Source organism: Rhea pennata, chromosome 4 (assembly GCF_028389875.1).
Source record: "Rhea pennata isolate bPtePen1 chromosome 4, bPtePen1.pri, whole genome shotgun sequence".
Lineage (NCBI taxonomy): Eukaryota > Metazoa > Chordata > Aves > Rheiformes > Rheidae > Rhea > Rhea pennata.
The window spans coordinates 39,391,753-40,545,185 of record NC_084666.1 but is presented as its reverse complement, the minus strand read 5'-3'; the positions used below and the strand labels follow the sequence as shown (position 1 = coordinate 40,545,185).

The following is a 1,153,433-nucleotide window of genomic DNA, read 5'->3' as shown; positions in this document are numbered from 1 at the left end:
CGTCTTTACTTCCTGAGGGGAAAAGGGGATAGAAGGAGTTCCTTTACTTGAGATAAATGGGAGCTAATCTGCTGGCAATACATTTAAAGTTGCAGTGAGATTTGCACTGGAAATGGGATCTGAACCATCTGAACACCATTTCAAGGAGAAGAGAATTAAATTTGAGTACAACTTGATTTCCAACATTTATTTTGTGTTGAAAAGGAAGATGTATTTTAAAGAAATGTCTCTTAACAATTCCTCCAGTTCTCATCTGGCAAAATAATTGAATCCTCTAAAGAACCATGATTCTTTCTTACTAGCTCTGGACCTCATGCACATTTATTTCCTCTGAGATATCAAGTATCCGTGTCTGTTCAAGTTAACTGATTCAATAAAAGTGTAATTGGGTTAATTACTAAAAATCCAATGCAAGGCCCTTATGAGGAATTTTGATCTATGGTATTGTCAGGCTGCCACTCAAAGTCACCAGCTCTGTTCAGTATTTGAACTGAGGCTTTTGATGCAACATGATGTAGCCAATGCAAAGGCCTCTGACACCTATAAATTTAAATTGTATTAATCAGGGTTTGTTTGCTATGAACTCAAGTATAGTAAAATAACCAACATGAATATGTAAGTATTTTTGTAACTCTGTGATAACAAAGTCAGATAGCAATTTATAAGCGCTTAGCGTAAGTATTTACACAGTGACCCCTAATTTCATTACTGGTTTGTGTGTACGTATTTGTTTATATACCTATTATATATATTCAGTTTCAACAATGAAGAGCATAATAGGCAGCAAAAGAAAAAGCAGGACATGAAAGGGAGAGGGAGGCACTGGCTCCGTCTGTGTAATGAATGTAAGATGGCAGAAAACCAAGTGTGCTTCTGTGTCAGAAAGTATTGCACTTTTCAATTTAATCACAGGTGTTATGGCTTTTCACTGGAGGAAATAAATCCTCAGTGTCCTGAAGTGAAGTTCTCACTTTCTCCTGGGGAGACCTCAGGGCTTCTGCATAGCATATAATGGCTTGAGGAAGAAACTGAAACCAGAGCTCCCGCTGCTTGAGTAAGCATTTTAATCACTTAACAAGATAATTAAGATTTCCTGAAAGGAAGAAGTAAGGTTAAAATCTCTGTATTTTTCATTTAGTGCTCTAAAACAACTGAAATACTATGTAAATGTGGAGTATGTCTTTTCCTTCTTAAATTATGCTACTGCTGACTTCAGAATTCCTTTATGTGCATTTCATAGGTTTTCCAGGGCTTTTCTAGTTGCATATAAGCTGGATATTATACTCCTTGATCTCTTCTCGTGTGTTTTCTTGAAATTAGACCAGGTTGTTTTTATGAGTGATTAGCTACTGTGATGCTGACTTTTTCTCAAGTGATTTCCAGCCACGTTATTGTTGTGCTCAGAGTATTTTTTGAGCATTTTAGTTACTTAAGGCTTATTTTCTCTTTATATATAACTTAGATTAGGGTTAGGAATAGATTTAAAAATAATTATCCTAGAATAACTGTGTTTACGAACTACAGAATTGCCACAATGTTTTATCTTAAGCCATTTTAAAAATGGATCATGTTAAAGCAGATGTGGCACCTTTATCTGGGAACAAGAGTATTTACAGATGAATTATTCAGAGACTGCTGTTATGAAAAAAAATTCTTGAATAATATTCCTAAGAAACTCACATGTAGAATATCTTTTCTGCTGACGTTCTTCATAATTCACTCATCACTCACAACACTTAGTGTAAGAGCAATCTGGAAGCAGAGGTGAAAAGAACCACAAATTCACTTGATTGTGCCATGTGGGTTGTTTTTTCCTGTGTGTAGTTTAGATGTTCCTTTATACCCATTAAAAAGTTATTAAAATGCATGAGACACATCCATTATAAACCAGAAGAAACCCACAGCCATTAATATTACATTTCAGATGAGAGTTACAGCCTTTCCCCTCCTCTCACCACAAATACCCAGCATTAAACAAGCACATTTAAATTTAGAAAGCATAGGAGAATATTTTTATAACTTTAACTGTGCTAACTGGATAATTGATTAAACCATTAAAATGAGAATCAATAATAAGACCTTCTGCCTGGAAATCCAGCAATTCCAAGAGGTGCTGGCGTAGCTCAGCGACGTTGTGGTGCAGCTGGCGTTTCGGGACCTTCCGTACCGTGAAGGCAGAGTGCATGCCCAGCGCTATGGCTGTGGGAAGAATGAGACTAACCCATAACTACCTCAAGGTGCTGACAACAAGGGGGGAGAAGAATTGCTTAGAATTCGGCACACAGTGGTACAACCAGCATTACGAGGATGAAATTAAGGAAAAGAAGAAATGTAGGTGGACTGTAATAAGAAAAATTCCTGTATATAAATGTCACGATTTTGGGAAACAAAATAATTTCCTGGGAGAAGCGGGGGAAACACTCTTAATTTGTATCATTTCATGTTGGCCTATGCACTGGTAGGTCTACGTGCAGGAATATAGAGTTGGTAGAAAGAAGTAATAGATTATTTGTACAGTGCACTATGTTTGTCTATTTTACCTGCGAGGTTTGTTTAGTTCAGTTATGTATAGAGAGAGTTTCTAAAATGTATAGAATGTAAAGATGTGAACAAATCCAAGACGATTTCCTCAAGTAGTATTTGTTCCTTACTGCAGCTCTAAAGATATTACTATTTTCTTAGTAGTCAGGTGTAGCTGTGTTTTAGCTTTTGAGCCCCCTGGGGGACTTTATGCTACAGGATCCTCTCAAAATCAGGTCTTTCTTTTCCAAGCTATGTGCAATGTTAGTACATCAGTATAATCCTTGCAGTGCAGCTCAGCAGGCTTCTGCCAAATAGCAGCTTTCAAAATAACTCTACATTGGTCTCCTCTGGAAGCAATTGATAAGTGAGTTAATTTTAAACAAAATATTTTTCCAAAATATTTGCTCCTTAAATAAACTTTTCATAGCTTGTAAGCATTTTCACTCTTCTGTTAATTATAGGATATATATTTTGGGAGGAAATTCAGTCTCTCTCCAGTACTAGGAAGTAAATATGTGCTGATCTCAGCCAGCAGAGCCAAGTGTCTATAAAATCTGCCAGGTGCATAAGCTGTTTTGTTGTTAAAGATTAATCATCACTAGTTTGCATTTATTTCACTTCTCTCTTAAAGTTGTAATGCTGGAAGATTAAGAAGGCAGAAATAAATTTGTATTAAAAATTTTTCCTCCTTTGTGAGAACTTTTGAAATTGTACTGCAAAACTTAATCCTTCCTTATGGAAATAGCTCAAGTTTCTCAGTACCTCAGTATTGTAGTGCATTATTTTAGATGGACTTCTCCAGGCTATGAATGAATGTGACATTAATCAGCTTGAGTTTCTTTGTGAGGTCAGGAAATGCTTGCAACTTTATCCACTGAAACAGCAAAAAAGTTTACCATGAACCATAGTATTAATAACTAAAAATCCCCTCTACCTTTGAAAGTGCTATGGTTTCTTCCAAATATGATATAGAGGGCAAGAGGACACTGCAAACATGTGCAGAATCACTTGATATTAGATGTACAATGAATTGGGCAGGTATGGGGTGCATCACCTCAATTCTGCTTACAAATAAGGTCCAAATCACTTCTTTTTTTTTTTGGCCAATTTTTTAGTTACGTTTCAGTGTATGTCAGCCAGGAGGAAGAGATGAAATAGCTAATGTACAACTATTTGCGACATTTTTTCATGCTATTGTTATGTGAGTAATGTCATATTGCAATAGCCAATTTGTTAAATAGTACGGTTTGATTTTTGAATTGAATGATTTAGTACTGAAGAAAAAAGTCTAATTACATATAAACTGTGGTATATTTTCTATTTTAAAATTTAAGATATGTACTGAATATACTGTAGCAGCAGATTTATGGTATTTAGTTATTTTCATTTGCAACATTGAGTTACTGCAGAAGGGAAGGAACTAAAGATGATCATCTTTCATGAAAATTTTTGAACTGCTTTTTCAAAGTCGTGGTTTAAATTGCAAACTCTGTTGTTATGATTGTAATGTCTATATTAATTAAGCTAAAGATTAGACATGTTTTTGATAAAGATTAAAGTCTTCAGTTGCAATTTTAAAATGCTCGATTTGAGCTTGTAATAGCTTAGATGGAAAGGGAACACAGAGTTTGGGACATATAGCTAGGGAATAGTTATCACAAAAATCGCTTGCTCTGGAAATCTAGCTCAGGCTTGCACACATCAATTCTGTCTCTTTTATAAGCCGTGATTTGGCGCAGAGCACAAAAGAGACAAAATGGGCTTCCTAAGGTGTTTCAATTCACATATACTGGTGCCACTTGTGAGTATAAATCTGCTTAGTATTAATATGTGTCTGAGTTGTTGAATTATACAAGCAGAAAGCTTGCTCTTTACTCTGATTTAAAACTCTCCTACTAGTTCTGTCCAGAATAATATATAAACTTCAAATGTTATCTCAGTTTTCCATGGGAATTAGTAAAGATTAGTGGCAAGTGGTCATCTTCTCCAAATTTATATGCGTTTAAGCAGAGCTGCTCTGTACTGATAGTTGCAAAGAAATTTTTCAACTCTGCCCCTTAGTACTTTTATGTAGATATTGCCAAAATCTGTCTTCTGAGAATTTGTGTTTACCTGCAGAGAGCTTTGCAAATGTCAATAACTCTTTTTCATAGTTTTAGTCTTGTTTATATCCTCCAGGTTTTCCTGCCAAGTTGTAAATTATTTGTGAAAATCGGCATTAGTACAATAAATCCTTGTGTTTTTCTCTCTAGATAGTGTTTTGAACTTACTTGCTATGAAAGTCTGAAGTATTTCTAATTAAATTGTAAACACAGTATTTCATACACGGCTACATTTACTTTGGACTTTTGAATTCAATTCTTACCTGTATATCCTGACCCCTCCCCCCTCCCCCCCCCCAAAAAAAAAAGAAAAAAAAAGAAATTTTAAAGAAGTTTGTGAATATTAAAGAGCTTTTCATATTGGTTCAACTGTAGCCAAAGGTTAAATTTCTATGGCTTTAAATGTGAACGCGGTGAATTTGGCACTGAATAGTTTTGAAAATCTGTGCTATGTACCTAATCTCCATGGATTTTTCCATAGGAGTTGATACCTTATGTTTTGCAGACATTTTAAAAATAATTTGAAGAATAAATCTAAGGCTATATTGAAGTGCCATTGATTCACAAGGGTGTTGCAGCAAGCTTTAGAAGTGACCAAATCAGTCATTTTGAGCGTATGGCATGCATTTAAGATTGAGAGAAATGTAGACACCTACAGTTTTAGAGTTTGGGGTTACTTGATAGAATAAGTCATTAAAATATAGTAAAATTTAGGATTAACTGGAGACTGGTAACCTGTAACATTTTCCCTCTTTGTCTGTTTTTTTATCGTGGTTTTACTGATTCCGGAGTTTGAACATACAAAGCCAAATACTTTTGCATCCATATAAAATCTGAATTCAAACTTTCCTACAGCATTCTTGTTTGATGACAAATATTAATTTCCCAGTATCATTAATTGTATTCACTCTTTTGACAAATCCATATAAGAAATATTAATGTTAATCCAAAAAGTCTGCTTTAGAATTATTGTCATGGAATCCGGACATGTAGGTTGACCTACATGTAGGTTGAAGCAATCCTATAAATTGGTATATCAAAGAATGTGAAGAGTACATTAGAAATATGATGATTCAAATAAAAAAAAGTTAATCAGTGAAAATGTTATTTTATGCAAATTAATAGTTTTTAAAAATTAGAGAAGTACACAGGTACTTTTTAAATCAAAAATGTCAAAAACTTTTAATATAGTAAAAAAAGTTTTTACATCAGGATATTTCAAAACTATGAAATACTTGTCTAGCTCTTGTGTATTGATGAAAGGGAATAATGAAATAAAAAGGAATGCCATTGAAATAAGAACACTCCAGCAATAGCCAGAATGGCCTCCAGGCTGCAGCTAAGCTAAACTAAGCTCAAGCAGCTCTAAGTTAGTCATTAGAAAGGACCTGTTACTGGGCTTCAACAAGAAGGAGGAAATAAAAAAAAATATATGTTTTTACAATCCTTTTCAGATACTCATCTTCACATTAGGAATATAAAAGAGCTTTGTGCAAGAGTATAAGGCTGATCCTGAGTACATGGGCTAAATAGTTTCCCTAGAATAATGTTTCTGTGGCAACTGAAATTACCTTTACAAAGTGTCAGAAGATGAGGAGGAATAGAAAGTGACAGTCAGATATTTTAAAGAAAGGAGGGTGATTATATATATATATATATATATATATATATATATATTTAATTATGCAAAATGTTTGATCAAAAAAAAAATCCATCTTTTTTCAGCGCAAATTGTCCTTTATCAACTGATAAAGGCAATCCATCAGTTTGGTTAATTCTTATAATACAGAGGAGATGAAGTCGTAATGGAATATATAACTTAAATATTTTGTTCCTTTGTATACTTCATGAGTACAGTATGGACTCACTGACTTGGTACACACTGTGATACTGTGAAACTAATTTCTAGTGAATCCTTAGTTTCCAGGCTTTCTTTAGGCCTATTTCTGTTTTCTTTGCTTTGAGACACTAGTAGTCAGGTCTTCGAAGTGAATTTTTCATCCCAAGGGTGCAGGTTTACTCCAGAGGTATGGAGTAAAGCTGCTTCGACTAGCTTTATGGTGCTGAAATGCTCAGTAATTGCATTGATAAAAAAAGAAGAAGCTTGAGCAAATACCTTTTATTACTGCCGTGTCGGGATGTTTTTTCCTAATGTTATTTGCTCTGTTCGGTTTTAGTAGTTACAGTTGTGACTTGGTTACCAGTCTTGTCTAGACCTTCAGCTGAACAGTGTGATACAATTTGATGAAGTACCCACTTCATACGTAAAGTCCACCTATGATCAGTTTATTCTAAATCTTGTGGAGTTATGAGAACAGAAGTTGAAGCTTAGCCCCTCATCATTCCTTAGGAGTCACGGTCAGAAAAATATTTTACTCTGGAGGCTGTATAAAATATCATACCATCTTTAAAAGAATGCTTTCTAACCCAAAGGGAAAGAAATTAGGGAAGAGACTTGCTATGGAAGTGTTTGGCACATGTCTGCTTTAAGATCAATCAGGCCTGTACTATGATACAAAAAAAATAAAAAGCACCCCCCCCCAAATTCAAACTTATACCACAATATTTATAAATTGTTGAAGTTTGTTCTTTATAAATAAACTATCCAGTGCAAGTAATCCTTTTTTAGTCTTGCAGCTGTTTTGAAACTAGTTTTTATATCCATAATGTTATTTGTTTTTCACAAATATCATCTAAAAAAATGAATGCAAACAAATATCTAAAAAATATGCTATCATTCTGCTGGACCATTTCCTATTTGTTTACTTAGGTTATCAGCATGACAGTGTGCTTAAAGTTCAGTTTCCTGCTTGTTGACTGAGACTATGTAATAAGCAACGATAAAAGAAAGCTCAGCGTCTAATTGCCAGTCTTGCACTATTCTCTTAGTTCTAGCTGCTGAAATTGGATGTATTCATAGAAATATCCACTTTCCTTAAAGAATGTGAGTTATTTTCAGGTGGAAAATACAACCTGAGTGCAATGATGGAAAACCAAAATGATACCCAGATTGGTTATCTCCTTGCTAATCATATATATTATATTTTGTTTAAAGAGATGGAGAAGAAAAGAGAGTTCTGAGTTAGTCTTGAATGCATAGTTGGCAGCGTTCAATAATGCAGTGATAAATGAACTATTGTTTGTAGTCTTCCCTGTTTCTATAGGGAAAGAAATAGGGAAACAAATTTTTGCAGTGGAACGTGTTTCCACTGGAAATTATTGATTTGCAGAAAATGAATTTTGGGGTTAGGATTGTGCTTGCTCAGATGAAATGGCAGTTTACACTAGAGGATATGAGACAATTTTAAGCTGTTCCTGTGATATATGAGATAGCTGCTTTATTATTTCAACCTCATTCAGTAACAAAGTATATATCAAGGAGGAGATAAGTAATGAGTATCTCAGTTAAAAGCTTCATGCTTCATCTGTTTCAGTGTGAATTGACTAGATTCGTGAATTAAGCATGGACTGAATCTACCATAAAGCAGATCTAGAAAAATACAGTTTTCTTGCCATGTAGTGACCTAAACTCCATTAAATAATCTTGCCAAATGAACAGCAAATTTTGTGTCTCCCTCTGCACCTTCAAACAGTACGTAGTGCTCAAAGTATGAATTTCTGCAGTATTGGTTTGAAATGTATGTAAAGTGTGAAATGTATGAAAGTTTGAAAATCTGCAATATTGATCTTAACTGAAGTATTTCACTGCAGTTAGGACAAGGAATCCTGCAAAGGGACACTAAACTGGAAATGAAAACAAAGGAGGAGGCCGTGGCAGAGAATGGCCTGGAGCTTTGCTTGACACTTTTTTCCAAGTTGCAGCTCTCAGCTTTGTGTATCTCCTCCTTTAACCTTTGAATCTGCAGTTCACATTTAGCCATTGTGCAAGTGGAAAATATAATAGAGATGTTATTGATCTGCTGCGAACCACTTACTGGGCATATGGGGTCTCTTATAGACCTACTGATCCAATTATGCTTCCCGTGTACCTTGAAACTTCATAAAACAGTCTTTCCTCCATTGAGAACCTTCATAGTGATTACTGTGGCCTCGTCTAAAAAGCTGAGGTGTACTGTTGATCCAGTGCTCACTGGGCATTGAGTTTGAGGGTGCAATCACACGTATAGCCTCAAAAGCAGATGTCTGGGACCAGTGTGTAGTTCAAAAGAGTAATTTGGTACTTTTATTGCATTTAAAAGAAGCATGGATCTCTGGAAAATTCTCATCACCTTTCACTGAAAAGTCAGGAGATAAATTCATTGTATACTGTTTCTTATACATGTTTATGTTAGGAAATTATTCACAGAACCATCTTGGTATGATCCGGCTTTTATTTCTATTAAACAGATTTTCCAGCATAGATATCTATTACTGAATTAGTGTGTATTTAAATATAACATATTAAGAGGATGCCTATGTAGTCTTCCTCTGCAGAATTACATCTTCAGAATCTGATTATCCCCTGAGTCATCCAGCGCTGTAAGAGGATGAATTTTTGCTAATGAGAGTCAAGCATTTAACTTCTTTTATTAATAAAAGGAGATCAAGAGTTATATATTACAACTGCTGAAGGACAGAGCTGGGATTTCTTGTAAATAATTCAGCATAGCCAATCATCATCAACCCCTGTAACTGAAAGATGCTGAATTCCCGTAGATAAATTTCTGAGATGTATTTTACCTCTGTGATGTGTTCTCACAGTGTCATCAAGACCACTGAATGAGAAAAGGAAAAATTAAAGTAGCCAAGCCAGGTCTTAACACTCGTCCCTATCCTCTCCCCTACCCCTAACTTTCAGTCTCTTTGCTGAAACCACTACTTCTAAATATCTGGAACAAAATGCAAGAACAATGAAAATATGTGAGGAGGGGATAGAATATGTATTTCTGAGTTATAGCTCTAATAAACTGTGGATAACTAACTTGCATCATTTCTGAAAAAGTAAAGTTCAAAAGTAAGGTTCAAATTTAAAATTACCAACTGAGAAAATTTATTTAGGCCATTTGAAAAGATTACTGTCCTGGGTTCTGATTTTAGTTTTGCACTTAATTAGATATGCTCATGAAGCGTGATGTCTGTGAGTTATCTGAAATACATTCTAGGTGTCAGAAATAAAAAATTACATTTTAGTCTGTCTTTAGATTCTGACATTAGATAGTACTGTCTGTCCTTATGTCAATATTTGTGTGTGTGTGTGTAGGTGTAGATAGGAAGGAAGGAGAGGAGAAAGTTTGGCCAGAATTTTCTTGTTGCCTTGCTACGGCTTGCTTTCTCTGCTTTTATGGGAGGCTTGTTAATGTGTGTGTTCCCGACAGTGTTTTCGGCATCGCTGCAGGCAGCTGCCTGCTGGTACCTATTGCTGTAGCAGGTCTGCTCTGTCGTGCTTGCTGCGCGTCTCCGCGGCTGCTCGCCTCCGGCGCGGCGGCATACCTACCCTCAGGTAGAGCAATCGTGAGCAAGTGTTCTGGCACATCAGCAGCGCTGGGCATCTAAGCTCAGCTGTCGGTGACGGCTCACTTACCGAAACGGTTAACTTGAAACGTACACTTGAAACATCAAAGAAATACTTGGTTTAAATAAATTTCTAGCCGTTTATTCACTCTCTCATCCCCAAATAATGTTTTTGCTTGTTTTTAAACCCTTCATCTTATCTTGTCTTAAATATTGAAATGCATCCAAATACATTTTGTATTTATCAAGTGGATATAAATAAGCTTGTTTACTTGATGCAAAAATGTAAGTATTTAAAATTAGCAAAGTATGAATGCATGAGACAATTTTATATTTATTTACAATCCATTTCAATTATAGTAATGTAAGACTTCTATCATTACTATACTGACAGATAATTGATCTAGGAACCATTTGTTTACTCAGTAGTTGTGGTTTATTCTTTAAAAGTGTTCTTACATTTCACTTTTACCTTCCAAGTTGAAAGCATCAATAATTTTCCTCACAATTCACTGACTCATACAAATTACTGTGTGGGGAACTGTATATTTTTCGTGGCTTTGGTACATAAATGTGTAAACCGCAACCAACTAATGAGCAGGAGCTTTTCAAGTGCTCTCTGCAGCGGATTGGTCTTGCTGTCGCTGAATGCTCGGAAAATGAGGAATTTTCACACTCCCAGCTGCTCTATGCAGAGTTTTATGTGGGTGTTCATGTCATACCATTCGTTACCTACCCCGCAGGAATGTGTGAGGCTGTACTCTGGAAGCAGTGATAAAAGTGATATTGCGTGTTTGTAATACTTTGTGGAAGCCCACGTGTTTTGATGAGAAAGTGTGTGTGAACGAAGGCATAGCCTGGGGGGCAGCTCGAGAGTCGCTGCTAAGCTGGGAGTGAAGGTTCTTACCCGGCACGTGGAAGAGTCAAGTCCTGACCGGGGTCAGAGGCAGAAATCTGCCGCTCTCCTTGAGGAGACCCTCTTGTCTCGGCGGATGCTGAGAGCGTTCGCAGATGAGCTAACTTAGCTCTTGTTTCAGATGACTGTGCAAAATAGGCTGACTCTGTAACCTTCTAATTCACCTGTAATCCGTGTTGCCGTTAACGTTAGCCGCACAAAGGCAGGTGGCTCCGGCAGAGGCAGCAGAACTGGTGGGCGCCTGCGCACTTCGCTACCTCAGCCCGGCGAGAGCAGCCTGAGCGCAGCGCTGTGCTGCTCCCGCTGGACAACGTCCAGAGCAGCCACGGCGCAGCCACGCCGCTCCCGGGGCAGGACGCGCACGTGCTGCTTGCGGCCTTGAATCCGCGCAAGCAGGCACTTGAACCTGGCGCTCTGGCTGTGCCCTTGCAGCCTCTGCGGGACTGCGAACTACCGCGCGAGAGGCCGACGGGAGCGGGAGGCGTCCCGAGCGAGATGCAGCGTGTGCGCCGTAACGGCTTGATTCTTCTTCCTGTTACTTACATGTTCGTAAAATGCTGCAGATTTTTTTTTTTTTTTTTTAAGCCAGTCAGACTGCATGACTGACCTGGAAAAATTCAGAATGGAAGACTGGTAAAGCTGTTAGGGAGATAATTCAGTCAAATAAAGGAAACCATATTTTACGATAGTATTCTCCAAAGTTATTCTGAGAGAATGAAGCAGCCAAACTTCCCCTAGGTTCAGTGGTGTTTGGGACTAGGATTTGGATTCTCATGGACTCCACATAGATAAAAATTTGCTGTCACATGCATTGCTAAAGCAGCTGCTTTGTCAGTTCTGCCTGCAAAGTTGCTGGAGCAGTAAAGCAAAGCACTTTGGGGATGTACAGAATTTGAATAAAGATTAAAAAAATATTTAGGGAAGGAAGGAAGGCTGAAGCAGAAAGTAAAAAAAAAAAAAAAATGGTTATTTTGCATGTATGAACTTTATCAGATTCACTAAAATGTGACCAAAAATGGATAATAACTCAACTGAATTTATTTTAAAGACTGTAAACTTACAGTAAAAAGAATCATGTGAGTGTGCAAAGAAACTAAATGCTTGCCATGTTAGATTAGATTGTCTATATTGATTAAAGCTCAATTTTGTAAAGCACCTGCCGTTCTTACCAAAGGTATGCATACCCACATACAAGGGTTCCTGCTCTTGGAAAATTAAGGCATCTGTTTTCTTTACTGTTTAATTAGTGTTATTAACTGAGCTTTGCTGCTTTTCTTTGTTGTTTTATTGCCATTAAGCCAAGGTTTCAAGTCCTTATATTTATTTTTTGAAAGTCTCTTTAGACATATATGTTGGCTAGCTAGGCTTTTACTGATTTAATTGAAATTGTAATTCAGCCAGAATTCCCGTTGATTTCACAAGGAAGCATGACTCAACCACTAAAATCAAAATAGAGGAATCAAAAAAAAAACCACAAGCAAGCCCAACAAGATTTATGTTCACAGCAATGATAAGTTGTGTATCAAATTAAATTATGATTTGATTTACATCAGGCATTATATTTACAGTCTAGTTCTAGTAAATAAATGCCTTTCCTTCAGGAAGCAGAGTGAATTTTTAAGCAGTTGGCATGGAGTTAAACCTGCTGCTGTTCAAATCAGGTAGAGGTTTACTGTTAACTTTGGTAGCAAGTTGGACAAGGTGAAAATTTGGAAATTTTTCTATTTTGGGCTGAAAATCACTTAGTATGTGAATTCTGGCAGATGTAGATGGAATAGTTTAAGATATTAAACTTCATTCCCCTGTTCTGTAGTTCTTGCCTGATTGATGAACCCCGTGTTTTCAGTAACTCTGAGTGGTATATCTTTTTCAGACAGACTTGTTAAAGACAAACAATCAAAAAAACCCTGATGGCAGTTGAGATAGATTTAAGGGTTTTGTTTATTCTATCTGGCATTGTCTTTTCGTAGAGATCCAGCTAGTAACATAGAGGTTAGAATTTATCTTTCAAGCAGTTCAATGAAAATCTGAATGTTTCTCAAGTCTCCTCTTTGTTAGTTTTATTTAAGTATGAACTTTCTGCCTTGTGGCTCCCTGCTTTCTTAAATCAATACTTTTCTGAATATTGGCTTCTGTCAGTCACTCCGATGATCCTGTGTCTGGAAGTGCTGATAGAGAGCATTAGGAAGCTGACATAGAAATGGCCAAAGTAGGAAGGAGGGCTGGGCTGGATTTTTAAAAAGAGCTACTCTGGGAGAAAATCATTATGGGAAAGCTAAGACTCTCTCAAAAGCAAGTTTTCTTTTTTGGCTAGCCCTTTGCTGTAGTTGTCCCTGAGCCTTATAAATAGTAATCAGTATAAAAATGTGGTAAATAAACCGTATGACTATCAAAATCAGACTAATTTAGGTGAAGAATTTTAAAAGAGCGAGTGCTATTGCTTTATGTACGGAAATTGATAACATAGACCTGTCAAATTACTGTGAAGAGTTTGTGTATATTTTACTTATTTCCTGTGCAGCATTGCTGCCTTTTTAGTACCTACAAAGCTAATTGAAAACATTGCCGTGGTCTTTTCATATGGCAGAATTGCCCAGCTGATAACAATATTCATTATATTTTCAGGGACTGATGGTTCATTCTGCATTAAGGGAAAAAAGGAAACAATGGCAAAATAAAACTCAAGAATTTTTTTGGTATAAACCCCATGAAAAGTTCAAGAAATAAAGCTTCTTATTCATTTCTGTATATAAGCAATTATTGTGGGAGCAGGTTTAAGTTATGCTTTCTACTTTTCAGGATAGATTTCAAGGGGAAAATGAGTAAATCCACTAGAATTACCTTCTTTTTGTTTGAAGAAAGTAAAAATTTGTGACATTCTTTCCTAATTTTGCTTTTTCCTGATTTCGAGTCTTCCCCTCAGACATGTAGATAGGTTTTTTGTCAAGGAAAGCACAGATGTTTGTTGCAAAGCTAGATGTTTAATACTGACTTGATTTTGACTTATTTTGGAAAGGCACTTTAACACATTTAATTGTCTAAGTATTCTCAATGACCTTAAGTTGTTGGATATTTTTGTGCCATGATTAAGCTTATGTGATGTCAGTGTTTTTGTCAGGGGGCTTCACTATGAACTATGAAATCGGGTGGCAATGAGAAGACACACAGCTAATAAAAGGAGAGAATGTGGATTTTACAAGGCATAGACAATCTCTTCCTCTGGCTTTATCTAGTTGGAGGTGGGAAAGGAAAGGGAGATACTGGGGAAAAAAAAGCCTTGACCTCCTTAGGAGACAGGAAAAAAAATTGAGAGTGAATTTGTAAGACCGGATTAGTAGTACAAATAGGTCAGGATAGCTTACTTTAATTAAATTGGGGAGTGGTGAGAATCCTGACCTCAGTGCATTCAGTCTTCTATGTGAGAGTAGCTAGCTGAAGCACAGGACACCAGTTTAGTCTCAGCTAGTTGGACTTTTTCTGCTAGCTCATTTTCACAGTGTAATCTTTATCTCATTTTACAGTTCATAGTCTGGAAAATTCTTACAGCTCATAGTTGGGGAACTCACTAGATTGAGCAGCCTTTTGGCAGAACATTTGCTAACTTGAAAAGAGACTAAGAGAAATCTTAGGATTAAGCAAGAAAATAAAGTTATTAAAAATCTTCCACTTGAATTCACAGCAAATGGAAATATAATTTCACAGCACTTACTGTTATGCAAACATTATATTTAACAAATATTGATGAGATTTTAGATCTTAGAAGGTTTTTATACTATGACTAATGACCAAGTAGTAAATCAAATGCATAGTAAATCCTGTGCTTAAATACTTTTTATTGATCCAGTTGATCAATAGAAAATGATTTGTGTAAAATATATGTATACCTGTGAATTACCTATGGTATTTTCACTTCTAATTAAAAAATCCAAGTAGGAGGACAAGTAATTTCCATGAATTAGGAGATTCTTATTTGCTGCATTATTTACTGAAGCTATAGTCTGTGAAAGACTAAGCAGTAACTAGTGCTCTTTTCTCGTTTATCACTATAATGTCATTTTCTCTTTGATGTAGCATTTAGGGTCACCAGAAATCTTTTTCGAAGGTGCAAATGAGAATCAGTCGTTTAACGTGATTTGTAGGGTAATCTTAAAATAACTGATGTCTGAAATTATTTACAAATACTAGCAAAAATGTATTAATGACTGGAGAGAAATTACATATTAAAAATATTGTCATATTATTGTCCATATCTTTCGATTCTGTGGAATGAAAAGGAAGAAAGCACTTGGAGTAAATCTTGCAATGAGATATTTGTAGCAGCGCTGAAATATACTTTCTCCAACAGGAAAGAGTTGCATGCTTGAAGCAAGGACAGATTTTTTAGAAGGCTTTAAAATCCTGTCTTGCCCCACCTCTCATCAAAGACTAGCCCTATTTCTAATGGTGTAATGCTTTGAAAGTTGCCACTGGTTCTAGTACAGCAATCTACACCTTTTTTGGTTTTCTCCCTCTCTTCTTGTGAACGTGGAGACCATTAATAGCTGGCTCTACAAATGGGAATCTGTAACAGACAGACAAGCGAGTGCGTCGATTCAGTTATTTTCTTCTCTAAGCTTCTCCATATCGCTGTCCTCAGAGCTAAGTCAAAAATAAAGTTTGGGCAGAGATGCTTATCCATGGTGGGAGAATGCTCCTTCTTCCCTCTGGTTTGTGGAGTTTTCTGTTTTACTTTGTGCTTCTCCCACTCCTCTTGGACCGTGCAACAAAGAAGCGTATGTGGCATCTCCTAGTATTCAAGGAACAGAACAATAAAAAAGTTTGTTTCACGTTACTAGGTCTCTTTTTCTCCACTAATATGTTCTTTTTATTTTACAATGAAACATTATCTGCCTGAAGCTTGGAGTCAGGGGAGATGAGATGTCAAAAGCCTTTGACTGTTTTACATTTACTGCCATCACATGTGCAAATGTGCCAGGAATTAAGGTGTTCCATTTCTGGAGTCCCAAATGGTTCCTTGAAGACTTACCACATGCTGTTTTCACAGTCAAAACGCTCCTCAGGCTTGTGAATAAAGATGACTTGCATATCAAATTGCAGATGAGGCTAATGGCAGATGAGAGGGACCCGTCTGTGGATGGTGTTTGAAGCTCCCTCAGTTTCACCTTGAAAATTTTGCCTTGGTGAGAAATTGCAGCATTAGGCAGTGGGCTGGAATAAATAATATGGGTTTAATAAATAAAGCACATTAAATCTTCTTACCTTGCAAGATCCTGACTTCCGTCTTGCCAGTTTAACAAGCTGATTGAATGGAAGCTAATTAAAACAGATATTATTACTAATTAGTAGGTGAGCAATGTGTCATATTGAAAACGTCTAGAAAATTAACAGCAACCACACAAAGATGAAAAAACTATATCCATTCCCCTTCCTAACATTCAGTTTCAACAGTCCCGTTATCTGTCTGTAATTCTCAGGTGGCAGAAATCAGTCTACTGGAAGAGGTGCACCTACTTGATGAGGGCTCAGGGCATGTCTAAGATACAGGAAATATTGAGCATCTCTCCCAAAAGGTGAAGGATGGCATCAGATTTAGGGTGCTTCTTCCATGGAAAGAGGTAAGACCCCTTTTCTGCTGTTTCTCTGCATAAAGTGGGGGGAAGAGGAAAGTTTCAGCTTCTGGGAAAAATGATGTTGTCCAGCTTCCACACAGCGGTCTGTCCAACAGCAGCATCGAAAGGCAGTCCTCTGCATTTCCAGAGCTCTGTCATCTGCGAGGCATCTGCCTTTCTCTGCCTATGCCTTGAAATAGGCCTGCTGTTGCATACAGTGATATTGAAAGGTAACTGAGAGCAGTTTTCAGAAGACATATTCACATAATGTTTATCTGCTTTCTTCCTCTAGTATTTGCTTGTAGCACTGAATATCTAAAGATTAAATGATAGCTGATCAGGATACCTAAAATCTTAATATATTTGAGTGAGATTTTTTTTCCCCAGTCTTAACTGTGTTAAAAAGCAGGTTATGTTTTTCCACAGTTTGAAATTTCTAGCTCATACTGTGTTTTTCTCTTGCATTTTTGATCATTCAGGTTAAAGGCAGGTATTATTCTGTCCCCTAGATGAACTGAGAGCTTTGCTGTCTTTCAGTCTTTCAGTTTTATTTCAGTTCTTTCAGTCTGGGAAAAAAAAAAAAAAAAAAAAAAAAAACTCTGAACATTTGTATCAGTTCATATCTACTCAGGAAAACACTTAAGTACACACTGGAGATTGCTCTCCAAAATGGCTCTGTCATCTATAGGAAAATGAATTCATAAAGAAAAAGGTTTAAAAACACCTTTGTGATAGGGACATAACTAGGGGAGAAATTTGGTGGGTTTTTATGTTAAAATCTTAAAGTTTCTAAGATTGCGTCAAAACAAAAAAGTGGTTAATTTTTTTTTTAACTTCATCCTTTTTTTCTTCTTTGTAGTGACAGAATACTATGATTATTCTGATATCCTTGCAAAACATGTCTTTTTTGCAATTTCAGAACTATTTTTGTTGTTTTGTAAGTGCCTGGCAATTTATTGCAAACAGAAGTCAGTGATGCTACTGACTCATACATATTTAGAGGTAAAGTGAATATGAATTCTTTTTTCCTTTTTTAAAGTGGAGAGTGGTACAGAAGTAATTGATCTTTGATATATACTATTCTTGTGTTTGGCCCTATTTCTGGTCAAATTTCATTAATTAACTTATAGGTTAGGCTTGCTTTGCATTTTACATCTTTCCAAATAAAAACCTCCTTAATATGTCAAAATGTGAGCTAGAAACTTCATTTAATTTTTAACAGGGACTCAAAATTTGTAGAAGATACTAATTCTGAAAGATTATCTACTTCCTTTTGTAGATATACTAATGCCAACTGATTTATATAATTGTATATTGTGGTTCATAATTAAAGCTGCCAAAAATGATGGAGTTTCTTAAAATGTATTAATTATGAATTGGTTCTGTTCTTCAGAGAACTTGATCTTTTCTCTGTGGCTCTTGCTGGCTCTATGGTCTCCTATTGAGGCAAATTTTACTTATGGGAAAGTCAATTTCCCCAGCACTTTTTGTGCATATTTGGACTCTTTTCAGAATATCTGAAACATTTTAAGAAAATGCACTGAAAGCATTTCTCAGTGCTTTAATTTTGTATTTGTTTCTGTGTGTATGAGATGCTGAAGTGTGAGTATTCTCACTAATACTGAGAAGAGGCCAATGTGAGTTTTAAGCCCAGATGTTCTTTTCTCTCACTGAATTAACCTAGCTATTTCAACATAAGAAAACTGAAAGCGCCAGCATTGCCAAATACAGCTATGGAATGTTGGTAGCTTGTAAATACCAGATATTTATGTTTGGCCAATTTTTCATCCATTGTTCACAGTGAATATTATTTAGGCATGCAAGCAGTGCTGTTGCGTAGACGCAACGTTTCCTTTTAGCTGTACACATCTGTGTAATACTGTCAAGCGAGAAAGAATGTGTGGTTCCTGAGACAGTATGTTATGAGTGGGATAGAGAGATTGTGGAGAAATTTGTATGAAACTACCTTATTTCATTTTGTATTCAGCAAATTCATTTCAAAACATTATCTGTTGGAAAAGTAGTGTGCTCAGTGTGGGTTTACACAAGTAATATAGCTTAAATAAAGATGTAAGCACCAGAATAGCACATTGTTTGGTGTGACGTGATGATTATAGTAGGAATAAATGGGGTGACAAAAAGTTTCAAACTGGTATGAATGGAAGAAGACCATAACAAACTTCCACCATCCTAATACAGACCACGACTTGTACTTATTTAACACAATTTTGCTTTATTGTTGAAGAACGAGAATCTCGTCTCAGATGGAAAATGAGCTGGTTTAGTTATCAGGTTGAAGTTTGGTGTCAACAAACCAATCTCGATGGGCAGCTTGTGTCCTGGAGCCCAGGGAAGAGACTAGCTGAGCAGCTCCTCTCCAAGCTACTCAGTGCAGGAGCAGTGGTGAGCACTCACTGAGACAGCTGGGTAAAACTGGGCCACCTAAGCAGCACAGATTGGGTTTCCTCATCCATCATCTGAAAAACAAGGAAGGACTAGACACCAGCTCTGATGGAAGACTTTGTCAGAATCCTTGGAGAATTTTTAAACTTAGTGCAAAATGTGATGTTCTTGTCTGATGTGTTGTGGTGAGAGTGTGAAATTCGGTACAGGGCAATTAGCCATCTAAGGATTTGCTCTACTACCCCTGTACACAATCTAATGGCCTGCTTGAAAAGTCAGTGATGATTGGAGGCCCATGGTGGCTGGAGTACACATATCACCTGTGGTGTAAGTTCCCAAATGGACAGACTGAAAAAAGAAGGCTACTGGAGAGAGTCCAGCGTAGGGCTATGAAGATGGTCAGAGGGCTGGAGCACCTGCCCTATGAGGAACGGCTGCGAGAGCTGGGCCTCTTCAGCCTGGGGAAGAGAAGACTGAGGGGGGATCTTACCAATGTGTACAAGTACCTGAAGGGAGGGTGTCAAGGGGATGGGGACAAACTCTTTTCAGTTGTCCCGAGTGACAGGACAAGAGGCAATGGGCAGAAACTGAAGCACAGGCAGTTCCGCCTGACCATGAGGTGGAATTTCTTCCCTGTGAGATTGGCAGAGCCCTGGACCAGGTTGCCCGGAGAGAGGTGGTGGCTGTGGAGTCTCCTTCTCTGGAGATGTTCAAGGCCCGCCTGGATGCAACCCTGTCTACCATGCTCTAGGTGACCCTGCTGAGCGTGGAGGTTGGACTAGATGATCTCCAGAGGTCCCTTCCAACCTTACCGATTCTATGATTCTATGAAACTTGAGGATGTTAGTATTGGTCCAGCATTACTGAAAATTTAAGTAGTTTAAGTATATGCCTTCGGTGTACAATGGATTAGAAGGTGAATACCACTTTTTTGCAGCCATTTGGGGAGTGATTTGGAATAAAGCTTTAGAGATTCTCAGCAGTATCTTGGACATAATCTGGAATAGGGATGGAAGATGTCCTGGATGATGATGCCTATTTCTGTGACATGGCAATGCACTTTTCCGTACCAGTCTGAGTGATGAAAAAACAATAGCCGTTGAACTGACCAGAGTCCAAAGAGTGGAGGCTGCCCTCTTGGGCACTGGAATAAGATTTTAAAGGTTGTGTATGAGTGGCACAGCATTGACAGCTGACAGAGCGCAGAAACCAGGAAGATGACTGTCACTTAGTCTTGTCTCCCACAAATATACTAAGGGATAGACATCCTCTTAGCTGGAACACTTACAGTGCCTTCCCAGACCAGGGGGCTGGGTGAGACTTCTGTTGTACATGTACATCTCTACGCATACGTGTAGAGAAAATGGATAGATTTGGAATCTCCGCCTTTGAGTGAGGGCTACAGCTCACTTGCTGGCAGACCAGCAGCTGGTAAAAAGCTCATGCAAAAAAATTTGGTACAGACACTGTAATGATGAAAGGAGAGGAGGCCCTGTAGTAGGATGCATTTGAAAAGTCTTGTAGTAAGAATGGGACACCTGAGTTAACCAAGGAGTGGATTTAATAGTGAAGTCTTGTGGGTGGCACGTTAGAAGGACTGTCTTGTGACACTTCTAGTGTCTTGGGCCTGAGGGTAATGGCAGCTTACTGGATGGATGTCAGTGGCTCAGATCACTTGTCCTGATAAATTTAACCCTAAATTTAGGCATGTCAAAGGCAATATAGACATTAACACTTAAGCTGATTACAAAACTTCCACTCAGTACTGTGTAGGCCACCCTCTGAGTTCAACTGAATATGTGTTATTTTTTTCTAATATGAAAAACCTATTTTTTCTTAATTCATTCATATGTCAAACTTACGTTTGTGTGATTTTTTTGAGCCAAAACTTTCTATGCATGGATACTATATGGAATGTATACTAACACAATGACTCCAAGAGACTGCATATTTCATAATAAGCACTTCAGTGTGGATATAAGGGCTTCTGGCAGTACTTTGTATATGAAAATGGCTTCCGGGTGTAATAGGCTTATGGTACTGCAACAGTAATTTGCTTTTTTATTTTAATACTAATTCTAAACATTTTTTTAAGAGAATAAAATTGCATTTGTAAGCTTCCTCTGGTTCGCTTTGTTCTGGCAACTTTTATTACTGTTGTTGTTCTTACTGTGAGCAAAGAGAGCAGAGTATACAGACTGGAAGGCTATAGAGCAGTTACTTATGGCTAGCACACTATGGATAGCTAGGACTAGTGAGTGCTAGTGGGCTAAGGATTAATATTACTGGGTTGTGCTAGCCACTTTGATGAGACATCCAGCAAGTCCTTGCTGGCCATGTCAACCAGGTGAGGGAAGGTTAGCCTTCACTGCTCCTTCGGCTGGGCTGATCCTTGATGGTGCTGAGTAGCCGTCTTTTGACACCCCCCCCTTTTTTTAGTGTTTTATACCTTTACTGTCAATATTTTTACTCCTGATTCCTCATGCTGCTAACTATCCCCATCTCCACAATTGCGTTTTTGTGTGTGTTTTTATTTTTCTTATCTCATATGGCTTTTGGTTTGCTTACTTTCTCTCATCTCAGTACTTTCCAAAGCAGACTGACCAAAGGTTGCACATCTGTATTGCACCATACGGGGGCCTGGATCATAGTCAGCAGAGACTGTGAGGTTTCTGAGGTTTGCAAGTAAATAGTGTTCCCAGACACTTTCCTTTTTATGTTGTTTTGGTATTGTAAGTTTTTGAGAAAACATTAATATTTGTATTCATTGTTTTAGCAACATTTTGATCTATCCCATGATGTTCAAATAGTACATAGAAACAGCAAAGACCAAACCCTAGTGATTTAGCAGTATGCAAGTCTTCACAGAATTTAGAAAAATAAAATAAAATAGAAAGTAATGATAAAAACCTTAATAACCTTAGGGTTTATACTGTGTTTTACTATTGAAATATATATACAAACATTAAATACTTAATCTCTGAATAAAGTATGTTCAAAATAAAGTGTAAAATATATTTCAGTGTTCAGAAGCCAAAGAGCATTGTGCTACTGAATGAGAATTACATTGAGAAAATGATTTGAGAGAGAACTCTACAATAAATCAAATACTGTTACTTTCATTATTTGTTGTTCCCTGGTGTATAGATGGTCCTGTCACGGACTGGAATTCCACTTTCCTAGACACTGAACAAGCAAAAATAAATGATCTCTTGCCAAAGAATTTACAATCTATGCATAAAATGAGGGGAGCTAGGCAAGGAAACGTTCAGTGAGATGTGTTAGACACATAGCCATAGATAGTGTCCTGCTACATGAACTGCCTAACCATAACCAAGCTTTTCTTAGACATTAAGCAAAGAAAGTTTTAGAGAAGGAGCATAAATGAATTTAATGAGAGATTCTTGCAGTTGCCTGTATTAAAAAGCTTTACAAAACTCAAGCAAAGATCCCATGAGAAGCCTGTATTCTGTTTAACAATAAAATCCCTGTATCTGAGACTATTGCCTTTACCGCAGTGCTGTTGTTCTTCTTTCTCTGCTGGAAGAAATGTGAAGTTAATTATCATCAAAGTAAATTCTTTTTGGTTGATATTTAGTTTCATTTTTATCATTTAAAGCTATGATTCTGCAAGCGTTTAAATAGGTGTATACCTTGGCTCATGTGAGCAGTTGTCATCTAGCATGGTGAAATGAGTTGCAAACACTTCGGTAGCTTTCCACTTCAAAGAAAATATGTGAGAGGTTTTGCAGACTTTGAAACTACCATTATTAGGTCTTCAGGAGCATTTTTAAATGGTCTTCCAGGATTTCTTGTTTGACTGCCACTCTGTCCTTATCTTTATTTTTAAGGCTGAAACTTTGGAAGAAACAAAATCCCCCCTTAAATTATTACAATTTAAATGTCTCAGAATTTCACTGGCTGCTAAGTTGTTTTGTGACAGGCTTTTTGTTCCTTTCATATTAAAGTAAGAAAGACAGCTGGTGGAATATGCTCTGTCCATTACAACAAGCACTTACATAACTGTGTGGTACAGGGTGCTTATCTAAAGTTTAGATAAAGACAGCATATTTAAGGTTTGGCTGTTTGATTTTGGTAAAGCAGAAGGGTATTACAGCAAGAATTTTTCTTTTTGCTATTGAGAGCCTGTATAATTTCGCCTTTTTTGGAGCTTTCAGCTTGCTTTATATTCTTAGGTGTAGGTTGCAATCTGTCTGTGTATGTTGCAGCACGTAGGCACTTTGCTCAAGAAAGAGGTATGATATATGAAGAGCTATGTGGTTAATAATCTCTAGCCTGCAAAGCAAACAGAAATAGTTTCATGATGCAGGACAACATACTCTGTTTTCCACCTAGAAGCCTGAATTAGAGATCCAGGATTATGGAGATGAGTGCATAGTTGATGAGAAAGGAAAAAACAAAGCATTAGCCAAAGAGATTACATGTCAGAGATGGTTTAAGAATCACTGATTCCACCTTGGGATAAAGAAATAGCCTGGCTTATCTCTCAAGATTTCTTTTGTCTCTACTTTTTATCATTCTAGTGCCCTAGGAGCAGAGATTTAGGATGGCAGGATTAGTACTTGGCTATATGTAATGTTGTTTCTAAATAATGGATAACACCAAAATAACACCTTGTGTGCAGCTAATAGCTTCCTTTATGTAGTAGCTCTTTATCAGAGTTTTTAATACAGGATGGTCAAGGGGAAAGAGTAGAAAGACTGAACAAGGATGTAGGCAGGAGCAAGACAGTAAAACGGGTTGGAAGGGAGACGAGTGTGCAGGTGCCTGAGCAGTGAAGGAGATGCAAGGGGTCTAAAGGCAATAAAGAAACACAAAAACATCTGGTGATATTGATATTATAGACATTTAGAATGTTTATAAATAAGGAAACATACCATATTTTTCAAGCTAAACTACTTTGTAGTTCTGTGTGCTTTAGCAGGGGTTGTCAGGGCCCTGAGGGCACCACCAGACCAAGCTGTCCCTGAGTCCCCCCCTCTCTCAGCTCAGCCCAGAGCAGCCAGTCACTGTCCCCGGCTCTGCAGCCGTGCCGGCTGCAGCCCTGCCGACCCCAGCCTGCAGCAGCCGCCGGCGGTGCCCGATGCCTGGGGCTGGGCTGCTCCCGCGTGGGGCGTGGGACGGGCCCTGGCGCCACCGGGAGCCTCCGCTGGTACCAGCCCCGGAACCACCGGCCTCTGAAGGAAATCAAAGTCTAAATTACCGTAAGCATTTATGATTTTCTGGCTAACCGGAAGTTTCCTTCGTGTTTTGAGTTTATTTTAAGAAATCCAGAAAAAGAGACAGCATCTCTATATTACCAGGATAATGACAGTGTTTTTATATCTTTACAAACTTGATGTTTCCCAGCCCTTCATTCAAATGAAAATAATCTAGCTAGTACCAGATTAATCACTCTAATAGTTCTGTGAACAGTGAATTGGCTAGCACAGCTCCTTCCTTTTCCTTTTGTTAGTAAATGTGATGTGAAACTACTTCTACAATTCATTACCTGAAACCAGCCTGCTCTGAACGTAATTGAGAACTTACACATCATTACCTTGAACTCTTTCAGTAGCTGTAGCCCCAAATAAAAGTCATAATGACAGTCTCATGTAATAACGTTTTGTGAAAATTATGCACATTCTGCATAATCATGTGTAATAATAGAAAACCAGAGCTGGAAGGGACTGCAAGAGGTCATTTAGTCTGTCTCCTTGCTCTAGTACCTGACTTCTGTTTTCAGTCATGTCTCACATGTTTTCCATTCTGTAAATGAGGTACCTATATATGTGTTATTTTTCAGTGCATATGTCAGCCTCTTAATTGTAGATATTTAAATGGTGTGACTAAGTTTCATCCACTGTTTTAAAAAAAGGTGGAAGAAGATGGAATAGAGATAACTTGACTCCTAACTGAAGTTAGAAGAACTACTTCGTGTTTGTAGAAAAAAAGAGTTGATTCAGTGTTAATTTGGTAATATGAATTTCAATACAATTCTGATGCTACCTGGATATTTTACTTCTTTGCTTTTCCCCATTTTTTGACATCTGTTTTCTTAATCTCTCTTTTTTCAAGCTCCATTTTTCTTGGGCCATTCTTTAAATAAAAATCTATGTTTTCATTCAAGTCTGTGTACCATAATTTCTTTCATTGGCTTCTAAAGATGTCCAGGATGACTTGAAAAGTTCAATTTACTCTATCAAGCTTGAACCAGGCATCAGATTGGAAGGCCAGGCATCAGACTGAAGAGAAAAAATAAGCTGCTAGTGTTCGGATTTAGAAATCTGTGTCTTTGGGACATGGAAAAGGCTTTTGGAGATGCTAAAGCAGAGATACTAATCAGAAACTATGGTTCTTCTGCCTTCAAACAATCAAGATAAGGTACAACAGTGTATGACTCTTCAATGTTGCACAAATTTACCTCAAAATAATCCTCATTTTGGTCCATCTTCCTCAATTTGTCCGAGATTTCCACTCCATTCACTGTTTTTCCTTTTGCTCCCTTTCCAGGACTTTTCTTGAATTTCATCCTAATGTACTTTCTTTAACTGAGTATCTGCAGAACAGATTAAAAGTGTGAAGAGGACAGAAATTATAAAAAAAATTGAAGATGCAGAAATTTTATTTTGTAAATGTTTTTTCGCATAATGAAAAAGTTCCAACATTTTAAAATGTGTTGCTAGGAAAAACTAGACTTTTTAAATAGGTTCATTCAAATATATCTGGCAAAATCAAAATGTGTGTTAATTTAGACTTCATATTACACTGTTATGTAAGTTGCATAAGTGGGAGACAAGGAAGCATTTAAAAATGAAAAGATAGACTATTTTATTCTGCTTGCATTGTCAAAGCTTTATTTTCAGTTTCCTTCTAAAATTAAATTACATCATAATCCTGTTTTTATTAAATATTCTACTTTCAGCCTAAACAGCCTATTTTTTAGATTGTCTCCACCAGTTTTACTTCCAGAAGTTAGTGTTGAATATGCACAAAGAGAACCAATTCATTGGGAGAGGAGAAATAATGCTGTTAACAAGAATTTGTGCTGAATAGCCATCACTGAATGTACAATATTAATTTAAGTGTGTAGTCTTTGATATTCATAAGAAATGTGTTGCAGTATAACTCCTGCAGGAATAATCTGCACTATAACTCCTAAGGATGAATTTGAAATAAAGACAACGACTTGGAGAAGCAGTTAACCACAGTATGAATTTTACCTATCAGTTTTGTGCATAGCAGAGATTTCACATTTTGTCTAAGGAAAACAAAGGTACATCAAAATAATAATACATTTTGTGTAAGATTTTGAAGAAAATGGATGTTACAGGCCTGGCACTGGCAGATGTGTCAGGGCTGTATAGTGAAGGCTCCTTAGATTTTTGAGCCATTTTAGTTGAATTCTTTGCCAATATGGAAAAAATAGTAGATGAGAAATTTGACATTACATTACATATAATTTGGCATAAAATGGTCTGTGGTAGTTTGGGTGCTTTTTAACGTTGTCTGCTGTCATTTTTAGTGCTTGTGGTGTATTGAGAGATTTGCATGTGAGTTAAGGTGAAATTGGTATGGACTGGATGTATTTTTAATTCAGTACTCTAAAATAAAGCACAGCTAAGATAAACATTTACCTTTCATGTAAAATAAAAGGTAGAACTCTTCAGTTGAGTTGTTACTAGCACTGAATATCTCATAGTTGTTATGTGCTTAGTAGTGAATGTGCTTGGACTGAAGTCCATAAAAATGTTTGAATTAAAATAATTTTAAGCAAGAATGTTTCTGCCTGCATTCTGTATCATTGTATTGTTATTTTTGTAGCAAAGTTTCATTTTTTGTCATTCTGTGACTAGTCTGTGCTTGAAGAGCTCCCATAATACCTTGTGATACCAGTGATAATACCTCTGTTGTCTTCTAATGATAACATTTCACGGAGGATTATGGCATATTGCCCAATGTTCTGGTCTTTGGTACCAGTGGGATGCATTATGAGAACGTTAGGGCATGGAGGGTCTGCCCCATAGACCATGTTCGTGTGATGAGCACCATTGTACAGATCCTCTAAAATACTGTGTCAGTGTGGGAGTGCTTATAAAAATGCTAAATCAAGACGAAATGAAAACTCTCTATTACTCTGCATTTGATGTTTCAATCCCTCTCCTTACTTTCAGAAGAGCAGTAAAAATTCAAATATAGATTATTCATAATAGATATTGTGAGTTCCACCAGTTCTAGTGTTTGTGTACTATTCCTCTGTGTTATCACTATCCCGGTAGGAACATCACTGATGACTGCAGTCTTTGTATCTCAGGAAAACACAGATAATAATGATGATAAATACTAGCAATGCTGCAGTTGTATGGCATATGTCTAAGAGGGAGAGAAGAGAGAGAGATTTCTTGATACGCATATTGCAAAACACTCTCTATAACAGTTCTCTGATACGTGAAAGTATACCGACTTAGAAAAGAGAGGCAATGGCTCAGAATAAAACTCCTTTTCACATAAATTTGATTTCTGCTTTAGATAAATGAAAACTTAAAATATACTCAAAACAGCATTAAAAAGATTGATTTGTACTCTATTTTTTAATATTTTAAATTATCAAAAATAGTTATTATTGAAAAGGAGATCCTTAGCATGCTTAGCTCCTTGTGGTATTTTGAATCATTTAAAGTAGCTCAGAAGATCAGAGCCAGGAACCCTGGCAGGTATCTAGAGGTGCTTTGGACTTTGGGTCATAGGACTTTTGATCTAAATATTCTCAGATTGTTTTAAAATCAGGACATTTTATGGTCATGGAAATTGCTGGAGAAGTATTTTTTATTTTCACTAATAGTTTCTAAAAGGGAATGTAGGTATTTTTATGTGTTACTGCTTTTAAAAAAAAGACCTTTTTGAGTGTGGTGCACTGACGCAGAATGGAACTGCTCTGTTGTTATGTCCAGTGATGCTAATAATTGTTTTCATATTTATTGCAGTAGTTTGTAGATTGGAAAAGAAATCATAAAGCAATCCAAAACAAATGCGTCATAATTGGTGTAAAATTCAGTATAAAGTGCTTTGAAAATCATAGTGATTTGCTAGCAGAACTGGTCTTCTCCTTATAAAACTTGGTAGCTTAGAAGAGGATTTCAATGTTAGTAGTAGCTACAAATAATGAATTTTTTACTTTTAATGGATAATATTAAAAGAGAAATCATTAAAAAGTCAATACCAACAGAACAGTACAAAGCAATAGTCCTAATATTGAGGTTAAACTTACGTGAGCTAGTTGGCACAAAGTTTCAGAGCATTCTCTGCAAAACAGTGATTTCTCCCTCTGGACATTATTGCTGATACTACCCCTTCCAGATTATGAATAGTGCCCAGACAATATGAAACTTTGGAAAATCAAAGGTCTTCATACTTCCCTTTGGTTTTCAAACTTACTGGCTAAATTTGGATGATCCTTTCAGACTTTTTTCTGCAAAAACATTATATGTATTTTATTTGAAGGGTTTTAGTGGTGTATCAAGCATGCAGCTGCAAAAAACACTATGCCTCCTGGGAAACACAGAACGTAAAACCATGTTAAAATGCTCAGCTCACTAATACTGAAAGCGAAGAGGACCAGAATGAATGAACACATCTACCTCTGAATCAGCAGTTTCTCAAAGTCATTCCTGTGATTGAAGGGATTTTGTTCTGATCCTCTGTGGACTGTATAGTGGCCAAATACTTGGCCCATAATCACCAGATTTCAGAGAGACAGGTAGTGAGGAGGGGAAGAACTAGAATTAACAAATAATTAATATGGTAAGACTGGAGTCATCTAATAAATAGGATATGAAAAATAAGTGCAATAGCTGTAACAAAGGTTCTTTTTTCTTTCAGTAGGATCCTTAGTACTTACGCCTGCCTCAAGGCATTTTAAAATGCAATTGAGTATATTTTCCTCATAGATGTTTTAGGAAGGGGGAAATTGGTATCTGGGAGAATGTAATTGGGGATTAAAATCTTAATGAATCTCTCATTTTGTATTGTTAATGCATTTATTGAAAGATAGTTATTGATTTCATTATGCTAACAAAAAATTACATTAAAAATGCAGTCTAACTCAGTTTTGAACTTTGGAAATGGAAATAGGTTTTCACCTTCAGAAAAGAAGCAAATCCGATTTCAAAGACAGGAAATCAGTTGGATTACGTTTAGTAATTTATTATGGATGCTTTTGAAATGCTATTGGCATTGAAATTGCAGAGTGCTATTATTCTCCAGTGCAATTATAATGGGCTTGATTATATAATCTTACACACCCTAGTAATAACATTTGCAGAGGTAGATATTGTCTAACTGAAATCCAGGCAGACTTAAATTTTCTGATAGCACTGTTAAAGCCCTATAGTAAATTGTAAAGGAAGTAGATTCATTGTGCTGCTGTATAAGCACAGTTTGATATGTCCAGGGAATATGGACAATATTCAAGCTGTATAACTTAAATAAAAAGGAATGGTAAAACTTCAAATTACTTATAAACAGCAGACATTTCAGTTATAAATGCATTTTTGGGGGTTATTTTTTCCTCACCAGAGTTTGGGAGATAACATCCTGGATTACGATTTCTGTTCATACAATATGGCTAAACTACTGCCATTCGATTTGCATATATTATGAGTATTTAGACTCATAAACAATGCTAAAGAAGCAAAATTTCATCCCAAACTGGAGGCCAGGCTTTCACTGCTTTATGCAAGTGTGCTGATGTCCAAGCTGGCTGCTGCTCTTTGACTGCCACTAAGCAAAACACACGGCGCCTTGTCTTCTAGGAGCTGAGGAGCCGTCGCTTCATGTGGCTGTGGAGCGGTATGTTGTGCAGAGGTGTTGTAGGAACTTACCCCCTGGCACCTTTTTAAAACATGACTGAAACTGGCTGACAGATCATAGGAAAAAAAAAAAAAAAAAAAGGCAAAAAAAAAAGCAAAAATCAAACCCACAAACAATTTTCTTAATTAGAACTAGAAATGGAAACTAGAATTAGAAAGAGGTTAGGAAAATTAATGAATTCAGACAATTTTAAAAACAGAGCATCTTCATGATATATTCAGATGAAAAAATGCTTTAGAAAAATATAACCTTTTCTAGTGTTCTTTTTTATTCCCCCTTGATTCCTTTTAACTGTTTTTATTACTGAGTGATTTCATTGTTTTTTATTTGAAGAAGCTGAGGAAGTTGTGAAAAGATACAGATTGACAAAAAAAAATCAGTGCAAAGAGGAAAAGAAATTGAAAGTTAAACAAGTATCACTGCACTTTACTCCTATTTTATTCAGTAGCAAATGAGAAAATGTGAAAATGAATATGTCAAATATTTTGAAATATAGGAATTTTAAAATGTCCTATTTTAACCCCAAATTGAAAAATGTGAACCATTGTGTGGAAAAGGAAAAAAGCTTTGAGGAAATACACTAATGAGTATGAAATAGTTTTTTAACAGAAAAATATTAGAAGCAGAAACAGACTTTTATTTAAGAGAACAATTTCACTTGAAGCACTGGTTGCTCACAGGACATTTAGGAACAAAAAGTCTTCTTATTTGAGCTGCACTATAAAACTGGAATACAAGGCAGTTCTGCATGCTGAGCAGAAATTACATTCAAAATCTTTAGAAGGGCTCTGATAGAAGAAAAATTTTAGTCATATTTTTCTGCTGCCATTGGCTATTTTATTTTCTCTATATTGGGCACTGAAAAAGTGTTAATTAAATTGTATTCAGGAAGTACTCTTTTTGAAAATTTACTTAATACCTTTTCAGTTTTGGTGGTAACTTTCTTTCAGTGAGATTCCCATTATTTTGTCTTGACCTACATCATCTTAAAAAATGTGATTATATTTACTGTGTTCACAGTGAACCAACTTTGCTTTCTCTTGCTTTTCCCTTTACTAGACAATGATTTGCTTCACCAGCCCTATCAATGTGTCTTAAAGCTTTTTGCTAGTACACTTTTTTATAGCATAGAATCATAATTTAAGTTGGAAGGAAGCTCTGGAGGTCATCTAGTCCAGCTCAGGCGTCGAAGCAGGTCCCATGAGATCATGTTGTTCGGGGCCCTGTTGTCAAGTTTTGAATATCTCCAAAGATGGAGAGTCCATAACTCTCTGGGAAACCTAACATCTATTTGGAACCTCCCATGTTTCAGTTTTTGTTGGTTGCCTGTTGTCCTCTGGAAGCGCCTTCAAGAAGAACCTGGCTCCGTCTTCCCTGTATCCTCCCATTACATATAGCTGCAGCCAGCAATCTCTTCTCCGGGTTTTCTTCTCAAGGCTGGATAGTTCCAGTTCTCAGCCTCTCCTTTTATGTCAAGTGCTCCAGCCCCTGAATCGTTTTGGTGGCCGTGCACCGGGACCGTTACGGTATGTCAGTGCATTTCGCACTGCAGAGCAGAGGAGGAGAAATGCCTGCCGTGACCTGCTAGATACACTCTTGCTCGTACAGCCCAGTGAGTACCTTGCCACTGACAGTATTTCTTGCTTTCAGAATACTGATGCCCTGGTACTTTTTGCGAACTCGTGCTATTATTAAAGGCAAGTAAAGATTTGAGTTAAAGCTTTAGTCAGATTTTGTCTTTGGCCTGTTCTAATTTGCCTCCTTTGTGATTTCTTGATAGAGACCAGCAGTTGCTATTGCCAGTACCACACAGACACCTACAGTTATTGGCTGTGACCAAAGAAACAAGTGCCTAAGCAGTCCATAACCTCAGTTTTGTCTCCTAGAACTATTTAAAAAACCATCTTCCATGGCTCATTATGCTGTACAAACCTGAGGCACATGATACTGTTACATTTCCCAGAACAGCTCATTTTTTTTAAAAAAAAATCAAACTTATAGTAATCCACAAAGTCCATTTGAGACTCTAATCTTTCTTTCTGGACCACAAATACTTCCAAAATCATCTTAACTGTAGCTCTGGCTGTGTGAGATAAGGAGCAGGGCTGAGACAATCCTGTTTCATTTCTTTCACCCTCCACATCTCCACCTGCGAGCGAGGGCTCTGCCTGGCAAGGTGAGACTTAATATGTCGTGCTTATACTGCATGTTTCCTTGAACACTTTGATGGAAATGGCAAAGAAGGAAAGGACTTAGGGGCAATACACAGACATTTACCACTAAATATAATACTCTCTGTAAGGTGAAAATGTGTGTTTTAATAAAATAAATTCAGCCATTTAATTCCAAAAGTTGAAAATCATGAAGTAAAAATCTTTTATATTCACATTCTTTTAGCATTTTGATGTCCTCATTCTATGTATTCATCTTTTAATATAATTTGGTGGAACTATTAATACTGCATTATTTAAAAGAAAGCAGAAGTGAAACTTTCTATTTTGAAAATGTTGGAGACAGAAGACCTACAGAATATCCTAACTGCAAGTTGCAATGCAAAATTTAACCTTGGTGGACTTCAGCCCTGCTGTGCAAGAACTACTTCCCCCAGATTAAGTTATCACATTCTTGAGCTTTATCATGTCCAGCACTGAGGACAGCTCAGGTGATGCAGTGATTTGCTTCAGTCAGGCTGCTAATAAACTAAGTATATTGTTCATTTGCCCGATATTTTCAAAAATGAGTCCTATCCACAAAGGGCTTTTTAGTAGTCCTTCGGCTGGATTAAAGGAAAGGGAGATTATTCACATATTTAAACACAGAAGCATATCGGGGTTGTAGTCTATATACTCTAATATTATTTTTGTGACTGTTCTCATAGATGAACAGCAGGAAATGCAATAGTCAGCACTGCAGTGGTTCAGGCAAAATATTTTGTCTGCAGCCTGGATATACCTTAGCAGCATATATTCTTTGCTACTTTTATTTTGTTTGGTAATAAATGAAAGCACGAGTTTCATGGAATTTTAAGAAGTTGATATAGCAGCCTGGTTGTGCTATGACTGTGAGGTGTGTATTTGCGACTAAGCCTTTGCCTTCCTCTGCCTCTCCACTCCACTGTTTGTTTCCTTATAAGCATTCAGAAACTATATTTAATTATATGTTTTTCTGGTAAAGTTTACTGAATGATGGTTTTAATTTTTCTTTCACATACTTTCTCTGTTGCTTTGTTTTGGTCAGAATTATTATTAGAATTATGGAGTAGTTGTCTTTTAAATATGTAACCTTTGATTGAAGAGAAATAAACTATTTCTGAAATAATATCAGAATCAAACCATCCAGTTGACTTTCAAGAATATTCAATTCCAAAACTACTAGGTGCCTCACAAAAATACTTTGACTGGCTGGGTAGTGAGACACACTAGAGTAAAAGGCGAGTTTAATGTACTTTTCTTGGTCTCTATATTTCTTCTCTTCTGGAAAAAAAAAAAGTTGATGATTTCTCCTTAATGTAGGGCAGAATAAAGGCCGTAATGGTACACTGTAGGCTTTTAAGTAATAATGAGAAATGATGACAGCCCCAAAGGATAAGGTGTTATATCAGCATCTAATTAACAAGTACAATACCTAAAGTTTTGATGCAAATTTATTCGGTAAGCCTCATGACTATGCCTTTAGTACAAACCGCTAAGGAAATATTTCTGACTTTCCCCTGAGAAAAGCTTCTCTCTTGACGATGATACTTTTGTGGTGCAGAGGTGTATCAATGAGAAGGGCAGCTCCATTCAAACAGCCCATTGACCAATTCTGCAGTGGTATTTTTTACAATACAATGAACTGAACCAGTTATAAATCTAGAGTTGTGATACTGCCTTATTCATCCAGTGCAATTCTTTACAAAAGACAAAAAAAAAAAAAAAATCTAAAAAACTTTGTGCACGCAAGCCAGCAAAATGTTTATTTGTTGACTTAACTTCAGTTGTGTAAGAGCTCTTGCTAAAGCCAACACCCTTCTCTGACAGTGGTGGATCTTCTAATGAATGGTTTAAGTCTAAACACTTGTTTCTAACTCCTGGTGAGCTCCTGAGAGCTCTTTAAAATTACATTTTAGGCAGACAAATAATATTATCATTCCTGTTCAGAGTTTTAAAATTTCTGGTTTTTATTTTAAATATCAGACAGCTGTTATATCAGAATTGATATTCTAGCTGAAGATAGTTTACTAATAACTGCATAAGGAAGGGGTAGGCTGAGGAAAGGAAGATGGAGTAGTTGAGATAGCAGGTATTTTTCAATTCTGTATTCCTTGGAACTCCTTTAATGGCAAGTGCAAACTTTTATCTTGCTTTGGTTTTGCTTTGTACAGAAGAGTAAACGGAATATATTATTTGAGAGGTGAAGCTAGAAATTATGATTTCTGGTTTTAAATTGAGGTCACTTAGACTAATGAAATATTCTTCAGTAAGAAAACTTAGACCCCAGCTGGAATCTAATTTGAAGAGACTCGATCAGACTATTTGTGTAATTAGAAAATAGAAAGCGGCAAGTTCCTGGTGAAAATACTGCTTCTGGCCCCAGAGAAAATAATTTCATTCATCTTTCATCCCAATAAATGAATTTATCATTAAGATGTGATACGTACCAAATCTGAATTTGTTTATGAACCTGATAAACTGAATAACTCAAATTTTTCTTGGATAGTAATCATTGTGTGTGTCTTTTTTTAGTGTGTGATAGACTTGCAAATAAAGAATTTGTAAACATTTTAGTAAGCATGTGTTAGCCTTCCTTTACTTTGATGTGAATTCAGCATAAAGTAAAAGCCAAAAGCATTCTGAGATTTTGAATGAGTTTTTGCAGTTGCCCTGTAAAATAATCAGTCTTTAACACTTTATCAAACAACATTAGGGTTTTTTGGTGTTCTTTTTTTCATTCGTATTGAAGGATACAGTTTTACAATAATTTTATATAGAAAAGGATCTGATTTGGTATTATTTTGCTTATTTTTAGGGCACGTTATTTGAGTCAGTAATAGATCAGTGTTGTCAGTGATTCTTGTCATATCTCAGTCTTTGCAGAGGAAATAAATTATCCAACTTGTAGACTCAATTTGTTCATTTTGGGTCCTGAATATATTAGCAAGCAAGAATGAAAGGAGTTTAAAAGACATTTAGTGGTAAGAAGCATTATTTTCTTTTTTTCATTATAATTTCTTATTTACAAAACTAATTTATTATCCAGGGTTTCTGTTTGTTTGGACAGTAGTTTGGTTAGAGTAATAAATACTATGTTTGGCATGCTCTGTGTTCTGTATCAGCAATCTGATTCAATAATTTGTAAAAAATTTGCTATGGGGCCTAATTCAGGGACAGCAATGTCAAAAGCACTTTCTTAGCTACAATTTAAGGCTGTAAACTGAATTCCTATGGTGTAATCTGTCACATGCTAATTGGCTAAAAATATGAGCCTTCTCTTTCTCAATGGTAATTCTCATTAATAATGATGTAGAAGTGTAAAACATGCAGCTAAAGTCCCACAATTTTTTCGGTATTTAGACCACTTTTTTCTTTCCTTTCTTTCTTTCTTTTTTTCTTTTTTTTTTTTTTAAAAAGGATTCAGCATTTCTGTTTATATTTTTACATGTTAAAGGGAAGAAGAAAATTCCTCCAAATTTCTTGAGCTCTCCAGATGAGGTCAAACTTACCTGGAGAGAGAGGAAAAAAAAAAAAAAAAAAAAAAAAAAAGGACAAACAGAATTGCTTCAAGGTGGGAGGGAGGAAACACTTTAAAATTATTTGCAAGGACACAGAATGCTTCCAGGCTGCAGATCAAGGAAATACAGTAACATGCTGGGCAGACAGTTTCCCTTTCATCTGAATAACAGTGAAGGTATCAGCTGCCAGCTTTTTCTTAATACGGTGAGTGAGTTTTTGCAGTCTTTGGAAAGGTGAGTAGCCAGGTTGACAGGCTGCCCAGTGTATAAAAGAGAAGTGTCAGTAAACAAACTTCAGTGGTCACAGGAAGGGATGACAGATGAGTGAAGGGAGGTTATCGTGGTCTCAAGGTGCTGTACAGGATAACAAGGACCTATGTCTTGTTTTTGAAAAGGAAGCAGGCGTACACACTATTGAATATTAAATGTCATAGCTATGAATATTGATGTGTTATTTAAGGTCATTTTTCAGGAGAAGGCTTGGAGGAAAAGCCTTCATCAGTCCGCTTATCATCTTTCTAAAGATGAGGAGGGGAGAAAGAAAAGGGATGTAAACTCATTTGAACAGGTATTTCTTCTGGTTGTCGAACCTGGTCATATTTCCCTCTGAGGCTTTACTCTTTACTAGTATGCTGTGTAGCCCTGAAGGATGTATGCATTGTGGCACAAAGAAGCAATTTCCCAGGTCAAATATGAGAGGACAAAACCCCCAGTAATACAAATCAAATGGGACAATCTGATTGTTTTACTTGTAAATGTATTATATTGCCTTTAATGAAAGTTGTGTAAGAAATGTTAATTGTGCCTGAAACATCTAATATCCCAGATATCACGATGGTAGATGCAGTAGAAAAAAATGCATAGAGGAATGTTTTCAGTATATTTCTCTTTCATATATACATTTTTTTTAGCGCCCCATGTAAACAGATCAGATTAAAGTCCTGCTTTTCATCAGGCAGCATGTTTTTCTGTTTTGGAATGTTTCCCTCATAAGTATTCTTACTCCAAATTACATTTCAAAGTAAAAGTCATTTTCTTATCACTGCTACTGGCATGGTTATTTTAGTACCAAATGGAGTATTTCCATTCCATGCATATACATATATGATGTCATGCAGAAGATTTTCATTTTAGTCTTGAGTTTTGTAAAGGAGATAAATGGTAATGTGATGCTTTGCAATAGTAATTGAATACAGCATATTTCAGTCATCTTTCTTGCTTGTATTATTCCTGGCATGTGTACAAAGGCTCTATAACATTAATTTATGCATACTAGCTATGTATGTATGGACCTGAGAGTATTTCTTACTACACTTATGCACACACATTCACACACATGCATGCATGCATGTACATGCCTTTAAAAAAAAAAAAGAAAAAAAAAGAAAAAAAAAGAAAGATCCTCTCACTTTCCATGAAAAACTTCACTAGCTGGATTTAGATTGCTGGATTGTAGCATCATTAGAGTAATTGGATTTTTTTTTTTTTTTTTTTACTCTTCCTGATAAAATAACACTTCCATTAACAATCCTGTACTTAAATGCAGAGCTCATTAATGGGATCAGGCTAAAACTGCTGTTAATAATGACTTTAATGGAGATCTCTGATTTACACAGTGCCTTAACAAGGAAGTGAAAATATCTAGCAAAGAAAACCAGAGGATCACTAAGTAATCCATCTGTTTTAGGGAGGCAGCATATTCTGAAGTGAATTCAGCAGTTCATGTAAAAAAATGTGTTACCGCACAGGAAGAGAGCGCCCCGCAGAGCTCTTGGATACGCAAGCTGTATGAGTTTAGCCTGCAGCTCTAACTCACTCTTTACTGGAGCAACTGGACTGAGTTGCTGTTTAGTGAAGTGATCGGAGCTGTGTTCAAGCACAGCTAAGAAAAGGGTTGTCGTTTCCCCTCAGCATCCTTGACATGCCCTTCACTAATTCCTGCCAGTTTTAAGGTGACAAGTGCATTTGGTAATCATAGTCTGGGGCTATTTTGGTTTCATCTTACGACAAGCAAGCATCAGGGAACAATTTATTGGATAAGAATACATCTGGCTCTATATAACAAAGTGAATGGTAGTTTTATGTAGCTCATGCCCTTTATGCTACTTGTATGTTATTTCCATCTATAGCCCATATATATATTTCCCCACTGTGATTAGAGGGCGTTGAGAACAGAGTTTCGTGTCTCTACCTTACACACACCTAAAGCGTCACAGTATCATTCTTTCAATGTAATTATGGCAGTGAGAATGATAAGAATTGTTTGCAGGATGGAATATAGTCAGAATTACAGAATCACAGAATGGTTGAGGTTGGAAGGGATCTCTGGATATCATCTTGTCAACCCCCCTGCTCAAGCAGGGTCACCTAGAGCATGTTGCCCAGGATCGTGCCCAGGTGAGTTTTGAGTATCTCCAGAGAAGGAGACTCCACAACCTCTCTGGGCAACCGGTTCCAGTGCTCTGTCGCCCTCACAGGAGAGAGGTTTTTCCTCATATTCAAGCGGAACTTCCTGTGGTTCAGTTTATGCTCATTGCCTCTTGTCCTGTTGCTGGGCACCACTGAAGAGTTTGGCCTCATCCTCTTGACACCGTCTCTTAAGGTACTTACACACATTGGTAAGATCCCCCCTCAGTCTTCTCTTCCCCAGGCTGAAGAGGCCCAGCTCTCGCAGCCGTTCCTCACAGGGCAGATGCTCCAGCCCTCTGACCATCTTCGTAGCTCTATGTTGGACTCTGCAGTAGCTCCATGTCTCTCTTGTCCTGGGGAGCCCAGAACTGGACACAGTACTCGAGATGAGGCCTCCCCAGGGCTGAGGAGAGGGGCAGGATCACCTCCCTCGACTGCTGGCAGCAGTCTTCCTAATGCAGCCCAGAGACATGATTTCAAAAAAACAAGAGGAGTAAATTACCAATTAACTACATATTTTCATGAAATATTAATGCATTAATCCTCCCGCTTAGTCTTTAATGTTAGTAAATGAGTTAATGTTGCAGAATGAGTGAGTTAAAGCTGATATAATCTATGCAGCAAAATGCTATTAAAGAGCATAAGTACAAATTAGAGCAAAGGATAATTCGTATCTTCTTATGGCCTCCTCTTGGCACGTACCCTGACCAATCAATGTGTAATCTACCATATAGACTGGTTGCATTCATGGATGGAAGATGAAAATGTTAATCTGCAAGCTTAGGTAACATTGATGTCTGAGTTTAGGCAACTTTGGATTAGTCATTTGCTGTGACAAATAACATCAAGGGAATAACAAATGTGAGTTAGATGGATTAGCTTTCTAACATGATTTAGAATTGTTCACACCTGTAAGTGATCTTCTGTATCCATTGATATATGTGAAACAAATTATTTAAAAACTTAATTTTATTTTTTTGAAACTGTACATGGGAAATTATCACCAACCAGAAGAAGATACTTTATAACTGGTGGTCTTTTTCATTTTAGAAGAAAGATGTGCAGGCTGTTTAGATCTTTCTAGCATAAATCACTGCTTCCTTATGCCTTTCCTTAAGACTTTTGAATTCTGGCTTTTGGACTGTACCATGCTGTCTTAAAAGTATGCACCATGTGTTAACTACCAGGCTCTTGAACAATTCATTCTTACTAGGCTTTGTTTTTACACTTGGCTTGAATGCATATATCTGTTTGAATTTTTATTCATTTTGTTTAATTGCATTTAGGGTGGCTAGTGAAATTGAGCAATAATTAATGGACATTATTCGTTATGAGAGGGATCAGAATTACATAGGTAAAAACAAAAGGAAGAAAAAGAAAAAGTGGAAGACATCTCATTTCTCAGTCAGTGGTCTATTAAACTTTGCAGTGCAAGCACAAATGTTCCCAGAGTAATAGCTCTACTCATGTCATTGTACAATATGTCTTCTACACACATTGGCTTTAGATTGCTTTGGTATTTGCCCAACAAGTCTTCCAATTTTGCTTCAGTGATATCTGAATTATTTAAAGCTTCATTTTTTTCTTTTTTTTTCTTTCTGAGAGCAAGATTTTAGAAATGGCTTGGCAGTGTGACCCTGGCCACTAACATATAAATAATGTATTGCTGTTTTATACTTCGAGAAGTATGATTGGATCCATAAACATATTTGGACAAATGTGTTTGATATTTAATCCTCATCCACACAAAAACTAATCATACTAGAAACAGCCTATGAAAGATAAATTAATAAATCTTTGCAAGAACTGTGGACACCTATAATATTTGTTTTGAAAAAGCAGTGAATAAAGGATATATATTAGTGAGCAAAATATTGATTGATAAACCTGTCATTTCTTAGTGCTGAAAAAGTATGGCTCTCAGAGACTTATTGATGCAGAGATGATGGTCATTTTTGTTTTACTAACAAATTGTAGTATGACAGATACAAAGGTATTAGGCGATAAATCATGAAGTACAAAGATTCAGGTAGGAGCTTTGAGAAAATGCCCTATTTATAGAATAATATTTACATTTAATTTATATTTTAAATCAGAGAAGTGCATTTGGAGCTTCCAAAAGGTGTTAAAAGTTTGCAGGGGACAGGATATCAGGGTCTTAAACCCAAGTATAATTCAGTGACCTAATTATAAGGGAAGAGCAGGGCACAGCTTTTTGTGCCACTTCTACTTACAGAAAATGGATTTTATGTTCTAGTTCCTTAAATTATTTATTCAAAATGCTGAAATAACTAAAATTGATTTATCTATTCATTGACTGAGAGGTGGTGTGCCCTAGAATGTGTAAAGTCTGTTTGGGCTTTGGTTTGTAGCTCTGCACTGATCTAGTTTGTGACCTTGTCCTTCCTTGGTTTCCTTCCTCTCCCTTCCACCTTCTTTCTGCCTTGTTTAGGGATTATAAACTTGCTAGTACACAGAGTGCCTCTATTCTCATTGACAGGCTCTGTCTACACTGTCCTTTGAAGGCAGCTAAGTCCACCATCCAGGTAAAACTATCCTCTTCTGTACACTAAAGTGCTGCAAAAATTGTTTCGGGTTTGGTTGGAACATGTGTTCTTACATGTTCTCTGGGTCAGCTCATTGCCAGATCTTCTCGGGGAGGTCCATTATATGGGGGGTAGTGTGTGGGGAATCAAGTTGTGAGGGCTCACACAAAAGATCAGGGAAAAACTGACACTACAAAACTAAGCTAACACGAACTGTGGTTGTGGCCACTTCTGTGATCACCGTTACAGAACGTTACAGACCGAACTGTAGTGCTCAGCGCAGTAGGATTTTGTGGTACTAATGTATTACAAACAGTGAATAACAGCAGTGAAGCAGTATTTTCTTACTTTTAAAATAGACATAATTCTACTGATTCTACTGATGAAAGCCAAAGGAGTAAATTGCCTGGAAGTATGAGTTAGGAGCAGGAATGCATGGGTTTCATGCATGCTGATAGTGAAGCTTGGTAGCTCTTTATTGCAGATTTTTTTTGAGAAACTGTATGTGTTTTTTTATTGTTCTTTAAAATGAAAAATACCAGGATTGTGGAAAAAGACGGTTTGGGAAAATTATGAATGGATCCAGGTTTTTGTGGAAACCAAGATTTTGCTCCTAAGGTTCAATACAGCTATAAAAGTCCTTCCCATAGAATCACAGAAGATTATATTTGTCTCCAGAAATCTAACTAGTGAAATACGCCAGCATTAAAAAAGAAAAATTTTTTAATTGGTTTGTTCTTGGAGTGATTCCCAGCATATCAGAGGCTGAATGTAATACTTCACTGTTATATAACAAGATGTGAATTAAATTCAGTCTTTGGAGAGCTCGGAGTGTGTTAGGAAAGTGGACATAGAAGAATAGCATCTGACAGTAATAGTTTTAGGTAGTCTGTCTTTCAAGGATGCTGGAAAGCAGGGAATGTTCAGATGTTCTGGGAATCGCACATTAAGTTACAGTAAATAGTACAGCTTAAAAGTGGGACCTTACTTCCTTCGCAGACTCTGTGAAGCACGTGATGCACAGCGCTGATGAGTTTTTCTGCATTTGCCTACTAATCGCTCCAGTGATTATCATCAAGTTTGCTGTGTATCCACTGTGCAGGCTAAAGAAATGTGAGCAGTCCCAATTGTCTAGCCACATTTACGTGACAGATGAAGAAGTACATTTGCGGGTTTTTTTTTTTGACATACCTGTGTACCTGCTGCCCTTGGATGATGAATGAAAAACGAGATTTCATAATGAAGGTTTACAGTTCACTTTTAAACACTCTCTTGCAACTAGAAGCATATCAAATTGGTGCTCTTGGGGTGGTTAACTGTAATTCTTGCTGAGATATCTTGGTCTATTGTGTCTGTTTTTTTAAAAAATAGAGATAAACTATGAAGTTCACTGTATGTTCTCATCTAACATATTCTATCCTTATTACCTGTTAATCCATTTAAGATCAGTGTTCTTTGCATCTGATAGTGCACAATTTTAAGCTGCCTTGCTTAAAGAGTGCATTTTGCAAACCTCTTTGTGGGGACAGGTGACCTAACTTCACAAAGGATGAAGCAGAACCCCGTGTTCATTTTGCATAAGGCAAACATATATAGTACTCTTTCTTATAGTACTCATTTGAATTATGGTACTCATCAAAATAATATATTTTATGGTACTCAAATTATGGTACTAATCTGGATCAGTGACTGTTTAAGTCAGAGAGTAGTAGGACTTCCTCTGAGGCCCAGGACATTCATGCTCAGTTCTTCCTAAGGTTTCTGATACCACATCTGGTAGCTTGCGCAAATCGTTCGTAATGTTTTGTAATGTATGTTTGTAGACAAAAGAGAAGGGTGAGGAGAGCACACTACACTACTTGGTCTGTGCTGTGAGATGCACCTTCCTCATTGTATGCTTCAAAATTGCTAGAGACTAGTCTGTCGCAGATACTACAAAGGTATAGGTCATGACAGCACTTGAGGTCAGTGTCATAGGACAGGGAATTTTATTGTGTGGATTTGAAACAAAGTCTATGAAATAGCAATGGAAGGGGACACAATGCGAATCATCATATCCCAAGATCAAGCCTTGGGAATGCACTGAGAACCCCATTAAGTGTGCTCAACATTATGCAGGCAACATTTATATCCAGTGTATCATTGGAGCAGGAAGGCATCATGCCTATTGCAGACAATAATTTCACAGTGGCCAGCACTGAGGTGTCTAGTGCCACTCGAGATGTTTTGGGATATTAAATACTAACAGATATAGCTGGCATATGTAACACAGGACTTGTGGGAGAGCTGTTGACTTCAGGAGTGGCAATGGGAGATTGACCAAGATACTTTGGGCATCTTAAATTACACTACATAACCACATATGGCAGCAGACTCAAAGTTGAACTGTCTCCTTATATGCCGGGGTTTCTGAGGTTTATGAAGAGCCAGGTAAGGCCTACAGTACCGTAGATAACGTCGCATAAGTATCTAAAAGCATTGCAGTCCTGTAAAGCATGTAGCATGTGCTCGTAGGAGTGCTTTGATTAATTCATTAGATTAGTATTCTCTACACAGAAGAGGAGATGAGCACGCACACTTAATTAGTCATGTAGCTTTTCTTTGTCTATACTGATTGGGAAATAAAGAGAGCAGGTATAAAGAGTCAGAATCTGTAATCTTGGCCTCTAACCTGTTTCTGTTACATTCCCAAGAGTCTTCTATTGAATTTTATATTTATTTTACATCCAGATTTCTTTAATAGAAAATTAATAATAGCAATATTGGTCTCAATCTCTGTACTTTTGTTTCTCAAGCCAATTGATATCTTAGGCAATTTAGGCATATTTGTTTTAGGCATTAGACACTTTTCAGTGTCCTAGATGAATTTACCAAAATAGTAAACCGAATGTATTTTCACTTCCCAGTTTGTGACAATGTTCTGGATTTGAAAACAGCTGTAGCTTTCCAGACAGAATTAGTTAGCCTTTGATTCTTAAACTCCTCTTTTTTAATGTCCAATTTTTATTTTCCCCAATTCTTATTATAATCCCGTTGACAGACGTTTATTAGCAGTACTGTGGCATATCTCTAAAGCACTGAAGATTTCCAGTTGATAATAAAGCATGAACATTTGAAAACGAATGCCCTAATTTACTTGCAAGACAAAGCTAATTTCATAGTGATATTGGTTTTTAATCAGAGAAGGATATGCTGAGAGATGTCTGTTTTGTGGTTTGAATTAAGCACAAAAGTAAAATGGTGATCAGTCACTAACTAGTCTCTAATATTAATTTCAGTTTTTAGCGAACTTTCAAATTGATTTAGCATCTTTAAAAGGAATTTGCTACATATTAATTCAATACACACAGAAAGAACAGGGTTTTTTTTGTTGCTCACTGTCCCTTGTAAAGGCTAGAAAAGGCTAATTTTCATTTCAACCATTTATTAATAATATCCTCCAAAAATTTTGATTTAGTTTCAGATTTGTTTGCATGCTTCTTAAATAAGAACTGACAAAATCAAATAAATGTGTTTAATTTTTTGAGGGGGAAAAATAGAAGAGATGATCACAATTTCATATCTGAGTTTTTTAGGCAAAATTCTTAGATTGCATTTCTTACCTGGGACTATTTATAGAAAAAACAGATGGATATTGACAACTGTATAAATAATACATTACTTTCTCATACAGATACAGCTGTATGAGATAAAAACATTTTATATGGTTCACAGACTTGGAATTTAATTCAGTTTCCAAAGAGTTGTCCATCCCCAGAACTGCAAGTATTTTTTTTGCCTTTGTATTCCAACATTGTAAGCACAACTAGGTAGGTTACGTAGAATATATGTAAGAGTACATATAGTTACGAGTAAGGTTGGTGATATACTCCGTTTTATTTATTCTGATGAAAAAGTTCGTTAACTCTTCTGAGATGTGTGTTTAACTAGTACTTCATACCTGTGTATCAAGGTTTTCACAAGAGAATAAATAGATTTTCAGAAGATACTTGTTAAGATTGAGTATAGCATTGACAAAGTATTACAAGTACTAGGAAAAGATTTTTATTAGCACACTAGCAAATACTATATGTCTCTTCTCCCAAATTGCAGTGAAGGTTGAAATTAGAAAAAAATCGAACATATGCAATAAGATGTGGAACTAAGAAACAGAAACCAAATAAAAATTTACAAACGTAAAATATGTCTTAAAGTAAAGCTGTAAAATGATTGTTATGAGATCTTAAAGAAATTGTATTTAAGTAGGTAATTTTGAAATGTTGCTTTAGTGGTACTATTTTTATTGTCTTTCAAAAGTGGCAATAACTAAATATCCTTCAAAAAGTTTCAGAGAGATCTTTTGTTTTCCCAGTTCTGCCATAATCTATTCTAATGTGGCTGAAAGCAGTGGGGCAGCATTAGCAAAAAGTGCCATTTCTTCCCTTAATTCCTCGCACCGCCCTCTCAAGCCTACTTTACGGTAGATATTAAAGTTTTTAAATACAGCTGATCAATATAGTGTCAGGTTGGTTTTGTTTTTTAATATATGTGGGTATTATTATGCAGTTTTATTTCCTCCGTTGGCCTGGGAACAAGGTGGTTCCTCCGGACTGCAGTGTCGGTTGTCTGGTGCGGCGCAGCTGCAGATGAGGAGCAGGGGAGCACTGCAGCTGCAGCAGGTTCCCGCAGCCTCTCGCCGGCGGGCGGCTGCTGTCGTCCAGCTCAGCGGCGGGCACCGGTGCGGGCGGAAACGGCTCCCGGGGCAGCAGAGTGTGTGGGGGTCAGTCTGTGATTGGCCTCGAACAGCAATTCGTGTTTTCCTACAGAAAAAAAAGCAATAGCCTTAGATTGAAGTATCCCGTGGGCTGGACTGGGTTATAGGTTTCTACCAAAGGTAGCAACGGGAGTAACAGGAGGAGGCCTTCGGATTGCAGTGGCACCTCAGTCACAGCCAGTGCTCTCAGGCTGTATGTATAAAATATATAAAATGAATATTCCTGTATAACATGGTAGTCCATAAATTTGGTAAAACAGATTAAGAAGTGTTCTGAGACATCAGCCATTATTAAATGTCCTTGGAAGGTTAAAAATTGGTTTTTTATTCTTTTCTTTTTTCTACATGTATTTTACTTTCAATAAATATGTTGCACCTGTATATAAAAGTCTGAATTCTGCTGTATCTAACTTGCAGTATATCAGATTAACTCATGATTTCATTTCATTTAGTATCTCTAAAGATTATTTTTGGAGAAGTGTGTTGAAGAAATTAATGGGCTGATTGAGAAACGTCACTGAAGTTATTAATGTCACTGCTTTTTCAGTACCAATTCTTGTCCAAGTGGTTTTCAGTATCTCATCTGACATATTAGGATGCAGAGTGCTGTCTCTAACCACATGTTTTAGGTGTCTACATTAGCAATAGATGTGTGAATGGTAAATTATTCTAATCATTTATTATTCCTGATGACTAGTAAATTATTTTAATGACATTGACTGTTCTATTCATGCATTACTTGAAGGTAGTTGGAAGTGAATAGCTGTCAAAAAGACTTTGCAGCTGCAAAAAATTACATTTCTACTTTTATTTTATTCCCCTTACCCCAGAATATAATATACTGTTTCTATCTTTCCACTTGATTCAGCCACCTGTCACTCACACATCGACAGACAAATACAATACGCTCACATCGTATCCCAGCTGCCTGTGATAGACTATGGTTTTGTAGTGCAGTGCTTACAGGATAATCTCTGAACATCCATTTCCCACTGGAAACTCTTCTTTCCTTGGCTGCGTATTTCCAACTGAATGATTTATGATGTTCTGGTCAGGTTCCCTGCATATCTTCATCTGAGTTTTACATGCTCTCTGTAACACGGAGCTGTCTAAAGTGAAAATCTTTAATATTTTCAATCATTTTGTTTCAGAAGTGAATAAAAAAGTTTGACTTCTTTTGTAGGACTTCTGCCATCTCAGATAAATAATTTATTTGGAAATGGGTATATTATATCATTTGTATGATTGCATACTGAAAACAAAATTGTTGCTTTTCATACAAAGTGTTCCATGAAAAATATCGTTAAGTAATACTTTCTAGAAGGCACAGAAGAAAGGATTTTGTTATTTTCATTTAGACATTACCATTTGGCATGTGATATTACTTCATGGTTTATTTTAATAATAAAGTGTCCATATGCTTGGTATTTTTACAAGTATGAAGAGCAAGTTCTAAAAGGGATATGCAAAAATAGGAAAAAGAATTACGATCTTAGGACAGCAAAAGTTGGCCACTTTCATCCATTTCTGTAACCCAGAGTGAATTTAATCTTACCAATTTTAGGCTTATTCTGACCTCTCCCTTCTGCTGTAAGTGGTTAGATAGAAAATAAAGCAATCATAGAAGTTCTTAGTCATGTGTCCAACCTATCTGATAAGGAAACACAAAAGCAGACACTGGTAGGGAGGGAGGGAAGGAATGCTGACAATTTTTTAATAGAAATTCAGGTAGTTGAGAGATTGACGATTTTATTATTTATTTGAGATACAGTAGATATGGTATTGAAGACTAAATCTGAAATCTGAGTGAGCATGAAATAAAACAGTGATTGAACTGTGAACCTTTTTAATAATGTCACCCAGAGTCTTCAGCTGAGCACGGATGAGTTCTGGGCTCCGGTGACAAGTAGCTTTAGGTACCTGGCTCTCCACATCTGCGCAAGCAAATTCTGAGGAACTGCTGCTTTTTTCTCCCCATCAAGGGCATCCAGATGGAAAGTGGCTCCTACCAACTTTTGACTTTGCCCCTTGTGGTGTAATTTCTGGTGGTTGGCTCCGTTCTGGAGAGAGATTCTGAGTTTTAAGACAATAGATGATTTTCAGTAAAATCTGGGATTTGCCTCTATCAGCACAACAGACATCTCCCTGTGACTATTACTCTCTACTCTTCATGTTTTAAGCTGTGTTGAAACAATCCCTTTCACATTGAATGATGTTTTTCAAAAATTTCTTTTACTGTAAAGCACAGCTTTGTATTATGCAGTATCATACTGCAATAGTACATCTGGGTTTCAGAATAAATAATTCTAAAGTGAATGTTACTCACTTTACTAGTAATATTTCATTTGTTTTATCTGAAGCCTTTTGCTAATATTGGATGAGCCTTACATTTTTGTCTCGTGTGTGTGCTTGACCCTGCTTGAGCAGGGGGATTTGACTAGATGATCTCCAGAGGTCCCTTCCAACCTTATCGATTCTATGATTCTGTGATCGTCTTTCATCACTCATTATTGTAGTATACGACAGAGCAGCTTTTCAACTCCTTTACAACCAATGCTATGCTTTATTTAAGTTTTCAAAATACTGGAATCTTTTACTTGCGTTAGACTGTGCTACTCTAGGTAGGCATGAAATAGCATGTATTTCATTGACACAAAATGGCATGTTTTCTATTTGTCAAAAAAAATGTTAGTTTCCAGTTTGATTTTCTTTGTGGTAACAGTGGGATTCACCAAAATGATATATGATCCTTACTTGTTTTGACACTGAATTGTGCTTTAAAAATTCTGTAGGTACTAATTTGTTTCATACTTTCAATGTTTTCTCCAGTTCTTAATTTATAATAGCATGTCTTTCATCCGTTTCCTTTTTAAGGGATTGTCCTTAACACCCTTGCCTCACCTTCAGGCTATGAACTTTAGTGAAGTCAGTAAATGCTGTCTTTAGAATCAGTTGCTTTTAAGTCATGTGGTTTTATTGTCAGTAAACACATAAGTGAATTACAAAGGATGACATCCAATTAACACAGACTTTTGCCGGTTTAATGAGCAATGATAAATTTAAATCCTTTCTCTGGCACTTTTTAAGTAAATGAAATTATAAGCAGAATGAACTAGAGAGATTGTTGTTCTATTGATCCATAAAAAAAAAGTTATTTGTAATTTATTTATACTCAAATAGGAGACCTCTTTTTTGAAAAGAAACCTTACGTTATTTGAATAATACCTGGATTAATAATATAGAGAGATGAGCTATGCTGTTTCATTACTGGTATTCCATTTTTAGACAGTCAATTAGTAGCCTCTGTACCACTAAAATGTGTGGCTTTTTTGATTTCCGTTGGCATTACCTTATTGATAGCTCTGAGAAAAAATGTGGCTGGTTGCCTAGGTAACATTATAGACTTTTAAAAACATATAATTACAGTTTTAATTAGCAAGTAGGGTCTTTGCATAACAAATTCATTTCTGCTCTTATTAGAGGGAAGTAAGAAAGCTCGGTCATGAAATTGTCACACAATTTTGTGTGAAATAAAGTTCGTGGGAGATTATTAATACTTATACTAAAGACTGAGACTATTTTTGCATGTTTTTTTCTAAGCAGTGAGTTAGACTGCATATGCCATTCCTGAGCTGATATCACCTCTATTGACATCACTGGAGTTGTTCTATCCATACTGGTACCAGCAGAGGCAGACACAGGCCCATTAAATTAAGAAGAAAATTACCAAAGTTACCTTGTTCTTCTCATCCAGACTCTGAAATTGTGAGCCTCTTAGGCCAAGTGCTCTTTTTGTTTTGTGTTTTTGACTTGTGCCGTTTAACAACGAAGCGTAGTTAGTTAGGGTTTGTAGGTGTTACAGGAGCAGCAGAAGAGTCATAGAAATATTGGCGGAAAAGGACTTCCAGAGATCATCTTGTCCAAACCCCCACTGAAGGAGGACCAAGACTAGATGAGATTAGCTGTTGTCTTGTCTAGCTGAGTCTTGAAACCATCCCTGCCCAGGGCAGAGACTGTGCATCTCCAGACAATGTGTTCCAGTGCTGTATTGCCATCGTAATGAAGTTTCTTCTTCTATTTCCCAGTATGAATCTCCCAGACCACAACTTGTGGCCATTGTCCCTTGTAACAGTGATGTGCCAATATTTTGCAGTAAAAACACAGTTAAGAATTTGCTGTTTGGCAAATATGTGGATGATCTCACTTAGCTTCGTATTCGTGTTCTGTTACACAGAACTGGCCAAGGCTTATCGGCAGCGGGGTTAGGGGGAAGCCTAGCCCAGCCGCGGTGAGCTGGGCTGGCTGCTGCCGGAGCCTGATGGCAGGGGAGGAGGTGGAGGTTATAGAGGCAGCCGCAGACACTGCTGATAGAGGTTAAGACTTTTGCGAAGGAATAATAATTTCCTAGGGCCTGAATGTAATAGGAACTATTTTGTGTAGATGGACTCCTTTTGGCTTGCATGATCAGGTCAGATACTGTGCTCTTTCTTTATCAGTACAGTGCCTATCAATGCCGAGAGGTGTAAATTCAGTCAGACCTATGGAGAGACACTGCATATGACACAATGTAAAACAAGGCAAGCTTGGCAAACAAGACATGGCATCACAGACACAGAATTTTCTCATTAAACTTGTTAAAAAGTAAACAGGAACAAATTTTACTCGGATTATTCCTTGGTAAGGACATTTAAATAGTGTTAGCTGCATTGTGCCAGTGTAATGTGCAAGTAAAACCTAGTAGAAAGAATATGAATATAAGCAAATGGAGAAGTGAAGAATGAGCTTTAGGCAAGTTACAGGAATCCCCCTTGTCTTGTGGCTGGAAGCATGGCTGTTGAGCCAGTGGACATGAATCTATTCATTTAATATGTTACATATACTACTTTCTTTCTCTGTTTTATTTAAACATGTATCCCATGTACCGGGAGTGACATAGGGTCTTTCTTATTTTTGCTGCCTGTCCACCTGTGACTTTACAATAACACTTCACTCCAGCTGTTCTTACAACCTATGCATCCCAGCAACCAGAAAAGCAATACATAGATTATTTGTGTAGATCTAGCTGGACGTTGTTTTTGCAACATTAAAAGTAACGTCTTCTGACTGGCTATAGACTGCTTATATTCATCTTTGAATTGAAGCCTCTGTGTGCTATTATGCATTTTCAGAGAGGGATTGTTTACAATTTGTATGCAAATTGAAACCAAACTAACTGTGTCAATTGTCATTTGTACCTTTGACAGTCCACATACAGATGTTCATTTTGAGCTGGATTTTTTTAACCTAATGCCGATTTACTTGAAATAGGGTTCTCTTAATTCGGAATAACGACAGTTGTGGGATAGAGCGGATTTGATTATTTTGGTTCTGCTTTTGCAGATGAACCGACTGGGTTTTGATAAGATGCTTTCTGGTCATTCTGAACTTTTCTGATCAGCAGCAGCAGAACTACTTTATGTTGTTTTGTAAGTCATCTTTGCAGTTTGATAGCATCTATGCTCCCTCTGTTTTCCTTGGGATACATTTATAAACATATCCTAGAATATGTTTATAAAGAAAATCATTTACGTTATCTTGTCATGTTTTATGGTCCATGAAGTGTAGGAGCAAATAGGCTAATCTCACTTGTGTAAATATGAGAAAATTAAACTTACGGGATAAAAGCCATCTCTATATAATTCCAGTGAAGCCTATTGAACTAATTATTATTCTCCTTAATTGGTTTTATTAGCTCTAATTATATTCACTATTTGCATTGATATAAGTAGTATCAGATTTAAGGCCGTAAGAGTTTTTAAGAATACATTGGGAACACTGTGTTAAGGAGTGTTTTGCTCACTGAGCATCTTCTATCACGCAAATAATAAACTAATTCAGAGAATCTAAAACAGATTGCAAACTTTCAGTTATGCTTATAACCTATTCTCTTTCGAAATATAGAGAAGGAATAATTTAAGTGGTGTTTGTTTCTTCCTCTGTCTGTAGTTCTTGATTCTTAGATTAAAATATAAAATGGAACTGCATTTTACAATTTTGAAATAATTAAGAGCTGGAAACCCCAAAATCCCACCTACCCACCTACAGGACAATTTATCAAATTGTATGCGTTGGCAAATAAGCAATTTATAAAACAGTTCAAATGTATCTTAAGGAGGTATTTGAAGGTAATTGGTCATAGAAGTTGAGATGCTAAGGCATAGAGATGTTGTCATCATAAAATTAGATGTAATTAGAGTTGTGAAAAGGCTGAAGAAAAGTTTTAAAAGTAGGATTCTTAGAGAAGCATGCGTTTTCAGAAAATTAAATAAAAATAGACTGATTTTTTCCAAAGGTGCTCACATTTCCTGCTGGTTTTAGGCCAGATGGAAATATGATGTAACTTGAAATAGACCATTATTTTACTTTAGAAATACAACCTTGCACAATTCAATCAAAATTATGACAGTACTGCTATAGACAACTACATGCTATGAAATTAGAATATAATATATGATTTTTCTTACATCAGAATAAGTGCTCCAGTGCTTCCCTTCCCTTCCCTTTATCCCCTTTCTGCTGTATAGCTCCCTTAATCTTAAAAGCTCCAAACATCCCAGGATTGTCTCTCATCCCTTCCACTCTATGTCCCCTTGAAGTGTGTATGTTGCTTGGCTCATCTCTGACAGGGCCTTCTGCACACTGGCATGTCTTACCCCACGTACCTGAATGGCACAGATTCTTTGCTTGGCTGTCTTCAGAAATAGTGCTCCAATTCACATCCTTTGCCCTGGTTTGAAATAAAAGTTAACATATAGCACACTTACATCAATTATATTTCCATTTTGGTTATATTCATTTTATTACAAAACAATAATACCTGCGTTTTCCTCGGGTATCTCAAGGGAATGATGTGAAGCTCAGCAGATTAAAGCTTGACAAGCACGTTAAGGTCATTGTTTGAAAGATGGAGGTACGGAGAATGTAACGAAGTTTCAGATTATTAATAGTGGCCATGCCCATGCTTGAATCCTAATAACTTTAACCAGATACACTTGAAAAATAACTGTGGTCTTCTGCTTGGCCTTGGAGAATAAGAATCAAAAAGAATGGTGGTGCAAAAGCCCTCAGGAGAAACCCCTCATGATGGATGAGTTTTCCACTTCTGGGAGAAGCTTGTAACAATTTAATGTAATACTGCAGGACTGTGTGTTGAATATAAGCTCTTAAATAATGGCCTTTTATTTCAAGGAAAATGCTTAGAAAGTAGTCCACCCTGTATTACTATGTAGTCTTTAAATTCTCACCAGTTATTTTCCTCTCTAGTCTGTACTGATGGTGTTTCTACCAAGATGCATCAGTCATGTGCAAAACACAGAAAAAGGCCCTTTCCTTCTAGCAAAGTTATGAAACTTCTTTAGATGGTTACTCATAGATGGAATTGTTCTTGACATTAGTAGACTCTCGTATTTTCTTTTAGGTAGCCATGAATTTACATGCTTAACCTTTATAAATTTTAAACTCTTTTTTGAAACTGTTTACTGTCATTTGTGGGACTACCTACAAACCATTTATCATGCCTCAGCAACCCTTATACTTTAAGTACCAGGATTTGAGATCTACTGATTTCCACATTATTTTAGTGGGAATTAGATACTTAAATATTCATTTCACACACTAGCTATTCTCTTATTTATTTTTTAGTTATCTCATATGTATATTGCTGAAGTAAATGCAGAAGAAAATAGATGAGAATTGATTCATTTTTTTCACAATCATATTTAAGCAAATTGTTTTAATATCTTTCTCTTTTTTTCCCCTGAGCTAACTTTAGTTTCTGTGAAATGTCTCAACAAATAACTGATAGTCTTTGCTATTAAGCATTGTGAAGATGCAATTGAATAACGAAGTGCTATTTAGTTGCCTCATATTTTTGGTTCACTGACACTTTGCTTAACTAAAAAAAAGTGCTTAAGTTTACATTTTTTTATACAAAGAATAATACTTTTTTAATATTTGTAATCTTTGAACCTGAGAGACTTTTCATCTAGCCCAAAACAACAAAATAGTCATAACATTTCTTTTTCAAAGCAGTTGGAGATTTTCTTTTGTCCTCTTTCTCTTTCAAATATTTTGCTCAAAATGTTGTCTTTTGTTAGATTTTTCCAGGGAAGTTTGGCATTCTGCTACTGTCTTCTTTTGGTAATACGTAGCTGACAGTTTACACAAATCCCTTCATTTTTATAGCTATATGCTTTTGCCAGAATTGTTTTTCCTAAGAGATGGTTTAACTTAATTTCCTTAGGAAGAACCATGATGTTGCATATCCCCTTAGGGAGAAGACCATCACTGTATTGTTATTGCTCTTTATTATTAAGCCTAATCCTAAATTTCTAACTTGAAGTCATATTGGCGTCGTCAGTTGCTGAGCTGAAACTTCCTGGCAATTGCTGTCACTAAGAGCTGAAACCTGACCGTGGATCATTTGGCGATTTAAGACTTTGAACTGACAACAGAAAAGGATTGAGCGTCAGTGGAAAGACTGGCCCTCGAGCGAGTATGCTTGTGGTCGCTTGGCACAACGAGGAGTGGGCAGCTGGATGAGGTGCAGACGAAGGAGTCCGTTTATTATATTCACAGTCTGTCCTAAATAAAGTGAGGTGTAGCAATACTGTCTGAATAGGGTGATTTTGGGGCTTGTTGTGGTCAGTTATTTACTTGAACAGAATACATGAAAGGCATTAGGGAGCTGCTGTGACAGATTTATTTTCTCAGCACTTGAAGGAATCAGGCTGTCCTGGTTTAGCAATGAATTTGAGCAGAAGCTTATGTCTTCACATGCCTATGAAGGATGATGGGAGTGAGAGCAGGACCTGGGTGGGGATCATGATCAGACAGTCACCCACTTTCTTTTTGCTTCCCATTGCACAGTTATCACCTTGTTTTTCATCTACCTTGCTCAGAGTTGGGTGTATGTCATCCAGTAATAGTGTGTTTTAAATGTTACGATATGCTTCTATGGGGAAGTGGGACCTGCTAATCCATAACTCAGGAATCCACCCACAGATAGCTGAGACTTTACTGGGTGTCAGAATTTCCCTGTACTTTTATTTCTTAAGCTTTAGTAAATAGACTGAGAAAAGAAAGTCTTTTCAGGTATGTTTTAAACTATGTGTAATTTAAAAATTCAGCTGTAACTTCAGCTAAGTAAAACTCCATTTCTTAAAATAGCCTTGTATTTTAAAATTTTCAATGCCACTGTTTTCCTGTCGGCATTATGACAGTTGTGACAAGACCAGTTAGTGTTCAGCTAATGTTGCAGAAAGTTCTTGGTTGTGTAGTTCCTTGTGTAAAGCAGAAAAAGATGATGGATCCACTGAGGAAGTTATTTATAAATAATGAAATACAGCTAATGTATTTCAGTATCCAAGATAGTGATTTATTCAGGGCATTATGAGCAAAAGAAATTTCAATGCAATCTCTAAAATTCATTTTTTTTTCTAGAAAGGGATTGCTAGAAATAAAACCAAATATATTTTAGCAGTTCAAAACCATATAAGAGCCAAATAATGCAACAACCCCTGTTTTCATAATAATCTTTAAATCCACAAATATAAGCTGGTTGGATTTGTGAACTGAATTCGGTAGATTTCACCATTTGGTGAACCATCTTAGACTCAGCTTCAGGAGCAATGAGAAAAGGATCCTCACTCCCCAAGAAATGTTATTGTGTCAGGCTGTGATGAGTCCTTCTTACAGAAGTCTTCCATAAGAGCAAACCACGTTCAGTCGGAAGAAAACCTTATTGCTGATGCTTCTTTGCTGCTTGTGTCTGCTATTTTACTAAGGAACTACCCTAGAAACACAACTAATGGCCAACAAAGTCTACTTACTGTTAGAGGTGCATAAATGCTGGAAAAACAATCCCCATTTGAGCAGTAGTGGTGGATATAAAGTAACCAAAAATATCCCCTATGAACAGTTAGGAAATAAGGCTTGACTCTAATAATTGTAAAGCAATCTAAACTTGCAAGCATCATCCTTTTTTCTTGCTACAGTTCTTTTTCTCGTATCTTTGGATATCCCGGTCTCTCGTCCTTGGCCGTCTGTAAACGGAAGAGGCTGGGCAGTTCTCATGCCTTTACCCTAGCACAGTATTCTTGATAGAAAACAGAAAGTGGTCATGGCAGAACTTAAAGTAAAATACCTGACTGCCACGACTTTTCAGTGCTCTCAAGCTTTGTCAGTAATAGTACTTGAGACTGTTCCTTTCATCTGACAAGCCTGAGGAGGTTCCTAGATTTTCTGTTTTATGGGTGCCTATTAGATAGATAATAAACTTTGGCTTGCAACTAGCCACTTCCCTTACAGACTTGCAATACTCTACCAACTCCAGTCAGACAAGTTTGAAACGTTTATTGGCTGGAGATTAAAGACTAACAGCAACCCAAGACTCCACATTAAGGGAAGGATTTGTAATAGAAGTTGGTAGTTAAGTACTGACTATGTAGCCTACATGTAAGCGACTTACAACTTCTCGTGTCTTGTCTTTTCTCTGTCTCTTCTGCTGTCAGACTGTGACAGTGGTGGTGACACTGGATCTAGTTCTGACCAGAGCTATCTGTATAATTAATTCTAGAACTGCTCAGCCAACCTGCATTTATTAAAAGATGACAAAATACTCAGCATGCTCCAGGCTAAGTTATAGCACTGGTGTAGATCTGAATCAAGGTTTCTCATTCATAGGCAGGCTCCTCGTATTGCCAGGCTTTTGCTTGTTCAGGCCACTTACAGTCATTCTGACATTCTTCATAAATGGCATAAGCTACCCAAATGTCTCATCTTCTTAAGGTCTTCCTTTCAGAAGAGCATTCATATTAAAAAAAAAAAAAAAAAAAAAAAAAAGGCCAAAAAGCGAATGATTGGAAAATATGCCAAATCCTTCCGCCTCGTTTCTATTTAGTCATTTAGTCCTTGTGAGCTGAAGCATGTCGTCTTATGGATCCCTTCCCCATGCTTGTAATATTATGCTAGCATTATTGGAGGTAGTAAATCTGTAGGGTTTGAATTTGTGTACACAGCTGTTAGCTCTCAAAAATCATGTGCACTCAAAAGGAAGCTGAGTGTAAGTCATTATTGTGCAAATGGGAGAATATATGTATTGATTTATCAAGGGGTCATTTGAAAGATTTTAAAAAGAGGTAATGACTGAATATAAATGCAACAGCTGTTAAATTTATTTTGTACCATATATTGTAATCTTGGTTTTTTAAAAAAATCCTCCCTATCTCTCACCTCCCCAAAACCTTGAGCAGCTCAAGGCATTTTTGCAAAAAATACTCCGGGAAGTTTTTTCTTTAATGTGTAATTTTCCAAGTTTATACTTCAGAAGTATTATGACTGATATATAATAAGGACACATTCTTAGAGACACATTCTTACTTGCTTTTCTGTTACCTAAAAATTAAGTTAGAGGGTACAAATTTATATGAATATTTACATGAGAATTAAATAAAAAAAGACATATGTTCTAGGAGTGGCTAGTGAATAGCAAATATCCCTGGTACTTCTATTAAATATGACTACTTAAACTCCTGACAAAGTTAAAAAATTGAGCTTTGTTTTCATGTGCTGTAAATTATAGGAAATTGTTTGAATTTAACCTTTCTTGTTGACTTTCATCTTATTTTGAGTACTAGGAAATTTAACTAAGCTGTATGCCTGCAGATCATAATATTTTAGATCCTCATCATCTTGCCAAGTAAAAGAGTTTTGAATGACCTTCTGATGAACGTATGAGAAAATTGCCTACTGTAGATAACATAGTAAGTGTGATCAAGGACAGAAAGGACATATAATTATTTATAGTGAACTTTTTACTGGCTAGTGGCAATCTATTACTGGCAGTTTGAGGCCGAAGGAATATCAGCCAGTTTTAGAGAAAACTGCATCTTTCACATATAAGGAAAGCCATGCATCTTTTGATTAGTGCTACATCAGGCTGTTCAACAGATTCAAAATCTTGCAACCAAGTTTCCTTAGCTAAGGAGAGTGAACTGGCCTTTTTGACAGTTTAGCTCGGCATGCAGTTCAATTAATTAATGTGGGGGTTCAGGTTTCCTGGAATCTTTTAATGGAAGAGAGAATCTAGTCTATGCCCCTTTCATCTACTTTTATATTCTTTCATCTCAGCCCGATCACTTTGGACTAAAAAGCTGATCTTTTATTTAAGTGTTAATGCGCTGTTGCATTTCATGGACGGCTTTCTCATTGCTTCTACTAACATTAATTAAATAACTTGTAGCATAAAGAATAGAATACAGGTGACATGACCTACATGAGACCAAACAGAGCTTTCTGATCAATATGACTGCGTCAATTCCAATTCTGTTTCACAGAGGCTTCATACCTCAGGTTTTAAGCTTTTCTGCAGGCTGGCCTTTTAAGCAAGCAGTTAAGTGACAGAAATTCTCATTTCAGCTCTCCCTTGATGTTTAGGCTGGCGTTTGTTTCTCCCAGTAAATCTGGGACTCAGTGGGAAACAGAATATTTTGGAAGGAAGTCTTAGAAATCCATTCAACAACAGCTGAAGTCCCTTTAACAAACCGTGTGTGGGTAAGTCTTGAGAAGCCTGTGAACAACAGATTGTGCAATATGTGATTACTACACACAAACAGATGAGAGTTTATATGCAGCATAATTCAGAATATAGAAAAGCAGTTATTAAGAAGCATTACAATAGAAGGTTACATATTAAAATAATCAATATTTATATGTTAGATAAAATTCAAATGAGATAAGTGAGGCAGTCTATCTCAGCAAGGTCCAGAGTATTATTATACCTATTCATCTCAGTTCATATGTTAGACTAAGTTATGATTCCTTGAAAAATACCCATTTTATAGGAATAGGTTGGGCTGATAGAATTTTCAGTAATTGATAGGAAGAGTTTTCATCATGTTTTGTCTACTGTTTCTACTCCTTGGGGACAGTCAGAAAAAAATTCTCTCTCTTTCTAAGTCTTTTTCTCTGAAATACATTATCTGAGCATGGTCATCCATAACATGGTATCCTAACACTGTCAGGTCTACTTTCATTTTCACTGCACATCATTTTCACTGATGGAAACAGGAAAATTTTGTGTATTTCAATCTAAAGACAAAGTTTACTGGGAGAACGTCTGGGAGAACTTCAGAGTATCTGTCTTCCGTACTTTGTCAGAAGAGTTCCTCAAAGTGGAAAGTCTTTACAAAAGATTGTCATAGGAAAGGACTTAAGCAAGCATAAGCTCTTGCCCTTGTTAATGGTATTTCTGTGATAGCTGGATTTTTATAGAACAGCAAGCTTCTAGCTGCTTTTAGGTTATAGCAACCTACAGCTAGAGCTGTGTGTCTACTAGTCTTTCCGTCTTACACTTGTCATAGTGTTACATACGGAAAGAGGTTTTCAAAAATTTTTATAATGTGGGTCCCATCTTAGAAAGATATCTTAGGCACCATCTAAGATCACTCCCTTGGCAACTATATGAGTGCTAAGAAATATGTAAAATAACATACAACGATTTAATACGAGCTAGATATAAGGAGAAGAGGCGGTAGAGTGGTCAGTTCACAGCAAACATTAAGTACCGTGTGGACAGCAGAACTGCGTTGTACTCATTTGCCTCTGTTTTGTTCTTGTTACAATACATTCACCGCCATAGCACATTCATTCTACTAGTAACGTGTAAAGCAGAGTAACATGAGTGTGTATTTCTTCTTTCAGTCTGCGGTGTAAATTGTTGCAGTCACTTCCTTAAGGTCCACTTAGAGTTGATGAAGTGTATTAGATCGTACTTGTGTCTGGGGTGATCAGTCAGGGAGATTCAGTAGTGTTTTTCAGATCATCAGCTGTGGAAACGATGCCATCCTATTTTCATTCTTTTGACAAATACTAGAATTAACTTAACACTGCTGTTGTCATGGATGCCTGAGTAACTATGTATTTCCTCTTATTTCTTCCCCGTGAATATTCTGTCCTACATGCAGCACTAGCAGAGACATTTGGAATCCATGTCTGTGTTTCCTGTTGAACTTCCAACGGTACAAAATTAACACCAGCAGTCATAGTATGTCGCTTTTCAGATAAAACTTTTATTTTTGACAGTATTTAAACTTCTGTTATTTATATTGGGGTAAACTTTATAGCTGTTTAAGAGCTCACACCCCAAGTTTTCCTTCCTTTACAGTACTTCAAATGAAATGAATTTCTGCAAGCTGCAGTTATGAAAATAAGCAGCAGCAGGGTGAACTTGTAAGGGGTTTAGATTGATTCCTTATTTCAAATGTCTAGCAAAGTACGACATACTATGAAGATCTCATCTAAAAAGTATGACTCCTGACTTGCCCAAATCAAAACTTCTAGTACTACTTGTAGTAACGTAAATTAATTGATGAAAAATTATTTGCAACGTATTGATTCCTCATTTTTGTTGGTTCTTTTGTGATGTTCCTTCTTCCTGTTTTTTTGTATCACTTGGCAGATTTAAACTTCTTCCCACAGTCTCTGACAGTCTCCTTTTTCATTCCTTAGCTCTGATGTAAGAGCTGTCAAGTGCCACACATCTTGCACATGTTTGCAAACCCTGTTACACCCTCCCACGGCTCTTGTAGCCAGCTGGGCTGCTGTAGCACCTTGCTCAGTTGATAGTCAGACAACTTTTCTCTTTTCCCAGTTTCCCCTGCTGAAGGACTCGCTCTCAGAGTGAGACTAGACAAAGGAATTTATAATTTTAAATAAACTTTCTTTTCAAATGCTCTGAAAATTCAGAAGTACACTCTGAGAAGCATGCTATCAGAGCAACCAGGAGCTACATGAAGGAAATACTGACTTGAGTGAATCAAAATTAAGAGCACAATCTCATTGTGTCTTACTCAGAGAGAGATAGCATGCAATCATGACAACTGACTTAACTCTTCCTGCTCCTAAAAGGAAAGAAACAGTAATAATCCCCCCCCTCATCCCCCCAAAAGCTTACTTGCTTGGGTACACAGTGATATACTCAAAAACCTAATTTATTTTTTGTGCGTACAAAGCCTAGAGGGAAATCCCTAAAAACCTAGTAGAAAGTTATCAGTTTAAGAAATCTAGATTCCCTATCTACATCTCTCCTAGTCCTTACTGCAAATTGCAGATGTATCTTGAAAATTCGTTAGAGGATTTTCTTGTGAGCGAGTGAGAAACAGTCTGAGGCACTTCTAGGACAATGCTTGATTGTGTGGACTTGATGACCCACTCCCTGTGTTTTTAGTTCCCAAATGACTGTATAATTTGATAGAGTTTATATCCTGGAATGCTGTAATAAGTAGGTTGTTTCTAATGAATTTCAAAGCAAAAGTATAAAATCCCTTGGATTTCATCTATGTAATTCTATAAGATCTTCCTGTAAGGGAACCTAAAAGTGGACCAGATTCATCTCTCATATCTATAACCTTGTTCACATCCATTCACGTTGTTATTTAAGTATCTGTGTCTCTGTATGTGTGTGAGAGTGAGTGAGAGGGAATATGTACTGGGAATAAAGTACAAACTGCTTTCCGAATAAATATATGTAGATAACTGATTATAGTATTTTAATATGCCATGCTGCATGTTGTATTTTATGTTTAGATGCACAGTGGAGTCTTCTGTTGATGGTATTAAGACACGCATCAGCCTTTTAGGGACACTTTCTCCTTTAGGTTTACTATTACAGTCTCTCACCTGGAATTCACACCTGGACACAATATTTAGTAAATATTCTCACCTGGACACAATATTTAGTAAAATCAGGCTCTTACTATGTTGGGAGCAAAATTCTAAATGTAATGCTGATGCCATTAAGTTATCTTTACAAGAAGCTTAGGACTACACAGATTAAAATAGAAAAGGTGAAGAAGTTAGTTTTGTTTAATCTGTGATTCTGTGATAGAGAAAGAAAGGCTGAAGACTGAAGAAAAAAGAACTAAAGCTAGAGGATGATAAGATGGTTATGGGATAGATGACTTCTAACACGTAAAAGAGGTTAATGAACCATTCTCACAGAGAAATGATATAGAAGAGCCTCATTTAATTTCTAGCAAAAAGTGACATTTATTAGCAATTACAGAAAAATGCAAACATAAGAGTGATGGAGAATTAGCATGAACTAATTAATATGGCTTACAGGTGTGAATGGCAATATCAGGTGACTGTCCATGCTTGATGGTCTGGAATTGCTATGGTTCTCTGCTTAATGCAAAGTCACATTGCTGGCCTGGGGTAGAAGGTTTGCCTGCATTTCTAGCCAGTGTGTTTCTTATGACTGCGAGGTATTAGGTACTTTAAACTGCTGCAGCAGTGTTGATTTGTAATTGAGGCTACTTATGAGTAAGAGAGGTGAGGAAAATACGATAGCTTCTGAATTGGAAAATAGACAAAACACAAACTTTCGCTGCTAATTGAAGTCTGAAATAGAACTAGGAAATGGATAAGGGGTAGAAGACTGAAAAAATTGTATCTTTATGCTGATTGATGTAAATAAAAAGAAAAAAAATTGAAGAAACTCACCTCAGTTTTAAGAGTGCTGCGGGTATTTTAGTCAGTAAAATAGGTAGAAATATTTACACTTTTCTTCTAAATCTTGTGTTTCAGAACCTCAAATGCCTAAGAAATAAATTTGTCTTACTTGGACATTAATAGAGTGATGCAGGTATTAATCAAAACAAAAAGTCTAAGGCAAGGCAATGTTCAATGTATATTAGACTTTATTCAGTTTTCTATCCTTACAGATTCTTCAAAGTGAGAAAAAATATGAAAGAAAAGAATAAGAAAGAAAATATGCAATATGAAAACTGACCATCTAATAGACATATCAAATATATGTTATTCATTGAAAGAAGTGAAAGGTTGAATTCAAGTTCTGCATCAGGAGTGGATTATGTCTGCTGAGAATGGTGTTTCGCCCTGCACGTCTGTCTGTTTCTTGGTGTCCGGATGAGCTTCACTAATCCTTTGATTCATAAAGACAGAAGTTTCCTCTAGGGTTAAAGTGACATATGATTGACTAGTATATTCTGCGTTATGCCCAACAGGGCATACAGCACAATACAGCACAAGATAGCCCAGTAAACTATAATTGCTGTTTCAGAAGAGAAGAAGCTCTCCTCTTCCTTTAAGAGCAGTAGTATAATCAGAGAGAAAAATCATATTAGAGTTCTGACATTTAATATCATTGAGCTCCCAGAACTTTCAAAATCATGTTTGTAATGTTCTCAAGACAGTTCTTGCATTTTTTCCTAGAGGTATCTCTGTATAAGAAGTTAATTTAATAAAAATCAAAGAAGGCATCTATACAGTCTGTTTTGTCAAAACTCAAGCTCTGTGGCTGCTCTTTCTGGGATGCCATATATTCAAACATTATACTTTGTTTTCATTTTCCATTGCATTCATGATTACACATCATTCTCTTCAGGCCACTCTATGTATTTTTCACACCAGCTACCTTTAGTCTCTCTCTTGTCTGGAGGTAATTTCATTTTTTATTTATTTCCTTAAGAAGACTGAATTAAATCAAATATATTGTTCATTATGTTGGAATGTGAAGTTTTATCTCCAGGACCTTGAAGCATATAAATGAATTTCCTACTGAAAATATCACGTAGGTCATTTTTCAGCATCCTCACTTCCAGCAAAAGTTTGTGTATATAAGTATATAACTCCAGTTACGAGAAAAGGAGCAATTCTTTTGTAAATCAGAAGATACTGTCACATAGAATACTTAATGATTTAACTGTAAAAGGCATTTTACTATAATGTATACTGAAGATATCATTTTAATTCCGTAAGTGTGATTCTTCAAATACGCTTTACTTGTTTTCAGCTAATTTTTTAGCAAAAGGTGGGGCTTTCTTTCAGGTTTTTGTAAAATATCCTTAAAATTCTTCCCTGGTGCCGAAACAGTTAAAGCTACCACATTATCAGGGATAGTAACTGTGTGCTTTAAAGCCAGGTGCATCAGAGAAGGGCCCAAGCAGCGAGCCCCAGCCTGAGCCCTGCTGGCTGGGAACGAGCAGAGTGAGCCCCAGGAAAGGCGAGAGCGGGCAAGGATGGATTTTGTGAATCTGCCCAAAGCACTCCCAGGGGTCTCTTGTTCAGGCAGCTCAAACAAGGGGAAACTCGTCGCTTAGTATAACTGTTTAGGGAAGCTTCCCTATTTCTGGTAGTCGTGATGACAAATAGAGTCCGGAATGATACAAAGACCTGAGGACACTCATGTCTTATTTTTAGAAATCGTAGGTGACCTTTCAAATAAAGGAAAATAAATATCCCAAAATCATGGGACATCTATCATGAGATGGGATCCCAAAATCGTAGTCCCATTTTGGGACTATGGTGTATGAATCAAAGATAGAATTGTAAATATTGCTTATTCACTGCAACATTCAAAATGACTGAGCCATAAGCTGAAAAAAAGAATGTATTACTATGAATCATTTGCTTAATACTTTCCAAATGAAGTCATTTTTTTTCTGTTCTTTTGTGAGGAATCATATGGGTTCATGGTTGTGCATGGAATAAAACAGGTGGATACTGGTGCTAACAATACTGTGCTTAGGGTATCATGTAAAACTCACCTTTTTGCTCTTTTTTCTCAAGAACATTTTTTCCCGTTTTTTCGTGATAACTGGTTGATAACCATGCAGAATTACTGTTAGTACTGTACTGAGAGGAACATATGAGTGACTAGGTTCAAAATGTTGGATTGTTTTCTGTGTGACTTCAGAACTGTCGTCAAACTTCACAGTATTGGCCTCCCTTTGTAGATAGTCTTTGGGGGTGGGGGGGAGGCTTCCTCTGCAGTTGCATCTTCTGCTTCTGCTGGCCCGGTATAAGTGGCTGTCCTCCCTAATGCTTTTGCTTTTCAAGTATATTCGTCTATTTGCTACTGCTTAGTATTTAAATAACACATATATATTTTGAGCATGTTACCACAGAAATGAGAAATGCCAATCTCATATGTGAAGGGAGCAACAGCAATCATTTTCAAAGAAAGTACTGGAATATTATAAGCATAAAAATGTTGTAAAAAGTGCTGTCATGGGGGATTTCAGACCCGAATGAACATTAGAGGTGTGTCGTGCCCAAGAATCTGTCTCTGGAAGCACATAATAACCAGACTGAGTTAAAACTAGGACTTTTTAGTAGCTGTAGTTGCTTACGGTTGTAAGTGTGAAGTGGGAAAATATGGCCAATTTGATTTGATAACCTGTTTTGTCTTTTTATTGTGCCACCTCTGTGCTTACTTAAGTAAATAGGGGCTGCAGAATCATTCTGCTGGGGACCATGTGAGTGACGAGACTGGCTTTCACTTTTGAAGAAGTAAAGAGCAGATAGAACATTCAGTAATGTTCCAGCTTCAAAACACCATCTAGTCATCTTTTGGGTAAGAGCAGAAGTCTAATTTCTCATATTGATATGTCCTGCCTCCTGGTAGCACAAAAAGGGAACAATCTTGAGCATCTTCTCCCTAGGATTTCAGCAAAGGAAATCTGGAGCCTGGTGCTACTTCTTGCTTAAAGTTGATACCATGTAAAATTCCTATATAGTCCTGTTAACAACGTAGCCACTCTTTGAGATCTTTGGCACATTATATGATAATTGGGAAAAAAGCAAGAAAATGTTAGTAATTATATTCACAAGTAAACCTTTAAAAAATCACAGGACAGCTTCACAAAGGCATTTTCAAATGCATGCCTGGAAATTAGTGGAATTGCACTGGCAGTTGATTTTTGCTTGGCATTTCCATGCTGAAAGAAATCATGAATGTGCTCACTTCCTTATACTCTCTGTGAAATCGAGCCCTGTAACATTTTTGTTAGTCAGTTAAAATTTGAAACATTTTAAGAGTATTTGAGCCCAGTAGAGTACTCTGCAAGTGTGCAAGCTGCAGACTATTACTGTGCTTTAAACTGTAGTTTCATTGAAGCTTTATAAAGGTAGGAAACTGTCAGGAGAAATAGATTAGGTTCACTCCATCAAATACAATCCTTTAAATTCTCAGGATTAGCAATCTTCACCTACAAACTGCTGAAGGACAGCAGAGATTTTCAGTTTTCATTCCCATGTGTGACAGCATCAATGGATGTGTCATTCTCAGCAATAGTTTCATCCTGGAACATTCTGACAAAGTTGGGAAGCATTAAACTAGTTCCACATTAGCATTAAGAAAAAAAAAAATAGCAATAACTTGCTCTTTTTCCTCCATACTTTGAGTATGGGTGAAAATAGCTACAGTAAATTTCAAAGTCTCTTGTGCATTTTGAGTCTAAAAGACAACAGCGGGGCTCTGAGAACATGCTAGAGATTGCACTATACAGGCTTGAGCACTGTAGATCAAATTCTGCTTTCAAATGTGTGTGTATAGTTGCTGCTGAAGTTAGAAATTTTTGGGTGAGGGAGTTTTGCTGCAGAAGCTTGCTGAGGTTAAATGAGGTGAATCCACCCTGATCCTGGTTACCTTCTTTGGAATTATGTGAGTGTTCAAGTAAAATTGATTGCGATTGATGGTTATATGTTATCATTGTTGCAGTACGGCTATTCATTTACAAACAATTATCTAAAAATCTTAAAATAAGTTTATAATGTTTGAACTTACATGCTTCTTTTCCATCTTCTACTTCCCCCCCCACACACTTTTACCACTATGGTTTATGTAAGAAAAAGAGCTCAGGGATCAGTCAACTCAAACTTCTTTGCCCAATTGATTGCTTCAATAATTTGACCTACTGTAATAAGGTGTGCAAAACTAGACTGGATCGTTGTTTGTAACACATACATTTTTAGTGTATAATCTGATATAAAATGAAAATTTCAGTGAAAGAAGCATCCCTCACTGAAGGATGCAAGTAATTTTCAAAGGGAGAGACAAGAATTTTGTAACTTACTGAAAAGAAGAGCAAAGTGAGAGAAATGATTCCTAGTGCAACAGAGAAACATTTACATATGTATGGAAGGAATAAAATAAAAAAAAACCCAAATGCACCATTCATTGCAAGTAGGAGGGTGGCCATCATCTTTTCTGTGCAGCAAGTGAAGAGAAAGAGTTTGAGATGAAAGATAGCATCTAAACTTTCTACTGATGCCCTGAGCCCAGATGAGGAAGGATTTTTCTGGCTTACAGACACTTTTGTAGAGCCTGGTATGTGAACATGGAAGGGAGGATGCATACTGTGTTTGTTGCTCTTGGGTTCATCAGGGCACAAATAAATTACTTATTAGATTGTGATCAGTGCTTCTTCAAAGGACGATCTAACATCCTTGGCCCCTTGCAACTGCTGAGCGCCTCAGAAGCAAGCCTAGGCAAAGATGATTTAAAGCTTCAGTTTCATCTGTAAGAGAAAGGAATTTAAATTATGTTTGTTGGACAGCTCTTCTGTATGCTTAATTTTTTAATGATGAATTGCAGCAGTGGTGACAAATGGAATGATTTTTGCTCTTTATAGTGAGTTAAAATGTTCTTAGTTGCATAAATAGTGTCAGTTTTCAGAAAGAAGTTAAGTTACTGTGTTTACCAGTGAGGGTCTCAGAGATTTAGGATTATCATTTTACTTTCAGATTTATTCAGTATGATATAGGTACCATTCTGATCCTGGACAAAAAGACCTCACCAGAGTCATTACTGAATTTCAGCACAATTCTTTTCGTTGCCAGGCCTCTGTTAGCTGCATTAATCGTATCGGCTGCACATCATTAACAGTAGCTTGGGGCATATATGGCTTTATTGCTAGGTGCTCTGCTTAATTATCTTCACCAGCTGTACTCCTTGTTTTTTTGCTCCTATATCTGTTACTTTCTGCTTTCGGATAATCTGTTCTTCTGCATTTGCTCTTATCAGTCCAATTCTCACAGTAGATAACTAGAGTTTCGGATGGTCAGTCAGCCTAGGTGCTTTACAGGTGGCTTTCTTGATTGTCAGTGAAGCTGTTCTGGATTTCGGAGTAGGAGGACTGATTTGGCTGTGCCTGTGTGCATCAGTTTGCATGTCAGGTCCAGTGTGCTGGAAACCTGTTGTGTTTTCTGAGTATCTTCAGGATGTCTGGGTAAGCACAGCAGTCCTTTGTCCGCTGCAACTGAGCAGTGTTTCAGCTTTTCGGGGGAAAAATATGCCGTGATATGCAGGCTCCGTGTTACGTCTCTGTCACAGTAGGGAGACTTGTGGAAAAGCCGTATGCTTCTTTTAGAAAAACTTGTTGGCTGGAAAAAAACTCTTTTTTTTTTCTTTGAATCTGATGGCCTTAGTTAAAAAAAAAAAAAAAAAAAAGTAGCTTTTTGCTGTAGTGCTCAAAAGTACCTAACTCATACCAGACCCAGTTGTTTTCAAGGAAAAACTTTTTGTAATAGAATTTATTACTCAGGGATGTTTTTGAAACCTTGCCTTCATCTGTGGGACTAACACAATTGAAAGCTTTTGATTGTTGCCATTCCCTTTAATATGCAGGCCAAACAGACTGTGTATATTTTATTAAGCCATATATTTTAGGACCTGTGCTCTGGAGGAATAATTCTGCTTTACAGAATTATAAACATTTAATGGAATGGTTTTACATATCATTGCTCTATCCCCCAAATAGAATAGATTTTCATATTATTAAGAATTCATTAATGTTAGAGTAAATGTAGCATATAAAATCCCCCTTCTTTCCCCACAAGAGGAAAGAGAAAAAAAGCTTATTACCTGAAAACCTGAAATCCTGCTGAGGGGTCTAGGAGGAGAGTAATGGAACAAAAACAGAGGTACCTGTTATTCATGTTCTATATAAATACACTTAGACTGACAGGCAGTAAATGAAATGCTGACGTTTATTGTGGCAAGATTCAAACAGTTCTATTTTATTCTTTATTAATCAATGTAACATCAATGATTAGAATATAAAGCAGAATTCTTTGCCTATATATTTCAGTGGCAATAGTCCTAATGGTGTAATTAGGAGTACTGTTAGACATTTTTTGCACCATTTTGAATATCTGAGGCCAAGTTCTACTTCTGCTTAGGTCAATGGCTAGATTTTCATTAGCTGTTTCTTGTGATAAACTGGTCAAGCTCAGAATGAAGCAAGTGCATGCTAGAGTGCTTTGTTAGAGTAATGGCTCTAAAAGGTGAGATTAGCTGTAATACCATTTAACATTAGTACATATAAGCTGGTCAGTTGACTCCTTGCTCCAAATCTTCCACCACAGAAGTACATTGCATACAGTATTATCAATAAAACAATCGCAGGACTTAGATATCCAGTACTATGCTAGTAAAGTGCTTGATAGTGAGAACTGAAGACTATGGTGGTACACCATAATAAAAAAATCTCTATAAATTAGAGAAAAGTCTACAAAGACATATATAAATACCAGTGTATATATAAAAAGCTGTATTTGAAAAAAAGTAATGCCCTTCGCCCCCAGAATAACTGGAATATTTTAATACTTTTTGAATATCACAGAAGAATTAAATGGAATATGCCAGAAGGCAAATAATAGGGAAAAAAAAAAGTTACTGTCAAAGGAATTACTCGAAAAAAATTCTTTGGACTATTATTTTGATTGATTAGCACAACACACCAATTAATTATTTTGTGAAGATATCTTTAGGAGCAAAAGAGATATTTTATTTGCTTGTAAGTTTTGTGGATAGAACTCTAGGCTCAGGCAGACTTATCTGTAATTTATTCACATTTGGGTTTGAATTTTACATTGTTTTCTAGAGAGAAAGTGTATTTTTTCTATTAGAATTTAAGACTCATTCAACTTTAGTATTTTCTTACAGAGGCTTTTCTTTCTACCAAAAGGGACTTAATCACAGTTTACCCGGTTCCTTTGAATGCTACTCATCTAGCCTTTTAAAAGGCATGTTTCTCCTCTAAGTCCTATTTTGGGGTAGTCTTAAACATTCTTGTCCTGACTACTGATACTATTCAGTCTTGATCTTATGTTGAAAGATGCTCAGCTTCAATCAGAATATATTTAATGTCATGTGAACTTAAGTATTTTGATTAATTCTCAAGTATCCTATAAAATAGCAGAAGTTTTGAGATATTTATAAAAGAAGACAAAGCAGCACGGGCTTATTACAGCACAAGCCCCCAAACCTAAAGGTAAGAAGTTTAAGTCTTTTCCAGTTGGAAGTCCAGTCCATTGGGGGCTGAACTTGGCCCAGAAGAGCCACCTGAAGTTAGTTTGTAACTTGGGGTGTGTGTGTGTGTGTGTGTGTGTGTGTGTGTGTGTGTGTGTGTGTGCACTGCATGGATCAGAATGTGTTAAATCAGAGCTAATAGTCTGACTGCGTGCCTCACATTAAAATGAAAATACTAGAATGTATTTTGGAAGGGTTTGAAGGGCTAATATTTAGTTTGATGTGTAAAACTCAAGTTTAAAAAGGTAATTAAGGGTAGAAGTCTATATTATTCATATAAAAATGAATAAAGGCAATGTTTCTAATTCATTTGTGTTAGCATTACTCGTGTAATAGCCATTTAAACATTTAACAAATAGTGGCCTGATTTCCAGAACTGTTGCTTTCGGAGTGGCAGGTGATCAGCACTTTCCTTACAGACTCTATGTGTGGGCATAGTCTGGTCTGAAAATACATGTTGGCTGTGGTGTGCTGGAGCCTGTGTGTGTTTGTGTGTATACAGCATCAGATCCTCAGGTGCAATAAGTTAACCTGTCTGTAAACTTCCCTACTGTGATTTACTTTTATTGAGAATCTGATATGTAAATCTGGATTTTGATTCCTTTATTTTTGTTCTGATATGCAACATCTGGTTGAAAGCTGGAATGTAAATAACATACCAGGTTCTTCAAAAATTATTATTGAGATGTAAATTATTTCAAAATTATTAAATCGTAAAATGTACTTTTTCTGTTTAATCAGCTTCTTTCCCCTCTGTCCGTCTTTGGAATAGTGTTTTAATCCTTTACACCTTTCCATCCATTAAGCCTTTTACATCGGTTTTGGGGGTCTATTTCCTGTAGTGCATAATATCCAAGCGTAAGATTTTGGCTCATAAAATCAAATTCTGTTAAGCTAAGAGTCCTTTAAGTCAATAGACAAGTTTGGATGCTGATAACCAAAAGGATGACAGGCAAGTTAGTATCAGTAAATTGGGAGAAGAGGCAAGTGAATTAGCATTGTTTTGCTAAATGATACATTTCAATGTGGCAGATTATTGATTTTTTAAAGAATGGCAATCACATTTAGATTTCTCAGTGGAGATTACAAAATTATCTTTGCAAATTGGGATTGCACATTTACATACGGCCTGTATTAGATATATGAAAACTTTGCTGTATTATTATTATGCCATCATTAAATGTTCTTTCACTGAAATGGCTTTTTTTTTTTTCCAAAAGTAAATAAGAGTTTATTTTGTGAAAAAGAAGAAATAATATAATTTTGCGATTAAAAGTTAAAATGCTACTATTTTTAATCAGTAGTAAGAAATATGTTTGAATGAATAAATGACATACACTTTGTGCAAGCTGCAACGTAGATGCCATTTTCTTAGGTGCAGTTGACCCACATATTCCTGAATAAACAGAATTGTGAAATTCTGGGGAGTTTTACTTTTAAAACAGGATCTGCTGTTCCACACTAAGTGCAAGTGCCCTACATCTGTCTCTGCCAGCAAAATTCAGGCTCAGCAGTTTGATATGACACTAATTTACTTGCTGAGAGATTTATAAAGCTTCATAAATAGCAGAACAATATGATTCGATAGTACTTCTGTTGATTCAATTAGAACTGAAGTTTAAAGATACTAAGAAAAATCAAATAGCTCAGGCTGGAATTAAGCTTTCTTAATGGAATGGAAAAATTTAGCAGTGATGAAGTGGAAACAAAGAATTTCTACTCTGATCAAGCCGAGAAAACATTTCTTAAGCTGTGATGGATGTACTGCACAAAAAGATGGAATTCTGAAACACACATCATCCTTGTTCTCGTCTAGATTTCATCTTAACTATAGTGAAATAATTTTAAATGATTTATGTTCACTTCCACTGACTTTACATCAAAATTGTACGCAACTCCTTTCATTCAGAATGGGCTATGCGTTGGAGCCCTCTCTCCTCCCCTTCATAAATATGCCTGGAGTACTGTAGTGGGCTTTTTGGTAGCAACATATTCTGCTTTTATTCCCTTTAATGCACGGTGTCAACACTTCTCTGCTCATGTCTGTTTTCAAGCTGAACAAGGCAGGAGTTTCAAGCTAACTGTCCAGCGTACAAATCTGTTTGTAACATTGCCAGTTCAGCCGTGCGTTGCAGATGTGAGTAAGACATGCCTCTTGCTACTTGTCTGTGTTGGATGGTTTCATGTGAGACGCGAGGACCCTTCACCGGAACCAGTGGGACACGGATTTGTAAAGTCAGGAAGTGGCTCAGCGCCAGCAAGCCTTCCTACAAAAATCACCGGCACGGGAAGGATTTTTTCTGAGAAAGGTTTTAACTAGCATTATAAGAAACGCTTTGTGGCTCAGCTTATTTGAAGCCTTCTTTGCATAGACTGACAATGTTTTTATGGATTTTCCTAGCAAAATTAAATTTTAAATGCTATTTCAGGTTGAATGAAACATTTTATTTGCCCCAATTTTAAAAGATTTTTTGAGTGTTGAAACATTTCATTTTGGAAATGTCTAATGAATTACTTAGACATTTTGAGAACACTTTACTTGTCATTAAAGGCAAAACCATACTCCTAAAACGAATGAAAACCTAATGAAAAAAATGGATGGATTAGATTCTCAGTGTGGCCCCAAAGGTGGCTACCTTTTGTCCAATAGCCCTGCTGCTGAGAGAAATTTAGGTCACATCCAGTATTTAGTAAATTCAGTTTGCTCAGTTTGCAACTGTGATGTAAATTCATCTCTCTTACCTTTCTAGATTGTCACCTTGCAAGTGAGTTATGGCATCCACTGCCATTAGGTTCTCTAATTTCTTCCAGTGATGCTGCTTCACTCTGTAAAAATACTGAAACGCTCTGCATGCCTCTCAGTGGGCAGGGAAGTAATTTAGAGAGAGAGTTGAATGCTTGTATTTCAGCCCTAGCAGGAATGAATGTTCAAATATCTGTATATGTGGTCTAGTCACTTCAAGACGTGAAAGCTTTTTTGCTCAACCCAAGAACTTAGACTGCTTTTTCCCATCCCTAACCAATAAAAATTATCTGTTTGACTAGTGATGCTGGATTGCAATACAAGTGATATTTCCAGGAACTATGAAAGGGAATGAAAAATGATATTGTGAATCCCTAATGTTTGTGTCCTCCTAATGATTGATTTCTATTTTTTTTTCTGGAGGAGAGAGAGAATGGCAAGGAAAAAAAGGATGGGCTGTTTAACTGCTTTTCACTTCTATTCCTGTAGTCTTTATAATTTGAACCATTATGGAATTTCTTAGATGTGAATGATCCAGCAAGATGACAGAAAAGGCTTTTTTAGATCTTTCTATTGAAAAATTCGATAAAGGCAGAAATTCATTGACATGCCTTTTGTTTTGAAATGTAGCTACTGGACAAATACACTGAGTAACTGTCTGAAAAATACCACCTTTATGAATATGGACTGAAGAACAGAGTTTAAACTTAAAATTATTTGGCATAGTATTTAAAGATAGGACTTTAAGGATGAATAAAACTGTCTTATTATTTTAGGTTATTTATTTTAAACTTAACAAAGTTTACATCATTAATATATTGACACTCATACCCATAAATACCTGTCCACAATGAGATAAATAAAGGAATGAAATTTATAAAGGGGTTGTTACTCAGTAAGTTTATTTTACTCAAGACCATGAAAGTGGAATAAACACAGTTCATGTGTGGATAATGCTTCCCTATTTTATTTGATTGATTTTCTAGTTAATTGCAGAATGTAAAGGAGAATTAATAAATATTAGGGAAAAATGTTTAAAATGGGTATTTTCATTAATAACTGATTACTAACGGACACAGACTTAATATATGTCCTAAATATTATTTGCGTCAGATAAAAAGATACAAAGATTAAAACAACCTGAAGCTTTAAAAGAGTGAGGTAACTGCAGTGAGGCAGATCTGTTGGTGAACAAGGAGAAGGGCAGCTCAGAGTTACAGGAGGAGTTCTTGGCAGGCCACCCTTGATGGCATTTGTAGGCAAGCAGAGAGAGTAGACTGAATCTGAAGGCCTTACATGGTATGAAGTGCTTTAAGTTGTGTTGAACCTAGTATACACTGACAAATACCAGCTATTCCTGGGGTAAGGATTATTCCTAGCAGTGCTTCCCCATGTTGTGAAGGTGCCAAAGAGCCTTGGACTGAGGAGGGGGAGAAACTCCTCTTTGAGTTTCGGATTTGGGATCTCATGTGTCACTGTTTCATCTGAGGGCTTCAGAGGAAGCTGTAAGCAGTTAAATCATGATGGAGCAATGCAGAGCATTTTGCTGAGGCTGTTGAGGCTGCAGCAGCTACTGCTTCCTGGCAGGGGACTACTTAGTAACAGGCCTGTGATCATTTGTACTGGAAAAGCCCTCTGGAAGCCTCCAACACATGGAGTCCTTCAAGTCTGGACAATGAACTATGATTGCTGTCCAACGAGGATTTAGAAAGAAGTGTCTGATTACCCCAACAGCTGCTCACAGTGGTAGGAGAATGACTTTTTTTTCCCCATTACCAGAGTACTATGAGAGATGGTTCATAATATCATTCCTGTTGATTGTGCTGATTTTCGAAGTTGCTATTTCATCATCCTTTCCTTTTTCTTTCTAAAGTATAGTCAATATTTAAATCTCAATTGACTTATGATTTGAAAATGTGGAAATATTTCCCATGAAGGGGAAAACAGATGGTGCAATTTAGCTCTCCAATTTTCTGACTGGATCCCCGGTGGGGTGGCAGTATCCATGGTTAGAAGCATCTAAATACTGATAGCTTTTATGTGGGCTCTGGAGAAAGCCAATGTACCGACATTAATGCAGCTGGAGTTGTGTGCAAGAAAAAGGGGTTGTTTTGAGGAGGGTGGGCAGGAGAAAGACCCATCTCCCCAACTAAGTTCTTACTAAAAGTCTATGCATATTTTGGTCGATGAAGTTCTTACTACGTTGAACTGATGACTGATGTTACCTCAGAAAACTGAGCTCTGAAATCTCCTGTCAGAGCTGCTGGGCAAATCCCCTGCACAGTTCTACCTGTGATTCTGTCGGGGAGTGAATGAATGAATGAGGTTTGAATGAGCTTGTCTCAAAAGCTCACAGCTTCCCATTTTACTAGCCCGTGAAGATACCACTGATCCTCATTCTGCAGGAGACTGGTGTGTTCCTGGTTGCGTGGGTGGAAAGAGTTGCATTGCAGTGGGGTCACAGAAGCCCTCAAACCAAGCCACAGTGATGCGTATCAGAGGCAGGCGATACTCCTTAGTAAGAATATGAAAAACTTTGTCTTTTCATTCCAAATGATCTAACATAATGCCGTCCAACTTCTTGCAGCAAAAATCCTATTTATCTAGTCTAGTTGTCTGCAAGAGATGTGTTTAAACATAACTTCCACAGCAGCCAAGCTCACCACTTGGTAGGAGAACTCTTTTCATTAAAATTGTTGACCAAATGCCCTTTTCCTCTTTTGAGAGCCCTTACCTTTCCATGGGGAATATATCCACAGCAGGAAAATACAAAAAAAGCAGTCTTAAGAAATAGATACTGTCAATTCCTTACCATAAATTCAAACAAGATGCATTAAAAATCAAAAATAAAATACTGAGGATTTTGCCAGGAATGTTCTCATGTTCTCTTTAATCATAAGACATATGGTCATTTGTTTTGAAATCAGGAAAGGAAAATATAGACATGTCATTCAGAAATGTGAAGCAATTTTCTTAGACACAATCTGCCCTTCAGAGGAAAGGGAGAGAAGAGAAATGAAGGATGCCTGGTGGGATTTACCAGTGACTTTTTCTTTATGTTACTCTACGGTGTAAATCCACGTGCTTGCAAATACAGTACACTGAGAGGTAACGACACCCAGTGGGAATAATAGTGAAACAATGGTTACAGATTTCCAGAAGAAAGATTTCTGTTTTTGGCAAGGTTGAGACCACGTTATTGGATGATGAAAATACCCATAATTTGAATTTTATCTTTAGGAATGCTGAAGATAAAAAAAACTTCCAATTATATCTTTTATACAAATAATACAGAATTTAGAAGTATGAATAATGATGTATAAAACTTTGCATTAATTAATTCAAAAGAGTCATTTAACCATTCCAAGTGTTGGGAGTGTATAGAAAGTGATAGGATAGCTGTTAGTCTTTTAAACAAAAACATTTTTATGTCAGGCAATAGAGACTAATTTTGCTGTTTTGCTCCATCTATATCCTCTAATGTTCTACAGAAAAATAGAAGCAAATTATTATTCACTCAGTCATGTAAATATCAAATTGGATTTTTGCAGAAAATGGTTGAATTATATGTTGCTCATGTGGATGCATCATTGCTTGTCACAAAATGGAGTAGAAAAAAAAACAAATCCTGAAAAGCTGAAAGCTCCCATCACCCTGATACACCCGAGATAAACTAACCGAGAGCATCTTTCAGTGAATATTAACACAAAAAATATTCAGAAAATGTTTATTTTCAGCTACCCAGCTTTCCACCGAATTTCCTTGGAACCATTAGGTTTAAAACATTTAACCACATGTCAGAAAACTTTTGTGACAGTGACAGGCCTTTGGAAAATCCCACATCTTTCTGGTGTCCTGTGATACCAGATCTAAACCTATGGACTGTCTATGAAAGAAAATCTTGATAGTCTTTGAGTCTTTGCTGTGCCGGACCTTTATGTCCGAACGCTGTGGCATTATGCCTCGGGGCTGCAGTTTTTAGCTGCTCCCTGTGCTTGGATGAGGAACGCCCTGATAGCCATCACCTCGAAATTTCATCAGCGGTGGTTTGAGTTAAGGAAAGATGCAACTAATTATATTTTGTTACATTTCCCCACATAGACAGCATAGCTATGAATGTCTGTAAAAACACCCGGGAAGTAAAAGAAATCAAGTTTAAACTAGTTATGCAAGATCACATTATAGAAGTCACTACCCTCAAATGTTGATCCCGGCTTTCCTGCCTCCTACGCTGTATCTCAAGTTGCTTTTCTCAGAGAGAGCGCTTACTGGCAAAGTACATTAGCTTTTCCGTCCAGTCCACTCGGACCCATTTTTCTTCTGCTCCTCTCCTCCTTCTCCAATCTTTTTTTTACTTCTAATTCGTTCAGACAACAGGGCGGTGTCAAAACTAACTGAATCAAGGACCTTTTGGAAGATACAGATATTTTGCTGGCAGATCTCTTTGAATGGCCTATTGATGATTTCCTGGTTTAATAAAGGTATTATATATATTTTTGCCCAGAACTCCATCATGTAAGCGAAGCAGAGTGTACCGGTGCTCCGTTCACACAACTTCGTATCGTAGATGAGCTTGTTCACTGACAGACATTACTGCTAAAAATACTGCAGTGAATTTAGGGTATTTGGCACTCCTTCCGATTCTTGTCTGATGTGTGATCTATTAGTAGTCAATTGCTTTGGAGTGCTAATAGGTTTGGACTGACATTCAAAACCTTTCTTTGAGGAGTATCTTAAAGCTGCCAGCACACATTAACCAACAGTATTTAAATATCAAAGTTTTGCTACATAGAAACAGCATAGCCATATATCTGTGTATACAGGAAGACTTGTGCACAATATACTTGCCTATTGAGCCCAATTGCTTAGTTTCCATTATTAGTGTATTCACAGTGAAAAATTATGCCTAAAAATATTTTCTATATTTACAAATTGTAGAATTTAACTAATTAATTAAACTGAATATCAACGCCAAGTGACTTGCCTCTAATTCACTGCAAAATTTGCAGTGTGTTCAGTGGGTTCCAGGGCTTTTCACTTGTGGCATATTAGCTTATAAATGCACCTGTGAATTTCTATATAGATGCTGGAATCCAGACTGTAAACAATATGTTAGTGTCTCTCTATTGTACATGTGTGTGCATTTCATTTACCTATCCCTTTCCTCTTTATTTTTGCATTGCAAACAAGCTACAGGTGTTCACCCCATGAGCAGATGTTGTAAAGAGACACTTAAAAATCATTTATGAATTCATAAGATGGTTAAATATTTTAATATAGCTGCCTCAATGTATCTAAAAGCTATAATACTTTTGACTGTAGTAAGGTGTTAGCACAGTTTCTGAAGAATTAGTTGTCCAGTTTTCCCATTAACTTTGATGGAAAACGTATATACAATTCACTGAACTGGAAATCACTGCATACATTATAGCATATGACAGAAGGTATAGTTCACACAAGAAAAAACCCAGATCTTGTAAGACTACTATCAGAAATTCTTCTCCTGTACACAGTCTATTATTGAAAAGGTGATTTTCTGTGAATTTTTGATGTCTTCCTAAAATTCGGATTTGCACTCCCCTCCCTAAATACTTTCCTATCATTCTTCTTTCTGCATTTCTGTATGCTTTACTGTGACTCATATACAGGATTTGGTGACTTCTGTCATTTGAGCAGTCTGTGGAGCATTCAAATGGCAAAGTTTCTAGGTTTCTTTTCTGCTAGACTGCAGAAGGAATTGTAGACACCAAAGCTGCCTTTGCAACAGCACTTAGACAGCTAAATTCAAACCCCTGGAACTGTGGTATGAGAAACCCTGCTGGCCATTGCCTGGTCTTGAAGGGATTTAAACTGCAAATGGACCTTAATTTTAACTGAGAGGACGAACCACTTGACAGCAATGGATGTCTTCATGTCAAAGGCATATTGGGGAACAGCTGGGCTTAAGAGAATTTTGTCCACTGAAGTCTCCTGATGGCTCAATAAGGAAAAATATCTGAGTGTCCTTATGAGACCTGTACAGAATAGTGTTTCTCATAAAATGGTAGTGATCAACACTTTGGAATCACCTCATATCCCTTCCCTCTCCTATTACAAAATTCACCAAAGAGAAAGAAGATTTTTCTGTTTCACATCTTCTAATGGGCAGGCTGTTGTGTAAAATACATAGATGATCTTTGAAACAGGGACAAAAATTGAGGTTTCACTGCCAGCTGCTTAGTGACCTAGTGAGTAGCTTCTTTTTATGCTTTCTCAACAAGTAATTTTTGCATCTTTTATTTGTATATTTAGTTACTTTGAAAAATATTGTGCCTGGGTATAAAATGTTCAGCAAAGAGGCAGAGGCCTAAATGTTGCATGTTACTGTACTTTTAGATGATAGTCCTTTTTTTTGCGTTGGCCTATTTTTGAAAATGTGAAAAAAACACTCCTTAAAGTCCTTCAAAAAATCTGTCACTTGTACAGTTTAGATGGTAATATGCTTTGTGACAGGAATTATCCTGTATTATTCTCCATATGGTTTAAACAAAAAAAAGTTACATTTTTATATTAAACCAGTTGGCAGTGAGACTGCTTTGATATTATCTAAATATCAAAATTTCTTTATCTCAGTGATAGCATAAGTAAAGGCTAAAATCTTGCTCTGAATAAAAGAAAAAAATCATATTAACATATTAGGAAAACATTGACTTGTAAGCGAAGCTTCAGTCAACATTTCTGAGAGCAATACATTATTACGGCTGATGAAAAAACAGAAAATTTTTCTGATTTTTGTGGATTTTTGGACGTCAGGAATGAGTGTATTAAGTGTAAGAAAGGGAAATAAAGTCAACTGAGATGAAAATTTCAGCTTAGTACTGTAATCTTTCCCACTAATTTTTGTTAAATTCTATTGTTACCTTAAAGTACTAAACCCCCCCCCAAACCTTGAATGTGTGCAAAAAGAAGAAAAAGTAGTTAAATAAGGCATCCCAGAACTAGGACATGCTGTAATTATGGCAGCTTTGTTGGTGTTAAGTGCAATATACTTTTATAGCTAAGTATATCATCACATGCATTTTTTTCCCAGAAACTTGGCTTTCTTCATGGTACCAGCTGAACAGGACTCTCAAAATGAAAAAGAAAACAACTGGTCAGTACTTCAGCTTGGCCTCATCTTGAAATGTGTGGTTTGAGGCTTGACTCATAAGTCATCCAAATCCTGCTTTAAATACAAAATATTAATTTCCTCATAACCTTTTCTCGGTTACTCAGCAGTACAGCACCTCAGTGCTTCACAGGCAAGAATTTAATGAATTTATATTGCTAACCTCCTCTGGGTGAGGTACGTGATTTTTTACATCTTGCAAAGGGGAAAGGAAACCAGAGCTCTCACTCATTTCAACTGCAATTGTGACCTGCCTGCTTTAGCAGCTCAGACCTACAGATGTCAAGCAAGGTTCCCAAAAAATAAGTAAGGTTCCCAAAAAATAAAACACATGAATTCTGGCTGCCTGTAGAGTTTATGTTTTGAAACTACTGAATTGCTGGACAGGAGAAACCAGGTGAGAATCCAGGCAGGCAGCGCTGCCTCCGCTGCCGTACAGCTGTGCTGCAGCTGTGTAGACCTTAATTAAAGCTTGTGCACAACTGACGTTAAGTGCTAACTGAGGCTACAAAGGTAACTGTGATTCTGCCTTCTGGCAACTGTTAAATGTACGACTTTGAAACCTTTACGTCTTGTTGCTACATGCATATTGTTCCCTAAGTTGCTAATGATGCAAACTAAGTTTTGCAAAAATCCTGTCTAACCTGCAGCCCAAATGGTTCAAAGGCACAACTGTAAGCTTTACGCGGATTGCAGAGACTTCTTGGCTCATGAACCAACAGAGCTGTAAAAGGGTGGTCATCTTTGTAGAAAATAATCATGCTGAAGATGAGATAGTTTGTCTTTGGGAGTCACTGCTTTTTGCTGACAGAAGATAGCTCTTTCTGTTAAATTCTGTTCCAGTAGTTCTGTTCCACGACCACTTGTTCTAGTAGTAGTGTAGCATTTTTAGTCAAGTAATTTTGTCTACTAAAAATAGAATTCAGGCCTGAATAAAACTGCCCACAGACTTGGGTTAAATTCAGAAAACAGTTTGGTCCACCAAATAGGGAAAGAAAGACATTTTTGGAAAGTTAGTTTTGTTTTTTGGTAGAATAGACATTTTTTCACTTAAAAAGAATATTAATATTAAAAACCTATTTTTTTCTTAATGTAGAGGTTTTAGAAAAGCTGATCTAAAATACTTGTGTTTAGTCAAACAAAATCCTAACTTTATCAAAAGGATATTGTTTCTGTTCTTCTCAGTTCACCAACTCCCCTGCCATCCCCACATGACTTTCTTCGTTCTCTCTGTCGCCTCTGCTTACTTGTCTTTTTTTCCAGGCTGTCCTCTACAGTCTAGTTCTACACTTGCTGCTGTCCCAGCCTGACCATCTGCTCTTCCCTTTGCTCTTTCCTGCTCTGCCTGTTTTTCCTCCCACGCATGTTACCGTTGTGCAGAAGAGGCAGGTTGTGCCCCGCGTCGGCGTGCAGCTGCATTCCAGAAGTGACTCTGAGGACTGCGGGGGAAGGCGTCTGCCCTCCCTTGCACAAGCGATCGATGGGTCGCTGCCTCCGTGACCTCCCTCTGGAGGGTGAGGCTCAAGGAAAGCACAGCCCAATGTTTTGAGTTCTTGACAGGGTACAGTTAATACAGTGAATATGCAATGACAGTGCATGTAGTCTGAGAATACAAATCTTTGCAGAATTTAGCTGCACAATTCTGACATGCGTTACTTTAACATGTGCAAACTTAATTTTATTTATAGTTTTTCTTTATAATGCATCCATATATTTAGGAAGTCCAAAAAAGGCACATCTTGGGATCCATCTGCAGCTGGACCTCTTTTAAGTTTCATGTCCTGCAGCAGGGACTGGGCCACTGAGGCCTCTCTGTGAAACGGTTTATGAATGTAACAAGACATGAAAACATTTCCTTCTGACTTTGTTTTTAGAAGTGGCTCAGCCTTTTTTCCCTGCAAGTTGTCTGAGAAGTTTAATCTAGGATGTATGGCATACAGAATTTTGACCCAGATAGTTGAAGTTTTGCCAAAATTATTTGCAGCCAAGAGAAAAATTTTTAAAACAAGGAGATCATCTAAACTTACACACAGCAATACCTAGGAAAGAGTTGATTTCCTGGTTATTTTAAAAGGCAAGCACACTGTACACTGCACCAAGCACAAGCAAGTGTACCAAGCACAAGCAAGTGTACCAAGCAAGTGTACCAAGCACACTGGGTGTGTCTTTCACCCAACTTAAAGACCATATCAGAAAAGGACCATGCCAGTGCCTCCACTGAAAGAAAAACTCCTATGCAAGTTCACCCCTCATCAGATGAAAAATAAGCCATACAAAAACTCCGGTTACAGAAGGAGCTTCAGCTGGAGTCCTAGATGCAAGAGAGTCCAGCCAGGAGTCACACGATTACAGAGACGCTGCATTTCGCTACGTGTTATAGCAGCTGCTAGGGCCTGTGTTCGTTGCTGCGGTAGTCGCCTGTCTCAGGGATCCTGCAACCTAGCTGTGGGCTACAACTGACAACGTAGCTTACATTTCGATGCTTCCCGGGGCTGTGTTGGCTTTGGATAGTCACTAGTTTTATGTGGCTGATGAATTAAGCCTACTGTATTCACTGAAGTCAGTGAGGTTTTACTGGTGTGGCTGAAAGCAGCATTTGACCAATAAAATGTGTGTTTCCTTCTGTGCAGTATCACTTGAGTCTGCTGGTGACAGAGCTGCCTGTTTTATCTCGGTGCTTTTATCCGTTCGCCTCCCCAGTAAGACCGTACTTCGAAATGCCTCCATGCTTTCAGGCATATTTTAATAATTCATCACAAAGAAGCTAGAGTAAGCAAGATAAATAACGCAGTATGATCTATGGCTGCACCTCAAAGGCAGGAAGTGTAAATTGTATTTAACCACATAAACATCAAGCTCTCCTCTCACTTTACAAGCAGGGAGTGGTACACTTGGCAAAAACAGGTTTTATTTATAAGCACCTGATTTTGATGTTGAAAAAGAAGTGATGGATGGGAAAGTTCACAAAACAGATGGTGATTATTTAAGAAGAACATTGTTCACAAATTTCAAAGTGTGTTCATGCCCATAGAAATTTGAAAAATATATATTAGTATAAAAACAGCCAGCTGCTTCATTGCTAAATGTCTTCTGTATTTTCCTTTTATTGTATTTTTTTTTGGATTTCTGTGAAGAAAAGTCTCAAAACTGTCACTGAAACTCTTTGATAACTTTGCATGTTTTGCAGGCCCTGAGAGCAATGCTATTTGGACTATTTTAAAGAACTAGCTGTTAAAAATATATCTGACCATGCTATACTCAAGAGAGACTTCTTTTTCTTTGTCCTTCTCTCCCCTCCTTTTGCATGGAAGTCGTCGTCCTTTACCTCCCTTCCCCAGCCTCACAAATCCTTAGCAACTCCCTAGCTTTTCCTCTGAACTTCCCTTGGCAATGCAGAGAGACTCTCCATTTCTTTGCATTTCTCTAAATAGTTGAGAAACCTTTCACAGTATTCCCTGTATGCTCCCTGGCTTTTTTGATCTACAGGAGAGCAAAGCAGAGCTGAACATCCTTAGGTGGAAACTGATAATGTTCATAACAGCATTAGCTTCTGCTCTGGGCCTCCTGTTCCAGCTTATGGATAAGCGATCAGGCAGCCGTAGGGAGATAAGGTTCACCATGTGGAAGCTGGAAAGCCAGGAAGGAGCAGAAGAGAGGAATAAACTGAGGACGTGATGAGAATGCTCCAGGAGGTGGCCAGAGATGGGTGGGAACAGATGGGGCCACCCCCATGGGTCTCTAAGCTTACAGGGTGGCACTCTTCTCTGTTTTTGAAGTTTTGCAGATTTTTATTCTCTCCAAATAATCATTAGTCAAATGCGATACCTCAAAAATAACCCCTTTAATTTAGATGTTCAGTTACAGCACCTTTACATTCAGTTGGACTGCTGGTTCTCCACATTAAGCTTTTCCTATGGCTGTTTGTTTTGATGATAACACCTCTCTTTGCATCTTATGTTTATTATTCATAATCATTTTAGTCTCATGAAGTGCTGTCCCTCTTGTTTGTATTAAAGATCACGAAGGCTGAAGATACAGGGAAGATCAGATGGTTGTTTTTATGTATTTTAAAATAAGAATGATAGCTTATATAGATAAAGCTCCTTTCATTCACCAAGACTCTTGATTTCTTCACTAATTTACCAGCTGTAAGTTTTGCAGAAAAATCTGATACATGTGAACTCTCAGATACTGAGTGTTAGGAGTGGCTTCGTGTAATTGAAATAATCATAGGTTTCTTAATTAAACAGAATATAGTTACCAACACTGAATTTGGACAGCACCCAGAGGATTTAATGCAGTGTGAAAGTTTCCAACAACACTTTCATATGCTTTAGTGATCTTACTAGAGAGAGCCAAGTACTCTTATTAATCAATTGTCATATAAAGTATGTCATTAATAGTGTAGCTACCAAATACAGTCAGCACGAAAGGAAGTACTTAAAAATATATTGTATTTGACAGCCATTAATGTGAGTGTGTCCCTTGCCTGTCTCTGCCATCTTTTCTGTGGTCTTTTTTAGGACAAAAATTTAGTTATTTCTGCGTTAGAATTTTCCTCCTTCTGCCTCTCCTTCCCTATCCACAAAAAAAAAAAAAAAAAAAAAAAAAAGCACAAACTTGCAAAAGCACTTACTACAAAGGAACAGAAGGGCATCACATTTGTGGCAAATTGTGTTTGGTGTGGGAAGAAATCTTTACCTTATATTTTATGCAGCAGCAAAATTATTTCCCTGATCTGTTTCAGATACTTAAGGGCTGCCTATAATGTATGCTACTGGAATTAGTCAGCAGGTGTTTGCTTCAGGTAGTCATAAAGTCTTTTAAAAGACTTTAAAATGTCATTATCAGTTAAAAAGTCTTGGTGGGAAGTTAGTTGCTGTGAAGATTTTATGCAAATTTTCAATACTGTGCCTTCTTCAAAGAATTATATCAAATCTTCATTCTTCTATGATGGGGGAAAGTCAACTGGATGCCTCCAACAGGACTGCCGTGAACCACGTGTGTATAGGAATTATGCTGTTGCTCCCTTTAGCACTTTGAGGCTGTCTTTGATTTTTGTCAGACTTATCATTCTTGCAAACGTTACATACCTGTCAAGAGTTCTACCTGAAGCAAAACCATCCTGTGGGGTTTTTCTTCTCCTCCTGTCAGGCCTTTCCTAAATTTCTTATTGTGATTTCCAGTGACCCTGCTCTGATGATGTTAATTCTTTTTTATTTTTTTTTCCTTTGCTTCTAAGCAATGATCTTAGCTTTTCAGTTATTTAAACAGTCACTGGGAGAATTTATATACTACTGTATGTGTAAATATCTGCATAAAACCAGACTTAGGGACAGATTTCTCAATGGAAGAGGGCTAAAATTTGTGAACAGATTTAATTTAAAAATAGCTGAATTAAAAATATTAAAAATATTAAAAGTAATCAGAAGCTAACATGTATCGAGTGCACAAAAATAGTACATCATTAATGTTTTTTCTAGAGCATGGTGTACCTAACAGTTGCTATACAATTTTTAAAGCAATATTTACAACCTTGCTATTTATTAACTGTGTAAGGAATATACATATTTGAATATGTATATACATAGGAATATATATACAGATAACCAGTATTTACAATATTTTACTTAATTTAGGTGCATATTGCACATATAGTGGTGACCCTTTTCTTTGCATTTTTAGGAAGTCATTGTGTCTCAGAGGTCAACCTACCAAGAACAATTTTTGTCTTGTTGTCCGCGACATTCTCAGTTATCTTCCAGTCTAGTTTATTCTCCTGCTGATTTAGCTATGAGAAGATCATGGTAGAATAACTGAACATGACTGACACATGTCTTAGCTACAATAACATCTGCAGAAAGGAACTAGATGTAGCCCCTGATGCCATAAAGTGGTATATTGGATATACTTGTGTATACCTGTGATCCTCCAAGTTTATGATAAAGCTTCTAAGGTTTCTTGTGTTTTAGTAGCATATTGCTTTTTACAGCACTCCTTGTTTTCACCTTGAAGGGATATAAGAATGAAGATGCTTTAGACTATTTTGTAAAAGAGGTAAAAGATACATTTCAGAACTTCTGGAACTTTGGAAAGAGGTTTTCTTAGAGCTCAAAAAAGGGTATGCTGTGTACAAAATACTGTCCAGTGATATTAGTGCTGTTGCATACACATAAAGATATTTAAGCCTGTTTCTTCTTGTCTTCATCTCTCTGCCATGTAGTGACTGAAGGTCTGCATGTAGTTTTTGACATATGTATGTCTTAACATATTTATGTAATGTATTTAGAAGACAAGTAAGAAAAAGAATAATGGAAAAAACTGATGTCCGCCCTTGGATGTGTCCAGCGCGGTTCAGTGCCATTTGTCACAGCGTCGTAGTGGAATGCATCCCAGATGTTCCACATGTGAACTGCTGCAGTTTGTTTCTGCAAGAAATAATGGTAAAAATTTTTCACTCATGGGTTTAGCATTCTAGAGCAACAGCCTGCAAGGTTACAACCAAAGGACAATCAGTTTTGTTCAGACTCTCTACAGTGCTACAAATTAAACTGACTGACAATAATGCATAAATACAACTGTCAGCCTTATGTGTTGAGCTGATTCTAGATAGTATCAATTTTATTTGACAATTTTACTGTGTGACACACTTTATTCAGGTTTTGCTGTTTCAGATATGATATTGCAGTTTATCATTTTAAAGGAAAAAGTTTCATTTGATTTTTCATTTAAAAGGTCTAGTATTTCATTTTTAAAAAGCAAAACCACTTTTATATGTGAATTTTTGGAATTAATATATTACTTTGTAATCTCTCTTTTTGATTACCTGGTTTTTATTTTGCCTTTAAGATTCAGCAGTGACATGGCGATTTCAAAACAGTCTGTTCAATGTTAATAGATCGATTAAAATATGTGCTACATATCTTACAGTATTATCTCTGCCCTGAACTCTTTTCTATTTGATTTATTTATAACTTGGGGGCAGAGAGGATGTAAATATTAGCAAAAAGTCCTCATGGTACTTTTGTGAATAAATAATATTTTTTGTTGCTTTATTTCCTAAGATCGTTATTGATTAGCCTTCACATTCATTCCTGTTTATTGACAGTTAGGATAGAACTTGATCCAAAAAGCTGATTAGATACTTATGAAGCAGTGAATCACCTTTTGAAGGTGCTTACATCCTTCATGTGCTGTAGAAGCGCCAAGGTGATTAGCTTGAACTGGACATCCAGCTTCAGTCATTCAAATGAAATGATTCCCAGGCACAGTGTATGGCTTGCAGGCTCATGACTTTTCAGAGCTTTTAAGAGTTGGTTCATTCTTTGCAGTGTTCGAGAATTTGGCTACTGAGATGAGATTTATTTAGAAGTCTGAGTTCCCCTGTGTGAAAGTGCTCAGTCCATTGGAGGTGGTTAGGAGTAAGGCGTGTGGATGAAGCCACACAGCCCACACAGTTTGTCTCCTGGCCAGGTTGTCTTGCAGTCTATCTCATGAAGACATTATACATGGTGGGTAGCAAGGCACACATAACTTCAGAAGTGAAATGTAAATTATTTTGTATGTCAGGGATTTTTTTTTTTCTGATTTAGCCTCTTCTTAGCTTTTGTTTTAGATGGTGATATTGTGAAGGCAAATTTTATCAGTTTCAGATATTGTACTGGCACGAATTTTTAAGGAGTTTGACTTATTTACTATATTTTACACATCATCTTTTTCTCCAAGGCTCTTAGATCAGCGAGAAACTTGATGTTCTTTTGGCAGAAATTACAATAACATACTTGCTTTGAAAAAAGATTAGGGATTGAACACTACAGCCAGTCATTAACTCATATGACAGTTCTGATGAGCAAAAATATTTGTGACTTTTTTTTTCCTGGTCAATTCATTTCACATTATAACTTACTTTCATTTTATGTTGATAGCACCAAACATGAAAGGCTATTACTACCACGGGGAAAATGTTCCGCAATTTAGTACCTTCCAAGAGATTGATTTGGATGTCTCTATGCATTTAAATTTTGTTAAAGGGAATGGTAACGTTGTTTCTCACACTGAAATTAGTTTTGGAACAATTTTCAAGCACTTTTTAAAATGTCTTATTATCATCTTTCTAATTGCACATCTCCATTACTTGGATGAAATGTCAAGTAAGGTTTTATTATGTGCATTTGTTCATGCATATGCTGCTGTAAATCTTTGTTGATTAGTTTACTTGTTCATTTGATGGTCAGACCATTGAATAAAGAAAAAAGAGATAGATTCTGGTCTATTTCATCATTTTCTTTTTTTAACTATATCATACCACTTTGAAACAGATGACTGTTTTTATAGTTTTTAGAAGGTTAATGTGACCATTAATCTCTCTTGAATTTATACTACACAGAGTATCAACTTTATTGTGTATCCATCACAGAACCAAAGGCTTATGAATTTGATCAAAAACAAACAAATTCCTCTCCCTCCTGTCCCCTCAAAAGCCTTTCGTGTTCAGAAACTTCAGTGTAAATTCTGTTTTATTATTATTCCTTTAACATGCTCAGATACTTAGCTTGCAGGCACAATACAAGTATCTGGATGACAGAGTAAATAGATATGCATATTTTCTTCTTTATCAGCCATAGTGTAGTTTAAGGGATTGTAAGTGCCACTGAGGGCACTGAACAAAGTAAAAGTAGTTTCTAAGCTATCAAATTGAGTGTTGATATTTCTTCAGAGACAGTAACAGGACTTATAGTTTCCTTCATTAATGAGGGTATCTTGAAGAAAGGGATGATAAAGAAAAGACTTTGCTATGTGGAGCTCTGGCAGCTGTTAGGTCTCAGACACCAGCAGTCCTCAGAGAAGGCTCTTTATATTGTCCAGTTTAATATATGGGCAGAAAAGGCTGAGAGTCATTTGAGCCAAAGTTGTCTTTTGCCAACACAGTAAAGCCAATGCAGAAGTTGCTGTGTCAGGTCTGGAGCTGCCCTGTCGCAATACAGTGGATGTTACCAGTAGAACTGCTATTTACTGTATGAATGTATTTGGTGTAACTTAGATATCTTCATGGAAAATTCCTCAATGAATGCTTTAAGATGTCATAAGAGACAAGGTTACCAGAAGCAAAACAACCCACCATGGATTAGCTAAGGAACTATGATGAGTTTAGAAGGGAATCTGCTCTCCAAAGAGGTGGGCAATTGGTGCGGGTGTCTGCAAGGTGTATGTACATTCCCTGTGATGCTGTGCTGTGCCTTGTGGTTGCAACAGCTTTGGTGCAGAGTGCAGTTTAATCATGGTTGCATATGGTAACCCCAAGTTTATGATCTCTGATGGAAGAACTTTTCCAGCTTCTGTGCTTCCCTCATTGCCTACAGCTGTAATGCTTTGGACCCCAGCTGGCTCACTGTCAAACCAGTGCATTTTTTTTAGTTTAACTTCCCAGCACTTCTCATCGTGCACTGTTTGCAGTAATATTGGGCCTAAATCATCTACTCTGTAGACATGTCTTGCAACACTGACAGAAAAATCCTTATCTAGTCTTGCTTAGGTGACCATGGGGGATGGCAAGAAGGATGTGTAAGTAGTTTGTGTTTCAATTCTTTTTCTTCCTGTGAATGTTCTGCTTTTATTGAAGCATAAATAATATTTTGTTTTACTTTGTAACTGGCCACAAGATCTTGGAAAGAAAAACCACAAATGCTTGACTCCGGTCAAGCACGTTTCCTTCTAGTTCAGGCTTGTTAAAGGAGTGGGAGAACTACAAAACTTGCAGGAAAACTTAGCCCAGGAAGGGGACAGTAGCGCAGTTATGTCCATAACTGATGGATAGTACCAGCCAAAATAAATATTGTTCAGGTGTTGTTAGAAATCTTACCCAGGAAAGCAACTGGAGAACCAGAGACAAGGTTAAATTCAGTGTCTGCCATCGATTTCATGAGGCACATCAGTACTTGCTCAGGATTATTGGACTCATCTATCTGTTTAAAAAATACAGGATGGAAAGTGTCTTGTGTTTTACTGTAGTTGTAGCTTCTGAAAAAGTTCAGACATTTAAGGTTATCCTATTGCCAAGAGCTACTATTGAGAAAAAAATTCAAAATTTTAAGCCCCTTTCCAAATTAAGCTTGCTATATTTTCTTCCATTTTACATTAAAAATAGGAGGGATTATTCCTGTGCTTTTCTGCATTTTATTTCCCTTTCAAGTGTAGAAAGCATAATATGTCTGCTTATTCACAAACACAAAACAGAGGGTGTGCTGTCAACATTATCCCCTTCATTTATTCCCAAGGATGTCACACAGATTAGAGAACTAAGTAAAGATACGCTGTTAAGAGTAAATTTTTTACAGCCTGTAAGGAAGTATTCATTTTTCTTTAACTGCTTTCTTCTTAATAATGGACTCAGTTATAACTCTTCATCTCAGCTACCTTTTCATTGTCTTCTGCATGTCATACAAAATCCAGAGGTTATTTAGAAAGGCTAAAGTCACAGTCACTTGCGAGTTCCCCTGAAGGGTGAAAGGGAAGAGAAGATAGTTCCCTTTTGCATCCAATACATTTAATTCTCTGAAGGCATCGCTTTCTGATCTGTGGTCTGTTACAACCAGACTGTTCTTTCTTTTTTATATATGCAGAGTCCTTAAACCCAGAACCTATCTTTAATTTCTTTGTGCAGTGCAACAGGTTCAGACAACTGAATTTGCAGTTCAACTCTGCAAATCTTCAGCCCATGCCCTGAGCTGCAAGAAAATTAGAAGTCTTGAAAAAAAGCCTTCAGGCAGGTCACTTAATCTTTCATCAACTTTTCATTTTTATACAAAAGAAGAGGAAAAGGATGATTCATGGCAAGATGAGATCCCTATAATAGAGAACACTAAGATCTTTCATCCCTGTTATTATTCTTACTGGACTTTAAAAAAAACACTAATGGCATTTTCCCTTCGGATGGAATGTAATCGAAGATATGGTGATGCTTGTTTTGAGTTTTCATGAACGGTCAAGGGTCTCCCTAGGAGAAGGAAAAATTTTGGATGAATCGGTAAATAAATTTTTGAGCCTTCTGGGTAAGCAAAATAAGCAGCAAAAAGACAATTTCTACAGATTGGCTATGAAATATTACACTGAAAAAACTGAACAAAAAAAATCTCATTCTTATATGGAAGTCATTTTGATATCTTCCGTTTTTCTTAAATTCCTATCTAAATAAACATTTTGATGAAGAATGAAGAATGAGACTAGAAGACACTTTGCCCGATGGTATAGCAATCAAGTTGTATCTATAATAAAATGACAGCTAGCTGAATGCAGTGAACATCAGTTAGCCATGTGGCAAAAATATTTGATAGATCTGTTGCACTGCACTGCAGAAAAAATGCTCAAGGACTAACTCAATAAACTGTTACAGAAAGAAAGTAAATATTTCAGATCAACTTCTAGGCCAAAAAAACTGATGCTTTTCTTTCTCACCTGAAAATGTTAGAGGGAATATCTTGCACCCTTTGTAGACCAGCCATCTAATTCTGATATTGCTTTTTATTTTTTTTTAACTATACTGTGGACAGTCTGACCACATCCAAAATTTGAAAACTGTTTTACAATTCACTAATGGAGAAAGCTTATTTTTTAATTAAGAAAAAGTAGCTCTCTGCATAGGAAAAGTATCTCCAGCACAGCTCTAATCACTGCAATGATTGGACTGCTTCTGGAGATGTTATTTGGATGAAAGCTCCTGTCAGACACTGTAAAATGACTGACAAGGCCAAATTGGCATGCATTAAGAGAAACAGCAGGAGAAAAGCTTAATCATGCCTGTACCAATAGATTTCATCTATTTTGGTGATCACCCTGCCATCCTGTGTGTGTCAGTAAGGTTTCACTTCATCTCTTTTTGTAGGAAAAGCTAGGGGACAAAAAGGGAATTGGTCTTGATTGCGTTTCTAAGAGAGGCCAAAGAGAAAAGTAAAGCTGTGTTGGCACTGACTGATAGGCTAACTGTTCCCGCTAACACACAAAGCAAATGGGAAAATAGTAAAATGGAGGAGTGAATCCTTTCACACGCAGAAAGCTTGGACGTACACACCTTGGCACCATCAGTTGCTACCTCTGATCCAGTTCAATGAAAAAAGCCAGCAGAAGGTCTGGAATAGAGTTAGATGGGCAAAGACCATCTGAGTAACCATCAGGTTGCTGTAATATAAATATAACTGATATTAAATATTAGTTGTGAACACTCCCCCTTCCCTCTCCCTCCCCCCCCCCAAGTTAATCCAACCCTTTTCCATAATTTCAAGTCCTTCCATGGAGCATCCACCTTGGAGAGTTTAGTTTTCTGGGTAGCCTTAGTCTTTTGCAGAGGCTGCTGAACCTCACTATTAGGAGCTGTGGAGTAACACGCCTGGCAAGCCTTTAGCTTTTTGGAGCAACATTGGAAATACTGGTAGAGTTATGAGTCTGCCCTGCAGGCAAAAATCTTGCCCGTCTCCCTCTGTAGTATCCACTTTGTAATATCCTAATGTGCAGTGAAGCTGCGAGGGCAGTGAGAAGCTAAAGGCTGCTAGCTGTATTGTGATACAGCTCTGGAAGCCGTGTTTTGTCCCACTGATGCAAGGGGACACCCTTTGATTGCAGGCAGGGGTGCTCTAGGACTGTTATCTCCTCTAATACTATTTTCCTGTCTGGATAGACAGGATCTCTTTGTTTTTTTCAGTTCAGGTTTGCCCATCCTGTTGCTTCCTAATTGGTCTAGGTGGGAACTTGTGGCAGAAGGGGAGAAGCTGAGCATGCCTATCAAGGAGGATTAGTCAGAGGAGTTTGCAGCAAGCAGAAGAGGAGTGATCACAAATAGGAGCTGGGAGCTAGCCAGGCTCGGAGACTGCTGAGAGGAGAGTACAGGTGGCACATTGCCTCCTCAGTGACAAACTTCCTAGAGACCAGAAGAGGGTTCTGCACTGAGTAGCCTGATGCCAAGCCACGGCCTCACCTGCAAGCAGACTATGGGCAAAAAGGAGATTTGTTTATAATTTTTTTTAATTATTATTATTATGCCTATTGTGTCCCTTATAAAAATCCTTTGCTTTCTACCAAGAAAATGTCTGAACAGTTCTGCTGCAAAGCTCTGGAATCCTCTTGTAAGCAGAGGCATAAAAGCCTGGGAACACAGACCAGACATTGCACATCCATAGGTTCATCAGCCCCGCGCTTTTGTCTTTGACTTACACATCTCTGTCTGCATAGGTAAAAGTCTAGCAAGAACAGCGTTCCTGATACCCTGTTGTGCAGACGTTTTCATAATGATATTTAGTTGGCATGGCACTAAGAAATCCTCTAGCTACAGATACATTTTCCTCAGTGAAAAATATGAGAGTGAACAGTCTGGTTGACAGATAAAAATCTTGTGTGCCTCCCTCTGCAGCTTTCACTTTGTGATATCCTAATGCTCAGCAACTTAGCCATGATAGCAGATAATTGCAGAAAGAACATTTGTTTTGAGATGCAAGTCAGGATGTTACTGCTCAGTACTGTAGCCATACAGACCGTAAGTGGATTTGTCTCTCTTCCTTTAAACCAGAGAGGACATGTTCCTTTCTCCCTTCAGCCCATTCTTTCATTTCCTACTGGTTTTGTTTTTTATTCATTCATTTGTACCCCCGACAGCTCTGACCTGAATGTGGTTCCCAGCCTCTTATTTATCCAAATCTCAGTACCTTTTTACAGTCAAAGGCACTTACATATTCAAGTGCATGATCATTCTACTTTAATGCTGTGTTCCCATTGCTTGAATTCTAAACCTATTTCCCACATCTTATTTCAGCATCTCTTTCCAATCTGTTAACAAATTCCCTCTTACTAGCCACTGTGGGACTTTGTCACAATTTGGGTTCCTCAGCTTGTTGACTTCACATTATTTAGACCTTTAGTTATATTTATTCTCTTTTGATATTTTGACCTCATAACCTTCCTTATGGTGACACCCCTTATGGCGTGGCAATATCTCTTTCTGTAAAACTGCAGAATTCTTCTGCTTGATGCTTGCTATTACAACCATCCTCTTCATGATTCATTTTTCTTTCTGTCCTACCCTTACTAATGCTCCTCATTTTCCCTTCTTGGACCAGCTGTACTATGTCTGTCACGATATTTATTTGCTTAATAGTATTAAACGCCTCAGGGAATTTCTTAAGTCTGTTCAGTGCCTTGAAAATGTCTGTTATGTTTATGGATTGCAGTGCTATCCTTCTATAGATTGCAGAGCTATTATTAATAACAGCATATTTGCCAACTATCATGAGAAAAGCTATAAAGAATTATAAAGGCTTATTTTATCTAAGATATAACAAAAAGAATAAACTGCACATATTATTTTTGTATGACATGGAAAATATGTGATGCTCTTTAATACTGGGAGTCCAGCCTTTGTTAAGACTGAACCAGCTATCACAGATGACAGTCCCTAGAACTTCTACTTCCTAAATGTAGCATGCATGACTGTTGGTTACTACTGACACCCTGATCCTGATTAACTGAACCAAGCTTGCACAAACACCAGGCTTTAAAATTCGTGCTTGGTAGTACTGGGCTATTAAAGCGCAGTCAAATTTTCCTTTATGATGAGGATTTTCAGAAGCACCGGCGGAGGTTGAGATCACACGTCCCACCAAGATTCCACTCCAAAGAGATGAGTTCGAGACAGATTCTGCCGCCTTCACTGACATGTGCCAAAATCACAGTCCTCACAGAGTCAGTGTGAGCATTAACAATGACTTAAATGAAGTTCAGGTTTCACTCCTGGACCCCTTCCTTTCATTAACCATAATGGGCGCTGAAGGAGAGCTGTTGAGCAATGGCAGTGAGAAATCAATTACTTATTATAATAATCCATTCTGTGTGACAGAGGCAGATCCTACCCTTTAGTTTTATGTTTTCAAAATCTCTTAGGTTTATTTTTAATTTATAAAACCTTAGAAAAACTAACTTCTGTGGATCCACAGAAATGCAAATCAGACCTCAGATAAGAGTCACTTTAAAATGGTAGCCAAATCTACCTAAAGCATATCATGTTCAATGAATTAGCTAATAATATAACTTAGTAGGTGGTAAATGAGCTAATAAAATATGTAATATAGTTCTATGTTGGAGTCCAAAACAAGTGGTAAAATAACATTTACCATTATGTTTGTAGTAATTTGTATAAGCTGCCTGGCAGGAGGTGAGTGTGCTGCACTATTATGGAAATTACAACAGGAGCAATCTCATTATTTGTATCTGGGACGAAAGGAAATCTGTGGATTTATCCCACAAAATGTGTTTCATGGAGAATTGAGTAAGCCCAGAGGTCAGTGTTAGGCATTAAATTTTAAAGGCCAAGAAGTAAAGGCATCATTACCCAGGTCAACAGGGACTTGAGTAATTGATCAAGTTGGCTACGAATTAAAATAAAATAAAAATGCAGCATTGTATGTTGTGGAAAAGCCATAGAATGATTTACATAATGTTGCTTTGAGCAATTTGTGCTGATTCCACAGAAATATAAAACAAATGAGAATTGAAAACAATCCTAACTCAGAAACCTAACACAGAGAGCTATATCCCTGGCCTGCAAATTCTGCAGGAATTACGCTGAAATATATATAGAAAATTGTGTAGCAAAATGGTCGTGCTGGGCTTCATTCTGCACCACTGACTTTAATGGGATTTTCCTGAGTAGCAAATGCAGGATTCAGCTTTGGTTAGTAGCAGCACCACTTGACTCCAATCACACAGCTAGTCAGACAGACCAGGGAATAGAAAGCCTGTGTTGAATTGTATCACTTATCTAAATGGAAAAAAATGTTCACAGAACTTTTTTTATTTTTTTTTTTCCAGTACAGTGACTGGAAATGTGCTCAGTTACTTTGAGCAAAGTTTTGATTAAGTTATTATTTAATTGAATCTGCCTTGGCTGTCAGTACTTGGGGACACCTCCTCAGGAAGACAAGTAGACCAATGTTTAAATCCTGTCCCATTCAAAACAGTAAGTATATAAGCATGCACTAATATTGAGCTTAGTAACTCCATTTGTGTAAGTGCTGTTTTCTGAACCCTGTCCTACAGCCAGCCACGTGATTTTTTGGATGAAGGCACATAATCTAGAATGACATCTTGAACATGAGTTAGCAATACTCTCTTGGGGTGGTGGAATGCTACCTCATAGTGTGCTGTGTTGGCAAGACTGTAGCCAGAAGGTCAAAAGACATGATTATTCCCCTTTGCTTGGTTTTCTTCAAGCTGCATCTGCAAAATTGTGTTCAGTTTTGAGTCAAGTAGTCCTTAGTTCTAAGGAGATGTTAGTAAACTAGAGAGAGAAACTCTTTCTAAGAGTTTCTAAGAGTAAGACAGGGCTGGAGGAGGCTTTCCAGAGAGGTAGTGGAATCTCCCTCTCGGAGGATATTCTGAATTTAACAGGACAGAGCTCTTTTGGAGAAGTAAAAATAGATTTTTAATAAAATGACTAGTATTTATTGTGAAGTTAGGCCATTGCAATCTTATCTGAGCCTTCTTAATATTTAAAAGATAAAAAAATTATGTTGTTGCTATGTGGAGATTATACTCAGATATGCTTTTGTAGATTTTTTTTTTTTGTTGTTCTGGTTGATAATTTAATTGAAATATTTTACATTTAGTGATTACTAGTCAACTTCTATAGTTGCAAGATAAGGCTGAAGCATCAGAGAAGGTATAATTCAAGGTCATACATGCACCAGAATTGTGCATCTGAAATGCACATTTTCAAAATTTGCATGCTACTTTAATTTTCAGTTTATGTCCTGTTGAAGAATAAATATTGAGTATTGGAATTTTGGTTTGATTGCGAATGATAAATATACAAAAATCCAAAAACTACCTGATAAATAATGTCTTCTCAGAAACTGGACTTTTTTGGCAGATATTGGAATTATTTTTAGCTGAAGAACAAGGACTGAGACTGATTTTAAAATGTCCTTAGCACAGAATAATGTAAGAATATACACTGAGAGACAAACAGAAATGTTATGGTATCCTGATCCTAATTAGAATCGTAAACTATATTACAAAAATAACTTTCATTTACTCCTTTCTTAAGTAAAAACCTCTGGTTCAAAGAAAAGTATTTTTAATGAAAGAACATTGTAAATCCAATGATTAACTTTAATTTTATGTATATTTCTCCTCAGTATAATAAATCTTGGTTCATCTTTATAGTTGAGATGACAAGAACCTTTCAAGATGTATTGTAAATGTTGTGTATCTTTATATAACCTTTGTGTAATAATTTCTTAATACTTTTGTACATGAATAATTGCATGATTTATGAAAAATATAATAAGGCCATTTGATAATACAACCAGTTATTAGTGTTAGAATATTGATAACAACTGGAGAGAGTAATTACCTGGCAACACTTAAATAAATTTCTTCCAAGCACAGAAAACCCAGAGCTGTCTTTCCAGGGGCTGTCAACACTGTTTGGGAAGTTGAGAGGGTCAGTATAAAAAGGCTACAGTTTCCTGAAATAAAAAGCACCTATTAACCCCTCCCAAAAATGAGAAAGATTACACATAAAATGGAAAGAATACAAACACACACACACACATAGACACAAAAAAAAAAAAAAAAAAAAAAAAAAGCCCCCAAACAGCTATTATTTGAAAGGTACCTGGAGAATTTTAGCAAAAAAGTCGTATATCACTCCAAAGGGTTAAATTCTAGCTCTTTTAGATAAAACTGACTTGGATTACTGAAAGTTTGGTAAAAACCAACTTGTTTAGTGACCAGCTGTGCTCAAAGGAGAGGCATAAACTAAGATATGGTGAAAAGGAAGGAATAGTTCTGCTTAATTCAGACTCAGGACTCTGGCTGTTCAGTGATTTGCCTTTTTGAAAGCAGTTTCTAATGTGCCTTTTTTAATTAACTGACTTAATTATTGTCTTTGGTTTCTTAAGAATTAATTACGGATTACAGCCACTAGCCCATTTATAAGAAATTCAGAATACCCAGGCTACATAAGGCAAAGTTAACTAACATATAAAAATGTTTTGTTTGCCAATTTATTCATCACTTTTGCTATCATAGATTAGTGCTAATGTGGGAAAGAATATAGGTTCCATCCCAGAGCAGGCACTCTGATGTCTTCGTAAGTCCCTTGAAAAACTCTGTGTTGTCTGTTGTGCTTATGCTCTCTCTTTTTAAATTGTAATAGTGATAATATTGATCATTACAATTGTTTTAATCATGAGATCCTAAGGCTTGGCAAAGCTAATAGAAATAGTGATAGTTACCATTTGGTGATCGCTTCTATGGAGAGTTAACCCTATCTATTCTGAAACTGTGAGTAGTTGTTTTTAAGAGAAAATGTTTTGGCATTTAGTAACAGAAACTTGTGACTTTTATAGCAATCACAATTACTATAATCAATTATAGGGAAGATCACGGAAGAGAAAAAATATGTTGTTAGGGATTTATGCAGTAAAACACATGTAGAACACTCCCTTAGTTGAATAGATGGAACAGCTCTTAAGTGAAGAATAAGTCTATGGCATCATTAGCAAGATGGAAGGTAATTTCTGACAATGAGGAAATAAAAATTGTATTTTGTTATTTCAGTCTTTTATAATTGCAAAGGAAAAAGCACTTTGGGTTATTGTGTAGGAAGTCTTTCTGCACTAGCAGAGTGTGAATGGCAGAAAAGTCAAAGAGGCAAGAAGACCTAAAAGGTCTTCTGAGTTTCTAATTAAATGAAATTAAAGTTGAAAGCAGATTTTTTTTCAACTACAATACAGATTTAGACTTGCGATGAATGAACTAAAATGTAACCTTTAATGACAAGGAAAGATCATGGCATTAAAAAACTGCCTTCTACTAACTGACATGGCCAGATCAACATTTGATTAGTTCACAAATGGTAATTGAATTAAACCTTGGAAGTGCAATGTATAGAGTATTGATTTTTCCTGTTGACTAATCAAGAAGCAACAATTTAGATGCTGAGAGAGGAAAAAAAAGGTTGACAGAAAATATAATTGCTATTAAAACACGCATTGTAAGGCAATGACAAAATCGATAGAAGACTGATACCATGCAAGTCTAGATTGTTCTAATTACTCAAAATTACACACCCTAATTTATGTATTGGCTTTATACCACACGTACCCTCATTGATTTCAGTATAAAATTTGGTCCAGCATCTACAGAATATTTTATTCCTGTTTGATTTTCTTCCTTACCATGGGTCTGCTTCTACAGAAATCAAAAGAAGAACTCCCTTTAAATATCAATAATGCATGATCAAGCAATAATATTACTTAAGGAGATGCTTGCATGAAGAGAAGGAGAAAATTTTGATGTTAATCTTGCCACAGTCCATCATTTCTCCATTGATGATAATGGTAGTTAAAGGGAGGCCTTTGCTTTGCTGCACTGGTTGTCTATTTTTAATCCAATTTTAAAACATGGCAGTTACAAGCAGAGGTTTATGAGGAGGAAGAAGACTTGAATGAAGAATCCAGCAAAGCACATGTGTGCAGTCTGAACTTCAAGTTGAGTCAATCAATGGTTTATTCAAGTGTTAAAGCTAAGTATGCGTTTAAGTGCTTTGCTTGGTCACTGCTACAGCATCCAGAACAGGCGACTACATAAATATTTTCTGCAAATGCCCCTTTAAAGCTTTAGCTTTTTCTCCCAGCGTCTGTGGATTTGAAAAGGCACGTGGCTTAGGAGGAACAGCCTGCTATCCGTGCCTTTCTCATCTCATAGCTACTCGAACCGAAGCATCCTTTTTAAATTGTGTTAGTGTCCCCCAAGCTCTCTGGTTACTGCGTGCTGAGAGTCCGACAGTGGCTGCAAGGTGGTTTGCGGTCCCCAGCTGTCTTGCCAAGTATTTCGAATATGAGGATTTTGTACTGCTCCCTAAGTTGCTGTTTGGGCTACCCGCGGCGACTGCCGAGCTTCGTAACCGAGTGACATTTAGAGATGAATACTTTTAATGGTTCCACATAGTGTACTTCACTACCATATCTGAACAATAAAGACACTACTTTATTATGCTTTAATGTATAATCGTTACCAAAAAGGGCTGCATTTAAAGAAAAGCACTTTAAAAATCCAAATTTCCAGATATAATTTGCTGAGGCCTCGGTGACTGAATGAAAGTATGCCTGCCTGTCTGTTGTGCCAGATGTCCCATCAGAGATATGATAGCTGTTTTCAATCTCAGTGATTAATATACTGTGACATTTATATATGGATTGGAATTGAAGCTGATTTTACGTTAGAGGATATTATCTGACAATTTAGGATATACATATTATATATACACAACTTTTACAGTGGCTGTGTGCAATTTAAATGGAGCTCTATCACTCTACCAACTTTTATGATAAAATAGAAATATTTAAAAGACATCTCAGTTTCTAACAGAGTAATTTTTGTTCTAGGCAGTACCCTGCTCCCTACTCCCTCTCACCATCCTTCTGAATGGCATCTACCTTACTTACACACCTCCTGCTTTATCCTTAAATGACACCATTAGGTGCTGAAAGCCTTAAGCTCTTATTTGTGGACTTAGAACTTGGATATAAGAAATTAGTTTTTCTATCATGGCCATTCAAAAATGGGAACTGTGGAATCTGGCTACTTTAAGAAAATGAATTACCTTGAGAGTTTAAATGTAATGTTAGTCAAAAAATAATATTAATCAACACAGAAGTTCAGTGAGTTCAAAACTATTATTTGGTTGAAAAAGCTATTGCCCAAACAGATTATTTTGTATACCTAACCTGGTGGCAGAAAGCAACGTGGCCAAATGAAGACCATGTCTTCTCAGAGTTTCAAAGAGGATAAGTGAGATAATTGATGAAAGTGAAATATAGGTTTCAAAACTGAGAGCTACAGGAACCTCAGTGAATGCATCCCTTTCTTTTTGATGAGAATCCTGTGGCAGAGAAGAAGACAAGATACATGTTGGACCTGGGAATTTAGACGTGAATCGCTTTAGGAATGAAAAATTCACAGAGCAGGGGTTACTTTAACTGAAGGAATTCCTCTTGAGACTGGTGTTGGATAAAGTTATGTCTGAGATTTATGGTTACCATTATCTTTTAAGTGGATCAGCAGTTTTTCTGCTTAAAAGTCCTCACTGTCTTTCCTGTAAGTGCTCTGATTTTCAGGCTAGGGAAAAAAAGGTTTGTTTTTGCGAACTTCTTAAGGAGGAAGGAACTGCTTTACAGGACATCAATTTCTGTCTTTCCGTGCTAATATTTATGGATATATATGCTAATATTCTGACAGGTCTGTAATATAAGAGCTTATTGACTGAAATAAAAAAGAAATAACATTCATTTTTTAGTTTTTCATAACAAAATCTAGGTATTTATTACTCATCACTCGTTCATTCTTTTAAGAAGGTTTAAGATATTCAAGAATTGAAATGAAAATATATCAAAGACCAATTATGTGTCACAAGTAGCTAGTCTGCAGCTCTCAAACAGTTCTGTTATGAAAATGGTTTGTTGAGAATGTTTGGTGAGTATAGATATTGAAACAAAGAATAGCTTTCAATCAAATCCTAATTCTAAACTCATTTTTTATTGTAGAGTATACATATATAATTTTTTTATAATATAGTATGCAGTATGAGTATTTGTGCAGTATGCCCAAATATATACACACACACATACACATATGTAAAAAAACCCACTATTATATACTAGTGACACTGATGCCCAGTTATGTTTACGACCAGTTTGAGATGATATGTAAAAAACACATAGTAACACTGCACAGCAACAATAATATCAGGACAGACTTCTTTGCCTAGAGTCACCTCTAGAAATCTGTAGTGACTTGATTGAAACCGTACCCCTGCTGATTATTCCCAATCTGTACTGAACTACTTCACGGTGAAATCTGGATACTGTTTGTATGGAAAATGTTTCCATTGTCCTTACACAGCTGAGGGAATCTGAGCTTAGTTGAATGGAAGTGGCCAAGTGCTCATCACTCTTGAAATCGAGTCTCTTGCTCTTTGATCTAAATATGGATTTGGGAACCTAATTGTCGTCACTCACCTTTAAAGATTGTGCTACCCAAAGGGTGATTTGAGATCCTGTGATGACTACTGTATTTAGTAGTGTGACTTCATTAGCTAAAATAACTTTATACTTTGATTTATGTTACACACTTTTAGCTTCATCCCAGCATCTCTTTTATATTTCTCCATTTAATCACCTAATGGGCTACAGCATTTGAGAATTTGTCTATAATAGTTCCCTAATCTCTTTTTAGGTCAAAGCCCTGCTGATCATTTTCCATTTAGCAGCTCTGTACCGTCTTTTTCCTGATCCAGGCTCACTGTCTACATTTATCTGCATTTGTCATCCACCAGCCAGGTGCATTCATTATTTACATCATTATATATTGCATTGCTTTTCATTTGCTGCTCATCCCAAGCACAGCTGATGGTGTAGTAGGAAATAGTCCACAAACTTCCCAGATCACTAGCTTGCCAAGGTCAGGTCAGTACAATCTGTGAGATTATTTATGACAATTTGGAGAAGTATAGGCCAGTCACAAAATGTTCATTAATTATTATATGTTCATGAATTATCAACCGTAAATCATTGCTCATCAAAAATCTATAGAAGTGCATTATGCTTTCCCATATATGCTTTTCTTTTTCTTTTTCTTTTTCTTCTTTTTCTTTTTCTTTTTTTTTTTGTGCTTAAAACAATTGTCATCCCATCACAGAGAAGAAATCAGCACGAGGTAATTGAGGCAAGTAGGCAGACTGATCAATTATCAATAACTCTACTTCAAGTGACTCCTTGAATAGTCTTGCTTATCTGATGAGGAATAGTATTGTCTCAGTAACACAACTTCTATACACATACAAATTTATAGAGGCAGTGCATCATGGATATATGGACAGAAACATGCAAACACTGTCTGAATGGCTCCAAGTACATGTGTGGACATGAGCTGTTTTACTAGATACCTGCTTACACATCACCTCACCAGTCATTCTATACTCAATTTCCAACTATAGAATTAAACTGAATCATATTTTACTGCTCGACAAAGTTAGAACTCTTATAAATCAGACATGCTCTCAGATATCTGCTAGAAGCACAATCTGCACTGTATAAAGCTTTGTGTGTTTTGAGTTTCTATCCTTGTGTGTATTTATCACTGCAGTCTACTCAATGTGATCAAAACAACGATCAGTGTTTTAAAATGTATTTTCCTAATTAAAAAAAATTGTTCGAGAAATGTGAATCAAATAAACTACCTACTATTCTTCTGTTATGAGAGTGCTCATCCTTATCAAATGGATGAGCTGAGCTTTTCAAAGGTGGTACAGAATCTGTATAAAATAGAGTCAAATGTTACAGGAATATATTACACTGCTTAAGCTGTTTTTTTATTTCTGGTTTCTTCTCCTTTCCTCACAAGAGAGAAAAGTCTTGCCCTCCTTTGACAGCAGTGTCTGACCCTCAGTTCACTGCACTTCAACTGAGTGGTTTTGGAAAAAGATAAAATTCAGAATGGTGTTTCCAATAGTATAATTATTCCATCCTTAGTGAAGTCTCGCCTTGTAAGACTTATGCAACATTACCTGGAAATTCACAAGCAGGTATGGTCAAAAAGTGAACACCGGAGATGGCAAAACCCATTCTCACTTACCAGAGATGGACAGATAGAGTCAGCAGTAGAAGAGCATATGAAAGTTACTTAGAACTTGAGACTTTTTTATTTATTTGTTGAAGTCAGATGTTTTCTAAATCAATCTTACTAAAATCACCCATAAGTTTTGAACACACTGAATTATTCAGGAGAGAAACAACTGTGTAAATGTATGAATTGGGAAAAGACTGCCAGTTCTGAGCTACTGTGGGAACATTTTTTTCCTGTTGAATGACAAAGGGAATAAACATAGTAGTTCCCGAAGTCATGTAAAGCCATAGAAAGACTTCTGGCAGATAGGTCAGACCTGCATAGCCTGATGATCCAAGAGTAAATGAGCCATGATTGTTAGAGAAAAGTCCAAACTACCCAAGTGGAAACAACTTTCAGTAAGTTGTGCTAAGTTCTATCCTTTTGTAAGCCCTCCATTACAAGCTGAATACTAGATTCTCTTTATATACTCATATATTGAAAATACATTGTTTCATAAAGAAAGTCCTCCATCAGACGTAGATTACTGTGAGCCATTTCCTTTTTATCTTTTACTCTGTTTGCACAAAATCCTTTCTGATTTTGTAATATGCATTTTTGCTTAGATAACATAGTTGCACAAATAATTTCTTAGGGAAAAAGCTGAAGTATAATTTTAAGAATTTCTTTAAGCAAGCATTTTAATATATACAGTACATTTAATCTAGAAGACAATTGGATCCAAGTGTCTTTGATAAAGTGATACTTATTTGTTCAACTGCTTTAAGCAGAATGCATAATATTCCTTTTCTCTTGTTGATTAGTAAATGCTCTGGCTCAGCTGGCTTTATTTTATAAATGCTTGACAGAATACTTGGGAAAACAGAAAATGAATTATTTTTTGAGAACTTCAGTGTTAATTTAAATTTGTTCTAATTTCATTGAATATAGTGACGATATTTCCTAAAAACACATTAGGTAGTTTTCTTTACAAAATATGAAAACCGTGTGCCAACTGTGAATTATACACAGTGGCATCTGTAATATTTATGTGAAAAATGCAAAAGCAAATGTGAAATTTATGAAAAAAACATTTATTGTTCCTCAAAACTGCATGAAATCATAAAACTGCTGCTGGAACATTCTCAGCAGGCTTCAGATGTACTTTTCAATTATATAACCGTCATTCACCATCTGTCAGCCCCCATCTCTGATCATTTGTCTGTATGATGACTCACTGCAGGGTGCTATCAGTATCACCATTACTTTATTTAATGAGCACCTTGTCTGTTTGCACCCCTCCTGACAGCTTGTGTCCGTATCGTTCATTCATTGTCAGCCTACCAGCGGCGGAGCAGGAAACGCCGCGCCGGCGGCCGTCTCCTTACAGGCTGCTGCCGCTGTGGCCGCCCCTTCTGCCCCGTCACTGCCAAGTGCCGGGAACCGCAACGGTGCTTCAGCCAATGCTGCCGCGTTGCTTCCAACGCAGGAGGAATGGCAAGTTGCCTGGGGGAACCTGCATTCCTTTTTAACTCAAGAAAAGACAATTATTTGCTATAAGGGGAGGGAAAAAAAGGAGTGTGACTCACATAGATCCTCTCCGTGGAAAACACCAAGAAAGCTCTGATGCAAAGAAAAACTGCATTGAATTCCTCTTCCAGTGGGCCTTTGCACCGCGCCGTCTGGGAGAGGAGTCCTCTTCTCCCACGTGGGAGCTTGGGAGCTTGGACACACTGTGGAGCAGAAGTCATATCTTAGAGTATTAGAAGCAGTATGTAGTGCTTGAACAGAAAGACTAAAATGTTGTGACTACCACTGGCAGGTTGTAGGCCAGCTGGCCTCTCTGTAGAGAGGTTACAGAGAAAACCCTGGGGAAGGAGGAGCAAGGGTTGAAGAGGGTTTTTGAAAAGCAACTTCTGCTAAAATTCCTCATAATTTCACATTTTATGTACTCATATATAATTAAAATTCTCACAATGAATCAGCATAAATCAGTGCAGAGTTATTTTTCAGCCCTCCAGTATATATCTTTCTTTCTTATCTAGTAGTTCTGTGCCATCTCATTTCCGTAATCATCCAAAGCTTTTAGGTAAGAAAAGTGAGACAAGGTTTCCTTTGAATGAATAGAAACTCTTTAAAGTCAGGTCTACTCGCTTTCTGTACTGTAAGTAATCAGTCTGGATGTACCTAAACACGGGTTCTTTATTCTGTATGATGGGAACCTGCTGGCAAACAAAAATTGCCACATGAAATTGTTAATTGAGGAACTCGGTCTCCTCCTACCTCCTAAATAGCCTCCATCCCTTCGTTTTCAGGATGTATTTCCAAATTAACTGATTTTCACTGGGGCAGGGAGAAGAAGGGCAGACTCATGGTTCTTTAAGTAAAATAAAGAACACTCATGCAAAATGAGCTTTTTAATGTGGCTGGCTAACAGTGGCTTAAAATTTGTTTTATAATACAGTGGTGTAAAATAATGCCCCTAGATTTGTTATCCATTGACTCTATAGTCTAAAAATGTATCAGAAGTTTGCGTCAGCCATATGAATGTTAATTTCACTAGTAGAGTGAAGCAAAGTTTAAAATGAAATGGGACATGTCAGTCTAAAGGGGGAATTACAGAGAGGTTATTAAAAGTTGCAGTAGTATAGGTGTGTAGGTGGGAAGATCTCCCTGCTGGTAGAGAGATTAATCTGAAGAAGAGTAAGGATAATAGTGTGATGGTATGATCCCCTTCTGCTGCTTGCACTCAAGTTATCATAAATAATGACCCTCTGGCTTTGGGTTTATCCGACAAAGTCCACATTTTCCAGACCTTTTGCTGTCACTAATAGTTTTTTTCCCCCTCCCTGGAAGCAAGAGTCACCTTGGCATGCAAATGTTTTTTGCCTCAGCTCAATGCATAGGATCCTCCTGTAAATAATGAAAAAGCAAGCAAACAAAAGCCTTTTCTTCCAAGTTATTTTAAGCTAGACACTCAAAAATTTAAGTGTCTGAAATATTGGAAACAATTAGTATTCCAGGAGGAGACATTATAAACACAATACTTCACCTCATATAAATAAAGCAGGTAGTAAATATAGATGAGAAGATATAGCTACAGCTAAGCAGAAGAGATGTAAGAGATTAATGTATACTAATAAAATTCCCCTGAAGTATGGGACCATAGCCAAGGAAGGGAGAGTTGTCCCAATAATATTACATAGAAAAATATGAATCACAATTACTGGCAAAGATTCTAAATTCATAGTGAAATAGGATACACAAGTCAGTGGATACTCCCATTCATTTTAAATTGATTTTATCTCCAGGATTTGATTTGTATTAATATCTGACATCTGTAAGTGGTCAAAATGGAAATTGCCTCATGAAACTATAAATATGAACTTTCATACAAGAGCACACTCAATGAGAATATCTTCAGAGAAGACATGGGAAAAAATCCCAAGCATTCTCATTGTAGGTTTCAGATAAGATTTGGGTTTCAGAAAATTTCTCCCTTCTGTAATAAAAGTAGCAATTAAAAGGAAAAAAACAGTCATCCTAGCAGCTCAGACGTAACCTAGGCAACTTGAGAAAGGTATGAGAAAGTATGCAAAGAAGGCACCTCTTGTGTCTGTGCATGCTTATGAAATAAAAATATACTTATTTCCTTCAAATAAACAGAACAATCAGCTTTGAAGCATCTGTAACGTTATTTTACAAAACTGGCAAATAAAGCAGCATTGTTAATGCTCCCATAATTTAAACATATATAAATGTAATTGCCTTGAATGAGCTGAGATTTCCTTGGAGTACTCAAGGCAAATACATTCCTTTTTCTTATATGCAAATGAAACTAGCTTCTTGCTCAGTAATAAATAAAATAGATCCTGGATAATCAATCTCTTTCTAATTTCCTGGGTTGTTATATTTCTTTTCAATCCCTAATACAATAAACCAAATCAAAACCTCCAACACATACAACACCTTTATCTAATATTCCCCAGATATTGGTTCTTTCATTGTTGTTTTGAGGAGCAATAATTTAAAAATTCTAAAGACTATGCAATTGTTTCCTGATCTTGCAAAAAGGATGCTTGCCAACCTTTAGCAGTGCTTGTAATTAATGACATAAGCATATAATTGGATGAACATTAAAAGTTAATGTTTGGGGTGGTTGCACAGATAGCTGCCAGCCAGTTACCCATTTTGCAGGCTGTTGCTGGTATGAACCACTAGCCTCGAACATCAGAAAGATGTTCTTCCAAACTGGAAATACTTATAATCTTTCTGTGAGCAATCTGGCCAGTCCTTGAGAATTTAGTGTTCTGCAAGGCATGAGCAAGGCTCCCAGTTTATGAATAAAATTAGAATCAAATTCTGACATTTGAATTGGCCACTCTTGTAAAATCCCCTATATTAGAGCTTAGGTTTAGTTTGTTTGTTTGTTTTGTTATCTTTTATAAGGTAGATATGGGATCTGATGCTTCACACTGTTGTTGCCCTTTCAGCACACACAAAACCTGTTATATCAAAATCAAATTGAAGCGTGGGAACCATGAGAGAGAACAGAAGGCTGTAAAACTGCTTGTAACTTACAGAAGGACATACCTGAGATCCCCTACTGCATTTTTGTTCAGGCAAAAAGACTATTAAAGGATAAGATTTAGTTAGTTCTTTAGGCCCTAAGCTTCAGCATGGTCAATGTTCAGTCCATAAATTTTAATCAGATGCAAGTCCCATATTGTTGTGAAGTAAGTCGTAATGTTTAGTAAGAGTTCCATCTCAGAGTAGTTCTTTTTTCCGGAGGCTGATTTAGACAGGTATTTAAGCTTTCTTGATCAGTAGATCTAGTGAAATAAGTAACCTCTTTTTTAGTAACAGAGAGGTCTAGACATGTCACTCATTTTTCATGTATTACAACTCCTAATTTATCAACAGAAGATGACATATTGGTTGGACAAGGATAGAGTTAGCACAGAGTAAGGGTTATGTGTAAAAGAGCCAGTGCAAAGTCAGCCAGCAGCACACTTGGCATCTGATGAGATTTCTTGGCATTTATTAAATATCAAATCGTGACATTTAGAGAGGCAAAAGCGCTTAACCTAGTTATAATAAGCTCTCTAGATACTATTGCCTATGCTGGCAAAACTAAAATAGTGGTGAACACTTGTATGTGTACACACACGTAAGCACACATACACCAGAAACTATCAAAAACATTAAGCCGTACATACATAAAAGCCCATGTATTATTTAGATATTATTAGTCATTTATTTTATCTTATCTTCAAAAGATCTTAGCATATGTACAACACTCAAGAACTTTGCCTATTCATGATGTGCATATTTTGGACTGATTTTTTTGCATAAGGTTAATCATATACAGTCTTTTAAAAACTGCTGGTGGGCAATCTGAGAAGAATCTCAAGCAGTTCCACATCTGAAAAAAAAATCCACTTTTTTGTGTCACTTTATGCCCAAGCTTGCTTTTTTTCAGAATGTACATTGTCAGCCTTTTCTAAAACTCATTTTTTGGTCTCAGTCTGTAGATGTGTCAGTAATGTTCACATCACAATACCAGCAATAGGTTCTCTGGACTTTGACCCCATATATACTAAGAGTTCACTGAGATAAGGAGGGAGCTTTTGTTTATAACTGTCAAGACTGGAAGGATTTGCTTGTAATGAATCTTGAGCAAGACCAATTTGCTTGGTTTTTTTTTTCCTTTCTTTTTTTTTAGTTTGATACAAGTTGGGTTGCAAAATTGTTTGTAGCTTAGGAGTGTGATATATCAGCCAACAAACATTACTATTCCCAAAAAAACATGGTACATTGCAAAGAAAATGGATCACAAATAATGTATTTTGGATATATGTAACGCATTATTCTTACCCTCAACTATTTTTCAAGTGTAGTATTGCTTGTGGATATTTGTAATTCACAATGATATATGTTCTTTGCTGGTATTTTTCTACTGCTTGGAATTATAAAGAAGTTGCAATACAAAACCAAATGAATTGGAAAAAAGGATGTAAAACAAAGAAATTGGTAGAGGGCATATTTTGATTTTTATTTGCAGGTGGAGCAAGATTTTCTTGAGCTCTTTTAGGAGGTGGCCTAGCAGTAACAGCGAAGCCTAGAGCTCTTTTGCATTTAGGTTAGAACAGGCAAAACAGAACCAGCTTTGCCTTCATTGTAACTTTTCCCAATATCCTGCAACCAAATAAGACACAGGGATTTTAACTAAAACAACAGTACAATACAGACTTAAAGACAAAGTCCGATTTTTATATTTGTCAAACTGTTAGCAGGAGCTGGTAAACAGCTAGACCATGGCTGATAAATTAATAATGGGCTGAGAAACGGTGGTCCATAGTCCATCAGAGGACCATCAAAGCAGATGAGCAGAATTTCATGAAATTCTGGGACATAGTCTCTGAAGTGTTACTGATACCTGAGAATCTTGTGCAAGCGGATGTATAAATCAGATTGTAGTAGGTCCAGGCTGGAGAAGAGTGCTAACAGAGTATAAAAACTAAGAAAATGCACATTACAATATATAAGAGGCTGATTAAAAGATTTGGATTCAGGTGACTGGAAAGGTAACTCTAGCAAGCTACCTTTTAATCAACTGTAGACTGAAGCTACAAGTGTTCCTGGCTGTACTGCAAGGCTAGTCCCTGGAGGAAAGGAGAAGCACAGTCAGGAGTAAACAAGTGGGGCTGGTATGGATTATCAGCTGCCCTGAACTGCTGGGAGTTGGTTTGTGCTCCTCAGATGGTTCCCAGCAAGAAGTGGTGGGTCAGTGTGCTGAGGTTTTAGGACTCTCTGGTATGCCCATAAGCAGCTTAGAGGATAAATCAGCAAGAAAGAGGGGCTAACTCTGTAAATAACAGTTAACAGAAGTCAACTGCAAATGACATTGAGAGCAATATGTAATTATACAGGTTTTTTGGCTCTGCTGTGACATTACCTATTTGCTACTTTCACTTCAAATTTAAAAGTTGATCTTCAAAAGCAAGTGAGATAGTATAGACATAAAATAAAGTCTGAATTTTAATTGCAGTAATTTATCATTGCCCGCTGGGCATTGCAAAAATGCTAACAAATCTAGCAGAAAGATTTGTTAGCAGATGCCCAGAAATAAATTTATTCTCCACATCATATATAAAATTAAACGTGAAGTCTCCTCATGAGACCCAGACTATTATTTAAATACCCAAATTATTATCACCTTCGTGTTTCCATTTAGTGAAGTTGCTGTTTCTGCTTTCACTCTGTAAAAGAGTAAATTTGTCCAAAATTGTCTTGACAGCCCCAAGGCCCATAAAGTGCACAGCGTCCAGCGCTTCTTAGCTACGCTGCGCTGGGTGCATGCGTTTGGCCTCCAGCGTTCCCTTAGCTCGCTCTGCAGAGCAGGAGTGAGCCCCACGAGGTCCATGTTGTGTCCTCCTGCCTCATTTCACCATGCTGTTTTCCGAGAGGCTCGCTCATCCTGCCACTTCTGAGCTGCTGGAGGTAGCCACTAAGTGCTCTTTGAGTCAAGTGGTGATGAAAACACTGCTGATAGCGAAGCTACTAAAGCGGGAAGCTTTCAGGGATGTTTACCTCAGAGTTGGGTGTCCAGGCATCCGGCGCACTGCGTACATTGAGCAAAGCATCTCCAACTGAGAGTCCAAACCCCTGAAAGCTGAAGAGAAGCAGCCAGTATGACAATACAATTATTTATGTATCATCGGAAACACTCTAGGGCTTAAGTGTGTGACTCGAGGCTTTAGCGAAGATGTCTGCCTGTTTAGGATTTACAGACCCAACGGCGTTTTTGGAAGTAACCCCTGAGCAGGTCTTTGGAAATGTGCTACTAGCAGAGCCACCTTTTTGCATCTGGCTCTCTGAAGTGCCTAGGGTAAGATGTGCCGTGGGTGCAGCTTGGATTGGCACCTTCCTTAGGGGAGTAAGCCGTGTTGCGGGCTCCCGGCAGTGTGCGCTGAGCACCTGCAGCGGGCTGCTCAGACACAGCCCTTTACGCCGGCAGCAAGGCGAGAAGGGCTCTTCATCCAGTTTCCTTGCAGCAGGCAACAGTGAGGGATTTCCTAGGAAGGCAAAAAGGAGAGACCAGCGTGAGCAAAGTGGAGGCTAACTACAAGTTTTAGAGGTATGTAAAGCCGGCGTGGTCCGATTTAGAGGGGATTTTGATCTTTTGTCGCCACATGGATAGCAGCTTCATAACTGCAAGCGACAGGGAAATATTTCTCTTTCTCATAGACTGAACTGGCAGATAATGAATGCTTGTATGACACAGTGGATTCAATGGATATGTTTAATTCCATTACTAAAACGTGTTTCACAACTTCTAACAAGAAATATCCATTAACTGCTCTTCCTACCCTTAGGTCATTTCTTTCTGATGGCATTAATTAGACTTTTTAAAATGGACTGATCTTGTTATGTGACATTTTCTGACAAAGTCCTATGTGAATAGACTTTTATCACATCCTTAAATGTAATTCCAGTCCTTTGAAACTTTATCAATAAAATAAACCAGTAGAGAGATTAGGGAAATGAAAGCAAAATTATAAAAAAATGATGTAAGCAATTCATACATGAAATCAACAGATTTCCTACAAGCAAAGTGGTAGGTAGCGCAGTGTCTTTCAGAGGAACTTAAGGTTAGTTATGGAAAGGCTTTGCAAACTCTGTCAGGCTGCTAAGCCTGACGTAATAATTGCAGCACGTGGTCTAGGATTTCATGGGTAACTTAGATGTCCCCCCTTTATTTACTTTGGTGCTCCTTTTTTCTTTTTTTTATGAATGTTCTTGTCAAGTATTATCTATAGTAGAAAATCTCCCAAAGTTGTAGGGTGTGGGTTTGAGTAGTGAAGTAACTTAGAACCTGTATGCAGATAAACACAGTGGAGTTGATGGGCTATCTGCCTGTCAGTGTCCTCTGTTTTGTAAATTATTCCCTCTCTTTGTCTATGCATGCAAGTTTTCCAAATGATGGAGAACTTGGTTGAAGAGTTAAACAAAATACAAATAAAAGCTCACAGAGTATTTCAATGATGTGTCTTATTTCCGGCGCTTTTAACAGAACAGGTTATTCCTGTTAGCCTAGCTTAGCATAACTGCTGTCAAAATTAGGCCCATGTTGTTCGTAGTTGTGTTACTTGTGTTGATTAAAGCACTTGTATCTGCCTATCTATTCTTGGTTCATATCTACATTATCTAACACCTTCAGGCCTAACCTGCCCCCAGGAATGCAGGGTGGATCTATCTGCCAGAGGTTACTGTTCCAAAGGTCCTTTAGAGGAGAGGATCATATAAAATTAATTGCATACAAATCCATTAAATCCTGGTGAAAGTAGTTTGAAGTTAAACAAGTTAGATTTTCCTGAAGCTTTACACCTCTCACAGGATCCCATCTCTGGAGTTGGGTGTAGTAGCAATATCCAAATTGTAGCTGGTCACCAAAATGGCATTTACCAACACAGTAAGAGATGGATAGGTAAATCTGTTCATAGCCTAAGAATTTTATTTTGTTTGGAATACTCTTAAGGCTTAATTGTAGGATTAAGAGTACTGATGTAACAAGGAATGTCAACCTTTGCCTGTCAAACACGGGAGGAAATGATACGGAAACATTTTATTAGCTGACTATTGAAAATTTCCCCAGACTTCAGAGATATGGACTAACATTAAGACTTTTCACTTTAAAGGGATGACTCTATATTTTAACATCTAATCATCCTAATGAATCTTAAAGATGCTGCACCTAGATATTCTGATTTATTTCATAATGAATTTTTATGGATGTTATAGCAGTAAGCTGGAAGCATTCCTGATTGAGTGAGTCTGGTATAGTTAAAAACATATTGGAAACAGTGAGTAAGCAGTACGTAAAATCACAAACCTTAACATAACAAAAATTAGGTGGCATTCTGTAGTATGTTTTATGTCTGATTTTTATGGTAGCTCAACTCTTCTGTTACACTGTGTCCTGAAGAAAAAGAGCATTGCTCCTACCTAGTGACACAGCTGTCTGTCTAGCTTCACTGCAGTACTGAAATCAAATGATTTTTGCCTGAGATTCAGAGGCTTTATTTTTCCAGACAAAGAAGTGAGCCATTCAAATGCACAGGAGTTGATCCAAAACTACAACATGTAACGGGATATTTCACTTACTTACTTTTCTTACTTTTTTTTTTTTCCCCTCAAGAACTCTTATGGAAACTCTTATGGATTTAGATACCATTTATCATTACTGCATTCTTAGTGGCAAAAGACCAGTTTGCTAAGATAAAACAAAGTTAAATGAATCTTGTTTTTTTATTTTCTCTGTGTCTATTCATTTGCATGTTCTGTATTAAACACTGATATGGAGTCTGCTTGTACTCTTATTAGTTTGGTTAGAAATTGGGTCCAGTAGTAGTAGATGTGAACACAGGTTTTATTTGAGGAAAATATTAATTTATATTCTAAGAGATGTTAAAACTTTTCATCATGTAGAAAGAAAAAGCAAAAAAAGTTCTTCTGGCTCAGGAGAAGCTGCTGCTTGTCTCAGGAGCTCCGTCCTTCTCAGGGAAGTTTATTTGCTTTGTGCTTGGCTTTTCAATACTTACAAAATTTAAAGGTAAGTGTGACTTTTTGAAGTAGATGCACAAGGAGTTAAATGGCCTTGAAAATTAATCATGATAGATTTTTGAAATTTTGCAAAGTAATTTTGCTATTAGTCTGGCATGTGAAAGACTAGTGCAGATAATATTTTAGACCACTCCACCTGCTCAGAATCTGCCTATGGGCAAACTTTGACATTGAGTGAGCTGACTGATGACCAAAGAAACTGTCCGGCACTATCACTATCCTTCTTCTTTCTTAGTTTGTATTGTTGTTACTTGCATGGAGTTAGGCAGCAGCACACCTGTGAATCACAATGTGTGTGAATTGCATGCATTTATGAATGCTAGTTATTCAGCTACCAAGCAGGTTTCTTCTGTTTTGTAATTTAAAAGCAAAAATAGTTTGTGAGTCAACCCACATTTCCAGTATCTGACTTGTTCATCATTATGCATTGACTGATGCACTGAACTGGGTAAGAGTTAATACACAAATTGCTTTTGCTTTTAAATTACAAAACAGAAGTAGAGACTGAAATTGCAACTAGTATTTCATCAAATGCTTATCTACTTGTTCCTAATTTGTGATGTTTTGATGCAGGAATTATATTTCTTTACTACTTACACATGTATGAACAGAGTCTCAGAGAAAAGAAGAGCTTGAGCCAGACTCAAATGTTAGGAAGGAAGGCAGTAATGGAATAGAAAGACTTCTCCTTAGAGAGTAAAAAGGCCACTACCATTTTCATCCCCCAGGCTTTTCTTGAAATTCTCTAAACTAACCTTTTTATTTTTTTTCTGCCCTTTGTCTCCTCATGTTTTACTATATATTGCACTTTTTTCATTCTAACTAGTAGGTGGCATCAAAGTTTGTATCGGTGTTTCTTCAGAAGCCCATACAAGAAGTTACAAAATCTTTAAAAGGATGAAAATTCTAAGTGCAGGAAGGGTAAGGTGCAGAAATTAGCAAGACTAATGTAAAAGCAGAGTAAGAAAATAAATGCAAGGATATGTAAAGAGAGTGAAAAGGCATATAAACGTTCATGAAAATTTTATGTAAAGATTTGAATCCCCTTGTGGAAGTCTGACACTGTTAAATGAGGGACATTTCTCTAATCCTGATTTAGCCAAATTGGAATAATGAATTGGTATTGAACCATAGAAAACACGAGGTATGCTGGGTTTCTTGTCAAGCCAGCATGCAGCTTCCATCTACTTTTTTTTTTCTTTGAAGAAGATGTGTTTTAAGTCTGACTTTTATGAGTTTCTTTCTCATCCTGATATAATAATAAGAAAAAAAGAGTAAACAACTGGTAAGGTCGTAAGAATCTAGCAATGTTACACACCGACAGGTAGTGTAAAGGTCTGGGGATATTTATGAAAGCTGGAGCATGTCGGGGTATTGGTAGCAGCCAAATGAAACAAAGAAGGCATAACAACCAGCATGCCTCTGCTGAGTATAATGTTAAGTCTTGTCTGCTTCCTAATATCTTGACTTTCATCCTTATTTTCTTCATGTAGTGGATTTAACTTAGATGGTTTAGAAAAAAAATTGGCACAAAAAGAAATCCAAAGCTTATTGTATTATTAGAACATCAGATCAACTCAGCAGTTGCAAGATAAATTTACTGTTAAATTACTATGGACTTTTAGGCATGCAACATGATGCACAGACCACAGATGTTACAACAGTGACATCTGCAACTTAACAATGTTAAACAATGAAAGAAAAAAGGCCTCTCTCCCCACCCTAAAATTGAATTTTCTGGCAAATTAACTCATCATTAAATTTTGTTTAATGCTCTGTAGAGTTGGCCTATTGGGGTAAAGAGGATTGATTTTATTATATCATACTTTTATAATAGCAAACAGTAACATAACTGCAATGTGTGTGTGTATGTATGTACATATGGACTCCAGCATGGATCGATGCTTCAAAGGCAGGCTTGTGCCCTAGGGTAGGCTCTGCTTGTTCTGTAATCATAAGGAAACCAGAAACATATCAAAATGATTCTGTCATTGAGGCTACCAGGAGTCGGGGGTAGCTAAAAGAAGCCTCCCACTGCGCAGAAGCCGTGTGACACTGAAAACGTTTGAGTTTATATTCAGCTTCTGTGCAGACAGGTAAAGCAATGACACGCTGCCATTATTATTGTCTTATTTCAGATTAGGCTGATAAAAAGCACTCAAAAAAAAGCCTGGACCAAATTAAGACTATGGTATCTATCCGTCAATAATATTGCTGCACAAAGGATGGTGAGGCAAATTCACACATGAAGAGATTTAATAATGGGATCCATAGGAGATGGCATATATTGGAACAGTGAAGGCTACTTTTGGAGAAGAGTAAAAAGGAGAAAGAGGGAGAGAAGGGAAAAGGAAAAGTTCCCCCAGCAGCTGGCTGGGCAGAGCAGCAGTGGCGGCCCAGCTGAGCATCCTCCTCTGGGAGCTCTCTCCAGTACAGCAGCTGGTAATGATGAAGATGACGAGAGTGACGAAGGTGGTGATAACTTTTTGCCAGGCTTTCTCCCTAGGACTCTGTACTTTTTATCAGGAATTGCTCAAACAGCCTGCAGGTTGTTCTTGTTTGCAGCGCTGTTAGCACAGGTGGGAGTGTGCTGGTCAGGTGCAAATATAGCATGCTGCTCGCTTCTTAGGATCCTGTGCACAGGTATCATTTAGTAATATTTATCAGTGGTTGTTTTCTGCTTTGTTTTGCATTGTATTTGGTTTTCTCTAATGTAAAGTAATATCTGCAAAACAAGAGGCGATGGAAAGCAAGGAAAAGAAGACAAGTGATGTCGCACCTGTGGCAGCCGCTTCCTGGGGGCAGCTGCGTAACAACGACAGCAGGGTTCTGTGGGTACAAGACCATGGGGACACGAGGGGAAAACACTGCTACGGAGGCTCTGGGCAAAGGCTGCTGCAGCGTTTAGGAGAGAGGCTCCAGAGCCGCAAACAGTGCACCCCCGATGTTATTAAGGCTGTAATGCTAAGACGCTGTGCGGCAGCGTGTCGTCTACATGGCCTGTGAGTTTTGGATTTGATGCGTTTTAGAGGTGATTTTTTTTTCCTTTTGCTTTGACCTGTAGCAGTGATAACCCAGTGCATGACAAGGCATAGATAGCTTGTAAGGGAGAATAAGTCCATTTGCAAAGGGAAAACATGTGATGAATGCTATTCTGGAGTAAACAGAATACACAGAAACAATTCATGAAGAAAAAAGAAAAAAGTTTTGATGAATTAAAATTCCTTTTTTTGATTTTAATACCCTTATTTTGTATATTTAATTTGCTTTTCATTTTTGAACTTATTTTATAATGGCTTTATTAATCATATTTAATTATGAAAAAACACTTGCGTTTTGAAACAAGCAAGCTTCTTAAAGGAGAAGTTATTCATCAAGTTGACAATGCCAAAAAGTGATCAATGTGAATTTTTTAACAGGAAACACTTAACTATTTTCTAAGCAGAAAAGACTTTTTAGAAGGGAGTGAGCAGCCTCTGTAAACTACAGCACCAGTCTACAGAATTTCCGTGCAATCTTTGGAAATCGGGTCTATTACAGCCTGTGCTGTTCTTATGCATTTATGAAACAATAACCAATTAATCAGTTTACCTGGATAGCTCTTATCCATGTACCCTACTGTATATGTATTTGTGAGTATATTTCTATAGAAAATGTGTGTGTATATATATAAAATACATTTAGTGCTATTTGGTGGTTACTGTTGTCTACATGCATAGAGCAAAGCTCTAAACCTAGAAATTGTAATTTTGTCTTATAACTAAGTATTTTTTAGATATGTTTGTGTTTGTTTTACTTCCCTCCAGCAAATCCTCTTACCTATAATCACTGCAGCATATGGGAATGAAAGACATCAAGATAACTAGTAATTAAAGCAGGTTAGTCATAAATGAAACACAAATAAAGGCATCTACTTTGAGAAGCTTCCAGGCTAAAAGACAGACAAAATCACTTAGAAAGATGCAGGAGATGTCAGTGACTTTTTGTGTGCGTAGACAAAAGTCAGTGGCAAGTTACAGAGCAAACAATTACTCTCCAGGAGAGTAGCTTCTGGGAGTGATTTTTCATGAAGGAAGGCGATGAGTCTGTTTAATGGGGATCAGGAGCTTATGCCACCCTAAGAGCAGAGCAGAGTAGAGTAATAGGATGAAGATGGAATGTGAAAAGGAAATGGTAGATTGACAAAGCCAAAGGGACGTCGCAGAATGTGGTAGAAGACAGCAGGACAAGAAATAGAAATGAACCTTTGGTATTTTTGCAGACTGAGATGGGAAGTTTAAACTTGATTTAGTAGGTGCTGGTTGACTGTCATTCCTTTTTCCTTCACAACAATTTTTATAGAAATCAGAGTATGAAGAATTTGAAAGCAACCGACAGTAAGTGACAAGAAATTCCAAGGAAGATGCTAGTGTTTTGGGAAAGGAATAGGAAAAAACGAATAGCTAGGATTCTTTCTTTTTCTTTCTTTTTTTTTTCTTTCTTCCTGCCTTCCCCCCCCCCCCCCACATACTCCATACATAGCAGGAAAGTCATCCCTTTTCAGTCAATATTAAAACAGAGTGACTTTTTTTTCTTTATGATGGGGAGAAAATAGTATTTGCATGAAGAAGGAAGAACTTATCTTTGAATTTATTTTTTTGTGATGTTTTTAAGTAGGTGCCTGCCCATTAACTTAAAGTAAGTTTGATTATTCTTTTCTGGAGAAATATGAGAGTCTGTACATAGAACAAGCAAGGCTGAAACTACCTCAGTGGGATGTTGCTATTATCAGTGGGATTTGTGTTCGCAGCTCTACACCCACGTTTTTAAGTTATGCCCTCCTTCCTTAATACTGACTCCCTGCATACTGGCTGTCTTTAGCTAAAAATAATAGTCATAATATTTTCTTATGACCGTCCAAGACAGTAATCATCAGGTTGTGTTTGTATTATAATATTTTGCTGAGGGTAAATATAAGAGATCTAATACTTGGCATTGGTGCCCATCAAACATCTTCTGAATGCAATATATAATGTTTTTTTATACAGTTTATTTTATGTACTGTATTAGTCATTAGGACAAAAGTTCAGCTGACTCAAATTAACAACCATGCATTTTGTTTTTATTTCCTGCTACAGATCTTCCTTATCAGGACATCAGTGAACTGAAAGGACAGAAGATAAAAGCTCTATGAAAATGGTAAAGTAACATTTCTTTCCTTTTTTTTTTTTTTTTTTTTTTTTCCCCAAGGGGGGAAAAACCCTGCCTCACAATACTTTGTTTCATTTTATTTGCAGTATGTTATTTCATTCTCTTTTACATACTTTCGAAGTCTGTTCTTAGACTTATTAATATGGAAAATTGTTAACTTTCATCAGTGTTTCTGATGGAACAAATGAGCAAATGTTCGTTTGTGCTGGCAGTAAGAAACAGTTCAGTACCCTTTTGGTAAATGAGTTCTGGACCAATTTTTTTTAGATAAAAATTAGGAAGTCAGACCTCCTAGATTTAATAGGTTATCTGATATCTCTTGCAGTTTTGACACTTTGAAGAGTCAATTTAACAAATAGTACAGCGTTTCTTTCTTTCTATTTTGTTTCACTGGATTCTTATGTTGATGTTACATAGCAATGTAATTCAACAAGGGAAAAAAGTTTTAGGGTGTTTGGATTGAAAAAGGCTTCAGAAAGGACTTCATGCATAAATGAAAAGCACAGACAACAGGGATATACGTCTTCTTCCCTGAGGTTTCTGCACCTTACTCACTGTTACAGGTACTCTTCACTTAGGATTCAGAACCTGCAGCTGTTTCTTTTAAAGCTCTTTTATCTTGGTGCTTCCCAAAGGTGGTCTCTGTCTTTCAAAACAACTTGATAATTAGAACATTTGCTCAGAATGTGGGGGAGATTAATTGAATTATCTCCTTTTTTTTTGTCATATCTTCTCTCTTCCAGGAGAATACTCTGATTAAAAGGCTCACTTGTACTTTCGGGGAAACAAATACTCTTGACTTTTTTTGTGGAAACTCCTAATTTGGGGAAAAAAATTCAAGATCCATTGGCCAGTGAGCTAAACCTAAGGGAATACTTTTTCTCTTGCAACACTAGCCTGGAAAAGGAATGCAAAATCCTACTTCCAGTGCAAGACAATGAAGTTTACATTAACTCTGTTAAATAATAGAGTTAAATGATTAAAAAAGCTAAATGTTGTTAGTAAACTGTCATATGGTATCAAGGATCTGATGTGCAGTATGCTCGCCTATTGAAGCTTGTCATGACCAAGCAGGGAAGGGCTGCGCTTTTTTTTTTTTAACTGTATAGATAGTAATTTATTTGGACCACTGGAAAAGCTATACTTCATTACAAGGTTTTCATTCTCTTTTACACAGATCTGTTTTTTTTTTTTTTTTTTTTTTTTCTCCCTTAAGAAATTGTGTCAGAATACATAAGGACAGTGGTACAATGCTGGCAATATTTCTCTCTCCTCATAACCTTAGTCTCTTTCTGAAGTCCTGTAATCTGTCAGTCCCTTCTCTTTTATCCAAACTAGTATTATGTACCCTGTTAGCTTGCTTTCCATTCTTGTAATCAAAGCAGCACTTCTTTTTAGCATCTATCTACTTTGGTTTGCATTAAAGCTCGGAGATTCATTCTCCTTTATTTCCCACAGCTTGTCCTCAGGTCACCTCATCTGGTCCCATTTACCGATGGCATCGTTAAATACCACCCCTGAGCTGACACCTTCTAGACGTGCCTATCACACTTGACCCTTCTCCATCAGTCTGAGCTTTGTCACTGCTGAGCTGTTGCCAGCTAAAATTCAAACTGGCAAACTCGCGTTTATGCTCCAGAGCCTTACACAGCTCTAGTGAGAGGTGATTTGAGTGGCAGCTTACCTCGCCTGCATCAGCCCTGCTAACGCAAAACGCGTAGCCAGTGCTGCCCTGTGGAACAGCAGCCTTTCTCTCTGCTGTGGAAGGACCAGCAGATGACACCGCGGAAGGTCCGCAGCGCTCTGCGTGGTGCCGTTTGGGGTCGAGGCAGAGAGACCCGTTGTGCGTGTGGCTGTGCAACATGATACAATTGCAGAGTCCCTTTGCGGGAACCTTAGCCTTGTGCTAATACACAATTTAGCTCTGTGCAGGCAGAGCTTCTCTGCAGTCCGTTGAATCTCGTTGTGTACGGTCCACCCCTTCCTTGGAAGGGAGTGATGGCAAGGCCTGCTAAACCAGCGGTTTTAGCACCACTGATTAAAACTATACTACAAATAGTGGTGAGGAAGGCTGCTGTGCGCTACATTTTAATTACAGACATTAAGTCACTGTAATGTATACATCAAGGTATACTGTGCCCTTCAATTGATCAAACTGTGGCATATGGAACTGCTGGAATACTTATGCATTGAGCATCCAAGTATAAAGATCCTTCAAAATTGACTACAACTGTTATGCATAATTAAAATGTTCATGTCAGCAAATATCATTGATTGTACTTGATAGTGTATTATGCTAGCGTTCTATTGAACTGGCAGAGATACTTGCAAAAAAAATGGCTGGGTTTTTTAATAGAAAAGGATTGGAAATCTTTTTTCAATTCTCACTAAGTCTCCTAATCTAAAATGTGATTTTTTTTTTTTTTTTTTTTAGGAGAACAAAACTTATACCTAGTTTTTTTTTAAGGGTGAGTATTGCCACCTGGGGTGGATCTGAAGTATGTATAATATGTATAAATAGTTGTTTAAAACCCCTTCATATTTCTAAATTTGATCAGTCAAAGCAAAAGTGAGTCAGCTCACTATCTTGAGTAGCAAACAACATTCCTTGCAAAAATACTTAAATTGGATAGTCACCAGCCATCCCTGCCTGCATGATAAATCAAACCATAATTTTTTTCCATAGCCTTGGAAGACAAAATTCTCAGGGAACAGTTTTGCTTTGGAAAAATTGGAAACACTGTAGTAAGAATGACTCAATTAAAACTACTCTTGATTCACGCCTTGCTGTGATCATAACCAGGTTTTAGGGTATATTAGAAGAGTTTTCTTCATCCTACTGTTGAAGAAAAAACTATCTAGTTTCCTCTCCTTTATCTTGCACAGTATAGTTCATTCACTGCTTTTCTTCCCAGAGTGATTTTGTGAATTGTAAATATTGGGTATGGTTTTCTGCCTTGCTGCTCCCACTGAAATCAACAATGGTCTAGTACTCATACTCAATAGCTAAGACTCTATTAATCCATTTTGTTTTTCTAAGTTGGTAAAGATATTAACATTCTTTATATGCAATAGGCAGATTTACCTGCCAGGGCAGTGCAGAGCCTAAGTTTAATTCCACATCTTTTTTCCTTGAAATGAGTTTCTTATCTGTAGATAATAACCCTTGAGATAACTGAATATTATTCAAACTGGTGCTTTCTTAAACTTAGCATCAGTTTCTCTTCTTAATTTGATTTCAGTGTTGACTTTTGAGTCATTTTTTTTTAAAAAAATTAAGTGTTCTAAGTAATGTTCCCCTAAAACTGAAGGAATGCAGCAAGAGCCATTGCCTTTTCATATTTCCCTGCTGCTTTTCAGCGCAGACTGAAGTGAAAAGGTTGCTCTTCCAGCTTTGCTGAAAAGACAAGGGAGAAAAAGAGCAGGGAAGAGCTCCAGTGGTTGCCCTGAAATCACCTGGTTGTTCCCTACCCTGCTCCTCTTGTTTGTGGTTTTTATTACAGAAATAACCCCCTGCTAATCCCAGTACTTAGCCTTCTGGCTCTGTTGTTTAACTCTGGGAAACCTCTTGCCCGCAAAGCACAGCATTGCCCTGCTGGGATGTCCCGTGGTGGGACAGGCGGTTAGCTGTTGATTCGGTGCGTCTTGAATTGCAAGCTGGGGATGACGGGTGCTGGTTTCAGTGCTGTTTAGCTCAATACACAATGCTGGTTAGCTCACTCATGACTAAAACATGTAAGACTTGCTTGGAAAAGAGCAAAGACCCCCCCCCACCCCACTTTTTTTTCCCTCCTTAATTAGCTCTTCTTGACTACTGGGAAGAGTCCTTTTTCTGACTCTTGATCTTTTCTATTTACTTTAGGCTCTGTGTGATTTTTCTACATAGCACAGGTTTGGTTAATTCTCTCTCAAAGTAATAGAGTTTGAAAGTACTCAGCTGGGGTTATCAAACCCCAGCATGCTTGCTAAAAGATATACAGTAGTTCTTTGGATGATATTTTACACTATCTCTGATTTACTCCACAGTCTAGGCACAGCTCAGCTTTTAAAGATATGTAGGCTAAACTTGTAAGTCACTGAAAACATAGACAGATGTTTAGTATAGTTTTCAAAAGCAGCTATGATTCAGGTGAAGTTTCTGTTATCTTAATGTCATTTATGCCTGAGATTCATAGTTGCCTATATGTTTCTAAAGAGGAAATCAAATAGTTGGTGCAAGGGCATGAAACCCCACTCGATGCATTCACAATTCATGTGAATAGACAGTGCTCTGAAACGTTCTCTGCGAGAAACAACATTATCTGTAAGGATACTGCAGTATTTTAAACTCTCTCTAACAGCATGGTACAGGCCTCTAGAGGAACATTACATATTGGTTTCGTGTAGATCAGCAGAGAAAGAAAAAGAAATGGATGTTCTAAAACCAAATGTTTAATGAGCTACTGCATTTACATAAATTACTTTTTGAAGTATTTCTACAGAGAAGCTGAAGGAAGCCATGTAAAATAATAAAATAATAGTACTGGTACTAGTTGGTATGCTTTTGAACTCAGCATTTTAACTTTGAGGGGATTTTAATCTCGGTATAATACCTTGGAGTACCTTTTCAGACATGATTTAAAGTTGAGCATAATTTTGGAATTTAGTTTTCTCCTCTTTGTTACTAGTTAACAACAAAGAGTTTAGGTTAGCAGCTGACAAAGACCTATCCAGGTGCAGTGCACATCTGTAGGCAAAGGTTTTTATCAATCTTTGGAAAATGTATTAACATACCTCTTGTAGTCCTATCTAGATATCAAAATTTGAGGTACACACATTACAAAGAAAAGCCTTAATAAATCTTTTTTTTGTAAAAACTTTTGTCTGTGAGCAGTAAACCTGGTGGCATTACTCATGAAGTAAAACTTTCCAGTTTCAGAAAATGACACTGATGTTTTTGTATTCGTGTTGTAATAAATGTAGACCATTAGTAGGAAAGTCATGCTGCATTTGGTTTCTATCCCTGTTGTAGCTGATATGCAAGGAAAGTATGTCAATAACTAGGTCTGTCAGACATTGTGATAACATCAGCTGCCAGTGCCGGGGTGATGTTGAGGAAAACATGTGAAAGATCCTGGTATGTCAATGGTATGAAACTGCCATGGCTGCGAGATGAGTTTAGGTTAGGAAAAATAATCAGCGATGTGGTTTATTCATGAAAGGGTCTTCTGCAAGTGAACGTATTTTAATGGAGGAAGCCACAGCCAGGAGGAGAGTGCCCATCATTCTGTGCCTCAAATCTATGGGAAGACAAGGAAAACCTCCATGGAATTTTCTGTACCATCCTTGATTTAGTCCACAGAAATTCAGACGCATTCCAGAATAACATATTTCTATAGAAATGTATGAGAAATAGTATAAATTTGATACTATATGTCTAGGTATTTCCTATCCCTCTGGATAAACTTGCTGTGCTACAGTAAGAACATGGTTAATAAATGTTTTGTTTTACCCTCCTCCCCCAACTGCAAATGCATGCAGGATCACTGGTACCATTACTGGTCTTTTTTCTGCATCAGTGTATTTCTGACAATGTGCACTATGAGCATAAAAGGATGATCTGACCTCTTTATTGTAGTGGGATGCAGCAATTAATTTTTTTATTGAAATTTCAATTAGCTTTTCTGTTCCTATAATGTTTTACCTAAATCCTCTTTTTAAGTTCCTACTGAGGTTACCAGAAAAGATCATCTAAGCATGACTGTGTTAAAAGGTAGAGGTAAAGAAAACAAATTATTTCTATTGTGTACAAAATTGAGGTCACTTTAGGTTAACTGAATCAGATTCCTTGAAGAGATGAAGACTTTCCACATCATGAAGAATCATTCAGAGAATTCTAATTGAAAAAAGAACAGCATCAGCCTCTTATAAAAAGAAAAAGATACGAAGATTAGTACAACTGAGTAAGAAAACCTGAAATAGATTTTACAGACTGTTGCCTTTATGACCCTTATAAAAGAAGAATTGTCAAATGAAAAACAATGGCGAAAACCCTGCGGATTACAACTTCATATTAAACTGCCTGGCAACTTAACTTCAGTTTACACCAACTAAAGAGCATCTTAGAAAAAGGAAATTAGGTCTCATAATTATAAATCTTATGCACTGAAATATTTAATTGCTAATGGAAATTTTATAAAGGGAAACCTAGTCTTATACTTGATACCAAATTTCTAAAAAATGTTGTTCACAGAGGCAACTATAAGTTTCACTTGGCAGTGATTTCTGCAGCTAAGATTGAAGTGGTTTTTCCTTCTGGCACAAAACTGTTACTTTGGTTACATGTGAGTTTCTGAAAAATGTAATATAACATTTCAGTTGATGGCTACTAATGAACATTTTAAAAACTGTTTATCCAGTCTTTAGCTTGCATGGCACAGAAGATTTATTTTAATGAGTAGTGAAGCTACTTTGAGGAAAAGTATAAATGGTAAATATAGGGAATCTGAAGTTCATTAGCCCACGTATTTTAAGTGCTAAACTAGTCAGCTTTATTCAGTACAAAGGCTGACTGTGTTCAAAAATGTAACTATACTGGAGGGTCTTTGAAGCCTATGTAGTTATGGAACATTGTGTGTTAAGTTTTGCACCACTGTAACTTTCAGGAGCTGTGTGCCAGTGAAATCAAAAGAAAAACGTGTCCTCTCTGTCTGCCTGGTAGGATCTGTCTTTGCTAATAACCCACTTACTTTAGCCTTTTGAGTCATGTTGTGCCTATTTGTTGGTCTTTGCTTAGTCTGTCATATTGTAACTGTTTGATCATGCTGTACTCCTTGAAATGAGCCCAAATACTCCAGTGTCGCTGTTATTACGGAGCCTTTGGCATATAGTGTTCTAGTACAACGGACACTAGTCAGCACGTTACGATTTTCCACTAAGTTGTTGACAGTTTGTCAGCACAGACTGATGCTGAAATTGACTGTGTCACATGTGGCAACTGTAAGTAGTACTTGCCATACCAGCAATTAGCAGAGTTCCTCTTCTGTTCAGTAGCTTATAAGTACCAAAAGAAACTGTTCCCTCCTGTTTTAATCTTGCTGTCAGCCTCATCCGTTTCCCGAAATGGCTTCGAACCTGTAACTTGGAAACTCCTCCAACTTTGTGCTGATAGCTCAGCGCTGACCTCTGTTTTCCATGAAAATTTATCTCATTTGTCAGGCTTAGTCTCTTTGAACAGACATGCATTTAGGTAAGAAGTTCATAAATTCCCTACTACTCGCTTCTATAAAGTGAGTCATCCTTGCTGTTCTAGGTAAGAAGCCAATAAACCCATTTTTTTCCCAATGGTAATGCCCATATAACTCATATGGCATTTAACTCTGTCCAAGAGAGGAAGAATAAGTGGATGGCTGTGCATGCGTCTATGCAGCAGGAAAGTGTTTATCGCTATTTTAGTGGTATTGGGCCCCTTTCATAATGTGCAAGGGGAGAAAAGGAGGAGTTGGGGCCTGTTCTGTACTCAAAGGAGGCTTTTAAAAGACATGGCAGGAAGAAAGCTTAGGGATTCAGTGTATCCTCTGGTTTGCAGTAGCACCAGAGACCGGCCAAATTTCAGTTGATACAAATGAAAGCAGTTCCTTTGAACCTGCTGGTGTTATGCCAGCCCTACGTGTGGCAATTTTCCTTCTTGCATTTTCTATCCAGGATAGTAATGCTGCGAGGTGGAGAGAATTCCTAAATTCATTTTGAAACGCAAATCTGTACCCCCAGAAAAGATGCGTTTTCCTGAGTCCTTACGTCTATAGGGAGATTATATGGAGAGGAAAGATGAGGAGGAAAAAATATCAACTACCTCCGCCTGTAATCATAGCTGGTTGCCATAGTAGCATGGGCTCATTCTTGTATTAACTGGGGTCAGACTGCTGTATAGTCCATAGCTGCCTCTTTTCCTGTCTCACAGAGCTGCTCTTTTAAACTTTACAGATGCACAGTTGGTAACTTTAGTACATTTTTAGTCTTTACTTTTTTTTAATCTTCTGAAAGAAAACAGCTCAAAGCACTTCTGTTCATGTATGAATGCATCACAGTAATACTGTTGAGGAAAATAAATGGTAATGCTTTTGAAATGACATTTCATGCATGCATTTTTTCACCTATCTTTATGTACTTGAAAGTAGTTAAAATCTATGATTATCCAATAACAAAAGACTGCTTCAAAGATGAAGACTATTTTCTCTGTTCCTGTTGTTCCTCTGTAAGCATGTCTGAAAACTTTGCTCCTCAAAGCTTGCTTTAAAGATAAAGAAACATAAAGAACACTTCATTCTGGGACTGGCGGAATGCTTTGCAGAAGGAGGGCCTAGATTCTTAACTGCTTACCCTAAAATTATGCTTGTGTTAGTATATCTAAGCTTCTTAAAAAAAAAGACTTTGAACCATTTAATTTCCTAACTTTTGATTTTTCTGATTCAGTGATTGTTGTTGTTCTTAGCATTTTGGGAATGCAAATACTGAGTTTATAATTTTATGGTGGCAACTTTGTTTCCCCTTTTAAGAATAAAGGTGAATACAGGTTTTTCTTAGAGTGAAAATGAATTGCTGTCAGTGTTTTAACATAACAAAACAACCCATCGCTCATCTGAGAATTTGATAATATGCAAATGAGTACACCATTGAAGGTGATGTGAGATCTGCAGATAAGGATAAGTTATAAAAGCACTAGCAAACACAAATATTTATTTCTTGAAATATTTTTTCTGGATATCTTCAAAATAGCTGAATGTAATGAAATCCAGTAAGTTAAAAAATGATAATAAGGCATTAATTAAGCATGCTCTGTACATCTCCCTTGTGACTGGATTCTCCTTCAGACAACGGGAAATCAGCTAGAACAGATATGCTGGAAGAAAAGTTTGCTTCTAAGTAAATTTGAGATTCACTGTGGAAGCTGTAGGTCCTGCATATATACATATATACACACACATACATATATACATATATATATGTCAGGTAAACTGATAAGAAAATATGCCTCAGTATGTGGGAGGTGGATTGGATTTACAAAATCTTCTCCTACTTATTTTTTTTTTTTGCCTGAAACACATGACACTTTAAGGTCGTTAGAATGTAAACTGAAGGTCATTTCTGTTCATAGGATAACTGTATCTCAGGATCAATAAACTCTGTAACTGAATGCAGCAGATTTTTCAGTTTAATCATTTTAGGTAGAAAGATTAAAGCTAGCTTCCTAGCTTCATCTCCTCTCATTTATTAGTTTGATGAATGAAGAGCAACTGGGCTAGTGAGTGGCCTGAAACAAAACTCGCTAATATGAACAGGGCTCTTCACATTGACTTTAGTGACTTGAATTGATCTAGGATTACTTTCAAATCAGAGTGCTGAGTTTCAGCAAAGAAAGTGATCCAGTGTGGATTAAAATTTATGGAGAAGATTCTGACACTTTGAATGTGATTAAGAGAGCATGATTATATAAGAGCACAGACAGCTCAATCAACATCCACAAAAAAATAAAAAGAGCACCTAATCCAAGCCAGGGAAACCTGTGAGCAATTTAGGGGAAGGTGAAAGAGTTGCTGTGGGTTAAGTCACAGCGAATAAATTCTCAAATGTAAGCAGGACGTAGGTATCTTGGAGAAAATACTCTGCTAGTTTGAAGAAATTGATTATAGGAGAAATGGACAATGTTGCAGAGGAAAAACAAAGCATTAACCTAACAGTAAACATAATTTCTATTAATTCTAAAGAAGAGGTATACAAAGCCTATGGGATACCAAAAATATGAAAGCAGGATGGAAAGAAAAGCTACAGGCAAAGGGTGAGCTGCCTCAACTCAGGGCTTACAGTGGTTAAACTAGTAGAATTTTAGTTAGGAATTTATTTTTTAATTTATAAACATAATATTCTCTGAGGATTTTTTGCTTATATGTTACTCCTCAGTGTTGCCTTGTCAGAGTGAACATTTGAACTTCATTATTTTGCTTCTCAAAGGCTTCTCTTCCCCGATTATGTTTTTTTTTTTCCTTAGGATTTGTGTTTTTTCTGAGCACCAGTAAACCAACTATTCTTGATTTGAGCATTCTGGCTTTTTTTTAAAAAAGCCACAAAGGACACTTGGTGTCCTTTGGCTGTCCTTGCAGCTGCTTTCTCAAACAAAGGTCTATGGTTGCTACGTTAGCTGGTCTGTTGGATTGTGTGTAAATATCTTATCGTTTGCACCTGTGTGCAGGTCAGGTATGAGAAACTCCAGTCCTTTGCAAATGACTGGAATTATTCAAAGTATGTTCTTTTTCACTCTTGAAGTTTGTTCATTTTGTTGTTCTCTCACATAGCACGTCAGACAAGTGATGCCGTGGAACATTTCACGGTAGTTTTAACTAACAGATTGCCCTCTGAGGATTCTTAAAAATACTATGAAAAGAAGATAGTGTTTTCAGAGGTTAATTTGTGCATCTCTTTTTTTTTAATAGATGCTGAGATACATGATTGCTTTTGAGAATTTCTGAATACATTTCCATTAGAAGTACTTTTCTTTTTTTACAAAAAGTTCGTTCTTTCCAGTTCGCTGCTTTTTTTTCCATCCTAAAGGTGTCTCATAGTCAATAGAAATTGTTCTTGTGTGTTTTTTGTGAATTTTAAGACTCATTATTCTAATTTCTGCTCATCATTTCTTTTGAATGCTCCTGAATACTATAAGATCATATAACGGGGTGTCTACAGAAGTGTCTCAGAAGCTGGAGTTCTGTGCAAAATGTTCTCCAGGGTTTGCGGTCTGTATATGCATATACAGAGAAAAAGGAGGAAGAGAGAGAGATGAAGTTTCTGGTATCTGTTGACAAAGGCAATTCCCTCTCACCTGCATAAAACTCCCTCCATAGGAGTGAGGTGAATGTCTGCAGGACAAGACTGAGGAGAGGTTGGTGACACTTTATATTAAAGACACTATTGGGTTGCAAAAGTAACTGAAGTCTTCAAATGCTTATGGATTAGAGTCTGAGACTGAATATCAGCTACTGGCAGGCATCTGTTACTGCCCACAACGTAATTAAAAACAGAACTTTCATAGGTCATGTTGTGTTTTTGAGATAGTTACCAACAGGAGGAAGAGACATCACGAAGAAAGACTACCAGCCATGTTACTATCCCTATCAGATCCTTATGTACTTTGATTATTATGCATTTGACATTACCAAAGGTTAAAGTAAATATTACAGTAACATTCAAATTTTTCTTTTAGCAGTAGAAAATTATTCCTGTCCTTTATTATCAACTATGTTTAGAATATTTCAGAGCAATGCACTTTTTATTGCTGCTGGGGAGCCTGCTCTTCCATTAATCTCCATTCCCCAAGAAACCAGAAAACTTAATGGTCATTAGAATGTCTCTGCTTTTAAGAAGAGGCATGCTGTCTTTTCTAATTGATGTATTTATATTGTAAGAAAAGATGTGAGATTTTAAAGCAACCTAAATAGCCATATATCCCCAAAGCATGGAAGAAAATACTAACCAGTCTATCTTTCCGCTTTATATCAAGCAGGATGTTACCAAAATTTTAAATACTAGCAGCTGTACATCAGGCTGGAAAAAAAAAATCCACTTAACTCCAGTTTGCAGCTACCTTTCCCAAAACTGTATGCAAAAAATTGTTGTTTTTATGTACTGCTCTAGAATCGTTGTTTCTGTGTCTGTGTATTAATTTCTAAACAGACCACTATAAACCTCCTCCTCTTAAAACATCCTGAGATTTGACTTAAACAGATGGCAAATGACATTATCTGTTTAGTTTGTTTTTTATCTATTGGTGAATAATGAATAAACAGTGTGGTTGACACATTCTGAACTATCACCCTGGTTTTATAGGTACTGATGATAAGACTATTCAAATCCTAGTGATATGAATAGGTCATCTTTCATAACATACATGTTTCCTTCCTCTGAAGGCACACAGATCTTACTGCTATTCCTCTATAGGCCATTTTATTCCCCCCGCCTTTTTCCCAGCAAATTTTAGATAGACTGATTTTCTTACCGTCTTTTCCCTGTCTATTGCTTTTTCTGAGAGGCAACATTTTGGGGGGGATGTACAGATTTGAAGCATCTGCAATTCATTAATAACATGGTACGCATTTATGTTCTGCTGGGATTTAATGCGTGCGTTCATGCAGCATTAGTGTCTTAGTTTGTCGTACTGCAGCAAGTCCTCCTTCTAATGCCGTCTTTTTTTAGGAACAGCCCATGGTTGTTGGCTGTTTACTCTGTAGGACTGTGACATGGCCAATAGAGAAATGTGGCATTAAAAACACACCCTCGCTGAGCTACGCTGGAGACTCAGAACGCTGTTATTTAGGATATAATCAATGCTGCTTTTATTCTTCTCATGTTCAAATACTGTTATGTAAAGTGGATTCAAAAAGCTCAAAATAGATAATACAGCCAATTTCTTAACTGTTTATCTGAAATGCTTGCAGAGGAACACCCAAAGTAGCTTAACAATTCATAGAAGTAAAGTGCATTAGTTGCCTATCCTGCCTTAATGAATTTCACTTCAAGATATCTGTTTTTTCTGGTGTTACTGGAGAAAGAAGAAAAGGATTGGTGAAACTGGACACAAATCCAGTTTTTGCTGAAGATTTCAAAACACTTAAAAGTTAGCATAAGCCTGTTTCTGGATCCTTGGTAAAATTAAACAAGCAAATTTTTATCCACAAGACTGGTGTTACGAAGCAGTTCTCCAAATCTTAATGTACTGATCCATTGATCTCTAGGTTGTTAGTACTGGTGTAGCATCCTCCCTGATGACCAATAGTCCTGATTACTTCTGATAGCTTCACATGAATTTCAGCTGTCAGGGGCTAGTTCACTCTTAGCAGTGTTACAGTAAAGTTACAGTAAAGTAAGAAAATTTGCACCGTGTTTTTAAGTTGCCCACTGCTGAAGTGCTTTTTTTCTTATTCAAGCAGTTTTGCACTTTTCAGCTAATGCTGTTTGATGCTAATTAGATTCATGTGCCAATATGAGTATGGAGTATTAGTTTCATGCTGTCTTCTGCCTCTTTATTGGGGTAAAAGCTAGGGAGGTGAAAGGACAGATTTGCTGTGTCTGGAAGAAATCTAATAGCGGTTCATTAACCTTTGCATGGGCTTTCTAAGGCCATATCTTGTGTACTCGCCATTCAGTTGGGTGTTACATTAAGTGTTCAGTTAGGCAAGTTTTTACATTCTGAAGTCTAAAGTTTGTGTGATTTAAAGGGAGTTTTGAATTATTTAGGAATCATTTAAAACACTTAGCAGTAATAAATTTTGTATTTTACCGAAAGAAAAAAAAGCAGGTCAGGAAAGGAGAATGCCTGAAAAGCAGTGGGACTGCCTTTGTGCTTTGGAGAAGAAACTTTGGACTATGCTCTCAGAATGCTTAAGAATGATAGGAAATGGAAATAAGAAGCATCTACTCTTTTGTTTTCTGTATGTTAGTGCATTTGTTGCACTGTGCAAAAACTGCTCTTTTTTCGAGCTCTGCTTTTACACTGGTTTAAATCAGTTTAATAAATGCTTGCAGGTTTGTTTACATACTTACTGATTAATAACTGCCTGGGTTTTCGAAAGCTTTTATGGGGCCTGTCAGTTAGTTTGCTTTGCTGCTCTGTTGCTCTGTATTTCTGAGGAGGTGGAGGAAGTAGGTACTGGCACTCACTCTGAGCCTAGGGATCGCTGCCGACTCTTTTGGGATCGGCACTGACGGTTTCCAGTTAAGGATGGGAATGTGTGGGTTGGACGTGGATCTGGGAAGATGAGGAACTTCATGAATATTCAGTGGGGAAGCTTCTGGAGTAATTTGGGTAAGTGATGATTGAAGCTGGCACAAGTTGCCCAGAGAGGTTGTGGAGTCTCCTTCTCTGGAGATGTTCAAGGGCCGCCTGGCTGCAACCCTGTCTACCATGCTCTAGGTGACCCTGCTTGAGCAGGGGGGTTGGACTAGATGATCTCCAGAGGTCCCTTCCAGCCTTACTGATTCTGTGATTCTATGATAATACAAGTGCTAATGCTTCCATAAAATTTAGCTCCCATTTTGAATGTATTTGTTTTGTTTTTGATGACTATATGTTGTTCTCCTTAAGTAAATGTTATTATATGGCCTTTCTTTTTTCCCATTCTATGAGTTTCGCCCCTTATGCGGATCAGCCTCTTGTGTCTCGAGCGTGGGTCGCTTTATTTTCTTGCTGTTGTTCATAACGCATGTTGCGTTTTGCATGTTTTGGTTGAATGGTGGAGATTCAGTTTTAAGTAATGTCTTTCAGGTGTTTTTTTTGTAGTTGCCATAATCTCACATTAAGCTCTCTTGATTAGAACAAGTAACTCAGTTTATATTGAGCATAGAAATATTTTTGAGTGTTTGTTTTTTAAGGAAGTTCTGTCTCTCTTCTGCATCTGTATCTAGTGGGGAAAAATAATATGCAACAGCATAGAATAAGCATGATTGAGTGAGTTAATCTTTTAAAACCAGAAGATGATGCATTTGACATCAATATTTAGTACAAATAATGGACATTTTTGAGAACTATAGTCTCCAGATGTTTACCATATTTAACGAGAGGCGGCAGCTTCTGAGTGATACTACTTAGCAGAATAAACTGTGAAGTATTTGCTCTTAATTTGAGAAATGGGAAGAACATCTTTTATTCTGAGTGATAGAAAGCCAAATAACCATAATACCAGAGAATATTTTGAGGTTTTCCATGAGCCATGGCTATTTTAACTTGTTTGGCATATATGTATATTTTTTTAAATGTGCACGTATCTCTAATTAGAAGATGATAAAAACACTGCTGTACTTGGGGAGTCTGTTCCATAGCAGATGGTAGTTTCTGGATTTTGCTGAAATATTTTGATGAAAATATGATAGTAAACATTTAACAAACTTTTTTGCAATGGAAATTTTAACTGTGGTTGGGCTTTGAATACTACATAATATTGAGAGTACAGAGGCTTTCTTATTTATGTAGAGGGTTGCTTTTTGCTGATCAGAGTGCTCTGATTTTCTATAGTTGGATAATATTCTTAATTCAAAACATTGCATATGTACTCACTAGCTATGCTTTTTATTTAATCATGTTGAAAAGTGTTTAGTTTCCTTATTCATGTGGAATTAACTTTTTTGGAGAGTGCATTGCAGGCTGAGAAACTATAGATTTAAACAATTTTGTGTTATGTTTCTTCCCTGTGTCTCTGTCATTCCTTATGGTTTGTTTAGGCTGGAAACAAAGATTTTTTTTAAGGGAACTATTTTGTTCTGTTTCATAACTCTTCTGTTGTGAAGCAGAAGTGCTGGGAAAATAAATCTATAAATAAACCTGTGAATCTTGTTTCCAGAATATGACTGAACTCTGAATAGCCAGGAACATGGACATGCCATGATGCTTTTTTTGTAGTATATGAGAACCCCAAATATCTATAAGATGTAAAATAACTCAATTTAATTGTGTTCATTTATCCACAACCTGAAGTGACCTAATATTGTTTGCAATGTGCGCAATTCTGTAATTTTGTAGTAGTAAAGCTGTCTGTAAGTAATAGTTGTGATCCTTATTTCTGTATGTTTGAAAAGCAAAGGCACTTGAAGCAGCGAGAGAGCAGAGAAGAAAGTGGATTTTTATTTGTTGCTCTTTCAAACAAAATAGCTTTAATTTGAGCAGTAGTACTGCCAAAGAAACTTTAGCCTTTTTCCTAGAAATAGCTGAAAAGTCTCTAGCCCCTGCAAGTTTTCTAGAGTGGTTTGAGCTGAGCCAGAGGCTTGTTCCAAGGAACTTTTGTAAGAACAGAAACAGACTCTCCCTGCTCCTGAACACTCACAGGTTAAACTTACAGCCCAACAGCTGTATTACATCCCAGCAGTCCACTCACAAGGTTTGTTTCTGGCCAACAGTGTTTTTAGCAAATAGAGCCAGTGAATGATGGATGAGGGGGAAAAAAATGGGTAAGAGGCAGGTTTGTGTGAAAGCACATCCTGGGATGTTCTGCAAAGGCCCTTGCGTCAGAGCTGCACGACAGGTATCAAGAAGTCAGCAGATGTAGTCAGACATAAAGGCATCGAGTGCATGTGGTTGCTGCATAAACATAAAACTCATTAGCTTTCGGCATCACTTGCCAGATTTGCCATTGTGCATGTGAAGATATGGAATGACTCACTGAATCGCTTGCCCACCAGGAAATCAGAAATGAGTTGGAAAGGACATGGGTTCAGTTTTCATAGCTGGGTTTCTAAGCGTGCAAAAGAAAACAATTTACAGAAGTACATGCTGAACTTGGACTATAACTTTTTTTCATACTCATGGAAGGAACTAAGTTAGCCTGCTGTAGAATATTCTGCCCTGAGTAGGGGGAAAAGTGGAGGTAGAAGGAAGGAGAACAGAAAAAGCTTGTATTATGTAGATCTTATTTTGACATTTCTCTCCTGAAGTCCTCCTTGTTTTTTTCATGTTAATACTTTTCAGTGCTTCCATCTCAGTCCTATGCTCTAAGGTAGATCATGCAGCTTAATTGATTGCTTCTTCAGGTCGCATAACAAAGTCTGAATGATAAAGCAGTGGAATGAGAACTCTGAGTAACTTGCCAACAAGTCAAATGTGACAAAGGTGTTATATCTAGTGACCAGACTACCTAGCATTCTCTGCTGAAAGGTAAAAGGGAGGAAAGAATCAGTCTTGGCTAGGAGCCAGGAATAAGGTACACTTCTTTGGACTAATATAACTCCTATCTGAGATAATGGTAGGAAAAGATTAAATTTAGGTCAGTTATATTCTTGCCAAGTAATTTTTCAGTCTCTAAAAGAAGAATTCTTATTTAGCCAAGAAACTGCAGTGTGTGTCATTTGCATACTGAATTCCTTTTATTGGTATTTTTGGCAAGTACAAACCACTACATAACGTTAGTGTAATTTGTTTATAACGTTCATGACTCACTCTGGGATCATTCACAAGGAAAGTGCTCTATAAACATTAAAGATGACCTATGACTGGAGCAATTTATCTTATGTTGCCTGCAAACTTTCCTGCAGTGTAGAATATGGCACTTGGATTCCACTTAGCTCTTGCTTATCCACCTCTCACTGCTTGAATATAATCATAAACACTAAGGTCATATTTTCATGACCATGTCTTATTAAGCTGCTTTCCCCCACCCCACCCCCCAAGATGTGGGATGGTTGTCTTCCTTTTAAAAAGGTGAAAGAAAAGTAAAAACCCTTCTAGATGGTACAAGGGTTATTAGCAGTCATGGAAGCAGGCTGGATATAGCTTTCCTTTACTGGAGAAGACGCTCAGAGATATCCAGTGCTTTAATCTTTTTGTTGGCTGTTTTTGTTTCATGAGATTGTAATTGTGTACTATTGTCATGAATCATTTTCAAATACACTGGATTTAGGGGTCAGGAAAGGTTCACTTCCAAATCTTCTTTGTCTTTTTTTCTTTCATTTTTTTCTGTATTGTCTATTGGTTTTCTATAGAAACATGGAGGAAAAAAATAGCATGATTTTGAAAAATACTGAAAAAACTAATACTCACTTTCAGAAAGAATTTTATATTCTTCCGTTAGCTAATCCTGCTAAGATCTCATCTATTCTGCTTATTTGCAGGCTCCTGTAGGAACAACTTCACTTGAATCTTCTGGTATACTATGAATGTGATTCTGTTTTGTGGTTATTACTCTACCAAGATAATTCATTGATTAAAACAAACTAGAATGTCAAATAAGCTTAAATCCATATTTTTGCCATGTTTACCGAACTGTACTGCCTGCTACTAGCAAAATGCCTTTATTAGCCTTGTCTTGTGATAGTAATGGTGTATGAAGAATGTAACTTGATATCTAGATTTCGTTCATAAATAGAGTACTTGGTTAGAACCGTACTATGCTGCTTTTCTTGAACAAAAGTTCAGATTATGACTCAAACTTCAGTGATTCTATAATGCCCATTTAAGTTCTGAAGTTTGCCTCCTTTTACTGACTGAGACAAACTGTTGCACTAGGGAGGTTGTGAGGCATGATTCTTTCAGCCTTGTCTTTTCTAAATATACATCATTACAATTTTATTGGTGTAACAGGTTTTTATCAATTCCTTCTCTCCATTTCTTCTAGGTCCTGAAACCCTCTTAAATGTAGCTGTTGAAACTGTTCTCTGCTACTTTGGGGAGTCTAAAAAACGGTCATGAAACTGTCTTTAATAGCAAATTCCCCCTGATTCTAATGGTCCTTTCAGAATCATGGGCTTAGAAAACAAATTTTTCAAGCAATTGCTTTTGTTTTCATTTTTTCCCCCAAATTTGATAGTATTATTTTGTTCTCCTTGGCCTTATATGATTTGCCTTGTAACTATTGTACGTGAAACTTACTGTTTAGTCCAAGGCCTAATTTATGTGGCAGTGATAGATATGTTGTCCTTTTGCTTGCAGCTCAGTTGGCAATTCCCTTGATTAATCTTGAAGAAATGGTCAATAGCTGTGGCAGTGTACAGGTCCTTCTCAGAAGGATGTTGAAGCCCTGTTTGGGAAGGGTGCTTGCAGGATGGTAATTAAAGGGGAGCTGATATGTCTCGCTGCCTGAGAAATGGGTAGGAGTTACAGAGGCCAGGCGGTGGGTAGCGCTGTACGTAAGGTATATATTGTGAGGTGCAGAGGGAAAGAAACTTCTAACATTTCAGTGACAACAAAAGATATGTTTTAGAATGAAGAGATGGCATAGAGTCCTTAATTGCAAGTAGAACAGCATTCAGTAAAGAAATGTTTCCTAGTGACTACAGTTAAGGTAGAGGTAGACTGAAATTGAGGATGTTTTCTTTTTTGGTGCATCAAATAAATGGGAAGGAAAGCTTTTGGTAGGAGTTGCCCATTAAACTCAGAGAAGGGAAATGAGCTTAAATCAAAAGGGGAAGATTTGGACCTTTATTCCAAGCTGTTGCTTATTTTAAAGCCTGCTGGCACAGGAGAAGCTCCATTCTGAAATAATTGTCAGGATACCTGCATTCCCGTATTATTAAAATAGTGCCTTAAGCATCAACAGTTTCTAAAGAGACTATCCTCTCTTGATTTGCCTCAGTGACATCACATTAATTTTTCAGTGGAAATATTGTGGCTCCAGGTAAAGAATAGGTTTCTAAGGAAAAGAGCTTGTTCCTTGCAAATATCCGAAGTAACAGAAACAAGGAAAAGAACTACAAAAATACTTCTCATAGCGAATTTTGTCCTAAATGAAATATCTGAGTACAGAGCCTCAGTAAGATTTCTTTTGACAAAAGAATTCATATCTTTGATCAGTGTGTAGGTATGTGTTTACACCCAGTGTGCTACAGAAATGCTTGTGTTTGCACTTGCAATGCTTAGTTATTTACTGTATGCTTCAACATTTTTGAAGAACCCTTCAAATGCTCTGCTTCCACAGACCTGATAGACCTTACCTTGAACTTCAATAAAATGACACTCTTGCGGAGGCACACCAGAGCCTGAAAACTTGTTCTGTTTAATTAGACTTTTTAATTAGTCAGTAAGTTACTGACACAGCTCAAAGTGTAAGTTTTGGTCTTCATTATTAACTTCTGTTATACGTCTTCCTCTTTCCCCTACTTCCTTACTGCTCTCATCCTTCAGGCGAAATGAGAACAGTTGAAATGGTGCATATCATTTTATGAAATTGGACCTGTAAGTAACCAATATTAATTTGTTGCAAGGGATAGAAGTGTAACTAATGCTAAACCAAATGTGCTTCTGAAAGTCAGCTACCCACTTAAGTTATCAGAATTATTTTTAGGAGATCAACGTGAGTTGAGCTGCATGTTTCGGTAAACATCGTGTGCACAGAAATGCTGAAAGCAAAGTCACATAACAAAAGGACCAGAGAAGATTAAAATAGAATGGCTGCCAACGTTTTTTAGGAAGTGGAAATGTCAAATGATAAATACTACATCATTCTGAAGGGGAGTCTGAACTGGAAAGTAGTTTGAGATTGTTATTGTTTTTACTTTTTATTGTCTAAATCTGTCTAGTTAAGGGAAAAATAACTTCAAGGTAAGCTGAAGTTTTTTTTTAAAAAAAAAAGAAATCCCAAAGGCTAGGAGAAAACAACTTTTTCATTTATAACAGCAGAAACAACATAGAATTATTCTCAGGAAGAGAAAGTGGGGAGGCTTGGGCAGTTTAGATTTTTTCCAAAGGGAAGCTCCCCAGCTGCAGCTAAAGAGAGCGTGGTATACATTTCTGAGCTCTGTATTTTAAGCAAGATCCAACTGGCTTCCTCAGGCAGGATGACACCTTTAGATATTTGACTATGCATTTAGAGGCTCAGGATACATTATTGTAAATCACAGCAGATGGAAAAGCCCAGGACCACTGCGTCTGTTGTTCAGAGATCAATAACTTTTTCTCAAGAAACCTCTGGTTTTGAAGGAAACTGCTGTCTCTGGAAAAATCTGAGCGATCCATCCACCTGAGAGTAGCTATATGGGTATCATCTCTTTAAAATTTTTGTTTTCTCCAGAACTTTAAACCAGCTTATAGAAAAGCGCAGGTCCTTTGCTGTGGTTTCCACCTTAAAGCATAGGCTCCTAATAACTGCTCTCACAATGAGGTCATCAAATTTGCCACATCAGCAGGAGGGTAGATGTGTCATAAGATATTATTAGCATGTATCTCTCCACTGCTGTGCTGTAGGTAAACTGTTGTGACACTGTATAATGAATATTTACTCAAGCTGTCAGTATTCAGTTAATGTTCCCATTCACACTCCATATATATGAGAGCTGTGTGGTCATTTATTATGCCATATTTTAATTCACTTTTTTCAGTAAATCAAAAAAACTATTGAATGAAACTACTACATATTGTGTAGGTATCACTTTAATCATAGTTGCATCAGTGTAAAGCAAACTATTCTAGGAAAGAATAGTTTTAAATCCTTGTGTTAAGATCCTGGTGTGCTGGGGCAGAAAGATAACCCACAGCAAACCCAGCTCACAGCAGTGGTGTCTGCTTTTCAGTGCTGTATTTGCCTGTCACTCAGCGCTTTGTTGCGCTCAGCAGTGTTGTGCTCAGGACCTGCTGGAACATATCCTCAGCTGAGGCAAACGGGCATGACTATAGCTGTAGGCAAGGAATTGGCCATATTTTCTATCCTTTATTTGAGAACAAGTGAAAATCACTGCTTGGAGGTGAAGTTTCACTAGCTCTATGTTTGCAGGCTAATTTTGAAGCTGATCCTCCTCCCACCTCTTGCTAGTATAGCAGAACAAAAATCAAGGGTGTTGGATAGGATAAAGCACTCTGCTGTCACTGATGCTGTCAGCTGAAACTCGCCAAAAAACCCTTAGATATTTGTGGAATCTGAGGAGAGACAGGGACTTCTAGAAATGATCGGCATCTGGGTTCCAGAAATAAATCTTGTTAATGCTGCCTTAAGCATGGGTAAAACCAGCCACTGCAGTGTGCCCATTGTGTCTCGCTCACTTGGAAGGTGCTCTGTTACCACCAAGAAGAGCGTCGAGACACCTTTAAAAAGACATTGCACACCCACCTAAACGAAGTTCGAATGGGGGAGAGGAGACATCCCATCTAGGTTGACTAAATGGAATGAAAACCCAAGACAGATTGCCTCTTCTGTCCTCTGTACTGGGGAGGGAAGATACCATCTTGTCTGTATGGGAGGAGCTCCATCCGCTTCAGCGGCGGTCTGTCTGTGTGGTGGGTCTGTCGCAAAGCTTCCAGCCATGATAACTGGTGAAGGGAATGCACAGGGGCTTGCTTGGACTCTCCTTCCTCCTCCTACGGTGTGCTGCATCTCAGTCCTCACCTGTTCAGCAATTTCTATTGCTGAACACAGGGATAAGACTTTGGCTTTTGAATAATAAAGACTACAGGATTACAGAGTTCAACCAGCCTTAAATGTGATGATAAAACCACGTCTGTGTGACTAGCTTGCTTTTTCACAGGCTGCTGTGTATATACAGTGTTTTTTTGGATTTCTTTTTTTTTACCTTAAAATTAAGACTGTACAGTGGGATGGAATGCTGCTTTTTTTTGGGCGTCTTCCTGGTTCCACTCTGAGTTTGTTGGGAGGAGGAGATGATGGAGATGAGGCCCTCATCTGAGGGCAGCGGAGTGCCCTCAGGTGGGAGGAAGTCCCAGAGTGTGGCTTTGGGGAGGCAGATGGGGACAGAGCAGGCAGGGAGCCCACGGCAGCAGTGCAGGCACAGGAGCAGGCTTCTGGGCTGTGCTAAAGCCAAGCTGCAACAGGGCAGAAGCAAAGAAACTTTTCTAAGGGTTCAAGAGAATTTAGAGGAGTTCAACCATAAAAGCCACTAAAAGTTTCCGTACTGAAAAATAAAACAGGATAAAAAGTTCTGTGAAAGAGTCCAAGTGATTACAGAGGAAATTATCTGCCTCATCAATGAGTTCTGTCTTTCTCTGTTTAGAGCTATCTTGTTACAGCTCAGTATTTCTATGACTTAATATGAGTCATCTTCAGAGACTGAGATTCCCCAGGTTTCCCCTTAATAAGCTTGTCTTAAGAAAAATGTTGTACAGTAGCCAGACTCGTCAAGAGAAGTATGACCGGGAATTACCGCAAATAGGCAGCTATGCGATCAGGAAGTTGACGAAAGTTATTACTATTTATTAGGTAAATTCTGTGATGAATTTTATATACCCAGGCCTTACAGTTACCACTTAATATTTAACCTACTTGAGCTTTAAAGACAGTGTTGAATTTCAAACAAGAAAAGTCTCCTGATCTGGTCAGAATTAAAATCTAAACTGTAATATGCATAAAGTCAGTGAAGTTCCTTAGTTTCAAGCTTGCTTTCTTTCAGTATTAAAGCTTAGCTGCAAGCGTCTCTTCTGTGTGCCATATGTTTTCCTATGTAGAAGTAGGATGAACTAGAATAACTTATGTTTTTAAAACCCTTTATTTTGTAGCTTATAGAAAGCCTAATAATATAGATAATTCAATTCAAATGTCAACTAAACAGTAACTTTGTTTTGTCTTTGCATTGTATATTTCCAACACTTTTAAATTGGTTCACTCTGATGTTTGAAAACAAGAATTCTCTTTCTTTTCTGATGACATCTGAATTATTGAAAGATTGCATCTTGACTGCAAAACTCACAGAATGTCTGAAAGAGTCTAAATCTATTGCAGACAGTATAAATAATTCATGCTCAATTCTTCTGTCAGCTGTGGGAATGCTACTGCTTATTTACAGCAAAAAAAAAACTCATTAATGATTCTCTACTATTAGGTAAAGTTGGTCATACATGCCTGTAGAAGCTACATAAATGCATTTATCTTCTATTTGCTATGTTTGTGGATACTTTGTTCTTCATTTGTGAACTTAGATTAACAAATTTGCAGGGCATTTTTTTTGAACCATTCTCCAGAAAAGAGATGAAAATATTAGTGTTTTCTTGTGTGGAGGTCCCCTCTGGCTTTTTGAACTGTAGATGGAACAGGGAGGAAAAGATCAAACTTCTCCAGGCTTTTAGTTTTTTGCACCTGGTTGGAGACAATAAGAAAATTCACAATAACAGTCAAGATCTGGACACTACTTTTAATTCCAGTACGGAATGAAAATAAACCTTTTGAATGTTTTCATGAATCAGAATTGCTCAAATATAGTCCAGCTGAAAAGCTTAGATTTTTTTTTTTTCTAGATTTTTTTTTTTTCTACTCAGAAGTCTCCTCTTTAAAACTGGCCGGCAAGTCCAACCTGTAATAAATAGTGTCCTGTAATAACTGTTCATATTGGTTACCTTGTATGAAGTGTGTTGATATTGGGAAAAACAACTATAGTTGACTGATTTCCCTTTAATAAATAGATTCAGATGAGTTCCAACTGTTGAGGTTGATCTCATTGAAGAGAATATGGGAAACTAAGAAATAAATGTTAAACTGAAGTATTGTGCTTACCCATGCTTTATTTTCTGTACTGCTAGGAGAGGTAAATGTGAGATAGTGTTATATGTAGGCTTCTAACTTTTGGGTACTTACGCTTAAGATCTCAGATCAGGCCTCTCTAAGTGTAAGTGTAAAGATGCTTGTGTTAACTGTTGCAGTGTATGAGAAATTCACAAATTTACTTTCCCCCTTGGATATGACACTTTTCCATGCTAATTTGGAGTACTCATACTAGAAGGGAAACTGCTGCTGCTCAAACCATGTTACATTGACCCCAATAAGCCTTTTCACTTACATAAAATAGTAATTCCCTAGGTAGAGGTCTGTCCTCTGCACTGGACAAAAAGCTCTCTCCCTCATAAAACTGTAAATTCAGATGAATCCCAGCAATTAGGAGAATAAACCACTGTGTGTGTAGCACTATCTATCTTGGCTCAGAATAGTTGAAGTACCCGGTAACAGCGTTTCGGAGAAAATGAATCAATTTGATACTGGGAGGTTAGAGAATGACCTGCTCAAGTGCTTGCTCTGTGCCCCCTGCAGGTAATGTTCCCTTTCTGTAGCATTTCTATTATGATTAGTGTCTATATCTTAACTCACAGCTGTAGATGTTGGCACTATCGATAAAAATCTCTAATCCTTTTTTGAGTGCTACTGCTTTGGGGGAGCTTATCTCGGTTTATATCCAGTAGCAGTGTCTCACAGGTTAGCTGGCATCTGTGGAGAAGTAATGCAGGCATTTTACATCTGTTTTTCAGTGGCATTGAGTGGATGCTTCCCGTGCTTACCTGAGAATTGGTGATGTTTGTTTTCAGTTTCCAATTTACTTAGGTTCAAGCTGCGTTTTACTTAGAATTCTTATCTTCATATTTCATTATTTTTTAAATCTCCATTTTATTTCTAATAGCATAATAACTTGTACTTTAAAGGCCTCAAATTTTTCTACCGACATTAAAGGTTAATGCAATAAATACAAAACATTTAAATTAAGTGATTAAATAATTAATCAGAAAAGAGGATGTAAATGTAGCTAATTCAAAGTATCTAGAATAAAAACAGATCAGTATCACATTCTTTCAGATGACTTCTCCCTACCTAATGCTTTAGGGCATTTTTCTGTACTGAGGCAATAAATTACATTCACAACAAAGTAATCCTTTTAGTTTATGTGTGTTATTCTTCTATCAAATAGAATCATAGAGTATGATATTTACATAAAATGTCTTTTTATGTCTGGACAATGCTTTTGTACAATTAAGCAGCGATATGAAAACTATTTGGGGAGTTAAAAATGTGCATTTAGGAATAATACTTGAACACTGATATTGTTTACATTTTGTTTGCTTTTTCCAGAAAAGCATACAGTTCCTATCTTATATAAAATATTCATATTATTTTTATACATACGTATATATTATATAGTGTGTGTGTGTATATATATATAGTGTATATATATATGACTAAAATTAATTTTACTAATATTAATTCAAAGTTGTGCTATCCATTGCAGTGGGGTTCTTCCTGATTTATCATGGTCCAACTGCAATGTGTATTCTATCGCCTATAAATCGGTAAAAAAATATTGGAGAACTCTAATGGAAGTATATCTGTAACGCATGCTGTTAATGCTAGTTTTATTCTTCAAGATTTGATTATTCAGTAGCTATTCATCTGTTTTCTCAAATAGAACATTGTGCAAAGGACATAAGATACCATCAGCTACCCTGGAAGCACTAAAAGCTAACTCGGGAAAAAAGTCGTAAAAATCATTATGCATAGAGTTTTGGCCTCTTTTTTTTTTTTTTTTTTTTTTTTTTTTTTTTTTTTTTTTTCCTTTCCTTGGACTGGTAAGCCACATGTTCAGCGCAGTGCAGTAGATATTTGCATCTGTGCAAATTTGGTAGGTGCAAAAACTAAGTGCTAAAAAGGGAATCCTGGGTTTGCCTGTGAAGACTACATTCAAGTGGAAATCTCACTGGCTTCTCAAAATAACTTTGAAATTTATGCTGTCCCGGTGACACTGAGGAAGTAGCAGAGTTCTGATACACCTCAATGACTGAATGCTTTGAATGCTTTTTCTTTAGAAATGATATTCTTCTGAAACTGATTGCAAAGTGAAGCTGTAATAAGTCCATTCAGATTCAAATACGTCAGGATTTCTACTGAACTTGATTTACCAGTGCTTTGTTTCTGCTTTAGTAACTTATACCTGTGCAAAATGTGAGACAGGGTGGTAGCTGGGGGGGGGGGGGGGGGAGAAGAAATCCTCTGCTCTGTTTCGATGAAAATCCCTGATTACACAAGGTGCAAGACAGTAGAGACGTTCTCAGCTGTTGCCATTTTGTTAAACCTGTCTCTGCTTTCTTCAAGGGTTTATCTTGTTTGTATCCCCCCCGCCCCCAGTGCCAGCTACTCCTGAATTCAAAGCGGTGAATTCTTTGTTTTTCTTCTTCTGAATATTATATTTTCAGAGGTACTGCTTACCTTGTTCTGAAACAAGTTCTCTTCTGGTGTTAATATTTCATGAATTGCAGATAGATCAGGCTCAGATGAATTAGATCATCTGAGCTGAACTGAACTGGCTGAAGATATATCAAAACAGTCGGTTGTCTTCATATGCTTTCCTTTGTTTTAGTTCAGAAGTGTTTTTAGTTAAGCGTTCAATTAAGAGAGAGCAATAACTATTTTCTCAGACCATCTGGATTAAAGATAATACATATCTTTCTAGTAATTTTTTATTCTCTTCAAAATTAAAATTATCTTTATGTGTAGACTCGAAGTCTTTACCAATTAAAACTGCTAATATCTTGTGTATGTTGTATTGTAGGACTTGATTTTTTTTTCCTTTTTTTTTTTTTTTTCCTTCTTTACAAAACTAGTCTCTGTGCATTTCCCCCTTTCTAATTTGGGAGTGGGAAAAAATTGATATTCCACAGCCTCAATTGTATCTTGCTGTAGTTTTTCTGTCAATGATGCTGTTCCTTCCCTGACTGCTTCCTTCTCTTCCGGAAGAGGTGTTCTACCCGTCACGGCATCTGTTGTGCCAATGCTTTTCTCATGTTATACTTCGAAGGAAAGCAGTCCTCTATCTCCTCATCCGTTTTCCTGGCGGTAGTTCAAATCTGTTCTCTACCTTGAAAGCCCTTGGAGGGAAATTTCATAGATGCTTCCGTTAATTCTATTCAGCGTTCTTCCCTGGCTCTTTGCTGATAGATCTTTAAAGGTAAAAAAGCAAATATCCTGTGCAGGCTGGAGGGAATGTGCATGCATACATGCAGTCCAGCGTGAAAATGCTGTAGCCCTTCAGTAAAACGGGGAGAAGGTCAAGTGGGCATGGTCGCACCCTGCTGAATGGAGGGTAGCGATGGTGAAACCAACACATCCTGCAAACCAGAAGCACCTGACGAGCGCGAGTGGGGTTCTGAATGAGACTACTATAGTCGGAGGAAAAAATGGCTACTCCTGAATCTAAGCACTGTACCCTATTTTGTGGAAGAGCAACTATCAGAAAAATTAAGTTGTACAGTAACCCATAAAAATAAGAATATCTAAGCTGTTAAAATTATCTTATAGTATTTTAGAATGTTTCTCTTAATAGATATTTAGAGTACTGTTTAAATGCTCGTAAGATTATACGAAATATATATATTCAAGTGAGGTTTTTCTAGTGACGTTAATTGTCCATTAATAGGATTCCTAAAAACACTTGTATAATACTATTCACTTACGTCTCTTACATTCTTACATTTCATTTTTTTCATTTAAAAAGCTTAAAATAGTTTACTGCTACATCATTCCTGAGAGAGCAGATGCAAGGAGCTAAGAAGCATAAGTAGTATGGATAAATATGTATGTGTAGCTTTATCATGGTGATAACTTTTAATACAAAATAATTTAAACAGGAAAAAAATGTGCACAGAGAGCATTATGAGTGAGTTTGCTTTTCAATTTGCTTTTGCACTTATTCATATCAAGCCCTTCTCAAGTCTACTTCATCCTTTCTGACCAAAACTGTAGTATGGCCCACACAGAGAAGTTCAGAAATCCATGTATATCAAGGCCAAACATACTGCAGAGGAAGATCCTACAGCACACCTTGGTCTGTCTCTTAAAGTGTCACATTGTCTAACTGTTCAAATAAAAAATCAGCAAGAGCAGCTTTACTAGCTGATAAATCTCAGACATTAAAAAGGAAGCATACAAGAGGTGGAAGCAGGGACAGGTGACCTGGGAGGAATATCTAGACCATGTCTGAGTGTTCAGGGATGGCACTAGGAAAGTTGGATGCCACCTGGAGTTAAACCTGATGAGAGACATGAAAGGCAAGAAGATAAACTTCTACAGGTGTATCCACAGCAAAAGGAAGACTAGGGAAAAGGTGGGCCCTCTGAATGGGGCGGGAGACCTAGTGATGACAGGCATGAAAAAGGCTAAGGTATTCAATGCCTTCTTTGGTGTTTACTGGTAACACCAGCCTTCAGGAATCCTGGGTCCCTGAGACCAGTAGGAAAGTCTGGAGCAATAAAGTCTGGTGGAAGAAGAGAAGCAGGTTAGTAAGCCAGCTGGCCATACAAAAGTCTGTGGGACCTGATGGGATGCAGCTGTGTGAGCTGAGGGGGGTGGATGATGCTACTGCAAGGCCACTTTCAATAATCTTTGAAAGGTTATGGCAATTAGGAGACATTCATGATGACTGCAAGAAAGCAAGTGTCACCCCTATCTTCAAGAAGGGTAAGAATGATGATCTGGGCACCTACAGGCTGGTCAGCCTCATCTCAATCCTTGGGAAGATGATGGAGCAAATAATCCTGGAAACTGTTTCCAAACATATCAAGAACAAGAAGGTGATTGGGAACAGTTGGCATGGATTTACAAAGAAGAGATCATACCTGGTCATTCTAATATCCTTCTGCCATGAAATGACTAGCTCAGTGATTAAGGAGAGATTATCTCGACTTTAGCACAGCATTCAGCACTGTTTTCTGCAACATCCTTATTGACAAACTGATGAAGAATGGACTAGATGCATGGACAGTGAGGTGGATTAAGAGCTGGCTATCATGCCATGCTCAAAATGTTGTGATGAGCAGCACCAAGTCTAGCTGGAGGCTAGTCACTAGTGGTGTACCTAGGGTTTGATAGCAGGGCAAGCAGAGTTTATCATCCTCGTTAATAACCTGAATGATGGGACAGAGTGCACTCAAATTCTGCAGATAATAGATGGTTGAACTGCTAGCCAGAGCAACCTCAACAGATTGGAGAAATGGTCAGAGAGGAACCTCGTGAAGTTTAATGAAGAGAAATGCCAAGTCCTGCACCAAGGAAGGAATAACCTCATGCTGGAGGCTAATCATCTGGAAAGTGGCTTTGCAGAGAAGGACCTGGGGATCTGATTGGACATCTTGCTGAACATAAGCCAGCACTGTGCCCTTGCAGCAAAGAAGGCCAATGACATCCTGGGCCACGTTAGCAAGGGCGTTGCCAGCAGGTCGAGAAAGGTGATCCTTCTTCTCTATTCAGCCCTGGTGAGACCACACCTAGAGTGCTGCATCCTCAGTACAAGAAAGACATGGCTATGCTGGAGCAAGTTCAGGAAAGGGCTGTGAAGATGGTTAAGGGATTGCAGCATCTATCATGAGGAGAGGCTCAGAAAGCTGGAACTCTTCAGCCTGGAGAAGAGAAGGCTCAGGGTTAGGTGCTCAAGTTATATAAACATGTGGTGGGGGCATGTGGGACCCAGAGGAGGTGACATAAAGAAGACAAAGCCAGGCTCTTTTCACTGGTGCCCAGTGAAGGGACAAGAGGCAATGGGTGCAAACTGAAGTACAGGAAGTTTGAATCAAACTGTTAGGGTGGTCAAACACTGGAACAGGTTGTCCAAAAAGGTTATGGAGCCTCTGTCCTTGGAGATATTCAAAGCCTGACTGGACACAGCCCTGAGCAGCTTGCTTTGGCTGCCCCTGCTTTGAGCTATTTGAGCCTCAGCTATTCTGTGATTCTGTAAACAGGTCTGGGGGAAGAGGGGAAGGCTCTTCTCCCTGGTGTCCTATCTTGCTGTCCAAGATAAGCCATGCAGATCAAATGTCTAGGCATATCAAAATACTACTTTTCTCACAGCTGGGAACTAATCATAAATCAATGAGATCTTTGCTATGCCTCTAGTCCTGCTTATTTACCAGACTGGCTTGAGGTAGAGCAGAGTGAATGGTGAAGTACAGAGCATCCTTTCCAGAACAAGCAAATGTACCCTCAGAAGCAGAAGAAGGGTGGAAGAATTATGATCGAAATGACTTTCGAGGCTATGGTGACTCCTGGCATTAGCCTCTCATGGGTAGTAATAGAGGTAGCTAATGTACTATCTCTATCCTAACTGTGCCTAGATTCACACTGTAGCCTATAGTGTGCCTGCTGGTGTCCTCACTTGAGTTTTCTACTGTCAGCAAGAAAGCTCCCCCTGAATTTACTGATGCAGAAATAGGTCTGCAGCCCTTCAGGGACTAAAAGAAACTAGACTGTCTGAGCAAGTCTATTTGAGAAGTTGATATGTGTTCCTGCTCAGATAAGAGATGTGCCAGTTGAAGAAGTGTAGAAGATACTTGACAGTTTATTTTGTACTGTTATTTGGAAGGCTTCTGCAAAGATTACAAATCTAAATCAATTTGTTGAGATCACCATCCGAAGAGGTGCTGGGTGGGGGGAGGGAGGGAGAAACATCCATATGTTCAGGTTGCTACACAGTGTTTCATATATGAAAACTTTAAAAATTGAATATCACTTACATAAGAGTTATTTTGAAAGTTTGTTTGGATTTTTGTATTAATTCTCATGCAATATAGTAGGCTTTTTTTTTTCCCTTGAAGTTTGAGAAAGTCTACTATATGGTGAAGAAAACATACAGACTAACTGAAAGAGCACTTGCAGATCCTACTTGTCACTTCACTGCTGCTACTACAGAACTGCTTTTTGTGTGTGGGGGGGAAGGGGAATGAGAGAGGGAACTGGTGGCGAGAGAGGTGGGAAGGGAAGGGAAAAGTGGTCATTTTGTGCAGGGAAGAACAAGAAAATAGCAGAATTGCTGAGTTTGTTGGCTTTGAGATATCTGGATTCCTGGCAGACTCAGGCTTTTCTGTGACTTTATGTAACTCTTTGGTGCAAGTTCTGTATGCATCATACTTACTTATCTGAACCTACTCAGTCAGATGTTTCTTTATGCTGTCTCATTATATTTGAAGGGAATAATTCTTCATTTCATCTTCCTCTCTCTCTCTCTCTTCCCCATAGAAATCTAGAAACGGATGGTAGTTATGAGAGGAGAGGATATTCTGGATTTAGGTATCATATTGCTAATCCTAAATAATATTAGGATTTGAGATATAAGTGGTTACCTGTATGAATTGCTCTTTAGTAAAATAACTTGCAGTAATTTGACTGTATCAGAACTGGAGTTTCTGTTGAGAGAATTGGAAACTGCTGGAAAATATTTATATTTAGTTTTGTTATAGGTAGGATCTCATCTTGCAACATTTAGCTTCATATTAAGATGTGTTATTTATATAGGTTGATTTACAGCATAGAGGATACATCCTTTTGCGGTCTCTAACTACTGTTTATTCTAAGGCCTTGTACCAACAGGATGTAGAAGGAGCGGTATTCTTTGTTATCATTTGTTTCTTCTCAACTATTTTTGAAAGGGTCAACTAGTCTGAGTTCTGTCTTGCTTTTAGTGTTGGCTCTTATAATCAGAAATTATCTTGAAAACCTGTCTAATATGTAAGAATACAGATTAAGGTAGGTCTGTTCTCTTATTAGTTTTTGTTAATCTTAAATGCTAGTATTAAGAGTACATAATACCTCCTCATAAATACCCTTTTACAGTTATTTATAGTCTTGCCAAGTTTTCATTCTTTCCAGACTAGTCCTGTGTGTCACATAACCAGACTATTTGAAAACTGTCCTGTGTTTGCAAATATTATTCAAAAATTTCAGCAAAAAAAGGTTCATCCACATCTGAGAGGGGAGCTAGGAAAGACTTTTTTTTTTTTTTTTTTTCCCTTGGAAGGCTCATTCAGGATGAGGTGGATGCTTTCTCAGCTAAATCTATTCTGCCACAGATTTCCTATGAGATCTAGGGCAAGTTCTTTAAACCAGTGCCCAGAGGACAGAAGACTGTTCCTTCCATCTTGGACTGGGCCAAAATGGAGGTTGGGATGGAGACCTTGAGAAACCTCTCTCTTATTTCTAAGTTTAATGGTGTGATGTAAACAAACCTACTTTTGCTTCCCTTTTCTCCTTCTCTGTGTCTGGGAATATGACAGTTCTCAACTCCACAGCAAAGGATTGGGAAGATGAGGACCAAAGTCCTTGTAACTCTTCAGCCATCTGTGTAAATCAGTACCTGCTTAAACCATGTTTCCTAAAGAAGACTGCTAATTACACAGCTATCTTTATCTGGGTACCCAACCCTGCATGCACTAACAGATGTGCTGAGTGCAGCTGAGGTCAGTTGGAACTGTGCTTTGAGTGTATGAAGTGCTATATGTTTGCCTTTATTCCTATTAACAAAGTCCTTGGTGTGTCTAGTGTAGAACCTTGAATCTCCTTGTTTCTTGTCACAGATTTAAAATCCAGATAATATAGCTTCTCTCCTTATAAGAATTGTTGTTCTGATACTGATGAGCACTAAACACTACACAGTTAATAAGAAAACAAATAACTAGCAGCTGAAAATACCTAGTTGGTGCTCAGAAAATGATGTATGGGGTCAGCAGCAGAAACTTGGTTTTTATTTAATGAGCAGAACTAACACTGGTCAAAGCTGAGTTCTCAAGAAGAAAAAAAAACTGATGATCACACTGGATCAATCTAGTAACATGGTATGTTCATGTTTTGAGATAATATTAGTATCTCTTCATGGCCAAGAGTCTCATGTTTTTGAGTACTGAAACTTATGTCTGTAATTTACCTTCTACTGTATATTATTTTGATGCTTTCCACTTCTGTTGCCATGATGATAAAAGATTTACAGTAAGAAAAGCCGATATCAGGTTGTTCTTCTCAACTGTCACGGCTTATAGAGGGTGCACCAGAGGAGTAAGGAAATGCTTGTTATTCACACCAATTTCAAGGAAGGGTACAGTAAGGGTACACTGGGGAACAGGCAATCCCTCTAATCTTAGAGCTCTTACATACTCCTGCAATCCATTTCCAATTGCCATCTTCACAAAGTTGAATTTGTTTGACTCTGTTAAAATTGAGAGACTGAAAGTCATAGAAAGGAACAAAGCAGATACTGGTACTAATCAGTATTCAGAGGAGGGAAATGGGCTCTGAGGAGGAGAAGGAAAATCAACCTGAAGCCATATTGTTGATGAGAGGCCACCTTGACTCTCTGACAAGTACAAAGGAATCTTTGTCATGTGAAATCTCTTCAGAGTAAATCTTCTGAAGTAGTGAATTTGAGAAGAACCTGGGGATTCCAGTCCAGAGATCACATTGAAAATGAATTATTCATTCCCCTGCTTGCTAAAATCTTACTATCAATCATAGGCATATGATTTTCAGTACTACTTGATTGGTTTGATGAACAGCAAGAGAGCAGCCCCTCTAATTCATGTTTTGAACTGTCTTTTTGATTGAACTCAATCCTTGAGAGGAAGAGATGAGAAGGAAACAAAAACATACTACAAGATTTTTAAATTTATCTGAAGATGTGTAGAGCATTTTGTAAAAGCACTTCTGTGCTCCTGTCCAGCTGACATGCCAAGTAATGCCTTTTTTTTGCTGAAGTGAAGAAAACAAACGTTGAAATACACAAACTTGTACCCTGTTAGATTATGTCATACTATATATAAAAGAGTGTTAGGGTCAAGTTTATACTTGGTTGGGTCTGAAATTGGTCTTGATGTCCTAAATATCTAATTCCCTTGAGAATTACAGGTACTGTTTTTGAAACTTGCAACACTGTAGGAGTGAACTTAGAGATAACTCTCTCTCAGTGGAAGAGTCTGTAGTTTGTACAAATAACTCCACTGCTGTACATTTAGTTCAGAATCTACCAAAATTCTTTCTTCATCCATGTGATTTTTGACTATCAACTTTAGTTCACTTAACTTCAAGCCTGTGATGGAAATTAATAGATGTGTCGTTATGTACAGATATCTATATATATCAACACATGCTTTAAGATTGAGTTCTACAGTTTTTAAAATTCATGTTAGTACCTCAGATTATGTATTACTATGATATTGTATGAAAATATGAAAAACAATTACATGTGGTGTGACTGTATGGTCTGATCACTCTGAGTGTGTAAAGCAGAGAAGCCGTTGTCGTCTTGTTAATTAAAATGCCACATTCAGTACAACAAAGTGGTTTAGTAGAATAAAAGGTCAATTCTTGCTTTAAATGCTATGGATTAATACTTACACTAGAAGTTGCTGAATAATGAAAGACTGACTTGAAAACCACTTTTGTATCAAAAAAATTAGTCAAAATTACTATCAATAGCAAATCCAGACCTACTTTCCACAGAACTCCATTAAGCTCACTGTAATTTTTGCTTTCTCTCCCAGGAGGTCTTCATATTCCTTCTTGTGGGCCTGATCTAAAGTCTGTAGAAACCAATAGTACAGTTTTGGTGAATTCTTTGGATTTACTTTTCAGTTCAACATGGCACTCTGCTGTACGTGAAGACATAGCTTATGCTCAGCTCTTCCTAATTATTGTCCTTGGCCATCTATACTCTGTCTAGTCTGGCAAATGTAACTTAAAATTTTGCATATTAAGACTCCCCATTTGCACATGCAGTTTTGCTTGCTGGCAGAAATTCTGCCTTCGTCTTCCTTGGGTTTCTTTTTGCCTTGCATGCCTAATATACGCACCTGTATTTGAGTTATATTCTTAGATCTAAGTAGATCTAGCAGTTAGTTCTGTGTTGCTGTGGCCAATTTCTTTTGGAGGCAAGGACAGAGAGGAAAAAGGTAAAACTCAGTTTAAGTGTCTGCAGTTAAACCGTAGATAGCTGCCAAACAAGAGTGCCCTTTTTTAGTCATTTCCAGAGGATTTATGCAGCTTGTGGGCTGAAGGGTTGATTCATTTTTCAAGAGTACTTAACTCATGAGCCTTGGAAATGAGAAATTGTAATAGATTTGATAATTTTTAGCATAACAAAGTACACTTACATTTAAAGATTTCAATACTAAGATCATGACTTTGCATTAAGATTTAATGGGTTTACAAGACCGTCATCTTGTTCTTCTTATTAATGATTTGTTCCTTCTCAATATTAGCAATATGAAGTCGTGCACTTCTCACACAGTGAGTGCTAATTTTAGAGTTGGTCCATGCTAGTGCTTCCATACAATGCAAGGAGAGTGAATATGCAGAGCACCCAAGTCTCATTCAAAGGACAGTTGAGAAATGGCTAATGTGTTCATCTTCACTCAAGATCTAGCTCTGCGTCTTCTATTTTAGCGTGGGGATTGGCCTACAAGAAATCGGAAAGCTTTGCAAACTCAGATTTGCATGTTTGTTTTCATATTGCTTAGGTATGATTGTGTTGCACCTTAGTAGCTGTACTTCTCTGATAATTTGTTCCTTCCTTAATACTTCATCATGTTGATTTGTTTCAAGTTATTTCTGTTTGGTTTAGGTTTTTAGGCCTCCCATAGGCTTTCAGCAGTGTTGTCTAAGCATCAGTGTTCTAAAGTGAAAAATACTTCACCCCTCAATAAAATTGAGTGGTTTGTTCTTAATCAATAGAAGAGGAATAGGTAACCTTGAGGATTTATATAAGTCAGCTCAACTGAAATGCAAACAGAAAGGAATTGCGAAGCCATTCTCAGCAAGTCTGGGAAAGGAAAGGAAAGGAAACAAACTTACATTTTAGAGCACAGAGTACAAGTTAGAGAAATCTAAGACTTAATCAATACTCTTATCTTTTGTTCCAGCAGGTATCTAAAGTTTTATTTATTTATCTCTGTAGTGAGGTAGTGAAATTGCTATGGAAGTTTTCCATTTCAGTGCATGACTTTTATTCCTATTTGGCATCTGCAGTTTCAGAATGAATGTATTACAATACGTTCATAAGCATACATTTGCTTTTTTCAGTCAACAGCCACTTCGAATAACTCATCCTATTGCACTATTTTAATTGTGAAACGGAACTTGCCCTTTTCAATGTGAGATGAATAGATTGATAATGCATTTGAAATAAAATTGAAGGACATATAGCTGAATTAGTGCCTAGAATAATCAAGCTCTTGTTTGACTAATGCCACATAACCGTCACTGTTTTTCTTGAAACTAGCCAACTACTTCTTTTGGAAGAGCATGTATATACAGTCTTATTAGTCAGGCAACCTTCATTACTGTATTTTGAAGATACATTGTTAGATCTAAAGTAATTTTTAGAAGGAAAGATAATCTAAGGTACAAGAAGACATGGAGGATGTAAGACACAGGTGTGGAAAGGCAGTGTAATGCCTTCATCCTTTCTGATTTTTGAAGTATTTAGCAGAATCTTTTGCTGACTCTCGTTTTCGGCAGTGCTCATTCATGAGTTACATTAGCTATAGGAGCCACAGTCACAATATCAGGGCAAGTCTTATACAATATGGATAATATATTACAGAAGGCTCTGCATATGAATAATGCAAAAGGTTGAGTGGTTCAGTGAGGGAAAAAAAAAGGCAATCCAAATGGATTCTTCCACTGACAGGTTTTAGGGGTCATTTCTAAAGATTTCACCCTAACAAATTGGTTGCATTTAAAAGCCTAATAAAACTTAGAGCTGTGTTACTAGACTGCATCTGCTCTTGGTACAATGGTTTATTTTAAAGCATTTAAACTGTGCCTGTCAAGTAAATTACATACCCAAGAAAAACAACTGACAAGTGCATTGGATGGAATATAGGCTGAACTGCTTTGAATTTTAAGCACTCTGTATGTGGTACATGAGAAACTTCATAATGAAAAACATCTATTTCCTTTTTGTGAAATATTTCTTTTCCTTGTAGCTGTGGTTCCAACCTGTCCTCTCACTCTGAAATCATTTGGGAGTAGATGCTGACTCCCCCTTTATTTTCTTTGGATATCATTACATTCTTGCATGGGCTGTTAGTTTTCATATTGATTTCTTTTTTATTTTGATCCTGGACATAAAAGTGGGATCTCATAGGTAAATTAATGGAAAGTATTTATTGTATTAAGAAATCATACTTAAATACCCTATGTTCAGATAGCCAAGCAAAAGAGTAGTTTTGAAATGCTATTCTTTTTCAGATTATCCAAAAGAAAACCTGATCTGCTTTAGTAAAGTTCATACTGTGAATCATAAAATATGGTATTTTGCCTTTTCAGGATTTGCCAGCAAGCTCAGCTGCTGCTCCATAGTACTGTATGATCAAATAATATAGAATTACTTAAATTTAATTACTGAAATATCACGGATAACTGTTTGGTGTACAATACTTATTTCAGTATCAGACTTGCTGTGGTGTGAGAAACTGGCCTGCCTGATGTGCTGCTCCTTGAACTGTGTTTGGTTGGAGAGGAGCAAGAATGCAACAGATGGCAAAGAGATCATTTCACCTTTTAGATCTCTGTTCTACCCAGGACTCTTAGGTGTCATTTTACACAATGTTTTGAACACCTCATTTTGTCATGGTTGTTTTGATCTCTCTGTATGGTTGATACTATAACAAAGCCAGTAATCACAATGACAAATATATAACAGTATTTCAGACCTGCCATCTCTGGGGTCTGAAAGCAAACTGCTACTCGAAAAGCATGAGCCTGAGTGATATAGCCAACTTCCAGAGCTCAAAAGCTGTAAGAGAATAAGTGTTCTGTTAGCTTATAGAAAGCTACATAGGTATTGGTAGTAGTACAACTCAAATATGCGTGATGAAAACACATGCAATTACTGAGGCAGCAGTAAGAGCAACAACTTGAGCTTAAACCAATATGTGTGTTTAAACAAATCCTATGGGTTGTATGAAGTATCTGAGCCTATTTCTACTTGTTTCCTACCCCTTTACAGAAAAGAACATGCTAAAGAACATGCTTCCCATGTTCCTCTTCAATGATAAACAGTAATATACTAACAGTACTTGAAATGACCTTTTAACATTGTGTTCCTAAAGCCTGCTGTTTTGTAGTGACCAAAGGGCAGCTAAAGGGTTGAACTCGCTTACAAAATCTAATCTTGTGTGGCAAGATTGAATATCACAGAAAAAGTTTTCTATGATGTTGTAAACTGCAATGGCCAGATTCCAATTTGTCCCAATAAGTTTTAAGGAAGATAGCTGAAGATACTAAGGGTCAACAAGACTTGCCTGGCCAACTGTTTTGCTTTTTTGTATATGAAAATATTGTTAACTGTACAGAAAGGGGTTTTTTTTAGGTACTACTTCACCTCTAGTGAAAAAGAGAAGTACTCGGAGACTTTGGGATTGAGGGGGAGAATGTTTTTCAGCTGATACAAAAGACATTAGGTGTGGGAAAGTAAGGAGCTCCCTGCTTCAGTTGCTGTCAGGTATGCAGGACACTGACTTATGCTAGGCCGGTACTAAAATCATCAGATTTCAGTAAGGCAAACTGAGGTATTCCCCCACCCTCTTCCTTATCAGAAATAGCCAGGAGAGAAGAACTTGAAGAAAACATCTGACTTCTTGAGTGCAAACACAACACTGGAAATAACTTGGATCTTAGGGAAGCAGGAAAATCAAAACTACTCTAGTATCTTCAGTTTCAAAAACCTTGGGATTCTCAAGAAAGTCTTCATCCTCTGAACAGCTCTGAGATGGATGCTCTTCACCTTCAGCTCGGTCATCAGTTAGGAGGTGGCTAGAGGACTGACCAAGTCTGAGGCCTAAGCCTTCTCCTCCCTATTCTCACCCTACCATATGTGCATGTTTATTTTATGTTTGTGAGAGCTTTTGTGCTAAGAAGTAAGGATTGATTTGGGCTAGATACCTTAAAATCTCCACAGAATCAAGATCTTAGGTTCTCATTGCTAAATGCAGTTGCTTCAGTTGCTGTTTGAAAGCAGTATATCTGCTTGTCTTTTGCTTCACCTGTCTTCTATAATCTCTCATTTTGGGGTTATTTCCAAAACTTTTGCAATACATTTTTTTCCCTTTCCAGTCTTAGCTAAGTTTAAGAACTATGTGTCAGAGATCAGATGGGTAAAATTATATATAATTGTCTCCTATCACATTCTTGCAGCATTTAATGAAACAAGGAATTATTTCTTCAAATTGGAAAACCTTGGTATTACTTTCAGGAGCCAGTATCTTGATTCAGAGGAACATTAATTAAGATAAATAGACTGTCCTTCCTCATCACTTTAATTGAATGAAAAGGTGGTGACTGATTTTTCTCCTTTCCCTTGCTGCTTCATATAATGAAAAATGTGATATAGTTAATGAAAGGCAAAATGAATGTGAAAGTACTTACACCTGTGTTTGTGATAGCATTAAGAGCTTAATGAAGGTGGAAGCCTCATTATTGATAAAATTCAACTGATTTGTATTTAATAAAATGCTTTTGTTCTGTAGCATAATTGCAGTTTTAATCACTTTTTGGAGACATCAGGCTTATTGAGTGCTATCTATACTTACTGCTCTCAAGAAATGGCTAATTAAGGAGACAGGATGACCTTTTTATTCAAGGCCAGATTCTACTCATTTAGCAGGAATTCTTCCCTGACTAGATTTGCCTGTATTAATCTAAGATCCAAGAGCATTTGATTCATTCTCCTACCAACATAAGTAGGAATTGCACCTCCTTGGATTGTTATCTGACACAACATTATCTGTATTATAAAGAATAACCAAACCTGGTTTCTTCTAACTGTAGTTAAAGACCTTCACATCTCTAAGGCTGTTTGTAAGTAGAACTGGATCTGTTCAGTACTGCATGAGCTGTTAGTACTAATTTGACCAGATAAATAATATTTAAGGGACACTTACTTCCTTAGCATTTTTGTGAAACTTCTTAAATATCCCTTTAAGGGAGCACTGCCTCATTTTGTGAATTGTATAAAAGCTGGTTCCTGACCTCTTGTTGTAATCTTGTTCTAAAGGCTGTAAAGCTCTTCAAGTCCAGATATTTTTGAGATAGACAATAAAAGCTGTAGCAAGTATGTGGGGATGCATAAGAAGGAATTTGTGCTTCCATAGTGCATCTTGCTTACACAGTGTATGGCAGGTAATTTAAAATGCAATGGTTTTGGAAGATCTTTACTCTTTGGATGAAAAGAATCAGTAGACAGAAACACTAAAATGCTAGTGAATGCGTTTAATTTCTGCTATAGCTGTCTTCACTGTCCTTTGCTATCCTCAGGCACTTGCAAAGCAGAAAATCAGATGGAAAAACTTCTTTTATAGTTTGTCTTCAGGAAGAGTTGTTATGAATTGTTCATAACTGCTCATTAGCCTGAGTTCTTGAACTCCATTAAAATACTTCCTTAACATTTCATGAAAAACCAAAAGAAATAAGAGAGGAAAAGGGGGGGGGGGAAGCTTGAATTTGAAGATACTAATATCTGCTGAGCCCAAGGTTTCAGTTCCACAAGGAGGAAGAGATATGTGATTATAAATATAGACAAAAACAAGCCTTTTTAAAAAAACAAGCCTTATTTAATAAGAAAATAATTCTGTAGAAATTATATTTGGCCTCAGGTATGAAGTGGTTAAAGTTGATAGGATATTAAACTCAAATGTTATTTTTAAAACTGATATTTTTTCCCCAAGTATAGTACTTCTGAGTCTTTTTTAATCTATATAAAAGTAAGTGGGTTGAGAAACCAAAGCGAATGTGTGAAGGTTACCTATTTTGAGCAGGGTGCTTGAGTAAGACTGTGTGTACTTTTATGTTTGAAAGGAAATACTTAGATTTGCTAGGATGCTGAAGCCTGAAATAGCCTGATCTATCTTTGGAGTAAGGAGTCTGGGCTTTCCTCATGCCTGTACCTGCTTTAACTAAGCAACTGTTTGAAAACACATTTTGACCTTTAAAGCCTGCAGTCACACAGTTTTAAGCTCAGATCTTATAAGTGATTCATTTAAAGTATGTATTGCTAATCTGACCCCATATTTGAAAGCCAGTTTGCCCAGATATGTCTGTTCCTTACTGCCAAAGATCGATCGCCATTTGCTATGAGTTTACAGATAGATATTACCAGTCTGATGGATACGCTATTTTATAATTATTATATATTTATAGAATATCAGAATTATAGTCTAAACATTGTGTATTTTAATACAATTGTAACAAAAGTATGGCAAAAGGTGGAAGCAGAAGGTGGAAAAAAACAAAATATTCAGATAGTAGAAGTACTTAGAGGTACCAAGAAAGTTTGTATTTGGTTCAGTAAAATCTACTAAAAATTAATCTTTTCAATATGGCCTGTCTATAAATTGTCTTGACAAACTTTTAGTGGATTTAATGTCATGGTTGCAAAGAGTACAGAATAAGGATGTTTCTTAAATGACAATAGTGCGTCACAGCATTTTTCCTCATCTTTTTATAGTAATTGAGATACAACTGATGCATTCATTTGCATGCTAAATAACATATCTTTCCTTGTAACTAATAATTTCGCTTCTAAAAATTATATTAAACAGTGCACTAAAATTGCTGTCTTTAAGTCTTCCTATAGGTAGAGTATGTTTGACCTTATATGAAGGTGCTCAAATCATCTCAGTGTTATAGCAAGAAGAGTGTACACAAAAATGTTGCTTTTTCTGGCATTTTATTCCCTGTCTGAATGTCCTGGGAATATGCATATTTCCCGTCTGAGACTGAGAATATAGATGAGGAAGCTAGAGAAATAAATGTTAATGCACCAGAACACTGCATAAAAGACTAGTGGAAGGTAGGAAAGTGTGACATGGTTATAAAAATGGATTTAGTAAACATGATTTTGAGCAAGTACCATGATTACTGAGAAGTTTGTTGCTAAGAAATTAATTCACTTTTGCCAGTGGGAATGAAGGAGGCTGATAGAGTTGGTATTTAGTACTTTAAAATTCTCATACAAAACTTAAGGTAGGGAAGAGGTCAGAATAAAACAAAGTCTATATGCATATATTCTTTTACTTACTGTCTTTTTTGTGTTTTTCATTGCCATCATGACTGTTGGTAGTGAGGCTTATGTGCCCGTTTAACAGCTCCAGGATTAAAAGACGAGATTTTTTTTCTTACCGTTACATGGATCAAAGCCATACCCACTGTCCTAACAATCTTGTTCTTACTTCTCTCCGTTTAGAAACGTGATTCAAATCCAGTCTACTCTGAAATTGTTGATTGCTGTTATGGACCATGATTGAGTTCAGTTGCCTACATAGATAATTAAGTGGCTGATGTTTAGCTACTGGGGTTTGAGAAGCTTAGGACTGCTGAGTAAAGGGTTTTTTTTGACTGCACAGCATTGTTTGTTTGGCTAATAACAGAGAAACTTTCAATTGGTACTTTGCAGTGGCATCTTGAGGGTAGTTTGGCTAGCAGTAAATACTATTTTTTACTTTGTCGAATTATTCTCTGTGCTAAGTACTAAAAGCTTTGTGCATGTGCCTACAAACTAAATGTAATTTTAATCCTCTAATATTAAAAAAAATAGTCCTGTGGTTAAGTAGATAAATGGTGAATTATTATAAACGTGATGACTTGCTGAAGAGTTCAGGCGCCAGCAGCAGAAGCCAGGGGTGGTTCTGCCTGCGCTTGGCAGTGGAACTGTGACATGAAGTAACAAAAGGCTTTACTTCAATTTTTCTGGGCTTCTGAGCAAAACCTAAAAATGAGGTTTCACTCAAAAGCCTGAGCTGTTTATTAGTGATCTTTAGATCTTGAACTTAGCCTTTTGCAACTTTGTTCTCGGCTGCCAATCAAGTCCTGGGAGAGCAGTTATATCAGCATGGCCAAAACTATTGTTCAAATAGTATTAAAAAAAAATTCACCTCACATTCTTAATTTATCATGTTATGGATATTCTGAGTCCATAAATTAGAATTAGTTCTCGTTAATTCTTAGAAACTCTTTGCAATGGTGTTATTTCAAGCCTTTATAGTCTGATTTGTCCAATGTGAGAGTACCTAGCTACAAAAAATTATGAATATTAATACGAAAAAAAGTGTTGTGGGATAGAGTGTAAACCTGAAATAAGTTACAAAAAGGCTACTCAATTGTGATACGGTTTTTGCAGACTTACTGCTTGAAAATGGAAAGCTCCAAATTAGTTTAATGTTCTAAGATGCTTAGTTGCAAAAGATACAGCATTATTCCATAGCCTAAAGAACAGTTTTTGTCCTCCTTTTCCTTTTGTGTATCTTCAGTGAATATAGTAAGGCAAAAGAGAATAGTATGGGCAATCTCTAGTCCAGTGTTTCTACTCATAAAATCCAGCATGCTGCCTCAATTTCATTAGATAATAACAGGTGGTGAGGTTGATCTAGTTGCCTCAGGTATTTTCCTTCTAAGAACAGGTTTATTTGATTTATTTTTTAAAATTAAATTATGCTAGGTAAGTGTATGTTTCTCAGTTCAATCTATTTGCTATTGTATTGCTGTTCTAGTAGGTTTTCAGCTTTTCTGTCTAAATCATTTTCTGCAGATGTAATAAACTGTTAAACACTGTCTGAAGAGTAAAAATCCACCCAGGACTTGTGTTCCTGTTCTATCACTAGCTGTTTTATTGGAAACCTCTCTCGCTCCCTGCAGATGAGGGAAGAGCTTATGAACTTTTTAATACAACTAAGATGAAAAGATAGAAGAAAAAAGCATAACACATGGGAAGAGAGAAATGGAAGAAAGTGGAGATATGACTGAAAATAAGTGAGCAAAGCAGGCAGAACAGGAGATGGAGTTCTCTCTCTCTCTCTCTCTCTCTCTCTCTCTCTCTCTCTCTCTCTCTCAATCCTCTGCGTGTTTGTTTATGGTGCCTGTACTACTACAGCGGGGTTTTAGAATATTTAAAGTCTTGTCCAGAAGACTTCTGGGCAGTCTGGATCTTTTAGGGGCTGATAACGTTCAGAACTATAGCACGCTCTGGGAAGCTGAAGACCTAGGGATGGAAATAATTTGTTTTTCCACCCGTACCTGATAATGCTCTCTCAAGGATTTGTGGTAGCTCCTGTTGCCTTTCCAAGAAATGATGAGTTTGATTACAGCAATCAAAGGGTGGCTGTCCATGCCAGAACAAACGACTGGCCTTGTGCCATGTGTTGCGTCTACCAGCAATGTCAGTAAGAGTGAGCAAAGAGTAAGCATGTGATAATACTCAGCCTCCAGAATTTTCTGCTTGGGGGACTTCTGGAGATGTTTTTTATTTATTTATTTGATAACCCTTAGTGGAGTTCTCATCCAAGTTGTGCAGTGTCCCCTTGTACCTATGCAGACATGTAATAGCCCCAGTGTCCTCTGCCAGGAAGTCCTACTAGTTTACTATCTGTTGTGTGAAGAACTGCTTGCTTTTGTTTGTTTGAAACTTGTAATCTCCTGCTTTCACTTGGTGGCCTCCCAGTTCTTGTCCTAGGGTAAAAAAAAACCCAACAAATTATTCCTATCCAGTTGCTGCTCCATGACAGTCAAGTGTTTATAGACATCTAAGAAATATTTCCTTAGCTGTCTCTAGTCTAAGGACAACTTCAGCTGTCTATCCCTATGGTCATTGTTGCAGTTCATCTCTGCACCTTTTCTAATGCTACTCTGCACTTTGGTTAGGAAGCCTGGAGTGGGGTAAACTCAAGATAGACTGTAGCAGTAGTGTTTTCTGGAATGCCATGGACCTGATTTCAAGCAGTATTGTTCCTCCCTCTGCAGAAACATCTGTGGAACTATGAGATCTGTATGTTCTGGCTTAAGTGTATCCAAGAGAAATCAATTTTCAAAAATCGATAGAGAATAAAGGAAGGAGCAGCCCTTGGGAATTATTTAAGGAATGCTTGCTTAAGGAATAAGGCCATACAAGCAATACAGCAGAATGTTTTTTCTGAGATTTACAGGTTCTACCATCTACGTTTCTCTTCATCTTACGGGAATTACTGACCTGAAAGATAGTGGGAGCTAAAACTTTCTGCTGTATCAGCCAAAGGTTTGAGGAACACCTCTTGCTTCTACTACAGCTGTTCTCTAGCTAGAGATTGATCTTGCAACACTGAATCAGATACTGCTTTGACTTGCATAGGAGAAAGTTAAAATCTCTGTTTGTGGCTCTCTTTATGTGACCTTATTTGGCCTATCTGCTTTCTGTCTATCTTTTTTTTGCCATCTATTTAATGATTTTGGCTTTTCCTGCTATTATAAATTTACACTTGTCAGCCAATGTCCAGAAAGGCAATTTAAAATAATTCCACGGTCTGATCTGAGTGAAAGTTTCCCAAGAGCCAAGGCAGTTAAATGTCATGAGCTTAATGTGTGCTATGCATTTAATTTACTTTTTAACTGATAAACATGAATTTTATTCTTCTGCTTTTGTTACGATTTACACTGCAAGTTTTCAAAAACAGCTGATTTCCTAAGACTGACTGACTTTGAAGGCATTTCTAATATATGTAAACTGTCAAGTATAGGCTTCCTCTCGTCAGAGGAATCCTTAAGCCAGAATACTGCTAAAATGACACTTTAATACATATTTTAATGCTTTCTCTGAATTTTCATTTTTTATTGCATAACTAAAATATCTTTCTGCTGTTTCTCTATACTGTAAGTAGTCTATTATTGTAATTCTCCATAACATTATATAATTAATAAAACTCAATTAGCTGCTTTTAATATTTAAAAATATCTTGAGGCCAAAACAGATTGAAAACATTATGTGGGTGGCTTAAGCTGTCAGTCAAGCTAGAAGTCCTTATTGATAGACTATTTGCAAGGAATGCTGGGCTAGCTCTGGTTTTTGGCTTTATGCTTAAGATTTCTTTCTGTTTATGAGCAAGTGCTGGTGGAGGTGTTCACTTCTCAGAGATCGCATTTCTGTTGTGCCACAGTATATGAAAAAAGAATGAAATCCCAAATGGGCCTAGAAGGACAAGAAGGAGCTTTTAGATAAATTGGTGTAGAAAAACATAATAATAAGGATCTTTGCGTGTGCCAGATGAGGAAATATGTGACTTTCACAAACGTTATTTTAAGAGTGTTTTGTCTGAATTCTTCCCTCCTAACCTTAAAGGCCTCTGCACATGAGCTGCATGTTGTTTTCTAAATGTCCCTGCTTATTTATTTATTTATTTAAACAGCCTATTTGATGGTAGAAGCAATGTCTTTTTTTTCTGGAAAGGAAAAATAAAATCTTTTTCTGACTCTGGAAAAACAATTAAAATTATTTTTGCCTGGGTATGGGTTTTTTTCTTTCTTTTGTTGGCTCTTCCCCTTCTCTTGAGAACTAGTGTTGTATTGATGGCTGTGGAAGTAGAAGAACTTAGCTTTATGGTAGTTCTATTTCCATATTACTAACACTGGTAGTGTCCACTGTGTGGTAGTTTTAGGAAATCTATGCAATGTGGCTGCTTCTTTTCCATTAGAATATTCTATCTCAAAAGTTCAAATGAAGCCACAGGGTTTGATTTGGCCAGTAATTTTCTCCTTCATAAATGGGAAGATAGTCTGGGTCATTACTGTTTTCTTTCACTTCAGATAAAATGTGTGTATCTAATATCTTTTTACAATAACTATATTTCAAATATTGTAGCAACATGGCATCTGCGTGTGTGTGTGATTCTTTATACAATTTCTCTCTGAACGAGGACAAATAACGGCTCAGTAAAATTGCATTGCAGACTTTGAAGGGAAGTTAAAAGAGAGCTTAATCGCTACCCAAAATTGCTCAAATGAAAAAAGGGAGTATTCCTAAATCTACTCATGACAGTAAAACTGCTAAGCCACAGCGGAGCTGATCTATGGAGCCTTTAAAAACTAACGATGTCCCTTTCTGTGCGACCGAGTCTGTCTCATAGTATTCTGGGACTTTTGATTTCAGTCCTGGCTGAAAAGAGGAAAGATGAAGGAAGGAACTATGTCACTGTAAAAATAAAATGTACAATGTTTCGGGTCAGGTTCAAGATAATTTTTACTTCATTCATCACAACTCTTTTCCTTGCTGTTTAATTCATCCTGTATTCTTTTTCTCTCTTCTTAGTTTAAAACAAGCACTATCGATGCAGTGTCTGAGAACTCTAGCTATGCTTACTTTAAAATTCTGCAATAAAACTAAAAAATGTACGCACATTTTCTTGTAAAATGTATAAATTTTTCTTAAAAAGCACTGAAGGTGATGTGCCCTTGAATTGTATTTTTTCCCGGGTATCTGACAGATAAATATGCTGTTCTCCAAAAGGGCAGGATGATTTTCATTTGCTTTTCTTTAAAGAAGTGAATGTGCAGGTGGTTGCCCTGAGGAGTCTAATCTTTGTGGTTAACTAGTATAGTGGAAAAGAAAGGCAGGCAGCTGTGACCCCACAGCTAACAGGAAATAGTTCTTTAGTATGAAATACAAATTCCTAGGAGATAACATACATGCTTTTTCCACTTGATCTTGAAAGTTAAAGTGAAGTGAAGTGACAGGTAGGATCTGAACTGTATATAATTAAGGATAAATGAAAATTCAGTTACAAGACTGAAGTGAAGAAATAAGAACAAGTGAATGGTAGGGTTTGGGTCCTTCCAGATTCTCAGCGAAAGTAGAAACTTCATCCTTGGAAATAAAAGCTGGCCATACTGCTGGCAGAGCATAGTAACTCCTTGCTATGACCCGAGCTTTAGCTTGAAGTAAATTGGAGTGGGAAGAAAGAAGGAGCGTTATGAAGAAGTAACTCTTGGAGCCCGCTGAAGTGAATGGATTTGAGTGATGAGAAGTGATTTAACACTATGTGCAATGCAGGTTAGTCACTCCCAGGGAGGAGTTGTCTTGGGACACTTGCAGAACCCTGTTGTGTTCTGTCTGGCTTCTGACTAAAGACACCACTAAGCACCTGGCTCTGTGCTGGATGATGTGAGGTTGGTCCAGGCGGTAGATGTGCGGACACCTGTGCACGGGCAACCTGGCAGAGGTTGTGCACGGGCAACCTGGCAGAGGTTATGCGTGTTTCATACGCTAACAACTCTGAAACACTTCTGACTTGGTGCTTCTTTGTTAGACTGCAAAAATGTTTTTAGCTTGTTTCTTCTCACAGGGTTTACTCGTTAGTCCATCCAGCTTGCTGCCTCGGCTACGTTAAGTCTGCAGTCAGTACATGTTCTGCAGCTGACTGATTCATAAAAGATTATTAAACTGAACATATATGACAGAAGCCACTAAGAAGTGTGCCACTAGCTAGTGATTTGTAGGCTTGTTGTAAACTATCCTTGGATTGAATAAACAAGTTTAAAAGAGAAGGAAGTAATGCAAGCAGATAAGAGCTACTTGAGATGGGGAGGAGGAAGAGCTTATTGCTAACTAGTGGTTATAAAAGTCAGATCAGGGTTTTTTTTGGTTGGTCTTTGCTGTGACTCACATAGCCCTGAGAATCTGCCCTGTTCCCTCAGTGTGTTGGTGACGTGATGTTGCAGTCATCTGGTTCTCGCTGCTACTGCAATGATGATGAACATAAAACCTAATTACAACTTTCTGCGTTGTCATTTTGCCATTAGTTATCTGGAAAATATTTTTCATGTAATATTTACAACTCTTTTTCCAATTCCTCTGTAATCTTTTTCAGAAAAAGAGAAGTAAATCTGAAAAATATTTGCTCTGGTTTCAAATTAAATACAAAAAAAGGATATAATTACATTGTTCAATACCATTTGAACCTAAACTGAAAAAGTTAAAAGAACCACACCATTTCAGTGTTGTGAGTATTATGGAAAAAGAGTTTCCATCTCATTTTAGCTGGAAAAAAGTCACTTTTATGTGTTATTTATGTAAAGATATGCAACTAACTATGTGGGAAGTTAAGGTGAACTATTAGTGTAAGGAAATGGTAGATAAAATGCTAACTTTTGGGAAAGCTGTCTTTCTCCTAAACCACTCCATTCCAGCCTCAATAGATAAAAAAGTTTTGTTTTTGAAAAGTGAATTAAAGTGGTTTTCCAAGTATGACAGTGCTATGCAAAGAAAACACCTTTATTCTGGTGAAAGCAATGCAGGGCTATTTTATGTTAAGTTCTGTCATATTTTTATGCCTATGCAGTAAAAAATGGATTGGGCCTATTGGGTAGTTAGTTGCTGCCCTTTCTAAAAGGAGAAATGAATAATAGAAAGAATTCAGTTTGAGTGCTGTTGTATAACCATACCATGAATCGTTGACAAAACATTATTGTCTAAATCGCTGTACTTGCTATGTCATTTGACTGGCAAAGTTATTTATTTCATGAAAAGAAGCAGTGTGAAAGTGCCTAGATGTTACTGTTACTAGATAGCATGCATGTTGTGTTTTTATCTGTAGTTGAGGTAAAAGCTGAGAATGGCAAAATGTATTTTTCAAGTATTTTATTTAGACTGTTTTCAGCACAAGCACTTTCTACTGTGATGCCCGTTACTTGTCCTATATGGTGCATTTAACCCTTTCCCATATGGTCTATTTAGGCCTGCAGTAACTATTTTTTAGAGGAATACTTGAGCACAACAGAATAATCAAAGGAAATCTAAGAGGCTTAGACAAGGTCACAGAGAAGGTTCCCGGAGGGTCAGCCAAACTGAAGATAAATTGAAAGGTGGCATTGCAATGGCATGGAATGAATCTGTTCCTGCATGACTCAAATACTTAGGTAGGGGACAGCTGTTGTTTCCTTAATACCCTTGTATGTAGTATTGCTGAGATTAGATTAATACCAGCTTCTTTCCATGCACTTGTTTTTCTTGACTGATGTAAGCTTTGTACTGTGGATTCCTTTGGCCAGGGAGAGCGGGCAGATGTTGTTTTGTTTTGTTTGGGGATTTTTGCCTTCCTTGAGAGGTGAGACATGACGAGTAGACTTTTCCCATTCTTGGCATCATTGGAGCTAAAAAAAAAAAAAAATCTGTGTTTACACTTTAATGCTTTTGTGTTTTCTTTCTTTTTAACGCTATTAAAATTTTTTTAAAATTCTACATTCTTTAAAAAGAATGCTATTGAGATCAGATAAATAAAGGCCATAATAGTAGCAAAATAGTGTGTTCCATATGTCTTTATAGCCAGGACCAATAAAACACAGCTTTATGGAGATGTTACTTGATTCTTTAACCTACGAAAGGTATTTGTTTGCAAAAATTACATTTGGATATAAAAAGGTCTACATTCAAACAAAGCCAGTGGTTATCATCAAATTCTGATAATGTCATGAAAATTCTGTGTTATCCAACTCATGACTTACAATAATTTGAATAAATGAAAGCAGAATTTAAGTTTTGTTATAGATGAATTTTGTTCTACAAAATTAAGATTCTTTCATTCTCAGGGTGTTTCAGTTCTTTCTGTGAAGCAACTTCATAAAATCCAGTGGGATGAGAGCTAAGAAAAAGTGCATTAGCTTTGAAACTAAAGAGCAATTCAACAAAAGTATTCTACAATGTGGTAGATAAATAGATAACATAATTATTGAGTATTTAAATGTACAGGCCTAACTCTGCTCTCTCGGGGTGTATTGTAAGAAGTTAATGCTGTTAGCAGTGAATAATGTTGCTGAGTGGAATTGGTAACATAATTGCTGAAGTCCAAAACTGCTTGGACTTGTACAAAAAAGTATGTACATATGCAAATGTATATGAAAATCTAAGACTCTTCTCAGAGGAGTTAACAGGTACAAGTTTCTCAGCTGCTAATCTTTAGACTTGGCTTGTTTGTCCGTGGAGAGCTTGCTCCTTCTGTACGATGAAGGTTTCTGCTCATGTTTCTGACTTCTAGCTATTCATTGCAGGAAGGCAGAAGTACGTACATGCTCAATGCTGTTGCTTATGGTTTAGGAATTGTTGTGAGAAGATGAGTTTGCATAGGAAGATGCATGTAAAACTCAGCACTAAGGCAAAGGTAGTACTAAACAGAACTTAAGATGCTTGCCTAAATCTAGAAAGAGGAGATTGGTACTTACTTAGAGCAATAACTGATTGAGATAAGGGACGGGAGGAGGAAAGGAGAGGATGGATGCCTTTTTGAGTCTATGTGCTATTATCAGGAGATTTTCCCATTCTGGTTGTTCCATTCATCAGTGTCAAGCTGATGACTAGTGGTGCTTATTGCTAATAGCTATTGATCAGTGGAACTGACAACTGATTTATAACTGAACATGATTACATGGTTTCAAGCAAGTGAAAATACCTTACCTCTCCTTTCGCCTTGTCTTCCTCCAAATCCAGAACTTGCCACTCCTGGTTTAGCTCAAGATAGCAATTTTAAACTAAACAAAATTATGTAGACTAAACTGAGGTATGCCTAGCAAATTCCCAGTTGTGTAATTCCTAGTAACAGGACAATATAATTTTCACTGTAAAATCATTGAACAAAAATGAGAAATCGTTCTAGTGATTCCTTCCAAACCTTGTTTCTCACAATGTTACTCACACATTTGAGGCCTGTTTCTTTTTTTAAAACAAACAAACAAACAAACAAAACAGAAGGAAACAAACAAAACCAGTTCATAAAGACATGATGCAGAATTATAGTTTGGGTAGGCAATCCTTTCCTTCCTGTCAGATGGGCAAGCTGCGTGCCTGCAGTGGCATATCTGTTTTCCCATATATTTGCACGTATAGCACTGTGCAGTGGCAGCATTGAGTAGAGTGTGGCATCAAGGGTTTTTTCTTTGGGATATGAACTAGATTGGACTTAGGCAACAAGAAAGCGAGTTGATGCCAGTTGGCTTTCAGATGTTGTTGATAACTTTGTGTTATTCTCAACACTTACTTCAGTCTATTCAGGCTAAGCAGCCACTTTGTGGTGTCCACGTGGACATTTCAATTTCTCTTGTGAAAAGGCTCTGAATTAGTTAGCAGCCTATCTGTGTACAAGTCAGTTAAATTGTTCCTTCCAAAGTACATTCCCTTGTACATGTTTAAAGAAAGTGTTTCACCTGTCACTCTGCTGACAAGTTATACAAAACCTTACCTCTTAAAGAGTTTTGAGTAGCTAGTTTTAAGAATGCCACAGCCCCTTTTCCCTCAGAAATAGGAAAGTATGTCTGTACTAATTTAACATGTTTCATGCCTGTTCCCAGAGTTTTGCTGATGCTCCAACAGGATTCCACCTTCTCACACCTTTCAATCTTTCTATTATTGAAGTATTTGTTGTGAATTTGCAACAAGTCCCAAAGACTCTGTGTATGTCTTGCCTTTCAGCTTTTTTTTGGTAATGATCTTGCTGTGCATGTGATCCATTTCTTCTCTGCAGTCTGCCTTCAGTGATAACAGCAATTCTGCCCAGCTACCTTTGGAAGACTTCACAGGTAATGAAGGTTCTCATTTGAACTGCAAGGCCAAGCTGTATTTCTAAAATCTAACACTTCTCTCAAATTTGCAAATGATTGTTTTGGACTTAGCTGTTGAACTCCTTTCTTTTTTATTAATTGATTTATCTGGTAAGTCTGTTGGCTGCCTATTGGGTGGGAGTTTGGATTAAGACACCTAAAATTAGCTCTCTACTTATAGGCAGCTAGTATACTTTGTGAGCTAAGCGCCTAAGCTGCCATTATAGTTGCAAGAAGTCTAGGTTAACTTGCATAAATATAATTGTCTAGCTATATGAGATGACCTGGCTTCTAGCTGCTACTACTTTAGGATGACAAGAGTTTTCTCTACACCGCATGTTGTACCTTCCAGCTACATGCAAATGTCTCAGATACATGTGGCATTTCAACTACTCCTAGACTAGTATATCTGGGCAACTGAATGTCTTGTCAGTGCATGCACTGGAGCTGAGAGAGCAAAACAATTCACCTTAAAGCAAACATCTTGTGATTGGTCAAATGAATCTGCCTGTTGGCTTCAGTGACTCTATTAACCAGACCTCCCTCAACTGTAAGGGGAGTTCAGACATCAAAGTGATGAGGAATGAACTACATCTAGACACCTACATTTTTTGGTCATCTTAGAGAAGAGAACTTAAAGCCCAACTCAGTTGCCTAAAGAAAGGCATTAAACATCATTTGAATACTCTGGGGATATCTGAAAGGCACACGTGAGGCTGGGAGGTGTGGCACAGCACCCACTGGAGAACTATACCCTGCTGAACCAGCAGATGAAGGACAGAAGCATTCAGACCACCATGTTGTCTTCTCCACATCAATCTTCAGGTCACTCTCTCTACAAAATGTCCTTTTTCATCATCTTAAGTATCAGCATGGTGTTGGCTAGCTATTTTGTCTGGAACTGATCTGTAGAAATTCATCAGTCTTCCCTGGATGTGAGGGCTTGGGAGAACCTCTGTGAACTCCTGTGTAGGTTCTTGCAGCTTAAGTGTTTTTGTTTAGGTCCTCAGCTTTCACCAGAAGGATCTAGGAAGTTGTATAAGTCAACTAGAAGAATACACTACTGTTATGGCTGGCTCTCAGAAAACAAGGTTGTCTGATATAGCAGACATGGTAAACATTTACGGTTAAGTATCCTTGGCAGGAAGTGGTCACAATTTCAGGATCTGAAAATTGGTCATGCTTTTTCATCTTCACAGTTCTTTATTGGAAAAAAAACAAGATTTTTCCTACTATTTAAAATTGTTACATTTCTGAAGCCTAGTTTTGCTTATGAATAAATGGGTAAGTGCTAAAAAGTCTATGCAAGTCAAATGGAATTACTCTTGAGAAAATATGAAAATTTCTTTCCAGTTTGGTAGAGGAATTAAAGTAATTCAACAAGATTATGGATTTAGATAAAGATTTTTTTCTAGGACCCACTCTTAGGTCAGAGAGACATAAAAGTAAGCTTTTATTAAACTAAAAGAGGTTACTGAAATTAACTCTCAAAAGACCTGTTTCATTGTAAGGGTGGCTTATAGATATAATACATGTGCATGGGGTAAACCAGAGAACTTTACTCTTTGAACAACATCTTTCTGGATACTGGTCAGATACGGTGTGAAATATCCTGGATCTTCCCCTTCTATTTCCTCTCTTCCTCCAACTTTCTCTTTCTTTCTCCTTCATACACCCTATTTCATCCATCTTTCATTAATTTTTTTAATTATGAATATGGAAAAAGCCATTTCAGCACAATGGGCTGCTTTTCCTGTTCTTTGTTCTACTTTTCTTTCCCTTTTGTAATTAAAAAATAAATATTTTAGTTAGAGTTTTGCAAGGCCTTGAAAGTTCTATTCCCTTGTCAGTCGCTTAACAGGCAGTGGATACGTGCTCTGGTTGATGTCTTGCCATCAAACATTGTTGCTTTCTTTTTAATGTCCCAGGGTACGTGACGGGTAACAAGTCACACGCCACCATCAAAATAGAATGGAGCAGGCAGTCTCTAGAGTGAGAGGGAAAGGGAAAGAGAGATTTGAACATAGAATTGACTGTGCTATGAATTACTGAGGAACAAATAATGATCAAATACTTACCTCTCCCTGTAGTCCGATTTGTTTTCTGTAGAAAGCTTAATTTAAGAAAATGAAATGAACTGGACCTAAACTGGGATATGGTTGTCACATCCCCACTGAGAATAAGTAATATAATTAAGTAATGAGGACAAAGTCCTGGGAAATTCTCCTATGAGCTCTTTAAGAGGGATTGTTCATGCTTCTCTGTACCATAAACATTTTCAGGCAATAAACTAAACTACAACAAAATGATGACTGCAAAATGCATCATTCTGTACTTTTGACTTCTCTTTCCAGCTTTGCCTTACACCTGCTATCAGACCTAAGTCATAAAACTTCTCTGATGGATCTCTTGCTCGTGGATAACACGGAGACAATGAAAATCCCCGTCTCACAGGCTTTGTCTTGTTTATTCCGATAGCGGAGATCCTTGTGCAACCTTTATACAGGTGTATGAACACCAGTGTGGTTTCTTCTCTAAGAGAAGATGGAGCTGAAAGTTGAAGTTGCGCTACTAACTGATGATCAAAGTAACTTTTTTTTTTTCCATTCTGTGATCAGCTTTGTTCTGCTTACAGCAACATGGATTCAGTGTGTAATACAGGCAGCTAGAATACAGCGTAGTACCTTCCAGATGAGCTTCCAATAGCAATACTTCTGGCAGATGGAGAACTGGAGCTCTGTCAACCCAGATAGAAACAGAATCGGGTGAAATGGAAAAGAACATATGTGACTTGACAGGACTAAAAATGCTAAAGGTTACTCAGTCACTGTGGCATCAGCTTTTGTTTTCATCATCAGTTTCTTTGTTAAGAAGAAATGTTTGGAATGTCTTTTTATTTTTTGGTAAGTACTGGTTTCCATAAAGGCTTTAGGTTCTGAGAGCAGAACACACTCACCTTATGTGAAAAGGGTCACAGAAATAATCATGCCTTTTAAGCTTTCAAAATAATACCAAGAGTGACTTCTGAGTACATTTCATTCTGTATCGGAGAATTACTGACCTAAAGACTCAGTAGTAAGAGAATAATAAGACTGAACAGTCAAGTCTGTGCTCTGGGCATATTTTTCCTGTTGCCTTCAGTAAGTCTAGGATCTCAATCAGAGTAAACATCCTTGCAGCTCTGACAGCTCCCAGATCCCAGGCGAGTCACAGACTAGAGATATTTTTTGACCTTGAAATAATCTTATCCTGTGCTAATAACAAAATTCAAACATCCACAGAAAAGTTCTCCAAGGATTTTCACCTTTTTTTGTTTGTTTTATTTTTCTTTTCAAAGACTTTCTGGAGAAACCTTCAATACCAACTTTGACATTTTCCTCCATGCTTTAAGAATACTATTTTTCACAGAAATGTTTGGCACAAGGGAGGCTTAAGTCTCCAGCTGTCACTCTGAATCGTTCAGACTGAGGTGCATCTAAGCAACCACTATGTTCTAGACTTTGTCACCTGGAGTCCCTATACACTAGCTAAATTACTTGCTATTGCTGCTAAATGTGAACAGAATTAATTTGAGGCTTGTCTGTGGTGAACTGTATTCCTCATTGTTGACAGGGTCCACAGAGGAGTTGTTACCCTGTCTGCTCTTGCTTGCAGGGACTGGTGGAGTTGATGTTCCTGGACTCCTTTGATCTCCAGGGATCCTACCAGTTCGCTAAACAACCAGTGTATTCTTCTGAAGCCTGTAGTCCTCTGACTGCTGCTTGCCTCCCTTACTTTCCGCAGGATCTTAAAATCTACCATTTACTGGTCACTGTTCCCAAGGCTGCTATAGACTACAAAATCCTCAACCAGTTTCTCCTTTTCCTTGAAGAGCAGATCTAGCAGAGTGCCTCTCCTACTTGGCCTATCCAGCTATGACCTGTGTCAAATGTCATCTCCAAAACAGCCCAGAAAACTCTTGGATTGCTCGTACCTGTGCTGTTGCCTCTTTGTCTTCTCTTCCTGTTTTTCATTAGAAGATGTATCCATCTAACACACTGCTATCATACATCTCTGTAACTCCAAAGGTATCGTAGCTCTGTGACTGTTCAGACTTGCTGTCCCTCTCCTTTGTTTCCCAGTCTAAATGCCCGTGTGTACAGGCGCTTCAGATGACTCCCTTTTTCTGGTATATAATTTATGAGCCAAACTGTTAACTAATGCTTTTTGATTTGGCAAAGTTTAGGTTAGGTGTACATTTTTAATGGTTAAATAATCTTATAGATGCTCAATTTTCCATGCATGTGCCTTTTCTTAGGTCCATCAATACAAAAATTAGGAGTAACAGCATCAACTTTGCTTATAAATCTTTTACTACCGCTTTTACTTGCATGACATACCCACATTAAAAGATTCTCTATAGTAAGCCTTGTGTCTCTGAAATATAATGTGAGGGAGAAGTTAGTAAAGATATTTCCAAATACCCATGGAAGACATATAATTTGCATAGATTCAGAATATTCAAATAGCCATCTTGTGTCACTTGAATGTTTTGGTGAGCACTCCCAATTGGTTTTTTTTTCCAGTTCTGAATGTTGCCAAATGCTTGTGGAGCAGTAAAGCTTCACAGACTTAATACCATTAGAAATACCTCAGCAAGTTTAGTAGATAAGTTTCTGGATGCATCAAAATAGCCTATAGGCTTTAAAGGCAAAATATACCTGCAGACTGTAACTGCTTCCAAGAGAGCAAAAATTTCGCACTGTATCCTGAGGCAATAAATGAAAGGGCAGTCACTGAGTCAGATCCAAAGTTGAATCCTCAGTGTTTAAAAAGTGTCTGTACTTCTCTGTGATAGGCATGCTTGTAGAAAGGTGTGGACTGAAGGATAGTTCAATTGCTAAGTTACATGCATTGCCTCTTGCAAGTAAGTATCTGCTCATTCATATTATTATGCATCTATTTGATTTACCAAACTCTGTTTTACTTCCTGCAATAACACTTGACATGTGAGCTTTGGTTAGTATGCGCATCTAATATAAGAGACTGCTTTCTGTGTATGTTAAACTGCACTCTGAATACGATCTGCCAGTGTGCAAGGGGTAAGCAATATATTTAATGCCTTGCTACCCAGCTTCCCTTTGCTTTAAAATGAATGATTTTCAGCTCAGAGTGGCTCTCTATGCTCCTTTACAATTAAATAACTAAAGAGCTAAATAAAGAAAAAAATACTATGATCTCTGGGAGGTACAGAAAATATACCAGTTGGCTTGCTGGTCTGCCAGCTGATGACCTCCTTGGCAGCATAAAGGGAGAGGAGAACAAGATGTGATCATTTCCTTAAAACTTGCTTTCAGTTATTCTCTAAGAAATCTTGCCCAAAAGGATGGTTAGCTGAGAAATGAGGAGGCTGGGGAGGAACCCAGGTAACAGACATAAGTTATATGACAAAAATCCCTTTTATAGGAATTCTTCTTGAAGCTAGTGAAAAACCACTATGTGGAAACTGATCTTCTCGCATTGAGTTATGAGGAAGAAGACATTTATAGTTTTTGATTACTGGAGAATACATGAAACAGTGGATAAATCTGTCCTAATCACGGCTGAAGACCCTTGTGCTCTGCCTTGAGCTTACTCAACATATCAGACTTAGAATTCAGACCCAAAGTTATCAAAGTAATATGCTCTTTCAGGATTAGTGTTTTCACAGGCAAGGGGAAGCTGAGAATGCTAAATATGTGAAAGTAATTGCAATTACTGATAACTTTGGGTTTTTTTCATTTGCTTTTAATATATCTCCTTCGGAAATTGTGTCAATTTGCATGTGATGGATATCATCGTTTGTTAATTGCTTCTTTTCATTTTCAAAAATAGAATGTCTGAATCAGATATATTTAATCAAAGGGCAGGTGAGGCTGGTCAGGGCTGTTAAGGCATAGCAGTGCCCTCAGGGTCCTGACCCACAGGAGCTGTTGGGAAGAGAGAGACACTTGTTATGAAGACCTATTTTTTTTTCTATACTGTCTTTCTTAATTATATTTTCAGTTTTTTTTTCTATATAAGATGTGAGATACTGTGATTTTGTCAAACAACAGAAGTTGAGATATTTTCTAGTTTAAGAACCGTATTGGTCTATGTAGGGTGCTTCCTATAATGAAAATGTCTTGGCAGATAAACCTCATGTCTGGCTAGTTTGGGGTGTTGTCCTCAGTTGACTCCACTAGTCAGCTTTTCTGTACCACAGGGGGTGAAATGGGATCCAGGCAGCCTCCATCATCCAAAACCCACCTATTCCAGACTGCTCTGCGTGTTCAGCTGGAATCTGGAAATGACCTATGTGATCTGACCTTCCTATGCTGGGTTCAAGGATGATTTTCTCTTATTTTTTCTTTTTATTTTCTTTCTCCCCCCCCCCCCCCCCCCTTTTTACTATCTGGATAAAGGGAAAGGAATTTAGCCAATTATTTGTTGTGCAACAAACTGTTTTAAAGTTCCTAGAATCGAACCTTGTTACTGTCAAATCAAAGAGTTCATATGCATTCGTAGTGAATTAAAGTGTACAAGTATGTGCAAATTGGAATTTTATATCAATCAAAACCTGATGATGATAGTGTGCAAGATCATTAAGAACTCATCAGGTAAGATGAGGAGAGGAGGATTATGCTGTTTGAAATATATAGCTAATGCACTAATGGTACCTTCTAATATATTAGTGATTTTCATGTGCTTCTTGGTTAAACAATGAACATAAACTTCAATCTTTATGTACTGGTCAAAACCAATTCTTAGTATATGAAACATGCACAAATGCTTATAATGTGAATGCATATCATTAGATGGAAGAGTGTCAGTATAACAAAAATAATTCTGACACTAAGCTACCTGTTAGTGAAAGTTATTTGTTCTCTTTCTAAATGTATATGTATTGAGTCGGCAGGTACAAATATCTTCAAAACAAACAAACAAACAAACAAAAAAAAAAAACTACCGTTTGTCAGCGAAGTGGTACCAATAGCTAGCTCATTGACTCATTCGGCTCATTGACTATAATGACATCCAAACCTTGGGAAGCATTGTGCACTATCTTGAAGACTGTAATCCTAAATGTGCCTCTTGAAAGCTTTTTCCCCCCCTCTCTCTTTGCTCTGTGACACTGTCTTTATAAAATGGCTTTTGTTGTAGTGTACATTATGGACACTACATAAAAACAGAATGCTAAAATCATAAACAGAATGCTCATCTTCTAATAAAATTATTATTAGAAGATAAAAGACAATGGCTCAGAAGTCTGTTCAATCAACTTCACTAAGTAAGGCAAAGAGTAGTGGGAATTGAAATGTGAGTACATAGATATTTTCAGCTCAGTATTTGAGAACAGGAAAAATTCTGATTTGACTCAATATTAACCTGAATAAGCATATCAGATAACCGCTGTCAAATATATTGTAGAGAGAGATAAGAACATTTGAACAGAATAAGGTGCTGTAAATATAATGTTAATTTCTCATAGGTAAAATAGTTAAGGATTCAAGAGTCCTGAGCTACAGATAGTCATTTTCAAAGAATTGCATGTAATTTTGTATTTGCGTACTGAGAAAATAATTGGACCTCATTTCTTACGCTAAGGAGAAAAAGTGTATCTCTTCCTCTGTGTTTTTTAAGGGACACAAAACCAGAAAACAACCAAACTTGTATACCACAGAGATCCATTTCCATTTTTCTCTTGCTGATTTCTTAAGGCTGTGCACAGATATTTGTTTATAGGCAAAGTTTTACATTTATAGTGTGAATTCATTTCACTATAAAAACAAAACACAGTATTTTGGAAAACTGTGTACTTTATAACTCTTTCAGAGGCTCCAAAATAGAGATTTTGGGTTTAATGCTTAAAGAATTATTTAAATACTCCAGTTGAAAGCATGTTCCTTAGGGAAATACTCTGAGAAATATGTAAGGATGGATGCTCAAACCCGAACTGAAATAAAAATGTGAGTTTAAAAGACATTATCCACAGAAGGACCTTGAAAATATTTTAGTTTGAGTGATGATGAGTAACAGCCATAAATATAAGGATCAGTAATATGCCTGAAATAACTTTATTTTGACTCTGGGATTTAAGAATTTAGTTTGTTTTGTTTTCTATTTGTCAACCACTACCACCCTGACTCCAGGACCAAACATCTAAAATCATATTTCTAAGATTGTGGGGGTGGGGGTGGTGTTTAATTGCAGTAAATCCCCGTTTTTCCCATTGGGGAATTTTTCCTGATTTATTTTGTTGAACCAAGTCTGGCAATCCTGAAGTCAGTACCTGAGGTATTAACAGAGAATACTTGTGGACAGCGGAGGGCCAGTTGCTCTTCTGGCCAGCTGTGCTACGGTGCCAAAAAGCAGAGACAGGAACGATGCATCTGCCCGAGGAATAAAGAATGGAATTCTTTTCCTTGCTTTACTGCATGAGGACCTCAACAGCACAGTTTTATGACTTGAGAAGGGTACAGATCTCCTGGTAAAACGTCTTGTTGGTTGCACATTGATAAAATACCTCTAGAGGCAGACCTTTGCATCTGAATCATGCATGAAATATAACACCCTCAAATTACCTGTGTATTTTTTCTTGTATTTTAGTTGAATTCTTTCTTTACAACTTTTTTTCTCCTTAATTTCCCTTCCAAGTTAGTATCTCAGTAGTTTCATTCTGTTGATGGGCACAGTCAGGAGAACGTGTATGAATTAGGATCCTTTTCAGAAAAAGCTATTTTAAATACCAGTTGATTGATTTAGTGCTTGATTGTTACAATACTGTTTAAAATGTCATTCGAAACAAGATCCTAAGTCATGTCTTAACCTGTTTTTTATGCAGAACTTGCAGCTAAATAGGTGACCCAGTGTATCTCTTGGAATATAGAATATTTGTGCCCAGAAGTTACTGAAAAGTGGCTATTTTGAGAAGTGGATGCATAAGGAAACTGAAATGGTGTTAATCGGGTCAACTCTATGAATTCAGCTTATTCAGCTAGTCTGTTTAGGCTGCTTCTAGATGCAAAAACACGGGAGGGTTCTCAGCAGGTCGTTCACCGAAGAACCACAGCTTACATTTTCTGAACCACTTCAGTGCCCGCCTCTGTTCATACAGAGGCAGCTGGCTGAAATGGTAGCAAAAGTGCCTTTCTGTGGAGTGGGGAGAGGTCTTGTGTGAGTCACCTATGCAGCAGAAGAGCTTGGATTTTAAAACCAGCCAGAGTAAAAAATGACAATAACGGAGAGGAAAGTAATTATGGACAGTATAATAAGCTTGATTTTTTTTTTTTTTTTAGTTTTTGTTTTCAGCTGGAAGCCACAGATAAATTTATGATAGTAAGTTGGTACGTTTGGAAACGGATTTATAACAGAAGATTAAAACTCTCTTTATTCTTTTTCAAAGAAACTTTGACTTCTTGTAACTGAAATCAGAATTAATTGTTTTGATTTGTGCCACTTTTGGCCAAAATAAAAATGCTTCATTTAGAGAGACATATTTGTGAGGTCTTATTTTAATTGGGGAAATGTGGGGAAAACATGGGGAAAACTTACTAGAACTGTCAGTCTGTGTAAGAGTTGGTGGAGACTAGGTTTTGTTTTTCCTGAGGCCTGTATCTCCCTTAAAAGAAAGCAATTACTTTTCTCTGAGCAACTTCCTTGGTCCTTTTAATACCTACAGGAGGAATGGCCTGCTGGATAACAGGGGTGGGATCTGTCAGCTTCTTCACAAAGCAATAAGTTGTTATGGAGAAAGTGATGTTCACAGGATGAAATATTTGAATATTTACACATTCTCAAATCCTAAAAGTTAAAATGAAATATCTTAACTGGGATTTTCCCTCTTTTTTTTTTTAAGCAAAATTTGTTCTCATATACATCACTCCAAATCAGAATTAAGGAAAGGTATTTTTAAAATGTCAGAAATTAGTGGTTCACAAAATCCTATTTTTTCTCAGCTCTAATCCAAAACCAAGGCCTAAGGTTGCCTATGGTGTGTGCTTTTGGCCTGAAGGTCACTGCAATTTCTTAGCTCGTGTTATTTAAAGGGCAATAGGAATATATGTAGGCAGGAAAAATAATAATCCTTCCAATTTCATGTATCTTCGTCTCTTGAAACATTTTCCTTATTTTCTGTGCAGCTGTATTTTACAGTGCAGCTTTGTTTCTTGATTAGTTTTTAATATTCACAGCTTTTCTTTATAATCTTTCAAATACTTTTCTTGATGTTTTAAATATTATCAAAACTTGAGGTATGGCCAAGAAGACCAAACAAATCTTTTTGATATCTAATTTCAAAGAGGCTCCAGCTGTTGTGCTCTATTACTCTCTTGTTTTTCCTTTCCTTTCCTCCTTTGACCATATTTGATTTTTAAACCCCTCGTTTTATTGCTGTATGTGATGCATTCCATATCCTTTGGGCACACTTTTATCTCATTATGCACATTTCAGTTTCTCTCTGCTGTTTCTTCTCTGCTATTTTATTACACTCGATTGCACTCAACCTGTTGAATTTTTTTCCTAAACCCTATTATCCTGAAACCCAATATCTTCGTTTCCTCCCTTTGGCTTTACTTTAGATGTAATTTTATACTGAACTAGATTAAAATTACAGATTTGGTTACTTTACTCATTCTATAAACTTCATTTCAAATACTTTCCATAGCTAAAAATCTAGTACATAAGAAAAGCACAGAAAACAAGAACATAAAAATGATAACATGACAGATGCATTAAATCATTCAAGCAGATCCAGAAGTGAGGGAGGGTGAAATTAAGAAGTCCTTGGAACAGCTAAAAGTATGCTTAAGAGTCTGGAAAATAAAGTACAGGATGAGAGCAGTAATGTAAAAATAACACAAAGGATACTGAACACTGCACAGATAAATAATATTAACAGGTAGGTGATGACTTGAAAAGACAAAACGGAGAGCTATGTTGAGAGAATTATGAACAAGAACAGAGAAATCCCAGAGAGAGCTGGGATTGAATGATCACAAATATAAAAGAAAAACGTCATTTTGGCCCTGTTTACTGTCACTAGTACTCTCTACTTCCCTTTCCCTTACTCCCCAAAATCCGCACGTCTTTATAGACTTATCTATCTGAAAGATGGCCAAATGGAAATTAAAATTTCCAGAGAGTAAAAGTATTTGAAATTGAAATGAACTTTTCTTTCTCTGCATTAGTCAGAGGTGGAGAAAATGCTCTTTTCATATTCCACATAAACATGATATTGTTCAAGTGTGACATATCTCTGGATCATTTCTCCTCAGTATAATCATATAATCTTTCATGTTACAATGGACTTCATGTACTACATTGGCTTGCTTTTACACTCCGTTGCATTATTAATAATTACACTTACATTGACAATCCTGTTTCCTTGTACATGTTTTCCTTGTGTTGTAAGGAAACACTCCTTGACTGGAGCAAAATTAAGATTTAATAGTGTATAGGCTGATCATCACCAAGCTCAATGCAAATGGAGGCATTTGGATTGCTAGAATATCCAGAGGAAGAAATCACTGCTATTTTCTTGAAACATCAGGAAAATTATGAAAGGAATTGCAACTTATTTAAAGAAAAATAGGTTAAAAAAAAAGCCTGATCTTCCACTTGAGTGTTCTATCAAGATTTTTCCCTGTTAGTACAAGAAATCAGTAACAATAAAAATTATATTGCTTTGCAAAAATACTAACTAGATTTTAATTCTATTTAGGTTCTTCATTTTACAGTTATTTGCCATGAGTATACTACTGTGTGCTGTTATGTTTTTGGCTTTCATCTTGCCGCTTTGATTCCTACTTTTTCTTTCTTTTAGACTCCGAAGACGACCACTATTAGATGTCTCTAATATACTGTTATCTCTTCATACCAAATTAAGAAATATGCTGACCTGCCTTTTTTATTTGATGACTATACCCCTCAGCTTTTTTTTTTTTTTTTTTTTTTTTTGAGAATTACTAACACAGATGCAAATAAGTGTGAGCAAATGATGATCAAGCTTTTTGTTCTCTTGTAATTATCCAAGGAGTGGAGTGACGGATTTTCTAATGGTGTTTACTTTTCTGTTAGGAGTCTACCAGTATCTTTTATCTGGAGTCTTGGTTTCTCCTCACCCCCTGGGGCTAAAACGCAGTCTGTTTATAGGGATCTTTGGGAGGGAATATTAAATAGGTTTATAGACAACTACTCGGTTGCATCAGGGTTTGGTAAAGAAAACTGTATTTACTCAGATTTCCTGTATCTTAAAAAGGTGAGCCTACCTTCCTTTTTTACCACTGTGTTATCAACTTTTGCTGTAACCTGCAGCTACATCCTTATTTATGTAGAAACAATTTGCTTGAACAATTAGACTTTATTTTGTAAGAATTTTCATATTGGTTGGATTTGAGCATCTTCCCAAACCAATCAGTGTCACTTTTTTGTGCTCTATCAATAGAAAAATGAAAACTTAAAATGATGTAAAGAGTCAGTTAACGCTTCTATATACAAAAGACTTACTACTACATGATGAAGTACTTCCAAAAAAGTCTTAGCTAGCTGTATGTGATTCCTATCTGTGCTTAGAAGAATTTCTGCAAAGTGTGGAATCAGAAGAGTGTGTAGCTAGAGATTGTTGGAGGTGGGAGTTACCTTTTATTACAGTTGGTCATTATTTGGAGTGATATGGATTAGGCTCAGAGAGGAGTTGTAGAGGTCATTCTGACCTTCTATATGAAGCCAGAGAACATTAAATGAAGTAGGAAGTGCTTTATTCCCATTTGTAAAAGAAAAATAAAGTTTTTGGTTTTTTTGTTTTTTTTTTTTAAGCACTCAAGATATGTTTATGTTGGACAATAAGTAAGCCGTGAATAAGAATAAGGTAGCTTTGGTGACTCTGGGCATTTCCAGCACTGCAGTGCTCTTCCCTCTACGTATATGGAACAAGTCAAATTATTCCCAGTTTAATTTTATTGAGTGATTTTAGAGACAGTGATTGCTCAGACATCGTACACTAGCAAACTATGATTTGGATAGGATGTCCTGCCGAGAAAGTCCATTTAAGTTGGTAAGAAATTTTGATGATCAATTGTCATGAACTTAAAAGCAAGAAATCAAGTGCAATGCCCTTAATGAAGCTGAGTTTAGTCAATGTATAATGGATGTATTGTAAGAAATGTAGAAAAAGAACTTTGGAATTGTCCCATCTAAATGCAACCTAACACAGGCTGATGTTTAGACTTAACTTGGACTGTTAAATGATAACATCTGAAAAGATACTGTATGTATGTGGTTATGTGAATCTTACTTGTTGTTTTACTCCTACTGCTGAATGTCTTTTTCCAGCTACTGATTTTAAAAGACTGATGAATTTAAGAACATTTAGGAACTTAAGCATGAAATTAGTATCAGGCAAGAAATAGAAGCATAGAACTGGAATTGGTATGCTGTTAGGATAAAGAATTAAACCCGAGTGGTATACTCGTATATTATAGTAAATGTAACATTGACTTGTTCTTTTTTTTTCCCCATATCCTCTTTTCAGGAATCAAAATGCTCTTAAATGAGTAACATGATAAAAGTGTTGATACTCTAAAGGAACTTACTAATTATTCATGGATCATTCCTCTTGTCAAGTTTTAGTTAAGTAGAAGCAATGATCTAAGAAAACACACTGTGAAATGGGCTTTTTTTTTAATTTCTGCTATAATTTGCTCAATTAGAAAGTGCCTGTAGGCCTGCTAGTCAGTAAAGAAAGCAAGGGTATTTGAAATATTGTTTTAGGACAGTATTAATACTTAATTCCATGATGGATTTGGCATGTGTAGCAATATAAAAAAAGTTATCTCAGATTGTATTTTCCATACATGTACAAATTTAATTTAAAAAGGGACTAAGGGATTTTCTTAGTACAGAAAATATTCATGGTCATCAGCAGTAAAACACAAACTAATTTAGTATTCCCTTGATTTTTGTACTTGCTTATTGCTACATTTTCTACAAGTAAGTATTTGAAGAACTTTTTTGTGTTTATACTGTTATTCCATATTTGTCAGCTTTTGATCTGGCAACTGTGAAGCTCAGTAATTTGTTGTTCTGGGTATCAAATACTGTCTAAAGTACAGCCCTATGTGAATTGCATATTATATTAAATGATATATAATTCCTTTAACAATTATACAATGCCTTTTTTTTACCCCATTGCTGTCCCTTGGGCCATTTTGAATGTTTTCAGATAATCTTATTATCTTTCAGATAATATTAGCTCCATAAAATATTAAGAAATAAAAACATCAAGTCATGAAATCAGATGATAATCTCAGTTTAGGAGATGCTTACATGTACACCAGTATGGATAATCACATGTGAAATACCTGTGAAACTTTATATCTGATCTTCAGATAAGCCTTACGGTAGGGAATCCAGTCCAATTCATTTAATTTACCTCATAACTTCAAAGACTGAACATCTCCCACCAATTGAAAGATGTAGCCTTCTGATCTTTGCCTTGCACGTGTATCAGAAAATTCTTTTTTTTCAAAAATTTATTCTTTTCTCACACAACCTCAAAACCGGTGAGGTGCGAGCAGTTGCTAATCTGAAGGTTCTGTGTTTGATGATGTGTTATCATGTGTGATGTGTTAGATGGCGAACTATGCTGAGACACCATGATCAGAAATGGGCTTGCTTCGAGTGCTGTGTTTCATGTCTGACTCTCCTGTGAAACATAAACCTGTAGAGCAGACTTCCAACCAAATACTGACTAGATTTGAAGCTGTGGTCCAAAAATACAGGAAACGAGAGCTGACGACTGTTTTTCCTTTCGTGCAAGGAACTAAGGTCTACCTGGTCAGAGCCTCAGCAGATGATGGGATGGGGAGAAGCTGTTCTCTGAGCAGTTATTAGGTGGTACAGAGAAAAACGTAGCTGCAGATGCTTCCATGTTTACTAGAGATTCTTAAAGTCATTTTGCTGAAAAGAATAGTTTCTAGCATAATTCTGCTGTCCAGTACATGATGTTCATGGAGCTGCGTATAAAAAGGTGTTTGAAGTTAGTAATTTCTTATGCAGCTTAGGCAGCTTGAGTAAACATCAGAGGATCTTGTTCCTCCCAAATCTCAGCATGAAAGGTTAAGGAAACGAAGTATTGGAAGAAGGAGGAATGGGGAATGTGATTTCATCTTAAAGCAAGTAGGTGTAGTTAGTACTTGCCATGTAAAATCATAGAATGGTAAGGTTGGAAGGGACCTCTGGAGATCATCTAGTCCAACCCTCAGCATAGCCCATATGGGGATTGAACCTGCAACCTTGACATTAGCAGCATCACGCTCTAACCAACTGAGCTAAAAAGGAAAGAACAGGATGTTTTCTCCTAGACTAGCTCAGAACTGCCTGAGCACAGAGCAGTTTTTAGTTGATTCCTCAGCATCAATTTGTTGCCAGAGCAAATCTATTGTTCTAACCCAGATCTGTGGCCTCAAGAAGCATGGTTCTGGTGAACAATAATGGAGTAAGAATTGTGTCACAAGCAAATTAATGTATTAAAAATCTGTCTACAGATGGTGGCAATCTAAACTGTATTCAGTGTCCTGTATTAAATTAATACAGTAGTTTGTCACACTTCAAAAAATTAAGTCGTCGTATACAATGCTACCTTATTTAGTGCTAGTTGGATGGATTTTGATAATAGGAGCCAAATGGAGAATAATTTCCACATGATTCATATCAGAATTGAAATTGAGGGTGGAATGGTGGGTGGAATGACTCCCAGATCTGTGGAATGAAATAGAAAATCCAGAGGACTTCAAGCAGCAAAGGTTGTTAATTATTTTTTTTAATTGTTACAGATGAATATATATATAATCTAAGCTAGTTTTCTGTATGTTTTGCACAGCACTGTGTTCACAATAGGAAGCATTGAGGGAAACTTTTTGAGATTCAGAAGTTCTGATGACCATCAATCGCTTATTTTTTGTTGTTCAGAGTTTTTACGCTTTTCAACCTCTGTTGGTACTGTCAGTTCTGACAAATTAGAGAAGAAACTGTTTAGACATTGAATTCTTCTGACTAAAGAATTTTTTTCAGTGTGGTCTGTGTGCTTACAGGCACATCTATGACCATGCTTTTTGGAGGGAAGGAAAAGCTTTTAACATTCTTACCCAGTTTTGCAAAACCAAGGGGTTCATAAAGGTTAAAATATTCAGCTTCTGATTGGAGGAGATCTAAGTGGATCACTAATTCAAGGTAAATAATGCTTATGAGAAGACCAACGAGCAACAGAAGTCTTAGTATCAGTTTAACAAAGATATACATAATTTCTACTATTGGTTATTTGGTTCCTAAAATGTAATCAAGTACAGTCACCTTGATTTTTCTTTTGGTACATATCCGGTTAAAAGCAATAAAGAAGTTATTTTCTCTAAGGAAATTGTAGGTTATTGAATCAGATTGACCTTAATAAAAGACCCACAGAATAGTTCACTTACTGGTAATGAAAATGAAAGCTCTGCTTAGGAATTCTGGCAGCTGGCAGCTCGCTGTGTGCTGTAACACACTTGTGATATATAAGTGACCCAGGTGTATGTAGAAAGTTGATGGGGTTAAGAGAAAAAAGAAAGAAAATGAAACTTCAGAAGTATATTGAAGTGTATTTACTTCTTTGTCAGGCAGGGAATAGGAAAGTACAGCTCCATCTGTAAGAAACAGATAAGCTACAAAACATATCTAGGAGTACTTATAATCTTTAGTCTTCTAATGAGATGCAATCAGAGGAGCAAAGTTGGAAGTCAAAGTGAAACTGAAATTCTGTTTCAGTCTCTAATTTACTTCTGGCTGCCCTCTTTTCTCAAGTCCTATGAGATGATGGGGCAAAATGGGAAATGCTGTGTGCACAATATAGTTTGGCAATTTGCTAGATTTCCTTTGCATGTTTATTATATTTAAAGACTGAGAAAGGGAAGGTAGGGCTCATTACCCTCTGGAATCTGGTCTCGTTATTAGTAGGTCAATGATTGCAACCCTTTCTAGATGGTATAAAACTGTAATTTAAGTTAGAAGGAACCTCCAGGGCTCGTCCCTTCACCATCTTGGTGGTCGCTCTGGTATGTCAGTATCTTTTCTGTCCTGGGAAGCCCCAAACTGGACACAGTATTCCAGATGCAATCCTGCAAGTGATGAATAGAAAGGAAGGATCATTTTTCCTGGGCCCATGTTGGCTACACTAACACAGAGTAGGATGTGGTTGCCCTTCTTTCCTGTCAAGCCTGCCCTTGACCTTCACGTCATCCAACAGTTCTTCCTTGTTTGTGAGTAGTAGGTCCAACAGAACATCTCTTCTAGTCAGTTCATTGATTACCCACATCAATAAATTGTCTTCATATGTTCTAAAACACTGCTAAGTGTTGACCCCCCAGATGAGTCTGCTTCTGCTTATGTTTTTCCCTTTTACTGGCAGGATTAAAGAGACACCACCAGGCACCTCTGTGCCCTTGACCAGAGCTCTGCATTTACTCTTGATAGAACTCCAGATTACTGCTGGCAGTATCACTGATGCCCATATGGAACAGCAGCAAGGGGTCCAAGGGCCACACAGGCACTGACAGTCTCGGTGCAGCATCACAGATCCTGGCCCCTGGCAAGCAATAAATCTCCAGAGACATCAGATTGGGTCGGCAGAGTGGTGCCTCTGTTCCCTGCCTCTCCAGAGATATCAGATTGGGTCGGCAGAGTGGTGCCTCTGTTCCCTGCCAGAAGAATCCTCTGTAATCATCAGTTGCCTTTTCCCCTTTGTGCAAATACAACATCTGGGCTCAGCTGGCCTTTATGAATCCTGACAGGTCTTGCTTGTCCTGACCAGTGCAATCTCCTGTGCACTATATACCTGAATTTATAGATCTCCTTGCGGAGCAGGAACCTTCATCCTGCTGCTGGACATCCCAAGCTTCTAACATTCCCTACCGCAACAACCTCCCTCCACTACCTGCTTGACCATGGCCTCCAGCTGTCAGTCCTTCCTTGTCTGGCATGGCTCAGGCTCTCGTCTCTGCAGAACCTGTCACTGTCCTCCCTGAAGGCATTCACCCCACTCACCTCTCTATGTAGCCCTGTCCCATCCTGCAGGAACTGCTCCACTGCCCCAACCTGGGGCTGGGTCCAGGCCGCTCTGCAGCTGCACACGGGCCCTGCACCACACTGGGAGGACCTCATGAAAGTGAGTGTTGTAATGGGAGAGGTAGCTTGTGGCAGGGGACCAAAGGCTCTTTTACTGGTGTCCTTCTCAGCCTCAGGCCTCCCTCCAGGTATCTCAGCAGGGTCCCTCATCCTTTTGGGTTAGCTCCCTGAGCTAGTATGCTAATCGACAGAGCTAGATGAAGAATAAATAGCACATGCAGCAGCAGCTACAGCAATGATTTAAAAGGAAGGCAGCTGACAATGTATTTTATGCAAGCCTGTCAGAGTGCCTAATAGATACTCTCTGGTTTAGGATTTTATAGAGATTTTCTTTGCATTGTGGTTTTGAATATAGGAAGATGTAACATTAACATTTTAGTTTGAATTAGAAATGCGCTTTGAAACAATCCTAATTCTTCCCTTTTACCAGTCTTTAGCCTGTGCTGCAGAGCAGTCTCACAGTGCACAAGCTAGACTTCGGGATGAAACTAGATGGAAGATACCCTGCAGGAGTTTGCCTAGTATGTGGCAACTGGAAACAGTAATTCAGTCCACAGGCATGGGCTGAAGGTAATCTGAGGTAAACATTCCTGGAAAGCTTAGAATGTGGAGGTTGTATTCTCTGCACCAGCCCTTTTGCTCTACAGAGTTGCTCCCAGTAGGTCTCACCTAATGTAAGCCTAGCCTGAGAACCTTATGCCTTTAGGAAAAGGGCAGTAAGAATGTTATTAAATAGTCATTGTGATATCGGCCTGTAAACTATAGTGGAATTTGCGCTTTCTTCCTTCAGCAGTGGTTGATAGTAGATGTTTGAAGAAAACAATGTGAAGTCCGTCCTGCCCCTGATTGAAGACGGAGATTCCATTGAGCTGAGGATTAATACTCTATAGGCTTTTTTTCTGCTCGTAGTTTAATTGTAGCTTTACCTGTCTTATATAGATAACACAGTCCTTTGATATCCTACTAAGCCCTTGGCTTTAGTGGTAAAAATCATATGTTGAAGTTTCATGGAATAATTATGCAGTTTATAACAAAGTATCTCTTTTAATCAGTTTCATAATTTGATTTTTGTTTTCCTTAGATGTTCCATTGCTCTTCTCTTATGGTAATAGGTGCTATTGACTGACACCTTTTCTACTATTTATTATTTCTTATACCTCTATGTGGTCACCTCTTATTCATCTTGTCTTAGAACTAAATAATTGTCATCTTTTACGTTTCTCTTCATATGAAAATTTGTCCATGCTCTAATCAGACTCATTGACCTTTTTGAAACTCTTTTATTTCCGTTTCCAACATTTAGAGGTTGGGTGATCAAGCTGAACAGAATTTTCAGAGAGTTTCGATTTCATTAATTTGTATAATGGCCTTTTAATGTGTTTAGTATTATTCTCATCTTTTACACAACCTGACATCTTTGCTTTCTGACTGTTCACTGAAGTGACTTTTCATGAGATACGTAGAGTAACACTTGCATCTAAGTTGCTTCTGTTCGTTTTTGAAGTTGAATATATATATAGATCTATTATTTCTTAAAATCCTTCTTAGTTGAGACTGACTTAAGTAACTATGTTGTGTGCAGATTTTGTTACCTCATTTTGTCCTCCTTTTCTTAGGTCACTTTAAATACACTCTATGTAAAATACATGTTAAATTGTTAAGGATGTATATAGACATATGCTTTTTGCAGAAAATCAAATGTCAGCCTCATGGTATTTCTGTGATTGAATTTGAGTATCATGATTGTTTAGAAATGGAAGCAAATAGAGAAGTGACAGGCAGAAGATAATTTGGTCAACAAAGCATGAAATTCTTTGTATCTAAGTCAGTTTCTGAAAGGCTTTGTTAACATTTTGCTTTTTTGCTGAGTGTCCTACTTTGTTATTCTCCTGGTATTTCCATTCTCTTGAGTATGAAAGATGATATTTTTTAATCGAAACAAAGGTATACAAACCACTATACACACTGTAAAAACCAGGCAGCTGAAGAACACATCAAAAGCAAGGAAATAACCCAAGGAACTAATATAGGTGAAAAATGCATGACAAATATATACTTTGCTCTCTGTTAGTCTGCTCCTTCATCATACACTTAATAATGCCTGTAGGGCCTGGCTGTTTCGCATCTTGTGTTCTCTTGTTTTTATGCTTTTTTTTTTTTTTTTTTAATCCCTATGCTTCACCCTAATCAGTTTTCTCTCATGCAGATTGATTTTTTTGCTAGCATTTTATGGTTGCATAATGCTAACATCTTTTCAGATGCTGCTGTGGTTCTTCTATGGCAGATACTGTTTCAAATACAGATACAGAGATTCTTCCTGCCTGAAAGACTCCTTCGCTCTAAAGTTGTGAGAGACAATACGCGAAGGAAAGTGTCTTGTTATTCACCTGGCTCACTTGCTAGTAGCCTTCAGAGCTCACTATGTGCATGATATGAATGAGTTCAGGAGGCATTTGCACAAGCTAGCCAGGTTTCTGGTATTTCAAAAAATTGTAGTTTCACCCTTTCCTAAATATGCATATTTAGGATATGAGGAGATAATAGATCTCCTTCTATTTTATAATGTCAAACCTTAGACAAGTTTTTTTTTTTTTTTTTTTTTTTTTTTTTTTTTTTTTTTAGTGTGTGTGCAAAATACTATGTCTGCTTCTCTCTTGAAATCAGTTCTTCAAACGTGCAAGTTTTCTTCTAGAAGGATTGCTTCAGGCTACAAACATCCAGATTTGGCATAATTCTTCTATGATGCTTAAGTTTAATTAAAAAAAAAATCTAAATGGAGAGTGCAGCATGAAATTTAACCATCCTAAGTTCAAAAGAGTAGCAGCAATATCAACACCAAAGATGAAAAATTTCTAAAATATATTCTGTTCTCTATGATTTTAATACTCTTCATTGATATTCTGAGAAACATATTGGAAAGCACTGATATTTTCTTTAGAAAAATAAGTATGAAAAATACAGAGCTTTATAAGAAGAACAATAGTGCTGAAAAGTATAATTTTGCGTATGACAAAATAATAGGGACCTGGCATTCTAAAGATTCCACCACAGCATAAATGCTAATCAGCAGAGTCTGCTGTTCAAGGGGGGGGGGGAAGATATATACCTTCAAAAATACATTTTTAGAATTCACATTTTTGATGAGAGAAAAGTGGATCTTTCAAGCTGAAATCAGTGTCATGTAAAATGTCAGGTAAAATTCTGATTCCATTATATACAAAACCAGAACAATTAGAAATTCACTAGAGAAATGTGAAAATTCTGAGTTTAGCCTGATTCTTTTAAGATAACCAGCTTTAAAAACAATAATAGTTAAACCTGGTGTTTTTACTACAGTCTTCATTGCAAGTAAAGTAAAGGAAGGTGAGTCTACCCATATGGATAGCTCATAGGCACCATATTGATGCCAAATTAAACCTTCCAGCTGACTACTGGGGAGGTGGGGGGGAAAAAGTGGGGAGGGCACACCCAGAGGAGAAATGACTTTGTTTCCCCCAGCAGTCAGCATTCCTCCTTCATGCCTTTCTTCCTTCCTCAGATGGGAATTGTCTCACAGCCTCATAAGAAGTCACATCATTAGTGCACTATTGCATTTGCTGACCTACTGCATCGTTTCCACCTTGTACTCGTATCTGTGTACATGAGCCCGAATTGTGTGAAGATTTTTAGCCTGTGGAAAAGGGTTACACAGTTCAGTTCTCTGTTAGCCTTGATGGGTCCAAAAGTGCAAAAACAGTGACCTTATGAAATAGTGCTAGGTATCTACAGAGTCGGGGAGGTGGGCTGCCTCCTTACGTACAGACCTTTTACATAAACAGTAGCATTCTACCCCTTAGGTGGAATGCGTGAGAAAACTTTTGAAAGAAATCTGAGAAATCCTCCTCCCATGCATGTCTGATGAACCAACAGGAAAGATGGTCAGATTTTTGTAGTCTTTCTCACTTGCTCTGACTCAAATCATTCTCAGGTCCTGCATGGAAACCTGAACAACGGCAGGAGAAAGGATTGAGCATGTTACTGACTGCGGATAGTAGAATTAAGTTAAGTGTGGTTAAGGAACCTTTTGGGAGTGCAGAGCTGTGAAAATCAGGATAGAGGAAGAGGGAATTAAACCGCACGCTGGATGTTTGAACCCCTGAGCTATAGTACAAGAATGAAAAGGATTGGCAGCATTCCCCTAGCAGACTCTGAAAGAAATGAACATTTTTGAGAAATGGATTAACTTAGATAAGACAGATCAGTCTTTAGTTGTAGTGATTTTTAACCATAAACTGTTCCCTTGAGGGCATAAATGGTTACTCTTCTTTCATATGCTGAGAGCTGTTGGAAAATTTTGCTCCTGATTTTATGTAAATAAGTAGTAATACAAATTTCTGGTGAGCTGTCTGATTTCTTTTGTATGTTCTTCATTTGTGTAACCAACTGATGGCAGTCATGCAAAACTGATATATACTAACTTTGTGGTTGGTAATGTGGGCTGAATGAATTAATTTCCTTTAGAACATTATCACTGTAAAGTACTCTGTCTTTTTTGCTATTTTGAACCCTTTCAAAATGAAGACAGTGAGGAACATGTGAAGAATTTTGTGCTGATTTAACTAAGATACAGCAAGTAGTAAAAATCTGAGAAGTGATGTTGCATATAAGCCTGAGGAGAAAAAAAAGGTTTTATATTGTTCAGTATCTGAGCTGTGAGTGTTTATATAAATTATATTGCTGTGAGTCAAATATTTGCTTTAAATATAGATCTTTTAAAGCCAGTAAAATCACTGCATAACTTAATCTGTCTTCATGCTGACGTTTTGTATCTCCTTTTTTGCTGACTGATTCTCTGTGATTGAGAACTTCTCTAGAGACATGTCTGGTCTAAATCAGGGGTCATAAAGAGAGGACTGATACACCACTGCCCTCCATGTTCCAGTCCAGAAGATAATCTTCCTTACTGCAACAAATATCTGTCTAATTTCCAGGTAGATTTTTCCAGTTTTAATATCCAGCCATTGGTTCCTGTTATTTAGTAAACTTTTTTTCTGGTAAAGAATTCTTGATTCTTCACTAATTTTATTCCCTGTGAAGATTTATAAGTAACGTAACCAAAGTCATCTGTCAGTCGTCTTCCTGAGAGTTAAACAAGCTCACTTACATGCGACAGAAAACAGTTTGTAGCTATCTTTTGCATACTCAGCGTTTTCCATATCCTCTTACACAGATGTTGACTGTGATCTTATACTGCCTGCTAGTATTCATCCCACCACCGTAGTATGCAACTACAGTATCATCTCCATACTCCAGCTCACTAGTTAGCCAGTTTCTCAGATTGCTTCATTTAGTGCTCGTTTTGAACCCTCATCTAGTAGCATTTCACTCATGCTCTGTTTTGAAAAAAGTGTTAGGTTGCATTTGTCAAGGTGGACTTCAGAGAGCAATTGCTATTCCTTTGTGAATTCCCTAGTCTATAGGCTCCATAACTCTTAACACGAGTTTAGCATTTTCATCCTTGTATATGTTATCATTTCTGTGCATCAGCAATTTTCTTCTTGGGGAGACCTAGCAGTGCATCAGAAAACATATTTCTGATAGTGTGCTGGAGTCTAGATGAAATGCGTCAGCATAGTGCCTACAACCTACAAATAGAAGGGAAGAAGGCAATGTAGAGTCTAGAGATTGCTCCACGCCTGAGCTGCTGTAGCCTCCTTTTCCCACAGCACGCATAGGAATGGAAAGACAGACAACACTAAACCCAAACTAGTAAAATATTTCTAGGCTCCACTTCTCTTGAAATCTGTCTATGCAGTCCGTCTGTGATAAACTCTCATCTCACTGGACATTCAACTTCTAAATTCTTTGAACAGAAACACATTGTACAATACAGAGTCATCAGAGTGTCAGCTAAGCAGATGTATATCAGCTGTGAAACTGAAAAATAAAAATTCTAAAAGTTTAATTTGGCAGGAGTTTGGTTATAAAGAATTCAACTGTGTAGTGCTGCTCTATTGTAATTTGCCCAGTACACTTTGGAGAGGTATCTTTTTGTCAGATCTTGAGGGGACAGCTCAGGTACATTTGAATATGATGTCAAAATGGTTAAATTTTCTTAAAATAACATTGACAAAAGTATAATCAAATATTCATAGCATAACTGTGGATCCTGCCTGTTTGATATCAAACCTTACAGTAAGAGTATGGAAATTTGAAAGTAAAATATGCTATGTTACAGCTGTTTTTGCATATGGCACCTGGCTGCAGGCGTATTACTACAGATATTCTGCTAAAACTGGGTCTTTGGCATTCATTAGTGCTTAGGGAAATAACACTGATGTCTGTAGAGGCAATTGCTGGGAAAACAATGCATTTCAGGGGTTGCTCCCTTAAATTCTGAAACTGTTTTTAGCTAGCAATAATATTGCAAAATTGGATCTGAGGACAACCTATTGCAAGTTGAGCTCAGGCTAAGGTATTTTTGGAATCCAGATAGAGCTACCAGTGTGCTCTGATTTTGTATAGCAACACCTACTTTAATTATATAAATACATCTTATGCTAAGGTAGGATTAAGGAATGGCACATGCATGGGGTCAGCCCTGGCAGCCCATCTGTTGAGTTGACTTAGGTATTTTCATTTCTACTGTTTCTTTTTTGTTGCTGTCACATGGCTGTTGGTTTCAGAGAGCTTGAGCTGATTCATGCCGTGAATAACTGGACAACACCATTTTGGAACAAAGCCAGTTACGTTGCGGTTAACAGTGCATGCTGTTAGGGCTGACCAGCACTTCTGTCTCCAGGACAAGCAGAAGTTTTAAGCAGGGGAGATGTATAGGATTTTGTGGGCCAGTCTTTAGCATGCCAGTGCTTAGCGCTCTGCTCAGGCAGGCTTTCTGGCCAGGAGAGCTCAGTGCTCTTACTTAGCTGCTTTTATTACAGTTGCTCTATCCAGGGATGAAATGTCAGTGGCATAGTATTATGGTAAAGAGGCAGAGTTCTGTAATTATGGGATATAATAGGGACTGGCAGGACAATGCAGTATTGTTATAGAAGTCAAAACCAATTGTACAAATAAAGCTATATTAAATCTAGCAGTTGTCTTGAGTCTGTCAGAGTGATTGCCTCCTAAAGTTCAATTTGCTTTTTAAAAGTATATAAACTCTTAGGATTGGAAAAGGATTTTTTAAGAATGATTTCTGGACAGCATTTTCCGTAGCCATATTTGCACTGAAATTTATTTATGCTTTTGTTTTTGTTTAAAAAGGCAAAACATATTCAATAAGTACAATCCTTAAGTCTATTCTTGAACTTTATTCAGGTAAACACAAGTGATTTTCAAAAAGCAAGATAAAGAACTGAGTTTGTATTGCCTCAGTGCTATAGACTTTGGCTGATAATTTTGAAGAGTAATAAAGAATCTAAAATCAGAAACACCAATTCTAGCCAATTGCTCATTTCAATAGTAATCTTTGGTGTAAGAAATCACAGTTCTGGGTTGGTTGGTTGTGATTAGAAATTAAAAAAAAATCAATAGGAAGAAAATATATTTTTAACTAATGAACTATTTCTTATATTTTCTTTCCCTTTGAGACTCTCATGCTCTAAAACATAGTTGGCGCGTATGTTTCTTGATCTCTGAATTTTACTTATTACATTAGCTTTTTTTCTAGAGGATTTCAGTTACATGTGGATGTTCAAAGCCACTGTTGAGAGAAATAAATACTTTGAGTAATTGATTTGGAGGAGAAAATGTTCAGGTAATAAGCAGGTCAGAAACATACAATTTAGTAGGTAAACAGCCTGAAATCTGTGACTTGCCCCCTCTCCCTGGGAGATCATAAGGATTAGCAAACTGGAAATTTAATGTCATTTTTTTGCTTCAAGGGATGTTGGAGCTTCTGGGGTCTTTGGAGTAATAAGTGGGCATAGTGATCCTTATATTTATTCCTCAGACATGAGCTTTTAATATCCCATTTTCTGAGAACTGAAACACTTTATTAGATGCTTCTTATCCAAAATCCTAGTCCTAGGATTTCTGAAAGTTATAGTGTTTGAAACACTGATAAAGGCTGATGAGGTTAGTGTAAGATGAAGGCCTAAGAGAGATCCAGGTTGGTAGAAGATCAGAGATTGCAGACCACTTGCCATGGATTACAATTTACAAAGGAGACTTCTCTTTCATTTCACCTCCGTGAAGCATTAAGAGTAAAGCAATGCTCCAAAGGGCTTTTTTTCACATGAACTTCAGGGTAAGTGAGCAACTTGAGTCTCTTGATAATGCCCTCTAAAATGTACCACCTGGCAAGCACATTGAGAGTTCTTTTTCATCTACGTTATTGAATTTCATATGTAGTGAGTGCAAAGAACTAAACTGATGGTCGTATCTCCAGCATTTGTGTATAGCTCTGGTTCCTTCTGTGCAACAGTGTAGAGGAGATCTGGTGGCTCCTATCAGTGTAATGAAAAATGACTTTGATTCTGTTGTTCATGTATGTTATCGTGAATCAACCTATGGTAGCTTTCTGGCAATCTTTTTTCCTGTTTCTGTCTTTCAAAGTGTATCTCAGAGGAAAATTAGTCCTTTTTTTTTTTTTTTTTGTTTTTTTTTTTTTTTGTTTTTTTTTTGTTTTCATGAGAATCCTAAGATGTCTATTAAGTGTTCTTGTTTTAATAGGAAAGATAACTAAGCAGAGGTTTCCCGTATTGTTAGGATGTTGCCAGACTGTTTTTGCAGGGGAGCAGCCTCAGCCTGTAATGGTGGTAGCCCTTAAGTGGGATCTCTATTTGCATTTGCATTAGACTACTGAATGCTCGATGATATGTGTAGTGTATTTGTTTGCAAATTGTTGTCATGTAAACTAGCTTGAGATAAAAAATGCACTTACCACTAAGCTACGAGGGCCAGATTTGGCATCTTCACTAAATCATCTTGCATATTTATTATAATGATGAATAATTGATAAAAGTAGCAGTACATGGTTTGTGGAATCTGGCCTTTAACAAACTCTAGAAACAAATGTGTTTCCTAAATGTTTTATAGAAAAATCTGAATGCTATCATGATTCTCAAAATACCACTTAGTAAAAATAAATACTTGGTTCAGTAAATATTGAGGAAATTGTTACAAATTTTCTGCTTTCCAATTTCCCATCTATGTTTTTCACATCAAATTGGAAAATGCATTCAAATTCTTAACTCCACTGGGGCACATAAAGTTGCTTTATAGTTCTAAATGCTGGCTTCCAGTGTCTGGGCCCTTTACTGTACATAAGCACCTGTATTTAAAAATTAAGCCCAGTGATGGTGAATGAGAATGAAACACGATTGCAGCATAACTAGATGTGTTGATTGCTTGTGCTCTGGGAGTTGATGTTAGTGGGTGATGCATGCAGAATACACTGAAATCCCTCCCACTCTAGTGCTTGAGGTGCTTAAGTTTAATTCTTCTTCTATATAGCTTTGAAAGAAACTCAGGATGGAAAATGTCCTAAGTAGTCTTTTTGTTCTCTTTGGAAAACTGCATTAAGAAAAATACAGACAAAATTGTTTACATCAGAAATCATCGGGAAAACATGAAGTAAACTTCAGAAACAGACACTTGTAGTCAGAAATCATTCAACAGAACTCTACTTGAATAAACTGGCACCAGTTTGTGCACTTTGATTGAAGAAAAAAAAAAAAAAAAAGCTATTTTACAGCTTCTGAGGATCTCTTCACTCCTCTGAATGGTCTGGCTATGGTAAATAACTGATGACTCTATCAGCTATACAGCTTTAGATCGATGATCCTTTGCTGGCTAGCAGTGACACTTCCTTACCATATCTTAAGGATAACTAATGTGCAATGGTGAGGATGCCTGCAATAGCACGTTTTGGAACTTAGTTACAGCTGCCTGTGTGCTCTGGTATTGCAAAGCAATATTTACTCAAAGTATCTTCCTTTATATGCTGTTTTGTAACACAATATACAATCTTCCCTTGCACGTCCTACAGCAATCCTCTGGCAATATTTAGCCTAAGATCCATTAATCTCCTGGCAAAATTAAGGCAACAGAAATTCAACAAGAAAGGAAATGGATGGTTTCAGTAATGGTAGGTTACTGCAGCCTCACTTCTTCCTTGATAAACTTGAGATTGAATGAATCTCTCTTGGTTACCATTTGCTTCCTTGTTTGCTGACAGTTCTGCATGAATGGGGAAGTGCTGAATGCTATTTCCTCTCTGTTATGAATTCTCAGGGGCATGTGATTGGTACTTGCCCTGTCCCCGAACGAATGCCTTCTCTGTCCTTGTGGGCATAAGGATTTATATGTGATAATCTTCAACAGTTTGGAGGATGTAGCAGTTACTTGCAATTCAAAATGATTCATTTACATTTTTTTTTGTGATTTAGTTTGTAATTTGTCTATGAGCTGTTTTTTATGTGTATCTATTAGTTAAAATCTGACAGATGCATCCTATTGTGTATCTTTTTTCTGATTGGTGGAAAACAATATTTTAGAGATACAAATGGCATTGCAAATACAGGCTTATATAAATTTGAAATTCTCTTTTTAATGTCACCATTTGATAAAGGTGGTGAATTTGCTTTGCACAGCTTCTGCCACAGCTCTATCAGTCTGGTAACCCTGGACAGAGAGAATGTGTAACTTGTGCCCCTGTATCCTCATCTGTGCCTGGTCACAACTCAAAGCGGAGGAAAAAGTTGGAGAATCCCGTTGAGAATATTCTTGGAAGGATATTTTACCTTCTGCAATTCTCTCTACAGATTTCCCTGGATGAATGATCTTTGTAGGGACAGATTTCCCTCTTCATTTTTTTTTAACAGCGTATCTATCTTAACATTTTGAAAAAGCTGACAGGAGATATTCTATAAAAAAAACAGTAAAAAGTCTTATAACTTCAGACAGGAATATTTTCATTTGAGAAATTAGAGGTTTTTACTTAGGTAGATGTCTAGTATGTTAAGCTGGAAACAGCCCAGCTGTAGACTGACTGCTCAAAATAATTGTAGTCTAGTAGAATATTTTTAAATTAAGTTTTACAGAAGAATTTTGAACTGGGTGGAAACTTTTGAACTTTATCTCCCCTTTTATCATTTCCAAGACAACAATCAGATTTTTCCACAATGCAATTACCATAGTTGGAGGAGTTGGTGCTGGTGTTATGCTCTGTCCATCTAGCACCCACCCCCATCCTAAAACTGCAAACTCTCCCATGTAAATTATCAGTGAGTATACTGGTGGATTTGAAGTCTAGAAAGATAAAACATACTTCTGTAAAGACATGGATGCATCTCTTCTGTGGGACTTGACGTTCCATCACATTATTGTACTGAACGCCCCCACTACTTGCTTTTCCCTTGGGCACTGCATTCGCAAACAGAAGATCATTTCTCCCAGTAGTGAAAATCAGGCTGACAGTTTTATGCTAGTTACTTCTCCTGAAGACATCAAGTTTGTGCCGGTGTATTCCACAGATGTAAGTGGGACCATTCCTGATTTGCAGCACGGTCACTTAAGTCAGGGTGGATGGTCTTATTTATGAAGAACCAGATTAAAACAGTAGGTCTGTGTGTACTGCTGATGCTATCCAGGGAAACTCTCTTAATTTTTCCATATTTCATTTTCAGTTTGGAAAAATTATTCTTCAGCTTGCTTGTCTACTGAGAGTCAAGCTGGAGATGACCGTCACAATCTGGCCTTAAATTTTTTGCCAGCCATCTTCCTCTGACTTGGGTTTGAGTTTGGATTTTTTGATTTTTTTACTCTCATCTGATCATTTTTCCTTTATGGGGATGTTTAAATTGTTTTTCCCTGTTGCAAAGGCATATGATGAGTGATCTTATATGAAAGCAAAACATTTTCCAACTAAACACTACTTCAGATAACATACGTAAAATCTTACGACTATCAATACTATAGTGAGCAAAGATTAAGAAAGGTGACGGTTCTTAAGTGTGTCACAGCGGTTGCCCAAATTACAAGCCGTTGTCTGGCACAGAATATTCCTTTGTGAATGATCTGAATGACTGTGTTATTCTGTCTTTGAAGGAAGCAGCCATCTTCTGTATTATTTCTTCTTAAGGGAGGGAAAATCAATGAAGATTGTGTAATTAATTTATGAACTATGTCTGCAGCACAGGACATTTTTCTTGTGTTAAATTTTACCTTAATGTTGCCTGAGTGTTTAAGATATAGATCATTTGCTGACTGATTGCACTGAGTTTTCCAGAGCGATGGACTCTATATCATCCGACACAATATTCCTTGTCTTTTTGCAGAGGATGTGCGTGTTCAGGATAAAGACACCAAAACAATATTTATGAGAATTGTGAAAAACGGAGGCCAGGAGTTTTGGCAAAGGGAGATGGTTTATTTACAAGGACTCCTTTGAGGCAGGCGCAGTTTAAGTAGGTCGCCTGCAGTCAGTGTGCCATTCCCGTAGCCAGGCAGTAGCACTTCGCAGGACGTTTATCCCAGGTGGGATAAACCAGCCTTGGTAACACTGAGAATATTTGGTCTCAAATTCTTTTCACGTTGCTGGGGGAGAACGGTGTGGTCTGCTGCACAAAAATAAAGTAGAATTCCGAGACTTTCTGTACAGGGGAAAAAAACAATATCATGTACAGATTTCACTGTTGATAATGTCTTTTATTTTTGCTTGTTCCTTTTGGTACACGGTAGAAATTGCACCCAGAAACTTCTACTTGAAAATGAGCGAGTCCCCTGCCCCGGCTATCTCCCGCAGCACTTGCAGTCGGTGTTACAGCAGTGGCCCTTTCCTCTGTCAGTCACAGTGTGCTTTTAACAAAGAAAATATTTGTGTTATTTTGATATTTGTTCAGGAGGGCATTTTATCCACCTTTGGAAAACATGTAAATTATTAAAGGTACCTCTGAAACACTGCAATTGAATGGGACTTCTAATCCTTGTTTGAAAATATAAATTATTCATTGTAGGATTTAATTTAAAAGTTAGCTGTGTGGTTCCTATGGTTGTTTACATTGCATTCCAGTGAAATTGAAAGCACAAATGAATTCCACCAGGTTTTGTCAGAGACCTTCTGCTTCAGTATATCTGAAGGTTGCCTTTCTTTTTCTTTAAATATATAACCTCTCTGTTTTTGCTTCCTGTATCAAAGCAAAAAATAGATAAAAAGAGAAAGTTGCTAAATGCCTTCAGCAATAGCACTCTACTGGATGCTGTCATCTAGTCAGACTGGCTATAGTTGGCTCTTGGAAGAGACCTATCCAAAGGGAAATTGATGTCCAGAGTGCTAGTGCATGGTCCAGTATATTATGTGTTTCACCCTGAGCAGAAAATGAACTAATATTCTTAGAAACTAAGCTTTTTTTGAAGGAATAATAACAACATTTGTGGCCAACTGAAGCTTGTTTGGATAATTTTATCCTGTAAATATCCCCTCTCCCCATCCCCATTCCATTCCAAAGTCTTTGTTAGAAACATCATTATTATAGCTTAATGTTAAATTTACTGAAACAAGAGGGCAGTGTAGCTAATTTTTCATGCTGAAATGTTAAATGCTCTTGCGTTTAACTGATCAAACCATAGATCAGTGCCTAATGCTCCTCTCCAACATGCAAAGATGAAAAAGAGCTATGTCACACATGTAAAACAACTTCCTAGTGACTGATATATCAAAGGAAAGAGGCCGGGGATTGTCTGGTTAAGGTCTTTATTTCTTTGTCTGTGTCTCCAAGGAAAAAGTGTTGGAGAAGAATGAGCAGAAACGTCAAGGACAGAGTCAAGATAAACAATGTGAAGGGAAGGCCTCCAAAGCTATGTTTATATACCTTTATGCTAACCTCCTAGCAAGTGATTACAAAGGACAAATACATGAAGGAGGACATGTATGAAATCTGGAGAATGTTTCTCCATTTTTATTAACCATTTCATTAATTGTTTTTGATGTGGATTAGTATGCAGGGCTATATTATATCACTTAAACACAATTTACAAAAAAATTTTATCCCCCCTCATTGCTATGAAAAATGTATTACTCTATTTAATTTATTCAGAAGCATCACAAAGCCATGTGCTATTTTGCACAATCAGAATATTTTCATATTGCTTGTTTGTGCTATTTTAAATCTCAGCAGAAGACTGAAATGTGGAAATAGTGGACAGCCATGACTGCTGGGTGTGTTCAATAAAGTATAAATACTTTAAATCATAAGATGGTAATAAAAGGTAAAACTTGTAATGGCAGACATGCAAAATCGCATCAGAAGATGCGTATACTCACACCAGTCAAAGGTAAATGTACCTTGCAGACCTTTCATGTGGCCAGTCAGAATTCTGTCTAAGCATGTAAGTAGATGATAAAAGGAGACTTTAATAACATGGAAATTTTTTTTTCTCTAGAATTTTAGTCTGTTAAGCTGTGCATCATTGTAGATATATACCATTTAGCTATATAGCCTCTTCACTGAGGAGGAGAAAGAAACTTATTGCTTGTCACGAATGTAGCTGGAGACTCCTTTCTGTGGTTTATATTGAAGAACATACTGAAGAACACATATTGAGCTATGTAGTGTCTTGCTACATCTCTAAAGAGCTGTTTCTTTCCAAGCACAGTTGTAGGTAGTTTCAGAACTTCATGACACACTAAAAAAGCTCTGAATCATTAGTTCTTCAGTTTTTTTCTTCAGGTCTGTGTGAGTTGTCCTAATAGGTTATAGCACAGTATCTAAGTAGTGCTTAGACATCTTTTTCTGCAAGGGGACTCATATTCCTTCATCATTTTTCAGGTTAAGGTACATAAAGATATGTTATACAGGAATCACCGTAATTCAACTAAAACGTTCATTATCTTGTTTTGGGCCAATTTCAGAAAAGTTTTTAAAAGGCTTGGACCCTTGCAATATCTGACTTTACTCCAGGTGTACTCAGCCAGGTGTAACTCTTAGCTACTCAGGCATATTGAGACTCAACATTGTTCTGAGGATGTTCTGAACAATGTATAGCCTCACTGTGATGGCAAGCAATGAGGGGAAGAACAGATAAACTTTAAGTCACATGGTAGGACCGTGAGACAGATGCATTCCAGAATTTGGATTATGTGATGGGAAAGTCGTAACTCAAATAAGCTATGTATACCTAACTGGAGGGCTGTCTCAATGCAGTTCACTTCTGAGATTTTTGCAGTCCTACACCTCAGAAACAACTGATCTGGAAAACAAACAAGAACTGTCTGTGTATGTTAAGTATGCAGGATTATGAAGCAGAGAGAGGTTCTATATAGGTAGGGCTTCAGGTGAGAATAACACATGGAATAATTGAATGAATGTAATGTAGAGTAACCAAGATGGGATAGTTTTGTGTGTAAATCTAGAGAAAATTGACCAAAGTGGCAGTTATTCCATATTTAACTTGATTCAACTGAGACCAGAAATACGGCACACTGCTGGTTGAGTGAGTTTTTGCTGCTGTTGTGTGCTGCCTAAAACTCACTCATGTTGTGTTTCTGTTACAGTTTCAGCACATATTGCTTCTGTAGCACGATACTATGGTACATTTTTTCTGTAAACGCTTGGCTTCAAATTGCTTATTCCTTTTAACGGTCTATAGTCAAACACCTTTGCGTTTGTCCAAAAAGTATAATGTTCCAACTGGGTGTCGTGCTGCCAGTAAACAGATTTACATGCTGCACTCATATGCAGTGCCCCTGCTCTGGGTAAGAGCTGCACAGTGCTACTGTATAGCAATACTGACTTTTGCAAGAGTGTCAGTTTTGTAGGTGTGTAGGAAGTGCGTCTGGTCTAGAGCAACCCACATGCAGCCCGTTATATAGCTCTGTAGCATTTAAAAAATATATCAAGAAATTTACCTTCCCCCTTTTTTAAGAAGCACTTCAGAAGAAAGTTTTTTCAAAATACTAGGCAAAACAATCAAAATCAGTCAAAATAGTAATTGAGGCATTAGTAGAGGGAACACTGTGAAGCTGTTATATATGTTGGGGAATCTAAGAACTAACTGAGCTTGTGGTGTTCCTATTTTAATGCTTTAGCATTTTTTGTCTCCTTTTATTAATAACCATGACATTCAATTTTATTTCTTTAAAAGATACTTTCACTGTGCGTAGCCTTTCCTTCTACAGTCTTACTAATGTTGTTTAACTTTTTACAGCATTCAAGAACTGACAGAGAATGTCATTTGCTCCCTCATAGTATTTTTGTCAGTTCTGATGAAATGTGGTTATGGAGCTTTGCATAGGGGAAAAAAAGGAAAAAAAAAAAAGATTTTAGTGTCATCAAAAAATAAGTACTGAAAGGAGATGATGGAAAACTGTGAAACACAGCATGTTCCTCTGCTCAGTCTCTGAGAATATTAATGCACAGCATTAATCAACAGAGCTTTAATGTCAAAATAGAAAGTGAACACTTGTGGGTTTTTTTTTTGTTTGTTTGTTTTCTTTTTATTAAACTTGACTCCTTTAGAAGTAGGTGCTTAGTTCCATCAGATATCATGGAAGACTCTCTATATGTGAGGAAATGAGTCATTTTCTCCATTTTGTTAGTATCTTTTTGGACTGCTTTTACTAGACTACCACTATCCTATCATTTCTGAGGACTTGTTGTCTTCTGATTACAGAATGGTGTTTACTATAGTGTTTCTAACCTCAAATGCATAATCTTTTTATATTTTGTTGGGGTTGGGGCTGTTTTTTGTTTGCAGGATCTTAATGATGACCCAGCTTCTTTCCAGCATGTGGAACAAACCTTTGCTGAAAACAAAGCCGGTGGTTTTCTACCATCTCTCTACACCCTAGTGATTCCTTCAGTATGTTCTCCTAGTTGCTCCTTACTGCTGATTCGTCCAGGCTTCAAGGATCTAGCTGGAGTCCCTCAAATACCTCTCCAAGGCACTGAGAGGAGCCTGGCAGTTTGTATGACTCCTCTCAAAATTATTAACATAGACTAGAGAATAAGGAATGCTTTCCTTTTCTGCAGTTCTAACCAAGCAACCTTTCCACTCAGTCACAGAATAATCTGCGCGTCTTCCTTGCAGAGCCATAACTATGGCCTGGAAACACATAGCATTTCAATTTTAAAATAAAACACTCTCTAAAGTGTAGTGTTAATACTTACGGATTCAAGAAGAATTCTGTACTGAGCACTTGCTGTGGAGAGCTATGTGATGCTTTAAATTCTGAAAAAGAGGAAATTTATGTGGATTTTCTGGATTTCAGAGTAGACTTTCTGGAATAGTTCGTATTTCCTAGAACTTCATACAGCGTGTCTGAAGGAGCTGGCTTATGGCTGAGCTTTCAGGAAGCAAACTTCAGGTTTTAGCAAATGAGAACATAAGATCAACTCTTCCAAGTCAAGCCAATCATTCTCTAGCCAGTCCTTTGGCTAATAGCAGATGCCTACGGAAATGTATAAGATCAGAACATGTAAATGCCCTAGAGTACTCTCTCAACATCAAGTTATTTGTAGCTCAACTATTTTCTGAACCAAAGGTAGTGTCTTTGTTTTCAAGAGATGGTCTTTCATCTGTCTGTCCAATTGCTTTTTGAACTCAGGTAAATTTTTAGCAGATGTAATATCCTGGGGTAGAGGCTGTCAGTACAGTGAATGTTAGGTACTAAGCTCAAGCACATGTGGAGTCATGTGAAGTTCCATGAAACTGCTGCTGACTTGCGTTGCAGCACACCCATCTGTCAGTAAAACTCATCATTTATGTATGTGTTTTTTGTGATTTACTTTAAATGCAACAACTGTGGTGCTACTAATGATTCTACACTTCCCTGGATAAATATCTTTGAACTTCCTTGCTTAACTGGCAGGAACATTTTGAGCACAACTACACAAACATTTTTGGCAATACCTTTTAAGGAAAAACTTATATTTTGTCAAAGCTGAAATAGTAACATTTTATTTTTGACAAAGTTCCCATCAAGAGGTCTTTTGAGGCCCAGACTGGACTCCTTAAAGAAAGTGAGAGAGAGGCTCATTGGGAAACAATTTTTTGTTATAAATATGGATGAATACTGTGGAATATATATGTGTGTGTATGAGTGTGTGTGTGTATCTATATATATGTATATACATATGGAATATGGTTCCATTCTGCTGTGAAAAAAGCCAATTTTGAATATCTTGTAGCTGCTGCAAGAGTAATTGTTATGTAACCACATGGTTCGATACGTTTGTCTATGTGGTTTTACTTACTTCACTGCATGCTGCTTACAAGGCATATTTTGAAATGCTTGCTTCAAAATTAGCTATAACTACAGTTAGCAATGCAGAGTCTTTTCTCTGCCAGAATGATGTTTGTCTCCATGCTTTGCAGAGAGACAAATGAGAAAGGCCCTATACAATTCTGATAGCAAAATATCCAAAGACTTGTAGTGCATGAAGAAGGTTTATCTTTCTTTGATTAATATACACCTGATATGCGCTACTGATTTCCTTGATCTTTTTAAATATATCTGATCGAATTTCTCTTAATTTTCCAGGGTTCTTTCAACGATGATATATTTATGGCAACAGAGCAGGTTAAACTGACATCCTTTCTCTGAGTCTTTCTATCTGTGGGCAAGAAGCCATACAATAAAGAAATGGTAGATGTTGCCTTTGTGAAATAGGAACCCTGGAGTATAAAAGGGAAGCAAAGAATTAATCAGATCCTGAAAGCTGGAGCAAAGGACAATTTCAGGTTACCCTGGGTAGCTAGAGTGATTATGATTAACTTCCTACTCCAGAGAAATACCATATGTTTGTTAAGAACAGCCAAAACCCATAATAAGGAGAATGCCTTGACTCACAGTGCAAACAAAAAGATGCAACTATGGGTCAAAAACAAAGCCAGGAGTATATTTCTGATCCCTCCAAAATATAAACAAAAATGAAAAATAGACTTCTAGAATGCTTCTAAAAGTGGCTAATATTTTTATAGTGAATAGACGTCACATCATTGTAATTACATTTTGATTTCATAGTTTCCATTTAATCCCTGGTGCTTTTACCATAAACATTCTCAAGCCTCAATATCTGGGAACTAGATCAAGTGTTACTTATACATATTATGTCTGATTCTGAGCCACTCTTAAATAAATCATGGTTCTAAATGGAAGAAAATTTCAAAAATGCCCATGTTTCATTTTGCACAGCAACATAAGCATTTGGGAACATAAGTGTAATTGATAAAGTCAATAAAACTTCTGGTCCGTAGAGAATTTGTACTATTCTGCCGTGGGCATAATGCAGAGAGCTAGTTCTAGTATGCTGTTATACCCAGCACAACACAACAGGGAAATATCAGCCTGGATCCTGCAAGTATTACAGTCACATTAGTGCATTTCTGAACCTAAGTTTATAATCCCTTCCGCTAAGAATAGCATTGATGCTTCTTCATAATTGCATTTCCAGTGCACCATCATATAACAGTAACTTGGGACTCTGAATGCGCTGTTTGGGGAGCGTGGGCATGTTCATGGCTTTTGGATGGTATAACTGCCACCTGGTCATCAAACTCCTTTTTGGGTTTTAAGGCATTCCCAGATGATACTCCCTCTCAACGCTGTGTGCCTTAGTACCTTTCAGTTGGTTTAACGGCAGAGCTCACGTTGCAGAACTCTGCCTGCTTTAGATCTTGTGTTAAACTGGAGAAAGCGGCAGAGATATGACCATTTCAAAAATCAAACGTTGATACGATCACTTCAAAATCCCGTGGACACAATGTGTCAGATTGTGTCCAGTGGACACAGTAAATTCAGGCTTCTGGATTTTATACTTCTTGATGTTGGAAGGAAATCTGAGCTGCTGTGAGAGAGGCTTCACAGCAAGAGAGATGTCTGAAAAAATAATGAAGTCTGAAGGATTTGTATAACTTATACTTTACACACCTTATTATACTTTGTTAGTGTATAAAATGTACGGTATAAATTTGCTTACGTATTAGCAGAGAAATCACATATACGAAAGCTAACTGAGCTCTAAATTAATTTTATTTTCTTTCATGTTAGCGGTAGACTTGTCTTGAATTCCATGTTGACTTGCATTAGCATCATTTTACAATCTTCCTCTGTGAAGAATTTCTATTTCGGGTGTATGTGGGAAAACTTGAATAATGCTGTTACAATTATTTTATTTTATTTTTTCAGATTTCAGATCTGTAGGGTTTTTTCTGACTAATCTTTTCTCTTCAAATTCAGCAAGGATCTGAGGCTAATGCTGCAACATAATTGCATCTGTCATCATTGCTGGGGACAAAAGGTTCTGCAATCAGAACTTGCTTGACAATTCTGTTGATGATATGGTAGGGAGAAAAGACTCTGCATTGCTAACTGTAGTTATAGCTAACTTTCTGCCAGTAAGGGAAGCAGATACACTTCCAGATCTCACAGAATACAGACACAGCATATCAAGATGCCATTCTGTGAACATTTGATAATCACTGTAACCCAGCTGAAACATATTTGATAAAATACTTTACCAGGAAATTATAATTTTTGATAAGGTGGAAATGTATCGTGAACATATGATTTCAATACTTCTCTACAAGAATGTTTGCAAAATCCATTGTGGACACCATAGTCATGAAATAAAAAGAGTATGGTAAGCTCAAATGTAAAGTTTTTTGATACAGAGTTTTGAGCTTTGATACAGTTTTATTTCTCAAAGCAGTCTTAAAATTCCAGGTTTTGTCCTGAAGTGAAATAAAAGCGAATTTTGAAATTGCATGCATGCAGAATCTTTTTTCTCTTTAATACTTTAAAAGCATAGAATTTGACCCTAATTGTAGATTTTTTAAAAAAAAAAAAAAAAAAAAAAGTCCAGCAGACTGGTTCTGTAACATATTTTTCATTGTTATGATAAAATGATTTTTTTTTTAGCAATTAAGTACATTAAAAAAAAGTTTTAGTTCTTCTTACCCTAACCTGTGTAAATGAAATAATGAAGATGCTGTATTCTTTAAGGCTTCTCCTTTTGAGAATTATTTTTTAAAATTTATTAGATACCTTGAAATAGACAACAAATTTGCTGATCACAATGTAGGAATTTGTATGTAATGTTATGAATATCAGATTATGAATTTATGGTGCATGACAGTGCATTTGCAGATGTGAATGTGTAGGCTCATATGCAGATTTTAAAGCTAATTTTGATTTTTCCCTAGTAATGTAAATTGTTACATGTTTTATCCTTCTGTAGTGTATGAAACCCCTACGGTAAAGAAACTACTAGCAGTCACACTTAGTGCGTATTCCTTATCATATTAAATACCAAGCAATGTATAGACATCAAAGTATGCTATGACATACGATATTGTGGCTTGCTGTAAAAGAATGTGATTTTGTGTGGTTGATTCATGTATCAGGAAAAAAAATCAGAAATATCAATTTAAATGTATAAGTAGTCAGCATAAATTAAACAAACTTGATTCCTGCTATGTGCCCTGCACTATATATACCAGAAAGGAAAATATATTTTATTATTTCTAAGGTTTAGGAAGCATAGAAAAGAGGCAGATATAAGATGCCCTGGAAAATCTTATATTAAACACTGGTAAGTTTGGTTGAGCCAAAAAAAAATTGATTTAGAGTTTACTAAAATCATGAAAAAGCAGATTGTGCCACTTTACACACTGAATGAATTTGATTCCAAGTAAGAATTGTTCTGTATCTTGAGTAAGAATGAATAGAATTTGGGCTTAATGAGGTGAATATTGATTTCCTGGGGGGGGGGGGGGGGGGGGGAGAGAGTTCATGTAATGGATTTGTATAGAGGTAACCAGATAGCAATAACAATAAAGATATAAAAGGTTGCACATATGGGGATTGTGATGAGATTAACTACTGTTAGAAGATTCATGGTGGAATATACAGTCTCCTAATTAGATTAGTTTCCTACATCATTATCTAGAGAGTTTGAGTAGTGTTGTTTGCATGAGCTCACTTTTGTGGTGGACTCTCTGTATGTACAGGAGATCGAAGTTGCATGTTTGTAGGGACTGCACATTTTTATTGCGTATTTTATTCCTATGCAGTTGGCACTCATGGATGTAATTGGCTAGTTCATCTTTTTATGCCATGTATTAAATTCTGTGAAATGATAAGAGATATTCTTCAAATCCTTTCATATAGGTAAAAATACATGTTAGTACTCTATTGATACATTAGCTTCTGTTACATTAATAATATGGATAACTTAAAAGCTATATTGTAGAAATTTTTGACAAAGCAGTTTTTACTGAAAATATTGAAATTTTGAAATTGAAAATTATTGAAACGGAATTTTCCTTTAAGATGTTGACAGTTTCCTTTTTTTTTTTTTTGAAAAAGACTCTTTTAACTTTTCAGTATAAAATGACACTTTTTTATTTACATTACAGTAATTTGAGATATAAAAATCTATTAAAGCCACAAGAATTTCTACTACAGAGAGTAGCAATTTATTAACATTTTTAGTTTGATTCTTTTTTCTTTCTTTCCCTGATTGCAGCAGGAAAAACCCTTAACTATTAGTCTTCCTTTTTTTCTATTCAATGGGAAATCAGTTTCTTAATGATTGAACTGTCTTGCTGAAGCCCTGCACAATGTTTAACTCTTACTGCCTTTTTGATCCTCAGACATTCTAAATCTAGTTAGTGAAGCAACTGAATAAAGATTAGGTTTGGAAAAGCTTATTATTCATTTCCTAAGAAACCTTGTCTGTTGGATTATAAAAGTTATATTATATATATATACTTGCCAATACAGTATCTGATCATCTTTTACATTATTTTGTAGCTTGCATGTAATAGTATATTCAAAAGTGGCTATACATGAATGAGCTTCTACAGTAAAGGTAATGTCTTACAATCTCTTTTACTTGTAGCTTTTTTTCAGAATTCGTATTTCTGAAAAAAACTCCTGATTTTACTATGAACGGTGCTGTGTATTTTCCTATATTTAAAAAACAAGATGTCCTTTCATACTATTGCTGTGCAAAATAATTAAGCATATTCCATCTAAGCCACTGGCAGTATAATCTGCTACACTGCAGTTCTTCATCATGAAACAGTGCTGGGAGGTATGAAGGACTGCTACTGCCTCCCATACCATGGGGGTTGTTTGTCCCGTGGTGCCCTGTGGAGTATTTAGAGCATAATATCATCTGTAGGGTGAGGTCTGCGAGGTAGGGATTCGTTAAAGAAGTTTGGTTTAAGGCAATCCAAGATGATGAAAGGATAACGTGAAAGATTTCTGCTTCCTATACTGATTTTTACTGAAAATCAATTTGTGACATTTCTGCCATCAAGTTTATTTATTTAAGATATCTCGGTGTATTTGTTTAATTGGTAAACATAGCATCCTGATAATTAAATGAGTCTTCTTAGGAGAATGTGGATTTGATCCAGGCTCTTTAAAATGTAAGCTACATCAACGGGAGGAAATTAAATAGTGCAAATGTTCTGGGCACTGCAGCTTGATCCCCGTGTTGAAAAATTGGTGGAACAATTTTGCTTCATTTTGATGGACTGTCTTTTTCAGACAATTCAGAGGAGCCGTGTGGGTGCTGGCATGGTTAGGGACCTCTTCCAAAAAGCAGTTCGGTTGCTGTCACCTCCTCTTAGAAGAGTCACCTCCTCTTAGAGTATAAGTGAGTTTAATAGAGTGGAGTATAAGAGTAGCTTTGCAATCTGTATCACATGTACAGCAGAGAAAGGAGAGGAAAGGGAGAAAAAGGGAGGAAGGCAATATGTACAAAGCTTCTTGTATTTACAAGATATGTATCACATTGCAGGAATTTATTTCCTTTAATTAATATTTTATTAGGTTAGGTGGGTGTTGGTTAATGTTGGAGACCTTCAAATTCATTTTATTTTTATCAGAAAAATATGTCTTTCTGTCAGTCTTATCTGATTGGAAATCAGCTGTATTAAGTGTTCATCCCTTGAGGACAAGTCCTGATGATTGCCCTTGGTTGAATTTTAACCTAAATCCATCGTGGCACAGATGGAGGGAAATAATATCATAAAATGGCAGATGTGCCACTTTAGCAGCAGAAAAGGGAAGATGGGAGCTTTACAGCAAACTTGTTCTCTTGATAAATGTACTAAAAGCTTATTTCTAACCTTGTGTGAGTGGGTGTGGAAGAGGAATGCAAAGCCTGAAGAAAATCAGAGGTGTAGAATGACCATTTTGCAGGATATGAGTTCTCTAGGACCAGCAGAATTTATGATAGATTTGAGAGGGAACTAATGGTTCTCCCAGCTTCTATTGAAGCTATAAATCCTTCTACATTAAGGTGAGCTGGAAAAATTCTGAAGGGAAGCTGGTATAAATAATGTATTGTTGACATTGGTCTGTACGGTATTCTATTTAAACCAGGCTTTTTCTTCTGTTCGTTCTCTGTACCTACTCCTACCACAACAAACTCCACCTCTCACAAGCCTTCTCTGCTTGGTCTATAACACAACTTTTCCTGCTCCTTTCAAGTCCCTTAAATACTGTCGTAATGTTCTCAATTGCTTCTCCTGTCCTTTAAGTACTTTCAAGGTAAATGGCAGTGAGTGCTGTGGCTAGTTTCAAAATACATATATACTAATTATGTATTTTATGACTGGCTAAGCAAAAGGTCAGTGGCATAGCTAATGCTGAGCTTATATCATACTCTGTCCTTCTAGGGAACACAAATTTAAGCCTCCTCTACTCTATGATCAAATATGTAAGTCATTTGTGTTCTTTTTAAAGTCTTCTCCCTATCTAAACTGATTGAAATTGGCCCAAAATTACAAATTGTGAGTAGGCTAGGGAATGGATGGGTAGACAGAAACAGCACCATGAACAGTCTGAGGATTTAGTTAGTTTGAGTTTGAAAGCTGGATGCTATTTATTTCATTAAGAAATCAGTCTATATTCACTTGTCATTTTTATGTTTCAGGCATAGCACACAAAGTAGTCAGTTTGGTTGATGTGGGTCTATCCACTAGTGTGGATATATATTCTTATATATTTAAGAATATATTTTAAAATTGTGACTCCTTTCTTCTTTCTTCTCCTCTCTTTTCTCCTTCCTATAAAACCACCTTTAACTTTCAAGCTGATTAGATTATCAAATTTGCATCAACTATCTACATTCCAATCTAAAATACGTACTTGCCTAAAAGACCAAATAAAGCAAGCTAATAACATGTATGTAATGGATCAATATCTACAACAAAAGACATTTTTTACTATGTGCCTGTTTGATTTCATAGTCTAGTTATGCCACTGATTATAGTATGTTTTTTCTGCTCTATGCAATTTTATTTTAGAAGAACTAGGTATACTGTTAAGTGCTTTGATATACTGATTAAACTGTTTATAATAAATGACTGAAAAAGACTCCTATTATATACATATTGTAATGAGATAATAATGCAAGTATTTCTTAGGCCATGCTTATGAATCCAAGTCATGCAAGAGAACTTATGGATAATTAGAAAACTATAATCAGATTGAAATATAATTTTCCCAATTTTGAAGCTAAATTAATCTTAATTTTAAAAAATTGCAAATGCTTTCTCTTTAAATTAAAATTTCCTTAACCTTTATAAGCCACTTTAGAACAGGCAGGTTTCCCTACTTCTAAAATACAATATTATAAATAGTAATTCAGGTTTTGAACAAGTTTGACCAGAACTTGGTCAAAAGTTTACTACCCCACAAAACCAAAACTTTCTGAAAATAATCTGATAAATATTTTTTTTCAGATACATTTTAATATGCAAGATTTAAGTAGTACACTGTTCATTTGGAAGAAAACATTAAAGTTTCCCAAAATCTGTACAAAAGCTTAAAAATTCTATCATGCCCCCTCATAACATTAAACAATCTCTCTCAAAAAATTTGACTATAATTGCATTTTTATAATCTGCTGATATTTTATTGCTTCTTTGCTAATGTGTTACATTTCACAAAAATGTCTACCTATTGCTTCGATGAGATAATTCCAGGCTCTCTTACTGTGATAATTACTTACAGAATAGATTTCTGCTTTATTTTCAAGATTAGATATTTTTTTAAAACTTGATTCCAGTTTTTGCAGAATTGCATATCAAGTCGTCCACCTAAGTTCCCAGCTTTCTTTAATCAGAGGTATTGCTGCTTTTTTTAATGTCTTGATCATTAATATGAATTCTGGGAAGCAGCCAGGCAGGTGGAAGATCCTAAAGAACTCCACCACCGTACCCAGATCTTGGTGTCCATTAAAGCTGCCCTAGCGCCACTGTGTAGCTGGAGGTCAGTTGGAGCTGCTGGATGCTTCCTGGTCTCCGTGCCCAGACATATCCCCTATAACTGCCTTAATCTGCAATTGCCGCATACCCCCGGGACGTTGTCGTATTGCAGTCATTTCTGAAACGCTTTCTAAGTGACGTGTTGAGAAGCAGCGTAGATCCACTTGGGCTAGCAGTGATGTCAGCTAGTGCAAGTCTGGTAAAACTGTGCAACAGGCTTGCTAAAAGTTACCGTATTCCAGGTACTGCAATGATTCTGTACAAAAAGCTTAGCATTCAATTATAAATTAAATGAGCCCTCAACCCTGACATGTTACAGATAAAAGATTAAAAATAAGAATGAACACCGGACTAAAGGCAGTCGGGACGTGTTTTGGAGTTCAAGTATGTGCTAAACTGTAGCACAAATAGCTTCCAAAAGCTCAAAACTCAGCAGTTAAAAAAAAAAAAAAAAAAAAAAAAAAAGAGTAAAAAGGCAGTTAATTTCCTTTAATCTGTTTACTTGTTTGATTTTGTAAGAGCAGAGTCATGATTTTAGCCCTTGGGACCAGCTGCGTACCATGACTATTTCCTTTTTACAGGAAAATAAGTGCCTATGAAGCCTCACCAGGGCTTCTGTATAACACTTCTGTATTGCTTGACCTGAAGCTAGGTCAATGATCTGAGCACAGTTATTTTAAATTTCAATCACTGGATGCTGTGTTGTCTTTCCTACACAATAAACAATTGATTTCAGCACTTAACAGAGGACATCTAATTAGAGCCTTTCTGTGGTAAGCATTGTGAGCGACTCCAACCTTACTTCTGATGCAAGAACAGTGTGAGGAAGGATTAATGGATTTGTTGAAGCCTAGTGAATAAGAGGCAGAGCTAGAACAAGGTTATAATTTACTGCTCCCCATGGCTCACTTCTGCTTCTGGAAAAATGCAGGAAGTTAGAGGTGGAGTTAGAGAGGTAAAGGAAATTCAAGAAAGAAAAGAGAACGAAAGCTCCAGTTTTATTCAGAAGGAACATGATGTGCCAGCCTGATTGCTTTCTCTTTTAATAGGATTATAAAGTTAGTGGATATTGCACATGTTGATGATGAACTTTAAATTTCAAAATTTCAATATTGAAAAGCTAAGTTTTTTTACTTCCACCTTCTGATCGCTGTGGGATTTTTGTGTTCTTTAGTGTTTATATGTTTGCGTATGCACAGATGGGTAAACATACGTACATGGACAGACATGCATTAAAGGTATTAGGCCACTTTTCTGTTTAGGCCACTGTTCTCTGTTCATCGCAGAGATTGCATAAAGCCTCTAGGAATTGCTAGAGCTCCAGGATCTTTCCACTACTTTCCTAATCCAGCAATTCTGTTTCACCTCCAGCCATAAATGTTCTACCAGTCACAGAAAGTGGAGTTGCATCACTGAGAGTGGGTCGCGTATTTATTACTGCTTACCAGTCTCTACTTTGTAAACCAGAGTTTAGGTATGCTTACTTTAGAATTGCTTTATGGTAGCAGAACACCACAGAGTACTTGGAGACAGGCGAGAAATTCATTTATCCAGATTACTATCGCAAGTGTTACTACTAAGGATAATGGACTAGCCCGTAATTCAAAGGGTGCAAATTTAGCTGCAGGGTAAAGTAAATCTAAAGGAGGTAAGGGCTTGATGAGTATGTCTGATAAACTTTTATTTTGAGATATAGTGATTTGTATTGCTATTGACTATTATTGCGTAATGATCTCTCTGTTTCACATGAAAATTGCTTAGCTTTTAGCTCTTTAGGTTCTTCATCAGCCCCTGCTTGGGCAATAGACCACATGTATGGGTTTGGTAATACGGCTGAGATATATCTCATTATAGACTAACATCTAGTGTGTAACACCTCCAACATTGAAGCAAGCTAAAATGTGGCTATATTTCAAAAATTAAGGAGACTGCAGAATAATTATAAAGCACATAATTTGTAAACTCTTTTAATTACCATTTCCCATAGCAACAGTGGCATTTATCTACTATAGAAATTAAACTCACATCACATAACTGAACACTAAGTATGCCTTTCCCATGACAAATCCAGGTTCTGCCAACTTCCTAAAGTTCTAGGAAGTTAAGTTATATCTACAGCCTCATTTCCTCAATCTAGTGTGATGAGATAAAATTGAACTACTTGGTTGGCTTCAAATATTTTTTTTTCTTAAGTTTAGAGAAGATAGTTAATTTTAATTTACTATTACTACATTTAGTTAAATTCTGAATGAAAATTTTCATTTGACACAGTAGTCTTTAAGAATTCATAATAGAATGCTGGGAATGTGTGCTTTAATACATGAATCAAATAAGCATGCCAAAAAAGGCAATTTATTTAAATACATAATGAAGGGCAAGAAAATGTCTATGTCTTGCTGCAGTTAATTCAGAAGAATTTTTCAGGACTTTGCCCTGACACAATTTTATTTTTTTTTTCTGACTTGACTTTCATGTTAAAAAATTCACATAATTCTGTGAATTTGGGGTTTGCCTCATAAATAAGTTACAAAATATGACCTCTTTTCACCACTTTCATTTGACTAATTTTCTTCTAGTCAGCAAAAAATTTCTATCGGTACCAAGGATTCTTATGTATATTAAAGTACCTCCCCCACCCATTATGTATGACCACAGGAAAAAAGCCATGATCACAAGCAAGTACAACATAGACATTTATCCTGATTTATGTAGTCCTCTGAGTCTTCCTTTTTTGTTCTTGAGATGAAAGGCCTAGGAAATATTAATCCCTGTGTTAATTTTCTAGTCCTATAAAATGATCATTCATATAAAATGATCACTCACATCTCTCTTCCAGTCCTAAATTAATGTTGGTGCTCTCTCTTCTTTCTGAAGCTATCAAGCAGCTGCTGCTACCATGGGAGGTTGCAGTTTCTGTGTCCGCAGGGCCAAAATGGAAGCAAAAAAATTTAAAAAGGGAAGGACTGTGACTGATTTAGAAGTGAGCCTTTGCTTTCAGCTTAATATTCTGCTGGCTTTATACGTACAGCAGTACATGGGAAGCAGTAATGACTTTTACTTCTGTTTGTCTCCATTAGCTCCTTTCTGGAATGAGGGGCCACAATCGAGGGAATTATAGCAACTTTTAAATGCAATTCCAGACACGTGCAGCACTCAGAGACACTTTGGGAAAGCAAAGAGGATATCTTAGGGCTGACATATGTGGTTAGGCTTTGCAATGGGAACAGTGTAGCCCCAGGTCAGGAATATGCTGCAAGTCATGGAGAAAACGGGGAGCGTAACCGGCAAGTTGGGAGAAGGCCACAGGCCAACATTTAAGACAAGTTTGTGCTTCTTGTTCCAACATATGTTGCTCCACAGCTTGATTATGATCTATCTTTGAACTCTGTATTTCTTTCAGCTTCAGCTCTGCTTTCGTGTTTGCATTTTCAATAATGTTTGTGGTACCAAAGCAGTGCTTTTATAGGCTTTGCTTAGGCCCAGAGCTTTGCTTTTCTGGTCAGATTCAAAACGCCTTGTCCAGGGTAATTCTGCATCTACCAGCAGGCTGTCAGCCTGCATTTTTTGTTCTGCACTGTAATTGTAATCTGGGCTCCTATTAGCCTTTTTGGTTAAAGGCTTGGTTAAAGGCATTTCCCCAAATGCAAGCGTATTACTTTCTTTTTACCTATTTATTTATGTAATTTTTTTTTTTTTTTTTTTTGTGATACCACTTTCATTTTTGTACCAGCACCTTCATGGCTGGTTTCCAATTTTGAATTAACTGTCAACTGTTAAAACCCATTTAGGGCACCTAAACATTCTGGCAGAAATACGGCTACTTTTTGGGTGTCGTCCTTCAATGACATCCGCTGCTTACGGACGTGCAGTGTTGGCCTGATTGTCTCATTTTCTTTCTCATTTGGAGATGTAACATTTGTGGAAGTTTGCTTGTTGCTGTCTCCCTCTCAGCTAATTTTATTATTAACTCTGGGAATCAGTCAGGCTTTTTGGTGGGCTCTTTTGCGGTACATTAGTAGTTATTGCTGTCCTTTGAACAAATGCTTCTCTGACATGCTCCTTTTTTCTCAAGTTTTGCAAGATAAGCTACTTAAAGGAGCAGTTCTCCAGAGTCATTATTATATACATGCTGCAGCTATCACTGAGCTGACTTCAACCTCCATTCACGTAATCAGGAAGGGCTTTTCTCCGTGGACTGAGTTTGCTAGCTCACTGGACATGATGTATGTGTAGCTGTGCCACAGTATAAACTGGTTCTTAGAATGAAGGCAAAAATACCATTTAATAGTTAGAAAAGAAAATAATAATTTTCTCTTGCCAATTTAATATGTGGCTGATATTCTACAAGTGTTCATGTATAAAGCAAGCTGTTGTTTTTCCTTGTTTTGAAAAAGAGTCTCTCAACCGATTTATCTAAAAACTCTTTTCTCAATACAGGACTCACAGATCCTAAAGTTGGAGACGAGTCATTTATAGATTCAAAGTGTTTTACCAAAATGGTTTTAGGACAGACCACGTTCTGATCTTCTTGTTGAGGAATTCAGTTCACTTAAATTGATAATGCGTATATGGGAAAGGCTTTTTGGTTTTGAGGGAAATGTAGTGATGAGGACGAAAGTGACTTTGCACTCTATTGTGGTTTGTCTTTGAATGATTTGAGCAACAGATAAGAGACTGTAGCTACGTTTGCTTTTGGTAATAGTTGTTTTATTTTGTTTTGTTTCTTTCCCCTTTTAACAAAACTAAGTTGCAGCTATAGAATCATTTTTGATGGATGTTCCCTCTGTGAACCATACAGCTATGCTAAGAACCTTAGTTTTAAGTAGCATTATATTTGACAGACAGTACCTTGATTAAGATGAACTTTAATTAAGATAAATGATAGCTGCTTAGTCAGCTGTTTGGTATGGTGAGAGTTGCCTCTTTAGACTAGTGCTAGAAGTAATGAAAATTTTTCATTTTCAGAGTGAAAGCACAAATTAGATTTGTGCAGGATTGTTGCCTACCTGTCCTGTAGAGTGTACACCGGTTAGAAAGCAACGGTGAGCAGTTCTCTTATACCGATTTTTCTCTATAATGGAGTTGTGCTATCTTCCCAGTGTCATGTAAGGATGCAAGTCAGCAGAACCTATTCCAGGAATAATATTTAATCAAGATTAGCCTTAATTGCTAGTGATGCAAATATCTTCATTTCTTAATTCATAAAACAGTTTGGGGGTGGAGCTGTTTGATTCCTTTGGGGAGATGGTTAATCAAAAAATCAAAACAGATTGTTCTCTAGAGAAGTCCACTGAATGTATACATTATTTAGATTTGACGGTTCGTCTTTATGACCAGTACTGAGTGCTTCAGCTTGAGTAACAGTCCATAAAAATACCATTTTGTCTGTACATTCAGAGATAGGTTTGAATCTTCTGAAACTCGAACACTGGAAAACAGCCAATTCCTTAGCATAAGGTTTAAACTGAATAGCCCATTTTCGCTCTGGGAGTAATTTAAAATACCACTCTGTTATTGGTTTTTTTAAAACCAAAGCATTCTCAAAGTTCTACTTAAAGAAATCAAGCAAAAGATGATGTATATAACCCAAATGTGCTATAGCAGAGTTATACATGTATTAAATTAATCTTTATCCCAAGTGGTAACTCTTAGAGTTGCCAGGATCATGGAGGAAGTCCTGCCATTTTCCTAGTGCCTAGGTTATTCACTTGAGTTCCCTCTTTCCACTTAATCCATCAGACTTTTTCAAGAATGCATATGTTAAGAATGTAACTTCAAATGAGTAATGGAAAATAAGATTTAATACCATAATAGACGAAATAATATGAAGATGCCACTTTCCTAACTTTTCTGCACTTTCATGGGAATGGTGTTTGGGTCACCTATGCATTTTGTCTGATGCTAAGAATTTGTGCTTACTTACATAGCTATGAATGTTTGTATTGAAATACCGCAACATTGCTGAATGACCACATACCGACTGGCTTACAATGCCATCCTTACAAAGGAGGCATTCCTCCTCTTGTAGGCACTTATCTTACATTCTAAAACATATACTTAGACACAGCACTTAGGCAGTTGTCTTAATGAAAATTGTATAGAGGCTCCTGAGGATCCCACGCTTCAGCTTCAAGATTACTGTTAATAAATCAGAGATATTAGTAAATGTCCCGTAAAACACAGCATGATCCAAACTAATCTCGGGTCTGGTTTATTATCTGTTCAAAGGTAGGTTATGACAACTCTGGTTTCCTGACTAAGGAAGCATACATACACAAGTTCAAAGTAGACTATCAAGTTGAAAATAAAACACCACCTCAGAAAGCTGTATTTCCTGCTACTGTAAGTACATGATTCCCTTTTTCACTGTGCTAGCTTAATTTGGATCATTCAGTGACACACGAGGTTTTCACAAGTCTAAAAGCTTGTTATTGTACTCGTAGTATTAAATTTTAATGGTAGTTATGCCTCAGATGAGTACTCATATAAAGAATTTATTAGGAGTGAAGAAATAACACAGTTCTACTCTAGCTTTGGATTTGATTTAAGAATGACATATTTTCCTTAACTTCTCTGTGTGTACTGAAAAGATGACAGACTCCTAGGTTTTATGATTTATCTTATGTATAACCTTGACTAGTAGGATTTTCAAAGGATATTTTTGTACCACAAATTTGAGTTAACAGAGCAATTACTAACGATATAATTCAACTCATGTAAAATACTCTCAATAGTTTTTGAAACATTTTGCGGAAAAAAGTTAAACAATTTATAATATAATAAAAATATTCACTGTTGATTTTGGAAGTATTATACACTTATGGTTTAAATAAAAGCTGAACAAAGGCTAGAATTTTATTAAACTGCATATTTTATGAAATTGCATAACTGTATAATTCATGATTGGTTTTCATTATTTACCACTTACTTCTAGTTATTGTTTTACTAAAAGTAATTTTGGTAGCCAGAGAGACAGGTAAGGGAAAGAAACTATAGAATTTGAAAAATAAGAAGCATTAGTGTTTTGAAGTACTAGTAGAAAAGTGGAAACCATTTATGAAAGTTGAACATAGAAAAAATTGTGAATTTGACCTCTTTTCCTTAGAAAATGTAAACAATATTTTCCCAGACTACTTTATTCATTTGGGATATTTGTTAAATATTTACAATCCGTGATTCAGTAGCAAAATGAGATGGTGCTGCAAAAGACTCACAAAATTAAATAACTTCCCATTATGTGTAAATATTTGTTGGACTTAGTTCGTGATAAATGGTAAGAAGCACAATTTTAGAAATTTGTAGGACTGAACATTTTTTTTCTAGCTTAAGTGAAAGACAGGAAGACTAGTTAATGATTTATGTAGTGTAAGCCAGGTAGGGTAGTAGCACAGTGTCCAGTCCTTTTTTGTATGATTTCTAGGCCTCCTGTTTATATCTGCTTCATAAACAACAGAATACATTCTATTCCAAAGGCAGAATATTTTGCGAAGGTGTAGGGCTGTGTGAGCTGGAGAATCAGAGGGATCTTACAGGTGAGAGATACCCTGTACTTTCAAAAATATGTGAAAACCTCTTTCTGCTTCTTGACCTCTAGTATATCTGCCACCTTCTTCCTTGCAAGGGCTTTCTAATCTTTAGTGCAGAGGAGCATTTGATATTTGATTGTAGCCTCAAGCACAAGTGTCACTATTTCAGTGAGGTAAAGTTTAATCTCTTCCTGGTAAGGAATCTATTTCTGGAAGAGAGGTGAATTAGAAAGAAGGTTCAGAACAGCTGCATTTTCTAGTTCTGTAGAGGCCTCAGAAAAAATGGTTTGTTTCCCACCCAGTTTCTCTCACCTCTCATGCATGCATGATATGTTTTAGCATTTCTTCGATGTTTTCTCTTTCTCCATCTAGGAGTGTCCTGAGGTACTTGGAGGATTTTCATTTATATGGGATGCACCTGGTAGACTTAATGTCACTGGCCGTGCAACTGCTTATCAGGAAAAGCTAGATTATGGCCATGTATAGTAAAGCCATGTTCAATAAAATGTATTATTTTAAAAAGCATCAGATGAGTTATCTGCATATATACTTAAGCTATGTATGCAAAACTTGAACCCTGGAAGTCTGATGTATGCTAATAGTGCAGTAAACCTGAGTTTACTGCGTATGCAGAGCAACCATCCAGCACATGCAAAACATTGAGTTTCCTTTCAGTACTGCATACTCTATGCAGACTGTAGGCACATAATTTTCAGACAGAGGTTTGGTTGGAGCTAATCTTCATAGCTCCTGCTCAGTGTATATGATATGTATTTTTCTATATACAATAATCAGCCAAACATAGGTTACAGTCTACTTAGTATCTTGGACAAATGCCTAACAATCTTGTATGGGTATTTCTCTCTTTTATCCCAAATTATAGAACTGTATTTATATCATGCTACAGGTATATATCCAAAGTAGAAAAAAATTACAGTCTTGATTCCCATGCACTTCTGTAGGGTCTACTGAAACCAGTCATGATTTCTACTGCTATAAATACAGAGATGACCTGGTTCTGTGAAACACTCTTTAAATACAAATGAAGATTGTATTTTGACACATAAAACTCATGGCATGTATTCCACCCAATACTCTTCCTGAACGATTACTGAATGAAGATTGAGATTTCTATACATATGTGTCCTTGGAGACACGTTTTAGGAAGAGTAGTGTCAAGACACTCTTTCATAAGGAGTATAGGTAATGTGCCAGTGCACATAACAGGTTCACCAAGACTACTTCTGGCTTTGTATCACACCAAAGCTATTTCAGAGATGAATGGGAAGAAGGTCAAGGCTATAGCTTTTTCTTCTTGTTCTCTTTTAGATGAACTGTTTTGGTGGGGGACTGGGGCAAGATTTGAGCACTTGGGGCTTTCCTAGTTTTCTAGGGCTAGGTTTGGTTGCCACATAGAGGCGTACCTAGCACCCTTTGGAATGCCCTAGTTTTCTGAAACATCCAGATGGGGCTGGAATATATGATGCTCCAGTTATGGGTGACCCATGACTGTCTTGAGAGGGCAGTGAGAAAACAGGCAGGATACCCTTGGACATCTCAGATGACACCAGGTTCATGTGTGGGCATTTGAACTGAGCCTTGGGCTATTGACACCTCACACAGGAACACACTGATTCCTGAACTTCTGCTGGAGCTTCCCATTCTGTTAGTCACAGAACAATATATAGAATCATACCTGGATACATAATATATATTTTACACACAGTCAGTCTGCACAACACTGATATAATTTTTTATAATCTAGTATCTAATCTATTAGTTGAGGCATATGAGTAAAACAAAGTATTTACTGAAAATGGCTTTGTACTTAAATATTTCATCTTGGGAACATAATAATGAAAAATCGTTTTATAAACTTCAAGTATTCTCATGAGATAATGAAAATTTATTGTTCTTACTAAGCAGAACAAAGGATTGTACACACATTACTGAAAACAACCTGACTTACTGGCTCAATTTTAGAAAAAGAAAAGAAATACAATAATATAAAATGTTTTAGGTTTGAAGGAACAGCTGCACAGCCCTAGTTCTCTAAGACCAGAGCTTATTTCTGGTCATATTTATTCACTGTTTTCATAGCCCAGTTGATTAATGCTTTCCTCTGCTACTCCTTGGTAATGGAAGGACATGCTGTGCAGAGGATTGACTGGAAATTTTTACTTTAGTAAAAAAAAAGATGTCTTTTTCTTCACAAGGTACAGCCTGTGCATACAGAAGCAGTGTTACAAAAAGTGTCATATTAAAGATGCTGATAAGGAGAAACATGGCTGGGGTTTTGCAGTTTACAAGGCCAAGCAAGATAATTCTAGTGATCCTTGCTTGCCTGTGTAAAAAGCACTAAATTAAAAGGCCAAGACACTGCACAGATGGAAGCAAGAAGTATCAGGATTTTCCTGAAAGAAAGTACTTCATGTAAAGTGAAAGATTTTAAAAATATGTTTTTTACTACTTTGAGGTAGTTGACTAGAAAAACAAAAAACCTGAAAATCTAATATTTTTCTTGAGTTCCACCAGCCTGCGTGATGTGAAGGAAAATGGAAAGACGGTGGGGAAAGGGAGAAGAAGAGGGAAACACTAGCAAAAATTTGGAAAATGTCATCAAATGCAAAGGATTGAGGAAAATTTTCAAGTACTTCTAGACCTGCTTTTTTTTTTCTTTTTTTTTTTTTTTAATTTTTTCTTTTTTTTTAATGGCAATCTGTTTTTATCATTCACTCCTCTGGCAAACATCTAGACATTTTTCTTTCCTGCTTGCTGCTGTTTCGTGGATATGAGGTTTAACAAACCAGTTGTTCTAAGCTATCAGTGATGACTTCCTAATACATCCATTCACACAAGAATTTATATGCTGCACATGCACAAGCATTTTCCCAGACCTCTGGGTACAAGTACTTTGGTTTACAGATCATCCTCTCAGAGACACACCATATCTGAAGTGTGTAACATGCAGAGTTTGCAGAAGGCTTAAAATTGAGTACCCTTCAGTTTAGGTAGCATGAGAAAAATGCAGCTGTAGACAAAGCCATATTTGTCTACAGAGGTAGCCTTCTTTGAGGCTTGGGTCAATTGCTTTAAGAATTTCAAATGTCTGCTACCATTCCTCCTGCGGAAAAGGGAGTTCAGTAGCAGTCTGGTTATTCTGGTTCACAGTCAAGAGAAGTCTCCAGTAGTCTGTGCCCTTGTCATTTTAATCTCTCACGTTTAATATTGGCATTGTCCAGTTTTTCTGGCTGGCTGACTGGTGCTGTGAGTTTGTCACTGTTGTGACAGACAGTCATGTCTAAAATACATGTTTTGTACTATTTCTAGCCTTGTTCTAAGCTTCTGCTCGGAGTAATTTTTACTGTCTACTCCAAATTATCTGATTGTCTCGGCGAGTCTGATAGAACAGCAGCTGACATCTGTGGGTGCTTTGCAATTGCCTCTCCGAACCAATCAGCTAAAATCAACTCATAAAAGCATCCGTCACTGTCACAGCACAGATTTAGTAGAGGAGTTGTGGGTCATGGGTTTGTTTAAGTGAGTGAAAAAAGCATGGGAAGAAATAAGTCAAGAAAGCATACTGAGCTCTGTGTGTGGGTGTGATTGAAATGTGATGTGTTATTTAAACCTGATAAAACTGTGAAGTCATTGCATTAACAAATATAAAAATGGAAATTATTTGTCATTCCAAGTAATCTACAATGTTGTGTGTTTTTGCTTGAATGAGGGGAGTGGGGGTGGAAAGGAGGAGGTGATAAATGAGTTGCTTTCAGGATGGGAACAATGTTTTGGGACTATTAGTCAGACCCCATAGCCAGAAGAAAATGAGTAGAAAGAAACACCAACTAGCGCACTAAAAATATCATGGAAGGTGCTAGCATAGCTAAGGCCAGAATAGTGTTACATGTTTTTTCCTAACCTTCTAGATGGACATCTTTACCTAATGGTTTCAAAGCAGGCTGTTGCTTTCTACGTTTATCAAGTGACATTTATACCTTTGATCTTGGATAGTCTTTATTATACCAGATAGTTCTGACTAAAGATGGAGGAACTGAAGGGGGTGAATAAATACATTCATAAGCAAGAGAACCCAGTGTCTATTTTTTCGGATTAACAAGAAGACAGCAACTCAAGTATATGTGCTTCAGGGTCTGTCTCTTTGGATTTCATACAAAGTTTTCATACAGGTTTAAATAAAATCAGTCTTTAGTCTCTTCCCCAGTCACATATTGAATTGTCACAATCATGGCATTTGCACTGGATAAAAAGGTATCTCGTGTCTCCTTTGTAAATATACAATATGTAGAATTGGGAACAAATATAGGTGTATAAAGAATAAACAGTATTTCTTGTTATTGTTACAAGTCAAATTTGTATTTGTCAAATAATTCTCTGTAAATCTTCACATAAGACAACAGGGAAATTATACAATGATTTATATATTACTCAGTATTTGAAATATAACCTGTTGTTTATTCATAGTGTTAGAATTCTGGGCGCCTCAGCGCCTTTTTTTTTTTTTTTTTTTTCTTTCCTAATTGCTTCTACAAACACACAAGTGCAAATTGTCAGTGTCACCATAATTTCATCATCTCCATGATGAAAGGCCCTGGGAAGAGTCTAGTGAAGTTGTAATTATAACCTGTACATGTAGCTAATCTATAAAGGATGCAATTTATGTTACTACTTTCTTGCTTACAGTTATCTCTTGAGCTGAAGACTTGCTTTCAAATTAATATATATAGTGCCTCATACTAAAGTTATTTGACCTCTATAAGATGTCCTGTGAGCAAACTCAGTTGAAGTATTAGGGGGTTTGGCTATAAATTTTGGTGAACACAGTGGAACATTTTCCTGGTTGCTGTGGGTGATAAAACAGTATAAATATAATATTCTTTAGTTACAGCATAAATGATGCAATACTGTGATAACTCGGTAAATATTGATTTTTAATTAACTCTTGTAAATTAATGTGTGATAATGCGTGTAGGCAGTACCTGAAAATATAATGCAATGCAAGTTATGGTGTGACGTTACCATTTCATTCTGTCAAAGGGATATTTAGGTTTGGGAGAAGATGGCCATTGACAGCTCGTGCGTGCAGTTTTCAAGGCAGAAAGGACATTAGTAAATAATGAAATTTGTAGTGCAGAATGTTTTAATCCTCCCAATTCAATGGTAACTATCTGCTTTCTTGCAGCAGTGTCTATAACTGCATTTACTTTTTCACTAGATTTAGACTGGCAGGAAACATTTATGTGAATTGCTGAGTCTGACATCTAATTAACAGAGTCTTTACAGGTTTAATGAGCAGTGATAAATTTCTATCCTTTCTTTGGCACATTTTAATTAGTTGTAATTATGAGTGGAGTGACCTGAAAAGATTGTTGTCCTGTGGATTCATCATAAATTTGTGGAATTTTTATATGTAGAGACAGAGTGAGTTTTTATGGAATTGAAAAACCAAAGGTTATTTAAACCATTTGCATCAGTCATATAATATCCTTCTGTAAAGCTCAGGTATCCAAAACACTGGAAACAAATATTTGACTGCATTGCAGCTGATGCTTTGTAAATTATGTTTATTATGGCTTTTTTTTGTCTGAAGAGTAAGTAAACATTGCAATCTACTTCAACCATTGCTCATGATTGAAATATTGATTGCTGGCATTCATTTTTACTGACATTCTAACTTTCAGGAAAAGAGAGAAAGAGTGTATGTGTTTAAAATACTTTATTTTGTAAAGATTTTTAGCACTGAATAGTTACTTAAGTGAAAGGTAAACAAATGAAAATACAGCCTTAATTAAGATGGTAACATTAAGATTGCAAAATGTTTTCCTTAAAAGTCATCTTGCAAAAGTCAAGAGATGAATATGGCTTTCTAGCGGTTATAACTATTTTTCCTTCACAGGAGTTCTGTGTAATCTTTTTTTTTAAAAACAAAAAAAGATGAAGAAGTGTCTATGAGATTGATGCAGACTTACATTACCTAACACAGCAGATGAAGGTAACTGAAAGATTCAGCCATTAAAATAAATGTGTATTTCATAAAAACTATAAAAATGAGACATGACAACATTTTATAAAGCTCTCAGTTATAAACTGTGCTTTTATTAAAAATATGAGATTTTATAAAATGGGACTCTATGTAGCATTTTTTTCTGTATATGGCTGATATTCCAATTTCTCTCTGTCTAGTAAGGTTTGTTAAGGTAGGGTACGATGAGACAGGATTGAAAGTAATTTAGGTCCAAAGCTACTACACTCTCTGGGAGCTGATGGGAATCGGAGGCATATACTGTCCTTCTGGAGTGACTCTTCTCTGTGCTATGATGCATAATGTCCTTGTCACAAAGAGGTGGGTCTCCAGGCAGAGCTAGTTTTTTGCCATCCTTCATCCTAACTCTCCAGGTCAGACAGCTACAACATCACCATGCAAAATGTCTAAATTTATGAAAGCGAGGAGAGACCGTGTGGTTATTTGTCAAAATTGTGAAAAGGGGAGTAAAAGAAATATCAGTGGTTACTGCATTGAAAGAATAATTAATGGTCATTATTAAGAGTTACTAAAATTTTCATATTCTGAAGTCAGAGCAAAGTCTTAGTGTGTCTGTATCCATGATTTGGGGTCAAGTTCCATTTCCTACGATCACCAGACAAAGCACTGAACAAATTCATAGCTTTTGCATTAGCAGGACATTAGTGATTCATTTAGTGTCTTCTGTTGTTTTCATTTCGGACAGCACACCTTTGGGTTGCTTCTGTTAAAGACCATATTTTGTGAAAAGACTCACGAATGAGGTCTTCTGTTGAACTCGTTGAACTCTTCTGAGTCCCGTGCATGGCAGCCTGTGAATGGTAGGGGTGGAGAAGGAAGACTGGAATCTATCCTAGCTCTTTCTTCCTAACCTGTATTACTTTGACTCTTACATCTTAGTGTCTTATTTTAACAAACTTTCTCTTGATTTATTTGTTCTGTGGTGTTAACTACCTTTGTTGTCTGCCTTCATTGTCACTGCCTTTTTTTCTGTTCCTTTTATGAAAGATAAGTAAATTGCTCTCATTTACGTTGCATAGTGATTGATGACAATGCCTTATTTAATCACTTTCTGATGGTTGTTTCAATCACTCTATTGAGCTATGCAAGGGAAGTGTAGCGTTTTTTAATACCAACAGTAATTGCAAGTGTGAATAACTTTTATATTTGATGAAAATGTTACATTAGGTCACATGTAACTGTAAGTTTGTTTCTTGGAGAATATTTACTATTGTTTTATTAGGCTAGTTTTAAACATGAGAATAAAATAGTTTCTTCGGTTTTCCTTGGAAGCCTAGACTTTAACTGATCAGGAGTACGTTTTCCCTCTAACAATCATCCTAAATTTTCTTTTTTGGGTGTGGTTTGTGCATTCTTAGAAAATAAACTGAAACAAACATTTTCATCCAAAATGCGCAGGTAAAATTTCAGAGTATCTTACTCTGAAAACAATTTGTTAATATCAGAGTACTTCTTTGCCATGGACTCTTAGAAATCATAAGAAGTGTGACCCCATATTTTACTAGTTTGTTTCTCTGCAATCTGATTAGATTTTTTTTTTTTTTTACACTTATTTCTGAGACTGAGCATTAGGTTCTCTTTGGTAACACCCTTGAATATAAGGGACTCAGAGTGCAGTGGTGTGGGGCTCTTGGGCTGGCTTTACTTTGTTCCTGCTAAGTTCATCAGGAGGAAAAAGATGAAATAATATTTAATGAGAATCAAAAAGAAAATGATCCAGCGTATGAACCTGAGACAGATCCTGGAGTAATTATCTTCCTTTAAGTACTGCTGCTTATATCTTTTCCATTACTATTGCTACTATACAGTCATCAAGGATAAAAATAGTTGGGTCCTAAATCTTTTCCACTTTATACATGATGAGAGATAATGAAAACTCCATGGACTCCATTTGGGAACATAATTTGACCTTTCTTGTAAAGTCTGTCAAAACTGCTCTGTAAATGGGGTAGGAACAGTGACAGAAGATACACATCATTGTCCCTACTAAATCTGCAGAGACTACTTAGGAAAGATAATGATGACAAACATTAACAGTGACAGGCATCGTGTCACTTTTGGGAAGTTTCTAGCACATTTCCAGTGCAATGTGTTGTGTGTGGCCATGCCTTGTTGGTCTAGATATGCCATATATTTGCCATGGAAGTAAATACCTTCTCATGGATGTTGTCATGCAAAGGGAAGATGTGACTGAAATCCTTTTACCAATCGATGGATTTTTTTTTCATGGAATTTCATGAATGGATTTTTCTGGTTTTGGTTACTTTTTTTTAAAAAAAAAAAAAAAAATCTGTGTTGATAAAAGGATGAGTGATTGAAATAAAGATTGCCACTTAAAACTGGTCAGACCCAACCAGGCCATTGAAGCTAGTGAAAGGATGGCAATATATTTCATATTAGAAAACGAGCACTGTATATGTACCATCTCTACTGCATATTTATTGCTTATTAAAAAGCTGCATAAATTCTTATTCTTAAAGATATTTATTCAGCTCTGCAAAGTTTGACTTAATCTAAATTTCTTTGGCAACAGATGAGACTAAAAGTTAGATGTAGTAAAGGATTTAGGTGCTTTAGTTATTCCTAAGGTCTGTTTTAGACATTTGAATCCAAAACTGTTATTCAAAAATCCCAAGCTCGTAGCTGCCTGAGCTCAGGAGAATTTTACAGCGTTCAGCTGCAATGCTGTTTAAAGATCTCTCTCTGGTTGTATTACAAATAGTTCCAGCATTTGCTTCGGCTCTAACAGAATCCAGTACCCGGATGAATCTCCTGAATTCTCTGCAGGCCAAACTATTATACCTCATAAATGGAGACAAGGTCTTGCTCCTCACAAAATATAGGTCTGGCTGTTTCTTTTCAGGGGATGCTCTGTGATTAAATGTTTTGTGAAATAATCTTTTGTGTAGACATTTGCCCGTAAAATAGGAGAACCAATGACCTTTTGGAAGGGAAACAGACCTGAGTGCATTGGCTGATAATTTAAGTGTGTCATGCCGCACTCTCACGTTTTTGGTGTGTGTTTTCTCTCATTATTATTAAATTGCTCAAATAAGAGTTATTTTGGACTGTGCTTAATATCACTACCTAGCCCATGAAGAATATAAGTCTTTCTGGCTGTGTTTTTTTATCTGTCATAACCATGGAAAAGAAGTGGAAGTTTGCCAGGTATAATGCTGACTTATGTACAACTTGTTTTTGTTCCTTTTATTAATGCTTAGAATTAAAAGGAAAGTTCTTAGTGAAAAAATAGAAATTATGGTTAACAGGACTTTTCAGAGAAGCATTCCAAAAGAAATTTTAGTTGTTAAGTTTTTCACAAAGCATATTCCAACTGTAACAAGCAAAATATTAGTTGTTCAATATGTTAAATGAGCACTGTCCCATGTTGCAGAAGAACGACTGGCTCAATGGAATGCTAATCCACTGCTGACCTTTATTGATTAAAAAAAAGATATTAGTGGTCTATGTAGAACTCCAAAAAGAATCTATTGATTGTTTTCCTACATGAAGGATTATTTCTATTCTGATAAATCAATTCTTGCCCTTGTGGTTCTCACTGACTCCAGCCGAAAGCATGCTTGTGTAACTAAGTTTGAGAGTATGTAATTAGTATATAACTTTATTCTTTTCTGTTACAGTAAATGAGAAGAAATAAAGTTTTAAGTACCACTTGATTGAATATTTTATGTACTGTAGTAGATGACCACAGTCTATATAACAACAAATTTGAAGATCTTTCTCCTCTCTTCTTTCTGCCTCCAAAGGATCAAAAACTGAGAGAACTAGTTTTTGGTCTAGAAAATGCACTTAAAGTTTCTGACTGTTTTAATCAGTATTTTTGTGTTTTCTATTGTATCATCTATGCAACAAAGCCACTGAGAATAATTAAAAAAGCTACCAAGAGCCAAAGAACAAACACTAAATTTATATGTATTTTGACGCCTTTTTGTGAAACAAGGCTGAAACAAGGCTAGAGTAGAGTACAGACTTGATACTAAAGAAGAAAATTGAACTAGACTGAGGGAAGATGGCTTGAGCAACCTTTTTTGCTGTGGTTAAAAGTGGGCTTACATGCTATGCAGTACTGTTTGAATAATATTCAAGTATTACTATAAGGATATAAATAAAGCACCCTCTCAATGACCTGTCAGGAATGTGGTGGTGGTGTGACTTCCATGCTCCTATCAAACATCTGTAGCCTTCTCCCACAAAAGTCACTAAATGTGAAAACAAAAGTGAATCTTTGGGATGTAAGGTTTTATTCTTGGTTCTGAATGTTGCTTAATGCTCTGCATAGAGGCTCAGATAAAAAATACACTGCAATATATAAGGTAAAATGAAAAATACAAACAGCTGGATTCCAGAATTACTATCAACAAAGTCATTGAATTACTCATCCGCATAAAAAAAATCTTAATATAGCTTGTAGAAAAGTAAGTGTTGAGCTAGATTCAAAACAACCAGGGTGATATAACAATTAGTATAATATTTTTTCCCCCAAATAAGTGCTCTTTCTTGCATGTAAGTATGTCTTTAATATGTTTAATTTAGATTTAATTTAGACTTAAATCAGTACATTGGAGCATGGTCTGAAATCCACTCTGAAATACATTTCAATGGAAGTAATTTTTCTAAGATTTTTAAAGACTTTTTAAAAAATATTGTGTTAAGGACACCAGAATATGATCATGTAAGAGAATTGATCTATGGGCTCTCTTTTTTTCTTCGTTTTTTTTTTTTTTAATCTCCCACTTTGACTGTTGGATCTGGTTCTCTTCCCACCAAAATTTGGCAGCTAATGAAAGTAGAATGAGTTAGTGTGGTTTGTAACAGAATGCAATACCATTCAGTAGGCTTTGTCATCAAGGAGTTGGAGAAAAGATCTTTTGGGAGATCCATGTGCTTTTCAAAATGCCAGAAAGTAAAGAGATGATCGGATATTCTGCTAAGATAGTAAATGAAGAGGGGATGCATATGCATTATTTGTCAGTGCCTTAGAAAAGGTTTGCTCACGCTTGAACACTACTGAAAGATGAGCAGCAAACCCAAAGCACAAGGCTCGAACTCATTTGTGTACAGGAGCTGAATGTGGGTAATGCTCATTTCTTTAGCAGTTTGAGCAGCCTTCTGCTTTTTGCTGTGCCAAGCACAACTAAAAATGAGTGCAATGAAAGGAAGAGTAATGATGTAGATATCTTAATGCTTAAAGACCATCTGATGAATGAAAATAGACATTGGTTTTAGAATGCTGGTTAATTTGGCTGATTGGATTATGCATTTTATAAGTGTATGAAAGAGCTGCCTATTTGAAGTGAGGACTGATGGGTAGGGGAGGAGCTGGGAGAAATTTCTAGTAGGAGTTTTTCCAGATTTTCATGCTATAGCTCTCTCAGGCAGCTGTGATTTGTAAGGATACTGCAGCAAGAGAACTGTATTCAACAGAGGTAGGAGGAAATGGTAGAAGACTGGGGAAGGTGCCGTAAGACCTGAGGAAACCTGTGTGTGTGATTGAGGGACAGAGCAGTGGCAGGGCCGGGAGCTGGAAAGGGGCAGTGGGTTAAGACGAGACCTCAGGATCTGATGAGCAGTAGTTCATTTACACTTTAGGATCTTATGGAGAAAATTATATTGGTTAACATCACTAAGGTTTGTACTTCCAATTGTATGCATAAGGAGGACTACCTGAATTCTGCCTATTCTTTGGCTCTGTAATCCCTATGGTCGAGTAAGAGTGGGGTTTTTTTGGTTTTGTTTTCTTTAATTCATTGTAATTGCTACTATTGAATTTTAATAAGGTGTGATTTGGACTCGTGAAAAAATCCACTTTTCTATCAAAGTATATTAGATATCTGAGGACATAGCCTTTACAGTAAAATTGAAGAAATTCTTTTAAAACCTACCATATCTACGATAATACAGTCATAAAATCTTTGAAGTATCAAACTAGTGCCATACACTATGCAGGAAGTAATAAAACATGGCTACAGAGTGACATAGCGTAGTAAGTAAAGTCTGAGCCCTTTAAACAGGTGATTTAAAAGGACACTTTAGTGAACTTTGGAAATGATGAGAACTAAGCATCTTTCAGTGATTATTTTTTGAGACATAACTTCTTCAGGCTTCTCAGGATTGTACTTGCCAAAGAAAAATAAAATCAAATGATTAATGACAGCATATACCTTTCTGGTCCAAATTTTTAAAAAAATCTGATTAGAAACACTCATGAATACATAGAGGAAAGAAATCTTCATTTATGTTTGAGTGCAAAATAAAAAAGTTGTGTTTAAAAAAAATCCCTGAGTGCTGAGAAAAGATATGCTATGGAGTGATGTTCGATGAATAAATGCCATCCACTGAAATCTTGCCAATTTTTTTTTTTGCAAAAATCAGCATTTCTCAAATAATAATGAGATGTGGGTGGAAAATAAGACTAGTTAAAGATGTTATCAGAGAAAATGGCAATTAGAGATACGTATACTACATGGTACTTGATTGAAGTGGAAGTCTCTTCACTTAGCTGGGCAGAGGAGCTCTATAAGCACACCAAACCTGAGGTCTTAAGTTTTGCAAGATTTCCCACCATTTTTATTATCATGTAATTAGAGGCTTTTCTCTTTGCAGAAATTAGATATACCATATAGAGTATGACCTAGTAATGAACGAGCTGCCGGACCACACAGCCACACAGATGATCTTCCCACACATGTTTTTCTGAATTTGACTTGAATTCCTGTTTTAGTTACTTACACTGTATGTTAACAGTTACACTGTTAACTACTTTACACTGTTTACTGCTTCACCTGGATTTTGGTTACAGGCTCAAACAAGGTGTACAAGAAGTTACTTTCCCGGATGTTGTGTAGATAAATGCTTATTTGAGAACTGGAAGAGCCAAAAGGGCTGGGTCCTACTCAGTTTTAACTCACTGAAAATGAATCTTCTTCAACTTTTATTATCTAGTCTGTCTTATTGTCAATGCAGAATATATCCCTTGTGTATACTTAATTTTTGTGTCTATTCCTTTCATTTATCCCAAGTAATTTGATGACTTCTGCAGGATAGTTTTTCAATGTAACAAATTTTACTAGCTAAAAGCTTCTGCGATACCACAGGTCATCCCTTTTATTTCATCCCACGTGTCATTCTCCTCCCCAAGTATGAAGTGGAGATAAATTTGCTCTTATGTTTTATACTGTATTCTTTTTCCTTACAGAAAGCCCTTCTTGATCTCCTGCAATGGTTATTTTATATTCTCAACATGCTCCTATTTATTTTCTGGCAAGAAGGAATTGAAAAGGAAAAGCGTATTCCTAGTGCAGTTTCACCAGCGTCATATGGTGCAGGCATTATGCGCTTGTTTGATAACCCTGTAGATCTGTTCTAATCATCTTTCTTTGTTTCTATACCTACTCTGGCAATCTGCGTCTGATTTTCCCTTCATTGTCAGCATAGCATGTGTGCTGTTCTAGTTTCTGCTCCTCTATAAAAATTGTATTCAAGATTCTTTCATATCTTTATTAGTCTCCACATTTCCTCAGCTTAATATTGATTTGTTATGTTTTATCCATATTTCTAATGCATCCAGTAATGCCTTTGTAGATTTCTGTATTCTGACTTGCTAATATTACCCGTGGATTTTATTTGTATATATGTTAGTCATTAATAGGAAATTTAATTGCAATTGCACTGAATTCTGTTATCTTGCAATAACATTGAGAAGTCTGGCAGATTTTATTCTGAGGATTAATGTGAAAAATATCCAGCTGGCTGTCTGAAGTTTGCTTTGGAAACTCATGGGATCATCTACACATTTGAGTGTATTTTCCTCTCATTTTTCTTGTCCAGCTTTTTTATCTATAGAAGATTTACCTTGAATTGGTAGTGGAGAAAATCACTGGTTGCACTTTCATTCCTGGAAATCTGACAGTAGAAAAGTAAGTTCCTGCTTGATCCTGGCCAAGTTCCACAGTAACAGTAATGCAGGCTCTCTGACAGTAGTTTGGAGGTCGCTTCTGAAACGTATTGATAGTCAATATCTTGTTGACTTGTGTCAGCGTCAGAGATGTCAGCAACATACATTTACTGATTAGCACCTTTGTGCCACTCTCACTGCATAAAACAAGAATTTGTGGAATTAGAAATTGAACCATTCTGTTAAGATTACAGCTGCTGCTCAGTTGCTGTTGAATTGTTTATTCCAAAGGCAATTGCATTGCTTGCTTGCTTTTTCTTTTTTTGGTTTTAAAAACCAAAGGGAAAAAAGAAACAGAATAAGAACATGAAGAGACTAAGGTGTATACAGTGCAGAGCAGTTTAATGTGCTTACATGAACCTAGAAAATACTTTCCTTTAATGTCATTTACTACACAGTTTTATAGAGCTATTTGTGAAGGCTTTCAAGACATTTGATTTCAGGTGCTGTCTATCTCAAATCTTTTAGTGCAATTAAAGTGTCTAGTAGGATCATGGAACAATTCACATTGGAAGGGACTTCTGGAGGTCTCTAGTCCAACCTTCTGCTGAAAGGTCAGATCAGGTTGCTCATGGCTTATCCAGTCAGATCTTCAAGGGTAGAGGCTGCATGACCTCTTTGGTCAACATGTTCCACTGCTTGACTTTACCATGACTGTCTTCATGGTAAAGTTTTTCCTTTTATCCAGTCTAAACTTATATCCATTGATGGTACTTGGGTGGATCAAAACTGTATGGATATTCTACACGTAGTCTAACAAGCACTGTGCATTTTTTAGAATCCTTTTTCTATTTTCAACCCTATTGTTAAAGAAGCTGTAAGTGCTTTGGCGACTTAGACTAGCTTTAGGACACTGCATTTCTTTATTAACCCTTAATAACATTCAGTTCTTTCCTGGGGAGAAGAATCTTGCTTCTAATTGCTCCCAGAAGGCAGCAGTGTGAGTCATTGGAGGAGAAGGGCAAAGAGCATCTTTTCGATTAAATTTGCTGTGTTTAACAACAACATATTGTCCATGGAACTCTCCTCCTTTGGAACAGCCCTTTTCCTTGAGGATGTCACCCTGAATCATCTAAAATAATCGCTGCACACATTATTGATTATGGTGCAGTCATACTTGAGGGAACTCAGACATTAATTTATGGGGAAAAACATCATGCTCACAGAGTCTCAGAGAATAACAGAAATCTTTATCTGGCAGATGGCTGAATGTATTAGCAGAATGGCTAGTGTTATTACTGAGGAAAAAGAGCTGCATTTTTTCAGGGTGATTGAACCTCAGCAGCCATGGAAAGTGATTCTAGGTTTTGGGATGTCCCCTAGGACATTTTCATTCTCCTCTCTTTGCACACCCCCTGCCCCCAGCAGCTGCATTCCCCTTTTCCCTAAGCAAGCACCTTCCTTCCCAAATGCAGATGCTCATTTTCCCTCCCTAAGCAGCAGCCTGCCAGTCCCACACAGGTAGCAGTCTCCTATTAATGTTCCCCATATGCACGTTACCTTCTTCATCAAAAATCTACTGGTGTAGCCAGGTTAGTCCTTTTGCCCTTTTCCCCACAAAACACTGGCATTAGCATGCCTATCTCTCCACACTGGGATGCAGTAAGAATAGCAAGAGCTGCTGGAACAGCAGGGTTCAATGGGGAAAGGAAAGGTGGTTGCATGGAAACATCCTGTGGGATTCCTGGTGGAATGCTGAGTTCTATCAAAGGTGATCATCTTAAAATGCGCAACTGTTCTGTGATGAACGGCCAGGAACTTTAAGATGTGGGTGAACTTCATTCAACCCAAAGGAAGTGTCTCTGTGCAACTTACACCAAACAGATGTTGGGCCTGGCAGGGATCTACCTAAAATATAAATCACAGCAGCTTCAGGGCTGTTTGGAACTGTGCTAGCTGCTAACCTTGTCCAGTGAACATAACATATGGGCTGGCTGAGTTGACTCTGCAAAATGAAAATAATATTTTTTCTATCTGAAAAATATCCTGTCCTTTACAGCCTTTTCAGCACTGAATAAATAGATATGGACAAGGAAGGAAAAGAGAGAGAGAGAGAGGAGGATGGGCTTCGTATGAAGGGAGATAGAGGCTAGTAACATGTCTATAGCCACAGGCGATGAAAATTTCTGTTTTCCATATTTTCTGTCCTAGTGTATTTGCTTATTCAGAAGTGATCTTATTTCACTCCAAAAAAAAACCCGGTTCATTTATTGAATAGCAAAATTATAAAACAGGTTCTTCTAGGAATTTTGCATTTCTGTTTCATTTTCAGGTTTATGTATTTAACCTGGTGGATATAGCTCTAAAATATGTAATAAAAATGCACCAGATCTTATGACAGCTTGCAACACTCAGTGCCTTTAATGCTCTAGGATTTTTAGGCTTGTCTCGTTTTTCTTAGTGTAACTGGTTAAGTGAGAGTATCTCAGAATAGATCTGGAAACCCTGATTCTTATCTATGTCTTATGCTAAGCAACTAAGTCCATAGCTTTCGATCAGAAGTCTCCTAAGAGCTGGTGCTGAAAGATTATTCAATATTGTTAAAACAGCATGTCTCTACTTCTCTCACCCCCTTTTGCTTTCTCATGTAATTTGAACATTCTGGATTTGGTCTGGTCTGGAGTATGATAATGCTGTGAATTTCTTAAGATTCAGACTCACATTTGTTTCATCTGAGGGAAGAAATGCAATCTTTGAGTGTTTCCATTAGATCCATGCCTGAGCGTTGGAGTGATCGTTCTCTGCCTTAAGTTGCATCACTGTTCTGGCGTATGACGGGGCCTGATTCAAGGGCCCTGCTCTGCCTGCCTCAAGACTGAATGGTTCATCCAAGGCCAGAGTTTTGGACCTTGAGTTTCCTATAGTTCCACCTTTTCTCTACCTCTCCTTCAGAAGTGACCAGGGGTGCCCAGAGTTCGGTGGCAGATGAGCAGTGCACAATTAGAAAGTTAGTTCCTAATATCCAGTGCAGACACTTTTAAACCATCGTAAGGATATATGAAACTGCAGATTGATCTGACCTTGTTCAGTTCAAATAGGGTCGGTCTACTGGAATAAAATCAAGTGGTATTTGTGTACCACTGAATTAACATACTCAGCCTGTCAGCCAGTGGCATCTGTATAAACTTACTCCACTTCCTCCAATTTACAAGTTTATCTACATTAATAGTTCAGCTCAGATCAGGAGTGTGCTTTTGAAGTGAATCTTCTCATCATCCCTATTTGCCTGTTAACTATATTGCCTAATGATCTTACAGCACACAGGCTGGATTCCTTTTAAATGAAAATAAAACAGAGATCATGCTGCAGGAGCATGCCTAATGCGATCCATACACTGATGGGTATTCAGTCTGAGAGAGGAGACTAGAGCTATGCCACAGTAAAACAAACACACTAAAATGTCTGTAATGTAGGTGTCAGGTCCTTGGCCTCAGGTGTTCTGTTCTACAAATTCATTCCACACTTCCTTCTAGTGTCCATACTGCCTTCACATGACCATGCTATTTCCTAACATAGACACAGGCTGCTTTTTTCCAAAGTTGGCTTATTTGGAAATAACTTTTGCCTGTTACATCAAAACAACAAACGAATGCTTTTTTATACTTCATACTGTTAACACAAAGGTAAACATCAATAACATGGAAAAACCATCTAGTCATTTTAATTAAAATTGTTATTAGTCATTATTCTTGAGCTGACAAAATATTGTTTGCTTTTTGACAGTGATTCTATTCAGTTACTGTTTTAATTGCAGAACGTTTTCTTTCTTCCTGATGATTAACTCCAAACTTTTTGGCCAACTTTTTGATCGATAAGCTGGGATATTTAGAGCCTCCCAGAAGCAGCATAAGTGAAATGTGTAGGAGAGTGGGAGGAGGACTGGTACAAATAACAAAATTATTCATAATTGTTTCTGGTTTTCCCAGGTGACTTGAGTGAAAATAAATATTGAGTCATTTGTTTTGATTATTGATTTGTCAGGGGAGCTTATTCTTATTGCTGTGAGGAGGGAAAAATTAGATGCACCATATAGAGCTAGTACAAATAATAAACTTTGTTTTTACCAGGTAGAATTAACATGGCTTTTAGAACTGAATTTTGTCAGTATTTTTTCCATTCAAGTTTTCTGTCATTTTACTGATAACTGACTTCTTAAATAGTCACAAAGCTCAATAGGTTTAAAAACTCTTATGTAACGTAGTGGAGGGTCAAGCAGCTTTCTCTTTCCTAAATCAATTTTAGACTGATGTTCTACAAAATGTGCAACAGCAAATAATTGTAATTTCTTACAGCAGTCATGTTGCCACGTCAGTGGATTCTCGTTTAGTCCTACTGCTTTTCTCTTGCCTAGTTGCCCTAAGGTGCTTCTGCTATCATGTGCTGCTGTTGTGAATTTCAGGAGTAGCATATATTTTTCCAGGAGAACCTTAAGCAAGAATAATTAGGACAGCTCTAGGTGTGTCTACATTAGTGCTTTACCTTAGATCAGGAATCTCTTCAGAACTGTGCTTTGGTTCACCTCAGGGTACTGGCAGAGAGCGTGAACTCCATCCAATTCACTCTCATCTGAAAGGAAAATTGTTGCTGTGCTGCAGGAGGGCAACTACGGAGCCCTAACTACTAAGGGGCATTTAGCTGCAGCTAGTCAGGTACAACCTTCCCTTTCAGATATATATACATACATATATATTATCTCTGCATCCAGTGATTCACTCCACAAATTCACTTCTCTTGTGCCACACTACTTACTAAAGCAGACATAGTCTGTGTTTATGCTTCTAGGATTGTTGTATTTTCTACTGCTTCAGCCACAAGGGAGACCTAGTATACAATTTTCCCTAGCCCATATGATCAGGAAAGGCTCTACGATGGGACACACATTTCTCAAAGAAAGAAAAAAATCATTTAGATTCAGTGATCTGAGCTGGAATAAGCTTCAGAAATATCAAGGATCACATAAGAGAGAGAGAAAAATGGAGTGGATACGTAAGACTTGATGCCACTATTTTCATACCAATATCTGATGAGAATGCTGTCTGAAATGATTTCTATACTTGGTAGTAAAGGCACATCTCACTGATTTCAGCAGAGATTATGTGACAGGGGCAGAGTTCAGGCTTCATCCAAAAGTCATTTCTGCTGTGAGTACGGGAGACTGTTGAAGGTTTCGCACCAAGAAAACAAGCATGTTTTAGAATTTTTTTCAACCTGCCAGTTTTACAAATTGGAATTTTCAACTAGTGCATATTTGTCAAGTGTTCCAAGGTGTGAGAAATTCACTAGGGAAGAACAGAAGTATAATTTATTGACTGTAGTATTTTTCAAATTGTTTAAATCTCATCCCCTTCCCATTATCTTTCCTCTGAAATTAGTACCCTACAACTTCACTATTTGAGGACTAAAAATCAAGGTTTTAATGAACACCTCCCTGTAAAACAGTAAGCTTGTTTTACTATTCAGAGGAGTGAAAGGCAGGAGAGGGTTTTGGTGCTCCCGGAAATGTGCCTGGCATGTGCTTTGATGCAAACTGCTGTGTCTGTGATTATGGCTAAGAAAGAGACTCCAGTTTAAGCCCTGTAGGAGAACTGTCGATACATTTGCTGTCTGATGGCAACGCACAGTTTAACAGGGCTTGCTAAGCTGGTGATCTCTGCGTGATATCCATCTGCCCTTACAGAGATCCACCTTTTTTGTGGTTCTTTCTACCCCCCTACCGTGGGACTCCCGACAAATCATACCGTAAGTAACAGTTTACCGTTTTCAGTTCCTGTCCTCAGGGGTCTTCCAAGGCTTTGTATCATGCCACTTGCATTCCTCAGTAACCAAGACATGATCCCTTGTTATCTCCCAGTTTATTCCTCCATTTCGAATTCTCCTCAGGATGTTTTTGTTTCATGTATGGAAGCGTCTTTAAGATTCCTTAATCTCTTTGGTCTACTGCCCAAATTCTCCATTTTTTCTGGGCTCCTGTCAGGCTTGTTCACCAGTTTTGGGCAGACTGTAACAACTCTTTTCCTTTCCTGTGGATTCATTCCATTCACGCAAGTCTGTAGCTTTCCTGACAACTTTTGTTCTTTTGGCCTCTATTCTCAGACCTGCTGCTAACCTTCAGCCCGCGAGCACATTCCTGTTCTGCTGAGCGAATGGTGGTCCTGCTGCCTCAGCTTGTTTCTCTGCCTTCTCCTTAGCTCTCTGCCAAGCTTCTTGGTTGCCTTGGGCTCTCCTTCTGGCCCTTTCTATGCGATATATTTTCTTTTCTCTCTTGAGAATTGCCAGTACCTGTGGGATAACTTCTGTAAGACTGGACTACCAATCTGGTGTGACCCAACTGCAACCTCTGGCAGACCCTCTGCTCAGGTCTGTGATACTTACACACCACTGTAGATACTGTCAATCCTTCCTTGTTTCTTTATTCTCATCCTTTTTTATTTTGATTCTATGGAGTTACTACATGAACGTTAGGCAGAGGAAGGTGGGGGATCCAAACAGGATGTGGCAAGAAATATTTATCCATTCCATATCCTAAGCTAGATTTCATATTAGTTTATTCTAGAAGAAAGTACTTCTTGAAAAATACTCCTCAAAAAAAATCCCTTTAAACACTTTGTGCTGATTTTGTGGACTTGTTCAAAGAGATATGTGTTCTTCATTTTTGGCTTATTTAGTATTTCATTTACCTTAACTTGCTTTCAGAGTTGTTATTGTTACGGTCAAAAAATATGCTTGGTTTAGAATGTGGAAAATGGCTACTATTAAAGGAGGAAAAAAACACTGTTCTTCTGCTGGAAACTCTGCAGATAGTGACAGAAAACAATTGACATTACTGTTTTTTCCCCACCTCTTTTTATTTTTAATTCTGGGCACATGGTAAGATGTCATAACCTTATAAAATACACATTTATACAAGCTTTCAAAGATAACACAAACAGCATGCTCATCTTCTGTGAAGCAAATTTTGAAGGGAACTGGATGACCACCCTGTTTACTGCATGCTCTGCCAACTGTGTTGCAAATTGATGGGCTGGAGTAAAATGGTTTTCAGATTTTCACAGAAGTGTGAACTGTTGCCATAAATATAGGTTTATAGATCGAGCAGTTGGCAGTGCTGAGAACATTGAGAATGATGGCAGCTCTCCACAGAAGAAAACGGTATTGTTGTGTGACCTTCTGGGCATCTTCTGTGTGGATTAGCACAGATGCTGTCTCTGGATTGATGATAACCAGGCACAAGCTCAGTAAGCAAAAAATGTGTGTTTATTACTAGAGGGTAAAGGGGCATCTTTGCATCTTCACTGCAGGTTGCTCGCTCTCTCCAAGATACTGTCATTTCCTTTCCTCCATCTCCAGTTTTTGAATCCACTTTGGGAAACACGGAGACTTCGCTAGTACAGTAGCCATTACAGCAGAAAAAGAAGGTGATGTGTAAGCAGGCCCAGGAGCCGTGATGTTGATAATGAAGTGAGGTTTGAATTTGGGTGTAATTCTTCAGCTTATTAAGAACATTCAGTTCCATGGATTACTAACAGGATCCGAGGATTCTCAGCATTTTTTGCAAGGAATTTTGCAAGAATTCAACACCTTGCAGAATTTAGTCTCTAGCTGAATTCAGATTAAATATACAGAATAGGTAATGATGATGAACAAGTATTAAAGAAATCTGTGACACTTCAAGTTATCATAAAAGAGGTGTTGTTATGGCTAGTCACATTTAAAGATTTGCCTTCTGATTATTTTTTAAATCCCAATGATCACATTTTTGGACTTTTCAACAAGTAATTCCTGTTGATTTTAAGGTAGTCGGGAAATTCTCAGCCCTGATGTTATATTATAAATTACACTCTACCCCAAACAGTGCAATTAAAACAGCAGAAGCTAAATCTGGAAATTATTAAACGTTAGTCTTGCTGTAGGAGCTGAGAGTTTAGAGTAAATTGTGACAGAATCATTGTATATATTGAAAGAGCATCTTTTGTCCCAGTGTTCTGTGTGGAATAACAGCTTGCTGCTCACCCCCCACCCTACGCTTAGTTTTCAATGCATGGAAACTTTACAAAAGTGCAATATTGATTTGTTTTCAGTGCTGATTAATGTCAGATAACACTTCTCTTACTTAAGCCAATATTCAATTTTTTAAAACTATGATAATGGAAAGTTAAGTAATTATGTTCTAATTCTTGCAGCTAAAATTACTGGTGCTAAACAAAGCATAGCATTTTACTGCATAATATGCTGCAAAAATAAAGGTGGATGCTATTAGCATATTTTATTTTTGTTTTAGAAGATCACTTTTTCTGTGGTAGGCAGTTATAGCATTATGGGATTCACTGCAAATGCATGCAGATTCATTTTTATAGCTGTTTTCTTTCACACTGAATGTAGGTATGGAGCACTGAAGACTTTGTAACCATCAGATGCCCCTGGAATTTGTGAAATAAGAGTTCTATGATTCTGTTTCATAGAGAACTGCAATGGCTTGTCTTAAATTTCAGAAGAGCATGGAGGGACCATTGTAGGTACCATAGGGTACCATTTAGGGACCATAAAACAGAGAGATGATTTCCCAGCGGTTGTTTGAGTTAGTCAGCTCTGTTCACGTCAGGGATGACTGAAGTGACTTAATACATGGTATCTGAAGGACAAATTCTGATGTGGTTGCATTCCGTTATTCCAGTCGTAAGTTGTTAGAATTACAGAAGTACTGCCAAAGGTTGTGAATGACTAATTGATACACTTAATGATATTAGATGGAGGCAATCATTAAAACTTTGCTATTTGGAACAAACTGCCACCTAACATTTGATGTTTGGAGGTATACATGAAGAAGAAGCTAAGAAATAGTTTCTGTCTGAAAGCCTGTGTGAAGTTACAGTTTATTGTTAGCATTACTGTGAAAGTGCTAATGAAACACACTGTGTTAGTCTAATAGTCTTAACAAACAAAAATTCTTTCAGTATAATTTAGTACTATTTGTCACCTCAGTATTCTGCATTTTTCTCAAGCACTTTGGGCATGTTTATGTAGCAATTTAAGCTCCAAATGGAACCTTACATTTAAATCTTTATCTTCCTTTTTTACATTAGTGAAATCTCTCCTTTAGCTAGGACCTTCGCCAGGTCCTAGCCACTACACAGAATGGGGTCTACATTGACTCTGTATGCAGTGTACTTGAACTGGGCGGGCTGCAGCATGTTAAATATGCTCGTTTGCAGATCTTTTCAGGCTGCTTTTGCTGTGAATTTTCTTACTTTCCTCTTGAGCGTGCATGTTTACAAGTTCTTAGCTTCACTAGCAGTGACTTGCCAGTTAAAAAACTGTCAGATATACACTCCAGAACTGATAACATGCAAAGTAACATAATTAAGTTAAATAATTCAGTCTGAGCTGACATATTCAGTGATAAGATAACTAACTGTTCATAGGTTGAGTCAAAATGAGAACGTTGTCCTACTCAATAGTATGAGCAAATGCTAGCAGTAGAACAGATAGGTGTTGGAAAGGTCCCTGTGATTCTTGTTGCCTTGATGGTGGAGGAACATAAGCATGTTTGTTAGCTTGGCTGGGTTCTTTGTTTTTCAACAGGAACACATTGTGTTTGTTTTAAGACGTGTGAAGAAAAAAATGTGCCCTGTTGTCTTTTGCACCTTCCCTTTTCAAATGTTAGAAAGCAGTAGTAAAGGCTGTTGTAACCTACAGCTTCAGCTCTGCCTGGAACACACCTTTCGGACTGTTGAGCTGTACTGTACATTTGGCATGCTGTTTCATTCTTGCCAGTGGACAATTAAATATTACAAAAATGATCTAAAAGTAAGCTGAAGAAAATGTTAAATAAATATTTTTAAAAGATTCTAGAAGAATGAATTATACAGAAAAGATTTTGGTTTGCAGCAGTATTTGAACCTGAAGAAATTTAGTGTTACCTAGTTTCATGTTAAGCAACTTGAACAGAATCCATATTCTGACTTTTCTATTTGGATGTTGATACTTCAGGGTTATTTCTCAGGTCTTTTGTGGAAGAACATAAGCGTGTTTATTAACTTGGCTGGGTTCTTTGTTTTTCAACAGGAAAAATGTGTGGAATGACCCAGGATTGTCTACTAGCTTATCCAGTCAAAGAATTATGCTCTTTTCATTGCTATTGTAGCATACTTGATTCAGATTTGCATTTCTCCTCTTAAGAGGAGTTAAGTGGTGTTTACACATGAAAGCTTCTAGCATGTCTAATTTATTCATCACTTTGTATTGAGCTCTTTGTGGATATGTGTGTTTATATGTGAAAGGAAATATGGGAGGAAATTGTTGTTTTTGCTTGGGTTTTTTTTTTGGACTGGAAACTCCATGTGTGTACTTACATGTGCATGGGTTGGAGAGAGGAGGAAGTAGTCTAATTGCTTGACCTTTTATTTATTCTGAGCAGTGGACTAGTGACATCTGTGACATACGTGACATACAATAATATCTTTATAAACATTGATACTCAGAATATGATTTTATTAACTGATTTTTCTTCTATGACTATTCAGAGCTACTCAGGACAGCAAATACTTAATTTACTACCATATGTTTTTCTATTAACCCAGCTTGCTACATTTTGTTCAGTAGTAAGAAGAGCAGATTCCTCATTTTACAGATGTTCTCTGAAATACGATCATCTAAATGTTTTCATTAATTGTTGTGATTGTATCTTATGCTAGAATGCTACAGATTCTCCTCAAAAGAGTAGCCAAAGTTAGTAGGATTATATGTATGTTATTAAGCTCCAATAACTTTGAAATGACTTTTAATAGAAAAAAATGTAAAATGTAATGAGGCAAAGATGTATCTCCTTGCCTTTTTTGGTTCTATATGCATGATTGCATCTGAATGTTTCCAAATACATTTTATTAAAACATATAGTGAATCCAAATGATGGTCTTTGCAATAGCACATTTATTACTACTGTAATAGTAATTGATACAATTTATGTGAAATTTATGCTAAATGAAAATTCTGAATTTTTGTAGTTATTTAGACCTTCTAATATCAATTATTTTATGGTCATGAAGTGCAGGATTCCTTAGAAGCAAGGAGCAGCATGATAGTAGCGATGATGTTATCACCCTCCTATTTCCAATACACCAACAGAGTAAATACAGAATATTCACCTATCAGTGACTACAATCAAGAACTCAAATCACTGTTTATGAATTAACTTCCCCACAGGTATTAAACTTTTTTCTGGTCATCTGTGGAAGTGCTGACTGTCCTAGGAGGCTAACAATCAAAATGTACTTCAGTATGCTATGCTTCAGTAACGAACTACAAACCAATTACAGTGATGATTGAAGGATGTGCACACAGTCCAAAGACTATGATATTCTCTTCCACCACCATTACCCAAGATAGAAGAGAGTAGAGGAAAGTCAGATTTTATGAGTACATTGAGTTTGGGAAAAAGGTCTGCGGAAGGAGAGAAACATTCTGGATGTGGCTGAATGCAGGCTGTTGCCAGGAAGCTTTTTGTTGCTTTGACCATGGTGTTCCAAGAACAAGAATTACTGAGAAGAAAGACAGTCTGTCCCTCAAGGAGAATGAACAACATTTTGGCACACGGGCTTGGTCACTCACTAGTGATAACATCTTTAAATAGGATCAAAAAAATCTGATGACAAATGTTCACAGATAGTGAACAATAAGGACTAAGAGAAGGACCTAAAAATGGTTCGGTTTAGGGCTAGTTTTAAGAATGTCATAAGAAGGATGAGTAGAATGGTAGTATGTCAATCTGCAGAATACTTTAACTGTTTCTATACTAATTTGAGCAGTATGGGAAATAAACGGGAAGAGCTGAAATCTTAATAAATAATCACAATAGTTACTCAATTGGCATATGAGAGACTCAGTGGGATAATTCACAGGATTGGAACATTAGTGCATATAATTTGCTCCAGAAACATCTGCAAGGGGCAAAATGAGTGACTGCATTGCTTTGCACAGTAAGTAGGTCTGAAAGAGAGAATTGAATTTTCTGGATAAGAATAAAATGAGGAAATCAGCTATGCATCACCAGTGAAGATTAGGGTTTTGGAGAGAGACAAGACTTTTTCTGGAATAGAAAAAAAGCTAAATTTTCAAGTGTACAGACAATGGTTGTAAAAATTTATTAAAAAAAAGACACTGTAAAGCTCATGATATCCTTTATACAGTAAATGGAAGAAGAAGCAAACTAGAAAGAGCATTAGATATGTAATTCTAAACATCAGGAAGGAGTGGCTGAAAATGTGAAAGTAGGAAAAAGCCTTGTTGAGACTGATGATGAGAAGAGAAATTTTTCAATCCTTAGAAAAGAACTACAATATAAAGAAAAGAGAGCTAAAGAAAGGAGGCTTAAACAAATTCAGAGAATTGGTAGGAAAATGTGATGGGAAGTAAGTCCAAGTATAAAAGGAGTTCGTGGCAGCTTCATCTCCTTAAACGGGCTGAGTTAAAGACATGCATGCAATTATCTTAGGGCTCAGAAAGTCTAGAAACTATAAGTAGGGATGAATTTGGTTAAGTAATAAAATCTTCAGTGATCTTAAACAGAAGGGAATGTTCAGAATGTTGAAAATATGTCAATCTATCAAAGGCATAAAAATAGCATAAAAAACTAAGCACAAGATCAGAAATGCCAAGGTAGAAAACAAGATACTTGTGGCAAAAGTTTATGAAGGGCAAAAGGAATTTTAATGGAATAGTCACCACAAAACTTTTTAAGTCAGCTACAGCTGTAATTTTTTCAATAGATTTTCCTGCGTATTGATTAGTAAATCAACTTTTTCCCTAGTCTTTCTTTTAGTACTAAGAGGAGGAATTTCACTTACAGAATATTTTCAAAATTACTCTTTGGCTGTCAAAGGACTGGCTCAGACAACCTCAGAATCTTGAGTTATTTCTGCGAATATACAAAATGAGAAGATTTCAGAAAAATGAAAAAGGACTATCCTTAAAAAGATAAACAAAGATGACATGACAGTCAGTTTATCTCCCTAGAAAAGTACTGGAACAATAAGCAACTATCAAACTATCCTTTTACCTGAGCGATAAGACGATAACCCCAGTCTAACATGGATTAATTGTCACACACAAATCATGTGACACCAACCTACATTTCTTGTGCAACAAGGTAGAAGACCTTGTAATTTGGAAAGACACAGTAAAAGTTTTATATCTTGACTTCAGTAAGTCTTCACTGCTGTCTTATAACGTTCCTACACATGAGCAAACTGAAACATAGAGTAAGTTAATCTACTGTTGTATATCGGAGAGGAAAAACGTGCTCACTGTGCTCACTAGGGTTGTTTAGCCCCAAAAGAAAATCCTGAGTTCAGAGCTAAGATGTGAACAAGAAAAGTAATTAAGAAAATTAATTAATTAATTTAAGGAAAGATTTAAGTAAACAAGTTAAATTTTAGCTTTAGCATCAAGAAAATAACATTTTCTGATTTCGTGGACAATGAAGCATTGCATAAATTGTGAAGGAAAGCTGGAAGTTTGTAACCCACGTAGCTGCAATAAATAAGTTAGATATCACTGATTCTGCTTTGGGCAGGGAAGTTGAGTTAATAATCTTCCAAGATCCTCTACAGCCCTATTTTGTGTTTGTTTTCCATCATATTTACCTCCTTATATCAACCATGGTTGTTCACTAACTTTCACTGTATTAAACTTAGTAGAACTTCTTGTACATGCTTTTTCCAGTTCACTTATAAAGGAGAGAATGATTCTGTTAGCCTTATGCAAGTTGTACTGAAAATTTTTAGATACTACTTTGTATTATTTACTTATAAGGGAGAGAAAACAGAAAAAAAATCTATGTTTAAATTATTTGCAGTACTAATCCAATAGGCCCCACATCTATGACTAAAAAGTTAAGACTTACTAGGTAATAACAATAATAATAAAGTAGTATCATCACAGTGGTAGGTGCAACACTTTGAGAACAAAATGTATAAAGAACATTTATTCCCTCCTTAAGAAAAGATTAAGCATTCACAGATATACTTTTATCCTCTTTCCTGAGTAACAAGTGTTTTATTCAGCCAAATTTTTCTGTTTTCTTGTTCTAACACCCTTTTCCTTGGGGAAGGGATGTGAATTTGAGAAGTGTATATTATCATAAGGCTTCCCAAAACGAGGCTGTTCTTCACACAGAGGGCCTGTAAAGCTTCTTTCCTTAATTTGCTGAGAATGCCAAAGGCTCACATGGGCTCAAGGGAAGACTGGATATGTTTGTAGAAGAGGAATCCATGGATGATTGTTACATACAGTAAAGGATGCATCTGGCTCAGGAAGTCCCTGTACTAGTTGCAGCCTAGGAGGCTACTGAGAGAAGGTGTATCAGAGTAGCAGCAAAGACAAGGAGTGATACAGAAAGAAAGAGAAATCTGCCTATAAAGGGTTTTTAGATGAGAGTCTGCTATGTGAGGTATTTCTCCCCCCCCCCCCCCCCCCCAGCCCCCAGTATATGAAACTTGACAGGACACTTTTTGAAAGATGTCATAAATACGTGTGCTTCTTGCCAACAGTACATGGGATTATGCATTAGTGTTTTAATCCTATCACAGATGGTTCTTTTGTTCCCACTCAGTATTTTGAGTTCTTTATGGATAGATTAAAAAAAAAAAAGTTCAACGAGCATATTCAAACTTGTATGGAATTGTATTGTGTAAAGTTTAGATGTAGCTGTTTGTTTCTTATTGAGTGTGCAGAGATTACTGTTTGTATGTAGCTGATTGTTGGCAATTGTACTGGGAAAATTCAGAAAAAATAGTTGGGAAGCAAATATCAACTTAATAGCATTGACTCATCTCCGTTAACTTGTATTTAATGAGCTCTTACCCTTGAGATCTTTCCTTATTTACGGTTTTATTATTCTTAGATCATCCTTTGCTATTTAGTCTTCTGGGTAGCTTCTGAATGTACAATTTTTTAAAAAAACTTTACTTCAAATCTATGTGACAAATGGATGAGTAGAGTTTTATTTTCATCAGAATATTACTACCAGTTTTTCTGTCATATTATAACTTGCTGCTGCTCCAGCATCAGTTCAACTCATCATCCTCAGCTCCAGTTGCCCTGGAAGCATTGTCTTGAATATTGATAATCAGTGATTCAGAAGGAAAGGAATAAAAGGCACCATTTTTACTGTAGGATTGTATAAAAATCCTAGCTCTAATGCTGCCTTTAAGATCTCAAATCTGTTGGCTTTTTGTGGTCCAACACGCAGTATGATGCTCCCATTCATATGCATATATGCATTCATATATGTATGGAGTTCTTAATGTCAAAATAAACAGGAATGATAAGGCATATCCTTTAAGACTTTTGTCAGCCTGTTATTTCAGCTCTGGTCAATACTAGATTTCATAGAAAAGTTTCTGTTTTCCTTCTTTTCATGAGTCTCCTTTGCTGAGGAATTTGGTTTTGGACCAATTACCAAGATAGATACAGAAAAGCCTCTGTCTCTCTAGGTTTATTTCCTCTGTGATCTGGAGTGACATCAAGGAGGTGTTTTGAGGTGCTGTTGGGGAAGAACGTCACTATTTGTCAGGAAAGAAGGAAGGGGGAACTGGCCATTGGCCTGGTCCTTGTAGAAGCTTTTGTTTGAAGAAAGCAGGCAGATGAAAATGGTGCAGGGAATAGGGCATCAGAGCAAAGGGATACAGAAAAGCTTACAGTTAGTTTACAGATAAGGTACTAGGGATAACATCTAGAGATGTGCAGTAACTATTTATTTGATTTGTAGGCAGTTCATGCGTTGTGACTGATTTCTTGGTTGTGTCTGTGTTGCAGGTCTGGTGACGGTGACCAGGGTCAGACACAGCCCAGTGATTGCTGGGCAGGGTCTGGAGCATGGAGGAATGTGGTCAGGTGCAGGCATAGCTACAGGTAGCAGTAGCAAGGATCAAGAGTGAGGCCTGAGCTTAGAGGCAGCTCTAGAGTGAAGCAGGGAGAGGTCCCCTCCAAGTCTTCTCGAGGCCGGACAGCTCTTTACCAAACAGTCCTGCCTTCACGATGATGTGAATTACAACAGCTGCCACATCAAAGCTGGCCTTGAGCATGGGCAGCTATGCTCCTTGGGGGCAGGAGTGCTCTCTGGGCCCTGTTGGTACGCAAAAATAGTTTGGGAATGCAAGACATCAGTGAAAAGAAGAATTTTTTAAAGAAATTGTAATAGGCATAATGAATTGGTTAGAAAATCTTAATTGCAGGAAACAAAGGATTGCTGCTCTGGACCTTAATGCTTCAAAATAGCCTGACTTCTTGTGAAGTAGCATTAATTCATGCAAATTAACATATTGCAATCTATCTGTATAATTCTTCTGTTTGGAACTAACTGGTAGAAACAAGAGTATGATTCAAGGTTTAAGCACCCTTTTAAATGTATTTAAACAATACTCAGTTACTTTACTAGAAACAGGAACATTTCCCCTCAAAGGTGGAAATTTTAAATTATACCTTTGTTTGCTACTATACTATCATGCTCAAATAGTTATTATTTTGCAAAGTTTGTAGGTCTCACTAGAGATGGTTTGTTTTGATCTTCCGGGCCACATCTCACTGCAGTCCTTTTTTTTTTTTTTTTTCTTTTCTTTTCTTTTTTTTCAGTTATTTTATGAAGAGTGCCATAACATTCAAATTAAGTTTTCCATTTGAAATACTTTCCACAAAAGAGAATGGATTAATGCATTGTGAGGCCATTTATTCATTTCCAGAACCTTCAGCAATTTGTATTTCTCCTGTTGCATGGTTTATTGTAGGTATTTCCCCTGCAGTGGATGTTAGCAGAGTATTTATCTCCTGATGTATCATCTCTTTATCTTCTCATTTCCTGTTCCTTATTGTGTTCCCTTATATGTTCAACCTGCCTGTTTTGCAACATTTTTTTGCTGTTTCTTCATTATCTTCTCACTTTTCTCCTTGTCCTTAAGGACATTTTGGGTGGGAATGGGGAGATAGCCTTCTGAGATGATCTCTCCCTCTTTGTTGAGTCACTCTACGAGACTGATTTCTTATATGATACAAATAATTAGTGACATAATTACAAGTGATTTGTTATGTTTACTTACAGAAAAAAAACATTAAGTAACACATTTGGAATGCTGCTGCTCATGTCATATAGGAAATCGGCTTATATTCAAGCACTGTGGGCACTTTGTGAGTGGGCTATATATTTATTGCATCCCTTTCCTCATTATTCTGTGTGTTGCTTATCATTTACTGCAAATAATTTTGGCCAGATAATATAACTTAATAACATTCTAAAATAAATCTATGCTTTATAATAATTTATTCATTGATTATTATAATTGGCTTAAGAATACTCTTGTATATACGGCTTCTGAGAATGAGAGGTCCTCCATCTACTGAGTAGTTTCACATTATGGTGGGGAAAGCATAGTTACAAATAGAACCTTTGGGTGATCTTTTGACATTATGACTGATGAGTAGCAGCCAACATGACAGAAAATTGCACATAAATATTTCCTAAACCTTTAAAATAAATTAGGAGTGATTACAAGGAATAAGAGCCACCTCAGTGTTACTGGAAGGGTGGGCTGTACAACCCACTCTTAGTATTAATTTCCTGTAATAAGGCTGCATTTTGAGTTGCTTGTAACTTTGCCAAAGGCTAAACATACGGGCTGATGTTTTCCATGTCATGTGCATGCCCTAAGGTTGAATTATTTTAAAAACATTTAACCCTACATGGTTGACCTGTGTATGGGAACAAGACCAGGTTGCAGATGTCTTGTTTTGTAATGGTAAGGAAACAAATGCTGAAGCATTTTATATTTTTTATACAATATATATTTTTATTACTACATTACTTCGTATTATATACAGTAAAATTCTAGCATCCATATTCCATAGCGAGAATTTCAAACTTGACAGAGAAGTGATTTCTGTGAGCAAGCATCTTTTGACTTCTGAGGAATCTATTCAAATGTGTCTAAGCTAAAAAGTTTTGGAAAAGCCTATGTTTTTTAGATGAGCAGCTAAAACAAGGTACTCTGTTACTGGTGGGGAATGACTGCTCGTGGTTTTCTTCCAGCTCCCACTGCAGGCAAGACAATGCCACAGCGAAGCCAGACGTGGGCCTGGCTGGAAGGAGGACAGAAATCTTTTTCTCCTCAGCTAATAACTAAGGCAGCAGAAAATCATAGACCTCAAATGACTTGCAGTTAGAGAAAAAGGAGTAGACTGTGGCTTTGGAAGCCTGGGGGAGACTAAAATGGAATCAGAAGGAAATAAAAACTTGGAGGAGGAAAAAGGGAATGGAGAATGGGAAAATGCATAAAAAGCAGAACTAGCTAGACAAAGGATTGGAAACTAGTGATGGAGGGAAAGGCAATCTTTATCTCTGAATTGGATACTTGGTTCTGCAAGCTCCTTAATGTTTACTTTAATTTGTGTATGTGCATGTGTCATTTTCAATGTTTCTGCTTCAGTCTCTCCCAGATGGCCAGGTAGGTGTATAAGTGGATCTGAGTTTGTTTGTTTGTTTGTTTTTTTGTCTGCCTAAAAAAGATGATATTTTACTTCTCCAAGAGGAGCACAGTGTAGCTAAGATAAGATCACAGTAACACAGTTACTTATTAATTCCAGGAGATATGGGAGAAGTTGCTCCTGAGATCTGCTGCCATGAGATCCACATTTAAGCCCGGAAAATATAAACAGTGTTTTGAGAATATGAGTATTTGGATGTTTACATTTGAGTGTTAGTCAGGTGACTACTTTTAAAGTGTTTAAATAATGATGACTTGATAGTCTCAGGATGAGTTAGAGCCTTGTGCTGTTATGGGATTTAAAGGTTTATTGAATATTTAGAGCTTTATTATACTCTCACCACATACTCATTTTATGCTAGCAGATGTTGAGAATTAGGTCCATGTACAACAACAGTGGGAAATGTCTTGTGTTGGAAATGCAAAGCTGACAGAATCATTTCTGCTTGCAGAGTGCAATGTTAGGTTCAGCTCGTGCATCTCACATGTAAACCTGTGGGTGGTGGTTAGTGAGTGGATAGTTAACGGTGAGATTAGAGCTGAAATGCATTTAATAGTCCAGCTGAGCTGGGCACTTTGGGAAGGAAGTGAAAATTCATGAGTCCCCTGCTGTTTAGCTGACTGGCTTAGGGTGCATCATGCTGACAGATCTGGTGTATCTGAGCTGTTTGCACAGTAGTCAGCATGTTTTTATTCTGCAGACACAAGTCCATTTTGTCAGGCAGCAAAATCTCTTATTGTGAGGTTTTCTTCTTCTTCTTCTCTCTCTCTCTCTCACTCACTCTAGTCTGCCCCTAGTGCAAATTAAGCCTTTATATATTTTGTTTGATATATCTTTCCTTAGAGAAGAAGATTGCCTACTAAAAAGTTCAGATGAAGCAAGCAACTTCACCTTTTGCTTTTACTGCATTTATGCTTGCATATAATCAGGCCCGAGCTCGTAAGGCAGAAGAATAATAAATATATGTTCTTGCTCTAAACAGAATATTCTGCCTTCCATTCAGTCTCCAATACAACCCACATGGGATCTAATATTTGTCCCAAATGTTTAATATGGACATCTATTTCCTTAATCAGCTAGAGGTATTTCCTGTGTTAAGCCAGAAAAGCAAGTAGCTGGAACGTGGAAACTAGCAGTGCAGAATACTGTGTGTGTTTTTAATTGAAAAGGAGCTGAACAGAATTTTTCAGTTAGATGACTATTGCTCAACAACATCTAAAATCATTTGAGGGCAATTTTAATATTCACTACCTTGGGATTTTGCCTGCATCCTTAGTATGTGTGAAAGAAGGTAAAGAGGACTACAAAATCTGCAGTTGGGAGACATGAGTAATCATTGCAAATACTATTTGATGTGGTACTTTGGCTTACACAAGTGCTGCCACTAATCTACCAGGAAAGCACATAGAACTGCAAATGGAAAATATTGCCCACTTCATAGAGAGCTTTTGACAGACCATTCCCTTCTGAGGCTAAGGCAGGATCATAAGTTCACAGAATACCTTCTTTTGATGTCAGCTACCACTCAAAACAGCATTTTTCATGTCTTTTTGTATAATCAAGATGAAGCTCCTTGAAAACTGCCTCACTGGACACTAGAATAGGTTAGCCTTTTTTACCCAGAGTGAACATTCCCAAAAGTTACGTTGTTTTATTCCACTTGAAAACAAATGCTTATTAGACCAAAAAATAGCCAGTGAATCTTTCAGCAGTCATTTTTTAGAAATTCACAAATGAATTACATATATGAATATGATTGACAAGGTGACAAAATGCTGCTGAAGTTCAAAAAGCAAAGTAACTGGTTAAAAAGGACATCTACAGTTGTGTTCTACTCATTGTTTCCTTAGGTTTCAATCAAGAAATTATCTAGCCCTATTTTTGATGGCTACATAAAATTATCTAAGCACATATAAATAAAAGTATATATAAAAGGACAATGCAAGAAGCATTACTTCTGGTCACCCCAGTGCTGCATGAGCAGCTTCCGGATGTCTGTTCATATTTATTGTACTCATTTAGTGTTCAAATTCCCAAGCTGACATGGAAGAGAGAATCCTACACTAGACTAGATGTCACAGAGATTAGTCTAGTGAGATGCCACACACAGTAAGTCTATATTGCTCAGTTAGCTACTTCACTAGAGGAGTCACCTTAGAACAATATCTGGAGAACTTCCTAAAAGTCTGTTTATAGACCCAATTTTAGAGATCTGACAGTTCCTAGAAAAATAAAATTCTGTTTCAAGAGTGGCTGTTCCTCAGTTTTATTCATAGTATTGCCATCCCCATAGCTTTGAAATGAAAATACTTTTTTCCCCACCCAAAATCAATCTGTGTTAGTGCTATCACCTAATTTAATATACACAAACACAGATTAAGCCTTTTCACACTTTGACCTTTGGGTTAGTGCCACAACTGCATGTGACTGGCATACTCTCAAGGCCTTGTGTGCATTCATTTACATGTTCCTTAGGAGCTCCGTTTAAGCTCCTGGGCACCTAGGTCTTGTCTGAGCTATGGCAAAGCTGTCTAGGCTTCCTGTCTTGTTTTCGTGGATAGACCATGGACCTATGCCATAGGTAATTTTGTCTCTAGTCCTGTTTTTGACCCTGTCTCCTGCAGTTCCTGACTGAGCTCCCTGGATAGATACCGCATCTGATTTATCACCGCACCTTGTCTGGGCCTGTGGAAGGACCCTGTTGCTCTCACCAACCCACCTCTGTTCAGACACAGTAAGGTTGCAACTTGGTTCCTGGCTGGTTCTCCCTCTTGGAATCACTGTTTTGCTGCTTCTTGACGCATAGGTCAAAACATTAAGTCCAGCTACTACATATGGAGGCATAGTCGGATATCAGGAAGATGGAACAAGGAAAGGTCATGAAGGATACTAAATGCTATCCCAGTATTTATCCAAAATTGATGCTTGGCAGACAGGCTGAGTATCTTGTGCTAGTGAGGATATCAAAACTCTACTTTCCATCTTTATTGTTGTTTATATTTAAAAATATATATAATGTGAAATGATAAAAACCCATTTTTATTGGTTGTCACAGTATGTACACAGTATGCAGGCATCCTATAAATAGTAAGCACAATTTTGTTTTTTAAAAAAGGGGATGGAGAATGTCAACATCTTCAAAAAGTTAAACGTCTTTGTTAGGCCTTTGTGACACTTTTCATTTCATCCTCAGCAAAACAAAATCACATTAATATGAAGGGCAAACCACCCCAGACAGTTGCTGCTAATCTGCTATACTATATTGCTATACCACTACCACTGTATATGCTGTAGTGAAACTTACATGCATAGGTGGTATTCCCAAAAGGCCTCTGAAGCAAACTGACATGGCATATCTGTATTCAAAATTAATTATAAGAAAGCGTCCACAAAAAATGTTGATGCCATATAGAAAAATTCATGTATACATTCTAGTCCTTTCTTTTCCCCTAAAGAAAAACATATGTCATGTAAAGATTTGGTGCTCCAGTTTGTCAGAAAGAGAAAGGATAGTGCTATATACAACAAAAAGAATGCATTTCCTGCTACTTAAAAGTCTAAAAGTTGTTTTTCAGGGGGAAAAAAAACAAACAAAAAAACAGATCAAACTAATAGACCTCTAACCAAAACCTAACCTGGCAAAAATTGTGCTTAATTGTGCTCATCTTTCATTTCTGTTTCTGGTTAGTTCAACAATACTGATTTGTGTAAGGTATTCTTTTTATAAATGTTTTCTTAAACAAATAGAAATCAAGTGTTTGATAGTCTGGAAGAGCCATCCACTCACAAACTTAAAATTGGTTATATTATTTTGCATTAGAATTTTTGCCTGGTTGAATAATCGCTGTCCATAAATACAAATAGTAAGGCAAAGTGGTGTGGCCTGACTCAGACTGGAATTCATTAGGGGAAATTTCACAATGCTCATTAATCTGGAGACGTGTAAGTGAAATTCAGCACAATAAAACCTTGTCAATGGGACTCTGTTAATCCAAGGCAAAGGAAAAGAAGCCAAATGATCAAAAACGGGCTGAAGCAAAAGGAATGAGTGAATATATGACAGAAATGAATGATTATTACTAACATGTGAGAGCAAATACCCTAACTTGGGCAAAATAGGAAATGAAAGAATGATAAAGCAAGAAAGATATTTTATATCACATCAATGAAACTCATTTAATGTAATTTAAAACTTAAAAAATAAATTCCTCTGTAATAGAGGAGGAAACTCGTGAAATACAAGGGCAATCTTTATTTTTTTTCCTCCTCCGTAGTAGTTTTTATCTCTGCAACTCTGCTAGGCTGCTCACCTGCCTTATACAGGGTAGTGCTGTTGTGTAAAGAGCTCTTGGCCTTTTGCTAGACAAGGGGAACCAAAATACTATTTCTTTTCAGGGAGAGATGAGTTCAAATTAAACTTCAGCAGAGACATCTCTAGAAAGAAAAAGATGGGATGAAGTTTTATGCTTCCTTGGGGAGACCTACAATGTGCAAAGTGATTCTTCAAGAATCTGTTAATCTTTCAAACAATTTCAGTTTTCCAAATGTTTTGTTCAAATTATTTTAGATTCAGAGACACATTTTGAAACGCAGTTCTCTTTCAAAATGCAGGTAGGTGCAGTTCTTTAACTCCTTAACATTTGTTATTCTGCCATACGCTTAGGAAGTTTATTAAGCTTTATCGCTACCAAGTTAACTATGGAATAGCATTAATTTTTTGGTCAAGGGCAGAAGAGACATCAGTTATTACTTTAGGGCAAAGCCCTTTAATTACTACATCAGAAATTCATTTTACCCTTTCTTCTTACTGGAAATTAGCCACAACATTTTCTCCCAAACTGATCTTTTGAGGTTTGAATAGCAGCATTAGATATTTCCTCACATCCTCAGCAAATATTTTAAGTCTTTCTTACCTATTCTTGATTTTTTATTACTAAGAATATAAAATAGTTAAAATGTGAAAGGGCTATTACATATTTTTATTTCAGATGGCTTCATTCAACAAGGTTACATTAGAGTTTCTTCTTATGGAATGAAACCATACAATAAAATACTGTCTGTCTACCATGAGCATATGAGTTGAGACTTCTTGTGGTACGTTATTGGTTACTATTAAGGCTCTTAGAGTTTCTAGCAAAATAAACGAAGTCTTCTCAAGAGTAATGCCTCTTGGAAAATGGGAGATAGAAATAAATAACTAATAAAAATTAAATAATTCTATTCCCTTGGTCTGCTACTGCTAGACTCAGTTATTTATTAGGATTAGAATTAGAATTGATGCAGCTCAGTTCTACTACTTTACATGTGCTTAAATCAATAAAACTTTTTATGTCTGGGAGATTACAAAAGCTTGAGTTGCAAACTATGTGCAAGTCTTTTATAGTAAGAACCAGTGTAGTGTGAAGACAAGCGACAGAGAGGGGGTCCAAAAAAATGTTATATGAATACTTCAGATAAAATAATAGTCTTCCAGTATTTAGAATTACTTTAAGAAGATTAATCAGTATGGCAGGCCACTGTGAAAAGAACTGAATCCAGACAGATAGAGTGATCCTAAATGATTTAGAAATGCTTACATGGCATTTAAATATGTGATAAGCTAAAACCTAGCTTTAAAATACTTGGCTTACATATGTTTATGTGCATGAGACTCTTTGTAGGCTGCAAAACCTTGCCAGGGCATTGATAATAAATACTGAGCTCTAGGCTGCTATGGCAACAATGGTAGCAGTACATGAGCTGGCTAATTTTAGATTTGCTTGTGTATGTCTACAAAGATTGCAGTTATAATATTGCCTATCGTAAAATCATCATAGATTGCTTCAAGGATGTAAAATATGAAGCAAATCCTGAATGCCTAAAAGTGATATTTAGAAGTATGTGATGAGTAACTGTATGTTCCTTCAACTTCACCTTTTTTTTTCTTTTTGCTGTATATTCCAAGATGTATTACAGTAATCAAACGTGAGGCATAAAAAAGGATGATCTCCATGACAAGGAATACATACCTGAGATAAAACGGATTTGTTTGAGATTTCTTTCAGTGTTTGATAGGTTGAAAAACCAATAGTCTCATTGACAAGAATGTTAATGTCCATAATTCCCCTCAGGCAATCAATGGAAATTTTAAAATTAGTGTAACATTCATAGACAATACTGAGCATCTAATTTTTACACCAATGGAGAATAACATAGTGCAGTGAAGGAGGTTATCTTGAATTACAAGAAATACATGCCACGGTGCGTTCTTAGGGCTAGGCAGAATGACAAAATACCTTTTGCAAAGGTAGCTGAAAGCCTTCAGCAGCCAGATTTCACTTCCTCTGTCTTGCTGATGGCAGATTGGAATTATAATTTAGTTGTAAACTAATGTTAAGAAAACTGTTACACTGAGAGTGAAAGAAATTATCGAGATGCTTGAGAAAATGAATGACTTGAGCTGAACAGTATCAGCTGCTGCTGAAGACATATTCTGACACAGGTAAGAAAAATGTTTTATTGAATTTTATATTAAGGGAGTGATTTAACAAAATACGCTTGCCAATCTGAGTGATCCTAATGGCTTCAATGAGCTATTTGTGCTTCCCATTTTGGAAGGTGCTTGAGAACCTTGCAGATTCGAGGGTGAAGATAAGTATGCTTATTTTATTTGCCTAATTCTGTTCCCACTATTGAATCGTGATTTATCTTAATTTAAATAGCGGTTAGCCTTTATCTTACTGCTAAAAATAATTACAAATCACTTGCCAACAGATTAGCTAAATATTCTCACCTTACATGCCTTATTAATGTTCCATCCTGGATCAACTAAGTAACAGTGTCATTGTATAAGCTAGCTTGTTCACAGAGTTGTCTTTTAAGGAGGACTTACTGTAAATTTGTCTAATGCAATGCAAGAAATTGACTTTTATAAAGGCAAGAATAACACAACTTGATTTATAAAAGGCTTAAATTAAAGCATTGCGTAAGTACATGCATGTATTTGCACAGGAGTTCCAGAGTCTGCAGAAGACGATCCAGTTCAGTGGTGATGGATCCTGAAGGGCTCAAGTGACAATTGAAAAACACCACATTGCTAGGGCAGAGAATGCAATAGTAGCCACACTTACGGCACAAATACAGAAAGAATTAGTTGAATACTGGAGGTGTGATGGAGTTACTCTTCCGTGTAGTAAAAGCAGTGGTATTGCCATATTATAATCTAGGGGATTTTTTTTTCTTTTTTGGTCTTCTGTGTAAGAGAGCTCTTTTAGTACGTTGGAATGCATTTTATTGCCTGTGAGATGCTGACTTGACAACATGTCAACTTGACGCTTTCAGAACTATAACTCTAAGGCAATTCTGGGGAATTGGATCCAATAACACAATCTCTTTCAGGATTGTTGTTTGTTCCTGGTTCACCTGCAGTGGGGAGGTATCAGGAGAAATAGGAAAGTGGTTCTGTAGGTAAGAAATAAGGAATTTGGTGCTCAGATAAGAGCAGCAAGTATCATTTCTTTCTCAGCTTTTTAAAATGTGTCTGTTCTCTGCCGATAGTGAACCACACACATTTCAATTTTAGTAGCTATTTTGTTTAGTGACTTTGTCTATCTGTCTAGAATGTATTTTTTGCATTCCTATTTTCATTAGCATGCTCTTGGCATTATCATTAAACAATAATGCAATACAACAGTTTTCATAGATCTCTGAACTTTATTTTGTATTTTTAGTTTATAAAAAGTGGTTAAATATTCCCAAAAGAGTGCCTTAAAGAATATACACACATTTGCGCATTTGTAGTAAAATCAGTACATCATGATAACTTTTCTAAGGCCTTTAAAATTCTGGTCTTCCAAATAGTCACAGGAATGACATTATTTTACAGGGACATAGCTCCTTAAGCGAGCTATGACAAGTACAAAAAGAATATGTTTTAATTTTTTAAAACAGCAGGAAGCAAGAAAAGCAGGCAGAATCCTAAAATTTTCAAAGCAATATCATTTCCATTAATGATGGAAATATTGTGCAAGGCGTGAGGCCAAACTAAACCTAATTTCACTGACAGTAAGTGTGTTGGTAATAGAAAGATGACTAGAGTTCATATTTCCTTTGTGATGTGATGATTTTTTATGCATTATGTATTTTTGTGATGAAAAGTGTTTCAGTAAATACCGTTACCGTCTATTGATTTCAATGCAAGTTAATAATGCTCATCTTTTTATTTCAAATATTTTGAATTCAAGATCTTAGAAAAGTGATATTCATAAAAGTCCATAGAATTTAACAAAAATCCACATCATTCTGCAGAGTGCTGTCACAAAAGCTTTTACTTGCAAAAAATTAAAAATTCATTAAAAAAAAAAAAGAGCTATACAATGATTTTTTTAATTCACTTTCCAGCATTTTCTTTACTTATTTGCATTTATGTCTGACTGGATGGAGATATGTGCATATATGCATAAAAATAATTGTTATCCTGCAAACCTTCTTCGTTCTTGTACAGATCACCAGTGTTCCACAGTCTGCAGTGGAGAAATATGGCAGATAGCCTGTAACGTGCATACTTTCCATATGTTGTTGTCATATTTGTACACTCCTAGTTTACTCTCTGTGTTGCTTTTTTGGCTGCAGCAGCAGTGTACTGTAAAGCACTGCTAGGACTAGTTCTGCCTAGAAACTGATACCTATGCTATAGGCTCATTGCTGCAAGGCCGTTGGAGACAGATGCTAGGAGGTTAGAGTAGGCTAAGTAAATAATTTGTTTAGTGGCCAATGTTTCCTCTCACACTGAGTTGTAATACATAGCTTTTCTCATAATCTTCTTCAAAATTTTTTGTGCTTGAAAATCTAAGTTTTTTGATTGAGAATATAGTTTTGAAATGTCTTCACTTTTGAATAAAAGCGATAACAGAGCATGGAAAGAAAGTGATATTAATACCTCGTGTTTCCCTTATACCCTATGCCAGCTACCTTATACTTAAGAATTACAAGGGTTGTAAGATATCGAGGTTCAAATATTCTCTCATGGGTTGTTAACAGTGAGATCAAATATTAGCCCTGCAACTTCTAAAATGCTGCCCAGCTCTTCTGAAAAAAACTCTCTCAAGCTGTCTTTTCATTGCATTTATATACTCAGTGTGTGTGAGAGGCAGCCCTGCCTCTGGCCTAGCAGGCTAGCAGTGGTGGCACCTTGTCTTCTCATGGGTTTGAGGATGGGCCAGTGTGTTTTCAGTGATTATTTTTGTAACTAGAATAGATCTCAGATTATAATTAAATTTATATTGTAATGATATTTTCCCTGGTTGTGCCATTTGCTATTTCTGCATCTCAGTTGTTCAGAGAGAGGGCTGTATTTGAAAACAGACGCAGAGGGCAGGGTGGATGAGCCGAGGAGGGTTCTGATTGCTGCAACAGTTAAGTGCCCTACAGACCATTACATTAGAAGGGGAAATGTATACTTGCCTCCAAATTAGCTTAAAACCTACTGACATGTTTGTGGAGCTTTCATTTTGGAATTAAAAAAAAAATCCTAACTGATCTTGTGTCAGCAAGATAACACAGTAGGCATATTGGAACAATTCCTGAACTCGGTGGTTCAGAAAGCAAACTGCACAAACAGGTTGCATGAGGAAGCCCTTAGCACACCAAAATCTCTTAATCATTTAAGGAAAATAGCAGGTTGTGCTTTCCACTAACACACATACTCAGAGCAGCTATAGAAACTATTCGTGAAAGAGACACTTACCTTTTTGGAGGGATAAGGTCCAAATATGAGCTGATGAACTTTTATTGCATATACAGTAGTAAGGTCTATGTGTGCTATCCTAGAAGTTGATGAGAATTTTGCAAATAGGAAAGCATAAACAGCTATTGAATTTGTAAGAACATAGGCAAAAAATAAAAAGATAAAATTAGACTAGTAGGCTACACAAGAAACCCCAGAGTTGTAAACCTGACTTCTGTTCAGACTTTTTTTCTGTAGAAGCTTGTCCAAGGTCACTTCTCTGTATGTCACCTTTCTCATTTGCAAAATAAGAATAATACCTGTCTGCCTTGGATTATTTATGCTGAAGTTTAATTAAAGTTCATAAAGCACTTTCGGAACTTAATGTTGTAAAAATGCTAAAGGAAGATTTGTAATTTTGATAAAGCAAGAAAAGACTTGTGATGTGCAGGAAGAGGAAACATCATGTACTAGACAGTTAACGTAGTTAGAAGAATTGACAAACTTTTGGTCAGTCTTTGTGATGGACTGTTTTCCTGAATCTTGTACATTTTTTTCTGAACAATGAAAGTTTGAAGAATTTTTTGTTCTCTATTTTGTCTAAAAACACAGTCAGCTGTACAACAAAAAATGCACACTATGAAAATTTTCACAACACATTGTACGTGTCTAATTATGGCTTTAAATCATGTGTCAGGTTGAACAATATGAACAAATTACAGTATAGGGAAGTGACCATCAATTACAGTAAGGAAGGAGAACCCATTTTCATTAAGTGCTCTGATGTAAAAGGGCGACTCCTTCGCAGTCAGCGTGGCTGCCTTCTAGTCAGTCAATGGGAAGAGAAAATAGACTTCTTACATTTTTTTTTCCTTGTGCCATTTCTGTCATAGGTGCCAGTCACATTCTGCATTTAAATTTTTGCTCCTAAATGGGAAGCGTATCTAGTGCCTGGAATAATTCATGTTGTTGGTGGATTTTTTCCTTGCACTTGCAGTAAATTTTATTGTACTCTGTGAGTAAGAGTCTCTTCACCTCCTCTGATGCCTTGTGACATGACCTGGTAGGATTGCATAGATGCTTGAAAAGAGTTCTTTTGAAGCCACCTATAAAACAGTGTCAAGGGACTTCAGCGAAAATGAGAATAAGATTCATTGACTATATCTAGGAATATTCAAACAATATCACTGCCTGCCAAATTCTTGTGGTCACCTAGATATTAAATAATGCAGACATAAAAATAAGTGAGAGGGATAATGACTCTATTCATAAATGCAGTACCTTCGTAAAAAAAGTCAGCTGTGATGGTTCTCACTGCACATATGCTAAATTTTAGTTTATTTCAAAACAGAATGTCTGATGACAATATTGAAAGAATTTTTAAACATCAATAAAATTTCTTGGAGACAAATAGTTTGATTAGTTTGATGCTATTGCATAGTATTATGTATATACAATTCTGCAAAAAAAATTTTTTTAAATTAAAGATTGAAGAATCGAGTCAGATTTTATATGTGATCTGTAGTGTTTCAATTTATAATGAAATTAATTTTTAAAATTATATTAGTTCTTCCTTTTGAACAAAATCAATGCTTTATAAAAGCATTTCTACTTAATGCCTTGCTGCATTTTGTTATTTCTCCATGTAACTGTAATTTTACATAAATGTAATATAACGTACTGAAATAAAATTACACAAGTAAAAAAATCTAGTTGAAGGTCAGGAATATTTTTCAGCAGTAAAAATGTTCTCTTTTGGTTCTGCTCAAGACCAAGTGATAGCACTACTCTGTCACTTGGGAAGTAAGATAGTTGAAAGAATGCGAGTTCATCATATCTGAAATCCTAAATGTACTATCATTAAATTTTAAATTCCACTTTCCTATCAATGGATTTTTAAATTACATTTAATACCAATAATCTTTTAATTGAAATAAAGGTTTTGTTCATTTGTTTTGCTGCTTATTCTTTTCTTCTTATAGTATTATCATAATTGCAATCAAACTTAATAGAAATAAATATGTGCAAATAAAGTACTTCAGTCACTGATAAATAAAGAAAAAACATTTTATTAAGGATTTAATGAAGAGTCAATAGTTACCATCAGCAACACTTTTAATTTCCATATTAATCTTATTTCTTTTACTTCCAGTGTGGAATATCCATACCTGTGGGTATTTATTTTTATTTAACGTGAGTGCAGCAGTAAAATAAACATTAATTTCTAAAATCTTCTTTCCTCCTTTGCAAATGATTTTCTTATTTCTTTGCTTTTCATTTCTGTTGGCCTTAAATCTCTTTGCAACCTTTTTGCTTTAGTGCTTTAAAGAAGTTCTAAATTTTTGAATACATTACTGCTTGTTTGGGTGAGCTTTTAAAATAACCTAACAACGTAACTGATAATCTGTATTTCACACCCATCTAAATATACACCCATCAATTATTTCTAAGTATACTGCCAGTTTAGAAATAGCTGAAGGGAAAATTTACACTTTGAGGTTGAGTGAGTTTTGGACAGAGTCTTTCCACTTTCCTAGCATTCATACTTTGTACTTGCATCGCTTGAACATGAGAACTGTTAATAGACAGATTTTATGTTATGGAAGAGGGAGATTGACAAATCATGATTCAGATCGAAGAGGAAACACATTCCAGAAGTGTTTTCTCAAGAAATGGCCTGCCTTTCTGTATTTTGAGAAAAACAGATTACTGTGAAATGTAGACTTGCTGATTTCAGATAGATTGAAGTTCAGCAAGGGCAAGTGCAGGGTCCTGCACCCAGGGAGGAATAACCCCATGCACCAGTACAAGCTGGGGGCTGAGCTGCTGGAGAGCAGCTCTGCAGAGAAGGACCTGGGAGTGCTGGTGGATGACAAATTGACCATGAGCCAGCAATGGGCCCTTGTGGCCAAGAAGGCCAATGGTCTCCTGGGGTGCATAAGAAGAGTGTTGTCAGCAGGTTGAGGGAGGTGATCCTGCCCCTTTACTTAGCCCTGGGGAGGCCTCATCTCGAGTATTGTGCCCAGTTCTGGGCTCCCCAGGACAAGAGAGACATGGAGCTACTGCAGAGAGTCCAGCGTAGGGCTACAAAGATGGTCAGAGGGCTGGAGCACCTGCCCTATGAGGAACGGCTGCAAGAGCTGGGCCTCTTCAGCCTGGGGAAGAGCAGACTGAGGGGGGATCTTACCAATGTGTACAAGTACCTGAAGGGAGGGTGTCAAGGGGATGGGGACAAACTCTTTTTCGGTGGTGCACAGCTTGTCTGCTACTGACAGAGGATATATTCTCTCTGTATAACTCAAGCAAATTCAAAGCATATTTTTAAAAAGAGTTAACACAGTTTCACTCAGGAAAATCAGGCCTTTACCTGACACTATTACAGCCTCAAAAGATGAAGTTCCAACCTATCAAGGTCTTTCATAGAAGCTCAGAGCACAAAAGTATTCCAAAGGTGCTATTACATATTATTAGTACTTAGAGCGGCATATAAATTAGTTTAAAAGTACTAATTCCAGCGATCACCCTGATATTTGGTGTGTCTGGCAGCTGTTTAGGAAAGAAGAATCCATATTCCCTCATTTAATTCTGAGCTGTAGTGTGCAAATCAACTGTGGTATTTCAGACACCTGGACAGAGGGAAGGGTGTAAAATCACATTATTATAGTATATTGAAGGGCAGAGGAAAACATTCTGAAGAAGACAGACAAACAGCTTTTTATTTTACTTTGCTATTAGTGAACTATGATTTTATGACTTAAAACATGAAGAAAATCATTGGTAGTTCTTTTGGTCACCCTGAGTGCATATTATACTGAAAACTCACTGATTTGACTTTTTTGTTATTTTCATTCTTGCTGTTGATCTGCATTTGAAAAATGTTAGTATTATCATCCAGTATCATTTTTATTTACTATAATTACTGCTATTATCATTACCATATTTTATAAAAAACTGAATTAGCTGCACAGTATGTTTTACAAATATGATCCTCATCTTTCTTTTATTAGTAGAAACCAGGAAAAACTAAACTGAAGAGAATATAGTTACTTTGATGAATGGTACCTGGCAGGAAATTCAGCATGTGAAAGTTTGCCCATTTTTTTATTGAATATCACACATCTGCATTTGTGTTAGAAAAGGAATTATTCCCTCCCCTTTTCTGTGAATTTCTTGCCTCTAATGCTGAATATGCAATCTAGAGCAAAAGCAAGGAATTAAAAATCACTTGATCCAAACAAAACCTTACAATCAAATAATACATTCAAACTTGAAACACTAAAAATATGAGGAGGACTGTGGAAATCAAATTAGTTAACAATATGTGATTAAAAAGAGCTAATGCTTTTCTAACCACGGCAAGAAAGATGTTTAGAAGTAATGTTTTTGCTTTCTGCCTCATCTTTTGTTTCTTTGAGGCTTTGGTAGAGTGATTTTAAGGGTACTGAATTCAAACATTTTAAGGGTACTGAATTCAAACAAAGTGAGTCGTTTCAGGATTTAACGTTACTAGTGAACTCCGATACACAGAGTGAATACTTCTTTATATCATCTGTATAGTGTCTGGGGTTATTTATTTATATATCTAAATCCTTCTTCTGCCTTGTTTATGGGCAAGAATAGGCTTAGAAACTGCGATAGCTGAAAAGCTGCTCCCGGAGCAGCACTGCTAACGAGTCCTGGTTTCCTGCGGTTCAGCGTCCTTTTTCCTGTCCTCGCCCGTGCAGTACCTCTGGCTCCTCCTCAGCCTGCCCAGCACCATTCTGTTTCTCCCATTTCTCCTAGCTCCTGCTGGTCTAGAAGCAGCCTGTGCTGTAAGGCCAAGTTAGTGCTGAGGGCCATCTGCTGGGTTTAACAGAGCAGGCAAGTCTTGAAGTAGGTCGTTGAATGTAATGGGAATTAAATTCACTACGAAAATTAGCATCACTTCGAAAACTCAAACAATGCTTTGGTAGAAGAGAATCTGAAGAAAAACTGTTAGTTGTAAGATACAGTGAGGGTCCAGCTCAGAAATGGAGCTTTGGATTTAGCCCCATCTAGAAATGAGTTTAGGTCTGTGCAACAAAGTCAGGGGACACACAGCTCGAGAAGTTTGGTTCTACAAACTAAGTTAACATATTTCATGAATGGCTATATTAGAAACTGAATGTGTATTTATTGTAGTTACTATTCAAATCTCAGCAATGTTAGATCACTGTTTGATCTTGCTAGAGTTGATAGCTGTTATTTTTTCAAGTTTCATTAAAAAGCAGATCCTCAGCTCATACAAAACACTTCAGCTGTTATGCTCCTTTCTTTACCTCTTGCAAAATAGGAAAGGCCAACCAGAGTTGTTCTGATGTATGTCTGGATTTTTTTTTTCCTTACAAAACAGATGTCCCTTATTTTTGGCTTGTTTTTTTATGAATTAGTTAAAACTGTCTGATGGTATAGCCTGGTAAACTACTATGGAGAATTACAAATCAAATGTTATAAGTACTGCAGTTGTCTTCCACATGCTTCCTAGGCAATGCCTTCAGGCTTGTACCTGACACTGTTTTGTTCTTACTGTGATTATTTAAGATTTTTTGCCCTCCTTCATTTCACTTGCTGTGATACAGTGGTTCTTCAACCCTTAGTGATTAAATATGCCTATCAGGGTGCTAACTTTTGTTTAGACCAGATGTTTTCTTAAATAATTAAGTTAATCATTTTCATTGTTGATTTTAGTACTGATGGTTTGAATTCTCAGGCGTCTGGGACAATCTTATGACAATAAAGAATATGGAAAAAGAATACTGGCCAGATGGGCCAAATTCTGTAAATTTGTGTATTTAAGTTTAGAGTCTGGAGTAAGGAAACGGTATTGTAAGTAGACTGTTAAAGTCTCACTTTATCATCTTTATCTTCTGAGAATAAGTCAACTATTACATACCCTAGGGAAGCTTAGCTTAGCTGGCAGGACTTCACTATCACGTTGCACTTCAGGATCCTGGCAGCAGGTTAATGGAACCAGGCTGGAAGAGGTTTCTTTAAATTGAGGTAGGCTGTTGCCCTCTGAAGAGCTGATACACAAACATGCTTATTGTAAGGAGGTTTATTTATCAGGTGAGCACTTATTTTTGGCATCGATTCTCCTGTGCAAGATTGATTCTGTCTTTCTTAGCCCTTCAGGCTGTGTTTTTTTTTAGGAAAATGAAGAAAATTACTTAGGCTAAACCATCAGTAATATTTCTAATAAAAAGCTTGGGAGGTACTTTGAAATAATGAGAAATGAATTCCAGGGTTTAGAGTAAAAGGTGCTCACAGGAGCTGGTGAAACTGAGTAGCTAACCTAGCAGATTTTTATGCGACTTGAGCATGAGCCTTTTATATTTATTTGCTTTGCCAATTTAAAGACAGAGAGAGGCAGTTTGGTTAATAGGCTGATTAACTGCCTAGTGTACTTCACTGTCAAGAAAATAGTATGACTAGATAAAAAAAAAAAAAAAAAAAAAAAATCCTAGCCACATATTTGAATAGTCAAGAAAAACGTTTCCCACCCTTTAAGATGGAGTTGCACATTTAAACTGGTTTTGGATTGTGTCCATTACTACTACATGTGCACTTCTTGGTGTTCTACTGCTGCAATTTAGCATTCAAACATTGAATTTATCTACCATCTAGAGTGGGTAGCTTAGAAGATCACATGTTCAGGAGGATGCTAAGCTTCTCCATATTCAGCAGTAATTCTGGAAAGTCACTCACTGCCACTCACGTAATAGCCCTACCTTTTGTTTTCTCTTAGATATCTCTTAGTTATCTTAGATATCTCTTAGTTATCTCTTAGTTTTAGTAAACTGAGTCTTTTATTTCACCAATTCTTTTAAAAGTGTTCCTACAGTTGAAGAGGGATTGCTTACGTATTTCATAGGGAGCACATTCTGGAAGAAACCAGGAGGCTGAAGGTTAAAAATGAGCAGGCAAAGAAAAAACCTGCAAAAGAATTATATTGAAAATGATTTTAAATATCATCTAAGTTTAGATTATCTGCATGGCTGGAGTAGGTAGAATTTAGTATTATACAATAAAAATTTGAAGGCAACTTTCTGTTGCAATTTTACCCCTACTATTTTTATTTAGATTACTACCATGAAATAATTATTTCATGAAATAATACTGAAGTGTTAGGCATTTTTCACTAATGATTTAAATGAGATGTTCGTATTGACTAGGTGTGCATTTTAGACTTTTTTAGTCTGCTCTTCCATGTCAGGAACTATGTCATTATTGAATTACATGACCACACTGCCTCTTGCTAAGCTGAATACTTTCTGGAGTTCCTGGAGGATCCTAATGAATTTAGTGAGTTCTAGATTAAGCTTTGTTGACGGCAAAGCATGGCTTTGTGTGCTTTTCCTGCAATTATGAATCTTTGCAAAAACATCCCTATTACTATAATAAGGCTAAAATGAGCTAGATTAAGTTAATTTCAGTTATTAAGTGCAATTAATAACTTTAATTACTTCAGTTACTAACACAAAATCAAAGAACACGCATAATTTTATGTACACACATAAAAGTGTATTTGCAGGATTGCAAGCATTCAAGTTACCTTTAGAACCCAAAGTCAACTGCTCTTCAGGAGGTATTTGTTAACTCTGTAATCATAAACCATTGCCATTACAAATTAATTTGGATTAGTTTATGCAACCCGTTCAATAAAACCTAATGAACAGCTGACAGCCAAAGAACTCACCTGCAGTGGAAAACCCTGACTTGGGAAGTAAATACAGCCCGCAAAGGTGCTGTTCCTGGATGATCCAGGAACTAATCTGAAACAGGGTGTCAGCAACTTTCCTTCTACTTCTTCTACAGTTCAGATAGGTGCTATTAATTTAAAGCAATACAAGATACTTGAAAACCCTTTTTTGGTAACAAAAGTTTTGTCAAGACTCAGATAATCCCCTGGGAAGTACCTTTTTTTTTTTTTTTTTTTAATAACATGAGAAAGCTGGTAGTCTTCATGCTATAAACAGGAAATGCCCTACTCTGTAAAGTTAAGACTTTTTTGAGTCTTGTCTTAACAGCAAAAAATGTTTATCAAACTATGTACTCATGTACATTAATTATTTTAATTACTGCTGTACAGAAGCTGATGATGGGAATTCAATAGGAGCTGCAATTGTAGGCAATTTTTTTATAAATAATTTGCATTTTTAAACATTGTGATATGAAATAAGTATTTATACACGGTATAGATGCCTCATGTAAGTTTGTTCTCAAGAAACTCAATTGAAGATTCTCCATTGCTTGAAATGAGGAGTATTAGAATATGTGGGCTAGGTGGTCACAGTGTTTTGCCCCTTTGATCAGAAGGCCAAAGTAACCTCTCCTTAAAAAAGGGGGGGGGAGGGGTGTTTAGGCTCAGATTCATCTAAATGCTAACTAAATAACACGCAAAGAAAAACTGAATTTAGACTATTAAGAGAGCCAGGTAAAAATCTCCTGGTTCCACTGATATTTATGGGAGTCTAGGTCTTTGATTCATGGAGTCAGGGTTTCATTAAATGTAAGAGTTTTGTTTTGAGGAGGACGTAAATTTAATATTCTCATGAACTTTAGATAAAAAATGCTGCTGTACAGTTACATATTTTCAGATATAGAATAAAAACAATCAGTTAATTAAAAATGGCTCTTAATGACCTGTTGATATAATTTCTTGTTGTTTAGGTTTAAATTTGAAGAAGCCCAAAACCTAATAGCCTGTTTTGTGTGAAAATACGGTGTGTTTGTCTTGATTTTGGAACAAAATGTTGAGAGAATGAGAACAGTAAAATTCCTTTCTGCTCTCCCATTTCTGTACACCATAGGTCACAACCTATGACAAGGAAGAAAGTCACAGATAAAAAGTAAAAGTGAGTACCAAGCGAGTATCCCTTTATTTATTTAGGATATGAATTACTGTGTAACTGAAGAAAGTGCTGCATATCATACTGTCTCATGATTTTAATAAGGATGTCTGGACTCCTCATTTTTTATAGTGTTTTCAGGCCATCCAATTTCCCTTTTAGTGGTGATACATAAAACTCATGACAAGAACTTCAACAGAAATGTAGAATGTAACCAGCTTTGTGTCTTTGTCATGTAAGCATTTTCTAAGAACACAGAGGACATTGGAAAGATTGAGGAGAAGCATCATTAGTGATTTTAGACACGAATGTATCTAGTTGACTTGGGAAATGGAAACCTGACATTCCTGTCTGATTTCTTGATTTATGAATATCCAAGATATTAAAAAAAATTGAACTTACTATTGATGTGAAGATGGCTAACCTTTGCTGTGACTTTTTATGAATCTATACAATTGTATAACATAATTATTAACCATTTCCACTTGAATTCAGTTCTGACTTTAGTTTTATGATTGTTCCTCCCTGTTTGGTGGCTTAGGCTTTTTCTGTTTTTTTGGTGAGTTTGAATATGCAATATTGAAGATGTGGAAATGTGTAACATTTTTTAATTGTTTGTTTTCTGTAACTAAGTAGTCTTCCTTTTGTATCTGCATCCTGTGCAGAAATTACTCTGAGTATTTATTCTAAATAATTATTTGTACCTCAGTTATTGAACAAAACAAACAAGGCTGCCAACAACATGTTTTACAGGATGTGGACATTGATTTATTTAAAATGCTTTCTAGCATAGATTGCAAGGCACTGTACTATAATTTAAGTGTGCTTCTGAGTGGTTACTCAGGAAGCTGTTAATAAAAAAAGAAAGAAAAAAAGTAATTTTACTGATACCTGCGGGAAAATCTAGAATAGTGGTCATTCATATTAAATTTTTATCAACTTTATGAGGTTTTTGTCATCTTGACACATTTATGGAGCTGTTAAATTTTAGCTGCCTGGGGGATATAATGTACTTGATGTGACCCCACATATTAAGTCGGGACCATACAAGTAACTCTGATGACATATCATTCAAAAATAAAACAGAGCCAAGTCTTTCTTTCTAGAGGAAGGACATAGCTGAAAGAGAACTAGGTAGAAAAACAGGTATTGTGATCTATATCAAAAAGAGACTTGAAAAGGCAAAGAACGAAAATTATACAGACATTTAATCTGATACCTCACAAAACTTCTCCTATGGTCAATCATGGGTGATAAAATAGGATATATGACTCATTCCACAGTAGCCTAAAATACTTTCTGTGATTCTGACATACAACCTGAGTGGGCAGATACACAGGGTTGATTTTTACATTTCGGTGTTACATACTTTATAGAAACTGTGTTTCTGGATATAGATATGCAAGTGAACATAAAGAAGCTGTACTGAGGCATTATATTATCACTCTCTTGCCATCACTTTGCTTCAGAATACGCATGATCATTAAGTTGGATCAGATCCAGTTTAGCAATAGTTAATTTGGGTGGACTGAATGCAAAACTTTTTTGAAGTCTGATTTATTTACTTTGACATAATATCCCATTATTTCAAAGCAAGAGAGTGTGAGTGTACATTGTTGTTCACAGAGATCAAACTTAGAATTATAGGGTAGAATGATTAGGATTCTGTATCACCGATCAGAAAGGTTTTGAGCACACCAGCAATCAGTTCATCATCAAGAAAGTAGATATCTTTCTCTTTACATCTCTGAGCTTTGTACTTTATTCTTAACAATCACTTGCAGAAAACAGCTCTGTACCATTTTCAAAAAATGACTTTGTCTGTGCTTACACCTTCATATTCTATAGAACATATGGGATTTTTGGCAAAGATTTTAGATCAGAAAGAAACACTTCATCTCTAAACATTCATTTGTTTAAAAAGTTGTTTAACAGAGAATTTTTATTTAGATTCAGAGTAACACGCACAGTAATACAAACAATCTTCTTGTCACTTCTGATTTTTTTTTCTGATGTATTACAACAACCTAGAATGGCTGTAGGTATGAAATTTTAGGGTTAATTTATTGGCTTTATTTTTACCAGACTTTTTATTTGCTCTGTGGTAGGTCATATTCCCTCTTCTGTCAGCAAAACGCATTCTGTGTTTCACAGCCAAACTCCTCCTGTTGTTACTGGACATTGTCTGCATGGTCACGCATGTATCGCACAAAGTCTCGGTAGGAAACGTTGACTATATAGCTTTTTTATTTCATTTAGGGAAATGTAATGGTGACAATTCCCACTTCTAAACATGGTACTTGTTTAGTATTTGTTGAATTGGGTCATGACCATGCAATGATCCATATCTCATGATTTTCAATGTCTGAAGTCCTTTTTACATTTTGTTTTCTGTAAAGCTGCCAACACCCTGATGGTTCTTTGACTATTAGTGCTCTGAACCTACTTATCTGCCTAGCCACGCTGGTAAAGAAGTTTTCTGATGTGTATGTTCTGGTGAGCATTCCCTACAAATTGCTTCTGCCCAAGTGAGAAGTACTGTGATTATAGCCTCTTCTTAAGTATTTTAGTATGTTGGTTCTCCAACTGGAGCAATTCAAAGACCTGTGAAAACATTTATGAGAGTTAATCAGTTTCCTTCCCTATGCTGGGGCAGAGAATCTAGCACTCTCAATTCTTATGCCTCTTTTTCACGATCATTACTGTTCCTAATGAATAGAAATACTCACAAATTACGGAGGCCACTTGAAGGCTTGTTCCAAACAGGAGTGCTGGATCGTGTAGGAAATAGACTCTCCAGAACTTAAAGGAAGAAAAGAATGAGCTAAATACATTTAAGCAATAGAAAACAAGTGTAATAGACGTTTCGGAGCTAAATATGTCTTTGCTATTTCAGTTAGTTGTATTTTAAAAATTCTCCATATAGTCCCAACATCCTCTAACATAATGTCTTTTCTGTGTCCGGAGAATGCTGAAGATAACCAGCTACAACTAATGGTAAAGTAGCCACGAGATTTTCTTATTAGAGTAATTTTTTTGTGCTAAACAGGCAAGAGACAGACAAGTTCCACAAATCTATTTTAGTCCATGAGTCTTCTTGGTAGGTTGTAAATTACAGCATCTAAAATTTTTCATCTCACTGACAAATAAAGCTGAAAACAAAGGTATTGATATTACCATGTCAAAGATATGTATGCTGTATGCACTCTTGTGCATATATTACATATATAGCAAGTTTCTGTCACTTATGTGGCTATATTAAAAACTTAGAAAATCACCAGAAAAAGCAGTCAATATCATTTTTATACTAAAAAAAGTCTTCAAAACCTATGTTATGTATGACTCTAACGTCAACAATTTAATTTGGCTACTTTTATTTTTACTCTGTTAGTCTGCAAGTAGTAACAGACCACTGTTACTTTGTACTTATGACTTACCCTAATAAAAATGTAAATAAATTTACCGTGTTTTATATTCCATTTCTGACAAGGTGTATAGATGTTGGTATCAAATATTTTAGAAAATGAGGCTAAGGATTTGCATTTTTACCTACTTACTCATGGTTCTTTGGAAAAGAAGTTCTCCGTGCTTCCAGCTAGTGGGGGGAACAATTCTATCAGCATTCAGTTCAGATGCCAATGTTGCCGTTGGAGCTGGGGCTTGGTATTCGTGTGTGTGAGATGATTATGTTACCATGCCAAAAAAATTCTTATGAGATACTGAAAAATGACTGTTCTGAGCAAAAATAAACTGGAACAAGTTTATCTATAATCTGATCTTTTGACAATTATATTAGTAAGAGCTGCTGGTTCCAAGATTCATACAGGGTTCAATCTATGCTGAAATTTATCCATTAGTTATTTCAATATTTTCCAGTCCATGATCCTGCTATTTATCAACAGCCAGTCAGACAAGATGAGCGTTCTTACTCAAGTAGATAAAGTATTTCATTACAATTTCTATTATCATAGAAATAGAGAAAAATTACTCTGATCCAAAAACTATGTCAAAATATTTAAATCTAATTTGCATGAGTTGAAATATTTATCTCATTCATCTGATTTGGGTCTATTTTTAAAGCAGATGCTTTGAAATCATCTTGTGTTTTTTAAACAAGCTATTCCATCAGAGTATTCTTTATTTGCAGGATGTTTTATTTCAGCTACTAACCTGTTATCTTAGCTCTTTTCCATAGCTACCTAATGGTACTACAGGTATGTCACAATCAAACTTCTTTTGTTGCAAAGCTCTACAGACACAATAGAAAAGATTTTGGAAGTTGGATTTCTAACAACTGTGTTTTGGAAAATGACCAATGTGGTTTGATTTTTAGAAATCATCCACTATGTGTATTATCATGTTCTTAGCACCTCTCATATTTTATTTCAGAAATTAGCAGGAGAACAACTTAATAAAACTATTTTTGAATAATTGTTATTAAATAATGGACTTTTAAAAAAATCTACTGGCATTAACTCTTTACAGAATTTCAGTCTAATTTCATACTTGCTTAGTAATTCACAGATTAATTTCAATTTTTTTCCAAAATGTTGGCTGCATTTCAGTTAATCTGAATTATAATAAAGCTTACTTTCTAAAAATTGTGGTGGAGGTAGCTAAACTGGGGGAACAAAGGAAAAAGAAAAAGCCTTTCTAGAATTGTATGTGAACGCATCTTGGAACCTGTTGTAAAGAAATGAATAACAGGCCTTCCCCTCTTTCTTCGGTATACTATATATTTATACTGATTATAATATAAAACTTTGGGCTCAAGCCAGTCCCTGGTGAAACTGAAATGTTGTAACTCAATGAAGGGGGAAGAAAATTTACACAACATTTGGCGTGATCACACCACCACTTAATTATAAGGTGCTAGGAAGGTCTGGCAACTCACTGATCGATTTTATTGGCTCAAGCAATATTATAGTGAAGAAATGATAGTGAACATCCCCCTATACATTCAAACAATAATTCTGTCATCTCAGAATACTGGATCCAAGTATAATGTTATGAAGACTTGAGACTGTTGTTGAATATTGAGATTACTCAAGTTCTTCCTTTAATGTTGATAAAGCTACCTGCACGGTTCTTCTGCGTATTGAATGAAAACACATTCCTAGTGTAGTATCAGAGACTCAAAATAGAAAGGAATGAACTATCAGGAACTACCAACCACCTTTACTGAAGGTCTGGGCTGAAATAATTAATTTCAGTATTTGCAGTGCGAGAACTATCTTGGACAACATGATGGAGGTAGATGTGTGTTGTGATTTTTTGGGGGTCTGGTTTTATGATTTTAAATTCTTCCAGTGAAATTCAGAGGAGATTAATTTTGTGATGAACAAAGCCAGTGCTCCTCTAGTAAATCCTTGAAAACAGTTTTTCTGCATTTTTATGGGATGAAAGGATGAGAATGTTTCTCTTCTAGAATGCAAATTTTTAGCCAGTTCAAAATTTCAGCTTCACAGAGACATACTGATTAGAAACTTTCCCTTCTCATTCAGAAGTCGTCATACAAAAATTTGGATGCTTCTGCTAACCATGAAAGGAGCTCAGAAGCCTGTTTTACAGGTGACTCAAATTTTTGAAATAAACCCTAGCAGTTTCCTTTACAAATATGTAAGCAGAATATTTAATAACCTTATTTTCACTATTTTTAAGTTACAGTATAATTCTTGCTTTTTTTTTTTTTTTAATAATAATTAACAGTCAAGCAGCAATTCCAGGCCCACAACCAAGTAATAAGTATCCTCCTTGACTTACTCTGGTTGGGACCCAGGAGGAAGAGAACTTGTTACAAAGGGAAAACAGGTCTTGATTTATTTGAAGAGGGGAAATGGCCTCTTCAGGTAACAGAACAAAAGCTACAAATGCTTCAGCTTTTACAACAGTGTCTTGATATCAGTGACAAATACCATGATAAATTGAGTTATTGTAGTGGACTTTCCGACTGCTAAGCAAAGAAGAGTATTGATCATTTTAGGTGGAATAATGCAAGTTAACGTAGGAAAGAAACAACAAAGAGAGACTTTCATCACTAGGATATTGCAGAATGAGCAATAAAGATTAATGGAAAGAAAAAGACCATATGATGGTTTGCTGTATGAATGTCACTCTGAGAATACAGATCAGTCTAAGAAAACTCAGAAGAAATCTCTCTCTGACTTACTCTTTGCATTGTTTAAACTATTCCTGATCATAAAACAAGAGGGTTTTTTGTTTTTCTTTTGTTTTTTTTAACGGTGATGTGAAGTGGTAATTTGTGTGGATTTGAGCCTGCTAATATCCTGCAATAACTAACTTTTGGTAGAGGGTATGAGTCAGCAGCTGACAAAATTGTGTGAAATTCCAGAGGATGAGTCTTATTTTTGGTTAATTTCAGGGTGTGTGCTTGAGAACTGTGCAAAAAAGTCACTAGAGCACATAATTTTGTTTTCAAAATTCATCTCAACAACGTAGCAAAAACTTGTTTTTATCTGCAAAACAGTTAGACACTCCTGTCCGCAAAGCTGCTTAAAACATGCATAAGGAGCAGTGCCGAAGTAGAGACAGTATCTGACACTCTGAGCAGGAAAAGAGCTTTACTGACCTGAGGAAGTGTTGAAGTGAATGCAATCATTTTCCTTCCCTTACTCGTTGTTTTAAGAAAAAAGCACGTATTAGAATAGCATTGACCTCATGGTAAATGAAGGATAAGTACAGTCACAAAATTCAATTTCAAAATTGCTACAGTCCATTACAGGTCATTCATTCTGGTGAATAAACCACAAAGCTAAAGTTCCATAACTGGTATTTTTTCCACTGCTGCAGAATTCATGCTAAGGATTGTAATTTTAATAGGTGCTTGCTGTACCCAGTAACGAGTCACAAGCCCTCGAGCATTTGCTGCCAGTTTTGGATGCTCAGCACCATGCTGAGTGTCTTTGCAGTTTCATTCGCTGTCTAATTCTGGACCCGTCATCATCTTGCTCTTAAATTAGGCTGATATGATTCTGGAGCACCTGCTCAAATCGATGAGAGTATGTCAGGTTTTGGTCTTAATCTGTCTCCGAAGCAAGTAGAAGAACTTCCATGCAACTTGGTCATCCAAGATTAGGCTCAGAGTCTTGGTGGAGCATAAAGTTCAGTCCCAGAGGTGTTTCTTTGTCATCTAGTCAGAATGCTTCATACTTTTGATTGGAGAAATGTTGGTAAACAGGTTAATCTGTAATGTGTTTGTGAATCTGTAGATGGATAAATTTTCATTTTGAAAACAAAAGAAAAAAGGTCCCCTGTAGGAACTTGTGTTTTTCCCAGGCAGTGATAGTATTCTGCAAGAAACGGCATTAATTTCAGACTGTTTTATCACATTTGAAATGCTTCAGGTGTATAAAACAGAATAAAATGAACTATCAAATAGTTTCCATGTTGCGTTTGGAATCCCCAAAAGATCAGTTTTGGCATACCACTCAAAGATTCTCATGGGTGTAATAAAAAAGGCATGTTTAAATGATAAATACAGCAACATGTATTTCCTAAAAAGCAAAATTATCCAGACTTAGGGGATGTGGAATGAGGGGCCTGGAGACATGAAAGTTTTTGTCCTACTCATTAATTTGTTTTTCCATTTTTAAGTCATGCAAAAAATATTTCTTTTGAAGGAGCACTGGCAAAAAGAAAGCTCATCATGTTTTAACATACCTTTTCCTCACAGAAAAAACGTAACTGCAATCCGAAGCAATTAAGGTTAATAGTATATGTAAAAGGGAATTCCCTTTTCCAGAATACTTTCTAGTTAATATTTTGTTTCAATGACTTTCGAATAACAAGTCTGTCAGATACAGAGCTTTTAAGAATTGATTTTCTGCACTTCTGAAGTTAAGCTGAAGTTTCGTAATTGTTAAAGAGCCATTTGTCACATTTTAATAAACAGTTGACCGATGACATATGCTGTCCCTGACACTGAAGAATCACTGTTTCTTTTCCCTGAAAGAAGGAAAGATCTATCTGTTCCACAGCAGAAGGAAGATAAATTATAGACTGACAGTCGGCTTTGGGTGAATGCGAACCTGGGGCTTGATTCTTTCACGCCAGCTGAATTATTACTCTGCTTCCAATTAGTAAGGCAAAATCTGAATTTTACTTCTCCCATGCAGTCCTTTAGGCATGATGCTGCCTACAGACTCTGCACAGACTCTGGTGTTTACCCCGTCCTGCACTGGCTTGGCACTGTACCTGAGGAGACAGCGCAGGCCGGTGGCCGTGGCCCTGGTGAATTCTGAATGCAGGAGCTTGATAGAGCAGCCCTGCAGAGGGGCAGATTGCTGTCAAAAACCTGGGTTTGGGAGATCTGTGAAGCGGCAGTGTTTAGAAGTTTCAGAGTAGTCTGCAGAGACATCCAGTGACATATGGGGAAATATGTTAGATCCCCTCGGATCATTTCCTAGCCTCATTGACTGCTGACAGTCAGGCGTTTTATAGAAGCCATGGCTCATTATATGAAATTTCACTGTGGTTATGACCAGTGAGTCTTGCACTCTGTGAAACAGAGCATTCAGTCCTTCCACCGAGCACACTCTGCTTCTTCCCATCCTTCACCTGAATTGCCTAGAATGGCTGGTTAAACAGTGGAACAATTATTTAAGTCCCAGCAGCAACAATAGAGAATATATTGAAAAGAAAACAAGTGAGCAAACAAATGAGTATCCTGATTGTATCTATCTCAAAATATTTCTAGTTACAGATCTAGACCAGAGTATGCGGAGATAGGAGACATGAGAATGAGTTACTCTGTCTCTGCAAGTGAGGTTGTATGGCAAGGTCTGGGGTTTTCTGTACTCTGAAAAATACACAGAACACTTCAACTCCTTTTGTTGTGGAGAAGATGTGATGCATGCTTGAGGGAAAAGATAGATTATTAAGAACTGAAGAGGCTGCCCATATGAGGTCAGCCCAAGAGAGCCAAACATCCCATCTCTGGCAGACATGAGAAGGGGATACCTGCACAAAGGCAAGAGACTCCGCTGAATTCCCAGCCACACACATTCCAACCTGCAACAGTCCGTGCCTCAGGAAGTCCTTTAAAGGTCTTGCGTCATTCAATTGTTTTTTGAACTCACCTAAAATCTTAGTATCCACTGCATCTGACAGCAAGTGGTTCAGCAGCTTGTGTAAGCTTGTGAAGGTTCAGTTAAACTGTAGAGAAAAAATCTTTTTGCTTTTTATCTAAATTCTTACTTAATTTGTTCCTCTATACTTCCTGGAAAAGACTTAATTATCAGTCCTCTTCATTTTTTTGTGATATAATTTATAGTCACTGATCTTACTTTCCCTTCAACTGTCTGTTTTCCAAACCGAGGAATACCAGTGTTCTTAAGTCATGCCTATTGCTTTTCTATGCATTTTTCCCAGTTCTTTTGTATACTTTCTGGATGGAGCCTGACTGCATACACCTGGGCATCATACATTTCTATAACAGCATAACAATGTTTTCTGTTTTGTTCTTTTCCTGATTTTTCTTTATATTTGATTAGCTTTTTTCATTGCTTCTGAGTTTTGAGCTGATGTAGTGAAAATCCCAAGATACCATTCCTGAGAAAGCATAGTCAAGTATAGAGTCTATTGTTTTGTATGTGAAATTCATTCTTTCTTTATGTGCATCGCTTTATCTTTCTACATGTAATTTCAACTGCTATTTTATTGCACAATCACTCAGCCTTTTAAATTCTTTCTTAAATTGGCTCCTATCCTTACCATCCTGAATAACTTCATATCATGAAGAAACTTCCTTACTTCAATTTTCTAGACAATTTGTGAGTATCTTGAACTGTGTACTAGTACAGATCCTGAAGAACTCACTGGTGATTTTTTTCTGATTTTGACTAGCTAGTCATTCTTGAAGAACCTTCCCTCTTGATAGAGAGCCTGGGAAGGAACCTTCTTGAATACCTCCCAGATAGACAGTTGAGTCTTCCTTCTCCTTATGCTACTTCATAATCAGGAGATCTGGAAGTACTGTTTTCCTAACAAAATCCAACCAAAGCTTGATCTGGTATGTTGAAACCAATAAAGGAGAAAAGTTTCCCCCCCCCCCCCCAAAAAAAATATATATATATATTTGTGGTAAAATTAATCTAGATTTAGTTACTCTTAAAATAACATAATTTATTTCTCAGCTATTCAGTTGTTTGCAAAACATATGGCACTAGAGCCTGTATATTAGAGCCTGTATATATATGGTTACTTGCACTCTTCCTTTTACAGTTTTGCTTAGGATTCCAGCCAGGAAGTAGCAACTGGAAGGCATTTGTCCCTGATCATTATATATCATAAGACATGCCAGAATGCTGACCAAAATGATATGTGCTCTACTTAATGTATTACTTCTGTGCTTAAAAGCAAAAGGAATGATTGATAAAATTAAGTGACCTTGCCAGTTTTTGAAGTTGAATTCCTTCTCACTTACTCATTCATTCTGTTCTTTGCGGAGTCTTTGTGGAGTCTTTATTATTTGCAGCTCAGAAGGTGGGCCCAAATTCTGCCCTTTGCAATTGGAGTCAACAAGTATTGGACTGAATCCAGCATGTGAAAGACAAGAATAATGTTATATTTCTTAAAGAATATCTGTAATACATGGTACTCTACAGATGGCTGGAGAAATGTAATCTAAACACCAGTAACAAAATAAGATACTTGTTCTCAGTCAGATTTGAAGAGGGACAACTTTTTTGCAAGGCTGATTTAACATATTTTGAAAGCCATTTTCTTTATTCCCTTGGTAGTTACTTTGATTATTATGTATGTGTGTGTTTTAATAAGAGCTGCATTTTGAAATCAGCTCCTCCTTAGATCTAATCTGGGAATAAAGCATTAATGCCAAGTTTATGATATCTTACTGTGTTGCTATGGAAGTGATATTAGCAATATTAGAAATTCAGCAAAGTGGGCTGAGCAGTAGTAGAATGTGATAGAAACTAAAAGTGTGGATGTGATAGAGGAAGCTTTAATTTCAGCACAAATATCTGGTTCTCTGGAAAAGCATTGGAGAAATGAGGACAGTGTATCAAAGGAAAGTAAGTATATCTAGATACTATGGTTTATCTTGATGAGGAGTATAGAAAGTAAAAATAGAAAGTTCTTAATTGTCAATATATTTTGAGAAAAATAGATTTAAAGGTTAAAATCTCTGCTCATTAACCTTATTACAAAAAAAAAAAAAAAGGAAAGGAAGATTTTACTGTTTGCTGTAGTGATCATATTTCTCTTTTTCTTTTCATATTTTCTTAAGTTTTCCTTTTTTTTTTTTTTTTTTTTGATTTTGAGTCTACAATGGGAAGCAGACCTTTGACAAGGTATGAACCTAGTTCTACTCCTTTTTGGCTGTGATTATTTCCAGCAACAGTTAGGGATGACTCGTTTTGTCTGAGAACTTTATATAGTAAGTCTCTGGATAGTGATTATTGAATAGCTCTATAGTATGTATTTATGTAGAATTTAAGGTATAAACTGATCAGTTGAAAATTGTTACAGTATGCTTAGATGCCTGAAAAGATGAAAGACTGAAGAATGGATCAATAAACTCATTACTAGATGGAAAACACTATGAAAACATATTGGCAATGTACGATTAAACTAAAGAACAAAACTCACATACAATCACTAGTTCCAGCTTTTGACAGGAAACATGAGCCTTTAGGCATAAATGACTGTGAAAGGCAAAATGCAGCTGCTGTCTTCATTTGAATAGCCTAAGGAAGACAGGAGAGCAATCAAAACATGCTCTAGCAATAAGCAATCGTTTCAGTGCTTTAGCTGACTTAAAAAGCAATAACAAGTTAGACCCTGAAGAGTACTAGACAGGATCCTGCAATGTGGCATTGCCAGCCTCTTTGGAGGAGATACAGTGAATAAAAGAATATTCATGAGAAGAGGAAAGTTCCACAGGGAATTCAGCAGCTGCAGAACTCGCGGTCTCTGCAGAAACTATCATATATATTCCAGTTTCCACAGCTGCCCTTCAGCCTCTTTCCAGCTGCTGAAACACCCATCTTTGCCTGCCTCTTTCTAATCCTAATGGATGCTTCATAATAGCGACTAAGAACTGTTTGAATGTTCTCGACTAAGAACTGTTTGAATGTTCTGCAGCAATCTGATGCAGCCTCAAGTGTACAACATTTTACATTTACTGCAGCTTTTCTTCTGGTTTTGGCCAAAGGCTTAAAAAGCAAGAACATACTGGTTCCCCTAAAAATATACTGGAGCTGTATAGCTGTGCACAGTAAATATTACAAATAAATTTCTATTCTGAGTACAGTTTGAGTCATTTCAGGAGGAGAGAGATTCCTGAGTAGGTGTAAACTGGAGGTGGCATATCATCACAGCCTAATGCAGTGCCATTTTTTTGAAGAGCTCTGGAGGTAATAACAGTGCAGGTCTAGAAACAATATGATCATATTAACCCCACGCTTTCCCGGATAAAAGTCCTTTTTTTCAATTCTAGTTTCAGCATAGACTTGATCAGCAAGAGGTTGAAGGTCTGCACCATGCTACCTGAGTATATTTTGCTGACATGCCTACAGTTGTTCTTAATCTTACTGATTTTGACTAAAACATTTTGAGGAAAGATGAGAAGAGATAAGACAGTGTAAGATATATATATATAAAAAAACTATCTATGTCACCAGAGGAGCATTATTTTGGTTGACTTATCTCCAACTTTTCCTGCTTTACATAGCTCCATTTCTCATCATTGACTATTCTCTCTTTATTGCATTCCGTAACTGCCAGAATCAAATGAAACCCAAAAATTCTGTAGGGAAAAACAAGTTAAGCACCCCCAGCTGTTCCCAGCAGCATGAGCTGCTGCTCCATTAATTCCAATATGTATGTGCACAGGCCTCAAGCACTGCCTTGCCCAGCAACTGCTAGGAATGCAGAATTACTGCTCATCATAAATCATTATAAGCCAGTCAGAGCTCTGGATACCCTGATGTTTGGACATAGACTTTGTTTGTGAAGGTGGCATTTCCAAATGTTGAAAAACTATGGGATAACTTTGCTTTGTTATTGTCTTTCTTAAACTTACTTTTGACTGCTGTCATTTAAAAATAATTCTTAAAAGATCCTAAAACAGACACAAAAATTTTGGTTGATAGTGTACAGAAAAAGAAATAAAGTTGCTCGTAGACGTGTAGTATCATTGTATAGCTTTGCTTATAACACGAAAAATATAAGTTAAGAGCTCTGTTAACCTGTAAAAGTTTAAAACATGCCTGTGTCACCATTCAGAAGCATGACTGGTTTTGTTGTTGTGCACAAATGAGTTTTCTACTAAGGCAAAGCAAGAAATATCTCCATGTAGAAAAAACGCCAGACTACCACCAAAGATACTAAAAGTATTTGTGTTGTCCAACAAGAATAAGTAAAAAAGTACTTTCAAGTCCTCTTGAAGAGTATGGTCATCAGCTGTATAGTACCATTTTTCCCCCCCTTAATAGATCATTTGTTAAAGGTAAATGAAGTGCTCTGCTTAACAATTCTTGAGATAATATGGCCAATAGTTATTGCAGTAAAATGTCACACACAGAGGTCATAAGGAGTTTTTCTGAACTTTAATGAATACCTTAAGAGCATCTAGGGTCTTGTATAAATATGGAACATGCACTAATTTAAGTTATTCTTAATTGACTTAAGGTGAACGAAATCTGGTTTATGAAATAAGCCTAATTTTTCGTTAAATACGTGTCCTTGCAATCTTTTGCACTATTTATCTGTGTCAATTTAAAATGACACCATGAACTAATCAATTATTTGAATGCAAGTTGAAACAGGAAGGTGTGAAAAAGTTGTTCTATTTCTTTTCTTTTTTTTTTTTTTAAAAAAAAAAGACAAAAACATACTTCTATTCACTTATCTTGCTCCACTCCTTGCCATCTGTCACGATCTTAAATTAGAACAGCTTCAGTTTCTTTAGCTGCAGTGAGGAAAATTCAGCAAGTGTTTGGAAGTGATCTTGAAATTAATATTAGTATTTAGTGCCATACTTTCACCGCACAGTTAACTGGGCTCTTTACTTGAGTTATAACTCACCCTAATCCTATCATCCCTGCAGAGGAGCTGGGTTTTAGTTTGCTCATTTACTTGAACAGGAGTATAGGAGAGTGTCCAAGCGCTGCCTTCAGGGTGAATATCATTAAGCAATGGATAATCATCTGATACTAATGCAGGAGCTCCAGGTGGGCTGTCCATTGCCTGGATTAACTCTGTGGTGAAAACCCAGTGTGTATCATGTAAGTAGATGTCATTTCTGCCTGACAAAGCATGGGAGTGTATTCATCCGCTTGGTCTGGTAATAAAGTGGGGCTGGGAGATGGTGAAAACAAAGCTCTCTTAGAACTAAATAAGCCTGCCTTTGGGGGGTTATCACTAAGGAGCTGTCACAAGCATGAAAAAAAATCACAGATTTTCTTACAAATGTAAAACCTTGCAAAACTTCCATGTAAAATTTAATTCCAAGTTTTACTCAGTGTGTGAACAGTAGTCAAGGAATCTGCATTGTTAGTACCTACCTGGAGATACAAGCCTTAGTAAATGTACATAAATATACAGATAGCATATATGGCTTGGGAGAAAACAGATAATAAAACCTGAGAACTGTGATTGCTAGTATCTCCTGATAAAAACACATTTTGAGTAAAACTTCAGAACTATTTGAGTGACTTGAAGTCAGTGATAGAAATGCCTTCAGAATTTGAATGTATGTAATAGAAATACATAAACACTTTTCAGGTGAAGGTATCTAAGCATTCCTGCTTAGATAATGTCTTCTTTTATGAATGCTATATCTTAGAATGTAAATACAGTGTCTGAAAAAGCAAACCAACCAAACAGAAACTACAGAATAACAGGAGTAAGATCAGGAAGTAATAAATATGCAGTTTATTTGACAGCTCTTTGCATTGTAGAGAGAGTCAGGACAAGATATCTACTGATAAACTGAAAGCTTTGGGGATAATTGGTGTGGATAAGAAAGAATGATTGAAAGAAAATAAGGCAGTTATCTGTATCACTTCCATTAAGTGTATGCACAGTGGTAAACATCTGGAAAAGATGCTGAAGAGAAGATAACCTATGGATGCTTAGAGAGAATCTATCAGAATACATGTATTAGAATAATCAGAATAATTTTCACTATATATCCACCTGGATGTTCCTACAGGAAAAACTATGTGTAGATTTACTGTGCGTATTTTAAGTAAAAGGAAAATGAAAACCTCACTCCCTCCTCCCATTTTCCATCCTGACTTGATCTTTATTTCTTTACTGGTTGTAGACTAGCTAATATAAGGGCAAATGAGAGAAATTTACAGAATGCATAGAAATGTGCGAGTCAGTGCATTTCTTAGTTGGATTAAAAAAAAAACTTACGAAAGACATAATTTAGTGAGCTCAGAAATGCTTAAAACATTTGTTTCATTAACACCGTTCCTTTGAATCTCAGATAGAAAAAATTAATTTGAGTGAAAGGAATCTGCCTCACATGCTCTTATTCTATTAGTTTATACAGTGAAAAAAAACACAGAATAATTCTAGGTGTGAGGCAGATGAAATATAGCGAAATGAATCTCTGTGCAATGGATGCTGTTGTCAGAGCAACCACGCTGTGGAATTGCTCTGATTGGAATCAGAGCAGTTTAATTTAACCCCTGTGTTGCTAATTTTCTCTCTTAATTCCTGTACAGTTGCTGGTTTATTTCTCAAGCTGAGCAGCAAAAATATTTTATAAAGCTAGTTATCAACCAACAATCCGTGTAAAAGACGCAGTATTTAGTTCAAAACATTGTAGCTAGAATTTAATGCCCAGCATTGTGAATCTGGAGACTGAAGCAAAATTTGGTTCATCTCAATTTAAAGTGAGTTTTATTGTTGCTTAAGATTCATCTTGAATTTAATTGCATTTCTACAGCTGACTTTCTTGATTTGACTTTGGTTAACTTACCAAATTATTTATCTGTACACTAGCTGTGATTTTTCTGCTTAAAGTGGATGCTCAGAGACTTAATCTGTGGGTGATATATTGTTATATGGGGAACATAGCAGTCTTGTAGCAGCAAAGCCTATGAACAGGCAAAGCAGATGACATCTTGATGAGTATTGCAAGGGCCAAATTCTTGAGTTAAGTTATGGGCATGCACTAAATTCCAAGTCATGCCTTGCCAAAATCATTCCGAGACTCTTAAAAGAATTTCTTCTTGAAGAGTAATAGTAAAAATACAAGGAATCATCCGGTGCATCTGTGTTGGAAAGCTTTCTTCTTCTTGATAAGGTTTCCTGTCAGTGATGTAAGGGAGCAGGAGAGGATGATAAACTCCTCCTGAGGACTATTCAATGCTGATACTGCCCCATAATAAGATACTAATTTAGTATTGTTCTTATCTTCAGTTTAGCTTGGATACTTTTCATTATCCTGTTTTGATCTTTTTTGTAAGTGAAATAACCTTACATTTTAATCACTGTGTCTATATAGTTGCAACTGTAATTTATATAATTGTTTAACTATTTTGTAGTTGTTCATAGAGATTGATTATTTAATGCCTGTGCAATGTGCGGAACATTTTTCTTGATATAACTGAGAAGGTCAGATTTATTCTAGCATATCCTAGGTGAACAGATACCAAGTGTGATTTAGCACATCAGCGTATTTGCATCAAAATGTAGCTGTTTCACGTGCTGTTTTAAAACTTCAGACTTTTTTAAAATCTGCTATTGAATTTGCTTCTGTGTGTTGGATTTGTTTCTCATTATGTTCCTACTCTGACAGATTAAAATCTCCACTATATTCATGGATTTTAAAAGTTAAGGTGCAGTGCTGAATCTTGAGATTGTCACAGGAGAAAGCAAAAAAAAAAATACTACCTTGTACTTTTTAATGAAATTTCCTCCTGAAATATACCATAGATTTCTACAGTACTTTGAAAATATTTCAACATAAACACATCAACCCATAATACAATGCCACATGAACTTTCCGTATGTATGTTTTATAATACATTCACCCTATAAGAAATAAACCTTTCATAATAGTTGCACTGAAAGATAGCTGGATTTTAGCCTCAGTACAGGCTAAATAAATATCATCTCAAAATACTGATCTACATTGACTTTTGTCCCACTAACTCGAGAGCACAGCTTTCTCTTCCATTGACCTTCCTCTGAAATTCGTTTTTTTTACTCTCTTCAAGCAGTGCTGATAAAGTCTGTGGAGTACTTAGTTCCCCAGGGTACTTGCGTTTGAGATGTACATCAAATAGCAAGCAAGATATTGTGGGCTGTACGTTGCCTTATACACCTAGCAGATTGCTGTTATTGCATGTCTAGCATACATCCTCCAATTATAACGCTCTCTGGCACCCTATAGTTGACCACATCTTTTTTTCAGGCAGAAACTACCTCCTTTCTTCAGCACTCACTATTTTTATGACATGCAGCTTCATGTTAGCCTTGACTGACATTACTCAGACAATGATTGCTTGTCATCATCCTGCTGGGGAGGATGATGCTGTGCTGAAAGACTGTGTTCAGGTACGTGATACATCCGTGCAAAAATGGTATCTTGGCATCTTCCTTCTCCCTCTCTCTTTGTTTCCCACACCTCAACAGGTTTTATGAGCTCCCCTGTCATAGCTGTTGTGGTCTTCAGGATACCAAAAGCCAACGTGGGAACAAGTATATGGTTTTTAGCATTTTGTAAAGTATTCTGCATTTTTAAGAATTTAAATAATGCATGTTCTCCAGTTCCTAGATGATTTTTCTTTGCCTGGACAGGGTGTTAAAAAAAAATCAGAATCTTGGTGGCTGCCCAAAGCTATTCCATGAGTTTCTGCTTTTTTGAAGTCTCTGAGATGACTGACTGCATTCAGGGTTGAATCCCTGAATCTTCCCAGTCTTAGTGGACCTGCTTTAGAATCCCACTGACTTCAGTCCCTTCAGCCTTTTGCAGATAAGACTGACTTCAAGTCCTGAAAATCATCTTTCGGGGAGCTTTGGCTAATATGCAAAGACCAAGATGTAAAAGTGTACAAGTAACATAGTGAAGACTTTCCCTCTTCAGCTTAAGGAAAGCTATTCAAAGACTTTGTATATCATCTTCACTATTGAATGACCACTTGGATTCTTTTCAGCATATTTGTATTTTTCCATTATTGGTTATTTTTGGTTATTTCTTTCCATTTTCCAACTACATGATCCCTTGTTTAAGCTTGCAGTCTAAGATTCTTCCTCAGAGGAAGAATTGAGATCTCTCTGTATGACCATTTGGTCTCACAGGGTTCCAGATAAACTTCAACTTGACTGTTTGCTTGCTGTATCAAACAGCGTATTAGCAATCAAAAACTATGTGAACCATTCAAAATCTAAAAATACTAATATGTTTTTGTGAATTAATCAAGAAAGGAGGTTCCTACCATTAAATCAGGAACATCTCTGGGTCATGGCTGAAGTTGTTTGTGAGTCAGAAATAAGCTGGCTGTCAACTGGCGTAATTCAACATAAATTTATAGATTTTAGTAGAGAAGCAGCAATTTATAGCAGCAAGTCATTTTTTTCCCCCAACTTCTTCTCCAGGCTTCAAGGCTGTATTGTATGAATAGTTCAAAACCTAATGCTAAACCCTCTAATGCTACATATTTTTTGCTTGTTCACAAAATCACAGAGCAGTTGAGGTTGAAATGGACCTCTGGAGATCATCTAGTCTAACTTGTCTGCTCAAAGCAGGATCAGCTAGATCAATTTACTTTGGACCTTGTCCAGTCAGGTTTTGAGGCTCCACCTCTAAGAGTGGGGACTGCACAACCTCTCTGGGCAACCTGTTCGAGTTTTTTAACTCCCTTACAGTGTTTTTTCATATGGTTAAACAGAATTCCCTCTGTTTCAGTTTGTACCCATTGCCTCCTGGCTTTTCAGTGGGCACCACTGAGAAGGGTCAGTACAGCCTTCTTTACTCCTCTTCCTCAATCAGGTACACATTGATCAGATACCACTGAGCCTTCTCTTCTGCACTCTGGACTGAAGAGTCTCACTTCTCTCAGCCTCTCCTTGTATGAGAGATGCTCAGAGCTTTTAATCATATCCATGGCCCTTTGCTGGACTCACTCCAGTATGGCCGTGTCTCTCTTATACTGGGAGGCACATAACTGGACACAGCACGCCAACCTTGGCAAGCTGGTGATGCTCTCTCTGAGTGTGATACAATAGTAAGATACAGCCTGATACAGTTGTTAAGCTAAAATAGTCACAGCTGTAAGAACACTTGAATGCAAAATTCATGAGTTAAGAGAAAGTTTTTCCAGCTAATAAGATAGGGCTTCTGATACGCAATATATGAACATCAGAGAAGGAAAAGCCTGTGAAAATATAGGATACCTGTTATCTTAGTGTAAGATACAAGAATTGCAGCTGAACATGAAGCACTTATTATTCTAAAGTTTTGATGCAGAGGGTTATGTTGTTCCTATTACTAATAGTACCTGAAAGTTGCACCTATTTATTACATTGTAATTAGATTAATAATGCCCAACTCAGGACTGGATATTTGTTTCATGAAGAAGCTTTGTGTCATAAATGCCTGTTAGTTGGCCTTAAAAGCTGGCAGGTTCAGTTAAATTAACAAACTGTTCAATAAGCATTGACACTGATGAAGCCCGAGTACTGTTTCTCTAGAAAACCCAGCCCAACACTGCTTCCTCCCAGGAGCGGACATGTATGCTTTAGGCAGTTTGTGTGCACACTTGCTGCTCTCTGATCACTGCTCTGCCCAGCAGAGGATAATAGTGGCAGAGTGGCTGTCTTTTCCCACAGTGAAGAACTTTTTTTTTTTTTTATCTACCTTATGGCTTTCATAAAAATGCCATACAAGAGTAGTAGCCACTTCGTATTGTTAAGGTTCCTCTTGCTTTGTTATGTTAAACATGGCCAAAAAATTTACTAGGTAGAAATAGGCAAAAGGACAGATACTGTCATTACATTTGAAAACCTTATTAATTTGCCATTTCTCCTTTTCCCAGTGATTTGTGTTATTGCTGCCTATGCCACATGCACAAAAGGCTACAGTTCCATCTAGAAAAATATTTAACTTTCTGCCAGCTAACTCAAATTCTCACCTAAGCCTCGTGGTTATAACGCTCACCAGGGATATTAGGGAGACTTGAAATCATTATCTTTGATGCCTGATTCATAGCAGTTACACAAAGAGAGGTTTCCAACATGTCTGGGAAAGAGAACTCAGTCTGCTCATTGTATGAAATTCTTAAATACTTCAAGAAAATGACTACTTCTGGTATTTCCTCAGTGCTGGTCCATATAATCTATTTACTTGTAGTCTCACTTTTTTCCATATTTTTTTCTGAGTATTTTATGCAAAAGATATGTGCTTCGTAATGTCCTTCACAGGAAATTTCCTTTACAAAAATGTCTGTTTTGAAGTAGATGACAGTACAACAATATAGGTAAAACAAAGTCTTGCATTAAACGTATTCTCAGGAAAGAACTGTGCAGCTCAAGAGGCATGTTATGAAGAAAAAAATGTTATGCCATAGTATTCGTTTAGTATAACTACACAGAAATAAAAGCCTGTCACCTTATCTGTGTTTCAGTTCTTCACTTTCAGAAGTGAATAATCGCTCTAAGCACTTCTTGGAGAGCAAATGCAGAATGCATGATCTTGAAGAGTATTATTTTTGTTACTTATGCAGACTATATGGAAAATCAATGTTTTTCCGTAGGTATCTTTTTATGGTATCACTTGGTGGATAGGTCTGTTTTTCAATAACAGTCATATTTTTTATGAATGCCTTTGCTTTTCAAAGCATAACTTTTAGAAATGGTGTTTGATGTATGTCTGAAAATATATTATTTACTCTTTACTGTTTTACTGTGTGAAAACATGCTTCTCTCTTTCCCTCTGCCGGTAGCATCCGTTCGTAAACTTAAGATATGACCTCTAACTTGAGTGCCCTTCAGTTCCAGTTATATTAAAGCTATTTATTTCTGACTAAATAGGACTCTCTTCATTGTTATTGAAGAGAGGTGGTTAATTGATGGTGGATTTTTTTCTGTTTGGTTAGTTGTGGTTACCATGAACTATGAATTTAGTGCATTAATTTATGTGAAGTTTTAATGGAGTTTTGAAAATGGTTGATATTTTCTTGTTATAGTAATCTTTAAGTGAGTTGCTAAATGCTATACTGTTACTACTGGTTCACTTAGAAAGGTTTAATAGTTGAATGTTGTAGAATTTGGCTGTTTCTATCAGTATTTTCCATTCTCTATATATATCTTTCAAGCTTGTGACTTTTTCAAATCAAGCAGAAGTGGTTTATGTCATGAACAGATAGATGTCTTTTTATCAATCTGGAGGAAAATACGAAGCTAGTTAGGCTAATTTGTGGGGGTTTGACCTTGGCTTTAAATGGGAAATTCATATTCGTTATACTTAGGAAAGGTAATAAATTGATCTCAGGATTTAGACTCTTCATATATCTTACATCATGACTTTAACAGCTAGGCTATGATTCTCATCAAAAAATGTCACTTTGGATTTTAAATCTATTTTTATCACCCAGAAGATCTCATCTGTCAATATTTGATTAGAGGTCCTTGCTGCTTGAGACAGCCTTTCTCAGGCTGATAGATAATCTGAAGCTCTGAGACCATCGATTGAAGCCTCATTTCAGGGAGTTAAAAAAAAAAAAAAAAGAGGAAGAAGAAGCTAGGAGATAATTTTTGATTACATTTCAACCTGTGACTTCTGCCTTGAGCCCAATAGGAGGACTGAATCTTCCTGTCTTATCACTGCAAAGACAGAGTACTCCTGTATTGATTTAGACAGAAAAGTTCAAGTAAGTTCCAACTTGATTATTTTTTCATAACATCTCATCTAAGTTTAAGGCAAACTATCTTGTTTTTCTCCTTTCAACCTTAGTTTTTCTTTTGATTTTCCATGCACTGGAATATAAGTCATAGTTCTAAAATGTGTTTTTGGTGTGCTTACTCCTAGTGCTACACACACTTTAAGATGCTTTCTATTCAGGTATTGCTTTTGAGGTGATCGCGTCATTATAATACAGCAACTGTCCTAAAAAAAAAAAAAAGGCTAAGAATTCTATCAAAAACAAAAAAAAATTGACCCTGAAATGTCCTTTAGGCCTACCTGCTATAGTGGCAAAATACAAACTTACCTAGACTATCTTTAGCAGATGCTTGTTTATTCTTAAATATTTCTTTTGTGGAGGAGATTGAAGGTTATCTTTTTGTACCTGTAGGAAAAAAAAGGTGGGTGAATATGTTCAAACATTCAGTTTAATTCACAAATCTATATGTGATGTAATTATATGTGATGGTAAGTAGCACAAGCACATACTCCCCACATAGCAATTCTGAGTCCACTACCTACTGAAAATCTGCCATTTATTTAGATTTATACTATAAACTCAGATGTGGATTCCTAACTACCATGTAATCTTCTATCTGAATACCTTGCTTACATGTATTACTTACTCTTCCTAGAAGAATAACTTCAGGGTTCTTCCTTCTTCTGAGATATCTGGATTCTGGATAAGGTAAACTCAGAGCCCTGCAAAGAGAAATGTGTTTGTTGACTATACAAAACCACTGTGCATCTTTTGTATTTTTATATTCATATATTGTGTTGAAATTTGACAGTATTTTTCTGGGTTTAAAGTTAGATTTTATATCAGACAGATAAGTGTTGATGAAAAGCTGAATGGAGGATGATACCTCACCCTACCTGGGGACATAATGCTAGACACAGAAAAAGATTCAGGCTTTTTGTCTGGTGCCAGAACGAAAACACAGTGATATTAGCCAAAATAATCAGGCATGCGAGTGAGCACCTGAGATTGCAGGACGTCTGAAGATAGAGTGTAAAACTTGTTCAGCTCAGCTGTATTTTGAAACAAAAATTTCAACCTCTGTAAGTTTGCCAGCTAATGTTGACAAAGAATATAGCTCTGCAGGCATTCTCATTAACAGCTAGGCGTTTGAAAATAATACGGGAATGGCTGAAAGCCAACATAGGACTCAAATAGGATGTATTTTTTGTGTTCCTGAATTTAGCTGTAAGGTTAGAACAATGATAAGGGCTCATAGTAATAGGTGTCCAAACAAATGTACATTAGAGATGCTACTAATTAGTAGATAATTCATATCTAATTAAGCTCTCCTTTGGGCTTCTGAACTAATGACCTGATTAATTTTGACTTGCGGGTTTGTCAACTCTGTATTTTAATGTTATATATCAGCTTTTGAAGCAAGTTCACAGTGTAAAGAGTTGTGGTTTGCACACATCACAGAAATGCTATGATCGGTCTTAATGAAATGCGTCTTAATCTTTCCTGTGAAATGCAAAATTGTATTTACTTCATGTAATTTGAGGTTTTCTTGATGATTTATATTTAATTTCATCTTCTCTCTCAAAAGTCTTGAAAAATTAGAAATTAATGACTTTAGGAACAAGAATGGGCAAAAATTGGTGATATTGACAAAACTTCATGTTGAAAGTGAAGATTCTTTAATTTGAAATTCAGAGCAGTGAACAGGAGGGATGATTCTAGCAATATCTACTCCTATTCTTGCAGTTACAAAAATGGCCAGAAAAAAAGTAGCAGGTAACTTTATTGCTATCTCAGTAATACTGAGAGTAATACTGAGGCATGAAATAATGTTTAATAACAGTCTGCTTTTCCACCTCTTTGAAGAAAGGGATCTTTGGGTATCAGGACAGCAATTATGAGCAACATGAGAAATAAAGCTAAGATAACCTGTCTTCCTTTTGAAAACAACCAGAGCTGTTTGTAGTGACAGGTATGTACAAACTTTGAACACAAATCTCTGAGCTGAGATTTAGAAGATAAGCAGTATTACTGCAGAGGGACACAATACATTTAATTACTGCAGGAATCAAAATGTCATTTTAAGCAACATATTGAATCTGTTGAATGTTTAGCTTGAATTATATTATGACCCAACTATTGAATCCAAAGTGGCCTGGAGCACCAGACACTCTTCCTTGTATGCTAAGTTTTAGCACTCCATAAAATGTATGTGAAGCAATGTTATCCCTCTCAGTGGTAATGCAAACTCCTTGTAAAGTTGATAGAAGGATGTACAACTGGCAAGGGCCGCCTGATCCAGTGTATTTCCTTGCAATCCCAGATAATTGCAGAGAAGATACTTAAGTCCATAACTCTGCACACAAGATTAACATCACAGGCCAAACAAATGCTCAGTATGTTATAGAAAATTCTAATGTATAGCAGTAGTGATAAGGGGTATAAGGGAGAGAAAGTACTGGGTATAGTAGTAATATATTAGTTAGTTGAAACTACTCCTAAGAGCATTCATAATGGTGCGTCTTCAGTTGGTGACACACAATCTACAGTTAAAGAATATTTTTAAGGTTTCAAAACTCAGCAGCCAGAAGTCCGAAAATGCAGAAATTAGAGTTACTCTGCAATGTTAGTCTTGCACAACGCACTATGATTATAACTATTAGTTACGTGATTGCTTTTTTCTCCTCACCTGCAGGCCCTCTGCATCTTTATTGAGCAGTACAGTATTCCTTGTGTAGGTGGCAATGCTGTTCAAGAACTGGTCTTGATCATATTTACTGCATTTTGTTCAAACTCTCTTCTGACTCCAGAATTTTTAATGTCTTTTTGTGTTTTTTTTTTTCCCTATGGGAAACCTTCCTTCTTTATTTGTTTCACAAGTACTTATTTTCAGATTGCCTTGGGAGGTGAGGCAGTGACATTATCAGGAGAGAGAGCTGACATACGTTTTGGACATTAAGGTCCGAATACAATTGGTTGACAATCTGCGCTACCCAGGACTTGCTTTCCAAACTATCTAGCATAATATATAGCCTAATAGTATAGCAGTTTAAAGTAAAGCTACTGTTGATTTCTGAGTTGTAATATTCAGTATTGTCTGCATATCAGGGTCATAGGTAAGAAATCAGGCGATCACTAATGGTATGTTCTTATTTAATGGTCATCCATGAAAAGTCTATTTTAAACATCTTGCTTATGAGCACACAGAAACTCAATAGGTAAAGAGGGAGTATGATTCTGTTCTTTGGGCTATCATTCAGCTGCTTTAGTTATGAGTCTATTTTTTCATTGTTGCTATAATCCCCAGGTTTATTTTAGGGAAGTTGTGGTTGGGCGAGGAAGGAAGATGGAAGAATGGAGACTGAGAAAAGGAGACAGGCACCTGTTATCAGTGCTAATGAGCAGACTTGGATCTTACATGGTCTTCAGATGCTGCCAAGAAAATCCTTGCTGGCCTCAGTCTGGAGCATGGTCAGTGCAAAGTAAATTTATTATTTACTGTTAAGCTGTCTTTTCTAAGCATATGATGACTGTATTTTTAAATGCAGATAATTTGGGCAGACTTCCACAGGCAGGACTGCAGCACATGCTTTCTGTAAGAGCATTCCTTGATATATTTTAGTTGCCTGCTTGAAAGCACAGAATTTCTGTAGCTTTTCAGTTAATAGCTGGTAAGAATTTCTTTTAACATTAGAGAACACACTTTCTTTAAGCTGTTTTCGCTAAAATCAAGACAAATAAATCAAGGTCATCTAACACCGAAAATTTCAGTTTGAGTGTTTCTATTTTGTCAAAATTATAGATAGTGAAAACATTGCCTTAAAATAAATAAATATTAGGAAGCATCAAAGGTGCCACTCACACTTTCATTTATAGTATTTAATGACAGTTAGGCTTTTGTATCTATCCTCCTTCAGCAAATACATTGTACTTTGAAACCTTTGAATTGAACTGAAATCCTGTCACTGGTTGTAAATAGACTTTGAACAAAGCCCTTGATGAACCCACAAAATACGTTTTACAAAATGTCTTATCAAAACAGGTATCTTTCATTCTCTATAGGACAGAGTCAGAAAGAGCCTTGCTGAAATGATATTTTATAACTGTTTCTTTATATTTCAAACCTCTGTATCTGTCATTTCAGTTCTTCGATGCAGTTTCTGTAACGCTCTTAGGGCATTTGGCTTGTCAAGCTTCCCTTAAACCTGTTTCATCAGATGAGTTGTTGGGGGCCCCATTTGGCAAACGCCGAACATTAATGTATTTATTTGGGACTTTGATTTGTTCAATTAAGCTCTCTACTGTTCATTTGAGTGAAGACATGTGTGTATATATATGGTATTTTGATGATATTAAGCCAATTTTTAAGAATTTGTATTTTGAGGATTTAAAACTCGCTTTTGGGAGACTCTTTCATAACCTAATGCTATTTTTTCATATCTTGATAAATAAATCTCATATAACTTAATAGAGAAGAGTAAAATTTCATTTTCATTTAATCTCCTAAATTTAATAAGTATTTATATTCTTTTATAAAATGTTCAAAATAATCCAAGGAAAGTTTATTATTCATTGTTAAATACTACTATGTATCATTATTTGTTTAACACATCTTCTCTTTTGCACGGTAAATAGCTATGGAGACTAGTTCAAGCTCCTGTAGCTTAGAGTCTTTGTATTGCTCATAATACTGTCTTCCTTTGGTATTTGCAGGGAAATGCCAGGCAAACTCACTGTCTTCCTTTCTTACTTGCCTAAAGCTACCTAGTAGAAATTTGCCTGTTATCCCATTATCTGTGTGTGAGGACAGACTGTTTTGGAAAACTGGGAAACTGGACTTTTTGAGAAAGATCTTGCTATACTTATTTAAAGTAATGCTCTAAAGTGCTGTAAGGGTCCTCAGGACTTTCCTTGGAGAACTGAAAACTAGAAAATATGAAATGATGTTGAACAGTGAAGAACAGAAACATGAATACCGAAGCAAAGCGAATACCTGTAGCACTTCGCTTCTGCTTACTCATGTTCATTTAAAATCAGAGTTAGTTCTCTCCTCATTTTTTAAAACTGGTAGAATCACAAATGCTGTGTAACATACTGATGGTAACTGTGGTCTCTCATGGAAGCATGTTCATTCTCCTTTTTTGTTTGCATGGTTGAAGATCGGACAGAAAGCGAGTCCATAGTCAAGAAGGTAAAGCAGGCTAGCTGGGTTTGGTCGTTCCCGTTCGTGGGTGTAGGTGGAGTGTAGCTGCAGGGGTTCACCATCAGTTTTGGTGCTGTGAACCAGCGAATCCTGTTTCAGACATCTGATGAAGAGGTAATCTTAACATATTCGTTCACAAGGGGAAACCTGGGCTAAGATACAGTACTGCATACAGTACACTGTAGAAGTATATATATATTCTCACTTCAGTCATACTTGAATGTTCAAAGTTGTGTTTGTTTCTGGCTGAATCTTGTACAGAGCTTAATGTCATGAGTAGTCACGTATCTCTTGAGAGAACTGGAGTGCTTCTGTGGAAATGTAAATGAAAGCTGTATGGAAAATGTGTTGTTAATATTTCTGCCTTGCTTGAAGGAAAAGCGTGTTTAGTGACACGTTAATCCAACCAAATTCCACTAACTGGTTGTTGGGAACTCTCTCTACTTTTTTGTCTTTCTTAGTGATTAGTTACAAAAAGAAATACATGAATTTCATAATTTAGCAACAAAAATCTGGGAAAGTATACAATGAAAACTATTCAGAAAAAAGCAGTCATTTAGTCAGAAATACTCCTAAACCTCCAAAGTGTGTCAATGATTTTACAAGTGAATGGACTTATAGTTTCATGTACAAAAGAAATTTGGTCTGTGTAGGTATGTTAATGAATGTTTTTTTTTTTTTTTTTTTTTTTTTTTTTTTGTATCTGCTGAAGCTCCTTCTACATTTGACCACTTCTCTTTACAGGATATAGCTGCCAGCTATAAAAAAATAATGGTTTTTTGTCTGTTTGTTTTAATCACTATCCAGAACAATCTCCTTTTGAATTTAGATATTTGACCTTTAGGAAGGGATGGCATTTTCCAGTCATTCTGTATTAGGTTTAAGATGGGGTAACAGATACCAAGCAAAATCAATGCATCACAGAGAGATACGAGACAAGACTGTGGAAGTATTTATATATAGCTCAGAGGTTTGTAGATACATATTCCATAAGTTTGGAGAAATACACTTATTTCTTTATTCAGTAACTTTTTTGTGCCAGTGAAATGGAGATCGTTCCATAAAAATCTTATTGCAGACTTCAGTCTTTAGTTGCTCTTATAGAAAATGTTAAGTTTGTTTCATAAACTGCTTTAAAAGCAGTGTGAGGAGTACCTTTTTCAATACATGCTGGTGCAAATGCAAGAAATCAAAGGTAGTGTTTTTGCTGAGCTTGTGAGTAACGCAGGTACTGTTCTGATTTTGTGTATGAAAGATGACAAAAGGTGTAGAGTAGGAATATATCAGTGACTAGTATTTTTTATGCATGTGCTTCAGCGTTTTCTTCTCTGGATAATCCTCTCAGCATCATTCTCGACTTCTCTCTTTCTTTTCTTTTTTACAGCTAATAACTCAGTAAAGCCTCTTTCCATTTGATCCTCAAAGTCCATCCTTACTTTCACTCTATTTATGTCCTTATGGAAATTTTGTCCCTTCTCCCTTTCTAGCTAAAATCTGAATACGTGAAGTGCTGCCTTCTCCTACCTTTTATCTCGTCCTGTTCAATTGTTTTCTTTACCTTCATATCTCATGCTGCAGCAAATTCAAGCCCTTTGCCACATTTTCAAATAAAGGATCTTGCCTCACATACCTAAAGTAATATCTGCTGCTTGTCCTTTTTCTCCTTTCTTTCCATTACTGGCGTGTTTTTCATAGCTGCTCTTCCTGTTCCCTGTGACCTGAGTAGTGACTCTATTTTATCTTCTTACTACAAAGTCATCCTAAAAATACTTACTTCAAGAAAATGCCTTACTTCTTTTATTTCCCAAACTTCCAGTTCTAACATTTCTGCACCAAAAAGGCTGTGAAAGCATGTGGAAGATGATGTTATATTTTATTAGGAGTAGTACTGATGAGATAGCGTGCCAAACTGAAGAGTAAGTGGTGTGACACAAGACTGACTAAACTGGTGACACAGGTTCTGAATCTCTGACCCTGTTTTAGTCATTTTCCCTGACCTGCTACATCAATTTTATGGCTTCAGCCATTTCAGATGTAATGATTTACAAAACATAAACACATCAGCTGCCAAAAAAATGTCAAAAAATTAATAATATCCCTTTTTAGTAGGGAGATTTTCTTTGTTTTACTTCTATTTCACTTTCAGTCGTGAGTTACTCTATAGTATACTAAAATGAATATAGTGTTGGCCCTTAGATTTTCATCAGTAGTGAAGACTGAGGGCAAAAAGCCTTGATCTGAAGCAAACCCTAAATGATGCTTTCTACCAAAATAGGCATTAAAGGAAAAAGGAGAGATCTAATAAATCAACTCTCTCCTATCTTCGTCTTTGAACCTACTAATCTTAGATATGGTCTCTCTTTGGTAGCTCAGGAAGAGTGGGTTAGATGAATGGACAGCGAGGTGGATTGAGAACTGGCTGAAAGGCAGAGCTCAGAGGGTCATCATCGGTGGTGTGGAGTCCAGTTAGAGGCCTGTGGCTAGTGGCATCCCCCAGGGCTCAGTGCTGGGTCCCATCCTGTTCAGCTTCTTCATCAATGACCTGGATGAGGGGACAGAACGCCTCCTCGGCAAGTTTGCTGATGATACCAAGCTGGGAGGAGTGGCTGAGACACCCGAGGGCTGTGCTGCCATTCAGAGAGACCTGGACAGGCTGGAGAGCTGTGTCGAGAGGAACCTCATGAGGTTCAACAAGGGCAAGTGCAGGGTCCTGCACCTAGGGAAAAATAACCCTTGGCATCAGGACAAGCTGGGGGCTGACCTGCTGGAGAGCAGCTCTGCAGAGAAGGACCTGGAAGTGCTGGTGGATGACAGGTTGACCATGAGCCAGCCATGTGCCCTTGTGGCCAAGAAAGCCAATGGTCTCCTGGGCTGCATTAGGGAGAGTGTTGCCAGCAGGTCAAGGGAGGTGATCCTGCCCCTCTCCTCAGCCCTGGGGAGGCCTCATCTGGAGGACTGTGTCCAGTTCTGGGCTCCCCAATACAAGAGAGACATGGAGCTACTGGAGAAAGTCCAGCATAGGACTACAAAGATGGTCAGAGGGCTGGAGCACCTGCCCTATGAGGAACGGCTGCAAGATCTGGGCCTGTTCAGTCTGGGGAAAAGAAGACTGAGGGGGGGGAATCTTACCAATGTGTACAATACCTGAAGGGAGGGTGTCAAGGAAATGGGGACAAACTCTTTTCAGTTGTCCCAAGTGACAGGACAAGAGGCAATGGGCAGAAATTGAAGCACAGGCAGTTCTGCTTGAACGTGAGGGGGAATTTCTTCACTGTGAGAGTGACAGAGCACTGGGGCAGGTTGCCCAGAGAGGTTGTGGAGTCTCCTTCTCTGGAGATCTTCAAGGCCCGCTTGGATGCAACCCTGTCTACCATGCTCTAGGTGACCCTGCTGAGTGGGGAGGTTGGACTAGATGATCTCCAGAGGTCCCTTCCAACCTTACCAATTCTGTGATTCTGTGATTCCACAGCTTCAATATTCATGCCTGGGTAAACTGAATTAATTATGCTGAGATATTAATCATTCCATTTTCATAGTATAGATTTTGGTATTTTTCTGTAGCAGTCTGTTTAAAAGAGAAAATGAAAATTCAAGAACTTTCTGCTGTAAATTATTTTTTTTTTACAGTATTTAACTTTACTAGGCAATCATTGTGCATATGGAATCATCCCTGATGGATAAAATGTACTCGCAGCAGCTGTACAATGATGTAATTAAACATGCTTCCTAATTTTGGTGGATAAATTACTGAAAACCTTTATGTGGTAGAACAGTTGCATTAGCCCTCAGTTCTTTTTCTGGTATACTGATATACACTAGAGAGCCTCATTTCTCTGTAATAGTCTATACATACTATAAGGTAAAACTGTGCTAAGAGAAATTACAATCAGAATGAAATAGATGATACAGGTGTTTTTAGTTTTATCAATGGAGGATATGGTAATCTTGGAGAGTGGTGCTGAACAGTTTATGAAATGGAAACTCTTTTTTTCAATTTGATAAAAAGGAAGTTAATCCATTAAGTGTCAAATTTGCAAAAGTGTATCAGAATTTGAGGTCTTCTTTTCTCACAAGTTCTAAATACTGCTGTTAGATTTAATGTTGAAAATTCAGTTATCCAAATCAGTTGTTGTATAAACACCTCTCAGATCACTCAGACTCAGCTGGGTTACATCTTCCTTCATGCTTCATGATGATGTGTCCTAATTGAGGTTCAGTCAGCCAGAGACTGTGGTACAGGATCAGACATCTTACTTTCCAAAACCTTAGAGAGAAATAGGGAGCATGGAGCACTTAGGTCACATTTGCCAAGAGATACCCAACAGCTCCAGGGAATGCGCTTTTTAATATCTCATGGCTAGTGTATCCAGGGCAGAGCCCTAGCTTATGAACTTCTAGTTTTGTATATATGCTTTATTTATATTTCGCTTCTTTTCCCCTTTGGATGTCAAATTCTTCTTCTGAGCCAGACCGCTTTCTGGTTGCTCTCCATTAGGGATAGCTCAGTGCTGGCAGGCGGGAGGAGGAGAGCGCAAGATGCTCGTGCTGGCTTTGTGCCGTCAGAGTTATCTGGTAGCTCTGCTAGTTATACAGTGCACAGCTGTGGGTAATTTCTATTCTGTATTACTGTATGTAGCTATTGGTAGTTATAACTGCTGTGCTGCGCTGCAGATCAAACACAGAGACAGTATGGCATTGCATAATTAACACAGACTATATCCGTTAGTAATTTAAGATTTATTGTCAGGAGGAAAGTAAACCGCAGTAGCAGCCTTTTGGAAAAGGGGTGATTTGACTGCTATTCATAAAAGCTTATGGTACCTGAGTGAGGAAAAGATTTCTCTTCCACTTCCATAGGTATTATAAATACTCAGTATTGCCATTTCAGTTGCTTGCCCATTTAATTTAGCAGAAGGCTTGTGTATTTTTTGCTGTTCTGATTTCCTTTTCTTCTTGGAGGATAGCTCTAAACATAAGGCTGCCTGAAACTTCCTGTCCTGAAACTTCTCCAGTTTTCCAGATACAAAAAGCATTAGCCACAGGGACAGGTAAGTCCTGTGACAGCTGGCACCCTTGAGATTTTAGGCAGAAGAAAATGTTACCTTTTTTTCTTTTGTATGGGACAAATTCTGCATGTCATACTCCTGCCTGTGTTCCATAAATAGTCAAGTTTCAAGCTCCAGAAATATTTACTTCATCTAACACTAGAAAGCCCTTCTGAAAGACACTTCTCTCCATGGAGACTGTTTTTCAAAGTTTTGCATCCAAAGTGTGTGCAGTGTGTTTCTGTAGTCTTCAAAGAACTGAAAGCTTGAACAGAGCACTTGAACCAACGGGGAGATTTTTATTGTTATTTTGAGTTTTTATGATACTGAAAAATCCTTCTTATGAGGTGGTTAGCAGTGGCAGAAATGCATCTTGTTGGAGTCTTAGTTTGGACCTCCACATTTATGGTCAAGACAAATAGCAACGGCTACAATACAAGGAAATACAAGGAAAACGAATTGGCTCAAACATGTCTTCCTGAAACAAAAATGAAATTCGATTTGTTCAGAACTCATTCATGATGTTTAATCATAATAAATATGCCTGTTCTGCGTTAATGGTGATAGCTACGTCCTAATGTCAGTATGTTCCCGCTAACGCAGAGATGCTGGGAATTTCCCAGCACGGGGGCGGAGGGGACTTGCACCCGGAGGTGTTACAGCAGGCTTGCCGCTGCGCGAGCAGCCAGATCTGCGCAGTCTGCGCAGTGGTTGTGCTCTGCCATCCCGATCCCTTGCACTGGATAACCTGAAGTGCATTTCTGATGCTTCATTCAGTATATGAAGAAGTATAGTACGGTGCTAGGTATTCAGAAAGTCACTATACTAAAACTAAGGACAGAAAGCTGTGTGTAAAGGAGATCATCTGCATACCGTCATGGTATATGTGTATGTAAATTGAGACTAACACTGAGCAAATGTGCAACTGAACTGTGAATAAATAGGCTTGAGAAATTCACAATTTGGAGACAGAGTGCATCAGAACCACAGAGATGCCTGCAGGTGGATATGCCTGTATACTCCACTGCTATCTTCCAAAACACTGTTAATATAAATTTCATAAATTAAGGAATTTTAATCAGTTGATGATGTAACCTTGAGTCAAACAGTAACTGTGTTTTGAACCAAAATGTGACCCATATGTACAGAAGCGTACATGCAGAATAACATTCAAATTTAAGTTTGACCTCAACGAATTTAGTTTCCATTCAAATAGCATTTTCTGACTTAACCATAGCAGAGTAAGAAGCACCTAGAGATCGAAATAAGAAAATCAAGTACTTTTACATTGTTGGACAGTTACAATGCATATTATTTTTCAAGTACAATAGTGGAATTGAAATATAGAAGTGGTAATTCAAATTACCATAGAAGTGGTAATTAGGAATTGGTGCTGCACATGAGAAAATTTGGCCATTAGTTACGGAAGGGTACTAATAAAGATTACTTCATTCTCCAATGTATCTTCAAACATACATTTTTACAGCCCTCTGTATCTGTAGACACTCTCTTTGCCTCAAAGGAGATTGATCATTTGTGGTGTTTGGCAGTGGATCTAAATGGACAAATAAAAACTCTTTATTAAATCTTTGGCCTACATAAAGAGTTTGAGTAATATTCCAATTACTTTGTTTATCTTGTAAAGACAACCCAAACTGGCAAGGATGAAAAAGTGCCTGAATGTGTTTGAACCAGAAACATTGTCAAACAATTGAAGTATTTTGATTTAGTAAGAACACCTCTTTAACTACTGTTGCTTCCCTGATTATGCTCTTAAAAATTATGAAGATCCTTTTAAAAAATACAAATTTTTTAACTTTTGCATGTCCTTTTTTCAAAAGCTGATTATGATTTTTTCATGTAAAAATGTGAGCCCAAGAAAAAAAAATTTGAAAGGTTATGAGTGATGTCAAGGACTGAATGGGAAAATTACTCTAGCTGTCACTATTGTGCGAGGTATAGTCATAAAGAAAAATGTATGAAAGGTATTTTGATCATTGGCTCTTGGATTTATAAATGGCACATATTAACATTTGTGAGAGCTTGATTTATATAGGATTACCATATAAAGTTTTATGTTATGTAGGACACTAAGAATTATACCTTTGTTAGCTTGTCAATTTAACATTCACCTTATAATTTAGTCTTTATTTAAATAATATATGTTTATATGTAGTACATATAAAAATATATAAAAAAATATAAAAATGTGTATATAAATATATAAAAATATAAATTTATATATAAATATATAAATACATGAATATAGATTATAGATTATATATATATTTTATACTATACAGTTGTCTTTTAAATACTATTATCTAATATATAAATTGTACTATGTTACATTATGCTATATTTTACTGTACTATGCTACTAATAAAAATACTATTATATAATATATAAATTATATAAATATAATATTTATATAATATCTATATATTAAATACTATATAATTTTATATTTAAATACTATATAAATATACGTAGTGTGGAATGACCACAGTAAAAGTTTTTATTTTCGTTAAAAATGCAGCTCAGCAGCTTTGTGATAAATGGTGACATTATGTATGTGCCAATCCCTTCTGGAAAATTGGAGTGATTCTAGGCTTAGCCAAGAATTTGACATGCCACCCTAAATGTTTAATCAGGGATACTGTGACATTCAATACTCCTTGTATAAATGTGTCAGTCTAATTTTTATTAAACTTCTTCAAAGTGAAACAGAATCTGCTCCTGAAAAAAAAAATCACATCACTGAACCAAGCCAGTACTATTAATGTATTTCTCAATGGATATGATATAAATAATCTAAAATTAACTATGATCCGCACTTCACTGAGCCTAAAGTTCCCTGCTAAAAGTTTTGAATTGGAAGAGAACTCAGAGGAGTGCTGTGCAAAATTAATGATCGTGAAGCAAGGCTCACAGAGCATTAGTAGTCAACTTCTGCCGCGGGTGAGACCAGGGAATAGATGCCATTCAGTCATCTGAACAGAATTTCTATGATAAAATCTGTCCTTCAAAAAAAACATAAGAACCTAAGGGGACTTTCCAGTGACTTTACCATCAGTTGATTCTATTCTGGCCATGGGAAATACTTGTCAGATTTTAGATAAGGGCCAGAGAAGCCATGAAATCATAGTTGTTAATCTGCTGGGGCTGATGCTACAGTTTAAAGGCACTATACAATTTGGCAAAGTTAGTAGTTCCAATCCTAAAAAGCTTTGTTTATGGGTATTATCTCTTCATTTTTACCTGTAGTCTCACTTGCTTTAGTGAAACTAGCTACACAATTTAGGATTATGTGTATGAGTTACAGTTCACAGCATTGAAAGTAACATTTGTACAAATATTTCTAGTTCATAACGATGCTCTCACTGATGATTCTTCAAACTGTCTTTTCTATACAGAACACTTTATCTGCTCTTTATGCATCCTCCAGTGTTAAAAGAAGGAAGTATTTAAGTTCCCCACTGTCATCAACAAGAGGTAAATGTTTTACTAATGCCGGCTCACTCAAGATTTAATCTTCAGAGCTGTGCAAAAGTCAGGCCTCCACCACCCCCCAGTTTCAATATTGCTATTTATTTATACTGGCATAGCATATTGGAGCATGTCTGGGTGCTGCATAAATGTAGACCAGAAACATGCTCCAGAGAACTGACAACATGAGAGAAGATGTTTGCTCAGAGGAGAGCAATGGATGGAGACAGCGCTTGGTCAACATGATGGGCAGTGGTTTCACATTACAGTCCAGCTCTTCTCAAACTTTACAGAAAATATGAAGCTAGATAGCAAGATAGTTTGATGCATGCTTAAAGTGTTACAGGAAGAAAGGAAGATAGGCTGGTTTTTACAGCCAAAGCTTCCATCCAATGGAAGGTGAAATTAATTTTTCTTACAGCTGTTTTGCTCCTGATGTTTTAAATAAGATGTGGTACCCTATTCATTTTTCGCTCCTTTATATGCTAATGATCATTTTTTTCCATCAGATTCATTTATAAGTTACTATACTGAGCCCTCTGTGAGTTTACATAATGGCATAGGTATTTGATGTTTTGTGATAGCATGTAAAAGTAAGGATTTATCTTAAAAGGAAAAGCAAGGCTTTTAAAGATACTTGAAAGTAAAGGTCTGATATTTCCATTTTTATTTATAAACAATGCTAAAGTTTGTTCAAAGCCCAGTATTTAAAACTGGCATGCTTGGAGACTCTTCAGGGGAAGATAGAGAATATTGCTAACAGCTGGATCTAAATTATAAAAAGCTTGGAGAAAGTAATCAAGAGGAAGAGATTAAAAAGAAATCTTCAGATAGAACAATCAAATTATTGACAAAATTGTAAAATAAGGCTGTAATTCCTCCACCATCTCTAGATTGTAAAACTTTCTAAACAACAAAGTGACTTAAATCCACCCAAAATTAATTGCTGTATTTGCCGGCATTCTTTCCTAATTGGGATAAGCAGGTGTAGTCACAACCCACAGTTAGTGAATGATTTGAGGTATCTAGTGCAGCAAATTATGTTGTTCTGTATTCTCTTTGGTGTAATGTTCTGCCCAGGGTATATGTACGCCAGCTACCTCAGCCTGGACATGGCATCCATCTGTGCTGTTGCAGGCGAATAGAGTAAGACCCCAGGCTTATCTTCAGAAGTACCTGCTATTCTTCAAAAGAGACATCATGTGCCCTGGAGCCTTTATAAGGCTCATATATATCCAAGGATCTTCTGAGAAGTTGGTGCTTGCTCTTACTCCAAAGACCCTACAGTTTAAGGTTAAAAAAAAAAAAAAATCTATTTCATTAATTGTATTCCTGGTTCGGCAAGAATTGTGTGATAGGTATATATATGCTCAGAAGTTGTTTTGTGTATATGATCAATATAAATACTAGAATTTTATAATACAATTATAAAATAAAATATAGTGGAATGGCTGGAAAATAAGAAACACAAAATGTTTCTGTTGTTACAGAGAACAAATTACTGTACAGGAAGATTTTGGCTTTCCGAGAGACAGAAGACTTAATTACTCATAGCTTATCCTGAATAGGGTCTCAGATGTTACTAACTTTCTTGTCATTGAGCACTGGGACCTTTAGTCTTCTACAGCCAGTCATCATTCTTGCATCATTGGGAAGTAGACGGTGCATCCAGCAATCTACTGAAATGTTGCGTTAACCAAAGGGGGAGCAATTCAAAATGGGGAAAAAATAATCTAATTTCTCTTAAAGTTATATCCTTACAGTTCCTTCAGTCATGGGACTGAAACCCTAAAATTAGGCTGTAGTGTGTTCATTTTCTCTACACTGGAGCAAAGATTTTAGGAAATTTTACTCTGTCGGTTCTAGAAAAAAGTTTCGTATGTCTCTCCCTTTTGTGACTGCCTTTTTGCCACAGTGTTACCATATCAATTACGCAGGTGTGTGTATATATATGTGTAGTTAAACAATGGCCTTTCATTCAACCTAATTCACGATACAAATCAGTACTGTTCAGTGAAAGCCCTAACTTGATGAACGATGAGAGAGCCTGTAGTGTAGAGGGCATTATGCTGTTAAGGGTTTTTGAGACCTTTTGGAAGAAAATATTGTTCATGGAGAGATATGTATATTTTTCTGCTTCAGCATTTCTAATTTTCTGTTTTTCTGTGTCTGTATGTAAATGTTGTGGTTCTGGAGCTTGCAAGTGTTTCCACTAAAAACTGAGGAGGCAGTCACGCGGGCAGTGCAGCTCTTGATACGGTCTCTTGTGGGAGCAGTGGAGAAGCTTGGCTTTGTAAATGGGCAAAACAGTATTGGTTTAGTATCCGAAGGTATCCTGTTTACTCCACTTGAAATATTTAGGCTGCGCTAACAGTAATGTTACATTAAGGCATTGCTTGGTCTTTGATGACTAGTCAGGAAGAAGGGGGGAAAAATGCAGGTTAAGATGAAACCATCTGTTCACTAGCTGAAAGCAGCTAACTCCCAAAGAAAAGAATTCTATATAGAAAAATCTTTCCGCTAGAAAAGTGAGGAAAAACTGGTGTACAAAGGAGTTTCTAGAAGAACACCAGTGAGAGACCAGATAGAAATATGCCGAGAAATGTGTTTGATTTTTAAAACTCCCAGTGATTTGATTAGTATGTTTAACAACTCGGAGAAAGTAGCGCTGCTATTTGGGTATTATGCAACAGAAGGAACAACAGGAGCATAAAAATATAGAAATGTCTGGGAAAAATCATCCTTTCTTGTAGAACACAAGAGGACATTTGTGTTCTGGGATGGGGTAGCAAACGATTGGAGAGCCCTGCTAATCCTACTAAAGGCTGCATGGTGATGTACCAAGCCACAGCATTCCCCAGTTACTGCAGCAGCCTGCTATTCCTTTCCCAGCCATAACAGCAAGGAATTAATTTTTGCGGTGGCAAGTCCTCCATAACTTTGCTTTACTGAAAAGGAAAAATGGATAGCAAAAGTCAAAAAGCTGGAGTCTTCTGAGATGCCTAGGGTGCTCCTTAGGACAGAATGTTCCCTAGCGTCAAAGTAAAATAATATTACTTGATTCATGCATCACAAAGTGCTTTATTGAGCAATTTTATTGATCCTTCTTTGGTTAATAACTTGTTTTTGAAATGTTTTATTCTACAGCATACCCATCATAGTAACTTTCATAACTTTAATGGTGTCTTAATATCGTGAGATCTCATTATAACTGTCAGCTCTTCGTTTTTTGCTGATTAGTGAAGTATGAATGCCACCTGTACTGGTAGAATGACTGGGTCTGTGGACTAGCAAAAAGAAAATTAATATAGATATTATTATTATTATTATTATTTCTGTTTAGTAGCATTCAGAGGCTCCAATCAGGACTGGAGCCTCATTATAGTAGATGCTGTATAAATACTAAATAAAAGCCATGGCCTTATGTGGTAAATACAGTGTGCTGTTGTTTCAGTTTAATACTGAAACAAGCTGAGTTTTGCTTAAGTTTCAGGAAGAGAAATCAAATTAAAATTATGTCGTTAATATTTATCTAGTACAATTCAGTCATCCAGGTTACCAAAAAGTGCATCCGCAAATCTGTGATTATGCTAGAAACAATTTAAACATACTTCCTTGATTTTTGGACTGGCAGCCTGGATATCGTATTGCATATTGATCTGGGAGTTGAGAAATAGAAGAGGAATTGTTTTCTTCCACAAAACAACAATGAATATAGTAGCACTATTTTATTTACAGCACAGATGCTGATTTAATCAACTTATTGGTAACAACTTGGACAAAATTGAACTAAGCTGAAATGATACAACATTTCATCACACGCAGGGAAAAAAGAATGCATACAGATATGTTGCAATTTATTGAAATTTAGTGCACTTTGAAATATATTGTACATTGCAGGAAAGATGATTTATCTTTTTATCTTACGTTATTATCATATTTGTCAATAGAATTTTAGTTTGTCATATATCTAAAAAATATAGGCTCACTTCCGGAAAGCATTCCTCACTGTACGTGTATTTGTCTGTCACTTTTATTTTAAAGTCTTAACCATCACCACACCTTGCCTTTTTCTTGGAGCACTAGAAATAAGAGTCTCTTTTTCACTGTGTAAAAGAGCAAACTCAGGAGGAAACAGGGCAAATCGCAAATGGGCGCAGAGCCTCTTGGTCACAACGTGCTGCCCGGCAGCAAGCCCCCTTTGTCCATATTCTCTGTCTGAGGCTGCTGGCAGGTTTTGAAAAAGAGAAAAGAAGGGAAAAAAGCCCCAATCAGCTGCTGCATAGTTTCGCATAGGAAATAATACTGCACAGCTAGTCTTCCGTCATGCTGCCACCCTAACGCCACAGCCCCTAACCGGGCAGGTGTGGATGGTGGGCCCTCCACAGAGGCAAAAGTGGCGGTTTTAAAAATTTTCTAATAACCAAGCACATGAAGTTCAGTGCATAACGGGTTGTCTTGATTGGATTAAGTAATCTCTTCAGGTGTAAAATACTACTGTCCGGTATTGGAGGCTCATAGGAGTAGTTCGAAGTGGCGGTGGAGGCTTGCAGGTAGGACACGAACAGCCCGGCAGGTTAACGTGTGTTGGGCGCACAGTCCGCTGACCTCCGTGGCCAGCGGCACCGGCAGCCCTTCGGTTCATAGAATGGTACGGCTGGAAGGGACCTCTGGAGATCATCTAGTCCAACCCTCAGCATAGCCCATATGGGGATTGAACCCGTGAGCTTGGCATCAGCAGCACCACGCTCTAACCAGCTGAGCTGAACCTGCCCCCTATAAGGTCACAGGTGCCCATCTCCCTGGCTGCGGATCCATCATCATTTTTCGTTGTAATTTTTATATAACGAAACAAGCTTTTCAATTGGGAAATGAACCAATTGGAATATTTAAAACATTTTAGCTCATTAAAAAAAAAAAGTTCAAATCAATAATCATGCAAATAGGAATAAACATGCATCTATTCAGAATTCTTTGGGAATGGGAAGCTTCAGAATTTTGCCTGAATTTCGCTTCTTATGAACAAATGCGGTGCTGTTTATGCAATATCATTCAGATGTAATGATGGCAACCTTAAAGAGCAAATAACTCACTTGGATAATAAATACAAAAGACAAGCAGCTCCATTCTTTTTCATTTACTGGCTACAAGGAGAGAAATTTCAGGTTTGTTGGGCTGGGGTTGGAAAGATCTTTGAGGATCTAGTTAAAAAGTCAAGTAGCTGGTTAATTTTTGGTGGGGTAAAGAAACCTTGCATCTGAAAGAAAAAATACTTTTCAAGATTAATGTTATACTTATTGTGTTCTTTAATGAATAAAATGTTTAAAAATGAAGAAAAGTTAAGAAAAAAGATTGTACTTTGTTTTTTTCATTTTGTGCTCAATTGCATGTTTTCATATATTTTTTACAAAGGCTGTAACCTTTGAAATTGTATCAGTGCAAACATACAGTATTGTATCATACAGGAACAGTAATTAGCAATGATCCCTTGGAAAAATATGCCACTTTACTTATATGAAGTGATAGCCCAGAGGAACCCAAGAACCGTGTAAAATAGCCGTAACATTACAGAAGATCAACTCAGCCTCTGCAGAAGCTGCTTCCGGAGCTTAATTAGAAATGGTTGGTTTTGACAGAAATCTTGTGGTTTGAGTTAACAAATTAATAAAATATTCATACTAAGATTAAAGATACACTTTCCTTTATCCTTTGGAACAGGATTTAAATGGGAATGGAATACATAGAGGAATGTTTTTAAATTATTATTCAGTGTTATGTTAATAAAATGTTACAGACAAAACAAACTCTCCACTGTAGCAATCTTTTCATATTAGTATAATGTCATTTATGGTTTTATGTTATATTTACCACAAGAATACCTAACATCTTTGTACACTGTAATGTTTCCCAACCCCACTTCATCAGAGTACATACTCAGTTTTAGCAAAAAGTCTGTGATTACTGTAGCCACATATGGCCAGTATGGACTACAAAAAATACCTTCTCTTTTCAGTTGTTTTTTGACATTATGACCTTTTTCTTAAGAAGGTCTTTCAACAAAAAATTCTAGTTACAGTCGTTGTATAACCTATGAAAAATAAAAATCGTTCTATGACAGATTATTTATTCATATCCAAACAAATTAGAGATTTAATTTAGTAACATCAAAAACTGTAGTTCAGCATAGCAGGCAAAGTGCAATAAAAATATGTTTACCCATAAATATGTCAATCAATCTTACTGGGTTTTTTTGTTACGTTTCACTCTTTTTGCTTGTATCCTTTTGCTGAAGGAAACACATGCAAGAGTGTTGGTGTGTGCACCTCTCAGCCTTCGTATTTGTGACACAGAGTCAAAACCTGTGTTTAGTGTTTGGATGGAAAGAGTCTGTTTTGTCGAGCGTTGTGGTAACTCTTGCAATAGCTCATTGTAACGAGGTTGGGGGGTTTGCAGAGATGAGTTTTATGCTAGGCACGCAGATCAGTCAGTTCAAGCTGTGAATCAAGTAAACCCATGTTGCACCTTTTAGTTCAGTGTGGTTGCTGAGCTGACACTGGGTAACTCCAGGAAGATAAAAGCATCCAATTCTCAGCCACCATAATTCTGTAAATATTTTCTCCCCTTACTTACGGTTGATCCCGTTACTCCTCATCCTCTGTCATGATTCCTAATCACAGGAATTATCTGGTAGTTGGCACTTCCAACAATGAGTTTTCCAGATTTCTAATCTTGACCCTACACAGGCAAAGAGTTTTTAGCTCTTCCTTCCTAATATTGTATGACTCTGAGATTTTTTTTTTTCCTCCCTCCTTTTCTGAGGGCAAAAGAATAGGGAAAAGAAAGGGGAATCAGCTGGAACACTAAGTATTCTTGTGTTAATTCATATATCTAAATGCCATCCAAGTCTCTCTAGTTTTGTTGTTAACTATTCACCTAGTCCTTCTAGGATGCCTAAACGATCAGAGGTAATAAGTCAAGAAAATGAGACGAAATGTGTAGTATTGATGTCTGGACGCCCAGGTACACATTTTCTGCCTTTCTTAGCTGATTCAAGCTCCAACTGATGGTTGTATTATAAAAAGTTATGTCATATTAACTATGTCATATTTCAACAGGCAAACACAAGACACTGTAATAGCTTCGGCTGCTCACTGGCGTAGTGATGATATCCTCCGTCTTATTATGGCTGTTTGAATGCTCGGAAGAAAGATTACTTTAAAGCTTCCTAAAACTGTGTCTTTTATGGCAGACAGGTAAAGGAAAGTGCAAATCAAAGGGCTGCTGTCGTTTCTGGCTGAAGGCCAAGCAACTTGGAACAACTCCACAGAGAATTTGATTGCTCGGTCTATCATGTAGAGTGGAATAAGACTAATGGTCGAGACTTTAAAAAAAAAAAAAAAAAAAAAAAAAGATCAAAAATTTGCACTATGACAGGCTCCAAGTGTTAGAGATGCATCTAGTATATTAAGAGTTACGATACCAGGTTTGGGTACTTCTGGCAAAGTCTTTGTCTGATGTTGCTGTAATTTCAGGAGCACCTGACAGCTGTTATAGAGATCAGTGAGTTATTGTAAGCAAATTGCTTATCCTGTAGCTTTGCACCAGAAGAATATTTAGTGAAGTTAGTGTCAATGTTAGACAGTAATACCCTTTAACAAATTAGAGGAATTAAAAATTAAGTAAAAAAATACATGCGTCTCTCTCTCCTTGTCCGTGTAATATATTAATCTGAGAACTCTTATGTCTGGTAAAGGTAAATTTTCCATCTAATCTACAAGAAATTTTAACAGTTGGCAACAGAAGCACTAATAACTCTTCTGCAAACTTGATAGCCAGAGTGATCATTTTCAGGTAAACCTTAGACACATGTAACTTTTACCAGTATTTGTTTCCTGTTGTCTGTAAATGGCTGGCAAGTTACACCATACAAAGTCAAAAATTTCTTCCACACTTATTAAAGTAGATCTGTCTGTACTATCTTCAGAAATAAAAGAATGCTTTTGCTCTATGTGGAGAAAATTACTGCCCGTCTTCAATGCAGCTGTGGGTGTCCGGGCCAAGGAAGGGCAGACCAGAAATTTTCGGAGGTATGTGCCGAATGCTAAAGAGGAGGACGAGGCGGGAAGGGGCTGAGTTACTGAGATCACACTGTGCAAGCAGAGGGCTGGTCTGCACTAGAGAGCACTCACCACAAGGCTGCTGCTGTCTTTCCTCCTTCTTCCATAGCAGATCCATGCCTAACGTGCGTGCTGCCTTTTTGGCACGTCAGCAAGCAGAGGAATGACCTGTCTGATAAACTTCAAGGATTTTCCTGCTCTCTGCCCCTGACAAGAATTGTATAATTCTCTGTCCATTGGATTATTGCAGCCTCCACAGATTGCCCAGGCAAGGGAAGAGAAGTTTCTTTTACTTGTGATTTTGAATGTATCTGTCCACTGCTCTGTCCAAGTTTTGCATCACATCAGGACAAATCCAACCTCTAAATTACAATAAAATTTCGTATCAGTTTTTTACGGATTTTTTTATTATTAATGTATTACAAAAGGAATTAAATAGTGCTTGATTATGTTAATGTCAGATGTACACTGTTAGACTGCCTCATTTTCAGAATATCTTGAATACTGATAAAAATAATGCTCTAGCAAAAGTTTACTAAAATTCAAGTCCTGTGTGATTTCTTCTGCATTTGAAACCTAAATGTTACGAGCAATTGCCTTTCAGTATTTATTCTGTGTTTATTTATAATCTGCTGAGAACAACAACACAAAAAAAATCTCAGTGTGAGTTGCCTTGTCTTAAATAATGGACAAAGGAGCCAACTTGTAAAACTGTATATTAGCATGTCAGTCAAGTATTTTTGTACTCCCCCAAAATAGCAAATCTAGTTTGAACAAGACTATGATTCATGGTTCCGAATCACAAAAACTCTCTTACTAAGCCAGGAAAGAAGACATCTGGGAAAAGCAGATCTTAGCCTATTCAGAATTTGGAGATTTTAGCATTTATAAATTCAAATTACCTGCTTTCAGCATTAAAATGGTGTTTCAGAATGACATAAGGAACTGATCAGTGGTGTACAACAGGCTGCCTTAATCACAGGTTTCACTTCAGCGTGCAAGAGAGGTTTTGTAAATGTAAGGTTAAGAATAAACGGTGGTTATCCTCCATTCATTTATTTGCTGCAAGCAAGACAGGTAAATAATTTCAGGTAAATATAAATGGTCGTTCTCAGTTGCTGTTCCGTATAATTTTATAGCTAATACTAATAATTATATTTCTGAGAAACCTAAGGAACCACTCTAACGGCTATTGATTTCAGAATTCAGATAAAGCTCTAAGGGTCTTATTTTTTTAACATACAGGATAAGTAAAGGCAACAGAAGGATATTCAGGCACTGAAAGCCGATGTGATTGAAACCGAAGCTGTAGAAGCCAGAGCAGAAATACTCATCACAAGTGTCTAGTGTTCGTGAAGTCACCACATTCTGGTATGAAATCAGGTCTCATTCAGTTAGCTTTGTAGATAATTTGCTTACTGAATCCAACTGCTTACACAACAGTACTAGGAAACTTCAAACGTGACCTTCAGCATCACTCCTCTGCAGGAGGAGAAAAACTGCCACACAGAAATTGCTGGTTCTGCACTCACTGAAATCTCCTGGTGGCTTCACTAAAGGCAGGATTTTTCTCATGAACAGGCATTTCCAATAGTGACAAATGATGTAATGGATTTTTTATGTGAGCAAATGGACACTTAGTGTACATAATTGTATTTCCTCGGTATCATTTATCTAAGTTCAAGATGTGTAATACAGTTAGTGTTTTATAAATTGTTATTTTGAAGTTGTGCCAGAAATTAGAACAGAAATTGAAATGACCATAGTATTATTTTTTAATATAGATTGCACATATAAATATAAGAACAAAATCAAGATATAATTCAATCTTATTATAAATAGCAGTTTAGCACTGAAATGTGCTGATGCAAAGAAAAATCAGTAAATGATTAATTAACAGAAAAATAAAGTGAACACAAGCAATAAACTAATTAAATGCAAACTTATTAAGAGAAAAAGATTGTTTACTCTGTCCAGAGATAGATTTAAGTTCTACTGATAATTAGAAAATTCTACTAATACAGAACATTAAGATTCCTGTAAAATATTTAATCAAGTGATAGGATTTGAAATACAGGAAACTGCATGTACTTTTCATTCATTCTATGCGCTTCAGCAGTTTTTAGACAGACTGCCTTCTAGAAAGCTGTATCTTCTGAATGGCAGTGACCTTGCAGTATTTCTGCTCTACTCTAGTTCTCCTCTATTTGCTATTGAAACTCTTCCAGGTTTATCTGGAGAATTGAAACCTCTTGCAATAAATAGAAATTAACTTGATAGAAGATCAAAATTCACCAGTTTAACAAATAATTTGTTTATGCCCTGATTTTTCACCTTTGAAGACTTCTGCTGTGTAGGTTATGGGAAATACTATCTTTAACTGAGCAAGAAGAAATCTAGAGTTAAACTATGGTTGCATGTTAAGTAGCGCACATCTAGTAAGAGCACTTGTTACTTGGTCTGACAGAGAAAATACCATAAGGTCAATGAAATTGGGTTTGTTCTAGCTCAGTATTGTAATTTGCTGCAACCTGGGAATGCTCCAATCGCTTCAACTGTGTATGCAATGCATTTGGGTTACTTCTGTCTTTTTTTTCTCTTTGATGCATCCAGTACATCAGGACACCTGTGAGAACTGGCCAGTCATTATGTACATGCCCACTGACATTTAGAAAGGTTTCCAGACTAGTTTAGGTCACATCTTTTGTTACCCTTTATATTTTCAAATTTCAATAATGTCTGTTGGATACAAGAGATAGAACTTGGCCATTAGAGTTATCAAAAGGCCTAGAATCTTTTTAAGCTTGTTTTAATTAAAATTATGTCAATCTTTGATATATATATTTAGGTAAATTGGTGGCTAAAATAGAGACAACTCCAAATGGAAATGTTGATTCTAAATGCTCTTAAGCTTTTCAGAAGGTTGAAGTACTGATTCAAATTTTGTGTTTCTAATTAAACTGAGATTCAAATTAAAAGGTAATTATTTCTGTAGTAATTGCTGTGAATCCCGGACTTCTAAGCGTGATTCACTCCTGAATTCTCCTTGATGTAAAGATGCGCCGTCTGTCACATTGGAATTCATATTCGTGACAGTAGTGGTTCAAGAGCAATAGCAAGGCTTTAGCAGTCGAACTTAGCCCTGCAGGCTCTTCTCGCCCACGTTGCCCGCACGCTGCTCTGACTCTCAGCCCAGCCTCCGCCGCGCAGGACCGCCAGGCGCTGCGACGCTCAGGTACCGCAGAGCACTGAACGGGGTGGACCAGGGACTGGCCATCGCTCTGGTCCCTCGTTCGAGCAGCGCTAAGGCAAGTGGTATTCCAAAAAGTGCGTGGTGCTGTTTTTCCCGATGGTACAAAGCAGTCACTAAGCACGGGAATAACGGTTATTATTGTTATATTCTTGTTATATTCTACACATAAGACCTCTTTTCTTTTTGCTTGTTAGGCTTTTCTTGCTTGTTGCATGGTATTTCCAATGGTACCTAACTTCAGGCCTAAGCTTACACCCACTGTAAAGAGGGATGATTTTGCTGATTTCAGAGACACTCAAGTTTTTTAACACTCTCAAATAGCACTTAAACTTGCAGAAGATGTTCTGGGCCCTTTATGCTATTACTGTAGATTTTTGTTACTGTTTACTACCACATAGGGTGCTAATGAATGCCTCTGCAATAGGTGAATACTTTTATTCCTAAAATGGTGATTACTGTAAGCTACTCAGAAATCTTAATGAATAGAAATATGTATAAGGAAGCGGGTTTTGAAGGTGAGTTGTGGGTGTGTGAAAACACAAAGAAAAGCCGCTTAATTAGGACAAAAAAAACAGGACTCGAAGCACTTGCAGACGTTCCTCAAATCACTTCAGTACGGCCAAGGCATATTTTAGGCGAGGTTGCGACCACCCTTTGCATCAGAACACGAGCTGTGCGGATAAGCAGCCTCCATCCAGGCAGCCGATGGTATGGGTTAGAGCACGCCCCAAGATCGGTGCTGAGGCCGAGTGGCTTCGCACCCGCAGCTGGCCTGGGGGGTGTTTCTGTGCACGATATACCTCCCGGCACGGGTTAAATTAATTGGTTTGGCTGAGAGCGTTTTCCTGGTTGATATAGCGCAGCTCAGCTCTTCATTCGTATTCGTTTCTTCTCTGGGTTCATTTCTCTTGGAGAATTTATTTCTTGTCGGAGCTCAGCCCTAAAATATCCTTTCCCTCTCCAGCTTTCAGTAAGCCTCCTATCTATTTCCCTTATCCTTTAAATAAAAACTTCCTTCAATATTTCAGGAGTCTACAGCCTTTCCACCATCCTGTTAAGCTTCAGGTGCTGGGGAGGATTCTTTTTTTAGCGAAAATGTAAGCCTTTCCTCTCTGTAAGAGTTTTTTGAAGTTTTCCTTAGAGTCTCTCGGAAAAATCTTTCAAACGGCTTCTGGCTTTTTACTCTTCTTTTTTAGCTCTGTACACAGTACATACAAAAGTTTTCCTCTCAAACTATCTCTTTTTTTTCCCCTCAGTGGCAAGAAAACCTTCAGACAAATAAGGCTTCTTTCCCTTGACTTGCTATTTATTTGTCTCAAACACCCTTTTATTTGAAATATTCAGGTAGTGCAGAGTGATTTTTGTGTGTGTGTGTTTGCTTCCAGGTAAAACTGAATTACCTCATGCCTTGCATTAACATTGTGCTATAAAGGGTGATGTTGCCCGTACGCTCAGCTCTGACTGCTAAGCTGCCTGAAGAAATGGTGTGCCTAATGTGCAGCCTCTTCTGAGAGTGCAGATCCTTCTGAGATCCTCCTTCACATACAACACACCCTCTTCCAGCTCCAGCTCAGAGAGTCTCTTAGGCAGCTCCATATAGCATGCATGTCAGCAATCCCGCAGCATTACATTCACGCTATGGGTCATATAACGGTAAAAGTAATCTTTTAATTACTAATTTGAACCCAGAGAATAACACAGAAAAGAATTATACAAAGTGGTTAAACTATGAAATAAAGACAGGAGTATTGGAACTGCCAACTACTCAAATACACAAGATTCACCATTTACTGAAAAGGGGACGCAACAACTTTCATGGTAACATTATCAGTGCTGACTGCTGGGTACATACGCATTGATTAACCCTTGTTTCAGATATCAGCAAGATGCATGAAGAGCGGTGCATACACTCAGATTATCTTCTGCTAAAGAGCAGATTCTTGCAGATGGCTACAGCTGAAAATGCTTGATTTTAAATATTTAGTGTGTGAAAGACGACTTGTTCCATGAAGTTCAAGTCCTTTTATTTGTTAATCTTCAAGGATGTTCTTTAGCAGTCTGGCACATAGACAATAAAGCAGATTTAACTGGCATTACTTGAAAACCAAGTTGTTGCTTATTTATCAGCTGCCAAAGATTAAGTTGAGGTATGTTCAGCTTCAGGAAGTTAGAGGCATCAGTTTTGATGGGCTAGACCTTATTTTTTTTTTCCCTTCTGTTTAGGATCAAAAAAGCAATGGCTACAGTGCACAGTCTCAGGAATTGTTCCTGGGAGTGCGGTAACTCTTTTCTCTGGTCAGCACGGTGAGGTGTGTGCTCTTGTGGCCGTGCCACAGGAGAATCCAACATCATGCAGCTCCTGGGGAAAAAAGAACTCCAGATCTTGACCAGTTCAGTGACTTCCCAGGGACTTGAAAGTTGTTTTCAGTCATTTACGTACAGTTTTACTCCTGGATGACCTACCTCTGTGCTCTGAGAACTAATAACTTGAGTAGAGTTTAACCTTCCTTCTCTGGTTCTTCCTAACCTGCATCTACTTCTGTCTTTGTTCCTGTGTCTTTACTACAATATACTGTGTCACATACCATGTCATATTTTTCACAGTGTTTTTAAGGCATCCGGATTCATAGTACCTAAATAGACACAACTTCACCTCACTGCTACACTGTCTCCGCACTTTACTCTGAGCCCCATCATTGGAAAAGCCTCATATGTATTTTGTGTTCTGAAAAGGGTGAAGGAAAAGTAATGGTTTTGGTACTGAGGAAGGAGGGTGAGGTTTCCAGAAAGAGAGGGAGCACTGGAAAATCCAGAGTTTTCATACAACTGTTCAGCATGTTTTACATTCCAAATAAATAGCTGGTAGTCAAGTTATTTGATTGTCGGTACGGTAATATTTCTAAAATAATAAACCAGTAAAGGATATTCCTCAGACATCAGATTTTACTTTCTAAGAAAGGAAAATAAATTATTCACTGCAGATATGTCATGTAATACAGTAAAAATAAATAAATAATAAAAAAAAATCACAGCATCAGAGGAAGAAGGAAACAAACCTAAAAAGAACATTTAAACTTTCCTTTTGTATACACAAAGAAAGAACCCATATTACTTTAATCCAGAGTTATACTGGTTTCAGTTTACTCCAGTGATGGATAAGGATGTGATTATTTGTGACAAATATGAATTTCTTGTAGGTATTTAATATAAAAACGCAGAGAAGTGACAAGAAACCTGATAGACATTCAGGCCATCGGGGAAGTTTAATCTGGCTTTGAACTACGTTTATTCAATACCGTACTCGTTCCTGAATGAGATTTTGTTACTTGGCGCACAGACAATGGTATCACCACGGTAGGCATGACAAATGCTCCAATTTGAGCAGGAATCAGATTTGGACGTTAAGGATCCTTTCCCTTACCCTGCTCATTATGAAAAATATATGAGACAGAGGCACGTCTGTATTTTAATAAAGAAATGAAAGGAAAGAAGCAAAATCATCCAGTTAAAGTTCCACTGGGAAAAGATCCAGGCACACACACAGCCCTATGCTCCCACACACCTTCCCCTTTTCACCAGTGCAGAGTTCTTAATCAGTTTGGGGCCCCCTCTGGTACAAACTCTTCCTGGGGGACCTGACCATATTATGTTTTATCAGGTGCTCCTGAAAAGTGTTTACAGTACAGTCTCTGTGGGCTGGATCAAGCAGGTATAGTCCAAAAGCCCTGAGCTCAGTGTAAGAAAGTGAAAAATGAAGATATTTACTGGCAGCAAAAAATCTGTCATGGGGAAACACAGGTGAAAAATGATAAGTTGTTAATCTGGTCTCAAGTGCATCTAGCCTGGTCTTCTTCCACCAAAAGAATTGTGGCCCAGTGTAAAGCTTTCCACAGAAATGAGAAGAGGAGGTCATGTAAAAAGAAGGAAATTACCTTGCAAGATTTGATTAAGATACTTATGAGGGTTAATTTATGATATTAACTGACAGTTTAAGATTTTTGAATTTGGTAAGGCATTCCTAAGCCTTATGATTAGTGACTGATGCCTTAAAATGTCCTTGGTCTGGACAAACCTACTGTTTGTTGGACAATGTGTGTAAGATTCGGGAGTACCTACCTTGCTGAGCCTCTCCAGTAGTAGTCTTGTTGTTGTTTACATCAGTGTATTTTGGAAAACTATCCATTGGCCTTAGTCAAGCTCCAATTTTCATCCTCTGTTGCTTGCTTACTATAATTTTAAATTATTTGGGGCTTTTTCTGTGCATATAATAGGTTGTCTTGAAACAATGACTGCCCGTAACCAGGAGGTTCTACTGGTCTTGGAGAATTTGAACAGTGAACCACAGAGTGACTGATGGTTTGGAGTGTCAGGCTATGTTTGTTATCACATGGGTTATCGGATCAAATTTTTGTTAACTAATTGCCATTAAAAATTTTGCAAAATTTCTTTAAGAGTAGTTTTATAAGCCTACACGTGTGGGGTAAAACTCAGCCCAGTTATCCAAACCCCTGTTTAAGTTTTGGGTAGATTCATATGTGATAAGCAAAATGATGCCTTTAGATACACTCTGTGTAAATTATATTTCCATTTGTAACAATAATTTAGCTTTTTGGTGAGAGATGCTACCTGAATGCAAGATGATTCTAGTAGTTAGAAAATTTTAACTGTAGAATATATTTAGTAATAAAGGTAAACTTATTTATTAACAAAAATAAGACTTTTATAATTTGAAGTGATCAGTGTATTTCATGTAATCTGGCAGTAAATGACTGTGCACCCACAGGGCTACTTAAGTTCAAAATCAATTTGGTAATCTTCCAACTGGAAATTACAATAAATTAAGGTCATTTCTCCAAGGAATGACGTAAACACTTAAGTAATGGAGCTCCTCTCTTTATGTTGAATCACATAAGTAAAATTAGAACCCGCTTAATTACATCTATTGTTGAATATTTTGATTGGGCTTTTAAATACCTGCAGTGGTGCTCACAATCACATTTCTCCTTGCTAAGCTGGAAGCATTAAACCCCCCAAGCAATCAGTGCAAGCCTATCTGTTCTGCACAAAAGGCAGTAGGAGAAAGCAGGCTAATGAACTAGGAAAGCTTTATGAGAAAAATAAGAGCCCTACAGATTGTTATTTTTTTTCCTTTTCGTACTAACACATATGTTGCTTTCTCTTATATTCTTGTACCACCCCATTCAAAAACCAATTATCAGTAGTTCATATCGGCGTGTAGTTTCAGCATTACAATTTTTGATTTTTTCGAAGGTGTTAGGGCAAGTGGGCGTTTTCCCTTCTTGTTCCTTCACATCCCTGTGCAACTTTGCAGGATATACCATATCCTTCAAAGGCGAGACTGCTCAGTGTGCAGTACTGTGTGGGCCTGCAAAGCTAGATTGTCTTTAACCTTCTCTGGACTCCTAACATGTTCATATGTAAGCACTGCCATTTTATACTGTGACTACAAGGAAAAATTCCTCTTGTTACTTAAAATTTGTTTCTTGGCACTTTTTATTGATTTCTTTTTTAATTAAACAGCACGGTTATATAATGATATAAACACAGATTTTTGGAAGTAGATGTTCAAGCATCTAGAGCCTTATGCCCTTTTCATGTTGCAGCCCTGGCAGGACTCGCAGCAGCTTCCTGAGGATAGTCCTGCACTGAAGAAGGTGATTCAGCTTGGGGACTTCTAAGAGCATGAGACATGTAACTTCTGGAGGGATGCTTTGCTGATCAGTTTACCCCCATCTGCCTACTCCGGCTCCACTGCGCTATCTATCTGTGTCCTTTCTTGTTTAAGGCAGTAAGACCAAAAACTGCTTTCTCAAGGGGCCTGAAGAGGCAGAGAGGAAAGACAGGGATGCAATGAGCAGATGGGGCTATGCAGATGCAAAGGGAGTTAATTCCAGCTCTTTGGTCTTGTAAGTAACAGACACCACATTTTCAAACACCAGTGAATTTCAAGTTTAGTGTGTTTAAACTTTTGGGCCTATTCAGATAAACTGATATGCAATAAGTTGACTCAAGAAATGCAAAGAACTTCCTTCAGGTGAATTAGCTGAAGAAGCCTGTGCGAAGCATACTTGATGTTGACAGGTGAGCTATGGCATCTGTGCTTTATTGAATTTTGTTCAGTTCAATAATGTACGAAAATGGTAGGAGGAAATGCATTAAACTTATACATATGGATGTGACAGTCATGCGTGAACATTCTGGACATAAAAACTACTTGATCATCTTACTCAGACAATAGTGGTTTATGTTGTTTTCAGAAGTACTTTAAATAAGCAGACAGTATGAATAAAGTAATAGAATCTAATTTTAATGACTTTTAATTTAAGTTCATGAATAGGCATCCGGGTGTCTTCTGCTTCTGAACTGAGTATCAGCGATTTCTAGTGCCTAGGTAATCAACTCAAAAACTGTTATTCATAACATATGAATAAGCCAAGAACTCCTACATGGCTGTTTTGTTATATGTAACGTCTAATTTGATGTAGAAAAAAAATGGAGGTTTCTGAACAGTAATTATGCTTTTGCAATACATTATAATTGGATGAATAACTGTTCTCCTTTTTTATTTGGTGGAACCAGAACAGTGGTGGGTGAGAGATATTAAAAATAGATTAAATCAAATTTTATTGCTCATTTTCACATGGTATTTTGTATTTCGTTGTATATTTATAATTAGACTTTCTGAGTATGTAAATGATACTAACATTATGTTACAAAAAATTCATTTTTAAGTGACCTTCTCACTTTAGTAAGTTTTAACACTGAATTAATATGATTGTTCATAAACTTTTTTTGTTCTTTACAATAATGAAAGAAAAAGTGGGAAAAGATGCACCTTGACTTCGCTCAGCAGGTAAAACTAAAAAAAAAAAAAATATGTTTCTACTGTATATCGTTGCAATGCATAAGACAGGAGGTTTTCAGAAAATGGAGGAAAAAAGGTTAAGTTCATCCATTATGCAAAGGAGATAAAGCACTCTAAATTTACTTCATCCTTGCTTAAAGGCTTGGCAAAGCCAGTCTTTATTTTATCTCAATGGCGAGATATTTTCTCCATTGAAATAAAAAATGATTTTCCATTGGCTTCAGCAGAAACTAAAATTTTGCCCTTGCAATGCATAGTTATGTAGAAGTTTCATTTATTTTCTTAATAGGGAGCTCATACAATGTATTACAGAGGTTTTTCCAGACTTATACTCAGATAAATTTCACCCAGTCAGTATTAGACATGGTGATGTCGTTCTTTGTTGTAGGAATTAAATTCTGCTGTTACAAGGTTTCAGTGAGAATATTAAAATAACAAGAATTTAAACTTGCCATGACTGTGTGTCCATTTTAAGTAAGGTTGGATTCACTTCTCTTTTCAGCTCGAGCCCAGCTTTCCTTACTAGGCCATCAACCTGCCCAGACAATGTTGTTCTTTGTCAAGATCTTCTAAGCTGTTGTTGGTAGATCTTTCTGTGTAATAGTATAGAGACTGCAACCCAGTTTTTTTTAAGGTCCCATGCAAATAAACTACTAACTGAGGTTATTAACAATTATATATATGTATTAACGATTTTCTTGCTTTTTCCTACTGTTTTCTCTAGAGTATTTCCACCTTCTCATGGATCCCTGTCTTCTCTCTCATCACCGGCTTTTTATGTCAGAGGTGCTGGTTGGCATGAAGCTCAGCTATATCCTTGGGCCTGGCACTTGAGTAGAAATGCAAACAAACCTCAAAATACATATGTAAAATAAAGTTTGATTTAAGGTGCGTATAAGTTGATAACACTTTTTAACTGAAAACTGTATACTCTTAGAGCAATTTTTTTAAAATTAAAGAACAAGTTATGGTATACATGCAGCCAAACCAAGCAACAGTCTCCTCTGTTAGGCTACTTTGATTTGCCTGAAGCCAGCCAGGATTAGATTGTAGAGTTCTTAATAGTGACTATTTATTACTCACTATTCTAGTCACTAGTCACTGAGACTAGTCCCTTTGCTACCTAGAGATTAAGATATTCATGAATGTAAGCAGATGCTTTATAACATGGCCGGTATTTAAGACCTGATTCATCTCAATTTGATCTCAGTGAGGACTGGAAATGCCTCTGTACTGATTATATGAATTTTGCACAAATGCTGAAGAATAAACAAATTGCTAAAAAGAGTATTTGCTTATCACATACTGGTTGGCTGAGACCCTGAAGTACCTGTCAAAGTTGCTGTTTGAGCTTCAAAATTGCAGATCTCTCAGATCATTTAAAAATTCTGCCAATAAACTAGAGGAAAGCTTAGAATGTTTATTCTACTTTTTCCATCCTTTCAGTACATTATTAAATTGCTCCTGCCGGATGCAGCTTATGCACTAGGCTCCAGTGAATAGTTCCCCTTTAGAAGGACAGATTTTTCAATTTGAAGAATGTATGGGGAGAGGCAGAGGAGGGAAACCCTAGAGGAACATCTCAAAAAGGTTTTTATACCCCCCGCTTACATTGCGTATCAGAGAGTGTAAAATGGATGCCTCACTTTTAAGTATCTGTTAGTATTTCTACTACAGCAGTGCCTGCAGAGCTCATCATGATGGGCCTCCCTGGCAGATGATTCACCTTGTAGTACAACACAATCCTACCTCCAAGAACTTAGGATCTTAAGTCCCAGACTTGTAACACATCCCAGTGACCAAGAGGAGCGCAGAAAAAAATAAAGAAAAAGCCTTAACATCCAAACTTAGGGAAGTTTGATTGTAGGATTGTGGCCTGATTTTAAATGTAGATGCAACAAGCAGCTTTAGCAGCAGTAGTGAATAAAAAATTCAAACTTCTGTTGTTGGTTTATAACAAGATCCATTCAGCAGTCTCGCATGCCAGCAATCACACTGGAGTTAGAGTACTTTAAGCAATTCCATTATAAACCCTGCTATTGAGAAATTTATAAGTCTGCTATAAAACTTAACTGAAGGCTGATCAGTGCCAAAGAACATTTCTTTTCCACTTAAAAATAACATGTCGCTGCTGTTTATAAATGATAGGGTTGTGAAAGTGGAGAGAGAGAGATTTTCAATGGCATAAATTGAGACTGGACAGCCATTCTCTGTGTCTTGGAATATCTGTCATTAACATCTGAACAGGAAAGGTGAAGAAGACTTTTACACAATCTATGTATAGTAAAGCATGAATTTTGGAGAGGTAGAAGGAAGGAAGAATAAAAATTTGCCTGTTATAGATTGTTTTCCCTCAACAGGCTATTTTTGCAACTCAATCTTTTAAAATTGTAATTAACTTTTAGCTTGCATTCTTTTGATGAAAGCAACTTTAAGGGGACAAGTTGCTAGTGTTTGAAAATTATCTTCTGTAACTTCTCCTTCATAGAATTTTTTACCTGCCTATATTGTCATTTTAACAGCTTCCGACTGTGATAAATTGTAATGACCATCTGCCCATGATCACCTGTCAGCTATAAAATATCGCAATATACATTTTGAAATTGGACGAATTAATCTTTGCATTATAGACTTTTCCAATGTCTTATTTCTTACATACCTCTGTAATATTTCTCCTTCTAAATTCAGCTTCCTTCTAATTAATGAAATTGAATAAGAAAGGTAAGACAAAGGAAATTAAATTCCAAGTTGCCAAAGGACGAAATGTCTGAATAATATACACAAAAAGTATGACAAATCAGGGCTCTGCCTGCACTACCACTTCAAGGATTTACAAATGTTACAGGACATAAAATCCCTAAGGAACACCCTTTTGTGTCAGATTTTCTTCTTTTGAGGTGCACTGTTTGTTTTCTAACACGAATAAATCAATCTAAACAGAGTATTAGAGGTGGGTTGATATATCGGTTCTTTGGGAAGAAAAAAAAGAAAGAGACCTGCACAATGGTCAGGCTCAATCACAGTCCTTCCCAATGTACACAGGAGAGAGAGGAGTTGTTAATGTGATGTACTGCAAAAAGTAGTTGGTACCTGCCACTTTATCCCACAGAACAGAACCTTTCCTCCTTCAGGAGGAGACACCAGAGTGGTATTGCAAAAAGCCCCTGTGCTTACCTCAATGGTGAGAAAGACATGGTGTTTCTGAAAAGTAGCATCACTCCTAGAGTTATTCCTGGGAAATGTAGTGTAGACTAGACTAGAATTTATACAGCCTGTCCCAAAGTGAGATCATCTCTTTTGTGGAGAGGAGAAAAATATATGAAGGTTTTTATTATGTATTTAATATTTGCTCTGAGTAGGAAGAGTCCTATTTATGTCAGTGTGCATTTACATAGCACTGGGTAAGTGAAATAGAAAGAATGAGCTAGAATAACATGTATTCTTTCCCTGATAGTCCTAGAATCCGCATGAAAGGCAAAACATAGCCGCAGTACAGGTAAAGGCGCGTGTACAGGTATAACCTCCTTTTCATCTGTTCTGCTAGCAGTCAAACAAGCAAGCAAGACTAACGTAGCTCTTGGGATCTTTATGCTGATGTAGCCTTCAGTTTAATAGACATTATAAATATTGCACAGGGAGCAAAGAGGTTAATAGTGTTACTTTGAATTTATCCCAAAGTATCTGAGATCAGAATCTGACCTACTGCTGTTCTTATCAGTGGGAACTGTAGCCATGTTACTGAGCAAAACTGAGCTATAACTGACACCAGGGCTCTGGAGGATACTACCAGTCTTAGACATGCAAGAATGGTGGAGGTGGAGTAGTCTTCTGTGCCACAAAAAGGTGTATATTTTTTAAGAACACTCATCTTCATCTATTAGATGTGACTGCCTTACTCTTCCTTCTGTGTGAAAATATGCTGAAGAGGTAAAATATCCTATTAGGATCAGAGGTAATGAGGTGGAAATAACTGAAGTTTTAGCTACTTTTTTAAAAAAAAAGAAAAAAGTTTTTTTAACTGCTAGATGAATAAATTCATTTTCATTTAATTTCATATTGCTGTCTTTTTTCATCACCTACCTTCATCACCTAAAACAATTTCATAAACGTGCTTAAGAAAAAAACCAGGAAGGTGTTTTTATTAAAAATTAGTTTTTTTCAGTGATCGCTGACTGTGCTTTCTGTCTTCCTTCAGCATCTGTGGCACTTCATCCCATAGTTTGTCCTCAGTTTCGCATTATATTGGAAAATGTTTTGCAGCCTGCAGTGTGTAACAGTATATGGAAGAGCTATTCTATGGGTTCTTCTCAATGAGACATCCAGGATGGCTGCTGGTAACTACAAGGAACATAAGGAATAGAGGAGAAATTACATTACTGGGTTTTATTATAGGGGTGTCTCCTCGTTTTATATATATACATATATAAATGTATGTACATATGTATGCATTTATTTATATATATAGTCTGTATACATATGTGTATAATATTGTGCATAAAGTTGTTTTGTTGTGACATGGAAAACCTACTTTTCATGTTAATGTAAGATGAGTAGATATTTTTTCCCCAAATATGACATGGCACTGAAATATGAGGTGTATGGTTTTGCAGGAGAATAACAGTTTTAACTATATTACATGTTTAAAATCCCAACTGAACATAATATAACTTTACTAGCTCATTTCTCCTGAGGCATCAACACCATTTATCACTACTACTGCCAGCTGGCATGTCTGAACTATCATGATCAGCATTTTATGTGGAAATGAAAGCATTCAATATGGTCTCTCTTCTCTAATGCTCTGAGGTCAGATACAATATTGCTAGAGGCAGAGAAGATGCTTTTTTGTCACACTCTTGAGAGATATCCATTTGACATATTTTATAGTTTCTAGGTTAAGACCAGCCAAGCTTTTCCTTATTTGCACTGACCTGACAGGAGGTCATTTGCTGTAATAACAATCTAAGATTCATATAGATGAGGTTTTTTATACTGTAACGTTCTAAAGGCCACAGACAGCCAAATATTTTGGGGCTAAAAACCAATTCCTAGTACCTTTTTTTTTTCTGCCTAACACTAGAGTTTAGGAAGGCTCTGGAATCATTCACCCAAGTGGTTTCTCCCTCTAAAAATCCAGAACGTGTTTTGCCGAGCTTAGGTCTTTGTGAATAGGTGTTAGTTGCTCTTATTTTTTTTCAGAGGGGTTCATGGAATGTGGTCTGATGACTTAGTTAAGAGTATCTTGTAGTTTAGGTTTAAAACTTGAATTCTAGCATGTATGGCCATTCCATTCTACACCACAAATTCATGAGTCACTGTCTATTCCCAAGCCTCAGTAATCCATCATGTGAGTAGTACTACTGATATCTTTTATCATCAGCTTCTTCACAGCCATTTGCAATTGCTCTAAGGTAGAGGAGGAATTCTAGAATAACATATTGAATCTGTAACTCCCCGTAGATCACTGCATGCTCTTTAATTGCTTTAGAATTCATGCTAGTATATGCTTATATAATTTCAAACTCTATTTTTCAGAACGATATTAAAAGAAACATATTGTTTTTATTGACATTTTACAGGTCTTGAAAAATATAAGCTAATTTAGTATAGCCAGAATGCTGTGAGTACATGGGAGGTTTTGGACATGTCTGAAAATTTATTCTGAGCATTGCCTCTTATTGGCCAGCAGTGACTGAATAACATTGCTCTTTTTGTATGACTGGGTAATGTTATTTTAAGGCAACGTATCTTCCAAAAATTAAGCCATTCACTAAGGTAGAAAACATGCACTTGACTGAAAACACTCTCGGTTAGTCATGACAGAACAAGTTCTCTCTACAGAGTAGTGCTCTTTTGCCATAAACGATACTCATCGTTACTTGCAGTGGTTACAAACATGCACACACACAAAAAAGATTTTCCATGTTTATTGATTTTCAGTAATTCTACGTTAAATCTGCTGAGTGGCAGATAAAGAGTTAAATTCTTGTATAGTAACTAGTGTTTTACGCTGCCATTGACCTCATCAATAATTGCAAAAAACCTGCAGGGTGTGATAATATACTATGTGAATAAGACTAGAATCTTCCTGCACATGATCTGTTCTAAAACCATAAGCTAATAATAGCTTCAAAAGGCTAAAAATTATCTGATGGTGAAAGTAACTTAAAAAAAATACGTATACCCTATCAGTGAAATTTATTCATTTTTTATTTCTCTTGTAAATTCCATGTGCTAGATAGATGGATTTTGTCCTTTTGAACAACAGCTATTTAATTTTTGTGGCAAGATGTTTGTTCAGATGTTTCCCAAATGAAAACCATCAGCAGTTCTCTGCAATTTATAGCATAATTACAACTAAACAGTGTCTACCATTTATACTTTTACAATGAGAATTTAAAAATAAACTTGCTAAAAATAAAATGAAAAGCCATGCTTAAAACACTGGAGATAGAAACTGAATCTTCGATTCTGTCTACCATGTTTAGAAGAGAGGGAATTTTTTACTAGTCCCTACTTAAGATGTAGCAATGTGACACTACCCAGGAGTTCTCATAGTGCTGGTGCTTTTTATAGCCATGTTTCAGGTTAGATCTTCAATTTGGAAACCAGTGAAGATTCCAGCAGATATTTTATTATGATAAGAGCCTGCATATAATCCAAAGTAGGAAGAATTCCTAAGTAACTTTCCTAAATTCAAAACATGGTTTCTAATTCTGAAATACATTTAAAGCCTTGGGGAGAGGACTGCATAGAAAACTGGCATTTTCCTTTGGTGTCAAATACAGCTAAGGGAAAGGTTCAAAAGATAAAAGAAAACCAATGTAAGCAATCCAGTGCAATTAAGAAAAGTAATACCTCAGTTTTCAGATGTCTGAGCTTGATATCTTTCTGATGGTGCCTGGCTGAATTGACTGGTGTCTCTAATGTGTAGCAAGTCGCTCTGCACAGCAGTGACAATATATTATTTTTTCAAATTGTTAGTTTGCCCCCAGTCTCCTGCAATTCTAATCCTGAAAATGCAGACCGTTTCTCTTCCCCTTTCTTTGTTTTTCCAGTATTGTGAATATTCTCTACATTTTTTAAGCTTTAAACTGCCAAAATCTGTTCTTTGGACCTGTAGTCATTTACCTTCTTTCATTTGACAGTTCAAAAATTTGAAATTCACTAAAATAATCAGAATTGAATAGCCCAGAGTTGGAATGTAAAAATAATATGTTATTCTTAGGGAAGAAAATATGAATAACTTATGTGGTCACCCTCATCTCTCAGATTTTTCTTTTCCTCTCTTTTGTACAGTGTCAAGTAGTCTTGATCATAAGAAGATATACTGAGGAAGAGGTGCTGAAAGTGATTAGCACCAGAGCCAAAATCAACTGCTGCTTTTCTGGAATTATAGGTCAGGTAAACAGTAAACTTAATATTCACACGTAAGCCAGGTTATGTGAATTTATCCATAGTATAATGATAGTAGAAAGCCTCTAAATATCTTCATCATTTCTCACTCAGAAACTCTTGTAATTACAAATAATAAACATCTATAAAGTGAGAGTCTATTTACACATCATTTATGAAAGACTTCCAAAAACTGAAATAGAGTGAATATATTGTTTGTGATTTTTCACTAAGCTGATTCTGATGATTACATAATTATTGTTGATCCTTTTGCGGTCTTTCTAATTATAGCCCTTGGTATCAATGTTGCAGGTTAATAACACTTCCAAGTCATTAATTCTGCTTTTAAAGTGATGACTCTTTCTGTATTTTAAGATTAATTTTAAATAAATATTATTTTTAAAGGGTAATGAAAGGTACTCAGAGAAAATAGGTCAGGTATTCATTTTAAATTAAGTCAGTATAATTAGCATTCTTTGATATCTGAGGACTGAATTTGGGTAACCGTTGACTGGTTCATGAAGACAAAGTACTAAAATTGTTCATTTGGCTCCAGTAACTGTTGAAAATGAGACTGTTCTGCTAATACTGTCTTAATAGCATCTTGGGATTCTGTGTAGAACCATACACATCCTTGTAGTTCTGTTGTTATATTATGTAATGTTTGATGAAGGCTAATTTCTATTTTGGAGGAGCATCTTGTGCTTATATTATAAATTAAATAGCTGAAAAATCATCAGATTCTCAAATGCTACAGATCTGGAGCATTTTTTCTCAAATAATTACGTTTTCCTCTCAAATGATGTTTTTCTCACAAATCCTCCCTCATTCACAGAGTAAGATAAGCACATAATTGGCCTCATGAAATAAAAATCAGACTTTCTTTATATTCCTCATTCATGTTTGTGTGTGATTTTCAGAGATAATACGAATATCTTGCCAAGCAATTCTTTGTTAATTGATATCAACTAATGAGGTAAAAAACAGTTAAGGGGAACATCCTACAATAACTACTTTTTCTACTCTGTAATTCCACTAAGTAGCAAATCATGTTCAGGTTCATGATATTTTAAAGTAATACTATAATAAATAATCTCTGGGAAAACATTTATTTTTATAATGATCTTCATACTGGTTATTTGTGTCTTTAGATCAAAATGTGAAGTCTCTTGCTTTTATGTTATGCCTGAATTGCTCTAGAAAAGTCATTTTCATTACTGTTCTAGTAGATTTGACTATAATTGAAAAGCAGAAAACCTACATTCCGTTCTCTCACTTGTGTTTTTAATATGGCGTTCCAGTCTATTTATTGAATCAAATTATGGGATATCTCCTATATAGGGATTTTCAAACATTGTCTTTAGACTACTTCTAAGAATGCTGTGAAGAAATAATTTAGGCAAGCCAACCCCTTTGTCAGAAGGTCCGTATGTATCATTCAGGAGTCCACAACTTCAAAGGCTGTACCAGAGGTCTTCTGTTTGAAAAATCACAACTCTTCTATGAAGTATTTATTATGTAAAAATGAAGTGTCCACTTCCAACTAGAATTAAGGCTAGCTGTTTTGTGAGAGTCTTAAGACCAGTTTTCTGAGTAAGATATACCTCTTAGTAGATACATTCATGTCTACTTCAGACAGAATGAAGAAATGGAATAAAATGTCATTTAGATTAAAAAAAAAAAAAAAAGGTTTCTCAGTTAAATATTAATCACCGTCCCAAACAATAACATAAGTAGCACTTTATAACGTAGCAGTGTAAGAGTGGAACGTCATAGTAAGGGAAAAGTTAGATTATCAATTCCACTATGAAAATCACTGCTGACCAGAACCTGGGCAAGGTTCAAACAGATCATAATACTTCCGTTGAAATAACTGTCTTCAAGAACAGTTCCCAGATCATCTACCCTATCTAGAATAAAAATGATCAGCAAAAAAAAAAAAAAAAAAAAAAAAAAAGAAAAGAAAAGAAATACTCCACTATTGAAACCTTTGCAGCAAGCAGTCTGATTCCCTACCAAGCTGTCTCTTAGCAGCTGACAGACTGCTTGTTCTGCAGAGCTCATGTCAAACTGCAGAGCCATTGAAAAAGAGAAAGCTGCAGATATCAGGAAATTCTTCAAGGCAAAGACAACATTAAGTTTAAGCAAGGATATAGGAGACTTTAAATGCTTTGCTGGAAGAAATTCAGGAGCAGCCATTGCGAGTACTCAAAACTGAACCAACTACCTACTTTCATCATTTACTGTTAATATTGCTAGTCGGTATGTCTTTTATAGGATCGTGTCTTTATTATTTCTTTTACATACATACTTCAGTTAAAGGCAACCCTTTAGGTCAGCCTGTAACGAATGCAAGTTTAGAGCCTGAGCTGAACCTCAAGCCCCAGCACCAGATTTTTATGCCAGTCTGCCAGCAAAGCTTGATCCCTTTCCTGGGCGTAGCAAAGCACACACACATACATGTATATACATACATGTGTATATGTATGTATATATGTATGTATTCCCCATCCTGGAATATCTTCTTAGTGAGAGCACTCTCAAGATGAGGGAAGATACAAGCTTAAATCCTAAAGCCTCATGGGTTTTGGCCTGTGGGTGATTTTCTGAATTTCTAAGCTAACGCTGAAATCTGACTGGAGCAACTTCAGGATTTTGAGCAGAAGAGGAACCCATCTCTGCCCAAGTTAGCCACTGGCTACCTATAAGCAGGAGGAGGAAAACTATCCCATCCACCAGCTATGAACTCCTTGGTGCAGGTGCACACCTCCGTGGTGTCCCAGCTCCTCTTTCTGGTGGCACATGAGCAAACCCTAATTGCGTTCTGCTTGCTGTGAGAAAGCAGTCTAAAATTGTGACTCCACTATCTATAGGGGCACCCGTGAGACTAGGAGTTTGGAACAAGCCACTGTACGTACTGCATGTACAGTCTAGATAGTCTTGATGGTGCCTAAGTTTGATCCTTTCCTCTGTATTTAAATGCCAGGTAGTTTAGGTACCATATCACTAAAGTTGCAGTTCTCTGCCTATGTTTTAAGGAGGGCTACTCACTTAGGCTAGGATCAGAAGTTCTGTTAGGAAAGCTTCAGTTTGGCAGGTAAAGGTTAGAGATGCCTTTGAAAAATCTCATATGTAACCTAGAGGTTCGTGTTGTGCTCAATAGCGCCTGGGTACAATGAATAACTGTGAGGGGAAGAAGAAGGCAAAAGTCGTGATGCACGGATGTCCGTTATGAAATACAAATTCAGCTATATTAGTTGTCTAATATGGACATCTAGTTTATTGTTGTAAAGTGGATAATCCCAGAATTGGGGATAAGCTAAACAGACCATTAGTGTTGTTATAATTTCTATTAATACAAATTACTTCTGATATAGAAGATACAGAATAATAATACTAAATACAAAGATTATTATGACAGCTACCTTGTACAAACTAAAAAAACCCCTCCCTCTGTTAATACTAAAAAGTTGATCTCTTTTTTTAAAGATTTGTTTCTTAATTCATTACCTAGCCACTAAAACTTCCAGATAGTTTTTCTGATTCTCTGAAAACATACATTTCAGTATTCATTGAAGGAATTAAAATTAGCGCAGATTTGGAGAATTCAGCATGACTGATTGCAGGATAGCAGACAGTCCTGGGGGAATGATTCTTCTCAGTTTTGCAAAATACTGTTGCAAGCCTATGGGAAATAACTAATCACCCAGTTTTTATTTCCTAACTTCAAATATCCTTTCATCTTCTTCCCAGGAGATAAATGTGCTTTATATGCTGTCTAAAGGGACGAAGAAATAGCTTGATTTATTTATATTTGTTTTCTGAAATTTCAGACTTGGAATCCTTTGAGCAATTAAAACAAAAATGGAAACACCAAAATTCAGAGCTCCTGAATTATTACCATCTCAAACCAAAACAAGGATCTGTGTGATACGCAGTTACTGACAGAGGTCCTGAAAGGCTATAAATAGCCAGATCAGGTGCAGTCCCCCATTACACTGGAAAGAAATCCCCACAGTTCATCACAAAAATTAGGTTTTACATTAATTATGACGAGATTAATTTACTACTATATATCAAACTATTTCTCGTCATGAGAATAGTTAGCATTTATACATTGATTTGTAATTTTTTTCAGATGGTTTCAGTGTGCTATAGATGCAGAATTTTTATTGCTATGAATGATGGTTTGATGCCTTAATCTCCCTGGTGACTTTGAAAGTTTTACTTGGTCTGTCTTTATCACTCTTCCAATATACCTGTTGTGTACTCTTTATATAGATACAAAAGTTACAAATAAGTTATATCATGGGGAAAACTATAAAAACTACCATGGAAAAAGATATATATCTGAGCAAAAAGCAGCAAGTGTCGGGGTCTTAGAATGTTTATATGCATAAACTGGGTCTATGTACCACTTTCCTAACAGGCGAGATATTAGACATTTTGATTTATGACTATTTCTGTAATTCCCCTGCAGTTTTATCATGACAAAATTGTATCCTTAGGTATCTTAGGTAGAACTAAGCATGTGAGCGGCTCGGCTTTTTTCTGGGTTTTATCGTGTTTCAGATGACTGTACGTATGGAGGAGAGATGGTATGGGAGAGGAATTGCCTCTGAATGCGGCGAAAGCAGGACTGGGCCTGTTGTATCGCTTTGAAAAGCATTTGTCTCAGTTACTGGCGATGTCTTGAAAAGAAAATACAGTTTAAAACTCCAGTTTTTAAAATGGTCCTCCAGCATCCAATGCACAGTACTATCGAAGTTTCAGGAGCCAGTCGTTGCATACTTACACCCCAGGCTCCTGCTCACTGACTATGAAGCTAATAGCGTATAAAAAGAGCAAGATGGCTAATTCACTTTTAAAACAAGTTCTGAAATGAGTGTGCAGCTGAAGCATGATGTACATCGGACAATTCCTTTGCCATTGGCTCTTTTTTTTCTATCAGACTATGCTACATCTGCTTCATAGTGCTTGGGTCCTCTGGAAAAACGGATAGAAACACAAAAAGGACAAGTAGAGATGAAAGGTTTGGTTCTTTTCAATTAATACACTGGGACCAGTATGTGTTCTGTTCTCATACCAAGATACTTTAACTTAACATACCATGAAACTACTCTGGAGTTCGTTTATTGGGAAACCTTTGAACTAATAATATAGGATGAATATTTGGGGGGCTTGAACCTAGATTGTACTTCAGTGATCTTCCCTGTAAAATGGGGATATTACTATTTTCTTTCTTCTATTCCTTGTGTAGAAATAAAAATACACATTGTATATAGATATAAACAGAGATTATATGTTTGAAGCTTCTGAGCTTAGACACCTGAACTGGAACTGACTCAGACCTTATTTTAAGAAATGTGAAATCCTTTGTTTTCAGAGAGGAATCAGGGTCTGTGGCACACAACATATGGCAAAAGAAAACTCCAAAAAGAACCTAAGTCTTTGTGTGAATATAGAAAATATGAGCCAACCATTGTGAAGTTCAGAATTTATTTATCATTATGAAGACATTGCTTTAGTGAAAAGTGAGTAAGAAAATGGCCCAATTAATTGTTGTCTTTCTTCCTGTCAAATATAAACACAATTTTAAAGACTATTGTGAAAGGCATTGAAAAACTGATTGAAAGACAGTTCTAATATTTTTAGCCTAATTTTTCCCCTCTACTGAACAATGGTGATATCAGTTTTCCCTAGCTTTTTTCCACCTGCTTTTTGTTCTTGCGAAGTGTTCCACTTCAGATATAATTTCTCATATTTTCTTTAGTTAATATATGCCTCCTGAGGTTGGACATGGATTCAGCTATTCCCACTGAATTCATAAATTCTACAATTAAGGCTGTATCTCATTTTTAAAACTCTTCTATTCTTTGGAAGAATTCTGAGCCTCTTCTAATCAGTAAATGTTCAAAAAAAATGGTACAGCACTTATTATAGAGAAAAGAATGTCAGCTAGATACAACTTGAACCAATTTTCTTTGACCTGGGATCTTTTACAAAATGCCATTCCTTGATTGCTTCCATTTATTTCTGCTCTCATGTGACCTCTTCTCTGTCCTTCTTAGTCTTTCCTTTCTGCTGCTGCTTCTCCCCTCATTTCACCCTTCTGCTGCTGCTTTTTTGTTGGATTTCTATTGCAATATTTGGGGCTCTTAATCGTTTGGATTAATAAACAATACACTGTCTCTTGCTGTATGAATACTTATCGTGCACGTAAAGTAATTAGTATTTGTCAGATGGATCAGAACACAACCACAGTGCCGGCTTTTTTGGCGTAGTATACATAAAACAGTTGTTCTTTATGTAGTGAAATTAACTGAGTATTACTCAGTTGACGAAACTTGGAGGCTTTACTTCCAAATCCATACATTGTCTATATTATCAATAATGAAGATACTGAAAACTTAAAATAAAGCTAAGAAGCAATATCATGTAGTTAAACAGGCAAATCTAAAAACTGTGTAGAGGAAAACATTAAGTAGTAACTTGCTGTTTATTTGAACAAAGTTCCTCAGATAACAGTTGGTCTGTGAGCAATCTGTGAATAATTGGTGGATTTAGTTTTCACTGGAAATGATAAGCTAACAGTCCCAAAGGTGAGCCCTTGGGTTTTTATTCTGGAGAAATTATGAGCATGGGCTGGAAAATGAGACATACATTTTGCGTAGTTAAATGAAATTAAGACTCATCGAATTCAAAATGGAAGGAGAGTTCAGTCCTTAATCTCACTGCTGAGTTTAGCAGTTAATACATTTGTGTAAGGAAATTACAGTACAAACTCTTTTTTTTTTTAATTGAGATGCAAATTTACACCACATTGGTCTAGTAACAAAACCGACGTTATTCTAGTTGTCCTTGTACAGGTGTAAAACAATGACTTTAGGGTCACTTACGGTGTAGGAAACTGAATCTGTGATAAGCTTAGCTTCAAAGACACAATGTCTGAAAGGGGCTCTGTCTAAATCCATGTATAGTTTTACAGAGGCATTGGAACTATTTCACTAACTAAAGGAGATAAACAGTGATTCCTGCACATGACCCAGAAGCAGAAGTATGGAGAATCTAAGGAAAACAGCTTCAGAGAAGGAAGACGGTAGAAGCAAACTCCACCAGAACCAACATTCAGGAAACACAGAAGCAAAAAACCCTGTCAACTGCAGCATATCTTCAGAAAATGTGCACCAGAGAAGAGTATGATACTTAAAAAAACAACTATTTTTTTTGATACACTGGATGTACTTAACACTTGTCCTGAAGTCAAGCTGAGGAGACCAACTATAAAACTATGCTACAAACATTTGAGAAGTATGGCATTTCACATGAAACATGGTAGAGATTTATTTTACAAGTAAAGCCTCATTCTGACAGAGTCAGACTTGTGCTGAGACTTCCCCAGTTCTGCCCTGGTTTTTGATTCGTTAGTAAAGTTCAGGATGGAGCGATAAACTGATAATGTAGTTTAGTAGGCAGGCACTTAAGTGGTTTGCAGATAAGCACGAAGTTAATCAATTAATTCTACTATCACAGCCAACAGTGACAAAAAGATTCAGGATAACAAAGTAATGATTAGACAAAGCTGTAGAATCAAACTGAGATGAAGTGAACTTTGTTAAATGATAGAGTAACAGCAGGGAAATGTGGATAGAGTAACAGCAGGGAAATGTGTTTTGATGCTTACAGAGATTTTTAGGGGAAACTGGGAACTTGAATGCCTGTTACAGATGCTGATGTCAGAGGAACTGAGAAATTATAGAATTGTAGAGTCAAAGGTGTATTGGAGGAGAAAAAAATTCCTCAAACTGCTTCTACTTTATCATAATGACACAGTGCATATCTGTGATGCAAAACTTGGGCAAAATTTTCTGTAGGGGTGTGACACAAAGTTGACACTTTCAGATTGATAACCCAAGTCACTTCTATAATAGGGGAAAACAGCATAGTGGATCTCAAATCACTCACAGGGGAGACTGGCAAGAAAAGAACAGCAAACTGGGATGAATTATCAAAAGTGAAAAACATGCATAGTATGATGTTAGGGAGGAGATTTTAATATGCAACTTCAGTTCCCCCTCTCTATTTCAGAAAAGGTCAGTGATTCTAACCAGAAGTATAAGACGTTGTATAAAACAGCTGGGGCCCTCATAACACTGCCAAAAGTGACCATGCATCTCTTGACAACAGTAAGTATGAGTGACAGTGCAATGCATTTCAGAGCATAAGCGGTGTTAATAGAATCAAGCAGTGAGTAGATTACAGGTATTTGGAATTGTGTGTTACATAGCAGAGTTCTGCAAATTGTTGTTGTCTTCCTTGCCTGGAAAAGAAAGAAGTGCATTGAAAACTTACAGACCAGTCCCACCAAAGCCCCCAAAACCTTAATTCTGTGTAGGTCGCACTTTCAGGGTTAGTTAGATCCTTTTATCTTGCTTGGTTTAGGGAATGCAGCTTTGAGACTGCAGAAACTCATGGATAAAGGCAGGTGTAGATCAAACTGATCATTGAGTAAAAGTGCTTTTCTTAAAAATACATTGGGTACAAATTGATTTTGTACACAGAGAGGGACTTCCCGAGAGATGAGATATGGTATATCCTCAGTAAGACATAATAAAAGGAACAATAACATAAGCTAGAGCTCTGTGATACCAGCAGTAACAGCCATCTCTGCAGGTGTAATTATTTTCATTTCTTTAAGGACAACACCTTTCCTACATTTTTGTCTACTGTAAGAGGCAAAGAAGAAGGGCTTCAAATAGCACTTTGTTCTGCATGGATCCCTGTGAGGTCTTCTGCTCTATAGCTCAGGAAGGGACCATGCTCAGTTAGGTTTGTAGAAACCTGGGCAAGCTCCTCACTAATTTAGTACGACTTATATTCATTACATTCACAAGGAGATGATGAATGGCTGAGCAAATTCATGCTGTTTACTAGAGATTTAGCTGTTGACAGGGTGCATTACACACAGCTGCGGTGTCTCATCAACCCTAGTCCTCGCTCTCTGTGCTGCATAAACCAACCACAGAGGTATTCTTCACTCAATCCCCCAGTCTTCCTCCTCCTTTCGGCCTGCTACAGAGAAGCGTGATGTGTTAATTACATAATTAACACATCTCCTTTGTAATTAGCCTGACTTTATCCCAGCTAGCCACACTAGGAAGAAGGATGTTAGGTGGATCAATTTACAGCAATCTAAAACTGTTTACAAGCATACAGACAGTTTAAAACAAATAGTATGTTAAAAAGGTCTCAACAGGGAAGCAAGTTTTATTACCAGCTACTGAGGTAATAAAAATGACATTTTCATTAGAGTAGTATCTATGCTGTACTTTATAATGCCTAGCTTGGGAGAAGATGAAGAGAGTTTGCTGGGGGAAAAAAAAGTTGGAAAGCATGCCCCACCGGGCAGAAAAGGAGAGGGGGAAAGATTAGTCAGAAGCAATCACCTGCTGGAAGGGCTACAGCATCAGAGAGAAGGTCTCCTGACAGCACCCTTTGGATGAAGGATTAGTTATTTTATCTTGCTGGGAGCATGCTGCTTTGCACAGGTTGCTCTCCTGAGGAAAATCCTGCTAAGGGTGGTTAGGAGCAAGGAGTTTTCAAGGATAGAGTACTGCTCTGCTCAATTTGGTTTAGGTGGATATTGGTATAGAGGAATTTTATTTATAACTTGTTTGGCTGTGAATGTGAGCAAACATTTTTAAATATCTAAGGCTAATTCAGAAAAACAAAATTAAGGGCCACAGTCCACAGTACTGGCAGTTTTTTTGCTTTTAAGTGACTGATCTCCAGAACGAGATACGAAGCCTGATAGAAATCGCTCAATATTGCAGTATGTTTTAAAATTCTTCCCTCTCCAGAGCATAGGTGACCTGCTAGAGGCTGTAAATATTAATTTTGTATACTCGGGAATTCTCATGTGAAAAGATTTGTTGACAGCTCTCCTTCAATCGTAAAAAAAAAAGAAAAAAAAACAGAAGGCAGGTGTTGCACTCTTATAATATTAATGGTAGCTGATTATTAAAATTGTGGGTTCTAGTCTGTAGCGTTTTGTATATTTTACATATGGTTCATGAAAATATGTAATTAGCCTTGGAAACTGATGCTTCCTTTTGTAGGTAAGTTATGCATCGTTTTTATTTTTCTTTCATAATTGTATGTGTTTTTTAATGAGCCACAGTCTCCTACATGTGAAGAAGACATAATAATCTGTCTAACAACTGAGTTATTACATAAAAAGAGTTTCTTCCATACAATGCTTAAAGGAATTAAGTGGCTACTGGTGTGATTTACATGTAGCTTCATTCTTAGAGCATTCTGTGAAAATTTCCAAGCAGTAAGACCCACGGAAAAGTAGAAAAAGGAATAACAGTTTCTTCTATGGTATTAGGTTAGGGAAAGAGTGAATATGGTCTGCCTGCTCCGCTCTGTTGTTACTGAGGTGTTTGTGGAAATAAACTGAAGCAAAACTTCCAGCACTTGCAAAACTATTAAGCCAAAGAAATGGAAGCACCAATGATGCTTTGAAGTGTTTTGAGATGTTCTAAGGAGGCTGAGCAGGGTTTTCCAGAACCATAAATTAAGACTTCAGTGTCCATCTCCTGTCTAATGCAAGATTCCAGCATCTAAAGCATCTTTAGAATTCGGCTGCTAAAGCCTAGCTAGGAGCGGTGTAAACCCGAAAGAATAGTGGTGCCGGTGCAGAAAAGAACAGCAGAACCACACTGTTTCCATTTGCTCTTACGCAGTCTCACAGTCTTAGTCCTTTCCTTGAGGAGAGATGAGAGTTGGGTTTAAAAGCTTCCAAAAGCCTTTGCAGCTTCTCTCTGCAATTTGGCCAATGTTAAAATTTACTGTAGTAATTAACCCACCCTCCAATAAGATGATTTTTTTTTTCAAATCTTTTTAAAACCAATATTCTTCGAGTTATAAACGAAGACTCAGGCCTGCCCTGTGGAGTGCAGCGCGGCTGTTTGGCGGTGCGCGGCATGAAGAGCGCAGGCCCGGTGCCGCCGTCGCAGTCGCGGGGGAGAACGTCCTCAGGGCGAGGGGACGCTGTCGGCTCCTCCGGCTCTTTGATTCAGTGCTGTGCAGGCCCTACCTAGCATTTAATATAGCTGTAGGGAATGGGCTTGTCCCCGCTCCTTGTGCGGCCTTTGTAAACGCACCCGTATGACAGGCAGCTGCAGCCTTTGGAGATGCCGGAGGTGCTCGGCAGCTTTTGATGTTAACTCCTCTGCCTCTTGGGAGGGATCCGTTCCTGCGAGCTCTGGCTGAGAGCTGGCCACCTCCAAGCGGGAAGAAACTGGCTTTGCAGCGTAGCTCTGGGGAGGCTGCTTGCCTTGCAGCTCTTCTTGCGCGTCCTTCACTCCGCTTCAGAGCAGCAGCATCAGGAATTTCCATTCGTACCAGCACCAACGTACGTCCGCGGAAGCCGGTGGGGGCTCCGCACCTGTGCTACATCCCGCTGCCTTTAAAGCCAGCGTCCGCGGGCAGCCGCGCAGCAGCCAGGACTGAGGACCTGGGGCAGCCTTACCTTGATTCTCCAGCAAGCACCTTGCCCTTCCAGAAGGGCTGGGAGAGACGGCAAGCGTGGGCAGCTGTGTGTATTTGCACGAGAAAATCTGACGAGTAAATGGTGAGATAGACTACACGTTGTGTCCTGAGCCACAGCCAACTCGGTCACCCCTGATCATTCCTGACATCAGCCTCTGGGATTCCCTCTTCCCTGGTGAACTGAGCGCTATAAGAAGAATTTACAAAACAAAAAAAATCGCCAACTGCTATTCAAATGATAAGTGGTGCATGCTAATTACATTTTCTGTGGTGATTAATTAAAAATAACCATGCAAATGTCTAATTTAAGAGTCACTCAATTCACTAAGTCTTCAGACACTGCCTAGCTGCCCTGGGCGTTTAGTGGTTAGGCAATTTATTCAAGCTTTCAAAATATTCTCAAAATGTCTAAGATAATGAAAGTTCTTGAAAAAGTTCCAGCTAGCTTGGAATATATAAACTGAGGCTTCAGAACAGGAAAATAGCACTGCATATATTTGCATTTTTGAGCTGAAGTACTCTGTGTATACATAAAAATAGAACAGGAAGTGAATAATAGTCTAGATAATCTGAATATTTAGCTATTTAGCAGGCTGCAGAGCATAGCAGACTAGCTCATAGATTATTTCCTTGGCTGAAAAAAATGAAATATATTTTTTTCTTAGATCAAGCTATTTTTTTCTTATTTTTTGAAATAGGAAGCTTTTGTTACATGTAGACATGGGGTTTACCTTATCCACCAATAAATATAATTGTATCTGTAGAACCATGCCAAAACTGTAGCCTGATTCAAATCCAGTGAATTTTAATCAGTGGAAGATGCAACTAACAGACTAGATTTCTATGGTCTAATGGATGAGAAATAAAAATACCTTATGTGAAGACCTTCCTTAAAAGGTATTAAATAAAAACTTAAAGAATTAGAATTTTTCCTTTTTACTAATAGAAAAGTTTGTAAATATTTTATTTACTATATTATCTTATTACGTTTGCTTTTTTTTGGTGTAATTTTTTACCAAATTTGGTGAATATTTAACCAACAAAATAATAAATACAACAAAATAATAAATAGGAATATTGATTTTTTCATATTTCTATTTATGTGGCAAACAGTTCTCTAATGTGACTACTGCCACAATTTTACCTGGTAGAAATATGCATGTTCCCTCTATATCATACAGGAGAATATATGCTCTTCCACGGCAGTACCATCTCATAACTTACTTTTTTTTTTTATGATGATGATGATATTGTAAGGGCATTAACCATGCCGTTCTGAGCCACCTGAGATTTGTTTGATCTCTGAAATTGTTCCAGTATACACTACATATACAGAAAGTTTTTCAACAGGACTGTTAGAGAAAATTTAGATCGATAAATGCAGAATGCAATTATTTTTCATGCATCAGTGATGTTTTTACTGCTCTCCAAAGATCCTACACAATTTTCCAGAAATTAATTTGGTTATAACATATTTGGTATATGTTTTCTGGGACTATTCTAGTTTATACAAGTTATTTATAGAGTGCAGAGCTGCTATATCTGCAGATGTTCCTACCTGCAAACACTTTACGAGCATAGAAGTAAAATTAATTGTAGTATTAATTATGAATTATTTGTCCAAATGTTAGAAATAAAAGTATTCTATTTATTGAACAAGATGTTAGAAGTATTTTATTTGTTAACAGTATTTATTTAGTGAAACAGAGCAGTATTTAGTGAAACAGTTTTTGCGATTATATGATACTTTGCTCTGTTCTCTAGAATGTTTAACACAGAATAATTATTTTACTGTTTAATGTTTAAATGCAATTTAATATTTAAACAGTTAAGTTAGCAGCTGCATAGAAACATGAATAGTAGAGATGGAAAAGACATACAGTGGTAGATGTTCATGCAAAAATGTCCATACAAAATTTGTAATTCTTTTTTTTTTAATGTTTGTTCAATTCTTAAAGACTCAAATAAGTGTTTCAAGTGATGGGGTTTAGATACTTCCCACTGGCAATACCAGTTTCAGATGTATCAACACTGAAATCTTCTGTCTACTAGAAAACGCATCTTTATATGCCCAGAAATTATGTTTAGAATCCATTATTCTGATACTGTCCCCAAATTACAGGAGCTTTTTCTGTTTACTGATGACCCGCCAGTGGGGCTGTCTAATGCAGTTTGAGGTACATTTAATAGACTTGTACGAGGTGATAAATGCACTTTGAAAAATGTACTCATCGCAGAGAAATACCTAATAAGCTCTGTCATCTCACAGAATTTGCTCAGAAAGATGTGTGCCGGTAGAGCGTTTCTCCGTTTTCCAGGACTTAATGAAGGTTTGCTTTTGTAGCTCGGGGTTTCCCTGCCAGGGCACAACAGCTAGCCACGCTTCACGCTGGATTTGGAGGCTGATGAATGATTGTGCAACCTCTGAGAAGTGCTCCCCTCTCCCCTCTTCCGTTTAATCAACCTGTTAACTAAGCCTTGCTTAGCTGAAGGATAATTAACTCCAAATGGAGACATTTTCCTTATTGAGCTAAGGTGCTGGGTTTTTGTAAGGAGTGCATTTAATACAAAAGTGCTTAATTTTTTGATAATATGACAGGATACATACCTATAACTGCCTCCAAATTTGCAAATACAGCTTAGCACCACTTTTGGGGCTCTTAATTATCAAAAACTCTGTTTTTTGAAGTAGTTATGTACCCCATAAAAATAGTCATATAAAAATATCCTGGATTACTCAGAGCCTGATAATTAAAAGTGCTTTCTTAATTCTCCAGGGAATTTTAATTAGTAATGAAATTAGAAAATTAAAATTTAAAAAGACTCACTAGGAAAAAAAAAATAAGAGAGAAGAGTATGATAGATACTTTACTTTAGCAAAATATTCCATTACTTGTAATCTTTTGATTAACTTCTGCAAATGCCCCCTAAATTTGTTTCATCATAGTACTAGTCAGATTCACATATGATCTGAGGTCCACATCAGTGACCACCAGTTGAATATCTCCAGTATGTGAAACAGAAGTATACCATTTTAGGTATTTCTAGTACTCCTTTCCTTTTCCTTGTGTTAGACCCTCGCAGCATTTTCTGTTGCTGCAGTTTTGTAAGTATGTTTTATTTCTGCCTGGTATTTTGCAAATCGGCTCTCAGCATGGAAATTATTTCCTAGGAAGCTTGAAAAATCAGTCCAACCATTGCTGAGAACCAACGGAGTAAGGAATAAAGTTGCTATTTTTGTCAGAGAACTAGTTGGGCACGAAGCTGGCAACTCGCTTCTCTTGGAGAACCCGCGAGCTCCAACGTCCCCAGCTGAGCGTGGCCCGTGATGGGTACGGCTGCACCACCGGCCACTGCACGGGCGATTCGGGCAGCTGGTCCACGAAGCAACAGTTGCTAAAGCAGCTGGAGATGTTGCGTCCCTCTGTCCCAGACATCAGCGTTTCTCTGCTCTCTGAATGCAACGGTTGCATTTAGCTTGTAGAACAGCATGATTAGCAACCAAGTTGCTAGTTCTGAAGACCTCTAAATAACTCTTATTAATCAAATCACTGATCACCTTTCTTGAATGTGATTGATATTATGTTTTGGTAAGTTTTAAAATTTGAACGCTATGGAAAAGTGGCTGAAACGGTCTCACTGACCTTGCTCTCTCTTTTCTTCAGAGTCTGTGTTACATATCTAATAACATATAAAGGATACAAAAATCATCCTTGCTTATATTTCAGAACAGTAATAATGATTCTATCTACATTTTTCAGTTCTTTTGTTCCATGCTTTATCCTTGGAGATATTTCTAAAGAATTTTAACAGAAAGTCTTTATATAAAAAGTCTACAGGGAAAAATACCTAAACATCTTCTGAGTTCATTTACCCTTTTAAAGATCCAGTTGCCATAACAACTTGAATTGTCACTGTAGTAATATTCTTTTATTGCAAAATAGTGTTTTTCATGCAGCTGTTGTTTTCATAAGGATTTTGACCTTCAAAATTAAAGTTCTTTAAAAACATTTTCTAGAATGTATTTCACAGTTTCACAGGGAAAAACAGGCAAAGGATAATTAAAACAATAAAATGTATTTTGTTTTTTAATAAACAAAAATAAAAATCTTTCCCTCAGTAATAATTGAAACTTTACATACTTATATTAGTCAGCTCTTTAATATCCCCTCCAGAGTATTTTTTTTTTTTTAATGCTAACTGATTGCCTAAGGAAGAACAGAAAAGGTAAAGTTTCTTTTTTTAAGTATATTTGCGCTTTTTACGTATTTCAGTTATCATATATACAGAAGATATTAGTTACTTGAAGACTGATCATTTCTGTTTATGTATATATAAGAACTCAAAGATCCAAAAAAGAGATAAACCTGGATTTTAGGAAGCCCCTCCAGTTTCACACAAAAATAATAAGAGAAAATAAAAAGGTTTGGCCTTTCTTATACAACCTGGTATATGTTATGATAGCAATGCCTACACTTTTTCTGAAATACGAGTCTTTTCTTCTGGCCCTGCCCACTGCATTGTAAGAAAGAGTATTATGTTATGACAGGAATATGTACCATTTTTCTGAAAAATGAGTCTTTTCTTCATCCTCCACGCACTGTATTGTAAGGATATTATCTTCTTCTACAATCTTCTCTTGTTGATTTCTACCTTTGGAAAAAAAGTTTCCCTTTTTTTCTGCTTTGTGAAATTTTGTCTTACTTTTGCTGTATAATGCAAAGCTGGCTCACAGCTCTTACTCTGGGTCTCTGAGAATAGAAAATAGTTGATCTCTAGTAAAGTATTCTAAAGAGAGACTTAGCAAAGGAATCAAAGCAGTTAAAGTTAGGTTCTCCAGAGAGAAAGCTGTTTCAAAAGAAAAAAAAAGGGGGGAGGAGGAAAAAAAGAAAAAAGAAAAGCAGAATTGAAGTTTTCAGAAAGATGCTGTTCCAAAACAAGGTATTTTTAAAAACCCTACATGTAATGTTGGTCTCTAACAGAATTGTAATGTTTGCTGAAAGAAAAATTGGATTGGCAATTAATAATGTAAGTAAGTTAGATGGTTTTATTTCATCGGGAGGATTGGGCTTCTGATACCTAGTGTTCAAAGTGGCTCTCTGCCTGAGAGCCACCTGCTTTTGGAGCCCTGTCCTGGGAGCCGAGAGGTGCGTGGCAGAGAACTGAACCTTCTCCCCACTTTGTGAATGGTGCTTTAGCAGATAGGCTCTGTGCAAGAAGATTTAGCAATAGCGTTGTTACTATTCTGAACACAAGTGATGGATACCAATACTTTTTGTTTTGAGTTTAATAAAAATACACAAAGCAAACTTTGAGAACATCAGGTTGAGCCCTTCTAGGAACTTACTGGGAGAATAAGTGTTTTGTGGATCTTAAGCAGGCTTAAGTATTACTTAAATGCTAAACTATCAAGTCAGATTTTTTAGGAATATAACTGTTTTTCCAATATGACAAGGTATGGTCAGAAACTTCAAGATCAAAACCTCCTGCAGAAGCTTAATTAAACTGTGTTGTAAGGTGGAATTTGGGTGGACTTTCATGCTTGCCATTTTGGACTTGAATTGTTGGAAGATCTCATCAGAGTCCTAATATCAGAGAGATGGTTCAGCTCAGTTGGTTAGAGTGTGGTGCTGCTAATGCCAAGGTTGCGGGTTTAATCCCCATATGGGCTATGCTGAGGGTTGGACTAGATGATCTCCAGAGGTCCCTTCCAGCCTTATGATTCTATGATCTTCCTTTTGTTGAATCTAGTTTTGAATTTTGGTACCATGGGTAGATTCTTCAGGTACCTATTGCACTCAGTCTAATTCTTACCGAATAAACTTTATATCCCCGATGCTGCTAGTTGAAGGAATCATCAACTAGCAAGTGTTTCTCAAGCTACAGTGCCCATGCAATGTTTTTGAAACTCCACAGCATACTGTATTTGTTATGTGTATTAAAAGATGAACTCCATCTCCAGGGCAATTGATATATCATTTTCCACAAGTTCATATACCAGTAATCCAGAGCATACAGTTTTCACCCTTTTCTTTATATAGAGAAAAGAGACTTAGGTAACAAAATATCTGAGTGTGTTCATTGTTGCATTTTCAATATCTGCTTCATCTCAAGAACTTTGTCCAGTGGTTTCAGTAAGCTAGTATATTTTCTCAAGTATTCCTAATTATTACATTTGTAATCTATCTTCTAAAGTCCTAAGGATTCTTAGTATTAGTGATACCATTTTGGTAGTTATAATAACTGGTAATAAAGAATTTCTCTGAGACACCTCGTGCAGACTGTAGAGCATCTCTGTCCTAATAAACAAGTGTTTAACAAGTGCATTATCTCAGTATTGAAGGATTCTGGTAACAAACAATTTATTGGATTACAGCTTATACTTAAGAGTAGCCAAAGCTGGACATTGGAAGTTGAGTGTTTGCATTTTCTAGAAAGGCGTATGTTTTACAAAGCATTTTCAAAAGATATTTCATTCAGTTCACACATTTGGCATTTGTGGATTTGTTTGCTTTGTACAACATGTTACAAATATTCATACTTTAAGCAATTGCACTGAAGTAGCACTGAAAAAACATCAAAATGACTTTTTAGTGCAATTTTTAACTATTTTCATTTTCATCTTATTTCTAAGATTGCATTTGCTGTGTAGTGTGATATTACATAGATCTTCAGGAGAAAGGCTGATAGATTTCAAACAGGTATGAGACTGTTTTTACTCCCAATATTTAATTTATATCTACGAGAGTATACTGTGTAGACACTGATAGTAGTGTCAATAACAAATTATTATATATATATATTTCTAACAACTCACAGTGCATGCATACTTCAATGTCTATTTAGTGTTGGTATGCCATAGATAAACTGCAGGAGCAGTACTGCAGCTGCAAATTTATGGTCACAAACAGAGGCTTTGAACTGCTTGTGGTGGAGAGGCCTTTGTTTAATAACGTGGAAACTTAGCTTCTACGCATTGAGAGTAAAAGTTCAACAGTAGTTATTTTACTAGCCTGTTACATAAGAAAGATCTATGCCTTCGGCTTAATGCTTGTGTTAGAAGCTATATTCAACAAGGATCTAAATCCTGTGTATCAGTGAAATATTTTTGTGCCTTGAAAGTGCCAAGGTCGTATAGAGTGATGGTCACTCTTTTCTGGAAATATTTTATTTTTATTAGAACTAATGAGTAAGTTTTTACAAAATGAGATTAATTTGGATTTAACCCTGATCGTTTATCCTTGTATGTAAATTATGTGAAAAATAAAATAAAAATGTATCAGCTCTGTGAGATCAAAGTCTGATACAAAGAGTAGGTCTATACAGAACTGTGCTTTGCTCCCAGTCGTATCTCGTGCTCAAGCTGTTGGAATACAGGCTTGTGCTTATGTGCTGTAAGAGAAAATTTGGGTGCAGGAGCCAAAAAGCAGTCCCGTTTGCAGAAGCTGGGCAGAATGTGCCCAGTCCAAGGCTGCCACCATCATTCTTCTCTTTTTGAAGCAACCTCAAATGAACAATGTCATGCGGAAAATTTGGGTCCCTTGAAGGGTTCCAGTGTTGCATTTACAAAGCAGCCGGTACTCACGTTAGAGCAATGGGGCTGCGCTGGATCCAACTACGTGTCACTCAGCTACGGATACAGGTGCCTAGCGCATGGGTTAGGGGGGACGCTCTACTGTAACCCACTCCTTAACATATACAATTCCTGAATTTTAATGTTAAAGGAGTTCAGGGAACATGGGCACTGAGGGTTCAGTAGATGAAGAGAACATGCATGAAAGGAGATAGAGTGACTTGATTTTCTTGTGTTCTCTTCTGTTTCCTTTCTTAGCAAGATTCCTGCAGCTCTTTTTTGCAGTGGAGATACCATAGCAGTTCAGGCTGCACATCTATGCTGTCCTTTGCCTCTGTGATACTAAAAGATGCTAATTAATGAGCTTTCTTTCCAGCCCTCCCCCACCTTTTCCATTTATGAGCTTTCTATGAGCCTGACAGAATAACTGTATAGTGCTTGAAAAACAGGTATTTTAAGAATAAGCTTGCATTTTCACAGCCATTTTTTGGGGAATGTTTTTTTTTTTTTTTTTTTTTTTTTTTTTTTTTTTGCTTACATTGTGCACTTTCTAAATCCAGTCAAGGAATTTTCTGGGTCCTGTTTTGCTCCCTTATCATGCATATTCACAAGGCTTTAAGGAAAAACCTACTTATCAGTGAGGCTGAATGATTAACTGTTGACTGTGTTCTTCTAACTGTGAAGGGAAAGACATGGAACCCTGTGGGGCTTTATAGTTAATTATGGAATTTCTCAAAATTATGAATATCCCCAAACAAAATCAAGTGGTTACACCTGAATGAGTTCTAAATTACCAAGTTTCAAAAATGATATTCTGCATTTCAGTGATATTTATTAGAACTAGATAGAGACACTGGGCACTAAATTTAGACCCATAAAGCTTTACCAAGACTTCTGAATTTAAAATCATGGGCCATTACTCTTTGAACCTCAGTATCAGGATAAGTAGCTTGAAGGCAGTAGATGATTTCAAACTGTGTACAAAGACCTACCACGGATCTAGGTGATCTGTAAGAGAGGACAAAACACTCCTTCACATTATGAGACAGTTACAAAACTACATCCAATTAAGTCGAATTAATATTAAATAAAATTTAATATCTTCACTGCAAAATTAACTTCTTCAGGTGTTAGTGTTTTCTGTTGGAGGATGCTGATATCTCTGGTTTTAACAGCACAGAAAATAATGTTTTATGTGCTGACGCTGTATTACTGCAATTCTGTTTAGTTAAGCAGAGTGTACGCCATTTTTCATTAAAACGTAACAGTTCCTAGGGCTGCCTTTTTGAGGATTTGCTTGAATGTTAGCCCAGGTAAGGCTAAGTGGAAGATCAGAACGCAGTGTGTCTGCTCTCCCTGTGGGTGTTTTGCTGCCAGGTGACAGAACTGTAGCTTTACTGCCTGTTTTTTCACTAGTTAGCAACAAGCCACATGGAGCTATAATAAAAGTACACACAGCTTTTGTCACCCAGGAGGTCAGGTGATAGAATATGTACTAATGCCTTCCCCAGTAAGAGAAGCTCCATGCAGTTTAGGTACACTAACAAGTTTTACAAATTTTGCGAACATAGATTTTTTTTTTTTATAGTTCCAAAGTTACTGGAAATAGTTACAGAAGTCTGCACACACCTTCTGCTTTAGTTTTTTGGAAAGCTAGTTTCTCGTATTAAACTATTTTTTATCGCTTAAGTACTTGCACGTTAAAATGTTCCCATCACCAAGGGCAAATGGGAGGTAGTAGGTAGATCACAGTTAACATTAATGATATTTTACAAATAAAAACACATCTCAATCCTTTTGTTATAGGACTGAGGAGGTACAAAATTTCTGAACATTTACAATGTACAATGCGAGTCCTTTGACTCTCTTTACAGTGTTTTCAGTGTTTTACAACATTTTTGGTTGTGATAATGGTTTCCTCCACTGTCTTCCTAATACATCTGCTTTCATTAAAGAAAGGAGGAAGTATGGGTATCACTCAAAAGTACAGAATTTGGAGTTGGGCTAACTGCATGACTGTCTGTGGAGATACTCTCTTTAGGCACCTTTTCTTCATAGAGTGTATTTAGCCAGACTGAAATATAATTTCTAATGTAATGGATATTATATGACAAGATAGCTTATTAATTCCTACTTCAATAGGCCTAATATCTGAAAAAAATGAAATAATCAAAGTCATAGCTTTCAATGCACTGCTTCTATCCTTTACTTTATTGTGAAGATGTACTGTATGACCTGCCAAATGTTTATGTCTAGTACATACAGAAAAAAATCTATAGCTAAAAATCAGGGCAGCTGTTCAGCTGTCAAAATATCAACCCTCAATGGTAGATTAAATTAAGCTGTAATCTTGCTTTGTTATATTTCTCCACAAATCCAAATAACTTCAGTAAGTCAGTGAGGTTAATCTTTACTTATAACCAATATTAATTAGTGCACAATGTGGTCAAGTTGATCCTCTTACAGAATGAAACAGTATCTAGAAATGTACATTATGTGGTATTTTGTTAACTTACTAATTACTATATATAGTAAAAGAGACCTATCTAGGCTTAGACACCTTCAAACTTTATTGCTAACGGTGTAAAATAAACCTTTCAAGAATCTTTTTGCTGACTTTAATAGATTCCTTTTCCCACATAATAGTGTCTATTTTAGGTGGTTAAATAAAGATTATCTGGGGCCATAATTAAGGAGGAAAACTGCTGAACCTGAATGGGTATTTAAAAGATCTTTAGTCATCCAAAGCGACCCTTGAAGGGGCTAATCTCAAACAACCTAAAGTTGCCGTTTGTTTCTCAAGATAGAGGATATTCAGAAAAGGTGGGTTGTCTTAAAATGCTTGTTAAGAACCAGAGATAAATTACTTGATAGTTTTTAAGGGATGCCTTAGAAGTGTGATCATTGTGGGGAGAAAATAGGATGTGAGCTAGCCCTGTGGTGTCAGTACGTTGGGTGGATTTCATAGTAATGCAATAGTCTTGAATAAATTTGTAAGAAATCAGAATAATCCTGAATCACAAAGAGAAGATTAATAGTAAGAAACTGATACAAACAGAACTCCCCGTTTCTCAGGACTCTCTGATCCCTGATTCCTAAGAGAATAAAGCATAATCAGTAGGCAATGACAGCTCGGTTTCGTGGTCTTCTCTGGCAGCAGTTGAGTCTTGCTCGCAAATGAGGAAGTTTGAAACCCAGATCATTCCTCCACGGCAGCGGCTGTGCATTGGTGCTACTGGTGGTGCTGGTTAGCGCTCAGGTTGTAGCAGAGCCGGCAGTCAGCGCCTTCCGAAGCACAAGCATGCTGCTCCTAAAAGATGAATGGTTCTGCAAGGCAGTAACGTACCTAATTAAGAAACCTATACTCCTACATCTAACCTGATTCAGTAGCCCAACGCTTAAAATCTAAACATCGGCTTTCTGGTTAAGCTCTGTCACGATATGAACCTAAAGCCAGTCATAGAGCCTATGAGAAAGAGCAGTGAAAGCACAACTGAAATTAGCTTCATCTAGTTAGAGTCGAAGGGACCTTCTCATCGAGTGAGGCAGAGGGAGAACCATGGAGAACAATTTATAATTGCAGGATCTGAAAGAATTAGGAAAAGTATCAGAGAAGAAAGCCTATGGCTAAGTGGCAGCATTAACGATGAGCACTTAAAAGGTAATGGAGCCTGCAGTGGTTTGCACAGCAATAAGCTAGGGCTAAACCATTATATTCAAAATACTATGTAACTATAACTATCAGATAGCCATAAATTCTAAGATTATTGTGCAGGAGTATTTATTAAGCCTACAAATGACATATGGTCCTAATGTTTGTACCAAAAATATCCAGCTAATCCTAAAATCCAAACTTTTTTTCCCTCTTCTCTATTATGCTAACTACCTAGCCAAAAGGGCTATCAGACTCTCGTTTATAAGCTTTAAACTTTATCTTGCTCCCTCACCCTGATATTTTTCATCCTGGTGATGTCAGTAATGTGTTTATGTTTCTTTGGTGTCTCATTGCCTTACTTCAGCTACCATTATTATCAGTTTAATTAAGTTTCTGAAAACTTACAAATATTTTCAGCTGAACAATATGGAGTCTTCACCTTGCCACAGTATCAGGGTATAGGAATTGGTTTTTATCATTGCTGTGTGTTTATGAGTGCCCCCAGTTGATGCTACAAAAACAAAAACATTTAAATGATTACTCGTGTAAAGTCTACTATCTCTGATTAGACTAAGACTGAGAGAAAATACTGTCTGGCTTAGTGAAAGTGAGAAGGCAGAGTTCTTCTGGAGACCTCTCCTGCGTAAGGAAACGTGCCACGATAAAGGAGTACGTTTTCAGTGGTGTCTTCTACCCCTTGAAATGGCAGATTAGAGTGGACATAGGCAAGTTTCATGAACTGAATTCTTGTTGATATCCAGCATCTCCAAAGCAAACACTCTGGAGGTGGAAATGAGGAAAGCTGACAAGTAGTAATAATATTTGGGAAATATTCATAAGGAAGATGTTAAGTTTGGTATTAAAGTCTACAGAAGCTGAAATCTCTGTAGACCCCTTATAATACATGTAATGAATAAGAGTTCCAGAAGAAGGGCTGCGTGGTAGTTATTCCCTGGGGAGTGTATAGTCTATCTGTGACTCACTGCCTGATTATAGCTTGTCTGGAAACAAGAGGCTATTTTTATTGAACATTGACTGTCATCCATGACTTACAGGGCTTCTGTTTCTTTCTTTAAAAAAAAAAAAAAAAAAAAAAAAAAAATCCATGTTTCCCACTAGTACTTTGCACGTGAGTAACTTGCAGATGTCAGGTGTTGGGTACTTCTGAAATTCCTAGCGTAGCTTCTTGACCTAGCAGCTACAGTGCTTTGATTGCATCGTATTATACAGCACAAGGCTCTAGTGCATTGCCACTTGTTACGTGGCATTACTTTGTGTTATCAGCAAGATCTAATATTCAAACAGCAAGCTTCTCCCTATTTTTCAGTGTAAAACAGTACCCCAAAGTAAATTCTGTTGCTTTCTTCTTAAAGCTCTGGGTTTGAAAAGTAATTTCTGTTTTGTGGAACAGATTTGCAGCTGAAATGAACGGACCTAAGGAGGAATGGCATGTGGATACTTTTGTATTTCCCGCTATCTGACTAGGACAGTGGTATTATTACTAGTTTTTGCTGACAGAAAAGTGATAGGTTATATTGGTATAGAAGTTTAAAAGAACTAGAATGATGCTGCAGTCTCTAAAAATCTGCTTTACAGCAGGATTAAAATTAGATAGTTTGTAATATGCTATTTAGCGATTGCTATACCTTTCAATATTTACTTACCACGTAACATAGAAGTTCTTTTACCATACCCAAAGGGGAAATATTGGAATGTGACTTGCTAGAATTGACCTTTACCTGCCCGTTGTGACTTTTACATGGCAGTATTATGATAAACTGACTCTACCTTCAGATTTATTACTCAACCCTGACCTTTGGTTATATTAGAATACTGCTTTCAACCAGACTAAATAATAATGTCTCTGTGAATGTTAGGAACTGGCAGATCTGAGATGTCAATTGCCAGCTCAATTTTCCTTTCACCTGGGAGTACAGCATGTCACAGTGTTTTATTGATCTAAGAGCCATTAGAGTCCAGTGTTATAACTCTTCAGTTTTCCACACAGTGCACTATAAAAAAGAAATGAAGGCAAGCACGACTTCGATCAAGACTGGTCAAAATTTCAGAAGAATTAATTAACTTGAAATTATTATTTTTTTTCCTAATTTGACATATGCAATCAAAATTTCCTGGAAAAAAAGATATTAAAAAGATATTTCCGAAAGTGGTATTGTTTAGTATTTTTAGTATAGTTTGGAAACAAACTATTTTTGAGATTAGAGTATATAATTTTGATTTGATTGAAATGTTTCAAAGAATTGCATTGTTGCAGCTACATTACATTCTTGTTAACTACAGTAGAGTAAAATATTTTGATTGCATGATAGAATGTGATATTTAAAATGAAGGACTTCACCTTACTGGAAAGAATCATCTTGAGATTTTTTTTTCTAACTATCAGTGACATTGATCCATTTTGGTGATATGTTTTGATTTAATCAAATCAGTGTGCTCTGATAGAAACTGTTTAAGCAGCTGGAAAATTTTCCATCAGCTGTAAATTACAGGATAATATTGAAAGAAAGTATCTCCTTGTCACTTCTGCTCATCAGACTTCAGAAGAATGACTGTATTTCTTTGTAAGAATGTCTTTGAAGGGGTGCAGCGGCTTCATGTGCTTTTGCTTCTTAGATAGTGGCTGAAGTTAGTGGGATTTTTATTTAGAAAAGACTAAGATTACAATCCTGCAAAAACTCACAGACTTAAATTAATAATTCATTTATTTAGCATCTCCATAAAGATTAAGAGTTTGACTTTACTGTTATTACACAATTGGTGCCAGGATTCATCTGGATATTTAAGCATATATCTGCTAGCTTTTAGTCTGTAGCCTATCTTTGAGCATGTTCATAAATATATTAGTTGCAATGAGTCTTAAAGTAACTAAATGTGTCATATGCTTCAGTCTATGGTGCTGCTGTGTGGATGAGGAGCAGAGCAGCTTATTTTTCCTTTTTATGAGACTCTAAATCTTCTGTTAATGTTTTAGTATTTAATGTGAAGATTAAGCTATGTTGTTTCTTTCCAAATTACATTTGATGTATTTTAATGCTGACTGAAAGTATGGTTAATAAGTAGGTAGATATCCTTTATATGGAGATGTTTTAATGAGGTATTTTCTGGAAAACACATTGTTGAATTCTTCTATTCTTCCAGTGACATTTAATTAGGAGTGGGAAAAGAAAGGAGAATTACTCAATGGATTAGCTCTGTATAGTTTTGTGGTTTAGTATTTCATTCACTGTAAATATATATTGGTGTTTATTTTTTTTAACATGTTTAGGCAGCTTTGCATAATTATTTTAAGTGCGCATTTTTCCTTCCTTCCTTGCGGTGAATAGGAACATGCTTCGGAGCCTATCAGAGCAATTTAATAATAGAGGTCATAAGTGACACAAAAATCATTGCTATTGTCTTAAAAATAGCAACGACTCTAAAATTCCCATTTGTGAAAAGTAGCTTTGTGATTATTATACTTGAGTGCCGGAAGTAGTGCTTTGCACTTGTAAACATCATCTTTAAACTCATTAGTAATCATTCCAGCATCGCTAGGATGTCTCGTTAGTCATCTGTCTTTAAAATCAGGCCTGTTTACAACAGGTACAGGATTTCATTAGTTTTTTAGAGGCAAGAATGTTACCTATAAAATGTTCATGTTAAAGCAGAGGGGCTTTTTGGAAAAAAATTCAATATGCGATGCCGTGAAAGCAGCCATCAGTCAGCAAAATGGTCGTAGAAAAAGAGTCCGTCAGGTATTGCTTTCTTCCTTCTACTGACTGATCTGAGGAAGCCAGTGTAGCAGAAACATGTTGTTACTCTGCGCACTCCAAACTTAATCTCACTTAAAATAAAAAAAAAAAAAAAGTGGGGGAATCAATTGTCATTTTGAGTTTTTTAGAAGACGCTGCATCTTATTTTACAAAACAAATACTTGTTCATATTATGATAGGAGGAAATAAAACTGCACCTTCTGTCTAGAAATTACTGCTTAGCTTATTGCTACTTTATGAGCATTTCTTCCCCCCTGACTGAGAGCATCATTTAATTGCTCAATAAACTTCTATGGATTTAAGACAAAAAATCTACAATAAAATTAAATGAGATTTAAAAAATGTAGGCTAAACAATGTGTCAGTTCACTATGCCAGTTTGGGCTTTTTGGAAGCTGAGAATTACAGGGCCAGATTCATTAAAGCTGTATTGATGTCGAATGAAGTTGAGGCAGCATTTTGTCCTAAGTTTAGGTGGTATTCGAGCTCGGCAAAACACTGAAACAAAAATGTTGTGGAACTGATCGCTGCTGAGGATAAGAGTTCTTCAGCCACAAGTAACCCCATCTTCCCGAATGGAAGAAGAGGGACAGCGGTGGTAACACCTTCTCGCCTGGGGAGCGGGGGCGACCGTGAAACTGGCTCCGCAAGCTTCCTTGACAAGGCAGCAACAAGGTGTCCACACAAACAGAGTGCTCTGAGCCTGCTCAGCCGCTCCAAAATTAATGAAGAGAGACAGCAAAGCCTAGATCTTAAAGCTGCTGAGAAGGAGGTGTTGGAGATGCACCGTGGGGAACGTATTTTTGCCTGTAGCGTTCTCGCAGATTCCCAGGAGCCGTGAATAAAGCCTGGCCTGACAGCTGGAGGTGATGGCACTCCACAGACCTCCCAGCAGCCATGTCCTCCCCCTTGGGATGTGTTTTTTATTTCTGTCCTAGAAGAAACGCTCCAGTTTCTTTAACCTTCAGACTGGGACATGTTTTCATACCAGCTTCAGCATCCTATCAAAACAAAGTGTAGGTTTTTTCAGAGACTGATGCCAGAGGGGTAAGCCTGGGGCTGGCGTCTAGCTGGGATCTTCGCTCTTGTCCTGGTCACATGGAAGATCGGCACTTTTGGGCCTGAGCAGGACCCAGGTGGGGCAGGAGGAGCTGTTCTCCTGGGCTGCTGGTCAGTGAGCAGCAGGCAGCAGTGGTGCAGGGAAGAGACTATTAGAAACAGTGGTATTACCAGTCAGTTTGGCATCAGCCTGACAGCTTCCAGCTCTAGCACGTAGCATTTCGATACAAAATAAAATCAGAATGATATTTTACCATTTTTTTTTAGGAATTATTTTTTTTAAGAGTTAAGACTTGTTTTCGAAGCAAAACATAAGGGCTTTCTAATAAAGTGTGATACTAAACTTAAATTGTGATTCCTCTCTAGGATCCTGGCTGGGGATATGCCATGTTTACATTTTCTTTCTGCTTTTAATAAATTTCATTCTATTCATTCTGCAAGTTGAAGAAAGAAGTCCATATAAATTGGGTAACCAAGGTAAGCTGTCATCTTCAAACATGTTTAAATCAAGGTTTGGATCAAGTGTGGAACTCCAGAGGGAAGAGGTAGGACTTTCTCTTGCAGGTTGAACTAGAGTGCCAGTCACTGAGTCCTAGGCGTACTTTGTTAGCTAAGTTTAAATCTTCATATGAGTATGCAAAATAGAATTGCTGAATTTATTGCAATTCTAACGACTGATTATTAAATTTAGATTCCATTTTGTAGAGATTTTTTATAATTGTATTTAATATGCTTGTGCATTTCCTCCGTGGTGAGTGGTCACATCATAACAGAACAGAACACATTTAACTGCTGCTGAGCAAAAGGTAGGACAGATTTTGACTCACTGATCAAATTAGGGTGAATCACCTACCAACAGGGAGCACTCTTCTGGCCTTTGGCTACTCCTTTTGACGCCTGTTGCTTTCTGAGATGTGTCTATTTCCAGATGCCCTCTGAATATTTATATTAATGTAAATGCATAGATGAAGCACATGGAATAAAGGTCTTTTTATAGAAATGGAAAAAGAAAGAAAGACTCAACTGAGAAAAGCACTGGACAATGACATATATTGCTGTTTCTCTCCAGAAGAGAAATATTAAATAATAATTTACCTATGGCAATCCTATAGTATGCAATTGGGGTAAATAAGTTGATGTTATAATCAATCTTCATGGTTGTAATTCCACTAACACACCTTAGGTACTTGAGGTAAAGGGAAGAATATTTATTTTAATTTACACTTTTTAAAAAGAGTGGCTTTAAAACCATCCATGAGCATAGGGCAGGCTCAAGGCTTAGAACTAAATAAAGTAAGTAATGGAAATTAATGGCCTAATGTTGCAGCTGCCAGCGCATAGGAAGTCTGTTGACTGGAATGGAAGTTATCAGATTACAACTGAAAAATAAAGATTTTCATTTTTGGTTGGTTTCTGATGCAGTTTTTCCTTGTAAATATTTTGTTATGTGTAAAGAAGTTGATGATATTCACTCGTCTAGCTACTTGAGGGATCTCTAGAAAAAAAATACCATCTTCCTTATTTTGTTCTAGAATGTGGTACCTCTCGTTAAAAAAGGAAGTCCTTATATATATTATTGAGTGTACACTCGATAACATTATGTGAAAGTCAAATATATATATACACAAAAATGTTGTTCTCTTTTAGAACCAAGGTAGGGTATTAATGTTTGAACATGACCAGATTCTCAGCAATACTGAATCCAGGCTACACTGTAATAAACTTTAGAGAGACCCTATAAAAGAGATGTTGCTGTCAGCAGTTTGCATGTTCTGACATTTTGAATATGCATTTCTCACCCTACTTTTCGACCAGCAAGATGTTTATGTCATTAACTGTTTACTGATTTTCTGGGACTCCTGTCCTTTACACCTGTCCTCCCCTACCCTTTACATCTGTCATTCAGGTTCTCTCCAACCAGCTTTCCAATGTTAGTCTGACTAGACCACGGTAAAGCAATTCCTAAGCCAAACACACTGAAAGCTTTCTTCTCTCCTCTTTCTCCTCAAGGCTCTCGGGGGTAATTGATCGGCTTCCTGCAGGCAGCATGAGGTGTTACAAAGTGTAATTGCCATCTTTTCGTAACATTACTAAAATTGAATTAGTGTGAAAAGTTTTAATTTGCAATTTGCTGAAATTTGGAGGCATGATCAGGCAATGTAGATCTACTAGAGGGATCTACTGTGGGAAGGTGATGAGGTGTCTTTAAAAGGCAAAGATCTTGTGGCAGACTAAGGCTAAAGGCCTGTCAGACAGTGATGGAGAGCTGGTGAGTTTTTTGTTTTGAAGAAATGGAAGAGACCTTCACATGTATGTGTATGAAATCTCTTCCCTCTCTATCCAACACAATCTGTAGTTGGACCAAGAGATTTTTGATAGTTCTTGATCATTGGTTATACAAGAAGACACAGTTCATGACTGCCACTAAGGCTGCAGCCAGTGCTTGTTCTCTCTTCATTTTCTGTATTATTTTTACCATGTTTGTGAGGCAAGTGAATCAAGTATTTGCTTGATTATTAGTGCAATAGTATGTGTGTTTGTAGAGTAGGTACCTGAATAGAGTTGTATGCCTTTCTGCATAGAACTTGTTTTAATGAATGCTTTATGATTCTGAGAATGCATTTGGCTTATATTTCTTTAATGAATATTTCTCTTTCAATTATTTTCTGAAGAGTATTTGGGTAACACAGTATTCTAACAAAGACACTTCCACACACCTCTGTATTTCCAAGCCTTTTAATTGCTTAACACATCTGGAAAGCTTCAGCTTAAATGGCCAAGTTGTGAGTGACCTAAGACATCATGAGAGTTAATTTCTTCCGTTTTGATAATATTATGCAATCTGCAATGCACTCGTTTATTTTGAATGAATGTTACAAATTTTGAAAATAATCGGCTCTGATTCTGATTGGCTCTCACACTTAGTTATTTTCTGGAGCAGCCTCACTGCTCAATCTGAAGCTTTTTTGCGTGTTTTCTTTGTAGGTAACTTATAATTTGAGATCCTTTTATATTGCATTGCATTTTAAGAAACCAGGGCTACCAAACTGGCAGGGACTCTACTGTTCTTCGAGAGATACAGGACTTAGACAGAAGCAGAAGTAACTTTTCCCTTTCCTCTGACAGGACAACTAGATAAGAGAATGAAGCTGGCAAAGTACTGAAGAGCAGGTACTCCTATAATTCTTTGTTCTTGGTTGTTTTGCTTTCTATAACTGGAATATATTTTTCAATCGTTCAGGATGCATTCAAGTTGCAAGTGGCTCAGGATACACATAGCAAATTATCATACTGCTGGTTTATATTGGAAGCTTTATGAGCTGTTACGTATCTTGATTTGCTAAAGGAAAATAAAACCGCTTAAAAATTGGGCCGAAAGGTATAAAAAGCAATGCTGCTTCATTTCTCTTGTTTGCGAAGCACTGAACTGTAGGGTACCCTAATGATAGCTTGCATTAATTTTAACAAACTTGAAAATCTTGCTGACTAGGCTAACATTTAGGTACTTTTTCATTCTCAATTTCTCATCAGGCTTTAGCTTTCTGCTGGAAGCACCACATTTGTTCTGTTAGTGTAAATAACTAATTACAAACAGTGCTAAAATGAAATAATGCCACTGATAAAGCTAAGAGGCTTTTGAAAGTTTAATCACAGTAAAAAAATAATAATAATAATTCAAATTAAAGTATATGGATTGTGAACATACTGGCTTTATTATCACAAAACCCATTTTTGTGCTGCTTGCCAAATAGCTCCAATTTTGTTAGACACTCCTGTGCTTCCTAAAATTGGCATTTTCTGGTTCTTACCTTCTACTTACACATGATCAGTGAAATTTGTCTTCAGAGTCTACCCAAGGGATTTGGAAAAAAAAGTAATGCCCCTTCTCACAGATTGGTCTTTACCTAAAGGTTAACCCGAGTAGCAGTTGAAACCCTAGTGATCCTGAGTTGTATTTTGGAGGCGATCTCTAGCCTTTTGTAAGCAGAGCTCTATTTTGTGAAGACACAAGGGACATGTTGTAGAGGTGATGCAGTATAATGCCTGACAGGTCATGTTGGAGAGCTGAAGAATAAAGTACTAAAAAGGGAGTAATAAGGATTAAGAGAATAGCATAGGGCACAGCAAGTCCCTCCTCCTCAGTTAATCTGAGGAAATAGAGAACCATTGGTAGCCTGTTTGAATCCATACCCATGGCCAGCATCAACTGATGTTTCTTCAAGACTTGCTTATTTCTCAAGCAGAATATGTGCTTCGTACATGTTCTTAACGCTTCCTTTGGCCATTGTTCTGCGTTTCTGTTATCTTGGATGAAATCCATCCTGAGAGCGCATGATGGGCACAGGATCACGCGAAAGCCAATGAAGTCATCAAACTAAAACCTAAATGGGACATGGGCTATGTGCTGGACCTCTTCCAAGAATGAATTTTACCTTTTTCTGACTCTTTCCTTTCTTTGTGAGAGGTGTTCTATTACCGTTAAATAGTCCTTGAGCTTTGTAGAAATGGATATGTATTTTAGTCCTTTATTAGAGAATGTGACAAGAATACTGACACAGATGTAATGTCTTTCCTTTTATATTCTTATATCCTAGTGAGATTGCTTAGTGAAAAAGAGAAAAAAGAAACTACAAATAGACCAGCACTTCGTAACACCTATTTGTAAATAATATCCTCAAAATCATTTCCCCTTTTTTTGCTGTTCTATTTCAATATCAGCATGTTCCCTACAGGGACATTACAAAAAAAGAGAAAAAAAAAAGTTATTACCATTTTTTCATTTCCATCCTATGCAAAAGAGTAATCAATATTACAGCACTGTAGATTTTTGATCACCCTGACATTTTATTACACATATGGAGTGCATATTGCATTCACAGGTATTTGCTACTAACATTTTCTTCATATGATTTGATTAAAATATAGATAATATCCTGTCTCAAATCTGCAGAAGTTAATGTATTCAGCAATAATGATTTTATAAACCTCATTATATAGCTTTTTTAAAAAACATATTTAGCATTGAGCAACCAATACTTGTATTTTATAATTAAATTAATTTGCTTTTTTAACTAACACAGCAGGATTTCTGCTTTTACACAGCAAATTTTCAGACATATGGCAATTCAGTTTTCTGCATATTTCATGAAGGTCATTTTTTTCAAAGGGAACACAGAGTTCAGGAACAAAATTCCTAATACGCATACACGCATATTCTTTATTGAATAGTTTGTTTTGACAGAAGTAGAAATCAAGTGTATTGGATATGAGGGAAAGTGGTAGACTAAAGAAAAAAAATACTTTAGTTGTTGTCATTGTGTGAAAGGAAAAGGACAACCACAGGCACTTTTCCAGGGACATTAAAATGGTCAAGAGTTAGAACTGTGTAAGCAAATATGTACTGCAAGATGGGAATTATTAGAGGCATATGGCAAAGCTGTTGAATATCTTATTGCAAGAGTTGTAAACTGATTTCAGTTTAGGTCAGTTGCTGAAATTCCCGAGAACTCAAAACAAAGCATTAGTCTCAGCAATCCTTCTTCAGCAATATTCTGTGGATAGGCCAAATGTATGGTCTTGCAGTTTTTAAAGTATCTTTTAGAGGTGCGAATTCGAAGGAAGTGCTTTATATCAGGATAAATAAGTGAAAACAGAACAGAGTTATTTTGTAACTTCCTTTTTATGGTACAGCTTCAAAGCGTGATTAGCTGTGCAGTGCACTGTGTTATAAATATGCTTCAGCTGAAGAGGTGTTCAGTTGGCTGGTAGCACTTTAAATTAATCCGTGTGAACCTCATAGTCGGCCAAAACTCATTTTTGTGACTGTAAAGTGCCACCTTCATCTTCCTCTAGCACAACATACACACATGCTTTTCTCCACAATATCTTTATAATAGCTCTGAAGTGATCTCCAGGGAGTTCAGCTGTCTTGAGATAATTACTGTCCTGTGCTATATGAAACCCTTGGCTGCTCTTCATGCTTTAGGATATCCTGAGAGCGTAATCACCATATTACAATGTCATTTCTGTTGTCATTTAATGTCTTCTTACATTGATTGACAAAGCACTCAAAATTAAATTGATTTACTTTGTTCTGGTAGTTTTCTAGCACAGTTTGAAGTGAAAAGTCACTGGGTCTTACTACTCAGAATGGTAGTTACCTTTCTTTTTGATATTTGGCCTTAGCTATCTACGCTTAAAAAGCTATGAAGTACGTAACATCCTGCAAACTCATTTTTCTCAAACTTTTCTTATAATCAGCCATAAGATCTCACTGAACGTATCCTACCTAAAGACACACAAAGCATTTCTGCTGTTACAGTCTTCAGATCTTAACATACAGAGTGTCTGGCACTTGTGCGGGTGATATACGGATCTTGTTAAGGTTAGATCTCCACTACCAGGGTGGAGCTGGCTTGTGCAAAGCTGATCACCATCCCCAGATGTAGGAGTGAGTAAACTAGGAGGAACTGTGCGGGCTGACATTGCTGACCAGTGAAGGGAGTGCATAACTGCTGAGGAAGGCTCTTAGGTCTTTCCTGGGAGATTCACCTCTCAGGCTTACCAAGGAACGCGATGAACATCTTGGTCATACAAAAATGTGAGTGGGCAGCTTCTAGGGCTTAAGATGTTGGCTGGCCATGTGGCACCCTCACTGAGCTTCATGGTCATACACCAGCATTACATGGTAACTTTTCTCCTTAGTCCTTGCCGAACCTCTGTGGCACTTAGCTGCTAGAACAGCCCCGTCTGCTAAGGGGCGCAGCCTACATAATTTTTGAAGATGATATGATTTATGTCCAGAAGAAGACCATTTCATGGACAATTGCATTTTGAAAGGAAAAGGGGAAACAAACCAGCAACAGCTTGGAAAACCTAGAAAAAAAACTTAAGTATTTGCAAATTCAAATGGTACACGTGTCTAATTGTCAAACACAGGGTGACTGCATTTTAAAGATAGGAGTCTGATTTTATGAATTTTGTGATTGCACACTGTTTTGAAATGTATGCACCTGCTTTCACAAAAAGAAAAGCCTTGATTTTACAGTGCCTATGTAAAGCAGCAAGGAAGCATATGGAAAGAAGGCTACAAACTGTTCAAATAACTGCATGATTTATTATGAGAGGTAAAAACAAGTATATAAGATTTTCTTGATCAAATGAATCTTGCGAGATTCCCTTGCTCCAGAAGAAAGGACAGGGTGAAGGAACAATATATTGACAATTCCTGATGCAATTTATGATTTGCTTTTTAGATATTTATGAAACTATTATCTTTATTTCCTTTTTTTCTTCTCATATAAATTGATTTGTGGGAAAATTATTAAAAGAAATTACATACACAAAAACTTTGGCCATAACTGCTGCGTACTCAAATTGATAAATGTGAACCATACTCAGTGTGATATTTAAGAGAAATGAAAATATGATGGTGCTAAAGTTAAATCTCTCATTTTTTCTCTTCGTTGCCTCTGCTATTAAATGAAAGGAAATCTGAATATTATGCATCGTGACAATGGACTCTTACATAGTGAAATAGCATTTAGCATTATTAAAATGTGAGTTATTCTTGCAATTGAAATTTTTTTCAACACTAAAGCAGTGATTGATCTACATAATATTTGGCTTATAAGTCATAGAAAATACAGTAATTGTAAATTTCTTAACAAAAGACAATTTAATTGCTTTAACATAGAAATTACAGCCATAGAATATTTATTAGGTTAATAAATGTATTTGTGGCATATATAATTGAGATTAAAGTGGAAACCAAACTGAATCAAAATATATTTTTATACATATTATGTTTCTAATAATATGTTTGTTTGCTTAGACAGATAGATAACCACAAACTTAATCAATGTTGCCTTGAAGCAAAGTGGAAACATATTGCCAGAAAACTCAATATAGGAAGGAAGCTTTAAAAATGGAGAAAAGTCGGTTTGGTGCTAGTTAAGAACAGGGAACTAATGGCTGGAGCCTATGCTCTGCATCACTTTTGGTACTGTAGTAGTGAGGTTTCTCTGTTTTTCTTGTAGAAAGTAAGAATGAGAGCTTTTCCTACCTCTAAGGTATGTTGATCAGCTCATATAGGTTTGACCTTCCCATGTTGTAAGATCATAAAGGTAGGTCTCAGATGCTACGGTAACAGTTATTTATGGACCTGAGAGAGACTGAATCGCTGAGAATTTAAATAAAACAAACACTTCTTTTAGAAGTGTTCTCTAATCCTTAGCTAAAAGCATAGTTTCCTGTTCCAGTTATAGGTCTCATAATACCAGCTGCAGCCATTTCAGATCTATATGGACCAATATATGGCCCATACAGATCTACATGCCCAATATGGACACATATGGACAGTGCCTTTACACATAAAGATAGTGCCTGTACACAAAAACAAAAGATGTGAATATTATCAGGAGCTTACACAGCCTGTAAAATTATCTCTGCTGAATAAAATTTACCCATCTGCAGAAGGACAGTTTGACTGCTACCCATAACGCAGGCACATTTCCCAGAATATGAGAGAGGAATGAGTTTTGTCCAGTATCCTATCAGCCCCAGCTTGATAAAATAATTTTATATTTTTGATTTAGGTCCAGAAGCCATGTTGAGAAACACTAATTTATGCCTGTCAAATATTTTTCTCGCTGTCAACATTATGTCAGAAAAAACATTACAGTGAAATCAGACAAAAAAGCAAGTCAGTCAACTGTTTTTCATTACGTCCTTGCCATAAGTGAAGCCGTTCTGCGTGTGCGTTGCAGAACATTGCGCACAGTTATCACTGCAGCTTTGCCCAGGCTCCCGTCCGAACCACGGGGCTCCAGCTCTGGACAAAACCTCGCAGACTCTCCGATGGCTTTGAGACTGTCAAACGCCTCCCAAGCACCAGCTCCTGGGAGGCCCGGAATAACACATTTTCTAGCTTTTGTTCTTTTAGACTTGGCGGAGTTCAGGGCAGAGTAAAAGTGGATGAAATTGGGCTGCTTATTCCTTTTTGGGGTGTTTATCTTTTCACATAAAAGAAACATATTAGGGAGAAGTGAAAAATGCATTTGTTTGTAAAGCCTGAGGAAATCAAAAGAACGAAGAAAAGCCTGGAAGAACAATTCACGTAAAATAAAGAACTAAAGTACAGCACGCAGGCAAAATAATGCCATGGTGACACGCAATAGATGCTTTTATAGCTCAAATAAGGGTGACTTCCAAAGTCACTTTAGAAAGAGGAAATTATATAGGTTCTTCCTGTTGCGGTCAACAACCCGCTTGCTGTACTTTGCCAACATATTTTCTCTATTTGTTATGTTTTTACAAAAAGAATGTTTAGAAAAGATTTTTTTCTTTTTAATTATTTTTGTTACCATATTTGTTTGTGACCATTGAGAGAGATTCTTTTTGCATAAAGACTGGGTACTCACTATGTAGGCCAAAACACATATTTTAGAAATTTATATACTTATCTAAAAATGCTTCCTTCGTAAGTGTTACTGTCATAACGCAAACTTTCGGTATCATTTTATCAGTCATAAAATAAAGGGGTCTCATACATTTGGGAGGTCACATTTCTTGGACTCCTGTCTTTGGAAGGTAAGTGAAGTACCATGCGCCAAATATTTCTCTAATCCGAAGTTAGACGTTGTTTCAGGGTGGAACCTTGGAAGAAAAATTCTGCAGGGAAAAGCACATTATTTTCATTTCAGTCTGGTCGCTGTTTGAAACTATGCAGAGATTAGGCTGTTGCTTTGTCCACTTTCTGTCCCCAAGCAAAGGACGAGTGTGGTCTGTGCATGTGCACGCCTGTTTGTTGTAGGTGTGCGGCAACAACGGCACTGACGGCCGGCTGTGTTTTCCCCTGGGCTGCCAAACAACGTATCTAAGCAGCGTTTTGTCTTTGCATTGACTTTTGGCATAAGGAGAAATAGGGATAAAGGGAAGGAAAGGCTTTGTTTCTCTGGGTTGCTAGGTCACCATGATTTTTTTTTTCCCAAAAGCTCCAAAGGAATTACCCTGCATGAAGTGAAGCAACTCCTGGCAACAGGAGTTTTGCCGTCTTTTGGTGGGATCGAGACTGCACGCCAAACTGCCGCATGTAATTCTGTTACATGGTGTCAGAAATAGAAGAACAACTGTTTCCTTAAAAATTATTTGCCTGCATCTTTGCTTTCCAAAGGTTTGTGAAATAAGTGAAATATGAACGCCTGAGCGTCCAGCTGTTACTTTTGGCAGCCCTCCAGTATCAGAGGTTATAGCATCCCAGGGTTACAAATTAATGCCATCATACTGGGGAAGTGTTTCTTCATTCCAAGCTTCTGTTAAGTGGAGCACAGCATAAAGTTATATGTGTTTGTTCTCTTCTGGATGACAGGATTGACCTTCAACCAAATATTTAAGAAAATATGCAGAGCCTGATGTGCTCCAAGCTGCATGATTCAATGGGAAGGAGGCATGCCACCGTAGGAGGTCATCAAGAAGTAAGATAAAACAGCTCTCTGAAAGGCAAAACAGCAGGACATCACTTAAAATTTTATCCAAGAAAGAAAATGGTTTTCTTAAAGGGCAGCACTCTCCATTGCAGAGGTAATATATTTGTATTGCAACACTTTTAGAATATATATGGTTTTTCAGTGCAATATCTTGGCATTCAGATAAAATGCCATACACAAAAGGAATTTTTGTCATCTATTCATGTTTCTAGAAATTGTCTGAATCCTGTGCCTGCCACAATAAAAGATCTGTGCAGTTTAAAAGAAAAAAATTATCCAGTGTCCTCACCTAGTAAAAAATACTTCTGGAAAAATTTCTGTGGAATGGACACAAATCAAGTATTAGAAAAAGTTATATACTTTTATACCACAAAGTCTTATAGTTTCGGTAGGTGGAAACATGTTAAAACTTACGTAGCTGTTATAAACATTTTTTGTATTATTAATTGTCGACATGGTATAGAGCAGATTATAGAAAATATTTCTCGGCAGTCTAACTTTTTTCTTCATAATGTATTTCTTAAGGGAGAATTTGTGATCTTACATATAAAGGTCAAAAGCAGTATTTTTAAAGAAAGATACAAGACCAGTAGTCTTCTAGGTATTATGTTGGCACAGTAATGGATGTGATAAGCTCCAGCTGATCTCCCCAGACTCCTGATGTCCCATTTGAGCAGTTAAATAATGTATCTCATAGCAAGCAGCATCTAATACTCAATTGTTTTCATTTTGTGCCTTTTAATACAGTTGTACATAACTGCAGGCACCTGCAGTTTCTCCATGCTGCATCAGACTCTCTTTTCTGCTCTAAGACTACATAATACTGCAAAAGTTGCTTCAGAGAAATACCGAAGTGACAGACGAGAGGAGACGGCATCGGCGGGAGCAGCGCGCCGTGCCTCGGGGTCGTTGCCTGGCCAGGCTTCCCCCGACTTCGCACTGATGCGACGGCCTCTTCCAGTCCACGTGGCTAGGAGAGCAGCTGCTGCAAGAGGCAACGGTACCTATTTAATCAGTTGATTACAGTGACATAGCAACTATTTAGAATTTTAGGATTTATTCTAGAAAAATAAGGGGAGACATTTCTTTTCTGTGTTGTTTATGGCTCTGTTTAGTTCTATATTGGATAAATCTCTGTTAAAATGTTTAAAAGACTAGAGAGATTGGAGCATGATCTATTAAATTATAAAATGATCTATTATATTATATTATATTAATTTTTGGTAATGCTAGGCATAAATCTCTATATATGTATGAATACCCAAGCATGCTTATACAGATATGGACATGAACCCATACATAGGTGAGAACAAATTATCGTAGCTTTTTAAAGGTAGGTAATGGCATTAATCTGAAATAGATTCATAAAACCTCTCATTTAAAAGTATATTTTGATACTCATGCACACACATACTGTAATATAATAATGCATTATGTTTTAAATAGCGTTTGAATGTACTATGATAATAATGCTCAAACATGTAACATTAAAGACTCTCTGGAGGCAAAGGCATGTCAGAACAAATATAGGATGAGAACAACAGTTGCATAAAACTAGACTTCTAAGTAAGTAAGTAGCAGTCAGGCCTGGCACCTGCAAATGTCAGCACAAATAATGATTATCATGTGCAAGTTCGTATCTGAATGGTTCTGTAGCGTAACCATGCCGTGAACCCCGTACTTTGGCTGAATGTGACAGAAGCTATCTTTCCTGAAATCTTTCCCATTATGTTTGCACCACTGCAGTTTTTAGTGTTTAATATTACAAAATAAATGCAAACACCTAAATTCAAATGGTACACACAGTTGTTGGCTTGTTTTAGGGGGGAAAAAAAAAAGCTTCTCACCTTTTAAAATCATAGCTATGGCTATGTTTATTAAAAATGCTAACTGAATTATTTTCAGGTATTGGACAAGCACCTCACAGCTTCAAAATTTATTTAAAATTATATGATACGAGCAGTTAATTGTCCTGGTTTAGCTGGACTTGATTTGATTACCTTAATGTCCTCATCTGTCAGAGCTCTACAGCATTAGAAAGGTAACAACAGTGGTCACGTTAGAGTGACCTACTGATCAGAACAACAACCCATCTAGTACCGTGTCCCATCCCTGACAGCAGCCAGCTGGAGAGGCACCGAGGAAATAAAGCGAGAACAGAGAGATGGCCCTTTAATATTTCCTCCAAGTTTTAAAAATCAATAGTTTACAGATTACTACATTATATTCTCCCCCATTGTATACACTAACGTTTGATGGGTCTTCTTTCATTGATTGGTTTATTATTTATTATTTTTAACCTGTTACGGCTACTGCTAAACCCTATGGCAAAGTTATATAATTTTATAATTGTTATTCCCTTTCATTTGTTTTAAACCAGCTACTTTTAAGTGTGTGCCACCTAGTTAAGGGGTTTTCAGATGAAAAATTGAATAGATTTTATGAGCCATCCCTTTTTCAAGCTGAGTAATATCCTCTTATATCTTTATATAAAGATATAAGAAGATATTCTTCTTTGACTAGCTTCAGCACCCCTTTCTGTATTTCTTCTAGTGCTCTTTGAAAGCATTGTTGCTATTCTTTATTACAAGATTTACTGATTTTCTTTGTACGTGTTCCAGGACCACCTAGATTTCTCTAGGAAGTTGCAATTCCACAAGCAATTTTCCTTTCCACTGGCAATAAAGCTGATTTAAAAGATAACTAATATACTTAGTGTGCTGGCAATTTCATAATGCATTATTGAGAAAATATCTCCTGATCTGTGTGATATATTAATAGTCATTCCATTGATCTGTTATTGAAAATGGTCTATTAGCCTGTCTAGCTGAAAATATTCCTCAGCCTTACCTGCTACAGAGAAAGGCTACAGTATGAGCTCTCCTTAAGCTTCTCTACTATGAACTTCAAAGCATGGAGTTGCTCAGGTTCTCTGCCACAGCTTTTTCTTCCTAATATATCCCTTTTGTGCCTAGAGTATCTGTTGACCCTGAAATTGTTGATCTTCGGCACAGGCTTGTAAGACCATTCAGCTATCTGGCCCACACCGTGCTTCTAACAAATTTGTAAAACTAATAGTAGTTGTGGTGTCTTTACTAAGATATTCTTCAAAATATTTTCTTTTATCTTGTGTGATTACTGGTTTCACATTTATATTGTCAGAGCTAATGCTTCTCCTGTTCTGATTTACTTGCAACTACCATGTCTTTAATGTATTTTTTCGTTTAAGACCCTCCTTTTTCATTTAATTGTGTTACACCATATAAATAATAAGGTTGTTTTTTCAGAGAGGGGGCATTTTAGACCTACTATTGGTGTAGTGTTATTTTTACTCTGATTGGTTACTGTGGTGCATTTAGTTGATTTACATACTGTATTTTACCCTTTCAGCTGCTCCTTCTCATTTCTTTTTTTTCAAGCTTCACATTTCTGTGTATCTTTGGTAACTGAAGGTAAGCAATAGTATTATGGGTAATTAATGTTGCTCTTTTCTTTTATAAGGATATAGGTCACTTTTACAAAGCCGCTCTTTGACTGAGGTATTGTGAACCAAATCCTGCCCTTCTTCAGAACTAAATCAATATCTTTTTTTCTCTTTTTGTGTGTTCTGCTTCAAGCAGCAATTGTATATGATATCAGAAATCTATACTCTGTGTTATATACCATCTGGCATTTATCCACTGTTCTTGTAATGGGTTTATTGACCACTCTTGGCGCAAAATATCCATGAATCAGTTTAATCGAACCTTTCTTCTGACTTGAAAATAAATCAAACAAACTTCTAATCTTACTTACTCACATACAGTGGATTGTATTTACTATTAAAACAGATCCCAGAATTATTTCAGAAATTTAATTTCAAAAAGGTCCTGGGAAATGTAGTTCACATACATAGCAAGAAATGGAAGGAAAGCAATGTATGAACAGGTAAGGAAGCGAGGTCTTCCATGGGCTGAAGGAGCTGATACGAGGAGATGTTTTGAAGATCAAAGCAAATTTCGTCAGAGGATGGATAGGGATAACCCATAGAGAAACAGTGAAATTTTAGAAGAGTAAAATAAAGTAGCCTACAGAGAAGAATAGAGAGTAACTCTACTGTTAATGATTACTAAATTACACAGAACTGAAATGGCCCCACCTCTAAAAAGGAAAAAAAAACCAACAATAAAACCAAACAAACAAACAGAAAAAAAAAAGCCTTTCAAACTCCAGGAGAGTAAATTGCTTCTATATGGAGAAAGAAAAACTGGAAAATGTATGTAGACTTCTGTTGTTTTGGTCAGGTAGATTTTGTATTCAATGAGACAATTAAGATTTCAAGAGAAACTGAAGAAATAACTATTTTCCCATATTAATAAGATATGTCTTTATTGTGCTAAGTCTTTAAACTCACTACGTACTAGGTTTGTATTTTGCACTATTATTCCATCTCTGAAATAGCAAACACACTCATGGCACTTCATACAAATGCCATTGTAAAGGAAATGCTGAACTGAAGTTCTAGCTACAAATTGCCAACCTGCATAGTCTGTAAATGACTTTTAATAATCCATAAAAGGAAAGAGGCTTCATTATTTTAGAGACAGGTGTGTTGTTGCTTTATGTCTCATTGAGTTCACCTCTGCAGAAGACATCTGAGCTCTACAGTTCAGTTTCACTGGGGCAAATCTCCTAATACCTCAAGTGGAGTAAGGTGTGCAGAATCTAATCCTTGCAGCTTTATCTCCAAGGATGTATAAAAACAAGATGTTTCTGTAGCTGTTCAGATGATGTATCCTTCCCTTCTGGCCTGCTATCCTGGAATGAATAGCTGAAATTTGGGAAATAGCACAGCAAAACTAGAAAAGAAATGGAAATTGCATCATGTCCTTCTATTTTACTATGCAGCATAAATATGTGCTTTAGATGAAAAAATTAACATTGGCTCTATGAAAACTCTCCAAAAGTGCAGTGATTACTTTGAAGGGTTTTTTTTAGGTTAATGTGCTTCTACCTTAGAAGGCTACTGAGGCTCACTAAAGATAATATTGTTACACTGTATGTATGCTATAATCCTGTCTAGAGGATACAACCAGATTGGGTCCATTTAGTGAAATGGTGTCTTATAAAACTGGGATCAGCTCTTACAGTCTCTGTATGTACTAGTCAGCCTTAGTCACTGATGACTACTCAAGTGTTTATGGTGAATTACAAAGAATCACTGCAAGAGAGAAAAAAATTTTTTCTTTGGAAAAACTGATTATCTGTTAATGTAGAAATACCAGTATAGATGCTTTATAATCCATGTCAAAGAAAGATTTCTGTGTTGCTGATATTTCAGTATATTACAAGAAACAGTCAGAAGAATAAAACTGCATGGCTGAGATTCAAATATGCTCATGAAGCATGATGTTTGAATGCTGGTCGATCTTCGTAACCCCTGTAGCTCCCACTTCTGTTACACTCGAACCCTTAGGTGCTCTTGTCCTATGATGGCATCTCATTAGCAAGCAGGAGACCCCCAGCAGCAGCAAAAGCTTAGGGCATTGCTGCCCAACTGCCCACGGAGGGCAGCATCCCTCGAATTCTGCCTAAGAGACACAATTGCTAATTTGATTTGTGGAAGAGCAAAACCCTGGCAAATTGAAAGCAGCAAACACTCCCAAGTGATTTGCTGCAAAGCAGAATAAATTAATTTCTGTTTTTTAATAAATGATATTCCATTAATTTCCCGTACCAGCAGAAACGGCACTTTCTATTTTAAGAGTGAAGTTATTTTCTTTGAAAACACTTGTTATTGGAATCATTAATAGCAAAGTTGGTTCATAGGCAAAATTTGATTATGTCAGTTCTTGATTCAAAAGATGCCATTTAAAGAGCTGTAGATTTCAGGAGATGATCAAGTCATTATTTCCTTACTCAAAAATTGCTTCAGAGTTCACAAGACAAATGAATTTGGAAAACATCAATAAGATGGTAGTTTTCCATGCTTATTTTAACATCTTAGGCACACAATTATGAAGAGTCGAGGAGAAATACTTATCACATGTCATGGTTTGCTTTTCTAGTGAAATAACTTCTTAATCATATAGGTTTAAGACCAAGAAAGACGGACAAACTCAAAGTATACATATGCCATTTTGTTTCCATTAAACATTTTACAAGAAGTCATTGTAGCAAGACCTGACTGCAGTAGAAGAATTTAAACAGGTGAAAAACTGGGACAGATGGGTCTATTCTTGGTTTTGACATAGCGAAGGATTAGTGAATCCAATATGTCTTGACCTACTTTGTAGGATCAGAGTAAGGGGAAGATTCTCAATAATTCTTGAAATAGCAACATTCCCTGTAAACATGAACATATAGAAGAAATGAGTATTTCTAGCTATAATGCTAAGAAGAAGGAAAGATTTCTCTTAGCATCAGCATGTTGTGCTCTTATTCACTCACCATGAATTCATTCTCCAGTTTTTTACTGTTTTTCTCCATGATTTCTGTTACTCTACTGTGAGCAAAATAAAACAGATGCATCAATTTTCACATAGAAATCTCTGCTTTTGGTACTCAGTCATTCATTGTTTCTTTTTCCCCTCTTTTACAAAACATTGTTGTAAAACTCAGCTAAAGCTTATGTTGTAGATATGATTCTCTTCCTGATTTTAGAAATAGTTTGTGTTTTAATCTTTAGTCACCTTAGCAGTGCCACTGAAGGCTGTTAAATAAGCATCTTTAATCACATCTGATGAGCTCATTTGGTATTGAGTCCTGCAAAAGGAATCAGATGAAGTTACTGAGACTATTAATGTAAGTTAAACATGTAAATATTTTCTGGACTAAGAGGGAATTTTACTTAACTATTGTTCACAGTGGAGATAAAAGTTAAACATGATTATTACATGACTTCTAATCAGAGAATCACACAGAATCACAGAACGGTTGAGGTTGGAAGGGACCTCTGGAGATCATCTAGTGCACCATCTGCTTAGTGAGGTGGATCCCATCTCTCCCCATCAGTTGTCAGTGTTCAAACAGGGTCGTAGAAACCAAAACCCTGTTGCCAACACCAGCGGTGCAGCCAGTTGTTAACATGGAAAATCCATCTACTCGTCCTCCCATCCTTCCCCCTCGCTAGCAGGATTGGGGAGAAAACGGTCACTAACAGTTCTAACAACCATGGAAACAAAACACAAATTCCCTCTGCAGAGGCTGTTTAATATTTGTTTTTTCTTTTGAAGTATAAAAGGTTCCTAAACAATCTAGAGAGATATGTGCTGTTAGTAATACTCTGAAATTTATAACTTGCTGATACTTGCATGAAAAATCTTGAGAAATATAAATGAGATTCTTGTCACAGAGGACGTTTAACTGCTATGAACACTAAAGTTATTTCCATGTTCTTAATAATTAAAATATGCATCTACTAGCTAGAAACAAATGGTTTTCTGTGGAAGGAGGTCATTGGTAGAGTCCCACAGGAATCTCTGTTTGAGCCTGTGCTGTTTAACTTATTCTTAAATAACCTAGAAATGGTGTTGAATAAGTGAGAGGATAAAGTTTGCTGATAAGCGAAAATTACTGAGGGTGGTAAAGAAAAGGAACAAATGTGAATAATTATAGTGGACACAAAAAAACCACTGAGTGATGGGTGGTAAGGCAGTTGATGATATTAGTGATAGATAATGTAAATTAACAGAAGGAAAATATTTGAACTTTCTATATACAATGATGAGGTCTGACCTGACTGTTATTATTCAGGTATGAGATTATGAGATTGTAGTTGATAAAGCTAGCTAGATACAATAAATGAGTTCTAAGAAAGTAATATTTTGATATACGATGTTCTGAAAAAGCAAACTGAATGTTAAGAAGAGTGAAGGACTGACCAAAAAAAGAAATTCTGCCACTTCCCCAAATTACGATATACCCTTCTTTTGAAAGCAGTACACAGTGTTCTGGTCCGTCTTGACAAAAAGGAACAGAGTAGATCTGTATAGCAGAGGATGACAAGGAGGCAACAGGAATTGGGGCTTAACTGGGTCTTTGATCTACCACGTTATGGCTGCTCTGATGCACTAGCGGGCTGCTGTCAGCAAGGTGAATGCCTGGGGGAGAAGGTCTCCAGTTGGACCGAAACGTCTGATCCATTTACAGATCTGTGAGGGACAGAGAAGCCGCTGCGTAAGGGAAGAACGGCTCTGTAATTCCAGTCCCTCAGTTCGGACATCAGAATGCAAATGAACCCTAATGCTTATTGTCATTTTCTGTCTCAGTTCTACTATAACTCTTCAAGGACTATTCAGCTTGTTGAAATTTTTCTGTTGTCCCCAAGATATGCTGACTGTTAAGTCAGTGACGTGGCTTTACCTCTCGTCTGTCTTCTCCAGTTATATTTTCTGTGCTTGTAAGTGCTACCCTGGATGACAGTGGAAGTAGTCTGACACTTGTTCAGCAGCAGTTAACAACAGACTTAAAAAGCTTTTATAAAAATATTTATATCTACTTGCAAAAACATTCAGATGTTCCATATAAAATTGAATTCTCTTTTTTCTTTCTTCTGAAACTTGTATTCACATAGTTAAGCAGCATAATGTTTCATTCGTGATGTAGAAATAATTCTGAGGTCTGGAAAGGTCAAACAGCTCATGGTCTGTACTACTTTTACAGATTAATTGGCACAAAAAATAATCATAAAGCTTGAAAATTCACAACAGGAAAATCCTCAGACCGTGAAGAACCTGCCTGTGGGAAGGAGCTAGGCAGGGGACAAAGGAGAAATAAATTTCCTGTCCTCAGCCTTTTGTGCCTTTCCTAAGCAAGAAAAGAGGGATAAAAAGTATTTCTCAGAATTTAAAAGCTATATGTGATCTAGACTATCAGAGCAATAAAAGCCACAGTGAAAATCCTTAGGGCAAGAGTAGACAATCAAAGGAACTAAATTACTAAGGCCCAGTAAGGTGGCTGCTGTAACTGATAGTGAAGGGCCCTTTACCTCCTTCCATGATGAAAAGCACTAGTTTAATCTAACATGTTTCGGTTTTTAACATTCTCTATTTTGATCATCTTCTCAGTCTGGAGCTGATGGGAGGATTATATATTTACTTGCAAACAAGGAAGCATCAGTTTAAGCTAGTGTCTTGTACTCTGCCGATGTGGGAGAGGAGGAGCGTGGCCGTGGATCAGTTAAAGCCTTTGAGTACTAGAACCTGCACAACTCTAGGCGTTACTCTTCCAGGGCTGAATAGCTGTGGGGTTGGGAGCAGCCACGTGCTTGCCGCATTCTCAGACATGTCTAATCCTAGTCACTGTGGTCACGAGAGCGCAAGGGCAGAGCAGTAACAGCTGGTGGAACCCAGTCCTTGACACGGGCTTCTTGACAACCATCAGCGAGCCTTATTGACTGGCCACAGAGGGAGTTGCTCTGGGAATAACAGAAAACTGATTTTGCTGTGAAGTTTGGCTTCAAGATCTAATTCTTCCTTCACCTTCAGCCTAAAGGAATAGGGATGGAAAGCCTGTGCTTTCAAAGCCTGTGTACTGAAGTAGATCAATCTTAATGAATACAGTATGCCTTTTTATAACCATGTGTCATGCTTTTACCCTTTTTATAAACAACTGTAAATCCTAGGGTTCATGAGAAAAGCTAATGTGCAAGGCTCCGTGCCAGTCTGAGGGCATAGTTATTAAGATATAATATTAATGAAAATGACCTCTGTCAGTAAGATGGACTAAGCTTGCTACTGCAGCCAATCTGGTCTTTACCAGTTTTATATTTTGGATGCTCCCTTAGGCACATCAGTGCACTGGCACATTAAGTTACAGAATTAAAGTAATGTGAACTCCAGCACTAAAAGTATCCCTATAAATAAAGACAGTAAAAAGTTCAAACTTCTTCAAAATTCCTTGAACAAGTGACTTTGGAATACTAAGTATTTTCTTTTCTAAATGCTAGCATGATTGGAGTATTTAAAAGTTGTTTAATTTTCCCGTTCTGGGCTAACTTGATCTCTTACCTTACTAACCTTTCTTTCTTTTATTTTTCTTTGTTTTCCAACACTCAAAAAGGAACAATCCAGATTATGGATAAATTTTATTATAATTAGTTATAATTACATCTTGCTTATAGGAATAATCCTGTTAATCACAAATATTAGGTATTTGTATAATCATATGTTATAGCTGTTCCTGTCTTCACCAAATGTTCCTCAAATCAATATTCTTAACAGCAAAGTATATAGAAATTTAGGACAAGTCTGCAGTTTATAAATTCCAACTATTTGTCTTTCTGATCCTTGGGATTATTTTTTGAAATATATACAAACAAATAACTGGCTTTAAGAATTAGTGGCAGGGAATGTTTGTTCTTGCCAGTTGTTCATTAAGAGCAAAACCAACTGTGATTAAGGTAGTTTACGAGAAATTTTCATTTCATAAGTTCAGTGGACTGAGTATAGGGCAAATGGGAATGTCCCTTAGAAAATATGCCTAAGCCTGTTAAATGTTCACATATGTAAAACGAAAAGAGAATGCATTAAGGGTATCTAGTTTAACTCTTTAGAAACAGCACCCTCACAAATATATCCCATAAATTACCCACCTTTATAGCCCACGGAGAAAGGACAAAGAATCAAAACACTTGGAGGAAAATACCATAACAGCCAAGTATTGCATGGATTTCTTTGCTTGAATGTGGAAGCAGTAGTAACTTTATTATTTTCTAAGGTTGATAAAATGGTAGTATACCTTAAGTGATAGATGCTTCCTAATTTAGAGAAAATAAATACTTTTTGCAAGCAGTTGCTGAGTCTGATCAGTCATTTTTCCACATTCTCCTCCAAAGTTTGGGGACGTATTTTTAACAAAGGCCTTTTATATCAGCAAAATTTTGTATGAAATGCAATTTGTTGAGACTAAGTTTTGGGCAGATTTTTGGGTTGACTTGCTGGTTGCATCTTCTTGAAAAGCTACAAGTAGCTGCAGTGTGAGATGCATTTACAACTTTCAGCAAGCTTAAATCTAAATGATCAGCAGCATGCCTGAGGCTGTGGTGAAAACTAGGGCAGATTCACTGCCTTAGAAGCCAATAAAGGAAAGTTTGCTACAAGCTGAAGCTACTGGCAAGAGAGAATATGCATTGAGCACCTGCTGTATTTCAAGCTCTGTTGAGCTGCTTCTGGGCAGCTCACCTGATAGCCCTGAAGGCGAGTTTAAATTTGAGTGAAGTCCAAAGAAAAATCAAACAAATGCCTTCAACTTCTAAGCATTACAAGGAAAGGAATTTCATATGTTGCATAAGGTAGTAACTAACCTACATTTGTGTATGTGGTACATAATTTTATAGACTAGTCTTTTGTTCAGCTTCTGAAAGGAATGCCAGTAAGCCTGAGATCACAGCTTTTTCTTTTTCTTTTCTTTTCTTTTTCTTTTTTTCTTTTTTTTTTCAGTTCTTTAAGTAGGAAGCAGCACTTTGGATACACTTTCATGTTACATTTTCTGTGAGTATCCTTTACTTTCCCAGCTCCCAGAAGTCCCAATCAGTTCTGGATACCATTGCTAATAACATATTCATTTATGATAAGTCAAGGATGAGGATGTGTTGTTATTATTTGTATTACTGTTGTAATTTCCACTTTAATTCACTGTCCCTTTATTCATCGTATATGAATTCTTAGTACAGACTAGCTTCCACACTGAGAAAGAGCATCAAAGCATGTGCCTTAAAGTTCAAAATATATTGGTGTGCTCTAATATAGGTGACCCATTAGATGAGGGCATCATCATGACTTTCTTAAACTGAGACTGGTTGTCACAGCTTCACACCAGATTATCAGCAATGGTGTTCACTGCTGCTTCAGGCTTTTTACCAAGAATTGTCCCTTAATTTAATTTGGGCACTATCAGCTCATGAAACTGCACTTTTACAGACAGAAATTTCATGTTTTAAATGCTAACTGGTGTTTTGATATTTTTTGGTTTCCTGCCTTTTTCTATATTCAACAGCATGCTGAAAACTTCATAAAAATGAATAAACACATTTTTTTTCACTGTGCCTGAACAAAATAGAGTGACTGCCTAGGCACTTAGTGCAAGAAGATCTGTAAGGAAAAGGAAACTTCATTTTTCAATAATTTATTTTTCATAGAGATAACTTTTTCTGAAATGTGATTAGAGCTGAAGAAGAAAAAAAAAAGTTGCAAGGAACTAAAAATTTCTGCAAAGAAGCTTCCCAGATGCTGTAGAGGAAAGAATATAAAAGCCTTCTACAAATTTGGAGTTTCTCTCCTCATCCTTATGCAACTTCAAGTTTAAGAAGATGAAGAGGCCCCATGAATCTTGACATATTAAAAGAAGTTAAATTATTTTTTTCTTAGCACAGAAAAAGCCATAGGTGCTTGGCAGAGGCATAAAGGCCTGAAGAAAAAGGAATATTCTGACACTGAAACCATTCAGTTGATATATTCTCCAAGGGAAATTGCAAATAGATTAACGATGTGAAGTAGACCCAGAGATTTAACTCCTCATATAAGCAAAACAGGAGAAGAGGCTATTGCAACAGTATTCAAAGTTTCACTGAATGCAGGTATTATTGAATCAATTTGCCTGACAAGTAGTTACAGCTTGTTGTGTTTCACCAAAAAAACCTGTACTGAATCCCAAAATATTCTTGGATAAAACATATCTTCAAGAGAAGCATCTGGTGAGTCCACCCACCCTATTAATAGTATATTGCAACAGCTACTCATATTCATTGTTGAAAATGTATGCATTTTCTCATTTGAGTTTGTGATTTTCGATTTTTAGTGCCTGTTTCTTAATCCTTTCTTTTCTAGATGACATCTGTGGTGTTTTCTCTCTGTGAAAGTACTTAGCCATTACTTGAATGACCACTACTGCTGGTTATGGTATGGGGAAAAAAAGCAGCTTGGTCTCTCACCGTAAGGAGTTATTTTGCCTTACCCACTAGGAAATGGGCCAGCTTACTACCAACATATTTGATTTGGTAATGTTTAAATTTTCTAACTTTCTCTAGGCCCATTCAACCAAGTCTTCTCCCCAATATCTTTAACTTCCTCTATCCAATTTCTATATCCTGCAAGTTTTAAGTTTATGGCGGTTTATTACCGATTTCCTTCTTGCTCTTTCGTTATTATTATTAAGTACTACTCTTTGCCTTGTCCTGGATCAGGATGCTCTTTCAGCTGCAGTTCTCATCCTGATAATGGAATTCTTCTCTGATGAGTCTCACTCTTTAACCACCATATTATTTTTAAAGAATTTCCAAATTCTTTTTGCATGTTTCTCTTTATGTTCTAGTATCTTTTGCTTATATTTGTCTTTGGTTTGGGGAAATTTGCTAACATGCTTCTTAGTGGCTGGGACTCTTTGGGTTCACCCCCACCCTTAGAGAAGTAGATGGGTAACTAACTGCATCATTGCTATTGGTTTCCAGGTTCTGAGAAAATGTTCGATTCTATTACTGATTAATCATTATTCAAAATAATGAAGTCTAAAATAAATTGAACCCCAAATTAAATGCAGTACCTTCTGAGCTAGGCACTTACCTGCTTCATTTAGAATTGCTACTATTTTACTGTTTCATATCCTATATATACACTAATCAGATTGTTGTTTCCAAAATACAGTTTTTATTTACATTTACTAGAAAGACACTTAAAAATTACCCTGTCCTGTTAATATTTTTTTAAAATATGTCTTTCCAAAGACTTTCATGAGCTTCCTTAATTTCCGCAGTTTCTTAGATTTTTTTATTTATTATAGTGATCCATATACATTAAGGTTCTGCGTTATCAGTACTTGATTTAGTTACAAATTTATGTAGTATAGACTGACTCCCTACCATTTTTTAACCTTTTCTATCTTTGTAAGCAGCTTATCAGTGACTTTTAGTGTTACAATAATCTGACTTGTTCTGCGAGGTTTCAGGCAATGCCTATGCTCTTCTCATGAGTCATAACAATTCTTTTCCTTAACAAAATAACTGTCATGGATTATATAAGCAGTACAAGGGAACTGTTCCACATTCCTTGTCAACTCAGTTGAACTTGTTTTCAATATGCCGAGTAGGAGTTTGTGTGACAGTCGTCATCCCTGCTGCTAATGTAACAACCTTCTTGATGGCCAGCTAGTCTCTGAGATCATTAGCTCATTATCATCATCCCTGGAAATGCAGCCTGTTCTTGTCTAGCCTCCTCTGTTATGGGAATGTTGTGCACTGTTTTGCAAAAACAAATTTTTGCTTGGCACCAGCTATTCAAATAGCAGTACGTCTTCAGCACTCTCGCAATAACGAAGCGTGCTGCAAGAGTAATGCCCGAACATTGGTCCAATATCCTGGTATCTCCCACTATTGCAGTAGGTCTCTGTGACCTTTATCCCTGGTGGCAAGGTATGTAATTAAAGGCAGCTTATAGTATTATAATTGTATTCAATTCACAATTGCATCTTTATTTTTCTCCAAGAAGTTGGCACAATATCGTGTACTTAGGACTAAGAGCCTTCACCCTCATCTTAGTGTAGTATACTTCCAGCTCTTTCTCTCCGGTCTATGAATAGCTGTGTAAGCAGATACATCTCTTAACTGAAGAGGTTACAAATTAGAAGGTGTATTTTAGTTCAAACAGTACTTCTCAGGATTGACTCTTATTTCAGAGCTTACTTAACCTCTAACACTAAGACAAGTGGAAATGCACTACCAGCTCTCAATGTACATTTCAATAGCTAGTTTTCCTTCATGCTTAAATGAATGGAGGTGGATTTAGTATTAGAGGCCAACAGCTATGTATGAAAATTTACTCTGTTAGTATTATATATCCACCTCTGAATAGGGAGGAGCCCTTCAAAAGAGAGTACAGCATGTGCATGCCAGTTGCAGATACAATCTAAAATTTGTTAAACCCCTAATTGCTAATGTAGTGAATAACTCATACATACAAATGAACATTTAGCACATTTCTGTAGCTCATTTGCCTTTATAAGTATCTTTTCAGGGCACAGCCCAGAAAATTATACTTCCAGAAATCTGCAAAAGTGACATCCTGCTGCTGCTTTTAAATGAGGAAGAAATTTGTTCCTACTTTGTCAGTTATTAGTGAAGACACTTTGGAACTTGAGAGGATGCTGTTAATTCTTTACATCAGCCATGCAAAACTCAAGCGACATCCAAAGAATCTTCTCCAGCTGTAATTAGGAATTAAAACCTGGACTCCTCACCTCAAAGAGTGCCTTTTGCTTCCTTTAGGAAAAAAATAAAAATAATATCAACAAAAAAGAGAAAAGAAATCCCGCTTAAATTAGATATAAGCCATTTCTTTTGATAGTATGATTTTTAGAAGATTTTCAAAGCGAAGGTTCACAAACCCATAAAACCGTACAACCAGAAGCTGAACACGCAACAGAACAAGCTCTCTCCCTCAAAGGCATATCTGTTAATTGGTTTAGGCAACTGTCATCCTAAACTGCTATTGAGAGGGTTGGAGTAGGCTGTCTGTAACACTCTTGCAGTGGTTCGCACGGAGCAGTAGCTTGGCATCTGAACTCTGTTTCCTTGAATTCATAAGCAAAGTAGTAAAACGGTAGGGTTTACTGTTGGATAGTTCCACCATGACAAGAAGAGCTGCATTAGGCAATTAGAACTGCTCATTCTCCTTCTGAGAAGAACCTAGCCTGACAGGACATGAAGAGTGGCGTTGAGCTTCACCTACAACCTCAGGTTTTTTTACTTTTTTTTTTTTTTTTCTTAATGGAAGAGCAATACATAGCTACTACACAGTCCCCTCGAATTATTCTTATTCTGCATCATTATTTTTAGTCATGTTATTTTCATATATGTCTGAGCATTTACATCTATAATCCTTATATGAAAAATAATTTTAAAGAGGAGAAAGCTTTAGATTATGGAAGTGAATGTAAGGCTTCACTAAAAACTGATGTATGTGGTGCTTGTATATTAAAAAATATCTGTGAATAGGGAATAGTAGTCCTTGCTTTATGAAACTCATTTTTAGTGATCCTTTAAAAAAGGATTGATTTACACACTTAATCAAAATCATTATATATCACTTCAGTATAAAAAAAAAACTGTATGCCATACTTTTTCCCTAAGACATCAGTTAAGATGTTTTATATTGAATCATATCTTTCATTGTGATATAAAAGTATTTTTCTAAAATCAAAGAAGCTGGCTGTCCCCAGCATACTTGACTGCAATCTTTCTGGGCTGACTTTGTTTGTATGATTTCCTTTCTGAAAATAGAATTTTTCTCTTGGTGTGGTATACCTGTGATATAATCTACATTCAGCAACAATGAGACTTAATGACTGGCATTCTGTGTAAACAGCTAGCTGTTTCAGTTAATGAAACAGATTTTTTGAAATGCTTTTTCAATTGCAGATAGGTCTAAGAAATCACTGTTATGTAGGGTATGCCAGAACAAACTGTTCCTGTAGAAAGCTGGATCCTCTCACGGTTACATAAAAGTTTCTGATCATCTCACAGCAGCGAATGTAAAGCTCATGCTTTTGGCTCCACCGTGGAGATACCAAGTGTAACTGCAAGTACACAGTTGCCACTTATCATGTAGTGTGAATCCTACTGAGAACTCAAACCTCTTCATATTATTATTTACAATATAACTATGGACACTCCTAAGCCATTTTCAAAACACAGTGTTTTGTCAAGAGACAGACAGGTAAGGTAAGAAGATTGCGAGGCTATCAAAAGAGATAATTATAATATGAAAGTTAATGTACTTTGAAGAATTTTATTAGAGATACAGGCAGGATGAAAAATTTTCATTTAAATTCTCAGTTAAGGAGCTATTTTTGTTGATAAATTCTTACTCCTTAACTCTCTGAAGTTCTTTAAAACTTCTTCATTTTTCCTGTTTGTGAACTTCGGATGGTCATAAAATGTGCTTTCTTATTGGAACTATCTTGATACGTATCTCAAAACTGCAGAGTTTTGGTCTGCTTTGGTCAAGCTTTCGGATGTCATTCCCATCTTGAAAACTATTAGGTAGCTTATATTTGATATTTAATCCCCTGCTGTTTCCACATTAACCTCTACTTTTAGATTCTCTTGCTCTTTTCCACAAAGGGGATAACTTCTTTCCTTCCTCACACATCTGTAAGAAAAAAATCTTTAAAAAGATAGCTCAGTGCAGTTTGAAATATAACAAAATAATCACACATACTGGCATTTCGACACAGTGCTCATCATCCAGCATTCCATCAAATAAGTACATAGCACAGTTCAAATTCTTAGATTTATTGTGTTTTAGATATAAGCAATTGAAATGACAGTTTATCTTGTTTTAAGGCATGCTTTCTGTGTTGGGAAAATTCATCCATCCTTCTATTTGATATGTGTGGAATAATCAGAGAGAACATCTAACCAAGCCTGCCAAGCATCACCACTTTTTGGTATAGATTCTTATATTCCAAAATATTGGCAATTTATTTCTGAGTCATTTTATAAAATTTCAGTTTTCATAATTTAGAAAATTCTGTGATTTTAGCTCCTGTATTAATAAAGGAAATAGATGTGTACAGACTCTAATTTCAACCCATTTCAGGCAGCCTCTTTATATAGTAGGATCTCTGATGCATAATTTTCCTGAAACTTACTGGCACATAGGATTCTGCTAAACTTGTTTTGGAGGCTGTGCAAAATCCCTGGCGTTCCAGCACCTGAGATCTTGTGAGCTCAAGAACTTTTGGGGGTGGATTCCCCCCAGAGTAGAATTTTCATGTATTTGAATTTATGAATGAGGAGCCATGACATTTTTCAACCTACCGTCAATGTTCTTATGCAAAGGACATTTGGTCCTTATGACCAAAATTGCTCAGGCATATAAGTAATATTGGAAATTATCTTCTGGGCTTATACAGCTGGCTCCCTACAAACACAAGCAAACAAAGAAACTCTGTAGACCACTCATGTCTTCCTTTTTTGGACCTTTGCTCTGAGTCAGCTAAAGAAGAAACAGCAGTCTTGTGTGACTTGATGCAGAAGCAGTTGTATTGTTTTCCTTAAAAGGAACCTGAGCCAAATCCAGCTTGATTTCAATAATGTTTCAATCAAGCAGAAACACTATTTCTGTTTCTGTATTTTGCCTGCTTCATCTTCTGTTCTTCTCCTGTAGGAGCTGACTTGTCAAACAGACTAAGCCATCAGCAGTTTGAATCGTGAGTATTTTCGAAAGGATCCAGTTTTGAATTAGTAATTCTTGACAGCATAAGGCAACTGGAAAACTAAGACATTGCTTCTGACCCTTGAGTAGGAGGGGGGTGCACAATTTAGAGAGTTTTAGACTTCTTCCTAGCACTCATTAAGTAAGGAGGGAGGAGCAGCATTAAAGGGATTAATCATCAAAAGCATTAATCAAATCAATCAAGCCACTCCAGCTTGAAAGGACCCCTGGATTTCTCAAGTCAAGGCCTCTGCTACTGCAGATAACAATAATGCATTTTCCTAATCATAAACTTATCAAGAGACTTTTAAAACTAATTAAGTAGCTTTCTCTCGATACTTCAGGTGATTTTAGTCTGCTGTTTCAATTTTCACTCCCTGTTTTCAGGATCGATCTTTTTTTCTAGGCATTTTTTACATGATCTTGTCCTGAACTGTACTAAACTCAGTTTCACTTCTATTATTCTAGCCCTCAAGGTCACCTGGCTCTTTCTATATAACATTCTAAACTTCTTATTTATTGCTGATGACTCTCAAAATGTCATTAGCCTGCACTTACTTTTAGCAGGAACACTAAAGTAATATTCAATAACATCTTTCCCAAGACCAGTTCTTGATCAGTTCAGCCTCTCAAGAAATCAGTCTTTATACAGTAAAGATATACGTAAATGGTTTTTTAGAATGTATCTCTAGATAACCTGGAATAGTGTATATCCGCTAAAACACAAAGTATACTTCTCAGTCACAAGGACTGAGTACAGTCAGAAGTTCAAGAATGTAGCTGAAGAAAAATGAGGAAAAAGAAAATTCCAAATAACTCATACTAATAATGAAAACTGATTATAAATACAAGTCTACATCCAAATCTCATCTCTTTTCTTTTGTAATAATATTTATTATGGGATACAGGTTGACTTTTTTTTCTTTGCACAGGACCACAAGAGACAAGAGGAAATTTTGCAGACTGAAATTTGAATTAGTTTGTACTAGGCATAACACTTTGAGTGACATGAGGATGGCCAAAGACTAATGTAGGTCTGTGTGATTAATCACTGAGACTCAGTAAGCTTCAGTGAGGCCCTTTCTTTTCTTGAGAATTTATTTCCATTCTCTTTTCCACTGACAAAATAAACTCTTTACAAAATAGGTTGCTGAAGTCTTTCTGGAAAGCAGGTAGTATAGATGAGCCTCTATAACTATACCTATCCCATATGTTTGCTAAACCTTCCATGAAAAGCACTCACAGCAACGAAACCACTTTTTCTACAAGCTGCTTGTGGGCATGTCCTACAAAACATACTTCCTTGCTATGATTTATAAGACAGTTTTCCAGAAAGTGTTCAAGCAAATATGCTCAAGGAGCTTTGCAAGTGCAGATGCATAAACATGATCGATAATTTTGTGCTAGAAGCTGTTGGAACCCCAGCTAAACACGGGCTAATGTGAAATACAAAAGAATCTTTCTTGTAAAAGAATCAGTTGGTAGCAAAATAGATTTGTGTTCATAGAGAAGACGGGACCTTAGTTACAGTGACCTAAGTCAGCAATTACATTATAAACTGATGTAAGCAGGCTGGTTGACTCATGCTCCGTGGCAGTTCCATCTTCACCCAAAACCAGATATAAGCAGAGCTCAGAAAACTACTTAAACATTATGGGTTTTTTTCCCTTTTTCATCAATAAAATTTGCACCTTTTTGTGAGATATAACAGTATGTGTCATTGTTATTCATGGAAACTGTCAGGCTTTTTAGCTCCTTTAAGAAACATGAAGGGTGAATGACAGATGGGTACTGTTATCTTGGCAAGGAAGTTCTCTACTAGCAGAAAGTCATGGTATGAGACCTGAAAGAAAGAAGAGATGATATTTTAACTTGTTATTATACCTAAAAGGTATATAAGAAAATGCATTTCATTGCAGAGTAGCCTGAGATGCCATGTTATTTTAACTCCTTCATATCTTGTATCTGCAGTCTTGCCCTGAGAGGCCAGCCTTGAAAAGCTTAAAATACATAAATTAGGCTTAATATCACCAATTCCAACTACTCTGGTGACTTACCAAAGGCTTGAAATCATTTGAGTGTTACAACTCGATAACGTGAGTTTTAAGATTTTAAAAGAATCTTCTAAATCCCTGCCCAGACTGTAGTGATTCCTCATCTCAAGAAGAGCTTTTTATGATATGCTGTCACATGCTTGTTATATGCTGTTTGGTCAGGGACCTGTACCAGCTGTTTGCATTATTTAGTTAGTGCCAAAGTAGATATACATTACTGATGGTGCTGAGGGTAATAGGGTTAACCCTTCTCCTACGGATTTCTGAAGAGTAGATGAAACGTGATGTTGCAGTGAGACATTCCCTAGTCTTCCGAAAGATCATAATCTTCCTGCAGTTGTCATTGAGAGCAGAATTAGGTTCTGAGTTTTTTAGAAACCATTTCTAGCTCTAAAATTATCTGTGTAAATTCATGATATTGGTGCAAGTTCATTTAAAACGCAGGAAGGACACAAGTGAAAAAATTGTTCAACTAAGTATGTGAGCTTGGGCACACAGGTGAGCAGGGGAAGGAAGTGGATGGAGGCTGCCGTTTCTGATGGCCTAAAGGGCAGAATGAAAATTCATTTTGGGTTCAACAGAAGCCCTCATTTAAATTGAAATGAAGCTTCATTTCAATCTAAGCATCAACTTGTTTGAATGTTGTTTAAAAAGTTAGGGGCTTATTTCATATTTTAAAATGTTTCTTTCTTTTCTCTTTCGTGTTCAATTTTTTTTTAACTTTTCAGCATTCCATTTTCCTCCATATCAGTGCAATGTCTGATTTGTTTGGTTGACTAGAATCTATAATTATAGCACAAGTCCCTGCTTTACTAAATATAAATTTGCAGGTGCATGTATCTGGAAACAGTTCTAGAGAATTTGGGATTTACTACTTGACAGACCAGTTCATTTTTCAATCACTTCCTAAGGAGCTCTTAACGTTAGCTATTCATAAATTTACTACTAGTTCAGTGCTGAACGTTTTTGGAAAACACATTTAGCTCTACTCTTAGGATTTTTTTATCCTTGACAGTGGAATGTTCCTTCTGATATCGCACTAATTGATTAAAGTTATCTCCTTGAAGTGTGGATGGTCCTCTATATCCTAGCCTCCTTTAGGAAATCCTAGGACTGTTTCCTTTAAGGAAAATCTTTGAGCCAGACACGTGTGTTCAAGAGCTCTGACTTGGCAGTGAGAGGAGAGGCCAGAGAACCCACTGATTCGCATCCCAGAAGCGCAGGAGGTTATTGCCTTTCCCCATGCACCTTTCAGTGTCGCCTAAGGACAGTCAGCTCTCAAGTTACGTTACAGCAGCTCCAGCGCTTGATGCTGTTTCTAAGCAGCATTTGGAGACAAAACAAGGTATACAATATGTAGTAATCTGAGTATTTCAAATAGTTGGATACTATTTGTGGATACTTTAATACCAGAAATTGTCAGTTCTTATGAAGATTTGGGAAAGCAATGAGCATGTGCTCATGAAAACGCCGATACGTTTGTTGAAATTGTCCCTGCGCCCAGCTTCTTCGTAATTACTATCTTATCTGTTATTCGGGGTGTGAGGAGAAAAACATCTTAAGCTGCTTTATATTTAGTACCATTCAGACTGATGTAACAATTTTTACAATCTAATAGCCATTAATCCCTTAGTTTCTCCCCTTAGTCCATATATATAAGTAATTGAAATCAGTGATTTTAATTAAAAAACTTCAATAAGCTTTTTTTTTAATCAAGCTTTGTGGTTAGTTCCTTCATGATGGTCAGTGATGTGTGTATTTTTTATGCTTGATCTCTTAATGTCTTCTGACTTCTGCTGCTGTTGAAGCTTCTGTGAGCCTGAATGAAGTCTAAGACTGCTTGTGGTGTCTGAACTGTAATATCAAAAAAACCTTCCAGTTCTCTTAATAGCTGTTTTGAAATGTGGAAAACAACTCCCATGAAAGATACTACACATCTGGTTAGTAAAATCAATCTGACAGTAACTACTGATTATGAAGACATGAGCAAGCATTTCTATGAGTAGCGCTCTAGCCCTCTGTTTTATCTTCAGTTGGCTTATCTCTGGTCTTTCACATTTGTATGTAATATCAAGTGTGTTATCGTAAAAATGTGGAAGAAAATCTCACAAAGACCGCTTAGAGAAATACTTTCTATGATATCTTGATCCTGATTTATTTCAGCATTTATTTCGTAACTGGAATATAGAGGAATCAGTATTGCAAATTAGAGTCACACAGTTCATCGAAAATTACTGAATTCAGTGAGTATAATGTTAAATCAAACAACATTTTTTCCTTAATGATGAAGCAATACATAATCATTAAAATCCAGGTTATGTAATTGCTGGCTTGCAGCTATAACATATAAACTCATCACCTCACCATCTATGGCATCTGTGATGCTTCTCTACTGTTCATGATGCAATTCAGTGTATTGCCGCCTTCTAGTAGTTTAGTATAAATGCATTTCTTGCTTGCTTTGTGGTTAGAAAGTTGCACTGATGAAACCAAAGCCATCAGCATTATAATTTTCATTTTTCTTTGACAGTTAAGTTCATTTTTCTTCATCTTCTAATATGAGAAAGTATTATATAGCATTTGTTGTCCTAGGTATACTTCATAGAAATGAATAATCAAACCAGTCATGAGTTAGGGAAATACTGCGTGTTATTAGCATTGTACTGTTAGTAGTGAACCAACATTTTAGTTTCGTCCCTTGTTCAAGCTTATTTTTTGATCTCTGACACAACTAGGAGGGGAAGAAGTGCAGGCCACTAAAGAACATTTCATAAACTCAGCACCCACAAAACAGAACTAGGGTATATCAATATTCTTACCTTGCTTTAAGACTTACAGTGAGCTGGGCAGGGAGGACAGCAGGAGCAAATGGTGTAGCTGACTGACCATGGAAAGAAATTTCAGAGGAGCGCAGTGATTCCAGAATGGTACCTGCTCTTTGGAAACACACACACTGCTCACAGCAAAGTAAAGCAGAAAATCTTTGGCCCAGGTTGTCTTAGCTGATATAATTTATATAAATTTTATAACTTATATTATAACAGGTTACTTATGCAGTATTTATAATATAATAAAGTTTATTTTTATACCTTTTCAGTAGGTTAGAGGGCTGCCAGGAATTCTGTAAAGCTTCATTCCACCATTCAGATAGATTTTTCTGGTGAAAAGGAGAACCCCAATCGTGATATTTCTATTTGTGCCAGTCATGGCTAGTGTACATTACTATTATCATTGGCTTATAAGACTCCTGAAAACTGGGCATGAAGGTGCCCATTAAGTGCATGACAGAACCAAAGAACTGGCACTGACCTTACAAAACTGCAGCAATTTAGAAACTTACTTTAATACAAAACTCATTCATTTGCCCAATTTTATAACAAGTCAAACTCTATAATGTTTTTATGGCTTTAAAGTGTTGGGGAATGGGAAAAGCATATTTGGGTGGCCCTTTTTCCCCAGCCTTAATTGCCTTAGCTTCTGAAGTCCTTTCTATACCAAGAGACAGCATAGTGCTTTCTGCGTACATGACCTGGAGCCCATCATCCCCAGAGGAAATGGGCCGTGTCCTCAGCTAAAGTGCCATGCGGACCTACGTCTCCTCTGATCACCATGTGATGCACCTGCAGCTCTAAAACACAGTTACAAGGGTTTATACTTTTCTGTTCAAAGTGAAATAATGTGAGGGCTCTCTGCGAGCCATCAGAGCAACACCTTTATACCAGCAAATACTTTCAAGAGTATTGAAAGGTGATAGAGAAGCTAAGACTTGGTGCAGTCTCATCCATTCTGCTTTTTAATGTGGGTTGCTGATTCTCAGGAGATGAGAATCAGCATGATTCTCAGTGCCAGACCTAGGCTTTTCCTTGTAGAGAAACGTTCGGAGCAGCTCAAAACAGTCCTGAAAGCAGATAAACAACTAAGCAATGTGGAGCCCCCTCTTACCCATTCCCATCTCCTAGGTTTATTGGCAATGTCTCAAGGAAGAAATCAGAACTAAAGGTGACATCTACTACCTTTTGAAATATTCTGTGCATTTAAAAAATTTGATGAGACTTTCACTCTTGTTGGGGAAGCTTTGTAGACTGTATTGCTTTATTTCCAATAATATAATGCTATTTTAGATCCAACGTGGATCAGGTGTGTGATGAGAGTGTAAAGGCCCTGTATATTATCAGACAATGGAAACTCTCTTAGATGTGAAAAGAGTAATGTTGATCTGAGGCCTTACTAGATTTTTGGAAAGTGTATAGCAAGCTCTCTGAAATCAGTCAGAGAGAAGACCTAAAAGAGGGTTTAATCTTCAAAAAGGCTGAATGCTTTTCCTAGCTAACACAGAGCCGAGTTTGTTCTGTTCTTGTAAAGTTAATATATTGCTTTTGTTTGTTGAAAGAAGATGATCTAAAAGAAGCGAAATTTTTTTCATCCAACTTCCTGTAATGCCATGTTCCTGCACCATATTTAGGTCCAAATTACTGTGGATTTTTGTCAACAGAAGAATGAGAAACTGTTTTTCCTGACATCAGTACTTTACGATTACTGAACTGAGCTATTTAGACATATTTGACATTGTACAGATATTCTCTCTCAAAATAAACTCTCCTGATTACCCCTACATTTTAGTGATTTCTTTTGTGCAGTAGTGAATCTGCAGCTTGTGAGGTGACTGGCAAGAAGTCTGATCTATCAGCATTTCTGTTTGCTGTCTTGAGTTTATAGTGGCACAGCGACAAGGAAACAGCAATCATCCATCATCCAGCCAGTCAAACAGAATAAAGATTTGAAAGTGGAAATAATTCATGGCTTTAGCATTACTCATTTAAGTTCTGTAGGACTTCTGCTAGAGCAATAGTTTTTCTTTGGGATTTACACCAAACTTTAGAATTCTGGAATAGGAGTGACATTGTTTTATAAACGCCAAAGGTTTGAATTCCCTCCCACCCCCAAAAAGCTTTGATATCATTCAGTTGTTTTCACTGCTATTAAATGTCTTATTTAAGGTGGTGGGCCTGTATTTGTATTATGACTGGAAAATCTCTTCAGGCGGAAAAAGAAAAGCTATTCCAATTTATAACAACTAAGATTTTAATGAGTATTTGCAGTGTATTTCCCAAGAAAATTTTATTGGCTCCATGCAATACTGCCAAACCCAATAAATAAAAAAAATAGAAGTCGGTATTCAAAAATTTTGCTATAAGAAACTTCTCTTGAGTTTTTTTTTCTCTGAGGGTTGTATTTCTGTATTTTCTATGTGAGTAGGAGGGCTCTCAGCTTTCCTTTTCAGCTGAAATTTTCTTTTAACTCTGAGAGCAAGAGTTGGAGTCTAAGAAAAACCCAATGGGTAAAAGAGTCACAAAAATATTTCCACAGTTAGCAACAGTAAAAATATGTGGTGATGATTTTGAAACTTGGTGACAAAATTGGAGACGGAGGAGACCAAAATGACTTAGAAGGTCAAAAAGCTGCTATGTGTATTGTTATTTATAGCCAGAGTCTATATATAAATGAGCATTTCAGTTTTTGAGGTAAATATATTGAAACTTTTCTCTGCAGGATACACTGAAAATACATTCTCTGTGGGAGCTTGGAGGATCTTGAATTTTGAACTTTTTAAAAAGAGTTCTGTACTATCATGTTGAAATCCCATTTTTAGCAGTGTGATAGCAATTTCATACGCTGGGATGTTTAGTAATGTAATGGGATATTTCACATATTTCCCTTTTTATTTCTAGTATGCCACCAGCATCACACCCTTCTCTTGAGGTGTTGATCCCTTTTAAGGCACGTGAGATAGAGAGAGGTTGTGATGAGCTGTGAGGGACACGGGGGGTCCAAGGATGAAAAAAACCTCATGATAAAAATAAATAGTTTATTATTTATAATCACTTCATATCCTAACTTACCTGGTGGTAACTACTGTAATCAAGGAAAACTCTCATTCTGTCACCTTTATTCACTCTTTTTTTATATCAGTATTACAGACTGTTAATTAGCATTTCACTAAATTCATTCTTTGTTTAGAGCACGTCAATCTCTGCTGCTTTGTAACAGCGAACATGAACTCAAGCACTTTATCTTTCATGTGACCGCAAAACGTGGCTCCTGCAATAGCTTGTGGACTGGAGCATGGCTTTTTATATAATTCTATATGTAAAGCTTTGATCTTTAAAAGTTTACCATGCAGTCTGAGTTCACCTTCTAGGTTTCAAATGCATGATTGAACACCTTCTCGTACTGGTCTTGCTGGATAGCTCTCATCCCTGTGAGGATGTTTTACACTCAGGTCTGATTTTTTTTTTTTTTTTTTTTTTTTTGTCCTAAGTTGTCTCAGAAGCCTTTGTGGAATTTGTGACTTAGATGGAGGGGAGATGAAAATATGTCCCCAATATATTTAATTATGATGCCAAGGTATGCATAGTTTGGCAGTCCACCTCTTTCATTCTTTTTTATATGTGGCTTAAGATTTCAGGTAGCAAATACTTCAAGAGTTGAAGTTGTTCCCACTGAAGAAACTGGATATTCTGCAGCTTTCCTACCAGTTCCTCTAGGGCAAGCAAATATTATAGCCCCTTGCCTTGATATTTGGTTCAAGCATTTAACTCACAGAACAGTGAGGCTTTTTCTTTTTTATTTTTCCTTTAAGCAAGCTTAGCTTCTTAAAATTCAGAAATTCTTATTAGGACTGGGTGGCTTAAGATTGTATGAAAACATACTTACTGAAAAAAGTGACTTTACTCTTTACAAATCAGTCCTGATTTTGCCATTTGTGGACTATGGCCCTTTCTACAAACTCCTGCTTGGGATTCAGTCAACCATACTGAATTTCATCTCCTGAGAGTGAATGCAAATTTCTACCCCCAGGGAGGGACTTAACCAGCACACTGTGGAACTGCAGAATGCAACATTTCCTAAATCTTTCCTGCCAGCAGTGCTGCTCTTCCCATGCAATTACTGTATGAGCTCATAACAGTCATTTCTATACTTAGGCTGATTCAAGCTCTTGCACATCTACCACTGAGTTGAAGAACTTCCAGGCTGAATCCCTTCAGACGAAAAGACAAGCGAATCAAGATCTTTACATACAGGGTAAGTTTCCTTACCTTGGATGACTAGCTAAAAATAAGTAAGTGGAATTTCTGGCAAAAAGATCAATGCTTCCTGGGTTACTGAATACTTCTAGTCCTTTGGTGGATTCACCTCATGAATACAAAACCTGTAATTTTTAATTGAATTTAGCTGAACTGAGTACCTTCTTGGTTAGCTGCTACAATCAAAAAGTATCACTGCTTGCGCAGGTCTTTTGTTAATGTTCCACCGCATCCCTATAGCCTGGTAAGGCTGAAAAGAAAATAATGAAATATCTCCTTTGTCACTAAGACAACAGAGCAAAGCCTTGTACATGATATTCTTCTAAGCAAGATTAGGTTATGTAGGTCTTAAAACTATTGGGGGTGAGTGCAAAATTGCCTGGAAACCTACACAGAGAATAAAGTCTCAATGGCTCACTGTCAAATGTGGGAGGATACATTTTGCAGAGCTCTCAAGGATCTGTCCCGGATCTGAATCTGCCAAAGTTCTTGCTAACAATCTGGATTACAGAATAGAAGTATGCTTGTTCAATCTGAATATGGTAGTGGAATAGGTTTAAATTCAAAGTGACAAAATGGAGAAATATTCTGGAAAAAATATGATATTCAATAGAGACAAAGTGCAGCAGAGAGGAATAATCAGCTATAGGAATACAGACAGGAATGATGAATGAGGTGGTACTTCATTCAAAGAAAGCAAAAACCAACCCAGAGCTTCAAGCATATCACAAACTAGTCTTTATTTAATAACATTATGCTGTCACAACCGAAGGACACATTACAGATGGAAGCATGAGGAAGCGGATACGCTATGAAATATAGACAATTGTCCTTTTCTTACCAATATTTACTAAGGTTCCAGGTGGCGTACTATGTCCAGCTTTGGACACTGCACTTTGAGAAAGACGTGAATCGGCTGGAGACAGTCCTGATGAAAGCAGCAAGGACCATCAGCTGTTGAGCTGTCCAGGAGTTGTTATGGGATTACGGACATACTTGCTTTTCCATGGCTATGGTGGATAACGTAATTGCCTGAAATCACAGCAAAGAAGCTTTAGGTTAAACATTTCAAAAAAGTTTCTAGCTGCAAGTCAGAAGAGATTGCTTGAGGCGGCTGTAGAGCTCCTGTCACTGGAGGACTTCCGAATAGGTCAGACAAACACTTGTCAAGCATGACGTGGGTACTGCTGACACAGGTACCGCTGATGGTGCCGGGGGCAAGGCCACCGAGGAGCTGGCCTCCGGGGCCCCTCGCAGTCCTACCTTTCCTGGAGGAGCATTGTGTTGTTGCCTCCACCCCACCTGCAGTGCTAAGAATTCTCCTGTTCCTCCCACAAGCTTTCCTTTATCTCCATCTACTTTCCTAAAAATAGCCCTAAACTGCCTATTTTACGAGCTTATGCATGTGTAGGAAATGCTTGCTGCAGGAGACAGTTCTATGTATGGATGAGACCAAGATCACCCATGAGAAGGAAAACCCCACTTTCTCACCATTTGTAGAGACGCATGTTGATTACAGAAAGAGGGTTCTCTTGCAGGATTTAGACCTAGACATTCAGGAACATTTTAGCCATTAATAGAAATAAGGACTGTAACTGAGTTGTTTTTTCAGATGCATAAAAGAAAGGGGAAAAAAAAGAAGTTAGGTGTCTCTTTATTTTGCAATATGCATTCTAGACACATTCACGTCAGCAGCGTGATGCGCATTTTCCCTCTGCTCGATGCGACGAAGTTGAAAGGGCACTGGGTCCTCGTAAACTTAACCCGAGTATCCTCTGTTTACGCTCGGAGGAGTTGGAGAAGATCCGGATCCGGGAGCGCAGCTCCGAGCGGACCCCAACGCGCCTGACCCAACACGCGGGACAGGGCGGAAAAGCGGCGGGGAAAAGCGACATCGCAAGTGCCCTCTCCTTCCCGGGGCGCCTCTCCCCGCGCAGAGGGCGGGCTGCGGGCCCCGCCGGCCCCGCGGATGAGGCAGCGCCGGCCGCGGCCGCGGGCGCCGCTCGCTCCCCGCGCCCCGCGGCGGGCGGCGCGGCCGCGCACGGCGCTTCCCTCCCGTTTTTCGCTGTTCTTTCGCAAACTGCGCGTGATGAGCTCATTATGCCGCGCCCCCGCCCCCCGCCCGGGCAGCATGGTGACATGAGGCCGGCGCGGGCGGGCTCCGCGCAGCGCTAGCGCTCCGCGGCGAGGGGCGGGGGGTCCGCGCCGCCGCTGGAGCCGCGGGGCGGGGGCTCTGTGGGGCCGGTCGTGATTACAGAGCGCTTTTTGCCTTTGTAGGGTTTTAGTTATTTTGCTTTCTTTTTTGCCTTTTTTTTTTTTTTTTGCTTTTTTGTCTTTCCTGTTTCTTTTTGCATTTTTGGCTTTTGGCTTTTTTTTTTTTCCTCTTTTCTTTCTTTTTTTAAATTTTTTTTATTTTTGCGCTCCCCACCTCTCTCCCCCCCCCACCGCGGCTGGTGGCCCGGCCGCCCCGCGCGCAGGTGGGCCGATGCGCGGTGCCGCCGCCGCGCAGCGCCGGGCCGGGCCGGGGGGAGCGGCCGGCAGCTGCGGCCCCGCCCGGGCGCGGGGCGGGCGGCCGTGAGGCGGGCGAAGTTTGTGCGCGGCGCCCGGCGCCGCTGGCGGGGCGCAGCGGGAGGCGAGGAGCCGGCCCCGGCCCGGCCGCGGCCGCGTTGCGCCGGGGGAGCTGCGCCCGCCGCCGCCGCCGCCAGGGCAGCCCGGCTTTGGCCATGAAGAGGAAGCAGAAGAGGTTTCTGCAAATGACGCTGCTGTTCACCGCGGCGCTGATTTTCCTGCCCGACATCGGCCTCTGGTCCCTGTACAAGGATAAGCACCTGGAGAAGTCGGCGGAGCCCGGCGAGCAGCAGGTAGGCGCGGGGGCTGGCGCGGTGCGCGGCCGCGGTGCGCCGGGGGCGGCCGCAGCCCCTCGCCGCGGCGTTTGGGCGGCGGCCGCAGCGGCTGACCCCGGCAGCGGGGAGGTGCCGGGCGCTGCGTGCTCCGCGGGCCGCGCAGGGGTGCTGCTGGTCTCGGGAGCCCCGCGATTCGCCCCCCAGGAGAAGCGGAGTTATTGCTGCAACTTTTGCGCGTCTGCCGTACCGTCTGCGGTACTTCCAGAAATGATGCGTGACTGTAGATGCGCTGAGATTGTTCGTAATCCATCTAGTTAACCAGCTACCTTCATTTTTTTTTTTTTTGCCCTCACTGCCTGTCTGCTGAAAAGTCAAAAGAAGCGACTGACAGCCCCTTTTTATGGTGAACGTTACTGATGTGACCTGATGCAGCTATGCTGTGTGTAACTGCTTGGCAGATTGATGTCACAACGAACTTTTAAATATTTCCAGTTTACCATCTCCTCAATCACCGTTATTAATAATAGCACTTGACATAAGCTGTCTTTTCTTAAGTTATTCTTCAACTCACTGGGTTTACATATGGCTCATAAATCACAATAAGAACTTCATTAAATGAAGTTTAGCTTTAGGAAGTTGTTATAATGCAGTACTTTAAAACCCTACCTATAATTTTCAGAAGCTTTTATTTTTGTTCAGCTCCTGCCCTTTAATTGTCAGTACAATTTAAATATAGTGTAAATATTTTATAAGTCATTAGTAAGAAGTTATGGAGTATTTCTTTAAGCTTGTTTGCCAATTGCACAGCTTTGATATCAGAGTTTGAGACAGCACCGTGTGTCATCTTAGTGTATTAATAGACTTAACTTAAAGGGTCATCACCTATGTATGTAATGCGCCTACCATATACTGACAGAAGTCGAGTCACCCACTTCTGTCTCACCCACCCAAATGCTGACATATTTGATTCTTTATTAATATAGTTTTTCCATTACAAAAGTTAATTCTTAAAGTTATTGTAAGCTTAGTTTATGAAATATGCTTAGTGGAAGATACCTTGTTAGTCTAGGAGGAAGTTCAGGGCAGCATCTTAACTAGAAGCTTATTCTATCTTTCCAAAGGTTTTAAAATGCAGTAGGAGTCAGCTGTTAGAATTTAGTTGGAAGTAATTTCAGCTGAAAGAACACTAAATGCGATCATAAATGTCTGTCATTAGTTTACAAGATGCATATGTTAGTCTTTGAGCTTCTAATTTACTTTATGATTTAGAAAAGCTCAGGTGTTCAGCAAAAGTAATGATTTCCATGGCTGTGTTTGCTGCATGAGAACAGTTTCTAGCTGTTTAAAAGACATATGGCTTGAGATAAGATAAAACTTCTTGTGTTCAAGATTGCACCCGAAGTAGAGCATGACTGGTTAGCAATCAAAGGCAGATAAAGTGAAACAAATGTTCTAGAGAAAACGATGAAAGAAAAGACTCTCAACCTCTGAGATCAGCAGCTGAACATACGTGAAGAGCTAGTGAGACTTGCTAGTGAGATAGCAGCAAATTATAAATTCCAGAGTTTTCTGAAAGGGGCTTTTTGCTGGCATCTTTCTTTTCTTTTCTTTTTTTCTTTCTTTTTTTTTTTCATTTTCCCTCCTGAATGCATTGAAAAGTAATGGGACTGTTTAATGAGGAAACAATAAACCAGGCATGGAACTTCGAACCTGACAGCGAATTCTAATGTAATTCCAATATTGCTGTCAGACTTGAAGTCCTGGTGGAAATGTCACATTCAGTGAGGATAACCAGTTGAAGTAGGAGTGAGTAGTGTAATTATGATACCTGTATCTTTTGATGTGTACATACAAGGAACAAAAGTTGAAATGCAAGTTTTTAGTCTCATAGTTCCACTGTTTTAAATTAAAAGAAAAAAAAATTGTGAGAAGATGGTCTGTGTACTCCCTTGACATTACACTAGAAATGAGGTAATACTAGAAAAGTTTATATTAGAAATAATAAAATAACTGTCCCCCTTAAGTTAGCAGGAGAAAAATAACTGCATGTAGTTTTGAAGTTCTTGCTTTGTCTTTGAGATGTTAAATTACCCAATAATTAGTGTGACTTAAGGCAAATCTAAAGGTCAAAGCTGCTTAGGAATACATGACCAAGGTCTGTTGGAATTTCGGTTGTGTTAGGGTGCGTAGGTATGTGTGTAGGGCTGGACCGTGACAGTGACGTACAGCCAAGGTTGTCGTGATATGCCGTGAGCATGGAAGGACGGGGATGAACTGAGCGCGATAGCCGTAGGCTGAATCCATTTTACTCTCACGAGTAAAACGCGCCCAGGGGCGGTCCGGCGTTGGCAGTAACGCTTACTAATGTGCCGTCTCCTTTTGATAGCGTTAAGGCTAGCGTTGTTAATCGTCAGCTGCTTTTTGAGGAGGTGGCCTGGTGAAATTCTGGTATTTTTGACTAGCAGAAAATTAGGCTTCCAAATGCATTGCTAAGGCAGACCTCCTCAAACTCGCCTGCTGACGGCGTGTTTGTCGGACGCTCTGGCCGCCCGAGCGGTAAGCAGGGACGTGATTCAAAAGCAGCCACGTGGCCAGAGCGGTCTGTTTGTATCAGTGTGTAGCACAGTGTCCTCTGGGTATCGAGTGGCTCTGGGAGACTGCAAGAAGGCAGTTGTGTTCTTTGACGTTACCTAGAAATTCTAATGTAACAAAATAAGGTGTCATTTTTTTATTTGAAATAGTGGTGTGATAGGTTACATCAGGGTGTTTTTTGTCATTGTGCAAGTTCTACCTATCTGTTCCTGACACAGAAGCACTTCCTTTTTTTCTTTAGGTTAAAAGATAGGAAAATGGTCTTGGCAACACTGATTTCAGACAGCATTAATGATTTTGGTCATAGTAGATTAAATCTCTATGCATTGTTAACCTCTGTTTTATACAAACGTACTTTTCTTAGTTACTATATTTTTCCAAGGTGGTTACTTACCTTATAATAGCTTGATGTTTATATTTTGCCGATTATTATTTATTTTTGGTTTATCACAGCATTTAAACTGGACTTTCAAAGGTAAAGTTACAGGATTGAGATTCTGAGTAGCAACAAACTCTTTAAAATACAGTTTGACAGTAAAGCAGTAGGTGTGAAATACCGTGAGTGTGTGTGTGGGGGGGGGGAAAAGCCAGTTTCTGTTTTAATTCTCTCTAAATCAGTCTTCCTTGATATAGTATTGAAATAAGATAAATTGAATAGGATATTGTTTAGAGGTTTTTTTTGTCATTGACAACATACATCATTACTGAAATATTCATGTTTTGGACAAGCATCATGTCTGATCTTTTCTTTTGACACTATCCCAAGGCAGGAAGTCTGGCTATTAAGTTACACTGATACAGCTCTTAATTTCTATTCTGTTTGCTGTAGGAACAAGCAACAATGCGCTGTGACCAGTAGGATGTAGTCCTAGCCCGAAGCTGGTTACACTGACACTATCAAATGCTGTCTAAAGATAGCGCTACTTTATTTGGCCATAGTAAGGCTTGTCTGTTGTCCTTGTCTATTTATATGGTTTTAATATATGAAAACTGATTCCATGTAACAGAATCAAATTTCCTGCTGCAGCTTTCCTATTCAGTGTGAATAGGGGAAAAAATGGGTAGAAAATATTGTGAGATGTTTCTTTCTGCTTTTGTGGGGTGCTGATGTCATCGGCAGTCTAGTGACATAACCCCTGATACCTTTCTATTTCATTGGGTACTTTTTTCGTTCAGTTGTCCTCTTGCTGCTTTTTGGTGTCAAATCTCCTCACTTACTTAATATTAGATTGGAACAGCAATGTCTCTGATCTTTTTATCTTAGCTCTTTGTCTTTTCTGTAGTATTTACTCATAGATACATTATTGAAATCATCCTCTGAATCCCTTATTTCTGTCTGGTTAGCCTGCTCAGACCAGATCTTCCTTTGGGGTATGAGAGATACAGATATAAATGAACTCCTCAGTATTCAGAAGTAGTAGAACTTACTTTTTGCAGATCCTGGGCATGTTTTTGTAATTGACAAACTGGCAGAAAATATATCTTCCAAGTCTGGTGGTTGCAGAACTGCAAACTTTGGCTTTTGAATCCTGGAAGCAGTTTCAGACTGAAGCCTTTCTTTCATAGAGTCATAGTTTTCAGGTCCATGGAAGGGGTAAAATTTCAAACTTACAGCAAAGTTCATCATTTCCTATTGTTTATCGCACAGGTTTTGATAACAAGAATGTTTGTAGAGTGGTTTTCTCTATTTATTGATGGAAATTAGGAGTGTAGCTTGGATTTGTAATTTCTATTTCTGAGGCTGCACGTTTAAAAGCTCCATTTTAAGAATGAGCTTTTTCGGGTCTCCTAGCACTTGCTTTTTTAGTCAGCTAGCTGTGTTCCCCTTGCTGTAGCAGCTGATTTCAACAACTGTGAAGAGCTGGGCCGAGTGCGGTTTGGTTAGGACACAAATAGATGCCCGAGCACTACTTACTATTGGCTACTTACGTATTTACTAGGACTTTCTCAGTTACTTAGGTATTTATTTTCACAGCAAACATGGGAGACAGAAAAGTTCTGTCTCCCTTTAACAGAGGAGTAAGTAAATAAAGTAGAGCGATGAATAGCCCTGAGTTTACAAAAGTAGCTGGCTGGTTTTTGCTGACTTTTGATTTTTCCTGTTTTGGGAGAGTGCGTAGCTGGCTGTAAAAAAGCAGCGACTCTGTGAAACCTTTCTTGCTTCCCCTAGAGTAGTAGCTAGGACTACAGTTCAGTCCTGTTTTATTTGACAGCGCTCTTGATTGCTCTGCTGGGTGCGTGCAGCTCGGGGGGCCCCTGCGCGGTGCGTTGGCAGCCGGCGTTTGCCGCGTTAAGTAGTTAACGCTCGTGTAGTTAAAGCTTGTGTAATTCACTTCTCTGAATTGTTCATGTGTAATTTTATTCCTCTGTATATATTGAAGCCTACTGAGGAAAATATCATTTGAAGCCTGAAACCTTTGTCACTTTTAAGATACAATATTATTTTGGGCAATTAACAGTATGTTTCCGTTGTGTTCAGTATACCAGAGGGAGCCCTCCTGTGGTTAATTTAATACCTATCAATTTTCAGGAATTTTACTAAACAGAGTGTATCTTGCAGGATAAAATGGACTATTTTCTATATTTATCCATTTAACTCTGGGTTTGTGATGCATTTCTGCAAATATTATTTATTATGTAGGGTGTTTTTTTTTTTTAAGCACAGTCATTTCAGATTAATCCTAATCAAAACACAAGATTCAGAACGTCACCAGGCAAATACCTTGAGCTGTAGAAAAAGCACTGACATCAGTGGGACTGTGTGGCCTTACCTAAACAGGGAGATGCAGGAATAGTCTCCAGTTAGACCCAAGGTGTGTTTCGTTCCTTCGCTGGGGCATGATTTATTTCCCTTATTTCCTGGAGCACCTCTTCTCCCTGTGATGGGAATGAAGCTGTTGCGTTTGGGTCGGTGGGACCGTGGTGTGCCCTCGGTACGTTCCTGCTGGGAGCTGGGCCGCGATGTGCCACCATGAGTGCCGTTCAGTGGAGATGCAGCCTGTGTATTAAGGCAGGTGTCTCGCATAAAGAAAAAAGAATGGTTCATGTCTCTCTCTTGCTCTCTCTCTCTTTTTTTTAATTAATTTTTTTTTGAAGGGCTAAACAGGTAACTTATGGCCTTCATCTAGCAAAACACTGATGTGTGCATTTATAGCAATTGACTTCAGCAAAACTGAGTGTATACTAACTGTTTTGATGGATCATGGCCAGGAACAGACATGTTTGGTTGCTTTAAATAAGGCAGACTTCCCCAAAAATAAATTTCTTTAGAGGTTGACAAGTTAAACACAGTGCAGCTCAGGAATTCCCAGAACCCTCAGCTGAAAATCCTACATCTATCATAAGTGTTCCTCACGATCAAGAGCTCAGGTTAGGCTGAGTGAAAGAAACAGCAGTTCTAGCTTTCTAACGTTTCTTCAAAATGTGGAAAGGCCTCCTATTACGAGATGTCAACCTGCTGTACCAAATGCTTTCTGAGAACGTCAGCGTGAACTTGTTTGTAAAGTCAAAGCCTGTTGTGATTCATTGCTTTCAAACAAACTTAGTTTGCTCCTAGAGTTGCCACGTTTGGAGGCGTTTTAGTGGGTGATGGGCTGGGCTGCGGAGCGTTCCTCCAGACGCGCCTTTCGTGGAGAAATCCCTTCCCTCTGCTCTACGGGAAACCCTATGGAGGAGATCTCTCTGAAGAGCTTTGCTCACGAGGTGAAGCTTGTGTCATGGGAGGAGAGGAGGAAAGTCTCCTACAGGAATTTAATGGGATTTCTCTTTCAAATTCATCTACATATATTTCACCTCAAATTTTATGTGGCTTTCTGTGTAGAGAAGAAGGCATATACCTGAAAATCTATGCAAACAGTTGATGATTCAAGTCACCTATTTAATCACTAAACCAACAGCTGTGTTTTAAGGGAGCCGAGATGTGTGTGCAGCCAACTTGGAAATGTAGAGGCCACCACGTCCCGCTGTTTCCTGGAGGTGTTTGTGCCTTCCTGGGTCACAGCTGCAGGGCCCTGTTTGAGGTACAGCGCTATCTTAGGCTGGCATTTAATGGCTTCTTGGGAGGCCCTGCTGAGGGAACTTCTGTTTCCTCTTTTTCCTGGTCGGAGCCTATTTACAGAAGATCTCTGCCCTCACTTTGGGGGAGCAGTGGTCAGGTGCAGTGTGAGGGCTTTCGTCCAGCCCCCCGTGGGTATAACGGATAACCACAGCATCCCTAGTGTCCCCCCCCGCCCTCACCTCCAGCTGTTGGTCACCATTCAGTGCCTGAAATTTTCAGCCAAATTTCTGATGACAGGGCAGAGCAGCATTTGACAGATGCTTCGCTGGATCATCTGAAACCACCTCCACAACAGTTAGGCTTATCTGCCAGGCTGCTCCCTGCCGTAGCTGAGGAATATTCGCAAATCTTTTCCAGAGACCTCTCAGGCTGTGTGAACAGCAACCTCCGTGAGAGCTCTAGCAGCAAACTGTTCGGAGAGCGGCGGTGTCTGGAGCTGTAGCAAACGCGTAGTGCCCTGAAACTTCTGTCAGATTTGTGCCATCTAAGATTTGTCATGGACACTGCATTTTCCTGCAGTTGCTAATTGCTTTTATTTTGTTTTTTTTAAATGCCAGATTTACAGTGCAAATTCTTTGTAGTAGACCAAAAAATCTGGCTCATATAGCTTAAGCATTTCATTGATCACTGGCAAGCCCTGATTCTGTGCTAACATACAATGACAATTTAACAGTTTGCTTCTGTGCTATACAACGGTTTAGGACAGAAAGCGATACTGCTAACAGATTTAGCGAGGCAGAGTAATTATTTGAACTAGAATTTGTTCAGGACAGCAGTGTTAATATAGGATGCTTTAGAAATTGGATTGCTCATTGAAGTGTGTAACTGTAGATTTATCAGCCTAACTTAAGGTGCTCATTTGCTTAAAGAAGCATAATTTTTCACACTTGTAGTTAAAATAGAAGTAGAATAACAAATGAGTTTATTTAGGAAATTGTAGCCTGTTTACTTTTCATTCCTCTCAAAAAATACAGTTCTATAAATTAAGTCATGGGAGCATGTAAACAAATGTTTAGAGCAAGCAAGAACACTTTATAGTCAAACTGTGACTAATTCTATGTATTGAGGAAAATAGGAGAAGAGTAAATGCTCCCTGTGTCTCTGTTCAGAGCCTAATGGGTATATGTGGGAAATAGGAGCATTGCACATGTGTCCTTACCGTAGTAAGAGATGATTATTCCATATGTTTTTTCTCAGTGTGATAAAACCTCCCAGGTTTGCATTAGATAACATAATTCTGGCACAGGCAGTTTGTCTTTCTGTTCTGTTGTCTCATGCCTGCACCAAAAGTTGTGTGTGTGATGTAGCATTTGGTTAATGCAGCTGTAGGTTTATGTGGTTATACCAGAGAAGGCAAGGTCAAAGAGATGCGTATGTATTTGAAAGGTTTGTGATGTGCCTTACTACAGGGATTAGTTCCAACAGATGGTGGCAACAGAAATGTCTCTCTGCACAGAGGAACTGTACCGTTGGCCAAATTTTGCAAGTCCCTGGCAAGGCCCACAAAGATGCAGCAGTAATAGCCAGAGCCAAACAAAACCCAACCAACCAAACACACACACACAAAAAAAAAAAAAAAAAAAAAAAAAAAACACTTGAGAAGAAACTGTAAGTTACACCTGATTTTGTGCTGAAACAGTGTTCTTCAGTGCTTCACCTGCTCTGAATTACCCATTCGACACAGAATATAATCCGTGGTTTAACGCAATAGTTTACTTGTGGAATTTTTCTACATGAGAGATGCAAAATACGTACTATAGCCCTTTAATAGGGAAGGACCTCTTATTTTGAACATAGTGACACACCTCTGTCTTTTGCTGTCTCCTTTTTTTTTTGTTTGTCGGGAAAAAACACATTTCGGATTTTTGAATCTTTTTATTATCTCATTTGATTGCTGGGTAAATTATTATATTGGATTCCTTGAATCTTGGAATAGATTTAGATTGCTTTTCTACAGAGTGGTAGTTTCACATTAGCATGGAGTATGCATGAAAAAGGCACATTAATGCCTTCCTGCAAGAAATATATTGCTATTTTTCAGGCTCTGATAAATTACTACATTTTAAGTTGCATTTGATATGGATACAAAATGAATGACAGGCTTGAACGGATGTTGTTTTTCCAGAATGACTCAATATAAACTAAAGTGACAGTCAAATTGCCGATCAAATTTTGCAATTATAACACCAATATAAAAATGTAAAATCCAGAACTTTTATGGCATTAAGAAGAGAATGCTACACTAAAATTACAAAATGGTTTGAGACGCAGAGTAAATGGACATAAAAGGTACTTCTCATGGCTGTAAAAATGATCAGAAACCTCAAAAATGGCATGCAAAAGCCTCATAGCAAAATATTGTGGCAACATTTCTTTAACCTGTGTTTCACATCAGATTAAATCTTTTTCAACATACGGATATCCTTGATGTAATTCCCCCTGTGATGAAGTGGTGAGAATTTCTCCAAGTGTATGGACACGCTCAGACTAATGATGGTCAGATTTTATGTTGAACTATATTGCTTCTTGATCCATATAGCAGTATAAGAGAAGAGTGGTTTTATCTCTCTCTGTTCCCTTTAGTAACTCATTTAAGAGATACGAGCTGAATAAAATTACACCCAAAACACATATATTAGCCTGTGCTTTGCTAGCATGAAAGTGTAACTGTGATCATTTCCACCGCTGCCTATACTAAAGGAATCTAAAAACAAAAATAAAATTGAGCTGGAATGTTACAAACTGCAAACTAACGTGCTTGTGTGTGCAGCGATGGCGCAGGGAAGAACAGGGGACTTCTGGAGCTACTTCTGGCAAAGCAGCAAAGCTGCACAAAGTTGGGAGGTAAGTCCGAGTGAAAGCGTGCTCCACTCCTGTGTATGAGGCTTCCCCATCCTGAATGCACCGAACACTTCATGAGGAGAGGAAGCAGTGGAAATCAAGAACTTTAAAAAATGTCAAGCTATTGTCTAAGCCATCAATACGCAAAGCATGAAGAGAGAGAAACTGGTTTGCAAGGAGTTGTTATTAAAGTGAGACTAAGTCTTTATAAAGCTGAGGTTATATCCCAGCAAATCAGTGCTAAGAAATTCAAGCTGCCCCAGTGAGTATCCTGACCCTACACAGACTAACAGTGCAGTCACTAAAGAGTATTTTTATTGAAACAAGCTCATTATGCAGAAATGAGATAGTCATTTTTCTTCGAATGCTCAAAACATGCAACAGATGTCCCTTTCAAAAGCAATAAGGAAAGGTTGTATTTGGTATTGGGAGAAGAGAAATGGAGATGGCATCATGCTAAGCAGCAGCCTGCTTCTGCATCTGTAATGGACGCGTATGACAACACAGGAAATCAAGCTCATGACATGTACTTGCTGCTTGTGTGTGTTGTAACCCCATCAGATACAGCAGGCCTTGAAAACCTGTGTTTTTTTTTTTTTTTCTTGTGCTTTAATAATACTTGTTTGCTTTATGACAGTAAAATCTTACTGAAATTAACTTGAAACCTAACTATAACTGAGTTCAGTTTTTTTCTGAAGGTATTTTAAAGGAATTACTAGTAGAATAGGTTCTATAGAAAGAATTGTCAGTGTGGGTTTTGGTGACTTGTTTATATATGTACACACACACACACACAAGGCATGTGTCATTGCTTACAGGCAGAAGGAGGTGAGGATGCTATCTTTGTTTCCTACAGGGAGAGGGAGTTTATCTTTTTCCTAATGCAACATGTCCTAACAATCCTATGAGTAATGGAACAATTTTGTGAAAGATACTGTGCAAAGACATAGGAAATTATATATTTATTATTTTAGTACAGTATACAATGTCTTTGTCATTTTCCTTTTTTTTTTTTTTTTTTTTTTAATAAACATAGATTTTTGGCCCCTCCCTGCTTATGCATAAATTGTATATGGGCTGGCTTTATATACGATTTTGAACAGTGACTACTTTAGAGGATCTACTGAACTTTCTTTTTTCCACTCTGCTTCCAAGTCTTGTAATGTGCAGGCAATAAAAAAAAATGTTGGCTAATTTCATTTATGCTCTCGATTCTTCCCAATCTTTCCTGTTAGTTTTTTTTTGCCTCCATAGACAACGGAATCTCATGTGCTTTACAGTAGGAGACCATACACAAGCTCGATCATGAAACACTTGCTCCTAACTGCTGCCTTTGTAAAATGCTTTGCTGACCTGCTTTTCTCTTGATAATCTTAAAAAAAGACTGACCTTCTCTTTCAGTTAGGAACCTTTTTCATATTACAGGTTTTACCTCCAATTTACTGATCGGGACATTAGGGAGACCAGCTACTCTCTTAATGATACCATAGAAAGGAAAGCTGCCAGAGTTTGAGGATGGAAGTGACAGGAGGAAAACATGAAAGAAAGGAAAGAATACAGTCATATGAATAATAAGAGAAATATTTATGGTGCTTTTAAGACATGTTGCTATCATGTTTCCAGTGGCTTCTCTCTCATGTTCTTTAATTTGCATCTCTGATGTATATTGGTATTGTATGATGACTTTTTTTAAAATGCATGCTAACTGCAATCTTACTTCTCTCTTGTAATTTATTACAGTATATTAGTAAAGTTGCTTTGGAATAACCTGGATTAATGATGCATTTGAACGGTTTTAAAATGACCCCAGGCTAGGTCAATTATTGAAGTAGTGCCAGTGAGGAATATTTTATTTTGATTGCAGTAAGCTCTTAGTTTTATGTTAACTGCATCGTACAAACATGACCTCTGGGTTTTTAATGTTGTAGAGAACTGAAAATGTGTGAATAAAGCATATTTCATATGTTTATATGGCAAACGAAAGCCTCTGCCCAAGAGGAGACTCTACAAATTTGTTTTCCTCTCTTGTATGTGTGGTCATCCTTTTGTACCAATGCTCTGGGAAGATAGGCTTGTCTTTCTGATGTGAAGTGAAAACTTACTGAGGTGCAGCCTTTAAGGTATGCTAGATATCATTTCACTTTCCCCTTCTGTATCCCCCCAGCTCGATAGACTCGTGCTACTATAGCCATACTCGGAAATAACGATCTCTCTCTTCCTTTGCAGAATGGCGATGGAAGGACTGAGTAGTTCAAGATGTTTTGGTGTAAAAACTATAGCTTGGTGATGCTCTTTGAGCTCCTGCCAAAACCAAGTTGAGATTCTGTGTGGGACTTCTTTATTTTGCTTCTTGACCTTTCTTGGTGTTTTTAATGTGAGTAGCTAGGGATAGGCTTTGTATAGGATGCCAAAGGGGAAGGAATAGCAGTGAATGCTGGAATGTATTTTTTTTCACATCCTGATTGTCTCTCTGTGTTTCAACTTAGTTGGATTTTCAATACTGTAGGTTTTTCTACCAGGTTCTGACATTATTTGGCAGCTTATGCCAAAAAAGAAAAAAAATGACTCAATAAGAAAATTTAGCCATGTAATTCCATCTCAATAAAACTGGCATTGCCTGTCCTTCAGCGACTTGGGACTTTACAGGTTCAACCGTGCTTTAAGAGCTTGAATAACTCATTAAGTCCCACCAGTAACTACAGGTTATAGTTGTGGGTTTTTTTATTAAATTCCTTTTCTGGAAGAGGTGCTGAAGACTTACTCCTGTCATGGCCACAAAAAATGCGGCTATGTTGAAGTAGCAGAGATTTGTTTAAAAGAGAAGAATATACACCTCTCTGTAGCAGTATTTAGAGATGTCTCAACTATAAAAAAGGGATAAAACAGGTGGTTAAAATTAAGACTCTTCCTTTTGTAAGAGAACAGTAATTTGACAGTGATCAAGACGCACATGAGATCAGCAGAGATCTTGGGCATCCAGATGCTTAGCAGGGGAAAAAAATAATAGCAAACCCAGAAAGATTCATCCTAATTGCTTCAGAAGAATGATCGGAAGGAAAGTAGTTACGTTTTATGTTTTGGGGTGGTTATTAGTCTGAGGTACATCCAAGATGCTTGGAAACTAAAACTATGCCATAGAAATGGGGGGATAAATAAAGACTATGTGGGATCAATAGCCAGTGTTTGGAAGAAAGGAAAATAAAATTGGAAATTTTGAATAGAGTACAGACAAAATTTTATTGCTATAGCTAACCATCTCTCCACATAATCTGTCTTTCTTCATTTAGCACTCTGAAGTAAAATGTAAGTAAATATAAAGTAATGTTTATGGGGTAGTAAATAATTCTAGCTTTGTATACAGTATGATAGCTTTTGAGATAGTAATTGCTACTCATGAAGGAGCTCTTGATGTTTATATTATTTTTATGAAAATATCAGCTTTATCTTCAAAGAGGATAACATGGTTATGACCACTGTGTAAATTCATTTTGTGCTCTCAAATACTGTATGCAATTCTGGTGTAATCATAATCATCAAAGTTGGCGTGGAAAAGATACCTATCAAGGGTAACTAAATTATATAAAAGCTTCATTGTTAAGAACGATTGGTGAGAAGAGATGACTGAGAAGAAATAGGATAGAGGTATCTTAAAACAGAGTAGCATGAGAAAGATATGCAGGGATCACTTTATTCACCCTCAGTAGATTTAATGGCATCAAATTAAATGCTGTGCCAAGTTCAGAACAAATGTCAGGTACAGGTCTTCATACAGTAAGTTATTAAGCTGTGGAGCATTTCTGTACCAGAGATTGTAGATGTTAAAAGCTTATATGGCTTCAGGAAATGATTGAATATATTCATGGATGTGATACCCATTAGGGGAAAGATGCCACCTCTGGTTTGCAAGAACCTTGAACTGCAACATGCTGGAAGCTGGAAGGGTACTACAGGGAAGTGATGTGGTTTGTTCACAGTGTTTTTATATACATACATATATATGTATATATATATATATGTATATATATACATACACACACACACACATATATATATATACACATACACACACACACACACATATATATATATACATACACACACACACACACATATATATATATACATACACACACACACACACACACACACATATATATATATATATATATATATATATATATATATATATCTTTCCTTAGGATTTTCTGTTGATCACTGTCAAGAACAGATAGTCAGCTAGATGGACCTTTCTGCATGATTCTGTAAAAGCCATTCTTAAGCTAACAAACAAGTATGTAAGTTAAAGTAGTCCATAGCTGCTGATAGAAAATCAAGTTGTGGAACGTGAGGAGGTTTTGAATGAATTACAGAATGCTTGAGAGTATTCTGGTAAGCCAGAAAGAATAATAAATGTCGGACAGATCCAGTGTTGCAGCTCCACAGTGAATTTGAGGTGTGGCATACCAGAAAAAAAAGTGCGTTAGAGTGAGTGTAACTGTAGCAGTGTTCCTCCTCCTATTATAAAGGCGTATCTTGGTGTGTGAATTAATACTTGAGGGAGACTTTCAAGGACATATTTTAAAGCTTCACAACTTTAATTGGTCATATAAGGGCCCCGATCCCCTTCGTCTCCTTCCTCTGTTGGGTGCTAACAATAGCTTCCCAGAATGTTCTGCATACTTGGATTGCTTTTAATTTTCCTGCCACTTTTTGTGTTTCCTGAATGGTGTTAAACTTTGCTGTCCCAGAATAAAGCAGAGACATGGTGAGTAAGGTAAATTTCCCGAAGGATCATCTTAAATCAGAGATCATATTGTTGTGCTGTATCAGAAAAGTACATTTGAAACAGAGGGGAGGGGGTTGGGCTGCAGGGAAGTACTTGTCTGCATCAACAGATGACATATAAGGGTGAGATTATTGTCTGAAAATATTTAAATTATTCTGTAAGATATCTGTGGAATTGTACATTCATTCTTCTATAACTTAGACTCTTGAGTATAGATATGAATGTGGTGTTTTGCTATTTTCACATTGTTCACATTTTCCTGGTATTGAACTCTATTTGATATCAAGGTTGTATTTTGAATTTCAGTTTGAACAGAATCTACCACCGGAATGTGTAGCTTACTTGACTAAGAATAAAGAAAAAAATCTTTTCTTTTTTTTCCTTAGGTGGCAGTTACTTACAGGAAACCTTATTCATTAGATTTCTCTAGGCTCTGCTACTCTGGGATTTGCCAGGGGCTTACCAGAATACCACTTAAGAGTTTGCTGACAGTAACTGGTGAAGATAAAAGCTGCTTTTATTTTTAATTATTTTTTGTGAATAGCATAATATGAGGTTGCTAACGCAGAGCAGTACAGCTAAGATGGAAAAGATGTTTCCAAAGAACTCTACTGGAATTCAGTTTTGAATGCTCATTTGCTAATAACCTGTTTCAACAGTGTAGCTTTACATATGATGTAAAAATTACTGCGTTTCTATTTCCTAAATACATCTCTGCTCATAGTGCTGGCTTCTATATGTGAGTTGCAATGTGATATTGTCAACTGTACTGTTGACCCAGTGTCAGGGCTTGAATTTTACAATTGCACAAGTGCTTTTAGAGTGTTTTTGAGCAAGAAAAGACAACAGGATTTTCAAAAATAGTCTTCAATTCCTTTTTTTTTTTTTTTAATGGGAGTAAAGCTCCTGTTGCCTTCAGTGGAAACCGAGTTTTGTAATCAGTGCTGTCAGTCACCATCTGGACCGACTTCCTTTTTCATATTTGAATCTTACCATAGAGTTTTTTCCTTCCTGAGATCCCATCTGCCAGGCAGTTTCTTTTGACTTGTTTCCAGCGTTAACCTTTCTACCTCCTTTCACATCTTCTTTTGTGCTCTGAGCAACCTCTCAAATCTTCGTTCTCCCTGCTGTTTTCAAAATACGTTTTGATAACTGATGTACACCATGAAGTACCCCAGCAGTAATAGCTATTACCAAACCCCAGGCACCATCACAGCCATCTGAAGAAAATCTCTCAAGAGGCCAAGGCTCGGAAAGGGTCAACCCCAAACACTTTCCTTATCCTGGCAAGTGATATTTCAAAGCTGTGGCTGAGGGAGAAGTTTGAACCATTGTTGGTATTTTTATCTCTTCCCGTGGATAAAAAATATCAGTTAGCATGGTAGTTAACCTAAGAGCTTACTAATGTGTTGACTCTTTTAGGCTTAAAAGTAAGATCAAGTAGCATTAACTTAACAGAGCCTAACTGTTTTTAAAAGTGTCTTACCTAGTAAAGATATATTTATGAAGGCTTAAGAAAATGCAGTTTTCAGCTGATAGTTGCTAATAGTTCTACATATGTTTTCACCCAATATACTTAATGTTAAATGCCAGCAATTTATTTAGCACTTCTTAAGCAAATACAATGGAAAGTGTGAACGCAGAACCTTGGAATTTCACAGAGGAAAAAAAATAATTTTTTAGAAATAATAAATATGTAGCCTTGAAATAGGATGAAAAAAATAGAAGTGCATTTAATTGTAAATCTAAGTCTTAAAGAATGTAATTTTTTGATTCAGTAAAGATCAATAGTTTACACATGGTTGTAAACTTCATGAGTTGTATTTCTGAATTTAATTCAGATATGATATTTAGTGTAACTCACACGTGGAGAAAATTTGTATGCATCAAAATTAGAGACTTTTTTCCTAAGTGGTTTCCGGATGTGATTTTCCAAAGGAAATTTGAATGAACTATTGTTGGTTTATGAATTTGATTTGAACTCTAAACAAGGAGGTTTTGCTACTTCAAAGAGAAAAACAGTAATTTTTATAGCTTTTCTTTTCTTTTTTTTTTAGTATTAAAAAGGGTGGAGGGGAACCCTCCCTCATAATGTGGGCCACAGGTAGAAACAACCCAGTTACTGCATTTTGTATTGTATTCGCTGTCGAAGTAAAATATTACCTCATTTGAAAAGTCCTGCTTCTTTCAAAGGTTAGAAGATGTGGCAACTAGCAATTGTGCAACAGGACATAGAAATGGAGATTGCATAGGATCAAAAGTTCCCAGTATATCTTAGCATGCTATATTTCCTCATAGTTATTTTGCATAAAAAGTTAACGGTAGAGAACTGTGTTGGAAGAGTGCAACTTCACCGCTGAATGACTAGAGGTGGACACACAGTAACCGTAAATCCTTTATTTTGTTTAAACATATTGAAATGAAAATAAGACATATTCTTCCTGGGAAGCAAAGTCAGCATAGGATATAGGCATTTTCCTGGATATCTGATTTGTTTCATGGTACTTGGTTTGGTGAATGGCCGGGCAGTGGCTTGTTCCTTGGTGCCGGAGGCTGTGCTCGCACCGTGGTTCTGTCCGTGGTGTTGGGTGTGTTGCTTCATCTCTGTGATTAGCTTCCCGGATTTGTAGGATGTGGCTAGGAAAGCTTCCTCCATAAAGTAATTTTCAACTGCAGATGAGAAGAGTGATACGTAAGAGCCAGATTTCTGTTAGGTATTTTGTGACTAATGTTACTGCTGTGCTTTATCTTTGATGACCTCTTGCAGATTCTCTGCTTTCTGGTAGATGCTCCAGGGAACTGGCTCCTTATGTGCCCTTTTTTCTACAATAAGGTGGCTGTGATTATCTTTAACTGTATGTTGTCATTCTTACACTGTTCCTTCTAGAGAAGCAAATGAAGAAATTTGTCTGCCAGCGAAATCCAGGAGAGATTTTTCACTGAGATCAGTGACATAGCAAAATATTTTTTAAATCTTCCAGGTTCCCCAAGCAGTCAATCTTGGTTATTTCCATTACGCAAAACTCTCCATTTCAACCCCCTTTTCCCTGTCCTTCTAAAGCAGCCAAATACATATGAAATGAAGGTATTGTATTTGAGCTTTACTATCAAGCTTACTGTTTAGCCTTTCTGCAGATTAATAGTGGGTGGAAGCAAGGATGAGGAATCTGGCAGTAGTGTAGCTCTGTGGTGCTTTTACCAGATTCGTATTTTTCAAAGCAAGGGTTCTTGTCCTAATTTGGCTGCTTTTCTGTTTGTCTTGCAATTTTTCTGATTCAGTTCCTCGGTTCCTGGACTCCTAACATGGTGGGGGAAGGGAGGAGTCTGAGAAATGACAAATATGCCATAGAATGATGTCATTCCTCAAACTAGTGGCCAGTGAGCTTGTGTTATCGTAACCCATAGGGAAAGATCTGTCCAAATACCTGATTTGTTTTTCTTTCAAGACAGTGAATTGTAAACAATAAAGATGTACTTAAAACCATAATAGAGCTGTGTGTGTAAGCATGGAAGGCTGGAAACTCTAGTTTTCCAGTTTTTCACATGCACCAGAAGAATTTGTGGTCATTACAGACTTGGATGGATGTATCTGCTCTGGGTCATCTATGGAAGAGCATGTTGTCAGTATTTTGTTTAGTATCTACTTATTCTGGGGCACAGTTCCATCACTTTATCACTTTTTTATTTAGACTGGGACCTGGTCTGTTACAAGCTGTGAGGCATTCCTGTTTCAACAAAAGCAACTGATTTCAAACACTTTTTTTAGGATGTTGTAATAAATTATACATGCAGTCAGCAGGGAGTTGTCATAAAAAGATAAGACTGTTACTAAATAATGGGGAATAAGATCTAGAGTACATGAAGCTTGCAATTAAAAAAGGTTCTGTACTGGATCCGCTGTACCTCTGTTGCCAAAGTCTGATAGTACCTCATCTGACTGAACTTCTTCAGGTAGCTTCATTATGTGCCTGTGTCATAAAATTTTTCTGAAGCAACAGCTTCCCAAGCAAGTTTTATAAGTCATTTAAAAAATCTGGGCATTATTAGGAGTAAGGCAAAAATTTACTACTTCCTAGTAATACCACTTAATTTTTTTAACATGGTTTACCTTCTATTCTTAAAATGGTAACTATTTATGATTTTCACTTCAGCCATAAGAAATAATCTGTATTAACAGCATATGAAGCTGGTTAAATCAGTTGTAATATCAATTTCATCATCTTGTCTCCAACACTGGCTAATAAGAGGTCCTCTGTAGGTGTAAACAAATAAAAGCAATTTTTTTAACAGTTCCTTTGATTGAACGGTTATGGAATAACATGTCCATGGAGAAAATTATTTCTTCCTAATCTTTGTCAGTTAGTGGTTGGTTTATGTCCTGTAATCTGAAGACTTATATGCCGTATATTTTACAGCTAAGTTCATACGGTACTTCATTTTAGCTGACTTCAAACTTTGTTCATTACTGACTCCCAGCTTGGGAATATTATTATTCCTTATTGTTCTGTGCTTCAACAAATCAGTCAAGAGGCCATCGTTCTAACAGAAAGCTGTGACCGATTGCTTTAAAAATAAATGATACTTGCACTGACACAAGAGAGAAAAAAGGTTCATTAAAACTCATGTTGGAGAACTCTCATCACTCTTTTCCCATTGCATTTGACATTGCCTGAGAGACTGTTACATATTATGTTTATTTTTAGAGACTATTGTTCTCTTTAAACCTTCTTGGCAACTAGAAGAAAGCAGTAATGCTTTCAGACAGAACTTAAATTTACAGAAGCAAGGCATTGCATCTTTCTGCTATAATTAGGGGTTATCTCATGAAAGATCTCTTAAAAAGTAAGTTTGACTTTGGCCGAAAAGACAACACATAATGAGAATCATCGGTTGCTTTAGGGCATGCGGGTTGAAAACCTGTGCATCTTTTATTAAGCATGCAGTGACATTTATGAGCCAGACTTACTGCACTGTTCAATCTGATTTTAATAATTTCTTTTGTAGAGCTGACGAAGCAAGCTAGTTTCATTTAGTTTGCCCCCCCCCCCCAAGATTCACCTGCTCTGCTGCTCAATGTGCTGATCATGTTCAGAGCGCTCAGGGAACTAATGTCTTGCCTAATTGTAAGCTTGAAAAGGCGAAGTATCCTTTCAGAGCTAAATGCTTGGAATAAATTAATGAGTATGTTTCAATTGTTTCAATTCTTTTTTAATGAAAGTATTAGAAACCAATAAGAAAATGACAATTTTTATTTTTAACATGGATCAAAGTTAAAGTATAACTAGTTTCAATTAGAACTTACTTAAACACACAGGAAGGAGTAGATGGTTTACCCAGACAAATTAGAAGATGAAACAGATGATGTGTTTTTATGTTTTCCTATATTTTGGAAATTAGTATTATTTATTTGGAAGATTTGAATGACTGTTTGATTTGGTATTCACACTTCTGCAACCATGTGTTGTCAGTATTTGTGCTTGGTAGCATTTGGTCATGTGTTGTGGAAGATCTCAAGTACAGCTGGTAGAGAAATTAAAGTCAGTCTATATAGATATGCATTAGTAGAAATAGAAAAAGAGTGAGATGCGAAAAGTTATATAAGCCCTCTTTCTGCAGTGGCATAGTTTGGAGATAAATAAGCGCAACAAAACCCTAAATTCTAGTCTAAAACTAAGCATCAGCAGCTAAGGATTTGATCTGTGTTGGCAATTCAGCATCATCTCATGATTCCCCATCTTGGTCAGGTGTTGAGGAAGTATAGAGAGGGAATGTAATCAGAAAATTAATATCTACCTCAGCACTTCTGGGATTTCTGGGGTCCCTAAGCAAGTGTGTGTAATGCAGAATATCCCAAATATTATTCTAGATCTTACTAAGTGTCTGGAGTAACCAGGCTGATAATCTTGGGTTCCAGGGGTGGTGATTTCAAACCACCTTTGCAAAGAGCTCGTTTGAACCCTGGAGAATGACTTCTGGCCAGAAGACCCAGACTACATCATCCTACTTACTTATAAAGCATGCCATGCTTCTCTTCTTTTGCATTAATACAGAGAGTATCATGACTTGATTTCACTTGAATTGAATGTTTGTAGGGAGCAAGAGATTCGTGACTAAATAAAAATTCAGAAAGTAAAGCTGTCATTATATATTCTACACTGCTGAAGCAGCTAACACATTATAACAGCTGCCAAATTACCTGTAATCAGCATCCACACAATAGAAAGCACTCTGCATACTGATGAGGTGGTGATTAACGCCTATTAACAACATGGAATTTATCAATGGAAAAATAAAGATGATTTAGTGCAATATTCAAAGAATTGCTGGCTGTGAGGGTTCCTGACTTTGGACATAGTAATTTTAGATGGTTGTCAGAAATTTGCTAACAGTTTAAAAATATGCTTTGAAAAAATGTTTCATAACTACTAAGGAAAGGAAACAGGTTGTAAAATGAAGACTTAATAGAAAAAATAGTGGGTTTGTTCTTCTGGCTTTTTATGTTTTTGTAATTCTGGCTATATTAAACCATCATTTTTTTTAGAGCATGTCAGGTTGCTTATTTCCTCGGAATGGGCTTAATTTCTCTCTGTCTCTCTTTCCTTATTTTATTCTGTGTATAAGCTTTATAAAGCTTTTGTAGTAACCTGTGAAGAAGCGTACAGTAACTACTATAATACCACCCTTGTTAATTCTCCTAAAAGAATATATATGACAAAATGGACTTCTCTACAGAAAAGTTTCTAAAAGAAGGCAACATGTTGTTAGGGATACTGAATAGGTGAATAAAGAATCCTAATTATTTTTCAAGATTTGAAATCCCGGTTTTGGAATTCCAGAAACTCCAGGACTTGGGCTTCATAGCATGAAAGTCAGCATAGAGAACTGTTTATCTGTTCTGGCCAGCTTGAAGTCCTAGAGTAGTGTCTTGGCTCTGGTAAAACCATAGAAATATACCTTTAGAAGTAATGAACTTCCTGTTGTGCTTTTAACTTGATTGCGTAAGGCTAAATCTGAAGAGTGGCCTGGGACTCAGAAATGCTCAGCATTTCTATATGTGATATTTAAGGTAACGGAAAAATAATCCAGAGGCCTGTTTGATACTGAGAATTCAGTGTCTTGATCATATGCTTACTAGGGACCTGCTTAACATGAGAACAGAGAGAGTGGATTTGTATGGCCATAGTCAGGGATAAAAGTGCTGATGGAAAGCGTGATTCTTTCACTGCATCCTTCTTAATAAGCCATGCTGGTGGCCGATGTAGATAGCTTTTGTTGATAATGACCTTGGGGATGTATTTTATTTTAACATGTGTCCTGTAAAGGAGATGCAGTGGTAAGAGTAATTTCTATGAGACATTAACATAGTGATTAGAAGATGCATAGACTCAGGTTCAGTGCTATTCTTTGCCTGAAGGGAGTTAAATGGCAGTTTTCATCTCCCTGGAGAAAGAAACTACAAATTTTTAGGCTATTCTAAAACAGGAATCCTCTTCCTGCTTCCTCCTGAAGCTACACCTGCAAAGAATTCAGTATTGATTGGTTACTATCTAGGGAAATAATAGTATTTAAGTGTTTCTCCCCCAGGTGGCCTAACTTTCAGATAGGCTCAGTATCCACAACTCCTAATTGACTGAAGCAAACAGGGATGCCCAGCAATTTCCTTACTGTGCCTTGAGTAAAAGGCATAATGCAACTGGATTAGCTGCCAAGCAGGGAAGTGGTAGGTGTGTTTCTGGACTGGGTAAGCCTACAGGTGAGGTCAGTCTTTGAGACACTGCTTACTATTAATCAAAAGTTCTGGAAAAATAATATAAAATCTTTAGCTTTGTTTGGCAACAAAACAGTCACCTTCCCTATGGGGGTTTGTGAAGGAGTATGTATAATAATATACATAATATTATATATGATAAACCCTTTATTGTATTCCAGTGAAAAATTTCTTTGTGCCAAAGTTCCTGGTTTGTTTTCTTCCTACAGTGTATTTTGTCAGATTTTTCTTTTTCTTTTTCGATTAATCCATTAATGAAATGCTCTTGTAAAATCTCATTATGGTTTGGAAGGACACAGCTGTAGCTAGGAAGAATAACTTGAACCAGAAGATACAAAACCAAAATTCATATGTAAAGAACTCGCTTGGTAGTTCTTTTCTCATTAAAGAGTGTGTTGATTTTTAAATAGCTGTGGGGTTTCTAGCTGGTCTAAGGACTGGACAGTTGAGATGGAAAATCCGCAATTCTGTGCTTTTTTGTTGGTGATGTGACAACTGGCAGAACTCACATGCTGCTGTGATAAGTCTTACTAGGGGTAATTAACTTGGGGTTTGGATTTTCTTTTAGTATCTATGTTGCTTATGTTGAAGCTCAGGAACAGGAAAATGGTTTGTTAGATTATAAATCAAGGTGATTATGAGGGATGGGGAAGAGCTGGGTTCTGGTGTCAAGTTATTTGTTAGACATTTGTACTAATATAGGACTTTTTTTTTAAATAGATATTTCAAAGGTGTAACGAAAAAAGATTCCCTGAAGCTGGTAGGCACTCATGTTAAATGAAAACAAGCTGCACTATGTGTATGTCTGGAGTCATTCTGTGAGAATGAAAGCTGATATTACTGGGACTAGAAGGGCTCTTTAAAACTTGGAGGTCTGTATGTGCTGTGTATTAAACCGCTTAAAAGGAAAAGTGTGTGATGCTATAGGACACTTATTGAGTGTCTAGCACTGTAACTCTGCTATTTTCAGTGCAGTCAGGGAATGATGCTGGGCTCTCTAGGTTGAGATGTTGTCTGAAGTCTGCACAACTTACTGCCTCGGTTTTGCGTGGGTTTGCTCCCCTTGGAGCTGGTGCGAGGTCCTGTTGCCTGCTCTTGATGTATGCTGAGGAGCTGAGTAACTTGAGCCCTGCCAAGACCTGTGGAACTGGTGGTGACTGGGAGTGGAGCGTGGGCGGTCCTGTGATGCCACCTGTGACGTGCCTGCTCCCAGCTCTCCTGCGTGAGCTGAAGAGAACTGAGGCAAACCCGGGTCTGGGACGGAGGGGAGAATGCTGCAAAAAAAGCCTGAAACTTCAGCTGTGGTTTTGCACAGCAGTTTGAAGAATCATCAGTCAAGTGTTACATCAGTGAAGTACCAAGAATCACCCGTAGCCATAAGAACACTGGTCTTAGACATCTCTGGTTGTGTTGGGGAAAGAAATGAGTCATTTTATCTATTTACTGTTATTGGACTTGCCACGATGCTTTTTGTTTTCTGAGGTCTTAAAAGTAGGAAGAGGAGCATTAAGCTTTAATTTATGAATTTTTTTGTAGAGAGAAAAAACCCAAACTCTAAATTGTTAAATAATTAATTAATTGCGCATATTTTGATTCAAGAAATATGACTGTTCTGGAAACATAAGATCCTTTTCCCTATGACGCTTGGAAGCAGTGATTGGGAGAACTTGCCATCAGTGTCGTGTCACTTTCGTGCCTAGATGCAAAAACAAGCGGGGAGATGCTCTTTGGTGGACATGGTGACCATCCGTGGTATTACAAGGCTTCACTGTAGCGAAGACTGGTCACTCCTTTCAGAAGCAAATTATTTCTAGGAAGTGCTTTTTGCTTCAATCGATATGCTTAAAATCATTTACTTATGTGAATATTTTAGGAAATGGACTAGTGTGATCCTTACCATCTACATAATTATTTTAGCAGTTACAGTACTGAAAGTACAATACAGAAAGAACAACCTTACAGTGTCATAATTTCTACAAATATATACATGGACATGTAATAAAATTTGAGGTCTAGCTATGAAAAACTAACATCTCATCAAGTATACTATTTTCTGGTTAACATCTGAATAACATGCAATAAAACAATGCGTTTATTTGGAAAATAATGTAAAATAATGTAAATGTAAAGTAAGACTCTTTCAGCAAATGGAGGTAAGCGTTTGGAGAAATTTTGTATTTTTAATGCTTCCAAGCCCTGTTTTCAAGGTGATCTTATAGTATTGAAAGTTTTCTACCTGTTTCTCAAGCACTTAATGCAGTGCTGTGTTTTGGGGTGTGTAGGTTTGTTTTGTCTTTCTTTGTTTTTACCTGCCTTTTAAACATCAGGGATCAATTTTCCTGTGTATGCAGTTTGGATTTTATCTTTAGTCTGTTTTTCAAATGTTGTATTGTCATCTGTGTATTTTAAAGTGGGAATAAAATGCTATCAAGACAGAACAGCAGTATTTTGTGTCTGCTTTGCACTGGTTTCAAAAGGTATAAATGTGATCAAAAAGTGAAAATCATGCTCATATTCTTCATGCTTAGACCAGATCGTTTCCCTTTTTAATGGAAATCAATGTGAATTAAAATATTTCTGTTCTTTTGTTACTGTTAGAGGCATCATCAGATATCAGTATTGAGATATATATATGTGTGTGTGTGAGAGAGAGAGAGAGACATAGCTATTGTTTATAGCTATAGTGGTAAACCTTTCCAAGATAGGTCTTTATTTTGTTATCATAGAATGGTTGAGGTCAGAAGGGACCTCTTGAGATGATCTTGTCCACCCTCCCTGTTCAAGCAGGGTCACCTAGAGCATGTTGCATGAGATTGCGTCCAGGTGGCTTTTTGAATATTTCCAAGGAAGGAGACTCCACAACCTCTCTAGGCAACCTGTTCCAGTGCTCTGTCACTTTCACAGGGAAGAAGTTTTTTGTTATATTTAGATGGAACTTTCTGTGTTTTGTCTTGTGCCCATTGCCTCTTGTCCTGTTGCTTGGAATCACTGAAAAGAGTCTGGCTCTATCCTCTTGACACCCTCCCTTAAGGTTTTCATAGAAATTGTTAAGACCTTTGAGCTTTGCCAGGAGCTCCTTGCTCATCCATGCAGGTCTCCTACCCCCTTTACTGGGCCTGTTACTCATAAGGATGCACTGATCTTGAGCTTGGGGAAGTGATGCTTGAATACTAATCAGCTCTCTTGGACCCCTCTTCTAGGGCCCTAGGGATTCCTCTGCTCCCTGGAAGTCCAGGGTTGCAATGCTACTTATTGCCTTGCTTCCTCCACACAGGATCCTGAACTCAACCATCTCATGCTCACTGTAGCCAAGGCTTCCCCCAACCAAACAACTTTTGAAAGAGTGAAAGTTTATACGTTTAGAGCAAACAAAATCCCATGTCATCTAAGCATAGTTTTTTCTCATGTTGCTTTTGTAAGAAAATAAGCATGACACTGAAGTGTACACAATCTTAAATTGCACTGCCATATTCTGTAACTAAGAATGACAGAGTGATTACACTGTATGCTAACAAAACTAGAGCGAATAAAGATATATGCTGCTTTCATAGAAATCATATGAATGTATAGACTGAACGTCCCGGGGTTTTGTCCAAGATGGTGATTTGTACAATTTTAGTTTGGGTTCAGATTGCAGCAGTGTTACTTTTACTAATACTGTTTTTTTTCTTGTAATATGAGAGGACTGTTACCATAATTTCTTTTTGTCAGTCCAGACTATCTAGATAAACTAATCCTGAAATGTTACTTGTGACATTACCTTTTAGAAGATAGCAGCTGGTATTTTCTTCTCTCCTACAGGCTATGACAGTCTCTTGCCAGATTGGGGTATTTTGTTTCTTGCTTTAAGTCAGATTTGGCTAGTTTATGGATTTTCAGCTTTGGTGTCTGTCACCCTTTTGTAGCAGTAATCTGTCTACATCCATCTGTGCAGAAGTAAGAGGTTATTCAGGTATTGAAGTGGAAAGGAAACAAAATAGCAATTTGGATTAAATAGAATCCACACATGAATGTTAAATGAAAAAACCCTATCTGATAAAGAAGCCTTTCTGGTGGAAAAGAGCAGCAGGGAAATAAAGTTATTGAAAGAGTGCAGGAGGGGAGGAGAGAAGACTGGTAGGAGCATGCATGATTCAAAGGTATATTTTAACTTCTACCATGCAATGTTGGTTGCTTGTACTGCCGGGGAAAAAAAAAAAAAAAAAAAAAAAAGGAAGGAAGGTGCTATCTCTGTTTCTACAGTCAGATAAACTCTTTGCTGAAGGGTGGGGGAATCTGTAGACCTCCTTCTGGTGTTATACACATAGAAATGTACCAAATTAAATATTCCATTACGTGCTGGAGGGCAGCTTCTGAGTTATATTGAAGTCTGTGTCTTGTAGAGACAGCAAACCGAATCCACATATTTCAGCAAACCTAGATGAATTCACTCTAGTCATTGCTGATGGAGTAGAAATAGTATGAAGAATACAGAAACCTCATTAGTTTAGGCTTTTTCATATCACCAGGCAATGCAAGATAATAAATTAATCAAAATAATCCAGAGGAAAGTCCAAGACCTACATTTACTTCTTTTGGAATGCATTTTCTCAAATAGTTCTGCATTTTTCAAGCAGCTTATTACTCTGGATTGTTATACAAAAGTAAATCAATGTCTGTTGAGATGGATGCGACATTAAATAAAAAAGGGTACATGAATTCAACTTATTTTTAATTATGTGTTTGGACTTAAAGATGCAATTTACGCGACTGGAGCGGGTAACCACTGTTGTGCTTATCTTTACTGATACTTTGTACTTATATATTTTCTCCTGATGTTTTTTATGAACTGTGTTACAGTGCCTTGAAAGAAAGATATACCATTGTTTAGCATACAAGACTCAAATGCTTTTTGTGTCTTTTAAAAGAAATTTCTGTAAGCTATGTTTTTATATTTTTAGTGTTGTTGTTGCTGTATAATACTGAAGAATTTAGTGTCCTTTATCTAGGCAATGGTAGGTTGAGACTAAAAGTACTTTGTTGTGCATATCTTATGTTGATTTAAAAGATTAATTTTGACTTATTTTTGAGAGTACTTCAGTGTATTCCATATCTTCTTCTCGTGCAATTATAGTAAGAGTTCAAAAATACATATTTTTTCTTATACAGGGCTATATTACAGTGTGAGAAAGAGCGGTCAGCATCATAGCTTAGTCTTCCAGTCCTTTGACTTTGCTCTAAGAAATGTATGCATCAGTTCCCATTGAAAATGGGAATTCAGTGAGCTCTGTACAAGCATTTAACTGTATGCATAGCTTTCCTTATGAGTAATCTCAGAAGCCTTTTTATGCTGTGATTTGCATTGTGGGGGGGTGGAATATATGATTTTTAAGAAGTAACAAAGACACGCAGACTCCTAAGTCTCACTGAATGTCAATTCCAGCAGAACTCTTCAGAGGTATTTTGTTTCACACTTCCTCAGAGTTCAAAAAGAAAAAAAAGGCAATTAAAAAAACTATTTCTCTCTCCCTCCCCTTGGTCTTGCCCAAATTTCTCAACTGCAGGTCTGTTTGTTCAACTCAGTTCACTATCATTAAAGCTCCATGAAACATGGAAAAGCTTGCAGTAGAGTAATCTGAAATCAACCTAAGCAAAATACAGTTTGCTTATCCTTTATTGTACATTTTGTGGTTTTTTTACTGATAATTTTTATGAAATTGCATAATTCTTGTTAAAAAAATAGTTTTCAATTAATGTCTAGTTTGGAAAATAACAGGAGTTAAAATACTGCTGAGAACATGATATGCCATTGATATAAGTCTTTCATTGCTTTAGTGTTTTTTTTATTGCTTGCTCATGTTTTAGTATGTTCAGCTTCCATCAAAGTAAATAAATGTAATTTCCTATTGAAATGCAAGTGTATTGGGGAGGGGAAAGCTTTTTTTGTTTGTTTGTTTTAACAATACAGAGATCCATCTCTGTGGATTATACAAAATTCGCTTCTGTTCTCCCAAACTCAGCAGAACACCAGCGGCAATCAGAGTATTTTACAAGATCTTCCTAAAGGTGACTGCTAAGTACTGCAAACAAAAAACAATCTTCTCTGTTCTTTTCATATCTGAGTTTTAATGAAGTGTCTCACCAGCCGTGAATGCTAGATGTAGTAGACTGGACTTGTAGGGTTAAGATTGGAATAAGTTGATGTGATTGGTATCTGACGACTCTTGTAATCACTGAGATTCTTGAGAATTGGGCTTTTTTTTTTTTTTCTCTTTCTTTTTTAAACTTTACACTCCAAAAGTGAAACAATTTGAGATGTATACGGTTTTATAAAGGAGTGTTAACATAATTTTGGCTTAGCTCACAAGTGAAAACAGTAATGTTTGCAAGCTGCGGAAAGCTAGGGGTGGTCTACACAACGGAGCTCTTGCTGCTGCAGCCACGCTGCTCCGGCACGGCGACAGCCCTCGGGTGGGAATGCAGCATATGCCGACGGAAACTTTCCTTTGGCAGGTTCTAGTTCTCCTCAGTAACTTCAGACGAATCGGCCGAGGCTCCCTTTTGTCGGTCTATGCTGGGTGTCTGGTAGCACAGCAGTTTGAAGGGCGTGGAAAAGGGGCGGTATATTTACGTGCCATTTTTTTCTGTGCCGTCCTGGTTGAAGTAGTTGTGCTGACAATGTAGGGCTGACTTGGGCTTGCACTAGAACTACTATGGGCTGTACTGAAGACGGACAGAGTATTTTGCCAGCAGAAAGTCTGCTGAAGAACTGTGATGGGAGCCCACGGTCTGTGCCCTTCACACGGGCTGCTTGTGAGTGATGTGGGAGAGAGGTATGAAGCCAGCAGCGTGCCACCAAACGTGCAAAACGGGTGGAAAGCAGCATCTGTGGCTGATAACCATGAAGCTGTTTGTTCTGTGTGCGATGGTATGCCAGGAAAAGGACACTTCTGAGGTTACACACACGGGTACTGACTCAGGTCATTTGTATCAACCACGAAATACCCCAAACTGCTTGTATAATCCATGAGGTTATGGATTGCCTTTCTGCAGCCATTTGGCAATACATAAAACCCTTACAAATAAGGCAAACTCTTTCTAAAATGCAAGAGCTTGACTTGGTCTGTAAGTGCACTTCTGTTGAAAGGCAGTAATTATTTGTATAGAAGTATTTCATTAAATATACACTGTATTGAGTGGGTTAAATTTGCAGTCATTAACACTTTTTGCAGGTCTCTCCTATTTTAAGTATGACAGCAAGGAATGGATTTTTTATAGCTATCGTGCTGTCACTGTGCATTTACGTTCTAAACAGAGCCTTTCTCTCTGAAATTACTCACATTGCAGACTAAGTCTTTAGCTCTGCTCTGTTGCTTGAAATCATCATGGCATTTCAAAGTAATTTTTAAATTGTCCTAACTGGACCCTTGAGACTTTCTTTGCATCACTGTTTCCTCACTGATGTGGCTCTTCTCTGCTGCAGAGAGGAAACTCGATCGGTGACAGCAGAATAACGCATTTGAGTGTGGAGATGCAAATGCAGTTAGGGTAGCAAAACGAGTCAGTTCCTCGGTCACGTAGGTGGTGGTAGCACCATCAGCTTCCACAGACTTGTGCTAATATACCTCAAGTGCGAATTTGACTCAAAGCCTGACTAATGAACTCATTTAACTCCTGTGACTCAGAAATATGACTTTTTTTCTTAGTGTAGTGTGAAGGGTGAGGGGTATTAAACAGAGTTTAATTAACCTGTCTAAATTTGGTTATCTGACTAATAAGTGTTCCTGTTCATTTAGAGAACAGGCAAAATCATTGTGTTTTCTAATTAAGAACTAAACTTAAAGCTGTGTGCATATATGAATTATGTAATGTTTGGACTGGAAGGGGAGATCTGGAAAGAAAAGGCAAGCCAACTGAACATTTATTAGAAAGTAACTTGGCCAGGAATGAAATGTATGCATTGCTGGTCATTACTCCAAGGTAATAACAAATAGGTTAGAGACTACGGTTTTATTTAAGATATTCTGCAGTGATTCTGTGAGAGGATTTGCACACTCGGTGTTTTACTTCTTTTTCAATTTTACTTTTCTTGCTATTTTATCGTCTCTCTTTTCTTTTTTTTCTTTTTTCTTTTTCCTTTTTTTTCCCCCTTTCCCTCTAGTTCTTGTTGTGAGAACTGAAGCTGCGAGAAGGCTGGGTTTAAGGTTATTTCTTTACACAGAGCTCTGATTCATCTACCCCCTGCCTCCAGCTTAAATAAAACATTTACAGTGTAATTGTGATTTCTCCCCTCCTGCCCTCCAATCCTCTGTGCCTGTCAGCTCGGGGCCTCCTTGTCTCCTTACTGAGCCTACGCTCGCTTCTGCGCCCTTGCCATGCGCGCCTGCCGGTTTCAGGGCTTCCGTGGCGTTTTTCTGAATTGCTGAGAAATTCTCGCTGTCTGCTTCCCCTGGGGCTACTTTGTTTTTCCCTGTGATCCCATCCAAGCTACTGCTGTTTCTCCTGCCCCCGGACCATCGTCTCCTTCCCCGTGAGCAGAAATGACAACGCAGATGCTCTCTCTCTGTCGTTCCTGGTTGTTCTTGGGTAATTTCTTTGCTTCTGGTTCCCTCTGTGCACTTTGGCCTCCTTAGCGCTGCTTTTTTTTTTCTTGCTATGTATTCTCTTTTCTCCAGGAGACTTTGTGGAACAGATTTACGGTTGTTTGAACTGGGGTAAGGAGGGACCTCTGTATTTAGGGCATCACGAAGCTGACGCGTTGGCAAATCTGGGTGATACTATTGCACTGCAAGCTGACCGTGAGCATCCTGGTCAGAAAAATACGCGTTCTCTGGTGACTTCTGTCGTTACTTCTTGTGCTAGCTTTTTTGTTGTATAAGACTAATCTTAATTTGTGCCTATTATTAGAGGCATTTTCATTTTGGATCCTTGTTTGCCATCCAAGAGTGGGCTGACTCTTCTGTTGTCTTTATGTCTCTCCGTTGGTGAGATTTATCTTATTTAAGTGATACTTGCTGTATTGAAGGCTCTGTGGAGAATTTTTTTTTTTTTTTTTTTTTTTCAGTTTTCTAGTAATCGAAACTGTAGTGATTGAAATAAGCTGTAAAAAATACATAGTGATAATCACTCACTCTTCCTCTTCTCCACATTTTTAATGATTTTTAGAGATTTTCAGACATATATCCTGTTTTCTTCCCAGTCATCACTTTCTCAGACTGCAGAACCCCAGTGTACCGGGCAATCTTACCTTGTAAGAAAGCAGATATGTACTTGTGATCATTCTTCCTGTCTTTCTACATTCCCATGCTACTAAAGCTTTTGATATTGGAAGGACCAAAATTTCATGCAGCCTTCAGAATGTAGATATATCTTGATTTATACAGCAGCACTGTGATGTCCTCTGGTTTAAGTATTTATTACCTTTCTAATGATTCTTGGCATCCTGACTGCTTTTTGGGATATCTGCTGAGCACTGTCCCTAGTATATGCTAATATATGTGTGTGTGTATATAAAAATTTTCTCTAGCATGTTATTTAGGCCAGTAAGTGAAGAGAACATGTCAGTGCACTGACAATTTTAGGTAGGCAAAATGCAAACCATAGAATTTGGGTAAAATACTGCAGTTAACAGACCGCTGCAACTGAATTTAAGTGCACGTATATCAGGGAATTAGAGATCCCTGTAATGGGAATTTTTAGAAGTCTGAATCAGGCCAACTCTAAACTTTAAAACTAAACTTTTCTAGACTAGAAAATCATTAACACCACCCTTCCTGCTACCAGTTAGTTTTTCTGCATTATTAAACAGTGTCGCTGGTCGCCCTTAACGCTTGGGTCCTGTGTTATTTGTGAGTTTACAGTACCGCAGAGCTGGTGCCGTAGCAGAGGGCAAATATGGTAAAACCTGCCATTTGGATGAGTCAATACAGCTTGAGGTTTTCCCACCTTCCCATTCGACTTGTAGACTTTTTCACAGCAGATCTGGAGGAGTTTTCCCACTCCCTAACCAGGTGCTTGTCAGCGGAAAATGTGAAGGGGAGCTGGATGGCTCGGAGAGATGCTCGGGAGTTTGCATGTAGATAATCTTTGTATTCCCGTGAGTTGACCCTGCTCTTGGCAAACTCCCCTCACTTCAGTGGCAGGAGGGTCCTGGCAGAGCTTGCCTGTCCTCAGGAGACCTTCAGCTCCTTCAAGGTTATGATATTTAAATGAAATTTAAATTATAAAATAATTTAAATGAAGAAGGAGAAAGAGAAAAAAAAGTGGAACTATCGCAATGTCAGTGATATCAGAATAATTTTGGCCGTGGTTCAGAAACGCAAAGCAAAGAACGCACACCTGGCAGATCTTCAGCTGCTGTAACTTGCTGCAGTTTCGTAAGTTCAAGCCAATTGAGCTATAATAATTTATGCTGGCTGAGAGACCCCTTATTTTTAAAAGTAGGTCAACACAATTAGGTTCTGTAAATATGACATTTCAGCAGCAAGCAATAAGAACAGCATAAGTAGATTTTCTGTACTAATCACAGATCAAAACAAGTGAAATGTTTTTCAATGGGAACTCTGGATATGATGAACACTTTAGAGAGAGAAAAGAGAGTCATATGTTTAGATACTTTGCTTTAGGCATCAAACTCAACTACTTTGACCATGTTTCTTAATTAAATCTACCATTTGTGTTTTGAATCTGTTTTTCCTTAGGAAGCAGGAATAGATGTCTCCAAGTAAAGATGGAAAGCTTTGTTAGAAATTCTTACTGGAACTAGAATTACTGTACTCACAGATTTTACACATACCCCTGGGAAATGAGGCTTTTAAAGATGGAAAAAAAAATGTAGAGGGGGAAAAGAAAGAAAGTGGCAGCAGCTTGTCAACAATATTTAACAGAATACTTAACAAAGTTTTTGTAGTTTTTTGGTAGAAAAAAATGATACTTTTTTAGATTCAAAAAATCAAGAGAATGCAAAAAAGTGAGTTTAAAGGATCACCTAATAGAATATGGCATCTAGTAATACTGCCTGACTTGCAAAGAAGAGATTAAAGTTGCTGTGGCTTCAAGTGAAGTGTTTCAAGTTGTTTGGTGATGCAAAATACTTAGGCTCAGATCAAAGCAACTCTAAGAAGAAATAGCCACTATCTACAACATCCACCTGAAATTTTCCCTGAGAAAAAATTCAGTTATCTGGAGGTAGATTTTCCATTAAAAGAAAAATAACTATTTTTTTGAGAATTCCTGATCAGATTCAAATACCGTACTTTCAAAATTAAATCTTACCTTTCTTTCTGCCATAACAAAAGGCTATGATGGTTATGCAGCCATTTTCAAATTCCTTTTTACTGCTAAAATAGTATTAAGAGATCCAAATGAGATGCAGAACTCGTGTGGCATATTCAGATTATACTTTGAAATCTGTTGCTGGATTCACAGGATTAGTATGTGCGTGTGTGTATAAGTTATTTGGCTTTTACAACCGTTCTTCTAATGTTCCACATTTTTCCCTTTAATTGCAGCACAAGCTCTGTAGGTATGTAGTGTTGGTGCACTACAGTCATAAATGTTCACAAAATTGACCATATGGAAATGCATACAAAAATTATGTGCCAAAATATGTTACATATAATGCTCATAAGCCACAAAAGCTGAGTCATGCTAATAAAAATTGCATTGTGAATTTGGGACAGTTCATCAGGGTGAAGAATTGAATTTTCTGGAGAAGTGAAGGGATTAGGAATTGAAATTAAATGGTATTGTACAAAACCATGTAAGGTGTTGTATCTAGAGCTCAGTAAGAATTTTTTCTTTAAAATGGGAGCTCATCAGCTGGAAATGACAGATGAGTAAAAACAGCTAGTCGCACCAGATTGTTAAATAATTGCAATCTATTAATCTTGATTCAGTAAGAAAAAGACAAGTATGACTGCAGTTTTATGAGGAAAGAGAAAAGCAAGTGCTAACACAACTATACTAGTTCCCCATGTTCCTGAAGGGTGAGATTAAATGAATGTGCGGAGAGGGCTCTTGTGCGACTCACTGCAGGAGCGGAGGTCTGACACGCAGAAGAAGACTGAAAGAACAACTTTTGTTATGCAAATCAGAGGAAAAACAAACAGACAAAACCCCAACCCCAGCTATAAGCATCCAGCACAAATACAAGCAAGGGAAAAAAGCTCCCCAAAATTATGAACTGCTCAGGAATACGTTAACTTGGAAATGTGAAGGAGATTCTTAAACATAAAAATTGTCCTGAAGCAGCCTCTCAGGGGAGTAGAGAAGGGGCAAAGAACTTTTGAAAATGGTATTTGACTACCTTCATGAAGTAGCTTAAAGTTTTTGTTGTTGTGGGGAACTGGAATTGGTAATTTGGAGGTTCCCTTGCAGTCGCTGCCCGATGGAATTCTGGATACTGCTGAAGGCTACTCGCTATCTGCTCCAAAAAATAGGTACGTCATAGAAATGGCCATTAGCTGATCTCATTTGTAATTCAATATACAAAGTTTTATCTAAACAACATAATTCTAGAAGTACCAGCAAGAGTTGCGTTTTTAAAACCAAAGCTATTTAAATTGGTATTTTGGAGCTTGACACAAGAATTATGTTTTTAAAAGTAAGACTGTTTAGATCAGTGTTTTGGAGCTTGGTATTGCAATGTCCCAGATGCTTCTAACTCCAGTTTCATGAAAGTTCAAGGTGTCAGCCTCTCACACTGTTGTACTTTCTTCCTTTTTGATTTGTTTGATTTAATTATGCTAGGCTTATTTGAAACTAGCAAGCTACTCTGTGATAATACAGGTCTCTTATGCACAGGGGATTGTAAACTTTCCATAAATATTCACAAAGGGAATTTTAATAAGCAGATTTACTGTGCGTGCCAGGCACAATAATTTACAACCTAACACCAAGTAACTGTGTATCAGGGCATGGTTAGAGAATTAGGTGCTCAGCACTTAGATAGTTAAGAGGATTTAAAAATCTAAGCACCTACATGCCTATTTAGGCACCTCATTCCTTTAGGAAATCTGACTTCTGATTTTCATATCTGTTCAATAATTTTTAAAAAATCAGAAGAAAAAAGAGAGTAGCTCGTTAACAGTAAAAATCACAGAAATTAATTTATAAGAAATGATCTAATTTGTCTTTACAATAAAAGATTCAGCACAAGGTCTGTGTATATATTCTGAAGCTTATGATGCCATTCTGACAGAAGTATTTCATTAAAATATTTCCATCTGTATTAGATGAAAGGATACATATATAAGTTTCAGGTCTTATATATAGTGCCAGAAAGTCTCTGAAACAGAACGTGTCAAGAGAGGGACCAATTACAACTGCTTTGTGACCACTTCAGTAGAAGCCACTAAAAGTCATTATTGCGTACTCTACCAGTATATCACCATTTGGATGAGATTCAGACTCTTCAGGTGCATTAAATAAATTCCAAGGTACTTTGTGCAGTAGTCACATATACAGCTCAGTTGCTAAAATTAGGGCTGCTTTTCATCTTGCAACCGAAGCAGTGGCCTGTAGTACCTGTGACAGCAGAAGCTCACCAAGCAGTTTAATGACAGCTTTTTCTGACCCCAAACATAAATACACTATATTAACTGCATAAGCACTTTTGTACAGTGGCCCAGTAAAAATAGTATTGCCATATCTCATGTTAACTGAGATGAAGTGGCCTAAGCGTGCACAGCCCAGTCCTGGCCTGCTGGGCTTGTTTTGGGCTAACGACGAGAACTGGCTGTGTAAACGCTGTACGGTTTAAGCATGGGATAACAGCAAAGGCCTTGGAAACGTAGGTGCAGGATGCAAGCACAGGTCCCGGACCTGTAATAACTCTCAGATGGGTGATGCTGGGGACGCTGGTCATTGAGAAAGTGCTGTCTTGGGGATCTGCGGAAAGCAGGACTGGAACCAGCTGCTCCTATAGCCACCATTTAGTAGCTACAGGAGCGGCTGGTTCCAGTCCAGCTTCGGAAGAGTGGACCTGTAGGAGAAAGACTTGTGATCCCAGAGGTGAGGACATTCAAAATCACTAAAAATCATCCAACATTTTTTTTTAGCATAGTTTGTTCTATCTTCAATCATTTTCCCATCCTAGATTACAGAAGAACGTGAGGTTTATTTTTCAGTATGGCTGAGAACCACTTCATATTACTTTGGGGATTCTGACTAATAATTCGCAAATGAGAAGCTGGAGTGATCTGAAAGATTCAAGAAAAGAGGGTACTTGATGAGTTCCTGAATATAAAAGACTGATTATGTCTTTTGTTTTTGTGGGGGATAGAACTCACCATAACACCACCACCACCGCCATCAATGTGGACAAAGTGACAATTCAAAAATATTGTGTCATACCTTGCGGCAGTGGTTGTTGAGCTTCTTTCTCTGGAGTGAAATAATCTGATATAGTATTGAAAGTGCTGCTAAGAATTGTTAATGTATAATTTATCCTTGCAATTAAAAAGCATTTTTAACCAAGTGTCACAACACAGTGACAAGTAAATTAGACTGTGATTTACATTACAGTGCTTTGCAACTTGATTTAGTGTCACTCTGGAGGAACTGACAAACAGTCCCAGTGGAGTAAGACCGTGCTTTCAGTGAAGAATGAATTCATTTCCCATGTGTTAGCAGGATTGAAAGATACTTGCTGCATGCTACTGAAATAATGATTCATATTTTTTGTTTGTTTTCTAAAATGTGAAGCAATAGAATAGCAAAGCTTTCTAGACATAGAAAGAATGCACAGGTCAGACACAGTGACTGATAACTCAGTGTTTTTACAAAATAAAACTTAGTCTAATACCTGAGACGTTCTGTTGTTGTGTTAGGAAAGGGAAATGAACTCAGTTGTTTTGTATTTTCCATAGTCATTGCTTATAATGGAGAGTTTGAGAATATCAGAGTACAGGAAAACAAGGCATTGTCCATTTAAATGTTGCTAAATGGACCTCACCAAAGAAGAGGTAGGTGAAACACCACTACCATTGCATTTAGAAGGAAATACAGTTCCTTAAATGTCATGAGTGATATCTAATACTCACTACATTAGTATTTGGGCTATCATTCACCATTGTTTTTAGAATGTTTCCTTTTTTTCCTGTGTTATGTTCTTTTTTTTTAATAAGGGCCACAACGTTGTGTAAAATAAATGTACAAGTATAATGCTGGGGAAACTTTCCTTAGGAGAATAGGATGAAAATTTTCTCCTACAATGATCCAAATGAGTCATTCATTCTCCTCATTAGTTGTAGTTAGTTGTTTCTAGAGGAACTATACTAACAACTATGTGGTAAGATTTACCAATTTGTTCTATTTTTAAACTTACAGTGCAAGAAAATTTTGAGTTGAAAAGAGCTGGTTTTGTAGGGAGGAAGAATTGTTTGTATGTAGGTAGCATGTTGTGTGTATGTTGAGAGCCTTGGAGTATGTTTAACAGTTGTGTTCCCAAGGGAGTATGTCTTGGTGTAGAAAATAATAGCGTAATTATGACTACATATAAAGAGTTTTTAGGTGAGCTGTTACAGCTCCTGTATGTTTTAGTGGTTTTCCAGATAGTAGAACAGTTGTAGACTTCATAAAGTGTATATGGTGTAAGTGAATTGGCAGTTTATTTTTCAGTGTAACCAAAATGTTGTATAACAAATTTTGTAATGGTTTGTAAGGCCACAGTTCCCAATAGGCACCAGTGGCTGAGCTAGCCTTTCTGAAAACCCCGTGGGTGGAAACTCCCTTAAGGTGGGAGCAAACAAGGTTCAGGCCTTTGTTTTAATTTGGCTTATGTCTGCTACATGAATTAGCTTCTGCCATATTCAGGTGAGTTTTTTGAAAATGAGGCAGATAGATAGGTATTTTCATCACTTGCTTGCTTTTCTTCAGATGGTTTTGGTTCCATGTCATGAAAAGTTGGAGAATATTTGGAATCTCAGAAGGTTATGTAAGATAGGAAATTTTTTTTCACCCCTGCTCCCTTTAGTCGTTCTTCAAGAAAGACAATGAAAAACTGACAACAAATGAATCTTAATATAAACAATAGTAAACAAGTTAAAAGTGACACTGATTCCTTATTCTAAGTGTATTAACTTACTTTCACAGTAAAATATCACAGTGGCTATTTATAAACAAATACACAACATTATCTATAAAGCATAAATAAGAGCTTTTCAGGACATACTCTTACCTGCTTACTGTAAGGTCACAACCTCTCAAAAGCCTCCAAGAAAAGATGTGCATTTCACAGGTCAGTAAAGCTGGTTTTCCCACCATTTCCCAGATCAGAGGTTGAGCGATCATTGTTTTGTCAGTTTGGGGAAGAAAAGTAGTCCTTTTTGTCATAAAGTGCTTTGGCATCTCCATGGCTTTGTCTCAAAGGCCAGCTATTCGTCTACAAATTATAAACAGCCAAGTCTGGTGCACAATGGCATCTGCAAGAACCTGTGCCTCATGAGGGGGTCCCTCCTCTTGTTTTCATTCATCCACTGTACCATATTACTTTAATAAAGTGCCCTCAAAGAGTATAACACAGATTGACTAAAATTGGAAGGCATTTCTTCCAGGTAATATTAAGTAAGTCTTAAATTTTAATTCATGACTGACACTTAATATACAAGATCTTGGTAGGCAAATGTCTCATACACCAGAAAAAGTATGGCAACAAGGATGCAAGGTGATCCAAAATAACAGTCATGCAGGCTTTTGGAGCTCTTTGCTGCAAAACTTTATGTACTAGCATGGTACTGATATAATTACTGGCTTTATTTGCATGATGATACAGTACAGGGCTTTATAGTTGCTCTCTCTTCATTTTGTTTTTCATGTCTATGCAGAACAGTCTGTTCTTTTATATCCATAGAGTTTATTTTTCTGAAAGAGTTATGCTGAGTCTCCTCTGTTGGTATGTTTCTGCTGGCTAAAATGTATGAAGCCCTGATGCTGAAAGAGTAGTTGCAAAGTGAGTGAGAGTTGAGGAGAGCGAGAATTTCCCTTACAGCTTCTTCTTTTCTGAGTCCTGATCTTTACTCAGTCAGAGCAGGGAATTTACTGCAGTACAGTTCAGAAATTCAGAAATGTAGAAAACTAGAAGTGTGTGTGTGTGTGTGTTAAAAAAGGAGTAAGAGGGTTGGGGTAAAGAATTTGAGAATTAGAGGAATTCTTCCCTCCCTTTGGCTCCCCCCCCCCCCCCCGACAATACAGAGTTTTAACGAGCTGCTTGGCTGTATTTGTCTTCGTATTTAATTTGAGTGTAATGGGAGATGGGGAAGGAAGGAAACCATAGTGGCCTGTAGGAGGTCAGATCAACTGCGCTCTCACAGATACCAGGAGGCAAAGAGCATTGCTATCTTTATGGAAGGCCTGGGAGTGTCAGTGAATAGTGCGGTGATAGCAGTTTTGTAGGCATGCTAGAAGGAAAGGAGAATTGGGAGGCAGCCCTTTTCGTCTCGAGATGGATCCACTGAGGAAATGCTTTCAGTTGTTCTAATGTCATTAACCTTCAGCCCTGAGGGAATATTTGTATGTAATGAAGTGGAAACAATTACATTATCATCTTAGTAAATGTATTCCTTCAAATGAAAGAGAAGTTATAACAGGATACAAAATCAGTTATAATGTAATTATTAATTATGTAAATTTGCTCCATTTTTGTAGGTTGCATGTGTGGAATGAATCCTCCTTAATAATGTTGGATTCTTTATTATTCGAGTGCCTTGTATCCCCTCAGTCCAAAACATTCAGCTCCTTTTGTAAAGCTCAGGCGTAGTGGCAAGGTTTTGTGGTTTCTCAGGCTGTTGGCTTGGATATCCGCCCAACAATGAGAAGAACATTAATCTTCTGCACGTTTGGTGACTCCTGGAATCTAGATCATATAAGGGACGTAACCCAAATGTATATCCTTAGCTCAGGATACCTGATGGTATCTTTATGATGTTAATACTAGAACAGGTGAAAAAGCAGGCTATGGATAGCAGCCAGCAGAGAAAAAAGGAAAATCTTGTAGTGCATCTTAGGTGTTTAACAGAGGGGTTGTTGGCCAACCATGCTGTGAGGAGGGACTGGTTTATTTCTCTTTTCTGTATATGACAAATATTGGTGGACCTTGCATGTAATATGGTACTTGGGGAAAAAAAAAAAAAAAAAAAAAAAAGGAGAATCAAGTTTCATCTAACTAGCTGGTGGCAGAAACTGATGTCTTCATCCCTTTCTTCCTGCCTTTTCTCTAGACATCTGAGAAGACTGTGTGGTATTTAGTAAGAATTAACTGCTTGGAGCTGGACTTCGTACTTTCCATTAGCTGTCTGTGTTAACTGACTGTCTGTGGCTTACACTTTTAGATACAAAATGACCTGTTTACCTACTGTGATTTATTTTGTGAGCTTACACCCATTTTCTAGTGCATTAAGGTTGCCACTAGTAGGGTAAATTAGGAACAGAGAAGAGATGGTGGGAAAGAATGAAAAATAAAAGCAATGCAGCAGGAGACTTCAGGAGAAAGGTGATGTGGTAAATTGCAGGAACTAATGCTTCCTAAGAAAAGAAATACATTTCTTTCCAGTGTAAAACTCAAGGTGTCTGGAGCTGATAAAGGATGTAAAAGAACTAAAATCACAATTGCATTGAGTATTCTGGTACAAAGGAGGCTACAGGACTTTCATCACAGGACATGAATAAAAGGAGGAGGAAGCAAACGAAGGTAAAACTCAGGATTGCTTGACTTGTTTTTATTTAGCATATATTTTAAACTATTTATTTATGAATTTATGCATTGTTATAAGTGGCACCTCATACTGTTATATATGGTATATTATATATAAAAAACAGAAATCAAGAGAGAAGTTTTTATGTTGTGCCAACAATTTGGTAAGGCAGTAGGTGAAAAAGAAGCATTTCAGAATAAATATACATAATCTTTTATAAAATACATTAAAGCAGATAAAATTCTCGAAGCTGGTTTAACTCTGTTTTTAGTTGCATGTATCACATGTTGATAACTTTTACTTAACCTCAGCTCAAGCAAACTAGTGTGCACATTCCTTTCTAAATAACCTTGTTAGGTTACTTGCTTGTTAATTATAGGAACATGTACAAATGAGCAGTTTGCATAATGTTTGTGCATTATAGGAACTTACAGAAGTCACAGTGTGAATATCTTGTTGCTTTACAAGATGTTGTTAAAGCTGTTTCACGTGTGGTTAATGATAGGGAAGTTGAAGGTATTTAGGGTGGTCAGTACAACACACAGACAAAAGGATGAAAGGGTTCACATTATTAATAATTATATTTTAGTAGATCTTAGAAGCAGAGCAATAGTGGAAGGAATAAAAACTTAATAAATGCAGGTATAAACTCTTTAACTAAGAAATGGGTATTAAGTGGGGGGAAACAGTGCAAGTGCTTCTGCACTTTCAGATGTGTTAACTTACCTGTGTGTTCTGCGTCCTCATCTTCCAAACTTACCCAACCAAGCATCTCTTCGCTGACTCCTCCGTGTACCTTATGGCATGCAATAGAAATTGTCGGTGACATGGTACAAATACATTGACAAGTTGTACCACATTATTTCAAGCACATGCAGTTGTAAAAACACAAAATTGGGCTGTAGAAGGCCTCCAGTTGGGGCCTGGGCCGAGTACCACGCAGTGAAGGTCCTTCTGCATGTTGTGTGCCCGTAAGCTGCTCTGGCCTGAGAAGCGACTTAGTTTGAGTGCCAAAGATTGTTACTGGTTGTAAAACCTGTGATGGAGTAAATAAACCTCACAATTCTATGATGTATGCTACTTGATTTTATACTGAGGCAGAGGGGAGGAGAATTTCTCCCACAGCCAACAGCTGTTCTTCAGCGTGGAGGTGGAAGGCGGTAGCCCAGCAGAGACGGAGTAAACTGTCTCCTGCCTCTCAGGTGATACCAGTGCCTGACTGGATGAGCATTTTTCATCTGCTTCCTTCCAGCTGCAGAAAACCTTGCAGCTAGCGTACGTGAAAGCACTTTGATGTTTTGCAGAGGAGAAGCACTCATGCATCCGGACACTGGTTCCTGCTGGGAGGCGCCGCGCTGCCTGGTTGGGCTGTTGGTGGCCAGCGCTTCTCCAGGGCTCACCTCCGTGCTTCACGGAGGAGGTTATGTGCCCAAAGTGGGGTTATCTGCCCAAGGCTAGAGGAGCGTCTTTCTCATCCACAAAATAGGCATCAGGCTGTGTGTGACTAGGGGCTTAAAAAATGATTGAAAATGCAACCTATGCTTTGATATTTTACCACAAGGAGGTAACTCCTAAGTTTATGTGGACTGAGGAAAAAAAGTCACTTTCGTAGCAAGATACAAATGTATACGAATACATTTGTACCAGTACCAATCTCCCCATAGGGAGATGTCATACTGGGGACGTAACTACAGGTAATATGTACAGAAGTGCTGCTTGTATATGTGAAGGAGCAGTATTGTTTGTTTTCAAGATCTAAGCGTGTAATTGCATTTGCTACACAATTAAAATCCTGCTTTTTACCTGGCATTATTTCTAATTATAGATAATTTGTTGTTCTGTTAGATTTTAGTATTGTATCTGAATTCTCAGAATGGTATTTTGAGCATTTGCCAGTTTTAAGTTAAGAGAAGTGACTGCAGTCTTTCCTGTGTAGCTTGTTCTCCTGTTCTCTGTTTGTCTTTTCAGGGGAAAATCATGGTAACTTTTGTATTCCTGTACTGCCTAGTACTGTTCAGTGCTGAGCATAGCTTCCCAACCAAGAGTCAGAAATGTTTAGGGCTGGAGAGGAGGAGCAAGTCAAGGATGGACCTAGTTGCTATGGAACTGAGATCCAGAAGACAGAAACATTAAATATATAGGAGGTCCATGAGAGAGACTAATATTTGATGTCTTAGAGTTTAGAAGCTGTTTCATTTATAAATGCATTTTGTGTTAGCTGAGAAAGAGAAATAAGTGGTATAGAAAACATACCGTAAAACTATCTGATCTTGAATTCTTAGTTTTTTAATTTACTGTGGTTGCAATTTTATTGGAGTTGCAAGTCCCAGGCATTTTTTTAAAAAAAAGCTTTACAATTTAATGTGATTGATTCTCAGTTAAAAAAAAAAAAAAAGTATGAAAAGACACACAACATTGCAGGTAAACACCTAAAAAAAACCATACCAGCTCTTAAGTGATATAAAGTGCAGTAATTTTGTTGACTTCAGAATTAATTCTAATGTGTTGAGAAATTATCTCTTGACTTTGAAGATTCAATAATATACCATAGTAGCTTAATTCAGGACAGATCACTGTTAGATTCACCAGACCTGGAAGAGAATGCAAAAGCTGTTGGAACAAAAAAAAAACCCGAACCCCAAAATGTTCAAATAAAAGTTTGAAATAATTTGACTGGCACTCTGTTTATGAACAAAATGTTTATTGGCACAGTTTACACAATACTAAGAACATTCCCTTTTAAAACTTACAAGGTTTTGGAGAAACTGCTTAAGGAAACAATAAGTTGTTCATAGTGAATCTTCTCATGAAAGAACCACTAAATTCTTCAATTTTTGGTCTTTTGGTAACTGCTTGGTCAATGATTTATCTGCTGTTGCAATACACATTTTTGATATGGCCATACCTGTTTTTGTAAGGGGTAGGTCTTATCTATAGCTGAAACAAAATATTACCATGAACACCATTATGAAACTTCCCTTCTCTTTTGTGTTCTCGGACGTCCATGTAAGTGATACGTGATGCTGATCGCTGCTTTTGAAGACGTAAACGCTGGAGAGTCAACAGGTGTAAAGCACACGTAGAAAGCGCTGGAATTTTTTGTTTGAATGATGAACTTAATTTATTCAAAACATGCTTAAAGGAATTATATTTTGCTTTTTCAAGAGAGATAGATAAATAGATATGTTCAGAAGTGTGCTGGCTGCAGTTAAGGAAACTGAGAATCGTAACAGCTCGGTTTTCCCCTACTGCAAAGATTTTGCCAACAAAACACCTGCCAGTGATTATTGCAGAAACAGCTGTCATAGATCATCTTATTAAAACCCTTTGCTTTTTCACTCTTTCTTTCTTTCCTTTTTTCTAACTCCAAAATAAGGAGAGAGGGAGAAAAAAGTGCTGTCAGTAAAACCAAGTGGGGACAATATGAGACCTTGACCCAGTATATTCTCTAATGGTACGTGCACTTTTACGTGATTTCACTGACCTCAATTAATATATGAATTTTTTCCAAATAGGGTTTATGGGACAGTGTCAAAGGACTTGGAGATTTCCTTTCCCAAGTTGTTGTTTTCTGGAAGAGCTAAGAGACTAAAATTCATAAACTTTTACTGGTGTAAAATAGTTGGCATCCATACATAAGCTAAAGTATACGTGTCTGTAGTCATTGGATGCCATAGGCTATGTTGTTCTGTGTTTCAAAATATTGTGAAAAAGGACAGCTGAGGAAGTTCCAAGAACTTCAGGAGTAGTCTTGAAGTTGATCTTACAACTGGTTGTATTTGAAAAATATTAATTTCCTTGAAAACAAAACATGGCTGAGATTGAAGGTGGATAGATACATGAGAGGGTAATAACTGTAATATCCTAAGATATGAGGGAATAATTCTGAGTAGGTTTTTCCTTTTTTTTTTTTTTTTTTTTTTTGCAATCATAACATGGAGGTTAGAAGTGAGTATAAAATTATTCTTTTATATATATATTTATTTTTTATTTTTTTTTTTTATTAACTAGAGAAACACAAAAAGAGATTAACTGTGGAGACCAGAGGCAGGGATCAGAAGCTGTTATTTTTTTTCTGCTACTGTTTGACGAGGCAGCATGAATCGTGAGCAAGCTGTTGCCTGAATGTAGCATTGAAACTACCTGGGATCTGTATGAATCCTTTTTCACTGAAAGCAGAGCCAAAGAGAAGATGTTTTCTCACATTCATCAGCAATGCCTTGTGGCAGCAGATGCTATGTGTAGCAAGACTCAATGAAGTCGTAAAAAGGGCAGGAAAATACGCAGAGCGCTCAGGCTGGAGAGAGGGCAACTTAGAGAGAATAGGAAAAGAAAAACCTGAATGAATTCAGAGGGGGAGAAGAAGGCATTTAGACACTCGGATAGAAGCTGGGATTCAGGTACAGTGTAAGCACCTAATATCACGTGTCTGCACGAACGCCTCTTCGTGCAGCGTTGACTTTTTCTGCAGTCAGGGGCTAAGCAACGTCGTCACTGTAACAGTCACTCGACAGGTTCCCTTTGCCTAAAGAGGATTAGGTCTGGCTGGTCAACGAAGTGGGGGCGGGAGGGAAAGGCAGGTGAATATACTGGTAATTGTAATCTGGATTATGTAGAAACTCCAAAGAACAAGTAAACATTCCTTACAGAAACTTAGTTTTAAGTACTGTAGATTTACCTCTAATGGTAAAATCTTGTAAGCCACAGGTATGTGTAAGAATTACAGATACTCTAGCAGTTCTGCATGTGAAAATATAAACTCTACTCAGTTTCAATAAGAGATGCTTTTTTATATTGCACAGATTGCAAAGCAATCGGAGTATAGCCTAAATAACTATAGTGTAGGAGTAGAATTCTGAAACTATAATCCACAGATTTGATCTGCTCGTCATCAAATATGTCCTGAAATTTCCAAATAATTGGATTTGAGGGTCAGTGAGATTTTTGGCTTTGAGTCTAATGACAAATTCTTATTTCTGGTGGCTGATGTTTTGTGGGTTTTTAGAGAGAACTGCCAGACAGACAATTCCACAGTGTTTTCAGTAAAATAAGAGATATAACCTTCATGTTTGGAGCAGGAAAAAAAAAAAAAAAAACACCTTCTGCAAACTGTTATCTGTATCCCAGAGGAGTATATGGGCTTTATGTGCTGGTGCAATGCTGTTAGTATGGTGATCTCCAACAATATTGAAGTACATTCCACATTTTAAACTTACCTAAATTTGTTTATTAAATACTGCATTTTATATTTGAAAAAAATGTTTTCTGTGCATTAAGGACTAAGTGTGATATGCTACATATCTTCTAGTCATCAGCAAATTTTCTTTAACCAGATTATAGCAGAAGCCTCTGCTCTTTCCTGAATAATTCAAAGGGAGGCTTAAAAAAAAAAAAAAAAGCTGTAGCTGAGGCAGTAGTTACATACATTGAGGAACACCTGAAGAAGAACTAAATTTTGTTAAATGTAGTGTTTTAAATGTAGTGTTCATATTTGTGATCATAATTATGAATGCTAGATCTTTATCTTGATATTAATAGCTGTAGGCACTTAGACTAGTAACAGTACCTTTTTCTTCCATAATAGGCTTCTTATAGATGGATCTGGTGCATGCTGCTTCACTTGAACAAAATCACAATAACATCCATTAATATAGAACTGGTCCCGATGCATGTCATTTGAAAGCTATAGCTCTTTGAGAGCCGTATCTAATAAAGCATTAAAAACCTACTTAAACGTAGGGTTGTGACTAGGTGATTTCAATTTTAGTCTATGTATTAGGGTTTTGAGAAAATGAGGCCTGAGAAATTTTAAGTTAAGGAACCGTTTATAATGGTTAGCAAAGGATGCACTGCTTGTTCTTTTCTGTGAATTTTGGTAGCCGCCTTCCCCCTCGGTCAGGGTTTTCTGTGTCTGAAAGCGACTCCTTCCAGAGGGCTGGTCCAGAAAGCGCTCCACCCTGGCAGCAGCTTAGAAGGGCCTGAAACTGCATTGACTTTGCGTTGCAATAAAGACAAAGCTTGTGCTTATTTATTTGTTTTTTTTGTTTGTAAAGTGCCACAGTTTTCTGATATTTTATTTTTAGCCTGGCAAAGAGGATGTTAATCTGCAGCACAACACTATTCCAGCTTGAACGAGTTCAAGGCCATGTCCTACTTGATTAAGATAAGAATCATTTACCCCATTACCCATCTAAAATCGTCTGCACTATAACGTAGAGATATTTGAGCTGATACTGGACAAGTAACTAAATGTAACTGTCATCAACAATGATGATTTGATCACAGATTAGTAATGAAATTTAACTACAACTGCTTGCTGCTTCAGGGTTTGAAACTACGTCTGTCCTATTTCTTTATGTTGTCATTTGGAAGCACCAATTCACTTAGATCCAGCTCTGGTATTTTGGGACCGTAGGCTGTAAGCATTACCTGAGAAGCAGAGGACAGGCCAAAGTCTTCGCCAGATGTATGAGAACATGCATCTATTTTTAAGAAAATAAAGTATCATTTCAGCACAGTTCACAATCGCATGAGATACCGTGACTGTAACCTGTCATTTTGTAGTAGAATCCATATACTGGGTACATCTTTCAGGTTGCTTCTAGTTAGAGAGATCCGTGAAAGGAAATACCGTTGTTGTAACTGTGTCACTGAGCGTTACGGATGTTGTCCATAAATGAAGTTCCTGTCTTGACTTCCTATTTTTATGGATTTATCCTGCCCATGCTGAAATGTATTACTTGATTAAAGTGATCATTATAATATACTCTGTTCGTTCAAATCAATGGAGGTACACAGAAGAGTAAAGTTAATGGTATGTGGGAGGGTTGAACATCAAAACACTTAATGGAAGGTTTTTTCCTCCAAAATATTTATGGAAACTTGAAATCTGCTGAATGAAGTTGCCAAAGTCTGACAATGAATGAACCCAGAAAGAAAAGAAATAATCACTGGCACATTTTCAGGACAAAGAGGAACATAATGTAAAAACGTTGTAAATAGTGAGGTACTATCTATATTCAGATTTTAACTATATCAGCATAAACGGATAGCAAAATTTCCCTTGTATAGGTGTAGTTAAAAAGAGATAAAAAAAATCATTACGTTAAGTCTAGATGAAGGCTTGTGGTATTAAAGTACCACAGTAAAGTCTGGTCTAGTCAGACAAAATGGTTAGTGGCATAAAGCATCTTGTCTAGAAGAAAACAAATCTCCTCCAGAGATGTTACTTGCGTAAGTTTAATTAAAAAGGAAAACCCCATTCACAGCACAGTTAGCTAATAAAATTTTAAAGCTATGGAGCCAGCTTCTCTTATACTTTTTAGTAGCAGTCCCATTTCTCTCCGATAGCATCGTGTGCCGGTCTGCCAGTAGATCCCCAGACAGATGCTCACAACTGTTCTCTCTGTTGGTAGCAACCATCTGAAGAGGTATTTCAACTTTTCAAAGATTTTTTTAATGATCATGACCGTGCTTTGTACATGAAAAGGGTAGAAAGCACACCTCTAAGAGAATACTACCACAACTTCAAGATTTCAAGCCTAGATTTTTGAAACCATCGCTCCACTGTCATACTACTGCGTAATTCTTGGGTTGGGTTGGGTTGGTGGGGCGGGGGGGGTTGGAGGAATTGAGGTGAGGAGGAAGCATATGTTAATTATTAGGGAATGCTTATTGCTGCAGTTACGTTCTTGTACGCTCTATTTCCTCATATTTCAATCTTGAGAAAATCACCCCTCTCTTGACATAGGATAGAGTAGCTCCTGTCATTTCTTAGATGTGCATAAAAATGGAATTTAATGGACTCTAACATTTTTGTTGTAAGCTGGTGAATAGCATATTATCAGCCGTCTTCAAATATCTGAAGTATGAAGAACGTCAGCTTTGAAGCAACAGGGATAGAATTGTATCTTAAGTATGGTACTTTACAGAGATTTCTAATGAAGACTTTTAAAATTGTTAATAGTGCTTCTTTTATATTGTAAACTGTTGAGTGGAAAAGCACATCTTGGGGAAATTCTTAAATTGCAGGATCCTTGAAATGAATTTCACAGGAGCTTTAAATATTGCTTGGAATATGTTTTTCCAGAATACTGATAATACTAATTTTTTTCTCCGCCTAAACTTGTGTGGCTTAGTAGCATTATTTTAGAAGAATACTGCAAGTAGGAAGACTCTGAATTGGAGAATTTGAACAAATGTGCCGATTTTTTTGAGAAAATAATGTTATTATAATGTCTCTAATTGTTTTTCCATTTGATAACCAGAAAAATAACTGATAAAAGTTTCATAATGTTTGCAATATTTTTCAAGGAGAAGATTGGTGTTGTTGGTATCTTGTATACAAGTTAAAGCACTCCCTGGAAAGTAGTTATTTAAGAAAAATCCTGGCCAAATGAGGATTAAGATATATTAAGGATACTTCCTATGCTGTCTTTCATTTCCACTTATATGATGTCATGGTCAAACTTAATTGGTGGTGGTTTAATTTAAAATCTGAAATTTGGTTATATAAATGGCAAAATCTTTTCGAGACAGATCAAGCTGTGAAGGGTGTTCTGTCTCTCTTGTGCAGTTCTGTGAATTTTTCGATCATAATAAATATTGGATGAGGAGAAATTTATTTATATGTAATGTAGATAGTGTAAATGATTTATGTGTATAAAATGTGTGATTATGTGTATGTATATCTACATTAAATAGTATATATTATATCTACATTAAATAGTATAATGTATACTATTCCCATACATTCATATATACAGATTTAAATTCTTTGTTTTGTGATCTCTGTCACCCCCCTGTGTGACCCACAGAGAGGATGGTTGATAGTTTATTTTCTTAAAAAGATAATTAAATATAACAGGTATAGAACATAATAAAATCTGGTGATCACAGCAATATAGTTTTTAAAATAGAATCTATAATTACTGTAATTTATAATATGTTTTGGAAATAATCTAAATGCTAATCTGACAAGTAAATTATTCCTTACTCTAATAGTGAAATACAGCTGTTACCTGACCTATTTCACAGTGCAGGAAAAGAACGAATAAAAAGTGACGGGAACACAAGATTCTCAGGCCCAGTTTTGCACGTTTACACTATAGTTCCTGTGAAATCGAAGAGAATAACATTGCTGTCTGCCAGCCTAATAGCAACACAGATACAGTTTCAGTGGATACTACAGAAAGAAAGGGGTCCAAAGGTCTGAAGCGCTGGATTACCTGGCAGTCGCGTAGCAGAGGGTCGCAGACCTCCTGCTTAAAAGCTGTCTGTGACTGATGCCAGTGCGGGAGGAAGTGGGATCGCTCGCATTATCTGAGCTGAACTCAGCCATGTATGATAGGAGTTTTCTGTTAACGAGAGACTGCAGTGTTGGATACTGTCGCTCCTCGAGCAAGGATGCCACTCTAAGGGGTTGTAATGAGTGAATGAACTCGGGGTGTCTATGTAAAGAATTCATGTTTTTTACTGTTTTGAAGTATATTTATGTAGCTTCTTGTTTTCAGAAGGAATGTAATGCCTCTAAGCATTGACTGTGTAATTAAATGCCTTCTAATAATTTGTGTTGTGTGAGACTGGTGTGAGATTATATTTTTTAAGACTGCGTATAAATTCAGGGAGTCCTGATAAAGAGTCTTCGTAGTGTCTCACTGATTTCCATAGGACGGTTGCCAGTCACTCTGCTGGATTAAAAATAGATCCTGCAAATATTTATACTTGGTGCTCAGTGTAAGATTGTTCAGGAACGTTAGATACAGAGAAAATACTATGACATGAAAACTGAGGAACGAGCAGGGATGGAGCATGTGCAGTCACTGAATTATGTAAAAGCAGAGTGGGAATTTTCTCCAGGGAACTGTGAGACTGTTTTAATCCAAACTGTGTGCCATTAGCTTTTACGTCTTTATTGATACGCAGTAGGATTCTGAGGTTTCCGTATGGTGCAGCACTTGAATCTTATGTTTTTGGTTTGTTGTGTGAGCAGAAGCACCGAGGTATTAATTCTGGATGTTCTCGGTTTGCAAATCGAGTCTAGCAAGTCTAGTGAGGTCATCTGGAATATTTTGGGCTCAGTAAGAGCACACAGCTGATCTGTACTAATGCTTCTGTAAGTTGGGTTTTTGGCTCTTTTTCATCTGGACAAATCTGTGGAGAAAGAGCACTACCTGTGGCAGCTTGACTTCAAACTTTTGAATAGCTGCCTATGGTTTTGTGTTGTGAGCAAAACAGTCTTCTGTTGCAGAAATGAGCTAAGTATTTTGAGATTATCAAAGGAAAGTTGAGATGACTTCTAATGTTTCCCTTCAAAACAAGACATTGCACTTTTTCAGTCTGTACTGCTGCATCAAAATATGTTTGAATTGGTGGCATTATGATGCTAAAGATTAGTTGGGAATCAATGCTTCTGAGTATTTCTGGTAAGTAAAATTATACTTTCCCCACCAGAGGAATTTTTTTTTGTCGCTGTCTCTAAATTTGCACATAATTTTATTTCCAGGTAGATTACAAAAGCATTATAAAACATTGTTTTGCAAGATTTGTGCATCGTTTTTTTTTCTTTATGCCAAGCATTAAGGCATAAAGAATTAATTGGCAAAGATGTTTGAATTCTCTAGAACCAGTAATACATTTGAAAAGAAATGATCGTTAGAGTGATAGAGCTTAGTGCCATCAGCATAACAATGAAAGTGGAGGAAGTAACTAACCATTGTCTTGCCTGAGGGCTTGCATGTAGAAAGGAAGAAAAAAAAAAGAAGAGAAAAAAATTTACATAATTTAATTCTTTGGGAAATCCAGATCACTCAGAAAAGAAGAAGAAAGAGATGGGCAATAATTGGGGTTTTATCCTTTTTTTTTTTTTTTTTTTTCCCCTTCTGTTAGTAAGTTCAACGGGGCTGATTGTGGAACTGATAAATCTGGATAGGAGTATCTTTAATTAATAAATAGTTAATTTTTTATAAACTTAGGCTCTTTAGTTAATTTTATTTAAATTGGGCGTATGACATACTCTCATTAGTCATCCGGTAATTCTAATAAGCATCAATCTACTATACAAAACCTCCCCATATTTCCTTAAAAAAAAGATGTCCCAGTCAGTTGACAGTCACTGGAAGCTTTTTTGGATTTTACAGGCTTTTAAATTTAAATAGCGTAGCGGATGGGTATGGAGCAGTGGCGTAGCTTGTGCTTGATAGCACCTGTGATTGCGCTGTGTGTCCTCAGGTGCCGTTCCCAGGCGCTGAACAGCTGTAGCGCTGTGTTCCTGAAGAGGTTGGACGCTGAGGCCGTTTTGACTTCGGAAGTAGTTTTTCCTCTTAGTTTGAACGCTCGCCTTCCTAATCCTCAGGCAGAAGGTATGAGGGAACCTAGGGTCAGAGCGCCGGGATCAGCTCCTGGCTCTCGTGATGCCTTGCCCAGCGACAGCCGCTGCCGGGCTTTCTTGCACATCTGTATGGATATGCATCTGCGAGTTCTCCGTGTTTGTGTCAGTGTTGATTAAATCCGTGTAATGTGTAAGACTGTGAGGTAATAAATCTGTTTCCCTTTGGCCTTGCTCCTTACCCCGTGTTTGAAGAATTACTTCCATCAGGGCCGTCCTAGTATCCTCACCAGTTAGGTCAGTGGGAGAATTGCCATCATGGTCATGTTTTCATTGATATTTGAGAAACGCTGGAAAGCTACTCTGATCAAAAATAAATGTATGAATAAATCTCCCAAAGAATATATCCTTTCTTAAATACGGAATTTATTTCCCTAAAAGTACTTTTTGATTTAGAGTTAGAAGTCTTTCTTCCTGGATTAGTAATTGCTTTAGACAGGAGGTTGAAAAAGATTTGCCATTGAAATAAGACACAAGGGAAACTCATGGAAGAAAAAGGACTAGTCATACTTCTACAGACTTGTATTTTTTCATAGGTCATTTGAAGGGAATGACTTAGGTTCATAGAAATTTTTTAGCTCTGAAATGTTCTGGGAGTTAATCTGCCCCCTCCCCCCCCTTTTAACTTTTCTTTATCATTTGGAATAATTAGACTTGTATTGTGCAACTTAAAAAAAAAAAAAAAAAAAAAAACAGTCTATGAAACATCGTGATACAATCCCTACCCTGAAAAGCATATTGTATAAATTAGATTCAAATTAGAGATTTAAAAAGAATAATATATTTTCCTTCAGAACTGTATATATTAGCGTGGAAGGGTTGTTTTTGTTTTTAGATATTGTATGGCCATGTTTTTCTTTCTCAAGCTTTTTTCTTTTATTGACTGCCTGTAAGCCCCCAAAACCTAAGGTCTCGGGAACGTAAGTAGAATTTAGGCTATGTGAATCTGAACCTTTGTTTTCAAGATAAGGTGATATTCATAGCATGTATAAATTGATGCCTGTGTACTTTAACTGGTGTTCCATATGAAAGTGAATTTCACCCTTAAAAATACATTAGTGTCGAAGGTTCTGATAAGAGGGATTTTCATCCTAATGTTTTGGATTTTCTTAAAATAGCTCAGTGCTCAACTTCAACTAAGTACAGAGAATTCTGCTTTCATCTAGTCTCATGTGACTTTTTTTGGTGAATAAACAGACAGCACTGAAAGAATAAAGAAACTGTGCCCAAAACAGATGGAACACATTTAATAGGGAAACTTGGGATATCTAGTCGATCTACACATCACTTTGATAAATTCCTTTATTTAAGTTTTTGCATACAAGTTTTTCTGTGATAGTCTGTATAAGAAGTGTATTCGTGTCGTGCTTGTGAATTCCCTCCTGAAAATAATGGTGAAGAAGGGTTATTATTCTGTCTTTTCTTCTTCTTTTTAGCTTCTAGGGATCTTTTGAAAGGAGTTGTGCAGTCTTTTACTTCTGTGCCAGGAGAAGACTATTCAGGGGGAAAAAAACACCTTAAAAACTGTTCTGTAGAAAAGAATTCTATAATCTCTCATTGGACAATTTAAAAAAGACTTTTCAGCCTTGATGGATAAAGTAATGTAGAATAAAGTCTGATACCATACTAGTTGCAAAAGTTTTTTGCAATTAAATATTAAATTTTATGGGGTCTTTCTTTTTTCCCCTAGGAGAATTTTTATGATAAAAACCCCAAAGCATAGAATGGGCACGCTTTTGTCCATCTTTTTTACATAATCATTTACATTACTAATGCTTTTTGATTGCTTTATGTACTGGCCTATTTACTATGAGAATGGCTTAGGCATTTAACTATTTGGTCTAGGGGTATTTTTATTTTTTTGTGTTTTGGGTTTTTTGCTATCTTGGTAACTTTTACAAAATGGTTTGGAAAAGTCCAGACTGTTTCTAGCTTCACTTTGATCTCACTTCACACAGCATGAAGAAGACAGTTTAGTTGCAAAAGTAGCATCTTTCTTCCCTGTCTTTGCCTGGAAACCCAGGAAACCGCTGCTTGAGTTCCAAATTTTGCACCAGTTAAGTTTAGAGACCGAATCGACTGGAAAGAAGAAATGATTGGGCCAATTCAGGAGAAGGTAGACACACTGTTTCTCCTTTTTTTTCCACTCCCCAAACCTTTGTAGAACAACAGTGCAAGTGGCATCACTTTTTTTCCGTAGAGTCTCTATGTTCCTTCCCTAATTTTCTGTAGTTTATCTATCTGAGTCCTTTTCCACAGACTCAGTTACTGGAAATGAGAAAATTGAATAATCTTTGAGGTTTAGGCTGAAATTATGATGAGCATCACCTCGTAGATGAAAAAGGGATGGAATAGCCCCCCCTCCCCCCCCCCCCCGATCCTCCTCTTGTGTCCTTACGTAAGAGCCAAGCAGAAATTAGTCCTATCCTAATATTTAATTTGCCTTTACATTAGGGTGGACAGGGACAGATTATTTCTTGGCTGAATACAGGTGCAAGGAAAAAAAAAATTTCATCTATGTTTGCAATAAGTGCTACCTTGATCTGCATTCAGACCACTGAAATTAAAGAAATCCCTCTTGTTGTTAGGTGTTGAGTATATGCCAAAGTATGCCAAAGTCTGTCCCTCAGATTCTTTTGAACATAAGGCTTTCTGGTTGATTATTTTTTAAAAGTCTAGAGCTCCAAAGGCAGTAGTAATGAAATTAGAAAACCATTGTACACCTCCCTCCGTCTCATAAGCTTAAGAATATTTCTTAAGAATTTTACTAAGATAGGAAAATTAAAAAATGTTACTGACTTTCACATGGGCAGGAGTGTGTAGTTCCAGGTGTGAGTTATGGATATTACAGAGGGGCTACATAAAGGTTTGGAGAGGGCTAGCAGGGAAACATGCCGCACTGTCCAAGGGTGTATGGGAGTCTTTTCCTGAAAATCCCAGTAACGATGTGTGTCCCTAAAATAGAAATAAAAGGGCGTTCTCTGGGTTACCTGTGCTATAAGATCAGAGAAATTATAGAATGGCTAATAACCAAAGAGAAGCTTAATGAATTGACCTCAAGGAACCAAAGACAGATAATACGGATAAACTTGGATTGTTCTAAAACATACCCTCAAAACTCTCTATTACTCAGAAAATGCGTAATGTTTCTTTTTGGACCTAACTTCTTAAAACTTAGAATCTCGTTCTCTTTACACTCCAAAACTAAGATGGAAAATTTAAAATTTGTGAATATAGTTGGATGATTAATTATAAATGAAAACTGAATCATGATAGCTGCACTTCATTAATTTCCAATTGCCTTTTCTCCTATTATAATGTATTTTCTTTCCCTCATGCTATGCCTAACAATAATGGAACATTCATATAGCCTCAGTTAATAGAATAAAAACAAGATCAGTCATATGCTTTTATTTAGTTTGGAAACAAACGTTCAGCAGCAAATCTGCTGCAGAAAGACGCTCTCTATGAATCAGCAGCTGCTATTATCACTAAATAGTTAGTTGTGCTCAAGATGGAGTTTTCTAATCTTAAAAAGAGTTACATAAGTGAGTTTCTGAACAGAATAAATAGTTTTAATCTAGACACTTACTGTTACTCATTTGGATCTTCCAGTTGCTTTTCTCTTCTGCTGGAGCTGTCATAATGCCAAGCACTTTGAAATACATACATAGAGTCAAATCAGAAAAAGGTTTTGTTACTCAGTGGTTTGCATATTAGATCTGATCTTTCTAACATCCCTGACTAATCCTGAAGTTAAAAACAAAAAGCAAATTTTAAATTCATGCTTTTTTTCTTTTTTTTTAATGAGTTTGTTTCACAAGAAAATGCACGCACGGTGCTCTCAGTTTGTGACAGCATTCAGAAAGGAGCTCTGGATAAGAATCACATAATTGGAATTTTTTACAAGAGGGTTTGCATTTCTCCCTGGGTGGCAACCCCACAATAACTAGCCGCAGGTTCAGAGAACACGGGGAAGGTTCATTATCAATGGGGAGCAGCTGAACAAGGCAGCCCAAAGCCAGCAGGCTGGCTAACACCTTTCAAAGGCAAAATCTGTCCTGGATGGGAAACAGCTGGTAGATGAGATGTCTTGTTTGTATGAAGAACTCCTGTTGTACAGCTTTTCAAAGGAAGGAAAGGCTTTGGAGGCAGAACGGCCTTGGAGAATTTTTTGGCACTATCAACTGATGCTCATGAAAGGCTGTGGAAAGCGAAATGAGTGTTAAAAAGAAGTAAGATTTAAGAAATATTTAAAATAATATTAAAAGGTAATATATGCAATATGATTTAACATTTCATGAGAAAATTCTCAACTATAATAGAACATAGATATTTTAAAATAATGTTATTCATCATGTGAAGTAATACTTAAGTATTAGTGGAGTGTGTGGCTCCAAAGCTCTATAGTCCTGATCCCTTCGCCCTCCTCCCCCCATTATAATCACAATAGTATATACAGGGAAAGACAGGAGTATAGGATATATAATGCACAATAAAGTTGATGATTGCACATTTGAGGATTAACAGCTCCTCAGGGAGACCAGAAAAGCTCATTATAAAATGTCATATAGAGATTTTTAGAGTAAGAGCCTGTGATCCACACTGGTGATGAGGAAGTGAAATAACTCTTCTCCTATCTTGAAAGTACTCCCATGGCAGGTGCCGACAATATAGATGATTAATATGTCATTCCAAAGGGAAAATAGAGTGCTAAATAAATGTATGGTACAACTGAATCTTTTTTTTATGATTGTATTTTGAATAAGAGTCTCTGATATTTTCAGTATTACTTTCTATTTTAGCTTGCCCACTGTTGGTTAGCCAAGTTGTGATGCTGATTTTATTTCTTGAAAAAAATGTGTTCATGAACAGTTCAGGAAGGAATAATATCATCTACTCCATAACTGATCTCTGGAACATCTAGGCTGCTACATTTTGATTGTGTGGTCACTGAGAACTAAAGATGTCCTTTTGAAACTGGGATTTAATATGTAGGTACATTATTTTCCCCTAAATCCTTATACCTCTAACTGCAATGTTTTCTCTGCTTGCTTCACTGATATTTTTGCAGAGTCAAGCCCATAACTTTGGTAAACTCTAATATAACCTAAGGCATAGCTGGCTTTTTTTTCTTTCTTTTTCTTTTTTAATATGGAGGTACTGCAGAAAAAATCAGCTGGTAGATTTTTCTTCTCTTTCTTCCTTGCTTTTTTTTTCCTTTTCTTTTTTTCTTCTTTCTTTTCCCTACCATATCATTCTTTGACTGTTACTTGTAGAATCACGGGTTGAATTAGGTAATTGACTGGTAATGGTGTTTCTTTCCTAAGAAAGTAAGAACAAATTATTTTTTTGTCCCTTTTACTCCCCCCCCCCATTCAAAGTTTCAGTAATACTCATTCAGTTAAGTCAACATTTCATATAGTCTTGACATTCCTAAGCTAAAGGAAAAGTTCTTTCAACAAATCTCTTTTCACAAAAGCATTAAAATATAAAATATATACAGCACTATCTGACATTTCTTGACTTTTGAGTATGTGACTTTACAAGTTTTATCATCTTTGTACATTTTTTGTTTATGCTCACGTGTGATTGCTAATGTGATGCATGTAAACACTGCAAACATATTGCGAAAAAATACAGTAATATGGATATAGGGGTTCAAATATTCTGAGAAAAGGAGGGAAGAATTAGCTATCTCTGTTTAGCTTAATGCTCCCAGACTTTCTCTCACTATTCTATATAACCAAAAATTTAAGCAAACGATTGTTAGAAAAAGCTGAAATAGATGGTGCTCTTCCTGTACCTGTTTTTCTGCTCTACCTCAAAACTTTTACCTAACCAGGTCAGAAACGTCAGTCTCTTTCAAGTGATTTCACAGTGGTTTCTCCATGTAATAAACTTTCCTTGGAGTCGGTGGGAGTTTGAACGCAGAACAGCGGTAGGATCAACGTCTCTGCGTAGAAGGATTTTGCATCTTTGGCACCGAGTAGCCCAGGGAGCTGGAGATTCCTTTTCTGTCTCGGGAAGCTCCGCTAAATAGACTGTTAAATATAAGTGAACGTGCCAAACTTAGCAATAATAAAACAGATGGAAGCAGAACTGTTATCAGTGCAGACCCTATCAAATAGAGACTTTGCAAAAAACTTTAATGTAAGAACCTTTGATTCTTTTCAACTGCATATGCAAGTATATATCCTCTCAATACTCAATATGTTTCCCTTCCTGCAGCTGGCTGCGTAGATTTTTTTTTGTGTTTTTGTTGGGTTTTTTGATCTACAGTCATTCATCAAGCAAAATATCAAAATCCTAAGAAGGAAGGCTTGTGTGGAGGAAAAAGACCCGAATCCCCAAACTCTGTATATTATAAGCATGTATATTGATCTGGCTTGTGTATCTTCACAGAAGGAAATTTTCTTTAGATTTTTGTAGAAATAGCCTTCAAGCAATATTATTTACTTAGAGCAGTTAATCAATAAATGTGTTAAATCTATGAATATACTTTGAAGCATCCTCCTGCACATAAAAAAAATCCCATTGGTATTAAAAGCTGTTACGTTCTTAAACTATAGCACACCTGGAGCTTCTTACATAAAAAGTTCTTAATAAAATCAGAGATATTCATAGATACTAAAAATATTCTCACTAATGAGGTGAGACTTGAATTTTATTCATGGAATATGTTATAGATGATTGAAGTTGCATTTATAATTGTATAAAGTTGTTGGAAGCAAGTTATTTCTTTGGCTGAGTTTTGTGCATGTTTAAGTCGCACTCTTTAAAATATGAAGTAATGTTTTGTATTTTATGACTGGTTAGTGCTCTTTTTTCTTTTTCTTTCCACTTCTGTTTGTTTCTGTGCTGTTAATTTCTGATTACAAATCAAATGTAACACACAGAGCAGTGCAGCCAGTATGAAGGGGAAAACCGATATTAAGGAAGAGCTGCAGTAACTCTGTAGTCAGCCATGCCATCAAATAATTTCTGGTAATGGTCTTTGAAAATATTGCTGAAGACTAATGATGACAGAGGCGGGGGGGGGGGGGGAGAAAAAAAAAGTATTTATTTTTCCATTTAAGAATGCAAAATTAACTGTTTTTAATGTAACAAAGCCAGAACTGCTCTCACTTAATGCTCCCTGAATTAAGACATCCTGTTTCTGGTTAGCTGCGATTGATCAGTTTGGCTTCCCGGTTTGCAAAGGCTGTGGAGTGGGCAGTTTTCTAGTGGAGGTTTTGAGTGCTCAGTCGTGCGCACGCACTTGTCTGTGCACACGTGCACGCTTCAGTGGACTAATTCCACTCTTTTGCTTTGGGAATCGTTTGCCTAGGTTACTGAGTACATTGCTGCTCCGTTCTCAGATTATTTCCAGGAGTGCCACGGAGATGTACATGAGATGCTTACCCGCCAGCTCGGTGAAATTGGCCTGCCATTCGCTTAGAGCTAGTCTGACTTTAAGCATTGGACCTGTGTATTAAGTTGTCTTATTTTTGTTGACTATCTGTAACTGGTAGTATTTGCATGTGATGTGTTGGAAAATTCTTTGATTCACAGTTCATTGGTATAAAATGGCCGTAAGGGGACTAGAATCTAGTGTAGAAATTTATAAAATAACATTTCCTCAAAAATATATTTTAAAATCTTTACATATAAAAGCTGTATTTCATACAATTACGTACTCGACAACTACATGTCTGTCTTTACTCAAGAGTTTCCTTAAACTGTTGTTATGGAACTAATTTATTGAAACAGCCCTCAAATTTATTGTTATTTCTGGGGAAATGAGTGCCTTGTTGATAAGGTATCTTAGATTGTTGTGAGCTGTCTGAATCGTTGTCAGTGTCATTTTTAAGCCAGCTTTCATTCTGATTTAAAAAAACAGCTCATCACTGTACAAAATCTGGAATGATCTAGGTTGCGTGGCAAGGTGGCTTATTCAAATAGGTATTTTAATGTAACCCATCAAAACCTTACGCCTTTGACAGAGAGCATCATATTAGAGGATCCAGATTCTTCTTCTTTTCTCTTTTCCCTAGGATCTTGCAGTGTTCTCTTTCCGAATCACAGGCGACGGTATCTTTTTGTCAGTAGCGTTAGTTCTCTGTTGCAAAACAGGTTTCACAATCTGCAGCAGAGTCGTTTTGGAAATCCGGAGTCCCTCCGCGGTAGCGGTGTCTCCGAGTCTCGCCTGGTGAAGGTCTAAGCCGGCAGGCACAGCAGGGTAACGAATGAGAATCTGACGAGATGCCAAACTGTGTTAACAAATCCCAGTTTGGGGTTAAAAGAAGAAGGGTAAGTGTATGTATCCAGGTATCACTTAGGTTTAATTCGGACAGCGATTTAGGAACAAAGAACTCCCAAAATACAGTGCCATCTGCATGTTTCCACAAACTTTAAAGTGAAGAATCTGGTAAACCTTTTATAAATCGCATCGTGCACAGATTTCAAGTGGTATTTAAGCTGCACTTGCACATTTGCCAATTAAAAGACACCACTGCGCAACTTTTTAAATGAAAAGTAGCAAGCTGGTCACTAATTCTTCTGTTCCCCTTAGTGAGCTCCAAAAATGCAACATTTCTTTTTTTCTTGTGTGTTCTGGCAATTTTCCACAAGAACAATTTTCTAGTGGCACATAAATACAAGTAGTTATGTGTATTGTACCTTCTCTTTAGTCAATCTGTAAAGAATGTGTGCTCTGAAGCATTGTAACACTGGGTAAAAGTATTGAGGAACTGATTACAATATTATTAGAATGTCCATTTTGGGTATTTTTGCATTGACTGCATGAACATTAGTGAGTATTGCACACCTTGTCTTTTGAAATGCCTGGATGTGAAATATGAATACTTTTTAAAAACTTCATTGACTTCAACCTGACAATTTTATTCTCAGGCATTAGTAAATTGTCTCAAGAGTGCTGCCTTTTTAATGTGAAATGCCTAGAAACTCGGTTATAATATATAACAGAGCAAAGGCTGTGCTGCAGCTGTTATCTTTAGAACATCTACAAAAAATGAACTCTTAAGTTCCTAAAACTGAAGAGGACTCCTTGTATCTGGCTACCGAATAACCAAAAACGCTTTTCCATTAATCCTGCCCTGAAGGACGCGTAGTCCCTCCGTGGTCCCCTCTGACCATGGCAAGGTCTCGTATATACACTCAACAGCATTGTATAAAATATAAAATTGCTTTTGTACTGAATCAAAATTTATGATCTAACCCTTCGTGATGTTCGTAGGAGTTTTGATCAAAATGTTGCCAGTACACATGCGGAAACTAGTGAGCTGAAACAATTAAAAACCAGCATCTCTGAGACATGAAACTGCATAGCCAAACTTGAGCTTTGTCTTTTGGATCTGTTTTTAGGTAGCTTTTTTCTTTTAGTTTTGTGCATGCTTTTGAGGAGAGAAGGGAGGACTAGAGGGAAGGTTTTATTTTTCTTTTTTTAAAAAAATATTAAAAAAAAAAAAAAAGCTTGAGAGAAAAATTTCTCTACAGGGAAGAAATAAGAGTATTTCCTTTCTCTCTTCTTGTTTGTGAAGGCATTACAATGAACGTAAGGTTAAAAATAAAACATAATTTCCTGTGAAAGTGACAGTGAATGGGACAGATCTTTTGTTTATTTCTTTTGAACCACCAGGAGAGACAAACAAAAAATATAAATGTTTCTTTGAGTTAGCCCATGGTACTTGTCTTGTAAAATAAAAAGACTCTTTGGAAAAGTTTTATTTGTTCTGACATTACAGAACCCTTCAATTTGAAACCATAATAACTAGCATGCATAGTAATTTGTATATGCCAGTGGCCTCAGTATTGAAGGAAAATTTATTACTGAGGTCAGAAAATGTATGGTGTATTTGGCAAATGTTAAACTCTTTCTACTGAGTTCAGAAATACGCACTCATGTTTTCCTTTAACAAAATAGTTTTAAAGGACATTTGTTCATTTCAAAGATGTTAAAACCTGTGCACTCAGAATATTTTTAAAACATGTCCAGAGCCGCTGTGCGGGAGCAACGCTCCTTCTGCAAGTGCCCGAGTCCTTTCAGATCTTTGCTGTCCAAGTGAGATCTTCTACTGCAGTGGTGCTTAACATGATCTCGGGTTCAGTGGAGTATGAAACACACGATTTTGTATGGAAATAAAGCTTATGCTCGAGGAATAATTCTGTGCTTAAATAAAACTAAGGGATTACTTGCATCCTTTACAAAATTGGTTGCTATGATAAGAGGAAGGTAATTCAAGGAAAAAAAAATATTGGTAGTACCAGGGCCTGCAGCACAGTTAGGAGTTAGGGTCCTTAGTGCCTCTAGAAGTCTTCGAGTTTTATACATGATTAATCCCTTTGAGTTCTCTGTTTGCTGTAGCTGTGGGAGGACAAAAGTTTCATGAAATTACGATTTGCTCAGATTTATTTTTATTTCTTCTTGTAGCCTGTAATTCCCACTTGGATACTTGAAAGTTGTATTTGTTTCCTACAGAAATGTGTTTTGTTCAAAGATAAGCACACGCTTGTTTAATATCGCAGATATATCGTAGACAGAAGTCATCTTTTTAAAAATATTATTTTACCATTATATATATGATATGACAAGTCATTTGATATAAAAATGTCATAAATTTAAGAATGTATTTAATGAAAAGAACACAGATAAATTTTTGATTACTATCCTTTCAAAAATAAATATGGTTGTGATTTCTGCAGGATCAAGTCTTGAAGGCTTATGCATATTATCTTAGAGTATATTCTTTCTTACTGACATTCATAGATCTTATAACTGCATGCCATATATCATATCCTAAATCGTATAACTGCTGTACTGTGAGTTGCTATTGCAAAATGAAGAATATTCTGCCACTTTGAGGGTATTTTAACTCTCTACTTTTTCATCTGATAGAATAGGTATCATTAAGAACAGACCGATTTCCTAGATGTATTTGAGAGTCTTCACAGACGATTAATCATTTTTCTTCTTGTTTTATAAAGGCAACAGTCCTAAAGCTTTTGTCATTACTGTGTTCTTGTTGGCAGAGGGACAGTTCAGCATATGTCTCTACAACAGTGTCAAGTCCTGCTATAGTGACCACAGTCTGCAGATTTATTTTACTGATGGAAGTATGCAAGGCTGTACATCAAAATTTTCTTCTTCAGTGTTAGCTTATTTAATGCTATCGTTGTTGTGGTTAAAATTAACCACTATTTCAAATTATTGTCAGCAGCAGTAGTAACTTACTAGCTTGATTTAATCCTCCTTCAAAGCAGTGTTTGGATGGGAGATGGAAATTTTAAAATTTTTCAGTAAGTTCTTCATCCTTGCCTATGTCTCTGTTTTGTAGTTTTAACAAGCTCTGAACTGCTGCAGAGGAAGAATTTCAGTTACTGTCCTAACTGAAGTGTGCAATACAATGTGATATTGCTGTTGTGTGCTTGGCACCTTATTTACAAAATGTAGTGATAAAATACAAGTTTTTTTTCTGTCCTGAAAGTGAGGAATTACTAACATGAAGGGATAAATTCACTTATGAGAATTTTGCTATTTCCTTTTTTAAAGAATTAATTTTTCTATTTCCAAATTAAGATTGTGGTTTCTCAGCATTTACTTCTGCTCATTTCACTACTTTATGCAACTCTGTTATCCTTTTCCGAAAGCACTAAGTAAAAAGATTTTTTATGAGAACTCTGTTTTTACTATGAGATAAGCTATTCTTAAATAGTTAATAAAATTATTGTTCTTCACTGAAAAAATTCAGTGGAAAACCCTTGGATGCAGGATACAGCCAAATCTCTTGATTGGAAATGTTGCATCGAGAGCTATAAATTGTATAGCCCTGTACAGCCTGGGAGCTTTCCTTTATTCTTTAGAACGTGTAGAGAAACAGAAGCTTCTACGAAATACAAGATTTCTTCTTTCTTATCCATTTACATTTATGTGACTACCTTGCTTTTAATAGGAGGTGTCTAATAACGTAAAGGTAAAACAACAAATGTCTACTATTTTATGTCCTCTGTCTTGCAGTAATCAATGATTAAGGTTTGATAATGCATTTGGACCACTGTGTTTATAATGGCCCTATCTCCTTATATCTCTTTTGAAAGCCATCTTAATACATCTATCTTCCACAGCAGCTACGTTGCCTGGTTGGAATATAAACTGCTTTTGATTTATGGCATATCTTGGAAGAACGTCTTTTTGGGAATCCTCCCCCCCCACCCCGGATAAACTTTCTAAGAACAGGCACAGTCCTGTCCTTTACCTCAAGGACCAAAGTTAAATTTTAGTCACCTTCTTTACTAAGAAGTCCCTTGACTGTAATGTTTGTTGATTAATGTGTATTTGGTCCTTCTGCTGAGACTTCCAGAAACACTTTGAATCTACAAAGCGTAATGGATTTTGCAGTTGATGTGCTGTGTAAGAAAGAGTTTGTTTTGTTTACTTCAAAGCTGACATGCAGTAATTCGTCTGCTGGCCCATCCTGCTTGCATTATGAGAAATGGTAAATAATCTGTCCTTATACCATTCATGATTTTTATAGCCCACTAAGCTGGAGAATCCTGAAGCTGCTCTTGGAAGCTCTTCGTGCCTTTGATCATCCTTGTTGCCTGTCTTTGTACAATATATTTAGTTTATATGTAGTTTAGTTATATATATGTTTTTAGATAGTATGAACATCATATATATATAATACTCAGATGCTCAGCTACCATGGAGCTACGTGGTGAGTGGTCTAATAATGTTTGCTATTCCTTTCTAACAATTCTAAAAATTCAGTTTTCCTTTCAGCTGCTGCTGAGCAGGGATTCCAGATTTTTTCTGGAGGGATGATAACAATTTAGGACCTATCACAATGAGTGACTTTGTTATCAAAACTTAACTTTATTTCTCATTTTATCAAGCTGCACATCTTTTATATTTAGTTTTACTTTTTGCTATCCTGAGTAATTTTATATCATCATTAAATTTTGATACTTCATTATTCATTTCCTATTCCATATAGTTTCTTGAACATCCGAGGCTCAATGTGGATACTGTAAAACTTTTAAATGCTGCTCATTGTGAAAATGGCCATATGGTCTTCTCTTTGATTTCCTATCTTTTAATACATAATCTTCCACCAGAGTGCTTTCCATTTTATTCTATGATCCTCCTGAAACAAGAAAGTATTTTGTATTTATCTACTTTATTAGTAAACAGTGATACAATCACTTTCTAAAATCTTGTAAACTCTCTCCACTCAAAGTGCTCGGCATAGTTCCCTTCTGTCTCTGTGCAGTATTCTTACTTTGATGGATAAATAGAAGCTGTACATTGATGTCACTAGGACCATAACTCCTTGCTTACAATTTCTGTATCTCATTATTATTCACTAGTGGCAAACATATGCATATACTGTAAACCAGGTATATTTCTTGTTCGGTTTAAGCTTTGGTTTATCTGGTGTCCTACTGCTAAGGACAGCTTCATAGAAAAGATAAGCCATTTAAAAATCAACCATTTAGTGACTAAATTTGGAAATATATCTTTCAGATTATTATTTTAAATAACATGAATATGTAAATCGGAAAATAATTTTCCTGTATGATGCGTGTGTGAGAATATTTTACATACAGATGGTCTGATACCTTAATCACTTTAGAGCCACGTTCAGCCAAAAATGCAGGCTGTGCCATACGCTGGGAAGCAGATTAAGGCCGGCTTGTCTAAGTATTCAGGTGGTTACTGCAAGAGAGAGGATAAAGCGTTGTAACCTGCATGCAAAACAAAGTTGAGAAGCATTCTGTGTTTGCCAGAGTTTCTGAGAACCTTCTCATTTTATCTTTTAATTTGTAACATTATTAGTAATTGCATGTATAGCCATTGTACATAGAATTGTTACAGGTTAGTTTGTGGAAATGTCGTAGAGACACCAAATTTTCAGCTCTCTATAAGCGAAGTCATGTAGTGTATTTAAATCACAAGCTCTTTTAGCAATATTGTCACACCAGAAGTTCAGGCGCTGCGGCAGAAAACGAGGTCACGGATGATCACTCTGTGATCTGGCAAGTTTTGAGAACAGCTAAAATGATCTTGGGGGAAGCAAGGAAAATTCTATATTTCTGGGAGATCAATAGTGTGACTAACTCACTGAGGTTACCAGACTTCCCCAAAATTACAGAACTGAGTTAAATGAGTTTTCCAAAGTGTTACACTAAGCCCATGGCAAAATGGAAAACAAAGCAGGAAAAACACCCTGTTTTACCTTTTATTTATTTTTTAAATATTAAAAAAAAATCTTCTAAAAGTATTATTTTGAAATGATTTTATTCATGCTTAAAGATCTGGATGAGGTAGAAATTTTGATGATTGTGGCCCATTTTCTATATGGTCAGCTTGGATAATCGAAAAAGTAGGCTTGTATATCTGGGTAACATATGAGAACTGAAGTTTTACACTAAGGATATCTTGGCATTACGGGTTGTCTTGGCATTTGAAATATGTAAAGTAGGTTTTCTTTTTCCCTTTTTTTTTCTCTTCCCCCCCCCCCATTCAAAAGAAGTTACAGTAGTGGTCGTTGTACTTGTTATTTGAAGAGGCTTTGAAGAAGGACTGAAGTGAAATCAGTAGTGTTGTTACTAATAATTAGCAGTAAATAAAATAAGATGAAAGAATAAAATACACGGAGGAAGCAGGACAAGCGGATTAGCATGGGATACAGTGTGTTTGTAGTTCATGCCAGCACACACTGTACGAGATGGAAATCCTGATTCCTGAATTGAACCGTGAGAGTGAAGGAGACCAAAAAGATTTAAATGCATGCAACCATCACCTTTGCCAAGTGAGCTAGGTCCTCCATATGTAGCGGAGGCCAGAGAACCAACAGTCATCTAAAATAATCCTCTGTCATGCTGAAAATGTGCAATGGTGGTTAGAATAATAACCCAGAAGAAAAGGAGCGAGGTGAACACTGAGGAAACAGATGTTACATCAGTAATCTGTTGGGAGTTAGAGACTCTGCGGCTGGGCGCAGTAATCCTTTGGTGCTAGTTCAGCAAACCTCTAAATCATCAAGTTACCATGTAACTACTCGTTGATTTACGGCTATTTCAAGTGTTGTTAAAATTTAGGCATATGATACCTTTTGATGCAAGATGTGTTTCCGTTTAATAATTAGCTGCTAGTTTATCACATCTGCAGAGAGGACGCTGTGCTCGATGTCGGGACGGGCACCAGTTCCATGACGTGACATAGCAATGTGTGTTATGCTTGATCACAGCTGTAAATAAGAAAAAAACATGCAGAGTGTGCAGCGAGTGTGTGCAGTGTGTGCTTGTATATGTATCATTTTATTTATGTGTTTTATTTTGAAGTTTGCAGTTTTTTTTTTTTTTCCAGTTGAATCCTTGAGCTTTTGGTACTTGATAACTACCAGTAACCTCAGGGACAGCTACATTGCCTCAAATATTGCCTTTCTACAAAAGTGCCTCGTTCATTTCAAAACCATCCCCCAAAGAGCAATATAAGAAGCAAAATGTTGTCATTCATCATGTAACTTCTAATTTTTAAGCATCTTTTCTGTGGTTTTGTCTGGTTTTGCTGGAAACTTTTAAGACGCTGTAAAAGGCCTCTTACTATGTTCAGCTTGATTAGTACTTGATATTTTGCTTTCTACAACCACCCACCAAAACAAAAGACCCTTGAAATTTGCAGTATTAAACGTGTTAGGGTAGTGATTTTTGTTCTCTAATTTGTTTTCTTTCCCCCTTAAAACAAACAAACATTTTCAGTCTTTTTTTTTTTTTTAAGTGTTAGTAAAAGCTGATTAGCTATATGAAAAATAGATCTCAATAATATTAAAGATACAAGTACTGTACGTAATCATATAAAAAAGCACTCCTCTGGAAAGATATCAAAGCCAAACAGCTTTTAGCAAAACTAAAATCTTATTCCTGTGCTGTCCACTGAGGTGCTGGAATCAAAACTGAATAGTTTTCTCAATAGTGATTACCAAAAGATTTCCAGTTTATTTATTTTTATCTTATTTTTGAAGAATTTCTTATAGCAACTTCTTAAAGGAATTGTGGAAGTATTTGGTATTATTATTTTTTATAAATTAAAGCTTTATGTATTTTTTTCTAGGATTTTTATGTTACCTTTTGAATAAGCTGAATCAATAACTTCTTGTGTTCACATAAAATGTGTATATCTCTGTTTTAGCATGGCCTATAGCACTAAACCAATTATATTTCGAAAAGATAAAAATATAGTATAAAGAAGAACATTTTATACAAAACTAGGAAGTGAGATTCTTAGATTCAGTTGTGTACTTAAATTTGTGAAATTCTTTCATCTAAAAAAAGTTAAATTTATCTATATTTTTAGTACTTCTTGGAAACTATTTTTTTTTTTTTTGATACTAAATGTACAAAGAGCTCTAATTCTAAAATTGCCCTAGTAAGGACAATATTATTTTTTCATGATATATATTTAGAGTTTTTTGTTTTCATCCTCATCTCAGATTGTTCTCAAGAAAGTATAAAATTAGCCTGACTTCATAATCTTTCAGGACTTAGACTTTGGAGATTTAAAGCATCAGACAATAGCACGTTGGTAAAGAGCGCCGCAGAATGTGAGAGGAACAGCAAAAGCAAGAGGAACCGAGGGTCTGGGGGAGACTTGATCCTCTAACACAGGGCTGATACCGTTGCTGCCACTGCTGCATAGCAAGCGACAAAGCGGCGTTATTCAGCAGTTCCGTCTCACAAAAGTTGATAATAATTATTTTGTGAACTATATGTACCCAATATGTAACCAAATCTCCGCTTTGCGTTAATACTGTTTATTATTTTTATTTAATTTAAAGCTATTTTGAAAATCTGACCACATTTAAATTATATTTTAGGTTGTGCAGTCTGCTGTCTCGGTGTTTTGGCCAAAGCACATTTAAATTCAGGAGAAGGGTGACAGATGTAAGTTAAGACAGACATAAGTTAGCAAGAAATCCAGGGAATTAAATAAATTTAGAACAGCTTAAATTTTTGCTTTGAAATTATTCCATTACTTGATCAGGACCAGACTTTGGCCTCAAGGTGAATTGTTTGCAGACCCCTAAAACAACCCAAATCTGCTTTCATCTGCTTCAGCCGAACTGTTATTTAGCAGTAATAATAACTAAAAATGTCCTTCTTCATGTGACAGAATAATCCAAAATAAGTGGTGTTCATTTTTTTTTTATGAATTCTGATCAGTTACTCAAGCCAAGTGCTTTTCTTGTGTTTTTGTTTTGTTTTGTTTCATGATGCGCATTAGCTGCTCAGAGCCCCGGACAGAAGCCCAGTATCTGAAGCAGGTGAACTGATCTGTGCTACGTGGAACAAGGCTCTGCTTTCTTGGCAGAAACAGTCCTCCAAGGCTTCTTTTCCCAGATAGACCTATGATTAACAGTGACGCATACTTGTATGTCGCACAGTTTTCAAACACTGGCAAGACTCAAGTGGTAATGTCCAGTTCGGATGTGCGGTGCCTGCAGCGCTGCCTGAACGTTCAGGACTGCCCTGGTGAGAGCCACCCATGTGTGGCACCTGTGCCATTTACAGCCGCAGTGGTTGGTTCGGACAGAGCCACTTCTTAGCACTTGGCAGCAATTACTGGCACCTTAATTCGTATCTAAGGGTAGGTGGGGGAGACATTGTGTATGCTTTGTTATTTAGTTACAGGTTTACAGGAAAAGAGCTTTTAATTCTCCCTGTGTTATGGTCAACACCTTGATAAGATGACAGAAATGATGTGGGTCTGAACTTAGCAAAGGCATTACTTTTCCTCTCTCAAAATCTTTTATTTTTTTTTTTGATGAATCTTTCTGTTTCAGGTGCTTAATGCTATATTAAGATAAAAACATTATTCCCAGGTCTTAACAGCTTAGCCTGCCCGTGGCTGTTCACTCAGTGCTAATTCTGCTGTTCCTGGCACCAGGGTGTCACCTCAAACTTGAAACAAACACCTCATGTATGTTCACACCAGTAATCTGTTTATTTTCTGCTGCATAGTATTTTAGTTTAAACTAAACTAGTTTATTTTCTGCATAGTTTTCCTTTGAAAAACTTCTTTGGACTAACGTTACTTTTTAAGGTACCTTCTTGGCAGTGGTGCGCTTGCTTTGCCGTCTTTCACGTTTACTTTTTCAACCTTGCAAAAACTTGCAGAGTGGTGTAATGTAACCATTTTCGCAACTTCTTCTGAGTTGAGGTGCTGCCTAGGCTGGTAGTGCTTGCCGCAGTTTGAGTAGGTTGCCAGGCGTGAGCTGTTTTTTGGGGGGAGGACTGTTGCGGACTGATGTATAACATGGATTGCAGTTTTGTGTCCTCCTTCAGGCACAGTTTTAGCTTTTGCCTGCTTTGTAAAACACTGTGCCAGCACAATTTTTCGACTGTCTCATGTTTTTTGTCTATAACCTCTTTTCTTGAAGGGCACTAGGTTGCTTATAAAAGTTGAAGTCAGCACACCTTGCTCGCCCCTTCTAGCACCTTTCCCAAGAACTGTTTTGAGAGACAATTTCAGTAGTTTTCTGAATGTTTTGTTCCAGAAGAATCTGATCACGTTTCAGCTAATAAATTGTTTATCTAGACTGGAAGATTGTATTTATGTTGCAGTATTTCTCAAATTCCTCACATCTTGACGTAACTGCTTAAATTAACTGATACCTATTACTAGTCCTTGGATTTTCCCCTAGAGAGGGAGGGAAAAAAAAAAGTCCTGAATAACCAGCTATCTTTCAGCTATCTTTCCATGAGAAGAAGTAATAAGTTGAAGCACTTTTTTTTTTTTTTTTGGGGGGGGGGGGGGTCCTATAAATTTCTGAGGTGCTTTCCTTCTTGTTAAGATTTTTCTGTTCTTCCTCTCACTGAATATTATTTGACTTGTTTCCTATTTTCAGAAATCACACAAGAGTCATGGAGCTTACTTAACAGTGCCTGTAATCTGCAAAATGCCACAAACACATAATGTAATTTCTGTACAAGACAGGAACAGGTTTCAACAACTAGTTTAAATGGCCCAAGTCTTTTAATGGTCACTTCTTGATAGGTATTTTGAGTATGAATGATCACAGGCTCAAAAGAAAAAAATGTTTCTCTGCTTTGGAGAGTGGGTGATGCTAAGACACATGCCCGTTTTTGCATGGTAATAGCAGAATTTATTATTACATGTTAATTTGTCATTTTTCAATTTTAAATGTGAAATGTGAATTTTCATCTATTCTTTTTACAGAAATGTGAACACTCATTACTTGAGCTCATGCACTCATGCATGGGAACATGCATACCTGTAATGATTTCCTTGCATCTGGCACACACTCAAGCTAGCAGATTGTATAAAGATGGCACAGACATCGTTCCCATTAACTGTCCAAGCTGCTGAGCATACAAATGTTGTTACACTATGATTATAAAAAGTAGCCAATGTTCTTTCCTCCAAATTATATTTTTTGTGTTGAGATTTGATGAAGCTTTTTCAGTGGTGAGGAACAGCCAGGAGTTGCAAGAGTTAAAAGTTCCCATTCTGAGTTTCACAGTACCCTAATGATTTGTTACTTCTCCTTTTTGCATCATTTCTTATAGGACATAAATTCATTTAATTGTTCTCTTGTATTTCAGCTTCACCAGCGCTTTCCCTGACTTTCTACCTAAGAAAAAAAGGCCTGTACTGGTGAATCCTTTCAGGATTACGTCTTAGTATGCCCCAAAACTTGTTTGGTCTTAGGTTGCCCAGAAGAGATTTTACCTTGTACTTGAAAACTCTGTATTCTGCACCTGGGCTAGCTTAATTTTACTACAAATCTTTTCATTTAAATGGCAATCACAAGCACACAGAGTGAACATTTAAGTAGATACGCGCTCCTCTGAATTTACATTGAAACTCGTATATGGCTGTGATGATGAAAGAAATTTGTGGGTTTTTACATCAAAAGGGACCATGCTAGAAGTATAGAATATTTCTAAAATGATGATCATTAATACAAAAATCCATAATTTCTGTTATAAAAGAATTACACAGTTACAAGACATGGATCAAATTCTAGAATTTCATAAATCCTGATAAAACAGTAGTTTCTTTTAAGAATAGATAGTCTGAAAGATTACATCATGAATAACTACCAAGTAGTGTCAGGAAACTTTAGTTGCTAGACAGTTTTCCAGAAACTCTCCTGAACAAAGAGCTGCTGAAGCTGTGCTATCTTCTCCTCTCAATGATGCCTGGCTCGCCAGCACAGCTAAAAGAGTACATTTATCTCCCTACACCTCATTTGAGTCTCATATTAATGCTGACATCTGTTCAAACCTTAATTACCACATTACCACAAATAGTCCCTTGTCAAATCTAACCTAATTTAAAAATAGCTCAAAAACAGAAGTGCAAAATGCGTGTCTATGTAATACAATGTTGTTTTATTAATGAAGTAAATGGATAAATCATTTGCATAATACAAATAACATCAAGGGTATTTTTACTCAGCTTTTGGATATCTTTGACATTAAAATCTGGATTGTTGATAAAAATAGATGAAAACTGACTTGAAGAAATCGTGGTTGAAAGGATGATCCATTATCTTACTAAGGAAACACTCTTGATGTGATATGCTGTAGTTTCCTGTTCATATGTCCCTTGGTGGTACTTCTTACAGAAGAATTGTAAGCTGTGTTACTTAAAAAAAAAAAAAAAAAAAAAAAAAAAAAAATTGAGCATAATATCAAGTGTTTGAAATGAGCTATTTGAGTAACAAAATCAGCATGTTAGAATATTTCCTATCTTCAAAACCTCCCCCCAAAACAAAAACCAAAAGTAAGTCAATAGACTTTGTTCTTTGATGCATGGTCATTTCAGAGGCCTTGAAAGACCTTGGAAGGTCATTGGCAAATACATGCACCACCAAACATGCTCACCAACTACTATCAACTATTACCACCTTGTCTAATTTTCTTAATGAATTTGTCCAGGCCTTTGCACAATCTACTGGCCTTTAACAGTTAGGTGAAGTGGCAAAATCTTGGTGGTCAAATTCACAGCAAAAGTCAAACTTGGACCCTTAAGGTTATATAGATGGTTTGTAGGACTTTCAGATGTAACTAAGCCTTACTGGTTTCCCTCAACCAGCTCTAAGAGAGTCATAAAAAGCCTCCAAGATGTGTTACCCAGGCTAACAGAGTGTGCTTTCTGATATACTGCTGATCTACCTGTAACTAGACAAAAATCAAAAATGGGAAATAACATCATTTAAATATATATGTACATCTATATAAAAACACAAATATATGCATGCGCGTGTATATGTGCACATGCACATATTCATATAATCATACTGCCTGGTCACTTAGGGCTTTGAGCAAGGATTGCAATGACTATTAAATACCATCTTGCTCCAGTTGCTGGCAAAATAAAATAATAAATCTGAAATCCTGAAACCTCCCTTATAATGTGAGTCATTGTTTTGGGGAAGGGGTTTGAGACCACCAGTGATTTCAGACCTTGATCATGCTTAGGAATTTCCTTCAATATACCTTCTTTTTGTGAAGGATCTAATTGTTCTCTCAAATCTAAGAGTTGAGAAAATCTCATTATGGCACACAGCTTTCTAAAATGTCACCTGGTCATTCTTATATCAAGTTGAATGAGACTGCTGCAGAGCAGAAAATAAGTTTTTTTGTTTTTATTTATGAAATCATGGAGATATTTTATGGTATTTAAGGAAACCAGAAGGTGATGTCTGAAAAGCAGTATCATCAAGCAGTTCTGGTCAGTGCACTGAGAGAGGACTTAATAAGGGACACAAGCTGAAACAGTCCTAAAATTGTCTGACCCAGCCAGAAGCTGATTTATTGTTCATAAGCCTCCAGATTTAGAGAATAAAATATTTGCTGCTTCGCTGTCCAGAAGATCTCTAGAATATGGAAGACTAGTGGTCATATATAAAACTGGCATTGTTATTACTTTTATTTATCATCTTGTCATTTTGTGCTTTTGCAGTTTATCTAGATAGTAGATTTCTGTGATGATCCAGGGGAGATTCAGAACCTTAGACTAATGCCCAGATCTAAATGTTTGGGAGATGGGAGATTTCACTCTCACATGTCCTTGTTCTTTGATTTTCTTTTATCTCTAAATGTAGTTACCATTTATATACTTTGTGCTATTTTGGTGAATTATTTGATTTTTGGGTAGTCAGGAGCAATGGAGTGCAAAGTAGGGTACCTTAATATCAGTGACAGAATCCAGGAGAACTGCTCACTTAACACTGTGTTACCTTAAGACCTCAGCCCACCACACTGTTTAAACACAGGTTTAATCTTAAGGACATAAGCACTTTTATTGTAAGGAAAGATTAAGTCATCAGAGAGTCAAATGTAAATACATTGAACTTCTCTATCTTGCTATTGAATAGATTTCTAAAGACCCGCTTGATGATACAATTACCTTGGTGATTCTTTTTGTGAAAATAGTGTATGCAAGTAACATGCAGCTAAGGGACTGCGAACAGGTAAATAAAGATAATATTTATTGTGTAGTCCTAAAAACTTTACGTGCTGTACCGATCACACTCTGTGATTGTGTAAACTTCATGAATCTACTTTTTAAAAACTCTGTTGCAGACAGGAATTCTCAAAAAATGCGGGCTTTAACCATTATGCCTTAATTTAAATGAGAAGGGTGTTGTAATAAATAGTGTTATATTGCCTTCCATGTTTATGCATATACTTGTACTTATTTTGCGAGATGAGAATACTCATATGTTCACATAAAGGTTTAAGAGAGAAATATCTTCAGGCAAACCTGTGAAGAAAAGGAAAATCTAAGCTTAGGCGTTATATTTACAGTTCTCTAATACATTTCAGCTTCATTAGCTACCTGCATTTTAGAAGACTCAGATGATGATATTGTCTTCGAAGTTTTTAGAAACTGACATCGTGCCTTTTCAGGTCTGATGAACGTTGGTACTTGGATATTCTGTTGCATATGTAGAGTGAGTTTATCTGTTGGTTTGTCATACATCAATGGACATCAATGATCTCTAAAGAGCTTAAGGAGTGGAAATCTGCTGAGCATGAAGTGGTATGTCTCAAATAACTTTCCCATACAAAAAGACCAACATACAATTGTTTGCCTTTATTTTTGTTAATTTTGACATAACAAAAAAACTTATGGGCAGATCCCATACTTGCTAGATTCCTCTCTCCAAGAACAATAAAAGCCTTACTCCTGCCCCCTACCTCCAAAAAAATAAAAAATAAAACAAAAACAAACAAACAGAAAAAACCCCTGAGTTCTTATTACCCCTGGGGAGCTTGAGCCAAGCTCAGTTGAAAGGCAGAGTTCTTTGGATCAAAATTACTCTGTTCTGTTTGTGTCAGAATGATACCAGAGAGTGGAGCAATTTCTGGTTTTGCCCCTAGTGATGAGTCCTACCTTATTGTTTGTTTATTCTAGGGCAGGTTCACACTGTAGTACAGCATCAGCTGAGTTAGCCGAGCTCCTTTCCAGTACAGGCTGACATACCAACAGGTTATGAGTTACATCTGTGAAGCTCCAGTGGAAGCCTCTGATGCTGATAGTCGGTTTTGGATTGCTGAACCTGTATCACGTATAATGGCGTGTTGGAAAAAAATACACTGACCTCTAGCCCACCGCTGGGGGATATAATCTGTTTTCACATTTAAACTCGGTGGATTTTTGATAGCCAGTGGAAACTGAGTGTTCAGTGATGCATGGTTTAAGAGTTCAAGATTTGAGATGCGTATCTAGGTAATTGCATCCTTTTGCCTGTTAGGAGTGAGTGAATAAAGCAAGAATCAGGGAATGCTCTTCAAAATTGCTTTCTAATTATTGAGCTGACTACCTCAAAATATACAGGCAGCTCTCAATCCCTTCTAATTTCTGCCACCTTGCATCTGCTTTCTTAGTACCCTCAAGAACATTTAAGAACAAGGCTTTTTATCAGCCACAGTTTGCTGCCTCTATCAGGACTGCTCAGATCAATAGCATGCACTCTACCTCCAGAGGAGATCAGTGCAGTTGGTGCTTAAAAACTTAGTGTGTCATCAGTACTTCTGTTTAGAAATGGTAATGCAAGCCTGCAGCACTGAGGACCTGGCTGAAGGCTTACACACTTGAAAACAGCGGCGGGTCTGTGGCTGTAATTGCAGCGCGCTGTTGCTGATTGTAACGCCGGTGGGAAGTGTGTGCTTCTATTCCGTCTTTGCGTGTGTTGGTCTCTCAGAAGTTTGGAGGGGGCTTTAACACCAGTCAGGTTCACTACAGGCATAGATGACATTTAGTGACTTTAAGAAGGAGAAACAAAAAACGGAGCGTTAGCTTTTCTTCCCTAGCAGTGAAATATTTCAGTCTCCCGGTCTTCTGTGCTCAGTGTTACGAACACCGTATAAAGAGCTATATCACTATACAGTGAAATATATCTCTCAACAATTAATTGATCAGTGATTCAATCTCCAGTGATTCAAATGCTAAAATTGAGGACGCGTAAAGGCAGGTCTTGGGCATATCTCTTTTTAAAGGTAGACGACCCAAATGTTTCTCCAAATGCATAGGTCTATCATGGCGATTCCTTGCACAAGGAGCAGGCTTATAGGGACTGTCCTTTCCTGAGGTGCAGATGCTTTCTCAGGAGCTTGTCTTGGATTCATCTAATTTCCTCCTAGCTCTTAAAAATTAGAGTGCCTCTGTGATAAATGGCAAAGTTTGCTGTTCTGCTAACAAAGCAGCACAGTAGTTGTATGGTCTGCACACATTATAGCGAGATGAATTCATTATATCTGCAAGTATAACGTGTCTAATTGGTCATGACTATCCTGTGCAGCCGTGGAGCCGCCACCGTTGCGTTCCCAGCAGGGCTCAGCATTGCGCGCTGCGGAAAGGATCACTCGCGGCAGCTCTTCTCTCTTAGTGGACTGTTACTCTGATCTGTTGTCGCCTGCCCCTCTTGGTCATTCCTCCGCACAGGGTGCCTTTTGCAGGCAACATTTGTCACTTTTTTTCCCAGCTTGGGGCATACAGAGCACCAGTGGAGCCCAGTATTCAGTCTCTCCATTGCCTTCTAACTTGTGTCCTTTGCTCCCCAACTGCTGTGGCTCAGATTTTCTGAGCGTCCACCTACTCTCTGCGCACATGCATAATTGTAATTTATATACGTGCACAAACAAATACGTGTATAGAGAGAGAACTAGACACGTTTCTTTCCCTGTGGAAAGCTGTGTCCCATGAATTGTTGCTCTGTCACTGTGTTTTTTTGACCATCTCTGATGTTGCCACTCTTAGGCACTTCTTTCTAACCTATAAGCATCTTTGCTGCCTGCCCATAAGTGAGGCCCGAGCTCGTCCGTGAATTCGGGTGATGTTTGTCTGATGGAACAGCTGTTCCTTACTGCTGTTCCTCGGTTCCTTGCCTGCCCTTAGAAGCAGGACTCTCTTGTGTCTCTGAAAGATGCATGTCTTTGGCGTTACAATGAACAAGTCACCTCATCTCGGGAACCAGCATGAGGTTCGTATTCCAAGAAGAAATTTTGTTCCCTGTTAGCCATCAGACTCCTATTTGCTGCTTATCAAAGACAAAATTAAGTGCTGATCTTACATGCAGTTGTGAATAGTTTAAGCATATGTATTTCTTGAAATAGAAGAAGAGCTTCTTCTTCTTTTTTTTTTTTTTTAATATTCTTAGTATTATTGCAGTAATGTCATTTGACCTGTTTGGCAAGTTAAATCAATTTTTATTGTCCTTTGGATCTGAAGAAGATAAAATTATCAAAGGAGGAGGATACCTGGTTTTCAGCTTTGATTGAACGCATTTTATTTTTCCACCTCTAAGAAAAAAAAATTTTGTATTATGTAACCAAGATGTAAAGTGATCTAGCTCTGCATTCTGTTTCAGTATGTCGAACAACAATTTTGAATTATTGTTGTTAATACTAATCACTAAGTGCTTAAGCGTTACTATTTTTAAATAAGTGTAAAAGTACTAAACAAAACTTGGAACAAGTAGTTTAGGTGAAAATAGGCACATAGAGGCATTTTCATATGCATTTTTTCCCTCTCATCCGTGCAAATATTGTTTTTGATTACTACAGTATGGATATTTCATTCCACGTGACACACAGTGGAGTTACTGGTAAGGGAAGCACTTGCTAACTCATCATGACTACTGCTTATGTGTTTATAGTGTTCAGAGTGCACACAGCACCTGCCAACCAATGCTCTTTTCATTTCGTTAGTAAAATTGGGAAACATTATTTGCATCAAAATGAATAATAGCTTGATAAAAAAGCATCATTACACAAGTAGAACAGACTTCCTAATTCCCTGCAATCATTTTTGGTTTTCATGCTTTTCTGAATGCTAGGAAGTCCTATAGGTTTTGTATTTTTTCATATATAAGAATCCAAGTGGTAGAGTTCTTATTCTGTGTCGCTATTCAGTTTGCCCATTATGAAGCAGTCCTGCGTCCTGTGCAGCTGCTACCGGTTATCTGTGTGCTAAAAGCTTGTACTGCTCCGTGGTGACTATATTGATCCATGATGCCTGACACTGCACCTGCTGAAGGTGGCAAGGAAATTTCTGTAGTCTTCAGCATTGCATAAGCAAGTTAAAATTGTGCGTCTTCCTCCGTCTTTGTCCAAAGTGTTCTATCTCTTGGGAAGTCAAAAAATGCAGTTTAAAGTGGATGAAGAGAGATTTTCTTTCCAGCCTGCAGGTAATATTTTCTCCTTTCAAGGTAAATGCAATGCTTTGCTGTGTCCCTAAGCACACGGCCGCTTTTACCTCCACTTCACTTGAAAACCTGTCCATCATAGCAAAAATGCCCTTCACTCCTGAGACTCTGCTGAGCATACTCCCCAGAGCACAAATACAATAAACAAACCGCAAGCAAGCATCGGAAGCCTTTCATTCTGAGCCTTGACTTCCCCTAATCTGTTTTCCTGGTGCACAGGACGCTGCTTCTTCACAGCAGATTATCCTTCACTGGCAGTTCTCAATTCAGGATGAAAATTCATGCTTGAGTCCAGGATACAGAAACTCCTAACTTGTGTTGAAATTTAGATTTATGGAAAATTTAATTGTCCATGACACTGACAAATACAGTTTCTGTCTCAGTGTATGGTCATAGCTGTGTGGGCGCACTCTATCATCTTATAGTTCCGAGTGCTGAAATAATACTCAAGATAAGTTTTCTTATGAAATAAAGGGCTGTAGTATTTTAGTTTTCAAGCAAATTCACTTATCTATTTGCCTGTTTCTGATTTTTACCATATCTCAAAAATAAAAAGAAAAAACTTTTTTTGTACACTTGAATGTAGTGAATGCTTCCTTTGGAGTGTTCAAATTGTATTCTTTTCACATTTTATTCAAATAACCAATGCATTCCACAGAAATAATATATTAAGGGTTGGACAAAAAAAACCTATGATAATACTAACTAGTTCTTCATCTGTTTTGTGGCCTTCAGGATTTGTGTATATTTGTATGTATGTATACATGCACATGTAAACACACATTTATATTTCTTTAGAGCCTTAAATCAAAGGTACCCTAAAAAGAAGCTTTAATGTCTCTTAAAAGAACGTCCTCCTTTATGGAGGAGTAGTATGTTTTTGAGCTCTCAGGGAGTCTGATTACCTGCCAACTGAATTTGTGCCTGAGCACAATCCCTAGTTTGCTTTCCGACAAAGGGTTTTGGCAGCTGTAGTTGGGTTTTTCTTTTTAATTCTTTAAGATTTATGAATGGATACAACAGTCATACTGTAAGTGTGTACAGAAGGAAATGGCAGAAGGAAGAAAACCAGGGTTCTTTTCTTAGTTTGATAAATAACTGCTTCATTGGTGTTGGAAGGAGTAGTAGTCAATAAAAAATCCATTAATCTTTTTGAATGTAAGTGAGCCTCTTAAGTGGTTGAAAATTGTGACTAACCAAAAAATATGACAAAGTTCCTCTCCTTAACTAAGGCATTTTGTATATGACTTTTCTTATTACAGCTTTTTACATAAGGCATTCTTAATCTGAAACCAAATCTTCATTACAATTCATATTGCAAATAGCTATCTAACAGAAGGCCGTCAGCTGGCTGCCAGTTACGGCTGTATGATTTCAGCTCTGGAACAATTCTAATAAACCTCACTTTTAAGCAAGCTGGTAATTTGCTGAAGAAAACTAATCTGTAGTTGTTTGTTCTCCTTGTTTTGATATAATAGTTTTACTATGCCATTCTTGGCCAACTTTTCTATGAGGGTGAGTTGTCCCAGTCTTCAAGCATGTTCTGACCCAAATGAGGCGAGTCCTGCAAGTTGCCATGTGTCTGTTCACCCCTGAGACGTTGAGACTCTGTTTTGGACAGATCTGGAGTCTTTGTCTTAAAGCACGTGTCTACTTTGTGCAACTCAGTGTTTTCATAGATGTTTGTATGTATGTCGTTACTTTGATGCTTTTAAATAAGTATTTAAGATGCTAGAATAACATGGAGTTTGAGTCTTGAAAACTATGGCCTTTCTGTAAAAATTTTATCATCAGTGAGAGCAGGAAGTGGGAGCTTTCTTCAGATGAACAAGTCTTTGAGAAGTTTTTGAATTGCAATACATTGACAGGAATCCAAACTTATATATGAGATTAAGGGAATTTTAAATCTGCAGTCGTTAAGGCCATCTTCAGTATTAACAAATATGTCTGTCTCAGTTCTGATCATCTCCGATTATGGATCTCTAATATATCAATTGAGATAAATGGATTTATATCTGAGACGCGTGGAAGATGGCTGTGAAATTGCAAATTTTTGACTGTACTAAAAAAAAGGGGGGGGGAGGGGTGTATGCTTCAGTGTGTTCTCCTTTTTATGACAGCCATTGATTTTGACATTATTATTGCTCTGCCGAAAAAAGAAAGTTTTTGTTATGCTTTGCTTTCATTATTTGAGATTTTTTTAAAGAATAATAAATGCAAATTGTGGTTCTGATGTTGAAAAGTGCCACAGTTGACAGTGTTTAATTCTGTTCTCCTGTTTTTTCTCTGCATAAGCAGTAATTGAATTATTTTGTTGACATTTTCTTTATATCACATTTATTCAAAATCAATAATGAAGCCATATTAAATATTTTTAAAACTGTTTGCTCTGTTGTTTCCTTAATTTTGTCTGTTTTAACATCTTTCCCAGAAAAACAAACAATGTAAAGATGCTGTATGTCTGTTGTAACTTTGCAGTAATGTTGATTAAGGAGTTTATTCATGACATGGCTAGGAAGGCTTTTACATAGATTATAGAATTACTTATACAATAGAAATCAGTTAACACTGAAATTTTGCAGCTTGGAAAAACAACTCGTTATGAACCTTTACTTAAACTGTGCTCACAACTGTTCTCTAATGCCCATCTGGAACTGTATTGGCAATGTATGAGTTATTTGTTTTTAAGCTCTAAAACCTGATTACAATCTGTAGCTAATGCATAGTATACTGCCAAGAGAAGATTTTTCTTTTTGTAACAGTGCCTTTATAATATATGTTTTATTTACACTTTTTCTTAAGGTAATTTTCTTTTCCCCCGTATATTTTAATGCTACTCAGTAAATCCATTTTCACTTGCAGCATTTTGATTCCATTATCTGGCAAGAGAATGTGGTCACTGGTGTTTCAAAAACATATATCACAATTAAATACTTTGTCTTAGGGCAGTGTGCTTCCAGGAAATTGATTTTTGAGTTAAACACTGAACATGGTAAATCTGGGAAGCCTTTATGTGCTGCTAACACTATTTATTATCTGTCAGATGGAGCATACGCTTCCGTGTTTTGGAATGAAGTCATCTTGCTTCCTGACTTCCAGAAACCTGGGCACAGTGATACAAAAGAGGGCTAGTGGTAACATTTGGATAAATCTTTCAAACTGATGGTGATGCTGGTATACGACTGAGAAATTCCAGATGAAAACTGCTTTCTAGCCCTTCTTGAGCAGTAAGAACGGCCAAAAGAAGCCACACTGAACCCTCATTTCCATTATATTTAGGAACCAGCGCAGAACGTTACTGTGCGTTTCAGCAGAAGTTCTCCGTTTTTAAGTTTACAGGGGCAACAAATACCTACTTAATCCCTCTCCTCCCACCCCCCTAAAAGAAAAGAAAAGAAAAGAAAAGAGTCAGTGCTTCATGTCATCTTGGAACTGGCCTTTTTATGAGCTCGTTTTACTCTGTTACACCTAACGTGTCACACCAAAGTAGTAAGTAAGGATAGAGAGAAGATAAAGTACGTTCAGTTGAATTAAGTGCTCAGTGTTATTTGGTGACACCTTTAACATCAGGAACAGGGTTGAAATCCTCCAGTCTGAAACTGTTCTGAGTGTGGTGGGCAGGACAGCTTAGCAAGCACAGTCCAGGCCCCCGCGGAGCACAAGACCGCTGTGCTCTGAGCGTTTTACTATAAGCAAGGCTGTGGGAAGGAAGGGTGGCTGGTCCTTGGGCTTCTCAGCAGAGCTTTAACGCTCTGTATATTAATTGTCCTACGTTATTTCAATTTAAATGCTGCTACAGAGAGGAATACAAGCACCGGAACTAACCTAGATTAAACCCAATTGCAGTTTAAAAGAGTTTAAATCTTACCACTTTTCTGGTTTAAAATTATTGATTGCTCTTGGTCTGTTCGTATGTCTTGTTGCTAATTACAGCCTAGCTATTAAGATTAATGCTTAGCTTGGGCGAGCAGTGTTTGCCAGGTTTACCTTTTGTTTTGTCTGCCTGATGGATGTGCTGAAAGCAGGAGGTTTACAGGATTCCCCCTTGGAAACGGGGAGAATTGATCAACTGTAATGATAAGAACAACGGCATCACTTTGGCTTTACCATGGGGTAAGAGCATATCAAAATGATACCGTCAAACGAAAGTGAAAATCAATTAGTCAGTGGCTGTTGTTTTCCTGTAGGGGTTTTGTTAATCTTTTATCACCTGATTAACTTTCTGTTTTAATACCACTAGAGAAAATGGAAAAATATGTACTGTTTTTTTTTTTTTAACTTGGCTTAACTAAGAAAGATGCTATTTTCTCTTAGCATTAACTTTTTTAGTTTATTTAATTAACAGACTGTCAATTCTATCCCTAAAGCTGCATCATTAAACCCATTGCCTCTAAATCTTATCTACAGTAGGTACTGCACGTAGATAGTGCTCACTGGCAATGGTAGATTTTTTTTTTTAGGGTTTGGGTGCCCACGTTGCCCTTTGGGAGCGTGAGGAGGGCGCGTGTTGGGTTCCCTGTCTGATGGAGGTGAGCAGCCCCCGCGGAGACGGGCACGCTGACGCCGCTGCGTAGAGATGGCCGTACTGGAAGACCAGAGGTTGGGGCTGGTGCCTCTGCTGGGCGGGGGTGCGAAGAGGACCGCTGTCCGGAGGAGCGTAATCGTGATGGTGTGCTCCATGTCAGCCTGGAAGGGGCTCATGTTACTCACAGAGTAGCATGGGGTTTTGACCAGTGAATTTTCCCAAAATCTTACGCCTGTCCTTTCTGATCTAAAATCCCATCTAATTTATTTCCATGATTTATTAAAAAAATTTGGTATTCTTATGTTAGATCCCAAGTGTTTGCTCCTCTAAAAGTTGACACTGCCTGCAAATTTAGCAAATCGCAGAGGAAAGTATTAAGTAATGTTGCATTTTACTTGATAGGGGACTGATGAGTTTTCAGCTGTTTCCTGCTGTTCGTATGTGAAAAGTTTATTAATAGTTTCTACACCATTTTTTTTCTTGAACGTGGTACCCAGCATGTCTCAAGAACTTGTTGGACAACTGTTTTCAGGTGTGTCCCTTATCAAATTTGTATCTGTGTAACTGAAGTTTACAATAAAATTATGAATTTTACACATGTATTTACATATTGCTAAGTAAATAGCCTTAATAGGAAGAACAAACATGTAGCATATCTATAGAACAAGCAATCATGATTATTTTTTTGACTGTTCATCGCACCAAATTGATATTGCATTATAAGGTTACGTATATTTCTAAAAACAAGTTTTATGAAAATGCAGTAATGAAAATTCTAAATGCTTTAAAAACATTTCATATGGAGCGCAAATACAGAAAACAATTTTTAAAAAAGCCTCATACTATAAAGCATTCCTGCAGTGCTTTTATCTAATCTGAACACTGATATTTTTCTTTGCAATACTTCCTGTTGAAAGTTTATCTTTGTATTGTACTGAGGGTGCTGAAGTAACCGAGTTGTTTGTTTATACCCAGAAAAATCCTAAGTTCACTCTTTGTATAAAGTGTTAAATGGACAGCTATACGGCTGTTGATTATCCAAGCCCGTAAGCCCATGTTTCAGGAGTTAATTTGCCTTGTCTATAAATATTATAAAATGTATATGCATCTATGATAAAATTATAAATGCAAAGACAAAAAAATTTGTAATATACTACTAAGATATAGACTTCAGAACAGAACCGTGCATTTGAGAATTTATTCCAGCTACTCTCCTTTCAACAAATGTTATTAATAAAAACCTGATCTGCATTGTTCCTTTCTCTCTCCCAAGGATAAATGTGCCCGACATCGTAATGAATTCATTATACAGAGATGCCAGAATTGGCTTTGGCTTTTCACATTTGCTGGCAGGTAATGGACTAGAACAATTGACAATATATGCGGGTTTCTTAGTGTGAAGGCAGTTCTTTAATTTGAACGGATGACCCGAGTACAGGGTCTATTAGCACAACCCTGAATGCTCTGCAAGGGGTATTTAGCAAGGGGGGGTTTCCTAATATAGTTCTTCTTCCTTCTTTTGACAGAAATAGACGGCATTTGATTTTGTAATTACTTTGACCCAAGAATACTTTTATCAAGGACAGCGTTTTATTAACGAACGCCTAAATATTCTTGATGGCAGACCCTAGAAATAAGAGTCTTTCAACTGTTGTACACTGAATGAAAACAGGAAAGAGAAGCTGGACACTATAAGATCCCGGAGCCCAACACTGGCACTGTCTTTTGGATTTAATTCCATAGGCAAATTAGACTAACTCGTTTGTATCCTTCTCAAGCATTGCTTCCTTCCGCCTTTACCTCCAATAATCTTCAGAATTTTTTTATTTCTTTTTGATTGTTATGAAAGTATCAAGATTTTTACCTCATAGTTCTATGTTTTCATTTTTGCCTGTTAGGATTGAATACAGTTTTATAAACCGCAGTTAAAATGTCTGGAACTATATTTTGCACTTGACGGGATGAAACAGTGTGTGTCTAAATTGCACACTGCAGTGTTGATATACACGGCTATTACAATTATTTGTTGAGTGCTGACAACATGATATAAAACTGGAAGACCTGGCCTGTATTGTAAAATAGCTTGTAAGGGTTAATTATTGCCTGAAGACATCCTGATAAAGGCTGGCTTTTTCCAGCCTCGTTTTCCTTGTGGAAAGGCTAGAGAAGATCCAAAAAAAGCCTGACATCTTAGCTACTCATCCAAACTTTTCCTTATACTGGTAGATGTTCTATACAGTCACTTATATGAAGTCTTACAGAGCCCCTCTCAAGGGAAATAATGCTCATCCTCTTCATAAGCTGACATAATTGAAGATGGATGAAATATCTGTGTTAAACTGGAAATCAAAAACATCCATGAAGTCACAATTTTAAACCCAGTGACCAGCCAGCCGAACTGAATCTCCTTTAATTATTCAACTTCTTCTACTAAAATTCTATTTATTTCTTAAAGAAATTTCTAATTTTTTTTATTAAAAGAAACCTAAAATTACTTGTGCTCCAGGGAACACCTGGTTTATGCACTGCACCTCATTCAGGCAGTGTGGCTCAGCAGGCTGTGAATACAACAAAGTCCAAAGTCAAGGTGAGTGCGAATTATCGCTCTGCTCAAACACTGCAGACAAACTGAGAAAATACAATAAATTATAAAGATATGTTTTTTCTATTCTTAACTCTGCCTTCTGGCTCTGAACAAATTGAGACTTAAGTAACTTCAGACTTAAGATGAAGTAACACTTCATCGGAGTGTTAGTAATCAGTAGGTAAGAGAACTGAAGGGTTTTTTTTTTTTTTTCTTTTTTCTTTTTTACATTTCAAAATGAAAAAAACCACCAAAGAAATCACTGAGAAAGTAGATGTGGTCAAGTTCAAGTCTATAGAAAACACGATTCCTAGTCTTATAAAGCTGTGTCACCATAGTATTTTTTCAAATCTAAATTTATCTCAATTTTTTTTTTTCCTCTTTGAAATTGTGGCATAACAGATGCATTTTTTCTGCTAGCATAGTGTTTCCTGCGTTATGGAGAAGTGGAAAGATTCATCCTTGGCATATTAATTACAAGTGAAATAATAAAAAGGATCCTGTCATTTTTATTAGGCTCTTGAATATATAATTTATTACTAATATATTCCAGTGAATTACTAATGTGTTAGAATATATTAATACAACATTATAATGAATAAACTGATAGCTTAGATGTACTCTATATATCTTTTACAAATATTGCATTACTAGTGTTCAAAAATACTGCATGGGATGCTCTGTGATCTCTAATGATGATATGACAGTAAAATGGTGTTCTTTTCCCTGAGATCTACTGAGTCTGCTGCTTCATTTTCAACCCTAAACCTTAGACTAGTCATTTGTTTTTCCTTTAATTTACTTATATAAATGTAAAAAAAAGATTAGTGTTGATAAGTTATTTTGATACTCGTGTAGAAAGGCATCACAGAAGTCCAGCTATTGCTAGCAATGTCCTCAGGAATATATAATCCACGGGGGGAGCAGGGAAGAGGTCTTGAATATTTTGTCTTTAAAAAAATGAAAAATAAAGGCATGCTAAGAGCTGTAATAATTGCTTATCTTAACCCAGAGTAAAATTTTCAAATCCAGAGTTTATGTTCACAGAAGACGAAGCAATTACACTGCTTTTGCACTGCTGGTGGTAATAGGAATTATGCTGTCAATAAACTAGGGACAGAACGCAGTAGTTGAGCGTGAAACCAAGCTGTCATTTCTCCAGGTCTTTATACTGTGCATAATCGCAGAAGGTCTGTTGTCAGGAGATTACACAACTCTGTAAATGAAGCTGGAGAACACGCTAAAAAAATTGCCATCTCTGTACCAACTGTTGAAGCAAGTTTAAAGTAGCTTGTCTTGAATAATTTTCAAAAATGAAATGAACATTCTTTCTGACATTCATAAGGAAGGATATTAAACCAGTTGGAGCAAGATTTTCTACAAGTATGTTTGGTTTACTTGGTTTTCAGCAGACAAATTTGTAAACTACAACCAGCGGAAAAGGTTGATTTACCTTAACAGATTCTTAAAAACTGAACTGCGTTATGAAGCATGCAAAGTAATGCTAAGCAGTGTAGCAAAATTATGAAAATTTGGGTTTTTTTTTTTAATAATCCAATACTAGAGTAGCCGTATTGAAGTCCACTGCATGGAACTGACTCACGAGGGCAATTAACGAACTCAGCAACTAAGTGCGCTGCCATCAATCATCCTAAAGAGTTAAAGAAAAATCAATTAACAATTTAATTAGAAGTCATTTGATGACCTCAGTTATTCTGTTTAAGTAAGATGATCGTTTCAGTTTCCAGTTTAGATTTTAGACCAATTATTTAATTAAAATGCCAATGAAACATTGACCTAGTGAAACCCTCATTCAAGGTATTTCAAATACAGATTATCAGATTAGCTTGATGATGACATATCCCATGAGAAAAGAATGGCAGTGTTTCTTTAATTTTATGAAAGATGTTTTTACTGCTACTGTTATGCTTCAATATAGAGGTGTTTTTTGGCAGAAGGCACTCAAGCTATTTTTATCTACCCTTCCTCAACTTTTTTGCTGTTACCTGACAGATATTTTTTCTTTTACTCACCTGCAATCTTTGTTGCCTGTTTTGTTTCACTTTCCTCTGAAGAGAAAGCACACAGTGAGCCAGTTACCAGATTTTGTTAATTCTTTTCCAAATGTCGTTGCTACTCCAGTTTGTCACTTCCATCTTTCCTTGTATATGAGAGCTGTCTTAGTCCTTGACTGAGTTCTGTCTCTTGTATGTGGGAACTGCTGTTTCTACAGAAGAATATTTTGGCTTTGCAAGATACCATTAACACTCAATTCAGTCATCCTGGTTTTACTTTTTTAAAAAAATATAAAATTGATTAATAGTAGTTAGAAAATTGTACTCTTCAAGTAATATACATTAATCAGCTGCTGTGGTTTTGTTTAATCGATTTTTAATTTTAAATAAGATACATTTTTTTTTAAACTGCAGATGTTAATAAAGCTTCCTCTTGCATTTTTATCTCACCATATTTCTTCCAGCAAAAGTAAAATCTGATTGGACGTAAAAGAAAACAGTGAAACTTAATATTGCTTAGGTATTTTAATGTCTTCTGAGTAAAGGAAGCAGAGGAGATAGATACAGAATACAGAACAGGAGATCTTGAACAGTATATATCAGCAGTTCTATCTTGCTACAGGTGTCATTATTATAGTTGAGCACCTAAGATGAAAATAGTAATGCCACTACTTTTTAAGCAAATGATCTACCTTACTAAAAATATATTTTGCCATTGATGAAGTACAGGTTTCTGCTCACAGCAGGTGGTTGGCATTATCGTCAGTGGTCATCCCGGTCTTAATGATCTCGACCCTAAAAATTTGCTATGTGCCAGTATGACAAGCCTAAATACGTCGAAAAGAACAGGCTAATAGCAGCTAGTTAACGTGGGTATTTGCCGTAAGGAAGTCGCAAAGTTGAGCAGTCGGTATGCGTCTTCCGTGAGTGACTTCTAAGAACTCCTCCTTCGCTGGAGCTTGCGAGTGTCCATAGGAACGTGCTGATCAGCGTTTATGTGGGGCAAAAGAAGCGTTCAGCAAACTGGAGACCATCTTTGTCTTTTCTGCCAGGGAAACTAGCTCGAAGTTTCTGCTCTGACCAGCAAGAGGACAGTGAACTAGTTTGACCCAGCACAACAGTTCTGAAATCAGTTGGCAACGTCACTGAATCAGTCGTAGAAGTAGGCCAGGTTTGGTGCTTCGTCTTTCCCTGCCTGCGTAGAAGCGTGCGCTCTGCTTACGCAGCTCCTGGAGGCAAAGGCTGCCCTTCCCGTCGCTCCACGCGTAGCGTGTTTTGTTAAGCAGGAAGAACACAGTTTTCACAGTGCTGGTTTTACAGCTCCCCTTGCAGACCAGCGCTGGGATCCTGTCGGCTGTTCGCTGCAAAACCAGCCCAAGCTATTCTACACAGCGCCAAAAGCACCGAGTGCTGCCTGTGAGGGCTGGGGCTAGGAAACGCGTCGTTTACGCCATTAGGGTTTCTTTATTTGAAAGTTATTCCTTAAACTGACTTTTTAGTTTAGACTGTTATTACCGTGAAAGATACGTTTGGGAGATCTTAGTAACTGAAGTGTTGAAGGTCACGTTAAACATTTACCTGGAACAAATTGAAATGTTATTGAATGAGTTTTTTGGGGCTAGGGCCCCCATCTTTCAGTGCATAAAAGCAAGCGTAACACTATTCAGAGCTCTCTTCTCCTATGTTACGTTGTCCTATACAGTACAGTAGACATCAGAATATACAACCATAGAGCTAATGATTTTTTTTTTTTGCAAAAATCAACAGAAGTGTGAAATTTATTTAAAGAGCTGAATTATAAACAGTTGAAGTATGTACCTACACAGTGCACTCAGTAGTTTTACTTCTAAGTATATAATGCAATTACGCCATGGTAGATTTGGTACTTTAATTCACTTGATATTAAAATCTGATCTCCTAACTTAATCTTGCCCAGAGTATATGTACTTCATGATATACTAAAATACACTTCAAATGTGATTAAATTAATTGTCGTGTGATTTGAAACATTTTACATGCTCTTGTCTATCAGTATGTCTCCTGGATATACTCACTCTTTAACACTTTTAAACATCTTGTTTCCCTTTAATTATTTAAGCAATCATAGTCAACTGTTACATGGCCATCTTTATTTCATGTGAAGACCTTTCTATTGCGCCCTGTCATTATGTGCCACTTCACAATTTATTTTATAATGCTCGGCTATAAGACAAGAACTGTGTCTTGCAGTTTTCTGCCTTCATCCAGAATGATATACTGCATGATTTAATAGACCAGGTCATGAACCAGACTTTGTTCTACTAACTGGAGTTTTTACTGCTTTTTTTTCTTTTTTTCTTTTTTTTTTTCCTGCCTCTTAAATGTAAGGATTTTGTGTTTCCACATCTTGAATGAAATCTTAACTTAAAATCTAATCTTACTGTAAGAGTACAGAATCAGTGTTTCTTTCACTGTTTTTAAGATTAATCCTATTCTAGTTTTGGGTGATAGGAATACAAATGTTGTTTCTGTTTAAACCCTATATATCTAAATTTCTCAAAAAAAATCTGACTGTATTAAACATCACTAAAAATATATTCTTACAGTGTCACATGTGATTTTATAATAGGATTGCATGGATTTTTTTTTTTTTGCTCCTAAATATCTTTGTGTCAGGTCTTCTCTTTTTTTTTTTATGCACTATTTCAGATGGGCTTTACTATTTGTTTTTGTTAGCTTGATATTAATCTTGCACACTGGATTTCCAGAAAATTGGAAATCAGGCTACGTTCTCCTGGTGAAGATGTCAATAGCACTAAAGACTCTGCAATTTACTTAGCATACGTTTTTGACTAGATTCTCTCTCATCTAGATGAGTAAGAGTATTGCAATCAAAATAAAACAATAATTTATTTTTGTCATTGGAGGTAATAAATGGGATTATGATATACCTATAACATGCACATCCAGTGTCCAAATGTTGCTGATGTAATAATATTTCTTCCAAACAGATTTTTTTTTTTTACGTTACCATAAATTAAAGAAACAAATATTTATTTGGGCAAACTAGCTTAATGCAGGACCTCTCTAAGTACCAGCTAGTGCTGTATTTACATGACTGTGACATGCAGTTGTGTCTCATTCCGTTTCCTACCCTACCTGCTCTGAGGCAGTTTGTATAAACAACTGTCTGCTCTAAATGTCATGAAAATGGAATTTTTCTTCTGAACAAGCTTGGCAGTCTCACACACAGTTGTAAATCCTCTGTTTGCCTGAATTTCCTTAAATTTCCGTGGTTTTTTGCTGTTCATCGCTTCGTTGTTATTTCTGCCTCTGAGTGTTCTTCCCTGACCGTTCCCAGAGGCTCAGAAAGCAATGCTTTGTCCTTTAGATCAAGTCCAAATAAACATTTGGCTTTAAAAAGCTTAGATTTTCATGAGTCACTGTTTTGTGCTTCTTTTTGTGTCTTAACTCTGTACATGCACAGGTTCTTAAGTGAAAGTTGAAGGTTTTCGTAAAATCAGATGGTTCTAGGAGACAAGGATTTCTGAAGAACATTTTCTGAAGAACAACAGAGTTGTGTTGTTATTAGGAATTGTTAACACTCTAGTAATTTTCTATTAATTTCCTAACTGATTAAAATTTTCCATCATTTCTAATGGAGTTTGCAGAAAGCTCCTATTATTCTGAACAATTTTTGTTCCATTTTAAGTTCAATTTTTTAGCTATGTATGCATATTCATATTTTTCTGCATGATCTTATTATCTGACACAAGGCTTTGATGTGTTTGTTTCATGTTTTTTCAGTGTATTTTATGTTCTTTTTTTTACCAGTGCTATATTTTTGATTTTGCAAAGTATTTTAGCATATGCCTTCTTGTGAAAGATATAACATTGTATGAAATATTATTGTCCATTTTAATATTGTGAAAACCTCCTGATAAATGTAGTGAAGTATTTTAATGTATAATAATGACTATTAAAATACTATAGGAACATAAAGCAGCAGGAACATGCATTTATAGTGGAAAGTTTGGTGATAATTATCTTTCACACTGGGTGATGAATGAATCAGTGTGTAAGTGGTGGCAATTTCTCAGTGATAAATCTCCCAGGTATTATAATGGCTAAGAGCAAAAATTCTGCATCAGAAGCTGTGACTCTCTTCTGTTAAAGCTATTTGTAAAGCCAGCCTAGAAAATAAGGCATTCTTTATAATGACTCCTGAAGTTTCGCAGCAAAATTTTTATCAGTATTTCATTCCCTTAGCAGACCATGCTAAAGCTGGTTTAATACAGCCTCTGCCTGATACGGATATCATTAGTGTAGTGAGACGATGATAACATGGCAGAGGTTTTTCTTGAAATTCCTGACGTGTGGTTTATTCTTCCAGCATATAATGAGAGGAGTGACAAAAAGTTACCTTCTGACTGCACTTTCCTTTGAAGTGCACGTGACTTTTCTTAATCTGAAGCTTCATGATATACTTTTTTTGTCTTATGCTTAATGGCAGTTACTAAACATGTTACTTTGCATAAAAATCTGGTCATGTTTAATAAATATTTAATATGAAGTGGAACTTTTTGGGAAGAAATAATGACCTTGAAAACTTCTAGAACCAGTACAGCGTTGTTACACCAAGGCTGTTGCTTCAGTCATTAATCATAATAGACTGTGCCTACAGCTATTGTTGGCTTTGCAAAGTGAATTATTAAAGATATAAGAACATGAGAAGTATTTATTGCAGATCATTTTATCAAGCCAAAAGGGCAGGAGTTATTTTATACAGACTATAGGAAAAGGGTTGGTTTTCCTATCTGCATTTACAGTACAACTGAAACTTACTGCTCGTAGAACATGTCAGCTTAAAATCAATGTATTGCTTAAGGAATAAGGATTTTATAAACAAACTGCTAAATATTAGTGTCTTTATTCACAAAGATACCTTTCTTCGGAGTCTTTTATTCCAATGCATGCAAGCTAAGGCCATCTGAAATCTCTCTGCATATTCAGGCAGCTCTCTAGTCTTGTATTTCTAGACATCTTTGGAAACATGCAGGATGCCTTCACAGTCTCCTAAGGGCTATATACTAGGTAAAGAAACAAATATCTAAATGCCCATTTAATCTTAATTAAATCCTCATTGATAAAATGTTGTATTGATTTATAGCTCACAGGTGTGCCAGAAGTGACATTTCAGCCTCTAGTGACAATACTATTACTCATTTTTCATTTTGTTTTAAAAAATAATTTTTAGTATTGCTTTCAAAAAAAAAAAAAAAAAAAGAAAAAGAAAAAAACCCCAACCCCGCAAAATTATCATTTTGTTTCTGTTGGGTTTAATTAGTGGAATCAAGGCCAAAAAAAAAAAAAAAAAAGTAATCAACAGTCGTATCATTTAAGTGACAGATAAGTATAGATGGCTGAGAACTCCTGAGACAAGTCCACGTGTCCCCTTAAAGAGAAAGGGAATGAACAGCGTGCATAGATTGCTCAGCAGGGGGGTATGATTTGCCCATATAACACAGGTGCGTGAAAGTCAGGTGCTGTACTAGGATGATGTACCCAGGCTAGGGGTTTCCAGAAAAGACAGGGAAGTGTTGGCATTGCTACATTGATCAGACCTTTTTTTATGCTACTGGCCATCCAGGCTCAGGACGTGATGAGCTCAAATCCTAGCAGAGAGGGTTTACTGAAGAACACTCGTAAGCAGAAACTACAACTGTGTAGCATGTTTAGTAAAGTAAAGGGTGAATGGACTATGATCTCTAAACACATCAGAAGGAGCAGTGGGAGAAGAGGTATTTAAATGAATGGACACTGTTGATCTGAGATCAGTATTAACTGTTAATGAATAAATTTATGATGGAAATTAGGTAGTTTCTAACCATTACAGCAGTGAACAGCTTATGTGCAGGAGCGGTGAGAGGCAAAAATTAACCTGTTTGAAGCAAAACTTTGATCTGGTTATGAAGGTGATGATATGATGTTGGAGCATACTCCTAGGATAACGATCGTGCGCTTGTGTTACACTGCTCATCACAGAGTTGCACGGTAACGTGGGGGCATGCAGAAAGGAGCACTGCTGTACAGGTTTCCTACGAACTGATGGCTTGTCTCATCCGGGATTGAAGATGCATATTTGCCTATTCAGTGTCACGTGCTTCAGAGTTAGGTTCACTATAAGGACATAGTTGGGCAAAGAGAAAGCGTAATTGCTGCGGAAGGCTCCCAAATGGAGTGGTGCTGTCGATACGAGCTGGCTCCCGCCGATGAGCCTAGAGAAATGCTGAAAGCTGTGAAAGCTACCCCAAAGGTGTTGTAAATGATTATTTGCTTATTCGAGATTGGAAAGTGAAGCGGTAAGTGAGTGCACGCGTTAGCTATGACAGTCCTTTGTGCACTCATTGAGGCTTGGGTGGCCTGTGGTTGACTCCAGTATTATATTACATTCCCCGAAAAATCATTTTCTTTTTTTTTTTTTCTTTTTAAATTAGATTTAAGTATCTAATCCTTACTCAATGTTGGTTAGATACCATCAGCTCCCTAATTAGATGGTATTTTTATTAGTTAATGCTTATCATCAGGTTATTGATGCACATGTTCCCAAAAGCGTATTTGTAATGCACTTTTTTAAAAAGTGTCAAAGCAGAAAAGTTTTAAACTCACCCTCTGTGCTAAACACAATCAATTGCATGTGTGCTCACAGGTGGTGTGCATACCAGGATGTGAATGTGACCAGGGTGGACTCTTATAACCTTACAAATTAAATTTAAAGATTTTTTGTTTTGTAATTAGCAACTTTATTCAGTTATCTGAATTCAGGCAGTGCTCACGTCTGCACCCAGACTTCAGGTGGGAATGTGTTCTCTTATGTTTGTGTCTGTGAAAAAGTGTGTTACAGTATTAAGCAGTACAAGAGCTGATGATGCACCATTGCACGCTGCTTTCTTTGAACCAGAGCAGAACTCCGATTTCCAGAATTTGTTGTGTGCGTTGCTTTATACAAGTTCAGTTCCCTTTACTTATATATTATTGTCAAATATTTGGCTATCTTAGGAAGTTTCCGTTTGCTCAATCAGTATGAAACTTTGGAATACTGTTACTGAGGTATTTCAAGGAATTGAAGGGTTTTTTTGTGCAAGTTGAAATCTTATTTTCCTCCTTTTTTTATTTTTCCATAATTTATATGTAAGGTGCTATAAACAGATATTTAGATTGGACATAATGATTTGTAGACTTTTTCTTATCTGAAAACTCAATTCAGGATTGGCCAGATAAGTTGCTAAAACCTCTTATGGATAAACATGACTTAAATTATTCCATTATTTCTTCCTGTGAGACAGCAAAATCAGGAACAAAAATTTATATAACATAGAAAGGGGGGTAAAATTACGTAGTGCATCCACTGAAAGGTGACAGTAATGATTCTAAATATGTGTAGTATTTAAAAATGGATTTTAGGATTTAGTTTTACTGTTGTTACAAGCTTCCCGTGAATCCTGTTTTTTAATGAGGACAGTACACGATGTTGGATGAAAAACAAAAATTCTGGTTTTCTGAGGGGAAAAGACAAAGGAATGCTAGTGAACCTTATTTTCTCATAAAATATTTGCTTAAGAGCTCCTGTTGCTATAGAATTTAAACACACACTGAGCCTACAACAGTGCGTAGTCTATTCCAGAGCTGCTTTTGAGTCTTTTTCTCGCTATCTGCATGTGCATCTTGCTGCAGTTTAAGGCCATTACTACTTGACTTTTTTCATCAAAAATATGTTTCCACTTCCCGTATTTTAAGATTGCTATCAAATCACAGCTCAGATTTAATTTGTATATGAGAGTAGTAGTTTAGAGGAGAGATGAGGAAAAATTAGTGCTGAAGTTATGCAAAACGATGGAGAGTAGTACAAAGATTTGTGACGGTGATTAGAGACTTGGTGTTTTGAAGGCTGCTGTCAGAACCTCTGTGGCAGAGCCTTAGATCTCTTTGAAGGATCAGTGTTTTGCAGGGAGCTTTGAGGCCCACGCCAGACTTTAAAGCAGGTAAACTGGGATGTGCAAGCTGTTTTGTCTGGAACGCCGGATTTGATGCACTGCTTTCCTTGACGTCACTGCGCAAGGTTTGTTGACAAGTTCTTCCATGAAGGAATTTTTGATGTCTGCTTCTAACAGATCTTGGTGATCCTGTCAGGACTGTGAGGGAAGAATTATCTTTCTGCAGTATCGCCTTCCTGAAAGCCAAGTATCTCTTATATGTTCAGTGAAAGTTTAATAAGAAGCTACCAACTTAGGTTATAATAGACACTGGCATATTATTATTATTTACTACATATAATAGCAATCCCAATCAAATACTTAACTGTATTTTTCTCTTTGTTGAGGGTAGGTATCAAACACTAAAGTGAAAGATGTTTAAAAACCCATTTAAGGATCCCACCAGGGTCAGGGTGGAGCAGGGAGGCCACAGCTGTGCCCCTGGCTGGAGGTCTGCCACACGTAACGCAGAAGAAACCTTGTGAAGCAGATGAAGACAACCTGTTTGTACACAGATAGAAGACCCGTAGCTTTGTATCTCCTTTCATTTCAATCCTATTTTAATTGTGACTCTTTCCTTGATTAATAGTTTCCCTCAATAAATGATTTTCATCTATACGGAGTATTAATTCCACAGCATACTAAACCCTTAAATTGTTTGTAGATGGTTACAAATCTCAACAGATCAAATGGGGTTTTAAACACCTTTCAATTTAACAATCTATTATTACTCCATGAAAAGTATGAGTTATAAAACAGACATCTAGATTGTTATTAAACTGCCTGTTAGTAAATATTATAAAATCAGATAGTTGTATTAAATTGTTACTATTACTATGCTTAACTCATGTAATAAATTGAGTGGCAGATTTAGTTACATAACCCAGGCAAACTCAATTCTTACAGTGTGCTTAAAATTAGAGAAAAAGGTATTTCCGAAAGTCTTTGCCACTGGAAGAACAGCAAGTATATTGCGTTATGATTAAAATATCTTGAGAATTTTGCCCACCATGAATGTGTGAACAAAAACATAGGCAAACCTGATCCTAAAATTTAATAATTAAGAAACAGTCCCCTCTTATCCTTGTATTCTCTAATGGACTTTAATCATAAAAATTGTAGTGTTTTTAGAGTTATCTTAATGACTTTATGTAGACATCAGTAAATATGAAAAAGACCAGCATTAGAACATTCTCTATGCAGAGAATTTCATTATGCTATAAGTAAAAATATGCAATTGTGTTAGATAAATATATATATCAATATTAACAGATATTTAAATTCTTGACTGTTTCATACAGATCTTTCAGCCAAAGAAAGAAGAATGTCAGCCAATAGTAATGCTTTTGAAGCAAAGTAACACACAAAATATAGTATCACACTCTCAGAAGATGACAGTGTGAATTTTCCCATACATCATTTTAATGGCAACATTTTCTACAAAATGACATGGGGCACTCCTTTCATATTTCATGAGTTCTATTTGCCCGGCTTCAAAATGCCAAATGTGCCACTGAACAGCACTTTAATATTCATGGGTTTCTGAGATGGCTTTGACAGTTGTCAACCAGAAAAATAGCTTAATCAGAAGGAATCTGACTTCAGATTTCTTCTTCATACTCAGCCACATACACAAACGTGCAACATATATCTCTGCATTTGTCTTCTACAGAAATATAATTCATGAGTGAGCGTATTCTTTGCCATTACACTTGACTATGTTGATTTTTAATGCATTTTCATTTATTCAAATTACTGAAGTGCTACTTTGAGCTTTTTAGTAGAAAGCAGACTAGAGTACAGGAAAAAAAATTCTGATCAGCACTACAGCTAATGTTTTCATATCGTAAATGTGATTAAAATGTATGAATATTAAAGCTGTCACAGAGAAAAAGATAAAACTAAACTACAGGCAGCAATTTTCCAGACAGCTGAGCTATTTGTGTAAGAAACAGATTTTGAGGAGATTCAAGAGGAAGTCAGATTGTTCCGAAACAACAAAGATTCGGGTGGAGATCACGTTCGTACTGAATTATTAACGACAGGAGGGGATAAGCTAACACAAAGACTTCAGCAGCTAATTGGATCAGTCTGTAAGGAAATGCAAGGCAGTGTCAGAATGTGCTTTTTTGCCCGTTTGAGAGGAGGGGGACAGGATGGAATATAAGAGCTATCTTCACGTATGGAGCCCTGTGCGGTCTCTTTGATGAACGCACAGATTTCGTACTTCTCGCATACTTTAAAGAACTAGTAAGAGACTCTCAGTATGAAAACCAGAAAGGCATGTCTGATATCAGCTACTTCCAGTTCATCTAGTACTTGTTAAAAATGAGGTGAGGATCAGAACGTGAGTGTGTGCTTTAAAGAAAGTCTGCTGTGTGGACTGCACCACACCAAAGGTCCTTCTTATAAACCAGACAGGAAAACACATGAAGCTAAGCATCTTTAAAGTGAACGTTCGATGAGAAAATGCTATTAAGACAGATGTAGTTTGTACATGAAAGTATAAAAGAGGCAAGCAGGAAATTTTACCCTGTAGTTTCTGGCCCATAACATTTTTGCAAGGATCCTGAGTTTTGTAGGTAGGCTGGACACAGTGCAGGGCCTCACACACAGCCCTACGGAAACCATATGTGGAACAGTGCAGTCTCTCATTATTTAATTATCTTTTGGTGAAGGGAGAACTCTGTATTTGAATCCTATATGGATTTTTATTGCAATTCAAGCTCCGATTCTATCAAAACATAAAACAAATTGAAAAAGCATTTTTTACAATTAGATCTTGATCTAATTTTAATTAACATGTCAGAAGAAAACATGAGCAGGATTTAGAATTACATTACTAGAGTTTCATGAGTTCACTGTGCTTCCAGCCTAAAGCAATAACTAACTAACTACTTTAAACTGTTGCAATCCCTGGAATTAATTCTCTGTACCTGAATGTAACTGAAAAGGAGCTTTCTACAGCTTTAGTTTTGAACGAGGAAAACAGCCACAAGACCAAGTGCAGATTTTGTGATCCAAATCTCTTATTTAAACAACAATGACAGCAACAAAAAAAGAATAAAATTTTAAGTTGATTAGAATCCAGGTTATGATTCTGTTTCACCAGTGGCTCTGACAGTGTGTTGTGTCTGTGGAGAGGCTTTTCTTCTTTGCATTTTAGTCAGTGTTTGATTGGGTCCTCATATCGGTTGTGGTGGAATTCGTAGGGAATTCTGTGAAATCATGTTGTCTGTAAACTGCACGTGTACCGTGCACTGCAGGCAAATTGCAAAATGAGAGGCATTCTTATCAGTTCTTGACTAAAATTATTTTGCCCACTGAATGCATAAAGCAAGTTCCATTGCCAGGTATCAGTTAGTGTATCGCTGGAACAGTCTAGCGATAGCAGAGCAGTCTCACTTTAGATTCTGAAATCTGAAGGTAATATTATTACATACAGAGTTCTTCATCACTTCGTGTCCTTCGCTGTTGTGTGTAAGTACTGCTGTGTGATGTTAGTGGAGATACGTTGTTAAAGATAAGGACATGCTTTGCTGCGCTGAGTGATCACGTAAGCGGCAGAGCAGTTCTGTAGTGCTAACTTCATGCAAGACCCATTTCAGAAAACGTGTAAGCATTTTTTTCAATCTGTGTCTAGTCAGGGAAAACTTAAACACTTGCTTGAAACACATACCTGCTTTCCTTGGTGTTTCAATGGATAAGAACGGCTTCTGACTCAAGGTCGCCTGAATTAAGTCTTGAACTCTGTGAGCACAAGGTCTAGACCTGGTATGAAGAATGATCAGTTCTGACCTTTCTCTTGCAAAATCTACAGAAGGATATAATCTTTGATTATATCAGCTGAGAAATCTCTGGCAGTGGCCATTCATCTGCCCTTACTGTAATTCTGGCTTGTCTGAGTTACGTCACAGTAATTTATTTGAATTTTAATTTCTTAAAGATTCTAATACTTTTTAAATACTTTTTATAGATGTCTGCTTTTTAAAAACATGTTTATTCCTCTTAAAAATTACTTTTTTGAAGGAAGAAATTTGATTTGTTTCAGGCATGTGTTTTGCCAAGAGAGGTTACCACTACTGAATATATTCATGATGGTCAAAATCAGAGATAATTAAGCCTTGAGAGAGGAGGACAGCAGAGAATTAATTGTTTTTATTAAGAAATTAACTTGAAGATTCATAAATAATAATCAAAGTAGCCACAAAATATTACTGGCTTGTTGTTTGTAATCATCAATAATTATTGTTATTTCAGGAATTAGGTAGTAATCCTCTGAACACTTAAATGCATGTGTGTATAAATTCAAATGAACTTCCATTAACTACAAGAAGAGTTCTCATAAAATTATATATGCGTAAGCTTTGCAGAAGTGGCATTTCAACTTATTAATATTCTAGATGGAAACTGCAGGATTAACTTCCACCTGGCATTAACTGAAATAAAGCCATAGCTTTCACTGGAGCTGAAGTGATTTATACTGGCTGATTTTTGCCTTAAAAGATTTTAGATTTGGTGATTATTGAAATTTGCATTTAGTCAATCAGTATTAGCTGTATTGAAGATCATGTGTGGGTAGTCAAGCAGATGCGAAAGATCCTGAAGTAACTGTACTTGTCATGGGATCCTGTGTAGACAGGTATTTTCCTGTCTTCCACAGATCACACAGCATTGTATTACACAAGTAAAATACTATATTCTAGAGCTATACTTCCAAAAAGAAAAGAAAAGAAAAAAAAACCAAAACAGGAATACCCTGAAGTTTGGAGTCCTGTTACTGTTGTGTGATGTGAAATGATCAAGACATTTTTTTTCAGTGCTGTGGCACTTCTAAGTAGGGAATACTAATCAGACTCTTTCATCATGTGGATGAGGAATAGGTCACCAGAGGATATAATGTTCTCTGGTGACATGCCATTATACAACAGGGACACCTCTGAGAAATTTTTTGACATAGCAGAATTCTTAACATGATTTGCCCAGAGCTGAAGTCAGATTTATTGTACTCCTGCAGAGCTGGTAAATCTGCCATCAACCTGTCAGTTACATCAGTAAAACTACCTTTCCCCAGATGTCAGTCAGTAAATCCTTTATTGTGTTTACTGATTGAGCTACAGATTATTTCACCTCTGGCCTTCAGTTTCTGTTAAAAGAGCTTGAAGAGTTTGTCTCTTTCTCAAAAGGACGTTAAATATAGATTATTGATAAAGTAGGACAAAAAATCTGCATATTGTTCACAGGAATTGTCCTTGATATAACTCATCTCATTGACTTCCTATATGAATACAGCTTAGTCAAACCTGAGTGTTTGTCATCAATTTACAAATGATTTTGTTGGAAACGTTGACACTGAAAGTGTAATGCAACATGTTCCATTTAGAGCCTGTAGCCCTTACTGACTGTGCCAGAAACAGCACGAAAGTGAGAGGAGGAAAGGTTGCACTTGCTGCCGTGATGTGACATATACGCTAAAAAGAAATGAAAGTTAGATTGAAGTATACGGGCCTTTTGCTCATTTTCCATTAACTATAAACTAATTTCATTGTATCCAGAATCAATTATGGCAATCATGAATGGAGAAAAATAATCTACAACAGTTAGTTGTAAAACAGAAAATATAGAAAAACTGCTTTCAGAGTATTTTCTCACAACAGTAAAATTTTCTGAGTAATGTACGTTTCACTATGTTATTTCCAATCAAGCTTCTACAGCTCTTCATACAGTACCTTATTACAGACATGCTAAAGATTGCTATTCTTGCATGTTTAACAGATCCTAAATTTTATCTTATTTTCCAGTGAAGGAACTCTTGAAAGGAAGCAATTTAATCTTTTTCAATGACAGGCAGTTAAATTAATTGGAAGATATTCTTGGGTCATTCTGGTGTTATTTTATACAAGCAAGGATATGTTATTAAACTAATTTTAGGAGGAATAATATAGTAAAACACTTCAAATAACGTAAAAAAATCAGGAAGATGTACTGTGTGACAGGTCCTTTTAATCTATTAGATCTTCTATATTAAGAAGAAGAAGGCATTTATTATGTACTGAGCTTGAATATTAGTAAGCAACGATAGGTAATTAGTCATGCTAGTTAATAAAGTGCTAAATTTAAAAAGTGAGATAAGTCATCAGATGGAGTTCAGTCTTTGTCAGTGATGTTTTTTAACCTTTTGTATCATGATGAGATTGTTAAAACTGGGTGGATATGAGAACATGAACTGGGGAGAGAGGATTGCGTTTTGCAGATTCTCGTTCTGTGTTCCTTGGCAGCAGTAGGAAAAGTTCTCAGAAAGTACCTAAATGTTGGGAGCTCGGAAGTCGATGAGAATGAGAAGACAGATTTGGCAAATGGTGAGGGTGTAAATCTATGCCAACCTCTTTTAGTTTAGAATTTTTTAAATTCAATTTTGACAAACTCGGCAGGGTAGTCTGAAAATAATGATATTCTTGATGTTTGAGAAGGTTGTGCTGAACAGAGAGCAGAGAATTTTGATTTGTTCTTAAATAATAGTGTTCATCCATTAAACAATAGTGTTTATGTGATACACTTCAGTTACGCGATGATTTCCTCGCTTCTGAAATACAAGCTTATCCCTTTCAGAAAGATACAGCTGTGTGTTGTGAGCCAGGAAGGTAAGTGACACCATAAAGTTGTTATCGTTTATCAGGAGAAGGTCCTCAAACCTGAGGGACTCCACAGAGCCACGTTTCACGGCACTTACTGCGCTAACCTCCAGTTGCTCTCCAGCTCAGCTTTCCTGGGTGCCCATTGCCCGTCTCCCGTGTCCCCCCTCCACCAGGCCCTCCTGACCCCTCTTTGCCTTGGGCCTTTCAGAAGTTTGCTGATTCCGCCCATCTCTGGCACCACCATCCAAACTGGTGTACCAGTTCTTCCCTCTTTTCCCCTCTGCCACCTGCGACCGCAGAGCACGTACTCTCCTTGTGCCAAGGACACTTGATGTTGCCTACACGCCACTCAGTTTTGAGGTGCCTGGGACCAAATTAAACTCACAGCCATCAGCAAGTACAGAATAAATAATGCTTAGAAAAAAAATCTAGTATCCTGTTATCTCTTTTTCCGTGTCAGACTGGCACGACCTATCTCATGAATTCCTTCAGTATGCAAAGATTTCTCACGTGTTCTTCATTTCATTTCTGTCTTTCAAGTTGTACCCTAACATTGTAGATAGCTTTGTAATAATGATATGAGATAATCCTCCACTTAAAAATAACTTTAGGTATCTCAGCACTTCCAATGAATTCAGCTAGTCTGTTCATGAATATTAAGTGGCTGCACTTGTTAGCAGAGGAGACTTTAACCAGTAAGTAATAAACAAAGAGATATGCAAAGACAAAATCAGGAGTAGAAGTGTAATTTAGAAATTTATCATAAATGCCAGATACTGTCTTTATGCTGAGGATTTAAAAGAAAGGTCAATCCTTTAAGATTCTCTTTGGCTCATCAGAAATGCTATTAAATGTCAGGACTTTACTAAGGTGCATACTAAATTTGACTCCAAGATTTTGGTTTGTCAGTCTTTGTCTGATCCTGTTGTTTTTTTCCAAAGTTACAGAAGACAGGGCATTATTTTAAGGCTTCCAATAGTATATTCTGGGAATTTTGGAGGGAGGATGAGTCAAAGGGGTAAGTTGATGCAGTAGCTGTTGTCTTACCCATCTGCTCAATGTATGTCTGTGTGTCTCTGCTGTCTATTTGAATTTGAAAATTATTTATTATGGTAGAACAAGCTAGTAATGTTTTGCCATATACTTTATGCAAAAGTGAGTAGTAAATTTAACTAAACTGCTTACCTCACTTTATGTGCATTAACACAAATTTATTGATTGCCAGTTGTTTAATTCTATGTAGATGATTACAATTTGTATATTTTATGCAAAAGTACCTGCACCTTTAGAGGAAAGCAAAAAGAGCAGGGGTAGGCATCTTTGATCTGCTAATGCCACATAAGCCAAATATTTATAGGAGAGACTGTATTTAATATCTGCTCCCATTCATATGAACCCCTTGTGTGGATTATACCTCCCGGTTATTTGTCTAGTCTCTGTTTCTGTAAGCTCAATTGTTAAATGTGACTTTGCATCAACATTGGCACAGACAAATGTTGAAAACCTTGAATTAATTAAGGAAGGAGGAGTACATGGCGGGGTCAGGGACGTACAGAGGGCAATATGTTGAAGAGTATAATTGGAGCTGAGAGTGGATGGAAACAGTCCTTTAAAAGAAAAGATTTAGCAGCAATTGAGACTGCGATATGGGATTAATATGAAGGAGAGAAGCTTAGCAGGGGAATGTAGCAAAGTCTGTGGTTGCGTGAGCACTCTAAGTTTCCTGCACAGGCAAAGTGTGACAGAGGGAAAAATGTGTATAACAATACAAATAATTTATCCAGTGAGCTATGTATTTCTCAAACCTGAAAGTACTCTCAGCAAAAAAAGTGTTTGATGATAAAATCCCTTACAGGTTAAAAAAAGCCCCTTGCAGTATAATTGTTTAAAAAATTTTAAAATCCCACAAAATATGTAATATTTCTTTCTTTTTCTTTCTACTTTTATTGTCACTATTTTTGTTGTATTTTTATGATGCTGAGATTTGTATGTGTAAAATGCAGGCTTCTTATCGTGGAAAAAATGAGCTGTGTGGAACATCACAGGAGGCCGCTGGTTGTCTCCTGTACCTGCGCAGAGCGTATGTAGCTCTGGGTTGTGTCTCCCTATAACATCTGCGCAGCGCAGCGTGGGACGCCCACGCAGGAATGGGGCGAGTCGTTCTTTGAAGGTGCCTGTAGACCCCCTTGGCTTTAGGGGAGGCCAAAGCGACTTAAACAGAAATAGTCTGTTTTCAGAGGTCACGTCAGATGAACCCCACCGTGAGTTTCCTGTTTAGTTGGTTTATATTCTAACCAGTTTGAATAAAATGTTTATAGATTGTTTTTTTTTTTCTTCCTTAGTAACTGAAGTAGAAAGTCATCTTAAAGCAACACACAGGACAAATCAGATTTCCATTATACTTAAAAAGTTTTTGATTGTAAAATCCTTACTAGAGCCAGTGCTTCTCCGCAGCGTTACACGGAGCTGAGCCCCGGGAAAGGCTACCTGCCTCCTTTCTTTTCCCTCTGCTCACTGTCACTGCTTAATTGACTGACCCATCAACTGCTCTTCTCCCATTGCTGTGTCCCCTGCAGCTCTCTATTGATTTTTCTGGTAAAAAAAGTTCACTGAGACAGCTGCACTTGAATCTAGTTTTTTCTGTTGCACTCAGCTGTCTGTTAGTTTAAACACACTAGTCTGTGGTCTTTTCTTGCAATGGATGTATAGTGTAGAAGTATATTAAACAATTATGGTAGCCTAGAGCACTCATTAAACCTGAAATACAATAAACATTTATTATGTCAGCAATAGGAGACTGCACACCACTGGCTAAATAACAAATGTGTCAAGAAGATGCATTAGTGGGATATTATTTAACTTTTTTCTTATCCTTTTACCCAGAAAAAAAGCCCAGACAAACATAGATTAGGAAAGTAGATGAAACGAAGACCCACTGCTGATTGAATTACGTGGAAAGCTCAATTCAGATAATAAACTGTTAGAAAGCTTTGTTTCTTCATTTATAGATTTTTTAATCAACTTTTTTTAATCAAAAATGAAACTATTTTTGTATAGAGAGTGAGGTAGTAAAAATTAAAGGAAGTTTATACTCTGTGACTTCAGAAGCAGATTTTCATTAATTTCTAAATTCCTTGCTATAGGAAGTTCTACACAGTGTTTCTTTTTGTCAGAATGAATAATATATTTTCAGAATTTAATAATAAAAACAGCTGGACAGTTCTGTTTTAGTGTTATTAATGATTTTTTTCTGCTGCCCTCAGCTCTGGGGGTGGAGGTGGCAAAGCGCAGGTGTCCAATGCTGCAAGCGTTTTCTACTTGCAGGTGCCTAGCACCAGTGTGCCTCTAAATCAAGAGGGCGTTCAGATCTGGCCGTGTCTAGCTTGCACACGTGGAAGACTTTTTCCCAGGTGCCCGGTCTTTGGGACCTGGAGAATAGGTACGACATTGCTGTGTTGCAGGCTCTGGGAAAGGTTTTAAACTCCGTGATGTGGAGAGCTGCAGCGGCTCCTCAAGGACACCGCGGCCTCTGCAGAAAGTTCTCCCTTGAGGTTTTTGAAGCTTATTAACTGAGCCTCTGACAATATATTATGTTGCTAAGTGTTTAGAGCCTCTGCATGTGTGGCTAACGTGGGATATTCACTGGCACAGGTTGCCCAGAGAGGTGGTGGAGTCTCCTTCTCTGGAGATCTTCAAGGCCTGCCTGGATGCAACCCTGTCTAACATGCTCTAGGTGACCCTGCTGTGTGGGGAGGTTGGATTAGATGATCTCCAGAGATCCCTTCCAACCTTACTGATTCTATGATTCTATGAAATTCAGGGGAATTAACTACCGGTTCACTGGCAGACTGAAATTTGGCTTTTCAGACCCTGTTGATGCCCGAGTTAGCAGTCCTGGGAGTAATGGTCAGCTCGTTCTCCCTGACCGTACTGTGGGTGGGTTCGTGCTTGGCTCTTCCTCGCCCTCAGTGCTCCCCAGGTTGGGTAGCAAAGAGACCTGACCAGCTGTGCCACGCTACAACAGGTCACCTGCAGCCCAGGATGCTGCTGCTGCTGCTGCAATTAATGTTTTTTTTTCTTAGAGTTCAGTATCCATGAGTTTCAGCCCCATCTGTTTTTCTCGAGAGTATATCACTGAATATGTCAAAGATAAGGATGAAAATCCAAAAGTATTAGGATCACAGAAAGTAATCTTCTTTCGTCCTCTCTGCTGCTGGAGGAGATGGTTCTAATCCTTCCCTCTAGCTGCTACACAGTCAGCTGCTATCAGCTGGAAACTCAGATAAAATTTATATTTTTATATAGTAACATCATATACATAGCAGTCAACTCTTGGACTGTTGCAAAGACTCTCCTGAACCTCCTGTTTCTCTGCCAGGGTTACACATGCTTGTCTTCTAAGCAACCTCTTGGAAAACAATTAATACAGAGTATCGTTAAACTACCTCTGTGAACTCCACAGGCAGTCAGACCAGCAACTCTAATGGATCTCATACTTTCGATTTTGTTTGCAGAATTTTGATTCTGCAAATGTAGTAATTTGCAAAGTTGGTGTTTTGGTTTTCTTTTGTACCAGATAATTTTTAGGCAATTTCTTAAGAAATGAACTTTTTGGGCTAAGCGTTCATGAGATTATTCTTCACCTACTGAATTTTTTAATGCTAAACCCACTAGTTTATTTAGCATCTGAATTGTTGTGCAATGTGGAGAATGTAGCAAGATTGGCTAGACCTTCTTTGAATTTTAAATTTCTGATTTAACAAAAAAAAAGTGTTCTCTGTCTCAAGAGCATACTGCTCACAGCTAGCAAGCAGTTCACTGTGATAAGTGATTGTAAGTGTGAAGTGAATGTTACGAGAGTGATGGTAATAATGGAAAAGTTTTGGAGCAGGTTGGCTTTAAATTTGTTCTGAGCACGAGAAGTATAATTGTAAATATTATAATCTATTTTGCTGCAGTTCTGCCCTTAAAAATGGAGAATAATTAGAGCTGAGGAGCGTTCCTTTATATTTATTGCTTACTACAAGTGATAAGACTTAGGGAAATAGTAAATCTAAATGTGTTAATTCTTCGTACTCTAACCCCAATGTTTTTCTGAACTGAAAACAAGGCAGGATGCTCTCCCCACCTTTAAAGCCTCAAGTGGTGAAAGTTTCTGAGTTCTTCGTGATCTCATGGTACTCAGACTGTGTGTTATCTCTTGAATATCACCTTATTTTTGGGTCCGAGTGCGTGGTTCTGTGTTCGCTTCAAGGTAAGGAATTGTGAAAGCGCTGAAATGCCGTCAGGGCCCCCGGAGCCCTGCTCGCTTAGCACGTTTCCTACAAGGAAAGCGGGAGAAAAGTTCATTCAGAGTTCATTCTTCATTGAGCTTCAAAACTGTAAGCATCTCACAGCCCTGTCCTAGTCTGAAATAGAAAACTCCCCCTATAAACCAATTCTCAATGAGTAAATTATTAATCCTGAGTTTTCTTTTGAAGACATGGGTGATTTAGTCCCGGATCCCCCAAAGCAGTAGCGTTAATTGCTCGTGACACCAGTGGCAACTTCTTTTGAAAATGTTCCAGACTGGATGTTAAATACTTTGACGTTAAATTACAATAATTACTTTAAAAGCTAGGAGGTTTAAATCCATACAAAATCACTTTAAATTGCGCAGTCAAGTTACTTAATGCATGAGTTTGAATTCGTTTGTATGGTACTAATATAATGTAATTGGTACAAAGGAGTTAGTAAAGATGACATGTCTTTTTACAGAAGAGAAAAGGTAAGCAGACTGGTTTAACCATCAAGCCGGGCCATGTCTCTTGAGGAAGAAGTGTTTTTTGTCACCTATCAGAACAAATCCACCCAGTGGAAGAAAACCATCTCTGAATTCAGAGACTAATATGCTTAATTTACTACACTGCATGATGGTTTATAAATTTATGTACTTATAACATTTGTCGGGACTGTTGTAAATAATTCCCTTTTATGGCCGTAATTCCCCCCCAACTTCCCCTCCCCCCCCCCTTTTTTTTAAGTTAGAGCACAGCTTGGATTTATGCTCTGCTCTTTCACTATTTCCTGTGCATCTCTGGCAGCTGAGCTATTTGTTTGACCATAAGATTTAGAAGTCTGAGGACTGAAGAGGACAGTTCATCTCTCCACCCCAGATTAAAGCCTTTGCCACATTTTGATCTATCACTTTATACCTCACTAAGTCAGTGTCGAGTGGAGGCACTGACATCCGACACTGCGGAGACCAGAGCATACCCGCGTGGTATAAATACAGAGCATAAGGAACAGGGCCCTCTCTCCACATTCATTGCTAGGAGTTAATGCCAATATATTAACTGTGTCCTTGGTCTTCCTCTCCATGCCTTCATTCCCATTCCTAGAACTTGCAGCTTTTGAGCAAATTGTGATGATAAGAAGGTGGAAAATCCCCAGTTAAAAATCTACAGAATTCGTCAGACATAAAGCCCTCTTCAAAATAATCTTTTAAAAGAAGGAGAAAGAAAGGAAATTCAAAATCAAATGTATATTCTTTATTTTAATAAAGTAATTATTTCAATTGCTTTTCCTTCTTACTTTCTATGCTTCCGCAAATCAGAAACTATTGTTTCTTGCTTAAATGTCTCTAATTTAAAATCTCACATTCTGTAATGATTAGATGGAGCTATTCAAAGTGTCATTGGCTTATCAACTACTTTAAAAAAAGGGTAAAAAGATAAATTTTATCAGTCTGAGGAAGGCCTAATTTCTTCCATACACAGGAAAAAGTATTCTTCCCATTCTGTTCCATTCCGTTTCTGTGCACCTTTCCATCTTTGGAGGTAAGGAGCCAGCATTTGTAATTTGTCATTTTTGTTTTTTCCTTTACCTTAGAACAGGCATTGGGGCCAGCAAGTCAATGTACAGTCTATGCTAGAGCTCTGATTTTAGCTACCTGCTGTGCCACTGTTCCAATATAAATCTGCTTTTGTCATTATTTTTCCAATGCGATAACACTTGTTGTTCTGGCAGCTCTTGTAATGCTGTCAAAATGCTTTACTATTTTGTGTGCTTGCAGGAAGGAACTCAGGTAAAGTGGAAGAGAGGGAAAGACATTTTCTTATACTCCCTTTTTTCCAGCAAAGTATGTTTTCAGCTTAATGGTGAGAGGAACAGGCAAAGCTTATGATCCGCAAAGCCTACAAAACAATTTTAAATGTAGAAGTACTTTGTATCTAATGTTTTTGTCTTTAGAAAGTTACGTTTCTTGATCAGTGATGAAAAAGAGAGGGGCAGATAATTACTTTTTGGTTTGTAGGGTCAGCAGCAGTGCTTTTGATAAGACTGATATGTTGTCATTTCTGATTTGTGAACTCAGTTATCTGATGGATTTGTGCAGTTGTCAGGCTGCAGAACGAATTCTGTGTGAATGACTCTCATACACCGAAGAAATGCATGACTTCAGCTGTATTCAGCATTTCTCACCTGCTGCTTAAACTCAATCACTGCCATAAGCTAAAATGTTATCAAAAAAGTTTTCCTTTATAAACCTACACTACACAATATCATTCTTTATCATAGATTGAAATAGCTATAAAATGGGAAACAGAGTAAGATAAACTCAGTTTGGAAAAGTGTATTTTCCACCTATAACTGACTCATATCAGATTTAAGGAGATACTCCTTTTTACTTGATTCTGTGTAGAATCAGAGTAGCTGAGCTCATCATGATAAATCCCTTGCTACCCTTACTTTGAAGATTCCCTGAAAACTGGAGGCAAAATCTAGTGTTGCCAATGGCAAGTTAGACTCCAATAAGAAAATAAAACAAGAGATAGATTAACTAATTATAATATTGAAAACATAGAGTACATTTATACAGAACGGAAATATCAATAAATACAAACCTTATGTGAACATTAACTCCTTATACTTAAGATACTATTTTTGTTAGAAAACTAAAACGTTAATTCCTCTAATAGTAACAGAGTTCCTTGGAGATTTAACTAACATGTCCGTAATCATTCAGTGGGTTAAAAATTAAGTATCAATAAATAAGTATTAAAAAAGATGATATTTAATAAAGGTCAACATATGCATGAAGGTGGTAAAGATCTATTTACTTAAATGCAGGCTGGAGGATAACTGGGCAAGAGTTCTGCACAGAGATGTTTTAGGGGATTGTAATGAATCGGAAGCTGGACTTGAGTAGTGTATCACACTTGTGAAGAAAGGAAGACACTGTACTTGAAGAAAATCCTCCCAGGCACCCTCTCTAAACACCACTTTTAATGCTTCAGCTGGAGTACTCTGTCCTGTGCATTGCATTTCAAGAAAGAAGTGAAGAAAGCAGAAGCCATCAGCTGGAATTTTTTAGCCTAAATACAGGAAGGTGGAGATAGTGGCATAGTTGTGATCTTTGTACATATCATAGTTTTAAATGTTTCCAGTGAGGAAATATTTCAGAGAGGAAATCGTTCTGCAAACGGAACAATCTGTCTTACTCATACACAGTAGATAAAGCAAGAAAGAATAGGTTAATATTGTAATATGAGCCTCAGGTTAAACATCAACTACAATTTTTAATAATAACAAGGATAATGAAGCATTGGAATTGATGCAGGTTCTGTCCCCACGGAGAATGGGAATGACAAGAGGTGGTGGTGTTCTGCCACAAATAAATCTCATAAAACTTAAATTCTCAGTTTTTTCAATGAGAATCTCAATAGAATTATAAAAGTATAGAACTGAGTTGTGAGATACCAGAAACCATTTTGTTCCCCTGTCTTTCCTAGGACTTTAGCCTAAATGCACAAGGAAACAACAGAGCATCATCGAGAACATTTTCTTCTAGTTCCTATCATAAATTTATGGAATTTTTCTTCCCTATTCCCAGTGTTTCTTTTTTACTATTCTGTAATGTTCTCATTATCCATATATAAATAATTCTCCTATATCAAGCTATTAGTAGCTAAATTCCACGTCAGCTTGAATTAGATTTTGATTCAGAATTGTGTGTCAGAGTATCAGGAAAAGGGAAGGAGCTCATATAGTTATTTCAACTTGCAAAGCTTCTTCAGCTTTTCAAAGAGTAAAGCCTAGAAATAGGCTTATCAGCATTAGGGTTAGATTTTTTTTGTTTGTAGTGTTGTTTTTGCATATAAAGATTTGCTATCTAAACATAGCAAAGCAGCTCTGGAAGAGGACTAGCAATGGCAGCAAAACCTAGATTACTCAAAGACAAAATAAAGGGACGTTTTTCAAAATACCTTCTACAAAGTCTACTTGACATTACAAAGACTGTTTTAAAAAATAATACTTCTCAGCCTCTGATACTTAGGGATCATAAAATATTTATTTTTAGTATGCATGATTTTTGCTCAGTAATTCTGTAGTGCTCTTGTCCTATGTCAAATTGGTTTGCCCAAGGAAGATTGAATTTTAGTTTGTATAGCTCTTAGTTTAATAGTTATCTCAGTACATGAGAATTAAAAGACAGTTATTACTAAGAACCTTACTTTTATAATTAAGTAGTTATATTTTTACATGTACTTTTGAGATGTCTTCAGAAGTAATTACAATCTCTCTATTTGTTGTATTGCTTGATAGTCTCTTATTAAAATGGACTGAAGTTCTAGAGGCTAGATATGACGTAAACTTAATATTTTATAGATACCATATTTCACCACACCATTTTACCTCTCTAAAAATCTAATAGTATCATATGAAATACGGATTATGAAAGTATTTTTTGTAAAACCCAGTTATGTTACTTCCACCAGTGTAGTAGTTATTAAAAACTGTAAATTCACTAAGAGAACTACTCAAAAAGCAGCAAGAGAATATTCTGTAATAACTTTTCTAAGAGTGGGATATGCAATGTCTTTGTAATTCCAGCATTATCAATATAATCATTTCATGCTCTTTTTCCTCTCCAAAAAAACTTGTCTTGATTGGCAAACTGATTTGTTTGAGTGAATTTAAGATGCAATTTTGTGACCTTTGGAAAATGTAACCAGAAGAAAAGCACTAAATACTGCTTACCTAGAACATTGCTTTGAAGGCCATGACAGCTTTTCAATATTAGGATATTTTTAGAGGTTTGGTGGTGTTAGTTGTTTAAACTCTGGGGAGTCATTATTTGTTGTTGCTGTTTCATTGTGTGTCTTGGCCAATACAAAAAAACATTTTTGCATTTTATTGGGGTTATTTTAGTTTAGTTCTTTTTATCATTCTTGTACATGCTAATGTTCTTGGCAGTTCATAATTTGATCATCAGTTTCTTGTTTTCATGAAATCAAGCATTATGTCAGAGGATGTATGAAACACCCCATGTGACCTCAATTCACTGAAAAGCATTGACATGAGTATTTGCATTTATTCATATATAGAACTTGTTAGTTTATTTTAAGAGCAGTTCTGCAATTACTGTTACAAAACTCTTCTTCATGTGCTGCCTGTTGTTTTGTCCTATTATTGTACTCAGTAGAACCAGGAGTGATTTTCTCTACATTTCTGACAACTTAATGTGTCTTTGGAGAGCTCTTTTTCTTAATTTTAGCATCCTTTATAGTTCTTGTATTTGTGGACGATGAGATTGGAAGGAGAGTCTGGTTCAGTGACTCCATGCCAAAGCCCTTCAGAGTTATTTCTGATTTTCTGCAGAATACCCATCAGACTCCCTCCTTGCCTCTGGCTAGTTCTTTTGTGAACACTTTCCAAGGTGGTGATACTCTTGCCCTTTTTAGCAAAAGACTCTATAAATTAACCTCACTAAAATGCTTGCTTTCATTTACGCTTGTTTTTCTTTTCATACCTTTAAGGACTTTTTTCATATTTCTACAGTAACCACTTTACATACACCTTTCCATTGTTTTCATTAACTCTGCATATGTGTTCAGAAAGAGTTATTACAGTCTTTCAACGGTATTCTTTTTCTCTAGTGTATACTAGTGTACTCATTTCTTCTAGCTTCTTCTTATATGGCATGCCTTCTAATTTTTATCACTTCTATTGCTCTTGCAATATAGAAGAGCTCTGTATTGTTCTATAGTCTTGCTCTGACTATTCTGACTCTACATATAAACAGCATAATTTTTACAGCATCTGTGCTTAGCTGTATCAGTACCTCAGAAAGAAATAACTGCCCCACTGGCGCTGCCTGTACAACCTCTACTGTACAATCTCTAGGATATAGTGTTTATTTTGTAATTCTGTTCATGTTCAGTATGCTGTATTCTAGTTCTCATTTCTTTTCCTGCAGTATCATTCCCTATTCAGTATTGTACATGGTTTATATTTGTCCCTTAGAGCCTTTCCTCTGTAAATGTATCTTGGTAAAATCTCACTAAAATGATTTTTACAAATTTATCCGGTAATATTAAATCTTTGGTCAACATGTTAGCCACTTCTATCTTTGCCTCTAAATGTTTATTTGTAATATGTTTTCTACTTCTAATTTTTGAAAATACTGTCATTTCACCTTGTCCTTGCTTACCCCTCCTCTTTCCTATTTGACTGGTTCAAAAATAATCTTGCTGTATCACCTGGTTAAGGCTGGGCATCTTTCCGGCATTCTTTAGCATTGTTTTTAAAATTCAGGGATTGGCTTCTCTCCTTATGTGACACTTCTTGCATTGTGGGCTACAGCAAATTACTGTAAATGTGACAATTGTTGGTAATTTCCCTGACTGTTTCTGATAATACGAGCAGCTTTTGAAGTCTTAGGAAGACACATGGTATGGGGTATGGATTTGCGTATGTTACAGAGCTCTGTTACCAGCAAAATGACTCTTACTGCCCTCAGATCTAGATAGCATCTAGATGGGTGTCCTGCCTCTTCACTGGAGAGCAAATACTGGTTTTCCTCTGCTAGCTGATGATGAGCTGATGATCTCCCTGTTTTTTCGGAGAGTATTTAGTCAGGATGCTGCAGTGCATTAAGACGACACTGACTGAACTTAGTGCTTGCTGTTAAGCCCATGCTATAGCATGCTCCTTAGTAAAGCATTACCTGCTGAAGTCAACTCGCGTACTGAAGTGAAATGTGTTCTGAAGTGTTTTTCTTGGACGAGGCTGTAAAGACCGATGCCACATGGTTGGCACTGCTACAATATATTCCATATTCCCAGTAATGGAACGCTTCGGTAAGTTCAGTGGTTGAGCGTATTCACCTCTCTCACACCCTCAGCTTTTTGTAACAGGTATTCCTAGAGCATTTCTTGCACTGTGGACAGTCTAGCAAAGATTCACAGGTAGCAAAAATCTTTTTTTCAGCCTTGCAGGTGGCAGTTAAGCTTCATCAGTTTTATCCAAGATGTTTACCCCGCTTTTTCTATGGTAATGCCTTTCAATACTTTGCTTTTAAAAGGATTGCTTGTGATAGAGCGGAGCGGAAATAATGCAGATATCGATGTAGTGAGGTATCGAGTCAAACTCGGGTGTGTCAGTGGCCCAAAGGGGCAGAGTTGTTCCGAGCAGCAGTAGTTTTGTAGGCTGAATGTTTAAACCGGAGCCCCTGCTTCCGCTCTCCTTTGATACTTGCCCCTGAGTCAGTTTTACCTTCTTTCTATGTTCTTCCCTTCAGCTGCACACTGTAAATTTGGACAGGATAAAGTTGCATAGGGGTGTTGCCACCTGTTTCATTTAGCAACTCTTCAGTTGTGTGCAAGAGAGCCCTGGAGTGTGTGGAAGAGGATCACTGGGACTCTCTTACTAGTAATCATGAATTATTTCAGTTGTAAATACTGTAGAAACAGAAATACATACATAAAAATAGACTATTAAAAAAATCATGAGGTTATTTAACATCTGCACCTATAATATCCTCACTGAATATGACTCATGGGGGGAAGTACTAGACAAGTACACATGTTCAGCTCATGATCTTTCTTTCAGACGGAGCTGATGTTTAGGATTCAGTTATTCCTGTTATTTTCTAAAGGATAATATAAGAAGGAGTATTTAGTCTTCAGAAAGTAATGAATTATATTAGTACTTAATTTAATGTGACTTGTATTACAGCAGGGCAGTAAATCACATGCATCCTTGGATTGGCTTTGAAACATTTTTATGGCCAAGATCAGGATGTAAATTGAAAAACTGACATTCCATTTTACAAATAATGATACCGCTGCAGCAGAGATGGAGATGGCCAAGGATAAAGAGGCTGTCTCATTTTCAGAGGTAATTGCACCTGTGGTCCCCTCATGATTTTTGACGTTACAGGAGTAAGGCCTTAGAAAGTGGCTTCAGTTTATTGCCAATAGTTCTGTTCTGTCCAGGGCAATGAAAACATAATCCTGTGTTCACTACTCCTTATGAAGCAAATTTTATGATAAAATAGTTTTTTAACATATAAATTATGGATTTGTAGTGTAGTAAAAGACCAGTGGGCAATGCATAAGAAATATTTTAGGTCTAAATATACAGCTAATTCTGGTTAATCATTTTTGTTCCTGTACTGCCAAGTGGTTTCTCTCTCTCAATTCCACTCTCTTTTAGCCCGCTGCATTGAGGCTAGGTAAATACAAATGATGTTAGGGTTGTTGTTATATGCCATACACCATTTTGAACTAGAGCAATCAAAGTTTGTGTTTTAAGAAACCTGTAACTTGTATTTTTGCAGTATTGGAGAGCAGCCTTACTGTCTTTAATTCTGTAGCTGTAATATCCTCGCTAGCCATGAATTGGTGAAATAAGTGTCAAATAAGAACATTTATTCAATTCTTAATCTTTTTTTCAGTCCTAAGAAAATTTGAATCACTGAATGTGTTACCAAACATGATGCATGAGAATTTTATGGAGCTACGAGCCATTTAAAAAGTATCGATATTGCCAATGTCTTGTAAGAGATATTAATGTTAATCATTATTATGTTTAACAAGGTGTCTGTGTAAAGGTAATATGTGTAAAATTTTATTTGCCTTGGAGAACAGTTTAAATGCAGATGAACAAAACAATAAGCTTGCACTTGCAATATGTAACTGAAGTTGCACTATATTCAAACTTCAGAGGAGATATTAATACCACCCAACTGTTAGTATCTAATTTAGCAGGCTAAATTACCTGACTAATCTCCCTAGGATCTCTTTGAAGCAAATGAGAGAACATGGTTTCTCCAGAGAGTAATTCAGAGCAGAAGCCTAATTTAAGGCTCTGAATTGTCCTCTGGAGAACCTTATTACTCTGCTTTGCATAAGCCTCCTGAACCTGATTTAGATCTGTTAATAATTATTAATTATTTATCAGCATGTTAAGCTAGGTATCTGAAAAGGAAATCTGAATGTCTATGAAATGTGACCTAGTTATGGTAATTTGAAAGGTTTTGTAATTTTAGGCCACATTAGCCATTTTGGTCCCTTATTTCTATAGTTCCAAACTTTTTGTTGAGATACAGCAGAAAAAGGCTCTTCCAATATTAAAATACCGCTTGCCAAAATTAAAGATATTAAAACAGACATCACATCAGGAAATGAGAGCTGAACTTCACATAGCTACTGGGCTAAACACCTTGGGGGCAAAATCAGAAATAGATTAAAAGAACCTGTTTGAAAGACCTTGCCAATCCACAAATACCTAGGTTGTGCTAAGATCAGGTATAAAGTGTTAAAGCTGTTCTATCCTGAAATGTCTTTCAAAGACAGTCTCTGCAGGAGATCCAGAGGTAACAACACAGCTATAAATATTACTTTCCCGAACTATGAATGGAGTATTTTTCCTGAGACCCCATCAATAGCAACTGCCAAGTTGCAGCAGCAGAGAAGCCTGCTCAGGGGGGTCACAGCTCCTGCCTTGTAGCCAGCGGAGGGTGTAGTGTTGCTTTGGAGATTCTGGTGCTTTCTTTTGAGATGGCGTGACAGTTAAGTTAATTGAAAATTAAATATTTGCCTGAAAGTGTTTAAACTGATGTCATAATTAAAGGTCATTTTCTGCTTGGTAAGTGTTTGTGTGTTGAACATACATGCATATGTGAATGAGAATATATGGCCTACGTGTGGATGATAAAACATAAAAAGATAGAATTCCATTAAAGTAAGGAAGAACCGTGGGTTTTTTTTTTTTTTTAATTTTAGATGTTTTAGGAATGATATTAGTATCATCAGATAGGACTTCTTTATAAGCATCTTCCAGAGATTTGGGAAAATCATAGGTGAAAACCCTTCACAGAAGAAAGCTGATGAAGCAAACTTCTGAAGTGAGCTCAGTTTTCAGGCTATGAAAAGCTTTTGAGCAGTACTGAGCTTCCGACTTGGAGCAGATGCTTGGAGACTGAGCAAGTTTACAGCCTTGTAGGACCCCTAAAGTAGAATCAGATTGAGCTAGCTCAACCTTCTTCTTGGACTGTTTCCTAAATTGGAGTAATTGTGTTAGAACTGCAAAGAGATTTATTATCGCTTTAGTTCTTCTGTCTAAGGAAACCTAGCCTAATGGTATCCACATAACTTTTTTGTTTTGTTTGTCTTGTCAGTTGTCATAGCCTTACAAAAAAATAAAAATACCACATAGGCTTTCCTGACTGCTATGCCTCCGCTGCAGTCAGGTTACATACTTGGCGGAGTGGTAGGCACGCCTGTTCTGCCTTTAATCCAGCTGGCGTGGGCAACATCTTCAGTGAGTCATGGTGACACCAATCTGTACGTGGATTTTACTGTCTTTACTAGACCTTGCGTATTAATTTATGGGTGCTCACTGCTCATATTAATGTGGCATTACAGTCATGTGAAGTAATTAAATAAAACTTTCACTGTTAAAATATTGGTATGCCAGTTTGATGGAGAGATTTCTAACGAATGTCTAATGTGTTAATAACATGACCTGAGAAGCGAGAAACTCTCTGAATAACCTTTGTTTAGGTCTGCATAACACAACAGAGCAGGGATACTCAAGCTAGCTCAACCTGGTAGAGCAGTATTTTTAGATGGCACAGATAATTGCATGCCTCTGCATGTTAGCAGCTAACATACCACTCCACCTGGATTTATATTGCTCTGCTTCTCGGTAATTAAACAAAGAAAAATTAAACAAAGAGAAAGATTAAGTAAAATTTCCTTATATATGGGCTAATACAATCTCTTAATGTCCTGTTAACTAAATGAGCTTAAAGTTTAAGTGTTCGGTGCAATGAAACAAGAAACTATTTAATAATGATATGTATGTAGTGCTATCCTTCATGGTTTTATGATGAGATGCAGATGGATCATTTTGACACGATTGTTTTGACACATCTTGTCACATCTTGTCTGTATTTTCTGTAATACAGAAGATTTTATTTTCTTAATTAATCACATATAATCTTGCTAGTCTCTAACAGTTTATAATTAAAATTCCTAGGCTGCCATCCCAATAAAGATTCTATAATTTACCGGGCTAGCATGACCAATGCCAGTAAAATGTTCTAGTATATTATCTGGCAGTAAATAAAAACTGTCAAAAAATCAATAAAAAGAACAGTGCTCAACAAAAGACATATGCCTTGTAAATAATATGTCATGACAACTAGCAGCCATAGTAACATATTTGAATGAAAAGACTGAAAAAAAGGAACCAGCCAGAAGGGGCTAATGGGTTATTTTTGCTAGAGATCTGCCATAATCTTTTTCTGTCACAATATTATTGCAGTTGTGGTAAAGCAAAAGGATTTATCCTGTGATTTTTCCAGCATACTGTAGAATTTCTGGGTAGCGAAGATCGACATACATTAATTTCTGCAAAAAGCAAGTGTGTCAGCCTACCACTGGTCCATTTACACCAGTATTTACTCCTCTGTCTTAAATGATTCAGGTCTGGGATTTTTGAAAATATGTGATGCACATATGCAAAAGGAACATTTCATTACTTATAAGCCATTCATCCAAATGATAAAACAAAAATTTTCGAAGAATTATATCCTAGTAATTTGGAAATGACAAATAGGTTAATGTTTTTGAGTGAAATCTGTATGCATCACTTAAATTGGCAAGCTGAGTAATTTTCAAATCTCTTGATGCTAATGTAGTGTTTTGGTTTGTTTTTGTTTTTTTTTATCTAGTCCAAATGAGAATGCTGAAAATATTTGTGGTGGAAAGGGTTATTTGTTTTAAGGAAGCATATGATGATGAAGAAAAATGACTGTGATAGCTATAATGATTAGCATGTAAGAACTATTTTCCTTCCTTCCCTCCCCCAAACCCTGTCTCCTGAAAAGAAGGTATAAAGGTGTCTTGAAAAAGTAAGCTTTTGGGGAGATTTTTGCATCAAGAGTGCACCGAGGACTTTTTGAGGAGGCTGGATTCGATGTCATGCAAAACTTTGAATGTGAAGGCCAGAATATTTCTATACAGAAGATGGTGGAGACATGCTGAAGGGAAATGAGGTATAATGAAGTAGTAAATTATAGCAAAATAGTAATAAAGTAGCATAATAAAGGAATTGGTATCTTGAATTGACTCAAAATCATAAGTTCAGTTAAAAAGACCGAGGAGGAGGAAACAAAACAGGAGAGAGAGACGGCGTATCGCCTTAGCAGCAGCAAAGATTGAGTGGATTATGGCAGTAGAGGTTTTTGGGCTTTACTTTGCATTTTTATTTTTCTGTCAGCTTTGCATTTAGCTGTTAAATAAAAAATCAAGTCTTTCATATTTTCTGTAAGGCAGAGAAGGAAAAGAAGAAAGCTATAACTATACATGGTAGTTTTTTGAGTCCTTTATGGGCTGGTTGATAAGTTCAGTACTTGTCCGATTTATCTGCATTTACTCAGTGGGTGGCAGAACAGCTATTGCAATCGTCTTCAAGTATTAACATTTTCACAAATTTTGGGTGATGTTTAATTTAAACGTGAGGCTTTGCTAATTTTAGTACGTTCTTAGCTTTCCTGTGTTTCAGTTGTGCTTTTTACCGTGCGAAGAATTCGGGGCGCCTCGCGCCTCTTCCCGTTACCGAATTGGGAGGACGCTGCTGTCGCGTCCGTGTTACAAAAGCTGGGATGTGAAACGGTGGCCGGGGCGTAACATCGCTGCCCTCCTGATGTGCAGAAGTCGTGCCGTTTGCTAATTATGTAGCTTATGTTCTGTGAGCAGATATTGAATAAGAGCAGAAGCGAGGAAGTAGCGTTGACTACCTGCGGCGTATTTTCTGGAGAGCAGGGTGCCATTGAGTCAAGCAACGGAAGAGCTCTCTTCGTGGAAGAAATAAAAAAAAAAAAAAAATAAAAATTTCTCCTTTTGGAACAAGAAACACTCTTTGTCGAATCAGAGGAGAAGCAAAACGAACCAGTAGTTTCATAGGTCATTCTGATACTTTCCAAAGATGTCTGCTTCAAAAGCATAGTTTTAAAAAAAATTAAATAGGTTTTTCTTAAAGTACCCTTCCCTTGTTTCTATTTCTCAGGAGACTTTGTTGTTGTTTTTCTAGGGTTTTTTAGTAACTACACACTGTGTGGTGGAAGATATGATGGTACCAAATGTGATTTCAGTCTTTGTATATATAAATTTATATACGTATATAAAGACTTAAAATGAAATAAGAAAATATTTATTTTGGAAGTATCTTGAAGATAAATATGTATTGAGAGAATGTTTTTGATTATGTAAATACTATAAACAAGATCTACTCAGCACTCAAGGAATCTGGTCCTCTGTGTCGGTTTGGAACAACGACAAGTAGACAGCAGTTTGGAAGGCTTTTTGTATATTTTAGTTCCACGATGATGAAGAAAAATTCTGTTAAATGGCAAAATACTTTCCTGTATAATGTCATGACGTTTTATTTCATAGTGTCAGTAGATCTGTGCATGGATCTCACACTTCTCAGGATTTTCAGCTGTTATGGGCAGAGCACAGAAATTTGTCCTCAACAAAACTCTGCTGGTCATAGATCAGATGGAGATGTTCATTACTCTGTTTATTTATTTATTTATTTATTTAAAATCCCTTTTGGAATGAGAGGAGATTATCATCTTCATCTTGACTTGTGCCAGCCCTGGCTGTGTCTAATGTCACCTCTCTTATGTGCTTATTGGCATCTTCCACTGATGTGAAGGCAGGCAGCCTTGCCCGCTTCTGCATGCCAGTATTTGAAATTTAGATTCAAATATGCCCTCAGCAAGTAATGCTGTAAAAGGTCAGTATGAGGAAGAATAGTCTGTCTGTTATTTGGGCAGCGTATATGGTGGCCAAAGAAACCAGCTGTGGAAAAACAAAAGAAAATATAAGCAGATACTAAAAATTACCAAATATTATTTTAAAACCCAAAGACATAGACTGGAACCCTAAAAAGAGATTTGCAATGTATCATTTTTAATTCTGATTAGCAGTCTGTTATTATGATATAATCTGCGGTTCACTTTGGGAAACAGCAAACGGCATCTGGTAGCCCTTTGGACTCCCTCCAAAGTGCTTTGAAATAGATGTGACTGTAGTGAAGTCGTATGAAGGATAGGCAGCTGTTGAGCGTATCAGAATGATGGGAAATTCTCATTTTACAGGTTGTTCTGTCCTCCTTTACATTCCAGTGGGGTTTATTGTTATGAATACAGAGCGTAAAATAAAACTCAAAGCGAGCTTTTTATTCGGAGCGCTGGATGATTGCTTTGCGGTGTGACTGTTTTCCCGGATGGCAGATACCTGTTCGCGGCGTACCAGAAGCGCCGAGCCCGGCCGAGCTGCTCGGGCGGCCTCGAGCCCCGCGCGGGCGCGAGCGAAGCGCCTGCAGGCCGCCCTTGCCCTGGGCCCGCTGCGGAGGAGCGGCCTGGCCGGGAAGGACGTGCGCTTCTGCGGCCTGAGAGCCGACTCTGTCCACAGCGTAGGCTGGTGCGAGCGAGTTTGCTCTTGGAAAGGAGCGGAGACTCCTCGGCTCTGCCGCCGCCGCAGCGTGCGCCGGTTTTGGCGTGACATTGGCCGTTTTTCAGTTTTGGCTTTGGTGGGACGCCATTCTCCTAAACGCGTAGCGGGGCCCGGTAAGAGTGGGTCTGTAGAGCGAAATAGTTGGTGCTGGGGACTTGACGTTTGTTTTGGAGTTTGCTCTGGGCTATGTCTTGTCCCGTCCCACGGACGGGACGGTCCCGGGCTGAGAGGCGTAGGTGTGCTCCTGCAGCGCAGCCTCCCGTTTCGTTTCGTCTGAAAGGCACCAGTTTGTGCAGTGCGAGACTTCTCCATGGCGCGAACCAGTGGGTGGGGGCAGCCAGGCTGTTTTAAAGAAGTTTGCTCTTGATCTGAACTACAACACTAATACAGGCACATCATGCATGGCTTCCCATCTACCTGAAGATGTGGAAAAGCTCCCTTCTGTCAGCCTGGGCAGAGGAAGGTTCCCGTCTTTCCGCAGAAGACTGTGTAAATGTAGCCCAGAAATCCTAGCAGAGGAGAACTACTATATAGATACCACATTATCTTTCCTTTCCTCCTTTGTAGTTATTTGAAATATACCACATTACTGTTTCACTTTTTGATGCATCTTCTTAAAGAATTCAAATCAAACTGTATTCAGTAATAAATGAAGCAGATCTGGTGAATTATTTGCATCAGCGTAGCCAGGGATCATCTGGAAGTATGCACATGCTGAACGGCTAGCCAAACCAGCAAGGTCGTGGGCCACGTGTTGGGCAGGCCTTACTTTTCTCCTTGGGATTTAAAGCAAAGTCAACGCAAACTTTTTCAAGCCTTAACCTTCAGTAATTCTGATGATAAGGTGCCTATCACGTCCTTGGGAAAACAGTGTTATAATTTGATTTACCTCACTGTTACAAAATGCCTGTCTATGCCTAGTCCAATTTTCTTTAAATTGCATCACATTTTAAATTATTTCTTACAATAAACTTCATACAAATTAGCTGCTTAAGGTGGTGGTAAAGACATATATATAGAGATTTATTTTCTGCCTCATATGTGATTATTTTTTCCTTTATAATTATTTACTTTTATAATATTAATAATGAATAAGTGACAAATGTATATATGAAAACTAATCATATAGGATATGTAGGTAAATTGAGAGATGACAGAATTCCTCCCTACACACTTCACAAATAGATTCTTATATTTTCTAATAAAGAAAATCTCGTCTCATACATACATGAGTTTTTCTTTTTAATAGCTGATTAATTATATGCATTCTATTATATGCTAAGCTATTATATGTATAGCTTGGAAAATCTTATGTACGTTACCATGATGAAGAAATGTTACTTAGAGTCGTGGCTATTTAATTATCTAAAAAGTTACAAAATTTAAATAGTGAAAGATTTCAAGAAAAATTTTTATTCTTAATGCTGCAGTCAGTCATCTCACAAATTTGTAAAGCAATTTCTCATCAGTAACATTGCTTGATTAGTTTTCTGTAACAAGCTGGAGTTTGAAAGCATGGAGGATTTTGTGAAGTTAGGCTTTCTTTGTAATACAAGTAATAGTAACGTTATTTAAATTGCATAATACAGGTTTTTTCTTCCTTATCACGCTCTTAAGATATTGTTAAACTAGAGAAGATTTTCGATGTTTATTATACAGTTTCCCTGCTCAGAAATAAATTCTTTATTCTTTCTGTCTTCTGTTCCAGGAAAAGGCATGTATTAAATGTAAAATCAAACTGTTAAGAATAGCAGTATGTTAGCCTTTGTGATCTGGAGCGTACTTAACATGATAGTTGCTTCATTATTTCTAAAAGTAAAGAAAGACATAATAATTGCGAACGTTTACCTATGTTTCTTCATAATATAGTCTAAAGCACAACAGAACAGAAGACAGACCTCTGCCTGGAGCCTGGGTGCATGACAATGTGCATGTAGCACTCCCTACACAGAGGAAAAGAGAGCAAGCTGCTGAGTATTTTAAACATCTAAATATATTAAGAAAACTCCTACTAAACCATTAGTGAGGTGAAAAGGTTGAAGTAGAAGGAGTGTTGTTTGTTATCTGTGGTTAGGGAGAGCACGACACAGAAGTGACTGAATCACAGCTTGTAGATACCCACCGTGCTGTTGTAGGAGCTAGCAGGTTTTAGTTACATTATCACTCTCAAAACCCACCCACCCATATCAGGCAGAAAAGCAGATTACTTCACTTTAATGCAGTGGGAGCCTATTTGTTCCTAGGAATCTCTGAAGTATATAATGGAGGTCATTAGCAAAGCAATTCTATTACAACTCTGCGTGCAAAGCGTTAGTAGTAAGCACCAGACGCTCCTGGATCGGTACCTTCGCAGCTTGCCCACGGACTACAGCAGAAATTGCCCTGAACGGTGCCTGAACAGCTCCGGTGCTATTTTGTTGCGTTCTTTTTCTTTTCTTTGAAGCTTTTTAATTTTTTCACAGATAAATCATACCTGCTTACGGTGTGCGACTACCTAGTACCAAATCAAAATGAAAGCTACTAAATGTTGTGTGACAAAATAAACAATTAGTTACGGTTTGTAAAATTTTATGCATGTTTATTGTACATCAGCAGTATAAGATATGATGGCCGTGGCTACTTACTTTCCTTCTTTCAAGTACTGCAATTTTCTGAATGATGTAACAGGACAGGAACACTTATGTCTCTTTGCAATCTTTCCCAGATTTTTAAATGGAATGGGTTTTTTTCAATGTTAGTAATTGCAAATCCTCCTTCTTTGAAAGTTAGTAGCAAAGTTTTAATTTAGGTTAGCTGGAGGAATTCAGATAATTTAAATAGATTACTTGATGACATTATTATTAAACTCTGCAAGTTCATTATTACAAGTATTGTTTGTCTATAAATCTCGAAGTGTTTGAAAGACAAGTTTACAAGAGGGATGTTGGTGAATAAATGTCCCTGCCGGCAACTAAATCAAGCATTTAAATGTCAGTGTATTCATACCTCACCTGTCAAGTACTGAGGAGAAATCTCGCTTGGTTACTTTCAAGCTCCTTACCTGTATGAGCTGACAGCTTTCCGCTTCTCAGCGTTCATTACTTAATTTCTCTTACTTAAAATGGGACCAGTGAGCTGAGCTGCAAAGAACCTGTGTGAATCGTTGGCCACGTTTATGTGTTTGCCATGTGGATGTCGTAGCCCCTATTGCGAGGCAGTATGCAGTGGATGTCCCTCGACAAGCTGATGAGAACTGTCTGAAGAGATGCTGTAAAATGCTTTCACTTGAGGTATTTTGCTGAAATATTAAAGAGACTGAGGTCAAAACTTCTTCCCTGTTCTACAGGATTTAAATTCAGGTTTCTGTGCTATCCACTTGGCTAGTCCTTTCTGAGACCTTCGTGATGGAGCTGATCTGTTTAGAATTAAGTACTTAAATGTCTTTTAAGCCAGAGAGAAAAACTCTATAACCTAGTGATTAAGGCAGTCCTTCGGGATGGGGAATCTGGCTTTCAGATTCCATGACAATGAACATTTAAGTATTTCAAATTAAGCATTCATTAGAGTAGGGACTTGAACTCGGTTCTCCTGCCTCCCGAGTGAATACCCTAATCGTGGCACTATGGTAATTCTTGCACATTTGCTGTGATCCAGGGAGTATCTGAGCGTTTCCGTGTAATATTGGAGAGGTTCATTATAAGGATATGAGGGGTGAACGCAGAATACATTATCGCTAACTGGCTGTGACAATCTCCCAAAAGTGGACAGCTGGTATTTAGAGGTCCTTTAGCTGAAGGGGTTTTGAACCTGTGATTTCCGTATCTCGTAGGCACTTTGCAACCAGTGCGCGAGCAGGTGGAATAGCAGCCCCATCGAGCATCTTTTGAAAGAATCGATGGAGCGTGGTTTTCAGAAGAAAAGGGCTGAGGCTCCTTTCGCAGGAAGTTTTAGGGTTACAGATTTGGGGATAAATGACTGAGCTTCCTGAGCTGGTGCGAGGGAGAGGCCCTTGCCTTCTTGTCAGCATTTCTTAGGCTTCCTTAGCCACCTGGTTCGGGCACCCTTTTGCATTAGTGACCTCTGATTGCAGGGCGTCTACGTGTTATGCTGAAGAATACGCAAAGGGGTTGTTGAGCCCCGGTCTGATTTCCTGCCGCTACTAGTAAATTGCATTAACAAATTCCTACCTTGAACAAACTAGGTGATATTTTCAGAGGGCTCTAGGATTTATTGTTGAGAGGCCAGGTGTTACTATCATTCATGTATATATTGTGTGTGTTTGTGTACATAAATTTATAGCTTTACTAAAAATTATAGGTACATTCTGCAATAGTTTGATATAAAGAAAGTAATTCATTATCTTATATAAACTTCAAGTTTTAAGATACTAGATAACAAAAGAACTCTCTATATAATCTTTCCTATCATTAGAACTGGCAAATTAGTTAAGTGAAGAAATGAATAACTGCAGATGAACTGTATGGCATAAGTGTGTGCTGCTTTGTAAAATAATTGCAGTTCTAGTGCCAAATAATTTTAAATCTCTAATTGATTTTTAATATTTTTGACAGGAGTCTCCTTTTGTGAGTTTTAACAATTAATATTTCAATAGAGCAGTCTAGGGATTTCTGTGATTTAGCTCAGTTTATGCTCTAATATATCAGCAATACATTGTGTAATTCTGCACTCAATTACTGTAAGTAGAACTCATGAAATATCTATTAAGTTTGTTCAGTATTTCTCAATATAATTTTCAATTTTAAGTGCTTTATGGCATTATTAAACATAAAACATGAGGCTTGTCATTTCTAATGTCAGATATCTACAGCGGGTTGAACATTTGGATGGAAATTCTCAGGCAAAGTGATTTCATATTTCAGAAATCGGAAGTAGGGAAAATAGTGTTTTGCTGAGTTGTAAGTATTATTTTACTCAAAGTAGTTTCAGTGTGTTCCTGCTTTGAAGCAAGGGGGATGAAATCATGTAGGAAAAAGAATTTTGTCAAGCCTGTGCTTACTGTCTCTTTCCTAGGTCCAAATTTGGACTAGTTTTAAGATATTTAATAATAGCACTTTTTGCATCGCCAGTGGAAATGTCTTAGGAGTTAACTCTTCCAAGATTTTTGTTGTCACTCTAGTGTGGTTAATCCTGACAGTCCCTGGAGCAATAGTGCAGTCTCCTATGAACTTGGAAGTGGGAGAGGTGTAAAGCTGGGATTGTGTCTGCTGGGGGAAGCTCAGAGCTGCCAGCACACGAGTGTTTTAAGCGACGTGGGCAAAGAAAGGAAGCAAAATGAGCATAAAAGCTGGTAAGTCTAAGATATGGATATGGGGGGAAGAAGCTAGGACTGGATTTACAAGGCAAGGACACCAGGACAGAAGAGAAGTTAGGAGTGGGAATGCAAAACTAGAAGTGTGAATCCGTACAATAGGATCTGGTGACAGTAGCGCTGGGGGAGGTATTTGGGAAGCAGCAGAAGTGGGGTAAAGGCAGGCAAGAACAGAGGCAGTTGACTTCAGGGGGGCTGTTGATTTCTGCCGTATTGCAGAGGGTGAGATCGAGGAGATACTTTGAATGAATTTCCTTTTCTCCGTGCTACAAGATCCAATTCAAACAAGTCATTAAGCACTGAATATCATTTACATTCTGGACAGTACCAAAAAACGTGTTTAAGTTCCACAATAAAGTTGCCTCCTAAGCAGGGCCACAGTGGACATGGAAAGAAAAAGATAGAAGAGAAATTATTTTAACTTGATGAAATTTATCATTAGTTTCACTGGTCCTGCCCTTGTCTCTGGAGCTACTAGAAACCATTAATATTAGATATATATTCAAATGCATGGATGGTGCCTTATCTGGCTGATGACTTACTTGATTGCAGATTAGACTGTAAATTTATTTGTACGACAGAGATAGGGCTACAAGGTGTAGCTCTTTCTGCAGGAATTTAAATTTAGTACAGAGAAGATGTCTATATTCTCCTTTGACTTAGGAGAAGAGAGATACTCTGGAAATTGATTATTTTTAATGTTAATGTTGTGTGAATCCTGAAATAGTTTAAAATGGGGAATAGTATCTGTGTTTACGGTTTCTCACCATGTGAGACAACTGTCTCCCTTGCCTGATTTCAGGGATAAGTAAGTACACAGTTCTAGCAAATTTCTCTGTCCATCAGGTAATAATTATTCATTGTGTTTAAATGTATCAGGTGCTTTGACTACCGTTCAACTAATCCACAGATTGCAAACCCGATAAATGTGGATGCCTTAGGATTTCCTTGCAATATATGATCCAGAGGGTGCCTTGTTATTGGTCGTTGTTGCAGTGTAAACTGTCCTGCAGTGTGAAACAGGTTGAAGTCTGTTGATGACTGCAGATGACTTAATTTTCTTCTTCATTTGGGACTGCTCATTCCCGTGTGTTTTACCTGGTGGAATATAAGCAGGAGCTTTGTAAATCCATACTGCCACCATCTGGGATCAAACTGCAGATTTTTTTGCTATTGAGGGGGTTATGGGATTTGGGGCACTTACCCTTCTCTATCCCACTTGCCCCGTCCCCAACTTTTAGGGATGAAATTGTTAATTTTGTTCATTTGCTATCTAAATATATACTTACTAAGGTGTGTACATTTCAAGTGTTTATTTTTCTGAAGTCATAGAGCCCTTTTTTATATAAAGAAAAATGTACTTATTTTTTTCCTTAAAACTTCTCCTTAAAAATTGCCAATAAGGAGGCATTAATCACATACACTGTAATGGCCAATATTATTAATTTGCTTCGTACGCTACTTACTGCCTACACATGGCAATCACTAAGGTTATCTTTTTCTTCAAATGTTTAGTGTATGGGCTTGTTTCTTAGTTGAGAAATGTTGAAATTGAAAATGTTTTCTTTTTAATAGAAGACAAAGGGAATGTGCTCACCTACATAACGAATTATCCTATCTAGAAGGGAAATACAATACTTGTATTCATACATATATTCACAATGTGTTCGTAGGCATTACATACTACACAAAACAAGTGTATTCCATAAAAATATTTCAAAATGGAGTTAATTTTAAGTATGCCTGCAATCTTTTTGCATTTTACTCAAGATTTTTTTTTCAATGTTTTGTTGAATTTTAACTTGGTGGCAGTTTGAACTAAGGTCTAAGGTTTTGACTGTAATTAGGTAATCAGAGATCCAAATTGTATCCTATTTTCAGCTGGGAAGTTGATTTTTGTCTTCTTATCTTTCCTTTATAAACATAGGATCAGGCTGAGTGTTCTACTTTGTTGGATACCTTTGTTGTCTTCTTACACCTCATACGTTCATCTGCAGGTAGGAACTGCTTCCCCGCATTGCTCCTGCCAGTTCGTTGTCAGGCTTGCAAAGTCATCGGTTTTGCACGGGCTGAAAGTTAGGCAAAATCTGGGGCCTTCTTCATTGCTGAATTGTTTGCAAGATCTGTTGTAAAAATAAATTATGCTAGATTGCTAATACTTCTATTACTCCTTCAGTCATTAGGCACTGCAATAATGCTTTAGTTTGCAGTTGGCACTTTGAGACAAGTTCTTTCTTTCTGAGACTTTTTCGGCATCTCAAAACTCTAAAAGGTCATTTTTATAAATGAGCTATTAAAAATGAGCTGAAATCTTTTTTTAAGCAGTTGAAGGAGTTCTCTGATATCCAATATAATTAGCAGGATTATTTTTTTAAATAAATTGTAGGGTTTTTCATACATTTCATAAAATGAAAGGAATTTGTACTTACAAAACGAATACAGATTGCAATGTATTTCAGTGGGCATGAACTTGGAAACTGGAAGGCAATTTAAGGAAAATTATACTGAGGAAATGAAAAAAAGAATAGCACTATTCCAAAATAACCAGATGTTAAGCCTGTGGTACTTATAGGCTAGATATTGTGCTGGATAATAACCTTGGTAATCAAGAAGATACTTGCAAATACATACATTAAAAGAAACACATTTGGATTTTTTAGTAATCTAGCTTAACTAGTATTCAACGCTTTTATTTTCTTTTGCAGGATTTCAGAGCATAGGCAAATCTAATTCAGTGTAAGAAATTAATCTCTCTGCTTTGATTAATCTTGGTTTTCTCAGTGGCTTAAAAAAAGAAGCAAATATAACTGAACTCAGCTCTTGACATAGTTTAGAAAAAGATTCAGTTTGCTTTAAAATCTGTTTATTTGAGGAAATTGTATAGCTGAAGAGAATGATGATGGGATATATACTCTATCACCTTGAAATAGCCAGTTTAAATCGGGTCAACATGGCTAGCAATCAAAGCTTTTTGGGTTTTCCAGTGGATCACTGAATACCTAAGTGAAATGAGATTGGTCTCAGTCCAGTTCACAGACTTTAGTAGGTTTTTAACCTCAGGAAACGCAGCAGCTTCCACAGACAGATGAAGAACTTAATGATCGACTTTTGTGGTCAGTCTGTTAGAGAGAAGAGCCACAGCTGTGTTGAGGTGTATTTTGACACTGCCCAATGCTACCTGTTTATAGAGTGGGTCGTTTAGTCTTCAGGGCTGTCAAGGCAGATAATGGCTCTGATGTTGGCTGGTTTGTTAAAAGTACAGAAGTTATTTTTAATGAAAGCTCATTTTTTAATGTATGCTACGCGGCTGCCAAAGGAACACGTGTGAGGCACACCTGTGACAACCTTTTCTCCCTAAAGCAGCCACTAACTTCTGCAGCGCCTCTCCTGGTTCCTCTTACACCTCCCATCGATACAGAAGGCGCAAAGTTCACTTCTGCCTGCCAAGGCCTGGGGTACCAATTTGTACTGCTCTCCTGCCGCCAACCGCTTCACACAGCCGAATGAGAACATTTTGAAAACAGTTATAGCAATAGAAGAGTCTTACTGACAAGTTATGTATACATAATTTTTATTTTAGATAGGAACATAACCATTTGAAGAAAGTTTTTTTTTTTTTTTTTTTTAACTAAATATTCATGAAGATTTGAATTCATTCATTCCAGGTGAGAGACTAAAAACCTAAGAGTTTGTTAGCTTGAAAATGAGGTTTAAAACCAAATACAAAAATATTGAATAATTCCCCCACCAATTCCCCAATCTTTATGAATTCTAACTAATTCAGTGGTCTGGTACATATATCTATTCTGAAAAGTATGTTATTTATTTATTTATTTATTTGTCTGGACTAGTTAATCCTTCATCCTCCTTGATCATTTATGCCTTTCTCCATTCTTCTGTTCTTTCATTGGGAGGGGTACGGATCTATCTACTATGAAAATCTACTATTTTTATCGTGCAAACCTGTTTGAGATAATTAAGGAGGATAGTGCTCCCTGTGGCTCTTAATATGTAAGAAAAATAAGCTGTCTCTCCCTGCATACTTTACTGTACTATGTGCTGTAAAAAGAAGCTTTTTCTTTTTCTTTTGAAGACAAGTAGACCATTTGAAAACCGAGCAACTAGACCCCAAGAAGAGCCCTCGTCTGTGGTCCTCAGCTGCTTCTCGTGCCTTGGCATGCTCTTCTGTACCTTGGACAGGAAATTTGATTGTCCTATTGGGGAACATCTAATTGCCTTTACATTTAGCTTTCATGAAGAGTAGCTAGAATTCCCACAAGAATGACGGTGGTCTGTGGTTGCCCATAAATCTGAACCCCATGTCTGCAGTAACACGCATCTTTTATTGCAGCATTAGGGAGGAGGTGAGAGTAGTTTTCAAGTAAGTAAATCCCATGTCTGACCTCCCATTGAAGACAGCCCTAAGTACAGCAGGGCTAAAAGAGTGTGCAGAAAGCTGAGGTTTGGAGCATCGTATTTTGGAATAGCTACTTTTATAAATGTGGGGAGTGGAGGGAGAAGATAGCAGAAGGAATAACATCTTGACCTTGAAGCAAACGTCTGCTATGTTATTTGGAGCAGCAAAGGTGGTCAAATCCACCATGATTCAGCAGTCATTCATTTACAATCACTGCAAATACTCAAAATAGCAGTGCAAAAGATTTTTGCTAATATGATACCATTCCAATACAGATATCAGTACCTGGCAGTACATGTAAGTAATTGACATCCAATTCGTTATGAATGCTGATATCACAAAGTGATAATAGTGGAAATAAATGCAACAATGTATAATTCGTAAATTCACTTCTTTTCTAGTGAATATTATTATTCATGGCTAAAATGATAAGAAAGCCAAGTGAAAAGATATATAAAATAAAATATTTGAAGCTTTTTTCGAATTCCTACCATGGATAATTTGAAAGTGCTTAAAGCCCTTTCAGGAAAATCTTCACTTTGAATTTTAAAATCAATATTTATTCTGTTTGCAACAACATTATTATTTCCTCAAAAGATAATGGCTATAAAGTTTATAAATACTATCCACTGTGGGAATAAATTTGGGTACGTTGCATAGATGTATTGGTAGGATCATGACTTTGATGTATTTGCTTATTTGTGTGTTTTACACTAGGAATTGCTGTTAGGGATAAGTAATTCCAAATACGTATAAGTATATATAAAGTGGCCATGCTGGATCACTGTAACTTTGAGTAGACTCAGACAAGAAATTATTTGAACTGTTACGAGTGATATGAAGCACTGGTTTTGTAATACCTTAAAGAGAATTTTTATAAAGAAAATTAACAAGGTTTCCTAAACTGGACGTTCACAACCTGCATCTGTTGAAACACGTTAAAACATGAAAACAACTTCTATTTGTTATTTTTAAGCTAATTTCTTAGACACTGGAAGCTGAAAGCAAATAATTTTAAATTCACTGCAATGAGACCACTTCTTAATCGGTACAAACCTTTCACTCCAAACGTTCAAGTTCATTCCATAATGTGAACTACTCAGTTTCTCCAGGAAAAAAACAAAATAGCTACCTCTTTCCAAGACGCACCACAGCTGGGAAGAAAATATTTCAAACAGCTCTTCCATTCCAAGCTATTTAGATACAAAGTGAGTGGCTGCAAAGGGGTTTTGCGTTTTGAGCTGTACTAGTGTTCGCAGTAGAGAATGCTGTGATAAAATTGCTTTGCGTGACACTGTTTCTTCAACCTGTTTCTTTGCTCAGATACAGAAGCAATCAGCACATCACAGAGAAGCTTTTGTAGCTAGCAGTGAGGACAAGGAAATTACTAAATGGTGCCTTTGCAAAATTCTATAAAAACTGCATTATTTTGATTTTGTGTCATTTCAGCCAAATATTTTCAATTACCTGAGTGGCTCTTAGGCTCTTATTCCCTGCAGGGTATTCTTTTCAATCTTGAGTTATGGGAAGGGACAAGCACGTAACAAAAATAACAAAAAGGATGTTCTATATCTAGAGTATATAATTGTACAATAATTTGTATCTAGAATATATACTTACAGAAATGACTACCAAGCCTGCTATATAATGCCATTTTAATACTTAGATTTTCCTGATACCAGGGTGTTGGAGTCAATAGCTTTTGCAAATCTGTGATGTTTTGCTGATGTGCTTTCACAATTCTGTGGCTAAATGGTACATAAATATCAATGTTACCTTAATGCAAGTGAGCCACTGGGTGCCAGCAGCATGGCCACATACACACTGAAGTCATACCAGATTCCTACCAAAATCAGGTCAGCAACGTAATTTGGCTAGGTTTCAATAATTAATTCATTTATCAAATACAACATAAGAAAGGTTTGCATTGCAACCAGATGCAAGAGAATTGAGACATAATAATAGCTCTTAACTGAATTTTTTAACTAAATGCCTTTAAAATGTCACATCATCATCCTGTTTTATATGGGGAGGTAAAAGTGTTCTTAAAAATGGACAAAAAAGTGTTACCTTAAAATATCTATTGTTTTTTTCCAAAAATACATTTGAAAACACTTCAGTACGTCATTTGAAGAGCAGCACTGTTGTGATAGGAAGGTGCTTATTGATAGAAGGAAGTTATTCATAGAAACTTATCACCTACAAAGAACAGCAGACACACTCAGAAAATTTGTAGCATCGAGCATTGACAGAGAGATGACACTGATCATAGCAAAGTCTTTTACTTTCTTTGAGCACTGTGTAGACACAATATTATAATGATTTACTGAGTCAATAATGAACTAATACAGGCGGTATATTCTGCTGCTGAGAATGGCTGAAATTCCATCCGTTAGTCAGTCATCTCACCTCTGCCTTTTTGTATTTCCTCCAAAAAGTGATAGTAAGGATTATAAAAACTGCAGAATTACAAAGATAAAACTATAGCCAAAAACCAATCCTTTCTCCCTCCTCTCCCAGTTAGCTCCTTTTTATGGATATGTGAAAAGAAAAGGAAAAGGAAAGAAAATACATGATGGGTGTCAGTTTGTTCTATAGCCCTCAAGACTGAGAAACTGCTTTTGACCTTTTCCTTTTTCACTGAAAATAATAATGCAGGTATATAATACAAACATAATGATAGATGTTTGTTTATCACAGTCTATATTTGTAGCACCTGAGCTTCTGTGTCAGCTTAAGCTCAGCAGAGGATTAATTCTGGTGCTGTTTTTCTTATTGTTCCCATCCCTTCCAGTGACACAAGCCAAGGTTTGTTGCAGTCTTTGGCAATGCAAAAAAAAGAGAAATGATTGGTAGTTTCTTTTTAACATGTAAAAGTTTCTCTGTTGAAATCTAGGGCATGAATCATCAGTGGTACTTTAATTCCTGGAAGACAGTTTCCTGTTGAGGGCCTACACATTATAAGATTTCTTAATACAGTTTTAAAATAAAGGAAGGTGTCTGGGTAGGGTATTGGTGGAAGGCGAACAAGCAGAAGACAAGCTCTTATATTTTCTCAATATAAATGGCTAATTTAAACATAAATTGCACTACATCACAGCAACATTCTGATACTAAAACAGCAATAATCAGAGACTGATTCTGCACTGAAGTCATTTTAGTTTTGGCATTAAAAATGAAGACATGAACTAGGGACGGTTGCTCAAATATGAAACATGGATGTGTAGAAAAGAGAGCATGGGGAAGTATGAACTCTATGGTAAAACAGCGGTGGAGTATTTTGTTATAAATAGTTTTAAATATATATTTTGAAAATTATACCACGCAAGTCATTTTGTGTGTATTCTGTTCTTTATCTGAAGGGTATCTCATGTGGCAGCAGATTTATCTCAGGCAATGGTTCATCTATTACTAATAAACAGCTACAGTCTGAGTGAATCTAAAGAAGTACATTTTTCCCCCATTGGTATCTTCAAAGAAAAGATGTAGGCTGCATACTCATATTTTTAAGACTGTTCAGATTCTGGACTCTGAAAGCCTAGTATTCTTTGGGAGTAAAAGTAAGCAAGTTTACACTATTTTATGATCATCTAAAAGCTTCTGCTTGCTAGTAGGATCAGATAGCTCTGTGGGTTGGCAGTCATCTGATTTTTTTTCCTCATTTGAGATGTTTCATGCACAACTGCATTCAGCTGACTTGCCCAAATCCCATGATGACCTTTTAAAAATAAATTTTGCAATATTCAAAAAAGTCAGGAACCATGGTACAATATTTCTGTTTTTTACAAGATAATGCAAAGAACATTTGACAAGAATGAAGAGACAGTAACATTTATGGATGAAGAGTAATGCATTTATTCACATTAAATAACCAATAATACAGTAGTAATATACTTAGATTTCACGTTTTGCCATTTGAGATTTCAGGATTTAAATTTTTGTCATTATTTTGTCTTTGTCCCTTTTTTCCTAGTGCAGTACAACATAAAGTTTGATTGCATATTAAAATCTATTTGCTCAATGGCAGGAATAACATTTTATGAGATTAGAGGTAGTTGAAATAAACGTTGCCCAGCTTTACTAGTGCAGTAATCCTATTTTACGTAGTAGTCTGATGGTAAGAAGTTTATCGCCGTATTTAAAAAAGCATAACCTGTTTATGCGTGATTTTACAAATCACATTTGAATCTTGCAGAGACATCAAAATGGTATGTTTATCATCTTTTTATCACTAAAAATGTATTTCTTAAAGCCTAAGAGAACAAATCTGTTCCTATAATTTAAGTCCAGTGAACTGTTGCTTTCTGAGCCCTGTAAATGTCCTCGTAATCTTAATGCATGTACAAAGCCGCCTCTGGATATCTATAAAATAGAAGTCATGAATCCACCCGAACTTTATTTTTTTAAACTTAAACTGTCAGTAATTTCTTATTCAGCATTTCTCTACTTTTTTGGAAATGCAATGAACACTACTTACATAGTTCTCTGGTGAAAATCATAATAGAGCATCTAAATTAAGAACTCTGTGATCTTGCCTTATATTACTTTTCAATTTACTTTCTTTTTTTTCTTTATTGATGCTTTTGAAGTCATAAGTTTTTTTACTGTCACTTATTCTTACCAAGATTTTACCTTTCACAGTGTTCTCAGCCACCATCTGATCTGTTCTCATCTGATGTCACCAAGACCAGTTTGCTCTGAGTTTTGCACACTGATAGAAACGTCTCAGTGGGTGAGACGTTCACAGCGTAGCCTGAATGATGCATCTTCTATCAGTGTGCCTTCCCATTCCATGCACGGATTTATTACTCCTTTAGGAATTTGTTACCCAAACTTCAAAGGATCACTCCAGTGATATGAAATTGTGAGACGCATTGCAATATTTTGTGATAATGTTTCTCAGATCACTGGTAAAATTCCAGAGGAAGTTTACTAAGAGCCTGGGGTGTATTCACAGAGAAGTATCCTTCAGGCCTTGCCTTTGAGAAAAGGAAACCTCATTTAGCGTGTGGCTTCTCCCTGTAGACCTAGAGCCAATCTTGTCAAGATTACCACAGAATCCTCTTACCTTCCACTGTTGTTACTATCATGTTTTTTAAGCTCATAAAATAAAGTTAAATGAGAGAGAGTGTAGGAGAGAAGAAAATGAAATGTTTTTATGAGGCTTTTTTGGTTGGAGGAACTGTTTCACTGACTAATTCCTGCTGCTAATCTTCCTGTGAAAAATGCTCTATATTAATACTATAGCAGTAAACTTGCACATTGCACATTTGATCTGGCTGACCCGGGGTATGAAGAATTGAGAAAAAGCTTCTTGTGTAGGGAGCTTAGTTCACAGTGTTTCATTCCTTGCCTGTCCTTTAGCTATGTCAAAGGGGTAAACAAAATGTGACTAAGAAAAGCAAGTTGTTATATGCTGTTAAGCTGTTTGTGTATGTGGAATTTCTGAGAAGGTTTACACTTTTTTTTAGGGATTTACTAGTGGAAAAGGTTGTCACTCTTGACAGTTGCAGCTGACGCTTGGATTACTACCTCTGTAATACAAATGAAATTAAGGGATTCTCTCTCCTCTGTCCACATTTCAAGCCTTTGCTGTGTTCTTTAGATAATCCATTCATCCTGGTTTAGACATTGTTTTGTTTATTGTGGTATTTGTGTGTTTTATCTTTGTATCGTAAGTAACAATTGTACAAACTTCATTAGCAGTTATCAGCTTCTTCCAGCATTTTTAGAGACCAAACAATACAAGCAGACAGAATAAATACTTGATTTGATGGAGGAGATTCTATTACAGTGTATATTATGCATCAAAGCCATTGCCATTTGCAAGTTATCCTGAGAATTTTCAGAATATAGTTGAGGAACAAAAAGACAAGCAAGGTCATTCTTTCCTTATGTAGAAAATGCAGCAGATATTTTTAAACTGTATACTGCTGACTCCTCAGTCATGTACTGTCCAAACAAGATAAATGCATTGTTTTGTACTGTGCAAAAGGAGAATATGAGAGGGTGGAAGCTCCTCTTAAATTCTTCTTCTGATCCTCAGTGTCAACATATATGCCTCACACACTGGTCTGTGCTTTCTCTTTTCCCAATCTTGGCCCTTAAAGGTCTCAGATAGACCTTAATTATCTCTACCAAAAAGTTCTAAAATGACTGAAAGAAAATGTTTGATAACAAAATTAGAGCGCGAAAGTGTTGTCTTGAATGTTACTTGAGTTTTTTGAGCTTAGTTTGTATCTTTTGAAGAGAAAAAAACCCACAAATACTAGAGTTTTTGTAATTTTTCTGCAGTGATTTTTGTGGTGTAAAGTTTAAGGTTCAACTAGAATACCATACTTTTCCTTCCTATGTGGTATCTATAGTACTATACTGACATAGTCTTGCACTGCTCATCAGTTGCACTTGTTTCTATCTTGTTTTTCAGTTGCCTTCTATAGACCTGTGGTAACAGGTATCAGCTGTGAGCCTATAAACCTTCTCCTTCAGGTAGATTCAGACCTATGTAAAACCAGACAGTTAAAAAACACTGCTTCAGCCATTCTCTTTAATTATAAAACAGTCATTAAATTATGTATTCCCAAAGCTAGTTATTTTACATGAACTACTGTACATCCTACATACTACTGCATGAACATCCAGGCTAGTGATTTGATTTTCCAAAACCTTCATGCCATTCCAATTTGTTCCAATACAAAATTACTCTCAAACCTATAATAAATGTGTTAACTATGATGTGTAAAAGGGGTTGGTGTGGGAGGTGGGGTGAGGGATCATACACACCTACGAAAATATATAAGCCTTGTCTGCAGAGTTCAAATAAATCATTGCATTCAGCAATTTCCAACAGAGTGTGTAGGAGTGAAATAAGAATTATTTAAACTAACAAGACACACTATCCAGAAAGCTCAGATCTCTCTCTCTCTCTTTTTTTTTTTTTTTTTTTTTTTGAGTTATGATGTAGCTAATGCTTGTGCTGCTAAAGACAGAATTTGTTCAGTGTGTGTGGATCTGAAAGGAGGTATGGTATTCTCCATTTTCCTCAAGAGGTTGTTGCATGGCTGTTCAGTTTGTTGGAGAGATGAGGTTTTTCTTTCAGGTACTAATGTGTGGCAGACATGAAATTGTTGAGCTTTGGAGGGAGCTTGAAAGCCAACTGCCTTCAGAAAGAACAGAGCTGAAAAGGTCCTTGAGAAAAAAAAAAGATGTGTTTTGGCCTCTTTGGCTAACTAGTAGGACATCATTGCTTTATATACATACACACACACACACACACAGGCATGTATATAAATTTAACTAATTCCCCTGCAGCAGCAGTAGCTAAGAGTGCATAATTAAGATAAAAGTGGTTACCATACTTTTAGATATATAACCCACACTTCAGTAAGCCTACACATTCAGTCTTCTCATCAGTTGTGTTAGAAGTGTGGGCAAGGCATGGAAAGCAAAGGATATTTTGTTGTAGTAGGAATAGAGTGAGGATGAAAGTGACTACTGAGAGAAGGTAGAATGTGTTCTCGGGGATCAGGCTGTGGGAGACAGAAGAAGCTCTGAGGCAAACTTCTTATTAATCTTATGTATATGCAACCAAACTGCTGTTGATTCACAGGTTTTCTACATATAACCCCCATGCTGTACATGCAAAATTAGTGTAATGTGAAAAGCACATTTGAATGATAAAATTACCTTTAACATAAGTTTTAGTCTAGTTATATATAGCTTTTTTCATGAATACATTAATTTAATTATCTAACTTAAAATGAATACTGGAATAAAGTAGTAAAGCATTTGTATAAAAAATATTATGACTGCTTCTGCTCTTAAACAGTTACCAGACTGATGCAAATTCAGTTCAGTTACTCAGTGCCTTGTATCTTTTATGTGTTTTCATCATAACTATTTCTGGTCTTTCAAGCTGACCCCTTTGTGGAGTCACACATTTGACAGACTTCTTGGGCAGTGGGATTTCACAGCCGAATTGCTTTGTCACTGGAGTCAGTGCTACCGTTCTCTTGATATCTGTATTTTTATCCTGTATCTTCATGGCTCTGAACAACTTACATTCTTGAAAGTCGCCATGTTAATAAAGGAAAGCACATAGATTAGCAATGAAATATTTTGCTAACACGCACTTTGTGATGTTGGGAACTGTATTTTTATATTGAAAGAGAAATGCTGAATAGAAGCTGCAGTTCTGCTCCTTAGAGGTGCTTGGGACTGTCACTATCTGCAGCTGGTGTCTTTCAAGCACCTTGAAAACCCATGTGTGTGTTCGACATCACAGACTTTGAAATTCCAGGAAGCTGATCTCTCTACCCCTCAGTCAAATGGCCAGGACTCTTCTGGTTTTCTTGGTCTTGTTGTTTTGCTTTGGGTGGTGGAATGGCTCCATTCTGTAAAGAAACACAGCATTTAGAAAACAAAATGGGATCTGTCTCTGTTGTTGCTGTGCTGATGGAATTTCTTTGCCATCAGTTCCTGAGTAAATGGACCTTCAGAGTTAATGGCCATGCTGGTAGAAAACATATTATTCCAGTACAGAAGAGTTGTTAAATGCTGAAAGCCCTCGATTCTTCTGTCGCAGTTTCCCAGACATAGTATGTCCACTGCCTGTCAAGCTTCTGGTACAAGGTGGATACTGTAATTCACGGAGAGGGTGATGAACATAAATAGCATTCATGGATAAAAACCAAATTCATAACCTGAGACAGGTTATCTTGAAAACTCCCATAAAAATAATATTTCTTTGTTTTGATACAGGAAATTTAAGATTCTGAAACTTAAATTACTGCTCTGCCAAAGTATTCCTGACGTATTCCTTGTTTTTAGTTTTTTAATTTAGGATGACCGTAGAGCCTAGGAGTCCCAGTCTTGAAGCATTTTGTTCTGTCTTAGGGAGAATAATAAAAGGAACCTTGAAAACAGCAATATTAATCTGCCTGAATGAATGAAACCAATAGGGCTGTATTAGTTTCAAGAACTCATTGTTATGCAGGAACTGCACTTAAGAAAAGATCAGTTGAATCTCATTGTGCTGATAGACTGAGAACATGGAGAGCTAATAATATATGGTAATATATAATATGTAGAGAGGACTAGTAATTTTTCCCATAAAGGAATGCCAAAACAAGAACTGTGCACCACATAAATATTATCTTTGGACCTCCATCAGACCTTTGCTGGTCTTCTGCTAGCTTTCTGTACCAGGCAAATTTCATGTTTTGTGAAACAAGTCAAGATGATTTCAGATGATTGTTCTGTGTTGTTACTCTTTAAAATAATAATTAACTATTTAACTGAAAAGGCTAAAAACTTATGAAAAGGATGAGCACAATGATAACTGGCCGACACCATATTCATCATGCTTACTTTGTTTATTTCATTACACTGAAAACTGTAAAAATGTAGTTCCAAAACAGACAGAAAACCTATCATTAAATAATTAAGTTAATTCTTCTTTTATATCATGTGGTGTGAACAATTACCCTCTTGTTTATGGTTTGCTGAATAGCATCTTAATAATTTTTGATTTGTGCATGTTTGGAAGGTAACTACCTGAAACATTTGGTATTAATTTCTATACAAAATTTTTACAGCTGCAAGTGAAAAAAGAATAATGTTTTGTTCGGACTGCATATTCAGTTTAGGCTCCAAGAGCAGCTTGCTTCCTTTTGCATCACATTTACTATAAGCGCTTCAACCTTTGTAACATTAATGGTATCCTGCTGTCTTCACATTTTTTGCAATGAAGTGTCTATAGCTATTCTCAATTGTTGATCAAGTCATTAATAACTGATTTTAAGTGATTTTGTTATTGGTACATAAAAAGTAATAAAATTTAATGTACTTCCTTACCTATAAGACCTTGCAAGTAGTATTCTTAATAAAACCTGGTAATTATAATTATAATGGAAATAAGTGAGCACAGCTCTAATTATAATTCAAAAGGTATAATTTGTTGTAAAAAGCTGTCATTTTAACACATAAAATTTCTAGAGTTGAGCCTCACTTTGAAAGATCTAAATAATTGCAGCAGTAGTCCATATCATAGATTTCTGACTGAGAAAATGATTGAAACCTGTGCCTCACAGAAGATCCAGTCAAATATATCCATTTCAGTAGTTTCATGGTAGCACATTCTTACATTTTAGTCAACAGATAATCCCATAACATTATTGATACTCATTTTCTTTCACAGTTTTATATGCTGAAGTTTCTTGTATGCTAATGCTAATAAGAATTAAATGTAAGACGTTCAGCCAGAGTCTTATCCATCACCTTGGACACGGATGGAAAGACTGGAGAACATACTCATTGAAAGATTCTAAAATTAAATTTTAACACTAACGCAAGGTAATTCTTACTGGATTCAGAGGTTGGCTTGCCTTGAAGCCTGGGAGTTGGCAATTCTCTTTTTTTTATTCCAGCAAGTGTAATTTCTGAGACTAACTTGACTTTTTAAAATAAAATTTTTAGATAGAAATGCAAAAACCATTCCTGTTACAATAGAAAAGACATTGAGACTAAACAACTGAAATTTTTAAATCAAAAGGCTGTTCAGATTCAGAATGTAGAGGTTCCACAGGACTTCTGGAAGATACAATTTATTTTGATTACATTACAGCTGCGTTAGATCCAAACCTGTGAATCATTTAGGAATGTGACAGCTGAGGATAGAAGTATTTTCACAGAAGGGCAGAGTGATGCTATCAGAGAAGGAAATAAAGCATCTGCAGAATTCTGTTGAGGAATATGGTTTATTTTCTTGATAATTTTAACTTTGTGGAAAAAGCTTGCCTCATCTATCTCTACAGTCACTAAAGCAACTGAACTCATTATTGAACGGTTGACTTACCTGCAGTATAGCCCTATTCAGCCCTGTATCCTTCAGGAGCTGTTTTAAAGGATTTCTGGAGGTGCTGTCTATGATATGCTTCAGTCTCAACATCACTTGAGTGACCCAAAGACCTAAACTTAAAAAATCTCTAGAAGGATTTATCTCTTCCTGTGAAATTCTGCACAGCTGTCTGTTATACAAAACTCATTAGTGCCCTGTGCATCTGTGACTCACTGATTCTTTGTATTTCATCTTCCAAAAGTTCTTATTAGGACTGATAGTGCATGTTTTTAATACTAATGTAAGTGCAGATAATAACATAAATATTATGGTGTATGAAACTGGTAAGCTTTTAGTTTAAAATACACTAGAGGGTGTTTCAGGTCAAACTCTGATAACAGACATACGATTATCCTCTATCATGTTGCTTGGATATCTGTTTAGGTAAAAGCCCATGGAAATTCAGTGAACCTCAGAAAGGATCACAACATCCCAGTCTCTTATCTCAAGATCATACAAATTAAATTAAGAAGCTGTACATTTTGAATAATTCTGTTTCTACTCTAGAATCCTGTTGACTTTTTAGTATTTTAATTTTACTTCATACATTCTAATACCAGCAGGATGATTACATGGTATCAGAGTTAGAGCTGAACAAATTAATTTTTGAATGGTCAAAATCGTCATTCATTTTGATACCTCTGATCTCAAATGGTTTTGTTTCATGATCATATTTCAGGTGATCTGAAACTTGTTTTGTGTTGTTTTGGGCAATGAATAGAAAAAAAAAGATAATTATTCAGACACGTCTAATCACCATGTCTGCATTCACAGTCATCTGCAGTTTCACACCATGATTCTGAATATTCCTAGTGGTGATTACAGGAGCAAAGAAAACAGTTTCTAGGTCAATGACAGAAAAATCGCAATTGGAAATTGCATTTCTATATGTTCTCTTTTCTTTGGTGCTTTCAGCATGGGGCATATGAAGCATGTTCTTCTCTCCTGTTCTTTTCCCCTCCTTTCTTGTTGGGGCATCTACTACCCTTGGACTCTGCTGTGGACCATGATCAGCTCACTCTTCTCAGTGCACTACAGGCGTGATTAACGCTTGTGAGCTGCTGGGGAATTACTAAAGGTGTCCCCTCCCTGTCCACCCGCTGTTAGTTGGTAGATCCTGGCCTGGCTCAGAGCTAGATAGATCATCAGTTCTGAGCTTGTCCAACTAATTGCATTCTGCTGCCTGGGTTTCTTTCACCTTTGGTACAACATACTGGAAGTGTCTGTGAGTAATCTTATTTTTACCATGCTCATAATTGTCATTCTGTGTGTCTTGTTTACACTGTATCAAATTAAACTTAAAAATCTATGATAAAATGATGAAGGAATATATTATTTAGTCTGTATGTTTAGACAAAGGAATATACAGAAATGAAATATGGACATGTAATGCAAACAATGACTTAACTGGTAGTGGAGATAATACGGATTATATTCAAATGAGTATTTTCATGCTTGCTTGCCATCACAATACTACGTGTTCTTATCATCAACATTCATACTTCATTATTTTATAAAGGTCACTACATCAGGTCAAAATGCATGAGAAGACTTTTAATAATCAACAAAAGATAGCGCTTCCTAGGAAGCGTTGTATCTGACTGCAGTCGGAACTTCTCAACTACAGTTTTATAAATACAATGGTGCATCAACTATTCTAGCAGAACTACAATGTGTATTTTATAGTTGCAGCCATGAACATTGGTCATGCATAGGTTTTTATAAGTTTACAATGTAAAATACACCCTTGTAACAAAATCTACCAAGATTCGACAAGTTATTTATGACAACAAATAAACAGAAGCTAGATATAATTCGACATATATTTATAATATGTATTACATATACCAATTACATATATATGTATGATAAATGTATAAAACAATAGGAAATAAATTGTTACATCAGGGTCATGTAGGCTTGTTATATAATTAATATAATTTAACAAAATATCAGAAATGGTAAGAAGAGATAAAGTGGTCATGTCAAATCCTATTTTGGACCATAACCATCATGCTTCAGTGCACATCCTCTGAAATTTCTTTTTCACTGTGTATTGCCACATCCTGTGCAAGGGAGAGCAAATGTTTCTGGTGCTCTGTTATCTCCGCAGGGAAGTGGTGCTACTTAGACACTCACTAATGTTCAAGAGACAATTTGGTGGAAGAGTGTATGGAAAGGATTAGGTCCTCACAGCCCAAAGTGGTGTAACAGCAACTAAGCTATTTCCACTGCTCCTGTTTGAAAGCTCCAAATCATCCCTATTCCTTGCTCACTTACCTAACACATCTAAAAGGTAAATATAAACAAACTCTTCCAACTCTGCTTTAGCTGAAGAAGAAAGAGCACATCTTAGAATATGACTTGAGATAGTGTTGCACAATTCTAACTAGAAGAGAATTTGACTTTTGTAACTGGAATTTAACCTGTTTTGAGAAGGAAAAAAAAGTGATAAAAATCAAACCATCTTTGACAAAAACTTTAAAAGTTATGTGGAGGAAGAAATAAGGGTATCTTGAGAAACTTGTCTATGAATACACAGTTTCAGTCCCTCCATGCTACTGCTTGGGCTGCGACCATTCCAGGGTTAGGGCTGTTAGCCTGAAGTGCTATACATCCTCAGTCCAAGGAGACAAACTTCAGTTATTTCTGTTCTGGCTTTCTGGCCACTTGTGTTATCTCGAGACTCTGGTCCAATATCCTTCCCTGAAACTCTACAGTCAGCCTGTTCAAACTTGGTCCTCAGTGTCTTGGGTCTCCCATATGCCTACTGACTGCTGGCTCAGGCATGCATTCCCCCAGCAGTTGATGATACTTAGACATCAAGTGTAACCCATTTGTGGGTAATCTAGATAGTATAGGCATAGCAGAGGAATGTTATATAGTCAAAGTCATTTGTAAAAGCACTCAAAATAAGATTTTAAAAATACCCTATAATTCAAGCAGCAGCATTTTGATTGGGCAGAGGAATCGTCTTTCCCTTTATTCTCCAACATATGATGTATGGTGTCAGTAAAAACCATCCTCTTCCCTTAAGAATAATCTCTCTATTTCTACAAGTTCGGCTGGGAAGTTCAACTCTCCTTCCCTAGTCCTGCTCATCCCATCTGTGCAAAGAAAAGCTATTGCTTCAAGGAACAGATGGAATCAGTGGCTCTACTTTATTTCACTGTGGGCTCCCCATCTTGGAATAAGGATGCTTCTATATCAGGGTACTTTTCTGCAGTGTAATATAGCAAGCACTGTTGTGTGAGTTTAGTATGTGTTCAGCATGTACTAAAAAAAAAAAAGAATTCAGAGTATTCAACTCCATTCTGCCGAACCAGAATTTCTATTTCAGGATTGATTTGAATTTTAATAGTACCTGCATAACACTATAATAGGTGCTGTTAGTTTTGTTTAGTTTTGCCTTTTAATTATATATCTACTGTGGAAAATATAATAACTCTTCTTCTAAAATGAAATCCAGTCATGTAATTTGGCTTTAGAAATGTTCGTAGTTTCTCAGAAAGCACAATGTTCACAATGCACAAATTAGTTTCAGCGGAAATTTATGATCAAAAGAATTCTCTTCAGCTTGTTAAGCTAAAATTGATTTGACAAAATGTAAAAACAAATGTATCGGGATATTATATGGAAGATATCAGAAATATAATGTTCATCCCTTGGGTAATGTCAAAAATTTCTGTACATTTGCTGTGAGGCTTGATTGAGGTTTGCTATACATAGAGCAGCCACAAAGGAAGTATGAAAATAACTTTCAAGAGTGTATGAACCATTGCTAGCTATGTTCCACTATTACAGCATTCTTGAGAGGGCTGCAGGTTTCTTATTACAATTATGAAGTTGTTTTAAGATAAACTTCTAATCTTCTGGCTTTAGGTTAAGTATTTTATTAAATTTAAGGCAGTAACCAATTTGAACTACATAAAAATGTGTTTTTCTCTCTCTCTCTCAAATGCATTTATCTTACCAGTAGTTGAGGGTATAAAATTTCTATCTTTCTTTTTTCTTTTGGTGGGTGTATTTTTCTTCTGAGGGGGAAAAATGACAGTAATATATTGGATATGTTAGTGAAACTGAAGTCTGTGATAATGAATTTTCAAATAGCAAGTTTTCAAAAGTAAATTCAAAATATATAAATAGAATGCAATATATATACATTAGGCCATTACATTCATTATTCCAAAGTATAAGGTGTTTAATTTTCCTCTGATGGAAATGGGCTAATTAAAGGACAAAACAAAAAATAGAACACAGATGTTGTTTAAGTATTTCTGTCATATATGGATAAGACACATAGGATAACCTTGTGTAGGAATGATATGCCTTTACATATAACTCTACTTGAAAATATTCTGTCTGTCAGATGGCAGCATAGACAGATTTCTGTACTATCCTCATGGAAGCAGAGCTTAGGGCCTTACAAAACCTGTACCAGCTGATGTGCTTTTGCTTACATCATCCAGCTAACTTCCAAGCTGGAAAGGTTAGAATTTTGGGATGAGACATACTTTTGAATAATTATGACTTTGTTTTTTTGCCCCTTGAAGAACACATACTGTTCTCTTGAATCACTGTCTTTCAATACCTGAAAGTTTTGATATCTTATTTAATGGTACTTATTTTTCATAATAACCATAGCTGGACAAACATACAAGAGATTTCTACAGTATGCTAGCGTTTCTTGAGAATAGCGTGGTGTTACCCAAGACCTGTATGTAGGTGAAAAACACAAAGAGCTGATGAAAATTGTAGGTGGAAGCTTTGTAGGAAAGCAGACACAAGAGAAGAATAATTGTAAAGATAATACTGCTTTCACTCCATCCAATTAAATTTAATGATTTTTTTTCAGTGTAAAGAAGAAAGAGATACTTTCTATGCTGCTTTATAATGTTATATGAACACACTTTTCTTCTTTGATGACAGTGCTTGAATTAAGCTCCAGGACTTCCTCCATGGTAATTGTCTCTAGGAATCACATTTAAGGATGGTGTACTCTGGGACTGTAAACTGGGCTATATTTACATTTTCCTACATTTCCACTTGGCAGGAATGAGTGTTCTGCAGGTCTGGGCCTCTCCTGGGTCTTTCCCGTACAAAGATCCTGTGCCGTACAGGCATTATTTCATTCCATTTCCTGAGTAAAGGGCTACCCACTGTAAAAACTCACTCTAGCTTTTCTCTGAAAAATCAGATCCAATTTAAAATGTTCATGATTGAAAAAGACATAACCTAAGTGGTATCGTTTCAAGCATCCAAACTGTTAGAGAAATTGATTAGGAGAATACTGACTGAGAAATGGCAAAATCTTTTCTTAACTATCTATTACAGATAGATTTAGTGCTTTTGCTCTATCCTGAAGATATGTTTACCTGTACAGACATTTTCTTCTATTTTCATGAGTTCCTTCATGACATTCCTGCTAAAATACCAAAGTTTTATTCATGTTTGATCATTAGGCCATACAAAATCTTTTACCAAAGTTACAGTTGGGTAATATACATTACATAATTCCTACAGAGAGATAATGGTTTCTTATAAAAGTTTTTCAGCTCAAATATATATAATAATTTACACTAAGCTGTTTAATTATGAAAAAGGCCTCTATCTGACTGAAGTGGAAGTTGTTGCTGCAGAATCATTGCAGAGTCCATTTAAGCCTCCTACATTCTTGATTGTTTTTTCTTGAGCTATAGTTTAATTTCCTTCTGGTTGTACTAATGCAGATGTTTGTGCTATGGATAAATCATTGACACTATCCAGTCTGAAAAAACAGAGCTTTCAGAAATGTTTGCTTCTTTAGCATGAATTACTTTAGTGATGTGATTTATACCACAACTCCAGAAAAGATTGCATAAGCGCTGCCAGTGGGGTTGCGAATAAGGACAAGAACTCAACAGTGAAGGGCATGTATGTTTTAAGGTAATTCAGCTGAGGAAGAAAATATTCACGGAACTATGCAATGTGTCACAGGTAAAGGACCTACTCCTTCCTGCCTTGTAGCTCATAATTACTGTGACCCAGCAGACTAAGAACAACTTCTACCAAATGGATGCTTTCTGGTAATAACTCCTGTTCATTCCTTTTAGGTGTGCTATTTTATGGTGTTTGATTCCATTCCAACCATGGTGTACCCTAGAGTGAGGGATATGTTCTTGCAAGGTATTGCAAGGCACTAGTGCAGGCTCAGTATTCAGTTAAACTGTCTGCATGGACACAAAGTTGTTCTTGAAAGCAGATAAACTTAATTTACAGGGGAAATAGTATTTAGATATGTCCAAGGATTAATAATTGAGCTTATATAGCTTATTGTAAAATATCTATAATACTATGATTGCCTTTTCTCCAGTTTCTGATTGTTTATTATGCACTTAAGGCCATATTGTGTCCATATAGTGTTGTACAGATTCAGTTGCAGTAATTAAAATCCTCACAATGAGTCATGGATGTAAAATATGTATTAATGATCTGGCAGAGTCTCCCTAGTGAACAATGCTGTTATTCCTGCCAACTTTCGGGTTCCATATATGTCTAAGCCAGCTAATTATGGACCGTATATGGATTGTGTTTCTAGCCGTGGGCTGCTGAAGCCCCTTTTTGGCACAGTATTTTGGGATGCTACAGTGCATAGGATCCTAAACAAATGTCCCCATCATCAGTTCTGTACGCATGAGCAGAACACAATGCCCATGAGCCATTATTCTGTTGTATAATCCCTTACGGACACACCAAGTGAATTGAGGAACACCGGGTTTGCACTGGATTTTCTTGCTATGGCAACTTTCATCCTGCAAGTATATAAAAGTTTTAGATTTAGAAAAAGTAACAAAACACAGCAAGCTCTCCTGTCTGTGCCTATCCTCCCTCCTTAGTCCAGCTGTTCTTTGAGGAGGACCCCTTCTTGCCCTACAGGCTCCCTGTCTAGTAATGGTTGTTAACTGAGAGGAAGAGAAAATACAGGAGATCTTCTAATAAGTAAAGTATCTCTCTGTTCTTATGTCACCCGCTACTCAGCTTCACTTCAGCTGTGCTCTTTAGCAGAAGCCTTACATTAAGAAGACAGTTGTGAGTAATGACATTTGTATACAAGAAAGTGACAGGCATTTCAGTTGTCACCAGCTTGCCCTTGCCATCTATTCACTGCCAAAATACATACTTAAAACATAGGTTACACTTTTCCAAAGGCAGTTACAATGTCAAATGAAGGTCTTAACATTGATACAGTTGTGTGCAGGCATGCATCAATCTATTTACTAAACCATGAGGATTAAGTAGAAAACAACTAGCTGGCATTTTCAATAAATTAAGGACTATGAAGATTTTCTTCTTTCTTTGTGTATTTTTGAATATATTAGTAGCTGTAGTAATTTTGTATTTGTGATTAAATTACTGTCATTCACCGCTTCACTGTAGTGCTGATATTTTATATGGTAAGTACTAGGAAGATGTAGGAAACACCTTTAGTATTTTAATAATTCTGCCCATTTCAGCTAGTAAATATCCAAGTTATAACAGTTATCAGTACATGGTAAATTTTGTAACTACAGGTTTATTTCTATGTCTGTAAAGCTTATTTTATAGATTGTGATTTTTTTACGATCTTAAATATTAGCTGTATTTCTCATATGTATTTACCATACCTGAACTGAGATGTGGCAAATGATGATGAAAACCTTGTGAATTAATTGAAGTAATAAAAATGTGTATGTGTGCTGGTGAGTGTACCATACCCTTCCAGTAGTGTCCATAGCCTTCTCAGCATGTATTTTGACAATTTGATATTACTGATCTTAAAAATGAGCGTTAGGAGTGTTAACTCATGTGTTTATAATTTTTTGTCTTGGATCTAGTTAATTGTATTTTGCAGTTATCAAAGAATTTGCTAGTATTTTTCACGTTTGCAAAATGTTAAAACAGAGAAATTGGATTATATTAATTATTATTACTTAAATAAATTGCAACCAGCTTAAGGGTGCATATCTGTTCATCTGTTTCTTGACAATATTTTATATCTTTGTCAGGACAGACAACTTTGCTCTAAGATCAGACCAAGATCACTAAGATCAACCTGTTTTGGCACATGGACTACATTTAACATGCAAATGTAATTCCTAGGAGCCTGATTTGTGTGCCCCAGATATTCACATAAATTGTAAACATGAAATACCCAGTATTTGTAACTGTTGTTTATGACTTTTATGTTGTTTATGACAACATTTACTACTTACTACATTAAAAGCATTACATGGTTTCAAGTTGGTCATGAAAAGGTTGCTGTCAAGAGCACAGGAAAACATATAGGTGATATGTAGAATATATATTTCATATAAATGTCTGTCTGAATATGCGCATATGCAAAAAAACCTGCTGTACAAGCCACTGCCTCTCAGAAAACCAAGGGATAAAGAGTCCAGTCACTGACAGCCAAAACTTGCCACTTGCCCTTTACCTGCCCTTGGGCAAGACCAAGTTGCTTTTGTTCTGGCAGCCCACTCTAAAATGCCCGAGGTCAGCAGTCGCCTACAGACAACCTTTGGCTTTTTCCATTATGAAATAGTCTTACAACAATGAAGATAGTATTTGACTATGAAAAGCCAGTGCTTTGTCAAAGTAGCTTTTCTTGTTTGTAATAGCCCAAATTTTTAACTTTTCTAGGAATGGAGGCCAGCTCTTGTGGAGTGGCATGACTCCTAGCCTCCAAAGCAGGATGTCTTGATGAAAAACACTTGATAAGGAATGGTCCTTAGAATATGATCATTGCTGAGAGGTACCCAGGACACTTAACAAAGGCTAAAAGCATGATGGATCACAGTTGTAAAGAGCTGTTCTCTATTGCCCAGAATTAGTCCCACGCACTTTTAAATTTATTAATATAGATAAAGCTTGTTACCCTTAATGGGGTACATTCCACCTTGTCATAATATTACATTATTTTTTAATGCAATTACATCAGTTGTCTTTGCTTTCATGTAGTGCCTTGTTTAGTACTATCTCTATATCTAGACTTTTTTTGATCTATAACACTTATTTCAATACTGATTTGACTTACCAGGAGTGCAAATGATTATTTTTCATGATTTTTCCTTCCCTTGTTAGTTTTATTTTAACTTATATTCACTTTTTTATTACTGAGATATATTGTGGAAAGTATATTTTGCAATGTATGATCATCCTTTTTTAGTAAATAGCACTGCAGGGCTGTAGCATCGTATTTTCTACAAAGACAAGATTATGTTTCTAGCATTTGTTTTCAGGTACGTTAATTTAATTGAGCGCATTATGGCCTTAGCAGTAGGATGTTTCTTTTGTAAATGATTCGTGTTGAGTCCAGAAGTCAACTCATTGTGCAGCTTCACCAGAGGCAGTCTGAAGAAGGCTCCAGGCCACTCACAGTAAGCTCAGGTTCACCAGGAGGAGTCTGGAGATCAGAGAAAATTGACCTCCATCTGTTGTTCCCCAGATTTAATTCACCTCAGGCTTACCATATTTCTTAGATAACATTTAACAAGTAACTTGAGCAGATGGATGTGTATGAATATTTTTTTTAGGTATTCCAAATCATCCTTTGGATGACTCTCAGGCCTCAAGAACGGTCCCTGGAGAAAACAGTGATTTTAACTCATGTTCTTCCTTAGTTTGCCATTCACAAGGCACATGTCTGAATTCTAGAGGAATGATTGCGTGAAAGTTGTTGACTTGTTAGCTGACTTTATATTGTTCTTACATCACATAATGATTGTTGTATTATTATTATATGAAGTCTTAGCTTTCAAACCTTTTGAACTAGGAGACCCTTAGCATATTTTCAGCAGAGGACTTGCCAGGGAGTAGCAAGGGCCAAGTGGGGGGGATCAGGCTGTCTGACCCTGGCGAGGGGCCAGCCCGCCACCTGGCTGGGCCAGCAGTCTGCAGGTTGGAGCTCAGCCTAGTGAGCCCAGGCATGGCAGGGGAAGCCCCACGGTGAGTATTTGCCATCAAGGTACACTTCAATAAGAGATGCAGTATTTGTGAAAAATGCTTTACATTAGCATTTACGTTTAGCATTCATAGCAATATTGTTATGGCTATTTAAATTGTCTTCTGAGAATCACAACTTTTTCAGATAATTTATTGATTGAAGGGAAAATACTATACTGTACTAATTCCAGTAAAACTTTCTTAAAAGTTTTTTCTGAAGTGAGGTTTCCTTTTCAACATGTGTGTTAGCCACAGAAACCTGGTGATTAATCAAGCACACAGCCTTTTCTATGCTGATGATCCCATCCTTTAAAGAGATGTAGAAAATGCTAATGGGCAAAAAGTAAGTTACAACCAGTTGCCACAGAAATTGAATGAGACTTGAGTTGAATCAATTCCTTAAGTTGAAATACTTACTGAATGGATTGGTTAAGTTTCCCTTGTTACAGCTATTGATATTAGATATAGATTAATTATAAAATGGTGATACTCTTCATCTCAGAAGAGTCTGTTAACAGTACCTGAAGAGTTGTTTTCCCTCTGGTATGAGATGGACTCTTGCATTATAGATTACAACTTCTTTTGAAGTTATTTTCTCAAGCTATTCCTACTCATAGTGACAGTTGCATATAGGAATTAAACTATGTCACAGAAAAATTAAAATAAACTTCATTCTTCTAATGTTAATATCTGGTGCTGAAAACAGACTATCTGACATAATTGAATACCTGTCTCTAGATGAATGATAGATACTGAATACAGATTTAAATTGGTACTGACTCAGTACCAAATGAAGACATGAGAGGCCTGCTTAATGTACAAAGGAATTTATGAAGAAAATTCTTATCTTACAATGTTTGCAAGCGGATTATTAATTAAAAAAAAAAAAAAAAAAAAAAAAGGAGCATTAAGGGCCAAGCAAGGGCATCAGTCTCCTCTGAGGAGCCTGATGACGGGACTGGCCTCGGGCCTGTCTGGGCAGTCACTAGTTACTTTTGCTTTCAGGGTATTGTGCAATATCTTGTTTGAAGATAAATGGAAAATTCGAGTTTTTTTCTCCTTATCTTCAGAGAGAGGCAGCCTTTCCTATTTATCTACAAAGCTGAATACTTACTCAGGTGTCAACATCTCAATTAGTGTTGTGTCTTTCTGGCTGGACTTCACAATGGAGAAGGAGAAGGCTACTGCTTCAAGGCTACTGCTTTGACAATGCCACCCTGTTGCAATGGCCCACTAGTTACCTTACCTAATCTAAGACATCAAGCATTCCCTCTTTGAGTTTAATTCTAAAGCGGTTCACTGATTACCCTTGCTCTTTCATTTGGGCTGGAAAGGTTGACTCCAATCAGCCAGTGTAAGTCAGTCTAAACCCCAGTCTTGCTTTCTGTGTAGGTCCTTTGAGGAGCATAAGGTAAATTGGTAAACTAATGATGCAAGTATTCTTTAATTAGAAAAGTTCCTTTGCTGTGATGACTGTATCTTGAACATAGTACTAGCTAGGCTGGTGTGTTGAGAATATCCTTTTTCTTGCTGAATGATACTGTCTCATTGTTTGTATCTGTTTAGACTTAGATTGTAAACACATTTGGGCAAAGACTAGGTTTTGCTGCTGAGCGTAGTGGGCTCATGAGTTTTAACTAGGGCTCTTAGACACTCTCTTAATGAAAAAGCTATGATGAATATATAATTACAACTTTTCCAGATACTGTTGCTGAAAATTTGTCCATGGGAAAAGCTTAATAAAATTTGCTTGTACTTTGAAAGTTTCCCTGCAAAAAGAAAATCTTCCTATTCAATGGACTGGCACTTTTGTGTGAATGCACAAGTGTGGCTCTTCAGCTTAGTAACAAAAACACTCCTTTTTTTTCTTGCTTCTATTAATACTCACATTGAGCATAGCTAAAAGCATAACTTTGTTTTATTCCTTCTCTTTCACCCTGACTGGATTTGCTTTTTAAGCTGCAATCAGAGGATTAACAGGCCTCACCTGTGTAAACTCAGAGAACTACATGAATATGCACAGGTGCTTCTGAGGGGCTCTGATTGCACTGCTCAGAAAAGACTGGGAATAAACAGTTAGCAAAGGTCTGTTTCATTCACAGTCTGTAGAGGCCTGATCTGCTTTACATAAGTGAAGGGCTTCTTCAAATGGCCTTATGCAAGATCTAAAGGTACAAATATTAACTTCTTTCCTTCAACCCTGCATTGGACTTTGGTGACTGTTGATATGTGCTGGCTGATAACATTGCTATGGTGATAAATGCTGTAATCGAATAAAAGAAGCTTATTGTAGATCTGTCTCTAAATATTTTCTGAAATGCTGTAGCAATTTTTATAAGGGTGTCAATACATTGTTGTATAGTACATGTGCTATACTATTGACCAGAGTGATAATATAAAAATTTCCTGTTAAATTGGTTATATGCAATAAGAATATGTTATGGCAGCAACTCTGATTCTAAAGAATTTAATCTTTAAAAAAAAATACTCTGGAAACACAATTCTACCTTCTGTGTAAGGTTAGGGAGGTCTTTGACTTTCAGTTTTGTTTTTTACCTGTGTGATGGAATGGATTTTGTTGGACTTTGCCTCTGTATTTCTGGTATTTTCAGTCAATTTCTGGATTGTGCCTTCAAATACTGATTCACTCCCATGTTGATTTTTATTTTGCCACTATGAATTTTTGTCTTGGGGGAAAGAAGGAAGAAATCTCTATTTCTATAGCTGGAAGAAGGGCTTGTGTATATGAATAAAGTGGTGGAGCAAGAAATGTAAATCACAGAGGGGTGAAAAGTTAGCTGTCGCTTGCTTAACATGTTATTTTTTCCTTTTCCTATTCATACTTAGATTTTTTTTTTCTTTATGTTTGGGGCGTGCTGAGATGCAAATAGTACATATTACCTTATTAACTCATTTACATACTCACATAGTCACTGTTTTGTCTTTTAATTATGTTTGTAGCTGTAGTCCTGGGAGTCTCTAGACTGGAGTCCTGGGAGGGAAAAGGGACATCAGGATACAGCTATTACTATGTTTTAGTTTATGTTTACAAATTCTTCCTTTTAAGGTTTGTCATCTTTCTTTACAAATTCTTCTTAAATCACCCAATGCAAGAGATGTCTAGGGACTCTCAGTCCAAATATTAGTACATTAAGAATAAATATATGAATAGGACTATGTACTTTGATGCAATCAGTTTCCATTTCTTTGTATTCTACAACAAAATTTTGCTTGTGGAAGTCTGCATGTGAAGCCTTTTTAAAAATGTATTAGTGCAATTACTTGTAGCCTTTTTAAAATAAGATTTACTCTCTCTCTCGGTTTCATCTAGTGTATGTTTTGGTTTTACAGTAGTTCTGTGGTTGTGGCCTTTATTAGCTTCTCTAGTTAACTTTTTTTTTCCTGGGTGTATGAATTAAGTCATAGCCCTCTGATGTTTCACTTTAATGTCTTGGTACCTGAGACTTCATTAATGTTTAATATTCATAGAATGAAAAGTGAAATTTAATGAGTCCATGTATTCTAATATACACTGAACTGACAATTTAATGTTTCCCTTTTGACTCCTCCCCAGACCCGAGACATTTTAAAGTTCAGTTTTGTTGAATATTTGAAATATCTAGCTAGGAGAAAAAAGGGACTAATAATATTAATCCCTTGTAATTGTAATGGTCATCAGTAAGACAGTGTTTAAAGAACAGCTACTTCATAGTGCTAGCTGAGATGATATCGTTTTTCTCTGTGTCTACGTGGTAGTAATTGTCCTGGTTCTGAAGAGAACTGGCTGTTAAGCAGGTCTTGGAGTTTGCCTTAGAGCCACTGAAGCATAGCTGTCGGGGAACACAAGGATATTAAGTTCAGCCAAGGTAGCGAGAAGGGAATAGGAGTGTTTCAAGTTTATGCATAGAGACTTTGCAAAGGCAGAGCAGAGAGTCTCCTGAGCTCTCAGCGAGAAGGGCTGGTGAGTGCCAGCCTGAAGGAGGAGGAGAGCCTGCTGGGAAGAAAGGCTGTGCAAGGGCCAGGGCTAACTGGCCCTGCAGCCGTGGCCCAGCAGGAGACTGGCAGCAGTCTCTACTGTCTGAAGTTTGTTACAAAACCTGCCCTTGGAGGAGAAGGTTATGGAAGCACTTTGCAGGACCATTGCTCTGTCTGCCTTGTTTTTTGCAGAACTTAACATAGCTCATGAGCACTGTCAAAATCTTTGCATGACTTCATCAGTGCAGCATCACAAGAGTAACTCAAGTACAAGATGCTTAGATATGGTAACTAAGCCTAGCATTGCCAGACTTGAGTGCTGACATCAGTAGGAGCTCTGGGTGCCTGTGAAAATTAGACTATATGAATAAGTAAACATGAATTTAAACATTTAGCTTTGGATATGGGATGGGGGGAAAGCTTTGCTCAGATCTATTGATGTGGTTTTTAGTAAAGGTGGATATAGCTTCTTCTGTCTAAAAATCCATAATTATTGTTTTTAATGTCACTCCTGTCTTTCAAATAAGGATTTTATATTTAAAAATGGTTCACATAGCAAATAGCTCCAGACCTATCAACTTAGTGTTTATATATTGGGGGGACCTGGGGAGAAATGAAGGTCAAATCTTTAAAGCTACGTTTGAGATGTAGTAGCTTACCCTGTTCAATGATGTGTAACCTTCAATTCCCACAGAAAGAGTGGGAGACAAGGAATGAGAAATTAAAACTCAGTATATCAATCAAAGCTGTTATTTCACCCTATTTTAATATGCTACTCACATTCTGACTGTTGATAAAATTAAATCTAATTAATCACCAGGCTCTGTTTAGTGAAATATACTGTGATTGGTTCAGTAATTGAAAACTATTGGCATAAAATGGAAAGGTCAACTTAAATGGCATTAGACAGAGAAGATAATGTGTTTGTCCAATTTCAAAGTTTTTGGTTCAGAGGAGAAAAAAAATGAGGTCATTATTTGAATTTGAAATAGTTCATTAAAACCTCTCATAAGTCTTCCCTCCTTCCACACTTGTTCCCAGTCTCCCATCCTGGGAAGAGTTTCTGTGCATACGTGAATTATTTAAATATGCTTTCACCACTAGAAGAAAAATCAGTTTGTTCAAGCAAAACAGGAGAAGTACAAGATCTGTTAGTTCATAAATTCATCATTCCTAATAGTTTGTCTGATAACTTTAACCGTATCAATCACATTGAACTTTACTATCTTTTCAGGTTTGTGACATAATTTTATCTTGGTTGTCTTAGTTACAGATAACTATTTCAGTCATTTGTCCATTTTAATCATAGTGAAGCATTGCTGCTGCATTAAAGTAGTGTGAGATTGGGTTGAAAGTATAATATATGTGAATGTGTAACATACGTATGCTGGGTTATTTTATTGCCAGTTGGAGGGGGGAATGATTTAATCTTTCTTATTTTGAGGACATGATTGCCTCCAGATACATGTTTCAGTTCCTCGTCCATTTACTATTGAGATTATATATATATATATATATATATATATATATATATATGTATATATATATATTTTTTTAATAAGTACTACTCATTCTTAGTTTTCTCCAATCACTGACGAAGTAATGCTGTTCTAGTTAAAGGCTCATATATTGCAAGAGTTGTCAACAAAGCCAGAGGATAAGTTGAAGGAATAAGAACGTTCAGTCTAGAGAAGAGGGAGAGGGGGAAGGAGAGGGAGAATAATTCTCATGTCTGTGAAATGTAGCTACTGGAAAGTTCTTCCTATCTATGGTAGAAAGAACAAAGAATCTGGAGGCTTGAGTTATAGTAAGTAAAGCAGGTTAGATGTGAGCAGAAGTTTTTTAATTGCAAAAATAATGCAGTGTTAAAGTAGATGGCCTTGAAAGACACTGTAACCTCTGCTAGTAGAGGTTTGCAAGGGCATTTTAAATAGACACCTTAAGGAACAGATTTAGGCATATCCAGACCTGCATTGGGATATGCAAAATTATGTCTGAAGGACATTCCAGATCTATTTTTATGATTCTGTGGCTGATGGTCAAATTTTAAAACATGACTTAAAACTTGCTGTAATAGTAAATTTATTTTTGGTGCTTCAGCAAAAGTAAGCATGACAATTCAGCACAAAAGCCAGTCTCCTTTTCCTCTAGCTTTTTGGAGAACCCAGTTTTGACAGAGTAGGGAAGAAATGCGTAGTGACAAAGGATTTATTTTGATGTTTGTTTGTTTCTTTTAATAATGACTTTGCCTGAAGCTTTATAAAATCATATAGCAAGTGGCTAGTTTATTCAAAATTTGAATGTAAATTTTTCTCTCTTGCTAATCTTAGTGTAGAACTAGATGCAAGTTACTCTTTTTTAATCTGTTCACAGTTGTGATGAATGTGAAATGTAGAATTCTTGATTTTTTTTCTTAAGAAATGTAATAGGTGAGCCATCTTCAGATCTTGCTTTTCATCACAAATGCAACAAACTGTGTAGAGAGGTTTCACCTAAAAACTACTGAAAACCATATTCTCTTTGGAAAGTAGTATCACATCAAAAAAATTGTATCTGTTACTACTCTATTACATATGGGATAACTCACTTAAGTGTCTGCAAGACACAAAGTAAAAAAAACTATAGATAGATGAATAGATAATAATAATAAGAATTGAGTTAGTAGCCTATCAGGGAGTTGCTAAAACAGACTTTTACTTTCTATTCTCCCATGAAAAATACAGCATTGACAAATTCTAAGCATATAAAATTACCTGAATCTAGTGGCTGTACAAAGTTCCTTTGCTTCATGTCTCTTCCTTGAACTCATCAGTTTGGGTTCACAATAATTGTCCTCAACTAGACTGTGTGAGGATTCAGCTCTTCAAGAAAAGATGAAGATGTGTCATCATTTACTGCTATGGATCTGCCTGAAACGATCAGAAGTTCGTTAAATCACTTGGTGAAATCTTGTTTGACATACAGGCACGTGCTTTTCTTTCTTTTTTTTTTTTTTTTTTTTCCTTTTCCTTCCCCTCCTTCTCCATTGTTCACTAACCTGGTCTTGAAACTTATATCATTCAGTAAAAGAGCAAAATCTACTGATATATTTAGGTATTCATTATTTTTGAGTGTTACTTTCAGTTAGTAGAAAGCAGGAAATTAATAACCTTTTTCCCATGTGAAGGGAGTATGCTAAGCAATGCTGATCTGCCAAATCTCTCAATTTACAATTTTAGAGAGTTGCCATACAGAGACTTGCTGTTATGGGCAATATCTTGACTTACAAGCGCTTAGAGGAAATGAAAGGGAATGAGGGTGAAGCTGAAAATGGAGTGAGGCAGAGTTAAGTCAGATTCAGAAAGCACAGTGAGAAGGAAAAAAAAAAAAGTGAATGAAAATCGTTCTGTTAACTCCAGGAAGAAGGGGCATAGTGCAGGCTGGATGACTTTACCTGGGGAAATAGTTGAAACATGCTGTATCTCCTAGCTCAGGAACTGATTTTATCTTTTTAAAAAGTTAGTAACTCCTAGACCTCCCCTACGTTAACATGTACAACCACCTACAATTGCTTTAGTTCCAAACTTCATGCTAGGATCAATAGCAAGACTGGTATTGGCCTCATTAAACCAGGATCAAGTTCACACAAAACACAGAAATTGTTATGTTTCCAAAAGTCTTGGAAGAAGTCTCCTCACTGACATCATCTTCTGTCTTAAGAAGGTTGAACAAGAATGTAGACCCTTGTTATTTTCAATCAGCTTTCTTTTTGCAGCAGTCTGTGGCATTTGAATGAAAATCTATTATAAAATGAAAACTATTGCGTGATGCAAAGTAAGTAAGAATTGTTTGAGAGATGTAGTAATGACACATGAACTAGAGCATCAGCAGCCTGCTGTTAAGAGTTGTCACATTTGAGTAGATTAGTTTGATTCAAGTTTTACTTTAAATGAAGTAATATTAATTTTTTCCAAAGTGAGATTGTTATCTTGTTTTTTAAACAATGCTGTTGGATTTTTTTTTCTTTAATACAGTGTAACTTAAACTGCAAAATCTGAAATCAGAAAACAAAAAATACATTTCATTGATATTTTTAATGCATTCCTGACCAGATGGATGTTCTTGCAGGAAGACATTCCTAATAGAATAGCGTGTTCTTTTTCATGAAAGTTTATTTTATAAAATAAACACTTATTTGATAAAATGCATATAAAATATATATAAAAAAAGATAGCGCTATTTGACACTCAGCATGACATTAAAATATTTTCCTCCTCCCTGAAAATAACTGATTCTATATGGGCATTGCAGAAAACTTGAGGGTTCTGCAAATCATCATCGATGGAATATGAACTCAGCAAAAGGTCAACTGAAGGTCAGCAAAAAACGTCAAACTGTTTTTCAAAGAAATCAATATTTTATTTTTCTTGCTTTTAGTAGTTTGTTCAGGCAATATGTGTAAAGTAAAAAGTTACTGTATTTCACCTGTATGCAGAGGCCATTTTACAGTATAGTAAGTTATCTATAAAGACTCATGAAAACACTCATTTAAAAAATTGTTATTTTCTACTATAACAATTAAAAACTGTATGCACAGAAGGCTATTAGCTTTTATAAATACTCTGAAAGGCCAAATTTAATTTTTACCCTATACTGCAGTCAAAGAATGGAATATGCAACCTCTACTGCTGCAAGAAACTCAATTTGTGTAGCCTTGTTTAAAGGCAAAACATGCAAGGTAGCAAGTTTGGCTACAATACGTTTCTGTGTCTGACCTTTCTATTGGACTACAACAGCATTTCAGCTCTGCAGAGAACGAGCTGGGAGTGGTGGTGGACAAGTTGACCGTGAGCCAGCAATATGCCCTTGTGGCCAGAAAGGCCAATGGTCTCCTGGGGTGCATTAGGAAGAGTGTTGCCAGCAGGTCAGGGGAGCTGATCCTGCCCCTCTACTCAGCCCTGGGGAGGCCTCATCTGGAGGACTGTGTCCAGTTCTGGGCCTCCCAGTACAAGAGAGACATGGAGCTACTGGAGAGAGTCCACTGTAGGGCCACGAAGATGGTCAGTGGCCTGGAGCATCTGCCCTATGAGGAACAGCTGTGAGAGCTGGGCCTCTTCAGCCTGGGGAAGAGAAGACTGAGGGGGGATCTTACCAATGTGTACAAGTACCTGAAGGGAGGGTGTCAAGGGGATGGGGACAAACTCTCTTCAGTTGTCCCGTGTGACAGGACAAGAGGCAATGGGCAGAAACTGAAGCACAGGCAGTTCTGCCTGACCTTGAGGGGGAATTTCTTCCCTGAGAGAGTGACAGAGCCCTGGACCAGGTTGCCCAGAGAGGTGGTGGAGTCTGCTTCTCTGGAGATCTTCAAGGCCTGCCTGGATGCAATGCTGTCTACCATGCTCTAGGTGACCCTGCTTGAGCAGGGGGGTTGGACTAGATGATCTCCAGAGGTCCCTTCCAACCTTACCGATTCTGTGATTTGCCCCCAAAATTGGCTTTTTTTTTTTAAAAAAAAAATAACATTAATATGTAGTAAGCATATCCCTCTTCCCCTTCCCTCTCCTCCATATTGCTAGGTCTGAGATATCAGACTTGCTGCAATACTGTTAACCGGCTGTGCTACAGGCATTTGAAGAATGTTACACCTGTGAAGAAACAGTTTCTAGAAATGCTTTCAGTACTCTGTGAATAGTAAAGCATGAGAAAGTGCGTGCTTCTCTTTAATAAGGAGCTTAAAAGCAAGTTATTTAAGATGGAAATTACCTTTGACCAGATATTTATAAGTGAACAATAATTTTCTGGTTAAAATAACTGACACTTGAATCCTACACAAGCACTTTTTCCTCTTGAGTCGTTGTAGTGGCCAATACAAAGCAGTATGTTTCTTTCCCTTGTAAAATGGAAATTCCATTATAAAATGCCTGTTCTAAACAAAGGAAGAATTTTTTTTTTGAAATGTCTAAATAAGCAATACCTTATCTCTATTATTTCTTCTGGCTTTACTGCAAACTTCAAGAAATCAAAAAATTGATCAGTCCAAAGAAGTAAATAGATTTTTAAGTGAAACTTTAAAAAACTAGCAAAACTACTAACAACCTGGGTTTTTTGGCATGGATTTTGTGTAGAAGTTGTACTCTTTGCCTTTTAAGGAGAAGGGAAAGGCTGTGCCATGTGTGTAATAACTAGGCTTTGTGTTGCTTATTAGCAATCTAAATTAAAAAAAAATAGCTTGTTTCTTTCAAAAGGACTTTATTTCTAAATTTTAAATAGAGACTTTATTTCAAAAGCTAACCAACAGCCATGCTGCGAAAATTCCTGCTGAGTGTCTTAAAACCCTTTTCATGTTTCCTGATGTAAAAGTAATTTCTGAAAGAGGCATTTAATAAAAGTATTAATAAAGTATTTAATAAAACTATTAATTTAACATTAGGCACTTGATTTTAAACATTCAAAAAATGAGCAATTAAGTATGGATGTAGATTCTTCTGTAAGCTTATTCTTTTATGTTGGCATAGTTTGAAGGAAAATCATTGAAGCAGCAGCTTGAAAACTACCAACATGTGATCTAGTTCTTTTGGATTTGTCATAGAAGCTTAAGCTATTTGAGTTTGATTTATTTCACCAAGTTGGAAACTGAGACAAGTGGAACTAAAACAGTAAGAAAAGCTAGGTTAGGTGTTGCTTTTTGTACTGAGCAAACTCAGATAGATGCATCTTCATTATCCTTTGAGTGTAGCATCAGGTTGGCTGAAACCGTGTCATTAAGGAATCCAAAGTTTGCTACCTGTCATTCAGGTCGGCTGAAACTGTGTCATTAAGGAATCCAAAGTTTGCTACCAGGCTGCTTAAGTCACCTTTGTGGTGTGCGTGGTGATTTGGGTTAGAACAGACAGGGAGGAGTAGGAGTTTGAATTTAGTGTTTTTATCCCATACCTGTGGAACTGATCATCCAAATCTCATGTCCTATGGGACTGGAGCGTCTGTCATTTGAGGAGAGGCTGAGAGATCTGGGATTGTTTAGCCAGGAAAAGAGAAGGCTGTCATCAATATGTATAAATAGCTGAGGGCAAGGAGTAAAGACTGTGGAGCCAGACTCTTCAGTGATGCCCCATGATGTGGTGAGAGACAATGGACACAAACTGAAATGCAGGAAATTGTTTGACTAAAAGGTTTTTTCTTATATTTAGCACTGGAATAAGTTGCCCAGAAAGGTTGTAGAGGCTCCATCCTTGGAGATGCTCAAAACCTGACTGGACACAGCCCTGGGAAACCTGCTCTAGATGACCCTGCTTTGAGCAGAGGAGTTGGATTGGATGATTTTCAGGGATCCTTTCCAGCCTCAATGATTCTGTGATCCAATGAGACTATGGACCCAGTGCATTTGAGTATGCATTGATTAGACTTAGGTGTTGAAAACTGATGTCCAAATAACTGTTGTGTATTGGCCCATCATGATGTTTTCTTCCTCATTCACTCCATTCTTCCTTGATATTTTAATGTTGTAAGAATGTTTCCTTTATCCTTCCAGCAAAAGTGGCAAGGAGTTCAAGTTAGTAAGTCCAGTGGATTTCATTAGCTTGCGTTCTACTTTGTTCCACCTTTCAACTCTTCTGTTTTAATTCTCACCATTTGAGGACCAATGACTCGGTTTTATCTTAATCTTATGGTGTTCTGCTTGTTTTGAGTACTGCTCTGATGTGCTCGGGATGACTACCTGATGCTGGTTGGCCTTACTTGTTTGAGATTTAGAACGCTTTTGCCTGCGTTACCTGATAATTCTCAGAAGTTAGGAAATACCGACTTCAACTTGCTGGTTGCCTTTCTGTTAACCTAATAAGAAATGCCAGCATTGTTCATATGACAAAATAATTGAAATTGCCATAATTCTTTCACTGAGGTGATAATGGGTATTGTAGAAATATTAGATGCTAACAAGAATGAGAAATATTGTTGAGTTTCACCACTCTGATATATGTTGAGATTATGCTCAATTTTCTTGATATCACTTGATGTATTCAACATGGAGGGAAAGTTGGAATCCGTGAACCCTTTTTCTGATAACTTGTAAAATATGTATTTGTTTAAAATTCTACATCCTGAATGTCACTGCTTACTGCAAGCTCTTAATATGTGAATGATGTATGCGAGAGGGTATCTGAAAGAAGCTGCTAGTTGACTTATATCAATGCATGTTATTAGACACTTCTATAGTTTGACATGATAACCTTCTAGCAGACAAATGCATCTTTACTGTGTTCTCATTCACTCATTGCTCAAGCATTCATCCACCGGGTCATCAGGAAATTGTGATGTTGTGATGTTTTTAAAGCTAAGCTAGTATCTACATGATGTCCTTATGTATTTTAATGCTCTTTCAGAGTAAGTGAAGAAGGGGATTGAAGTGTTCTTCCTGTACTGTTCCTTCATCTGTGAAATGTAGAATATTTTTTTCCTTTTAATAGAAGTACATAGACAAAATAGTGTTTTTTCTTCTTCTCTGCCATTTCTTTTCCTGGGTCAAATTCTAGAACAAGGGAACTAAAATGTTGAAAAAAAAAAAAGACAAAATTTCACATTTTGCCTTAATTAGCATTCTGTGGTAGTTTATTTTCCTGAAGCAAAATGAGAAGGGGATTGAATACCTTTATTGCAGCATCAGAAACTGCAGTTTATAAGAGAGAGAACCAGTAGACTCTAGTAACTTATATTTTCTCCTTCTATAAACTAGACCTCAAGACTGCTTTCAAACTGAGCTTTCAGTGATTTGGGAGGACTTAGATACGAAAAATATGTGTATCTGGCATCATAATGCAGTATCACATTGTCAGTGGCTAGTGTTCCAAGTGGTAAGGAAAAAACCTGGAGTGAGTTTAAGGAAACTTCCTAGCCTGCAATTTCAAGAAGAGATAGAGGCCATTAAAAGGCAAGAATGCTTTGGGTTGTCCTATCACTGTGAGGCTGGCAGGTATTACACAGGAGACATACACTGTTCTGGAATTGCAGCTGGAGGCTAAGCATAACACCCAGTGGCATCTCAAATTGTACTCAAAGTCTGTCTGAACAACTGAATGGAGCCCTGCATTTCTGAAATGTAGCCATCTGCACCTCCTCTAATTGTCTAAGCTCCTGTTGCACTTGATGAAGGTTTAGCCAATGAAGTTTGCAGTGCAGTTCTGAGCAAATATAGACTTGTGGAATGAGATGAATTATGCTGCAAATTTCACTGATTATGTTGATTACATTTCCACTGAGTGTAAATAGACTCTAAGCAGTCTGTAGGAATTCAGAAAAAGGAGAAAAAAAAATCTCTTAATGCACGATTAGGTTATGGAGTTGACTGCAGAAGGATGTTAGAAGTTCCAAGAATTCTGAAAGGTTCAAAGACATACAAACACACCTACAGACATGGCTTACAAAGCTAGGGGAAGGTTCTGGTTAAGTTCATACTTCAAAATTAATTTGTAACAGTTAATTGTTCTACCTCCTTCCTAACTATTTCAGTATTTAAGCATATGATTTTGACTAATCGGTAGTATTCTGGACTAGAGGACCTCTTGTTCTGATTCATTCCTATTTGCAGCAATTAAACAGGCAGGCTAAGGCCCTGCTAAAGCTGCAGACATCTGCCTATAATAGAACTTTGGTAACCCAGAAGATCAATCTATATAGTGAAGACTGAAAATACTTTCAGGGTCAGAAATAGTAAAAATTTTTTGGCATTCTTCAAGCACCAGGATCCCAACTTTTTGTTGTCTTCTTCTTTTATGGCCCTTTTCCTTATTCCAGAGACATGAGGGGAAAGAGAGAAGCAGAACATGGATGAAGGGAGAGTTAGTTTTTAAGTCCTTTGGACCTTCAAATTCTAATAGAGGTACCCTGTGATGTTTCCAAATTCAACTTTAGGAAGCTTTTTTATTTTGTGCCTTCAGCTAGTAGCTGAAGGTGGGAGAGGATGTGGCTTAGTTTCCTGATAGGATGTTTCAGACAAAATGAAAATCTCTGCCGTGATCCAGATTTTGGTGATTAGTTGTTCTCAGCAGATAGTGAAAGAAGTTTTCAGTTAATTTATTAAAGGTGTGGCCCCAGACAGCAAAAGAGATTCAGAAGAGAGGGTGCAGAGTAGCGGTTAAAGAGTCAAGAAAGAAGATAGGGCTATTTTTATCCTTATCTGGTCCCCTCAAACATCTTCCCTAAGTTTCTGTTTGCTTAATGGCCTACCTGCCTGTGAGATGTTGGAGATGAATAATCAAAATAGCTTATTTTTTAAAAGAGAAAGAGATGTCAATTGGGGCTGTTTTCAGTAGGTTTCATTTGATACTGTATTTCAACATAATCACTACCACCTCAATAATTTTGATCACAACACTTGTTTAAATACTAAAGTTACAAAGCAATTCCTGTAGCGACTCTTTTTTCTATACCATCGTAAATCAGAAATGGAAAAGTTCAGGTTCCATCAGGGCTGTTGACTTAATTGTATTGACTGCATACGGCATAAATTCCTGTGCCGCTTTCCGGTCCTGTTACTATCAAGTGCGTAAGTTCCTATACGACTGGGCTAAGAAAATATCCTCATTATGGAGAATGTACACTCTGGCCAAGCAAACATGGTATTTGCAGCTAATCTTGTGGGTCTTTTCTGCCCTTTGGTGCCTTTAACAGTGTAACCATAGTGCAGCAATAATGATTTTAATACCTGTCTCTAACAGTTAGTAGCAAAATTTATGGGGAGTTTGGCATTTTCTAAACAATGTTATTAAAAGCTTTGATTTGGGATTGATGGCATGTCCATGATATTCCAGAACCAAAAGCAAAGTCAGTCTGACTTAATCTTTTAAAATGAAATAAAGGACCTTGACTCATTCAGATGTCAGAGTAAAAATCAAGTGCTGCCCCTTTTTCTTTTCTTTATGTGCTGTTTAATTATTTCTAATTATTTCTACTAATGTAAATGTCAGTGCAATGAACACTTATTTGCTATGGCATAAGAAATAAATGGCATGGGAAATTTGAGAATATGAAGAAATTCATCACGTCCTCAACTCTCTGTTAAACTGGCTTTAAGTCAGTCAGCTGTATGGGTTTAGGCAACGATTCAGATTCACATTTTTAAAAAAACTTTATAAGGGGTATTTTGAAGAAAGTAAAAAAAAAATAAGAAATAAAACAAATTGAAAGGCAGTAATTACATGCCTGTATTCTGGGTTTTGGGGTAGGATTTTGAAGCCTCTCCTGTAGCCCCCCTCGGAGCCGCTGCCTTCGTGCCCTGGGGCACTCAGTGCTGTTGCGGCTGGCTGGGACCGGTCGGGACCGGCTGGGACCGGTTCTGGGCGGTTTGCAGCCTGCTTTCGCCCCCGCCCCGCCACAGGAGAGGAGAGCGGGGCAGGCAGCATCCAGGGCTTATGCGTAAAGGCCTAGGGACCGAGGTGGCGTGATACTTGGATTTTATACCTGTTCTGCAGACCAGGCTTCCTCAAGAGGAAAAAGCGTTTTGGTGTTTTTGTCCCTTACTCCCTCAGCTGTTCCCTCCACCCTGCGACACGTTGCTTATGTTTGGCACTGGAACGGCTCTTAGCTTCAGGTTTGGGTGCTGTAGTGATAAGATTTCACTTCATTGGTCTCATGTTAAAATTTAGTGCTGATAGGAAAAAAAAAATAGAAATCTTTTTGAAGTTAGTTATTTTTATGGCCATTCCACCTTCATGAGAATATCTGTGTTCGTAGGAACAGAACATTTGGAAATAGCCACTCTGTGAAATCAGAGCTGATTTGTAATAAATGTATGGCAATATATCCAGCCATCATGATTATTAAGTTTATTCTGATCAGTGAATGAATCAAATTGCTCTATAGATTTGGACTCTGGAGTTTTGGGGTTTTTTTTTTTTTCTTTCCTATTCTGTGCTTTTAAGTCTTGTTTGATCTAAGTAGTTGGTGGCAGACAGAGTCCTGAGAGTTATTTGTGTTGGGAGCTGGGGATGGGGGAAATGAGCTATCTCCCCCCTCCACCCCCCGAACACACTTTACAAGCAGTGTATAAAGTCTTTATTTCAAGAACAAAAAGAAATAAAGCAGTGGCTGCTTCTGTGCTGCTCTGGAAATATGCCTGAAAGTGTCTAATTCCAGTGCTTGTACACCGTAACATTCCTTTCCCATGTGCATTTTCTGCAGGGTAAGAGCAAGTGCCTATGTTCTAGATTTATTATTTCCTGAAACTAATTAAACAGTTGGAAATAGTGTTTTGTACGCAGTAGTTGACTGTGTATTGATGTTCAGTAAAATAATTATAAATTTGACAGTAAATTCTCAGGCTCAAAATGAATCTATAATTACCTCTTTTTAAAAATAAATTATATTTTTTAATAATTTTTTCCACTTACATATCATCTTCCTTTGCCTGAATCTGCTCTGTCTGCATCCACAGAGTGAAATTAAAAATAAATGAGTTATTCAGTGAAGGCCCTTGTTTCTGATTTTGAGCTCTCAAATGTCACAGCAGAGAAGCTTTCTACCCCTTCTCCTCCTACCCCCCCCCCCCCCAAGGAATCTTGTAGTCTGAGAGTGAGGATTTTTGATAATTATGCTACTTTGTGGGCTCATCATATTCTCTGTAATTGAACCAGATGTTGAATCTTCTCCAGAGGAGTAGGATCTTCTGACTCTATGTCGTACTTTATCAGTCTTGCATCCCACAAGGTTTGAGGTTAATGTAAAAATCAAATAGTACAGCAGATGCTGTGTGTAATGTTGCTGTAGGTGGGTAATCCCTCTTGGAATGAAATGCTTAAAAATGTGCAACTCGCAGCTGCACACTAGGTGTAACAAATGGTTGGATATTTAATTATTGTAGAATTTTTTTGACAGCCAGTCAAAATCCAGTTATTCATATGCAGTGATGCTTGCTATAATAACAGCGTTGCATTTATTTAAAAAGCAGTTCTAAAGTTCAACAGGTTGAGGGTTATAGACAGAGACTGCTCTATTAGACTGCTCTATTTGTGAGTAACTTTTAGAAATGTTTTGGAGGGGAAGTACCCTGACATGTTTCAGTTAATCAGCTCTGCTGGTTTCTCATTCCTGCATAATGACGTTTGACTAAAGAATACCTGTAATCAAAATGTTGCTTAGATAAGAAATGTTTTACTAGCTAATAAATGATTAGTCACTAATTTGAAGAAGGCAATAGTGATAAACAAAATGACTAAGTATGTGTTAAAATTATTTAAAAATTGAAATTCTGTAATTTTGATTTACAGAATCAAAATACGGGATGCTCATGAATGGAAAATAGCAAAATTCAAGCCCATCTTGCTTTTTCTGCACTACAATGAACTTGTAGACTGATTTATTTTTATTTATTTTTTTTTCAGGTGGAGGAACTTTCAGCTGATTTTTCAGTTGATTTTTATCTAGTATATTCTCAAAAGAGAAGAGTCTTTTAAATATATAGGAACACAATCAATGTCAATCAACTGCCCTTAAGTGCAGTTGCATTTGCATTACCCTGTAAATGTAACTGCAAATACATTGTCCCTAAAATGAATTCCTTTTGTTGCCTTTCTTTAGCATTTACACTTACACCACGTGATTAATCTTACTTCACTTTAGCCACTCAGCTTATGGTTAAATGTGTTCAGCAAAATATCAGATCCAAGATCATTTAGCAGATTTGGTATTGTGAAGTGACTTCATATTCAAGTGTTCTGAAGTTTTCTGAGGTGGACCATGGAGGTTGGGATTTGGTTCCTGTGATGTCCTGTGTGTGCTTGTAGGAACAGTATTTACATACTGTGATGGAGCCATTACACCAGAGGGCTATAGTCTGTGTGTAACAAAGACAGAGTTAGTTCTAGTTTGATGCAAGATAGTGTAGATGATCAAATTATCCAGAAAGACAGAACTGGAAAAGGAAAGGAGAGAGTACCCAAGAGGAAGACAAGGCTAGAATGATGATACTATTAAATGTTAGTTTTTTTTTCCCCCCAAAAAAATCTTTGTTTGCTTGCTTGCCAGCTAGAGATGCTTTAGAAATGGGGGTTTTTTCCAATCGTTGTTGTCTGGAACAAGCAGACATGTGAACATACTGGTACAGAGGTATAAGAAAGAGTCTTTTTAGCAATTTTAAAACATGCTCCAGTAATTGTATTTTAAAGGTCTTTTAAATGTAATTTGTTTACCCATAGGCGCAAGTCAAGTGAAGGGAAAAGTTTTCTCAAGTGCTTCTGTATCTTGTTAGGCAATATAGCAGTATCAAAAAAGAAAAAAAAATCCTTTAGTTGCTGACAAGGGAGATATTTAGTAGAGGAACTAAGGGTGGCTCTGGCTTCTTTAGAGCCACAGAATTCTCACTGCAAAACTCCTGCTCTTTCCACAGAGTTTGGCTGTGAAGTGCCACACCCCCTCCCAAGCCTTATTTCATGCTCACTGCAGGAGTAAAACTCTGCTGTGCAGCTAGAGTAAATGTCATTAAGTCTAATCCTTCTGAGGGCCAGAGTGTTCAGACCCCTAGAGTTCTTTCGGGGAGAATTATGCTGTGTGAATGCCACTCTTAGGAAGCAATCGCAATGTCATTATATTTAATTCCTGCCCCCCCGTGAAAAGGTGTTAGATTTGAAGAATCACCATGGTACTGATTTCTCTTGACAGCATATTATATTTTGATGGAAAAGAGTTGAGGGATTTTTTTTTTATTTTTTTAAACAAAATAACAACACCACAACAATCTTTTAGCAGGGACTTACAATGCCATGAACACTATATTTGGGGATTTGTTTGTTTCCTTTTTTCCTCTTAGGGCAATGTAACTCTTCCAAAATATGAACTGCCATAAGACTTCCACATATTCTTTGTGGTGTAATATTTGGATTTATATTTATCTCTGCTGGATTAGTTTTAATTTTAGTGTTTTTTTTAAAAAAAAAAACTTCAGTAAATGTATTTACTAAACTACTTACAAAAAGGCTCCTGGTACATTAGACTTGTAATTAATATTTGTAAGAGTATTGGCATTAAAATGCAAATGGGTGACTGGAAACCAGCTGTGAACTATACTACTCAGCTATCTTTCACTATACTGCAACTTACCATTTAAATCAGTATTTTTAAGGAAAGAATTATACCATGCTGTTCATCTTGCTTTTGATAGTTTCAATAGTCTTGAATTCTTGGGGTTAATGATTCACATCAGCTGCACCCATATTGACAAGGGTAGAAGTTTAGTTGAAGCCAGTCTTTCTGTGCCTGACTTTTGAAGAGAGCCAGTTGGCTTGTTTCAGAGTGAATGATTTAGGCTACAACAGAAATAAACATTATTCCTGAGCCCAAATTCCTATGTTGTGGATAGTGCTCCTGACTCTTAAGAAACAAGCTGTTTAACATATTTAGAATATTAACATTGTTGGAACACAAAAATTATTAAAATTAATGTTAGAGTTCATTTCAAGACTATGGAAAGTTGGTAACATGAAATAGATTTTTGTCACATCTTCAATTCCAGTTGTTAACCTATGACATAAATAAAAAATGAACATTTTACTTGAAATATCTCTGCAAAAATTGTGAAAAAAAAATTTTAGAGCCCCTTCAGCTAGTTGCTCGTGTTCCTCAAGAAACATCACAGGAAATGGAGCAAGTGACTTCTATGAAAGAGAAATACTCACTGACTTTCATAACTATTCTTAAAGAAAGTAAGAACAGATGTATGGAAAGTATGAGCTGTAAATAAGTACGTCGCTTTCCTTCTAAGCTTATTAAGTTTATGTGATACCTGTATCCTTAGAAATTTTAGGGAGCTATATAAATTAGTGAAATATGATAAAGAGGAATTAATGCAGACTGGATTGCATTTCAGTGATACGTAACATAAGTTACCCTTGATATTAAAATTAAAATGTTGGTCAGGCTAGCAGAATGAGTTGGATGTTTTTCAGTAACATAGAGGTTAATTGGGCAGCAGTGAGCACACAGCATCTTGGCCTGAACATCTGAGGTCCACAGAAATATCGATGAGATTTTTATGCATGAATTTTTGTCAGCCAGGATTCGTGTCTTCCTTTGCTCTAAGGCAGCCAGCCATGCTAGGCATCCCTGACTTACTGCCTGCAGCTCTGAAAGCCTCAGGATCCCAGCTCTGAAAATGGCTTAGCTACCAGATCCCTATCCCTTAGCCTGGCAAACGCTTGTTTCTCTTAAATGCACAAACCTCATCTGAAAATGTTGGGACAGCCTCACTGGGACCACTGAGTATCATTCAGTTCTGTTCTGCCAGTAATGTGAAATAAGATGATGATGTACAAGTCCAATATTTGTATAGTTCATGTATTTCAAGTGTGATGTTCAGATATTCACTCTTACAATATGCATAATTTTCATAGCACTTTCAGTACTTTGTAAAAGACTGATTAAATGCTGCTTCCCCAGAACAGCTTTTGAAGGATGTTTTCACATAGCCTTTAAACACACTTAATAACGTTTGTAATATGCATCATACATAATGCCTTCTTTTACACAACTTACTGTCTTAAAGCTACGATTAACAGAACTAGAGTGTTCACGTTATTCCTATGTGGCAATGAATCACTACTTCACTTTCTTCATGGTACCGCACAGTCCGTCCAAATATGATTAAAATACTAGTAATCAGCACAAAAATGGGAAGATGAAAAAGTTTTAAAGCTCTGGAAAGATAAATTTGCTGTAGTAGCCAAATGAAAGATGTAGCTCTGATGTTAACACCATTTAGCAAAACTGCTTTCCTCTCGCAACAGAGATTTTGCAGAAGAACCTGAGAGAATTGCTTTAAGTGGCTTTATTTTGTGACCTACTCTGGTGTTTAGGGTTGTTTGGGTGTTCTGTGGTCTAGCATGTAGTCAGGGAGCATAAAAGGTGTTAAATCATTGTGTGAAAGATGGAATTCTGGATAAGCACACAGGGATATGTGAAAATAGTCAAGTTTTCCTGGGAGCAGGAAAAATGGATCTTACTGAACTTCAGATCCAGTCTGTCAGAAGAGCACTTCATAGTTCAGAACATGTGATTAAAACATAGTAGCTTAAATAAAAAAAGAACTTCTTGTCAGGTTAGCTCATCACAAATTGTCTTATGTTGCTCTTGGTTTTTGCAAGCACAAGCATTTGAGATGGTACTGAGAGTAAAGGAGCCTTTATACCACACTTCTGCACAAGTCTGGAATTTGCCAGCTAAACCGCAAAGTAAACTAGACATCGTTCCAAATTATTGTAGTTTCCTATGTTTCCAGAGGTCTTCTGTTGGGGATTTCAATATTTTAGCTGCTCTTACCTTTCCTCAGGAAATTGGAGTCTGAAATAAGGAAGTCAATTTACCAGCTATATGTTTGTTCTCTCTCAGGCTCCCTCCTCTTTCCTCAAAGACAAGTTATAGGATTTGAAAGTGCTTTGAGGAACTCATACAATGTATTAGCTCTGTCCCTCTGATGCAAAGATGCTGATCTCATGTGAGTACCAGAAATTCAGCATTGGCTGTTACAAAAGAAACAAAATCAAAGGAGAACCTTGAAAGATCTCGAATAAGTGGAACTCTAATTTTGGACAAATAATTGTTTAGGAAAAAAATCAAGTTACTTCATGAGTTGAAGATAAGGGATTTTTGACAGCTGGTTGTGTTTTAGTGGTCCATTTAACTTACATAAACTCCTTGCCAAGCAGTCATAGCAAGGCATTTCTGTAAAGAGCAATGTTAAGCATGAGGTGTTTGACGTACGCGTTTAATTAAATAATAGGAATGTATGGTTTTCTTGAAATATTTAGAACAATAACTTCATTTACCACAAACAAGTTTCAATATTTGCATTGGAGTTTTGCTCACTTGTGTCATATTTATAAATGTTCTTCTGTAATAATACAAACCATGTATACATATTTATTATTTTTTGTTTGTTTGTTTTAAACAGACACTTCCATTGGGGATGGGAGATGGACAGCTCTTTACCTGGACAGATGGCTTGAAAAGGAAGGACTGGCATGATTATGAAAGCATTCAAAAAGATGCTATGCGTTCAGGTATACTGAATCCCAGAACAATTTTGTTTTATCCATTCTTTTTCCATGTGAATCTTTTTTTCTTTGAAGTCAGCTAAAAAGCATTTGTGACTTTCTGTTGCAATGACTCATAACATTCTGAAATGATGGGGTCTAACTGAATGCAAATCTCTCTGAAAATAGCTGAGTGAGAATAAAAATGTTTAATGCTAATAGCAATACATTGCTTGTACCAGGACATGGTATTTTCTTAAATATTTTTCATTTTGAAAACAATTCTTATTTTTAATCAAACATAAGCAAAAGTGCTGTTTTTGAAACACAGGGATGTATATTAGTGCTGAAGCTGTGCTGTCCTTAAATTAATGTATAAAATCCAAGCCAAGTACCTGTAAATTTCAAAAACATCTGAGGTTATATTAGGGATAAATTTTAACCCTGTTAGTATTGTCCAGTTCCTGTCCTCTAGTCTTGCTTACCCTAAAGCTACTTTACTTCATTCTGACAGTCCAAAATGGTTTGGGAGTGGGAGAAAATTGTATTTATGGTGCATTAAAGGATGCTTTGTTGCAGTGAGTAATGGATTTTTAATATATCAGGGGGTCAGTTACTCTTAAATAATGAAGATACCTAACCACAAGAAAATTTTCTTCATGTACTGTATGTCATATGTGGAAAGAAATGTTTGTGGTCTTCCCTTTTTTTTTATGGAGCATGTTCAGATTTGAGTATTTCTTTTCTAATTTACAACTATTCAGCATAAGAAATTAAAAGGAAGGAAGGGAAACAGCAGTCAAATTGCACTTTAATCAGTGTCTGAAAGTCATTATTTTACAAAGGCCAATCTACTGTTGTAAAATACATTTTGCTGTCTCGATCCAAATGTTGGAAGACAGTCAACAGCTCTCCAATATGCTTCTATAACTGAATTAAGTTGACAGATTCATAATACTTGGTAAGTGCTTAATTTTGCAAGGTTCTGAACCACAAAAATATATCAAGTGCACGCTAATTTTGTAAATTCCTTTCTCTTCAGAATCCTTTTGTTCACTGACCAAAAAAGCCTCTCTTTTCTTCGCATGTATTCTAAAGAGGGAAGCAAAAGGGGTGGTGGTGGATGAAATTATTTTCAGCAATTTAAGGGTTGCCAGATCAATGTTAACTTTGTTTCAAACATCTGAGTGTAGAATGCTGGATTGGTAAGAGATAATGCACAAAACATTAGCGACGTGTGTAGAAACATGTGCATATGTAGGGAATATCACAGGCTTCCTGGTTAGAATGGAATTTTTGAGAGGGATGTATAGTGATACTTCAGCAATGCACAAGTGATTCCTTAATATGTAATGTAGACCCAGTATCTTTTGGAAAATAAACTGTAATACACTACAATTATCTGATGACTTGCTGTATCTATATAGTAGTGCTGTATTCTGGATTGTGGTGTCCTCTGAGAAATTAGCAAACAACATTTTGTGGCTGTATATTTCTTGGTCCTACTCTTGATATTATTGATGTAGTGATATGTCCTGATGTATGTGGACAATTTTTCTAGTGAACTTCTTTTAATTTATTATTATTTAAAAGAAAGTATACAGACTTATTTGTGTTTTTATTAGCATCTTTGTGATAGTACCTGCTGAACTGGATCATCTAAGAAATCTTTTTAATGATTTCTGTCTAAGTAGTAGTCATTCATTAGACTAACTTTTAATGATTTTTTTTTTCTTCTTTGAAAATCACAATATAGTAATGCAAATGGAAAGCTATAATACAAGAATATTTTAGTGCGGTCTTTTGGGATATATACCGTATCATTTCTGTCCCTAATAACAGAACATAATTTAGCTGAAATCAACTTTTGTTTAAAAATTACCTAGAGAATAAGCTCTACCATCTGAAGGCATGGAAATAACAGGAATGAAAGGTCTTCTCAGGAGATTACAGAAAAAGCTTATTACACAGCAAAATAGAAAAAGGTAAGATCGTTTTAGAATACAGTTTATCTGTTTATCAGTAAATAGTACAATTTCCTAAGTACTGGGAATGAGAATTTCATAAATCTAATGAGAGAAAGGTGCTAGTTTCTCCATGGCTAGCTTTTTTTGTTTTTGTTGTTGAGTGTCTTTTTGTTTGTTTTTGCAAGGCCAATTTTTTTTTGACCCTCTCTCAGTTTCACCAAACCAAAACCAATGTTCCTGAGTTTGAATACAAGTGATTTTCTCCAGGAAAACATTCATAAAGCTAAAGAGACAAGCCGTTTGCAATAAATGGAAAAAAGATAGTACTATTTCTATTTATTTCAAGTGTTCTGAATCGTCTGTGTCTTAGCTCTGAACTTTCATGTAGTCTGGCATAAAAATACTGACACGAACATGTATTATTCTGTCAATAGACCGCTTTGTTAGGCCACCTCGGATTCAAATACGTGTTTGTGGTGTTCCTACCATTAATTCACATTCATTAGCATGGTGATGGTCCTTCTCTACTTGAGAAGGATCTTAAGACCATAGTGGAAAGGCTTTGCATGTGGAATTTCCTGATGTAGCAGAAAAGATAATTAATTTTCAAGGACTCCTGCTGAGGCTGAGTCTTCAATAACTGGTGCTAGTTTTTCAGCTCCTCACCTGTATGGAATTTGCTGGTGGCACACACTCTTCCGAGGTCCATTTCTTTTAGCTGGAATTACTTGCTGAAGCTTTGTTTTGGTGAAAAACATTCTTGTCTGCTTTCCACCTGAGGAAACAAAGGAGCCTTGCTTCTCATATGACACTGTGATAACTATTCATGATAGATTTTTCCTCTGGAGGAGATGTTTTCTTTGGAAAAACACATTTTTTTGTGTTAAGAATGAGAGGCACATCTGAACCTGTTCCATCTGAAGGCAAGCCTCTTCTACTGTTCATAACTTTGACATTAAATAGTCTTGTCTTTTTTTTTTTTTTTTTTTAATGCCCTTGTGAATTAACTCCATTCCCAGTATAAGGGTGATACACAACCAGTAGGACTTTATGTAGTCTACTCCACTGACAATGACTTTATAGAAAGAAGTGAGCTCCTGAAGAAGTTACGCCAATTGAGAATATCATAGGTAGTGATAATAGTACTTTTTTCTGTCTACCTTCCAGTATTTTCCCCATTTTATATATGATGAAATGGAGATCTATGTCACATATAATTCTTAGGAAAAATCTCTGATCTAGATGGGCACTAGGTCTCCAGACTTGTTGTCCAAGGCCCTGCCTAAATGATCCTGCTTTTCCAGCTATGTCTGAATAATTTGCAAGGTACTAGAACAGGGTGGTATGGCCTGTAATTATGGCAGAGGTCTGGGAGTTTAAGTTTAGTTTGGTTTCTGTTTTTCTCACAGGTATCTTGTTTTCTCTGTGACTTGGTTTCTTGTCTTGAAAAGAGATGATATTCTCTGGCTCAATTAATGTTGTGGGATATTGAGGAAAATGCAAAGCAGTCTTTGGAATGCTAACTTGTTAAAAGCTGGTTTGTCCAGCAGACGTTTTTTCTGTACCCTAGTAAAAATTTGTAAATCGACGTATGATGTGGGACTGCACTGCCATCACTTTTGTCCATCACAACAAGGTGCAATGGATTATGCACAGGTTTCTCTGATATACTGCCACGATCTTACTGATGCTGTTGCACAGATTCACAAAACGGCGATCAGCTTTTACACCTCTGCCTAGCTCTGTTGTATTTTGCAGAATGCTTACTATGAAGCCATAACTGTAGGGAAATTACTATCCAGTCTGCTTAGATTTCCTATCTGACTTGAGACCATGTGACATTTTGATTATTAACCCTTTCTTTTCCCTCCTTGAATGAACAATTTGCATTTTCTGAAGTTACTGGATATACAGGTGAGTTAAATTCCCCACTGACACATCCTGAAATAAAGTTACTATGTCAGTGATTACTTTATCCCCAGAAATGATGACTGCTGCAAATGGTCACAATAAATGGTTTCTTGCTAGTCAAATGCAAGGTCAGTGAAACTGAAGATTAAAGCCACCCTAGATGGGTCATTTTCTTGTAAAGGTGAAATGCCCTGTGCATCCACAGGGCATTTATCTTTTTATTCCTGGCAGAAAATGTGATCTTAGACAGAAACGAAATAATTTACATGATATTGGTAAAAGTATTACTAAATAAGTCAATGTAGCTCATATGTTCACTGTTGTTAAAAGTAATATATATGTATATATATATATGAGTCTTTATTAAACTCAGAAAAATGTCTTATAATAAAGAGGATATTTTTGAAAACATTGCAATGTTTAGTGTTGATGTTTTTAAATGACTTTTTTTTTGTTAGTTTCAAAGTGGTACTTCATAAATGTAGCATAAGCAAGTTCTAAAACAAACTGTAAAAAGATTCTGAAAATGAAGATTTTTTTTTTTTCTTTGACAAGAAAATAGAAAATCAATATTCGCATGTGCCTATTGCTGACCTCACACATACAGAGCTGCTGAAACTCACAAGGCAGCCAAGCAATACATGAATGAAACTGGTCCAACTGATTGAGAGATGAGTCTGCTGTGCTGGAGAAGTGTTCCCCATCATTTTCTTTATTGCTGAAAATTTTATTTTCAACAATACTTATTGCTGGTTTGTATGTTTTGGATTAACTTCTTTTAGAAGGCTAATATAGGAGTCTTCCTGGATTATTCTAACTATATAGGAACCGACTGACCAATAACACTTTCCTCTGTTACTGGAAGAAAAGACTGTACTTGGATACACTGTTCATTTAGGAAATTCATTTCTTGGATTTTTTTTTTTTTTTCAGATACTCTGATAAATAATCTTTCATATAGATAGATTTTCATCTTGCGGCCATTGTTAATTTACATATTCTGTATTTAAATATTTTTAATTCTGTCTGGTAGCTTGATAATTTTTTGACCGCTGATTTCCTGTAGAATGATTTTGACAATTAATTGTATCCATTGTGTATGTTAATGTTTCATGTTCAACCTTCTGTATGAGTTAGTAAAAGCATCTGATTTTTTTCTCTTAACACCAGCTATTTTGTTGTTTTGCTTGCACCTTATTTCTCTTCTTCTCTTTTTTTATGCAGTTTCAGTATTTTCAATCTCTTTCAGTGGAAATAAGACTTAAAAAGCAGTTCTAAGAATTTTAGTTCGTTAATTTTCATACTTGAATGCAAGGAGCCATAGAGGAAATTACTATCTGTATGGCAAGGAGCCACAGAGATAATTGCTATGCTGTTGGTGGAGCGCAGACAGTAGCCAGTTCTATTTGCCAGTTTTCCAAGCCCAGATCTACTCAAATTTGGAAGGAACATTTAATGATTTGTATTAAATAGTACACAACAGTCCAGAATATAGACTTAGTGAAACCAGAATTATTTCATTCAGTCATCCCAATCACTTGTGTTTTTTCTCTGAATATTACTCTTCCATTACCTGAAAACCAGTGATTGAAATATGAGAGAGAAGAATGTGAAAGACTTTTTTTTTTTTTTTTTTTGGGGGGGGGGGGGGGTGTAATAAGTCATTATTGACTAAACAGTTTTGATGGACACTTTGGGAAAGGAAAAAAATAGAAATGTAATTGTTTACATTTTCTGAAATAATCCAGCAAATCAGTCAGATATTACAGTGGAGGGAGAGTGAACAGAGTGAGTTTATCTGAGAATTGGCTTTATTGCAGCTGATATGTCATGGCATCTTTTTGACAAGAAATCAGCATTTAAACTAAGAGCAGTTCCTATTAATTTGTTCTGTGAGGATCCAGCTGAAAAGCAGGTGACATGTCTTGATGAAGAATATGCATAATTTTAATTAAAAATTAGAGTAATAAACTGCAAATCTCACATTTGTCATCATATTGTTTAGGCAAGTAGTAAACATTGTGTTATGTGTCTTTTAGGAGCATTCATTTTAGAGGTGTGAGTGCACTTTATGTAAATACAGCTTGTGCCTTAATAGCCCAGCTAGCTGCTACTGGTGTGTGTAACAGTCTAGTTACAATAACACTGATTCTGTGAGAGTGGTGTAAATTTGTCTGGATCTCTAGATAGAGATTATCGGCCCAGATGCTGAAATCCTGATATTGCCACTCACCAGTTACTGACTTGGCAAGTTTCTTTGGGTGTTTTCCCATTTCTCTTTTGTTGCTCTATGCAGGATTCTGAGAAGTTTAGCAAGATCTTTGCTTCAGGAGTAGGGCAATTGCTGTGATGCCAGTGACTGCTGAATTTCCAGGCTTTTTGTGCAGGATGAGGAGTCTGAGGTCCCTGAATGCTCTCAGGATGAATAAGATTTACAGGAGAGATCCAGGAAGGCCCTACTTCAAAAGCATCCATGAGAAGACATTCTCTTGATTCCCAGGCTGTCTTTAAATCCTGGGTAGTGAGACTGAGTCCTAGAGAATCTGTCAGTTCCATTGTTCCTCCATTTCTGAAAGTTGTTATATCTCTTTCCATTAAAAAATCTCAACTGTATGTGCTCATCAATTACAAGTAATAGCCTTAATGATGAATTACAGCCCTCCTCAGATAAGAGGAGTGATTCAAATACTTAATTCTTGTGCTTTAAAAGAAGCACAGATTGAGCATTTATACTTGAATATGGCATTATTTCTGATCATGCAAATCTGTTTCTAACTACAAATGATAGCTTTTTTCCATTGTAAAATACTGCAGAGGGGAAACTGGAGGAACAGAAAAACTGAAACTTTTCAGCTGGGCAGAACTAATGAGAAAACAAAAAACAAAGCTTAATTTTGGAATAATTTTTGACCAGTTCTGCCCATAAAATTAAAAGCCTATGAAATGATGTAGAAAGCTCTCATACTTCAAATGCTATAGTTGTGTGTGTGTGTGTGTGTTTTTGTTTTTAATTTAAGTTTTGTGTTGTTAGGGAAAGGGAACATTTCAAAGTACTGTTTTTTAAATAATGTCTTCCCCTCCCTCTTCCACTCCCTCCTCCCCTCCCCCTGGCATAATGTTTTGGAGATGTTTAGCAGAGCTTTTGACTGCTTGTGTGTGTGCCAAATGATTATGTTCAATGACAGTCACAGAAAATTCAGTGTAATTGAAAGATAATTTCTGAGAGAATGGTGACTGCTGAACAGCTGTGTTTATAGCACTAACATAATTTTTTTTAAAAAAATCTTTGTTTTTGAAAATGGTTGAAAAATTGGTCAAGTGATTTAAAAATATTGGCAATTACTTTTTAAATGTTTGACTATTGAGCCATTTTATTACAGTCTGCAAGTAAGATCTCATAGGAAAAAAGTCTTAGAATAAACTGTAACACATAGTTATCCTTGCAGTTATTGTGCCATTTGTACATTCTTTGCTCCTATTTATTTATTTAAATAGCATGTGGAGGGAAGGAATTAAAGTTATAATTCTCTCCTATGTACTCTTTACCTTTCTATTCCTGCAAAATATTATCTTGACCGGGGAAAGGCAATTTGAATAGTTAGGCCTTTGTGTGCTACAGTGTGCTCATTTCATATAGATGGGTTTCTCAGAGATGAATCATTAAAACAATAAGATGTTTCTCGTCTAGAGTCAGAGAGGCAACACAGGCAGTCAGTAATAACTGTTCTTATGTGCGTATACACACATGCGAATCTCTTTGCAGACCTGCAGATCTCAGACTGAAGATTATTGGATATTTGTGTGTATTTGGAACCTTGAACTGAAAAACAAGCTGAAGACACTGAAAACAAAACAAACTGTGTATGTTTGATAGAAACGGTAAGAATATGAAACTCCAAATTCTTCAGGTTACATGTTAGGCTCAAGAGTGCTGTTGTACAATAGTGCTTCAGAGCCCAGTACTCTCTGACCGGGTTCTTTGAGGTATCCCATGTGCGAAGGGTATAACGTTTAATATTAGATTTAATTGTTCGAAGATACTTAATGTTACATGGGATTTTTGATTTAGCGGAGTGATACAGCAATATACTGAAATCGCAGTACCAGTGCAAGTTACACTTAGCAAAATGTTGCAATATACAGTTCAATTGCAACATCGATATGATTCCCATTACTGGTCTCTATAATATACTCACCATCACAACACTGGGTGTCCCCAGTCATCAAGAAGGGATATGTGGGTTGAAACTAGCTCGGGCTTGTTACTCTCTTCAAAATTGTTAGTTTTTCAATTTTGGTATTCTATATTGGGCTGAGCCACATGTACATTCCCAGCCATGCTGGTCTGGCCACCTCAGGGAGACATTCACACTCGTTTCAACAGCAGGAGAAACGTTTGCACCACTAGTTCATCCAGTCAACTGGGATGTAGTCAGTTGATGCACTCAACTAACATAACCATTCATCTAAACCAAAGGCCATAGCTACCTTCTGGTCTCCTTTGTGTTGAGATAAGGTCAGTTTTCTGGACCACAGCTGTGGTCAGTCACACCCCATGTTATTCCCTGGGCTTCAGGGGCACCTCGCCCCTACCCGTCTCCTCTGACCCTTCTTCCAAAATAAACTGCAAGTGCCAGAGTGCCTGTAGAGCTGGCTATTAGGCAGCAACAACCAGCTAGCAAGACTAAATGTAATTCTATATTGATTATGAAAATATATTTCTATGTTACTTATATGGATAAATATAACCTAAGTTGTGGAAAAAAAACTATACTAAAATATTAGCTCACTTGAATCGTGTCAGATTGGACTGTACACTATTAATTCTGTCAACATCACATATTAAATTTAGGAGATTTGTTTAAACACCTGAAATTGTAGTTCCTTTAGAAAGAATTTGAGAACTTGCCATGTAATTTGAACTGTATTGGTAGCCCTACGTGAAATTTAAAAGAGAGAGTGGGGGAAAAAAAAAGGACCCACTCTTTTTTCATGTTATTATGGCAATCTTAACTTAAGGCCCAGAGGTGAGGTTGAAATACGAACAGAAAGACCTGACTGCAAATTGAATCTAATGACTCTGATATTCAGATTTTTTTTTTTTAAAAAAAGCCATGTTTTTAAATTGTATTGTCAATATTTTTAAAACTGTGGTAACAGTCTTGCATCAGATATTTTTCAACTAATTTACTCTTGGAATATGTTTATATTTTTAAATGATAGCTAAATTTCAGTTTACCCAGGCTCTTGTTTCTATTTTATGTGCTAATTATATGCATTGCATGTATGGATTTGGGGAACTTCAGTCAATGTATGCGAAGCTACTGATGCTTGCAGTTGCTGTTTGCAGTGCTGTTCCAGTGCAGCCTACAAAAGGTGAAACCTGAAGCATTCACTGTACTTGTGTTTAAATTGGGGAAGGAATAGTGTCCAGAAGACGAGTTATCACATAATGAAAGAGTGCCAGTTCCATCATCCTCCTGGGTCTGCTTTCCTACTCTTTCAAAATTTCATCAAAGGCAAAAGTGTGTTCTGGATATTAAATCCTTTGAATTGTTCTCCAAGAATTCTTTAGTTGAGAGACTAATTTAACTTTAATATGGTCACATATCACACACAAATTAAGCCTCCAAACAAATAACATATTTCTTCATTGTTTTTTCTTTATTTTGTTCTAGCTTTTATTAAAGCAGGTACACTGGGCAAAAATCCAAACTTCAGATGCTTCAGAGAAAAGAGTGAAAGCTGAGAGCTGTTAAGGTTCTAGAAGGCAGGTATTTTAATTAGCTATTTTAAGCCAGTAAATTAAACAAATTACTAACTTACTGCCACTTCAGTCTGGCTTTTAAATGCCCCTTTTTCTCTTGTTTGTACAACCATCACATTTCCTACTGTTTTTGATAAACTGTAATAGAAACTTCTTCATCTTCTATTTTCCAAATATTTTGAACTTTTACATGGAAGTTGGGAAGCCCTGAGTGCTTTTTGGCAATATCATGTATTCAAGTAACATTATTTTATTTTTTTATTTAGTGGATAATGATTGCACATCTCAAAAATACTACTAAGGATACAGGAGAAAAAGGATAGATTTTTGGCTACAGTCTTAGTCCCCTGGCATAGCTCAGTTTAGACCTATCATTTGAGGGAGGGTTAGTTCCACAGTTGTAAGAACTGAAGTCTCAAGTTAAACCTGTTCTAGGGAAGTGCTTCAATGAGAATCCTTGGATTAGCCATCTCACTAATGCCTTGATGCAGAACAGTTCATGTTTTAAAGTATCTTTTTGTTGGTCAGGTGGCACAAACAAGGGATTTGAAGATTACACATAGTTTACTGCAAAACTTGGATGCTACGTGTAGGAATTTTATTTATTCATTTATTTTAACAAAAATTCTTAAGGACATATTGAAGGATAGATAAGGAGAAATAAGCTGAAGTATACTTCATGTATTTTCACACACCAAGCTAATAAATCTATTGTAAAGGAAGAGAGCTCATTACTAGGGATTTCTGTCACCTTCAAGTCTGTTTTTTTTTTTTTTCTTTTTTTTGAGGGGGGGAGGGGAAAGTGCCATGAATTTTGGAAAATGAATTTTGACTATATGACTTAAAACAGAAAAATCAAGAGTCAGTAATTAGAATGATTTTTATCTTGATATATCAAAATTTGAAAATATTTCAAATTGCTGAAACTAATTTTATACAGAAAGTCTTCCTCAATTTGGAGCATCAAGTCTTGTTCCAGTTTAAAACTTCTATCGCAATTTCTCTTAACAGTAGCTATAATTTCCAGTATAACTGATTTTAAATGTAAATGTCTGTCTTTCTGCAGCTGCTAGTTGCAAAACAGCCAGCGTATGGATTTTTTTTCGTTTCTAGGAAAGTTGTTAACACTTTCAAATGTTACTGTTAATCTGTATGCTGTGGTAGCGAAGAGTCATTTTTCTAAAGCATGTCCTGTGGTATGGATAATAGTCTGTTACTAGTTTTGCTTCTTTTGTTCATTCATTTTTTTTCCCCTTTTTTAGTTTTACTATATGAAAAAAAAACCTCCAGGGTTTATGGGGCAGTAGTGAGAATGCAAGAGGGATCATGAATTCACAGCTCCTTAGACCATCCTACCCATTGCTCTCAGTGGAGAGGATTCATTAAAGGGTTATTCCTTTAAAATAATTCCCATGACAGTTTAATGTAAATAATCTATTAATCCTCCTTCCAATGGAATGATGTAACTACCAGGATGAAATACTATTAGTTTTTATCTTGAAACTCCTCTCTTCCATTCTGTGTTAACATGTTGTCATCTTGTAAGTGTCTGATTGCATATTCAGTGCAGATATGGAATATTGGATAATGACTGTTAGTACTTAGATGTTAAGAATAAACTTGCAGACTTGAAAGCATGAATTTTAGTAGTAGATATATTCATTGTTATTAATCAAAGACATGATGTCAAATATTAATCAAGAATCATTTTATGTTTAATTATCTGGTAAGCATTAGTAGAGACTGCAAAACGAAATGGTAGCATATATCAGAATCGTGAATTTTGTTAGTTTAGTACTTTGGTGTGCAGTGGTGGTGAAGCTGTCAAGTGTGGACTTCAGTATATGCTAGCAATGAAAGTACATGTTTAGCATCTTTGAAATCTCCATTTGGGAGCAAGCTTGCTAGGGAATGAATTGTCTTTATGTCTAGTAATTCAGTCCTAAATTACAGAACATGTAAGTATTATCTAGCATACAAAAGTAAACTTCTTTATTCATTATTTTTAAAATTTTAAACTTGTTGAACCGTGATATCTTCTTCTGATTCTTTCTCCGTTTTCATAAGGAAAAAACACATGATCGACCATGGCAATGAATAAAATCTGATTCTATTTATCATCGGTGATTAAATTCTAAATAGATACACTGCGTCGTAAACTGTAACGAATTAGTGCCAAGTGCTATATGTAAGTCTTGATTTTACAAATGAAAGGAATGTGGCTAAAATTGGATTTTATTTTTGCTTATACTCCTGTTTACCTGGAGGAGTTCTCATTGTTTCTTAGTTTTCTCAGTATAGTGATCCACTTCTGGGATCAGGACAGTCAGAGCTGTGGAGAGTTACGGTAAACTCTTAATTTTTATCTTGCATGATGAATTATGGGTTTAAGTTTTGTTAGCTTGCTTCTGCACCCTTTTCACGTTCCTCTAGAACTGCTTCAAAGACTTACAGGGTTTGTGGAAGTAGATTAAAGGAGTCTCTGAGTAGTTTTTGACACTTAATAATTTACTAAGTGGTTCTGATTTGCCAGTTAATTACCCCTTCCAAACCAGGGTTGGTAACTCTTTACACAAACTTACCAAAAAAAATAATTTCTGCATAGCACTGATACATTTTTTCAAAGCATTAAATTCACAGTTCTCTTACAGCACTGAATAATCTCTTCCCTTTTCATTGAAACCAAAGTCTGAATACCAGCAACAGGTTTGAATCCAAAAGGAGTTTTGAAAATTAACTGATGGTGGAATACAGATGTAGTTTGAAAGGGGAAGTTTGCAGAGGGAACAAACTATATGAAGTGCATGATCTAAGCCATTTGAAGTCACTGTTTGTATTTTGTATTTTCAAAGGACCTTATGATGTGCTTTTAGCTACTTTAAAGATGTAAGTTTAGTAGTTGAGAAAATACAGTAAAATTTAAATTACTAGATTAAGCAAGTGTGAAAACACTTTCTATAATTTAAAGTATGTGTTGAATACAGAGATGAATGTCTATAAGTACCTGAAGGGAGGGTGTCAGGGGGATGGGGACAAACTCTTTTCAGTTGTCCCGTGTGACAGGACAAGAGGCAATGGGCAGAAATTGAAGCACAGGCAGTTCCGCCTGACCTTGAGGGGGAATTTCTTCCCTGTGAGAGTGACGGAGCCCTGGAGCAGGTTGCCCAGAGAGGTGGTGGAGTCTCCTTCTCTGGAGATCTTCAAGGCCTGCCTGGATGCAATGCTGTCTACCATGCTCTAGGTGACCCTGCTTGAGCAGGGGGGTTGGACTAGATGATCTCCAGAGGTCCCTTCCAACCTTACTGATTCTATGAACTAATGGCATGAAAATTGAGAAAAGCTTTTTGTCTATTTGTCTAGGAGGAAGAAATTTTAAGGAAGTTTTTTCATATGTATCTCAAAGTTAGAGCTGTGTTTTTATTGGTCTGAAAAAGTATTGTTTTAATTCACAAACAGGATTTTCAATTTAGATATCTATCCTTTAATAATGTTAGTTTTATTATTTATATATGATTTTGAAAAACAGAAGAAGCATGTAATATTAAAAATGCATTTTTAAAAATATATTTTCACTTTGCTGCTTTTAATCTAGACAAAAAAAATGAAAGATATTTGGCAGAATCCAAATACCAATTTTTGCAAATCAACTTAAAAAAAAAAAAAAAAAAAGGTCTGAGGATTCCTCATGAGTTTATGCACAAATGTGGGATAAATGTTAAGTTATATTCTATAGATGATGAGTTTTCCTTCCGAATAGAAAATATTTTAAACTAATTAGGAGAAAATCGATTCAGTTCTTGGTTGAAGGAATGATTTTTTTTTTTTTTTTTTTGGGTCTCCACATCTGCCTCTGCTTGGTTCCACAACATATTGACTGGAAATTGAGTGGAAAGTCAGCTTCAGTACATGAAGCACTCTCAAATCTGTCACAGAGGTTTGAAAAATAGTTGGCATTAATTAGACTCCTGTTACTCAGAAAGAGCTGAATGCATGACAAGAGAGGAAAGAGCCTGTGTAGAGCTGTGTTTATATCAGGTTAAATATTAGGTTTAGTTCTCCTTACCACACAGCATCTTACATTGTTGAGTTAGTAAGCCTGCTGTCTGCCAGTTATAAGGCTCTTCTTAGATAATGTGTTTTGTCTTATTCATTTTGTGATTTATTATTAATAATTGCTGGATTATTAGTAAGAAGAGGGAAGGAGAGTTATGAATGAGTTGGGTGTTGCTGAGTATAAGGATATATAACAATGGATATCCTTTTTAGAAAAGGAATGTGACTGATTTACCAAAAGAAAATATGAAAAGGAGAATAGAGCATTGCATCTGACAGGGAAAAAGGTAGAGTATTTTAAGTAAAGGATAAAGACTTGAGTAGACCCATCTTATAACTTGAGTTTTAATTGTTTATCTGCCATAACTATACCTCACTATACTGTAACATGTTAACTCCGTTTCCTGGGCTTATTTTTCTTTATTTTGAGGATAATGATGGTATCTTTGAATTGTTAGGGGTATGTGTGTCAGTTTACTTATTTAACTAGATAATTAAGTGAAGACTCAGCTTCAAAGTCATATTAAACTAATTATTCTGTGATTCTGTGATTATCTGGGAACTGGCACTGTGCTATAGATCCCTGTGGTCCTGAAAAAGCAATAAAATACATATGCTCTACCTGAGAAATTTATCTTCATGACCCTGAATTTGCAAACTCTGCTTGCTTATGAATGCTCTCCTTAGCTTTACAGAAGCAAGAAGGAAGGACTTGTTACTGAATCACTGTGTGAGGAATCAGCTGTTCCTGAATCTGCCTCAGAGTTTAACTGTGAACTTCTGTATGTTCTATATGTAACTGAATTCTATATGAACTGAATTTCTATATGTAAGAATGGATGTAGTTTGTGGTTTCTGCCCCACCCCCATGGTTGAGATCTTACGTGTTAAATCTAAATTTGCTATAAGCTGTGACAGCTCATGCATTGTTTCTCCATAGCGTACACACCATGGAGTGCTGCTTTTAGTGCAACAGTGACTACACTGTTTCACACTGTGGAGTAACACATAGCTAAATTCCTTTTTAAAAACTATTCAGTCTTCTTTGTGCAGCAGCTACTAAACTGGCTTCTAGAGCTAATTTAGGCTGAAATCATGAAAAACAGAAAATACAGAAATTGAAGAACTTGGTAACATATGTTCCATTGCATATCCTGATTATTTTCCTGTGATAGTATGTATTAAATGACACACATTTAGAATACATTTTAGAAAAAAAAATGGGTAAAGGTGTCATGTTGATTACAGCTGTCAGAAGTGTGTCATTTTATACGTTGGGGCTTCTAAAAAACTGTACCTATGTAACTGTAATTTTGCATTAAGTTAGTGGAGCTGTTTAATTCCTATATGTACCGTGTAAGTAACAACTCTGACCTTTTGCAAGAGAGCTGTTTAGACATGTATATTAATTTTAGTAGACCCACTGGTACTATAGACTATTAAAATGCTATTTTGAGGCGGTTTGTGAGAATTCATTTATTTAAACACTGAAACAAGGACATTATCACTTCAGATAACCTGGTTACACAGTAGATCCTTTTATTGTTTGTTTTTCCTTGCAGATCATTCAGTTACTAAAGCAAACTGTGACTCCTTCTTTATGGTTGAGATGAGTTCTGTTTCCCACATGGTTGTTTATTCAGTGTTTTCAAAGTCCGGCGCTGATTAATGATCTACTGCCAGTCTGTTCTAATGTTAAATGAAAAAAAAGCATTCCAGTGGCTGTGGCATTTGGTGATAAGTAGTTAGCCTAAATGGAAGATGTACTGTGCATCCCTTGGCTATAGAGTTATGATTAGATTCAGCTCAGCCTGCAGAGTGCTGCTGAGGATATTGCTGCTCTGCTGTAGTGATAGAGCAACTCATATCAGAACAGCATGTTTTGCTGCTTATCTTCCATTGTACACTGTGGTATTCTAAATACGGTGGACATACCAAACAGCATATTTTTTTTTAATCTGGAGTTATTAAAGTGAGAAGATGGCTAGAATCAGCCCTTTACCTTTTCAAGTCATTGTAATACTTGCAGCAAGCATTCCAGGCCACAGATTTTTTTTTAAAAAAAGCTTATTACTTCTGTGAAGTATTTGTTCAAGCCTTCAGACAACATACTTCTCACAGTTCGTATACTGTCATCGTTCTACTAAACTACAACAATGCAGCTGCTTTAGAATATGTCATGGGGTTAACTAGTCTCTGTGTGCATGCACGCACACACACACGCGCGCACACACACACACGTACGTTTTGCTCTGCAGTACCTACTTTAGAAATTCAGAAGCTACATTTCTAATGCCTCAAATGAACAGGTATGCTTGTTGGCAACTGAGCTGTAATGAAAATTTCTTTCAGCTCAACTGTTGTACTAAATAATCACATGAAAGCTGACAAGAACAACGAGGTTCCAAAGGGATGAGAATCTCTGCTGTGGCATACGTGCTGCATGTACTAGATCCTGTCTATGTACATCAATTGATTGATAGATCAGAAAGGTGGAACTCTGATCTGACCTTCTATAAAGCAAAGACAGTAAGACTTGGGAACTGAATTATTGATTGAAGAAGTGTATGTGTTCAAAGTAAAGCAGACTATCTTGATTTGAAAATAATAAAATGAGTGATATAAAAGCTATCATAACCAGAGATGGATTATTGCAATTGTCAGCTGTACTGTGTACCTTTTGGGATAGACACAACTGCCAGCAGCAAGGGCCAGGCTAAAACTTAAAGTGGTTGCGAGTAAAATGCATAGATACTTGGGAGAATTAAGCTCACGAGCACTGAGCTAATTTTTGATTCTTGCAAATCATTCAGCAAACAAGGAACTAGCCATTGTAGGTCACTCTGTTTATCTTTAATAAAATATTAAGTGTAATTATTTTGCAGTCCTCTTTGGTAAGGCAACAACCAGGCCAGCTGATTATTTTCCATGCCTACAATAAAATCTCACTTACTGTTTGGAGTTGTTAAATCCTGTTATATAACAAGACCCAATTCAAGTAGCCAGTGCTTTTGTGGTGTGAGCTGGAGTTTCTTCCATTCTGCAGGTTGTTGCTCTTCTTCCTCCACTAGCTACTCAGCCTAATTGCTCCACATGCGAATGTTCCTGCCTTCCTCAGCCACTAGCTGCACTATGTAACCACCGTGTTTTTTAGTAGTAGTTTCTCTTTTAGCTCCTAGAAAGAGTACACGAAGCACTAAGCACACACAGGAGATTCTTAATCATCAGCTTCTCCCACTTCATGGACTCTTTACAATCCCCTGCCATTTTTTATCTGTTTTGAGGCAGAAATTATCGTCTTAGATTAGCATGACCACTCACCCCAGGACTGTTTAGCATATGGAAATCTGGAAATTTTGTCTAATACAATTAGAAAGCTCTGTTTCATTATATTATTTTCCCCCTTGATTTGCATTTCTTTGAACAAAAGTGCTTCTCAAACATAACAAAACCACATATGCAAGCTAAGCACATTTCAGAGGCCACCAATCATTCCTCTTATGTTCCTCTTCTCCCCCTGAAATACCCTTCCTTTTTCTAGTTCCTATCCAATATAGTATTTCTTTCTATTGAGTAAAGGAGGAATGTATCACTACTAGAAGTAGATTTATCTCATTTCTCTGTTAACAAAATGTTCCCTTCATTCTTAATCTCATGGGAACAATAATCAGACATTAATGCACTAAAGATGCAAGTGTAGTGAGGTATGAATGAACCCTTTCAAAATTTTTAAGGAGCTAATTCATCTTCTGCTTTTTTGTTGGTGGTTTGGGGGATTTTTGTTGTTCTAGAAGTGAATGGGCAGTCTAATAATGAAATTTAGTTTACTTCTCCCGAAATATGCTATTTGTAGAAAGCTATTCCTGAAGAGAGAGGCAATTTAGTTCATCTCTCTCCTGCTGACCATCATGTTAGCAACCCTGAAAAGACAGAGCCTCATGTTCACTCCCAATAGCTCTTCTGTATCACTCTCAGAAGCACTTGTGTGAACTACTGAGGGCTCTACACAGTCCTTGTGAAAAAAAAAAAAAGTTAATTATTATATATAATAATAATTCAGTAACAATCAAATAGTGGGAATTTGAATGCTTTCTACCAGAAAACTAGTTTTACATAGAATTTTTTATTGTTTGCATTTTCTCTGGTGGTTTGATACTGAAACAGTAATAAATTCTTATTATATATTTATAAGCTATTTATTCTCATATAACGATGTATTGTTCAGGGTTTACCTGACAGAGTTTTTATTTTTCTTAGTTGCATAAGAGAGATCTGGTTCCAGCTGTGTCTATAGTGCTAAGGAACAACCTTTTATATTCTCTCAGACCTTGACAATTATGTAATAGATATATTGTAAAAATAGAAGTATTGAAAATACTGTAAATCTTGCTGCTATGGCTTTTTAAGCTGTTATTAGGTAGAGTAGCAAAAAGTAAAAATAATAGGCGTTTTTGATCCCAGTTTCATTGATCTAAAATCAATAAAACTACTGTAAATTAGGCTCATAAGGTTGTATAACCAGTGGGATGCTCTGAGAACTTTGAGAAAAGTAGAATAGAATTGTGATTAAATATATTTCAGTTTCTACTGCAGTCAATATATTTGAGTTTCTACTGAGTCTTGCTGACTTTGAGGAAAAATATCGTTCTATCAATTTATCCCTAATCCTTCTCCTGTTTATCTTAGAGATCATAGAAATTAAAGGCTGGTCAACCTCACTAGATAACCAAAGTTACATACATCATGGTTGCATAGATACATTATGGTAAGAGGCCATGTGTGCACCCATCTTTGTTCATGGCCTCCGCTCCTTGGATAACGTATTCCATCGTTTCACTATTTTTAGAGCTAGAAAAATTTTATTTTCTAACAGAAAAGCCTAATATATGTAGATATATATGTATGTATGTGTGTGTATGCATTTTAGGTATATAATATATATAATTATATATTATATAAATACATTTATATATTATATAATAATATTTACAAGAAGTGTGTGTTTGTGTGTTTGTATTTATTTTTTTCTTCCTGAGTAGTCCTACTTGAGATAAAGGCAATTACATGTGCAGTTTTAAGTTTGTCACTCTGTAGCAAGTCAGTAACGTACCCTCCATCATGCATTTCTTGACCTAAAATCTACAAACTTTTTTTAGTGAAAATGAATATAAATATGCAAAACCATGAAAGGCATTTGTTCAAAGCAAGCACTATCTTCCCTAGCATGAAAGAAAAAGTGATTTGATAAAAATAACTTACTTTGGTCTGTATTAGTCCTTGTCTTGACTTTTGAACTAATTTTATGTAGATAAAAAATATTCATTCCTTTGTCTTCTGAAGGTTTCAAAATACATCATGATTCTCTTCTTCATGGCTATTTTGTTTAAAATAAGTGAGTACTGGCTACTTTACAAATAAGGTATATGGAATACAGGCATACAAATGTCAGTCAAATTAACTAAGAGTGCTATTAAGCCCATGACCTAAAGAGCTGTGTAGAAGGAGGAGAGCTCCTAAATCTTATTCATTTTATTTTCTTTCATAATATCTATATTTTTAAGTGTTTTACTGTGATTTTCTGTGGGGGGAGGAGAGAGAGACATTCCACTATTTGTTCAGCTTTTTCAACTTTTCTCAAGAAGCAGAGGATGCCATTTCTCTTAGTAGAAAACTTGACTTTTAACTGTGTATAAATTGGCTTTCCAAAGCCTCTTCTGGATACTATGCATTGAAATACAATTTAAATTTGAGATGCTAAGGAGAAATTTCATTCCGTAAGTGCAACAACAGACTGGCACAATTAATTAATTTCTTTCCTGCTATAACCAGAAGCTAGTTTTAATGTAGAGGAAAAAAAAAATTATGGTATAATGTAGAGTATGCTCGAAATTGTAGTGAGCTGCATGAATTAGCTGTGGATGATTTGGAACTGAATCTGCTTGAGAAGCTTGGAACAAGGGCTTTTTACCAGTTATGAACTCCAAAAAAGTGGCTAACTTGAATGAATGATTTTGCCTGGATAGTTGTAAGTAACGTATATATCCAGGGAGTTTACTTCCTTTTATGCTTTCTGAGACTGTAGCAGTCCTCTTAGTGATCTCTAGTTTGGAAAAGTAGTAGACTAATACTTAAGGAGGTTTATCTTTTGATGATTTCTCCCTCCCCACTCTCTCCATTTTCACAGTTCTCTATTCCTCTTTCATTTTATTTTTCCCAAATTCTGTATCAGCGATGTTCAGGTAATTCACTCTTTGGGTAATACATTCTGTTCTGTTTCTTTTCCTAGAGAATATCCTTTAGGCAGATGGAATACTCACTCTTTAACTTCTATAGGGACAAATCTGTTATTCCCAGCTTCTGAACAGAATTGAACCCCTCTGAGGCTATAGGAAGACCTTTAAATATTCCAGCTCCAAACCAGTGTGTACTGAAGGCAATTTCCTCTAATGATCTAAGAGTGTAAGTCAGTAATAGGAGAAAAAACTTAATGTGCTCATGATGATTTCTAAAGGTGAGGAGACTCAAACATGGTGATTTTCTGTAAAAACAACCCTTTGGGCCTACAGATTCTCAAAGTTGTACTTCACTATTTTAATAATCAGTTTCTAAGCTCTCTTTCTCTCTCTCTAGGACAGCTCATAAACAATTGCCTGTTTTTACCCGAGTTCTTTTAGAGAAATCACCCAGCTCCTTTCCAGCTGGATGTGATAGGTGAGGACCTCATCCCTAGCAAATCAGGAGCAGCTGCAGGGTGAGAGAGGAAGCTAGCAAGCTGGGAGAAAGACCCCAGTGGATTCTTAAAGCCCACAAGTCTATATTATTGTGTGTATTTTATTATCCTGTCAGGAGATGCGCTTCACAACTTCTAGTGCACCTCATGAATCAAGTTACTGTATATGTGCAAAAGCAATTCATATATGGCAGTTTGTCAAACAGTTCTGGACCATGATATGATGAAGTTCTGTCTGTTCCTGAGTTGCTCTGTGGAAAGAATAATGATATCCAAATAATTATTTTGGCTTATGTGCAGTAATAGTGCTCCCTACTAATGAGGAAATATGGATTCTAACCTGCAAGTGTTTGTGCTAAAGTACTTGTTTTCAGTATTTTTTTAGTAGGGAAGAGCATGAAGAAACTGATGTACTGTGAAAAATATTCATCTCCTGAATAGAATAATAGAGTCCTTCAGTGAAAACAACACGGAAAACTTTCCTGAAACAGAGTGAAACGCAGGAATATACAGAGAATTATATTATAAAAAGCATGTATGAGCAATAGCCTGATTTACCACACAGGGCATGGAATTTTTGTTTTACTAGTAACTACCTGGATAAATCTTTTTATAAGCAAATTAAAATGGTTAATTTTGGTCTACCTGCATAGACTGTGTGCTGAAACAGAGGGGCTGAAATTTCTATAGTGTTTTTTGGGTTGAGTTTATCAGCTTATAGTTACTGTGTCACGAAACAGATTTGATATAAATGTACTTTTGTATTTTAAGTAGTACTGTGAATCATCAGCTGCTCTTTTATTATTATTTTGGTTCCTATCCATATTTAGTATGAAATTCATAAGGATTCATATGGAATCAGAGTCTCATCTTTCATATTATGTTAGCTGTAGAATCTGGTAAATGCACTTCAGGCATGTTTTAAAATTAAAATGCCAAGATACTTGTTAGTAATGAAATAGCAGAAATAAATAATACTTCATAATACAGACTAAATTTTTTCTTGTGTGCGTAGCGTTAAATATTTTCATTAAGACAAAGTTATATGTACAAAATTTAAATTTGGAGTTAAATAAATGTTCTATCTGAAATAAACTTCTAAAGAAAGCTGAATGATTACAGCATCTTCAATTGCATATTCTACATTTTTAATATATTAATGTGTGCAATGTGACCTACTTAGAGCATTAACAGAGGCATGTGGGTTTTTGCGAGTACTACTGGGTTGTTTCTCCTTCTTCACTATTTTAATAATCAGTTTCTAAGCTCTCTTTCTCTAGGACAGCTCATAAACAATTGGCTGTTTTTACCTGAGTTCTTTTAGAGAAATCAGCCAGTTCCTTTCCAGCTGGATGTGATAGGTGAGGACCTCATCCCTAGCAAATCAGGGTAGTTCTTCCTTCTTCCATCTTTCAGCTGCTTTGGATGAGCTGGGGGTCAGGTGGCTGTTTATTAGATCTAGTCATCTTTCTCTAAAGAACTTAGGTAAAAGGAGGCATTTTCTTTTGACTAGTCCTGGAAGGAGATGAACAGAATTTAAAAGCCGATCATTTAGATGTAGAGGAAGGTGTAACCTCTGGAGAACCTGGGTAGGTATACAGGGCTTAGTAACTCTCAGAAGTTCATCTTCTGCAAGAATGAGGAGGAGAAAAATAATTGAGAAGTGGAGATTTTTATGTTTTGACTTTCTTTGGAGTGTTGTTGTTCTGTGCTCCCTGACAAGAAGAGGTAGAGGTACAGTAGCCAGAGGTAGGTATTAAGCAAGTGTCGTGGAGGAGTCACTCCTCTGCAACAGCAAATGAAGTGACTGATGATAAGTAGCTCAGGAATGAAAAACTGGAATGAAAAGACTGTGCTTTTCCGGGGAACAAAACAGATGATTTCTTTGGGGAACCTGCGTGACTGGTTGCTGAAACCAAATCAGCAGTCAGAAGTGCCAGTGCATCTGGCTAGGCCCCTGCAGTGTGAGGGTATTTAATGAGCCCAGAGCAAAACATTTGGTTTCATCATGATTTGTTCTGGAAAGCTGTACACCCTAAGCTTCACTGCTAAAGCTGCTTTTTGAAATGATGAATGTTGGAGAGCACTCTGCCTGCTAAAACACAGAGTAACTGAGTAATCAGGTTTTGTGTATGTTTATCAGGTATTGCTGTGACTAATTCTTTATTTCATGGTTTTGCTACTAAAGCTTGATTCTAATGCAAAAGGTCTTACTTAGCTTAATTTACAGTTTGAAATTTTAATGTATGACAAGGCTTTGAGTTGAATGTGTGAGGGTTTTTTTTGTTGTTGTTTTGGGTTTGTTCTTTTTTGCATCTGCTTCATGTTTTTGTATTGGAAGTAGTAGGAATATTACTTTACTGATGAAATACTTCACTGTAAACCTCTTAAGCAGGTAAAACGCAAAAAGCAAACAGTGCTTCTGTTCTCCCCTTCTATGCTTAATTGTAATTTATTTAAAGCAATATGACAATATAGTAGCGTTGTACTGTGCATATAAAAAAGTACTAGTAATTAATGGCTGAACTCTTATCCTGAAACTGGAGATTGAGATGTGTGCCTTAAGTACTAGGCTCAAACCTAGTATTCCTTGAAATTGTGTTTGAAGAGTTATTAAAGAGAAGTTTAATGTTGTTGTTCTCCCTCTACTTAAGATTTCAACAATGTAACCTCAGTCTTGTTAGTAAATCTAGCTCTTTCATGTCAAAGCTCTATTTTCTTGTAGAATTGTGGGTATAGAATTGAAAATTCCATAAAACTAATAGAGGAATTCATATATCGACAGATCTTTGAGGCTTTTGAAATAAAAATGTGCCTTTTTCTTTTTAATCCTTCTATTATTTAAATGTGTCCTCTTATTTCTGAAAGAAGTAAATGAAAAGGAAAAAAAAGGTTAGCAGCACAACTGTTAAAAAAGGAGGTTGTAATAAAGAGTCTGAAATCGATCAAAAGCTGTTTCCCATTATCCGCAGGAGATAATTTTACCTACTTGCCAAGTCTTACCGGAAATATGACCAAAGAAAATAACTTTTTTTGTTTGTTCCCAAACCAGAGATGGTACTAAGTTCTGTTCTGACTTTTGTCTGGGATAAGGAGTCTACCATACACTCTGTGCCACTTCTGTACTCTGGAGAAAGAGTGAACCCTCCAAAGACTTTCAAGGGGAACTCTGTGTCCCTTTTCTTGATGTTTTTTCAGCCCCTTTTCTAAAGTCTCTGACAGTGTCTCCTAAGAAGATCTGAACAGATCTTATTCTTTCTGTTAGACATTTGTGGCTAAAGACAATGCAAGAAACTTCCATGTTGTCTGCTCCGTGCTATCAATTTGAGGCAAATAATTGTTTCCTTTCACTGTAGGGAAAGGTGAACATGGAAAGCCGTACCCGCTTACAGAGGAAGACCATGATGATTCTGCTTACAGGGAAAATGGTTTCAACATATTTGTTAGCAACAATATAGCACTGGAGCGATCTCTACCAGACATTCGACATCCTAAGTAGGTAAACTGTCTCATGGACTGTCTCACTGCAAGTTATTATCTTTGTGTGTCTCTAAATAACTTGTTTTCCTCATCCAACAAGAAGTGACCGTGTTGTTAAATGGGAAGTAAGTTTGTCACCATTGTTAGATCATTTGCCTTGTCTTTTAAACTGGATGCTGATCTTTATTAATAACATGTTAAGACTGTAAAAGGCCTTTTCAATTACAAAAGGATTTTCGTTACATTTCTGGGTGGAGGTTTTGGTTGGGCATGGGTAAATAACATACCATGTAGTTTTCTTCAGACTCTCATTTGTTAATAGCGGCAAGCCTTTATGCTAGGAGGCAGAGTCACAAGTTACATAATGCCATTGGCTAAACTTTTGGACCGGTATCTCTGAAATGTTTCTTCTGATTTTGTTACAGTAAAAGTAAAGCTAATCTAATAGCTGATAACTAATGGTGGTTTAGCATTTATATAAAACAGAATGAAGAGTCGTGAGATGCATGTACCAAATAGAAATTAAAAAGAAGTGAATACTCTTTTGCTAGAAAGTATTGTTCCTTAACAGTAGTAGTATTGTAAAGGAGACAGGGCAAATAAATGTTATCTCAGAAAATAACCCCTGGGATAAGTATGGTTAATGCCATTCTTAAGTCTAACTTCCTTTGATACTGTGTAATTTTTTGGCTCAATTATACAAAGAGTAAATCTTTCTATCTGAAACAAGAAAGGGCATGTACACCTTCCAGCGTTCAAGGTTGTTATTCATCTTCTGAGCTCTAAAGAGAGGGATGATTCTATTTCTCTTCCCACGTGATGTCTTTCCTTCTTTTAATTGAGTGTTATAGACCCCACTTTTTCATTATACTGTGTATTGAGAACACCTGCTGAAGATGTGGTGAGGAGTCAGTGACTGGCAGAGTATGTGGTAGCAGGCCCAGCGGGTGAAGCACACTGACTAAATTCTTATCAGGGCCAGGCATGCGTATTCTGTTTTGTCAGCAACATCTAGCTGCTTCCTGGACAGAAGCTGCTCCAGGTTAGCACAGCTGAGATAAGGGACCCTTAAATCTGCTAGAACTATTTCCTTAGGAACAATGAGTTGAGTCCTAGCTGGACATCTGACTTGTGCCTCCAGGCAGCCTCCCCACATGGTTCCTGGGGCTCCCCATGCAGTCTGTAGTGTAAGTCCTTTGTTAAACCTACCCTGTTTAACACCTTATGAACCTTGAGCGACTCTTTGCTGTTATCTTGACCTTCTCTTGCCTGCCTTGCAGTCACCATACTATATTTGCGGTAAAATGCAAGCCTTACAGTCTCTGTTTAACATTCTGCTAAGTCCGTTTATTTGCATGAGATCACTGATAGGCTTCATGCTAGGAAGACTTTTATTTATGTTTACTTCCTCACTTTCTTCGCTGTGTTCATGGGGGGAATGTCTAAAGGGAAAAGGGAATTCACTTCAGGTTGGTGACAAAACTAATCACCTCCACAACTAGCTTTGAACTTTCCTTGGAACACAGTTCCCTTTATTATATGCTGCTTCAGTTTAAGAAATCTACTCATTCCTTACCTATATAATGTTGTCACATTAATTAACCATTTGTTCGAAAATCTTCAGAGAACTGAACAGAACTTGAGAGCTTGATAGAAGCTCAAGAGAGCTTGATGGCATGGTGGGGAGGAGAAATAGCAAGGAAACTAAGCCTTTTTGTTCTGTTGTCTTATGAGGCTCATGAAATGATAGCCCTTTCAAGGAATGGAAGGTTAGCATAATCAGGTTTTAAAAAATAACCCACAGAGGAGGAATTAACCCAAAAATCATTTTAAAAAATTGTTATTTTGTTGGAGATTTTGCTCTAAATACCATATTGCATTTTTTTGAGAAAACAGTTTATGTAGTTAATATATTTATTTGCAAATCTTAGTGCACATTCTGTTTTGTATAGGATTAATTCAAAAGAATTATATCTTTTTTTTTCCCCAAAACTATCCCCTAAACTGTATCTTCTTAGTTTGCCTTCTGATTGGCCAAGTTTTTCCTAGATTGCCTGAAACTATTTATAGTAATTTACACTAGCCATGAGTGCTTCCAAGAAGTTTGAGTTCGAACATATGTTAACATGTTATTTAACATAACGTAAGTTATGTTAAATTATATTGTTTGCATAATAAATATGCTTATCAAGCATTCTTCTCTAATGGCAAAAGGGCTGCAAACAATCGCTAAATACTAAAGGAAGCTGACATGTCTATCGTCCCTTGTGTTTTTGCCAGTACGTCTTCTGGCAATTTGTGTTTTGCTCACGACTGTCTGCAGTTTTTGTGATGTTTCCCTGCATGTCCCCAGAAGCAAGACGTTGTCTGAAGTGATACATGGGGAACAAGTCAGTGCTCTTGCTCCGCTACCCACCTTTAGTGACTTTCGCTTAAGCTCTTGTTTGGAAAACTAGAATCCTCGGGCATCTGCATCACACTCACATTCCGATTCAGCTAGATTTCTGCGATGTTCACTGAAGTCTTATATGATTGATGTTTAGCTAAGTCCTGCGTGAATTGACTTATGTCAGGTTCTTTTAGCCTTACCTGCGTTAAGCAAAGTACACGAGTAGTCCATTAGTTAACTGCTCAGATTCTTAACCTAAAGCATGTTTCCTTGTGCTTAATTTGTGTTCTAAGAAATACACTGATTAAAGTGACAAAATTAGGTTTTTATACTTCTAATTGTTATACTTTGAAGCAACTCCATATGTTTGATCCCTTGAACTTTAAGGATGCACAGGGATCTGAAAATACTTTCTGACCTATTACCAGAAACAAGCCCATCTCTCAGTTGTTGTATCTTTAATGTGATTCAGGGCAGTCTCAGAAATTTTAACTTACATTTCATCTTTAGGAACGTGTCTTCTCTTTGGCTTTGGACTTCATATTTCGCACATGCTTCTCATGCATCATAAGGCTATTTTCAGAGAAAATGGTTGGAAAATTACTCAACTTCTATGCCAGAAAAAGAGTATCCCCTTTACTAAATAATATAGAGTAATTTTGCATTTTAAAGCTACAGATTATAACTGCCTTTCAGCCTTTGACTGTCATCTTTTGCATGTGCGTGGGGATACTGTTGTTATTAACTTTGCTTCTGTTCTTCTGCCTGCGTTTAGTGGGTGCCACTTGAATAGAAGCCTGTATATGCTATGGTGCTGAGGACTAATTTCCTGAAAATGTTGTCTAATATTTGGTTTAAAGAGTCGAATATAGTAGTTTTCTTACCTTTCGTAGAGAAACTTCATAAAACAAATCTTCAAACACAATAAAAATTGGGTGGTGAACCCTGTAATTCGAATCAAAAGATACTGAAGCTGAAAGAGGAGCTGTAATATCTCCTACACTTCTCCATCATTTCTCCAGCAAAAATATTTTATTCCTGGGCCTTGGACCAAAGATTTATAGCACCATCTCTAAGTGACTAGCTTTCTGGGAAGTATGCAAAGGCAGCAGATAACTGTGACTTAATCTTTTTTAATCCAAATGAATGTTGTTGTTCTTGGTCTCCTTAGAATTTGGGCTCAGGACTTTTAAAATACGTTGGGGCATGCGGAGGGAGGAGAAGAAAAGTAAGCAAATGCTGTAATGGTTGAATTTTGAGACACTCGGGTTTCCAATTTTTTTGGTAATATTCTTGCCCTCTTCCTTTAAGTGCGATATCTTCAATGCATTTTAGAAAAATGTAATCAGATTAGTAGCAATTTCCTTTTCAAGACTCTAGAATGTTTGTGCTGTAAAAATCCATAGAGGAATGAAGCAATTCATTTCCATTTTAAGGCTGACTTAACAATTTCCCTGTATCTTTAATATGTTTGTGTGGGATCCATCTAATATCTCCCATGTTTTTTCTGTCTTCCACAGCTTCTCTTGATGAAATTTTTTCCATTCCTGTGTGCTCTTTGATGTATTGTTTTTTTTGTACCAATCTCATGCAAATGTCTCTTTTTGCAGTGGAAACTCTCTCAAAGTTACATTAGAAAATTTGCTGTTCTTCCTGTGACTCCCCCCCCCCCCCACCAGCTTTAAGTAGGGAAATTGGTTTTGCTGTGCTGCTTTTGTTTATCTATAGAAGCTGGACATGCAAAATCAAGTAAACGAAAGCATATTTTGATACGGACAAGTTTCAGCCTTTGATTTTTGTATTGAAATTCTAATGCAGCAAGTTTATTTAGCAGGTTGTGTAGATTTTTCTAACCTGGTTTACACCAGTAGATTAGGGAGATTTTAGACATTTATATAAAAGGAACACTGTTGCAAAGACATCTCTAATAAGAAATATTCCTCTTACCTCAGAACGCCTGGTGAGGTGCAGGAGATAATCAGTGTTTTCATCTTGCTATAGCACTTAGATCAACAGTTCTAGGGCCATTGTTCAGAGTGTAGGGAAATGGGACAATTTTCTTCATCCAAATGAAAATCTTGAGCAGAAATACAATCTCTGTACCCCATCATTGAGATTTCAGGACTGAATTGGCAAAAGTAAGAGTTTTGGTCACCTGAAGCTGTAAGCAATATTGACTTATGGGTAATATTTAAAGTTGGCAATGGAACTGCTATCTAAAAATTAAAACTTTTATACCAGTATTAAAAAATACTTCACTCCGCACTAGAATGTGAGTAATTCTTCTTTTTTCCTTTTCTACGCAAGGCTGCTTTCTCTAGTTTGGAGTGCAACTAACCTTCTAGTAGAGCTAGAAGGGTTTTTTTTTTAAACATCTGTTTTTAGTGTATATGGTCTGGTGTCAATGTTTTCAAGTGTTGGCTGCTGGTCGTGCTATTCTTGTATGAAGTGGTGGTATTTCACTGTGATTCCCAGCAGCGTTCCTTTTTAGAAGTCTGAACTATGTTCAATGTTCATAGCTATTAAGTATTTCACAGGGCTATGAAGAAATCATTTGCATATTCTAGATAAACATCTGTATTTCTTTGAGAATCCAGAGTCTTCTGTGTACTGAATACAAATTATTTTTTTTAAAGGAAGTAAAAGCAGGTTTCATTCTACCTATTCTGCATAGTTGAAACTTTCCCTCCTCATTAGTAGTAGAAGTTCAGAGAATGCCTGAATAGTTCTCTTCCAAAATATTTGACTGTGATACGCCTTGCTGTTGCTTGTATTTTTAATTGGTATCCTAAACAGCTGCTATATTTGCTATTTCATTGGGGCCAGAAGGTAGGAGGTAGTGTTAAATGTGTACTCTTTCACAGCTAACAGTAGGAAATAGCTGCCATTTTAAAAGAACATTTATAGGAAGAAGACATAATGTTCTGACTTCTACTGATAGACTGTCTTTTCATTATATCAAAAACTATATCTATTTTAGAATAATGGGAAGGAGGGAGGAAAATCTTTGTGGGACAAACATGTGGTTGGAGAATGGTAATAGAGGAAGAAGGAAAATGTATCTCAGAGAAAAGAGGAGAATGTAAGTAGGAAAACTGGAGCACAAGATGGAGAAGAACAGTAAGGTGTGTATATACATATACTAGCTATTTTATACTTTCTTGAAAAACTTAAATGACTGATCAGAGTTTAAATAAGCTAGCATGCAATGGCTCTGCCCAAAGTGGTGAAAACACAATAAACTTCTCATGTTTCTTTTGTTCTTGAAAACGTTGCCACTTACAAAGAATATGTGTGAAACTCACCTTTGTATAGATTTGTTTCACTCTTGGAAGCTTTCTACTTTTGCTAGGACATCCTCTGTCAAAAGAAGGCATGGCTTTACTGAAGGGAGAGAGAGACTGCAAACACCGTTCTTTTGCAAGTGTTGCCCCATACGATACTCACTGGCTCTCCATCACAGTCTCCTCCCTTGTAGTTGGAGACATCTAGCTAAGGCTGTGCAAGTAGTTGGTGAGCCTAAAGTGAGCATTGCAAGTCCAAGAATTATGACCTTTGACTCTCTAAAACATCAAGCACTTATTTTAGATCTGATAGAGACTCCAGTGCTTTAATCATACGGCAGGACAGGTTGTCCTGTAATGAAATAATGCTAAGTCAGTTACTAGTTTCTGACTCCAATGAGTATACCACGGGGCTCCTTGCAAGTTGTTGGTTGCTTTTGGAACAGTTTCAGAGAAGCTTTTATTCCTTAATTGTGATTTAGTAAATCTATTTTTCTGCAAAGTTTACTAGAGAGTCACGTGGGGGAGAGAGAGAGATACTTATACGGTCTGAGATAAATATTATACAATCATACAGTTGTTCCTAATCAGAATTCTCTATGAATTTCCACTTACTGTACTGAAGACACTCTTTGCATAGACTGTGACAAATGCAATGTAAGATATGCATGTTGTCCTGTTCAATAATAATAAAAGTATTAATAAAAATACTATTGATAAAATATTAATAATAAGGGTACTCTTGAAGTAGTTAGTTCTTTGTCTCGATCATCTCTTGAGTTTTAATTAGATGATAGGAGAAATTAAAAGGATGGAAGGTTTCATACTTAGTTCTCATTTACTTTGGCAAGTCTTGATATATCCACACTGTGTACATATGTGCATATATTCAGATTTGTTGTTGAGAAAGAACTTTTCATCTCTCTTTCCCCTAGAGAGCTGGGAAGTGAGATCTATTATTTCTGTGTAACTGTGAATCAATACAAATACAGTATTGGTTTACAATATTATTTATTCATTATTTTGTCCTTTCTAGGTCAAAGTTTAATCAAAATTGAAAAATTGATATTAATCAGTAAGAGCCGCTTCAGTAACGTGGAAGTAAAAAGAAACAGGGGCTAAAGATCCCTAGACTTAGAAAATAACTCCTTTCTGTTTTGCTTTTTGTTTTCTAGTCTCCATCAAGAAAGGGTGCTAACCGTATATGCGGTTTTCTGTGTAACTGTTTCTCCCAATACTTCCAGTTTTTAATGCGAAATAATCAGATTCACTAACTTCAGGGATCACCTTTCCAGTGTGATTTTGGAAGTTGTGGAGTTGGTAGGAGGGTGAGAAAGGACAGCTCTTCATGAGTTCTGAAACCTGATACTGTGCTTTCTATGACAAATAGGTACTTATCTGAGAGAGAACTGAAGCATGATACTTTATATGATCTTATATAGAGAACAAGTGCCATCCTGTGTGCATATCGCTTGCGAGAAGGACAAACAGCCTTGCTGAAGTGAATGCTGATGTCTAGTAGATTTGGCAAACAAAAATGAATAATGTGGCTAAAAAGATAGTAAGCTGTAAACAAGAGGCTCCTAATTAAGTGACAGAAATAGGGCAGATTATGCTGTGAGCTCTTGAGTCAAAGTTGGCATTCTTGTATGTCTTTGGAAGTGTGTTTTCAAGTATTGTGATTCATGAAGTGACAAGAGTTTTCTTTTTAGTGGTTAATTTCTAGTTAAACAGAAGGGAGGGAGGATTTTTTTCCCCGCTTCAACACTCTGATAGAATACAAAGGAAAAGAATAGTATGCTTTAGGTATTTTTCATAGGTATTTGTTACAGATAAATTAGGCTAATAGCTGGCTGAGTGATTAGTGAATAATCTACTTGAGGAACATGAGCTTTCATTTCTTAACTCCTCTGCCTACCAGTATGTCATGCATTTTCTACAAAGTAATTTGAATGCTCAGTAGCTGATCTTGCTGTCAAATATTTGCTGTTGCTGATTTCTTTAGTTTGATGTATACCACACATGGTAAGGTCATTTATTGAAGCAGATAGCATCCAATCAGAAGACCATTTTACTAAACCAGGAAAATGTCAATTGCACAGCTTTATCAGCTATTTTTTTTTAAAAAAACAAAACTAACAACACCCCCCCATCACTTTGAAAATGGTCACCGGCAGCACTACATAGATATTTATTTTCACTGTTTATTTAATTTTAAACTATTATTATGTGTTTCACTAGAACTATTGCATAAGTTTAATCTTAGAAATAAAAAACCCTTATTTTTGTAAAACATGCAGTAGTAAATGTTATGATATAATGTTGCTTTAATGATCTAATGACTAGAAATCATCTCTGCAGTGTTGAAGTTTGTCACATATCAAAGGATTTCCTCCTTGTTTAAAGAGAAGGCACTCATTAACTTTTCTGCCCTACATGAGGTTGCACTTTAAAGAGCATTTGTGTGTGATTCTGAAAAAAATAAGTTGTGTCAGTGACTTCAGTAACTAGGTAGTAAGGCCAGGCTGTTAGCTGGCTTCTGTGCTCCAGCCTCAGAGTTATCCTTTTGCAATTTCTTGCCTTCCAGATGAGAAGCTGCTTTGTTTTCCATTCTCTCTTTGCCTAATGATGGAAAGCTCCCTGAAAAGCTCTGAATGTTAGCTCAGAGGCATCCAAGTAGTCTCTACCCTTGTCAGAAGACAGTTAACTCAGGTAACATCTATTTGTTCAGAGGGCACATGCCACGGATAACCAAGAGATACTAAAGAGGTACTCTGTGTTGGCTTACTTGGCACAGTTATAAACTAGCTGATTTAACCTATTTTTAACTGACTTGCTCCTCTGCATAGTCTGGCTTATCTCACAAACAGCAAAGCCAGCTAGTCCATTTCCAGTACTTCAGAGAAGTCTTGGTTCAGGTTTCTCTACAGAGAGCTGCATTGCTTCATACCCGTTTTTACTGGTATTACCTTAATTTCATCTGCATGCAGACCAGGTGGTTAAACTTGAATTGTCCTTTTAGTGAAGTAGTGAGAAAGCTGGAGGTAATTATTCTGACTGCTCCTCAAAGAGTTTTATGCAGATACTGAATAATGTAGTGAAGGTGGAGTGTCATGCATTCCAACATATAGGCAATGTCCCCATTTCCAAGCCTCACCAGATTGTTCTCTGAAATTGCTTCAGGGCATCTCGTTCAAAGTGTAGCTCCTCAACAACAGAATCAGGAATATTCTGTACTCAAAAGAAAACTTGTTGCCTTCTGTCTCTGTCGTGCTTGCTGTCAGTTCTTTCTCTGCAAGGTCTGTATTAATAGTAACAAATAACATGGCATAATTTCTAGGGCTTTTTTTTTCCTCATTTCGTGTCCACAACAGCTAAAATATGGCTGAAAATTGATTTCCTCTTTTAGTGAAGAAAGACTGCAGTGTTCTAATAGGCCAGTGAGAGAGTCCATGCCTATTGTTACTATGAAGGTTTTGGCTTTGTTTATTGAAAAGAATTTGGTAGAACGAATAAGACTATACAACTAGACAAAAATAGATTTTTCAGCTTTTAATGCTGTATGTATTACCTAGATTAATTGCAGTAATGCCTCCCACACTGCTGGAAAAATAACAAGCTGCAATAAATGTAACTGAAATCTAAATGTAACAAGGAAAGGAATATTTAGGTGTATTTATCCTTCAGCCAATTCTGTGCATGCGGGGCTGGCCAAGCAATTAGCATCTGACAATAGTTAAAGCCAGAATTTTTAACTCTCAAATACAATATTGCAATCAGAAAGCACTGATGTGACTTTGCTAAGATAGATGTGAAATATGGAACATCCTGGGGATCTGTACCCTTGCACTTCATAGGTGAACATGATGATGTTGCATGCTGTTAATGTGATGCAAGTAAAAGATAATTTAATAACTTTATGAAAAGCATTGCTATTTTTAATAGCTACTCTTCCTTTCCAAGCATTTTTTTCATACTATAGTATTAGGACAATCAGATGTGTATCTTAGGTGAATTTGCATGAAACTGTGCACTCCTAAGCATTTGAAATTTCAGGACTGATGGTAATGATACATAGTGAATGCCAGCAGTATGCTTTTACTGGTAACAGAAATAGCTTTTATGTGTCATGGACTAAGGACTGCAAGTACACAGAAAGGCTAGAATGGAAACACAATATTTTCTATTTTGCCTGGTTAGATTATGAATAACCTTATCAAGCACTAATTTTATAAAGGCTGCGCTGGCCACAGTGGACATGAGAATGTACTGGTAACTCTGGCAGCTGTTCCAAAGGGTCTGACTGCAACACTTAAGCACCTTCTGCTCTTCTGGCTATGTTTTGGTGTTATCCTTTTAGAACATAAAAAAACGTGCTATTGGGTCTGACCATTCACCCTGGCAGATGCTGGGAGAGATGTGTGAGCCTAGCAGTTTGCCCAGTTTGTTCTCTTTGTGCTCTTTCAGCATCCACAGTAATTGGATTTTGGGTGATACATCCCTGCCTATATCCATTAGTGTCCGCATACAGACCTCTTGTGCATGTTCTTGTTTAATTTCTTACTGAAACTCTCCACCGTCTGTCCTTGCAGCCTGTTGCGTACAAAGATAACTGCCTGCTAGGTAACAACAGAATTTTTTAAAATGCCCCATAGTTCTTATATTGATGGGCTTGGTAAACAACAGCTTTTCATTCAGGCTTCTTTGTAAACTTCAGTCATATTTCTCAGGGCAGGAAAAGCTTCCAAATACCCAGAATATGTAACGTCAGTGTGGCAATTGCAAAAGCTACTACTTAACAGTAGTGGACCACAGATACTGCAGAGCAAAGGCATTTGATTCAAACATTCAAAATCAGGGGGAGCAAGAACAAGGGCTGTCAGGTTGTAGTTGTTTTCCAAGAGTGCTTTTAATGTTGTGAGTCCAAAGAAGCTTTATATATGAATCTAACTCATAAATGGAGCAATAATGTCAGAAGGAGGAAGGGAGGAGGAGGAGTGGGTGTTCAATAGTAGAGCTACGTAAAGGACAACATACATAAATGGTGGAATTTCGTTTTCCTGAACTTTGGGCATTTAGGCTCACCAGCTAATTGATTTAAGCTTTCATTCTGGTGGAATAGAAGATGGAAAAGAAGCATTTCTAGGGAATGATGCATATCATTCAAAGGTGGATGCTTGAAATATATCAGGCAAATTGTCCTTAGAAGTGGGTCCATCTCTTAATAATTGATCTAAACTCTCCTTTCAGTTGTTTCATGAGGTGAGTACTGTCAAAGAATGATTTTAATCTGCAAATTTGATTCCAGGAAGTTTGCCCCAGCCAGAAATCTTGCCAGCAACATTGTCCTCGTTAGAGCAAACTCAAATAAAACTAGCAGGGAGTGGTGAGCATATGTTGGTGTACAGTAGGATGACTCATAGGCTTGCCAGTAGCAAAGCTGGCATGCTCTTCCCCTGTGATGTGTGCCAGGAATCAATAATGATAGGTATTCATGTTAATAAAGCTTGCAAGGGCCAACTGCAAAAGCCTGAGCTTGAATTATAATTGGCTGAATGTTCAGCGTAACCATATCAAAATATCTAGTACATTGAATGTTATGTAAACTTGTGGTGTATATGTACTTTTAACACTCGACTGTGAATTTTCTAAAGGTTTGTTCATCCAGGAAGAAGAGATGGGAGCTTTGAATGTTAAGTAAACAACAAAATTGCTAATAAAAATGAACGATATTTTCACCAGGTGTCTGGGAAGTTTCCTGTTTTGATATTTCGTGGGACGAGGAAGAAATGAGAAAAGCTTTAGACAAAAAGGCTTACATCATGTTTCACTTGAAGTAGTTGAAGATTTGCTCTTAGAGTTGTTTAATGAATTCTCAGGAATAAAGAAATACAATAATATGTTAAATTTCCTGTGCTTTGGAAAGGGAGTGGTAAGTAAAAGAAAGGATCAAGGACAATGTATTTATGGGGACAGTGCTGAAAAGGACCAGAAAGAACTTGAAATAAAGTAAATCTGAAGGCTGTTCTTGTGCCCTGGCTATCTTACGTTGTTGAAGCAGTCCCAAGTTAGGATGGTTTGTGTTATTGGTTGATTAAAATACAGATAGTGGAGTGACCGCCATATTCTTTCTGTAGTTAGGGACAAAACCCAAAACTTAGCAATGATTTGTTTCAGCATAAATGTCACGTCAGACTTGTAAGTTGACTGGAACGATATTCTCGTCCTCACAACTTCATCACTCTTATCAGACTGCTGGATTTCCAAAGAGGGAGTTCTATTGATCAGGTTTGCTAGTAAGAATAACTAGTTACTCATTTAGAGGTCTCATTGTCCTTTGCTTAGAAAATCTGGAGTCTGAAAGCTGTCCAGTTGCATGTAAAAAAATATGTATACAGCAATAACTCCAAGAACTTTTTCTGTTTATGCTTCAATTTCTTCCTCATGAGATTAACAAAGGATAAATTTATGGGCCCAGCACTGATGGGACTTTAGCCCTACTCTTACTGCTTGTATGCCTCAGGACTTTTTTTTCACTTGAAGAGGTAGCAGTGCAATAGGAGCAGACCTGTTGAGTAAGACAATTGATGCTGAGAACCCAGTGTCCTTCCTTGCTGGGCACGCTTCAGAGGTTTAATTGCAGATGCTTTCTAGCCCGTTACTGTGGAATGAATGTCTGTTAGCTTTGTATGAATACATCTGGTTTAGTTTCATTCAGAAGAAATCCAGTTCTTTTGCTCTGAAACTGTGCAGTGAATAGGAACCACTGGGAAACTTGCCTCAGAAGTGAGCTCTTGATCACACTTAAAATGCAAAGGCGTATGTGCTCCTCAGTGAAAAGCAACAGGCTCTGAATTGTTGAGAGGAATTGATGTTAATTGTCTTCCAACCAAGCGTAGTCCCCAAACGTGTGAGCACTTTCCTGTTGTCTTCAGATACTACGTCAGAGTAGCTTAATCCACTGATGTAGGGAAAGCTTGTATTTCTTGCAACAACAGAGCCATGAGATTTTTTTTACTCTCTGGAAGCATTTCCCTTATTATTCTATGATTTCTTGTTCAAACCAGTGCTCCCTGAATTTCCCCCTGTAGCACTGTATGTAGTTCTGTGCTTGCTGCCTAATCAGATGTTTTGCAGGTGAGGAGGAAAATACTGGATAAAATGTGTCTCACAATTTATTTAGTATATATAGAATTCAAGGTACAAAATAAATCCTGTTCTATCATCTGTCATCTTTAATTGGTTTAGCAGAATTTTTAGATGATTGTCAGTATACTATTCTGTTCCCGCTTAAGTTGAACTTGGATGTAATCTTCTGTTTAGCAGCAGTCTGCTTAGCACAGAGAGGAGATGTTGCTGCAAGGTGAGGCTGACTTTGATGTTGAAGATATGTATAAGTAATGGATAGCTTTGGAGTGTAATGGGCAAGTGGTAAAGAAAAGATTAGGATTTCTGAAATAGAAATTCAACTTCAGTTGCACATCAGGCTATATTTGCATTCTAAAGTAATGCATTTAGAAAGTACTTTAAAACAGCAACAGAAAAGGTTCATCCTGCAGTCAGTCTAGACTCAAAACACAGACTTTGTCAGTTACACTAAGGTCTGAATTTTAAGAGAGAATCAGGTAAGTTTGGTTAATGTATTAATTTTGAGTACCTTTTATTTTTCTGTAATCCTTTCTCAAAAAAAGTTTGTGTTTAAAAATATGTATATGTAGGCTCAGATTGCTTGTTAGAATTTGGTAATTCGTAGGTAATAAAGTGCAAGGTTTAAGCTGAAATACAATTCTAGTAATAGATGCCTGCCGATGCAGACTTGCTGGGACTGAGGGATTTGAGATGGTATAAAGGTACCATATACATTAATTTTTGAAAGCCTGTATGTAATATATAAGGATAAATTGGTAACTTTCATAAAATGTGCTAAATGGTCTTATTTATTTTGTAAGAGCTCTTCATGATCAATAGTGGTTTTATACCTTGCTATCATCTTAAAGAAAGCTTTGCAAACATACTTAATCATGCTTTGTGTGGTAAAGCATATCTGCCTCTTGATCTTCTTCCCTTCATTAGATAAACCATTTTGATTTAAATCACTGTTTTTGACTTCTCTGAAGACATGCAGTACTTTTGGAGTGACCATCCACCACCAGCCAAAGTGACACATCAGGCATAAAGTAACCTGTTAAAGTAATATAAAGTGCCTAATTCATCTCTATCAGATCTACTGCAGTCAGTACCGGGGAAAACCTAGATAAAGAGCACAGGATGTTCCGTATTTGCTTTCCAAAGCACATTGTTGATCTTTATTACTTTAATAGCAATAATGCAAGCTATTTCTGTTGTGCAAATTTATCTTTTTTTGAAAAATGGTAGTAAAGCTTTGGAGTAGCTTTAAATGTTCTAATACTGACAGTGTCCTGACACTTATTAGGGTCAGAATCCAGCAGGGCATGCTTGCTTCCCAGCTGTGGGCCACTGTGAAAATAAAGATTATTTTCCTCTCCATCAGCTCACATCCAAGCTAATTTTACAAAGACTTGTCAAACGGCAATAAAAATTACTAGTTATCACTGCTTTATCAGCCTCAAATGACAAGGCTAGATTAGAATAGAAGCTCTGCGGCTGAAGCTTGTTGCTGTAAATTGAGTACTTTGACATGCTAAGACAATTACCATGTAAATCTTCCCTAGAAAATATTTTGTATTTGATAGCTTTGTAGCAGGTTTGTCAGTAGCTAGGTGCCAGAAGTTACTGTATTCCTCATGATAAGGGGAAACAAAAGGTCATATCTGAAAAGTAGCTCAAATAAGAAAGAGTGTCCTGACAGAAAAGGTGGAAAAAAAAGTTGAGAATCTGTTTCTATTTTACACTAGCTTTCTTTGGCACTTTCTATGCGAAGAGAAAATTGGAGGAGGTCTACTTTTACGATGTAGTAACTGCTGTAGTAGGCTGCTATCTTGCTTTCTAAATGCAGCAAAGGGATGTCTGCAAGACATTTAACTTCTCCTGTGCTATTATGTATCAGAAAGGGCAGTTTACAAGGTTGCTGATGTGTCTAGAAGGCACAGAACCTGGTAGGTGGCCAAGACATTGCCACTGGTATCCCTTAATGTGCATAAAATATTGTTGTTGTTATAACCGCAGGGTCAAACAAATTGCGGCTTTTATGAATTGGCTTTTGCTGCAAAGTGGCTGAAATGGTGCCAGCACTGCTCTCCTTTCCCAGCCTTTTAGAAGCTCATTTTCTTTCAGTTCTCTGGAGCTTGTAGATTCCTTTTGCTGGATGTTTCTGTTTACAGATAAACTGTAAAGGTCAGAGTTTTGCGGGGCTTTTTTCGGGGGGTGGGGAGAGAGATGGGAAGGGGGATTATTTGTTTTCTTCTCTCACCTTACTGAGATGTTTCAGGAATTATTTTTCTAATTATAATCCACATCAGGGAACATAAACAGCACTCTACCTTGAAGTAAAAAGACACTATTTGTTGTGGAACAAAAGGAACCCCCGGTGGAAATAGGGCATGAATGGGCTCCCCTTTTTGAGGCAAAATTAAATCATAATAGTCCTAGAGTTCTCAGTACTGAATAGCAATTAGAATTTTTAGTCCTTCTAAGTATCTCTCTTCGTACAGAGTGATCCTCATTTAAGCTGTATTATATTGGTGTCTGCTGCAAATAGATTACAGATTTTTTTTTTTTTTTTTTTTTTTTTTTGTAACAGATATACATTTTTTTCCTCTTCCTCCTTCCTCTGACAGGATATTATTTCAGGAATAGTGCAACCTCATGCTATTCTTTTAACTTTATAAAAGTCTCCCTGAAATGTCAAAATTGACTCCGAAAAGTCAAATTAATTTTTTCTTATTATTAGTGAGGAATGGCTTTGTGACTGGTATTGATATTTTCTTTTCTTTTTTTTTTTTTTTCCTAGTTAGAACTTCAATACTGAAAGTCTAGAAAATGTTTCAGAAACACTAATTGGTAACAACTTTGTGCCACTTTTAATGACATTCCTAAAACTTAAGGACACTATCTTATTGTTAGAAAAGTCAGGCTTCCTTCCTCTCCCCCCTAACCTGCCCAACTTAGGACCACAATATTCAAATTATACTATCATAATATATAGCATTTACTTTTAATGGCTGGAAATTTTTAACTTCAAATCTATTGATCATATTAATCTAAACTTAAAAAAAAAGTCAATAAGTGTTGCAAAAAGAATTAAAGGTGTCACACTGCCTTGATTCCACTCACATTTCTCAGAATCTTATTTCTATGTAGAGTTTCAACAAAAGCCAAAATATCACCTGGCTCCCGTGTGGTAATGTTTCACATACCTTGTGTTCGTACACATGCATTCAGTTTATAACACAATTCCAGCTTCTATTCTGTAGCCTGTGTTTGTAAATCAAGGGTTCTGTAAGATACAACAGACTGTCTTGCACAACTAGGATGCCAGATTTTATTCTTCAGTAGGAACAGATGGAGGATTCTGTTTTCACTACTCTGCTGAAACTCTGCTAACTACTGCTCTAGTACCAACTACTCATGTTAGTAGCCCTGCCTTGATATGACATCCCTATTCAGAAAATGTTTTAACGATATAACTAACTTAAATGGATTTCAAACAATCCTTTAAGTGTTAGCTTAAAGTAAGCCAAGTATACTGACATAAAATCAGAATAGTAATATTTGTATTGCTTGTATTGGGATTTCAACAAGTAAGCAAGTTCAGCTATTGTGTTTGCTCTTAAGTTTTGATGGTCCTTTTTTATTTCCATCTGTGTGTCTTTGTCTATCTCTTTCCTTTTCCCCAACTGTGTTTTGGAGGCTAGAATTTATATGTAACAATATATAGTATAAATAAATGACTATAACCTACTGTTAAATTGTGATGGTAAGAGATGAAAGCTGTCTTCTACAGGGTAGTTAAGCTGTGCTTAACTTTAAGGAAGTAAACACTCCTGCTTTTTGTGGAGTAGACATGTTTACATCAGAGCCTGTAGTTTAATCGATGAACATTTAAAACACCCTAATCATGAAGTATTGTTTTGGTTGGAGGAAAACATACATTTGAAAGCATGAACTTTTAAACTGTTTAAAAAAATAAAAGTAAAAATAAAGAAACCCGACAGGGCAGGAACCTAAATTCTGAGACCCAATGTAAAAGTCAGATTTGGTGGTTCTCAGAGTGACACTGAGGGTTTTTGTGGGAAAGGGGAAGGGTGGTCAGAGATGGGTTCTCTTGTTGAATGAAAAATAAAACAGTTGCTTATTAAAATGTATATTAGATTTTATTTTTTGGAACTGCTCAAAATAATAAAGCAAGATTAGTTTGAAGTTATGATCGAACTTTATGACAGCACTTCTCCGAATGTGCCTTGTAGAATTCTTGATAATGAACTTAAATAACATTTCAAAAAATTTTTGCTGAGAAAAAATTGGTACAGTTGAAAGTAAATTTGTATTTCTGGTAGCTTATCTGATCATTTTGCTATTGCTTCTTGGTTTTAAACATAGTTCCCATGAGTAAGATGCAGACACAATGAGTAAGATGCAGACACAATGAAGTAGTAGCAAAACTAAACCTAGTATTTCAAGATCTGTGGATTTAAGTCAATATTCTTTTTGTATATAAAAGCTGTTATCTTTTCTAATGTTTTTGATATGTGAATCATGTATCTACCTAGACTGCTTATTCCACATTGTTGGCACTTTTATTAAATTGTACTATAAGCTTATGGAGTCTGAACTGCAGAATTCACTCTGACCTACTGATAATGTTTTTTGGGCACAAAGATCTGATTATGACTTCAAAAACTAGCAATAACCGAAAAGAAGTAATGGGAGTGCTTGTAAGTTGTCGTCTTGTAGCCAAGGTATTCAGCGTAGACCTTAAACAAAGGAATTGTGAAATTTTTTCAAAGGAATTCTATCTACTGGGCACATCTATAAAGATTTATTAAAAGGAATATAAAGAGATTTAGAGAAAGAACTATAAAAATAAAACATTATTTTATTTCTGCTCTTTGCTGTGTTTTGCTGGAGCAGTACTTTGAAAAATAAACAACATTCTGATATATTTGGATTTTTGTGAGTTGTGTTTTTTCTTATCCCTAAAAGATGTACTTTGACTATGTGTATTTACTTTCTAAATGACATGAAGAACTTGACAGTTTTTAAATCATATTGATGGGAGCTAAATGCTGAAGAAAATCTTGCTTTTGGGAACAGTGTAAGAATAACATGTCTGTATAGCAGTTGCATTTGTTCTAGCCCAGGATACATGAAGCAAACAGTTTACAACAGTAGGTGATACTTGTTTTTTTTTAATTTGCCAGCTGAAACAGCTACATGTTAATATTGGTCTACTTTTGTTGTGCTTCTTCCTATACATGCACACAGGAGAAAATTTTCACGTAATTCTCTTGCTGCGTGAAAGTGACGCTGTTTATTTTTTGCTCCTAGAACATTAGAATATGTAGTTACACTTTTTTTAATGTATTTTCTTCAGAATTGTATGTGTTTGCAAGCTAACTGTCTCTTTTTTCTGGTGTATATGTATTTTCCGTCTGGAAATTGCTTGATTAAAAAGTTTCATTAAGTATAATTCATGCAAATGGCTTGTAACTAAATTCATTGTTGCCCTGTTTTAGGAACAAATGACTAAATCACAAATTTAAATCTTATTTTTAGGAAAGTATTCAAAAGTTTGGGTTTTTTTTAATACTAGTAAATACTAGTAGCTGTGTAACAGTTAATATTTTCCAAACACTCAACTGTAGTAGCTAGCATGAGTTTTTTTTTCTTCAGAACATTACGTCAGTGTGATAGCTATGCATAAATTGGTAAATATTGATTTCTAAATGGCATTTATAAAGTGGAAATGCAAACTAAGCTGCAAATATATGTAAATCAACATTATAACCTACAGCCGTATTTGATATGCATAGTTATTTTTTCTCAGGGTAAGCACTAACACTTCAGAAAAGATGCAAGCAGCAAACATCTAGGGTTTTTTTATGCTTAGAAATTGCAAGTCTCTCCCCCTCCCCCTTTCCCTCTCCTCCTTTTTTTTTCTTGCTTTTTTTTTAATTTTACAATTTGTAGAATTTGTAAAAATTTTTACAAATATTTAAAATGACCTAGTTATTATTGATGATTTTGTTCTGAGTCGTGTGCAAGTGCTGCCTGATTGTGCTGTTGGATTTGATGCCGGAAAATACATTGGCAGAATGGCCCAAGTTTATGCTAGTTCAGCCTCCTCTGTGTTCTTATACATGTGTTTTCTTCTCTCTTAGCTGTAAGCACAAGGTTTACTTGGAAAAGCTACCAAATACCAGCATAATTATCCCATTTCATAATGAAGGCTGGACTTCACTCTTACGAACAATACACAGTATTATCAACCGCACTCCAGACAGCCTGATAGCAGAAATCATTCTTGTGGATGACTTCAGTGACAGAGGTAAGGCCTGCCAGCTTTTGTTTTAACTTGGATTTACAATGTGACATGGTCTCTACGGATTAAACAGTGGCGAAGGTGAGGAAACCACAGCTGGTGGATTGCTTTTCTTGAGAAGTACTGCTTAGCTGTTAGCTGTTCTAAACTGGCACGAGTGGTTGGCTTTTGTGTTGCTTTGCATGAATGCTGAAGTTCATGTCAAAGGGAAGAAAAGATGAGCAGTTTGTTGGCCTTTATTAATATAGTATTTTGAATATATTCTTTCTCAATATTACAACTTCCTAGTTTCAACATTTCTTCCTTAGGTATTGCTTTTCCTCAGAAAATCTGTTAATTTCGATCTTTCTGGATGTAACACACTGGATTTTAATACTGAAATTTCACTGAATTAGGCAGCTTCATATACTGGTACAAAGTAACAGTATGCAGGAATGAGACATTTTAGTTTGTTCAGATACTATTCTCTTGAATAGAATGTGGAAAACTGCTTCAGAAGAGTTGATCAAAGTTTACAGTATCTACGTGTAAGAAAATAAAACTGAAATAATTTAATGAACTTTGCTATTGTTTCTTGAGATAGATAAAACTTAGAATCCAATGCTCCGAAGTTGCTTAGGTGGAATTTAAGAGTGTCTTGGGTAAAATTCAATGATATATATGGATTTTGGTAGTACTTGATTTCTTTCAAGCTTGTGTTCATCTTCTAGGGTTTTTTGGTTGAAACATCAGTTATTATGTGTGTATGTGTGTATTCAGAGTAGATTGATAGACAGCAAAACAGAGAAATGTGCTCTTTGCTAATCTTTTTAGCTAATACCTTTGTCTCAGCAAAGAACTTGCAGGAGCAGATTTCTGAGTTACTGTGAGAAGTCCTTAGCTAATTGAGAGGAGTATCAGTGGAGCGCTGCTGCAGTGGAATGTGTGTATGTATGTGTGCAAGATTTTAATTTGTTATTGTGAGAGTTAGGAAGATGAATGGTGCATGCCTCTATATTACCCTTTTGTAACTGTATTTTAGTTGTAATATGTCCTTTGGTGAACTTTTTCTTCTACCTGTAACGCAGTTTATGTGAATTCATAAAGAATATACAATTCTGGCCATTCCATGGCTACAGTCTAGTCCATAGGTGAAACTTCTCGAAACAGGAAGTGTAAAGTAGCACAACAACAACCCCTCCACCCCCCTTAGGGGCTAACAGTTTTCTTATAGTAAACAACCTGGAGTGAAATCTGTAAGTTGGTTTTATGAGCTGTCTGACAAATAAAAAAGCATCTTATTCTGAGAGAGCAGTTACTCAGACTGTTTGCTCCATGCTAATCATGCTTTTCTGTATATGATGGTACTGGTGTTTTGTTCTGTTTTAAATAAAGATCTTGCTGACTATTGTTGATACATTGTTAAATGTCTTGCTCTTCTAGAAGGCTTATCTGTGCATCCTGGTTATTAGAAAAAGAATTATTGCTACTATACAGGGAATATTGTAATTGCTGATACTACTGATCTATTTTTTGCTTTGTAATCTCCCAGCTTCAGTTCTGCTGCTTGCTGAAAGTATTTTGGGAGTAAATATTAATGCCTTTTTTCCTCTAACATTAGAGTCATCTCTCAAATCTTCCTTATTTCCTATTATAGGAAGCTATCTAACTTTTCAGTGGAGCATTTTTCAGCTGCTTAGCATAACAGTGTTTATTTTGAAAATCTGGAAGAACACTGTCTTATTAACAAGATTTGAGTTGAGCTGGGACTGGAAGCATTGCATATGTTAGAAAGCTTTATCTGCTTTTTGATATTAATAAACTGAAAAGTAGAAGTGCATTTTTGAATGGTTCTCAGTTTTGAACTTGTGCATATCTAGTACCGTATGTTTTGAGAAGAGCTCTAACGTATAAGAAAAAGCATGCAAGCATGTATACTCTGGATTAAATAATGAGTTTCAAGTCAGGTAAAATTATTTTGGTGTATCTGAAGAGCATTTAATTTCTGTATTGGAGATGCTTTGAACTGTGTTTACCCAAGTTCTCATCGTGTTTTCTTGTGGGATTTTTTTGCTTTTCATTGAGTTGGCCACATGTAGTGATACAATCCACAGATATATTATTTTATGTTGAAAAATATTGACTGATTTCTCCACCCCACCCCCCATTCATTCCCGGTTTATATTGAAAAATATTGACTGATTTCTCCACCCCCCATTCATTCCCAGTTCATAAAGTAATCTAAAAAGAGTTATTGAAGTAGTGCCTTGGTTTGCTGTTATTAATTCTTCATCCTGTACTCACTCTTTCTCCAGACTGATGAGGGCAGAAGACTTCCTGAAGACAATTTAGGCCAAATATTAAATATAATTGGATACAATTTTTGTCAAATCTAATAGAATCTTTACAAGCAAACTTTACTGCGGTGTTGAAGATGTTATCATATAGTGATAAATCCATAGTTGTTTTTTCACTGTATACTTTCTGCATGAAGTTTTATGTGACACATGGTTGACAAATTGCTATTACTTTCTCTTGTGAAATCAGTTATATAGTATTCAAGCAATATTGTTATGTTATACAAATTCTTGGGATACATATTATAGAGAGAGAACTTTCTAAAAGGAATCTAAACAGCATTCGTAGATAGTTGAAAGTGAGAATATAGCATTTGGACAGCACTGAATTTATTTTAAAACTAGTAAATAAATGGCCAGTGTTTCCCTCTTGGATATTCTACTTATTCCCTCCTTTCTCTTAACTCTCCCCCCCCCACCAAAGTCTAAGTAGTAGTTGTTACCAAGAGACAGTACTTGCAACAAGTAAAGTATATTAGGAAAAGTAGAAACTTGAAAGGGCTGTAAAAGATAGATAAAAATATTGGAGCTTTTCCTATTTTGTTTCTTTACCTAATGTAAATAGAAGTACTGAAATGTTCATAAGAGCTTTTGATAACAGATGATAAAAATGTTTTAGTGCACAGCAAATTGTTCAGTGTTTAGCTAGTTTGTCTGTAAAATTATTTGTGTGATTCATCTTATTCACATTCACTCCTTCAGCTTTTGTGACCAGAACCAAAACATTGGATAGTTCATATATAACATAAACCATAAGTTAAGATATTTAGATGTTAAAAAATTGAAAGGACAGGTATTAAGAGGGGGGAGTAAACAAGTGATTATAAAATACAACTGTGTAGTGCTTGGCCATGAAGAAATTTAATGTCAGTAAGTGCATGGATTACATATAAATAAATAAATAAATATGACAATCAGAAGGGGGAAACCTGTATTTCAACATAGGTACCCAAGGCTGGAAAATCTTCTTATGCATGTCATGTATATAGAATGATGAAAGAATGTGAGCAAAGTTTTGATGGGATTAGTGGAATTATTTCTAATTTTTGTTCAACAGAAGCAAACTTTGATTTTTAATAGCTGTAAATTGACATGCTAAATGCTAGTGTATTGACAAGATGAAAGGGAACTGAATCCGTAGTTTACAGGAGCTGTTCAACGTACAAAACAAGGGAGAAGCAAATATTTGACTTCTACCTGATTCACCCTGGAAAGTTATTGACAAGCTGTGCTGTGTTCTGGCTGAGATGTAGAATTAAGAATGTTTCGCCAGCTTTCAGCTGATTTTTGAAGTTTTGAGGCTTCAGACTTCCACTGACATTGTATAGTTCCGCGTCCAAGTGCCGTAGTTTTCCCACAAAAGGTCAATGATATACGTACCTTTGTGTTTTAAAGTGTACAAAACATTTCTGATTCTTTTTCAGAAGAAATGTGATGGATTTTGGGGTGGAAATTATTCTAATACCTGATTCATGAGAGCCATCTATTCAAAAGTGCCTGTAGATTAAAGAGTTTCAGAAGTTTAAGAAGTGTCACATGATCTTGAAAATGCACATCTTTATTTTGGAGTGTACTCTGTGCCAGGTATCTCTGTGGTAGCTTTTTATGCACCTTGGATGAAGATAGCCTAGTTTCTGAGGAAATGAGACTTGTAGAATATGTTGTTTCTGAGAGTTTTGCTTCAAGTTTTTTGTTTTTTTGTTTTTTTGTTTTTTTTTAAGTTGTAGGTCAGTTGCAACCAAAAAGACAAGAAGTTTCAACCTGAGGAAGGCAAATGTTTCAGAAAACTTCTAAAAAATCTATAGGAGTTGGTGAGAAATTTAGAAGCTAAAGTCATAAGTGCAATCATTTTACCGTCTCTTTGGCAGAAGTAAGCTGGTACTTTGGCTAGCACAAGGAGCTCAACATTGTGCTAAAGTTGTAGTCTCTGTTGGCAGGTAGATGGACTTCTGAAAATGTGGCAAGAGGCAGGATGTAGGTAACTAACAGCATTAGAGCAAAAGATAAAACTAGAAAGGAAGCCAAATTTCTTAGATTCTGTACAACACAGCTTATATTTAAAAATTCTAATTTATATTTTTAAATTTGGGGGCAAAATAGGTTTCTTAATTAGTGAGCTCAGTGAGTCATGTAGGTTGCCAATATCTTTGCTGATAGATTTGCAATCAACCTTATTCCTTTTGTGTTTTAACAACTTTGTTAGCGTAGTCAGTCCTGTGAACTGTCAATAACCCTTCTGCCCCTGCATGTAAAACTGACTTACCAAATAGTTTTTACCACTAGTTGCTTTTATTTTACTCCATAATTCTATAATTGGTGTACACCTTTTGGAAGAAAAAACAAACAGTAGTACAGCCAAACAAGAATTCATTAGCAGCAACAGTTATCAGCCAGTCTCTTAGTTGGCAAAAAAATCAGTCAGATTTATCTTAACAAAAAGCTTAAAAACAAACAAACAAACAAAAAGGCTAGGGGTGGAGGGAAATGACTGAACAGTCAACAGAATCTTATAGGGTAAAACCAGTTTCTGTCAGTGGCAATGAATTGGTGTTTTCTGGTGAAAAATGATCCACTCAGAAATTTTCATTCATATTCATCAGATAGTCCCTTCTCATTCTGTGTCCTCTTATTTCTCCTATCCCTGACCCCTTACTTAGCTCTGTTTTCTGCAACGTGGCTCATTTCATGCTTGGGGTATTGCGCTATCCCATATCAGATACCGTATGCTTTGCACCAGATCGTCATTCTATCAACAGCCCAGATTAATGACGTGCAGATCAGTTTGCAAAAGCAAACTGTGATTGATCAGAGCTTGGTTTAGTTATTCAGGATGTTTCAATGCCAGTTACGCTCCTCGTTTTATGTGAATGTGGAGGGAGACCTGATCTACAGCCCGAGAGTTGCAATTACCCTAAATAACCTGCTGAAGTTTCTTTGCCTTATACAGGATACCTGACTTTATCTGTACTTCTGCAGATGATATTGCATACAATGGTGGTATGGGATGGTAAGGGATTTTGCTCTAAAGGCAAAGCAGGTCTCTCTGAGTTTCAGATAACATGCATTTTTTGAGTAGGAAGTTATACAAGTTGTTGCAAGGAAGATTAGATTCTAAGTATTTGCTGGCAGACAGCTGGCTTATTTAACATGTCACTTGTGATTTTGGTTTATGGATGCTTGGCTTCAGATCATGTGAATATAACTTTTTTTCGATGCAATGAAAGTGAGGTTATATTGTAATAATGACTGTCTTGTCATGGGAAAACTCAGCTATAGAATATTCTCTGATATGGTGGATGCTTTCTACTCCAGAAAATGGCCATTGGTGTCGGAATATACAACATTTTTTAAAAGAAATTGGAAGAGGATGTCTTAATATTGTGAAAGTCAACCTGTACCAAAGAACACTTCAGAAATCATCTGCCCTGCAGTAGGATGAACCGTAGCAGTTGATGAGCAAGAGAAAGGAATGAGATGAATTCGGTCACCTTGACTAGTTGAATACTCAAGTAAAATAATTCCACTGAACAATTAAGGCTAATTCTTTTTTATGATTACAGATGAATATAATTTGTTAGTGTTGCACATCATATGTTAGTATGCACACATTAGTACTTATAAACAGTACTTTTAATTGTCAAGCGTGTTGCAATATACAATAGTCTTTTGGAGAACGCTAGTTGTTTGGTACGGACCAGAGACACCTGCTTCATTTAGAATAGTTGAAGAAGAAGGGCTAAGCATTGAACACTGAATTTCAAACATGCTTGTTATGATAGAAGGCTCAAATCATACTATCTTTTTCAGTAGTTTATTTTGTATCTCTCATTTGCAAGAGAATTGTGAAATGGCCAATATTAGTCCTATACAAACACCAAAATCCAAGTGCATGTTATAATTTTTTCTCAAGCAAGCTGCTGGGTGTTGTGAATACAAAGAAAAACCAGGTAATAGGAAAATAAATGCTAATACAAGTATTTGGGTAAAAGTTTCTGCTTGATTTAATTCTGAAATAGTTGAGGTGGCTTTTTTCTTTTTATTGAGGTACAAACTGTGAGGGTCTGTGTAGAACTGCAATGAAAACTAGCAGTTAAGCAAGTGTAGACTTTTAAAGATGGGATTGTGTTTATCTGTTTATCTGAATCTGTTTATCCAGAAATACAGTTGCACCAGTTTGAAAGCCTTGTTATCAATGCACCGCGGTTTACTGGGGTAAATTTCCAAGCAACAGAAAGTGCTAGGCCAGATCCTGCCAAATGTAAAGTAACTAGTGACAGGGAAACCTGGAAGTGACTTGCACACTGCAACCCTGTGCCAGCAGTGTAAAATGAGCCTTCTGTAGTAGTAAGTCTGCAGATGCATCTTGCTGCATAAGGGCACTCTGTGTTTACCATCCATATCATCTCAAAATGTCCCTGAGGTACACCGTGGACAGAAGGGAGATTGCTGAGAAGAGGCAATACAACCTCTGGCAGACCAACATAATATTTGCCTCTGAAACTAGGATTAAAGATTAATGAGCTCCTATGAATAAGGCTGCTGAGAGACCCGATCGATTGCAATATGATTCCTACAGAAGATTTCATGTCTACAGAGGGGATATACAAGTGAATCTGTGTAGTACAAAAGCCACCCAGATGTAGATGCCAGCATCTTAGATATTTGAAAATAATACTCTTAAGAGTACTAATATTGGTAACTGGTATCTTGAAAACGTCTGTCAGGATAAGTGTTTTTATTAACCATAGTGTTGATGGGTGCTTTCAGTACTAGCCCTAAGTCACGTAGAGATTATGTGTAAGGAAGTAGTTATGAATCCAGATAGCTGTTAGTTGAACAGCTATACCTGCAACACTTAGCTTTACCAACTGGGAAACCTTGGTACAAGTCATGTAACTATACAAAGGCAAAGATAAATTTGCAATGGTCTCACCCCTGCTTACTGTAACACAGTAATCCCAGGAACCAAGACTGACCCCAGCCACTTCAGTTGGGTTGTTCATATTGCTGAGAGGGTAAGCAAGCCCCTACAGGAGCAGGGATTAATGCTGCAAGGTTTTGAAGTGATACAAATCCTAACATAGGCATATTACTACTTCATGTGCACTATGTCAGAAGTATTTTCTTATTGATTGCTATGTAGAATTTATAATTATAGGTTGTCCTAATTCATTTTTGTTGTTCTGCTATTGAAATCTAGAAAAAGCATATTGTTCCATTTGAAGTTTGTGTTTTGGGGCCTTACTTCATAAGAATGTCAAAAAATGCTATTAAGAAACAAGAAACGCTTCTCGGAGAAGGAAAGTGATACCATTTTCTAGCAAAGGGATCTGTCCAAGAGAAAATGTTGACTGACCCTGATATAAGGTTAATGGTCTTTTTATCCAAAGCTGATAAAACAACAGTTTGTCACTATATTTTAGAAACAAATACAAGGTAAAAGGACAAATAGAAAATGAGACAAACTCAATTTAAAGATTTCTAAATTGACCAGATTTCTAACCAATGATTCACATCTTTATACTTCGGGTAGTGAACTGTAAAATGCCTCTGTCATTTCCTGATAAACTCATACAAACGCTATTTGGATTTCATTAGATGTGACTGCCACTTGGCCGTCCTTCTAGTCAAAATACAGTGGGCACATTGAGTGTAACAAATACTATTTAAGGGAGTATCTGAGTAACAGCTAGAATAAACTGATTTTTCTTTATAATACCAAATCTTCTGTTCTTCATTGTCCTTCCTCAATCTTGATTATTTAATATTACGATTTCTGTTATGAATTTTTCTTCTGAGATGAAGACTACAGGCTTTTACCTGCAGTTATTGAATGACCCTTGCAATAGCAGTTTCATAACCCAAGGCATTGTGTCTTGATGTAATGACTTCACCTATGGGTAAAGAAACGGTTACCCTGAGGATGAGGGTTTAGCTCAGAAGAATAATGGTCATCTTGAAAGCACCTGCGGCCTGCCTCAAAATGCTTTTCATTTGCTGAACGCTGCTATATTGTGAAAAAGGGGGAAGTGGGAACAATTTCAAATAATTGAAATTGCACACTTCACTTGCACTAAATTGGTTGCGAATGTGGCTGCGATGGGAGAAATTCAGGAGTAATGCCCCCGCCAATGTTGCCTTCACTCAGGCAACTGAAATACAACTTGAATGTAAAATGAAAACTCCAGTCATGCAATATTAATATGAAAACGAATTCTTACTCTTAATACAGTTCCTCGAATTGGTTACAATAGATAAGCGATTTCACTTTTGAGTGCTTGAGCAGTCAGAATATTGGAGGCTGTGTTTCAACAAACTCTGTGGTGCTGAGTCTTTCTTGACTTGCTGCTTCCCCCTGTGAAGTGTTTGCTGGATATGCATCATGTTGATAACTACGAGCTGCATTCATTTCTGGTCTGAACATACAAAAGATTATCAGGATGTGAACAAGGTGGTACTAATGGGCAGCCTGTACTTAGCAATTGTGTCCTTTTTGTATTGACTTCTAAAAATGTTTATGCCATACTTGTATGGAGTGTTGTTTATCAGATATCTGCTTGAGACTTTGAAGAGGATTCTGGAAGAAATCAGCATATTCGCTTTGGGTTGTCTTAGAATAGTGGAAGCATAATCTCTCACATAGTAAACTATGTGCATTCTAAATTTTTTCCTTTTAATTCTACTGTGCAGTTTGGCTTTGAATTACATTTCTATAATTTAATTTTAGCCATAATTTTATTTTAACCCTATTTTCAACTTTCTCATGTGAAATACTGTAGATTCTATCCTATCAACAGCAAAGAAAATTTCTAAACTTGAGTGAAAGTTGGTTTCTACACCAGTTTCTCTCTGAAGCATCAGCTGTTTCCTTTCCACTCCAAAAAGCACGATTATATTACAGTGATACATTAAACAGCTTGACAAGAAGCTTGAACAATTAGCTCACGGTTACCTTCTTCAACTGTCATAATTAATGAACTATGGAGAAGATGCACATTATTTGCTGAAGAATTAGAGAATTTACAATCTCTTCAGAATTCTCTGCATTCCTTCCTATATTCCTTCCTCACTTTAACTGTTATAAGCATAAAGCAAATGCTTTTACTTTCTTTTTTTTTAATTATAAAAATAGTATAGAAGTTGAGGTTGTGAATGGGTAATCTTGGGAAACTCACTGGTTTTTAGAGATGCTTAGCTAAGATTCCAAATTTATTAGTTTATACAACTTTGAGTGGTGTAATGGACATGTCAGTTAACTTTTATGTCTCTGACTGACGTCTCTCCCCCGAATAGAGTGGCATTCAGCATGAAAACTTTCAGTTAGATAATATGGGGTAGTAATTTAAGTCCTTTGTTTTGGAGCTCTTAGATACATTCTGTCTTAACTTCTGCTCAAATTTTCCTTTTGGGGTAAGTCTTTCATATTTGATGTCAGCAATACAGGTCTGAGCTGTGTGCTATTGCAATTGTATAGTACTACTTTCATAAACTATTCAAATATTTTTTGCCCTACTATCCACCTAGAAATTTCTTTCAGAACATAAGTTCTTTGGTAGTTGGAAGCTTTTTTTTTTTGATTTAAAATTTAAATTTATTCATGATTTTTTTTCATATCCTAATTATTGTTGTTTCAATGTTATCCTTGGTTTAAATAATCCATTTATCTTATTGTATTCAGAAAAGACTAACAGCCTTCAGTTTACAAAGTTAAATGCAGTTGTTTGATGTAATAGACTTTTAAATTAACCTCCTAGAAGTCTTTCCAAAGATGGTAGTTTGTTATAGTCTTAGAGTTTTAATAGCTATCCTGACTTTGCTTCAGACATGGAATAAAACAGAAAATATTTTCAGCCTCCATTAAAGCACTGGTTTGTGCTAGTTCTATCAAAAAAAAAAAAAATCCTACACATAAAATATTTTCTGTCTGAATATTAAAAGAGCTGCAATTCATTTGTATTCATTTAATTTCAGTGCTTTTCTGTTGGGATAACACAGTACATAATTTGACAACATTTTTGTTTTCTGATGATTCTTTCCTGGATAATGGCAAGCAGTTCCACCATCATCTGTATTTATTTAAATTATTTATCTTGCATAAATGAAGGCCCTATTGCCAAAAGCATCTATTTTGTTTAGTATGTGTTTATGCAGATTTTTATTTTGTGTAGTCAAAAATCAGATGTACTTATGCATGTTTGTTTATTGCTCTGTGCATCTTGGATATATCACAGGAGACATTAATGATGTATGGAATTGTCTAGTTACAAATCTTCATGTACAACAATACAATTATTTTGATTAGCTAGAAAAAGAATAGTTTACTCTCAGAAATTGCGGTCCAAACATTTCCGTCAACTTTGGGGGCTTTTTTTTTGTGTGCTGCTTTCCTAAATTAAGCTTATGCATCTTTAAGGCAGATGGGCAATTTTATGAAATTTATAAATGGCTGAATGCTTTAATGGATCTGTCATGCATAGTTTGTTTTTTAAATGTTACTGATTTGTGCACAAAACATAAATAACTTGTATCTAGCAATTATAAATGTTTTATTTTAGGAGGATTGGATCTAGCTCTCCAAACACAGGCGGAAGGTTTTGGTGAAGAACAGAAGGCTAAAAGGAAAAATGATCATTTGTGTGCATGCTAGAGACTTTGTAACGCCCCTCCCCCCCCCCCCAAACACACACACACACACACACGCGCGCGCGCACACACACACACACACACACACACACACAGTAGCTGCAAAGATTTTTGCTTGGGATAGTGATTTGCCTCCCACTCTCTTCTTATCCTTTTGTATGCTTATGCATTCTGAGATTACGTGTTTCAGTCTTTCCAGCTTCATGCCGCTACTGCATAATTTCACTGAGACAAGGCCAGCGTACAGAGGCGTACAACTCTCTTGATTTCATTTATGGTCAGTGAATTAGCAGTCTTTGTTCACCTGCTGTAAGAACCCCCATCTCCTTCCCCACACACAAGTTCAGTAGACAAGAAATAACCATTACGAAAAATGATTCAAACCTGACATGAACTAAGTGTGAAAAGAAAATTCATGTATCTGTCTCCAAAGAAGAAAAAAATCCTGCCAAATGTTTATAAAAAGCTAATATATCATTTAAAGCCTGTTTGAAGGTAAATTTCCAGTTTATTGCTACTGTTTTGTTCTATATTATAACTGACTGGAAAAGCCACCACCCACGCCAAAGAAAGCCCAGATTCCTATGTTGTCTTAGCAAAGCAGTGTGTCACAACATGGAAACACAATATGAAAATATGAGTACACAGTATGGAAAACTTTGACCATTTAGAACAGGTAATGAACAGGTAATGATTAGGAATTTTGTTCTTGTATGATGGCCAGTCTGGCCTAACTACACAAAATGAAGAGAACATTTCTAATTACACCTATAAAACATACTGCAAGTATGTGCACAGCATGAAAGGAAATTAAAGGAAATCCATAGAAGGAAATAATATTTTATAGACTAACGATCATTTAAATCATCAAGCTGATTCAACCATCCTATCTTCTACTCTCCTACAGCCCCTGCAGAAAAGGGGCTATGTGAATGCACCCCAGTCTACTCTGAATAAATTCTGATGTGAAACTATGAAGAGCTGATAAAGGAAATTGGACCGGACAACCTCCAATTTATGAAGACCGTGATAAGCATTTGAGCTTTGCTCATTATTAATAAAACTTAAATCCGCAAGAGGATATGTGGCTAAGGTCACTTTTGCCCTTTATTTGGAGGAACACAGCTACTTTAGAAAACAGTGCCCATGTTCTTTGCAAAATGGTGTTTGTGCACAGTTAACAAAATAGCAAACTCCTTATAGTGTTAACTTTAGCCAGCATAGGGTGCTAAACCCCCAAGCATGGGTTTACTGTGTTAACTCCATTTCTGCCTGACTTAATCACAGAAGAGACCTAGGCGAATAGTACTTAGATGTTTGCAAAGGTGGAAAATCTTGATACTTTTAAGAGGGTTTTCACACACGTGCATGCGCATGGCCTGCCCATGGATTTTTCTGATGTGGTTTAGCTGCAGCTATGCCAACTGAAATGATTGTCCATTCGAACCTTCTCTTTTTGAAAAGGCTAAGACTTGATTGCTGATGCTCTTCTTATTGAAAAATTTCTAGACTGGTCAGCCAATAATCCTTTACCATTGCCTATGGGGAAGACAATCTGTACAATGCCTTTTGAGATATCATATGTATCCAGTAATCTTAGGCCAAAGTACAATTAAAATTTTCTTTCTGAAGGAAGAAATAAAATTGTATGTTTTCCTATTTAAAAGTTTTGCATAGGGCATTATCCTTCAGATTGTGTATCAATACTGACATTGGAAAAGGTGTTAAAGGAGAATTAACAAGACGTAAGATTTCTAACTTCCACTAATGTGGATGTGTAGTTACTATTTTTGCTGAAACTCTGCCAAATGGCTGTAAGTAACTTTCCTTTGCCTTTTGTAGCCTTTGCTGTATTTGCGATACAGTATTTTTATTTGAAAAGGAAAATAGACTTACATTTAAGATAATTTTGTAAATATTTCAACTTCACAAAGTTTCTTTTAAACAGTATATTATGCAGTTCTAATGGAAAGTGATGGTGCTTTAAAGCAACTTCCAAATGTAGATGATTCTTTTCTTTTAAATGGGGATTGAAAAAAGTATACTTAAATTAAGCTGCTATAATCTCCCAGTCTGTTCTGTAGAGTAATTCCAGGCATGTAGAAAGAAAGAGGTATAGTGTGCAAACAAATGCAATGATATTAGTGTCCTTTAACACTACAAAATAATTCAGTACTGATGTTAGTTTTACTCTTCTTTGAGTGGTTTGATTTAATGCCTATAAGCAGGAAAGCAAAGCTAACTTACGCTAATGAATGGAAAGATGAAAATGATCCAAAGTTATATTTGGATCCTAAACTATTGTTTTCTCTGGATATATCTGAGAACACTAAGTAAATTGCTTACTCCTTACTTGCAGACCTCCTTGTTCCATTTTTGTATTGGCAGTTATTAATCATAGGAAATAGATTTTATACTACAAACTATTATAATGTGAACAAGGCATTGAAGAGTGATACAACATTAATTAAAATATATGCATCTAGTCAATGTATTATTAACAGGAACTTAATATTCTTTTTTGACTTATTCCTTGTTTTTTGTCTTTAGAAGAGAGCTGAACATGTTCTTAACCAATGAGTGACAATCTAATTGTCAACTGTAAATTTTAAGGGCATAAAATATAAAATGGATTGATAGTGCCTTGTACACTGAAGCCTTTTATTATTTATTTGGTGTGAACTCGTGTAGTACATGTGATTAATTTTTGAAGGCTGTTGACAACTATTACTTTTGAGTGGAATGTGTTATTTCTGTAGAGTCTTGTAAGGATTGCTAGTTGAAGTAGTTTAAATTGACTTTAGAGCTTCAGCAGGAGCCATGAGCTCATTTCTTGTTCTCCTTTTCTACATTCCCCCTCTGCCTCTTTCCTCCTCATCTTTACTTGTTTTCTATTTCAACTTTTTTTTTTCTTGTTGGAATGGACAACTGTTGCAGCTACCAGAAATTATATATCGTTCTGAAAAGAATATGATCTGATCATGAATGACAGTAAAATAACTGTGGTTATAAAAATGTAATTTACCCAGGCTTTTTTTTTCTTCTTTAGTGGGCAGGAAGAATTCGTGAGCCCTTCAGATAGGTATGAAATTCAGTAAACTGTATGCAAATATCAAATAGTTAACTATTTGAGCTCATTTGTTGGCCATGTTTTCCAGCCTTCATTTTGGATAAGGACAATTGTTTTCCAATCTGTTGTAATGATTTTTGTTCTGTTTGGGTATTCTCAGAATTCATGCAAAGCCCATTAGAAGGGATATGCTTGTCCCAGTTGCAAAACAGTTATGTTGACTGAAAAATCTGTGCTTTCATCTTGTTTAGGTTATCTAAGCTTTGCAAAACCGGAGTTGAGTTTTAGCCACCTAGCATGCCTAAGAAGTATTAAAAACCAAAACAAAACACAGAATGCTATGCTATAGTATCCAATCTTGAAAAATATATGACATAGTAATTTGTTGTTTTCCTTCATCAGGGTGGTGTTTTATTTCGGCTGTTTGTTAACTAGGCCCATAGGCTAGAGCCACCTTTTATCCTGGCGCGTTGGCTGCCTCATGTTCTCTCTGTGAGATGAGCGTGGTAACTTATGTGACACTCATGCGTTGTGTGTTACTGCATGGACTGTGAGGCAAGTCAGGAGTACCTTACCTAACTGCATACTAGTCCATATGAAATAACTTGTAACTTTAAGTTACTATTTTTTTTAACTGACAGTCGAGCCTCTCAGTACTGTTATAACCTGTGCTACAGATTATACATGTTTTTTTTGGTAATCAGTCCTTATAGATATAAAGCCTCTTGAACAGGTACGTCTTCTTGTTTTAGGAATATGTATACAAAAGACAGACTAGGTAGCAGAACCCTGCAGATAACGTTATGTCACCATATTTGTATGACAGATATGTAGCAAAGTAGAAATAGAAACTGTTTCCTGACTTCACTCTTCTTCTTTGGACCGTCAGGCCAAAAGTAGAGTTCTGATGCAATTTTTCTGAGACTTTGAGGTATGTTTGTTATCCTATCTTTCTGCATAGGTTACATTTTAAGATGAACCAGCAATGTTTTTTTTTTTAATTTCTCAGCAGAGTACTAACTAGGTGTCTAAAGGGTATTGATCATACATAGAAAGGCCAGTTCCTATTTCATATAAAGATAAAAGCAGGTTTTCTGATATTATTTATATGCAAATACAACATATAACTGCAATTCTTCCTATGTGTTTTAGGTATCTGAACAGATGCTTAGAGTTTTCGATTGCACTAATGTTTCTAATTAGTATGTGATATGTAATATCTCTTATCCATCTTTAACAGATTTGTGAGCATAAATGAAATTATTTACGCATTAGATATAAAATGACCAAATCAAGAACTATGAGCAATTCTGGTGGTTTGACAGTGGCATTCTTATTTATGTAATCGATTGTTTTATCCAAAAATACACTGTAAATCATATTATATAGCACTTTCTAAATCGTTCAAAGAGTATCTTGCTATAGTAAGATTCTGATCAGGTGGTTAAATACAACTTCGTGGATTGTTGCCCTTTTTTAAATTCAAACCAAACAATTTTAGAAGTATTACGTATGGAAAAAATAATAGACTTATAGAAATTCTGTTCCTCAATTATTCTTTTATTAGTTTATCCATGTGTAAAATAAGAAAGATGTTTAGTGTTTATATATACATATCTTTGAGAAAGAATAAGTTGTTCTAAAATTCCAGAAATTATCATGCCTCCTCTTTTCCTTCCCAGTTTTCACCTTTAATTTGGTTACAGAAATGCACTGTGTGAAGAATTACATTAAAGCTTTTGTAACCAACAAACTTACTTTTTACGCAGCTTCAAAAGGTATGTTATTGAAATGGGCATTTTGCATTTTCTTTTGTGTTTAAATAGAACTAAATTGTTTCAGGACAGAGGTCTGTTCCTCTGAACAGGAGTTAACAGCTCTTTCACTATTTCTCAGGAAAGTAAGTGATCATTTGTTGGCTGGTGTGCAGAATTTGCCAAATACAGGGAATCTAGTATTTTTGTGAATATTGCAAATGTTCAAACATGTAGAGGGAAATGAATTAATGTGGCTAATAATAATGATGACCTGCAAATCTGATTTTCATTCTTCGAAAGACTCAAAGTTCAGGGGCTAATTAAAATACTTAGATTAAGCCATGGCAAATCAAAGAGAAGCAAAATGATTCATTTCTAGGTCTCTGATGAAGTAGTTTGGGAAGCTATAAAAAGACATTCTTTGCTCTTTTCCAGCATGACTTTAGGGGACCAGCAGTTGTCAAGGAAAATTGAAATAGTGATTGATGTGTTAAGGTAAAAAGTCAATGATGTAACCTTGTCCCAGAAGGCATGTTGTTCCATGGTATATTGGCTGCTTGATAAAGAAGGGCTGAGAATAGAGTGATTATGTATGAGGAAGGGTAACCTAGAAGAATTAGCCAAGAGAATATAGTAGTCGTGTAGACAGATTCTCTTATAAACTGAACCAAAAAATCTCTAATCTATACAAGTTATAATAATGAAAAGCAAACAACCTTAGAGTAAAACATAAATGAGAAATTTATCATATGGAAATGATGAAAAATAATCTTTGTATTTATTTATTGCAACAGAAACACAGGTTTCCAACTGTATGTGGATCTGTGTTAATGCTTGTCACTTAATGTTGGAGTACTTTGTAGCGCACGTGATTGGATTTGATGGTGCGTATAGAGTAGATCTTCAAAAAGCCATAAGATTTCATACTGTTTACCTATTTCTAATGAAAAGTATCATTTGGGTTCTAATTTCAGAATTCAGGTGAACGATATTCTGGGGATACACAGTTATGTAATGCAGCTACACCTCTTTTGCTCTATACTCTGAGTTTTTAGAACTATGTGACTGTCTTTGGAAGTTTATTTGAAAAAATCTCTTTTTTATTTAGAGAAAATGAATTAGTCATATTGACTCTTGTATAACACCTAATGTGATTTATTTATAACACTTAATGTGATTTATTTCTGCTCACACTGGTGAGACCTATGTTTTTAAAGCTGTTTTAATTTTGTCTGCAAGCTGGAGAGGTATAGGTGCTTTTGATAAATTGTGATTCCTGTCTAAAGAATATAACTAAGCACTCTGACTCCTGCTGATTTAGGAAAGGTAAGCAGAATCTGAGTTTGTGCATAACCTTCTGTACTAAGCAAAATTTAAAGGAAAATTTAAAATTAAATGTAATTAACTTCAGGGAAACAGCTATTCAGAATTTGTCAGATGTTTCAAGTCTTCTCTTTTCAGATGAACAATCTACCTTAATCCTGTTTCAATTTTATAAGTTGTATTTAAGGTCTATTTTGATCTTTTCCCTCTATTTTTTACATATTGGATATCTATAAATATATTAAACTCTGAAGTTTTTCTTGCCTGCCTAATATTTTGATACTTTGCAGTAAACTTGCTTTGCCAGAATCACCTATCTGATTTTGTCGTTTTTCCAATGATGTTTCAGCAGGGAAACCAATATCATCTTATCTAATTGAGCAGGATGAAATTAACTTCCTTAACACTTGTGTTGTTTATTGTAACATTCTCATAGTAGGGAAAGCATATCATTCACTACTTTGCCCAGAAGTATCTCAAGCCAGCTGGAATGCTAAGCTAGCAGATAAGATTACGCATTTGAGAAGCTTCATGCCGAATGGATATCGCTGCTGTTGGTATCCAGTGATACTCCACAGGCACAGAACATCTTCTGTTAACATCTTATTGTTAACTTAATATGAACAGGGAAACAGAGATTTGCTGTGGGAACGTTCCCAGGTGATCTTCAAGATTTGCATATGTTTATGTTTGTTCTATGTTTTAAACTTACACACTGTTCCCTAGCGCTCTGATAAGATCTCTTGCCTTGCCAGCAGATTATAGCACAGCAGTTGAAACTGTTCTATTTGTGGTGCCTCAAAGCACATGTTAATGACTGCAACATTTGAAGGGAAAGACAAATGTTTGTTGGCTGTGGGATTCAATGAAAACAAGATGTGTGCAAAGTGCAGTGTACTCTAGTGGCACTATACAAATAATGAATAATAAACAAAGCTTATATCGTTTTGCACAATTTGTTGGAAAAGGTTATTTTTTTTCTGTTACATGTATGTTTTATAACTATCAAATACCTACTGACTTGGGAATATGGCTGTTATTTCTGTGTATTTCTCCATTCCTTTTGTTTTAGTGGCCACTGCAGTTTTAGTTTCTTTTAAAGTAATCTGAGTTCCATAGAGGTTTGCAACATTTAAGAAAGATGTTTTGGGTAGGCAGGCCTCAAATAGAAATAGGTCACTGCAGCAATAAGGTAGGACATACATTTTTTCTAAAGCCTGCAGTCAGCATGTAAATTTAAGTTTACCATGAGTGCAGCTATACTGCTGTTGTGGTACCTTATGTAAGTATCATGTATTGGAAAAAAAATTACCAATATTAATACTTTTATACTGCCCTCAGTATAAAGTAGTAAAATCTTTCTAAACGGGTTTGCTTAAATGTTCAATACAGCATAAACACTTGAGCTAAGTCATGTTAGACTAGTGAACCTTAACTGTTAGACAGTTAACCCACTAGGTCTAGTTAACCCACTGAAGTAGGAAGCAAGTTGCTTCCATACTTTGGCAGAGTATTGGTATTATATCCCCAATTTGCAATTTTAGATTGTGTCTAGTCCCAGCGTATAGAGTCAGACTTGAAAAGTATACAATAGTTCATTAAAATTGTAGATTATGAACAAAGGAATAAAACAGTAAAAAAAAAATTGATCATAGAACTGTAGTTGAGCACTAAGATTTTTTAATTATTAAAATACGAGTTTATTCTTCCATGAAGTAAATGTTACAGAAGAGCGACACTTTAGGATGTGAATACACCAGTATGGTAGGATAGCAAGCTATATTTTTAAGTAAGTAAGTAAGTAAATGAAAGGTCTTCTTCCACTTGGTGCCCTTTGTCTTCAAAAATACTATTAATGTTTACTCACTCGTTATGAAGGTTTACTTAACTTTACATGAGTTATTCTGAAGAGTTGTGTATTGTAAATAGAATGTAAAAGGGGGGTGGTGGAGCAGGTCGAGTGGAATAAATTATTTGCATTAGAGGAGGAAGAGATGGACCAATTATTTTGAATATGCCCATTTTCCCTCATGTCTCAACAAGTGCTTCTCCACAGTCCCAGATGAATTCCACTTGCCCCCAGCACTTCCTTGGATTTCTTTTTTGATGTTGAAAGACTGCTTGGTCTGGGACTGTCTTGTGATTATGGACTCTCACATTTTTAGTAACAGACACAAATTGCTCCCAGGGTGACAGTAAATTATTAGGGTGTTTTTGGTGTTCCTAATTGCTGCTTTTACAGCTTATGTGCCAAGTTGTCAGGTGTCATTTAAGCTGACTCTAGGTCATGACTGGAGCAAGAAAAGCCGATGAAAAACTAAAGGACAAAAAGACAGAACAAATTCTTGATAGTATGATTACCTGTCAAAACATTATGATTACTTAAAATACCTTTTTAACATTTAAGAGTCATACTTTCATGGCAATTAATTATATTTAGCATGTATCATTCTATGAAATACATTTTAATGTATAATTTATTACTATTTAAAACATTGAAAAAAAAACTATATGGTACACTGCTCATCCATCAGGTAACTATTACATTGTAGATTGCAAATCAAGTATAATTTTTTCATTAAATATGGTCACATGTCTGGTTTGTGCTGCTAGATGGATCATCAGTGAACAACCCATTTGCCTTGTTTGATTCAAGCTGTTCAGATACAGGGGTCTTTTGCTGTTAACTTTGAGAAAAGAAATAGAATAGGTGTTATTTCTTTTGCAGTTTCTAAAGTTTTGCCCTTTTATTCAAGGGTCTTCTCACATTACTTACTTTTTTTTGTTTTGTTTTGTTTTTGTAATAATTCTGTGATGTTGTGAAAATGAAACACCAGGGACGTCTGACCTGTCCAAATTGTATAGGAAAAGAAACTAAACTTTGGAAAAAAACACAAATTCTGTTCCTTGTCATCTTTATAATAATGTTGCTGTTTAAGAGAGAGTCGTTAGCTTGTATACGTTCCATAGACGTTGAGATTGCTTAGCAGATAATGTAAGAGAAATTAGACTATCTACTTTAGGTTCTGAATTCAGCAAGTATGTGGGCACAGATGTCTTGACTGCCTTCTGACCTAGCTGAGCTTAACTGTGCTCACCTTTCAGAAGTGATTATTATTCTAGGCATTAACTCAGACTTGGCTTTTAATATTTCTTAAGACAGTATGTACTTTCTAAAACTGAAAGCACAGTATCTACATTCACTGTATACTTGGGAGGCGTTCTTTGCCATAGATGGCTCTTGACTATTAATAACAGCAACAAAATTCTTTCAGTCGTACCGGAAATTCTGACATAATCTAAATTTCCAATTTTTTATAAATAAATATCTCTAAGAGATAACATTTTCAATTACCTTCCCAAAAAGTTATCTTAGATGCACTCCAATGTCTTGCAAGTAAACAGATGCAAGCACTGTAGGAGTATGATATAGTAGCAAAGTAAATAAATGCTAATAACCGCCTTAGGATGATGTTTCTTAAATTGTCTTTTTATTCTGTTAAAAGATCCTGTTATTGGTTGCAAGCTCTGTGAAGCAAGAACTATTATCATTGTATATATCTACAGTGATAAGCTTAGCATGATTCTGATCTCAGCTGATACCTGTAGGAATTGCTATAAAGCATATGAAATACAGAGAAATGACACAATTAATACTGTGTCATTTAAAGATAATCAGTACAGATAGTTTGAATATTAAAAAATGCTTTGGTCTGAATCGAGCTTGCCATTGTAAGAGGCACTTACTGATTTTCTGTTCATGACTTAATTTTTTCCCCAATATATGTGGCAGGTGGTACCTTCTTGGAAATGCATGTTTTTCCACAGAACTAGCTTGTAAAATTTTCTAACACTGAAAATTCAGAAAATGATAGCATTTCAGGTACTAAAATTGTTAACAGTTCCAGTTTTATGCTAATATGCACTATTAACCCCGTGTTACTAGCTTTCTTCATAGAACTTTCCATGTAGAATACGAATATCAATGAGTACGAAGTCCAGCCTTAGTATTTTTGGAAACACTTTTTCAGATTCAGAACAGGATTTGGAAACATCACTTAATTAATTCCCAATTTACCTTCCTAAACTTTAGGTTTTGGACTCTTTAGAGCAGTGAATAGTGCTTATTTTATCTTGCCTCTTTGTAGGATAAGCATTACAGTGTAGGCAACCAAAGTTATTTCTGTTATGAAACAAGAATGAAACTTCATTTTTGGAAGTGAAACACGGTAGTGCATATTAAACCTAGCTCCCTAGTTAATGGTTTAATGGTTTTGTTTGTACTGTTAAGGTGATGGACAAAAGAGTTAATGTGAATTGTTTTGTTTATAACAAAAATCTGTGCGATACAGGGAATAGAGACAGAGTAGCAATTCAATTGTAACTCAGTATCCCTGTTATTTGACAAGGAATATAGTGGAAGGTGTAAAATAGAATTTATTTTAAGACTGTGGGTGTGTGCGCATGCGTATATGTTTTTATGGTGCTTCTACACCTCACCTCGTTGTAAGCTTGCATAGATAACAATGACAGAGATACAGGTTGCAGGAATGAAACTGCCGGCATCTGCAATAACATTTAGGCAGCCTTTTTTTCCTGATACACAATATACCTCTGTGGGGATATTTTTTTAATTTTTATTTATTTATTTATTTGCTAGTATGTCTGCTTAACTTTTATTTTTGTTAAAGAAATAGGCTCTAAAATTTGTCTCTACTGTTTCAGGTTGAGCAGGTCTACTTGGAAGCGTTGTTTGGGCTTTGTGCTACAAAGCCCTGTACTGTAAGTGTATTTCTTTCACGTGAGCCTGCATTATTTAATTTGTCTAGAAGTTTGCTGTGTGGTAGAATTCTTTTGTAACGTTTGGGGTTTTTGAGTACTACTTAAAATATAATCTTAAAATTCATGGAATAGCAGAGTGTAGTTGCTTCTGGTGACCTGTGATTGTTAGGGGGGAAAAAAATGCTGAACATTCATCTATGCTGAATGCTCAATATGGATTGGAAAGGTAATATTATGTGGTTTCAGTGTGTCTGTCATAAGATTAAAACTTAATATGCAGCATCAGAATGACCTAATACAACAAATTTTGCAATATTTAGCATGTAATAACAGAAGATGGTGAGTGTCCTGAACTGCACTAAGAAGTGAATGCATGAATTATTGTAAAGTACGCTTTCAAATCAGTTTACCCTGTTTCTATTTGTTTTCATATTTATGGAGGCACAAATGAATGAAATGAGAAACAAAGGAGGTATATGATGCATTTCTGAAAGACCGATGATACTTCTGTGGGCAGCAAACCGTAGTCTTTAATCTGTGTGAGGATTGCATCCCTGTAGATCCATGGACTTTTAAAAAGCTAGTATTTTGGTAGTGAAACAATATTTTTAAGTGATAATATCTTTATTGACTTTTCAAGTTATTTCTTCATATAGAGTATATATATCTATATGGGTATTAAACAAGCCTAACTGTTCAATTTAAATTAATGTAATCATTTCCTCATTGCCATTAGTTTGCGTACTTGCTTTGGTTCTAGTTTAAAGTAAAATAATAATAATAATAAAGATAATAATTTAAAAACCCCTCCAGGTTAGAATCTGCTGTATGTTTTGTCAGGCAGAAATGTCCAAGGACAGGGCACAGCAGGTTCGGCTGCGTTACCTAATTACAGCTGAAAGTTTTCCACCGCAGATCATCTTCTGCAGCATTACTTCCTGAAGTCTGCTTGCAAAAAGCTAAAAGCTTCTATATAACTTCTGTATTGGCCTACTGCTTATATGAAGCATTTTAAGGCCTGTTTCTTTTGGGGGAATCAGTATTATTGCAGTCAGACTTTAAAGAAGTGTACTCTCAAAGAAATACTTGGTTGATTCTTTTTCACATTGAGATTTTTAGGACTTTTTTAAAATATTTGCCTTCTGCCTAGGAATGTAATAGCAGCTTCATTGTGATGAAGTGAGTTTATCAGAAGTTGTTACATCTCTTATAGAGTTAGAAAAAAAGTAAGTACAAATTCTGTATTTTCAACTGACTTTTCAACAATATAAAAATACCAGTAGATTAATGTGAGATCCTTAAAGCTAGCCTAAAATAAAATGTCTAAATGCTAATGAGATCAGAAGAATAGCATGGTTCTTGATCACTGCTACATAATAATAATAATCACCAGCTAATGTAATGTAAAAAAATATAAGTTCATATGATCATTATGGTATTTCTTAACTGTTGCAAATTAATTTTGTCCAAAAATATTGGCAGCTTAGGAAGCTGTCAAGGTCATTTCTGATGTTTTGCACCAAGCTGGTGCAAAGCTGGAGAATATGCTAGGAACTTGAGTTTTTCACAAAGCAGGTGTCAGAAACCCAAGACCTTAAACACCTTCAAACAACCACTGAATTCAGTTCCCTACTTGCTGGTATCCTTTACAGTGAAAAAATCTCCAAACTGCTGCTACAAATGAAGCTCCTTTCAGTGCTGTTCACATTGATTTTATTGTGATAATCTAATGTTGATACAGGCACGTGTAAAGTTTGCTACGAACCACATCTGTAGATAGCAAAAATAGTATTACTCATTGTTCCTTTTCAAGTGTTCTGAAGTATTTGGAAACCCAAGAAGAGCTCCACAGAAAATCAGCAGTCCTCATACAATTTTTTGTTCTATTTCCCATGTTGAGTTAACTGAGTGCCATTAACTAAAAATGATAGTTATTTATCATTAAAGTGATACTGGATGTCTGAGCTACAATTAAACTCTTAATTCCAGTAGAATATAAAAATTGGTGAACTGAGTTGGAGAAATACCCTGTCATGTACCTTATACCACAAGGCTGACATCATAACCTTAGGAAAGAGTAGAGGAACAGGTCAAAAAATAATGATGCTTACATGAAATAACTTTTCAGCAACCTGTGGCTCAGGAATTTTTTGAGGCAGAAGTAGTAACTTTTAATTTCTTTAATAACCTTGATGGCGTTTTCTTCCATGAATTTGTTTAACCCTTTTAAATCCATATGCGATATCTTGTGGCAATGAGTTCCATATTTACATGTAGTGTAGAAAAAGTACCTGTTTAGTTCATTTTGATAGTTTAGTTTGATACTAGCCCATTCTCACATTGAAAGAGTCAGTAAGTAAAGGGGTGGGAGCATCATCTCTCTGACCTTTCCTCTGTAATTCACAACTTCACATAGATGACTTTAGTGACCTCTTTTTAGGCTAAAAGCTCTTGATCTGTATATTGTTCCTATCATCCCTTTTTCAGAAATGTTGTTGGGGGAAGAGGGAGCTTCCATCTCTTTTGTTCTTCCTTTCACCATTTCTAGCTATCCTTTATCTTAGGTTATGGGAGAGAGAGAGAGAGAGAGAGAGAGAGAGAGCAGTAGATCGTACTTAAGCTACAGGCATGCAATGGATTTGTAGCATAACGAGATTTTCTATTTTCTTTACATTCTAGTTCCTATTTTGATTACTAGTGAGCACTGAGCTGTCATTTCTCCTGAGCTATCTATTTATATCTACTATCAGTACTTTTTTTCCTGATTAGTAGAAGATGTCAGCTCAAAGACCATCACATATGTTTGAAGTTAGCCTTTTCTTTCCCTTGTGAATTACTTTACACTTATCTGTGTTGAATTTCATCTGCCATCCAGTTACTGATGGATTGATGGAACTATTTGGAGTCTTTCTTACTGACTAGAAAAGTGTATATTGTCAGCAAAAAAGTTGTCATTTCACTATTCACTCTGTTCTGAATCGTATGTGAGTATGTTGAAAAGCACCGGCCTTATATAGGACTTTGGGGGAATTCCAATGTTGCCTGTCCTCTGATGTGAAAACTACTAACCTTCACACCCTTAATCTTGTGATTAGGTGCTAATTCATTCATAAATTCCCCCTTCCTAGCATTCTAGTTTGATTATTATTATTACTATTGTTGTTGTTGTTATATTTGGTAAAAACAATGTAAAGATTCTGTAGTATGTTATATGTGCATAAATGTTACTGTATCAGTTTTCTTGACACTGGTGTCAGATTTAAGAAGCAGTAGCTTCACAGATCCACCCATCTCTCTCCTTAAATATTGATGCTATATTTGACACGTTCTGCTTCTCTGTCAAAATGCTAAATGATAGTTTAGATACTGCAGTTGCAATTCCACCGTTTTATATTAGAGTTCTCTAAAGGGAATAGCCCTTTGTTCTGGCCTTTTATACCAGTCATTTTATAAATTTATTGTACAGCTTCTTCTACTACTGATGATAATTTTTTGAATAGATGCTTTCACCTTATTTCTGATAAGGAAAAGTTCCATTAAGAAAACCTCCACAAACTTTTCTACAGTGAATACAGATGCCTTGGAAGCTGTATGGCTTTCTGCTAGTGTCTCCTCTGATTTATAGGTTAGTTCTACTGGCAAACTTCCCTCCTCCTCCAGTGTTTGGAAAAGAATTTTTTACTAGGTGTATATGCATTTGAGGGGCTGTTCCTCAACATCTCTTGTCCTACCTTCTTGAAGTATTTTTACACTTTTTTTATTAATTTTTTCAGTTATTTAGATTGGACATCAAGAGAATAACCTTATTTTTAACATTCTTTGATGCCTCTGTTTTGACCAGGCTACATTCTCATATTTTCTGCTCTCCTGTACCTTAGTCCTCCCTCCTTCTCTTATTTTTTTTGGATAGGTTGTATGTTAATTCCTCTCAGCCTCAATGTTTCAAAGAAAACAAAGAAAGACTAATAAAACTCTCAATGCTTCTGGTGATCCCTTTATTGTTTCAGATGCTTCTTTTAACATTCCCCTACTGTGCTTTCTTATTTTGATGTACCTTCCCTTTGAATATCTTACCACTTTTCCTCCGTAAAAGTGTAGAAAGCAGGTAATTTAAAATCGCTGTGAAAGTTGGGTTAAATTATTCAAACCATATCTTGAGTATTGCTCAGGAGCAAGAAAAAGATGCTTGTCTTCATGTAGGGTGTGCGCATCCCCAAAAGACTTATGATATCAGAAAAGTGAAGCTTCAAAATTGTGTCCTGGCAGGATATTTACAAAAATTACACGGCTAACAAAGTCATTGTTGCTGGGTTTGTTACACTTCCTACCCCAAAACCTTTCTCATGTTCCTTAGCACGTCATAGTCATTGATACAATCCTGGCCATCATTTAATTTGCAGCGCAGTACCGTTTTTTTCCCCCAATTAAACCTGGAGCGTTAGTCCATATTATTCTGTGTAACCTTTGATTCAATAATCTGATTTAACTGTCTTTTTCTTAACATATAGAACTTCCTTCGCGAGGAACTAAATTTTGGAGACTCTTTTCCGCCCACTATGCTATCTCTGGCATGTCCATATTTCTCTCTAAAATGAGCTACGTCAGTTACTTTTCATCAACTTTTTTTTTTTTTTGAGTGTTTCATATTTTTTAATCCTATTTTTATGCCCCATAAAACAAGATCTGCTGTCAGCTGTCACTACCAAAAAGCGTAAGTGCCTTCCTACCCTAAAAAAAAGGTAATCCAATAAGGTACCTATAGACCTCACTTCTTTATTCCTGACCGACATACATGTTATCTCAATGAGCATAACAAAGGAAGTTTCTCTGCATTGTTTAGTGGTAGATGGCCGAATTTCGAGAAAATTGGAGCTGTCCAATTGATAGTTTTGTTCCTGTGGTCTTTTCCATAATCTTAACTAAAAATGAATGATTCGAAGCTGCTTGGCAACTCAAATGGCTGTCAGTCATTATAAATTTATTGGGGGATTTTTTTTCCCCCTCAGGTAGAATCTGTATGCACACGGCCTTTAAGCTTTTAGCCACTTGACGTCTCTTCTGACGACCAAAAAGATCCCCCAAAACTGTAGGGTTTTAGAACTGTGTTACACAAAGGAGGATGACTGGCAAAATCCTGCCTAAACAGAGTGGAACGGTTGGTTATCACACATAGCTTTTGTGAACATGTCAGGCTTACTCAGAAAAGCAAATATTAAACTTGCTACTATGTGTTTGCCTTTTCAGTGTCAGACACCATAATATCTTCAAGACATTCAACTTCTGATCTAATGCATTAAAGTAACATGTAAAAAATTATATCTGATATCCCTTGTAGATAGACTATAACAACATCTGCTGCTGAATATAAACTATGAATATATTTTTTCATATATACTCATCTTTTTCTTCTTTCTGTTATTTGTTGTATATTTTCCCCCTTTATACTATTGTGTTTATAATCAAAAGTTTAATGAACACCACAGCACTGAATTTTAGTATATCCTTTTGCAGCGTTGCCCCAAGTGATCATGTAAGAGAAACATGTTCAACTGCTGTTGATCAGCCACTTCCATTTAAACATTTTTGCAATGATCTAGCAGTTGAACTAGTCCTGTTTGCTCTTGAGGTTGATACAAAACTGTTACCTGCAAAAAGGAAAATATTTCAGTGTTTTTGTTTTGTCTTTTTTATAAAATGTAAGAAGTAATGTCATGCTAACTTTAATTGAGGACATAGGGAAACAAAGACAGAGTTAATAGCTTTCTAGTCCTCTTTATCTGAATCTGCTCAGGTCTTTAGTACTGACAGTAAAATAAATTGTCACAAAGCAAATGTTGTCCCTTTTCATTTTTTTCTCACTTTTTTTTTTTTTTTTTTAGCTGACTCCTGTGTGTATCATCAGGTGTTATCATCACTGAGACATAAGCTTATGAAGAATTTGCAGAGTATAGATCTTGTCTCCTTTTTCAATTGCAAAAATTGTGACTATTATGTAGCTGATCTTGCAAATTCAAAAATAATCAGTACTTTAATTATGCTTACTTTATTTAAGTGCTGAAGGCCGCAACAGGCCTGCAATCGCTGGAATGCTAGCAGCACATAATATGGCCAACTGCAAACAGCAGTCTAATTTGTTGATTTCAAGTGAGGTGTAATTATATTGCTTCATTTGCTGAGCAAATCATATGAGAGCGTCTCTAAATCAGCCTGATTGTGTAATGAAGAGCTAATTACAAACAGCAGTATTCTTGCAGTAAATTTATGGTAACTGCTGATGCCAGGTTGGCACCAGTATGACAATGGCTCATTAGTACATTTATAAAAGCAGCGGTGGAACTCTACCCACAGCACAGCAACTATTCTCTGTACAGTTCTCTATTTTGGGAGACCAGAGTGACTGCCTCTCTTCCTCCATTGTAACTACTTTAGATGATAAATAATCTTGTCACCATTTCTTCGGAGGAACTAACTGGTACTTCTAGAAAAGCTTGCAGTAAGACTGCATGACTTGAAAAGCATTCTTGTCTTTCAAGGCAGGTGAGACTTGAAAATGTTTGACCAGAAGCCTTGGCCGTTAGTGACAGCTTTTGTAATTCTTTCTCCTTTGAACCTTCACTGCCTGGGTTGAAGGGTCTCCTTGGAAATCTCAAGGCCAATGGTGAATTTCTGACAGGACCATGTTTGAGTCAGCCCTGTGCTAATTGAAAGATTTTAGACCTGCACATTTTAATATTTTCTTCAGTTTAAGTTGGAAGTGCTGGTGACCTTCCTACAACTTCCATTATTTAATTCTAAATTATATTTACTCTTAAATCAGCTAACCCAACTCGAAAGATGGTCACTCTATAAATTTACAGCACAAGATATTCTCCCTAGTTTTTTTGAAGTTTCCATTAATTTCTTGGGTTTTATTAATTTCTTTAAGTTCTGTGTGGCGTGCTTTCTTATAGGTAGTTTCAGGCAATTGGAATAATTTATTTCCAAATAGATGTGTGTAATTGCCTGTTCGATCTTAAGCCTGACACCAACAGTAGATTGAACGCTATTTTACACAAAGGCTTCTAATCTATTAAATGGTATAGTGGGACTGATTTCCTATGAAATTGCTTGATACTTTTTATCTTTTGGCACAGTAACTCAGAATAAATTTCTTCCTGTATATCTCCCTCCTGCTTGCTTTCTTCTGTAACACAGAATAATGAATCTGTGACCCCTTATTATTTCCTCTCTAATCCTGCTTAGTGACAGGTGACCTTTGATGAATGGTCTGATTTGGACACCTGTCCCAAATAGAGAAATTCATACGTATTCATTAGGTCTACAGCAACGGACTTGAGGCTTCTTTGAAAGATGTTTAACGTTTAACTCGGAGATTGCTCTCCACCCACCAAGTTCCAAGGTGGCTCCTTGCTCTGTCTTTGGGTTTTGACCATCTTCTTAAGTTGTATGTTGCATGAAAACAGTCCAGACCAAATTTCTAGATCAATATCCTGTGATCACTAGTGAGTTCTTGGGGAAAGAGTATTAAGAAGTTAGTAGGAAGGATATGGTAGTCAGTGATAAGAGACTTCCTGGCTACATGTGGGCTGTCATTTTAAATAGCCACCAAAAAATGATATACATCTGCAATATTATTTTAAAATTCCAGAGATGAACATATGCAGTTTTTATCTAATTATGTACTTGTTAGGTTGAAGCACCACTAATTTTGAAAACTTGGTATATCCAAAGGGTTCAGCCTCAGTCTCTTCTGAAGCATACATTAACAACAGAGGCTGTAGATGCTTTTGACTTTAACACCATATTCTAACATAAATTCACTCTTTAGATCTTCTGCTGCAAAACTGGTGTATTAATAGATGCTGGTAACTCCATCAAGGGAACCACAGTTTTAAATATTATTGGGTACAAAGAGAAGATTGCGATAGAGAGCTTCATAGCTATTTTTATATTTCTTTAACTTTTTTCTGTGTTCTCTGGAACATGGGGAAAGGAGGGATTGCAAAGGCAGAGTAAGATTTCTTTGCCAAAGTTATTCTCCCAACTTCACCTACACATCAGACAGCAGGGGACGGTATTGTGATTGTATGTTAATCCAATGTACGTTAGCCATCCTGCTCTAGAGAGAATCTGTCGACAGCTACATTTTCTTCTCCCCTCCCTTTCTACCAGACAAAGATATTAAATGGTTATTGTACTGTGCTAAAATGTTTCCTTCTAATCATGGGTTTTATTCCTGTTAATCTGTAGAGCTAGAGTTCATTAATTTCAGTTTACTCCAAAAAATATATATACATAATAGGCCCATGTCATATTTTAAAAAGTTAGTACTTTGGAAGAAGGCTCGTTTCCATCTTAGAGGGGGCTCTTGGCTTTCTTTTCTGATCTTGGATTTGCAGGCTAGTCCCCATAGCCACGCTTTCAAAGGTCACGTGTTCATTGATTTCCTCCCTTGATCTTCCCACTGAATATTTGTATTAGGGGTGGAACTTTTACAATTTATTCTCTTTATTTTGATCTATCTTTAATCTGTTATTTAAAGCTGAGTTTAAAACAGGTTATTCCTTTGTGTAGGATGACAGAATGCAATAGGGGAACCAAACCACCTCAAAAGGGGCTGATGTCTGAGGTGTCTGCATGATTTTTTTTTGTCTTGTTTCTCACATGCACCAGCATCTCCACTTTGTTCCTCTTCAGTATTGGCATGTATCACCTGTTATAATCCCATATGAGATCTAAACTACAATTTCTCTGAGGAAATTACCTGGATTTTTTGATGTTTCTGGAAAATTAAATGTACAATCTCGTATATTTAAAAAAAAAATCCATTTTAAAGTTTAGGATTCCCTATAAAGTTAGCACAATACTGGTTTTAGCTAGAGCAAATGCAAAACAAATTCAAATGTAAACCTTAGCTGTATAAACTGTGTGAAAATCGATGCTTGGGATGAGATGGTATTATATGGAGGAAAAAAGAAAAGTTCTTCTCTGTGAAATCTTCATGAGAACAGCCCAGGTCAACTTGAGCTGGCAGAAGTTGTCATGAAAATATTATTCCAAGTCGTAATACTTATGCTATATTAAGTACCATAGTACTTTAATTTCCACAGACTATATCTCTACCGTGTCTTATTTTGTTACTGTAAATCGCTTTCCTTCTGTAAGTTTTTTCTATTTCTGTGCTTAGGATTATGTCTGATGTGAGCTTTACAGAATCATTGTCCAGAGTTTGGTTTGCTATTGAAAAAATAAGGGAATGGCATGGCAAGACTGATCGATGATTTAGCTACAGGGTGGGCTTCATTTATTCCAAAGTTATAGCTACCTGGTTAACTGGAGATGATAAACAGATGCGTGAAGCTGTAGGATTTTTCAAGTTCTGTGCTAACAATACCATAGAAAGGTGTTAAGGTAGATTATGTGTAAATGTGGCATTTCTTTTATTAATAGTGCTACTATTCTTTTGTGCTGCAGCACTTCATAACTTTGGTTTTGTTTGTTATCCACAAACATATGTGAGAAAAGATTCCCCCCCCCCCTTGGATAGAACTACCTGAGAACTATATTAAAAATCAGGGTTGAAGTAAACGTGTGGCATAAGAGGGAGAGCTATGACTTTCCCTAATGAATGCAAAATTTTACATGCGAGACTAAGGTTTGTGTGAGTACTATGTATGCGTGCATGGTGTGCATGTGCGCTCCGTGTACTCTGTATTCTACAATCCTACTAATTCAAAACTGTCCAAGTATAAAGCAGATATACAGCTTAGTGCTGCCACTTGGACAGCGTGTTTTACTGGCAGGAAATTGTCTCCTTTTGATTATCAGATTGCTAATCATTTTGACTGAAACCTCCTCACTTTCTTGATCTTTCTGTGGAACTGTTTGGTTTGAGGCCTCTTGAAGCCAGCTGTACTTGAGTGTTACCTCCTTGTGTTCAAGTATATGCCTATTCTTTAAATGTGCATTTGACAACACATATTAAAAGGATAAAGGCTAACAATTTATTTCTATTTATCACTTCATTAAACATCACTTAATACTATTTAAAATCATCCCCCTTACACTGATTTCATGCTAGCAGTGTCCTGTTTCAGTGACCCTTGCTACTATTCTATATCATTAGCTAAATCAGTTTCCTGGGTGTTCATAAAAAAAAAAATGACAGTCCCAGTTCAGCATATCCCAATTAAGTATTTTGTAGCAGTGTTTTATACTTACACAGCAGTTCTCTCATGAAGCACTTTACAATTACATATATGGGCCCGTTAGACTACAGCTGCCTAAGTGGTAGAGGACAGCTGTTAGCAGCTGTTTAAGACTTCACAGATTAATGACAAGAGGAGAAAGTTCAAACAGTTAAGGCAAACACATGTTCTTACAGCATGCAGTACAGGCTCTTTAGCATCAGCTCAATTCCATCAGTGCTAAAGTTTTAAGAACGTACCTGAAAAACCTTAAAATAAATAAGACTTTGTCCTTAAAAGACTTACTCATCTTCCTGTTCTGTTCTCCACAAACCACACTATACTAGTCTCCTTTGAAAAAGAGGAAATCTCAGTTTATGGAAGAGGTTGCTTTGCTTGCAGACTTTTTTTGTAAGATTGCAAATATACTATTAGCACGTTTTGTGACTACTGAAGTACTGGAAATGCCATTTATGAGTTTATGAGATGACTTTAGGTATAAAGATCATACATAGACTTGTTACAAGGAGCTAGTCTTTTACAGAAGCTTTGATACCTTGATCATCATTCGATGTTAATTTTCTGGGTAGCAAATATTAGCTGTATTAAAGCTTTGTTGCAGTTCCAGAAATGGTAATTGATCATTCTCAGTAGGATGCCACAGCTGAAAACCATCACTGAAGTAAGAATTTGAGATGTGCAGTCTGCAAGTGTCCAATTTGCACAGTTTAGGGATCTAGGACTTTCAATTGTGATATTAGTATTGGGAATATTATGCTAGCAGTAGTGTTACAGTTACAACTAAGGAGATACTAGCTGCAAAAACACTCTTTTGCAGAAGCAGGGAAGGGGATTGCACTGAAGAAGAATACTTTTACCTTGGAAAGAGTGGATAGATGAGAGAGAAGGAAATTAGATTTTTCAGTATCACTTTGCATTGCAGCTGCAATGAGACGAAATCCTCCAAGGAAATCAGGTTAACTGGAAGTAGGGCATAAAAGCCAGGATGCAAGGAGAGGATGTGGATTCCTTCCCCTCTTCTGTAGTGTCATCCCAAATTTTCATTATATTATCTGGATAGCAAAAAGGTATCATATTATCAATATCATGAGGGGGCAAAAGGGCCCAAAATGCTTTGATCCAACTGTCAGTTTTCCCTTTAGGAAGTAAAGCTGGAAATCACGTGCTATTGAAATAAAGCAGATAAGCATACAAAAAATTCTGAAGTCACTAAGCAAGAGGTTCTGTGCATGAATTTCAGATAAACTTTAAAAAAAATCTAATTAGAGCAGTGACCTATAATATATGATGTTTTTCTGAAATCAGAATAAATGAATATAGTCAAGTCCACATCTCGTACGTATCAGATTCTCCTCTTAATATCTGAGGAAGAGAAGACAAAGTTGTTGTCAAATTTTTACTTTCTCTAAGTATATAAAAATTACAACGTAATTTATGCTAAACTTGTAGGAAAATATTAAACAGAGTGGTGATGTTTGCTTTCCTAAATTGAATGGCAATTTAATAAAGGATTTGGATCAAAGTTCTGTACTTGATATGTCAAACAGTATAGTGGGTTTCAAGTGGTAATGAGATTATGCTCACTTAAGCACTTGGAAATTGCGACTACTCTGAAGTGTTTTTTCTGTCATTTTTTTTGTATTTTCAGTGCTAGCTCTGTAGCAGCATTAAAACATATAAGGACTTGTCTGAATTACATTCAAATATGTTTTGAGCTTACTTTTCAAGAATTTTCTAGCAAGTGAGTTTGTTGGTGAGAATAGCTATAAAAATGGTGAGTCTAAAAATATTGCTTGATTGTTGTTGTTGTTAAAAATTATCGCCTTATACTGGTGAATCTAAAGGTGGGCTGATGCCATTACTGCTCTGAAGTTATTTCTTTGTAGCTCGAGATTTGACCTTGAATATTTCACTGAAGACATTACAATCTGGGAATTATTTGCACAAGTTATTTGTATTATTCACAAATGTTGCATGAACAGATTGGGAAAATGATGAAAGATCAGTTACGACCTTACTCAGATTTTATCTTAAATTTTATTAGCATACGTAAAAGTGGAACGTGATATCTGTTGCCATATGTAAGTATCACACACCTTTTTATGAGAAACTAGTGTCAAATGATGCAAAATCAAACACTGATATTTATGAATCATATTAGTCCTCCTCCATTATCTTCCAGTCCTCCAACATAGCATTGAAATCTGACTTCATACTGTGCCAGGGAAGTATTTCATTTTTAATCAAACATCACCAGAATCAAAGTTAATGAACCGTTTTAACTTTCCATTTTGAGTATGTGAATCAGATCATGCACAAAGTCCTTTTTCCTGAGCAAGACGTCTTCTGAATTGACAAACATGAATTTGCTTCGCCAGGAATTCAGTACGGCACTATCTAAATGTTTATTTTAAAGATGCTAGCGTGGTACAAGCTGCTGAAATGAAAATTGATTTTCTGTTTTTCTCTTATTTGACAGTGGTGTTGATCAAAGAGATTTCCAGCATTGTTTTAAATGTGCACGCATCCTTGTTGTGGTATGTTTGTGATACTTGACAGTGCTTTTCAACTACTGATGAGCAGTGTTTTATCGGGGGGGTCAGCACCCCTGTATCAGAGAGCTTCAGGGAGGCACAAAAACAGCATTTTTTTCTCGAAGATCACTGAACATATCTGTAATAGGGAAAGGAATAGAATTTTCATCTCTGCAATTTGATTTTTTTCTTTTTAAGGTAATTCTTGAAATAGAAAATTCTGTGCTATTTACGAAATTGTGTTATATATAATTATCTTGTGTCAAATAACTGAAAAAAAGCTTTTTTATGCAATTTTACAAACTCTACCTACAAATAGTGCCTTTTAATTTATTAGAAGAAATAAAAAAAATATAAAACAAACTTTCAAATCTCTGATTTCTTATCATTAAATCAGACCTTAGAGGTTTGTAAACACAATTTTTAAGATAGTTTTTTTTAATCTTAGAAAGTAAATTAGCCTTAATATGTAAATTCAAATGGTACATTTTGTTAATGTAAGTGAACTAGGTACATGGTTTTCCCTTGTTTTACCATTTCTGCTCAATGCCTGTCAGCATGCAGCTCTGCTCTCAGGAAAAACACATTTTAAAAGTTGCAAGAAACAGTCATGTATATTGTTTTCTGTAAATGAGCTTGGTTTGACAATAAGCTATTGGAAACATGGAAAGTCCCAATTTTTTTGCAGCATTCAACTCATATGCCAGCCCTCCAGAGACTCGGATAAATCTTTGCCTATAGAATGGGAGGAAAACATTTAGTACAGTGCATCAGCGTGTCTCGAATTCTGGTTCCAAGGTTCTCGGTGGATTTCATTACCTGTTTTAAAATACTATTTAACCTTTTTTTCCCCTCATCTGTAAAATAGGAGAGTATTTACCTTTGGAGGGCAAACGTGTTCAGAAGGTGCTTGAGGCAGTTGAATTCTTATTCTTTCCTCATATGTCACTCTAAATCTGATATGTTAAGTATTCCTTTACCTGTCTGCAAAATTTACATTTCACACTTAGAAGATTAATTTAGCTAACAGCAAAATTTACGATGGCAGATGACTTTAAATGTGACAACATGTGAATGTTCTCACATAAGAAATCTTGCCCTTGATTCTCACATTTAAGTTACATGATAGTTCAGTGATGAACACTTACAACCATCTGTGAAGATGGCATGCAGCCCATCTCTAATAGGTGCCAAATAAACATGTTTTTAGATGGGAATCTTGTGCTATACTGCAAATGCTCTCTCTGCTACAGAAAGGTCATGCATTATGACAGCTTTGCCAAATGTCTCTTTACACTTCGTGATGCTTGTTGACACTAACATGACAGAAAAAGAGGATTTTTCAGAACAGTGAAAGCAGGCACCTCTACTTGCCCGCAAGGCAAAGAGAAATGGTACGAGTGACCTTGCATAACAGAATTTGCCAAGAAATTAACACCCAGGAGTTCTGTAGCAATCCCCCCATTATTAATCTGGTTCCAAAGTGCACTATCAAATTGAATAACAGAGCACAGATGTTGGACTTTTCAGAGAAATTGGTAACCACTTATGAGAACAAAGTGCTCCCTCAAATTGTCACCTTTGGATTTTGACATTGTTTTCAGATGAAGTTATATTATTACAGAATTGTCACAAACCTTAGTTATCCTTACTGCAGCCAGTTTAATTAGACTCCTAATTCAGCTCAGAAAAGTTATAACCTTTGGAAAAATCTCCTTGATAAGGTTAGTCAATTTTCTGAATTGTATTTCATTATCGCTTTTTTCCCCATTAAATTTGTGCCTGCCTGCCTTTCAGTATTTCTCGTACTTTATTTGTAAACTATTGTCTGCTGTAATCATCATCGTAGTTCAGTCTATCAACTTGGTAATAGGGAGTATTTAAAATTGTCTTGTATCATATAAAAGCCTCTGAAAAAAAAAAGTGTCTCGACCCCCCCCCCAAAAAAAAAAAAAAAAAAAAAACTTCAGAGAAGGCTGATGGCCAGCATCTGAGGAAGTGATAGTTGCTAATTTAACCTGGAAGCATTAAAAAAGGCATAAACCCCAAATTTGGTGGAATGTCGCCTGTACCAGAATTCAGCGTGTGAGAGGGTAGCTCATGCAACGGCACTTAACTTGGGTTCCGGAATCTGTGGGTGGTTCTGGCCTTTGCCACTGACTTGCTATGTGTGCATTTCGGTAAATTAATCTAGGAGCCAATTCTCTCACATGAATTTTTATCCATCTAGTTTAGCAGGCGCTATTTCCTCTCCTTTTCAGTGTCTGTTTTGACACATTCACCAAATTGATTAGCTAGCTCCATTTTATATGTTACTATAATAAAACTTGGAAAAAAAAAGAAGTTTTGCAAATCTAATTGATTTTTTTGTTAGTTGGCTTTGATTACTCTCCAATGTCATACCACATCATTTGAGAATTTAAATATGGAGACATATTCAAGAATTTAAATATGGAGAATTAATTTTAGTAGAACAGTATTTCTTTGCTATCTGTTCATGCTAGTTTTACATGTATGTTGGAAATAGCCTCATTTTTATATGTATAACTAAATGTTTAGTCACATACTGCTGATTCTTTACATCCTTCTGTTGTTAATGTTGCTGTTTGTAATATATTTTTTTCTTCATCTTAGCACTGATCATCAAATGATAAATACTTAAAGAATAGTTTTCTGTTTAGATCAGATCTACAGTTGTATCTTTCTCAGACTTCCTCTTAATCTAGTTTACAGCAGGACCTGCCTTTGTGTGTGTCTATATGGTATCAGAACCAGTAAGTTTTGATATCTGTGTGGAGACTGAGTACCAAATGCTCCTACAAGTATAATGAATGAAACAAGATAGAAACTGTCATTGTAACTTGATTTTTGTTTAGTACTTATTATTTGCCTTATTTTTATCACTGCTGTGATTGTTCTTTAGTTATTAGTCTGTGGCTTAATGCATATGCTATTTAGTGAAGCCTTCAGTCTAGGACTTCAAAGAAAATGAGAAAAGTTTGTCCTTTCCACAGAGGGCTAGTCATTCGTAAGATAGAGGCATAGACTTTGTGAGGCTCTTAGTGCATGATCAGAATTACAGCTAAATTTGTTTAATGTTGCTGCTCTTTGTCGTCACTTGCATTCATTTCAGCACCACTCCATCGTGATTAGGAGCTCTGGATCGTAATTTCCTTCAATCTCTAACACATTTTTTTCCTGAGGAGATGCTACATTTAAAAGTTAATTAGTTTCCTCACAAATGAATAAGTCAATAAAATTGATTTATGATTATTAAAATCATAAAAATGACATCAGTCTTACAGGTCTGGAATATTTCCGTTCCTGTATTTGTCACATGCAAATCTGACAGGGATACAGATCATCAGCACTTCATATTCTGACAAGGTAATATGCTTAGCTAGGGATGAGCTCACAAAAAAAAGGAAAGAAAGACAAGGTCATGTTTTTTTTCCTAAAAAAAAAAATAAGAAGAAATGCTGACTGGTGCCAGCCTGCAGTACTCTTCTGCTGTCTGACCTCTCTCTCTCTCTCCGTCTCTGTTTCTCTCTAATGCTTATGTGTTTCATTTGGATAATTTTAGAAGAGAGGAATTAAGTTGCTTGCCTATTTAATGTGCTGGTAATGACACAAAGCTTAAGGTTTGAACCCATAGTGAATAACTTAGCCACAAATAGAATATCTGAAGAAAAACAACAGCAGGAAGCAAATACCAAGCTATTAGAAAGTTTCATGCCAAGTACAACATAGCTTTGTTACTACTAGTGTTCTAGATGCAGAGGGAGCTCGAGGCTGTGTGTGGAAAAACATGTCAAGCAGTGTACAGGTGCCCTATGACATTCGTAGCTGGTATGCCTGGCGTGACAGATGCCTGGGCACAATAGTGCTTCGCTCTGGATTTCAGTGCTTGGGTCTAACAAATGGGGTTTAGGCGTGGAAAGAGAATGCACTTGTTTGTTTTTTATAAATGAGATGAATGTTGGCACTTTTTTCTTTTTGCTACTTTCCTTTCCATGTAATTAGGCTATTTTTATCTCCCTTATTCCTCATCTAAATATTTCTGAATCTGTTGTTGCTGTAGTCTTTGGATTTGTATTATTATAATTTCACAGCATTTTAGTCATGAATCATATCTACTGTGCTGAACAAACATGAAGCAGAAGAGAATTTTTGTTGCCAGTAACTTACACAGCTAAGATATGAAATAGATCACAGTATGAGTGTGGTCACCATTATAAGCTCTGATATTTCCCAACATTGTAATTGTGGATGTATTTGGAAGAGGCAGTATGTTCCTGTGCATGTCTGTCAAAGTAACCCAGGCCCCAAGAACATTGAATTCTGTTTCAATTTTTTCATTAACTTGCTGCATAACCTTAGGTAAGCTGACTGTCTCTGAAGCTCCTTTTTAATTAGTTTCTGGAGGAATTGTTTTTCATTATCTGTATATTCAGTGATTCATTAAGTTCAATCTTGACTGTGGGACCAGGACCCTTGAGAGGCTGAGGATAGTGGTGCTTAAGTCTCCTTGTGTCTTCTCGATTCCCTGTGTCTTCTGGGCAGTGCCTCAGTTTTTGAACGGTTATTACATTCCTCAACAGAAAGTATCTGCAACTTTGTCGTTTTGTTGTAGCCCACCAGATTTGTTTCTGTAACTTTGACAGGTACTGTAATTAGAGGAAGAATGGAAGTTTCCAGATCAGATTTTGAGTTTAAAGTTCATCCATAATATTCTCATCAGTTAGTCCCGCATGGTATAGGTGAAAGTGCTATGGAATGGGCAGCAAGTGCTGATCACTGGTTCATAATCAAAATAATAAGATGTTTGTGTGTATATCAGTAGGGTTGTACTCTGGGTTTGCTTCTATTACATGATATTTATTGTTAGACAATTCAGTAGCATATGTGCCTATTAAATCAACCAAAAATTGGTGATAAGATGGTTAAAAGCTCAGGTGAACCCTAAGCAAGTTTGTTTCTGCAAATGCTGTTTTAAAAGATTTTGATAAATTGGGGCAATGGCCTGGAAAAGAATAATTCATTTTTTTTGCAAAGAGGCACTTCACAAGGATGAATGTGGTGTTGTACCTTTAAACAAAAATACTGAAGTACAGAATGAGGAAAACATGGCTATAAGCAGGATTGAGAAAATGTGTCTTCTAAATATGTCTACAGTCCATCTATGTGTATATATCAAAGTGAGTTATAGTGGAACTAAAGCTGACAATGAGTGAAAAATCCCATAGTTCAACAAAAAATGTAAAAGTTATAGTGCGCTGTATAAACAAAAGTACAGCCTGCAAGATGATGCAAAATACTTTTCTCTTGTACTCAGCTGTAATCTTCACAGAGCCTCGTAAAGAGGGAGTCTGTAGGTTTCTATCTAGTTTTATGCTAAAGTCTTTTTTTTCTCTCTCTCTCTACTGAATGTAAAATGTCTCCATTTTACAATTATACCCCTTTCATCCTACCATGAAAGGACAAGAAAGACTGAAAGGATCCATAGTGGTCTGCAAGTACAAGATATGTTACATTTTCCCTAATGTACATACAGTGCAGGCTTTGAAAAAATTAACATTATGAATGTGCCAATTCTCCTCCTGTTCTGAACTAGGTGGTTGTTGACACTGATGCTCACTTCCCTCTCTTTATTTGCTTTTGTTGAAATTATACTGCTCTTCTCTTTCTGTGCAAGCAATTACTATTGAAATGATTCTGCGAAAATAATTTTGTAATAAAACAGAAAAACTCCTGTTCATAACAGTTCAATTGTTCAGAGGAAACCAACTTTACTTCATGAAAAAACTTTGTTTTTTTGCAAAAATGACGTTTATTGTAAGTTATAATAGTACTCAGAAATCTCTCTGAGATAGTAGCATCCATACTAAAAATGATAAAGGTCAAAGAAGAGACGTGGACCAAATCTGTTGAGTCAGCATGGTTTCCACATGTTTTTCAGACTTTTCCAAGAAGCAATAGCAAGCAGCCTTGTAACTGGTGACAATGAGTTCTGCTAGGATTTTGGAAGTTATTACTTAATGTCCTTTTTCCTTAAAATACAGTATGTAATTTTGACTTCAGTTTGAAAGAGATTTTGCATAACGGAAATGAAAGAATAATGCTGTTTTTCATAATGGAAATGGAAAAGAAGTTGCATTTTATGAACTTGCCATCAGAATAGATCTTAAGAAATGATATATTTGACAGCAGAAGTCATCAACAGCAAGACTTTTCATATACCCTATTAAAAAAAAGGAAGTTGATTTCCTTTCCAAGAAAAAAATATGGTAAGTCTTCTGTAAGTTGATAGCATTTCCTGGACTTTCAGTTCTAAGTTGCAGCAGTCTCAGTAGGTATAATGCAAACATATTCCTACCACAGATCAGTGTACCTGAAAGTGTTATAAAATCTGCCAATCCTTACTTTTTTTTACGTATTTATATATTGCATCACTAGCATTTCCAAAATGAAAATGTTAGAAGATTGTTTTTTTTCCCGTACTGGTTTTATGGCATAAGAAAGGTTTTTTTCAACCCATTGAAATTGTATGTATAATTTATGAAATGACTTGCATTTTTTAAACTTTAACTGCCAACTACCTGTAGTATAGAATTTATTAAGTGCAGTTAGGCAGTTAAGTATCTTGTTGCTCTATATTTTGAAAGAGGGAGCAACTGAATATTATAATGTTTTTCCCAGTACTTTGACTGAATGCTCTGAAGTAACTGTATTTCCATCTCTGTTTCCTTTGTTGACAAACTTGACTCTAAAATCAGTATCATCTCTCTTTTGGATGGTAGAACTGGCCAGATTTTCCTCAGCTCTAGGAGACCATTTTTTTTTCAATGGCAGACTAATTGGTGATAATACTATGTGTATTTTAAACAGTCCAGTTTGTGTGTGTGAGAGAGCAGGGGGGGTTTCTGAATACAGAAATAGAGAGGAAAAATCTTGGAAAAACCTTGCTGGGGCAGCAGCATGGTGTCTGTGGGTTAATGACAGGTTGCCAAAGGATTTTGGCTTCTAATTTCTCCAAACCAGGTCAGAACGTGTGTGCTTTGATTGCGAGTAACTAAATCTGAATTTAAAACTGAGATAGGACTACTTCAAAAATCGTGGTGAGTAGAAATCTGAAATTCCAGATGTTTTTGACAATGATTTGCATTTGTCTGGTCTGCAGACACCTCATTCACAAGAATATTTGCCAGCAACCTCACATTCTTTGTTATTAATGCATCTCATTTTTTCTGCAGGACTCCATGTAAGCATAGAAAATATTTCAGAAAATAGGAACTGAATAAAATTAATGTTAAATTTAGTATTCTTGTGGAGTTACTGAATCAATAGTATCACTGAAATAAATTCTGAAGAAAGAAAATTGGGGGGAGAGGAAACAATAATTGTTACTTTCTGCTCCTCTTTTTACGTGAAACTGTGTTCAATAGCCTGTGGAGAATGCAATTTTCCAGGTATAATTTAATATCCATTGTATGCAAGATAAACATATGTTGTTACCCCTGTGCAGTGAAACACGTGTTTTTAAACGCTTTATCAGAGTTATTTCCGATTATCAGTGTGTCAGTGTCAGCCTGGTTCTCCTACATACTAACCTAGAGAATCAGCCAAAGAGGATTTTTAAACTTTCTGATTTTAGAATGAAACATGTACTCAGATGGACTCTTTTTTTTTTGGTTTCTTCTTCATTGCTTATCTTAGTCTCACTACTAAAAATTGCCAGAAGTCCTAAAAGTACCTGTAGTGAAGCCTGTAAAAGAAGATCAGATGTGAGCTGACAGTATTCTAGGTGCGAAGAACTTCTTTTCCATTTTGTTATGAAAAATGCTACATAAACTTTAAAATGCGTTAAAAAGGAAAAACGAGAATAAGGATATCGTGTGGTTATTCTTCATATGTGGTGGTGTGGTGTAATTATTAAATCTAGAAGAAATCTGATTGTGTGTTTCTTAGCAATAAGCTAAAGTAATTTCGAACAATCGTTGATACCAAAAGAAACTAGAGTCAAATTATACCCTCATATTTTGGAAGTAGGTCATTTGATGCTACCAACTCACAACTGTGCAAGTTAAATTAATGTAAAAGGGTAATTAACCCAGCGCTTCTAGTATGAGCTCATTATTTATAGTTGTATGAACATATACACACTTGAGTATAAAATGAATTATTGAGATTTATTCTTTTTTTCTCTTACTCTGTGAAGTTTTACTTTACTCATATGTTAAAGTTTATCGATCAAGTAAGCAAGATATACAACAGGACAGACTCCAGCGGATGTGGTAGATCTGTAATCACAGATTTATGATTATAATACAAACTTTACCTTTGTAGTAACCTCACAGGATTATCTTCCTGCAACTCTTTTATGGAAATGATGAGGCGTTTTTCAAAATCAACAAAAGTTTTTGATTTTATATTAAGAATAGGTTTAATATCATATCAATTAGTCTTAATATTTAACTTAATTGTTTAAATCACTTTAACTTTCTAAGTATGTGTTACATTTCAAGTCGACCTGTTTAAAAAGATTCCTGAAGATCTTTCAATCGTATTTCAAGAAAATAGTTTTTCGGGTATTTCTTTTATAGCTCAATTAGTATATCATCCTTTATTTGAACTAAATTTTTCTGATTTCTTATGAGTTGTTTTCATGGTATACTAAAGTCTTGACAGTCTTGTTTGTCAAGTATATTGTTACAAATGTATCTTGATGGTAAATAGCGATAATAAAGTTCAAGTTTTTCTGTGGTTAGTTAAGCATACTTACACATCCTCAGATTAATATAATAGGAACATTCTTAGCATCTGTTATTTAGTAAATATTATTTATATCGTATAAGAACTAGAGTATATCAGTCACATCTGGTAGGTTCCAAGCAAACAAAAGGAAGGGCAGTTCTTCACGAGAGTCATGGATTATGTATCACCAAATTGCAGAATAGCTGAGATTGAAAGAGATCTCTGGAGATCATCTGATGCAATCCTCCTGTTCAAGCAGGGTCACCTGCAGCAGGTTGCCGAGGGCTGTGTCCAGTCAGGTTTTGAATATCTGCAAAGATGGAGACTCCACAATCTCTCTGGACAATCTACTGCAGTGTTCAACCACTCTGTCAGTAAAGAAATGTTTTCTTACGTTCAGATAGAATTTTCTATGTTTCAGTTTGTGTCCGTTGCCTCTCGTCATGTCCCTAGGCAGTGAGAATAGTCTTGCCCTCTTGACACCCTCCCATCAGGTATTTATACACATTGATAATATTCCCCTGAGCCTTCTCTTCAGGCTGACCAATCCCAGCTCTTGCAGCTCTCCTTGCATGAGAAATGCTCTAGTTCCTTAATCATCTTAATCATGTAGCTGTAGAACGGCTCAGGCAATTCTATGTACGCTAATAATTTACACATGTTCAAGGTAAGATTGGAAAAATTCATGAGAGAAATCTGGTGAGGGTTCAGAAATACACAGAGATCATATGGCTTAGAAAATGCCTTTAATGAAAATGTTTAGTGTCTAGTAGAGCATGAGGGGGGAAACTATTGTGCATATTTGCCTTGTTTTTTTTTTAGCTTTCACCTGTACATCCAATATGACTTTTAGAGACAGGATAGATTGATGTGATGTTTGCTTAGTCTAATGCTCCGTATTCATTCTTATGTGGTGCCAAGAGCCATGGATGGGTTTTTTTCCTGAAGGAAAATCATTGTTGCCTTCTTTCCTTCTTCCCAGACTTATTTGTAAAGTGTTTACAGAAGGCTCTTGGCACCAAAAACACTTTTAAATGTTCAGTATTTGACTTTGATCTGAATGTAAATGTATTGAAAGAAAATTGACTAGAAAATTGAGATTCTTATTATGCCTGTTGAGGAAACAGAAATAAATTTACAATGTAAATTTATAATTTATGTATATAGTATGCTACAGTCCTATTGTGTACTATATATCCTGATGACTAATTTTATTCAGCTGAACTTTCACTTAAGCCCAGAAGTCTCTGGGTCTCTACTGAAGCATCATGTCAAGATACTATAAATAAACAGTTAGAAGCAATTGACATGAAATTTATTTAGGTAGAGGAGAAGAGAAAATGACAGAAGTCCATTAAAAGAATAATAAGCTTTCTTTTCATTTTGGAGCTCATCTGAAAAACTGGAAAATGATGTTCTTAGGTACCTGTATTTTGCTTTTTTTCGTCTATGAGAATCCAAGATAATACATCTTCACCTTTCCGCTGCGATTGTAGTCTTAAAGTGTGCTGAGCCTTAATCAGTACACTAAGTCATATGGAAAAAACTGATACAGCTATTTGAAGAGAAAGCACTCTTCTAAGTAATACGATTTTGATTTAATGTAAAGAAAATTTTTAATCCTGCTTGAGTGCTTGCTGGGAAAATGAAAAGTTCATCTTGAAGCTATGGTGAAAGGAATCATTTGGTCATTTTATGCCCTTTCAAAATCTATGGTAATAGTTTCTTGGAGGATAAAATACATAATGAATATATACTATTTTAAGTGTTGTATTCATCATTTTAAAAGAGATTCAACATCAAAATCAAGTACATTAGGTTTCAATGAGGAAGGCTTGTAATACCTGGCTGGTGCCTTACTGAGATTTGACAGGATCCTGTTGAAAAATTTTAGAGAACTGCTTGAGGCAAATGTTCCATGGTGCATTACTTAAAGATACAGCATTTGGGATCTGATGGCCTCAATTACTGGGGAACCACTGGATTCTAAGTCAGTGATATAGCCAATTTATTGAAAGAAGTAAGATCTTTCTACCATTTGTAGTTTAAACAAGTTATGGTATTATTTTAGACTACTAAATAATTGAGTTACAGTAAGAAGGAAGCCTTCTGTAGCAGACGCTAGTGTTTGCAGCCATGTATGTGCATATATTTGCATGCAGCGCTGTGTAAACATAGACTTGAACTCAAAGACGACTCAACGTTTAGCTAAACCTAATTTCTAGTAGAGACAGCAATTTCTAATTCTGTTACTAACCAGTCATTTTATTTAATTTGGTTTTTATTCAAGCATTAAAATTTCAGTTTTATTGAAAATACTCTTATAATGAATAATGCTGAATGAAAAGTAACTGACTTATGACTAAATTGTGGAGTGAGAAAGCCAACCTGAAACCATCTCTGCTTTCTTGATAAAATGAGTAGAACATGATATAAAATTTGTTCCTTTAAGAAAAATACTTAATTTGGTTATGAGGAAAATGTGATTTTTTTTAATCTTAAAATAACAAGAAGAAAGTCTATATCTAGGTAATGATTACATTTGAAACATTTCAAGTGCAAATTCTCACTTTAATTTTTTGTAATCAGAATAATTTACTAGCTTTAACATGTACTTATGTGTCACTAGCTGTCCCCAAAGCAGTGGTTCAGCAAATAAACTGTTTTGAAAATTTTGGCTAGATCTGATGTTGAATCTGATTAGTTATGACTGCTGAAGTGTTAGCAGCTACCATCTGCTATATATAAATGGAAAAAAGGAAGTGCAAAATAAAATATATATAGCTAATCATGTTTTCCTGTCATACCCCAGGCTGTGTATTTATTCTTCTAGTCCATAGTTCTGGTTAAGCTGGAGTTTTCCCCAAAGTGAAAGTTACAGTCCAGATGTACAAAAACTGTCCATGTTTCTCACATCACAAGTTTGGCATACCATAAACCATTGCTGTCTCCTGATTACATCAGTTACTCTATTAATAAGATTTGCTGCTCAGAGAATGATTTTAGTTTATACCTGTAATTACAGTAGCAAATTAGAGGATTTACCTGCTTAACCAATTAATTTAAATTCTATTATTTTTACCCTCAATTGATTGTGATTGCAAATAAAGCTAGGGGAAAAGACTGTCCCTGCTGAATTAGGTATTGGGATAAAAAAGCTTTTTAAAAGTATTGACTATAACCTTGCCATGTGAAGAGTTGCTATTTGTGTTATGCCATTTAAGTTAACTATGGGCTACACTTACAAATAATACTATAGAGTAAAATCTTTATTAGGATGTACAGGCTGCAGGACTAACAAGCAGCTGCTAATGTCTGGTAGATGTGAATCTGTATGTGTCAGACCTGCATGTGCTCTGCAGCTCATTGGTCTGTGAATTTACTGAGCATATGAGAGTATTAATCAAAAATACAAAGACTAATATTCTTGGGATTTTGTAACCTATTTTTTCCTGCATATATGCTTAAATCCAGTGTTTTGTACCTGCAGATTATATGTACATGCAGACTTCTGGCCTCCTACCTTCCTGAGGTAGTCCTGGAAATAAACTGTTACTGTTATGATGTGAGTGACGTTACTAGGATTGCTAGATTTTGCTGATTCTCTCCATTCTCTGTTTGCACAAATACTGCATCTTGTTAGCTATTTCCTCTGCCAACACATTATCATAAGACTCTGCAAAGGAAAGAACAAGACAGTGATCCTAGAAGCAAGCTACACAGTATGGATGAAATAGGAGGCCCTTTGGAAACTGCTTTCAAAACCAGGACCTTTCCTTATCACTTTCCAAAGACCAAACATAATTTCACAGCTTTGGAGTGAATTTTAATACAAAATTTATTTCAGATCAAGAGAAGATATATAGAGATTACATATTTGCAGACATTTGTGTTAATATCCATGTCATGTTACTTTGTCTGATGTTTTTATAGCTTGCCATGGATATATAATCATTTGACAGCAGGAGCTTCAGTACATACTATGAATTCTCTTTATATTGTGCTGATTGAGCTTGAACTTCGGTATTCTATTTGTCATATTAGTCTTGAATTGAATTGCAAGAACTTGCCTATCATCTATTATAAACATGCCTTTTTAGAACAAGTTAAAAATATTTTTCTTTAGTAGGGAGCACTAAAATATCTGATTTAATTATGATAGACTTTTTCCTACTATTAAATAAGAAGTGTCATATGAGGAAAAATGGCAAGACCAGATGAGTAAGGATTTAATTTGTTTTTTTTATGGCATTGTATTGTGTGACTAAACTCCATGATGAAGTGCTTTCCCCTTGATTTAGAATAATTTTTGATCTGTATTATAATAGTTTGTTTCCAGTAAAAGCCCATTGGCAGCCTTTCAGTTAGCACAAAATTTCATAGCCTTATTGACCTTAGACCAAATACAGTACGCAAGTGTTGTTAGTAAATCTTGCAGTCACCATTTTCCAGTGGATAAAGACGCATCGGAGCATTTGTGTTTGTGTAGGAAAGATGGAATAACTAGGGCATCAAATGGAAAAGGAGGGGAATCGACCACTGCAGCGTCAGAGCTAGGGTGAGACCATCGTACCTAACACTAATGCAAGGAGGAAGGAGAGAGCAGGAAAGCATGTAACCTCCTGCCTTGGTAGCCAGAATGCCCTGTTACAGATTTGCCTTCATTCTTATTTATATACAGGCACTGCTGATCTCCTCTGTGTTTTTTTTGTTAAGAGTTGATACTGGAAAGCGAAAGTATCATGCCATGAATCCAGGGTCACTAGTATTGAGCTTTGAAAAAAAAAATAAAGGTAATTCTTAAGAGCTACTACACTGAACAAGAAGCAGTCAGCCTGATATTTGGCCAAATTTCTAGTTCATGTGCTGCTTTTCTGTATTCTAGTTTGAAGAAGGAATTTTGCAGGAGAGTCCTCTCTCAGGAGTACCAAATTCTTTTGCTATTGATACATGTATTATGATTTTTCAGCTGCAGAATAAGTAGTAACTACAGCAGAGTGCTCATTATACTTGAAAGCCAAACTCTTGCTATATCTGAATATGTTCTTTAGAAAAAGACTCGTGTTTTATAGGAGGAGCTTAAATAATCAGTTTCTATGAGTGTTCAAGGATGCTGAGGAATACTACTGAGTATAGAAGGTCCGTGTTAGAAGGCAGACATTGGATCTGCCTAGTTATCTTTCAGAAAAGACTCCATATTCTCAGAAAAAAATACTTAGTGTAACTTTTTTGAGTTTTTCATCATTAGCCTTCTGTAGAGACTTTTTTAATATAACTTGCTTTAAACTATCTCATCACTCCTGTTTGTTTTGCGTCTTATAATGTCCCTAGTGCCTTTGCTGACCTTGAGTTCTTTTTTAAGAAGTTTCTTTTGTTACAGTTGTTTGGGCTTAGAAAGAAATAACTACGCTTCATCTGAAAATATTTTCTATGAGCAGGGAGGAGGGAGACTGTAACTTCATTTCTTGGCCATTTGCTGTGGCACTGGCATTTCTTTCTAATGTGTTGTGGCAGCTTCTCAGAGAGTCCACACATCTCAAGTGGATGGCTAGTGAAGAAGGGGAGGGCACTACTTCTCTTCTCAAGACTATGATGGACTTGGGACATGCTGTCTGCTAACTACTTCAGCTCACTGCCTGAGTGGTTTTTGGTTGCCTTGTGCTGTTATGGTAGAAAAAGGCTTGGGCTCTGGGAATGTTGTCCTCTCTAGATCTGGACCAGAGAGTAGGTCAAAGAGAAGGTCAAAAGTAGAGTTAAACTCTAAGTCTCTCTCTCTGGATTAGAGATTCTACTGGTTTCAACATGTCTGGAAAGAAAGCTGTAAAAGTTGCTGGAGTGCGACAATTTGGGAGAGCAAAGGAAAATTCCATAGAGAAAACAGTATAATGGTTATTCTTTGTAGTCAATTTGTAAAGGTGAGCATTTGCTTGACCCTTTGCTATGTCAGTCAACTGTATAATGATTTTAAGAAGAGGCTTGGTGTTTGGGAAACCTCAACTATTACTCTTCCACTGTTGGAGAAAAATTGCAACCAGCAGCTGTTAAGTTGCCTCTCCGAATGTGTAAATATGAGGTCTACGTAACAGCCTCTTGGTGATTCATCTGAAGAGTGCTGTCAGCCTTGGAAAGCTTAAAAGTTTGGCAGGAAGTACTTCCTACAGGGCGTATGTCTTAAGTGTAAAAAAAAAAAATGCATTTCTTTATCTTTATATTCTTTATGAATTGCTTAATTTTTCTCCTTTGCCAGACTTTGTGAACCAAACAAGAGGTGTAATAGTGGTATTTCCATAGGTGTGCTTGTATTGATTTATTATTTATGTGAGTTGGTATTGTAAGGAGGTTTCATTCTGCATACTGGTAATTCTGCACCCTGTGATTAAATGAAGAAACCTGACAGTACATTTGTACTGAAGAAGCAGCAGGACAAATAGCATAACAATTAAAATATCAAGATTCTTTGAAGAATCTTTGGGTTTTTTTTACCATAGAGATCTATCTCCCAGGTTTAAAGTTTTAATGGATGTCAGAAAGTGTAAAATGCCCACACTTATACGTATGGTAGGCATTATGGTTAACCATAACCAAAATTTGTAGATGATGTTTGAAAACTTGTCCTTAGCTGATTTACAGTGATTCTTTTCTAAATATGATTCTAAAAACAATGAGAATATCCAAATTACTTGACTAGAGAATTGTAGTCATGGTCTTCAGAAACAGTGAGGATTTTTTTTTTCTTTCAATAGTATTTTGTACAGGAGTAATTCTTAATTAAAGCATAAATAGTATGTCTTTTTTTTTTTTTTTTTTTTTTCCATGCTGGTAGATTCTAATGTAACAGTACTAATTAGAGTGATTTAATGAACACTATATTGGATATGTATGTGTGTGTGTAGGGGGGGGAGGTTCCTACTTATTAATCAGCTGTTCAACTAGAGTATAGATTTACAGCAGTATCTTCATATGCTAGTATTTACTGAGTCATAAAATCACAGAATCGGTAAGGTTGGAAGGGATCTCTGGAGATCATCTAGGCCAACCTCCCTGCTCAGCAGGGTCACCTAGAGCATGTTAGACAGGGTTGCAGCCAGGTGGGCCTTGAAGATCTCCAGAGAAGGAGACTCCACAACCTCTCTGGGCAACCTTGTCCAGTGCTCCGGCACTCTCACAGGGAAGAAATTCCCCCTCACGGTCAGGCGGAACTGCCTGTGCTTCAATTTCTGCCCATTGCCTCTTGTCCTGTTGCGTGGGACAGCTGAAAAGAGTTTGTCCCCATCCCCTTGACACCCTCCCTTCAGGTACTTGTACACGTTGGTAAGATCCCCCCTCAGCCTTCTCTTCCCCAGGCTGAAGAGGCCCAGCTCTCGCAGCTGTTCCTCGTAGGGCAGGTGCTCCAGCCCTCTGACCATCTTTGTAGCCCTATGCTAGACTTTTTCCAGTAGCTCCATGTCTCTCTCATTTGATCAGTTAGGTAGCAGAGGGCCAGATTCTGAAGTGCAGATCTGATGCATCCTGGTTTCGCACCTGGTTGACCTCGGTGCCCTTGGCTTTGGGTCTGTGCCCGTCTGTGAACAACGAGTGGCTCCACTGGCATCAGGTTTCCTGAGTGCTAAATTCTGACAGTTCTTTCCAAGTCATTTACTTCCCTGGGGACTAAAGAAGAACACGTAGGAGAAGTTGGGTCTTTCCCTCTCAGTTTCTTATGAATAACATTCTGGTAAATAAAAGTCTATTAAATACACTTATTCCCCCCAGCACTTCTGGAAGAGTGATTTGTGTCAAACAGAACTAGCGATGCACCGGACTCTTAATTTGAGGTCTAGGCTTGGCACAAGAATTATCCTTTCACATATGTAACTGGTGGCTCCCTGCTGGCTTACCAGAGCAACTAACCCAGCGGCAGAGCGCTCGGCCCCGGAGCTCAAGCTGAGAATCTCTTCCTACCGGTAGTTCCTCCCGGGCCTGTCCTTCTGCGGAGACTCTGAGGGAGGCGGCCCATGGGGTGCCCGGTGCAGGTGTAAATACAGTCCTTCAGACGTATTCTAAGAGCTAAGGTTTACAATTCAATAGGATCTTTTCTCTTTATAGTGAATATTTATGCTCAGAGGTGTGAAGCAGTTCCAAAAATCTGTTCGATAAAGATTCGGCGTGGAGATATAAAGGCTAATTAGTGTTGTTGTTTGTGAGTATCATAAAATTCTTGAGTTGTCAACAGTAACTGCAGCTGAGAGTGGGTGTGTGGAAAAATATTTTGTGGCAAGTGCGTTAGTAACGTCAGCACAAAAGAGCAATAGGTACATTGCTCAATGCTGCGTTTGTACATTTAATGAATCAAGAACGATTCTGGTTTTTTACAGTAATGAAATTGCATAAGAATGACAGATTTTCCGGTGTGCTTGTTCCCTCTGTGAAACTGCAGGTGATAAGTTGCCAACACCTCTCAGTTCAATCAGTTTTCTTTCCATATGTGATCTAAATCAAAAAACCTGCCCACAGCTGGGAAGGCTAACTTCTCACAGAAGAAAACACTTTGTCAGCTCAGACATTACTCTGGCAAAGAAATGCTTTCAAAGCATTGTGCAGGTAAATGATTTTTCCTCATATTCTAGTACTTTCACTGACATTTTCATAGATTGCTATAGACCTTGGTGTTCTATTTGAAACAATTTAGTACATATGTATTTTATTTTGGGGTGGAAATGCTCTGTGCTCCTGCCATCTCATTCCTTATTGCCCTAAACTTTTTAGGCACCCAACTAGACAGTAAAATCATAGCTACAGCACTGCATACAGACAAAATAAGCTTAGGCTACGTACACTGAATTTCTACCCTATCACAAATACTATACAAACACAGAACCTATAAATAAAACCACTATACCTATCTTCGCTTCAGTCTTTCCCGGTGTCTTAAGCATAAAGCGAGATCTAAATGTAATTTAAAAGAAAATCCGATTTTTAAAATCAGAATGATTAAAAAAAAGTATATATTACTAACAAGGAGAAAAGTTCAAGTCCTGGAAACAAGAATTCAAGAATGCTGTTATATGAGATCTCATGACCTTCATGGATAAACTTGGTGTAATTTGCTCTGCCAGAAAACACATGAGAATCTAATGCAAATTGGAATTCATTAATTCTACAGCACCATTTGTGACAGTGTTTTTGTCAGAATACTGAATATTTGACAGAATACTGTGAAGTTGGCATCTTGTACAGAAAGAATTCTGTGCTTGTGAACCAAAGTAGCTAAGATTACAGATTTTTTTGGATGCCTGTTTGGAAATTTAAAACATATCAAATATGGTGGATGAAAAATACATAAGGACAGTCTCTGATAGTCACAACTCAGTGTTTCCAAAAGATCATTACAGGATATTTTTCTATTAAATATTAATTTAGTGGTTTTATATTTTGAAAACATCTGCTGATATTTACTAAAATGATGCAATTGACTGTAGTAAGTAATGCTTCTCACAATGAAAGTAACATAATTGTACCCTAAGAAATTTTCCTGAACTTTTGCAAACAGTGGAACTTAGTTGGATATTGTAATTTTCATTTAGACATCCTCCTTTTAGAAAAAAAAGGCATCCTGCAGTAGGATAACTTGGCAGACGTAGAGGTAAATGTAGAAGGACACAGAAGTGTTGTTAGCTCATTGCCCCATGTTAAGATGCATAGTATGGTAAATTTTAACTTGCAACAACCAAGAAAAAAATATTGCTCTAAGAAACACCATGAAGAATATTTTACATAATACATATCAAATATGTATGTTACATATTGTATAATATTATATATCAATTTATATATATAAATTTATTACATAAAATTCTCTCCTTTGGTAGATTTTTGGTCTGCTATGAACTATATGCTTTTATAGATTGAGTAGATCAGTTTCTTTCTATCTTTCTGTCTTCTTTCTCTTACTGCATACTGAAGTGGAAGTGAAATAATTTTCTTCTGTACTCACACTAACATTACCCCTCTTCCTCCAATGTTTATTCTTAAGAGATATGTATGGTTTAGACTATTTAAAGTTCTATGATTTTAACTGGTACCTGGCAACATATTTCTTTTTTTTAACACTGACTTTTGTGCCATTCCTTTGAAATACATTGTTCTATTTGCTGCAAAGTTGAAGTAGAAGCAAAGACTATAGCATTTATTCCAGTTTTTCTACATTCAGATAATAGCTTATAAGGCTTTAAGAAAATATAAGCCTCCATTTTATATAGTAATATGCAATGCTTGTAGCTGAAAGAGTATCTCTTTTCCTAAAAAAATTATTAGTGTAAAATATATTCCTGTCTTTCATGCAAATACCTGAAGTAGCACAATACGATTAGATCAAACATAAGATTTTGATAACTTTTAACCAAAGTTATGGCTCTCTATTTGTGTGAAACTATTAAGTAAAATCTAACAGTATGTTCATGTATTGGGGGAAAAATACTCTGTATAGCACACTTCTGAAAAGTGTGAGGAATTCAGTAATTAAAGGATTGGCCCAAGGGTAAAGAATCAGGGTCTGATTCAAGTTTTAATGACTGTCTAAAGGAGCAGGTGGCTACATGTAATTGTTAAAATGCATTAAAAGGTTTTTGTTTTGTGTTTTTTTCCAAAAGGGAGATATTAAAAGAGCATCAAAATGTAAGAATTAACTTTGCCATCATCCTTCATTTTTAGAGATCAATATAATAAGAGTAATAAGAGTAAAGGCTGAAATCTAAACTTTTGTTCCAGTCTAAATATATTAGAGGTGATGTACCGCTAATTCTGATGAACATATTCTATTAAAGCTAATAAATGTAAACGATAGTTTTATGAAGTAGGTGGAAGCATACGAAATGCTTTTAAAACTAATTAACAAATTGCAAGAATAAAGATTCTATGCAATGCAACTTCTTTAGTCCAGGAGATTGTATTGTAAGTAACTGTACAAATTTTTCATAATTAGAAGTAAAGAAAGTATACATTGCCTAATGTGGGGTCAGTGTATACTCACCATGTGAATTAGCTTTTAATTTATCATTTAGTGACCAACATCTGAATTATTAGAGTCCATTAAAATTTCACATATTTTATTCATTGCACTGCTATTCTGGGACAGCATTGGAGGGTGAAATAGTTTTAAAATACTGGTAAATTCTCAAGGTGCATAACAATCTGAAAAATGAATGTTTCATTTTATTTACTGTAGCAATTGTTTCTCTTAAACTTTATTACTTAAAAATATATTATCTGACAGAAATTAAAATCTCTCAGCCTCTCTTCATGTATGTGCTGTTGTAAGCTGTTTTAACCATTCCTCAGAAGATTTACCCCAGGTAGAGATCTTAGTGTGGCAACTTCTATTTGACCTACACGCAATGGGTAGGAAGGGGAGTAAAAGGGAGGTTGGTCAGTTTGTACGTCCAGTCGGCTTTTTCAAAGTAGGTTATAAACACCAAGTACAATAACCTAGCAGCTTTGTGACCATTAGTTCCACTTCAGATAAGCAAAAAGTTTTAAGCTTTTTGTTGTTAGTTTCTTTTTAAAAAACTGAATTTAGTCTTAAACCACGCACAAACTGATGTCTTGTTTACTTACACTCAACTGGATGGTTAAATTCCCAGTTGGTATAGAGCTTTGTGGCATTAAGCATTTTCAGTCAGAGTCCTCAGTGCAACATTTTTCAGTGAAAGTGAAGAGCTCCACAGTTCCTCAGTCCTAGATTTTCATTATCCAGAAACTTGTTTATGTTCATTAAAATAGTATATGAGAAAGAATTGAGGACTTCTTTTTACTAACAGTTGCGCAAAGTTTGAAATCCTTACTTGCTGTCTACTTACTTCTTCAAATTTTCCATTTTTATTCTAGAAAAAGCCCTTACGCTCTTATCCTTACAGGAGTAATTTCCATTGGAGTCATTAGTACTATTCATGTGCCTGAAATTAAAACGGTGCTTAGAGGATTTCTGGGTCAAGGGAATGATCAAAGGTATAAACAGTTGGCTCACTGTTATTTTGTTTTATCCTTTTCTCCTCTGTTCACTAGAACTTTGTGTAAATCATTTTTCTGAAACTAATTATAGGGCCATTAGTATTCAGACCATGAAAAGTTATATATTTCTGCTTTGACAAGAAGCTTAGAGTGTAATTAAAAATACTTGTCTGTGTCTGTCAAGTTCTGCTTCTAAAGAAAATTAGTAACTTCAACTTTGAAAACCTTCTTTCTGAAAATTTCAGACTACTGATTGCACAAGATTTAGCAAAAATTACTTGAACTTACGCATCCATTAATTCTGAAATATGAATGTTAAACTGTCCGAAATCAGGCCACCTGAATGTTCATGGTATCTATTTTAGTATTTCTGTATGTTCCTGCTCTATACAAACATGTTGCTTGAGAGGGAGAAGGAGAGATCTTAATGTTCTATTACATATGCACATTATGAAAAAAGATTTGCTGTTGGGGATCATCGTTTTATTAGACGGCAACAGGAGCTGTTTTCTGGGTACTTTCTCCAGATTTCGGTAGCAAATATTCTCTTAAAGAGAGGGAGAAGCTGCCCTTCTCTAGTCCTCTGCAGTCACAGCTCACTGGAGGAGTGACACCTCTGGTAGCACCTCCGCTGCCACCTGGGGCAGGCGATGACTCCGGGAGGCTCTGTACGCAGGGCTCAGCTGGAACCGGAGAGAAGCGCCAGCCCCGGGGGCAGAGCCGGTCCGGTGCAGTGGGCGCCTGCGTATCTATGTGCACCCGTGAGCATCTCTGTGCATTTGTGCTTTTATTGTTTCCTTCCTCCGTAATGAAAAAGAGGTAGGTTGGTGCTTCTGAGGGACTACAGTGCGAGTTTCATAGTCACAAAACCTTGGAACTGTACAATATCTGAATGGGAATTTAAGCTATTTTTGAAATGAGCAATAGTCTCTCAAATAGCTTTTGTTTTCCTTTGAAACCCAAGTTTGACTCAGGTTTGAGTGACTCCTTTCTACTCTGAAGTACACGTAATTATTCTATACTTGAATATAGTTACCAAACGTTATTTAAAACTAATGTCAACAGCTTTATACACATATGTAAATATTCCTTGGCTACACTTAAATATGTGCATCTGTGTTTGTGCAGTTTCCTTTCTATAGCTGCTTAAATTCTAAAGTTTTGGTATGTATTAGATAAACAGTATTGTTCTATGGCAGAGGCTTGTAACAGAACAGAGTGAAATGTTAATGTTGAAAACAATGTTGAAAATGCTGGTAATGTTGAAAAAAGTTTTCTTTTAGAAAGTCTGCCAGTGCCATTTATTGTAAATATGGATATAGGAACTTGAAGCATAATCAATTTTTATTGGGTTTTTTGGTTTCTTCTAAGAGATTAATAAGAGGTATATTTGAAATGAGGAGAAATCTTCATTTATTACTTCTCTGTGTATTTTATGTCTTCTTTTCATTGCTTAGTTGAACAGTCTGAACAACATGATTTGGAACAGTAGACATGGCTAAATGATTAGCTATAGCCAGCCTATGGAGTCTAAATTTCTGTTAGAGCGGGCAGAATTTTCCAAATCTGTTTGCATTCACTTGCAGTGTTTTTGTAAAGACACCCTTTCCATTACTACAATGATGGTTAAAGGTAATCTGGAAACTTTTTTAGAAAAGCATACTTAAAATGCAGTATTTTTATTTGCACTATCCTTTGAATTTTCTTTTCATTTTAGTAATTTATTTCTGCATCTTAATATATTTTGGGGAGATTCACATGTTTTGGGAGGTTTTTGATTGTTTTTTGTTCTTCTTCAAGAGTGCAGTATCCCTTTTGAAGAATCTGGCAGACATCTACCTGCCTTTTCGAGTAATTTAGTCTTCCAATTAAGTGCAGCCCTTTTTCTTCTCCTTGAGAAGTATGTTTTCTTCCTTTAAGAACTGAAATGGTTAAACTGTGCTGCACAGGGGGATATGAGAGCATCGATGACACAGGGAAGCATTCAGCATCTTGAAAGATTTCTTTTTCTCTTTCCTTTTTTTTGTTTTTTTTCCTTTCCCCCTCCTAAACTGTAGCTGCTGTACATCCTAAATACCTGGAGCTGTTTTCACCTGGCAGTAAGAATGGATAGTGTTCTAGTGTTCCATGGGTTAATACACAATTGTGACAGTTTTGTGCTCTAAACACTAATCTGCCGTTACTTGCGTTGGCAGTACGCAGACCTCATAGTGACCAAACCGGTGATTCCGTTCTTCTCAACATAACAGTGCAGAAAGAAACAGGATCATGTTGTTCCTAGTCATGGAAATTCTTCTAAGGCTGTTAGCAATATTACTTCATTGGCCTAATATCCAGGAATGGCAAAAGCTTCCTTTGCTAAAGTGCTCTGCCTTGCAAGTAGAGGTGGAGAGAGGCAGCTCGCTATCAGAACTGTTGTTCCTGGTGTGAAAATGCTGAAAGAATAACTGGTGGGCTGCCGTGAGCAAATCTGCTGCATAGTTCTAAACAAAGTTATCAGAATAGATGATTCCACGGGTAAGTGTTTTCAGCTTAGACTTAATTTTGTGGGGGGAAAATTGAGAAAAACTCTTGCTTTTATCATCTATGTGAAAGCAGCCAGAAGAAATGACACACTCAGAATTTGTTCTTTCTGCATCTGATAAGTTCCTGTCTGAGGTAGCAAGTATTAGCTTGCCATTTTAGTGGTTTTACTGCTTGTGGTTCCCTGTGAAAAACAATCAAAAAAAAACCAGTAACTTTTCAATTCAGATACAAAAAATGTGAAGCAAAGTCTGAATTTAAATAGGAAATCCCTCTTCCCAAAAAGTTTTCTTGTTCTATTCTTTCCTTTTGCTTTTCCTTTCAAAGGCAGTTTTTCATTCACTTCCTATCTTTCACTGTTTTCTTCCTTAGCAGCTGATTTTTTTTTCTTTTTAGCTAGGGTGAAAAATCTACCTGTGTATCACAGAAAAACAGGCCAGTAGAAATGGCCTTTTACTTTCTTATATTATTAATAGTGCAATTAATGTAATTGATATAAATCAAAAATAACTTAATGAGGTGTTTGTTTTAACACAAATAGGTTTCCATATAAACAAGGAAGAAAATACTAAATTGGTGAAAAGGATACCTACTTTGTTAAAGCATTTTTATCAGCTTCAACATTTACAATTTCATAGTGCTTAAGCAATGAAGTGATAATACTTCTTGTAGCTTTGACTATAAGAAGAATAATTTCCTTTAAATTTCTTTTTTCTTAACGTTTCGGGTTATTTACCCAAAGGTCCGTGGTCGGGACTGGGGTGCAGCAAGCCAGGATTTGGCCTGCTAGTCCATTCCCTTGAAGTATGGTTGCTTGACAATACTCAGGAAGTTTTTCAGAAACTTTATCATGGTAAGTCTGTTCGGTTCCTTTTTGCATCAGGCTTCTGGAGTAATGGCAAATCTGACGTATGAAACAAAAAGAATATGTAGAACATTTTAGCATGGTAGCAACTAAATTCTTGTTTTTTCAGCTTTCGTTTGCCTCACACCCACTGAAGGACCTGTAAATGTAACAAGGAAAACTATGGGTCAGTGTCATGGATACAGGGTCATAATTATATATGCTAACAATATTGTCAAACAGAAGATAATCTCAGTGAAGTGTCTTTGTTCTTGTGAGCAGCTGTGTAAGTGCTAATTAAATGCTGTGTAGAGCATATGCTAGTAGAGAGAAAGTAACTTGTGATCGAGGAGCCATACTGGTGTTCTGTGTCTTATCAGACAAACTGGAAGTGCTACCTGACCCATCTCTCTCACTAGAGGAAAAACTAGGGTTGTTTTGTTTCCGCGAAAGAGTGGTCCTTTAACAGGTTCGTCACGCAAGAGAGTTTATTTGCCCAGACTGCGGTGCAGTATACACCCCTGAGTTTATGCTGAATAAGATAGATATTTTGTCCGTGTGATCTTTTACATATTAAAGGGAGAAGATGGGAATTAATTTCAAATAGGTACTGTCGTTTAACTCAGTTTATACTGAAGTATTTGAACACTGACTCTGTGTATTTGCAGCAAACTTAAGACCTCCTCAGCGCAGTTTGAGCATGCCAATATGGAGAAAGGGATGAAAGTAGGAACATTTGTTGAGGAATGCAGCACTGAAAGGCACTCTGATTTCTTCTCTTGTATTATTTGATTAGGTTATTTAATTCTGAATTCTGCAGAGAAATCTAGTGACACTCTGGGGAAGAGACAGAAGCTGCCTGGAAGGGTAAGACAGGATAAGAAAGTAATGCAGAGAAAATGTTTTTCTGCTTGCATTCTCCCCTTACATTGCTTGCAGAAGGCCAGTTCTCTGTGAATTGAAATCTCAGTACTTATATATCTGTGTGGGCTAAGGTGAGGAATAAAGAGGAAAAGATAGTGAAAAGGGGGAACAGAAATGTTTCTGCAAATTCCCTGCTTCTGACTTTTTCCTCCTCTCTACTACTGTTGATAGGCAGAATTTGAGGAAAATAAGTACAATTCAGATAAGCAGAGGCAGTAAAAGCAGGAGGACTAGAATGTGAGGGGGAAAAAAATGCAGCCTTCACTAAGCAGGGAGAGGAGAGTGGTATAAGGCAGACAATTTCCAGCTGTAGAAGAAGCTGGAAACTAAGGCAAATACAATCTAATTAACTTTAATTAAGATATTGACATGGAGAAATTCATATGCAAGGAGAAATTCACATGCAATTCATATTGCATAACGGAAAGTAGGATACAGAGTCCTTTCTCCTGTTGTGTTTCACTACAGACCATAAATGATAATGAACCTAATGAATACATTTTTGACTTTGAATATAAGAATATAAAATACATTCTTATACAGCCAAAAGACAAGAAAATAGAAAAGAAATCTCAAACATCAAGAATGAACCACATTTTAAAGTTGTACTTTAACCTCAAACAATGAAAGTGTGAAATGTCACACTTGCCAAAAAAAGAAAATATCCAACCAACCAAACTTATAACTAACTTCTGACCATATCCTATCTGTGCATTATTGGAAGATAATTAGGCAACTAATCAGCCTCTTACTTCTTTAAATGATATGCCTGTAATATCCAGGATTGTGAAATGTTTTGCAAACATCAAATAATTTTTCCATAGTCTTGCTTTGTTCTCGTGTCATTCTACTACTGCTTAAAAAAATCAGAGTAATCTGAGATTTGGGACATGATGAACATTCCTGCAAAGAATAAGGAAACCTTCTATAACTGGACTGCAGTTAAAACAACTTGAATTTCTCTGGTGTTTTGCAATTTATTTCCCTACTTTTCTGAAAAGTTTGTAAGGGGCCTCATTGGCCACCAGTCATTAGCTTTGTATCTGAGCTAACTAACACTGCTTCAGGAAGAACAAGCTGAAAATCCCACCAAAGTCTTCCAAACACTAGCATCTGCAATTGCTGTTACATTGCCATTGCGAAAAATTGAGTATCTTAAGTGCTATGTGGGACAGATTCATTCTATAGTGACTCAAAGGAAATAGCACAAGATGAAATATCTACAAGTGTTGGATAGCCCTTATTATTCCCGAAAAACAGTAAGGCTTGCTGTTGTTAATTAGGAAGATTAAATTTACTAGTTTTTCATTATTTCAGTATCCTTTGTGAACCACTGGCTTCTTAAGCTTTGGAAACATTTCCAGTGTTTCTCCTGTATGCTTGAACAATTTGAAATGCTTAAAATATATAAAAGGGAAGTCTGTAAAGAGGCAGAGGCTCTTAAATAGATTAAATTTATTTTGTTGATTTAGAAGTAAAGTACCTTAGAAAGACACATTATTCATTGCATTGCCTCATTGTCTTTGCCTTAGTATTTGTAGAGACAGAAGGAGGGATAAGACCAAAATTGCCACTTGTGGAGAGAGTAAATGGAAACAGATCAGGCTTACACTCAGTAAAGGTGAATTGTTAATGTTTGTGAAAAACGTGCTTTTCTTCCCCCAAGTTCTGGACACACCAGCTTTTCCCATCCTGTGTCTGTGTTGTGCATGCCTTGCTGCCTCCCTCAGCGGGCTGCTTTCCAGCAGGGCTTCCACCAAGAGCCAACAGAAAGCGGCAGCAGAACGGCTCAGGTGTAAAGCAACCGCTGCTAACGTATTGCATGAAAAATCGCAAGTTACGTATTTTTTCCCTCTATAAGTAGGTGCAGAAAAGATGCTGTACTACCAATATTCTGTGCAAGAGAATCCAAAGACAGTGGAGTCCACCTGCTGCTTTTTGGGACAGGAAATTTGGAAAGGATTAATCTAGAAAACCATGCCTGCTGTGAAAGGATGCTTTTCAAAGGACCTGAAAAAAATTCATAGCTTCTAAAAAGACAGTAGCAACAAATCTTATTTAAAACATTCCAGATAAACATACAAACTTAAGAGATCCAAAATTCTGATTGGCATGTTACAGTGCTGTACCAAGCAAAATCATAAGCAGTAGTGAAAAACACTAGTAGCTACTTATAGATGAGAATAAAAACTATTTTCTGTCTAAAATAAGAATATGTGTTTGCTCTTATCTTTCACTTAAACCATTTGGGTGCTGTTACGCATGCTGCTACTTTGAAGTGTCCCAGGTCAGGGGCCTTTTGCTGCTTACCTTTTGCTGAAAGTAAGACTTGCACATCTAAAGATTCAGAAATACAGAGAGAAAATAGAAAGCTACAAATAAACATACATGTCATATTGCATATAGTTTGCATTTTCCCAAAGGTCTCCAAGGGTAGGCTATTTTCAGTTTCTGTTACAGAAAACGCGAAAGCACCATACGTTCTCTCAAGCAAAATATCCTTCTGTGACCCACTGTAGTCACAGCTGACAGCCCGTCCTGCTGTTTGCCTGCCTTGCTGCCTCCCGAGAGCAAGCGTGTGTGTGCCGTGCCGAAGTGGGGCAGGCGCGGTGCTCTCCCGCGGGAAATCAGTTCCCGTATTGCCCTATCCTGTCTGTGTTTTGGCCGATGTTCTCCGAAGACGAGCGCTGCCTCCTGCGCAAGCCGGCGCTCTGTTCTCAGCGGCTCCTTTCCCAAGGGGCGCCCACCTTCTCCAGCACAGCGCTGCCGGAGGTGATGCTCCCCTCCCTTAATGGGATGCGGGTCTTGTTTCCAGGTGCCTAGAGCTCATTACTGCTTCACCTTCTGATGTATGCCTGAGACTGGGAGGGAGACTGATCAGAGAACAGCTTTAGCTCTTTTTGCTTTTTTCCACCAAACTTCGAACTATTCTTTATTAATACTCTGTGTAAATCCTGCTAAGCTAGTCACTAGAGCAGGAAAGCTCTTTGTTTTGTTTACCACCTCATTGTAGTACCTTCACTATTTTTCTCATAGGATACTTTTATACTTGTGCTAATAGACTTGCAGTAATACCGGGGGGACAGGGAGCATCACTTTTCTTCTCCCCTCCTTGCTTCTGCCCTATTCTTCTTTGATCTTTTATCTGACTTTGTGGATTCTTCTTCCATCTGCTCTGATAACCTAAGCTGCTTCTGCAGTCGAACAAAGGCTTATGTTCATCAGAAGCAGAAGCATATCCTAACAGTTTCATATAGAGAGAGCATTCCAGCCTCCACCGTAACTATTTTCTTCCCTGAAACTGAAGCAGGTGAAGTAGTTTTCATTGCCTAGCAGAGTTTGCATGCCATTTGCTCTTGTCAGTCCTAACATTCATGAAAACAAAAGCTAGTAAAGTATGTACTGCAGGAGGGTAAGATCCGTAAGGATCAATCTGAGGCAGCTGTAAGGAGTATGTTCGTTTTTTCCCTTTTTTCCTACATCTACTTGCAAACATGTAACAGTCATTTTGGCTAGATATCACATTGTAATTACCAAAGCTGCATTGTTCTTATCCAGATATGACTTCTTATGCAGATTGTGTACAGCTACTTAGAGGAGCCTGTGAAGTCCCTTAAAAATTCTGACATGTGAAATGGGATACTGACATAGCCAATAGGATACACTATTTTTTTTTCTTTTTTTTTCCTATGTGTTCCTGTCCTTATTTTTGTTTCTTATTTTTCTCACTCCAAACACAATCCTTGCTTGAGGCTATTTCCTCAGTTTTCATGTACTGAATTTATTCTGTCCGGTTCCTTATTGCAGAATCCCAGTATCTTTCAGTCTGACCTGGAATATCCTGCTCTGTGTTTTGGGACTATCATGGAATCTTTCCTTGATAACTGTGAATCTTTTGGTGCCTCCTATGTGCAGCTGTAGACTAAGGGCTGTGTCTTCCTCAGTTAAGAATGAATCCCAGTCTCTAAATTCTGCATCTTGTCTTGGTAAATCTGTGTATTTGAGTTTAAAAATTTTATCTGTCGGTCTCAGCTTATATGCAGCAAAACAGTAACTTAAGTGATTTGCACATCATGAGACTCTAATGTTCTGAAATATTTGTGCGAATTGGGCAAATTTGTGAAGACAGATTAAAAAAAAAGAAATAATAGAAACTGAACAGGGTTAGAGGCAAAAATGGCATTTGGAAACTTAAGAAAGAAATGCCTGAAAAAATATTCCTGTGGATGCTCTGTGGCTGGACTTATTAGACGTTTTTCTATCTGGTTTTAAAATTGCTGGCTCATGTGCTTCCCTGCCTCAGGAGCAGAAAAGAAAGGCTTCGCTTATGGATATAGTATCTAAAATGTGCAGCTGCTGTTGCTTAAGGAAATGTGGCAGCAGGGTGAAGGTGTAGGAAGAACGGGATAAATAGGCTTTAGAACTCCAACTGCTGGTGTACAGAAAAGTGCTTTTCTGTAATGAGCACGGTTCTAAAAAAACTTCACGCAATTGGCAAGCAAGCTGTCATGGAACTAACACCTGTATATTTTTTCCCCTTTTTTTGCCGGGAAGCACATATTAACATTGCTTTATTGACCATTAATACGTCTGAAAGCAGAGCCTCACTTTGGAAATTTTGCTGGTGTAGCTACACTGACTGTGAAAAATTCACACAGTGACCAGTGAGACTTCAACGTAGCTGAAGTAAAGCTAGCAAGAGCTATATATTAGATAATGCATGCAAGCGTGTACGTGTGGTGTGGCTAAACATAAAATATGTTAGAAAATAAATATGCAGTTTAGAACACTCCCTGTTAGTTATTCCAGCTTTCTGTTGTTTACCGGCTGCAGATAAGAACCATTTCTAGAATTAACCTGTGCTCTTTTTGATTCATGAGATTAAGGGCCATCGAATACTTTTGCCATTAAGGGTGAAAATTACATCAGTCAACATGCTGTCAGTGAAAGTTTGTTGCCTTCTGAAAGTGTGACATTCTGTGGAATTGGAAAGGCAGGAAAGCATCAGATAACCAGGTTTTCTGTGCTGAAGTACGATCAAGAATAAACGGAGCTTCCCAAAGAAGACCCATCATGAGTCACATTTGCTAGATCTTAGATATCATTCTCATTTCTCTTTTGGGGATTATGTTCAATTTTCTATAATTTTCTCAAAATGTGCTGCCTGAAACTGAAAACAGCTCTTCAACATAGGTATTTGTAAAACAGAGAGTACAACAGAAAATTTCCTTTCTCCAGGATTTTGTCTTTTTATAGAATCACGTTCTTCACTATTAGTCTTCATCAGGATTGTTTGACTTCTGTTCAACACAGTACGTGCCAAATTTCAAAGTTCGGTGTCATGTGCACATTATTCATTTACTAAATGTTCTGATAATACTCTATTTCATGTTAATAAAACTTTGAAAAACTTGATGGGAGCATGAATAGCAGTTCCCAGTTTCTATGAAGTGAACCTTTGATAAGTCTCTCCTAGGACACATTGTCCAAAGGCCTTGCTAAAAGCCTAAGCTGGTATATGCTACGCCTACAGTATCCTCCTCATCGAGGTAGGCAGTTAACCTGTTTAACAAAAAAACTAGATTTATTTGTGATACTTTATTATTGGCAAACTTGTGGTGATGATTTCTCATCTTGTTCTTTTGTGTTTGTGAATTTTATTACTTCTCTAATATTTTTGTGGGGATTGAACTCTACTGATTAGTCTGTAACTTTTCAGGTCCTCCCTTTTTCTTCCGTTCTATAATATTAGGTACGATGTTTGCACTTTTCTAATCCTCTGGGACAGTCATCCTCCATGAGCTCACGCAGATGGTTTAGAGATTGATTCAGACGGTTCCTTAATTATTCTCAGGTGAATTTCATCAGGGCCTGCAGATTAGAAGATATCTAATCTAAATGTCCTTTAACCTCATAGTTCTGTGTTCTGTAACGAAAAGATAGAAGTCTTTTAGTTAAAATTAATCTTGTTAAGTAGCTATACCTAAGTTACTGCTCTTATGACTACTTGAGCAAAGCAAGCATTTGAATACTTTGTATTCCTCCAAAGTTTCACCCTATTTTGTGAAACATTGAGCCGTGATTTAATGAGTTAAAACCTCTCCTTTGATGCTGTCTCAAATGCCATGTGTTTGCATCTGGTGATACTTGAATCAGATGCATGAACCATGTGGGGAAGGGATCTGAGTCTGTAGCAAGTAATGCAGCGCAGCAGAATGTGCTTTGTAGAGGGAAACAGTAGGTGCTGAGGAGCCAACATCTGCGCTATATTAAACAGCTTTATTACTTTGGACTGGCTCTGCTCACATCCCACTGCTTGGACATCCATTAGCAATAAAAGGATATTAGATGTGCTTTTGGAGTGCATCTTCTGGTTTAATATTGAATGACAGTAATCCAGTTTGCATGCTCCGAGTCTGGTCCACAGAGTATACCAAAGCATAACAAGTGGAGAATCATTTCAGAAGTACACTCCTGTCTTGGACTGTTTCTACATTAAAGTTTATTTAATATCTTACAGTTCGGCTTCTGCAAAATAATTTGCTTCTACAGATAGTGGATCTAAGCCGCAGACAAATGCCTTTCTACCAGTCCTCCTACCACTCACATTTTTATAATCAGCAAGTTTAGGGAGCAGAATAGTCACCCAACATTTCGGAGGTTTCCTGTGCATGACAATGATGTGATCTGCAGGTTTACTTAACTAGAAGGGTTTATTAATCATCGAAACTATGGGCTGTCCTAGGTTCTGTGCTCTGTCATTCCTTTCCCTGATGCTGTTTCAATCCCTGTGTGATGTTTTCAAAAAGCAAATCAGTGAGGCAGAGTATGACTGTCTGGTCTGCTGCTGGTGGGTCTCATTCCACTGCCACTCTGAAAAAGCCTTTCTTTTTCATTACGCTTCTTTATATGCCTCAATAAAGCATTTCATGCATTTTGGACTTTATTTGGGAGGGAAAATGAAAAATGTCAAATCCCAACTATAAAATTCTGTTTCATTCCCTGGTTACTGATCCCCACCCCCTGCCAAAAAAATTAAAAATAAATAAAAAAATTAAAAAGTTATTTCCAGAGCCCCCAAATAGTTCATTGGCATTACTCTGAAATCTGATCAGCAGAATGCTATTTGAGTATGGGGACACTTTTGGACTTCAGACAGAAGAGAAATGATTTGCACCTTTCCTTAAACTCAGAACCACCAACAAAAAATGATACAGGCAAAGTTCAGTAATCAGATGGATGCTTGCTCTGAATTTTCATATTTTTTTTCGTGCAGTTTTATCTGATCTCTGAAACACACAGCCTGTTTTATCCATTTTTTGTAAAGGAAAATTACTTCAGGATTGTTTTTAACACTGAATTAAACAGTTGAAGTGATATATTAAAAGTTGGGTGTTTTTAAATTAGGAGTTTAAGTTGCTTTCCCTTCATTGTAGCATATTTAAACTTCAGTTTTACTTTTTGTATTAGTAAAATATTAGCTCTAGCTAGAATAATTTTGTGTTGTCAAAAAAAAAGGGAACGTAGTCTCATATTTCAGTATTATGGTTAGGCATAAACAGAATGATAGGGCAAAGAAAAATGACAGTAAATACCAGGTGTAGTTCAATAGACTAAATAACTGTAGGATACTGGACATAGTGAAAGATTCAGTGCGTTGTATTGAAAATAGTCTTGATCTACACTGGTGTGGGGGGGGGGGGGTGGGGGGAAGATGCTAAGGAAAGTTTTCATGTTATTCCCTGTTGTCTGCTTGTAACAAGAGGAAGTATTTAATGAAATTATTAGACTGAAAAATGTAAAATCAAATGAAAATTTTGTTCTTCATCCTATGAAGCATAATTACTTTTTGGAACTCATTCTTGCAAGATACTGTGGATATTGAAATTATAAATTGGTGTAAGAAAATAGCAGATTAAGTCACATAGACCAGATTTCTTAATTACTGATAAAAGTGATGCGCCGGATGTAGCCTCGTACCCTATGTTTTCCCAGATCGCTTGCTGGGCGAGTATCACTTCGGGAGGTCACTCCGTACCTAGTGTGTTAGCCTTGGATTCTCTGCTGCGGTAAGAAGCAGGACAGTGCGACGCTGTGCTCTCCTCTGGGCCAGCTGGGTGGCCGATTTTCCAGTCCCCAAACGGGGCAGACGCGAGCTGGATGTGGCCCGCCGCCTTGCAGCACTGCTGTGAGGGCCCTGTCTGGCTTGTGGGGCCGCGGGGCTCGAAATCACCCAGCTACAGAGCCGGTTTTGTAATCTCTGTTCCTGCCCAACTAGATGTGTTTACTGAAGAAGAGAAACTACTTCAATTTCATTAACAGGAGCCTTTTTTATGAGAGATGTCTGTCTGCTGTGGTAGCACCAGGCTTATCTTATGTGACCTAGGGGAATTCTGAGTTCAGAAGAGATGAGAATTCCTGATACGGGGATTACGTTTTAGTAATACAGTACTGACTAATACATCGGTGCTGAGGGAGGGTGAGCATGGAGGCGAATATATATTTTTTGTCATTAAATGATTCCATACTGCTTTTAAATGCTGTTGTGTGGCTATTAAGGTAATAATTTCCATCTTATGCTTTGTTTATGTCTCCAGTGAATCTTTTCAAAGGCAACTTTGATGTGCGTGTGGTGAAAACATAAAATAGATTATTTTCTCAATTCTTTTTATCTGTAGCACTGAAATGCTCATACAAGCTCCAAATGTGTCCTAATAAAGCTTTAGAATGTTTTTATTGCTTTTTCTTCCCCACTAAATGCTGGTACAGGTGTTTTTGGTGAAATTTATATATTCTGGTATATATTGCAATGTAGAAAACTCTGTGTGTTCATAGCAGGAGAAAAAACACAATCTGTTCTTGATTTAAATGAAACAGGAAGGCCTCAGACAGAGGGACAAAAGCAGGTTGATGCCTATATTATGCGACCTTCAAGATGTTAGTGTCATCTTCATAGGCTAAACTTAGCTCTGAAAGTAATTTCTACAGATGATACGTAAGGCACTTCAGTGTAATCTTTCTACTGGTTTTATTTGGCTTTATTTTTTGTAAGCGCTTCAGATTACCATTGTACTACTAGCATCTTTTGTAAGTACTTTCCCCAATGGGGAGAGTGAAGGAAGGAGGGAGGGAGAGACATAAATATTGTATAAGTATGATCAATAATATCCTTAACTATGTAAACTTATTGTCTATTACCTATAATGCTGTTAGAGTGATTTCTTGCATCTTTTACATCAGGAAAAACAACAATAAACTGCAAAATACATTCTTAAATCTGAATTCAAGGTAATGTGGCAACTGATAGTTAATTTTTATCCTTTAAATAATTCAGAAAAGCTATGAAGAATTACAAATGTTATCCTATGTTATTTAACATATTAATACAGTTATTGTTATTTTACTGTGTTGTTGCTCTCCAGATATGTTGTTGCTTCTAGAAAGAAATGTTATAGTGTTGCCTTTCAAGTACATACTAAGTCTGTATTGAAATCTAACACAGGTTACTATGTTATTTAACCAACTTTATGTAAAAAATGCAATATGCTATGTATTTATTTCATATACTTCGTGTTGTTTGTTCAGCTTTATCTCTCCCCGACAAATATATTCTGAAGTAGACCTCATTCACAGGGATTTGTGATGTAACTACTGTAAAACAAATCCATGATGTTCCTTTTACAGTAACTGTTTCATGTTCCCAGTCCCCACAGGATTTTTTTACTTGTGCATTTCTCTGAGTCATAAATCTGATTGTTGTACTACAATGATTTGCTCTAAGAAAATTATATTAATTTCTTCAAAATCAGTTGCTGTGAGCCGTAATTCTCTGAACTGCAGTTTAACTTTCTAAATACTAGAGGGTAAATGCATCTCTATAGCTACTCCGCACAGAAGTTGTATCGTAGCTGTGTCATTTTCCCTGTTGACTAATGGCAAGCAGTAATGGTAAATGATTATTTTAAGACTTTGAGTACAATAATCACAGAATGCTGCCTCATTTAAGAAACATTCGAATAGCAAATTCCATTTTTTTAAACTTAAAATGCTATTCTGAATTTGATATGTGATGTTTCAGACTGTTTCATAGTTGTATAGCCTGCTGACATAACCTAAATCTCACGAATATAGTTTGCAAAGCCCAAAAACTTTGTGGATAATGTTTGGGACCATAAAATTCAAATATTCAGGAAAAGTTACACATAAAAGAAATCCAAGACATCGAGGAGTATTCAGAAAAGAAATCTAATGAATAATGAACAATAGTGCTGTGGTTATAGGCCTTTAAGTGTGAAAGACAAAAACAGTGAGCAGACAGAAAATACAGAAGTTTTGCTAAATATGTATTTCATCACCTACTCATTCGAATTCCATTAAATTGCTGAAGATACCGGTTGCTTCAAATATGAATTTCTAATTTATTCAAATACTGTGTTTCTGAGTATTATACTGCTTGTCTAAATTATTCTGTTGCAGTATTTGCAATTTTTTACCATACTGATGGGGAAGATTCTCTGCTTAACTCTTTGTAACAGCTCCAAATCATGGTTTCTATAAGGGCAAAAATTGTGTGAAGGAGAGGACTGCAGAAGTCTCAATAAATAGCAAATGCGCATTAACATACAAGCTTTTTGTGTGTAAATACCGCTTGTTTTTTCTGAATACTTATACTTTGGGAAATTGTATCACTTTTATTCTTCTTGAATGGAGTTTAAGCATCTCTAAATGAATTTAATATCCATTACTAAGAAAAAGGAGAGAATTAACATGTTGATTTGCCATTAGAGATTTCTTATTTATATTAGGAGGCTTGTATTTTCATTTTGCTGGTTAAGGTATTGAATCTGTATGGGAGCATATGTAGCTGAATTCTACAAAAGAGACTTTCCCTTTTCCGCTCAGACTGAAAGAGTGAATCTGCTATACAAATGTGTTAATATTCCTGTTTGGTCCTTTAATCTTGCTATGTAAAGCCAACCAACGGTGTAAAAGGTTACTATTATGTCAGTATTGGTTCTGTTGCATCAATATGACTACAGCCATCAATAGATTCTTACTTTTTTTCTATTCTGTAAGAATTAATATCAATTATCGTACAGTTAAAGATTTTAATGACTGGTCTGTTACCAGACCTTACTTTAGCACTGTGGGTGACAACAAAGACCGTGGCCCAAAAGGTTCCTTCCAGATCAGTGGTGTTACGAACAAGGACTGGTATACATCTGTGTTGATCTGAGATAACTTATGAGAAGAAATGCAGTTCACAAGTGTTCTGCAACCCTTTGCAAGGTGCATTATTTCTCCCCATTGTGTATAACTGGTTGGCGGAGTTCAGTGCTCTCCAACAAGGTTCTCTTAGTTACTCCACACATGGAGGGTTTAATGCTTGATACCAAATTTTCTTAGTTATTTGACATTACACAGGATTTTTATTTAACAGAGTGATACAGTAATATACTTAAATCACCATGCAAGTAAAATTACACTTAACAGAGTATAACAATTGCAATATACAGTTGAATGCGATTTTCATTACCTGTCTCTATAATATGCTCACCATCACAATGCTGTGCATCCCCAGTTGCCTGGAAGGCAAATGTGGGTTGAAAGCAGATCAACTCACTGATTTTTTTTTTTTTTCTTTTCTTTTCTTTTTTTTTTTTTTTTTTTTTTTTTTTGAAGTTCTTTTTGTTGGGGTTTTTTTTATATATATGTTGTATTGGGTTTAGCCACACATACACGTCCTGCATGCTGGTCTGCCTAACTCTGGAAGACATTTGCACCATTTTGATTAACTCAAAATTCTTTGATGAATGCAAGGACAAACATTTACAAAGCTGGTTGAACCACTCAACTGACATAACTTTGATGTAAAACAAGGGCCACCCTTTGGTCCCTGTTATTGTAAGGCCACTTTCTTTACAACAGCTGTAGTCAGTCACTCCCTACAGTCTTCCCTGGGCTTATGGAGCACATTACCCTTGCCCATCTCCTCTGAGCCTTCTTCTGTTGTAGGGATATATTGCTTGGTCGCAGTGGTTCTGCTAGGAAAGGGGTGCGGATTGGCAGGAGAAATTAGGAAAAAACGAGACAGATCTTTCTTTTTGCATGTCTTCACCTGCATTGTCTCTGTCTCTCTCCTTCTTCTTCCCATCTGCATTTCGTTTACTTGCCTGAAAGGGAGCAGCAGCCTGAGGAACTTTTTCCTTTGTTCCGGTGTGGTTGATGTAGGCTTGTGGTAATCTGCCATTAATTATGATTCTGTAATGTTTTACAGTTTCTCCTAGTTTGTGCTTCACTTCATGGTAGTGATCCTTGTGTGCAATTACTTTAGAAGCACAATCAAATGAGAAACTATTGATTGTAGAAGCTAATTGACTATGTATTGTTATTTTCCTAATGCTTTATTAAGAAATTATTTGGATAAATCATTAAACAACTGATGCTGTTGAGAGACTAGACTGCTGAATTATGGTTCATTGCATTTCCTGGAAAGTACATCTTTCTGTAGTGCAAATAGAAGAAACCATGAACTTTCTAAGGCAGTCAAAGCAGCATAATGTAACAGCTTCTAAGTATCTATGTAAGTAAATTTTTATTTAGGACCAGACCATTCTAGTATTAACTGCAAATTAGGTCAAGGTGATTCTTCAGTCTAGCAAACTCTGCTAACTTATTCCTATATATTTGCCCCTGGCTACTGAGATCCAGTACATGTGTAAGAATGTGCATATATAAACATGAAAATGAGACCATTGCTACATGAGCTTGTTTTCAAAGTTGGTTGAAATATTGCTTTGCTGTAGCCAGTCACAATGACTTTATGCTAGATGTTATCTGAATCACTGCCCTAATTTAATTTATTTTTCAATCATGAGTGATTATTTTGAGATTATTGTGTGGTCAGCTTTTTTTTACCGCTTGCCAAAATCTTAAATCCAAAGTTTCTTTGCCTCTTACTGTCTCAATGATAGTGGTGAGAAATCTGTTGGTTATTACAATCAGTAACAGGAAGACACTGCAATTAGTACCAGCTAGTTTTTCAGTCTGTGTCCAAGAGGAGAAGCTTCTGTTTAGCCCTGAAGACCTGTGCCAGACTTGTGATATTACTCTGGTAAGAATCTCTTTCATTATCTTCTACCAAAAGTTGATTTTGATACAAGCAAGTTGTGCTTTTTCTATCTTATTCCTTTGTATTTCCTTACATGTTCACCGTGCTGCTCTGTAGAATTGCACACCTACTTCATTTTTTTTTTCTGCCCTTCTTGAAGTGACATGTTTGTGCATCAGTCATGATTGGTAGTGCTGACTGTGCCAGGGGTGTGCAACATCCGTTTTCATGCCCTGTACTTCTTCGGCCATCTTGATGCGCCTCTTTTGTGGCGCTAGAGTACAAATGCATCTGTTGTTTCCTACCTCGCTAGCAAACAGCAGTTCTAGGCTACCTGAACTTTATTAGTTTGTCAGCCTTGAACTGCTGCCTTTTGAGTCTCTCTACAATATGACAATTGAGGGAAAGAAGATGCACTGAGGGAGACTTAGAAAAAAGAATGGTGATGCTGTGCAGACTGTAGCAGGGAACCCTGGAGATAGGTCACAGTGAGAAAGAAAGGAGAAAGAACTGCTAGATAAATGACTGATTCACTTGTCATCTTCCTTTGCAGATCTAGGTTAATTTATTATTAATAACTTTCATGTTTAGCATTTAAACAATGCTTAGGAAAGCATAAATGTATCTTACAATGTTGCTTCATATGGGAAAACCATGCGTAAGATACTGGTGGAAACATCCTGGAGAAGGAAATTTTAAAATGCCTATTTTTCACAGGTTTGTTTTTGTGAAATAGAGACTGATCATCTAACTGTGGAACAAAATAATTTTAGTCCTGCTTGAAGGCCCAGTTTTCTGAGTTGCATAAATGTACATATTGAAGTCATGGGGAAATAAGATTTAAATGCTCTTGTTATTTTATTGTTTGGGGGCATAAATGCAAATTTCAGGTTAACCTTAACCCCAGTGGTGCGCAAAGCTCTGTTTTGTCAGGATGCCTCAGTACACTCAGCTTTTCACTCAGCCTCCTGCTGATGTGTGTTCTGGAAACATTAAAGGAATCAATAATTTTGCTACAAATATATACTGCTTTTGTGGATGGATTGTGCAGCTATGTCACACCTTTCTTTATTAAATAATGCAGTAATTTTATAATTTGTACATTCTTAGGCTATTGTGATAGCCACATAAATTTCAGTTCTTTGCATATGATTTCCTGAACAATTAGATACAGTAGGATCTGTGTGTAATTGTGGATGAGCAGTCTGTGTTGCTCCTTTAAACATAAGCAGCTTGAAAAGCAGATGGAATTGTGTTCTCATGATGTTTAAGGACTTTTAGAGCACTGCATATCACCAGCATCTGGAGACCAATTACTGAAGAGGCTCCATAGGGGTCCTGCCTCAGGGTTTTTAGTTGGATGAATAATATATAAACTCTAGAGTTTCCCACTGAGAGCAACTGGAGCAGCATCAGAAGGAAATAAGCCTTTTAGGACTTGAACTGAAAATGAAATAAGCACAGGATTTAAAATGAAGCAGTTTGGGGTTTACATACATAGTTGAATGTGGCATATTAGTTACATGAATTCAGACTTTTTGTCTTTATTGTTTCAGAAATCTTGCTTTTCCTAATGTTGGAACGCATCTATATGAAAGCCTTAACAAAAATAAGGCTTATTCAATTACTCCAGGAACTAGCATACTAAATTCCTCTTTTCAGGGGTGAATTTTAGGACTAGTACATAGAAATGACCTTTGATATGTTCATCATTCATTTTATACCACAGATTCAGCATTATAGTACTGAAACAATAATCGATTTTCATCTCATCCTATCGTTGTGCCTGGCTCGGAGTTTACTCAATGCACTTGAAACAGATTGCAAAATGGCATATCCCATACTATTCAAAGCCCTGTTTCAAGTCATGGTATCCCTTCAGATTTCCAATCGTTGTCTCCTGCTTCAGTTTTCTTGAAAGCAAAATACATTGTAAAAAGGAGATAAAATACCTTAATGGACATATTTGGATCTGAAAAGAAAGTTATTTCTTTTATTCAATTAAAGCAGAAATCCTTCTCTAATGTTTCATTGCAATACAGACGTAAATGGAAATTCACTGAATGGGCACTTTGGACCTGAAAAATACATTAGCTGGAGAACTCTCAAGACACACAAAGTGGAAACCATATGGGACTGTGGCTTTTTTTTTTTTTTTTTTTTTTTTTTTAATAAAAGTATAATGCTGCTTCCTAAAGGGCCGAAAAGATTCATTTTAAAAATACAAAATAGAAGTGATAAGATACAAGGATTGAGAGAGGGGTTTTTTTCTTTTTTCTTGCTAGAATTGTCAGTGGTGCTGTGCTTGTTTTAATGTTCATCTTCTTACCAATATTCAGGTAAATCTGAAAAATTAATCTCTTTAATTTTTTATTGTGGTAGTAATCATGATGAGGCTTGTATTCCTACTGGCCTCAGTGTAACTACTCAGCTGAATACGTTGCTGAAGCATTTGTGGATTGTATCATGACACCAAAATCACCTAAAATGAATTCAAAATTGAAAGGAACAAACAGCACAGGAGTGACATTTCTGGGAGAAGCAGATCAGAATGCAGGTGGAAGCGATGTAATAGTGTAACAACTGTTACTCATGTGGTGTTCAGCGCTTTGGTGAAACAAATGCAGCTAACCCTTGCAGAGAATAGCAAGTGCTGTCTTGTTATTAATTAGCAATTGGTATGCAGTGAAACATTAAAGCCGCAAAGAAGATCAGCATTTAGTTGTGCCAGATTGCATACCACGCTATGCTGAAGATATGTAAAATGTCCTGCTTTCTGGCAGGAGAAACTACCTATGTAGGAAAGGGAAAGAAAAGTAACTACCCAGATCAGTTATCAGGCAAGCCCCAGTGGAACGAACACCAGGAAATCTTTGGGAGGTTGGACTAGATGATCTGCAGAGGTCCCTTCCAGCCTTACTGATTCTGTGATTCTGTAAACTGAACCTGGCTAACAGTTTAGAGGAGCTGGAGTTGCACTTGAATGAAATTAGGACAGTCCGTTGTCTGCGAACAGTCATTCTTCCAAAATCTGTGTCCTTGTTTGAGTTGTCTTGAGTCGTTCTCCTGCTCCACCACTGCTCTTTGGGGCTGGTAGTCTCTTGTGAGATATCCTTTGAAACAGGGATTCCCATTCATTCTTTGTTTCTCCTTCCTCTCTCACTCTTTTTTTTCCCCTTCCTTCTACCTCTGTTTATGCAAAAATATTGTGTCTAGTGCAAGTCGCTGGTACCTGATCATCCCTCATCTGGTCTCAGTTAGTGTGTTATGCCACTGCTTCTCTGTGAAAACAGTATCCTGATGGTTACTCATCCTGAAGTTTAAAAGTGGCTAATAATAAACTTTGTATCTCCAAGTTTACCAAGAAATTTAAAAGGCAAATAGAAAGTTTAGTTTGTGAGAGTGGTAGAAATGATAAAGGATTCAGAGTGCATACAAATAGTCAAAGTAGCAAGGGAAATGAATTATGGTGAGAGTTGGAGGAATGCACTGAAAAAATGCATGGAAAAGGAAGAAGTCTTCTGGTTGTCTCCTCACAAATCTCTTAATTTATGCCTCCAATCACAAATATATCCAAATGGTTTCGTGTCTGAATTTTCTCCAGCTCTAAGTCCTGAGTGTCCAATGTTGATACGTGCTGTTCTGAGCTAGGGAAAGGATTGTGAACTGGCCAAGATGTCTGAGATGATGCAGGAAAAATGAAAGGACCAATGGACTCATTTGCAAAGTCGATTATGGTAACCATTACTGAGAGAAAAAACAATGTAAGAAGAAAGTTTGGGATGTATATATGTAACATTGTTGTTGAGATGCTTTTTAATGATGAAAACCAAAGGCTTCAATCAAAACTTGTTTTATACAGAATTAAAATCTCTTGGTAACTCCTAATACCCTCCCAAAATGTGTAGGTGAGCTAAGTCTAAACTTCTGAAGCACAGTTCATACTTGTGAGCTGTTAATGTTGTCACCGTGACACATCTTTTGTACCTGCAATTTGAGGTAATGCACTTATATAGCAATAATGCAACTTAAAAACATAGCTGCTTTTACCATACTGCTAGAAAAGAATGTAGAAACAGTTCACTAGAGCCCTATACGCCAAAGCTCTTTTCTGTGCAGAGCTCTGACTTACATCAGGCACGGAGGAGGGAAACTGCTTGTATCTGGCCACCTGCCCATAGGTGATCCCAGACTTAGCTGTTACCTTCCACTGAGGTTTTTTCCTGACTCATTTCCTTTCCTTATCCACTGGTAGCCCTCAGAGGTTGTAGTCAAATATACCGCCTTTCTTCTGAGTGTCTTCATGGCAAGATGAAAGCTTTGTGGGCTCAGCATAGTAAGTCCATAAAATAAGAAGTCTGTAAAAAGAGTCAGCAATAAGGTATACTTGATCCCTCCAGGCACAAAGGCACATCTCATCCTATCACGGTCACAACCTTCCTAAGCTGCTTGAATGAATCCTCCTGTCCTTTGGTATAACACTGCTACATCTCTTGCAATAAGGACTGTTGGGCTGTATTCAGCTATATTTGGAATGGGAAATGCATGCACTAAAATAAACATGAGAAAAAAAGAAAATAGCACATTCATTTAAAATGCCTTTGTTTCTACTGATGACAGACTTTTACTACACCATTTTAATTCCTGGAGATGAGAGACAAAGTAATATCCAGTTTAGAAAGACATATTAGTAGATGTTTCTGCTATATCCCCTTCTGTCTTAAGTTTACATTGCTACATTCTATACAAGCTTTGCCTTCATCCAATTTTAAATTAATTTTTGTCCATTTATCAAATTCAAGCACCATTTTTATATTAGATAGACTTGAGAATTTAATTATTAATTAAACGTGATCAATTTTTAGCATAATTTAATTTAGTCTAAAATGATTCTTTTGTTGTCTCGCTGCATAATGAAAACACATTTTGCAGAAAATCATAGGTTATATACTCTCTTCTGTGTAAAATACTGCTTGGCTCTCGGCTAACAAAACTGCTGGTAGTTAAGTTACAACAGCAGAACATTTTCTAACAATGCTAAAGAAAGAACAAATATAAATTGATTTCAATTCTGGACTTTACAGCATTGCAAATGAGAAAAGGTACCACTTCATTTCTAAACTGAACAACTTTTGCATTGGAGGCAATTGGGGAGAGTACTTGTTGATCCGGTAGGAATTCATCTTTAGGAATTTTTTTTGGAAGATGACACCTTTCAGTGCGTCCCAGTCCCAGTAAGTTGACAAGCGAGGGAGGCTTGTTCGGTGCTTTAGGCCTCTGCTGCCTGGAGAGCCGAGTTTCTCGGTAGCCTGTAGAGATAAGCGTGCTGCCAAAGTTCTTGATTTTCATCTCTTTACCACTTCAGTGCTGGACACTTCCTTGTAAAGTTTCATGAAATGTTAAAAAAAATGTGTTTGCTGTGGTGTTTCTCAGTTCAACATGTCCGTGGCAATTACAAACCGATCGGTTTTTCAAGTCCCTCTCTGAGCTTGTTGTGTCTTTTGGGAGCAGTTTTGAACAACCTCTAATCATAAAAGTCTAAAAGCCAAAGGCAATCTGTAACTACTAATCAAAATGTACTGCTTTTTTGCTTTCTTTTTTCCAAATAAATGGCATTTTTCATGTAAATTGTAATTACAAATATACATACTAGAAGAATTTTTGTATAAAGGTACGTGTGTATGTGTATACATATATATTTCAGTCTTTTTATAATGGGTGTACGATAGCATGTAGAATGTTCTTATCCTTGGCTTTTCGTAGCATCAGCAGGTACTTTAAATGAAGGGTTGCTTGAAAAATATATTCAGCACCTTGTTAATGAAAAACAAATTATTTTTACTTCAAAATATGCTGCAGTTTAATATTTCAAGGATTGTTTAATCTGTTTTAACTTTTGTCCTAGAGAAGAAACAACTGTTTCAGCCTCTTGGCTAATGTACATGTCATTGTATCCCATGCTCTCGCAGTGCTTACAAATTTTTTTATCTGTTAAATTAGCATATTCCTTTTTTATTGTTGTTGATTTTTATGCTCAGAGGGTTGTAGTAAAAAAACTGTCATCTTTCCAGCAAACTAGCTCCTTTGCCTGATTCATCCCTTGCTACAGCAACTGGGCACTGTGACTGCTCAGCCATTTCCAAAGTGGTGAATTGTGAAGTTGCAAACCATAGCAAATTCTTCTGAATAATTTTGGCATTATATTAAAGCAAATTGGTCACTAAGTAAAACAAATTCTCTTTGACCCAAAATTTCCCTCATGCTACTTTTATGCAGACAGGAATTATCTCTTTTTTTTTTTTTTTTTTTTTTTTTTCCCTCAGTTTACCACAGTGTGGCAGTAGTTCCTTTGGACTCCAGTGAGCTGGGCCTGGCTTCTGTGGCAAAGCTGGGGCATTTACCCCTCAGCAGCTGTCTGACACCTTTCAGCAGCTTCCGGCTCTACTGAGAGCAGCCAGGTTCTGATGCTGTGAACTGTTTGCGCTGTAGTATGACTTTTCCTCATCTAGACTCTTCTTTTCCTTCACCTTTTCATGGCTATTCTATGCTGATTTTTCTTACTGAGTGGCTGGTATATCTATGCCAGGATTTACCGTGGTCATACATGCCTCCATTTCTACGGGAAGTCGCTGCTTTCAGTTCTCAGCTGCCCCCCCTCTCTACACTTTCTTCAGGCAGTTTGCTGCTGCATCTTTCCTGTGTGAACGGGAAGATGGTCTTCCCTGGTGGCAGTGGCAGGCTGTACCTCCATATAAGGGTTGGCTCAAAAGGGTGACACAGACTTGCAGCTTTCATTTTTGATTTACTTGTTATTCTGTCATTACAGAGGTATGAACTCTAGATGTAGCATTACTGTATTAAGGAGTGGATTTGTGAGTGTAAGTCCTGTATTGTACAATATCGGAGTCTGGCCTAAGTCTACAGACTAGAAAGAAAACTGAGGATAGGAGGTAGCTATGTGTGTGTGCACTGCGATTGCAACTATAATTGAAGAAGCTAAATCACTGAAGTGTTAAGACACTTATGCCACCTTTCTTTCAATAACATGATTCAGTAGAAATTTACTTATTCATAGACCTTTTAAAAATGCAGTCCCTCTGAGCTTGTGAGATGCAGAAGCACCAAATAATATTTTCTCTCAAAAAGGTCAGTCTGGAGATAGCATGAAAAGCAGTCTGGTACCAGCTTCCTGCAAGCAGCTGAACACATGTGACTTCGTCCTGCTTTTGTTGCAGGGGGCATATGCAAGAGATACTTCTTATGCTGGATGTTACTAGGAGTTTTCTCTTGCATTCAGAGCAACCAGACAAAGGCCAGCCAGTCTGTTGTATATGTTGTATACTTCTAAGTAGAGTGTAATGAACTAGAGCTCTAGAACAAATGCTGAGCAGTAATACATATACATATATATATATATATATATATGTATATGTATAAATATATATATATATTTTCTTTTTAGTGAAATTTCAGACCCCTGTGGGAATACTCACCTACCTACAAGATTATCCTTGGGGAATTGGCCTGTTGGTGGAAAGTGAGAGTATCTTAACTTGTAACTTGTTTTCAGACTTCAAAATATCGAAGTTGAAATTATTATTTTTTTCTTTTAATTCCAACTCTGGTGATAGGCATGATGCACAACTGTAAGAAAATATTGCTGATACATGGAAATGAATAGACTTTTGCAAGCAGTCTTACAGAGAATAAAACTGCTTTGTCTTTAGAATAGCTACAGAGCATGTCACCTGCAATATGAAGAGATGTTTCCTCCTGTTTGCTTTTAATTTGGAGGACTGATGTATGTATGCACCTGATGAATGAGCTTGTCCGTGTATTGTTGTTTAGAAAGGAGAGTTTATCAAGAGGTGGCAGGGCTTTTTTTCTACAAGAAATGCCTGAATCCTATGGGTGGATACAGGTTGATGTGCAAAACTCATTAACAGAAAAAAAAACAGCTGGAGATTGGTATAGCCTGGAGGTTTATGACTCTTTCTTAAGCTGCGTGGTAGCTCAGCCACCGGAGAACGAAAGGACGAGACAATTGCTGATGGTGTGGCTGGTGTTGCAGTATGGCACCTCACGCTGTATCGGCAGTGATCAAGGGAAATAACTTCAACAACAGCCATGTCTGAGATCTGCTGACAGTTCCAGAAATACAAGGCTTTGTTAAGGGAGAGCAAGAGTAAGTTAGCTCACATTTCTACACAGCTTTGAAAAGTTTCGTAACTGTTTTTCAAAAGGGAGAGAGAGAAAGAGGGGCTGAGAATTGCTATCTGAAGAAACAACTTTGTATAGTAGTCTAAGATACGATGAGTCCTCTTTGTCATCTCTCATATTGGTAACTTCAAAGACAGGGAGAAAATTGGTATTTGTTAAATATTAAAAATTAACTGGCTGCAGAAAATAGGTAGCAATTTAAAAATGCCCTCTGATGTTTTGTTGACTAGAAGTTGATGCTGTGCTGACTAAAATGAATTCTGCACATAGTGCCTGCAGTTTTGGGGCATATTTAAAATGTTCTAGCCCTTCATCTCACATGGTATTTATCCTACAGATTGTTTCCTGTGATTCAAACTTTTATTTTACTCCTTGAGTTTTATACCTTTGTAGTTTGGGGAATTTTAAGAAATGTCTTCCTTCTCAGTGTGGTTTAAACTCACTGGTACCAACTTAAAGGTATGAAAAAAGCAGATAATGTGTTCTGAAGTATGGATAGCTGGTATCACTGAAGTTCTGTTCCGCTCTTTCATGTAAAGTCATCGCTGTTTTATCTGCCTAATTAGTTTAAAATGTCTGCTGGCTTTATATTTGCATACTTAAAAACTATGATTACTTGCTATGATAATTTAGGGCTAAACATTGACTCTGAAGCAGTGGCCAAAAAAAGCCAATTAAGAAAGAAGTTGTGTGGCAAATTAAGAAAGGAGTTGAGTGAAGAACACAGAAACTTCATTATGCCAGTGAGTGCACCCTTGATCCATCTACATGTTAAAAACTACGTGCAGCTCAGGCCTCTCATTTAGAAAATTACACAAGTGAACAGGGAAAGGTGCATGGAAGAGTCACAGGAATATGCAGGTAGGAAATGGCTTGCTACAGGTGTTATGGGTGCTAAATATTTGGATGGATTCAGAAGGAAACATTTAAGAGAAATCCACAGAGGGTTAATGAATGGGTGAGCATGCCCTCTACCTCACGAGGTTTCTGAGATGCAGATTTTTAGAAACTGAGAGAGATATGGGAAGGTATGAAGGTGAACTCGTTCTATTCTCATATGCTTTCAAAATTACCTGCTCTTGCCAGTGAGAGGATGCTAGACTAACTGAACCCACAAAAAACCTCTTCTAGTCCAAACTTACTCAATTTAAAAGTGAAGGTGAGAAAAGATATACATTACAAATTCCTTTAAAAATAAAGCTAGAACAATATACCTTAAGATTTCACTTTAAAAACAACTCTTTCAGACAGGTGTGTTTAAACTGGGAATGTGTAATCCTTCCTTAGAGCACTTCCATGCATGTAAATCTCTCTGAAGTGAATGAAATTTTCCCTGCTTTATAACTACAGAGTTATTTTACTCTTACTTTCTTGCAGAAATTCATTTCTGAATGTGCAGGAAATACAGATCAGTGAACAAACTTGTAATGGAGTAGGAATATTTGTGGGAAGAGAGATGCTGCTGTTTTAAGAAAATGAAAAGGACTGAGTTTAATCAAAATTTTTTTCTAATTTTCCAACTGTTATTGAGATATCATGATGAAAATTTACTGTTAAATGACCAACATATTAATTATTTATGAGAACTCTTAAATTTAGTGATTGAGGGCTGCATTTTGCTATCCACAAGTAGAAATCTGGAGACCTGTCTTGAATTTATTGTGGGCTAATCAAGGCCCGGTTCTGAACTTCTTTTTTCTTTGTGATAAGAGATGAATTAATCCATTTCTCTAGAAGCGTTAGCAGAGGCTCATATATAATGTATTTTTGTGGTCTGTCATTGCTTTCTTCTCCCTTTGTTGCAATAAGTAAGAACCATAGGCAACTGAATCTCCAAAATTCAGATCCTTTTCCAGTCCCATGAAATGTGGGATGTTATTTCACATCTGTGAAATAAATATATTATTTTTCTTGTTACTTTTGCTTTTGTTCTGGGATCTACTGCAAAGGAAAAACATTTGAAAACACTGTTGCTGGAGATGTAGGCTTAAGCAATATTCAACGAATAACAGACCCAAATGCTCTGCAGAGGAATAGAGTTAGACCAGACATAAAGAATGCCAAGTTCATTGTGTTAAAAACACATGAAGGATTTGTGGAAAAATTAAAAGAAACCATGAGGTAAAACTTAATAGTCACTTTCTAAGTATTGACTATAAATTATTTTATCAAGGTTTTCTCTGGTTTTTTTCCTCCATTTATGGTCTTAATTTGTACATGTGATACTATGTATGTGAGAAAATAACTTTTCCTGTGAAGAATTTTTGAACTTCAAATTAAAGAACCTCATGTAATTGACACAATGCCCAGGGTAAATGTCAAAGAATTCGTCTCTTATTAGATAATATGTATTCTGAGATCAAATTACCATTTATTTATTGCTATATCAGAACATGTTAATCGCTATAAACACAGAAGGAAACACATTGTACTTGCTTCAGAAGTTTACTACCTTTTCATAGCATATATTTGACTACCATTTGCAGATTCTGCAGCAAAGCTGTTAATTTTGATTTTTGTTAGCCAAAGGAGGGAAACAATTTCTACTGTGAAAATAATGTAGAAAGCTCTTCATAATTTTTTGATTGAAATGTTTCTCCTTTGGAAAATAGGCCTTCCTGAAAATCAGTTGTTGTTTTCTTCTGTGGGGAATCATCAGTTTCACTGAAACAGTTCAACAGTGTAATTAAATAAAATGGAGATGAGAAGTGATTTTTGAACTTGCATTTTAGTTCACTCTTGGAAATGAAAACAATTCTGACCCATTTTCAGATCTTAGAATTGCATATCTGTTTTAACTTTTTAGCTTTGCTAAACAGTCTTGAAGTTGTTCAAAGAAGTCAGTGTGTAATTTTCCCTACATCTCCCTTTTATTTTTGTGTTTTGTTTTTGCTTAGCTTTGCTAAACAGGCAGATGTAGATGAGAAACAGCAATAAATTTGAAGCATCTGTGCACAAACTTGTGCACAACATAATGCCTCAAAAGCTTTGTAGCGAAGACATGTTAAAGAGTAGCTCGATTGCTCTATTTTAAGAATTTGGATGTCTGATTTTCAAAAAATATAGTAGTGGTAACAAGATTTCCAGCTATTTACTAAAGACTACTTCTGTTAATGAATGTAGAAAAATGTAATAATTGGCAGTTTCATCCCGGCTTTCCTTCTTGTCACACGCTGTGCATGTGCTGTGACAGGACGTGCTATTGTCAGTTAGTTGGCAGAACGTGAGCTTTTATATTTTGCATCTGAAACTTCCAAAAATTTTCTTTTGATTTTTTTAGTTTTGCATATCTTTTAAAAACATGAACAATGTGGAAGACAGTATTGTAATCTAGTGGCTAGGCTTAAAAATTACTCTCCTCTAAGTTGCAGTTCCTTCTTTCCTTTGTACTTTCAGTGTGCTTTTTGTAGCACCTTCAATCTGTAATCACATTTTTGCTGCAGCTGTTGCTTGCTAATTGTTCATTTTAAACAATTAGAAGATATAAAAATGTTGCAGATTAATAATAAAAATAGCACTTGAAGAGGAATACTATAGTTGTCCTAAGAGTGCCTCCTGGAAAGCCTGTAAGAACGTCAAGGTCCAGAAGGTCCCTGTGGGCTTGATTAAAGGCAGCCTCCCTGGTGCAGCAGCTCCAGGAGCAGCTCTGTAGCTGCCCTGGTGCTGCCTCCCACTCTCAGATATCCCCAGGACATGGACAACTCTGGTAGGTCTCTTACTTTCTCTGCTTTCAAAAGGGCAAATTGTCCAGCTTCCTTACCTTTTACAGCTTGCACAGTCAGGATGAAGTCTGGATTTTATCCAAAGAATTTATAGTTTATAAGTGTACCAGGCAGCCAGGTATAAGCTGACTTGTCTTTTTCAATTTAAAACTTCCTATTAGGGTTTGAACAGCCTTTGTAATATAGAAATTTTATTTTTAAACTGCTTTGAGATGTTGTACATTCTTATGACTATGGGTTAACCTGGTAGATGTAGCGACTAGACCAGGTACCATGATAAACTTCACAGGATTTATATCCACATGTACATGCTATGTGTATGTACATAATATTTTGTGTATTTTGCACATACTTGTGTATTTTCTCTTCTGATTTTTTTTTGATTACTTTTTTGGAGAACAGAACAAATCAATTTAGAAAACTGTACTAATGATAAGCAATTACATTTATAGAGATTCTTGTTGATTTTTTAAGGTATTTCAGATGTCATTCAAAAAATGTTGTTAAAATTCCTTGAAAAAATGTTACTTCCATGTAGTATGTTGAACCAAAAAAATCTAGAGGAAGAATGAAAATAGTTGTTTTACTATATTCACACATGTTGTAGGTATTTTGTGGAGTTCAGAAAGTGTATCATGTTTAATGAAATGCATTGATAGCTAAGGTATTTAGCTGTGAAATGGATCTATTTTATGTTTGATTTCTTTCATAACCTGAAAAAAAGTTTAAGAAATTTCCTTTTTCTTCAGGGACATTTGTTTTCTCATAAATTATACCTTTTCCAATTGTGCCATTCTTCTGCAAATACTCTTTCTAAGCCATTGGAGGATTGGCGAACTCTCTCTAAATTTAGAATCTGGAATAAAACCTTTTAGCACAAACAGACCTTTGGCAGGTTTAATGCATCCGTAACAGCTATTATAATTTGCCATAATTTTTTACGCAACATCGTAAAGAAAAGGCCATAACTCCCATCTCTAAATGCAACTGGCATATTTCTTACTGCTTCTCCCGCTGTGGCCTGCCAATTATAAGGAGTGAGTAATGAAAGACTGAACCCTTTGGAGCAGCCAATTCTCAGAACCATTAGTTTTCTTTTATACTCCAGCCTAATTCTAGGAATGTGCTAGATGAGAAATAAGACATATCATGTCATTTCAGGATAATATCATGTAATTTGGGGGTAATAAAGAATTCATTTCTGGAGAGAGAAGTGATCTGATATCGAAAAGTTCAATTTCTTTCTCTCCGGAGAGCTTTATCTCTTCAGATGTGACCTTGTATAATTAAATATATTTCAAATATCAAGAGAAATGGCAGCAGAGCAGACAATAGAATTCTCTATTTTACGTAGAAATGAAATGAAATTATATGAAGCAGTCAGTGTAATATAAGATGAAATAGATTGCTACTATTCATGGTTTCCACTGGAATTCTTTCTGTTTGATTTTATTCATTACAGTTTCATAGGGAGGCAATTGTATTGTGTCTCTGTGACAAGATTTTTAGACTGGCACTTAATTGCATTAATTCAGAAAGTACTAGCAAGAATCAGTACTTAATTGCTGTTATTACTTGAATAGAAAAGAGGAAAAGGATGATGTTCACTACCCAAAGTTACGAATTTCACACATGAAATACCAGGTACTTGGAAACGATAGTTCTGATTCTTAAAGGAAGAAGTGTTTAATAAAAGAAGGTCTAAAATCCCTTTTTACTACAACAATAAATAAAAATATTTTTAAAACATATTTAAAATCGTTATTTCTTCAAAAAAAAAAAAAAAAAAAAGTTTTTCCTAAAAACAAAACAACTCATCTAAGTCACACAGTCCTGTCTGTTGCTTTCATCTAAGAGTACAGGAACACACAGAAGAAAAATCTTTGTCATTTGAATCCTACAGTCCAGTCTTATTTACAGCCCTTACCCTGAAGGAATGGACCAAAGATAACGGTTGGTTACATGATAGCTGCTGTAAGATAAGGGCAATGGCTAAAAAATATATTTTCCGGAAACCAGTATGCATCCTCTGTTGCATTTTCGCATTCAATTTTTTGAGTTGTTACTTAATGGTATCAATCCCCAGAGCTCAGAGGCTAGTGGTAGGTCTTTATCCTGCTGTGTTTGTCCTTGGGTTACTTTCTGGGTAGGTGCCCTGACCTGCTGCCCAGCGCCACCAGCCCTCTGCGTCGGCGGAGCTCCCAGGTAATCGCAGACCCACAGAATGGCTGAGGTTGGAAGGGACCTCTGGAGATCATCTAGTCCAACCACCTGCTCAAGCACGGTCACCTAGAGCACATTGCACAGGATCACGTCCAGGCAGGTTTTGAATATCTCCGGAGAAGGAGACTCCACAACCTCTCTGGGCAACCTGCTCCCGTGCACTGAGGGCAAGGGCAGGCGTGAGAGCCACGCTGCCGGTCACCCTGTCCTGGCCCTGCACGCAGCACGGCCTGCCCTGACCCACCGGTCAGCCCTCTGCACAGCTGCCCCTGAGCCCCATGCGCGTGCTGCTACCAAATTATTTGTGGACACACATCCACATGTAATTCCACAAGGCGGATGCCCATCACTGCAAGCATAACCCTTGTCAATGTTTTCTTTAGTTCTGGTATTACAGCTTGGGCACCGAGCGATACAATAATGTCAGCTTTTATCTAGAAAATGTATAATAGCCCAGATGCTCACAGTGGATTGTTCCTAGACCTTTTCTTTATGAATGGTGTCGTTTTTAAAGCAATAATGTAACTTAATGTAACATGGTAAATTTTATTCAATAAATGGAGTCTGCTGGAAAATTAGATTTAGATTTCCATTCACTTTAGGGTACTTGATGGTTAATATCATTTCAGTACTAGCTGAAAAGGCAGTTTCATGAACTTGTGCTCTAAGGTAGATTAATAATACAGCAAGGTGACTCTTGGTATTAAGACTGTGACTTTTTGTTTCCTTCATGTCATATAAAATGTTAAAGAGTGTAGGAGCATAAGCATTTGTTACTAGTTTTCTGTGTGATTTGCCAGAAAGAGAAGTGTGCCAAGTTCAGCGTGAAGTGTGTTTGTGTGGGTAGAGGGAGGGGAGGTTGTTGGGGTTTTTTTCATAATATGAATTATATATCCATTTCAGCCTGGGGAACATTACATTGAAGCAAGTTTGTCTCAGAATGGTACCTTACATTCTGGCATAAAACTGGGAGACATAAGCTAGACCTTATTCTTACAGAATGCAGCTTCTTGTAGTTCCATGAGGAGGTTAACCATTAAAATTTCTCTCAACAGAAGTGCTTTTACTAGCTCTTGACTCTGGTAGCCTTTTCTTCTGCAAAGAATATGGAATTTGCCATGATATTCTTTCTTTTGAGAAAGATGAATGGTTGTTAGGATGAGATGCAAGAGAGAGGCATTTTGAGCTGATTTACATTGTTAGCATCCCAGCTCCAGGGCTTGGCTGATGCATCTGCATTCAAAAGAAAGTTTCTTCTATCTTCTCTTGCAGCTCTCCTTCTGTGGGTACGACCTAACCAAGAGTTAGAATAGGAAAGCATTTCATTGTACAGATCCAAATATATGCCAGCTAGCTTAATTCTCTATTATAATTTGGGTATCATAGAGTCTTACAAAGTCAGCGTGAGGTAGGGTTTTGAAATAAATAGGAAGTTTCAATGTGACCTCTAGATTAATGTTGCATTCATTTCCTTTTGAATCCATATGCTACATTCTTCATGGAAATTGTGCTTCGCAGAGAGTTTAAATCTCTTCAAATATACAGTGTTGCTAGGCTTTTGTAACCTTACTGTACAGCTCAATAACTATTCAGTTCCTAGAAGTTTGCTTTCTTTTTACATTTAGTCAAAACAAACTTTATTGAAGTTGCCAATGCTTATATTTTTTACTGCTAAGATATTCACTTTTATTCTGTAAACTGCAGTTTTACATTTCAGTTGGTTCTAAAATGCTATGATTAATTTACTGTTTAGTGTTTTTTCAAAGTGCAAATTGCAACAGAGTATCTGAACATGAATTATGCAAATTTACATTTGACATAGTATAAAGAGTCCTAGCTTGAGCCTATTAATTTCACTAATTTAACTTGGTATCAGCTACACATGTGAATTCATTTGAAAAATGGGGTTACTCATATTAAAAAGGTCCTAGGAATTTACATAGTACTTTCTGTATCCCCAAGGTGTTAAACATGTAGAATAAAAATATATGTAAGCAATCCATTAAGCCAGTATTATTATGCTGTTTGTAGTCAAATAGCTGGAGATCAAGAGTTAGTTTCATACAGATGTGAACCTTGTTTCTGGTTGTGTGTTCTTTGTTCGAAAGAGCAGGCTGTTGATAATGCAACCTCAGACTTCTGTAGAAAAGAATGCCAAATAAAAGGACTTTTCAATGATGGCTTAAATGGGTGTCTGCCGCCAGCAGAAGAGGGATCTGATAATGCCTGTCATATGTTTTCCCATCTGTTCTTATTTGTTGCCACAAAATGACATGATGATAACATAGAATTTGACAAGAGGATGACAAATATATTATTCTTTACATAATAACAGTACGACTATTTACATGAAATTATAGTAGTCTTTAGCAGAACAATCTCGGTAAGTGACCTTCTCTAACTGTCCACCCTTACCACTGTGTGAGCCTAGTTTGCTCTCAGTTGTGGTAGTATCTAGAAAAATTACAATGATTATGAAGGATTTACCCTGGTAGTACTCAGAATCTACTCCTGCACTGTACTTGTAGGGTATGTTACGTACATGTGATAAAAGAGAAATGAAAGAAAGTATTTCCTTGGAAGAGTTTTAAATTTAGTTTTAAATTTAATTTTAAATTTAAGTGTTATTATTTTGAAAGTAATGTTTTAAAAAAAGAAAGAAAGAAAGAAAGCCTTAATTAATTTCTACATTAATTTCTACATTGCCAGTGTCTGAAGTAAAGGTAGATGCAGTTTTTCGATTCAAGTGTTAGTTATCTGAACTTTAAGCTTAGTTATATTAATCAAAATTATTTTTCAACTGCTTACAATTATGAAAGCCATATTATTTGTTTTTGTTCCCCCTTTTCCTTCTGCTGATTACATTTTGTTTATGTAGTATGCATTTATTTTGAGAACACTGTTATTTGCATTGGGAAAATTAATCTGTAGGCATATATGCATGTCAGCCACATGCAGCATTTTCTGGGTGGCCTCCTGTAAACCCCTGATGCAGCCACGTCCTACTCTCTTGTCATTTCACTTTGGAAGTTCTCAAGGGTCAGAACAGCTGACACTGGATGTGCCTCTTTGTGACCTTCTAGATAAGTTAATACAAATATCATCTGTTGTTTTAGCAAAAACATAACGATATAATGTAGCTCAGATAAAGACTGCATTTGTAAAATGCTTGTTTTAAGAGGGGACTTCATGAGTCTTCATGAGAGCCGCAATTACATAGGACACTCAGTGAAATGTGTGAATGGAAGCCCCGAAGCATTTAGCTGCTAAAATCTCCATCTCTGGAGAACATATGCAAACACTCTGAGAAGAGTGTCACAGGAATGGCAAAAGGCAACCTCTGACACAAGCCTCAGCCACATCTGTCAAATCTCAGTTCTGTGTTCTGAAGCAAAGGTTTTCAAGGTTTTCTCCTTTTCTTTTTTCCAAAGCAAAGATGCAAAAAAATTGTTTTCTCTTAAAGAAATTATTTTTTTTCTACTTAGTCATAAACTGTCAAACCATCTGTGCTGAAATCATTCTGCTGATGATAAAATAAAAATAAATCTTCATTAAACCCATGCCATGGAAAATTTCAGTACTGATCATTAAAGTTCAGCACAGCTGACATACTGAAAACAGTCTATGTTGTTATAATAAAAAAAAAAAAAAAGCAAACATTTTCATTATACACTAACTACTTCATACTAGTAATATATTAGGCCCACAAAGGATTAGTATGATACCATTCCTGTCCTCCAACTTATTTGTATGCTCATGATGATACAATGGGCAAAGAATAAAGTTTCACAAATGTTACAGTTTTCCATGGCACTTATTACTTTACAGATATTATATCTTATTATTTTATATTCTAATTAGAAAGCTAGTAGTCCGTGCTAATGCCACAGGAATAAACAAATTAAAAAAAAAATGGAGTTCAGGATAAGTGTATGGAGCCATGAGCTAGCTTAATCTTAAAGAAAAATACCTGACAAACTGAAGTGCTAGACTCAGGTACCTCTGAATCATGCTACTGGCAGGAGAACAGCAAAATCTTTTCATTTTGATTAATGTTTTTCTTTGATCTTCCTTGTGAAAGGCAACTGAAATTTTAGTGGATTTTATTGTTCCTCTTACTCAAAGTTCATCTCTAGTGACTGAGACTGTGTTCTGAGGTGCCTTTTGTTTGGTCTTTATTTTTTTGGAGTTCCAGTTAGAATATGTCTCAGAATTTAACAATAATGAGATTCCTCCACATACACAGTACTGAGTCACACTATATTAAAGTTTTTATTAACATAGTTATTTTGCAATATTTGCTTACTGAGTAGAATAGGTAACAGAAAAGAACATTGTAATCATGAATAATGCACAAAATAAGCCGTGTGCCAAAACTATTTTATTTCCATGCTAAACACTTAAATACCATCTCCTGAAGTCTAGGTATGACATATGCTTGCAAATATGATAGTGAGGATCAACAAGATTAATGAATCTGAAGGTCCTATAAATCCTCTGTCCCAGTATAAACACAGATTCTTTCATCTCTGTGCACTGTACACGTCCCCCCATCTCCAACGTCTGAACAGATGTAGGAAGGTAGCGCTGACCATATCAATCTCTTCAATATAGAGAAGCAAACCAGTCACGGAAAGACTTTGGACTGCAACAAAGCTGATGGTTTCACAGAGCTAATTATTTGCTTTTTAAAGCGTTTGTATGCAGTTCTTTGAAAAAGAAAATGAAGACTAATCTCTGAACTTGCTCTAATTAAGAAAGCTTATGTATAACAAAAATGTGTTTTGCTGGCTCTGAAGATTAAGCATGAGAGGGCCTTTTCCAGTTTGTAACGCAAGCTAAACTGGACTTCATTCAGGTGTCAGTAGTAGCACTCAAAGTTATTGGTCCTCTAGAGGTGAAAAGCTGCAGAAGCTTGAAGGGGTTTTAGAAGAACTATTATATCTCAGTCAAGGTTCTAAATTTTTCATAGCAAAAGTACTTACTGTAATCATCTGTGGCTAATGCATTCTTCATATTTGCAGAGAGTTACAGGACTTGGTGAAAGCTGTCATGCCAGGTTTAAGCCCATCTGTATGGGCTGTCTTAAAAAACCTGAGGGAAACGCACTGGAAATTCTAAACTTGAGTTTGCTTCTGGCTTTGGTTAATTGTGTTGAGACCAAATCATCATGTTACCTCTTTATCTGGAGGACTGTGAGATCGGGAGCTGTTACCAAGTTCTCTGTTTAGTTCAAGCAGTCACCAGACACTCACTTTATCCAGAGGGTAGTTGAAAAAGTTAGAGCTGAGCTGCCTCGTTTTTTCTGTTACCACTTTCAATGATTTATTCTGTTTAAGGTGGCTCTGTGCATATCCCAGAGGACAGCAGAATAGGGGTCGTCACAGCTCGTGCTGTATGAAATCAGCATTGGAAACTTTTGTTCATAAATATTTTTGGTATAGAAAGCAATACCAATGATAGTTCCAGCCCAAATATTTATACCTATTTTGGAGTTTTTGAAAGAATTCACTAGTACTGGGTTTTTGATTCTTTTTTTCATACAATATTATTTCTTGCCACATGAGATTTCTCAGCTACAGAGATAGCTGTGCTTTCGTGCCCTTCTACAGGTCTCTGAACCTATCTGTTGAAGCTATTAGACGTGAAACTTCATCAGTCATGTAATATTTACAACTGTGGACCATATAATAATCTAACAACTATTCTTACTTGGAAGGTCTGATAGACTTCAGAACCTGCGATTCTTTCCCTGGCTGGAGCCACTGACATAGGCAGCAATCACACAGGCCTTTTGAAAGAACGGCATTCTTTAGCCTAACAGCAGAAACAAAGCTTTTCGATCCAGGAAACACATTTAAAAATATTTCACGCATTTATTTTCCTAAAAGCCCTACTCCTCTGCAATTTTAAACTGAACAGGCTTGCCTTCTTCATTTAACCTTAGCAAAGTGCATGCCTTTGGTTTTCCTGAATAGTTCCCTACTCTGGGTTACTTTTTAAACCTTTCACAGTTCTTTTGATATCTGTTATCTTTCAAATGTCACCTAAAAGCAGTGTTTTCCTTTATAGAATTATCTCTTAAAACTTCTTCAGCATTTGTGAAGAGATGAGTTATCTTGAATGTTCTTCATTGTTATTTTTCTCCCAGATCTTAAACCAAACTAAAATTTATTTAGTAACCTATGCAGCAGTATAACATCTCCTGGCATATATATGCAGTTTTATAGGTTTTAATTCTTGTTAAATATTTTCAGATAAAAATCAGTTTATCAGCTGCCAATGCCAAACTACCAGACTGCGAAATTTATCCACCTGCCAAATTTTGAGCTCATTCTTCCTCTTGCTTAATTTGATTAAAATTGTTTCAGTTTCTAAGGTGAGCTGAAGTACTACCATGTAGGACCTGGCAAGACATAAACAATTGTATTTTTTGTGTACTGATATCCTAGTCTGCATTAAATCATAGATTAAATTCTCACTTGATATAAACAATTATCATTCTGTTTAAACCAATGTAGCCGTATTCATCAACTTCAGTTGTGGTTCTGGTTCAGTAAATTCCTCTTCAAGCTTTGACCACTGTAATATACACAGTGGCTGTCTGTTATTCCAGGCACACAGACTCTTTAGAGTGATGAAAGAGTTAAGTTTGCTGTTTTCTAAATATTCCAGAAAAACATGTACTGGCATTTTAGTTAAGGCACTTTGATTTACAAATTGTAGCTGTTATGGAATGTTCTGATGTTAGCCAATATCCCTGAAATTATTCTTAAATAATTAAAAGAGGTCTATTTATGTACAAAATCCAAAATGAACTATTACATTGTTTAATGAAGAAACAGGAAGGAAAGAAAAACATGCTTAATTCACTTATTCCTAAGGCTAAAGCAAAAGACCTGCTGCTCCATGCACTTGACAACCAGCATGATTAGGAATTCAATCCTAGTACATTTCTGGTTTCAGAAGATTGTTAACTTTCAGGTTTTTGCAGGGAACATTCAAATTCAAATTTTCCTCTTGAAAAGGCCATTGATTCTTCAACTCTCATCTCACATGACAATGTAGGCTAACATTTAATGGGAAATTAAACTAAAATTCCCAGTTTTCTATGGTAATATTTTACCTCCAAGAATTGACTTAGCTGAGTTGGAAGAAATAACTGACCAGAAGAATGCTATTTATGATTTTTCTTTCTCATACCCCTCTCTGATTTTTTGGTTGGATATATATGATCGGGTACCATATTTGAATTCCTTTTGGAGGAAGGAATAGGATACGACAAAGTAAGATCTCTCTTCCCATCCACATTGCCTGATGTCTAGCACCTGCCAATTAAAACAAAGACTTTAAAAGCATGAGTTTAAAATTATTTTGGGTTCTTCTGCTCATCAGAAGATATATTTAGAAAATGCTAATTAGCAAGCATTTCAAAGGTTCTTACGATTTCTTCAGCTAGAAGCTAGGGCAATCGCATAGTTCTATTGTTATATGAGATCTATTTGCCCCCTTGCTGGATTTCAGATCTCTTGCCTACAGACACTCAGTTATCATTGTAGATGGAGAATATTCCATCAATGTAATCTATAGATTATGGTTATTGCTACCAAATTCTCAGGAATGCATGCATTTAAGAATTCTAAAGGTTGGGGATGTGATGTTTTATTTTTGTCTAAGGGAAAATATTGTAATATGTGCACTGAAAATGAAAAAAATTTGCAAACAATCTAATATGCTGATCTTCTTGCATGCAATGCATATATGTATCAGGCTAGTATAATTTAACATCTTGGTTATAAGTGTATCTCACCAATGAAAAGATGTCGCTAATCTTTTCAGACAAAAGCATCTGTTGTTATGAAGATAAGGTATCATATATCAAAATAAAAACAATTTTAATGAACAAAACTTGAAAACAGGTATGTAAGAAACTATTTTCTGCATTTTTGTTATTCTAAAATTGATTCTAAATGACCTCTGTAGCACATGTGCAGGAAAAAATGAAAGCTAACCACATTCTTTGCCCTAATTATTCCTACATTTTCATCTTCATTATTGTCAGAAACAAAGAACTACATGTTTCCAGTGTTTTAATTATTGTTTATTAACTGGTAGTTATAGGAGGAAGATTACAGAATTGCGGAAGGTCATAACTGTAAATCTGCAGTTGTGAAGTCACATGCTGTATTTATTCTTGCTAATAGTCCCAAGAGAGCTTTCAGTGACCAGCTTTCACATCTAGTGGCAAGGTGGCAGTGGCATTCCAAGAAAGATTCTAAAAATTAATTCTGTGATGCTTAATACTATAATGCTTTAACAGCTACAAGAGATCTAAATCAGATCATCTTTGTTTCCAGGTCACTTATTTTCCTTATTACTTGTTTTTATTTTGTTTTAATGGTCAGAATATCATAATATCATTATATATTGCTCTCTGCCTCATGTAAAAGATCCCTTGATAAAAACAAAGAATTTTAAGAAATTAATAAATTCAATAGTGGAAAGCAGTTAGTCTACAGAGAAGACTATAGTCTCCTGTAGTTCCTACTAATTGGTTTAAGTTAGTATAACTCGAGTCCTACTCAACTAAATGCTTATTTACTTATACTGAGTATTCCTTGTTAATTAGAGAAAAAGTCTTTAGCATTACTCTTTTTCAGATTACAGGGATTTCGTGGGTCTGACATATTATTATTAGCTTTTGTTTAAAATGCTGAAACCTCTGCTTGCTTATTATGCTAAAATACTCTGTAGTTTACATAACTGAAATACATTACACATGTGCTTTAAAAGTGTTTAAAAACCTACTTACCACATAAACTAATCTAACTCATTAAGAAATATTGTAATAGTCTAAAGATATAATTAAAATCGAAATGAGATACATAGAACTATTTTCCACTAGTTTGCATTTTGCTCTTCTGTTATTTTTATGGTTTTCAATGTCACTAGATAAACAAAAATGATACTTAAATAATAGAGGTTGTATTTTGGTAGATGAAGTTTAATGGTGGCTTAGATCAAGCCTTAATGTTATGAATGAGCTTTGATTTTGAAATTAATTTTTTTGTTTTCTAAATCTTACCCCTGATATTCATGAAATACAGAATCTGAATTTCCCAGAGTCGTAGGCTGAATCTTCTGAAATTAAAATTACCTGTGAAGAGGTACCTCCTAAATGGTGGACCAGGCCTTTATACAGTGTGAATGGTTTTTTCAAGGGATGCAAAAGGAGTAAGATAATTTACTTTTCCATCATTATTTATATTAACTGGAAACGTCCTCTCGGTTTTCAAGGATCTGTTAATTCATATTATGCAAACTATTAGTTCTTCAAGATGGGCACGCTTAGTTACCTGGAGAAGTGGAGACCTTGCATGATTTTTAATTTCAGATACATTGCAGGAGTATGTTTACCTTGTAAGTATGAAGATTCCTCTTTGATCTCCAAATTATGTGTCAAAAAACCTGAACCCTGAATGCAGGAAAGCAGGCAAATAAACTTTTTTCCCCTTTTGATTTGGATGGCTAACAAAAGCTAATGATTAAGCTGCAATCAGGCAAACATAATAATACTGATAAATTGTTTTATGTTAAGTCCTTTAATAGCTAAATAAATAGTACAAATAAATAAATACTTTTATAACTATAACCCGTGATATTCCTGTGATGGAGAATAACATAGCTTGTCTCTCAGTGCAAGAAGAAGCAAGGTTATCCAGTAGAAACTTCTCGTGTTTTGCTGAAATGGAGAAAACAAAGATCTCCATTCTCTCTTTCCTTCTCTCTCTTTCCCTCTCTTCCCCTGTTTACAGCACAGATGCTGAGTAACCAAAGGTGTCAGGAAGTCTAGGGGCCCCTCAGCACTGCCTCTGCAAAATCATTTAAGCATTTGCATGACTGAGTATTTAGCCCAAATTCCTTGTGAAATAGCCCTTGTTTCTCTATCTAAACCTTTCAGGGCAAACCTGGCTAACCAAAGGAGCTGCTTTTATTGAAATTAATAGGCTAATGGGAAGGATACCAACAGTGATTCTCGGTGCTGCCAGTAATCTTCAAACAGCATTTGAAGCTGCTCTGTCTGTGTTTTTAGACAGAGATTGACTAAGGGACAAAAAAAGCTGAAGATAACTGGCCAGGCCCAGGCTAATCTATACAATGTAACAGAGTAAGTGTGGTACCTGCTGCCTTCCAGGCCAGTTATCACCAGTAGCCACGGTAAAAGTTGAATCAGAAGGAACAAAAGAATATTTTGAGGAACTTGACAAGTTTTTATCTGCAGTTTGAAAATCGAGTGTTTCCTGGGAGAAAAAGTGCCTTATAATTCTTACAAAGTAGACGTACGATCATGACATGACACTATTGCAGCTACGGTATTTGAGATGCTGTCAATAACCACTAAATCACCTTACTAGCTAAATGTCAGAATTGCAAATCTAATAACATGCATAAAAACTAAGAGGAAAAAGCTAGTCAATAGAAATAAAATCTAGAATTGATGCAGTAGGAATTTCTTAATGGAACAAATGTCCCAAAGTGCAGTAATTATTTTCTGTTTTTCATATCAAGCCTATATGGGTCTGATTAATTACTGTTTCCTAGGAACAGATTGCCAAGTTATCCAAAAGCAACAAGAATCACAGAACATAAGATTCTCAAAAGACTAACGGTAATCCAAGAGTGCCCAAAATGGCATGCCTGCTCTAAAACTGTCCTGTGTTTTATTTCATAACAATCAACAAAAGATGTTTTTACAGAGGGAGACAATGGATTTTTTGTAATCCTTTCTATTATAACATTTGTCCAGTGCGTGTGGACGAGTTTGAAAAGTTTTGTGAAAATCTTTGGTTTACGTTAAAATTAGAAGTCAAATCTTCAAAAGATAGAAAAATTGAACAGCCTAGATGCATCAAAAAGGCACGTTTTGATCATGTGCTCCAAAGGGGGAAAAAAAGGCCATTGTTTTGTAATTACTATTTGTGCAGTGCTGCTTTTAAAATTAGTGCTGTAAAAATTGCCTCAAGTTTGGTGTATTTCCTTGTATCTAAACACACAACTAACAGTGACATTTTTGATACCATAATTTTCATATGACAGATTAAAGATGTTAATATTGAGAAAGGAGAGGAAAGAGAAATGCTGTTTGGGGAGCTAATTTTTCGAGGAGCCTCTAGTGGCCTACATACAGCACTAAGAGAAAAGATCTTTTTTGCAATGGAGACTCTGCAAATATCAGCAAGTTTCTCATCTTCTGTTTAACCACATGGGGTAAATTGTACTTATCTCTCCCAGGGGGAGCTGGTGAATATTAAATTGTTAAAATATTTGATGAACTTTGAAGGTGAATAGTGATTTAGCAGTACTAGGTTTTAATGGCATCTTTTAAGATACCTAGTAAAGTTACTTGGTGTCTAACAATATTACGTAAAATAAGAAAAAGCATTGTGTGTGCATGTTGATCCTAGATATTTCTACTTGTTTCAGTAATATTAGGCCTGTGTTTATGCTCTGAGTAATCTTGTTCAGCTGAGCATGATATTTGAAGAATGTGGCAAGTAACCCCTGTGGGAAACTAACTTAAGAGATTCATGTAAGCGCTTCTCTTATCCCTAAAAATAGTGTTTCTGTTGGTATCTGGACAATGTACAAGATCTACTTTGTTTAGATTGATAGTGTACAGTTACACTTGTTTTATATATTGCCTGAATAAAACACTGGCCTTTTCTACAACTTCAATCCCTATTTGATAGGCTCTGTTCTGTTTCATAGCTTTTTTGGGGGAGGGGATTATCTCTCACAGAGCTATCTAGAAGTTGCATTTTTTTATATAAAATTTGGTACAACATGATGTTAGTGCCCCAATCAACTCAAAGCAGAGGCAAAGCAAACAATTGTTTTAGAAGAACAGGCTGTCAGAAATGTCAGGTGATTGAAAAAAAGATGAGAGCACGTGAGGATGTCAGGCTCTCCCCATCGTGGTACCTGTTATGGAAGTATGAGCAAAGCCAGACCATCCAAGCTTTCTTTCCAGCCCTCTTCTATTCCCCCGCATCCTTTTTATCTGTGAGAAATGATCAGAAAATTCAAAAAATTCATTTTTGCATGTCAAACTGAGGGACCTTGAACTAGTTCTGGTGGCTACTAGGAGGGTCATACAAAGATCCAGGTTGCAGGTAAGTTTGTAGCACTCAGAATGAAAACTAGTGTAAGGAATGTACCAACTGCATCAAGCTGACTAGGGCTGTGTTATGTTTTTTTCTTCTTTTAAATACTTGAGATCCACTATTGTAGTTTTTGTTGTTGTTTTTTGAAATCTTTGGTTTGAAATGTGGGTTAGCAGTTTCAGTAATAAATGCCTTTACAAAGCAGGCAGTCAAAGTGTATTGTGCTTGGAGGAGGGAAGAGAGTGAGCTTGTGGTTTGTTTGCCTGGAATATTCTTATTTTTTTCTAAACTGGAAGAGTATGACTATTATGATAGGTCATTTAGGATTAAATGGCTTGATCAATCAAAGTTTCTTGTGAATAGTAGAAATCAAAGCTATAAAAAAGCTAATAGTAAAATTATTAAATGCTCGTGTTATCCATATATCTATGAAGTCCCTTATTACAACAGTTTTCTTTTGCCTTTTCTTTCACAGTTTTCTAATCTTCATGGCAAACCTTTGACATTTGCTAAAAAGACGAATCCATCCTGAAGTAGGAAATCTGTGGTCTTGATTGTTATTGATCAGCTAATAAGAGAAATAATTACATGTCTACATAATCTCTACTTTCCATGTGATATCAGACAGATGTGTTTAGGTACTTTTTTTATTAGCAGTGTCTTCTTTTCCAAAACCTCTCTGTGAGGCTATGTTTGTCACTAGAAAAAACAATGTCTGTGTATTTCAGGACATGTTTATCCAGACCTGTTTGGCTATGTGGTCAATGTTGGTTAACGAAGTCCTTTCATACTTGAGGCTTGTTTTCGTTTGGGTACACACTGTCACAGGAGCTTTAATTGTTTCTGTTTCTTAAAAACATTTATCCCTTCTCAGTGCTTTTTCTTTGTTTGTTAGGCAGCTCAGAGTGCTTGTATAGGATGCTAAATTAAAGTCAAATTGCTTATCTGCAAGGAAGCTGGATCCCTTCATTATTTTTTGGTGCAGGCAATGCTTAATCAATTTTATTGATACATACTGGCACTGCTTCATGTGATAAATTCTCTTGCATAGAAAGAATATATTTAGGAGAGATGTTAGGAATGGATGTTAGAGTCATAATCTCCTGAATACCTAACGCTGTGTTGCCAGTGATCATGTGAAACACTCCAGGTACTGAATGCCATCTGACAGCAATACTGACTCTTAAAGAGACAAGTGAACTCTGGTTTGATTCTGGCACCTGACAGAATCTTGCTGACATCTCAATTCTTTAGCATCCATCATCTTTCCCATAATTTCTCCTCATACGTGTGGATATGGTGCAAAATGTTCCATCCGTACCCTTTCATTTTAAACACAGAAGCCCAATCAATTGTCTTATTTTATGGATTAGTCCTTTAACTCGGTCACTCAGCAAAAGTCACCTATGTATCTCGTTGTTACTCCTACCAATTAGCTGTACTGGATTTAGCCTTAGATAGCAAAGTTTAAAAATAACATTTGATGCAATGTTACCTCACTTGGCTCCTAAGGTTCTTGGTTATAAACCAGGTAAAGGCACCTCAAAAGGCTGGGGAAGACATAAATACTAAAAAGAAGTTGCCTCTCTTTGCCTTTCTGGATTTGTAGCACCGGCTCTGTGTTAGTATTTTGCACCTTTAAAAATGTAGAAGTCAGGCTTTAGGTAGCAAATTGCAGTGAATGTATCTTATGGCCAAACAAATAAAAGAAGAAATCTAGTTTTTAAATGGCACCTTGGAAATAGTGTCTTGATATGGAAACTGGTGCATCAGCACCAAGGTAGTTCCTGGCGAACAGTAAAACATTTTCAGAATGAAAGACGACCACGTTCTTATGATTACATCTTTAAATGAAGAGATTCACTGTATGTTGCAGTAGTGGGGAGGAAGGGAGAAGCTGTCATGGATTTAGTAAATAGGTCAAATGTAATGCAATTGTAAGAAATAAAATGTGGTGATGAATAAAGAGCACAGCTCTTTATCCTTCAAAATAAAAGCAACATAATTAAATCCAGTTATTTATATTAAAAGGGGGGAGCTAGGATTAAATTTCTGATCAGTATTATAAATGCAAAAGCATAGTAATTAGACTCATGTTCTTACTGTTACAATCTATTTGTTATTCTCTGATAATATTAGCATTCTCTTATGCTTAACTGTGCTTCATTAAGCTTTATTTTCCACAATTAGACTGCCCTATGCATCAGCTCTCCAAGGTTTTAAGAGATTAATTATATTTTACTCGTGCACTAGTCCACTTGTATGGGCTAATTAAACACATCTTCACTGCTAATCCAGACAGGTAATTAATAATAATGTTGACATATAAGAGTAAACTGTTCTCTGGGTCGTACATGCAGAAGGGGTGAGGTTGAGTGGTGAGGGTGGCGGTGGCGACCGTCTGCTGTACAAGTAGCTCCTGCTGGTTTTGGGGGGCAGTGCTGGGACCTTGCTCTGAGGAAGCTCTTGCTCCATGGAGCGAGGGTAAGTCTGCCTCCCTCCAGGTCTTAGAAGGGCGCTGAGCGATATGAAGACACATGGAAAGAAAGGTACCTAGAGCATGTACAAAAACAACTGATTTGTCAACTGCTTGGCATTAAATATTAAGAGTCTTTTAGTTCTTGGAGAGTTAGTTATGTGTTTGTAAAGCAATATATTTGATGATGGGTCTTGCCAGGGGCTGAATAATTACTTGCTGTGGGGATCTGCTGTGCAGACAGATCGTGTCTGACTCTTGGGCTGATCTTCCTGTAAATCTCTTTTAAAGTAACAGCCTGTGGTAGAATGCTTGCAAAATACCTGTCTTTGCTCTCCTGGTGATGCTGATCGTTTAAGCAGTCGGATGAGTTGCACTGTTAACTCTGATTATTCTCTTGTTGCCTTTTTGTATCCATAAACTGCAGAGCTTTATATTGTGTGTAATTAGATGGTACTTGGTATGGTGCAGGCTCCAACGCTTGACGCTGCTTTTGGAGCTGAGTCTCACTTTCTGCTTTTCTGACTTGGGACAGGCACTGCTTGTACTTTCCCTTTTCTTTTTCATACAGTTAATTTCCTTTCTGTACCTTGCAGATATATTAAAGGGTGAAGCTGTGTTACCTACAAAAGTAAATATAGCCCCTGCTTCACTTAGTACAGCTCTTGCAGTTTCTTGGACTAAATGATCCAGTGTGGCTCTTCATGAACTAGGGGTAGAGGGCTACATATCCTGATATATAGTCTTTCTCTGCAATGCCACATAACTGGCAGTATTATGTACAGGACTATAAGCTATGCAAAATAAAGTAAGCAAAGCTTTTCTGTTTTTGTTTTAAGAATTAATTGAATTATTGAGGTTTGATTTGGTAGGTAAGATTTACAGTCCTCTGTGCCTCACAGCTCTTGGAATCATCTTAATGGCCAGATAATGAAAATATTTCTCATTTCTCTGTATTTTCTGAGTATCAGTTTCAGAAGAACAAAAAGCTGGAGGACAAGAATCTTGCAAATTAATGTACCTTCTCATCGATGACTCATTCTCTAAGGTGTTAAAATTTCCTTTTGTGGTCACAAAGGTACCTTTTCTGTTACTGTTCATCTGTTAAAGCTGTTATTTTTGTTTCTGAATTCATAGGTCATTATTCTCCCTGCAAAATTCACTTTATGGTTTTATTTTCTACATTATGCGTCTTCTGCATTGTACTTTAAGCATCCAAAGTAAATTTTTGCCATTTTGTCTTCTTTCTAAATATTTTCAAAGCTTTCTCCTCTGAGGGGGAATTCAGAGACATCCTCAGGACTTTCTACTTTTCATAGTCAACGTATGACAATACTCCCCGTGGCCCCTCTTAAAGAGTAAGGGTGAAATAAGAGACTGGCAGGTAGTAGTCTGTTGGAACAGAGCTATTACACTTTGGATGCTGGATGACAAATGTGTTTTACACTTAGAAAGAAATATTGCCGTAATTTAATCTGACCTCTCTTGTGTACTATATATATTTCAGCTAGTTTTCCTGAAGAGTTTATAAAGGAATTGCAGTATATCTTTTAGGCTCCAACCTCAACGTTGTTTTCCCAGAGAAGAGGAATGAATGAAATGAATCTCCCTCGTTTTAGGACGTGCTGTTTTTGCTGGTGTCTACCTCGAGGCCTGGGTGGGGTGGGGCGGGGACAGGGGTGGTGGTTCCTTGTGACTACAGCTGGACCAGCTGGCTGTGCTTGCTGCTTGCTGCAGCAAGTTGTTGCAGTTTTGGTTTTGGTTGTTGTAGTTGCAGTTTTTAGACTTCCAGCAGCGTCCGTGGAGATGGAATGAATTTCCTCTCCCTCTGCCCCCAAATGTCAATAGTTTCTGAATTGAAGACACCCAGTGTAACCAAGCCTCTATCGAAGACAACAACATTTATCTGAAGAGTTAATCTCTGGCTGCTCGTGTGTCCTTATTGTCATCGTGAGCAATGATTGATTTTCTAGCAGAGCCGGAAGAAAGGATAATGCCTATATGATTTCCAGTAGTTCTATAAATAATAGGGTTGTGTATAGTATTTTATGACTGCACAACTTTATATGCTCTTGTTTAAAGTTTATGTGTGGGTAGCACTTTACCTCCATGTTTAATTAATTTGAGTCTGATTGATTCCTCTAAGTGAAGAAAGCTTTTCGTTTCTGAAGCTCAGGGAAGGGACAATGTTTATCTTACTGTGCTAAACCTACGTTGCATAGATTTTGATATCTGGCTTCTCTGGCTCTCATGACACTGCAATCTCTATGGGGTTTCTAAAGCTCATCTCTTCTCTCCTTTTTTGTCCCCCTTTTAAAGCTACCAAGAGATGGAACAGAGGGTAATTGCTGCCATAATTACTAAAATTGTTTACACAGCTACATTATTTGTCATATTTCATTCTGCTTAAAAATGGTTCTTTATAGATCCAATTCAGCAAGCATCAATAAAGAATAAGGACAATTAAAAATTGAATTTCAATGCAAATGTGGCCTTTTCCCTATTCTGCTTGAACGCACATTCATCAGGCTCATAAACCCTGCTGCTGACAGCGTGCCATTGAAGCAACCAAGAAACAGCCATACTGTTATTGTGTCAAGAGTCTTTGATATCAAGATTCATTTCCCTCTAGAAAAAGATTGTAAAAGGTCATCGAAACATGTCATAGAAATCTGTACAAAAATATGTGTGCCTAAACTTGCAAATGGTCTGTAATGTGTGCTGATGGGCTTGATCCCTGCACAGTGGCTTCTTTGAACAAGCATTTAACACAACTGGTCTGACCTTTCATTCAGATTTTCCATTATTATTGACAAATACTGATCTTTAGCATGTCCTACCCTGTGAAGAATGTCAAGTATAGAGTTTTTGGAGAAATATATGGATGGACTCGCTTGGGTATAATGCAGAAGGATTAGGACTATGTTGGCAATGCAGCTTTTAACAAGCTACTTTGGATGAGGTGCATAGTCTTCATGCCTGGAACAGATGAATGCGTATGTTGATGGATGGTGCCATCCAATCTCTCATGATGTTTTATGTGTATTTCACTGTTTAGTTAGATATGATCCTGTACACCTTATTCATTGCACTTCCTTGCAGTTTTGACAGAGCATTGGTTTCACTGATGCTCATTAGGAGGGTTTTGTGTAGTGCATTGGTAATATATATTTAAAAAATTGAAAGTTAATCCACAAATCTATTAACAACTAAGAGAAACCTTTCAGATACGTAGATAAGTAGTTGTAGTCAAAATATGTTTTTATGTGTTGTTTTAGAGATGGAACCGTGTAGGAATCTTCAGAATATTTACAGCACATGATGCTTAATGAAGTAAATGATCACAAAATTCTAATATTTGAAACACTGTACTATCAAGACAGGAAAATTAAGAAAGATATTATAAATGATGAAAAATCCATAATTCAGGTATGTTTAAGATAAAAACAATTAGTGGAAATTTTTTTTGAATGTAAAATTTAGAACATCCTTTTTGTTAATTTATTAGTATGAATTCATTCAGCATCCAAAATTATTCAATGGATATGTTATAACAGCAGATTTTATCAGTACAATTTTTTATAGAATCTTATTGTATGTATTTAAGCACTGAATATTCAAAATTTGATTTAAAGTTGTATAGTATGGAGCATCTATTATTTGATATTTTTTTTTCTCTGATTAGTGGAGACATAACTTCTAAGATACAAATATTTTCATAGACTTATAGAATCAGTAAGGTTGGAAGGGACCTCTGGAGATCATCTAGTCCAACTCCCCTGCTCAGCAGGGTCACCTAGAGCATGTTAGACAGGGTTGCATCCAGGCGAGCTTTGAAGATCTCCAGAGAAGGAGACTCCACAACCTCTCTGGGCAACCTTGTCCAGTGCTCCGGCACTCTCACAGGGAAGAAATTCCCCCTCACGGTCAGGCAGAACTGCCTGTGCTTCAGTTTCTGCCCATTGCCTCTTGTCCTGTCACACGGGACAACTGAAAAGAGTTTGTCCCCGTCCCCTTGACACCCTCCCTTCAGGGACTTGTACACATTGATAAGATCCCCCCCATTCTGTGCAGCTAGATAAGTTTGAATGTGAACTTTGTTTTCCTTAGTATTTTACAATGGTAATTGGTAAAATGGAATTTGTAAAAATTCTCTGCTTTGGCAAAATTTATACCAGGAATTTTGCTAAAATATTTACTGAAAATGAATGCTTAAAGAAAAGAAAACATAATCAAAGGAAAGCCTTTTAAAATTGGGATGAATTGTGACCCTGAAGATCTACATTAACTCAAAACATCAAATCTATTGCAACCTAAAATTAAGACATAAAATCATAAAAAACATATTTTTATGCTATCATTCATAAAACAGTAATATCTGAAGTCTCTTGGCATTGATTATATATCACAAGACTCAATGTAGAGTGATCTAATTTTATCAACTCTATCTGTGAGATAGAGCCCAGTAAATCTGTTTTGTAGCAGTATGTAACTATAGAAGAAGAGGTGATTGAGTCCTTTAGGGTAGATCTCTTCCTCTACAAACTTTCAGATCAGCAAATATTGATGCCTGTTTTATTTTTTCTTAAATTCTTGTATTACTTTTTAATTAATGAAATCCATATTCCACTTCTGGGCTTCCCTGTATGAAAGAGATATGGACATACCAGAGCAAGTCCAACATAGGGCTGCAAAGATGATTAAGCAACTGGAGCATCTCTCATATGAGGAGAAGCTGAGAGAGCTGGGACTGCTCAGCCCGGAGAAGAGAATGCTCAGTGGGGTCTGACCAAGGTGTATAAATACCTGATGGGAAGAGTAAAGAAGAGCCATTCTCTTCCCAGTGATTCCTCATGACAAGCCAAGAGGCAATGGGCACAGACTAAAATGCAGGAAATTCCATTAAAACATCAGAAAAAAACTTCTTCCCTGAGAGGTGGTCAAGCACAAGAACAGGTTGCCCAGAGAGGCGGTGGAGTCTCCATCCATGGAGATACTTAAAACCCACGTAGATGCGGTGCTGGGCAGCGTGCTCTAGGCAACGTGGCTTTGGCTGGGGGTTGGCTGAGACACTCTCCAGAGGTTCCTTGCAGCCTCAGCCACCCTGTGACTCTGTGCTGTCCATCATTCAAACAACGGCAGGCAGTGGGAATTTAGTTTTCTGCTTCTTTGGAGGACTGGGCTTTGAAATTAGCTTCTTTGCAATCTAAGAAAATTTTGGATGAACTTCATTGACTGAGAATATTAAAATTTACTTTTCAATTTCACAGTCAAAGATTCTGTAATGAGGAAATACAGACATTTAAGTTTTGAGCCACACTAAGTGGACTTATATTTAAAATCTGTTTATTTACTTATGTACAGCAGATGCCTTGAAGTGAGGCCTCTGAAATGCAAACCAAGAGTTACAAGACTCATTTCTGCTTGGGAGAATTCAGTAGTAGTCTCACAATGAGAAGTAGTAATAGCTTGTGTAGAATCTAATAAAATCATAAATGATGTTTAATGCATTGGTGCGTGGTATACATAGTGAAAAGTATACAATATCTGTCTTGTTGAGACTGCACCATCAAGCGATTCATTAATGTGCAGGGAGACTGAGATCAGAATGAGCACAACCGTTAGTGACTATCCAGCTATTGAATTCTCGGAGTAAGTGCACTGCTGTAAATCAGCTATACATTCTGGGTGAGTTAAGGACAGAACTGATATGAAATTGAGTGGTGCTTTTCACCTTCTAAAGTATGGATTTTTTTTTTTTTTTTTAACTTCTTAATAGAAGTCAGGAAAATGCTCTCATTCTTTATCCCTCTCTTTTCTCCATTATCAGGTAGGGGCTGGCAGTGATTGCTAACATATATTATTATTCTAGCGCCAGCACTCCCTTGATCCAAGCCATCTTATAGAACCCAATATTAAAAAACAACAACATAGGACTGATTGCAGAGATTTCATGGTCAGGAGCCTGGACTGTTTTTCAGCCAGCAGCTGAATTCAGAGTAGAATTCCATGTTGCATTGTCAGTGCTTAATCTACCCATGAAATACTGTTTTGGGTCTGGACTTTCAAAGTTGTTGTTAAGCTTTGTGACAAGAAAAGTATGATATTAAGAGCAGTTTGTTACACCTAAAGATCAGTTTTATATCGTATTGTTTTTATACAGCCAAGTGTAAGCATGTTTCTGTTAGCAGAACAAACATCTGAAATTGCCATGTATAGATATGATGTGAGATCCTTCTAGTAATACTAAAGTAAAAAAATCCTAGTCCTTTCTGGTAATTAAACTGTATTTAATATATTTCCATGGCAGAGATCTTTCACTTGCTAATTATCTAGGAACAGTAGAGCATTTTTCCATGACTCTCCCAACTGTTTAAAAAGAACGTAGAAATACTGTAAAAATGTGAGGTACCAACTTTGGCCTGGATACAGAGTCAGAAGTGCTCCCGCAGCCTGAACGACCAGAAGGCACGTGGCCATGAAAAGCAAAGTGTGCTGACCAAAAGTCAACAGCCCCAAGTGGCTGCCGGGCTCCCTGGTACTTCCCAGCCAGCAGTGCCAGCAGTGCCAGCCAGCAGTGCCAGCAGTGCTCGTGCCTGTCTGCGAGTGTGGCACAAAATAGCCCAAAGGAAAGGAAAGATCAGTGTTAAAATGGAGATCTTCCAGCTGTAGGGTGTGTTGTCATCTGAAAGTCCTGTTATCAGGAGTTCCGTTTAGAAATCCAAACTCCTCCCCACTTTTCTGAAAGATAAAATTCAGCAATTTGATTCATCATTATCATATTATTATTATAGAAAGCAGTGAGCCACTATCACCTGACGTGGTGTATCCACAGTGGCCTAGGCTTGCCCACAAGACCTAGGTACAACGCTCCAAAGTACCTGCAGGTAAAACCGCTCTGTTTTGCTTGAAACCAGAGGTGGCTCAAACAAGTCTATTGCAATGAAAACTGTGATCTTTTGCAGCATGTTATTCTTTATTATTTTTGAGTAACATTCAACAATGTGCTTGCTATCAACTACGTACTGAAAGCTCTCATATGGAATCTAACAGAATATACAGAAATCCATATTCTAGATGATCTAGAAAATTTTCTATAGTTCATGAAAGTACATAAAAGGTACAATAAGTACCTTTTACTAATAGCAATATCTTTAGTGGTTATCTTTGGGGCTGTACTAAGCAAAGCCTTATCAAGCAGTTTGAATAGAGAGAACTGGTTTCCTTTGGGTATGTTAATAGAGATAGGTGTTACAGTTTTTTCTGTTCATGATAATCTATGGCATAAAAGATATCTACATAGCACAGTGCGAGGTATTCCTGAAAGGCAGAGTATTTCATTCAATACACTGTGTAATATTTATGTAACTTTACATTTTCCAGCTATCCACAGGTTATTTCCTTAGTGGCAGCTGCAAACAAAATTTCCCAGGAGATTTTCTCTCCCAGCAAGAAGAGTATAGCCTATTCTCTGCTAATTTCAGAATAATGTTTCTAATATAATGATACTTCCTTTCTCACCCTGACATACACATTCACTTGATTCTATTTCCAGTAGTAGTTTAATTAGGTCTGACAATTTACTTTTGAAGCCTTTTTAAAATCAGCAGAGATTTCTTCCCCCTGGAAGGTGTTATGCTTAAATATACCTTCGTATCCTCTCACTTTCATCCTTCACTTCTGTAAATAGAGAGAAGTCTGTGGGCAGATCCATGCTATTCCTGTCTTTTCTCTGGCACTTTGCTGTAGAAACTTTTTTATTAGGATTCATTTTGTGAGTTCTCTGGGATAAACCTGAAAATGGCAATTTTCTGTCATGTTTTTCTTTTTATACAAACTCAGTACATTAGCTGTATGGAGAAAATGGCTACCATTACGGGAAAGAAAGTTCCTGAATGTGAATCCATTTCTTTAGATGGTTTTCCTGGGGTCGATATGCTTGTCTAGGCAAGAAGCCTAAGCCATGCTCATTTCAACAGAAGAATTCTAAATATATTATAAATTATTGCAAATCACACACAAGGGAGAAGGGAGCCCTTGCTGTGTTTGTAAGATATATAAAAATATGTAGAGTACTTTGGATGCATTCAATGTCTCTTGGTTTAGAAAGGCTGAAATCTAACAATTTATAAAAACAGAATGCTTGGGTGTATTTAATTTTTAAAGTTATGCTTATAGTGCTTTTGAAAATGGTTCTATTGAAAAAACATATCATCCCTTCCAGCATTGGTCATATATAAAATGTTACCTTGATATAGTTAATGAGAAAAAGGAGATCTTCTAAATTTTAGATAAAAGTTTTTACAAGCTTCCAATTATATCTCATGGTGTAACAGTAGATTTATCATTGAAATTTATTATATTATAGATGTCAGTAGATATATCATGAGATTTCACATAGTTAATATTAAAACAGACTGTGTATGTATAATAGCTCTCTGAATGAGTAGACCATACATATTGTTTTTATTGTTAGTCTTTCTTTCTTTGATTAAGTGACATGAATTGTTATCGCGCTCCAACATTTATTCTCATTTACAGTTTGCCATCAGCATGTTCCCCCCTCTCTTTGGAAGGAGGGAAGGCTTGTGTCTATATGACCCATGTAATGAAGCTCTCTTTAAAATCCTGAGTAATCTGACTTAATGGAAAGAGATTCTCTTTAGAGCTTGGATAAGGTATGTGTATACGCTGAAACTCCTTAATTTTTCCTGTTAAAATAAAAACACCTTTTCTCTTTTTTCTCATTTTCTCATACAAATATCACAAAGACTAACTGTTGTTTGCTGGAGGATAATTATAATGCATTTGGGAAATAACCACAGTTGCAGATCCATTTAATTTTTTCCATATTTAAAACCAAAACTAAACAGAAATGAATCTCCCTGCTTTAGAGGAAATATGTATGGTTTTATTCATATCTGATAGTTCTTCCATTTATAATGGTAGTTTTTTAGATTTGCTTACTATTTTGTTGTTCTTTTGCTGTGTAAACCATTTGCAGAAACAACATACAGCTCTTCTGCAAAATAAGCATTATAGAAGATTCCCCCTCAAAGGATAAAATGCATTCATGACTGTAATTTGATTTTCTTATATGTTTGGAATATCAAAATACCTTCTTCACAAAACTCTCTTTTTTCACTTTGTGAAGAGAGGATTTGAAATTACTCTTTCAGGAAATATAAATTAGCCTAATGGGAAGAAAAAAATCTAGAACATTATTATATAACTATTGGAGCAGCTGCTGTTTTTCAATAGGTACCTTTCCACATGAAGATTGATTGAAATCCAAAGTTAGAATTATTAAATTCTTAGTAGTCTTGATTATCACTTATGTAACCAGTTTCTATGGATTTAATTGGATTATTGTTGTGAATAATTGCTCAACAGCATGAGTGAAGGGTTACAGAATAGAGCCCTTAGGCTTCAGGTTAGACAGAATTTGCTGTTTGCATATACGACCCAACACTCCTATCTTTGCACTCCATCACCCACAAAAAAAGAAGAACCCCTCACAACATGAAAACATAAGGATACAAAAGTAAAGTGATATAGAAAGAATTTTTTTTCATCAGCAGTGATACAGAAGATGCAAATATGTGCAAATGCTTAAAAGTAGCTTCATTCTAAAGAATAACATCCACACAGATGATCCTTTTCAATTAACTTGCATGGAGAAGTTCATAATTTGAACTTGTGCAGGTAATACAGTTCGTGCTATATTTGCTACCTAGGAGCAATGAGGTGGTCATTATTAGATTACAAGAAATCACAGAATGGTTGAGGTTGGAAGGGACCTCTAGAGGTCATCTAGTCCAATCCCCCTGCTCAAGCAAGGTAACCTAGAGCACGTTGCACCGGGTCATGCCCAGGCGGGTTTTGAATATCCCTGGAAAAAGAGACTCCAAAACCTCTCTGGGCAACCTGTTCCAGTGCTCTGTCACCCTCACAGTAATAGGACATAGACAGAACTTCCTGTGTTTCATTTTGTGCTCATTGCCTCTTGTCCTGTCGCTGGGCACCACAGAAAAGAGCCTGGCTCCATCCTGTTGGCACCCTCCCTTAAGGTTTTTATAGAAATTGATGATCCCCCCTCAGTCTTCTCTTCTGCATGCTAAACAGGCCCAGCTCTCGCAGCCTTTCCTCATAGGAGAGATGCTGCAGTCCCCTACACTGGACTCTGCAGTAGCTCCATGTCTCTCTTGTACTGGGGAGCTCAGAATTGGGCACAGTCCTCCAGATGTGGCCTCACCAGGGCTGAATAGAGGGGGAGGACCACCTCCCTCAACCTGCTAGCAATGCTCTTGCTAATGCACCCCAGGATACCGTTGACCTTCTTGGCCACAAGGGCACATTGCTGGCTCATGGTCAACTTGTCGTCCACCAGGACTCCCAGGTCCTTCTCTGCAGAGCTGCTTTCCAACAGCAGGTCAACCCCCAATCTCTACTGGTGCATGGAGTTCTTCCTCCTTAGGTGCAACACCCTGCACTTGCCCTTTGTTGAACTTCATGAGGTTCCTCTCTGCTCAAGTCTCCAGCCTGTCCAGGAATGGCAGCACAGCCTTCTGGTGTATCAGCCGTTCCTCCTAGTTTTGTATCATCAGCAAACTTGCTGAGGAGGCACTCCATCCCCTCATCCAGATCATTGATGAAGAAGTTGAACAAGACTGGACCCAGTACTGGTCCCTTGGGGAAACCGCTAGCTGCAGGCCCCCAGCTGGACTCTGCACTGCTGACCACAACCCTCTGAGCTCTGCCTTTCAGACAGTTCTCAATCCACCTCACAGTCCACTCATCTAACCCACACTTCCTGAGCTTACCTATGAGGATGTTAGGGGGAGAGTGTTGAAAGCCTTGCTGAAGTCAAGGTAGACAACATCCAATGCTCTCCTCTCATCTACCCAGCAAGTCATTCCATCCTAGAAGGCTATCAGGTTGGTTAAGCATGATTTCCCCTTGGTGAATCCATGCTGGCTACTCCTGATCACTTTCTTTTCCTCCACCTGTTTAGAGATGACATCTAGGAGGAGCTCTTCCATCACTTTTGCAGAGATGGGGGTCAGGCTGACTGGCCTGTAGTTGCCTGGGTCCTCCTTCTTGCCCTTCTTGAAGACTGGAGTGACATTGGCTTTCTTCCAGTCCTCAGACACCTCTCCAATTCTCCATGACCTTTCAAAGATGATAGGGAGCAGCCTAGCAATAATGTCTGCAAGCTCCCTCAGTCCTCGTGGGTGCCTCCTGTCAGAGCCTGCGGATTTCTGGATGTCAGGTTTGCCTAAATGATCTCTAACACTCAACCAAGGGAAAGTCTTCCTTTCTCCAGACTTTCTCTCTTGTCCCCAGGGTCTGGGATTCCTGGGGGCTGCCCTTAGCAGTGAAGACTGAAGCAAAGAAGGTATTCAGTAATTCTGTCTTCTCTGTATCCTTTGTCACAAGGGCATCCACCCTCTTCAGCAGTGGGCCCACGTTTTCTCTAGTCTTCCTTTTGCTGATATATTTGAAGAAGCCCTTCTTCTTGTCCTTGACATCCCTTGCCTGATTTAATTCCAAGTGGGCCTTAGCCTTCCTCATTGCATCCCTGCAGACTCTGACAACATTTCTATACTCAAGTGGCCTGTTCCTTCTTCCACATCCTGTGTACTTTCTTCTTCTGTTTGAGTTTTGCCAGGAGCTCCTTGCTCATCCATGCATGTCTTCTGCCCCCTTTGCTGGATTTCTTACTTACAGAGATGCACTGCTCTTGAGCTTGGAGGAAGTGATGCTTGAATATTAACCAGCTGTCTTGGACCTCCTTCCTTCTAGGGCCCTAACCCATTGGATTCCTCCAAGTAGGTCCCTGAAGGGGCCAAAGTTTGCTCTCCTGAAGTCCAGGGTTACAATCCTGGACTATTGCCCTGCTTCAGGATCCTGAACTCCACCATCTCATGGTCACTCCACCAAGGCTTCCCCCAAACTTCACATCTCTAACCAGTCCTTCTTTGTGTGTTAGTCCAGCAGCACACCTCTCCACATTGGCTCCTCCACCACCTGTGTCAAAAAGTTATCATCAGTGCTCTGCAGGAACCCCTACGCAGAGCAGTTCCAGTTGTTCTCTCACATAAAGAGCAACTCCACCACCTTGCCTTCCTGGCCTTTCTTAAAAAACACATAGCTGTCCATGATAGCATTCCAGTCATGTGAACTATCCCACCATTATTAATTACAAAGACAGCCTGTGGTGCTGAAGACAAGTAAGCTCGTTGTGGTAGTTTCATGATATTTGGTGAACTTTTAATGATGACACATGCCATGCTTTAGTAAAGATTTTTGTTTTAGCCTTTGGTGGCAATTCCGAAATGAATTGCTAATGGAACTTTGTTGTTCAGCAATATAAATGAGAATATGAGTTATATAAATATTGTCACATGTAATTAATGTCCCCAGTGGCCTATTTGTATGCATCCTCCTGGGACCTAGTCACAAAACTAATAGATTTGCTACCATGGGACATTAATTGGGTGTGACACTTCTTTAGTTCTGTGCACATTCTTATTCAATTGTCTTTATTTTAACTTGATTACTTTTCATTTGATTCTAAAAATTGCATTGTATCAAATTACTGTAGCACAGCTTCTGATATGATTTTCTCACTAATTAAAGTACTTGTTATCACTATACTTGGGTTAATTTAAATCGTTAATCATGCTGTATTTTACTGTTCCCTGAAGGAATGTTTCAGGAATCACTAGCAGCCCAGTACTGCTTTCATGTCACTAAATACTAGTTATTTGTGCTTTGAGTAATATATCAAAGGCTATATTATCTTGTTTGAGAAACTGGATCTCAATACTTAAAAAATTGGAAAATATATTTCAATGCATATTTTTTAGTTTGCAAGTTTTCACTTCCCAGGTTATGTGACAGTGAGATATCAATAATTCCACTTTTGATTAATCATATACCGTAATTAGATCAACTCTGAATTGGCTGTGAGAATGATTTATTTACTGATAACAAAGGTGTGTATATTTATGGTACTTGCTATTCCAAGTGCTCAGTGTCTCCTATAGTCGTGAAGCCTTAGAAGACCTTTAGCAGATAGTATTCAACTGCAGGCCCGGCGACTGACAGAAGCCACTAACACAGGCTTTTCAGAGCAGCCCGGAGCTCATACTGATTCAGCAACTTGACTTACTGGGATATCCTTGCACTAATACACAACACAAAGAAACAGGACCTTTTGGGGCCCCTCCTTCATTTTACGTGGTCTCTGTCTCTCCCTCTCCCTCTGTCAGTTCGGTAGCTGCGGTGCCGAAGTGCAGTGGCAACGGCAGGAGCGTCTAGGACCTTGCGAGCCGGTGGCTGGCGAGTGGGCCGGGCGCAGCTCGCCGGGCCAAGGTCGGAGCGTGTGACAGCCAGAGATAAAGTGTTCTTGGCTGAGGTGTATTGGTGGTAGAAGAAGCCTGCTGTGGAGACTAATCTGTGTTTTCTAAATTCTGTTCACACATAGGATGTTTTGCAGGGCGTTTCTTTGATGAAGCTTTTGCACTGTAACAAGAATAATGCGCCTTCAAACTGATGGAGGGGAAAGAGGACACTGTTCCACCAAGCCCAATTAGAGCACTTCAAGGCAGATTTGAAATGTGGTGCTCAGTTCTACAGATGCGTTATCTTATAAATGATTTAATAGCTAGATTATTTTCTGTAAGAATTTCAAATATATTTCTATCTATTTGAGGTGTTTATTTGGCTCGTAATCTAAATCGTATTTGACATGTTCTTCTTCATAGTGCCCGTGAGATAGGCAAGTACCCTAGCCCTATTACAAACATGGTGAACGTAGTTGTGAAAGATGGTGAACTCAAGTATATACCTAGTATTAGATTTACAGACTACGGTGTTTAATTTTACATGCTCTGTTTCTCAAAATCTAATCCTATATAGGCTACAAGGTTCTCCGTTCGGTGCAGGAAGAGAAATAGGTCGTCCACAGAGTAACACAAAATGACATATTCATCAGGAATTCGCTCAAGAAAGATGAGCCCTGACTCACTGGGGTTGCTGTGAACCTCTGCCCTGTTTCTGTATCTTAGACGCAGTGGGTGCCGCTACGATATTGTTTAAGTCAGGAGCGTGCTTTTAAAGCAAAGCTCCCTGTCATCCTACTTGACTGTGTTTTGGCTCACATCATGAAGTGTCCTTGGACTGAATCAGCTTAACTTCCTTTGCAGCCTGGTTGCACTGCAAGAGAATCCAATTAGCTGATCTTTATGGGAAAAGCTGGAGAACAAAGGGAAAAATGTATATAAAGCAAAAAAGCTTCAATGAAATAGCCAATTCTGTGGCAAAAATACTATCCTATATATGAATAACATATACTAAAAATATATCCTCTGGTATCATGGAAAAAAAGGGAAATTATATCACTGCAGCATGGAGATTGTGATATTCAGACATAAAAAGGGTAATTTTAGTCTTGGGGACCTGTTATTTGGATAGCGTTATTTGTTTGGAAATAGCTTTTCCGATGTAAATTTTGAACTTAAGTTGTCTTTAAAAAGTACGTGATTTCCAATGAGTTTGAAGCTCTTATACAACCCTAGACTTTATCTGCTAATATTACCATTCTTTCAGTCCTATTTTCTGAATGTCAGAGTAAACAGATTCTAGTTTTTAGAGGTGTGGGAGTAAGTGGCAAAGAAATCTCTCTCCAAAAAATCTCTCTCCATCATACAGATAGAATAGAATAAAACTGGTAAGCTTCGAGATGAGCAAGATGATCCTTCAAATCATAGTTGATTAAGTTAGATAATTTGATAAACGTTTATCTATTCTTTCAACAATTTTTTCTGACATTGTCATTTTCAAATGTTTTTATAGTGCTGTTTTAATTAGAGGAATTGTACGTTTTTTATGTCAGTAAAATGATGACTAATTCATATCCAGCATCTCCTGCTGCTCTGAATTCAGATGATCTCAATGTGCTTGTTCAAACTTTCTTGTCATGCAGCACTTCTCAGTTTAAAAAACAAACCATTTGGAGAGGGAAAGGGAAACAGTTCAGTGGTTTTAAAATAAGTATTTCTATTTGACAAATGCATCTGTAAGACAGCCATTAATAAAAGCATTTTAAAGACAAAGTGAAATATGGGTAGGAATATCTTCTAATGCTCCAGTTCCAGTTCTAAGTGAGGCAGAAGGAAGAAAGAAAGTATAACCGTAACTCTACCTGTTAAGCATTTAGCAAAGCAGCCTTTTCATCTCAATTATGGACATATGTGCTATACTAGATATATATTTGGGGCATTAAATTCCTTCCCTAGAGCAGTGGGAACTCAGAAGATTCTGACCATGTCATCAAAAGCTTTCGGTTTAATGAGGCTCTTAATCAAGCTCTTCTCTTGTATGTGTTTATTTTTTTTTTCTATATCTGGATGCGTAAAACATCAGTTTTTGTTTTAAAAAAATTCTGTGGATGCATGACAGTTCATTTTCAACTGTAAAACAATAATAACAATGCTAGAGAAAGAATGCTGCAAAAATAGTATAGTTTGGTTGGTAAGAGTCAACATTATTTTAAAAAAAGAAAATATATTAAAAAAATACTGTGAAAATTATGTCAAGGTTGACACTCATAAAAATTTCTGTTAACTGAGAATCATGCATTTTGTGTAATACAAATAAATGATCAATAAATGGTATCACAGATTCCTGTTGGCCTTTCTGGGATGGATATTGATGTGCAAGCTAAGGAACAATGGGATGATTTGAGCTGCTTTGTCATTTTAATTCATTATTTCTTTGTTTTAATTAAGCTTTGTTGCGGTCATAATCTTCTCAAGGTTTTCTTTCATATTACTTTTTGTATCTTCAATTTAAAAATAAACTCATCATTTCAATACAATGTTTTTTTTAAATAATAGTATTCTCACTCCTCCTTTTTTGTGTTTTCCTCTCCGTACACTTCCATACTCTGTTAATCATTTCTTTCCACATAACTGGTAATGTAAAGAATACAGTAAATCTCTAGTTGTCCTTTTGCCTGTTTCTCTTCCTTCTGTGGCAGGAGGAAGAGAATGTTAGTGTCTTCTGTTTTATTGTCTTTCTCTTCTTCTTTTTACTATTTAAAACATGAACAGTGGATTTTTCATTACAGCGGTCCTTCTGCACTTATGGACCTGAGTCCTTCATTTTCCTCTGTTCATGCCAACCTCTTTCTATCTGGAACCAGGCATGGCACGGTTCATAATAGCAGATACTTATGTAGGTTCCTGAATCAGAAAATTTTTGTTTTATATATCACCAATGTATTGCTCAGTATAAAAACAAATTTACTCTCTATATTCTAATAGCAGATCACTTCCTTTTTCCCCACTGAGTACCAGCTAACTTTTATTCCGATATATATTTGTGTTTAGGGAAAAAAATGCAGTCTGTGCAGTGACTGATAGTGCAGTTAATCTCTCACTCATTAATTAATCTCCATGATAACGTAAGCATTCATCCCTTGACACTGAAAGGCAATGTTTCCCTTCCTTCTGTAAGTTTCTGCTGTGGGAAAACACTATATTTAAATATATAGATTTAATATATTAAAATTAAACTAAATAAAATTAAAATTAAAATATATATTTAAAGATCAAAAGCAGTGATGCCCTGAGCTGAAACTTCCATCTCCGTCCCCAGCTGTTGTTGGGTGGGAACTGAATTAGTGAGTTCTGGTTTTTGCCCATCTGTGCCTGTGAAAGACTTCCCAATCCTCTTAGTTACAGAAATGGGAAAAATATGGAAAAACTCATCCTTCCTCTCATATGAATAACTGTTGTTACAGTGGAACTCAGATTTAGTTGTTGCTGAGATTTGGTGTGTAAAGGCAGCGTTGGAGGTATTGTTTCTGATTTTTGTCTTTGAAAGACTTGTATCAGGAGGCTCTTTTGTGAGGTTTGTCAATGACAGAGGTCTTGTGTGCTGCTATGCCTTGTTTTATATTTTTTAGTGTGCTTTCAAAATGTTGATTATTTGAGCATAAAATTCTGCTAGACATTTGAGGAATGCAAGTTGTGATATCATTTAATTAATGAAGTCCTAGTGGTACCAAAACTTTATATGGAAAATCTGCTAAACACTTTATAAATAAGTAATTTCTATTAAGTAAGTTCAGATAGCAAAATTACATTCAGCAATGGCCAGTTGATGGTGGTCCATGTTTTAGGGAGGTTTATAGAAGAAACTTTGGCTGTCCCATTAAGTTTGTGTCTGAAGGAAAAAAAAATACAATGTAGATTTTAAGAGATATATTGTTCTGAGACAAAATCTGTCATCTAGTCCTTAGGGAGTTTGTGTGTCAAATTGTTTTTAATTCTTAAACGGCAGTGTTACAATAACCGGGTAGGCTGCAAATCGGAGTAAATGTAGGGAAGTGTCATCAGCATTGTAAACTTAATAAAGTAGGTGATGTGGGTCAATTTGTGCTGTCCTTGCCTTTCTGCTTCTATTAGAATTCTGCAAGATCATTAGCCACCTCTGGGATGCATTTGATTAATAGGCTTGGTCCAAAAAAAAAAAAAAAAAAAAAGAGTTGAGGTCAAGCGTGATCTGAAATTACAAAAAATGTGTATTCCAAGGGGAATTTCCTCTTTCTAAATTACAAGTAAGTGTTAAGTTCATTCTGTTTTGATTCTAATTAATTTAACTGTGTTTTATCTTAGTGATGACCTGTAAGACTTTTGTTTTGCCAGTAATGAAAGTTTAATACTGAAATACAAAGTAGGCACTACTCAAAGAAGTCTTCTATGCATGTTAAGGAGTAGAAAATTTAAAAGAAAGCTTTGTAGAAGTGTTTACTACGTTTGACAGTGGACAGTACAGATTCTTCTAACTTAAACTAAGACAGGGCAGTGTACATCTTTATGATTATGTCCTTTTTTCCTTCCAAAGATAACCGTGGAGACTGTTTATGTTAGCATCTGCTCAATGTCATACAGAAGACAACTCGGCAAATTCACATTCTGTTATTCTGTGCACACATACTTACCTGTGCCAGAGACTAGGTTATTGGTTTGTTGTTACAGACGATGATGTTATGATGATATAAAAGGAGTGAAAATGAAAACATATGTTAACCATTAACAATCTCCATAGTTTTATACCACCCTTCCTTCTCAATCCCTACTTCTCCTAAAAGTTATGAAACAGATCCTTTCTTTCAGGCAATAAAGAAAAGCTGAAATTGCATATACACATAAGTAAAACTATGGCTTGCTTACCAGAGACTTTGTTTTTTTCTGTTCCTCTCATTTTCTTCCTCAGGTCCATTGCTTTGTGCAGATTAAGCATGATTTATAGCCTAAAGATGCTATTCTTGTCTATTTAGTTCCTCATGAAATGAAAGCAGTAAGTTTAATTGTATTTATTTCTGTGATATTCACCATTAGTTTTATGATCGATAGGAAGGATTTCTGTACCATATAAATCTAACTATCATTTCTCGGATGATGGCACTGAGTCCCTTGACAATATGACTTAATTTTCTTGTTACAATGTGCTTTTCAGTTTCTAAATTACTACTGTCCTAAAAAACACTGTCAACAAAGGTAGCAGGCTTTCACTGGCTGGATCTTAATGTGGGTCTTTGGTATCACTCTCCTAATTATTAACATGAGTCACTTTTGTTTTATTAGCCCCCATGAGCACGAATTTGTCTTTCTTGAAAAGATAGTTTTGCCATTAATTTGCAATTTCTATTTATACTATTTTGATATTTATGTCAATTGGTTTATCAACAGAGTAAAACTCATTGAGTCTTCAGTTTTTCAAAGCCAGTCAACATGTGCTTGCTCATAGCTTCTAAATGAATGTCTGGAGCTGTTTCTTTAGTAAGCAGAATTTATTACTGATAGATCATCTTCCTGTGACTGTCTTGGTTACCTTCCTTAACAAATGAGTTCAATTTTCACTAGGTAAAAATGAAATTCTGTATAATTGTATGTATCTATCACAACCGTGTTGTTTATTCACAGACTTCACAAAATCTTCTATTTCTAATTCCGTCCACAATTTTTGCCATAAAAAACAACAAAATATGCTCTCTTAAATACAAGCAAATCAATAAAAGAATACACGCCAGAAACTATGTGAAGCCTAATGGGAATTTTTTTTCAGCTGATACTGCTTTTCAAAATGAGTTGCTCAGCTATTACGGTTGTATGTTACGTTATAAAATTTTAATCTATTTAGCTATTGGGTGATCATTCTACAATCAGATTTACAAAACCAGAATCTACATTCTGAGTGCCATCAAATGACAATAAGTATTAAATATAATTAGTGGCCCTAACACTTTAATCTGATGCATATTGAAAGATTTCCCTTCGTATTTCAGGCAAGAGTTATGTAACTGAATTACATTTCATATAATACCTAAGGTGTTATGAAGTTAAGTGACCATTAATTTTATTTTGTCACACCTTTTTTTACCTGGAGAATCACATGGAACAAAATCCTGATGAAGGAAGATTTCCTGTTGCCATTTACTGAAGCAAAAGGGCAATTTTCCGATTGACACATCAGTGAAAAATTGCATTTAAATTTGCTTAGATGAAAATAGTGCTACATGAGAGAAAAAAAGGCAACTTTCATATGCAGGCTTTGTAAGAGTAAAAACAATATTTTTCAAATGCATATGTAACAGCAGTTTTCACACTTGCGCTGCAGCAGAAAGGTACTGGCTCAGTATGGCCCGAGCATTGCCCAGTCTCCCCCATACATCCTTCTGTGATTCTCCACAGCTGGCTGTTGTCCATATTGCATAGGAAAACTTAATATCATCAGCAGACTTAGTCATCTGTGGTTAACTCCCTTTTTTCCAACTAATTTTTGAATGTATTGAATGGTACAGGTCCTAGTGCAGGCTATAGCAAAACTCCACTGGTGATCTCCTGTGAGAACTAGCCAGTTTTCACCTTCAACACCTTATGCTTTAGTCAGGTATTTATCTGTGTCGGGTTTTTTGCCATATGCTTTGGCTTATTAAATTCCTTAAAAACCTCATGAAGATCTAAGTGGGCTTGGATATAGGCTGGGCCACCCTTAGTCCTGCACAAAGAACTCTGACAGGTTTGTAGGGCAAGATTTCCTTTAACAGGAGCTCTGTGGATTTTTTCTCTGTTTACGCAGGTGTCTTTCGGTTATACCTTCTCATGATTTGTTGTTGAAGCCTGTAATTTGCAAGATATTTTTTGAAACCTTTTTAAAGATTGGCACCTGAGTAAGAGAGTTTGAAGACTGGCAAAATTTTAAAGCATTTCTGTTCCACTTACATGTAAAGCATGCAGCTTTCATAACTATTATTACAAGCAGAAGTAAAAAGGTTGTAGCTGTGCTGGTCTGAGGGTACTGGTGGGGCAAGGTGTACAGAACAGGTCTTTTTGGTAGCCCAGCTGTCACAGATGTAGGAATAAGCAAGCATCACTCCTAGCACTGCAGCGAGACTAACCAACGTCACCCTTACAGCAGTGACTGCTTTGCGTATCCACCCTGTTTTCTTTAGAGGATAGTTCAACCACTGACTGTCTGTAGCAGACTTCCCTTACTTAGCTGTATAAATGTTAACGAAGCAGCTTTTAAGGCATCGCAATGTCGAGACGTATGACTTCTACTGCTACCTTTCTGTTGAGAAGACTCCCTGTCTCGTTAGAGAAGGAATCAGACTGGTCTGATGTGATTTGTTCTGAGTGGATCTATGCTACCTGCTACTTGCCACCTTCTTACTTTCTCTGGGATTGTAAGTAAATTTAATCTTTGATCCAGTGTATGCATTGGGTTGATTGTACTATAAATCCTTTAGGCCTTCTTTTTATAGTTGCAAACATATAAACACTCATTAGTCATACTGTAGATTCCATGTGTAATTATATATATTAAAAAAGATATATTTGTGGCTACACATCTACATTTTGGTGTGCCTTTTTATTGTTCTAACGTGGAGGAAGATTTTTCTATCTGTGTTTTTATACATACACATATAGGGCCAGCTTTTATTATGCTAGCTTCTGGAGCATTGACTCATGCAAAATATACAAGATAAATCTGAGAGCCCTGCCTGAAGAGTCTGCAAATTATAGACCACAGTAAAAACATCTGCTACAGCAGAGAGAGCCAGGTTCAGGTTAGGGTCTTGCTCATGCTGTTCCTACTGCTGCATCTTTTTCTCTTACTGCCCAAGTGGAATGTACTCTAAATGGTAGTATTTTTTCATGCCTTTATCTGCAAATGAAGGTCGAGTCACAAGCAGAGGGTTACAGTAATACCTCTTCATGGTATCTAATTATGAAGCACATCACTCCTGTTAAGCATACGTTTCTCATCTACTCTGTGCAAACCCGTTAATAGTATTCTTTATCACATTTTTGATTATTATATGATCGTAACATCTAATAATAATGCTAAGTTGTAAAAATATGCAAATATCGTCTATAATGTATATTGCTTTTTAAAGTCTCTTAACACACTTTAAGTATGGCAGTATTGCAGCTTCTGTTTTATTTGCCTGAATCCCTATCTTCTAACTGCAGAAGGATTTTTATGAATTAAAAAGCAAATTTATTTATTTATTTATTTATTAAGGACATGATAGGAAGTAACTTATTTTGCAAGTTCCATCGGAAGAGACTAATAAAATATGAATAAAAATCTGCTTAAAAATAAATTGGAAGCAAACATATTTATTTACCTTTTTTATCTAATGATTCTTTTACATTTTCTTTTTTATCCTTCACTGAGGCAATGATAATAGGTTTAGGGAGTATTAAAATGTATATTCCGCATTACTAAAGCTACTGAGCTCATGTTTCACACAAATTGTATTCTCTAAAAATGAAGATCTTTCATAATTTCAGCAGTTGAAAGGAAAACAGCCAAGTTCTGATAAGACTCTTGTCCACCTCATTGCTCTTTTCCAGAAAGCACTGATGTATCTGTTTGAAATGCCAGTATGATGCATTCTGTATTAGATAGTTTCATCTGCACAGTGCTTGGGAAATATCTGAAGTGCTATTTCTGTGTATCCATATTTTTATGATTTTTTTTAGTTTTGATTGTTTTTTAAATATGATATGTCTCTTCAGACTATTCTTTGTTCCTTGGCTGTAGAAATTACGACGTTACAATACCTACTTACTTAGGAGACTTCTTGTATTTATGCTGACAGCAGCAAGCTGGGAGGGCTTACAAACACAGTACGTGACAAGATTGCTATGATAATTTATTTTGACAAGTAAATTAATCTGAAAAGGAGATCTGTTCAATAAGGGAGATCTATTTAGTAATGGCAAGTGCAATGTTTTTATGCTTAAGTAGAAATAGAAAGTAGAGGATGGAGAAGCTTGCACAGCAGCGGTTCTGTAGACCAGGAACTGGAGGCTATGATGCCTCGCTAGGTCAGAGGAGCTTAATAGTGTTTTCCCTTTTTGCAAGGAAAAGGTTAGCGTGTCTTGCAAAAGCTGTTCCTATGCATCCTAGAAGCTGTTCCGAGATGTATTCCATTTTCCACAGCATTGGCAATGCCTCTGTTGGACTACTCCCGTTCAGGTTTCGGATACTGCATTTCAGAAAGTTGTGGAGTTAACATTTCGAAAAAAAAGATGAGGTGCAGCTGTGAAAATTGGGTCTGTAAGCCGACACCATGCTCGTTGGCTCCTTTTATTAGCGACACTATCTCTTACCATCTGATAAGACTGGGAGAACACAAGACACATATTAGTAGGGTTTCACTACCCAAGATTTGAAGTAACTGCTTTAATCAAAAGGCACTGTAAGGCTACACCGTTACTCTTTGTGGAGGATTTTTGTTATTTTTTAATTTGTCAACAAAAGCCGAGGAAGAGTGGCAGCATGACTCAGGTGCTGCACATTGTGCAGAAAACTGCAAGAGGCATTTTTTATGGCACCCTCTACCTATACTTTTACTTGTTCCCTTTGTTTCTTAGATTTCCCTCTGTTTGGTGCTTCATGTTTCAGCTGAAGGGGTGACTGGCAGCGTATTGCCAGTAGCATGCACACCTCCCATGTTCCCAGAAGCTTTCTAGGGAGCCACCCTTTTGGTTCCTTCACTCTTGTGCACTCTCTAGGACCTTCTTTGACATGTATATTGAGAACTACAACATTCAGAGAAATTTACTGTGAAGAATCCATACCTATTTAGTTAGGTATACATTCACCCCACACTGAAATAAACCGCTATAAGCCATTTCATATGTTGTGTTGCAGACTTCATCAGGCTGATTAGGCACTGCATCAAAACCTTCTGGAAAAGTATTGTGAAATGTAACACTAAGAAATCAGTAGCATTGATAGGCTTCATGTTTGTGCATTTTCCCTTATCCTTGTTTTTTTAATGAAAATTATTTCTTTGATAATTTTTTCTCTGCTGTCTGGAGATGCCAAATGTCTTAAATTGTTATTTTGCTGGCAGACGAATCTCAGGGTCTGTGGCAGAAAATACGGACTTGTTCCCAGCTGCCTTACTGAAGCAGCATTTATTACCAACTTGTTTTTGCTGACCTGCTTCTCTGCTAACAGCAACAGCAGAGGAATCTGGAAGCCACTGTCCTGATTTCTACTGTTCCTTTGTCAGAAAAGGAAAAAGGAGAAGCAGCAAATTGTTTGTGGTGGTTCTCTAAAAAGTTGCAGCCTCTTAGATATGGTTTCCAAATAGACTTTGCAAGGTTGCTCCATGTGATTTAAAATATAGAATATGAAGAAATGTAACCATATTAAAATCAACCACTGTCCTCAGCTGCTTTCCCTCCCATAACAAAGACCAAGGGCTGTTGTACTGCAGCTTCATGATTTTGCCAGTCGGGAGAATTCTCGGAGCACAGCAGAGGCCAGTAGAGAATATAACACCTTTTTTTTTCCTTTAATTTCTTCTTCCAGTTAGAAAGAAATTATGGCATGGACTATATATAAGAAGTCCTTAGAAGGTGAAGAGTTTAGTTGTGGCTTTCTGTATTGGACAGTGCCGAAAATACAGGATGTCAATGTAGTGTAGGTATCATACAACTCTGGGGAAGGTCCAGAGTCTCTCTGCAACAGAAGTAATCCATGCTCTGAGACCGTGAAGAAACAGCGTACAGGAAATAAAAAGAGCTGCTCCAATAACCATTAGTTCAAAATAAATTCCCTTTTCAGTTTAAGGTTGTAAGTGATGTCTCACATGATCTTACTGCACTAGTATCAAAATACGTTCCCCTCTTCTCCCTTCACCCTCCACACCACCTAGTGCTCCTTTACTGATTGCTTCGACCAGCTTCTGGGGTTTGCACTTATATGAAGCAATATCTTTCTGTGGCGATAATTTATAGTGCTATTACTTTGATCATATTTGGCAATGCCTTGTCCTTGTTCCTGTTTAATCAGTTTCCGGAAATTTTGTCTGCTAGCATTGCTCCCTCACTTTTGATTAGAGGGTCAGGGTATATTTCTCTCAAGTGTTCCAGCTTGGGAGTGGGATAATGTTGGCCGACCTGGAACTCTGCTGATGACAGATAGTGGTCATTAGAAGAATCTAATCGAATAAAAATGCAAAACAGGATTTATTTTTGTTCTTGATAAGAATTCTTGAGCTTTTTCAGTTGAGAGCTGTTTGCTTTGGTTGTTCAGGTTTTTTGATGGTTATTTAGAGTATTGCTTGCTATCTTTTCAATATACTAAGGACAGGATTGGATAAAGTTAGGAGATAGTGCGTATAATTATTACTGTGTTATGTTTCTACTTATATCAGTGTTTTAATCGGAGGAGGGGAAAAAGAGGGGGAAGTGACCCTTGCAACTGCCAACAATTGCAAAGCCAATTATTGCCTTTCAAGTATATTTTTTTAGTTACTAGGAAAACAATTTCATAAGTTCTTCTAAGACTTGAAAGATGATGTTGCCTTCTGAACTATAAAGTTGTTGCTCTGACATGGGTAAGGTTGTCTATTGACACTGTTTTTTGGACAGAGGGATCTTTTTTCTCAGTGCAGTATCTCTGCACAGAAATATTTATTTCGTTTTTTATAACCCACAGATTGATTTTGGAGAAAATAGCCAATGAGCAAAATTTTAAAAAAAAGAAGCTTAGCACAAATTGCCTGTGTTTGTCAGAAATGTCTGATACTTCTAGTTTTAAGCTGTTAATCAGAAAACTTTCTGTAATTCCAAACTAGTTATTAGTTGGACTAATTCAGATATTTTATAGTGTGCAGCTCTTACATATAAGTTAAAAGATTTGGCAAACTAAGGAAGCCAAAGAGTTTCATCCCTAGCTACGCTGAAAATGCAGAGACCCCTAGGATTTACTATTACAAGCCAATCCCTAGCTACGCTGAAAATGCAGAGACCCCTAGGATTTACTATTACAAGCCAATCTACATTATCTAACACCTTAAAAAAAAAAATTAAAAAAAGTAGACTTAATGAAATGGTAGAGAAGAAATACTCTCACTCGAGCCCTACAACGCTTCCCTTTATTGTACAACTACACTATCAGTACGTAAGTACAAAATGTTATCAGTAGGTATCCCTGAGAAGGGCATTTTTTTCTGACCGTTAGGTAATTGTTTAACATGCCGAAGTACAAGATTTGATTACTGTTGTTGTTGTAGTTTGGACAGCCAGAAGTGTGGCTGGAAGCTGTGAAACTAGCTGACCTCCCTAAGGCCGGGATTAGGACCGTCTCTGCTCTTGGAGCACAGGCTTCCCGCCGCGCTCCCCGCCGGCTTCCTTCTCCCGGCCACGGCTCCTGTTTAGCCTGAGCCGTCCCTCCTGGGGCACGTTGTTCCTCATGCAGCTCTTGACTGGGTTAACGTGGAAGAGTGTTTCCAGGTGTTTGCAGGGATAGGCGTTTTCTTTAATAACATGTAATAGAAATTTAGCTAATGAGTTGCACGTTTCTCTTTTGAACTTGGATGAAGGCAATATAGGAACTGACCAAAGCCACTTTTTGGTAACCTGCCTGTCAGCTTTGTGTTAAATTCGGGGGGGAGGAGATAGTCAAGAACCATGTTTTCTGTCTAGGAACCATGATGTTTATAAAATAAGGCGCTAAACCTGAATTTGCTCAAATCCTCAGCATATTTTTCGTATTAGTTTCTTTAAAGCAGATTTCATTTGTGGATTGCTGTAGAACGAAACAAAAGAATATGACCAACTGCAGTTAAATATTTAAAACACAATTTTCCCAGTTGCCTTGTCGGAGGCAGGAGGAACTGTGGGGCCGCAGCCCGTGGCAGCGGCGCCTTCTGTGCTGCCCCCAAGAGCAGGAACGCCAGCGTCAGCGCTGCGCAGTTCTGCGAGCGCCGGCCGGGCTTTTCCAACCCCTCTCTCGCTACAAAGGGTCCTTCCTGGACACTACCTCTCCTACCTGGAAGTGGCAGGGAAAAAAGCTATTTCTTGCAGAGCTCAAGAGAAAATGTGGAATTAATCCTATCTCTCTGTGAAGCTTAATACCTACATGAGTTACGAGAAGACTTTTGAGGAGAAAAAAGCCCTCTTTTCAGCCTCCCCAACGTACTGTCTTGGTGACAAACTTCATTTGTTGTGCATTGTAGAATGCAATGGAAATAAATTTGAACTTGAAGAGTGAGAAATTCTTGGGTGACTTTATCAAATACTGAGATTCTAGGACAATTTCAGATCTGAATTTGCTTTAGAGATAGTTACACTTTATTGTTTGCTTGTTTGTTTGTTTGTTTGAAATTCTTTGTTTCTTGTTTGCTCCATTCTATGTAGCTATAAGGAATGGTTACTACACGCATGCTGCTTCTAATGTAAGAGTAATAATGTTCCCTGGTTTTCAAGTTAACAATCTATCTGGAAACTTTGTGATTCACTGCTGGGTGCATGTACGTTTTATGTAGAAAGTCGTAATAGCTCAGGTAAAGGCTATAGATTATTGAAAATTGAAAATGAAAGGTCATCAACATAAATGTATGATCTTCCTCTGTATGTCATTCTTTAATATAAGAATGAAAACTTTAGGTATTTCTGTTTATCTGTATAGTTAGAACAGTTTTGGACTACAGAATACCACAAATAATTATAACTTTTACTAACCTCCAAAAAGATCTGCAGTTTTGACATAATTTAAAAATTTCCCTTCTAAGTCATGGTTGTTGTTTTCTAAAATATCTGGCCATATCAGATTCATAAATGTTATTAGAGCAGTAACTCAAACAATGATAATTAAAATATTAATATTTTTAACATTTTAATTTGATGATTCCTAATGAATTTGTTGCACTGAGGTGTTTCTAAGCTTAAAAAGTTGTCCTCCTTGAATGTTAGAGCCATATTTCATATGGATCAATTACTCAGTTGCTTCCTTTCTAAAATACACTAGAGTCATGTGAAGTATTTTAGCAATAATGTATGACAAAGTATGCCGTATTTCTGGTACTGTTATATCTTGTACACACACTGTACAGCATGCCAAACACCTGTAACCATACATTACCAGGATTTTATTAACAGCGTATAGACAGGTGTTTTTTAATAGAAATCTACTCCAAATAATGTAATGTGTATACAAAAAAACTCATTCTTTGTCACAATAGTATCATTTTTAATATATTGTATATTGTATATTAATATACAATATACAATATACAATATATTGTATATTAATACAATATATTATAGCATAAAGTATTTTACTACTTATTATCCAGTTCACACGAGTCTATTTTCATAAATTTTAGAAGTTGTGTTCCCTTCTGCAGAAGTTGTGTGATGAGAAGTGTTCACTATGAAAGAGTGATAAGTAGAATACACTCCCTTACCTCATGCTAATGAAGATATTTCCAGTATGAATAAAGAATACAGGCAAGGTATCTGTCTGAGAATGTTTCTAGGATCTCCCTCTCATACACACACATGCGTGCACACACACACACAGCTCCCTTCTCCAAGGTGTTTTTGTACTTCCCTGGAACTTGTCTTCCAATGCCTGACAACAAAACTGAACTTGAACCCATTATTTTGGAGCAGAAAAAATACATAGGATTCAGTCTCTCTCTAAAAGTTGAAGATCTCCATGGTAAAAAGCATGTACAGTTACCCATAAAGGAGGAATTTTAACAAAAGAAAGTATTAAACACACAGAGAAATTTCAAATCAGAGAAGAAAGGTTTATTTAATTACTGAGGTTTGCCACTTCTTGTAATGTGAAGTATGATTCATATTTAGAGACCTCATTCCATAGAATGCTGATATGTTTCTTGTCAGAGTACAGACATCTTGAAACATGCACAAGATATTACTGTTCTAGAATACGATTTATAAACGTACATGGAAGTCACAATGCTTCCTAGCAGAAAGAAATTCAATAAAAATACCACAGTGGAATAGGGGAATATGTATTCCCTTACACAGTGGCATCTGTATGGAATGTATTCCCATACATAATTGTATATGTGTTGGCTAATCATAGTTAATATTTAATGAATTTGTGATATTTGAGATAATCATAGGTTTCTCATTTTCATCAGTAGCCTAAGATTTCATGCATAAACTTTACCTAAAGTTTGGGCTATTATTTTGTATGAACTGGTTAATGTCATATCATGTTACAGTGTTTTGACAAGTCTTAACCCTAGGTCGTTGGTCCCTTCTATAATGAGTTAGACAGTAAGTTCATCACGTAATGTGTTAATACAAAAATTACATTTCATTTTTTCTGGCTGAGGACATGCCTACTGAGTAGATATCGATAAATAGAAGTTTCTAAGTAAAATTCAGTATTTGGAACAAAATGAGCAATTGCAAACTGCTAGTGTCTTTGTGCTGCAGTCTTACCATGCTGATTGACCAACCATGTCAGACAGCACTGTCATTTATTTTATAAAACTGGAAAACCTTTTCTGTTATTCAGCTGTAGTTGTAAAAATAACAGCAGCAATAGAAAAACCCTTTTTGTTTATTTTTACCTTGTTAATTCACAGTGAAATTACAGCTAAATCATTTAGCAGAGACTGTGCAAATTCTTGTATCTGTAATCTTATTTTGTAGTTTTGTGTCTGCAGTTTTTAGTGAAAATTTGCAAGAATATTATAGCTACTAAAGATACTGCTGAGGATGTGCTCAGTAGGCAGCTCTTACAGTTCTTAATCCTGATTGACCTGGTTGTGTGAGTAGTTGAATGGCAGGTCCACTTTGTAACCAAGTGCAAGTCGATTTTAATGCTACAAGAAAAGTACCTGAAGGCATTCCACTTTCATTTCCTTAACATCTGTCTCATTTTAGCCTGCCACTCACCTGCAGTTAAGTTTCTGGGTAGGCTTCAGTGGCAAACAGCCAATATATGTTTAACGTGGTCTATCATCTTATTTCACGAAAGAGCATGCATACATGGCTTTCCTTGCAGCAGGATTTATTTTCTACTCTATCCCCCCTATTCTCGTATCACCTAATTAAGAGCACCACTCAACAGTTACATGTCTGTGTAAAAATTTCACACCAAGATGACAGCAGAATAAAAAGTTGCACTTGGAAGACCGATTCATTAGAAGAAAGACAACATTCCTATCTTTTTTTCTGGCTATAACTGACAGGGCCGCACTCCCCACCGCACCCCCAACAGTGTTTGCTAGTTTTGCTCCGGTTCATTCCCTTGTAGATGCATTTTCTGAGCAGCCAAATGTTTTTTCTTGAAATGCTTTTTGCCTCCACCTGCTGCTCTTGACACAGGGAGGACTGGAAAGGGAAAAGTAGGCCCAGAGGACAACAAAATCTCCTCGGTTTCTTAGATGGCAAGTAAGAAGGGCAGACACAAGCCTGACTGTAGCCTCTTACAGGTGGGACTTGTGAGCAGTCCACGTCCTGTGATGGGTTTACTAGAATATAGATTATTGAAGATAAGGATGAAATAATAGGTAGTGCCTAAGCCCATCGAATAGCAGTCTTTCTGTTGGCCCACTGGCATGAGTTTAAAAATCTGTAAATTACACTTCAACTTAGATATTTAATAAAGTCCAGAAGTTCTACAGTTTATCAGAGTTCACAATCCAATTTATTTTCGTTGTCTTCTTAAAAAAAAAAAAAAAATCCATGGTCGCTCTAAAAGCTTCCAAGCCCTGTTAGTTTTCAAGTCTTTTTTTTTTTTTTGCCTATAATCATAGTTCATCCAGTCAAGGATCAGAAACTGTAAAGTGTTTTTTACAAGCAGTTAAGCAACACACTCACATTCAAAGTGCTGATACTATAGTCTAGAGAGAAAAAAATGATACACCAGAAATATCTGGTATATCAATAACTAATAACAGTTGCAAAAACTATAGCTTTATCATGTGCATTCTGTGATCTGAAAAAGAAGCTGCAATTTCTAAATGATTTGCTGTGGATTATTCTCACTGCTGTCAGCTATCTGTTGATCCTTAGAGCTAAGGAACTGTGATAACTGCTGTGGTAGGTCTTGCTTTTTCTAATTGCCTCTCTTTGCCCCATCATCTTATGAAGTATTTTCTTTCACCTCTCCATCCTACTGGTTGGTTGCTGCAGTAACAAGGACTGTCAATGACTATAGTTCGTAATTAGGCTGATGCCTGCAGACAATCCATCATGGTGGATTTTGCATGTGGCGGCTGATAATTAATCATGGGGCCGTGGTGCAGAAACTACACAGCAGAGAGGAAATTTGTCTTCCAAAGGCCAGTACAGGATTGCAGCATAAAGAATAATGAGCCCATAGCTGGTAGCCCTTGTTTACGAATCAGTCTTCCTGTCTGGCCTTTTAAACTGTTGAGTTTGATGAAATCATCCGTGGAGGTGACAATAATAGCTCAGTGATTAAAAAAAAAAAAAAAAAAAAAAAAAAAAAAAACCACACACAAACACATTTGAAGATTTCACTTTGATACCTTTGATTTATACATATACAGAGTAAGAGGAGTTAGATACTGGATAAATTCAACAAATTAGAAACTGGATATATTAGTCAATTTTGGCATGATGGGGGGAATTTCTGCAAGGGCTGAACATCTTGTTGCTATACTCATGAGGCACCTAAAGCACCCCCATGAGATCGGTACAAGATATCTGAAAGCACCATAGATACGTGCTATCCCACTTTGCAGTGTAACTGGAGATAACTGATGTGCCATCAAGTCGTGTCCACTGGGATGCATTAACAACAACCCTACTTCTAAGGATTTGGGATCCTTGGAGTGTGTAGGTTATTGTGGGAAACCTATTAGAAAGCCTGGTTCTGACAGGGAACTCGCCCAGCACTGGCTGTTCCCACAGGCCCTGTGGTCCCGTGTGTCTCTGGGGGAGGAAGTCCAGCTGCCACACTAGGTGGAATCAGGGGAGAACAGGCCACACTTGGCTGTCAGAAGAAACGTTTATGAAGATTCAGGGGAAAAAAGAACGGAATAAGCCACCATTTGCTTTTGTCATTTGAAAGCAGCCTCTCACAGGTACTCTTTGAAAGTCTTATTTGTCAGCCAATCTTACAAGAAGTGATCTTTCACCAATGACTGCCCGTTTCCAAGCTACTTAGTTTTATCTATTGAGTCCAGGATCCCTTGAGAGTGCGTGATTGCATCAGGGTTTTATACCACAGGATACAGAGATGTCAAGCATGTGCAGAGCAACTGCTGGCTTAGCAAACACATCAGAGGGAAATTTAGATTGGTAACAAATAAAGAAGCGCAGGTGACAGTGATTTCACTACTACAGCCTGTGCTTGTTTGTGGCCTAACAGAACAATTTTGTTGGCAGGATGTAGATGAGATAGGATTCTACTACTTTTTTCTTTCTTAATGAACACTTACTTGAAGCTAGTCTGGCAGAAAGCCAGTCCCATAGATCAATCTTTATGTTTTATATTCCTTCTTCAAAAAAAAAACCCCAAAAGGTCCATAAAAAACAGTACTTCAGAAAGTCATTAAACTGAGTGTAGTTTTTGTGTTGTTTTAAAAGTCACTGTCTGACTGCCTGACAGCAATAGGCTATTGAGCGAGCTGGATCTTTACTCTGACTCAGTACAGCTATCTTATCAATAAGAACATGGTCCAAGCTCCTTTGAAAACCCCCTGGCAACTTGTGTTCTTTAGACCGAAAGTTATAGTGCATCCATTATCTCCAGTGAACCTTGAACTAGCCCTTAAACATTCCTCAGTTGCTTGTGCAGCCATAAATTGCTCTTGAAGGAAAGGTTTGTGTCAAATCCTTGATTACTGCTGGAAATGAAAGTGAGGCTTTATATCTTTTATTCAGTACCTTTGTAATTAGCCAGTATTTGGTGGAGTCATTGCTTTAAGATAGCATTTTTCTTTTCTTTTTTTTTTTCTTTTTTTTTTTTTTTTTTTTTTGATTACGGTCAGCCTCTTTCTCAAAAAGACGGCTAAGTGAATCCTTTGCTTCTGTATATGCAGTCACACCTGGGAAAACCCAGAAAGTTTGGACTTAATGAGCAATGCCTTATAGCACATCGGCTTGAGCGGGTGACTTTTCAGTATGTCATGTACAAGGGGTATTTGATGACTCCATTCCTTTCTCCTGAAATGAGAAGTTATTATTTTATCAACTAGGGCTTCTAAAGATCTGTCACCAATAACATTTCCACCACTGAATAATTTTAAGTATACAAGAGGTAAGTATCTGCTGTAAAAATTAAAACAATGTTGCTCATCCCTCAAAGTGGAGGGATAGATTAGGTACCTCTTGAGGACCCTTTCAGCTCTGTTTATTATATTTTGATTTATAGATGCATAAAAACACAACATATCTCAGTGTTTTTGGACAAAACTAGACATATGCACGTCCATGCTATTTTTTGGTATTATAGAATTCACAAGAAACATCTACTCTGGCTCACATGCTTATTTTGACCTTTTCTAAACATACACTTTTTGCATCATGTAATTCTCCAAATGTAATGCATTGAATTGATTGTTTCACTGTTATGTAAATGTTGCCTGCCCAAGATCAACTCAGTTGTCACAATTTTTGGGCTTTTCTCTACTAATTAATAATTGGCTCCTATCTTAATCATTGTCATCATCATTTGAACACAGGTTTTTTTCTTTTACAATAATAAGATTTTCAGATTCAAGTTTCACAAAAATGTAGGTAGTTCACTTTATGAATCTGCTATTTTCAGGCAGTTTTCTCCTTCAGTGAAAAAAGTCCTGTTACTTATTAATCGCTTGTTAAAATTGTCATCACACTTCTTTTAAATAATATGAAACAAGAGCAGCTGAATGGTCTGGATTAACTTACTGACAGCTTAAAAAAGATAACAGGGAAGAATGAAAGGAAAATGGAAAAAAGGAAAAAAAATATTTGTTTTATCGTTCTCTGTAATGGGAACTGGAGAATGCAATTATATTATTTTCCCATCCCTAAAGACACAAATGACATAGATAAGTAAAAAAATAAAACTGTTATGTGTATATTTCCTTTAATCTTTTTTGTATCATGAAAATGGTATTAAATAGAATATTTTAAAAATACAAAAATTAAAACACAAGTAAAGAGATCATTGGAAAGCATTCAATGAAATCGCAAGCAGTTACGCTAGAAGGATAGTTTTAAAAGTTACAAGAGCAAGATGCATTTTAATTTAATGCAATACTATCTGTAAAAAGGAGGAACTGCAGAGAAAGCTGAAATAAGCTGTACAAATATTATGTGAAACATTAACATCTTACAGGACTTGCAGCATTCCTTCAATCTGCACTTCTTTTTCGTTTACTTCTAGCACTCATCCACTTCTTCTGTTGCATCTTTTTACAAACCTATAGCTATCTGAAAAGGCCCCATCTCCTTTTCACTTGTCTGTGCTTCACATTTGCTTATTTCTCATTGAGGTCAGGAGGCCCACCATAAGAAAAATAACAATGATTCTTAATTATTTTTTAAAAATTGAAAAAAAATATTTAAAAAATCACATTTGTCTTTTTTTTGTAAGAAGATAGTAAGAGACGGTGCAGTTTTACAGATAAAGTCAAAGGACACTTTAATAATATGTTTGCCATTTACATGCTCCAAACCTACCTGAAGTTAGATTTTTCTTTCTGTTCCTGATCAGTACCACTACAAACTACCTTCAAAGTCTCTTATTCACCCTCACATCGTGAAAGTCCTTCTTACCCTTTTCCACTGTGTCCTTGCTTGTTGGACAAAAATGTTGCAGCACTTGCCAGAGTCGTAGGGATAAAAAGAGCTGCTTCTCAAATATTATTTCCTGACCCTTCCTCTGGTTACACTCTGGAGTTATCACATACTTCAGTACTTGAATAGATGCCAAGAGATGATTCTATTAAAGGCACCAATACAGCAACAGAATTTAAAATGCATAAGACTGACCTGCATAAAGCTGCATTAACTGAAGATGGTACACTCTAAACTGGCAGAGTGGCACAAATGAAATGTTGAGGTTAAAAATACATGAGTCAGCACAGCAGCATCATTAAACTGTGATAGAGAAAGAAGCTTCAAAATGTTCTGAGACTACGAAACACCTGGTTTGACCACACTGTTAGCATAAGATTGTAAAGTAAATTAATGGAGTATGGGTTGTTGAAGACCAAGATCTAGCAAAATTCCATAATGTTAAGTTTTTTAGGGGTTAAACATTCAAATGGTGATGGTAAGCATAAAGTTCATAGATATAGGTTGGGTTGGTAATGCCTCATAATACCAGGCTAAATATTTATTGTCTATCAATATATATCCTAATTGAAACAGGACAAAATTGGTTTTCTTACTACAAAAAAAAAAAAAAAAAAAAAATCTTATTATTTCTCTTAAGTCACTTCAGTGCTGCCTACCATTACACTAAAAGATACTAGAGAGTATGTTCTGCACAAGTGAGAAATCAGTTCAAAATAGTAAATAAGAACAAAACTCTCAACTGCTTTAATAACACTGTTTGCTGTATCAAAGGGTTTGCTATAGCAAAATATTTACCATTTGGGTATATGGGAGAGGTCTAATACCCACTGCCTCATCCTACTCAGTATTTCTTGCTCTTTATGTACTTAGTGTCATCTTTAGAAGGTATGCTGTATTACTTACCTGTTTCTTTCTTTTCTTTTTTTCTGACTGTATACATTGTAAGTCAGTAGTACCTACAGGCCTCTGAATTATGGCTGTTTACAATGTGGTTTGTCTTTTTCCTCTGGCTGAAAGGTGTGATATTGGAATTACAGATGTATAAAAGGAGGATGAGGTAATAAGAGAGAAGGGGCCTGGAACCCAGTAGTTGTCACAAGAAGAACAGAAGGGGACTAGCAGGCTGATGTAGCAATGAGGGACTGAGAAACTTGGATAACATGTATCTAGTAAAAAGAAGCAGTATTATCAACATCTAGTGTGAGGAGTGAGGAGGAGTGAAGAGCAAAGGATAGAAATGCCATTTTAATGGCTTCCTGCCTCTTGTTTATGCCAACGTATTTCTTCCAGGTGGAATATACTGCACATTGTTTCTGTAGAGTTTAAATAGTAACAGCACTGCAAAACTATTCAGTACAGTCCAACTCAGGAGATAAATTGGGAGGATGTTGATTTTCTTTCCTTTTCTTTCCTTTTTTTTCTTTTTTTGTAAAGGAGGATTGGACAACACATATTTTTGGAAGAAACTTGGAAAGGGTATTTCCAGGATAATGAAAATGAAGTACTTTGGGGGAGAATGAACTGCTGAAATTTTCCGTACCCCGGGTGACCTCATCCCAATTTTGGGACTATTTCTGACAGAGACACTCACATTTATACCAGATTTGTTTCACATTTATTCAAGTTTTACATAAATTTGACATCTGGTTGTTACTCCGTAGATGTATGCTCCTTATCCACTGGGATATGTGCTAGTTTCTTAGAAAATAATTTGGAGAAGGAGTCATGGATGTATGTGATACCCACAGCTGGAGAACTCAAGGGAAGATTACTGGTTTTGGTGTACTCCGTAATACTGTGGTAGACGTGATAAAATGTACATCTGTAGTTGGAGGAGTAGTTTTTGCTTAGGCAGAAAATGTTTTTCTAAAAGATGCCAATAAAGAGAAAACCACGGTGCCAAATATAATTTCAGATGTAGCTCTGTTCCTATGCATCCCACTGAAATTTATGAAAGAAAGCAAGCGAACTACAGAGAAAAGCAGAAGAGACATAAACAATAGCACATGAAATTTCCTATGGAATGTCTATGAAATAGGAACGAAAGGAATATGTATCCGTTTTTCAGGCTGTATCAGGACAAAATTCCAGTTTTATAACCCTAAACAAATTTCTTCATAAATACATACATCTCTACTTTTGCATATCATCACTGTTTGTTAGGGAGCTTGCTCATGCTTCTCTTTGGCCACAGGAAAAAAAGGCACAGAAGATCCTTTTGAAACTTTAGCAATTATTTTGGAAGCATCATACCTGAATGCTCTATAACATTTCTTCAAGTAAAATCTTTATTAGCTAAAATACTGAAACTTACTGTTTTGGACTGAATTAAACATTTTAATTCAAATGAGACACTTTGGTTCTGAGATTTTGTTTAAATATTCTTTCATTCTCCTAGTGAAATTGTGATGTGAAATTGAAATGAATGATTAAATGAAAAAGTTGAAATGTTTCATTTTTTAAATGGCTTAACTATATGTTTAGATGCGTGGGGTGCTTGGTTTTTTCTCCATTTGACAGGAATGGCCTGGTGATGCTAAAAGGAAAAGTTTACTATTACTAATTATGCATTCTTATAGGAAAAAAGTATTTCAGCTAGATTTGATTTTTCAGAATTGTTTATTACCATATATTTTTAATCTACTGTAGCGACTTTGAGGGACGGACAGGAAGAGGAGCTAGGAGGAGATAGTTTTCAGTTCTGAAAGGGATCTGTTGAGTCCAGCAGGAGAATGATGAAATTGGAGACAGCACCTTCAAGTCTGCATGTTCCTGGGCCTTGCTTAATCCTTTGCACCTTTGTAAAATCGATGTGAAACATAAGCATGCTAATTTTTGCAGCATGCCAACTTTTCATGCACAGAATGAATGAGAGTGAAGTATCAGGCCAGTTATTTTTGACCTTATACTATGGAAAAAGAAGGACCCTTCTTTGGCAACCAGAGCACAGCATGCGTTGAATCTCTTCTGATAAATAGAATTCTTGTGCATATAATTTCTTCCACAGCCTGTAAGAACATGTGTTAGACTGTTTGCCATTTTAAGTCATGTTTTTAAGTGGTAATGTGTATGTTGTGACCCAGAAGTTAGTTTAATTAGCCTTAGTCCAGAAGACTTATTTTAAACTGGAATTATGACATGGTCCAATGCACTTAAATTAAACTATGTAAGTCTGTAGAAATGGCTTTATAATCAAATAATTAATTAAAGGCTCACAGGGACATTTATTAAGTGGTTGGTGCACAAAGAGCACAAGCAAATGCCAAAGAGGAAACTGTAATCAGTGCTCCAAATGTGTTTCTGTGAGCTTTCCATTTAACTCCAAGCAAACTTGATAATTATCTGGGGGAGCATTTATTTCTAAGTCATGCGATGCTGGAGGAAAGCCCACCAAAGAAACTGGGCTCAGGTGTGTCTATAGAAGCCACCAGCAATAAGCTTTCGAGACTTTGTAACGATGATGCAAAGATCTGTCACTGCGGTCCTTAGTGTAGAGAAACATGGTTTTGTGTGTACACATCTGTAATCACATATGTCAGTCATGTGGAGTTACTACCTCTAATCGTGACTTTTACTATCAAAAATGAACCAAGTATTGATATAGGGCTGCACAGTGATGAAAACACTCTGGAAGGTGTTGATGGTGTTGATGGTGGGGTTTTTTTTTTTTTTTTTTTTTTTTTTTTTTTTTCTAATTGTAAAAAGTCTAGAAGCTCAGCTCATGACTCTCTAGATTCAAGTCACTAGGCAGAGAAAAAAATTAATAGTTTATGCTATCCCAACCATTAAATACAGAGATTTGCATGTTAGAGATATTGTGCTTATTTTTCCTAAGACACTTTTAATTGTAGATTGCATATAAATTAGTTTTGTGTGGAAGGCAAAAATAGGTGAAACATGCAAGTTTCTTCAAATGCTGTAGAACTTTAAGAAAAACAATTTATTTTGAAACAAAGTAACGAAGAAAGTACCAGTGTTTTCTGAGCTCCCTGAAAACAGTATGTGTCACAGATCTATTTACTATATATAGTCAGTTTCTTACCACTGTCAGGTAGGCTTTACTGCATCAAGTGGAAAATATCAACCTAGCTCAATCTTATTATGCATTGCCCCTTAGGCTTGACTCAATTTTTGTAAAGAGAGAGGAAAAAAAAAAGCTGACCTGTGCTCCAAGAAAAAAATTGCCATACATTTTTAATTATTGAGACAGAGTAAAGCAATTAATTTTTGTTTGGGAGTATTAATATTAATGCATGCTTTTGGAAATTGCTTACTACAATTTAATTAATAAAATATAATACTCCTTAATAAGAAAGGCTTGCAAGTTCTGTAAATAAAGTAATTGTGTTGATGGGAAACTGAAATAATTACACTTGAATATAAAGAAAATACTGCTAAAAAAAAGGAAGTTTGGACGTCTTACTTGAATTCTTGACTCTCTAACAAATGTCTTCTGTAGTTTTGGCACTTTCTTCAATCTCTGTACATTCACTTTCTTTATCAAAAAAAAAATTTTTTTGTTTCTCTGCTCTCCAGAGATACTGTCTGGAGTAATTCACTAATGGCTATAAAAGCAGAATAGCCTGAAATAAATAAATAAACAAAATAGTTTTGACCTGGACTGGTTCCCTGCTCTGACTTACTACACAGCTGCATAAATGCTTATGCAAACATAAGAAGAACAAGAGCAAGTGGCAGAGTCAAGGGGTTGGCAAATTGCTTCTTTTGGAAGTGTCTCCACATTACATCAGCTTAAAATATACATGAACCAATGCTTTTACTGAAGCTAAGGGTTCTGGAGTGCACAAAGCAGAGTTCTAGCCTCTTTTAGTCATACAGCATCATGCTTTAGTTCATGCTAAAATCATGAGGGAAGCTTACCATGACTTCAAAATAGGCAAGGTTTTAACTCACTGGGAGAGATACTACCTGAGCTGTTCCCCGTCAGGACTATATGCCTCAAGCTTGAACGTGCTTTGGAGTATACAAACTCTGTAGAAGTACTGATCACTTTCCACATATACAGGCTTTTCTTTTCTTTTGATAAAATCAAAAAAAAAAATCATAGAATCAAAAAATAACTGACTTCAGGAAGTCATCTGGTTCAACACTGAGTTCAAAGCGAGGCCAGCTTAATCCAACTTCACAGTTAAAGCAGGTTGTTCAGGACCTTTTCCAGTTCAGTTTTGAATATTTCAAACACTGGAGATCCTGCAACTTGTCTGGTCCACTGTTTGGCTCATGAAAAAGATTTTATTATTTTTCCTAGAATTTTTTCCCCCTTTTTTTCCTCCTCTACTCTTTCTCTCTTTGCTATATGAGGATCTCTGTACCTGGCACTCTGCAGTTGATGGACTCAAGGCATAAGTCAGAAAACTAGGAATAATTGCTGTGCTTTTGGGCTGTTGCAGCTCACAGACCAGTCAGCAGTCCTGGGGAAAGATGACAGTATCCCACCTGCACGGCTGTTTTCTATAGGAGCTGGCTCTGAACCCATTGGAGATTTCCAGTGTGCCTACAGAATTAATCAGTAGCCATTTAAATAGTTTTGTGATCTCTTCACTGTAACTCTTAAATAAAAAGTCACCTCGGTTCTGTTCTTATACGTTAAGTGCTGAATATAACATAATGTAAGAATATGCTATATTCTTATATGTTCTTATATGTTGTTGCAAAGGACTGCTTTTTGCAACCCCCAAAATGAATCTCTGTCTTTCCAATAACTCTTCTCAGGTCTCCTATTTCCTGATTTTCACTGCTTCTTCTTAGTAATATCTCTAAACCGGTGCCAATTTCTGCACCAGTTCTCAACCTGAAAATAATCATCAAATAACATAGTGTCTTGCAATTCAGCTGAATCAAGGATAACAAAAACAAAGCTGAACTGGAAGAATGATTCTTTGAAATAGATTAACAGGTACTCTGCATTCCAAAATTACAACACATGACTGTTAATTATTTATTTGAAAAAGACAGTAACATAACAGAACAAATGCTTGATACTTGCTTTTCATGACAGGTAGGTACTGATGTTCCTGCTCCAGCTGGCTGGGGTTCTGATAATGATTGAAGAAACCCTGTGGGGGCCTTTTTCCAATACCTGCAAAAACAGACTTAAAGCTCACTAATGATGTTTTTGGAACTACTTCTACAGAAACAACACTAGTAGTGGAGCATAAATAGTAAGATTTACCTATCTGATGAATAATGAGATAAATACTGTTTTATTGTGTCATTGATATCAGAGAAGTGCTGATACTTAAAATCATTTATTCAAAATATGCTTCGCTGTTTTTCAGATCCTTTGACTTGTTACCATTCCTATTTCTTTTTGTATATAACGCTTTCACCAGAGTTGCTGGCTTTGCCCGCGGGTTGTCACCTATGGGAATGTAAAAATGTCCAGTAGTTATTGTTCAGGAAAGTGAGGGTTTGTTTCATGCCATTCATTCTGTAATTGTGTTGCTTAGCTGATAGCATATTGTGCCTTTAAAAACTCTTAACAGTGATCCATTCACTAGAAAACACACCTAACCACTACAGCAGTTCTTGCAGTAGAACATACAGGAGTTTAAAGGAGATAGTGTAAAAGGCATTTAATTAAAACCAAATTTAAAGTAAATCAGTGTTTTTCATCATGGATTTCTTCTGTTAATATGCAGATTCTTCTGTCTCTATCAACTGAATCAAAATGGAATGTAGATCTACCTTTGCTTCTCAAATATTCCAGGTTAAATTCCACTAGTGCAGAACCTGGTTTCAAAAGTACCTCAATATGAAGTGCTGTCTTTTAACTGCTGCTCACTGCTGCTCTCCTGTGCCTTAAAATGTGGTAATATGGGTGTTTCCAGGAGTTTGAGAAGAACTGCTGTTGTTGCTGTGAAGACAGCTAGAGTGGGTTGTTCATGATGTAGCAGCAGCCAACCTGACATGGGTTAGGGAGATGTGTTGGGCTGGGATCTAGTTGTCCAAGCTTAACAACTGAATTGGAAGGCTGGATATAAACTCATCTTATATTGTCTTATCTAAGCTACCCTTCCACCTCATCTCCCTTTGGGTTCTGCAGGGAACATGAATATGCTGCAACTAAGGCATTAGTACTTAGCATTGTAATATTTACACAGTAGCATGTGTGACAAAAGCACTCTTAAATATTCTCTACTTCTGTGGGCTGAAATGGGAGTTATAAAGATGCATAATAGCTGTTGGCTCTGCTTCCAGACTATATTAAGATACATTGCCTTTTCTGTACAATTTTCTATAGAATATATGGAGTACTATCTTTTTTTATGAAGGATAAAAACTAGTCTCAATTTTCTGACAGTCTTGGAGAGAATATTTGTGTCTATTTTCGTAGGTAGCTCTTGAAAAAGTAATTTTACTCTCCCTTAATAGAAAAAGTATCAATTAATTATTTTCCCGTGTGTCATAGCTAAAGAAGGTGTAACTCAGACTACGATATCAGGATTTTGAAAGCAAAAGGAAATAAGTGTAATGAATCGTGCTTCTTATTTTTATTGATATGTATATTCAGAAGATGTTAGGAGGGAAAATGGGTCATGATACAGGATACATTTGTAGCCAATAGTGTTTTGTATTTACTAATTCTAAGTTTGATCACATGTGGGAAAATTGATTTTTCACTTACAAACTATGGATGTGACACTACTTTGTAGTGAGCAGGGCAGAAAATCCAATCGCACTGAGAAGAATGGCATAAGTTTTACTGGTGTAGATGGCTATTTTTATTTATCTTACAAAGTTCTCTTTGAAGTGTTTGTGGCTAGATGTGCAGTAGTAAGCTAAACAGTACCAGGCACAGGTCTGAATGCTTGAATTCAGTGATCTAGATGGCTAACCATTTAAAATTATTAGAAGGCTCCCTTGCACAATTTCAGCCCAAGCCTACCAACCTTTCCAGACAGTTCCCAGGAATGGTTTGGGAGTTAGCAGGGAGCAGGACTATTCCTATTATGCAGTTTGAGTTTTGGTTGTTTTGGACATTCAAAGAGGCCTAGCACAGATATCACTAAACCAGTAGTTGGCTTAGGGCTGACCTTGTGATAAGCACCACAGGTAAGCATGGGACTCTGGACGGTGCAGCCCAAAGAAGAGAGGTTTGCTCTGGGATGGTCCACAAGAGTAAATGAACCCTGGGTGCACCAGGGCCGAGGCCACCACACTGTGGGGTTGCGGCAGCTGGGGGGCACACCCTCTAATGCCTTTCTGTGGATTGACAAGTCCGCAGAAAGGAGAAGTGACGCTGCAGACCCACGCCACGGACATCTTGGCGCTGTGCAGTTCCCTCCAGAATGACCTGTTAATGGACATGTTGTTAGCTGCTGATCACTGTTGTAGGCTGAGCAGGAGGTGACCTGCTGATGTGCACAGTGTTACGGACTAGAGCCGTGCAGCTTTGGTGTAGGTGTGGGCTGGCATTTTTAAGAGGGGGTTTAAAAGAGAACAAGCCATATATGTTTGGTGTGGACTTGGACCCACAATCAGCTGGCTTGTGGACCCAAGGGCCCACCCGTCAGCAGGGACACCGCTGATGTCAACAGTGTCGCATCATGAGGAGAAACTGGGGAAAATTAGACCGCAAGGGTGGCCCATCAGGGCTGTGCTGTGAGCCTGTTAGAGAAACTGGGGAAACAATAGCGGAGGGCTGGCCCATAAAGGGCGACAGCCGTTGCTGTACTAAGCATCTATGTTTGAACTGTAGAGCTGTGATATGTATATATTTTTTCAGTTCTGTTATATTTCTAGTTTTATCATACTTTTTGTTGTAAGCTCGAGTGCAGTGCAACTAATCCCAGAATCCAGAAGAATCCCAGATGCCCTTCTAGTGGTGCGTCACACCTTGGCATTGAGTAATTTACTGTTCTGGATTCTGCTTGTGAGCTGTGTGTCACACTGACCCTCATTTGACAGGCTGCCTTGATATGCCGGCCTGCTGACCAAGCTTCCTTAGAGCACACCGGTAGTGTACTAAACCAGAAGACATCCTCAGACGTGTGAAGTGCAGCCTAAGGGCGTGCTCTCAACTTTGAAGTGAGAGCAGGTGTGAATCTGGTCCCTGCACTTCACTGGGGCCAGCCTTACGTTCCATATTTTTAAAATGTGAGAGTCAGAATTACTCTGGTACTAATAAACACGCAGATCAGGGGAGAAACCTTAACGCACAGTCTGTGCATTAGTGGGGAAATATGAATAAACTTGCATGGCTGTACTCTCCACCTTGTGAAGCCCACTTTTGTGAGCTCTGTCAGTCTGTCACGATGGACTCTAATACTCTGTTGAAGAAAAAATACAGCATAACTGTGAAAGCCAAAGGAATTAGTGAGATTCTTATGTTCTACATCCTGATATCCAAGTTTAGTTTGTCCTGGAAGTGGGATATTCCTAGCATTTTTAGATGCTGTGAAAGATTCTGTGATCTGTAACAGGAGGTCTTGTTAAATGATAAGAAACATCTCTTCTGGTCCTAAAGTTTTATATAGATAAATGGGACTTTACTATTTCCGATTTCAAGAGCAAAAATTAGGAAGCAGAGATCACATATTTACTGCAAGTGAAAGAGCCTGCAGCAAAGACAAAAGCAGAGCCCAGCACACACTACTGTGGGATGCAGTATACAAGTACTTATAAACCAAGTTTATAGTCCAGCAGAATTGCTAATATCACTCCTGGATTGCTACTGCTATACTGCTAGCTGAAATATGTTAACTGAACTCTTTGTAGCAGTAGTGAATACATATCTTTGTTCCTTCTTGTTATTTATGTAGTGGTGTGATGTAATTTGTAGTCAAATGAAATGGCATGTCTATGCCCACAGCCAGTCATGGATAGCAAGGCTGGAAGGGTCCTCATGAGACCATCTTGTACATCTCCCAGTTCAAGACAGGACCTGCATGTGCTTCTCCCTGCTGACAGATGTTTGTCTAACTCCCTGCTGTGCTGCTCCTGCAGTCCTCCAGGGCCTGCTTATTCCTGTCCTTACCTTCCTTTAAAAATTTTCTAGACTGAATCACCATTACTTCTTTTCTTGCATGCCATGAGTAGAAGGAAAGATTATTCCTTTCTAATTTCAGTTCCAATTTCTTAGTCTTTCCTCATGTTTTCTAGGCCTCTGATCATTCTAACTGCTCTCATCTGGACCCACTCCCGTTAGCTGAAATGTGTCTTAATGATACTGCCCAAAACTGGATACAGCATTTCACTTTAGGCTGTGTTAATGCTGAAGAGAACTGATGGATTTCTTTTCACTGTACAGGAAGGCTGTACTGCTGTTTATACTCATGTTTCCCAGTATCATGATTGCCTTTTTATAATAATCTGACTTTATTGATTTATCTGCAGCTTCTGATCTTCTATATATCTGTAATCCTTTTTTCTGAAGAACTACTAGATCCGGGAAATCATTTCCCCTCCTGCATTTGTCCAACTGATTATTTCTTCCAGAATGTTGAATGTTTTGCTTTATTGACTGAAATCCATTTTCTTCAATTCATCTCTTCAATTTGACTAGATCATTTTGAATTTTAATCCCATAATCCTATAACTTTTGGCACTTTTCAGCTTCCTGTTACCTGGAAATTTAAGAGAGAAGTCATTTTTTAACTGGGATACTCTTTTTCTGGTCATTATAGGGCAAATTCAGACAGATTGCCTGCAACCTGCAGGCAAACCTGCAATTCCTTTACTATATCCCATGATACATCCTTCTATTTTGAAAATTAATATTTGACAATCAAGGAAAATAATTGAAGCTATACTATGTTTAATTTGCCTTGGATGAGAAAAATAAGATAGTATGCATAATGAGGTGCACATCAGTGAAAGCAATGATGTGGTTCATGTCATTTAACCTCCTTTAATATAAACAAAATGTTGTGTTTGGGTGTGAAAGGTTTAATGGGAGTGACAAATACTTGCCTGTCAAATTCAGGTATTGTTAGTTAAATGTTCATATACGGTCCAAGCTTGCCATCCTTCCCTGGTAGAAGGACGATTTCATATGTTAACTCTTCATCCTATTACCTTTCTGAGGCCCAGTTTTACACTCTCTGAGGATTATATTGAAAACTAGGAGAAAATAAGGAGGTAATGGACATTTTTCCGATGTATAGTATCAGGAACTACACTCAGATCATTAAGTTGTTTGAAAATGTTAAAGCTAGGCAAAGGAACTTGAATAAGCTAATGGTACGGTTCTGTTAATCAGCCTAAGTCAAAATCTCTTCTCTGAGTTAATCAGATTTTTGTCTTACTACATTTACTAATATTTCTAGTATTCTAGTATATATTATATAATAGTAGTGCATTAATAATACACTATAGTTAATAGTTACTTAACAATAAAAGTATAATAATTCTAGTATTATCCTGGAATCATTTATGGTAGAAGAAACCTTTCATGAAGGTTTCTCATTAAATACAAGCAAATGACACCTGTTAAAACAAGAGAAAATAACCTCATTGCAGGTTTTAACATGACAAGGAAGCAAATAAACTCCCAAGTTATCTCTTCCTTTTGTCTAAGACACTATTAACACTGAAGGTTGGTTATATGCTCTGTTACATATTAGATCTGTGACAAGCACAGAACGGTTCAGTTAGTCCTCTGATAGACTTGTTGAGCTTATAATTCTGTGATTCCTCCTTCAGGCTATACGAACTGCTTGAGAGAATGGGGATGCAAAGATAGTTTTCTTTGGCTCAGTAGTTGCCAGATACCATGGAATATCAGATTTCATTCCTTTCCTTAGGCTGTATGGAAGCACTTGAGGACAACAAATGCTGTCAAACATTCACAGCCTCATAAATATTGAAATCTGTGATTTTCTTTGTAAAGACAGCAACTGAATATTTTCAAATGCATAAATAAAGTTGTGAGTACACTCAGCAGGAACTTTACCTGTTTGCCTTCTTTAACATACAGCTGCAAGAAAAACACCATAAGATTCCAGCATTAAAAGGTAGTAGTTATTTATACTTGGAGAAGATTATGAAATGCTGCTCTCAGGAACAGAATATCCTGCTACTGTTTTCCATACACCTAATGAATATTTCCATCTTCATTCAGTCAGATGTAGAGAGTTCCCATTTAGATTTTGAGCAATGATAGAAAACAAGTGTGCCAGAGGAAATCTGTGCACGTTGTCCAACTGCAGAGCAGCCCAAAGTGCAGCAGGTAGGATCCATGAGTGTCCCCATGGCAGGGTGGCCAATAGAGGAGATCTCTGTTCCATTCTCCAGTTTTCAAATCAGAGTTTTCTGGCTCAGAAACTTACCCAATGAAAGGTCAGCTGGAAGGATCAGGTGCTTACAGCCGAAGGTGTTTATTCCACCCCACTGCGCACATACGAAAGGAGCACAGAGCAGCTCCTGAATCAGTTTGCTGCCTGCTTTAGTTTGCTGCTGTAACCCAAAAGCAGCCACAGTTGGTTTTTCTGCAGTGACTTAAAAAGGTTAGCATTTTACGTTGAGTCAGGTCAGATTAAAGTAATTGTGAAATCTTCTGGGAAGATAAACAGTCTAAAAATCTTTACATATTTTGGGGGCTAATTGAACACAAAGAAAACCACTAATGTATGAGATGTTGTCCACTGGTCACCAACAGCAGGCGGCAGGATTAGAAATCCCTCCAAAATTTGGCATAGTTGCAGGTATGCGAAGAGAATTTGAAGAAAACCATGAGATGTCTTAGATATGTGCACTGAAGGAAGACATAGTAAGTCATCCCGTACGTAAAAAGCTGCTTCCTAGAGGAAAAGACGATCTCGCATTCATAGCGGATGTGACAAAGTGGGTCTACCTGCCTGCAGCAAGGTAGAATAACATTAGAGACTCTATGGAAAACTTCCTCATTGTGAGGGGTTTAAAGCACTGGAGCTGATGCCTGGGGAAAGCGGGGGCGTCTTTATTACTAATGGTTCATAAAACCAGATTAGACAAAGGAATCATGTCCGTATATGGATCCTGCTTGAGGTGTGGGGACTGGAGAGAGACAGACAGGCAGACCTGATGGACTTCTAGCTGTACGATTGTCTCAAGTGGTATAAACAAAGATAATCTTGGACATAATATTACGTTACTTAGACATTTGGCCCTAGGCACAGGTGCTGAAGAAAAGTGTCTGGTTCTGGAGTTTGTAATTCATGAAAGATAATAAAAATGGAAAAGGATTTTAGAGGAAAACCATAAAAACGTGCCACATACAGGAGCACAATCTATATAAATTAACAATAAGAATTTTAGTTATCTATATCTGTTCATGCAAAAGTAAAACTGATACCAGATCCTTTAATCTATGGAACAAAGATATAGCAAATGCGACATCTGGAAACTGAACATACTAAGGACTGTGTAAGAATCACCTTACGGACAATATTTAAATCAAGCTTGGATATTCTTCTTTAAAAACAAAACAAAACAAAATAACTAGTAGGAATTAACTGATGTTGTACAGTTTATTAGTGTATTAGACCAGATGATAGCTTTGGATTTATGCTGGAAAATCTGACATGTAAGCATTGACTGAGAATCTTGCCTTTTCTGGATTTAAAGAAAGAGGAAAGAGACAACATTTGATGCTAACAAATATTTTCAAGGTAAGCAGAACATACGTTCCTTAAGCAAAACAACAGGAAGCCTACTTTGCTGCTTTAGGAAGGAAGGAGTAGAAAGGAAAAAGGAAAATACAGTTATATAAATATATGAATATGGAGAAGTTTCTTTGTAGGGATGCTTTGGAACAGTTGCTGAGGATAGAGAACAAATTTGTTTACATTTTGTTTTGTTTTTTTGAATCTAGCTTGTAGTCTAACACACACAGTGACCTAACTGGTTTTTACAAAACAAATTATTGTAAAGCAGAGAAAACCAATAGGAGGAAATAAAGACAAAAGAGAGCAGGTTTTTCCCCCCAGAAATATAGAAAGGTTCAAGGACAAATGAGCATAGAATTTTATGACTGAGTCTTTTCATAAGTAAAGCCATTTCACCAATTTTTTATCCACTAAGTAGGATTTTCTGTTTTATCAGCCTAGGAATGCAAGGTGTGAAAAATAATGTATCCATACAATAATTATGTATAATTGATATAATATATATGATAATATGTAAATGCCAGTTTAAGTGGTAGTCCCTTTCATAATATAGTAGAATCATTAGGTAGTTTTTAATATTATATATTGACTTTTTTTCTTAAAGTAATCTCTAATGTAAGAACACAGGATAGGGTGAAGTTAAAAATCAGTATCTTTTTAGGCTTCAAACTGGCATTTTTTTCCCGCATTCTTTCTAAGCCTGTTCTTTTACATGAACTTCTTTTGTAGCTACCTCTGCAGAAGTATTCCATCTATTTATTGTTTATTTGGGATTTGCGAGAGAGGACAGTCTATCTGGTATTTCTGCTGAGAACTTTATAACATCAAGCTGCAGCTCTCAGAAGCTCAGCCAATGGCTTGTTCTTCAGAATGTAACAGTTGTGTGTGTTGAGAGACAAATTCTCTTGATAGATGACAACTGCTCTGGATGACAGCAGTTGATTTACCAACTTTCTGAGATGTTTTGTTTGCTTTTCTTAATGCAACAGTTTACTTTAAATCTTATAAAATGCAAGTTTTGGATGGTGCTTAAAAAATGGACATATTATTTATGAATACAGAATTTATTAAAGTGACTTGATAGTTTGCTGTTTATCGTTATAAAGTAGATGATATTTTGTCTGTTAAAGGAAATTACTTTAAATGTGATATACTAACACAATGACATCATACAGTTGAGGATATCCATGTGTAAGCTAGCTGTTTAGAAAGATATAGTGGCTAAATGTGTTTTGGTCCACTTAGAGTAATATTTCTGCATGAGTTTAGCAGCTCTGCAGTGTAATAAAAACTTAAAATCTAAGCTTTCTCTCACTGATTGCAGCTGGGAGCTCTAAGAACTAATCCATAAATATCTGGAGATCAGAAGCATACTGTATATGTTGTTGTAGAAAGGTACACATTATAAAACAGATTGTTCATTATAAACACTAAAGCAGTTGGGGTAGGCTAATGTACTAGCCATATGTGAAGCTTGGAGTGCATATGCTTACCTGTGTCATTTGAAAAATCCATAATCTCCTACCAAGATAGAATATAGATCTTGAGTTAACAAATGTCATGTATTTTCTTTGTACACTATTGTAAGCCATGCACAATTAATTTTAAGGCTTACAGAGCTGCTACAGATTTTACATATTTATTATACCAGAATTTACTTACTTGTATTGCTAAGTTCTAGGCTCAAACTGTGCACACAATATGAATGATCATGAAATCATCAGGAAAGTTTTCCACTTTGCACTGGAATTTAAACTTTTGAACTACGACAGGCTGTATATCGGGGTCGACTGAGTGACACTGTGTGATGTAGGTTCAGTTTGCCCGGCTGGCTGAGCCCTCAGGGTCTTTGTCAAAGAGGCCATGCAGACTATGTGAAATTGTGTGTGTTTGTACTGGTCAGAAATGGAGGGGAACTGCTGATGTTCAGCTATACCTGGAAATTGTAGTTCCCCCGTCAGCTCCTTGCAGTGGTTCAAGGTACCTCCCCTTACCCAAGATCCAGCTTATCTGGTACACCTGATACTATGAAACTGATAATACCTGAATTGAAGAGTACGTTTTGAGAGCGCACAAATTAATATCCAACAATATATTAGTTATATAGATATATAATCCAATAAATCCAATAGAGCATGATGCTCTGCTTTAGAAGCTCTTTTTCTCTGGCTAAACAACACTAATCAAGTAAATAGTTTTTCTCTCACCTGTGATGTACAGAGAGGACCAATAGGCTTAATAGGGTGTTTAAGAGAATGGTAGATATTCCCCGGGGTTTTTCCTTGTCATGCTATTTTGAGGCAAACAGACAGTATAGCAACAATCAGACATAGTGACTGACATGCTTTTTATGATTGCTGTGTGCTTTTGCCAGTGCTTCACTTTGCACACACACTACCAAGAGGCACCTACAGGTGATAAATCCTTCCATTCAAATAGCACTTGCATCGCTTCCCTTATGATCTATTGAACTATAAAAGGACTCACACATATTAGGTGCTGAATCTCAATATTTTCTAGGAGCAAGCATTCTCTTCTGTCCCAGCCCAATATGTTCTGGAAGATGATTTTCTGTTTTAGCATCTGTTACCAACTCTTTTCTTAAAAGAATTCATCTGGGAAGGTGGGGGGTGAGAACTAAATTTTAAGGAGGATAAAATGTTTTAAAACATTGCCAAAGGAATTTTTCCTAGATCAGTGTATTTCTTTCCCAGCCAGAGGTGCAGTTCATTTCTCTTCTGATGTATGAGATTTTACAAGATCACTCTTAATTTTCATCCAACAGTGCTGAAGTTCTGAATGATAAATCCAGCTTATTGGAGTACTGAAGGACTTTCAGTGTTAAATTACTCTGAGGAGTCCTTGCCTGTATTTGAAACTCTCTTTATGATCTAAATGAGCAGGAAGAACTAAAAGTAAGTGTGCTGCAGAGACAGTAATGGTAATTTCTTTGTTTCATTTGAGCACAAATCAGAACAAATACGTCTTTATGCTCTGTGAAAATAGAAAAAGCTGCAAAACAGTTCCTCCTTAATACTGCACTGCAGTTAAGGTTTTCTCTGTGTGCATTTCTGCAAAATTGCAAAAATAGAGGTATAAACCTTCAGTTCACTGCAGCAACAATGAAAAATCCTTACTCTTCTAGGAACAAGAAATTGTTGTGAGAGGCTCAAGAAACTAAGGAAAAATAGCTGTACAAATGGTAGAACTAGCAGGGATAGGTCTGACAGCAGCCTGTGAGCATGTGCTTTCATCTGCACACAACCACAGCTGATAAGCTATAAAGACAATAAAGATGATAAAAAGAAAAAAAGAGAGAGAGAAATGGGCAGAGAAAAGAGAAATGGATTGAAAGATAACCTGCATATCACACAGCCATGCTGGCACTCAAAGCACTTCCCCTTCCCTGTTGGCTTAGTGAGCATGGTTTTGGAGGCTCTACCTGGGTCACGCTGCTGTAAAATTGGCTAGACTGCTTTGCATCCATTTTTTGCTTTGATTTTGAGAAATGCTTGTGTTGTCATATACCTTAGGGGAAAGTGAAATATTAAACTGACGTTAAATTTGTAATTTGTACGAACAAAAAGAACAAAATTTGACATCCTGCCAATCCACCTTTGCTTCAGCTAGTCTGCCTGGGCATCAGGATACTTATGTGACAGGATGTTTTCAAAGACTTTGATTGCACTTGCTGGGCTATAGTGGTATCTGAGAAGCAGTTTCCAGGGCTACCTTAGTCTGATACATTGTTTACACTTTTCGGGGGGGGGGGGGGAAATCACAGAACTGTGATTTTGGACCAATTTTAACACCTGTTTTCTACTTTAATGCCACCATTTGATACAAAATCTGCTTGGAAAATGGCAAATTCTTGGGAACAAATCCTACAAAAAGATACACAAAAAAGAGAAGAAGTAAAGCTGACAGTATTCTGAATCTGATAATGGTGCAGTGTGTTATGGTAGTTATGGTACTAGTACTGGCATTTTTTAGTAATACCACAAACCCAGTTTCTCGCTCTGGTTCCCCTGGCACTTCCCTTTTCTCCCCACTCCCACCCACCACCCACTGGTATAATTTGGAAGTTAGCTAAGTCTTCTTGGTTCAATTCTGTTCCAGTAATTATATAAGTATGACAATTAATTTCAGCTGGTTATGGTTCTAGGAGCTTTTTGGTGCTTTCTATGTTCAGTTACTATGATATGTTGTTTGTTTTATGCTAACTTAGTAAACATTTTTTGTTTATCAAGAAGATAGATTTTGAAGTGAGATTAGAGATCGGTCAGCTTAAAATGCTATTTACTCAGTGATACTTAAAAACTCAATGGCAAAACTGCACGAAGAAACACAAGATGGCTTCTTAAGCATAATCAGAGTGCTTTTTAAGATGAGGTTATCAATTTTGCTATGTTTAGATGGAATTCAGACTGCAACAAAAGTTGAAATAGAAAATATACAGGAAAATGCAACATGAAGAATTAAAGAAAGAGAAGAAAACAAGATGAAACCTGCACAGACATAAAAAGGAAAAAGAAAAAAAAAAGCAGCTCTTATTACATACTGAAATTATTTTGGATTTAATTAGGTCTTCCAGAAAGATACTCTGTGAATATGAAACAATATGCCATTATAAAGTTTATAAAAATATCCTATTGAAATATTTATGCATAGGGCATATTTAATTAAAAGATCATCTACTGCCACTCATGCTAAAGGTAGTATATCTGCTGCAGCAAGATATTTCTAATACAACCATATGTAGACAAATATCTTGTAACATGTCAAGTTCAACCTTCAGCAGTATTACATTGGAGGGTATTCTGGATCTAGATCTTAATGTCAACATACTTCTTTTTGTAGGCTGTGTTAACAACACTATGATATGAGTAATCAGTTTTTGAAATTGAAAAAAATGTTTTCATAGTGTAAAACTTGTGGCATATAAAACTTCTACAAAAGGCCATAGAATTGAAAGTATTTTCCATTTTTTGGACAGTCATGTAACCTGAGCCTGCTGTATACTGGTATATAGTAGTATACACCAGTATATACAAGTGTATAGTAGAAGAAAATTGAAGAGTACACAATCAATCTTTTGAGCTTAGATATATATTTAAGTTCTTAAAATATTGAGAGGGATGTTAAGCACTCTGGGTGAAAGTGAAGTATGTGATACTGTTTCCTAAATCACCCAGCCACCCACACTGGATAAAACTCTGTTTGCAGGCAACAGCTGCCTTTGGAATAGGTCTCAAATCTTTTGAGGGGCAAGCAGACAGGTTAAACCCTTCCGTACCTCCACGCTCGCCTCATTCCTTCACTGCCTGAAGGCAGTGTGGACGGACCGTCAGCAGAATCAGCATAAACTGGTTTGAGAGCACATGTAAGGAACAGCAGCCAAAACTGTCCCTCAGCTGTAGCTGGTGCCTCTCTCATTTCTCTCTGCTGTGCAGTCAGCATGTTATCCTCACCCATGCAGCCTAAATTAATCTTTCTGACTTCGTGACACCGTGGAAGTGCTTAGAGGAGGAGCACTGGCTCAGTTAGCTCTCGGTTTCACCTGAGAGACGCGGTTAACAGCCAGGGTGTAATTGAAGAAGACGTTCTTCGCCACTGGCCACTGGTGCTTTCTCACCTTTGAGATGCGTGCGTGAATCTGTACCACTCTTCCAATCTGCTGATAAAATTAAACACCAGAACATAGCTGAAGGAGCAGTTTAAACCACTTCCATCTTTTGCGGGTGCAAAATTAACTTAATCCGGTAAGAAGTTCTAAACTCTTGGGCATCCTTGCAGAGGCGAGGCAGATGTGCCGAAAGCAGGATACAGGCCGAGTACCTGAATGAGGTGGCTGGGGATGGCTGGAGAGTGTGACTGCTACTCCGTACTGACAAGTGTTGTGAAAATCATAACCAAATACTACACCAAGGCACTGGTCTAAATGTCTCTGGACTAACTGCAGGGGCTTCTCTGTACTAAGACTGCAGATTGTAAGACTGATTTAAGAATGATGGTAGACTATTTTAATTGCTACTTTTTAATACTTCTAATAGCTATTTTTGATATTTAGTTAAGTTTTCTCATACAGGCAACTAACTATATATATGTAGTGACAGCTCTGTATGTTAACTTAAAATATTACAGGGCCAGATTCTCAACTCAGAATTGGTAACCTTTTATCCACATTTTTTTCCCTCAAGCTTTTGGATCAGGTACTTATGGCTGTGTTTGAACAGGAGGGAGGTTAGGAATGCTTTCTGGGTTGCATACCTACACTGAACCTTTAGCCACTTTCCTGTGACAAAAATGAAGTCTTGCCATCCCTACTGTCTCTCTTCATTTCCTTGAGAAATTAGTGTCCCAATATGGAAAAATCATAGAATCACAGAATCAGTAAGGTTGGAAGGGACATCTGGAGATCATCTAGTCCAACCTCTCTGCTCAGCAGGGTCACCTAGAGCACGTTAGACAGGGTTGCAGCCAGGCGGCCCTTGAACATCTCCAGAGAAGGAGACTCTACCACCTCTCTGGGCAACCTGGTCCAGTGCTCCGTCACTCTCACAGGGAAGAAATTCTCCCTCATGATCAGGCGAAGCTGCCTGTGCTTCAGTTTCTGCCCATTGCCTCTTGTCCTGTCACACGGGACAACTGAGAAGAGTTTGTCGCCGTCCCGTTGACGTCCTCCCTTCAGGTCCTTGTACACATTGGTAAGATCCCCCCTCAGTCTTCTCTTCCCCAGGCTGAAGAGGCCCAGCTCTTGCATCCGTTCCTCACAGGAGAGATGCTCCAGCCCTCTGATCATCTTCACAGCCCTATGCTGGACTCTCTGCAGTAGCTCCATGTCTCTGTTGTCCTGGGGAGCCCAGAACTGGACACAGTACTCGAGATGAGGCCTCCTCAGGGCTGAGTAGAGGGGCAGGATCACCTCCCTTGACCTGCTGCCAACACTCTTCCTAATGCACCCCAGGAGACCATTGGCTTTCTTGGCCACAAGGGCACATTGCTGACTCATGGTCAACTTGTCATCCACCAGGACTCCCAGGTCCTTCTCTGCAGAGCTGCTCTCTGCAGAGCTGGGTCAGCCCCCAGCTTGTGCTGGTGCCTAGGGTTAGTTTTCCCTAGGTGCAGAACTCAGCACTTGCCCTTGTTGAAGCTCCTGAGGTTCCTCTCCGCCCAGCTGTCCAGCCTGTCCAGGTCTCTCTGAATGGCAGCACAGCCCTCGGGTGTCTCAGCCACTCCTCCCAGCTTGGTATCATCAGCAAACCTGCTGAGGAGGCGTTTTGTCCCCTCATCCAGGTCGTTGATGAAGAAGTTGAACAGGATGGGACCCAGTACTGAGCCCTGGGGGACGCCACTAGCCACAGGCCTCCAACTGGACTCCACGCCACTGATGACGACCCTCTGAGCTCTGCCTTTCCGGCAGTTCTCAATCCGCCTCACTGTCCACTTGTCTAACTCACATTTCCTGAGCTTATCTAGGAGGATGTTATGAGAGACAGTGTCAAAAGCCTTGCTGAAGTCGAGGCACACAACGTCCACTGCTCTCCCCTCATCTACCCAGCCAGCCATTCCATCATAGAAGGCTATCAGGTTGGTTAAGCAGGATTTCCCCGTGGTGAATCCATGCTGGCTACTCCTGATCACCTTTTCCTCCATATGTCTGGAGATGACATCCAGGAAAAGCACCCACATGCTCAGATTAGACCATCAGGGTACAAGGACAGCAGGACATATCCCAAACAGAAGCTGTATGAGTTGAAAGTCAAATTTGAATGGGGAGAAAAAAGTCTGTATGTTGCTTATCCTTCCTCCTGACAGCAGCACATTTTTAAACACATCTATAGTTCTCATCTGGAAACATGAAATCGCCTTCAGGTTTCCCCCACCTTGGAACCCCCATCATGTTTTTAAGTCAGTTTGTTTTATACACTTATTCACATTCATATTGCCTTTCTCAAACCTCACGCCCTGAACAGAAACACCTCAGAAAATATTTTTTCATATTTTTATGAGTTTGTTTAACAAACTGTGACATCTTTTCTTCTTACAGTACTGTATAGACTGCTGCTTTTTCCTTTAATGAGGCGCACAACAAAGCATCTACAAGATGAAAATGGACAGGGCATAGCCCAGTTCTGGCAGAGCGAACAGCTCAGAAGCAAAAGTTGCCTGAGCTTAGCTTTGATGTATCAGTTTTCCCTGGATTTGTGATGTCAGCTGGCAGTACTCAGAGATCACAGCGCCAGGGGCAGTAGTTAAAACAGCCAACTCTTGAGAAAGTGAAATGGTATGGGAAGCTCATGGTAAATATACCTGACAGTCCTCTTCTAAATCAAAATAACTTGGAATGTCTTTTGTCCTACCAGTACAGAAATTTGTCAGATATAGCCTTGAATGCAACTGAATGGTTATAAAGCAAAAATATCTGTTATTTGGACAATTTGAGGAAATAATTAGTGTTTCTGTGTTATATTGTGCCATCATCTAACTCATCACCTATTAAAGTAGTGCTGTAGTTAAGTTCAGTAGTCTGAAAAGAGGAATTTATTTTTCTTCTAGTTGCAAGAAGCCTTCTCATAGATAATTTTTTCATTTTAGTCTTTCACACCCTATGGATATGAGTTTTTGAAGCTACAGGGAGAGGATGAAATAAAAAATTAAAATGAAAGTTGTCAAGTTTCAGACATTTATCATGTTTATATGGGTCATATCGATCCATTAGTGACTTCGGTGGACTTTGTTTAGAGATTCCAGAGAACAGTTGCAAACAGAAGCAGATGACTTTCACCTTGGTTTGCACTTATTTGCATACACTTCACAATTTCGTGTCCTGGTGTCCATGCTGTTAGTTTTTGTAGGACCTTCCATAACCAATTGCTTTAGTAGGAACTTCAAGCCAGTTTCAAGTCCGTAGTGGTGGAGAGGAAGATAAGAATCAGCAAGACAATTTTAATCAAACGACGTCCAGGAAATGCATTTGCTTTAGCTTCATGAAGTAGTATGTATCTCTCTGTTCTTTCCTGTGTTATTTCTTTCTGTTCTAAATTGCTAGCCTTGTGGCAAGGGCACCAGATAACTTTCTTGTCTTCAGGGCACTCTTTTATAAAGAGAAAGGATGAGCCAAAGTGAATGTCAAGCAATGTAAAGCATTGTATAAACCCTGAGCTGACTTACTTTTGTGCTTACTATTGTTTTTATGCTGAGCTCCTGAGCTGCGGCCGCTCAGTAGTCTCCACAGCGTTTCTCTTGCCTTGCAAAGCTGTGAGTAAAACACCAACTTTACTGTTACAGAAAAGCAAGAAGTTCAGAGGGCAGCTGAAGAGCGGTAAAGTAGGGAAAAGATAGGCTATCAGAAATATTGTCTGACTATGTACTATGACTATTGTATGACTGTTATTTCGGTTACAATACAAAGTATGGAAAATCCCATGACAAACATGTATTTAAACCTTATATTACTGGTATGAAACGTGCACTTCACCTAAGTAATGGGAGCAAATGCTTGCTATAATTGCTAGAGTTTTCTATATTGCTTGTTGTGTGACAATATATTCTAATCAGTGTCTTATAAAAAAAATCAGAAAAAAAAAAGTCTTTGTAATCTAAAATGGGACTTAAAGAGTAGCTTCTTGTGTGTGGTCACATAGCTGATCTATGTGACCATTTATTAACTCCTATTAGCCTTGAAAAGCCAAGGCAGCGATGAATGATTGAACTGTTCTGTATTCCCATTCAGCAAAATAATTTCTCAAAACTAAAACAGCCCAGTGAATTAGTTACTGGAGTTACTTGGACTGGGATTTAGAGAGTATGCTAATAAATAGCATATTTTTTGAGTATAAACAAAGATGAAAAGATGAAAATGTAAAATGAGATACATTTTTGGCAGGAGGGACCCAAGACTTTTAATTATTGGGGGGGCGGGTATTTTTTGTTTTTGCTTAAGCTTTTTATAGGTACTAAATGACTGAATTCTCTCTACTGAGGGTAAAGCTTTGAAAGAGAGTTGGAGACACAGAGATGCTGTCAGCATCTCTGTTAGATGCCTGGAGAGGGCTTCCTCTGCCCTGACTGAGGCATTTAATGCATGTGATATGGATGTGTATGTAAAGCACTGTTAGGCATCACTGCTGCTAAGTGGAATGCAACAGAGCCCAGCATACTGCCTATTGCCTTTGGTAGGAAACTTTGATTTGAGGGATTTATGTAACATCCACTCCTTATCTTGAGCTGTAACCTTGGCTACAAGTACTTTTTTACATGCCTTTGGCAAGACCTGCTCTGATCTGTCTCCTGGAGATAGATCCCTTTCTTCCAAATAATGGGGAGGGCTGAGACCATTCTTTTAAAGTGTGATAAAATGTCGGAATAAAAAACGAGGTGACATCATGTTTTGCTATATAGTTTAGCAATCAAAGAACATCATCAGAGACACGTGGGATCCAGGTTCAATTCCCTCTGTTGTTAGCACTGCTACATGGTTATGTATGTACATTTGACTGGGGCACAGAAAACTACATCAGAAATTGAGAGCCGTCTTATTTTAAACTATGTATGTATTTGCTAAAGGAAGGGAAGGTTAGTGAATTATCAATATGTAGCATAGTGATTAGGGTGTTCCCCTCAAAAGGGAAAGTTTTTATTCCGGAGACCATTTTGTATTTTATCCAAAGGATATTTTATGTAAAATAGGCAGCAAGGTGTAAAATAACTGTCCTATTTCAGGCAAACTGGATATTTCAGGTTATCTGGATATATGCATGTGCATACGTGCACAGAAGTGTGCACACACATACGCAGAATGTTTGAAGCCGAGAAAAATATATTAGCGGCTATTTAGATGCTTCAGAGATTAAACGGGTTGTTCTGAGGTTTGCAGACTGAGAGATCTATATTTTACACAGGGATTTTGGGGGGCTTTCTCCCTACCATATATAAATATCCATTTGTAGAATGGAGATTTTCTGTATGTCTGATGCTTAGAAGTGATAGTAATTCATTTGATGAAACATGTATGTTATTTGCAGGTGTATATGAGAAGTACCTGTATCTTTAGTATTTTTTTTTTTAATCTGATAGCATTGGATATAACTTTTAATCCTACAGCCAAGTCTGTCATTTTCAAACAACATTTTGACCCATGTTGTAAAAAATCATTTTTATCTTCATTAAGTCCGTTTAAAAAATGTTTTCTGTACTATTAAATCATTCCAGTATTCAAAACCCTATAATAAAAGCAATGCATTAAAACATTTCAGTTTTTCAAAAAGGCTACTATTACAACATCAAAATGAATATATGCCAATATTTTTCCCTTTGAAAGCCCTCTTGGCATGGGTCTTGTGAATTTCTTGAGCACTGTATGAATATGTGTTACAGCCAAGCATGGTTCACAGCTTGGAAAGCTAACTGAATTAGACATACCAGACTAAAGCTTTGGATGGGACATTAATTTATAGGCAATTCCACCTCCCAGAGGGCAACTGAACTTTCTATGACACCAGTTTTCAAAAAAAAATTGTTTCTGGAGCTTTGTTCTAATTCTTAGTCCTGGATTCACCACTCAAATATCAGCGAAATACTAGCAGTTGCACTTTTGATCAGTTATGAATGAAACCTACTTGTTATTCCCTATTCTGCAAAAAACATGACAGGTATAAGCTGTCTTTATAACAACTGCCTCTGACTTTCCGCTGTAGGCCTCACCTACACCACGCATGATTAAATGACTGAATTCAACCTTGCCTGGCACTGCCCTAATTCTAAGAAGCACAATCCTAACCAACATAAAAAGATCCCCACAATGGTAACTCCGTCTTCAAAACCAGCACAAACAGGTAGTACCTGTGGCGTACATCCCACTAGTCTCTATAAAAGGACCTCATCCTCAGCTTTCTCAGCAAGTTCCTCAGCAAGTCCCTCGTTCTCTAATCAGTCAAATCCCTGCTTTGCTTCTTTTTTCCTTCCGCTTCTCATTTTGTTATCATCAGAATCAAAATAAGTCAATTGCTGCAGCTGTTGCTAGTCCATGAATCCCAGATCCTAGCAGTGCGTTTGGTCTGCTAATTCTCTAACGATTCAATGGCAGGAGGAACATGTATTCCCTCCCTGGCTAGTTTCAGTTGCCTGTATTTACAGTGGTAAAATTGAAACAAAATTTAATCTTACATACAAATTTAGTTTGGAAGTCAATTTTTTACCTTTCTCAAAACGCTTTTATATATACAGTTGTTGGTGCATAAATCAATAATCATGTTATATAAAATTCCGACTGGGACTTCTCAGGTTTTCCCTAGCTTGCACTCCATATTATTTCCCAATATTGTAACATGTATGTGATTCATACTGCAAAACGTCTTGAGAACCACTACATCTCACAGAGAGGGTGCATGTGTTGGAAAGGCATCTTGCCTCATTTTCTCCTTTCCACCCCACCTCAAACAGCAGGACTAAATTAAAGCTGCTCTGGTGAGCTTTGTTTCAACCTTCACATACTTTCCACATTGCTTAATTGCGTTTAATAACCATGAACGGTACGCAGTGTCAAAAAGGCTGAACATCATGTGCTCAGCCAGAACCCAAAACACATTTAACAATCGCTTAGATTGAACTCATGTCAATTCGGATGTTTAGGAACTATGCATATTAAATAGCTGTTAGTAGAATCATCAAAATCAATACTTTGTTTGTTTCTCAGGATGTGACTGCACTGCAGTTTCATTCATTCCTTGTCTAATTATCCTTAATCTGCAGCTCCACATGCTCAACAAGTGGAGCAACTGAGATAATAAAGTTGTATTAAGCATTAGTACAAGGCTTCCCTGCCAATAGCACAAAGGTTTTGGATAACAGAAGAATTTTGTTGCTTAGTAACAAAAATATTGCAAATACATTGTGTAAAAAATATATTTAATCTTTAGTCAGAGATACATGTATATCTGCATATTTATAGACTATGATTAATGTTACTACACAATTTTGACAACATACTGTGCTTAGGTATGTTTTGGAACCTGCAGTAATGAGTAAATGGAAAAGCCTACTGTTGCACCTCTTAGCTTGAAATGGTATTTAGGTATTCATTCATTAAGACCCCCAGAGTAAGTGGCAAATACTAATGTGTTTCCCTGGAGGGCAAAATCATTCTTTTGTCTGCATCCACGTGTGACTTTATATAGCTATATAGCTGTATAGCTATATATTTGGAATTATGTTCTTCCCTGTAGAGAATACCAAACAAGGTTTTAGGAAATTTAACTGGTATTTTGTTAGACTAGGTAGAAGACTATCTAATTGTCATGAATAATGGCAAGAGCGAAAAACAGAGGCTGATACAGCAAGTGTGTGTGCACATGCTTAGCTTTCTGTATCATGAGAACATCTAAAGTTGTTATCGGGTCCCTCATGCTGTGTACAAAATAGGCAGAGGAGTTTGTAGCTGTAGATCAGTGGATTCTACTGCTTCTTCGCTTGTATCGTGGGATAGTTTTGTTAACGTAGGCCCAGTGAGAAACTCGGAAATACACCACAGAAGCTCAGCGGCAGTTTCAGTGAGAAGTGCCCAGCACAGTGTAGGGCTGCATGCGCTTCAGTAACAGAGTAGGGCTGGTGGCAGGAATTTCCTGATAATAAAAACGGTTGCATACATAAGCATAATGTTTCTTGGCTCAGTATACTGGTATCTCATTTTGCATATGAGCTCAGGCACGTATTTTTCTATAACAGTGGCCTGAAGAGGTAATGTCTGTCTCTGAGCTTTCAACTGTAAGTATTCTCATAATATATACTTGTAGTGACCAGTCAGTAATTTGAGACGAACATTCACTTTTTCTGAATGTTGACAAATGTTTTCTGACAAATAAAGCTTATGTTGAAATACAGTCAGAAATCTGAATTTTTTTAAACAGTTTCCTTTTGAATTGCCATTATTTGTGATAGTGTTTTAAACAATAGATATTGTCTTCCATGGTATTTCTAATAATCTTTAAGTAACTACTGATAATACAAAAATTCAATATGAAACTGAAAAAAAAGACATTCTACATTAATTATGACAACAAGTGTAAGGTAGTATTGATTTTAAATTTTAACTGACTTTAACTAAAAGGCAAGCATTTCAAAGGTTCTGAATTATTTGAAAACTTCTGGGGCACCCAGATTGTTAGTGCCTAGAGTAAAAGATTTGAAATGTTTACTGTTTGCTAAAGGTCAACAAAAAAATGTTTATAAAGCAGCTATTGCTACTGAGACAAAGGAAAAGCATTTATTTTTGTACAGAAGGCATTAGCAGCATTATTGCAGGGCTTCCTGCCTACCACAAAATTTAGCTGTGACTGAGTTCTCATCATGTCATAATTTTATAGAAAAAACTTTAATTATAAAACTTTATGTTATTTGGACTCAAGTGCTGAAACTTTGTGCTTTCATTGAGAGGTTCATTTCTGGAGGATTAAAACACACAGTTTCACACATGGGCAAATTTTATCCCCAAAGCCTTGTGATTATTTGGTTTTCAAATGTATTTGCATTTCAGTTACATTTGATAGAGATCCAATTACTATAAGCTCTGAGGCAACCTTTTTAAATGATCATTTTAAATTACACTATTTAGTAGTATTTTGTCTTGTTCTTTTGAGATATGCTATGATGACTAGATTTAAATGGTGATTTCAGTAACTTGCAGAAGGTGTGTAAATGTCCACATTACACATGGATTGTATTGCATTGTAAGAAGCTGAATTTCTTTTATTTCAGTTAGGAGATGGACTACCCGAAAAAGCTGTATATGGCAAACGTGTAATGGCAAGTACAAAAGCAACTAAAATGTGCTGTTTCAAAGATGCAGAGGAACTTGGTAAAACTAACTTTTAGTTCCTTGGGAGCACTTTACTCTTACTATATCAGAAATTAAGTCCTATCTCTGCTTTTTTGGAGTAGCACTACTTTCATGACACTGTATGTGTGCTACATGTTTTAAATTACCAATCTTGTATAGACATACTGTAGGAGCTTCTCCGAGTGGATTTCTCATGATGTCCAGTCAATATCTGAATGAAGTGCCTGTCACGCAATTCTCTAACCACTGGCCTGAGCAGTAGAGTATGAAATTCTACAGCTAATCTGATTAAAGATATTTTAAGGACATTTCTGAAAGCTTTACATTGGAAGTTTGATTTGCCTATCTGCTTTCTAGCTCTAAGCCCTGATTGTCCCTGCTTACAAAAGCTTTTTAAATATAGAAGTCCCATTTACCTGAATGAAACTATTCAGGTTCTTAAAGTGAAGATTGTACATCAATATGTGCAGCATTAAAGCGTTGTCTTTTCGTTGTTGTCTCAAAATAGAAGAGCCTATGTGGGTAGACTGGTATCTATAAACATACGCAAGCTATAAAGAGACCTATGCCAAACATTTCAAATCCTTCTTTTGACTAAATTTTCAGTAACGTTTCCAGATTCTGTATCTTGATGCAGGTACATACTTGGACTTAAGCAAGATCAGGTCATATTTTCTAAATAGTGTGTTTATGAAAAATGTTTAATACAGTCTTTTTTTCTCAGAAATTAACGTTTTTTTTCATCCCTGGTGACCTTTGAGCAGACTGCAGAGTCCCAGGGCATCCCCAGACTCAGAGGTGTGAGTGCACAGCTGGCTGCATCCTGATTTCAGTACCTGATTCATCCTGATTTCAGACATATACCTGCCACTCCCTGAACTCTGGTTTCCACTGGAAAGGGACCTACCCAGATAGGGGCCACTGTAGCCTAAATGGAGAGGGGAGTGGGAGCAACCATAACCGTAGGCATCCTCCAAGCAATCTGACTTCGATACTCTAAACACCAGTGAGCTGCAGATGCTTGAACAGCATGGGCATTAATTAACAAAGGATAAAATTGGCCAAAAGACCTTTAGCTTTTTGCAAGTCTGATAATGTCTAATGACTGAAAGTGATTTTGCTACTTAAATTGCCTTATACTACATTAGGTACATCAATAGAAATTTTGTCAGAGTTAAAACTGTTGAATCAAACAACTGTTGCGCAGTTTGCTGTTGAGCCATCTTTGCACTAACTTCTAACTAAAGAGTTTCTTCAATGTGTACATTTAATTTTGGTTTAACAATAGAATGGGTGAAAGCAGAAGTAAAAAGTAAATATCAGAGACTATAAAAACCTAATTTCTGTGAAACGTAGCTTTGTCCCGTTCTGCTCATCTTTGTCTCAAAGCACTGCTGAATAGTTTTTGGTCACCACAACTTGGTTTATGTCAAGTTAGAGAAACAGGAAGTATTTCTGCTCCTTTTCCACCCTTATCCCCTGTTCCTAACACTGAATAAATGCCACAAAATATATTTTAACGGTGTCTTAATATTTTGTAAACATTTCTAGAGAAGCATTGCTGCTGGTAAAACAGATTGGTAATGACCATGCTAATACATGAAGTTAGCTTTGAAGCTGATGATGAATTATGAATGTCATGAGTCATGGAATGGGAATTTTCCCTTCTAATGAAGAACATCCTATAAGAACTTATTTTAGATGTACAGATTAACATTCTCCCTTTTGAGGAGATTTGTCGATATTGTGGAAACTAGTCTTGCTCTGTATTTTTTGCCAATAATGGGAATGCTTGCATTTTATCAGCAGTTACTGGATTCCATTAAGCAGTAACATTTGCGAGGCTATTTTGAAAAACCACAGAAATTTTTCTGAAAGTGCTAAAGCATGTAGCAATGATGCTTCCTCATTGTCTCTATCTGCTTGAAGTCATCAGTGTATAAGCATTATTTCTACTTGTTATCTACTGTTCTGTCAATCGGCGTTGTCTGGCCTCCGTGTCCTGATGTGTATTGTCACCTGCGCTAGTAAAGGCACTTCATTTTTTTTTTCTGACGTTTAGGCCATTTAAAACAAGATAAATCGTACTGTCCTGTCAGCATTGTGAACATTTATCTCCATAACAGGTGTTTGGCTGGCTGTTCTTCAGCATGGGCTTCCCACTTTAGTCTGATATATCCCATTGCTGGGCTCGTTGATCCTCAACACCACTGTCTGTTGCAAAACAGATGGAATGTGGAAGGAATGAAATATTTTTAATAACTACTGATGACCAAAACTTTTTGTTCAAAGGGAAGATAATTGTAAAACATAGATAATGGGTAATGTAATAATCCAGTCAGTTATCTCAATAGCAGTGCTCAAAATGCTGTTTTTTCTCATGATTCTCATCCTCATCTGAATTATGGCACTTGAATTAGTAAGTGCTTGTGCACTTTAAGTCATTGTACAATGACAAACATTGCTTATTAGCTTTATACGTTTCCTTTTTCAGGTAGCTTTTATAAATACACTTGCTAAAGAAAAATAGCAGAATGTAGGGCCAGATTGTTTAAAGTATTTAAATATCAAGCTTTCTTTGTTATTAATGAGAGTTTTTAAAGTCTTTAACTACCCATTCCTCATTAATATCAAAGAGCATTCATTGCTTGAAGACCTTTAGCATTCTGGCCATTATTTAGTGATTAGCTTATTGGCATGGTGGTTGCTTGCCTGTTAAAGGATATGCAGTTCTTTCCTCTGCTTATTTTAGCCAGATCTTGTAATTAGAACTTACAATTAAAGCAAAGTAATGTTTTTAAAAACATCTAACTGCCTGGCATTACTTCCTATCACTTCAGATGAAACTGCAAAGAGAAGTGATCTTTAGAAATTAAAGAAATGGTGTGTCTTTTTCTTATGCCCTACAAGCTGTGGCTGAACCATGAAAGAAAATTTTATATAATATAGGAAAAGCTTTCTGCCTAGTGTGCAATTCATAGTTGTCTGAAGTTGTTAATGTGAGGAATTGTTGCTAAACCATACATTCATAAGTTATCCTTGCAGGGATGAATTGTTCAAAGTAAAAAGAACATGAATCTTTCAGGAAGGTCTTTTTGAAAACAGTCTTTGCAGTTTCATTTCAACGAGAACATTTATAGGATTTAGATTCACTTGGCGAGAAATTTTCTGTTCTTTAAGACTGCAATTTAATTGCTGCCACAGGAGGTATTGTTCCATACTTCCCTTACGCATTGATCTGTGATGACAGCAGTTGGAATTTTCAACTCTATATTATCCAGTGGACAGTTCTGTTTCAAGAGCAAGTGTTAATGTGGCTATTAAAGGGGAAAATGTAGCAACCAGGTAAAAGGCAAGTCATTTAGATGACAAGAAAAATAAGAAAATATAGAATGCAGTGATTTAGAAAAAATAAAATTCAGCAAAGCCTGGACCCAGGTGTTTCTGATGGTTTAAATGCTGCCTAGTTTGAAACAATGAAAAGTATAACAGAGAAAGAAAACAAAGAAACCAAGAGAGAAATTATTGTTTATATATGATTTTCTGAGTGAAATGATACCCTTGATCAGATGACTATATACAGCTATTTCTGCTTTGCTGTATTAACCAAAGTTTTCAAGGAGAAATACAGTCCAAGGTCACCTTTTTAAAAGCACATATGTACATCCTGTTTTTCCTTTCAGAAAAATTCAAAACACAGGTAAAAGCTTATTAGTTTTCAAAAGTGCATCTAGGAGCACCATAAAATATATTTAAAAATTGGACATTGCAAAGTTAGACGCTTTTGCAAATCTTGCACAATGTCAAATGCATGATGAAATTCAGTGTGGGTTAAATAACAGTATTTCCCAAAGTTACCAGTAATAACCATTCTTCTTCTTCAGTTAGGCAATCACCTTTTCTTTTTCACTCAGAAATATAAAAAGAAGATTGAGATTAGCCTTTAATAATGAAAAATAACATGTAATATCTTTCTTTTTTGCCTAAAACATTGCCCAAACTCTGGTCATAATCTTTGATCTCAATTAACGACTGTTCTAAGGGCAATAATGTAGCATATGTGAAACTGCGAATGCATGACTAACTTTTGAAAGTCCTCTTCTTTTCTACGAATGTCTCTACTTTGATCCAGACAGATTAAGTTTTGACAGACACCATGTAGAAATGTGCAGGGAGAGGGCATAAACCTGTGGAAAATTAAAATGAAGTGAATCACTAGCAGTAAAAGAATAGATTCAAAGTCGTAGCTATTCTGAATGTGTATGTTTAAAACATAGGCGAAGTTTAATTTTTTTAAAAAAACCTTTATTTAAAGAAAGAAAGAAAATTTTCTGCACCTTCCAAGCAACCTGGTGAAAACACCAAAGTCGGGCAGAACTAGTACGTAGCAGAAACGTTCAGTCATGGCATTGACTCTGGGTATGTCACCAAATCTTACTTGTAATAACATCTGATTTATTCTTAGCAATCTTAACTGATGTTTCAGAGATTGTGACTGTTTAAAAGGGTCACAAAACTGATAGCAAATTATTTTCTCAGTGAACGTGATTTCTTTTTCAAGGTTTAATGTCCTGAAGAGCTTGTTGTTTTTATGTATCTGTTTCTTCTTTAATATAATCTACCAGACTACTTTTGTGAAAACATTTTGGTGCACGTGTGGCTTCTCCCCATGTCTGTGGGTAAGTTCATGGCCAATACCCAGCACTGGATGCTTCAGTTACTTCAGCGAGAGATGTGGTTTGCATTCAGTCATTCCAGGGACATAGCTTAGAACAAGGTCTCTCCTGCATACATTTGCCATTATTGGTTTCTGCAGGTAACTTTGGTTTGGAAAACTTTTTGTGAAACGAATAACCCTTGGTCTGACTGCAGTTACTCCTGCTCAGCTTTAGCCAGCTGACGGAGATAGCAGTTTGTTCCCCTTTGTTCCCTAAGCGTTCACTGGAGTGAGACAGGAGCTTCACAGGGAGTGAGTTTCCCATCTGCTCTCATCTCCCATCCTTGTGTGTACCTGTAGATAAAGTGTGATTATTAGGGGGCACTGTATTAAATACCTGGCACTATCTTCTGCAGTCCATAGACTTCATTAGCTCATTGGAGACAGAAATCTGCTGTCTTCCCTGACAGATGTTAAAGCTCCTCTCAGCAGTGGCACTTGAGCCCTTCACATTCCCCTGAAATGAGGCCCTCAGAAAAGATGAAATGAGACAGGAACTGAATTAGGGTCCTGCAGCACTTTAGCAGCTCTAGTGAACAGCAGCTTTAGGAGAGCTTATACCTGACTGAGGTTTAGGGAAGTTAGTGCATGTCTGAGCAGTCAAATACCAAGGCAGCATTATAAATTCCATCTTCTATTCTCTGTATGCTCAGGTCTTCCCACCAGAGTGCACAAATTATCTGCTTTGTATGACAATCCTTTTAGAAGATCTTAGTTTAAATCAAAGTACATTTTCATAAACACACTAGATACATAAAGCCATTGCTTATGTTTGTAAAGCTACTTCAGTCTTATGGCAGATACTGGATCGTTACACTAACAAGCCCTAAGTCCCATGGAAAACCACAGTGTGATGAAAGAGAGCACTCTGGTGTTGTAAGGCCACAGACGTCCTTAGGAATAAAAACAATATTGACATTGATGGAATAGATGAAATACTGCCTTGCTGACTTTGTTGCTTTCATAGTGTTCTGCTGAGTTTTGCTAAAATAGCCCATACTTTAAAGAGAAACACACGGTAGGACTATTGGAATAAGAAATCATGAAAAAGTGCTAACGCATGTTCAAAGGAAACTGAATTATCTCTGATTTTCTCATATTTGGTGACTTCCTTCCAAAAAGATCATGTAAGTATATTTACATGTACAATTTAGTTATGGGAAACCAAAGAACAGACCTTGTATGTTGATCCAGGAGTTAGAATTCATTGTTAGTCTAATGTTTTAATTGCCTAAACAAAGTATCACAATCAGTTAATTTAGTACAATTAGAATTATATTTATACTTATGCAAATTATCTAATCACTGCTAGTTATTATTAGTAATACAATTATAATAATTATAAAGCAGCTTCCAAGCACGTACCTTTTCTGTGGTGTTCTATTCACCCTCCCTGCACGTTGTTGCCGTGAATCATGTGTTGAGTTCTTTGCCAGCAGGAGTATGATATTGAGGCTGGGGGCTTAATTCATCCTCAGGGTTAGTTACTTAGGTTTGTTAAGCCTTCTCCGTATAGGGTATGATTTCTTTTTAGGATGAGAAATATATAGTTACATAAAGTTAAGCAAAATGCAAGGTAAAACAGTTTAGATAATATAACGAAAGCTCACGAACATTGGATAAGCAGCAGACACTACCGCCGATAATTGTGGTGTTAGAGCTGGAACAGGCTAAACAATAATCGTCAGATATTTGAGCAAGTTGCAGCCACAGTCAGTTTCTTAAATAAATTTTACAGACAAAGCAAAGCAACCTAGAGTAAGTACAAGACAAGGCCTAACAAGTCCTAAGGCCTGATGTATTTAATTCTTTTATAAAATCTGAGTTCTGTTGCTAGCACATGGCAATGCCAAATAGAAAGGGCCATAAAACTGCAGTATGAATGAGCAATTGAATCCTTGATTCCCTTGAAAGTGAAATTTATACTCATGCAAAGCTTCTGCCTTGAAGAGTTTTCTAGTAAACTTAATAAATGGAACACATTACCTTTGCACTGAGGGAAATTCCCCATTAAGGAACTCTCTTATCCTAAACTTCCTTTGGGAAAAGTGAAGTATGCATCAGTGAAAGAAAGCAGGTAACATGTTATTCCATTTTTCTGAACATCTCCAGCATTTCTTTTGGAAAACACATTCATTTGTGTGTGTGGTTCAAGTGTTTTCTCGTTCACTGTCAGCCCCTAAGCAAACCAAATTGAGAGATGTGTTGCTAAAATGTAATCTACTCTTCGCAGCAGAACTGGAAGCCCAACATTTTCTTCAGCAAAATGATAGTCTGGCATGAATAGAAGTAATATTTGTTTCAGGATCTCATAGTTATCTGTATTTCACTTTTCATTTATGTACTATCTACTCTTTTTTTAGTTTTCCTGTATCCAGCTGTAACCTCTCTTGTTTTCATTTATTCACTGGTTATTATTCCATTGCTCTTGCTTTCAGCTGCTTCCAAGAAAATGTGAACACAAAAACATAACTCCAACAAGAATTTAGAGCTCCTATTCTCAAGTAGCTTTAAAATTAAGCTAGGCATGTTCCTTGATCTGTAAGCGCTCTCATAGTTTACTTTCCAGAGCTGCTGAGCACTTACTGCTCCAACGAGTGACTCTAAGTGACTCTAGGAATGCCTCAGCATATCAAAACATTGAATCAAATTTCAGGTTTTTGGCAATTTTTTGTTTGTTTCTAGAAGTAAATCCATCAAATCAAAGCAGTTATGAAATTATAGTATGTGGGTCATTGGTAGCACGTTTCTTCTGTTGGGTTGTACCTGCTTTTACCCATTCCTGTTCTATGAGGCATCTGCCTGTTGTACCTGAGCCTAAGCAATGCCTTTACAGGAAGAGAAGGACACACAGCATTGGGGAATAAGTTACACAAAAGCACAAAATGGGGAGGAGTGATTAAGTTTTCCACAAAGCACTAGCCAACATGCAAAAGGTAAGGTAAATGCAAAAATACTTGTGTTTCTTTCCTGGCAAGTTGCCGTGGAGATTAGAGAGACTGTGGGCAGAGAAAGGCTGCCCAGGAGATTCAGAACAGTAAGAAGAGGATATCTGCAACCCAGGACACCCCTGTAAACCGGGCTCCCCCTATGAAGTGTTCCCAGGGAGAATATTTTCTGCTTTGCTTTTTCTGAATTGCAATTATATGCTTACCACAACAGATACTTTCTTTTACTCTGATGAACAATAAGTTTTCAGCTCAGAGTGCAGAAGAGAATAGCATTTTGCTGCTTTGCTCATTGATGAAAAGTGTTAAATATTTGCAGTGAACTGCAATGTCTTTCCCACTCCTTTTATTAAACCTTCTTTAGAAATGTTTCTGTGTTGCATGGGCTGTGCGACAGGTGGGAAACCTCACATCACAAAATCAGGGAGAAGTGTAAGAGAGAGACTATAATTGGACCACAGTACCACAGTCTTTGCAGCTGACCATATGCTGCAAAGCCTTAGGTTCCGAGAAAACATGGAAACACATAGACAGATGTGTAATCCTGATAAGGACCAATGAGGTTTGTTGAATCAGCCAAAATATTAATGTAAAATATATTTTAAAATGGAAATGAGATAATCTTTTGTTTTTATGCTCGAAAGGAGCATTTCTTTTATGCTTCTTTAAGTGCAGTTTCCAGCAAAGATATTTTTCTTGTGTTAAGAATGTCTAAAATACAAATGTTACTTACTTGTCCTTAATTTAATCCATTTAATCTGTCATCTGTAGTCTTAAAAGTAGCAAAGGCGTAAGAATTGTGTTCGGAATCAAAGCACTTTGTCTGTTTCTGGGGATCAGTAAGATGCTGTAAAGCAGATACAACCAGTCCAGTTTTGAAATGTCTTTACACTTTCCAAGAGCAGTAAGACATTTTTGTGGCACTGATTTATTTTTCACTTGATATCTGATAATCCATTAATCCATTACTCAGGGAAGATTTGAAAAGGTTACTAGGAGGCAGCTGTGTTTATTTAGTTGAAGGCCATATCTGGCAAATACTTCTGGCATTTGGATTTGGCCTCACGTGGCCTTCCATATGGACCTGGAACAAGCTCAAGCTCCAAAGGGTCGCCTATCTAAAGCTGAAGAAGAATAGCCCATGCCAGTCTTATTTCTGGCATCCTGAGCTGACCGTTTCAGTGTAAACCTTTGTGGCATACTCAATAAAAGCTACTGGGTTATTTTTCTATCTCACATCCTCTGTCTTTGGCATTTTAAGACAGGCAGCCGCTTTGGGGGTAAGGGGAGGCACATGGTAAAAGGGTGTTAAAAATAAGCTGTACATTACATGTACGTGTGAGAATACTCAGAGCCTTACCTGTCCTTAACATCTGAAAGTTGCTAGGAGGAAAATTAGATCTGCTAGTTAATATTCAACATATAATTTATTTTTTAACTTTGAATTTTAGCTATTCATCTAATATTCAGTATGTCTTTCTGTTTCTTAAATTCACATCCTTAATGAGGAAACCTGCCAGACTAAAGAGGATTTGGAGAACATCAGTGATACTGCAGAATAGTTGTGACAGCTGAGAGAGAGAAAAAGACAGGTTGAGTCAATACGTAAAACAAAGGGGGAAAAGAGATAACAAAGAAAAGAAAGAACTTGAAGTCTCCTTTTCCAAAGCTGATTTATTTGCTCTTTTTCTTCTTGTAAATAAAAAGTAAAAAGCCAGTCATCTATCCATGAAAAAAGACATGAAATTATTGTTTGATTAATAGCTCATACTGATGTTAGGAGATGCCCAATTATGCATCAGTGTTTGCCTCATTATGTAGAGAAGTATCATCATAGCAGATTAGTCTGTGAATAGAGAATGGTTTTCTTTTTTGATAATTAATTTTCATGCTTCAGAATATGTAACACAAATAGCAGTCTAGTTTTTTCACTATAACACTTCTGTATACCCAATTTTGGAAGCAAACTGTTGAAAATGATTTTTTAAAAAAATATCTGACCTAATCAAAGGAACATTGAAGAAACAGTGCTCAGGCAGATTGCTTTCTTTGCCAGTAGGTTGTCGGAGAATTCCGATGAAAACATCTTTTCTGCAATTTTACATCTATCATTCTTTCACTGTAATGACTCAAAAGTTTATACTAAGATTGCAGCTAACTTTTGCAAATGAACAGATAAGCGAAATGCACTCAATTCTGAGAACTATGGTTCTAACTTAGAAAAGACAGAGACTTATTAGGATCGTGTCAAAGTATGAGAAGGCATGTATTTCTATACTAGACAAAGGAGAAGAAAATTTTGGAACAACTAAGAAAAATGTGTGGATGATGGAATGCAGCAATCAGAGAAGTAACTAGATGCCTGGTTCAAGAAATAGAAGAAATAAGTATAACTTCTTGAACTTACAAGTGCCTGCACTCCAGCCATCCAGTTGTGGATGTTACATTGCAGGAAATAAAGTTAAGGATGTTTAGAAGTTTATGGCTAAATATTTAGTTCTAACATTTGAACTGCTAGAAATTTAAGGTCTCTCTCAATTAGAGTTAGGAAACACTTGCTGAGTATCTCATTTTGCATCCTGTTATAGCCTGTAGAACTTAGATAAATTCATTATTTCATAGTAAAGACTTGGTGCTTCAGACTCCAGTCAATATAATCAGAGAGGGCATTTTTAAAAACACCCATATTGATATAAAGTTGGAAGAGTCTGAACTGTCTTCTGTATTTTGTAATCTCAGTTTCAAAGCATATTTCAAAGACCTTTCTAGTTTACAACAACCAAACTATGTTTATAATGTGCCTTTAGTGGGGCATCCAGGATTCTTTCAGATTCCAGGGTTAGTTACACTGAACTTGAGAGATCATCGTTTGTCAAGCATAAGAATTTATTAGAGCTGAGCAATTCTGCACATATGACGGATGGTGGATAACACTAAACAATTATCACCAGACAATCTACAAGTATAACAAGGATGAAAAGTATAGTAAAGCTACAAATATAACAGAGCTAAAAATAGACATACATATCTGAGCTCTGTGGTTAAGCCACAGATACACAATACAATGACTATTCCCACCCTTTCCTTGTCCTTATGGGCTACTACTCCAGTATAGTTTTTCCTAAATAGTTCCCACCACACTCAAGATGCACCTAGATGATTCAAGTTCTCCCTAGCAGTTGGCATCAGGGGTGTCCCCACTGATGGGCAGCTTGTCAGGTCTGCAGGCCTGCTGATGATGGGTCTGAGTACACACAGAGGTATGTGCTTACTTTCTTTTAGCTTTTGCGGACTTCATTCATTATCCAATCGATCAATATCAGACCACAGTTACACAATAAAACAGATTGTGTCAGGCAGTACGTATATAACAGTACACATGTCAATCGATATCAGTACGGATGTGCAGTAGATAACAGTATGCATGTTCAACAGATAATCCAGTGCAAAATTCCACAGTTCCTAGATGCTTATGGTGTAAGTCTCCGGTATCACTTCCCCTTTGCTGATTAGGTTTGTTCAACACTCATGGGGTCATTGGAGGGCTAGAGCAACCCCACATTGCGGTGGCTCTGGCTGTGGTGCACTTGGGGTTCCTTAACTCTTGGGGAGCGTCCCAGAGCAACCCCTTTTCTATGGGCTGTGCCATCCCGAGACCCATGCTTGACCATGCAGCACCTGTCAATGTGCTAGGAAAAAGCACCCCTGGAATTCTTGAGGAAAAGGACTAAGTGAAAGCTGAGTTTAGTACCTAAAGATTTGACCTTTAATGATTGTTACATAGAATGAACAAGAACAGAAGCATACAGAAGCACAGTTAGGCTGAAGGTTATTGAAATACTCTATTAAGAGAAAACTATATTCCAGTATCCTTAGGTAAGCAGAACCTCTTTCTGTGACTAGTTGTAATGACCAGTAAAAGTACTTTGGGAAGTAAAACAGCGTTCAGTGTAGGAAACTGTACCAGAATCAGATCAATGAAATAGTGTTTCACCAGTTCTGCACTATGATGTGTTCTTGACATTTGAGAGGTTAAAAAGAACAGTGCTAGAGAAAAAAAATTTCTGAAGACAGCACCTACTGTAGAAGTCAGTGATATGTTTTGGAAGAAGAACTAAAAAATATGTCAAAGATAGTTTCAGGCAAAACAGAAAATGTCAGTGTAATGACAGGTCTCAAAATCTGCAAGTCTGTTTGCAGTGTTATAAATACGTTTTTTAAAAAAGTCTTGCTTAATAAGTTACTGTCAAGTATCATTTACAATTTTTTGCAATTAATGTTGTCAAGATGCAGTATTGTTACCCTGAAAACAAGAGTAATGTATTGATCTCAAGGAAAATTCCCCTTTCTGGCTTCACTTCAAAAATAACATTCTTCTAATTGGCTTTGCAACCTGGAGGAGCTTTGCAATGTGTTTTCCTTGGGGACAAGTTACTGTATAAATACCTATGTAACAAACAGACCTGTTAAAACTAATCAAAGTTTAATGCAGCAAGGTCATCTTCTTGACAGGTTTATACTGCATAATTGTGCCCAGAGAATGATCTGTAAGGCAGCTGTACATTTCTTTGCTATCTTATGATACAGTTATCATAGTTCTGTGATAACGTACACTGCTTCTCCTTATTCTTTTCTGAGCTGTAGCCAAAGTTACATTTGTTGCATACAGTGCCATAAGAAAGTCCTAAAACAACTGTAGCCATCCCTGGGAAAATCCTTCTTACAAAAAAAAAATTGCCTGTAAAAAAAGCTTATGCAGCCTCTTCTGCCATCCTCCTCCTGGGCAGAGTGGGAGGAGAATCTCTGAACAAAGGAAGAAGGCTGCATTTTAGCCCAACAAACGTAATGTTATTTTAAGCCTTTCACTGATCATGTGAATTGACTCAGGACTAGCTAAACATGTGGCAAGATTGTATTGGGAACAAGTTATTACAGGTTCAGTTGAACTTTACTCCATGAGCAGCACTGCTGACACCAGTGAAGTTATTCTAGGCCGTGAAGTGTTCTGCAGTGTGCCATTCAATGTGGAGAATTATAACAGCCTGTAGCAACGTGAGTTGTAAGATTTATTTTCACCCTTAATTTTGGGTGAAAGCATATATAGTTATAAGGAGGTGAAGCAGAGAGAAATGTAGGTCTCATTTCCTGGTTGTATGCTGAAAACTCTCCTGTTCAATCCTCTGTATCATTAATTGGGCTCAGTTTCTTGCTCACATTCTATTTCAGGCAATTATTATATTTACCTCTCAGCAAGAATAATTTTCTCCTAATTTATTTTTTACTTCTTATTTAGGATTGTTTTGCTATGTATTTTTATCCAACTTCCTTATCCAGCTTATGGTGGCTGCATTTTATAATACGTCATTCCTCTAGTGAACAAAATTATTCCTCTACGTATTACAGCTAGCAAACCATTTTGGATACAGCCAGAGGAACAGAGCTATAAAAATAATGTATTTCCTCTCTCTCTTTTTTTGCCCAATGTTTTTTACATAGGAAATACAGTACTGGGGAAACATTCAGAAATAGGTGCATACACATATATAAAGAAGAAGGTCATAGGCTGTCCTCAGGCAGTATGAAAACCCTTTTCTGAACACTGACATTAAAGGGATGTGAACAGCCATAATATGTGAAAGACAATTGCTTTAAAATTAGATGCAAATAAATAGTAAGTCTCTTTATTCTAAATATTTTGGTTAAAAAAGATCTTTCTTTTGGGGGATATATTTGATTGTTAGTCATGGCTACAAAAGACATAATACTGCCAATCAGGCCAAGAAGCAGAGGTGAATATAGTTTTTAAAAATGTGGGGGTTTTTTTGTATTAAGCAGATAACATAAGGTGCAAGCACTTAAGTAATTTTACGGTATGAAGTACATTGGGCATTGATTAATTCCTGTAAGTGTTTAACTGGATATACAGAATAGGATTTTGGTAATTTTAGTATTTTGGAGGCTTTCAGGCTATAAGTAACCATTTGATCATTTTGTATTTGAGTAGAAGATAGCCTTACTTTGCCCTGGTACTGAAGGGGTGGTGAATACTCACATGACCTCAGGTCTGACTGGCTGACTTGGTGGCAAACAGACACTTTCTCAGAGCTGGGCTGATGGCAAAGGCAGCAAATGAAGGAGTCTGTTCGCAGCTGTGAAAAGGTATTGGCTGTCAAACTAGCACATCACTGTATTGGCAAAGAGATCCTGGAAACTTCTGTGCTGGCTGCAGAACCATTTTAATAACAGTCACAAATAGATGAACTGAGGAAAGTGGAACAGAGAAAGCCCAGAATCTCTCTGTGTCTCTACTGATTTAACTAAAACATTTGAAACTTACTTATCTCAGAACATTTCAGCAAATCTGGCCAGTCTCACAGATTCTGCGGTCTCAGTCACTGCTTTCATGACTATTTGAAAGCCCATACACTACAAAACAGATCTGCTCAGAGAAGTTTATCTTAAGTCTATCATGAATAAAATCAAGCTAGGCTATGTATCCATCTACTCTGTTCAGCCTCCTGCTCTCAGTAATGCTGACCTTTTGAGTCTGTGACAAAGGAATGCACATCTACTGTGGAGTTCAACAGACTGAGGCTCTTTAACAGACTATACTTGAAATTCAACATCAAAATGAAGGTGTTATCTGGAAGTTTATATTCCTATTCATTGATGTGCAACTGATGACTGGAACTATTGCACATTTAGGATCTTCTCAACAGCATTACAGTATATCATCCAAGGACTTTGGCTCATTATTAATATCAGAAAAAAAGGCTGCAGTTTAGCTTGCCCCAAGCCAGTTAACCCAAACATCATGGCTAACAGGACAAGTTTCCAAGTGATTAACATGGTGTCTGTCTAAATAGCACTATTTCCAGATCAGCAGTAACTACACAGCATTTCTCAAGTGACCTTATTCTTAGGTCATCTGAAAAACTGTATTTGGAAAGAATGGATTATTCAGTGCTGAACTGAGATTGCCAGGTGCCAAGCAGTTGTAATTTTGCAGTCATTTGTCAGTCTAAGTCAGACTTACTATGTCTACAATTTTCACAATATTTGACTGCTTTTGGCACTTGTTTCGTGGTCTGGCATGGCTATGGATCAGATGCTGAAGTCAGTCTGGCAGAAACCTCCCCATTCTCCCTCAAGGGTTATTTTATCAGGACCAATTAGGAGTAAAGACTTAGTATCTGGATGTCTAAAGAAGGGATGCTATCACAGTGGTGATGGCATCACTGGTGATTTTCCAGGTGAAAAGTAAAGCTTTGGAAGATAACTAAAAGACTAGGTAACCAAATATCAGGAAACCATTAGAAATGTCAGCCAGCTAGAATAGATGACCAACTAGAAGAAGGTGTTTCTTCCATCTTTGAGAAAAACAAAGAGGTTGATCCAGTAACTGTAGATTGGCCAGCCTCAGCTTACTATCTGAAAGGATCTTGTTGGATGGGGCTTAGCCATTTCCAAATATGTGAAGGATGAGAGCATAATATGAAATGATCAACACACATTTACTAACTGTAAATCATATTTGAAAAGTCTGATTGCCTTTTATGATGAAATGACCAACTATATGGTCAAGGGAAAAACGATGGATGAAATTTGTCTTGACTTCGTTATGATGTAGTTCTGCAGCGTTCTCATTTATAGCCTGAGATCCATCAGTTAGATGGATCAGACTGATGGACTCAGAGAGTGGAAAATTAATGGCTTGATGTCTGTTTGGCAGATGATAATAAGCAGAGTATCCCAGGCTAATACTAGGACCAGTACTGGTCGTTATCTTCATCAGTGACTGGATGATGAGACAGTGTTTCCTCAGCAAATCTGTAGATGATACTAAAATAAAGTGGTTGATGCACCAAATAGCAGAGCTTCTGTCCAGAGGGACCTTAAGAAGCCCTAGGACTGGGGAAAATAAACCTCATCAAGGAGAAGTTCTGCCTCTGAGTGAATCACCCTATGTACCAGTAAAGCTGGGAACTGGCTGGATGGTGTGCTGCAAAGGATCTGCAAAGGTCATAGTGGACTCCACATAAACAAGCGTGAGTAGTGAAGTTACTTTGCATCACCAGTAAGGCAAACAGTGTACTGGATTACATTAGAGGGCATGTGGTGAGCAGTTTAAGTGAAATTACTATCCCCTTCATGATGCTGGTGCTTACATGCACCTGGAATTCTGCATCCAGTTTTTGGCTCCGTAGTTCAAGGACGACAAAGGCAAGTCAGTCTAGCAGAAGGCTAGCAAAATTGTCAGGGACCTAGGTGATGATGTAATAGCAGCCTGCAGCAACTTAAATGGGAATTACATAGGTGGCAGAAACAAGCTCTTCTTCATACTGAGGTAACAGGAGAGGGCAGCATAGGTTCTCTACCGCTGTAAGTTTCTCTTAAACTATATTTATGTGGCACATGTTGGGAATGGCAGGACAGCTCAGATTATATACTTCTCAGTAAATTAAAGTTTAACAAGAAACAGATTTATGTAAGATTAAATTTCAGGGCAGTTAACAGTTCTCTAGGCTCTGTTACTGTCCTTAGTGGAGTAACATGATTACTTGATAACTTGGTCATCAAGGATACTATAACAGAAACTGATAGTACTTCTGGGAAGAATTTGGAGGTGCTGCAGAAATGAGGATGGTAAGCTGAGTCACAGGCTCAGGAGAGATGCTTACCAAAAGCTTTATTTCCTTTGTATTTGCTTTCCTCTTTCATGATCCATGCTGCGGTCAAGCAAGTTGTGAAGATCATCTACAGCTTTCATATAATCTTTTAAATCTCTCTTAACAGTTCCTCAATAACCTTAGGAACATTGCTTGTCATATAGCACATAGCACAGGTGTTGCCAGGGGGTATCCAGATGATGAAACATTCCCTGTATACAACTAAATGGGAAGAATTACAGTTCTGTTTTTTATTACTACTGTTTTTCCTGACAAAGGCAGACCCTTGCATTCAAATTTACTTCTGGGCACCAAATTAAATAACAGGTTAATCTGCTTGAGCAGACCTTTGATTACTAGCACCAGGCAATTGTGTCTCTGCTATTCTTTTATAAAAACTTCTTCAGACTTTATACAGAGAGACCCACAAAAAGGAATTACAATGGAAAATTTGTTTATAGACTATCACTAGAGGAGACATAATACTGCTCTTTATTATCACTTGTCATACCAGTGACAGCCTATAAACTTCTTCCCCTGCATGACTCTCTATTTGTCACCACCTGTGCCAGCTCTTGATGTGGCAGATGCCTGGCTTGTGTCCAATATATGATTTATAAGTTCATTTGATCAACACTGTGAAGAAAATAATGATATATTTTCTTTTTAAATTGCAAATTAGACGTCTACTCCCCATAACTAGTGACAAGAGCTTTGGCTTCTTTACATCCGAAGTACACCATTTATAACTCACTGTAGAATTTAAATACTGGCTTCTCTCTCATGGCTAACTCTGAAAGTGAAATTTATGTAATATTGCAGAATATAAATGAAACCATTCTACCTTCTTGTTTTATTGTCTTAGCAAGCTTGCTTAAACTGATTCCTTTTGTAATAAATGGGCTGAATGTGTTGTCTCCCAGAGATTTAAAGGCCGTTTTCCTTCGCTTTACTTTTTATTTTGCACACCACATAATAATTTCTTTTAGAGAATTTCTTCAGAATTATAGTTTGCTCTGACATTGATTGATGCCTGTTTATTTGAGCACTTGAGTTTACTTGCTTCTGAATGTATATATATAATGTTGTGTTTGTGAGATGCTTCCTGTGGAGAATGATATTAACAACATAATAATTGGAGACTATAATAAAATATAATTGTACTCTAGGAAGTGAAAAGTAGATTTGTTTTTCTCTTCTTTTCTGTGAGGGACGTTTGTGGAGTTCTGGGTGAGACAACGGTTTATTTTGATATTTTGGGAAAAGGCAAGGTTAAAAAAGCAAGTTTTGTTATTAATGACAAACACGGTCTAGATCTTGTGTTAATCAAAGTTATTCCCACAGTGACAATTCTCAGTTCTTTTCCAGTCTATTTTAAGCAATACTTGAGCTATGAAACTTCCAGATATCATCTTTGTCAGAATATCCATATCTTTATGACCACTGGCTCTAACAGATTTATGAAGTAGCAAGTCTGTAAGGCCAACTACTGATAGCAGCTCCTGCAGAAATGCTATTATGAGACATTATTGTTTCTTCTAAAGAGGCTCACCCATGGTACTGTTAGTGTATTCAGTACTATGAGTGGCTTTAATGGGCAGCTCAACATGAATGATCTGTTTTTAATACGTAAGTAGTAAAAATTACTGTAGTTTTCTTTTACAGCTACTACTGCTCTACTCCCTCTGACTGTTACTCTGTGTTTCTTTATGCTGTCAGAGATTGGTAAGAGGAGAACTAGACAGTCTCCCAAAACATTGGAAGGGAAAATGTAATATGAGAAAAGTTTTGTATTTATTTAAGTTAACGAAAAATCGTTTGATAGATTTTGTAAATTATTATTTATGGATCCAAATTTTTTTCTTCAATTTTAAGATATTTTTTATTCTCAGAACATACTGCAGTTGGTTGTTGAAGTTGACTGCTTCGTGATGCTTTTGTAATTACTCAGAATTTTTCCCAAATACTTTTCCAAACTTTCTTCTTTGCCAAATCTCAAAATTAAAAACATGGCAGATATTGTTGCTGGTATCTGTTTGACTATGTCATAAATTATTGTTAGGCTGTTACTAGTGTGTCTCTGTCTTAACAAACCTGGATAGTTTACCATATACTTCCATTGTATATAGACCTGGTGTCAGCAGTTTAACTAAGCTCTATAAAAATCTACTCTTCCTACTTTTGTTTTCTTCCTGATTACTTTCAGATGTAAATCTAAATTAAGGTGTATTTAGAATTCAGTGAGAACAAGACATATATACAATTTTTTTTGCATACTTCAGCTTTTTTTGTGAATTGTTCTTTGAACCACAAGGAGAAGACGATGGAATGATTCAGTAGTGAGACTAATTGAGTAGGTGCGAATAATATGGGGATGTGTGGTTTTTGCATCAGAAGATATACCAGGTGTTCTAATGCAGTTCTTCACAAATCAAACAATATTCAGTCTCAGACATGAAAGAGCTATCTAAGAAGGAAGAAGATTGTAGTAGAGAACTCTTGTTTGTCCTACAGAATCACAGCTATTATTCAGACCAGGAAATTTAAAGTATTTAAAATCTGAGAGATCTCATAGCCTGAGTTTGCAAGGAATCTGAGGCAATGGAAGAACAGAAGGAACTATCATTCATTTCGTGGAGTTCAAGCACCACAAGTGGTGACAATCAAATGATGTTATTTCGCTCTTTTTTATTTAGCAATTGATACAAGAACAAAAGAGAATATATTGTAGTATGGCAGCATGTATTGTCTCTCTCTGAAGTGTTTTCATAAAGAGATAGGCACTTAGCTTTCAGAATTTGAGTGGATGTTAACTTGTTGATATGTGTAAAAGGAATAAAATTTAGTCCTTTGTGTGAGGCCAGATTTCACTGAATTTGTTTAGTCTAAGGCCAGTGATAGCAAGCAAACTGCATGAAAAGAGGGCGTTTGTATTTGTTCTTTTGAACATCAGTGGCCATATTCAAACTACCTACTGCAAGTACTTTTGCTTGGCCATTGTGATATCTAATTATTAAGGTCTGATTCAGGCATGTCTTGAGTTTCTACAGGGGCAGCAGAAAGCCTACCCACTCCATGAATAACTTAGAAGGTCTCAGTGAGGTTCCTTCTTTTCATCGGAGAGATTAGGAACTTCCTTGGTAGCAATCTTCTCTCACATTAAAGAGAGAAACTGCATAAAGCCATCTAACAGGAAATTGTAAAGCAATCATATTGGTAGGTAGCCCCAGTTCAGAGCTGCGTCATAGGTCCTGTGATCAGCCACAGAGTCTCACCGGTGAAGCTCTGTCTGAAGATGGACAAGTAGAGATGAAAGATTTGCACTATAGCCAAGTTGTTAAGCATTTACTCACATAGCTAACTGAGCTTAGGTTGAGTAATTTGAGTTCATTGCTCCTGCCATCCCATGACGAGGGATTATCTTTTTATTAGTTGTACTGTATGCATCAATGGGGGCTGACTTTTAACTGGGGATTCCTGCTATACAGTGCAAACAAACTAAAGGCTTAGGTAACCTTAGAGTACTACAGGAAATTTCCACCGAGTGTCAGGACTACAGAAACCAAGGTACCAAACAGATCTGATTTGATTTACTTTGGAAATGCATAAATATCCCATTGATTTGAAACTGCTTCATTTTTCATAACCATAAGATGATACAATTTAGAACATTAAAAAAAAAAAAAAAAAAAAAAAAAAAAAAAAAAACAGACTGACAATCCTAACAGACTTTTTTATAATGGCTGCAAGGTATGTTTGTATCTTTGTTTTTAAGGTTTAATTCCCTTCTCCTATATTCCTATGCTGTGGGAATAGCCTCAATAGAGCTCATGAAAGCAGAAAAACGGTTCAATAAATACGTATTTTGGACAGTCTTGCATGTGGGCACAAAGTGATCCAAGACTTAATTTAACCTCAGTTCAATCATGATACTGAATCGTAGCTGCTACCTAAAATGAGTCAGGGTGGAACACACCCCTTGTCCTATAAGTGTGGTTGATCATACAAAAATCGTTGTTCAAAGACAGTACATCTGTTGTCATTGTGACTATTGGAGTATTGTGTTATTTTTTATTAGCTATATAGCAGATGAAGTGGCAAATGGGATGAAAAAAGTGGATACCTATTTTTTTTATTTCAGAATGAAGATCTGGCTATTCTACAATCAAGCGTAGAGTAGGAGAAAAACAAAGAAAGCTGATGTTTGTCTAATGTCATTCCTTTTTTTTGTGTGTCTCCAATTTGTCCTTTCTCACATTCCCCATTTTCTCACAGTCACTCCAGGAGACCAGTTCTCCACACTTTTGTTTACTACTTGATCTTCCAGGTACTGATATGACCACAACCACTCAATAGCTCACCAAAAAGTTCAGTTTCTCCCTTCTGAAATGCCAGTCTGTCCTGTAATCCTTGCAAGTCAGTGTACCCAGGTCACAAGCCTCTCTACTTCCTATTCAGTTTCAGCGTACATTAGGATTCTTTAGGACCCAGTAAGTCCACACGATTGTTACTACTACCCCTGTAGGTTTGCCAACAACATGCCAACAAGTCAATGTATTCTTCTAGTTCCTAATCTGCAGGTAGATTTGGAAAGTCGTGTGTGTTGATCAGTTAGGAAGGAAAGGAGCAGAGACAACAGAGAGCCTGTGCAGAAAGCTCTATTTCAGTGGAGCTTAATTTTATTTTAACATAAAATCTTTTTTGTCTTTTGTGTTTACCAAATAAAGGTACAAATTTTCTGAAAGTAATGAATCTGACAAGATGATGTGTTATATCAAAGGCAAAAGATGAGTATTCAGGAAGGGGTGAAACTGCAGGGATTTTTTTTTTCATTCTTACTGTTTGTTTTATGTCAGAAAAAAGTAGTTCCCAAATGTGCTCTTTTGTAATGCAAGCAGAGCCAGATAATGCAGATAAGAGAATCTATCAACTGCTCTACATTTACAGCTTAATTTTATTAGGAAGTCAGCTGTCCATTTGCTTCAAGCTGGTATCCAACTATTAAGATCATGAGATATCTCTTCATGTCTATTTCCCTTTCCTTACCTAAAAACAATCTAATCACGCTAGTTTAATGGTTACTTTTTAAGAATTGTTTTCCATGAATTTTTCTTCATAATTAGTTGATACAGGAAGCCCACTTGGAAGGGACACTGTTTATGAAACTGTATGCCAGAACGTTCATCTGATCCTGGGCTGCGGGAACCAGAGAATGGATGAATATCCTGTAGTTGTTTTGACCATGATTATTTCATGAATGGCTGGTTGCCAGTAACAACTACAGTAAAGGATCTCGCGTGTTAGTGTCTTCCTGTGTGTGTTAAAACAGAGCATTTGCACTTTATGAACAATCTCAAACAGGATTTGTGGCAGATATTGGAGGACTTCAAGTGACGAAAGTGGATTAGCCACTTGCAGGTTGAGCATCAGCCTGTCCTGATGTTGACTCCTCCAGGCCTGGCACAACTGACACTTTTTTGCCCTTCTTTCTAGAACATTTAAAAGAGAAGCTGGAGGAATACATGGTCCGTTTTGCCAAAGTGAGGATTGTGCGTACCAAGAAACGAGAAGGGCTCATTCGGACCAGACTGCTAGGAGCCTCGCTGGCTAGAGGAGAAGTCTTGACATTTCTGGATTCCCATTGCGAAGTCAACGTGAATTGGCTGCCTCCCTTGCTTAGTAAGTCTATGACTGTTCATCAGCCTTTAAAATTAGAGCATACAGCATAGCTTTAGCCATCAAAGCCATGTCCTGCAATGATAGTGGGCCTGGAACAACTTTGCAATCCCAAGACACAGATCTGTAGGCCTTCATGGACACTGCTGAATATCACTGTCATAATTTTGCTCTTACATGTACTGGTTACTTGATAACTGAAGAGTCAGTATAAAGAGAATACAGAGTAATCTGAGCCTCCTAATTTTGTGGTTCTTATGACTAAGGAACTAGTAGAATTTTGATATATCACTTCAGGCTGTCTTAGACTTTGGAGTTAGGTTTTATTTTATTACAACATGCCACTAAATCTAGGATGATGCTATGACCATACTATATACCTACAAGTTTTTGTCATGCAGGTATTGTACTCCTCCTTACTCTTCTACATTCCATTAAATCAGCTTTTGCTGTAAATGTATCGAAGACTTCTGAGTTAAATCCAATAACAACTGCATTCACAATAGGAAGCTCAGAAAGAATGATTTGCTATTGACTGCTTTGCTGGATTCCAGCTACAGGCAGCAAAGCTCCATTAGTCAACAGAATGGAAAGAATCAATTGTTGTAGTCTAAGATTTCAGTCAGGAAACAATATCACCTTTTCTACACATTTGACTACATGCAAAGTATATGTGCTTTGAAAAGTGAGTGCTTTTTTGGTAGCAAAAACAAAATTTCAAAAGTTGCTATTAAAGAAATTTGAATTAATTAAAGGAATGTGTTGTAAGTACATGGCAGTGCAGGGTCCCCCTCGTTAACAATCACAGTTTCTTGAGATTTGTTCTAGGACATTTTTTGCAGCACAACATGCTGATAAGGCATTTGCAGCCAAGAAAAAATGCTGTTCTTCTGAACTGTGCACCTTGAGGTAGAAGAACAATAACTGTTTTTCCTTCAGATTTCCTTTAGATCAGTAACAAGACAATTATAAAATTCCAAACTTATATCCTTCCTAGCTTCCATATCAAATTATATATACAGTCTATTCTCTTGTTACTATTTTCCCTTTAACCACAATATCAGAATTTTTAAAAGTTAGCTCACTGTCTTCATGTAAAGCCCAAATGACTGATGCCATAAAGGAACAGAGTGAAAGGGGAGTTTCAGCAAGACTTTCACAAGCAACTCTAACAAATAGCAGTTAAACACTTTGGATGTACTCTACCTGTACAGCCCCCCTTCCTCTGCTTCCTGATTTTGTCCCAAGGTACGTAATACATCTCTCATTATATACATCACCGCTAGTATAAAAAAACTCAAGCAGGTTCTCAGTCTTGACCTCTGATTTCTTTTGCTAAGTTACTGCAGATAATTTACTCTATTTTCTGCTATTCTTCTATTTTGCTGACTTAGATGTGATAGGAGAATTGCAAGTTGAAAAAATAGTTCTTTTTCTTGCATTCTTTTCTGAAGCAAAGATACATCTAGCTGGGTTTGACCCGATAAAGACTGAGAAATACATAGAATAGGCAGATAAGAATTTGTAATTGTACTTAGGTTGCAGTTGGGTATTAAATTGATGATCACAACCCTCAGCCTCAGGCCACACAACTGGCAAGATCAGACATGCTTAATGAGAGAACAAGACTGATTCTCCCTAGTTCTCAAGTGCAGTGAAATCTTTCTCCTTCCATATAGAGTAGAAATACCCTTAGTTAGCCAGCCAGAGGGTCTAAAAATTAATCTTGAGGAGCGCTGGAGCCTGAGATCAGTAGGCTTTATTTTGAAGGAAAAAATAACATAAAGAAGGACAGAGAGAGGATGAACATACAGCTAATATATTTCAGAATGCCCTATGCCCTGTTTTCCTAAAAGGAAGAGCAAACGTTTTCAGAACCATTAAATGGAAAATATTCACTATATTGAAATCTGGCTACTGATAATAGTGAAGTTAATATCTTTTTATCTTTTAGTGTTTATCTCAAGGTCTATCTTGTGATTCATTCAGCACTGCATTTAACTGAATCACATTAGCAGAAACAAAACCAGAGTCTATACTGGGTATTTATTACTTTGAAGATGCCCTACTTTATCTCTGATTGTATCTTCCACACACAGTAAAAAGTCCTCAGCAGGAGACCAGTTCAGCCCTGCTTTGAACTGAAGGCTGTTGGTCTTCATTGAGCAGGAAAGTGTTTTTCACCGTTTCAAAATGTTTTTTTGGAGTGAGACCTCACAAGTTAGAAGATGGGGAAAAAGCACAATCTCTTAGAGCCAATCTAACTCATATTTTCAGTATTTACTACCACTTTTTAGACCAAGAGAGGCTGTGTGACTTCAGTACTTATTAGGTATATAAATAGCTTTGAGGAGCTGAGCTGTAGGTGTTTTCTGTGAAAAAAATGTGCTCATTTGTATTAAAGTCCTTTATTTTGTTTTGTTAAAAACAAATGCAAAATAGCTTGTCTGTATTTTCTTTATCCTTTATATATTTTATTTTATTTGTTTAGCATAAGTGGATTTCTAAACTGAGTTACGCTACCCTTAAACTGAGATCTCAGAGAATTTTGCCTGATGTTCATTGAGCAGGCAGCTGTAATCATGTAAATAAGTTGGCAAGCACAGCTGCTTGTTATCACTTCTCAATTACATAAAGTCAGCAGAAGGGAAAATGTGGCTTCAGCTCTAGATAGTGAAGTTGAGAACCCAGCACAGAACAAATTCATAATCATCATAGGCTCAAGGTAAGAAAATGAAAAGTAAATGAGCTGAGAGACCAGACCCATCTTTCCCACTGCTTATCTTGCTGCAGAAGCAGTAAGAGAGGGGACGTGGACAATAGGTCAGTAGTGCCTTACGTTACCAGGTGTAGGTTTGCCAAAAAAGTTTTTTTAAAAAAAACCTCGAGGTTACATTATGATTAGATTATGCTTAGCAAGCTATCGGCCCCCGGCCAGCTATAGCTGTCCATTTCCACAAGTGTTATTACTGGCATATTACTTGCCAGTGAAGAAGGTTTAGAGCACAAATGGAAATACTGATGACAAATCAGATAGCAAAAGATAATGTGCTGAGCCATTCACATGTTGTCATCTACTTTGATTATGTTTTATGAGTAGGGAAATAAAAATATTTGTAAAGTGGCATCATTGCTCTAACCAGACCAATTTGAAACAAGCATCTGAAACTAAAGGGGTATAACTTTCTCAGGGAAACAAAACCCATGCTCTTGAGGTAGAGGCTTAGACGATATTGAAAACTTGTTTATTGCCACATATAGGTACATGGCTTAATCTTGAAAGTGCTGAATTCAAAAAAAAAAAAAAAAAAAAATCTGCTAGAAATTTCCAGAAAGAACAGTTGGTAGGGAGGAAACTGAGCAATGTTAACTCTTCATCCTATGCTTCTGCCAACTCTGTAAGTTCTTTACATATATGATGACACATATCTGTCCTTCCCTGTATCTACAGGATATATGCAGGGAAATCATACATGGAAATTTTCATACTAGTAGGAATTTGTATGAGGATGATGAGAAAAGCTAATTGAAAAGATGTTGTAAAGCATTTCAGCTGTGGCTTGCAGTCTCTTCCATTAAGAGCAGATGGGATAAAGATTGGTGGGTGGTAAAGGCAGTAGTATTTTTGCATCTGCTAAGCTATGATACCAGCACTTTTGTGAAATGTAAGCTGGCTGTACAGCCCTGTATGTAAGCTGGCTCTTTTGTCTGTTCCCTAAGTTCATACTCGGGTTACATTTAAACCAAAAAAGTAGGTATGCAAAATTCATTATTTCAACCATACTGAAAAAAGCATTGAGGGTCGAAGTTTGATTAATTTATCTTTTGATATGCACAAGTACATGAAGTATAAACACTGGTTCTTTCAAAAGTCAAGGTATCCTTATAGTTCCCCAACAAGTATAAAACATCTTTGGGGCTTGAGAAGTTCTGTAGATACGTGGAAGAACAGACAGGGAAGCTCGATCTTGCAAGTAAAAATCTTGTAGTGTTGTGAGAAGGGCACCTGGGATGGAATTTGGCCATTGCTTGAACACAGTCTCTGTGTGTGGCTCAGATTTCCAGGCCTGCAGGCTATTCAAAGAACAGAGGCTTTGAAAGGTCAAGAGAAGGATGCTAATGTGCTGTGAATCTACTTTGACCTACTCCTGCCAAATCAATCCCATTTAGCTTCTGTCCTCCAATCAATTCAGAGTGAAGTATCGGAGCCAGCTTATTATAAGCTCTTTAACTATTAGGAGGACCATCATGGGAAAGATATTATGTAAAAATGACTTTACATAAAGATTACAGACAACACTACAGAGTGTACCAGTAAATGTAATTATATTGGGCAATGCTAAAAGTAATGCAGCCATTATGTCTCAGATGAGGTTCCTAGAATTTTGTGAGAGCCTGTGCTTTAAATTTATTTCACTGTTAAAGGATTAGAATATTAAAAAAAAAATGCTGAACTTCCAGGTATAGTAATTTTTCACTAGTGGTCTGCTTTGTTTTCCCCATTTGGACAGTCTCTGAACAGCAAATAAAAATAAACATAAAAACTAATGATGTTTTATTTAAAATAATCATTTTTAAATTGCAATCCTTCAGAAGCAAGGGAGTAGAATCCAATAGTCACAGCACTGTTACCTGCCGGACTATCTAAATTCTCATGCTACGCTCAACCCTCTGATTTTTTTAGGCTATTATCAAGCACCAATGAAATCTAATCTTTTTTTTAAAAAAAAAAAAAAAGTTCACCACCTAGGCCCTAAAAAATGTTAAATTTTGTGAAGAACCTAGGATATCATTTCAGGAAAAGTTATATTTTACTTGGAATATTGAGAATTCAAACTATAAAAGGATAGGTTTTTTAAAAAGGTTCACAGATAATTTTGATAGTGTCCTTTCATAATACTTTTCCCAAAGCAGCTACGAAGTCTTTCTTTACCTCCTCATTTCAAAATGTTATTGTTCTATTTAATTCTTGCAGTTGAAATATTTTCATTATTTTTATTTCCTTTCTGAGAAACTCCGCAGGATTGAGCAATAAGATTTACCAAAGGCAATCACAGGGTCAGTTTGCTCTTATACCAGAGATAGGAATTTCTGATTTTTATGAAAAGCAAAAGAAAATTCAAGAAAACGAGAGTAAGAATAATATGGTGGGAACCTCCTGATACCTCAAAGCAAGGAGAAAAATGCTCACAAAGCCTATTTTGTTCCTAGTGTTGGAGTTCACCTTCAATTTGTAGCATTTGACCTCAAAGCTGGTGCACTGTAGTGCTACAGGAAGAGGCTGAATAGTTGCAAAGTCTGAGATTTGCATTTGGGAACACAAATCTCTCTTGTAGGATCTTGCCATACACACTTCACGCTACTGAAGGGGTATTTTTGTATTTCGCTTGCTGATTTGTTCCACAGCTGACAGATTTGGGACAGCTCAGAGTAGCAAAATGACAGAGATATAGAAGAGTGGACTCCTGTGGGTCTCACAGGGATATGCCTCCCTTTAAAGAGCTGTAATTGCTTCTAATCATTGCCCAACTGCATTAAGTCCACTTAAGATAAAGGTTTGATACAGATTTGAAAAATGAAATGATTTGGGGACCATAGGGAATGAAGCAAGCAATCTTCAGACATCAAAAAACCTGTGGGATTCACTTTGCAGTGATGTGATAGATGGCTTGACTAGACATGCCGTTTCCTATTTTCTACTTTCATTTTTCAGACCAGATTGCGCTAAACCACAAAACCATCGTGTGTCCTATGATCGATGTCATTGACCACAATCACTTTGGCTACGAGGCACAGGCGGGCGATGCTATGCGAGGAGCTTTTGACTGGGAAATGTACTACAAAAGAATACCGATTCCACCAGAGCTCCAGAGAGCTGATCCCAGCGACCCCTTTGAGTAAGTAGCAATAAAGGAGAGAGTGAGAACGGGAAGCAGAACATGCAAACAAAATAACTGTAGCAGAAGAATGCAAGCCCAGGAATTTCCTTGTTGGCCAATTAGTACTAATTAAAGGTAATAGAAGCAAACAGCTATAAACCTCAAAATCAGGGAAGAGATCAGGGCAGCAAGTTGCAGAATTCACAAGCTGTGCTTGGAAATGCAAAGCTTCTCTTCTGCCCAGTGGTTGTGCATAAAGGAAACAGACACATACTTGTAGTTCAGAGAAAGTGTTGGCATTGCACAAGGAATAAATGTGACAGCAGTTATTCTTTATCCCACAGAACATTTTCTGAACAGATTCTAGTTTGTGTTTTCTTTGCTGGAGATTTATGCAATACATGTGTCAATAGCTTAGTCCACATTCTGCTAGCAAATGCTTTATTTATGACTGGTAATATTGCTACTCTATATGTATTGCTATAACTTAAACACTGGGGTATCAAGCCCAAATAGCATCAAGCTGATTTGTAAATAATATTTTATGTGCCAGCCTCTGATCCTAGTATTATATAGATCAGCTCATTCACAGGAATGATTTTAGGGTCTTCACAAAGATAGATTATGTTCATTTTCTTTTTTCTTTCTTTGTTTTCCTTTTTTCTTCTTGTCATGTAAGGGCCAGGTGGGTTTAATCCTCATCAGCGGAGAGGGGGGAGAGAGAGACATGGTTCCATGTGGCAGTCTCCAGATCTCTCATGCAGCATGCATCCCAGCAGGGCTGGCAGTAAGACATTTGGTGATACTGTCATTATGCCTAGCTGAAACTCCACACTACAGATTTTTGCAGTTTTAAAAAATCAACAGTATTCCCTTCACAAAACAAAACATGAAACAATAGCAACAGAAAAACAGTTTCTCTGGCCGAGACTCTGCAGTATTTTGAAGTAATGGATCTGATTCATGCAGAATGCTACCCTTGTATCTAAGGAACAGCCAGCTCTCTACTTGGAGGAAAAGTTAGTAATTGGCATTCTGTATGCTTATCATCATTATTTGCTTGTTCATCTTTACTTATCCCCATCTAGATGCATCAGTCTTCATATTGCATACCTATGTATTAGTGCTGATGAAGTACTTTTCATCAGCTGCCAGTATGACCATTCCACGGCATGGAAACAGTTAATGTAATTGTGTAACTCTCCAGAGCTGCTAGACCCTCCTTTGCTCTTCCAGAAACCTCCCTGGTCCTCTAAGCAGTTGCATACTTGCCACCTATTGAAGGCACCCAGTGCGTTATATCAGTGTTCATTGCCTAGAATGAGAAGGGTAGAAGTGTTTTTTAAAATCTGTATGACCTTTACTTATTTTGTAATTCAAATACAGCAATTACTTTTCTTTTAGGGCCTTCTGTCTTGACTGCTTCCAACTTAAAAATAGCTTTCAATACCTTGATTACAACAAATGTGGTAAACGTTGCAAGCATCATGTTTAGGTATCAGTAAGTTAATTGACCGAGACACCTTCCATAGTAGTAAAGAGACAGACAATTTAGGTGCATATATACTAAAAATAGAAATGGCCTCAGCCAACACCATAATTATGTTACTATTTTGTAAGCAGTAGGGATTTTTTTAGTTAAGTTAAATATTTTGCTGTTGGTATTTTAATAGCTTATTTCTTGCCAGCAGCATCAGATCTGAACTGATCCTTAATGAACTGGAAAATTGCCAGTATTTTTAGTAATACACCAGGAAATAATGGATATGTGATCTAAAAAAAGGGTGATGATTTCCCCACCACCACCATTTAAAATGCCAACATAGTATGTATGTTAAGCAGAGAAGGTCACATCAGTCTAAGAAATAACATACGTTAAAAAAAAATGATCAAGCTATAGAACACATAGGAGCAGGTATTATATTATCTGGTGCATCTGCTTTCTGTATGCACATAATCAAAATACTGCTGCAGCGGACATCAGCAGAGAAAATTGTGTTGTCAGGTGGGTTTTTGGTGTGACAGTAGCATGCAGCTTATGGAACTCCAATGCCAGCTGAGTTAGTGTCTCTTGGATTAAATGACTTTTCCACTTTATTTATTTAACTGTACTCTGCCATTGTAGTTGTTGATGGACATTCTGCTATTGGATATAGTTTTATGGTATAAGGCCCCCATATTTGTGAAGCACCTGGCTGTTCTGATCCATCTGCAGTACAAGCAAGGGCACATATTATTGTTTGTATACCTATAGTGCCATGCAGGTAGCATCTTCATCCTTCATCATGATAGAACTTGGAGCTTTATTACATGTAGCTCATCTTGAGTTTTCCTGATGTACGCCCACACCAATTTTCAAACCTCGGTGTAAAGTTACCTGCTGTAAACAACTGCAAAGTGATTGAATTGATGCTTAAAACTTCAAGAGTGTATAACTGTCACAGAAGATTCTGGCTCTGCCCTGTGTCAAAATCAGGTGCAGATGGTGCACTAGCATCAACTGCTGAATTACATGTTGAACTTGCCTTTGGATCAGGCTGCTTTATTCCTGAAATTTATCATTTTGGTTCACGTGCAGTTTGTCATTGGCAATGCCAAACTTCCTAGAGGCTTCACTGAACCAAGCTATAGCTGTATAAAATATATTTTTCAATCAAAGCTACTATGTGAATTCTTACAGATTCCCCTGTTCTTTTTATATCATTTAGGAAAATTTAACAGTTATTTCATCCTGTGATAAGTGGATCTCATTTAGTCTTTAAAATTAGCTATTTTTCTAAAAGATGTGTTGCTGCTATTCAAGATGCATTAAATCATCCATGTCTCCATGGCATGTGTAGAAAACAGATCAGATCAGTACTCTGATGTATTGTGGGGTATTGTGTTTGTCAGATTATCAGAACATCATGTCAGTCATGTGCAGTGTCTTGATTCCAGGCTTACTGATCATTCAGCAGAATTTGAGAAAAGTTGGGAATTTTTCTTCTAGCCCATTACCAGGGAGCTTTGGAGATACTTGCCTCCTTCATGGCAAGGATCACCTTGGCTGTACCTCTTGCTGACTGCATCTGTGCCATGGCAGAGGTCTGGGGCATTGCTTGCATGCCCTCATGTTCTTGTTTCTGTGGTGCAAAACACTCTAGTCTCTGGAGGAGTTAGCCTAACCCAAGCGATTGCCACTTAAACTAATAAGGTAACCTTGTTACTGTAATGGACTGTGATATATAGCATGTCAGATTATATGATTTAATAGCCTGTCTGGACTAAAAGCTCTGTGGAAGCTTAAAGCAGAGGTTTGATATGCTCAAGCCTGCTGGGGATGACTCTGTATTTCCTGGCAGCACTTACATAACATCAATTCATGTTATCAAATGTCCTATCAGAAAACAGGCATCAGTGTCCGTTGTGTTCACAGCAACATTTTTTTATTCAGACAGGAAAACATCAACAACTCAACTCAAAAAACTATTTGGAAAGTGTATACTAATAGGATTGGTATAGCACAAATTGATTAGGAGAGGAAAGGACTGCATAACTTCTCAGAACAGCTTTGTGTGGGTCGGTGTAATATTATGATACAGAGGGAGTAAAAGGTGAGGGAAGACCTAACAACATTGAGTTGCAACATTGAATAGCAACTCAAGCTGGAAACCTAAATCAATGAGAGAAGTGTTCCACTGCTTACTAGACACCAAAATTACCAATGCTTTTTTGGAAGAATTAATAGCATATTACAACTGGTAATACACTGGTATACAACTACACCTTGTTCTGTGCGTTCCTTTCTATAATGATCTCTCTGCCTTCTGAGGTAGGTTTGTCACCTTCAGACCTCCTTAAAGGGAGAGGAAGCTAGAGAATCGTATAATTCTAGCAGAAATAATTTGGGAAATGCTTCACTAACTTAGGCATGAGAAGCGTTCTTGTAACCTAGCTCTGTAACCTTTGAGAAGATATTTCCGTTGTCTGTACTCAGTTTCCCATTTATAAAGTAGAAATAGATTCACTTCACCATTGCAAGGCTACTTTGGATATGAGTATGGCAAAGATTGTAGGGCTGAGGTCTCACAGTAATAGGGGCCATTCATGGGTTATGGATGTACATTTACAAAAATTTTGTATGTTCTCAAGGAAGAAAATAAGGCAGTCAGCATATTATCCTATTGCATTACAGATTCTCAAGCTTAGATATGACATTTGGCCTTAATGGGGACAGTCACGTGTTAGCCTGGAAGATTGCCGGGTACTTTCCATTGATCTGAGCATCTGAAATCATATTATTGTTATGCAAGCTATTGCCAGGTTGCTATTTTATTTGAATTTGACATAATTTGGTTTAGAAATACGCATTTTTTTCTGCAGTTCCTTACTTCCAGTATTCATACATACTTTTAACAGCATGTTGATGCAAAGGAACTCTTTGCTAAGATTGTATTTCAAATCTGACAAGTACTTTCACAATTTTATGATCATTTTCTGAAGTTTAGAAAGTGCTTTGGACAATGATTTCTGTTCTATAGCTCCCAGTGTTTTATAGTCTGTGTCTTTTATGGCTGATTTCTGCCTATAAACATATTCATAAAATCTCTCACAACCAGAAACAATTGTCTTATTTAAAAAAAAAAAAAAAAAAAAAAAAAAAGCTTGAGTATAATCTACTGCTTTGATCTGTGCTATAGGAATGTTTGATGCAAAGACATTATTCTGCAGAAAAACTGTCTCCAGGCAGTGTGAGTTTGTATAATTTAAGGGCCTTATTTATTGTTTTGATGAGCTATGGTCTGTTGAAGACTGTTAGTGGAGATAACAACAGCCTTTACAAACTTCAATCCATCTATGGCCCCATGAAAATCTGTCTTTTTTTTTTTTTTTAATGAGAAATGTTAACCCTGACACACTATTATGAATGAAAATACAAATATTCCAGTATCTCCTCCTGCCTTTAGTGGATGTTCAGTGTAGAGGTTCTGTACAACTGCTAGTTATCTCTTCTGAAATGGCTTGTAGAGAGAAACTATATAGAGAGTGTCAGAATAAAGTAAGTTCAATCAAGAATTAAATCTTCTGCTAGTATGACTTTCGTGACCTTACAAGAATCAACACAATTTGAGTCCTAGAAACTAGATGAATTGGGTAGATTCAGGTTTTAATACAGAACTTCTCACTTGTGTGCTACTGGTGGCTCATGCCTCCCAGAAGAGATCAGACTTTGCTCCTAGTGACTGCCCAAGCAGGCTTTTTCTGCCTCTGTGGAAGCTCGTTTCCAATTTTCTTTCGCACTTGAAGCTTCGTGTTTACCATGCATCTCAAATGTAACTGTTTCTAGAGCTGTTAGCCTGCTATTTCCCACAAGTATTAAAGTTTGACAGTCTGCCCATATGCTGGAACAGAAGTATAGAGTGGGTCGCCAAATTATCAGTAGTTAGTCTAAGTAATTTCTGGACGTGATTTTAATATTTCTTTACTTAAAAAAACACTGAGGTGGGGGCCAAAAAGTCAGAGAGATGTTACTTTAATGCATCCAAGTGAACTTCCTTAAAGCTAACAATATGCTATTGATGTAAGTGACTGGAAATGTCTGAACAATTTCCAGTGAAAAAAAGCACTGTCCTTTAAAAAGAAATTATTTCTATTTTTAATTTTGTAATTGCCTATTTTGGAGTCACTTGCGCTAGAACTTTTATCCAGATCCTGACAACACCTGTAAGTACTAAGAACCAGAAAACAAACTCATCTTTTGCATCTCATCAGGTAATGTGGGAAATGGCTCTGCATCAGTCCATTCCGTTTTTGCTGGTAATGAGTCATTCTTTAAAGAAGAACAATCTGAAAACTCATTGTAATCTGTATCTATGCTACAGGTGCTTCCAAAAGGAGAGGAAACAGTGACTAAATGACTAATTCTATCAGAACCTTCACTGTGCTAAGCAGCGTCCAAGTCTGTACGTGAATGCAAGTTCCATATGTATTTATTGGTTTAAGTTTGCTAATGCTCCTTACAGTCTGTCCAACATATACAGTGAAGGAGGGTCCAAATCCTCCTTTACCCTACAGTATCTGCCATCATGATCCTTCTTTTTCGTTCCCCTGCAATGCCTGTTGTCCTTTTTACAAAGCCAATGATTGACCAACCATAGTATAGCAGCATCTTTATACACCTTTTGATCTTGTCTATCCAGAGTAATTCAGACTGTCTGGCTATCTTGGCATAAGCACCTCTAAGCCCTGGGAATGAAGAGTTGTTTCTGGCTTTCACACCAAACTTAAGTTGCCAATGCAGTACATGCTTGAAGCGTGGGAAAATGGGCTAGGAAGAAATGTTAAGAAGTCTTCTACTTTGTCCCCTTAACCTCCCACCTCTATAGCACTCCCAACAGAGTAGCCTGGTTTTAAAAACATACAGTGATGCAGAGTCTATATGCTCCCTAGGGGATTTATTCCAGTGTTTCAGTACTATTTTTTTTTCCCCACAATATCGAACCTGAAACTTTCTTGTCACAGTTTTAATTCCTTTACATTTTGTACGGAGTACCATAGACTGGGAGAACAGATAAACACTTTTAAATGCTTCAGGACTATTGTTAGATCAGTTCACTGTTGAGTTTCAAGTACGTTATATTTCAGTCTTTCTTTATAAGTCATGTTTTCTAGATCTGTGGTTATCCTCTTTTCAATTAGTGCATAATATTGAGAGCAGATACTAAACCAACGAAAGCCTTGCCATTGCTTAGCAGAATACGTGGGTGATTTAACATGTCTCAAAGGCTGCGTTCTCATTTATGCATCCCAATAGAGCATGTGTTTCTTTCAAAGTAACTTGAAGTTGTTGATTCATGCCAGTCTTGTGTTCTGGTATAATCTTCAGATCCTGTTCTGTAGTACTGATATCTAGCGAAGTGTTCATCATGCTGCTCTTGTAATTCAGATTTTTCCTTTTTGAAGGCAAGATACTTGTCTTCGTATCAATTTTAAGTACAATGCACGATAAGGTGATGTGTCTTCATTATCCTGACTTTAGTGCAATACCTTGTACTTGAACCTTTTGAATTTTATGGTTTTTGCTTTTTTTCTTTGTTTCTTCAATTTGCCAATATTGTAAATTCTGCTTAACCCTTCAATTAATTTGCAACCTTTTCCAATATTGTAATTTACACATTGAATAGGCACACTCTCTATCTGAGTACTCTGGCAGACTCTAAAGCCTCAGTATGAGAATGTCTGGCTCATGCCAGGCTTCAAGATATATGATGTCTCCAGCTTTCCAGAACTCCCACGTCCAGAAGTATCTCTGTCAAAAATACAGCATATACCACTTTTATGGCCCTGAAAATTTTGTCTGTTACAGGAACCTCGCTTCCTGCAGAGGAAACCTTGGTGGAATTACTTCAGGATTTCAGTAAAAATTAGTAAACCTTGTGAAACTATCTTAAAACTCTGAGAAGCCCTAAGCACTGCATGTTTCATGCATAGCAAGCCTTGGGCACAAGGTTTCCTTCATGTGCTCTAGATGACATCAGGTATACAGCAGAAGGGCAACTGGCTGTCAGAAGTCTCTTTTCAGACTTGAGACCAGGATTTAGGACCTTGAGAGCACATTCTAAACTGGTATGGTTATGCAAAAACCCTACTAAATATTGAGTACACTTGCTGTATTGTATGCTGCAGGTTATTAATGAAACATTGAACTGAATCAAGTGCAGGACAATCTCTGCTGATCCCCTCTCAACAATTCCATTTTGATCATAGATCAAAGCAGATCACTTTTTGGTTATGGTTATCCAGCGGGACAGTCATTAAGTGTAGTCCACATTTCTGTAGTTTTTAAGCCTGGCAGTTACCTCTGATTTAGTTCTTTTATCTGAGATTTGAATAAGAAAAAGAAAGTTAATGCACATTTTGGTTAAAACATCAGAAAAGATCAATGTAGATATTGACCTGATAAAGAATTTAGAAGTAAGACAGGCAAGGTCACATTCTGAGTTATCCCTAGGTATTATAGCATCTGTTGCCTATTCATATAAGGATAAGTAGCAAAAATATAGTTATTTTTGCTACAAGGTGAGTTTTGTCAAGAAGCAAAGGCGTATGTCTGTAGGGACCTGTGAGTGATAATTATGATAAATACCCCAAATTTTGCTGTATTAGTTTATCAATAAACAGCTATAATTGTCTTTTGAGAGACTAGGAAAATATGAGGCTCAAAAGAGTGACATTTGTTGTCAACAAGCTGCCGCAGCAGTGTCCTTTATTAACCATTGAGATTCCTGTTTCAGCTCTCTTAATTTTTTAAAATACCTGTGTTCATTGTAGGAAAATTGCATATAACTACCCCTTCAAGTGAATAGTTTTGAAAATCAGCACCTTTGATGTTTTCTGTTGTCAAATTGGTGTCAGTGATATTTTCAGTTTTAGAAAGGAACTGTGGGTATTAAATTGTACAAGTCTGCAAGGAAAGAGGAGACACAATTCCCTCCTCTCTCCTGGTTCTACAGCAGAAAGTTCTGCAGAATCAGCTAAACTTTCCTGGCTTTTTTTGCTAGGGCAAATAACTGCTCTGTTTTCCTCTGCATAAAAATGACTTGTGGACGTGCAGAGAATTAGGAGCTGAAGAGATGGGTGATAAGCTGGTAGCACAGAGGGAGAACAATAACATTTTTCTTTTTTGAACCATTAGGAACATGCAAAGGACTTCACAGGGTGCTCAAGGAAAAGGTAAACAGCAGGGAAGAAAGCAGTCTGGAACAGTATTTTCAACTCATTGTCTGGGGACCTCAGGGTAGGGCTTTCTAAGAGACTCACACAAGGCACCAAAGGAAAGCAAACTAACTCCTTAGCCTGCAGGAAATACTTTAGAGCCCCAAATTGCCTCTTTGGAATAATGTTTTAGTGCTTAGCCTATTATGTAGTGATTCTTTTCCACAGAATGGCAGACTTTAAATAGCAGAAGTGTTCAAAGAGAAATTTTTATTTGATTCTGACTTGGTAAAAGGGCATTTCAGGAAGAACAGCAGTCCGCTGTCATAAGTTTCCTGTCATAAATTTCTATACCGATATAGTTACAATACATATAATTAATTACAGAATTATAATTAAGTTGATATAGTTGAACCATTTGGACCCTATTATCCCAGTGTTGTTCTCACTTGACCTTAGATCAAGCAGCATAAACAAAACCAATGGTTATAAAAGTCGAATTATGTAAGCCTAAATTTATACTTTATCTTATGGTATATTTTTTTTACTATAGTACATTAGTAGTTCCATTTCTCCTAAATCAGATATTATTATTATTCTACAACAGAGAAAGGTTAGGAGACATGATTTCATTTTTCATAAATCACAGCATATCATCACTATTGCAATTGATTTCAATATTATTTTCTATAATAATTTACTAGATTCATAATTTTTTTTAATGGCAATGCAGAGTATTGTGGCTGTCTTGATTGAACTGGCAATACTTTAAGAACATTCATGAATCTCTAGTGGAAGGTAATAAACACACTTAAAATTTCTAGAGGCATAATATAACTCAAAACTTGTCAAAATATGGATATTGAGATGACTGAGACTATGCACTTTTTATGCAGTTATGTTTATTTTATGTTGTGTAACAGACTATGTATCAAGCTTTTAAGATATTTGACAACACATGGTCTAGTTTTAGAAAATATGTACTTTTGATCATCTGTTTAGTTTTCTGCCTTTTTACTCTTGCTAGTATTTTACTGAATAGGAAAGTTTCCTAAGCACAGTGAGCATATTTGACCATAAACCGTAAGAACATCTGCTGCAAGGAAGGCTGATAGATGGGCCTTAACTGCGGACAGATTTCATCTGTCCTCTCTAATGCTTATTAAGAAATCTAACCTAGGTTAAATTGTATTATACAAACCTTGAATTATATCAAGGACCACCAAAAAGCTATTTTCTGAAGTAATTATTGGACTTACATCCCCACCTACTGGTTGATGGGGCAAAGTCACATTCAAATGTTAGTTTAAATGGAATCCAAGCAGTATTTTTAACGTTATGTAAAAAGTTTTTACAGGCAAATCATTTACAACCATAATTTTCAGGGGAAGTTTGTTCAAAGTGATTTGGCTATTATTGATTATTATTATTGATTAAGTCACTTACTTCAAGCTCGTTGATGTATGCGTATTAACCTTGGTCTTAATAACAAAGATTTTTACAAGATTTTAAGTCATAAAAAATAAAAAACGTTTATCCTCATCTCAGATCCATTTAGTGGCAATGCACTAGCACATCCAAGAGCCAAGCACACCATAGGCCTCTATAATGTTTTTCTATAGAATTTAATGAACCTTAAGAGCATGCTTAAGAGGATGATAAAACTAGGATCTAAGAGAAATGATGAAAAAAAATAAATAAAACCTACTGTAACAAAGGGCTTAGTCAGCTTGATCCATAGTGTGATTACCACTGTTGGCATCCAGCGGGGGGGGGGGGGGGGGAGGGGGGGAATACAGAAGATATCCAAATTGCAGTCTAGGCATTAGCAAAGAGACGAGGCTGAAATTTAGCAATAAAAAGTGCAAAGTCAACATGAATTGATAATGAGAGTTTCTTTCAGAATAGATTTTGTTCATTGCTAATAGCTGTGGAAGAGCAATGCTGTTTGTAGAAGCTGATCATAAGCAACACTGACTCTCCAGTGTAATAACAGCAGTGAAAAGGGCAAATGCAGTCCTAGCTAGAGCTAGTTTTGCCATAGCCCTTGGCTCGCTGTGGTCACAGCATCTTTCAGAATCGCACCCAGTTCAGTCTCCTTTTTCTCATAAGTTTGGCTCTCAGCTCCTCGCCTCCGTTCTCAAATGGTAGCTGTCTAGCTGCTGTTATCTTTTAGTCACTGCCACCTCTTCCTCATTTTCCAGAGAGAAGGGAAGAAGACAGAATAAAAGAGCACCAAGTGACAGCATAGGTTGTTCTTTTATATCTAAGTTTTCTCTGAAGATTTGCTTTCTCATTCTTCGTGATGGGGCGTTCGTCTGTGAGAGCTAATGTCACTTCCTCCCTCAAAATCCTTTGACTAGCATTTCTACTGAATCCTTAATTAGCATGTTCCTGGCCTCAGCATGCATCTGACTAAAAATATGTTGGTAAAATTTTAACTCTCATGAGGAAAATTATGTTCTCAACCTCCCTAGTAATTGTAAAGAATTAGTTTGGTGCAGCACATAGTGAAATTTGAAATGTGATGTTTGAACTAACACTTTCACATAGACACTTATTTTTACAGACATTTTGGGGGGGAACTATGCTGTATGCATCTACAGAAAAAAAATATAAGCCATTTAGAAGTAAGCGTGCAGTTCTACAGAAGCTCATTTTAAGCTATGCTAAACATCAAGAATTCAGATGCTAAATGAAATATGTTTCTTTTAGATTGTCTTGCTCTGAGCAATTTTTTCATAATAGCTATAGAAATAAAACAAAATAGGGCATGCAGTGAGTGGAAAACCAGAGCTGTCTCTAGAACTGGAGAACAAGTTTTCCAGAAATAGGGATGATAACTGGAAGAACCCTAAAAGGCATTTTGCCCGCTGCCTGTGAATAAATAGGCACCAGCGGAAATAGTAAGTGCCTAGTAAGGAGGTAGCTGATTTTGAATGGTTTTCATTTGACCCAGATAGAAAAAAATTTTTTTTTTTTTTGAAACTCAGTTAAATGAATTTGCAAATTTCTGCATGTTGTGACATTCTGGGCATAATAGAGAATCCAAAATACCTCAAGAGTAAAACTGTAGCTGAAAGACATGGAGTTCAGCCCAGAGCCTGCATGACACAAGAGGTGATTTAGTACAAAGGCACAACACCAGCAGGACTAATGGGCTTCCTGCAACTTGACAGCAGCAGAGTTGATGCCTCATAAATCTCTGAAAATACAAGTTTTTCTGGAAATGAATTATGCACGCTTACGCAGCCAGTTTTTTTTTAAAACATATTTGATCTGTCTGATACCTCCTGGTCTGTTTTCTAAAGGGGAAATCGCCTCCTACTTCAGCCTTCACTTTGATGGGCTTCTTCAGCTGCTTCTCATAAAATTCCAGACTCCTCATTCCTCTGATTATCCTGCTACAGCTTTGCATTCAGTTTCATTTCTCCCTTTTTAAAAATAGCAGACTAGATTTTTACACAGTATTACACTACGTGTGATTCTTAGCAATGCTACTAATTCGTGTCTTCTTAAAAAGATCTCCACTGATACATCTTAAATTCGTATTTGCCCCTTGCAAAGCCTTAATGTTTACCTGTTTCATGTTTCATCTGTGCCTAAACTATCTAACTTCACTTGTCCTAGAAATTTGCAACAGCTATTCTTACAAAATTTCAAGCAATCTGGTTTTGGTTCTGATAAGGTAAATTTCACAAAACGTACGGGGGAGCATCAAGACGGAATACGTCTGAAAGATTCCCTTAGAACTTTGATATTCCTTTTCCAGTAATGGAATCTATTTTCATTCAATAAACATTGATGTTTTTTCACTTCTACTTCTAATGAAGCTTGAAATTAACATACCTTTTTGTTTACTTTCTTATTTGCAACAACCTGGTTAATAGGGATAGCATGGCATTGGGAATAGTTCTTATAAAGCTGAAGGACAGAAGTGATAACTATTTTGAATAGGCCATGTAAGTTGGGAGGAGGGGTGTTCCGAGTTATTTGTACCTTTCTGACATACCTAATATTTAATAGCTCTATATTTAAAATAATATTTATTTGGGAGAAACACATGTGCATGTGAACTTAAGAGAAATCCTGCTGTGATTCTAAACTGGTAGTGATACTTTTAACAGAAATGCTGTTCTATAAAAAGTTCAAATATGCACAATTCTAATTTTATTGTGATTTATTTATGTAATAACATAGAAAAATGATACCCTTTTAATGGAAGAATTATAGCAGCTCATCATTCTGAAATTTCTGAGACTATAGGTAAACATTAATATCGGGGCAAGATTTTAGTGAGTAAATTTTGCTAACTGGAAGTGACAGAGGTGATCAGGATTTTGATACTGAAAATATACCCTGAGACTTTGGATATCCTTGTATATTTAGTATCTGTTTAAATAAAATTGGTATTAGCCAGAAGTTCAGAATCCATTAATATTTACTTTGAAAAATTCTATCTTCCTGAACTATTACTACTTTTTGGTTCTCTGTTTTTCCTCTGTAAAAGCGATACTAGTAGTGTGTGTGTGTGTGTGTGTGTGTGTGTGTATACATACACACACAAAATATTATGTGTGTGTGTGTATATATATATATACACACACACACACACACACACACACACACACACTGAGAGATATGATAGTAATGGTCTAAGTGGACTTTTGATGTTCTTAATCCATTTTTCAAAGTTAGATGGTTCAGTCTTAAAAATGTACTGCTCTGGAGACTCTCTTGTTAGGACTTTTTTAAAAAAGAGGGGGTAGGGAGAGAGAAAGAGACCCTAATACCTGTAGATGAAAACAGAAGCTAGAGCAGTGGTAGCCCATCACTATGTCCAAGGCAGGACTGGTAACTAAAGTCTTGTTGGATTTGTTGTCTAAAATAGACTACTGGGGATTTTCATGACAGCTTTTCTTTCTGCACATTTGATATTCTATATTTTTGAATTATTTAGCATTGCTGCTGCTAAGTCAGATAGTAGCCCAAGAGCATAATTAGTTAAGCAAGAGTTAAAAATGGGGGGGGGGGGAAATCCCAATTATATGTTCATTGTTTTGTGAATGCTTGGAACTGAAATTCCAACCATAGTGAATTCATGAAGACTCTCAAAGCGGATCTGGGAAACTCTAGAATGAAGTTAATAACCAAACACCCATTATCTAAAATGGTGTAAAAATGAAACCTCTCAAGGTGTGTGAAAACAACTAGACTAAACAACCTAAACTAATGCTGAAATGTGATCTATTCTGCATCTCATTCTTGAGACAAACGTAAATACAGTCCCTTTCTCCACATGCTAAATGCATTGGTTGTTGTTTTCATGCATCACCTTTTTTGGAAACTAAATTAATTCAGTTCTCAAAAAGAAAAAAATGAGGCTATTTAGTCTTTGATCTATTCTTCTATTGCTGGAGCTATATTTTGATTTTTTAAAAAAAGGGGGGGCTGACATTTCAGGATGGGAACTTGGTAAGCATTTGAGTATTTTATTATGAAATATCTAAATGCTTTAGTGTTTGTCTCTTGTTAAGTCAGGGTATTCCCAGTTGGCTTCCTTTCAATTCCAATAGGTTAGGTTAGATTAAAAAGGGTTGTTTTTGGCAATCATAATACACTTCTAATCTGTGGCAAAATGTACTGTCAGGTATGCAGACTACATAAACTCTGTCTTTGCCACAACAGGGAGATGTGTGGAAGAAATAGACTTTACTTCTGGTCCCTTGGACTGTGGCAAGTAAACTCACTTTCTTTTTTAATTTGTGTCAGATGGTTAAAATGCACATTTGAGTCTGTCTCTGAAGGACCATGGACACACTTCAGTAATCTTTTTTTCTCTGGGTTGAAACAAAGCTTTAAGAAAAGAAATGAGAATTATTTTTAATTCAATGAACACTTAATGAAAAATAATTACTTTTTTATTGTTTGACCTTTCACTAGGGGTTTTTAAGAATGATGTTCCTTCTTAAAAGCTTTTCTTTACATCATAAGCTTTAGTGAATATATTATCAAAGCATCCCAGTGAAATAGGAAGATACTAATATTGAATTTAATACATGAAGCCTAGGACAAGGGACTTAGCAGAGAAGCACGTGGTGAAGCTGGGAACAAAGCAAAGTTCAGCATAATTATCACAGATGGCTCCTCCCTTTCTAGACAAAAGACTTGGACATTTTGGATTTAAGTCATTTTGATGCTTTGAACCACTGTGAAGCCTAGGATCTGGAGTAAATAAATAGTGCTTTCCCTCTGCCTTATAGAACTTAAAGGGCTGTGCTGCTTCTTATTCTTGGATTATTCTGTGTCCATGGTAGTGCATATGCTTTTTGCTGCTGTCTGCATTTGAATTTGTCATGCTACCATCCAATTCTCTAGAAGCTATCGCAGACTAAACTTAATACTGTATGGTGCTGAAGTGTTAAATTGAAACAGAAGTGTCAATAGAGAGAGACCAGATATCATTCCTGCATCTTAGGCTGCTTTTCCTCGTTTTCTCCAGATGTTTTGTTTCTTTTTAAATGAACTAATTTAAATTAACTTATTACTTAGCTCTTTGGAGTAAAGATATTAAGCATTTTCTAAAATATTTTTGGTCATTTAGCTGTCTCTTGTATAGATTTAAGCAAATAATACAAAAAGAAATTCCAACAACATTTATTGTCAGCCATACTGCTGCTCCTTTGTGTTGGTTTTCAGCTGATGTGTACACAGCTTTATTATCTCAAAATGTATGGAAATTATATTTCAGTTTGCTATGCACAGGCCTTATTAGAAGGCAAATGGGCAGCTCTGTATTCACACCGAGGCAAGGAAAACCAGCAGTGTTGTACTATGTAACTTGACTGACCGCTCACAACAAATACAGCTCAGAATTTGGAACTTTTGGTCCATGAAGATAAATTTCAAAATAATATTAACTGAATAATTTCAAATTACAAAGATACTCAGAGAAATACGCTTGCAAGTACTTTGAGTCTAAAAAGTAGCTAATCAAACAAAATGATTTGAATTTGAGATTTCTGAAAACGCATGCCAGTATTATGGAAAATAAAAGAGAAGAATCAGAAATGTTTTATGCTAATAGAACCTAACATTTTGCTAGAATTGTTATATCTTATAACTGGTATCAGAAGTAAGTTTGATTACTGAGTAGAGCATTCTGAAGCAGAGGCTTCAAGCCAAATTCGCCATCTGTCCATATCAGTTACCTACGGGAGCGATGTCAGAGCTGGCTCTGGGACACTCCAGCTGGTATTCTTAGAGGGAAATATTGGATGTCATCAGTGCTGAGAGCACTGCGCAAACACACTTTCCTACCGTGAAGATGGGACCAACACTCGGGTAATAAGGAGAACCGAGAACAAGACAAGCCAGAGAACAGATCTTTGGGAGAAGGGAGGCTGGCCTAGCTGACACCCCGAGGTCCCTTCTGAAACCCGAGTGACTCTGCGATTGCCATTCCAGGCACCCACAATCCTGTAGAGCTGGGGCATCGCTTACTGCGGGTAATATTCCTAGTAATATTCCTAGATGCGGCAAGGAACTAACTAGAAAGGATGGGCATCCTCTTCTGGGTATCAGAAGTGACCTAAGTTCCAAATGCTCCCAGGAGTGCTTCTAGCAGGTCCAACAGATGTGAGGATTTGCCAAGCGATCTGCAAACTCGGTCTAGAGAGCAAGAAAGAGGAGGATTTGCATGATGTACAAGATTATGTGTACTTGCTATGAAATTTAGAGACAGGTTTACTGAATGCTTCTGGATGAAGGAAATGGGAAAGAGGATGATGGTGGATATTATAGAACACCTAACTGATGTTCAGTAGATATTATATAGCACATAACTAATCAGAAATGAAGAGGTGAATGAGTTTTTCTTGGAGCAAGGATCCAGAGTTATAGAAGAATTGCTAAATAATGCACTTGCAAGTATCTAAAAGGTTTTTAAAAACCCTATAAAATGGGCTTATCAAGAGCTGATCCTGTCTTAGAAGTTAATTCCCTTCTTTGACAGAGGGTGTAGTGCTATGAGACATAGTGAGACAGGTCTCTACTGCCAGGCTGGGCAGAGGAGAGCATGTCACACTACTGACTTAGTGCTGCCTCAGCACTTTACAGCAACCGCCTCTGGCAGCCAGATAAACTCCCTGCCATGGCAAAAAGCAAACTCAAAAATCTGACTATTTTTCTAGCATTTTGATGAATTAAGCAGCTTGAAGAGGGGCAGAGCTATTGCGTGAGGAGGGGAGACCACATGCCTGCAAGCTGCAGGGGGCAAGCAGGGAGTAAGACCCTTCCTTTGGTAGCAGCAAATCATCAAATCAGTTAAACTGGATTAGGAGCTTTCTTAGCTACTCACTGAAGAAGGAAACAGCAGATGTCATCTTCCTTCACTTATTAAGACACTTGGCAATGCCAATGTTACTTTCTCATAAACTAGATAAAGAGTATGCATAAATCTTTAATTTTCATCAGATGGTTATGCAACAGTTTGGGGAAAAAAAATACTGTCAAAGAGTAGCTGTCAGTGATTTGATATTAAACTGTGAGACCATTTCACATACTCTCAGCAATGCAGGTCCCTGAGGCAATCTGTCTCCACAGTGCCCCACAGCCTAATTCTGTTCAGTGTCTTCAGTAATTATCTGAACTACACATAGCTAGTACATGTTTTTGGAAACTTATGGATGGCAGCAAGCTGGAATTGGCAGAGGGTTACAAGCCTTGAGAAGAAAAGATCAAAATAAAAGTTGATTATGGCAAATTGGAGAAATGATTAGAAGACGAGTAAGATGAAATTCAGCACAGAAAAGCACCAAGCGCCACGTAAATGGACATGTAAATAGCCGGTTAGTTGTCACTATGGCAAGAAATGGTGAAAGAGTTGTACTGTTAAATAAACAACAAAGTTCAAATTTCATTGTGGAAAGTATTAAGGTCCATAAAAAAAAGAAGGTAGTTATTCCAGTCTGCACACTTGTGAAGTCCAGGGTGTATTACTTTGTCCAGATTTGGTCACCACACACAGGAAACATGGAATAATCTTTTGGAGACTCCAGTTAGAGTAAACTGAACCTGTTCAATCCAGAAAAAAGAGGACTCAGAGGGAGGGCATTACATCAGTTTTCTGATGTGAAAAAGGTCGTTGAAAAGGGGATAGTGATTTAATTGCTCCTGTGGAGAGTGGGACAGTTTTTTAAATAGTTGTAGCTTTGTTCCCATTGCCTTTATTTACTGTGTTTAGCGTAAGACCAAGGCGTTACAGAAGTGGTTAAGGAGAAGGCAGTCCAATGCTGGATATAGTATCAGTTGCATCAGCCCTTAATATTTTAAGATATGATACATAATATTTTGTTGGTGCTAGTTTAAGTGATAATACTTATTTAAGTAATAATATTTGATATGTTGGTTTATACATTAATATCTATTACAACCTTGCCTGTAGAATTTTTAAATATTACCATGACAGACTGATTTATTCAACATTGAGAACTATTTTTGTGCACAACTGTTTTGCTAAGAAAGCTGTGTTTGCATGGATGAAGAGCAGTAGTTAGTGATTTGCTAAACTTAATCAGGAAGCTTAATTTAGTAGTTGAGACATGGGGAGGAGCATTCATAATTCACTGAAGTGCTTCATTTATGTGTTTGTTTCTTATGGAAAAAAAACATAGTAATTACACCTTTTTTGTTAAAGTTGAAGTCAGTTTGCAAAGCTTATAGTAATAGGAAATGTTCAACTTTAAAAAGCGTTATTTTAAAGCTTAAGAGTTACAATACTAAAATGTAATTTTAGCCAAAATTCAAATAAAATATTCAAAACTAACAGTAAGGGCATGTGTGAAATCATTTTTCAAATGATTTTTTAAAAGTAGTTTCCTGCACAGTTGCCCCGAAAACATTTTGTTTGGTATTCTAGGTCAGTATTTTAATTCTTAATATTAAAAGTAATACTACTTAAAATTTTTGCAGCAACTAGCTTGCCTGGCTGAAACTAGTCCAAGATGTCTAGTTGTACTGATGCTGCAGGAGACAGGTCCAGCTAGGAGAGTTTAGAAAAGCCCTACTCTTGTCTCATTTTTTAAATAAATACTTTTTCAGTAAGAACTCATTATTTGAAAGGATTATTTACATTAGTAGACAAGCCATGTACTTTCTGAAAATGTATTGTTTTTCTGTTTTGTTACTGCTGGAATAGATTGCATGATGAGTTTTTATTAGAAAATATATTTAAAAGATCTTACATTAATCTCTATCTAGAGAACAAATTAGTTATGCTTCATCAGTGAAACTCTGTAGTTAGAAAACTAAACTCAAAATCTTTCATGCAGAACAAAAAAAAAGATCTTAACTATATTCTTTTCTGTGAAACAGAAGCTTTTTTTTGTTTAACTTATACTATTTGTCAAGCATATGATACGTATTTGTTGCTGAATAAAACTTGGTTGTTGGCTTTTGTCTTGATAATGAAATACATATGCACATACTGTGAACATATCTTGACAGTGTAGTGAACTTCATTACTCCACAGAGTTCTGGAGATCTCTGGTCATATTCCTATGTAGGAATATTGACTCAGTTATGTAGTGTTCATCATGTGAGCATTATTGCTCATGGCAACAGGAGTTTTGGGGTGATAATATTATTTATTAGGAGTTTTGCCTAGCACCAATCTTTGTTAATAGTGCACAGCAAATAATACACTGATCTTGAAGAACTACCAGGATTGCTTATGTGCGTCTTTTGCTGGCACTTACTGTGGGTTTTCAGTGTTCCTCAAGTTACAGAAGCAAGAATAGGTGACATTTTTCACTGTTTTTTAACTTAGATCATTACTTCAGATGGCACCTGTGCTATAAGTAATGAGGTTCTGGGTGCTACAGGAGTCTTTTCTTACGAACTGAACCTAAACAGAAGGTGTGTTCTGTGCTTCACTGCTCTCAGATTTAATAAACCTGGCAGGAAGTGAAAGCAAAGCTCAAGGAGAATTTCTCCACTACAGTGTGGGGAGGGTAGTGTTGCTTTGTGTGTTGCTTCTACACAGGGAATTTGACTCTGTTGAGCTGTCTCCTTGGGAAATGCAGTTATGAACCACTCCCAGATCAACAGAAGGGTATCTAAAGGGTATCAGTAGAGCCAAGGTGATGTATGAGGGAAGAAAGCCACTAATATGGAGCATGCTGTGTCAGATTTGCTTGAAGCTGCTGTCTCTCTTCTGGAAAGAGAAGTAACAGAGACAGAATGCTGACCTCTGTGAAGCTCATTCTTTTTCTAAGAAAATGTACTCAGCCTTTCTTTCTTGCTATTACTCATTGTCAAGAAATAGTATCTTTCCAGCTAGGACAGATTTTGCACTCCAGGAATAGTTGCATCCATAAGTGATTGAAAGATAGTGTCAGGAATCCACTTCCCCAGACCCCAGAACACAGCTTAGTTTTGACGGTGTTGCTTTTCCGCCTCTCTGGAGAGATTAAGCCTCATCACTGAAACAGCAAACACAATTATGAATGGGATTCATTTCACAATACTTGAGAGCAGATTTTTTCCCTTTGGCTTGTTTGCTTTCCTGCTTCCTCCTAATATTAGTTGTTAATGGAACAGTATCTTCTGTAATTACAGTGGAATGTGAATGTTTGCAGTGTTCTGTTTCAATTTATCTTATTTATTGAATAGCATCCCGTGTAGAACTTCACAAGAAAGCTATGAAAGAAATTTTGTCAATGATGATAATTTAATTGACTGACCTGCATTCCATCTTTTAAAATGTATTTAGCTATTTATGTTTTGCAATTTCTATTTAATTGTGTGTCTGGGAAGACTTGAGTATTTTCTCTTTAAATCTTTCATCAAATTTATTTTCTTGTCAGCAGAATATGGGGGAATGCTACAGCAACTGCTTTGCAACTGTAACTGTCCTCTCTTATTAGTGATAATGACAGCCACACATCCCGCATGTTAGCTTTGATTGCATGTTGTTGTATAACTGAAGTTTTCAGAAAAATCTTTTTGCAAATGTGGGACAACAAATAGGAGACCAAATCAATTATTGTTCTTTCTTACAGTTTTTATGGTCTCTTGTTTCTTCTGTGAGCTGCAGGTGAATTGTTTGGAATGTGTTAATTAGCAGAGTCCTGCTCTTTGTAGGATCATGCTTCCTCTTTCTGTTTAGTTAGTCAGTGAATATGAAAGCACTGTCTGTCTTTTATTGGAAGGACTGCCCTGAGTGTGGGGATTCAAACCTGCTGTGCAGATCCATGCTGACTGCAGAGAGAAGCACTGCCTTTTAGGGGGAAACTCTCCCTTTTAGAGGAGCTTTTTGAGCTTCTCAGAAGGGAGTTTGGGAACAAGCTAGTGTGAGTTCAGAGTGGATGGTCAGAGGACTTGGGTCAAGGGATCAGGAAGAAAGGATTACAGTGATAGGATAGACACAAGCAGTTGTCTCATCTGAGGACTTCTGTCTTTCAGAAACATACAGCTTTTAACTTCTGTTAATGTAATTCTGATTCTGATGCTGTATTGACCCTGGCCATTGTCCCTAAATAACTGACTTTAATTTCAAAGATTAAGGATAAATTACTGAGAGGTGCAAGCAGAGATGATAAATGTACCTGCAGGGCTTAAGTGATGTTCCATGACAATAGGTTTCTGGGCAGCTTTAGCTGTTTGACTTGGAAAACAGATGATTTGAGGTATGAAGTCCGTGTATACTTCAGTATTGAATGCGAGTCTCAGTAGCATCTTGGTCTCTTCAGATTCAGGTTTGTGCTTTCAATGATAGCCTAAGCATCAGAGACCTGGAAGCTGAGGAAATATGGAAGCTGCTCAGAATGTGCACTGAGGGTCTTAAAGCAACCATTAACAATCTCTTTTAATTTACTTTTGAAAGACTTCTGTGCAGTGCCATGAAACCTTTTGGGTCAGAAGCTCTGAGCATTCTTTGTGTAGTCTGTCCAATAATAATAGCATTACTGATTGCTTCCTATGAATATCATTGATTTACTGAGACAATCAGTTAGTAGCTACCAAGATAGTATAGACCTTATTTGCTTGTGATGATGAATGTGACTGTGATAAAGGAGAACAGATGAAACTACAATTTCATTGGTGGTGGTAACTGCCATTTCTAACAATAAGTGATTCTGGTTATTTTTGCTAAAGATTTACTTTAAGTTTTTTGTTTTATTTATTTATTTTTTTTTTTTTTTGTTTTGGTAAACTCTTGATGAGCGCACCTTTATGAATCACTGCAAGTCTCCTTATTACTGTCCAGCTTATCTTCCTGCCAGTTCAGGATTTCATATGCCTTTCTGTTTCTAATTTAATTCTGAAATAATAGGCCTTTCACTAGTATATTTTTGGAAACGAGTGAGGATGACTGCCCAAAATTTTTCCAACTCTTCAGACACTTCCTAAAATAACTATATTGTTTACCTGTATACTTTAGTCTGCATATAAAAGAGTAATATTTCCTGGAAGCAATATTAAATACATATTCTCTTCTATTGGACTTGCAGATACTAGCATAGATTGGAGCACTAGGATATGAGTTAATAGTGTTGCAGTGCTTATATGTTGTTGTTTTCAGTTCTTAAATTCCCCTTGCAGTGTTTTCATTATAGATATGTGTAGGTTGGGTGACCCATCCTGATCCTTGCACTGCCACTGGACAGAGCGTGGGACTGTGCTGGCATGAGAGTAGCTGAGGAGTGTGAACTTGTGGATTTGGGAGGGAGAAAGCCTGCCGAGGCTACTAAGATTTGTATCACACTCTCAGCCAGAAGCCAGCTCTGTTCACTGTCCAGTACTGTCACACATGAAGCAGTATTTCCCATGGGGAACTGCCATTATTTCCTACCTTTGGATTACTCTCACAGGTTCCCTACAAGTCGTCTTCTGTTTGCCCTTCTGAGAAATACATCTTGTACCTTCCAGCTGTATGAAAAAGGTGCATCTCCTAGGGTCAGGGAGGTTGGCCACCTCGCTGGAGGCTCCATTCTGCATGTGGGCAAATCTAGTGCGGCACATAATAGTTCCTGTTACGAGTTCTGAGACCAGTGTGCTTTGTTCAGAGTAGTTTGCACTATAGCCTGTACAAATTAAGAGAGCTGTATGGCAAACTTATTATCCTTATTTGTCTTCAGAGTCAGGCCTCAGGTCCAGAGTTCACATACAACAGCATAATTCCACTGACTCTGTATTCTGCAAAAGCTTAAACTATCTAAAGACCTAGCTGCAAGATTACGAGACATATTGCTTGGAAGCAGAACCATGTATTCAGGAATACAGATTTCTAGTGGTTCACCTCTAGATGTGAACATTTGTCAGTGAGTAGTATAATAAGCGTACTTCTGACACTTACGGAAATATACATTTATATCTAGATTAAAAGGAAAATGTGGTGTTTCATTTGGGATAATTTTCCTTCAGCTGCACATCAAAATATTCACCTGACTTTCAGTGAAAGAGTTTCTAACAGAAGTGAGCATTTATAACAGCAATCAGCAACTCTTGCCATCAGAACATTTTACTAATAGTTAATGAAACTGTCCACACTCTAATATTATTTTTGAGAACAACCAGTTCACATCCAAATTCTGAAAGCAGAACATTAGATACCATTCTTTATGAGGAAATAAAATAAGCTATTGGATATCTTCTGCAACTCCTGACAGCCTTGATGTTGAAAAGCTCAAAGATATTAATCTAGCACAGATCACAGTGTAGATTCTTTCTGTCTAGCTCATTATTGCTAAGGCACATTTCCCTGCACTTTCAGTACAGAGTGAATGCGCTGATGCAAATGTGGAGAGCTATCCACAGACCAGGCTTTCATTTTATTTTTATTATCAGATGGAGATTTTTTTTCATGTGATTTACTATGATGATAAAAGAAGAAGGTTCATTTCCCTTGGTTTTCACAGCCCTGCCTGCCCATCTTTACAACAACATCAGATTAAAAGCAGACGCTGTTGGGGGACAATGAAGTGCTCAACCTCATCAGCTTTCAGCTCCTTCATCCTTTACTGTGAAAATAGATTCCAGTGTTTCTCTGTCAGTTCCATTTTGAAAAACTGTTTTCACTGCTTTTACAAGAAAATGTTGTGCCTCTGGTGCAGGCAAGGAGAAATATAATTTGATTATAGTTAAGTGTCTGCCTCCCCATTACCCTCCGAAATAGTGTAACATAGTAAATTATAGAGCTATAATAAATAACAAAGATGCTTCTAGGAGCACATTTCCAGGCTCCCAGAATACCTTTAGCTACACATCTGCCTCTTCAACCATCATTTTTGTTGCCTTCTCATAACCTAATAATAATGTTTTTGAAATTGTTGACCACTGGCAAATGGTGACTTGCTTTTGTAGCAATGGCATGAAGCTACACAGGATCCACTCTTCCTCTCTGCCAGTGTGTAATCATTCCAGGTTTCTGCATTAATCCACAAGGATGGAAATAAATATATTAAAAGTACCTTTTGTCTCCATTTCCTTGCTTGGATTTGAAGCACTGTGTGTGTATAAGGGTAGAGAGGGGGCAGCTGCTGGCAGTACTCCTGAAAGGCTGATCAGAGAGATGAATATTCGTCCACATCCTCTGCTCCACGGCAGATCGCAGGCCATATCGTTAACTGTGTGTCTCACCAGCTTAGCAAAGTGTGAGGGCTCTGTCTGCTTGAATCGAAATCACTGTGTATGCTCACGGGAGCCTGAAGAAAAGGCTGATCCCATCAGTGTGCTAGGCAGCAGCATCGTCAAAAATTTTGCTGAAGAATCAGGAGCAGGTTGTTGTAACTGTGTCTCCACTTATTTAAAATCTTGGTAACAGAAGTGTTCTGGAAGTGGACTGCACTAATCATTCACACTGATCTGGCATGAGCACGGTGGGGTATACAAAGAATAAGACCCATCAAAGCTCCTGTTACTGTTTACTTGCCCTGCTTTAATATTAATTCTTCCCATTTACCCCCCTGAATTCTTTAGTGTCACACAAATGAAGGTTTGGCCTGGAATACTGCGGGAGAGCTGGAAAAGACGACTTCTGTTTTGTTTGGAATTTGTAATGGTGGTTGTAATTCCACCGCATTTTGTGTCATCTTCAAAGTTTTCCAGTTGTTGCAAATACACATACTGTGCTATGTAGTGATACGTAGTATAGTTAATAGAATGACCTCATTTTCTCACCTGGCAACTATAAAAAGACTGAAGCAGCTGTTTTGCCAGCCTCTATGGAGTGCGTACGGCACAGGAGACTGTAGGCTTGATAGACGCAGCCCTGCTGGTCCTGCCTGTAAAGAGGCCACATGGTGAGCAGTGCTGCCAGAGCGCTATACGTTCCTGCTGTTTTGATCCGCTTGCGAAGTTCACTGCAAGATGTGAAAAAAACAAACAAACAAAACCCCGCTGTTCCTGGAGCAACTTGTAATCTCCAGGTATGAAGTCATTTTACACATAAGTACAAAGCTAGTTTTCTGGGCTGTGATGCCTTTAAATCCACTTTTATCTGGAATAAGTTCATGATTTGAATCCAATGGATTTGTTATCGTAATTTATCTAGGAGTCTCCATTGGGATGAAAAGATCTGAATTTAAGGAATGTTTTGGAAATAAAAAAATGTGGTTGGAGCAATAGCTATAGCTTGAGCTGCAGCATATAATATCTTTATTAAAGTTATCATTAAAAAATTATCATTGAGTTTACACTTAGCTTATGATGCTGTACTGGGTATATGTAAACAGCTGAAGTAAAACTAAGCCCTGGAAGAGGAAGGTGGTCCTCTGTTGTCTATATCTACATCTAAAGGGGAGGAGGGGGGAGGGAGATAGCATTATAATTGGATAGTCATTCGGTTGAACTACTGCTCCTGAGTATCCCAGGAGAACGTCCTTGAAAGTAGTGATGGAATTTAATGAACTATTGTTAGTCCCTAATGCTTGGGAGGCCATGGTGGAGTTATTGCGCAACCAGGATAGATAGCCTATAGGTCATGTTTTTAATTGAAAATAAAAGTTTAATCTCAAATGAGATGTCAATTCAGCAAAGTCTTACTTGTGCCAGACACAGATTTTCTTATCTTAAACAGATTCTTCCTGTTTAAAAACAAGATGTGTGCTGAGTGTAGAATATTGGCATAACCTTAAAATTCCAGCCTCATGTTTCATAATATGCCAGGAAGGAAGAGATGGCAGTAGGAGATGTGTTGTGCCTATTTGTCTGTGCAAAGCATTGCTTATCTGTTTGAATTTTGACCTTATGTTAACTTAAAATACAGAATCTAACATAATTTTTTATCCTGACAAGTTGAGAAAGATTGTATCTCTTCTTTGAAAGAAATGGATTTTCTTTTCTGTGTAGTTTCAGACATGCTTCATACTGAATCTTTCCAAAAACTAGGAGGGCTAATGTAAATTCTTTTTTAGGGACAACTGGTAATATTTTTGCCTCAGAGGGATTTTTACTCTTACACTCAGTTTTCAATGATATTTTCAAAGAGGACAACTCTGAATACAGGTGATAGCCCTCACTATAAAAAAGGTATTGTAAATGGACAAAGTTGTGTCAAATTTTACTTTTTTTCTTACTTTTTTACTCATTTCTTACTAATTAGGATTAGGATTTTTTTTTGTTTTTGTTTTTCTGCAGCCGAACTATACATCTACAGGATCTTGCCTGTAGGAGTGGCCTCTTGCGACATGAGCATGGCTCAGTAGATGATGTGCTCTTAGTTCTCCTTTTTGCCATTTACCATTACAGCACTTGGGCCTGAATCTTCTAAAACTACTTCTGTATTGCACTCATCTCTTTAGGAAGACTTGCAGCATGATAATTTCAGCTGTGCCTCAACTTTATCCCTTTGAACACCTGTACACTTCCAGTAACTTACATTTTCTTTTTTTTGGTTCAGGATCATTTCTACCAGTCCACTTCCTTAGTCTGAGTCCTATAGATCTCCTCTAGCAATATTTCAGATAGATTTCCCTTGGATTATGATAGATCGCAGATGGGGAAGCCTTCTCTTGGGAGTCTTCCCTCTCTATCCAGCTGACTCAATCCCCCCCCCCCCAGTTTCATTAATTTTCCAAATATGGAAGGGAAGACTGAATGGACCTCATCATCATTACTCTTATAAAGGCTCATCACTCTTTGACTGTATGATTTTTCAATGACTTTAAGCATCTGAATGAAAAGGAGTAGGCAGTATGCTAAGAAAAATATGTAAAGAAGCCATGTGATGAAATCATAGTGAACATTTTTATAAATTGACGTCAAGCCCTTTCAGATCGTTCTTTATGGATGACTCTCTGGTTGTGCACTGAAGAATGGAGCCCCCCCCCCTCAAAAAAAATGTGAGAATAAAATATAAAATGTAATTATATAGGGTCTTGTGTGTTAATTCTAAGTGACGCAACTTGGCTGCTACACCTTGCAGCACAATGATCTATTTGAATACAATTTGAAGTGATGGATTATGTAAAAATAAGATTGACGCCTTTTTTTCTTTTTCATACTTCTAAAAATATTTGTTTAAATGCGAAAACAACATTTATATTTTTAAGCTTAAAGAAAGTGAGATAAATATAATGCCAATTTCATGAAATTAAGCTGATGATTGTATAGCACTTTCCTAATCTCCAGCAAAAGTCTCATAAATTTTTATCAATTTTTTTTCAATTCTGTTGGTCATAGGAAACTCTTTGCTGCAACTAGCATCCGAATTAGACCTTGTTACAATCTTAGTAGAAAGATTGTTGATTATGGAGGGATGCATATAAAAATATGAGTCAAAGTAATTTAGCCCTGGTTTCCATCCTGCATAATAGTACCATCTAGGCTAAAAAGTGGCAGAGTCAGGAAAAGCTTATGTGACTTTAGTCTGTCAAAATTACTAGCATTAGTGTGTTTTGTTCTTTTAGACTGTCGCATTAGCATCTTTCATGTTTGAGCTTAAGCATTTGCCCAAGATGCTATTTTAAGCTAAGACATAACAGAATTCTGCTAATTTTCATTGTAACTCTACTGAGGAAAACTTCGTTGTCAACAATGAAGAGAAAGACTGAATTTTAATACAGCTGCTAAAAAAGCAAGGTATTTATCATTGCAAAGTTAGTTATTTTGTGCTAGCCTGTGGAGCAGTGCTTTTTAGACTGAATATTTTAGAGATTCTTTTGAACAAAGTCAAGAGAATGTTTAGCACAGAACAAATGTGGAGTGAAATTTTAGTGCTATGCCTCCTAAAGGACAAATATCTCGCAAATGAATTATCGTCTATACAATACTGTTTGGGATGCCAGTGAGTAGAAGTGTATAAATCATGCATATGTGCATGCATGTCTGTTTTACGGGCAGGATAGAGACAGCATGCACATATGCTAAAATATAATGGATATTGCAGACAACTCATCAGAAAGGTATAGGGGAAGAAAAATTAGCATGGAAATAATTTAGGTGCTTGATAGTGACAGTAATATTATGTAAAATTTATTTAGGAAATACAGATTACTGAAACCAACCAGAAAATTCAGAAGTAGGATATAGTGAAACAGATCGGAATTTGCCCCAGGAGTAGCTTCAGTTTGCTTTGGGAAAGTTGTTGGGGTATCTTATCGTAAGTGATCAGGACTGCAGGGTTATATGTGTAAGAGAAAAAAAAAGAGTTGGTAATTTGCGATGTGCTATGATGACCAGTTTGAATGTACATTGAATGAACTAGCAAGATGATGTGCAAGAGAAGGGATTTATTAGCAAATCTGCTTTAGGATAGATTCTTACCTCACACATTTGATCTGCCACATGACAGTTGATTGATTTGTACATGTTTTAGGGTATTGTTTCTGGACATTCTAGGGAGATACCATACGGACATCAGAGATACAGAATTTTCAAAACATATTTGATTACTTTTTACAGTCAGAGCAAAATGTTCATGAAATAAGGGGAAAAGTGGTTCAAAGGTCTGTACTTTTGTTATCGGGAGAAAAGGTTAAGTTCCTAATTTAATGTCACAGATATAGGTTTAACTTTATCTTAAGTCTATCTCTTACATTACACATACATAGATTTTGTTTTTCAATTTTGTTCGAAACCTTTATTAAATAGGACTAGCATCAGCTTCTGCCATTTACATTAAGCAGCTTTGGTGCAGTATCGGGAATCAGGTCCCCCCACCTCCTTCCCATCTCTCACATCTGTGACTCCCCAGGGGCTACAGGACCCAATACTGACACCTGATGCAGGCTAGAGTTTACTGCAATTTTTTTTACTGCATCTCAGATGGTTTGGCAATGAAAGTCAGTTTTCCATGCATGAGTACAGGCTGGGGGCTGACCTGCTGGAGAGCAGCTCTGCAGAGAAGGACCTGGGAGTGCTGGTGGATGACAAGTTGACCTTGAGCCAGCAATGTGCCCTTGTGGCCAAGAAAGCCAGTGGTCTCCTGGGGTGCATTAGGAAGAGTGTTGCCAGCAGGTCAAGGGAGGTGATTCTGCCCCTCTACTCAGCCCTGGGGAGGCCTCATCTGGAGGACTGTGTCCAGTTCTGGGCTCCCCAGGACAAGAGAGACATGGAGCTACTGGAGAGAGTCCAGCATAGGGCTACGAAGATGATCAGAGGGCTGGAGCATCTCTCCTGTGAGGAACAAATGCTGGGCCTCTTCAGCCTGGGGAAGAAAAGACTGAGGGGGGGGTCTTATCAATGTCTACAAATACCTTAAGGGGGGGTGTCAAGAGGATAAGGCCAGACTCTTTTCAGTGGTTTCAAGCAATGGGACAAGAGGAAACAGGCACAAAGTGAGACGCAGAAAGTTCCATCTGAATATGAGGAAAACTTCCTTCTGTGAGAGTGACAGAGCACTGGAACGGGTTGCCCAGAGAGGTTTTGGAGTCGTCTTCTCTGGAGGTTTTCAAAACCCACCTAGACATGATTCTGTGCAACATGTTGTAGGTGACCCTCCTTGAGCAGGGGGGTTGGACTAGATGATTTCCAGAGGTCCCTTCCAACCTCAGCTGTTCTGTGATTCTCTAATATATCCTACCTAAGATGGAGGCATCTTTCTGCTGCTTTTGTTTGGTAGTTCAGCATAAAGTCTTTAGTAGGTCTGACTTATGCAAAGCAATGTATAGTGAAATGTGCCACTGACTGGATGCTTCTTCCAAATTTGCAATTAAAACAGGCAAATCTCTGTTCTGTGCAGGTGATTTCCATCAGTCCTTTCCCAAAGTGTCCTAGTACACAACAACATCTCTATTCAGTGATGATCAATGGACAGTGTAATATTTTCTTTATGTTGAATAATAAACAATGCAAACCTATGTTCAGCTAGTGACCATACATGGCACTACTATATGACCCACATATTGTCATACATTGGACATTTTCCTGTCTCAGCAGCTTCCGTGTACTTACTGCGCCCTTTGTCTGACACAATTGCTTTCTCCTTTCCAGTTCCTGAGTGACTTCCTATATGTAGTCAATGATCCTCTTTCCTTTTCACATGTTCGTAAGTCGTTCAGGTCCATTGCATATAAATATATACATATATATCTCACTTGCACACTGTAACAATTACAAACCCTGTTAAGCAGTTCACCAGCATGCTACATTTGTTTCTGAAGTGAGCAATTTCACACTCCTTTTTATTTATGGTCATTCTTTTTCTTACCTTGAACATTCATAGATGATTTCTTTTCTTCCTCTGCATGTAAATTAGGAGAAGTTCTAAAATCCTTTACCAGCTGCATTTAAGCTATTGTTGTGCTTCTTTTAGTATCCATTTTTAATCTCTTTGTAAGCTATCTTTTCACATTAAGCATTTGCCTACCATTTCCTCAGTCTATCTTTTTTCAACAAAAAATAATTTTGTTTTTGGCACCCTAACTAAATCAAACTCCTTTTCCATCTCAACACAGTAATCTATGACCTCTTGTGCTATTTTTTTTTATCAGCTGTCTTTAACTTGTTATTCCAGGTATAGTTAGTGTGTCTGTGCAGAACTCATGTGGAAGCTCTTTACACATACTTTTAAGTTTAGTAACCTTACTTTGCAGGCTGGTGTCTTGGGAGACTTTGTCCTTTGAAGTTTATGACTACAAATCTTTTACAGCTTTCCACTGTAGTTACTCTCCTAATATTATGCTACAGTATCTCAAGTCTGATTGTTTTAGAGTCTGAGTAGGATGTTTCATGAAAAATGACTTCTACAAATATAGCTTTGTACTTGACATTTCTGTATGGAAGCCATGAAACAAGAGACTAATTCTTCTCCTTTGGGCTCAGTGCAGTTCTTATCTGTGCAAGCGATACTATTGACTACAAAAGAACTTTTCATATCAGTAATGATTGTGGAGTTAGATTCTTGTCTGTGAAGATATTTTGGAGACAATCTAAGGCCTGTTCTGTAGTAACTGTGTATGGAATGGAATACATACTCTGTGCCAAACAGTCAGGTTCACACAGCATATTGCTCCTCTCTCACCAATAAAAACCAGAAAGCCATTCTTTTTTGTCCCTTCCATCACTCTTTCTGCAAAGCAACAAGAGTGAGAATGTATTGTGGAGTAAGAATGAATAGAGCAATGTTACATGAAAAATCAATTTTTTAAAAAATGTGAGAAATTTGCATCTGCTGCTGTTTCAGTCACTTATTTGGTAGTTTTGCTAATTGTAATAAATATTCTGAACTTTCATGAACTGGCATCTAAATAGCAAGGGGTTTCAATACTCAGTATTATAACTGGAAAAATCTATAGTTTAAGGATAATTTGTGAGTATCTGCCAGTAATTTCTCTATTTGAGGTCTCTGATTTTTTTCATTTTGTATTTGACTCTCCTGCTGAGAGGATTACCTTCTTCATAGTCCCTTCACTGTGTCAAGAAGAATGCTTATGAACGATACTGTACCTAAGAGAATTAGCAAAAACCTGCATTTCCCCAGTGATTTCTGAAACTTCATTTCTTCAGTAAATATTTAGTTGTAAACATTCTTTGTGCAAGTCTATCTTTATAAACGGACATTGTGTTTTGATTATTTAGAACCTGAAGTCACAAGGGGCATGTTGTAATCAGTTTTACTTTGGTAGGAATTGAAAACGTATTGTAGTAGTCAGAATCCCAAGGGGAAAGTTTCTAATAAAAACTCAATTGAATTTATTCATATATAGAGAGAACAGTCAATATCTAAGGCATGAAATGTCAATAAAAGTAAAAATATATTAGCATTTAGTGTATATTATAGAGCATGGCCTCGCTAGTTAGATTATTTCAGCTTTATTTCACAACGCCACTATGTGCATTAAAAAATGTAATCTCTAAAGGAAAATAGAATTAGTCTGTTACAAACAATTTCCTAGTTGTGAAAATAGATAGTTTAATATAAGATGTGATACAAACTTAAAAAATAAATCTGTATCTCACAGAAAACTGACTTGTCTAATATAAGTAAAAGGAAAAAAATCTATAATGTTTTTCATTATCATGTACGTAGATGAGATAGTCATTTTCTAACGTTCAGGCATTAAAAGTGCCTGAATTCTCTGCCATTCAAGTGGTTGCAGAGGCCACCTACTTGTCTGTTTGCTATTTTATTTTCTGCCCTGACTGAAAGATCGTTTTATCAAAAGTGATGAGGTAGCAAAAATCTGGCAGAATATTGTTCCATTAACTGGATGTCCTGTTTAATAAATTTCTAACTTACTATAGATTCCTATGATGCTTATCAGTCCTGAGTTCACTACCAAATCCTCAATCAATGGCAAATGATGAAGTTTTATTTGCCAGCTGGTTCTTCGGGGATGGTACCATCTGCTTCCATAGCCACAAACAAATCATCAAGAGTAATTCAAAACAAAAATGCCCCTAGATCAAATAACTTTCCCTCAGGCGTTGCAATCACGTAGGATCTCATTTCATGTTTGTTCTCCCATAAAGAAGTGCTGACAGAAAGATAACTGGATCTCTGATCTAGGGAAAATTATGTATCTTTTCTGTTGCCGAGCAGCCATGAACAGAAATGCCTGTTAGCCCCTTGCTCCAAAAGTCACAGGACAAGTGTTGAGCTGAATTATTTGGACTGAATTTTCGTCAACCTAAATGCACCTTCCTGTTCACTGTTACTCCCATCATATCCCTCTTCCACTGCAACTTCAAGGAGTCAGTGAGCAACATTTAAATCTTGAGAGCTGTCATTGTATTTACCATATTAGAGATGTAGTCTTCCTGATAGTGAAAATGACTCATAGTTTCTAGTACAAAAATTCCTGCTTATATATTTAAATTGTGAGCATTCTCCAATATTAATTTTAAATATCCCGCTTGTTTGCTCCATTCTATTATCTGTGGAGAGAGCTGAGTTAAAGCAATTCAAGTAAATTCCACGTGTTTTTATGTGATATTTGGCAGGGAACATAGCAAGCTGTTTGTCTAGGAGGTAGATTGCCAGTCTGAGATAAAGTTTAAGAGTTTTAAATGCCACTGTAGAAGAGCAGATATTTAGCCCTCAACAAATAGCACTGCTCCGTAAGCATCCACTGTCACCTTTTTGCCGCCTTCTGACCAGCACCTATGGGACTGAATGAACTGACAAGTTTTGCTCACTTTCAAAATCAGTTTTCAAAAGTGGGTTACTTTATGTGGAATACTGGAATTGCAGTAAGTACTATTGCATGTTTCCAGAGTCCTTTTCTGTTAGTGTTACAGGGGTTTATTTAGTAATAAACTGAAATTGTTTAAAGAAAAAAATATTTATGCATGTGAGTGTCTACCATGCCTCACACAGTCTATGCTTCTTCAGTTAGAGTCCTTTTGGGATGAATAAGGGTAGATGTTGCTTGTCTGCAATACACTTTGTCTGTTCCTTCCATAGTTTTAGGATTGTGAGAGCCCGACAGCTATGTTCACATGCACACGCAAACACGCACACACACACACACACCCCTTCATTATCGTTAGTCCATGGCCATTATCAATCTTTTCACTTTTTCAAGCATGGCATGGTGGTGCCTGTCATTCATAGTTTGCTTTATGCCTTCTTCAGGTCTCCTGTTATGGCTGGAGGACTGTTTGCTGTTAACCGAAAATGGTTTTGGGAGCTGGGAGGCTATGATCCAGGATTAGAAATATGGGGAGGAGAGCAGTATGAAATCTCCTTTAAGGTAAGTCGTTAAGTTACTTTATACAGTAATTCCTTACTTGTTTGGGACAAGACACTATTTTACTTCTCTGGATTTGCATTTCTGAAATGCTGTGTGATCATGAGGCTTTTATTCATACCAGCTTTTGTCTTTTAACTAAAACTAATTCAGTACAATACTACTTTGCTGCTTAAATGATTTTTTGCAAATTTCTGAGAGCTATGCCATTGCCATATGCTCCAGAGGCCATACAAAAATCAAACTAAGTCATTTTTTTCTGACAATCTGGTAGCTTGCCACCATCAGGAGAAGAGAGTTTTACCTCATACCATGCTTCGTCTTGTCCTCTTCCTCCGCGTATCTTGTATCAGCTTTACATTTATTCCTTATTACATTTTACACTGCATTTATTGAGCAGATTCAACTCAATAAACCAACAAAAAACTAATGCAGAAAAAATAATATTTTGCTCAAATCAGCACATTTAATCATCTCTGGAAGAGGCTCTGCTAGAGCTGGTTCAGGGAAATGGGTGGGAATGAAAGGAGAAAGTCATTGGAAGAGGGACTCCTTTCAACAGCAGTGAATCTCCAGATATACTCAGCTGCTATGAGCTATATTCTACAGGCTAGATTTTCAAAATGAGATTATTTTTTAATTACATTTGCAATGACAAAACATATGTTTAAGTGCTCAGTTTATGTACAGCCAGCCATGTTATTTATAGTATATGTATTAATTTTGTGGTTATGAGCGTATCCAAATCAATTACTTGACTTTTACATGCTGAGTTGATAGTCCTGTTGCTTTCCACATGTATAATAGGTATTTGTATCACTTTGATAAGGGCTAATATGTCTGATTTTGAAAGTTTAATTTATTATGTTCTAGCATACCCAAGAATTAAGAACTTTACCTGATGGTCTCTACCTGCAAAAACTTTCAATTAGTTCATAATATTTCAGGAAATAGATGCATTGAGTCAAACATATTTTGATAAAACTTGGATCTGAAATTAGAATTCACATATAGCTTCAGGATCTTTCCAACCTACTTCTAAACTCCTATAGTGTCAACCTCAGAAAATAAATTTAGTATGTCAGCCAGGAATAATATTATACATCTAGCTGCATCCGAGTTTCAACTCTGATTAAAACAATAGAGTTGAGGCCATGCTATTGAATGAAATGTACAACATGGCCCTACGCTGGACTGCCAGGCTGTCTTTATGAGAGTTATCAAGAACAGCAAAATGGTTTGTATTAACTATGCTACTCTCATGTTTATTTGAATCACTTCTATACCACAGCAAAACAGAGCTGGAAGCCAGGGGAAGCTCAATAGACAGACAGCAAGTTTAGAATATATTGATTTACATTCTATATATTTAGGTTGTTTCTGTCACTTGTAACTGTCACAACTGTCTCTGACAAATCACCTAAGATGTTATTATCCTAGTTCCTGTATTCCTTTATTTATCTTCACAAAGAATATATTGAGAATGCAGTCCAGTCATCTTTGTATAGAAACCATAGTAACAGTGCTGAACGTTGAGATGCTAGATTCCCCCTGCCTACTTTGCTCAAGTGATAGATTTTTTGGGAGGCAGCTGTGTCACACTGGGTCTCATTTCAATCATATATCCTGATTCATCTCATTAGTATATATTGCCCTTGGAGTCCCTGTCTTTTCTTATTAGTATTAAAAGAAAAAAAAATCTTTAAAAAAGATGGTGTATCATTTGCCCAACAGGAATAACAACTTTCTGTTGGAAGAACTTCAACAGCTCTAACTTTTATGAAGAAGGCTGCGATTTTCTTTGGAGTGACAAACAAATGGGGAAAAATGATACCAGAATGGGGAGTTAATAGAAAGAAAACAGAAATTTTATTATGTCAGAATCTCTGATCACTGAGGAAAGATTTCTGGTTCAACAGTTTCTACATCAAGAGACATCATTTCAGTCATCTTAAAATTTCTGTAAATGAGGTCAAATGAACCAAAGATGTTAATTTACAGGCCTTATTCAAAACACTTGGGAAGATGTTGGACTTCCCGTCTCTCTGTTTATTCACCAAGTCTATGAAAAAGACAGATGATTAACCTGTGTGAGACCCCAGTTCAGTTTGCTCTTCTTTTTGAGTCTGAAACTACATCTTACTTTTCCTTAGAGCGTCCACATCTATAGCCTGTGGGAATGTCATAGGTTGGGTGCCCTGTGTTTATGCCACATCTCTCCTTAATGCTGTTTCATTTGGCAAATAATTACATATTGTACCAAAAACATTTCTAACCACCAGCTACTTAGCCATTCTCACTTATTTCTTCTTTGACGCAGTTAATTCTTAAGTATTTTGTAAAAGCATAACTGGGTTTCATTAAGCATTTCCAAAAGGAAGCTGATTTGAAATGTCCCATAATTGTGGGAAGTTTGTGTTTAGAGAACGGTTTTAGACTGATCTTTAAGTTTAGGAATAGATAAAATGTTTCTTCTATGTTCTTCATATATCATCTTGCTTTTAACTTTGGGATCCGTTCGTATGAAAGCAGCTATATAAATGCGAATAACTAAATGATCTAGCTACTATAAACGGAGATCAGGATGATGACATGACCTTTCCAGTATCAAACTCATGATTCTTGTGGTTAATTCAAATACAATGATGTAATTGCGAGGGAATGTATGCCAGAGTGAGAGCTGTCATGTACTCACTGAAATGAAGTAGTGTCTGGTTCAACTTGAACCGAACTGCACTGCTCTGTGAGTGGGAGTGAGGAGTGTTCACACATCATTTTTGGTACTCTTCACTCAGTGATGAGTTTTAAACTCCACCTCAGTCAATAAGCTACTGTTCACTGTAGTGATCCCTCTGCTTAACATGATAACAGTAGGCCCGGGTTCCTCTAGAATAGACAAGCTGTGACATGTATCTTTAATTATTGTTGCTGTTTGCCTGACCCTAATGTTTGAGTGCAAAGATAACCTTGCAGATACGTTAAAGAAGAACTTTGGCAGATGTATATGTCAAATATCTTGGTTATATATCCAAATTCGCTAGCGGCAAACATGAAACGATGCTAAAGAAACAGTATAGGTCATATTTGATGTTCTTTGTCCTAATTTTATTTGGAAAAGGATTTCCTTGATATTGGAATGAAACTTTGCTCCACAGAACTGTTTACTCACCAGAGGAAAAAGATCACTTGCCAGTCAAGATCCTATTAAGAAAAAGCATCTTCTCAACCCAAACTCCCTGCAGTATTGTATGAGGGATATTCACAGTCATCCCCACAGCTCAAGATCTGCAACAAAGCAGATTGAGTGCCACGAGCACAGTGTGGGCTTGGGGAAGGAGAGAAAGTGGATCTTTTAAAGAAGCATGATGGTTAAACTGTGCTGGTCAGGACTTGATGAAAGAGTCTGCCTGAACTCCTCTGACATCAGTTTCTTCATCATGAACTTCATATCAACTGCTCTGCTCACTGTAACCTTCTACTGCACTTCGCATACCCCAGAGACACCACACACAGGTTGGTGCTGAGCCATGGAGTCACCATGCATGCTCAAAGAAGTCACTAGCTGTAACAAAGCAATAGTGCTTTAAGAGTTTGAGATGATATGACAGAGTTCAAGGACTGATTAAAAAAGTAAGATTAGCGATGAAAAAAGAAAGAAAATAGGTATGGGAAGGATGTGTCTAAATTTGTAGAATGATACGATGGGAACAGAAAACCTCAAGCAGCGGCAGAAGTGCCCCGCTGGACATGCTGGTTCAAGTCATAACCACAGGCACACATGTGCCAGGTGGTTGATGCAACCTGCAGGGCAAGCAGTTGCCTGGGGGAGTTGGGCAGGAAGAGGATGAAGCAAATTTAGAAAAGGTGCTCAGGCTAGGAAGCCTAGAAGTGTTGATCTCTATTTCTCACTGGCTGTGACCCAGGAGTGACAGACACCAGGCCTGAACATAGAGCACTGTCCTAACCAAACATCTTTTTCCATGGTGAGAGTTGCATTGTCTTATTACAGTGGGCCAGAAGGTGGATGGTGTGAGACAAAAACACGTGTTTAGGGGTAGGGGCAGTTCTAGTGGAAAAAAAAAATAGATACTACAGGGAGAGAATCTGCAATGAAACTAAATTTACTGCAACTTAATAAGTTTCCCCAAAATACAGTAGTTGTTATAATATTTCTGTGATGTTTGGAATTGTGTCATTGCCTGACAGGAAAAAAGATTTGGTGTGACCTAGTTATTCATGAAAGTACTCCTCAAACTTGTATTCCAGGTACTGACTTGTTAGGAACACAGAGAGTTTTTAAAAAAAAAAAAAAAAAAAAAAAAAAAAAAAAAAGCCACAATTTTAAAGTTTGTTTGACTTTTATTTCCTCAGCTGTAAAACCCAACATTTTGTTGTTGTTGTTGTTCGTTTCATGCTTGGCAATATTGCCGCAAAGGATTTCAGCGAGCACAGAGGTGGTTGCCGTGTTGATTAACTGCTGTTTCTAAATCAGAGCACTCGCATGGACATTCATTGAATGGTGAGGCAGCCACAGCCAGTGTCTCAAAATATGAACTCCTTGTAAAATAGTTTCTTAGACTCATTTTTACATAAGAAATAATATACAGTATTTTATTTTTCTGACAGCATAAACCTCTGGATCAATTTTTTAATTAAAAAGATACATGATATCTTGCTGATACTTTTCAGCGTGCACTAAACTTGTGAAAGCTGGCAAAGTGCTAGAAGTAACCTGCTGAGTAGCTTCTCTTCTCAGTTACCAAGGAAGCCACAATTTAGGAAGTTCTAAATACATTTGTTAGACACTGTTAATGCAGTAATCTCCAAAAGAGAGAGAAGTGAAAGAAAAGAAATGCAGAAATCCTGTGTTTGCTGAAGACTCTACATTCTTTAGGAATGTCTTAACATTAAACATCTTAAATCATACCTTGATGAAAATACTAGAGGTGATATCCTAGCCTCTTTGAAGTTAGTCTCCTCTATCTAGGACTGTTTTATCCTTGCGCATGTTGACTCATCTTTCAGATGCTCCTCATCCCTGTCTTCCAGTGCACACCTCCGAGTCCCTCTTCTCACCACTGTTGGCAATCTTGGGAGAGTAGGGGAATGTTAGGGAACTGTTAGTGCAGTTCTAATCTATACCAAAGTATTGACAAGCAAGGAATGTTACCACCTTCTTCAGTATTTTAGAGATGCCAGTCAGTGTTGCTGAAATATCCACAGTCATCAGTTTTCAGTTTACCCAGTGATGTTATAAGATCACTCTCATGAAATCCCACTGCACCACAAGTAAATGTGTTACTGTTCATGACCCCACTGACTACAGATTTTGTAGTGATTGATTCTATTTTTAGGGTTTTTTCTTGCATTTACAGTCTGAACGTTTTCACTACATGGAAAAGTTCACAGTGAAGTATTCTTCCTTTTCCTTTTCTACAACTGCCAAATCTATTTTTTTGGCTTATATTTCAGACAGTATGACTGAAAAATCCCTTAATAATTTTATATTCTTATTTTCTACAGATTTTTCAGCCCCATTACAGTAGTACATCTCTACTGTGGATAGTCTTTACTTCTTGCAGAATGCTCAGTGCACCATGCTGATAACTTTGCCTGACATACTTTATATTCCTCTACCACCAGTTTGCTGTTTGTCTTTTCCCATCCATTTTAATGTCTCTTGCTATTGTCTGTCTTGTTACTGACCCTCAGCAGCAGTATATTTCTCAATTAGTTTTGAAGCCCATCCAAGATCCATTCAGTCCCTTCTCAATCTTTCCTGAGATTTGCTGTATGTTTATATTCCTGTTCCATAGCAGCACATCCTCTACTGCTCAGAAATCGAGTCTCTTACTGCAGCAGTTGTGATTACAACGTAGCACATGGTTTGCAGTCTCACTCTAGCGTGCACTGTATTTACATTTTACAGACAGTCCCAGGACTGGATTACTCACAAACTGAGTAGGTAAAGCAAATAAAAAAACAGGAGAAAGTAGCATTCGATTTTAAAGACAAAATGAAGTGCAAAGAGGGTAATTTCGCCCAAAATCCCACAAGAGCTGTACAGCAGAGCCAGAAAATGCATCTGTGACTTCAGAGCTCCAGTCAAGAACAAAACCTACTTAATCTCTTTTAAAGTTTGCTATAGTGCTTGCCATTTGCTTTCAGCCATCTCTATAAAGTGCCTTCAACACTCTGTTAGAAGGAGCTGTATGAGAAAAATTATGATGCAGTACATAGTCAACACAGAAACTACTCTTCTTTCGATATCTGCAAAATGAATTTTTATTGTTTTGGTTTTGTTGTTGGTTTTTTATACCCTGGCTGCAGAGCAGATTCCTTGCTTTTGTAAGAAGGAGACATTAGCAATCTTGAGTTTCATTGCTTGCTTGTTAGATAAACAGAGGCATCAGTGTTGTGATATCATTTCACCACATGTCCCGCACCACCTGAATTCCTTTCATGGTATGCCGGAGATCTGTAATATTTAACACAGAAGTCATTCTCCAATTTCTTGCATTTAGCGCAGATAACAAAAATGCACATTTTAGAGACAAAGTTGCCAGAACTGAACTTCCCAGGAAAATATAAAATTGCTTTTAAAATCATTCTGAAGCTGAAAGACAAAACAGGAACAGCTGCTAAATGTCCTTCAAGGCAGCCCAGGACTCATTTCAATTACCGTACACTGTGCACCTCAGGTGCAGCACAGCATTTTCAAGTTTTATAGCTATCAAATATAAACGCAATACAAAGTGTTATTTCCTCCCACTTGTTATTGCCTCAGCATGTCTGACAGGTTTTTTTTGTAATTCCTTCCCCCCCCCCCCTCCACCTTTTTTAATTCACATTCTACTGCATTAGAGGAAATGCAGTATGTGTCTGCTTTAGCACTGATTGTCTGAGTTAAAGTAACACTCACCTATATATATGTTTCTCCTTTCCTGTCTTTTAAATGTGTTCTGTGGCTGACCTTCCTCTGAGTCAAACTGCTGTGCTGTCCACTCTTCAAGGGTTGGGAAACCTTGTATAATCACTTCAGTATCTTCTCTAGCCTTTGAAATAACACCTTCATTTGAAAAGTAGTGATGAGTACTAAATATGTATGTGCAGTTTCATCAGTGCATTGGGCTATTTGCAGATGGCAAAACAAGAGATTTCCACTAAAAAGAGGTACAAAATGATGCAACACAAAGTATTGGCAGAAAGTGGAATTAATTTCTTTTTAATGGTAGCATTACTTGCCTTATTTTAACATTATCATTTTCATAATTTTTACTATGTTTATGAACATGTTTTCCGGGGAATTGGTTGGCATGAGAACTTAAACAAGTAAGGATTTCAGGTTTTCTTTAAGAAGTAAATTTTACAAAATGTTTTTGGAAAGGCAAATCATGTCCACATGACAGAGCAAGAGTGCTTTAGGCTGTAATGAGCTATTTTGGCATTCTCTTGGGCCTCCATTTCGAACCCACTGATAAGTTTGTTCCCTGAGAAGGACTGTGTTCATTAAAATACCAAATAAGGATATCTTCACAATAGAAATACTTACTAAAATACTCTTGATTCTATCAACGTACAAGCTTCCATTTGGCAGAGTGATGCCCAGGACAGGTCCCTTTCACATCCTGTGCTGCTGGAATGCAAAATTTGTCTTCTCATCTGACATGTTAGTGTGCACCAAAAGCATCCAGATAGAGGTCCTATGATAACTAACCCTGTGTTGGGAAATAGTAAGAAACAGCTTCCCAGTAACATCTGACTCAACTGCGCCTGACTGCAAGTGTTTCTGTGAAACTGCAGGACAAAGCCAAACACAAGAGTTTACTGAATCTTCAGAGGTTTCAAACCCTCTTTGAAAGCGTGCACTGGTGTACGTAGTTTTGCCCTGCCAGCAGTCAATTACCAGTTCTCAGTTGGATGCTCTGGCTAACAATGAAGAGCCTATAAGGACTAAAGGGCCCCTATGAAGCAATTAAATTGCTTTCTAACTCAAAACTTCAGTTTAAAACCCCTGTTTTCTCCTCTCATAGTATGAATAGTGCAGTAAGTCTAAGGGGCTTGCCTGTTGCCTTCAGCAGCTGCTCTGAATCACACTTAAGCACTGGAGTATCCCATAATACAGTGTTCAGTGTCTGCATGTTCTGTGTACTGAGGTTTACTCACTAGCTCACAGCCATATTGCCAGGACCAGACAGAAATACCCTGTATCACAAACAGGCAAGCTCATCTTGGCACACTGAAAGAGTTTTGTCCATTTTTGCTATTGTTTAATCATGTGCTACCAAAAAATTAAGAATTTCATTCTTCTGTGGTTTCAGAAAATCAGCAGCTACAGCTAGCTGGCAGGCAGGGCAGAAGAGAATGAGAAATGTCTGGTAAAGAGTGTAGAGATGGACATTGTTTGTTCTCCAGAGGCTTCACGGAGAATGTCAAGTATTTGTGATCACATCATATTTTCTGATACCTTTGGTTGAGGATCTGGTTTCTGTTGGCTTTTGGGAGCATATCAACTTTTGAGTGAATTTCTTTCTGTAAATCATTGGTAAAACTTTCAGTTGCTAGCATACTGTTCTGCTTTAGCCTCAGTCCCAAACTTATTTCACCATCACTCATATATACAGAATGCATCAAATACAGAGAAAATCATTGTATGGTAAGGCACCTTGTAATGGTGCCCCTAAGTTCTCTTCCAGATTCATGGAGATCGTTTATATATGCCTCTTCACCTCTAATGCAATATGCATTTGAATACCTCTTTTAGCCTTTGTTTATGTGTTTGATATTATCACAAGAAGTATCGCAAACGATGTTTGAGGGTATGTTACTGACACATCTACTCAGTATCACAGTACTTGAGGTGGGTAGATTGTAATACCAGTGACTTGAGAGGGTGCTTAGATACATAGTATAATTGCCATGTTAGACTCCAGTGGCTTTGTATTGCCAAAGCATATAAAACCATACCTGTAGGTGTTACTGGTGTGATTTCCATAGTTCCTCTGATGTGACATGCAACCGTGCTTTCACATGTGTTTGTTAAGACTAGTTGTGAAGAATTCCTTACTTGCTACCCATCATCATACAGCTTGATTTTTAGAGTGCCAAGTTCTTGCAGCTGCCATACATTTTGGAAGGAATTTTGGTTCAGACCTTAAGCATCAAAGAAATATACTCCAGATGATTGCATTGGTTTGAATATTAAAAGTATTAATGATAAAGCCTCATGGTGTGCCCTTCTTTTTCTATCTATGTGAATTTGATCAGTAGGAAATTGATTTATTTTGTTCCTTTTTTCTTTAGAAAAATGAAGAACGTCTTAATACTTGAGCTCTATATTCACTAATCAGTACAATTTATAAGCCAAATGTTTTATAATATCTCTATTTTTGCTTCTAATTTACTTCTATACGTTTTAAACAATCTTTCCGTATGTTTTGAACAGTTTTTTGTCTTTGACACAAAAATATCTTTGTTCTGATGCAGGAGGACTGTTGATTTACGTGTTAAACAGGTTTTATGATTTTATTTTGAGTGTCTGCTGCTTTTGCAAAGCGAGGTCCCAGGTAGCAAAGAACAGGCTGCCACATTTATCTATTTCTAGCTGTGGAACGTGCATAGAACACCACTACTATGACTATGAGGAGTCAGTACAGAATGGTGTGTGGTTTTCACGTATCTCATTATTTAAAAAACCTTTTTGCCCCATTTATTTCCAGGAATCATTCTTTCATTTGTTTTCTATTTCCTTTTCAGGTGTGGATGTGTGGAGGTGGCATGTTCGATGTTCCATGCTCTAGAGTTGGGCATATCTACAGGAAGTATGTCCCTTATAAAGTTCCCTCTGGAACCAGCCTAGCCCGAGTGAGTAATTGGGTCTTGCTAGTTTGCGTTTTCATTCATCATCAGTCTCTAAATTCCCTGTGAACTAGTTCCTGTATCTAACAGTAAAACATTAATAAGTAAAATGAATGTTTCTTTATTTTTCTAGAATAGGGTGTGCAATTGCTGCAGTTATGCTGACTTCCAGAGATAACATTTCCAAGAATAAAATGACAGCATAAAAATACAGGGCTAGAGATTTCAGCGTAGAAGTGTATTTTATACTGATTCAGAAGAATGTAGGAATAACCTTAGGCTTGTGTTCTTGAACTGCATAGTATTGTTAATCATAGAAGCAAGACAAATCTGAATGTTCATTTTCTGATCTGTCAGCAAAACAGAATCTTTCAAAAGAAATGTTTTTGAGGCAAAAGAACTGAGTAACAGTGATTTGAGTGACTGTCTAATTATTGTATTAAGCCTGATTATGGAATACAGCCAACTTGGTACTGTGTCACTGAGAAATTGAGACCTCCAGACATTTCTCAGAGACTACTGAACACATTCATATCTATGAGGGTTTTTTTTTCTCAAAAGAAAATGTTCTATAACTTTCTGGAGATGTTCATGGGATAGCAAAAGATAGGAAACAAAAGGCACAGATTTAGCTTCCAGGTAGATACTAGTATTTATTCGTTCTTCATTTTAACCTTTTCTATTTTAGAGGATTTTTTAAAAATAAAATGACGTTAATATTAAAGTCTGCATATTGCCATAGGGTAATAGTTTATGAATCGTATTTTTTCTTAGTAGCAAAAATGTGATATGAATAAAAGAATAGATTTCTTAAGGGGGTAGATATTTTTGGTTTTGTCACTGTGAGACAAGGCTTGCTGTAATAATTCTACAGCACAAGAAAGAGGAAGAAGGTGTTCTGTGCTGAGAGAGAGAAAAGGTTTTGCTTTAAAAGAACAGCTATATAGACAGTAGGACATATGATACAGTAATAGGATTAGTGTTGTTGTTAATGTTAGTTACAGGATGTGTTTTGACTAAATTCTGAAATCAAAATCTTCACCTAATGTTGTTAAATGTAGTCTCTTAAAGTTTCCCATCCAGATTACTGCATTGATTGAAATAACTTGTTTAATTCATGAAATTCCCCCAGCAAAAAGCACATATAACTTGAAAAAAGAAATCCAAACCTCAGTCTCTGTTTTATTTACAGAAAAAAAGTATCTTATTACAAAATATACTGTCTTGTGCATTAGCAGTAGGAGCAAAATACAATCATTTCTATTCGGACTAGTAGCGGACTGAACTAGTTTTCATGGATGCACTGTGAGAACCTACAGCCATTAGTTACCTCCTAGCCTCCACATGTTTTATTAGTTTTAGCTTGCTTTCAAAAAAAATCACTTGTGAAATGTTGCGATAAATATTTTTCCTGTTATAAGAATGAAATCTCTGCCCATGCACAGACTCACTGTCCTATACCTTATGGGAAAAGAGCTAGTATGTTGATAGGGCAGATCTTGTCTTTCTTGTTCAAGTAATGCATCATTTTTCTGTGTTGCTGTGGTCCAAAGCATAGCTGATGCTTAGGGAAATTTCTGGTATATTTTTTCTAGTAGATTATTCTAAAACAAAATGTTGTTCTTTAGATGCGTTGCTTCAAGGGTGCCAAGAGCACAAGATTAGATCTTTGTCTGTTTTAGAGTTTGTGGCTGTTGTCATAACTCCATGAGCCAAGGGGGAGATTTTGGTCTCAGAACCTTAAAAGTCTATGTCTAACTTTAAGCCTAAAACATTCCCTTTCTCTGATCCAAGCCATAAAAGAAAAATAAGGACATATTCATCTTCAATGAATAGACAATCCCTTTGATAGAGATCACTTCTGGACCTGAATAAAGTGACCCAAATGGAGCTGTTAGCCAAAATAATACTGTGGCAATATACACATAAGTGGCCCGGATTTTGCAGCTGTATTTGGGTTATCCTCCAAATGTTGTGTTATATTTTCCAAAAATTATATTCTAGCCCTTACATGAACTTTATCTTAAATTTTCCTCCAGCTCAGCAGTATAATGAAAAACATACCTAAGAATGTGTGAGTATTATCCATGTTTGTTAAAAGCAATAATTTGAATACAATTTCAATTCCACAGAACTTTTTCCTAAATCCTTTTGCATCCTGTGCCATATGAAGGAGGATGCTGGAGATGCAGTGAGCAAAGGAACAGGCCCCAGAAAGCCCGGCAGTGGCTGTATAAATGATTGCAGTAGCCCCTTTATTAGTCAAGGAGAATTTCAGCGCAGATACTGCATTAGAGTCACAGATTTCCTCATCCTGTCCCTCAAAACATTAGCACAAGGAGTGTGGACACTGGAGTTAGGATGAAGAGGAGCTTCTAGACACTGTCAGGCATAGCCCAGTTGAGGTTGCGGCATGGATCTCTTTCAAGCTGTTTCAACCACTGATACGCTTTAGGCAATTCATGGGACTGACATAACAAATATTACTTAAGTGATCATTTTACTGTACCTTCCCATTGGATTTCACCTATTTACATCTTATGCTGGCAAGGTGCAACACAATTTCAGCTAGCTACGTAATACTGGACCAGTCTAGATAACTTCTAAAGAGCTGTGACCAGGTATGAGGATCACATATGCTTTATAAAGAAAGAGACTTCAAGCCTGCTGAGCCTCCTCTATCACTAAATAAACATTACTCTACCACAGACATTAACATGTATTGTGACATTGATTTTCTCTGTCCTTATTATCCTGTTTCTTACCTTCTCATCTGTCACTCATGACCTGCAAGGCCCAGAGTATTTTTTGCTGATGTTCATCCCATAAATTGAAAAATATCCATATGTAAAATGCTCTGCCAATGAAACTGTTCAGGGGTATAGAACAAAAGTAAAACAAACTGAAAAAAGAAAACATAGTAGATTTACAAAACAGACTATGAGGAACAAAAGGAGGTATAACTGAAAAATTTTCTGGGGATGTCTCAGGATGTTGCTGATTGCCAAATGCAGTCAATGCCCAATTTACAGGTAATTGCACATGAAGCAAGGTTAACAGGCGTACAGATGTCAGCAGTCATTCTACATTGTAACTTAGAAGCATCACAGTATTATCATTCATTCCCAGCCTGTCAGCCACGGCACAAAGCTATGGCTACTAATAACTATTTTAGCCTGTTTGTTTTTAGTAGAACATATATCTAAAGAATGAGTCCCTAAATCTTAAAATCCTATGCAAGATGCTGCTCCATTAAGAAGTTCTGAATTGTTTTACAGGATTATTTTAGTAGCTTTGGTATTTTTGAGAGATGCTTCATTTTTTAGAATTCTAGCTATGCCATTTTGTCTTAATTATCTAATAAAATAGACTAAAATAGCAATTTCTTGCAGGTATATCCCAGTTTATTATTTATTTAGTTCCATATTTGGGGAGGAGGGGTTTCTATTCATGATTCTGTAAATACCATAAGCCTATCAATAAAAGCTCGCTGTTCCGTAGGGTATGCAGAGAAGAAGTCAGAATTTCCATATATCTCTACAGAAATTTCTTTCATTTTGCACAGGTTTTTAGCATTTACTCCAGAGCATTAGTGTTAGCCCTTTCTGAAGACAGGGAAGGGCAAACCCAGTGAAGTTCAAGTTTGGATGTTAAGCCAGCAGCATGGTGAATCCTAATCTTAACTTGAATTCCTCCCTGCACTCCAGGACTTGGGATCCCAGAGCCCAGTGATCCTCTGACCCAGCAGGCACAAGCATGATGACACTTGCCTCATTACACTGTGTCGCTGAATTGGAACTTGCAAGAGTTTGGGTTCAGGAATTCAGCTGATAAAGGTGGGTTCAGATTCCCACCTGAACCATTTGCTCAGCCTTTTCCTGTGGCTTCAAAAGCGATCTTTAAATAAAATTACTGTAGCTGCACCATCTGGTGCTGTGACCTCATTTGCATTTTTGACCAAGCTTCCTTCAATATTAAGATTGCTTATTTTTTTTCCAGCTGCAAATGGTGTTTGGGTTTTCTTAAAACAGTACTTGGACGTTTCTCTTTTCAGTTTCCAGCCAGTTACAGAATCAAGGAGAATCAGTTAGGTAAAGTACGTTTGTGAGACTCTTGTTTTCTAGTGACACAATGAAAACTGTACAGTGCAAACTGATAGACTGTTAAAGGGACAGTGCTGGTACTTTTACATTCCTTTTTAGCACAAAAGGCTGTAGCACAAATTCAGTTATGATTCAGCAGTCGCAATAAGCAACTGAAACATCAGCTTAGAATAAGCAAATTATTTATGAATCAAGCAAGAACTACCTTGTTGCAACAACACGATTATATTATAATGACAATTATAATTTTAAATTTACGTTCTATATTTCTTTAATTTAGCAGATTTATAAATTCATCATTAATTAAATGAAGATGTGAAGCAGAGTACTTACAAAAAATAGTTTCAAGTAATGTCTACTAATCCTTGAATACAAGAAGACAAAGTAATTTTTTAAAATGCTAATTTAATATTTTCTTCAATCAAGATAAATGTTTTGCTTTTAAGGTAATAGATTGAATAGGACAGGCAGTTTAACTCTTAGCTGTCTGAAAGAAATGCAAAGACAGAGGATTTAATGCTTCTGCATAACAATAGCATCAAAGTGATAGTAACTACTTCCCAGGATTCATTCAACAGACTAGCACTGGAACCCAACTAGCTTAATTTGGAGAATTTGGAGTCAGATCCCTGAACTCTCCTCCAGGTTTAACTGCTAAGGTGAGCTGTAGTCCAAATGGACCCACAGGATATGAGTCTGGAAAGTGAGCACCACACTAGTCAACAAATTTGCAGAGATGTTGTTACACTCTCCCTCTGTTCTCTTCTGAGTAGTAGGCAGCAAATAAACGTTTTCCTATCTGGATTGTTTGGGTGGACTGTAAAATGCATATATGCTTCTTATTTGCAAAATGTGTGAATAAGAGTAGGCACGTATAAGGAAATACAAATCCTAACCAATTGCTGGTAGTTCCATAAACAAATAATAAAGCTATGGAGTGATTTTTGTTCACAGGGAATATCTGTGGCTATATTTATGCCCCTCTGAGATCTCCAGAGCGGCTGTGAGGACAGCATGCTGTACTCTCGCCTCCCTCTCTCCCCATGGCTGCCCTACGAGCAGCCCACGGGGGCTTGCAGCCACGGAGGCAGGGCAGGAAGCATCCTCGTGGCACACCATGCCAATCCTGGCATGCACGCCAGGAATTCACTGCCCACAAAGCCCCAAAGCTTCGCCTCGAGTCATGGCCTTAATCCTATGCCCAGTGAGCAATGCAGATGTATCCTTTAGTGAGCAATTTTTAATTTTTTGCAATTTGTAGATCTTTAAAATTTTTTGCAGTGGAGATACGAGCCTCTATACAGAAAATTGAAGTCTTGGCTGTTTTTAGGGAATTTCAGTTCAAGGTGTTCACAGATTACAGGCTGAAAACAAATAGACTCTTTCTTTTCTGCCAGCTGTTCTGTGCTAACTTTCACAAGAGCTATTTATATATACTACCAGCCTTGTCACCTAGTTAGCATACTGTGAGAAGCATTTCTCATATACCTCCAGGCATCTCTTTATTTGGTTGTTTTTTCACACAAATAAAAACTATTTCTGGAATGAAATGTGAGAGAGTTTAATCCTGGTTAAGTGAAAAGAACCAAGACAAGAAATCCAAGATGAGAGAAAGAATGGCAACCAGTAGCACTGCTTAATCATAAAGATAAAAGGAAATTGGGCAAGAAGGCAGAAAGATGAAAAACCCCATTTAGACTTACCTGATGTGGACAATTTAAATATTCAGACCTGTATATCACCAATCTATAAATAGTGTCCAGGAAAACACTCCTGTGGTTTCACTTTCATATGGGCATGTATGGAGACGAGAAATGGTTGTGTTCTGACACCTAAGGAAGGACGTTTGCATGAAGTGTAGGGTATTGTCTTTCTCTCTGTTAGTGCTGTGGAGTTTTGTAGGTTGCTGCCTCTGTCATAGTAATCCATGCTCGTTGCACGGACTCCTCCGGTCAAACTTTGCTCCCCTCCTCTACAATGATTTTTTTGTGACATTACGCTACCTGTTTTCCAGGGCAACATAAAGTATAGCTGCCTTGGCTGGATGGATTGCAATGCACTTCTTAAGTACTTTTTACGCAGGGCTGTATATTATTCATTCCAGCCAAATGAAATACAGCTGCTTCCAGAAGGAAACAGGGCGCCTATTTTGTAGCAGCAACAACTCTGTGCTCAGTCAGACCCTCTCTTGTATTTCAGAACTGAAATACCTTTGCCAAGACCTGCAAAGAATCACTTAGATGTGCTGTGGTGATTCATATTTGATTGGTGTGATTGAATGTAATTTTAGATATCTTGGCCAAGAGAAGAAAAGACTATTTCTGTGACAAATGAGATTGCAGCAGCTAGGTGTGTGTCTGCTGATGACATCCAGCTTCCTGGAAAATGTTCAGATTGAACGTCCAACAACAGGACCTTGTTGCAGGATCCAAATATTCCTGTAGTTGTTTAATGTTGACAAAATCTGTGAACTGGGGTCAGGGTTTTCCTAATGCAAAGAGTGAGATATGTACATAAGAGGAAAGAACAAGTTATGCAGGTGAAGTGAAACAAATAATAAAACTATTGTACTGCTGTAGTGCCACTGGGTTAAAAAAAATCTGCTTTATAATGTTTAGAGAAACTGAAAATAGACATTACATTTTTATGGTAATTTAACTATTGTATCTAGAATAACAGTTGGAAATAATGGAAAGGATAGAATTATGCAAGTTTCTAATATGGAATAGTATATAGCTAGGTATCTTTCATATAAATGCTATCATTCCTAGCCGGTGCATGAGCCACATTTCTAAAACAGGGAACTACTCTCTACCTGTTAGGGACCAGTCTAGTTAAAACTTTGCTTAGAGGGAATGTTTATGAATCTGTCTTTTTACATGTCCCTGTCTTAGTCCATTTTTTCTGTTCCCGTGGCCACCTTCTCAGTGGGCTTATTTGGATAATAGCACGTCTCTTGAACAGACAATCTCACTAAACATACTTAAGAAAGAGGGACAGTTACTTGATCAGAGATCAGTCTTCCCTACTCGCTGAAGAAAGTGAAGGGACAAAATGATCCATGAAAAAATAGCAAGTGGAGAAGTCCTCATTTATCTCTCTTTTTCTCCAGTCAAGAAAAAGTTGAATTGATTTCAACTCTTTTATTGAAGTCTGGATATTTCTAGGGAAGGTATTTGTGGCATTTTAACTTCCTGTCTTGCTAGGAATGTTGTTGAATGAAAGCACAAAACAAAGTCACAGTCTTAACTGTGGGAGTTCATACAAAGTTGAAGTAAACTTGTCCAAAAAAATTTCCAGAGATCCTATTAAAGTTGTAGCAGTGTCACAAAAGTTGAATTGAGAATGCATGCATGGGGCAACTGATACAGCTGATGAGTCAGTCTTACTGAGGTTGCAATCATTTTTATATGGATCTCTCAGCTTCTTGGTGACAGCTATCACAGCCTTCTATATAGAAATATGCATATATTGAAACGTCATTGGGTTTTATTCTTCATCATTCAGCAATTTTCATTGAATATGGCAAGTAGAGAGAACAAATTGTCATTGGTCTGTCATGGATAGGTCCGGAGAAACTCCTTGGATGTCCATCTGATGTCCCTGTGACCTCCTTGCATTGTGTGTCAATTCATGTATGTGAGTTCACTTGACTCATTAATATTGAATTATTCTTAATTTTATCTCTCCTATTTAATTTTTCTTTCTATTTTTACTTTTTCTATTAAAAGTCCAGCTTTATGAATCTTGACACCTGAAACCTTGAGATGAGGATTAGCTTGACAACTGAGCCAAGCTGTAGCAGTTTTTCAGCTGTAGTCCAAAGACACTTATTTCATTTTGACTTTTTATATGCATTTAGATGGGACACTCAGACTGAAGTAAAAGCATCTGAGCCAATGTGATGTATGCCAAAGACACCCCAAAAATGATTCTTCTTATTTTGATAAAGGTATTCGATGCCATTTGAGAAAATGGCACTTAATGGGGCCCTCTTTAAAAGATTAACAGAATCTACAGATTAAAAGAGTAACAGAAACAGAAATCTGAAAGATTGAAATCCAACTCTTATTTTAGTTTTTCTAAATTCTTTGTAGATTAGCTTCATTGGGAGATTTGATGGTGTAAGACATTCGCAAAATGCTGCCTAATCTGCTAGACTCTTAAAGTCCTTTAATCTCTCAGTTTCTGCAGAAGTATGCACACGTATATAGCAAAGTTGTAACAGAGTCAGCCTTTTTTTAGCATTTTTTACCTATTTTACCATTTGACCCAGTTAGGATTTTCATTCTCATACATATCTCACTTGTGGGGGCTTAATATGTTGACTTACTCAGAAGATATCCAGCCTTGCATGAGGCTTGGGCATGGAGGAAGTGACAGTCCTCCTTTCTCCACAACATAGAGCATTAACCCAGATTGTGGCAAGGGTAATTCCAGGAGACTTGTAAAGGGCTTGAAATTACATCCCTTATGCTTGTAAAGGGCTTGAAGTCACATCCCTTATGTTACAGTAAGCAACTCAATCAGTAGGCCATCAAGTGTTCAAAGATGAGCGTTCTCATTTACATTGTGTCCCTCTTACTGTTGGTCATAAGGTGAGTAAAAGACCAGAATCTCATTGACGTAGACAGCAGGGAAAAGTTACATTTCTAGGAGGTTCTTCACGTAATGCCAAGCTACTTTTCATGATAGACAGCCATAGAACTGAGATCTGCAACTTGCTGGAGCTTATTGCTCTTGAAAGGTATGTATTTTTGCTCCAGGAACATGCTAAGTAAACATATTCTAAATATGTGTGAGATGTTTGCCGTTGTTTTACCGTGCAAGGTTGCAACTGATTAGCTTTCTGGAATGCAACTCTACTTGATTGCATTCAGTTCAAGTGTGAGAATTAAATGCGATTTGAAGTTTTTCACTATTGGTCTGAACATGATTATGCTAAAAGGAAGTGTGGTAATTATTAAGGCAATGTATAAGCCTGTGTAGTGATAATAAGGTTAATAAAACCATGATAATTTAGGTCAACAAAACTCATTTAGATTAAAATGCGTGGAAGGTGAGTACTTACTGGTAACTGACAGCTTCAGAGAGAGCTGCCTACTAATCCTCAACAGAGTTTCGTATAATGATGTTCATAAACAATTTGGAGATTTAGAGCGAGCCAATCAGGAGTCTGTGTTGTTAAAAGGAAAAGTTAAAATTCAAAGGGCTGCTTCACAGAGGCTCAGCTTATGACAGCAATATAAAAATATACTAAACATATATAGACTGTTTAAGAGTTGTGACAAGACCTTGGAAGATTTTTAGGATATGACAGAGAATGTTTTTGGCAGAACTGAGGAACAAAGTTTTAAACATATTTGGCTAATGAGTCTGGGCTGATGCTTGGGGAATGATTGGGGAGGACTGTACTTTTTTTTGTAAATGCAATGTTTTGAAGGGTTTCCACCAGAAAAACAGTGATAGAGGACTTATTGGAAACCAGAGAGCTTTTAAGTGGTGAATGAGAATTTTGAACTAATGACCAGATGCAACAATATGAAGTATTTCTATTGGACTCTTGTTTTATTCATTTATTTATTCTAATCATCTAAGGAGGAATACTTTTTTTTGTTTTTTTTAAAGAATTGGCAAAATAAGTAAAGGGAAAACTCTAGCACAGTCTACTCAATATTAATGAAGTAATTCTCTGCTGGAGTTGCTTAAAATTTTTCATTCCTAAAAGAAATTATTTTACTGTATTTCTACTATATGGTTCTTTTTACTGTATCATTTTTTAGTATGAAAATAACACTATTAGATAAAGTGATTGCCAAGATAATATCACACTTACAGGCTTAAACTACTTTTTCATTATAATAAATGAGGTATACAGCATATATGAATGGAAAATACACTAGAAAGATTACACCTGTGGTCACAATTTTGGCTTCTTGGTTTAATGCACTTAAATCATATTTTGGCCTTATCTACAAAGTCTCATCATATCATGTAATGTTTTCACTTATCAGGGTATTTTTGCTTTATAGGATCTATGCCGGAAAGGTGAGATTGCCATGTAGATGTTGTTCCTGAATTTGATCTGGTTTTCTTTGTCCTGCCCTGTTCCTTTATTCTTGCATTCTAATTTCATGTGAAGTGAAGTAATGTAGGTTTTCATTAAATTACGATAAAGATCAACCTTACGCAGGGTGTTAGTCATTTTGGAATGGGGACATAAGTGTTATTATTTTAATTGTACTTGCTTTATCCTTGCAGATTGTAATGTATTTGCTTCATAGAAGCAAAGTGTATAGTAACGTATCTTGCAGTGGCAGCTGAATGTACTTCGTTTGTTCTGTATCTTGTTGTCTTTGTATTCAGGTAAGACTTATTAGTTCAGAGACATTTAGTTTGCACAGATTAATAAAGTTCAGGAAAGGAATTTTCAAATGAATCTTGAAAGCACGTCAAAGTAAGAATCAGGCTTACTTGCATGGAGAGAGTGTTCTAAGAAGCCTTACCTTATGTTGCTGATAATCAGATGTGTATTGTCCTGTAGCTTACTACCGAGCAAATCCAACATTTTGCAGTTAGTGTTGTATAAAAAGAATATTACAAAACTGGATGATCTTGTTTTTACAAACAAAGCAGTAAGAATCCCCTAGTGTCTCAATGTCATCCAGTGAGGTGTTGCTTTGTTGGTGGGCTAAGAGGTTATTGGGCAGCTGGAGAAGTGCAGAATAGACTAAGCCTGTACTCAACTATGACATCTGCATATAAATTTATGTGAATTAAGTCGCAGGAGGAATTTTAAAAGCAAACAAAAATACAGAAAAGTTTGCCTTCTATTTAGGCTGCATGACCAAAAGCAGCAATAAAATATGTTTTGGGTGTTATCTATCTAGGATTCTTCCTTAAAAGTCTTTTTATTTTATCCTTTGGAAATTAAGTTATTAATTATAATTTGAGTAAATCCTACACAGGCAAATGAATAATTCTGTTTGGCAGTAAAATGACAACAAAATAAATTTTATGTGAGATATAAGTCAGAACTGGGATCCATGGATTAGAAATAGTCTTATATATCTGTTTAGGATAAATGCAGAAAGCCACAAGTTGCATATCTGTCCCATGAATTGCTCTGCCTTGGGTCAGCTCCACTTCAGAATTGCATAGCCATACTATGTTTTTGTTAGTGCAGACTTGCTGCTATGCTAAGCTGCCAGTCCAAAGCTAGTGCAAAACCAGCTATGGGATCGGACAGAGCAAGCTCATGACTGCCTGCCCCCTTACATGTACGTATAATCTCTTACCCAAATTTTGGGTAGACATTGTGTGATGTTATCATGGGAGAGAGCAAGATATTCCTAAAGAAAACTGAGACAAGAGCAAGGAGTGAACTTGAAGAAGACAAGTTAGCCAAGACTGGAGAAGGTTCAGAAATGTAAAAATTCTAGGTGAATCAGCAGTGTGATGGCAGCCGAATTTCAGATGCTGTTCAAATGCAAAGTGAAGTACATCAGAAGGAATAGTTTGAACTGCTCGTACACATTAGTAGGTTCTGAAATAGCAGGAAAGGACATAGGTGTCACTGTGAGTAGCTGAAAGAAAATTTCTGTTCAACATCCGTCATTAGTCAAAAACCCATGTAAAGATGCATAAAGAACAGGAAGGAAAATATGTTCAACAGACAGAAGGCCCTGTCTTACATTATCAGCAGGAAAGCAGGATATTGATACTCTGTAGTGTTTGTTCAACACTGTAATGGTGGTAGTGTATACTTACCAGTGTTTTTCTATAGTTTACAATTGAAAAAATACAGCACAGGCATCAACAACAGTGAATCAAAATAGTATTTTATTTTAAAAGCAATAAACTATAATACATCAATACAATGTATGATTATCTAAAGATATGTAGATCAGATGGTCTCCTGAATTTATATAAAGAAGAAGAAAAAGAAGGTAGATCTTCTTCTGTTCTTATAAATCAATAATTCTATTATTATAAATCGATAAAAATATTAAAGGTTTCAAATGAATCCATACAAGTTGGGGAAAAAAAAAGGAAGAGTGTAACTGAGAATCATTTCTTGATTTTGAGAATTAAAAGAAATAGTTTTATAGTTCTTTTTATGCAACATAAGAAGAAGAAAGCTCACAAAGTGAGCATGAAGCTCTAGTATCTCGTACACAGGTCTTGCTAACCTCTCTGTCAGTTGCAATGGCATAGCTGGAGAGGCAAAACTGGGTATGACAAACCTAGAAGCCTTCGCTAAGGCCAAGGGAGAATGAAATGTGAAAGCGTCTAGAAAAAGTTGCAAGACTTTCATTTTAGTAGTTTTTATTTTGACAGAATTCTCATATGGTTAGGTTTTGTCATTGGAGAACAGGAGACAAGTTCACCCTCTTCTGTCCACCTTTAGCTTTTCTGGATTGACTGCCTTAAGAAGAAACATTATGGCTTGGTTGCTCAGTTTCTAATCTGTAGTTTATCATGCTGTGCAAGCTTTTCACAGTATTATTAGCTACAGGCATTTGCAGCACATACACATGATATGTCAGAATTCCTCTTGCATGCTGAATATGTTAATAATGCCTAGATAGTTGTGGTTAGCTACGGAGGAAAATCAAACACATCTACCAAGACGGTCTTTGTGGATGTGGCTTGTGAAAGATCAAGAATATCTTGGAAGTCCAAAGAAAATACATGTTTTGAAAGTGAGGTTGTGTACATCATTTAAAGGTTAAAAGCCAAAGCCAAACCTCCAATCTCAAACTCAATTAAATCAAAAACATGTGGAAAACAGTAGTCTAACAGCTAATAAAAACCAAACCAAAAAACAAACCTGAGAACATCAGAGTAATAGTCTAGCTGAAATAATTATCCAAAAATTTACTGTATCTGATTAATGAAACCTCCACTTACCAAATGCATCAGAGCACTAAAAACCACAAGCTGTACAAAATCATCAGTCTAATTCTGTCATGCTCCTCAGTTGCAAAAGGGTTTACATTTAATTCAAACACCAGAGTTCACAAGCAGCTCAGCTTACAATTTGTGTGAGCTATTGAGATTTTTTTTAATTCTTCATATTAGAAATATCATTCAGCCAAAGCACGAAAAAATTAATGATTGTTTTTTTTTCTGCTGCACAGAACCTGAAGCGTGTGGCAGAGACGTGGATGGATGAGTTTGCAGAATACATTTACCAGAGACGGCCCGAGTACAGGCATCTTTCAACTGGTGATATCTCTGCCCAGAAGGAACTTCGCAAGCACCTTAAATGCAAAGACTTCAAGTGGTTCATGGCTGCAGTGGCTTGGGATGTGCCTAAATATTACCCTCCTGTGGAGCCTCCACCTGCTGCCTGGGGTGAGGTGAGGAATTTACAAATTAGATCAAATTTAAGTAAGTCTAATGTTTTGTATTACAGGAAATTAAAGTTATAGAATTAGATTTGGATTTTCTGACAACTAGTGTTATTAGGGGAGTTCGTAGTGATTGGAACAATCCCAAGAACAACCATTAAAATAAGAAACTGCCATGTCTTAGGATTACTGCTGTCCCTTACGTAATTCATTACAATATTGTGTGTACATATGCGCGCACAATGAGGATAAGAACACAGAAGAGGGTATGTATCAGCAATTATTGCATGTTACAAGATGATTTTAAGCACTGAGAATCTCATTAACAAAAAGGAGGCCTGGAGTCAATACTTCTTTTTTGCATAATCTACTAACCTGTCTCCTTGTGTTCTTACAAATACAATTCACAAGTGCTAGTAGCTATTGCAGGGGTAGGTGGTGTTAAGTTTGGTCAGTTTTGCTCAGATGTGCATGTATGACAAGCAGAATCTGGATACTTTTCTTTAAAAAAGGCTGCTCTATGTTTGGTAGGTGCTCGCAAGCACCTTAAATGCAAAGACTTCAAGTGGTTCATGGCTGCAGTGGCTTGGGATGTGCCTAAATATTACCCTCCTGTGGAGCCTCCACCTGCTGCCTGGGGTGAGGTACTCATAGCTGAGTACCAATAGTAGCTAAATGTACTTTCTCTTTTGGGGGGCGTGGGGAGGGAGGTGCAGGGAAAGGGAGGCAAATCTCTGAGTCTCATTTGAGAGCATGAGGTCAGCACACAGGCTGCTGGAACACTCCTCAGGTGGTGGAAAATGTTCCACATTCAGACTTATCTGAAGAGCAGAGCAGTAGCACACCATATTGTATTTTGTTTTGAGTAGAAGTAATGAGAACACAAAAGGTGTAGAGATATGACATATTATATAGGCATGCTGAAAAATCATAGTGACTTTTAACTACAGTTGTTTGATTCTATCTTAAAGGTGGCAAGTAGGGCTTTTTTCTCTTGATTCATTACAATTTATGAAGAAGGCTTTACTTCTTCAGTGTATATTGCTGCTTTTAAAAAATCCCTAGGAATAGCTGTACTGCCAGTTCTGATCTTCTCTGATTTTATTGGAGATGTTCCTGGAGCTCTCAGACAATTAGTTTTCATACTTGAAACCAAAGAATGAAGTAGAAATTTTAACCAGAACTTTTGGTAAGACCCCTCAGACCTCTGAATATCCCTAGTAGTTAAGAAAGATTCATGCAGGAGATCTCTAGACGCTGTGTGATACCTTTACTGTTTTGCAGCACTTCTTAGAAAAAGCAAATTACCTCATCGCCAGATTTTAAGTCACCTCTGGGGTAGCAGTCCTTGATTCCTCCTTGCACGCTACCAGCTATAGAAGTTAAATATTTATGTGCCTTGCTGTATGCCACTCCTTGGCAATAATGAATTTCCTTTGTTGTTAATGTTTCTTATATCTTTAATACTGCTGCCTATGCCTTATGGGAATTAATTTATACTAGGAGGTAACATAAATTTTTCTGCAGAAGTCAGACTGGATCAGGATTGTGTGACTGCTGCTGTGATCCTCCTTTCATCATCTTCTACACAGATACATGCCTATCCTCACAGGGCTCTGATCATGAGGTATTTGACTGTTCTGGCCAACTGGACAATCCTTATCCAGGTTTACATGCAAGAGATTGAGACTCAGATGTTAATTATTTTCACAGAAATAGTAATATGCTCTCTGCATAAAAGTAAGGCTTTCTAAAAGTAAATCATGCATCATAGCAGTGGCCTCTAATTTGTGTGTTAAAAGGACTTAGTGAGTTCTTAGGAAGGAAGTGAAGACTAAAGGCTTTACACTTCCTTTAAAATTTATTCTCTCTAAAATAACGAGAAGTTTCAATCTCACTACTCTCTTTTTTCCTGAGACTCACATTCCTGTGAAGTTTTAATTCATTTGTTGGCACTTGCAAAGAACTTGAACGAACCTGAAAATCAATGGCTGTCGTAATTAGAAACTGAAAGAGGAAAACAGACTGTGTGTCAATGCTTTATGAGAATCAAGCAGCCCTAGAAACCTTGCTGACTATACCCATCAAGTCTGTGCCAAGACTGGCAGTCATTTAGTACCCCCTCTGCTTGCACTTGGAAAGCCTTTACATCTGCTTGTCTGTGCCAGACTGAGAAAGAATAAACAATGAGGCTACTCAGACAAATTTTGGCTCCAGTATCTTGATACCTAGAGCTAGGAAAAGTGTGTAGTGTAACACACCACACACTCAGTCCATTCAAAACTCCTTTCTTTTTGCCAACACGTTTACTTGAAACCTGTCTTCGGGATTTCTTGACAAAATCTATTCCTGATGGAAAAGAAGCAAATTTGAAAAACAAACCCCAGCCTTCTTCAGTACAGTAGACATGGCCTTATCTCTTGTGCTTGTTTGTGCCTTTTGTCTTTTGTAGCTGGCAGGCAGTACATTTCCTTATATTCTGCTCTGCCTTTTTACGTCTGAAACGTGCAGTGAGACAAAGTAATGGTGCATGCAGACAGATAAAGGTTAGTGAAACTATAATTTCCGTGTCTGAGTGAGATCACTGTACAGTTTCCTCTCTTAACATGGAAAAAATGAAAATTTTCTGTTAGTTTTTGTTCTTATCCCTACAAATATATTGGAAAATATGTTACCAGTTGAAAAAGAGTAACAGCCACCATCCCTTTCAGAGACGCAATAATTTATTTGTAACATATATCTGAAATCCTGCTGAAGGAAGTTAAAACAATAGGTGGATTAGGTGAGATTTGGACAGAGAATGTTTTCATAGGAAGTACTCCTGAATCTACAAGTTGTGGTCCAGTGTGCATATATAGCGCTGATGTCACAGCCTCCAACAGTATCTTGGAAAACACATTTTACAAGAAACCAGTTGTATCGTATCAGCTATCGTGATTTATTTCAGGCTTCATCAGTGCTATAGTCAAGGTCATATGAAAAAATTAATTTGTTTTCCAGAGTCAAAAGGGAAATATTTAGAGTTTGGCTTAGTTTCTTGTTGCAGGAACTTGTTCTTCAGTTAGTTACTGTTCAGGAAGTCACTCTGTCACTGCAGCAATGCTAAGCTATTAGACTTGAAAATAACTCCTTCCTCAGTCTAGAACTCAGAACTCATGGATTTTATTGAATCGTTTTAGAGCAGCAACATGAAAATGTCACACATGAAATAGTCTTAAGTTAAATCAAATGGCACATTTGAAAAGGGATCAAAGCAGAAGAACTCACTAACTTTTCTTTTGATTACTTTCTTTTTTTACATGTCATTCTCATAACCTTAATGAATCAATCTGAGCACACCAAGTGTCACATGTATGTTGTACAAAAGCAATATAACCGGCTATTCCCCTGCCTGTGCAAACTGAGTGCTGCCCAACTTCAGTGTTGTCCAGATTATTTCGTCAGCATCAGTATAATATTTAATAGCAATCCCTTGTTTCTTCAGTATCCAGTATCTGGCAGTGCTTGACTTAACTTCAATTTTTTATGGCTGTTTTTTCCATATTTTATCTGTAGATTTTGATGGCCCTATGGTTATCTAAGAATATATTGCTTTACTAAGCAGCATAGTAAAACTGGCTTTAACTGCTGCTTAAACAGCAAATGAAAACATAAGCTGATGTTGCTAATGTCGTCGAAGAGCTACAGCCGCCTTCTTATTTGAGACACTAAATCACACTGTATGGAAAGCGTTATGTAAGTTGGTAGCACTAAGGTGCCTCTCAGCTTTCTCTGTTGTGTAAGACAGCGTATGGACAGTCACAGTACCATCTTTGGACTCGTCCTTAAAACAGATGACTCTATTGAACATAAGGTTGTCTTTAGATTGCTACACTTCCCCACTTTTTTAGTTTTGGCAGAGATAATTTTGTGCAGTGATGTGCATGCAGTGCAGATCCTAGGACCCCAGGAGTGCTTCTCCCTCTTGGACTCATCAGGACGGTGTAAGTGTCTGTGGGTGACCTCGCAGCTCCCCTGCAGGCGGAGCAGGAGCTACTGGAGTCCAGACATCCCCCATGTTGTCATGAGCAAATCTTGCAAGAACTAGAAGCAGAGCCTCACTTCCCTGTGAGGGACATTAGTTTAGTTGTAGAATTATCAAAGATCAAAATTCTTCAGTATAGCCATTGGATCCTGGGAAGCTTTGATTTCCCTCTGAAATTTCTTTTTCAGCCTAAAATAGATTGCCTTAAAAGATGAGGGAAAATTCACTTTGCTTTAAAAGAGTGTTTTAGGGGTTGTTTTGTTTTCTTTTCCTTTCAACGTGGAGCATATGTGTGTGTCATTACATAGTTCCTGTCAATATGGCCCAAAATCATAAAATTCATCCTAGCCAGTTGTATCAATGGCCGTTAACTCTTTTTTCCTCAAAAAACCTTTGTTTTTTTTCTGACAAGATGATTACCAGGGTAATGAATACATCTATTGCTTTCCAATTCATGTGCTGTGCATAAGTACTAATGACAAATGCTATGTTTTTGGGTGGGTAAGGAGCAGACTGTCCATACTTGCATCTCCAACGGGGAGCAGATTAAATCATGTTGGTAGTAGCTTTCTACAAAACTCCAGCATTAATTTATCATAAGGTCAAGTTATCTAGTAGATGATCTATTCTGCAGTATGTAAACACTAGTTGGGAAACCTTGTTCTCCCCTCCCCCAGATTAATTTGTAAGCACAGCTCCACTTCCCTATTTTACTTCCTGCTGGAAATACATACATCAACGTGCTTGGTTGATGTTTAGAAAGTACTGCAAGGTTTGTCTTTCTTCAGATTTCCTCTGAAACTAGAGATTATGGAATTCAGTTGATTTGTGCCTCAGCTGTGTTGCTGATGAATGCAGTATGTCTGTTTAGCTCTAGAAAGCTTTTAACATCAACCCAGTGTGGATGGACAAACCCAAAAAGCGGATACTGGAACCAAAGTGTGTGTATACCTGAGGGCTGGATGTCAGGGAGCAGCTCAGACATATGTAGAAGAGGAAGTAAGTGGTGAATGAGGAGAGGAGCTGGTAGAGGAATCTTGATGTAGTGCGGAGAAATATCATATTGGGCCAGGGATGAAGGATGGGAGATAGTACAAGGGACAAAGAGAAAGGAGTTAAGAAATGCCCTGATACCTCAACATGTCTAAACCTCTGGTTTGTTTCTTTGCAAAACAAAACTCAACAAATATAACCCCCTCCAAAATACCGACAGATATAAATATGCCTGTATACGTATTATGCTTTTCTGGAGCACTGACTGAAGATGATGCTGCCCTCCTGTAGGTGTTGCATGCCTCATCTGCTGAGCCAGCCAACTCCACTCAGTACTGTTAGTGGTAGTTCAAGCAGAGCTCTTGCCTGGCAGAGCACTTACATGAACTAAGCTGCTTCTTTCTTAAGGCCTCACCTATTTTACCAAAAAATCTGTTCAACACTGGCTGACTAATGTAGAGAAAGCGAGCTGTAGTTTAACATGTGTTAACTGGTTTTGGTAAAACCCAAAGATTACTGTATTTTGGCTTACTCATTGGCTTTATGGCTTGCTGCCTTGTTTAATGCACAGAAGTCACATGTTACAACAGCAGAAATCTCACTTAGTTGACTTTTCTTTTTCCCATGTATAGGTGCAGCACTGAAAAGAGCCTAAATGCCCTTCTCTAACATCCCCAGTACAGAAGAGGGAGAAAATAAACCTAGAGTCTGTGTTATCTATGCTTTTATGCCTCATCAGCTCTCCATAGCAATTATAGGGCCCATATTTGTGTCCCAAGGTGCATTAGGATGGCATTTCAGGAACTGAATATACAAAATGACATGCATACAGAGAGTGTCCCATGCTGTTTTCAGGCTGTGTTTAGTTCTAAAACAGCCTTTCAGATCACTTTTAGTCATCCTGGTTAGTCAACACAAACTCCTCAAAAACATGCTTTTCCCACACACTTACCTGTTTGTACACATGATAGCATTTCAGTTTGAACAAACAAGCTTTGTGTGTAGCAGCTCTTTTTTTTTTTTCCTAGCTTTTTCTTTGCTAGCTGTAATTCATAACCTAAAAAATAGAAATCCATTGTGCCATGTGGCTGGAGACAAGGAAATCCAAATACATGAATGCATAAACCAAAATAAATGCTCTCTTTGCTGTGCTTCTGCTTTTCTTCCTTCTTATATGAAAGGATCTTAGGAAATACAGAGGCAATATGGTGCTGGTGTTCAGCAGAATGTTTCCTGTGGTTCTGGCAACAGCTTGATGGCTCAGTTCAATTTCTAGTGACTGCCAAGGCTACACAGAAATGCCAGAGAACAAAAGCACAGACTTGACTGAAATGCCTGTATTACAGAAAATGAAAAAAAAAAAAGAGAAAAAAACAAAACCCACAAAATCCACAACCCCGCTGCAGCTGAAATGAAAAATAAAGAAAAAAAAAGAAAAAAGGATGAATTAACATGTAAGCTGCAACAAATCAGAGAAAAATGAACTTGAGGAAACCTTTCAGGAGCAGAGAGAAGAGCAGAGGAAATAAAGAGCACAGGAGACAGATTTCAGCAATGAAGAAATTAAGCATAACTTCAGTTAAAATCTTTTCCAGAGTCCATAGGATAAATTTACTGCATAGCCCAAATGAATGAAAATAGGATAGACAAAGCCATCTAGACAAAATTTTAAAAGCCCCTTAAAGCCATAAAGCATTCAGTGGAAGTGTAGTGTATTTACTGTCATTTTACAATTACAGGCCACATAAATATATCCCAAATATTAATAGTAATTATAAGCATCTCTGTTTTAGCTAGTCCATATACTTTGAGAACAGAAGTGAAGAGATTGATAATGAAGTAGCATTAGGTTAGTAATCTTTATTTATACATGTAAATCTAAGTGCATTGAGAAGGGATTGAACGCTCTTAAATGAATGGTACTTGAAGTAGATTTTAAAGACTTCAAAAATACAAAATTAAAATCTGTTTCCTTCATATTTCCTGTCTTTTTTGCAGGATGATATAGAAATGAAAGCAGGGCTGTTGAGAACTGATTACCTTTTTATCCCTTTTTCAGTTATCATGACTCCTTGTACTGTGGGGCTCAGTGCTGGGTTTCTGCATCTGCTTCTGTGTAAGAAATGCTAGTGTTTGACTTCATCTATAGTATTTTTATTGCATCAAAATAAGAAAAAAGCACACTAGAACTGTCCTTGTCCGTGTTTTAGAATAACACTCCTCTGAGCTGTGCTGAAGGCTCAAGGGTTCTAGGAGGCAATTGCTCAAACTGGTAATCACACCATTTGCTCAATCTGCTCTTCTCCAGGCTAAAAAAGCACACTTCCTAACACCTTTCCTGGAGGTAATATATTTTTTTTAATTTTATCCAGTTCCTGTTGCTCTTCCATCTGTCAAAATCTTTCCTAGAGCATGATGTATAGACTTGATTGAAATCCTCCAGCTTCAAAAAAAAAGAGCACAGTAGCTCTCCCATGTGTTTGACAAACATGAGGATTGTCCCTCTTCGCAATGTTTTGTGCTGTACTGAGAAATCTTTCATTCTTTGTTTTTTGTGAGGTATACAGTGTTTAAGTGTGGCAGTGTTTACATTTGTCTTATTTGGCAACCATGGTGACTTCTAGAAAAGTTTCCATGACAAAACGAATGTTGCTTGGACTGTAGCTCCATTCAGCATTTGGCCTTTTTTTTGTTGTTTAAATAAAGATCAAAATAGTTGCCAGAATGTCAAAATGTTCACCTATATTATACGTATTATACGTATAGAATTTGTGCACATCTCCATGCATATACTTATGCTTTAATTACTTAGTTTCTGTGCATCTCACTGACCGAGAAAGGTTTTTTTAAGGAATCCTCTTCATTCTACAGATGTCTAAAGGGTTTTTAAACAGCCCACTTAAGTTATTCAAGGAGACTCATGTAATGGCAAAATAAATTTGGCGTTCTCCTCTTTTCACTAGCACTCGCCACACCGCTCGTTTTCAATCCATTCTTCCAAAAAGATATACACAGCAGTGTGTGCAGTCATGGTACATAAATGGCAAGACTGATAGTCACCGATTAATTATTACTCAGTTGCTTCCGTCTCAAAAACGTGATTTCCCTGTTAAGAATGAGCTCCCGTGCAGACTGCTCGGAAGGCATACGGGCTGCGTACAGAACCTCCGTGGGTGAGCAGGGTTTCGCCACAAACTTGTTACGAACTTTTTAATTTTCTGCACATGAAACGTCGGTCTGTGACCTTATCTGCAACAGCATTATCACGTTAAAACAGAAACAAGCATTAGAAAAGGGTGTGCCTGCCTTGCGATGAATACTGCTCTCAAGTCTGAGAGAAACTCAAACAGAAATCATTTCCTCTTAATACACTTGATCTCACTCACTCTGATAGGAAAAGAAAAGCAGTCAAAGTCTTGAACTTTTCAGACTTTTTTTCTCTTAGTTTCTTTGAGTGAAAGTATTTCTTATGGAGCTAAATGCTGTTCATTAAGCAGAATATTTCAAACTTTGCTGCTTTTAAAGCTGGTTCAAAAAAAAAAAAAGAATAGCTCACTCGAGGACGTGGCTCTCTGCCACGTAAAAAGTCCCACCAGGTTTATATAACTTATGGTGAGTCTCAAGCCCTTCAATTTTTGACTGAAATAAGAGAAAGCTAAATTCCTAACTCCTTAATGTCAGAAGCTGTATTCTGCAGCTTGGTTTAATGTGAAATGTTGCTGCTTGGTTTTGCAGATTCGAAACGTGGCAGCCAATCTCTGTGTGGACAGTAAACATGGAGCCACAGGGACTGAGCTGAGGCTAGACATTTGTGTGAAGGATGGCTCAGAACGGACATGGTCACATGAACAGGTATTTTAACAATGAAAAGAGAAAAGCGGTGTAAAATTGTTGCTTCTCTTTTCAAATTTCTGAACCCTTCCCTGAGATTTCCTCTTTTTCTTAAGGCTAACAAGATGTAGAAGTTATTTTTGAACTACTGCTGACCTTAATAGCTTTTGCAAAGTAATCTGTAACATAACCTCAGAAATTCCAGCTGTTGCCTATGCTGTATACTCTCTTTAATTTCCAAAAGGAATTGTGAAACTCAGAGAAGTTTTGGGTGCCCCATTTTCCCCTACTTTGTTATGAAAACATATTGTTTTCAGTTCTGTTATTCCCAAAAGTATTTTAAAAATACTACCTATGCATGTAAAGCTCTTAATAGTTGTCTCCTTTTATCCTTTCATTTCAATAAGTTCATAAGTGACTATGAGGGCTCAAAAATAGAGGCCTGATAAAGGACTGAAATCAACAGGTGAGAAGGATGATCCGAGTGGTTGTATTTTAATGCATATGCAGGATAAATACAAGTGAGATAAACAAGGTGAAAGCCAGAAGGAAAGGATTTCACCAAGACAAGGGATGATAAAGGCTCAAACAAAGCTTTTACCTAAGTCAATTTGTTAGAAAACTGTTAGCTCTCAGGAATATGGAAGGAAAGAGCTCTGGTTTGTACTCACCGTGGTTGTGAATGCCGTAGGAAAGAGACTGTGACTCCCAGGCTGTGGGTCTGACCAACATGTGGCAAAGACGTGCACGAGGAAAAAGCCCAACCTAACCGTTTATTAGCCGTCTTGGTGAATGTGCCTTGCACAGGGCAAGACTCCAGATTGGAAGAAATTCACAATGCTGAGGAGAAAAATCAACCTGTCATGCATGGCACATAAAGAGCTTTAAAGCTAAGGAGACAGGAGTGCTGAGGGATATTTGAAGGGTTAAGGTCAGGAAACCATTCTCTGAGGATACTGGGAAATGCAGGGGGAGGTGTGCAAGTGAATGACACTAAGAAGCTAACGGGTGGTCACACTTTAGATTAGTGCCTCCACAGGAAAAAGAAAGTTGCTCAAAGAAAGCTTCTTCATATAGCTAACTAAGGTACAACACAGGACAGGATGCTGAGATTAGATCAACATAATCAAGTTTTGTTTATGAAAGATATCCGGTAATTCAAGCAATTAATTCAAGGAAGTCATATGGTCCAGACTTGGTCATCACAGTGGTGTCTCTGGCTTTAAAAATCTACAAACCCAAAGAGATGCAAACTCTCATCATAAAGGAGGGAATCCTGAGAATGACAGAGATGAGGAAAGAGAAAGGAGGCAAGAAATTAGGATGAAAGAAGAAAGAAGAAAATTTTTAGGAGGGAAAACAAAGAGAAAAAAGGAGGCTCAAAATATCCATTGAAGAAATAAGTTCTTATGAGGAAGGGGAAGGGGTAAAAAGGGAGGGGCATTTTAGGAAGGAATCTGTGGTTTAGTGTATTCCAGTATATTAATGTTTGGAAAAAGATTCGATGCAAAGGTCTCGTTCTATACGAATGACAAAAAGGGTTAAAGGCAGCTTAACCAAGCAGCTCCTCAGCGAGGAGAATCAGCGCTCCGATGCTTTCTAAACTGCTTGAGCTGGGCTTCACAGACGACATGAATTATTTCTGCCTAGCTGACGTGGAACGGCACGTACGTTCCCGCCGCAGAAGATTGTTCAAAACCCTGCAAGGGAACACTTCTCTGAACAGAGCAGTACCCTTGCACTGGGAAACGACTGCCAGAACCCAGGCCAAGCCACTTAATTCAATTTACTGAACAGCTCGGTGCCTTGCCTGGGCTGCTGCAGAGGGACGGGGGTGCTGGGGGCCTCGCAGGCTCGCACAGCTGCTTGCCCACTGCTGTACCCGTTTCTCTGCTCTGCAGTAGAGTCGCTGTTTCAAGCGTGTAGTTGGGAGAACACGCGGCAGAGGGCAGCTCCGCACAAGCTGAGGGCACGCGGGCGGCAAAGGCAGGTTAGTGAGTTGGCAGCTCCGGGAGCTTTTCAGTCGTGAGAACTAGAAAAACCGGAGCTTTTCAACTTACGAAAGAGGTGGGAGAAAATTAATTGTTTTAAAAATCCCCATGCATACGTACTTCACAGTACTTAACCCTCCAAACAGTTTTGTTTTGCTAAAATGAAATGGAGTTTGATTCTGTTTTGGTATTTTTGTCACCAGAGCTTACACTGCATTCGAAAATTATTCTTTCCACTGATAGGAACAGAGTTATTATTATCCACCTGTCCATGTAAATTCTTGAAACCACGTGAGAAATACTGAAGAATCTTTAAAAGAAACCCAGGTTAGCCTAATATTATTTCATTTTCTCCAAAAAAAAGGGGGGAACTTTATTTTCCAAACCTACAGAATAAAAGTTTTAGAGGCAAGATGACTTTGTATAAGGATCTGATACAATGTCCATCACTGCACTGCTGAGCAACTTAACTTGCATCGTCTTAGTAGTTTTAATATACTTTTGGTTTCTGGATTAGTTTAGAGACAGAATGGAAATTAATTTACTTACGTGTTGAGAGTCCTGATATGAGATACGTTCATCTGGCTGATAGATTTGAATGGTGAGTTTGGGCAGGGTAGGAATTTTAAAGATGCCAGTGGAGACAAAAGGGAAGAATTACAGAATCTCAGAAACTCAAAGATGAAACAAACTAGTTGTTAGGTCTAGCTGAAACTCGGAATTTCTATTCCATAGAAAATTACAGTATGTGAAAAACGTGAAAATATTTCATCCCGAGGAGAATTTTTAGTTTTCCTGTAGAAAAGAAGTTCAGAAAATGTTTACTATCAGAAGGTCGAAACATTTTCATTGCGGGTTTTGGGGTTGTTGGTTATTTTTTTCAAGGAACAAGATAGCATCCTTTTCTCTCTGAAGTTTCACTAGGTCCCCAGTATGTGCTGTGCTGGGATCTTGTTTTTCCAAGCTCCGGCCATAGCAGGGCACCGCCATGTCCTGTAGCTACTGAACCCATGGGCCAAAACCTTAAGTTCCAACCTGGAAAGCAAAATCTGCCTGTATGCTGGTGACAGTTGATCACAGTTAATAAATGTGGTTTAGGCTGATGTATTTTGATAAAAGTTATGCTAGCTCTCCTTACTCAATCCCAAAGGGTGCCAGGACAGGAGCATTACCTGCAGTATGCTGTAGAACCACAGTCTAATGAAATATCTTCCAAGGAAAAAGTATGTGATCTTCTACTTGCACCACAGTAAACCATGAAAATTATCTTTGTTAAAGTATGCTTGAGAAGAACTGCAAAATACTTGACCCTCAGATAGCTCCTCTTTATCGCTTGTATCTTCTTGAATTTGTTGCTTAGTTAATTTCTGTTTATGCTGGTAGAAAATAGCACAGTTAGTGAAATTCTTGAGCATTTTAGTATTATTTTATAAATTGTGTGGATTGACATTAAGCTGGTCTTGTGACTTCCACTAAAAAACTTACAGGGAATTCTGTGGGAAGATATAGTGGCTGGATATAAACAGTGTAGCAGGTGTTAGTGCTGACCCGAGCACTAGACAGCAATACAATCCTTTGTACCACTTTATTGTGTCATGTTACTAGGGCAGAAAATAAATGCTGAAACTCTAAGTAGCTGAGCTGGATAGTGCAGCTTAGCAGCCTGCTGCAGATTGAAGACAACCTTCCACCCAAAGATTTTAAAAGCACATACTTTTAAAGCAGACAAAAGGTTGCTGAGCCGGTTTTGCAATTTCTGATGAACAGGAGAAGAACTGAGGATGAATATTGGTGTGGCTTCTGGAAACTTTCCCACAATTAAAAGTAAGAGAAAAAAAAATGGGGTGGGGGGCAGGAAGATATCACAGCTCAATCTTCTTTCCAAGTCTGTCTTGCAAGGGCTAAATTCTGACTCTAGAGAAAGCTAAGGCTCTGCTGCACTGTTCAAACAGCAGCAAAGTAAAATGACAGGCTTCTACATTGTCCTCTCAAGTCCCTCAACTTGATCAGGGAGTAAGTGGACATGTATCATCTCTAACGCAGCCCAGCAAGTAACCATGCAACCTGGCCAGCTCTTCTTCTTTACTTGGAAATATAATTCAAGCCAGAGTCTAGTTGTGAAATGTGTTTTTCCTCTTAGTACAGGGCATATATTGTCTGCTTAAATCTAATGCTGTAGACTAAGCACAACACTAGCTGACAAATCCCAGCCGGATAGCTAGTAACTGAACAATGTTGTCAAGCTGGAAAGTATTAATGGTATCAAAAAGGTCTTTGTCCTATAGACAGTTCCAAACCAATAGCTGTTTCAAGTAATCATTTTTCAGGCCCAGTGCCAGTTGCAAATTAAGCTCTTTTTAAAAAATGAGGCAGCTGGAAAGCTATATTTCTCCAAGTTTGTGTGGGACAAGGCTAGGCTTCATCAAAAGCTAAAACATGAAGGTCAAGGGGTTGCTTGGTTGCAAATGCAGAGGATGAGGCCTTGTGGCTCCGCGCTGTGATATTAGAGAAGATGGAGGTGGAGGAGTGAGTGTCTGTTGAGCAAGAAAGATAGAGTCTTGGACTCAGCTGAGCAGAGTGAATAGCAGCCCTGGAGATTACAAGTGAAAGAAATAGCCTGCTATTTTTTTAATGTGTTTGGAAACTTATGTGCAGCATCGTTTCAAATCAACGAACAGACAGCAGTGAATGAAGGAGTGCACAGGGGTTCATCCTTTTCTCAGTCTCGTAAAATCAGAGTCGGGAGGCTCCTTACAGCTTTTGCTCAAAGGAGTGAAAACATATGAAGTGAGAGGCAGGTGACAAAGTGGAGCATTATGTGCTTAGGACTACAACTAATAACATCTAATATTGCTACAAGTTATACAGGGGAAAGATGATTATCTTATTGGTCAGATTTAGTGGTAAACTAGGCAGAATTTATTGTCTAACGGAGGCTGTCACAGAATGATGAGATTGGAAGGACCATAAGGCCTTTGAAGTTTGTCTCTAAGATTTTAATATTAGTTGGGGTGTAGAGGAGTATCACCCTTTCCCCAATCTTTTATTTTCTCTTCTCCTTAGTCTTAAAACTGAGTTTTTGTCCCAGTAAGATTAACTTTGACCCAGAGAGAAGACGAACTTGTTGCTTTAAAAACAAGATACTGTTTTACAAAACAGCAGGTTAAGAAGGAGGAAGAAAAATCTGTGCTAGTCTGAAGACTGAGATCTAGTTAGACAGACTCCTCTTCTCTGTTTTCCTATGGAAAGGAATAAAAAATCTTATCTGTTATCAAGTCAGGTTTCTTTCACAGAACACAGCCCTAGTGGTCGAGAAAAAACATGCAGGAGTGGAAACAGCGGAGGGACACACTGGATCATTATGATCTGGTTTAAAAGTTGAGCTCTTTTAGGTGTACTGATGGATTCAGTGCAGTGGTAGTCCTCGAGCCAAGGTCCAGTGAGCAGCAAGAATGGCCCCTCAGCTCACCAGTCATGCACAGAGTGAAGGATTTAGAGAGATACCCTGGGAAGGACTAGAAAGTGTCCCACAAGAGGATCTCTCTCTTGCAAAGTAGGCATGAGAGTGAGAACATCATAGAACCACACCACTAGAAAGTTCAGATACCCAGATTTCTCCAGATATTTGTTGTTCACTATTTTGAGCCCTAGGTTTATTACTTGATGTGCAGAATAGCAAAGGGTAAGAGAAAGGAAATGGCTTTTCCTATTCCTTCCCTGAAAGGGAAATCATCTTGGCTTTTCTTTTTCTAAAGAAACAGCATTGCTGCTTTTTGATGTATCAAATCTTACTTTTCACTTTACTTGTGATATCATAAAGTATCTTTGCAGAGAGTCCATGATGCTGCTTCTGTGAAGCACAAAGAAAAGTGGAGGAAGACTTAGCCTTTTAAAAATCAGGAATTGGTTTGAAAATGAAGTTAAAGCTGTCCACTGCCTTTTACTGCAGATGAGTGTAAAATGCCTTCTGGAGGGAAGAAGGAATAAGCAGGACATAGGGGTGGACCAGGAAAATGCAGCCTAGAAAACCTATTATATAGAAGTAAATAGGGAATGACAGCAGCTAACAGAGTGTGCAAGAGTTTATGATGAGACACAACACAAAAGACAAATGTTTGTACATATATTTATATATGCTATACCTGCAGGCCAAGAGAAACAGTGATCTTTCTCAAATGCTGCATTTGAAGGGTGGTACAGTACTGAGGATGCATCATTTTAAGAGATATATTTTATTTTATTTTATATTTTATCTATATTTTAGGAAGATCACAAAAAGAAGACAGCTATCAGAACGAAAGGGTTAAAATCTGAGAGCCATAACAGAAGTACTCAGAATCAGACCCACATCACATTGAGCTCAACAGTTTTATTTTGGATTTGTATATATTGGCTCTATCAGGAAATGTGCACATTGCTGAGAGCAGGGTAATATATAAACACAAAGCTACCTTTCAGTGAGATAGCTGAGGTGCTGGACGCAGTCGAAACACAGTGTGTGGAGCTTCTTTTCGGGATAATGAGCTTGCATGGAGTTCCACATGACCTGTCATAGCTAAACAGTTTCCAGTTTGCTCATTTAAAGAGAGCTTGGCTCCCTTGATGTTATGCTTCAGTTTGTACAGAGCAAAATCAAAAGTCACTCAGAAAGCCAAAGAATAGCACTGACACAAAGAAAGAAAAAAAAGAAAAACCCTCACAGCTCTCAGCAGAGCTTCTAGGTAGCAATTTATAAGCTGCAACCTGTTTTCTGCACTGATTGGTCGATAGGAAAGGAAAATACATGCTGCATCTTTAAGTTTGGTGCTGTCAGACCTGTCATTTTCATCTTACGATTGAAAGACTACGGTGTCACAGCATAATTTCAGACAGCTGGTGTCTGATTGAGAAGGATTCTTCTATTAACTGGAAGCCTCCAGGAAGAAAAGGGGCTTTAACAAGCTGCATGTAGATCACAGGCTTCACAATAAAAAGATTATGATCATTTAGTGTGTGTCATTTTGGAAAAGAGAGAGCAGAAAGAGGGCATGCTAATAGTGTGCCATATAACAGAGGAAGCTGTTGATTAAACATGGAAAAAATGCTGTCCTGGAAAGCTCTCTCTAGGTAATTTCTTGAGACCCAAATGAAAGTTGGAGGAATGTCACTAGCATGAGGCTAAGACGGAGGCTTTTTGGATGCCAGGTAGTCAGAATTCTAGGATATGTGAATGCTTCTTTAACTGTGGTAATTTAAGGTTTTAATTCTACAGCATATTCCCTCTCCTCTTCCTGTGTCACCAGAGATTTTTTTTCCCTGCCATAAACTGATGATTGTACCTTCTTGGCATATATTCCACATTACCAGTGATGCATTTCTTTAATTAAGGCAGTTGGAATCACCGAATCATGTACATGTAATATCTCATTTAATCAACAGCTATGATGTACAGAGTAGGGCAACACGCATCAAGCTATGTGTATGTCTGTAAATGTTTGTTATTACTAATATACAATTATCTCGCCTGATTGTTTTCCTAGCTCTTCACCTTCGGCTGGAGAGAGGACATCCGCCCTGGGGAACCGCTTCACACCAGGAAGTTCTGCTTCGATGCCATTTCGCACAGTAGCCCTGTCACACTGTATGACTGTCACGGGATGAAGGGAAACCAGCACTGGAGCTATAGGAAGGTTGGAGTCACTCTGAGTCATTTCCAGAAATTCAGACTATCCTGAGCCTATGTTCAATTTAGTTTGTGTTTTCTCGTTAGAGAAGTTTTGTTTTAATCCACTCTGTCCTACTCCAATTTAGTTTTGTGATAATCTCTAATGTTCCTTCTGAACATCCAGCTATGTAGATCAAAGTTAGATGAATATGGATCTGATCCAGCACGGAGGGTGTCTGTGCTGGATCTATTCCCTGAAAGATGTTTTACCATTCTGGCACTTCAAGCCATGTGTGTCATTTTAACAGAAGCACTATTGGAAGTATTTTCATCCAATGTGACAGCAGCAAGAAATGCTGCTCATGAGTCAAATATTATTATTTTACTACATTTTAAAGATTAAAAGTGGTAGAAAAATCTCTCTAAAAAACCCCCAAACCAGCAATAAAAACACTGCTGAAAGTCCTCAGAAGGTGGGAGTTTATAAATTAAAGATAAGCACTACTCTGCTAAGACACTAAAGTAAGACGCTACACTACGTTGATCTGCTAACTTTCAGCCTTTTTTATAAATCACTGAAAATATGAAGTTAAGCCAAAAACTGTCAGAGCCTCATGTAGGGCAAACAAGTCCTGGTAAAATTAGCAAGATTGGGGAAAAAAAATAAAGTTAACCAGTGAGTCTTCTCAATTAACCGTTCCACTAATAAACTCTGTATTACATAAATACTGTAGAAAGGCATAGGCTAGTAACTGCTCATTCAAACAAAGTGTCACATAAAATCATTTAAAACTAGAAAGCACTGCTGAGGTTTATGTGGCAAAGTCACAGTTTTAAATGATACATGGTAGCAAGCTAATTTATAATCATTAAAAGTAGTTTTGCCCCTGACACTTTTTTTCAATGCCTGGTTACTAGCCTGTGCCTTTTTACAGTATTTATGTTGCAGTTGGAGATGCACTACAAGATTTTCCAGAAATGTAATCCCTTTGAAGCTGAAGTATTACCTGTAATACTGCTAGAACGTGTGGGGCAGATATTTATAGGACATAAATTGTCGTGGCTCTGTTGCTGCATATCTGGCTTTATAATGCCAAAATAATACTTTCTTGCTTCAGAACCCTTCCAATTTATCTTTGTGCCTACCCAAGCTGCAAGAAAGGAGCTTTCATACCTTTAGCACTTCATTGGTGCCTAATGTAGCAGATTCATATGACGAAATGCAGATCTTGCACTGCCATCTGTATGGCTCATCACCTTTGATGTGGACAGAACACAGCAGACAGCCAAAGAAATACTGACATTTGAAAAAAATACACAGTGTGAGTTCTATTAAATCCTCTGCACAGCTTCATTTTTCATTACCCAGTAGGCTTAGCGGGCTCGTATAAAAATTCTCAGTGCAAGGTAAGTGATTATGTCTTGGTAAGAAACCCCTCAAATTTTTTTTAAGATGGAAGTGCTGACACAGTCCTAACTGTAATATAAGCCTGACAGCAACCTGATTAGTTTGCATGAGCACTTACTGTTTGGCTATAAAACTTCAAACTAAGAAGGTGTATTGAAATAATAAAATTATTAATACCTTTTCTTTTTCTTTAGGGTTAGTTATGCTTTGCCTACACATAAAGTAGTTTTTGATTGTTTCATCTACTTCATTTCCTCAGATACAGGGCAAGTTTGCATTAGAGATAATTGGTGGTACAGCTATGCCAACAAAATCCTCATAGTGCAATCCTCATCTAATTTTGAGAGCATCTTACCAACAGGATTTATACTGTTTTCCAAACAAAAGTAAATTATATAAACAAAAGGATACTTCGGTTGGTTTAACTGCCTCTATACTAGAGCCCTTTCTAGCATGGTATGCCACTAAAATTGCACCCTAAATAAAGAGTAACAGTCTGTGGCTAAGCAAAAAATGTCTCTTTATTAAAAAAAAAAGAAAAAAAAAAAAAAAAAAGAGAGAGAGGCAGGTCAGCAACTCTATTTTCTTCCCTATTTATAGAAGCCATAGCATCCTAATCACATATCCATCTCACCAATAGTTTTCTTGATGTTTTATGAATTTTTTTTTGTTTGTCAGTAATCTTACAAGATACTTAATATTAAGCAGTTTTTACCCTACTGTCATAACATTCCTATAAAACTAGAAGACGAGAGCTTCTCATTCTTTTATGGATCAGTCTCTTATCATGAACATTTGCATTCTTAAGCTACTAGTAAAATGGAATTAGGCCTATGAACTGATTACAAAGTGTTGCAAATACATTTTTGTGTTGCAAATACATTTTTAAGTCAGACGCTGCTTTAAAGTTCCATATTTTTATAATATATAAACACTGTATCATGTATTTTGATACTGGAAAATACAACTTTTTAAAATATTTTACTGGCAAGTAAAATACAATAATGTTTTATTCTGGGTGAGAAGGACTCTTCTGAAAAAAATTTCCAGCTCATCCTCACTTCCTGCACTTTGTTTCTCATTGGAGTGCAGTCTCAGAGCATGTAAACTGAATTCTTTTCAAATGAACTAAACCAAAATAATTTCTTCCATTGCTAATAAACATGCAGACTCAGCACCAGACTTAGTCCAAAGCTGTGGACATCAGGTTGCCAGTGCTAGCTGTTTCATTCAACACATGCGCTTTTATTGTGCCACACTATTTGCTGATACAGATAGAGCAAGTGTGTCTGCTCATAGAACAGCGGGTTTCTTCATACTCCCTGACAGCTTCAGGGACAAACTGTAAGACTAAGTTCACTCTTGACACAGTAGGTTCATAGATTATTTCCTCAGACAACCGAAGACGTGTCATTGTAATAGTGGCTTTTATCATATGGGCATCTGTCCTGCAGAAACTGCGCTGGGGCTACCAACTAATTTCAGATAAACTACTGCAGCCACTAGCTGATAATGACTTCCAGTTGCTACTGACCTTGGCCATAGTTACAGCAGTGACCTAACAGAAATGAAAGGCTCAGTGCCTCATTACCAACCCCCTGAACTGTCGAGGCCCATTATCGTATGGAGAAGTTTCTCCTTCTACAAATAATATAACAAATTCCCTTCACATAGAAGAAAAAAATCACTTTGCTGTTTTCAGATGTTATGAAAGTCTCTGAAAAATTTCTTGTGGCTTTTTAATATTGATATAAAGAGGAATTTCTGTATTTCTCTTGGAAAGATCTTCTCTGGCATGCATACAACTGCTACAGGCTCAAAGTCCTAAGCCTGCTTCCACTGAATTCTGTGAGAACGGCAGGCTTTGACCTTAGCTCAGTGTAAGCTTGAGATGATAAATTAATATGCCTTTATATATAGCTAAGTCATCCAGAAGTTTTTCCGGAGTGATAATTCTGTCCCTCTTCTAAAAAGACGCTTGTGTCTCCTAAGAGCTCTGCTTTCTGAAAGAAAGCTCCAACAGTGCTTCATTCAAAAATCCCATCCCCTGGATATTTCTGGGAGAACAAAGAACGCCAGCTTTCTTTGGAAAGGCTGGAGCAATTTCCTTTCCTCTTACACCAGTCACCATACTAAAGCTCCTAGTGTTCCAACCCCAGCTTCCTATTAGCAAAAATACTTGAGCCTGGCTGAGCCTCATCCCCATCTGTGATAGAAAGAAATGCAGCAGATATTTCCTTCCAAGGCCCCACCGCACAGCGGGCAGCTGTGGCACAATCACTGCAAGCGCCTGATTTGGGCAGTGCCCCTCAGTCTCTCACAGAGGGTCAGGGAGAGGCAGCTGGATGCCAAAAGGGCTGCATACCTTTTCTTCATGACACTTGTTGGATGGTTTGAAGTTCTTGCTGGATCACATCCTATTAAGGACATGACAGCCCTTTGTGCAAGGTACAGTTAGCCCGTCCTTGCAAGTTTAAATCTCCTATCTGCTCACCTCATAGAACAAAGAGGCAAAATTCAGAGCTTGAAGCAAAAGCCTGCACCCTCCTGATCCCCCAAAAGCCCATAGGCTTGGTTTCGTCTTACCATCCATGATGGCATCCCTCAGACTTTCCTTTCTGTGTATATCTTGAACTGCTGACCTGGGGAAGAACAGATATTGGAGGTGAGAACCAGTGTTTGTGAAGGCAGAGGTAACACCATCACCCATGGCCAGAGCACCATGATATGCTTTTGATATTTCTTGCTGTTGCATATACTAAAAAGTTTTAAAGGGTTGTTATAAATTACCAGTGTTTTACACTCCCAAAATCAATCAATTTCATCTTTTTCAAGATAAAAAGGGAAAAAAAATCCAAGCTTTTTTTTCAAAAGTGTTTTTAAAATGCTACTGTGTGTTGTTGGATTATTAAGTTATATTTAGAGTTGTCTTCATGCTTCTTTTCTGAATGTGGGTATTTTTAGCTAAAGAGGAGTTTCTGTACCATTGTTTCTCAGAGTTTCTAATTAATCATGATTTGGCAAGTGGCATTCTTTCCCCTCTCACGAACTGTGGTTGGGCAAGCAAGCGCATCCTGGATTAGTGTTAAAATACTGGCAGGGCATGTTTGTCACGGGGCTGGGGGGGGAAGCCTGAGTGTGCTTACTGAAAGTAATCTGAAATGTTATTTCAACAGATACAGTAAATGTGTTGCATAGTCCCTGGAAACTTTCAAACCACTAATCACTCCCACATCTGTCTCCCTCAGCCACTTGCCTACATGAACTAAATACACTGAAACTATCAAATCCACAAATACCAGTCGTCCATCTGTGTAGTTTCTGCTTCACCAAAGATTCACAGTTGGACTATTTACAATGCATTCCAATTTTGTGATATACAATTAATAAAACTAATAATAATAAATATCCTTTCATAAAGCAACTTAATAAATACTGATCCTCGCGGCGTCTCCAAGTGGTCTTGTGATTTATTTCTTATGAGTGGAATAGAGCATTTCAGTGGCTTGTCTTACCAAGGTCATAGACAAAGTCTGTATTTTATGAGGTGGGAACTGAGATCGCCAGTGTTATATCTGACCGTCCATTAAAACACATCAGTTAATATTCATTTTTAACATCTCTATCAAGTTGATGTATATCCCTTTTCCAAACTGTTGCAGATCCTCCTGCTCAGAAACACAGTAGAAAATGTCAAAAATCAAATCCAAACAACTAGAACAAAAAAACACTTTGCAGGTTCTGACATTTAAATGGGGAATTAACATGGTATGCAAAGATTGTTAGAAGACATCTTCTGTTTTTTCATTATATGGTTGTTAGCTAAAGACCAAAATATGTCTTCCCACTTGCTTGAATCGCCAATTTTATGGGGGATAATAATCCAGGAACAATCATTCCATTCTTTGCAGCTCCTTAATAATATCTGTTTATTATACAAGGTTAGCACACAGACAATACAAAATCATTTCAACTAATGCTGTGTTAATCCATGTTCTGTAAAATGAGAATGCTTCCAATTACTTGGTATTTACTACCTAATTCTATTTCTTTCTCATTCCTATAGGACAAAACTTTGTTCCATCCGGTGAGCAACAGCTGCATCGATTGCAACCCAGCAGAGAAGAAGATTTTCATGAACAGATGTGATCCTTTATCTGAAACTCAACAGTGGATGTTTGAACATATTAACATGACTGTTTTAGAAAAATTTAACAGCAAAGCCAGTTCCTAGAAAAAAAAAAACAAAACGAAAAAGCCAGTTACGTACAGACTGTAGACTACATTTTTGCCAGCATCTGGGTCAAAGGAGTCAGGAATTAAATTTCCTAGATCCAGGAAATCTGTTCTGAGGATTAAGAAAATGCCACAGCAAAGGCCAACAGGCTGTCCTTGTGGATGTACAGTATCTGAAGAACTTGGCTGAGAGCCTCACCAGATGCTGCTGAGAACTTCAGGCTGAAAATTCCCTTGCTGGTCGAGGGAAAACTTTGTTTAAAAACTGTTTAAAAGTACTCCAAGTTAATAAAGTGAAACAAAACTCTAGAGTTTCTCAGGTCAAATCCTGCTGTAGTGAGTAGCTCAGAACAGACATTATAATTTGGGATGGGTATATGGTGTGCATGACTGCTACAGGAACCTGAAGAAATCCCAGGTTTTAGAACTAAACATGCTGGTGGAAGAATAATGATGTCCAGCACTCCCCAGACAAGATATATGCTCTGTTGACATTCTCTTAATAAAAGGTTGGGTTAAGCGGGTTTAACCCTCAGAACTGCTGCAATTAATTTTAAATACCTCCCTTTTACATTCCATTCATTACCAAAATAGGAATGGTAGAAATCTTAGGGTCTAGAATTACACTGTAGTGAAGCATGACATAAACTGTAGAGTTTTGACCTCCCATTTCTCCTCTTCAGTCAGGAAAAAAAATAAAGCAATCAAATTGCTATACATGGTGCATTTTTCAAAAGTGATTCAAATCCCACCATCACACAAAGTGAGATTTTTCAGTGACAAGTATAACATCAGCAACTTCAATATAATGAAAAAAGTTTGTGGACTAGCTATCTTTTCTAAAGGTATGATCTTTACCAAAATTTAAATTGAATTGAGCATAGTCTGAAATAAAAATCCTGAAACTAAGAAAATAATTCTATGCTGTATGTTGAACTAGGTTAGTCAAATTAACATTGGTACACTGCCAATAGCTAAAAAAGTGTTGACTCCCTGCAGCGCAGTTTAAAAGAGCTTGCAGAGATCATACACTATTCTTGACAGCCAGAAATGGAGGGAACAATTACATGAAACTAGTTGTGGGTTCTCCGAGCTGTTGATGAAATCCATGATAAATCACATGAACTTCCAGAGTTGTTGAGTTAATGGCATTGTAAATTCCATGGTGCAGGAAAAGAGAAATGCAAACAAGTTAACTGTTACAACATTTTGGCCCTTTAGGCACATACGCAATTCAGGTAAATACAGAACTCGGTCACACAAATGATTGTTGTGGCACATGGTGTCCCTCAGATCCATCATGTTACTGGCATGAGAGGAAGGAAGGTAATGTGTGGTCTAAAACATATTTGAGAGGCCTGTGGTTCTTTCTTATCAGAAATTATTTAGCATTGATATGTGGAACATAATTGACAGATTTGGTATTTTTAAGTTGAGAGCATGTATGAATTTATAAGTATGTGGCCTGCTTTTACTTGAAACATGAACTTAGAGGTGGAAGCACCATAAATGCAGATCGATCACCTCCTCTAAGAGATGGCTATAACAATGTTTTCAGGTTTCAAAAATGTCATAGGTAATTAAAACTCATTTATTCTGTTTGCTTTGAAGGTGGCTGATGAATCAAAATACTGATGTGTAAGCTACCTTGCTTTGAGACAGTAGGGTGACTATTTTGTTTATTGCTCCTTCAGCTGTGTTTATGTGCAAAGAGCCTCTATTGCCTCTAGAGGATGGTTCTAGTACCAGTAACCATGTGCTGTTCCATGGCAGATTAAGACTCTAAACTGTATGTCATAGGAGCTTTTTAGGAGGTGAATGAGATCTAGGAGGATTCAAGATGCATGTACTTGGAAAACTGTGAAATGCATCTATACATTGAGCAGTTGCTGCAAGTTAGTGAAGAGATACTCAAATAATCAAAAGAAATATGTCTATAGAGTTAGACTGCTCATTTTATGATTTTAAAGTAAATCAGTTTATTTAGGTATTGTTTAAATAAAGGTATTGTGGACTGAAGAATGGAAGCAGTAAGGCTACTATGTAGAGGTATTTCAGATTTATTTAGCTGTCAGTACAGAGAACCAGGCTGGGTCCTGCAGACTGTCAGCCTTCCCAGCTGCAGTGCTTGTAACATCATTTATGTGCAGCCTGAATATGAGGAAAGAAGATCTGGAAAAAGAAGAAAATGGGTGCCTGAAATGTAAATGAAATCCTCAAGCTGCAGACTGAAACTGGCCCCAAACTGTCAAAGTCCTGGAAGCAACACTATATGCCTGAAATTTGCTGAGAGGCAAGGAGAACTGCTAAACCAGCTAGGTAATTTATATTGTGCACAGATTGGTCAGGTTTTATCATTCAGTGTCTGACTGCATCTCAATGGTCTGATTTTGAATTGTCTAATGGGAATTAGGTAGTGTTGGGGCAAAGATACTCTAAGCCTTTTACAGCCTTTCGCAAGTAATTTTGCACAATGTCTTGCACTGCCAAAGGATACCTTCCCATTACTCATAATTAGATATTAATTGTAAGCTCTAGCAGTCTTTATAAATTCTGTAATTTATCACAAACCAGTCCACATTACTGATACTCAGGTCTTTTGAAAATGTGTTCTGAGTAATATTGTTTTCAATTTTTATAGGCAAAATATAGGGAAAATGTGTCAACATTGAGCAACTTTTGATCAGTCTGGAAATATAAAGTTTGAATGAAGGGCTAGATCTTGAGGAAAGTTTAGTAAGAACTTGCTACAGGAGAAACCTGCAACAGCAGAAACACACATGTATATATATATGTATATATGTGTGTGTATATATACATATGCGTGTGCATGTATATATATATATATATGTGTGTGTGAATATGTATATGTGTGATTAGTGGAAGAAGATAGATGCAGAAAAGAGGTTTGTTTTCACTTCTTGGGCTGATATTCCAAGTATTTATTGTCACCAGAACTACACAGGAAAAAATAACATTATCCAGATAGGACTTCTTAGCCTAAAAGTGAAGACCATTATCTCACTTCTCAGCTTAAGCAAATTTCTCTTTTTAAAAAAAGTGAAACAGAAACTCTAGTATGGAGCTTCACCACAGACTACTATAATCCTCCTGCTATAGGTAGAATGTAGCCTAGGGACAAAGATCTCAAAGTGGTTATGACTTGCCAAGCACAGGACTCCTTCAACAGAAAGATTTATTTATAATATATGATCATCCCTACCTCTAAATTAAATTCGGTCTTGGGTATTCTCCAAAGCTTCCTACTGAAAACAGCATTTTGTGAATAATTTAACATTCAGAATTTGTGTAAGGTTTCCTGCAGCCATATCTTTCCCACCCAGAAAACATCTGCACAACTCAGGATACACGGATCATTTTTCCTCTCCTATTTAACCAGGAGAATTTAGCTTCAACATGCGTTCTTCCAAGAGGGCAGACTATATCTTCATAGAAAACTTCAAAATACCAGATAGTTCTGAATATGTGTTGAATCTAGTCCTCAGTTGAATCAGTCCATCAGTTTATGCTAATAAACTGATGTAGGCCTGTAATTTCAGCAGAGCTATAACAACCTGTCCCAGCCTCTGTCTTTCAACAAATTATTTTACAGCCATGTGCCTATAAACAAGATCTTTTATCTTAATTAAGAGAGCATCAGCACCTACCCTCAACTTTTTTTGATTTAAGGTTATCTGACTCTTTTTGTGGTCTGCAAACTAATACTATGGGAGATAACAACTGCAAAACCTGGAATAAACACCAATTACAATTAAAACTCTGAAGTCATACATATTTCTCTGCAAATATTGCAAAAACTAAATTAAGTAGAAGCTTTAGGACCAAGGAGTTGTAGGAGAGAGGACAAGCTGGGAAAATAGGCATTTCACAGATGCAGTTGTGTTGCAGTCATGACAAGAATTCATTTTTCATTAGCCATGATCTTCTTTTCTCTCAGAAAAATGAGACTAGTTTAGAGCAAATGTTTCTACAACATCACAGACTAATGATATAATGCATACTTCTCATCTGAGTATTATAATTTTATGGACAAATGGTCTGTAGCTACCGAACTGGGTCTTCTTCCTGATAGACTAAGCTTGCAAGGAAGTTGACAAGTGCTGAGCAACCTTTGATTACTGGCAACTTACCAGGCATCAATGTCTGAAGTGACCTCAGTGAAATCCGATGCCACAGAGGACCATAAAAGAAAGTTATATAAATAGCTTAACCAAAATTATTTGAAGTATTAAACTCTTTAAGAGTACACAGCTGTCACCTTTTGGGGGGGAAAAAAAAGAAAGAAAGGAAAAAAAAGAAAAAAGTCACCATTACCAGGGTTACTTTACATTTTTGCTGACAACTTCTGCAAGGGACTGACAGAGCGATGCCTTTTAAACCTGTCCAAGCAAATCAGGAATGAAGCACTTTAGGAAGGCAATGCGGGGAGGCTTTCAGAGTGGCTGCCACAAGGGGCGTACCCACTTTCTGCATGAACAACATCAATCTTTAATGCCACGAGCCAGGCTTTTTTAAAGAGAACAGAGGACATGCGTTAAAAAAGGAAGATGAAGATGAAAATATTTTCTGCATCCCTCAAGGTGATTTGGCAAACCATTTCAAACCCTTGAAAACAAAAGGCTGATCAGAAATAACCCTTTTTTAGCCATCCATAGGCTACAAAATTTGTTTATTTAACGCCCTTCCAAGTCTGTTACATGTAGCCTCTTACAAAGAGCATAAGGCTCTCAGAATGTTTTTCATAACATTTTGAGTATCTTGTCCTATCTAAAAGGACGTTTTTAAAGAACTTTTAAAGATTATGTATATTATATATAAGCCAAAAGGTAATGAAGCCGAATCAGAAGAAATACCAGATTATTATGTTCTGTGTGCTAACAGATTTTGCTAGACTTTTGTTCAAAAATAGTAGCCATTGCCTAGAAATTTTTAGATGATTGAGTAAGATAGCTTGGACAATCTGTAGTCTGTAGTGCTTTATATTTCTAGTCTAAAACAAATTCAGATTTTACTGGATCTGTATTTGGTTGCTGACGGGGGTTTTTTAACCATGTGTAATACATAAACATGTCATGAAGTCTACTGCAATCTGATATTTCCTTGTTATAATTCTGAGTGCGCTGGACTGTAGACAGTCTAAGCAGAGAAAAAACTCTTAAAGCTATCTAACTAATGCATGTAAAAACAAAGTAGGAGTGACAAAGTTTAGCTAGAGGTGAGCTGAAAATATTTCACGTTTCCAAAACTTCAGCATCATTCATAAGACTGTTTGCTCTGTGTGATGGCTTTATCTCCTTTCAGTCTATCAATACCAGTGATATTACCCAGTGAAGTAGGACTTTTGAGAATAGCTTGCTACCATTTGGCGTAACAATTGGTGGACAGCATGTTGCTAGAGAAAAAAATTTGCTTCATGGGGGCACTTCCTCAGAAGCACACATTCAAACTTTGCAGTCTGGTATGCCGCAGAGTCTTAGATATTTATAAGGTCCCCAACTTCTCAGCGTTTTTGCCTGTGTCACAGGACCTGGTGGTATGACAAGTGCTTCATTGCTCTTTATGAAAACAATGCAGACAGCAGGGGAATAAAGATAACACGGGTTAAAACAATAAGATATGTGGTTACCTACAGATGCCAGGTCCACAGCACTGTCAAGCAGGTTAATTGTACCCAAAGAGCTGGTTCTTTTGTGCGACCGTTGTGGCAGAAGCACAGCCACATGAATGAGAAGGAGCCTAGCAAACTGGGCCAACAGGAAAGCCCTTATCTCAGAGAAGAGCTAGGAAGAGTCTCAGTGACCTTTCTTGAGAGGCAGATGAGGCAGGTATGGAGCCTGACATCATGGACAGCATAGCTGATGTGAAGAGAGCTGCGATGAAACAGATCTGGTAAGTCATGCTATCTAAAAGACATTAGTATTGGGAAAAGAAAACTTGGTCCTCATTAACCTTCATCCTCATTAACCTCAACATAGTTCCTAACCCTTTGCCAAAGTATTAGTTGATTTTATTAGGTTAATCCTTCACCTCTGCCAATAAATGACTTCAAGCTTGAAAGAATCAGCCCAAGCAAATTTCTACCGGTCAGCTTGGGGCTTCTAGCTGCTCTGCTAGGCACAGTTTAGTCAAAAACCCCAGATGGCACCAAAGCCAGAACAATATTTTCCGCCTGAAAGATCTGTAGGCCCTTTACCATCTCCCTGTGGAAAAAGGTCTCATTAGCCTGAAGAAGTGATTGATAGTAATGATCCTAGATTAGGAAGATCAGGAGTCATGAGCCTGCAGTGAGGTGAAAGGCCAAATGGCGAGATTCTGACATGGCAGTTTAATTGAGAAAGGAAGGAGGAAATAGGTGATAAAATGGAAGAAGCAGGAGTCAGGCGTATTTCTGGACATGCAGGAAGCATGACCTACGAAGGCCAACTGCTGATAATTTTGGATACCTGTTGGCATCAATGGTTGCATGTTCATTCCATCACAAATGTACAGGAATTGAGAAGCGATCACACCCCTAAGGACTTAAATTTAGAATAAAGAGAAGTATCTGCTCAAAACGTACTGCTGGTGAGAGCAAAGCTTTGTTGGACACCAAGCCAGCACTGAGTTCCCCGACATAGGTAGATGTGTTACTGAGGGTTCTCTGCCTAGAAGCAGAACATTACGGTCACTGTGTGTCCTCAGATTAAGATTCCCCTGCATCTCAGGCTTTTTTTGTAAGAGGAAAAGTAGTTAGCTCGGTTAGAAAATTCCATTGGTCATCTATTTTGTCACTCAGCTTCAAAATTTGGTTCTTGCCAGAAAGGAGATTATGTAAGAACAGAAATGTCTTATTCTGTAGATACGCTTCATATGCATGTTTAGAAGCAGCTGAACTTAAGCTTGGTAAGTAGGTTTTAACTTGTGATTATTTTTATCAAACTAATGTAGAGACAAGAATCTGAGTTAGAATAATGTTAAATTAAAATTTAGTTGTATAAACCCCCAAGGGTTATGACATCTCTAATTGAAGGCTGTATTTCAAATCTAAAATTTATAAGTGATCTCTGATGAATGCATGGCGTAGGTTCTCCTCTGGTCAAGGTGCAGAGGGTATGAGGGGCTATTTTTTAACAGAATACCCAAAAGAGAGATATTGTTGAACATGAAGCAGCTCTTGCTTTTAGCTATGGGAGCGCTCAGTTTACTCCACGGTGTAACGGCAAAGATAATATATATAGAAAGAACTCCCCGAGTCGACAGCAAGATTCTTGTTATCAAAGCTGCATTTGCAGAGATAGCAGCAAAACATGATCTTTTCTTCCTTATTAGCCTAGAATACCTCCATTTGTTTCTTGTTTGCTTTTATGCGTCTCCAGTGTCACTTATTTCTAACTGGAACACACGAACAGGAGCTGTCCCTCCAGTAGTACCTCTCCCCTCCACTAACCAAGAAGTCAGAGTACCAGTGTGAAGTCTATATGAACACATTGTTGAAAGGACTGTCAGCCAAGGAAGGATTCCTTACAGAAGGAGAAACAGCCTCTCAAACTCAGTTTCCTTTACTCCAGTTATATCAGCCTCCAAATCGCAGCCAGTGCTCTACAGCTAAACATATCATGGTAATCTTCATACCTAGAAGGATAATGATGTTTAATCAGGGCTCTGATGGAATTTTTCTGTATGACTCTCTGCACCTTATCTATATAAAACTTCTTTGGAGGTGGGGGGAGTCTTCATCCGCAGTTGCTGTCCCTGCAAAGGGACATTTTCCTTTCAACTTTGGTCTCATTTGTCACCTGAACCTCTGTAGACCAAACTAGCTCGGTACTGACCAACTGTCCAGATGACTGCAGTTGCCCATTGCACTCTCCTAACTCTTCACAGCAGTCCAGCCCACAAAACCACAGGAAGAGTTACCAAATGTTCGGTAACAAAATAGAAATTTGCAGCTCCTTCTGAGCCTCTGAGATGTTTCTGTTTGCCAAGTAGCCTTTCTGATGGTCCGAGTGATTTCCAGGCATCTCTGTGAACAATCACCTTTTCCTGCAGGTATCCTGCAAAATATCCATTTCTCTCATTTTTCTGAGAGTTTGGAATACAGCCTTCACTCACTGTTAAACAATATTCAGGACAAAACAGTCTGGAGATTCAACTAACATTTTTTAAAGGGCCAAGAAGGATGGCTGGAGACAACTGTAATCCCCATCCAGTGTGCTTGTAGGCAATGCAGCCAGTGATGATCTGGGCTGCTGGATGAATAATAGAGTTCAATCAACAGGTAGGACAGAGTTGTCTAATTTTCTGGGAATTCAGATAAAATTCTTTAATTATATGTTATTTAGGAACCATAGCTCTCTGGAAAAAATGGGAGAATATTTTCAGGTGTGTGCATTTGCAGTATTATACAATAGGCTATAATTAGTAACATATACATTATAATAAGTAAAACAAAAACATACACTTCTCTGCTGACTAGTCTAAGATAGTTGGCTTAGGTGTTAAACAACAGCTGTAGAAGTCTTGACCAACTTACCGATGCGTTAAAATAATGTTTTAGTGACATGCTTAAAGGATTTGCAGAGAGCACATGCCTGTAAATTACTAGACTGTAATTAAGGACCTGAATTATGGAATAAAGGTTGTACACCTGTCCTATTTTATATTTGGATGTGTTAAGTTATGGAATACAAAGTAGAAGATTGTTAAAGTACAGTTTCAAAACTTACAGTGATCTGAATGAATAAATACCTCTCAGAAGTTACCGTAGTAACGTTCTCAATTTGTGGTGCACCTGTGGAAGCTAGAAGAGCCTGCAGAGTCGCGTGGATGAGGAACCCAGCAGCCTGGGGCTGAGTGACTGCTGCGCGGCTGCTCCCCAGCCCCGGCCCCGGCCGGGTCAAGAGGCAGAAAATCCCAAATCCCCCCCGCCGCCACCGCCTGCCTCAGCCCCGCCAGGAGAAAGAGCTGCTGCTCTCTTGAATGGCTGCTTAAACGAGAGCCAAATTCGGAGGCGAGTACGTATGCACCCATGTTCAGGACACAGCTGTACACACATACGGTAGTTGTCGAGTGACAAGCAAGGAAGCACTGGAAAGTGCTTCCTTGGAAGCATCAATGAGGACTTGACGCTATCGGTTATGGAGGTAATGACTTACTTGTCCCCATCCCATACCAAAAAAAAAAAAAAAAAATCCCAACACAACTGATTCTTGCTGCTGTGTACAACTGGTAAGATACAAAATACACTAGCTTCCTAGTTATGTTTAACCTATCAAAAGTGGGCACCTGCACTACAGAAATTTAAAAGCTGTGTCGAAGAACAGCAAGAGCCACTCATCCGCAAAGTCTAGGCAGTGAGGGGTTGCTCATCACCTGCTAAGTTAGTCAGCATTGGTTTTGAAGCCCTCTGAACGTCACAAGTAGTGAAAATAAGAAAACTCTAAGCATGCATTGAGAATAAGTGATGTTCCTTACCTAGCTAGCTTAAAAGGGTGCTGTAGTCCAATGCAGAACTGAACCCCGCCCCCAACTCTAGAAGGGAGAAAGTAGTAATATTGCACTGTGCACATAAATTATTTGGGACTAGGTCCGCAGAATAAGCCTTAGTAAATACCCTCCAGGAACTCCTGAAAACTCAAACAACAACAACGATGACAAAATACGAGCGAGGGGGATTTTTTCTGACTAACAAAACAGCTACTAAAAATCTCATATTGGATCCCAAAGGAGACTGAAGTCATTAACGTTATAGGCTCTACCCTTTGGCAAAGGAATAACTACAAACAAAGAAAAAATACTACCAAAAGAACAATAAAGTGCTCTAGATACATAAAAAACAATTAGTCATCAGTCTTAACACAGCCTAAGGTTGCACACAGTAAAACAACAGAGGATTCTCCCTTTTATATGATTTAAAGTTCATGGCCTGGGGAAAGTTAAAAGACTAGAAAGCCGTACGAGAGTTTTGCATCAACTGTTTAATTAGCTTTGATACCATCAGATGCAAACCTTCAAGGGAAAAGTGCCTGTAAAGAGTTTTTGCATGTCAGGAGATTTCGGCAGAGTATCAAGACTTGAAGCAGAGAGAAATGGGAGGAGGCAGGACAGTGTTTTACTCTGAAACGAGCGGCTTGTCCCTCCTTGCTCCTACCTGCCGGGAGGAACAAAGTTGGGTAGAAGTTGATGGTGCAGATTTATGGGCACAAACCTCGGCGATCTGGTGTAGGTAGTCTGGTGAGCCAATCCACAGCCAGCTGAGATCAGTGAGGACATTTCTATTTGTTTTGACCAAATTAAGCCTTTAACTTAGCAGAACTTTTCTGCTTCAGAAGTTTTAGCTCAGTAAAACTCAGCCTGGTCTCTCTGCAGCTATTCTGACCAGATATAGATGACTTGTAACCTGCAGGGAGTGTTAAAGATCATACATAGGAAATACAGCAAATTAAATTGCTGGCCAAGAAACGTGTACATAAATGCTACAAATTTAGAATAAAGGCTAACTTTGGGGAAACAATCGTAAGGGTAACCTGTATGTAACCAGCATCGGTGAGCAATAAGTACCTTAATGCAACTAAGTGGAGCTTCCTTAATGAGGAAGAAAATCCTTTTTTTTTTTTTTTTTTTTTGTTGTTCTTTTTTAGCTCCATTCTTAGGAGGTCCCCGTGGTGTTATTTCCCAGGGCCTGCACGGAGCGCGGTTTCTAGAGCCACTCTGCCTCAGGGGCTCCTGCTCGCACCTCCTGGGCAGGGAGCAGCCGTGGCTCCAACGCCAGCCCAGCCTGCCAGCCTGATACCCCTCAACGCCTCCGGTCGGCAACTGAACTATTTGATGTTGGCCAGTTGTAAGGCAGCTTCTGACGTCATTTGCTTAGGCCTGCAAGGAACCAAGTATTGAACCATTCCTGAAATAACAGCTAGGCTGGGGAGGGTAAGGCGGGGAGGTAGAGGAGGGTGGGATGATAAAATTGCAGTGCGGTCCACTGGGGAGGCAGATGTTTCTGCTACTAAGAGCTCATGAATGTGTCACCAGCAAGGGACATTAGCTGACTGCCATGCAGGTCTTGGACAGCCATCGAGACAGGACTATAAAAATGCATGGCGAGCTGCATGACCAATTACTGCTGCATTTGCTGCCTGCAATTTATTTCTTCCCAATTGCATGCTACTAAATAAAGATCGTGTCCCTGCCATTTTAGGAGATCTAACCTGCTTTTTGGCGGGACTATAGCTCAAAAAACACCAGCCTGCATGCAAGAAACACCATATCTGCATGCCAACCACTTAGCAAGGACAGTGGTGTGATGTGGGCTCCAGTAAGCAAAGAGCAAAAATCAGAAATTTCAAGTCGTTCATGTCTTTTACATAGCAGACTCATACTACTTGGTTGTCACCTCTGATAACTTGGCATGGAAACTGGAGATTCACAAGGTGCCCTTTCTCCTTGCGTCATGCTAGAGCAGCTCAGCTGGTTAAGCCCTAACCAGGAGCAGCTGAAGGAGCGCTTTCTCCTTCCCACTGCCCAGGCTTTCTGCTGTTGGTGAAGGTGAGTGGTGCTGAGCCTTTGCTCCCTGCAGGAAGTCTTCCTCCTTCATTAGCTTTTCATCTGACCATTTGTTGAAATGCTCTGCAGCTAGATCAGTCTTAAAAGACTGGAGCTGCTTTAGTTTTCAGAACAGAATTGCTGAAAAGTGTGTGAAGAAATTAACGAAAATCTAGCCACGACTGAGGCTTACTATATTTGCAGCTCCCCTGAGAGAGCTCCCACTAAGATACATCTAGAGTAACATTTTTCTCTTATAAGCGTATGCTGAAGCAATGTGAACTAAACATTTTCTCTTGTTTGTCTTCCATAGTATTCTTGGTATGTGAGCACAGTGCTGGGCATATGCAAATATCATGGCCTACTGAAAAAATGCGTAAGTGTTGTACTAGTAATATAGAAAACAGTTTGCATTTCAGAAGGAGAGGAAATTACAAATATTTACCCAAGAGAGCAACAATTTATACACAGCTTAACAGCAATTTAAGGCTATTTTTGGCTGTATGTGTATATACTTGAAGCTTACAGCTTTATTTTTAACTAAGGTTTTCAAGTTTTTCTTTTTGGTAAGATGACTAGGTTTTGAGCATGTTGTATCTTCAAATTTATATTCTTCCAAAAGCAGCAGTGATCTAGATCTGAGTTTTTGTAGCACATGTCATGTAAGTTACACTTAATTTTGGGGGTTTTTTGTTTTAATTTTTTAAAAATAGATCGTCAGCTTTATTCACTTCTTTGGTGAGGGCTAACAACAGAGGTCCAGAAGCATTCTGGTTTTAAGCAAGGTAGCAAACCTCACCTCTTTGCCGGTGTTATTCTAGTGTCTTAGGCTGTTTATAGAACAAGAATGTTTTAATGTTTTCACTGAGAATAGACCTTATCCCTTCACTACTCTCTCTCTCTCTCTCGCTCTTAAAAAAAAAAAAAGAAAGAAAAAAATATCCATGAGCTCCTTGATTAATCAACCAAGGGAAAAAAACCTCCTAATGCCTTTCACTGAGTGTGTTTCTCCAAAGAGCTGATGGTTGCATGCAGGCAAAGCCAGTGTGACAGAAAGTCTGGTTAATCAACAGCCTTTGGGCAAAGTCTGCGTGCAGGCACTTGCCGTGCCTACCTTGCACGAGCCCAGTGAATTTTCACAAGGGAGTTTGCACCGCCAGTGCTGGAGTGTGCCAGGTACCAGAGCTGTGTCACGGTGAGCTCTGCAGGTCTCGCTTAAAGCCTTATTAATTGCGGTAGCGACGGCTGCGTACAAGCACTAAGTATTGGCTTCCTTGCACGGAGACTTTCCCGTAAGCGAAGCCGAAGCCCGGTGAAGGCTCTTGGGCTCTGCTGCGCGCGGGCGGTTTGTGAACCTGGCTGCGAGCTGCAGCCACTCATGTGGAGGGGACGTGGAGTCAGCTATTTCTTAAAAAATATATATAATTTAATAAGGGAATACCTGTCCAGGCTTGGCTCCCATCCACGGAGACGGAGCTCGCAGAGAAAGCGAATAGGAAACTGTTGTGCTGTTTAAGGTTATGTGTGCAGAGATGTAATGGCAACATTTGCTTTGTGCACACGGAAGAGCAGCCGAGGTACCGCGGGGTTTTGCTGCTTACACAGGCAGTTTTGCTCTTATAAAAAGGAAGTTTAAATCATTAGGTTTTTTTTTTCCACCCTTTCTATAATGAAACGAAAGCTACTGAATTCACAGGTATCCCACTATTGCTGCACACAGATGTTTGGCTTGCTGCTGCAGAGAGGTATTTGAAGGGCACGCTTCAAACAAGGCAGTGTTTTTGCTTCCTGGGTCTAGACAGGAGACAGCAGTAAGATGAGAGCTAGGATGCATGCTGCAGGCTTTGGAAAAACTCCTTCCCCACCCACCTTTTCCAACCAAATTTGCCTCGTTAGATGTTAATTTTGCTGAAGCCAGCAGACACCGTCTTGTGACGGACTTTGTTTCCCGCGGGCGTCACCCGTTTCACAAGAGGTATATAAATATAGGGCCTGAATAAACACCTCGCTGTGTACACTGTTTAATTGCACAGAAGAACAGTGAGATGCCCACATCTGATCCAGACTGAACTATATTACCGAGCAGCCGAGCAGGGCTCGTAACCAGTTTTAACAGCTACGTAGTGGCAAAGTTCCCACATGGAAGAAACGAGCAGGGAAGCTCAAGGGAAAGCGAAGGTATCTTCTGCAGCCCGGCGCTGCGAGACCCGAGTGCCGCCCGCTTGTGCGGGAAGGCAGGTCTCTCTGCGGGGATGTCCCCTTCGGTCACGAGGGCAGCCGAGGCGTCGCGACCCCATAAGCTCCTGCGTGAGAAGTGCACCTGATCCTTGCTCCAGGTTCCTCCGGGGCCCCGGTGTTGGACCTCCTGCACCGCTGCTCGTTTTGCTGCTGCTTTGATTTCCTCCTGCGCTCCTTGGCTTCCCAAACGCCTCCAGCGAAGCTCCCGAGCAACTCCACCCAGCCGTGGTTCGGAGCCCACCACGGTTCACATCTCCTGGAGATGACCACAACTCCGGCCCGGATACGGCACAAAACATAATCGTGCGCAGCACCCTGGCTGCTCTCAATGCACGGGAGCAAACCAAGTACAAGGTGTGGGTACCGAGAGGGGGGGGTAGCAACGAGAAGGCTGCATGCGGCTGCCAGTACTTCGAAGTCTATTTTGAGCTCTGAAGACTCCCTCTACAAGCACTCTTTATTACCATAAAGCACAGGCAAAATGAGTAAGCTGTAAAACTTTATTGCTAGTGAACAAATTACTTATTCGATTTTTCTATATCAAAGGAAATTAAAGTGCCGATAAATACCATCATAGCGTGTATTGATTTTTCTTTTAAAATATGTTGCTCTTATTGGTAAACAGGAGACAGAAATAAGTTTCTTCCAACCACATTTTTTTAAAAAAAGAAGACCTAAGGTAGAAAAAAAGCCTAATCCGCTAAGAGTGAAAGGTATAAAAGCATCCTACTTCACTGTTGCTATTTTCCTTCACTTAATTCTTGGGTGCAAATGGTCGATACCAGCCTGTTGGAGCTACAAAGACGGATCAAGTACAGCCCATTTTTTTCCCTCCATTATTAGTTAAATGGAGATTTCCTATTTTCTTCTAGGATGGTGAACGCCAGCCTCGTCCTACCTCCTACGAGGGAGGACATCCACGGGAGTCCACCTCCGCTGCTGGAGGTCGAACCAGGGGTGGAACTGGGAAACTCGAGCAGGGCAAGGAGCTGGGATTGCGTGTGGCAAAGGATGCAGGTCTTGCTGCTGCACATGCAGTGTTGTAAACTGGCTCAAGAAGGTGGAAACTTTTTAAAAAAATATTGTAGTTTGGGTTAAATAAAACTTTCTTCCAGTTTCTAAGATTGAGATGGCGCCATGCCAGAGGTCAGTTAAGGAACTGTCCGGAGTGGCGAGGACATTCAGCGGTGCCGGCTTTCAAACAGAGCAGAAATCAGAGCATTTTAAAAACAAATCCAAATTTTTTCGTACTTGGGTCCGGTTGCCCGATCTGGGCAGGATCATCCTGTGGCTGGAAAAGCTTTTCAGAGCAAAATCCGTGACGCGCCCCGGCACACGGGAGGTCTCCCTCCTTCCCTCCCTCGCCGCTGAGGAGGCGATGCCGAGGCGATGCGACTCAGCAATCTTAATTTTTCTTCATGCTTTTATCTGTCTTCCAACTCTTCACATCTATCCATAGTACACGCTATTCTTGTAACTGTGGCATTTCCAGGGGCTTTAAGAAGTCTGCAGCTAACAGGCTGCTATTTTTTCTTCGGGGAACAGTTAAATGTAATCAGCAGTTGTTGCCATCTTAATTGCAGAGAAGCCAGTAAGTTTTTACAGCTCCAGGCAACGTGAAAACACGCGAAGCGCAGACCGAGCCCGAGCGGACGCTCCCGGGGCGGCCGGCGCGACAAACGCAGCGCGCGCGCCGCGCTCGGCACCGCCACCGTCAAGCAGCCGTGCCAACGCGCGAGCGGCGTTACCCAGGCACGGGCTCGGCAAACCGGACCCAAATTACCGCGTCGAGCGTGCTGCAGGCAGCAATTAGTTTCTAGGTAGATTTGCTTGTCGCGAGATTTGAGATGCTTGATAGGAACTAATGGAGCAAGACACAGTGAACCATAAAATGCCACGAATATTGTGACAACCGAGGCAGCCTGCAAAAATCAGGCATTTTAGATTAATGTTTTTAGGCATCGCTAACTTGAAAAACTGAACAGTGGACGTGTGTACCCCGTTTGGCTAGGGGCGAACCTGTATGCAGGACGTCTGCAAGCCACGGCCGCTTATCAGCGGGAAAGGTTGGTCACGCAGAGAACAGAACGAGACTTTGGGTAAGCAAACGCGCTGTGCAAACATTTCACACGCACCGACGCTGAGCACCGACTGGAGGCGAACTGGGCGAAACCCGCGGGGCAGGGCAGCGACGGCCAAGGGTGGCACGCTCCGAGGCTGGGGAGTTAGGCTGCGAGGACACGCGTGCGCAGGCTCTTCAGCGCACCGAGCACCCCGGAGGGGAACCGGCCGGCTGCGCCGTAAAGGATGCGTACTCTGAGCAGAGTGTTTGCAGGAGAGCCCCACAACGAAACTGATTTTTTTTTTTTTTAATCTTTTAACTCTAAAGAGTAAATCTTCAAAGCGGTGCAAGGGAGTCATGCACACAAATCTCATTATTCTGAAAGCTGCTTAGAAACTTTAGCCCTTAGAGTCAACATACCACAATACATTCAGAAGTACAATTTCAAAGAGTTACAAATGCTTCTAACAATTAGCTAATTTAAAAAAAAATGAAGGAGGGAAAAAAAAGATTTAAAAGGATTTAAAAGGAAAGAATTACCGAGGGGTTATATGTTAAGAAGGAGGTAATTGAAAGGGATTGAGAGGGGTACAGTAGGAAGTGGATGTGGTTAAGGCATTTGCAGGATTAGTTGAAGAAAAGTATGGTAAAACTGGAAGTAAAAAGCCAAATCCTGGGACAAATGAATACAGTTTCTTTGATGTGTTTGGAGCCACATAATTTATACATATTCAGCATCTGGCCTGTGGTTCTTAAGAATGATTGGATAAAAACTGTGATGAAAACTAATTAAAATGTAACTAGAAAAAAGTACTGTATACAGCATTTGATGCATAGAAGGTACTTATTTTCAGAGATGAAATACCAAACCAGTGGTACCGAACAGCTGCAGGTATTTCAGCCTAAGGGGCCTTAGAATTAAGGAACTTAACAGTAATATAAGCTGTAAGTGGCTTACAATGAAAGCTGGCTTATTGAAAACAAAAGCTGTCACAGGATTTATTAGGCCTTTAGAGATGGATAGTGAGTTTGATACTTGTTTTCGAAAGTATTTTCAAAGAAACAGGATGCTATCCGTGCCAAAGCCGGTGGGGTGGAGGTGACAAGGAAAGCTCAGGAATATCGGAAGACACTGGCTCCAGGTGGTGCAGATAACGCTTTTTGAAGCTGCTGGTGGTTTTTTGTATCTATGGGAAATATTGCAGAAGTCCTGGGTAAGGGGTAAGCAGCATCTGTGTGCATGTGCGCCCTGATATCTCGGTCACTTCCAAGGTGAGACCTCGGGAGTAAGCGCGCAGGGTCCTGCAGGAGCTCCAGCGAAGGACTAGGTGCTGAGCAAACATGGGGCAGATACACAACGCGCAACAAACGGGGCAAAAAGAAAGCAGAGAAAGATAAATAACGAGCTGAAACGGGTCAGCAAGATGGCATCCAAACCTTGTACCCACCTGCCATGCTGCGGGGCTCCTGGGATCTTTTTGCATTTTGCACACTGGGATTGCAAAGCGGCAAGGCGAGGTCATCCTGGTCTTACCACTAAGCAGACTAATTTCTCACATTACTGATACTTCATTCTCCTTGCTTCAGTGAGCTGCTGCCACGTTCAGCGCACTGCCGGCGTAGAGGAAGAACAGACAAGCCCTGAGAGTTTCATGGTCATAAGAATAAACACTGTCAGCAGGACACACAAAGTAATGTATTGAATTTGGAACATGACATCACAGGAGAACAAAGAAAACCAGATGGTTTTGCTAAGTAATTTTGGACAGATTCATTTAAGTAATGCTTTTCTTCAGCGATGTAACTCTGTTTATTGGTAGGGCAGGGCAGTGCCACCCGCCTCGGGTAGCGGGCAGGGATAGCCAGCAGATCTTTATTATGTTAAACCAACCAACCAAACAAAACACCATCTCCCACCTCGGTACAAAGCTCAGTGGGATGACCATCAGCGGGTTAAACCCTCAGGTTCAACTCTGCTGCCAGATGGGCGGGTTTGTATAACCGTTTGAAACCTGGCCAGCTTGATATCCGACACTTTAATTTAGAGTACAGGTGTTGGCACCTCCAGTATCAGGGCTGTTGTAATGAAGGTATGGGCTGTTGCCCGGAGGGAGGTTTCCCCGAGTCAAGAACTCAGGTAGCGGGCAGGTATCTGCTAGGGATTTTGCCTGCCAGAAGTTCTTGATTTGGTGGAAGCCGCTTATGAACATACGTGCCTATTCCCTGGCTTTTCTACCAGGCGTCAGGATTTATCGTCAGCAGGACGGTATTGCCGTGCGGAGCTATAGCGCTTATTTGATCAGCAGAGAAAATTCTCCCACACCTCTAAGTAGCACGGAGGTGGCCATGATGCCAAAATCTTTACAAGGTCTGGATTTTTCCCTGCAAACAACTTAGTCTACACGGGCAGTACAGACATTATTGCTATTCCTCTTCATGGCACACTGTGAAGGGAAAAACCATTTGCCTTCATAATGCAGACTATTGTGGATACCTGAAAAGAGAGAATTGTTTAATTGTATCCCAATAATCGGCCAGGAAACTGAAAGGTAGATGGAAAATCCTGATATCAAGGTCGGAACCTGATGGGGGAGTTAAATTGTGTAAAACAATTATTTTTTGAGCGAGCAAAAGGATAGGAGAGAAAGCATCTGGTGGAAGCTCTGAGTGATCACAGAGGACACCGTTATCAGATGAAGCAGTTTCTGGGAGACATACGATGAAGTGTTGTAATATTTCAAGCTGAAGAGCAGAAATATTGAAAAATGTAAAAGTTTATATAAAGGTAATTGCATACATTTTGCATACTATAAAGATTTTGTCTTTCAGAGAGTACAAGTTCTGATCACTTGCGTGCCTAAATTAATAGCACCTCTGTGTCTGGACTGTAAAGCAATAATTACATGTTTAATTAACTTCTGTAGGTACCACAGTGAAAGTGATGCCTAACAAAGTCCAAAACCCAGGCTCATGAGTCCAGAGACTTTTTCAGTTACCTTTGGCAAGTACGTTTATTGAAGAACAAATTTGTGTTGCTTTGCTGTGTACAGAGCATCACGCTCTGCGCTCAGGGCTTGCGTTAGCCACACAGATAACTTCTCTCAGTGTCCATCTACCTCTGTCTCATCAGGCTGATATCATGAAGACCATAGTTGACTCCAGTAATAGTTGTTTTCACTAATAATTACTGGATGCTGCTGAATTTGAGAGGCCGATCAGACCAAGTGGGGAAAACCGAAGACCTCTCCTAGGAGGCACGGTGCATGAGGGGGGGCAGCAAGGCTCTCCCGGGGGAGGTCCAGCATCCCAGCACGGGACCTTGCAGGAGCAACGTGAATCGAGACTGGTTAACGCTCACTAGGAATATTATTAGTGTCGCATCACCAACCTGTGCATGTTTTTTTTTTTTACCTGGCAAGATCACATTATTTTGTAGCCCATGTATCCACGGGGACATCCTAAAGCAGTGAGTTTGGGGTGCTGCGGGGCTTGGCACTTCCACAGCCTTTGCTGTGAAACGCCATAGATCCGTTTTTGTATTTTGCTGCAGGTAAACTCATCCTACGTCTAAGAAAATCTGCTTTCACGGCTTTTAATGTGAGCTAAAACATAAGATGACTTGTAAAATATAGCATGTAGATGTGGGCTGACTGACCAGCATGCATTTGAAGGGCAAATATTGACTCAGGCAAAAACTCATGATTAGCACTGATTTGACTACTTCCAAAAAAGGAAAACCATTTCAATATGGATTATTTTCATGTGTATATTGTCTCCACGTAGGAGAGAAAAGTAAGTATGTGAAAATCAACATTTTATTTACATCTGTAATATTATGTCAGTAGAATTATTTACATGTGGATTTTGACAACAGTGTTGTATAAAATGCAATAAAAATCTTTTGGTGCTTAAACAAGGAAGACTGTAAGAACATAATTCAAAAAACTGAGGGTGGGGTTAAAAATAAAACATACCTCACCCATTACAAAAATGTCTGTGCTGTTGTTTTTGGCCTGTGTTTTAAGATTATGTTAATTGATATTCAGTAACGGGTATTTCTTCTTTTGCAGCTAATAAGGTATCGTGTCTTTTAACAATTCATCTTCAGGTATAAAAAAATCATCTGACTGTATACATACTGGATGAACATACGTTTATAGAGCATTGATTTTAAAAAGACACAATACTCTGTCCTCAGGATGCCATCTAAATATAGATATGCTGGGTGGAGAAGTGGTACTGCTTAAGACAGCACCTCGCATAATTGCTTATAAATTGTGCATCGCTAATTAATGCCTATTTTTAGGATTATGAATTTATGGACAGATGCACAGAATGTGGAAATGGCGTGTTCTTAGTTCAGTCAGTGTGCTGGGTTATTTTTCACTTACCAGCATTTGCACATCCACCGCTTCACAGTGACAGCTCATCTTGATTTAAGCACCTCACTGGGCTGACTAGCGTATTTCCAAACTGCTTATGTAATTCTAGTAAGGACTCTGGAGTACAGTTAAAGCACACAAATACAGCTTGGCCTCTCAGTTTCTCCTGATCCACAGTAGGTTTTTGGTGACATTCGGACTTTTTTCTCATTTTAGCTTGCAAATCTCATGTATTTTCTAGTCTTAGTGTATTTAAACCTTCTGTATACATATTTGGCTTAGAAACAGAAAAAAATAAAATAAAAGTATTGAATTTGGAATTGAGAAGGCCATAATTTGTAGATTTTCACCCTAATCAGAACTGGGGTGAAATCTTGGCTCTTCTAAAATCAGTTGCAATATCCCACTAATTTCGACTGAAGATATTCATTCCTACTTAACACTTCATAGCCTAAGGGCCCTGAAAATTGTTGCATAAACATGACATAGGCTATAAAAGCTCTTCCATTTGCATTTGGAAAAAGGGGAAATTCCCCACTTACGGTTAAAAAAAAAAAACCCGAATGTTGCTGCCAGGTTTCTGTAGGTGAAGGTGCCGGGGTGGTCCAGCAGCGATGGACTCTTCTGGGACGAGCTGGACGTGGCCTAGATGCACGCGGCGAGTATCAGCGCTGACCTACATGTCGCAAGGAGCAGCGCCTCCATCTCCTCCCTCGCGCTAATCAGCTGCGACACCAGCGGCTCAGCAGGGCAAGTCTGAAAGGAGCTTTCGGACGCGAGCCGAAAAGAGAGGCAACATGCTCATTTTTATTCGTATTATAATCCTGCTCGTTTTGAATCTAAAGCATATTCGAAACGTGCTTTTTCTTCCTGTGCCTTGTGAGCTAAAAGAAAGTCAAACAGGTTTTTCACTTGGCTTGGCAAGGAGTTCACCAGCGGTTTCCAAAGCCCTGCTGTGGACGACTGTGCTTCAACAGGATGTGCAGTTTCCCTACAGCTTCTACTTTGCCCCAAAGGCCATCTCGGAAAAGGTTCAATTAATTACACAGCTGCTGTGTTCATTTTTAGATATATTCCAATAAATCTAAGTTGTTGATAGAAAATGAGGAACGGGATCAACTTTAACCCGAGTTTTATATGAGCGGCTCTCATTACTCAAAGGGTAAGTGGATGGGAATAAGAATAAATCATTAATTGCTACAATCTAATGAGAAATAATGCTAACTAGAATAACCCTCCTCTGCATAAGCATTCTCTTCAAGTTCCAACCAGTGAAATAAATTGAGTGTGTTTTAAGGGCAAAACTCTTAAGGAATAAAGTGGGAAAATATTTGTTAAGCTCCAGCTAACTTCTAAACTCACTTGTTCTAAAGGATGTCCCTGTGCTGGTCAAACTACTCAAAGCCAAGCCAGCATTAAAAACGTTAAGTGCAAAGGACAGATCTGCTTCTAGCTATTTGCATGCACCTGAGAATTTTAGAAAATTTTTGACATTGTTTGACTACTCGCACTGCTAATTTAAATCATTGCAGTTATACATTAGAGAAAGGAGTTGCACAGCAGCAAATTAAAAGATCTGGAATACTTGAAGATGGATGAGATCCTGACAACGGTCACTATTACTTGTCGTATGTGACTAAAGAGCAACGGAGTTAAGCTTGTCCAGAGGATGACTTTTATTATAGTTCTCCACCTTTGTTTCAAAGTCTTTTAGAAAAGCCTAGGAATTATTCCACTTACTTAATGTTTTTAGTTTTAGCCCTCAGTTCTCGGAACTGAGAATTCCTGAAAACATACTTAAAAAAAAAAAGACCTGAGACAAGTATGCACGTGTATACGTAGCTATATTGATCCCTTAGCTAAAGTTGCACAAGTTGGAAACTGTTCAGTTCATATCGGCTAAGAACATGTAGCTTTGGAACTGATAAAAGGGAGAAACTTCCACCAAATGATTCATCTGCAAGCCTTATCAAAAATCTTACAAAATCTATTTAGCTATGATTACTTTTATAAAATTATGGAATATGTACATTCTTATGATCCAACAGCTGCTACTGCCTGCATTTCCACAAAATATACCATTTTATAACAGAATAATTTCATTGAATTATTAATCAATAGTGTGGTATCAGATTAAACATATACATAATAGAAAAAAATCTTTCCTTTAAGAATTCTCTTCAAATAGCAACTCAGTAGGAACAGAGGCTGCTGAGCCCCCTAGCACTGGTTCTCAACCACTTGTAACATCAAATTTGGTTTATAAAATCTGCAAAGAAGTAATAAAGCTTGGAGCTGTCTAGCAGTGTTTTTATGATTAATTGCTACTACAGCTCTCAACTTCCAATCGTAGATTTGCAATGGAGGCAAATAACCCTGCACCACGAACCTTAAAGCTTACCGGCTATAGGCTTTATTTCCCTTATCTGCAGCAGGCAGCTTGCAAGAGGCCACACACCTTCCTCATTCCCCAGGCATCTGAGGACCCCAGCTTAAGAATGACAGTCTGACTTATCTGTGTGCTGTTACACAGGTTTTTGTTACTTCAGAGTTAATTTACAAACCTATCTGCTGGGCTAGATTTTTACAATAATGCTTTACAATAGAATATTTTCCTTTTGTAATGTATCTATTTGTGACAGAAATAGATATATTTCCATTTGGTTATGCTTTGTTTAATTTTAAACAATGTAACAGAATATATTTTAAAGAAAAGTCAGACTGTTATTGGAGATCTATAGCCAATATAGTGGGTATGATACTAAACTGATAATCCGACAGATACTTGTTAGACTATCTACAGTCTGATAATACTTAACTACTAACATCTGGCTCAAATACAGGTGAGAGTTTCTAAAAAAAATGTCATTTAAAGTATATATTCCTTTTGCTTTTAAAATGGCTAACTCGTGCTTAGGATCGTTTCAGCTCTCTTCTAACCTAAAGGAAACACCCATGTAAGAGACCATTCAATCTACCAGCTTAATGAGACCTACCTCTTTCAAGGACTGTCAGCAGTCCTCATAACGAGGATTTTTTCAAGGAGTTGCAAAATTGAAAAAAAGATTAAACTTCTTCAGGAAAAAAAAGGCAGTAGTAATAATACAATATCATTCATATGTATGGAACCATTAGTAGTACTCAACAGCAGAAAGTGCACCTGAAAGAGGTGTATAGATTTTATACGCGCCGGTTTTCAGGACCCAGGCAGTGCAAATACTGAGCTCACTCTTGTGTTGTGGTAAAACACAGGATGAGTCAGCAGTGATACTGCAGGAGGAAAACAAACTAAGTAGCTGTGACAGGAGTATGGGGGCTATATTCAATGACAGGACCTTCATAACATGTTCTTCATAAAAGTGACAGGAAAAGCAAAGGAGGCACGCTGCACTATGCCAAAAGCATTCATTCCCATATGAAATACAGAAGAATAATTTTTGGTAGGATATGTGTTGCTAAACATCTGCATTGAAAAAAGGACAGATAAGAATAGCAAGAACTTTACCAAAGATTGCAAATCATGAAGTAAAGATGAAGCCTGTCTGAGTCCATTTTGCAAAAGGTAGGTAATAGATATTACTGATAGCCACTTATTTGAATAAAGTAGATTTAAAACAACCACACAAATTAAGAATTTAAAAGCCTATAATTCAGTTCCTTTTTATCAGCCCTGAAGTTAAACATACATAAATCTTAAATATTTAAAGATATATATCTTCATCTCCATCACAGAGCATGCCAAACTCTGTCCTTTACATTATTCCAAGCTGTGAAAGCCTCATTACTCCAGAGGGTCTCTGCAACGCCGGTGACAGTGTCACACAGGAGTAGGAGCCTGTTCAACAGACGTCATATAGATCTGGCCAGACTTCTCCAACCACATTTTCGGTTTCTCTGCGTTCTCAAATCTAAGCAGCCGAAAAGCCTCGGATTGCCCAGGAAAGCCCTGGGATTTCGGTGCGAGCCGCCCTACTCACCTGCTCTAGTGCTAATGCTCTGCACAAGTGTTCCAGAAGTGGCAATGGCCAGTTTGCCTTAGATCCGAAATAGCAATATGTAAATTTGTAAGCTTTGTAAGCTACAGATTGACAATTTAAATGCAAATAGCCTTAACAAGGCTGAGCAGAGTAGGGGAGAATTGAAGGGATGGCGAGAGGGATTGCACAGAGCTCAAAATTTTCACTGGAGGAGAGCTAGGAGGAGACAAAAAGAAATTACCTTGAGGGCTAGTGCTCTAGCTGGTTGAGCACGTCTCATGCGTGACCATGAGGGGTACCACAAACTCCCTCGTTGTTGCTTTCCTGTCCTAACAAAATACACCACGACAGTAGTGGAGCGGCAGCGGGCTGGCCGGAGCGCAGGCTCTGTCGTCAGACTTCCCAAAGCCTGCATCCCGTTTGCCAGATTTCTCCTTCTTTCCGGCTATTCTTTTCGGTCTGCAATGAGCCTACGAAAGCTCCCTTCCGCATACGAGGTTTCCACATAGACAAATTACAGAGGAGCTTGGGATCCTGTGATGGAACCCACTTTAAGGTAGCTGTCATAGTGCCAGCAAATGCTTCATGGTCATTTATAATATATAATTCATAAGAATAACATACCAGCACCTTTTAAAAGGTGTGTTAAAAACGAGACCAGATAAACTGCCCACTTGTATTCAGAGTATACAGTTTAGGAAAGCAAGCTAATGTCTATTAGCTGGCATTTTCCAGTGCTTTATTATTACTATTATTATTGTTATTAAAGCATGACTAGGTTTGCTATTACACACAAAACCTAGAGCCTATCATATAATGAAATACTGCACTAACTGAAATTTTGGTAATTAATTCCAGAAAATTCTAAGAAACTTGAAATTATTTGAGGTCTGTAATCCAATGCTAACTTCAAAGAATCACGAGTTCATGAAAAAAACAAGTTCATGAAAAAACTTGCGTTTTGTGCTCAGAAAGGGAAGTCAGTCCCAGAGCTGCAGATTCTACAAAGCAGAACTACGAGCTGTCTGAAAAAAAAAAATGCAGATTAGCAAAGTGTTTGTTGTGTACAGCGAAGCCTTTACAGCAGCTTGTGGTATTGTGGAACTTTGTACTAGACTATTTTTGTTTTGACAGGTGTTAAAGCTTATAGAAACTTGCTTTCGCACGGGGCATTAACGTGCAGCTGGGGTGCAAGACAAGGGTTAGGAGGCATATCCAAACACGGATGCATCTTCAATGCAAGCAGCTACATAAGATTTTGACATCTGCCAGTGCCCCTGCTCCTGATACCATCCCCCAAATCCTTAGCAATAAGGCAACTGAATGGCTTAGGGGATTGGTAATCGGATACTTCACCTCCAGGTCATTGTAGGTCACTAGTTCAACAGCAGCGATGGTTTGCAATGACTTAAATACCAGCTGATATTTATTTGGAGACGTATGCGGAAGTGAACATATGATTTCAAAGCAGCAAGCGGTAGATATGTCCACATATGGATGCAAACATTTTGACAGTTGCCCGTCTGTGAGAGACATTTGAATGACAGAGTATCAGTCAAACAGAAGTTGATTAATTCCCTAATAACATTCAGATTTTTTTCTTGTTCTAGTGACGGCTGGAGAGTCAAAGCATTATGGCTTATACAGTATTTGGTAATTAAGAGAGAGGCAAAGTTTCCAGTTTAATTCTTTCTCTCTAGGCCATAAAAGACTTCTTTAGAAAAGTGTTTTTGAACGCTGTTGGCGCCAACCCAAAGCCCACTTAATTTGGTATTTTTTTTCTTAGCCAGTATGAATTCAGCAAGAGCAAAAATATGTTCTACACATATTTTTAGACACTTCACTGCGTAGGAGAAACCAAGAGTTCAGAATTTGAAACCTCAGATAGTCCTTAATGAAGATAAATACCTTCAATAGAACAGAACCGTAAGCAAACAACAACAAAAAAAAATACTTCCAAGGTCAATGTTAGTCTCTTGCTTCTAGAGTACAATGGTATCGCCTGTATACAGGAAAAGCATGGGTGATGCTCCCTGTCTTGGAGAGCTTGGAGGTTAAGAAAAGAAGACCAGCACATGCAAGAGCAAAACTGAAACAGGATGTCTTCTCAAACTGTTGGTAGCACCTCCAGGTTGGCTGGTGTCAATGCCTTCTCCATTGGCCCGCGCTGCCTCCCAGTGGACATCAGCTTTCCAGCCAACCACTTTTCTTTGCGGGGGAAAAGGCAGGTTTTCAAGCTGCCAGGCACAGACACTACTGTCCTAGCGCAATTATAGGGGAACTCATTGATGGTGAGATTTTTGGTTTCCAAAGACAAAACACAGCAAAACTAGAGGTCACTATCAAGCATGAAGTTTTCTGTGACAAGGGTGGATGGACCAACCAGCAATTCCTGCCAAACGTAAGTCTCTATTAAAATAAACAAACAAATGAAAATCAGCAACCTCTTGGGCTGTGGAGCTTCTCAGTTAGTGACACTAACCTGCGTTTTTCTCCTGGGCCTGGTGGCCCAAAAGCTCCATCTAGACCTGGGCACCTCAGCAGTATTGTCTCTCCTGGCTAAAAACTGAGCAAGCCCACCCGCTCGATCCTGCGCAGAGAGCGCTGGCTGGCCGAAAAGGGGCTTGGAAACCTTTGTATCGAGAAGTAAGCAAGCGATCGCAAGCAGGGAGGGGGCTCTGGGGAACCCACCGCTGCTTCGGGCCTGGGGAAGTCACAGGGTCGGGCGAGCACCTGCAAGGGGTGGGGGGAGCCTCGGCCTGCGCTTGAGATGCTGCCTTTGCCCACGTCTTGCACCACGGTCTTGGTGGAGCCCCGGGGAGAAAAAAAATTCACACGGTGCTGCAGCACTCGCACAAGTTATACAAATAAACAAAGACTTCTGTGTCTAGGTGTGTCAACTACAAAGGTCACTTTTCTTTCTTTCTTTTTTCAAGCTGATCCTGTTCACGGTGTAATATCCTGGTTTATTTCTATAGTGTTTATCATCGAAAGGTAATGTTCAGGATTGTTGGCTCTGATGCATAAAGGAAAAGGGACTGAAAAATATCACAGCAAGTGGATATTCCCGCTCAGAAAAGGCAGAACTATTACACTGGAAGTGTTGTTTATACATTGTTGCGTTGTGGGGTGTTCAAATGATAGCTTTTATTTTTTTCCTTTTTTTTTTTTCCTAGGGCTCATTGAAATGAAGAAATAGGATGCCTCGCTTTTAGTGCAGAAAACTAGTAACAAAACACGTGCAGCGCTAAGGGCTGATAACATCTCTGCAATCTCCCGTTTTATCTGCCATCCTCACGAGAAAGCCCATTGACTTCGCCGGCTATTTTGAGCAGCGGCCGGCGCGGCGCGGCGCGGCGCAGCGCAGCCGCCGATGCCCGAGGTGCATCACCACCCCCAAAGCTGCAGCGTTTTTGCCCCAAAATTCGTTCCCCGGCGGTGGCCTCCGGGGGCGCGCACACACACACGCGCGCGCGCGCGCGTAACCTCCCGCCCCCGCGGCGGCCGTCGGGGCCGCGCCCGCGCCGAGGGTCGTGCGCGCGCGGGCGGGCGGGCGGGCGGCGGGGCCCACGCGGGGCCGGGCCGCGCGGGTGTCACCCCCCCCCCACACACACACACACCCCCGCTATAAGGCGGCCACGTGGAAGCGCGGCTCCCGCGGCGGCTACTTCCTGCTCCGCATCGCCCCGGCCGCGGCGCGCAGCCGGCAGCCGCGCGGGGGGGGGGCGGCGCGCAGCGCAGCGCAGCGCAGCGCGGGGTGAGGGGGGGCGGCGCGGCGCAGCGCGGGGGGGGGGGAGGAGGAGAAACCTAAAAAGAAAGGGAAAAAAAAAAAAAAAAAGTTTGTGCGTGCGGCGGGAGGAGGGAGGAAGGGGGCGGCGGCGGCGGAAGCCCCGCCGGAGCGCGGGGCCGGGCGCTGCGTGCGCGGCCGCGGCCGGGGCCGGCGCCGGGGCCGCGGCCGGGGCCGGCGCCGGGGCGGGAGGATGCGGCTGAAGCTGGGCTTCCTGCTGCGCGCCGTGCTGCTGGCGGGCAGCTTCTTGGGGCTGCTGCTGCTCTGGTCCTCGCTGTCGCCCCGCGCCGAGGAGCCGTCCGCCCTGGGCAGGATGCGGGTGAGTGCGGGCACGGGGACGCGGGCGGGGCCGGGGGAGCCGCTGCCGCCGGGGGAGGCGGCGGCCGCCCGGGCCGCGGCCTGCGGCGCCTGCAGGCCCGGCGGTAGCGGGGCGCCGCGGAGCCGAGCGGCGGGGCCGGCGCCCTGCGCGGGCGGCCGGGCCGGGCCGGGCCGCGGCGGCGCCCCCGCTCCGCGCCCCGCGCCCCGCGCTCGGCCCCGCCGCAGGCCCCGCCGCGCCCGCAGGTGCCGCCGCCCTGGCCGCGGGGCGCCCGGGTCCCGCCGCTCGCACCTCGCCCGCCAGCAAAGCTATTTCATTTTATTTTTTAATTTCTGTGTATTTTTCTTTCTCCCTCCCCGCAATCGTTACGCTGTTGCCAGCTTTGCAAGCCCCCCCCCCAGCGGTCTCTCCCCCCCCCCCGTGCCTAGAAGGGGTCCGGATGCCCCTGCCCCTCCTCCGGCTCCGAGACCCCGCGGCGGCAGGTGGGCTCCGTGCCGTGTGGGTCCCCGCGCAGCCGTTTCGCCCCCGAGGAGAAGCAGCAGCAGCAGCAGCAGCAGCTCGGGGGGTCCGAGGAGAGGCGTCGCGGGGGGCTCGGCTGCGCCAGCGCCGCGAGGGGGGCGACGGGCTTCCCGGGCGGCCTTGGGATGCGGCATCGCCGGGGCTTTGCCCCAAAATGTTCCTGTGGGCGCGTTTCAGTAGCAGTCGCTTCTACAAACGCCTCAGGAGGCCGGGGTGGGGGGACAGCACTGCGGAGCGAGGGGGGCGGCAGCGGCCCGGCGTCGCGCCCCCGGAGCGCGGCCGGAGCTGCTGGCACCGTGGTCTGGGAAGGGGCGGAAGCGCTTCGCTGTTGAGGGCAGGTATCGGAGGGCTGCTCGCGGCGGCTGAGGTTGAGGAGGGCCTTCTTGAAGTAACGTTGGTCAAGATTAACGTAATCCCAGGAAAAGTCATGAAATCTCGCAGTAATTACTTAAAAAAAAAAAAAAAGTGATCTTTTATGATGTGTTTGGTAATGAGTGGTCCTCTGTAGCAGGCTGCCTTGCGTAATTGTCAGGGCGAGTTAGCTGGTGCGTTTCGGAGTTCTGGAAACTGAAAATGACTTTGGACTCCATCAGGAGATGCTCCGTCTTCTGAAGCTGTTATTTTGCCATATCTTGGCAGTTACGGCTGTGATAATAGGCCGTAGTGGTTCTTTTGGAGATCTACAGTTTATTAAGTGGTGAAACTTTATAATCTCTCCTTCTAGACACAACATGGGCTCTTGTGTGTGCAGCAAATTTGTTAGGGATTTTATTTGCGTTCCTCCTGAGAAAATGTCAAAAAACATTTCATGTCCAAAACAGTTGAATTATTTTTCATGCTTAGGAAGAATAAAAGGCCTGGAAGCTGACATCCTCTGAAGAAAAGATAGGTAAAATGGTATTGCTCTGTAGAGCAATAACCATCTTGAGATAGTTACTCTGGGGTCACAGCTGAAATGAGAAATATTGCAGGCCTACAGTGCGCATATGCTGTAACAGTTTAATTTATGTAAGTGCCATAATGAATCATGCTATCCTTCCTCACAAGCCCTAAGGTTATCACTCTGCTACTTCTGAGCTGAAACCTTGTATTGACATCCATTTGCATGAGTTCTAATTTGGAAATCATTTCTAGCTGATGTATGTGGCTATAAACAAGTAGGAAAAGACGTTTAAAGGTCTGATCTCTGATAAGGAAGCATTCTGGCTTTATTACCTGTGTCCTGACTCGACGTTGAAATCTCCATGATAGTCATTTAAATAAATAATTCAGTATTTATTAGGAACAAATATAAATATATATAAGTAAACACTGCCACAGATGAGATCTAAACAGAATATCCGTGTCACTACCCGCATCAGCTCTTTGCATATCATTGTGAACTACATGAACGTAAAAAATGTTTTTCTTCTCAGAACTGATATTGTTAATTCTAAAATCATGTTTTGATTTAGAATACTTAACTCTAAGGAAGCCTTTCGGATGGTGAATGTTAGTTAAACAGCAGGGTATAACCGGTGAGCGTGCTTTCTACTAGCAGTACTCAGACATATTTCTGGAGAGCTGGTGACATCCAGGAGTACATGAGAATGCGTATGTAGTGCTGCATGTGCTACGTGCTGCTAAGCAAAAACCCACTGACCACCAGCGTGGCTTGTATCTCCAGGTATGCTCCATGCAGCACCTGGAAACAGCTCCTGTGTGTTAGGAGACTGTGTGTTTATGCAGTTCCTGATTATTGTAACTAGGAGTTTAATAATGTTTGCTTCTCTGAAATGCACTCTGGTATATTTGCACTGTTACTAGCTGCTAAAAAGTTCTTTGAAGATACAGAATAATTCAGCTTCCTGTACAACACCCTTCTTTACATGGAAAGATCTAGTCAACAAATGCAAAATTCTTTCTCAGTACCAGCTTAAAATAGAATTTAACCTTTTATAGTCATTGTTAAGCAGCACACTTGCCCTCTCTGCACTGCAACCCTGAGCTGAGCTGAGAGCAGAATTTTAATAACATCCAAGTGTTGAAGAAACAGGTGAACTATATATAATAATAATAATAAAAAAAATCTTTAGGACCTTGAATCTTTCCCTGCTTACAGCAGCAGGGAAGAATAGGATAAAGATAATGGTGCTGAAGAGATGTTGCAGTGTTGTTACAACTGTGCTTTTAGAAGAAGGTACATCTTCCTTTAAATAGTGTATTAAATTCTTTCTACTGCATCTTAAGAGATTTCAGAGATCTTCTGGAGAAGTGATATAATTAAAGTACAGAGGATTTCCAAAGAAAAAGTGAAAGTGGAGGAGTGCTCATTTAGGAAGGAATGAAGAGAACATAAAAGTAATAGAACAGTAATAAAGAAGGCTGGAGATAAGCTACTTCTTGCTTTCTGATAGAAGGCTACCACAGATGCATTCATTGTTATTGCAAGTGCAACCAGAACTTGAGAAACAATATGTTTTTTTTTCCAGGCAAGTAGCCTTGTAGAACTTTTGTTTCTGCAAGATGCCATTTGAGGAAAAATTTCAGTAGAGGTTAGTATTTATTTCATTGCAATAGCAGAAATATCCAAAAAGAATAAGATAATTCTTAAAAAAAAGCTCTTAGCTTCCAATCTAAAGCAAATAGGCTCTTAATGTACTTTTATTATTTCTAACTCAGCCCTCTGAGTCTTTAAAAAGCATATTTGCCTGTGTGTAAGTAAGGACATCCACTATCTGATAGTAAGGATTGCAAAGAGACCAGAGATTTAGGTGAGATACAAACACACTTACGGCTGTGAGAAAGATCAGAAAGAATGTTTGGTTAGATTATTTTTATGTGTATGTTGTAGAGTCCTTTGTATGTTTACTGAAAGCTTGTGCTCCTCTTAATCAAAGGATCGTAGTTCTGGATGAAGTGGCTGTGGCTATTCATTGTAAGATGATTGCTGTAGGCATCCTGGCTATAGTACTCACGGGAGCGAGACAGCTCAAGTGAGAGTTGTCACTAATGATCAGCTTAAAAACTGGTGTTGTCAAGGAGTGGAAAGAAATGGGAGTACGGCAGGCAGAACTAGTGGATTGAAAAGGTAAAGAATGCGGAGTTTCATTGCTGAAAAGGTGAAAACAGCAGAACAGCAGCGTGTCTGGAAGGAGGCCTTCATAAATGTAGTATAGGTTAACTTTAACTCTACATTTCTCACCTGTTATAGCATTAGTGTATAATTTAGTATTCAGAGGCTTTTACTGGAGGTGCGTGGAGGGGTTGGTTTTGTTTTTTAGATCTAATCAGCCTGCTTGAGGCTAAGCTCCAAGTGCGGCAGACGCAGCACGCTCACAGAGCGGTGTGACAGCAGTGTGATTGGTGCTCTTGCACTTTCTCTGCTCTTTCACTGGAGCACTATGAGAAGCTAGGAGGAATGACGGTATTCATTTTTCCATATAAAGGGAAGTAAGTAAGAGTGTCCAGCATGTTGTATATCGTCTTCCGCAGCTGAAGAAGCTAGTGAAGATTTGGTGGAAGTGGGTGGCTAACTTTGCCCAAGTCAGATATGTGGTGGTGAGACTGCAGAAACCTGGGAATGAATTCCATGTTCTGAACTCTTTCGGTGTGCGGTCAGGAAAACCTCCCGAAATCTCAGCATGTGCTGCGTAACCTCACATTTGGGAAACTAATGCTGTAGGTCTGATGCGTTAGTGCTTCTGGTATCTCCTTAAGTTGTGCTAGTCCACTGCCACCACATCTGAGCCGCTGATGGGCTGCTGTCGGTATTCCTTGACATATGTTTAAGGTTTTTAATCTGCTATGATTATAAGCTAGGTTCTTGTCTTTTTTATCAACAGTTCTCAGATTTTTTTAAGACTAGATTCCTAGTCTAAGTAGGGTGTTGTTTTGGGGGGATACTTTTATGTGTGCGTATAAATAATTTGACTCCCTTCCTCTTGCTCCCCTTAAAAACGCACACCTCTCCTACCTGCACCTTGTGTGCTCCCAGTGTCTTGTAACTTACTGGAGTTTTCGAGCTTGCACGTGTCCACCTGCAGACATCTACACCTCCGTCCCCCACCAGGACACTTGCTTCTCCTTGCTGCCTGGTTTCACAGCAAAGGAAGACGGGAGCCCCTAAGGAGAGGAGGTGAAGCCCTGCTGGGTCCGGGTGCAGGTGGCGATTTGGGCATTTCGCTCTAGTTCAGGAAACAGCCGTAGCCCGATGTGCTGCTAGCTGAGGCTGCAGGCCGTCGCCAACAACTAAGCTGAAAAGTCACAATTCTCGTATGGCCACTAGGAAGCAGAGAATTTATGATGTGTAGCGAGAGGAGGGAGGAAAAGTTAGGAAAAGAGAAACAAAAGCTGAATGAAATTTTTCTGACTTTTCTCATGACACCCGTTTTCCTCCCGGTCTGAGGACTGCTAATATCCTGTATGCCTTGGCTGGATTGTCACTGAGACCTTGATGACGAGTTGCAGACTGAACTTGAAGTGTTATTGCGGTTTAAATTCAATGCTTTGCAGGGGAAGTCCCTGCAGAAATTCTCTACTTTCCCTTGAGGAGTAACCAGCAAATGGGCTTGTGAAAGAGAAACTGAGAATCAGCAATTTTAAGTTGAAATTGTAATTGGAGGAAAGGCAGGAGCTGGCTATGGAATGAGATGATACGAGGGATTTAAGCATCAGGATAAGAAATCTGAGTTTGGTGTGACAGAAGAAAAATCAAGGAAACATGACATATAGGGCGATCAAGTAGCAAAATAGTCTCTCTCTTCAATTGCTTATTACAGTTACCTATAGTGTGGTCACATTTTTTTTTATTATTTATTGGTTTGCCTTCCTGTAATTAGGTGCAACGAGCAGCAAATCGGCTCTGTCACTACTCCATTAGCTGAAAGCTGGGCGCAGTCGCTCGGTGTCTGGGCATGACGAGCTCTGCATGCAGTGCTAGACTGTGGCACACCTTGTCTTCAGATCAAAGCCGCGGAGATTTATTACTTGTTGCATGACACTCGGCAGGAATGAGAAGCCCTGACAAATTTTGAGAAGCGTTCGCTATGTGTGTGGGGGTTTTTTTATTTATTTATTTTTATTTTTTACTTTTTTTTTTGAAATCTGTGCACAGGTAGGCGGTGAGCTTGCTGTAGCCCAAGCGTTGTTATCATAGGAAGTAAACATTGCTTTTTTTTTTTCTTCCTCCGTTTATTACAATGATCTTTAGTACTGATAGTGACAGTAATAGGTGAAATATCTGAGTCATTAAATTTTAATTTTTTTTAATGTTTACCTTGATCTAAATTGACTTTGAAAAAGCTTGCAAAAATCTGTCACCCTTGGGAAAGTATGAAAGACTTCCTGTATAATATGTCTAACATTTTTTGACAAATGCTTCTAGTTATGCTACATAGTAAATGACCGCCAAGTGGTTTTCTGAGGAATGTGAAGAAATGAAAAAATCTACATAATTCTACAACTTACGTGTGTGTATATATATATATATATATATATATATATAAAAATACATGTATTATATACAGTTTTTATGTGTATGAACTGTAAACATAATGTATACATACAAAATAAGTATACACATATAGATGTCAGTAAATTTTTCTTGAAGTTTTTGGTGGTTTCGGGGATCTGTTATGAGAACTGAGTAAATAACTGATTATTTTAATATCTCAAAGCTATTAATTAAATAAATTTCCACTGTTGCCTTTTCTGCAGAGAGGTTTCACAGCACTTTATATGCATATAAAAGGTTACATTTGTCCTGTTCTAGTCCTCAGAATTGCCTTTTTTGGGTAATGTAAAAGAAGTGAACAGCTAAAAAACTGAAGGTCTTAAATTAAGGCTGGTGTTCGCTTTTTAAGAATCCCATTGCTGGGGAAAGAGTCCTGAATCGTCCAAGGAGCCTTTAGCAGGGTCTGCAGCATAGGGTAGAGGAGAACTCTATTCTTGGTTAAGTTTATGCCACAAAAACCTTAATAACTTTATTTCATGGTAAAATATAAATCCACACAAGTAACACTAGTGTGCTGTTGAAACACCTAAAAAAGAAACCCTGGATAAGATAATAGAAAACAGAAAGAAAGAATCTGCATGGCAGGTTTGTTAGGTAAGCATTTGCTTAAAAAAACAACAGAAATGGTGGTTCGTGCTACCTAGTGGACAGACAACGGGCATCAAAAAGAGCATGTGCTTTCCCTAGCTCTAACTCGGTAGAGTTAAAATTGCTTGTACTGAGCTGACATTCGCTAATGAAAAATGACAGTATCTTTGTCCTATTTTTGTCAGATATTAAATCAGCATTACAAGAGACTGCCAAGTGGAAGTAGGGCAGGATAAGCTGTTACGTTAATAGGTTTGACTTCTACCTAGTGAGGGGTAGGGGGGAAAAGATGCTTTTTACAGCAAGTGGGCCATGTAATTTGAAAGAAGGATTCCAAGTCTGGTAACAGTTACACTTAATTACTAGATTTCCTCCGTAAGTGTGGAAAACAAACGTCTACTGTGAACGATTAGTTTAAAAATAGAAACATGCTGCTTAAAAGGCTGCCTCCTCCGTTTGTTTTCTTTAATCTTTCTATGAATTAAAGAGAATTTATCTTGCTTGGATTTGCCTTTAGAACAGAGTGGACAGGAGGTGGGCTGGATTTAGATGCAGATGCTCTGATGAGTGAATTTTTTCCCCTGTTACTAATCGTAATGCCAACATAGTGTGTTCAGGAAGTCAGATGTTGCCAGAATGGTCAGACGGATGAGAGCAACAAGCAGCCAGCAGTGTGCGTGTCTCTGCAACCTGTGATTTTTTTTGTTTTAAGGCTTCAGGTTTTTTGTTACTTTTCTGTGGGTGTTTTGTTGTTGTTGTTGTTGATTTTGCTTTTCTTTGGGGTGGGGTGGCTAATGTAGGTTTGAGGAAAGAATTTTAAACTTGTGATAAAAAATTCTGTAAATCTAAGCCAGAGGTTAAGCTTAGGCTTTATAGCAGGTTTATTGATTGGAATTTATCAGTAAATTCTAGTCTCCTTCTCTTTGAAGGAGCTTGCTGGGAAAGTATGTGCTTTTGTAGAGAAGGGCTGTTTTGTTAAGAATTCAACAATGTGTCGAGGAGAAGTGTGTGTTCTACCATTGCTTTTAAGTAAACTTCCTTATTGTCTTCATTCTGTTTGGGTTTAAACTGTTCTAAAATGTTTGCTAATTTGTTTTGTATCTCATTGGATTTGGTAAGTCGGAAATTTGAAAAAAAAAAAAAAAAAACAGGTTCTTTGCTTAATGTCAGCTGTTCTTGAAACAGGTCAATGCTTTTCTAGGGGTGCATTTTATAGCGTAGAATGCCTGTTTCCAGAAAACCCATTCTTTTCCCACGTGGGAATGAAAATATTATTCCTACCTGGCTGCATGTGTACTTTGTGTGTATAAAACAAAAAAGACTGCTTGTAATGAATAGGTGATGCCTGAAAAGGGATCCTGCTAAGCAGGAATACCTAAGGAAGAAGCTGAGGATTTTTGCTTCCCTGCTGAGGTAGGGAAGGTATTATAATCCCTACACAGCTGCTGTTTTCATTTCTTTCATTTTCCAACTTCAGTTGCCTCTGGCTAGAAGGCATCTCATACCCTTTTGAAGGCGTTCTCCTTCTCCACGCTTTCCTGGAACAAACGATCCCTTTCTCATTATACTGTACTAATTGTTGCTGCTGTAGGACAGTCTGTGTTTCATCCATCTCTCACACCACCTCATCTCGAATCCCCCGTGCTAGTCACTGGCTGCGGTGTTTTAGTGTTGCTCTGGCTTTCCTAAGCCACAACTTTCCTTTGATTTCATTGTAGAACAGTGTTAGAGACAGCAGCAGCCAGCACTGATGTCTGCAAGAGCCCTGAGCAGCGGGAGAAATACAAGAGTTGTAAGAAGGTAGAAGTAAAGGTAAAACCAGCATGCTGCTCTACATGCTGTTTATATTTGGAAAACTTTCTTTACAGTTGAAGGTCTCAAAATATAACTGTTGTTGAAAGTAAAGCATGAGCAGATGGTGCTCTGCCCACGAAGTTTCTTTCCTATTTTGTTGCCCTAGAAGAAGTTGGCAATGAAAATGGCTTAGCAAGAACTGCTCTGATCTAAATTAGTATAGTTGATTTTTACTAAGGCAGAAAATATTATGTTAAATATACTTTAGAATAAATGCAACATTTTAAATGAAATTATATGCACTTTTTTCATGTTTGAGCATTTTGTCAAAACTGGGGGTTAAATCCAGTTTGGCTTTAACCTATAGCAAAAGATATTTCAGATTTCCCTTATTAGGCTGCCTGAAAAGGAGGATAGTATTTCAGTAGGGGTGAAGCATAGCAGGACTCCATTTTATTTCTCAATTCCTACTGTTACGGATTTCAGATATTTAAACATTTTTTAAAAATTTTTTGAGGTAATTAATAAGGATTCTGCTCAAGGCAAAAAACATCAGCATATTCATTTTGTTTTATTCTGTTAATTGATTGTAGAAAATGCGCTGACCATAATAACTTTTTTATTATTATTTTAAAATGTTAAAACCAAACTTAAGTGTCTGGGATGATAATGTTATGAGTTTTCTATTTTTCCCATTGGTGAAGGAATTGCAAGAAAGACCGCATTGAGATAAGATTTTTCTTCAGAGAAAATAAATTCTGTTCTGTGTGCTTTAGTCTTGAAACATAATTTACTGGACTTTTTCTTAAATAAGGCCTTGAAGTCAGCTTTTCAAGGCAGTGTGTGTGTGTCTATTCTATAAACCATGAGCGCATCAGTGATGCATTTATCACATACCTTGGGCTGCTTCACCTGCTCTGTTTCTGCTAATCCATCTCCCACTGTATTATTCTAACACTCCAAATCTCTAAGCAGATTTAAGTAGCAGATGTGAAGTATCTTTTTTTCCCCCCCTCCTCTTCCAGACTTCCCCCCCCCTTTTTTTTCCTTCCTCCTCCCCACTGTGGGATGCTATGAAGCATCTTCCTTTTGGGCAGGACTGAGAGCTTGTGATTAGCTTGAAAATAACAGTATCTCATTAATCCACACAGGTGGAAAGTGGTTGGAGGCCTTTTTGTTGGCTTCTTCTTGTGAAATGAAAGACCTTCTTTGTCTGTAAGTGTGTTCCAGTCGTGGGTATGTAGGTAGTGACCTGCTTGTGATCAGAGAGGTTTTAGTCAGCGGTTGTGAGGTCCAAAAGGCCGATGCATGGATTTCCTGTGCCTCAGCTGCTTTTGATGGGGGAGCATCTCTTACTGCAACTTTTATCACTTCTTGGAGATCATGTACTCCAAATGCTGCTATTTCTGTCAGTGCGAGGCCCGAGATTTACTCGGGGTATGAAGTGATCTTGAGTACTCTCTGTAGAAGTATTCTAGCCCCAGGCCTCCCAAGTAAGACTGCAGATTAATTTATGGGATACGTTTGTGTAATGTAGGTATCTAAAAGCAGAAGACTCCCTATCTATGTTTTTCAAACTAATATTTATATTGAAGACTTGTATTTGTTTAGTTAGGTAACTATCACAGGAAGATTGGGCACAGGAAGGCTGAGAAGTGTGAACTTGACACTGAGGCCTTAAAGGTCTTTGAGTGGGTCTGGCCATGAGCTGTGTCCTCAGCCTCACCAACTCATAAAACACCCCCTAGGAAGCATAGGTATCCATCTCCCTGGAATCGAGATTGGAAGAAGTTTTTCCTGTCAAAGCTAGGTCAAAAATTCTACTCTGACTTAGCTCTGGGACATCCCAGGTTCACAGTAGGCGTGCTTTGCTTAGGAGGATTTGAAGAGTATCTTCAACCTGCTCTGGCAGCTGAAAGTTTCTGTCCACTGTAGTGAAAACCTGTTTGTCCATACTCGGTTACATGGCCCGCACAGCTTCCGGGCACGCTGTAGGTGTTTGCAAGGGAGTTGCCGTTGCCTCACTCTAATCTCACAAATCTGTCGTGAGGGCTACCTTGTTGCCTGGAGGGTGTGCGTAGGGGACCTTCACACTCAAGGCATCTATGTGAGGGGATCACCCCACAGCACTGTATCAGCGTTTTGGATCTAAAGGCAATTCGAGACCTTTAAGTCCTTAGATATTGTATCTTGGAGCAGTAGGTGGGAATCCGAACTGTCACTACCAAACTGTCACTACTACAGAAGTTCGTTTGTGTAGAGAAACAAAGAGGAGAAAATCCCGTAAAATATGGAGTCACTGTGTTAGAGAGCAGTCTTGCCTTTTCCATGAATAGTCATTCAGACCTCTCAGGTAGGTTTCCAAATTTTGCTCCCGTTATTATCATCCACCAAGACTTGTGATGACAGGGGAGTTGTCAAGCTGTCTTGATAAAAGGGAGCAGACTGCCAGAATAGTTCATGTAGCCTTTAATCTTTGTGTATGCCTGAGGGGTCTTGGGAAAAGAGGATGGCAGGGAGCAAACTGGATTAATTTTTCTGGATGAAATGGATATGTCCTGGGGGTTGGCCTACTTTATAATAATTAGAATTCTTTGAAATTTGCTGTCCTTGAGCACATTTCATCTGTCCTACGTCGCTTTTCTCTGATTCCCTTATGCCTAGATCTTGTGATTGAGAGATGCAGGAGATATGCATAGTACCTCCTCAGGAGGTTGTTTTGGCAGTATTTCCCAGTAGTGCATAATGTCTAAGCCCAAGCTGAACCAAATGTGTGTGGTGAACTGTGAGTAGCAACTGCTCGTAGCAACTGCTCGTATCAAAGGTACTTAATTACTGTTAGCAAAGCAGGTTCTTTGTTCTCAACCATAAGACATGCAAGTCACAGACTTTCAGATATTAACATAGAGTTATATTTACAGAAAGCTGTAAAATATTTTTTAAAAAGACTTATCAACCCGGTATGCTCATGTCAGTGGTGCCTAAGGTATGATTGGATCCTCAGGGGGATGCTTGATGTCAATCATTTGACTGCAGCCTACGCGAGTCTGTGTTAGTGTAGCGGAGCATATTGATCTTTGCCATTCCATGTTCTTACTCCAATCTCATCCTCAGCTGAAGGACAACTACCTCATTTAGGCTTTTTTTTCTCTCCCTCCCCCTCTGTGATTTTTTTTTCTTGTTGATTCTTTATGGGAATTTGGGGAGTTAACTAGGCTTGTTCTCATAGCCTGCTGTTCAACAACTGAAGAGCCTTTTTTTTGTGATAAGATTTAATTGCAGTAAGATAAGATATTAGGCAGTATGAATCTCCAAGTAAGGAAAAAAGATAAATGATCAGACTCTTTTTCTTGAGTTTATTCTTTGTAATAACTTGGGCAACCTGTCTGTTAGCATGCTGACAAACATGCTAAGACTTTTATCATGTTTGGGAAAAAGAACGTTTTCTTTTTAAACTCCATAGCTCAAGTTTAAAGTTAAGGAAGCCTTTATAGTTTCAAATGGTGAGCACTAAGCTCTCACTGATAGACTTAGCCAGTTAGCTCAGCTGCAAAGGAGAGGTGACTTTTCAGGTTTTTGAACACTTAGGATATTTGCAAGAATGTACTGATAATTTCTCAAAATACACTTTGCAATTTAATTGCAGCAATCCTAATCTTGAGTTATGGCTCACAGCTGCTAATTTCAAAGAAACTGAAAGAATTGTTTTATCTGTTGGTTTGGCTGATCTAACAACCTTAATGTTCTTTATGTATAACCAAAGGCATAATGTTGCAAGCAGAATTTATTATGCTTAATAGGTCTATGCTTTTAAAAATATGAAAAACTCGTATCTTAACTGACTAAAGCTCTAAAATGCTCATCAGTGAGAGCATTTTAAAGAATCTGAAGGAATTGTATTTTATCTTCCTCCTTTCTTTCTAACCCAAGATTTGCTTGCTCTGGAGAAAGAGCAATGTATTTACTAAAGAGTATGGGCATTTTTAAAGCCCAGTTTTCCTAAAGAGAAAGCTAAAGTTTCAGTTACAGAATCGATGTCTTACAGCTGAACTGGTTAAATATTTAATGTATGTAGTTGACTTTCTGTAAATCACTTAGCTTTTACAAATGGCAATGTTTAAACTGTATATATTGTAAAAGATGTATAGTCTGTTTAACACTAAACTCCCAACAACTTTCTAGTAGGAAGTCCATTCCCCCCCAACACACACACACACACACACACACGCACACACACATTGACCTATTAATTTTGCCAGAAGTTAATGTTGCATAACTGTTCTGCATTATATTGATCACAGAACCCAAAGAAACTTGAAGGTATGTGAAAAATGACCAGTTATGGTAAACTAAATGTTTTAAGCTGTGCAGTTTTGCACTAATGCATGTTAATTTCTATGTCCCTTTCACTTCATATTACACAAACACACTTCATCAACATATGGCTGGAGTCAATGAATAAAATGGGAAATTTTATGTCAGTATGGCCATAACACTTTGTTCATCCCAAGTAATGTTTGTATTGTTAAAATCAATGTATATGATATTCCCAAAGACTTCTTTTTTGAAGTATAGAGTATGTAAAGAGGCTTTTTCTAATATTTATATTTTTGCTTTTAAAGTTTTGGCTTGTTTATTTTGATTTTGTTTATAGGCTGAGGAAATGTGGTCAGCTTTAGATTGGCATATTCCTTAATATCCTTTGTTATCTAGTAGTAATGGCGTAACATGTCTGGATACAAGAGCAAGAAAATATGCACTGATTTTGATTCATTATTTGTCCTAGGTGGGAGTTCTGCCTGCCTTTTGGGTATGTTTAGGAAGGAAAGCGTAGTATTGGAGATTTGGAAATATATGTGCAAGAGTGACCATTTTTAAATCCATTTAACGAGCTCCACAGGAGCTCCACGAGGACAGTTGCAGCTCTCCTGAAGAGAGAGCTGTGCCTTCACGTAGCGTAGGGCAACTGCAGATCATGTGCATCTTCCTTGCCTGCCAGAATTTAAGAGCGTTCAGCAATCTCATTACATCTGTAGTAAGTGACATAAGGAATCACTTTTTTGTAGCACTACTTTATAATAGAAGTGTAAGGACAGAATGGAGATTTGTACTGCTAAGAAAACTTAAAAGAAATGTCCTTTTGTTTAGAGCGTGATGGTGTTCCTGTGTTAATAGTAACTTTTGCCACAAAAAGCACTTCTGAAACAGTCACGGATGTCTTGGAAAGTTAAACACTGGCCATTACAAGGACTATCCAAAATAGTGTTTCTTACTCCGAGGGGTTTACCACCCCATTAAGTAATCCCCATTAATTAAATTCAGTAAACAAATTAAGTAAACCCCATTTTGCTTCTGTGACTTAGTCACCACACCCAGACCAGTCTCGGGAAAACACACAACTGGGCAAACCTGCATTTTTCTCTGATAATCCTTAGCGTGTACTGTGGGTGTCTGGCTCTCAGTTCAGTGGGAACATAAATGTGCTGCCTTCATGTGTCTGATTGCTAGGCACAGCTTTCTCGAAGGGAGAAGAGCTCAGAGGAGAGAGGCACTCTTGTGCCCCCCCCCCCCACACACACCAAAAAATAAAAATAATAAAAAAAAAAAACCCAAACTCAAAAACCCCTCTGTAGAGCCCACCAACTACTGTCAGGCCAGCCTGGAGCTATTTGTTCTCCCTGGTGCCCCTCGGAGAGACGTAGGGAGGCTTGGCAATGCCTAGGTGCATTAGGTGGACAGGTCTGCAGGGCCCTCTTTTCTCACTGGTATGTCATGGTTGGGAAGAGAGCTATGCTCTGTGCGTTTTGCTGTTAGGGCACCCTCATCTGTGGTTTTTCAGCTGCCCCTCATTTCCAGCAGCTTTTTTTGTTGTCCCCCCCCCCCCTTCTTTCAAGCTAGCTCTTACTCACCTGCTTATGGAGACCAAATTCCTTTGGCTCCCCTGCACGGCTTGCATTGGGAAGTCCTTGGTCCAGCTCAACATGCAGCTGTAAAAGTGCTAGTGTCGACACACAGGCGGGACAGGAATGCATAGTGTGGAAATAAACTGACCGTGGAAATGTATAGCCATCTTCATCTGGAATAAGGGCTTGAAAAATGACCACGCTTCTAGTGTCTATCAGACAGGGGCTTATTAAATCCACAACAAGAGAGAGGAAAACAAATGTAGAGACAGCTCATCTGCATCAGCTAATGAACGGTTTTCATTACTTTGTTCAGCTACAGCTAGAAATATCTTGTTTTTGGTTCAGGCAGGTATATCTTGCTGTTCATACTTCTAGTATTCCATAGCTCACCTTCCAGCAGAGGTGAAAAATATCACTTACAGGTTTTACTGCATCAGCATATCTGCAATCTTGGGAAGATAAATGTCAATGTAAAGCATCACTGTATTGACATCCAGAAATCTTCCAAGCTTTGCTTTCCAGATAAAGCAGGGAAGTCAAATCTGAGTACCTTTATTCAGTAGGAAAAGTAGGCAAGATTGGGGTGTTTTTGTGTTTCTTTTTTTGGGGGGGAGGAGTTGCATTTTGTATAAATCTGACTTCTTTTACAAAACTATAACTATGTCATACTGTAAAGAATTATAGCACTGGAAATGCTACCCTAAACAAAAGGAAACTATCCTGTTTCCAGACAAAATCTTATGTCTGAAATGATTTATTGCTTGTGGCTTTTACCTGCTCTTTACTAAAGAAATAGTTTCTGTTCTTCATATTCTGTTGAAGCTATTAAGAGTGGAAAGCTTAGCAGCAGCTTATTTTTTAAGTTCTTATATTTTTAAACTAGACTGAATTTAAAAAGTGAAAAAAAATCCAGCCTTAATGAAGTTAGGCTATCCCAGTTTTTTGTAGAAATCACAGGATAATTCAAACTGGAAGGTACCTCAGAAGGTCCAACCTCTTACTCAAAGTAGGGTCAGCTCTGAGATCAGACCAGGTTACTCAGGGCTTGGTCGAGTCGAGTCTTAAACCTGCAAGGATGGAAACACTACAGCCTTTCTGAGCTACTTGTTTTGCTGCTTGACTGTCCTCTTGGTGAAAGCTTTTCCTTATATCCAGTGTGATATCTCCTTACCAGTGCATGTCCGAGCCATATCTACCCTACAGAGTTGTAGTTGCAAGAGTCATTGTAAAGGAGATGGAGCCAAACTCTTCTCAGAGGTGCACAGCTAAAGCACAACGGTCCTAGATGCAATGGTCTTGCAAGTTGTAGCAAGGGAAATGTTTCTACTTAAGGAAAAGATGCTTACCGTGAGAACAGTGAAGAACTGGAACAGGTTGTCCAGGAACACTGTAGACTCCATCTGTGGAGATACTCAGAGGGCAACTGGGCAAGGCCTGGAGCAACCTCCTGTAACTGTGAAGCTGCCCCTACTCTGAGCAGAAAGCTGGAGTAGAACAAAGTCATCTAGTCTAAATTACTATATGAGTGGGTGATCATAGCTGTTACTGGTCTCATCTGTTTTACCATAGAGTACACTGGAACCTCTTCATTCTTGTTTCTGACCATTTTAGTTTGATTCAGACTTAAAAACTGTAAAATTGTTTAATGACAATTTAAGAAAGTTTTTTTTTTTTTTTTAATATATGGAAGCTGTTTAATGGGTTAGTCACTTAACCTCTTTAATTACTTTAGACAATTTGTCCAAGCCTGCATAGTATGATCAAGTATGGGAAACTGTTGATTTGGATAACTAGCATAGAATCATAGAATCAGTAAGGTTGGAAGGGACCTCTGGAGATCATCTAGTCCAACCTCCCTGCTTAGCAGGGTCACCTAGAGCACGTTAGACAGAGTTGCAGCCAGGCGGCCCTTGAACGTCTCCAGAGAAGGAGACTCCACAACCTGTCCGGGCAACCTGGTCCAGTGCTCTGTCATTCTCACAGGGAAGAAATTCCCCCTCACGGTCAGGTGGAACTTCCTGTGGTTCAGTTTCTGCCCATTGCCTCTTGTCCTGTCACATGGGACAACTGAGAAGAGTTTGTTGCCGTCCCGTTGACGTCCTCCCTTCAGGTACTTGTACACATTGATAAGATCCCCCCTCAGCCTTCTCCTCCCCAGGCTGAAGAGGCCCAGCTCTCACAGCTGTTCCTCATAGGGCAGATGCTCCAGGCCTCTGACCATCTTCATAGCCCTACACTGGACTCTCTGCAATAGCTCCATGTCTCTCTTGTACTGGGGAGCCCAGAACTGGACACAGTACTCGAGATGTGGCCTCACCAGGGCTGAGTAGAGGGATCATCTCCCTTGACCTGCTGCCAACATTCTTCCTAATGCACCTCGGGATCTCATTGGCTTTCTTGGCCACAAGGGCACATTGCTGGCTCAAGGTCAACTTGTCATCCACCAGCACTACCAGGTCCTTCTCTGCAGAGCTGCTCTCCAGAAGGTCATCCCCCAGCTTGTACTGGTGCCTAGGATTTTTTCTCCCTACATGCAGGACTCTGCACTTGTCCTTCTTGAACCTCCTGAGGTTCCTCTCTGCCCAGCTGTCCAGCTTATCCAGGTCTCTCTGAATGGCAGCACAGCCCTCGGGTGTCTCAGCCACTCCTCCCAGCTTGGTATCATCAGCAAACTTGCTGAGGATGCACTCTGTCCCCTCATCCAAGTTATTGATGAAGAAGTTGAACAGGATGGGACCCAGTACTGAGCCCTGGGGGACACCACTAGCCACAGGCCTCCAACTGGACTCCACGCCACTGATGACGACCCTCTGAGCTCTGCCTTTCAGCCAGTTCTCAATCCGCCTCACTGTCCACTTGTCTAACTCACACTTCCTGAGCTTATCTAGGAGGATGTTATGGGAGACAGTGTCAAAAGCCTTGCTGAAGTCGAGGTACGCAATGTCCACTGCTCTCCCCTCATCTACTCAGCCAGTCATTCCATCATAGAAGGCTATCAGATTGGTTAAGCAGGATTTCCCCTTGTTGAATCCATGCTGGCTATTCCTGATCACCTTCTTTTCCTCCACCTGCTTATAGATGGCATCTAGAATGAGCTGTTCCATCGCCTTTCCAGGGATGGAGGTGAGGCTGACTGGCCTATAGTTGCCTGGGTCCTCCTTCTTGCCTTTCTTGAAGACTGGAGTGACATTGGCTTTCTTCCAGTCCTCAGGCACCTCTCCAGTTCTCCAGGACCTTTCAGAGATGATGGAGAGCGGCCTGGCAACAACATCCACCAGCTCCCTCGGTACCTGTGGGTGCATCCCATCTGGGCCCATGGATTAAATGACACTTAAAAGATTTTATTTAAAAATAAATTCATTCTATGTTGTGCTGTTGTCAGTTGTGTACAAGAACTTTTTTAAAGAAAACACCTGTTCCAAAAGGTGATTTGATTAATGATAGCAATAATACTGTCTGGTTGACAACTTTGTGAATGTAGGGTTTTTTAGCAGAAAGCTGTTCTATGTTTTTCCTTACTATCTTCAACATAGTAGTTGTGCAAGTAACTGAAATGTTAGAAAAAATGATTGTATTTCCTTGTGTGTGTGTTGGGATTAGAATGCCTTCTTTGAGTTTTTTTTTGGTTTTACTTTGCTGATTCTATTCTGAAGCATAGTAAACAGTATGAATATATTGCTTGCTTTCTTTTTGAGGTACTCCTTTCAATTTCTCCTCCTTTGGTATTTGATGCCTTATGCATCTACTTCTCTTTCATGCTGAAGATCCCAATAGTGACATCCTTCTTCTTTTGTAATTCTTCCTCTTGGGAGGCACTGTCTATTCCAGGCCAGGCATGAGTATAAACAGTCTTACTGACTCTTCTGTTCCTAGTTGCTGGCCAGATTTTGCTCTATTAGCGAGAACAGAATGTTTCTTAAGGATTGTAAATAGCTTGTGAAATGAATTTTCTGACAGTTTTTAACAAAATACTCTTTGTTGGAAACTTAAGTGCAAGACTGGCTTGCGAAGATCTTGATTAAGGTCAAATTTCTTATGAACGCCTACTTAAAGAGCTAGATATAGCATAACTATGCCTCACTAACATCTTTTGTATATTCAATATAATAAGTGAAGGCCACAGTCTTCATAAATGCAGTCACTAGTGCCTCCTTTTGAGGCCTCTTTGGAGCCTATGTGCATAGTTGTCACGGCTTGATTTGTGGCAGGCGTGATCTAAGGAAAGGCTCATAGCCATTTTGGAGGATCAAATTTTAACCAAAATTCCATTTTAGTTATTTACATGGAGAGTTTGAATTGCAAAGACTTCTGAATTCATAACAAAAGTGCTTCTCTGGAGTAAACTTTTTTTAGCTACCAAATGTACAAGGGCTTCTGCTTTTTTGTTTTTAATGAGGAGTGAGAGAGGTGATTAGAGCAGCTATTGGAGTGCAACACTTCTTCCCTCGTTGTGTGTTTTTTTTCCCCTTGCAAGGGAGATCAGAGCTCGCAGGAAGGTGGTGGTCATTTGCTGGCAGAAGCCTACAGACTTAATGTGGATCATTTGGAAGATGTTCAGTGTTGGGGGATGGTACGTGGTGCTGCATAAAGAGAAAGCCAGGAGGATGCCAGTTTCAAAGTCTGCTTCAAGAGGAGTGTTTTGAATACTGGTCTCAAGTTCAGGTTCATTGCACCATCGGGGCTCATTCACACAAATAAAGTAAATGTCAAGGCAGTCAGTTTCTTCAAATTCAACTGCAGCACATCTGAATCTCCATTAGCGCTCGTCTAAAAAGGAACGTGGTGAATTCTGTAGTCTAAAGAAAAGATATTGCATGCAACGTACAGAGGTATGTATAAGGCTTTAAGGACAGAGAACCCAGTTTAACTCAATGACATAACATGTAAATTAACACAGCCTTTGGAGAAGTATGTGGATTGGATTATAGTGTTCTTGCTGACTGCCTAAAAAATGCAATGAATCTGATTGTGGCCATGCATGATAGCAGTCAGGTGGCTGCTAAAGCAGATGTAGTAAATCAGGTTTTGACATTCATCTTTTATACTTTACAGCAAAACATGCACTGGTTGCATTTATCACAGGAAGAGTCATCAGTTTGCTAAGATCTGTTTCTCTGTTCAATAAATTGGTTTTTACAAACCTATTATCGTTGCAGAACCCAACTCTTCACTTCTTATGCTTCAAATGCATATAATGTGGTGGTGTTTGTCTGTCCTTTCTTTTTTCTTTCTTTTTTTTTTTTTTTGGAAGGCTAATGAGGACAGATAAACCCTACCTCAATAGAATATTCATTTGTTGATGAATGCAATACAGATTTTCTTTGCATCTTTTTTGCAAAGGATATTAAAGATTAAGGGTCAGAGGAAGACTGGACGGATCACAACTGAACATAAGAAGTGATTTCTCCTTACTTTCATTGTCAATCAGTACACAAGGTAACTATTTAAATACTCCAGTAAATTTCTCATATCTATTAGGAGTTCAGATTATATTTTGAGAAGTGGGTTTTAGCTGTATGTGCAATTTTTCATGCAAAGCAGCTTTTAGTTTTGGCTGGTTATTTATTTTGAGAAAGCTTTCAAAATGGAAAGGTCTATCAAGTTGTGAAATGCAGTCTTAGAAATGGAATTAAAAACCACAGCAATAGGCTGAGCCTGACAATGGTGGCAATATTTCAAGATAAATGAAAATCTAATCAAGCAATTTGTTTCTTAATAGCAAGAAGTATGAAATAAGTTTGATGTATGTGCTTTAAAGAAATGTAAGCACAAGGTATAGCAGAAAGCTACATCCCTTGATCAAGCATGTCCATCAGCAGTAGTTTTATTATACTGTAAATGCCATTTACTCACTGAAGTATATAAAACAGATGCATGACTTTTAAATATCCATCTGTCTTGAATGGCTGAGAAATAAGGATGAAGTTCCACAGCCTTTCTCTACTGGCTTTAACTAGTGCAGTGTTCATAACTGATGCCTGGAGAGCCAGAAAAGCTATCCACAGCTACTCTAGACTGTTAGGATTAATAGCAGTTTTTGTTTTTCTGATGCCTTTTTCCTCCACAGGGAAAAAATAGTAAAAGTTGGGTATCTTCAACAGAAAAGTTATGGGTTATAAACTGTAACCTTTTGTTTGGTCTCTTGTCTTTAAATTCAGAGCATTTCCCTGTTTTTACTTGCTTATCTGTCAGGCTTAAAATTTGATAATTTAAATTTTGGTTAGTAAAGTAAGTCCAAAAGAAACAGCTGCATCTATTTCTTTCTTCAGTGTACAGAGAGCATCCCTGGGAGGGACCTGGTCTTAGTGAAATGAAAAACTTTTTCCCCTCAGAGCACTGTGTAACACTGCTACGTATGAAGAGGAGGAGAGCAACCTCTGTGAAACTGAGGAAGCAAACGAAGCTGGACAAAGGACATCTTAGAAGTGCTAAAAAATCTCTAATGTCCCTAAGAATAAATGAGTTCAATATTTTTAAAATGTTGCTCAAACACAGGCATATAATGAAAGAGATTCCTCAAGTAAGGCAGAATGTGGAAGGAGCAGTGACTCAACTAGAAAGGTCACCAGCTTCACTTAATGTTGAAATATGATGTCAAGAACAAATCTTATACTTTAATAATGACTTCAATAATGTTGTGTTTCAAGTTTCTTAACTTGGAGGGCAAAACTTCCCAGAATAAAGATGGAAGTTCTTTTGGAGATGGGAAGGAGACAGCTAGGTATTGGCTGAACCATTGAGAACTGTGAAAGAAAGTTCTTACCAACTGGTAAGGCTATGAGCGTAGGTGTAGGACTACTGTGATTGCAAGATGCCCTGTATAATATGAGCAAACTCCATGTCCCATAGGAAGAGCTTATGGGAAGATGGAGGAGAGCATCTGTCTTTGAGTCCTTGTATGCAAGTTGTTGAGGGATGGAGTTGGCATTTTCTTTTCTTCTGTTAGAAGATTTCATTGTTTTCCTGACATACGTTGATGTGAGCCATTCAGCATTATTTTCAAAATCTGATCAAATACTTAGGGCTATTCCAAACTGGGTAGCTGTGTGCAAATGTAGAACTACTGGTTACTTGGAGAAAGGAGAGAGGAAAAAAAATCTCACATCTGCTGCAATAAGCACAATGCCTTTTCTAAATGGGATTTGCTAGTGTTCAGCTTTTGTCTAGAAAAATGAGTTGGAAATTTTTTTCCTTCCACCTTCTGCTCCTCAAAAATATGAGCAAGCAATGGCACCATCTTAATCAAAATACTGTAAACAAAAATGGAAATGTTGTCTATACTCAGAGAGATTAAAAGGAGAACAGAAGGTTGCACTTGAACAAAATACATAATAAATGTTTACAAAAATGAGTGATGATAATATTGATCAGAGCTGGCCAGATTTCTGAGCATTTGGTGACTACCCACAGCTTTCATCTGCTTAAACAATTTTCTGGGGCTGGCTATGTCCACAGAAGCTAGTTATGTTTCAGTTTTCTGTTTAGAAATGCATCCCTTTATCCAGTGCTTTGCTCCCTTTGTGATACCTAGTATGTTGATTTATCATCAGCTGGCACATTCAGTTAAGGAGCTACAGCAACCTTGCTGAACCTCTTACCTGGCAAGGTAACCCAGGCATTGCCCCCAGACTGATAAGTTTAAAAAAAGAAAATATTCTCGTGAAGTTTCTTCTCAGAAAACAAGGTTAGCTTTTTAGGCAATGAATATTACTCACAGTAAGGACTGTGAGTAGATGCAACTCGACTTCTCCTAAGACTTCAAACAGAGACTTGCTTCAGTGACAGAAGCACCCAATCTCCCTCTGTTTTCCTTGGGATTCTTGAGACTAGATGAGAAACTAGGTCTCAGTTTCTGCTGGACTTTACTTACATGGGACAGTTCTCTCCCCACTGTCACAAAAGAATGTAAACAGTGCCCCAGAGGTTGGTTGCCTTTCTTGCTTTTTGGCCTTTTCTTGAGACTTGGCTGTTTTATTACAGTGCTTCTGCTCTGAACAACTAACTGACAATAAAAGTCTTAAAAATAGCCGAATTTAACAAGCCAATCAACTGATTTAAGAGTTGTTTTTGGTTTTTATATGGAGTCTCATGTGTGGTATAGCAACCTGTATGGTGCATTTAAGGATAAATATTGAAGAGGTGCTTGTTCGCTAGCTTTGAGATCTGAGTCACTGCAATTTCTGTTTGAGACTGAATTACTGTGGCTGGCGCTCTACAGAAGAGTTTGCAGTTGAAATCCTATGCTGAATGCATGCTAATAGCAACAAAATGTAGGCTGAATTATCTAGAAATCCTTCCGTCATTCAAGGAAGGAAGGAAAGTTATGGGCATTTAAAATAGCTGATGGCAGACTCAGAGTTAAAGCATGGTCTCTGGCTCAGCTGGTGGTTGATTAGACCAGAGTCTTAAGTACTTAACCTAAAATGACTTATCTTGTGTGACACAGAGCATTTGTCTCTCATCTTCCATTCAGAAGAGTGGGTCAGGATCAGAGGAGTTGAGCTGCCTTGGAGAAAATAAGTTTTTAGATTGCAAGAAGGGTGTGGTGAGCTGCCAGCACAGCAGGGAGCAGATCCACAGCTAGGACACCATGCTCGTGAAAAGAGAGATGTCTTGCAGAGACCAGGGAAATTGCAGTTTGCTGTAACAGAGAGTCACTGAACTAACAGGGACACAGTCTAGAAGCAAAACACACCTGATGCAGTGAGTAGGGAGATATTTGTTTATACACTTTTATTTATGTTCTGCAATTGGGTCACTTTGAGTTTCCTCTACTGAAAGTGGTAATTATTCTACTTGTAATAAAATTGCAATAAAATCTCACTTTTCTAAGTTTAAGAACCTTCCTGTCCTCTTTTCCAAGTTGGAGAATTTAAGTTTCTTCAGTATGTCCAAACCATGGGAACTGGTAAAAATGAAGACAATCAAAAAGTTGCTGTTTTTGAAAATAATTCTTCCTAAAGCACTAAATGTTTTTATTTTTGCTTGTTTTCAGTCAGGCAGAGGAGCTTAATTGTGAATGTCCAGTGGTGTCCCTGATAAGAGACTGGACTATAATTGGGGTCTGGTGGAAAGCACTCAAACTCCAGGTGTCCCAGTAGTGCCTCTATTTGATGAAGTAGTGGAATTTAGCTAAATAAAAAAAGTTGCTCAATCCAGACGATTGCACGTGAGTGTAACTGCTGCTGTGACACTGGACACTATTGAAAATCCAGAATTCTCCAGGAGAAGAAACTTGGAGCTCCACAGCAGGAGCTCAAGGGGGAGGAGGGACATTAGAGGAGGCAATGCAGAATCAGTGCAGGGGTGAAGTAGTACAAGCCAAAGCAGTGCTCAGCATTTGAGGCAAGACTGCGTTGCTCTGCAGGAGTTTGTGATGTGTGCACAGCAAGGCCAAAGCAGATGACAGCAGTATCGTTAGCTCAGAAGAATTCCCCTTATGAGTGAGGGATAATATTGCAGCAGAACCATTCAATTCAAGTGGGATGCTTACATGGGTATCTCACTAACTTATCAAGATGTGGATACATATTTGAACAAAAAGCCACAAGTATTCTGTAGGTAAATGGATAAAACTTAGGATTTATGGTGGTCTGATCCTCTCTAGCAAGGCAAATAGTTGGGCAATCAAGTTACATTTACCAAAAATAAGGATTTCATTGTTATAAGTTCATAACAGAGTCCCTTATATTGCAGATATACCACAAAAAAAAAGGAGGGATGAGAGGTGATCTCCCTACAGTTTGGTCTCTGAGGGCTTCCGTGGCTTAATACAACCTTGTATTCAGTACCATTGTGAAATAGTGGCTGCAAATCATGGCAGCATGCAAGCAGTAGCCTGTAGTCATGGTCCTAGATGAACCTCTGTACTATGAAGAAGTAGATAATACCTTCACAAAAAAAGAGGGGGCGGAGAGAGGGAGAGCTAGATGATCTTTTGCCCTGAAAGCTCTTGGAGCACCTACAAAACTACAAAATTTGAGAAAATGAGCTTTATTCTCCCCAAGGGCTTGCTGCCGCTTGCAGCTTCCAACAGCAGCACAAATGACCTTGGATGTTACTGGAATATTGCTAGTTTTTAGGCTCAACACTAGGTAACAAGAAATTGTTTCATTTTCCTTAGAATGACTGTTGCAGAGACTCTCAAACTAATTTAGGTCACTTAGAGTTTGGACACTAAATTCTGACAGACTATTCGGTAATTATGAAACAGCAAGCTCTTGCCAAATTAGCATTTTGACAAGTGCCTCCTCTTCCTTGTTATGTGACTGTTATTTGGGCATGCTTCTTGTTTTTCCTTGAGCAATGCTCTCAAACCTAAGGAATGAATAAAATTGTTAGTCTTGCTTCCAATGTTGTTTTGCCTCAACTAGTCCTGCTAATTTAGGGATTCAAAGTTATTACTGCTTCATTTTTTAATGTGCTGAACAAATACTGATGACTATGGTCCACTGACATCTTTTGGAAACTTAAGCTACTGCTGTCTGAATACTGAAGCAGAGGTGTAAATATGAGTGATTCTCCTGCACTGCCTTATTGGAGAAAATATAAAGAGTGAATGGAAAAATTCTCCTGAATTCTCCTGAATATTGCTGTTTAACAATGTTATTACAGATCTCTATCTCTGGCAAAGCAGTTCCCTCTTGAGGACCTCTTTAGGAACAGAGGTTCCCAAGGGGCAGGAGAAGGCAGGGTCAATAAAAGATGCTGCAGAGTAGGAGCTGGTTGATATAACACAATTAATGTAGCTTTAGCATGAATATATGTGATTTAGGGCATGTTGTAAGTACCTCTTGTTCCACCTAGAATATTTAGAAGGACAAAAATCTACTGTGTGCAGATGTCATTAGTTGTATAAGGACTTGCGTGTTTTCAGTGTATCCATCAAAACTGAGGGCAAGTGGGTATAAGAACATAACTTACAGACTTGTTTCCTGGGAATGCTGGTGACAGGTACCTTTAACTGTAAGTTTTTTTTTTCGCTTGGATAATTAGAAAGCATGAAAATACAACGATTTAGCAATCTGTTATTTTTAAAAGTGTGTAGTTTTAAACTTCAAAAATTATCCATGATTTATTAAGTAGAAACTTGTAAAATTGCCTTTCTCTTGCATAAGTTTCTACAGTTTTCATAATTGCTCGGTTCTAAGGCTTCACAAATTTTAAAATTTACTATAGAAGATGGTGAGCATGTGAGCGTGCACTCTGTCACCTTTGGAGTGGTTCTGAAATATCCTGAGAGGAGAAGACGAAACAAAAGAGACAGCTAGATTTGCACGGATGCTGTGACAGCAAATGCCCCTTTCAAGCCAGATAGCTTGAATGCCACTACTCATAGCCCACAGAAGAACTCTCATGGTCCAAGTTCTGCCCTGATTTGAGTCAGCGTGGTTGCATTGTAATGAAATTGTTTGATGGAAGGTTTTGCAAAGTTTGGCTTGTAGGCAGTGCTGCTTATGGAGCTTAAAACAGACTTTTTTGTGCTGGAACACTGGCTGTGTTTGTACAAGAATTTGCAGTAAATACCAGGGATTTCTTGATTTTTCTGAAGTGATGGCAGTTGTGCCATACGTCTTTGAGAAGCTGTGTTTTTCCGTTTGTGTGTGTTTTTGTTCTCTCCTCTGCAGGCTGTCCTGCAGTAGCTGGACCTTTTTATTTGTTGGGACAGAGGCTATCCTGAGTGTTATAACTAGAAGAAATGCAATCTAACAGTGTGCCTTTGAGAATCTGCCCACCGTGTTGTGGGAATCGGTGCTTACTTTATTTATTCTGAAGTCAGTGAGTATCCACTGTGATATCCATTCCCAAATATACTGTTAGATATGTTGATTTTTCTCTTTGTATTTAATCCTTTTCTTCTTTCTTCACCCATCTGTGCCCTGAACTGTAGAATGCTGAATAAGACCCACATGTAATAAAAATATACTACATGATTTTTTTTCCCTCCCTTCTTAGCTGGTAGAGCAGTATCTTGCTGGGAACAGGTTTAAGAACTGGCGCTATTTTAATATCTTTCAGTAAAATTCTAGTCATGCAAGAGATCTTCCTTGTGGATCCCACTTGTGGTCTTTCTCTTTTTCTTTTTGCAACATGGTAACTAAATAAATGTAAAACCCTTCTCATTTACACAACTAATTGAATATACTAGGCTCTAGTATGTTTAATTATGATCTTTCTCAAGCGGACTTTTCCAATAAATAAAACGCACCTGCATTTAGCTGAGGCAAGCAAAACCAAATAATACTTTAAATATGTTGAAGTCCTTTCTGATGTACCAAACAATAAATTGATAACTGCATGGTCTCTGTTACAGTAGTTGTGACAGTCTCTATTCACAATTCTTGTTTTGTTTACCTTTAAAACAAATCATGTAGAAGAGCTAGACATGGGGAACTTTGAGAAGTATTGATACACCCTCAGTTAAAAAGTCTTTGATCTTTTCCTTAGGGTGTAAGAACACATACTGCCTGTATCTGCCTTTCATGGTAGGAGGAGTGGTGTAGGTATAGCCAAGAGCTAATAAAGGCAGCAACTGGACTGAAGAAAATGGAACTGTATCAGGATTAGCTTCCTCCGTTACTAAAATATTAAACCGTATCAGGTTTTTATAGTTTCCACATGGAATATATAGTGGATGTTGTGCTTGGATGTAGTGCCGGTATATTCATATATAGCTGTCTTTAATCAGCTATATATGAATACTTATATTCTAAGAGTGAAGGGTTTTTTAATAAAATTTTCATTTCGTATCCTTGGATAAAGAATATACTACTGGATACTGCTTAAATATTCATCTTTCGATTTTTTATGCATCACTGATTTTTGTCTATATAAGCAACTTGCTTTTATAGACATCCCTTTGAATTAGCAAAGTACTTTTCTGTATGATAATCTTCTATCTTACAAATTAAACAATCCTCCATTTTTTAACATCAGTTTATAGTTCAGACATTATATCATAGGTTTTAGGGAGTTGCCGGTTTTGAGCTAGTTTACTTAAGAAAAGCAGATTACGTAGCCTTAACATTTTCCATTCTATTGCCAGCTACGATTCAAACCCACATGGTAGCTGAACAGTATTGCAGCCTTTTGAAGGCACCTCCCTTTTTCTTTTCTTTCACTTTTATCTACTTTAGAAATATTTTTCCAAAGGGAAATAGTTAGATTCCTAATCCCAAACCCATATCCCAATCCCGTAATCGCACTCCTTGATTCCTTTGCAAGAAGGAGAACTTAATCTGCAAAAAAAGACACCAGATAGCCCTTATTTATTTATTTATCTATTTATTTATTATAAGAGTGAGGAGCTGACTGAATTTACATCATCTCCATATTTCTGAAACACCCATTGCAATGACTCATACATAATCCACCTAAGTAGAGAAAAATAATGTCTAAAAAACAATGAAATGTGCACTGAGCTGGAGCTAGGAAACATGACAAGAAATCCTAGATTTGGCCCTACAGAAACCATGCGAATAACTAACGTTCTATGAAAAAAAAATCTTTCTGGGTTACTGTATGTAAACAGCTTATCACTGTTGTGTCTTTTATAAAGAGTTAGTGAAATTTTGTTGTTGTCAGACTTCTAAGCAGTGAAACACACTGATTGAAAATGATTCAATATTTTTTGATACGTTGTTAAATCGTTTAAAAAAAATTATGAATAGTTGTCGTTCGTAAAAGAGAAGAACTTCCAGAAGGCATGGTGGTTTATATAATGGCCAAGGTAGTTATTTGCATGTGGCTCATTTTCTCTGGCCAGTATTAGGAATCCTGTGCCTCAGTTAGCTCTGGACTGGCTGTGACTTCCAGGATCTGTAGACTGCCCTGCACCTTTGAAAACTGTTAGTTCATGTCTTGTAAAATGCCTATTAAAAACGCTTTCAGTCATATTTTTCATAGGTACATAGAAATTGGAGGGAAGAATTGATTGTGTGTGTATGTGTGTATGGTTGGGCGTTTGTATAATTTTTTTTATGTTCTACACAGCGCTTTCCCAGGTCTACAAAAATGAAGTATATTTAGTGTCTTGGAGAGAACAGTAAATGAATGTATTTCAGTGTAAATTGTACCTAGCAGTAACAATGAGGCTAGATGAAATGCAAGATAAGTCATAGCTCTGATGAGAGCAAAGCAAACGAGAAATTACTTTGAGTAGCGTTATACTTCAGCCAGAGAAATGGCTAAGTGGAAGCTCATAACTACTGCTTGATTAGGTGGCGGGAGTGGAATGAAAGGATATCTAATCCTATATGGACTAAGAGCGTAAGAAATTCCTGCCTGAGGCAGACCAGTGACCCATGCAGCCCAGTACGCTGCCTCTGACAGAGGCACTGGGACGCAGATGCAAGCTGGCCGCTGCCTGTGCCTCTTCCCTGTGTGCTCTTCCAGCATCCACAGTGGTGAGTAAGAGTTGTTAAGAAAGCAGATCCTTGCCCGGTCATTTTGCAGTCCACTTACGGGGCTGTCATCTGTGACTGCGCCTCATCCCTTGTTCCGCAGCTGGTGTCGTCTCTCTCCACAGCCTCCAGCGCGGCACGTTCGAGGAGCTCACTGCCTGTGCAAGGAATTTTTTGTGGTGTTTTTTCTTCTGTTTTGAAACAATCTCCTACCAATTTTGTTAAGTGCTTCTGGCTCTTGTATTTAGGGTAAACAGTGGTTTTGCATTTGATTTGTCTACCTCCTTCATGATTTTGTGAACTTCAGTCATATCCCCCCCCAGCCTTCGGCTCTCCAAATCAGAGTCGCAGCCTTTCTGGTCTTTTGTCACAAGGCACCTGTCCACCTCCTCCTTCGTTCTGGTTGCCCTTCTGTGTACCTTCTCTAATCCCAATGTGTCCTCTTGAGATGTGGAGAGCAGAGATGAACCGCTGCCAGAGATGCAAATGCATCAATTTTATGCAGTCAAAATGACACTGTGCTTTCAGCATCCTTCCTGATGATGCCCAACATCATTTTGTTGGCTGTTTTAGCTGTCACTGCACTTTGAGCTAGCAATTATATGGGAGTTTGTAAGCAGTTAAGTGTTCAATAATGTTAGCAATATTCACACCACTGAGCGCTGAAGCCTTCCTTTTGATTCCTAGTGAGTAGCAAATGTGAGATGATATTCCTTTTACAAGTCCTCTTTAGGACTTTATTTAGATACTCAGAAGCCTCTTACCTCCCTGAAAAGCGTGTTGTTTTGTGTGCTCAGATCTGTCCCTTTCTTCTGCTGGCTTTTCAGAATTCCTTAAAAAACAGCAGTGATGGAAGAATGGCAGAATAGTTTAACAGCTCTGCATTTTGTGTATCTTCCCTGTTTGAACTGCAAGAAGCAGAGAGGTCAAAATGTTTCTTGAATAAAATGAATTATTTTGAATTGAAGTCAGTCTGACTCCAGTTGTTTTCATGTTGATCTAGGTATATTTTATAGTGGACTTTTTTTCTGAAATTTATTATACAGAATGGTATATGTGGAAAATACTGTGATGCAGTAATATGTATCACATGATTTAGTTACACACGGACGTGAGTCAGCTATGCGCCCTCGCTGCAGTGAAGGCAAACTGCGTAAGGGGCTACATTAGCAAGAGCTAAGCCATCCAGTCAAGGGAAGTGATCTGGTTTCCTTTACATAGCATTAGTGAGCCCACATCTGGAGTACTGTGTCCTATTTTTTCTCCCGTTCTGCCCAATGCAATAGAGATGTTAGCAAATGGAGAGCAAAAAACTTGTTAAGATATTTTGCGGACTGGTGCACATGATGCTTCTGGAAAGGCTGGGGAAGCAAGGCTTGTTTTGCCTGGAGAAGAAAAGTTTAATGGGGAATCCAATTACAGTGTTCCACTATCAAAAGAGGGGTTACAGAGAAAATGGAAATAAACTTTTTTCAGAGATGTACAGTGAGAGGACAGGAGGCAGTCATGAGAAGATATGATGGGGAAACTTCTGACTGGGTATAAGGAAAAATATTTTCACTGTGAGACTGATTAAGCACTGAAGCAGGTTATCCAGAGAACTTGGAGACTTAAAAAAATTTGGCTGGACAAGACTCTGAGCAAGTTGAGCTAACTTTGAAGCTAGCCTTGCTTTGAGCGGGTTGGAATAGATTACTTCACCCAATCTAAATCTTTTTCTTTGATTCTGGGTTTGAAAATAGATAGTGACGCATTGCTAAAATGTCAGCGTTGTTAGCTCACGCTGAAATCTGTACAGAACATCTGTCCCATTTACAAATCATAATTTTGGCTGAAAACCTAAATTTTCAGCAATGTTTTCCAGTTGTCCTAGGTTCTTGACATTCTTAGTGGCACATACTAACTCAATAAGCTGCTTTTCAAAACAGTGGGCAAGAGGTAGTTATAATTCAGTAGTAACTAACTGAGGATCTAGGTTCTTTGATAACTTCCTTGAGCATTACGACATCCAGGTGTAAAATATCACTCTAGTTCATTTGCAAGAAGTAAATCAGGCTTAAATGTGCTTGTAAGTACTGGGTGGTGTTTGGTGTGCAGCCTGAACTGTGTTTAAGTTATTATATCCTGCATGGATATTTGGTCTTCAGGAATGCTTTGGGCTTTAGGCCACTTCCAGGACCCACCCACTCAGGTAGGTGTAGATACTGGCAATGATGTTCTTAGGAAAGAGGTAGCTGGCTTTATTAAAAAGTTTGTCACCTTGACAGGGACTTATTCCTTCTTAATTAACATACATTTAGTACTGACTGACTGCCTAAGGTACTGGATTTATAAAATAAAAGGTCATACATTCATATGATCTCTTGCTGTTTCTCTCTCTGTGTGTATATATAGGATGACAAAGAAGCCAACAAACCCATGCCAAACAAAGGAGACCATGGACTAGGAAATGAGAAGTTCAAACCCGTGGTACCTTGGCCTCATGTTGAAGGTGTGGAAGTGGACTTGGAATCCATACGAAGAAAAAATAAGGCCAAAAATGAACTGGAACATCATGCTGGTGGTGATAACAATCAGCAAAACATCATCCAGAGGCAGTATCTCACATTTAAGCCTCAGACATTTGTATACCGAGATCCTGTTTTACGACCTGGAGTCCTTGGTAATTTTGAACCCAAAGAGCCTGAGCCTCATGGAGTTGTTGGTGGCCCTGGAGAGGAAGCAAAGCCATATGTTTTAGGACCAGATTACAAAGAATCCATTCAAGCCAGCATTAAGGAGTTTGGTTTTAATATGGTGGCAAGTGATATGATCTCACTAGATCGGAGCGTTAATGACTTGCGTCATGAAGAGTAAGCAGACTTTTTGTTTTATTTTAGTCCTGTTTTCATGTGATTTGATTATTTTCTTTCCATAGATCTTAATCAATGCTTAAAATAATATTATTAATTAGACTAAATATGTAAGGCCTCTTGTCTTGGCAGGCAAGAGTGCTGTACTATACCAAATGTTTCCATATTTTATTCTTAATGCTGTTCCCATTAATCCTTTCATAAATACTTAATCTGTATTGATTTTCCTCTGAAGTCATCCCTTTTAGTATCTAATTGCATGTATTTGGATTTCTAGGTCAAACCAGAGTCTTCATTGTCTTACCTTTTTTTTAATCTATAACTTCTTAAGATTTGTTTTTAAGTAAGAATGCTTTTTTTCTTTATTATTCCATGCAGAAGTTGATATACTACAGTTAATTTAAATTTGAGGTTCACCCCAGCACTTAAGAAAACAAACAAAAAAACCCTATAACACAAAATCCCTCAAAAAAGAATACCCTTTCATTTCAGTTCTCTCTCTTTTATTCCCCCCAAATAGCTCTGCTTAACTGCCTGCATTAAGAGAAGTATAGATCTGCCATCGGGGCAGAATTTGGAGCTGATGGCAGAGTAAGCTCCTAACAGTTTCACACTGTGTTTGTCATAAACAAGAAAACAATCTTGGAAAATGAATCTTTTACTTGATTTTGGAGAGGGGGATCTGCTTTGAGGTGGGGGAATTTTGGAAAGATATTTGCGTTTACCCGAGGAGTATGATCACTAACAGGTTTACACAGTGTCTTCTCGTCTTTAAGATACCTGCTAGAGCTACATTTGCTCCCAGGCTAGTCTGCATTTGATACAATTTTCCATGATGAATCTCAAGGAAAAGTCTCTGAGCAAACTGATTGATTGGTTTTGGTGTTACTGTTTTGCATTGGAGGGGCAACAGAGGGCTATGTGAATTTAAATACAAAAGGAGGTACTTGCCCGCTTTCTCTTTCCTCTCCCCCCTCGCTGTGGAGCTGTGCCAATGCCTGGATGGTGTGTTTCCAGCTGCGGCAGTAGATGTTTGGTTGGTCAGTGGTTGCTTGCTGTAACTCTGCGGTGGCCTTCTCTAATGAGTGTTTTTCCATTTCGTGAGGTTGGGCAGGACTGGCCAGCTGGCAGTCCGACCCGTGCTTCTGTGTGTGGTGTTGCTGGAATTTACTACCTGCTATGTGCTTGCTAAAAATGAGTGTAATACAGAGAGAGTACTGCATTTCCCTTCCTTCATGCCATGTTCCTCAGGTGAGTTACTACAGGTGTTTCCATCCGCTTGCAGTTTGAGGACAGAACTGAGTATATCGGCTGCGAGTAGCAAGGTGTTGGGTGTCCTGAAGTTCACTTTCAGTTCCTTCCTTCACTGAGGCCAGCAGTTGGACCTCTGTGCTGGAGAGGTTTTCTGAAGGGGAAGAAATAATCTCAGTAGTCTGCCCTGGATTTCTTTTAGGAGGTTATTCCCTAGATACTGCTCCATCTGCTGAGGTATTTGCAGCCGCTGCAGCCTCTTTGTAAGAGATGAATGGACTAAGAAAATTTGCAAAGGAAAGCTATTTCCTCTTGAGGTGCTGTGATTTGCTGAGCAGGGTGAAGCTGACATCAGAGTTAGTTAGCAGAGTTCATCTTGGGTCTGGCTTCCCTAGAGAGAAGAGGAGGGAGGTGGAAGCATGTTCCCCTCCTAGTTCTCGTCTCTGCAAGGACAGCAAGGCTGAAATGGCAACATGGTTTGTGAAGATGGAACTGGACTGCCTGTATCCTGGCTATTAACCACACCTCTGGCAGCAAAACTCAATTATTTCTTCCCCTCCCTTTCTCCCAAGGTGCAGGTGGAGCGGATCAGAGAGCTGCCAGATAGTTCCAGATCCATAATTTCCTGAAATATTTTTGGCATAGTCTCTGAGTTTATCTTTACTGCTGATCTAGAGGACAGTTATAGAGAGAAATTCCTTCGAAAGAATTGAGTAAGTATTTTGCAAACTTGCAGGAATAGGAAGGGCAGGCAGCTATGTGACTAAGCAAGCCAAAAAGATGAGCTGAAGATCCCACTGTTTCCTCCCACAGAACATTTGCAGATGTGTCTTCCATGGGGATTAAAGACAGTAGCTCAAGTAAAAGTTAGGCTTTAATACTGTAAACAAGTAAACAAAACACTAGAAGCAACATTAAGAAAACAATCTCTCAGGCAACATTATATCAAATGTTTTGTGTGTTGACTGCTTGAGATGTTTGCAATTGCCCTAAATAGGTTAAAGCTTTATGGCTTTCACATGCCTCCTGGGAAAGGCAGAAGAAAGGAAGAGCAACCTGTGATTGGCTGATACTGCTATCGGCTTCCAGGCATCAGCGTACTCGCTGTCTTGCTCCTCTCCCTGATACTGCGGAGAAATGCAGCAGCCTGTGTTTGGGGGGAGCCAGCAGATAGCAGATGGGACCCACCATTTATTTTCCTTCCCTTTTCCTCCCACTGATTTCTGTTTGATAAGTCCAGAAGCCTTTTGCATGGTAAGACTGGTTAGCATTCAGTTTAACCCTACCAAAGAAAATCGTCCTTTCTGGTTGCCAGAATCTTGGCGTTGCTAATTGAGGAAGCTCTCTCAGGCAGAGGCTGGGTTACTCAGGGAGAGGCGTTCAAATCCAGGTATACATCACCTCAGCCTTCTCCTTCAGGCATATAAATTCTTAAACATCATCACATCGTCAGTCTCAGCAGTCAGATTTGTTCAGAGAAGTATGTCAGGCAGTATAGTATGAGTGAAATAATACTGTGCAAATGCTCTCTCTCAGTTTAAAAGTCATGTGGCTGTAGGGCTTGTCCATGCTGGAAGGGAAGAGGGAAGAAATACCAATAAAGGAGAGTTCGATCCTGTTATATTTAAATTTGTATCTTTAAGTCAGACACATTGCCAAGATGAATTGCCCACTGCATTTGCTGATTGAGTAGGAATGTTACCAGTGGTTCTGAGCACTCTCAGCTGTCTTAAAAAGCCTTAACTCTTGCTGGGCCCTGTAGAGAGGAATAGTGCTGGGTGGCGTGTTGAAGCAGTTTTTCAGGTAGATCAGCATACGTTGCTTTTGCCAGTACTGCATACTCTTGCCTAAGAGCTGTCTACATCTGTTTTGAAGTTGAAGCCAAGCTCTTCCATGGGCATACAATGAATTTGGCTTGGTTAAATAAAGTCAAGAGCACATAGGAATAACTAAAAGTCTGTGTACTCAGAGACATCATCTCATTTCAGCCTTTCAGCACTCTGCAGAGGGGCTATAAGGGAAATTTAAACTGGTTCAGATCAGAGCATTACTGGTTTCTCACCTTACTTCTAGCTGCAGAGAATTTGGAGCAAGTTTATCACGCCCTATCCAAAACCTCTATGTAGTTTTTTAAAGAAAGCTTTTTCTTGATACATCATGATTTTGTCTGGTTTGGGACTTTTTTTTTATTATTGTGCAGGTAGATGGCAGCCTTTTATTTCTCAGAGCCATCAGATATATTGCATTTTAATTTTTTTTTTTTTCCCCTAAGCTGGCGTCTACATAGAGATGTAGCTGATGTGGAAACAGAGAGATGAAGTTTGTGGATGATCTTAGATTCAAGATAAACACTCCATGCTAGGGAAATGAAAAATAGACTGGGGTTAGTTAGTCCATTAAAAAATGGACTTGGGTTTCTTGAGCCAGGAATTGCAACAGTATCATCATGCTTCATAGACTTTTCCCTGTGCACTGGCTTGTCTTTTAAGTGTGTATATCCTTTTGGAATTCATGGCATCCTGAGTCGATGAGTTCTCTTTTTCTAGGCTGAAGAATGTGGTGTTTTGTTTAATCTCTCCTCATGGGTATTGTCATGTACCTCTGTTACTCTGCCACCGTCCATCACAGCCTTGCTATTTCTGCTGAACTCTCCAAGGCTGAGTGACTGGATGTTGTATTCCAACTGAAGGAGTATCGCAGATATCTACACAAAGCCATTGCATAAATGTGTTCCTCTCCCTTATTATTCCTACCATTCTCTCTGCCCTTTGATCAGCTCTGAGCTAAAATGTTCTTTTGACTCCAAGATTTTTGAGTGATAATAACATTTAAGTTCTATCACTGAATATGTAGAGTAAGTTTGTTCTGATACTCCTTATACATTAAATTTGCACTCATGATGAGGTCTCCTGCCAGTTGGTTACCTGGTTAGTGTCCTTGAATCATTCTGCAGCTTTTTACAGTCATTTTAAGCACACCTACCAAGACAGTTTTCATATTGTTCACGAATGACCTGGAAGAGGGGGTAAACAGCTAGGATCCCAGCACAGATGCTTTTGTGCTGCAGTCACAGACTCCTTTCAACGTAAAAATCATGTACTTATTCCTATTTCTTAAGTTGTTATTAATAGAAGAGAAAGATTTCCATCTTATCCCACCATACTTTGATTTCTTTACAAGCAAAGTTCTTTGGGAAAGAACCTTGTCAAAGGCTTTTTAGAAATTCAGTTACTCTATTAATAGACTTACCCTTGTCCATATCCTTTTTGATTCCTTCAGAAGATTGTAATAGGCTTCTGTGGCATGGCTTTCCTCCACAATAGCTATTTCTGTGGTTTACTAATTCTGTTCTTTGTTATAGCTTCTATTCAGCACAGACATCAGACTTAGTAGTGTGCAATTTTTTGGGTCCCCAGGGCCCTTTTATAAAAATTGATGTCATATTTTCCTCCTTACATTCTTTCGATAACAAGGCTGGTGTCAGCAGTAGTTACATGCTACAACATTTTGTCAATTTGTGTTGTATTCTTCTAGAAATACTGGGTGTATAAAAAAAGAAAGGCAATTAGACTGTTCATAGCAAAAAAAATACAATAAAAGCTAGCGTACAGATATCATCTGTTATCTCAATATTACAAAGCCCCTAAACTTTAGATAGCTGAAGATAGGAGCATATACTGGGGACATATTGCTGTATGCTTGCCCTGGTCTTCCCTATGTATGTGGTACTGGTCATTGTTAATAGTTCAATGGAAATAATTAATTTAGGTTTCTTGCTGTAACTTTACCTTTGAAGTGGTCTTTTTTCATTTGGATCATCTATCAGCCCAACAGACTTCCTGGCAGGTGTCCTGCTTCTGATGTTTGAAAAATATTTCAATAGCAGCTTTTATACCTCGGTACATTATTTCTCAAGCTTTTTTTCATCTACTTCATTATTTACATTCAGTTTGCCTGAATTAGTATTCATTTTTATTTTCCTTTTTTTGGACATCACCCAGTGTGTTTGAAGAATGTCTTTTTTACTGCTAACAGCATCTGGTTTTTGATCATGCTGACTTTCCTAGTTCCTTTTTAGCATGTGATTTTTATTATTATTATTATTTTCTATGATTAATGGTAAAAACTTGCTCTCAGTTTCTACTGTGGTGTCTTTCAAAAACACTCTGTGCTGCCTGAAAGCATTTCATCCTTGCTCTTTCTTTTTAACAAACCTGCTCACTTCTGTATAGTTCCTCTTTTCAAAAGCAGGTGTTACTAGGACACCTCTTTTTGGTGTTGGAACTTGGTTCTGCTATGGCTGTAACTACAGAGTTTCTTCTCAACCGTTGTGTCTTTAACTAACTTCCACATACTGCTGAAGACCAAAAAACTTGTTTCTTCTCTCGTGGGTTTCTTCTGCTTGCTGCTCCCTGGAAACACCAACTAATGGTGCCCAAAACATTCGTCTGTGGAGTACAGTTTATATTTACTATGTCTCTTGGGAAAGCGGAAGTCTCCTGCTTATGTTTTTCTGTGCTCTCAAGTGCTTTGATTCCTCCGTACATATCAGTGCTGCTGTCCCAGCCCTGGATGGCAGCGCTTCTGCTCAGCTGTATCTGTAGCTTGCTCTTGCCTGCATGCTAAAAGGTCCCTGTAGGATTTTAGCTGCAGTAATCTCCTTATGATTTATTTTAGAGAAGGCAGTCCTTCCTGGAAAAAGTTAATTAATTCCAAAAATTTCCCCATGTACTCATGAATTTAAAGTACACTGTTCCTCACCATTTTCTCAACCAGGTGCTGAAGCTCTTCTTTTTTCACCATTGTAATTTGGTAAATCCAGATATTCTCTCCCCCTCTGCATCTGGAAACCAAAAAAAAAAAAAAAAAAATTGTCTGTGTCCTCTTGGTCTTGTGACTCGGGATGTGAGATGCTGAGCAAGTCCTTGAGCCAGGGCCCTGCTCTATTTCTTCCAATCTGTTTTATTACTTTGTACGATAAAGCTAAAGGAATGACAAAACAGGCACAGTGCTGGCCAAAGAAGCTGAGACATTAGGAGCTGAGGGCAAAAGCATAAATGAAGAGACCTGTTCTTGTGAGATCAGCCCTCCAATTCAGCAGGTTGAATTGCTTGCTTGCATGAAGGCTGTAGTTAACTGTCACGTCAAATCAATGAAATATATTCTTTCTTAAGTTCTCATGGAAGGCATTAGTTCTGCTCTGTGGTTATCTAAGCAGAAACCGCTGTATAATATTCTCACTGTATTTGAAAGAACTCAGTACAAATCCCAGTGTTAAATGCTTTCTCTATGCGTCAGCCTCATTCTGACCAGGATGAGTCAAGCTGCATTTTGCTTATTACTTCCTTCCCTTAAATACATCCTTGCAGGAGGTAGCTTTATGCTTTTTATTGCCAGGGGCTATCATGAGCAGCTGGATTGTTGGGGGAAAAGGTGCTTTTTGGAGTTAGCAGTTTCTTCATGGTCAGGCGTGATGTGCCCTTCATAAGACCATGCTGGCTCTTCCCAGTCGCCTTCTTGTCCTTGATGTGCTTGGGAACAGCTTCCAGCAGGATGTATTCCATTATATTCCCAGGGACTGAGGTTAGACTGGCCACCCTCTATATCTCTGGGTCCTCCCTCTTGCCCTTCCTGAAGGTTGACATGGTATTTGCCTTTTCCAGTCTTCAGGAACCTCCCACAAGCACCAGGATCTTTCAAAAATGATAGTCAGTGACCTTGGTGATGTCACCAAGCTCCCTCAGCACCCTCCAGTGCGGCCCATCTCATCCCATGGACTTGTGCCTATCCAGTTTGTGGTGTACGGCCAGTTGGAGTGGTCCCTAACGCAATTTTGCTCTGGAGCGGATATTGCTTCAGTTCTGCAGAATTTGCTGCTGGATTCAGGGGCCTGTGAGGTGTGACAGCAGACCTTGCCAGTAAAGACCAAAGGAAATAAGATGTTGAGTATCTCTGTCTTTTGTGTCCATTGAGGTTAGGTCCCACCTCATTCAGCAATGAATCTGCATTTTCATTGTTTTTCCTTTTGTCTGTTAACCTTCCTGTTGGTCTTTCTGTCTCTTTCCAATTTCAACTGCACCTGAGCTTTGCCCTTCTGAATGCTATCTGCATTTGCTCAAACAATATTTCTGTATTTCTGCTAGGTAGCCTATCCCCAATTCTGCCTTTCCCATTCTTCCTTTTTTGCATTTGAACTGAGCTGGGAGTTTCCCTTTCAGCCTTTCAGGATTTCTGCCATGCCCCTGTGGCTTCCTGCACAGGCTATTCCTGTGTTTGGAGGAGGCTGGCATGGAAGATCCAGCCTTTCCTGGGCCCCTTTGGGAAAGGTGAAATCATGAGCTTGTCATGGCAGGTGTTGGGTTTTAATAATGGGTTTCCCTATTAAAAAAAAAAAAAGGGGGGGGGGTCAAAAAGGGAGGTGAAACTGCCTGAGGACAGACGTTGATGAATACTTCATGTGAAACTCTGAGAAGAGGCAGTATGGTGCGTGGTCCATGTCAAGAGCTGGACCTGGCTACACAAGACCAAAAAAGCAATGTGACTTGTTCTGGAGAATCTCTATTCCCCCTCCCCCCCCACCCCCCCCAAAAAAAAAAAAAAAAAAAAGAGAGAGAAAGAAAGAAAGAAAGGAAAAAAAGTGCATTAGTTGCAATAGTTTCTTTGTGATTCCTTTTATCTCAGAAACATTAGGAAAAAATACATGTTTCCTTTTTGAAATCTTGTTACTTTGGAACAGCCCCCCTCCACATCTGCTTTTCCCATGTGTATGTTTGGCTAGGCTTAGATCATTTGGTTGTTTCATATTGCACTTTGGGTTGAAATTTAAGTCAAGAAGCATTCTCTTAAAGTATATCACAAGCGATGTTCTGTGAAACTCCCTGTCTATCCTGTTAACTAAATTACATTATTTTAGAGCCCTTAAGCTAGGGATGTTCACACTGGTGATCAAATTTTATTCCAGGATAATTAACTGTGTTGGCTGTAAGAAAGGATCAGTATTCAGCATGTTTTGCTAAAACTTGATATGCTGCTGTTATTCAACCAATAGAAGATTTGCTTACAAGTTAACTTTCATTGACGCAGAGGGTTTTAGTATTACAATTCTATCTGTGCTAGATTTTTTGACAGCCTCTTTTGACGAATGTTGCAAGAATTTTATCCTGACTAGTTTGACTGGGAGAGGAAACATCCTGACTCTCTATGACTGCTTATGACATGAGACAAATTAACCTGTTCCTGATTTTTTGCGATATCTGTAGTGTTGGCCGTATTGTACGTAACCCAGATACTTCAGGCTGCAGGCAGATCGGAAGGTTCTGCACCAGTCTGACCACAGCGTTTCTAGTGTGGTTTACTGGCAAGACCTCCATTTCGTAAGCTGCTATTTAAAAGCTGTGAATTGACACTAGCTATTTTGCTGCTTTTTTGTGGCATATCCTACTACCCATTTTATTTTCGTGGCAAGATGTGGTGTGCGTTTTCTGGCAGTGTTTTGTGTTGTTCTGGTGGAAGTACTAGAGAGTACACTAGAGAGTAATTTTATGTGAGAAAACTGCAGTCTTTACACCAGCACAATCCAGAATTTTAACTGCATCACCCACACACATCTGTCAGTCTGATCGTGGCAAAACAAATATTTTAAAATGTTTTTTTTCTTCCATGGAATGTACTTTTGGGGGTTTTCCTTTTAATGACATTATTGCTGTGACAGGGCATGTCCTCTGGACCATACACATTCATACTTGACTAGCTGAATCTGTTGACATAGATAAAGAGTTCATTTTAAACAAAACGACTGGTGATTAAGCTTTTTTCTGAACAATCTGAAAAAATAACTCCTCCTTGCTTGAAAACAATGTTCCTTGTGTATAGAAGTGTATTTTTGGACATCTTGTTTACATTTTACTTTTAAGTTTTTACTTTTAAAATGTTGATTGCTTATCATGGTAAAGTTGTGTACAACTCTAAGCATAAAATGTTACCTTATTTTTAAATACCAGGCTGTACCTAATCCAACTGTTGTTGGAAAAATTATAGTTACGCTTCTTACAGATAGTCTGAATCAGAAGCAGTAATTCATTACAAAGCTTCTGAAAGCCGTGTAATCACTCCCAACATTTTTATAAAACAGTATTTTGATAGTCAAATCAAAAGGGAATGAGAATTGACTTGTTCTTAAAATTATAAATGTAGATTTGAAGGGTTTGGGGTTTTTTTTTTTTCTCTCTTTCTTTCTCTTTACTACAGCCGAGGATTCTTGCCAAAAATGAAGACTTCTGAGTTTACTTAAATATATACACACATACAGAGCTATGTGTTAGTGTAAGTTATTTTTTTGGTTGTAGTTTGGTGAAGACTGCCCTTTAGTTAATGCAAGTGTTATTAAAGACGTCAAACTGCCGTATCAAGTTTTTAGTGCTGGACTTGAAGGGGAAAAAAAGTCTTTAGTTATAAACAATTACTCAAGATACTAAATAAGGCAGATTAATCTTGGCTACTTATTAGAAATGGATGGTCTTTTTACGGTGGGTGAATAACATGAATTTAATATGTTCTCTACAGCAGTTAGTTGTCCAGTCAATCATGTCATCACTAAGGAGATCCCATAGAAAAGCTCTGGCGAGGAGCCTGTTTTCTTCAGGAATATGATTAATTGCTTAATTATAGCACTGTACAAATTACATATTTGATACTGCCATATGAAATACCAACAGTAATTACTGAAAGCTTATCTGTGTCCTTGGAAATAGAGCATTAGGGACTTGGTTTCATTTCACATGGTTCCTTGGGAAAAACCTTCTATTCAAGTGTTACAGCACACTGTAACAGTCCTCTGACTAACAAAACTGATTTTTATAGTATGCACATAAATCTTTGTGTGCTTACTGAGGCCTAGGATTGAGATCAGATGAATTATAGTGGTCAAACTAAATCAAGAAGGCTAGGCTTTTAACTGCAAGTTATCAGCTGCCTTACTATTGGCAAGATTCTTAGAGGGAAAAAAATGTCCTTAAATTGTATTTAGCAATGTATTTGTCAGAGCATCTCCTAGCTTAGAATTCCAGGCATTGCCCTTCGAGGGAAAACAAGCATTTTCTGCTAACTTTTCAGCCCTCAATAGTGAAAACTGTCCTGAAGATAGATCACAGATCACCTATCCTGAAGATAGGTGTGTTTAATGTTGCCTGCTAGCCTTTTGAGTTTTAAATTTTGACAGATAAATAATTTGCCCTAAGAGTAGAAATAAGTTGTCACAGGCACTGGATAAGGTATCTGCAACTGAATTTACTCACCGATATGTGTGCGGGCTGAAACGAGAGGACTGAGCTCTGAACAGAGCTCCCTATTCAAAAAGACGTGTAGTGCAGCACTTGGAGGTCTCCAGGTGGGGTGTATTCGAGTCCTACCTTAAACCTTGATGCTGGAGCAGTCGGGAGGGAGCAGAAGGATGAGCTGTTTCCTGTAGCTGTCCATGTGACCTTCCAACCACGGTCCTTGTTCATATAAATTTGGGGGCAAGTGGAGGAAGCAGCTGTCAAATGCATTGTAGTCTGAACGCAAAACCAAAAAAAATTAGAATAACGTGTGCTCTGTCATGTTTCTTTTACCAGGACTTATTATGTTAAAGAATTTAAATAAATTTACATGGTATAAATTGTAATTCAGTACTGAGCATGGACAGGAACTTTGGGGTTTAATACCTATTGAGCGAGGCATGGTAGAAATATTAGACATTTCCTTGGCACTGAACCCACTACCCCAAGAAGTTTTTTAGCCTTTCGTTGCTTATATTAGGTAAAACCTGCTGGCGGTTGATAAATCCAGTTATGCACATCTATGATTCTTTTGAGTTGTACATAGGCAAATGCTTTGAGTAGTAACTTCCTAAACAGTGCTTGGCTAGTAGGAGAAATAACAAGAATTGCCATATACATTGAGTTTTTAGCATCTCATCAATATTTTCTGACAATTTATTTAAGCTCTGTTAGTGCTAGAGCAGCTCAAAGTTTGAGAAAAGTATGAGCACTACAAAGCAGTTATCAGCAGGTGGTGTAATATTCTCAAACCACTAAAAACGTGAAATACAGCTTAAAATACAATTTAAAATTGTGAACAGTTTTATATTAATGCAAAGGAGAGCTTATCATTTTAATGTCTTAATTACACATCCAGGAAGACTTGATAATATAAATGCTAGATTGAAACCTTCAGCTTTTTACTGATTCAGGGCTCAGCTTGAAACAGAACTGATTAGCGCTTCTTAGGACTTGTCTGCTGGAGCACTTAGAGCAATTCAGCGGCAATGATGGCAACCTGCTGTCTCAGAGAAATCTGTGCTGTTGCGTTTTGGTCTGAGTACGCAAATATCGTGCTTTAATATTAGGGACAAAACCCGGAGAGAGACCTGAGGCGCCTTTGGTAAATGCGATGCTAGCTCGATACCTGACCCGAGGAAGATAGTCTCAGGAAGGAAGGTTGGTTGTGGCTGCGTACTGTTTTACTGTTCCCTAGCATTTATGTGCTCGTATACTAGGGAATTTAGAAATTCAAGATTATACGATAAACACTCCAGCTCAAGATCTCAAATTGCCCTCTGAGTACAAGTATCTATCTGATTAGAGCTGCCTCATTTACATGACTGTCGTGGTGCTGTCATTGCTCCGTTCTTGCATTTTTGCTTGATGGCTGGAGTACTCTTCCAGGAGCAGCAGCCTATAGTTTGGGCTTTTTTAGTCTGAGGAAATTTGAGCCTACATCTGCCATGGAGGTGATTGCTAACAGAGAGGCTGTGCAGTCGGGCAGTCCTTGGACTGTGCACTCACGATCAGGTTTGCAGGGCCAAAAAGAGGTCAACAGGAGCAAGCCAAAGTCGAGGGCCTCATGCCTGGGATACGTTAATTGGACAAGCAGAAATTTCTTTGGGCAAGGCACGCTTTGATCCCTATCTCCAGCTTCTTGTGCAGAGGCTTATGGGGTGCTCTCCCGCGGTGACCGGCGCACGATTTCAGCTGCAGTCCAGGGAAAGGGACCCTGGTGTGAGGCAGTCCCTGGGAGTACTGCACTCTCGTGGGCTGGAGAGGAAGAAGGAACATTTTATATGCAAACTAATAGTCAGAAGTAGTGTTGCTCGTTTTCTCTACTACATGGCTGCTGTTCCCTTGAAAGGTTTCCTCTTGTTCCTGCGAGGTGTCGATCTGTGGCTTTGCTCAGTAATACCAGTTTTTATTTGCGGACGGGTCTGAAACTATTGACTCATTTCCCTTAGGATCTGCTCTCTAGAAGGAAGGAGGCTAAAGGAGCTCTGCGCTTCCCTGCGGTGTTGCTTTGCTGCCGGTCTTTCCCAGATGCGTACGCTTCAGCTTGTTCTTGTTCCATACGTTAAATGGTTGCAGGGTCGGGAAACGTGTCTAGTGGCAACATCAGCTTGTGCTTGCTGCTCCCTTTCCTGCATTTCTCTTGCAACATGCTGTCCTCTCAGATGGACTGATAATAATTCAAAATGTATGTGTGTATTTGTTTTGTTTCTGGATTTTTTTTAAATCTTTTCACTGATTTGTTTCACGTATCACCACAGTTGTCATCCTGATGCATCGGAAAGGGTACCATGCTACAGTATGTGGGCAGGAGAGGGTATCTAGAAGATGAAGTTAGAAGTTGAAAGACATTAAATCCCCTGTTACAGCCTCCTTTGTACTTTGAAACCGTTTCCCCGTGCCAGTTTTAGATGGCTGCAGCTTTTGCCTGAATAGTCACTGGACTGCTCTATCTGCTTGATCCTATCTTTCAAAATTGAAACACCAGAGCTGCAAACTTAGGCTTTTTATTTTCCTTTCGGGACTCTAAAATTTATAGATAAACTAACAGTGTAAAATTCGACTTCAAATACAAGAAAAATTCATGCATGGTTGCCTGGTATTTATTTTACTAACCACTGGATGTCACTGCTGCTCCACAGACAGGTTCTTCCCAGCTTCCCTTTTCTGTGGATTGGAAGGAAAAGGAGTGGAGGCTCTTGGTTTTGGCACCCAAATAATGGAATAAAGTTCACGTTTCTTGGAAAAATTGCCAAAGAGCTTAAAATACACATTAACTGCATATATTTAGACCTACTACTGTGTTTCAAACTTCTAATTCTTAATGTAAGCTCAGAGATGGGATTTGTATATACAAATTATTGTAGTCTGTTGCTGCTTAAGGGCTTGATGGTGAGTCAGTATGTTGACTGTCCAAGAAGTGAAATCAAACCTCTGGAAAAGGCTAAAATTATGATCTTACTAGAAGTATAAATGTAGTGTTATGGCTTGCAAGTGGCACATTTAGCCAGACATGATTTTTCAAGTTTAAGAAGTAAAATGTGCTGACAGGTCTGCAGGAATTAAATTGGATATGTAGCAAAAAAAAAAAAAGTATATATATATATATATATACATATATATATATATATACACATACCTCTATTTTTTATGTTTTAAACAGTATATTAAATACAGAGCAAAAATGTTTTCAAATTGCTTTTAAATTGCAAACAGATGTTTTGTAGTACTCAAGCTTTTGTAATCAGTTGGGGTTTTTTTAATTATGTTAAGCTACTTAGTATCTTTCTGTTCTTATGCCATTAACCATTTTATTCCTAAATATTATTTACCTACAGGAAGAGGAAAAAACAAGCAAGCAAAATGCTTTGGTTTGTTTGTAGCATTTGCTTTGTTTCTTTTGTCTGTTGAAATGAAAATGTTTTGTCAATTTGAAATGCAGTCGTTGACTTTTTAATTAGAGAGAAAAAAAGTTTCTTATCGAAACTTCTGGCGATGGAGGTCAACAGCGCAACGCAGCCTGTGTCAGATACTGCCTTCTCCCTTGAGGCAAATGTACTGTTACTCTCTGCTGTCTTTCCAAGGAGTTTTTGACTGGCCTTCAGCTAATGTTCCAGTTTAGCATAAAAAAAATTACCTCTTCATCATGCACTCTCATGTAACTAAATCACCAAACTTAATTGACAAGAATATGTATGTAAAACAGAATGCAGTTCTGTTTTTAATCTATTACTAAACACACAGTGGAAAAAATGTCCTACAGCAACTGACTTGACGCACCTAGATAGCGTACCCATTTTATCTCTGCAAAGAGCTGATAGTTGTCAACAGCTTAAATGCTTGTGCTGCGAACTGAAGTATTACAATTTGAAACCAGCTGAGATCTTTGGAGAAGGATTTATGAAAGGAATGCATTAGTGGGCTGAACTGTGCAGTTTAAAAAGTCAGTCTAGCACTTGCCCGTTCGTAGTTTATAAATATGATTAGCTGTAGCGAGTTCAGGTACAGAAACAATCGAGATGGAGGATCTTAGAGTCAGTAGACCATGACTGTAGAGGTCATGCCATTTTAGAGGTTGCTTACATCAAGCATGATTAAAAAGGAAAATGCCCTATCATTAGTTAGGTCTCAACTCTAATGCTTTTTTATTCTCTAATTTTCATTTTCCATAGGAACAAAATTAATACTATGTTTCTACCAATTTTATTTTTTCCCAGTAGGTGAAGAATTGATGTTGTTACATTATTATAAGAGAATTTCTTCCTTCTTGACCAAAGAAGTGCTGTTTAAATACCTATAGATATCTGTTATGTTAATTTTTTTTTGAGGTTTGACTTTATTTTCAGAATATTTTTCTTCTCAAGCACAGGAATGATTCTTTGCAGTTAAGCTTTTTGTTGTATGGAGAGAAATATAAATATGGAGGTTTGAGCATCTGTATGTTTTGATGGCTGCAGTTATCAAGAACAATATTGTAAGACAGGTATATCTGAAAAGCCAGATTCTGTCTAGTGGAGACTTTACTTGCTGGCAGAGTAATAAACTCCTTAATCTTTTGCCCACTGAAATTAAAAGCAGTATGTGTCTCTGTTCTGTAATAGGAATTGTATTGTTGTATGTGGAAAGGGGGGCTGGTGACCAGATAGAAAAATTTCCAGTTAACAAACTACTTAGCCTGGCTGTAACTGGGGGAGACTGTTCAGTCCTATTTAAGTACACAGTTGGGAAAATGGGCATTGTAATTGCAAATGAAATGTGTTGTTGATAAACATGATTTAATGAATGTTGGAAAGTGTGGATTGGATTACTCATACATACTGCTTGTTTCTAAATCATCTGTAATCTCCCAGGAAAAAAAGATCTGAATCTTTTTGGGTATTTCATGAGAAAAACTGTAGTACGCATCAGTGGATGAAAAAACAAGCCAAGTATGAGGATATGTAAGGAGTGAAAAACAAAAGAAGGAAATGATTATGCCATTATGTGCATTTAATGACATGTCTTTGTGTAGAGTATTTGGTTCTTGTGATATAGAGTGCTATCTGTATAACATCGATAGCAGAAATAGAAAGGATTCAAAGAGTGACGTTGTTTAGAGAATACACAAAGAGAAGGTTTGAAGCTGTCTTACTTGGATAATGAACAGTAGTATAGAAAGGGACGGACCAGGTGGTTTCTGTATTTCCTTAAGGGGAAAAAAAAAAAAAAAAAAAAAAAAAAAGCACAGTGGAATTGAATAGCAGAATGTTTTAAATGGATATAAAAGTGCTTTTCTATGGCATGAAAAGTTGGAAGTTACCAGTACAACTGTTTAAATTGAAAAGCTTAATAGGAATGAACAGGAGAGTCGCACTTCCTGTGTCACTTGTCTTTTTGATGCTAGTCAGTGTTGTACATTAGATTGCTACCAACTGTGATCTGCCATGCTTGCTAAGAAATAAGATATGAGATTTATATTATAACCAGGCACATGCTTGGTTGAGCCTGTTACTTGAATGTCCATTCTATGCATTTGTAAGGGAAAAGAAACTTTATTTTGATCAAAATGTGTGTTCTTTATTACTGTGATAGCATTTATTAGCAATTTTTAAATAGGCATTACCATTTCAAATGAGCTCTAAATTCTTGGTCTTTTCTTCAAATTACATGGGCTTTCAATGTGAAATTTGTCACTTCTATTCCTTTGAGTTTTCTGCACCATTTTTGTTCGAGGTCTCCCTCCAACCTCTCTTTATGCCTCTTCCCCACCAAGGAGGAGATCCTTTGAAACTGAGCCAGGGCTGAAACTGGTCCTTGGCAGTCCATTTTTTTAATGTTAATTTAAAAAATATGGATACTTACACTAATTTGGCTAAAGCTATTACCTTGTTACATCTGGTGAAATGTATGACCTTGCATTTTTAGTAGGAGAATGGAGGGCTGGATGGGTTTGTTGTGTTTTTCATCTGTCATTGGTTATACCTGAAAGCTGAAACTTGAATAGTAAATATGAAAGATCATTTCTTGGCTGCCATAAGATTGCATTTTCTCCCTAAGCAGCTATAGTTTCCTGTCAAATTTTACAAATGCAGATGGTTTTATGCAGTGCAACTGACGAGAGCATTTCACTTGCTGCTGTTGCATGTCTGGCAAAGTGACTGAGTTTGAGTATATTTTGTTGTGAAAGGGCAAAAATTAACCACGTTTGGTTGTCTCACCGCAACTGTGTGTGTAATTTTGCTAATTATGCACATTCCGCTTGCGGCCAATATAATACAAATAGAAACACTTTATGGACAATCCTTCTGCTAGCTTCTTTCAATCCTGATACCTCACTTACAGGGGCTTAAAAAACTCCAGCTCTGTCCTGTTGTGCGTTACGTAGTAGGTGAGACAGTCCTTACTGTGTCAGTCCGTCCTAACTGGGAAACCTTATGTTTTGAAGGGGAGTCCCATCTTGGAAGCCACAATTTTGGACTTTCTTCCACTTTTCTGTGCCAGCTGCCAGAGCAGCAGAGTAGTGGTAGTAGCACTGTCTCTCGGGGTCCGTGCAATGCTGTGTACGCACGCACAGGAGGAAGCATGTAGCGGTTTGGGCAGTGTTCATTGCTCGCCAGCTATGTCCGTCCTGCCTCTTTGGGGAGGAAAAAAGGCTCACTGACTGGAAGCAGGAGTGCATCTATGATGTACCTCAGGTACATTAAAGTATGCATTTTATATCTTGTATTTTTTTTAAGTTGGAAGTATAGCCATCAGTGAAGATTTCATTTGTGCAAAAGTGTTATTGAACAGTTCTGTAAATCTAATGCCAAAACTAATAAAATAAAATCTTTTTTTTTTTTTTTCAGGTGCAAATACTGGCATTATGATGATAACCTGCTCACCTCCAGTGTTGTCATTGTCTTCCATAATGAAGGATGGTCCACGCTTATGAGGACAGTTCACAGTGTCATTAAGAGAACACCAAGGAAATACTTGGCAGAAATTGTGCTGATTGACGATTTTAGCAACAAAGGTATATTTGGAATGTTAACACACTATGTGTAGAAAAGGAAATACCAATTAAAAAAAAATAAAAAGCTATCCTCTGATTTATTATCTGTCATGGATTGGGTTGACTCTGCAAGAAAAATAAGGTGATTTTTCATAGCCATTTCAGCTTTCAGTAAGTGAAGGCTCCTTTCCAATGAATTGCTTTCATAAAGGTGGCAATCCTTTATGTGTATTCAGCTGTTTGAAGTAGAGAATTTGTGGTGGGTTCTCATCCACAATTATGGAGTAGTGTGTAATGGTGATCTGTGTTAATTAGCTCCACTCTTAGCTCTTGTCAAAATGAGCAGTTTTGAAGGAGGTTATGCCAAGCCTATTAGGAATAATTTATTTCCTTTTATTCCACAGAGGAATCCGAGAAATCCTCATTTCAGCTTTTTACTGTAATACAAATGTATCTAAGGCTATTGAATTATTCCTGTTCATTTTCACTATCTTTTATTTTTAACAACATCTTTTGAATATGTTGAAGTTATTGTTGTCTCTTATTTTGGAGAGAAGGGTGGAGATGCTTTTAGTGTTTTAAGCACATTTTAGTTTCTTCCTTTCTTCAAGTCTTAAATATTCCAATCAAATTTTTCAGAAGTCCCAGATTTTCCTCTTCTTTTATAATATACATTCTGGTCTTGGTTTATATTTGCAGTGCATGTACTTATGTATGATTTTTTTTAAATACAAACACATATGGACTATAATAGCGATATCTTCAGAATGAATGCACATTGAGGATGATCACAGAGAAGAATAGAAAGGGGTATGCTAGAGATACCAGTATAAGATGATTGATACACTGGATATCAGTCTGATGCCTGTTTTTAAAACTTTGAAAAAATTTCAAAATAGTGTATTAATAAATGCAGGATCAATTCTTTACAAGATTTTATTGCTGCATAGTTCTTTAATAGATGTCAACAGAGAAAAGGATAGACAGAAATAAAAAGACTTGTAGACACAGGAGGTGCGTTCTTGTCACTAAGGCACCATTTACACATCAGTTACTGCCTTTGACTGTCTCTCTCACTCAGATTATCTAATTTCTTTGTCCCTTGCCTTGTATGGCAACAACATTATTTCTGCTTCATCCTAAGGTTTATGGGAATAAATCCATGAAACTTAGGAGGCATTCAGGTATCAAGATAATAGCAAACCAAAGAAGTACTTAGAAAGACTTTCTGTAGGATAAAGATTTGTAGGAAATGTAAATCTGAGATGAAGGGTCTTCAGTAGTTCTATTGCTACATAAATCGTGGTTTCAAATCTTTGCCCTTTGCATATCATTTGATGCTGTGTGTCTCTGATTCTGCTGCAGAACTGTTTTGACATAATGATGTATGTATGCTGACTGTCTCCTTTAGATGATGATGATGATGATGAGTAAGGATAGGCTTTTAGGAGCACAAGCAAGTTTGAACTGGTCAAGGAGCGTAGGATACACTCCCTTTACCCACAAAAGTCGATGACTCTATTCTGAAACTCTCAATTTTATCAAGAGATCTGAGCTTTTCCCTGTCCCAGCCCCTTAGGAGTCGTTGTTTTCTGTTGGTATACCAGCTGTGAACTTGAAAACCGAACTCATCCCACAGTCAGGATTGTCTTTTTGGGATATAGATCAGTATTAAAAATATTTAATGTATGTTAATTTTTATATCATACCTTGAGATAGGTAAGTATTATTTTCTGTTTTGTTTTTACAGGAAAGGAAAAGTTACTTGTATTGTACACTTAACTGCATCTGGTTTAGTCTAATATAGACACTGAATACTGCATAATGGTCTCCTGTATCCTTTTACAGCCTTTGAGAATTTGGCTTGGATATACACACATGCTATAAAACAAAAATATCTTCTCTCCTAAGGGATATAATTTTAATAATTCAGTCAGCAGACATGCACTGTATTTTTCCTTCTCAGCTGGGATCACAGTCTTTCTTCAGGGCTGTTCAAGGACTGACTGAGTTAGCAATATAAAATAACTGTGACACTGGTCTCTAGGAATATTACTAGATTTTTACTAATCATTGGACTCAATTTTACATGAATAAATACATCTGTGATTCATGAAATGAGTCTGTCTGGCATAATAATTGGTACTACAGTTTCCCAAATACTAAAAGCATACTATTTTACAAGGAATTTATTTTGAAATACAAGACTTTATTTATGCTCCCTGCTTATATATGAATAGTTAGCAGATACAACTATCCTGGAACTAACATCCAGCAAACTGTTATGTTTATTTTTCCCACGCTTAGTTTTTCCAAATAACTTTCGTAAGTCACAGGATACAGTAAAGCAAGCACAGGATGAAATTTTCTTGTATGTATGAGCAACTGGCGAACAGGCATGGACTGGAACAGCTCTGAACACCTTGCTGTGCTCTATTTGCTGTAATAATTCTTTAAAATGCTTTAGGCTCTCACTTGGTAAACGTAATTAACCTAATTTCAATAACTCAAGTTGCATTCTAGATCAGAAACGATCATGAGAGTAGAATCTTGCTCCGTTTCTTCCTCCCTCGAGAAAAGAGAGAACGAGTAAGGTCTGAGAAGTGTGCCAAGCTGCCTGGAGAGATCTCCAGGCGTTAAGAGGGAGCTGCAAAACACAAACACTCTTAATCATAGCAGAGCTGCTGGTGGCTTTTTGCTTTTTCAGCCAAAATAACAGCAGTGCTGATAGAACAGATACAGACTTCAGATTTTTCTCCTTCCCTGCCTGCTTTTGGACTGCATGCTTCATATCTGTCTTCAAGGTCATCAAAGGCTCTCTCAGGGAAGCTTTCTCTGGAGTTTGTGAAATGCGGCAGCAAAGCAGAGTTGGCAGAGGAATATTAGTGCCATCAGGGCCTGAGCATGCCAGCTCAGGTGTGAGGATGGGACCTCTGGTATCGGTGACGAGTGCGCGTGCAGGAGCTTCACAGAGAGTTTTGGTGATGGCAGAGGAGGATATCTGAGGAGGAAGAGTACCTGCAGCTGCGGTGGTGGTGTGCTCTGAGACCAGTGCTTAGGGAGACAGATGCTGAGCCGGACAGATGTTTGGTCTCCCTTACTTAGTGTGGCAGTTCTTCTTTCTTAGTCTCCTCCTACTCTACTTACCTGAAATTAAAATGAAGCGTAGCTGTTGCAAATGCTCCTGAATGCTGGATTAAAAATAAAAGGTCCTAGAGAGCTTTGTGTGTCCTTTCTGAGAAATCCTGTTTTGTTAGAAGGGAGTTACAGTTGCATATAACTGCTTATATCCGTTTGTATATGTTGTAACTTATGGGGAGAAATAGTTGAAATGTTTGGGAAATGTTATTTTCATTATAACATTTCATTATAACATATATTTTCATTATAATTCTTTGTATAAAATCTGGGAGCAGGGATTTTTGCAGAATGAATGGCACTCTTCTCCCTTCCTTCCTTCCTCTCAACAGTGCATTTTTATTGTAGAGTTGCTCATACATACGAGAAAATTTCATCCTGTGCTTGTTTTACTGCATTTTGTGACTTATTTGGGAAAACTAAGCGTGGGAAAAATAAACGTAACAGTTTGCTGGATGTTAGTTCCAGCCTGTGTGGAGAGATGCGCTGACTTTTGTTGAGGCTTTTTTTGTGTATTTTGACGGAAAAGAAAAAAAAAAAAAAGAGAGAATGGTAACAAGAAGGTGATGCCAAGCTAATTGAACTTTGCCAGTTTTGGTATTTGAATGCAAAGTTCTGTATTAATGTATGTTAGAATCCAAAAAGCAGAAGCTTCTGCCACGATATTGGTGTGGCCGCGCTGACGCATGCAGACCTTTTTCTTCTACTTTGCCCTAAGTGTTAAATGTGTGGAGGATACACCTGGGATGCTAATGAGGATTCTTAACAGGGTATTTTCTGAAGCTCTCGAAGTACTTGTTATGTATATCAGTATCACCTTTATTGACTTCAGAAGAGTAGGAGTCAAAATCTCAACTGGTGCAGCTCACTTTTGTAGCCCATGCACCTGTGAAGAATGGCTGAGGTAAATGCTTTTTATCAGTGTTCACAGCAGCTTTTGAAGGTTTTGTCTGCCTTTTGAACTAACTTATTTTTAAATTATCGCTGCCTGTATTCCCGCTGATGCCGCATCCCATTAGCTAGCAGAATAAGAAAAAAAAGTTAGCATAGGTTGGTAACTGTACGTTTATTAACTTGTTTAATAGTACTCTCAGTGCAGAAGCAGAAGCATTAACCAGTGCTTACGCTACAGCAAAGAGCCCTGCCTTAGTAGTATTACAGTACTGGGAGCTCAGAAGCAGCTGCTTTGGGGAGGACTTGTGATACCATTTCTTTAGTTCTCAAACTGACATCAGGAATGAGTCAAGGAAGAAAAACAGCTGTGTGCCCCCCAACCCTCCCCAGATGTAATCTTCCAGGCCTAAGATCTTTTGGAGAAGGGAAATGTCTTTTTAGAAGCACTGATTCATACTTTGATTCGTGCGCAAAGGCATGAATGAAGAGCCAAAATAAGGGACGATCAGATTGGTGGTTGTATATTTTGAAGGGTAATATATATAGTTTTAAACAGAAAATAAAGTACTTTGAGGCTGCTGACAGATATCATAAATTACCCAAATATACAATTTAGATGGGCAAAATTTATTACTGGCCAAACAGTATAACTAACCACAAAAATACTGAGGTTTTATACACTACTGTCACGTAACCTTGCAAAGCCAAGTCTTTATAATATGGGAAATATTCACAGTTTTCCTGTGGGAAATAGCACTTGCTCCTAGCCCTGGCAGGGTTTCAGATAATAGACTGCAAAGCCCTGAGACTTGTACTGTAGGAAAGCTTTACACAATCAGTATTACAGGTTTTTACAGCTCCCTGTGAGCCTTACAATGTTTAACATTTGATAACTAAAACATTTGGTTTCATAGGCAGGAGAGCTAGAAGTAACTTTAGAATTTAAAAACACTAAAACTTTCCTGACAATCTTTCAGTAACATTTGGAACCTACAGAATAAATAATGGGGTGGTTTAAGGATTCTGTTAGTACTCCTTTGGCATGGCCTCATAGCTCTCTTAATTTTTTTCTTTAAAAATTATATCACTGCTATCATATCATATATTCTACACACACACACACATATATACATATTGCGTGATATATGTTATTTTATATAGTGTATGTGATAATTTTTCTTTCTCTAGTCTGATATTTGAATACCCATGACATTTTCCTAGTCCATGAGGATTTACAAAAAGGTACAAATGTGAGTAAGGAGAAGGGAGAAGAGGATGCAAAAAACTTCTGCTTGAGAAAAACTTGGATTTTTAGTAGAGTTGAAGAGAAGGGATAGCAGTATTAAAAGAAAGTTTTTTCAAAAGATTATTCTTCAGGAGAATTGCTGAACTCTCAAATTTGGAAACTTAATGTTTAAAAAATCAGTTTGTTTCAATTGTTTATATGTAATCTTCGTCTAAACTAGCATTTTTTGGAATACTTTAATCAATATTACAAGATATGGCAACTGTACTAAAATATAAAGCCATAGCAAACTCCAGACTTGTATCATTTTAATTTAGGCTGCAGAAAATGTTACAGCTGAACCAATTTGATGACTTATTGCTGCCAAAAGGGGCATCCTTCCCCTTCCACCTCAACCTGTCCTCTCTTCTGACCATGCTACCTGTCCCTTCTCTGATGTGGTCTCTGGTGTTTGTTTGACCAAATAAAAAACAGAGTCAACTCACCCAGCATCAAACCACTTACTTCTCTTGTCAGGTAGATTGCTGCCAGATTAGTGAACTGCATAATCCGGCCACGAGATAAGACAAGTTTCAGAATTTGTGTGAGGTGTAGGGTAGGATCCTACCCTACAGACCCAGGAGCAGAGCATGAGCAGGATCTCCAGTTTTGTTGTCAACATGTTGTTAGATCAGCTCATATAGGTCATCTAACTGCTCCTCAAAGCTGGCACAAACCACTGCACGGATACCTTAGTTTCAGCTTAGGTGGCTTATTTTGATTCTGTGTCTGAGAGAAACAGAAGCTGTAAGCAGTTTTTTCAAACCTTTCAGTACAAAACAGATTTTAACTGACCATCAGTAGTTAAATCAGTATAGCCTTATAGTGCAAGTGCCTCACTGCCAGCCCTTCTGCCTTTCTGAATCTTTTCAGCTGAATCATCTCTGCAAAAATCCTATGCAAGACAAAGATTTTTTTTTTTTTTTTAATTATGGGCTAGGAATGTGGTTTCCGGATTAGTTTGGCAAAGATCAATGTACAAGTACAAATCTGAAACGATTTAAGCATAGCTCATCCTGACTCAATGCACAAGCTCATCTTTTTAGTCACTGAGTGCTTTTGGCTAAGGGTTTTATATCTTCTTGCATTATGTAGGCGTTTAATATCATCCGTGTGATAAGCCACAGCTCAGCCATTGCACACCTTGTCCTCCAACTTTTTATTGATTTCATTAGAAGATTTTGCTACCAAGGATCCCCCACTTCCTTCCCCAGGTGGAGACAGGTCTAGATGAAGGAGGGGAAGAATCCGAGTATGGTTGTTTTTTTGTCTCAGGTTTCCAGATCTAATAGACTGGCACACAACTTGGTAAGGTAAAATCAGAAAGAAAGTTTGTAAGGAGTAACTGTTTAACTGAAAAGTGATTCAGAGTTCCCGGCACAGCTCTGTTACCCGGCGTTACCCGATGAGGAAAGACCATATGCTAAAGCGAAGGAACGTCGCTACTCTTCGCTTCTCTGTTAGTCTAGTTGGTCGAAGTACAGGTCAAGCCCTGAAAGTCACTATATGATATAGTCAAGTGACTGGGATTTTTTTCACTTAACTCCATCTACCTCAGCTGCTTTTTCTTTAAATGTACTGAAGAAGAATGTGTGCCATGAAGTGAGAGAACCCAAATCTCCCTGGCATTGCATTTAGCAAACATTGGTGAACGGTAGTACAAGCAGTTGAGTTAAAGACTCTCTTAATCCTGAATGTCCCTAGACGGGTATTTTTAAGAGTTCAATTTGGATACGGATAAAACTGATTATTAACGTTTACCTAAATGTTTCTTTTTTCTTCCCTTCATTATTTGATAGCGCACTTAAAAGAGAGACTAGATGAGTATATTAAGCAGTGGAACGGCCTTGTAAAGGTATTTCGAAATGAGAGAAGAGAAGGTTTAATTCAAGCTAGAAGCATTGGAGCCCAGAAGGCTAAACTTGGAAAGGTAGGAACCAGCTGACACTCAAAACTGTTATTTTGGGTTTTTTTTCTCGTGTGTTTAATTAAATGTGTTTAATTAGATTTGTAGAGATTCTTAGTATTATATTGTGAATGTTATTTTTAAAAGAGATTAATTTTGCTTATTTAAGCTTCACTATCTGTTTTTAATGTAAAAATCTGTCAATGCAGAAAAAGCTAAATTAAATCATAGTGATATTGTGTGATATTGTGTACAGAGGTAGTAATGATTTTACATCTTTTTCACTGTTCTTGCTCTCTCTCTCTCTCTTTTTTTTTTTTTCCTTAGGTTTTGATTTACCTTGATGCCCACTGTGAGGTGGGAATAAATTGGTATGCACCACTTGTAGCTCCTATATCTAAGGACAGGTAATGTTCCTTGTTATTTCCAATGTTTGGCCTCTTAGGAAGCAAAGGTCACGGTAGCAATCTTCACTTTTTGAGCTATAATCGATATGCTATTTGCCTTGCGAGTATTTTATTATCTCCTAGAATAAAAGCTAGGTAAGGAAAAATCAAAATAGCCAGGCAAATAAATCTCTGGATAGTATATTTTAATGGATGTACTGAATATTTTGCTTAGCGTAGGTTTAAATGTGAGTGGAATCTTGTCTTTTTGCAGTGATCTGGGGGACTGTAATAGAAATGTTCCCTCTAGGTGAATAAGGACCTTGATTAAACAATTTTTTTTTAACTACTGAACAATAGCATGACTTTTGGTAGAACAGAAGTAGCAGCAAGCGAGAAGGGTTTAGATTTAATGGGGATTTAAAACTTCTGTGATCTCAAAAGTATTATAACTGGTTTTACAATATAATCTTATTTGTTTCTTCGGAAGTGCTCTGGAGTATTGCCTATAACGAACCCAGGCTGGGGGTTGAGCTTCTGAGCTTCTGCCTGGGCTTCTGCAAGGCCTGGCGCTTGCTGGGAGTCAGGTGGTGGAGCTGCCTTTGGGCATGGGAGTCGAGTGAGGTGCGAAGGGAGACAGGTCCCGGGGGGCTTCGCTGCTTCTAGCTGTCCAGATGCTGTTGTTGCTCTGCACTTCTGTGCTCTCAGGTTATGCAGTTGAGTATGTATGTTTAGGAAACCATGCATTTGTTTAGACTCTTTAATCTTGTAAAATTACTATGTAAGCCTGAAAAGCTATTTATTAGGCTGTCATACTACCAGAACTTTCTTGAAGAATTTGGGGTTTTTTGTTTGTTTGTTTGTTTGTTTGGTGTAAGGCTCTACCTTAACTTCAAGACCATTTCAGAGCCTGGATGCCAGATGGAAGATAGAAATATTCTGTGCACTTCTGTTGCGCTCATTAGCCTTTTAGATGAGGAAGAAGGAGAGAAAAAGGCAACTTTAGACTCAGCCTTAAAGGCTGCACACTGAGGCAGGCTTGCGGGAGGTTTTGGTGCTGGGGAGCACGGTGCCCAGAGGGCAGCCTTGAGGGCAGCTCGCACCAAACCCCCTTCCGCTGGCTGCAACGTGCGGATTTTTCTGCCTCAAAGAAAAGAGCAGAGTGTTGTTATTTTGTCTTCCCGACTTGTTTTTCTACCTTGTGTAACATTTGTCTTAAAAAGGTGGTAGTGCCCTAAGACAGACAAACAAACAAACAGAAAAAAAAAGATTTTGGTTTGGTCAGTTTTACTAGGAAACTTACTTTGAAAATTTTAGGAGAATAACAAGATTATGTCTTTTCTTTGTTGACTATTGTATATGAGAGATCACAATAATGAGCATATTGCAAATCAGAAAAGAAAATTCTGTTGAAGACTGCTGCCAAGAGAGCACTGGTAACATTTTTTTCCTGAGAAATTGGATTTGCAAGGCAGTTGAATAGGCTAGAATAGTGAAAATCCATATTTACAATAGTAAAAGCTAGGAATTTATCTTACTTATTGACAGCTAAGATCTAATATAAATAGAAATTATGGGAAATAATAATACTGTGAGAACCTTAGCCTCTAAAGGCTCCTCTGTTGCTTCTAGCAAGGCTTTATTAGAAAACCAATGTCAAGAGCATGCATAAAAGTATAAATGTATTGATGTGTTAGTATTTCAGACCTAATGTTTCTGCTTTGAGTGCGTCTTAAACTCTTTGAACCTCTTAAAACAACGTAGAAAGGCCTTTCTATTTTTTCTAGTGAGGTTTTGTTTTTAAACAATTATGTATTTATAAATGACTTTTCATATAAATTGCTATATAAGAAAGATTAAAAATTAATGGTGTAAGTTTTAGATTAGGTGGATGACTCTTCTTAAATTGTATTTTGCTCTTTCTTTCCCTTCTATAAATGTTTCAGAACTACATGTACTGTACCTCTAATAGATTACATAGATGGGAATGATTATTCCATTGAGCCTCAACAAGGTGGGGATGAAGATGGTTTTGCCAGAGGGGCCTGGGACTGGAGTTTGCTATGGAAACGAATTCCATTAAGCCACAAGGAAAAGTCCAAAAGAAAACATAAAACTGAGCCTTATCGGTAAAGAGTGCCGTTTACGTACTGTGAATTGTAATGAATAACTATTTCCACCCTTTCGTTTTTCCCTCCCCGCTCTTTTCCCCATGAACTACGGTCGGTGTAAATGCACCGCGCGGGTCCTTGCGCGTAATCGCATCTTCCCTGTCACCGTCCACCGCCCTGCAGAACCACATGCACTGTGCCGCTTATAGATGTCATAGATGGCAACACTTATAAGATTATACCGCAAGGGGGTGGTGACGAAGATGGGTTTGCTAGAGGAGCGTGGGATTGGAGTATGCTATGGAAGAGGGTTCCCTTGACCACGCGAGAGAAGGAAATCAGAGAGACAAAAACTGAACCGTATCGGTAATCACTAAATCACTTACCCGTTTCTTTTTCCTTCAGTAGAGATTGATCCACTAAAACCCGCATGTACTTTTAGCTTGAAAGTCTTCATGTTCCTAACCACGCCAGCTGCTTTGTTTAATCAGACATTTCACTACAGCTGATTACTTGCTCCAGAAAGCTTCACTGTCTTTCTTCTCCTGCTTCTCCATTCCTGCTCTTGTGTGGTTAATAAGGTGTACATTAGAATAATTATATAATAATTTTATTTGGCAATGTAAAATACTGTATGACTTTTTTCCAGGGAAAACTGTATTCATCTCCTTAAAAATATATAGTAATTTTTTAAATTAGTGTTTGAAACCAAAGTGCTTGGTTGAGTATTTGATTTGAAATAATGAGCATGCTGTGAGGATTCAGAATAGCTGGTAATGCATAAGAACTTTAGGCTGCTGTAATGGCTTGATGCATGCATCAGTGCTCATGGATTATGCATGTACATCCAAAAAAAGTCCCTTTTGTCTTACTTCTCCCACTTGTTTCACATCTGATAAAGAAGCATGCTACTTAAGAATATTGAGTAGGTCACTTGTAAATTCTAGATATGCTTGGAGGTTTTTGTTTAATGTGTATAACTTTAAAAAAAAAGTTAATTTGTGGGAGAACTCATAATTTTAAGTCCAACCTTTTACTTTGTAGGAGAGGTGTGGTTTTTTTTCCAACACGTAGATGTTTGAAATTTTGCTTAGAAACTGGGGTTTCTGGATTGCTTTTCAAGACTGGGAGGCTGTGGTTCTGCTCTGTTTTTTATTACTTTCCCTTCACGCTTAACTAATCATGTTACGACATTTGAAAGCAATCTTTACATCTTCAGAATCTAGTGTCTTCTGTTGCTTGTATATATGATTTAAACATTGTAAGAACTTACGTTGGTAATTTTCTATCCTCACCCATGATTGTACTTCGCTAAAATGGCAACACATGCAAGCAAGTTATGAAGCTTTGATCTGTTCCATTTTGTATACAATATAAATAGTACCGTTTTCTGACAAGGCTGTCCACGTTGGAACTTTAATACTTGCTTAGAGGGGGATAAACTGCTTTAAACATTGCTGTTGCATTCTGTGTTTACCATCCAAACAGGTCTTAAAACCCTTTAAACTGTTCCCAGAAACGCAGAACACATGTTCTCAGAGCGGTTTAAAAGCTGACCTTAGGTTTAATGATACTTTGATAGTTACAATGCTTTGTCTTAAAAAGAGACGTTCCTTACATCTGTTCTGCGCAGGCCATGTGCATTTCGTTGCAACAATAGCAAGGCAATTTAGACCTATTAATGGCTTTGCTAAAATCATAGCCCGAATTGCCTACTTTAAAAACACAACTGAAAACTCCACTTAAGCTTAAAGCGCAAAAACGAACTCTTTGTAACGGGAGAATTACCTCAGGGCTGAGTTCTTTTTCCAAAAAATAAAGCTAGCTTCTTTGTATCTCGTAAAATAAACTACTGAGCTTATGTGGATTTTACTGTGGATTTTAATACGCCTGACAGCGTATTAGAGACCAGGACCGATATTTCAGCATATGAGACCTATGCATTTCCCAAACCTTTACGGTGCTCAGAAAAAGCGAAAATGCAGCAAAACCACAGGGCAGCGCTGTGCAGCTTGCTTCTCCCTGCTGCGTTCATGGGCTTCCTAATCTTTGAATCCCTGTGATGCAACAGCAATGTCAGAAGAAAATACAGTAAGCAGACAAGTGGAAAAGGGCATTTAAAAAAAGCTCTTAGCATCTCATCAGGTAGAGCCATCAGCTTTATTACTTTTGTTGTTATTCTTCTACCCCGGCCAAGACTGGGGTTCTTGACTCCATAGGAACTAACCCTGTGGGTTACTTTTTATTTTAAAAAATTCTCAATATATTTATATGCAGAAGGAAAATACATAATCCTTACTATTAAAAGGAACACCAGTAAGTTAAAAGTCTAATGGACTTAAAGTAGTATTAGAAGCAACCTGTCTTTCAATAAATAATCTAGTCAAGAGCTAATGTTTCACCTGTGTTTTACTTAGCTCAGCAGGGTGATCTGGACATTTGGATCCTCTTCCTTTCAGTGCTGCAGATCATCTAAAGGGCCAGAAAGAATTCACATTTTTCCTACAAACATTTTAAAGCTGAGTACTCAGTGGGGACTCCAGGTTTTATCCATTAGGGTTTTTTTTTATATACTTACTGATCCTCAGGTGGAAAATGCTTGGTATGTGCCCTGAAAATGGCTTAACGTACTATACTTTCTATTTCAGGGCAAGCAAACTTGCCAAGAAGTCTGGTCAGAACCATTCTGGAAAAATTGCTCTAATCCAAGCTGCAACTTTTTTTGACACATTAAAACTTGTTAATTTAACCTTGGCATATGTAGGAGGGTGTCACAGAGCCATTTTTTAAAAAATGAACTAAATTTAAACTGTGTACAACTTGATCCAGGCCCTCTTAAAAATTTCCCTGAGGATAATAAAAAGTGTCTCATATGACAGTGGTAGAAAAAGAGCCAGAGGGGGAAGATAGAAGGATGTCCTTTAGCTGGAAACACTCTGTTACTGGCGTAATAGGCAGTGAGTTTCAATATGGCAGCTGTTCAGAAAACAAACTTAGTTCTGCTGTGCAGTCTCATCTCTTATCTCAGTGACTTGAATGTGTGTCAAGTGTCAAATGTCTTGCTACAACGATTTTTACTATTTTTTTTAATAGAAGTATAGTTATAGATGGAGGTTGGGTGGCTGATTGGCTAAATGGGTAATTCGGACCAAAATTTTGTATAATTTAAAATAAACACAAGAAAATATGTGACTTCACCTAAAATAATAAAAAATGCCATTTCAGAAAATCACTGGAAGCTTATGACAAAGCTTTATGATTTTTAAATGTATTGCCATTAATCTAACCTGCATTGTGTGTTAAGTGAGCTGCTCCCTTAATGCTTTCTTTTTGAGTGTTGCCATATCCTTTTGGCAAAAGGTATTACACTGTGCTCTTTTTTCAGGTCCCCTGCAATGGCCGGTGGCTTGTTTGCCATTGAACGTGATTTCTTCTTTGAACTGGGTCTCTATGACCCAGGTCTTCAGATCTGGGGTGGTGAAAATTTTGAAATTTCTTACAAGGTAACATTGAAAATTAAAAACTATTTGAGTTTAGTAGATTGTCTTCTGCAAATATTTCTGTCTGGAATCCAGGTGGACTTGTCTCTGATTTGCACTACCTTTGCCTCACGAAGCCCAGTAGGTTTTGTTGTGAGGAGTGTGACAGACCCGTATTTCTTCAGTGTTTCCTTGTGGACTTTGGGCCAGAAATGTTCAGAGAGCTAGCACCTAAGGCTGTGGGAGCTGAATGCTGAGTAACCTAGATTTTTTTGATGGTTTGCAGTTATGCTTGCACCTAAATATCTGGTCTGAAACTACTGGAAAATTTGAGAAAAAATGTTTTATTTACAAAAAAAGAAAAAATCTCTTACAGTATTTATAGGAAAATTTTGTTTCTAATGAAAGTGATTATAGAGAAAAACAAGCATGCAGTTCATGCATAAGTACACGTGAAGTATGTAGAGAGGCAGTGAAGTATCTAGTTGCTTCCTCCCTAGTATTTTAGGGGTGAAAAAATGATCTCATAGACTTTTCCAAATTCTGAGAATTTCTTTACAAAAAAAAAGATCTTTATAATTGAAACACTGTAGGAAGCAGATGCAGAAGATTTATTTTCAATCCTAGACATATGCCTAGTCTTCAGTTAGCAGGAAATACAAGATAATAAGCATTAGCATATTGTAACTTTAGTATTCATAAGGACACAAGTAGCAGACAGCAGGAATCTGCCCCAATCAGCAAGCAAAAACCAGAGACTGCATTTCTGATCTAATATCCTCAGCAGTGATATATGAAATCATAGCTGAATTTTACTGAAAGTGCATTCAGAGCTCCCCAGCCAACCTTGCTGTTAAATGATTTTGAGGAAAGATCTGAATGTACTTCCTCAGCTGTAAGTAGAAAGCAGTTATTGAGGATGTTGTACTTACAGGATCCTTATCCTTCTAATTCTCTGTCTTGCTTCAAGTTAAATCATGACTGAAGTTGCATAGAGTATTTCTCAACTCAAGAAAGTATTCATTGCAGATTGTGTAGATACTCCAGGTTGGTTTAACATAGATCAAAATCAGTCTTCAAAAGAACTAAACAACACTTCTATCAGTGTTGCGTGCTGGCTCCTGGATAGCAAACATAATGGCTTTGTATATTAGAATTTCTTGGTAGCTTATTTTGATGAAACTGTAAGAAAATTAATATGATAATAAAACACATGAAATGAAGGATATAAAATATTCTGGCCAGCTTTCCTAATAATGATAAATTATATACTTCTAATCTGGAATTCAGTCTAATTTGGAACAGCTCCAAAGCTATCTAGAGTGTAGATTTGATGCTGCATTTCAAACTCATCAAAACTATGAACAAGTATATTATAGATTATTTAAGATGCCTTTTCCCCATGAATACACGAGTTATGCAAAGATGTGTGGAGAGAGGGCATTTCAAAATGGCAATATGTTCTTTACCTCATTTTGTTTTCAATTTTGCAGATAATACTGATGAGTAAATTAACCTGATATTCTTCAGGAAGCAAATAAATCCACAATTAAGGCAGCCAAAGTATTTGGAGCAGCTTTTGATTCTTTGCCCCAAAATAGCATTTGAAACTATTTTTTCAGAGGGTTCTCCTTTAACTAATATCATTAATCTGTTTGTCCTTAGTTGGAGCACTGAGTTACCAAAGATACCGTTATCCTGTACTAGTCTTTGTTAGGAAAAGCTTACTGTGTGGTAGGCATCTAACTAAAACCCGTCTTTGTGATAGTAAATGAATTACTTTTAATTAAATCAAAGTATTATTAATCTTGTAGTTATCAAACTACCCAGTTCCAGATTTTATGCACTCATTTGTTACTGTCATTTTTGAAATAGCAATGGAAGAAGATTGCAAACTTAAAGCAGGACTTCGGTTAAGTAAGCTCATGGTACAGTTGAGGATGTGCTGAATACAGCCTTTCATTTCAGGCACAAATTATGTTCATGTCTAAAGTAAAGATACTTCAGTATATCACACAGTGTAATAAGAAAAGTAGTTCACACCACTTGCATAATTTATTATGTATTTGCCTTAAACTGCCATGCATGCATGTTAATATCTGCATCATTGTTTGAAATCATAGATCTGGCAGTGCGGCGGGAAACTGTTGTTTGTTCCTTGTTCTCGTGTTGGACACATCTACCGTCTCCAAGGCTGGCAAGGAAACCCACCCCCTGTATACGTTGGCTCCTCTCCTACGCTAAAGGTACCATTTTGCTGCAACCTTGAAGGGGTTTTGATTTTAGACAGCAGATTTAAATTTAACTAATTAAATTGTCAGTCGCATTTTAACAAACATTCCATTTAAAGCTAATTAGTGTATAAATCTTAAGATGGTTGTCCACATGGCAGGAATACATTGGTGCCAATCCCAGCAATATTAAGAGCAGAGATTCCCAGAAACCTTCTTCCTCCTCCACCCCTCCCCGCCTTTGAGGTGCAAGTCATATTTCCTCTTAGTTACTCTCATCCCCTAAGTCTCTGCTGCACTGTGCCTATCTGAAGTGCCTAACTACAACACACTCCTGGAAGACAATGATCATGGGTTTGAAATCCACCTTTCCCAAGATCTGCCTGAGTGAGTGAATGCTGTAATCTAGTATCTCTTGGACATTTATAGCTGATTTGTTCCAGTTAATTAAGCGGCAGTGAAGGCCACTTTGGAAAATAAGATACTCTGCACTTTGTTGTAAAGGTTTGCAACTCCTCAGGCACCTTGCGAGTTGAGAAGTATTGCTCAAGCTACGACACTAAAATATCAAGTGAGCCAGCTGTCCATATCTGAAGAGAGAACCAGTTGCAGATTGTGAACTCCATTCTTGTATAGAATATATTATTATAGATATATGATATATATTATGTATGATTATTATTATTGTTATTATTATATATTCTTGCAGACTGTGAACTCCATTCTACCAGTAGCCAGGGAGATGACCTTCTTGTTGAGGTTGCTTATTTGTCTAGTTTAAGCTTCCTCTAGTGCAGTGTTTTGGCAGTTGTAAATCTCATTTCTGCAGACTCAGTTCTTTATGAATTTCAGGCCCAGAGCTGTTGTCTTAAAAGTTACCTTTGGTAATGGTGATGACTACTGGTATGGTTATGGAGTATGGCCCCAGCCAAACTCACTAGAATGGCAGAAAACTAAGCTGGCACCAAGAAAAAAAAATAAGCAGACAAAAAACAAAAAAAAAACACACAAAACATTTGTACTGTATTAGTGAGGTGAATTGATTTACATTTTGAGCAAACAAGCGCTAGTACCGGTGCAAGGGAAGGGAAGATAAGCACAGCTGGGAATAGAGACAGAGAAAAGAGCAATGTGAGGCAAGATGAGCGTTAGCTTCAGTTTTTTCGTGCTGGCAAGTAAAAAGCCATTTGTCTTGTCTGAAACTGTAAAACCAGTTCACTAATCTGAAAAATCTGATCAAGGGTATTTGCTGCCTATCCAAAATGCCTTACATGAGTCTGATCATCTTGTTGCGTAGAACAAACCTGGCTGCGCATTCGTAAATACTGAGGAGCTTCTCTGTGCAAGGCGGTACCTGGGAAGAGCTTTCACCCCATTCGGTCAGACCCCTGTTCGCACTGTAGATTTTTGCTGGAAGTGGATTAAAGTAAATCACATAATAATTTGTGCCGTTAGTCACATCTGTTAAGGCTTTTTTGACCCCATGTTAAGAGCTGTACAAAACGAGGTGTGCATCTGGCACGTGTACAGGAGATACACTGGAGATAAGGGCCGTCAAAGAATCTGAGTAGAAGGATGTGGTAGAGAGGCTTGTTCACCAGATGAGCAATCCCATTTTTTCCTTCCTTCAAGCAGTAACAAGCTACTTTACTTAACATATATAAGGAGATAAAATCTCCTTGATATGTCATTAGCTGACCAGTTTAAGACTTAAATTTTTCACCCTTTATGGACTAATGAGTGTCATTCACTGTGCAGAAGATGAATACAAACTCTAAATTACACTTCTGGTGTGTAGTCAGTGACTGTGCCCGTAACTGAAGAATCTTATTTTTTCTTTCCCAAAGATTCTCTAACCTTAAACAAATACTTCGTACATTCATTAAGTCAATTTATTTTGCTAGCTTCACCTCTAGACTCTCATCTGAGAAGAGTATTTCTGTGTCTTGTATAATCTACTGAAGATGACAAATTATTAGTGGTATAAAATAATTTCATGCTAGCATTTTTAGAAGAAAAATCCTTATATCTGTAGAATTAACATGCTGTTATATCTGACCTGTTGTATGCACTTTGAATGTTGTTCTTCACAGAACTATGTCAGAGTCGTGGAAGTGTGGTGGGATGAATATAAAGATTATTTTTATGCCAGTCGGCCGGAGACAAAAGCGCTTCCCTATGGAGATGTATCTGAGCTGAAAAAATTCCGTGAAGATCACAACTGCAAGAGTTTTAAGTGGTTCATGGAAGAAATAGCATATGACATAACAACATATTATCCCTTACCACCTAAAAATGTGGAGTGGGGAGAGGTATATGAAACATATAACCTGTATTACTTATGGGGCAATGGTTTTAAAGTTGGGAATTCAAAAGGAAGAAATTGTTACTTGATTGGGATCTGAAAACAGGCTCTTTGACTGCTCCTATGTGAATGTAAATGATAACACGCAGAGAACTGTAGAGTGAACCAATATTCAGACAGAACAAAAATACTGTATTTTAAGAGGGTTTTTTTCTTTTTTAATTAGCTCCATATTTCCTTAAAGAATTGTTTTATCTGTGTACCTGTCTTCAGTGGTGTCTAGAGCTCTTTTTCAGAATTGTTTGCAGATTTTTTTGTGTGCTTTTTGTTTGTTTTGAAAAGTGAGAATTCTCTGTGCATTGAAATACTGGCAAAGATTAGTAGGTGATAATCTTTTCTTTGAAGGCTTAGAGAATAGATCATCAAATACAGATGGAGTTTTTGTATCTTCAAAAGAGCACTAGAAAGTACAGATCTATGCATGTCTTTATGAATGTCATTTTTAACTTCTCTGAAGAATTAGTGATATAGAGTATAAGCTTGCTGGAAGATGATACAAATAGTCTTATATCTGAGGGACTAGATGAATAATGCCACTTTATTTTTTCTATCCAAAATCTAGCAAAAAGCATCAGGTTAGTACATCAACCTTAGACCTGCTGTTAAGTCCACATAAGGGGTTAGAAAGATGTGTTTTGTATTTCTTTTCATTAACCTGATAGCTTCTGAATAGAAGAAAATAATAGTGGGCACCTTATGGGAAATCTTTCCTGAGAACAGTGAACAGCTCTGGGGGCTCTGGTGAAGCAACAGGAGAGAATGAAGTTTAGAGATTTCTCTGAAGTTTTCTTCAGCTCGTTATGGGCTGCCAGTTACTGTAGTTTGATGATTTTTATTTCCACGTACTGATAACACTGGGCTGATTGCATTTCTGAACTGCCAGGAATGAAAGCTTGCAGCTCATTTCCCTGAACCCTTTCTCTGAACGTCAGGTCTCTAATCTGAGCTCGGTCCTCTAGACTTCCCTCTACAGTCGCAAAGGAGAAAGAGGTTCCTGCAAGGAAGATAGGTTTAGAGAGAATGTTTTGTGCATCATAAAGTCTTTTTGTAGTTTTTTGATGATCATTATGAAGAGAAAATGGGATAATCAGCAGTTAAGGCTTCTTTCTGGCAGGATTTTTATTCATTATCCTTAGCTTGTGCCTGCCCTTCATCCAGGGTGTTTTTGTTTGTTTGCTTGTTTGTTTTTTTCCCTTCCCAGTAGAATTGCTGTTTCAGAATATATTTCTGAGCAACTGGTCCATGAGTTGTGACTTTTTGCAGTTTCCTCAGTAACTGCTGTTCATAACTTCTTCGTATTGATGACTAAATTTGCTCTCTGACAGGGAAGTGGATTATGAGTGAAATAAGGTTAAAGTTTCCTTACTGTATGTTATATAGACTCCTAGATATGGTCCTGTGTCAGGTTTATCTCCTCCCATCTACCACAAGATGAAAACAACCTAACAGAGCTCCTACTTTGCCTCATTTATGAAGATGTGGGAGACTGAACACACTTCAGTAGGAGACTGAATAAATTAAAATACTTGGAAGTGCTGCTCTTCAGTGTCATTAATTTGGAAATGATCTTTGCAACAGTATAGTTCTATCAGTGTGCTCATTAACTCATAAGAGCCCTCAGATTAGTACGGGTAGCACTCTCTCTCAGAAAAGTGAACATCTTTATTTATCACATGCAGTCTTGTCTAGATATGCGTGGCAGGTACATGTTTCCTGTTTGAATGATAAGTGGGAATTTCTGAATTTCTTTGCACTTATTTTTCCTAGAGACCAACTTAAGTGAAAACCCTTTTTTTCCAGATTAGAGGCTTTGAAACGTCTTACTGTATCGATAGCATGGGGCACACCAATGGCGGCTTTGTTGAACTTGGGCCATGTCACAGAATGGGAGGAAATCAGGTAAGTAGCTTTGAGGAAAGTTTGAAAGAGAATTGCTTGCAGTGCAAGGTAACAAAGCCATTTATTTTTTTAAAGTTGTACATAAAATAATTTACGTATGCAATAATTTTGCAGTGCCAACTGCAGAAAGAGGAGTTAGAGATTTTCCTTAAGCACACTGATATTTCTAAAATACTGGAATCTGAAAGTAATGTTTCAAACACAAACTGCACAAAATTGAAGAAATAAATTCCCATTTTTTTTCAGAGAGGGAAGTATGTGAGGAAGTGAGAACTGTATTTTAAAGCAACCATATCACTGCGTTAGTACAACCAGAGCTCTTAGCATCACTGATGATTCATCATTTATCCTCACTTAATAATTAATCCTTCAGGAAGTAGCCCCTTACTCACTCTGGCTCAATTATTTCCCAAAGTTGTTTTGCTGTAATGGAAAAATAAAATACTGTTGTACAGTAACTCACCTTCTACCACAGGAGATAAGAAATGGAATACAAATTTGTCTTTGCTTCGTTTACAAATTAATTGGCAAAACTTAATTACTATTAGATAATTGCAATCTACTACCTGTTTCACCTAGATCTTCACAATGGTGTCCACATTACCAAGACTACTATAGGCTATTCTGTATTTATGTCTCTTTTTTAGAGTTGAATAACTTTTCAGCATTTAAAGTCCTTACTTACGTTGATGTAGACTTTGAACTAAAATAAAAACAGCCTAATAATGAAATTGTCCTCATGCAGGCAAGTCTCGCCATGACAGTCCTGAAACCACATTTGGAGTGATGCTGGAAAAAAAAAAAAAAAAAAAAAAAACACTTTAGATAATTCTTAATTGAGCCTCTGGAAATGCATCTTTGGTTTTAAGCAAACATCCACTAAAATACCTCTTCTGTATATGTTACCTCAGAAATTCCTTAGACAACTATTTCATAAGAAGTAGCTAAGATAATTGGTTTGCATTTGCATGTATTAGTTTGATTTCTTCTGTGTATAAAATATCAAAGTTTTACTGTCTTCATATGACATATTCATATGAAAATACTGGCCAGGGCAAAAGACTTGCTACTTGCAAAAGACTGCTTTACAAAGGCAGTGGGTTATTTAGCTGTCAAACCATACCAAGGCTTTTAATCAAATACTTCTAGAGGTCTCCCAAAAAGGAATCCCTCTATTTTTATCATTTTTGTCTTGTTTGGCAAGTTTCTTAGCCTTCTAAATCCAAATGGAAAGTCATCCGTAAAACTGAGTGTCTGACAGTAAGAATAGAATGCCTTATGATACCTAAAATAAGGAGTCCTCCTTAAAACTAGGTGTAATAACACCAGAGGATATTTTGAATGATGCAGTTTCTTTGGTGTTTTCAATGTTTCTAAAAATTGTGCTTATTTTATGGAGTCAGCTATAAAAAGCTGTCATCTTTTTTTCTGTTAGCTTTTCCGAATCAATGAAGCTAATCAACTCATGCAGTATGATCAGTGCTTGACTAGAGGACCAGATGGATCCAAAATTATGATTACACACTGTAATCTGAATGAGTACAAAGATTGGCAATACTTCAAGGTATGTAGCAGACACATTTGGAAACATTTAGTATTATTATTCCACATGCATCTGAAAATAGACAGCTATGTCAAGGTTAACTGAACTAAGTAGAGCAAATTGTTAATGACAGGTTCTCGGAAATCCTTACTTTGCTGTCCTTTGCTTACTAGAAAAACTTCCCCTAGGAAAAGATGCTTCTGTTGGTGCTTTCTGTATTCCGTAGGAAAAATCTTTAAAGAAAATCTTGTGAGGCTACATGTGCAGCCACAGGTGGGTTAAGAGTTAGCACTTCTCTCAGGGGAAGCACAGAGGTGGTCCACTACCAGCAACAGAGTTTGTAAAAGGTTTTTGTGCCATCAACCTTTCTGCTGGTGTGAACAAGAAAGTTCTCCCTAAAATGGGTGCTATGAGAAGATGACTTTAAAAGTTGATGTGCTTTTAGCAGCTAGGAGCAATACTGTATCTAATTTTGGGATGTCTAAATTGCAGTGCTTCTCTCTTGTAGAGATGGATGTTTTAAGCCTTATAAAGGAATAGCAAAGCATGGCTTTACTTCTCAGTTACCTTTTTGTGTTGTCTTTGCCTGCCTCAGTATTTCTTTTTCCTGTTCATTAACCGTTCTCTAAGCAAACGTGTTCTGTTGTGAATTATGGGCGTGGGATCATTATAACGCTATTGCAAAATCTATGTATTTGTAATAAGGACTTGGAATGTTGGGTGGTGTACGTGTCAGGCTGGTACAGTCTGTTTGGTAAGTATTAGATTAAGGTCTCTATTTCTGGTTCTCTCTTAAAAAAAAGAAAAAAAGAGTAGTCTAAGGGTGATGTTATCCTTGGATACATCCACGTATAATTTTGTCTGTGTCTAAGAAAACCCTGTTGGGGATGTTTTCTTCAGTTTGTCTAGAATAACGGATATTTATTAGTTCATTAGCTGGTTACCTGGGCTGTGTTTCTCTGAAGGGTGCAGGCATTGCTGCGTGCAGGGAAATCCATTAGTTACCCTTTAAGCAGCCCACCTTCTGTGATGCTTGCACAGAGCTGTGAGAGCTTGAGTGGCAGAATGTTGTTTCCACTCGGCTTTCTTGTGCTACTCAGACAGACAAAAATCTTTAAATGCAAAATTTAAAAATCAATAAGCAGTATTTCAGTGTCTGCTGACTCTTGCTTTAACATCAGAAAAATATATAGCACTTGTTATTTTTCCAGCCTTCCTAGTTTATCGCAGTACATTACTTGGCTCTTCTCTGAGTGTTTCTTTTATGCAAGAAGATCCATTTCCTCCTCGGTGGTATCATGTTGTGTAATTGCTTGCTTATTACTTCAAATTATAAGGAAATCCAGTGGGCACAGCCTAGGCTGTAGAACAAAACAATGATGGTTTCCAAAAAGAAAAAAAAAGGGGGGGGGTGGGAGGTAAGGAAAAGGACAACCAAGTGCGTGCAGTAACCATGCAAATAGAAATTTGGCACTCCCTATGTTGCAGTGCACAGGGCATGACTGTTTCTTCTAGTGAAGAAGTTATGGTTACTGTATGTGAGAGCTAACCAAAGGAAGATCTTCCCAGTGAAGGCATTTCTCCCAGAGTTGCCCTCAAGACTTACTCTTCTATTTTGTTATAGGGTGAAAATGCTGGAAGTGTTTTAGACAGTTATGCTTATTTTCTTAGCAGTATCTTTCCACAGAGAAATGTGAGCTATTTCAAGTGAATAAATACATCAAACATTTCATAATAGGATGTGAAAATCTAGGTTTAACCGGTAATATAATGAGTATAGAACTGATCTTTCCACAGGGACCCTGAAACCTGTTTCTGTAACAGTAAATAACTATATTAAAGTTGTGAAAAAAAAAAAAAAACAAAAATACATATTCCCGGTGGTTTTGTTTTCCAGAATCTGCACAGATTTACTCATATTCCATCAGGGAAGTGCTTGGATCGTTCAGAGGTCCTACATCAAGTCTTTATTTCAGAGTGTGACTCCAGTAAAGCAACGCAGAAATGGGAAATGAACAACATTCTTAGTGTGTAGACAAACAAAAGCCTACCTGCTGACACATTAATTTGTACAGGACTGAAAATAGCCTGAAAACTGCTGCAACTCTTAACTCTGTAAAGCTGCGAGCCTCCTGATTTGAATGAAGGACATAGATGAACTGTGATTATTACAATAACATTATCATCTGCAGTTAATGTTTACAAAACTGCTTTACCTTAAACTCTGTAGATGTTTACATCTTTTTGTTTCAAGATGTTGGTAAATTAATGTGCTGTTAGCTATGTTTCATAGGAACATAGTTAAAAGCGTCGTCGTCTTCTTTGGGATTACACTCAGGGGTCTGAAGGCAGTTTTTTTACACACACTTGAAAAGGTTGGAGTAACCAGACTTTCATAGAACTTGGTGATTATCAACCTGTTGTATATTTTTATTTAATTTTACATCTTACTAAGCACTGCCACAGGTTATTAGCCAGGGTGGCCTTCTCTCACAGTCATGCTGCTTTTTTGAAAAGTGAATTTCAACATATTTAGTGCCTCTTTCATTTCTCTATTTTACAAGAACAGCATTTGTTGGAAAATTATACAGTGGATTTTTTTTTTTTTTTTTTTGAGCTGTGACCTTGGTAGGGATCAACTGTACCACCCCTGTGTTACCTAAGAGAAATTTTTATTGCTGGTTTGGCTGCTGTACTTACTGCTTATTGGTAAGCTGAAGCACAGACCACAGAAAAAATGTACCCAGAAATTTCATGTGCCCCTTGGCTGCAGATGCTCCAGCTTCATTAGAATCTGAATTTGGGGATGTCGCCCCTGTATCTGTTCCTTGCATTTGGTATATTTGACACCGCTGAGGTAACTAACTGCTTTTTTATAGTGCAAGGAAGAGCTTAGTGGAAAGCGTAGCACTATGTGGTACATTTTGATGAAAGCAAGCACCCTCTCAATTCCAGTTAAAAAATTGTAAGCGCTAATGTACTTGTTTATATCATGCCTTATATACTTTGGAAAAAAAAAGCTGCACAATTACATAAAATTTAGAAATAATTAAATTCTTCATTTGTAGTTACTTTAAATGGAATTCACTTAGAGGTGAACTGAAACTTTTAATTGGAAAAAAATAACATAGCTCATTAACACATGTGCATACTTCTTTAAAAGGTCGTCTGTAAACTAGTTTGGATTCCAGATTTAGACTTGCTAAGAAGGAATCCTGAAGCCACATCTGTTCATGTTAATTTTTCTTTTTTTCACTGAAAACTTTTCCTGAAGGATTATGAACACAACATACAAGCCGCTTGGTGCTATAGTGTACAAAGTAGAATGTAAAGAAGCAGTTGCTAAAAATGTTTTGAATGGGAGTTTGTAATGGGAACTCCTGTAAGGGTATAAATATTTACTCTGAACTGAACAGACGTGAAGGAGAAATGACTTATCCTCCCTTCCTTATTCAAGATATTGTGACTGTTAAGTATTGATGACATCAGAGTGTACTGATTTAATAAGAGTTACGTCTATAACATGTCACACTTAAATAAGACTGAGTATTCCCCTGAAATCTAGAATAGCATTGCATGCAGCTTCCATTGACTTTAACAATGGTTATGTATCATATCTGGTGACAGAGTTTGATCTTTATAGGGCTGTCTGCACTGATATGTTGGTTTGAGATCTTTCCTAGTTTCTTCTAAACCTAGTTTCTTATCTATCCTTTAAGAGGTATGGCAAATAGAAAATAAAGGAGGGAGAAACTGGAAAAAGGAAAATAAGGGTGTGTGTCGGTACTTGTTCCTTGTGTGTATGAAAACTGACTCCTTTTATGTGTGTTGGGTAGATTAATTTAATCATATTACTATGCATAAGAGAAAGGTGGCACATAAATTGTGCGGGTGTGCGTTTTAAATGGGTATTTTGTGCAATTCATTAAAAGCTGATGCTGTATGTGAATATGAATCTGTATGTGAGACTGAAAACCTTACAAAACATGAGATCATAAGAAGCTGTTGCTGTAATGACTTTTTCCTACTCTAGCCTGCTTGGAAAAAATAACTCCCATATTCTTGCTTTGTAAGTTGATGATAATATCACTATGCATTTCTACATATTTTATAAATTTGATTTATGCAGATTTTGATACACTGTTTCTGTAGAAATTGTATAAATCTTTAAAAAATTTATTAGGGATAAATCTGAGAATCCTATGTATATCTTACTTATGGGTTGCTTGTTTTTTAGGTGAAATAAATAAAATATTTGAATTTTTGAGTTTACTATACTTTTACAGAATAAACATGGATCTTTATAGGAATCCTTTATCTCTAAATTTAGACAACTTCAATGTTACATACTTACAAACATTAAAATATTTTATTTTTACTTTTTATTTAGGTTCCTTTTATCATACCTGTGGGGGCTGAGGGTTTTTTCAGTAATACGAAAAACAGAATTTCGACTGAGAGGTGCCATGTGGATGCATTTGGATTCTGCCCTGATCTAATTGGATAAAATTTATTTTGCTCACAGGAAATGAACCTGACAATGATTTCTAAAGTAGAACCGAAGAACAGCTGGTAGTGTTTTAACTTACAGTTTACCTTAGTCGATATGTTTGCGTAAACAAATGCATGTTTCCCCAAACATCAATGCACTTTTTTGTGTTTAGATTTCAAAAAGCTCCTTTGGCAAATCAGCAGGGTTACAGTGCCGGCCAGTCCACGTAAGGAATGCCCTTCAATGCACTGAAGCAGCTTCTGGCAGGAAGGCGGCAGGAGGAGGTCTCTATACCAACCTCTCTGAAGACAGGTTTCCTCATTAGCCGAGCTCCTGGCACCAGGAGTGCAAACGGCACACTTGCCGCGGTACCAGGACCCTGTAAGCATTGGTGCCATCCTATAAATCAGTTCCTTCTCTTTCCCTCCTGTCAGCCACAGTCCTTTACTACTTTTTACTACCTATATATCTTCCTTCAAATGGCAGTTTGTAAAGCCAAAAGCCAGGATCAAGTACTGCTCTTGAAACTAGACTAAGAGGCCTTGTATGTACCTATGTTACACCATGGCAAGGATGTAAGAATTTTTTACCCATCTCTGATCTACAAGAGAGACTTTTTACAAAAAAAAAAAAACTATAAAAACATGGAGGATGTTCTTTGTTAGGTTTTGCAATACATGAAGCACAGTTCTCCCTTCAGGTTAAAGAAGGTTGAATTGTGCAAGACCCACAGAGGCTTAATAAGAAGGGGAACTTCTGAACATGTAGAAAAGTTATTTACACCATTAAGCACAAACTGGTTCTTGTTAAAGCATTTACTGTTCGTTCCCTGCTTGTGAACTTGGATCCGCTGATTGTAATAGGTGAAGAGGAACAGATTAGGAAAAACAGATTAGCAGTATTTCTGTCTCTGATAGTTCTTTCTTCTTGCTATTACAAGACAGGGAATATTACTTCTTGCTCTGTTCCGAAAAGTTAGCTAATACTACATTTATGAGAGTAATCTCTCAGCAGTGTCAGTGGTTATCTTCCAGGCTAATATTTACTGTCTGGGAAAGCCAGAACTGGTTGCCAGTCTTCAGTCCCCTGGCTGTTGATTTTACTTACCTTACAGGTCTCCCCTGAAGTCCTGTAGCCTGGGAGTGGTGCGTTCGGTAGCTTGGCTGTGTATGGAGTGACTCCTTGAAGTCTAGAGGGACAAAGTGATAAGTTATTGAGAACTTCAGGTGAGTGCGCCTCACTTAGGCCAAAAGAAAAAAGCGCATAGACTCTACGCAAACCCCAGAGCCTGGAGCCACCTTGTCCCCATGCTCTCTTGGGGGGGAGCCTCCGGGTCGAGTGTCCCCGCACACGGCTGCTGCTGCTGTGTTAACCAAGGTGTGGAGCACGGCGAAAGCGGAAAGAGCTGTTTGTTCATGTGGATTACGTATCTCATTAACCCAGTTAATGGTTAGTAACATGGTTTTTAATCTTCAGAATGTAGCCCATGTCTTCGTGACAAGAAACTAATTAGGTAGTCTCAGATGCAGTGTAATGTGGGTCCTGATTTTTTTTTGTTTTGTTTTGTTTTTTAAAAAAACTGCACAGCCTTCAGCTTTTTCATAATGTCACACTGTTCTGTGGCCTTGCTGAAGAACGGTGTGGATGGAGACAGCCTTTGGCAAGGCAGTGACATAGCTCATGGTCTGATGGATCTTAACTGACTGATGAAAAACGCAAATTCCTTCAGTTAACAGGTACACTAAGATGACAAGGATCAAAGGCTGCAAGAGGGATTTAGAGCTATTCAAACACCCAAGATGAAAAGGTATGCGTGCCTGTTAGAGCCCTTCTGTTCCTTACCAAGAAGGTACTTCACTGAAGAGAAATATGATTTCTGTAGTGACAAGAACCATGTCGCTTCCAAACCGGAGCGCAGGTAAGGCGAAGTTAAGGCTAGGCAGGTCCCGTGGGCCTCAGGAATGCAATTGCGGAGTCTGAAAGCAGAGCTTCCTCAGGTGGGCTCCCACATGAAATGACTTGGTGGGGAATTAGCACTGTCACTTGTGCAAAAGAAATGTGGTCTCACGAGAAAGGAGCAGAAAGGTGGGAGAGGCAGCATAGCAGTAACCTGTATTAAATAGCCCTAAACTCTAATGCCTAATATGTGTGTGATGGCAACAGCAGACCTCCAGCTCAGAATCTGAGAGGTCCTGGATGGAGAAGGGAGAAATTAAAGGAGAGATGGTGTTTCACATTTCTTGAAAAGGCTACTAGGAACAGTGTGTGTTAATCAAGGAGGCAGCATGCCCAGGTGGTTGTTAAAATACAATCTTTGGATGAAAATGTGTAAGTCCTGTTTGAAGTAGGCCTATGTTGGTTGATGGCTCTGGAGTGGAAATAGGAGTGCAGATATAACCTCTCTTAAAATGGAGAGATTTCCCGGAGCGAATACAGTCTTGTTAAAGACTGTAACTCCTAAAGGTGCAGTTAGTGCTAAGTTAGTGTTGGGCCCAGATACTGGACTTGAGCTAGTTTCAAGTTGGCAGCACTGTCATCACAACATATTTTTAGAAGGATCTTTCAAGTCCTTTTCTATGAGAAGTCATTTGACTCTGCTCTTTAAGCTTGTCCACACAAATACCATCCCTTCAACTCTGTTGAAGGACAGACATTATGAAAGACTTTCCCTTGGTCAAGGAGGATTGGGTTAGAGATCATTTAAGCAAACGTGACACTCAGAAATCCATGGGCCCTGATGGGATGCATCTAAAAGTGCTGAGCGAGCTTGTAGATGTTATTGCTAGGCCACTCTCCATCATGTTTGAAAGGCCACGAAGAACAGGAGAGGTGCCTGAGGACTGGAAAAAAACTAACATCACTCCAGTCTTCAAAGAGGGCAAGAAGGAGGACCCAGGCAACTACAGACCCACCAGGCAACTACAGACCCACCAGCCTTACCTCCATCCCTGGAAAAGTGATGGAACAGCTCCTCTTCGATGTCATCTCTAAGCAGGTGGAGGAAAAGAAGGTGATCGGGAGTAGCCAGCATGGATTCAACAAGGAGAAATCCTGCTTAACCAACCTGATAGCCTTCTATGATGGAATGACTGGCTAGGTAGATGAGGGGAGAGCAGGGGATGCTGTGTACCTTGACTTCAGCAAGGCTTTTGACACTGTCTCTCATAACATCATCATAGCTAAGCTCAGGAAGTGTGGGTTAGATGAGTGGACAGTGAGGTGGATTGAGAACTGTCTGAAAGGCAGAGCTCAGAGGGTTGTGGTCAGTGACGCAATCTAGTTGGAGGCCCATAGATAGCAACGTGTGCTCTAGGTGACTCTGCTTGAGCAGCGGTGTTGGACTAGATGATCTCCAGAGGTCCCTTCCAACCTCAGCCATTCTGTGGTTCTGTGATTCAGGCTGTAAACTGGCTTTGCAGTTCTTCACTGTTAGCCTTCATCTTCATTGCAGCACCATTCACCACTTTTTTCCAGATAACTTATGAATATATTCAATAGTCTTACTAGCCCTAACCCCTCCCCAATCCTAAGGTGTTTTTTCCACACTGAAAAAAATGATGACTAATTCTTATTTTATTCTTTTATTTTTAACCAGCTACCTATACAAGGCCTTCCCTCTTATTTCATGACAGTTCTGTTTCTTTTACAAAGAATGCTGCAGATACCAAACAGACCAGATCAACCTGATCTCCCATATCTTCATGTTCACTGTTTTTTTTTTTTTTTTTATCAACACATTCTTACAGATCTGTGGAACTGCCTCTTAGGAAACAGAAAGACCAATTTAGCCATTTGTCCAGAAAGTCTCGACTGTACTATGGTTTCTACCAGCTTGCTGTATGGACTTAGCTGGTCTGAAATACCCTGTATCTCCAATGAATGCTTTCTAAAAGCTGATGTCATATTTATCACCTTCTGTTCCTCTAGTACTAGGACAGTTTTAAGTGAAAAATTATAAACTACAGTTAAGAGTTTAGCCATTTCATCCTTCAGTTTCTTTAGAACTCGGGGATGAATACCATCTGTCCTGTCAGTTTGTTTCAAAACCTTTTCTACTTGGATTTGAGACAGATGCTCCACCGTTCATTCTCTCCCCCAGCCCTTAAAAAGTTGTCAGGAGAACTTCCTGAAGCTTCTCAACAAAATTTTAAAAGCCCCCCCACACACACCTTTTCCCCCTTGTATCTTTTCTGAGCATTGTTTTATTTGTATGTTATTCACTTATTAATCATTTATTGCCCCAAGGGACTGTCTGGTAGGCTTCCTGGTCCTGATGTGTTTGAAATCAGTTATTAATCTGTTCTCGTAAGTTGCTCTGATCCTGTTTTCCTCTGCCACACATTTCTGCATCTAGGCTGTTACAGTATTGTTTTACTGGTTTAGAAATAACTCCAACAGTATAAGGAATATTTTCCTACATTTGTCTGATGATACCTGCTTTTCATCTATATCTGCCCAGTTTTGGTTGTCTTAGTCTACTGTATTGAGTGTCATGTGTTTACACTGAACCTCCAATGCAATGTTTGTGAGCAGACTCCTTGATGCCTGCAACTGTTTTTGATGCCTCGTTCAGTTTTCATTTGAGACCAATGTCCCAATTCATCTCCAGAAAAAAGCTTTCAGTGACTGCAGTTTCCTAAGATCCTCTATGTTGAACATGGATGTGAAAAGCTAATTTAGCTTTTCTACTATGGTGTTATCTTTTCTGCACATTCCTTTTATACTTTGATCACTTGCTAGTGCTTTCCAGTGCTTGTTCTTTCCATATTCACAGATGGACATTATCTGAACCTTCTGATCTGAGCATACCACACTTTTTAAAGCTTTATTTGAAAGCAGTAATTTCCACTTACTCATTTCCATTTGTCTTTAATCTGTATTCAATATTCTTACTGAGAGGGCAAATTATTACTATTTAAAAAAATCACTAATTATGTTTAGTCACCACATCATGCTCAGTCGTTAGATCAGCTCGCTGCAGAGGATTGCTGCAGCTCATGCTGATATTGTGTGCTGTTTTACACAAAATGATCTGCGTAATGATGTGGGTCAGGCAAATAGAGCAGTACAATAGGCTATTTTTTGCAATGAAGATCTGCAGCAGCCAGGAAATGTTTGTAAATGAGATCATAAACAAGAGAAAAACCACAGATGGGTTTTCATAGAGTATCTTTAGGACAGGGGACAACAGAGTGGCAACAGGAAACAGTTCTGTTCTGGTTTATGCAGAAGTTGTGTTGTAGCTAAATTAGCCAATTAATGCTAACATGGAATTGGACCCAGAAGTCATTTTTAATCTCACTGAGGAAAATATTAGAGGAACTCCTTGATTTATTCTGACTTACCTCAAGGTATGTTCTTATTTTGGCACAACATTTAAAATGATCTTGTAACGTTTAGGGCTTTTTAGGATATCTGAAGGAGTGTATTTTGTTACAAAGCACTAGAGCAGAAGAATAAAAAGCATTTCAGATAATCAACTAGTCAATTTACTCTGATGCTACTGCTCACTGCAAAAGATTATGTATTTAAATGAAATCAGAAATAAAGCATCACTGGTACTATTCAGGAAGAGAACCTGAGAATTCAGGGGGAAGTGACAGTGGAGTAAGTTTCTACAGGAAAATCTGGACAACAGACTATGGCGTTGAAAATAAGTGAGACCAACATAATCTCAGATGCCTATTATGAAAAGTCATTGTCTCTACCCAGAATTTTTGGGGTAAGGATAAACTGTTCTCTAGGACTGCTAAATCTCTACCAGAAAAATGTTCTCAAGTGCTGGATGTCCGGCACTCAGAACTGCCTCTCACTTCCACTTCATGCCTGAAGCTTCTCCAAATCTGAGCTTGTGCAAATGGAAATATTTATCCTACATACATTGAGCATCTCTGTTAAGTCCAATGTGTAACAGCAGTAAATCCAAATCTTTCTGATACTATTTTAAGTATCTCATTGGAGATAAATGGGGGGCATACAGAAAAACAGGGAAAAACAACTTTGTGCTTTACGGAGAGAACTGGTATCCTGCTTCACTAGAAAAAAAATCTTGAATCATCTTTACCGTTACCTTACTTTCATGCTTTTTGGGAAAACATGAAATGCTTTAGTCAAGGTTCATTTATTTCAGGAAGTATTACATTATTATCCATAGCCTACTCTAGCCTCTACTAACATTACCCTTATAGTGCTGAAATCACTTTTTTTCTTAGACATGTATAGTGACTGCAATCAAACTTTTTAAAGAACTTTTAACAGACAATACAGAGTCTTTTTTAGGTTGGAAAATTGACATTTATAGTACTTAAATCTCTGAGCATTCAATGTTTTTCAGTATTGAGTTTCCAAGGGCAAGTCTGTTATCTAGCATTTACCTCACTTACTTACTATTAAACTGAAACTATTACTTAAGCTGTAGGATTTTCAAATTCCCATTTACCAATGCCTTATCTACATTAATACTTTCAAATGTGAATACTAATGTTGAACAAAAACAAAAGGCTTCTAAAGACCAAGAAATAACTGTGACTGGTCACATTCTGCACCAACAGTAATTTATCAGCAGCACATGTTCTTTAAAAATACCTCATCTGTTTTTTGCAGGAATTTAACTGTTGGTATGTAAGGAGATAACATTCCAACACTTTTCATGCTGTTCTTCTCTAGCTGTGTTTTAAAAGGAATTACTAACACAGGGGGCCAGGGGAGAAAAGGGAGTAGAGAACATCTAGAAAGACCTGTGTCTAACCGTGCCTGTCTTTCCTATCCTGATATGGACAAGGCCACTGAACCTGAGCTCTGGAAGAGTTCCTAGGATTTATCCCTTGTCAACTAAAATATTTTAAAGTAAGACAGAACTTTGACACCTTAGTTTTGAAAGAAAACAACTGAAGCAGTCAAAGTATTACAGTCTAGAAATAAGTATCAACAAAATGCTTCACTCAGAAGGTGATAAAACCAAATGCTAGTGTAAGAAAAATATCAATTGCAACTAAATGTAATGTAGAATAGAACTATGGTAATTGAGGGGGGAAAGGAGGGCTAAAGTCCTGGCTACATATGCATGCCAAGATTTAAGACCAAGATTTACCAATTTTGTCAGAACAGCAATAGCCCTGTTCAGTGCATCCATCATGTACAGGTTCACACTTAAAGAGTACACAGGCCCTAAGAAACATTAAGAATGCAGCAAGAATCATGTACATCATTTTATTACAAAATTGTTAAAAAAAGTAATACAATGCAAATATACTACAAAATATAAGATCAGCTATTAAGCTACCTCCTTTGTTTTACTTTGCTAAAAAGAAACACCTGGCTATCAGTCACTGAATTTCAACAAAACCATTAAATATGCAGAAACATTCCACAACTTTTTCTTCTTTGTTTTAAAACAGAACTGTAGCAGCCCTTGGCTACTACTTACATTAAAAATATAGGTCTCCCTACAAAGAACCACATTACCTATACACAATTCTGTACAGATTTTTATACTGAAGCTAACAATGAGCTGCACTTGAGTTCACATTCTTAGCAAAATATTGGATTTTGAGCATAAATCTTTACAGCAAAACATTCATTTATTCCTCATCCTCATCTTCCTCCTCCTCTTCATCATCATCTTCCTCCTCCTCCTCCTCTTCTGGTTCTGCTTTCTTCTTGGATCCTGCAGGCCTACCAGGGCCCTTTTTTCCTGCGTCACTCTTGCTCTTAGCACGATATGCTGCAATATCCTGCAAGAGAAATGCTGTTTAGTTGCTGGTAATGTAACTCTGAAGAAAAATTTGTAAGTTCCAGTAATTAATATGTACCATAAGTGAAGGTGGGAGAAGATATAAGGAGAGTTTACATTTTTTGTCTGTCAAATGTAAGACCTAAATGGTTTAAGGAATTTGTGACCACAGTACTTTGAAGTATGGCTGTATGTTTTTTTTTTTTTAAGTAGGTAACCTGTTTTCTGGAAGCAAAGCCTCCCCGGTAAAGTACCTAGGTGTGTAAAAATTACATCCAGGTAAAGGTTCTAGATACCTTTTGTGCCACACCTTTTCAAATGGCTTCTAACATCTGACAAAGTCTACAGTTTAGACACACAACAAAATCAACACATTTGCAGTAAGCTCTACAACTTCAACCAGTATTTTACTATTTTCACTGTACCTTTTCATATTTCTCCTTTAGTTTTGCAGCCTTCTGTTCATATGGCTGTTTATCTTTGGCCGACTGTTCAGACCACATTTCACCCAGTTTCTTTGCTGTATCTCCAATAGACAAGCCAGGATGATCACTTTTGATCTTCGGACGGTGTTCAGAACAGAAAAGGAAAAATGCTGATCTAAAACGAGAACATGTAATTAAGTAAGCAAGTGTCAGGCTTTTAGAATAAATATTTTTTTTGGTAATAAGAACACTCACGGCGGTCTTTTAGGAGCATTGGGGTCCTTTTTCTTTCCCTTCTTCTCGCCTTTAGGAGGAACATAGTTTTTCATTTCTCTGTCATAACGAGCTTTGTCTCCTTTGGCCATTTCTTCAAACTTTCCTTTTTCCTTGCTCGACATTGTCTGCAGGCACATGGAGGGGAAAGGAGGCGGGGGAGTCTGGATCAGATAAAGCGCCTGCTGACCCATTAACGTCTAAGCAGCAGCAGCAGCTGCTACCGACGCTCTTTTCCCAGCAGCCCGCGGCGGGGGCGGGCGCAGGAGCTGGGCCCGGGCCCGGCGGCAGGTGGCCCGGCCGGGCCGCGCTCACCTTCCACCGCTCTGAGCACTTCCGCGAGAACTCGGCGAAGTTGACGGACGAGTCCGGGTGCTTCTTCTTGTGTTCCTCGCGGCAGGTCTGCACGAAGTACGCGTACGAGGACATCTTGCCCCGCGGCTTGTTGGGGTCGCCCTTGCCCATGGCGCGGTCGGCGGCGGGTCCCTGCGGAGGGCGGGCGGCAGAGGCGGCGTGAGGGCGGGGCGGGGCCGCGCCGCTGCCCGCTCCCGCCTCTCGCCCCGCGGCGGCACCCGCCGCTTCCCGCCCAAACCACCCCCCCGCCCCGCGCCGCCCGCCGGCCCCTCCCCCCGCCCCGCGGCCTTCCCCGCGCCGCGCCGCCCGCCGCCCCCTGAGCGCCGCCGCCCCCGCGCCGCCGGGGGGCCGGGAGAGCCGCGAGGCGGCCGTGGCGCCCCGAGCGCGGCGCCCGCGGCCTCCCGCGCGGGGCTGCGCGCCGCCCGCGGCCCCCCGCGCGGCCCCTCCGCGCCCCGGCGCCGGCAGCGCCCCTTCGCCTGCGCTCCCGCTCGGCGCGGGGCCGTCCGGGGCGGCGCGGCGGCCTTGCCTGGCTCGGTGGGGGGCGGCAGCGGCGGTCCGGGTCGGGCGCTGCTCCCTCCGCTGCTCCCGCTAAATGGTTTCTCTCGGGCGCACTTACAGCCTCTTGTTTTCCACAGCCCTACCCGCCACAGCAACTTGACCCACGGCGCCCTCGGGCCCGCCCCCCGCCGCAGGGGATTGGCTGCCGCGCCGGTTCAAACTGCTTGCGGCCGCGCCCCCCTGGGCCGGGCCCGCCGCGGATTCGCTGGTTCCGCCTCTGACGTCAGCGCCGGAGCAGCTCTTTAGTTAGGTCGAGCGCGAGGGGGTCGTTGGCTCTCATACTCGTTGGAACCGGTTGGGGTGAGGATAGTGGAGGGGGCGGAACTAAAAGCGCCGGCAGCAATTGGAGGAGAGCGACGGTTTAAAAAACCGCGGGGACGCCCGCCATTGGCTGCTGAGGACTGTGAGCGCTTTCATTGGGCGGAGCGGGATGCAGTAGCGTGGTTTAAAAATACAAAGGGAGCGGGAGGGCCGCGAAGTGCGCAAAACAAGAGGAGACTCGGAGCGAGACGGGCGGGCAGGGGCCCGGCGCTGAACGCCGTTAGCAGGCGGGTGTGGTTCTCGGGCATTCGTGTTTTCGTGGCTCCTCGGGCTGGGAGAAGCCTCTGGCTGCAGCCTGTCGTCCCCCCACCCCACCCCGCCTTGAGACAGCTGCAGCCCTCGCCCAGCGGGAAGCGCGGCGGCGGGACCCTGGCGAGCTGTCCCAGCTGCGGCTAGGAAGGGGCAGGGGTCGCGCCGCGCCGCCCGGTGTGCCGGGAGTTGTAGGCTCGCCCCCGGCGAGCGTTCCTCGTTCTCCCCCCGCCCCCCCGATGTTCCCTTCGCTATCTTCGTCTTTCCTCGAGAGCAGGAGGGCCTGGAGGGGCCCTCTCACAAGGGGTTGTTGCTTGGGCTGCCCCCTGCTCCCGCGTCGCTGCTAGGGTTTCACACGGGGAACTAAGGACGGGTTCCGTTCCGCCCTCTTGGGGTGGGCGATGCGGGAGACCCGCTCGGCAGGACCGGATCGGGGAGGCCCACGCTCAGTGGGTGAGCAGGGACCTCCTGCCCGGGCGGTTTGACTCGGGGAAGACGTCCAACAACGTGACGGCCTCACTGAAATGCGCGCGGCAGGCACGCCCGCCCGCCACGCGGTCCGCCCGCCGCGAACAGCGCCTTAAAAAGCCCTTCGGCACCGGCCGCCCGCTCGCCCTCCCCGGGTGCGTGTGGGAACCGACCCGTTCAACAGTAACCGGCGGCAGACGCTCTTTGAGCTCTCGTCCCTCCGCCTGCTTCCGCCAAGCCGCGGCAGCGAGCCCGCTCTCTCCGCCGCCAGGGCGGGCAGCGCGGCCCTCGGCGGAGCCGCGAGCTTTGTGGCGCGCGCGGAGCGGCGGGCGCCGCCGGGGCCGTGCCCTAACGGCCCTGCCCCCGCCGTGACCCGCCGCAACGGCCGCGCCGCGACGGTCCCGCCGGCCCTGACGCCCGAGCTCCTCCGAGTCGGACCGAAAGGGCCGGGGAAGGTTCAGCTGGGCTGTTTAGCACTAGCGGAGCGGCCGGATTACTTTCTTTGGGAGCGAGGCTTCTCCGCTTAGAAAGCAGGACTTAAACTCCCTCAGGTGGATAGAGAGGCTTGGGGGTTTTAACAGTGTGTGTCACAGAAGTGTTCCCATGCGGTAACTAGGGCTATTCCGCTGTTGCTGCATCCTAATCTACACAAGATGGAATTTGTTGATGTTGTCTTTCGTCTGTCTGTTTTCATCAAATTCTCCAGCTAATGTTAGTTTACTGCTAAGTAGTTTTTAACGCTATTAACAGATTTTTTCAAGTCTAATCGCACTGGCGGAAAACAGATTATAAGATTGCTCACTGAAGATACCGTGCCTTCAGTAGAATTTTAGTTACGTTAACCTATCTGAAAGGCAAAAAACAGCTTTTAAAAGCCAGCAGCAATCTGGCCAAAACTGTCCAAGAGTACTGACTGGTCACAGGTATGAGATTGCTCAATATCTCTCAGTTTTGATCTCCCAATGTGTTTTCCCATTCCAGATCTGTTCAGAGTAAGAAGCATTGAATAGGGAGCATTTAGCATGCCTTGCAATTCATTTTTTCTGTATGACAAAGACTTGTTTGCACAAAACAGTTCACTAATACGGTAACAAATGCCGCCTTCATCCCTCTTCCATATTAAGCATATATTAAGTGAACACACAAAGTTCACTTAAACTGCAGCACTGAAAGACATAATATAAACTGAAGAAACTTACTGAAAATCTTTTTTGAAGTGTGTGTAACTGGAAGCTAAATTGACAGCTGTACAGAGGTATGCGTTTCCTCTGCAGATGAGTCAGAAAGCCTCTTACATCGCCCAACTTCTGTGGCTGTTCCTTTTGATAGTGTTTAACCTACAAACAAAGCCCACACTTATCTTTCAAAATAATTATTTACACTGTAGTTATTTCGTGTGCTATCTAGTATTGGCTTTCTATTACTGTAAACTCTTCCAGTACCTCTCAGTAGAAAAATCCGTGTTCTAAATTCGACATAGTGAACTCTGTGATGGCTTAGCTGCTTGTGGATTTTGAAAATGTTCTTTATTACTTAGAAAACACTCTTGTTTAGTGAATTGAGCTGCCAGATGGGTTACTCTTTACCTTTCTTTGTGGTAAAGCACTTGTATATCACTGTTTCTGCAGTGTTTTCTAGCTAATAAAGTAGGCTTCTAAGAGATCATAGAGTCTTAGAATGCTAGTAGTCTACTGAAAGTTTTTGTAAATATAGCCGTTACTATGTCCGGTATAAAATCAGTGACCACTAAACTTACCCAGAGCTTTGCATGTCGCAGTATGCAAACTGGAACAAATTCATACCATTATCTTCTGCTCTGTTCACAACTGTATAAATGTAGGCTAATTTAATCCAAATCAGTTTTACTCTGGAATCCTCACTGATGCAGTTTCAAGTAGAATGACACTTAAGTGATATACCAGTATTCAGGAAATACAGTTCTCCTGGTGTTTTTCCTTCCAAAATAGCAAGTCATGACCTTTGGGAGTTCATGTCAGTGAAAAGTAATCAGAATGGTTACAGGCACCAAAAATGTTTTTTAACAGTTGAAAGCAGAGAAGATCTTTGCTCTGTCCGTGCTGATGCCTTTGTGCTTCTGAGTCAGGTATTCTCTGTCACTTCTTAAACAGACCATATGCAAGTTTATTATTAATATATTTTTACTTGCACTTTTAAAGTTAGTATAGAAAGTTCATGGAAAGAATTGATTTGGATCAGTATAGGGGAATTATGGGGTATAACTACAGGAAGACATCCTCTGTGCATTCATATCTCCTCTAAGAATATAAAGAAAGTGTTCCAGGAAAAGCAGGTAGGGTGGGAAAGTATAATTACTATTATGAGGGAAATGAGCCCTACCTTTTAATTAGCTTAATCAAATGGTTTAAGAAAGTTACTGAAAATTCAGCCCTTCATTCTTTTAAAGGGATTCTTTTTATAGACTCTATTCTCTGAAAAAGACAGGTTTGTACAATCAAATGTACACAGAGAGGTGAATAGAGTTATATCATATCATGTCATGCAACACAGAACAGCATAAGAAAGCAAACAGTTGTAGTCTCTAATATGTCTGTCCTCCAACAAGGAAGGCAGTATTAAAAACTTTCCGTGATTGAATATGACACTGGAAGCTTTCCATGGCAGTGCTGATGCTGAAAGTTCAATATAAGAATGCTGATTTTAGAAATTTCTCAGTTCCAAAATTGTAAATGTCTTCCTACCAGAATCTTCATATGTGGAAAAGGGGTGCTTTCTCTCCCTCTCTCTGTATGCCTAGTTCCACAATAAGCTATCACTGTATTGACTTCAGTCAGTCCATTTGGTTAATTTATAAACCACATGTAGATGACAATTGTGTGGAAGAAGCATAAACTCTAGGACTTCAAACTTACTTCTACTTGAATAATTCAGCTCATAAAATGACTGTTAAGTTGTGTAGCTCCATAGCTTCAAGCCCTTTTGAGTTTCTAATCTGCTACACAATTAAAATTTGGGGCATTATTGTGAACTTCACATAATCTTCAGTAAATGAAGAAAGATGTAGTGACTAGAAATACTGGATGCAAGGAAGAGAAAAAAAGCAAAGGAGGCAAGACTAGGCTACAGAGGTAGGAAACTAATTTAAAAAGTTAGTTGTGGGCTACTGTGGTTAAGTGAATAAAAAAACACCTTTCTAAATCATACTGTATTTGTTCACTTCTATGGCCAATTTCTCCATTTTTTTTTCTACGTAATTTATTAATAGTATTTAGACGTAGCAAACATAGAAGTTTAGTGGGCATGCCAAGGGAAGAAATTAAGGAAGATCTTTAATTTGAACCTAAATTAATATTTCAATCAACAGATTCATTACGTTTTACTACCAATACACTGCAGTTGAGGAAATTACAAACTAAGGTTGCATGATCTTAACTCTGACATCAAACTTATTCTTGTGTAAGTATATTATATAGTTACAGTATTAGTTCTAATTCATTCAGTTGGATGAAGAGGCTCTATCTCTCTGCAGATACTCTACTTTTACCTAAATGTCTATATGGACTACATCATGATGTGTCAATAATGGCAGTAAAATTCTACTTTGAAAAGTGATTGCTTTTGAGTGACTACAGTCTGCAGCTGAAAGGGTGTTTACCTGATTGATAATGGAGGTGAACTACAACTGCTCTAAATTTTAATATTGCCTAACTTCACTAATAATAATATGGTTGAAAGAAAAAGCAAATTTAGCTCTGTATTGTTAACATTTTTTGTTGCAGAAAAAAAGATTAAGACCTAGGATACAGAAAGCATTTTAAAAGGTCACTGCTTTAAAACCCCCTTTTTAATGTTACTTACAAAGCCTACACATAGGAAACAGCTGTATCTAACATGATTTCACATCAGTAACTCCTATATTAAATACATGGTTGGCGCTTTAGGATTAAAAGAAAAAACAGAGCTACCTAAGCTATTGCTTAGCTGAATTATAAACAAAACAAAACTTACTTTACCATACTGTTCAAGTTCTAAGCTATTTGTGTTTTGGTAAAATCATATATAACTCTCCCTACTTCTGTCAACGTCTTAATAATGTAAATACCATTCCTGATTCTTCAATTCTCTTATAACATGGAAATAATACATATTTTATAAAAATGGCATACATTCACCATCTAAACACATCAGTTTTATTTGTGCTATTGCAAAGCCTGCATAACCAGTTAAGCAGCTCCTAGGCAAACAGAAGCCTTGTTACACTATGCTGTTTTAGTCTGAAAGTTCAGTAACTTGTTTTGACTTTGTGCTGTATACCAAATATCTAAAACAAAGACAGCTTACATTAGACAGCACTAGGGACAGCTGCAGAGCAGAGAGTGAAACTGAAGTGGTCATATGATAGGAAATAAATACAACAAATCTCTCCTGGTACTAATGCAGATAATATTAGGAACACCAGCTGTTCCTGGTCACAATAATTGTTACACTTAACTGAGCTTTTTTTGACCTTAATCTGACAAGAACTTTTTTGCCACTTGCGTTGTGGTTTGGCTGTTTTTTTCTTCTTCTCCCTCCCCTCTCACCACTTTCGTAGTCCTGAACTCACTTTCTTATTTAAATTCAAAGTAACCCTAAACTCATAACACTCTTCATCCGTAGATCTTAACAGACTCCTTTTCATTTTGTTTTATTGTTAATCTCTTTTTACAAGTATGAAAAGAGAGGAGTAATTTACCATTGATTGTCCAGTGGGTAATTTTAAAAGTAGTTCAGAGGGCGTTTAATATGTGCGTAATTGTTCATTAATATGTGAGTAATACAGTTCTAAGTTGGTTTACATGGGAAAAAAATCTGCATGTTCTCTTCTGCCTCGTCTCCCCCTTCTCCAGCCTTAGTAAAGGTCAGTGCTTTACACAAAGCTTACACTCAGTAAATAAAATGTTGCAATTATTAGTACAAATGTAGCGTGCTTAGGAGATGGAAAGCATAGTTCCAGGGGAATTATTTTTCTTACTGAATAGTAAGAAAAAGGGGCTGGATGGTGTCTCACACTGGAGGTGTGACATCCAGGAAATGGAGTCAAAGAGACAGTCCAGCAATGAGACACTGGTGCTCATTGCTGCTGCAATGAAACATCTCAACTGAGGAGGATTTACAAATGTTGAGACTTAAATAGAACAAAACAGAACATTTTGCTTCCATCTCTTCCATTTTGAAGACTTCTCTTCTGCGGGTGTGAGGGCTAGAAATTTGAAAACAAAGCCTGTCAGTAAAAGCTGTTTCCTATGTAATCACAATTTTAAGATCTTTTAGAAAAGAAAAAGAATATACTAAGTTGATAAAGCTGTGTGCCACAAGCTGCAGGAGGAAGGAGGACTCTATACTCTTTTTGTCTTGCATAGCCAAAAGAGAGAAGCAGATTTAGTTGGCAGCATCCTGATTCCTTCCAAGCAGTGCAGTACTAAATGTATTGACCTTGTGTCCAGGTAGTGGAAGAACTTGCTATCATAATGTTAAAATAAAAGGGAAGAGTGTCTTTTTTCATTGCTTTCTTTGTTTTAATATATGCCCTTGATCTGATTTCAGACTTACCTGTGCAACTATAAAGGCTTGGAGCCTTTAGAAAAATGAAAGTTGAGACCCTAACATAAGTAAGGGAGCTGAGGTTTTAAGAGCATTAAAGATGAATTGTAAAGTCACAATCTGGAAATGCTGAAGAGCTGATACTTTTGATCAAGTGCTATATATTGAACAAACGGTAACAGGCACTATACAAATATAGGAAGAAATGGTACACAGTAGAATTTACAGTTACAATAATACATTCTGCCTATTGATCTACTTCTGTGATTTTTTTTTTCAAAAATATTTTATCAGATCCTTTTCCCTCAAGCCTTTCTCAGTTATTGTCAAGTTTAATGAAGCTTTTGAACTGTAGTTGTCTTCACTAGTATTACTCATATATTAAATGTTACAAATTAAAAAAAAATAGAATATATTATTAAGAAAATAATGTTGCAGAGTTACAGTGTTCATTCTGGGTAAAAAAAATATAGGCTTAAAATTCAACTGGTGAGGAAAACATTTCAACTCCAAACCTACACATGACTTTACTTATTTTCTTTTTATTAAAATATTTATATTATCATCAGACTCTAGTTTTTGCTGACAGAGTGCAAATAATGACCTTATAAAGAATCTGTAAACGATATACCTTAGGTTTATGTAGAGGAAATGTTCATCTGCTTCCGAGGAGCCCTTAGTAGCTGCTGTTGTCTTCAACAAGCAAAGTCAGGCCTACGGATGCTAGATCTGCACCTAGGTAACTATACTGCAAATATGAGGATACTGAAAAGGATTTGTATCCTACAGAAGTTCCTTGTTTTCCTTTCTGTAAAAAGAATCTACATTAGGAGAAGACATGATGTTGTAAAGGAGTGGTGTGTTTCCTGGGACCCTATGATAAAATTGCAAAGATGGTATAATCTATTATTAAAAAGTGATTAAAGACAGTGTCAGATCTGAATTTCTATAACCAGTGTTCCACAAAAAGTAAGATCATAGGAAACAGTATACCATAGGTTTTTTGGTATTAAGGATGCATCTGAGACCAGCCAAATTTGTTGAAAAACTTACAGCAGAGTTTCTGTTACTGGTAAGCAAGCTTTATATTTCTCTTCAAGGGATTAAAAATAACTCTTAAGCACTATCCTACCAGCATTGGTCTGTTATTCATAGCTAAATTTATATCATGTTACAAAACAAAAACTCTGGGAGTCTTGTTAATTTTTCATTCTGCATTTCAGATTGAAACAGTGACTCTTAAACCCTTCACTGTAAAAAAAACAGTGGGTATGCACTTTCAGCTTGGCTGAATGGGAGCTTATAAGGAGAAAGATTATTGAACTCTATGGACCTCAGTACGGAGCTCAAGGTAAGCTGCTATGGTTGCTTCTGTGCAGTTGTATTTGAAAACATCTTTTAAGCTGCATTTACTATTGTTTTATGAAGTAAAGGTATTTGTCACAGTTCATTGTTGAAGTCCTCCAGCAAATAATTGCTGGTGTGTACATTCAGAAAGAACATCTAATATTTCTGTGCCCACATTTCTCTACTTTTTTTTCCACGTAAAAATGAAGCCTTTTAATAGGAGATTCTTGAAGCCTGTTGTAATTAATAAAGTTTTGGCTTATTGCAAAACTGGATTGGTACAAAGAGTGAAGGGGCATGTATTACAAATCTTCCAAGGTTTTACAGTACATGGGCTTATCAGTTTTAATCCTGTAACACCTAGATTACTCTTAAAATACAATGTTTATTTTTGGACACTGTTTACTGCTTTAAATCTTTTAATAAAAGCGTGTGTTACATAAACTCATATCATCCTAATTTCAATACTGCAGGGCAGAACACTAAAAGGAGCAGCACATTCAACTGGATTATACAGAAGGACCAGGAAGTACAAGTTTTGGACCAATTTAACCATTTTAGTTTATGGCATGATTTTCTGTCTTACTGTATTACTTGAATCTTATACATCCAACATAGGATGCAGTTGAATTGGCAGAATTTTTAAACCATTTTAAAGATTTTATTTTTAAAATATTTGCTGACATGATAATTTGAGGTGCAGAACAAAAGCTCAGTAAAGTACACCTAGACTTCCAGTGAATGGTACATAAAGGGGAAGGGAAGAGTCATCTCTAATTGAACCTTATTGCGTTAAGAACACATTTCCTTTCCATGATTACCCATAATACATTTATAGTGTGCTAGCAATTTATCCAAAGTGATGTGTGTGATTTATCATTTTTTTTCTGTTCTCAAATTACAAGTTAGGCACATCAGTCAAAAGCTAACAGGAGCTGGGACATACAGCATCTCAAAGAGGCATAAACTGCTCATTTTCCCACCTGTGCCTGGCTCTTCTCTGTGCCAGCAAGGGCCACTGAGTCCTGCTGCACTCAGAGCTTGTGAGCTGCTGCTTCGAACACATGCCATTTTCAAGATGCTGTAGCTCTCATTTTTTCTGCATGCCACTTAAATTAGTCACATTACATTTTTGGCATCTATGATGTAGATTTCTACTGCCTTAGTTTTCAACTCTGCATGTGTATATAGTCCATAAATGCTGATGAAGTCTCATAGAAATACTTACTAGTTTGGAGTTGCCATTTCCTACAATCAGCTTAATTTTTTTGAAACTTCTGTTCTAGTAAGTATATTATTCCAGTAATACATACTTTGATAGGGATATTTTTTTTAAATCTCCTAGTGTATTGGTTTTAGTTATATCTAAATACTCCTATTAAATACTGCCTGAGATTAATTGTATAAAATCAAACTTCTGCACAAAATACAATCTAGCAGAATCCATCTATGAATTACTTGTTTTATTCCACATGGCCTAACTATGCAACTTCGAAAATCTGTCCTGTAGACAGTTTTTTCACATTGTCTGATAAGCCCATCTATCTGCTGCTCTTTGCATTTTTTGATCCCACATACTGTACAAAGTTAACAATAACATGATTTCTGAATTATTTTAAGCTGGCATTGATATCAAAGGAAATGGCCCTTCCTTGTTTCTGCGCCAGTCATGCAGTCCTGCCCTTCTGTTGGACCTTCTTTTGTATGGGGACATCATGCAATATTCAGTAAAGCAGATCAGGCTTAAACTTAACAGATTTTTATTTCTGCTAGGCTAGTTTTAAACAAATCCAGTTTGCTAAGCAGCCATATAAATACTTTTATAGGCACAAGGAAGGGCAGAGAGGGCTCAGGTGTGAAAATAAGCAGTTTGTGGCAGAAGGACCATCTTGCTCAGCCCTACTACTGTCTAATCATGGTCATGAAACTATGACACTACTCATTTTGAAATTCAGTTTATAATTTAACATGTTGGCAAGCATGGCTGATTTACATAATGAAGTCTTTTTAACTGCTCACAGACTGTACAAAGAAGATCAGAAATAGAGATTTAAAATGCACAGCTGCTCTTTCCATCTTACGAAATCACACCAACCAAACCTTGTATGCCAAACCTCAACTGCTATTAACTTAGCTTGGTGTATTCTGTGCTCACAGTATGGTCAAAACAATCTAAAGAAAATGGCCCTCAAAGACAGGAGTGTAAGATTCTAGCAATTGCTATTCATGACACAGATTTCCACTGAAGAATTCCTGGAACTCACCCTTGCCCCATTTTCCTTGCCTGTACTTCCTATACTTTTCTTAGGTAAGCCCTGCTACCATTCTTGTAACATTTTATTATTGCAACTTTTAAAACGGTGAAATCACAGGAAACTTGAAAAGTGAAAGAGAAGTCTGTTGTCTGAGATTATATGGATTATACCAAGATACTTTATTTAGACTTCTGTTCAGCTGATAACAAAGCAGGGTTTGGGATTTTTTTTTCCTTCCAACTCTAAACTCTTTGAAACATGCCTTCTCTACCATCTGTGACTCTATGCTCAATTTTTTAGTTACTGTATCATTCACTCAATTACACTGCGCCAAGTGCAAGTGGGACCTACCCATATTCTATAATACTAGGTTATGTAATGAGATTAAAAAGCCATCTGCAGCACAAACTGAAGCTGCGTTATAATCATGTTCCCTGGCTCGCTTAGAACTTTGGCTTACGTGGGATCTGTGTCTTGTCAAATCACTCACTGACCTCCCCATTACTCTTCTTCTGATTCTGCAAGCTGAAAATGCATGGTAACTGACACAGTCGAATATTTTAGTGATTAAATCATTGTGCTTTGAGTACAGTCAGTTCAGATAACATTTCTTAGATTCAAGGGAATGTTCATGGCAGTTTGAAAGGAAAGCAAAACCTCAATATTCAGTGCCTCTGCTTTGAAAGCATGTGAAGAAAAATGCATCAGAAGTTTGCATCCTCTGTCACTGCTGTAGATAGCTGTACTGGCAATTGGTTTAATGATAATGCGTATCTTATGTAGTTTTGTAAACTCCTGAAACTTAAAAATACTTGCTTTTCACAGTATCTATGTTAGCTGGTCTTGTACACAGCAAGGTCCCAGATTATAAGTAGCAAAAAAAAAAAAAAAAAAAAAAAAAAAAAAAAGGCATCTTGGTCTTAGTTTGTCGTTGTTTCATCTTTATTTATAAAAAGCCCCTTTAAGTATTAAAATTGAAAGCTTGCACTGTAAGCTCTCTTGTCATAAAAGATCTTTATGAAATTAATGCAAGGCTAGACTCCAATTGCAGCCGTTTTAAAAACAGCTTTAATGTAAGGGACTACAGTCAGTTATTCTCAGTCAACAGACTCAAACAGGCTGAACCCAGGCTCTCAGAGAGTTCCTGCTTGCAAGGCAACCCTGCGAATGACAGAAAGCACTCTCCATTCCATCCAGTGCAACGAGATCTGTTCCCCAACGATTACTAAAAAAGGGTGGAAAAGAAAGGAAGCAACGAGATACAAAGGGACAGGCATGCGACAAGGGGGAAAAAACCCACACACCTAGAAAATCCAAGCAAGAAAAACATCCTCGGAAACGCGGATTGGGTTAAAACATTAGAGCTGGAGAAAGTAAAAGAAAGCAGAGACACGGCTGAAGATGATGAGGAAGTAAAAGGTGCTGCAGGAACAGAGATGTTAGAAAAAGGGAAGCACGGGTCTCTTAACCTTTTTTGGTTGAAGTATGTTTACCCACTTGACTCTGCAAGTGAAAGTAGCGAGCTCGGCCTCAGAGGAAACGCCACCCTCCCCCGCCCCAGCCGGGCGAGCGCCGCGCCGCTCGCGGGCCGGGCCGGATCGGGCCGCGCCGCCCCGCGCGGCCGGGCGGGCTCCTCCCAACGGGCGCATTTCAAATCTCAACGGCTGCACGCGGCCCCGGCGGAGGGTGGGAGGGAGGCGGGCGAGGGCCTTTTAAAAGCGGGGCCGGGCCGCCTGGCGGCAGGGAGGAGGCGCAGCAGCAGCCGCCCGAGCGGCGCAGCCCGGCTCTCCCGCGGTCTCAGCGCCGCAAAATGGCACTCGGGCCGCGGCCGCCTCCGCCGCGGGGCGTCTCGGGAGCTGTAGTTTTCCCGCGCCGCCAGCCGAGGAGGGGGAGGTGGCGAGCAAGACTACCCTTCCCGGCGCGCCCCGCGCGCGGGAGCGCGCACGCGCAGCAGGCGGGGGCCGGGTCGCGGGCAGGTTGCTGTTTTGCATAGGAAACAGCTGAAAAGTCTCCACATGACAGAGGGGGAAGGAGGAAGCGGGGCGGCCCGCGGGGCGCCGGGGCCGCGGTAGCCGCAGCGGCGGCCGAGAGCGCCCGCGGCGGGAGGTCCGTGCCCGCCGCGCGGGGGGGAGGCGCCGCGGCCGAGGGCAGCAGCGGCCGAGGGCAGCAGCGCGTCCGGCCCGGGGAAGTTTGGCGCGGGCCGGGGAGTTGGCGCCGGGCATGAACGGGTTCGCCCCCGAGGAGGCGGCGCAGCGCGGCGCGGACCCCGCCGCCCTGGTCGCCGCCGCCGCCGCGGGCAATGCAGGCGCCGCCGCGGAGGTGCCGCCGCCGCCGCCGCCGGGGCTGGCTCCGGGCTCGGCCGCCGCCGCCGCGGGTGGCGGGTCGGTCGGCGCGGCGGCGGGCGGCCCCGGGGCCGGGCAGCTGTGCTGCCTGCGCGAAGAGGGCGAGCGGTGCGGCCGGGCCGCCGGCAACGCCAGCTTCAGCAAGCGGATCCAGAAGAGCATCTCGCAGAAGAAGGTGAAGATCGAGCTGGACAAGAGCGTAAGTGAGGAGGCGCGGCGTGGCGGCAGCGGGAGCCCGCCCGGCCCGGCCGCGGCTTCGTTTCTTTCTGTTTTCTTAATTTTTTTCCGCCGTCCCTCCCCCTCCTGCGCACGCTGGAGTTGGGCTGGCGCTGCACGAGCGCAGCCTGCAAGCGGCCGCGCCGCGCCGCGCCGGGGGCGGCTTTGCGGGCCGCCCGCCGCCGCGCGGCTCCCCGCGCCCTCAGCCGGTGTCCGCGGCTGGCGCTGCGCCTCGTGCTGTCGCGCCGGCCGTGCCCGTGCTCCGGCTCCCCCCTCCCCCCGGCCGCTGCGCCTTCCGCTCGGCGGCCATGGGGCAGCGCCGAGCCGGGGCCGCTTCCCGGCGCCAGCGCGGCTGGAAGCGCCGCGCAGCGCCGCGCAGCGCCTCTCGCCGGCGGCGAGCCCGCGGAGCCGGCGTAGCGCCGCGCGGGTCCTCGGCGCCGCTGCGCTCGGGCTTTGCACGCGGAGGAGAGTTCCGCTTCCCAAACGAAACGGGCCCCCGCGGAGGGAAGCTTGGAGCGAGCGCGGTGCTCGGCCTGGCGTAGGGGGCGGCGGGGGAACAAAGGAGCGCGGACGGGGAAGGGGAGCCGAAATCCTGCGGGCCCGGGGCGTTCAAGGAGCAGCGGGAACCGTGTTTGCTGCCTGATCGCTGGGCTCTGACGAGTGGTGGTGGAGATTCGTGTGCCTCTGCAGTCTGTTGCTACTGAATCAGCCCGCTGCGGCACTTCACTGCACCCGCTTAGCCCGGAGAGCCGTGGTGGGCAGCGTAACAGGTCCCTTGTTCAGCGGAATCCGGCAGAAGAGCTCCCTGAGCTCAGCTAACGGGACTCTGACTGCTGAAGGGTGGTGTCTGCGCGCGCTTCTATACCTTGAGTCGAGCGGATTTGATTAAAAGACGCGGTGTTGCTCTTCCAGGCAAGACATCTTTATATTTGTGACTTCCACAAAAACTTAATTCAGAGTGTGAGAAATAGAAGAAAGAGGAAAGGCAGTGATGATGATGGTGACTCACCAGTGCAAGACATCGACACTCCAGAGGTAGCTAAATAGTTGTTTTCTAATTGTTATGTTAAGCTTGATCTTAACAACTACCAAGTCTGCACTAATGCTGCTTTTCCACTGTTACAGCTCTCCTTATTTTGGAGTATGGGGGAAAGGGCAGACTTCTAAGTCCTTAGCATATCAAGAGCTGACTGAGTTTTATGGAGTATTTCCTGTATTAATCCTGCAGACTAAAATGAACAAGGCTCTTAGACTGTGTTTAAGTGTCTGCTATTTTTCTCAGAAAACTGTCACTTTCAAATATTCCTTCTTGATGCTTCATTTTCAGAGTTCTAGAAGAAGTGATACTTTGCCACATAGTAGCAAAATCTGTCTTCTGCAGGAGTTGACAACTTTAAGGGAATTGCACATGGGGCTTAGGATATAAATGTTTCACTACTTCTGCCCCTGCAATCATTTCTTTCTGCCTGTGAAAATGTGTTGCAGAATAGTTCTTGCAGTTGCTCTGTTGCTCTGGTCCAACTCAAGTTTAGTAAGGGTAGCTCTTTGATTTTCATCCCATGTTTGGGAAGGAGACTCTCTGCATCAGTGAGGAAAGAAATGGAGGAGGATGGTCCTTTAGCTGTTTGTGTGCTCTACTGGAGACCTGTGAAACGTTATCGGCTGCTATAAAGCAAACTGCAGCTCTTGAACCTTTTTCATAGTGTAGTGGGAGAGAAAGCAGCAGGTTTGTAAGAACCCTGCCGTGACCTAAAGCCCTTTTCCTACATGTATACTGGATTATTTCTGCTATAGCCTGGCTTAGCAGGTATTCTTCTGTGTGATAATTCTGAGCAGTGGCTGTGATTCCTACCTGGTTCCTCTAAGAGGGATTTTCAAGGTGTTTCAGATATTCCTCATTGAGTGTTAGTTTAATGGCATCCTCACAGACAAAATCTGCAGGTATCAGCAACAGAAGTGATAAAACTTTGTGTAAGAACCTCTGCCTGAAGGCGCACAGCTCCAGTTTGAAGGACTGAGGGTCTTAGGATATTTTTGGGAATGACTTGATGCTAACCTGTGTTTTTGTCTGTTAAATATGTTGTATCACTTTGCTGAAAGTTCTGCCTAAACTTTAATGTGCTGCGTGACCTAAGGTAGCTGCCTGGTGCAGTGGGAACTGCCACTTTTTAGCAAGCCTGTTTTGCTTTCCAATACAAGAATTCTAAAGTATGTCATGCTTGATGGGTGTTTCTGGAACAGAAAAAGCAAGCTTTTTAGTGATAGTGCTGCAACCAAGAAAACTGGCTGGGTACTGCATTTGAGGGATTTCTGCTTACTCTGGGTAATAATATGTCCCTCACATTGATTACTGTATACCTTAGATCACAGAATCGCAGAATGTCTGTGGTTCGGAGGGACCTCTGGAGGTCATTTGATCCAAGTCCCTTGTTCAGGCAGGGTCAAGTAGAGCAGGTTACTCAGGACCCTGCTGAGTTTTGATCATCTCCAAGGATGGCAACTGTGCAGCCTCTCTGGTAGCCTGTTTGAGTGTTCAACCACCCTCACAGTTTTTTTTTTAAAAAAATGCTTTCTTATGTTTAGACAGGACTTCATGTGTTTCAGTTTGTGCCCGTTGCCTCTTGTCTTATCCCTGGGGCGCCACTGAGAAGAGTCTGGCCTCTTTGCACTCTTCTATCAGGTATTTATACACATTGATAAGCTCCCACCTTGAGCCTTCTCTTGTCCAGGATAAGCAGTTCCAGCCCTGTCAGCCTCTCTTCATATGGGGATGCTGCAACCCCCTAATCATCTTTGTGGCCCTGTGATGCCTGCAGGCTCTTGATCTTCTGTATTTTGGTTTACTATTCACTTTACTAAGGAAAACAAAATCCATCTGAGGACCTTCAGGGCTCTCTAGTCTCCTGAATCTTGACCATCACTAGCTGTTAGAAATGACGACTACAGACAGGAAAGCTTCCACAGTACTGCTAGCTTCTGGGATTTTGCAGGGAGCTGATGCTATTCCTATGTGTGATTCTTTAGGGTGTGGGTTCCTTTGGGAAGTGGAGTTTATGCCAGGTAAAATTCAGAATACCAAAGGATAGCTATCCTCTGTTGCATAAGGTGGTATGCTCTGACCATTTTACTAAGTACACAGTAGCTTCATTAATCTATAGCTTCATTACTTCTAAGAATGTTGTTCTTAAATACTGTTCTTTATAGCTGAGGTTACTAAATGAATTTAGAGTGGAAGTGAATTCCATAATCAGTCTTTAATGCTGTGATTTTGGAGAATATTACTATAATTGCAAGTGATCTAGCAGAATTTCTCATTCAGTCTATTTTCTTGGCTTTTTTCCTGGCTTTTTTCCTGCTCGGTCTTTTGATTAAGCTCCCTGACATTGTCAGGGAAGGTAAGGTGTTACTCGGAGAAGTGACTGTTGGTGAGAGTTTATGGGATTCAAAACTGAAGGAGTACTGGGTTAAGGTTGTGTATTTATATCCTTAAGAGGGGCTTGTGCAATTCCCCCAACTGTCAACTCATGCTGAAAAATAGTTCTGGGCAACTATGCCTATGCACATAACTTCTATGTTATGCTTATGTAGCAGCAATATGTTTGGAGACCAAGAGCAGCTGTTTTCTTCTCACACCTTAAGCCAAAAAAACTTTGTACTTTGGACTTTTTCTTGGTTCTAATACATGCTGTCTTATGGTGCAGCTATGTTGTATATTTATGCAAATTCTGTAAAATATGGTGGCTGAAATCACAATATAGGGACTTCCTGTGAACCAGTTCTTCATAGGTACAATATGAAAGTTGTTATGGGGCTTTGATCATGTTCAAACAGGAAAACAAACAAAATCCCAGAACTGTTTACAGTAATGAGTTCCAAATATTGTCACTGTAAAAGAGAAGAAAGGCCATGCTGGGAAAAATAGTCTTAAACTGGAGTGTTTTGCTTTCTTCTGAAAGGTATGGGGTAGAGGCTGTTTTTCTCAAAATGAAATCTATTGAACTGACAGTCTACACTTGTGATCTACTGTGAGATTCCCATATGTTCTTGAGGCAAACTCTTAACAAATGAATTTTGATCAATTAAATCAGATGACTTTCTTCCTCTTTCCCCATGTTTTCTAGGTTGATTTATATCAGTTACAAGTAAACACACTTCGAAGGTACAAAAGACACTTCAAGCTACAGACCAGACCAGGACTTAACAAAGCACAGCTTGTTGAAGTACGTATGAGTGTGTGTTCTGTAACAGAAAATGCAACTTATTATGGCATGTGGTTTTCTGTATAGTGTGGTCCTGGCATGAAGAACATATGTGATCTGGATTTTATGAGAACAAAAGGGAACTGCTTATCTAGCTTCCTTCATTGGTCACCACTCCTAGGTCGAATAAACCAAAAGTCCTTTACAGAGGAGGGACTTTTAACATCCCAAAGGAGTGTGTACTGCTTAAAGACAAAGTGTGGAGTTGAAACAGTGAGATGAGTTGTTGCATGTGTCTGAATATCATGGATTCATAGATGTGTCTGCACATCAGGTCATGCTTTCACCCTAGATATTCTGCAGAAAATAATTAGAAACTGAGGTAGCAGTGAAATTCTAGTAGGACAAACCTGGCTTTAAAAGCTAGTCAATACGTAGATTTTTCCATACTTTCTACATAGAAAGATCTAAAAAATTTATGTATTATACTAGTATTGATAACGCTGAAATCTGTCATCAGAGAATGAAACTTCATAAAATGAGTCTTTTTCTTACCAATACTTTTAAAAGTAATGAAGCACTTTATTGTGTGTGAGTGCAATTTTTAAGGGTTCCTTCCACACTGTACAGGTGCAGTTTACAGAATGCTGATGTAAATACATAGAAGAACTGGTGTTTCTTCTTTAAAATAATAACTGAAACCAGGGATATCTAGCTTTGGGTGGTGATATACTCAGTTGTACTTCTGTGTAGACATCTTGTTGGTGTCTCTACTAATCAGTGTGGATTAAAGCCAAGGTTCTTAAATGTGCAAGCAGTCTCAAGGCCAAGCTGTAAAACAGCAGTGTACTGCCAGCGCTTCTGCTGCAACAAGTAAGAATTTAAAATCGGTCTTCTGTAAGTTGAAGTGTGTCCAGTTCTTAAATTAACAGAACTGTGATCTGAAAGAGCACAAGCGGCTTGTTTTGTAAAATGGGCATTTCCAAGGGTCTGCTTCAGGTACATCTTGTACAATGCATGCACTGATTTCTGCTTCTTGATGTAGATACATTAACAGGCAAATCATTCTGTCGTGTGCTTTGACCAATCCACATTTTTTTGTGAGCTGTAGGAGTAGAGCTTTCTTAGTTTAGATGGTGCATATTGTTCCTTGTAACCTGTCCTTGTGCACAGCAGACACTCCTCTAGCTGTTAGTACACTGAATCAGTACACTGAGAGCGAGTCTCTCCAACTGTTTTTAGATAAATAATAATTTTTTTAATTGTTGGATCTAGAAGGCCTTCTAACTTAACCTAATTATGCTAAACATTCATATTTATACCCTATGGGAGTTAAATGAGCAGTCCCATTTCTTTACTTTCCTGCTAATCTTAATCTGCCAAAGAATTCTGCTTTCTTAAAATTAGCAGTCTATTCTAGAACTTCGAAAATCACAGAAGTGATTCAAGAACTGTTTAGAGACTGTCAGATTTTAGTTGTTACATCATATGTTTTTTTAATCATCAGTGGCTCTGTTTTGAAGAGCTAAATGTTAGATAACGACTCTTGAAGATTCTTATATAGGGTCATACTGGTTTCTAAACATGACTTCACACAGATTCCGCAACCTGAGTAAGGTGCAGTAGCCTCTTATTTCTATACTGTAGTTCTGTTCATATTCTCTCATGGTTACTTGTTTTATATTTGAGCTTTGCCTACACGTATGTAATGACACTCTTACCTTTGCTTTGAAAGGTTAATTTCTCTGAAAATTTCCAGGGCTTTTTAGTTCAAAAATTAGGGTAAAACTGGGTATATTTGGCTCATCAGTGTCAATGAAGAGGCTCCTGTCCTAACTTTTGTATGACAATTAAAAATTACTGGAAAGAAATAGTGTGGGTTTTTTTGGTCAGTGAACCTTTTAAACTTCCTTTAATGTAATTGATTTAAATCTGAATGTTCAGTTTAGCATATAAAAATGGTTATTTAATTTCCTTGCATTATTCCTTTATAGATAATTGGCTGCCATTTTAGGACAATTCCAGTGAATGAAAAGGACACCTTAACATATTTCATCTACTCGGTGAAGAATGACAAGAACAAACCAGATCTAAAGATGGATAGTGGGGTTCATTAAACAGAAAAGGTTGGGACTGAGACTCAGGCTCCAGATCAAAAGACTGAGGGTTTTTGTCGATATGCAAAAGCTTTCTTTGTAACTTTTTTTTCCCAGAGAACTTGTCTCTTTTATTTTTCATAATCTTGATGATTTATTTGAAAACCACCTCTTCTGAAACAGTTTCTTCAGCAAAAGTATTTTAAATAAATATCACTGATATTGTTGCTCAGCTGGGTGTGTCTAACTTATTTATTGAGTTACTTGTAACTAATAGTTAAGCTTTGACTACTTATGTAATGATGTTAAAATATTTTTCAATTAAAGTGTGCCAAGGATACATTCATAAATGTACTTAGTCTCATGATGCAACACTGTTTTAAAAAGAACAAAAAAAGAGCAGCAGAATTGACAGTAGATTCCCTTCTCCCCAAGGTAAAAGGCTGTAAGTGGCAGTTCTACTTGTTAGCTGAACAAAAATACTGAATAATGTTTTATTTTTCCTCTTTGGAAGCAAGAATTGATGGGGGCTTTCCTAATCTGTTTATTCATCTTGTTGGGACCTGTGCTTCCAAGCGTTGAGGCCTTCTTGCTCCTCTTTTAAAAAGAAAAAATTGCAGCTCTTGAATTTCGAAGGTAAAAGCATGGATTAAAAGCTGTAAACTGCACAGAGTGATCCTTCCACTTGGGAAGAAATACTGTAGTTGCAGATGTAGATGCCACTTACCTACGCTGGTTGTGGCTAAGAACTTAACTGGAGAATGAAAGACAGAGCTGATGCTTGTTTGATATGGTTTCCTGTAATATTTTGTTTGTTGCATGTATTAACTCAGGCCTGTTGAAGATGTTACCATATGTTACTTTTTTTTTTTCTTTAAGGAGTTGAACACTCTTCTAGTTGAATATCTCGATGAAATCTGCTGTGTTGAAGGGGGTATTTATATAATATTTCTCTTATTTTCACTGATAACTACTGTTCCTGTGTTTTTTAGGAACAGACTGTTCCTGAATGTGTGAAATTTGATTCTTTTTTTTTTTTTTTTTTTCCCTCCTTGTTTTAATCTGTGCACGTAGGTTGACAGGGCAAAAAGACTTCTAATCTCAAAGCGGAGAAGGACATGGCTTCAGCTTGTTCAGTTAGTGTGTGTTGTAACTTCTAGTCTTATCAGATGTTTAAGTCTTTTCTTAATGTGGGAAAACTAGGAAAGCAATATTTTTATAAACTAATCTGCTAGATGTTAATCTCCTAACTTTTTCTAAAACTGCTTTGAGCTCACTAAAACTGAGATGCTGTCCTATTTTGCTTTTTTAGACCCATTGCGCTGTTGCTGAGGACTGAATAATGATAAACCCTAAACTCAAACTGGCTGCTCTCCCAGTAGCTATCAGTGGCCTAATTTCTTTCATTTGCAGTGTCTCATATATTTTCACACTAAAGTTCTGTGCTGTTGGCCTAAGTTCAAGCTAGTTAATGATACGTAGCTAGTGGTAGCTAAAATTGATCCTCCTTTGATGAGGAAATGTTTTGGTATCCATTTCACTGTAGTGACTGTAAAATTGTCTGCAGATGACGAAACGAATTTGTGCAAAGAATATATAGCAAAGTACTAGTTAGAAAAACAGGGTACCTGGCAGTGAATAGGACGCCCGGAAGATAAAGTTTTTTTTTCTCTAGCACTGAATGCGAGTCAGGGATGAATGCTGTCACGTGGGCCTGGCAGGACCTGTAGAAGCTTTCTTGGGAGGGCAGGAGTGTCGAGGCAGGGAGGGGGAAAGAAACAAGAGCAAAAGCTCCTGCAGGAAGTAAGTCTCAAAACAGCAGCTTTGGTGACCTCCATCCTGCATGTGAAAACTGGCAAAACTTTTCACCTGTGGATTACGGATTTCCCCCAGTCAGGACTGACAGAAAGGAAGTCATTGAAAACTGCCTGCCAACTTTACTACCCGGTTGTGCCTTTTCCTTAAACTTTTTGCTACTGCTGCTCTGGAAAGCCATGAATGACATGGGCATACACAGTGTGATGAGAAACTAGATGGCAGGACCAACAAAAGCTACATGCCCTTATTACTGCTAGATGCTTAGAGGGGACTTTCCACAAGAATGGATGCCATATGTTTTCTTAGAGCTGGGATTTGGGATGTTTTGACTGTTGGTTGCCAGATTTCCATCCCCTTAGCCTGCTGGCTGATTATTTGGTAGGAAGCCTGAATGACTCAGGAATAATTATACAAACTAAGCTTAAAAAATCCCGGAGACTCAAACTGTTTGTCTAACAGACAGTAGCCTAAAAATTACTTGGTAAAAATAGTACACACAGATACACTTAAAACATTTATTATTAGTTATGTATAATCAAAACAAAAACTAGTATTAAACCCTCATTTGCCAAAGGATGAAGAACACAGTCACTGCAGTATTTCCTACTCTTTGTGAAGTAAAACTCTGGTGGTAGCGGTTTTCATGGAGTAAGGTTATAAGATTATTGGATTCATGGTATCTTGCTTTGAGGGAGAAAGACTAAAAATATTTCCATCAATATCATGTGTTTTCCATGTGACTGACTTGACAGCTGAAGAGTTTCTGTGTATATTAGGCAATAAGGTAGCTTGCTACCTGTAAGTCTGGCTTATTCAAGTGGCTTTTGTTAAACTATTAGCTATTTTCCTTGTATTACAATCAATATTAGCAAATGGTGAGAGGTAACCACACATCTACAGTCTAGACCGTGGTAACTCTTAAACATTATGATGATTTGAGATATATATTTCTAGTTACTGCTCTGTCTTCTCACTGCTAGCGACTTCCCTACAAAGCTACCCTAAACACAAGGCATTTTATTCTGAGGTACTGTATTTCAAACAAAGCTTGATCCAAAAGCTGCTTAAGTGAGGGGTTCTTGTGTTGCCTTAGCAGACCATGCATCAGTCGTAGCCTCTTCAGATGCCGTTCTGAATGTATACGCTCTAGCTGCTCTTCTGATAGAAGTGCAATGTTAAGGTTAAACATTTTAACTAAGTTTTTATGCATTTCATTGTTATGTAGGTGATCATTTAGACATAATTATGACTATGCTTTAGTTGCTGTTAATGTGAGCTTTGACAGTTTTTTCCAGTGGAATTTTGGAATTTTCAAAATACAAGTGGTGTAAGTTTGCTGTCTTTCTTTCCTTTCTCGAAGATGCTTAAATAGAACATGGCAACCTATCTACAGAAGTGCCAGGTATTGAGTAGCTTCAGCTCAAAACAACATTAACTGTGTAACAACAGTAAAGCAACAGGAAGCTGCGTTATGGAACGTTATGGAAGATTGCTACGAGAAGTCATAGTCTTAACTGCATTATACAGTAGGTTGCTACAAGGGTCACCTTCTTAACCACATTAAATATTAAGTTTAAAGTTCCTATATCAAACTAGTTGGGAATGTTGTCCTTATTTAAAAAGAGAGGCCTTTTGCTGGGAGAAGCATATTGAGACAATGATGTGCGTTGTACCAAGTATTATGGAAATTAAGGCAGCTACTAAGTTTGAAAGGAAAACTTTACTACTTACATCTCTAAGATTCCAAAAAGATATAGAAAATAAATTTTCATACAATGTAAGAAGAGGCACTCTATTGTGGTTAGAAAGGAAGAGTGTTTTTTGTTTTTTCTTTAAGCACTGTTGGGTAATTGTAGACTGATGTGCCTGTCATCTTCACTGGTAGGTTTGATGTCAGTCACTGACTGTTGCAGGGGATCACAAAAGATATCTTTGGTCCAAAGAAAATATCTCTGAAAGACATTACCAGATATATAAATAATTAGGTTATTGCTTTATTGGAGCTGTAACAAGACAAGCATTTCCAATTTGTGGGGAGGGTAGGGTTTGTGGGTTTTTTTGGTGGGGTCTGTATGGAATTATGTTTGCAGGATGTTCTTTCAGTAGTGCAAATGCAACTCCTGATCTGTATGAAGATATCTACCTCTGCTTTGGAAGTGATAACAAAACCTTCATTGACTGACTAGTGTGCCAGGACCTTACGTCTATTATTTTTGTTTTTAAAGGGTAAACTTACCAAGTATGTGCTATTACAAAAAATAAAGAATTTGGGCATGTGCGTGCACACAGTTTAGTGCAGTTTGTCCTGAGAGCAGACCTACAAAGTAGGTCTTTTGTGCCTGGAGATGGATGAAGGTATGCTTTTTGTATATTTGTATCAAAATAAGAGGCTTTCAATGACTATTTAAAGCTCAGAGACTGAAGCTGGAAGCTGAAGTGTGCCTCAAGGTGAAGTCACTATATGTAGCTTGGGGAGGGGGAATGAAATAGGAAAAATGTATTTAAACCTTCTTCAAACCTTGCAGTTTGCCAGAAGAACAGTCGAAATATGTTTACCTTTAAATTTTATATGTGCTTGGCTCAATTCTTGTGTCCTGGCCTACTAATTCTATGAGTACTGAAAAGTTACCTTTTATTACGTTTCAGGGGAGTTGAGAAGCTCAGGAGGTAAGAGGGGCATTAATGTTTCATGGCCACTATCACTTGCTGGCATTATACAGGTAAGCAAAAATGACTGACTTTACTTTTGAAGTGTTGATGTTTTAATCTAAATTTCTTGAAGAAAATACTTGGCTGCAAAACTGAACAAGATGATACCTCTTAATGTATGTAATTATTTCAAGCCAATAAATCACAGGCTGGTGGTGTTTATTAGCTCAACAGTAAGTTTGTTGAAATGTATGTTCTTTCTTTAAAACAACAGAACCCACATTCCATCAAAATTTCTGTTCTGCTCTGTCAGCACAATGTCAGCAAGCCAGGCAAGCGTTAGTGGTTCCTGGGCCAAGTCTTCTCTTCTTTGCAGGCATTTGTAGACTTATTTCCCTTTCCCCTCCCTTCCCCCCACCACACTTACTTTCCTCCCTAAAACAGCTGTCTTCACAGAATCATTTATTCAGCTGGCATATCTGCATATGCCTTAGAATAGCAATATAGCTCTTTATTGTGTATCAGGAATCTAAAGACTTTGATGGTCATGAAAACATATTCATTGCGAAGTGCTGCTAAGGAATTACTGTATTTCTCACATTTGATGTAGATCAGTTATTGGCAGAAGAGTCAAAAGTAGTGATCTGAATATTAAATTTTCCTATAATAGGACATGTAGGTTTCAAGTATGCTAAGCAAATCCTAGATGACCCACTGAAAACCTAATTTAAAAACCGGCTATATCTTGATATAATTTCAAACCACCTAATGTGATGCATTTCTTTAAGATAGTAGCTCATTCCTCAGATGCTGACTATAAAGTAATGGAAATACAGTGCGTGGGTATATAGAGCTTATTTTGTATAAATGTGAAAAGGAAAATAATCTTACTTTGGGCAGCAGAGTAATTCGCTAAAGCTGCAGTAACAGATGATCTCACAGCCCTTCCCTTCCCAAAAGTGATCTTGCAGACTTTGATCAATTTGTCGCAGGTTAGCTGCACCTTCAGGGATGCTGTGACAGTCGTGTCCTCTTATCTCCCTCTTGTAACAGGACAGCCGAGGAGAAGGCACTGCGCTGGTACCCAGGAGCATGCCCAGCAGCAACAGAGCTGAGACCATCTTCATTTTTGCAATGCTTCCTGTTGTAGCAGTGCTAAAGAGAAACGAGGCATGTGAAATAAGTGTAGCTGTTGGACAGATCAGTTTTCCTGATTTACTTGCCTTTCTTCTTCCCTGTGAACTTTTGGAAGTTTGAGTCTCTGCAGGAGAGTGTTTTCTCCTAGGAGGTAAACATTGCCGTGGAGTTGATATTCATTGCTTTCTATACAACCTGTTTCTTTTCTTGGGAATTGAGGCCTCTGTTGCTGGCAATTTCATTGTTTCTTTGGCCTCTCACCTTGAGAAAATTGCTTTGAGCTAGACATGTTCTCCCAGTGGTGTAAATGAATGTACTAAATGCTACCAAAGCGGGGAAAAATGTTCAGAAGTGTTTCATTGCCTTCCTGGTGATTTTGGCTCTTTGAGAGCTGTTGAAACAAGAGTGGCTCACATAAAAATTAGTAATCTTTCCCCTTAAAGCTTATGAAGAACTGTCTGCTGCTTGAACCTGTTGTGACTGACTGCTCAATAAACTTGTAGTGTTAAATGCAGCAAAGGAAACTTAAGCTCTCAGCAGCGCTTTGAGGTGTTGCTGTCCTGAACAGGAGTCTTGGTGATTTTCACACTGCAGGCTGTAATATACTAGAGTTACTGAGAAACTTTTGTCGTCTTTCTGGTCCTGAAAACTACTTAGCTGAGTCATGCTGCAAGAGGTTGTTGTGGTTTAATTGACACCACTTTTTAGAAGACAGTACAAATTATTCCTTGCAAAACTCTGCTTTCCATCATCTGAGCGAGCTTGAGCACTAGCTGTGCTATTCTGCGCTGCTTTTGCACAGAGACTGTGCCACAAAGCTTTGGGTGAGACCCTTGAACTTGCATTCAGTTTCAAATTAGTCTTGCGTTTTGAGCAGTGCTTCAACCTGGATCTTATTGGTATTAGAAGGAGGGAGACTGGTTGGTTTGTTTGTTTTGTTTTTTTACCTTTCCTTACCCTTGAAGAGAGAGGGCATCAGCTTTCCGAATTTACATAGCAGTTCTGCTCTGAAAGCTGATGCAGAGCAATGGTCTACTCCATTCAACAGCTCTCCCTAAGTATACTCCTGCCTGTTTTACTGCAAAGAAGAGAGAATAGCAAAATTGCTGCTCTTCATCCTGTTGGCACTATTGAGTTGATCCAGCATTATGGGCTGGTTCCTGGTCTTTCCCGTGAGGTTGCAGAATAGATTATTCTAGACTAACCTGAAAATAACCAGGAATAAAGCAATGTCCCCTCAAAGACTGTCAGATGCCAAGTTTAGACAGTAGGGCTGCTGTCTAGAACAAAAACTCCAGCATCCTTGATACAGAAGTCACTGATGTGGTATACAGGGTCTCATCTGTATTTTGTAAAACTCTTGAGGTAACCGTTGAAAAACAAACACGAAGCTATTAAATGTATGACTTTACTGTATTCTGTAGTAATTCCACCACCACCACCCCCGTAGTTACATCACCAGCCTGTCTGTGTTGCTGATCTTCTGCTTCTTCAGCCAATGAATGAAAAACCAGAGATTATAACTAAGGAAACCTGGAAATTAGGATTCATATAATGGATGAAATACTACACCTGGATGCATTTTGATTATGTTATTATATGAATATGAAAATATTATATTTTTATAAGTTCTTGTGCAGACTTGTGTTTTTGAACACTGGTAGCCAAGTAAAATATTAGTGTCTAATGTATTAAGGAATATGACTAAAGTGAAAATAAGCTCTTGTGTCTTTTCTAACTACTGTCATAGAAGCAAAATTCATTGAATGATTTCTTTTAGTTTCCATGAACTTGTATGTGAGCTTTCAAGTAGGAGAGTCCTATAAACTACTACAAATGGGGCCTTGGGGATCTATTTTTTAATTACCTTAGAGTGCAGTATTAAATAACATACTGTCTTTATTAGTTTTAGACCTCAAAACTACTACTCAAATAAAGTAAACATTGTTCTAACTTTGCCTGATGTTGTTTTTTAGACTGATGTAAAGGATCTGTATTATCATAATAATGGCTTTATTTTGTAGGATTGTAAACACTGCGCAGTTACGAGGGTTCTGTTCCAAAAAGTCTAATGCCCAAAGAGAACAGGTTTGTATATGCTGTACCTTGATGAATGCCAATGCCAAGCATATTTTTCTGTTCAGGTAACTGAATTTAATATTTTGTGGAAGAAGAGTTCCATAAAAGGGAAATTTATGGAGTGCAGTTTTTGTGCTTTTGCAGGATGAGGTGTTCATGATATCTTGCTCTTGTGTATATTTGATATTCCTAATAATTTGGGTGAGTTTTTCCTAGTTGGAGTTAGTTGGGATGCTAATTTGAATCTGTTGCCATCTGCCTGTCTTTTCAGTGTGATCACAGGAACACATTCTGTTGTGAAAATGGTGAGATTTTATCTGTAGACTTTCAAATTTGCAGGATGAAAAAAATCACAATCTACAGTTTAAAGTAATTCACTATTTGCTGTGGAATGTAACAGGATATTACTACAGTGCATCATCAAGAGGTTTGATATAGATAACAGACATCAGCATTAACGAAGCAAGGTCCTGTGCTGATGACCTATGGACAGAAAGAGCAGAAAGAGATCAGCTACTTGTTCATTCTTGCTGGTATTCAGAATTTTGTTTTGTTTCTATTTATATATTTCCTCTGGGTTTTTTTTTTCCCAGATACTAACTTAACTTTTTTGAAAAGATCTTTGACTGAAAGTTTTCTTTATTTCTATACAGTAAGAAAATGTCTATTGCTGTAAGAGAATGATGTCTATTTGCAGATGAAAGATTCCCAAGGAACTGAACTGTTTTATTGACTGCCTGCACAGGATCGATGGGGATAAACTCAGCAGACCTTCCAGACGTGGCCTACTATTTCTGAAAAACTACTATGATTTATTTTCCTGAATATGGCTTCACAAGTAATGCATAGGTAAATAACAGAACTAGGAAGTGCATGTTTATTTTAAGATGTCTGTAAAAGACATTATCTGTTTTCGCAAAACACAGGAAAAACTCTTTTCTTGCAGAGCAAAACAGAGAAATTTGATGAAAAAAATCACCAAGGTGACTCAAAGAATTGTTGCCAGCAAAAAAGTCTGACACTTGTTTGTTTTTTTTAAAAACTTTCTGAAGAGGTACGATCTAACCTAACCTGGCTGCTTTACCAAGACTATGCTGTTTCAAATTCTAACAGGAATAAAGCCTTCTAAAATATTTAAGTCCCAGTATTTGTATAAGTCCTTTTTGATGAATTACTTCACTGGTTACTTTGACATGGTGTAAGTGATGTTCTGAGAACAAGCTCAGCTACAAAAACTGGTGCTTTGAAACCAGAGTTTTGCCTGAAGGAAAACAGGTAGTTTTGGAATATGTCCTGCAGTGTCAGCAATCACTGCCATCCCTGTTCATTCAGCTGAGAGTTTTTGAATTGTCCTGCCAGGCAATTTGGCACAGTATAGTCTTTGGATCTGCTAGATGTAAAGGGAGCTTTGAAAAGGACCAAAAAGAAAACAGAAAACCCCAAATTTTAGCTTCTGTGGCCAAGAACAACAGGGAAACATTTACTGAGTATAGTAACATGCTTTAGAGGTCAAATGATTATCAGTAGGAGCTCAGGTGCTTGAAGCTGGATAGAAAAATAGGGAAACCTGTGAGAAATGACATTGTATACTTTGGCATCGCTAGAGAGTCTGCTTATTTAGAGAGCAAAAGATAAATGTTTACAACTCAGTTTATCAATCACTAATTGATACGATTTAGTGTTATTAAGCAATCTGTGTATTTCCAGTTGCCTGAGCTTGAAAACAAAGACTACTTTGCTCTAATTGATATCCTTTTGGTGATAAGCCTCTTCCAGTCAGTTCACTGGCAAGTGCTGCATAAATAAGCTGGCTAATTACACTTAAAGAGACGAAGGAAACTTCATACATTTTTGTTTTCTTAATGTGCATTGAGCTAAAAATGCCTGTTCAACAGAGAATGCTTTTTATCATTTCACATTTATTATTCATTTGTCAAGCTTCCATTTCAGGAACACCTGTAAAAAGCTGAGCTAAACACTTAAATATTTAGATGTGTTAGTGCATTATAGTTAGGTTTATTAACATGTTCATAAGGAATGATTACACAAGAGCTGCATAACTGATATTATGAAGCAGTTTTTTTCCATTAAAAAAAAAAACCCTTCAGATCTGTTTTGCTTGAACAGTTGGTACATTGTAAGGACAGCAGCTATTTCACTGAGGATGAATTCAGTGAATTACTGCTTTGTAATTACCATCAATACTATGATTCTTCCCAGGATTTGGGTTCTCATTAAAACTAATTTAGTTTTCTTAAAGACAGCAATTCATTGTGAGCGCACCTCTCCCCACATTCACCAATTTTGCAGTAGTGTCGAGTACAGCAAAGTAATATAGTACGTTTAATGACTTCATATTAACAACTGTAACATCCAACTTTGTGAAGAAGAGTGAGATAGTGAAGGACTTACCTTTAGCTGGATTGTACCCATGCATCTGTCTTTTATAACATCTTCTGCCTACAATGCATTTGCTTCTCCCATATATATTTCTAATTCTATATCCTGTAACTAGCATCAGAAGAATAAGTGCACAAGGATAATTTCAGGAGCAAGACATACCTCTCTCCTCTGCTTTGCTCCCTTTCACTTTCTTGACAGCTGTATCTTTTTAGAGGTACCCGGGGAGAGCTAGGGCTGGAGGAGATGGGAAGAGGGAGGGCTGAGGGGAGATGCTGCACAAACACCCCTTTGTTTGCCCTGACTTCTGCCTGTGACTGACACGCTCTCCCCTCCAGCGAGGGGCCAGAGGATGGGCTGCAAGAACTACGCCTTTCAGTTACTGCCAACCTAGGCAAGAAAAAAAACATGAACTGATCCTTTCTAGCAGGAAATGATGAGTCCGCCCAGGACTCATGAGAAGGTGTCTCAACACAGTAAAGCATAAAACCCAGGAAGAAGGGGAAAGAAAACACTCCTGTGGAATAACTTTTTGCTGTGGAATGGAGAACAGACTTGGAGGGGACAGCAGTAAGGAGTCAGGCTACCAGAAGAGGTAGTTGTTGGACAGATGCATTATTTTGCATTGAGCAGGAAGAACAGACTTAAGCAACAGCCTCATGCGATAGTTTAATCTCTGGCTTTGGGCTTCTATTTACTTTTTCTTTATTATTTCAGGTTCAAAAAAATATATATTTAACCAGACTTCTGGTACAATATCGTATATTGTATATAAGCCATGTATTGAGTTCATTACTGATGAAAGATTTATCCAAAAACAGTATGTTGAAGAGCATTTCAAAGACAGTTATTTTATATTAGTATAGCTAATCAAATACTTTGGTATCCATAAATACCTAATCTGAGGTGCTTAAATGAAATTGAAGTATAATGTATTAATGAGAAAATACTCTTGGAAGGAGAAAGCATGAGACTTTGAGTCAATGTCGTTACATTACTGTTCTAACTTGGCTCTGACTCTATCATGGCCATCCTGTTTTGCTTCTTCATCAGATCCAGACAATGACTTTCACTCTCAGCTCTCAGGTAAATAAAACATAAATTATGACCTTCAAGGTGGTTAGAAGGAAACACTGTGGATAAGGAAGTATGATTATGCCTTAGTTGTTGACCTGCAATCCTTATATTTTCTAGTCTCTGACTTAGATTTTTTTCTCCTAGTACAGAGGTTTGTTAGGAGCACAAGAAGGTACCTCTGCTCAGCTGCTTCAGTTCACAGTTTGATGTCTTGATGCTTACCTACTTTGACTGTTGGTTAGGCCAATATAGCAGAGGTGAACTAAAGCCTCTGCAAGGTGCCTATCTCGTTCTGCTGCCTCTGCTAGGAAAGAGGAGAAGTGGCACACATGCTTCGGAGCAAGCATGCGCCTGTTCACGGTGGTCACATGAAGCAAACTTTTCCACCTGTTTGCTGGAGGTGGGTGACTGGGAGAGCAGGCAGCAGTATCCTGATTACTGTGATTACGCCTCAGCCTCTGGCTCAGTTGTGCAGCATGTTCTTCACCGCTGCTGTTAGAGGAACAGCAGCTTAAAGGGGAGGGAGAAGGTAGCTGTGGGCAGTTACTGTCAGAAGACATTTCTGCCTTTTCAGGGTGACAACGTATCTTGTGTTAGCTCTGCTTTTCTACATTTTTTTTTCTCTCTCTGATGTGGATTCTAGCCATGATGATCTGGGCTTTAAATAAGATTAGTGTAATGCTTTGGTGAGTACAGACTGTTCCAGGGCAGTGCTGTAATGCCGTAAGGAGTTACGAGCCTGACGCTGATGTAAATCAGCGGGACACTGGATATTTGCAGGGATAAAACTCCAAAGAGGGAATAAGAGCATATTGTGCTGGTGCTCTGAATCTGGTTGCCTTTTTACTTGTCTGCAAATAAGTTTTGGTATGTGTACTTTGAAGTTGGTTTGAAAATAGATTGTCACAGGATATAATAAAAATGTTAGGTGTATTTTCCCCGAGATTCTCTCTTCCTCTCCTCCAATTTCAATTCTCTTGTGTTTTCCAGGGAGGATTTGTGCTTCTAGAACAGACTTTGTCCACTGGGAGAGACCTGCTGGGGCAGCAGTGCAGCAGATTGTGAGGGGCTATGATAGCTTTGTTTCTAAAGTATGTGTGTTTGGAGGGAGGGGGGAATTAAGGAAATACCCTGCTGCATTTTGAGAAAAGACCAGTTCTAACAAAGCTATTTTGCTAGTGTGTTTGGGGATTTTTTCCTCTCTTTTTCATAGCTTCCATGTATGAAGCTTCCAGTTAATGAAAACATTTCAGGGGCAGGAAATTCTTCCTCATGCTTCCTCAGACTAGAGATTGGGAGGCAAATAAGGCTTTGTAGGAAGCAAACATTTTAGAAAATTTTGAGGGCAAAATGCAACCAAAGACTAGAGGGGAGAAGACTGCTGTGGAAACAGCTCTTTCAAGTGTGGCGAAGTGGGATAGCTCTTACAGAGTTGAAGGGTAGGAGAGCCTGCAATGTTGATGGCTTGGGAAAGAACAAAGTGCAGAGCAGGATTTCCAGAGCTTTCATCCTTTTCCCCTTTCTCCACTTTATCACTGGTCCATTGCCCCTGAATATCTGTTTCAATGCTGACTTTATCTCCCTCTTCTGCTCCAGTTCTGGTAGCCTTTTCTTTGTTTTTACTTCCTTTTTTTTTTTTTTTCTTCCCCCTCCTCCAACTACTGAGCCCCCCCAAAAAAGCTAGTGGAATCAGCAGTTTGTGCCATCTGACTGGTGCCAGCAGGTACAGGGAAGTATTGGAAACCAGAGAAACTTTTTGTTCTCCATGATGGCATCTAGTAGCTGCAGGAGAATTGTAAGGAAAACTTTTTTTTTCTTTTTTCTTTTTTTTTTTTTTTTACCATCCTTGATCCCTGTGCATACACACAGTGGAAAAGGTAACTATGAATCATGTGCCACATATCATATTTGTGGACCCCTTTTTAAAATATGTAGACTGTCATTCGCACCGGAAGAGGTATGTCAGTATTAAAGGAAAGGTGCAAAGGAGTGCTTTTTCCAGGTTGGTGCTGTTGCAATGAGTAAGAGGAAGAAGTAATAGCCCTTGAGGAGACACTGGCAGATGGATGCAGGAGAGGGTAGTGACAAGGTAGTCACAACAATCCATAGAAAAGAAGTAGTTTTCAGAGCAGAAAGGCTCCTTGTAGGGTGAAGAAGAGGAAAGAAAAAGCAGAACAGAAATTCAGCTGCAGAAGGGTGGCTGCCTTTGACATACAGTATCGCTCTAGACCAGATTTGTGTAACAAGCCCTGAGAGAGTAGTCTCAGATTTTTATTTTATTTTATTTTTTTAGTACCTGGCATTCTATATGCATTTTGCATTTTTAACATAAGCCATACAGGCTTAGGGTTTTTTGTCTGAAAACAAAACTCTATTTGTATCTTACTCTTATCATCAGTATCAACATTCAGCTCTTTGCAGGCTGACAGTGAGAAATACTAATGTTTCTACACTCTGATTAACAAAAAAAATCCTTAAAGTTTATCATTAAACTTCTACCTATGACTCAGGGTCATCCTTATGTAGAGTTTATATAAGGAGTCCTATAAGAAAATCTCAGAACCTGACTTGGGCAGATGATGCAGTCAAAAAACCTATTAATGGGAAATTGTGAAGGAATGTAAATATTGTGGTGATGCAAAAAGACTTTTGCGATGTAATGCTAGTGTTAATGAGAGTGCCAACATAGCAAAGATATTAACTGCTGTTGTTTGTTGAAGAACAGCAGTAGGTAGGATGCCTTCAAGTGAACTTTCAGCATTTCTGTGTCTTACAGATTTTTAAGGACAGATAATCTTACATACTCATTTTGCAAATACTTACACATGTAACAAATGTTATGACTTGTGTTGCCTCTGTTCCATCACCTTTCTCATCACTCAAGATCTGTAATGTTACGTATTTGAAAACAGGTTTTTGTGCTTTTATTTTCTGTGTCCTTTGTTCTATTGGTGATTGTTTTCAGAAAACTTCTGAGCTATTGTATATTCTAGTATTGCCTTTGCAATTTCTGTATCTGGTAACTTGCTTTTGTCTTACAACTGCATTATCATGGGGAATTTGAGTCTTCTGGACAACTGTCCATTACTACTACTTAAGAAATCAGGTGGTATAGTAGTTCTTACCCATGCAATATTACTTCTGTTTCTTGCCCGTATTTTTAGGTGCTGTTTACTTCCAAGAGCAATTGTTTTGGGAGTTCCTAAACGCTTCTGCTTCCTCTCAGGAATTTCTGACTTCCTGTTATTGCTGTTTTCTCACCTCCTTCTGAAGGCTGCAGTCATGCTTGGCAAAATGAGACACAAAGTACTGGGCTAATTAAAGGCATCTTTTAGCATATATCCTCAGTTCAATTGTACTACTGTGGATCTGAGATTTGAGTCTATTGGCATTCTCCACAGCTGCTGCTACTGCTACTTTTCTATTAATGCAGAGAGGATATGTTCAGAACCTGCTGATGCTATGAACTGTCAGGCCAAATGAATTGATGTTATATGTGTATATGTATAAGGTCTAGTGCTTCACACTGGTAAATGAAGCTGAATATACTATGAAAACACTAATTTAGGAAACTTTCCCAGTTACTAGCTGTCACAGACATTGTCTCACTGTCAGAGTCTGATATGCAGAAGTCCATGCTTGGTCTGATTCTTCCTTCCTTCCTTTCTTCCTTAATTCAGAATATTTTTTTTTGCTTTCCAGGGGTTCAGATTCAGGATTCTGCAGCAAGACTGCCAAGGCTTGTCTGGCCCTTGGACTATTACTCTCTGCTGCCCTTCCATGTGGGTACCAGTGATACTGTAGAGAAGACCTAGAGTGTATCAAGAGTGACTATGTGGCTCTAGGAGTGAGGAGCAAGGGCATAGTGGTACAGGTGGTATTTCCTTGATCCTGCTGATAAGGGGGGTGGAGTGATCCTGTGGGGCAACAGCTGGTTGTGCAGTGTGTTGGTGGCAGGGAATTGGCTTTTATGACTATGAGATCCTCTTTGAGGGTCAAGAACTGCTTGGAAGAGACAGGATCCACCTGATCAAGTAGGGCAAAAGCATCTTTACCAACAGGCTGGCTTTATGGGGCAAGGAGATCTTGAAACTAGATACACCAGAGAAGGGAGATGGCAATCCACAATCAGATAAGGTGGTAGACCAGGATGGCAAGCAGAATGGTAGGATGATGTGGGAAGGATAGACTTCAAAAACAACAAAATGTGGCAGAAGGGGGCCTGCCCCAAGTGAAGCAGAAGATGAGGTGTTGAGGAGACAGAATTTTGAGGAAGCTCTCTAACTTTTCTGGGAAATCAGCATAGCTGGGTGCTTCCCTGAAGTGCCTGTACAAAGCACAGGGAACAAATAGGAGGAGTTAGAGGTCCGTGTGCAATTGTAGGGCTACAATCTCATGGGATCAGACAGCTATGGTGAGATTGCTCACGTGACTGGAGCACGGCCATGGATACAGGCTACTGAGGAAGGACAGGCTGGGAAGGTGAGGAAGAGTCACCCTGTACATGAGTTAGTCATGGGAAGGCATGAGGCTCTCTACCTGGGGATAGATTATGAGCAGCTGGGAGCTTATGGGTCAGGATTAGAGGGCAGGCCGATGTGGGTGGTGATATGCTAGATAAGAGTGCGATTGGCTCCAACTAGAGGATGGTGATGGGGAGAGGAAGAACTTCACAGTCCCATCAGGGCCATGTGAAGAAAAATAGTGTGCTTTGCTGCTGGAAGGGTTATCTTATGTAGGTTGAATGCCCTACACAAGATGTTAACTGGACTACTCCTTCATCCAAGAGAAGAAAAGAGAAGTTGGAGAACTTCATCAAAAATACCTTTCAGTCTGTTTTAACTGAATCTAAAAGCTTCATGTCCAGAATATCCAGAACTAATTTATTGCTTTATAATCTCTGCACAGAGCCTTGATGGTGTCAGCAAGACCTAATAGTTGAGTGTTAGGGAAATATTTTGCAACTCTGATTTTGAGCTAGCAAATAATTCAATGTGTTCTGACAGTATGCAGACAAAAAGTACAGTTTTGCCCAGGGTAAAAAATATAAGGCAATTTACTGCAGTCCTCAGCAGCCTTGTCACTCATTAAGTTAGCCCAACATGAAAAATGCCCAAGGTGCTTGGGTCAAATTATTTTTGCATGTTTTTGAAAATGTTTATGTAAAACCTAATGCTTTTAATGCATTGTCCTCTGTCACCACCAAACTAATCAGGATGAATATTTCTCCTTATTTGCAAGTTAATCAGCTCTACAGGAAAAAAAAAAACTGTAGAAACTGGACTTCTGTTTAGATATTTCAGTAAAAAAAATTAATTATCTGTATGACATACGTTTAGAGCAGAATTCCCAATAAATATTGGGCATTTTCTTCTAATATTTCAGAAACAACTGCAGACAAAACTTCCTCTCTGGAAGGATAACAACAGAATATTAGCAGATACGTGTGATCACTTTTCATGTTTCTTGGGGGGAAGAGAGGATGCTCTTGAAGGAAAGAGCTAGTTAACCAGTTCAAAAGATTAACCGGTTCCCTATTTCCTACATATTTTTCTCCATTTGGTTATCTTGTAATGGAATTGTCTCCCTGGGATTCATGGCTGAGGTGATAACTGCAGTAATTACTATTAACCCCTCTTGCCGGTACTGCTCTCAGCTGTTGACCTGCTGTGTTGATTCTGAGTCAGTTTGATGAGTTTTCTTTTGTCAATACTAGTACTTTAACATACACTGTTCAGGGACCCCTTTTATACCCTCAGATGTGATTAGCTGTCAGAGCCCAGTCACTAAAACCAATTCTACAACTTAAAAATCTGTGTGTGAAAATAACCAGTATGCAAAGCAGTACATTGACTTGTGGATGGTGAATATCCACCATTTACAATTTCATCATGATGAGTTCATGCTTGAATGCTGTTTGCATTAAATATCTTGGATTTGCTTTCTCACCAACTGAATAAACATGGGAAGGCTTACTTAAATCCCTGTTCTCGTTCTGCTGATTTTTAAGGGCTTTTAGCTACCCAATAGGAATGTAATTTATTGTTAATCATATACTATAAAGCTGGGTTTGCTGAAAAGCTTGAAGATTCTGTTTGGAATACTCCTGCAGTGTTTATTGCAATGTCGTTTTCTTTGCTTGCCTTCTCCATTGTACATCTTATATAATTAACGACTTGGTAAGTTTTCCTTTTTGGATGAGGATTCATTTCTGTTCTGCTATTACTTAGTATCTGTGTCTGATGTGGCTTATTTAAATGTTAACAAACTGAAATGTAGCTAATTTGTGTCCTTTTCTTAGATACTACTTTTTACTGTTCCATTTCAATCACTGTGCCTTATCACATATAAAGCTCAAACTGTTCAAAAAAAAAAATAATAATAGAGTATTAAAATAGTATGTTGTAAAAGTATGGCTGCTGTTGACAACATGCAATGCCAGCATACTGATGGTGGATTCTGGAGTGGAATAAATCAGCTTTGCAATGACCACAAGTGATCCCTGACCAGTCACATTTAATTACTAGGTAGATAATGAAATAAGAGTCACTGTGATAGCTATCACATTTTGCTTCAGGCATTGATTCTCCCAGCCTGTGCTTTGAAGAAGGCACGTGTCACTCATGGTCAGTTTTGGCACTGGCTGACTGGCAGCTGGGAGTCCCTTTAAGCTTCGCACCCTGAGGCTTAGTCCCGCTCTGGGTGGCTAATAGAGGAAGACGATGAAGTTTTCCAGTTCCAGCTTCATGGTAAATCTACCCTTGGTCTATTATCATCCTTGAAAGTATGCAGCATATGGGAGGGGAAGGTAGGAATGGTGAGGAACTGCTTTCCTTGAGGGCTTTAAGAGATTTTTGACACAAAATGCCCAGAAAGATAAGCCTCTAAAGAATTATATTGTTGCCAGATGGATGCAGAAGCCTCTCCTGTATAAGATTAGGAGGCAGTGAAAGAAGATGAGCTGATGAGGACTGCACAATTCAGGCAGATGTCCTGAAGTCTGTGGCTGTACCTATTGTGGGTCACCTTAGAGGTTGAAGCTGTAAGGAGTATTGGGAGCCAAAGTGTTGCTGCTTCCAGCTCAAAGGCTCCTAGTCCTCATGGAGAACCCACTCCTTGTACAAAGCTTGGGAAGAGCGAAGTGCTTGAATCTGCTGGGAGCCAGGCATAGGGACACAAGAGCGTGTGCCTTCTCATATCTCTCTGGTAGCAAAGAGCTGCTCTTTTCCTGAGCTGGAAAGGGAACTATGCAGCAGCTCTGTGGTTAGCCAGCTTTACCAAGGTAAGAGAGGCAGTTCTTTTCTTCGCAAGTTAAGACAGTGCTCTAAGCAGTAGGCTATTGTTTGCTTGGGATAATTGGCAGCTGCTGTTTTGTGTAATTATTTTTGTTTATGGAGGAGAGAGAGGAGAGTATAACTTGTCCCCATTATAGGTAAGACTAGCTGGCAGTTATGATTCGGATGTCTTGCTCCTGGACACTAAACTAAAGCGATGTTAATTCCACCCAGACTGATCTTTGCAGTCGTTGTGAGTGAACTATTGCATAAAACGAAGCATTCCCATTTGCATCGAATGCGTTTTGTCTGGAGCTCTGGGGGTGCCTAGCAGATGGGGCCCTCGGGGTGCGTGTTCAGAGGAGGCTTCGCTCAGGCCCGAAGGGAACGGGGCTGAGGACTGTCCGTGCACAGGCACTGCTGAGCTTTCATTCCAACAGCACTTTGGGTGCCTGGGCAACTTCAGTGCTGAAAACTGAAGCATCTCTAGGGCTAATCTTCAGAGAAGTGAAGTTTTGGATCACAGTTTTAGATTAAAGTAATTTAGCCCTTTTGTAAATCTGGCCAGTTATTACTCAGATTTGCAGCTTATATGCTAATGATATAATGGTGGCACGAAAGCACTGACTTTTTAAAGTGTGTGGCAGTCAGCTTCTTATAACACATCTGTTACCATGCAATCGTTATCTCCTTTGGAAAGTAGGTTTGATTTGAGTTAAAAAAGAAAATGAAAAATTATAGCAGAAATCTATGGAATGTAAAGTCTTCTGGAAAAAAAAATAACCCTAGTAGGCAAAGACTGTATCATTGTTATAGGAGTTTCCTGTAACTTTGAAAGTATTAACGCTTGTATAGTTTGCTAGAATCTGGTCTTGTCTCTTGCTCACGTGAGTAGCTTTCTGAGAAAAGTTCTTGCTTGAATGTGAAATGTTTTGTGGGAATATGCCTTTGGCCTTTTATCAGAGAGATCTGATGTCCAGTTCCTTGTGTTTTGCAGTTGGGGCTCATTTCTGCAACCCTTTGCTCATGTAAGTAACATTTGTTTACTTGAATTCGTCTTTATGGCACTGTGTGGGGAAGTAAGAAGAGCAGAATTTGACTGTTGATGAGAGGCTGTTTTAGAGCAGGTAAGAAGGAGATAGGGCTAACGAGGAATGCTTAAAAGCAGATCTTAACGTTTTAGTTTTTAACTCAGCCAAAAATAAAAGAATAACCTAAATCACGATTTGCTTTAGGCGCAGGTCACCGATGGGGCGGGAGGGGGCGAGCAGCACATCTTCTGCAGAAGAAATCCATCCGCCAGCATGGCCTGCCCTGAGTCGCGCCCGAGGAGCGTCAGTCGGATGGCAAAGAGGCAGCAACGCGAGAGACGCGTTCCCTGGGAATTGCTCCCCGGGGCGGCGTTGGAAAGCCACGAGGTCTCTGCCTAATCAACCCAGTCTGCAAACGATTTCAGCCGCAGAACGCGGTGGTGAGTGTGAAAGCACAGAACTGGCATCCTTAGCGGCGTTTCTTGTTTCGTTTTTCTTCTAAGGGAGTTCTCCTTTAATAACTACTTTTATTAGCTAAGACCTGGCTTATGCGTCACTCTTGTAGCTGATCAGATGTCCGGGTCTGCGGTTTGGGGCTGGTTGTTTGCTTGCTCTGACTGTGCTAACCGTGCTCTCAAACACGTCGTCGCCTGGGGAAACTGCGTCGCTCTGATTGTGAACCTGTCCATACAGTTAGGCTTCTAGCATGATGATCATGGGAAGCACAGGAAAGGAGCAGAGCTACCGCTCCAGAGGATAATTAAAGCAGACCAGAGTTTGTGTTAGCGTGAGTCTCCATTCTTCATACTTCCATTATGCTGCCTTTTACACTACTATAAAAGCCTACCTGATGAGAACAGTGCTTCTACTTTACTGTAATTTTACTATATTAAACAGGTATGATTACTGACACAAGCATGGGCAAATATTTTAGTCTGCCTGCTGTTGCGCAGCCAAGAGCAGCGTCTGGAGCTTTTTAGCCCAGTTGTTTCAAAACTATGCTTTGGGGAACACAGGGAAACACAGGCAGCTCTCACCGGCTATGAGAGCAGGGAAATGGCCAAATCATCTTTTTTTTCCTCATAGGCCGTGAATGTGCTCCTTTACTGGGATATCTGTGCTCCCTCTGGTGGACGATTTATAATAATGGCTTGAACTTTTTACGGTCAAAAACTGAGGAAGCTCAGGGAGAAGTTTCTACATTACATATGAGTTTAAGAAAAAAATCTCTGTCGGCAGGACGTGAGTATATGCATTCTCATCGCTCCCCTTCACTTCACAAAGGACATAAAGTTAAATTATTGACATCTAATTGAACATCTGTGGCGTTTAAAAAGCAATTATTTAAATAGCTAAATTAACAAAGTGCAATTGGGATTCCCTTTCCTTGACTTTGCAAATTCACCTATGGTGGTACTGGGGCTTTGCAACCGCTTACATGATGGTCTTTAAAAGTACTTACAAAAAAAAAAAAAAAAAAGAAAAAAAGAAAAAGAAAATAACTTTATAACTTTTTTTAGGTTATATTAGTGAAGATTTGAAGCAACTTCACTGCAATCAGTTAACAGGTTTAAGACTACCAAAGAGGTAATGGTTTTTGCATTTGTCCTGCTGTCCAAATCTGATTTTGTTAAGCAAGGAAGACTGTTTGAGGGCACCATCAGACCAGTGGAGGACCTAGTTGCTCTTCAGAGGACCCGGGCAGGCGGGAGGAAGGGGCTAGCAGCCACCTCATGAAGTTCAGCAAAGATGACCATACAGGGCTGGGGAGGGAGTGACCAGCCTCATGGAGTGGCAGGGGCTGGGGATGGCTAGGAGTCATTGGTTGAGTAGCAAAGGACGTGGGGTGCAGGTTGAACATGCTGAGCACAAGCCATCAGTGTGCCCTGGTGCTGGTGAAAGCCAGACACCTCTGGAGCTGCGGGAGCAGGAGCAGAGCCGGCAGCTCGGAGACGGGGCAATTCCCTTGTGCTAATGCTTGTGGAAGCGGTGCCCAGTTTGGAGCCCCCCACTCAAAGGGGGAGGCAGTAAACTGGGGACAGTCCAGGGCAGAGCCACAAGGATGGTTTGGGGACTGGAGCATGTGATGCGTGAGGAGCAGCCAGGTTCCTTCAACCTTGGGAGAAGAAGGCTTTGGGGGGACCTAATGACCATCCTCGGGCACCCACGGGTGGCAAGAGCCAGCCTCTTCCCAGGGCGCATGGTAAAAGGTGTGCGGCAAGTTGCAACAGGGGAAACTCTGGTTACATATAACGAAAATATGCTCCATTATGGGAGTGGTTGAGTGCTGGAACGCATTGCCCAGAGAGACCGTGGGATCCCTACCTTGGAGGTGTCCAAAACATCTCTGGGCAAGTCCTGAGCTACCTGATCTCGCTGAAACGCTAGCCCTGCCTTGAGCCAGAGGACTGCAGCGTGCGACTGCCACAAGCCCTTTCCAATAATTTTACGACTCTGTGAAATGCTACAGTGCAATGCCTTCGTAATATGGCTAAAAGGTACAGTTAAACTTTCTAAAGTTATAATTAAGAACAGAGACTCTACAACAGCAGCCATGATAAAAGCAAGCCAGCCAGCTATTCCTCCTTTATATCAGTGTGTTATCTGCTCTTATGCTACTCAATTGCTGAGCCAATACTCAATATTTTGCAGAGAAATTCTTCCTGCCTTCCCCATTTTTACCTCATCTTAGAACCTAATTTTATCTTTTATTGAGCACACACAACTTGGCAGTTAAATCACTGTGAAGAGACACTGCCAAGCTGACCAAAGTGTCATGATAGAAATCATGTCTGCTGGTTGCTCAGCATGTCTGATCTGTGCTCATATACTCTAAAAGCATGATTTCTCTCCACCCCCTGCTTCAATATATCCTTGCTCTTGTTGAAATGCTGCTAGTAGATCCATAGGAATGGCATTAGCCAATGTCTCTGACCCCCTCAAAAACCTAGTGGCAGTTAACTGGAAGGGCCAATGACTGATTTATTGCAGCTTCACAAAGAGTCTCTGCTTTCTGGATATGTGGTTTTTGTAAATAACTAAGAGTTACGACTTTTAGGTCTTGGTTGTGAGTGGCAGCCCACGCAGGTACAACCTGGCCTGTAATAATGTTGTCCTGCCATCCATCTCTCTCTGTCTCTCTCTGTCTGTGTAAATGGAGACTTTGCATTTTGAAAACTCTTCACAAATTCATTTGGAGTTTTTATACTGTAATTAAACATTTCTTTGAAACCTTCCTGCCAACTTAAAAAAAAAAAAAAAAAAAAAAAAAAAACCACTCTATTGAAACTTGTTATTTGGTGCCACCTGGTGTTTAAATACTCGGCCTAAAGAGATAAGTGTGCCTGCAGAGGGACTGTCAGGTTTATGGGTTCAGGCAGTAACCGTTGTGCGACGTCGCAAACTTGTGCTGCAGCTTTGCTGAGTCTTGCAGGTGGGAAAATGCACAAAAAGCAAAGAATTCCTAATTGTGCAAGCCGGCTTTCCAAGGTAGGGCTCCTCTTGGGAGAGCGAGTAATATTCACTGAAGTTCACCAATCTAGACGGCAGAGGGCATTAACGAATTCCTTAATCATTGCGTTTTGCTTCCAAACAAAATTCTGAATTTCAGTGTACCAAAGTCCCATTTTATTTCATTTTTAAACTACATTAGAGCTATGTTTCTCTTTAAATCATGAGTATTTTACTTTCAGTTCAGTGCTTTTTCCTATTAAAAAGGCAAGAAATAAAGCAAAGTACTGTTTAACAAACCCAGCTCTAATCTGGCTGAGGTGCTGGGGAATGCACTGAGCAGAAAAATACTAAAATGTTAGGCATATTACTGAACAAGCGTAAGCTTCATGAGAGTCATGAAACAGCTCAAAGCAGATTTTTCCCTCCTTACTGTTCAACTATGGCATAAAGAGTCAGCAGAGATATCCTTTTGATGGGAGTTTTGGTTATTTTACCAGACTCGCTCGACTGCCCCTTTAAAGCCGTAAGATTGATCAAAAGAAATTGCTCAGCTATTCTAGTGCTTTATAGGCATGTCTCGCTCTTGTACTATTTAATTTCTGATAGGCAAGTCCGGACTGGACTAATTTACTCCTGGCACAAAGCCTGGGATGTAACATGTCAACGTGCGATACAGAGTAACGGCAATTGGACAGGGGAGTGTAGGTCAGCACACGTTTCACACCCTTCTTTTTACTGCTGGAGTCATGGGGTAAAATCTACTCTTTTGCCAACTTTAGCAAAGGTGTAAATGCATATGCACAGTGTAATGGCTTTAAATCTTGGATTCCTACTTGTATGCGCCAGATGGATCTTGTATAAATGTTCCACTTTACAGCATGTTAGCATTTGCTAGTAGTTAGCTGAAGGTTATAGATGCCAGACTTTTCTCTGGCAGTTTCCAAGTAAAAAAACAACCTCCCCCTCCCCAAAACACAAAACAATCCCCCACACAAGAAGGATCATCATGATTATAGACAAAACTAATTTTAAGAATTGTGTATACCTGTATTTGCTCTTGAACCATATTTGATTTGTTTAGTATTGATTTGTACTATATCAGGTATATGAATCTAAGATTTATTGAGGAAAACTATCTCTGCTTATCAATGATGGTTTAAAAAGTCTTATAAATGGTAGTGTATTGTACACAGGATTATGGTTATTTTAGGAAATGTATATATAGCTATATATACATGTGTGTATTTTTGTTTAAAACAAGCCTAGAACCTATATAGATTAACAAAATTTTTAATCCAACAATACAGGACAAAAGTATTTTTTAGCATATGCACCATGTATGAAGTACATTTGTACTCTGTATTTGCTAAACAGTTTCTGTCTTTACTTACTAGAAGTAAAATTGTTACAGGCTATAACTTTAAGATGTAACAATATGCATTTTAGTAGGCCATTAATTCTTGCCTCAAGTTCAACTTTACTCCTTTATTTACCTGAGGTGTATATTAATGGCTTAGTAAAATACATTTTGGAGTGCCAACAATTCATATTTCTTCTTTCTTTTATCTTTGCCAAAAGAAAAAAAAAATCATAACTAGTGAAAAAAGACAAAAGGAGGTTCCAAAAATGCAGAGGAAAAACTTCACCAGTTTTATGATGCATACATTTAAAGCCTACTATACTGGCCAGGCAAACTTTTAAAAACAGAGATGAACAGGGGTTTCTTAGCTCTCTTCTTTCCCTTGCTTTCCTTCCACTGCCTCTTCGCTTTTCCCTCTCACACCTGCCTCCTACCCCAACCAACAAGTACATTTTGTCTTCACAAAAAGCATGGTAACACTTAAATTAAGCCTTTAGATTATGGGGTATAAGAAGCATGTGAGGCCACTCCAGTGGCTTACAGGAAGCTTTGAAGATGATTGTATGGACTTCTCTGAGTCCCACCTAGAACGAGGGCAGGTGTGTTCCCACTTACGGGATGCAGCAGTGTCTGGACCATCCCCACGATCTCATCGAGATCCTGCCCGAGCCCTCTCCTGTGGGTGCTGAGAGTGAAAAGGCTCAGGAGAGCAACGCTGACCAGCCCACCTCTCCAGAAAGGCCGAGAGGAACGTCCAGGTTTGTTCGGTGCTGCCCTAACACCACGTTACCAAAGCCGGGGGCTGCAAGACTCCTCCTGACCGGAGTCGCAGCAGCTTGCCATAGTGCACAGTGTGGTGGAAATCGCGCTCTTGGGCTGCAAGTCTGCAAAGGACTGCACACATGCCCAATTTTATGTACTGCAAATAGTCCCACTGAAACCACTTGTTTAAAATTAAGCAGGTACTTATATACTTTGCTGGATTAGGCTGGCAAAATCTATTTCTACCCTCTGATAAGCCTGGGCAGTACCACTGGAGGCAATGGACCCTCAAGAGGCAATATCCTCAAGCTCAGAGTCTTTTGTTTCAAGGGAAAATTTACAGTATTTTTTTCCTCCTGTATGTCGAGAAGAAAATGCTTGTGGTTGTGACTGCAGCCAAGTGTCACATTTTCATCTACAGCTTTTTCTTTTTCAAGATCTTGCTGCTGCTACCGGATTTAACATCAAATACGGATTTGTGCAGTACTCATAGTTGATAATGCCTCATTTTTTTAAAAATATACTGAAAAATGTCTGGAAGTTTAATGGCTGCACTTCCCACTATGGAAAGCACATTTCCAGAAAAATGAATTGTTACCAATAGCTCTAATTGCCAGTTTGATCATTAAGCTTTGCCTTGGGTCAGCCTTTCACTCTGCCAAAAGATTATTAAGTACAGATCAAGAGGTTGTTGCTAGCATTAACTTTGGATTCATAAGGCATTGCTGCTCACAAATACTGTGCGTTTTGTTTGAGCTAGATTCAACAGCAGGGCATTTTCTAAAAACATTAATTAGCAACTGACTTTCAAAGAGGTTTGAACTATAATTGGATTATCCACTTCCTATTGAATTTAGAGGATACAGGCTTCTGCTTGTCTCACATTTCCATTGGATCTCTTCCTACTTCCTTTAATAGAGAGGTATTGTTGGACTACTGTAGTCCGAGGGCTGTGTCCTTTTGTGCCGCGAGGTCTCGCATTCCCTCATGCTCCCGGCCTTAGTCTCGTTATTGGAATGCTTAGTGGAACATTTTAATAGTTGGAAGTATTCGCTTCTGAGCTCACCGTGTATTTTATTTCTGCTCTATTGTCCAAGATTGATAGATACTGAGAAGAGAGCTTTAAAAGGCCTTTGGATGCGGTCTGCTAAAAGCTTATTTACCATATAAATGGTAAAATGGAAATGTGTGCATCGTGCTGTGCCATGCACAGTTTCCAGGCATATTTTACTAATAAAGAAAAAAAAAAATCTTCCCTGCCTGTTGGATTTATGGCTGAGATAGCCAGATTACTAGGAACACTTATACGTGTAATCTTTTCAGAGTCTTTTCATGTTTTGAACTAGAGAAGGTAGGGTTAGAGTGTTGCCCAAGTAAAATGTGATTGAATTGCTTTTTATTTTGTGGACACTGTAAATTCTGTTATAGAAAATGTAATAAAGAAGAAGCTTAAGCAAAAAGAGTGGCTGTGTGAAATTGCAAAATTTCCATTGGGTGAAAACAAATCCTAACTTTATGTACGTTTCCCTGGAGAGATGTAATGTGAATGCTTACAGCTGCTTTTAGTTTCTTATTCCCTGATTAGGTTTAAATTAAAGGAAGGATGTCATATTGAATTATGAAGAATTACTTATTTTACATATTTTTGGTTTATATATACCTTCTATCACAATCGCTCTGTGGCATTTGCAAGGACATATTTAACATGTGCACACAAATAATATTAAAAGTAGACTAACTGCAATGTAATGGTTCTGAGAGAAAAATGCATACAGCTCCCGTACCTCCCTCCCCAGTACCTTGATATTCCACAAGCAGAGGAAAAACTAACCCACAGCACTTAAACTTCCTTTTCAGGATGCGTTATTTGCTGTGCCAGGAAGATGGACTGTTGTTGGCTGTGTCTCTAGGAAATCTGCCCTCCAGGACCTTCTGCTCCAGGTGCTCATGTTTAGGGACTCATAGCTGAAGAGCCTCTACTGACCTCAATGATAAGGGCCAAGGTCCTCAAGAAAGAGAAGGTTGCTTGGTCTGAGTGGTACCTGGAGCTGATGGAGTGAGTGTGTGTGTATGGGGGGGGGAGGGTGGAAATTACATGGCTTGCTTTCTTTTTTTTTCTTTTTTTTCTTTTCTTTTTTTTTTTATGCTCCACTATTTTTAATCATAGGCTCTTTAGTTATGGCTGCTTTCAGCAAACATCCAGGCAATCCAGCAGCCTAGAGTTTTGAAATTCACTCTCCAAGGAGATTTATGGTAGTATTCCAAAGAGAAGTGCTTTCTTGCTAGGAAAAACAGTATTGTATGACCTACTCAAATAGCTGTAGCAATGCAGGTGGCTCAAATGGGGTATGTGGGTGTTTTTTTTTTTTTTTTGGTCCCACTGTAGATTAAAAGATCAATTTGAACAACCGTCATACCTGATGATTTACAAATCAGTTTTGAAGTATTCCATGAGATGCTTTGACTGTTGAGTATTTTTCTTGCAAATTATCAGCTCGACAGGAGTCACAAGGTATAAAGGATTCAGGGATGAAATCTACTTTGATAAATACATATTTTTACAAAATAGAATAGGAAAAAATGAATAGTGATCTGGGGCAGGAAAAGTGTGAATATGAGTAAGGGGCTTGCAGAGCTGTGCAGTCTAATGCAGCACACCTCCTGGGCCTGGGAGCAAAGGCAGGGCTTTTCCAGCAGATCCATGCCTGGTAATGGTCTATATTTTACAGGCAAACTGCCTTCTTCTGTTGCCTCAGCACAATATTTTGCAGTAATATAATCTAGAGACACACAAAGAATGTGCTCTCATGTTGCAGCTGAAAATCATGCTCCTCTTAAATGTGCAAAGAGTTAATCTCGTGCATGTACACAATCCTGTACGTGTCTTGGTGCTTTTGCAAACATTTCTCTTCCCTTCTCCATAGGAGGTTGCTTGCAGCATACATTTTTGAGTGGAGGACAAGAAGTTTGCTGCTGCTCTGCAATGTAATTGCCTTGGAAAGGGAGGATCAGAAAACAGCGATTCACAAAGCTTGGCAGGTGGGGAAAAAGCTTGGAAACACGGGTATGTGAGAAGCAGCCTGTAGAGTGAGCCTCTGGGCATCTTGGTGAGCAGCATCTCTTAGGTGTGCCTGCCTCAGCCCACACAACGGTCCCCTAGATGCTCAGCTCCCCCGTTCCAAATGGCAGCAGAGGCAGTGCTGCGCTTACACGCGATAGGAGCAGGGGTCACAGAGGTGTGCTAGACCAAGAGATAGCATCTTTTATAGCATGTGTAGTGTAGATGTTTTGGAAAAAATCTCCTGCAGAAGAGGCAGCAGATACTTCATCAATTTCTTTGCCTTACTTTTTAAATCAATTTTTTAAACTTCTAACTGGAATTCACTGATGCTCTTCCCCCCCTTATGTTCTATCTGCATATTTATGGCTCGCTGCAGCTTCCATGTCTTCTTTCAGCCAGAACAATTTTTTTGTATCTGTTGTGGTGTTCTGCGCAAATAAGATATTCTTGAACAATACTGCTTTTAAAGTCGATCTTCCCACTGTTCTATTTTGGCTTTGGAAAATTGTTCCAAATGTACATATTATAACCGGTGTCATGTTTTGTCTGTGCAAAGCAAATGTAACCAGATCGTGATCATTGGTACCAAAGCAACACCTACTAGTTTAGGTCAGTGAGTAGGTCTCTTGCCTTTCTCATTCATAGGCTTTATGAAAAATAGGTCAATAGACCAGTTGTTAATAAATGTGCAGGTCATTGCCCTGTACAAAAAATGCTCCTGCATTTTGGAAACTTTCCTTGCAAGTCCCTGAGACAGTGACCAAGAAGGACTTTTCTCCTGTCCATCGGTCCCTGCAGTCCCTGCTCACAAAAAAGAGAAAACAAACAAATTTTCCAACCAACCACTTGTCACACCCTTAGCGGTCAGGCTAGGTGCTCAGTGAGAGGGGTTGGTGTGTTTCGGACATGCGACTCAGTGACGCGTTTAATCAAGAACACCTCAGTCACGACGCTTCTCCCTTTCCTCCTCCTTTCCTTCCCTGTCCTACCCAACCTGATGCTACCCTGTTCTCTTCTCCCTTCCATTTCTTGACTTTTTTCTCTCTTTCTTTCTCATTCTTTACTTAATGGCTAGATCTATTGACAAGTTAATCCCCCCTCCCCGGTTACTCTAATACACTCTCATACCAGGTTTGCTCCACTTTATTTCTCAGCTTTGTTATTTCCACTCCCCAGTAAACTCTCTCACCTTCCAGTGAGTTATTTGCTTTTCTGGACTGCAGCAAATGCCACCCACCCCGCTAAGGTCAGGCTCCAGTTTCTTGACTTAGCTATTGTTCGGTCCCTTCCTTACCCACTCTGTCATTGCAGCACGACAGCTCCAGCTGGGAGGGCAGGGAAATCACTCCCTCAAGAGCAGTTTATCACGGCAATAAATGTTGTGTGTTTTACTAGGATACCATCAAAGTTCACCATCATGCTGAAGTGAAACAATTGTTCCTTTTATTCATCTAATACATATACTGTACTTGGTAGGTGTATATAGCCAGCAGAGATCAGTATCCTGAAGGTGCAAGAAGGTAAGAATTTGCGTACCACAGCAGAGCTTAGAAGTAAGATCACAGATTTTGCAGAGAGAAACATCATAATATTTTTAATTAATTACTGCTTCTCAGTTTTCTTCCTGTTCTCCCCACCACCTGGGCTTTAATTACTTTGCTCGCATAGGCATCTACAAAGCCATGTCAATTAAACCAGCCTTTACAATTCTTTCTGATTGTTTTTTTATGGTGTTGCCCATGCACAGCTTTGTTGGCTGCAAAACATTAGAGGCCCGAGGTTTTCACGACTGTGACCGGCGCTCAGCAGAATCGGGCTGGTCAGCTGAATGGGCCTGTCATTAATGAAACTGGGTTTCTCTGTCAGAGACTAGAAGTAAAAGGGAAATCTTCTTTGTGCTAGCATTTCCTCCCCCATGTTCTTATGGAATATTGATCTTTCATCAACCTACAGAGCATAATAAAAACTGAGAATGCACCTTACTACATTAATTTCATCCAGCAGAATTGCATGTAGCAAAATTAAAATAAGTTACTAAATGTGTCACAGGGTAATTCACTGAGCACTAAAGGAAATTGCTTAAAACAAAAAGAAATTTGTTATACCCTAAGCTCTCAGTGACATATGAGAGCTCCCAGTTTCTGGTGGGAAAAATGGTCAGCAGTCTTGTACTGACATGTATATTAGATATCTCATTTGCCTGAAATGAAGGTTTGGAGCGACTGAAAATATCTTGCAATTTAGATCAAATCTCCAGGAACAGGCTAAGACAAGAACAGGAAGGGAAAATTTGAAAAGTTAGAATATTTCATTTCAACATTTTTCTACAGAAAATATATATATTCAGAACAGCGCATTTCTAAATCTAGCTCAGCTTAGTAAAAGAAAGAGAAAGCAACACCCAAAGCCAGCATCTGCAGCATCCCCCTCGTTGCCCCCTTTCTCCTTGGGCAGAAAGGGCTTGTAGCATCTTTGCTGCTCCTGCTGGCATCCTGTGGCTCCCGTTGCTCCCAACTACCTCTCTATTTTGCCGCAAAACAGAGGCTCACCTCAAAGCAAACCAAGCTAAATCAGAGCCGCCATTCTCGGAATCACCTCTGGGATCAACTGAGGACATTAGATTTAAAGACAAATGATCAGTAGGGATCGTTTCCTGCTAACCACGGCTGAGGAGGGATCTGCCTCTACCTAATGATGGACTCGGTACCCTTGGGAAGACTGTGTGTTCACTGCTGGGAGTCTTAGTTTTGGGACTGCTGTATGAGTTATTTCATTTTATGTTGGGCAGGAAGGCCAACTGCAGCCAAATGGTGCTACAATGGGAGAAAAATTTGCTGTGACAGTTGAATGTTGTAAGTTATAGTGAGTTCTGAAAGACGAAGAAAGGAGGATACCCGATATAACTGGTGAACGGGGCTCGCCTACCTCGAGGGAGGTACGTATCCAGTGCAAAAATCAAGGATTAAATTCGCTACAGCAGGACTGTTGCTACTGGTGTCGGCAGCAGATTTCTTCCTCCTGATATGATCTACGTTCATTCATTGGCACTCGACTGAGCTGGATTCGAACCTTTTGATCAAAAGGCAAAGAAAGATGTATTTGCCTGCTGTGCTTTTTCTGAGGGAGATGGATATTTGACCACAAATGCTGTAAAAAGTTCACGTTCCTGCCTCTGCTAGCTGTCATGAGAGAACGCTAAGTAGGGGATTTGGAAGGTGACCCAAAGCAAGTGCAAACGTACGGGTCTGCAAGTAGTATTTTCTGACGGCTTTGCTATTAGGATGTAGTGTGTCTTTCGACTGTCTCAGCTGTCTAGCACTGATACTTAATTCAGAAACCACGTTAGGTTTTGAGGTTGTTTTCGGAGTGGCAGTTTAGGGGCCTGTGGTTAGAGCAATAACGTGAGATGAATGAGGCCTTTCAAAAAGAGTTAATTCAACTTTTGCGTAGTGCCGAATTTGGTGATTTTATGGTTTCCTTGGACTTAGTCAGCTGTTAGCACAGGTTTTGTCTTGCACTGGACTCTTAAACTGGTGTTTTGAGTTAGAACTAGAAACAGGAGATCTGGAAAGCCCGACCCTCCGTAGTTTGGAGCCCAAACACTATCTTCACGTTGGGATATGTGTTTATCTCAGCACACACTCACACCTCTTACAGCTTCTTGAGCCACAGTCCTGCCAACTGAAGGAGAAGAACGAGATTCCCCTCTGTTTTTCTGTGGTTTTATGTAAAGTTGAGATGCCTTTGGTCATTAATAAGGCTTTTCCTTCATTTTATCTCTTTGGTTCTAACCTGCCAGATGAGCAAAAGCTATGAACATATACTGACTGATGGAGAAAGAATGGTTATTTTTAAATATTGTTAGAGGTTTCTTGGGACTTTGAACAGCTACACAGTTAGTGAAGTTTTGTATAAATCAAAAAATATAAGTAAAAACATGAACTTTTTTTTTGACCAAGCTGATGATGAAGTCGAAAAGAGGGCCTGTTACCCATCTCAGTCAGTTACAAAATGGGAGATTATTTAAATTCAACATATCAGCAAAGCTTTCCAATAAAGGTATAAATGGTTGGGGGATAGCTCTAATGCTTTCTGAAGTAGTAAAGAATTATTTAACTTATGTTTCGGATCAGATGGCCAGAGACCAACAGCCAAACGGTCTTGGGAATATGCAGGTGCTCTTCTAGTCACCTGACTTCTGTTTAATTTGGTTTAAAGTGTTGCCTTTGGTCAAGGGAGTGACTATGGCTTCCTGTGTTGAAAAGGCTTTTCACATCCCTTCCCTGTGTAACCTGAGCTGTTCAATAAAATTGTGGTCTTTCTGCCATTACCTCTCAGAACTGTGTTACATCACAGCCAAGATAGCCCAGTATTTTGTCCCCCCAAAATGAAAAACAAAGAATAACGAAGTCAAACCTTACCACGTCGTTAGTTGTTTTGCAGGGATACACTGTCTGTAACCCAAACTTGTGACAATTCAACGTGAACATGTTTGGTTAAAACAGTGGGATCCAAATGATAGATGGAATGGCTGCATCATATCTTGAGAAAACATTTAAAAAGGGTGTTTTGTTTCTGTGAGCACACTTGGGATTTGATGTAATAGTGCTTGCAAGAGTTGATACAGAGGAAATTATTGCTTCCCAATAAAATTCTCCATTTTTATTGGCTCCCATACAGAGAATGGCAGCCAGCTGATAAAATACTCAGTGGAATTTTCCTTCCATCTAGCCATGATCTTTACAGTTATGAAGTGTATATTTTTTAAAAAGTAGGCAAATTATGATTGTTTGAAAGCATTTTATGTTTATCATGCTGCTTTTTAGGTGGGAGTCTTTACATACTTCATCACTTTATCTGAAAGTTTGGCTTTTAAGCCTGTTGGATGTGACAGTTAAGTAAAGAATATTTTGTATATCATAACAATCTGTTATCTCTGTCAGGTATTTACAACTAGAGTAAGATACATATTCTGTTAAAGCATTTTTAATTTTTCATGTTATTTAGATTCCTTTAGATTGTCTTAAGAAAACTACATGTGTGCGTGCACGTGTGTGTATATATATATATATATATATGCGTATATATCATATGGCTTTGTAAGAGTGAAACTGTAAACAACATTTGCAAAATATTACTTCATCAGGGGCATGAAAATCTAGAAAACAGATCTGCCCTACTATCTTCCCTAAAATAAACACAGACTTCCTCAGAAATTTAAACTCTGCAACATTACTTTCATTTACTTACAACAATTCATTAACTTTCCAGAATGGAAAATCTTCAATTTCCTACTAATCTAGTTACTGGAAAGTATAAAATATTTCATCACATTAAACTCGGTTTCCTTTGTTCACAAGGGGGAATTTGATTCCTAAATGTTAGAGCCAGAAGAGGACTTGGCTAGTTCATTTTTAGGTGCCTGCTCTCTGGAATAGACTGCAAGATCTCAGTGAAGCATTTAGACTTTCCAAACCACGTGCAGAAAAAGCCAGGTTGTCCCAGGAGGGAAGCCTGTGCAAACAAAATTGCACGGAGCTAACCTAAGGAAGATGTGGCATACAGGCCCCGAGTGTCTTAAATCTGTTCCCCTCCTCAGGGCTACAGAGGAGACCCCGTTCTTCATGAGATCCATGGATGGTTTGAAGCACACCCTCAACAAGGAGGGTAAATGTCCACCCAAATGGACAGCTAAGAGCGCTCTCCTAGCAGGTAGCTGTGAAACCTCTAGGCATAAAGAAATTGAAAATGGCTCTGCCTGGATGAGTCCATCATAAAAGGAGTTAGTGTAGAAAATGTCTTCCTGGCTGTTTTCTCCCCCAAAATGTGTGATTCGCGAGGGATCAGAGCCTCCAGTTTGCGGGAGGTGTTTGTTGGGAAAGGCTAAGGCACCTTTGGTCCTGCAGCACCTCCTCTGGGCACTGGGTGAGGGACGCAGCTCCCAGCATCTGGCCAGGTTAATAGCTAAGCTGAGCACTGCTGCAATTCTGGCAGCTGCAGCTGCCAGGGAAGCCTGAAAATACAAAAGGAAGGAGCCAGATGAGCTTGGTGCCTGTGGGATCAGCTGTGCAAGGTTGCAGGATCACAGTTTTAGGCTTAGGCAGGAAAGTATCACTTAAATCCCACTTTATGAGACATTTGCTGATCTTGCCTCCTTTCTTCAGAGATATTATAGGCAGAACTGAGAAGGGCTGGGTTCAGCTTTGCAACAGCCTACTTACCCCTGTCAAAGCAAAGCAGTCCAGTGCATGCTCAGACCAGGCCAAGCAAATTTTGAAGGTTCAAGTGGAGATGCCAATGTATTACACCTGCCTCCCCAGCAAGCAGAGACAGACAAGGGGATCTAGCAGTGGGGACTGAGGTGTCTAAGTCTATAGTTTTCCTAGTCCACTAGTAACATGCTCAGTCAACCTACTATTCTTCCACTAGGAATACATGGACCATTTTAGTTTTCTCATCATTAGCCAGTTTTTAATGTCGGTCATAGGAGCTAACCAGTGTGCATGCTCCCCTCAGAAAACAGCTCACATCTGTTAATTTACTCCAGAAGAGGGGGGGAAAAAACACAAGCAAAGATGATGGCAAAGACTTTCACATCAGTTATCAGATAGATCCACCATGGCTGTGAAAGAGTGAGGTCCTTTGGCTGCCCCAGGAGGGGCTAGCAAAGAGGACAGCAATGTATTATTCATACAATACTATTGCTTCTAACGTGCAACATCCTCAGAACAGAAGGCCTCTGTGACATGCATTAGTCTTCACCTAGGGTCGGTTTCAGCTGGCCAGTGTAATCACACTTGACCAGCTTTCTGCTGTGCATGCACATAGTGCCTATTTACCAGCACCTAAATCAGCTTTCACCTGCAGAACATCAACTCATCATCTTTATTGTAAAATGAGGGTGAGCCATGAAAAACCTGTAAAGTGCGTTAGAGCATTGCAGAATCCCTGTCAGTCCTCCAGGAGGGTTCTGCTGCTGCTTAGAAATGCTTCTTCCTTGCTCAGTTTCTGGAGTTCTCCAGGTCTAAACAGTCCTTGTCTGAATTGTTAAACAGATCATTGTCACCAGAGATGGCTGGCATGGGAAATAAATCCACAGAAGAACCAAGTGGTTTGGCATTTTTACAAAACATTTTACAAATCTGTATTAAAGCTGGCCTTTATTTCTAAAGAAATTCACATCATACCATGCTAAAACTTTTATGCACTATGCAGTGAAAAGTTATAGCCAAACAATGTTATGAACTCGTTATGGTGCAAAGCAGCAGTGCTAACTAACCTGGACGGTCTCCCAGTGCTCCAAATCTTACCCATTCTGCACTCAGTTTACCACAAAAATGGCCTAGATTACTATAAGCTTAAAACAAGAGGACACGTTTTAACAGAGCTTCTGTGTTTCAAATATTCAGGAACTGTCTGAGTAACAAGAAGCAGATTCAAGCACGCTATGGACTCAGGCAGTTATGCGTATATCAGTCCTCCACTCTGTCAGAGCACGGAGTGGAAGGAGACACCCTTCCTCTGGAGGGTGCAGGTGACCAGTTCTGGGTTTTAGGGTGGATCGAAATGGAAGTAGCAGGTTTTGTGTAAATGAATGGCAATAATGAAATTCCTTTCTTTGCTGCCTGGTCCTGGGAATCACCATCTCATGGGAAGGTGTTGAGAGGACAGAGCTACTGCCTCAGATGTGCACAGCAGGAGGATGAGAAGCAACTGACACAAGTTGGGAAACAGGAAATTCCAACGTGGTATAAGGAAAAGGGTTTTCCACTTTAAGGGTCACCAGACCTGGAACAGATTGTCCAGATAGGCTGCATAATTCACATATTCGGAGATATTCAAAACTAGACTGGACAAGGTCTTGACTACCTGCTCTATGGACCTACTTTGAGCTGGAAGAAGCATGAGGTGATCTCCTGAGGTCCCTTGCAACCTACCTGTTTCTGAGATTTTTACATATGCAAGCGCTGTGTCCTGTGGCCGCAGAGCAGTGGGAAGCTGCTTATTGGCACCTTTCAGTGAAGGTGTTGGAGGGGAGTAGAGCTGCACTGGATGGAGCTTTCCTGGCTTGAGAAATCTGTTGGTGAACAAAGGGCTTTAACAGGATCATGCAAATGTTGCTTCATATTACAAAATAGTTGAGTTTTTTTATATATTTTTGAAGTATTTTTTAATACCCTTGTCCTTCCTTCTGCTTCCCTCAGTAAGACTTAAACTTGAGAAAAAAATAAATGTTTTTATTCCTGGGGGACAAGCAAACTCAAATCAAATACATTTGGAATGAGTGTTGTCCCAATGAGTGAGTGTTTTGGGACAACATGAGGACCCACCTACAGCAAGAAAGTAACTCTATTTTCAAAAGGTGGAGGAAACCTGAGGCTGGTTAGAAGACAAGAAATAGCAAGAGAGAAGATGCACAAACAGAAGGAGATGGCAGTAGAGGTAACAATTTCTACAGCAATGACACAGGGTGACTCCAGTATCTCCTTCCCGGTATTTCCCACAGCATGTGCCACTGCAGAGCACAACTGCCAGCGACACGCAATCATTTAGCAACGGTGTGGTGCTTTTATTGCTAGTGAATTGGCAGAAACATTCTAATAGTGAAAATATACAATATGCTTCTTGAAAGCAACAATCAGTCTAGTGATTGCTTTCAGACTAAGCTCTAGAAGATGATCTGTGACTGTCCATACAAAGCATACATCTCACATTACCATATTTCAAAGAATTGGTCAGGTACTTTTTTATTTTGGTCGATGAGTCTCTCATTGCTTCAGCAGATTTGGATTAACTGGCTGGCCTCAAGCAAGCCTACTTATAACAATGTTATAACAATACTTTTGACAATATGTGAAACACTTCCAGCATGGACACTTTAAAATGATTATAATCCTAATAATGTAAGGAGCATCACTTTATTTTTTTTTAATTCACATTCACAAGTGTATAGAGATGTCATTTATGTCCTAGACACATTAATTTCTGATTTTTTCCCCCTTTAACTCTCTTAATTGGAGAAAGTATGTTACTGCTGATTTATGAACTCTTCAGAAGTGCCAGGGATCATTTTAAATGTACACAGCTGCTCTGCAGCAGTTTAACTTGGCAGATAGTATTAAACCATTGAATTGTGTCATTTATTTGTATATGCACACAATAAGTTCCTTGTGCAGGTTCTTCAGAAATAGTCTCAATGTTGATTCGGAAATGTAGCCTAAAAATAACCTAGCCCCATGATTTATTGTTTTGGTGCTTGTCTCCAAACAGTACATCGAAAATGAAGAATGAGATACCGTGGTATACCCCAGATAAGGCAACAGAATGGAAACCATCCGTAAGAGGAGCTGTAGACTGAGGTCTAAAATGGAAAAGTTCCCAGGGTGAGAGTAAGACACATAATGGAAATCGACCTGTGTTGCTGGTGTTTGGGAACTCTGCGACTTATTTCACTGCGAGGCAAGGGAGTATATGATGTTGAATACTGAGAAAGAGCAGCAGTCGTGACGGCAGTATCACTGGTTCTAATGGAGTATAAATCAGGGTAATTTACTCTGTCATTCCATTCAGGGCATCATAAAAATAATGCCTGTCGTCTGGAAAAAATCTAAACTCAGAGAATAACATAATGTATTTCGCACACAACGCATTGAATGTATAAAATCCCTACAGCACCAGAAAATAAAACACTTAGAAATCAAGTCTTTTTATACCGAGGAATGACATCTGCAAATGTGACTTGATTTATGTCTTGAACAATTCCATGAAAAAAAGCAGTATAGTTTCTACTATAGCTCTAAAAAATAACTTTGTAGGACCATGATAGTAATCCCTTTGATCCGTGCCACTTAATGTATTGGAAAGCAAAAGAACTTCCCTTATTTCTCCTTTGGCTGCAAGAAAAGAATGAAAATAACCTTCAGGGGATTGTAGTTTCAGTTACATCCTCAAAAAGATATCCTAAAGGGCAGTGTTTAAAGCTGACTGACAGGCATCATCCCCTGATGATCATAGCAGAACTTTCTATGCTGCTGATTGCAAGCACAGACATTCTGGAAAGCCAAATTTATGCCTGACAGACTTTCTGCAGTACTTTGTCTCCTCTTTTTTTCCCATCCCATCAAACCAGATTTCAGCAGTCTGACATGGAAATCAAGAACAATGGCCAAACGAACCTGAGCCAAAGACTAATATCAGACCCATAAGTTTCAAATATTTTTCTTTGGTAAATGCTATAAAATAGAGAAATTAAAAACTAAATTGAGGGTAAATTCACCATAATCCTCTAGATAATTACTGGAAATTTCCAACTTTAGAAGCTAAGTGTAGCATCATTTATTCTCAATGATTCAATTCTTTCATTCCTCACTGTCATAAAATTTCCATGTGCTCTGGGCAGGTACAACATGGAGAATGAGTTGTTTTCTGGAAATCATGAAATTTCTGTTACCTTGTTATGAAAGACAGATAAGAAGTAAATCTGTACTTCACTATGACTGGTGCTGGCAATAGCTGATGAAATTGAAATATCAGTGAGATTTCCTTCTCTTCTGCTTGGCTGTTCTGATGGTGATTTGGTGCTGCCTCTGATGCCGTGGTGGAAGCATTCAGCTCTTACGCGAGGTGGCAGTGCAAGTAAGTTCAGGCCAAGGTGCAAAACCTGCAGCTCCTTGAATCTTGTGCTTTAAGTAAACCACACTAGCGTGCACACTCTCAGAGAGTTTAGGCAGGAAGTAGTATTAGCAGGGACCTGCTGGACAATGTTGCCTTCTTGTCTTTTTTACACAACCTCGGCCCTTGATGCAGAAAAATAAGGTGACCCAGAGTCCAACGTCGTGTACACACTGCATGGGTTACAGCTGTTGGTTCGCACATTTATTGAGTTATGAGCAATATGCTGGGGGGACCTCTTGCACCGTCTGATTTAACTGTGCTTTCATACAGGGCTTCTTGGTCCTGTTCATCATTCCCTCTACAGTAGTACAAGTTGCAACTCCAGGCTGCTTTAACTTCTACTCCTCCATTGCAGTAAAACAGACTGTTTGGGGGGTTTTTTTTGTTTTGTTTTGGTTTTTTTGAAGGCACACAGTGTGCTTTGGAGAGTAGAATGGGCTTTTGCTTAAGTCTGTTGAGAGGGAAATAAATATTAATGTAAGTAACAGAAGATTCAACAGTTGCTGTGGTAGATCGTTCTTCTATTGTTAAATCTCATGTTTCTGTTTGGACAATCATTATATATGAGATTTTATTCAACACTTTTGTGTGTATGTGGGTAATGAATACCTCTCTATATTGACATTATCCTCAATGATGTAATTTTAAGTTTAAACTACAGAAAGAATTACTGGAAGTGGGTGTCCTCATACATCACATCCCTGCTACATAGACTGAGTGCAACAGACAGAACAATAATCAGTTTACTGGGAATGCAGATATAGCCCTATTTCTTTCACTAGCTGATGAAATCTTTATGACTAATCCAGAACATAAGGTTTTTTAAGCAAATTTATTACTAGGCCAACGGTGCAGATGCTCCATAGATGACATTTTTCTTTTCATGAGTAAAAGTCATGTACAGCAGACTCTGGAACTAGTCAACAAACAAGTCACAGAAATCACCTCTAGAACTGAACATAACTAAAGTATCTATTTCTGGGATGCCAGGTTTACAGCATTGGCAGTAATGACACCCAGATAACTCATTGGTAGCTCTTCAGAACTAAATTTTCTGTAACCTCAGAAGAGAAAGACAAGTAGAATGAGTTTGTTATCTCAGTGGTTCAACAACGGGACACTGTAGTTTGTGATTTGTGATTAAAAAAAAAGCAGGAGGAAATATTTTAGGTAGGGCCTACAGAGCTATAGGAGGTATCTATCATCTGACCCGGTATTGCATACTGCGGATCATTGTGTCATATATATAGGAGTGAGCTAAGGTACTTCTATATTCCAATTGCTAGGTCACCATTAAAAAGTGTTTGGAAGCTTGGACTCATTAGGAAGGCAGTAAGCGTGAGGACAAGTATTTAACAAAATGAAGCTGTTTTGAGGAAGGGATGTTTGTTTAGGGTTTCTTCAGGACAGCCTTAGACAATGAAGGATAAACGTGCTAGGGAAATGTGTTTAGAGAAAAGCTAGCGATCGTCTCTCCTTTCCTCTTACATAGCAAATACTGGTTTTACTTCCTTGGCCAAAAATACATTCCATTTTTGTAGCAGGACTAGAGCATGCTTTCCAGAAGGATTAAAAACTGTTTTTCATCTCCTTTATGGAGGACTGTACGTGGGCACATACTAATAAAGTGTAAGCTGCAGCTTTAGTCTTTATAGATGCCTCTGTATCTTCAGTGGTATGGTGCAAACATCTTTTGATATATTTGAAATCCATAGCCAAACTTTGCCACTCTATCTTACATCTAACTTTGGATAGGGAAAACAAAACAAAACAAAACAAACAAAAAAAAACCCAAAACTCTTACTGGTACTGAAGGGAGATGTATTTTTGATTGTAATTCCAAAACTCATCAAACAATTGACTTTGATTTCAACACCTTTCACCAATCTAAATGAATTAGCTTAATTATATAAAATGTGTGTCTTAACCTCCTAAAATATTTGAAAACTCTTCTTTGGCCTTTCCAAGAAAAAACAACATAATTTGAACACAAATCAACACAACAGAAATGTGAATTCCTGCACAAAAGTGAGAAAAATCAAATAATCATGATTCAGAAGGGTGTTAATGTTCTATTTTGTGCCAGAGTAGATTTCTGGCAATTTTCATTGAGAAAAATCTGAGGATATCAAAGGCAAATGGCAACATCCAGACCTTGAGAGAATCTGAGAAATGTGAGGTTTGCTACAGAGACGTTGTCGTGTGCTGCCAGAGGTGCCAGATATAGATCTGTGAAAGCAGGCACTCAGATATCAAACTCAAAGTTGTGATTACTTTCCATCCCAGTATGTCCTAACCAAAATCTGCTGTGTTATACTTACGTAAATCAGCAACAGTCAGCTAGCTACTGGGATTTATACCAATGTATTTGAATTCAGAAGCTGATCCACCCTGCAAAGCACTCTTGCATGGTAGTTGTTTTCTTAACTCATTTGGATGCCTATTCTGTAGGTACACTGGCAAACCTCTGTTGATCCATGTAGGGCGCTGGGGGGGCAGAGGGATTGTACTAACTCTTAAATGTCAGGTCTGGACTGTTTGGGCACTCTCTAAGCTCCAGAAGAGCAACCTCTGCTCCATTTGTCTGTGCCTGTAAAATCAGTTCTTCTAGACCTGCTTTCCAGAATGGTGAGGTGACTCACATGCAAAGGCTGTGGCAGAAAAACATCAGTTGATACCTCAGCTGCAGCTCCAGGTTTCAGCACTGCAGCCCTAAAGCCATAGAAGTCCTGATGGATGAGGTAATGATAGCAGATAACAGGTAATCAGTTGGGTATCAGTCAAATCTTGCATTAACAGAATAATTTATTTTTTTAATATACTTATTAGTCATCTTTAACATGGTGCAGACATAAACAAAAGGCTCACCTTACCATCTGACCCGGCTGTGTTAGATGTACGTGCTTGATCACTGGCAGGGCATGGCTGAAACTGGTCGTCTTGGGTTACACTGGGATCCCTAGGTAGAGGGATCTTCCACAGGTCTTCCTCCCCCTCCAGGAGTGCTGCTGTTGGGGGCAGGCAGGGAGGAGCAGCTCGCAGCTCTGCAGGACCGAGGAAGCACAGCCCCAAGCATGCACATGCGGCTGGGGCTCTCAAACTACCCTGTCACTCTACTCAAGCTGCTACTGGAGATCAGCAGTATCTGAACCAGGGACGACAAAATCAGATTTGGACAAATTTTGCTTCCTCATTTGTTAGTTTGTTGTGTCTTAAGGACAATACATGTGAGCCAGAGAGGTGGAATACATTTTGCAGGAAGACATTCATGTGAGATTGGCATAGTTATTGAACATGGCCTTTAATAACAATCAATAACCCATATATAAGAAGAATCTTTGAAGAACATACATAACTTTTTTCTTAAATGTCACAATAAATTTTTTGACTTTGCTATAGACAAATTTTACATATTATGTAGACATAGATTAGATTTAGATATATAAAATTTAAGACAAACTGGGTGTTGCCAATGAACAAAAATCTACTTTTTGAACTTTATTTTTTCTATGCTTTTGTCCTTGTTAGAAGCCAAGAACCCTGACATTCCTTTCCATTTATTTCTGTGAAAGCTTATAAAAATTGAGGTCAGTAATCCAGCAATAGATATTAAGTTCCTGCTTAAGCAGATTATTTCTTTCATCTTGCGATAAAAAATAGCTAAGCTATAAGAAGTACAAATAGCAGCAATATTATTCCAGTGTTGCCAGTTGTTATTTTCTCTTGTGATACCAGAGGTTTTTCAGTAGGTCTCTGGTATTCTGCTCATATGTTTAGGGTTCAGCTGAGCCTTAGATTTGAAGCCCATTTTTTTCCTGAGCTGGACTGACAGGGATCACTGATGTTAGTGTGGGGTATGGATCACTTCCTAGGTTGCTCTTTGATGACTTACCTGCTGGTGAAGAGATTAACAACATAAAGAATACTTCTTTTCTAGTATCTTATAGTTGTAGGTGTTGGTCCTTTGCTGCAGGTGTTATGGCTCTTACAGAGGGAAAGGAAAGAATTTTGCAAAAGTGTGAGAAGTAAATGTTGGTGACTCCCACAGAAGCGTGTGGTTGGACACAATAATCCACTTGCCCCCAACCTGCCCCTCAGTATGATGTTGCTCTAACTGTGGAGCTTCTTCTGTCTTCTGGGTAGCTGGTTTCCTTCTCCCACCATCCAGCAATCTTTTTTCTTTCTTTCTTTCTTTTTTTTTTTTTTTCCCCTCATGGATAGCTCTAACTTTGCACTATGTTCCACAAAATAATCTCCATCTTCCAGACATGTCAACAACTTTCCATTTTCCATCCTTCTTGCTTCATTGCAGCCAAATGCTTTGCAATAGATGAATAATGGGTTTATTCTTCCTTCGAATATGTACCTTTATGTTATCTCTTGGAATATTTTTGCTTCGCAGGCTGCCACCCAAACAAAATGAACAACATTAATGGAACTTCAAAATAAGCCACCTACTCTTGGAAACCTTGCTAGTAACTTTGCCTGCTTAGTTTGATCACAATATATTTTAAGATGTTTATCTTGGAAATGCGAATGGTGGCTGATTCCAGCTTTCATGCTTTTCATTAGTTTATTGCATCTAAAAATGACTGTGAAAACGCAAATGCATTTCTAAGTACAATATTATGGTTCTGAATATCTGTTTTGAATGAGGTCAGAGGCACGACTTCCAAACGCGCTCACTCTTTGGTCTGGTCCTTACACGGTCATTTACACCGGCGGAAATGCTGCATACTACAACCCTCCCCGCCGGGGTTTTGCACCCGCTCTGCTTGGGTCTGGGAGAGCAGGTCTGAGGGGCGAGGTGGCAGCTCCACCTGGCCGGGCTCTGGCTTTAGGGTCACGCCGCCCTGACGCACTCCCGCCGGTTACCCACTGCACTGCTCGGGGCCTTGCGGTGTAACGCGGGCCGTTGCTCTTAGAAAGGCCAAATTTATGCATCCTGTGGAAGAGGAAAGTCTGGCCGCCCCGCGCAGCGCGGCCTCGGCCGGGACGGGCGCGCTCCTTTTGCGCTGGCAAAATATCCTCCTGGAAAGACTTTCTGTCGTTGGCATCTGGGTGCTGAGACCTAGCGAAAAGGAAGCTGGAACTTGTCCCTGAGGCTTTATGTTGTCCCCACTGTTACTATGGTCGTTTTCATATTTTGAATGTATTCCAAGAACATTTTGCATCTTCTTTTTTACTACAGATACTAACAGCTGTTTTAAAAGAACCTGATAAATAGATGAAATCTTGTGCATTTTCCAAATATTCGCTTAACTAGAATGACTGCATTGGGAAAAAGCATTTTCTGGACTCAGACTTCGTTTGTAAATAGCCAAATTATGCAAACACTTGATTTATGATCCAGTGGGCTGTAATTTATTCAGTATCATGGGACCAGACTGCTAGTCTCTAATTCTCATATTCATTATTGATATGCATAGTTATGTGCAAATTAAGAGAATTCTCTTAAGAAAATTCTCTGCTCAAAGAGAAATCCAAGACCTGCTTTACACCACTGGTAATTTAGAATTCCCTCTGGAAAAAATAATTTTACCATCAATAAATTCTTAGACCTTTGACATCAGCAGATGAAACCCCTACTGATCTCTGCAGGGACAAAATTATGTCCACGTAATTATATTATGGTTGATATACTGGGTATACTATAATCATATACATATTAATATCATATGTATATTATGTAATATGACCATCTGGTTATAACTGGATTTGAGACCATAGGTATAGAAGAAAGCTCTTTCATTCCTTATTGAGAATTGAGACTTCCTTTCTATTTGTTGCCAGAAAGGTTGTTTCTCCTTTGCTTTGCACAATAACTTGTCCAAAATGATGTAGTCCTATGTCCCCAGTTATTTGACCGATTATTCTTGATACTTGTTTGTAAGCAGTAACAACTGGAAAACTTCACATTACACGCTAGATGGAAAATAAGCTAAGTAAGTCTTGAGCAAATTGTTCAGATGTCAGGCAGGAAATCCTGTTCATGTGGGACCCAGTCATTTTGCTCTTTTTTTTTGGGGGGGGGGGGGACGACAGGGAGTCTTTATTGAGCAAGGGTTTCTATTTCCTTTAAGAGTGAAGAAGTGCTACAGCAGAGAGGTGAAAAGATGTTACCTCTCCAGAGCTCAAAGCCTGCAGGGGATGAACTCAAGAGAGAGTTCATCATGTATGAAAACGCACATCACAGGGATTTTTTTTGTTGTTTGTTTGTTTTTTGCTTAGATACCGGCGCAGGCTGGGAACACGCAGTATCCTACTGCTGTAGAAACTGCTGTGAAGCAAGGATTTGGAGTCGGGAGCTGCTCGCTTTACCGAGGGGCTTAGCATGCGCTGGGGCTCAGGGCACGGGAAGAGGGAGCCGTCCCAAACCGCGGGCGACCGGCATCCAAAACCCCGTCCTGCCTTTAAGCAAGGGGCTCGAGCCAGGGTGAGCTGGTGCAGCCGGGCATGCCAAATGCATTGGGTAGGGCGAAAAAAGAAAATTTGAGCTTGATTTTGTAGTCCAGCTCGGGAACCCACCCCACGGTTTTCTTTTTACATTAGATAGGCACCTAACTAGAAAAATAGGACTCCTCCATTCCTGCTTTGCTATTCCCAGCCTGCTAGGGCCAGCTCCTGCCCGTGTGCTCCCCTTCCAAGACTGAAAGCCTGGTGGCTGCTCTGCCTGAGCCTGACTGCCTGGATGTCCCCGTGGGAGGGTCGACCCTCCCTGGCTGCAGATGCACGAGGCCCTTGCACTGCCTGTTTCCAAAGCAAGTGCACTGGCTGTGACGGGATTACAAAAAGCAAAGCACCTTCTGGTGGTGTTTTGGGGCCGAACTCACTACTGGCGGTGGGTGAGGAGCGTGCTTGGAGCAAGCCCAGGGAGCCAAGACCTTCAGGACACCCACATTTCCTTGATGATAGCCCCAAGTGGCACAGATTCCTGGGGGAGTTTAAGCCTGAGCTGGTTGCTGGGACTGGACAGGCCTGCCTTAACGGAAGACTTTTCCCAGTGTAGTAGTAAAACTCCACATGAACATTTGTGATCATCCTCTATAAAGCAATACAGTTATTCAATGCAAAACTGAATATAGACTAAAAATACAGGACCGGACACCTTTCAACGGTAGATATCCCACAAATCCTTTTTCTCTGCCTTTTCGTTTCAAGGTAAGCTCCTCAGGACCGATTTGCACAGCCGTGTGCAGCTAGTTGCACACCTGCTCAGCCCACTCTTTGAGCTGCCGGACAAGGGTCAGTTCTGGAAGCCATTTAGCTCAGCAGCAAATGCGCATTCCTTAGGTGCCTTTAGATCTGCGCTGCAGTGCCTAAAAACCCAGCCCTTTGATCAGGCTTAGGGGCTAACCTTTGGCTATTCCCTCCTTCCCTTCCTCCTTCCCTTCCTCCTTCCCTCCCTCTTCCCTTCCTTCCTCCCTCCCTCTCTCCCTTCCCATCCGCCCGCCTCTACTTAGCCCCAGCAGTTTAAAACAGTATCTTTATCTTTCACTGCAGATAAACGGTTCTTTCACATGGTCAATGGTCTGGTTCCTTGTGCTTCGCTCCTATGCGCTATCTATGTCCTTCATCCCTTCTGTGTGACTCCCAGGTTTTTCCCAGCCAAGAGGAATGACCACACTCTGAGTTCATGCAGCAGCGTTGCAGCGCAACCTCAATCTTTTCCTAGGCACTTTTCAGTGAAATAAAACAAGTGTTAGTACAGTAGTTACTGAAACTACCTTAGAACAACAATGCGTAAGTAGAGGAACACATGAATATTCTCACTTTTAAATACTGGTACCATAAAAGGAAACAGAAAAAACACATATCTAATCCTTGAGAGGATGTTTACATGATCAATGTAATAGTAGGGATGTGGCCACAAATACAGTGTAGAAGGAAATGGAGGTAAAGGAAAAATAAAAATAATACTCGGATTGAATCACGTTCAGTATCATGAGGGTGCCTTCCTACTCTTTTGAAAAAGTCCGTGTTGGGCTGACATTTCTTCCTCGTTTCATAGGATGTGTTGGCTAAAGCAATGTGCTGAGTCTCTGGTACTCCCCCTGCCTTGCCATTAGTCCAGTGCATGACACTTCGTTCTTCCTATGCTGCGTTTTCCCTATCTGCAGAACAGGGATAATGAATTTGCCTTGTTTTTTAAAAAAAATGGTAAGAAGCACTATAAAAGCATTATGAATTATTCTTGGATTAAAAAAAATAATAAAACTACAACCTTTTAGATTATAACACCTAATAGAGGTGTATTGTTTCTAGAAGCAACACGCATAGCATCTTAGTGAGACTGAGCAATAAACATTTATAGCTTTTCTGAAAGCCACAGGTTAGCACGTGGATGGTGCTTGAGTTTTGCCTTTTCACTTATAAAACATGTTAGCTTCATTCAATAATTCAGGAAGTGAATCAAGTACAAAGGTGTTAGGGTATACATCTAATAAAGTAAGTTAAACTAAGGTCATTACTCATATCAAAAATAATCAAGCAAAAATCCTTGAGACCAAGGCTTTTTCCTGTGTAGAAGCACAGGCAAGATAACGTACAGGGACTGATTCCTTAGTCACAGTCTTCTTCCACTCCCAGAAGTTGCACTGACTCAATGAAAATGAAAAGCTGAGCCTTAATTTCCAGCTAGCGTCATGAAGGTAAATGTGGAAATGGGCTGATTTGTTCTTATAGCTCCATTACAGAGCACAAATGCAGGCTGACCTGCAGCCACAAAACAGAGGTCTCAGCTGTTATGGAAATATGTCCAGGGACGATCAAGATAACAGTGATTAGCAATTGCTTCCCTCTTCATCCTCAAAGCACTTCTCCACTTTTAGCTCGCTTAGTTTTGTGGGATTTTTTTTTAAGCAAAATTAGTGCCCTTCAGTCAATTTGTGTCACTCCTGTAGCACAAAACAACCACAAGTCTCATTTGACTGGTCTCTCTGAGCTGGGTTTATAGCTGGTTTGTGCCGCCAGAAAGATACAAGGCATCCAGGCTATATCAGCAAATCTGGACTCTGAAGGGCTTATACTGCAGCTCCGGGAGCTTTTACATATTCAAACGAACCCTGAGCAAGGACTCACCTGAGTTTAAATCTCTGTGTAAACGTAAGGAGCCAAAGTGCTGCTCTGTAAATTGCCACAAATTACGCGTTCATCAGGGTGCACAACTTGGTAACCTCTGCTGGCTGGAGACTACTGCCGCGGCTGAAAGCACTTAAGCAGTCGTACCCTTGGTTTAATATTTATACCGTGTATTGAACGCATCTGCCCGGCTCCCGGCAGCGCTCGGCGCGGAGGAGCTGCACGCGTTGTGGTTATCGGCCCGGCCGAGCGAGGGGGCCCGGCTCGAACTGGGGGTTGGCGGGGGGCTGGAGTATTTTGGAAACTGCTTAAAGAGAAAATGATTTTTAATGGGAAAAGTGTGATTTTTCCAAGTAATTTGACCCGCGTGGAAACAAAGCTTGTCAGAGACTGTATTACGTGAAAATGTTTGCAGAATGATGTCAGTGTGTTAGCACTACTAGTAGACAGTTGAGGCTTTCTTCACAAGAAGGGCACATTTTCCTCGCGTACAGTAGATGCATAAATGAGACTCTCTGTGTGCCAGCGAGATCTGTGAAAATACAGCCCCTCTGGCTGCAGGAAAAATACATTTTTGTGCACAAGGGCCGAACGGGCTCAGTGAATTTTGCAGCTCTCTGAGCACAGGTTACCAAAGGGCTTGCAATTTTTGGAAGCAGAAGGAAGTCTGTGCAAGGACAGCAGGGGTGGGGGGGGGGGGGGAAGGAGGCTTTGGGGTGCGAAGGAGCTTCCTGGGACTCTGCTTTGGCCTCCGGCTCTCTCCGAGGCGTAAAACCTGCCGCCGCGGTTCAGGTCGAAGATCCGCCTATCTCGGCGTCCCCTCCGCGCTGGCCGGCGTTTGGGGGAAATGTGTAAGAAACGAGGAATGCACAAAGCGACGCGCTCGCAGATACGCCGCCTCGGCTCTGGCAGGCTCCACAGCAACCACGTCACACACCCCGCTCCCTGAGACGATCGGAAAAACACGGTTCGTTTGGGTGTTAACAGACCTTCCAGCTCAGTGACATTTTCCGCCGGAGACGACCTCGCAGCTAGCGCAGACAAGCGGCGAACGCGGGACGGGGGGATTTGAGGGATGTTTTGCAGAACCCGGGAAGCCCGGAGTCGGCCTCCGGGTCGGAGGCAGGCAGCCAACTTCCAGCGGTATTTCGGTGCTGCTCTGCCACCCGTTCCCACGTTGGGGGGACTGCGTGAGCGCTAAGGGAAGGACTGGGCTCCAGGCACAGGCCACCCGGTCGGCTACCGTGCGGGTCATTCTCAGCCGTGCTCCTGCTCTCATTTACCTGGAAACAAGCACCAAAGCCTCCGTGAAGGGCTTTGGCTGGGAAGGTCCTCAGTGGAGGCCTCTCCGTTCCTGTACCTGGCCCTTGCTTGTCTCCTTGGGTGTGAGGAGTGTATCGTTCACAGCTTGCTGCTGGCACTTGCCGTGGAATCAAATAAACCCCTTTCCCCTCCGCCCCGGCTTTTCTGAAACGAAATGATATATAATGTGCAGGTGGCCTGTGGGGTGGTCCCTTGCCAGTGATTTCGTTTTCGTTGTGCTACAATGTTTTGCTTGTTGTTGTTTGCACATCCTCAGTAGTAACATGTTGGGGAAACAGAGAGACTTTTATTAGAGCAGTCTGGAGCATCTTAGCGTTGGGGAGTCATTTGGCATTACAGTGCTTACTGCACTCAAGGCTCATTGCACATTTGTGCAAGCATATCCATAAAAGAAGACTAAAATGTACCTCTTCATCATCATTTTCTATACCTTCCCCTGTGGGTTCCTACACTGTACTTCTCACTAGCGTCCAAAGCCTAATGCAGTAGTGCATTAAAGGATGTGACAAACATCTGTCATGTGTTGTGCTCTGAAGGGAAGTGTGTGCAGCAGATTTAAATCCCTCTTTAGGCCTAATGCACATGTATTTCATTTAAAGGTCTGACACTGCTTAATTAGCTCTTATTGTATTCACAGCCCACTTTCACTTCATCATTCATAACTGTCAGTTCACTTTTCCCCCCACTTGTTTAATTAAAAGTATTTAAGACAAATCAGAGCTAGGCAAGGGTACCTGACTTCCAGGCCTGGGGACCAAATGCTTTCTTTCTCCATAGGTCAAGTACAGTATAGGCAGCTGCAATGAAAGCTGATCCTTGTGGATCTGCCACAAGACATGATTAAGGGAAAAGACAAGGTAAAAACATCTCCTTCATTTGTTGCTTCATTTCTCCAGCCCAGTTTCTTCATCGCCTGTTGATATCCCACCCGAATGCAGCAGGGATGTGAAGGTGAACCTCAACCCTCCAGTGCTCGGATACCCTCAGTTCTCCCTGAAAGAGGGCGCACAGTGAAGCTGGAGTCAACGAAGACCTTCACAGCAACCTCTTGGCAGGAATGACAAGCCTGTTGGAGGCCCCTGACAAAAGCCAAATTGCTATGTTTGTATCTCGGGGAACACTGACCTGCAGCTCGGTGGTCCTGAAGGCTGGAGGTCTTGCACGGCAGCTGGGGGGAAGAGAGGACGAGGGAACAAAATGCAAAACCCAACAAGTGAGAGGTAAAGCCCTTCCAGAGCCAACACCAGCATTGCGTGCAGCTCGCTCACAGGGAGCAGCTTACTCTGCTAGTTTGCTGCTCATTTCCAGATACAGTTGACTGGCAAGCAAAATTGCCTGTTATACCACATTTCTCTGTGGTATTACAGCAGCTGAGGAAAACATTTAATCTCAGCATCTGCTGGAAACCGTTCTTCGTGAGGAATCCTCAACTGCTTCAATTTTCTCCCTGCTCAAATCTAAATGTGACCATGCAGGTAACGCTGTCAGCATTTGTCTCAAGGGATAAGAGCTATAGGGATTTATGACAGAGAAAGGACTTGGAGGATGCTGAGACCACCAGAATTCAGTTATTCGCTATCCATTTTAATTGCACTGATCTTAAAGAGAGTTTAGCACATTTTTTTTGACTTTAAAAATCAATGAAACTGTGATCACTCTAAGCAGCTAAACTTGGGCATTAATTGCCATGTGTATTTTACGGTGAATGTTTTTGTGCCTTCTGCACTGGCATAATTGGGCCACTGTTCAGGTGCATATTCCTCTTCGGGAAGGACACATAAGCATGTGTTTAAGACCTATGAAATCACCAGCCTTTTTTGCCTTCCCTAAATCAACAGGACTTAAGCATGTGCTTAAAGTGCTTTTTCCGAACCAGGGCCTTAAAGAGCTGAGTTAGCTTATCCACCTTCCTCTTTAAAAGATGGATGTGGAAAATTTCCCAGATTATACATCTGCTCTTCCAATTTACATCGCGGAGGGTAAGGCTGAGTACAGAGGGAGCAAAAAAAAGGGGGAAAGGAAAGTAAAAACAACCCTCTGAGCTGGCAGCCTGGCAAAAAGAAAGCGAAACAGCTGCATGCCAGATTCGGAGGGCTGCTCTCTGCGTGCACCACTGCAGGGCCATCTGCACGCCAGGCTTGCACCAGGTGCTTTATGTAGAGGAGGCGACAGCGAGCCCGTAGAGAGAAGGAAAACCTCCTTACAGTCAAGAGGCATCTTGTTTTGCAGCCTCCTCTTGCCATTTTGTCTCCATCGGGTACGTTCCTCGCCTCTTTTCTGTGCAGGCCGTCGCAGTGATGCCAGTGAGGAAAGAAACAGTGGTTTTACGGAGGCTTCTGGCTTGATTTTGGCTTTTGTATCTAGCACGGCGTGTTACCAGGGCAGGGAAATGTAAAGGAAAGGTGCCAGTTCCAGCAAATTGAAGATGTGGCACTTGGAGGCCACAGGCCAGGGCAAAAAAAATAAATAAATAAATTTTAAAAAATGCTGCAAAAAATAGTGTTTTTAGAAAAGTGACACTAGAAACAGCACCTGCCAGAGTTTGCCGGTGTGTGCAGTTCGGTCATCAAGAAGATTACCACGGGCGGTCCAGCCCCTGTGTTTGCGCGTGGGCCGCCCACAGACTGCACTTTGGGCCACCAGCCAAGGAGTTTCAGCCAGTAGCACCCATGCCACCTCCATGGGCAGGCGAGCCGATCCCTGTTCCAGCTGCGACCAGCGCTCAGACCAACACATGGCTCACCAGCAAGGCTGGATCCAACCTCCAAAGAGCAAGGTAGTGTAGACACAGCATGCACTCCTCCAGCTTTCATCCTGGCATGCTGCTTCTCCCAGCCAGTTCCAGTGAGAGCTTTCCTGTTTTACTCTCTCTGCATGGTCCACCTCCATGCCTGGAATGATTTCTGATATTGCAATGAACAGTTGGTTGGTCCTTCACTGAGGGAATGATAAAATAAAGCAGTAGGCAGGATTTCCCTGGCATACCAGTTATGTTGTGGTCAGTGTAGGTTTGTTGCATGCCTGCTGGGGTGCAGTTCAGTGGTATGTGCGTGGTTGACAGTCTCGTGACTCCTCTGGCCTTAAACCTGGGGAATTTATGAGCCTTATCTTGGCCGTTAGACCATCCTTCTCTTCCTTTACTTGCTCTTTACTTCGTGTCTTATAGTTTTAAAACTTATTCTGGGCCTAGACTGTTCTTTATATCACATACTCTCTCTTTGATTTCAAATATGGAAGGGAAGTTAATTAAAAATAAGCTCCATCATAGACAGCGTTCTGGTAATTAGGCATGGAGCTAGACCTTGTAAGGAAATCTGTGGCTCTGAGGGAGGTCATTATGGTTTAGTTTTTGAGGAAGAGACGAAAATCAAGCTGTTTTATTATTTAACTGGTGAAAAACAGCTATCTCTTTGTATGAATTTCTTTATAGTGTTGTGTTGCTTTGTCAATTTATTCAGCTTTCCATTTCCTCTGACAGGATCACAGGTGAGAAACGAAGTCGGCGCGGAGGCTCTCCGTGCTAGCGGCAGGCCGGCACGCTGTGACTGCCATGTGCGGCACCCCGAGAGCGACAGGAGCATCGATCCCCGGGGGGCTGCCGGTTCGAAGCTGGGCTCACACCGCCGGGCTGACCTCTTGCTAAATACCAGTCAGCCGACAACTTCTCGTTGCCAACGCCGTCAAGCTGATGGTGTTCTGGGCCTGACTTCTCAGGGAGGTATGAATCGCTAAAAGCAATGGACACGTTTCTCTGTTCTTTGCATCTGCGGTAGCAATGGGCTGCAGAGGAGTCAGCAGTTTCAGATTATAGCATTTTACGCCTTGCACAGGGCACCTGGGAGGATACTGGTCTGTGACAAGCTTTGCCACCAACCTGCAGTGTGACCAGGGCAAATCAGCTCGTCTCCTGTGTCTCCTTTTCCCATCTGTAACAAAAACCTTAGCGCTTTGCAATCCAAGATTTAAAAGCTCCATAAAAGAGACATAGATTATTATTACTTTGCACATGGCAGGAACAGAGAAGAATCAGTCCCAGGGAAAACAGTGGAGGTGAGAGGAACATATGGCTATCTGTACGTCATTAGCAATCCCCAGAGCCCCTTGTCCTCCCAAAGCTCATAAACAGTGATATGAATGTTTTAAAATTAACTTTTTTTAAAATGTAAAAGGCTACTTTAATTAAATGAACATATCTTTTCTCTTAGATCATAGCTTTGGATCTCAATAGCTTTGCTGGGAATTCAGAAGCATTTCAAATAATTAAAATAAAAAAAAGAGTGATGTTCTTTTACAGTTGGCAGTATTTCAGGCTTCATATATTCATCCAGCTTTTTCTTTTTTTAGAAGTAAACTGAAAAGCTTTTGTAATAAAGTATTAAAAACTGTTTAGCATCTTGGATCATTAATGGAAACACTTGACTGGAGACCTAAAGACTTAAAAAGGGCAATGCAAATCTCTCTATATAATCCACTCATCCTTTTTTTTTTTTTTTTTTAAAGTTTATTCTACAGAACGGGATCCTACAAAAACAGAAGTATTATGTGCCAAAGTAAGGCTTTCATTCTGAGTAATAAATAGCACAAATAGTCTTATTTTTTCATTTTTTAATCTGCTTCCATCCCCAGTGTAAAAGAAAACGAGAGCTTGGGGTTATGGTTTGGACTTGGTTGGAGGCGAGACCGTAGCTTGTGGGAGGTGAGGGGCAGTGAGGGGCTTACCCAGAGCTGCTCAGCACAACGAACAGCACCGACCAAGACCCTGCAGCGGCGCTCTCCTCGGGTGACCACTGGGAGCAGGGTGGCAGCTTGACCACCCACCACTGGTGGCCTTGCTTGCATATGGCAATCAGCATGGAAAATCGCCTTGGGAACCAAGGAGATCCCCCTTGCTCATCTTCGCGTTTCATCTGTGAAAGCTGACGGAGCAGCTTGCAGAACCCACATAGCCAGGGGTGCTCATGCTGCAGGAGTTTACAGCTTCACGCAAGGCTGTGGGACAAAAAGCGCAAGGTCTTCCTGCAGCTCAGAGGTTCCTCAAGGAAGGACCAGCTCTCCCCGGCTCCTCGCAGCAACAAACTAAAGTGTTCAAGGCGATACCCGCTCCTAATACAAGAGAGTTTTGTGACCATCTTGGACATGATGCAGAAACAGGTTGAAAATCTTACCAAAAGCCTGTGTGAAGCTCACAAGCCTAGCTCATACAGTGAGTAAAAGAGCTCTTCAAAGAACTTAGTGATAAATACCTAATACACTTATTCACAGATTCTCTGTATTTATGGCAGTCCGTTTCTGTCTTATTCAGTGGCCCTGAAGGTATTTGTTTTCCCTTTCTCGCACAGCAGGCAGTGTGGGGGACATTTCTTTTCTTCAGGACCACTGAAATATGACATGAGAGAGGAAGTCCCATATTCCAGGCAGTAAAAGAGAGGAGTGTCATTTGCATAAGTACCCCTATTTTTGACTAATTTAAGTTTATCAAAGTATAATGCTAACTTAAATTAGTCAAAAATAGAGGTACTTATGCAAATTGCATTTGCTGTGGGGACCTGTGAAATGCATGTAGGTGCTGGATACCACATTTCAGTGTGCTTCCTTAACCTGTCAGACTTCTCATTTTTGCAACATATGGTCCGGAAAAAGGAAATGCAGAATGTTGAAAATTCTGTTGATATTTCTCAGGTGACAAATAAAAGTAAGAGGAAGAGACCTGTCAAGAAGACTCTCATTTCTATGTTAAGTTTAGTGAAGCACTCTTCTGGTGGGTTCAGGTTGTTCTTATTTGCGTGTGGAAGTCTGGTGTCTTCTTTATCACTGTTTTAATGCCTGTCTCAGCCTGGCGAGATTTTTTTAATTACACTTCCTAGTTTTAATGGCTTTATTTAATAACAATTTTGCTGGGAGGGCCAGAGATCTCTGATCAAAGACACTAAGAAATTAAAAACGGGTGCATCGCTGTAGCATGTTACAATGAACTGCAGTCTGAGGCGCGGATGTGTTAGTTCCTAGTCACTTACTTTAAAGGAATAAGGACAGTCTCCGGATCCCCAGAGCAGCTAATAACCAGCGTATCCCTCTATCTCAGCGCAGATTAGAAAGGCATAGTAACTGCATTACGCACAGTGTCAGCACGGGACTGCTCTGCAGCCCTGCGGTCTCCCGCGCCGCCGAAGGCGCCGCCGAGGTACCTTCCTCATCTGGTATGTCTCCTCCTTAATCAAGAGAGGCTTACTAAAAGCGTGACGCTGGGGGCCTGTTGGGCACTTGAAGCTCAGCTTTCACGGGGGGTTGTAGCTGGAAACCTGTTGGCCAGAGCACAGGACCGTAACAACGTTCGGTCACTGCCCGTGGCACAGCCACCGCAGCCGCTCTGCTTAGCGGAGCAGTGACACTGCCTGGGTGGAAACACATCTGCGTGAAGCGTTTACTGAACGACCCTGAAGTTGCTTGTTTATAAAAATCAGCATGCTGGTAAGTGGTAGCTCGTTCACTACCACCACCAAGTTGGGTCTACAAGTCACTACAAGTTATTTACTATGTCCAGATTTGTTTGCAACAGTGGGCTTGGGTGCAAGAAAATCGTGGACGCCAGCCAGAAATCCCTTCTCATATTGTTAGCAGTTGCATCTGCTGCTTCTTTCTTCTAGCGTGATGCAAATCTCTCTAATCCCGAGAATATGTTCCCAATTTGATTGTATTTACGTACATGTCTGTGGCCTCACTGAAAATACTCTTCATCACATTTCCCTGCTCTGTTAAGGTTTGTTAAGGTTTGATTTGATTTGGATAATGTCACTTTTCCACTTTTCTTGTGACTAGAGAATTTGGCTTCCTGTGAACGTTTGGAATTTGACTTCTTCACTTCTTCCTTTTTTTTTTTTTTTTTTTTTTTGCTTTGTAGTTCTCTTTTCAGTCTATTAAGGGAACCAAGGATGTGCACTGCCTGCCCTCCAGCCTGCCATATTTAATTTAGATGAGCCCTAAGTATGAAAAATATAAACGAGCCTTTGCATTGCGTTTGAAGTGGGTGCAAGCCGTGTGGTGTAGCTGATGCTCTTGCAGGAACGATTGTGGAGATTCAGGAAACGGAAATGAGTCATGTCTGAAGCAAATCCAATTGAACCAAACAAAATCAAAACAAAAGAACCTGAGAAGTGTTATGGCTGAGTTAATAGAGTTTAGTGCTTGACTTCTGTAATCACAGCTAATGTCGTCTCATGCGGCCTCCTGGCCCATAAAGCCCCTAGAGCAAGAGCTGCTGGTTGCGGTCTAGTGCTTGAGAAACTCTTGAGTTCTCTTTATGGAGAACTATTAACGCAAGAGTTATGGTGCAGCTATATATGTAACTTTATACCATTGATATAGAATTTTTCCTATGTTTTATTACCGAGCTTATGATTAAAAGGTGGCATAATAAAAAATATATTATCGATCTTTGATATTAAAAATTAACATATTAGACTACATCACCATCTCCTGATGTTTAAGTAGAAATTCACAGTTTTCCCGGCTCAGAAGAAGCCATCCTGCTTCTCCAGTTGAACAGATCTGTTGCATTAATTTACTTAGAACTTCCACTTGCTTTAGTTGAAATAACACTTATAAAGCAATAAATGTTTAGTTTAAAAGGAGGTTAATGAGCAAAGTTTATTACTTACTGGAAAATCATTGAAATTCAAAGCCACATGTATTTACATAAAGTATGTGGCATCTGAAATAAATCCAAAGAATTTTGTTATTAATTTCCTGTGTTGTTTACATGGGTTAGAGCTATGTTTATTCCAGAAGAATCACTCACCAGGAATTATAAAAATCAAAGTGCAAAACGGTTTATTTTTCTCAATAAATTATTAATAACAGCATCATTTTTAGTGTTAGATAGATGATAGGCAACAGGCATTTTTCTTCAAGTGTATACACAATAAGAGAGAAAATAAAGCAAAGGACTGAGCAGTGTAGTAACATTTTTTATTAAATAAAATCAATCTTGTAATTTTTTTCTATTAATTCCAAAAGATATTGAATAAGTTGCAACAGAGTTTACACAGCAATATTTATTACATGTTTCATTAACCAAATACTTATACAATGAAGTGATAATCAAGATCATAAAAATACCAAAGGTTCCAGTATGTTTCCTCACAAACTTATGAATTAAAAAAATACATTAGAAGTTGCCTTAGCAAATCAAAGACCATGGAGTTTATAAAGTCTCCTTTTAAAGTTGGAAGGGAATAATGCATCACATTTTTACGGTAAGTTACTATACGCTAAAGCAATTTCTCATTTTTCAGATTATCCCTCTCGTTTCTTAACCTCACACCATCCCCTCTCAGTGTGGGCAAGACCACGGGAAAACAGCTGGCTTTTTTCTAAAGCTAGCTGTGAGCTATTAATAATTGTAAAGTATTAGCATCCTTTCCATAGCTCCTAGCCCTGACGCGGAAGAAGAAACGAGAGGGTGCGGGGGGCCTTTCCACGAGGGCGTAACACGGCCCTAGGAACCGCTCTCGTTTCTGCCGGTGGGACGGAGACAGGCCAGTGTTGAGCCCTTGAGGTCTTCTCCCGGCAGCGAGAACGCGGGGTAGACTAGCGTGTCCCCAGGGGACCGGCCCCACGCTCCTCGCGCGAGGACCCCCTCGCTGCAGAGGCCTTGCGAACGTGCTGCTCCGCTTCCCGTGGCTGCAGCCGCTCCGGCGTAAGGTGAGGATTTTAATTCCTCTGGAAGGGCACGCGCCAGAGCCACCCTAGCACCGGAGGCGCGAGGGCTCCCGACCGCCCCCGGGGAGCGCGTTGAGCCTCCGCGGCGCCCCTCGGAGAGGCGAGCCCAGCTCCGGCCTCCAGCCCTGCTGCCCTCCGAGCCTCGTTCGGCTCTGGGAGGTTTAATGCTTATTTAATGAGGACTATGTGTATGCGTACATATGGATGTGTGTATATCTGTCTACACATACACACAGAATAAATTAACTAAGCGTGTTACTAGGATACATCAGGAAAACCACATCCAAACAAAGAGTCTAATACGGAAAAAGCTATTAAAAGGTCCCAGCGTTTGAGCTTATTATGCACGAGAATAAGTGTGAATACAGGATATCCATCTCATATATTGTCTTTTCCCTGCTGGTATTTATAAGAGATTCTGTCCTTTTTAGGGCAAATAGAAGATTTCAAATGGGAAAGCAAATCTGCTCATCACAAATGATGCTCATAATTTAGTTGTGCACAACAGAAAAAATTGGGGATGAGCTTCATAACCAAAATGGAATTGGGGAAGCTCTACCAGCTTCTGTTCAGAGCTACAAAAGGTTCAAGAAGCCTGCCCAGACCCTGAGCTCTGCCACCAGAGCATTTAAGAGAAATGCATGCCCAAAAATCTTTCCTATTTAGGATAGCAAGAACAGAGATCTAGGCAAATAAAATAGAAAAGTATGTCTCAGAAGTAGACTCTTAGGAGGATATAATTCAGGCCAGTAACTCCCCTAGGAGCAGCACTTGGTCCATCTCACTTGCATCATATGACATGACGGTGTAGGAGCTGCACAGCTGCCTCCCTGCGTCTCTGCCGTACTCAGACTGATAACGCACAACTTCTCTGGGCAAAGTCAAGCATCCCAGACCCAGATGCTTTCTGAAGTGTCAGGATGTGTAATGAAGCACTAATTTGCATGGCACTAGTTATGTGACCAAACATCTCTCTCTTTTTTTTTTTTTTTTTTTTTCCTAGCAATGACTTTCCAAACTGGCATTTCTGTTGACTTTCTTTGAAGTCAGTGACAAATCTCCCATAGGGTTTAGTGCAAATAGAATCAGCCCTTAGTGAAGGTTTTAGTGAAGCAGAGAAAAACATTTTTCCTTTTAAAAGATTTTCCTATTAGTACAAACACATAAAAGCCTTTTCAAAGCTATGATGTTAAATGTTTTAATGCCCTGCCAAACCTCATCAATTCTCATTGTGTAACAAAAATGGGCAGACATTATGAGTTGCTAGCTATGGTATTTTCTGCATATTAAGATCAATAATATGCTTTACAAGGAATAAAGAGTGGTTTTATGAGAAAAGTCTTTTAAAAGTCAAGACAATTCCAACTGTTATGAATGATTATAAATTATGTGGTTAATTTTATAGGGGGGTGGGGCTGGGAGGGGAGATTAAGGCCTTGGGCACTAAATGCATTAACCATACTTCCATGTTTCCTCTTCCTCTATTTACCAGAAATTATACCTCCCAAAAAACCCTCCTCCATTGATTAGCTGTGTGAATTCTAGGAAACATCAGCATGACTGCCAGCATAAGGAACTAGGATTTCCATTTCAGCACTGTCTTTGGACTCTTAAAATATTTATTGGAGTAAATTTTTTTGAAAGGCTGTGCTGAAATGCACAGAAGGAAGATTTGATTCAAATCACTTTAAAGTTATGCTTTTGGTGCCTTATGCACTACTCCTTATTCAAGGAGAAGTCCTAAAATCTGCAGAGATTCAAGGGCATATAGGGTTTGGCCTTTGATGTTTTTTTTTTATATTAAACAACGCAGATATGTGTTCGTAAGCCCCCTAGCCTGTAATCAGTTTGGACTAGCTCCACCGAGGCTATATTTGAGGTGAGGTTGAACTTCAACTACTTAATTTTTCAAATGCAATGCGAGATCGAAGTGAGGAACCTCAGGAGGTCCAGCAGCACCGATCGCTACAGGAATCGCTACAGCTGACAGCCAAGGAGGAGGCGGCTGAAGGCAGCCTGCAGGATTTGCTCTCGAGAGCACCCTGCCAGCTGAGGCCTCCAGCAGCACTTGGCTCATGCCATCGATGCCCCATGTGGACAGCATCATGTGCGGGTGTCTTAGAGGAAAGGTGTCTCCCTCTCACTTTCCAGCTATGCAGGCACAACTGCTCGACGTCTTTACCTAAAAGTCCTTCTCAACCAATGCCACCGCATGCAACCTTCCTAGAGCAGTCCAGTGTGGACCTTTCCCAAAGCCTCTTCACAGGCTGCTGGAGAACAGACCTACATGTTGGTGAGTTAAAACTCCCTCCCTCTCTTCTCCCCAAAGGAACAAAATCTCTGGTCAGCTCTCTGTATGAAAGTCAGTACCAGGTCTGTCACTCAAGTGTCTGGCTTCTAGTCCTTCCCTGCATTGCAGCAGTAGAGAATAAACCTCTTCTATCAGAAACGGAGGAAAACTATTCTTTTCTTCTTCTTTTTTTTTTTTTTTTTTTTTTTTTTTCTTTAAGGCCTAATGGTTAATAGGAAGTTCCTGGGTGCTCAGGGGACCTCATTTCTGTTCCTTTGGGTTCAGGGGTAAATTTCTGCATCCCACCCTCTGCAAGAGTACCTTGAGGTTTAGACAAGCTGGCACAGGAGAAGGGAGAAGGGACAGGCACTGAATCATTAATTATGCCATGCCATGGATTAAAGTGGCTTCAAAGAAAAGACAAAAGATCATTGGCTTCCTCCTGTTCTTTGGGGCCCCTAGATTCATTCAGGCAACTGTGCTCCTTGGTGATGGGAGATGTGGTTGAGAATTCCTTAAAGCGGATGAAGGAGTTGGACCTATCTAGCTCCTCTGTGTCCTGGATAACTACCAGGCTCCTCTGTAAAACGGGACTGACATCCATATCACTGCTGGGCTTTCCCCGCCATGCTGTGGTGCCACCGGGTTTTCTGCAGACCTCACTTCTGAGAGCATATACTACATGTGCACTGCCAGAGCTGGGTCCTCCAGGCAGGAGGAATGCTTTGTCTGTGGATCCGGATGGGATTAAGTGTGAGATACGCACTTAGCTCTGTCAAGACCAAAAGGTTTCAGTGCATGTGCAGAACAGAGCTGCAGGCGTCTCAAAGGCTTCCCTGGTGCCTGGGGGGTTGCTTGGTAGAAGCATGACAGCATGAAAATGACAGTTTGCCTTTAAACACCAGATTTCAACCTAATCCCCTGTGTTGGTATGTTTGTGAGCTGGACTTCTGTCTCAGATACATAACAGAGGTTTTCTAGCTGTAGATCAGAGGCATATACCAAAGATGGTTTGAGGTACTGCAGTGAGTCATTCTAAATGCTGTATCTCGCAAGCACAGCCAAAGGAAGCTTTTTCACTAGATTTGCTATGACAGTAACAAATGAGCGCACACATATAAATATATAACATATACTGTATGTAAAACATGTTTATATAGAGACAGGGTGACTGTCAATGCTTTCTTAAATATAAACTACAGAGTGCATTATCATAGGCATGTTAACAGATACACACACACACTCCTTGCTATATTTTTATAATCTCCCAGGATATCACAATATGAATGAATAAGAAGCTTTCCAGAAACACAGAGAAGCAAATCCACATTAAAATGTGCTGCACATTTCCTGTTCCATCCTAAATTGGAGTTTTCTGTAATTTGTGGCCTATGTTTATAAGACTATTTTCTTGAGCACTCATTACGAACTGAATGATCTTAATTTTGTCTCTTCTCTCCTGCCTCCCTTTGCCCGCTCAGAGCCTTAAAATCTTCAATTTACCATTACAACTCATCTCAAATCCTCCTGGGCCTCCAAACTCTGGCAAATCATGGGGGGGGGGCACATGCAATCACTAAGCAGGGGAGCCAGCAGGAGAGTAGTTGAAGTATCGTTACCAGCCGAGTATCTGGGCTCGAGGTGGCAAGGGTTGCTGGATGTGGCTGACCTGCAAGTTGCCCAGCGAGGTGTATGTGGGGCAGGTGAGAACCTGCTTGCAAGGGCTGAGTTTGCGAGTGGATGTTGGACTGGTGCCCAGCTTGTGGTAGAGGATGAGTTAAAGCTGAAGGAGCCCAAAAAGATAATTGAAAACACCCCGGGATGACAGTGACTACTAACTTGCAGCAAGTTGTTGTATCCCGCAGAGAAGAAGGGGATGGAGCAGCAGCCCGGGCTCCCTCGGGGGAGCTGTGTGCGTGCACAGTGGTGCTGAGGGGCCCAGGCATCCTGGCCGCACCGTCTCGCTGGGGTGCCGAGGGCAGCCCTGACGGGGCAGCAGCGCAGCAAAACGCCAGGAAACGCGTTTTGGCAGGAAAGGCTTGCGAGCCTCCCATGTGCACTCCACATTGCCTCTCGCGTGCCCTTTGATGTTGGCTTTGCTCATGGGAAGGCGCGGGCCGCATCCTCACCGGGCCAGCACCGCGCACCGCGGCCCCGCCGTGCCGCAGCAACCCCGCTCCCCCGCGGCATCCTTTCCCGTCTTTCCCTTTTTCTACCCCTCTCCTTTCCCCTCCTCTTTCTCTTTCTCTCTTTTTTTTTTATTTTCTTTCTTTTTTTTTTTTTTTTTTCTTTCTGTTCCCCCCCCCCCCGGCATTAAGTAAGGAAGAGCTTTGTGTCTTCACTGCTGCGAGCTCGGCTCTTTCCCTCCGCACACCGCCCCCCCCGGCTGAAACGCTGTCCGAAACTCCGGCTTACGGCTCGCTTCTGCTCGCTTACGCTGTACGTGTACGAAAGCGATGGGGAAACGGTAAAGAGTAACCAGATCGCATTGCCTTTTTATTTATTTATTTATTTATTTTCCTCCTCCTTTAGCTAAGTCACCTACTCAGGGCTGGAATTGCAGATCTGGGATATCAGAGGAAATTATTAAAAGAGGAATGGATATATGCTTTTATCCATGTCTTTTGCCCGCAGCCAGCAGTTATAGAAGCAAAAAAGAAGCTGGGGAAATGCCTGTTCTTTCCTGCTTCTTAAGGTGTTTGAAAGACTTGCTCTGTGCCACGTGTTGCTCAACTTTTTGCAAAGGGCAGAAACTGGGATCACAAGATTGGAAGCACAGGAAAGTTTTGCAAAAAGAAGTGTGAATAATAACCAGCTTTCGCCTCCATGCAAGGGACTTCATTCCGGGGCTCATTTGCTTACGTCCAGCTATGGTTCATCTTTTTTCTTTTCTTCTTCCTTTTTTTTTTTTTTTTTTTGGGGGGGGGGGGGGAGGGGGGTCAAGCTCTGCTAATAATTCCCTTTCCCCCGCTGCTTCTAATAAATAAGGCTTGTTTGTGCCGGGGATGAGGGGGACAGATACAACCATCCTGTCAAACAAGGCACGGGCTCAGCTTGTGCCCAGTAAAACTCCCTGGGTCCAGAAACTCCCCAGGCTCGGAGCAAACATGTAATATTTTTAACTCGCTCGTTTCCCAGTGCCCCACTTCCCCCGAGCACGGCGCAACCCACCCCGAATCGTGTCCCCTCTCCCACGGCGGGATTCGGCCTGAACTGCAAAAACGAATCGACATTCCGTCATGTCATATCACATCACATTATATCCTCTCTCCCATCCTATCATATCATCAGAGTATGCAATAAAATTCATAGGTGCATTTACGCATAAATGTTGATATGCGTTTGCATACACATAATATATATTTTTGTGTATATGTTTTTATATATACATATAAAATATATGCATGTATTCCCTCGTTTGTTTGTTACAGAACTTCAGGTGCACGAAGCAAACTGCACGAAGAGAAATTACAGGACAGACCAATTCACTATTATTTAATAAGATAATGATTATTTAATGAGGTAATATATATATTTGATTGCATTAATTTAACACATATATGTACATATATTTTTACACACGTATGCATATATGTATAGATACTTATATAGAGAGGCACACAGACTCGCACGTGTGCATTTTACCATGTCGAGCCTCGGCCTGGGCTGTGTAGCCAGGACCAAGGAAGAACGAAAAAAAAAGGCCAAATTCGAACAAAACAGCCCCCAAAAGAGAAAAAGAGAGAGAGAGAGAGAGAGAATTTGTACACGCAGTCAGTGCAGTGTGTTTCTCCCTTCGCGTTTTGCGGCGCTCCCAGGGCAGAAGCTCCGCGCGGGCGGTGCCTGCGCGGCTGCGGAGCGGCGGGCCGGGCCGGGCGGCGGCCGAGCGCAGCCCCTCGGAGGATCGGACGTGTCGGCACCGACAGCTCGCTGGTGCCGCCTTTTCCCTGTCCTGCGGGGAGGACTTTGGGCAGCAAGCGGGGAGGCTCCCCGCCGCCGGCAGCGTCGCTGGGGTCCGCCCGGGCGTCGGGGCAGCCGCTGCAGCGCTCCCTTCCCACGCCCCGTCAGCTCCTTCCACCTCATGCTCGCTTGCCCTTTGATGAGAGCATCCTTTTTATTGAGACCCTCCTCGCTCTTGCCTTCACAGTGGTTTAACTAGCAGGGAGTCTAACCTCTGTTTGAATAAATGCCACCACGGAGCTGAAATGCGCTCCGTGTTGGACAGAGCACCGGGCTCAAGCCGCGAGCGGCAGTCACACCTGAGCGGTGAGGATATGTGTCTGCATCGTTTCCTCCCTCAGCCGGCGGGTCCGTCACTTGGACCGGGGTTAGGGTTAGGGCTGGGGTCCTGCTGGGGCCTCTGGCGAGGCTGCGGAGGAGGCGGCCTCTCCGCACGGACAGCAGTGCTGCAGGCGGGGCGGGAGCCCCGAGCCGCGCGGGGGATGCGGAGCGAAGCGGACCTGCAAACGCCGGCAGATTATTTTATTTTATTTTATTTTATTTTATTTTATTTTATTTTATTATGAGGAGGAGGAGGGAAGGATCCGGACAGGCTGGCGGCTGCTGCGGGGCGGGGGGGAGGGCTTGCAGCGAGCGAAGCGGGGGCGGCCGTGGGCGCCGGCAGGCCAAGCGAGGAGGGGAGCGCTCGGCCGCGCCGGGAGCGGAGGAGACCCCGGGCCGCGGTGCCAGCGAGGTCGCTGCCTCTGCTGCGGTCGGCGGGTGCGTCCTTGCCCGGGGTTGGAGGGGAGCGGCGACCGCCTTTCCTCTTTGGCTTGATGCTCCCGCTTTATACAAGCCACGGGAGGGCTTGCAGACTAAGCGGAAAGCTATCGGCTTGGATGTGCTCGTTGCCTCCTTCGTGCCTGGACGCGGCTGCAGTGCCTCTGCTGCGGGGCTCTCGCATTGCCAGGTGGCAGCACAAGCCCCCGGGCCGGGTGAGTGCCCGGCAGGGGCTGCTGAGCCCTGGAGACGGGGACAGGGACAGGTAACCTGGAGGAAATCCCTGCCCTGCCTGGGTGCCTGCCTGGAAATGAGCCTCCCTCGGAGGTTTCTGCAACCTAATGCCCAGAGAGCTGCCTGTGCCTGTGCTGGCACCGTACCCACGGCTTGTCTCCGTTCAGAAAACACCATCGTGGGGCCGCAGCTTATTTCCTGAAAGGAGATGGGAAAAGGCGAAGCCAAATCACGGCAATAAAGTGTTTCGCCAAGTGCCTATTACCGACGAATTTCTTTCCCCTGCCGCAAGGTTTTAAAGGGTTTTGAACGGAAAGCAAACGCGGAGCTGAAGGATATTGTAACTTTTTGAATGCCTATTAGCGTGCACCATGGAGCAGCCTGCTCCCGAGCAGAGCTAGGAGTGCGAATCTCTCTCCTCCTGGGGGCCAACCTCCCCCTCACCCCGCACACACTGCCACTCTGCTGCAGACCACCGGGGGGCTGAGGAGGTCGGCGCCTGTCACGGCGTCGCCGAAATGTGAACGTATAGGTGCATCCCGCCTAGTGCCTGAAGATCTGATCTTTGGGCCTTCCCCGGGCCCGCGAAGTTACCGGAAAGCAGAGAAGCGCTTCCGACGTGTTGTAAGGAAAGAAACATCCCCGCCTCTAACTCCAGTGCATGGCTGCGAGGGCGGTGATGAGAGCACGGCAGAGCTAGGCTGACAGGGGTCTTTCTAAAACGCTTAGTTCCTAGGGTTTAACTCACATTTGAAAACTAGCTGTTCCGGGAAAGTGCTTAGAGCAGTGTCTGCAGCCCCGGGCGCTCGCTTTGCCCTGGGGCAAGTCACGCAGGGATTAAACTCGTTCACCGGCTTCAGGTACAGAGCTCAGCCAGAAATCAGAAAGGAGGGGAGAAGCTCCCGCTCATGCCCGGCTTTGCAGCGAGCAATGCAGATCACCTCCCCTCCACAGCCTGGCCTTCCACCTTTGACTTCTGCAGTGATGTGGAAGGTGGCTCAGATGTGGCACCTCTGTGCACCCCTGTTCCTGTAGACCCCGCTGCTTGCTGTTCACTACACAGGACGTGGCCAGACTGCCGAATAAGGTTTGAAGGCTCTGAATGCCAACCTGCAAGTCCCACTTACTTTAAGGATGGGCATAGACGGCCTGGCTTTAGACACTGCAGGATTAGGTATTCTGGCTTTTTTTCTTTTTCTTTTTTTCTTTTCAGAGCGAGTGCTATTAGGAAGGCCTTCCCCGGGAGGGGGGGGGGGGAGGAGAGAGTGCAGCCCCCCAGCCGGAGCGGCTCAGAAACCAGGTGAGGCAGAATAGCCCCAGAAGTCAGTTTTGCCGGGGATGGTGTTCGCAGGTTTGGAAAGAACTGTCAAGAAATATCATCTGGAATTTCACACCAGGAACTGCAGTAGGCAAATGTACAGGAAATGCTCCGATCGGCTCTTTCTTCTGGCGTGGATTCATTCATCTCATCGCTGACGCTTTTTGTCACTCTGAGAGTAGGGAAAGCACGGTTTTCTCCCTGCCAATACACGCCAAAGAGTGGCTTCTGAAATAGGAATCCACCGGCTACAGGCAGGATCTATTCTGCTTTTGCTCGGCTTAGCGCCATATTTCACACTGACCTCGCAGGAACGGTGCCAGCTTCCTAGGAGAGCTGCGCCCCCACGCACGAGGGGAAATCCCCCGCGGGGGGTCCCCGGGCCCTCCTCGCCCGCACCCGCGGCCCCCTGGCCCGGCTGCTGACTGCAGAGCTGACCCCGAGCCGCCTCGTCACGTCGAGGGGCTGGCACCTGAGCCATCGCCCAGAGAGCTGGCGCGGCTCTGGCAGCACCCCCGACCCTTCCCGAGAAGGTATCCCGGGAATCCTTCCCCTCTCGTGCCCCACAAAGCCCCTGCAACAAAAGCAGGCCCGACGAGTTAGCCTACGCACCAAGCACGCGAGGAATTTCCACCCTGCTCCCGGGACTGGCCGCCCCCGGCAGCGCTCAGCCCGGGGCGCCCCGAGCGGGCGGGAGGCACCTCGAGGCAGGGAAGCGCTTAGCGGTTTCGGCGGCATTAATTCCTAACAGGGTGTGAAAAGTACTGGGGATTGGAGAGCTGCGGGAAAGCGGAGGCTTTCCAGGGCCGGCAGGCGGGGGCTTTTTGCTCCCCCTCGCAGGCGGACACCTTGCCCTGCTCCCACGGCGGCGCCGGGGATGCCGCGGGGCGGGCGAGCCCGCGCCGTGGCCCCCAGACGAGCTGGGTGTCCCAGGAGCCCGGCAGCTGCTGGCCGAGCGCTTTTACCTCTGGAAAACATACCAGCGCGTTTTGCTATCTGCCCGTTGCTCCTCGTCGCCGCGGCAGGGACACGCCGCCGGGCAGCAACCCGCAGACGCAGCGGTGGCACCGGGGCGTCGCCGGTCGGGGATCCCGACCGACCCCTTCTGCTGCCGGGGCAGAGGCTCTGCCTTGCTCAGCGCCCCCCTCCGGCTGCCCTGGCCCCCACGGATGTCCTTCCAGGACCCTCCCTCCCCCGGCCTGGCGAGCCGCCGCTCCCAGCCAAAGGCGGGTCCCTGGGATCTCTGCTCCTCGTCTCCCAGCATCATCTTACCGTTTTTTTCTTTTCCCAATGTACTATATTTTTTTTCAAGTGTGAACGGTCTGAAACATAAATACGAGAGGAATATTTCAGTCCTGATCAAATTTAATTACCCGTTAGCACTCGTTTTAAAGAATTAAAGCAGAGATTCGCACCACTGATACGGCCTCCCGGAGCGGTTATTAGAATCCGTAACTTGTTGCTACATCTAAACTTCCCTTTCTCCCGGGGGCGATCAAGAGGGTTTGCAGAGCCCTCCACGGTGTAATCTCAAAACCCGTTGCCAAAAAAAAAAAAAAAAAAAAAAAAAAAAAAAAAGGAAAGAAAGAAAGAAAAGGTTTCTCGCCGCCGCAGAAGACAGCGGATGGCGCAAGAGATCGCGGCGGCCCCCGGCGCGGCTCCCGGCGCTGCATACCCCGCTGCCTCGCTGCCTCGCAGCCCGCAAAAGGCTGCGGGGAACACAGGGCTGCGAGGCAAGGTGGGGGGCACCGGTGCCCGGCAGCACACGAAAATGTCCCCCCCGGCCCCGCCAAGGGCTTCCTGGTGCATACCGGCGGAAGGCGAGGCGGTGCTAGCTGCTAAAGAGGGGACCAAGCCTTGCTTACCTGTCTTGGACAACGGGAGCAGGGAGAGAAATAAACTCCGCTGGGAAAACAAGTCCTCCCGAAATCCGCCCCCAGCGCTCGGTGAGCCTCCCCGAGGGCGCCCGCGGGGCGCAGAGGAACCGCGGCCACGGGAGCAGCCGCGCCGTTTGGCTCGCTCTGCACCGCCGAGGACCCCCAAGATAAAAAGACAAGCACCTTCTGTAGATAAACCTATTTCTATGCATCCGAGACTGGTTTTAAACAGAAAAAAAAAGCCACCCACCCCATCCCCTGCGACCTGTGATTGAGGGACAGTTAAAAATAATTGCCCGTGTTAAGAGGCAGAAGACCATGTTACAAGGAAAACTACCTTCTTTCAAAGCCCGCTAATGGCCATACGATTCATTAGGTTACTTAATCCTAATAACCTCGCTAGCATCAGCCCCAGTGACCCAGCCCATTAAGCACCACCGGTGAAACCCCATAAAACAGGCAAGGGGAATGTCCAACATATGAGCACATTTATTAGCATTATGTTCCTGAGATAACATGCCCCTGGCTCCTCTGCATACCGCTGCAGGCAGGTTGGGGAAGGAGGGAGCTGTTCTGGGAAGGGTTGAGCGCGGAACCTGGGCTTCCGCAGAGGGAGGGCTGGTCCCGCAGTCACTGTCACCCCAGCCGGTAGCTCTGTCCTCCGGTTCTCTCTGCTTTTCTCCTTGGGACCCTGTTTCTCCAGCCAAACAATAGCTACATTTGTGGCTAGCATTCCCCCCCCCCACACACACACACTGATTAAACCCAGGCCAACCAATGGCAGCCAGAACCAAACAAAATGCACAGAGTAACATTTCGATCATAAACGGGAGTTAACAGCTTAAAAAATAAAAAAAAAAAAAAAAAAAAAAAAAAGAGAGGGGAAAGGGAAAAAAAAAGAAAGAAAGAAAAAAAGAGGCAAAAAGTCTCCCTTCCACCGAAACGTGTTAATGAGTCGTTGCAAAATTAGCCTCCGTGGAAGAAGCGGCTGAGAGAGGGAAAGGGAAAAGGGAGGGAAAAAAAAAAAAAAAAAAAAAAAAAAAGGAAAAAAGGAGAAGGAGCAAGCCCGGGTTCTCGCGGACCTCCAGCCGCAGACAGCTCGGATGCCTCCGCGGCACCTCGCGGAGCGGGGCAGGCCCCGGGGGGCCCGGCCGAGCATCGCCCCCCGGGGCCGGAGCTAAAGGTGCCGCCGGCTGCAGATCCCTCCCAGGAGCTGCAGATAGAGGCGTCCTCAACCTTCGACACTCGACCATTTCTACCACCACCACCACCACTGTTTTTCCTTTCTTTCTTTTCTTTTCTTTTCCCTTTTTTTTTTTTTTTGGGGGGGGGGGGGTGTCTGTATTTCTGGAGGAAAAACCTTGCCCCCACCCCACCCAGCCCCCCAGTCCGAAAATGCGCGTCCGGCGCAGGGAAACCCGCGCCGCTCCGGCCCCCTAACGCGGCGGCGGCCGCGGGGAGAAACGCCGGCCCTGTGCCCGCCCGGCACACCTAAGAAGCTGACCGCCCTTCTGCTATTAAACCCCATCCCCCCCGCTTCTTCCCTTTTTTTTTTTTTTTTTTTTTTTTTTTTTTAACTCGTAAAATATTGCTCTGGCTTGGAACTTGTCATAACAGGAGCCTGCATTATTTATTGGGTTATTTATTCCTTTTATGTATATGTATTCCTTTTATGAATTTAGTGCATTTGAAAGAAGGGATTTCCAAGGAGAGAGAAATGGAAAAAGAGAGAGAGAGAGAAAAGAAAGAGAGAGAAGAGAAATAAAAAGAAGGAAGGAACGAACGAAAGAACCCACACATGTCAGCCCTTCAAAATTAAAACAAGAAGTCCCGAAGTATTCTTTTTGTATTAATATTATTTAACATTTAGAAAGCGGGGACTTCAAAAAACTTTTTTGCAGGGAAAATAAAGGGGGAAAAAAGAACCATTCTCTGGAAAGCATTTGTTCACACAACTTGAACTGTGCCATTTTGACTTAGAAACAAAACGCGAGGCGCCCAATCCTGTCCCCCTTCTCCCCCCTTCCCCGGCATATATCTTTTCAGCGCACATTTTAAAATAAATATTCTTACGAGTCTTTCCAGAATGCCTCCCTGTTATGAATTGATAGGATACAACATACCCCAGCTGTGCCTGGAAGTTAGGGTTTAGTCCTTTAAATACCAGGACAACATCTGCAGGGAAAACAATTAAGGCGGCTTCGCCCCCCCCGGCCCCGCACGGCGCTGGGCTCGCTAATGGCCCGGGCGGGCGGCCGCGGACCAGGGGCCGAGGGAGACGCGGGGCACTAAGGACCTCACTCCGCTGCCTGCTGCCAGGCCAACCCTGCTGCAAAGCAGGCAGGGGCTTTGCGGGGCGAGTCCGGATCGCCTTCACTTCTTGGGGGAAGGAGGGGGGAAAAGCCCCCGTATGCTCTGAGACGGGACGTTATATCGAAACTTTTTAATTATTCTGAATCTCCGTACAAGCCCTTTTAATTGTATTGCACTTTTTCCAGGTCTTTCCGTTCTGCTACTCAGTAAGTACAAATAAACCCAAACAAACTGAGTTAGCTAATCTCTACAGGATTTAAGGAAAGATAGAAAAATCTCCAGATACGTTCAGGTATATACCACTTGAGAAACACGGGGCGAATCATGCTTTTTATTTTCTTGTCTCAGCATTAAATGAAGTCAATGTCAGTGATATTTTCGTAGCAAAGTGTAATTTTTACTATGGAAATCTTTCCTGTAGCTATTTTGTTTGGGAATAGTATTTACCATTAAAATGTAGAAAGCAGTCACATTGCGATCTGCTCTTTTGGAGCTTACAACAGGTGTCAGAGCTCTCTTCGGGGGGGGGGACGCTATATATATATGTCTGTACATATACATACAATTAAATAAAATAACCACTTTGTCTGTTTTAAACCATATGAGTGCAAAAGAAATAACAGAGAAATGTTTAGGTTTTAAACACCTCGGACGCTTATACAGCTTAGACTCCACTCGAATATGACCTTATCATGTTTCAGTCTCTATATTCTTTTTCTTTTTAATGAGATGCTGCAATGGGAACTATTGCTGCCCCGCTTAAATAGGCTGCAATCTTTTAATTTCAGGCTAGTATGTGTGTTCTTAGGGCTAGACGAGAAAAAAAATCATTTTCCCAAAAATTAGTAAGCTGCACAGGTAACATCATTGTAAATTATATAATAAATAGAATAGTGTCTACAACTGTTACCACAACTGGCCATCAAAAAAAAAAAAAAAAAAAACCAAAAACAAAAACAAAAAAAAAACCCACAAAGTATGATTAAGCTCATGCCTGAGGTGATTTACTTCTAGAAAATTAGCTACAGCCAGTTTGTATGCCTCCCCACCTCTATGTGTCCAGAGTGATATTCCCTTCCCCCATGGAAAGAAAAGAAAAGAAAAGAAAAGAAAAGAAAAGAAAAGAAAAGAAAAGAAAAGAAAAGAAAAGAAAAGAAAAGAAAAGAAAAGAAAAGAAAAGACAAGAAAAGAAAAGAAAAGAAAAGAAAAGAAAAGAAAAGAGAAAATTTTACATTTCTGACAGTCTAACCCGGGTGGGAGCAAGCGCTCCAAAGAGCTGAGGGCTGAACTCCCCACCCCAAGGAGATGCAGGACTGGCTGTCCCATGTATGCCCTCTTGCATCCCTGCATGCGCCCGACCTGTTCCCGGAGCTAGCACCTAACCCTCCAGCAGCGTGTGCCTTTGGCTCAGGCAGAAGTGGGGATGCATAAACCTTCCTACCCCGGAGGTTTGGCTGTTTCTAGGAAAGCTAGGAAAACGTAACAAATTTGCCCCTTTCTGATTTCCAGGACCCTTCCGCCCGTGGGCGCGCACCCCGTGGGCAGAGTTAAGGGGAGCGGGAAGCGGCAGGAGCAGCCCAAAGGCTCCGCAGCGTCTCTGCGCCACCGACCTGCCCCGGGGCTGGTGGGGGAGGGAGGATATTTAGGCTATAAAGCCTCTCCGCCTCGACATGTGGGGGGCTGCGGGGACCCCCGGGGGCGGGGGCTCCTCTTGCCTCGGGAGGAGAGGGAGCCGCGCCTCGCCCCAGATCCCGGCTCCCATACTCGCGCACTTCAGTCTGTGGGTACATCGGCAAAAGCATGCAAGCGCGTATTGCAATGGCTTTTCTTTTTTCTTTTTTTCTTCTTCTTTTTTTTTTTTTTTTTTTTTTAAGACTCTTTAAAACCCGGCGAGGCGCCGTGACACAGCGCGCAGGAGGATGCTGCGCGGCTGCGGGAAGGATGCCAAGGCAGCTGTGTGCGGGGAGGGGAGAGGAGGGTGGATTTCAGAGCAGGGAGCACCGAAATACTCCAAAAGTACCGGGATCCTGGAGCCTGGAGGAGTGTCCATGGCAACGGCAGTATCCGGGACACGGTCTGTGCGCCGCCCCGCCGCGCTCCGCGCCCGCCCGCGGAGCTGCCCCGCGCCCGCTGCGCGCCCTTCCCGCGCCAGCGCGGCTGCAGAGCACCGCCACCGCAGCTCACACCTATCCTCCCTTTTCTTCATTTTTTTTTCTTCCTTTGGCAGCAGGGGGGAGCAACGCGCCGCCGGCGCCCCCCGGGCGGAATGAGCCTCCTGCCGCGGCCGCGCAGGGAAATCCGGTGAGCGGCGCACGACCCGCTGCCCACGCGGAGACAAAACGCGCGGAGAGTCCCAGTGACTCGCGGATTCTCCTCTCCACCTCCGCACCCCGGCACACGTGAAAACAGTTTCAAATGCCGAGGGGTCACGCAGAGCCATCCCGATCGTTTAGTAAAAATAACAGAGCTATTACAGAGCTGCAGGAAGGAGCCCGGGGGTCCGTCCACGCACGCTTGGCCAGCGTGCCTCCCTCGGCCCCGCGCAGCCCCGCGGGCGTGTGCGCGCACTCGGCCCCTGCCGCGCGAGTCCACTCCCAAACGCACGCGCACGACGCGGGTGCGCGCCCGCGGTGTCCGGGGCGCACCAGGGACTGCTCGTATCTTCGGGATGCAAACGCACTGAAAGCCCTTTAGGAGAACCCGAGAGACAGCTCACTAACCTACAATTTTTTCCCCCCCTCTGCATACACGAAAACTGGAAATAATTAAATTCTTTAAAGGTTTACTTTTGAAATCGTGGCTGGAGTAAACTATGATTCAGGTGTAAATAATTACGAAAGTCATGAAAGCGGCAACTGCTCCATGTGGTTTATTAATCGCTTTTTAAAAATCGTTTGATCATTTTAATCCCTAGCTGTTCGCCAAATTCACATATTTGTAATTTACTCAACTTTATCGTCTCTACCAGGATACGGATGTTGTACATTAGTTTCCAGACCCTGCCGCAGGAGTCCTCCCTGGCGGCGGAGCGGGGCTGGAGCAGACTGGATGCTCCGCGACAACGGGCCGCGATTACCCCCCGTATTTGGAAAAATTTCTATCTCAGGTTAGTGAAATTCGAACCGAATAAATGCTGTTTCCCTTTCATAAACGCTAAGAGACCCACTCGATTTTAGACTCCGGAAAAAAAATGAGTTACTGAATAAAAGAAATTCTTTAAACACAATAGATCCGTGACTAAATGAAAGCATTTCTCGGGGCAAGCAGGATTTGTCCCGAAAACCCTCAAAGAAAGTATCCGTTAAGCGAAAGCCTTAGAGAAATAGGGGAAATGTGGATATACAATATACATCATATAAACAAAAGCCCAGGATTGATTTCATCCACTTTTGCTTTAGCCTGCGTCTACTTATTTTTTTTATTATTTTTTTTCCTACGTTGCAATTACAACCCATTCATCTCCCCAGAAAACCGTGGTGGAAAAAGGCAAGAAAAAGAACTTTTTCTTGTGTGTGTCCTCTTTTAAAATCTCTTTGCCTAGTAAGACACTACTAGAACATGTTCTGCTGTTGTAAAAGTGTTTTTATCACGCTGTAAATTACTGCCACTCTGACAGAGCGGCCGGAAATGTAAATCACACCGTGGAGCTAAAGTTATGAAAAAGTTTGTTACATTTCTGCATCCAAGGAAGACCACGAGGCTGCTGGCTCGGGAAGGGAGGGGGGAGGCTTGTTTACTATTTTCCTGCTCCGCCAAACTGTTGGCTCCGCGGTGCCTGGGACTTTGACGAGAAAGAATGGACAATGTGCAGAGTCCCTTCCTATGACACCCAGGCCACCGCCACTTGGGAGGTCCTTTGGCCTAATGCAACCACAGCTAACTGCTCCCAACAGGAGGCTCTGTGGATCAGGCGGGGTCACAATTATACTTCTGCTAAAGGCAAGAGCTTTTTTAAAAAAAGTGTGTGGGGGGGAGAGAGACAGAAATAGAGAGAGTGAGAGAGGAGGGGGCTGGGAGAGCGGTTGAATTCAAGCCTTTCCAATCGTCTGGGGAAGGAGAGCCTGAAAGTGAGGATAGTGGGAATCTTACAAGACGCGTGTACACGAGTAAAATCAGGGCGCTCCCACCCCGTGGAAAGCGAGGGAGGAGGAGGTCGTGGGGCTCCGCACGGAGGGCTGGCCCCAGCCTGAGGACTGTCCTGCCTAAGAGGGCGTGAGGAGCCTGTGGGTCTGCAGGCACGAAACGCTGCCTGTGCCAAACGCGCTAGAAACGCGGTCGCACTTGCTTCGCTTGTTTAAGGTGGGGGAGAGAGGGAACAACAACCACAGCCCACAACACGCATGAAATATTGCCGAGGGTGGTGGTGGTGGGGGGAATAGATAAAACCATCCTAGCGGCTCACTTCGGCACTCGGAGCAAGCCGATATTTTGGGGCGGGGGAGGCAATAGGAGGGTTAATGCACGTTTGCGGTGTCAGAGAAGGGGATCGGGCCACAGCGACGAGCTTCCCGGGGCGCGCAGCCCGCACAGCGCTCCGCACCCGGGCACCTCTTGCCGGCTCGCTGCCGGGTGATTTTTTTTTTATTTTGTTTTGTTTCATTTTTTCTTTGCAGCGGCGAGGAAGCGCGGGGAGTAGAGCGAGTGTCCCCCCCCACCCGTGCTCTCACCGCGGCGCGCTTTCCCTCCGCGCTCACGCGTGGCGGCCGCCCGCCTTCCTTCTCCCTTCCTCCTCTTCTCTCCTTTTCCTTTCCGCCGCGTAATCCCCCTTCCCCGGGCAGGACCCGCGGGCTGTGCGCGGCCGCGGCTCCCCCGCCGCCGCCTGCTGTCCGCGGAGGGGGCCCGGCGCCGCTGGCCGCCGGGGCAGGGCCGGGCCGGGCTGCGCGTCCCCCCTCGCCCCTCGTCGCCCCCGCTTACCTGCGCGCGGCGTCCCGGGCTCCGCGGCGCGCCCGCAGCGGCGGAGGGGAGAGAGGCGACTCCCCCCCGGGGGGGGGGGGGAGGGAAGGGCCAGGAGCCCCCCTGCACCCCAGAGAGATCCGGCGAGAGGAAGAGAGAGGGAGGGGGAGATGGAAAGCCTCCCCCCCCCCTCCCTTTCTCTCCCCGTTTGAGCCGAAGTGACCCGCAGTATCTGGAGAAGGTTTTTGAAGACGTTTGGGAGGGAGGGAGAGAGTTTTCTGCTGAGAAACTCAATCTGCCATACAGTAGCGGCTGCATCTGGGATCTGTCACTGCTGACAGCACCACAGGGCACAGACATGATCTTCCGCACAACGCTGCAACTCCCCAAAATACCCTCCTCGCTCCCAGGGTGTCCGCCGGGTTGCATCGCACTCCTTCGCCAAAAGGGGGAAAGCAACCTGAATCCCGAGCAAACAGACACACCGAGAGAAAGGCAAGGGAGAGACCCCCCCCCCCTTCTTCGCCACAATTTTAAACACACCAGCGCCGAGGAAAGAGGGCGAAAGGCGATGTCATATTCTGATGGTGCAAAGGCCATAAATGTAAGCACTAGCGCCGTGAGATTCCCGAGAATGACTTTAATGAATAATTTCGGAGACAGTTATGGCTTTGGGTAATTACTGCGCCGCTCTATGAAAACCAGATTTGGGGGAGAGAGGCAGGCAAGGCCGGGCCGTGCGCCACGGCTCACGGTGCGCGGCCGCGGGGCGCGCTGCGAGCCCGGCCCGGCCCCCGCCCCGCGGGGGTGCCACGGCCGCCCCCGGCGCCGCGCTGGGGTCCCCTGCGGGCAGGGCTCCCAGGAAACCTGCGGGGGCTGGAGGTTTGGAGGCGGCGGCTTAATATTATTATTATTAATTATTTTTAATGTCTTCCGCCTCCTGTATTTTCTGGCAGAACATTTCTTTGTGTTTTAGGCCAGTTTTAGAGAACTTCTACGGGTTTGCATGCATATTTAGCTTTTTAAAAGTTCATTATACGCAGCTGTTTTAGCCTATAGCCACATATGGCATGCAAATAGAGACCCCTATAGGAGAATCGTCCTCTCTATTATCCCCACATGTTTGTGGCTCTACTGCCGTACATTAAAATATAATTTTGCATTTTTCTCCCGAATACTTTGAGCAACACGGGGCTTGTTTCTGCTTTGAACAGCGTTCACGAGCAGCAGATAAATGGCTTCGAGATGCAGGCGCAGTGATCCCCGTTGTTTTGCTAATGCATTACCGCTGTTTCCCAAACCGTGCTGCCGGCTGTAACAGTACCGAGCTCCGAGAGCGGCGGCGGCCGGCAGGATGCGGCCCCCGGGGGAGCCCCCCGGCCCCCTCCCGTCGGGGGGCACTTTCTGCCTCGGACCCTGAGGCTGCCCGAGGGGACGCGCCCAGGGCCGCAGCTTCAGCCTTGCGAGGTAGGAGCCGCAACTTGGAGCTCTCTCGCAAAGCTCTGGGATGGGATTTATTGGGAGGTTTGGGGTTTTTTTTCCCCCTTTTACTTTTACTTTCTTTTTTTTTTCCTTTACTGTTTCTCCCCTCGAGCCCGCCCTTGCCCGAGCCCCTAGTATTAGTGGATGTGGTGGGGAGCCAAGCGCACTGCATACCGTTTTTACTCATTTAGAAAGGAAATGTTCCTTTTCCTTTCGAGATTACAGATAGACACACACTGGAGCATTGCGGTATCTTAGGGGATTTATTTTATTTTATTTTTGCAGCAACAAAGAAGGGGAAGCGCTTTTTTTTTTTTTTTTTTTTTTTTTTTTTTTTTTTCCCTCCAGAGTCACACAATACTTTTTTTCTCCTGGCAAGAATACTTTACTTTGAGAATCTAATCCTTCAGACAAATACTCTAACATTATCTCTTTTCTCTGGAGACAAGATCAACCGCTTTCTCATCCGCACCACCCCCCTTCCTGGTAGTAGCACTGATTGCCGTATACAGCTGGACAAGTGTCAGCCGTCCAAGAGTTTGCGAGCAGACGGCAGAGGCTCAAGTTTATTTATTGAACTACTATGTTTTTTATCTCCTTGGGAAAAACGAATGTTATGAAATTTACCAAATAATAAAGTAAAAATACATAAAAATAAACATCACAAACATGAACTTGGATCCCGCTGAGTCAGGGCCATTACACAGGGCAGGCTGCTCCGCATTGCTATTAGGCATCCTAAGCTCTCAATTAGATGAGATTCATCAGGATTTAATAGCAGGTGCAAAGCCATTTCTCTGCCAGTAGAACTGCCGCTTGGGTCGGGAATCATCTTGCTTTACAGGAGTCTCCAGCTTTCCCGGCTCGTTGTAAAACTGACTACCACTTTGGATAGCGGGGTGTGAGAGCGCAGGGCAGGCAGCCGGCGACTGCCCGCACTTTGCTTCGCTAATTTCTCCCCGCCAAGACACAAGGTGGAAATCTGCCCGGCTTGATATTTATTTTGGAAGACAGACCGAAGGCACCGGGAGAAATACTGCCCAGATAAAGCTAGCGCTGGGCTGGGAAGGAGGGAGGGGAGCGCCGTCGGCGTAACGCGCCGCCTTTATTTCTGAAGTTGCAAACAAACAATCAACCAACCAACCTTGGCGGCAATCTCCAGAGAAGCCAAAGCCTCCGGGGGCTAAAAATACCGATTCTCAGAGAAGCCGAGCGCAGCCCCGTGCCGCGGCGCCCGCATTCCAGCTGGCGGAGGCGCTGGCGCTGGGGCTGGGGCTTGGAGAGCGCGGCCGTGATTACACCCAACTCGAGAGCAGGATGGCTCCTAGCCGTCTGATCTGACGTCAACATGTCTCTAGCTCCTCGCTGCAAGATAGAGGGAGCAGAGCCGGGGGAGGGAGAGGTCTAATCATTCCCAGATGTCTCTAATAGCAGATATAAAGACTTATATAGTGTCTGAGAATAAATTTGTAATCAATGCTCTACAATCGGATCATCAAAGCAACAACATTTCTGGAGGAAAATAAGGGGGCTGAGGAAGAGGGAGACACACACCACGCTGCTTTGGAAGGGGAAAAGAGGGCCACAGGGACTTCCCGGAGAGGCGCTGGCCCCGCGAATCGCCCAGCTTTGCTAGAATTTATGTGAATATATAATTCAGATAACAACTCTGCTTTAATCTCCATTGTACGGGGCGAACTTGAACAGCTGAACAGTAATTGACCAATTAGAAATGGAAAAGATTGGAGCTCGTTTGTAGGGGCATATATTTCCTGGTTCACCAATACAAAACAAAAAACAAACAAAAAACCCTAAAACTCCCAACCCCAAATTAAAAATATATAAAACATCGAAAAGCCCCTCGTTACAGCAGAAGGGATTATGTTTGCAGGAGGATGGAATGGGTTTCCTTCCCATCGCTACATGTACGTTTCTTGAGTATATCTGTGAGTAGCTGGGCGAGTACGTGTGAAAAAAGGCAGATTAAGGTTAGGTTTCCAAGTGCAAGAGGAGAATATTTTGCTTAGGGGTTTTATTATTAACTCTCTTCCTCTCTCCCTCCCGCCCACCTTTCAAGATCACGTTGTCTCAGTGGCATCTCCCGGCCGTGTTTATGTCCTTACAGCTGCCCGCGGATGTCTCGGCGCTTGTTCTAGTGGTGTCTGCGGCTTGGACCGAAAGGCCCCGTTTCACCTCTGTGACAACGACAGCAAATTAGCTATAATTATTACAATAATATCTTCAAGCAGAGAAGAGCTCCTGAGAGTGAACGAGTGAAAAAATAAGTTAATTAAAAAACCCCGGGTATTCAGCTTATCTCCCTGGCCGCAGGAATGCAGGCATCCCGTGCACGCCCGACAGCGCGGCGGGCTCGTAAAACAGCCGCGCACGACGGCAGGACCGGCTCCCGCCGCCCGGGGAGCGCGGCTGGCCCCGCGCAGCCCTACGCGCCTCCCCGCGGAGGTGTCAGGGCCTTGCCCTTTACCTCCATCGCTGCCAAAAGCGTGGGGGAACATGGAAAAAAAAAATAAAAACACGCTGCTTTCTGCCTCACACGGGTGCCCTCGAGGTCCCCCGGGGCAGGGGTGCTAGGCCCCGCTCCGCGCCACTCCGCGCCCCGCGCAGCTTGCCGTGCACAGCGAGATGCGCCCCGGGGAGCAGAGGGGAGGCGACCGGTCCGGGGGCACGCAAACCGAGGAAGTTCTGTTGTTTTCTCCTCAAGGAGAAAAAAAAATAAAAAAGAGTGAGAAAGAAAGAAAGAAAGAAAGAAAATTATTTTCTTTTGAGGCAGAGCTCAGACCCTCATTCCCGCAGCCAGGAATAGAGGCACTCGGCTGAAGTTATGGGGAAATACGGGGACTGAGCCCGTTTGCAAGGAGGCAGCTTGAGGTGGCTACATCCAGCCGCCCGCCCCCCGAGCCTTCTTCTCCTTCTTGCTCTGCACAATGCGGAGCGATGCCGCGGCAGCGCCACGCTGCTGTTCCGCAGCCCCCTTAGCTCCTCTCCCCACCGAGAGCGCTGCCCCCGAGCCCGGCGGTGCCGTCGGGGCGCCGATGCCCCGCCGCAGGGCTGCGGTAGCGGCGGGCGCAGCGCGCCCCTGTTATCAGCCCCTCGGCTCCACTCGCGGAGACCTGGGGCCAGGGCACTGACATCCCGATCTACCATCAATTTACCTTCTACCGCCCTGCTTCCCCATTTAGCTTTTAACGTCAAAACCTACATTTTTGTCGGCTCCGACCTGTCTAGGGCTCTTGTGATTTAGCTCCAGGAATAACTGCTCCTGAGAAAATGGCAACATCCTCATTATCGAGCAATTAAAAGAGATCCTCCTTAGCAGGTCCAGAGAGGCTCTCAGTTCTGAGAAATTTAACGTTTCGAAACGTTAAATCGGCCCGATGGGCTGGGGGGGGGGGGGCGGGGAGGGGAGCCCCGACGGAAGCGCGGGAGCCGCTCCGCACCCGAGCGCGGCCCCGGTCTCGGCCCGTCCAGCCCCTCGGCTGCGGCAGGGCGCGGGCCGCGGAGCTCCGCGGCGCGCCCGTCCCGTTTGCAAACGAAAGCGGCGCTTGGGTGGTGGCGGCGGGGGACGGGACGAGCCCCTGCAGTTTATCATCTGGGCTGGGTACCAGACAGGGAAAGGAAAACAAGAGGGAAGATTCTTCCCTCCAAGTGCTATAAACACAGGCAAGTGTCTGTAAACACAGGCCGGCGGCGGAGCGCAGAGGCGGGCGGCCTGACGCGACGGCAGAGGGGCGCACGGCTTTTGGCCGCTTGCTCCGACCCCGCCGCGGGGGCTCCCGTCTCGGTTCACGGGCAACTGCACGTCTACCCACGCCGACCGTCGGGGCGCGGCAGCGGCCTCTTCCTTCGGCGCGGCGGCAGGTACACAGCCCCGGACCTGCAGAGAGAGCCAGCCAGCGGTAAGTAGAGCTGATTTAAGTCCCAAGACTTACAGGCCCAAAGCCGCAAAAGGATGAAGCCCATCTTTACCACGGAAAAGGTGGAAAAGCTCAACCGTGAATAGCCAAGTGTACCTTAGAGAATTGCTTCTAGGCAAAAAGCTCTAACTTTATTATTATCACTTCCCTCCCCCCCTCCTTGACTGCCTGTGATATTGAGGGAAATTTTGCACTTCCCAGCGCCGAGTGTCGAGGTGGGCTGCTGACCGAGCACCAGGAGCCTGGCAAAGGAGGAAGCACAGAGAGCAGCGGCAAGCTTCCCAGACAGAGAGGAGCAGGACGACTGAACATACAGCAGATTGAACATACTAGAAAGAGGGAGAGAACAAGCTGCTGCTAGTCTGGAGACAGAAGAGTGAAAAAACAAAACAAAAAAAAATCCCAAAACACCTCCCCGCATACACACACACGCAAAAAAGCTTGCTGTGGCAGACTAGAAACGTGCAACCCAGGAGAATTTTGGGAATTACAAAGTTAATATTAAGTTCACCGTAGCTCATTGTAAATCTTACATTCCCCCTCCCTCCCCAAATCCCATGCCTTGTTCGCTCTTTCTGACTTGACGTAAAATTACCTGTTACATAATCACTCCTCGCAAAGCCCTGCAGCCTCCCTCGTCTGCCCTCAGCCCTCGCCGGGCCCTCAGACCCCCCTCGGCGGGTCAGGAGCGGGCCCTCGCCCCGCGCTGCGGCCGCAGAGCGGAGGAAACCGCGCAGCCCTGCGCGGCCGCGGCCCAGCGGCGTTTGCGCCCTTGGCCCTTTCCCCTTAGCACTCGGTCTCCGCACGGAAAACGCCACCGCACGGCATCCCTGCTCAGCTGGACTGCCGCTTCACGCCCAACACTCGCGGGGCTGTCGAGAGTCCTCCCTCGACCCGTCCTTTCACTCACTTGTTTAAAAATAAACTTAGGAGCCATCTTTATAATTTAGTTTACTTCCGAATATTTTAAATATTATGAAAAAAGCCATAAACAACGCTGTTATTCAAAACATTGAGGTATAAAACATAAAAAGATTTGGGTTCTCTTTTTTTTTTCCTTTTTCTCTTTTTTTTTTTTGTAAAAAAACACACACAGTGGTTTATTGAGTACTTACAACGTTTACACCTTCAATATTAATTAGATTCCACTTTTTCCCTTACGGACAGAAGTGCACATAACCAATAACTGTTGAAAACATCTTCAAATACTGAACGACCACAAGAAAATTACAACACTAAATACCGAGTCAACTGAAACATGGTGCAACTGCTTCTGTTGAAATATAACTTTATAATCCCATGAATATTTATATCCAAAAGGCCAAGTATTAAAGATACACTTCACATACACACCAATGCCAGGGAGGGTTTCCCCCCCCCTTTTCTATAGTTCTTTTTTTTCCCCGTGTGTTTTATACAGAGCAAATAACATTCACGAAACTATTAGAGACGACATTACCCCTTACCAAGCTGGAGTTTCCTCTTCATATTCAAATATGGAATGCTTTTTTTCCCTCTCCTTCAAATATCCACATTTTGGGGGGTTGGGGGAGAAATTGCACATAAATAAACTGGACGATTCCAAATACAAAGAGTCCTCAGAGGAGAGCTCACTACCGAGACCAAGAGGACGGCTCCTCCAGTCCTGCCGTGCTCACTGCTTGAGCTCCAAAGCCCAGACATGCTGCGGCCAGCCAGTCCTCCCTTTGGTTTTCTTATCGTTGCTGCTAACTGTGCTTTTCAAGATTTCATTCTGGAGAGACAGGATGCGAAAGGAGAGAGAGAAAGAGAGAAAAACAGAGGGGCAAAGAAGAAAAAAAGTTAGAGAGATTTCCCTGCTTTCTAGGTCGCCTCTCCCCGGGCCCAAAAGGGAAACCTAAGGGGAGGCAGGGGCTCCTCAGCTCCCCCGGCTGCGGGGACGAAGCGAGCTCGGTGGGCCGCCGCGCGGGTCCCCTTGCGCGCAAAGCCGCTGCACCCCGGCCCCGCGTGTGCGCAGCGCCCCGCGGGCCGCGCTCGGCCCCTCGCAGCTTGCAAGCGCCGCGGCCCGCAGCGGCCCCGAGCTGCGGCGGCTGCAGGCTGCGCTCGCCGGCCCGCATTACTGCCAGCTCCGCGCTAAACCTTCTCCTTGAAGGCGCGGAGAGGCCTTAGGAGACGCGCACAGGCGTGCTGGGTGCAACATTTTAAGTCAGGCCCTTAGCGGAAAAGCGGCCACCGAAATCGGTGGGAAGACCGCCCGAGTTTGCCGTAAGGCCTACAAGAAGCGGGCTTACGCTCCCTCGTCCAAGCAGACGCTCAATCTCTCGTTAAAAACCGCTCGACGAGAAGGAATTTAAGAGCACGGCGCACGGGCAGTAAAGCCCTGCGCGGCGAACGAATTATTTGCCAGCGGCCTCAACAGCGAGCTGCTTTTTAGTTCGCCTCAACGCGCGATCTTTTATTTAAGGAAACGGAGCGTTGCTTCAGCTCTGCGAAACGAGGCTGCGAGTTACAGCCGTCTGCCGGCGGGACCGCGGCTCGAGAGCCGGAACAAGCCCGAGCCGGGGAAGGGACACCCCCTCCCCGAGGGGCTCTACGGGCTCCGTGCGCCTTTCCCGCGGCGGCTCCGCGCCTCGTCCCGGGCAGCCGCGGGGGCGCATCCGGCCGCGGCCCTGCTCCGCCGCCCCGGGATGCCGGCGGGCGGCCGGGGCGCCCCTGGCACCCAGGAACCGCGGCCCGGTGCGGGGACGCGCCGCCCCTGCCGCCCCCCCCACCTCCCCCCCCCGGTGCCGTCCCGTCCCGTCCGAGCGCACTGACCAGCTCTTTCTTCCTCTTCTCCTCCTTCACGTCTGTCTTCTTGATCTCTGCCTTGAAGGCCTCCGCCTCCCCGTTCTGGTCGTCTTTCGCTAGCAGGTCCATGAGGTAGGCGATGTAGCTCGTGGCCAGGCGGAGGGTTTTGATCTTGGAGAGCTTGGTGTCGGCGGGCACGTTGGGGATGCACTCGCGCAGCTCCGCGAAGGCGCTGTTGATGCTCTGAGTCCTGCGCCGCTCCTTGCGGTTCGCCGTGCCCCGGCGCTTCACCGGCCGGGGCCCCCCGAGCCCGGGCGGGCCGCTCCCGGGCGGCACCCCCCCGTAATGGGAGTGGTCCATGCCCGGCGCCCCGTTGGCGTACTCGGGGCTGTAGGACAGAGCCATGCTGTAGTCGGGGGGGGACATCTCCGGGTGGCTGCTGATGAGCCAGCCGTGGAAGTAGGGGTTCTCCTCGTGGCCGCAGCGGGTGGCGGCGGCGGCGGCGGCAGCGGCGGCGGCGGCGAAGGGGTAGCCCTCATGGTGCACCACCGGGTGGTGGGGGAAGCCGCCCACTAAACTCATCCCTAGCGCGCCCCACCCCGCCCCCCGGGGCCCCAAAACAAAGGCTTCCCCTCCGCGCCCGCCCCCGCCGCGCCGGCGGCAGACGCTCCGCGCCGCGCCGCGCAGCCCTCAGCACTGCCCCGCCGCCCGCCGCCTCTCCATAGGGCGCTGCTGCACAGTCCCCGCGGGTGCCCGAGCGATCCCCCCTCCCCAGGCGCCGCCGCCGCCGCTCATGCGTTGTGCCTCCACCTCCTCCTCCTCCTCGCCCGGGGCTGGGTCTTCGAGGAAGCGCGCACACACACCAAAAAAAAAAAAAAAAAAAAAAAAAAATGCTACGGAGAGAAGTCGACCAAACAAAATGGCTTGGCTTCCCAGCCCGGGATCTTCCTCGCCTCTTGCTTCCCTCCGCTCTCGCCAAGTCCGCCGCGGCCCGGCCGGGTGGTACTTACACGCGGCCCCCCTCCATCCGCCCCCGGCTCGCGGGCGCTCGGACCGGGCTGGCGGGCAGGCGGCGGGCGGCCGGCGGCGGCGGCGCTCCCCTCACCCCGGAGGGCCGGTCAGTGCCCGGCGGGCGCATGCATCCCTGCCCGCCGCGCCGCGGGGGACCGGGCGCCGGCTGTGCGCTGGGGCATCAGCGCCGCTGGGCCGTGCCGGGCCGTGCCGGGCGCGGCGGCTGCGGCGGGCGGCGGCGGCGGCGTCGGGGCGGGCGGCGGCGTCGGGGCTCGTCGCGGCGCGGGGCGCTGTCGGGGCCGCCCGGCGCGATCTCCATGTACAGCTACATGTTTGGGGCCGCCCGGGTTAATATATGGCGTCAGAGGCGGCGGCGGCCAATGGGGGCGGCCGGGGCGGGGCCCGCGGCCCTCCGCAATTAAACTTTTTGATGTCGGCCCTGCTAATTGCCCGGCTCCTCTCGCAGGATTGGCTGCCCCGCCGCGTCCGCAACGCAATTAAAGCAAGGGGGGGGGGGAATTATCATGGAGGCAGAGGTTAATGCAAGTGTTTAGCAGATGCCTTACTGTAAAATCTTCATAAAAAAAAAAAAAAGCCAACAAACTCATTAAAACTTAAATATCGGATAATTCCAAACCAGGTACGGTATGGCTCCGAGGACTGTGATGGCAAAAGTGTATGTAATAGTAGATAAGCTCCGTAGTCGCTTTTACAAAGCGGTTTGTGCCGGTCCGGTAGAAGAACAAATAAAAACAGCTTCAGAGGGCACTTTATCGATTGACCGTTTGTGATAGGCATGCCCCAGAAACACTCTGGCTTATGCTTTTATTGCTGGTTAATGTACACAAAGAGATCACTAGTAACAAGTTTCCGTGAGGAGGGAGACGAAGTTACTCTGCATTGTCACTGAGCTTGCATTTCCAGTTAAAAAAGCTCTGGCTTTGCGGCCGTTGACTTACCAAATGAGCAGACAGCCCAGGGTTTGGCCAGAGATGTTATTTTCTTCCAGAATGAATTGCTTTGAAATAATAACAATAAAACCAACTCTAAATGATTCTCTTCCAGCTTGCTGACTGCATGTACGCACCTCGACAATACTCATCCGAATCACTTGTGTTCCTGAAATCAGTTTCATGCTTGTTTAACTAGTCTGATTGGTAAGTAACCGAATATTTTTTACAGCATGTTCAGAGCTTATTTTCTAGCTTTTATTAACAAATATATAAATATTCCTCTGCAATCCTGCTTCTGCAATAAAAAAGACCAGCATCTGAGGAAAGCAGGTTTAGATATCGAAGGGGAATAGTTAAACGTTTGGTTACCAGTCAGGCCAGGAGGAAATTTCCCGTAGATATTGAGGTGTTTTTGTTTGGTAATCTTGAAGACATTACAACAGGAAAATGGATCTCAAGCTGTAATTCATGGATAACTTGGAGGCGAGGCGAATTGTTGTCATCTTCGAATGGAGCCGAGTATCACTAAATAGCTGTGAAATATCAAATACCCACCCTATGTGTGTTGGCTGACGGCTAGGCTGATTCGGCGTATATTACAATGAGACCCTACAATATAGGCAGTGTGGAAAACTGTGTCAACAGGAGCTGAGAGGTCATAAATTAAAGAAAGAGAAAGATAGAGATGGAGGAGGCTGCAAAGGAGGCAGCAAGAACCGCAAATCCAGTCCCTGCAAGAGCTCAGTGCGCTCTCCGGATCCACCGCAGAGCCGCTGGGGATGCCTCTGCGGGAAGGACTGGGCGGAAAAAGACAGCGAAAACGCTCCTCTGTGCGGAACCAGGTCCACGCCGGGGCACAGGGACGAGCTGAACGGGAGCGGTGAGGCGCTGAGCCGAGCCGAGCCGCGCCGCTCGCCGCGCCGGCAGCGCGCAGCTTGCGCGGCTCCCGCGGCGCCGCCGGGCAGTGCCTTGCGGGAGCCGCGGGCGCTGCGGCTGCGGGCGCAGCAGAGCAGCAGCCTGCGGGCGACCAGACGTGGAGACACCGAGGTGGAAGCTGGCGCCGATCCCGCGCGGCGGCCGGGACCCCCGAGGGGGCGAGAGGGAGGTTTATGTGCGCAGAGAGGGAGATACCGACGCGCAGACGCACCTACGGGCGCACATAGGTACAGGATATATGCGACAGAGTATAAATATACGCTATACGTGTGCGTGTGTTTGGGAGGAAAAGAGAGTATGAAAGTGAAAAACTCCAGATGTGCATCTTATTTGTAGATGCATCTGCACACACGCACGCTTGTACTAAAATGACTGTCGTCTTTCCTTCTTCTTTGTGTGTGCGTGTTTTTGTTAGCCTGAAGAAGTAACCTATCTCCAGCGCGGATTTCTAGATTTAAAAAAAGGCCGTGGGCATACCGTACAGGCAGATCCCTGGAGCAGCTAGCCAGTGTATCCCTGCCTCTCGGGATACAATGTTTGCAACGAGTAGCTTGGAAATCCACCGATTTTCTGTTGTGGTTCTCCAGTTTTGTTTTTGCTGCAGTGTTTTCCTTGATCCTAAGAAGAAAAGCGCATTGTCAAGGCCGGAAAGGTATACTTGCTTGCAAAAAGGGTTGTGTTCCTTTGCACTCTCCTTATTTGTGTAGGAGATTTCCAGTATGCTGCAGGCTGGACTGCAATTGTGACAATGTCTGTGGCAAGGCACTACAGTGACTCCGATAACATCTCCAGTGATGAAGGAAACGGAAAGCACGAGGCAGAGAAAAAGTAATAAAAGGTACAGGAGATATCGATCAGAACACCAGTCTCCAAAGCTAGCATCATTATTGCTTAATTACCTTTACAGAAAGAGGGTCTCAAGATAAAGCACCCAGCAGGACCTTGTATATAATTTTTCCTCGTATCCCCCAGCGCTTGTTTATCCAGTTTATCAAGTGAATTTTAGAGCAAATGCAGCTCTGCTTTCCTCCCTCAGCTTGCAACCGCTCGGGCTGCCTGAGCAGAGGTATTAGCTTTTTCTGTTTGATCAACGCGTTTGAAACTGCTACAGCCCAAAGTAGCTTTGTCAAGACTAGGCATGTAGTCTGCTAAAAAGCACGAACGTTTTGCCGATATCATATTTATTGATTTGATGATTTATTTTCGTACAAATCTTTCACTTAAAAAAAAAAAAAAAAAAAAAAAAAAGACTCCCCCCTCGTGTCACTTATTTCCCTGCCAAAATGGTTGCAAGTTAGGCGGGGATTTATCTACACTCTGCTGCCAGACAAAACTTTCCTAGTTCGCTGTAATTAAGAAATTTTGGTGGCGACTGAGCTGAGGCTTCCCCCCCCTTCTTTGGCTTTTTGGGGGTGGACCGTGGGACCGTCTCTCTGCTCTGTGCCCCTCGGTCGTTGCATCTCCAGGACGAGAGCCCTAGGCGGTGGCGGGCGTGAGGAGCGGGCTGCTGCGCCCCCGGGCGCGGAGGCGGGAGCGGGGCCGATGCACGCGGGGTGGCGGAGGCTGCGCGCAGGGCGCCCCGCGGCGGAGCCGCAGCCCCGGCGCTGCCGGCCGCCCCCGGCCCTGCGCGGCCGCTGCGCGGAGGGGCCACGCCGAGCTCCTCGGTCCCCTCGCTCCGGCGGCAAAGTGCGGGATGGAGCTTGGGCACAACCAGACAACGGAGTTTTGTCGCCCCTTCTCCTTCCCCCTCTCCCCCGCCCCGGCCCGGTCTTGTGTGAATTAGGCTAAATTGCAAATTAAGCTAATTTCTCAGCATCAGACGAGAGCGCGCTGGAAGGGGAAGCGGCCCCGGCGCTGGGTGGTCGGAAACGCGCGGCGGCTGGGGACTGCCGGGCCGCCGGCGAGGAGGCTGCGCGGCCGGGGCACCGGGCCGAGCGCCTGGCCGGGGGCCGAGCATCCTTCGCCCGGTCCCTTCCCGCGCCCTCCTTCGGGCCCCGCAGCGCCGAGCCCACCCTCCGCGGGCCCCCGCGCAGCGCGGCGCGGCGCCCCCCCTTCCGCCGCTCGTGGGGCGCAGCCCCCCGGGCGGGCCGCGGGCTCGGGGGGAGCCGCCGGACAGCAGGCCCGGCCCGGCCCGGCCCGGCCCGATGCGCGGCCCTCCCGGCGGCTCCTCGCCTTCGTCCCCATGCTCTGCCGCCTCCCGCGTCGCCCACCCGCCCGCTGCCGCGCTCGGGAGGTTTAGACGCATTTGAATTTATAGAGTGCATGATGTCATTGACCCGAGACCAAATGTATTAGAAAGGGATATAATTCTCAGATGAATTTAAGGACGTCTAAGCACCCGCTGTCCTAGGGATGCGACGCTCCCGATCCCTATGCTACCACTTAGGAGCTCATAGAGGAATGTAAATCTGCAAAAATACATTTTTTTTTAAGAGGCACCGGAGAAATACCATTTGAAGGTCAACCTGTCAGTGTGGGTTAATGAAAAGGACTTTTGCCTAATGGGCCTGCTTATACCCTCAGTTACACTCACACAACCTTGATTTCAACGTCGAGGGCAGAGGGCAGAATTGGGCCCACCAGGCCCGAATTAATTGCTGCCATTGGAGGTGGAGGAACCCTGGTTTACGTTACTATTATCGGTAATGAACGCCCACATATTTCAGGCACGATAATCTCGCAGCCGTTGTGTATACAAAAAAAAAAGGGCAGGAACGAGAAAAACCTAAGACACTGACCATTTTGTAAGCTGCAATGATGGGCGGTAAGCGCGGGACCGTACACATTTTACCACTGCATGTGTAAGCAATTAATCGAGGATTGCTTATATTTGTGACCGAGAATCGAGAGTTGTATTCAAACCACAGAAAGGAATAACGGAAAGAAAGGAAAAACAGGACGAACTCAAAGCAAAACAGCAAAACCTGTATGTTTTTTTTTGTTGGTCAGGAGAAAAATAATAAAGACCTTATAAAATTCTGCAACGAACGCACAGTGTTTATTGAGTTTGCTGTATTTTTTATGTATATATACACACACACACACGTATATACGTATGACTATATACAAATATATAAGCATACACATATGCTTATAAGCACGCATATGCGTACACACGCACACTTCCTTTCATCCGTATAATGCTATTCGCATTCCTGGGAAAGAGCACCTCGAAGCTGCGCTTGAGCTCGGCGCTGACAAAATAGCTCGGCGAGGGTAATTGCTTTTATTAATGAATATTTTTCCTGGAGCATGCGAAGCTCACGCGTTGGAGGAAGCAGAGGTTAGGCTGGCATCGTCTGGGGCTGAGGCTGACAAAAATCAACACTTGCGTTGTCAATATTAACGGAGAGCCTCCACTTAACGAGGCTGGGCTCCAAGCAGCGTTCCTAGATCAAAGGCAACCTCGCTTGACTTAAATAATAATAATAATAATAATAATAAAAGATCCCTCCGGAGCGCAGGCTATTAACTGCAATTTCGCCCGAGCTGCCCCGCAACGCGGTGCCGTCCTTTCGGTGCCCGCCGCGCCGTGTACCTGCCGCGGCCCGGCCCGGCCCGGCGCGGCCCGGCCCGGCGCGGCCCCGCGGCCGCCGCAGCGAGCGCAGCCCGGCTGCGCAGCGCGCAGCTGCCTCCGGCGCAGGCCGCCGGCGCACTTGCTGGGAGTAGCGCGGGTGCAGGCGCCCGCGCCGCGGTTCCTACAGGCGTATCTCGGTGTAACTGATCCGGCTGAGTGAGGTCTTTTTGGTAATTTGGATACACCAAGTCTCCAGTTAATGACATATAATCAGCCTTTAGGTCACTTGGTCATTCTCTTATTACAAACCCCTCCTGCTTTCTCTGATCTCCTTTCAAACTAAATTTCACACAAACAAATAAAGTAAGACAGGGACAAGTCCTTAAAATACAAGGGAGAAATATTGGAGAACTCCTCGTGGGGAACTATAAACATTTTAAAAAGAAAAATCGAAAAGATAGGAAAGAACATCTTATCGAGAAAGAGAGCATTGTGTACAAGACACGGAGGGGAAAACGGTCTGGCTTCTGTTAAAAGTGACATAAAATTAAAATAAAAATAATTACAAACAGAAATGGCATAACATAAACAGAAGGCAGGAGGCTTTACTGGAAATGCGCGGCCGTACTGTAATTTGTTCTTGCAGATGATACAACCGATCCGTGGATACGCAAAATGCTTATTTGCTTCCCTTTAGCCGGCAAAGAAAAAAAAAAAAAAAAAAAAAAAAAAGTCTTTTTTTTTTTCTTCAGGAAAGTAACTGAAGAAGCCGAGAAATGAAGAATTGGATGTCGTTTACCTCCTCAGATCTGCAGGGAAAAGGAGCTGTGGCCAAAACACTGGGTGTAAATGTGACAACAAAAATAAATACTTTACATCACAGCGCAGAACATAATTTTCCGAGTCAACACTTTGTTTTTCTGCTTTTCATTTCTCTTCCCCCTAGGAAAAGGCATTGCCCCCTTTTCACTGGGTATTCTTTAGGAGATGGTTCTGATCTCCGCCCAGGTATAAGTCCGTGTTTGATGTGTTTTGTTTCGGAACAGGAGCGCTGGCTGTGCCGTGCGCGCACACCGCGGCGTGGCGTGGCGTGGCGTGGCGTGGCGTGGCGTGGCGGCCGTGGCGCGCAGCGAGCACGCATACGCCGCAAGTAGCATTTAAAGGCCTCGCGGGCTGCAGGCAGCTCATTTCGAGAGCGATGCCCGTTTCCCCCCCCCCCCCCCTTTTTTTTTTCCTGTTTTTTTTTCCGGAACTCAGGTTGATTTATAAAATCGAGAGCGTGCGGATTTCAGTGTCGCTCAAGTGTTAGCACTTGAGGACGCAACCTGGAAGAGGACTGCAGTCCACACTCCCTCACGGGCATTAGCACCTCTCAGAATATTATCAACATGCGTTTTACCAAGGATCTCATTTGTGTTTAATACAGGATCCAGACAGGCGCTAATTGGGCATGTAAGTGAATGTGAGGCTGCGAGAACTAGTGCCGGGGCAGCCTTACACAGCGAGAGAAAACGGAGCCAGGAACATACTGAAAAGAGTGTCACAAGGCCCCAGCGCCGGGCATATTAATGTGACAAATCTTGTTACTGGCTCACTACATTCCCGGTCTTGTTCAGCGTTTCTAAGGGTCCCGGCCCCCCTCCCTCTCCCCTCCGACGACCGCGAGCGGCCGAGTTAAAGCATCAGCCCTCGGCCCCGCGCTGAACCGGCCGCGGGGCCACGGGGGCGGCAGCGCCCCGACGGTCGCCGGGCAGCGGCCGCCCCGGCCCGTCGGGCGCGGAGTCCCAGCGCCGGGCACCGGGGCCCGGGTGGGCGCACGGAGGCCGAGTGGGGAGAGGGGCGGCGGGCTGCCCCCAGGCCTCGGCCCCGGCCCCGGCCCCGGCCCCGGCCCCGTCGGCGCCCCGCGGGCGGGCGGCGGTGCCGGCAGCAGCCCCGGCGGGCCGGGGGGCGGCAGGAAAGGGTTAAGCGCTTCCCCTCCTCCCCGAGCCCCCTGAATGCCACTGCTTTCCTCTAGAGGTCTCATTAGGGAAACCCTAACTGCTATTTTCAACGTTTCCTCAATCAAGCGCCTTTAAATAGAGCTGCACAAACAAATTGGCGGCAAAAAGCGCAGATCTTGTCACGGGCGAGGCCGACCCAATATTTCACCCTTGTTTGCTTTGTAATTACGGCCTGGCTGGTGGCTACCTGCCCGCTGGGGCGAGCTGCCCGTGCCGCCCCGGCCGCCGCCGCGCCCCGCGGGCTCCTCTCCCGGGGACGGAGGCGCCGCCCCGAGGAGCCACTTAGCAAGTGGTCTGGAGCGAGGGGGAAAAAAAACAAAATCAGGAGAGGCATCCAGTGCAAAATGCTGCCCGAGGTCCTTGCAGAGCCCCGCGCTTCCCAGCTCGCGAGGTTTCCCCCCGCGCCGCCCCCGTCGTCTTCGGGGCCCGCACGGGCGGCCAGCCCGTCCCCACGCGGGGCCGTGCAAGCGCTTAGCTCTGCTCTGCGGGAATCGCTCCCCTTCTCTCTGTTAAACTGCTATTATGATTTGTTACATTTTCCACAGCTGCTTATTCTTGTTTGACTGTTGTACAAAGCCGCTTTAAATCTGCTGCAGGAAGAATAAAACTTAAAACGGCTTGGACAGGTTCCTACAGACTCGCGGGCCAGTCCGGGTCCATTTCAGTCCCTGCATAACAACCCCTCTGCACAAATCAGGTCTCGATAAGCCTCGTTACTGCAGCTCGGGGCAACAGTCCGCTCGCTAGTATCAACACAAATAGGAGCTAATTCAATTATGTCTGAAACCCAGGGTGTAATAGAGGGAAACTCTGGCGCTTATGAACTAAGCTGCTATATTTGCTTTGCTATAAACTGACGAGAATATTTTATGATGGAGGGGAACAGTACAACACAAAAGGGAAATATGACAATAAATCTTTTTTTTATGGATTCTCTCTAGCATAAAAATACAAGGATTCAGCGGTTTTATGAGTCAACTATTTTGCAGGTACATCTAAAGTTAGCTAAATGGAAAAGAATGTGGATCACCCCCCGTCTTCCCCCCTCACGCACACTCTGGGTGAAGGGAGACCCGACTCCGTCCCCCTCCATGTTCAGCGACAAAACTCCCAGTGACTTCCCCGGGAAGAGGACTGGCATGAGCGTTCACAGCTGCAGAGATATGCTCTGGTTATTTACAGTGCCGCTGGCAGTACCCTTTCAAAATTTACCGATATGCAAAACGTTAAGTCAGAAGTAATGCTCCACCATCCATCTCATAATGAACACATTAGGATCTTTTCTTTCTAGTTACTCCAAAACTCTTAACATTTGAGATCATTTATCCAACCTGGAGCTAAAATACAGCTTTAGTTTCACAGGCCCAGGTTTTTAAAGAGATTCACATGCTAAAATGAGGATAGGTACTTCAGGGGAGATTTCAAAGTGGCAAGGGGTCTAACTCTCCTTGAAATATGTGCAGATTAAGCATATAAATCCCTTTGAGGATTGAAACCCTGGATACTTTCAGAAATCAAAATAGGCATCTGTCTGCATCTCAATAGCTTTAAAAATCTGTCCCACATACAGTGTGCATGTTCGGAATCATGTTCCACTGTTAAACAGCATTTATATGTCCTAAAACTATTTTATTCAATGCTAACATGTTTGCGCTTAAGGTGCAAGGATTGTTTCGTTATCTGTTTCCATGTCCTTTTGGTTCCTTCTTGCTCTCAGGTCTTGATCTTGCTTACCTGAGCACCCATGTCCAAACTTAAGTCATGTAGCAAGCAGGGGATGGCTGGTAAGTCCGGCTGTTTGTCCCAGGTGTCCGTGACCGAGAAGTTCAGGGCTTGAAACAATTGTTTCACATATTATCTCACAGTCCAGGTCCTTTCCCAACTCACCATGCACACAGGCACACAGTGTAGCTCTGTAAGTGACCAGTCACTCTGAAGTCTAGCAGATAGAAAGGCAGAAAGCAGAGGCAGCGTATGCAGTCGAGTGTATTCTTCCAAAATTAAGTCTCTTTAATAAAAAAAATGCTCCTATATATTATTAAATGAAAGTCATGCTGCCGTTTTCCTGTTTTTCTTTTCTTTCTGAGTAGAATGGGAAAGCTATTGCAGAGCTGTAGTTTTATTAAGGAAGGTTGGAGAATGACCTACAGTTCAGGTATGTCAATCCTAATCGTGTGTTGAACATCATCTACAAAATGTATCCTTGGAAAAAAGAAAGCTCTCGAAAGCTCGCAGACACAGTCCTCATCGGTACAAGTCCTGTTCGGCTCAACCAGGCTGCTCATCGGAGCGCACCCATTCAGGCGAACTCAGGGTTGGATTCTGCAAATGTTTTGCATGTGTCTACCGTTAACGGCACCGCTTTATACTGGCTTTGTAGATGTACTTGAGCTAGCTTGTGTAGCATTAGCGGGCTTGTGCTGGAATGCAGAGCACGGCGCAGGCTGATTTTACTCAGTTTCTCGCTGAGCAAACTAGCCAGGGCTGTACTGTCTGCCAGCACGGCTACAGCACTACAAGCACTGTTTTATAGCTACTTCAAGTAACCTTACACTAGACTGCAATCAGCAGTATAGACAGAGCACTGGGAAAACTGAGTACTGGATATACATGTATCTTTGCTTAGCTGGAGGCCAATGGCTCTATCGTGCATGAACTGGAGCCTGTGGCACAGTTTCCTTTGGCTCCATTGGTGCAGTATTCATAAAGATATGTCCTAACTTGTAAAAACAGCACATGCCCATTTCGTATGACATGTGCATTCGCACATCTGGGCTGCATGTGTGGAAAAGTAAAGGCACACACCGCAAATAATTTTGCATGTGCAATTTTCAAAGTATGGATCTATGGGGCTACAATATGGCATATCTACAGTGCAGAGAATGACATTATTCTGCACAGGAGGGTATTTTAAGTTACTTTAAAAGAAAAAAAAAATGCAGCACTGTCCTGGTAGCACAGGACGGCTAGTTGCAGCTCATTTCTCCTGGTGGCTCCTGAATTTCTCTGTAAACCCACCAAGACGGAGTGTTACTCCTAAACAACAACATGCACACAGCAATCAGAATATTTCAGATATTCATTTCTGTAGGCTGATGTTATTAAAATTAAAAACATCTGCTTTAAGGAATGCAGATTTTCTGGATGTAAATGCTTCTCTCCTCCCACAGTAAATTCAGCTACTCATGAAACAAAATGTGATTCTAAACAGTCATTGCATTGTTTTACACAGTAGCAAATGGAACAACTCTGCCCTTAATGTTTTAGTTGTTCAGACAACAATTGGAATTAAATAAATGCTTTCAGCTGGGAACACTTCCCTAATACCTTTGTAGGTAATAGGTTTCCTTTTGTGTGCTGCCCTGTGACCGTTAGGCCCTGCATGCCGGCCAGAGGTTCACCCTCATAGCGCCAAGGCAGCCTCCAAAGAGATGAAACTCTGCAACAGACTTTCTAATATTTATCTGCTAACAGCTCACCCACACAACTTTGCTGCTGGGGGAGAGCAGTGAATGGAGCCCAGCTGCCTGCACTTCAATACTCTCATCTAATCCTGATGAGAGGCAGAGGACCAGAAACACAACTTTGCAAAGAGGAAAGAAACCTCCTCCCCTTCACATTTCCCTTAAAAACTGTTGGGAAAACCTTAAATACCTGTATTAGTTTCTCTTGTATGGAAGCTAAACTATATGTGCTTGTTTAAGAATGAGCAATTATGTGTATTTACTACCATGTAACTCACTGATTGATGTACTAATGACATAAGTATACCTCTTTACGTTTGACTAATGACGACTACACTGAATATCAAAGGTGGACTTACGCTGAACACTGTGGTATGTCCATGGGACATTCTGTTGTTTTTGCCTGTTGGCCTGTCTCTAAGTAGAAAAAAAATGTTGCAAATGGGAAGCATCAATCCCATTGACATGGGAATAAAGAAAAAAGGGAAGATAATCCTTAGGACGACATTGCCCTAACCTATGTGGAGATGCTGCATGGTTGAGAAAGCATTATTTAACACTGGAGTCTATACGTGCTACTCAAAAATAATGGAAGTTAGAGCTTTTTCTAACTTTAACTTTTCATAAATTTGCCACTGCCTAAATTTGTACGATACAGAAATGGTGTATAAATGGAAACTTAGAAGGAACACAGAATTAGCATAAACTATGTAAAAAGTCCAGATGTATGTCTATGTTTTAGAAAAAGAATCTAACATACTCAAATACTTCTCTGTATGGGGAAGAATAGGTCCCTCCTTTGGATCACAGGTCAAAGAGTTTGGAGGCAGATTCTGTTCCAGTAGCCTTGAAGATCTCAAGACTTTTCAGTGACCGTTCTCCCACCTTCTGACATCTTCTCTATAGTGACCTCTACCTATCACCTGACAGGACAAAGTAGAAATCACCAGATGTAGTCTAACAGTAAGTGGTAAGAAAAGGTCCTGTACACTTTCCTGTTTTCTCATAAAATCAATAGCAGCTTCAATTGAAAGAGGACTGTAATAATACACTATACAGTTCCTGAACACAAGAATGATAGTTGCTTAGTACTGGAAGTGCTCAAATGAGTGATATAATTGAAATTCTAAAATAATTTGGTTCTGAAAAGCAAAGAAGTCCAGCAATTGTAATGATCGAAATTTTACTCCAGAGTTATGTCACTATTTTGAAAGAAACATTTTACAGAAGATTCGGTTATTTCTTATTTCCTTCCAAAATTCCATTGTTTTTATGCCAGAATTGGAAAAAGTCTGACCTTTCTTTCTTCCTCTGTCTTCTCCCACAAAAACATTGGGGTATTTTCAATTCATCCAGATCTTCAGTCTGGACTCCAGCTGTTTTAAATGCTGATTGCCACTACCCGTTCTCATGGTTGCTGTCAACAGGAAATCCGCTATTTGTAGGACAGATGCTATGAAGTTATGAGTAAGATCAAAACTGGACTTTAAATTCTAATATTGTTTATATCCTCAGTTTTGATTATGGGAATTAAAAAATGTTAGGCAAGTCGATACACACATACAACACACACATACACATACATGCATATAAATACATATATATGAGAATTTGAGATGATATAGGGTTTAGTCATTTTCTTTCAATATTTACTTCTTAACCACATTAACCATGGTTATAGTTCAAGTGAATAACTGGGATCTGGCAGGAGTAGTAGTGTTTGAGATCTGTCCAATTATGTGGTCTGATTTTGCTTTCTTTGGGATCCTCATGGATCACAGTCCTTGTGGAGGCAGGTGTCTTCATTTCATCTGGCCACAGGAAGGCTCACTAAGTAATGTTTGCAGGGAGTGCTTTGGATGTCTATCATTGTAGAAATGGGAAGTATTTGTACCTTTCAAACTGGGGAGTAAAGATGATTGACCCCCCCCACCCCCATCCATTCATTATGGATGTTCGCTTTGGGGATATGCTTTCAAAGTAAAGGGGAATGTCTAAGCTGATTACAAGACAAATCTGTATTTCCCATCGCAATGACTATGAAATACCAGGTGCTTTTCTTTAGAAACACAAAGGAGGAGACAAGAAGAAAGGAGGAGGAAATGTCTAGATGGCTGTGGGGAAAGATAGACTCTGAGTAGTATTTTTGGGCTGGCTAGCAGAAGCACTCTAGCAGTCAGCCTATGCTGGCATGCTGTCCAGTGAGGCTGCAAAGCCTGCAAAGCTGAGGCAAGGCTCCTGTGGCCAGCAAGGTAGACTTGACGTGAAAATTCTGTCTTCGTAAGCACAGAAAACTGGTTGTGCATGGTTTGTTCATCTGAGGTTGGCATATCAATTTGTTTTCCATCGCTTTCCGTTTCTTCTACTACTACTGTGATTCAGAGAAGAGGATTAAAAAGGATCTGGAGTACAAATTTAGGAATGGCTTGTAATCTAATACTAATAGATCCTGCTTCCATTGAAATCAGGATGAGTTTGGCCACTGAGGTCAGGAATAGCAGGATCAGAGCATAGTAATAATAGTAATAACAAAAAAGTGAACTCAAAGTTTGGAGAAAATTGTTTTGATCCATGCTGTAAGGCACTGGTCTTCAACTTTCAGCAGCCAGCTAAGTTTGGCAAACCACCCAGTGTGGGTTACATCAAATTTTGTTCTGGCTAGCAGCCTTGCTGGTAACTTTTGTAGCTCATGGAGCTTCAGCCAACGTGCAAGGAGTGTTGCCGGTGGACCTTAGGCCAGATGCTGTTTGCCTGAGGGCAGGCAAGTCCAATTTGGTTTTCTTGATACACGAACAGAACAAGAGTCACCAGGCAGAACTCCACTGCGTAAATCTAGAGATAGATCTGAACGGCTACAGGAACACAAAGATTCATGGCAGGCCAGGGGATGCTCCCTCAGAAGATAGATGCTGTAAAAGAAAAAGTTAGAAAAGCTTTTTCTGGTGACTTAAAAATAATGCAATTAAAACTATTATTAAACTAGATTAAATGAAGCGGAAATTTGCTTTCAAGTTTTAGAGCCAAGAATGTTCTTTGTGCCTCTATCCATTTTTGTGCTCCACGTACCCTTTGCTGTTTACACAAGGATTATCTTGTTTATTTTACAGTTATTATACTTCATAGAAACTAATCAAGAGAATATTTCTTTTTTTGTGACAAAAAGTGGATGTTGAATTGCTCAAGTTGCTTTTATACAACATTCTTGGGTTTGTGATAGTGTGATATTTAATAAAGTGTTTATAAAGGCAGATATAATAGTTTATCAGATCTCAGGCAGTCATAATAACAAAACTGCCCTTAGCCTGAGTGCTATGTACTGTACTTTGTAATTTACAACACAGTGCTTTCTAAATTACTTCATAAACTAAGAAAGTTGCCTACCAAAAAATCAATCTTTTAGGAACTAAGAACTCTTTTCCTAAATATTTTTTCTGTTGCTTACTCTCCATACAAATCATTATTAATAGCTTGGGCTCAGACACAAACTACACTCTGTTATAACACGCAATAACACAATGCATACTGTCAGATATTTTCATGCAGTCCAATCTATTTAAATTTCCAGGGAAAAGACCTTTCAGCTTAAAATTCTACATGTTTAAAACGGTATCCTGCACAATTGATGGGATAAAGTGATGAAATAACACTGAAAGGAAAGCTGAAGACCCTGGAGTGAAAATCAAATGAAGCAATTCAAGTGAGATTTAATAGTTTATGAGGTCATGAACAGAGAATGGAGTCTTTCATTTCTAGGCTGCTAGTCCAAGTCTCTAGGAGCTTATTATTTGAAATCTGTTTGGTGGATTCACTGTAATGCTATAAGCTTCTACAGCAGGAAGAAAACTCTGTGCTTTTGGATCCAGTCTTCCTCTCTACTAAAGGATCTGCCAGAAATCCTTGAGAGAGAGAGAGGGAGACCAAGTATGCAGCACAAACTAGCCATACCCTCTCCCCATGCTTGATTTCCCAGGGTTTTGATATCCCTGTGCACAGTCTGTCTGGTATTGCATGGAAATGAAAGAAATGCAGAAGATTAAACATGGAGAACAGTTATTTATAATCCAAGACCAAAATTTGGTCTGCCAAATAGGCAACTACTTCCTTCCTAGTGTTTACTTTATCCTTATACTTGGAGCAACTTTATAGTTGTTAATGGCATGTACCTGTAGATACAAAATATGTCTTAGATCACCCTTACGGTCACTGTGAAATCACCATTCAATTACATTTTAACCTTATATGTTGTATAAAATTATCAACAGTATGTGCTTGCTTTGCTCACATTTCTTCACATTTTTAGGCTGCATAAAAACATTAAATTCACAACCCTCTGTAAGCAAGTGTATTGACTAGCTGGGGCAAACTTATGTTTCTAACAAGCAGTCTGAGTGCACAAAATTGCCATCTTTCTTTGCAAAAATGGCTGTAGATTTTCATTCTCTATCATTCTCTATCTATTGACCTCTGGGAAATACAGAGATTGTACTCTGCTGGAGCACTCTCTTACAGAGAAAGATCATGTAGTCACTCATATATGTCTGCCTTTTTAAGGAGGAAAGGTTTACCTTTATGGCTAAGAATTGCTTGTCAGATTGCAAGAAATGTAGGAAATAAGATTAATTTGTATCCTTATTTCTAGTTTCAGGGGAGATGTATGGAAATCCAAGGTTTTTGATATCAGAAGAGAAACTGTGTAGAAAGGGAAAATTTTTGTGGCTGAAAGTGATATATGTAGACAAATACTTTTCACCTACAAGGTGTAATAAAATATGTTCCTTAAGAGTTTTGTGGAAGATCATCAAATACACCTGGTCTACTTATTAATGTTTTATTGAAGGTATGAATCAAAATCAGGGAACTATCAAGATAGTGTTGAATTTCTTGGATTAGTAGAGCATTTCCATTGATTCATGCTCCATTATTAGCAATAGACAGACTGAAGGATAAGAATCAACACTGTGCATGACTTCTTTGAGGAATGGGCTCCAAAACACTGGGTAGATGAACAGCTATGTCTCTTATCCTCAATGGAAATAGGCAATTGAAGACATGCCTTAAGAGGAGACTTGGAATATGTTCATAGATCATTTCATCTAAGCAGATTTGGACTCCAAAGCTCTATTTTCCCCAATTTATATAATCTGGTCAGAATGATATTGATATTTACCAGTTTGTAACTGAGGTGTTGGTACTGCAATGAACCAATTATTTCAGAATGAGCAATTTTGAATGGAGAGTGCCTGAGATAAATCAAAAGCCTTCTGCTGTAGATAGAAAATGCATAGGACCTTTGATGAGTTCCAAGAACCAGAACTGCCTTCGCCTTAGTCCCCTTGAGGAATCTGAGTCCTTGTCCACCAGCTGGAGAGAAGATGTATACAACAGATAAATTTTTCCTGACGGGATGGGTTAAGAAGAAAACTGAAGAGGACTGGGTAGCAACTTTGAAGTTTTGTATGGAGATTTATCATGGTTTGCCATTTCCTTTGCTTTAAGAGCTGAGGGGATGGAGAGGCAGAACAGGTTGTGAATGAGACAGCACCAAATGGATTAATATTATGAGAGCAGAGAAGATTACACTTGGAACTCGGTAGAGTGTAAACTCTCTTAAAGGAATGAGAGTTAAAATGTAGACGAGAGCAATTAAGGATGTTGGGGAGAAAGGAACTTATAATAAAAGAATAACCTAAAAAGAGCAGAAGAAAAAGAGATTTATTGAGTGGGAGTAAGATTACAGACTTTGAAGAAAGAGTAGGAGAAAGAAGCTAAAAGTCAAAGATTGCACTGGAAAATAAGAATAGGGAGTGAGCAAAGAAAGAAGAGCAGCGGACTGAAAAATGTAAAGCTGAAGGTTCTGTAGGGAAAGGACAAAATGAAAAGATCTGGAGCTTGAGAGGAGGACAGTGTAAAAACTGGAAGAAAAACAGACTCAAAGTGTACAGCTGAGATGAAAATCATTAGCAGGAGGGGAAGTGACTGAAGAGCTGAAAGGTAAAGCCTAAATAGCTCTTGCCACCATAGGTGCTCAGTGTGAGTGTGCTGTGCATGCCTGCTCTGGTCTGTGCATGCCACAAGACAATGAGATCCTAGTCTTTCTACACACACTATATAATCATTCGGTACCAGCTCAGTGGCAGATACTTCAAGGCATTTCCTATTCAAAGTTTGACTGGCCCTTGCTGTAAGTCAAGTCAGCCTTATGGCTGCTTTAATAGGGTCATCCATGACCCAGTGTGATCACCAAAGAGCATTCTCAACTTGAAAACCACATGTGCATAGTCTGGCCTCTGGTTTGTGATCATGCTCTGAAACTGAGATCAATGATGAAGTTACCAGGATCACCACAGCTCCTCCTTTTGTGTTCCCCCTTTGCAATTCTGGGGCCATGGTTTCCCCAGTGCCTGGATTAACTAGCAGCATGGCTGCTGCTGCTGGCTCCAAGGCATCTCAGAGTAGTAAAGAATAAACCATGTATAAGATGTCTTCTTACTGAAGACGTTCAGTGAAAAATCTGTCATAAAAATCTGAATTAAACTCACTGAAAGCTTGCCAGTGCCTTATAAACTAACATCGCTGGTCAGAAAGCTCTGTTCTTATGCATCATGTTTTGTCCTCATGTCACATTCTTAAATCCTACCAAAGTCAAAGGGAGCTGGAGTGTGCCTGAGAACAGAATCTGGCCCCCAGCTAACTCATTTCTCCTGGTCTCTGTTGGTAATTTTATAAAAAGGTGAAGTATGTAGAGTTACATCGTGCTCATGGGAGAGTAAGTCAAAGGCATGCACATAGCACAACATTTATAGTGCTGTGATAAAACTAGAAACCACACATCTCTGGAAGATTTTGTTTAAGAACTGAGATAAAAACACTGTGGCAATGATACTCCTCCTCTTATACTTCACTAACATGATCAAACCAAACAAACCACCAAATGGCCCAGTGTGCTGGATCAGCAAAACTTATGGCTAGAAGACAGTTGGCTTCATACTAGGAGACAATGCGAAGGTAAAAGAAAACATTTTTAAAGGTTTTGCCATTTTAGTGCAGTCTCCTCTGAAGACATACTCTTGCAGCTGGTCTCCAGTAATGGTCCTTGACAGTGAACGTTCACACAGCAGCATCAGTATGTAATAGCATTTCCTGCAGCTGCCTCATCTTGGTGGGCAGTGGCCCGGCATCTCTTACACCCACCTTTGTATGGACTGAAACAGTACACCACAGCTGAGCAGGACAACCTGAGTGTGTGAGGAGCTTCAGACTGGTGACAGAGTGTGATAGCTGGTCTCCCTACCATGTGCTAGTGCTTCCCGTCTGCCCACCACAGGCTTTGCTGGCTTCCTCTGGAGAGATCCAAGGTCTCTCCAGGATGTTCAGTAGTCTCAGGACAGTGCCTGTAAAACATCACTGTAAGCCTAGAAAAGGCAGTCTTGCCAGCAAGTCCATCCTTCGGCTGTAATGGTAATTTCAGTCATAAGGAGAAAGTTTTTCTGTGGAAGAGACGGAGCTTTCCCAAGGACAGTTAAGGGGTATGGAGTGATACCCTACAGTTACCAACAACCATCGTAAGGTGGACTCACCATCTCCACACACAAGATTAGCTTCTTGTTTTTCTCCTTCCGATCTAATTGCCTAATATGTGTACATTTAGAACCCAAAACAGCATTAAAAATTCTCCTAGCAACCAAACGGGTTAGTGCACAGAGGAGACAAGATGTGAAAGACACCAAGTTGCTCAATGACTGTATCCTATTGCCAATACTGCATGCTACGCTGGTGCTGAGAGCTGTGTGATTCTGAGAAGATCAGAGAAGGTGGGAAGGCAGAGCACATCTCCCCCAGTCTGCCTATGTTAATAGGTTTGACTGGTAAACGGTATGTTACCTAATGTGTCCATGATGGGACAATAAAATTAGTAGCCTGGGACACCCCAGTTCTGCTCTGGACTTCGTCTGTCGTATTGGGCAACCAGTGTAAACAGCAGCAGTACAACACAGCCAAAATACAGATGGTTAAATCCTTAAGCCAGCTATTCCTCTTGCCTATTTATCTGGAAACCGTTCTTAGATTACTCAGAGCTCTGAACAAGTACAGTAAATAATTACTTTGAATGTAATGGTTACCAATGCTGCCACCCAATTTATAGAAAGGTCACTCTGCCTGTGAAAGAAATGGGCTCCTTCACTACCTGAGATGGGGTTTGGACCAGGCAGAGAGGTAGAGGGACACTAACTCCAGAGTGAGGAAAGAGGTGCAGGTGCCCATGTTCAAGAGAAGACCATGGGCTTCATGAACACCTTCATGAACCACTGACTTAAGCCTATGAAACAGCTGAATTTCCTGACCACATTTTCCTTTTCAGCCTTGAGTATTGTTTGGCAGCTGCTGAATAATTTATACATTTGTTAGCATTGCACGCTGTTTGGGAGTTGTGACATGTCAGATGCTCTGCCCAGGCTGCTATACAAGCAGGTTGTATACAGCCTGGTGGTAACCACAAGACTGCATGAACTCTCACAGTCAGCCCAACACTTTTAGAGAGCATTAGATTTATTATATACATGTGACAAAGTCACTGCATGCCTGCACAGTAAATCTGACACTTCTGGGGATCGTCTAATGGACCTACTGCCCATGTGCTGCCCAGTCACTGGGAACATGCACAGCAAAGGCTCTGTAAGTCAGATTTACTGTGAGTACTCAGAGCAATGAAATGCTGCATGTGCAGCAGGACGTGTAGCTTCCTGAAGTGTGGGGTGTAGGGCACATACGCTGCACAGATTTCCCATACGCTGAAATATGGGAGCTCTGTATTGGCTGAACACTTGAGGAAGGACAATATTTTAATATGTGTTCAGTCTGAGGGCCATAAGGAGTTTGCTGCTCAGCATGGTGATTCCATCGATGTCGTTGCAAGGTGCCTCATACATACTGAGAAAAAGATCCTCAGTGCTCAACTCACGCTTCTGGGTCCCACTAACAAGCAAGCTCTGAAACTCTAGGTGATGCAGAGTTGTGTTGCCTTCTGGCATTAGTCCATCTCTGCCTTCGTTTTCCATCTGAATGGGAATGTATGAGCTCATAAGAACAAGGATACCTCATAAGGATGCTATTAACATACAGGTTATGAGTTACTCTGACTCTATAGTGAGTAGGGATTATACAAATAAGTTTTATTCCCAGAGCAGCAACACCACCCTAAAAAACTGAGAAGACCTTTACGGTAATCCTCAGTCCCATGTAAATGAGGGTCATTTTTGTTGCAATTAAAGACGAAAGCTCGCTGAACTTCAGGTGGAAAGAGATTCTGATTTGAGCCACCTTAGGGTATTGGCTTTGCAAAAGAAAAACAAAATCCGTGAAGTTTTTCCAAGCCCAAACCATCCCAACTTTTGCTTGCTTTTAGTTTCTATGCAATTCACTATTTTTATTTTATTCTTTCTATCCCTACACAAGAAAAATATGAACAAACTAGAAGTTAGGTTGATTTTGTGAGGTTGAGCTGAGGTCAGTGAAAAATTGATAGCAACTTTTGAGATGAAAAAAAATCATCAAAGCTAAAGGAAGCTTCTCAAAGTGGGATTTAATAGCAGCTATCATATTGCCTTCAATGGCTTGACCATTTCTTGTGCAGCTGTTTTATTTTAAAAGATTTCACCCCCATCCCACATGTATAGGCCTATACACTGACCTAAGTACACACATCCAAATACTTTGGTCACTCATGATAACTATAAACCCTTCAGTGAACTACCAGAAAGGTAGTTCAAATGGAAATGGTGAAATTCAATATAGCGTTTAACTAAGTCACTGTCTAAGGTTAAGCCCAAGGAACAATCAGTAACATTGGAAGGAAAGGCAAGTATATTAATTGGTATGTGGACACCAGATACATGTAGCTTTCTTGAAAGCTGTCAAGTAACCACAGCGGTATTTCAATGTGAGACACAAAAATGTATCTATTTAAATATATACTTAATCCTTAATTCTTTTATATATATATATGGATTATATGTATATATATATATATATAATATGTAAAATAGATACAGATTTAGGTGCAAAAGTAAAATTAAAAGACATAAAGATAATTTTGATTGGTGATCCTATTGTCTCCCTCTAAGTCTAATTAAGGATAGAGTGAATTTTTTCAAAAGATCTTGCGTGAGTTAGGCACCCAAGCCTTGATGACTAGATTTCTAACCTACTGTAAGCTTTTAGAAAATTCTACTTTTGTGTTTTATGCAAGTCATAACTGAAAGCTGAATCTGCATCTCATATCAACATGACATTTGTCACAATAAATATAGATTGACACAGGGAGATAGTCATGATAATCAGAAAATGATGAAGAAACTTTCCTTTGGAAAGTGTGTGTGTTTATGAGTGTGCGTCTGAACAATAAAGTCTCTATATATGACTCCATATATGAGTTTATTATGGTACATTTCTACTTTTTTTTTTTTAAGTGCACATACTCAAAAAATGGTCAAATAACATTCCTTATTTTCACTGGAGGTTGAGCATAATTTAAAATCCACATTTGATTAACTGAACAGACATTTCTGTTTACTATTTTCCCCCCTCATTGATATTAAAAACAAGCCAGTAATTTTAATGCAGTCTTGTATATGAAAATAATATGACATGATGTCAATCTAAAAGCTGAGGATAAAAGAGTTGAGAAATAAACACTTGGCTACCAAATGATAGATCTAAGCAATTTTATCTTATTTGAGAGCATTTTAATCATGAAAATAACAAAACAGTTGCACCACCTTTTATTACCAAGTACTTATTAATAGCAATAATAAAAAACAAACTGCAAATGGTCTTTTCTCTGCCTTACTTATTCTTCATTCAAAAGACAAGCAACACTCCTGTGAATCCACCATATATGTTTTGAGTTTAAAATTGGAAACTTTAGTGACTCACCATGGTGAAAAAGATAAACAGATTGTAGAGGATCATAGTAAGCATTGAGAGAGACAGACAGACAGATGCTTCAAAGGCCATTTTTTCTTTTTATCAGAAAAACAGACACATCTAGAGATTTCTAGTCTATGTACAAATGATCTGTTGGCAAGAGACAGAAAATCTGAGAAAGCTGAACTATTTGACAGCTTTCTATTCAAGTGAAAATCCTTACTTCCCTGGTGTTCTGAAACAGCTTGACAGTTCTTGATGATCACTATAAATGTGAGATGCCGCTGATTACTACTATCTACAGTCGTACAGTCACTGAATAGTTCAGGCTGAAGAGACCTCAGGAGGTCTCTAGCCCGAGTTCCTGCTCAAAGCAAAGCCAGCTCCGAGGTCTGAGCAGGTTGCTCAGGGCTTTGTTCGGTCAGGTCATGAAAATTCCCAAGAACAGAGACTTCATGGAATTTCTAGGAGGAAACCTACAAGGAAGATACCCAGGGGACAGAGCCAGGCTCTTCAAGAAGCATACTAAGCTCCCTCATCCTCTCCTCAGAGACCCTGCACCCCTTGACCATCTTGGTGGCCTTCTCCTGGACTGATACAAATTTGCCTGCTGTGTTCCCCAGCCTGTCACCCCTCAGCCTGTCCTAGATGCAGGAGTTCACATTTGCTCTTCCTGAATCTCACGAGGCTCCTCTCAGCCCCTTCCCCTTGCCTGTCCAGGTCCTTCAGGGTGGCAGCCCTGCTCTCTAGCGTGCTGACTCTGCACCCTGCAGTTTGATGTTGCCCGTAAACTTTATGAGGGTGCATCCCATCTCCTCCTTCAGATCACTGATAAAGACATTGATAAAGATGAACTAAAGACATACATCTTTGCTACCTATCTTGCTATGAAACCATCTAGCTATGAATTCCAGTATTCTCCCATTCATTTCTGAATGATCTTCAGTAAGCATTACTAGTTGAACTTGAACACATCAATCATGTTAGGCTAATTTGAGAAACATTTTTTCTTCCTCTCTCACTTGCCTTATATTTCTGCTAATTATCCCACTGCTTGTCTAAGTCAATTTACTTTCATTCAGAACCTGTACTGTGACAACTCAGGGCACCAAGAAACACGATTATTCTGTTCATCTAATGAACAGGATGGAGGTAGTTGCAGGTCTTCACCTTTATTGTCACAGCTCCTCAATACTTAGAACATAAGAAAATGAGGAATTCACAAAGTGCTGGGAGTGTTGTGCACATATTCATTTTATCCTACCTTACTACTTGTAGAAACATACTTTACTGTAGCAGAGTGAACCTTCCCTTCACTGTAAAAGGAAGCAGTGAATTATTCCTAGCTCAACTTGCTGGTTGTTGCTCTGCGAAGGATGAAATACTGTGGAGGCCACTACTGAATCTTCGCTAGGGCTGCCAGATAGGACACCTAGATACAATCAGCATAGGCATCTCTCATGTGCTATAATTGTAACTTCATTTTATGCAGTAGACATACACTCCAAACAAGGCTGTCATGTGAGACAATCTATATCAGAATTGATATATTTGTCTTCATTACAGAAAGAAATTACTGAAAGAGTTGTTTACCCTATTTTTGATCACTTGCAACAGGAAGAGTGATTAAAGATGCTAGGGAAAGTATGAGCTTAATTACATTTAACTGAAACTATGTGAACCAATTTATTCACGGGAGCTATTTTGACAAGGTCAGAACATAGAATCACAATTGATAAAATAACAAGCTGATTCTGTGTACTGTGAAGAGATTTTCCTATATGGAAGGGCAAATTCAGTATGTATTTTTAAGGCATTTATCATGTGGGATCTACTTCCAGCAAGATCTTCCAAACTACAGTTTGGTTACTCAGCTTCGATTCAGTTTTATTTTTGATAATATGTATTCATAGATATACATTAAGTGAATTAATATCAGAAAACCTGTGGTAAAGCCACCAATACTTCCTTTCTATGTGAAATCCTGCTCCCTAAGAAGTCTGTGGTAGTATGTCTACTGGTGCTTCATCTTCACTCAGTATTTTACTTGTGCTTTCTAACTTGGTTTCTATAACTTTAAAATAATAAGATCAGCTAATACTTTATCATTTTAGAATTACTTCACTATATAGTGGTTCTCCTACTCAGATATTTGTTACTGTCTGTAAAGAGATTTACAAGTCAAAATGTTTTTAGAAATAGTAAGTATAAATCCTCCCTGGAGGGACCTAAATCATGACCAGAAGTCTGACTCTCATAATCTAGGATCTGAATGCACAAGTAATTCAGAACTATCTGTTAGTTAAGACCTTTAGTAATATTTTTTTTGATTTTTATTTTTGAAACAGCAAAATATAAAAGATCTCACATTAGTTTATAGGCCTTCTTTACAATCACAGTAATAGCCACTAGTATTATCCTTTAAGTGCTTTGAGCTATTTGCTGGGTTTTTATGAAGTTTTAAAAATAGTATCTTGTGGTTGTTCACAACTGAACAGCAAACTGCATGTTACTGGATGTGCGATAGTTATCTGTGTTACTAAAGATAAAACTATGAAGTTATTAGGCTACATTTATCTAAACAGCCTAAGAAAGATGACATAGATTTAAAGGTACAGCCCAAGATCAAAGAACGCAATAAATGATGCAGGAAACAACAATTTAAAAAGGAAAATCTCTGTGGAGCAAAAACTCATTTGTTAATTTGAAGATTGTTTTTAAGGTGGGTAGAGACATCATTCGTAATAGGACATCTTTTTTCTCCCTAAAGGCTGTTCTAAATTAGACTTAGAAGCAGGATTCTGCTTTTCCAAAACATAAGAATATAAGGTATCATAGCTTTTTTATTCAATTTCTTAGACAGTGTGAGCCCATTCTGAAAGCCACTGATATCCAGAAGATGATTTGTGCCATCTGAATAGGGCCCTTGGAAATCCAGGGCCAGTTTCCCCTTGCTTTGCTAAGGGCTGGAGAATTGCTTCTCTGTTGCCCTGAGTGCTGGCACCTCTGGAGGGCTGAGGTGAATCTGAAAGAAGAATTGTGCTAAGACACCAGAACGGGCATCTACCGACTGGAGAAAAAACAGCATTGTAGGAGCTGGATAGGCATCCAGCCCTATGGAGAAATGAACAGTGCTGAGATTGTAGAGGACATCTCTTTCCTTCGATGTACTTTAAAACCTTGGAAAACCTGCATTGTCTTTCTTAGGGGGCCTGATGAAAGAGCCTTCTTTTCTTCAGTTTTTAGAAAAGTGAGGTATTTTCATCCATACAGATTTCTCACCTTTGCCAAATATGTAAGTTGGGCATGGCATTCCAAGTGTGTGCTGAGTATATAGGGACATACGCAAATGCATATGCTTACTGCTCCAAGGCTAGCTATGAACGACTATGCTCCTCTCTCCTTCACCTCTTGAGTAGCTGCTGGAGATGATGCAATACCAGTGTACCAGCAACTAGAAATATTAGTTGCTTTTCTTTCCTGTGCTTTAGTCATTGTCTGAATTACCTTGGTGTTTGTAGGCACTAGTGAGTTTCTGAGGTTTTATTTTTGATTTCTGTCCAGAGCATTTGACTCATAGCCTTATTCTTTTGCTCATTATTTCTGGAATGTCTTTGGATTCAATTAGATGTTGAAATTACTATTTTTTTTTAACCTCAGGCAGGTTTGATTTTGATTTTGGACTGTAAAAGGAGGGAAGCTCTACTCTATGGAGCCAGATCATCTTCCTTTTTGCTATGTTCCTTGGGAGTTCCTTCTTTCCCAATCACTCTTCAAATGCATCTCTTGGCCTGTGTTCTAGCAATAAGCTTAGCTCAGGAACATCTGTTGCCATTTTTCTGCCTCTCATTATGTCATCATCTGGACTTGGGGCAGTTTCTTTCCTTCTACCCTAACAAATGAGACTTCTCTACTTTACTATAGCTTTACTTCAGATCCAGTCGAATTGGAACAGTTTTGGGACACTAAATATTTTTCTTTATATCTGCGAGATGAGATGAAGTTTGAATTTGGTGCCAGCTGTAATAAATGTCTGACAACTGGCTCTGCTGGCAAGACACTAGATGATTTTTACTGGAACAGCCATTCTCATCTTCCAGGTCCAATGTTCCAGGGTTCTTCAATGTCTGAACTTGCTGTTCTTATGGATGGCAGTACTCATTGGGAACTCTTTGTCTCTGTCAGAAATTAAACATTTCACTGATAGAAACCTAAAGCATTTTTACATTAAAAGACAGTAAAATGCTTGCAGAAATAAGTGGGCAAATTCTGATAGAATCTCAACTATCTATCAGGCTTGTACATGAAGACGTGGCAGTTTTCTAGGAGAAAGCACAGAAGAGATCACTGTAGATAGCATAGTGTCCTTCAATCTTTAACCAAATGATGAAAATTAATGACAACTCTATAATAATATAGGTACAATAAAAGTCTTATTCTGTTTATACCATCCTACTTCTACTCTTTCCTAGAATGATCTTCATTCCTAGTCTAACATAGGTGTTATTTTCAGCTCATTTCCTCCAAAATGTTAATATGTAGCCTGAATTTTTATTACAAGTACAAAAGCCCATTTTGAAATAAATATGCAACTCCCCATCACGAAGTGTATCCTCTCATTCGACTTCAATAGCTCATTCCATCTATTTTTCTTTAAAGTTATTTTGCTTTACACATTTTGCAAGTAAGCTTTAATTTACAGTATTTAAAAGTTGTTTGTAACAGCTCCAGTTGCCTTAACACATGGATATATTAGTTCAAGCAGAAAATGTTTTCTCTCCCCCCAGACTAGAGAAGTTAATAATGCATCCCCATTTTCTGCTTTTAAATAATGCCCTAATAAGGGTCAATAAAATGCCTAATAAAGCAGATGGTCTTGGCTGAGGTCCTAAGTTTGTCAAATCTGAGCTCTGACTATCAGGAGTACAGTCACAAGGAATCCACAGAGACAGCTTAACCCCAGGAACAGAGGTCTTGAATATTTAATATTTATAAGGACAAAGTACTTGTGTGAGGTAACATAACTAAAAAAAAAAAATGCTATCCACATTATTTCAAAGGAAACACAAAGGATTTATAGAGGGTTTGATGGCAGTTTGTAAGGACTACAAGACAACTTTTGAGCATGCTTGGGGGCATAAGTAAAAAATCCTGCACTCAGAAATCACATTCTCAGTCTATATATATAAAAAAAACCTTCTTAGACATGAACAAGGATAAATAGATGCAGCTATCGAAACAAAAGTGATCACAAGTTTAGGGGAAAGAATTTGTGAGCAACATTACTAACCTAGGAGCAAAAGGAGGAATAACCTAGGAGCAAAAGAAATGAAGAACAACAAGATATTCCTCCAAAGAAAAAAAAATTTGTTTACAGGTAGGGAACAATGTCTTCTGTGTCTCGTTCAATGAAATACTGATCAATATTTGGAAAAGCACTCCGGATCTGTCACTACAGAATACATACTCTTTTGCTTGGAGTTTATTCTGGCAGATTCAGGCTCCTGATGAATTGCAAGCTGTACAGCTTCCACTGTGCAAAAGTTACTGAGATGTAGGTAACAATAGCCAGAATATTTTGTCATCTAATCCCAACTATTAGAGATGTGAAATATAGTACACCAAAATAAACAATTTTATTATGTTTATATGGTTACTTTTACTACATATGAGATATCTAATTTATTTGTTTTATACTTAACAGAAGCACAGAATAACAGAATCATATTTGCCAGTAAATGGAAAGAAACTTTGTTGAAATTGATAAGTAAAACAAGATCTTTTCAATGCAAATATTGTTGCTGGACTAAAAAAACCTAAGTATTGGGGAGGAAGTTAATGAAGTGATACAGGAAATGGTAATAACTGTAGCCCACCTCTTTTCTTCTAACACTTTCATAAGTAGAAAATTAGCAAGCCCACCACCCCCTCATTTGGGAATCCAGCCACTCTCAGGAGAAATGCGTATGGAACCCAATTTTCCTAAAGACTTTCTGGCCAAAGTATCTTTAAAACATTTAATTTTGTAACTCTGCATGCAAAGGGAAGAGCTGAACTGAAGTCATCTTGTGGGCAATGAAATAGATTCTGAGCACTATCCACCATTAAGTCTAGCCAACCTATCAAGTTTTGCTGTATTTAATGACTCACCATTATATTTCTTGCTGCTCTAATAATAATGAAAACATTTGTCTTTTCCCTCCAAAAACTGCTGTCTCCCCCCCCCCTTCCACAACAAATCCTGAAGAGGTAGTTAAAGCATCAACACCTATCAGGGAAAATGGAAAGAATACATCACTGGAAATCTTGGAAACTTTTCAGCAGTGTGTTTGTTTCAAAATAAATGAAGGCCTCTGAACTAATCCTCAGATGAAAAGAGGTTCATATACGTCTTTAATTAGATCATGCTATTGGAACACAATATTGTGATAAAGAAGATTTAATAAAGCATTTTGTCCTTTTATTACTTTTGTTTCATGCAACATATCTCCTTATCCAAGCAAGATGTTTGACTTCAAAGGAAGTGTTATCCAACCTCCCTTTGCTCAATAAATAACTCCCAGAGGAGTAAAAACAATATATGTTTGTAGCTCTGCCGACACTGCTGAGTGGTGAGAAAATCAATCATTGTCATCCTTTTCTGTAGCTCCAGGTCTAAGATGAATTTCTTTAAAGAAATTTCTGTATAATTCAGTGTGAATCATTAACTCTTCACTTTCAGGAGAGAGCTGCTTAATAAAAATGAAATCAAATGACTCGCATTGGTGGAGAATGCTCATCAGAGCAGCAGCAGCTCACCCTGCGCAGAGGACCTGATCAAAATCCCTTTTAATAATGGAACTGAAAAGTAGCTGAGGAAGTGCATCAGATGCATGGTGGTATACTCAGAAAATGACCACTAATATAGTTTTCTTCAGCTTCAATACACACGTTAGGCTTTCAGCAGGACAAAATGGCCCTTATCTCCTATTTTCAAAATAAGTGAAGCCAAAGTGTTTTCAGAAAGAATGATTAAACTGCAAGGCTGTCAATATTACCATTAATTTAAGAAATCTCAACTTATCCGGTTAAGACTAAAAGAAATCAAGGGAGAAAAAGGTGGGAGGACTTCCAAAGAGGCATCTATTTCACCTTCTGCTGTAAGGTGTAAACATCTGTCCAGAGCTGGTGGGTGTTTGCACTCTTTCAGGTTTTCCTAGGAGAAAATTCTATTCTTCTCCATGTGATTTATTCCAGTGATTCTTACTGAGAAAAACTGTTCCTAAAGTCTCAACTGAATGTTCTTCTACTGCTACTGAAGCTCCCAGTCTTCTGGCCACTGAAAAAAATGGAGATTGGTTTATTCCTTTCCTTTTTATAGCAGACTTCTACATATTTGAAGACTGTTAGCATGTTTGTCTTCAGCATTCTTTAAACAACTGCAATTACTTTAATTTTTTTTTAATATTATGCTTTTTAAATGTCTAATGTTTCACTGACTCTTTAACTGATCCATACGTTTCTTGAAATTGCATAGCTAAGACTGGATCCAGTAGGTCAGCTAGATCTTGCTGAGGAGACCTAAAGGCTTTCCTCCCTTAGCTTGCAGTCTGTCCCCTCATTAGTATCTCCTACTGTCTATTCACGTTTTTTTGGTAATTTGACGTTGATTCATCTTACATTCAGCTTGTGTTCCACAGTAGCTACTATATCCTTCTCTAAGAAAAATATCCCAAGCTAGTTGTTCTCCATCTTGTTCTTCTGCAATTAATTATTCCTGCCTCAGTGTAGGAACTTTCTCTATTCTACTCCTAACCATTTCTCTATCTTATCATGATCATTTTGAGTTCTACTTTTGCCCTTCAACTTATTTGCAGTTCTTGCTATCTTAGTGTCATCTGAAAATTTAGGTATGTTCTGTATTTTATCATTTAGGTCATTGATGAAGTACTGACTAGAACTAGGCCTGGGACAGATTTCTTCAGATCCCCACTTGATTCATCCTCCTAGTCTCAAAATAAGCCATTGATAGCTATTCTCTGGATACCATTATCCATGCACTGGGAACCTCAAAATCATGGAAGTGAGCAACAGCTAGGTTGTGATTCATGAAGTCTTCCAAAGTGTTTTGAAAGTACGCCTTCCCCCAAAAAGCTAAAACTGAAGACCGTGTGTTCAGATTTTGTTGCTCAACACCTGCACTTTCTAGAATTTGCCAGTGTACATCTTTAAATATCTGGGTTATTATTTGTACATGCATCATATACAGAACGAAAAAAGATAAAGAAACACAACCATGGTTTCCACGGATTTTAAAATCTAAATTAGGTACAATACTGCATCTAAGAAAAGCACGATGTCAGACAAACAAGAGCAAAGAAAGGTTATGAGCTCATTGTTCTTGAGATTGTGCTTTTCCATTCTTTCTCTTAAAGTTTACTTTTAAGTCATATAGAATGTGGCAGACTTCTAAGGGAGCATGAGATTTGGTAGCAGATTTGCAGAGGAAAATAGAATGGAAGAACAAAATTCTCATTTTTGATTTAACTATATTTAAAGGAAGAAGGGATCAATTCTAGTTTCAGTTGCACTGCAGGAATTTCAGACCCTGTATCTATCTGCAGCAAGCCTATATATTTTAAACTACTGTGTCATTTCATGCTGCTAGATTTAAACTGCCATTGAATTTAAATTTACCTGTAATTATCAGATTTTTTTTTCAATAAAGTAAACTTTTCTAAAAGTGAACTTTTATGTTAGATTTCCTCATTTGTTCAGCTTGGTTTAATATTATTTGCTTTTCACTTTGTATTTTAACAAGCCTATTCTTCAATTTTAGAGTAATTTGTGATTACCCCCAAATGGAAGTTTATTTTAGTGGCTCTTTCACAACTAATTCAAACTTACATCTGGCTTTAAAGAAATATTTACATAGAAATAACATGAAATTACATGGTGTAAATGTAGTGCCATTCAGCTACATAAATAGCAGCAAAGATGTTTAATTGAATATAAAATACTGGTAAAATGTAAACATTGCTTGTGTTCCAGTTGCTCTGTGCTTCAGCTTTGATGATACAAATGAAGAGAATTAATTGATAGTGGAAGTTACCTTTTGAAGTGTATTCTCGTATCTTTGCTATACATCTAGAAGTCTTTTCGGTAAGTGCTTGTTCCCCTGGTACCAGTCAGCATACCTCTACAACAGCTCCACTCTCTTCAAGGGATTCAGTCCCGAATTTATGAACTACACTCACTGCAGTCCCCAGGGCCAAGGCATGCAGTCCTGTACACAAACAAGCATGTAGAGCCCCTGCTGCCTTTCAAGGCTCTGATCTGGAATAACATTTGTAAACTGCAGATGGACCTTGGACCACTTAATTACCTCTTATTTTTTTATCTACTGAACTTGAAGGAAAAAAAAAATCTGGTTGAGCGGGTAAGTCCAAGCAAAAGACATCACATCTGGTTTTGGGAGGGGATGAAGGCTAAGCAACACCTTGTACTGGAGTCACTCAGGCTCCTAATGCAAAAAGGGCACCAAAGTCCTGAAGGCTTGCAGATAGCACTGTGGTTCCTTTGAACCACAGTCAGGGCTACCTCTGCTTTTATTTCTCCATTAGTTTTACCTTGCTGAAAAGCACCACCACCTCTTTGACCTAGGAGAGCTTTTTGATGCACGTGACTGAAAGTTTGACTGTCTGTACTTGTGTCTCATTGCTGCAGTGATTCATTGCTTGACTCTAGAGATACCTGAAAGCAGCAAAGCAAGGAGCTCTCAGGCTAGGCAGCTTCACCAAGAGAAAGGAGAAAAAAAACTTGGGGAGGAAGGAGGGATGGAGGGCAAAGTGTTGCTCCACTCTTGCTCCTCTTCTCTCCCATCCTCAGGCAGCGGCTGCCACCTTCCTTCCCAGTAGTACCAAAGGTACTAGCATGCACATCATACAAGTCCATGGCATGATTTAGGTCTGAGTGAAATATGAGCAATGATCAGCACTCAGAGCACAACTGCAGCTGAAAAGCTCCCAGGGCAGGGCAGGACAGATGTAAGAGTTGGGTGGGAACAAGGCAGACAGAGCAAACACAAATAGATGCTATTCTTACCAAATTCTAGAGCTTTGGTCATTAATTGGTACTTAAGCATACTAGCTTCCAATTTTGCCTGTTAGTAGTCACATGCTGAAATTCTGCTTGGTAAGAGATAGAGTTATGAATTTTAAGAAAATATTGATCAAGCAATTTGGAGCAATGAATACCAATCATGTTTTGTGGATAAGTTATGAACAGAAAATGAAATGGGATTGTGTCAAATTGCTTTGTAGATTTACTAATATCTAGTTAATGCTTGCCATCTATGACATTCTTTCAAAAAGATGCTATATAAACACTTAAAATTTTAAAGTTCTAAAAATACTTGCAAGTGCTTTGATTCAGAACAAGTAGGCCCAGTCATTTCTATTAATAGTTTTCTACAAGACTTTCTTCCTTTCTAACATCTTACACAGCTAGATGCTCGCAAAGAACATGCTCAGAGAAAAAGAGATGTTGTACAGATCATTAAGATTATTGACTTTAGCCCTCTGAAGCAAGTACATTCAAAATTAATTCTGTAACTTGTTGTTTAATCAATGCAATTGTGCCTTAGTACAACAGAAACTATAAACAAGAGTCATTTCCCAAGCTATGCAGTTAGTGTTGTAGGGACTAAAATCCCAACAGGGTGAATTAAGGACAAACTAACAGATTCCTCTTAATTTAGTTCTGCTTTTCTAGTGTTAGTCAATCTTTGCATTATTTGGATGAGAGCTAATTTTTGGTAATTGAATTTATAGATGATTTCAAACCATGTGTTTGAAAAACAGTATATCTGGGGTGACGTTATTAGCTTGGGTAAATGCAGATAATTCTGCATGTCAGAGACAATTAACACGTATCCTGTGGTCTTGATTACCAGGTTCAAGGCAATTCTGTCCAGAAGAAATTCTCTTAGAGCCTCATGGAAAGTTAAAGGCCCCTGCCCTTCAATTAAAAGGGGAAAGTAATGAGCCCCCCCCCACACACTTTTTTTGGTGATTGACTATAAACCTTGGCTCAAGGGACTGTTCTCAGAGGAGAGGGTTAAAGCAGCCACAAAAAAAGAGGTTGTTTTAGTTGTGAATGTGTCTACATTCCTGGGTTGCTTTTCTAAAAGAAAAGTTAAAAATAAAAGTAGGTAACGCCACACAGTCTCACGCAAAAGAGGCACCAAATGTAGGTCAGGCCTGTTTGTACTTACACTGCGTAAGAAGTCATTTCTTTCTGTGTGTTCCATGTGTAGGAAAGTCATTTTATATACATGTTCCAGAATAAGCAGTATATTTCTCATAATCCCTTGAAAAAAATTAAATCATTAACTGACATCAAAAGAAAACAATTTAAAATACCTCTTCTGTAGCTAATATTTTTTTTTAGCCCATTGGCAATAATTAATCCTTAAGTATGCAGGGAAGAAGTTTTAACATCTGAATCTTAACCTTTAAGGCAAGATGCGAGGTGACCTGTTAGCAGGCTTTTTCTCTGTTGTCACAAAACCATGCCCTAAGCTGTGGCAGGGTGCTGTCAAGTCTAATACAGTTCAGATCCAATGCAATGCAGGGTTATGCTCTACATACTTTGTCTGATTTTAGAAACCTAACCTAGAAAATACCATACAGATGATCTAAGCCCAAAAACTATGAGCTTATTACCACAGCAGGTAACATGCTATTTACCGTATACTGTGTGGAAAGAAGGGATAATGAAATCAGGAGAGTTGGAAGTAGCTTTAGACAGAAGGAAAGATGGAAAAACTGGACCTGAGTTTTAGCCTACAAATCATTCAAGAAAGTCATATAGGAGAAAGAACAATAGAGGAATATAATGGAATTGTCAACAAAAACAACAAAGCAGGAAGATAAAGTAGAGATGAAATGGGTCTATTTTTGTACACATTTAATCTCCAGAAGCAGGAAGAGGAAGAAGAGAAGTACGGTAGCATGAGTCTGGACAGGTGAGATACAGGGACAGAGGTCTGAGCTCCTGGTACCAAGGCAATGTAGAGCTACCCCACAACAGATGCTCTGCTCAGTCCTCCAAGAGGGGCCCAGACCCTGCAACACATTATCTTCAGGGCTCCTGACACCATGCAGAGATCTTGGTCCTGAGTTGGCTGTGCACATGCTACTGATAAAGCTGTTGAGGAGCAGCAAGGGCCAGCTATACCACAAGGAGGATGAGCCAGGAGCTGAGGTGACTCCAGTGCAGAGCAGTGCCTGCACCGAGAGGCAGTCTTGCAGGGCTTGAGCAGGAAAGGCAGAGCCAGGGCTACAACAGGGTCCACACAGTGAATTCAGGATCCATTGGGCAGCAGCTGGAGATGGGACAGCAGACAAGGCTACAGCATAGGTCTGAGGCTTACCTGAGAGGCAGGACTAGCAGCAGGCACACATTCAGCACAGCCCAGAAGAAGGCTGAGGGCCCAGACCTGAGCTTAAATGGAGTCTGTGACCAGTGAGCAGTGTGTCCAAGGGTGGGAAGTGTAGGTGGAGCTTGTCAGGGCCATTACAGCCTATTAGTGCCCTGACAGCTGTGCTGAAAGGGGACTTCCCCTATGCTAGAGCAAAGGGAAAATCTACAGGAAAGATGGTATCTTTCTTGATGCTTAATCAAGCACAAGCTCTCCAGAGCAGTCTGGTACCTAATTTTCTATTGTTTTCCCTGCCCACATCATTCTTGCTTGCCCTGTAGCATCCGTATCAATCCTGTTCCCATGCTCCAGTTCTGCCCGTGATCAGCTTTTATTGCCTCTCCAGCGACCACCTAGCAGCACCCATCAGCTATGGGTCAACTCTGTCCCATCACTTTATTCCCCTTTTTGGGTGCATATGGACTGTACCAGTGGTGATGACTTCTTGACAGGCAAAAGATTGATGCCTGACTATGAGTAGCCCTCAGTGATTGCTATATCTAGAAAGCAAAGAAAAGGGTAAGATATACTTTTTGCTTAGGGTAGGGTACATTAAGATGGGGAGCCCAAGTTAGAGGAAAAACTGTGGTCCACAATGTAGTTCTGGCTGAATTTAGGAGACTCCAGAATTAAACTGTACTCTAGAATAGGATTTTTGAATCTTCTGTCTTAGGTGCAAGACAGCTAAAATCCTCCCAATTCCCGTCTTGGGCACCAAAGACAATGTTGGTCTGAATGCACTCTGAATCTCATTGCAGATTTTTCTTTTTGCAGCAAGAAAGAAAAGAGGAGGAAATGGTGAGAGGAGTTACTTGGCTAAGAGAGAGACAAACAAAGGAAGCAGAATTTTAAGTCCTAAGAGGAAGAGTTTGGTCCAACATGTTGAAGGTAGCAGGGATTTCAGTAAAATTGAGTGGGTAAGAGGCCACTGGATTTGATGAAGGAAAGGTAGTTAGTCAATTTAATGAGGGCAGTAGAAAAGACAGAAGCTAGATCAACATGCTATCAATGTTAATGCCTGGTGTAAGTTTAATGGCCCTCTAGGAATACATTTATTCTCTGTAGATTTTTTCTTTGGACACAGCCCAAAGGTGAGCTCAGCTCCTCATACCATAAAAGGATAAACCTTTCACTGGATGATTAGTTTTACACCCACCCCCTCAAAAAAAAAAAAAAAAAAAGAAAAAGAAAAAGAAAAATAGAAAAAAGAAAAAGAAGAAGGAAAAAAGGAAAAGTCTGTGGTTTTAGGGGAATGTATTATATGCTTTAATGGTACTGGAAGTAGAGCAGCAGCCTTTCCATTAAAGTTAAAATAAATAAGGAAATAAAGCTAAAAGAATAAGTATAGCGTGTGTGCCTCTACTGATGAACAGTGCAGGTTAGGAGTTTTGTTCTCCTCATTATTTTTTATAAGTTAATTGCATGTGTTATGCCTATATACACAATTTGCTGGAGTGAATAATCACTCACTGAAAAATTTATAACTTGTATGAAGAACAAACAGCATGTACACAGTTGCCCAAGGCGAATTTTGAAAATCTATCCTGCTAGCTGCCAGGTAACTCCTACAGTTTTTCTACAGTGTCAGTGGCACCTACAAGTATAAATTGTTATGAGGAAAATGGTACAGCAAATTGTACTGTTCTCCACAAAACAATGCCAACAAATTTCATAAGTGGAGGAGTGGGGATATATTTATGGTTTATTTCAGATAGACCCTTTTTTTCAAATAAATGTGTATGTTACTGTAAAATCTCTGTGTGGAGGTGTTAGAAGAGTGAACTGAAAGCACAGCAAATAGGAAATCTGCTGGGCTATGTAGACTCGCTTTCAAACACAATCTTTTTAAGAGCTCTACTTGCACATACTTCATCATCAGGATTTGTGCTAAGGATGTGTACTCTTTAAAGAGTGGCTGCTCATGAAGGCATAAAGTCTCTCTTAAAATCTATTAGTTCTGTTTGTGCTGAAGGCATATAGTTGCCATTCAGGTACAATGCTCCATTTGTATAGCTTTCATCAAATGTGCTGTCACGTAGTTAGCATAATGATTAAGGGCACTTTGGGAAGCCTACCACCTTTGCTTGTAGAGAGACTGTACCTTGACCTGTAAAAACCCGAGTGGTACACTTAATAAATTTATCATTTTGCTAGATCTGTCCATGGATATTTTATTTGTAAGTCATTGGTATTAGAACATTTCTAAAGTGAATGCTTGAGCTAACTCTTAGCTCTCCGTTAACTCCCTTTTGAATTATTCCGTGGTGAAATAAGAGAGAACACAGCCCCATAAACTTCTACTCCTGTGAGAAGCCTTAAATTAGGGGAGAGGCATTTGCAGGGAGAATGAAATTTTGGAGGACCAAAATCTTAATGTAACTGATACAATATTATATAATCTCGGGTATTTTGTAAAACATTATCTTCCATCAGAAGAACTAAGAAATGAAATTCTTACTCTTGGAGAATGTAATAGTTCCATGCAAACTATTCCATTTCCAATATTTAAGATGAACATTGGCATACCTATTTCCAAGTAGGCAGAAATATTCTGGTGATAACACCACACTGGAACCTTTGAAGCAATGATTTACGTACTCGGTGTTAGCTACAGAAAAATATTAAGTGTAAAAGAAAAAGCAAGTTTGTCTTTCAAGGAGATCTGAAAGCTGTGATGCAATAAAGAACTGATGTTGAACCTTGAAATAGTCCATCTTCATGAATCAGTAAGATTAGATCAATTGTTAATCAAATACTAAGTTTATTTTGTATTGATTGGAAAATCCCCTCTCTCGAGTATCTAAAGTTGCTACAGCAGCTTATGGAATTCAGGCACTTTCCAAACTTAAAGGCAGATTTTCTTCTATTTTTTATTATTTGTCAAACTTTTAAATAGAAGGCAACATGCTACACATGTGATGACAACCAAACAACGCATTTTTCACAGAAATAGATGGTTTGTAGTCTCCATGTGTCTAAATATCAGTCAGAGCAAAGGCAGGTTAAGTAATGGTAGCACTGGTAATGACTGTGGGTGTCTTGTGCATATCTCAAACCAACAAAGGCAGAAGTAGTATAAAAACAATTTATGAACCTCAGTCCTCATGGGAACTACATTTCAAGCCATAATTTCATCTAAACTGTTTATCGGCTGCTCCTATTTAATGTATGAAGTGTCAAAAATTTTCTTCGACATTAGGCTTGTTATTGTCTTTTGATTTATGTATTAAAGCAGAGCACGATAAATACAAAGATTGCTTAGTGGTTTTGTGTTTGAAAAATATTGGAAACATTTGCTATAGTGGTAAAATCATTCATACAGTAGTTAAAAAACAAGAAATAAAAGTCATGAATTTTTTATACTTAAATCATTTAGGATGGAGAAGACACGAACTATGAAAGCTTTAAACATGAGCTAAGAAAGCTTTTATTGTCCAGGCCCATCTTGCAAAAACAAATGTTTATGTTGTGAGGAGATACACAACCATACACACAAATAACTGGGTATAGTTTTCACAACAGGGAATACAAAATAGTCGTTGGTAGGCATGTATGAAGGAAGGCAAAAATCTTTGTACCCAGAAATGGCTGGGTGAACCTCTCTACTTGTTTGGCATTTACTTAACTTGACCAGGGACTATCTGTATTGTCTTATCTGGAGGGTTGTGATTTTCATAAGCACTGAAGTATTCCTGAAATATTTAGTGTACTCCTAACCTGAAAATCTTGGAATGTGATTTCTTGAAACCATGCAGACACTCATCACTGTCTCTCTGGCTTTACAGTCTTTCCTCTCTCAGGAAATCCATGGGAGAGGTGCCTGAGATTTCTGGTCAGAAGCCAACCAGGTGAATGTGTTCCCCAAAATAATCATATGAGATATGCAAGAGAGCCTGGGTAGCAAAATGTGGTGGGGCATGGGCAGCTCTGCGGCAGCTGAGGAGGCAGCATGCTGAACCAGCACAAAACCCTTCTGAACTGGTCTTTCAAACAGAGTATGTCAAAACAGCATGAAAGCCCTACTACAAGCCAAATTCCCGTGTATTATATTTCCAGCATAGCTGCATTCTTCTGGCTGTGTGCTGGGATTTCGTTTGAAGATTGGTATATAATAGAGTATATAAATAGCTTAAGAAATCATCCATTGAGCATCAGAAATAACAGGTATGGACCTGGAGGGGGAAGCTCTTGTTGCCCTCTATGTCCACAAAATTTAGCAGGAACCTTAGGCAATTTTCCTAGATTAGATGCGTTATTGCAGAGGATGAGGGAGACTCATCCTGAAGGCATGAAGGGAATAATCTGCTACAGTCCTCTATAAATAGAGACAAAAAAGATGAGGACACTGCAGCTTGGGGGGAGGTGTGGAAGAAGTTAATGTAAGCAAGATCATCAACACTCAGGTTTCTTGGGTTCACCAATAGCTTTACTAACACTGACTGGAAAGCTGCCATGCGCAGGAAAACCGTGTAGGATAATAGACTTGTATAATACAGAAATGTAGGACTGAACTGGTGAAGGGAATACAAGCATTTAGAAGCATCTTGTACACGTGTTCAACCCACCTTTATTTGAATATTCAAGCAGACACCTGTTTTCTACATTTCTTTGGCCCTATTTTTTTTTGTTTTACTTTGGCATGCTTTTCCTACAGATGTAGAACCCAGAGATCATGTACAAGAAGGGAAGTTTAAAGAACAGCCGAACAATGGACTTGGTTTTAGTGCCATCTGTAATCGTTATGAGTAAAGTTCATAAAACACCAGCAGGACTGATATTTAACACTTATATGAACTGGGATGTAAGTGGAAAATTACGGTCAGCTGTCTGATATTAGTGTAGTAACATGGAATTTACCTGGTTTTTATTTTCACTTTCTGGCCATGAACTGTACCTTGCAGATATCAAGTGAAGGAAACCTGTGCTTAAGCAGCACACTTTGATTGTCTTGGATTTTAAACCTGCTGCATGTGAAAAACCCTCAGTGTTGATCCAGTGAGTTTATATAGTAAGTACTTAACAAATATGTAAATGATCTCATTAACTTCAGACATTATGTATATGCTTAAAGGTAGGCACGTGTTTTAACACTTTATACTGTGGTCGTAAGCCTTCTTGGAGTTACACCTCAATATGTGCTCAATGACAACCTTCAAAACTAGGGTGAAATTAGATTCAGACCCCCTGTGCTTAAGTAAATACAGTTGATCTATGGGAAGGTTAACAGATGGAGGACCTGTTAATCAGTAAGATAGCTGCAATAGACTGAGAATAAAAGTATGTTTTAATTATAGTTTTTACTTGCCTTGCGTGTCTCCAAATTTATCTCTGTTCTTTTTATTTGTGAAGGGAGGCTCTCTGGGAACTGGGAGACATTCACTCGCACCCTGTGAATGAAACTGGACTGAAAACTCATAAAGTCTGATGGGTTTGTGCAGCTCCTAAAGCCCTCTACCCTGTAAAATCACATTTTTAATGAACTTGCTGGATCCAGCAGGTTGTATTCATTTAGAAGAGGAGAAATCCACTAAACCACTGTAACACCAACAATTCCATTTCATTTACTTAATAGGAAATGAGAGTTTTGACAAATAGGTGTTGAAAGTTTTTTTCCCTTTTTTTAAAAGATGCATAAAACTTACCTTTCCACATGGCTTTTAGAGTGTTTCTTAGTGATACAGTTCTCTTTCAGAAGCAGAGGCTAAATGCAGGAGGCTTACTTATTTGTTTATAAACTGAAGAGGTTTAGCTTGCAAATGATAGAGGTTGCAGTTCTTAGGAAATTTCTCTTTTCCATATTTTACAGATTCTACAGTTTTATACTGCACTTGAAAGGAGACTTCTCTTGTAGCATTTATGGCTGATGTTCTCTTAATCTAAGCCTGTCAGAAAAAGAAAAATCATTTGGAAGGAAAACAAATGACTTGCCAGCTGAAGAAACAGATTTCTTTTTCCTCTATGAAGAAAAAGATGGTTCATACTAAACTATATATTAAACTTTAACATATATAAACAGACATGAGTGTCCTTTACATAGCACTCTAACTGGACGTCCGCGTTAAAGGGATGTAAATCTCTAGAATATGTATATTGAGCCCTAAATTAATAAACAGGACATTTCATTCAGCTTTACAGGAGAATTGCATCTAGCAGACAGGGTAATGGTCTCAATCCAGTCTCATAATGGTTGTGCAACATGTTCATGTCTGACAGTACTGGAGATACGGCCTCATCTTTGCCAGAGAAGGAGCAGAATCAGGCCTCCGTATTTTAAAAATCAATTTGTTAAAAAATGATTACCCTAGGTAAAAATTGAGCCACTTCTTGGCTTTACAGATTTAGTGACTGCAGTTGTAAAGTGTTACTGATGGGCACACACACATATAATTGTTTTTGAAGCATGTTATGAATGACAGAAGTGAGAAAAAACACTCCTTACTTTTCAGTTTTTAATGAGCTCTGAAGTAATGTAGTTTTTTTTTTTTTTTTTTTTTTTTTTTTTTTTTTCCTATTCTTAAAGATCTGTGAATATCATCTTTTGCAAGCATGCTGCTTCGGGAGGGAGCCAGGAGCACTGGCGTGACAAGTACAGCGTCAGTTTTTTGCTAATGAATTAATGAGACAGTATTAAGTGCCTTAATCGTAAGTATATATTGTCCTTAATAGGAAGGTATACACATGGGTTATCCTTCCAGTGCATTTGGAAAAAAAAAAATCTCTTTTCAGTTGGAGAAATAAATTATAGCACTTTTAAAATCACAGCTATAGAATATAAGTTAAAAGAGTAAGCACAGAACTGGTCAGCAAATGTTTTGGGGGAATTAATCAGAACATCATTAAATATAAGTTCTAAATGATAATTGACTTAGAAAAACTAAATTTGCCTAGCAACAATTTTCATTTGTCAAATGCTGAACTGACAGTTTGACATATCTAATAGAAAAATATAGATATTTTTGACTTTTTGTAAAAAAGTGGGAAAATGTTTTATATTGTAAATAAACCAAATTTTTACAGGCTAATTTATTTTATGAAAAATATTAAATTCCTTTTGTCTTTGTCCTTCTTCAGGTTTTCAAAATCATACAAATTCATATGATACTAATTCAGACTGTAGCTAAGTTCAGAATTAATTTAATGGGCTCATTAGTCTCTTAATTTTGCTTTAGAGTTTTTTTCCCTTCACCAACTACTTTTATTTAGGTAGTCTCTCAAGGCAAGTCTTTTCCATCTTGTCATTATCAAACAAGCAAAAGGAGCAGAAAACTGAACTGCTGCAGCTCAGTGTGTGATCTTAATGTGCCTGCAAACAACAAGAAGAGAAAAACAGTTTTCTCCAGAGTACTATTCAGTGTTGAAATGATTTAGGTCTGGAAAATCAATCTGTTCATCCTTCTGGACAATTTCTGAAACAAATATTTAGCAAAATTTATAGTGTTGTACATATGCAGGCCAAAGGATTCCACTGGAAAGCAGATTTTTGTAATGCCATATAATCATCTACTCAGTAAGATACTTTATTGTTTGAATTTTTTTTAAGTAATAAATACAATTCAACAACATGTTTTAGGGCCATATAAATACAACCAATTGTTCAACCTTTTGTTTCTCCAATCCACTCTATGATTTTATACTATCCTGTTTATAGAATAGATACAAAAACACTAGAGGCCTTTAGATAAAAGCAAACAAACAAAAAACAAAATGAAACACCTCCCCTTACATGCACTTTAATTACTGAAATTTCATTTTCAGCTTGGTCATTTGAACCCATTAAAGAGTTTTCAGAAATATCTAAATCACTTAATAATATATTTTCAAGTGAAATCTCAGTGCATAAACATCATAAGAAAACAGAGTGTAAGAAAGAACTAAAATCACTCTGGTTATTTTTAGCATGTTGCCTATGGGTGCTGATTTTCCCACTAAGGCTATTTGCTTGCTGCTAACCATAATCATAGTATTATCATAATCATACAGTTTAGGAACATTATTACACACTGATATTCCCTGTGCACAACTCCCCCACGAAAACACAGGAAAAAATCTTAAAGCCTAAGCACTTGTGCCTGGGATGAGAGAAAAGAGATAAATACGGACCTAAGTAGACAGGAGAGTACAGACAAACAGCACTGGTTAGCATGACTCGCGTTAGCATCAGGACATCTGTATCCCTCAGGGGTGTCAAGTTTTCAATCCACATCTTGAAGAGCACTAGTGATGTAGCTGGCGATTTTTACAGGGAACTCCTCCCGAGAACGAGGAGCTGCACAAAGGAGGCTTCAATGTGTTAGCTTTAAAGTGTAGGAAGTAGTTGATGAAGGCACACTAACCTCAGTGGTTCATGCAATCAAGAGCCACAAGGGCCAGGTAGGCACAAACTTGTACAAATAAGTGAAAAAAAGGCTTAAAGGCTGAACAGTTTCTATTCTACTGTTAAGGGCAATAGGAACTTGGATTCTTTTTATTTTGGCTTATGCTACTCATTTACATCCTCACATAAATTTTAAAACTGTTGTGAAGCAGAGAGGAGAAGATATGTGAGCAGACCTGAGTACATGTACGCTTGGTCACCACAGGACCACGCGTGCTCCTAACTCCTGCATGGCAACCCACTGATGGCAGCACCATCGGAGGCAGAAGCTGAGGCAAACCTGCATGTACAATAAGGTAACTATATTTTCAGACTTTTGCGGTGGTCTTTTTTAGGGCTGTGAAATACCCTTGCACTCATGCAGGAGCGCAGCCAATGTTTAAAACTCTCAAAGCGCTCCCCCTTCCCCCAGTAGCCATCGTTTGGGCAAATATTTTATTGCTATGAGTGTTTTCTCTTAATTTATAGAAAACTTTTCAGTTACTTATGAATAGAGTATTTCCAAAATTTCAGAAGTAAAATATTTGACATTATAATGATTAGAGGAGTCAGTCGTGGCAAAATTAGGATGTACCTACACCTAGACCTCAGATTTCTCTTCCATTCTTTATCTTTTGATAACAGGCATGAGGCCAAGCAGGTGCTAAGACAGCACTGATTTGGCAACACATGGGGAGAGAATGAAACTCTCTACTCTAACAATTGCAGATCTAAAATTGTTTTTGAAGCTAGAGAAAAATAACAGCCAGGTCTGGTCAACTTGCTAAAAGTGACTAGAGCAAGCTGCCTAAAAAGCAGATTTATCAGCCTTGCTCTGAGCCTCATGCTTTACTTTTAAAAACTAAGCTTAAACTCTAAGCATGAGATGTAAAATTCCCTTGGAAAATTAGTAGGCATTACATATCAAAATTCCTGATATTGTTGTTACCATAGAAGAGTCTAAATGATTTCTGAGTCTTGCAATAGCTTAGCTTCATTCCTCAGTGAATAAAATACGGGTTGAATAAGAAGTGATCTTTCCCCAGTTTTGAATTTGTCATCTTTCATTCCATTGAATGTCTTCTGGTTACTATATTTGAAAAGATAAGAACATGTTTTATTAGTTTGTCTTATCTACATTTTTATCAGCATCTTTCTATGGTCTTTTAATGAGATAAAGAATCTTTTCAGTTTCTTGTCACATAAGAGTTTTCCTGCAAACATAACAATAGTTGGAGCTTTTAATAAACCCATTATAATTCTTCAATATCCCCTAAAAATGAGGTGAACATAGTTCAACATATTATTACACTTCATGAATACCATAGTCAAAAGTTGGTATCTTAAAAATACCTATATTCTCTTCTAATCCATTATGTATCCATCCAAACAACTTGCTTACTCTTTTGACCGCATTAACTCAACAGGAACAGGTTTTTATGCAATAGCACTATTTACTGTATTCACTTCCTTTTTACAAGGAATTGATAATCCTAAAAAGTGGAAG

The 1,153,433-nt window shown here is 38.2% G+C and overlaps 7 protein-coding genes and 3 long non-coding RNA genes across 16 annotated transcripts; 6 read left to right on the top strand and 4 right to left on the bottom strand.

Moving 5' to 3' along the window:
* Window positions 1-403,597: 403,597 nt before the first annotated feature.
* Window positions 403,598-893,061, top strand: GALNTL6 (polypeptide N-acetylgalactosaminyltransferase like 6). The gene is made up of 12 exons (XM_062574689.1): window positions 403,598-403,735; window positions 578,595-578,703; window positions 602,461-602,599; window positions 621,559-621,725; window positions 807,728-807,913; window positions 813,624-813,807; window positions 847,505-847,622; window positions 857,376-857,483; window positions 870,724-870,945; window positions 879,689-879,805; window positions 887,295-887,444; window positions 892,894-893,061. The coding sequence occupies exons 1-12, from the start codon at window positions 403,598-403,600 to the stop codon at window positions 893,059-893,061; spliced, it is 1,806 nt and encodes a 601-aa protein (XP_062430673.1).
* Window positions 893,062-921,220: 28,159 nt separating this feature from the next.
* On the top strand, window positions 921,221-995,924 carry GALNT7 (polypeptide N-acetylgalactosaminyltransferase 7). 2 transcript variants are annotated; one of them, XM_062574687.1, is made up of 12 exons: window positions 921,221-921,366; window positions 952,461-952,918; window positions 970,311-970,477; window positions 977,573-977,703; window positions 978,007-978,086; window positions 980,360-980,542; window positions 983,562-983,679; window positions 985,779-985,901; window positions 987,980-988,198; window positions 990,052-990,150; window positions 991,586-991,714; window positions 993,591-995,924. In XM_062574687.1, the coding sequence occupies exons 1-12, from the start codon at window positions 921,241-921,243 to the stop codon at window positions 993,726-993,728; spliced, it is 1,971 nt and encodes a 656-aa protein (XP_062430671.1). In that variant the 5' UTR covers window positions 921,221-921,240; the 3' UTR covers window positions 993,729-995,924. The 2 variants fall into 2 exon arrangements, with proteins under 2 accessions (XP_062430671.1, XP_062430672.1); XM_062574688.1 differs by lacking the exon at window positions 980,360-980,542 and adding an exon at window positions 980,012-980,194.
* Window positions 995,925-1,003,380: 7,456 nt separating this feature from the next.
* Window positions 1,003,381-1,005,636, bottom strand: HMGB2 (high mobility group box 2). Its single transcript, XM_062574686.1, has 5 exons — window positions 1,005,496-1,005,636; window positions 1,004,931-1,005,101; window positions 1,004,598-1,004,743; window positions 1,004,343-1,004,517; window positions 1,003,381-1,003,918 (listed from the first exon to the last, which is right to left on the bottom strand). The coding sequence occupies exons 2-5, from the start codon at window positions 1,005,078-1,005,080 to the stop codon at window positions 1,003,766-1,003,768; spliced, it is 624 nt and encodes a 207-aa protein (XP_062430670.1). The 5' UTR covers window positions 1,005,081-1,005,101; window positions 1,005,496-1,005,636; the 3' UTR covers window positions 1,003,381-1,003,765.
* Window positions 1,005,637-1,005,795: 159 nt separating this feature from the next.
* On the top strand, window positions 1,005,796-1,014,333 carry LOC134139900 (uncharacterized). The gene is made up of 3 exons (XR_009958282.1): window positions 1,005,796-1,005,930; window positions 1,013,351-1,013,478; window positions 1,013,948-1,014,333. It is a non-coding gene; the product is annotated as an uncharacterized LOC134139900 (long non-coding RNA).
* A 3,475-nt stretch (window positions 1,014,334-1,017,808) lies between these two features.
* Window positions 1,017,809-1,024,814, top strand: SAP30 (Sin3A associated protein 30). Its single transcript, XM_062574685.1, has 4 exons — window positions 1,017,809-1,018,270; window positions 1,019,200-1,019,322; window positions 1,022,409-1,022,507; window positions 1,024,481-1,024,814. Exons 1-4 carry the CDS (start codon window positions 1,017,950-1,017,952, stop codon window positions 1,024,601-1,024,603), a joined length of 666 nt encoding a protein of 221 aa, XP_062430669.1. The 5' UTR covers window positions 1,017,809-1,017,949; the 3' UTR covers window positions 1,024,604-1,024,814.
* A 2,115-nt stretch (window positions 1,024,815-1,026,929) lies between these two features.
* Window positions 1,026,930-1,034,863, bottom strand: SCRG1 (stimulator of chondrogenesis 1). 2 transcript variants are annotated; one of them, XM_062574681.1, is made up of 3 exons: window positions 1,034,828-1,034,863; window positions 1,029,941-1,030,204; window positions 1,026,930-1,028,352 (listed from the first exon to the last, which is right to left on the bottom strand). In XM_062574681.1, exons 2-3 carry the CDS (start codon window positions 1,030,174-1,030,176, stop codon window positions 1,028,298-1,028,300), a joined length of 291 nt encoding a protein of 96 aa, XP_062430665.1. In that variant the 5' UTR covers window positions 1,030,177-1,030,204; window positions 1,034,828-1,034,863; the 3' UTR covers window positions 1,026,930-1,028,297. The 2 variants fall into 2 exon arrangements, with proteins under 2 accessions (XP_062430665.1, XP_062430666.1); XM_062574682.1 differs by lacking the exon at window positions 1,034,828-1,034,863 and adding an exon at window positions 1,034,678-1,034,747.
* A 58,525-nt stretch (window positions 1,034,864-1,093,388) lies between these two features.
* Window positions 1,093,389-1,100,368, bottom strand: LOC134140501 (uncharacterized). Its single transcript, XR_009958414.1, has 2 exons — window positions 1,100,145-1,100,368; window positions 1,093,389-1,093,608 (listed from the first exon to the last, which is right to left on the bottom strand). It is a non-coding gene; the product is annotated as an uncharacterized LOC134140501 (long non-coding RNA).
* LOC134140497 (uncharacterized) lies at window positions 1,099,254-1,104,348 on the top strand. 4 transcript variants are annotated; one of them, XM_062575803.1, is made up of 4 exons: window positions 1,099,254-1,099,529; window positions 1,100,534-1,100,727; window positions 1,101,338-1,101,590; window positions 1,102,050-1,102,279. In XM_062575803.1, exons 2-4 carry the CDS (start codon window positions 1,100,695-1,100,697, stop codon window positions 1,102,223-1,102,225), a joined length of 462 nt encoding a protein of 153 aa, XP_062431787.1. In that variant the 5' UTR covers window positions 1,099,254-1,099,529; window positions 1,100,534-1,100,694; the 3' UTR covers window positions 1,102,226-1,102,279. The 4 variants fall into 4 exon arrangements, 2 of the variants coding, with proteins under 2 accessions (XP_062431787.1, XP_062431786.1); XM_062575802.1 differs by having other exon boundaries at window positions 1,100,430-1,100,727; XR_009958411.1 differs by lacking the exons at window positions 1,099,254-1,099,529; window positions 1,101,338-1,101,590; window positions 1,102,050-1,102,279 and adding an exon at window positions 1,103,731-1,104,348 and having other exon boundaries at window positions 1,100,098-1,100,727.
* A 2,130-nt stretch (window positions 1,104,349-1,106,478) lies between these two features.
* Window positions 1,106,479-1,109,535, bottom strand: HAND2 (heart and neural crest derivatives expressed 2). 2 transcript variants are annotated; one of them, XM_062575805.1, is made up of 3 exons: window positions 1,109,317-1,109,535; window positions 1,108,334-1,108,694; window positions 1,106,479-1,107,293 (listed from the first exon to the last, which is right to left on the bottom strand). In XM_062575805.1, exons 1-3 carry the CDS (start codon window positions 1,109,442-1,109,444, stop codon window positions 1,107,195-1,107,197), a joined length of 588 nt encoding a protein of 195 aa, XP_062431789.1. In that variant the 5' UTR covers window positions 1,109,445-1,109,535; the 3' UTR covers window positions 1,106,479-1,107,194. The 2 variants fall into 2 exon arrangements, with proteins under 2 accessions (XP_062431789.1, XP_062431788.1); XM_062575804.1 differs by having other exon boundaries at window positions 1,108,334-1,109,402.
* Window positions 1,108,313-1,115,618, top strand: LOC134140500 (uncharacterized). The gene is made up of 3 exons (XR_009958413.1): window positions 1,108,313-1,108,438; window positions 1,110,383-1,110,474; window positions 1,115,476-1,115,618. It is a non-coding gene; the product is annotated as an uncharacterized LOC134140500 (long non-coding RNA).
* Window positions 1,115,619-1,153,433: the final 37,815 nt, after the last annotated feature.

What these genes read in the sequence shown, in the direction of transcription:
- GALNTL6 (XM_062574689.1), top strand. Translation starts at nt 403,598, where the DNA reads ATGAAGAGGAAGCAGAAGAGGTTTCTGCAAATGACGCTGCTGTTCACC. An exon ending in CCAGACATTCGACATCCTAA is followed by an intron (nt 602,600 to 621,558) that starts GTAGGTAAACTG and finishes CTTCTCTCTTAG; the next exon opens with CTGTAAGCACAAGGTTTACT. An exon ending in GGACATGGTCACATGAACAG is followed by an intron (nt 879,806 to 887,294) that starts GTATTTTAACAA and finishes TTGTTTTCCTAG; the next exon opens with CTCTTCACCTTCGGCTGGAG.
- GALNT7 (XM_062574687.1), top strand. Translation starts at nt 921,241, where the DNA reads ATGCGGCTGAAGCTGGGCTTCCTGCTGCGCGCCGTGCTGCTGGCGGGC. An exon ending in GCTCCTATATCTAAGGACAG is followed by an intron (nt 978,087 to 980,359) that starts GTAATGTTCCTT and finishes ACCGCCCTGCAG; the next exon opens with AACCACATGCACTGTGCCGC. An exon ending in GCTCCTCTCCTACGCTAAAG is followed by an intron (nt 985,902 to 987,979) that starts GTACCATTTTGC and finishes TGTTCTTCACAG; the next exon opens with AACTATGTCAGAGTCGTGGA.
- HMGB2 (XM_062574686.1), bottom strand. Translation starts at nt 1,005,080, where the DNA reads ATGGGCAAGGGCGACCCCAACAAGCCGCGGGGCAAGATGTCCTCGTAC. An exon ending in AGTGCTCAGAGCGGTGGAAG is followed by an intron (nt 1,004,744 to 1,004,930) that starts GTGAGCGCGGCC and finishes ATGTGCCTGCAG; the next exon opens with ACAATGTCGAGCAAGGAAAA. An exon ending in TAAAGGAGAAATATGAAAAG is followed by an intron (nt 1,003,919 to 1,004,342) that starts GTACAGTGAAAA and finishes TTTCTCTTGCAG; the next exon opens with GATATTGCAGCATATCGTGC.
- SAP30 (XM_062574685.1), top strand. Translation starts at nt 1,017,950, where the DNA reads ATGAACGGGTTCGCCCCCGAGGAGGCGGCGCAGCGCGGCGCGGACCCC. An exon ending in AGATCGAGCTGGACAAGAGC is followed by an intron (nt 1,018,271 to 1,019,199) that starts GTAAGTGAGGAG and finishes TTGCTCTTCCAG; the next exon opens with GCAAGACATCTTTATATTTG. An exon ending in ACAAAGCACAGCTTGTTGAA is followed by an intron (nt 1,022,508 to 1,024,480) that starts GTACGTATGAGT and finishes ATTCCTTTATAG; the next exon opens with ATAATTGGCTGCCATTTTAG.
- SCRG1 (XM_062574681.1), bottom strand. Translation starts at nt 1,030,176, where the DNA reads ATGAAGATGGTCTCAGCTCTGTTGCTGCTGGGCATGCTCCTGGGTACC. An exon ending in GAATTACTCTGCTGCCCAAA is followed by an intron (nt 1,028,353 to 1,029,940) that starts GTAAGATTATTT and finishes AATGTCTTTCAG; the next exon opens with AGATATTTTCTTTGGACCAA.
- LOC134140497 (XM_062575802.1), top strand. Translation starts at nt 1,100,482, where the DNA reads ATGATCTTCCGCACAACGCTGCAACTCCCCAAAATACCCTCCTCGCTC. An exon ending in ATGGTGCAAAGGCCATAAAT is followed by an intron (nt 1,100,728 to 1,101,337) that starts GTAAGCACTAGC and finishes TGCTTTGAACAG; the next exon opens with CGTTCACGAGCAGCAGATAA. An exon ending in CGCAGCTTCAGCCTTGCGAG is followed by an intron (nt 1,101,591 to 1,102,049) that starts GTAGGAGCCGCA and finishes TTTTCTCTGGAG; the next exon opens with ACAAGATCAACCGCTTTCTC.
- HAND2 (XM_062575804.1), bottom strand. Translation starts at nt 1,108,888, where the DNA reads ATGAGTTTAGTGGGCGGCTTCCCCCACCACCCGGTGGTGCACCATGAG. An exon ending in AGAAGAGGAAGAAAGAGCTG is followed by an intron (nt 1,107,294 to 1,108,333) that starts GTCAGTGCGCTC and finishes CTGTCTCTCCAG; the next exon opens with AATGAAATCTTGAAAAGCAC.